We start from the raw sequence: 1,048,002 nt of genomic DNA on the forward strand, positions 1-1,048,002 counted from the left end.
TACTGCATACAGTAGTTGGCCACAGTCTAACGATATCACTTTGGAGTTCTATATTTCCTTTGTAAACTCTTTCCTTTCTCTCCTTGGCATAGTACTATGTTGTGTAATAAATACTAAAAAGTGAGGTCTATCCATGCCCTCTGCCATGAATTCTTGAATGTGCTGATGTCACGCTGTCAAGTCAAGGAGATGTAACCCCTTGCCTCATCAAGTCTTCTACCAGTATTACTGCCATGGTAAAGAAAAGAATCTAGTGAAATTTAGGATAAGGTCTCTATTAATCTCTTTAGTGTTTGACATCTACCCATTTTCTTTATTATCAAAAGAAACCTCTGAAGTAAGTACAGTTAACCTATGCTTCACAAAAAAAGATACTAAGATTCAGAAAGATGAGAGATTAATTTTGCTGAAAGTCACCCAGTTCAGACAGTGAATGGAGAGTTAGGGTATGAGCTCTGTGGTCTGGTCTTAGGTCTGTATTCTTAACCTAGGGCTAACCTAACAAATATCATAGGAGTAAGAGCGGGTGTAGTCAATGCACAGTCTATAGAGATGCATAGTGCATTACAAAAGCCAAATGGAAAAATAATTGCAATAAAGCATCACAGGTACTGCAAGAGAACCACACAATTCCAGAGGAAGAGGCACTGGGGAGATGTGGGGAGCAACTGAGACTAGACTAAATTACTGGAACTAAGACTAACACTATGCATCTGATATCCCACAATATGGCGCTGAGAGAGAGCAAACAACTTCTACGCAGCTGCCTTGCCAATTTGACTAACAAGCAGCAGGAGCTGATCCTGCTCCTGATTGGAGGAGAGCAGCGTGCTCGGTGTGTGGGTAGCAGAGTTGGGATTGGTGGAAGAGGACTATAAAGGAGGAGAGAGAGCGCATGCACCGAGCAACATCTGAGGACCATCTGAGCAGCCCCTGAGAGAGCCGGCCGGTGGTGTGCTGCTCCTCCGCGGAAGCAGGCAAAGTGGCAGGGGTGCCGCCCCTCCGCGGAGGCGGGGGGGGGGGGGGGGGTGGGGGGGTGGGTGGGGGGGGGTGGGGGGGTGGGTGGGGTGGGGGTGGGGGGCGGCGGCAGCTAACCCGGGAAGGGCCGGGCATAAAGAACAGCGCAGGGTCCGGTGTTGTTCCTCCACGAATGGGGGAGCGACAGGGAGAGGAACAGCACTCTGCCTGGGAAAGTCCACCCTGCTCACGTTACTGAAAGGTTAACCCAATCTGGCCACAGGCAATGAATGAGACCAGAAAATCATGAGGTGCAGAAACAGTGCACCCCAGAACCATGAGCTGCTGGGCAAGCATGGAGCTCAGTGGATGTGGTAAGGGGGATGATGGGCCTGGAAAGGCAGAGCAAAGTCTACAACGAGGCATCCTCTGCACCTTGGACTTCACTCTGTATGTGAAGAAGCTGTCTTTAAAGGTTTGTAGCAGACAGTGATACGACCGTATTTCTATTTTGTGAAAGTAATAATTGTGGCAATATAGAGCTAACCGGAAGAGAAGGAAAGGAGAGGCCAGAAGGCCAGTTTGAAGAGTATTTAATTTGAGCCATAAATAATGAAAGCCTGAACTAAGATCATCACAGAGGGAATGAGGACTGGGCAGAGGGTAGGGGAGTGTTAGGAAAAAGCAAAATTCACAATCAATGAGCCATAGGAGGAAGAGGGCAAGATCTTAGGGAGCGTGAGTGGAGCAGACAGAAGGTTTGAGGACCAAGCTTGAAATCTTGGAAGAAATCAGCATTTAGGGAAAGGATAGTGAAACTTTACAGAAAGGATTACTCCTGTATTTCCTAGCAGGAGATAAACGAATGAATGCTCATTTATTCTTCAGATACATTTACCAGGAGTACTCTATGTTGCTAAGATGTATGGCCAAAAAAAGTTCTTAGACTAAAAACATTCAGTGAAGTGAAGACGAATGGTTTTTCAAGGACACAGATGAGGAATGTGTATATAATAATGCAATGTGGAGACTAAGCAAGTGCCTCAGTTTACATTCAGAAAATGTTCACCCATTCATTTCATGAAAGGCTGGAATGAGTAAACAAGGGGGGGGGTTAGCTTTTTCTAGCTTGTGGGGAATGTCCCTCCAACTCTGAACTAATACATTTTGTTTGAAAAATCTTCTCTTTTCTTCTTGTAATAAAATCCTGTGGTGTTCCAAATACTAATAAGTGAAATCCACCTATACACTCCCCAAAGAGTTGTTGGGGTGTGCTGCTGTTCATCTGTCAAGTAATGAGATGTTTGCTCCATTTTGTTGAGCTTTTTACTAAGGAAGCCAGTATATTCAAAGTAAAAACATCTTTCAGACGCTGTCATGGCTAATGTCCGCTGGAGAAGGAAGGAAATAGCAATGCAGTTAAGAAGCCTGTAGCTTCCTAAGGCTTCCAGACTTAGGCCTTCAAAGACTCATATGTTGGAGACAAGCAATTTCAAGTCCACTCACAGGGAAGAGGCAGAGTTCTGTTGCCACTGCAGTTTGTCCCTTTAAGCAAAGGATATGACAAATGGCAGAAAACTTGAGAACATGTATATTCTTATAAATTTTATGCTGTTATTATTGCAGAGAAAAAAGATACTTCCTAGTGAATATATATGGAGAATAGGCATAGTATCAGGTATCTGGACCCTGAGAAATGTTTGCCTGTATTTATATCTCAGACCAGCTACTGAAAAGACACAAAACTTCAGCAGGTTACTTAACATCTGTGGGCATCTGTTTCCTCATCTATGAAATGGTGATACTAATTATGTCTATCTGAGAGGATTATTGAGAAAATCAAATGAACTAATAGCTGTATGGTGTTTTACAGGAGTGCCTGGCACAGAAAGTATTTAGAATACTAGACACTATTAAAATGAAACATACCAACATAGAAGGTCAACCCGTGCCATGTGAACTGCGCAATCCGTACTTTCTTCTTCTTCCAAGTCTTCCATCACACTGTGGCATGGGCTCAGAAAATTTCAGAGGGAATCCTTCTAACAGAATCCCTCTACACATAGCACCCAAAGCAACCACTGCAATTTGACAAAAAGGCAATCCATGTCATGATGAATGGAAATACTAGAAATAGTTCTCACTCAAGAGCGTATTCTACAAATGAATTCAGAAGACAGCATGCAAGGCCTTTGGGTGGATTTCATGTGGGAGGTGAGTGTCCTGGCAGAACTAGGGGATGCAGGCTGGGCTTGGCAGGCTCTGACATGGGAAACTCCCCTTTCAGTGGGGGCTTCCCATGTACATGTTTAAACTTTGATGTGATTTTTTTAAAGATCTATCTTTATTTATTTGAAAGATGGAGTTACAGAGAGAGGTAGAGACAAAGAGAGAGGTCTTCCATGCACTGGTTCACTACCCAGATGGCCGCAACGGCCGGAGCTGTGCCGATCCGAAGCCAGGAGCCAGGAGCTTCCTCCTGGTCTCCCACGTGGGTGCAGGGGCCCAAGGACCTGGGCCATCTTCTACTGCTATCCCAGGCCATAACAGAGAGCTGGATCAGAAGAGGAGCAGCCGGGACTAGAACCAGTGCCCATATGGGATGCCGATGCTTCAGGCCAGGGCGTTAATCCGCTGCACCACAGCACCGGCCCCTTGATGTGATCTTTGAAAACGTCTCTTTGGAATAAAACTGCTGCTACTACTCCACAGAGGTTTCATCTGCCAAATCAGCCTTTGCACCTTACATCCTCCATCCCACTTCCTTACCCAGAAGTTATTTTAAATCAGATGTGGAAAAAACAGGTGGCAGGTTTTGTACCTAGGATCTTAAGCAAGTCAAGGCAGGCCTCATGAGGATTAAGCACTACCCTCCGAGATCCTAGATTCACAGATTGCTTCTCTCTTCGTTTTAGCACTTTCTTGCTATCAGTGATGAGGCCGTGTCTGAACGATAGAGAAATGTGTGTGGTGTGGTTCTGATTTTTAAGGAGAACATAATTTTAAGAGGTGAGAATGATACATAGGCAAATAATTATAACAGAGAGGTGTGGTGTTAGACTAATTTTCAAACTGATTCAAGCACAAGGAAAAAAGGATAACTTCATATTCTCCCCAGAATCCTGGAAGTGGTTAGTGGGAGGGTTAGGTGCCAAATGTTCATAAAACTATACATATGAACTACATAAAATGTCATTTTTGTATAAATGAATGTATTTATTAAAAAAAAAAGAAAGAAAGAAGTACTCCTGCATTGCCTCCACACCCCCTAGTGACAACTCAGTGACTGGGATTTATATATTTGTCATACTGCTCTGGAAGCACGATACCCCCTGCCCAGTAACTGTCTGACTCTGTAGAAAACAACCGGGCCCCCTTTTCTGGTTGGGGCTGCTGGGTAATGAGAGTGTGCACAAAGTCATTGCATTAAGGCTCCAGCTCTCTCATCACCAGCACTAAGAAGCAATAGTAGGATAGGCAGGAAAAGTCTGCAAGGAGAAATTATAAATGTTAAGAATGGCCAATTGTTACACAATTCCTGCCACGTAATGGTTTTGCAAAGTTTTTTGCCTGCTTGCTGCAAACCATTTCCACTCAAGTATAAAGAAGACAAATGATGGAAATAAATGCTCGGGGAACAGCCTGATGGTTCATACAATAGACTGTGAGGAGAAAAAAAAAGTTTCAATGTTTCATCAAAAGTCAGTAGTAGTTCTAACAACAAGGTTCCTTCTAAACAGGATTTGTTACGAGGAGGGTAAAATTAGAACAGCTTTGGGGACTGAGCAAGACAAAGAAATGCCAGGCAGGGAGATTCAGAATATTTTAATAAAATTCAGGACAAGGAGCCATCAGCATTGCATTGGACAGAAGTCAAAAAACATTTGAACAGAAGTCGTCAAAGCCACTGTTAAAGCTTAGGAATAAGTCAATGAACTGAATTAAGTGAAAGTAATGAATGCTCTCTTAAATTTGAAGGAAGAGCTACCTTAGGCAAATGACATGTTAGCAAGCTCAAATAAGGGGATGACTTATTATTTGCTTTTCTCTGACGAAGGTGCATTCTAACTGTGAAAACTGATTTGTACACTGAAAAAAAATTCTTTCTCTTCTCTGGTACTACACAACACTGTCACAACATTAATGATTTTGACCCATAAAGATAATATGCCCAATGAAATATAATTCACCAAATGTAATTACCTCTCAAGAGAAACAAGTAGTCCCTGTATGTTGAAGTTTCAGAGAACCACAGGCTGCATATTATCAAATATTCAGCATTTTTGCTTCTTTATCTTCATCAGGAATTGGGTACCCTGTTGGGGTATACACAGAGTGTAAAGATGGTGTGTTTTCTTTAAGAACACATCTGCTCTCTAACTAGAGCTATCTTCTATTTTAAGGAGAGACCAAACTGAAGTCACATCTTGCAATAAATTCCTTGTTTCTTTGAGTTGTGATACAGAGCATTGCTACAGCAAGAAAAACATATTAAATCCAAGAATTTTAAGTTGACATATTAACTGTTTTTAGTCAAAATAATATTTGTTGCTCAAACTTTTAATTGATAAAAGCATTAGTCTTGCACATATTCTCTTGTTTCCCTATAGAGGTCAGCTTTTTGTATTCTGTGGATTCAGCATTCTTAATTTTCAGAATCAGGAAAATCGAATTCTAGTGTCAGGTTTGTTGCTAATTAACTGTGATACATTCATCAGGTCACTAAATTCAGTGCTGTTTTCTAATCTGTAAAATGAATGTTTTATGAGATGCTTCCCAAGATTTCTATATCTCATCCAATTCATTAAATTATAATAGAATATATTATCTCAGCATTTCCCTGACCACATAAGCAATAATCTAATATCGGCAAATTGGAGGCAATTGTAGGTGCTATATGACACATATAAATCAACAATAAATCATGGTTAATACAGGAGCTGAATCAAAACCACTTAGAGATCTATATTAGTTGGAGAAGAAAATAAATTCTAGATTCAAAAACCTCAAAAATGCTAAAACTTTAAGTCACGATTTAGTTTGTAGAGGAGTTATACTCCATCTGGTCCTGTAGAGGTTTTCTAGTTAAATTTCTAAAGGATAACAGTTTCTTGTCATTTAAAGAAGCAGAACCATTGAGCATATTGTAAACTTGGATTTGTACAATTTTTATGATTTTTCTCAGTTCTCTTTGTTATATCTATGGATGGATATAAGTTTTCTTATTTTTTTAACTTTTATTTAATGAATATAAATTTCCATAGTGTCCATCTCACTTTAACAGGTTTCCTTTTTTAACAGGTTTCCTTTTGCTCGGTTAGTTGTCACCAATCAGGGAGAACATATGATATTTGTCCCTTTGGGACTGGCTTATTTCACTCAGCATGATGTTTTCCAGATTCCTCCATCTTATTGCAAATGACCGGGTTTCATTGTTTTTTACTGCTGTATAATATTCTATAGAGTACATATCCCATAATTTCTTCATCCAGTCTACTGTTGATGGGCATTTAGGTTGATTCCAGGTCTTAGCTATTGTGAATTGAGCTGCAATAAACATTAAGGTGCAGACAGCTTTTTTATTTGCCAATTTAATTCCCTTTGGGTAAATTCCAAGGAGTGGGATGCCTGGGTTGTATGGTAGGGTTATCTTCAGGTTTCTGAGGAATCTCCAAACTGACTTCGATTTTGCATTTAGCAGTTTGCATTCCCACCAACAGTGGGTTAGTGTCCCTTTTCCCCCACACCCTCACCAGCATCTCTTGTTGGTAGCTTTCTGAATGTGAGCCATTCTAACCGGGCTGAGGTGAAACCTCATTGTGGTTTTGATTTGCATTTCCCTGATTGCTAGTGATCCTGAACATTGTTTCATGTGCCTGTTGGCCATTTGGATTTCCTCTTTTGAAAAATGTCTATTGAGGTCCTTGGCCCATCTCTTCAGTGGGTTGTTTGTTTTGATGTTGTGGAGTTTCCTGATCTCTTTGTATATTCTGGTTATTAATCCTTTATCTGTTGCATAGTTTGCAAATATATTTTCCCATTCTGTCAGTTGCCTCTTCACTTTCCTGACTGTTTCTTTTGCAGTACAGAAACTTCTCAATTTGATGCAATCCCAAATGTTAATTTTGGCTTTGACTGTCTGTGCTTCCGGGGTCTTTTCCAAGAAGTCTTTGCTGGTGCCAATATCTTGCAGGGTTTCTCCAATGTTCTCTAATAATTTGATGGTGTTGGGTCGTAGATTTAGGTCTTTAATCCATGTTGAGTGGATTTTTGTGTAAGGCGTAAGGTAGGGGTCTTGCTTCATGCTTCTGCACGTGGAAATCCAGTTTTCCCAGCACCATTTATTGAATAGACTGTTCTTGCTCCAGGAATTGGTTTTAGATCCTTGCTCAAATATAAGTTGGCTGTAGATGTTTGGATTGATTTCTGGTGTTTCTATTTTGTTCCATTGGTCTATCCATCTGTTTCTGTACCAGTACCATGCTGTTTTGATTACAACTGCCCTGTAGTATGTCCTGAAATCTGGTATTGTGATGCCTCCAGCTTTGTTTTTGTTGTACAGGATTGCTTTAGCTATTCGAGGCCTCTTTTGTCTCCATATGAATTTCAGCATAATTTTTTCTAGATCTGTGAAGAATGTCTTTGGTATTTTGATTGGTATTGCATTGAACCTATAAATTGCTTTTGGGAGAATGGACATTTTGATGATGTTGATTCTTCCAATCCATGAGCATGGAAGATTTTTCCATTTTTTTGGTATTCTATTTCTTTCTTTAAGATTTTGTAATTTTCATCATAGAGATCTTTAACGCCCTTGGTTAAGTTTATTCCAAGGTATTTGATTGTTTTTGTGGCTATTGTGAATGGGATTGATCTTAGAAGTTCTTCCTCAGCCGTGGCATTGCCTGTGTATACAAAGGCTGTTGATTTTTGTGCATTGATTTTATAAAGGATATAAGTTTTCAATTCATGTAGCTACCAAAGAGCATTATTTCTGGATCATATGGTAAGCATATATTAATTTTGTAAGCAATTGTCAAATCATGTTCCAAAGTGGCTGTATAATTTTTTATTGTCACTAGTGATGTGTGAATCCCTGTTGTTCCTGATCCTTACCAGTACTTATGATTGTCACTGTTTTGGATTTGGGCCATTCTGATTGGTAAGTAAAGGTATCCCAGTTTAATTTGTAATTTTCTAATGATCTGTGATGTTGACCATCTTTCATATGCTTTCCATATACACCTGTACCTCTCCTTTATTGGAGTGTCGGTTTAGACCTTTTGTACATTTTTTAAAAATTAATTTAATTAATTACTTACTAGGCAGAGAGTCAGAGAGAGAGCGCTAATGCTCCTATTCACTGGTTTACTTCCCAAAGGCCCACAGTGGCCAGGGCTGGGCTGGGCCCAAACACAGGAACAGAGAACTCAATCCAGGTCTCTCATGTGGTTGGCATGGACCCGATTACCTGAGCCATCACCTACTACCTTCTGGCTTATAAATTAGCAGGAAGCTAGCATCAGAAACAGAGCTGGGACTCAAATTCCAGGACTCCAGTAGGGGTTATGGCACCCCAAGTGTCATCTTAACTGCGAGGCCTCACAGAGGCCCTCTTTTGCCTATTTTTTAATTGGGTTGTTCATTTTCCTATTTTGATTTCTGTATATTTTTTAAAGATTTGTTTTATTTATTTGAAAGAGTTACACAGAGAGAGGAGAGGTAGAGAGAGTGAGAGAGAGAGAGAGAGAGAGAGAGAGAGAGAGGGGTCCTCCATCCAATGGTTCACTCCCCAGATGGCCGCAATGGCCAGAGCTGTGCCGATCCGAAGCCAGGGGCCAGGAGCTTGCTCCGGGTCTCCCATGTGGGTACAGGGTCCCAAGGACTTGAGCCATCTTGCACTGCTTTCCCAGCCATAGCAAAGAGCTGGATGGAAAAGGAAGCAGCCGGGACTAGAACCGGCGCCCATATAGGATGCCAGCACTTCAGGCCAGGGCTTTAACCCGCTGTGCCACAGCACCGGCCCCAATTTTCTGTATATGTTTTAAATAACACTCTTTTACACATGTGTCTTTTGCAAATATTTTCTCCCAGTCTATTCCTTCTCTTCTCATTCTCTTGATATCATCTTTCACAAAGCAGAAGTTTTTAATTTTAATGAAGTCCAACTCTTCAGTTATGTTTTTGCTAAAGCATATGTTTGGTGTTGTATCTAAAAAGTCATTGCCAAAATCATGTAGTATACCTGTCTTTCTGTGCTTGGCTTATTTCATTTAACAAAATGATTTCCAGTTCCATTCATGTTGTTGCATGACAAGATTTAATCCTTTTTATGCCTGAATAGTATTCCATTGTATATATAGACCACATTTTCTTTATCCATTCATCAGTTCATGGACACTTAGGTTGTTTCCATTCATTGGCTATTGTTAATAGTGCTGCAATAAACCTTGGATTGCAGGTATCTCTTCAACAAATTTCATTTCCCTTGAATATATGCCCAGTAGTGGAGTTTCTAGATCATATGGTAGTTTATATTTTTAGTTTTCTGAGGAACTTCCATACTGTTTTCCACAACAGCTATACCAATTTATATTTACACCAACAGTATCCAAGTGTTCCCTTCTCTCCATATCCTCACTAGCAATTTTTTTTTCACTTTTTGCCAATAGCTATCCTAACTGGCATAAGGTGATTTTTCACTGTAATTTTTTTTGACAGGCAGAGTGGACAGTGAGAGAGACAGAGAGAAAGGTCTTCCTCACTGTAATTTTGATTTGTTTCCCTGATAATTAATGATGTTGAACATTTTTTCATGTTGCCAGTTGTGTGTATGTCTTCCTTTGAGAAATGTCTGTTTAGAACTACTCCATGTAGGACCTCTGTCCTTAATGTGTTTTACTATGAGAATTCACAGTAAAAAGAATCTTCAAACAGTACTTTATACGTTGTGCGCCTATGTGTGTGCAATCTGTTGAAATCTTTACTCAGTATAGAGTTGATCTTCTGTATATAAAGATAATTAAAAATTAATCTTAATGAAGAATGGGATGGGAGAGGGAGTAGGAAGTGGGATGGTTTGTGGGAAGAACTGCTATACTCCAAAAGTTGTATTTTTGAAATTTATATTTATTAAATAAAGGTTTCTATTGAAACAAACAAACAAACAAACAAAAACTACTACCATGGGCTGGTGCTGTGGCACAGCGGGTTAAGGCCCTGGCCTGAAACGCAGTTATCCACATGGGCACTGGTTCAAGTCCTGGTTGCTTCTCTTCTGATCCAGCTCTCTGCTATGGCCTGGGAAAGCAGTGGAAGAGGACCCAAGTTCTTGAGCCCTTGCAATCATGTGGGAGACCCAGAAGAGGCTCCTGGATCCTGGCTTCGGATCAGTGCAGTTCTGGCTGTTGCAGCCATCTGGGGAGAGAACCAGAGGATGGAAGAACTCTCTCTGTCTCTACCTCTCTCTGTAACTATTTCAAATAAATAAACTAAATCTTTTTTTAAAAAAAAACTACTCCACATTTTTAAGTTATTTCAGTTTTTGCTACTGAGTTTTTTGAGTTCCGAACATCTCCTGGCTATTCTTTGTCAGCCGTATACCTTACAAATATTTTCCTATATTCTATAGCTTTTCTCTTTACTTGTTGACAGTTTCCTATGCTATGCAGAAGCTTGTTTGCTTGAAAAAATTCCATTTGCCTATTTTGCTTTTGTTTCTAGTGCTTCTGTGGTCTTATCAGACATGTATACATGTATCAAAACATCATCACGTGGTAGCCCATAAATATGTATAATTTTTATGTGTCAGTTAAATTATTTTAAATTAGAAAACAAAAAGTCATTCCCAAGACTAAGATCACTTAGGTTTTCTCCTATATTATCTTCTAGGAACTCCATAGTTTTATATTCTTAAAGTTATGTCTGTGATCCATTTTGAGTTAATTTTTGTAGAAGGTGTAAGGTCTGTGACATTCTATTTTTTTTTTTTTTTTGCATATGAACATCCAGTTGTTCCATACCATTTACTGAAAAAGCTATCTTTGCATTGCCTTTGCTCTTTATCAAAGATAAATTGAGTGTTTTTTTTTTTTTTAATTTGACAGGTAGAGTTATAGACAGTGAGAGAGAGAGAGAGAGAGAGAAAGGTCTTCCTTCCATTGGTTCACTTCCCAAATGGCTGCTATGGCTGATGCTGCGCTGATCCAAAGGCAGGAGCCAGGAGCTTCCTTCAAGTCTCCCATGCGGGTACAGGTGCCCAAGCACTGTGCCATCCTGCACTGCCCTCCCAGGCCACAGGAGAGAGCTGGACTGGAAGAAGAGCAACTTGGACCAGAACCCGGCACCCATATGGGATGCTGGTGCCGCAGGCGGAGGATTAACCAAGTGAGCCATGGCGCCGGCCCCAGGTAAGTAGAGTTTTATGTAGATCTGTTTATAAGCTTCCTGTTCTGTTCCTTATTCTATACATCTATTCTTTCACCAATGCCACATTGATTAATGTAGCTTTAAAACTACAGTCTTGAATTTTGGTGGTGTTAGTCCTCCCATTTTGTTCTTATGTTTTAATATTGACGTAGGTATTCTGAGTGTTTTGTTTTCCATATGAACATTAGAATAAGCTTGTCAATATCTACAAAGTACCTTAGGAATTTTAATTGAGTCTGTGTTAAATTTATAGATCAAGTTAAGAAGAACTATCACCTTTACAAAATGGACTCTTATTTTCCATGAACACAGAAATCTCTCCATTTAGTTAGTTCTTTGATAGCTTTTTCAAAGTGTGGTTGTTTTCCTCACCTAAACCATATATATTTGTTAGATTTATACCTGAGTGTTTCACTTTGTAGGTATGTGAAAGTAAAAGTTAATGTGTTTTTAATTTTAGATTCCAATTGATAATTGCTGGTATAAAAGAAACAATTTACTATTGTATATTAATTTGTGTTTTGCAATCTTTATTGTTAGTTCCAGGAGTATATTTGCTGTCATTTACAGACAAAATCAGTTCTATTTTTCCTTCTCAATTTATATAGCTTTAATTCTCTTGTCATATTTCATGAACTAGGATTTCCAGTGAAACATTGAAAAATGGTAGTGAGAAAGGACATTCTTGTCCTGCTGCTGATCTTAGCAGGAAAGCTTTGAGTTTCTCACCATTAACCATGGTATTCACTGTAGGACTTTTATATATATATATATATACATATATATGTGTATATATATATTTAAGATTTATTTATTTATTTGAAAGTCTGAGTTAAACAGAGAGAAGTAGAGGTAGAGAGAGAGAGCGAGCAAGCGAGGTCTTCCATCCACTGGTTCACTCCCCAGTTGGCTGCAATGGCCAGAGCTGCACCGATCCGAAGCCAGGAGCGAGGAGCTTCTTCCAGGTCTCCCATGTGGGTGGAGGGGCCTAAGGACTTGGGCCATCTTCCACTGCTTTCCCAGGCCATAGCAGAGGGCTGAATCAGAAGTGGAGCAACCAGGACTGGAACCAGCACCCACATGGGATGCCGGCACTGCAGGCAGTGGCTTTACCAGCTACACCACAGTGCTGGCCCCAGTATACATGTTCTTTTTTAGAAAACTTTTATTTAATAAATATAAATTTTGAAAGTACAACTTTTGTATTATAGTAGCTCTTCCCCCCATAACCATCCTCCCACCTGCAAACCATCCCTTCTACTCCCTCTTCCATTCCATTCTTCACCAAGATTCATTCTTAATTATCTTTATATACAGAAGATCAACTTAGTATGTACTAAGTAAAGATTTCAACAGATTGCACCCACACAGAAGCCATTTTGAAATGTGTTTATTTTCAACTTCAGGATGAGCCCTTCTATTCCTAGTTTACTGTTAGTTTTTTTCATGAATCAATGTTGAATTTTGTTGAATTTTTTTTAATCTATATTAATGAGGGATATAAATCTAAAGTTTTCTTGTAATGTCTTTGGTTTTGCCATTAGGGTTATGATAGTCTCATAGAGTGAATTAGGAAGTACTTCTGCTACTTTCTTCTAGAAAAATTTGTACAGAAGACATATAATTTATCTTGAGTTGTACAGAATTTGCCAATGAACCTATCTGAGCATGCTGCTTTCTGCTTTGGAATGGTATTAATTATTAAAAATTTTAACAGATATGTTTATTCATATGGTCCATTCTTGTGTGACTTTGTGGCAGATAAGTCTTCAATGAATTGTTTCATTTCATCTAGCTTATCAAATTTGTGGACACAGAGTTATTCAAAATATTCCCTTATTACTTTTTTTAAAAGATTTATTTATTTGTTTGAAAGGCAGTGTTACAGAGAGGCAGAGAGAGAGAGAGGGAGGGAGAGAGGCCTTCCACCCACTGGTTCATTCCTCAAATGGCTGCAACAGCCAGAGCTGGGCCAATCTGAAGCAAGGATCCAGGAGTTTCTTCTGGATCTTCTATGTGGATGCAGGGGCTCAAGGACTTGGGCCACCTCTTATTGCTTTCCCAGATCACAGCAGAGAGCTGGATCAGAAATAGAGCAGCTGTGGCTTGAACCAGTGCCCAAATGGGGTGCTGGCACAGCAGGCAGCGGCTTTACCCACTATATCACAGCACCAGCCCCTCTTTATTGCGTTTTAAAGCCCTTGGTATCTGTAGTGATGCCCCACTTTCCAGTTAGGTTTTAAATGGCTAAGTTGAATATTTATTACATCTCTGAAAATAAATCAAGTTATTTCTTTTTAGTTTTATGTAACACATAGATGATTGACATTTAGAAGTGAGTGGCCTTGTTGGAAAATTAGGTAATCTACTTACATTCTCCACAAGAAGAGTATATTTGTTTACCTTAGGCATAATTCCTCAATAAAGAATAATACAGTTAAAATGCTTCTGTAGAAGAGAACCTATTCTCTCAATGTATCCCTTTGTTAATAAATGATTTCTTTTTAAATATATGGAATTCCCCAAAGAAATCATCAGGTTTTACACTACACACCCATCATTCTAGTTAGCAGCTTTCTAACTTCTGCTTTTTATGAAGAAAGAATCCAAAAGAATTAAATGTCTGTCATCTCCTCATTTAAAAAGTCAAAAATCACCCTTTTTGGAAATTTTGGTCATCTCCAAACATTCTTTGGGAAGTTTTTTCTCAAGGAAAATTTTTCATGATAGCTACCACATATAGTTAGTGAAATTGCACTAATACTTAATATTTTATGATAAGTTTTCAATTATTTCCTATAAATTTATTGAAATAATAGGTATGCTTCCAACTACAAAAACATCATTACTTCTATTAATCTCTTAGATGCTCACATAAGTATATTCTTACTTACCAAGAGTGTTTTTGAAAGTGTTTGTGATATTTTTCAAAACATTCCTTTTAATAAAACCAGAAAGCACTAAATAAAAGTTCTATTTCTTGGTACTATAAAGCTTCCTGTCAATTTTGTGTAATAGGATATTATTTTAATCACACAAGCAACCAATGAAACAATTGTTCAAATATAGAACTAGAATCAAGCCGGCGCCGCGGCTCACTAGGCTAATCCTCCGCCTAGCGGCGCCGGCACACCGGGTTCTAGTCCCGGTCGGGGCGCCGGATTCTGTCCCGGTTGCCCCTCTTCCAGGCCAGCCCTCTGCTGTGGCCCGGGAGTGCAGTGGAGGATGCCCCAGGTGCTTGGGCCCTGCACCCGCACGGGAGACCAGGAAAAGCACCTGGCTCCTGGCTCCTGCCATCGGATCAGCACGGTGCGCCGGCCGCATCGCGCTGGCCGCGGCGGCCATTGGAGGGTGAACCAACGGCAAAGGAAGACCTTTCTCTCTCTGTCTCTCTCTCTCTCACTGTCCACTCTGCCTGTCAAAAAAAAAAAAAAAAAAAGAACTAGAATCAAAGCCCTCTTTGACACTCATTTAATATTTGATAACTTTTCTCAGCATTAATATTTAATCCATTTTAAGAACATTTAATAATCAATATTCTATATCCTATATTTATGTTTTTGCTATTTAAGTTTGGTTTATTAAACTATATCTGCAGTTCAAAAGGGTATTAAACATTTTTAACTTCCTCAATTTATTTCTTTATGTTAGCTCCAAGAATTTACAATGCTTCATCTTTACTCTGTTCATTTGTACATAATTCACAAAGACAAGAGAATGAAGCACTGACCAGGGTGACCCCACAGGAGAGAAGGGATGATGCTATCTGACCTAGAGGGCTTCCTGCTCAGAGCTGGCAGAGAGGGCATGGTTTTTCTTATTCCTTTAGGCGTGAAGGAAATCCCAAAGCAAACAGAGACACAGAGGGGCAAAGAGAAGTTGGTATTCCCCAAACAAGTCTCATCTGCCCTTTTCCTTCCTCCAGTCCTCTCCTCTTCCCTTCTATCCTCTGTGTTTCAGTTCAGGCTCCTTTGCTCACAAGGAACAGAAATTCATTCAGATCAGTACCCATAAAGCTCAGTGTTAAAAACGCAAGGATTTTGCAGGAATTCACTCAAGACACAGGGCACTGGAAGTTATAGGAACCCAGAAGACAATTGTCTTTCTCTCCTCATTGCTCTGGTTGTATGACTTTTCTCTCATGTCATCTCTGTGTTTTTGTCTGTGTGTTTGTCTTCTCTGTTTGCATCTCTCTTCTTACTGTAGTTTCTGTCTCCAACATGCCTCTGTGTCCTGCCTCTACGTCATGCCTTTAGCTCCAGTTCCCTTGCCAAACTCATTCAGTTTCTCATCTCCCAATTCCAAAGCCACAAGAAACACCTAAGAGCAGCTCAGCTCATGTCTTCAAGCAAGACCATTTTGGCTGATGGATGGGATTACACGGTGCAGAAGGGGTTCCAAGCAAGGCAGACCATGGTCAACAGCTTTGGTATAGTGTCCTTCTCCCTCCCTTCCACTATTTATTTTTCAAATAGTTATGGATATCCACTATGTGACCATTGCTGCTCTAGACTCAGCCTCTACTTTCAAGAAGTTGATTGACCAGGAGAGAAAGCAAACTAGTAACAACTACTAGGTATTGTCATAATTGCTGCAATAAAGGATGTTCAAGGGGCTCTCAAAAGGGAGAACCAGCAAATGGGGGTTTCAGGGAGGCTCCTCTGTTAAAATGACATTCATGATGGTTAATTTTGGGAGTATGTTTGACTGGAATAGGGAATACCTAGAAATTCTAGAAAACCATTATTTTAGGTGAGCCCGTGAGGGTGTTTCCAAGAGATTAGCATGTGAGTCTGAGTGAAGTAGGTGGGGAAGACCCACCTTTCATCTGGAAGGCATCATCAATCAGCTGGGGCCAGGAGGTAATACATACAGAAGGTGAATCCATCTCTCTCAGAGCCGACTCCCACCTTGGATGTCATTTGCTGGCCTTTGCACTCCAGGACTTACGCCAAGGCTTCCTTTGCCAGATGCTTGGGCTTTTTCAGCTTTGAAACCATGACCTCCCAGTTCTGAGGCCTTGGAGTTGGATTGAACTGTGCTATCAGCATTCCATGGTCTCCAGCCTGCAGGTTACCTGCTCTGGGACATCTTAGGTGCCATAATCAAGTAAGCCAATTCTAGTAAATCCCCCTTCGTGTGTGTGTGTGTGTGTGTGTGTGTATCTTACTGGTTCTGTCTCTCCATGGAGCCTTGACTAATACAAGACTTGAGCTAAGTCTAAAAGGATAAGTAGGAGTCCCTGAGATGATGTGAACAGATTGGAGGAGGAAAGTCACACAGAGGATTCTTGGCAGAGGGAGCCATCTGTGGAGGGGCACAGAGGTGATAACTACCCTGTAAATTCCTGGGGCTTCATGTGGCTCAGTAATCCTGGGGACCTGGTAGGAGATAACCAGACCTGACAGGCAGGGACAAGACTGTGAAGTATCTCTTAGATCCTGAGTCTGGAAGGTAGTGGGACCACTGAACAATTTTCAAAATGGCCATAAGACAATGAGAGTTGTGCTTTATAGAGCTCTCTCTGGCAGCCACAGTGGTATTGCATTGGACAGGTAGTCTAACAGCTGTAAAGCAAGTTACAAAGTCATTGCAGACCTCACAGGAGAATATATGAGGGTAGGAATTAAAGCATACAATTGGAGCAGAGAAGAGAGAATTTGAAAAGCCTTAAAGAAATAGGACACACACAGAGGACCTAAAACGAAGAGGGACCAGGGGTCTGGAGATTTGCCTCCTGAATACTCTCCATGCCAACCCCCTAACAGAAGTCCTGGTCAATACCTAGCTCTTTGCACGCATGCCCTGCCACTGATGTGCATAAGGGCATGAGACCAGCCAGCAGGGGTGCAGGTTTCCCTTGCACGTCTAGGGAGAGCTGTTTCAGTAACTCCTAAGCCCAGCTTTGCAGAGACTCTCAGCACTGGGCAGGTGCTCTCCCCTCCAAGATATCCATAAGAAAGCTCTCCTTGGCCTCAGGGGTGAGAAAGAAGAGCCCAGGTAGAGACGTGCAAGGGTAACAGCTAAACCTGCTCCTGCAAAAGTGAAAAGTCAGCCCTGCATACTCCCCTGCCCACCCCCCAACAAACAAAGGCAGTAGGAAGGGGAGAGTCCTTAGACAAGAAGTACCAACAAAAGGTAAAAGAGAAGCAAGTGAAAAACAGGTCCAAGTGGCGAACCCAGAAACTAAAGATTTGCCTGCAGAAAACACAGAAGCTAAAATTGAGAAGAGCCCAGCCCCTGATGAAGCAGTAGGGAGGAAGGAAGTCAGCCTGATGAATATCATATGCTGTGCCTTAGTAGTCATTGTCTCCCTTCTTCTACAATCTAGAGGGACATATTGTCAACTATTTTATAAATGTAAGTCTTTTTAGTAGTTCTGGAGAATTGTTTTTAAGAAGGAAGGAGTCCCACCTCGTTTTAAGTGTAAATGATATTTTAAACGGGTGCAATCATTTGCTTTCTTTTGGTACCACCAGGGCTATTGAATTACAGGTGGCTTTGACTATCTTGGAGGTCAGTTTAACATTCAACAGGTGAGGGTTAGTTTTTATATCCAACAATGCAAAGCACACAGACTGGTAAATTTAAAGTCACAGTCCTCCAACTTAATATGTCTTGAACATTTTCAATTACTTCTCCCAGTTGCTGGTTAGAATTGCCACCTCCCTCTCTGCCACCACCACAAAACCCAGTCCATTCCATGATAGTTGTGCTGTGCAAGTATGTCTGCTCTATAACATTGCTGGTTGTGGTGGCTCAGTTTTCCTAACGATTTGGCCAAAGTGCTGAGAAAGACCGAAAATCTGAGGATGCAGTGTATATGACGTTGCATTGTGAATTGGTGTGGCTTAAGTAACAGCTTATCAACGTTTGGAGATATTGGTATTTGAAAGTCTCTTAAGGGAGATTTGCCTCTGAATTTGAAGCTAGAGAGTCACTGAAATAACTATGAAAGAATCCAAATACATGTTCTTTTTGAACTTCCAGCAACTATGTTAGGAATTGTGTAAAACTGGAAATGTCTGTGTACAGATGCTCAACCAATGAAATCTCAGTTGTGACAGAAAAAGAACAACTCTCTGGCCTCCCTTGCAAAACTTGATCCACTTACCCCTGGAACCCATCCTGCCATCAGACCCTCTGCTTCCCGACCCATTCTTGTACTCTGGTACCCTTCCTCAGCTGTTCGGCTCTCCCACCCACCTTTGACTGATAGGGACCAGAAACCCCCAATCTTCCCTCACTCATCTGTACAGACACTGATTAATTTCCCACTGTGGTTGGAGAAGAGGGAATGACAAACAGCATTCCCTCCATGGTAACTCTGGCACTTACCAAGGCTTCCAGACAGAAGGGAAGAGCAGGAGCTTGTGAATTCCTGGATTATCAATAAAGATTCCCATCAGCAAGGCTTTCATGAACTCGGTGTCGGCCCAGACTCGTATGGAATCTCGCCCTGAGGAAACCAGAAGACGACCCACGTAAGTTCCCAGATTTCACTATCTGTGGTCAACAGCAAGGGCAGGGACACACGTAATTTGGTCCCGCTTTCTTCTGGAACCCTCTGGTCTGTCTTGTAGAATTTCCTAGACGTGTTTTCACTTGCCAGCATGTAATCGATAAAGAAAATTACATTTAGGGCCTGAGGGAAAGAAAGACTTCTTCAGAATCTTTAGCAGTTGCCCTTCGGGTCTAGAAGATGGTTGCCGTGTTCTTCAAGTGTAGCTTATCTGTCAGTCTTAACTCTCTGCAACTGATTTCTCATCTCTAACCAGAGTCAGAGAAAGGAGAGGTGGGAAGGAATTCCACTTGGAGTTTATTTTTTTAAGGATTTATTTATTTGAAAGGCAGAGTTACAGAGAGGCAGAGGTAGAAAAAGAGAGAAAGAGAGGTCTTCCATCCAATGGTTCACTCCCCAGATGGCTGCAACGACTGGAGCTTCCCTGATCTGAAACCAGGAGCTTCCTCTGGGTCTCCCACGAGGGTGTGGGGACCTAAGGACCTGGGCTGTCTCCCGCTGCTTTCCCAGTCCACAACAGAGAGATGGATTGGAAGTGGAGCAGCCGGGACTTGAACCAGCACACATATGGGATGCCGGCACTGCAGGTGGTGGCTTTACCTGCTAAGCCACAGCGCCAGCCCCTCATTTCGAGTTTCATTCTAGGATGGCCTCAGGGACCACATTTGGCATTGTTGTCTCCCTCTCTCTCACAAGGCACTTCACCTCAAGAGACTGAGCAAAGTATTTCTGGTTTATTTCTGGAAAAGAATCAAAGCTATGTATGAAGTCAGGCTGCCCAATGAGGAAGGCACAGGAGGAAGAACAATTACAGAGCACACCAGCACCTGCTTCCCGGAGCCCAGCAAGCGGGGCGGGGCGGGGCGGGGCGGGGCGTCAGCACACCTACTGATCTGAAGGAAGGAGTCAAGGTGCCACAGACGTGCAGTTGGGAAACATTTAACAGGATTGGCAGTGGCTGGGAAACACTCCTACCTGACAGAAAATCCCTGAGTGCTGATATCAGGGCCCAGGGGTTTCTGCTGGGGCTGACGCACGCAAAAGCTACAAAGAAGGCAAAGCTATAAATCCTGCCCAGAGGTCAACACACTCACATGAGGTTCCACATGGAATTCTTGCAGCCAACAAATTGGTCTCCCTCAGAAGCTGGGTAAACAAGCTCTGTCGTGGCTGCTGTGTCAGGGAAATATAAGGTGGCCAAGGACGGTGACAAAAGGCTTTCTGTGGTTTCATTTCAGTTGCCTTCTGCCTCTGACACCCAGACCAGAAGCTTTCCCTGAAGGTGCTATGCCCCTCGGATCACAAGTCCTCCGGCTTCCCATGGTCCTCTTTTCCATTTGTTCCATCAGCTGTATAGAACACACGAGCATGATACTACTCATAAATTAGGTGAGCTAAAGCTTCATGAATTTAGCCGTGATACATTCTGAATATAACTCTGAAAGTTTGTGGAAAATGAATTAAAAGATAAGTTTATTTAGGTGCAAAAAAAAAAAAATCTGAAACCCATTCCTAGTTTTTTTCATAGTGTATATTTCCTATGAGCTTTTTGAAGGCCCCTTCAGACATTCCAAAGCATTCCCTTTGGAGTAAGTTGACAAATGTGATGGCATTCTACAGCAATTTCTAAAGCCTAATTTGCGTGTTCTTACATCTCTCTTGTAAACCAGAGCTATTTCTCTCAGCTTCCTTGTCCATGAGAATGTGAAAACTCTTCTTTTTTCAGCTACAGGTCCACCTCCATTTGCAGACGAGAGCCATTTAATGACTTAAATCCACTTGAACTGTAACTTAATTTGCTTCTGCAATTATCCCCAATTACATATCCCTGGGTCAGAAACTCTTAAGTTATCCAAGCTGTAACCATTTATTCCCTTTAAAAAACCATATCTGAAAGCTTTCAATTTTCTTCCTAACTTACCAGTGATTCCTCTTTATTGCATGGGGACCCCTGGGTCCTCAGGGAGCTCCCACTCCAGGGCCTCCACCTGCCCTGTACTCTCTACACAATCGCAAATGAAGCGTCATTGTAATACCTCTTTAGACAGATACCATTTTCTGCTCATTTGTATTGTACAATCTAGTCTCAATTTGCTTATCTTTGTAGAAGGGGGCTTATTTTGCAAAAGGCATTTAAGCTGTATTGCCAGGATGGATGGGAATTAGGGAAATCAGGGAGCTGAATATTAGTACAAAAGGTCAAAGCTGAGAGAGGAGAAAGAGAAAGAATGTTTTCTGTAGAAATTGATTGATGCTCTGCAGAAAATTCCAACCTGCTGCAGTAATGTCCTTTCCATGTCACTTAACGCGTTGCTAAGTTAATGGAGGAGTTATTTTCCCCCTTTTCCCCATAGCAGATAGTGATGATGCTTGCTACAAACCTGGACGACCAACCTGTGTATCTCCTACCCCTCCCCCAAATAGACTACCATCATCTCTGTCTGGAACAAAACTGTCACAGCTCACCAAAGCCATGCCATTTTGTTTGTTTAATTACAATGTTTATTTTTACCAACACCCAATGGCTTATTAGTGAAGGCACATTTTTAGAAATCTAACAAGTTAATAGGTCCTTGGATCTCAGACACAGCTCTCCTGTTTTGTTTTGTACAAAAAGGAAAGAACATGTATCACACCTACATACATTTTATTTTCCATTTTCATCCGCTGAAATGCATTATCTGGAGAAATGACACATGATTCCTAGCATTTTAAACGACACATAGAATTTCCTTCTTGGGAGCTGGAATCTTCTGTAATAATATTTAATTCTTATTTCATGCTTTAAATGCATCTATAACTGAGAAAACAGGCAAAAAATTAGGATGGGGGCATAGGCCGGCTACAGAATGACTAGAAGGCTAAACAGTAACTCAGCAGGACTGTGATTTGGGACGCTGCCCAGATGCCTTCACTGGTGGAATTCTGCACATTTTAGGAAGGGATAATACAAATCTAATGCAAACATTTCTCAACTTGTATATAAGGCTAGGATAACACAAATACCATAGCATGTCAATATGATAAGAAAAGTAACTTCAAGCCCTATCTTCATAAACATAAGTTAAAAAAATCTTTAAAGTTTTTGAATAGTCATACAGGAAAAATTGAAACTTCACCCTAAATTCACACTAATTCCAAGAAGACTGTAGCTCTAAATGTAAAAGCTTTGGGAGAATAAATCATTGAGAAGAAAACAAGGAATATTTAATGAGCCTTTTAAATAACACAAAAATTAATCATAAAGAACAATGACACATTAAAATTTATTAAATTAATAATTCTGTTTATTATGAAGCATTGATAAAAACATTAAATAATTAAATGAAGTCATACAGAGGTAAATGAATTTTTTAATACATATAACCAACAAAGGATTTGCATCCTAAGTATATAAAGGACTATTACAGCTCAATTAGGAAAAGGCAAAAAAAATTTTTTTGAAAGGCAGATTATGGGGGGCAGGGAGGCAAAGAGAGAGAGAGAGATCTTCCATCCACTGGCTCACTCCCCAGATGGCAGCAACAGTCGGAGCTGGACTAGGCCAAAGCCGGAAGCCAGGAGTTTCTTCCAGATCTCCCAAGTAGATGCAGGGGCCCAAGGACTTGGGCAATCTTCAGCTGCTTTCCCAGGCAAATTAGCAGGGAGCTGGATCGGAAGTGGAACAGCCAGAACTTGGAACTCAAACTGGTGCCCATATGGGATGCTGACACTACAGACACAAGCTTTACCTGCTATGCCACAGTGCTGGCCCTGGAAAACTAGTTTTTAATGGACAGAAATCTTGAACAGGCAATTCAGAAACAAGAATACCCGAGTGTTCAATATGAATTGTTTAAAAAGCACTCAAAATCAATAACCAGTAGGAAATAGAAAATTAAAACCACAATGAAATATTCAACTTTTTAAAAAGATTTATTTATTTATTTGAAAGTCAGAGTTACACAGAGAGAGGAGAGACAGAGAGACAAAGAGAGGTTTACCATCCACTGCTTCACTCCCTGATTGGCCGCAACAGCCAGAGCTGCGTCAATCCGAAACCAGGAGACAAGCTTTTTCCAGATCTCCCACTTGGGTGCAGAGGCTCAAGGACTTGGGCCATCTTCTATTGCTTTCTCAGGCCATAGCAGAGAGTTGGATTGGAAGTGGAGCAGCTGGGACTCGAACCAGTGCCCATATGGGATGCCAGCACTGCAGATGGCAGCTTTACCCACTACGCCACAGCGCCAGCCCCGAAATATTCAACATTTTAAAAAAAATTTTAATTGTAATACAAAGGATCAGAGAGGATGGGAAACAACTGAAACTCTGATGCACTGCTGTTTGGCACAATCTCTTTAGAAAACTTACTTGTCATATCTATTAAATTTACAAAATCCCCATGATCCAGCAATTCAATTTCTAGGTACTTACCCCAAAGGAATGAGTACACATTTATATTGTAAGACAGAGATCAGTATCATTATAGCAATGTTTTATACAATAGCCCCCAGCTAGAAACAATCCAAATGACTACCAATAAAAGAATGGATAAATTATGACATCTTTATACCATGGTATGTTTTACATCAATTACAAAGAATGAACTACTGGCATTTACAATAACAAGGATGAATTCACAGAAATGAGGAACTTAAGCTGATTAAAAAAAAGAGTACATTTGTATTCTTTCATTTTGTAAAGTTCAAAGAAAGGCAAAACTAACCCATGATGGTAGAATTTTCTTGCTGAAAAGCTCCAAAATGATTCTAATGTGCACCTAGGTTTGACAACTACTTACATATGGAGGAAGGAATTGAGATCCTCATAGGGAGGTGATTTGGCCAATTTCTCTTAATTCTTGGCTTTGTTTGACTTGTGTGAACAATGCTGGCTTTGCCATTAGGGGAAAAAGAGTATACCAGAACTGATTATGTGTGATCCATAAGAAAGCCACATCTTAAGCTGTTTATACCATTCCAACAAAGCCACTCAATGTAGATTCTATGGGCTGCCTGAGAAATGTTCCATCTAAGAGTAAGTGAACATCTTTGTTTCTTTTCCTATGAGAACTTTTCCATGACTTTAAATGGCAAGCATGCACTAGTATCCATTAAAAGAAAAAAAAATGAAGGAAGTAATATACACTTCTCTTCGTTGTTTTAATATCCCTACCTGACACCAGTAAAACCAATGTTCTAATATTCCCAGAGATCCTTTTCCAATTTTTGGAATTTTTAACTTTCTGTTTATTTAAAAAATCTTTTAGAAAATTCTAAAAGGACATGTGAAAAACAGAGTTCCTCTCTCCATCAGGAGATTGAGAAACACAGTGTGAGGTCCATTATGAAACACTTAGTGTGTTCATTCAGTGCCTTAATTCTACATGACAAGAAAAGTGCTCACATTCTCTGCTTTTGGTGCAGGCCATGTGGAATGCATTCCAATCAATAAAACTTGAGAATGTCTCCGAAATAAACCAAAGGCATGCATTATCGTGTTACACATCTAGATATTAGCAATCGTGACAAATCACTCAATGACAAAAATGAATTGACACATTTGTGTGTGGAAAGGATTTGAATATTCATACTAAAATGCAACAGGAGTATTGATAACCCCTGGAAAACCACAATGAAAGGCAGGAATGTAAGAAGAATCAGCAAGAAGAGTGAGCAAAATTAATCAGCTTTACCACAACAGGTTTTATTGGTAGGGCAAACCTCTCACTTTGTTTTACTTCTGAACTCTATTCCTTCTAAATTCCTTCTCCTTCTCCTAGTCTTCCAGAGAATCGGCACCTGTATGAAGTGCTCTGAGATCTAGAAATGTGTTTCCCATTACATTATTTGAATCCTGACTCATTTTCCATTGGTGGAAGCACTGGTTTTACCTTCCAACTTTTCAATGGTGCTAAGCAATAATCATCTAATACTATTTCTTTTTATAAATTTCATTTATTTGAAAGGCAGAGTGACAGAGAGGAAGAAACACAGAGAAAGAGATCTTCCATTTGCTGGTTACTCTCCAAATGGCCACAATAGCTTGACTGAGCCAGGCTGAAGCCAGGAGCTCAGAACTCCATCCTGGTCTCCCAGGATGCCCTGTGGGTGGCAGGGACATTAGTAAGGAACTGGATCAGAAGTAGAGCAGCCAGAACTTGAACTGGTATTCTGATATGGGATGCCAGCATTGCAAGCAGTGGCTTAACCCACTATGCCGTAACACCAGTCCCATATTTTTTTTATAACTACTATTTCCTCATCTTTCTCAACATACCTAATAAATTGCACCTGCTAGAGAACTGCCTTCCTCGTTTGGCCAACCAAATTTGAGACCAGTGCTGGAATACTCTGTATTCCGTCTACCACCAGTATTGGAGACCTTGGGGCAAATGATTTAGCTCCAAAGCTCCGTCTTATCACCTGCATTCGTGGACTCTTCCTACTCATGCCTCAAGTTGGCTACTCTGGGTGCAGAGTAAGGGAAGAGCAGGGGCAGAATTGGGCATGTGGATGTGTCAAACTGTGATAGAGGAGAAGAGAGCCTTAACCAATCCCTGGGAGAGCTGCAACGCACGCTTCTTCATCAGAGCAGTGCTGGCTTGATCCTTTATACCCCACTGCCAACAGTCAGTGGGTGCAGGCCACTGGAGGATGCTGTGCTCTTTGGGGAGGTGCTGTGTGCATCTGAGGCTAACCCAGGAGGTGCTGACAGCTGGGCATCAAGTGCCTTCTGGAAGAGGGATGGATTCTTTCCACCAGAGAGATCCATAAGGCCACATACAGAATAGGTCAGCTCTGAAAAGGATCTGAATCCTCCAAAATGACCCCAACTTTCAAAGACTATAAGCTTCATTTGGGCCTGCTGTTAATTTGCAGCCCAGAGTGTGGGCCAAAACTCGATCATTTACTTTGGAAAATACTTCAAAATCTCACTGAGCTAAATAAATACTTGGTGCACTCTAAGGTCACTAGAGAGTTATTTTTTAATGTAGTTTTGAGAGAAATTTCTAGTTTGGTTTTCAAGAAAGATTGTATATTAAAAAGGGCTTTGGGGAGAAATGATGTAACACTACCTAAAAGTGATTTAATATCAGCAGGCAAGAAAGGATCAGGGTGGGAAATCATAGCAACTCGCAGAAGTGTGTTTAACCTTAGGCCTTGCTTTTGATATTACTTTCTGAGCCTTATGAAGTTCAGCCAGATTCCAGAGGTCTAGGAACCGTTTTCCAAAACCATTTTAACTTTTGCTTATCTCCTTGAGTCCACATCAGATTCTCATAAATCTATGTTTTAAATTCTATTGTGGGCACTTAAACACCATAACTATGACCATTAAGGTTAGCAGACTTTTAAAAATTCCTAATTTAGGGACGTTCATAGTTTCCTGTCCTAAGAATTTTCTTTCTCCAGCCTCACCATAAAACTGAACACCACATTACTATGAAGTTTTCCCTTCTTAAAACAGCTGCCATTGATCAGTAGAGCTGCCTAAAGAAGAAAAAGGTCTGTGGACCAAGCATGGATGTTTTCTAAGGACTCCAGAACTCAAGGTGAACTAAATAATTTGAAACCAGTGTCCTAAGCATTAGAGCTCAAGAGGTCACACTCTGCACTTCCAAAATGACCCCAATTAAAGTATTTTCAATAAGTGTTTCAACATCAGGAATGCTATTGTCTTTAACTGCCTTACCACCTGTCAGACCAAATTCCTTTGTGTCTCTGGTGGCTAATAATTGAATCAAATATATTTCTTGAAATAGTATATATTTAGAACTTGTGTCATTGATGAATAATCTAGATATTGGTTCTTTCAATAATGTACAAATGGAATATCGACCTTATTGGAAGAGTACACATTCCAGAGAGGTGTGGCAGGTTTCTTTAAGGTCTATGTCTTGCAATGAAAAGTAGTTTGCGTGTAGTGTTTAAAGGTATTCTTGGAATTCTTCCCTTTGTTCAATTAACTTGATTGGGATCAACTCAGATCCAGAGTTTCCTCTTTCTAAACTCACATCATCTCCAAATTTCTTCAAGCCAGCCAAAGTCAATTAATATCAGAATCAATCAATCATAATAAGTAACAATCCCGAGATTTTTGTCACTTTGCCTTATTACTGCTTCTCCCTCTTTTTTGCCTCCTTGAACAGAATGTAAGCTCCTCTACAGAAAAAAATCCATTCTCATTGTGGTCTGTTATAGCCTTTGGCTCCTGGCAGGGGTCCACTGGCTAAAATAGTCCTGAGAGCCTAGAGGAATGGCATAATTGAATATAACTTTACAGTTTGGTGGGGATGAAGCTGTGTCACATATCAGCCTGATGGACTTATTTAATTAGTTCCAGTGAGAAGGCAGAAGATGGGTGCAGTGTCAATAAAATAGAATTCAGTCAGCAAATGCAACTCATGTCAGCATGTGATTCTTCTTCCTCCTCCCTCCGCTGTCACCATCAACTGCCCCTTCCACACTGACGGTCATCATCTGGCAGGTTTTGTCTCCCACCTCTGCCCTCCAGCCAAAGGACTCAAGTCGATAACACTATTTGCAGGCAGACAGTGAAGGAGCCCTTTGCAGCCTAAGTAGCGCTGAGTCTCATCTGTCTGTAGGAATCACCTTAATAGTTAAGAGAAGGAATCGTAGACCACTGAAGCTGTTAGAAACTTGGCATTCTCTAGAACCCTACTACTGAAAATAAGTGTTAGACATGCAGACCCTCAGGTGCCACCTGCTACCCACTGTCTCAGAGTCTGTGGGTTAGCTAGATCCCAAAATCTTTTGCATACACAGTGAAATTTGTAAAGCACCCCCTTTCACCATACATAGCAGAAAGCTAAGCCAGAGAGAAGCTAGGCATCTCAACAAGCTGTGTCAGTAAAGATTTACTGATCACTGATCCCAGACAAACATTATCAGAATACATAATAAGCATTAGTAAGAACAGGGCTTTTAACTGTGAACACAATATTTGCAAATTATTGAATGAGAAATTGAGAGAGAAACCCAATCCTATGACAATACTTGAAAGTATACCCAGCTCATGGCTTTTCTAAGCACCATCATAAGAACTGTTCAATGGCCACTGCTATGGCATAATGGGTTGGGCCTCTGCCTGCGGTGCTGGCCACCCATGAGGGCTTGGGTTTGAGTCCCGGCTGCTCCAGTTCAGATCCAGCTCTCTGCTGATGGCCTGGGAAAGCAGTAGAAGATGGCCCAAATCTTTGGGCCCCTGTACTCACAGGGGAGACTCAGAAGAAGCTCCTGGACCACCCTAGCTCTGGCCATTACAGCCATCTGGGGAATGAACCAGTGGATGGAAGACCTTTCTCTGTCTCTCCATCTCTCTGTGTGTAGTTCTGACTCTCAAATAAATAAGTGAATCTTAAAAAAAAAAGAAAACTTTACTCAAATCTTTATACATATTTCCAAACTGAGTACTGACTCTACAAAGCAGACACCCTTGTCATCAGAGACTCACAGACCTTTTTTAAATTTTTTTATTTTTATTTTTTTTGACAGGCAGAGTGGACAGTGAGAGAGAGAGAGAGAGAAAGGTCTTCCTTTTCCATTGGTTCACCCCCCAATGGCCACTGCAGCCGGCGTGCTGCGCTGATCCAAAGCCAGGAGCCAGGTGCTTCTCCTGGTCTCCCATGGGGTGCAGGGCCCAAGCACTTGGGCCATCCTCCACTGCATTCCTGGGCCACAGCAGAGAGCTGGCCTGGAAGAGGGGCAACTGGGACAGAATCCAGCGTCCCAAACAGGACTAGAACCCGGTATGCCGGCGCCACAGGCAGAGGATTAGCCTATTGAGCCGCAGCACTGGCCAAAGACTCACAGACCTTTAAAGTATTTACTAATTTGGTTAGAAGAAATCAAATCTCATTATTTAAATAGCAAATTCAACATTTATATTGTATATTTTTCTTCCATGAGTAATATATCTTTTTTCCCAATTCTCACATATCTACCGAATTTGTGGTATTTATCTCATTGGTTTGTATGTGATATTTATAGTTAAGAACAGGTATTTATTGGAGTCTATGTTGCAAATGTTTTTGATTTTGTATTTTCGATTATAGGGTTTTTGTTGTTACCATTTTCAGTTTATCTTTTTCTTTCTTACTTTTAAAATAACAGATAACATCATGTAGATTAACAGATAAAATTTTAGATATCAGTTTAGAAGTATAAATATATAGTAGAATAATTAAATTCAGCTAATTGATGTATTAATTCACACAATTATCATTTTTTTCAGAGGACTTATGTCCATCCTCTTAGCATTTGCTAAGAATAGGATATACCAATATATCATCATTAGCTGTAGTCACCATGCTGTATTATAGATCTCGAATTTTATTCATTCAATTATAATTTGGTATTATTGACCCAATCCCTCCTACCCAACTTCCGCAGCCTCTGGTAACCATCATTCGATTCTTTACTTCCATGAGATCAACTTTTTAATTTTTAATTATTTTTAAAATATTTATTTATTTATTTGAAAGAGTTACAGAGAGAGAGGGAGACACACACACACACACACACACACACACACCAAAAGAGAGAGAGAGAGAGTGAGAGAGATCTTCCATTCATTGGCTCACTCCCCAGATGGCCACAACAGCCAGGGGTTGAGCCGCACCAAAGACAGGAGCTGGGAGCTTTCTCCCGGCCTCCCACCTGGGTATAGAGGCTCAAGCACTTGGACCATCTTCCACTATTTTCCCAGGCCATTAGCAGGGAACTAGAGCAGAAGTAGCTGGAAATGAATCTATGCCCATATGTGATGCCAGTATTGAAGGCAGCAGCTTTACCCACTATGCCACAATGCTGGCTCCAAGATCAACTCTTTTAGATTCCACAATATGAGGTCATGCAATATTTGTCTTCCTGTACCTTGCTTATTTCATTTAATATAATGTCCTCTATTTCCACTCATGACTAAAAAATAGGATTTCACTTTTTTATGGGTGAATAGTATTCTAGTGTGTCATATGTACACACCCCTGTTACAGTGAACAGTAAACAGGGGTGTGCAGTAGCCTCTTTGACATACTGACCTCATTTCTTTGGCTCTGTACCCAGCAGTAGGATTACTGGGTCATATGGTGATTCTAGTTTTAATATTTTGAAAACTTCAATACTATTCTCTAATCATATACATTTTCACATACAGAGTGATTTTAATTTTTTTTTTTTTTTTTTGGACAGGCAGAGTGGACAGTGAGAGAGAGAGACAGAGAGAAAGGTCTTCCTTTGCCATTGGTTCACCCTCCAATGGCCGCTGCGGCCGGCGCGCTGCGGCCGGCGCACCGCGCTGAGCCGAAGGCAGGAGCCAGGTGCTTCTCCTGGTCTCCCATGCGGATGCAGGGCCCAAGCACTTGGGCCATCCTCCCCTGCACTCCCTGGCCACAGCAGAGAGCTGGCCTTACAGAGTGATTTTAACAAAATTTTTATATAGGCAAATCTATCTTCTTCATATTGAATCTTTTTTTGTTTCTAAGCTTAAGAGTACTTGTATTCTCTTACACAGATACAATATTGATTTCTATTATTGTCTTATTATATCTTGTCCCGATTTTTAGATTCAACTGATAAGTTAATTTGGAACTGATTTTGGTATATATTTAAAGATAAGAGTGTAAAGGACTTTTTCTAATTTATTAAAAAATTTTCAATACAACTTATACAATTATTTTCTTTTCTATTTAATTTTTATGCCACACACACATATATTTAAATATATGTGTATATAAAATATACACATATGTATACTATTTTACACTTTGGGGCTATGGGAATCTTTTCTCTTTGGTACTTTTTCTATATACTCATATCTTCAACTATATATGTCTTAACTTTTTAACTGTTGACTTTTAATACTTTTTCATGGTAAATGGATGTTGAGTTGATTTTTTTGAATTCAGTGGAATTCCTTATTGCCTAATACAGAATCAATTTTTGTATATGTTCAAATATTAACTGGAAAAAAAGGATATTTTCTGATTGGAAAGTGTAGGGCCTTATTTTAATCCATAAAATCAAGTTTGTTATTTCATTGTTAAACTCTTTTACATCCTAACAAATTTTATGTCTGCTTGATCATGAATTTTTGAAATATGTGTTGTTACTGACTGTAATTGTGGACTTGTCAAATTTACTTGTTATTTTCTTAGTATTTGCTTTACATATTTCAAGACTTGTACATTTATGATTTATGTTCCTGATGAGCCTTTTTTATATATTGTCATTCCTCTTGATCTCAACTAACATTTCATCTCAAACACTATTTATGACATTGATGCTATTATTAATGTAGCAATAGTATGTGTATCTTTCTCCAGCCTGTGATTTTCAGCTTCTCCACATGTTTTTGTTTGAATTGTGTACTAAAAGTAATATATTGCTAGATTTTTAATAATCTAATTAGATGATTATTTTCTTTTAATTTATGAGTTTAATCCATTGATATTTATTTAAATTATTGATCTATTTGTACTTATTTATACATCTTATTTGGAGGCTTGCTTTATGTGAGTCTTTTGCTTATTTCTTTCTTTTTAAAATGAGTTCGTTTCACATCCACCCCTTGTCCATCTTCTACCAGTTTTGAAGCTGTGTATTATGTTTCTGCTGTTTTGGTGGTTACTTTTAAGTGTTTCTTAACGTGTATGTAAATGTTTCTGATGGTCTACTTTTTCAGTAGGTCCACCTCCCTCTTTAATAAAAAGAAAGTCGTTATTACAATTTACCTATTCAGTCACTCTACCTACAGTCTTGTAGATGTTAACTATAGTTCTAGTCTTCATTTAAAAATGAAGAATATTTATTTGAGATTACGAGAGACAGAAAGCACCCATCTGATATTCACTCCCCAGTGCCTGCAATGGCTGGGGCTGGGGCAGTCCCAAAGCTGGAAACCTGGAACTTACTCCAGGACTCCCACATGGGTGGTAGGAACCCAATGGCTTGAGTCATTGCCTGATGCCTCCCAGGTCCATATTAGCAGGAAACAAATCAGAAGCCAGAGCCAGGGGGTGGGCATTTGGCACAATGATTGAATTGCAGTTTAGGATGTTTGCATTCCATACCAGAATGCATGGTCTGAGACCTGCCTCCTCTACTTCTAATCCAACTTGCTGCTACTTCACATCTGTCCCTGCCACCCATATGGGAGATAGGTTTGGAATTCTGGGCTTCTGGCTTCAGCCTAACCCAGCCCTATCTGTTGCAGACATTTGGGGACTGAATGAATAGATGGATGATTTCTTTCTCTTTCTCTCTCTCAATCTCTCTCTCTCTCAAATAGCATGAAAATAAATAGAAAATTTTTAAAAAAGAAGTCAGGGCCAGATGGAGAGCCTGAATTGTGGGGAGCAACCCAGACTGGACTGAGTTACTGGAATTAAGACTTATTCTATGCATCTGCTCTCCCACAATATGGCGCTGGGAGAGGAGAAAACAGCTTCTACGCAGCTGCCTCTTGCCAACTTGAGTGCTGACCTCCAGGAGCTGATCCTGCTCCTGATTGGAGGAGAGCAGCGTACTCGGCGTGTGGGCAGCCGAGTTGGGATTGGCGGAGGAGGACTATAAAGGAGGAGAGAGACAACATGCACCAGGAACATCTAAGGGGAACATCTGAAGGAACACCTGTGCAGCCCCCGAGAGAGCCGGCCGGCGGTGTGCCGCTCCCCCGCGGAAGTGGGGAATGTGGCAGGGGGAACCGCCCTTCCACGGAGGTGGAAGGGTCGGTAGCCAACCCGGGAAGAACCAGCAGCAAACCCAGGGAGGGCCGAGCAGACAAAAGAACAGCGCAGGGTCCTGTGTCGCTCCTCCACGAAGACGGGGAGAGACACTGAATGCTACAATTTGGGCCTTCGGTACCCTAAGTAGCATCTTAACCACTAGGATAAATACTTGACCAATTTTTTCATTTTTAATGCAAAAATTATTAGCTATTTTTAAATAATTACAGTAATTGGCTCTTCTTAAAATTATGTTTTGAGCTTATAGTTGTTTCCTGGATTCTATACCTCACTCTCCAGTCAGTGTTCTTCATACTTTAATAATTTGGAAAGAGTGTTTAAAGGTTAAACTCTTTTCCCAAGTATGTTTGGCTTTCTTTGTTTAATTTTACTCTAATTTTTTAATGACTTAACCACTCACAATTCTAATTTGGCAGGTAGGCTTCTTCATCACTTTAAACATATTGGCCTGTTATTTTCTAACATTCATGATTGCTGAAGAGAAATTTGTTACACGTTTAAAGTTCTTCCTTGTAGTCCAATTTGCATTTTCTCCTTGGCAGTGTCAATAATTTGTTCTTTTTCCTTCATGTTCAGCAGTTTCACCATAATATATCTGGGCTTAAATTTATTCACCCTGTTTAAGATTGATGTTATTTATTTATTTGTTTGTTTGTTTGTTTGTTTTGAAGGTAGAGAGAAAGTGAGATTTTGATTCTCTGGCTCACTCCCTAGTGAGCAACAGCCAAGGCTGTGCCAAGCTGAAGCCAGCAGCCAAGAACTCCATCTGGGTTTCCACCATAGATGGTAAATACCCAAGTACTTAGACCATCATCTGCTCCCTCAACAGTGCATATTAGCAGGAAGCTAGAATCATGAGCAGAACCAGGATTTGAATTCAGGTACCCTGCTACCGGATGTGGGCCTTCCAAGTGATGTCTTAACCATAGCAACAAATGCCTAGCTCTACTTTTCCTTTATACAATGTCTCAGTGTTTATTTTTTATGTCCAATTCATGTTCCATTCCTGATTTTGTTCAATGATATAATAGAGTTTTTGCAGAGACACAGCACCAATGTGTGTGTGAATGTGTTATGTGTGTGTGTATGGGAGCGGGGAGGGAGGGAGAGAGAGAGAGAGAAAGAGAGAGAGACAGAGAGAGAAGTATGAAAGTTGGCTCATGAAATTATGAAAACCAAGTTTCACAATCAGCTATTGGCAAGTTGGAAAACCAGAAAAGCCAATGGTATGATTTGTTCTGAGTCTGAAGGCCTGAGAATGAGGAGTACTGATGTCGCAGTGGAGGAGAAAATGTACGTCCCAGCTGAAACACAGAGAATGGATTTGCCCTTCTTCTCCCTTTATGTTTCATTTGGGCCCATAAGAGATTGGTGATTCAAGTGCTAAACTCTTCTAGAAACATCCTCCCAGACACACCCAGAAATAATGTTTGACCAGCTGTTTGGGAATCCCTTACTTAAGTTGACATAAAAATAACCATTATAGATAGTTTTCTGAGATTAAATTTCTTCATGCATTGTTGAAGTTTGGTCACAAATGATAGATTCAGTTTTTGGCTGATTTTGAATGGGAGGTTTTAGTTTTTTGCTTTTGTTTGTTTCCCCTCTCTTTCTTTTAGCTCTTTGCTTTTTAATATCATCTTTTAGTTACAATTTCTGTATATTTGAGATAGGTAAAGTAGGGAAATCTATCTTCATCAGCTAATTCCTCATATGTCATTTTTTTCTTTATAGTAATATTGGTATATATTCATCAGAATGTTATTGAGATTATCTTTAAATATGTTAAAATTTTAAATTGATTTGGAAAGAATCAGTATCACTATCTAGACTTCCCAACCAGGAACAGGGTCTGTGTGAATTTCCACTTCAGGCCCTTATTCCTATGTCTCAGTAAATGTTTATCTTCTAATGCCTTCTGAAGTACTTAAACCCATAGTACTCAAAACGTGGTTCTTGATTAATATTATTAACATTAAATTCCTAGAGTGTAGGCAGGATGCAGGAACATTCAAGCTTGATGTGATGCTATTTGGTCTGTATAGGTTTATTCTATCAATTAATGCCACCCTTCATTTCTTGCATCAAAAGATACCAAGAGCAGATACTTCATGCTCTGTAAAACATAAGCGCGTGGCATTGCTGGCTATTTTGATCATTTAGACTTATATCTTCTTGGACCAGTTTCCTAGAGTCATCTGTTTCCTTTTTTAAGACCCAAGGCCAAAAACACATGGCCATCAGCCAAGAACAGAACTGGTCTATAGAATATAGCAGGAGCATTTGTTGAAGGAGAGCATTTTATGGGTGTATATTTGTGCGTGCTAAGGACACCTGCTGATAAGTCTTTAGAAAAAGAAATCTTTTCTCATGATTGTTAAGCTGTACTTACCCTACCTTGCGTTTTGTTATTTATAAAGTACATATTTTCAATGATAACCATCTGAGTGGGTAAAACTATAGCAATATAGTAAACAAATATGCCATTATGTTCATTATTAATCCACTTAATTTTTTTTCCAGATGTGAACATTAAAGTTTAATGTAATAAGGGTAGGAATCTGTAGAACTATACCTTAGTTTTATTTGGTTGTATGTATATTCAGCAGTAGGAACTTTCCAATGTCCATAAGTACCAGCATACTGAATGCTTAAACCAAATTACCTCTGTTCATTTTAAAATACTTATATCGTCTATCTTTGAAATAGATGTTACTAGGCCTACCAATCACAGAGGAAGAGTAGCTTTAAAATATAACTATTTGCTGTAAGAATTTCCAAAATAAAACATTTCCAATATGGAATATTTATACTCTCTTGAAATGATAAGTAACACATACCTACATATGATATATATACACATACCAACATACTTATCTTATTTCAAAATAGAGATCAGGAAGTTTAAGCTGAATCAGAGTTTCAAAATCAACAAAATTCCTGATGCTACAGCTAACACCAAAACAAAAAAATAGGAATTCTTATTAGACAGGAACGCATAGTCAAATTGTCTTGAAGAATGTGCTACACAAATCATTTCTTTTGGGGCCACAAAATTAATTTTCCCCAAGATAAAATAGTTTCAATCTAGCTTTTTAACTAAATTCGTTTATTCTATTATTCTATTAGCCTAATTAATGAACTAAACACAGTGTTCATGGATAATTCTTAACAACTTTAAGGGGCCAGCATTGTGGTGTTGCAGGTAAAGCTGCTGCCTGCAATGCCAGTGCTTGTCCCGGCTGCTCCATTTCTGATCCAGCTCCCTGCTAATGACCTGGAGAAAAGCAACGGAAGATGGCACAAGTGCTTGGGCCCTTGCTGCCTGTGTGGGAGACTAGAAGAAGCTCCTGGCTCCTGGCTTCAGCTTGACCCAGCCCTGGCTATTGTGGCCATCTGGGGAATGAACCAGCAGATGGAAGATCTCTCCCCCTCTCTATCTAACTCTGACTTTCAAATAAATAAATAGATGCTTAAAAAAAGAACTTTGAAAATAGATACTGACAATTCTTAAATTCCACATTAAATCAAAAACCCTAAGAGCCAATGTATTAAAGTGAGTTACTACAAGAAGGAACTCTGAAATGTTAATCATTCTTTAATTGCACTGCAGTTCTTCAAAGGTCATGAGAAACAAACCAGAAGAGATTCAGAGCATTCCTTTGGGTGAGTTATTCCTTGTAGTTTGTCACAAGTCATTCAGTTAACACAGGAGGCCTTGAATGACTACAATAATAATCTGACTCTGCTTATATTATTACTCCAAAGAAAATAAATGCTGTCTTAGGAAAATCATTGAATCTGGGAGCAATAAACATGATAGTAACTTGGAGAGACAGATTTTAATAACTAAGCACACAAAATTCATAGTTCAAAAGTTAGCTTTCCACGAATAAAAATAATCCACTTGAAAATACATCTTATGTATATCTTTCATTTGCAATGACCAGAAACTATGTAAGCTCTGCAAACTTCTTTGAACATTCCTTCTGAGGATTTAAATGGATTTAATCTTTACTGGAATTAAATTTAATAAAACTGCTCCTCATTGCAAAATGTCAGTCATTGGAATAGTTACTGTAACACAAGCTTTCTGTTCTCCATCCAACTTTTCACTACTAAAGGATTTGATAGTAGCAACTTCTTTGTAATCTCTTTCATCCTGAAATATCAACTTTCTTCATTTCAGCTGTCAGTCTAACATTTTACCCAGCCCTTTGTCATTACTGATCATAGCAGCCTAGTTAATCCTGAGCATTAAACCAAAGAGAGGTTTTGCAGGTCCTGGAAAGCATGACAAGTTGTGTATCTCCTGAGAGGACAGTTTGGGTTATTGACTTTGAGGACTGGAATAGATGTTAGCAGACATTCATTCCAAACTTTCACCTCCTTTACAATATCTTCAGAGGGCTGGATACAGCATCTGCTAACCTAGCTTACTTCCAAGAAATTCATGGCCTTGCATGGCAATTTTTTTTTTTTTTACAGACAGAGTGGATAGTGAGGGAGAGAGACAGAGAGAAAGGTCTTCCTTTTTGCCGTTGGTTCACCCTCCAATGGCCTCCACGGCTGGTGCGCTGTGGCCGGTGCATCGCGCTGATCCGAAGGCAGGAGCCAGGTGCTTCTCCTGGTCTCCCATGGGGTGCAGGGCCCAAGCACTTGGGCCATCCTCCACTGCCTTCCCGGGCCACAGCAGAGAGCTGGCCTGGAAGAGGAGCAACCAGGATAGAATCAGGCACCCCGACCAGGACTAGAACCCGGTGTGCTGGAGCCACTACGCGGAGGATTAGCCTATTGAGCCGCGGCACCGGCCGACAATTTGTTTTAAGTACTATTGAAATGTATTCTAAATGACCTTAAGTTCATAGAACTAGATTTGTCTTTATGTAATGTCTATTGATCGTGACTTCTTTATTTTACACAAAGAATATCCCTGGGGTCAGTGTTGTGGTGCAGTGGTGCTGCTTGGGACACCAGCATCCCATGTCAGAGTGCTGGTTTGAGTTCAGTTGTTCTGCTTCTGATCCAGCTTCTTGCTAATGTGCCTAGGAAGGCAGTGGGTGGTGGCCCAAGTACTTGGACCCCTGTTGCCAGTGCAGGAGACCTAGATGGCATCCCAGGCTCCTGGTTTCAGTCTGGCCCAGCCCTGGATGTTGCAGATATTTGGGGAGAATCAGCAGATGGATAATCAATCTCTCTTTTTGTCTCTCTCTCTCCCTCTCTCTCTCTTCCACCCCTCGGTGTGTGTGTGTGTGTGTGTGTGTGTGTGTGTGTGTGTGTGTCTGTGCCCCCCTCCTCTTTCAAATGAATGAATGAGTAAATAGAAAATTCCTTAGGTACTCCCAAAACAGCACTTAAATGCTTTAAGATAGCTGTGACATCTGCCTGTTCTCATAGCCTTTCCCTTCCGTGGTTAAATTTTGGCATGTTCTTTTATTTCATTCTCTCACCTTTTTCTGATTACACTTCAATTTGCCCATATCCCTCTTAAAATGTGGCTTCTAGAACAAAAGAAGTTTTAGACACAATCTGATGAGTGACAACTAAAAAGGGGCTCCCGTATTCCTACTGTAAACTTTGGTTTTGTACTTTTGTTCTTCACTGTGGAATTTACTTTTTTGGCAATAATATCAAAATATTTCACTTGCACTTATAGCTGATTAAACCTCTGGGCCTTTTTATCTGATGTATTGTCAAGCTTATCTCCTTAATCCAGTACTTGTTTTTTTGGACTTATATGAAAACATTTGCTTTCTTTTGCACTAAGTTTAATTACCAAAAAAAGACTCAGAAAAGTATTTAAATACTTATAATTCCACTTGTGTAAATATGCCAAGTCAACTGTTCAGATTTTTCCCTGAAGTCTTTCCCACATGCTTTGTGGTTATCAGAGATGGCCCTTCTAATTATTTCATTTCATATGTCCTAAGTCTGATCCCATATTTCTACATGGATTCCAATTTGTCATCTTTTTTTAAAGTCTTCTGCAAAATTTTCCAGCAAGTTGATATACCATACTCTCAGTCAGCACTTCCAGGTTTATTGTTGTGAATAACCTACTTACTTCCTTGGAAAAAACTCTCAGGATTATAGCCCCTTTCATGAATCTATAGCAAACTGCTTCCAAAAGGGAAGTAGTGGCTTGTGCTAGGTTTTCTCCAGAAAGTTCAGCCCTGAGGAGCATCTTCTAAGTATTTAAGAACATCCTTATTCTCCAAGGTTGACACATGGATGTTGTGGATACTGGGTCTAACTTTTTAATCTTAGAAAATGAAGAGAAGCTATGATCACTTTTTACTTGATTCCGAATTTCCTGGCAATGCTATATAAGCATCTGTTGTAACCTGGCCTGGAATTACCTTTCCCAGATCACTCTAGGCAGAGTTAATAACTTCCACCTGTGGGTTCTAATAGCTTTTTGTACACACATATGAGTAAAATATACAACTCATCACATTGTTTCATAATCACTGTTGACATGTTTTCCTGGAGAGAACCTTTTCCAAGGGAAAGATGAGGTCTTCATTTTTCTGTCACTGATATTCCTTCAGTCTTGTCTAGAATTGTATTGCCATTATAATGGGATTTTGTTATTATTTTAAGATGCGTTCAATTGCTTGTAATTAAGGATGAAAAATCACCTATGGTGTGATTATCTATGTTTTTTGTGCATCTATTTGTTGGGATGGGCCTCTGTATTTCTCCTACCATCCTAAATGTTCATTTCTTTTTAGTTAATAAATGCTTATAAAGCACTTATTATACGCCAGGTATTGCTCAAAGTACTTTACAAATATTAATTCTTTTAATCTTTGGAAAAATCCTTTAAGAAAGATGCTGCCCAAGGCACAGAGAACTTGAGTAGCTTTTCTGAAGCCACAGAGATAGTCAGTGGTAGTGCTAAGACATGAATCTTAGTACCTCAGAGTTCATGCTCCGTATCCCTATTTCACATGATCCCTATTTTATAATATAATATTGTATAATATTTTACAGAAAATCAACTAGTCTTCTGTGCTTCTTAGTTATAATTTTATATTTATAGTTTAATATTAATTGTATTTGAATTCTGAAAATAGTTTCAGTGCCCAGGATAATCCTGACCAAAGCTGGATTACAGTCCTTGGAGCCCCCATCCCTCAAATAGATTCAGGACTTTAAAAAATTTTTGTATTTTTAAATTTGTTAAAAATTTGTGAGAAAAGGAGAGAGAAAGAGATCCTGTGCACTGGTTCACTACCCATATGGCCAAATCAGCTGGGGCAGGGCCGGGACAAAAGCTGGAAGCTGGGAACTCAAAGTAGATGCACTACATGGGTCATGGGTGGCAGGGAGCCAACTTACTCGAACAATCTATTGCCTGCTGCCCCCCAGGGTCTGCATCAGTAGGAAATAGAATAAGTGGTTAAAGTTAGAGCTAGGAATTGAACCCAGGCACCCCAATGTGGAACACAAGCATCCTAACCATGTCTTAACTGCTAGGCCAAATGCCCACAGGTAGGCTATTTTTTTTTTTTTTTTTTTTACAGGCAGAGTGGACAGTGAGAGAGACAGAGAGAAAGGTCTTCCTTTTGCTGTTGGTTCACCCTCCAATGGCCGCCGTGGCCAGTGCTCTGTGGCCGGCGCATCGCGCTGATCCGGAGCCAGGAGCCAGGTGCTTTTCCTGGTCTCCCGTGCGGGTGCAGGGCCCAAGCACTTGGGCCATCCTCCACTGCACTCCCGGGCCATAGCAGAGAGCTGGCCTGGAAGAGGGGCAACCGGGACAGAATCCGGTGCCCCGACCGGGACTAGAACCCGGTGTGCCGGCGCCACAAGGCGGGGGATTAGCCTGTTGAGCCACGGCGCCGGCCAGGTAGGCTATTTTTTAATGTTGATAGCTGGGCCTGGCACCTGACTCCCCACGAGCCCAGGAATCTTCATATTCTTGTGACTACCCCTACCTCCTGCCATGGGCAGTCCTGGCTGTGAAAACTTTCCCTTTGTTTCTTTTTCCTGATGGGACAAGTTTCACCCACCTCCACCCCTGGAAACTGTGCTGCACCTCCATGGCATGGCCTGCTCCTCTGAGATAGGCCATCTGGACACTATGAGGCAGGCTGTACCTCTTCCCGAGAAAATCCCACTGCCTTGCCCTGACCATCAGAACCCTTGGTGATCAGAAAATATTTCCTTTGACCTTAGCCTATCTCACTTTCAGGTATCATGATTTAAAAAATAGTAATAATGATTTATTTATTTGAAAGGCAGAGTTACAAAGAGAGAGGGAGACAGAGAGAGGGAGAGACAGAGAATCTTCCATACACTGGTTTACTTCCCAGATGGTCTCAATGGCCGGGGCTCAATCAAGCCAACATCAAAAGCCAGGAGCTTCTTCCAGGTCTCCCATGTGGATGACAAGGGCCCAAGGACTTGGACCATCTTCCATTGCTTTCCCAGGTGCATTAGCTGGTAGCTGGATTAGAAGCAGGGCATCTGGGTCATGAACCAGTGCCCATATGGGATACTGGCATCGCAGGGGACAGCTTTACCTGCTATGCCACAAAACAGAAGCCCAGATGTCATAATCTTAAACAGACACTTACACCCACAGAGACCAGGGTGTCCCTTACAGTGATAACACAGTCCCCCACCATCCAAGAACAGCATGGATGCAAGCCTATGCCCATGTTTCAGCATCCTCTGATGCTTCTTGGCTTATTTTCCACTGGACAGTGCCACTCTACTGGGATCTCAGCTTGTCTTGCTGCACTGAGAGCAACTTTTGGTGTTTGTCTAGTTATTTGATCTCTTACCTCAAAGCTTAGAAAGTTGCCAAATTTTGGAAAATATTGGGACTGGAATGTGAGTGTCATGCTTTTCCTTTAAAATTTAATCTCATTGATTTTGACCCATTCGGGATCCTCTGAACATGAATTCTATAGTTTATGTTCACATCAGCAAATTTATCAATTAAAACTTTATAACAACGCCTCTGTCATTTTTATCCAACTTACTGACACAAAAGTACTTTCAAATACCAAATGGCTGACATACACTCAAGGTCTCCCTCCTCTCTTATTTAAATACTTAAAGATTCATACAGATGTACGGTAATCCAGTTCACATTTCTCTCCCTTGTCAATTGCATGGCACATATGACTTTGAAAAAATGCTTTCCAGAAATCCAGGTAGATTGTTGTTACAGATTTGCATAATATTTTTTTCATATTAAGAAAGGAAAAGATGTTTCTAGGGATTCTATGATATGGAATGTTTCACTTTAATCTGAATTGTAGTTATGTTTTGATAGTCAAAAATTGTAAAGTTGGTGTTACATATTTTGAACTGGCTACTGATCTTCATTCTGCACTAATAGGCCTCATAGGTTTCAGAAGTAAGGCTTGTCCACTATCAAGGTCCCTCATTTTATAGTTTCTCAAAGTCCCTCTTGGTTGGTAAATATTCTCAGGAGAACCATAAGTATCTTGGAAGGTAGAAAAGGTAGAATCGACTGCTATTTTAATTCATCACATGTTTCTTGATCACTATTTCTGGGTATAAATAGCTTTCCAGTATGTATTATAAGTCAGCCATTTTTTCAGGTTTTTTTTTTTTTTTACAGTCATCAAGAAATACTGGGAATTTTATTTTGACGAGAATGCAGTAGAGACTTTTTCACTTTCATAACAAATAATTTTGTTTCTTTCACAATTAAGCCACTTCAGTTGTTTGCAAAGGTAGATCTTGCTCCACGTCCCCCCAGGAGATCGCTGTCTTCATACAAAGGACTGTCGCTAGTTTAACTGTCCTGTTTAAAATGGATTGCAGGTGAAACTGGAAGCACCAAGCTCCAGGCTCATTTAACTCCCAGTTCAGTGGTCTAATCACTTACAGAATTCAACCTGTACCTCAGACATTATTGCGTACCACAAAATAATCTTCCAGTGGTTCAGATTTAAGAAAATAATTTCACAGCTATGATCTTAAAACTCTGAGTAAAAATCCTGAAATAATTGTGTATAAAAAAATTCCATCCTGTCCAATGTTAACCCTAGCAACAAGGAACATAACAGAAAAGAAAACCTTCTACCTCCCCTACAAAAGTCTTGACATTTTCCTATTGCTATGGGATTTTCTTAGCTGAACACAGACACATGACTTTAAATTAGTGCTTCCCTTAGCAAACTCTTATATTTTTTCTCTATTGTTCCAGAACTAAAACTGTTGACCCCTCACCATTCAGAAAACAGAATCTAATACAGATTTCTGTTTTTAACTGTTTGTGTTTTTAGGTCAATGTTTCTGATGTTAGACCTTTAATCTCTTGTTTCTGTGAAAAGGATTGAAGAGACTGAGCATTTTGTAATCAGGAAATTCAGAAACTACTCCACTGAACATCAGGAAGCATAAAATTAGAAGGCTAAGGGCCAGTGCTGTGGCATAGCAGGTGAAGCCACCACCTGCCAGGTCAGAAAGCAGTGGAAGATGGCCCAAGTCCTTAGGCCCCTGCACCTGCATGGGAGACTCAAAAGAAGCTCCTGGCTCCTGGCTTCAGATTGGCATAGCTCTGGCCTTTGCGGCCATTTGGGGAATGAACCAGTGGTTGAAAGACCTTTCTCTGTCTCTGTCCTCTCTCTCTGTAACTCTGCCTTTCAAATAAATAAATAAATATTAAAAAAATTAGAAAGCTAGTACCATTTTTTAAATCTTTCAAGGCAACATGTTTCATTGATTCATTGGCAACACCGATGAACAACTGGTTCCTGGAATGAAAAGCATCCTTTACTGGAACATACCATCAAAGTTGACATGTTCAACATCTACACTCTCAGTTTTAATTAGAAGATACTGTTTTGCTCAAGTGTTGTGCAGAATCTGGGCTATTTGCCTTTGAACTATAGCATGAAAATAAACCTGACACATATATGATTACCTCTGCAGTCACACACTATGGAGTTCAGTTCAGTACTGTTTATAAATGGGCAATTAACATTTGTGCATAGTCACCTAAAGAGCCAGTTTTATTCTGATGTTAGTGATCTATCTTTTGTCATAATGTAATAAGAACATGTTGTGAAAAAAATATTTGTCACTACTTCAGAAAAGATTAATGGTTTCACTTACATTTCAGAGTTGTTAGTGTAATGGAAAATGTTAAATCCCCGTATTATGCTAATGAGTAAATTTTGTCCTATGGCAATATGAATAACTGAAAAAAATAAATTTGCCCTTAGCTGTGCGTTAACAGAATCACCATGTGTTCATGTGCCATAATTAGTGACACTTCACACTCTCAGGAATCTTAGAGTGGAGAAAGCAAGTGGACAAAAGAGTATTATCTAATGCGCCAACAATTTGAATGCACATGTGATAAAATGGTTGCTTTTAGTATAGCATGCATGGAATGAGATCTTCAAAATTTCTCAGTAGCAGGTGTTGGATATATAAATACACATCCAGAATTGTACACTTGGCCTGTTTATGCTTCCTCTTCTCTGTTACTCTTTTTAAAGTCACTGACCTTATTGCTTATTCAAGAACAACTTACCTGGAGTGACTGTCATGTTCTTTAGATTAGAATATCAAATGTATATTGTTATTTTGTGCTGCTATGAGATTAATCTAGAATATTTTTTAAGATAGAAGAATGGTCTATTCTGAAATAGATAATGTTTTCTGCTCTAACAACTATCTATCTGATTATTTTGAATATAAAAATTCATTGCCCAGGATACACTCCTCTGATTATAAAGACACATTCTGCGTTGTGTTATATTGACAAATTACTCATGGATTTCAGAGGCTCATCATCTACTCTTAAACAGATAACTGCATGCTTTTATTTTCTCTAGTCCATCTACAAAAGGCATTCTTTATTTTGAATGGTGTGAGAAATGACATGTGGCAGATAATCAAATAGAAACTTCCTCACTGATTTCCTTTTGAAGAATTGGAACATTGCTTCCCAGTCTGCGCTGCTGTACTTCGTGCTTCGTGATTGATAACACTCCAGTGATTCAAGACTGCACAGAAACTGATTAATAAGCTCAGGCTAGGCTGTAAGTGCCACAAAGGCACAGTCAGACCTATTTGCTTCTATGCGCAGCTGTCAAGAAAGTCTGACACTTAACAGGAATCAAGAATCAAGCACAATCAGCTGTGGTTATTAGATCTGTCAGCTCTACCACCATCAGAGGCTCTTTCAGGATCCATGAGAAGGCTCATTGGCCTAAAAGGAATGAACCAAGGAAGGGTTCCACCTCATACTCCACGCAGATCAGGAGTAAACCATGTGTTTTGTTACACCTGGTTTCTGAGAGGTCCAGTCTCCTTATGGTGATATGGCCAATCATACTGCTTATAATCAAAGCTTCAGTTCTGGCAAAACTGTTCTGTGTTGACTTCTACAACCAAGCCTTATAAATAACCTCAGACACTGAAAAAGCCGTCATGAGTCCAACTCAACAACAGTATGATTTTGTTTTCATCAAGATTATATTTATAAATCATTTTTAATCTTACAGGGAACAACTTTTATTTTGAACAACATGGACTAATTGGGATAGCATATGATCAGAACCATTTTTGAATGAGTGGAAAATTACACTGGAAGGGAAGGCAACAAGATAAAAACACTAGCTTTGGGTAATAGGATTACTGGTGAGTACTTTTCTTATTTCCTTTTTCTTGTACTGTATGTTATTTTACAATAACAGATACTATTTATGTAATTAAACACCTTTCATGTTTAAAATGTTATAAAATCATTATTCATGGGGCTGGGGCTGTGGCGTAGTACGTTAATTCTATGCCTGTGGCACTGGCATCTGAGACGGGCGCTTGTTTAAGTCCCGGCTGCTCCACTTCTGATCCAGCTCCCTGCTGATGGCCTGGGAAGGCAGTGGAAGATGGCCCAAATGATTGGCCCCTGCACCCACGTGAAGTTCCTGGCTTCTGATCAGCCCAGCTCTGGCCATTGTGGCCATTTGGGGAGTGAACCAGCCAATGTAAGACCTCTCTCTCTGCCTCTCCATCTCTGTCTGTAACTCTGCCTCTAAAATAAATAACAAATGACTAGAATTAGAACCTAATTCTATTTAGATGAATGTGTATCAATGCTGTTGTGAAAATAGAAAAGCAGCCTGCCATATAGCCTGTCTCTGAAAACAAAAAGTACACACACCTAAAAATGCCAACCTGCTTTTCTGAGTTATTGCCTTTTAAAAGAAAGATATGTGGTTCTAACTCATCTTTTTTTTAAAGATTTATTTATTTATTTGAAAGAGTTACAGAGAGAGAGAGGTCTTCCATCCTCTGTTCATTCCCCAAATGGCTGCAATGGCCTGAGCTCGGCCAGTCCGAAGCCAGGAGCCAGGAGCTTCTTCCAGGTCTCCCACATGGGTGCAGGGGCCCAAGGATTTGGGCCATCTTCCACTGCTTTCCCAGGCCATAGCAGAGAGCTGGATCAGAAGTGGAGCAGCCGGGACTCAAACTGGCACCCATATGGGATGTCAGCACTGCAGGCAGCAGCTTTACCCGCTACACCACAGCACCGGGCCCATATTTCATCTTTACTCTATCTTTTTCCCCATGTTAACCTAAATTCATAATGGATATTAACTATAATGTAGCCTGCTTCCCTAGAAAGAGCCTTAAGAATTGCTGTTATTTTAAGAAAAAGATAAATTAATTTTTAAAAAATGTTTTTTTAAAGACAGTGGGCATTTGACTTAAGATGCCACTTAAGGTGTCTGCACCCCATTTCGGAGTGCCTAAGTCCAAGTATTGGCTCTGCTCCCAGTTTCAGGTCTCTGCTAATGTGTACCCTGGGAGGCAGCAGGTGACGGCTCAAGTGTTGGGACCTTGGCACTTACGTGGGAAAACTGGATTGAGTTCCTGGCACCCAGCTTTGCTGAGGGCACCTGGGGAGTGCAGTAGTGGATGAAGAGCTTTCTGTATCTCTGTTTTTCTCTCTTTTTGCTTCTCAAATAAAAACAAAAATAAACACATAAAAATTTAGGGAAAAGACTGCCAAATGTTTCAGTTCCTAGAGTTGGAAATATCAGTTTTTTTTAACAAATTCCCTTTGTTTTGGGAAATTCACCAATATCAAAATTTCTAGTTATATAAAAGTACCTACCACTGTTCCTTGAGAAAAATCTGCAGTCTATGCATGCACACAAAATATTAATGTACATTTATATTAAAATTGAATCACCCCAAAGTTGTGAAATAATTTATTGTGCTTTGGGGCAAGGGAGTATGTAAGTAAGTTACTTTCTCCGTTAGGGTTTTGTGGATGGGGCGGGGGCAGTCCTGGGTCTTTAAGAACCCTCTGTTCTCTTTCCATCTTGCTCCAGGGACTATGGCTTACCTCACCAAGGAGTGCCTAGTTCAGCCCCTTAGGTAAACACTCTGGGCCTTGAACTGTCAGAGCGAGGTTCTCTGGAGGTTGCAGGACTGTGCTGAGGAACACAGAGCCCTGACCTCTGACCTACTTCAGGGACCGCCCCAGGCCAAGCTAAGGGAATCGGGAGCTGTGTTGAACAGGACAGCCCCTGGAAAAGGCAGAGCAGGGGAGAAGACAGAGAGCAGGGCAGGGTGAAGGTGGGTGGCAGTGAGTGTGGCAATTCATCCTCAAGACTTGGAGCATTTCGGCATCAGCAAACCTTTAAGACTGCATGTCCTGCACCTGACACGAGTCAGCCAAACGGGTGGTGCTGGCTGAGGGCCCCCAGGCACACACTGGAGGGGGCTGGCCCTTCCCGACAGAATGCACTGTCCTGGGTCAGTGACCAGCCTGCTGGCCTTACAGTTAGGGACTGTGACCGCTTCCCACTCTGCGAAGGTTAGAATCGCACTTCCTTCAGGGGAAGGACTCTTCCTGGTGGAAAGAGGCCCCCGCGTGTGGCTATCGCCCTCTCTTGTCTCCTTGATGGTCCACTCAGTCGCTTCTTCACACTCACCTTTGTTGCCCCTTGCCTCTCAGGCCCTCTTACTTCCTGCTTTATGCCTTCCTTCCAGAATTATTCCTATCACCTTGTCGAGGTGGACCTTATTCCTCCTTATAAATGGAAGGAGACCAGTCTGAAATGTTTTTGTTTTTGTTTTGTTTTTTTTTTTTTTTTTAGATTTATGTGTTTTGAAAGGCAGAATGAGAAAGGGAGAGGCCTAGAAGAAAGAAAGAGAAGGAAAGGGAGAGAGAAAGAGAGATTGATCTCCCATCTGCTGCTTCACTCTCCAAATGCCTGTAATAGCCAGGGCTGGCTAGGCCAGGCTCAGACCAGGAACATGGGTGAGCCATGTGGGTGGCAGGAACCCATCATCTGTTATCTCCCAGGAGTATTATCAGGAAGCTGGATTGGAAGTGCAGAGTAGCCAAGACTTGAACTAGGCACTTTGATATGGCATGAGGACCTCCCAAATCACCGCACCATAATACCTACCCCTGGTCTGAATAAGCCAAGACACTAATCAGCTCTCAGTAGGAGGGTCCCTGCTACACCTGTCTCAACAACTCCATCCTTCTGCATCCCAGTCTCTGGGGCTGGGAACTAGATATCTTTTGAAGCAAAACCACTAGGTGAGTCTTGTGACCACCAGACTATGGAAACCCCTGCAGCAACTCTGACCCCTTCTAGGGCAGGGACTCAGTTCTTTTCATCTTTGTCTCCCAGTGCCTAGAATGGTGTTTGATAAAAAGCAGGTGCTCAGTAAATGAGTGATGAATTGAAACTTAAACTAATGAAGAAATGACTGACTTGGATAAATAATGAAGAATGAGTCAGTCCTTGGCAACACAACAAAAGAGCAAATGTCTCAGCTTTTTAGCTATCATGCTTACCAAATGTTGCCTGATCTCCCACTAGCCCCATCAGCTTCCATTCTACCCTGGGCCACAGCGATCCTAACAGGAGGGCCCATCAAGTCCTTACCTGACAACGAGACATTTTAATTCCATAACTTGTTTTTCCCAAAACTTAATTGCTCATTATCTCATTCATTTAGAACTGGCTCTCTCTGCCTTTCATGCTGACAACTCCTTAATACAAACAAATATGTATATTTGGTAATTGTACAAGGTGAAATACACTTCCTTCCCTTTTTTAAAAATTTATTTATTTATTTGAAAATCAGAGTACAGTGACAGAGGGAAGAGACAGAAAGATAGCTATCTTCCATCTACTAGTTCACAAAGGCTGGGACTGGGTCAGGCTGAAGCTAGGAGCCAGGAGTTCCTTCCGGGTCTCCATGTGGGTACAGGGGCCCAAGCATTTGGGCCATCTTCTGGTGCTCTCCTAGGCCATTATCAGGGAGCTGGATCAGAAATGGAGCAGTTGGGACACAATCTGGTGCCCATATGGGATGCTGGCAGTACAGGCAGCAGCTTTACCTGCTATGTCATGATGATGGCCTCAGGTAAATGCATTTCTTCAGAGCAATGCTCTTTTCCTTAGGTCTTGTGGATTCACTGGAAGAGCATTTTCAGAAGACTGCATTACCAATGTCTTTGCCCTAATCCCAAGGAGAAATTTACATAATGAAAACAGTAGGCTCCCAGAAAGTTAACCTAAGCAAAAGAGCTTTGGGAACACTTATTGGATAAAATGTTTTATTTATAGCACCTATTATAAATAAGAAAAATAGCCTTTCATCTTTCTTTAAAGATTTATTTATATATTTGAAATTCAGAGCTACAGAGAAAAAGGAAAAACAGATTTTCCATCTTCTGTCCACTTACCAGATGGCAGCAATGCCCAGTGCTGAGCCAAGCTGAAGCTAGGAGCCAGGAACTTCATCTGGGTCTTGCACATGGGTGCAGGGGCCCAAACATTTGGGTCATCTTCTGCTGCCTTTCCCAGGCCATTAGCAGAGAGCTGCAGTGGAAGTGGAACAGCTGGGACAGGAACCAGCACCAACATGGAACACAACATCACAACACCGGCACCAGCGTTTCAACTTTTCTTGTTCTCTTTTCCTAAAGAAACCTCAACTATAATTATTGATAACATTTTTCATATATTTAAAACTAAACACTCATTTACTATTATAGCTGTTTTAGTTCTTTTTATTTTTAATTACAAACATATTTTCTGATACAATATAATGTTTTGAAATGTGTTTACATTGTGGAATGCCTAAATCAAGCTAAATTAATATTTTGGGTTTTTTTTTTTGTTGCATTTGGTTTTGTTTGTTTTTAAAGATGTATTTGTTTCTTTGAAAGACAGAGTTACAGAGAGCAAAGGAGAGACAGAGAGAGATCTGCTGGTTTATTCCGCAAATGGCTGCAACAGCCTGGGCTAGGCCATGTTGAAGCTAGGAGCTTCTCTCGGTTTTCCCACATGGTGCAGGGGCCCAAGCACTTGGGCCACCTGCCACTGTTTTCTCAGGTGCATTAGCAGGAAGCTGGATCAGAAGTGGAGTAGCTGGGACTCAAACCAGAATCCTTATACAATGCTGGTATCTCAGGCAATGGCTTAACCCACTGTGCCACAACACCAGCCCCAATATTATGTTTTATAAAATAAATTTTGGGGCCAGCACTGTGGCATAGCTGGTAAAGCCAGCACCTGCAGTGCTGGCATCCCATATGGGCACTGTTTGAGACCCTGCTGCTCCACTTCTGATCCAGCTCTCTGCTATGGCCTGGGAAAGCAGTACAAGATGGCCCAAGTCCTTGTACCCCTACACCTATATGGGAGACCCGGAGGAAGCTCCTGGCTCCTGGCATCCGATAGGTGCAGCTCCAGCTGTTGTGGCCTTGGGGAGTATACTAGCAGATGGAAAACCTCTCTCTCTCTCCTTCTCTCTGTGTAACTCTGAGTTTCAAATAAATAAATAATTCTTTAAAGAAAAAAAGGGAGAGATACAGACCTCAGTTTTTAAAAAAAAATTAAATAAATTTTAAGCCAGAAAACAAAATCTTTTTCTTCTTAAAAATGACTATTATGGGATAGGCATTTAGCCTACCAGTTAAGACATCTACATCCCCCATTGGAGTGCCTGGGTTTGATCTCTGGCTCTGAGTCCTTATACCAGCTTCTCGGAGTCTGGGAAGTGGTGGTGACGAAGAAGTAACTGGGTTCCTGCTACTCAGTGGAAGTCCTGGATTGAGTTCCTGGCTCCTGGCTCTAGCCCTGGCCTAGCCCTAGCTATTGGGGCATTTAGGGGTTCAACCAGCAGATAGAAGCTCTGTCTATTTCTTTCTCTTTATTTATGCCTCTCAAATAAAAATTTTTTTCATTTTTTTAGTTTTTAATTATAAATAAATAAATGTTTAACAATTTTAAATGTGGTTTATATTTTTAAAATTATATTCACATATGATATTTTTATATATGCCTAGTGGCATCATTTTTTTTTCTGCAGATCAAAGCTAAAATACTTTAAAACATATAAACCCACCTAAATACTTGCAAGGTAAAATTGACCCTTGACAGAAGATGTGAAATAACAATAATTGAGCCATATTACTGAAATTTCCAAAATATTCCAAAGGTAGACCAAAATGCTAGATAATAAGGAAATTAGAACACAGTGAAAATGTTAAAGCTGTATGAGATCATTAAGAGTTCCCAGTGGATTGAATAATCGAGCAGCTTATAAAATTCATTTCTAAAGTTTTCATAAAAGAAGAGATTTTCCCCTGGTATAAAAAAATTAACAGGGGCTGGCACTGTGGTGTAGCAAGTAAAGCCTCCACCTGCAGTGCCAACATCCCATATGGGTGCTGGTTCCAGTTCTGGCTGCTCTACTTCTGATCCAGCTCTCTGCTATGGCCTGGGAAAGCAGCAGAAGATGGCCCAAGTCCTTGGGCTCCTGCACCCACGTGGGAAACCTGGAAGAAACTGCTGGCTCCTGGCTTTGGATCTGCCCAGCTCTAGCCCTTGCAGCCATTAGAGGAATGAACCAGCAGATGGAAGACTCTCTCTCTCTGTCTCTCTGTCTCTCTCTCTCTGCCTCTGCTTCTCTGTAACTCTGCCTTTCAAATAAATAAATAAATTTTGCAAAAAGATATAGTTGATAAATATCCAATCATATTTGACTCCATAATCCTTTATCCTTATCCAATCTTCTTACTCATGAGGTACCAGTATTTCAAACTAGATCATTAACTTATTTCTTTATTTTTCTATAGTATAAAAATATGCATTTTTATTTTAATCCTCAAGATTTGGTGATGTTCAAGTACAATTTAAGTCAATAATTTATTTGACTTGAAATAGGATCACATGGTTTGGCACCTCTGAGCATGGTTTGAGGGGCTTTGGTTTTTGACTCTTTCTGACCCTTTTTTGACAAGTTTTCTCTTTTAAAAAAATTATTATTATAAACATAATAGGATTTAAATGTGATGGATGTACTATGAGCAGAGCAGTGCATATTTATTATTTTGTTCAGGATCCCTTAGCCCTAAATCCCAAGAGTAAGGCTACACCCAGTGTAAGGTAAGACTAGGAAAAAGGACTCGTCATTCATATATATGACACATCCATATTGGAGATAATTTCAAGCTGACTATATTCAACATAAATAAAATATACAAATATTTTTTTCTTGTTCAGGAGAAAAAGAAAAATACTGGAGGGCAGAAATACATTCATCAACATTTCCATAACAAGCATTGTATATGATTTCTTTTACTCACTAGGTTAATGAAAGGGAAAAAAAAGACTTCCAGGAGGAGGCAGCTGCCCCTATGGGCACTTCAATCTTTGCTACCTAATGTTTGGCTGGCAAGGGATTGCTATGGGACATTGTGGAATGCATTTCTATTGAAGTCCAGGTGAGATGTTATGCGAGCATTGAGAATGATCATTCAATGAGCATATAAGGGACAAGGGCAGGAGCTGAGTGTGTCAAATGTCTGCTTGGATGCATCCTGCTGAGGATCCTGAAGTTAGTGAGAATTCTTTTAAGAGTTCTAACAGACGAGTGTGATCAGTGCTCCTTCAGAAAATTCATTCTAGCAGGAAAGCTGCAGATGGATTACAGAAGAGTGAAAGTGGAAACAGGGATATGAGTTAAGGGGCTATTCAGGAGAAAAATGGCATGAGCCTGAGATAAGCGAGGCAGCTGGAAAGTGAAATATAGGAAGAAGGGAAAGCGCTCGGGAGGCATTAGGGAGAAGGCAGATTGCCTGAGGGAACAAGGGAAAGGAAGGATTCCAGGGTGGAGTCAGCTGGCCTGCTTTGGACAACTGGTTTCCTTTAGGTCAGAGATCTGGTAGATACCACTTTTGGAGGAGATTATGAGTCCACTTTTGGCTGCTTGAAAATGTATTTGTACAATTGAGACTCCTACGACTATGTCAGTGAGGGAGGCTTATTATTCCAAAAAAACAGAGCACCCAATCATCGAATCTCACAACCCTTGTCTCTTGCATTGAGGAAGAGTATTTATTTTCTTCATACTATTTGTTGAGATCTTTTATTTACTATGAGGCTAGCTATATGCTCATTAAGTAAACTGAAAATAGATCTTTGTAAAAATTAAGAGTGGGAATGTGAGAGGGAGGAGGAGGAAGGGTTGGAGCATGGGCAGGGGTGGTTGGTGTTACTATGTTCCTAAATCTGTATATGTGAAATATATGAAATTTGTATAATTTAAATAAAATTAAAAAAAATAGTGGGGGAAAAACAGCCAGAGCACCTGTGTTTCAGTGGCTTACATAGAGTAATGCTAATTCCTCACTCAGGATGTACGTGTATCTGTCGGTGGTAGCTGGGGTCTCCATGCCCCCCACTCAGGGACAAGCTAATATTGTCTGCTATCTGAAGCACTGACAGATAATGTAGCAGTGGTGCTGATTAGATAGTGACATATTTTATATCCACTTACATACAGTTCATGAACCAAAATCACATGACCATGGCCAGCTTCAAGATAGCAGGGAAGTACATTCTACCACACAAATGGAAGGCAGGAGAACCAGAGAGTTTGGAGAAGAGTTCTAAGAGCTACACTTCCTAGTTTATAATCCCTGCCAGCTATATCTGGACTCATGAGAAGAACATACTCAGAAAGAGTTGCCTAAAGACCTTAGCAATCTTTCAGTCCTAGTCATTTAACTTGATAAAATCTTAAGTTGTGTCAGGAAATGGCATTCTTCATATTTATCTTCCCACATGCTAACCTTGGGTACATTATACCTCAGTCTAGCAACATGAATCTCATCTCATCTGAAACATGCTTTATCCAAGCATCTGGGCCATCCTTACTGCTTTCCCAGGCACATTAGCAGGGAGCTGGATCAGAAGTGAAGTAGCTGGGACTTGAACCGGCACCCATATGGGCTAACTGACTGAGCTAAAGCACTGGCCCCTGAACCCTACTCTTGAACAATCAATACAACCTTATTTGAAAGTGTTATAAGGACTAATATGTAGCTAGCACATTGCAGCTTTTGGCATACATTTTGGAATACATTGGAGAAAAGCCATTTGATTTGCAAAAAGTGTCAGTCTCCTTTTAATTTCTATATGTATCTGACTTCACATAATCAGAGGCTCCTGGTTTTTTCAGAAATTACATTTTCAGAAAAATTAATTTCTATTGCCAATGTTGTGACTAATTAATGATTTCTCATTTATTTATCTTAAATTCATTTATTATGCATCTACTATGTTTTAGGTGCTGTACTATATTTCAGTCCATTTATACATTCACTCATTCATGTATATAATTATTTATCTCTACAGAGGGGAAATACAGATTTTAAGATGTAAAAATGAGACAGTTATATAGTCAAAAATCAACTTATGTATAAACATATAAACAATTGGGAAGGCTTAGGTAAATCAAGGAAGACATATTTGATTTTTATACAAAGAAAACGCTGAGGCAAGTGTTTGGGGCAGTGGGTAAGATGTCACTTGGGATACACATATCCCATGTCAGAGTCCCTGGGCTTAATTTTGGGCTCTACTTCTGATCCACCTTCCTGAAATGTACACCCTGGAAGGCAGCAGGTGATTGATGAAGTATAGGGTCACTGCCACCACGGGGAAGATCTGGATTGAGTTCCCAGCTCTCATCTTCTGTCTGGACCAGTTCTGGCTGTTGTAGGTATTTGAGGAGTGAGCCAGCAGATGGAAGATCTCCCTCTGTCTCTCTGCTTTTCAAATAAACAAAATAAAAGGAATTTAAAATCAAGAACAAAAGTATAACAAAAAAAATAAAACACATCTAATTAGCACCAATTTTAAAAGTTGTTTTTGCTATAATGTTGAAAGCGAGATGAGATAATGTTAAAAATATTTATTTTATTAAACACATATATATATATTATACCAAAGATGGGTATAAACCCCCAAAAGTGATTACATTACTACATTGTTTTGATTATATGTTTATATAATATATATAAATAAGGAAATATTTTGGGTATTACTAGTAATCTACTCTCTAGATCACTTGAAGACAGTTCATACCTGCAACTAGAGTGCAAGACAGTATCATTAAAAGAGGGTCAAGTTCTTTTGACCTTGACATCTTGCCTGTGCACACTCTGTTAGAAGTGAGACTGCTTTACTCATGTTTGTAGAAGCAGTGCTATCCCTAGTCAGAGCCATCCCTGATACGAGCCAGGTGGTATTTAGGAATGACCTTTATTCCTTGTTCCAGATTTCTTCTTACAAGCATTCTTACTGAAGTTGGAGTCCTGCCACTGCCCTTCGCCTGATAACTGAGCTGTGATTTCTCATGATGGATTTGTCTGGGTGACCAAGCGCTACCTGCTTGGTTCTCTCCTCACCACAGCTAATGAACACCAAGCATTTTCTGATGTTTCTGAATGTTACCCTTGTACATGCAGTTTAGGCTTTGGCACTTGCACCTTGTTTCTAGAGGTAGGCTGAGGTTCACATTTTTCCATCTTCAATCTTTCTGCAGCTGGATGGACCCACTTAAATGAAGCATCAGAGTACATACTTCCAGAAAGAGCAATCTATTCTACATAAACATGCTCATAGTTTTAAAAATAGACACTGATTGTGTCAGAATATTCTTCCACACAAGGAAGAAAATCCACTAGCCCAAGACATCCTCCAGCATTATGAAGATAACTCATTATTTAATTCCTGAATTCTGTTAATTTCTGTTCTTCTGGGAATTTCATGTAAGAAGAAATTTGCTAGCCATGGTATGAGCCAATCTGTAATAAAGTGTTTTCAGAAAAGCCTTTAACAAGAACTCTCCCACAATCAGGACCTTTCTCCTATTTTTTAGGGCCAAGAGCCATGACATGGTTTGATGATAGGTACTTTAGTTTCCTGACTTAAGAAGGCCAAGATGAAGCTAACCAGTTTAGCAAAGTATCAGTCTTCCAATGCTTGTATCCAATGCTCTGGATGACAGAGACACTTGGAGTTATCATGAATGTAACTTCCTGCTTTTGAGATAGATGGTCTCTGTGGAAAATGACAGAGACTCTCCTGCAATGAGTCCCTTGACTGTGGCCAGTTCCCTGTCATTAAAATCATTCCTCATATACACAGCTATATGGAATGAAAGCAGATCAGGATGAAGATTTGGAAATATCTCCATGATGGCCAGCTGAAGCTCAGACAGCTGAAACTAGAGTGAGAGTTCAAGAGATATTTTAAGGACTTACTGATGCCTGGTGAATGGTGAGCTGCTTGGGGATTATAGCCCCCGCAAGATGATGCACTTAAGCAGATGCAACCATCATTAAGGGCTTATAAGCAAGAGATTGTTGTTTGAGGCAGATATCAAACAGAGACAGACCATTGACCATTGTAGTTGGAAATCAATCAACAAAATTTACATGTACAGTGCAGAGTGCACTATGTTGTGTGATAATAGGATCAATAACATCTCTAAATGTAAAGGACCACAACCAGCAATAAATCATGCAGCTGCCAAGTGTTCCTCACTGGTTCATGTCAGAGTAAGCACTGAAACCTCCAATAAAAGTTCAAAGATACAGAAACCAGTATTTGTTACCTCAGATGGATATTCATCCTCACAAATTTGTGGACTATTATTGAGAAGTAAGTTCATGTTCCCAGGAAACATTGTTGCATAAACACTAAGCTTGTTAGCTTACTTCTTTGATCCATTTTTCATTAATTTTGCCCATGAAATGGAAATTTAGGATTTTCTTGCAATGCCAATGTTCTTTTGTGGCAAAATCTCAAATGAACATGACAGGTGATGTAGAATAAAGCCTGTAACAATGGAAACAAATTGGCTGTCTCTCCATATCTACCAGATGTAAGAGAAGAACCAACAAGATTAACACGAATATAATTAACTCAAATGCACATCTCTGATAATGCCCTTCTAGAAGCATCTCATGCAGACTTAATAAGGATCCAAGTCCACGAATGATGGTGCCAGAGAATTTCCTCAGTTTCATTTTTATGAATATGTTTTAAATTACCTTCAGTGATAATAGAATTAACCTAGTTTCACATTTAATAAGATCAAGTTTTACAATGAAGACATTCATTAACCAAGTCAAAAAGAGCCACAAACCAAGGAAGGAGATGATCAGCTCCCTCTTTCATTTCCATACAGGCAATTGTTTGCACTCTAGCAATATTTTAACCTGTTTTCTTACTTTCAAGTGAAAATGTGATCCCCAGCTGAAAACTTGGTTCTGCAAACTAACATTTTAAAAGAAATAAAACTATACATTTTGTTCCATGATACTATCAGGGGGAGGAGCAATGAAATGAAGTCAATTCTGCAACATCCTTACATGAACCTAGCACAAGTATTTGAATAAACTATATATGTATAAACTGCTACTTTACTGAACTTTCCACACAATGCTCTGTCCCATGTGTGACTCCTGGATGTCTGAAGCCCAAGTACTTGGACAAAGGAAAGTACTCAAAGAAAATAGAAAAGAATTCAATGCTGTTAAATGCATTATATTCTAGAAACTGTGCGGTCTTACTCGTCCCAGTCAAAATTAATTTAAACAGGAACAGAGCAGTTCATTCTTCTCTGGTTATACTGAACATCAAATAGCCCAGAATTTCCACTTATTTTTAATATTCATTTTACCAGGAAAACAGAAATCATTGCTCAATAAAAGATCAATTATATATATATATTTTATATAAGTATACATTTATATGTATATACATATATTAAATATACTTATCTCTTAGATGGGAACTTTTTGAACTTGCCAATAACATGTATGTATTAGGTACCCAATTTGAAGAAGTCTCAGCTCATCTCACAGCCCACTGCTGTGTTCCTAGAGCTGTATACAACACCTGTGCCTTCTGGAACATCCGTGAAATAAATCATTAAGTGGAGTCAGGGTCACTCTGAGCATCTCAGAATGTAAACTGGGCTATAGACAGACACAAGCCACAAAAAAATGCAGGGGAAAATAAAAGGATGAGAGAAAAACCTGAAGAGACACATTGCTTCAACTCTCATGTGTTCTTGAGGTTGAAGTTACTCGGGGAACTTCCTTCTCCAGACAGATTTTCCTGATTAATTCTCTCCTTTTCAAAATAAAAAGTCTTCTGACTCCCACAAATTCCCTTGCAATCATCTTTTTAGGTTTGAAAAAGAAATAAAAAGCAGCATTAGTGTACTGTGATGATTTGCATATGCAAGTATGTTTTCTACTCTTCTTTCCTGAGAATAGTAGAGCTTATTGAAACAACCTAACTTCATATCTCAGGTGCTATATAAACCATTAGTTTATTTTCTCATTTTACAAATGAACTAGTAGAATAATGTAATAATCAGATAAACCTGAATTATATTTCCAAATAACAACATGATGAAAATATAAACAGATGTTGATAAAATAAAAAAAATCAATTCCAACAATTACTGAATGCAATTAATCAGATGTATTGAACGTTCATTGTGTGCCACACACTGTGCTTTCACTTTATAAACATTACCTCTTTTGATGGTCATAATAATCCTTTATGTGGATATTATGATAGTGCCCACTTTACCAAGGAGAAAACAAAGACTTAAAGGCTGTAAAACTTGCCTAAAATCAATGGCTAGTAAATGGCAATGCCAGGAACTCAAACTAGGGCTTTTCTAACATATTCACCACCACAATTCCTGCCCATGAATTTTAAAAAGAAGTTCGTTTATGACAAAAGAATTAATGATTAATTATGAAATCAGCACTTACTGTAATACTATTATACTCTGTCAAAAGCAATGAGTGTAGCAGAAAGAATGCCAGATTGGGGGTAGTTCAACAACTGGAGTTTAGGATTAGTTTTGTCATTATCTCACTATGTGGTAAATAAAAAGTCACTTCAAAACTCTAGTCTTCAGTTTCCTCATATATAAAAAGAAGGGGCCAAAATAGAGGACTTGGGCAAGATTTTCAGATCCTGTACAACTTGATCTGGAGCTCACCTGGCATGTGAAAGAGAATTATGCCAATGGGAGGAGATAATTAGCTATGTCTTTAATTATTATAATAATTACTATAATAAATAAAACTGTGTACTTAATTTGTGTTCAAGTAATTTCTTTGGTCAGCTACTAATAGTTCTCAATGAATCTTAGGCGAATCACTTAAACTTCAAACGCCTCAAGGACTTCTGTGTGTCACTGTGGTAGTTGGTTCCCCAACAGATCTCAGTAATAGTCTCCTGCCCTTGGATCTGGGTTTTCTCTGTAATTTACTTTTAATAGGCAGACAACAACTTAGCAATGCATGGTGTTTAGGCTATAAGGAACCTTACAGCTCTGCCTAGGTTTCTTGGAGAGGCCACCTTTGAATATTCCCTCTTGGGAGCCAGCCACCAAAATAAGAAATGTAACTGTCTTGGCCCACCTTGCCATGAGTATCTAATCACACAGTGAGGCCTCATGTAGGTACTCCAATCCGAACCACAGCTGAGCTTCAATGGCAAGCTTCTATGACCAGACATAGGAATGAAAGAGCCATGCTGGGCAGCCCAGTAGAGACTTCCAGTGACTACAGCCCCAGTTGTCACCTGATTACAACCACATGAAAGATTTCCAAGGAAACCACCCAATAGAGAGAGAGCCCTGTTAACTCACAGAACTGTGAGAGAGACTAAAAATCTATTGTTTTAAGCCACAACATTTGTTATACAATAGATAACCAGAACAGTCACATTAGATTTAAAACAAAGAAGCAAGATGGAAATGTATTAAATTGTTTTCATGCTGTCATGCATGTAAAATGCACATGTTCCTTTGAATACACCAGTTGCCATGGTGAATTCATTTCTAACCTGAATTTTAGGCAGAACAAAACTTAATAAACATGTTTGTGCTGACTTGGAAAATACTTCATTTACTTTCATTCTTAAATAACTTGAATGCGTTCATGGATGAAGTGTATTTCCCTAAGATGATTTAATTGTTTGACTCTCGATCTTAGTGATATTTTGTGTAACCTACAATTTTTCTTGCTACACTAGAATGCATACCCATTTTGTGGTCTCTTTCATTTATTGTCATCTAAAAGAGGAACAATCTTTTCAACTCAATACAAGTATATTCAGGATATCAAAATTTGCTTTTTGTTGCCAATTGCTTTTGAGTGTGGGTAGAGATGTCATATTTGTGTGCAGGAATAAAGATATATACTAATATGGTTATTTTTGTATCTCGGATTTTTTTCTACTTCAACAGAAAAGCATCTCTGGAATGAAATCACCCTATAATGTTGACTTAGAGTGATACAGATTTTGGAGAAAGGTAAGAATTTTCCAACTCCACCTTGATTTTTGCCTGAGACATTTGGATTGTGTTCAGCTTTATTTCTCTGCTTCTTTTATACATGGTAGATGTTCCAGATAAACTCAAACCAACAGCCTGAAGTCATTTGTCCTCATGTGTTGATAAAAATTGTAGATCTATATGTAACTACAGTTTGTTTGGTTTTTCTGTGTTAAATCTGATAACCAAAGAAAAACATTTGTATTAAACCAATGACTTAGAAAAATCTGTGCAGTGTTAAAAGTTTAATATTTTTCTTTAAATTTTTGAGTGTTTAGTATAGACAGCAGCTTTTTTGAGTACTGAGAGAAAGAGATCAAAAGATCTTTAAGCTTGTCAAAGTACTGAATGTCAATTCTTATGCTTTTTAGAAAGTTGTTTATTATGTGCCTGGGTTTTGAGAAAAATATATTGGTAAAGAATAATTTTTCTTTATCTTAATCTTATCTTTATCTTAATGTATTTCTTTCAATCAATTTTCATTCTTTCAAGTTAGTAGATACCACTCATGATTGCAATTCGAGATTTTCCTGCATATAAGAACCTAGCAGTTCTTAACCTTCGTCACCAGAAACATCCCATTTTCTAAGCTCCATAAGTTCTTCCAAAAACAACCCACATTTCAGTGTTGATTCTACCCATGACATGATTATTAATTTGTATAAGGCACAAATAGTTTACCAAATTGTATATGACACTTCAACAGCTAAAAGATTTTCACATATTTTTCATGATCCATCCTTGCACACAACCAGAGACATGAATAGCATGTCAAGGATACTTCCCGGAGCACTCTAAGTAATTTCACATGATACAGACTGACCTTGAATCCATTCCACCTTATTTTTGAAAGTAAATTACTCACAGGTTCCATTATTTTAATCATTGGGAATGTTCTTTGCTCAAAACTTCTTAATTAATAACAACATATGTGAAATGACATCACTGCTGGACTGTTGGAGAGTGATTATTCTACACTATTTCCTTGTTTTATGTAAACTGTCTAGTTTATTGACATAATGTTGCTTCCAACATTTTCTTCTCCATTGAATGTCCATAACATCTATCCCCTCTTTCATTTCTGAAATAGGAAACTTGTGTCATTTCTTCTTTTCCCCTGGTTAGTCTGGTGAAGGGTTTATAGATTGTATTGATATTTTCAAAGAAACGGCTTTCAGTTTCATTGATTTTTATCTATTTACATGAACAAACATTTAGAGATTTTTCAGGTATTCATCTGTTACTGATTTCAACTTAAATTACACAACTTATGGAATACAATTTGCATGATTGTAATCCTCTTAAATTTATTGGAGATAGCTATATGGCCTAGAACATGGGCTTTCCTGGTAAATGTGCAAAGAGAACTTGAACATTTACACCATTCCTGGGTGACATATTTTATAATTGTCAATTAGGTCAAATATGTTGATGGAGCTATTTTAAATCATCTATTTCTGTTTTCTCTCTACTTGTCCTAGCAATTACAAAAATCCTGAAGTTTGTAAACTTGTTCATATCCCCTTATAATGGTATTTGCTAATTCTGGCTTCATACTGTCTTGAAGTTCTCTTCCTAGATATATAAACATGTAGAATCTCTACACACTCTTGATGGAACTTTATTACTATGAATTGTGCCTCTTTATCCTTATTAATATTGTTCATTATGAAGTCTTTGATACTGCTATTGCCTCTCTAGCTGTTTTTAAAATAGATACATCTTGGTATAATTTACATACCATAAAGTTTGTTAACCAATTTTAAGTACATAAATTTATGATTTTTGAGAAATACATGGCCGCTGTTGAACCACCATCACAGTGATGCTATAAAACACATCCATCACTACAAAAAAGTTCCCTTCTGTCTCCTTGTAGTCAATCCCTTCCCCCCATCTTTGGCACCTGAAATACTTTCTGTCTCAATAGCTTTACCTTTTCCATGTCATATGAATGGGATCACATGAAATCAAACAGTAAGCAGTGTTTTGTGTGTTTTTTTTTCTTTTGCTTAGCTAATATAATTTGATATCCATCCACATTATTAGTTTGATTCTGGTTGTTGCTAAGTAGTATTCAGTGTGTGGACATACTGTAATTTATCCATTTACTAGTTGAATGACTTCTGAGTTTTCCTCCAGTCTGGGGCCATTATATAAAGCTGACACAAAATTTGAAAGAAACCTTTTCCATGGAAATGTGCTTATTTCCCTTGAGTGATACCTAGGTGTGGTCTTGCTGGATCATATAGTGAGGCCAGAATTTGAAATCTGACAATGGTATTCCTGGACTGTCTCTTCTTTAGTCAACAAGTTTCTAACTGCTAGAATCAGCCGCAACAGCTGCAGTCATAACCACATACTGAACACTGTACTGAGCACAGAGAAACGTACACAATAAAACCTTGGTTCCTAGAAGTAGACATGTGAATCATCGAGGCCAAACAGAGGCCACCTGTAGCCAGGCAAAAATGTCAGGAAAATTCACAAAAGAAGTTCTGAGCATGAGTCTACTGTGAAATTAAAATAACCTCTTTTTTTGGGGGGGGGGCAGGGTAAAATGAATAACATCGTTTGAAAATGTCAACACGTAAAGCAATTAAGAGTTCATATCCCTGTTTAGAAATCGATGCGTGCAATTCAAACACACACTTGATTTTCAGTTGACATAAGACATTCAGACACGTGTGTAATAGGCAGCATTCACTTTTTAAGGGGATGAGAGTTTTTCTTATACACCCAAACGATCACTGTCGAATTTAATCTAGGAATCAATGAATGGCTTTTTAATTCTTCTTCCCCGCGGCAGACCTGAGTATCCTTTTAAGACTCAAGTGGCTAGAATTACCTGTCCACCTTGGCTCCCCGTCCTCACTGAGACAGGTCCAGGAGCCCGGAGGAGCTGAAGACGCTCAGGTAATGGCAGCGACTGGCCGGCACAACCTGACATTTACAATCGCCCTGCCCATCTGGGCCCGGCAGCCTTTGACAGGCGGGCGTGTCGGAGACAGAGTGGGGGAGAAGGGGCTGGGCTCTGCCAGGCAGCACGCTGCGACGTCCTTGCCTTGGCCTTCACCGAGCAGAACGGAGAAGCCCACTCGCCCGACTCGGGCATCGCTCCCGCAGCCCACGGTGGATCCCGCAGTCAGCGGGCAGGTGTGCCAGCGCGGAGCGGGCGGGCGGAGGGGCTGCTGCCGCCCCCTACTCCCCAGAAGGTGGCCTGCTAGGTGGGTGTCGGCCTCCCTGCCTCCCCACACCTCCCGCTTCTCGGCTCGCGCTAGCCGGGGATGCTCACGCACCGCTCCCCCACCCCCCGCGCCTTTAAGCTGCGGCCCTTGGGGGCGGCGTGTGTGAGTAGTGGGAGGGGGCGGCGAGGCGCTCCGCAGCCGGCTCGCCCGGGTTTGTCCGCCGCCGTCACCTGACTCGTTGGAGGAGCCACCGCCGAGGTGGGGGCGGGGATGGGGACGCAGCGCGGAGCGCTGGAGAGACGCGGCAGCGCGGGCGGAGGAGACGGCGACGGCGGCGGCGGCGGGCGTGTAGCGGCTCCTTGGGGCCACGGGCGGCGGGCGCAGGGACCACGGAACTGAGGGCGGGGGCCCGGCCAGGGCGGAGGCATCGCGCGCTCCGGGGCGCCGGTTCCGCGAGCGGCTGCACACACCCATCCGCCGCGGCTTCGCTCCGCGGCCCAGGCTCCCCTCATCCTGCGGCGGGCGGCGCCGCTCCTGGGGCGGGGTGAGTATCGGCGGCCGGCGCTCGGCCCCCTCCCCGCGCCAGGGCCCCGCGGGGATCCGGGAGGATAATCCTAGGGCGCGGAGAAGGGCAGTGGCCGGGTGACAGCTCCGCGGCGCGCTCGGGGGCGAGCGGGGGCTGGGCTGGGAGGCAGCCCAGCTCTGCTCCAGAGCCACGTAGGGTGAGGCGCTCCGAGACCCGGCACCTCTGCAGAACCCCGGGGCGACCTCTGCGACGCGGACTAGGGTGGAAGAGGGGTGCGAGCCCGCACGGAGGACCTCCGCGGGGTGCTGGAGGCGCCGGCGGGGAAGCCAGGGGAGGCAAGGGCATAACATGGCGCAACGCTAGGATAATCTCCCCCGCTACCGAGGGAGGACAGGGCCGTTGCTGCAGCAGCCCGAGGAGGAGGAGGAGGGAAGTGGCCAAGGCTTGGGTACCCGATCCATACGCCGAAGCCTGCGGGCTGCTAACGGGCAACGCCGCGACGGCGGGGATGGGGGAGATGGGCACCGGGTGGGCGCGTCGCCCGGGGACTAAGTCGGACGTTCGCCGGGCCGGTGCGGCACGCGGGGATCAGGTTGCGGGGAAAGTCCTGATGGACAGCGGTGAGGCCGGCCGCACCGGCCGTGGGGGAGGGATGGGGAAGGTGTCGTGATGCTGGGAGCGGAGCCCGTGCTGGGGTTCCGTGACCCATCTGCTCCTGGCCAGGACCCCCTGGTTCGCGGCGCCGGAGCCGAGCCTGGCGCGTGGCTGGCCCCGAGAGGTGGTGCCAGGGCGGGGACGGCGGAGCAGAGAGCCGCTGTGCGGCTGGAGGAGGCAGGGCCTGGGTGCTCAGAGGGTAGGGTCTCGGGTTAAAACGGGACCGTCTCGCTCTCCTTTTCCTGCAGAAGAGGAGGCGGTTAGACGCGGCGGGAGAAGATGTCGGGCCAAACGCTCACGGATCGGATCGCCGCGGCTCAGTACAGCGTGACGGGCTCTGCGGTAGCCAGAGCGGTCTGCAAAGCCACCACTCATGAAGTGATGGGCCCCAAGAAAAAGCACCTGGACTGTAAGCATCTCTTTATGTAAGGGGGGATATGCGCGCGGCAGAGGCGGGCGGCGCAGGCTGGCTGGCCACGCTGCGGCCTTGGAGCTCTCAATAGTGGCGGTGTCGCCTGGGGTCAGCCCTGAACCCTTGTCTTCCGAGCAGTTTTTTTCCTCCGGTTGACCTCCGAGTTTTGGTGGAGGAAAGGAAAAAAATATGTGTCTGTATTTCATAAGATAGGAGAACTTGTGCTTTCCGGGTTAGGTGCTTTTGGCCTTTCATATTTATATATATATACATATATATTTTTTAATTTGTATTCTACTTCCTCTCCCATTCCAGTTGAGAGGAAATTGGGGATTGCATAGTTAAAAGAAAACAAACAAACAAAAAAATAGAGATTAATGGAAGGTCAACCTTGTTGGCCTACTCGTTTCCTAAATACATTTTGAGTAGTTCTGAAATAGTGCCATCTTTTTCAGTGTTGCTACTGGGGTTTTGTGTGTGAGAGTGTATTGTGGGTTGCCACACCAGACTGAGACGAATTCAGATCACTGACTGAGGAGCTGGCACTTCATAGATAATGGCAATTTTATTGGATACCCTGGCACACTTTGTGCCATTCTCAGAAAATGCTGGGAGGCATGGCTGCATGTGGTCCCAGAATAGATGGACTTGCCCAGCTTTTGAGATGGTACCAACTTACATGAAGACATGAAATTCATAGGGCTTTCCTTTTTTGTCATATTGCTTATTTGATTTTATTAATGTGTTTCTGAGATCTTTCATTTGATTAACATGGTACATCTTCTGATATGGAAGGCACAGTTAGGCTGAGAAAATGACTTTCACTTGCCTTGCGTAGTGAAGTTTCTTACAAATGTGGCTGCATCAGAATGTATTTTTTATTTGCTGTTCAGGCTTTTTCACCTGCTTGGGATCTTCTGGCCTGTTTGATGTTTATTCGTAGACATCAGTGTTGGCATGAGGGACACAGGTATAAGTATACCCATTTCCCCAGCTTGCTGCCTTTGCTGGTTTTCTGGGTTGCTTTTGCCCCAGGGCCTCCCCTATTGTCTCTTGGTACAGCCTAGAAAATGGCACTAGTGTTAGACTGACTCTAGTGCTATCCCTGTGGAGACAAGGCTTGATGAAAATGACAGTGAGACACTGGGAGAGTTGTCCAGTCGTGTGAACCTGCTGTCCATCGAGTTAAATAGTTTCATTTCCAGAAGCTTGTCTTAGGGTAAGCACCATCACTCCTTTCCTAAGAGAATGTTCAACGAAATGTATTGCTTCGAGTATCATATGTTATATATGCAGCACAGAGTAAGAGAGGCCACTAGGGCCAGGACACCTCACAGAGGTGGAAATTACAAATTCATGACCAGCTCGTTTTGCTGCAGCATGCTGAATCATTTAGCCATCTTTCCATCAGTTTCCCCAACTCTCAAAGGGTGACTCATGTCTTGAAGATGTGTGTTAAGTCTAGAAAATTCTGATAGTAGAAAGCGCATAGGTCATGAAGTTACCACCTGCTGATAATCCGTCATGAAGATGATAATCAGCGTATTCTAGGGAGCATTCATGGGTCTGAGCATTTCATTGAAACATCATTTAGATATGTCTGTCTCTTCCGGAGGGAAACATTGAGTCCCCTTTGGCTTTCAGATCTGGAAAAGGCTTCTGATATTTTTGAATAGGGCAGGTTTCCATATCTCTAGTACATACTAGTGAATGGGGTGACTTAGAAGATGTAGAACTTGCTGGGGGAGTCCATGTTAAAAGTAACAGCTGAAATAGGAGCTGATATTGAATTATTAATGTGCATAGTCATGAGTTAAAGATTTATTGAGCAGTTACTATATGCTAGGCACTGATCTTTATGTCGTTAATTTGTGTCCGCTTAAGTTTCAAGGAAGTTCATTGCCTTTCATAGCTTTTAACCGCTGAAACTGACTTCTGCTTGTAGTTTATTTAGGATATGAAGGCACTTCAGAAAGTTCATGGAAATGCCCAGTATCTTTTCATTCTGTTTTTCCAGACTCTCTGAGTACCTTCTGCAGGGGTGGAGGTGGGAGTGAAGAAGGACCCGTGTTAGCCTAAATGGTCTAATCTCCCAAATATTTCCCCTGCTTGCTTGGCTTTGTGTGATACTGAGCATCACAGCCTGCACATGGCAATTGCTATAATATGCATGAAAAAAATCATCATTCTGTGAATAAAAGATCCAAGCACTAAGGTGTATAGGTTAATGGGTCTTTTTCTTTTTAATCTTTTACTTTTCCAATAAATTGTGGAATCAATTAGCTTTCACTTAAAACCAACCTTTCAGTGGAATTTGGAAAGATAGTTATCACACTACTAATATGTCCTATTATAAGAAAAGGTGACATGGGCTGGCGTCGGGGTCACTAGGCTAATCCTCCACCTGAGGCGCCAGCGCACCGGGTTCTAGTCCTAGTTGGGGCACCAGTTCTTTCCTGGTTGCTCCTCTTCCAGTCCAGCTCTCTGCTGTGGCCCAGGAAGGCAGCAGAGGATGGCCCAAGTGCTTGGGCCCTGCACCCACACGGGAGACCAGGAGGAAGCACCTGGCTCCTGGCTTCGGATCGGCGCAGCGCCGGCTGTAGCAGCCATTTGGGGGTTGAACCAACGGAAGGAAGACCTTTCTCTCTCTCTCTCTCTCTCACTGTCTAACTCTGCCTGTCAAAAAAAAAAAAAAAAGTGACATGGAAAACCTGAATATAAAAAATGATTTTATGTCTGTATGCATTTGAAGAAGATGATTTTGTTCAGGACGCCTTTTGAAGTTCCTTTAAAAAGTGGTAGACTCCCTCAGTAATTTATTCACAGGTTTTCAGTAACACAACAGTTATAAAAGTGAATCACACTTGTTATTCAAACATGCAAACACATAATTAAACATACAGTCATTGAAGCATTTTTAAGTAGTTGGCGTTTTAGTTTTAGAAATATTAAATACTTGGAAAAGAGCACAAAATGTAGAGTCTGGCATTTGAGAATTTTAAGGATATTTATTTATTTAGAAAGGCAGAGTTATAGAGAGAGAAAAGGGGAGGGGATGGAAAGGGGGAGGGATCTTAAGTCGCTGGTTCACTCCCCAAGTGGCTTTAACTGCCAGGGCTGGGCCAAGCTAAAGCCAGGAGTCTGGAACTCCATCTGGGTCTCCCATGTGGGTAGCAGCGCCCAAGGATTTTGGGCCATCTTCTCTAGCTTTCCCAGGCACATTAGTGGGCAGCTGGCTTGGAAGTGGAGCAGCCAGGATTCCAACCTGTGCTCATATGGGATGCCAGCATTGCAAACGACAGCTTAACCTGCTGCACCACAGTGCCAGCCCTGACATTTGAAATATTTTAAGAAGTTTAATTTATCATTAGTTTGACTTGTATATAACTTTTTAGTTTGAGGTTTTGGATTAGAAGATTATAAGAATAGAGTTTTTGAGTCTATGACTTTTTAAAAGCCTACTGGGTAATTGGACTCAGAAGTCTTATGAAAGGTGTATTTATTAATTAAAGGGTTAGTTTAGGAACCAGCATGTAGCACTGTGGGTTAAGACACCTCCTGCTATGCTGATATCCTATATGGGTGCCTGTTCAAGTTCTGGATGCTCCACTTCTAGTCCAGCTCCCTGCTAACGCGTCTGAGAAAGCAGCAAAGATGGCCCACCTACTTGGGTTCCTGCTACCCATATGGGAGACCTGGATGGAATTTCAGGCTCCTAGCGTTGGCCTGGCCCTGTCCTGACCATTGCAACTATTGGGGAGTGATGCAGCGGATAGAGGATAGAGGATCTCTCCCTGCCCCCTCTTTTCCTCTCTCTCTGTAACTCTGCATTTCAAATAGATACATAACCTATACACTTGAAGAAATGGTTTGTTAACATCTGGAGAAAGAATTACACATAATAAGAAGGCGGTGATATAAAAATATGTATCTATCTGCCTTCTCATAGTTTTTCCTTTTTTCAATAACAGTATGTTTCTTGAGGGGAAAATATTCAGAAAGCCATCCCCCCAAATTGATAGTTATATATCAAACTTAAAGGGTATGGTAAACCTTAAGGATCTAAATACAGGTTATGTGTTTTGTGGTCCTTTTGGATTATAATAGTGTTCCCCTTTACAAATGATGGTTAAGCACCTAATCAATGGTAATTTGACATTAATTTTTCTGAGTACCTCTGTATACATCATCAACTCCTTTCACATGTTACTTTTTGTTGTACCTATTTGATGGCATATAAAACATCCAGGACTCAACAAGTATTCACCTTCTTGGTAACAAATGTTCTTCCCTTTAGTGAGTTTTCCCTTTCTGTTTTGTAGTTCATAGACAAAGGATAGACCCACTCAAATAAAAAGGGAAAGCATCCAGAGTAGGTACCTAGCATGCATCCAATACTGTGTCAAGATTAGACCAAAAAATAAAGTTGCACCAAAGAAATACCTGCAGAGGGAACATTGAAAGCTGTGCAGTCCTGGTGTAAGATTCATTTCAGCTGGTAGAAGTGTGATGAACAATTTCTGTATATACTACATCGTTAACTATCCCACTTAACATAATCAAAATTCAAACGACATTTCTATTAACATCAAACCTAACCTAAGAAAAACCCAATGTGATTATCAATAATCTAGTTTTTTCCAATATTAAAACTTCTTGAAGGTTTGTGATGACAAGCTTGTCCCACATAAAAAGAAAGTGTTTCAAGTGTTGAATCTGCTATTTGAGAGATACTAGAATTTTACTAATGCTTCTCTTCCTCCCAAGTTAAGCAAAATTAAGAATGTATTTCTTATAGGAGTGTCTGGTAAAGGTAGTAGGAGATATAGACTTTGTTTTGATCCAAGAAAATATTGTAAAGCATTATAAAATTTATGCTGCCATAATTTGGCTCATAAAAATCTATAAAAAAATATTTTGTGAGTAAAAACAGAATGAAAATGTAAGCCTGAATTGCAATTTACCTTACATAAACTTACTTAGCACAAATAAAATCTTTTTTACCTCTAGGCAATTTTTATACAAATTCAGTGTGTGCTATATATTTTTGCTTGTGATTAATATAAATTTCTATATATACTTAAAGTTCCAAAAAATAAACAAAGCTTATTGAATAAAATTAAGTGGAACAATGTATCCAAGATTACTGAACCTTGGGGTATCTTCTAATATGAGAATTATGCTAACTTTCTGTACATGTATTTTGTTTTGAAGCCAATTGTCCTCATTTTTCTGTTGGAAAGCACTCTCTCTTCCTTATTGATTTCACCCGAAGACCCAGCCCAGTTGTGGAGATGGTTTCAACAGTTATATTTTACTTTTATATTTTAGGCCATCAGGAAGAGATGGGGGAAGTACAGATCTGAAAAACATTGAATCTGTCATTCATTTCATCAATCTATAAAGGGTCTAATCTGTGAGGTCCTGTGGCATTCTGGGCTGATGTTCCATATCCCATGAGGGGCTAGAAGGGATCATGTGAGGTTCAGGGATTGGGGGAGCAGGGAAAATGGGAGATTTACCAAGAGTCTTGGGCAATAGGAGGGAGCAAATTTTAGAAATGACCTAAAAATATTTCAGCAGGCTTCATATCAGCTAGTGGAGTGGTAATTTTTCTGGTTCATTTTCAGATGAGTCCTTTTAATGGTATAATGTTAAAGATGTTTGGGTCACTTTAAGTCCCCATCCCCTTTTCTGTGATCAGTGTGATTGGCAGATACTTTGTTAGAACCAGTATAAAATTGGCAACTGAAATTGATTTCTTAAAAATTTAAAAACACATGTATATAAGGAACAATAGGTAAAATTATGTTGTTAGCCTGTTTGAATAAATGTAGAATCTTGATACATTGCCACATGAGTATTAATGTTAAATTAATGGCTGCTGAAGACTTCATTGTAATCTAATCTGTGCATTTGTTTGCCATAGATTTCACGCTTAGCTTTTTACAAATAAATATACTTTAAATATATTACATCTTCCCTTCTGGTTGATTGATTGACATTGAGATAGGGGGTGCTCCTCAGAGCTTCTCCTGGTTTCAGCAACTTGGTAAAGAAGGTCAGAAGTGACATAGGACCCTATACCCTGAGGGCCGAGGGGGCTTTTCTTACAGAGTTGTATGTTAGGAGACTTGGTTGCTGAGCTAGCATCTCCGCAGAGACCTTCAGATATAACCACTGTGAATTATGTATTTATTTATCTTTAAAGATTTATTTATTTATTTGAAAGGCAGAGTTAAAGAGAAGCAGAGGGGGAGAGAGAGAGACAGGGGGTGGGAGGAGAGAGGGAGAGGTTGATTTTCCATCTAATGGGTCACTTCCCAGAGGAGCCAATCTGACGTCAAGAGCCAGAAGCCTCCTCAGGGTCCCCTATGAGGATGCAGGGGCCCAAGACCTGGGCCATCTTCCACCACTCTCCCAGGTCACAGCAGAGAGCCGGATCAGAAGTTGAGCAGCTGGGACTTAACTGGTGCCCACATGGGGTGCTGGCACTGCAGGCGCCAGCCCCCACTGTGAATCTAAATAATCTGAAAAGCCACATTCTGGCCATTAAAACATTTATTCTCCAGTCTCCTTTTCTAGATTAGTATCTCTTTTTAGAGAAATATATTGTTTGTTGGTAAAGGTAAATGTTGGCTGTGTCTTTTTTCTTAGGCATTTGGTAATGGGGGAATTGCTCTATTTTTTCTTTCTTGTAAAGGGGAGAATAGTTTAATGGCATATCCCAGTGTAGGTTGTACAATGACCTATGAATCAGAAATGATGAATTCTTTCTCGGAGCAGTTGGATGGAGGCACAAACCTGAATCTAAAGAATTGTACCCTGAAGCTGTTTTCCTAAGTCCAAGTTGTCAGAGCATCCCCTTCACACATTGTGTAGGCTCAGGTTCTCTATTATGTGTCTCTAGAGAGAGTCTAGTATCTTCTGAAGGATTTTATGATGTGCCATTTCTGGCCACTCAGGAGAGACAGAAAATACATCTTTGCCCAGTTTGTGTGGTTTTGGTTTTTGGCCTGATCATTTGATTATTCTCCCAGGGATAGCACTTGTATTTCAATACTTGAGCCATCACCTGCTGCCTCCCAGGGTCTGAGTTGGCAAGAAGCTGGAATCAGGAGCTGGATCCAGGAATCAGACCCAGGCACTTTGATATGGGGTGCAGGTGTTTCACCAGACATCTTAACCACTAGGCCAAACACTTGCCCAGCGCTGTTATTTTAAATTATATATCACTCCTCTCCTCCTTTCCACATGAGCCATTCTCTCAGTCTTTTACCTTTCCTTTCATCTCTCTTATAAACATTTCTCATTCAAAACAAGCAAAACCCACCCCAACACAATTCCTGGGGACTCTATGATCTCTTTCCAGCAGCTAACCTCTTATCCTTGTTGTTTTTGTTTAATTTCCACAGCCAGTTTCTAGAAAGAGGGGAAACTCATCATTCCAAAGGAGACTGATACAACTCTCTCCCTCTTTGGATATTCTGTGTCTTTTAATGGCTTCATTTGTGCATGAAATATTAGAATTGCTATTGGGTGCCAGGAACTGCCCACTCAATTGCCCAAATCACTAACCCGAGATTTCTCTCTCGTCTTTCAAATCCAGTGGGTGATCGGTTATTTAAAAACTCTCTGAAATCTCCATCTTTAGTTTTCTGCCCTGGTTTATATCTGTAATTGTGGGGAGCAACTCGGACTAGACTAAGTTACTGGAATTAAGACTTATTCTATGCATCTGCTCTCCCACAATATGGCGCTGAGAAGGGAAACAGCTTCTACACAGCTGCCTCCAGTTCAACCAATAAACTGTAGGACCTACTCCTGATTGGAGGAGAGCAGCGTACTCGGTGTGTGGGTAGCAGAGTTGGGATTGGCGGAAGAGGACTATAAAGGAGGAGAGAGACAACATGCACCAGGAACATCTAAGGGGAACATCTGAGGGAACACCTGTGCAGCCCCCGAGAGAGCCGGCCGGCGGTGTGCCGCTCCCCCACGGAAGTGGGGAATGTGGCAGGGGGAACCGCCCTTCCACGGAGGTGCAAGGGACGGCAGCCAACCCGGGAAGAACCAGCAGCAAACCCGGGGAGGGCCGAGCAGACAAAAGAACAGCGCAGGGTCCTGTGTCGTTCCTCCACGAAGAGGGGGAGCGACAGTAATAAACCTCACCTGTAAAATGAAGATTAATAATAGTATTTTCCTGGCCGGCGCCGCGGCTCAATAGGCTAATCCTCCGCCTGCAGCGCCAGCACACTGGGTTCTAGTACCAGTCGGGGCAATGGATTCTGTCCCAGTTGCCCCTCTTCCAGGCCAGCTCTCTGCTGTGGCCCGGGAAGGCAGTGGAGGATGGCCCAAGTGTTTGGGTCCTATACCCCATGGGAGACCAGGATAAGCACCTGGCTTTGCCTTCAGATCAACGCAGTGCGGCTGGCCCCAGCGTGCCGGCCGTGGTGGCCATTGGAGGGTGAACCAACAGCAAAGGAAGACCTTTCTCTCTGTCTCTCTCTCACTGTCCACTCTGCCTGTCAAAAAAAAAAAAATAGTATTTACCGTACTTTTGGTGAGAAATAAGAGAGATAATGGATGTAAAATACCTAATCCAAAGTTTGACACACAAATTTGCAATGAGGATCAGATATTACTTACCACTACTACTGCTAACCATTGCTGGTACAATTGCTACTACTAATACCGTTACTGCCAGTACTACCACTGTAGCTATTATACACACACACATACACACACACACTTATACGTAACTTAACCCCTTGATGAGTTAGCTCTTACTTCTTCTCCATGCTTATTCTTACTTCCTACTTTCAGTTGTGTCAACTTTTAATTTCTACTTTACCTTTCTATAGTTTGGAAGCTTTATACAACTATATCTACCATTTTAGTGATTACTTCTAAACATCTAATATGCAATATGCATAAGTCTAAAGTAGATTGGGACTGGTGTTGTGGCATAGCGGGTAAAGCTACCGCCTGCAGTGCCAGCATCCCATATGGGCACTGGTTCAAGACCCAGCTGCTCCACTTCCGATCTAGCTCTCTGCTGTGGCCTGGGAAAGCAGTAGAAGATGGCTCAAGTGTGAGACCCAGAAGAATCTCCTGGCTCCTGGCTCCTGGCTTCAGATCAGCATAGCTCTGGCCATGACACCAACTGGGGAGTAAACCAAAGGATGGAAGACCTCTTTCTCTCTCTTTCTCCCTCCCTCCCTCCCTCCCTCCCTCTCTCTCTCTCTCCTTTCTGTGTAACTCTGACTTTCAAATAAAGAAGTAAACCTTTAAAAATTAAAAATAAAAGGCAAAATCAGAAAGAAAAATAAATAAAAAGATTAATATTTATTTTTTCTAATCAAAGAAATTTAAGAACATTGACTTCTAACCACCCACATCTGCCTACATGCTGTCCTTGGCCAGTGTGTTCATTATGCTCTCATGTCTTTATTGTTGTTGTGATGCACACTGAGAACATACAGAAACGCTATAGTTATAGTTATTTGTACATCTACCTTGTAAATGACTTTTCTGCTTGCCATTTTGTCATCATCTCTAAGATTTTCTCTTGAATTTTTATTTATCGAAACCACTTAGGTCACTTGCCCTTCCCCCACCAACACACTGTATCCTTCTGAAGCTTCCTGAGCATGGTTCCTTACTAGTAAACCCCGCTTTTAACTCAGAACTTTTCTATTTTGTACATGATGTTGAAGGACAGTATTTCTAGATTGACAGTTATTTTCTCTTTGAAGGTAATGTTTCATTCATTTAACTTCCATTGTCCTTAAATCCATCCAGCAGTCTACCTGCCTCTAGGTAAAGCCTTTAATAGGTAAACCCTTTAATTCTATGGGGGCCTTTTCAATCTTGTCTTGTCCTTCTATTGTGTAACTGTGTCTAGAGGGTAGCTTTCCTTTTGTTTATCCTATTTGGAACTTGTTGAATTTCTTGAATCTGAGAATTCATGTCTCTCATAAGTTCTGGAAAATTCTTTCAGTTGTGATGGTTGTTGCCTTCACCCTCCCCCCACCCACCTTCCTTCCTTCCTTCCTTCCTTCTCTCTTTATTTCATTATTTCTCTCTCTCTTTCATTCTTCCTTTTTCTTTCCTTCTAAGATTTATTTATTTATTTGAAAGGCAGAGTCACAGAAAGAGAGAGAAAGGTCTTCCATCCACTGGTTCACTCCTTTAATGGCCCCAATGGCCAAAGCTGAGCCGATCCGAAGCCAGGAGCCAGGTCTCCCACGTGGGTGCAGGGGCCCTAAGATGTGGGCCATCATCCACTGCTTTCCCAGGCACATTAGCAGGGTGCTGGAGCAGAAATGGAGCAGCTGGGAATTGAACCCATATTGGTTGCTGGCACCACAGGCGGCAGCTTAACCCACTACACCACAGGGCTAGCCCCCACCCATTTTCTTTCAAACATGTTTAGAGACATGTTAGACTTTATTACATCTCTATATCTCTACACAGACAGTTTCTAGTTTCTAGTGCCTTCTTTTCTGTTTAGATGTTTGCCAGTCTATTAATTCTCTCTTTACCTAAGTTGTCCTTGATTTTCACAAACTCTGTTTTTAATTTTGTTCATGTATATATTCTATTTTAAAATTTTTCAAATTTTTCCTCTTTTTGGGTGACATGTTTCTTGGTCACATTATTTTGGTGCTTTTATTTTTGTACCACTTTAAGCAAAATCAGTTTTGTATAGTATCGCTCATGAAGTTACGTTTCTGCTGTTGCTTGCCTGACAGTCAATCTTGATGTTTCCTCGTGTGTGCTGTAATTTTAGACTCTGAGATTTTGTTGGACAGAATTTCATCTGTGGGAATCATAGGAAGTCTAAGGTCACCTGGAGGGAACCAGATATGGCACACAGGTGCTGCCATCCTGGGAGCACTTGAGGTTGATGCTTGCTCTTAGAGCTTCCCATGTAGTACAGGCTCACCTTCAAAATCCTTGTTCACAATTTGGAAATCTAGAAATCTCTGAAACACAAATTGTTTTCATAAATCATTTGGTGGCAAAAGTTAATATACATATATAGTTATATATATAGTATATGATATATGACATATAGTTTTTATATTGCCTACCAAGAAGGTTCATATGTTAAGCTGCAGAAACATTACTTACCACTTTTTTTTTTTAAAGATTTATTTATTTGAAAGGCAGACTTACAGAGAGAAAGAGAGAGGGAGAAGGGGAGAGAGAGAGAGACAGAGACAGAGAAATCTTCCATCTGCTGGTTCACTCCCCAAACAGCTGCAATGGCCAAGGCTGGGCCAGGCTGAAGCCAGGAGCCAGGAGCCAGGAGCTTCTTCTGGGTCTCCCACATGGGTGCAGGGACCCAAGCACTCAGGCCATCTCCCACTGCTTTCCCAGGCCACTTGCAGGGAGCTGGATCAGAAATGGAGCAGCTGGGACTGGAACAGACACCCATATGGAATGCTGGCACTGCAGGCAGTGGCTTTACCTGCTATGGCACAGCACCGGCCCCTTAATTATCACTTTATGGTGAACTTCCTTATGTTGGGGCATTGCTAAATACGTGATATGTGTCCCATAGTAACTTTGTAGAATCTGCAAAATTATAAATGCTGACACATATATGGCTTTAAAAGTTTTAGTTATCAGAGTATGTATCTGTACTATAAATTGCCATCACAAAATTGGGTGAAGGGAAAACTATGGAAACAAATGCCCCAGAGATCCCTCCACTCCCATCTGTCTACAACCTAGGATGAGTGGTACATATTTTTCCGTTGTCTCTCTTTGTTGAAAGGTATTCTTTTATGTCCCCCCCTCCTTTTTTTTTTTTTTTTTTTTTTTTTTTTTGACACGCAGAGTTAGACAGTGAGAGAGAGAGACAGAGAGAAATGTCTTTCTTCCATTGATTCACCCCCCAGATGGCTGCCACGGCAAGTGTGCTGCACCGATCCAAAACCAGGAGCCAGGTGCTTCCTCCTGGTCTCCCATGCAGGTGCAGGGCCCAAGCACTTGGGCCATCCTCCACTGCACTCCCGGGCCACAGCAGAGAGCTGGACTGGAAGAGGAGCAACTGGGACAGAACCAGCACCCCAACAGGGACTAGAACCCAGGGTGCCGGTGCCACAGGCGGAGGATTAGCCTAGTGAGCCACGTTGCCAGCCATTTTTTCCCCTTATTTTACTAAGAAGTAACCTTTTGAGTATCCCAATATGAATGTCTCATTTCTCACTCATCACTTTTCTTAGTCCCAGAGTTCTGTCTTCTGTTCTACACGGGGCTGTTAACATCTTAGCCCGTAGACCACTCAGATTGACACATGCCGTCAAGACAGGCTTCTCTGCAGTATTGCTTTACCATGTGTTTTTTCTGCAACTTGGTGGAAGGATGCCTGCAGTATTTATCTAGTTTATCAGGTGTTTTCTCCTTGTAGTCCACCTGTATGCTGGAAATAGAATCAGTCTATTTTCCTGTCCTTTGTTTTTTGTGCACACAACACACACACACACACACACACACACACTAGTTCATTCTTGAGTTACTTTGTAATTCATTGGCTTTACTCTGTATTACTTTTGGGCCTTTGCCTGTGTCATTTCTATGTTGTAATATTTTTTATAGATTTATTTTACTTTATTTAAAGATTTATTTTATTTATTTGAAAGAGTTAGAGAGAGAGACAGAGAGACAGAGAGAGAGAGAGGTCTGCAATCTGCTGGTTCACTCCCGAAATGGCTGCAATGGCCAGAGCTGAGCCAATCCGAAGCCAGGAGCCAGGAGCTTCTTCCCAGTCTCCCCTGTGGGTGCAGGGGCTCTAGGACTTGAGCCATTACCCGCTGCTTTCCCAGGTGCAATAGCAGAGAGCTGGATCACAAGTGGAGCAGCATGGCTTTTCAATATCCATCTTAATGTGTATAAGTATTTATATTATGCATGGTAAGGATAGTTAGAAAAGAAAAGCACAATTTTGCAAGTGGTTACATACTTTCAATTTTTGCTGAAAATATTTTATTACTATGTTTTTAGTGTTATTCTTCAATAACTTGGTAATATGACCATTAATAACCTGGGGATTTTTAGAATAGTAGTGAGGAAAGGATACAAGCTTAACCCAAAACCTAAGATCCTTTGACTTTGTGAAAGAGCAAAAATGTCAACATATTTAACTTGTTTTCTAATGACCTATTTGGAGAAATTAGAACGTACTTTCTGTGTTGAGGCTTTTGGCAGCTTATGTAGCACAGTCCCATTATTTATTCATTTAACAAATATTTGGATGGTTATCAAAGGCTAGGAATTGTCCCAGGAGACAGGAATACCATGGAGAATTAGATATATACAACTCTATATCAGAGAGCTTGTGACTTAGGGGATGCTGAATGATGAAAGACATAATTTCAAGTGTTTCGAAAAGAACCAAGTTTTAACAGGGAAGGGGAAGATTCCTGTGGCATTGTGTTGCAGAGGAAGTGATGTTTAAGCCCAAATGTAAGAACCAGTGGATACAACTGGAAACTGGCGTTAGTGAAATAGCCAGTCCCCAAAAGACATGTTTTCCCTGATCTGGCGTAACTACTCGAGTACCTAAAATGTAATAATGTTTTGAAGTGAAATGGACATTTTGAGGTTCTGTGATTGTTTACAGCCCTTGTCTCTACTGTTGAGGAACAGTGTTTTTTTCTTTATAGTGTTTGCTGAACTCTTTACTTAGTATAGAGTTAGTCTTATGTGTTTAAAGTAAACTGAAACTAGATCTTTGTAAAAAGTAAGAATGGGAATAGGAGATGGAGGAGGGAGAAGGTTTGGAGCGTGGGTTGGGGGAGGGTAGGATGGGAAGTATCACTGTGTTCCTTATCCGTATCTATGAAGTACATGAAAGTTGTATACTTTAAATGAAATTAAAAAAAAAAAAAAAGAACTAATGGGACTTACATAGCTGAAATGTGGACAGGAAGGCAGATTACTACCTACAAAGAGGCTCACAGAGAGTGAGGCACCTTTTAGATATTTAAAGTTGTTGAATGTTGCTTGAAGATTGAGTTTAGGAGGGCAGAGAATATTAAGAGATGACTCCTGAGTTGTGGGTGATTGCAGATCTGGAGGGCTCTCTAGTCTGTAGAGAAATTTAGACATTGCCCATCCTGTTCATTTTTACAGATCAGGAAGCTGAGTTACACAGAGGCCAAAATCACATATCCTATAGGTGCTAATACTGAATAAATCATATTTACCTGTCTAGAGCGGATGTCCTAAAGTGTCACCATCTTGTTCACCTATTTCTATTTCTTTTTTACAGTTTATTTATTTGAAAGAGTTACACAGAGAAGGAGAGCGAGTGAGCGAGAGAGATCTTCCATCGCTGATTCACTTCCCAAATGGCCACAATGGCTGGAGCTGTGCCAATCTGAAGGCAGGCGCTGGGAGCTTCTTTTGGGTCTCCCATGTGGGTGCAGGGGCCCAAGCACTTGGGCCATCTTCCTCTGCTTTCCCAGGCCATGGCAGAGAGCTGGATCAGAAGAGGAGCAGTCAGGACTTGAACTGGCGCCCGTATGGGATGCGGCACTACAGGCCAGAGCTTTCACCCACTGCACAACGCCAGCCCCGTTCGCCTAGTTCTGATTGCTATCTCTATGCCAGAAAATCTATAAACATGGTTAGTGTCATTCTATAATTCAGTTAAACTATGGCTTAATGTAGTTTTTATTTTCACTCTAACTATTAAGGTTTACAATTTGTTCATGTTTCTCTTGCCTCTTAGGTAAGATTTTTTAGTTTTTTGTTTTATTAGATAAATGTTGGGCTGGCACTGTGGCGAAGTGGGTAAAGCCTCTGTCTACAGTGCCAGCATCCCATATGGGCACCGGTTGGAGTCCCAGCTGCACCACTTCCAATCCAGCTCCCTGCTAATGCACCTGGGAAAGCAGCAGAAGGTGGCCTAAGTGCTTGGGCCCCTGCATCCCTGTGAGAGACCTGGAAGATGCTCCTGGCTCCTGGCTTTGTTTCTGCCCAGCTCTAGCCATGTGTGCATTTGGGGAGTGAACCAGCAGATGGAAGATCCCTCTCTCTCTCTCTCTCTCTTTTTCTCTTATGCAAATATACTATGTAAATCTGCCTTTCAAATAAATAAATCTTTTAAAAAATTTTAACAGGGGCTGGCGCTGTGGCGCAGTAGGTTAATCCTCCACCTGTGGCGCCGGCATCCCTTATGGGCACTGGTTCTAGTCCTGGCTGCTCCTCTTCCGATCCAGCTCTCTACTATGGCATGGGGAAGTAGTAGAGGATGGCCCAAGCCCTTGTGCCCCTGCACCCACATGGGAGACCCGCAAGAAGCTCCTGGCTCCTGGCTTTGGATCAGTGCGGCTTGGGCCATTGCAGCCATCTGGGGAGTGAACCAGCGGATGGAAGACCTCTCTCTCTGTCTCTACCTCTCTCTGTAACTCTTTTTTTCAAATAAATAAAATAAATCTTTAAAAAAATGTTTTAACAGATCTATGAAAGTCATATGTAGGGTACTATGTGAGATTTTGATAAATGTATACACTGTATGATGTGCAATCAGCATAAACATATATATCTCCTCAAACATTTTACATTTATTTACAGTGAAAGCATCCAGAGTCATATCTTTCAGGGCTTTGTTTTTTGATAGGGAAATATGCAGAATATTAGAATTACCTATAGTAACTACAGTACAGTAGAACCCAAAAACTTTTTACTCCTATCTAGGTATAACTTAGTACCCATTATTTTAATGTGTAGCATTCTGGTTTTGGTAACCTTGAGTGAGTATTAGTACCCATGGAAATTTCCCTGGGAAGCTAATTTGGGACTATACTGAGTGGGCTGAACCAAGTGCTAACACATGCATGTGCTTTGTGGTTCTCTCCAGTTCTTTTGTCCCACAATAATTCTCATCATCATTCCAAAGGAGTTACTTAGTTTTTAGTTATATTTTACTCTAATTTGTTAAGAACCATGTGTTGTAGTGACTATGCCAATGGACTGTTTTCTGTCTGTCACAGTGAGATAGAGATCTGACATTGGTGTCTTCACTGTAGATTATACTATTAATTTCAGGAAGTAGTGCTGTGAATTAAGAAAGAAGTAGGGTTTTTTTCCCCAGATCATCTTGATGTTTCTCTCTCAGAGATAAAAGCAGTAGGAACTGGGTGCTGAATTGGTGGGAATATAAATTGGTATAAATATTTGGGAGAGTAGATTGATAATGTCAATTAAAACTTTTGAAAATCTTTTGACCCATGCAACAATTTGACTTCTATAAATGTATCTCATATGAATAATTGTAAAAATAAAGAAAATTCAGGAGTACTGTTTGTGTCAATGTGTATATAGGGATATAAAATTGACTACACATAAGTACTTTATTTAAAAATGAAGCCATATCCTAACAATACTGAACAACCTTAAAAAAATAAAACCTTAAAAAAATGAGAGTTTTATATATTTGATACAGGAAGAAAAATTGTGATTCCTAATCCAGTTTTCATTTTTCAAAGTGTATGTGTGCCTATAATGTGTATTTTGATAGGATATATACCAAAATGTCTGTGGGTTGGAAGCTGCTTGTTTTCTGTTTTATACCCCTGTTAGTCACGACTTGTGTTTCCAAGTTTGAATATAGCTCAATCCAGTTTGGGCAAGAACAGTGTGACCTTTGGTGCCATGATGAGGAAGAGGCAGGAATGAAGCTAGATTTTTCTGGTACTTTCTCAGGATTCTCCCCTACCTCCTGTTTCACTTTGGCACAGTCGTCGTGAAGCACCTGCTTCATTCTTGTGGACGAAGTTTCTTAATGAATCTGGAAATACTGTGAACTAAAACGTCCAGTAACAAATAATCATAGCTTCACCAAGAGAAATAAACTCTCTTCCTAAAATTAATTTTACAAATCATGGGGAAGAATTCAGATTTTATTAGCTCATACTTGATTTGATAGTCTGAGAGTCTTAACCAGAACTACATTAATAGGGCTCCCAAGAGACAGTGATTAGCTACCAATTCTGTTTCTTGCTCATGGGGCAGCCTGCTACAGATGGTGCCTTCCATTGAGGGATTCTATCTCCTAGGGCTTAAGAGTCATCTACTGGAGTCTGACTGAGGGAGGAAGACAGAAAGGAGAGTATCTTAGGAGAAGATTTAGGTCCAGGCCTAGACGTCATTTCTACCTGTAAGCCAATAACAAGAACTCAGTTAATAGTCTCACAAAGATGGGGGAAAGCTGGGAGGTGAAGTCTAGCTATGAGTCAGGAGGAAAAAGAAATGGGATGTAAACACACAGCGATGTTTCCGCCAGGCCCATGGAAATAGAAATTAGATGATGGTTTGTCACCTGCCTTTGAAAACACGTTTAAAGCCACTGAGATCTCCAGGGATTTCTGTTTTAGTCTGATTACTATATTTAGCATTAAGCTGCCTTCTGTTAATTTTTTTTCAGGAGGGCCAGATGGTTCTGGAAATGGATCACTAGTGGCTGGCCAGTGGTCTCTCTGCACATCCCTCTATCTTTGGCAGACACTGCAAATTGATCCTGGCACTCTTTTCTGCAAAGCTTTGATTTGGCCTCAAAGAACACCTATATACAAAGCTTTGGATTGCCACTGTTAATCATAGTTGATATTTACCATTTAAGAAACAGATTTGTCATCCCTGGTCAAGGATGGCAGTTTATCCATGCTGCATACTAAGAAAAGCTGCCCACTGATTTACATAAAGACACCCAAAATTGGCATTTAGCATGGATGGTGCCAGTCATCTACCAGTGACTCTGTCTTTAGCTAATAAGTTAGTGATTTGTGTGGTTGGGCCCTGAGGAGAAATTCTTCCCCTCTCTGCTTAATGGCAAAAGGTGGTTGTTTTTAATTTTCTATTTTGCATTACTGGAGACAGTTATAGCTATTGTGAGGCAGGGGAACATGTTTTGAATTTTGCATTTAAAATTTAAACTCTCTGCAGGCACCAAGTATGATATTAATCAGTTTCCTTAAAATATGAGTAATACAAAGCATATTTGTATTACTTGGTAACCAAGACATTTTCTGCGTGTTGTTCTTTAGGTATCTACGTGGATATATACATTTGAAACAATTGTTGATTCTCTTGTTTGATGTATAATACATCAATAGTCTCTTTTTTCCCCGTAAGATTTAAGTAAAGATAAAAATAAAAGGACTCTTTAAGGGTGAAAGAGAAGCTAGTGTGTAAGCACTTCTCATGTCTGGTACATGGATGTGATTGATTGCTGCTGTCTTCACACAGCCCTGGCAGATAAATACTTTTATCCTCAGCTTACAGATGAAGAAAACAAATCCCATGGTGGTTAAGGAGCTCATCCAAGGGCCCACAGCTAATGAGGAGAGGTGTCAGAATTGCTTCAGGGGTCCTAACTGCAAGACTCATGGTGTGTTTTTCGCCTGTGTATTATGTTTGTTAAAAATGTTATTTACTGGGGCTGGCTTTATGGTGTAGTGGGTTAAGCCACTGCCTATAACACTGACATCCTGTATGGGCTCCAGTTTGAGACCTGGCTGCTCCACTTCTGATCCAGCTCCTTTCATGCACCTGGGAAAACAGCAAAGGATGGCCCAAGTGGTTAGGCTCCTGCATCCACATGGGAGACTTGGAAGAGGTTCTAGGCTCCTGGCTTTGGCCTGGCACAGCCCTGGCCAGTGTGGTCATTTGGGGAGTGAACCAGTGGATAGAAGATCAATCTCTCTTCTCTCTCTCTCTCAACTCTGCCTTTCAAATAAATTTTAAAAATTTAAAAAGTTTTTAAATATTATTTTTTGAGAGGGGGAGAGTGAGAGCGAGAGCGAGAGCGAGTGAGCATTCTCATCTGCTACTTTACTCTCCAGATGCCCACAAGGATTGGGTCTGGGCTAGGCCAAGCCAGGGCTGGGAGCCTGAGATTCTACCCAGTTCTCCCAGTGGATGTCAGAAATTCAGGCACAGGAAGCAGCACTTGCTGTTTCCCAGGTGCACATTAACAGGACGTGGGGGTCAGGAGCTGCAGCTGGATATTGAACCCAGATCCTCTAGTATGGGACAGAAGCACCTTAACAGGCATTGTAATTATTAGGCAAATGCCCATCCCTGAATCTTGTTTTTTGCTTTCTGTTAGTCCCTAGTGCCACCTTAGCAATACACAAAAACAAAACCCAAACAGTCAAAACACCCTGTGATTGTTTTTTGGGGAGTAAAAAATGGGGTGAGGTCTAAAGGCAGTAAAATCCCTGTGAGGGCCTGTCTCTGTATAATGGGGAAAAAATGTGGAGAGGGTATGGATTCGAATGACTGTTGTGAGCCAATCTCACCGCTCACCAGTTACATCCTTGCTACTGAAGTAAGACATCCTACTTGCTACTGAAGTGTTTATTTTAGCGTCCTTGGGAGGTAGTCCAGCAGAAAGCCCTGATTTTCCATCAGAGGACCTCGTGTAATGCTAGGCCCTGTTGCCTCTGGCTGTGATCTTGGCCAGATTAACGTAACTTTTTTGGACCTCAGATTCTTCTTTTATAAGACATTGTGGATTATGAGAACTTTTAAATGAGTATGTTTGTTAAAAACAGCAATAGCAACAACAGCAAACTTCAGTCCTAACCTATTCTACAAATTATTGTTATTAGAGGAAAAAAACTTTTGGGCCCCTAAATTATCTTTGTAGGTATCTACAGAGGTACAGTGTACAACAATAAATATACAAAAAGAGGCCAGTCTTAGCTGCTCAGTGCTTATCTTTGGATCTGCTGGGGAGATGATAATTAATTCCTAGAAGATAGGAAATGTGAATAGGGCAAACCCTTCACTACATGGTTTCATAAATTTGCTTTAGTTTATTGACAAATTTTAGTACTAATTATCAAAAATGTCTGATTAAAGTAATTTAAAATCAAATATAGATAACTTTAGGATGCCTATTATAGTTTACCTTTATTAATATAGATTACTGAAATTTGATTATATAGACTTAGACTTGGCTTCTTTTTAAAATTTATTTATTTATTTGAAAGGCAGAGCTACAGAGAGAGGGAGGGAGAGATCTTGCATTTATTAGTTTGCTTCAAAATGCCCACGGTGTTGGGGGCTGCGCCAGGCTGAAGCCAGGAGCCTGGAACTCCATCGGGTTTCCCACGTGGGTGTCTGGGGCCCAAGGATTTGGGCAATTCTCTGCTACTTTTCGCGGTGCATTAGCAGCCAGGACTCGAATCAGTGCTCCTGTGGGCTTAACCTGTTGTGCCCACAACACAAGGCCTTCCAGAGTAGGTTTTTTTTTTTTTTTAATTTATTTGAAAATCAGAGTTACACAGCAAGAGGAGAGGCACAGAGAGAGAGAGGGAGAGAGAGAGAGAGAGAGAGGTCTTCCATCCACTGGTTCACTCTCCAATTGGCCACAATGGCCAGAGCTGTGCCGATCTGAAGCCAGGAGCCAGGAGCTTCTTCCAGGTCTCCCACATGAGTGCAAGGGCCCAAGGACTTGGGCCATCTTCTATTTCCTTCTCAGGCCATAGCTGAGAGCTGGATCAGAAGCAGAGCAACCGGGTCTTGAACCAGTGCCCATATGGGATGCCGGCACTGCAGGCAGAGGATTAACCCGCTATGCCCCTCCAGAGTAGGTTTTATAAGAGCAAATTTGGCTAACACCCTTCAGTTTTATCTCATCTGCTATGCACATATAAGAAAAATGAAGTAAGCGGTGTTTGTTTCCCATATTTATTAGCAATATAACAATAATTATTAAGTAATATGGGATAGGTATTAATATTTCTAAGAATTTTCATATTATGTAAAGAAAATTATTCATTCTATAATACCATTTAAAATTATATAACCAAGACATAATACACATGTGTGAAACTTTGACATAGAAATTTCCAACTGGGACCAACATTATGTCAGTGGGTATAGCCACTGTCTGAGACACTGGCATTTCATATGGGTACCAATTTGCGCCCTGGCTGCTCCTTTTCCAGTCTAGTTCCCTGCTCATGCATCTGGGAAAGCAGCAGAAAAATGGTCCAACTACTTTGGCCCCTGCACACTAATGGGAGACCCAGACAAGAGCTCCTGGCTCCTGGCTTCAGCCTGGTCCAGCTTTGGCCATTGTGGCCATCTAGGGAGTGAACCAACAGGTAGAAGATCTCTCCCTCTGTTTCTCCCTATCTTTCTCTGTAACTCTGCTTTTCAAATAAATAACTCTTTTTAAAAAAGAAATTGCTAATCAATTTCTTATGCATTTCGTCTCTAATACTCCACTACTGATAATTAATTTTGGGGTTCTTCAGATTAAAAGTTTAACTCAAAAATAGTATTTCCAAGTCAAAGCAGATGTTTGTCCTCTAACACCTTTAAATATAGGGTAAGTGTGGCAATTTTAAGAAATACGTAACAACACACAAAGATGTTTAAAAATAAAATAGCTCATAATTATGATCTACTTAACATTTTGGCAAGTTCTATGAATTACAGCCACCCTAAAGTTACACTGTACCTGGTCAGTTAGCTGATTTATATTTACTGATAGCAATAAGGACTACATTCTTATATGTAAAATTTTAAATAATTCAGCTTTGTGCTAATGGTTTTTCAAAATGTCTTCAATTCAAACAATGAACATGAATATTCTTAGCATTGTATATTGAATAAATTTTATTTGATTCTATTCAGTTTTGTTCACCTTTGCATTGTTTTATATTAACTTTATTTGTTATTATATTTGATATTAGTTATCAAAGTTCTTCAAATATAATTCATTTTTAGTATATACAGTATAGCCATCAAGATTCACCATGACAACTGTACATAATTTTTGAATTAACTTCACAATTTGGTCAATTCTTTCTTGGTGACTGTTAGTGCTTAATGCCAAAACAGTATATTTAGTGTCGTGTCTTTTTCATTTCCATTTTCAACTGTAACCTGAGAATAGTACAAAATGCTAGCCATGAATAACCAGACCCAAAAATATATAAAGTTATTCCATATGTTTTAGTTTTATTATTTCCTCTACATCTTAAACACTTAATTCTTTTTCTTAAAGAAACAATAGGCATCTTGTACAAAAACTTCTGTGTTTGAAAAGTTCAAAATAATATCTGAAAAATGCCAATCTTGGGGCTAGTGTTATGGCACAGCAGGTTAGGCTGCTACCTGTGATGCCAGCATCCCATATGTGTACCAGTTTTGTAGTCCTGGCCTACGTTGTAAGACTTATTTGTCTCTCTTGAGCTAAAGAGGATCTGTTATTTCTCTTTCACAACTTATCAGTATGAAAACATGTTGGATTTTACTGTTATTGGTTTTCTCGTTCCTTGGAGGTATGTCAGTATGGATATAACCACCAAACATAGCACTTATTCAATGCACTTGTTGCTTTAGCAAAGAACTGAGTATTTTATTATTAATATGTTACTGAGTTGCATTGTGTTTGCCTAGACCTACAAACCTTCTTCCAACAAGTGCTTCCTAACTAATTTTAGGATCTCAAAATATGTTCTAGTCTTTTTGGAATTTTATAGCAAAATAGAGAGAGATCACAGGTATCGTGAAAAGTTGTGTTAAAAGAGAGGCACTTCAGAAATGCATTCTATTTGTTTTGAATCACACTATTATACATTGTTCAATAGAGATTTGTTCATTATGGTAGTATTAGGAAGAAAAACTTGAAAATACACAAGTTGAAAAATTTAAGATACACAAGTTAGGTTGTTACTTTTGTGGCCATATCACTAGGAAAACCCACTGTTTGTGATGCTCCCTTTTATCTTTATGTTTAAGGAAACTTACTGGAGAGTATTTTTATATTAATCATAAATAAAGATAATTTTAACTAGCTGTTCAGAGATAGTGTAGGGTAGGAAGACATCATTAAGTTTAGTAAAATTTTTAAAATAAAAATGAGAATAAAGTAAGTGATGAAAAATGGAAAGGAAATTAAAGGAAAAGTGAAGACAGTTATAGGAATCAACTTTAAATAATTTTATACTCTGAAAAAAGATGGGGAAGTTAATTGTCCAAATAGAAAGTGAGGTATAGAAGGAAAGATGAGGCAACTAGCATGAAGAAATGCGAGGTTTGGAGACAAGTAGTTGATGTGGATTAATAGAAGATGAAAGCTGTGATAATTCTTTCCTTAATTTTAAGGAGTGATGTCAGTTATTATTTAATGAGTTTTCTAAGTTTGTGACCTCGTTCTTTCCTTTACTATCTTCTCTTTTGTTCTTTGTACTTAGGTTACAGAGTGAAGGGAGCACCATTATGCTAAAATTGAGTTTATGTTTTCTAATTTTTTTTCTCAAAATTATTTTAAGGCTTCCATTGTTAGAACTAGTTGTGTGTTTACTTTGTCTAATAAGCTACCAGTTCCTTCCATTTTTTATGTGTGTGAAAAAATATATTAAGGTACATTTATCATTGCCATATGTAATACATTTTCATTGTAAGTAATAGTATGTTCTGCTGGTTTTTTTTATGGATTTATCATTTAATATGACAGCAAAAACGGGTTTTAAGTTTTAGGAGATTAATTGGAAGATTGTTTGAAAGCTATGCTGTGTAATCTCATAGACATGTTGTAAAGATCTCAGTGTATTCAGACTATAAAGAGGAGGCTGACGGTTCAGATACTATGATGGCTGCTCTGTTACAAGCTCTTTTGGATGGTCACCAGTTTTCCTTTCTCGGGGTGGTCTTAAATGTCTTTGTTGCTAACATTCCAGATGGGAAGGGAGAAGATATTCTGAGCCAGGATAGGGAGCACTCTGTCTCTCTCTCTCTCACTGTCCACTCTGCCTGTCAAAAAAAAAAAAAAAAAGATCTTGGAGCATGTGCACCTTTGCTGCCTCTAAAAACATTACATTTCAGCAGGGGGCTCAGTGAGTAGAGGGTCTTCATGAACCTGCCACTTAGGGAGATGATGTGGGGAAACAAGACACACAGCAGCTTCTCTAGGGAGTGTCATAGTATGGATACCTCGGCAAACCAATGGTCGTATGCCTCTGTGGGTAGAGGTATGGCTGAAGTGTTGTGAGAGCACAGAGGGGGAATGGGCCAGTTCTGCCTGAAGCAGACAGGACAGGCTTTTCAGAGGTGATTATGTCTGGCTGGGTGTTGGGGGGTGAGTGGGAGCTTGCTAGTCCAGCGTGACTGTGCACGGCATATTTCATGTGCAATAAAAAAAGAGGCATATATGGTGGGCCATAGATGGGATGTAGCCCTAATTTTTGTTTCCTAAGTCAGTGAGAAGCCAATGCAGACTTTTAAAGTGGACAGCTCCATTATAAGATTTAATTTTTAGGAAAATATATCTGGTTATGGAGAGAAAGGTTACATTAGAGAGATGGAGAACAGATAAAAAGATACGAGAGTGAGTCCAGTAATAATGAGGTCCAGGTGAAGGAAATCACCAAGGGGATAAAACAGAGAGGCAAGATTTGGAAGGAAATTCTGATGCTGGAGCTATGGGGCCTTATTTGGAGGGAATGCAATTGGAGAACATTTAATGACATAAGCCGAATCCCAAAATACAAGTATTTGTTTTTTTCTGATTGTGGAAGCTAATATATAGACTGCAAAAAATGTAATGTGTATGAGTGAAATTGACATCTTGAGATTCGATTATTGTTTGTAGTCCTTGTCTATACTTCTGAGGAACAGTGGTCTTTTCTACTTTCAACTTTTTGAATTCTTTGTTTTGTGGATTAAGCTTGTGATTATAAAGTAAATTGAGGGGCCAGCTCCGTGGCACAGTAGGTTAATCCTCCACCTGCAGCATCCAATATGGGCACTGGTTTTAGTCCTGGCTGCCTTTCTTCCAATCCAGCTCTCTGCTATGGCCTGGGAAGGCAATAGAAGATGGCCCAGGTGCTTGGGCCCTTGCACCCACATGGTGCATAGGTCACATGGGAGACCTAGAAGAAGCTCCTGGCTCCTGGCTTTGGATCGGCCCAGCTCCGGCCATTGCAGCCAACTGGGGAGTGATCCAATGGATGGAAGACCTCTCTCTCTCTCTCTCTCTCTTCCTCTCTATGTAACTCTTTCAAATCAATCTTTAAAAAAAAAAAAAAGAAATTCCATTCCCAATAGCTATAGAAATTTAAATGTTTAGGAATAAATTTAACCAAAGAAGTGGAAGTTCTCTACAATTAAAATTATAATACACCAATAAAAGAAATATCAAGGACACACAATAAATGGAAAAACATTCCCTAGTTTTGGCCTGGCCCTCCCCGACCATTGCAGCCATTTGAGGAGTTAACCAGCAAATGACTTCTCTCTTTCACTTCCTCTTTCTGTGTAACTCTGACTTACAAATAAATAAATAAATATCTTTAAAAAAAAAAATGAAAGGATGTGATCTCTGCCCCCTCAGCCTCACACTGGGCTCCAGGCACACTGGCCTCTTACTGTCCTGAGCAAGTCAGACAGGCCTCCACTTTGGCAGTGACTATTTACTCTGCCTCTAATGAATGTCCTTTCTCCAAATACATGCATGGATAAGTGAAGTGATCTCTGCCCAATGTGAGCTTACAATATAGAAGAAAAATAAACGTATGTATAAAGTCTGCTTTTTACTATTAAAATTTTTAACTGATACATAAAAATTGTCAATATTGGGGCAGATGTTGCGGTGGAGCAGGTTAAAACATGGCTTATGATGCCAGCATCCCCTATTGGAGTGCCGATTTGAGTCTCTGATCCTCTACTTCTGATCCAGCTTCCTGCTAATGCACCTGGGAGCCAGCAAGTGATGGTCTTGCCACCCATGTGCAAGACCCAGGTGAAGTTCCAGGCTCCTGGCTTTGTCCTGGCTCATCTGTGTCTATCTCTCCTTCTGTTTCTGTCACCCTCCCTTTCATAAATAAATAATGTTAGATAATACCACTCCTTAAATTATATTTATGGTTTACCATGGCATGTCATCATATATGTACATGTCATTAATGTTCAAATCAGGGCAAATATATCTATTTCCTCAAACATTTGTCATCTATTCATGGTGAAATATTTAAAAATCATGTCTTCTAGCTTTTTAAAAAATACACAGTATGTTATTGTTACCTATGGTCACCCTACTCTACAATAGAACACTAGAACTTCTATCTGCTACCTAACTATAACTTAATATCCATGGAGCACTGAACCCCTCCCCCCGCTATGCTTTCCATGCTCTGGTAACTACCATTCTGCTTTGAACTTCTATGAGATCAATTTTTTTTGGAATTCCCTTATATGAGTATTTCTCTTTCTGTGCTTGGTTTATTTCACTTAACACAATGATCTGCAGTTCTGTATATGTTGTTTCAAATGACTTAATTTCATTTTTTTGTTGCTTAACAGATTTCCATTGCCTGCATGTACTACATTTTCTTTATCTCTTGTCAGTTAATGGTCACTTAGATTGTTTCCCTTTCTTGGATATTGTGAATAATGCTGCAATAAACATGGGAGTGCAGCTCTCTCTGACAGAGTGATTTGATTTCCTGTACACACACACACACACACACACACTCAGTAATGGAACTGCTGGATCTTTTGGCAGTTCTAGTTTTAATCTTTTGAGGAACTTCATACTGTTTTCCACAATGGCTGTCCTAATTTACACCCCACCAACAGTGGTCATGGTTTCTCTTTGTTCAGCATCTTCACCAGTGCTTGTTCTTTTTGATAATTGTTACTCTGACTGGAGTGAGGTGTTATTTCATTGTGGTTTGGATTTGCATTTCCCTGGGGATTAGTGATATCAAGCATACATACTTGTTGGCCACTTGTATGTCTTCCTTTGAAAATGTCTATATGACTGCACATCCATTTTTGTTTAAGAGTTATTTGAAAGAGTTACAAAGAGGGAGGGAGAGAGAGAGAAAGGGAGAGAGAGATCAATCTTCCATGTGCTGGTTCACTCCCTAGCTGCAATGGCCAGGGCTGAGCCAGGCCGAAACTACTAGCCAAGAGCTTCATGGGGTCTGCCATGTGGATGGCAGGGGCTCAGATACTTGGGCCATCTTCTTCTGCTTTTCCCAGGCCATTGGCAGGGAGCTACATCAAGATAGAGCAGTCAGGACATGGGCCAGAGCCCACATGGGATGCCAGCATCACAGGTGGCAGCGTAACCTAACCCACCACGCCACACTCTGGCCCTTGTACATGCTTTATTTGTACTGCTGTTATTTCTGTTTGAGTTCCTTATATAGTCTGGTTATTAACCCCTTGTTGGATGTATAGCTTGCACATATTATCTCCTGTAGGTTTTCTCTTCTCTGTTGCTTGTTTTCTGTGCAGAAGCTTTTGACTTTGATGAAGTCACATTTGTCATTTTTTTTTGCTTTTGTGCAGAAGTTTTTTACCTTGATAAAATCCTGTTTATCTTTGCTTTTGTTTCCAGTGTTTTTTTTGGGGGGGGGGGCTGCTTCAAAAAACCCCTTGCCCATTTCAGTGTCTGAAACATTTCCCTCATTTTCTCCTACTGGTTTCATAGTTATGGATATTGCATTTATATCTTTAATCTATTTTGAATGGGTTTTTGTACATGGTGAGAGAAAAGGGTCCAGTTTCATTCTTCCATATTTGGACCTACAGTTTTTCCAGTACTGTTATTGAAAAGATTCTTTTCTCTTATGTATGTTCTCAACACCTTTGTCAGAAACCAGTTGTTGTAGATGCATGGGTTTACTCTGGGTTCTCAACTCTGTTCCATTGGTCTGTGTGGCTGTACTTATGTCAGTGCTATACTGTTTTAATGAGTGTGGCTTAGTAGTGTATTTTGAAATTGGTGTAATGCCTTCTGCTCTGTTATTTTTGCTTGAGATTTGTTTTGGTTCTTTTAGGTTTTTGTGTAGTTCAGTACAAACTCTAGGATTATTTTTTCTAGTTTTGTGAAGACTATCATGGTATTTTTTTTTAAAGATTTATCTATTTGTTTTAAAAACAGTTACAGAGAGGCAGAGAGAGAGAAAGAGAGAGAGACAGATCTTTGTATGCTGGTTCACTCCCCAAATAGACCATGGCTGGGCCAGGCTGAAGCCAGGAGCCAGGAGCTTCTTTCAGGTCTCCCATGAGGATATAATACTTGGGCCATTTTCTGCTGCTGCTTTCACAGGTGCATTAGCAGGAAGCTAGATCGAAAGTTGAGCAGCCCGGGGTGGAGGTGCGGGGTAGGTGGCACTGTGGCATAGTGGGTAAAACCACTATCTGCAGTGCCAGCATCCCATATGGGCACCAGTTCGAGTCCCGACTGCTCCACTTCCTATCCAGCTCTCTGCTGTGGCCCGGGGAAGCAGTAGAAGATGATCCAAATCCCTGGGCCCTTGTACCCATGTGGGAGACCCAGAGGAAGCTCCTGGTTCCTGGCTCTTGGCTTCAGTTTGGCACAGCTCCAGCCATTGTGGCCATCTGTGGAATGAACCAGCGGGTTGAAGACCTTTCTCTCTCTCTCTCTCTCTCTCTCTCTCTCTCTCTCTCTCTTCTCTCTCTCTGCCTCTGTCTCTCTGGAACTCTGCCTTTCAAATAAATGAAATAAATCTTAAAAAAAAAAAAAAAAAAAAAAAAGTAAGTGGAGCAGCCGGAACTCAAACCAATGCCCATATAGGATGCTGGCATTGCAGGTGATGGCTTAACCTTCTACTCCACAGCACTGGCCCCCTGTTGGTATTTTGACAGGAATTGCATTGAATCTGTGGATCATTTTGGGTAGCAATATAAACAATATTCAGTCTTTCAGTCCCTGAGTATGTGTTCTCTTTCCATTTCCTGGGACCACTTTCATTTTTTCATCACATTTTGGTTTTCATTATAGTGATCTTTTACCTCTTTGGTTCAATTTATTCCTAGGTATTTGGTTTATATATTTACTTTTATAGCACTGGAAATGGAATTGCTGTCTTGGTTTCTTTTTCAGGTAACTTGCTATGTATACAGTGATACTACTAATTTTTCTATGATAATATTGTGTCCTAAAACTTGGCTGAATTTCTTATTCATTCTAATAGTTTTTTTCATGGATTCTTAGGCATTTTCTATGTGTAATATGCCATCTGCAAACAGTGACAGTTTTACTTCTTCCATTCCAATTTAGGTGCCCTTTGTCTCTCTTGCCTAATTGCTCTGACTAGGACTTCCAATGCTATGCGGAATAAAAGTAATGAAAGTGAACCTCCTTGTCATATTCCAGATTTTAGAGGGAAAGCCTCTACCTTTTCTCCAATCAGGAGGATGTTAGTGGTTAGCTTGTTGAAAGTCATTTTATTAATTTTAATTATCTTACTATTAATCAAATTAATCGCATTATTAATTATCTTTAACTTTTTTTTTTTAACAGATTTTTTCATTTATTTATTTGAGAGGTAGTTACAGACAGCTAACGGGAGAGACAGAGAGAAAGGTCTTCCATCCACTGGTTCACTCTCCAAATGGCCACAACAGCCGCAGCTGGGCTGATCCAAAGCCAGGAACTGGAAGCCAGAAGTTCTTCCAGGTCTCCCATGTGGATTCAGGGGCCCAAGGACTTGGGCCATCTTCTACTGCTTTCCCAGGCCATAGAAGAGAGCTGGATTGGAAGAGGAGCAGCTGGGACTAAAACCGGCACCCATGTGGGTTGCTGGTGCTGAAGGCCAAGGATTAACCTACTGTGCCACAGCACCACACCCTATCTTTAATTTCTTAGGTATACTATGATACAGGTAGAGTTTAGAAGTTTTAATGGTTACAATTTAGCTGAGATTCAATTATAAGCATAAAAAAATGGCCCATTTAGGTATTCTTATTATGTTCTAAAGGAGATGGAGTGAGTTGCTGTTAATTTTTTTTCTTGACAATATTTTCGTCATCATAGTGTTAGATAAGAGTAACTAAACTCTTAGAATAAGCGTATGTTCATTTGAAATAACTGATGTTTTACACAAATCTCCCAGAATACCTTACTCTGTCTACATTGTAAGAGTTTGTGAAACCCTCATACAGCTCAGCAAGCTCAATAACAACTAAGTTACGTGAAACAGAATTCCTGGCTAACTGAAGTCAAATTAGTCATGTTAAATTCTTTATTATATCAACTTCCTAATACTAAAACTTAGCAAACTTGACATTTATCAAGATCTTACATTTTTACATAAATTTTATTAGTGAAGAAAGCCAAAACCTAGTGAACAGAACATATTCTTAAAGCAAGACACTAGGGCCAGAATTGTGGCACAGAAGGTAAAACTACTGCTAGTGATGCCGACACCCCATATGGGCACCACTTCCTGTCCTTGCTGTGCCACTTCTGATCTGTTTCCCTGCTAATGACCAGAGAAAAGCAGCAGAAGATGGGCCCAAGTGTTTGGGCCCCTGCCACCCACATGCGAGGCCTGGATGAAGCTCCTTTGTCCGGGCTTCAGCCTGGCTCAGCCCAGGCTGTTGCAGCCATCTGGGCCATGAACCAGTGGACAGATCTTGATCTCTCTCTTTCTCTCTCTCTGTCTCTCTCCCCTCCCCTGTTTCTCTCCAATTCTGACTTGCAAATAAAGAATAAATGAATCTTGGGGGTTAAAAAAGCAAGAGATTAAAAATGCCTAAGTTGACTTTCTTGCTCATGAGCCAAAAAAGGCATTATTGTTAATTAGCACAGCCATGCATTTAACACACTGTTAAGAATGCCTCCAGTTTGTTTTGTTTTGTTGATTTCCCCCCCCCCCCCATAGGCTTTGAGGAATTGATACTCTTCTCACCCCTACTCAGTTGTGCTTACATGGAAAAACCAATAAAGAAAAGTTTAATTAAACTACTAATTAAAATTGGAACTCATAAATTGTCACTTATTGAAACATTAATTCAAATGAATGTAGAGATTGGCCTAAAAGATGTTTAAGCTGCAACATATTACGCTAGAAATTTAGTTGGCTATCAAAAGCACTAGGTGATATAAAAGTAAGCTTTGAAAGTGATTATACACCTGTATAATACCCTGAGCCCACACAAGGCCCTAGTTTTAAGTAATTTATTGACTGAATTAGTCACCAGAGAACTATCAGCCATAGTTTAAAGCACAAAGCTTTGTCAACACTCTGCACAAAATAAACTTCTTTAATATTTAAAATCTGATAAAACTCATTGTACTCTGCCCTCTGTTGGTTGTTAAATACCTCTGTGACTAGTAACACTAAACTAAATGGTGAATTTTATGAGTAACATAAATATTACCATTTGATAACATCAAAATAGTAGCCAACAACACATGAAATGCTTCATCTAACTTCACCTTTTTTTGTTGTTCTGATGCAGAAAGAGCTAAAAAGACAAAAGAAAAATAATCAATGCTGACTTTGGTCTCTGGAGACAGGCTCAAATTTAAGCTATGGAGATAAAAACAGAGTGTATTCTAGGTTCACAATCAATTCTTAATGAACATCTGTTGCGCGTCTCCTAGTCTAGATTCTTGGGCTACATAAATATCAAACAGATAAAAATGTTTTCATTGTAGAACTTACTTTGAGGTAGGGATAGTAAAGTTAATAAAGCAGTAAATGTAACTGCGTAAGTTGGGTAATAGACTTGCATTAAAGGCAAAAAGAAATATCCAAGATGATTAATAGAAATTCATTAGGTGGGGCTGTGATGTGAGATGAAGATGACTGATTTTCTTTGCAGGTGATTGGCCATTAAAATGCTTTTGAGCAAAAGAATGATCCCTCAAAGAGATGTTTTGGAAGACTTAATGTTGTTCAGTGCAGAAGGGATTGGAGGAATTGGAATCCAGTTGGTAGGACTGTCTTAGATGTCCAGAAACACACTCTAAGGAATTACTAATTATAGGGAAATTGGAAAGAATGACAGGAATACAATATCCTTAGAACTGTATCTATGAACTACATTGAATCTGTTCTCTGTATTCATATAACATTAACATAAGAATTGATGAGAAAAAAGTATTTAAAACTTACTTTCCCAAGTTATAAAAATGTTCTAACTTGAAAATGAAGTTGTGAGCCATGAAGTAAATAAATCCACTTAATTTAATAATGAGAAAATAAAAGAATGACTGGATCTGACAACATGAAGTGCTCATAACACTCAGGAGAGAGTCATTATGGGGAAAGGAAGCAGCCAATGATGACAGTGGCTGCCTGTCTAGTCTTGCCTCACAGAATGGTAAAAGAAGAAATCAAGCGTGGTGTGGTAGTCTTATAACCTGCTTTGTACATCTGTTGAGCCTTACTTAATTAAATCTTTTTAGTAACAATAAGGTGAGTGCTTCTGACAAGGGAAATCAAAATGTTTGTGATTTCTTTAGTCTGCACTACACAGTAGAGTAGGCATTGCTCAGAAATAGTACTTCCCCCAATATAGGAGTCCTGGCCCCCCTCACTGGTGGGGGTCATGGAGGGGCTTTCCGCACCCACCAGTCATGTTCTGAGGGCATTACCAGACAACTGTGTCAATGGAGGGTATGTCCTGGTGCTTCATATAACTTTCTTGAAGCCTAAGTGTTGGTTCTGCAGCATCCAGCTGTAATTCTTTCCTTGGATTGAGACTGAGTGAGATGGTTTGCTTCCTTTTCTTTCTTTTTTCTTCTCTTAAGATTTTATTATTACTATTTTTTATTTATTTGAGAGGTAGAATTACATACATAGAGAGGGAGAGACAGAGAGAAAGTCTTCCATCCACTGGTTCACTCCCCAAATGGCTGCAATGGCCAAAGCTGGGCTGATATCTGAAGCCAGGAGCCAAGAGCTTCTTCCGGGTCTCCCCTGTGGGTGCAAGGGCCCAAGGACTTGAGCCATCTTCTGCTGCTTTCCCAGGTGATAGTAGAGAGCTGGATCCGAAGAGGAGCAGCCAGGACTAGAATGGTTGCCCATATGGGATTCCAGTGCTACAGGCAGAGGCTTAGCCTGCTGCACCACAGCACCAGCCCCTGTTGCTTCCTTTTCTAACAGGAACTTAGAGAAGCAAAGGAGTGTGGTCTTTAAAGAGAATTTCAATAAAGTCTATGCTGATGGGACATGTTCTGTTTTTTTTGTTGTTGTTGCCATATATTGGTGTTATCTTCTGGAAAAGAGGCATAGATCTTGGTGTACTTCCTGTGAAGAATAATTATCGTTGTTTTCTACCTCTATCTGTTCCTTAAAAAAGAGGAGTCATTGCAGGATGGGTCTAGGATTTCTTAGAAGAGTGATTCATGTCAGATGATATGAAATAATTTTTTGTAAATAATGGATGGAGCTCCAAGAGTTGGAATAACTGTTGCAGATTTTACAAAGAAGGAGAAAAGGGGCATTCATTATAGTTCCCTTAAAAATCTTTTATTTCCTATCTACTCTATTTCAGGAGTTTTTCTAGTAAAGCAGAGCTCATGTTTTGGTAAAACACACAGATACGTGAATAAATCTTCACGTGATCATCTGATGGGATCTAAAAGTGTATGCAGAGTGCTGTGTTTTTGGCAAGGTACAAAGAAGCTTACAAAACAAGTATTGTCGGCTAGCACCGAGGCTCAGTTGGCTAATCCTCCACCTGCGGCACCGGCACCCTGGGTTCTAGTCCCGGTTGGGGCACCAGTTCTGTCCCTGTTGCTCCTCTTCCAGTCCAGCTCTCTGCTGTGGCCCGGGAATGCAGTGGAGGATGGCCCAAGTGCTTGGGCCCTGCACCCCATGGGAGACCAGGAGAAGCACCTGGCTCCTGGCTTCAGATCAGCACAGTGTGCTGGCTGTAGTGGCCATTTTGGGGGGTGAACCAATGGAAAGGAAGACCTCTGTTTCTCTCTCTCTCTCTCACTCACTCACTCTCTCACTGTCTAACCCTGCCTGTCAAAACAAACAAACAAAAAAAACCACAAAAAACAAGTATCGTCTAAGCATCCAGATTGGATGGGAGCCCTCAGACGGGTAGGGGGAAGAGGAGGATGCCAGGCCAAAGGAAAAACACATCCAAATGGGTACAGGTGTGGAAGAGCAAAGGGGGTGAGGGGTGTCCCTGTCTGGAGGCAGACTGTGTGAGAAGAAACAGCCGGGAATGAGGGACGCTGGGTGGCAGAGGCTGGGTTAGCCTTTCGCAAGCATGGTTTCTCATGTGAGCCACAGAACATGATTTGAGTGACTGTTGTCTCAGTTCTCTCAGTGTTGGTATGCAGCATCAGAAAGAGCCCCTCTACTCTGACTTCCAAACATTATGGAACTTGGAACTTGGCCTGTTTTTATACATGTTTGGTAGAAGAAAGAAGGATGGATTGGTGATGTAGGTTCTCAGCTGTACAGGTCCTGCAGAAAAATAAGAGATAGGAGTGGATCTTAGGGCCTCAGGGGTTGACCTACTGGTCTGCCTTTCTTCTGCTACCGTCACTTATTTCTCAGTGTGGGGCCAGTCTTCCTTTTTTTTCCACCTTTACTCATCAAGAGACATCTCTTCAGCATTTATAAAGAAACTGAAAGCCTTTTCCTAGTTCTTCCTTTATTTTTCCTTTGTTTTCCCTAAGAGTTACAGGATGGGTAGCTTAAATATTATTTTCATTTCACTTAAATATTTTATTTTTACTTAAATACTACAATAAGGGATAAAGATGTAGTAAGCATAAAGTATATTACTTGGTATTTCCAAAAGAGAATAGACTTGGGTCTTGTCTTTCTTTCTACCTCTCTTTTTTTCTTTCTTGTTTGTTTTTTTATTTGTTGTTGCCGTTGCTGCTTTGTATATTTCATTCTGGGAATTAAGGGGAGAACTCTGATGAAAAATAAAAATAGCAAGGCATTGGGTGAGGCCAAGGAGCTGGGATGATGCTGAGAGATGTTGCCCAGGAGTCTCACCCGGAGGAGTGCAGGAGGGGTAGGTGGTGAGATCCAGCCCTGTACTAGCCTTGGAGCGCAAAGTGGAAAAGAATCTGGGAGACATCCTAGAAAATAGATTATAAATACTACACGGGAGAAAAGTTCCAAACGCCTGCAGCAGCAGTTGCCATTTCTGAAAACTGTTTATTTTTAGGAAACATAAGTTTCACACTTGTGGGAAGGAAGCTTGCTTGGAACAGAAACCTGATGCCGTGTTTCTGCTGTTTGAGGCCTGTCTGTGGAACATGGCTTTTCCTTGGGGCCCAAGAGCACTCTAAGAGGACCCGGGAGTCACCTGAGGATGGAGTGGAGAGTTATAGGTTGTGGTTAGAGCCTGAGAGACTTAGACGAGAGATATAAAAAGGCATGCAGGGCTTCTTGGTTCTGGGAGATGGTAAATTTACCAACATGGCAAATTCCCTTCATTAGACCCCTAAAATCTGTTCAGAGGATAATTTCAATGTAAACTCTTATTTTTAGTTCCATATTCTGTGGAAAACAAAAAACCTTAAGACTGTTATATACCTGACACACTTGAAGACGGCATAGGCAGTTGATCGTTGTGTGCTAGGAGCAGGAAACCAGACACCCAAGCTGCAGGTATCTTCTGAAATCTCCCTAGCAACCGAGTCAGTAAAGGCCATCCTTCCAGCCAGGACAGCCAGCTTAGCGCGCACTGGCTGGAGGTCCTTTGTGGATTGCCAGAACACCCCTGCCTTCTGTTTCAGTAGTCTCTTACACACAGTCCTCGTCTACCTCTTCAGTGCCATCTGCATTGTTAATTATCCTTTTCAAGTCCTGTTCATATAAACTGTTGCCTCATTCTTAAAGCTCAGAGTTCTTTTAAGAATCCTGTAATTATAAGAATACACGGCCGGCGCCGTGGCTCAATAGGCTAATCCTCCACCTTGCGGCGCCGGCACACCGGGTACTAGTCCCGGTCGGGGCGCCGGATTCTGTCCCGGTTGCCCCTCTTCCAGGCCAGCTCTCTGCTATGGCCAGGGAGTGCAGTGGAGGATGGCCCAGGTGCTTGGGCCCTGCACCCCATGGGAGACCAGGAAAAGCACCTGGATCCTGGCTCCTGCCATCGGATCAGCGCGGTGCGCCGGCTGCAGCGGCGGCCATTAGAGGGTGAACCAACGGCAAAGGAAGACCTTTCTCTCTCTGTCTCTCTCTCTCACTGTCCACTCTGCCTGTCAAAAAAAAAAAAAAAAAAAAAAAAAAAAAAAAAAAAAAGAATACACTCAGAAGAAAATAGACTGTAACAGCAGTGTGGTCTTATGGCTGATGGATATATGTGATTACTCCTACCTCACAAATGATGACTTCAGAGAGTAGGGAAGTCCTCTGAGTCTTATGCCAACAGCTAGCTGTGTACAAAGCCTAAAAGATAAAAAATATAAACCTCCAATTTCTGTCCTATTCTGCTGCCCTAGGGACTGGCAGTATTAGGCACAAGGGCTGCTTCTTCCCTCCCCTCCAAGGAAATCATGGAACATGGCCCTGGTTTTGGAATTCTGTAGCTGCAGGGAGACTTGCGCTGTCAGGACCACCTTGACTCCAGTTGATAAGAAGAATCAGAGCAATGTATATAATATTCATTCAGAAAACTTGCTGATGCCTGCGCTTCAAACTTACCTGTGCTTAGATCATTTTTGGGGGGGATAATTGTCCAGGGATTCTAAAGTGGCTGATGTAACACTGAGGACATCTGTTTATGTGCTCCATAAACAGTGGACATATTTTGAATTCAGCTGAAATACTGCACAAGGCGGAGGACCCCCCCCCAACCCCCGCCCCCCCTGAGTTTGGAGTGAAGTCAGGAAGGAGAGTGACGAAATGATTGAAAGTGGGTGGAAGGAGAAGCAGTAACTCAGCGCAAGCTCGTACCGCACACACGCTGCTTCTCTTGCCTTTCCTCGGAACGTACAAGAGGCACGTCGTTCAGTTGCTCAGGAGCTACCAGCTTCTCTTTCTGGATTCCTCCCTGTATCTCAAGCCCTCCCTCTGAGATTCATCCATTATTCCTCTGGACTCTGCCTTGGAAATATCTCGAGTCCTAGCTTTTGTATTCCAGCTCCAGTTACCACACACCCATCATCTCCTCTCCCCTAAACTGTTAAAATAACCTCCTTCGCTTCTCCCCCCGCCTCCACTGCCTCCACTCAGTCTCTGCGCCATAGTACTTCTTCAAAATATCAGGTGAGTCATGTCACTCCCTCATTCAAAAACCTCTAGCAGCTTCCCATGACATTTGGAATGAAGTACCAAGTTGTCTCCTGCACCTTTAAGGTACCAAGTTGTCTGGAACCTGATCAGCTCTCTATCTGCCACTCCCTCCCTTACTTGCTATTCTCAGCTACATTGGCTTTATGGCTTTTTTTTTTGAACCTGTCAACCACACCCTAACCACAGGACCTTTGCATTTGCTGTTTCCTCTGCCTGGTACATTCCTTCCCAAGATGCCTAAATGGCCAGCTCCCACATGGCATTTGTGTCTCTTTAAATGTCATTTCCTTGGGGAGGCCTTTTCTGATTACTCTCTCTCTCTGAAACAATATGAAACAATACTCTCTATCTATAGCGATCTATCACTTGACCATCTGACTATTCTGCTATTTTTCTTTCCAGTACTTAACTCTGCCTGACATTACCTATCTGCTTGTCTGTGCCCTCCATTACAGTAGGAGCTCTAAGGAGTCCCACAATGTCTGTTTTGTTCACAGCTATATCTCCAGCTGATAGAACAATGCCTGACACATAACAGGCATTTAGTAAATATGTTAATCCACGAGTTGACTGAATTAATTAACAAAGCATGCCAGGTTCTTTCTTATGTAGGTAGTCAAAGGATGAATATGGTGATAATTGTTGTGTGATACCAGGTTCCCTTATAGTGTATCTAGCCCTGTGCCAGAGCCTTTGCTTAATTACTCAGTTTAATAAAACAGCTGTCAGGCAGATGCTATTATTATACGCTGCATTATAATGAAGGAACGGAGGGCCAGAAAGCCAAGTTTGCTCAAAGTCACACACTTATTAAATAATAGAAGATAATTGAGCCAGATCTGATCTAACTCCAAAACCATAAATCAGTAACTGTGCTGTATGCCGTATGTCCTAATTTTGAACAAGCCAAAATCTTCTTAGGGAACAAATAGTACAGTAGGAGATTTTTGTAGTGTATATTTCTAAAATGAACTGCCATTCTAGAAATACTATATATACATATATTAATATACAATAAATATAATAGTATATATGGTCCATTCTAGAAATATATACTACAAAAATCTATTATACACACACACACACACACACACACATAAAGAGAGAGAGAGAGAGGGAGAGAGAGAGGGAGAGATTGGTTCATTCCCCAAATGCCTTATAACAGCCAGGTCTGGGCCAGGCAGAAAGCAGAAGATAGAAGCTCAATTCAGACCTCCCAAGTGGGTGGCAGGGACCCAACTACTTGAGACTTCTGCTGCCTCCTGGAGTGTGCATTAATAAAAAGTTGGAATAGAGTGCAGAGCCAGCACTTGAACTGAGGTACTCTGACATTGGGAAGCAGGTGTCCCAAGTAGCACACTGTAACTGCTAGGCCAAATGCATTCCCCTAAAGTAGGTTATATTAAAGGTCCTGTATAGTAAAGTAAAAATGCAAATAAGGTTTTTGTTTGTTTGTTTGTTTGTTTTTACAGGCAGAGTGGGTAGTGAGAGAGAGAGACAGAGAAAAAGGTCTTCCTTTGCCATTGGTTCACCCTCCAATGGCCACCGCGGCCGGCGCGCTGCAGCTGGCGCACCACGCTGATCCAAAGCCAGGAGCCAGGTGTTTCTCCTGGTCTCCCATGGGGTGCAGGGCCCAAGCACTTGGGGCCATCTTTCATTCCACTCCCGGGCCATAGCAGAGAGCTGGCCTGGAAGAGGGGCAACCGGGACAGAATCCGGCGCCCCCACCGGGACTAGAACCTGGTGTGCCGGCTCCGCAGGCGGAGGATTAGCCTATTGAGCCGTGGCGCCAGCCCAAATGAAGTTTTTAATCATTTGCTTTCACTTAGTTAAATGACAAAATTTTATTTATTTGAAGAATAATACATGTTGTTAAATTCTGCAAATAAATGCATCACTTTGGGCATGTTTACAAGCTGCTCTTCCTTTGTCTTTGTAAGCTTAAAGGTATCTACCCTTTTGTTTCCTGCCTGGCTCATCCATGTTATCTGCAGTGAGCAGTTTAGGGTGATTACTTCTTATCATGATGCCCCTTCCTTTGCTCCCATTAGTGTAGATCTCAGTACCTCCCCTTCCCTTTCACTGCCACCTGAACCCTCACTAGATCCTTTCCTTTTATTTGGGAGAACCCTCAGCATTGCCTACCCTCATCACAGTTCTTCCCATGCTTTTCCCTTTCTCTTCTTTTGTGAAATGAATGAGATGTCTATCTACCTTCTTCAGACTCTTGTTCCCAATATTCCCCATTTTTTTAAGATTTACTTATTCATTTGAAAGAGAGAAAGAGAGAGAGAGAGAGAGAGAGAGAGAGAATGAATCTTCCTTCCACTGGTTCACTCTCAAATGGCCGCAACAGCCATGGCTGGGCCAAGCCAAAACCAGAAGCCAGAAGCTTCATTTAGGTTCCCCCACATGGGTGCAGGGGCCCATCTCCTGCTGCTTTTCTAGATGCACTAGCAGGGAATTGGATTGGAAGTGGAACAGCCTGGATTTAGACCAGGCTTGAACCCACGTGGGATCCTGGGGTCACAGGTGGTAGCTTAACCTGCTGTGCCACACACAGGCCCATTCTTCCCCACGTTACATTAGAAATTCCATAGGAAAAATTTATATGTTATAAAATTATTTCACATTGTTAGTTCTTTCTGCATGGGAAAAGGTGGTCACTTTCTCCTTTCCAAAGCACAGTCCTTTCAGCTGTCGCCTATAGCCTCGTTCCTGTAACCAGCTCACTTGAAAGTGAATTTCCAGGCAAAAGACTCCTACCCTACAAGAAGACACTAGTGGAGCTGTTAAACCCTCTGTGAAAGGCAAAAGCAGTGTGATTTTTAGAAGCAGGGAGGTACTCAAAGGATGTTAGAGCTGGAAGATGCTGGAGTAGTCATAGGCCTGGCTCCTTTATTTATTGTACATTTGGCTCACAAGTAACGAAACACCTAAACTGATTAATGGAATTGTTTACCAGTCTTCCCTAATAAGAGGTCCAGAGGTGGGGAAGTTAGCTTGAAAGTATCGAATCACCCTGATCCAGTGCTGTCTTCGGCCTGTTGGTGAAATCTGGCCTCTCTTTTCGAGCTGGCCATGATGTCACCTATGTACACAACCACGTTCAGCCTCACTCGAAGGAGAGGAAGCATGTTTTCACTCCTCTTATTATACCCTGCTCATTACCAAGAAAAAAGTGTCCCAGGTAACCCCAGCAGACTGCTGCTTTCCTTTAGCAACAAGGAATCCTGGACTGTACCTGTCTGTCATGTTGGCCTTTCTGATGGTCAGGGCAGGAGTAAGGGCAGGATTCTTCTAGTTACAGAAGAGGGGAGGAAATAGCTATTGATGAGGCAACATGAATGTCTGCCTCTTGAACTGAACCCCCAAAAGAAAACCTTCCGAATCATCTATATTAGTATTATTTTGTATTGTCCACATTGGAAGGATTTTTTTGTGTTTATGAATTTTGTAGGTTTGCACTTTCTGATGTTGTTAGCTGGAAGGCTGGCAGGCAGGCAGTGATAGAGAGAGGAAGAGAATTAGTTTGCTAGAGCTGCCATTGTAACATAGACTGAGTGACTTATAAATAACAGAAATTTATTTCACACAGTTCTGAGCACTGAAAGCAGTATGGTCAAGCTCTGGTGAGGGCCCTCATCTGGATTATAGACTGCTGACTTCTGGTGTCTTCATGCAGCAGAAGGAACTAGACAGCTCCCAGAAGCATCTTCTATAAGATATTGATTCCATTCCTGAGGGCTGCACCCTTGTGGAGCAGGTGACAGCTTAAGTAGTTGGGTCCCTGCCGCTTATGTGGGAGACCTGGATTGAGTCTCGGATCCTAATTTCAGCCTGGCCCAGCCTTAGCTGTTGCAGACTTCTGGGGAGTGAATAAGTAGACAGACGATCTCTCTCTCTCTCTCTCTCTCTCTGGTTGTAAAGTAAATAAAACAAGTTAATATAAATAAAAGAACTATAATTAATTAATTTACATATATATTACTAACATGACTACTATTCTGAATTATTATTATGTGTTTCAAATATTTAAAAATTGCATAGCTGGGGCCAGCATTGTGGTGCAGTGCATTAATTTGCTGCCTGCAGTGCCTGCATCCCATGTGGGTACCAGTTCAAGTCCCAGCTGCTCTGCTTCCAATCCAGCTCCCTGTTAATGTGACTAGGAAAGCAGTGGAAGATGCCCCAAATGCTTGGACCCCTGTGACCCCTGAGGGAGACCCAAGTGGAGTTCCAAACTTTGGCTTTGGCTTTGGCATGGCCTAGCCTTGGCCACTAGGACCATTTGGGGAGTGAACAAGAGGATGGAAGATCTTTCTCTTTCTTTCTTTCTCTGTCCTTCTGTGACTCTGCTTTCAAATAAATAAATCTTAAAAAATGCATAGTTATATGTCATTGGGCTTTGATCTATAGCTTTTCAAGTTTGTTTTCTGTGGAGGCTGAATTTAGGCAGTGATTATAAAACAATGACCAGTCTTTTCCTCACTTTTTGGCATTCAGTCAAAGCAAAATTGCTGTCCTTGTGGGATTTGACAGATCAAATAATCAAACTTAGGGGGAGATTTTTAAATAGACTAGAGACTGCCTATCTAAATTTAGACTGCTGATAAAAGTATACATAAGATGGAAATGTAAAGTAACTTTTTCAGTAGAATCTCTTGATTTGGTTGCATCTAGTAGGAGTTATTGGAAGAAGCTGGCCCTAATACCTATCATTAATTTTATATTTATTCCATTTTCAGAAATCATTTATTTATTTTAGTAAGAAAAAAGGACTATTTCAAGAAACTGGCAATCTTGGGGAAAGAGACCTCTGTGTCCAAAATATACTGTCACTACCAAACAAGCTAGCAATATGGACATTTAAAAAGGGAGGAGAGATAGGTTTCAAAAAAAAAGAAAGAAAGAAAGAAAAAGTCCAGTCAATCAAATTAGACACATTTTCAGGTTTTTTTCTGATGATGGTCCATCTGGGAAATCCAGGACCAGTCAGGTGGAGATTTCTTGATATGGAGCTCAGCATCAGTTGAATGGAGACTTCCTCCTTAGCGGGATCTAAAGTTTGACATCCCAAGCCATTTCCTAAGCACCCAGTTGTAGACATCTCATATTTATTAAATGTCTTTTAAATACATTGGGACTTGTGTTGGATATCAGAATCCAAGCATGTAGATATGACCTCATTCCTACCTGTTAGAACTTGAGCCACCACGAGAAAGAAACATATATAAATGAATAATTACAATTCTGTTTTATGAAGACTTTAATATAGGTGTGTAAGGTAAGGATTAGCATAAATGACAGTGTCCATCTTATAAGATAGTTAATATCAACCCCATTCCTCGGTGAAAAAATAAAATCACACTCAATCAAATTACCTTGTCTCTAAGTAGCAGAGTCAGGTTGTGAAGAAGATCTCTTTACCCACATCCAGTGGACTTTGCCTACTCTGCATGGAAGAGAAAAATCAAAGCTTCTTTCATTTTGAAGACAGTATTGGAAAAGACTCTGGGAGCTAAAGTATTCGAGATAGATTCCTAGAAATGAAGTCTCAGTAGGGGGGTGGCAGAGATATTCTAGGCGATGAGAATAGCATGAAAAGGTATCAAAATAATTCTATTGGAGCAAAAGTTGTGGCAGAGAAAAGGTGAAGAAGGCGGACTTCCAATGGAAAGTCTTATGTTCAATGTATAAGGTACATACATACTTTATACTCATTCCAAAATTTTATCAAATGTGTAGGTGTAGACTTTATTTTCAAAATAAAAGTATAAGGTGTATGATGGAGATATCTGTATTTAATTCAGTGGACAGTAGGAGGCTCCTGGGGATTTAGGGCAAGTGACTCTTAATGATCAGAAGTACATTTGGTCAGTTACTTTCCCATAAATATATCTAGTTGGGCTGGAGATGATCCAGAGAGGATATTATAGAGTAGTGCAAGGACAATGGAAAGAGGGCCCTGTCATGAGTGACCCTTCCACATGGTCAAGTGTCTGATATTTGCCCATAGTAATAGAAGCAAAGGTTGTGTGAGCACAAATTTGAGAGCAGTTTGAGCTTTTTGCTATCATATGTTACTGAAAATTTCTAACAATTAAAGTTGACTTCCCACTTAAATCTGTTTCGTTCTCTTTTGATAGTGTCTTGCCTCACAGAGGCTAAGATAAGTTTTCATTTCATTAAAATTATCAGAGACTTTACTTTGTGGCAAGAAGGAGTAACAATAAGGGTATGTATTTAGCCTCCTGCCTGAAATAACTGAAGAACTGGACAAACACATCTGAAATGCTTGTTTTCGGTGTAGTTAACATCATACAATGAGGAAAATTATTCATGAGAGGTAGAAAATACATAAATTTTTGATTGTCCCAGTTTTTGCCGTGAGAGGATTTCCAGGCCACAGTACAAAGTAAAATACCTCAGCTGGATCCTTGTAGTCTAATTGTTGAGAGTGAGCCAATTTTTTGAGAATATTGATAAAAACACTTTAACCAAATAGAACAAATAAAAGTAGGAGAAATAAATTACCAATGTCAGGAATGAGAGAAGTAACATCCCTACTGTTTCTTCTGATGTTAGAAAAGGACAAAAAGGAAATAATTGTAACACCTTGATGCAGATGAAGTAAAAATTATCAAATTCAACAATATGTAAAGGACACATTCACTGAAAGGCACAAAGTGTCAAAGCTCCCAGAAGAAGAAATGGATAACCTGAATAGCCCTGCATTTATTAAAGAACTTGAATTTATGGTTAAAACTTTCTAACAACAGCAAATTCCTCCCAGGCCCTGATGACATCTTTGGTGAAAACTATCAAACATTAAATAAAATCACACCATTTTTAAAATATTTATTTATTTGAAAAGTGAAGTCACAGAGAGAAACAAGGAAAGACATAGAGAAAGATCTTCATCTGCTTTTCCTACTCCAAATGGCCACAGTGGCCAGGACTGGGCAGAGGCAATGCCAGGAGCCTGAAACTCCATCGACATCTCCCACATGGGTGCAGGACCCAAGCACTTGGGCCATTTTCAGCTGCTTTCCCAGACACATGAGCAAGGAGCTGGATCCAAAGAAGAGCAGCTAAGAACCAATCTGGTACTCATAGGGGACGCCAGCATCACAGTTAGTGACTAGCCTACTGCACCACAGTGCTGGCCCCAAATAATAATTTGATGCAAGCTATTTCAGAAAATGTGAAGACAAGAGAATTCTTCTAATTACTCTGTGAGGCCAGCATTATTCTTATCCTAAAATCAGACAAAAGCATTGCAAGAAAATGAAACTACAGCAATATCTTTCATGATGTAAATATTTTTACAAAATTTTAGCAAATCAAGTGTAACAACAGATAGAATTATAAAGGTCATTAGCAATGAGTTTCATCTCAGGAACACAGGTTGATTTAACATTTGAAAATTAATCAATGTAATTCATCATCTTAAAAAAAGAAAAACCATAAAATCATATGAATAGATACAGAAATACAAATCCAATAAACACTCACAATAAAAACTCTCAGAAAACTAGGTATAGAAGTGAAATTCCTTACCCTGACACAAGATCTATCCATTAAAAACCTATTGTTTGGGGAGGGAGGGTGGCCCAAGATGGTGGTATAGCAACAGGATGATCTGAGTCATGTGGGGCAAAATAGATAGTTAAAAAGGAGAGAAGATAACACACTGGAGATATAGTCATAGGAAATTCCAGACAGGAAGTCCAGGAGACCAACAGAGACTGGGCAGGTCCACACTGAAAGAGCAAATAAGAAAAGGAAGTGGCAGAGGTGCACACTGGGGAGGTTGGTGCCAGCCCCTAGCAGACCAAGTGAGAGGGAAAATCTCAGGTCCATGGAGCAGCAAATAGCAGCAGGAGAGAGAGCTTGGTGAACTGCTTTTGAAGTTCCACATGGGAAAAAAGAGAAGGTATAGAGGAACAGAGAGGTTAGGCACCCCGCTGCCTGTCTCCCTCCCTCACCGCTCCCCACCCAGACCTGCAGCTAGTGGGAGAAACCATCTTGTTTGTTTACATTTTCTAATGTAAGCAGGGGACTGCCGCCTTTGCCTCCCATGCACACACTCATCAATTGTGGGGGCCACCTCACCACACCCCTCACCCAGGAATGAGGACCACAATATTTCAGAAGAATTTCTTCCCTACCACTCAAGCCATACAACAAGGAGAAGTCCTGAATATCAAAAACTCAAACCCATTTCATCCGCCATTGAAAAGCAAGTCAGGCCCCAGTAGGTAGGGCTCTGTACACTGGAGCTCTGTACACTGCCTCCACCACCGTTGAGAAAAGTGAGTTGGGCTTCAGTAAGCAGAACCATGTGCTTCCACTTGCAATGCACAGACAAATAACAGATCATAATGGAGGGAAGCCTCACCACAAGAAAATCTCTACAGATCAGAGGTGCAGTTGTTAAGCAAGATGATATAAGCCTGAACACACCAGAGACTAACACTGGGGCATCCCACACTGTGAGGAAAAGGGCAGGCTACATCAACAGAAGTGAACCTCTAACCAAAAAACCAGAGGAAAGATACAAAGCCCCATGGGGGCCTTACATTGGATACCTCTTCCACTCCAGAAAACTGAACAGAGCACCCAGACCACATCCAGCACACATCTCTTGGAACTCGCTAAAAAGTATAGACGTCTCACTAAATCACAAAGACGCAAATTAACGAGGAAAGCAACCAGACAAAAAAAGAAAAAATATATACAAATGCTGAAAAACAAAGGAAAAACCCCAAATAAGAATAAGAAAGACTTTATGAGTCCCCCAAGGAACACTACAACTCTCCAATAATAGAAGGTGACAGTGAAAAGATTGAGGATATGCCAGAAACAGAATTCAGAAAATTAATTGTCAGATTACTTAGAAGCAGTCAGAAGCAAATTCACTATCTAAATGAAAAGTTCTCCCAAGAAATTTTGATATTAAAGAGAATTAAATGCTAGAAATGAAGAATTCAATAGATCAAATAAAAAACACAGTGGAAAGCCTTAACAACAGAACAGGTGAGACAGAAGAAAGAATATCAGAACTAGAAGACAAATTTCTGGAAATACTACAGTCAGACCAAGAAAAATAAGAAGAAATTAGAAAACTAAAAAACACGATTGGAGATCTACAAGATACTATTAAATGACCCAACATATGGTTCGTAGGAATTCTGAAAGGCATGGAAAGAGAAAGGATTAGAAGACCTTCTTAATGAAATAATAGAAAATTTCCCCATCTGGAGAAAGAAGGAGATATTCAAGTATAGGAAGTACACAGAACTCCCAATAGACACGACCATAAAAGAATACATTGTAGTAAAACTCTCCACAGTAAAACATAAAGAAAAGATCTTAAAATGTGCACCAGAGTAATGCCAAATGACATTCAGAGGAAACCTAATCAGACTCACTGCAGACTTCTCAGGAGAAACCTTACAGGCAAGGAAAGAATGGCAAGATATATTCCAAGTCTTAAGAGAAAAAAAAAAAGGCAACCTAGAATACTGTACCCTGCAAAGCTGTCATTTATGAATGAAGGTGAAATAAAGATCTTCCGCAACAGACAGAAATAGAAAGAATTTGTAATTACTCGCCCAGCCCTACAAAAGATGCTCAAGTATGTGCTACACACAGAAACACAGAAACAGAAACATCACTATGAAAGAAGATGAACACTGAAAATAACCCAGTAAAAGTACAAAGGAAGCCCAAAGTACAAAATTAAGACTATTTACAGAAACATGGCAGGGCAAATTTGGTACTTATCAATAGTCACACTGAATGTAAATGGTCTCAACTTCCCAGTTAAAAGACACAGACTGGATGAATGGATTAAAAATAAAACCCATCTCTTCTGCCTAAAAAAACACATCTTACCAACAAAAAGATACATGCAGATTGAAAGGGAAAGTATGGAAAAAGATAACCCATGATAACAGAAACCAAAAAAGAGCTAGTGTGGCCATCCTAATGTCAGACAAAATAGACTTTAACACAAAAACTATTAAAAGAGACAAAGAAGGACAATATATAATTATTAAAGGTTCAATTCAGCAGAAAGATGTGACTATTATAAATGTATGTGCACCTAATTGCAGGGCACCTGGCTATTTAAAAAAAAGTTAATGGATTTAAAGGGAGATGTAGACTCAAATACAGTAGTAACAGGGGACTTCAGTGCCCCATTTTCTGCAATGGACAGATCAACCAGAGAGAAATTCAACAAGGAAACAGCAGATTTAATAATCAACAGTATTGAACAAATAGACATAGCAGGATCTACAGAGCCTTTCACCCTGCAGTCACAGAATACACATTGTTCTCACCAGTGCATGGAACTTTCTCTAGAATTGACCACATACTACACCATAAATCAAGTCTCAACAAATTCAAAAAAATTGAAATACCATGTGTCTTCTCAGACCACAATGCAATGAAGCTGGAAATAAACAACTCAGGAATCTCTGGAACATACACAAACAAAAGGAGACTCAAAAACATTCTCCTGAATGAGCAGTGGATTAGAGAAGAAATAAAAAGAGAAATCAAAAAATTTCTGGAAACAAATGAAGATGACAATACAACATATCAAAACTTATGGGACAGCAAAAGCAGTATTAAGAGGAAAGTTTATAGCAATTGGTGCCTACATCAAGAAATTGGAAAGGCACCAAGTAAATGAACTATCAATGCACCTCAAGGATCTAGACAAACGATGGCAAACCAAACTCAAAACTGTCGCTCCCCCTCTTCGTGGAGGAACGACACAGGACCCTGCGCTGTTCTTTCGTCTGCTCGGCCCTCCCCGGGTTTGCTGCTGGTTCTTCCCGGGTTGGCTGCCAACCCTTCCACCTCCGTGGAAGGGCGGTTCCCCCTGCCACATTCCCCACTTCCGCGGGGGAGCGGCACACTGCCGGCCGGCTCTCTCGGGGGCTGCACAGGTGCTCCTTCAGATAGATGTTCCTCAGGTGTTCCTGGTGCATGCCGTCTCTCTCCTCCTTTATAGTCCTCTTCCACCAATCCCAACTCTGCTACCCACACGCCGAGTACACTGCTCTCCTCCAATCAGGAGCAGGTCCCACAGTTTATTGGTTGAACTGGAGGCAGCTGTGTAGAAGCTGTTTCCCTTCTCAGCGCCATATTGTGGGAAAGCAGATGCATAGAATAAGTCTTAATTCCAGTAACTTAGTCTAGTCCGAGTTGCTCCCAGTTGCTCCCCACAAAAACTAACAGGAGAAAAGAAATAAGAGAAGAAATCAACAAAATGGAAACCAAAAAAAAAAAATAGGAAAAGTTCAACATGATACCAATCAAAATACCAAAGGATTCTTCTCAGATCCCAAAAAAAATGATGTTGAAATTCATATTTTAAACACAGGAGACCCAGATACCTAAAGTAATCTTATAAAACAAAAACAAAGCCAGAAGCATCATAATACCAGGTTTCAAGATGTGCTACAAGGCAGTTATAATCAAAACAGTCTGGTACTGGTACAAGAACAGATGGATAGACCAATGGAACATAATAGAAACACCAGAAATTAATGCAAGCATCTATAAACAACTTACATTTGACCAAGGAGCTAAAACCAATCCCTGGAGCAAGGACAATCTCTTCAAAAAATGGTGCTGGGAAAACTGGATTTCCACATGCAGAAGTATGAAGCAGGACCCCTACCTAACACTTACCACAAAAATCCGTTCAACATGGATTAAAAACCTAAATCTATGACCTGATGCCATCAAATTATTAGAGAGTATTGGGCAAACCCTGCAAGATGTTGGCACAGACAAAGAGTTCCTGGAAAAGACCTCAGAGGTACAGGAAGAAAAGCCAAAATCAACAAGTGGGATTACAGCAAATTGAGAAACTTCTGTACTGCAAAAGAAACACTCAGCAAAGTAAAGATACAACCAAATGAGTGGGAGAAACTATTTGCAAACTGTGCAACTGATAAAGGATTAGTAATCAGGATAATAAAGAGATCAACAAACTCCACAACAACAAAATAAACAACTGAGTTAAGAAATGGGCAAAGGACTTTAACACACATTTTTCAAAAGAGGAAATCCAAGTGGTCAACAGACACATGAAAAAATTATCAGGAGGCCAGTGCTATGGTGCAGCAAGTTAATGCTCTGGCCTAAAGCGCTGGCATCCCATATGGGCACTGCTTCTAGTCCCGGCTGCTCTCTGCTATGGCCTGGGATAACAGTAGAAGATGGCCCAAATGCTTGGGCCCCTGCACCCGTGTGGGAAACCCAGAAGAAGCTCCTGGCTCCTGGCTTCGGACTGGCGCAGCTCCGGCCGTTGCAGCCATCTGGGGAGTGAACCAGTGGACGAAAGACCTCTTTCTCTCTCTGCCTCTCATCTCTCTGTGTAACTCTGACTTTCAAATAAATAAATAAATCTTTAAAAAATGATCAGGATCATTAGCCATCAGGGAAGTGAAGTCTCACCTCACCCCAGTTAGAATGACTTTCATACAGAAATCAACCAGAAAAGATGTGGGGAAAAAAGGTACCCTAATCCACTGTTGGTGGGAATGTTAACTGCTAAAACCACTGTGGAAGACATTTTGGAGATATCTCAGAAATCTACATTTAGTCCTACCGTATGACCCAGCCATCCCACTCCTGGGAATTTACCCAAGGGAAATGAAACCAGCAAATAAAAGAGTTTTTTGAACCCTCATGTTTATTGCAGCTTAATTCACAATAGCTAAAGTATGGAATCAACCTAAATTCCTATCAACTGAAGACTGGAGAAAGAAATTGTGGGATATGTACTTGGAATACTACACAGTGATAAAAAATGAAATCTGGTGATTTGCAACTAAATGGATGAATCTGGAAATATCATACTTACCTAAATAAGTCTGTCCCAAAGGAGCAAATACCATATGTTCTCCCATCTGTGATAACTAATAGAACACCTAAAAGGCAATCTGTAGAAATGAAATTGACACTTTGAGAAGCAATTACTTGAACAGCCCTGTCTTGACTGTTGAGGAATAGGTTTTTTTTTTCCTGTTAATACCATTGTTTGAACTCTTTACTTAACATAGAATTAATCATATGTGTATAAAGTCAATTGAAAATAGATCCCAGTAAAAAATAAGAATGGGATAAAAGAGGGGGAAGGAAGTTTGTAACTGTAAATCTGTATAGTTCTGCATACATTCCTATGGACTTACTTCTAGGTGTACAGCTTAAAACTTGCCACAGAACTCCAAATTCCATTAAACCTGGTAGTAATAATGCTATTTTAAGTGTTAAAGTGATCGTATTAAGTGTTAAATGGATCATATAAATAAGATCAAGTGTCTGGTAATAACAATAGATAGAATTAAAAAGGAGAGAATGTTCCAACATGGGAAGCAGTCCACACAGCAAACTAATAGAATAACAATCACTCTAAATAGAACTCTGACCTCAGAATCAGTCCTTAAGGCATTCTGGTCTGGCTGAAAAGCCTGTGAAAGCATTTCAGGAAAGCAAGACACTGTGGCAAAAATAAATGTCATACATGAAGGATCTCTGTGAGTAAGTTCCCAGTGGAAAGAAGGTGCATCAAAGAAGGAGGTACTTTTCTCTGAAGGGAGGAGAGAATTTCCACTTTGCTTCTGGCCCAGTGTAAATACTAAAGGAGTTTGTGTTCTCAAAGGTTTCCATTGCCTTGGCAGCTCAAGTTGAGAGCCCCGGGTGATCACTGATGTCGTACATAAGAGTGTTAATTTTTAAATTTACCACAGGAGTCACTGTGCACTTACTCCTCATGCAAGACCTCTGTCCTCAATGAGTTAAACTATGAGAATTAACTGTAAAACTTGTTTTCAAACAGTTTTTTATATTTTGTGTGAAGGGGGTGCAAATTGTTGAAATCTTTACTTAGTATAGAGTTGGTCTTCTGTGTACAAAGTTAATTGATAATGAATCTTAATGGAGAATGGGAGAGGAAGGAGGAGGTGGGGTAGGAGTAGGAGTGGAAGGGTGAGTATGGTAGAAAGAATCACTATATTCCTAAAGTTGTACTTATCAAATCTGTACTCATTATTGTTTTTTTTTTATTTTTTATTTTTTTTGACAGGCAGAGTGGACAGTGAGAGAGAGAGACAGAGAGAAAGGTCTTCCTTTGCCGTTGGTTCACCCTCCAATGGCCGCCACGGCTGGCGTGCTGTGGCTGGCGCACCGCACTGATCCGATGGCAGGAGCCAGATGCTTCTCCTGGTCTCCCATGGGGTGCAGGGCCCAAGCACTTGGGCCATCCTCCACTGCACTCCCTGGCCACAGCAGAGAGCTGGCCTGGAAGAGGGGCAACCGGGACAGAACCGGCGCCCCGACCGGGACTAAAACCTGGTGTGCCAGTGCTGCAAGGTGGAGGATTAGCCTAGTGAGCCACGGTGCCGCCCAAATCTGTACTCATTAAATAAAAGGTTTCTTTGGGGGAAAAATGTACAACCTATTCCTGGCATCATGCTTAGTGGTAAAAGACAATGCTTTTCTCCCTAAGATCAGGTAAAAGACAAATTGCACTGAAGATTCTAGGCAGTGCAAACAGGCAAGAGAAAGAAGGATAAAGTATCAAGATTGTAAAGGAACAGTTGAAAGTGACTTTATCAAATATAATGCTATTGATTGTACCAAATACATGAGACCACCAAAAGGACTGTTAAGTGAATTTAGCAAAGTTGCAGGATGTAACATTCATATAACATCAATTGCATTTCTCAATACTAACAATGAACAACTAGAATGTGGAATGAAAATAACACTTACTATATCATTAAAGTATATGTAATGTCTGTTTTCCTGAAAATTGTAAAATATTGCCTACATCAATTAAATACTTAAGTAAATAGACTATGTAAATAGGCACTGCACCCCAGTTTCATCTCTAGGTTCAACATATCTCCAATAAAAATCCCAGTTGACTTTTTTGTTTGTTATTAAGCTCAGGATTAAACTTGCTTAGAAATACAGAGGACCTACAAGAGCCAAACAACTTTGAAAAAGAACAAAGTTGAAGGGCAACATTATGTAATTTCAAGAATTTTCAGTAATCAAAGTAGACATTGTGTTGGTATTAAAACAAATAAATCCATAAAATACAATAGAATCCTGAAATAGACTCAGAGATATATGGCCAGTTGATTTTGATAAAATGCAGAGGTAATTCAGTGCAGAAACAATAGTTTTTAAAACTCATACTAGAGCAATTTGAAATGCATAACCAAAAAAAGGCCTTGCATCTATGCCTCATATAAACACCAACAATGTTTTAAAGACCTTAGTGAAGAACCCTGATGCTGTAAAACTTACAGAAGAAATACATAAAATCTCTGTGAGCTTGAGTTAGTCAGCGATTTCTTATCTGTAGTCCCAATATATGATCTTAAACAAAACACAACAAAATTAAAATCCTTGAGGAGTAGGTGTTTGCCTCAGCAGTGAAGACGCCATGTGAGACCCTAGTATCCCATTTTGCAGTGCCTACCCTTAGTCCTGGCTCAGCTCCCAGCTCCAACTCCCTTTCTATATACACTCGGAAACAGTGCCTACCCTTAGTCCTGGCTCAGCTCTCAGCTCCAACTCCCTGTCTAAATACACTCAGAAACAGTGCCTACCCTTAGTCCTGACTCAGCTCTCAGCTCCAACTCCCTGTCTATATACACTCGGAAACAGTGCCTACCCTTAGTCCTGGCTCAGCTCTCAGCTCCAACTCCCTGTCTATATACACTCTGGGAAACAGTGCCTACCCTTAGTCCTGGCTCAGCTCCCAGTTCCAGCTCCCTCCTTATATACACTCTGGGAAGCAGCAAATGATGGTTCAAGTAGTTGTGTTGCTGGCACCTACATGGGAGACCTATATTGAGTTACTAGCTCCCAGCTTTGGCCCAGCCCAGACCCAACTGTTGTAAATATCTGGGGACTGAACCAGCAAATGCAGCAGATGGGAGATTTTTCTCACTCTCTGCCTCTCAAATAAAATAAATAAATATTTTTTTAAAATAAAAACTTGATAAATAGCACTTCATCATATTGTATATATTTAAACTAATACATAAAAAGTATAGCTATGTTTGAGGTACCCTGTGATGTCATACAATATGTATATATTGTGCAGTGCTTAACTGGGGTAAATATAACTATCTCCTTAAATATTTATCTTCCCCTCTTGGTGAAAACATTAAAAATCCTTTCTTCTAGCCCTGTTTATTCTTAGAAAAAATAGACACAGCACATTATTGTTACCTGTAGTCACCCTACTGTGCAATAAAACACCGTAACTTCTAACTTCTATCTAACCATATATTAGTACCCATTTTCCCATCCCTCTCTCCACCATATCCTTCCCCAACCAATCTCTGATAGCAAACATTCTCCTCTTAATTCTTATGAGATGATTTTTTTTAGGCTCCACATGAGTGGAGGTACTCATCTTTATGTTGGCATTGCAGGCAGTGGCTTAACCTGCTGTACCACAACATTGGCGCCTTTCCTGAAAGTTCTTTTTTTTTTTTTTTTTTGACAGGCAGAGTGGACAGTGAGAGAGAGAGACAGAGAAAAAGGTCTTCCTTTGCCGTTGGTTCACCCTCTAATGGCCGCCGCGGCCGGCGCGCTGCGGCCGGCGCACCGCGCTGATCCGATGGCAGGAGCCAGGAGCCAGGTGCTTTTCCTGGTCTCCCATGGGGTGCAGGGCCCAAGCACCTGGGCCATCCTCCACTGCACTCCCTGGCCACAGCAGAGGGCTGGCCTGGAAGAGGGGCAACCGGGACAGAATCCGGCGCCCCGACCGGGACTAGAACCCGGTGTGCCGGCGCCGCTAGGCGGAGGATTAGCCTAGTAAGCCGCGGCGCCGGCCCCTGAAAGTTCTTGATGCTTGTTGATGTGTCTTCTGCATGCTGAAGGATTAGGGATTTTTTTTTTCTTGTCTTCATAATCTGGCTTTGTTTGTGCTTGCTTTCCAAAAATTCTGCTTTTTCTGACCCTGTGAACACTTGTACTATTTTATCACTAAATGGCCCACTAGGTTGAAGTCTGCTGGAAGTGTGCTGTTGGTGTATTGTCACATTTCAACACTAAGAGTTGCACTATCCCAAATTTGGCCCAGATCTGGTACTGGGGCTCACTATGTGCCAGGCCTTCAGACTGATAGGCCTTCAGACTGATAGTGATAGGCTGCCATCTTCTACAAGATAGGTCTCTACTTGATGCTGGGGTAGGTTTAGAAGCTATGTTTGTGAATATTGGCCCAGGAGTAGAGGCCTTTGGGTTTAATCTGATTCTGTGTCTCATCACAAAAGCTTGGCATGAGCTCCGAAGCAGAGTCTTCCATTTGCGTTCCCACATTGTTCCCTAGCAGCTGGAGTCTTGCTGTGCTGTTTGCCAGAGGTTATCAGAGAGGTGGGGAAAGTAGTCTGTTGACTAGTTGGCCATGTGTCCACAGGCTCAGTCTTCCATCACTGGAGTAGGGCCATTGAGCCCTGTCCAGCACCGAGTTCTATAGTGGAGGCTCATATACTGGTTTCATGTCTAAGGTTTGACTGAATCTCTTTGCCATCACTGAAGTGAGAGGGATGGAGACTCTTTCCAAACTGTGCTTCTTGGCACTGGAAGAGTGTTGACACTGACAACTCTTTCTTAGCTGCCTGTTTCAAATGCACTAGTACTTATTACTATGATGTAGTCTCTTAAATAGCTGCCTTAACTCTGGTAAGGGTTCCTTGGTGCACAAATAGCTTTTCAAATTGCTATCTCTTTGGAAAGCTTATCATTGGCGTATCTCACTTGGCTGCCATCTTGCTCCAATTTCAGCATAACTAAGAATTCCTGTCGTTTTAAAAACAATGGTAAAAGGATGAAAATGGCAGCCACAGACTTGGAGAAAATATTTGTAAATCATATATTATAAAGGACTTGATTCAGAATAGCTTAATAATACAAGTAAGAAAAAATGATATAATAAAAATGGGCATGTAGACCAATTGCAAATAAATGAAAAGCATATGAAAAATTTTTGAACATCATTATATAAATGCAAAAAAAATACCAGAAGATATGAGAACATGTCTGTTAGAATGACAAAAAAATATTTAGAGACCATATCGAGTCTTGGCAAGTATGTAGGGCAGTGGAATGCTCATATACATCTGTTAGGAATGTAACATGAAAGAACATTTTAGAGGTTGTTTCTTAAAGTTAAATATTTATTTAAAATTAGTCAACTGTTCTACTCCTATGCAATTACTCAAGGGAAATGAAAGCACATATACAGATAATTGTGTGTTAATGTTCATAGAAGCTTTACTTACAATATTCCAAAATTGGAATCATCCCAAATGTTCATCAGCAGATGAGTGAATAAACAATTTCCGTATGTTTCTTTTTCTTTTATTTATTTATTTGACAGGTATAATTATAGCCAGTGAGAGAGAGAGGCAGAGAGAAAGGTCTTCCTTCTGTTGGTTCACTCCCCAGATGGCCACTATGGCCGGCACTGTGCTGTTCCAAAGCCAGGAGCCAGGTGCTTCCTCCTGGTCTCTCACGCGGGTGCAGGGCCCAAGCACTTAGACCATCCTTCACTGCCTTCCCAGGCCACAGCAGAGAGCTGGACCGGAAGAGGAGCAACAGGGACTAGAACCCAGCACCCATATTGGATGCTGGCACCGCAGGCAGAGGATTAACCAAGTGAGCCATGGCGCCGGCCCCTCAGTATGTTTACATAACGGAATATACCTCAACAATAAGAAAAAATGAACTATGGATACGTGTAACAATGTGGATCAATCTCAGAATAATTATGCTGATGGAAAGAATCCAGACTGCCTCCCAGAAAATAGTTTGATTTTCTTTATATAAAATTTATAAGATATAAACTAGTTCACAATGACTGGAAGCAAATTTGTGATTGCTAAGGAAAAGCAGCAGAGGAAAATAGTCAAAGTAGGAAAGAATGGGCAAAGGGTGTGAAGAAAGCATCAGGGCTGAAGGGATGTGTTCATTATCTTGAATTTGTCAATAGTTTTATGGCTACATGATTATCAAAACTTATCAAATGGCATACTTTAAATAAGTGCTATTTTTAAACAGCTACTATACATCAGTAAAGTCACTTAACTTGCCAGAAACATACCAAATACATTTTTATATGTTGAACTAAAATTTTGAGTTTTAAGGTCTTCAAATATGACAGATGTAAGTGTAGAGTAGTCAAATTCAAAAATTTCAAGAATATTTCCTATTTGTATGTTTATAGATGTCCTTTCTTCTTTAATTTGTTGAAATTCTACAAATATAAACCTTTTGTTTGGCAAGAAAGTAAAGCAGTGGTAACTAACATAAACTAGTGAGAACATAAATTAGTGCAATATCTATTTTAAAATATTCTGAATGTAAATATGTGTATTCCCTTCAACCTTGCCGTTCTCTTTCTGGGTGTATGTGGAGAGTAGAGAGTGCTCAAACTGGTCTCAGGACTCCTTTATTCTCTGATTATTAAGAATTCAAGTTTTTGTTTATGTGAAATACTTAATGAGTGTTGAAATTAACACTGTTTTAAAATATTTACTATTAAGTAACAGTAAAAAACCTATTTACATGTTAACATAAATCTGAAGGAATTTCAAAAATTTCATGGAAAATGAAATTAAAAGGAAATTTTATTTTGGTGCAACATTTTTGAAATCTAGTTTCTTCATAATATGCACTTCCATGAGTTTTTGAAGCCTCCTGGTAATACAGGGAAAATAATTATTTTTCAAAAGAAACAAAATTAGTGAAAAATATTACTGTTTTACATTTTTACCCATCACTTTAGTATCTTACTCAAAAGAGGACTGTTGCTCATATCTGTTTCTAAATTTAATCTGTCAGGTTGTAATTGAAGTACATGAGTAAAATCTGATTCATGAAGATATTCAGTTGGGAAAATGTAAAGTATTACAGTAGCCTTTTCAGAAAATTGTGGACATTCACTGATACTCTGATGCTACACTACAGATCTCTAAGTCTTGAATTTAAGTTGTAATGTTGAAATTGAAATCACATAGGTGAACTTTTTGTATTCTTTTTTTTTTTTTTTTTTTTTTTTTTTTTTGACAGGCAGAGTTAGTGAGAGAGAGAGAGAGAAAGGTCTTCCTTTTTCCCATCGGTTCATCTCCCAAATGGCCACTGCGGCCTGGCGCGCTGTGCCAATCCAAAGCCAGGAGCCAGGTACTTCCTCCTGGACTCCCATACGGTGCAGGGCCCAAGTACCTGGGCCATCCTCCACTGCCTTCCCGGGCCACAGCAGAGAGCTGGACTGGAAGAGGAGCAACCAGGACAGAACTGGCACCCCAACCGGAACTAGAACCTGGAGTGCCGGCGCCGCAAGGCGGAGGATTAGCCTAGTGAGCCGCAGCGCTGGCCAACTTCTAGTATTCTTTTACATTTAAATCTGTTGATCTATTTTGTGCTTTAGATGGGTCTTTTATCCAGGCTTATCCTGTAATACTAGGTACCACACATTTGGGAAATATTGGTTCACTGAGATCTTCAAATCTTCCAAATGTTGGCACATTCATTTAAATAATATCAACACATGATATTCATTAAACTCAATGATTCTATCAGAAAAGTCTCCAAGAATTGGAAAACTCTAAAGCTTACTATTGTTTAAAAACAATATGTCATTCATTTTCCTTGAAATGACAAGATTGTTTTCTTTAATTTTGATAAAATAGCCATTCAGTTCCAGTTGTGAATCACCCTGGTTTGAATTCTCTTTTAAGTGAAAGTTGTAATTCTTGAAAAATGGTTTGTTCATCTCACATTTCAATCATATAGCTTCTTTTCCTTGAGATAAACTCTGATTTTTATTATGCATTAGAAGTACTTTATGCATAGTGACATAAAATAGGACTAGCAAGTATTTTTTCTAAAAGATCAGGTGGTAAGTGTTTTAGGTTTTGTGGACCACTGAATTGGGTTAAGAGTTATATCTGTTCAACTATGGAATCATAATGTGAAAACAACCCCAGAAAACATGTAAACAAATGGAAATAGTTGTGTTCTAATAAAACTTTATTTACAAAATCAAGAAGCAGATCAGATTTTCCCAAGCTGTAGTTTGTCAACTCCTGACTCAGCATATTAACAAGATGACTATTTAGGGCCAAGCTTTAATGAAGTTTGTAACGTTGACTGCTTCACCAGAGTGTAATCCTTAGAAACATTATCCATCATTATTCTTCTGTCTCTTTAGGAGCGCCTGTTCTTTCCTGTCTGCATTATGTAACCTGCCTGCCTGAAGCCAACCTTAACAGCTGAGCCCTGCATTCAGTAGTGCATCCTGCCTGTAGATTTCCCCTTAAGTTACTCTCTACTGCTTTTAATCTCACCTCTTTTTAGCTTTTTGTACTTGACCTCAAAAATAATTGAATGTGTCCCATCTTTAAACAATCAAAAACGTGTCTCTGGCCATCTCTCCCTCGCATCCAGCGATCCCAAGCTTTATTTCCTTTGCTGCCAGACATGGCAGCAGTCGCCTGATTGTGCAGTCATGTATCGCTTAACAACAGGCATGGATTCTGAGAAATGCCTTGTTAGGAGATTCTGTCGCCATGGGAATGTCATAGAGTGCACTTTCACAAACCTAGGTGCTACGCGTCCATCACCCGCCATGGCCTCTTGGTGCAATCAAGAGACACAGTAAAGATGAGAGGTATGAGGCTGCTGCAGGCACAGCACAGCATTCTGCTTTATAGTTACACTGTTTTTAAATAGGTAGATTGAGTATACTCTAAATAATGATAGAAAGTACAGTGCAGTAAGTGTTTAAGCCAATACATGTCACTCATTATCAATATCAAGTGTTATGTATGGTACATAATTGTATGTGTTGTACTCCTAGCACTAGCAAAGCAGAAGGTTTGTTGACACCAGAATCACCACCAATGCATGAGCAATACCTTGTGCTATGTTATGTTGCAACAACTACAGTATCACTGGGCAATAAGGATTTTTCAGATGTGTTGTAATCTTTTGGGACATGGCTATACATCAGTCTGTTATTTACCAAAGTGTCATTATGTGGTGCATGACTGTGTATTCTGTTCTTCTAGTTCAACACAAAGATACATTGGTGGTTAAACAGACTGAATTTTCACATGAGCAAATAGATATTAGAGATGACAGGGAAGAGGAATCTTGGACAATTCTCTCCATAGTATTTGACACTAGCGACTGCTAATTGCTTCTTGCAGTGTTTGAAGCTCTTCTTAATTGGCTCCCACAAGCCCACGTTCCTGGGCTCCTCTTTACCACTTTGTTGTTTCACTCATGTTTCTTCCATTCACATCATAAGCATTGGTCTTAGCTTTGATTCTTGTTTATTTTCTTACTTATCCATGTAATTTTCATTTTTCTTTTTATGGTCTCTGGCTTACTTCTTCTACTTGAATAGTTTCAGCTCCTTTTTAATTATTTTTTAAAGATTTATTTATTTACTTGAAAGGCAGAGTTATACACAGAGAGTGAGTGAGAGAGATCTTTCATCCACTGATTTACTCCCCAGATGGTCCTGATGGCCAGGGCTGGGCCAAACTGAATGAAGCCAGGAGCCAGGAGCTTCATCCAGGTTCTCATATATGTGGCAAGAGGACAAGCAGTTGGGCCATTCTCTGCCACTTTTCCAGGCCAATAGCAGGGAGCTTCATTGAAGTGGAGCAGCCAGGACAAGCATCAATGCCCATATGAAATGCCGGCACCTCGGGTAGTAGCTTTGCCCACTGTGCCACTGCACCAACCCCTTCCTTTTGAATTCTTGATGATCCCAAAATCTGTACCTAGGACAAATGTTTCTCTTGAGCTTTAGAACATATTTCTTTATCCTCTAGCATACATCTCAACTTAGGACTCCAGTAGCTGTTTAATTTTTTATGTAGTCTAACATGGCTTCTATCTCCCTTGACACCAAGCTGCCTGTAATTGCAGTAAATAACATTTCTGAGCCCCAACCCAGAAATCTGGAACTGCCCAGGCTCCCTTTTCCCTTCATCTCTAATATCCATTTGCCTTCTGGAATCTCTGCTTGCATCCTTAGCTTTTTCAAATCTCCTTTGCCTTTTCATTAGTTCAGGTTCACCCCATCTCTCAGCAGACCTTTCTAACTCCCTGGTCTTCCCTCTTCTCATACATCTTTCCACGCAAAGGGGCTTATTCGTTATCCTGTGCTTCTGCTTTACTCAGAAGGTAGCATTTAGCAGTCACTCTACAACGTGGTTGAATTGTAAAACAAAAAGCCAAATCTTACTAGTTCTTTCTCACTAAAACACCAAAAGGGGTTCCCATGCATACATATGGTAAAATCCAAACTTTTTTTAAGGTTTATTTATTTATTTATTTGAAAGAGTGATGGGGAGGGTGAGGGAGAGAACGACAGAGTGAGAAAGAAATAGAGAGAGAGATCCTCTATCCATTGGTCCACTCCCCCATATGCCTGCAACATCTGTGGCTAGGCCAGGTGAAAGCCAGGAGCCAAGAACCAGGGATTCCATCCAGGTCTCCTGCATGGGTGGGAGGAACCCTGGTACTTAATCCATCATGGGCTGTCTCCCAGATATGTTAGCAGGAAGCTGGATGGAAGTGGAATATCTGGGAGTCAGACTGGTGCTCTGATGTGTGATATGGGTATCCGAAACAGCACTTACCCCTCTGCATCACACACCTGCCCAAAGTCCAAACTCGTTAGTGTTATCTCTGAGACTCTTCACTGGGCATTCCCTAACTCCTCAGCTTGGAAGACAAGCTTGTGGGTTTTTTGGGCACCAAAATAAACTTAACTTTCAATTCCATTTTCCATGAATTTTTTTTAAAAACTCTGCCATATACTTTCCTCCAGCCTGCCACAGTTCTCCGGTATGACCTCTTATGGCTCCATCTGGTAAGGATGTCCTCCTTACTCCTCTTGCATCTCAGCTCACTGTAACATCTCACTTAACTTCCCCTCTCCACAGAGGCCCTCCTAATGCCCCAGTAATAGTCCCCTAATGCAGTGTGTGTATAACAGTACTCACCAAGACTTATTTTGGGCACTTACTGTGTTCAGACAGCGTGTGATCCTTGTAATAGCCGGAAGGTGGTCATCATTTCCCCTATTTGAAAGATGAGATCCTGAGTCAAACAAAAATTGAAATATTTTCCCAGAATTACACATCTATCCAGGCCCTGGACTTTCTCTTGTCATATTGTCTTTATTTACTCATGCCTTGTAGGCATTTCTCTCACGTTATCTGAGCATAAACCTGTTTCCTCCAGAGCAATGCATTTCTGCATGTCCAGTTCAATGAATAAATGAATAGCAGAACTTGTAACCAACACAGTTTCAAGGGTAAAGTCATCCTATGATGTCATCTGTCTCAGGAAACAATATTATGGCCTGGTGATGTTTGTTTTACCAAGAACTGTTTATATTTTTGGATAAAGTATGTTTCTGGTAACTTTGGCTCAGTTTGTGTTCATGGTGCGCGGTGCCCTGTGAGGCACTGCATAGAGAAGACATGGGAGTGACTGTTCCCATCTTCAGGGAGCCTAGGCAAAACAGATTCACGTCTAGTCTGAACAGCCAGGCAGACCAAGAGCCTCAGGATTTAAAACACAGGGAGGTCCCCGTGGGACTACATTTAAAAGGAACCAGAAAAGACTTCCTGAAGGATGAGTAGAATCTTTGTGGTGATAGGATAGGGATGATGACTAGAATTTATAATAAAAATTAAGTAATAAGTAAGGCAACTTTGATCCATTTATAATTCAGAACAATTATTGGTGACCTTTAGCCTAGGAGGTAAGAGATGTTTCAGTGATCAAGCATTACTTTTTTAAAAACCATATTTGTTGTAATAAAGAAATGTATAAAATCAAATGGATAGCCCAAGGATTGCTGCGTGTAGTTGTTGAGTGAGGAAGAGGGTTTGTGTCTGCCTTTGTTGCGTGGGATTTCCTAGGAACTAGGGTGTCGGGTGCCTCTCTGCAGAGTGTCTGTCATGCGGTATGTGCTGTCCTGAGGTCAGGGTGTGCTGCTGCTGCTGCAAACACTTAGGTCTGCAGTGTCCCAGCGTGGCTCAGCTTCTCCGCCATAGCACATGACCTTTGGTTGCCCCAGCTAACTTTTTGACTGTCCTGACCTCTTTTTCTGAAAACTGGAAACCCTTTGCACCACCATATGACCCTTCAGTGTACCTGGAGTCATACTAATATGTAGATATGGACAGTAGTAATTTAATGCATAAATGTTGTTCTAGGAAAGCTCAGATGGATGTAGTGGATTGTTTTTTTCCCCGTTACTATTTGTACTCATCCAACAAGTGTATTTGTACCCACATGAAGTATGTTTTGAATTCTAATTACTGTCTTCAAATGAAATATAGAATAAGTATCTACAAGTTTGAAGCATTCTACTTGGAATGGTGGCATAGAAAATTAGCATGAGGTTTAGCAGTCCTGGAGTTTGTAATTTTAAAAGTAACATCTGGGGGCCAGCGCTGTGGCATAGCGGGTAAAGCCGCTGCCTATGGTGCCGGCATCCCATATGGGTGCTGGTTCAAGTCCTGGCTGCTCCACTTCTGATCTAGCTCTCTGATATGGCCTGGGAAAGCAGTAGAAGATGGCCCAAGCCCTTGGGCCCCTGCATCCACATGGGAGACCCAGAACAAGCTCCTGGCTCCTGGCTTCGGATAGGTGCAGCTCCAGCCATTGTAGCTAGGGAGTGAAAAACCAGATGGAGGACATTTCTCTCTCTCTTTCTCTCTCTCTCTCTCTCTGCCTCTCCTTCTCTCTGTGTAACTCTGACTTTCAAATAAAATAAATAAATCTTTTAAAAAAAGGTAACATCTGCCTGCGCCGCGGCTCACTAAGCTAATCCTCCGCCTTGCAGCGCCGGCACACCGGGTTCTAGTCCCGGTCGGGACACCGGATTCTGTCCTGGTTGCCCCTCTTCCAGGCCAGCTCTCTGCTATGGCCCGGGAGTGCAGTGGAGGATGGCCCAAGTGCTTGGGCCCTGCACCCCATGGGAGACCAGGAGAAGCACCTGGCTCCTGCCATCGCATCAGCGTGGTGCGCCAGCCGCAGTGCACCGGCCGCGGTGGCCATTGGAGGGTGAACCAATGGCAAAGGAAGACCTTTCTCTCTGTCTCTCTCTCTCTCTCTGTCCACTCTGCCTGTCAAAAATAAAAATAACAAATACCAAAAGGTAACATCTGTGTAGCTATGGATAAAATTCAGAAAAGAGTTAATGAACCACTGACCATAATAATCAACAAGTAAAAAGTAGTGGTGCAGTAAGTCTGTGATTATGGAGTGGATTGAAATCCTGTTTTTACAAAAATAGAAGAAGAAAAGAAAGAAATGAAGAGGATTGAGGGAGGGAGACAGGGAGTGAGAGAAGTATGGTTATCTTCTTAGAACTGTACCCACGAAATTTATGAAATATGTTCTCTCTGTATTAATCACAAATTTTAAAAATTCAGAAAAGAGTAGAGAATAGAATTCAGTAGAAATAATAAGCTCAAGAACAGATACATTGGTTAAATAATAGATTTATGTGCCCACGTGGAAGAGTATTACAGTTTAATTTTAAAAACTTGTATCACCTATTGCCAAAGTAATGTTGAAGGCATATTTGAGGAAGCAGGTGTAAATGCCTGAAATATGAAGTGAATTTTTGTATGTAAAGGGTAATGTCATTGATTGATATGTTCTGTGTCCATAGATTTGATCCAGGCTACCAATGAGACCAATGTTAATATTCCTCAGATGGCCGACACACTCTTCGAGCGGGCCACAAACAGTAGCTGGGTGGTTGTATTTAAAGCTTTAGTGACAACACATCATCTCATGGTGCATGGCAATGAGGTAAACTCACTAAACTTAACTTTTCCTTTTTTATGGAGGAAGGAGGCTTTCAGAAAGAATATGGTAGTGACAATGACCCTTTGAATTTTCAATAATTAGAAAAAGAATAAAATCTAGGGGTCAGAATCATTTGGGGTACAATTTTATTCTTCTACTTCATCTATTTTATTCTTCTATTCAGATATTTTCAAAAAATAAAGTTTGTCATATATGTTTATAGAGATACTGAAGTATTAAGTATTATTGGTACCTAAAGTGCCATATAAACCATATAAACAAAAGATTGTTAGGAGAAAGGAAAAATAGAACTACTTTTCTGATAGAAAATATATTTGTGCCTACGTGTGACAATTGCTTGCATGTTTGATTTTGGAAACTACTGATAAAATTACAGCTACCTGTTTTATGTAGAATGCTAGCTAAATCATGTTAAATTGCAGTGTTTCTACTATATGCGGAAATGAAAGATCCTACAATTTTACTTTATTCAGTAAGTTTTAGTCAACAGTTACCCCTCCTCACCCCCAGAAATACTCAGCAAATAGGAAGCTTTACAAGTGTAACTAAGTAAAAGAGATTACAATGACAGTTTGTAAAAATAAAATAAAATAAAATAAATTAAAAAAAGAGAAAAGAAAGAAAGGAAAGAAAACCAAAAAGCCAACCAAACAAAAAACCCTTTGGTATTGGAAATTGTTTAAACATGTAATTTGAGAGAATAATGAGTGTATAATTCTAACTTTTGCTTTTCAGAGATTTATCCAGTATTTGGCCTCTAGAAATACATTATTCAATCTCAGCAACTTTTTGGACAAAAGTGGATCTCATGGTGAGAATATTTAAATTTTACATATTTTGTTTTTGCTAATACTTTAAATTTTGAAAGGGGGTTGTTAATCTAAAATTATTACAACTGATGACTCTATAAGTATTTAATTAAAATGTAAAAATATTTATATAAAAGTACCTTTAAAATATCTCATTGTAGACAACTCAGCATATAAAATATTTATTCATTTTATTTTTGTCATTTTTCAGTGTTTACCTCAAAAAGTAACAGTTGAATTGCTAGACCCCAGTTTGCTTATGAAGGCATAAGAGATAATAAAATGAAAGATGCCTTCCTAATGGAAAAAAAAAAAAACAACAGTGATCCTGTCTTAAAGTAATCATTTTGGAGATTAACTGTTTGAACTGCAATAATTTGTTCATTCTTCATATTTACTGATTGCTGCTTGTGTATAAGACAAACACCTCAGACAAGTTGACTGTTTTGAGGTAGCTACATGTATTAAGCATGAAACAGGCTGTTATTTGAAACAGTGAACAAAACTGAAAGGCAAAAAATCAAAAAGCCATTCTGTACAAGGATAGCAGAACATTCAAGCTGTGTAGTCATGAAATGCATCGTGCCAAGAGTAGTTTTCCCTGGAAGTACGACATTGAGGTCTGTCTACACTTGAGGAGTTAAGAAAAACTAATACTAAACTAAGCACAATTAGAGGTATTTTATTAATCCATTGTATTTTCTCCCCTCTCCCCCAGGTTATGATATGTCTACCTTCATAAGGCGCTATAGTAGATATTTGAATGAAAAGGCTTTCTCTTACAGACAGATGGCATTTGATTTTGCTAGAGTGAAGAAAGGGTATGTTTTTTTTTTCCTCCTACTGATTTGAATAGAATACATTGCTGGGGAATATTTGATTTATTTTAAATAAGTTAAAATCCAATTAATTTTGGTCATGAAGGCCATTTAAAATCCACTGAAAAATGAAAATCCAATAATATTGTCAAAGTTAGCCTTGAATTTCAGTAAACATTATCTTTATGTAGAAAAATATGATTTGTAGCTCATAATTGATATGGCCTATGCTTTGTGTAATAAAATTATTTCAAAATCCTTAAGCATACATTGTGTGTGTATTTTGATAATTTTGAAAGGGGGAGAACTAAGATGAGTTTCATTTAATAAATAGCACAGTATATGAGGGTAGCCTGTAAATGAGGGTAGCTGTTTCAGTATATTTTTTTAATTTTTTTATTTAATAAATGTGAATTTACAAAGTGCAGCTTTTGTATTGTTGTGGCCCCCCCCCCACAACCTCCCTCCCTCCCGCGGCCCTCCCCTCTCCCACACCCTCTCCCATCCTGCCCTTCATCGAGTTGCATTTTCAATTACCTTCATATACTGAAGATCAACTTAGTATACACTAAGCAAGGATTTCAACAGGCTGCACTCACACCACCGCACAAGGTATAGGGTATTGTTCGACTAGTAGTGTTGTTTTTAAGTTTCATAGTAAAACACATTAAGGACAGAGATCCTACGTGGGGAGCATGTACCCAGTGACTCCCGTTGTTGATTTAGCAATTGGCACTCTTATTTATGATGTCAGCAATCACCCGAGGCTCTTGCCATGAGCTGTCTAGGCTATGGAAGCCCCTTGAGTTCACCAACTCTGAACTTGTTTAGTCAAGGCCATATCACAGTGGAGGTTCCTTCCTCCCTTCGGAGAAAGGCGCCTCCCTCCTTGATGGCCTGTTCCTTCTGCTGGGGTCTTGTTCACCAGGATCTTTCATTTAGATTGTTTTTGCCACCGTGTCATGGCTTTCCACGCCTGTTTCAGTATATTTTGATTGAGATGGAAATGAACTTGTGTTGTGGTAGAGTCTGTTTTTGAGAGGTAATACTGTCATAGGAAACATAGACACACATGCACAATACTGTAATGAAACTAATTACTATGATGTGCTAATTAAGAAAATGTTGTTGAAAAAGCGCTTGGATTTTAATTCATAATTAGCACTCATTTCTCTCTAAATGGGTGTAGAGTTGAAATGTTTGCTCAGAAAACTGGATAGATCTTGTATTTGTTCTTAATTTGAATTAACAGCAAGGTGTTTATGGAAGTTTTGATATTATAATCTCAAGAATCCACATGAAAAGATATAATTCTGTCTTTCCAACAGTTGACCTAACCTTACCTTGGAGTTAATTTTTTATTATGGTGGTGAAAGATAAAAACTTGCTATTCAGAGTACCTTAGTTTCTTGTGAGTCAAAATAAAATTAGGGTTTTTTTCTTCATCATCTTCTCATTAGGAATGATTCTAGTTCATACACCTCTGCTCTAACTTCTTACATGGCCTGGGGCAACCCTGGCTGATTTTCCCAATTACAGTGACCTCTCCATAATATGTCCATAGCCTTCTTAGAAACTTCTACACCTCTGTATAGCCATGTGAGGACACTTCGGGATGATTTACCACCACTGGGGTGAGAGAGACTCTGAAAGTTGCCATTAGCATCCTGTTCACATCACCTAGATATTTTCCTTAGCTGTTGCAATACCATCACTCCTTGATCATATATGAATGCAGGAGTTTCATAAGAGATCTGCAGGTAGATATGGGGTACGGTTCTGTCTCTGGTGCCCCCTGTAGCACCAACTTCCAGGCTCATCTTCATAGCTAAACTCTTTTCTCCATTTGGGAACACTTCACATTTCAGCATGCATGTTTCTTTTCACTTGATATAGGAGCATATACACTTTAATCCCAGTCTCAGAGATTTAGAGACTTCCAAAACATGTATTCTGTTTCTCAAAGTGGGGGAGGGCTTATATTTTAACACTATTACATTTGTTATAGATTTGTAAGATTCCATTCAGAAAGTCAACTGACTTCTTTTATCTGTATTTCATTGCTTTCTTCCCAAGGGCAGTGCAGATAGAAAGAAAACATTTTCTGTATGGTTGAGGAGTGAGAATGAATAAACAGAAGCAGTATATGTGGAAGAGAGAACTACAATCTCTCAGTACCTCAAAACTTATCCCAAAGAAAAATCAGAAAATGAGGGAGGAGGAACATCTTAAAACAATGTGTGTGATCTTGAATTTCTGTATACAAGAATGTTTTATCCTTTCCTTTTTTAAAAAACTGTAGGGCTGATGGTGTAATGCGGACCATGGCTCCAGAGAAACTACTAAAGAGCATGCCAATACTGCAGGGACAAATCGATGCACTGCTTGAATTTGATGTAGGTACCTTACCAGATCTTTCTCAAACAATCAGTATTGTCTTTCACTTGAAGGTGGGCTAAGATTGAATCCACAGATTTCCTCAGGAAGTGACTTTAGATATCCTTCATTTAGATAAATTAAATGACTGAGGTTCCCCAAATTTTCTAACCAGTTTCCCAAGTGTTTACTTAATTCTTAGAAAAATATGAGTGATATATTCTGGGAGCTTCACACTTTGAGTAGGATGGTGGTTCCCTGTAGTGTTCAGCAGGATGAAGTGTCTGCAAGGTGTATCCTCAGGCAGCCAATTAATTTGACCAACTGTTGGGACATATTTTATGTGAACTGCAGGAATGATACTATCCACCAAAGAAAATTATTTTTGTTTTTTCGTAGATCAAGTTGGTCCCTTCGGGCAATGTCAACATCTCTGAAAACCATACCTATATCCAGTCTATGGTGGTGGATACGCTAATCTACAACATTTTATAAAACTGTATAGGCCAAACATGCACATGCACACACACAGGACTATAAGCAAACCCAGGGAAAACCAAATAAGATCGGTGGATTTTATCCTTGTCAATATCCATGACTGTGATATTGTACTCTAGTTTAGTAGGATGTCACCACTAGGAGAAATTAGGTAAATGGCACGTGGGATTGCTTTGCACTACTTCTCACAGCTATATGTGAATTTACAGTTATCTCAAAATAGAGTTTAATTAGGCAATACTGAGTCATGAAAATAAAATATTTTGATATGTGGGAAGAGTCATAACTCACGTTGTCTGCTCTCCTGTGCTTTGGGAGTTGCCTAAAGCAAAGATGTTCTTTAAGTAAGTAAGTTAAATTTTCTGTTTAGAGTGTGTTGCTTAATATATAATTGAATCATAATTATAGCACCTAACTCCTGTGAAATTTCAGTAAAAGTGGCAAACCATCTTACTGTTTTTGACCGATTTTACAGTGAGGACTTAACTTGATGTCTATGGACTTTTCTTCTTTTAACTTTTTTCTTTTTATTTATTTGTTGTTCTTTGCTCTCCTTGCCCTTAAAAAAGGGTTCTGCTTAAAGAAGAAAAGTTATAAATGGGAAAACAGCAGAGCCTGTGAAGTTGTGGATAAAGATTGAGGAGTTGGGAAAAATTATGCTCCTTTGTGTTAATCATCAGAGTATTTGGTGAATGATTGAACATTTATGAGTTTCAAGAGTTATTTTATGGGTGGCAGGCTAGGATAGTCCCATACTCTTCTTCCACACTGAGTCATTGTAGGCTCCTAGAACCTGAACCCTTTCATAAAGTCTGTTAGATAAAGTAGAGGAAATGCAATATCATGTAGCAAAAGTAACCAAAGACAAGATGTTAAATGGGGGATTTGATTGATGTGGATCATTGGTCAAACAGCATGTATCTATGTCCTGTGTTGATAGGACTAATTTCATTGTCTAATATGAATTAAAAACATATGCAAGCCATCTTTTGATATTGGAAGAGTTACTAAGAGGGTTACTCAAGATTTGTAGAATATGAATGAATTTATTAGTAATTATTTGAGATGTGATTATTTGAGTAATCATTTGAGATAACTGACTTGAGAAAGATTCTGATTTGGTGATATGCAGTTAACATTATATTTTTATTTTTTTCTAGGTGCATCCAAATGAACTAACAAATGGTGTCATAAATGCTGCATTTATGCTACTTTTCAAAGATCTTATCAAACTTTTTGCTTGCTACAATGATGGAGTTATTAACTTACTCGGTAGGTAGAATGACTGAAACACATCTGGGATGATGGGATACGTGTAAGACAGGTGAATTCTCTGGAGTGAAACCATTGTCTCACTTCTAGTGCAGTAAAGGGAGTGTGTGGCCAAGTCAGTATTATATGGGATACTATGATACCGGTAAGTCCACAGATGGTGGTGCTGGCTGAGCATTATGGACAGAGATAATAAACAGACACCTGGGATAACTGTCCATTACAATGTAAACAGACTGATGACCCCCTTCCTGGCCTGTTAACCTGGTGAATGACTGGTCTTCTTGTTCTATTGTGTTGTGAAGAAAGCTCAGCATTGATCTTAAATGTTGGCTGACTGAGGACCCAGAAAAAATGGTAGGCCTCTCAGCACTGGTGATGAGAAGCCCATGCTGTTCAGCCATTTCATAACCTTTGTTTTAGATATCCTGGCCACTTTCTTTAGAGTTCTTTTATCTTCTTGATTATTGAGAGCCTTTTTGTTGAACATGCCCTTTGCTTTGCATTTACATGGGATGAAAAGGTTCTCATGTGGTCTATTTTGTGAGATCCATTCACTACCTCCTCCCTGGACCTCCTAATCTCCAATTCCCCAATTTTCTTTTTTCCAAGTTGCTTACCATCCAGTCCAGTAGTTTCTTGCTACCCAAAATTTGGTATAGTTCCACACATATTACCATATCTCTTTGACATAAATTAGAAAATAAAATAGATACTGGTAGAATTGTCACCTACCGTGCAGATTTCTTTCTGTTGTCAAGGTCATTCATTTTTTTTAGAGGTGAAATTCATCAGATCACTTCCTGCTTGTAACAAGCATGAGGAAACATCTCAGAACAAACAAATTTTTTCTTTCCTTCAGTTGATCATAGAAAACTCCTTAGTGGCCAAAAGTATTAGCTGTAGGAGAAAGGGCAGTACAGAAAATAGGTGCATAGGAAATACGAACTTTTATATAACCTACCTGATTACTTACAACCTGCTTGAGGCTGATGTCTGACATATCACTTCCATTTGATAATGAAGTATTCTTACACTTATCCAACACCATTTTTTGAAGAGACTGTGCTTTCTCTAGGAAATGATTTTAGTTCATTTGTTAAAGATTAGATGGTTATAGATGAGTGGGTTAATTTCTGGGGTTGCTGTTTTGTTCCACTGGTCTACATGTTCATTTTTGTGTCAGTATCAGGCTGTTTTGATTATAATAGCCCTGTGGTATGCCTTAAAATCTGACATTGTGATGCTTCTGGCTTTGTTTTTATTGTTTAAGTTTGCTTTGGCTATTCAGGGTCTTTTGTATTTTCGTGTGAATTTTAGGATTGTTCTTTCTAGATCTGTGAGGAATGACCTTTGCATTTTGATCAAGATCCCATTGAACTTGTAAATTGATTTGGATAGTATGGACGTTTTGATGATATTAATTCTTCCAGTCTATGGACATGGAAGATTTTTCTGTTTTTTGGTGTCTTCTTCTATTACTTTCACTCATGTTTTATACTTTTCATTGTAGAGATCTTTCACATCCTTGGTTAAATTTATCACAAGGTATTGAAAGTTTTTTGGTTACTATTGTGGATGTAACTGACCTTATAAGTTCTTTCTCTGCAGAACATTGTTGGTGCATAAGAATGCCATTGATTTTTGTGTTGATTTTATATCCTGCAACTTTGCTGAACTGTCTTGCGGGTTCTAATCATCTCTTAGTGGAGTCTATTGGTTCCCCTATATAAAGAATCATGTCATCTGCAGTCAGGGATAATTTGACTTCTTCCTTTCTAACTTATATCTTTTTAATTTCTTTTTCTTGCCTAATGGCTATGGCTAAAACTTCCAGAACTATATTGAATAGTAATCATGAGAGTGAACATCTTTGTCTGGTTCTGCATCTTAGTGGAAATGCTTCTAGCTTTTCCCTGTACAATATGATGCTGACTGTGGGTTTGTCATATATTACCTTGATTGTGTTGAGGTATGTTCCTTCTCTACTCAATACTCAATTTTTTAAGTTTTTTTTTTTTTATCATGAAAGGATGCTGTGTTTTATCAAATGCTTTCTCTGTATCTATTGAGGTTATGATTTGGATTTTATCCTTCACTTTGTTGATGTGGTGTGTCATGTTTATTGATTTGCATATGTTAAAACATCCCTGCATCACTGGGATAAATCCCCTTTGGGTGGATGATCATTTACTGTGTTGTTGCATTTTATTTGCTAGTATTTTGTTCAAGATTTTTGCATCTATGTTTATCAGGGATATTGGTCTATTGTTCTCTTTTGGGTTGTATCTTTTTCTGGTTTCGGAATTAAGGTAATGCTGGCTTCATGGAATGAGTTTGAAAGGATTCTGTCCTTATCTAGAGTTTTGAATATTTTGAGAAGAATTATATTAGTCATTCCTTAAAAGTCTCATAGAATTCAGCAGTGAAGCCATCTCGTCCTGTGCTTTTCTTTGTTGGGAGGCCCTTTATTACTGATTCAATCTCAGTCTTGGTTATTGGTATATTCAGGCTTTTCTATTGTCCTTATGCTTCAACTTTGATAAATTACTTGTGTCTATGTTCCTGCACTTCCTGTATTTAGATGTCCATATCTTTCTCCAAATTGGGGAAATATTCTGCTATTATTTCTCTGATTAGGGTTTTTAAGCTATTCTTTATTTCCATATCTTCAGCAACTATTGAGACTCATATATTTGTTCATTGAATGGTATCCCATAGGTCCTAAACTGTTTTCAGTTTTTCTAATTTCCTCCTCCTTCTCCTCCTTCTTCCCTACCACCTCTCCCACCTCCTCCTTCCTCCTTCCCTCTCACTTCTCCTCCTCCTCTTCTTGTTTTTCTTCTGTTTTCTGCTTTCCTCTTCTCTGTCTCCTTCTCTTTATTACTGACTGAGATATTTCAAAAGACCTGTCTTCTAGATCAGATATTCTTTCTCTGCCCTCACCAAGTCTGTTGCTGTTAAGACTCTCCACTGTATTTTTTATTTGACTTATTGAATACTTAATTTCAAATATTTCTGCTTGTTCTTTTTCAGTGTCTCTCTTTGCAGGATTTCTTATATAGCATGTTCTGATTTTCTTATTTCATTTCATTGTTATTTCTAAGTTTTTGAGTAACCTTATAATCATTTTTTCTTTATTTTCATTTTTAAAGATTTATTTATTTCTTTGAAAGGCAGAATGACACACAGAGATAAGTATCAGCTCTCCACTAGTTTACTCCACAAATAGACACAACATCCAGGGTGGGCCAGACTAAACCAGGCACCAGTATCTTCATCAAGGTCTCTCACGTGGTGGCATCAGTAAAGCTCTTGGGCCATCTTCCACTGCTTTCCTAGGCCATTAGCAGGGAGCTGGATTGAAAGTGGAGCAGTTGGAACTTGAACCAGCACCCATATGGAATGCCAGCATCACAGGGACTGGGTAATCGACTATGCCACAGTGCCCTCCCCATGACCATTCCTTTGAATTCTTTTTCAGGCATTTCCTCAGTCTCTCCTTCTTTACATCTAATATTAATTTATTGTTGTGTTCTTTTTGTGGGATCATAATTGCCTTCTTTTTTTTATGTTTCTTGTGTTTTTACATTGATTTTTATGCATCTGGTGGAATCTGTTGTTAGTGTCTCTTCTGGAGGATTTTTTTTTTTATTGAAGGCATTATTCCTGGAAATGGGCCTCTGGAGCTCAGTGGAGTGCCTAAAGCTTACACTTGAGTTCCAGTAGTATGTGTTGGGTAGGGCCAGAGAGTTCTAGCCAACATTTGTCTGTGGGACAAGAGTCCAAAGTGATACTCAGTATGGACGTGGTGCTATGGCAGTACAGCCCTGACCACAGTCAGTTGGTAGAGTATACAGTGGAGCTGGCTAGTTCATTCACAGTTGCACACCTTCTCTGTGCCAGGGTGAAGCAGCTGATTCACAGCCTGGAGTGAACTCACAGTACCAGCACACCTCACCCAGGTGTGTGCACCCCACCCCGCCCTGCAGTGTATCCCTCACCCACTCTATTAGATCTGTCTGCCGTGTGCAGGGAGTTCTGATTCTCTTCAGCCAAACTGGGTGGGCACTCAGGAACCCAGCCACTACAGGAGGCCCTCTCGGGCCCATGACCCATGCCCAGAACTCCACAGTCACAGGGTGCGGGGGCTGTTCTCTCTGTCATGCAAGCTGCCCCGGCCCTGGCAGCCTGCAGCAGCAGTGGGACTGCATGCTGTTCCCTGAAACAGAACAGAGCTTGGGTGCTACTCTAACACAGCAAATGGAGTCTGGCACTTTGGTTGGGGGAGGGATGGGAGGCAAGATGGCCTCCCTTCACACAGCAAAGCAGTCACTCATATCCCTGCCAGCTCCCCAGGCCCGGCTTATTGGCAATGGGGACTGTGGAATTCTCCCTCACTCACAGCTGCCAGGGGTGGGGGACTGTGGCAGCCTCCACAGCTTCCCCTCAGCTTCCCCTGGCAAGATGGTGCTTCCCAGCCAGGAGATGGCCGTGTAGATGCTGGAGTGGCTGGTGGCACACGGCATGTCTGTCCTTTCTCTTTGCTGCCTCACAGAGTTTCTGTTTCTGTTCTGCTCTGTGCATTCCACACTAAAAACATCTCTCCATCAGTCCCATGGGAACATGGTCCTTCCTTTGTTTTTCTGGTCTCTTTCTGTGGCTGACGTCAATGCAGCTTCTCACTATTCAGACATCTCGCATTCTCCTCGACAATGGCATTTTCAATAAATGGTGAAGGACTAACTGAACATCCACAAACCAAACAAATGAATTTAGATACAGACCTTACACCCTTCACACACACACACACAAAAAAACCTATAGTGGATCAAAGACATAAATATAAAATACAAAACCATACAAATCCTGGAAGGTAGCATAGTAGAAAACCCAGATGGCCAGTGATAAACTGTACTTCATTAAAATGAAAAATTAAGAGAATGAGAAGACATCTCATGGACTGGGAGAAAATACTTGTAAAGGACACTGACAGCTCTGTTATCTAAAACATACAAAGATTTCTTAAGTCAACATTAAGAAAACAAACAACTCTTTTAAAAAAAGGGCCAAACACTTTAACAGATACAGCACCAACAAAGGTAAACAAATGTCAAATAAGCATTGAACAAATGCTTCTTGTTATAGGTCATCTGGGAAATGCAAAGTAAGATAACACTGGTATAGCACTAAACCCTTGTTAGAATGACCAAAGTCCAGAAGACTGACAATACCCGATGTTGGCCAGAATCTGGAGTAACAGGAACTCTCAGTCATTGCTAATGGAAATGCAAAATGGTACAGCTCTGTTGGAAGATAATTTGACAGTTTCTTACAAAATGGAATATATTCATCATGTGATCCAGCATTAGTGTTCCATGTTATTTATCCAGAGGTGTTGAAAACATATGTAAAATCTGCACGTAGGATTATTGCAGTTTTATTCATAATAAAAAAAAACTTAGATGCAACCAAAACGTCCTTCTGTAGGTGAATGGATAAACTGGCACATCCAGACCATGGAATATTACTCAGTACCAAAAGGAAATGAGCTATTAAGTCATGAGACTATTTCAAACAAGCCAGTTTGAGAAGGCTACTTTACTTATTCTTACTTTATGCCTTTCTGGCAAAGGCAAATATGGAGTCAGTGAAAAGATCAGTGGTGGTTAGTAGGGAGAGAGGGATTCATGGACAGAACACAGAGGTTTTAGGGCAGCGAAAATATATACCAAATTCAGTGGATCTAGCGCGTTACCCATTTGTCCAGAGGGAACAGTAGTGTAAACTGTGGACGTTGGGTGATAATGATGTGTTGATGTAGTTTGTCAGTTCTAACTAATGTAACACTCTTGAGGGAGATGTTGGTAATGGGACAGGTTATGCATGTGTGATGGTTGGGAGAATATTGGAAGTCTATCTGCTTACCACTTAATTTTGCTCTGACCCTAAAACTCCCTCTCTTTAAAAAGTATGCATATGTTCGCCTAAAGAGGGACATGTAGTTGCTGTGGTAAAGGACCCTTTGCAGAAGACTAGGAAAACGTACTTTTGGCGGTATTCAGACTTTCTCAAAAATGTCTGGAGGGCTTCTTGGTATTCCAGTTGCTGGTTCCTAATACAGAGTTTCTAATTCATCAGATCTGAGGTGGGCCCGAGCATTTATGTTCCTAATAGGGGACTAAGTAACGCTGTTCCTGCTGGTCTGGGAACTTCACTGTGGGAACTACTGGGATAAAGCCATACCCAGATGCTCAGGCTAGCATTTGGAATCCATGAACTTTTTTGGCATTTTCGCCCAAATTTATGTTATATATGTTATATACATGTGTTATATATATATGTTATATATGTAATTATATTACATTGCAAGTCTTATGTAATCCATCTTTCCTGTCCAGAAGCTCTAGGGTCCAGTCCGGTTCTGCAGAATTTTGTCAGGATTTCTAGATTCAGGTGGAAAGATACAGGATAGTCAGTTAAATTGTTACTTGTAGTCATTATGCATAAATTTTTTTAGCATTAATAAACCCCAGACAGTTTTGGTGACATATAATAAAAGTTGTTATATACTAAAAATTGTTATTTATCTGCCATTTAACTTAATAGTTTACATTTTATCTGCAAATTCTATGGGTGATAAAAATTTAGAAAATTTTGTTCTGCCTTTGGCTTGTGACTGTGTGTGCGTATATGCATGTGTGTTTTTCCCTGGGTCAGACTTTGTCCTTGTCTCCCTAGCACGTGCTGGAATTGCTGGATTCTAACATTCATTCTAGGTATTAAGGCAGCTGCAGTGATGGGAGTGGAGAGGGGTGGGTAGAAGGGAGCTAGGTTAAAAGGAGAATTTCATTTCCACACAAAATGGGAGTTTACACAAGACCTCCAGCCTCTTGAGATGGGAGGAAAAGCTTTTTCCAGCACAGGAAGCTTATTTGTTTTGAAAATATACAAGTGCTCTTTTCTGTGGTTTTATTCCTGAGTAAATGCTCCACCACTTACAAAGGAGACCATGGTAAAGCTGTAAATACAGCCTAACCACACATGCTATAATTCAGTAGCTTGCAAGATTAGACTCTCTTTCTGACTTTCAGCTATGACAGCCCTGTGGCTGCAAGAGATAAGATTATTAAAGGGCACTCTTGGAGTGCCAGTCTGACTGTGCCTTGAGCCAGTATTTAAAATTGATGTCATTTTCCTTTTTGAGCTTCCCAGGTAAGTCGGGAGGAGCTGCCCTCCCCGCAGTTGCCTTATTCCCATCTTGATGGTTCAGCCCATTGTCTAATAAGCTTCATTCCAGGTACTTATTTCAGAAAACCATAGGCAATACTTCAAGTAATTATTTCATTCTGTGTACCACATGGCTGTGTGAATGCAATATTTCAGTAGAGATAGGTGGTCATTTCTGCATTCAAATTCAATCAGGTTACCCAGCTAACCTTAGGGTCTTAAATTTGCCATTGTTGAGAATCTGTTTTCTTATATCCACTTTAGGTATCAAACACTGTGTATAAGAAGCAGAAACCTCCATATGTATTCTAAACAGAAAAGAATTTCATATAGGGGATTAGTGCTTATATACAAAGGTGCTTCAAAAAGTTTGTGGAAATGCAAATTATGGAAAAATGTGCATGGCTTATCAAATATTTTGCACCAAAATAAACTTCTTTTGCAATTCCATTTTCCATGAGCGCTGGGGGGTTCTTCCATCACTATCAAAAGCCTACAGTAATTAGTTCTAAACTCAGCCACCTGAAATGACTCCCAGAGTAATAAGTACTCACACAGAGAAGATACTACTTCTGAAGCTGTCCATTTAATTATGCTAACTACAAGCAGCTGGTACCTCCAGTGCAGCGGCCTTGCAGTGCTAGGAAGCTGAAGATTGGACACCTGAGGCTACGATCCAGGGTCTAAGGAGTCTTAATAAGTGGCTGTGATTTGAATCCCAGAACCCAGGAATCAGGAGACAGGGTTGGGGGAACAGTAAGAATGCTGCTGAAGAGGGATCTCCCATGTCTGTCCTCTGGCTTGTCACGCAGCAAGTGAGAGGGTACAAGATGACTCCTGCCTCTCCGGCCCAGGTATCTCACAGGTCTTTCTAATTTGCAGAACTAAATTTGTATGTAGAACCCTGGCTTCACGTGAATCTGGAAGACGATAGCACAGTCTTCGGCTCTTTGGGTGAGGCAATGAGAGTTTCCTTTAGCGGGGAGGTACTTCTGCCCTTAATATGAAGCTGAAATCTAAGTATATCTTTAATTTAGGTTGGGGATTTTCTTGGTAAGCCAGAAAGGAGACTTTCCTATTCTCTGTTGCTGGCTGATGTTGCTCTCTCTCACTATTCATAAATGTAAGTTTGGGCTAAAGGTCATATGCAGCCCAAATAAAGTTCTGCTCTTTTTTTTTTTTTCCTTTTCTGTGTATTCTTCAATGGAAAACCTAACATCTCCATTATCGGGAGTCCAAAATCTGTTATTTCAGTCCTTACTTCTGAATTTCAGTTTCCATGTCTTAGTATTTGTAGATCCTCAAATTTAGATATTTTGTTTATACCTAAACTCAGACTCTCCAAAATCGAATCCTCAAATTTACCCCCTGTAATCTCTGTTCCTCTTTATATATGTCTAGTTTTGTTTTTGTTTGTTTGTTTGTTTGGACAGGCAGAGTGGACAGTGAGAGAGAGAGACAGAGAGAAAGGTCTTCCTTTGCCGTTGGTTCACCCTCCAATGGCCACCACAGCCGGTGCACTGCCGCCAGTGCACCGTGCCGATCTGATGGCAGGAGCCAGGTGCTTCTCCTGGTCTCCCATGGGGTGCAGGGCCCAAGCACTTGGACCATCCTCCACTGCACTCCCGGGCCACAGCAGAGAGCTGGCCTGGAAGAGGGGCAACCGGGACAGAATCCGGCGCCCTGACCGGGACTAGAAGCCAGTGTGCCGGCACCGCAAGGCGGAGGATTAGCCTAGTGAGCCACGGCGCCAGCCATATGTCTAGTTTTTTAAAAACTAAAACCTAGCCTCCTTTATCATTGAGGTTCTCATCTTCTTGAAATCCAGAGCCAGTCAGATATGGAATTCTGCTGATTCATTCTCATACTCTTCGACCAGTTCCATTGTTTCATTCCTACTTCTGCCTGAAGAACATGGAATGCAGTGTCTTCACAAGTCATTTAGCAAATAAACACGTTCAGCCACGTGACTCTTCTCTGTTGTTGATTGGAAAGCTACTTAAAGTCTGCACTGCTTTACTTTTTCTTTATATCGACTTCACCGATAAATTGCTTTAGGAATGCATTTTATCTTCATCTTAAAGTAATAACCCTTCAAGACATTTTTAAATTTGATTTGAAAATGATCATCTGTTGACTAAATTAGAACCAGAAAAGGAGAGTTTAACTTCTCATGCTAAGGACCTGGCATTTCAAAAGTTGTGGACGTGTACTTCCTTGCCTTACAGCATTGTGGTATCCAGCAGGATTTCAGTAGCATTTTGTCATAACTGCTCTTGTTAAAGAGACATTGTAGAAGATTGGTATGCAAGACAGTATCCTATTTGTTTTAGAAGTAAGTATTTTCCTTGTTTACTCCATAGTGCCAGGAGTTACCTTATAAATACATTGTAGGTTAGTTCTAGTCATGGGTTTCCTGACCAATGCTTTTATAATGTTGGAATCAATATTGGGGCTGCAAATCTTCACAAGTGTTTTATGGCTATATAGTTTTGACTTGCAAGTAAGGTGTTTCCCTTTCTAACTAATGGTCATTAGTAACAATCCCTACAGGAGAACTCAGTTTCCCAAGGATAAAATTCCTTTTAATTTGATTCCTTTCCTAGGACAGTTATAATTTGAAAGTTAATACTAATATGCAAATGACAACATAACACTACTTCATAAATATTCGTTGTACAAATGTCAAATTTGTTCATTTTAAATATTGAAAATCCGCATGTGTTATCTTTAGTATGAAAGGTAATGGCTCATTTTGGGACCTATACCCTTTGTAAACGTGATAATTTTTCTAGACCCTGCCCTGGCCTCTAGGGGGACAAAAGAACCTCATAGCTTTACACATAACAGTAAAATGGCACATACTGCCTTTTATGTCATTGCCATTGTTACAGACAGAACCGTGAGATTATAACCTAAAGCCACGATGATTGTCTTTGGTTGTTGAATCCTCGATCATCATGAAAGATGCAAATAATTTTTAAAACATACAGGGGAAACAGAAACTGCTTAACATTTTTGAACACTGGATCTAAAGGGAAACAGATTATTCAGTTTGATTTCTCTTTTTGTGTTCGTGCTGAAGTTCTGATGCAAAGAAACAAGGTTGCACTATACTAAAGGGAAATAAATTTAAAAATTTAGTTATTTGGAAGAAATTGTTTGTGTGAAGGTTGTTTCTAAAGAGAGAAAGAGCAGTATATTTTATCAGATTAAGTCCTTAACTCTGAAATTTTAATCAAAGAATATTTATCCTCTTATAGGTATGATGATTCCAACACAGAGTAGATAAAGAAGATATGTTTGGATCTGACTGTTTTTAAGAATGCTCACTTCTGTCATGAATCTAAACAAATAGAAAGCACTGTGTGTGTGTGTGTGTGTGTGTGTGTGTTTTCTTGGTGTTTTTAGTTCCTTTAAATAGCCGACTGGGAGGTCCATGGTCCCTGTTAAAAGTAAAATTACCAAAAGACTGTCAACAGAAGGTAATAACTGCCCTGGATAATCAGTTCTCTGCCTAATTATATATTATTAAACTTATCTTGAGAAAATTAAAAATACTTTGGAGGTAGTAAAATTACATGCTGAATAAAATAAATTACTCTCAAATATGAGAAAATATAAAAATAACATATGTTTAACCATGTGCAAATATAGAATAGTGAGCTTACACAGAACATGCTCGGCCATCAGCAGTGACCCAGAGTTGCCTGAAAGCTGCTGTAGACATTGGTCTGCCCTGTCACCATCTATGCTGTCAATTATCATTGACTGCATGAATTAATGAATGGCTGGTGAGAATACTGATACAGTGCTGGGTTAGTAGAATATATACTGGAAACACACTGAGGCTGTAATTACAATGAAACCATAGAATCTTAGTGACCGGGTTCTTAGACTTTGGGAGTGCACAAAGAACAGCAAAGCGAGCCTCTGTTTTTTGTCTGAAAAGCCAAAGGTTGAGAAACAGCATTTGATTACACACTAGGAAGTCAGAGTTAGTAAACCATGTTTGTTTCACAATCCTCTGCTCTTTTATAACTAAAATGCGCATTATAATGTTTGAAGGAAATAATTTATGATCAATAAAAGCAATTATTAATTTGTAGTATAGAAAACTTGAATTCCTGTTTTAAAATTTTTATTTAATAGTTTTAAATTTACAAATACTATGAAGTCATACAAAGAGTTCCCAGATCCCCCAAGTATTAACATACTAGTATGATACTTTTGTCAAATTAAAAAAATCACATGTAAGTTATTGCTTTATGACATATAAATTATTTGTAGCAAGTTAGTAAGAAAATAAGGATGTTGTGCAGTACAGTCTTAACTTCTGATATTTTTATCAGTAATAATTTACAGCTATTTTCAAGTCAGAATCCTGAGATTATATGGATCATGAATTCAACCTGTCTATATAGTCTACAATAATCTGCTTTCATTATTTAGATGGCTCCACATGAGACAGTTGGCTAGCTTAGAATATAGACCTTTCTTAAGCTACTTAGATCCCCTTTGTTTCTTCATGTAGGTTTTAGTGATAAGTATTTTGATTCAAATAATAATTCAGGGTTTGAGTAATAATCTTAACATAAGCTTAGAATCTATCTTTTCTAATTGCTTATCTCTTTATCTTTTCTAGAAAAGTTTTTTGAAATGAAGAAAGGACAGTGTAAAGATGCTCTGGAAATTTACAAGCGGTTTCTAACTAGAATGACACGAGTATCTGAATTTCTCAAGGTTGCAGAGGTAAGTGATAGTAAGTTGGAAATATAACTTTTAAAATAGTGGCTTATGTGTCTGGAGTATATAATAGAATGTGTAATCTAGCAAGACACTCTGCCACAAAGTCACTGTATGTGAGGGGTCAAGATAACCTTAGGGGTCATCTCAAAGCTATGTTCTGCACCTCTGTATCCCAATCAGTTGATCATTTTGCATTAATAGAGAAGTTTCACTGAAAACAAGCCCATTTGATATCCATTCCTCCATTACAACTAATGGTTATCATTTTCTTAAATGCTTCAACAATGCACTTTATTTTTTAAAATTTTAAAAAGTGTTTATTTTTGACACATAATAATTACACATATTTATGAAGTACAGTGTGATATTTTGATACAAACTTTCCATGTGTAATGATAAAATCTAAGCAATTCACAAAGCCATTGTCTATTTCTTCATAGCAGGAACATTCAAAACCCTCTCTTCTAGTAATTTTGAAACAGACAATAATTTATTGTTACTATATTAATTCTACTGGGCTATAGAACACATGAACTTCTTCTTATCTAACGGTATTTTTGTATCCAATAACCAACCTCTTTGTCTTCCTCCCTACCCTTCCCAGCCTCTGGTAATCTCTGTTCTACTCCTTATAAGGTGCTTCCTTTTCACTGAACCCTGGACTTGTCTTTAGAAAAGCCCCTCCATTGTTCTAGTGTATAAATCATAAATCCTGACCCTCCTCACTTTTGTCAGTGATTTAAACACAATGCAAAAATAAAACAGTATAATTCATCTTATAAAGTTTATACATTGTTTCTTAGAAGTCTTTATTTATACTTAATCACAGCAACTGTGTAAACATCCAGTTGGTGTTCCTAAAGTTATCTGTAAATTGATGATTTTTTCTTATCCAACTCAATCACTGATTCATATCAACACTGGAAACTATGACATTATTATCGCAGTCCTTGTGCAGGATGACAGATGGGACTTTATCTTTCGTGTCAGCTGATGGCTAGGAAATGATTAAAGTATTGTGTGAAATAAGTTCTCAAGCTCAATAGCAAAGCATACAACGCTATGGACATGGGCCATCTGTGCCATGTTTCTGCTGTTTTTGTCATTTTGAGAATACTATATAAGCGCATTTTATATACACAATTTCAAAAGTGTTCTAGTTAATGCATTGTCTTTGAAATATCATTTATTCACAGAGGTAGTAATTTTCACATTCAAATTCTGAGACCAAAATAATATCACAGAATGTTCACTCTCAGGCTTTGATCCATACAACATATATAATCTTTTTAAATATAATATGGGAAAGAAAAGATGAATATATCATTCTTTTTTTAAATGTGTATTTATTTATTTTAAATGACAGAGAGACAAAGACAAACAGAGAGACACAGATAGATCTCCCATTGAGTAATCCACTCCCCAGATGCCGGCAGTGGCCGTGGCTGGGCCAGGTCAGGGCCAGGAGCCTTGAACTCCTGGTCTCCCACGTTGGTGGCAAGGACACAAGTACTTGAGCCATCACCTGCTGCTTCCCAGGGTGCTAAGATGAAGAGCAGAGCTAGTTCTGCTCTTGAGTACATCCCAAGTCCTACAATATGGGATGCAGGCATCCCAAGCTACAGCTTAACTGCCATACATCTACCCCATTCATCGGTATTTCCTCCTGAATATACTAGTGTTGATAGTCTTTATGGATTGATAGAACTGCTTGACATTTTCTTTTGCCACTGTACAGATTTTATTTTTTACATTTGATATGATTTTCTCATTATAATCTAGTGAACTTTGCCTAATTTATTTCTGTGAAAAGATCAGCTTCAGAGTAGATCATTATTCTTTGTTCCATGAAATCCTGGTGCACATGCTTCCCAGTTTTCCCATTTGTTTTGTATATAAGTAAGGAACTTCACATCTAACAGTCTGGGGTATACATTTCTCTAGTCAGAATCCCAAGATGAGCTCAAGGATTCTGTGAAAAGGGCTGCTTATTTGTCAGTTCCTTCTGGCTTTACATGTGAAACTTCACTTTGTGTCTAGTGACACCTTATGTTAGCGCAGGCCCTATTCAGGCCATTTACAAAATATGCAGAAAGCAGATGTCATTTGAAGAGCTTGTCTTTAAGCTACTGAACAATACATATTTTTATTTGAATATTATGATTAAGATTTTCGGTAAAATACTTCTTTCTTTTTTAAAGATTTATTTATTTGAAAGGCAGAGAGAGAGAGACAGAGACAGAGAGAGAGAGGTCTTCTATCTGCTGATTCACTTCCCAAATGGCTGCAATGGCCGGAGCTGGGCTGATCTGAAGCCAGGAGCCTGGAGCTTCTTCTGGGTCTCACATGTGGGTGCAGTGGCCCAAGGACTTAGACCATCTTCCATAGCTTTTCCAGGCGATAGCAGAGAGCTAGATCAGAAGTGGAGTAGCCAGGACTGGAACTCGTGCCTATATGGGATACTGGCACTATAGGTGGTGGCTTTACTGACTATACCACAGCACCGACCCCATTTTTAAGATTTTTATAGAGTGAATACTAATTTATAATATTATTTTCATAGAAAAACAGTGACCATAGCCATTAGTGGGTTTTTTCCACATGTAAATTTAATTGTTTATAATTTGAACTACTAGTTTAAATACAAGTGTTGAGGGACTTAGTTATAATTTGTTGATACAGAAGTTTTTTGACAATTGTACAATCCTTTCGTGTCTACCCGATAGTACTCATGTGGTTTACATATGTGTATACTCATCATCTGATAGCTACCCTGTAGTTAGTAGCATTTATCTAAAGAGTTTATAGAAGACTTCCAGAATATCATGTTAAAATACAACCAGAGGCAGGCATTTGGATGTAGTAGGTAAGACACTACTTGGGGATATCTGCATCCCATATTGAAGTACCTGGGTTTGAGCCCCAGTTCACTCTCCATGCCAGCTTCCTACAAATGCAAACCCTGGTAGACAGCCAGTGATTGATTGCTCAGGTAGTTGGGTCCTTGCCACCCATGTAAGAGACCTGGATTGGGTTCAGCTTGGTCCAGCATAGAGAGTGAATCAGCTCATGAGAGATTTCTCTCTTCTCTCTGTCTCTCTCTTCCCTATCCCTTCAATAAATAAATTTGTAAAAGTTTAGAAAGAATAAAACTATAGGTGTACATATAGAGGGGGCACTGTTTGGCAAATATTAATAGTAAATTGACCATCATATTAAAATAAATGTAAGGAAGTTAAACAATTTCTGTGGAACCACGGAATTTCCCAGAATTTTTTTAAAGATTGATTGATTGATTTGAAAGTGAGAGTTACACAAAAAGAGAAGGAGAGGTGGGGTGGGGGGTGTTGGTCTTCCATCTGCTGGTTCACTCCCAATTGGCTGCAACAGCCGGAGCTATGCTGATCTGAAGCCAGGAGCCAGGAGCTTCCTCTGGGTCTGCTACATGGGTGCAGGGGCCCAAGGACTTGGGCCATCTTCTACTGCTTTCCCAGGCCATAGTAGAGAACTGGATCAGAAGTGGAGCATCCAGGACTAGAACTGGCACCCATGTGGGATGCCAGCACTGAAGGCAGCAGCTTTACCTGCTATGCCACAGCACCAGCCCCCAGAATTATTTTAAGTGAAGAAAATATACTTTATCTTGGATTCTTACACTGAAGTCTTCTAAGGCAGGTAACTGAAACTTTGTAAAATGATTGTTTTACAGGTGCATTTTTGCTGAACGTTGTTCCCTTTTTCAGAACTTATTCTTAGTTTGCAGTTTCAAGGTAAATATCAAACAAAGGAGTTATGTCTCAGAATATTTGCAGACAGAAAATGATGGGATTTCGGGAATACACTTTACCGAAATCCTCTAATAATATTCTGCTTCCAAATTTTTGAGCAATAAAAGCTAGCAATGTTGATAACAAAGTCCTAAATTGTGTCTTTTTTGACAGAATTATCCATTTAATGGAAACACATCAACTTTTCCCAAAGTGATTCCAGGGTTAGGGATCAGTAATATTTGCATTCAAGAAATACCTCCTTCATTTACAGCAAGATTTTTTAATTTTTTTCAACTATTATTTAATAAATATAAATTTCCAAAATACAACTTTTGAATTATAGTGGCTTTTCCCCCCATAACCTCCCTCCCACCCGCAACCATCCCATCTCCCACTCCCTCTCCCATCCCATTCTTCATCAAGATTCATTTTCAATTATCTTTATATACAGAAGATCAACTTAGTATATACTATGTAAAGATTTCAACAGACTGCACCCACAATGACACACAAAATATAAAGTACTGTTTGAATAGTAGTTTTACCATTAATCGCATAGTACAACACATTAAGGACAGAGGTCCTACATGGGGAGCAGGTGCAAAGTGACTCCCATTGTTGATTTAACAATTGACACTCTTATTTATGACACCAGTAATCACCCGAGGCTCTTGTCATGAGCTGCCAAGGCTATGGGAGACTCTTGAGTTCATCAACTCTGATCTTATTTAGCAAGGTCATAGTCAAAGTGGAAGTTCTCTCCTCCCTTCAGAGAAAGGTACTGCCTTCTTTGATGGCCCGTTCTTTCCGCTGGGATCTCACTCACAGAGATCTTTCATTTAGGTTTGTGTGTGTTTTTTTTGTTTTTGGTTTTTGGTTTTTTGGTTTGTTTGTTTGTTTTTTTTGTTTTTTTTTTTTTTTTTTTTTTTTTTTGCCATAGTGTCTTGGTTTTCCATGCCTACAAAACTCTCATGGGCTTTTTAGCCAGATCTGAATGCCTTAAGGGCTGATTCTGAGGCCAGAGTGTACAGCAATAATTTAAAATGAATCACGTAAAGAGGCATTCAAATGTCAACATAAATGGATTGAAGAGGCCTTCATTTACAGTTTTCTTACCTTGCAATATTGCGAGTTCAGGGAGGCATAAGTGGCTTCTCTTAGTCATTAGAAGGTTAAGTTTGAAATTCTGAATTTCAACCTGATTTGATCCAGAGAGATAGGGGCCAGTACTGTACACCTGTGGTCTCAATTGTAGGTGATTTTACTCCCTTCTCCTCTTTTTGGACAACATCTGGAGACATTTTTCGTTATTACACTGGAGGGGCTCCTGGCGGGGGGTAGGGGTGCTACTAAACATCCTGCCATACACAGGAATGCTCTTGCGAAGAATTATCCTCCAAAAATATCCATGGTGCCAAGGCTGGAAAGCCCTGCTCCAGATAGAAAAGACAAAGTAAAGAAGGTAGTTGCCGCGAGTGTCTCGGGGAGTCTGGCCAGCAGACTCAACCCAGGGCCCTCGACAACGGTTTCTCAGACGAACAACGCTTATCGGTCTTCAGTAGACTTTTTATTAGAGAAAGTAGACGTGACAGAGGTAGAAAGGAAGGAGGAAAGGAGAGGAGAGAGAAAAAGCTTCCACCTTACACCCGCGGCTTATATACAAAATGTGACCAATCAGGAGCAAGCTAGAGTCCATGCATCAGGCACACCAATCCAGTCTCTGTTCACGTGAAGGGCACGCGTCCTTCAGCCAATCAGGTGAGGTGTCACGCAGCAGGCAGGCAGGCAGACCCACTGTGGGGGTCCTGGCGCCATCTTGTTGTTTACTGCGACCTAGATCCCTCCGCCTCTGGAGAGCCCCGCCCATAGGAAAGCCCCCCCCTCCCCCGTCAAAACCGAAAGTAAAAACCTCCACCTAGCGATGCCGCTGCGGACTATCCCCGACAGGTAGTTGGCACACAAATGGATTCTTTTAATCTCTCATTTTCTGTATTGTCTTTGTGGAAGCACATTGCTTTCACTTTATACATCTGTATTTGCTTCTGCATTGCTATGCATGTAGTCAAAACACTTCATTACCCCAGGAGTCAGATCCCGGTTTAACTTAATTTGTGTTTTTGAGCTTCGATTTCATTTGTATATAAAATGACAGAATTGAAGTTATGATTTGTAATTTTACCCAAATTTTAATTTTGAATAATTTTCAAGCATATGAAAAAATTGGTGTAGGCTGGTGAACATTTGTACTCTCTTCATTGCTCACCTTTATTAATACTTTCTGTATTTTCTTCCCATCCCCCCATCTCCTCCATGCTACCAAACTTAGCGATTTTTACATACTTTTACATAGTGATTCCAATTGTGCGTGCATATCCTACAGATATGTTCACACAGATGCAAAATAGTGTGCACAGCATTGCTTGCAATGGCAAGATAACAGAAGGAGCACTGATGTCTGTTAATAGGTGCTTCATTAAATAATTTATAAGACAAGGAGGTTCTATGCAGCTGCTTAGAAAAAAATGAGGATATTCTGTGTGTTAATGCAGAAATATTTCTAAGATACATTGCTAAGTGAAAAATGTGAGACCCGGGGGAGGGTGTTGTGGTGCAGCAGGTTAAGCTGCCACTTGAAATGGCTGATTACCATTTTGGAGTGCCTGGGATGGAGTCCCACCTCTGCTTCCAATGCAGCTTGCTGCTAATGTGCCTCCTAGGAAGCAGCAGGTAATAGCTCAAATATTTGGGTTCCTGCCACTCATGTTGGGAGACCCAGATGGAGTTTCCAGCTCTTGGCTTCAGCCTTACCCAGTCCTAGCTGTTTGGGGGAGTGAACCAATGGGTGAAAGATTTCTCTCCATGTTTGTGTCTGTCTCCTGCTCTCTCTTTCTCTCTCTCATCATACCTTTCAAATTCATAAATAAGCTTTACATAAAAAGAAAAATAGAATTACATTGTATATAAAACTCATGTTATTATTTGGTAAAAATGGGGAAACAACTCTGTATTTACATATTTCATGTTTCCCTGGTTGTACATGAAGACATTCTAGAAGGAAACGTTATAAACTAAAAAAGTGGTCCTTTTTGGGGCAGATAGGGTGAAAAGTACAACTTGAACAATGTATTAAAACTGATTATTCCCTATCTAGAGAACTGACTGGGTTTAATTAACTATTAAATTTAGTCTATGCAGTTTCTTAGATTTTTAGGTGTTTTTAACTATGGAAGATACTTTTAAATTTTATGCTTCAATATACTTCCAAATTTTTTGGATTCTAGTAAAATTCTATGCATTTGTTTTATCTGCCTATTTGAATAAAATCACTGCTATATTGTATTAGTGGAAAACTAATAAAAAGAGAAAAGAGCATAAATTCAAAGTAACTCTGATATTTATAATAACTTCTTTTATTCCAAGATTGAGCTGTGATTTTAACTAATTTGTGAGATATCTTCCATTAATACAAAATTTTTTAAAATCCCTCCAAGTAACTTCTTATTTTTTCAATCCACAGCAAGTTGGTATTGATAAAGGTGACATCCCTGACCTCACACAGGTAAGTGACTCTCTCCATGCAAGATTGCATATGCTTTAAGTCATTACTCTGTATGTTGTCACAAATGAACATAGCCTTGCAAGCATTTATCAGATTTTGAGTTTCAACCAACCAACTTTCCTGGAAATTATCTTACATGCTCCATTTTCCTAGCTATGGAATATGTGTCGCTCCCCGTCTTGGTGGAGGAACGACACAGGACCCTGCGCTGTTCTTTCGTCTGCTCGGCCCTCCCCGGGTTTGCTGCTGGTCCTTCCCGGGTTGGCTGCTGGTCCTTCCCGGGTGGGCTACTGTCCCTTCCACCTCCGTGGAAGGGCAGTTCCCCCTGGCCACATTCCCCACTTCCGCAGGGGAGCGGCACACTGCCGGCCGGCTCTCTCGGGGGCTGCACAGGTGTTCCCTCAGGTGTTCCCTCAGATGTTCCCCTTAGATGTTCCTGGTGCATGCCATCTCTCTCCTCCTTTGTAGTCCTCCTCCGCCAATCCCAACTCGGCTGCCCACACGCCGAGCACGCTGCTCTCCTCCAATCAGGAGCAAGTCCTACAGTTTATTGGCTGAACTGGAGGCAGCTGTGTAGAAGCCTCTTTCTTCTCTCCCAGCGCCATATTGTGGGAGAGCAGATGCATAGAATAAGTCTTAATTCCAGTAACAGTATAGTCCGAGTTGCTCCCCACAATATGTTTTTCAAACTACTGGCAAGATTTTCCTTCTCTTATGACAGTTTCTTCTTTAAAAGCATCAGAATTTAATGAGCTCATCTTTTCATTCTTGAAGTTGAATAAAAAGGAAGCCTTGAATAATGTCAATAACTACGAAAAGTGACTATAGGTATGACCGTTAGAACATTAGATTTTCTTCCTGCTTGCCCGAGTTCTCCACATGTCCCAGGATGTGAAGGAGGACCACAAACAGGGACGATTCTGTGCTGTAGGTCTACCACACTGACTCTTGTCTCCTCGATGAGGCAGAGGATTTCCATGTAGAAAAGATTTTTGACAAAAAAGTAGTACTGGTAGGTGAGTGATTTTTCTGGGACACACCTAAGAAGTGACACAATGAAAGAGTTTACTTTTCAATCCTTTCCTCTGTCAAGATATGTTCAACTCCTAAGATGTAGACTCCAGGTCATTCATGGGTGGGGGATTATTATATGGCCTTTCTCATGATTGGCAGGAACAGTTTTCATTTAGTAACTCTTTAATTTAATGACTCTTTGGTAACTTTCTACCCCAAACATGTCCTTCAAAGAGACAAAGGTCTTGGTAGATGTAATGGGAGAAAACATAGGGCTAACAGCTTATCTTATATACCAGTAATGGATGTATGAATTTTCTATATTCATAAATTACAAAGTCATTGTGATAGAAGAAAAAATCATAATGAAAGATATACACTTTTTAATAATATCGTTATATTTTAATAGTTTGCTATCCTTATAATACCTTGAAATGTTTCCACATATAAAATAACATTAATCTTCATTTTTATTAAAAATTAGAGGAACCCAAATAAATGGTTTTCTGTTTTTGTATTATTAAAATGCACATTAATTATCAAGGATTCTTCATAAATAAAATTCACAGAACAATTCAGATCTTAATGACACTGTATTTTTTTCTTTATAAGTTGGGAGATAGCTCCTTCTTGTAGACAGACTATTAGTATAAAGCATATCTGCTACTACGAAAAATCAGTGTTCCTTGATAGGGGCTTACCTGAACAAGATCATTTTAGATATGGCTAAAAGTTGTCTATATAAAGTGCCATTAGAATACCTTAAGTAGATTTAGATTTATCATTATAACATAATTAAAAAGCAAAGAAAGTAAATGTGTTTTCACTTACATTATTCTGTTACAATAAAAATTTACAGTGCATTTAAAAAAATCAGAGAGGCAGTTTATGTTGACTTTAGAAGCAGACATTCAGTGAGTGTTTTGCTCAGGGAGCATCTCTCAGAAGTGGACAGCCATCTTTCACTCTGTAGCCAGCCCTGGCTGGAGTGAAAGCAAAACAGTGCTGTCAAGGAGAGGCTTTCCATGAAGAAGAAAACATGTTCTCAGCCATTCGCCTTCGTTTGAAGAATCTGAATGGAGGCTAGGAAAGACTGAGGGACTGCTTAAATACCTTGTTCTCTCTAACGTTAGCAAATGACAATGTGTCATTAAAAGGATTTACATACGTGGGTTCAATTTTTAATATGGTAGTATTCATTATGGTGTATACAATCGCCTTCTCTGAAGAAGTTCAGAGATGTAACATTTTATTTAGTGCTGTCAGGTGTGTGTTTTCCTCAGGTGGGCAGCAGAGACTTCACCATCAGAGAAGCAAAGTCTTTCCCTCATTCTAGTAGACAGCTCCTCCATGGTAGAGATGCGTTACACTCTCCTAGCACTCTATCCTCTGCTTTTGCTGTGACCTTAGCAGCCACATAAACTTCCATGTTAACTTTTATTTTGAAATTAACTCCTCTTCCAAAAGTTCTAGTTCAGCTCTCCAGTATATATTTAAATCCTTTTTTTCTTTTACAGAAGTATGGATGGTATACTTCTGAAATTTCTTAATAAGTTAACTGCAAAGCAGTTTCCTTTGGGGTATGAGCAACATAGAGCGAACCACCTCCCAAATCTTGTTGAGAGTCCCTTTCACATGTCTAAGGGAGGTTTCTTACTCACCTAGGGATTTAGACTTTACCCTGACACAGTGATCATGTCTGAGCCGAAACGTGAGCTGCTCTGGGGTTGCTGCTTTAGATGGTGTTAGACCTGGCTGATTTATATCTGCATCAGAAATACCAAATTATACAGATTCAGTTTAACTTCTCTACTTTTGGGTCTGGCTTCCACCAGCTCCTCTATGGCTACTAAATCTAGCCATGGTAAGAAATTGAAATTCCTGTTTGGAGAGAATTAAATAAGCAAATGAGATCATTGGCTGGTAGTAGGAATGGGATGCTCATTAGTAAAAATGGACTAGGATACCACTTGCAGCAAAACAGAACAGAAGAATTTAATGAATAGCTTCTGGAATTTAAGTTGTCTTTTGTTAGAGAATGCACAATGAACATAAATCTGGTCATCTGTAGCCTTTTTTAACTTTAATGTCATCATCACTGCATTCAGTGATCAATAATGATTAACAATGGTTCATGATTATCAATGAAAATTGTAAACACAGTCAAAATTACTGTTTTGGGTAATGTGAATATAATACCAGAACTGAGAGATTACTCCTCAACACTTCCAAATGGTTTCTTAATTCTAATGATCAAAAATTTGAGTGGTCTTTCAGTTGTCTTTTTTCACTTGGTTTTAAAGATGTTTTATAATCTGAAGCATATAAATTCTAAATTGATGCCTTCTTTTTGATTATGGACCAACCACTTGTTGCAATAAAAGAATTGTTTAAAATATTACTTCCTATTGGGATTGTGTTTGCCTTGTGAATTTAGAATATCTCTACTTATGAAAAATATCTTAGGTTTAGATGTCAGGAATTCTAATTGATCTGAAAACTACTGGTGAAAGCCCCTTTTAAAAGCTGCTGATGAATTAGTAACCAAGATATATTGTTGCTGTTTGTCAGGCTTACTTTTTGTTATTCTTTGGGTGGTATTTCTGATTGGTGTATTGACTTTGCTGCTTTTTTTTTTTTTTTTTAGTAATTAAAGGTGCTAATTGTACATTGTTGTCTTAAGTTCCTTTTACAGCAGCAAAGGCATTCTCAAAATCTTGCTCCTTAGAAATTTAAGAGACAGTTTTCAATTTGCTATCTACAGCATGCCACAATGTGTGTGGTGCCATAAAATAGTGTTGAAAAGAAGGTAGACTATAGTTTGTTCCTCTTCAAAGATATTTGAGGAATTTATTTAAATTTTGCATATCCTTATAAGAAATATAAATGATAAAGCAGTTTCTAGATAGGGGCCAGCACTGTGGTATAGTGGGTAAAGCTGCCGCCTGTGGCACCGGCATCTCATATGGGCATCTGTTCAAGTCCCGGCTGCTCCACTTCTAATCCAGATGTTTGTTATAGCCAAGGAAAGCAGTAGATGGCCCAAGTGCTTGGGTCCCTGTGCCCATGTGGGAGACCTGGAAGAAGCTCCTGGCTCCTGGTTTCGGATCAGCCCATCTCTGGCCTTTGAGACCATTTGGGGAGTGGACCAGTAGATGGAAGACCTCTCTCTCTCTCTCTCTCTCTCTCTCTCTCTCTGCCTTTCTGTAACTCTACCTTTTAAATAAATAAATTAAATCTTAAAAAAAAAAAAGTTTAGGATAAAATATTCCAACCTTAATTTTATATGCAGTATGTATTTTTAAGACTTTATTTGAAAGGCAGAGTGATGGAGGGACCAAGAATTAAAGACAGCAGAAGAGATCATCTATCCACTGGTTCACCCCCCAGGTGTCTGCAATGGCCAGGGCTTTGCCAGCTCAAAGCCAAGAGCCTGGAACTCCATCCAGGTCTCCCATGTGAGTGGCAGGGACTCAGTATTTGAGTCACCTTACACTGCCTTCCCAAGCACATTAGCAGGGAGTTGGATCAGAAGTAGAGCAACCGAGACTCAAACCACTGCTCCAGTGTGGATGCCAGTGTTGCAGGCAGTGGCTTAACCCGATGTGCCACAACCCCACCTCCTGCATGCAACAAATTCTTAAATAATTCCCTTAAGGCAAAAGTCAGTTGTATAATCTTAAATTACTTGGTCAGGATTTTTTTCAACCACTGTGATTTATTTGTGACTTCAACATAATTTTGTAAATGTCTCACTTAAATCTTAAGAAACTTTATAAAAAGAATGAAATTGTGGACAGTCTTCCTTTCTTGGTTATTTTGTTTTAGATGACTAAGGAGATTGATAGGAGAAAATATTATCTCTTCTTTTGTTGTCATCCCATGTTTTTTATACTCCATTTTCTGACTGTAACTAGCATTTATTTTTCTTAACCAGTGTTTCAAATTTAGGTTTAGCAAAGAATCACCCTTCTCTTACATTGCATTTAATATTCAAAGCACCCAAGTCTTTTCAGACTTTTATTAATTTTATTTATTTATTTATTTGGATAAGAAAGAGAGAGTGCGCGCGAGAGAAAGAGAGCTTGCATCAGTTTATTCACTCCCCAAAAACCTGTAACAGCCAGCACTGGGCTAGGCCCAAATCAGAAACCTGGAGCTTAATCCAGGTCTCCCTTATGGGAGGCAGAGACTCAAGTAGTTGAGCTGTCACTTACTGCCTCCTGGCCTGCACATTAGCAGGAAGCTGGCATCAGGGGCAGGGCTGAAATGCAAAACCAGGCCCTGTGACATTGGATGTGGGGGTGACACAAGTGGTGTCTTAGCTGTGGCACCAATTCCTGCTCCCCAGATCTATTTACTGGAATGGAGTTCTATGGCTGGATATATTTTTGCCTTACTGTGATCCCACTGAAAAAACTAGAAACGTGAAGAAGTTTATATCCCAGGTTCCCCAGCTTCCTCCATAATCATCGTCATCGATAATTAGTGTGGGAGTTTTGTATATTTTCTTTAAGGTTACAATGTATGTTCTTTACCTAAGGAACATTTCTAATCCTACATATAAAGCGAAATTTTCATTATCTCTTTTAAAGATTATTTATTTATTTGAAAGTCAGAGTTACAGAGGAGAGAGAGATCTTCCATCTATTTCTTCGTTCCCCAGATGGCCACAACATCCAGGGGTGGGCCAGGCCAAGGGCAGTGGCCAGGAGCTTCTCTTTGTCTCCCATGTGGTTGGCAGGGCACCAAGCACTTGGGCCATCTTCTGCTGCTTTTTCCAGGTGATCAGTAGGAAACTGGGTTGGAAGTGGAGCAGCCAAGACACCAACCAGTACCCATATGGGTTGTAGGAGGTGGCTTTACCTGCTTTTCCACAATGCAAGCCCCTCTTTATGTCTTTTAGAAATTCATATTTTGGGAGGCTGGCACTGTGGTGTAATAGAATAAGTCTATTTCTATGGTGCCGGCATCCCATATGGGCACTGGTTTGTGTCCCGGCTGCTCCTCTTCAGATCCAGCCCTGTGCTATAGCCTGGGAAAGCAGTAGAAGATGGCCCAAATGCTTGGGTCCCTGCACCTGCATGGGAGACCCAGAGGAAGTTCTTGGCTCTTGGCTTCGGATCGGCTCAGCTCCAGCCATTGTGCCCAATGGGGAGTGAACTAGCAGTTGGAAGACCTCTCTCTTTCTCTCCCTCTCTCTGTAATCCTACCTCTCAAATAAATAAAAAATCTTTAACAACAACAACAAAAGAATATGTCAGGAAGGGTTAAAAAAAAAGGTTAAAAATCATATTTTTAATTTAAAAGTATACCACTAGCTGTGGTTTACTGCAATTTGTTGAGTAAGTCTATTTTCACCCCAGTTACATTTCAAGACTCTAAGTTTTAAAATTTTTAAAAAGCATGTTATAACCCCTAATAATCATCTTTGTTTTACTCTATAACCTAAACCTTTTCATATATTACTGACAAAGCTGTACCTTTCTACCCTTTTTCAATTATATCAACTTAATATTTTTGTTCATCTAGTTATGGATTTATACATTGACATGTCTTATTTCCCTGAGTATCTTGCATTTATAGTAATCACATGATTACATAAAAATAAACATATTAATGTTGAAAGTATATGATCTATTAATGAGATGAAAATGAATGTTAAGTAAATGACCTAAGCTTTTGAAATTAAAACTTTTTAATAGTTTTATTTTAATTTGTCCTTGGAGATACAATATACAATATACTGTTATATGAATTTCTTTGAATCCCATGAGCTATTATAGTAGTTGCATTAACTCCTTCAAAAGTAATTTCACATTAATTTAAAGAGCAATTGTCAGAATTAAATGTATCTGTAAATGTATTTACCTCCTTCATGAAATGCTATTCTTTGAATGCCTATGCTGCTCTTAAGGTCTAGTTTTGGTTAAAATTATTTCAGAAAGATGAAATTAAATCTCTAATGCTTGAGGAATAGATCGGGTGGAATATTTCTTTAAATGTATGATTTTTTTCCATCTAATATAAAGTAAAATGCCATCACTTTATATTACCTAAAATTTTATTTATAAAAAATTGAGGAATTTCTTACTATAAGAGTTCAAATATATTATAGTAAGTCTGTCAGTATATCACACCTTATTATAATTGCTGAAGTTACAAATACTACGTATGAAATTAACTAGCTCAGTAATAAGAAAATCCTGTTATTAACTATTGAAATTTTTTCTTTTCTCCACAACTTTTACTTACCCCCTCCTTTTTTTAAATAAAGTTACAGTGTTTCCTAATGTTTAAATTGCACATGGATAAGTGAAATTTTACTGTATTTTCAAATTCCTGTAACTTTGTATTTGGGCACTTAAGTTTTTGACTTAAATACAAATACCTTTTCTTTTTTCACTGTGTTCTTATGGGAAGTTGGTGGTGAACTTGATTTGAGTTCATGGCACAGTAAAGCCTATCCAATGTAATCTGTACATTGAAAGCACACTGTGCTGTTACTTGTTATGCAGTGGAGTTAAATGTATTTAAGATGGACCTGAGATTCCTTGGAATGTGAATGTTTTCGTACCAAATGAAATTATCTCACATATCTACTAAGGTCCACCCACAGACCTCCACCCCCCAAGTTACCCTGATGTTATAGTGTGCTTGCTGTGAAAGAGAACAATGCAGACATTTATTTTTACTTTCTTATTGTAGGCTCCCAGCAGTCTTATGGAGACCCTTGAACAGCATCTAAATACGTTAGAAGGAAAGAAACCTGGAAACAAGTATGCATTAGTTGTATATTCTAAATAAGATGAAAAATAACAAAGTCATTCTTTGTTAAGAGTGAGATTTCATGGTGTAGCATGCCCCAGTGCAGCTTGAGGGAGTGCTTCATTGAACCAGTGTGATTTCGTGCACAGTCCATCTGCAGGCTGAGGCAGCAAACTCATAGACTGTCCCACTTCGACTGAACCTGTTGATTTACGTATTTTCCATTGGAAAGAATTCACAATACAATGGAAGAGAATTCCTCAAACTGAAAAATTGAGGCTGTTATCATTGGACATGAGTAAAAATAAGCACAATCGCACAAGTAGCCTTATAATTTGTTAGCAACCCCACTGTGAAAAAAGCAAAACCCTTAAGTATAGTGTTCAGGACTCCACTGCTTGTCCACTCAAAGCCTTAGGCATGGCATGCTGCTGACATTTTACTCAGAGGCCTTTGATATAGAACAGCTATCAATTAACAATTGTTTGATTTTTATGGATTTTTTTTTAAATCTTGGGTTAGGTATTTATATTTTGACCTTTTTTTCTCATTGCATGCAAAAAAAAAAAAAAAAAAAAAAAAAGCCCAGCTTCTCTTTTTTCCATCACCCCAGCGGTTGTAAAACCTGTGTAGTCACAAGCCTTAGTGCTCTCCAGTCTTGTTCAGATGAGCTCTCAGAGCCTTGGGTACCTGCCTGCCTTGTCCTGCATGTGGAAAGCTTATGCCTCCAGGAGGGCCACCTGCAGTCCCACCTTCTTACTCACCAACTGCCCTGCACTGTGGATTTTTAAAAATACTGTTCACTTATGGGATTTGAATATATTCTTCTGATTCTAAAGGTCAGGAACTATTTTATACTTCATTGTCTGAACACTTAACGTGGGTCTTTCTACAGAGCTTGAACTCTGTGCTTTTTGTTGCTACCAGCTTTCTGTGTATTTGGCTTAGGTTGATAGTAGGAGTTAGAGACAACCAATGAATTGACTATGGCAAAGCTGCAGGCTGAGCATGGGCTTTTCCTATGGCAAGGTCTTCAAAATGCAACTCCTTCCTGACTTTCTTCTCTCTGAGCATGCTCCCAGAAGCCAGGCTTGTGTCTTGATGCAACTTCTTTTTTCTTTGGTGGTTATTTATTAACTTAGTGTTATTTCTGTCTTTTCCAAGTTAGCAGAGAAATGATGGCATGTTTTAAACGTTCAATGATAAACAACAGTATAGTAGGACTCTCCAAGCAATTAAGGCAAGGCCATTTGGAAAGATGGATGCCAGGACCTCTCACGGGCTCTGTCAAGGTCCTCACCGCAGTTCAGGGTCTGCCCTTAATTTCAGTGTGGCCGGCCGCAGTCAGACTTTTGAGGAGAGAGTACATTTAAATCAGTAAGTGCCCACTTCCAGGGACTGAGGGTGTCTGGGAAGCCAAATGGGTTGGATACCTAGGATGTAAACTATGGGAGGCAAGGAAGCTGAGAGCTGTCCCCACTTCCGTGACACAAACCTCTGGCTAAGGAAATGTGCACATCCACTGATTGGTCACTCCTTCGTGCAGTGCTGGACACACATTGCATGCTGGCTTCTCTGTACTCTTCCTCCCCGGTCCCGCAAATTCTACATAGTTTCGTACTCTTCTCTTGTTTGTGGTTAAGTTGGCCAGGGCTGCTGTCTCCAGTCACCCCTTTCTCTCGCCAGAATTTGCTTAGCTCTGCACATCTACATTCGCCCCCTTGTGGCCACTGCGAGGTACATTTAGAACAATTAGCTGTGACTAGTTAACATTTCTAGAGAAGTGAAATAAAGACTCAGTAACCTATTTGAATTACCTTTTGCTTAGAACAGTTTTTTTCTCTCCTTTAAAAATCATTTTATGCTTGTCAGATTCTTTTCGGATTTGGATGAGACCACATTTGAACTTGTTTTATACTTATTCCCTATTTTTAAAACAATGAACTATAATAGTTAACTATTTTCCTCTTTGTATGTTTGTGCTTACCTGGGAACTTAAGTGAAGGGTGAGTACTATGCTGAGTGACTTTTTTTGCATTTGGTAATTGCTAAAAATGCAAAAAACACTCTTAATATTCCACATTTGGTATTCAAAACATTTAAAATTGGTTTCTGTCCATTTTACACATTTGTGTTTTTTATAATGCTTTATTTTTGTCTCTTAAGGTGACTGGCATAAATGGTTTTATTTTCAAGTTGGTCTTTTTGCAACAAGATTATGTATATATATAATCAAAAATTTTTCATTTGTTTAGTAAACGAAAGGTTTCCCCATGGCATATGGCAGAAGTGTCAAAAGACAACTTTATTTTAAAAATTGATTGACTAAAACTTTGTCAGTAGCAGTATAAACTATTCTAATCTCTAAATCAAGCATATATATGTATAATGAAGTATCTGCAGATATCTGCTATGAAAAATATGTGTGACCATTATATTTAGTGTTATGTTTTCCCTCATATTCATGTTTGACACTGTATGCAATATTGTATGATACACCTTTGCGTATCTTCTGTATATGATTCCATGGAACAAAAGCAAGAAACTTGTTTTATTCTAAATGTGGGTTTACTAAGTGTTGAAGATATAGAAAATCTAAAAATAAGTATTTTATAATTTAGGTTTTTCACATCTTTTTGGGGGAGGGGGACCAGCATTTATACTCAAAACTATGTAGTGATTTTTTTTTTTGTGCAGCAAATAAAAAATAGCATTTCTGCTTTTGACAGTTTGCTTGCTATTAACATCTTTGAAGAAGACTTTTGGCATTTGCCAAAAGACTTTGGCATTTGTGTTCATAGTAAAAATCTGTGAAACTATTTGTAGCATTTTTCATTTTCTTTTTAAAGTAGTTTGCTATATGGATCATTCATTAGCTTCTAAATCTTATTTTGCCCAACATAGTTCAAGATGTACTAGATTTTTCTAGATGAAGTTGTTAAAATAGTATTGGTCTTTAAGAAATGAAATTATCTAGATACAAAGGATTGTAGCATTGTCTTACCTAAAGAGTGGTAACCAACAGTAGGGTGGGAAACCAAGTGTGAAGATGTAAGACAAAACAGTTGTGTTGTGTAAGAGAAGAACAAATATGCCAGGCTGATCTGTGTTTTCAGCAAGGCAAAGGGTGTGTGGCACAGACTCTGGGAGACGGACACACCTGGACCGAGTCTTGACTTAGCATTAAAGAGTGGTAAGACTTGGGCAAGTTATTGGCGCCTCTGAGCCTGCAGGCCCTCAAATTTTAATCAATGAACAATGATGCTTTTTTAATGCTTTAGCCTCATGGGAGCAGCCCTGATTCTCAGTTTTTTAATTAAATCATGGCAAAAACCAGATGTCATCTGTGGGAATGGAGGGCACCCATTTGGACAGCTTAGTTTCACAGTTTAAGGTTTCCAAAGCAGGTGGAAAGTTCATTAAGTATAAAGCAAATACATGAATATAATCTCCTTGAAAAATTCAAATAATACAGAAAATATCAGATACAGTGTAAAGTGCTAGGGATGAGTTCATTTCCTGGAACTTAGCATCTAGTGAAGAAGACAGGTAATTAAACAGATACGTAAGATATGCTGTGGTGGGTGCGATAATAACAGAGACGGCAGGAGATTTTTGCTTGTGTAGTCCATGGGATAACTACAAGTATCCCTGAGTAACAGTGGCCATGCAGAAGCTTGGCAAACTGGGGTATAAGACAATTTTGGTTTTTCATACCTCACTTTGAGTTGATGTTCTTTTGTAGCAAGTAGAACAATTCTGTTATTTTTACTATATCTTTCTTCTCGTATTGGTATAGAAAATAAGTTATAAATTTTTATGCTTTAGCTTGGATATTTATTTCCAAAGTTCTTGCTTAGCCTCAATTCTCTTCTTTGTGTTAGTATTTCTCATTATGTCAGGTCCACTAAGAATTGTTTTATGAAAATTTCTCCAGAGATAAACAAATTAAATGAACTCATCTTAGAAAGTGACTATGTGAAATGGCTACTGTTTTCTTTGCAGAGTTCTGACTATAATTTTCTTAGGTTTTTATTTAGATTTAACTCCCTTCCTTTTCATAATATAAAGGAAAAAATAATGAGTGGAGAAATTATTAGCCAAAAGTCTCTGTATTAGATTAGATTTTTAGGTTCCTAAGTAACTTTCTGTAGATGGAGAAGACACTGTGAATCTATTTATTTTAGTAGATTCTGAAATGAGCAACAGAGATAAATGTATACACTTTTCTTCATAAAACACGCAGTAAAAACTAAATCTAAACAGGAAATGTAAGGCATTTATTTTCAAATGAAGTCTGACTTAAAAGATCTGAATCTGGCATGTAATACTACTAAATATTTTGCTCTATCAAAAAAACACAACAGAAATCATAATATTATATGAAATTCCAGTTACTAAATTTCTGCTACTGCTATGTGTGACATTTTCCCCTAAGGATGAGTAGAAAATCATGCCTGCCCTCTGATAAGACCCTGAAAATAGGCTACTCATTTAAATGTTTTTATCTTTATTTTGTTGACTTCTCGTTTTCCCACCAACTCAAGTTAGTCACGTGTAAGCTGTTCCGTACTTCATTATGAAGTAGTTTGCTAGAAATAATGTACATAGCCAGTGTTCCCAGTAATTAACTTAAAACACATATTATCTACTCCTTCCTAACTTTCCCTCACTAACTTAGAAGCAAGCATCCAACATGCAGCACTTTGTCAGGCTCCCTCTAGGTATTCCACGACGATGGAGATATGTTTCCAAGGCAGTTTTCATGACAACCGTTAGAAGAAAAGTAGAAGAGCTCCAGGAGTGTGATCATGGGCATTGAGACACATTTGAGGCCCAGGACTGAGAATCTTTTTTTGTCTAGAGTTCATCCTTTTATGCATCACAGTTTTGACTACATGAATCTCAGTGTGCTTTAACTTGAATGTGTTTTCTCACTTTGAAAATTAACAAGCCTGAATGTTATTTTTAAATTGGTAAATGATTATTTTTCCCAAATCTTGGCAAAATTTTATGAATTCCAATTTGTACAGGTTTTTTTTTAAGATTTATTTATTTATTTGAAAGGCAGAGTTACAGAGTGAAAGGTCTTCCATGCACTGGTTCATTCCAGATAACTGCAATGGCTGGAGCTGGGCTGATCTGAAGCCAGGAACCATGAGCTTATTCTGGGTCTCCCACGTGGGTGAAAGGGCCCAAGCACTTGGCCATCTTCTGCTGCTTTCCTAGGCGCATTTCCAGGGAGCTGGATCAGAAGTAGAGCAGCCAGAACTCGAAGTGGTGCCCATATGGGATGCCGGTGCCATAGGCAGTGGCTTTACCCACTATGTCACAGCGCTAGCCCCCCAATTTCTTTTTGATGGATGGATGTAGATAATGACCAACTCAAAGCATTGAGTTGTTTGAAATACAGAAAATAATTTTGAATTTAAGAATTTCTACTACTAGAAACTCTAATACTGGAAAATATTGTAAGAAGATGTCATACTTGAGTAAAAAACAGAAAGCATGTTTAGTTTATCCATTACTTTACAAGTCTCTATATAAAACAAGTTAATGCCTGGGCAGTTTATAGAACTTAAATCCTTCTCCATATGTGTTCATGTATATTGTTTTAATTTTTTATGTTGCCTTTTAGATCTGGTGCTCCCTCTCCATTAAGTAAGGTAAGTATGTTTTTGGTTTTTTGTTTTAATCATTTTACTATCTGTAATTATACAATTCAGTGGCACTACGCGTATCCAAATTACTATGCTAGCATCACTGCCATCTATTTCTATAATTTTTTCATCTTCCAAAAAGGAAGCTCTCATTAAATAATAACACCTCGTTCCTCCTCCCACTCTACTGTCTGTCTGTATGCATTTAATTACACCAGTCCTGCATACAAATGAACTCATAACGTGTTTGTCCTCCCGTGACTGTTTTATTTCCCTTGGCCTGTCTTCAGGATTCAGCCATGTTGTAACATGTGCCAGTTTGAGGTTGGATAATGTTCAGTTGTATGTATGTACCAGACAATCCGTTGACGAACGCTTACGTTGATCCCACCTTTTGACTATTATAATTCCTACCATGAACACGGGTGAACACGTACCTATCTGAGTCCCAGCTTTCAGCTCTTATGGGTGTATACCCAGAAGTGGGATTGCTATGTCATACAGTAATTCTAATTTAATTTTTTGGAGGAAAGTTAAGTTACATGTTTATATATTTTCCTTTATATTAGTTTCTTGTCTAGTATATTAGTATAGTGTATGTGACTTATTCCTCTGTTTATACTAAGAATATAAAGCAGGAGAGATTTTCTTTTTCTTTTAAGATGTATGTATTCGTGTGAAAGTCAGTTACGGGGGGGGGGGGGGGGAGATAGAGAGAGATCCTCCATCTTCAGCTAGGCCCAAGCCAAGAGCCTGGAACTCCATCCAGTTCTCCCACATGGGTGCAGGGGCCCAAGCATTTGGGCTATCTTCTGTTGCTTCCCCAGGTACATCAGCAGTAAGCTGGATTGGAATTAGAGCAGCCAGGACTCGAAGCGACACTCATATAGGATGTCAGCATCACAGGCGACTTAACCCACTGAGCCACAGCCCTGGCCCCAGGAGATTTTCATGAATTTATATTATGACTGAAAGCATAGGAGTCATAATATTTTACTAGTAGAAAGCATTTTCACATATTCTGAATCACAGCCCTGTGAGACAGATGAGGCACATATATTTTATGTTTAATGGTACACAAATCAGTTATAATTATGTGTCTTTACATCCACATTTCTTTAAAAAAAAAAAGGTTTATTTATCACAGCATTTGCACTGGTGATTCTCAGACACCATGGACTAGGCCAGTGCTTGCCTGCCTGGCTACCAGAGAGTCTGAACAGTCAAATGAAATAAGCAAGCAGCTCCCTAGGTATTCTGATGCATACAAAGCATTGTGTTTGTGAAAAACAAAAAATAACATTTAATTATTTATTTATTTGAAAGAGCAACAGAGAGATTGAGGGAGACACAGAGAGAGCTTCCACATCCACTGATTCACTTCCCAAATGCCTGCAAGAGCTGGGACTGGACCAAGCCAAAGCCATGAGTGTGGAACTCCATCCCAGTCTCCCCTATGGGTGACAGGGCCACAGTGCTTGGGCCATTATCTGCTGCTTTCCAACGTACATTAGCAGAAAGCTGGATTGGAGCAGAGTGGCTGACTAGAACCAGCACTCTGATATGAGATGCAGGCATTCCAAGCAGTGGTTTAACCTGCTGCACCACAAGGGCTGTCCCAAGTGAAAAGTTCTGACATGTGACTGCTGAGTACAGTGTGGTAAAATTGTGGCATCCTTTAGGATGATCTGTGGCTGCATTCTGGCCATGTCAAATTTTAACTGACTTCATTTTTAAACAACAGGGTGATTTGAGTTCTGTTTCCCAACTGTCAGCTCTCCTCAGAGCTTGCTGTTACAGAGTATTTAAAAAAAAACACTATTTTAAGGGCTGGCTTTGTGCCAGAGCAGGTCAAACTGGCCGTTACGATGCAGGCATCTCATATATCAATGGTTCAAGTCCTAGCTGCTCCACTTCCCATCTAGTTCCCCTCTAATTCCTCTAGGAAAGCAGTAGAAGATGGTCCAAGCACCTGAGCCCCTGTCACCCATGTGCAAATCCTGGATAGAGTTCCAGGCTCCTGGTTTTGACCTGGCTCACCTCCAGCCATTGTAGCCATTTGAGAAATGGATGGAAGATTATCTGTCTGTCTGTCTGTCTATCTATCTTCCTATGTACCTTTATCTCTTTGTCTCTCCCCCTCTCTCTGTAACTGCCTTTCAAATTAATTGATAATTTAAAAATACACTATTGTAGACCTTCATGTCTGCATTTGTGTCAGTAAAATTTATTGCTGTCAATAAATTCTCAGTGTTGTTTTATAAGCAGTACTTTTTCTAAGCTTATCTATGTATGTTGGATTAAGAAATGTCTTTTTTTCCCAGAGGACTTAACAGTGTCCTCAGTGGATGCTGTGTGTTAACTTCAGCCCATCCTTTCTATTCTGTTGATTTTTTTGTGTTCTATTGGGAAGATTTGAATTTTTGTTGGAGGAGTTTACATTTTCTGAGCAACAGTATCTGCATTGCTCATATGTTTGTCTTTCTTAAAGTACTGAGTGTTTGACATTTTGATTTAGTTATATTCATGGACGAGTAGATATCAAATAAATACTAGTTGAGCCTGGAGACTTTTATACATTTCTTATGTCCTCAGTTCTTTTTCTAAATTACTCATCTTAAAATTCCTTAAGGTTTGAAAGCAGATGTCCAGTTACAGTAGCACCTGATAGGCCTTTTTTGGTCTTGGGCTTTGTGCATTTTACATGCTGTTAAATCTCATTTCTGCTTTTAGAACTAAGTGTTAGTAGACTGTTGGAGGTATTCCACTAATCTTTCTTGTGTACATGCATGCAGATATAAATATGACCAGGTAAAATAGAATTAGGAGAGTTACTAGACATAGTTTTTAATTTTTAAATATATTAGTTGACAATTCTTATTTTAAAAGTAAGTAAGTCTAAGAAAATGAATGTTAGATTTCATTTCTCTTGTTTTATCTGCATTGTATTAACAGTGGAATATAGTCAGCTACCCTCAAGTTGTTAGTGACTTGAATCTTGCTTGTGAATTGTTCTCTGCCAACTGTGATCTATTTTTTAAATTGAATTTCTAGATTTTAAAAGCATCTGAAAAGATTTCACTTAAAGTCTGTTCAGGGTGAGAAAGAAAAAGAGTGATCTTGTCCCAGTAGCAATTATTACAATTGGTATGCTTAAGAAGTTTTTAACAGCTATTAAAATCTTTTCCAATAAATTTTTGTTCAGGAAATACATTTAGTTTTTATTTTAAATATATGAATAGAAGTCATTTCAATGTTAGGCTAAATATTCTATCATAATTTTAAGTAAGTTACATTTAACTTAACCTTTAAGATATGTTCTGTCCTGTACTGATTACTTATTACAATTCTTGATTTCTGATTTTCCTGAGTTTTTCCTCCCACTAAGAATTATAAAGCTTAATTGGTGGGGTGGCATTGCTGTGTCCTGTAGATTCGCCTTTGACTTCACTTTGTTGTGTGTCTTCACTTTCAGTCTTCTCCAGCCACGACTGTTACGTCTCCTAATTCTACACCAGCTAAAACCATTGACACATCGCCACCCGTGGATTTATTTGCAACTGCATCTGCGGCTGTCCCAGTCAGGTTAGTGAGTGAGTCTGTTTATTCATATTTTGACTAGACTTTTGTTTTATTCTTACATACTCTACCCAAATGATCTCACCAGATGAAATTTAATCCTAAAATATATGCAATGTTTTAGGTTATTTTTGCTACACCAAGTAATGATTAGGAAGACCTATGCTGCAGAAATTACCCTGTTGCTCACACATCTGGGTACAGATGTGGAAGAATGAGGCACACGTTTCTGGTTCTTCTGTAATTGCCTGTTATGAACTTTTTTCTACAATCAGTTTCTTCTTGTGGGAAATTTAAAAGATATCGCAACATACTGTAAAAAAAAAAAAAAAAAAAAAAGGCTTACAACTGTAGGCCAATTAGCTGGTGCAGATGAGGAGATCCAACTCTGGGACTAGAGCCAGGCCTCCGAGATGGAGATGTTCCTAATCTGCTTTTGTAGCACCTGCATTTCAGGGGCATGGTAAGGAAAGAGAGAAGACAGATGGCAGTACTGTGAAATCTGAAGGCTGCCCAGAATAAGCCCTCCATCCATAGGTGCTGCCTCAAATCATAATTTTAGGTCAGTTCCTTAGTTCTTTTTCCCTGAGCAGATTCTAGTCTCATTTTGTTTGTAGTATCTGTGATTCTGGTTATAAATGAATGTCCTGTGTTTGGGAACTTGATTTCTGAACAGAGCAATAAAGCCAAGGATTGCACGCCTGTTGCCTGTGTGTTGCACTTTCCACTTGTTTAGTTCTACTTTTTATAATATGGTAGGATGGTAAAGTCCAAGTCCTTTCTGCTGCTGCTCTTAGGTAAATTGTTTCTTATGAAAACTCTAAGGTCTTTGTAACACGTACATTCTCCTTTTCAGTTACCTAGTCCAGTTGTATTTATGAAATGGACGTGAAAACCAGATAGGACTTTCAGAGTTTTCAGACTCTTAAAAAAAAAAAAGAAACAGAATCATTTCTTCAGTAGAATTCTACTTGGAAACCTAGTAGGTTAAAAAAATAAAAAAGATGAAGATGGAAATTGCTGTTTATGAAGACAGACAGGGAACCCGAGACCTGAGGGCTTGGGACCTCTAAGCCAGTGCTCCTCCCAGCTAAATATATGTGTGAATCACTCGAGGCTAAAATGAACGTTCTTGGGTGGTGGATGCCAGAAAGCCCAATATGCTGATTTCTACCCAGGTCGCGGGATGTTGCTGGCTCAGGGCCCACTGCTGAGCAGTGTGGCTCTAGACTGCTGCTTGGACTTCCGCGGATAGAGAAGCTTTAAAAGCACAGCCACACCTGCACAAGAATAAAAGAATGCAGATGTAGGGTTAGATGAGTCCTCTCACAGGCAAACTTGATATATTATAATCTAATTTAGGAGAAAGGCAAGTTGGTGATTAATGATTGGCTCTAGTATTTGGTTTATAAATAAATTCTTGTCAGGACTTGATTTTTTTCCTTTACAAAAAAAAAATTCAAAAATGGAAAAAGCTTACCTCAAGGTTGTGATTTTTTTCTTGCCCTGTAAGACACTGTCCATGGATAAAATCCAACCTACTATTTGTTGTTTAAGTAAAGTTTTATTAGAACAGACATGTTGATTTGTTTATGTATTGTCTATGTCTATGTCTTATTGCATGCTAAAATGGCAGAGTTGAATAGAGATAGAGATCTCCTGGCCCTCAAGATCTAAAATATTAACCATCTGGCCCTTTATAAAAATAGTTTGCCAAACCTTGGTATGTGCTATACTCTCCAATGTATTATTCTTCTATTGGATTTCAGATATCCAAAATCTGTTCTGTTTCCTGCAGGAATCTTAACTTAAAACACCTTAATATTAAAATGTGTTCAAAATGTGATTTTAAAATTATTCCATTTTCCTTTCAGCACTTCTAAACCATCCAGTGATCTCTTGGACCTTCAGCCAGACTTTTCCTCAGGAGGCGCAGCCGCTGCGGCTGCCGCAGCCCCAGCCCCAGCACCCCCGGCTGGGGGAGCCACTGCCTGGGGAGGTGAGCAGTAAGCACCAGGCCTCTTCTCTGGGAAGGATGCTGTTTTCACTGGGGATATGTTTACCTTCTGATCATACCAGACGGTGCTAGAAACTTAGAGGAAAAATGATAAGAATGGCTTGTATCAACTGAAATACAAACAATCTTCAAAAAGTTCATGGAAAATATGTGTCATAAAAAAAAAAAACTATGCATGGATTTTAAAATGTTTTTGCAACAAAATTAACGTCTTCATTCCATTTCTCCAGGAACTTTTTGATATTTCCTTACATCAAGAAACAGATAGGGAAAGAACTATAATATGCTTAAAATATTAAATGGTCATATAGTTTTTAGCTCAAAAGTTAACACAAAGGAGGCACTTTTCAGTTGGTGTAAAATTCTGATTGCATTTGGTATTCTTTAGAGATTCAGAACATAAAGGATTGAATCCCCATGATTTTATGAAATTAGATTTCATCGAGTAAATGAAGATTTTGGAGACTAAAACCTGAGTTGCCAGGAATGGAAAAATAATTTCGCAACATCAGTTCTCGAGCAGTATGCTCAGTCACTATGCGTTTTCTCTGGAAGTCCCAGAAGTTTACTTTCCTCCTTCCATCATTTCACTGCAGACAGTCTCATTGCCCTCTGTGTAAACAAAACACTAGTCAAAAGCAAGGAGCTAATAGTTTAACCATTTATACTTCTTTTTATTATCTTATGAAAAGATAGAAAACCCCTTCTGTTGTACACAAATAGTCTTTTGTTTTATGACTTGGCAAACATGTGAGATAAATCGCCAGTTTTCCATCACAGGCAATAGCAGGTCTGGAAGCTATGAAATTAGAAGGTGCTTAGCTTTTCTGCTAAGTCGTGTTAGGACTTGACATAACCATCAGTGGAGGGCAGGGTTAGTGAGAGCCCTGCTGATGCCAGGGCAAGAAAGAAGTAAGTCTGTTCAGCTTCTGATGACACACTTTGCTCTCTAGTTAATATTTCTGAGAAGTGTGGCTAAGGGCACCAATTGTGTTGGCCCAGCGGCTGTTGGTTGGAGGAATTACTTAAAGGACCTTCTATTTCTTGGAATTTTGGAGCTGGCTACTGAATAACAGAAAATACCCTATCTCCAAGTCAACAGAGCCCCCATTATTTTTTTATTCCTTGCCTGTTAATACAGCATACGTTCTAAAATTTAAAATCTATTTCTAAAGTCAAGTATTCTGCATGCTAAGATAAAGTACATAAGGCTTGGTTAAAAGAAGTTTTGATTACCCCAGAGCAAAGGCGGGAAACCCCAACTGATGTTATAAATATCCCAAATGGCCCTTGGCAGAAAAAAAAAAAAAAAAAAAAAAGAATCCCACCTCTAGAGTATCTATAGAGTACCTTGAGTAATGTTTATTGAATTTAAAAGTTGTTTAGTTAAATGAATGTGATTATTTTCAAGGTCAAATTTTATGTTCCTCAGCTTTTTTTTTTTTTAATGTCTTCTAGAGCTTTTTTGGTTTACTGAATTTTCATATTGTTTTTAAAGGCCTGAAAAAATAGCCCCCTAATGAATCCTGATAAAGTCTCATCATGACTAAAACAAATTTCTGATGGCATTCATTAATTCAAATATGATCCCTGAGGTATGTTCCGTGAATAAAATAATAATTCTGTGAATAAAAAGAGTAAGAATGCCATGGGAACATTCTGAAAGCTTAACCTAAAGTCACTGACAGTGTGAGGACCCCGCTTAGACTTCTGTTGGAGGACACCAGTCCAAGTCCACTGGTGATCGCTGAGTTGATCACTGGGTTGGACCTCCCAGTGTCATGCTGACCTCAGAAGGGCTGAAAAGGTTTGATGCCTGTAATCTCTTTCACATTCATTGTAAAGTAACTCTGTTGTCTACACTGTTTTTAAATGTCAGGATTACATATGGTTTTGGAAAACATCTGAGAAAGTGAAACTTAAAAAGAAGAAAACATTTTAGCTTAGAATGTCTTTTTCCTAATGCCTAAACCTGCATTCAATTCTTTGACTGCTTTCTCTCAATTACAGCTTTCACAAAGTTGACATTTTTTCTCAGGTATGCAGACATGACACATTGCATACACAGAGTCAGTAACCACAGCCTCTTCAGAGTGGACATGTGTGTGTACTGAAACCAGTCAGAGCAGGTGAAAGGGCAATCTGGTATTGAGTTGGGTTTGTCAGTTATTTGGGCCTGACTGCAGATAAGTGTCCGACCTCCCTTCCCTAAATTTTCCCATTTATCAAATTGGACACTTGGTCCAGAGAATCCTTACAGTCCCTTCCTCCTTGGAGGTTCCAAAGTTCCAGGATAATAATAAACTTTGTAAAACTACAGATGGCCCAGAAAGATAGGTAGAGCTAACATTTCTTTAGTGAGTGCCTCGCCTTGCTTGGACACTGGTGTGGTCAAACCTTTCAGCTTTGGCTCTTATTTCCTTGTATGCTGCCATGTATGGATGTCACCAGACCTTCTGGGAGAGGGTGAGTAGAGCCTGCTTCTGCTTGTTCTGAGAGACTCTGTACCTTCACGACTGTCTTCATGTTGATCATCAGAGTCCGGTCTATCTTTTGTCCTTGCCTTTTCTTCTCTTCCCTCCACTCCCCGTCTCTGGTGAAACACAGATTCTTTGGCTGCACTTTCCTCTGTGCCCTCTGAAGCCCAGATTCCGGACCCATTTGCTCCAGAACCTACCCCTCCTGCTACAGCCGCTGAGATCACAGCTACTTCCACCTCTGCCTCCACGGCTGCAGCTGTCACTGCTGCCCCCGCTGATGTGGATCTCTTTGGAGGTTAGTCAGTCACCTCACTGTCCTTCCTGCCAAGACTGGGAGATTTCCTGGGCTCAGGTGTTCAGAATGCTTTGCAGTCTGCCAGGGCAGGCCAGAGGGTTTATTACCTTTTCAGTGTTTATTCATATACACATAGACTTAACTTTGCTGAGTTCGCCGGCTTTCTCTTGATTTCATTTTGGTATTTTTAGAGCAGAGGTCGCCGCGCTTTGAGGCTCATTTGATTTCAAAGGTAAATTTAAATTGCTACTAGGACTCCTGGCCCATATGTGCTCTCCCCCGCAGAGTCTTTCAGTGTGCCTTTTTGGTCAGATTAGAACAAGCCCAGAGAGTGTTCACAGGATGCAGGAGGGACAATCCTGACTTAAGTTATTAATATTAAGGACCAAAGAATGTCTAAGGGTTACCTTGACTTGAAGGTCTCTGAAGAGAGTTTAGGGATATGCCTGTTTTTGCAACCATAACCTTGTCTTTCAGAGAGAACAAAGATGTCTTGGGTCATCTCTGGCTTTGAACTTTCAGGGAACAACTGAAGCAGCACTTGCAATGTAGATTGAAAACAGGTTTAGTTCAGTCTTTGAAAAGATTGTCTAAGAATATGCTTTCCATGCAAATGTCCATTCTGACCCAATAAAATATTCTGGACTCTGCCAGTTTAATATGTTTGGACTTACTGAACCACCTGAAGTCTATTTACATATTCTCATCTGAGTGGTTCTAATGTCCAAACCTAGAGACATGCTCATATGAAAGACATCAAGTGGTGTTATATTCATTATAGTTTTATGTTTCTTCATTACCATATAACATCTTTCCCAGGGTATTTAGAGAATATGGTAAAGAAATTGGAGGCAGCAAATGATGGTGAGAGCCAGAGATATTTGGCAGGCTCTGGTGGAATTAATATACTCTTCTGGGAACACACACACTGTCACATACCATTCTGCTACATGCTGTGTCCCAGTGACTGCTCTGAGGTTGGCCAACATCATCAGACAAGGAGCACTCGATGAGACAAAGTGTTACCATGGTTTCATAAAAAAAACTCTCCCACTGCCTTGCTGCATCGTCTTTCCTATTAGAAGAAAACCTTTTTTTTTAAAGTAGGGTAGTGAATATTATAGATCCTTGAGTATTTTATTATAGTCATCCACTATAGAAAATTAACTTTTTAGTTATGCCCTTATATATGTTGATCAAAAATTTAAGGTTTCACTTAAATTTATAAAAGTCTGCATTTTCTTCATCCTTTCCCTTCGTCCCCATCACTGGTGTTGAATCTGAATAATTTCTCCTTCACTTGGAACACAAAAACTGCAAGGAGGATGAAAAGAATATAGACAGGGTGAACCATGACTTTGTGCTGAAACACCGCCACACCTTTCCCGCTTTCAGTGTTCATCTTCAGTCCACTTGCAGGGTGCTTGATTACCCCTAAGAAACCAGTCACTTCTGTCTTGCTTCCCTCACAGCTCTCTTGAGTAAACAACCCTAAGATAGTTCTTAGAAATACTATGAGTGTAAAAAATTTTTTAAAATTTTTAAAAAAGAAATACTATGAGTGACATTAGGCTGTTTCTGTTTATCACTCATTACTATTTTGACTCTATTCATCAAGCCAAAAACTCTGAGAACATTTTCATGATGGCATCCTTACTGCTGTAAGTACAAGCAGAGAGGACTGGCACTGCAGCAATGCCACAACTTATGCCAAGGAATGGCGACTGTCCTTGTGAGCTTGTCTGTTGCCTCCCTAGGCCTCTGGCTGGAAAATGGTAAAGATGAGTACCACTGCAGATCTCATCACACCGACTTTATTGATCTGGATAGTTCTGCAAAGTATCTCTGGGTCCTGAAAGCCAGAGCAAGCGCCTCTTCTGTGCAGGAGTCTAGGTGTCACTGCCTGCTCTGTGATTGTCGATGATTTTCCCTAATTTCTTCCATGCCCTCGATGTGCTTGCAAGAAAGCCTTTAGAGATTTGAATTGAAATAAAAAACTAAACTGAAATTTCTCTGGCTATTTTATGTTATTTTATATTAACAAGTGTGGCCACTTGTTAATAGTTTGCTTCTCTAAAATAGGCATGTGGTAGAACTCCTGGCTAATAAAGGCACCAGTTATATTTTGTGTACACAATTTTAAAACATTTACTCTTGAGGTTCTATGTAACATGCAACCACTAAGTATATTTCTCTAGAAATAAGCTTGACAGATTTCAACTTCAAAAAATGGATATTTAATTTCGTGAATGTGACATTAAACATTAAAATTTCTGTGCATTTTCATACTGGATTTAAATTATAAATTTGGAAAATAAGAAATTTGCTTTTAACCAAAGTATTCAGATTGATAGCTACATAATCTTTTAGTCATTCAATGTAGCTAGCTCATGTAAATCACTAAATTTTTTTTCATATATACTAGATTTATTAAATAGTTTAAAGTGAACTTTTAAAAAAATTAAAGACTATGTTCTTTGATCACACACAGCAGGTTTAGAAGGCAGCATTGTGTTTTAAAAACTTAGTCAAACTTACAGGTAGTGATAAGAATAATAGACAAAATCATTAAAAACATCCCATTTCTCATGATGTAAACTTTACTTGCAATAGCACATTAGTGTATAGCCATATGAGACTTCTCTGAGCTCTAGAATGCTCAGTTGATGCTGGTTCCTCCTGTACAAACCCACAAGCGTACACTTTCATCTGCTATGTCAGTTTGTGAATAAGCCTGCATGAGGTTCAGACTCTGCAAGTATGAAGCCAAATGGCTGAAAAACCAAAGAGCTTAGCACACAAGGCTGCCTTCATTCATACATGCCACTTAACGAATTCAGTTAATCAACCTTCCTCAAACCCAGTATTTAAATGGAAGCACTTACAACTGGAGTTCATGTAAGAACCTCATGATGCTGTGACCTTTGGGGAAGAAAAGGAACCAGAATGGTGACTCCTGGGAAGTGAGAACAGTTGGAGCCATTGTGCTGAGGAGTATGTGATCCAGAGATGGTTTATGTGGCTGGGGTAGACAGGAAGAACAGTTCAGGCTGAGAAAACCCACAGCTATCCCAAGTTTTGAGAAAGGTACTCATATGCTGAAGAGTTTGAGCCAAAAATTCCTCCTAGAGCAATCGAAGGCAAAGAAAACTGGTCTGCAGGAGTCAGAGGAGTCAGTGCTGGGGACGGCCTGGCCGTGGTGACTGCAGCACAGCGGGAGCATGCATGTCCAGGATGCAGCGCTGGAGAAAGCATTCGCAGAATGTGGAAATGAACTGTCAATGGGCAGCAAGGGAAAAAGAACTGGATTGGAAATGCCTTTAGTTTGAAATGCTGAGACAATAATGGAAAAAAGCTTGGTATTAAAAGAGGCTTTGCTTGTTTCTTTTTTAAACATCAGCAGAATGCTCTTCTCTCGCACAGTCCTGTGGGCTGCCACTACATTGCTGGACAGCCCCCATCCTGGCTAAAGTTAGCGGTGACGGAGGTGGCGTCATCTGGAGCGCTTGCTCTCATCTCCCTCTCCCGGGCTGGAATCAAGCAGCTGTGATTCCTACCTTTCATATCTGAAAATTCCTACCTTTTTTGATGGAAGATGATTTAAATTCAAAATATTTAGTTTTAAGGAACAGGAGAATTATTATAATGATATGTCTTGCTAACAGATGGAAATCAAGAACTTCTGTAAGAATGTACCTATACATATGAATTTCACTTCCCTATACATACGTGGTAACCTAAGGTAATAATCTGCGTTAGTGCCCGGGATCAAATCTACGCATAGTTTCTTTTATAATACATATTTCCCATGACCTTTTTTGAAGACCACTTATATGCATGGATTTCAAAAAGTTTTTGTACCAAAATAAACATTTTAATTCTATTTTTCATGACTCTTTGAATTCCCCTTGTATTTATGATGTGTATCCCAATGTTTTGAGATACATATACACTGTGGAATGGCAAATTCAAGTGAATTGACCTATGCATTACTTCAATTATTTTTTGTGGTGAGAAATCTTAAAATTTACAAACTTTGGTCTCTTATCCATAGAATGGAGATAATAGAACCTACATCACAAAATAGTTACAGGAATTAACTGTAATATTGTCCCCAAAATGTGCCTACTATTATTTTTTCTGTTCTTTCCAGTATCATTGACCTCAGTTCTAGGTTTTATAGGAACGAAAATAAAAAATAACAGACCTGACTCGAGGGAAAACATTTACAGCCTTCCAGCCTCCTCATGCACCATTCTTCTGCCTCTGCCCTAAGGGTTTCATGTTGTTTTTGGAGGTCTTCTAATGAGGTATCCTAAACTTGGCATCTGGGGAAGTAGGTCTACCTTGTCCCCCTGAGATGTTTTTCATAGCATGATTTATTTGGCCTCTCCCCAATCTCTGCTTGAACATATATCCCTTGGCATAGCTGAGAGAAGCTATCAGGCCAGATTAATCCTTAAGATATCAATAGCTGGTGTGCTGTTGTCGCTTCCAGGGATATTTGTGGTTTCGAATGGAACCTTTTAACCCAAGCGAGTCGCTCGCTTAATGCTTATTATTCCAAGACACGGTGAACCTCAGGGAGTTTGGAAAGTGTGATTCATGTTTTGATCAGCCAGGGATGTGCTGAGTTAAACTGAGAAAGGAAGTCTTGATTGCAGACTTCCTAGAGCTTGACAGGCCAAGTAAGTCTGGAAAAGGAGACAGTGTGTAGCATCTCCCAAGAGTCATTGACACGTTCTTTTTGAAGGCTGAAGGAACAGTGTTCTAGGGAGCACTGGTAAATACTGTGGAAGACAATGTTTGGGATGGGAAGTCTAGTAGGTAAGTGGCAGGTTCTAGGTGGCTGCGGCACCCACTCTCCAGAGGTTTCTTCTCTTAAATCTATTGTATTTTTCAGGGTGCACTTCCTCTGTACTTTTGAGACTCTCTGTGCAAACTTGAGAACTTTTTACCACGATAAACATGATTTGTTGGTCAAAATGTATTGGGAACCATTTGTACACATAAGCCGTTTATAAATTCATGAACTGTGGCTTGCCTGTATTTTAATATACTCATATTTTCAGTATAAAAATAATATATATGTAGTCTTAATACATGAAAATATGTTTTTAACCTGTTGAAAATCAATCATTTACCAAGTAACTAGGACAACAGAATAGTATTTGAAAATAAATGTAAGAAGAAATAAAGGCACTATAATATCATATTCCAATTATTTATATCTTTATTTCTTAAAAGCCAGCCTTTGGTTATATCTGAAAATGCTTTCCAAGGATAATGAAGACTTAATTTATTAATATTTACTAAATCTTCCATGTTATGAATGTAATTTTGTGTATACTAGACTATAAAAATTTTATGTATTATATTTAATTTTATTGGCTTATAGAAGGCATCTCTCTATTTCAGAAGGCACTAGTCAGAGACATAGTAAGAATACAGTGAATAAGTATTACCTGTACACAAAAGTTTAAAGTCTTAATTTATATAATAGAGTTATTTTTGTGTTTTAATTTTCACATCCATTAATTTCCAATGATGCATAAAACATGCTTCTCAGAGCCCTTATACAATGAGAATCTTGTTCCCTTTTTGACCCTCATAGGTCAGGGTCGACATTATATCACTTGCATGTTAACTAACATGAAGGTGTGCAAAGAATAATTGTTTAATGACCACCAACAGTGCATGGGCCATAAAAATGTATTTTAAAAAATTCATGTTGTATAAGGGAGCCTTCTTCACAATTTAACTTGGCTCTTTTACTATATTTTCTTCTCTTTTTGTTCCTTTAATTTCTGTTGTTTTAAAAACTGCACCCAAGATGCCTTTGCAGCTTCTCCCGGGGAGGCCCCTGCAGCATCCGAAGGGGCCGCCGCACCTGCTACCCCAACCCCTGTAGCAGCAGCACTTGATGCATGTTCAGGAAATGGTGGGTTTAAAGTCATGAGCCAGTCTGTTATGTTTGTGTCCTAACGTGAAACCCTTGTAGTTAGATATGGCCATATGTCTTTCTAATTTTGTTTTCTTCTGAATATAAACTGCCATTCATCATGACCAAATAAATAATGCCAGCACTTAAAACATTAAGACAATGAAATGCATACTTATTAAAATTGACAATTTCTCAAGATTGACAATTTTTATCAGTGCAAGTATGCTCTCTTAATGTTTTTCCCCCCTCTAATGCTATACTGTACTCTTCTGTAACATTGAGTTCAAATATACTGGCATGTTTTAATGAATTTTCATAGCTACCCAATTGACCAGGTTAACTAAGAATTTGAAGGATAGTAAACTCCAGTCCTAGACTGTGGGCTGCTCTTACAGCACTTTGCAGAGTGTTTCAGATGCTTAACTACTAAATGGTTTCTTTCCTTTAGAAAAACACCCTAATCACTGGTCCCTGCAAATAGGATAGTAATTAAACCCAAGCAATCTAGGTCTAGCTAGTGGGGAGATACCTGTTTAAGGTGCCTGTAGTTATGACGGCTCTCTTGTCTCTGTCCTTACTGATGCTGTATGTGTCTCCACTTTCCTCTCCCAAAGACCCCTTTGCCCCATCTGAAGGTAGTGCAGAGGCTGCACCTGAGCTGGACCTCTTTGCAATGAAGCCACCTGACAGCAGTGTTCCTGTAGTTACCCCTACAGCTAGCGCAGCCCCTCCGGTTCCCGCAACCGCCCCTTCTCCTGCTCCCGCCGCCGTAGCAGCTGCCACCGCTGCCACTACCGCTGCAACCACGGCCGCCACCACTACCACCACCTCTGCTGCCGCCGCCACCGCTGCTCCTCCTGCTCTAGATATCTTTGGTGGTAATGTTTTGTTGTTGTTGAACTCTCTGCACCTGCTGGATTGAATTCTGGTCTTGGAGATGTACCGCATACACAACTAGACTGCATGAATACTTTGTAATTAAATGGTTCTCCAGAAACCATTTGCTGCTTAGTTCAGAATTCTGCAAAGTGCTGACTAAGAACTGAGAAGCGATGCTGTTAAGGCTTGTTGTTCCAACTTGAGTAAAGGCATGTGTGTTCTTGGTCTTAGATCTATTTGAGTCTGCTCCTGAAGTCGCTGCAGCGCCCAAGCCGGATGCTGCTCCTAGCATAGACCTGTTTGGTACAGGTAAAACCAAAGCAACTGCTTCTTTCAATCTAGTTTTCTTAGATGTTTTCATGATGAAATGCTTTGTATTCACCTGTGATAATGCATTTGTTAGATTTTTGACTTTGATTTCAGCTTCCTCCTACTTACTTCTCCTTGGTTTTGGTTTGTTTCACTTTTGGAAGATGCTTTCTCCTCTCCACCACAAGGGGCCTCTCCTGTGCCTGAGAGCTCTCTCACTGCTGACCTCTTATCCGGTGAGTGCCGTGCCACCAGGGCCATGCCTGCAGACAAGTCCCGTGGGGGCCGCGTGTCAGAAGTGGATGCACTAACTTAGGGGTTTTTTCTGCAGTTCTTTTAAACTCCAAATCCACTTTACAAAAACTCTCATTCTTGGACCTATCACCAACTCCTGAGAGTTAATGTTTCAAGCTGAAGGCTGGCAAAAGGAGACATTTTCTTTACACACTAAAACCTCTGACCTCAAGGCAGTGAAAATTGATTTTGTTCTAGAAAGACTGTATTTTAAAAAGCCGTTTGCTGTTCCTTAACTGTTAAGATGGTCTACAGTCTTCCTGGCTGGGGTTGACCGTGAAATCTCGAGATGCCGCTCGCCACGGCCCGTGATTTCCTCCTTTGGGTGACGTGCACTCTTTCGTGTTCTGTGCTTCACTGCAGTGGATGCATTTGCAGCACCATCTCCTGCAACCACTGCCTCTCCCGCCAAGGTGGAGTCTTCCGGAGTGATAGACCTTTTCGGGGGTGCGTATCTCTCCTCCTTCAACGCGTGGGCATTTTTTTTTCCTTCAGAGTATTTTTTAGAGACCCTATTTCACCATTTTTCTTTTGACTATATGAAATCATTTCCATCTCTTAAGTTTTCAAGATATTTGTTAATTTCTTTGCCATCATCCTCTTCATTGTCATAAGTTCATCATAATTGTCAGTGCATTACCTAACAAAACCGGTTAGTTGTCACTTGAGGTCTCTTGTTTTTAACCTTATTGTTCATCTCAATCTAGAATCACTTCCTTTGAAATGTCCTTCTAGCATTCTTGTTGACCTTGACTTGTTGGTTAAGGCTATGTTTCTGAGTTCCAAAAGCAATGTAAACACAACCAAATCATTCAGAACTGAAAGCCAGCCAGTCAAAACTGAAAACATAAGCTTTAGATGCCATACATAATTCTGTAGGATTTGTTGACATTCTATTTACTGCTTTAAAATTCTTCCAGAGAATTGGAGAATGTTTAGCTGATTTAAATGTATTTCTCCTCTTCTTTAATATGTTATCTGAAGGTAGGTAGATGTATTGAATTAATTCTTGAACTACTAATTTGGATGATAAACCTGAAGTCTTCTGTTAGCAGTAAACTTAAAGAGAAAAGATCAGATTTCTTCATGTATATCCTTAAATATGCATGGCTTTGAGCTAAAATACCATCCTTAGCAAGTTCACCACACAGAGTACCTGCTGTATGTGGATGCATCATGGTATGTGCCATGATGGGCACATGAAAGGTACAAAGATGTTTCAGTCTCTGACACCCGGGGGCTCAAAACTGTCAATTAAGCTCTGAACCTTGATATATAGATACCTGAGAGTAGTATTGCTGCTTCCTGAATTTTTTAAAAGTTTAATAGAGTTTCAAATGGGAAGATTCTATATTAGTATCTTTTGATACAATTTTCTTTGACAGGCAGAGTTAGACAGTGAGAGAGACAGAGAGAAAGGTCTTCCTTCCGTTGGTTCACCCCCAAGCCTTGATCCTATGATGAATGACAGGATTTAATCCAAATATTTTATTCTTAAAAAATTCTCTTAATCATACAAAGAGATGCTAAGTCCTAAATACTTCAGAACTCTTTGAGAAAGTAAGCTGGTCAGAGCACATTTCAATTCATTAGATCATTTCTCATGTCCATGGGAGACAAGTGTCATGTCTATGCATGTCTCTGCATAACACTTAAATTACACACTGTACTTACGATCTACACTCTCTTACTTTTTTGCTGCATAATGGATAATGGATAGATGCATTTGGAAGTAGTGCTTCTGAACCCCAACCTGCACCTCAGGCTGCTTCTAGTTCATCAGCATCGGCAGATCTACTAGCTGGTAATTAAAATTAAATGGCATTTTGTAAATGTTACATTGGGAAATGTTTTTATAAGTAACAGATGTTGCATACGTTGCAGAGTGCATTCCTTCTTTTCCTTTTAAGACATGAAATTGAAAGGCAAGGCATGGTGTGGTTGATTATTTCCCAAGGTCTTGTGAAACTGTCTTAAAAATCACCGTGGCAGACAAACCACTGCCCTGGCTCCTTGGCTACTTGTAAGTTGCCATACCTTCAGGCAGCACGTTTCTGTCTGTTTAATAAAGGGGCAATATGCTTATGTAGCAGTTCTTCATCTTGTAATGACCCCTTGCCACCTCTTTTAGTTTTTTAAAGAAATTGTGAGGAAATGTACTGTGATGTTTGATCGTTGGCTTTATATGAGTCACACCAGGGAGAAACTGTTACAGATTTCTACCATTGGGTTGAAGTTGCTGCTGTTGAAGTTATTTTTAAACAGCCAGCTGGTCATTTTTCCATCTGAAAACTCATGGGGCGATCCCAGGTCAACATGGGCCACTGTATGGAATGGATTGTGACAATTTGCCTAGGATTGTTACTTAGTGTCAGGATAATATGGAGAGGATAAGAGGAAACAGTGCAAGGATTCAAAGGCTGTAACAGCCAAGCGTTAGCAAGGCAAAGTGTGCTTGAGGATAGCTAGAAATTATTACTTTTCTGAGCAAAACATTTACCAGTTGCAAGACTTCAGTTGCAAATATAGGTTCAGATTATCGATAAAACTCAAAAGATGCCTCTGGCCTCCCTCGCTTTTGTTTCACATAGAAGGATACATGATAAAAGGCACAGTGATAGTATCGCAGAGACCTCAGAAATTCAGAAGCATCTTCCAGTGTCACCTCTCCAGTGACCAGAAGGATTGCATTTTGATCCCAAGGTTGACGAGGGGCTGGTGAGAGCATAAGTCACATCTGGAACCTCTCAGCTTTATCTTTCTAGCCATGTAGCCACTGATAAGGCCAGTGACTCGTTCCTACTTTTTAGTGTACCTATAGTCCATAGAGTATAGGTTATGCAATGAACGATCCTGACACCAGGTACAGCGGACTAAGGAATATTCTTTCTTGGATTAGTAATGAATAATAGCAGATCCCAGAGGACCCTCATCAGCCTTCAGAGTTGCAGGAGTCTGATTTGTGGTCAAATCCTTCCTCAAGCTGGAGGAGGCTGTCGCAGCCCAGCTGTTAATTTTTCCTTGCATCAGTAATTCAGACTGGCTGTTTAACTCTCTGTCTAGGGCAGTAGCAGTTCTTTGTGTCTTTCCCAGCTTTTCCAGTCCACCTGGATCAAAGAGGAGACTCTTGTTTGTTGTTGCAAACGGTGAAGAACCAGGGTTCCACCATGGTGTTGCTGTGGACTTTAGAAGCTGAAGTCTAATAAGAGAATGTGCACCTAACACAAACCACAGTTGGTTAGTTGGGGGAGAGAAGCCTCATACTTGCCTGGCCTTTCTCCTGGCCTAGATAATCTTCATAGCATCTTCAAATGGGCCACAGATACTGTCACACTTTTGCTCAACCAATAAATTTAATTCAGGTCCTCAGGCTTTAGCCATAAGATTTTAATAGGTCACAAAAATAGCATAGTTCTAAATGGTTGTATGAAGGAAATGCCCTTCTTGATTTTAAAATGTTTCTTGGGTGGGTATTGTGGTGCAGTGTGTTAAACCACTGGCTGGGACACCCACAACCCATGGAGCACCTGGGATCCAGTCCCATCTTCATTTCTGATCTTGCTTCCTGCTAGTGTACCCAGGAGGCAGCAGGTGATATCCCTAGTGCTTGGGCCTCTGTTACCCATGTGGGAGACTAGGATGGAATTCTGGCTTTGGGGGCCAGTTTGTCATACTTGTCTCTGTTTTGCTTGTAGAAAAACATTTCATTTATATTCAAGTACCAAAGCATCAGGAAGTCCTGTTCTCACTAAAGAATATCAGGACATATTGATGTAATTCTATCTTGTAGACTTGCTTAAAAAAAAAAAAAAAAAAAAAGCCTTGCTAATATGTATGACATAAAAATATAGTCACATTTATATATGCAATCTAGCTGACAATGGTTATTTCTAAGTATTTACATTGCTAATACATTTTTAAAGGATTTATTTATTTATTTAATTTATTTGAAAGAGTTACTGAGAGAGGGAGAGACAGAGGAAGAGAGAGAAATATATTCCATCCTCTGGTTCACTCCCCAAATGGCCACAATGGCCAGAACTGGGGCAGGCTGAAGCCAGGAGCTTCATCTGGGTCTCCCACATAGGTACAGGGAGCCAGTCACCTAGACCATCCTCTGCTGCTTTCTCAGGTACATTATTAGGGAAATGGACCAGAAGTGGGGCAGCCAGGACTTGAACTGGCACCCATATGGTGTGCTGGCACTGCAGACAGCAGCTTAACCCTCTATGCCACAGCTCCAGCCCCACATTTTTCTTTCTTTCTTTTTTTTTTTTTTTTAAAGAAGCATGGCTGCCTTCAGTTATTTTTCCTCTTTTATTTTTTAATTTTCATTTTTATTTGAAAGGCAGAGAGACAAAGAAAGAGTTACAAAGAGAAAGACAGAAATCTTCCATCTGTTGGTTCACTTCCCAGATGCCCACAATAGCCAGGACTGGGCCAGGCCTAAGCCAGGAATTCCATGCAGGACTCACATGGGTGGCAGGGATGCAAGTACTTGAGCCATCATCAGCTGCCTTCCCAGGGTGCACATTAGCAGGAATTTCAAACTGGGAGCTCTGATATTGAATAATTTTTTTAGCGAATACATTTACATGTAAATGATAAGGGGAAGGCAACAAATATGTAGTATAGTTACCTGTTAAAGTGACTTTTTTTTTAACTTTTATTTAATGAATATAAATTTCCAAAGTACGGCTTATGGATTACAATGGCTTCCCCCCATAATGTCCCTCCCACCCGCAACCCTCCCCTTTCCCATTCCCTCTCCCCTTCCATTCACATGAGGATTCATTTTCGATTCTCTTTATATACAGAAGATCAGTTTAGCATACATTAAGTAAAGATTGTTAAAGTGACTTTTAGGGATTTAAAAACAAAATTGAGAAATATCTTAAAATTAGAGAGAAAGCATTATGAAAAGTTGGCACGTATCTTAAAACTAGAAAACAAAGACTAAGTGGATAGTCACTGAAAATGGACACCTCTGTCATAAAAACAGATAATTATTTTTTCATTCAAATTTAGTTCTAGAACTGTCAGATAATACCAATACCAGAATTGAAATATCATCAAAGTCTTATCCTGCCCCTGGAGTAAGAGCTGCATATTGTTTTGTTTACCCAGTATACTGAAACTAGAGAAATATTTGAAGAAGGCCATTGTTGTGGCCAGTGAGGACAAAATAAAGAATAATTGTCTCCAAGCCATTGAGATTACTGGTGATATCTCCGTCTTAGAGAAGTCTGACTGAAAACTTGTGAGTTCAGTGTACAACAGATAAAAAGAAACATTTTACACAGTGAAAAGTAAAGCTGTCCAGCTCTGCTCGAGATACACCAACTCCACACATAGATTGGAAGACAGAAACAGATTCTGGATGACAAAGTTCAGTATTGATTATTGAGAAAATGAGGTGTTGAAAGGATATGCCCAGTTCCTGAGGCTGACACCAAGCAGGAAACCATGTGTTTCCACAGCAGGCACAACTGTAGAGTGACTGTAGCATCAGTCTGTACTGGTGTAGGATGTGCCACATCTTATCTGTAATTCCTAAGGCAGGGAAGACTATGAGCTAGGCTCACAAGGCTCTTGTTAGTTTTGCATTCTTTCTGTTCGCTGTGTTACATAGATGTGATGTGCTGCAGAACTCCTGGAACTGAATTTAGCATGCAAAAATGTCCAGTGTGAAATCAAAACTTAAAAATATCCAGTAAATGGCAAGGTCCAGAGAGGACCAGTTAATTCCAGTACCCTATGTGGAAGAGGGAATAAATCTGAAAATTGTCTGACAAAAGACTTTGAGACTAATATTAGAAATATTGACTGTATCAGATCCATCTTAGTAAGTAGAATGTATTAACAACTGCTTGTACCCTTGAGAATAATCGAAACATCGTCATCTTTAGCATAATGGGGTGAATGTGAGCATCAGGGAAATTAAGTGGAAGTGAGTTTATCTACCAATAGTTTTAAGATTTTACTCTCCCATCCAATGTAGTATGTTATGTAGATTGTGGTGGTCAAATGTAATACAGCTGTATCAACAGAACTTTGTTAAGTGTGGAAATTGTTTCCCTTCAGAAAAATGATTCGTAAGACTGATCATCTGTGACAAAAAGCAGTGTGTCTGCAGCTTTGAGTCCCTGAAAAGGAGTGGCTGTTCAGATGTAGTGCTGGTCAATTCAAATACAACTGCAGGACATCCAGAAGCTACTTATATTCTTACCTTATTTCCAATTCCACTCCACAGGACACCTTTCTAATTGTAATTCAGAACCATAGAGAAAGATCAGTGGGTTGGGTGTTCCTGTTACTTGCCCTGTCTTGTCTTTGGCCAGGTTTTAAGAAGCTGAAAGTCAAGAACAGTTGAATCCATATTCACCTACAACAAAGAAAATCACATCAAAGAACAATTGCCTAAATTAACCACAGCCACATTCTGATTTGAGGTGTGTGATAGCATTTCAAAAAAAGTCAGGGTTAAGACAGCCACCAAGCCAAAACTGTCATAGCTACAAAAACAATCACCTCTAGCTCATCAGCACAGCTCAGCTATTCCTTGATGGGCTGCTCTGCCTGATACTCAACACTATAAATGGGTGGACCAGGTTCTGGATGACCTGGTTAGCATTTGACCCGCTTCCTGTCTGTAACAATTTGTGTCAAGCTTCACATGGGCAATGAAGGGCTAACACCCCCAGAGAATTTCATAACGGCCACTTTTTTTTTTCAGATTTTGTCCATTAATTTAAATTATTTTTGCATTTTGATGCTGAAATAGAGGTAAAAGAAAATGACTGAAACTTAAATCTGAAAGAATTTTTTATAATTAAATCTACAATTTTATATATTTATCTTACATGTCAGTGAAAAATCACCAGTTAATTGTGAAACAGAATAAATTATATCACAAAAGAGCCAAAAAAATAGGAAAAACACCTCAGAAAAATATTCCACCATGGAAAGCTCTGCTCTGCTGGTGTCTTGATATCCTCTCCCGTGAGCTTTGGTGCAACACGTTGTTTCCTCGGATAAACATGTCCCTGGTCCCTTTTCTTCAGTTGTCCGCTTATATATTCTGTCTGCTCCAGCGCTGTGTTCATGTAACCATCCAGGCAATCTAGGACCCCTCCATAATCCACCCCAGAATTTAATTTTCCCACAGCTGGTCATCTGATGATTTGCTTTAAGACATCACTAGGGGCTTGTGGTTTCAGACTCATTTTAACAGTTTTGAGAGGCAGGAAACCTGAGTTCTAATTCCAACTCTGCTACTTAATTAGCTGTGACTTGGAGGAATCATTTCACCTCATGGTCCCAGTTTCTCATCTCGCAGCCAAGATCCAGAGCCCTCACTCCGGGCACCCCATAAGCCCAGCCTCCTCTGAAGAGCCACAAGAACCACTTTAATCTAAGAACATCTGAACAAAATCTGCTACAGAATGAAAAGCCTACCTAAACTCCCAGCTGTTGAGTAAAGCAGGCCCTTCTGAGAATTCAGGAGCCATAACCCCCCTCCCCACACACAAGGGAACCCCTGGTAAGGGATGAAGCTAATCCCTGGGACCTCCCAAAGAATTGAGTTGTATAAATGACATGCTTAGCAGAAGCTCCCATCCTTTCTTTCTGAAGCCTTCACACAGACACACACCTACACCCATGAGCAATGCATAAACCCTCAGCTCTGGCGTCCAGAGAGCTGTTCCTTACAGGGTTCTCTTGCATGCATGGATAATACACATTTTTTTCCTATTAAAATGAAAGATCAACAGAACAGTAACTGCATGACTTGATCCTTATTGGTACCTGCTTTAGAAAATGGTAATCAGGAAATTATTTTTAAAATTATAAATAGGTTTTATAAATGGGAATGTAAGCTTGAAAATTTTTAAAAAACATTATACTTTTGCAAGCAGTTTGTGAAGAAGAGATGGTGGGACTAGAACTGGAAGGAATATATACCCAGACTAGACAAAAGAAAGACTTCTGGTAGTAACAATTTGTTTCATACTAGAATATCACCTAGTGTTAATTTCATACATAAAAAAAGCAGAGCCAGACTCCCCTTTCTGCCTGTTGATTGAGAAAAGGGATTTGCTTTTAGCCTTCAAAGAATAAATATTTGATTTGAGGTTTAGTTACTTTACAGTAGTACTTAATTGTCCTTTACTTTTTAATGTTCAAAAGTGTCTTTCATTCAATACACATTAATTCAGTGATTTAGGAATTGTGCTGGCTATTAGTGGAAAAGCCTAAATAAGAAGCAATTTCTGATTTCAAAAAGCTGTCCCTGAGGTTGTGTTTTGCATGGGGTGGGGAAAAAGGTATACTGTGGGAGTGCAATGTCTCTCTCTCTCTCTCTCTGTAACTCTGACTTTCAAATAAATAAATAAATCTTAAAAAAAAAAAAAAATGGGAGTAGGATGGAGCTGTACCACACTTGTACCTGTGGGGACATCACTGAGAGGTTGTGGGTAGCAGCAGTGGGCGACAGCATACAAGTAAGGAAGTGCTTCCAGAGCAGGTGCCTTGGCACCACAAATGGTGGATGAAAAACTAGTTTGCACGGCAGGGGAGGGGGGTGTGTGACACGATTACTATAGAAAGGAATTTGCATGAATGAATCTGAATATTGTGAATAACCAAAAGAATTTTTGAAGAAGCTTTGTCAATATTTTCCACAAAGAAATATCACTCTGACTGCACTGCACAGACTAGATTGGAAGAAGTACAGGCTACAGACAGGACACCTTGTGGGAGACTGTGGATCCAGCAGTCGGAGGTGGGGGTGAGGGGACCACGCCTGACAGTAAAAATAATGGGGCTGGAGCACACATATTTTATTATACTAAATCAAGGTGTGCAACTAAACATTTTCTAGCTGTCTGGTACTGTGATTTGAATAAATTAATGTAATGAAAATAATTACCTGATTTTTAATTCAATTATACCTTGTTTGCTTCCTGTACTGGATCCTAACAGTAGACTTAGTTGCTGCAGATTCTCTGTAAGAGTATGTCGTCTTGTGTGCTGTCTTCTATGTAATTAATTTGAACCTCATGAATACATGATAGATATAAGATACTTGAGCAACTTTTAACAAGCTACCCACCCTGGTTTCATTGGTTGCTAATCTACATGCATTCAATTCCTTTCGACCCTCCATAACTTTTTCTGACCCCGTTTTTGATGGACTTTGCCCGCTTGTAGTTGTTTTTGCTTACATTTTCCTGGTACTATTTTCTCTCAGGTTTTGGGGGTTCTTTCATGGCCCCTTCTCCATCACCAGTGACTCCAGCTCAGAATAACCTGCTACAGCCCAATTTTGAAGCAGCCTTTGGAACCACGCCTTCAGCTGCTAGCAGCAGCAGCTCCTTTGATCCATCAGGTGAGGCAGTCAGTGATTTTTCATTCTTTCCATTCACTTTGTTTTTTATATAAGACAGATCGTCTAAGGTTAGTATGTTATTGAGGAATTTACAAGCAAAGTCCGAGTGATAATCTGGTTTTAAACATTCAATAAATCTCTGTCTGTGAACTAAATGTAATTTTCTAGTGCTTTTGGTAGCTCTCAAAATAACCTGCAGTCCTGCCCGTGCTTCTGTTTTTTTATTTCTAGCAGAAATTAACTTAACCTGCACACCATCTATTCGCATGAACTTACATGCACATAGTTTAGAGGTGATTAAAAGAGAACAAATCGTTTGCCCTAAATCCTTATGCAGTACCTGAATTGTGGGCACTCCCACTGCTGTCGCTTACGTCCTGTGAAGCTTGCATAGCTCTGGTTTATGAAGTTGGGACACGAATAGTATTCTTTGCCTGCCTTTAACCTTTCATCACTGCTGTCATTTTGTTTGTATTCTCTTCCATTCTACTCTTCCCATGCTGGGTCCTTACTACAAATTTTCAATTGGTGAGTTTTTGGCAATTAAATGTGTTTCAGAAACACCCTAAATATATCTCCTGCCTGACAATTTGGTTGCTTCTATTGCCAGTGCCTAGTTGAATGCTGTCCTTTTTCATTCTAGAGTTATTGTCTAGTTGTGTTTATGATAGTTATGCATAATTTTTTCATAAAACTCAGTAGTCATAAAGTTTTTGACATAGATAATAGCAATAACTTGTACAAATTTATGAGTTTATATTTTGAATCACCTTTCTGTATTTTAGGAACTGAAAAGATTCTGATCAATCTTATGGTGATTAGGAACCATCAAAGATGGCATTTGATTCCTAATATTTAAAATAGTGTTTTATGTAAATAATGCCCAAAAGTTAGAACCAGAAGTGATTGTACAAAACTATACCTCTAAAATACAATCACTGCTTTTTTCAGATACTTGTTACTAGGTGCTTTCCATTAGTTGAGTTGTTTTGACACTGATCTTGTAGGAAACTAAGAGTTTTTCTAAAAACTAAGTATTTTCAAAACTAAGAATTGTTTTGAAAATAAATATCTTAAATCTTCAGAGGAAATCATTCAGATTTTATGATAAATCATATTTCAGTGGCTGTTTCGAATAAAAGTAACAATGGCTATCATATATTGAGTATGTATATAAACAAGCATTATAATAAATACCTGACATAAATTATCTAATTTGATCTACAAAGGAGAGCCATATGTCAGTGGTGATATCCCCACTTACAGATGAGAAAAGCTCAGGGAGCAGTTTTTTGACATCATAGATATTGTATTGGAGGAAAATTCTGACTGTAAATTCTGCACTCTTTCCTGTACATTATACAAATTTTTTTTTCCATCTATGTTCATGTTCATTAGCATTCCCATACATTATATGTAGATATATGTATCCATGTCCTTCTTGATGTTATAATCACAAAAATTGGGAATTACATGCCTTCTTTTTATAAAATTGTAAACTTACTTGTATCCATGATTTCTCAAAAGACAGTATCACTCTAATTTTGTGTATGGTCACTTATTTTCAATTATTCTGAATCTGGTCTATTTGATTTGTAGTGTTTGATGGCCTAGGTGATCTTCTGATGCCAACCATGGCACCAACTGGGCAGCCTGCTCCTATCTCAATGATACCACCCAGTCCCGCGATGGCAGCCAGCAAAGCCCTTGGAAGTGATCTTGATTCATCGCTTGCCAGCTTAGTAGGCAGTAAGTAATCTAGTTTTCTTTAAATGAAGCCTTTGTGATTTTTTTCATCTATCTTTTCATATGTTTTGTTTCTGTATTCACTTATGGGTAAGTGTATTAAGGAATAGATAGAAATACTTAGTGTAAATTGGCCCTAGGCCCTTTTCCTAATCTCAGTTACCCAAGGTATATTTCAGAAGTCTATATGAGTATAAAGCCAACTGCACTATGTATAATGAGTATGTAATTTCTATTTCATTTAGAAATAATAATATGGAGTAATTTATTTTAGATGTAGTGCTTTTACACATTGAGTTTCCAAATGCATCTCAATAATTCAATCAACAAATATTTATTGAGTACCAGGTATTCTTTCAGGCTCTAGACATAAATTAGTGAGCAAAACAGATTAAAATACCTGTTTTATGGAGCTCAGGAAACACAGAGGCCATTAAATATTGTAAACTAAGCAAATTCTAGAGTGTATTTTTTTAAAGATTTATTTATTTATTTGAAAGTCAAAGTTACACAGAGAGAGAAGAGGCAGAGAGAGGTCTTCCATCCGATGGTTCACTCCCCAGTTGGCTGCAACAGTCAGAGCTGCACCAATCCAAAGCAGGAGCCAGGAGCTTCTTCCGGGTCTCCCATGTGGGTGCAGGGGCCCAAGGACTTGGGCCATATTCTTTTGCTTTTCCAGGCCATAGCAGAGAGCTGGATTGGAAGAGGAGCAGCTGGATCTAGAACCGGCACCCATATGGGATGTCGGCTCTTCAGGCTAGGACATTAATCCCCTGTGCCACAGTGCTGGCCCCAATTCTAGATTTTATTAAGTGCCATGATTAAAAACATGGCATAGGGCCAGGTATTTGACAGAGCAGCTTAAGTTGCTGCTTGGAATGCCAGTCTCCCCCATCAGGGTGCCTGGTTTGAGTCTTGCCACTCTGCTTCTGATCCAGCTTCCTGCTAATGTGCATTTTGGGAAGCAGCAGACGGTGGCTCAAGTACTTGAGTTCCTCCAACTAATGTGGGAGATCCAGATGGAGTTTCAGGCTACTGGCTTCAGCCTGGTCCAACCCTGGCTGTTGCAGGTACTTGGGAAGCGAACCAGTAGATGAAAAAGTATCTCTTAGTCTATCTCTACATCACTCTCTACCTTTCAAATAAAATAAAATGAAAAACATTTTTAAAAGAAGCCAGACATAAAAAAATATGGTATTATTCCATTTATAGACTATACTTATAAAGGAAAAACCATAGGGACTAACTAAATATATATATATATATGAAAACATATATATACAAATAGTACATAAGGGAAATTTTAATTGCCAAGGACAGAAAGAATATTTTAGGTTATGAAACTGATATCATTTTGATTATAGTGAAGATTATATGAATCTGTTTGTCAAAATTCATAGAAACTTACCCATTCTCCAAAGAACCCACTGAATTTCACTGTATGTTAATTTTGTAATTAAAATGCAATATTCTAAAACTGAATAAAATTGCCTACATGCTCCTTTTCAGTATTCCAGCGTACTTTTGCAAAAATTAACAAGTTGTACCTAAAATTCATATGGAAGTATCAGAAAATCGAAATGCTCGAAACACCCTGAATAGAGAATAACTCTGATGGCCCCATACTTCATACTTTCCAAAGCTTACTAGAAAGCTACAGTGATGAAACAAGTGATGCTGCATAGGGATGGACATAGAGATCAATGGGATGTGAAGAGCCTAGAAATAAACCTATACATCTGTGGTCACTCAGAACAATTGAAGGGGAAAATAGTTGTCTTTTCAACAAATAGCGCTGGGAAAATTACATGTCCACATGCAAAATAACAAAGTTGAACCTTTTACATACAACCCCCCAAAATAATTCAAAATGGATTAAAAAAACTAAATGCTTGAGGGGCCAGCATTGTGGTGCAGCGTATTAAACTGCTGCCTGTGACACCAACATCCCATATGAACACAAGTTTGAGTCCCAGCTGCTCTCCTTCCCATCCAGCACCCTGCTAATGCACCTGGGAAAGCAGCAGAAGATGGCCCAAGTGCTTGGGCATCTGCCGCCAATGTGGGAAACATGAATGGAGTTCCAGGCTCCTGGTTTTGGCCTGGCTAGGGAGTGAACAAGCAGATGGAAGATCTCTCTTTCTCTGTCTTGACCTCTGTAACTCTTTCAAAGAAATAAATATATCTTTTTAAAAAAGAACTAAATATAAAAGTCGAAAGTATAAAACTCAGAGAAGAAAACACAGAAGCAAATCTTCTTGACCTTAGACTTGGTAATGTTTGGTTTCTTATATAAGACATCAAAAGCACAAGCAAAAAAAAGGTATTTGACCTGGCAGTTAAAGTGCTGGTTAGAATGCCTACACCTGGTTTCAATACCCAGATCCTCCTCCTGATTCCAGTTTCCTGCTAATTCAAACCATGAGGGGCAGCAGTGATGGCTCAAGTAATTGAGTTTCTGCTACACATATGGGAGACCTGGATTGAATTCCTGGTTCCCAGCCTGACCCAGCCCTGGTTGGTGCAGATATTTGGGGTGTGAACCAGTAGATGGGAGTTCTGTATGTCCTCTTCTTCTCAATCTCTCTCTGTCACTCTACCTCTCAAAGTAAAAGAACAAAATGTTAATAAAGCACAAGCAACAAAAGTAGGTAAACAGGCTACATAAAAATGCAAAACTTTGGTGCTACAGATGCCATCGAGAATGTGAAGGGACAACCCAGACTGGGAGAAAATATTTGCAAATCATTCATCTGATAAGACACTTTACCTGCAGTAAACAACTTTTACAACTGAATAATGAAAAGACAAATAATGTGATTACAAAATGAACAAAAAATTTGAGTAGACATTTCTCCAAAGAATATATGCATATGGCCAGTTTGTACATGAAGATATAGTCAACACTAGTCATCAGTGTAATGTAAATCAGAAGCAAAAAAAAAAAAAAAAGTTACCACTTTATACCCAATAGGCAGCTGTAATAGAAAAGACAGACAATGGCTACTGTTGGTGAGGACATGGAGATCTAGAAACCAGCCCAGACACCAGCCTCACAGGTCTTTCTTAGCAGTCTCAAATCTGCTGTTGACTCTTGTCTGTGACCCTATGTCTAACATGAAGCAAAAGGAAGTCTCAAAGAGTATGGATATGTTTCCTAATATAGATTCTTTTTTGTATAACTGAATGCAGTCATTCCTAGGTCAAATGTTTACTTTTTCAAGACCACTGACATTTGGAACTTTTAAATGTCAAATCTTATATAAACTGATTTTTTTTTCCTTGATCCATTTTTAGATCTTGGAATTTCTGGTACGACATCAAAAAAGTAAGTTTTGAAATTATTTCATTTTCTTTTGATAATTTGAGATTATCAGATTTTGTATCCTTGGAATATATTATTGATTCTTAAAGTAGATGACTTAAAAGGGTTTTTTTTTTTATTTCATTTTGGATTTAATTATTATCATCTTTCTGCTAGAACCTTTGAAAAGTAATAGTTTATTTCAGTATTTAAGATTATCATTAGGCCGGCGCCGCGGCTCACTAGGCTAATCCTCCACCTAGCGGTGCCGGCACACCGGGTTCTAGTCCCGGTCAGGGCGCCGGATTCTGTCCCAGTTGCCCCTCTTCCAGGCCAGCCCTCTGCTGTGGCCAGGGAGTGCAGTGGAGGATGGCCCAGGTGCTTGGGCCCTGCACCCCATGGGAGACCAGGAAAAGCACCTGGCTCCTGGCTCCTGCCATCGGATCAGCGCGGTGTGCCGGCCGCGGCGGCCATTGGAGGGTGAACCAACGGCAAAGGAAGACCTTTCTCTCTGTCTCTCTCTCTCTCACTGTCCACTCTGCCTGTCAAAAAAAAAAAAAAAATCATTAAGTTATATCTGGAAATACTTAGGAATTTTGATTTTCATATTTTAATAGCTTTAAAATCTCAATTCGTTGTAATATTCCTAGCTAACATTTATTCTAAAGTCTCTCATAGAGTATAAGTTTTAAAGAAGGATAGTAAGACTGATAAAATACCTGCCCTTTTTTAGATGTATTTTGTCACTGAAATTGGGATGGAACTTACCATAGATGGTGTCTTACAGCAGATTGTTGTCATGAAATAGTTGTTGTAGCCTGCTGTTGAACCTTTACAGTCCAACAAGTGCCATCTTCAATGCATCTTAAATTCAACAAGAAACAGGTGTACATTATGATACTCTTATTTGGAATTTTTTATGAGTGAAAACAAGCTACTTCTAAATCAAATAAAAATTTTTTTTTTGATTTGTGTTTTTTGTTCACTTGTTTGTTTTGCATACTTTAGGGGAGATCTTCAGTGGAATGCTGGAGAGAAAAAGTTGACTGGGGGAGCTAACTGGCAGCCAAAAGTAACTCCCGCAACATGGTCAGCAGGCGTTCCACCAAGTGCACCATTGGTACGTAGCCTCAGAGGCCAGAGCAGCATGGGTCGTTTGCAAGTTTCTGAGGTTATAGAGCAGGGTGCATTTTGCTTGCCTTTGGTACTGATGTATATTTACATCCTCACTGAAGAAATACAAGCAAGATGCAAAATTTACCAAAATGTAAATTTCGTTGACTTCATATTTAATAATGATTATGACTTATGTTTTTTTCTTTTAATGACTTTGAAATAGTATTGGTACTTCTATATTTGTAAATTATGGGAAGTGACTTTTCCAAATCATTCAGGATCATTATACATATTACCATGTTTCTGGCCCAAATTCTATATTTGCAAATTATGGAACTGATTTTTCAAAATTATTTAATATCATTTACATATATTTTTTTCATATTTCTTGCCCAAGTTTCCTGATTGTCTTAATAAGTAATGAAAAATTTGTTTTCTTACCAGAAAGATTGGGCAGTTTTCTATTGTGTAAGTGAAATTTCATTTTAAAACCCTAATACTTCTACTTATCATTTTTAAAATTGAAACTACTAACATCACCTTTTTCTATAAAATTTAAATACATGTCATTTCTATATTGTAAATTTCTATACATGCTGTGTACTTAGCAAGCAAGGCTAGTCTCTTTCCCAAATTCATTTGCAGTGTTCACCTTGGCTTACTACCTCCACCTGTCTAATTCATACTTACTCCTAAGGCTGTCTTAATAGAACATTTTCCTTGTTGCCTGAATTGATTCTTAACCATCACTTATCATCCCTAGCATGGAAGTAAATTAATGTAAATTAGATTATAAATGTTATGCTAAGAGAAAGAAGTCAGGCACAAAGGATACATATTGTATGTTTCCATTTATAACAGGGAGTAAATTATTGGTACCAGGGTATAGGAGGGAAGGGGCTATAAAAGGAACTGTGATTCTTTTGGCGATGATAGCAATGCTTTGGAATTAGACAGTGACGATTTCCACAACACTGTAAATATATTATAAATCTCTGAATCATATTCCTTGAAAATTTTTAATGGTGAATTTAAATGTAATATAAAGTTTATCTCAATAAAAATTTTTACAAAGAAAAGAAATACCGACAAAAACATATTTCAGATTCACTCTTTTTTCTTTTTTTTAAATTTTATTTAAGTTATGCAATTTTCTTGTATTTCATATGTACAGATTTAGGAACATGGTGACACTTCCCACCCCACTCTCCCTCCTACCCACGCTCCAACCCTTCTCCTCATGCCCATCATTTCAACGGGGTAGGTGGTAAGCTACTTACCAGACCTGAATAGACCTGAATTGTTTCACTAGTACTTACAGCCATGAAAGAGAGAAAGATTTTATTAGTTATCAACATAAAGTTAATTTACACAATTTCTGTTTTTAAAGATCTGTTTTTATTCATTTGAAAGGCAGAGTGTCAGTAAGTGTGAGATCTTCCATCTGCTGGTTCACTGCCCGAATGGCCACAACAGCTGGGGACAGGCCAAGCCAGGGACCTGAAATTCTGTCCAGGTCTCCCACATGGGCAGCAGGAACCCAACTACTTGGGCCATCAGAAGCTGCTCTTCAGGCAAATTAGCAGGTAGCTGGATTGGAAGCAGAACAACCGAGACATGAACCCGGCACTCTGATAAGGGATGTGGGCATTGCAGGTGGCTTAACCCACTCTACCATAATGCTGGCTCCTTACAGAAATTATTATCAATATACTTTTCAATTGCATTCAGCTCCAAATATTCTTTAAGCCCAAATCTGCTACCCTAAACATTCTTTGCTCATTTTATAATTGGATTGTTGTGGCATTTTAAGAGTTCTTTTTATATTGTGGATACCAGATGCTTATCAGATCTGTGATTTACAACAATTTTATCTCATTCTGTGAACTAAGTTTTCATTTGCTTGATAGTCTTCTTTGATGTCTAAATTTTTTTACTTTTATAAATTCCCAAGTATCTTTCTTATCTTTTATTACTTGTGCTCTTGCTGAAAATAGATCTTTAATCTATGTTTGAGCTCTTTTTGTATATAGTGTGAGATAATGGTCCAAATTCTTATTTTGCCTGTGGAAATCCAGTCATTTCAGAACTATTTGTTGAAAATACTCTTTTTTTTTCTCCATTATTAGTTTTGATACCCTTGTCAACAATTAACCATAGATGTATGAATTTATTTCCATACCCTTTATTCTATTATACTGACATATATGGCTGTCTATTTGCCAGTACCATCTTTTTTTTACAAAGGTAGCTTTGTATTAAGTTTTTTTTTTTTTTTGGTTTCTGGTTTTTTTTAACTTTTATTTAATAAATATGAATTTCCAAAGTACAGCTTTTGGATTACAGTGGCTTCCCCCCACCCCATAACTTCCCTCCCACCCCCCGCTCCCTCTCCCATTCCATTCACATCAAGATTCTTTTTCAATTATCTTTATATACAGAAGATCAATTTAGTATATACTACGTAAAGATTTCAACAGTTTGCATCCAACAGAAACACAAACTGTAAAATACTGTTTCAGTACTAGTTATAACATTATTTCACATTGGACAACATATTAAGGACAGATCCCACATGAGAAGTAAGTACACAGTGACTCCTGTTGTTGATTTAACAATTGACACTCTTGTTTATGGCGTCGGTAATCACCCAAGGCTCTTGTCATGAGTTGCCAAGCCTTTTGAGTTCATCAACTCCAATCTTATTTAGACAAGGCCATACTCAAAGTGGAAGTTCTCTCCTCCCTTCAGAGAAAGGTACCTCCTTCTTTGATGGCCCATTCTTTTCACTGGAATTTCACTCACAGAGATCTTTCATTAGGTTTTTGTTTTTTTGTTTTGTTTTGTTTGTTTTTTTGCCACAGTGTCTTGGCTTTCCATGCCTGAAATACTCTCATGGGCTTTTCAGCCGGATCCACATGCCTTAATGGCTGATTCTGAGGCAGAGTGCTGTTTAGGACATTTGCCATTCTATGAGTCTGCTGTGTGTCCCGCTTCCCATGTTGGATCGTTCTCTCCCTTTTTTATTCTGTCAGTATTTTCACACACTAGTCTTGTTTATGTGATCCCTTGGACTCTTAGACCTATCAGTATGATCAATTATGAACTGAGATTGATCCCTTTGACTAGTGAGATGGCACTGGTACATGCCACCTTGATGGGATTGTATTGGAATCCCCAGGCAGGTTTCTAACTCACCGTTTGGGATAAGTCTGATTGAGCATGTGCCAAACTCTACATCTCCTCCCTCTCTTGCTCCCACTCTTATATTTAACAGAGATCACTTTTCAGTTAAAATTTAAACACCTAAGAATAATTGTGTGTTAATTAAAGAGTTCAACCAATAGTATTAAGTAGAACAAAAAAAAAATACTAAAAAGGATAAAGTATTAAGTTTTTCCTTGACAGGACCAGGGCTGATCAAGTCATTGTTTCTCATAGTGTCCATGTCACTTCAACAGTTTTCCTTTTTGGTGCTTGGTTAGTTGTCACCAATCAGGGAGAACATATGATATTTGTCCCTCTGGGACTGGCTTATTTCACTCAGCATGATGTTTTCCAGATTCCTCCATCTTGTTGCAAATGACCGGATTTCATTGTTTTTGACTGCTGTATAGTATTCTATAGAGTGCATGTCCCATAATTTCTTTATCCAGTCTACTGTTGATGGGCATTTAGGTTGATTCCAGGTCTTAGCTGTTGTGAAATTAAGCTGCAGTAAACATTGAAGTGCAGACAGCTCTTTTATTTGCAATTTAATTTCCTTTGGGTAAATTCCAAGGAGTGGGATGGCTGGGTTGTATGGTAGGGTTATATTCAGGTTTCTGAGGAATCTGACTTCCATAGTGGATTAACCAGTTTGCATTCCCACCAACAGTGGGTTAGTGTCCCTTTTTCCCCACATCCTTGCCAGCATCTGTTGTTGGTAGATTTCTGTATGTGAGCCATTCTAACTGGGATGAGGTGAAACCTCATTGTGGTTTTGATTTGCATTTCCCTGATTGCTAGTGATCTTGAACATTTTTTCATGTGTCTGTTGGCCATTTGGATTTCCTCTTTTGAAAAATGTCTATTGAGGTCCTTGGCCCATCTCTTAAGTGGGTTGTTTGTTTTGATGTTGTGGAGTTTCTTGATTTTTTTGTAGATTCTGGTTATCAACCCTTTATCTGTTGCGTAGTTTGCAAATATTTTTTCCCATTCTGTCGGTTGCCTCTTCACTCTCCTAACTGTTTCTTTTGCAGTACAGAAACTTCTCAATTTGATGTAATCCCAATTTTTAATTTTGGCTTTGACTGCCTGTGCCTCTGGGGTCTTTTCCAAGAAGTCTTTGCCTGTGCCTATAACTTGCAGGGTTTCTCCAATGTTCTCTAATATTTTGATGCTGTCGGGTTATAGATTTATATCTTTAATTCATGTTGAGTGTATTTTTGTGTAAGGTGAAAGGTAGGGGTCTTGCTTCATGCTTCTGCACGTGGAAATCCAGTTTTCCCAGCACCATTAATAGAATAGACTGTCCTTGCTCCAGAAATTGGTTTTAGATCCTTGCTCAAATATAAGTTGGCTGTAGATGTTTGAATTGATTTCTGGTGTTTCTATTCTGTTCCATTGGTCTATCCATCTGTTTCTGTATCAGTACCATGCTGTTTTGATTATAACTGCCCTGTAATATGGTCTGAAATCTGGCAGTATTAAGAGGAAAGTTTATAGCAATAGGTGCCTACATCAAGAAATTGGAAAGGCACCAAATAAATGAGCTTTCTGTGCATCTCAAGGATCTAGAAAAACTGCAGCAAACCAGACCCAAAACTTATAGGAGAAGAGAAATAATTACAATCAGAGAAGAAGTCAACAGAATTGAATCCAAAATAACATTACTAAAAATCAGCCAAGCGAAGAGCTGGTTTTTTGAAAAAATTAAAAAAATTGACACACCATTGGCCCAACTAACTAAAAAAAGAAAAGACCCAAATCAATAAAATCAGAGATGAAAAATGGAATGTAACAATAGACAAGAGTCATCAGAAATTACTACAAAGAGTTGTATGCCAGTAAACAGGGAAATCTCTCAGAAATGGTTAGATTCCTGGACACATGCAGGCTACCTAAATTGAACCATGGAGACATAGAAAACCTAAACAGACCCATAACTGAGACAGAAATTGAATCAGTAATAAAGGCCCTCCCAACAAAGAAAAGCCCAGGACTGGATGGATTCACTGCTGAATTCTACCAGACATTTAAAGAAGAACTAACTCCAGTTCTTCTCAACCTACTCAGAACAATTGAAAAAGAAGGAAGCCTCCCAAACTCTTTCTATGAAGCCAGCATCACCTTAATCTCTAAGCCTGAAAAAGATGCAGCATTGAAAGAAAATTACAGGGGCTGGCGCTGTGACACAGTAGGTTAATTCTCTGCCTGCAGCGCCCGCATCCCATATGGGTGCTGGTTCTAGTCCTGGCTACCCCTCTTCCAATCCAGCTCTCTACTATGGCCTGGGAAAGCAGTAGAAGATGGCCCAAGTCCTTGGGCCCCTGCATCTGTGTGGGAGATCCAGAAGAAGCTCCTGGCTCCTGGCTTCGGAACAGTGCAGCTCTGGCCATTTTGGCTGTTTGGGGAGTGAACCAGCAGATGGAAGACCTTTCTTTCTGTCTCTCCCTCTCATTGTCTGTAATTCTAACTCTCAAATAAAATAAAGAGATCTTTAAAAAAAAAAAAAAAGAAAGAAAATTACAGACCAATATCCCTGATGAACATAGATGCAAAAATCCTCGATAAAATTCTGGCCAATAGAATGCAACAACACATCAGAAAGATCATCCACCCAGACCAAGTGGGATTTATCCCTGGTATGCAGGGATGGTTCAGTGTTTGCAAATCAATCAATGTGATACACCACATTAACAGACTGCAGAAGAAAAACCATATGATTACCTCAATAGATGCAGAGAAAGCATTTGATAAAATACAACACCCTTTCATGATGAAAACTCTAAGCAAATTGGGTATAGAAGGAACATTCCTCAATACAGTCACAGCAATTTATGAAAAACCCATGGCCAGCATCCTACTGAATGCAGAAAAGTTGGAAGCATTTCCACTGAGATCTGGTACCAGACAGGGATGCCCACTCTCACCACTGCTATTCAATATATTTCGGGAAGTTTTAGCCAGAGCCATTAGGCAAGAAAAAGAAATTAAAGGGATACAAATTGAGAAGGAAGAAGTCAAACTATCCCTCTTTGCATATGATATGATTCTTTATTTAGGGAATCCAAAGAACTCTACTAAGAGACTACTGGAACTCATAGAAGATTTTGGCAAAGTAGCAGGGTATAAAATCAATGCACAAAAATAAATAGCCTTTGTATACACAGGCAATGCCACGGCTGAGGAGGAACTTCTAAGATCAATCCCATTCACAATAGCTACAAAAACAAATACCTTGGAATAAACTTAACCAAGGACGTTAAAGATCTCTCCGAAGAAAATTACAAAACCTTAAAGAAAGAAATAGAAGAGGATACCAAGAAATGGAAAAATCTTCCATGCTCATGGATTGGAAGAATCAATATCATCAAAATGTCCATTCTCCCAAAAGTAATTTATAGATTCAATGCAATACCAATCAAGATACCGAAGACCTTCTTCTCAGATCTGGAAAAAATGATGCTGAAATTCATTTGGAGGCACAGGAGACCTCAAATAGCTAAAGCAATCTTGTACAACAAAAACAAAGCCAGAGGCATCACAATACCAGCTTTCAGGACATACTGTAGGAAGTTTTGACTTTCTCAAGACTATTTTGGCTTTTTTATTTCCCTTGTATCTCCATATAAAATTTGTGTTCTGGTCATCCATTTCTGATTTTCACAGGAAGTGCATCTTGCCTACTTAAAAATGTTAAGTCTTTAATCCATGAATACAGGATGTCTTTCCAGTTATTTAGCTCTTTAATTTTTCTTAGCAATCGTGTGGTTTATAGTTGTCAGTATATAAGTCTTCTCCAGTTAAATTATTGTTAAGTATTTTACTAATTTTGTTGTTATAAGTGAAATTATTTTTATAGTTGCATCTTTAGATTGTTAATTATTAGTGTCCAGTGAACACTCCACTGATTTGTGTATATTGATCTTGTATCCTGCAGCTTTGATGAATTTGCTTCATATCTTTGATTGTGTGTATGTGTGTGTGTAAGGATTTTTTGGAGTTTTCTGTAAGTGTATCTGTGACTAGAGATAGTTTTTTCCCTCCTTTCCAATCTAGGAGTTCTTTCTTTATTTTTCCTGCTAATTGCTTTGACAAGAATGTCTAATATATTGTTGTCCTGTTCTTAGGGATAAAGTTCTCAGTCATTCACCACTAAATATGATGCTAGTTGGGAAGTTCTGCATGCCCTTTATCAGGTTGTGAAATTCCCTTCTACTCTGGTTTGTTAAGTACTTTGTCTCATGAAAGTGTGTTGGATTTTCTCAAATGCCTTTTCAGTGTCTATTGAAATGATCATTGCCTTGACTTTTTACTTATTTGATCTTGAGGTCTCTCTTAAGAGAGTAGCTGTAAACCCTAGCGCTATTCTGATGGGGCTGAAGGAAGATGGCTGTGGGTATTTGCAGTTCGGCTTTCACAGGCTACTTCTCCATCCACTGGATTGTCTAATGGCCAAATATATGGCCTGCAACCACACGTCACTCTCCTGAGAAACTTGTTTATACTGGCAGACCTCCTTGTGGCTCTTATCTAGCTTGTATCCAGTTTATTTCTATTGAGATAGCCACTCTGCAGGAGGGCCCTGACCTGTAAAGACATTCAGTTTGGCTGTATCAGTCATATGAGACACAGAGGAGGCAGCACAACAAAATGAGTGAAATAACTAAAGCAACTTTTTGACTTACAGATCCCAGAGAGAAGAAGACAGCACACCTGTTAGGGTCAACAGAAAGCAGGGAGCTGTCCAGATCACAGGTGCTCAGTTCCCAAGGGTGGGGAGCCAAGGAGAAAGAGAATGAGGGACATGTGGGCCAAAGCCATCACTGGGTTCCAGGACATTACTGAAGCAGGTCTCCTAAGGGAAGTTCTAACTGGTAGCCTCACAGCAAGCTGGCGTGAGTTCTGTAGTCATGCTAAGACTGGTAGTGTCATTGCATCATATCTGCATATGCAGGGTATAGGGGTTAATAGGACAAATCAAACAGGTGATATCTGGCTGTCCCATTGGGAGGCAGTCACCCACCAGAAGGAGGAATGATAGAGCAGATTCCTGAGTCAATAATTTTGAAGAACTGGGAGAAGATAGAGAACTAGGACTAGTGCCAAGGGTAGCTAAGCCCTGCTTCTGACATAATAAAGTTAAACCCATATCCAAAATGGATGTGAAGGCAACATAAAAATAAGAATCCATTGCAATTATATATCTTTCTTTTATTCTTTAATATGGTGCATTGTATTGAATCATTTTGATCTGTGAAGCCAACCTTGCAGTCCCAGGATAAACCTCACCTGGTCATGTTATATAATCCTTTTAAATACGCAACTAGAGTTGATATACTGACATTTTGATGAGGACTTTTGCATCGGTGTTCTTTTTTTTTTTTTTTTTTTTTTTTTTTTTTTTTTTTTGACAGGCAGAGTAGACAGTGAGAAAGAGAGACACAGAGAGAAAGGTCTTCCTTTGCCGTTGGTTCACCCTCCAATGGCCACTGCGGCCGGCGCCTCACGCTGATCAGAAGGCAGGAGCCAGGTGCTTCTCCTGGTCTCCCATGGGGTGCAGGGCCTAAGTACTTGGGCCATCCTCCATTGCACTCCCGGGCCACAGCAGAGAGCTGGCCTGGAAGAGGGGCAACCGGGACAGAATCCGGCGCCCTAGAACCCGGTGTGCCAGCGCCGCAAGGCGGAGGATTAGCCTAGTGAGCCGCTGTTTCTAGTTTTCTTTGTAGTATCATTGTTTGCTTTGGTATCAGGATAATCCTGGCATCAAAGAATGATTAACAACTATTCCTCCCCCTTTCTTTTTTAAGATCTTGAGAAGAATTGATGTTGGTTATTCTTTATACATTTGGCAGAATACATCAGTGAAGGCATTAGTTCTGGGATTTTCTTTGATGGAACCTTTTAGATTATTTTGTTATGCTTGGTTTTCAATTTTTTAAGTCAGTTTTGGCAACGAGTGTCTTTCTAGGAATTTGGCTGTTTCTTCCAGGTTATAATGTTTTGGCATAATTACATGAAATTTCCTTATAATCCTTTTCTTCATACAGTTGATAGTAATGCCCCCACTTCCTTCCCTGATTTTGATTATCTTTCTTTTTCTCCTGGTTTGTACATCTAGAAGTTCTATCAGTTGACCTTTCAAAGAGCCACCTTTTTATTTCTTTGATCTTCTAATTTTTTTAGCTTTTCTTTTTTTTTTTTAAATTTTATTTAAGTTATACAAGTTTCATGTATCTCATATATACAGATTTAGGAACAAATTGATTCTCCCCCACTCTACCCTCCCTCCTACCCACACTCCAACCCTTCTACCTCCTCCCTCTCCCATTCCCACTCAATTTTTACAAAGATCTACTTTCAGTTTAATGATTGTGAAGTCCTCATTTGTTTTTTAAGTTCTTCACTTCATTTACCTTCATTCTAATCTCTATTACAGCCTTCTTCCAATTTTTTTAAATTTTTCTTTGTTTTGTTTTTAATTTACTCTTCTTTTTTCTAATTTATTAACCTGGAAATTTAGGTTATTGACTTGAGATTTATTTTTTTTCTTCTGTGCTAAGTCGTCTTTTTTTTTTTTTTTTTGGTTTTGAATTCTTGTGTGTGTGTGTGTGTGTGTGTGCTTCATATATTTTTCTTGAAATTTAGGCATCATGAATATTATAAAGTGATAACACTGGAAATCAGATTCTGCCACCTTCCTGGGGTTTATCATTGCTACCTTTTGTAATTTAAGTTGAATATCCTTAATCTGAAAATCTGAAAAATGAAGTTCTCCCAGATCTGAAAGTTTTTAAGTACTAATATAATCCCATAAGTAGAAAACTCAACACCTACCTTCATATGATATGTTACAGTCAAAATGCAGGTGCTTTAAAAATGTTGTGTTTACTGACATTCTGGCTACGTGTATAAGACATATACAAAACATAAGTGAATTTTGTGTTTACACTTGGATTCCATCCTCAAGATATCCATTATGCATGTGAAAATATTACAAAATCTGAAACACCTGTGATCCCAAGCATTTTGGATAAATACTCAACCTATAGTTTTTTGTTTAGTATTGTTCTGAAGTAATTCTCTAAAGTTTATGTTCACATTTTATGTCCCTCTGTGGTTGCCATGTGAAATCGGACATGACCCCCTAAAATTCATACAAAAACATGGCTCCTTAAAGTTCCCCAGAAGTGCTATCTGGGGTGCCACATACACTACCAGAATTTGGGGTGCCATACGATTTCACCATATGCTTCTTAAATCCCCAATATTAATAAGCCTGAGAGGGTTCTTGCCTAATATTTAGAGAAGAATTCTAAATACCGGCACAGATAAATGAGGCAGCATGGTACATTTTAAACCTTTATTTACTGAGAAAGATGAATAGGAGAGTGAGAGCTTTATTTAAGAGAGAGAGGTGAATAGGGGTTCATACTGAGCACCAGGAAACAGCCATGTGGAGGAGCATCTAGGCCAGGAAGCCTAGGGCGGGTGTCTCAAAGGCCATGTGCCCTGGAGGCGCAGGACTACAGCAACCCCCCTCCTGGCGAGAGGCCAGGGGAAAGAGAAGGGCTGGGGACACACCATGTCCCAGGCTTTTAACCCACTTCCAAAGGGGAGTGGTTAATTAACCTGATTGGCTGGTGGGCACCCAGGTGTGGCCAGGTAGGGGTATGAGGTCACACAGGGGTGTGGCAAAGGCATTGTCTTCCAGCTCACAAACCTAATCAATTTTAACCTGTATGCCTGCCTACTTCAATATGTGACCATTGAAGTCTCTTTCTTTAGCTCAGTAATCAACTAATTTTTGAACAGATATTCCTTAAACTCCTAGAACCAAAAGCATCTCTCAGTCTGCAGAAGCACTCTATAGTGTGTTGGAGCTCATCTTCAAACTCAGTCAGGCCCTCTACAACTTTGCCTTAACCCTTAGATAACTACTCACATGGAGGCTCAGATTTAGCTTGGGTCATATTCAATTCTTTCCTGAGCAAGTGCACAGCCCTGGGCTTGTTCATGGCCTTCTAACTACCCAAGGGTATGTTCTAGGCTTTTCAAATCCTAAATCCCCAAAACAGCTCATTCTCTGGCCTTTCTTCCAAAATATTTCATGTACTCTACCATTTGTACTAAATGTTACCCACTGCCCCAGATAGCAACAACTGGAACATTTTACCTAAATATATTTTCCACAAACATCTGCAGGTAATGGCTTTGTACTAGGTACATTCTCAATTGGGCAAGGAAAAGATAAGCCTTTTGAACCAGTCTTTCCAAGGAGCTACCTATACAGGACAAGACAATTAAATATAATCTGCTCCTTCTGGTACTCTGACTGGGAATGTATATTATCTACAAGACCACCTACAGCTAAAATGGAAAGCAGAGGATTGGACTAGAATGAATTAAAACACCACCAGACTGGCTGCGCTTGATTAGACTCAGCTGGCTGCTTTGAATAAGTACTTTCTATTGGTTGAGAGCTTTTAGCTCACTTCCAGAGTCACACCCCACATACACATGCAAAAAGTTAATTCTGGCAGGTTTTGTCAGTTGTTTCAGTGCTTTTCTAGTTGGGGGGACTTCTGGAATTCCTTGCACCACCATTTTAGTTGACATAACTATAGTATTTTTCTTTTTTAATTAAGACATGCTGTAATGGAGAATTTAAATTTAAGTGCCTTCCCAATTTAAAGAGAACACTTAGAATTTGTACATATGTGCAACAGTCAAAAGTTAGAAAGAAGCGAGTATAACACAGGGAGGAATCATATATAATTGGAAGGTGGGGTGGAAAGCAAGCATGGAAATTGAAATGAAAGCAGGATCCTCCTGCATCTAACCTGATATGGGAGCAGGAGTATGATAGGGCAAGACCAGCCGAGAGGAGTGTGACTTATTTACAGTGAGAGGGAGTTAAAAGAAGAGAGAGAAGAAGCCCAATACTAGCAGTAAGCTGAAGCCAACAAGTCCAAATAACACCACACAGTGAATATCAAGTCAGTAACCTTGTTTATAGCATTGTGTTGTGCTAGAATCATTTATTATTTTTAATTTTTATTTACAACTGAAATTTATTATTTCTTTACTTATGCAGACACATATACTTGGAATGTATGCATTTTAAATTTGTAATCTATCATTTTAAAACTAATTTGGTTTTCTTTGTTGTTACTTGTGTGTGTGTGTGTGTGTGTGTGTAGCAAGGAGCAGTGCCTCCAGCCAGCTCAGTTCCTCCTGTTGCCGGTGCTACATCTGTGGGACAGCCTGGAACAGGATTTGGAATGGTGAGTGATGACTTGGACTGAAAATTACAATTGACATTCCTGAGTTCTTTGCCAAACCTGGAATTACCAAGTACTTCTATAGACCATAATTCTTCCCCAAAAGCAATAAAGTAAATTTTAAAAAAAGTTCAGTCATCTGCTTTGGACTTTTAAAGAGTATACATACCTGAAATGATAAAATAAGTTGTACATTATTCTACCATCAAATCATTAGTACATTGGTATGTCGTTTGTAGACTAATATTTAACAAATGTAGTCTTAGCTTCATCATCAGAATCAACCGTTAATCACTATATTTATCACTTTTATCTCCAGCACATTTTTGGGCCATCTTCCATAAGGAAATAAGTTTTTCTCTCTTCAAGAATTGTCCTACTGGGAGGGTTGCGGGTGGGAGGGAAATTATTGGGGGGGGGGGGGAGCCATTGTAATCCATAAACTATACTTTGGAAATTTATATTTATTAAATAAAAATTTAAAAAAAGAATTATGCTTACAAAAGATCAACTGCAACAAAGCCAGATTAGGGTGAGGATGCCGTGCCCAGCCAGGCTTATAAATCACCTCAGTGACTCTCCATTGTCCTCCTACAAGTACCCAGGGTTCAAAATTGCCTTTGTACTTTGTCATGGATCTGGAGTCCTCAGAAATTGCCAGAAGCATGTAAAATGCTGTAAATGGCAGGGTGTTGCCCTAGTGGATTCCGCTCCTTCTCTCAACCACTCTTCCTTTTCAGCCTCCTGCTGGGTCAGGTATGCCCATGATGCCTCAGCAGCCCGTCATGTTCACACAGCCTATGATGAGGCCTCCCTTTGGAGCCGCAGCTGTACCAGGCACACAGGTCAGTTTCCTAAATGTCCATCAAACAGGGACATTACCTCCTGTGTATAAAACTGTCTTGTAGCAAACCATTTAGAAAGTATTTCTACCTAACATAATACTTAGTGTTGTTGCTTCAGAAGTAAAAGGAATATGGCACACAGGTTAGCAACCCTGTGAAATGTGGAGGGAAAAAAAAGACAGAAACAACCAACTGTGCTCAAGTCCTGCCCCTCTTCTACTTCATTCAGAACAACCAGACAAGTCAGCCGTCCAAGGCATGTGTTCTAGTAAAATGTGTGCTTCTGACCCAGAGTTTTAGTGGGTATTCCTGGAATTAGCCAAAATGGTTCAAGGCACAGTCCTCCAGGCTACCAAGTCAGCCCAAGTCTTAGGCCATCAATTGCAACGAGTTTGCCTTACTGCAAAGTCTGGGGGAACAGTCTCCATGGGAACCACCTCCCTCCAGGAACCAGCCACATGATAGGGAGTCCTCAGGGCCACCCTCACTTCAGATCAGCTGGTGACAAATTCAGGGTTTTCCCTGACCACCCTCAGATCAGCTCCCTAAAATGACTCATAAAATTCAGGAAATTGTTAAACTTCTGATTACAGTTTTATTATAGTGAAAGTGTGCAAATCAGATCCAGTTAAAGGAAGAAAAGCATAAGAGACAGCTGGGAGCATATCCTTAGGGTGGGATCCACTCTTGGCATCAGTGTGTAAAAGCACACACGTGGTATTGCCCACTCACAGCTTCACTGTCCTGAGTTATTGAGGCTTGGATATACAGGATTGAGTGTGTTACTATTCATGAGGATGAACTTGACCTCCAACTTCCCTCCCTCCCTGGAGAACAGGCTAGCATCATGTGACCCAAAGACCTAATCATCCGACTACATGGTCCACATGGTTGGTCTTTCTAGGATGGCCAGCCTCTATTCTGAGTCATCTTATTAACATAAACCACAGAGGGCCTTCATAAGTCTCCCCTTGTTAGCATAAACCATCAGATATGATTCCAGGAGCCCACCCTGTCAGGATTCAAAGGTTATCTACTAGGATCCAGGAGAAAGGGACAATCCCTCGTTAGGTTAAGCCAAATCCCTTAGGACATAACATACTCCCACCCTCCATGTACAAAGATGCCTAAATGTATGTAATGTATTTTATGTATAATATATATACTTTGTTAAACTATTTTGCTGCTAATATTATCAGGTATACTGGTGAGTAATGCTTCCTGATTCCTCTTTTGAATTACCTAGACAGAGTAGAGGTATATGTAGAAGCAAAAAGGTTTCTACCATGAGAAATGGGCTTGGATGGAGTCGGAGAACCAAATTATAATCTTAGGAGCAGCATGCTCAGCAAACTATAAAATAGCTTAAATACAGTCTAAGGATATCAGTAATGGATTCACTCCTGTATTTTCTACTCACCAAATGAGTGTTTATATCACCGTATCCGCAGGAGAGCTACTGTGAACTTTCTGAGTACATCTTAATCTCTTTTGCTTCCTTGGTCCATCTCCAACCCCATCCTCCACCTGTTCCCGAAATTTGCTTTCAGATTCTTCACTCTAGCCCCCTCAAAAGCCATGGTGACCAGGAGAAAGAATGAAGGGTGTTGAAGAGAGGAGTTTAGAATGAGAGAAGCCCTGGCCTTCATGGCTACAACCAACACAGGCTTCAGGAGAAATTGTCTAGTGTGTGTGAAAAACAAGGAGCCCTGCCCAGAGTTGTTTTAAGGGGAGTTAGGAAGGTTTTGGGTGTAATGGTTAGGGTTAAGTTTCTTTGAGATATATTTAAATTCTTAAAGGGATCTCATTTAGCATGACTGCTTAATATTTGAATAGATTTATGATTAAGGAAGGGTGTTTCTATTTTTATGAACTCAATATTGAAATTTTTTATTACCTTATTGTATTTGATGTGTTGAGAGATTTAGAAAAAAACTACAATTTTATTATATAAGAAAATTGTTTTTCTTGCATAATACCAGCTTAGCATCAATATACTTAAAGAATTAAAATGGCCGGCGCCACGGCTCACTTGACTAATCCTCTGCCTGTGGCGCCAACACCCCGGTTCTAGTCCCGGTTGGGGTGCCGGATTCTGTCCCGGTTGCCCCTCTTCCAGGCCAGCTCTCTGCTGTGGCCTGGGAATGCAGTGGAGGATGGCCCAAGTGCTTGGGCCCTGCACCCCATGGGAGACCAGGACGAAGCACCTGGCTCCTGGTTTCAGATGGGCGCAGTGCGCCGGCCGCAGCACGCTGGCTGTAGCAGCCATTTAAGGGGTGAACCAACGGAAAAGGAAGACCTTTCTCTCTGTCTCTCTCTCTCACTGTCTAACTCTGCCTGTCAAAAAAAAAAAAGAATTAAAATGAAAAATAGATGTTATGATGAAAACATTGCTTCCATCAATTATTGAATTTATAGAAGTCAGGAAATGCTATGTCATACTTATACAGTTTTTAGATTATGTATTCTATACCAGAGGAGAGACATAATTATACTAGAGAATACAATAAACATGAGTTAGTAGCTTCAGAAGATGAAAACATTTTTTATCACTGATGCCTGGACTATTCCACTGATCTTCAATTGGCTGGTATCGTAATACTGTCCTGTCACCTAGTTAACATTCCTGTAGCTTCTTTTCTGATAAGCAGCCCTTACATTTATTTTCCCTGAAATTTCTATGAAACATTATGCCAGTTTTTAAAATTTAATTAATAAATGATATAATCAGCAGTTTCCAGACATAGAAAAAAAATCTCAAAATCCTCATTTCTGGAGCTTGTTTACTGAGTCACTAAAAATGCATACCCTTGGCCAGCGCCTCGGCTCACTAGGCTAATCCTCTGCCTTGCGGCGCCAGCACCCCAGATTGTAGTCCCAGTCAGGGCACCGGATTCTGTCCTGGTTGCCCCTCTTCCAGGCCAGCTCTCTGCTATGGCCCGGGAATGCAGTGGAGGATGGCCCAAGTGCTTGGGCCCTGCACCCATGTGGGAGACCAGGAGAAGCACCTGGCTCCTGGCTCCTGCCATCGGATCAGCGCGGCGCGCCGGCCGCAGCGCGCCGGCAGCGGCAGCCATTGGAGGGTGAACCAACGGCAAAAGAAAGACCTTTCTCTCTGTCTCTCTCTCTCACTGTCCACTCTGCCTGTCAAAAAAAAAAAAAAAAAGTATACCCTTGCCCCACATTTCTAAATCCCAAATTTCTGAGATTTCCATCGTGTTACCAGCCTAGCAGGTGAATTACACTGAAAAAGACAGAAGGGAACTCTTACTCTAGACAGATTACATAAGGATTTTTAAGACCTTCGCCCTAACACGTCTGTAAAAGCCTGCTCCCAGAAGTTATTTCGGTCACAGAATGAAATGATTTAGGTACTGAGGTACTGGTTAACGAGAAGCAAGGTAAGTTCATTCATTGTGTTCGCTTTGCTGCAAGTTCGGTGTGCTTCCTTCTTAGCAGTTTGCCTGCAGGTCGTGGCTTTGGAACTTCACGACGCTGGTGACTGAGAAGCTCGGTGGTCTTCTGAAAGAGTTGCCCCCAAATTTGGCTGGTTTTCACTGAAAATAATTTACAGGCAATCCTAGTATATTTAGCTAGTAATGTTAAGTAATTTCTTAAGTGGCTTTCTACCAACTGTTTCCTTTTCATTTTTCATTCAAACTCGCTTTCACTGTAAGAAAAGTCATTTAAATTCCTTGAGTAGTTTAGTGGTACTAATAACGCAAAGTAGAAATGCTTTTGTGTAGAGAAGCCGATTCCTCTTAGTTTGTTTTACTGTATATTTGTAATATCTCTGTGTGACTAGTTTTCATATCTTCCCTAACTCATGTCCATATTGTTCTACCAGAGTCCCCAAGTTATACTAAGTTTGATGTCAAAGAATTTTAAGAAAGCCCAATGTTATTTGAAGAGTATTTTACCAACCCGAAATTAAACACAACACTGTGACTAAGTAGAACAAAAATAGATTTTTTTAACCTTTGGTAGTCTAATCATCTTCCTTGTGGGTGTGCTCTGTGGTATGTGTTCCGCTTTGTGCTTATCTATCTCTGTTTGCTTTCTGTTTCTGCTCTTTGGGGCTGGCTCTTTCCCCATTAGCTTTCTCCAAGCCCTACACCTGCCACTCAGAGTCCCAAGAAACCTCCAGCAAAGGACCCATTAGCGGATCTTAACATCAAGGATTTCTTGTAAACAATTTAAGGTATTGAGCTTTTCCTGTGGGCTTGTGATAATCAGCTATACAATGCTTAGCTATTTCAGATAGCATATTTGTTATTTCTATGTTTTGAATAGATGTGTATAATCATAAAGGTTTATATGTTTAAAATCAATATTATAAGTTATTACCAATATTCTAGGAATCTTACTTAGTTTCTAAAACTAGGAGGGAGAGAAATCTCGAAATTGTCCTTATTCTGGAAAGCATAATGACAATGCTGGTAAAGCAGAAAGTTGCCCAAACTTCTTGGTAAATTACAGTATTGCCACTTTATTACACTTTATTATAGAAAGGTAACCTTGTTGCATTTGGGAGTTATCCAAGAATATATTTGGCTAAGTAATATTTGTTTATCTTGTTATTTTTGCCTCATAAAGCTTAGGTTATGGTCCTTTGCATTTCTACATGCAAGCCAAATTTTGAATTTCTAACATTCTAGTTTTAAGATGCTAATATAATATATGAAATGATTGATGGTGAACTTATGGAAGGAAAGTGATGTAGGAAAAAGTTTTACTGTTAATCACAGCACTTGCTTGCTGAAGCCATGAACAGCAGTAACACTTCTTTGCATTTGCACAATGTTTTTCATATCTACTTCTCAATCACTGACTCCATTGGTCTTCTCAGCAGAAAAGCAAGCCCTTTGAGATAAACTAGCCGCATATATTTTAGCTCCATTTCACTGCTAAAATAAATGATCCTTAGGCATGTAGTAATTTGCCTAAGGTACTGAAGGGAAGAACAGTCAAGAGTGTGGAGGTTTTTAGACCGCTGTCCAGTGGTTGCTTTTATTATATACCTCTGCCTATGTCTATAACAAACAAAAACAAAGAAAAAAACTGGCTCTAATGTCTACTAAGATTTTTGTGGATTTCTGCTTTATGATTTTTTATCAAATAAGATTAATAATATATCATTTTAAGGCCTTGACATCTCGGGCAAGTAATTTCTCTTGCCCAACATTTTTATTCCACTTTGGATAGACTGTTGTAGGTATAACTAAGACAATGAGCGCTAATGATTTATATTCTTAAACTGTATATATGAAATACAAAAAATTTGTTCCCTTTACATAAATAAATTTTTTATTAAAGTTTCAAGAACAACCCAGAAAACTGTGTCAAGCAGTGTTTAACCTACTTCTTGTTTCGTAACCACTGCCCTCATCATATGCCAGGGACTTTGAAACATACTGGAGACAGATGCTTGAGGCCATCCCTGCCCTTGGTTGCACAGTCCAGAGAGGCAGACAGAGAGTCTTTTAGGAAGCAGAAAGCAGCCTTACAACCCTAGATAGCAGTTCAAGGTAGACATGAGTGATGAAGGAAAGTGGGGAATGGTGGGAGAGAAGGCACTGAGTCAGCAGGGAAGACTGCCTCCCCTTCTGTTCTGCCGTTTGTTCACTGTTAAGTGACTCGCTGGATGCCATAACTGAATAGATGCAAAAAATAAGTAAAGTCACCACCATTCCCCCTTCTCCCCACCACCTGCTTCTGAAGGTTAGCTGCTCTTAGCTGGTACTGAACTTCTAACTACTAACATTTCTTATAAGTAAATTTCAAATTTTTGGTGATATAATTTTTATTTAAAATGGAAGTACATGTTGAAAGTGGTTTTTCTTAAAAAAAAACTCTTGGCTCAAATTTTAATTTTGTTTTAAAGAATTGTGAAACATATATGCAAGTAAATTTGTCAAGACAGAAATGTTTGTGAAAAGGCTTTATGTAGTGACTGTGAAGCGTAACAACAAGGAAGGGAGAATGTTTCTGGAGTATGTGATAATCGGTTTTCTAACTGAACTACCTTTTTCTTTTCAGCTGCAATTTTTGTGACTGAATAAGACAAAAACATGAGTTCGGAGACTTCAAGTAAGATTGATGCTCAGAATTTCAAAGTGAGCCGCCAGTACCAAACCCAATGCTTACTCATAACTTCTCTTCCAAAATGTGTAGCACAGCTGTGAAAGTGAACATTAGGAATGTGTACTACCTTAGCTGTTATCCCTACTCTCAGAATTGTAGTGTATTTGGGTTCTTTGTGTGTTGTATGATGTAAACAATGAATGGATGTTTCCGATGCCTCTAGTGCTTCTCTGGACCTCGCCCATGGATGGATGGTGCAGCTGCTGTGTGGTGAGCCATTGGGAAAGATGTGTCTGTGTTTTTGAAGGATTCAATGTATATATAACTTTTGGACAAACCCTAAATTCTCCCCACAAATTCTCTTCTGTATCTCTGTTTCACGCGTAGTGTGATAATATCGGATAGTAAGAAAAACACTCTTAACTATACAAAACTTTTTTCTGCGTGGAGTACCTTTTTCCAATCACAGGAACTTCAGCTGTTGTGAGAAATGTTTATTTTTGTGGCACTGTATATGTTAAGAAATTTTATTTTAAAAAAATATAAAAGTTAATGTCCGTAATAAATACTTCTCCTTGAAGCTACCTTATCAAGAATGAAAACTCATATGGGAAGAACCCCATATTTATCACTGCTATATTAAAATATATATTTTAATTATATTTGACAAGTTTTGCATCTAAATTGGCCCATTTATTCATTCTTGATTAAATGCACTGAAAGCAAAGGGTCCGTTTCTATCACATCCGTGAAAATGCAATTAGAGATGTGCTATTCGAGCAATTCTGAAGGCACCCCAAGGTATATCTGTAATGTAAAAGATTACTGAAAATATTTTTACTTCACTGTGAGTTTTACGTACGTCTGTTAATTTGGTATCTCCGTGTGTGTTCTCTAGACTAGTGTTCTGCCATCCTCCAACTGAGCTCAAGTAGGTTTTGTTGTACCATTGTGATTAGGATTTAAACTAATTAAGAGAATTGTATCCTTTGCTGCACAGACTGTATTCCTTCGTTTTTAATTTGTTGTCACACCGTCTGTGCTGATGGCTTGGCTGAAGATTTTGATGCATAAATGAGGTCACTGTTGATCAGTGTTGCTAGTGGCTTGGCAGCTCTTCGTAAAAGCTTACTGGGTTGGAAAGGTGATTGCCTATTTTTTAAATTATTTAATAGATGTCTGGTACCATTTAAAAGTGGTTGTGTCTGAATTTACTGTGGGGATAACATACACTGTAATGGGGAAAAATTACCTAAAATCAATTTCAAAATGGCTTTTCTTTGTATTTCGGTTTAAAACCCAGTGCATGTACGCCCTCTGAGATGCAATAAACACCTTGAACAAAGAAAACTCAAATACAGCCTTTCTCTCTTTAATTACTTTTTAGGGAAAAGGTCTGTTTCCAATGGCACAATGACACGCACATACTGAGAAGTTTAAAATATTCAGGGTGAGAAATACTGTCCCAGCTCATTACAGTTTTGAGTATTTTATAATAAATTTATCTTATAATAAATTGAAAACAAGGGAAAAAAGAGACTGGCATTAACTTAAAACTGCACAGCTGATGCCAAGAGTTAAAGTTCCATTTACCAAAATATTTGTTTTTAGTGTGAACCTTTTTTTAAAATAAGAAATTAAAGCCTTGTAATAGCTTTCTGAGAATTCTCCAGGAAAATTGAAGAATACTAGGACTTTAGGTTATGATTTCTATACACACATTTACATGCATATACAGTCTCAGACAAAAATCTAGACTAGCCTCTTTTAATAACATTTGTTGACTTTATACCTACAACTAGATTATTACATCTCAAAAAGTAATCCAATCTCAAAAAGAAGTGTTTCTGAAATGAAGCATATTCTATTTCTGTTTTCAAACTGTCATTTTCCTAGTTACCTAGAATTTATGTCTTGAGAACTAAACTTTTAGAACCTGGCACCTGATTAAGTAGTATTTCTATACATTACATTTTGATTATGTTTTACTTGGTCATGTCATAATGAAAATGTGTTTTAGATTATGAAAAATTTTAAGTTCACTATTTCATTGCATTTTATAAGGATTTTTCTTTATTAAATATCCTACATGCTATAGATTCTTAATAGATGATGCTACAAGAGCATTTTTTACAGGTTTATTTATTTGAAAGGCAGAGTTACAGAGAGAGGGAGGGAGGGAGGCAGGGAGGGAGGGGGAGAGAGAGAATATTCAGTCCGCTGGTTCTCTCCCCAAATGGCCACAATGACCGGCACTGGGCCAGACTGAAGCCAGGAGCGTCTTGTGGGTCTCCCATGTGTCTGGCAGGGACCCAGGGACTTGGGCCATCTTCTGCTGGATTGGAAGTGGAGCAGCCAGGACTCAAACTGACACCCATGTGGGCTGCCAGCACTACAGGCAGCAGCTTAACCTGCTGCACTACAGCACCAGCCCCTATGAGAACATTTTTAAATCAGACATTGGAACATTGCTATGGGGAGATTCTTTGGTACCTTTGGAAGGGAGTTGTTTAGATGAGGTCCTTAGGACACCAAAAACCAAGCTTTTCCAGATAATTTTCAAGACAGGCCCAGTTTTGCCTCTGGAGCTCACGTGGGGTTTGTGTACTGGCCTCACTTCCTGGCTTCACATCTGCCTCACCTCCACTTTCTGCATACCTACCCACACCTTCTCTCTCTCACACACACACACACACACACACACACACACACACACACATTCTGGTCTACACATGGCCACTTGAACGGATCACTTCATTGGCCCACACAGGGCCTGCTACCTGAAATTACCCAACTCTTCCAGCGTAGCCCAATCTTGCTCCTCCTCCTGTCTCAGAGCACATCTTTATCAGTCTCTATGCAGCTGTGAAGGAATCGCCTACTCAGGCCCATGGTGAGTCTCAGATGCAGGAAGTGCTGTCCCCGGCCAAAACCTCCTCACCCGGCACTGCAGTTGGTTCCAGGTAAGTGTCTGGGAGATGAACATAAGTACATTAGTTCTTAGAGGGCTCTTCACTTACCTGGATACAATGAGGCTAGTACCTAATTTCTCATTCCTAAATTAGTCATATATAGTGTGTTTCATGTCAAATGTTATTAGGGTTTTAACTTTTAATTGCCAAAGTATAATTGTATCTATGTATGGGGTACAATGTGATGCTATGATACAAATATATACACAATGTAGAATAATTAAATTCAGCTGATCAACACAACATCCATCACTTCACATACTTGTTTTTTTGTCATGAGAACACTTGAAAATGTACTCTAGTATGATAGCTATATGAGGCAATAGATATGTTCATTAGCCTGATTTAAATGATGTATTCAAAACATCACATTGTACATGACAATACAATTTCTCTAGTTCTATAATTAGTTAAAACAGAAAATTCATTCATAGCAATTTTTGAAATTTACATTATTGATTAGCTATGCTTGTCATTCTGTGCAATGAGTCTCAAAAATGTACTTTTCCCATCTAACTGAAATTCTGTATGCTTTGACCAACATCTCCCCTGTTGGCCACCGTTCTGTTCTCCACGTCTGTGAGTTTGGCATTCTAGGATCCACATATGAATGAGATGGGTCATGTTTTCCTTTATGTGCCTTGCTCATTTCACCTAGCGTATTGTCCTTGAGGCTCATTCATATGACCACAAGTGTAGTATTTCATTGTGTGTATGCACCATATTTTCTTTATCCATTCTTCCATTGATGACACCTAGGTCGATTCCACATCTTGGCTATCGTGAATAATGCGGCCATGAACATGAAAGTGCAGATCTCTCTCCAATATGCTGATTTCACATCCTGTGACTGCATACCCAGAAATGAAGTTGTGGATCACGTGGTAGGTCTATTTCATTACAGTTTTAATAGCTTGCTGTCAGCTTGTTCTAATCAACCTCACACTAAAAAACCCATCTTGAATCGAAGATTTCAATCGTGGTGGCTCTCTCAGTATTAAGCCACCTCTTTTGTCCTCTGAATTTTATGTTATTTACTGAAATTCTTAAAAAGAATAAAGACTGAAGATTTGGGGGAGGAGGCTGGAGGTTCAGTACAGGAGGAAAGGAGTGAACGTGGACAGAGAAAGGTATACTCCGTCCACAGAGGCCCCTTTCTGTCCCTTAAATAAACCTTTACCAATTTTTGCTAAAGGTTTTTTTGGTGAAAAAAAGGCATGGTGTTGCAGAGCAATGACATAGTTTATTGTGTAGAAACACTTGTTGAGAATTAAAATGAGTGTCTGTCCGAGCTGAAGAGTCACATATAGAGAGATATGTGCCGTGGGAGTTTGATGTTAATCCCCATGAGCGTTATGGAAATCTCTGTCTGTCCAAGTGTGCCTGGCGGCCGGTGTCTTTTCTGTATACACTATTCAGCCTTCTGTGGGTGGAGTCCCGTGAGGGAGCAGTGTCAAGATTTAGCAACAGCGTAGTAACCCTTAGCCAGACTCGGCACTGCAGTGCTCAGTTAAGAGCTCATTCCCGCTCTCACCTGCATGTTCAGTGCCGCAGCACAAAGGACTTCTGTTGCTATTGGCAGACATTCGCAATCACTTTGGTCCCAGGACCCTTTTACATTTTTTAAAGTTATCAAGGACCCCAAAAGCTTTGGCTGGTGTGAGTTATATCCATCAATATTTACTGTGTCAGAAATTAAAACTAAAAAATGTTTTAAGGTCTAATTCATTTAAAATAGAAACATTCAACCTTATACACTAACAAAAATATTTTATGAAAAATTGCAATTTCCAAAAAACTAACTTAGGAGAATGATATTGCTTTGTTATATTGCAAATCTCTTTAATCTCAGACTTAGTAGAATATAGCTACGTTCCCAAATCTGCGTCTGCATGCAATCTGTTATGATAGCCCATGTCAAGTAGTTGTTGGAAAATTCCATAGGGAGCACACTAGTAAGGAAACAAATGCCTTTGTGTTACTGTGAAAATAAGTTTTGTCCTTACATATTATCATAAAAATGGTTTTGACCTCATACACCTCCAACAGGGTCCCGAGGATCCTCAAGAGTCCAATAACCATATTCTGAGAACCACAGCTATGCACCTAAAGAATTGTTCAATTTGTGAGTTAACTGGCTTTGGGCATGAGTTAGTAACCTGACCACAAACACCCATTTGTTGTATGATTCTGCAAGTACCCACCTCCACTACTCCCCCATGACTTCTTAAGTGGTGCCACAGCTTGTGCTGGAATGTAAGTTCTCCATCAGACTGCAAAGTGGGGAGTCCCAGCAAAACCGCCCACTGTTCCCTCAGGCATGTTATTGAACTGCTCTAAACTTGAGTTTTCCCATCAGAAGAATGGGGGGGAAATTCCACCTATGTAAATACTATTAAATGAGAATGCATAGAAAATGCTTGGCACAAAGTAGTACTTAATAAATGTTACTGTTACTACTTTTTAAAATTATTATGTTTTTTTTTTTTTGCTGTAGATTTTGTTCTTTTTTTGGCTATGATTACAAGAATGCTAATGGATAGAAAAGACAGAAGTATTCAGTGATAGGAATACTTAATAAAGCACACAGAAACCAGAAGGACTAAATTGGTTGTGAAATGTAGTAAACCTACATGCCTGATCCATGTGTGAATACAGCTCATATTTAACACAGAGTTGGGGAGTGGGCACATCAGTTGGCAGATGGTATCTGGGCAGGACACAGACAGCACCCACCACAAAGGTTAAGCTCCATGTCATGGAGGCTCCCTCTTTGATATAATTCTCAAACTTTTTTACAGGCAGAGAGAGCAAAAGAGAGCTCCTATTCAGTGGCTGCTTCCCCAAATGCCCACAATGGCCAGGGCTGTGCCAAGGCCAAAGCCAAGAGCTGGGAACACAATCCAGGTCTTCTGTATGTTAACAGGAGCCCAACCAAGCCACCATTACTGCCTTCCCACTGTTCTGCATTAGCAGGAATCTGTCATCAGGATCCAGAGGCAAATATTGAAGCGAGGTACTCCAGTATGGGACTAAGTGTCCTAACCACTGTCCTAACTGCCAGGCTAAATGCTCACTCCTAAAGACATTTTTTTTAAAAGATTTATTTATTTATTTGAAAGCCAGAGTTACACAGAGAGAGGAGAGGCCTTCCATCCAATGGTTCACCCCCCAATTGGCTGCAATGGCCAGAGCTCTGCCAATCCAAAGCAGGAGCCAGGAGCTTCTTCCAGGTCTCCCATGCGGGTGCCGGGGCCCAAGGACTTGGGCCATCCTCCGCTGCTTTCCCAGACCATAGCAGAGAGCTGGATTGAAAGAGGGGCAGCCAGGACTAGAACCGGCACCCATATGGGATGCCGGCGCTTCAGGCCAGGGCGTTAACCCACTACGCCACAGCACCAACACCCCTAAAGACATTTTTTTTAAGAACTTAAATGAATGATGCTAGTGGATGCTTTTAGCCAATGAAACAATTGAAAGTGTTTCTACTTGGAGATGAAAAGTTTAACAAGTATACTTGTTTATTAACAGTGATTTTTTTAATGAGAAGAAATATTTAGTGATGCATTAGACCAGATGCAAGATGTTTTTGAAGATAAAAATATCAGAGTGAAGGTAACAGTGTAAGACAGGGTACAGCTCTTAGGACTGGAGGAGGGAGCTCATTTTGAGGAAAAACCTAGGGCAATAGAAGACCACAGCCTGGAACAGCACCCAGGCCTGCAGGCAGCCACCCCACAGAGGGGCAGAGCCTGCAAGGATCCTCTTCCAATAAGGAGAAGGGGAGGCAGTCAGTTCTTTGTGGTAGTGTTCTCTGCTGTTAAATACATCATTTAACATTCAGTTCTTTTCCAAGTACTCAATATCCTGTGCTACTTCTCTCCCTTTCAAAGTAAGGAACATCTTTGGGGTAAATCAACTAACTTTATAATGTATAATTATATTTGTGAAACCTAAGCAGGGAGATAAGTATTACACTGTGAAAAGCTTTATAAATATGTGTGTAAGAAAGCTGGAGTTATTTTTTAAGTCAACTGCTATTTTGGTCACATAGATTTTAGTGGTCTATTAAAAAACAATGGAGGGTGTTGTGACCAGTGTGTAATATTTCAGATGTAAACTTGGACCATATTTTTAGAAAATATTTTTCTTCTTTCAAAAAACATACATACATGGCTTCAAAGATAACTTTAAAGGACTGTCTTGATTAGTACAAAAATATGATTACTGTTTGGTTGGGTTCAAGAAAAATATAGATAAATGACCAACATGTTATATGTTAATTAATGGATTCATTCATTTTAGAAGCATATAATGTTTGTAGGTAAGTTTCTTTCCATTGCTTTCTTCAAATATAGGTATTGTTAACTTCACTGATACATTTCCTATAACTTTTTTAGCATACATCTCTAAAATGAGCTCCTTATCATTGTCCTCGAGCCTAGTTTCCCTGTCTTGGTTGGAGGTCCTACTGTCTTCCCAGTTTTCCAAGCCAGAAGTTTGGGTGACCTGACACCTTCAACTCCTCTCTAGTCAACGACTAAGTCCACTCAACGCTCTGCTCTCTGAGTATCTCACCAGTTACCCTCTCCTGCCACTCTCACTGTCACTTCCCTAATACAAGCAGTCTCTCTCTCTCCCTCTTTTTTTTTTTTTTCCTTTTGTTGGCTTCTCTGACCCCATCAAATACCTCTACTCACACAAACACAAATGTCCCTTAAGTTACAGAGCCTCAGTCATTCACACACACTGGGGATGCAGAGTGTTCGAGGAACTTAAATAGACGGTCTCATACCAACCCAAGTCAACCAAGTACAAAAGAAACAGTCACAGAAAGTTGTTCACACATAGGTCCTAGATTACCAGCCTATGCACAAAAAAAAAAAAAAAAAAAAAAAAAAGGAAGAAAAATAGACTCTTTTTTTTTTTTTTCCCACAGGCAGAGTTAGAAGTGAGAGAGAGAGAGACAAAGAGAAAGGTCTTCCTTCCATTGGTTCACTCCCCTAATGGCTGCTACGGCCGGTGCCGATCAGAAGCCAGGAGCCAGGTGCTTCCTCCTGGTCTCCCATGGGGTGCAGGGCCCAAGCACTTGGGCCATCCTCCACTGCACTCCCAGGCCACAGCAGAGAGCTGGACTGGAAGAGGAGCAACTGGGACAGAATCTGGCACCCCAAGCAGGACCAGAACCTGGGGTGCCAGCACCAGAGACAGAGGATTAGCCTAGCAAGCCGTGGCGCCAGCCTGAAAAACAGACTCATTAACTAGTATTTGAAACTAACTTCGTGTCTGGGTTAGAATCTCCCTCTTGCCCAGTCAGGCAACCTCGAATGGAAGAAGCCACAAAGCGCACGCCCTGCTCAGGTACACACACCCCTGGGGCACAGAGGACTTTCTAAAGATGCTCCCTTCCTCTGCTCTCCAGGCCCCTCCTGGAAGGAAACAAGGGGAAGGGGCCTCGTGACGCCCACTTCAATCTCAGCCGCCATGGTTCATCTCTTGCTAAAGGCTATGGATGCACAGCTGACCAGTCCTGTGTCAGCCCCCAGGGCCGCCTCGGAGGGCAGGACCGGAGCTCCCTGTGTGCACCTGGAGGCGGTGCCTGGCCCAGCGTGTGAGAGTGACAGAGGAGGCACCTTTGGACCTCAGCCTCCAAAACCAAGGGGCCTTAACAGTGGCTGTTTAGAGGCTGCAGGCCCAGGGGGTGAATATAGCAGTCTCTTTGTTGTACCCTTTGCCTTTAGCCTAACCTTATCCATACACACCCCAATCCAACTCAAATAGTACTACCGGAAGGTTTCCGTCTCAAAATTCCTGTTTGTTTAGGTTTCCCTACTTTAACAACTTGCATGAATCCCTTGTCCTCTAAAGGTTAAAGTTCAAGGACTCTAGTTGCCATCCAAGGCCTTCTATGAACTGGTGCAGGTCTAGCTTGGAAGCCTCTTTTCTTGTCATTCCTCATCACTAAGAGATGCTAACCTCCTGTAACAGCAATCTCAAAATACTGTTTCCTAAACACACATGTGACATGCAGTGTCACCCATCCACACCTTTATATAAGGTACTTCTTCCCCCATGGGTGCCCTCTACTCTCCTCCTGCTCCCTATTGACAAGCTAGCAGGCAGAATTTATCCTTCAAAACCCAACCTGGTGTCACTTCTAGGAAACCTTTCTTTTCATCATGTCTGCCCCCCCACCCCAACCCAGTTGCTGCTTTCCAGGTGTGTTCTTTCAACATCCTCTACTTACTTCACTTTTTCTAACACACACATACACACACCCTTGACTTCCTTACTGGCTTATGAATTCACTGTAGGAAGGTAGAATCTAGAACTTAACTCTGTATCCTAAAACTTAAGATTGAACTCTAAAAGTTTGTTGAGCCGTATTGAATTGAATTATCCTATATCATAGGGTGGACTATGAATAATAAGCGAATATAGTATCCAATTTCCAGGAAATAAACAATATTACCTTTTTAATTGGATGTTATAGAATGAGTGTATATGTCCAGTAGTTTTGTAACTTTGACTCATTTCTTACAATAGGGAAACTGTCATGGCAGTGCTGTTGCTAAAATATATTTCCATTTTATAAAAATACTGAAAATAATGCCATCTATATGTTTAGTAGTATATAACTCCATCCTCCTTGCCAAAGTATTTAAGGGAGTTTATACAAGAAAAAAATATATATATATATAAATGCAGGGAAAAAAACTAATCTAGAAGAGAGAGACAAACAGCACTGAACTCAGAAGTAATGCTGTGGAGGAAATAATTCCTTTAGGAAAGGCTGGCCAGGACAGCTGCTCTCAAGCCTGATGATCATCTGGCAGAGCATGGAGAGCTTTATCAAATACATGTCCTTGGGTCCACTATGAGGGATTCCAGGATAGAACTTAGTGGGGCTTTAGAATCTGCTTTTCTCCAAACAAATCCCTAGGTCATTCCTTTGAGCAGCCAAATTTGGGAACAACCAGGCTGTGTAAAGGGCAAGACTGAAATATCCTAAGTACAGTGTGCAGCTCTATTTGAGTGTTATACATGATTCTAACAACAGATACAGTTTTGAAATACCTCAGAATAGAAAGGCCACAAAAAGTATTTTGTTTCATGTGGACTAAGAATTGAGGCATTTAGTTACTATTCATGAAAAGGTGGTTTGGATGGCATTATGATATTCTAGTTTCCAACAAAAATGAACTTTAATTTGGGCGTAAGTGCAGGAAGGAGATGTTGCTATGCATGCGGGCTGATGGCTGCCCAGGACATCCGTTCCTAGAGCCACATCAGTCATATGCTGGTCTCCATGAAGAGCCAACTGCCCATATGGTGGGTACAATAGTGTCACTTGTTTTTCCAGGCCACAAAGCAAATGTTCCAAGTGCAGTGGCAGAATAGAAAATGCCGTTCTTCCTCAGAATCACATGCTTTTAATTTTAGGCAATTGCTTGATAAAGTGGTACTTTTTTCTGAGGTAAAATCTTGACACTAAGCCCATCCTGATTTTTTAAAGAAATAAAAATAGCACTTTTGTAGGTATTACAGGTGTTATAAATATTACAAAAAGTTTATTAAAAATTTGTCTTTTAAGATTATTAGTTGCCTGTGTATACAAAGGCTGTTGATTTTTGTGCATTGATTTTATATCCTGCTACTTTGCCAAACTCTTCTATGAGTTCCAGTAGTCTCTTAGTAGAGTTCTTTGGATCCCCTAAATAAAGAATCATATCATCTGCAAAGAGGCAGATGATACATACACAGGCAATGCCACGGCTGAGGAAGAACTTCTAAGATCAATCCTGTTCACAATAGCTACAAAAACAATCAAATACCTTGGAATAAACTTAACCAAGGATGTTAAGGATCTCTACGATGAAAATTACAAAACCTTAAAGAAAGAAATTCTGGATACCAAAAAATGGAAAAATCTTCCATGCTCATGGATTGGAAGAATCAATATCATCAAAATGTTCATTCTCCCAAAAGCAATTTACAGATTCAATGCAATACCAATCAAAATATAAAAGACATTCTTCTCAGATCTGGAAAAAAATGATGCTGAAATTCATATGGAGACACAGGAGACCTCGAATAGCTAAAGCAATCTTGTACAACAAAAACAAAGCTGGAGGCATCACAATACCAGATTTCAGGACATACTACAGGGCAGTTGTAATCAAAACAGCATGGTACTGGTACAGAAACAGATGGATAGACCAATGGAACAGAATAGAAACACCAGAAATCAATCCAAACATCTACAGCCAACTTATATTTGATCAAGGATCTAAAACCAATCCCTGGAGTAAGGACAGTCTATTCAATAAACGGTGCTGGGAAAATTGGATTATCATGTGCAGAATCATGAAGCAAGACCCCTACCTTTCACCTTACACAAAAATTCACTCAACATGGATTAAAGAGTTAAATCTATGACCTGACACCATCATATCATTAGAGAACATTGGAGAAACCCTGCAAGATATAAGTACTGGCAGAGACTTCTTGGAAAAGACCCTAGAAGCACAGGCAGTCAAAGCCAAAATTAACATTTGGGATTGCATCAAATTGAGAAGTTTCTGTACTGCAAAAGAAACAGTCAGGAGAGTGAAGAGACAACCAACAGAATGGGAAAACATATTTGCAAACTATGCAACAGATAAAGGGTTGATAACCAGAATCTACAAAGAAATCAAGAAACTCCACAACATCAAAACAAACAACCCACTGAAGAGATGGGCCAAGGACCTCAATAGACATTTTTCAAAAGAGGAAATCCAAATGGCCAACAGGCACATGAAAAAATGTTCAAGATCACTAGCAATCAGGGAAATGCAAATAAAAACCACAATGAAGTTTCACCTCACCCCGGTTAGAATGGCTCACATTCAGAAATCTACCAATAACAGATGCTGGTGAGGATGTGGGGAAAAAGGGACACTAACCCACTGTTGGAGGGAATGCAAACTGGTTAATCCACTATGGAAGTCAGTCTGGAGATTCCTCAGAAACCTGAAGATAACCCTACCATTCAACCCAGCCATCCCACTCCTTGGAATTTACCCAAAGGAAATGAAATTGGCAAATACAAGAGCTATCTGCGCATTCATGTTTATTGCACCTCAATTCATGATAGCTAAGACCTGGAATCAACCTAAATGCCCATCAACAGTAGACTGGATAAAGAAATTATGGGCCATGTACTCTATGGAATACTATACAGCAGTCAAAAACAATGAAATCCAGTCATTTGCAACAAGATGGAGGAATCTGGAAAACATTATGCTGAGTGAATTAAGCCAATCCCAAAGGGACAAATATATGTTCTCCCTGATTGGCAACAACTAACTGAGCACCAAAGGGGAAACCTGTTGGAGTGAAACGGACACTATGAGAAACAGTGACTTGATCAGCTCTTGTCCTGATTGTTGATGTAATACTTTATCCCTTTTAGTATTTTTTTTTTTGCTTTGTTCTAGTACTATTGGTTGAACTCTGTGATTAACACACAATTATTCTTAGGTGTTTAAATTTTAACTGAAAGTGATCCCTGTTAAATATAAGAGTGGGAATAAGAGAGGGAGGAGATGTACAATTTGAGATATGCTCAATCGGACTTGCCCCAAATGGTAGAGTTAGAAACGTGCCTGGGGATTCCAATACAGTCCCATCAAGGTGGCATGTATCAATGCCATCTCACTAGTCCAAATGATCAATTTCAGTTCACAATTGATCACACTGATAGGTCTAAGAGTCAAAGGGATCACATTAACAAGACTAGTGTCTGCAAATACTAACTGATAGAATAAAAAAGGGAGAGAACGATCCATCATCGGAAGCAGGATACACAGGAGACTCATAGAATGGCAGATGTCCTAAATAGCACTCTGCCTCAGAATCAGCCCTTAAGGCATTCGGATCTGGCCGAAGAGCCCATGAGAGTATTTTAGGCATGGAAAGCCAAGACACTCTGGAAAAAAAAAAAAAAAAAAAAAAAAAGACGACCTAAATGAAAGATCTCTGCGAGTGAGATCCCAGTGGAAAGAACAGGGCCACCAAAGAAGGAGGTACGTTTCTCTGAAGGGAGGAGAGAACTTCCACTTTGACTATGACCCTATCGGAATAAGATCGAAGTCAGCGAACTCAAAAGGCTTCTATAGCCTTGGCAACTCATGACTAGAGCCTAGGGAGATTACTGACGCCATACACAAGAGTATCAAATTGTTAAGTCAACAACAGGAGTCACTGTGTACTTACTTCTCATGTGGGATCTGTCCTTAATGTGTTGTCTAATGTGAAGTAATGCTATAACTAGTACTGAAACAGTATTTTACACTTTGTGTTTCTGTGTGGGTGCAAACTGATGAAATCTTTACTTAATACATACTAAATCGATCTTCTGTATATAAAGATAATTGAAAATGAATCTTGATGTGAATGGAATGGGAGAGGTAGCGGGAGATGGGAGGGGTGTGAGTGGAGGGAAATTATTGGGGGGGGGGAGCCATTGTAATCCATAAACTGTACTTTGGAAATTTATATTTACTAAATAAAAAAATAAGAAAAAGAATAAAAAAAGATTATTAGTTGCAAAGTTTTCTAACAACTGATTCCTTTAAGATAGTTTTTTTTAAAGATTTATTTATTTATTTGAAAGTCAGAGTTACAGAGTTGGCGGGGGGTGTGTCTTCCATCCACTGGTTCATTCCCCAGTTGGCTACAACAGCCTGAGCTGTGCCAATCTGAAGCCAGGAGCCAGGAGCTTCTTCTGAGTCTCCCACGTGGGTGCAGGGGCCCAAGGTCTTGGGCCATCTTTCACTGCTTTCCCAGGCCATTGCAGAGAGCGGGATCGGAAGTGGAGTAGCCAGGACTCAAACCGGTACCCATAGGAGATGTCGGCACTGCAGGCAGCGGCCTTACCTGCCATGCCACAGTGCCAGCCCCATAAAGTAGTTTTAAGGGGGAAAAAAATCCTCTGTATATCGGGATAATCTTTTCTTCTGTACCCTGAGATATAAGCTGTTTTGTGATCTAGAATCTGGGTTAGTTTAAATTCTGAATAAAATTGCAAACCCTTGATTCCTGTCAGTTACTAGGAGGGAGGCCTGGTGAAGGAAAGCAGACCAGAACAGAACGAGGCTTCTCTTCCTTACCTTCCAGAAGCCTCAAGTGCATCTGGTGTTAGATTACAGTAGCTCGGAGGTCCCTGGATTGCTTATCCAGCTGAGAGGAGGCAAGCCCCTTAGTGGAGTATTGCGTTGTTGGCTGTACCAAAACCCCAGTAGCTGAAAGATAGGAGTAACATGGTGATGGGGGGAGATGTCTAGTTTCCGAGGTGGAGATTGCGACATCCCCCTGTCCCCTCAACAGATACCAGCGCACACTCAAGCACACTCACGGGTTCTTCAGGGATACACGATTGCTGATCTCTGCACTTAACTTGGGAAATCCCAGTCTGTCTTTCCCAAAAATGAGATATGATGGGGTGCAACTAGATTATTATGCAACTGTTATGTTAGGTAATTCCTACAATCTCATAATACTAATTATAATGCAAGGTGCTTCACTGTGGTAAGACAGTGACAGGCATGTGATTCTGCATCCTGACTTTGTTCTGTCACACCAGAGTTGCTCCAAGTGTCACAGCATTGGATGTGTGCATAAATGGGCACAGCTGTAGGACAACTTTTGACCTTTGAATAACACACATTAACCTCCAAAATACTCAGATATTTGAAATGTTAAGAATTATGAGGGTTTACCAAAATATTTGAGGAGGATTTTTGCCTTGACTTTTGAGGTTAGAATTTCATTTTACTGCAAAACCAAGTAAATTCTGTGAACCACTGATATTGCTCATCCTTTATACATGACTTTAAAAAATGCGAAGCTTTTTGAAGAGTTTTTCTATAATGCCTTACAAAACTCATACTGATTATAACTTATTTTTGTATAGATTATTCAGTCATCATTATAAACGTATTCTTGTATGCCTTCCCAGGCAAGTATGGTGCACAGCTCAGTAACTCTAAAATGCTCTGATTTCATATTTCTTGTATAATTTTTAGTTTTCAAAAATAGCTTAATAATGCAGCCTCCTGTTAGTCTGTCACTTCTTGGGGCTGTCACAGACTTGCCTCAACAGCTGTCTTCTAATTAATTTGGAAATCAGATAAACTAGTTAATAGCATTTCCAGAGTAAAACTGATATTGTTCCATATACTCTGATTATTCAGAAGACAAATATTTGGGGTTAGTATTTTTTGTTATACCTTGGATACTTGGAATGATGAAAACAGTAAGTTCTAGATGAGTGAAATGTGTGGTGTATTATAAATCACTGATGAAGATAAATGTAAAATATATAGAAAAGTAAGGGAAAAGAGTGGTAATTAGGCTGAACAAAAGCCTCAAGGAATTTTCCAAACTCATCTGTGTTCAGTTCTGTCAAAAAATTCCAAAGTATTCTCATCTATGCAGTGACTCAGCTGGAAAAATCAATTTATTGAGAATGTTCTCCTGTTAAATAGCTGAAGCTTATTTTTCTAATCATTTTCAGTGAAAGATGTTTTCATGAAAGTATTTTTATGCCTGCCAGGTATTTTTTAAAATCAGTAGACAAAATATATTTGTTATTTGAAACCACACTAAAGAATCATAATGGTATTTTAGGTTATTTATTGCTGTAGGTCATATCTTTGTAATGTTTGGTGCTTGATTCAGTTACCTTAACCCAATAGTATTAATTAGTAATCACAGTTCATTTTGATGAAATACCTGGTTTCTTAGAATAGGGTCAAAGACATGAGTAATTTAAATGCTCAACATTGGATCAAAATGAAAGATAAAAGAGTCATGTTTACAGTATGTAGCAAACTGAATAATTTAAGCTAAAACAATGTTATGTTCCTGAATTATTTTTAATAACTAAACATATGTAAATGGTGAATAACTCATTTTCTTATTACTGGACAAAGATTGAAACTTAAAATACAGACTTAAACCAGATGATCTTTTATGGTTTCTTGTAATCCTGAGATTGTTTCTATGAAATAAGAATCCCAAAGAATTCTTTGATCTACTATAAGAAGGGTAAAATGAGTCTCTAACAGTGATGTTGGTTTTTGCCATGATTTGAATGTTTGCCATCCCCACAAGGGGTCTTTAGCAGGTATGTATGTTACGAGGCCGTCATCGTCATGAGTGGGATCTGTGCCTTGTTACAACAAGGAGGCTGGGGGAGCTTGTGCACCCCTTCCAACACAAGAAGACAAAGAAGGCGCCATTAGTAGGTTCAGACCTGGCCCCAAATTGCTGGTGTGCTGAACCTGGATTTCCCAGCCTCCAGAACTATGAGCAGTAGATTTCTACTGTTTATTATGAGTTCCTGTTTTAAGGTATGTTTTAAAGCAGTGCAAACAGACCAAGATAGTCATATATACATTGAAATCTTTTTCAAAATTAAAAATTGGATTTAACTAAGAGGCATATCAAAATGGAAAAAAATGTGAAGTTGCTCTGCCTACGTATACCCATTTGATATAAAAAATAACATTTGATATAAAAAAAACAGAGTATGTAAAGAAAAAAACTGAGTTTTCCATTTCAGTTGTTTAATGAAGTTATTTGAATTCAATCACTGATGAGATTTTCAAAGCAATAAATTGGTGTAGTCTTTTGCACACGGTAGACATCATATTGAACGAGTGTGGTGTTTGTTTAGAGAAGTGAATTTAAGTTTCATATCTCAACTCTCATAAGCATAATAGAAAAAGTATGTGAGACAAAACTTTGTGGTTAATATAGTATGCTTTAGTGATCCCAAGTAGGTCATATAAGATTCAGGATATACTCAGAAAAGAGGACAGCATGAAAGAATTAAAGAAGAAAATAAAACTGCAAATCAAATTACCTAAATTTTATATTTTTGAAAACTGTATTGGACAATGATTTTTAAGTTAATTATATATATTCAGAGTTTAACCTTAAACACAAAAGTGCTATACTAAGCATGCCAAGTTATGTTGAACTTTCTTAAAATCCAGTAACAGGTTCAAAGAATCTCAGGTGGAGAATGTTTGTACTTATGTGTAAGTACGTAAAATTGACATTGAAACATTTTTAGTTGCTGCGATCACAGAAGAGTTTCCCCAGAAAATATTTGGTTAAAACTTTTGAGTCAAGGCGCTGGTGTTGTGGCATAGTTGGTAAAGCCACTGCCTACAACACCGGCATCCCATAGGAGCAGTGATTCACGTCCCAGCTGGTCCATTTCTGATCCAGCTCCCTGTTCATGGCCTGGGAAAGGCATTGAAGGATGGTGGAAGTGTTTGGGCTCCTACTATCCATATGAGAGACCTGCGTGAAGTTCCTGGCTCCTGGCTTTGGCCTAGCTCAGCCCTGGCGATTGTGGCCAACTAGAGAATGAACCTGCAGATGGAGATACCTCACTCGCTCTCTGTGACTGACTTTCAAATAAATAAATATATAAAAAAAAAAAACTTGTGAGTCAGTAGTCTTCCTCTACTAGAAACAATGACAAAATGCTACTCATTGAAATGTGCTTAGAATTAAATACTTTTGTAAAGTAAAGGACAATTAATTTAATACTTGCTGAAACCTTATACACAAAACATATATACAGATATTGTAAGAGTTTTGATTGGCTTATTTTTAAATTTTTTATTGAACAATTTTTAATAGATTCACATTATAAAAGAGTGTGCACTTGTATAAAATTTCAGCTATTCAGGACACCATTTACAGCACCACTTATGATGTAATCAAATATCCATGTGCATATCAGTCAAGAGTGTAACTCCTCATTATTAAAAAGTGATAAGGAAAGTAAGTTTGAACCCTGGTGAAAACAGTTACAGGAGTGTGACATGAAAAGGGAATGCAACCCGAGAAACTACAAGGAAGAGCGGATGAAAAACCAGGCCTGCCACGCCTGAATTTTAGGATGCACTTGACCCTGGATCACTAACATCCTTCACACGAGTGCTGTGAACGAACTCCCTCTATGCAGCCACTCAGCAAATATCTGTTTCTTCAAAAATTACATATCAGGTGCCTGCCTTGTGTTTTGCCCCAGAGAGGCCTCAGGACTCTGCTTTGGCCATGTGACAGCCATGGTGAGTGTGTAGCCTTGACCCCTAATGAAAATAATCACCACCTTCCTTTATGAATTATATTCACGTTTTGGAAAGGACATATCTAAAATTTACCCATCAGTCACCAAAATAGTCTGGCTATGGTCTTATTAAGAATGCTGAATTCTGGCTGGCACCACAGCTCACTAGGCTAATCCTCCGCATGCGGCACTAGCACCCCGGGTTCTAGTCCCGGTTGGGGCGCCGGGTTCTGTCCTGGTTGCTCCTCTTCCAGGCCAGCTCTCTGCTGTGGCCTGGGAAGGCAGTTGGGGATGGCCCAGGTGCTTGGGCCCTGCACCCGCATGGGAGACCAGGATAAGTACCTGGCTCCTGCCATCAGATCAGCGCAGTGCACCAGCCATAGCGGCCATTTGGGGGGTGAACCAACGGAAGGAAGACCTTTCTCTCTCTCTCTCTCTCACTGTCTAACTCTGCCTGTCCAAAAAAGAAAAAGAAAAAAAACCGAATGCTGAACTCTGGTAAGGGGAGAAACGCTCTTGAAAAGGCTTACAGAATTCCTCATCCTAAAAATGTAGCACCACACACAGCATAGAATGGATAGCATCAAATGATGTGGCCTCTAATCCGTGACCATTCATAAGTTGTAGACCATGTTCCCTATGCATATATGCAAAGTCTGTATTTTGAGTATTAAACAAAAAACCTGAGATTTTAACTATCTCAGCTTCACTGCTGCTAAACTAGACTTTCACAGAACAAAGCATTTCTCCCATTTCTAAATACACACGACAGTTCCTATTTTTCAAAGCAGTAAAACAGCTGATCGTTTTGTTTGTAAAGTTTACTGTTTCTTTTGATTTGTAATTCCTAAAAAAGCTGAATTTCTCAGACCCAACAGAAAATACAATAGAAACACTGAGGGCCTGTGCTGAATGGCTCCATCTAAGAACAGCACAGAGTGCGTTGTAAATCCTCGTCTCCATCCAATTCTTCCTGCGTCCACTGTCCACCTGTGTAGTTGCAGTTTCACATTTAACACCCAGCCAACATCCTATTAGATTCTTCTTAGAGCAGGACCCTGAGAATAAGTCCAATGACAAATCACTTATTACTTATAGTATCAGCATGAAGTCTTAAAGAGTGTCTAATTTTCTAAAAGGCATAAAGAAACAAAGATTTCCCACCAATGACAGCTATGACCATGGAAAGAGTATACACTTGGCAATGAAGGGCCCATCTAGTTTCAATGTCTGTAGCTAAACATTTTTTTAAAAACACAGGAAAAACTAATTTTGAAATGGTAAATTTGTAAAAAAAAAAATGCTGAATTGCTTCTCGGCATTTTGGCTAAGATCAAGTGTAAAAAAAAAGGCTGAAATGCTATTGATAGGGTTCAAGTCCAGGCATAGCCTATGAAGTAAGAACTGGTTCTCTCTGCAATTTGGATGACACACGACCTTGTGACAGGCGTCTCTTAGCCGTAAGCACAGTTGGCATCATTTCCATGAATCCAGAGGCAGATCTGGGCATACTTGAGGGGGGTGATGCGTACAGCGACATTGTAGTCTTTCTGAACACCGTGAACATCCACCCACTGGTGGCCTGAATAGACGGCGATGATCTTGCGCTTCCAATTCTTTTTGTCTGGCTCTTTCAGACGCAGATAGACCCCAGAGCCCGTGGAGCCTGACTCAGCATCGCAGTACTGATAGAGGAGATCGTTGGATTCGTCAGCCACGCTGCAGAACCGGTAGACCAGCTGATCAGCCCTGTCATTATCAAACCCGGAGAAGTGGATCATTCCCCCAGGCAGCTTCTTGATGGCTGGACTGATTCCTAGTTCCATGTATTTCTTCTTGTGAGCCCGCTTCAGCTCCAGAAGAGCATAATCAAAGTCCAGGGTCACGTCCCCACTCTGGCCTCTCGCCCAGCCTTTTGGAATGTGGGTATTCTTGACACGGGTCCACTGGAAGGAGGGTCGCCCGTCAGCCACTCTCTGACCCCGGCCAGATCCCTTCCTTCTCCTGCTTCCCTGGGCTCTCTCCTGCAGATTCTCTTTGGTGCTTTCTTGTTGCTCACCGCCATTAGCTTCTCTTCGGCTCCTCTTAGAATCCCTGCGTTTCTTGTTCCTGCGTTTATTTCTCATCTTCAGCAAACCTACTCTTAACTTTTTACTTCCTTTGATATACTCCCTCCCATCGTGGACGCAGTGGGCAGCAGTTAGGACGTGCTTAGGGGAAACAAGGATGCCACTACAGCCCGTGGAGAGCTTCACGGCCGTGCTGAAGGGGAAATTGGTTAAGAACCTTTTGTCCAAGATGCTGAACCTACTGTCTGTGCCGTACACCTGTCTCTTCTTCCGCACTGAAGCTCCTGTGGCGCTGACATTGTCCGTGGGTTCCAGGAGCTCACCTTGGACTTTCACCCTGGTTAAGGTTCGGGTGCCATTCTCAAACACGGTCTCATATGAAAGAGACTCCTCCAACTCAGACAGGCTGGGAGCTGGCAGTTCTTTCTGGCATTCGATGCCACACACTGCACTTACCATCATCTTAGCATCTGCCTCAAACGCAGGGCTGCTGAGACGGAAAGTCCTTTCCCTGACAAGCTGCGGTATTTTCCTCAAGTGCCACGTAAAATCCTGTTCCATTGCAGATCCAGCAATGAGGGTCCACCCGGGGGTGAAAAATATCAACCAAAAGAGCATATTTTCCATTTTGTTCTTTGATTTTTTTCCCTTAAAAATAGAAAAAAAGAAAGAGAAGTGTTATGTTTCCTTTTCAAATGGGCTATATATAGCATTTCACTTAGGCCATCGGCTTCTGAATGTGCCTTCATAACAAACAGCAGTTCTTCTTTAACCTGACTTAGTACTGGTATTAAACACTCCGCACGTGGCTCACAGAGAATTTCAGAACCAATCCATTGTTTTTCACCCAACTTTCCCTCCACCAGCCCTAACCCACCTATGCCCAGCCCTACCCACCATCTCCAATCATTCTCTGCCCATGCAATTCAGTGTTTAAAAAAAAACAGGGCCAGCGCCGCGGCTCACTAGGCTAATCCTCCGCCTTGCGGCGCTGGCACACCGGGTTCTAGTCCTGGTCAGGGTGCCGGATTCTGTCCCGGTTGCCCCTCTTCCAGGCCAGCTCTCTGCTGTGGCCAGGGAGTACAGTGGAGGATGGCCCAAGTCCTTGGGCCCTGCACCCCATGGGAGACCAGGAAAAGCACCTGGCTCCTGCCATCAGATCAGCGCGGGGCGCCGGCCGCAGCGGCCATTGGGGGGTGAACCAACGGCAAAAGGAAGACCTTTCTCTCTGTCTCTCTCTCTCTCACTGTCCACTCTGCCTGTCAAAAAATTAAAAACAAACAAACAAACAAAAAAAAAAAACAGGAGAAGGCCCTTTGTGGCCCAAATCACACTCTTCCTCCCTCCCTAAGCCTTCCAACAACCTAATTTCCAGATGATTTAGAAATAAAGATAGGAGGGGCCTCCATTGTGGCGTAGCAGGTAAAGTGGCTGCTTGCATAGCACGTAAAGGTGCGGCATCCCCTATGGTGCCAGGTCATGTCCCACCTGTTCCACTTCTGATCCAGCTCCCTGCTAATGGCCTAGGAAAAGCAGCAGAAGATGGCCCAAGTGTCTGGGCCCCTGCACCCAAGTAGGAAACTCAAATGAAGCTCTTGGCTCCTGGTTTCTGCCTGGCCCAGCGCTGGCCCTTGCATTCATCTGGGGAGTGAACCAGCAGATAAAAGATCTAGCTGTCTCTCTCTCTCTCTCTCGCTGTTTCTCCCCCTCTCCCTCTCCCTCTGTAACTCTGACTTAAAGTAAATAAATAAATCTTGAAAAAGAAAAGAAATAAGAACATATGTACTGTGGTCTTTTCCGTGGTTGGCTCCTTAAAAACAGCATCATAAATTCCTCATCTTTAGAATGTAAGTGTGTAGCTCAGAGTTCAAAAAGCATTCATTGGAACACAGTCAATTTCCCGAAGATGGGATGTGCAGACCTTGCCGAAATGAAGACACAATGCAAAGCACTGGATAATGTTCTGAAAGCAGTGGAGGTTTTAGAAACAAATAAATGGGTTCATCTGCCATTGACCTGTTTGATTTTTACAGAACCCCTGGTCATAAAAAGAAAATATACAGCACAGACCATTCTATGCTAAAGTAAGAGAAACATACCAAGCATTTTTTTAAAAAATTGTGTATGGAACCACCATCCGGTAAAGCAACACTCAACAGGGCTTTATCGTGGGTTTTATTGTATGTTAAATTAGCTGTAAGAATTTACAAAGCACAGATGATGGTTCTGGATTTGCCTTTTGGAAAAACATGATAACAATGAGGTAAATTCCTTTTTCATCATGGGTCTCACCGTTTAAGACCATTAGTTTGTGTTATTTAGTTTCTTGGAGTTGCCAGTATTTAAAAGAAAGTGTCACACTTCTGTTTATATTTTCTTGCCCTCTCCCTCTTCTCTGGGCCCACTGGCATGCAAATACATGTGTTTAGCAGAGCTGGCGCTTATCAGCTGTTGCTTGGGGGGTAGTGGTTACATTCTCTGGAGCAGCAAATTTGAAACTCTGGGTCGCTATTGAGAGCTATGCTCAACGTGGTTTTTTTAACAGTAGCTACGCTATAGATGCTTAGTGAATGATTTGTACATAGTGTAGTGCATAGGCAATTCAGTTAAGTTATTCCTACCATACTTTCACTCTGGACACTTTCTGATCAACTCTGCATGGAAAAGCAAGCTACTTTGCAAAGGCCCAGAGCCAGGGTACGCCCATAAGATGGGTGCCCTGGCAAGAAAGACAAAGTCATCTGATGCAGAGTTGAACACAGGCATCTCCGGAGATGAGAGGGCTCAGGGCCTATTCTGCCATACTACTGAGTCCTTGCTTAACAAGGTAGACCCCAAAATGAAGAAGTATGTCTTTACCTTTAAAAAAAAAAAGCTAAAATCAGAGATGTATTGATGGCTCCTAGTTTATCAACAGACCAACAGAGATGATACATACACACACACACACACACACACAGATGGTTCACTTCCCAGATGGCTGCAATGGCCAGAGCTGCACCCATCTGAAGCTAGGAGCTTCTTCCAGTTCTCCCATGCGGGTGAAAAGCCCCAAGGACTTGGGCCATCTTCCACTGCTTTCCTAGGCCATAGCAGAGAGCTAGATCAGAAGTGGAGCAGCCAGGGCTCAAAACGGCACCCATCTGCGATGTCAGCACTGCAGCCGGCAGCTTTACCTGCTAAGCCACAGCTCCGGCCCCATGTCCCCTGCTCTTTACCAAACAAAACATATGCCCTGTGCTGTAATCCTGCTGCTGGACTTTTTAAAGAAAGGCCCATACGTTCAATTGTATTTAAGGATCATTTCAATATGTCAGACTGACCTTAAATCTACTATCTTAGAGGCCTCAGTCAATACTTTTGAAATTTTCCTTTTTTTTTTTTTTTTGACAGGCAGAGTGGACAGTGAGAGAGAGAGACAGAGAGAAAGGTCTTCCTTTTTGCCGTTGGTTCACCCTCCAATGGCTGCCGCGGCTGGCGCACCACGCTGATCTGATGGCAGGAGCCAGGTACTTCTCCTGGTCTCCCATGGGGTGCGGGGCCCAAGCACTTGGGCCATCCTCCACTGCACTCCCTGGCCACAGCAGAGAGCTGGCCTGGAAGAGGGGCAACCGGGACAGAATCCGGCGCCCCGACCGGGACTAGAACCTGGTGTGCCGGCGCCGCAAGGCGGAGGATTAGCCTGTTGAGCCGCGGCGCCGGCCCACTTTTGAAATTTTCAACACCATCAGTCAATTTTAAATCATGCTTGGGGTGGGGAGCATTTAGCCCAGTGGCTAAGATGCCTTCATCTCATATCCGATACCTGGGTTCAATACCTGGCTCCCCTGGGAGACAAAGCAGTGAAGGTTCAAGTCACTGGGTTCCTGCCACCTATGTGGAAGACTTGGATACTACTTCCTGGCTTCAGGAAGGGCATTAGGGGTGTGGATTAGAGGTGGATGGCACCTCTGTGTATGTGTGTGTGTCTCAAATAAGTAAATAAATAAAACGTAAACCATGCTTGGTAGAAAGCGAGTTTTCTCACTGGGTATCTGCTCAACTCCACATCTTGGCAGCAGTTAAGAATGGTGGTGCAGAGCCCAAATCGCAGTTACTGACCTAGAAGATACACGAACCAGTGGTTCTCCGATCACAGTCCCAAGGCCAGTAATCTCAGCCTCGCCCCGGAACTTAACCCCAGACCCACTCTTAGCAAGTGTGCTGAAGCCTGGGGAGGAGGTGTCCCAGCCTTCCGGATGACTCTGATACTCAGCAAAGTTTGCACACCACCGCAGCAGCCAAGGCCCTGCTGCAGCTGCTTGAGTCATCCCAGCAGGCGGTCTTTCCAGGGATGATTGCTTAACCAGGTTTCAAATGACATCTGCCTCATCTTTGCACACAAAATAGATTTATTCTGACTCTGCTCTTTTACCCTCTTGGTAACTGTTAATATCGAATGGCTCATCATTTAATAAATAGCAAACATAACTTTTATACAAGTGATTTAAAATGTCTGAAAAAAAAAAATCAAATTCAGTAGGCTTATGTGAAATGTCCCCAACTCCATGTTGGGAGTTCGGCTCAGGGCACCAAAGGAGTAAAAGCTGTGCCCACATCTATCCGTGGCATGGGAAGGGCAGAGCCTTGTACCATGACCTCAGAATCACAGTAATAAGAGGGCATGGATTTAGTTGGCCTGTCTAATTTGGCCTGTAATTTAAAATTGGACAAATGCTTGAGTACACTTTCTTTGCGAAATCTAAGTATGCCTTGTGGTGAAATGTCAATGTAATGTAAATAATAGCTCTTACTGATGGAGCAATCCACAGTTCGTGGCACCAGCTCATTGATCTAACGAGACAGTCTCAGCTGGCAATGCCCATGTCTTCCCTTACCCTTCTCAGTTCTCCTGGCTTCTGTTATAAGTGCCTTTGCTGGCACTTCCCAGGTGGTTGGATTTGGGGCTTCAGAGGCTAATTTTGGTTAATGAAGTGAAGTTGCAGTTAATGCTATCCACAATGAGTCAGTGTACTTGAAGTTGATTACGGGTTGGATCATGAGACAAAGAGTAAAAGAGAATTAGGGGGAAGCAAGGCATCTTTCTATGTAAATAAACTCTTACTGGTGGAACAGATATAATGTCACGTTTGTTCCTTGCCTTGTAGTGGAAATGACCATACAACTGCAAGAGATGACTTACTATTACCCTTTCGAAATGTGAGGATGCTGTTGAAAACACGTGTGTATCTATCAGTGTAGTGGTTAAAAGTATAGACCAAGGATAGAGAAGACTTGGGTTCAACTTCCATCTTTACCACTTCCAAGACATATGAATTTGAGCAGTTCATGAACTCTCCAGCATGCACTTTCCCTGTCTGCAAAGTGGGGATACCAGTAATCTTATACCATGATAGACTTAATGAGATGATATAAGGGTACTGCAAAAAGTTTACGGAAAAGTTAAGTTTGAGGTAGGCATTTGGCCCAGAAGTTCAAGTATGTGAGTACCTAGGTTTAAGTCCCAGCTCTCGCTCCAAATTCTAGCTTCCTGCTAATGCAGACCCTGGGAGCCACAAAATAATGGCTCAAGTGCTTGGGTCCCTGTCACCCATGTGGGAGACCTGGATTGAGTTCCCAGTTCCCTAGTTCAGCATTTGAGCAAAGAATTAGTGAATGGGAGAGCTTACTCACTCTCCTTCTTCCCTGACCAAGATATGTTTATTTTCATGAAAAACTTTCTGAAATTCATGCATGATTTTTTTTCATAATATACATTGATTACCATGGACTTCTTATATATGTAGAAGAACTATCATTGAGCCCAGAACATAGTATATAGTCACTACAAATGTTACTTTGTAATAATTATTCTACTTCAATAGTTGAATTAATATCACTTTGAAACAGATGATGTATAAGCCAAAGTTAGAGAATGTGTTGCTTTCTAAAAAGTCAGTACTACAGTTAATATTTTATTTCAGGGTAGTTTCTAACTCTCAGATTCCCTTGTTCTGTTTTGTTTGCTCAAGGACAGCTTCACTTTAGAGACCTCCCAAATGAATGCTTTCCTAATTACTCACTCCCATGAATATCTGTGGCTTTGTAATATATCTTTCTCATCACTATTAAACTTAAGTGTGATTAAACATTACCCCGCCACAAAACACTTAAATTACATTCCATGTCCCTTATTTATAGCCTGGATCTACATTAGGAATTCTGGAATTGCATCAAGTCCTTAGCCTAAAAGGGGGCCAAGTCAGTATCAAAATAATTACTCTAATGGAGCAATCCACAGCAAAAGAAAAGCCTAATTTTTTTAGTGAGTTTGTGTAGAGTGTATAGAATTTTATTATAATACAACATAATTATATTCTAGGGCCAATTTCTCTCTTTCTTTTTTTCCACACCTTTACCCTAAGACATTTATAGTCTAGCATAGGTAAATCAATAAGATTAATGAAAGGTTATTCCAAATTAATTATTGTCCTATATATGAATGAAAATGAAAATGCTGATTTTATCATCAGAGAATCTACACTGAATTGCATCCCTTCCACAGGTGACAAAGTCACAGTTACCCACACCTTTTTATTGACCTGGTTGGTCCTGTGTGACGTATAGTGAGCTAGTTGTCCATATGCATGCATATCGTATGCCACCATGGATGCCATTCTGCATTACCCCATCAGACATTTTCTGGGGGCTGATGTGAGTAAGGGACTACAAAGGCCAATGACCCTCTAGGACCAACACCAAATTCTACCTTAATGCATATGTTAGGACACAAAAACTACATAGGCACTTTTTTTATTGTGTTTTAAAATTTTTCTTTTTTTGAGAGGCAAAGAGACAAACAGAGCAAGCATCCATCCTCTGGTACCTTAAATGCCTGCAACAATCAAAGGCCAACATCAAGAATCAGGAACTCAATCTAGGTCTCCCACATGAGTGGCAGGAACCCAACTACTTGAGGTATCACTGCTGCCTCCCATGGTCCACATTAGCAGGATGCTGGAATCAGGAGACGGAACCAGTGATCAAACCCAGGAACTCCAACGTGGAACATGGGACTCCTAACCAGTGTCTTAACCACCAGGCCAGAGGCCCAGCACAACCACTTTTTAAAACTTGGGGGCTGGTGCTGTGATGTAGCGGGTAAAGCCAATGTCTGCAGTGCTGGCATCCCATGTGGGTACTAGTTTGAGTCCCAGCTGCTCCACTTCTGATCCCACTCTCTGCAATGGCCTGGGAAAGCAGTGGGAGATGGCCCAAGTCCTTGGGCCCCTGCACCCATACAGGAGACCTGGAAGAAGCTCCTGGCTCCTGGCTTTGGATCGGCTCAGCTCCAGCCATTGCAGCCAATTGGGGAGTGAATCAACAAATGGAAGACCTCACTCTCTCCCTGCCTCTCCTCTCTCTGTGTAACTGACTTTCAAATTAATAAATAAATCTTTTAAAAAATGTATGGCATCAAAGGGATGAGAAAATAACAGTGTCTGTGACAAAGCAAAGATGGAGAGTAAGGTCTGGGGATTCCAGTAGCTGTGGAGGCAGTGGGCTCTGAAACCAAATCAACTTAACACGTGTGAGTTACTAGCACTGTGACCCTGTCAAGGTTACCTAGTCTCTCCACACATTACTTTCCACATTTCTCAAAGGGTATGGATATGTTGGAGTATTTTGTAAGAGAAGTTACACACACACACACACACACACACACACACACACAGATGCCCAGAGCACACTACTTCGTCAAAAATGGCAGGAATGAGTTCATATCTAACAGTGGGAGATAAAATTTAAGCAGCTGCTTAACTGCTGTGAATCCCATGGTACTTTGCCAAATCACGGCTTCCACACCCTCATCCCCAGCACCTGTGAATAGGCTGTTTCCTTGGTAACAGAGACTTTGCAGGTGTGACTGAGGCGAGGCCCTGCCTGGATTATCCAGGTGAGTTGAGTGTGATCACAGGGGTCTTACAAGAAGGAGACGCACAGGGGCCAACCCCTGAGGGGGAAGAAGGTGTGGAGATGGAAGCAGGGTCGAAACCACGCAGGGTCCCGACCCGAGGAACAGGAGCAGCCTCTAGAACCCACTCTGAGGTGAGGAACCCCGTTCTCTCCTGGAGCTCCCAGAGAAGACGGTCTTGCCACCCCGCTTTAGATTTCTGACCTGCAGCTGCGTAAGGCAGCAGGTTCCTGTTGTTGTAAACGTCTACCTTTTGGTAACTGTTACGGCAGCAATAGTAACAGGGTACAGTGACAAAGGCAAGAATGCAGTTTGTAAAACTGCCCACCCTGCATGTTCAGAGAGAAAGAGGTAGTAGGGTGGGACACAAACTACAAAAGAATGTTTGGCCCAAGGGACTTAAGACCTAAATGGGGAGTTTTCACTTTAAGGAAAACTGTAAAGCTCCCAAGTTTTAGAACTGAGAAGATCGGGCTGAAACTTGATGGTGGTGTGGAGCCTACCACTAGAGAAGACAAGGGTCAAACAGCATAGGTGAATGTGTTTACTCAACAAATGCATACTGAGTGCTAGCCGTGTTGTGCATCATTTGAAGGCCCCCTTTTACTGGAAAATCTCTCTGCTAGCCCCTCTTGTCTGTTGGGGTGCACTATGAGTTTCTGGGATCTTTTTCATCTGTACGTCCTGGAGTAAACCACAAGTGAGAAAACGCAAGCGATTTCCTCCTCTAAGCTCCTTAAGGAGCTTCAAGGCCTATTCCCCTGAGGGTAGGAACTTGCTTGCTATCCCTGTGGTCACCACTAGATGGCGAAGCTGGCCTGGTGATGTGCAAATCGAAGTCAGGTATTTAAACTGTTTACGTCGACATTGACTGAGCTGTGAAATTTTTAAAGCATGTGGAATTCAGCAGGGGGAAAAGTAGATCTGGCTAATACTATAGTAAATGGTTGTCACATATGGAATTTATCACTTTTAGAAACCCACCTACATGCCACAGAGCCCATTCTGATGAACTGAAGCTGATCATGCTGTCTACAGCCAGACAATTTTTTGGCAGTTGGTTTTCCAAAAACAGTTGCAGTGCCAGCACACTTCCAGCATGACCTGCAGCACTGGGAAATAGCCAGCCAATGTGCTGCAATTCTTTTCAACACTAAAGAAAATCTTGGACCTGCCAAATATTTCACATATGTTTATCAAATACCTTATATTTCATTACTGAAGGATAAGCTCTCTGCTGATTCTCAGCTGGGAATAAATGGCCAAAAAAGTTAATTGACAATTTGCCAATTTCTCTTCAAAATATCATTACCATAGCACTGTTTTCAAGTTCAGTCTCAGGAATGGAGACGAAGTACGGTCTGCTTTAAAAGTTTGGCAATCCTCAAGGGAAAGGAAAATGATTGAGTTACACAGTTGATTATTTTACAGTAAGCCACAACTTCTGCTTCTCATCACAATAAAAAATAAAGCCTTTTTGTTTTTTTAGCTGTTTTCCAGGATATGTGCATCTCAATTTATGCGATGATGTGCTGTGTGTAAATCAAATTTGGGGTGAATGGCACTGAGGGAGGCCCAGGAGACCCTGCTGGTGCTTCCATACGCTGATAGGTGAAGTGCGCGGCACGTGGCTCCTGACTTTGCAAAAGCAAAGAATTTCTGCAAATCTGTTAGCTTCGCTGTTTTCAGACTTGAGAGGATCTTATGGCCAGTGTTTTCCAGGCAATTATGTATCAGTTTTACCTGTATGAAGCTTTTTAAAACTTTTTATTTTAAAATTATAGAATAGTAATTTGTGTATCATCAATTTGACTTGGCTGTTTCCTAACATCTCCATCTCAGATTTCTCATCTGCAAAGTTAACCCAGTGCTGCAGGTGAGGCAGCTCCTCTGAAATCCAGAGCCTGATCCTACTGTTAAAATGGAATCTTCCTGGCAGGTATTTGAGCATTGGTCCAAGGAAGATGAATAACTTAGAAGGGAAAACTAACTTGCACCAGCAATTGTTTAATTTCACATAGAATGAAAAGAATGAGCATATACTACATGCCGAGCATTGCTCAACAATCTCAAGTTCAAAACCATGAAGATGACTTTTAAAAGCATTCAGGTTTCCCAGCTGTCTGGCAGAAAAGCAGGGAGGGTATCTACCTTCCCCCCTTCGCACACTAAAGAATTCCTCTAATACTTCCTAATGAGAAATTCCATACATTTGGCCACCACATTCAAGACTAACTGTCTTATTTGGCTAGGATTTCAGCATTCTCTCTTTTAAATGATAAAACAGATTCCAGCTATAATTCTCCAAGAAAAATGACCTTTATAATCGTCTGTAGAGACAAACGGGATAAAATGAGAATCAATTTCAGAAGTCAGAGGGTTTGGGGGGGGGAGCAGGGGTAATGATACGCACCTTCTGTTCAAATCCAAGTACAGCAGAACAATCAGGCAGGACTATTCCTCAACTTTCCAAAAACTTTTTATTATAGAAAAGTTCAAGAGTACACAAAAATAGAAGTAGCCACCTTATGTGCCCATCACCTAGCTTCGCAATCAACATTTTGCCTCTCCACCCCTTCCCACTTTTTGTTTTCCCCTGGCGTATTTCAAAGCAAGCAAGGCTTATTTTCATCTCCTTATTTTCCACAATTCTTTTGCGTACCCGTGGGGCCAAGTGGCTAAAAGCAAGAGGGAGGCCAGGGTGAGGCTGGCTTTCACAGCAAACCCTGCCAAAGAGGCCTTCAGCTAGCCCACGGTCGACTTTCCAGGAATGGGTTTGACACCTTTCGCAATGCCATCTGCTAATAATCATAAAAAGAAAGCGGGTCCCCCGTGGCACTGCTTCAGTAGAAAGAATTCCGTGTATATTCCAATGCAAACACGGTTGGTGTTCACAGGAAAGCGCGCAGAACTGCCTGTGGGAGGGGGCCTTAGTTTCCTTGAGGTCTCCAAGTGCCAAGTTTCATCCCTCTTTCTTTAGAGCCCTTCAGAGTAGCGCTCCTGGCTGGGTCCCGTGTTTCACAGGGACGCTTCCAGGGGCTCCATCCTTACCTGCGAGGCTTGTGGTTCCCGGGGCACCGCCCGACTGGCTCCCGGAGCTCCAGGTGCGGGGACGCTGCTGCCACGAGCCCCGCGGACAGCCGACACCACGGAGCTCGCAGAGCCGACTGAGCGCAGGGGCTGGGAAGAGGAGCTGCGGCCGCTGGTGATGGGAGGGGGCGGGCGGTGACGCGAGGCGGACGCTGCGGCGAGGGGGCGAAGAGGGGAGAAGGAGGAGGCAGAGGGAGGGGCGGGCGGAGGGGCGATTTGCTTGGAGGTGCAGGGCGGACCCCGCAACCTCTCACTCCAGCACCCTGCCCCCACACGCAATTAATTCAGCAGGAGCGGGTGGGTTCACCAGACTTCTCTGTCCTTGCAACCGTGTGAGCCCCTTAAACAGGATCCAAAAGTTCCGATTGTGTCTGTTGGGTGGGATACGCAGATGTTTGCTGGGTCTCCTCCACTCCCACCCCAACCCGCCTTGATGTTGAACAGAGGGCGTCTCTCCCAAGCCACTCTCCCACCAGAGACTTTGGGACTTCGCAGTGTCCTGCCGGACATTGCCAGTGCCAAGTGCGAGGGCCGCCCTGAGGCGCGGGGACCAAAGGGAGGACCGGGACTGCCGGGGGCGACAGCGCCGGGAGCCTTGTGTGCCGCCTGCAGGGGGAGCACTTCACTATCCCTCAGTTCAGACAGGATTTCCTTTGGCTTTTTCTGCTTTGGGAGAGTATCCTTTAAGGTCCGTTCTCACCTCGTTCCAGCGGAATTCTAGCACAAATAAGGGCACAAGTATACACAATACAAGTCTTACTTAGCAAGTCCCATAAGGCTTGGCTCAATAGTGAGTCATTGCATGTCTGGGGTTTCTATGTACTTTTTTTTTTTAACAGCATGAGGTCACAACATATGCCCAATTTTGTTTCCTACTTTCTCAGCATTTTCATATAGAAGGAAACTTTTAAAAGTTCTGGAACATCAGAATTAAGAGAAGCTTATTTTGGTGCAAAAAAATTGGAAGCCATGCAGATTTTTCATAACACATTTTTCTAGATCTTTTTGAATCCCCTTCCCTCATATTATGGATTTTATTATTTACTTATTATGGATTTCTGTGGCATTGTGGTACAGTAGGTTAAGCCCACATTTGAGATGCTGACAGATGACAACAGAGTGCCGGTTCAAGTCCAGGCTACTCCACTTTCCATGCAGCTTCAGGCTAATGTGCATCCTGGCAAGGCAGTGGATGAGGGTTCAAGTACTTGGGCCCCTAGCACCTATGCGGGAAACCTGGTTGGAGTTCCTGGCTCCTGGCTTAGGCCTGACCCAGACACAGCTGTTGCAACCATTTGGGGAGTGAACCGGGTGGGGGGAGACGGGGATCTTTCTCTCTCCTTCTGTCACTCTGACTTTCAAATAAAAAAATCTTTAAATAAACGATTTTTTTTGCATCAAAACAAGCTTGCAATTCCATTTTCCATGAATGTTGTGAAATGCACTGTTAGATTTTACTGGAAGTTTTCACCTGGTGGAACAGAATTAAGGTCAAAGCTCTATGTCTCGCCCACTAGACTGTCATATTCATTCATATTTATAGTTTTGGATTACCACCATCCACCACAAGACTGGGCATCTGGGAAGTGCTGATTATGTGTGGAATGAAGTTTTACTAATCAGCTGGAATGTGGGGAAATCATAGAGAAAGCCCAGAACTCAGAATGGGAAGCTTGTCTGGCACGAAACGGCTGTGAGTTCCAGGTCTCAGCAGCCTCGTCTGCAAACTGAGTAGGCTGAGCTGGACCTCTCCTAGATGGCCTGAGGCTCTCACACATTTACCGGATTCTAATGCTGTATAAATCCAGGAGGATTTAACGATTTCTTTAATTCAGTTGGTACCCCACCACCACCACCACCACCACCATCACCATCACAAAGGGACTTCAAAAGCTCTTACTTTGTCCTGGCCCTTGCTGAGTCTTGTACCCCAAGCCCTCTTGCCCTTTGTGTCTGAATCTCTTCCAGACTGTCTCAGCATCAACTTGATTTTCTTTTCTCTCGTGTGCACACTTGCTCACTCTTTCTCTCTCTCATCTCTGGGCCTGATGCTTGATATTTACAGCTTCTTCTAACCAGAATTCCTTCTCCTGGCCTAGCCCAGCCCAAGGGAGCTTCTTCCCAACCCGTGAGGTTCCCCCATTCATTCTGGTCTTGTTATGATGGTCCTACAATGTTCCAGTGCCTCCCAAACAGCTTTCCACGTGGGAATGAACACATTGTGTGTGACTCCTAACATTTGAGGAAGTAATGCATTGTAGAAAGTGTTATCAGTTAAGCAAATTTAAAAAAAAATTGTAGCCTTCTTTCCCCAACACTCTTAGACTTTGTCTTCATATACTGTGGCTATCATGACAGAAGTTTTATCAAATTCTCAATACAACCCATGGCCTCTGTTCATGCTCCAACATAATTCTTAACTGCCCAGCCTTTGTGTGGTCCTCAGCTTAGGAGAGCCATTGCATACCTCTCCAGAAAGAGGTCCAAGAAGCCCTGGAAGCATCTCTTCTCACATTTCAGTCTTTAGGGACATTGTGGCCTCAGTGGAAGAGAAGTGGTGGCCACTGTCAGGCCTGGCTGTGATTAAGGCTATACCACTCAGCTTTATTTTTTTTCCTAGACCTCAGTTCCAAAGAGACTCAGACCAAAATAGAATACTTCCTTTCCAAGGCTAATTCTTATTTGTAATGGAAACGTACTTGGAAAATTTTAGCTATGGAAAGACAGGAGGGGGAGATGCTTCATGACCCATGGTCTAGTTTGAAGTGATGACTCAGCCTCATAGAAGGAGTATGATTGCTGTGGCTGGAATCTTCCCTGTTAACTTCCCAAGGCTTTATCATGACCCTTTTTCACTAGGTAGTATGATTCTGCATATTTAAAACCACAGGCCCCTTTGTTAAGGCAGACTGGGAAAAATTAAGTAGCTTTAATAAGAAAAAGAGATGTTTGTTTCAGGTTATATTTATTTCTACTGAAGCCACCTATGATCAGATAATTTGAGGAATACTTGCTGGCCTTCCACAAACCTGCAGAGCCGTTAACTTTACCTTTATTTGTGATCCATGAGAACGATGGTGTATTTCCAAAAAAAAAAAAAATCTGAATGTTGGGGCCCTCAGTGCCACCATGGTGCAGCCCCTCCTCCATTTGGATCTGGCCCCTGAGAAGAAGCATTGATGTCTCTCCTTTGTGCCTGTGCTGGGCCTAAACACTTGTCAAAGGGTTTTGTAACTTCTTATTTCCATGTCTGCCTCCCAGACATGACTCTGAGAGCCTCAAAGGCAGCAGATCTTTCATATCTCCAACATCAAGTCCAGTGCCTGGAAATCACACGTTTCATATATTAACTGAGAAAATGAAAGGGCCAAAGGCCAGTGTTGTGACACAGTGGGTTAAACCACAGCCTGTGACACCAGCATCGCTTATCAGAGTGCTGATTCAACTCCCAGCTGCTCCACTTCTGATCCAGCTTCCTAGGTACACCTGGGAAGGCAGAAGAAAATGGTTGGGCTCATTCTACTCACATGGGAGACCAGGATGGAGCTCCTGGCTCCTGGCTTCAGCCTGGCCCAGACCTGGCTGTTGGGGCCGTTTGGGGAATGAACTAGGAGATGGGAGATCAATCTCTCTCTCTCTCTCTCTCTCTCTCTCTCTCTCTCTTTCTTTCTCTCTCTACCTTTCAAATAAGTAAATCTTAAGAAAAAAAAAAAAAAAACAGAAAGAAAATGAAAGGTTCTGTAATGACCAGAGTCAAGAGATTCTCCACTACTCTCATCTGTACTTAGGACAAGGATTATCTGAAGAAACTGGATTTCTCACAAAATCACTGGGACTTAACCTAGAACTATCATAAGTAAGTGTGAATGAAAATCTTGACAAGGACATGAACTACAGAGAACACAGCCAGGACTGAAACATTGGGCTCCAAGCATAAAGAAAGTCTGCCAGAGACAAGATTTCATGGGGCATTGCTGAAGGGTAGAGATTCCTATAAAGCTGACTTCCTAGGAGTGTAAATTAGGGTTAATGGAACAGAATCATTATACTTCAAGTTTGGGGATTCATGGTAGCCTTTTGTTCTATTTTTTATTATTATGTGATTTTGTTGTTCATGAAATGTGATAACTATAGGACATGAGCCCGTCCATAAACATCTTTATCAGGGCCAAAACAATCCTGGGCAGACCACATCTCCAACCTTATATCCAGTCAGAAGAATAAAGCCTACTCCTTCTCCTTCTTGCAAGGCCCCTGATAGGTGCTGGGCCAATCTTGGATCACAACACACTCTGTAGAAATTTATCTGGGGTTAGAAGGTCAAGATTCAAAGCTCAGCACTGCTACTTACTAGCCATGGGACTTTGGGCAAGCCATTTAACTTCATAAAACCCCTGTTCCCTCATTTGAAAACTTGGTAAAATTGGCCTGGAGATTGGCTATGGAGGGTATAGGTGAGAATATATGTAAATGACTTTAGCTTTACTCAATAAATAGAGCTAGATTTCTAACTTCACAGATATAGAAAATAGGCCCCTGGAGCAGAGTACAGTAAGGACATATGACGGAGATCGCACTCCACTCCTAAGTCTGTTAAGAACCTGATTTTTTTTTTTTTCCGCTAAATGTCTTGCCAGGGAGGGAATAGACCTGGGACCCTCTCACGTTATCCTCGTCTCTTGGTAATGCTCTCCCTTCACTAGATCTAGAGACAAAGCATCAGTTAAGACAAAGAGCTGTCATAACATTTAAGTAACCTCCTAGAGGATGAACAAACAGGAAATGACCAACAAGGAACAGAAGATAGCATCTGAAGAAGCAGTCTTGAAAGAGTTGGGTCATTTCTGGGAATTACATAGTGTTTTATGTGGTTATAATGAAGGAGATGAGGAGAGATGATGAGTGAGAGATGAGAATTACAAGCAGGGTGGGTCACCTTTGATCCTGTAAGCCAGACATTTCAGAGGGCAAATGTTTTGGTAAATTGGAAGCTTCCATAAAAATCCTGATTTCCAAGGATTTTGGAGGCATATGTGAAAGGTTAAAAGGCCAGGCAAAGCTAGTCCACCTTTCTTCGTGGCAATAATCAGTGGAAGCTACATAGAAGGTAGCAACTTCGATGTTACAAAACCTTGGTTATTGTCACCACTTCCTACTGTCAGCTGCATATTCAGTCCAAGCACTAGTTTCCATTTGTTATCCCAGTGCGTCATTGCTTCTCTTGCTCTAAGCCAATTTCACCATTTGCATGCTAGTAAGCTACCAGCAAATGTAATGCTAATTCTGCTATCAGACAGTCCTTTGGGACTGCCATCGTGACACAGGAAATTAAGCTGCTGCTTACACACCAGCATGCCATATTATAGTGCCAGTTAGAGTCCTGGATACTCTACTTCCCAGCCAGCTTCCTGCTAATGCACCTGAGAAGGCAGCAGAAGATGGCCCAAGTGCCTGGGCCCCTGCCACCCATGTGAGACAACTGGATGGAGTTCCTGGATCCTGGCTTTGGCCTGACCCGGAACCAGCTGTTGTAGGCACATGCTTTCTTTCTCTCCCTCCTTCCCCCTCCCCTGCCACTCTCTCTTTCTCCATCTCCCCCTCCCTCCCTCTTCACCTCCCCCATGTTCTGTCTTCAAATAAATATTTTTTTAAATATTTATTTATTTTATTTGGAAGCCAGAGTTACTGGAGAGAGAGGAGGAGACACACACACACATACACACACACACACAAAGAGAGAGAGAGAGAGGGCACTTCCATCTGCTGGTTCACTCTTCATATGCCACAAGGACTGGGGGCTGGGCAGGTCAAAGTCTGAAGCCAGGAGCTTCATCCGGGTCTCCCACGTGGGTGCAGGGGCCCAAGCACTTGGGCCATCCTCTGCTGCTTTCCCAGGCACACTAGCAGGGAGCTGGATTGGAAATGGAGGAACAGGATTCGAACTGGTAACCATATGGGATGCCAGCATCGCAGGCGGTGATTCAACCCGCTATGCCACAATACCGACCCCTCAAATAATTTTTAAATAAAAAAGGTAATAATAAATTGTTGTGAGAGAGGATGAAGTGAAAGAAAAGTTAAATCTGAAGTGGAAGTATAAACAGGCTACTGCAGTAGTTTAAGGTAGACGTTGTGAGCGTTCAAGCTAGACATTACCTTTGGAGTAGGAGAAGAGCAGGACACATTCCAGAGACATGTCAGGAATGAAACTGAATGAGCTGGCACCTAAACATAAGGAATGAATGAAAGGGAGGATTTGGGGGCTCGAAATAAATGCAGGCCCTGCACAAGGATATTGATTGATTGCAACCAATCAATTTGTGTAGTAGCAGAAAAGTAGAAACAAAGTGAATCGTGAATACCCAACTAAGGAAAATGGTCAAATACACTGTGATATGTCCATTTCCTGGGATATTCTGCTGCCATTATCAGGAATAAATCAGATCCAAACCAACTGTGTTGGAGAGATTTCTTTGAAGTACAGTTAAGTGTCATGTACTGAGGAACATGTAAATGGAGACCCCATTAATAGAAAAGCAGCAACCAAAAGGCTTACACACATATATGAATATGTCAGCATAAATGTATGTGTTAGATTATGATCATGTGAATAAAGGAAAATATTTTTAAATGTGAGGATAAGTGGAAGAGAAGAAATTAAGGGTAAAGCAAAAACACCATTGAAAGAAACTCTGAAGTTTTTATGAATGTATATGACTATTTTCAAATTGCATGTGTTTCTAACCATAAAAAGTATGACATTGCTATTTGGAGTTGAAAGATGCCAACATTTTAATTTTCCTATGCTGTTTTAGATTATTTATAGAATTGCTATAAAACCCCACCATATAAGAACCTAAAACTGCTTTAAAATAAGGTTTATTAATTTTAAAAATTCATAATAACTTTATTGGCAAATATAAATCAAGGTGTATGTTTTCAGTCATTTCAACATTCCTCTCACAATAGTCCTAAATCCTTCTTCAGCTATATACTAGCTCAGCATGATTTTTTTTCTATGATTTTCATTTATTTGAAATGCAGATAGAGACAAACCAAGAGAGCTCCTCCATCCACTGACTCACCCCTCAAATGCCTGCAACAGCTGGGGCTGGGCCAGACCAAAGCCAGGATCGCAGAATTCAATATGGGTCTTGCATGTTTGTGGAGGAGACCCGATTACTTGAGCCAGCTCCTGCTGCCTCCCACGGTGCACATTAGCAGGAAGCTAGAACCAGAGGCTGAGCTGGCCCATCAAGCCAGGCACTTGGATATGGAATGTGGTTACCCCAAGCACTCTCTAACCACCGCACCAAATGCCCACCCTAGCCTGACTTTTCTAATTGGATTTAATTTTCTGATTTTTCTAATTTCTCTACTTTGAAAAATTGTTAGAATCAAACGAAAGACTATCCATAATGTACCTGGTCCCAACTAGGCTCTCAAAAAATGGCAGCTACTGTTGCGGGGATCGTCAAAATCACTCTGTCCACGCTCAGCAGAAGCATCAATGATGATGTCGGCCATGGCCTTTGCAGCCTCTCCAGTGTCCACTGAGACTCTGTGGTTCCAGCGATGATGGCCCCTCCCCTCACTCTGAACTCTCATCACTGGAGGCTGGGGAAGGAGGCTGGACTGCTGCCCAGCGAGCAGGCATCAGGCCCCACAGACTTTCTTCCCCAGCCTGTTTTTAGCTCATTGGCCTTCTTCACTGAAAATTTACCATCCAATTCAAAGCAGATTTTCAGACCTCCTGACCGCATTTAGTTTAACAAATAAAAGCCCCTTGCTGTAAGTTTTCTGCAGGTTCCTTTGGTTTGTTTAGTTTGTGAGTTTTGCACCAATGGAAAGAAGAAGATTAAACAAACATGGGGTTAAGTGTGAGAGCGTTGCTAAGCACCAGGTAACCTGCTCAGGCTTTTACACAGCCACCGCTCACTCCCAGCACCGCACCTCCCCCCACCACTACCACCAAACACAGTAGAAATGATTTGAACTTTTGACACAAATACAGTCAAGTAGGTTTGAAGGAACTAAAGAGACGTTGTGTTTGCCTAGTTGGCTAATGCCTGTGCTCCTGGAGAAACCAGAGGTACTACTACATTTCTGATAAAGCTCTCCTACATGCTTACTGAACTTGCTGATGATAATTTAGTTCTATTTTTGGCCAAAGAGATTCTATGTATGATTGGATACAACTTGACAGTTTGGTGCTGAGTTCTCTAATACACTTCACAGACTGGGAAAATGTATAAATGCATTTATAAATGTGAGTCTCTGTTATCTGGAAGTTTCCCACCCAAGTTGGCACATACAGCACAATATACTAAAACTGGAGTTTTCCTTGGCTGAGAACAACAGAGTTAGACTTTGAGTAGTACTTCTTAAATTTGAAGTTTTTTTCACATCTTGTGTAAGAATTTCCAGACATGTCCTTTTTTTTTTTTTTTTTTTTGCCTTTGAATTACACTTTAATTTTCAAACAGCAGAGAATTTTCAACATTTTAGAAATAAACCTTCAGATGTGGTCACATACAGGGAAGAAATTCAGTTTAGTTTACTATGACTAATATACACACAGAAACCAACATTTACCAAATGTTTATGATCCCTCAGGCATTGACAGGTTGGACTGGATAATGCTTTGTTGTAGGAGGCTGCCCTGTGCATTATATTTTTCTGTAGACCACAGAACATGCTTATGTTGCTGTGAGGGTTAATTTTATGTGTCAACTTGACTAGGTCATGGTACTATTTGGTCAAACATTATTGTAGATGCTTATATGAAAGTATTTATTTGTTTGTTTTTTAGTAGGCAGAGAGACAGAGGGAGAGTGAGCTCCCACTCAGTTGTTTACTCCCCAAATGCCTGCAAGGCCTAGAACTGGGCTAAGGTCAAAGCCAGGAGGTAGAATCTCAATCCAAGTCTCCCAAATGAGTAACAGGAAGCAAATTACTTCAGCTATCACCAATGCCTCCCAGGGTCTACATTATCAGAAATCTGGAGTCAGGAGCTGGAGCCAGATTTCAGTATCAGACCCAAATTCTCCATTATGGAACGCAAGCGTATTAACCAGTAGACCAAACACCCACCCTTATGTGAAGTTATGTTTTTTTGATGAGATAATATTTAAATAAACAGACTTGGGGTAAAGCAAATTGCTTCCATGATGTGGGAAGTTCTCATGCAATTAGTTGAAGGCCTTAATAGAAAAAGACTGACCACTTTGGAGGAAGAAGGAATTCTGCCAGCAGACTGTTTGCTTTCCAACTGCAAGGCTGCCCTGAGTCTCCAGCCTACTGGTCTACCGCAGGTCTTAGACTTGCCAACCCCCACAATTGCATGAGCCAATTCCCTTAAATAAAACTCTATTTATATATTCTACTGGGCTTTTTCTATAAAGAATTTTATAAAAGCATTTCTTCTGAAGCTGCTTTGCAACCAAGCTCCCAAGTATCTCTTCTACAAAGTCAGCTCTGCTATTCTCTGTCTTTTCTCTGCTGGTGTTGCTCTTAACAGCTCCATAAATGAGGTCTGAAATGTTGGGAATTATGCCCTCAGAGAGCAAGGGCCTGACTTATTTCATTGTTACATTTCCCAAGGTGTCTACCACGATAACTTGAACATAGTGGATAATTGGGCTTATTCATTTCGAATGCCAAGCCGTTTCTCTAAATAATGTTGAAAATAATTGGTTCTGAAAAAAAATTACAGCAATAAACATTTCATTTTAATATTTTTGGACATAAATGTTTGATTCTGAACTTAGATTTTTTAAGAAAACAAATATTCAGGGAAATTTAATCTTCTTTTCTCTTAAAAATGTTTTTCAGAGCTGCAATTAAAGAGGAATCCAAATGCATTAACCTGTATCTTTGTTTATGGAACTTCAAGATCAGAGGATTCATTTGCCAAATCTAAATGGAGATGAACAAAAAAATGGTAAGTAGCTGACAGAGGCTTTTTTTACTTGACTGAAGTGCAATGCCTCCAAGCCTCTCCATTACAGCTAGTGCACCCATACAAATTAGAACACTAGGAGGGAAATTAAATTATGTGTCTAACTAGATGTTTTTAAGTCAAGAAACAAAAACAAGCAACAAGGTTCATAGAAGGAGTATTTTTGGCATTAGCACAAAACAGCTACATTGGATGAATCTTGAATAGGCTAAAAACCAGAAAGTAAATTTTAAAACAGAAACATATTTTCAGAGAATTATAAGGAGCTTTTTAAAACTCAGAGGGGATTTACCACAGATGCTTTTATCCCCAACATCCAAAAATCAATTAATGTATTGCATCACACCAGCAGACTGAAGAAGAAAAAATCATGGTCATGTGAGGAGATGCACAAAAAGCATTTGACAAAATCTTTTTTTCACAAAATCTTTTTGTCACGGTAAAAATAGACTTTTATCAAACCAAGAATAGAGAGGAACTCTCTTAAAAAAGAAAGCTACAAAGAAACAAGTAGCTAAGATTATACCTAATAAAAACTAGATTCTTCCTTCCTAATAGTGGTAATAAAACAGAGACTTCTCTTACCCTTCTTCCCTATTCAATTTATATGGAGGTTCTACCTATGGACTTGCAATAAGGCAAGAAAAAGGAAATGAAGATACATGGATTAGGAAGCAAGAAATTAAACAGGCTTTGTTTACAAATGGCACGGAAGGGCCGGCACTGTGGCACAGAGGGTAAAGCTGCCACCTGGAGTGCCGGCATTCCATATGGACACTGGTTCAGGTCCCGGCTGCTCCACCTCTGATCTGGCTCGCTGCTGTGGCCTGGGAAGGCAGTGGAGAATGGCCCAGATACTTGGGCCCCTGAGCCCGAACATGAGGCCCAGAGGAAGCTCCTGACTCCTGGCTTTGGATCGGCGCAGCTCTGGCTGTTGCAGCCAACTGGGAAGTGGTCTAGCAGATTGAAGACCTCTCTCTCTGGCTCTCTGGCTCTCCTTCTCTCTCTGTGTAATTCTGACTCTCAAACGAATAAATGGATCTTTAAAAAAAATGGCATGGAAAAGATGGTAGAAAAGATCAAAGAATCAATAAAATACTTTTGGAACTAATAAGTAGTAACAAGCAGTAAAATACAAGGTCAACATACAAAAGTTAGTTTCCCGTCATGCCAGCAATAAACAATTAGAATTTAATGTAAAAATTATATTAGCACTGTAAAATAAGTGAAATATTTAGCTATAAACCTAATCTGTTCAAGATATATGTGAGGACAATTACAAAATGCTTGTTAAAGAAATTGAATACTAAATACATAAATGGAGAGATACCACATGTTAATGGATAGGAAGACTTAATATAATTATGATGTCAGTTCTTCCCAACATGGTATATAGATTGAACATATTCCCAATGGAGATCCCAGGAAATTATTGTGGAGCAGTTACAAACGAATTGTTTATCTGGAAAGGCAAAAGACTCAGAATAGCTAATATAAAAATATTAAAGAAGAACAAAGAAAAATGAACTAACGCACTTTAATATTTACTATAAAGTACAATATTCAAAATAGTGTGGTAATGGTGAAAGAATAGAAAAGTTGGAAGCCAGCACTGTAGCACAGCAGTTTATTCTGTATTGGAATGCCAGTTTGAGTTCCGACCACTCTGCTTCGTAGGCAGCTCCCTGCTAATGCACCTGGGAAAGTGGCAGAACATGGCCCAAGTACTTGGATCTCTGCCACCCATGTAGGAGACCTGGATGGAGTCCCTGGCTCCTGGCTTTGACCTGGCCCAGCCCAGACCATAGTAGCCATTTGAGGGGTGAACCAACAAATGGTAGATCTCTTTCTTCTGTCTCCTCTTCTCTCTCTGTTGCTTTGTCTTTTGTGTAAAATAAGTAAAGCTTTTTAAAAAAACAGAAAAGAGGGCCAAAGGAACAGAATACAGAACCCAGTATAAGCCCACACAAATATAGTTAACCAAGAAACAAAAGCAACCTATAAGTCCACATGCAAAACAATTCTTTTTTTGAGACACAGAACTTTCACCATACATAAAGATTAACTCAAAATGGATTATAGACCTAAATATGAAATGCAAAATTATAATACTTCTAGAAAAAAATGAAATCTTAGTGATTTGGATTTGGTGATGGGTTTTGATATAACGTCAAAAGAATGTTCCATGAAAGAAAACACTTGGTAAGTTTAACTCCATTAAAATTTAGGACTCTGCTCTGTGAAGACATTGTTAAGGGAATGAAGAAAAATAACAAACTTGGGGAATATACTTGCTAAACAGATATCAGATAAAAGACTGATATCCAAAATATACAAAGAAATCTTAACCCTTAATAAGAAAGTATCTAAAACATATGCAAAATATGTGAACAGATCTCTTACCAAAGAATGTATAGAAATGGTAAATAAGTATAAAAAAGATGCACCACATCATACGTCATTAGGAAGTTTGAAATTAAAACAACATCACTACACACCCATCAGAGTGGCTAAAATTCAAAACAAGGTGGGCTAATGGCATAATGGGTAAGATACCACATAGGACACCCACATCCCATGTAGAACTGGTTGGGTTCAAGTCTCATCTCAGCCTTCAGTTCTGGTTTCCTACTAATGCACACCCTGAAAGACAATAGTGTTGGCTAACGTGCTTGGGTTCCTGAATTAATTTCAGGTCTTCTACCTTCAGCCTAGACCAGCACTGGCTATAGCAAATCTTTGGGGAGTGAGCCAGTGAATGGAAAAACTCGCTCTGTCATTCTGTCTCTTTCTCTCCTTACCTTTCAAATAAAAATTTTAAGTCTTCTTCAGACAGGTTTTAAAAGATTAAATGAAATCCAAAATAATAACACCAAATGCTGCCAGGAATTTGGAGAAACAGGTACTTCCATTCACTACTAATGGAGGTACAAATTGATGAGTTTTCAATTTCTTATAAAGAGGATCTGGCTCTGTGGTGTAGCGGGTAAAGCTGCCGCCTACAGTACCAGCATCCCATACAGGCACCAGTTCAAGACCTGGCTGCTCCACTTCTGATCCAGCTCTCTGCTATGGCCTGAGAAAGCAGTAGAAGATGGCCCAAGGCCTTGGGCCCCTGCACCCACATGGGAGATCTGGAGGAAGCTCCTGGCTCCTGGCTTCAGATCAGCGAAGCTCTGGCCATTGTGGCCAACTAGGGAGTGAACCAATGGTTGGAGGACACCTCTCTCTCTCTCTCTCTCTGTGTGTGTGTGTGTGTGTGTAACTGACTTTCAAATAAATAAATAAATCTTTAAAAAAAAAAAGAAATGAAAGAGGTTCCATGTAACAGGGCAATTTGATTCCTAAATATTTACCCAACTAAGTCTACAGTGTATGTCCACACAAAAAGCTGCACATGGATGCTATTAGTAGCTTTATTCATAATTGGGAAAAATTTGAAGCCATCAAGATGCGCTTGAATTGGTGTGTGGATAAATAAACTGCTATAGTTGCACAATGGCATATTATTCAGTGACAGAATAAATGAACTAATGAGCCACGAAAGACATGGAGAAATCTTACACCTTGATTTGGGAGAGAAATCAATTTGAAAAGGCTTCATGTAAAAAGTTGTGGGCTGAATGGTGTTCCCCCTCAAAAATCCATATATTGAAGCTGTAATCCACCACGTGACTGTGTTTTGAAGTAGACTCTTAGAGAAGTAATTGAAGTCAAATGAGATCATCAGGGCAGAGCTCTGTAGTACTGGGGTCCTTACAAGAACAGAAAGAGACATGAGCAATCAGTCTCTACCTTCGTCTCTATCTACTTCCCCACGTGTACCCCTGTACCTGCACAGAGAAGAGACCAGGTGAGGACCCAGCAAGGAAATGGTCATCAATGAGCCAGGAAGAAGGGGCTCAGCAGAAATCAACCTGATAGCACCTTGATCTTGTACTCCAGGCAACAAAATAGTGAGAAAGTAATTCTCTGTGTTTACACCGCATACTCTGTAGTCCTTCGCTTTGGTGGCCCAAGCTGGCTAACACAGGTTTTAGTGCTGAGAGGTGAGATGTCACTGTAGTCAACATCTGAAAATGGGTAGTGACTTTGTAATTGTGTGGAAGGTACAGGCTGCAAGAGTTCGGGGGGGGGGGGGGTCCATGTTAGAAAAAGCTTAGATTGCCTCAAATGCACTTTCAGTAGAAATATAAAGTTAATGGTGCTTCTGGTGAGATAAACAGAAGTAAGGAACAGGTGACTAGAACCTGTTATAAAGTGGCAAGAACCTGATTTAATTGTGTTCTAGTGTTTTGTGCAAGTTACAACTTGTGAGCCTATAACCGGGTATTTAGCAGAGGTGATATTAAAGTATTGTAGATGCAACCTGGCTTCTCCTTACTCCTTATCATAAAATGTGAGAGGGAAAAAGTTAGTGGAAAGAACTCTTAAGCAGAAAGAATTACAACTTGAAGATTTGGTAAATTCTCAACCTACCTATTTTTTTTTTAAATCCCTGTTCTGGAAAGAACAACAAAGGTGTGGCTGGAAAATCACTCCATAAGGAGTGACCCATGGAGTTAATCAGCCATTTTAACAGGAGCCAGGAAGAGGGATGGAATTACACCAACTGAGAAACTGCCTGTTCAGAACAGACACAAAACAGAGACAGGATGAAATAAAGCCAGGCCTTTGGATTTCTGGTATAGGACAAAAGAAGTATTTGGCTTTGAAAATGCTTTATTACTGTAAGAAAGGGAATAATGACCCTGAAGGCATTCAGGGACCATCATTGCTGCCACTCCCACCACCAGCCGAAGAGATGAGATGGTTTCCTTCTCGGCTGCAGAGGTGGGGTCCCCTTCTCAGGTTCAGCAAGCTAGGCTGCTCTGCCCAGGGTCTCAGTGTCAGCACCACAGAAAAGGCCACGTGGGTGAGACCTTCACCAACAGCCAGAAGAACAGGTCCTCTAGGTCAGGCTGGGGAAGATGCTGCCACCCCAGTGCACCCAGGAGAGCAAGGAGGCTTCTTCTGGACCCCCACGATCTCATGGAATTTACTTTTCTTGCAAGACTTTGTACTTGCTCAGGACACATCACCCCTTTAGCCTTTTTGATTTCTCCTTTGTAGAGGGGCTATGTCTATCCTTTACCTGTCTCATCATTGTGTTTTCAAAGCTTGATTGGTTTCACAGGTTAAGAGCTAAAGAGGAATTGTATCTTAGGATGGCTCACATTTAGGATTGTCTTTGGATCTGGAAATGATGCTGGAATATGTGAATATTTCTGAGGGCTATGGGATTGGGTGAATGTATTGTGCATGTGAGAAGGACATGAATTTTAGGGGGACAGTGGGTAAAATGTTATGGGTTGAATTATGTCCTCTCAAAATGCATATTTTGAATCCCTAACCTACAGTGTGAGTGAATTTGGGGATAGGACCTTTAGGAAGGTAATTAAGATAAATTAGGGCTTAAGGATGGGTCTTAATCCAATAGGACCACCATTCTTATAGTAATACAAAGAGACACCAGAGCACTCTCTGTTTTTTGTGTAGATGTTTATTGTACACTGCTGAAGTAGGGGCCATCTACAAACCAAAAAGAGAGGCCTCCCTGGGAACCAATCTTGATGCTACCTTGATCTAGGACTTATAGCCTCTAGAAATGTGAGAAAAAATACTTTTACTTAACCACTCAGTCTGTGGTACCTTATTACAAAAGCCCAAATGCATGGGATGATCCAACTATACGATATTTTGGGAAATGCAAAACCATAGGGACAATCAGAAGATCAATAGTCGTCAGGGGTCCAGAGGATCAGACGATGGAGAAAAGGATGAATAGATCGAGTCCAAGGTATTTTTGGGGTAATGAGACCATTCTGTTTGTTGCTATAATGGTAGATACATGGTCTTCTAACTTGTCAAAACACATTGAACTGTACAACACAAAGAGTGAACCCTAATGGAAACTGTGGATTTTAGTAAATAATAATGTATCTGTATTGGTTCATTGGTTTTAATAAATGTACCATACCAATGCAAGATGCTAATGACAGGTGAAACCGGGGGAGGTAAAATTTCTCTGCAATTTTTCAATAAACTCAAATCTTCTCAAACAAATATGTTATAAATTTTCAAACAATATTCTTATCATAGATAAGTACCAGTTTTATTCTTGTCAATCTGTGTGTACTTTTTTTTAAAAAAGATTTACTTTTATTTGTTTGAAAGACAGAGTTACAGAAAGAGGTAGAGACAGAGAGAAAGGTCTTCCCTCTGCTGGTTCAATCCTCAAATGGCTGCAACAGCCAGAGCTGCGCCGATCCAAAGTCAGGAGCCAGGAGCTTCTTCCAGGTCTCCCACACGGGTACAGGGACCCAAGGACTTGGTCCATCTTCCACTGCTTTTGCAGGCCATAGCAGAGAGTTGGATTGGAACTGGAGCAGCCGGGCCTCAAACCGGCGCCCATATGGGCTACTAGTACTTCAGGCTGGAGCTTTAATCCGGTGCGCCACAGCACCAGTCCCATAATCTGTGTACTTTTGACATAATTATTATCCATCTATCTGTCATATTTTAAGTTAATTTTGTTTCATTTTACAGAAGACTTCCCCCTAACTATCAGAAAATACAGCATATTTGAGAAATAATGCTGATGACAAATCTGGCTCATTTTTATTAGAAAAATGGCATTCTGCTGGAATTTCTCAAAATGGCATAATTAGTTGTTTCTCCATTTGCTTTTAGTCTATCAGATGAAGGGGCCGAAGGTGGGAAAGAAGTCAGTGTTGTCCAGATCCACTCCACAAGTAGGTGCGCTTCTCTGAGATGGACAAGCCCTCCTGCCAACCGGAGCTTGCTTGAGGTGATGAGGTCGTTGCCTTTAACCCCTAAATAAATAAGCAGTGAATACAAGAGTATACCTCATGATTTTTTATATAATTTGATTAATTTCCAAATGCACTGAAGTAATGATTCGATAACATATTAGCCTATCAGAATGAATGGTTCCATCCAACTCTAACTTACACATCAAAATTGAGCTAAAATGTTTGAAGAAAAAAATAGTATGTTCATAAAAATCTCACATGGAGCAGATATGGATAACGTCTGCACTTAATTCAGTATTGATTTATGTAAAATCTGACAACAGTTAAACTCAAAAAGCTCACAATAGGAAGATGTCATGTCAGCTATTGCTAACTGTATCTGTTTCAAGTCAACATTTCATTTTGCCTGCTTTTTTAAGGAAAATGCTTTTTTTTTTCTGGTAATGTGAACTTTAGAAAGCTGCAGGGGGATATATTTTTTTGGGGATTTATCTATTTATTTATTTGAAAGTTAGAATGGCAGAGGGGAGATATCTTTCATCCACTGGTTCATAGGCTGGGCCAGGCCAAAACCAGGAACCAGGAGCTTGATATGGATCTCCCACGTGGGTGCAGGGTCTCAAGCACTTGGGGCATCCCTACTGCTTTCCCAGGCACACCAGCAGGGAGCTGAATTGCAAGTGGAGCAGCTGGGACTCGAACAGGCGCCCATATGGGATGCTGGCACTGCAGACAACAGCCTTACCCACTATGTCACAGTGCCAACCCCAAGGGAACAGATGTTTTAAGAGAGGTTGGGGCAGACTGCCTGGAGGAACTGACTTCCCTTGGTGACTGTTGTGATCCTTGCTGTGGCGCACAGGTATGATGCGGGTTTATGCATGTGTGGAGATTATGCTTATGCTTGGGTTTGCTTGGTACTATGGCGAAACAAATTTGGGAAATAAATCTGTGAAATGTAATTATGATGAAGATCTTTTTAATATAACTAAGGTCTTCCTTGACTTAACCTTAGCATTGCTATTCATTTCTTTTATCTGGCTTTTTGTACTGTGATAAAGACAAAAAGATATAATCACTTGATAGGTTAATTCACAATTATTTATTTTTATTTTTGACAGGCAGAGTGGACAGTGAGAGAGAGAGACAGAGAGAAAGGTCTTCCTTTGCCGTTGGTTCACCCTCCAATGGCCACCGCAGCCGGCGCACTGCGGCCGGCACACCACGCTGATCCGATGGCAGGAGCCAGGTGCTTCTCCTGGTCTCCAGTGGGGTGCAGGGCCCAAGCACTTGGCCATCCTCCACTGCCTTCCCGGGCCACAGCAGAGAGCTGGCCTGGAAGAGGAGCAACCGGGACAGGATCCGGCGCCCCGACCAGGACTAGAACCCGGTGTGCCGGCGCCGCAAGGTGGAGGATTAGCCTAGTAAGCCGCAGCGCCGGCCAATTCACAATTATGCAGTACTTAAAGTGCTGGCATTCTACCAAGCACTAGAGGTAATCTGAATTGAAAAAGTCCAAGATACTGTTCAATTAAGATCCAGTAAAGTTGGAGGAACAATAATATGAAGACAAGTAACCAAAGTGCAAGGTAGAAAGTAACACACACCATATGTTTGAACAAAGTACTAAGGGAGCTTGGGTAAAAAAAGATCATTTCCAACTGGAGTTGGGACAGGTCAAAGAATGCTTCATGAAGGAGGGGACATTTAAGTTAATCCCTAAAGAATGGGTAAAGACTTGATAGCTACTGATGAAGTGGAAGATATTATTAGAGGAAAACACATGGACCTGTAGTGATAGATTTGGAGGAAGAGGAAGCCATTCTGTCTTGTTGTGTATAAAGTATAATTAGGAGAGTAGACATTGATAATTATGGAAAGCTGGATGATACCAAGGAGAGTCTTAGATGCCAAGCCTTCATTATTACTCATTAAACAATCAACAACTACTTATTAACCCCCTTAACATGTACTAAAAGGTAAAGTTAGCCACTGTAGAGACATGAAGAAGAATGAAACATGGTTTATATGTGCAGAGGACCCAAAATACAGTCTCTCCAAATCTAATGTCTCTATTTTCTTCTACCTTATATATATTCTGCTTTTTACAAATGCTTGTTTATATTTCTGCTTCATTATACTTAACTTTCTATTTATACTAGACTTATATTTACCTATCATTTACAATAGCATTGATTGGAAACCTATTTCTAATAGCAGTATACTTGTCTTCTAGAGGTAAGAGACCAAGGAAATAACAGAAATTCTAAACATGTCAGGGATTCAACAAAGAAGGAACTGATTGGCAGCCTCAAAGATAGAGGGGGGCATGCAACATGAAAGGTACGTGGTCTCTAGTCATTCAGAGTCACTCCTGAATGACAGCCAGCAGGGAAAAGGGAACCTCTGTCCTCTGACTGCAAGGATATGAATGTTACCAATAACCAAAATGAACTTTGAAAAATATTCTTCTCTGGAACCTCCCAATGAGAGCTCAGTCTGACCAATGCTTTGGTTTCAGCATTAAGATCCTGAGCAGAGAACCCAGTCTTACTGTGTCTGGACTTCTCACCCCCAAAACTGTGAGCCAAGCAATGGGTATTGCTTTATACTGCTAACTTTGTATCATTGATTATGTAGCAAAAGAAAACCAAAACGAGCTCCATTTTCATATATCTTTACCTTCTTCTTATTCAGCCCAAGTCTATAGTCTACAAATTATTAAGTCAGTCTTTTCAGAGAAAAGCAACTTGCTTGCAAATCTCACATTCATTCTCACCAGGCTTATTTTATTGGTACATTTTTCAAATAACGTCCTCCTACCAGGTACATTCAGGTTTGTGAATTTTTTTCCCTTTTTAATATACCACCTTGTACCCATTATCTAGGTTAAGAAATAAAGTATTCCTGACACATATGAAAACACTGTGAGTGGCTGGCATTGTGGCACCATAAGCTAACCCAGCTTGCAATGCTGGCATCCCATATTGCTGTGCCAGTTGGAGTCCTGCCTGTTCCACTGCTGATCCAACTCCATGCTAATGCACCTGGGAAAGCAATGGAGGATGGCCCAAATGCCTGGACCCTTACCACCCACCTAGGAAACCCAGCTGGAGTTCTGGGCTCCAGGCTTAAGCCTGACCTAGTCCCACCCATTGTGGACATTTGAGGAGTGAACCAATAGAAGCTTTGTCTCACTCTCCCTCACTTCCCCTCTCCCTCTTTTACTTTCTCTTTTATTCCCTTGGTCTCTCCCTCTCTCTGTAACTCTTTCAAATAAATCTTTGAAAAAGAGAAACCTCTGCATACTCTGCCCTAATATTGATACCCTTGTTTCTGTACCAGAGGTAATCACTGTCTTAAATTTGATGTCTATTCCACATGCTTTGTCTTTCTCTAAAGTGTATATGTCCATAAATAATATACAGCATTATTTTGCTTGTTTTTGAACTTCACATATGTGGCACCATGATGTCTATAACTCCCTACATGTTAACTATGTGTCTCTTATTTCACTTGTTTCTGAGAATAATATTCTTTTATTTGGGTGCCTAGAATCCTTGCCTTAATATTGGGCAGTCCCTCACCCAGGAAATTATAAAGCTGTTATGAGGAATGACACAAAGGCATCAAAAATAAAGTTCATTACTCATACTGTAATGGATTCTTCAAAGAGAAGGGGTCAAGTTCAGACAGGAATGAAGCAAGAGCAAAGCCAAGAGAATGGATTGGAGTAGACCTGGGAAGAGTTCTTCTGCAGAGGCTGGCAGTTTTGTAAGATTTGTGCTTCCATATTATTCCAAGGGTTGTGATGTGCACCTGCCTTCTTTTCAAAGTGGACAAAAACTGTCAATGGTCAAACACCAAAAATGAAGTCAGTTGCTGTTACAACTGTTTTGGGAGATTCACCACTAGTTAGTTAGCCCATTTTGTACTATACAATATTTTGTTTTGTGATTATATCACTATTTAACATCACTATTTTCCTCTACTAATGGACATTAAGTTTATTTCTAATTCTTCGCTATGTCAAACAATGTTGCAGAGAACATTCCTATGTCTGACTCCAGACACATATGGGAGAATTTCCCAGAGTATATGCTTAGGAATAAAATTTCTAAGTTACAGGGGGTATATCTTTCAAATTCACTAGATACTTTAATTAGCTGTCCAAAGTGGATCTCTTGAATAACATTCTTTCTAATTGTATATGTAATTTCCTATTTATCCATGTCCTTTCCAATATTTGGTAATGTTAAACTTTTCTTTAAAATATTTATTTATTGAAATAGTTACAGAGAGACAGGGAGAGACAGAGAAAAATAGATCTTCCATATGCTGAGTCACTTTCTAAATGGCTGCAACAGCCAGGGCTGGGCCAGGCCAAAATCAGGAGGCAGGAGCTTCATCTGGGTCTCCCACAGGGATGCAGAGGCCCAAGTACTTGGGCCATCTTCTATTGCTTTCCCAGGTGCATTGGTAGGGAGTTGGATTGCAAGTGGAGCAGCTGGGACTCAAAAGGGGCATCCATGTGGGATGCTGGCACTGCAGGCAGTGGCTTTAACTGCTACATCGCAATGTAGGCCTGTTTTTTTTATTTTTTAATTGATCTGTAGGTTTAGTTTTATATGTTCTAAATACTAATCCTTTATTAAGTAAATACATTTCTTCAGTTGGGAGTATGTCTTCATTTAAGGTGGGGTTTTTTTTTTTTTTTTTTTTTTTTTTTTTGGTTTATAGAAGAGGTTTTAAATTTGTTTAGTCTAATTTATTCTTTCTGGTTTCTAATTTTAAATCTTGCTTAAAGTCACCCTTTCCTAACCCAAAGCTATAAACATATTTTCTTCTAAAAGTTGTTAAGTCTTTTTGTTCATATTTATATGTTAGCTGAAATTTGATTGGGGAATAATATGAAATAGAGAGTGAATGTTTTATTCTCAGTATGTATACCCAGTGATTTGTGGTATCTCCTCTGTCACATAACAAGTGTCCATGTATGGATGGATCTGGCCTAAGTCTTTCCTCCGTCCACTTGTTCTACCATTTGGCTAATTTTACTCTGTCTTATCTAATTACAATAGCTTTAGGATACGTGATATCTCAAATAACGATTCTTTCATCCTTTTTCAAAATTATTATGGCAATTTCTGGCCCTTTTTCCATTCCGATGGAGTTATATGTAAACTCACTATCAAAAAGTCTGCTGGATTTGGGACTGAGGAAGGAGGATGAAGTCTTTATGTTGTTGAGACTTTATATCCATGAGCACTTGTTTTTTAATGTCTTTCAATTTTTTTTTAATAAAAGCCTTACACAGTTCGTAAAGATTCATTTCTAGATACCTGATATATTATATTGCTATTGTAAATGATATGTTCAAAGCTATATTTTTTAAATATTTGTTCCAAGTTTTGAGGAAGGCAACTGATTTGTGTAATTATTATCTATTAATTCCTTTAGATATTTTACTATAGAAAAGCACATGAATTAAAAATAATGGCAATTTTATTACTTTCTTTCCAATCCTGGATCTCTTTTTCTTATATCTAAAAGTAGTGGGTATTTTTATTTTTCTTCTGATTCATATTTCTAGTTCATTTTTCTTCTAATTCATATTTTGTTCTAATTTATATTCTAATTCATATTTCAAAGCATTATTATAAAAAAGTCATGTGAATTTTTAATAACAGATATAATGAGAAGAAAGCTATCTAACCTGTAAAGAGTTATCTGTGTTTATTTTTTACTAATAAGCCCAAAAGCTGATTTAAGTAGTTGTATTCAAGAATTCATGAGCAGAACTAGACCTGTAAGTACATTTCAATATTTGCCTGAGGTAAAATTAAAATCTGTTCTTTATCTGCACCCTTTAGCTTAGTCTCTGCACATTAATCAGTTTTCCAGAAATAGTAGGTAATGAGTTTGCATTGATGCAACTGAACTGATAGTTTAGTGTTCCTTGGGACCAAATATATAGTGTTAGATATTAAGTAAAAAGCTAGTACCTTAGTCTGTTTGGGCTGCCATAACAAAATAACATAGATTTTACGTTTTAAACAGCCAGAATTCATTTTAGCACAGTTCTGGAGGCTAGAAGTCCCAGATAAAATCTGGCAGGGTTGGTTTCTGGCAAAGGCTCTCTCCTTGGCTTACAGATGGCTCCTTCTGGCTGTGTTCTTATGTGGCAGAGACAGCAAACTCTTTCTTGCCTCTTCTTATAAAGACACTAATGCTATAGGATCAAGGACCCACCTTTACGGCCTCATGTAACTTTATTTACTTCTTTACTCTAAATGCAGCCACACTGGGAGTTGGAAGTTCAACATGAAATTTGAAAGGTATATCACTCCATACATAGCTGTTTAAGTGTCTGCAGCTAGGAGCAGACATTTGGTCCAGAAAATAAGACATCACTTGGGACCCCACATACCACATCAGACTGCCTGGTTCTCTACTTTTGCTTCCAGCTTCCTGCCGATGTACATCCTGGGGAGCAGTGATGATGGCTCAAGTACTTGGGTCCCCAGAACCTGAACTGTGTTCTGGTCTTGTGGTTTGGGTCTGGCCCAGCTCTGGCTGTTGCAGGCATTTGGGGGCATAAACCAGTGAATAAAAGATCACTCTCGCTCTCTCTCACTCTCTCTTTCTCTCTTTCAAATGGAATGAAAATAAATAAATAAACACCTGCATCTAACTGATTTTCCAGGTTAATTGATGCTCTTCACTGTCTTTATAAAAGGCATATCCCTATGCATTGGCAAAATGCTCAGGTCTAAGAAACTGTAACTAGTAGGCCCCATTCTAATGTTCCCAGATGTTGCATCATAATCTTATCAATAGCCAGTTGTGCTGATTATTAAACTTGCTCATGACAAGTTAATTTGTCATTGTGTAAATTAATTAATTTGTTGTTTTAAAGATTTATTTATGTAGAAGTCAGAGTCTCACACATACACACACACACACACACACACAGAAAGAGAGAGAGAGAGAGAGAGAGATGTCTTCCATCTGCTGGTTCACTCCCAAATTGGCCGCAATGGCCAGAGCTGTGCCATTCCAAGGCCAGGAACCAGGAGCTTCTTCCAGGTCTCTCACGTGGGTGCAGGGGCCCAAGGACTTGGGCCATCTTCTACTTCTTTTCCAGGCCATAGCAGAGAGCTGGATTGGAAGTGGAGCAGCCAGGTCTCGAACAGGCACCCGTATGGAATGACAGCACTGCAGGCGGCGGCTTTACCCACTGCACCACAGTGGCAGCCCCATGCAAATTAATTTAAAGCAAACTAATAAATAGGGACGTGAAAAGAGTTATTTCTCTTAACACTAAACTGAACCTTCTGGAAAGATTTAGTAGAGTTTGAAAGTTGTTGTCAAAATAGTTTAAAGACAACTATAGCAGATTAGAATACAGTAAGTAACAGTGTAAGATCCTGCACCAAAATTGCTGGCTAAATATTTTTAGTTATCATTCTACTTTAAAGAAACTGAAACTGGATATCACATCAAATGCATTATGAATAGCACTTGTGCAAAAATGTGGTCACAGAATCCTCAAAATCAGGAGATCAAGAAAAATAATAAAATCTGATAAATATTGTACATTTGTAATCATACATTAAAACAGATTGTTAAGGCATGTTTTTATTTTAAACAGCTGACCAGGACTATATTAGGGCCCTAATTAGTACACTGTGGATTAACTCCGAGTCTAAGCCTCAGACAGAACTTCAGTCCTCAGCAGTGTCTACCCTCCGGTCAGTAACTGGACAGTGATATGCATACACGGAGGCAGTATATGCGAACATGAACCATCAAAAGCCTGTTCTTTCCATCTACACTATTAATTTTTGAAGCAAAAAATGACATGGCTAGTTTTCTGACAGATATTACTGTACAGAATCCCAGAACAAATAATCCTGGAAAAATAACCTTTTTAGGATATTGCTGTTCCCTCTAGCTATAGTGGTTTAAAGGATCTTTCCTGTGACTTAATTTCCTAATGTGTGCACCTACAGGGTATGTCAACCATAGCACAATGGTAAATTCGAGCAGCACTCTACCGAAGGACATACTGTTCATCCAAGAAGTTTACAGTTTCACTAGATGATTTCCTTTGTCCTGACAGCACTACAAAATAGTGAATAGCCATCAACTCATGTTTTCATTTTCAAATAGGGATACCACATGTAAGATGAGCCTGACAGTTTACTCACACTCTCCAGTGGTTCCCAATCCCAGCTTACCCAATCTATCCCACGGAGTGCACACATTAGAAAGTCCTCAGTATAGTCGTGCTCACAAGGCCCTGTATATAACTCCAGATGTGTTGGCTGTCATATGCCGTCCCTTTAGAGGCAATGCTAAACAGCTGCTGGAGATTTGCCTGTTCTCTAATGTCCCTATCCCCACACTGCCCCAGCAAGATCTTCAGCTAGATCTGAACAGGAGAGAGATTGTGAGAATGGTGGGGAGGGGACAGCGCTGTGGCATAATGGTAAAGCAGCTGCCTGCAGTGCTGGCATCCCATATGGACAACTGTTCAAGTCCTGGCTGCTCCACTTCTGATCCAGCTCTCTGCTATGGTCTGGGAAAGAAGTAGAAGATGGCCCAAGTCCTTGGGCCCCTGCACTGCATGGGAGACCTGAAAGAAGCTCCTGGCTTCTGATCGCAGCTGTTGGACCAACTGGGGAGTGAACCTGCAGATGAAAGACCTCTCTCTCTTCCTCTTTCTCTTTCTCTCTTTCTCTCTCTCTCTCTCTTTGCCTCTCCTTCTCTCTCTGTGTAACTCTGACTTTCAAATAAATCTTAAAAAAAAAAAAAAGAGAGAGAGAGAATGCAGGGGAGAGCCACTTCAGCTAAGTCTGACAGAGCAAAGATTGCTAACTAGTAAAAGACTTTGCTGATTGTAAGTATATTTCTAGACAACTTTGTGTTTATTGGCATCAAAATGATAAATGTATGTAATTGACTAAAACACCTCTTTGCATTTTAACCAGAATGAGCATGTCACATTTAACAAGGGAATGAAATGAATCTATGCTCATTAGGGTTAATCTCTGTGACTGGTTCCATTGGATTGTCTGAATGAAAATGACCTGGGCTTACAGCAGCTATAATTAGAGGGAGGAGCAGACAACACTAAGAACTTTCAAATCCCTATGAAGACAATGCTACAACAAAAACATCTCAGAGCTGGGAGGAACACTGAAATTCATCTAGCCCAAATGCTTATTTTGCAAATGAAGAGACAGCCAATATGTTTCTCACCAACAACCCCATTGGCATGTGGGGGATAATTTTTTGTGTAGCTACCCTACACTTTGTAGGATGTTTAGCAATCCTGGCACCAGCGCACTAAATATCAGTAACTTCCACAGTCATTTTACAACCAAAACTCCTCCCTGTCCACTCCCCAACACACACACTCACACCCGCTCACACTCACAGACACACTTTCTCTCTCTTCCCGACAGGCCCGAGGGAGTTGTACTTCCCATTCCTTGTTGAAAACCTCTGGGCCAAATTGTTCATATACAACCAGGAAACCTAAGCTAACCCCTGCCTCACTGTAAACAGTCCCCAAACTTTAATGGGCGGGAGAATCAGGCAGAGTTCTTGTTAAAAATGCAGCCCCCAGCTCAGTGGTCTTCGAGGCCACTGAGATTCTGCATTTCTAACCAATTCATAGGTCAGATCTATATTCTTTTTTTTTTCTTTTCTTTTTTTTTTTTTTTTTTTTGACAGGCAGAGTTAGACAGTGAGAGAGAGAGAAAAAGAGAAGAGATCTATATTCTTAATTCACGGATCCCATTGTGAGCAATTCAAGACCAGAGACCCAAGTGAGACGTCAGGATGGATTTGGTTTCCTTCCCAGCTCATCTCTCCCCTAGATTTGTGGCTGTGGACATGAAATAGGAGTTCCTGCTGTATGTATAGTCTTCTTGGCAGATCTGCCCTGACTTTCCCTTGGGGACCCTGCCTCAGTTTACAAACTTTCCTGCATGACAGACTCTGTCTTTGTTTTTTCGTTCAATCTGTAGTCTATTAGATCCTAATTTTATACAAGACCCTCTCTTGCTGTCTCATGTCTTCAGGCCCCATCCAGCTGCAGCTCCCGAAAGCCCAGTTGAAAATCAAAATGCCTGCTTGTGAGGGAAGCTGGCAAGGGGCGGGTGGGGTCTGGGAGAGCTTATGAGCTATTCCTGGTCTTGGTGACAGAACTGACTGGGGCTGTGTTTCCTGACTCCCAGCTCAGGGCTCCCCCCACAACCCTGAGCCCCACATTCTTAATTCCCTCCTCTTCCTACCACTAAGCAAAGCTATGTGTCACTCAGCTCATTTGTTTAAATTACCAAGGAACTGCCACTCATCTGCTTCAGCAGGAAGGTTTGCGAGGATCAGCTTCCTGATTGAAGTAGGAAGCAGAGAACACCCAGCATGGAACAAACGGCACACCTGAGAACTGAGTCCTTGCAGACATGATTGTCAATGTTGCTTATATGCATTCCTGCCACTTGGAAGTAGCTGGTGGGAAGATGTTGAGTTGGGTCCATCTCTGTGGTGATGGAACAGTGGGATGTAAAGAAATTCATTACTAACAGAAAATCACCTCCTTGTTCTCCATTATCATTTCTGGTTTCCTCCCTTCCTTTTCTGCAAAGTTGGGAGAGTATGCATGTTGGTGAGTAGGCACTTTATCAGGTGCAGGATGTCCTGTAACTCCCATGATGCCTGTGTTAGCTTAGATTTCCCTAAAAGCAGAGCCTGGGACAAAGGTTTTGTGTGATTGTAGATTTATTTGAGAATGGGATTCCACAGATCAGGAGAGCAGAACCACAAGGAGTCAGAGAGTGAAGAGAAAGGAAATATCATCATGTTGGCTATTCTTCCTAAATCATCTGAGAAGCCTTTGTACTGCATCAGAAAAGACTACTATAGGATGAAAGGGAGAAGTGCTTCTCCACCAGCTCTCACGCCTTATTGGGTGGGGCCACAGGTGGACCTCCCTGCTGCATCAGAGCCAGTCAAAACCCGTAAGGAGGAGCCGACATTGTGGCAGAGTGCGTAAAGCCACTGCCTGTAACACTGGCATCCCACATGGCATGGGTTTGTTTCCTGGCTGCTCCACTTCTGATCCAGCTCCCTGCTAATGGCCTAGGAAAAGCAACAAAAGGACCCAACTACTTGGACCCCTGCCACCCATGTGAGAGACCTAGAACAGGCTCCTGTCTCCTAGCTCCAGCCTGATTCAGCCCTGGCCATTCTGGACATCTGGGAAGTGAACAAGCAAATGGAAGACTTCTCTGTGTCTCTCTTTCTCTGTAACTCTTTCAAATAAATAAATCTTTAAAATAAAAAAGCATGTGAGGAAGTTCTATACCAAGGGGTGGGGTTCATTGAATTTTTTAGTCACGCATAGGAAGCAATATTCCTTAACATAATGGAAAATATTTAAGACAACTCTGGGAGTCCTGGGAAATAGAGACATCAACTTGAAGTGCACTTAGCATGCCTAGGATAGGCCTCTGTATGGGAGCTTTATTTTCTGAAAGTCATACTTTAACCCTGCTTTGTCACAGTTAGAATCTAAGTAGGGAGTCTGGACACTTGATTCTTTAGGGAATTACATTCTCTGTTTAAACCATTTTCCAAGTATTGGGTTTCCCTACTCACCTTTGAATATAGAAAGACTGATCATAAAAACAACTTTGGAAAGCAGAATACCTAAATGTAAAAGAAAGACAGTGGACCTTTACCTTAAACCATATGTGAAAATTACCTCCAGATGAATCAGGGACCAAAACACGAGCTAAAATTATAAAACTCTCAGAAGAAAATAGAGAGAAAACTTCATGACATTGAATTTGGCAGTGATTTCTTGGATATAACACAAAATGCATAAGCATAAAACATAAAAATGGATCAATTGCACTGTATCAAAATCTAAACTTCTATGCATCAAAGGATACAATCCACAGAATGAAAAGACAACACACAGAACAGGACAAAATATTTTCATGTATTAGATATATTTTCCTGCTTATATATCTCATAAAGGATTGGCATCCAGAATATATAAAGAATTTCTTTAACTGTATAAGACCAATAATAGAATAATAGAAAAAAAGTTGGCCAGCGCCATGGCTCACTAGGCTAATCCTCTGCCTTGCGGCGCTGGCACACCGGGTTCTAGTCCAGGTTGGGGCGCCGGATTCTGTCCCGGTTGCCCCTCTTCCAGGCCAGCTCTCTGCTGTGGCCCAGGTAGGCAGTGGAGGATGGCCCAAGTCCTTGGGCCCTGCACCCCATGGGAGACCAGGATAAGTACCTGGCTCCTGCCATTAGATCAACGCGGTGCGCCGGCTGCAGCGCGCCGGCCATGGCGGCCATTGGAGGGTGAACCAACGGCAAAGGAAGACCTTTCTCTCTTTCTCTCTCTGTCTCTCTCTCTCACTGTCCACTCTGCCTGTCAAAAAAAAAAAAGTTAAAAACTAGGCAAAGTATTTGAACAGAAATTCCTTCAAAGAAAATACACAAATGTCTAAAAAGCACATGAAAAGATAGTTGGCATCACTAATAGGGAAATGGAAGTCAAAACCATGATAAGATCTACACTCCACTAATGAGGATGGCTACTGATACCTTTGCTAGAAATAAAATACCACAGACTGGGTGAATTAAGGAACAGAAATGTATTTCTCACAGTTTGGAGGCTGGAAATCCAAGATCAATGTGTCGGCTTAAAAATGTCTGTAGACTTAAAAATTATTAAGGTGATACATTTTATGTTCTGTACATTTTACTACAATTTAAAATAAATAAAGGAACAAAGACCACTTTGGAGGTGATAGGGGAATGTCAACAGAAACAGATAGAGCTGGATAAAGTGGATGGATAATAAGAACAACAAGTAGAAAACACTAAACCTTTATAAAACTTTTATAAGTTACTAAATTGGGAAGTTTTAAACCACAAAATTTTGCAGAAATAAGCACATATGTTATATGTTCCTTTTTTGGTTGCCCAAAAACTTGCTGTAGGAGCAGAAATGAACTCTACAATTTGATTTCTTCCCTAGCACTGTCCATTAGGCTATCAAGATTCAAGGGCTGTGACAAAGTATCCCTGGAGCTCAGAGACTTTTACATATCTGCAGGATTCTCCCTGGAACCACTGGTGCAGGACCCTAGTGAGTTTTGTGCAGTTGTATTTCTATCAGTAATGAGAGCAGGATGACCATATCAGCTTGCAAGCAACCCAAGCACAGTGGAAAATCTGAAAGGATGGTAACTCTGCTGTTAGTTGCCAGTGCTCTAAATCATGCCATTAATACCAGAATTATGTTATCTAACATGCAATCACATTTGACATCTGCCAGAAACCAAAAGCCATTGCTGGTATAAGGCAGCAGGAAAGTGGGAATTACAAAATCCTTACAACATTGCTTTCTGTTCAACAGGTTGATTTTCCTATTGGATTTTGCAGATTTTTATGCCATTGGGCATTTGTTCAGAATATTTTAAGGCCATTCTGTAACCTCTGCAAAGACATAAGATAGCATGTAATTCATTTAAATTATATACTTTTAAATTTATTTTTAAAAATATTTATTTTATTTATTTGAAATACAGAGTTATAGAGAGAGGTAGTGCCAGAGAGAGATCTTCCATTCCATTGGTTCACTCCCCAAATCACCACAACCATCAGAGCTGAGCTGATCTAAAGCCAGGAGCTTCTTCTGGGTCTCCCATGCAGGTGCAGGGGCCCAAACACTTGGGCCATCTTCCACTGCTTTCCTAGGTCATAACAGAAAGCTGGATGGGAAGAGAAGCAGCTGGGACTTGAACCAGTGCTCATATGGGTTGGGGGCACTACAGGCTGGGGCTTTAACCTGCTGCACCACAGTGCTGGCCCCTAAATTAATTTTATAAGTGGATGGTATCAGTGATGATTTTCTTCACTGACAATAGTCAGTATGTTATTCTAGTAAATAAAGATAAATGTTAGCATTTATGAATAGTCAAAAAGAGATGATAAAGCTCAGAATAAAGGGAGGAGAAATTGAGAAATTCATTTAAATGTTTTAAGTTAGAGTTCCTACTACACTGTCAGTAGTTGCTGCAGGATGTTGTTTTCTTTAGGAAGCTATTCTCATTGTTTTAAAAGTTTTTTACCATTTTACTACCAAGAGAGATTAATCTACTTTTGGCAGGGCTTAGAGAATTCTATATAAAATTTTTATGTAAAATTCAAAATTAATGTCTTTAAGAGAGACAAATCTACTGCAGTATGAACAGAGCAGAAACTGTAGTGAAAATAGGATCATTTTGTGTAATAAATGATTACGCATTTGTGTAACAAAAATACATATTAAAATTATGTAATAAAATGCATAATAAAAAATTGACAGTATTTCTATGTTAAAACACTTGAAGTGTTATGAGATAGAAAATAAGTTATATATCTTTGGCACTGGGGATTAGAAAGCTGACCATTGTAGAGAACTTACAGTAGAGAAATATTTTTGCTAATATAAAAATAACAGTTCCTGGGTTAGACGTTTGACACAGTGGTTAATACACCACTTGGGTCACCCACATCCTATATCAGACTGCCTATGTTTCAGTCCTGGCTCTGCTTCTGATTCCAGCTTCTTGGAGGCACCCTGGGAGGCAGCAGGTGATTGCTCAAGTACTTGGGTGCCTGTCACCCCTTTCAGAGACCTGCATTGAATTCTGGACTCCTGGCTTTGGCCTGACCCAGCCCTGGCTGGTACAGGCGTTTGGAGAATGAACCAGATTCTTCTCTGTCTGTCTGTCTCTCTCTCTCCCCCCTTTCCTCCTTCCCTCTCTCCCTATAAATATTAGATAAAAAATTAAAAAACATAACAGTTCCTATAGCTAATCAGGAGTTACATTATTATTTTAACTAATATATATTACATACATATTATAAATTTTTAATAATATATTATTATTTTCCAGGATCTGTGAAATACATTTTTACTTTTTGTAAATCTATAAGATTTTTATCTCAAGTCCCTAATTGTAGGAAAAATCATGTCAGGGTGAATTAGGTCAGTTGAATATTTGCCTCTTCTACTTTCTCTGATATCTGCTTCTGAAAACAACAATTGTAACATGTGTGAAGCCTCTTAAGGTGGCCCCCATGATCCCTGCCTCCTGATAGTCACGCCTTCTGTGATTGCTTCCCATTGAGAGTGGGGTTGAACTTCTGACTTGCTATTGATCAGCAGGATATGATAATATGATAAGGTGTACCTGGTTGTATATTTGACTCAATGTCTGTGATTATGTTATATGAGATTGTAGTGCTGTTCTCTTCCTGTTTTTCTGGGTTCAGGGAAGCAAGCAGCCATGTTGAGGAATCCTACATAGCGAGGAACTGTGGGTGGCCCCAATGGGCTGAGGGTGACTTCCAGTCTCCAGTAAATAAGCAAAGCCTACCAACAACATGAATGAACTCAGAAGTGGATCCTTCCCCAGTTGGTTCTCAAATGTGATCACAGTCCCAGTGAGCACTTTGATTGCCATAAACAGAGGTGTTCAACTAAGCCTTGATGAGATGCCTTACTCATAGAATTTATGAGATTAAGAAATGTGTGTTTTTAAGTGGTGAAGTTTATAATAAAATCATTACATAGCAATAGATCACTAATACACCTTGGCAACAATGGAAAGGGAGAATTTAATCTTTTTTTATTTTATTCTTTCCTTCATTCTTTCGCTCTTTCAACAAATATTTATTCAGTGCCTGCACTGAATAGTTATACATCAGAGAGCAATGTTGATGAGAATCTTTGCCACCTTAAGTGTTTTCATTTATATTATATGCTGATATACTCCTGGGGATCAAGGCTAGCCAATATGCAGAGATATCAGCCTTGTACATTGTCATTTGCTGAGGTTTCTACACCTCTCAGCACACCCTTGGGTCTCACCCTAAAGACCCCTCAAGGTTCTCACACTTGGAGGATTGTATCTGGACCATCCTTTCTCATGGAAGATATCTGATTGCACCCTGAGCCTGTTGGCTTGCTTGAAGACTTTGGAACTGCCTCAGACCTTTGTTTAATGATTTACTCCTCTGCTGTCCCCACTTCTTATTTCTCAGGGCACAGTGGCTTGGGAATACTCCCTGGAACCTGTTGACTCTGCAGACCAAAAGAATGGAGCTTGATGCAGTGTTCCAATACAAACTGGTCTGCCTACAGCCTCCACCCATTTTCCTGTGAATCAGATTAAGCCTGAGTCAATGCAGTTTCCTTCACCATGGCCTGGTGCTTTTGTGGGAGGAAAAAGGTTCCCTTTCCTCCAGCCCAACTGCAGAGCACAGGGCTTGGCTGAAGTGGCAAAAGTTGGATTCCACTTCTCATCTCCTTCTTGGATGAGCATATTTTTGCATGCATGAAATTCTTCCTTAAGAGTTTAAAAATTTAAAAACTTGTTTTGTTTAAAGCACCCTCCCCCTTTTTAAATATTTATTTTGTTTGTTTTTTGAAAGGTAGAGTTAGAGAGAGAGATATAGAGGTCTCCCCTCTACTAGTTCACTCCCCAAATGGCAACAATGGCTGGGGCTGGGCCAGGCCAAAGACAAGAGCTGAGAGCTTCCTCTGGGTCTCCCACACAGTGAGGGTCAGAGCATAGGGAGGGGGGACAGGAGCCGAAGCACTTGGGCCATCCTCTGCTGCATTCCCAGGTGTATTACCAGGGAGCTGGATCAGAAGTGAGGCAGCCAGAACTTGAATGGGCACCCATACAAGATGGTGATGCTGCAGGTGGGGCAGCTTAATCTGCTATGCCACAATGCTGGCCCCAAAGTCCCCCATCTTTTGAAGGAATGGAAGCTTTAGAATACACTTCTCAAGGAGCAGTTAGGCAAGAGTCATGGTATGAGATGTGTAAGGGAGAGCTAATTACATGTGGCGATAATGTGGACCTCACCAGCACTTATTGATGTTCAGTATTGCCAAACTTTGTTCTAAGCACTTTAGGTTTAATGCATACAAAAGCCTTATGAGATATTTTAGCCACATTTTATAGATGGTGAAAATGAAGCTTGTGAGATTACTGTCTCTAATATCACAACTTTAATGAAACAGAAAATGGGTCTGAATCTATAACTACTTGATCCAAAGCTAGTGAGTTAGTATTTTTAGTTTTATGCACCAACCACTGCTGAATATATTACTAGGAATACATCAGCTTTAAAATACTGTGCTACCTAATGATGTATCACAGTTGAGAATTCTTGATCACCAGAAGCACTTAGGCAAGACTGAAAGATCACTTGAATGAGTTAGTTTCCATTTTACAGTAATGTGTAGTGTTTGTTTCAAATAAATACAAAATTAAATCTTGAAGAAAATAATCATTTAATCCAACCACCCCAAGAGTTAGGAGCATAATTTTTTCTTGTCATTTCACAAAATGCTTCTTAAACTTTGGGTGTACAGCAATAATTATGAAAACGCAATGACACCAAGATTGTAATAGAAACTGGGGGTGTGGCTATACCATGGCTGAATACAAAGCCAGTGGGGGAAAAAAGAAACCTTGCCAAATGAACATCTGTAAGGAGAGAATTCTAGAGGTATTTGACCTGCTGCGGGATAAATACACAATCTCTAAAAGGAGAATGTATCTTAGTACTTGAGAAATGATTAGGCATAAGCAAGCCACTGGCAGACTGTGAACTGGTTGCTACAGACCCAGCCTAACTGTTTGGGAATGTGCCAATAAATATTTGCTGGAGTTATGCAGCAATCTTAAGTGATAGTATGTCATGGCCTCAGATGGGAGTGATTCAGTTTGGAGCTCTTGTGCCCCACCTTCCTTTATCCAGTAGAGAGTGACAGCTAAGAGTCACTGCATTCACAATGTTGTGTAATAAGGCAGAAATGCATCAGGAGATAATGACTGATTCTGGTGCTCTCTACACTTACACTACACAGTGACTATACTGTTTGTTAGCATGTGGAGCATGTTGACTTGAAAATCAATATGTACTTTTGAGTATTACTACACTATAAAGCATAATAGCAACCTTTATTTCTTTCTCTTCCCTCATCATATTTCTAAGTGTGCCTAAAGGCATATTTAACATATAGCATATAAAATACATATGTGTAATGCATAACAAATAACATTAAGTGTATAAATAATATAGCCAACTGTTTCTGCCTCCTCTATGCACTTGTATAAAATGTTTGCTTTGTGTTCCTCAAATCCTAGCTATGATGTATTTAAATAATGTCTATTTGTTGATGACTCTCAAATGTGTGTATTGAGCTCAAATCTTATTTATAAAGTGCCTGATTAATATATTTTAGACTTGACTTTGTCTATTTTGCCAGATTTTTCCCAAGCCATTTATGGAGGTGCCTCCTCCCTTGATTCCTCCCTTCCCTACATATACTCTATACTCCATTCACGAGTCAGTTCCAACCCCCCCTTTTTTTTGACAGGCAGAGTTGGAGAGAGAGACAGAGAGAAAGGTCTGCCTTCCATTGGTTCACCCCCAAAATGGCCACTATGGCTGGTGCACTGCACTGATCCAAAGCCAGGAGCCAGGTGCTTAATCCTGGTCTCCCATGCGGGTGGGTGCAGGGCCCAATTACTTGGGCCATCCTCCATTGCACTCCCGGGCCACAGCAGAGAGCTGGACTGGAAGAGGAGCAACCTGGACAGAACCGGTGCCCCGCGGTGCCAGCCGTCAGTTCTCCTTTCAAATGCAACCTGAATCTGTCTATATCGCTCTGTCTTTATTGCTATCACCTTCATACAAGCTATCAGTACATTTTCTCTAGAATTTTCAGTTACCTTCAAAACTACTTTCCTATTTGTACTCTTGCCCCATACTACACTTTTCTCACAAATAACCAACATGAACTTAGAAACTGTAATCTGATGTTCTAATTTCCTGGCTTAAAATCCTCCAAGTGCTTCTACTGCATGCAGAATAAAATCCAAACTCCTCACCACTGCCTACAAGTCCCCGTGTGACCTGGCTGTCCTTCTCCAGTCACATCTCAGACCACGCCTGTTCATTTACTATGCTTCACCTACTCCTTTCTGTTCTGTAAACTCACCAAAATTATTTCCACATCAAGGCATTTGCACATGTTCCTTCTGCCTGGATTGCTCTTCCCTCAGATCTTTGCATGACCACAGGACCATTCAGCCTCAACTCAAATGCCTGCTCAGAGAAATTTCCTGACCTTCACATCTAAAGCAGATCCCTTCCACTCCATCACTCTCTATCACATCACTCTGTTTGAATGATTTTACAATGATTTCCTATAAAATGGCCTATCTGAGATGGTCTTATTTTTTCACTCATTTCTTGTCTGTCTCCCATAGTTAGAAAATGAGCCCACTAAAGGCAGACATCTTGTTCTTAGTACAGTGCCTAGGAGATAGTAGATACTCAGTGAATATCTGATGATTTGGTTTTTCTTTTGAGAACAAAGCATGTCAGGGGAAGGTGCCTAGGAGGGGTAGAATCTATTGCTTACTTGTGATGAAAGATACAACTCAAATACATCATTGTCCTTTCTAATAAATTCTCTTCTCAGATTCATAGTCTGTTAATCTGAGATAAATTTCTGCCTTTTAGACATTGGTAATAGTGGATATCTCAAGTTCATCTAGTCCACCACTTCTTTCATAAATGACATTAGTATGAACTGTTAAGTGTATCAGATATAGTGAAGAGGTGAGGATTTAACCTAGCAATTAAGACACCCATGTCCCAAACTGGAGTACCTGGGTTCAATTCCTATCTCTGGCTCCTGAGTAAGTTTTCTGTTATTACTGACCCTGGGAGAAAATAGTTACTGCTCAATGAATTGAATTCTCAATCTCTTACTTTTGTGGGCATTTGGTTAGTGAACCAGCAGATGGGAGCTTTTTATCTTTCTTTTTTTCCCTTTCTGTATTTCTCTCCCCCCCCCCTCTTTCTCTCTCTCTCTCTCTTTTTTTTTTTTTTTTTTTTTGGACAGGCAGAGTGGACAGTAAGAGAGAGAGACAGAGACAGAGAGAGAGAAATGTCTTCCTTTGCCGTTGGTTCACCCTCCAATGGCCACCACCGCCGGCACGCTGCGGCTGGCGCACTGCGCTGATCTGAAGCCAGGAGCCAGGTGCTTCTCCTGGTCTCCCATGGGGTGCAGGGCCCAAGTACGTGGGCCATCCTCCACTGCACTCCCTGGCCACAGCAGAGAGCTGCCCTGGAAGAAGGGCAACTGGGACAGATTCCAGCGCCCCGACCGGGACTAGAACCCGGTGTGCCAGCGCTGCAGGCGGAGGATTAGCCTAGTGAGCCGCGGCACCAGCCTCTCTCTCTCAAATGATTTAATTTTAAAAACAAAATATAATAAAGATTTAACAACTTTCATTTTGTTCTTTGAGAATACTGCTGTGATAGAGAAATTTAATGTTGACTCATGTAGTCATTGACAAAGACTCCCTCACTGACCAAACTTTAGTGAATCTCCTGTGAGCTCTCTTCTTGACTAACCCCAACCTTGGCCTCTAAGAATCCTTGCAATTGAAAGCATAATTTCTCCTACCCACCCAACCCCTACACTAAGAGATTTGAAGACACTAGCACAGCTCCTATCAGTTCAAGGCTGTATTCCTTGGCTGACAACCCCAGACCCCTTAAAATGCTTGCTTGAGAAAGTTCAATGCTGCCAAAAGAATTTTCTGTTTGTTCCGGACAAACCTGACTATAGGCCCCTGACCTCTCTTTTCTTAGAGTGTTTACTTTAGAAAACTTGTAATTGTAAATCTTTTCTGGCTTTGAGATTTATCGTCTGCATTCCAGGAATGTAGACCTGGGAGCCATCCCTTTGAAATGTTATCATCAAGAAGTCCAGGGTCCAGTGACCTACCCTCCGTGGGAGGATAGGAGCCTATCCTTGATAAGTACCAGTTAACAGACACAGATAGTGCCCTGAACGTCTAAAAACCTACCATTTTTGTTTCTGTGAAACTGAATTTCATTCTATACTTGTTTTTTCCTCCTGCTATGCAACTCAAACAAAACTTGTCGTTTTTAACAAGTTAGCTGGTGAATAATTTCTCTTTGATATACTGAGCTAGCCAGTTACGTGTAGCACAATTAGCTGTTTTTTTAGTGTGGAAGAATTTCCATAGATTGGTTGTTACACCTAGCCAGTAGTGTGTGATCCTGAAGAGGATGATATTTCACACGAATGAATCTTCACACTGTCCACTTTGATGGGAGAAGGACTTAGTAGAGACCCTCAGGATAGAGCTCTAAAAAGAGAAGAAAATGATAGAACTATGTCCTGAAGCAATGCACAGACACCTATGTCTGAAAGCCTCTCTCAGTAATTTAAATTCAAAACCAAAATGACTATCACTTCACCCCAGTTAGAATGGCTATCATCTAAAAATCAAAAAATGTCAAATGCTGGCAAGGATGTGGAGAAACAGTATCCTAATACATGGTTGATGGGAAGGCAAACTGGTATAATAGCATGAAAGACAGCATGGAAATGATTCAGAAAACTAAAAATAGGTCTACCACATGACCTAGCTATCCTACTTCTGATAGTAGATCCAAAGGAAATGAAATAAGCATATGAAAGTTACCTGCACTTTCATGTTAATAGCAGCTCAATTCACAATAGCTAAGATATGCAATCTAACCTAAATATCTACCAATTGATGACTGGATAAAGAAATATATATATATATATGTACATACATAGTTATGCACAGATATATATGTGTATATATATATGTATATAAACAAATATAAAGAGTGTATAAAATTATGTGGGTGTCATACCATTTGTTATATAGTTATAAATAGTGTTTCACTGAATCACACCTCATAAATGAAAATGTACACTTTTTTAAGAATTATTTATTTATTTTGAAAGTCATAGTTACAGAGGGAGAGGGAAAGGAAGATCTTCTATCTGCTTGTTCACTTCCTAGATGGCTGCAATGGCCAGCACTGGGCCAGGCCAAAGCCAGAAGTTTCATTCAGGTTTCCCTCATAGGTGGCAGGGGCCCAAGCACTTGGGTCATCTTCAACTGCTTTTTCCAGGCCACCAGCAGGGAGCTTGATTGGAAGTGGCGCAACCAGGACATGAACCAGCACCTATATGGGATGCTGGCATCCCTGGTGGCAGCTTTACCCACTATGCCACAGCATGGATCCCAACAATATACTCTTATTTCACACATTAAAAAAAAAGAAATGGTTGGGGGGAATAGTGAGGATTCTTGGAGTACTAGTAATGCTTTGTTTTTTATTGGATATTGGTTATGAGTATGATCAGATGACAAACAATTGATCTATCAGGGCTGGCTCTATGTTGTAGCACAGCCTGCAGTGCCAGCATCCAATATGGGTACTGGTTCAAGTCCCGGCTGCTCTACTTCCCATCCAGATCCTTGCTAATGTACCTGGGAAAACAGTAAAGGATGGCCCAGGTCCCTGGGCCCTTCACCAATGTGGGAAAACTGGAAGAAGCTCTAGACTCCTGGATTCTGATCGACCTAGCTCTGGCCAATGCGGCCATTTGGGGAGCGAACCAGCAATGGAAGATATCTCTCTCTCTCTCTCTCTCTCTCTTTCTCTTTCTCTATCTCTATCTCTCTCTTTCTCTCTACCTCTATCTTTGCCTCTCTATTACTATGCCTTTCGAATTAAATCTTTTTTAAAAAATGTGTCTGTATACTTGTGTGCGTTTCTTGACACATGTACTGTATTTCAATAAAAATGTTTATTTAAAAATCTAAATCCAAGCCACTATGAATTCCTTTTGTTATCACAATTGGATTTTTTAGTTTTAATGGTTATGGGACCTCCAAGTCCAATAGGCAGTTAAATATAGAATTAAGGCTTCTGGGAATGGTATTGAGGTGTAGCACGTAAAACTACTGCCGGCAGTGCCAGCATCCTATATGGGTCTGGTTCCAGTTCTGGCTGTTCCACTTCTAATCAGCTCTCTGCTAATGGCCTGGGAAAAGCAGTGGAGGATGGTCCAAGTACTTAGTCCCTATGACCCAAGTAGAAGATCCAAATGAAGCTCCTGACTCCTGGCTTTTGGCCTGGTTCAGCCCTGGCCACTATGGCCATCTGGGGAGTAAACCAGCAGATGAAAGATTTCTTTGTCTATCCTTCTTTCTCTGTAGCCTTGACTTTCAAATAAAATAAATAAATATTTAAGGCAAAAAAAAAAAAAAAAGGATCTGGGCTCAGGAGAGATATCTGGGCTTGAAGATATGAGTTTGAAGTAACTCACATTCAGATGCAAAGTAAGTAGGTAAGATTTGCTCAGATAGAATGGATTGACTATGAGAAAGGAATAGGACAAAGGAGGGATCCTCCTAGGACATACCAGTGTTTCCCAGAAATGGAGAACTGGGCTTTCCAGCTTTATGCACAACACTGAACACATAGAAAATAATACTTCTATGGCATTCATGTTATATATTAATTTATATTAATTTTAAGAGATTTAGAGGTGGAGTTTGGTGAAATTTCCATTACTTTCTGTAGTAGTTTCTTAGGACTTCTGTAACAACGTACCACAAACTGGGTGGCCTCAAACAGTTGAAATGTCTTGTCTCACACTTCTGGAGCCTAAGAGGCCCAAATCAAGGTGACAGCAGAGTGATGTTCTCTCTGAAAGTTGCAGGGGTATCTTTCCTGCCTTGTTCTGGATTTGGTGGTTTGCCGACAGTCCATGGAGTTCCTCGGTGCCTGCAGTAGCACTTCCATATTTGCCTTCATAGTGTTCTTCTGTGTCTTATTGTCATCATGTGGCCATCTTTTAATAAGAGCTCACATCATTCTGAATTAGGTATCCTACTCTAATATGACTTCATCTAAACTAATTACATAAATAATAATTCTATTTCCAAATAGGTCTTATTCCGATTTACTGTTAACTAAGACTCCAGCACATCATTTTTGGGAAGGACACAATTCAATCCATAGTACTTTACTTATATGCCATAATAAGAAAAAGATAAAAAGTAGTAGGATTGTTTTGTATTTATCTAATTTATTTAATATTTAAGCTGACCTTACCTTAATGTCCGATTTTATGTTTGAAATTGATATACTTTCTAATTATACATGATCTTTACTATTGCTGAGAATATTCACACAAATTCAAATTCTTAATCATTACCATCATTACCATTGTTCACCCAAGTAGGGAATTTATTTTTTGCTTTTTTTTAACTTTTATTTAATAAATATAACTTTCCAAAGTACAACATTTGGATTATAGCAGCTTTTTCCACCCATAACCTCCCTCCCACCTGCAACCATCCAATCTCCCACTTCTTCTCCCATCCCATTCTCCATCAAGATTCAGTTTCAATTATCTTTATATACAGAAGATCTATTTAGTATTTACTAGGTAAAGATTTCAACAGTTTGCACCCACACAGACATACAAAGTATAGAGTACTGTTTTAGTAGTAGTTTTACCGTTAATTCACATAGTACAACACATTAAGGACAGAGATCCTACATGGGGAGTAAGTGCACAGTGACTCCTGTTGTTGATTTCACAATTGACACTCTTATTTATGACGTCAGTAATCACCCGAGGCTCTTGTCATGAGCTGCCAAGGCTATGGAAGCCTCTTGAGTTCACCAACTCCGATCTTATTTAGACAAGGCCATATTCAAAGTGGAAGTTCTTTCCTAAGTAGAAAATTTTTAAAAAGTGAGAATTTGCTATAACCATTCAAAAATTTAAGTGATTGAAAATTGTATTTTAAAAATCTATCGCCCCTTGTTTGTTTTTTCTTCAATAAATTAATAGGAAATTTCTTATGTAGATTATAATGGATATTGAATCCAATCAAATTCAATTGATTGATAAACAAACATGTTTTTTAGGACAATCATACTTCAGCTACCTTTGACGCTACTAAACATCAAGTTAGAACTAAGATACATGAAAACTGAATTGGTCCTCTGGTTACAGTCCCAGTGGGAAGAGACCCATGGCTGGCTCCCCCCCACCCAATCCTCCACACCGCCTATGCATTCTTCTCTTTGGATTACTAAGGTTGGTATCCCAGGCTACTAAAGTTGGGTTCTCATAGAGCTACTCAACAGAGCAGTGAGCTTCTTATAATGCCAGGAAAGACAGAGGCACACTTTCAGATCCACTCTTGGATAACCCTACAGGGTACAAGATAAAAATGCTTCTAATGCCAGCATCAGCTAAGATTCCATATGTGCAAGCACCTCCTGGATAAAGTAATCAACGTCTCCTTCTTCCTGCCTGTTAGAAAGCTCTGAAGTAGAGGAAGTCAAGTCCTTAAAAGTTAAGCAAGAGAAAAAACAAATGAGTGTAGTGTCCCAGAAACCAAGAGAAGGTGTGGCCCACACGGACAAGTGCTGACGATACTCTGTGTCAGTAAGAACTGAAAGGTTTCCACAAAGAGGTCACAGGAGATCTTTCTGGGAGTAGCTATGGTCCAGTTGTAGGAGTGCCAGCAAAACTGCCATAGGTTACAGAGAATGGCAGTGGAGTGGGGACAGTAGAGACTGCCACTCCTCTGTAATACTGATGGTCACTTAGCGTCTCAAAGCTTCCTAATTTTATGTTTTGCTTTGTTTTTGTAAAACAAAAACAAAAACAAAAACAAAAGCAAAAAAAAACAAAAAAGGTGGGGCGTTGGCACAGGCACTCATTAACACCTATACCATAGGATTGTTTGGAAAATTAAAAGAATTAACACACAAGCTTTCTGAATATTATACACTTCCAAAATTTATAAATATATCTATATAGTACCAGGTATTTTTAGTTCTAAGGAAAATCTGCGATTCTCTCCTTTCATCCCCCTTCAAAGACTCATCTCTCTTCAAATCTGTTTTTTTTTTTTTTTTTTTTTTTTTAAAGAAAACAGGAACAAGAACTGAAAGGGAGCCAACATTTTGACCCTCTTTGGTGCTCAGGTGATTATGAAAGTAAATCCCCCAGGTTCCCACAAAAACTGAAAGAAAATCACCCTGAAGAGCTGTCTCTACAGGCTGTGGAATTTACAGTACACTCTATTCACGGTGATTCAACTTTGAAAAACTTCTGAGAAACTGAAAGATATAAGGATTAATTCTCAGAGACTTGCAGAGAATATAAATTTTAGAAGACTTGGGAGTGCAGATTTGGACTGGATGTGACTTCCCTAGGTCTGAGTGCACGGTGCAAATAGATTGCTTAGAAGGACCCACCCACTAGTGAACCTAACTGGGGTCTTCTATGTTCAGCAAGAGGGAAATCATGTTCCAAAAGAAAGTGTTCCTAGACCAAAAAGCTGGTATTCCTTTTCTCTCTTGTTTTCATGGTGAAGCAGTTAAATGGGGTAATAGGCCTGGGTGGAGCTAAAATGGTGTCAGGTATAGCTAAAATGTAATTGCAATTCTATACCCTATACCCTTTAATCCTGGAATTGGATTTTCCTTTGCATCAAACCATTTCACATCCCTGATGTTACTATACAACTACCTTGACGGACTATTCCTCTTTATTTATATCTTGAGAATACATCAAAACTTTTTTCAGGATAAATGAAAATTTATACTAATTAGTATTTTCATTTTCTAAAAACTGTTATAAAAACAGAAATTTCACCAAAGTTAACTAGGAAGACCTTATTGAAGGCTAGTGAGGAAGGAGAGGGCAGCCAGAACCAACTCTGAACTCGACTCCACTGAAGGATTTGGCATGGGAGTTTGTAAGGACTGGGGAAAGCTGGTGGAAAAGTACTGGAGGAATCTGGTGGAAGTTATAGACCTTCTAAGTTTTCTATTTGGCTCTCTCAAAGGGAAAATACATTTCTCATATCAGGAGGTAGTTTTGTAACTTGAATTAAGGTGCTGCTCACTCAAGTTAGGTCATTCGCCCCCCAAGGAACTGAAGTACCTATTCATTTGATGATTACCTTTCTTTCTTTCTTTTTCTTTTTTCTTTTTTTGACAGGCAGAGTTGGACAGTGAGAGAGAGAGAGACAGAGAGAAAGGTCTTCCTTTTTCCGTTGGTTCACCCCCCAAATGGCTGCTATGACCAGCGCACCTCGCTGATCCGAAGCCAGGAGCCAGGTGCTTCCTCCTGGTCTCCCATGCTGGTGCAGGGGCCAAGGACCTGGGCCATCCTCCACTGCCCTCCCAGGCCATAGCAGAGAGCTGGACTGGAAGAGGAGCAACTGGGACAGAATCTGGCGCCCCGACAAGGACTAGAACCCAGGGTGAAGGCACCGCAGGCAGAGGATTAGCCTAGTGAACCATGGCGCCGGTCTGATGATTACCTTTCAAGGAGATGCCTCCCAGCCTGGTGAGGAAGACATTACCAGGTTGTAACACTGATGAGAGGTTTTTAAAAAACTTACATACTCATTACGGGTGTTCTGGCAGACAAAATTAAGCTGCTGCTTGCGATGCCTGCATCCCATATCAGAATGCCGGTTCTGGTCCCAACTACTCTTAGCTTCCCGTACAGTTTCCTGCTAATGGTCCTTCCTGGGAAGGCTACAGATAATGGCCCAAATGCTTGGGTTCCTGCCACCCATATGGGAGACCTGTATGGAGTTCTAGGCTTCTGGATTTGGTGTAGCCCAGGTCTGGCTGTTGTGGCCATCTGGGGAGTGAACTAGGGGACAGAAGATTTCTTCATAGCTCTCTCTGTTTCTGTCTCCTTCTCTCTCTCTCTCTGTTCTCTCTTCTCTCTGTCACTCTAACTTTCAAATAAATATATAAGTCTTAAAAAGTCATATACTAGGAGTCAGAGCTGTGGCATAGTGGGAAAAGCTGTCTCCTACAGTGCCGGCATCCCATATGGGCGCCAGTTCGAGTCCCGTCTACTCCACTTCCGATCCAGCTCCCTGCTAATGCTCCTGGAAAAGCAGCAGGAGATGGTCTAAGTCCCTGGGGCCCTGCATCCATGTGGGAAACCCAGAAGTTCCTGGCTCCTAGCTTCTGACTGGCTCAGCTCCAGCTGTTGTAGCCATTTGGGGAGTGAACCAGTGGATGGAAGACCTCCCTCCACCTCTGCCTCTCTGTAACTCTGCTTGCAAATAAATAAAATAAATCTTAAAAGACAAATACTCATGCAAGTTAATGGAGTAGAGGAAAAATTCAAGTTTTCTTAAGAAAAGTCTCTAATAAAAGAGAGATCAAGAGTTGAGTGAGGAAGAAGGCTGAAGTTTAGTCCAGCTGAGGGGAATGTTAAAGCCATTTTGGTCACTGGTCCCGTGATAACTCAATTAAGGTGGAGTTAATTTTTGCTTTATCTAGTTGTACATCAAACTACATTTTTATTTTCTGTAAGGAAAATGCCATCTATTCTAACTGTTGCAAGCTTCCAATTATCACTGCCCAATAGAACATTCTATAATATATGAAAATGTTTTGTAATACAATAGCCACCAGCTAAATATGGCTATAGAACACTTGAAATGTGGCAGTTGTGCAATAGAACTGCATTCTTATTTTTTTCTTGACTGGAATTTAAATAGCCACATGTGGCTGGTGGCTGCTATATGGATAAAGTAGCTTCCAAATCTACCTATCATTTTGTTTGCAGAAAAACTACTGATATGAAATGTGGTGTCTGTGACCTGGGTCCTTCTTCAAAGAGAAATTATCACTGGAGCCTGTGGATACTGTACCCATTTTGGAAGGTAGTGGTGAGGATCATACAAGAGAATCTAATGAGAGTGACTACCAAAATGCCTAGTATAAAATAAGCAACCTACGATACTAATTTTTTTTCAGACTTCTTTAAGAGACACCTGATGAATTGTGGCAGAGTCCTCAAAATCTAGAAGATGACAAATTATAGGTCCTTGGTATGGGTGCTAGAGGAGGAGAAATGTGGATGCTTATTATTGTCACAAGGCACGGATGTTTCGGTTGTTTTGTGATCTACAGGAAGTCACTTGGTCTTGGAAATAATCATCTTTATATTGACTCACATAAAATTGTCAGACTTTAAGATCATAAATTTTGAGCATGTGGTCACTCTCATGATTTTTTTTAAAGATTTGACTGTTTATTTATTTATTTACTTTAAAGTCAGAGTTACAGAAAGAGGGACAGATATTTGACCCACTGGTTCACTCCACAATTGGCTATAATGGCCATGGCTGAGCTAGGCCAAAGTCAGGAGTCAGGAGCTTCATCAAGGTCTCTCATGTGGGTGGTAGGGTCCCAAACACTTGGGACATCTTCTGCTGCTTTTTTCAAGCCATTTCCATGGAGCTGGATCAGAAATGGAGCAGCCGGGACACAAACCAGCACTCCTATGGGATGCCAGAAGCACGGGCAGTGGCTTAACCTGCTACACCACAACACTGCCCTCTACTCTCAAGACATTTAGTAATAATCTATTAGTGTGTTATCTTATTGATACATTCTTCACCTTTGGAAGGGTTTAAACAAACAAAATCTTTATAAAGACTAAATCAGAATATCTTCTAAAGATGCCTTTGACATAAAGGTCTGATTTTACAAATTAGCTGTTCTTTTGTAAAAAAAATTTTTAAAGATTTATTTATTTAAAAGGCAGAGTTAGAGAAAGAAAGAAAGAGAGAGAGAGAGAGAGATCTCTTCTGTCTTCTATATACTGGTTCACTCCCGAAACGGTGGCAATGCCTGGGGCTGGGCCAGGCCAAAGCCAGGAACTTAAAGCTCTATCTAGGTCTCCCAAGTGGGTGGCAGGGGCCCAAGCACTTGGGCCATCTTCCACTGCTTTATTAGATGTATCAACAGGAAGCTGGATCAGAAGTGGAGCAATCAGGACTTGAACCTGCACCCAAATGAGATGCCAGCATCACAGGTAGTGGTTTATCCCACTTTGTCACAATGAATTACCTATTTTAAAAGAAATTATCTCTTTCAGCAGTGGGTTACATATTTAAGAATGTGGGGTACACAGAGAGGGAAAGGAAAAGTTGTATATAATGGAGAAAAGAGAATACTTTTGGCAAATGTGCTCCAGCAGAATAAGGAAATCTGGGCCTACTACAGTTAGCCTTCATTTGAAATTAAGTTGCTGTTATAGTTGATGTATGTTGATGATGTTGCTGGTGTTCCAGTCATCAGGAATTCCATGTCTGTAAGCTGTGGAAAAAAAGATGGTTTCTTCCTTGTGCTCTGTTCTCTCTTGTGTGTGATTGGGCTTTTTTTTCCTACTGTTGATTGCTACCATGTACTTTCACTTATTTTCACTAGTTTCATCTCAGTTTTCTCTTGGGAACTGAATGGTGATAAGTTGCCCCAAGATAAAATTTATTAGGATATTTATACGAAAGAATGATTTTAAATAAATTTTAACTTCTCTTTTTGATTCAGGAGATTGAGGTGGTAAATTTGACTAGAAAGCAGAATAATGGAATTCCTGGTCTTGGACCTCACCAAGTTGACAATGATGAATATGCAATTTTAATAGTTTATTTCACAATTGGTCATAATAGAGAGATGTTATATTCTGACCTTTTATTCTGAATCTTAAACCAGGTAGATACAATCCATAACTCAATAGCTAAGCAAACTGGAGTTAAAATTGTTCAGGTTTGGACAATTTAAAATAAGATTATCTTTTAAAAAATATTTATTTACTTGAAAGGCAGAGTTACAGAGAGGCAGAGGCAAAGAGAGAAAGAGAGGTCTTCCATCCACTAGTTCACTCCCTAATTGGTTACAATGGACAGAGTTGTGCTGATCTGTAGCCAGGAGCTTCGTTCATATCTCCCACATGAGTGTAGGGGCCCAAGAACTTGGGCTATCTTCTATTGCTTTCCCAGGCCATAGCAAAGAGCTGGATCAGAAGTGGAGCAGCCAAGACTCGAACCAGCACCCATATGGGTTGCCGGCACTGCAGGTGGCAGCTTTACCCACTAAGCCACAGCGCTGACCCTAATAAGATTATCATTTGCTAACTGAGGTCACTGAAGCAAATTACAATAATCCATTTAAGAAATTTGATAAAATTTCAACTTATACTTTGTTCTCTAAAGAATTTTTAAATTAATTTATTTGATTTCAAAGACACATAGAGAGAGAGATACTGAATACTTCCATCTTCTGAATCAATTTCCCAATGCCTACAGCAAACAACAAAGCAAGGAGCTGAGAACTCAATCCAGGTTTCCCATGTGAGTGGCAGGAACTCAATTACATGAGCACACACTACTGCCTCCCAGACGCAAGGGCAGGAAGCTGAAATCAAGAGCCACAGTCAAGTATGGAACCCAGGTTCTCTAATATGAGATGTGAGCATATTAACCACTTGGCTAAACACATGCACTTCAGCTTATAGTATTAAGGATCATGTCCATAATGTGAAATAAGACAAATCTGTTTTCTTTTGCCAAAAACATAACATAAGAAATAAGAAAATCAACATTTACCAGGCAATTTCTAAGTATGAATGGACACACAAAGAGAACATTTAAAAAAAAAATGATTTGGAGCCGGCGCCATGACTCACTTGGCTAATCCTCCACCTGTGGTGCCGGCATCTCATATGGGCACCAGGTTCTAGTCCTGGCTGCTCCTCTTCCAGTCCAGCTCTCTGCTGTGGCCCAGGAGGGCAGTGGAGGATGGCCCAAGTGCTTGGGCCCCTGCACCTGCATGGGAGACCAGGAGGAAGCACCTGGCTCCTGGCTTCGGATTGGCGCAGCGTGCCAGCAGTGGCGGCCATTTGGGGAGTGAACCAACGGAAGGAAGACCTTCTCTCTGTTTCTCTCTCTCTCACTCACTGTCTATAACTTTGACAAATAAATAAATAAATAAATAAAAGCTTTAAAAAAGATTTTATTTATTTGAGAGGTAGAGTTACAGATAGAGAGAGGGAGGGACTTCCCTCCTTCCATCTCATGGTTTGCTCCTCAAATGGCTACAACACTGGAGCTGGGCTGATCTGAAGCATATTAATTTCACATGAATAGTTACTGAACTCAGCATAGACTTTTTTTTCTTAAATATTTATTTATTTGAGAGGTAGAGTTACAGAAAGTGAGAGGGAGAGACAGAGAGAAAGGTCTTCCGTCCATTGGTTCACTCCCCAAATGGCTGCAAATGGCCAGAGCTGGGCTGATCCGAAGCCAGGAGCCAGGAGCCAGGAGCCAGGAGCTTCTTCCGGGTCTGCCATGTGGGTGCAGGAGCCCAAGCACTTGGGCCATCTCCCACTGCTTTCCCAGGCCATAGCAGAGAGCTGGATTGGAAGAGGAGCAACTGAGACTCGAACTGGCATCCATTGTAGGTGGAGGCTTTAGCCCACTACGCCACAGCACCAGCCCTCCATAGCATAGACTTTTAAGAATATTAATAGGAGTATCCTTATTTATATGCATTTAAAAATGAAATCAAAAATTGGAGAGTTTGGACATGCTTAAAATTTCAGAAAAACTATTTCACAGTATTAGTCTCTTAATGGTGTTCTAGAAGCCGGGTTTATTGTTTCACCTCTATATCAAAAGATAGAGATACTCCTTGAATTTCAACAAAATTGCATCCCAGTCAACCCATTGTAAGTTGAAAATACACTTAAGATGCCAACCTATTGACCATCATAGCTTAGCAACCCAGTACACTGCAGCATGTCAATTGTTTACTCTCATGGTCATGTGGTTGACTCAAGAGCTACAGCTCACTACAGCTGCCCAGCATCAAAACAGCATATCACACCATGTATCTCTAGCTCAGGCAAAGATCATCACTGAAAATTTGAAGTATAATTTCTGCTGAGTCTACATCATTTTCACACCATGGTGAAGCAAAAAAAAAAAAAATCATGTTGAACCATTGTAAAATGGGAATTTTCTGTAATATCTTTGCTAAATATTTTCTATCCACAATCCCAAGTGTCATGAATTTCAAACACCTGAAGTAACATTTCTGATTAATGAATTGTTTTACATTGATCCCTTTTAAAAAAGAAACTTCAGTATTTTATCTTAAAAAATGATTCTAATTATATTTAAGATATGAAATAATAAGTAGCTCAAATACAACTTGTTTTCATTGTCAAGTGATTTATATCAGCTAATCCTTTAAACATTAATATTGTAATAGGCAGACTAATTCTTTCCAAGAATGACTCCTGGGACATTGCCAGTGTCTGCTACTTTCATTGGCTGACACTGTTTCAGAGTTCATTATGTAAGTTTTGCTTAGACACTCACCTTGAACAATTATGAGATCATTGTACAATTTACTTTCTTCATTGAAAGTTTTCCAATTTATACTTTCAAAGTTTTGGTTTTAGTTTTTATTTATGGACCTTAGGAACTATTGCATTTGAAACATAATGCATGTCTGAGTTTACTTTCTACATGATCCAACTAGGATTAAGGGATAATTTCTCAATGATTTTATAAATTTATATTCCTGGATTCCAAGTAACACTTTCAGAAAATGTTTTCTTTCTTCTTTGTTATTTCCAAAATAAAGAAATTCTGTTTCAGAATCTGTTCCTATCATGAATGGGCTGCTTCTGTCATGGGATAACAGAATCTTAGAGTTGAATGTAGTCCAACAACCCACTCAATTCAAGAATCCATTATTTTGCACAATTTAGCACCCTGATGGATAATCATCTAGTCTTGGCTTAAAATTCACTTAGGATGGGAAAATTCATCTTCATGAAACTCCTTTCCATTTATGGTATAATAGAAAGCCCACTGGCTTTGGAAATCAACAAGATGAACTACAACGCCAGTTCTAGATGTATGGGCTAGAGCAAAGATATTTATCTTCTTTGAGCCCTGTTTTCCATGGCTATCTCTGGCTTGGAAGTGCTCAAAAATAAATGATGACAAATATGAATGAAGATAAAACTAGTTAATGCAAAATATGCTCGGTGACTGATAGTCTCCTATGCACTTGTCCCCACAGAAATAAAATTCTTTTCCTGACAAGACCCAATGTGCCTTCCTATAAATTAATTAATTCAATAAATATTTTTTAATTTATTTTTTGACAGGCAAAGTTAGAGAGAGAAAGAGAGAGAGAGAGAAGGTCTTCCTTCCGTTGGTTCACTCCCCAAATGGCCGCCACTGCTGGCACGCTGCGCCAATCCGAAGCCAGGAGCCAGGAGCTTCCTCCTGGTCTCCCATGCAGGTGCAGAGCCCAAGCACTTGGACCATCCTCCACTGCCCTCCTGGGCCACAGCAGAGAGCTGGACTAGAAGAGGAGCAACCAGGACAGAATCTGGCACCCCAACCGGGACTAGAACCAAGGGTGCTGGCGCCGCATGCGGAGGATTAGCCTAGTGAGACACGACGCCAGCCTCAATAAATATTTATGAAAGGATTATTCAAGGTTCTTTATATCACAATAAACAACATTGAAGGGAAATTACTGTCAGGGTAGTTATAATCTAGTGAGAAGATGACTTATAGACAACAGATTAATGAATGCAATTTATAGGAACAAATTCAGTGACTAGATTATTCCAGTTATATAAACTTATAAAACAAGTCATGTATTAGTTACTGGATAACTAGGTGTTGCAGAGACAATGTCATACTGAAGTCTGAAGAAAAATTATTCTACCCTGTGTTAGCCTGTTTGCTGCTGCTATACCAAAATACATGAGACTGGGTAATTTATACAAAAATTAATTATTTCTTCAGTTCTGGAGAGTGGAAAGTCCAAGATGCCAGCTTTCTCTCAGCATCTGGTGAGAAACTTCTTGCTGCATGGTGAGACAGAACAAATGTGCCAAAGAGAGCTCATTTTTATAACAAAACCAATCCCACAGGGAATTCATTAATCCATGGATGGACTAATCCATTCATGAGGGTAGAGCTTCCATGACCCAGCCACCCCGCATAGTTCCCACTTCTTGACACTGCTGCCTCAGGGTCAACATTCCAACATATGAAATCTGTGGGAAATGTTCAAATCATAGCATCCCACTAATCCTAGTTATGCTGTCTAGAGCAGGCCCCTAAAATCTTTTTCAATGTTGAAGATAGCTAACATCTCCTTTAGTTTTTTTCTTCCCCAAGATGAATATCATTAGTTCCTCTAACTCTTTCTTTCCTTTTCTTTTTAGTATTATTTATTTGTTTGAAAGGCAAAGTGACAGAGGGGGGAGAAACAGGGATCTCTCGTCCATTGGTTTACTCCCCAAATGGCCATAATGACAGAGCTGGTCCAGGCCAAAGCTAGGAGCCTATAACTCCACCCAGATCTCACACACAGGTGTCAGGGGTCCAAGTTTTTGTACCATCTTCTGCTTTTCTAGAAGGGTCTGCAGAAAGCTGGATCAGAGGCAGAGCAGCTGGGACTCAACTGCATTCCCAAATGGGATGACAGCATTGCATGTGGTGGCTTAACCCTCTGTGACACAATGCCAGTTCCTCTATTTCTTATATAATGTGGTTTCAAAAACAAAAAATTTAACTGAAAAAAACTCCAATTTTTTCAACACTGTATTAAATTTATCCTTAGATTGATAACAGTACTTGAGATGTAGCTTGAACCATGTAGAATATAATGAGTCTCTCTTCCATTCAGAGTCTCTGATTCATCTAGATTTGGCACTTCACTAATGGAATGTAAACTTACATTATCTTTTCTTGATAGCCCAGTTGTAGACCTCAGTTTAATATTGAATAAGTCATCATAAGCTAAATGTACCCAGTCTTTTCCATAGGAACTCCTGTTGGGACACATTTCTTTATTCCTATGCATGCACGATTGTTTCTGTCCCAGGGCTTTGCATTTACATTTATTATAGTTTGTCTTGTTATCTTCAACCTAATTCTTCCAGTCTGTGAGAGGTTTACAAATCTTAATTCTGCACCATATTAGCTATTCCTTCAATATCCATGTCATTCATAAATTTACCTAACATGAGGAGCCTTCAGAAAGTTCATGGAAAGTGGAGTTAAATATGAACTTTATTTCTCAATAAATCATCATCAAGGTCAAGACACTTATGTAAGTGATTGTATCAGCCATTTAATCCATCCCTAAAAAACTGAGAGTCATTGTGTCAAGGATTAAGCCACTGCTTGTGATGCCAGCAGAATGTGGTTCAAGTCCCAGCTACACTGCTTCTGATCCAGCTTCCTGCTAATGTGCCTTGGAAGGCAGTGGAAGATGACTGAGTACAGAAAATAGCTGTCACCTACAAGGGAGACCCAGATGGAGGTCCTGTCTCCTGGCTTCAGCCCAGCTCAGACCTGGCTTTTGCAGTCACGTGAGGGAGAGAACCAGTGTTGAGAAGACTTCTTTCTCTTTGTCTCTTCCTCTCTTTGCTCTGCCTTTCAAATAAACAAGTGAAAGTAATAATTTTTTTAAAAAAAGCTGAGAGTCCAGGATATTTAACCACATCAGTGAAGTTTTTCTGACATTATTAACTGAAGAAAAATGATGCCCTTTAAAGATATTTTGAAGATTAAGAAACAAGAAATCAGAAGGACGTATGGTTTCCTATTCTAATGGTTTCCTATTGAAACACTCACAAAATAGCCCTTGTTTGATGAATGGAAGGAGAAGGAGCATTGTCATGGTGGGGAAGCATTCTCTGGTTCAAGTTTCCTCAGTGTTTTTCTGCTAAAACTTTGGTGAACTATCTCAAAACACTCTAATAATAAGTAGATATTATCATTCTCTGGCCCTCCAGAAACTCAACAAACAAAATCTCTGGAGCTTCCCAAAAGCTGTTGCTATGTTGTTGTTTTTAACAGTACCACTTCTACTTCTGGGTAGCCATTGTTTAATTGTACATTATTTTCAGGATTGTACTGGTAAAGCCATATTTCATCTTCTGTTACAATTCTTTACAATGTTGATTATCCTTGTTTAAAATTTCAATGGCAAGCTCTATTTTTGTCTGCAGCTGATCTGGGCATAACAGTTTTGATATCCATTGAGCAGAATGTTCACTATTCTTTCACTTTTCAACCAGAATTGTGTAAATTGAGATGTCAGTAGTGTTGGTTATTGTTTCCGCTGTGAATTGTTAGTCCTATTCAATTAGGTCAAGAAGAAGTTGAAATTTTTCCTGGCAAATTGATGTAGGTGGTCTTCTGCTGCTGGCTTCACATATAGTGTCATCTTGTTCCTTCTAAACATGAGTAATCAGCTTGAAACTGCTGATTTCTTTGGAATCATTGTGCAATAAATTTTTCTAACATATCAATGATATGATTTTTTTTTACCTAAGTTTCACCCCAAATTTGGTATTTGCTCTTGCTTCAATTTTAGTAGAAATTATGCTACTCTTTTCAAATCGATGTCATATCCTTCTTAGTGACTCAAACTAGATCCTCTTCAGACATATTATAAAACTTAGTGCAAATGGCCGGCGCCGTGGCTCGATAGGCTAATCCTCCACCTGTGGCACCGGCACCTCGGGTTCTAGTCCCGGTCGGGGCACCGGATTCTGTCCTGGTTGCCCCTCTTCCAGGCCAGCTCTCTGCTGTGGCCCAAGAGTGCAGTGGAGGATGACCCAGGTCCTTGGGCCCTGCACTTGCATGGGAGACCAGGAGAACCTCTTGGCTCCTGGCTTTGGATCAGTGCGGTGTGCCGCCGCAGCGCGCCAGCCGCAACAGCCATTGGAGGGTGAACCAATGGAAAAGGAAGACCTTTCTCCCTGTCTCTCTCACTGTCCACTCTGCCTGACAAAAAAACCAACAAAACAACTTAGTACAAGTTTATTTTATTACAAAAAAATGAAATCCATGCCTAGTTTTTTCATAATATACATTTTCTGTAAATATATTAAAGACCCCTTAAATGTTACTATGCCTAAGAAACGGGCATTCCAACAAATATAAAAATACTTCAGAACACTGTTAAATTATTAATTTTCTCATGAGAAATATAAGCCACACTACTGTGAATGAATGATCCCACCTATGTTTTTTAAACTACCTGTATTAAGCATGAACTAGTTTTATAATTGAGAAGAAAAGTTATGAGAAATACTATCACATGCCTTTTAAAAAGTATACCTTCTACATTTTCATTAAAAAGTTGCTAAGTCTTAATGAATAAAAACTATGGTAGAGCCTTGTATTTAGAGACTTTTCCAGGCCAATTCAGGGCCTGTCAATTTATTATTAGGACTGCTAATTTAAATCTACCTCTACATGGGCAATAATAACATTAATAACTGTATTAAGGTTATGACAGTAACATAATGCTGCATAATCATAAAGACCTTTCATTCTATGTTCTCATTTTACTATATTCTAAAAAATGAGATTGGTAGAATTTTTCTTTCTACTTCTTAGCCTAAAAGTAATTTTTCCAAGAATTCATAGAAATAATGAATGGCTATTTGAGACAATTAATTACAAAAAAAGTTCTATTACAGTGTCTTCATGAAAAAATGGAATTAAAACATGTAATATTGGCATAAAACTTGGTCAGAGGACTAAGAATGCATTTCTGAGTGTGGGAAAACATTTGCCTTTGAGAGAAATTTAGAACAAAAAACATTTTTCTGGGTGTAGGCAGAGAATTATTCCTTATTCAGAAAAAAAATGGTTACATGATATAATTATCTTAATACAATATACACATAGAACCCAATGACCTTGAGAAGTTCAGATCAATTTGAATTGTTATCTATCCTTTTTGTTCCCTGGAGAACTGACAGTGGAATCTGATTCTTTTTGTAAAAATTAGCTCAAAAGTTACTAAGTGTCTTTTTTTTCTAAAACTTTGCAGCAAAGCAGGCAAAAACCAGGTCACTACCTTCATAACGTTTCTCAGTCTCTTGCTGATTCAAGCCAGAGCCAAGGTGCAATGGGGTGGGTGGAGCTGTTGCATAGGCTCAGGTCAGGAAGGAGGGGGGAGAGATCTGAGATGGATGGTTGATAAGAAACTGACTAGTTTTGGAAGAATGGACAGGGACTTGGTAAAAAGACATACCTTGTAGCTGATCTCATGTCAGTGACATTCATTGATTCTGATTGAAATCTAAGAGGCAAGGATGTTAGCCAATTTGTGTCTTATTGCTTAAGGGGGAAGTTAGAAAGTATCCAGGGGTATGCACAATGCCTCCACAGTCAGTCCTCAAGTGCAGGTCAACAAACATTTATTGAACTCTCAGTATGTGCCAAGCACTAAGGATTCGAATTGATTGAAATGTAGAAATGTAAGTCTTGTTCTCAAAGAGTTCACAATCAAACAGGAAAGAGACAGATGCAATCTGGAACAAAGCACAATAAAGATATGCCCATCTTACTGTGTGATCATAGAGGGGGAAATCTTTAACCCAGTGCAGAGGGATTCCTAAAGGGATACACTATAAGCCAATAAAATTCTCAGCAAGCTCAACTTCTGCCCCTCCCCGGCATCTAGCACAGTGTCTAGCCCACACTAGGTGCTTAATAAGTATTTACTTTATTGAACTGAATGTACTTATTTAAAAGGTTTTATGCAAGATCAAAAGGGCTGATTTAAGATAAACTGATGTACACTTCAAATAATTCAGGTATAGGCTGCTTATTTTCTCCATACTTACCAAACTCGATATTGCAGACATTACCATGTCTATCATCTCACAGGCTCTCTCCCCAGGAATGTAAGCTCCTTGAGGGTAGACCTTGCATTTCCATTGCCTACAACTATGGCTGGCCCCTAGTAGTAAACTCTATAAATATTTGATAAATGAATGTGGAGTCTAACACTAGTTACATTGATGAAATGGGCAATTTAAAGGAAAATTCAATATATTTTCCTCTACCGTTTTGTTTGGCTACATGAAGCAAATTCTTGAGACTCTATATGAGAATTTAGTTCCTAAATTCTTTTTGCCCAGAGCAATGGTTCATGATCTCTTGTGAATCTCATGAAAGCTATTAACTCTAAAGAAAAAACCCACATTATATACATAAAGTTATGACATCAGTAAATTTACAAAAATATCTGGAGAATACTTGACCCAGTAGAGAAAGGGGAATAATTGGAAAGAATTCACTATACTTTTTTTCCTTAGAGTTTGATGATTTTTTGAAATAATTTCAATGTCCATCTTTAGGTGTTTTTGTCTTAATTTATTTGTAAAATGAGAGCTATTGAATTATACGTGTGCTGAAGAAGCTAATCCTATAATATTATCCAGTACAAAACTGAAATGTCTTTTGATAAAATACATTTGATTTTTCCTCATTATTATTTTCTTTAATTTTGTTTAGCCAAAAAAATTGTTTTAGGAGAGTTCACATTTATCATTAACTTGGCACTTATTTTTAAATGTATATAAGAAAGTATTTCCAAAAATTATTTTCAGAATATGAAACAGATCATGTTTTATCAAAATAAAACCCATCAACATTTGGAAATGATATCTGTGATGGTCTGCAAAAGTTCTGGAGCTATGATGTGGTCAGCATTCTCTAAATCGGCTGGCAGAGATCTCTGTTTCCTGGTATTTACATGTTTTGTACCAGCTCCTCCCCTTGAAAGAAGATTAAACATTCTTCTAAGCAACAGAATATGGCAAAAGTGAGCTCACAGTGAGCGAGCCTGAAATCTGAACCCCCACTAGTAAAGCCTTCAGATGAAGGCAGACCTGGCTGTCACCTTGACAGTGGCTTTGAGAGAGACCCAGAGCTAGGTAGGCTACCTAGTCAAGGCCTCTCTGGACTCTTGACCTACAAAAATTGTGGAAATAAAAAAAATTATTTTAAGCCACCAAGGTTTGAATTCCTTACACATTAGTAAACAACTAATACATCAAGAACTAGCAGTTAACTACTAGCAGTTAAAATACCCACATCTTACATTGGAGTATCTGGGTTCTATTCCAGGCTCCATCTCCTGGCTCCACCTTCCCGTAAATGTATACTCTAGGAAGCAGTGGTGATGGGTCAAATAACTGAGTCCCTACCATCCACACTGGAGTCTTGGATTGAGTTCCTGGGTCTCAGCTTCAGCCCAGCCCAGCCCCAGCTGTTGGGGGCATTTTAAGAGTGAACCACAGATGAAAGCTCTCTGTCTCTCACATAAATAAAAACATAATTTGAAAGTTTTTTTTTAAAAAAAGGACTACCATATTTGTTGCTAAGAAAATTGATGTTGAAACTTAAATGTCATGAAAACGGGGCCAGCATTATGGTATAGTCAGTTAAGCTACCACTTGGGATACCTGCATAGCCTATCGGAGTGCCAGTTTGAGTCTCCATTTCCTGCTTCCCCTCAAACTTCCTGCCAATGCATCCTAGCAGGCACTAGATGATGGTTTGAGTCCCTGGGCTCCCAAATAGCCATAACAGCTGGGACTGTGCCAGGCCAAAACCAGGAGCCAAGAAGTCAGTCTGGGTCTCCCACAAGGATGACAAGTCTCTAGTGCTTAATCCATCAACTACTGCCTCCTATGGTTAGCAAGAAGCTGGAATCAAAGCAAAGCCTGGGCTCAAATATAGGAAACGGGTGTCCCAAGCAGGATCCTAACCAATGGATCAAATGCCTGCCCTGTATCTGCTATAATTATTAATGGTTCTATGGTTAGGATTTGGATTATCCCCTAAAGGGTCATGTGCTAGAGGCTTGGTACTCAGTATGGTAGTGTTGGGCTGGTAGACTCTTTAAGAGCTGGGGCCTAATATAAGATCATTAGGACACTGGCAGTGCTGCCCTTAGAAGGGATTAGTGCTGGTTTACCAAAGCAAGATAGTCCACAAGAGTGGGTTGTTACAAAGTGAGGCCACCCCACATACTTGGCCACTTCTGCATGTGGCAGATTCCCTTTCCATTTCCTTTATGTGTGACACAACCACACATAGAGTCGCTGGAGGCTGAATAGATAAGGCAACCACATTTAGGGCTAGTCTCTAAAACTATAAGCTAAATAAACTTTTCTTTATATGTGCCCCACTTCAAGCATTTTGTTATATATAGAGACAAACAGGCTAATACAAATGGTTTTGAAATAATTGACATGTGGTAGGATATTTGTTTATATATTTCTAAAAGGAATTTCTTTTAGGGAGATTTCAACTTTTGATGGGGTTTGTTAAGTGTTCTTCCTTCTATAAGAATTGTGTAGACTAGAAAGACTATCATATGTAGAAGTAAGAGACAACAGGGATTTAAATTCACATAAATTGTATCACTGGGGCAATTCCCTAAGTGTTTGCTACAGAGTTAAAAGCAGCTAATTTTGGGAAAATTATGATACTTAATTTTCACTGAGGTGTGGGGAATGGGAGTAGGCTGTATGAAAAAGTGGGATCTTTAGGTAGGAGAATTAAAATACTGTTTACTCCCCCCTTTCTACTGTTCTTTAATTGTTTAGAAACTGCTATAAGTTTCTAAATTCATCTGAATTTTTTATGTGCTTTTACTTTTTCAGTTGTGCAGGTCTACTTATGAAGAAAATATATATCTTGGAGGACAATATGGTTAAAATCAAAGATATAAATAGTGTCTCTTCAAGAGATTTTATTAGAAGAATTGCCAGAAAAACTATATATAATGGTGTCCAGATGATTTAATATTTGTATTCAGCAACATAATATATTTTCTATAGTTAAATATTAGTTTCCTGTAGATAGTGCAAACAAATCAAAAGTATGAAGCAAAGTCTCTGGGATGTAACTGGTAAAACTTTCAAGCATTTATTCTCTAGCAAACTGAACTTAATTTCAAGACCTTGGAAGCATTTTGATAACTATGTTACTTTTGTTAACATGACTTTTATAGCTCTGCTGGAACTTTTTTTGTGTTGTGGAAGCTCCCACCCTTTTCTGCTCAGCATAGTGTTTTCATTTCCTGTTCCTTGTTTTTTTCCATTGCATCAACAGTGCCTTAGTATGACGAAAGGAAAGTTAAGGAATGCAGAGAGAGTGTATATGGGGTTATCCATTATCTCGGCACAGTTATGGTTTGCTGAATAAAACTTACTGCTTGTCTTGTCCTTATTCCCCAGATACTAAGGCCATGGTGGAGCCTAATGGTTTCAGCCCTCTCTCTCCACAGAACTGCATGACAGAGCAACTCTACAGTGAAGGGAGGGGAAAGTGTACTGAGGATCCTTTTGTTCTGCTCCATCAGCCTCAGATGATAAACAGCAGGGGTGGGAAGACAAGAGCAGGGGAAGCTCAGGGCAAGCAACCACCTACTTGTTCCCAGGTTTTGGCAGATGGTTTTAGTATAGAATCTGTATCTCCAAATTTAAATATGGAAAGCCTGGAAATAAGCAATTGCATATAAAGTTTCCCATGTCAATATAAATTCCACTCTACTTTGGAAATCTTGAATGCTTAAGTGGATTTGTGTGGGGAAAAAAAAAAAGCCTATTTATTGTCTAAACCCCAGAGTAAACTTAATTTCTTTTCTACCAACTCTGTATGATGTTTTTTTCTCCTCCCCAGAGTCCCTAGTTTTACTTCAGAACCTGGATCATACCTTCAGGATAATAGTTTGGCCCTGATGTTTTTGCTATGGCAAAATTTATGTTAACACTCCCCATGTCCACCCTGGCCTACGTGCTTTCTACCAGGTCTCCTCATCTATTATGAATGAATCTCTTGTATAACTCTCCTGAGTACAACCTTTCATGCACATATTCTCCCTCTCCCACAAACCAGAAGGTCTGGAGCTCTGCCATTACATTAGGAGCTTCAGCTTAGAACTGGATTTGAAATGCCAAGTTTCTGGTGACATTACAGATTGATTGCTGCTGCTTAATGCTGTCTTAGTTGTATTTCTGGCAGGTCACTGGGTGCTAACCACCAGATACAGCCCAGGGGCTCTGAGATTGCAAAGTTTATGTATTGTGAGTTCACTTCAAAAACAAAGACTATTCTCTCTTAAGACTATTCAAATTAAATAGAGCAACTTAATAAGGCTCTTTTGTGTATGTGAGTTTTTGATTAATTTTTATAGCATGCTTGAAATAAGAAGGCAAATAATTTAATCCAGTATTATAAATGAATATCAATTTTAAAGCAATAATTAGTTACTTGTTCCATGGAAAAATTAGTTCTTTGACTCATTATTTTTTATCTGAAAATAAATCATACTTAATGCACATTTCCTCTAAATGTAACATAAAACTATTCAAAATATGTAGATTGATATGAAGTAAAAAGCTGTTTTATATTTTCATTTGGAGAATTAGTATTAATCATCATGTTGTATTTAAAAAATAAGATAGTTAACAAAGCCACATGATAATCTTTTTCTGAGTGTGGGTTTAATGGTAAATTCAATCAAGTTATTTTTAAAAACACTTTGTTATCATTAGATCGTTTTTGTGTTTGTTTTTAGTCTGGCTTTTTCAGAGCAAGGAGAGCAGGGTGGATCTGCACAGGTGCTTGGCAGAGGAAGGTATTTTGAAACTTACCCTCCCCATCTCAGAGTTGCATGATGTAGTTGGCTTCAGTGCCTGCTGGCAAGTAGTCAGAGGTTTTAAGGTATCCATACTGCAGGAGGCAATGAAATAGATGCCAAATCACCATTGTAAATTACTTTCGGAACAAAAGAAAGGAATTGTGACTGCTAAAATTTTATAGTATGAGGGTACTTTACAAAGTTCATAGAAAATAGGATTAAAAAATAAGTTTTGGGGCAAGATTTTTGAGATTCCTGCATATGGGGATCTTCAAAGAGTTCATGGAAAATATTATTAAAAAAGTATGTGTGAATTTAAAAAAATTTTATACCAAAATAGACTTCTTTCTCTCTTTTTTAAAGATTTTATTTATTTCTTTGAGAGACAGAGCTATAGATAGACAGAGAGACAAGTCTTCCGGGTCCCCCATGTGGGTGCAGGGGCCCAAGCATTTGAGCCATCCTCCACTGCTTTCCCAGGCCACAAGCAGAGAGCTGGATATGAAGAGGAGCACCCAGGACATGACAGATGCCCATATGGGATGTCGGTGCCATAGATAGAGGTTTGGTCTATTACCCCACAGCGCCAGCCCCCTAGACTTATCTTTCATCATTTCATAAGCTTTTTTTTTGAAGTGCTTGTATGTATACCTTTGATTATCTCATTCTCCTTGGATAGAATCCAATTAAAATTAGTTATTTTTATTTTAGAAGCAGAGAAACAGAAAGAGACAGAGCTCCCATCAACTGGTTCATTTCCAAAATGCATTCAACAACACCCCAGCTAGAACTGAAATCAGGAGAAGAGACTTCAATCCATGTATCCCATGTAGGTTGCAAAAACCCCACTTTTGAACTATTTCCTGCTGCCTCCCACATGTACATGAGCAGGAAACTGGAAGTAGGAACAGAGCCAGGCCTTCAACCCAGGTATTCGCATATGGAATGGGGCAGCACAAGTGATAGCCTAACCGCTAAGTCAAATACCTGTACCTTCAAATTTTTATCATTAAAAAAAAAGATTTATTTATTTATTTTGAAAGTCAGCAAAAAGGAGGTAGGGACAGAGGGAGAGGGAAAAGGTCGGGGAGGGGGGAAGAGGCAGATCTTCCATCTGCTGGTTCACTCCCTAGATGGCAGCAATTGCCAGCACTGGGCCAGGCTGAAGCCAGGAGCCAGGAGATCCATCCAGGTCTCCCACAGGAGTGGTAAGGGCCCAAAGACTTGGGCCATATTCCACTGCTTTCCCCAGGCAACTAGCAGGGAGCTAGAATGGAAATGAAGCAGCTGGGACCTAAACCAGTGCCCATATGGGATGCCAGCACTGTAGGCAGTGGCTTTACCTGCTACATCACAATGCCACTCCCCCCAAATTTTTAAGTGTCTTTCTCTGTATATAAAATTAATATTTATTTATTTATGAGAAACAGTGACACAGAGAGAGCTCCTATCTGCTGGTTTATTCTCCAAATGCCAAAAAAATAGGGGCTTGCCTGAGCTGAAGCCAGGAATAGGGAACTTCCACATGGGTGGCAGGGACCCAAGCATTTGAGCTTCATCTGGGTTCTCCATTAGCAGGGTCTACATGAGCAAGGTCCCAGGATACACATTAGTAGGAAGCTGGAATGGGAAGCAGAGCTGGGACTCAAAGTGATATGGGACTCAGGGATGCCAACTGGTGGCTTTATGCTAGGCCAGATGTTCATCCCAAAAGTAATATATACACTGTATGAACTTCAAACATTAGAGAACTGCAAAATGAAACAAAGAATCAATAGCTTTGGAGTACTTTTTTTATAAATCTTAAAAATTTCTGTATCTAGTGTTCAGTGTCTAGCATTAGTTTTAAAACAGTGTTCTTACAAGAGCTTAATAACTGCATGGTTCCAACCAGTTCAAATGGCTGTTGTTCTGAATATACAAATTTTTTTATTTTACTTTGTTAACATTCTATGAAATTAGCCTAATTTAATCATCTCTTAGCCATTTCAGATAGTTAAGGTATTGTAGAATGGTGCGTTATGGTTCATTTACTATTTTGGCTGTGTGCTAGCATACATTTTTTTAGAAATTGCTATTTTTTTCTTTTTAGAGATTTATTTATTTATTTGAAAGGCAGAGTCACAGAAAAAGAGAGAGAGTGATTTTCATGTGCTGGCTCACTCCCCAAATGGCCCCTAAAGGCCATGAGAGATTTGGATTTAGTTCTGGGCTCCTGGGTTTGGCCTGGCCCGGCCTGGCCCAGCCTGTTTCAGGCATGTGAGGAGTAAATCCACAGAGGGTAGATCTCTCTCCCTCTGTCAACTAATCTCTCTCTCTCTCTCTTTCTCCCTCCCTCCCTTTCAAATAAATAATTTGAAAAGAGAAAACATGAGAAAGTGACAATATGGGACTTCCGCATCTGGGCCACCCAGAGGAAAAGCACTTTCTACCTATTTCTTGGAAAACTTGCTAAGGAAGTCTTTGGACTCAATGTAAGCAGTTTGACTGCCTTGAGAATCTCAGACTAGCCCACAGTGAGAGCCCACATACAGGGAGAGCTTAAGATCACAAGAAGAGAGACAGAGAGATGCGGCATGGGGTGGGGGTTGACTGGATAGTCCCAGCTATTGTAACTAGCTACCTCCCCCCAGTTCCAGGCACTGTTTCTACAACCACATGAGAAACTCTGGATCAGAACTAACCAGTCAACCTCTGCCCCAATTCTGAATGCACAGAAACCATGAGACACAATGGAATGATTGTGACTTTTATACTGCCATAATTTGAGATAATATGTTTCTTACCTAAAAATGTTTCCAAATTTTGGGGTGATATAATTTCCTTGCTTCTTGGAAAATCTTATTAGCTTTACCACTCTTCAACCTAGAAAAGATGTTGGGATGTCTAGTCTACAGTACAATAGGCAGTGAGAGTGGCAATGTTTAGTGCATAGTACATAGATAACTGACCCCTGATCTGTGTAGATAAATGATTTATTATAGAAGCTACACTGTGGTGGTATCTGGGAAAAATCAAAACAAAAATTAAAAAAAAACTCCCCAATTTAAAAACATTAAACAAAAACAACTAATTTCAGGAATTATTTATTTTGTTAGAGTCAAAAACAGAAGAATTATATTTTCTAATGCCAAAACCTCTGATTGCTCAAATTATAAGAAGAATTTATATTTAGAACATTTAGATTCTTCTAATATTGGATAGTGCTTTCTTCTAAAAAAGTTTAAATATATAGAACAATGTCCCTGCTTATCTTGTTTTCCTTTGGTAAATATTCATAAACTCTAATAGATAATAATGCTAAGGAACAATGATCTGAGGAGACAGACAGAGGTTAGTCATTTGACAAGGGCACACAAATTGGGGGTGGCAAACCTGGAAGAGGAGACCAGGACATCTGACTTTAGATGCCTTATTCTAAATTACTACTTTCAATGTCTCCTTGATTATGCACCAGCCATCACTTGGCTAAATGAGTGAGTTCCCCTTCAAAGTTGGTGTAGTATTTCTGATAACATCCCCAGTGGGGACAAATCTGCTATAAGCATGAACTTCTTTTTTTAAAAGATTATTTATTTGAAAGTCAGAGTTACACAAAGAGAGAAGGCAAGGTAGAGAGGGAGAGGTCTTCCATCTGCTGGTTCACTCCCCAGTTGGCTGTAACGGCTGGAGCTGAGCTGCGTCGCACTGATCCTAAGCCAGAAGCCAGGAGCCAGGAGATTCTTCCGGGTCTCTCATGTGCATGCAGGGGCCCAAGGACTTGGGCCATCTTCCACTGCTTTCCCAGGCCATAGCAGAGAGCTGGATCAGAAGTGGAGCAGCTGGGAGTTGAACCCATGCCCATATGGTATGCCAGCACTGCAGGCGGTGGCTTTACTCACTATGCCACAGCACTGGCCTATAAGCATGAACTTTTAATAGTTTGAGGAATGAAAACAAGTTTGATTATCTGACAAGCAAGGAATCAATGCTATGTAAAGAAACTCAAGATGCTGCATGGTTCTGTAGCTATAGTTATGCAAGGGTGCTTCACAAGTTTGTGGGGAAAATGGAATTAAAGGTGTTTACTTTGAAGCAAAAATTTTGGAATCCATATATACAAGGAGTCTTCCAAAAGTTCATGGAAATGTATATTATGAAAACCAATATATGGATTTCAAAATTATCTTTCACCAATATAAACTTATCTTTTAATGCCATTTTCCATAAACATTTTTGAAGCATTCATATTTAATGGAAATAGCATAACTTGAGTTACTCTGCAAGTAATTTAACAATTCCTGTGTGCATATTATAGATAATACTATGTTAGATCTTCACTCACAAAAATATTTAATTAAGGATTCATATACTTTACATTAGGTTATGCTTTCCAATTGGGCAGCCACTGGCCAAATGTAATTATTAGACACTTGAAATATGGCCATGTAAGTTGAGGCACTCAATTTTTTACTTTTATCTGGTGTAATCTAAATAAAAATTAATACTCAATTTAGTTATTAGCAAACTTTAAAGTAGATTGGCAATGTGAGTGTATGAATCTACTCCTGCAACTGTAAAGTTTATAAAATCCAGGTACATCCAAGTGATTCTAATAAAAATTTGGTGTCCAAACTGAGATGTGCAGCAATGTAAAAAACAGATTTCAAAGACATAGTAATTTGTTTTATGTGCAAGGAAATACAGGATCATCTGTTTAACATTAAAAACTGTTATATAGCTACATCTTTTGTTTCCTATTTTTTTTTTCTTATGAAACTAAAACATTTGAATTGCTGTATTGGTGATTAGATATTTTCTGAATTTTCTCTACTTACACTCTTAATGACATTAGAGCAGTGAGTTTACCAAGGTCATATTTTAATTTATGCTGTAAAACTCTATTGTGGGGGCTGGTGCTGTGGCATGGTGGGTAAAAGTCGCTGCCTGCAGTGCTGTCATCCCATATAGGCGCCAGTTCAAGTCTCGGCTGCTCCACTTCCGATCCAGCTCTCTGTTATGGCCTGGGAAAGCAGTGGAAGATGGCCCAAGTCTTTGGGGCCCTGCACCCACGTGGGAGACCTGGAAGAAGCTCCTGGCTCCAGCTGTTGGGGCCATTTGGGAAGCAAATGGAAGACTTCTCTCTCTCTGCCTCTGCCTCTCTGTAATGCTTCCTTTCAAATAAATAAACAAATCTTCAAAACAAAACAAAACAAAAAAAACAAAACCTGCCTCTTAAAAAAAAAAAAACCCTATTGTGAAATAAACTAATTTTTAACTTGGGCAGGAAAAAAAATCTTATTTTGACTGACAGTACTTTCACCTGCTTAAGATAAACCTACAGGTTTCTTAATTTTACCAATTGTGGGCAAGTGGTTCTTATAAAGCAAATTAAAGCAAGAGTCTCCCCCCCCCCCAACCCCCAGCTATGGGTCTTTACATGTTTGGGGGAATAAAACCAAACCTTACATAAGATGAGAAAGGTCTGAAAATTTTGGTATTCTAGCTAACACACAGTATAAAAACTGTTCATTCTTAGGATCCTTGGAACTATAGAAGGTACAGTGTGGCTCCTTCAGCAAGGCCTATCTTGTAATTCAAGATGAGGAACTCTTTTCATGAGAAAAGTAAACATATAGATGAAGGCTGTGAACTTTACCTTCACTGGCAGAGTACTGAAATCCCTTTGTAATGCTGGCTTGTGGGAAAGGGACTGTATGCTCTCTTTTGGTTTAATCTCCATATTTATATCAGCTTTCTTAGCTGTAGATAATAAATCCCTGAAATAGGAATAGACAGGTAGCATATGTGAATTTATATACAGTGAGTTTCATTATAAAAATGTCTGTTGTACTAAAATTTTTGTTTTTCCTTATCTTAAATTTGGCACCATGTTAAAACTGTTTTTTATCTCACATTAAAACACTCTAATTGTAATATTTCTCAATTAATTCATGAGAGTGAGTTTTTTAAAGTATACCTTCCTCTCAGATGTAGTAGAGTTAAACACTTATAGATTATAGAATTCACAATGAAAGGTGTTATTTAAATATAAGTAATGCTTTTGAAGACCTTTGTGATGCCAATAAAACATTCTCTGAAAACAACTGATTCTGATTCTAGATAATTTAAAGACTGGGCCCAGGAAGTCTCTGAAGTTAAGTTCTCTTAGAGCAACAAAGCATATGCTGTGACAAGGTATTTTGATAAAGTAACATCACTAGAAATGAAGGAAACACCAGGGCTGAATGTGTGTCAGTCAAGGATTTATTTATACAGTTGACACTCTCCAACACTGCCCTCTCTAATACCAATATAGAGAGAGGCACAGGGCCGAAACTAACCATCCTACTCAACTGAAGAGGAAATTGGGGCACAGCAAGCTCCAGTGTCTGCTGCTATTGTCTGCTCTCAGACACTCCTTCGGGTTGCCTTTGATCTCACAACTCCTCCAGTCCTGGAGCCTGCAAGTATAAATATCAATAATACAAGAGTAAGATTTCAGCACTGGAAGATCATTTGTTCTGAGCCAAAGAAGAAACTGAAGCCATGGAAGATTGGGTTACCCATCATTATTCAGGGACAGCAGCGGTTCCTGAACACCCTGGCTTCTACAACTCCCAGAAAAAGTGCAAGATGAATAGGTCTGTTCATTGGGCCTTGACACCCTAACACCTTGTGTCTTACTGCAATGGCATTCAGATTAAAAGCCCATGGATAATTACAGACACCGTCGGGGCGTCGTAGCCTCAGTTCTCCTCTCTGGCCTTTTACCCAGTTCCACAGAGGCTTTTTGGGTCAAGGTTGGTTCCCTCCTGCCTGCCTCAGCCCCCGGGCATGGCTGGCATCCAGGACAGCGCGCCGAGGTCGGTGGATGGAGACTAAGAAGCGAGAGACGGAGTGTCCTGGCAGTGGAGTGGCTCCTGCACCTCATGAGTTCTCACATCGCAGAGCCACCCTCGGAGTCAGAGCAGCAGCCCTCTCTGCCTGACCCTGTTTCGCACCCTCTCTCCATGGTCCTGGGGCGCCCGTCCAGGGTAACCTGACCTGACACCCCACATCTGGGTCTCGGGTAATGAGAGCATTCTGTGGACGGCACTAGGGATGCCACACACAGAGACAGGCTGAGGCGGGCAGGGGCCCCGGGAGCCGAGGGCAGCCGTTGGCGCCGGCTCGTGCGGTCGGGCCCCGCCGCCCGCCTCTCTCAAGGCACCGGCGTTTTGGCCAGGGCCTCGTTCTTCCTCCTCCTCCTCACACGCCGCCTCGGCTGATCTGCCATGACTCAGCGCTTCTCGCAGGCTGCCCTGCTGGGGACACCGGCTTCGCGCGGACTCCTCCCGCCGCGTCCACCCCCTCTCGCCACCCACACCCGCCCCCGAGCGCGGGGCCTTTCCCCGCGCGGCCGCCGCCACCACCGCCGCTGCCGCACTCAGCGCCGGCGCCTCAGCAGCATCCGCCGCCTGCACCGCGCGTGCCGCCCAGCGCTCCGGACCGACCCCCGCCGCCGTACCCGCACCCAGCCATGGAGCCCAAAGCCCCTCGCCGCCGCCACACCCACCAGCGCGGCTACCTGCTGACGCGGAACCCCCACCTCAACAAGGTAAATCCCGGGTGCGCCCCGGTAACCTAGCCGCCCCTCTCCTGCAGGGTCAGGCCCCTCACCCGGGGCCTCGCAACATGGCCTCGCCCCTCCGCCCGCCCACCCGAGGACGCTGCCCGGGGAGCCTGGGGGCTGCTAGATCCCTGGTGGGGACAGCACGGAGAGGGGGGACTGTGCCCTCGAGCGTGATGGTGGGGCGGTGCCCGTACCTGTGCCCCTTGGCATCCCGTTTGGGGAACAAGAAAGATGTAACTTGTCCATGATACTTTGGGGCTGCTTTCATCCAAACACAAGAGCGCAGGCAGGCAAGGCGAGGAGTATCAGGACGCGCGTGAACGGAGTGTTTTTGTGAAGGTGGCAGGCAGGCTGTCAGGCCAGCCTCAGCGTGCCACCCACTTACTGGTTCCACTCAGTGTGGCAATCGGGAGGCTGCTGTGCAGCAGAGAAGTGGCCCTGCTGGTCTGGCCTGGATCGCAGCGACCGTGCGCGGTCCAGCGCCTCTCGGTTTCTGGAGCGACACAGGTCAGAGTCTGGGAATGCGCGGTGCGTGGCTACTGCCTGCACACTTGGCACGGCCTGGTGGAGAAGCGGTGTCTTAGACACGGTCCTGGGGTAAAGCCACTTCTTTTTTTAAAAATCTTTTAAAAAAATTGGTCCTCTGAAAGTTAATTTTTTGGAGGCCTGTCCTTTAATAAAGGTGAATTCAATGGGTGTCCTGTTCAGAGACTCTTTTTTTTCCTTCAGATCGCAGTTGTATTTAATTTTTCTTCACTGGTAAAATAATGCAGACATTGGAGATCGTTCCCAAAGGGAACAATCCATCAGACTTGATCATTGTGCTTCTCTAGGTTAAGCAGTCACACTTATTTTACAGCCAGGTTGGTCTCTGGATTGTTCCTTTTGTGCCTTTTGACACACTTGTATTTATTCAGTACACTGAAAACACCATCAGTCAGCACACAGTTCTGTTTAGTTATGTTGGTTGTCTTGTTAGTAGACACCCTTTTTCATTAAGAACTGTCCTCAGGGTTTCTTTTTTTTTTCTCACTAGTCATGTTGGAGGTGATTTTTAATGGCTTAAAGACTTGTGATTTCTTTCATAACTTAACACCTAGTGTGAATTCCTGCTTTATTTATGTGGTAATAGGCAGCTTTTTCAGAACTATGATTATTTAGTACTTGTGGTCACATAGCATGAAATTTTAAAGAGTTCCTACTTATTTTTTTCTTCAAAATAAATTTAATTGCCACTTTGATTTTTTTTTCATCCTCTTTATTCTTCTGTAGGTTGAAGTCTATTTTCAGTAGAGCAAAGGTAAAATACGATATGGTAAAGTCAGTTTGTGACTTTCATGTGTTATCTGCATGCTGTAATTTATAACCAAATTATGGGGTGACAAGAAGGACCACATAGCTTGTATAACCTGTTTGATTTTCCACAAGTCAAGAGCAAGAGTGGCTGTAAAGAGGTAGTAGGTGGAACAGGTATTTTCTAAGCAAGGGTAATTATTCCTATACTGTGTTTATATCAAGGCTATATGATATTAAAATACTTTTGACTACCGTTTACCTGTGAAGATAAATATCTACTTCAGAACAATAGAGTCACAAAGATCTTCTAACACAGGTAGAAAGGTGCAGCATTAGTATGTTAAGAACACATTTTTTAATTTATAATTGAACTTTGTTATCGGCCTTATATCAAACTGGATTGAAAATCTAGTTCTGATTGGGACAGTCATCAGAGTGAACTTTCCTCCTCCTTATCAGTACTGACATTTGTGAGGCACCTCATGGAAACAACAGTTTCCTGATATGTACCACCGAAACCCTAGCTGTGGGATCTGCTAATATGCCATACACACAAGACCTCTAGGCCTTCAAGTTTGCTTAGGCTTTGATTTTATGTGTGTGATGTGTGTGCATGCGTGTGTGTGTGTGAGAGAGATAACTTGGTGCCAGAGAGACACAAATAGATCTTAATTTCCAAGGATAGCCCAGCCTGTGTGGCTGTGTTACATCTTCTTCAGTCATACTAAGAGACCTTCTGCACCATTACCTTTGGATAATTGTAACAATAATGTTTTTCTGGTTTTCTACACATTGTGATAGACTGTCCTGTCTGTAAGTATGAAAGAGATGTCGTCATTGATAAGCATTTTCTTCACATTACCTCTCTGTTATCCAAGTATTCATAGTATATTCTTTCCTATTATGTCTGCCAGGTAGGTTTACTATCTTCTGCAAATTTATCTTACACGTTACCAGATTTAGACTTCCTTTTAAAATATATTTGCTGAGTCTCTTACTTAATTCTTTCCTTTCTGTGTGCTGTTCCTGCAATTAAAACGTCGTTAGTTGATTTAATAATGATCTCTCTAGGGAAGCCTTTTCTAATGATCTTAGTCCTATTATTACTTAATCCCTCTGTTTTTATGTTTTTGTACCATATCATTTTGTATTTACTAAAATGTATATTTTCCTTTTTTTTTTCAAGGGGGAGGGTTTGTGGGTGGGGCCCTCTCCCCCAGGCTGCTGGTCTGGTTCACTCGTGAGCTAAGCAAAAGTGTGGGTGCTCACGGCATAAGCTTGTGGCTGAGTTAGGCCCAGAGGGGCGCATGGGCTGTCCTATGATCCCTGCGTGAGCAGAGCATAGGAGGTCATGCATTCGGTCCTGAGCAGCGCCCAGGCTCCTCACAAGACCCCTGCGGGCTGAGAGGAGGCGGCAGCACAGAGGAGTTCGGGCCCCCTTACGCGTGGAGGCCTGTGGGCAGCAAGCTGACATGTGCCGACAGCCGGGCCTGGCACTCCAGCCTGCCTCTGGAGAGATGTGGGGTTACTTTTCCAAGCCTAAAATGTGTATTTTCTTACTCCTTGATTTTGATTCTTATGGGGGAGGAATCACAATATGTGGTATATATTTTGTACATATGAAGTACATTATTTTGTGCACATTAAATAAATGTTTATTTAATGAGTGTATAAGCCATGCTTTTATTTCTTTTTGTCTTCAAAACATGTACAGCTCTTAAAGCAGGTAGATTTTAAAGTGGTAGTTTACATTACCCTAAGACATTTATCTTTTTTAATGTAGTTTCATGAAAGTAAATTACTGAAGTCTAAGACTCAGTTGACTCCTTATGCCATTACATTGTATAAGGAATATAGGTGAAAAAATTGCAATTTGGTGTAAGCTCGACAGTCTAATGGAATTTTAATTACAGTGCTTGCTGGATGACCTTAGAGAAGGGCTCTTTAGTCATGGTAAGATTAGCAGTAGATGTAACCTAAATTAAAAACTAAAAAACAAACCTAAGAGAAACATTGATAATAATTTGTTTGATTCTAAGCATTACTTTTTGCTTACATTCAAATGTACATCATCCCACAGCAGATTTAATCATGGCAATTGGGGAATTATGTCTACCTCACATTTAGGAGATTCAATTTTTTAAAAAAAGATTTATTTATTTATTTGAAAGGCAGAGTTACAGAGAGGCAGCAGCAGCAGAGAGAGAAAGGTCTTCCATTTGCTGGTTCACTCTCCAAATGGCTACAATGGCTGGAACTGGGAAGATCCAAAGCCAGGAGCCAGGAGCTTCTTCCAGGTCTCCCACGCTGATTCAGGGGTCTTTGGGCCATCCTTTACTGCTTTCCCAGGTCACAGCAGAGAGCTGGATTGGAAGTCAACCAGCTGGGACTAGAACTGGCGTGCATATGGCGTGCCAGCACTGCAGGCGGTAGCTTTACCTATCCATATACCACAGCACTGGCCCCAAGATTCAGTGTTTTTGTGTGAACAATCTACGCTATTTTTGAGATTTATCTTTGCCTGTCTTATATATATCTGTGTGTGTGTGTGTGTATCTAATTTGATAATCAGTGCTTATCATTTTCAAAGATACTTTCTAATTTAGATGAATTATCAGGAATTTTCATGTGACAGATAATAACTCATAATTGGCAAATAAAAGTTTTCATGTGACAATAACAATTCAAAATTAAATTCTACAAACAATAAAATCATGATTATTCTTATTTCCCAATTTATTAAATAACTGTTTCTTGATGTAATGGTAAAAAACACTAATTGACAATTCCTTCATGATTAACTTGTGCTTATATGGTTTCCATATCTTATTTATTTATTTTTAAAGATTTATGTCTTTGTTTGAAAGTCAGAGTTACACAGAAAAGGAGAGGCAGAGAGAGAGAGAAAGAGAGAGAGAGAGAGGTCTTTCATCTGTTGGTTCACTCCCCAATTGGCTGCAACGGCTGGAGCTGTGCTGATGCCAGGAGCCAGGAGCTTCCTCCAGGTCTCTCACGTGGGTGCAGGGGCCCAAGGACTTGGGCTATCTTCTACTGCTTTCCCAGGCCATAGCAGAGAGCAGCCGGGACTCAAATCGATGCCCATATAGGACGCCAACTCTGCAGGCGGTGGCTTTTCCCGCAACGCCACAGCACTGGCCCCTCCATAGCTTTAAATAATAACATGACCTATAAATAAATTCCAAAAGACATCACCTCTCAATGTTTTAGGCAATTTGATCCAGTTTAACTCAGTGATAGTATTTTGTCAAAGTTAATTTTGCTCAACATTATTAACTTTTAAATTAAAAAAATGAACTTCTGGGAAGGGCTTTTGTAACTGCTTTCTAGCAAGTTCAAGACCTGGTTGGGTGTATTGTAGGGAAAAGAGAAACAAGCCTCATGACTGTGCAGGAAAAGTACCTAATACCTCCTCTTTTTCTTCAGTGTAAGCTATCACAGAATGAATCATTCAGAAATTTCACCCACCAGTCTCTGGAGTTGCCTCAGCAATGTGAGAAACTGTTGTATTATTTAGCATGGAATCCTGCTGATTTGAAAGCCATTGTAATGGAGATGTGCTGCCTTATGCCTCCAGACCTGCTGTCTCATTGCTGCAGTTGGAACAACTGTGGTAGGATAGACCATCACAAAAACAAAATGCATGCTGTAATACAAGAAAGATGGGTTTCATTTGGATTCTTGAGACTGGTTATATGTGGAATATAGGCCATGTTGAAGAGAGGGATAGGTTTGAGATTTTTCATGTCTGTATTCTGGTTTTTCCCTAACTTTTGGTCATGTGTGGGAAAGATGATGTAATAGAATGAGCATTATAAAATTGAGCCTAGAAATGAACCCAGGTTTCAATTCCTGCAAATAGCAGATGTAGGATTTTTGATGTAGTTCTTGACTGGCTTCAGATGACTTACTGGCATTTAGTGGATTGTTAATAAATATTTGTTAAATGTAAAAGAACTGTGATAGGTGCAGATTTCTGAATTATAGCTTAATGTATGTAATATGGTATATTTTAAAACAAAGGATTATTATTATCTTAATAAATTTAGAGAATTTTTTTGTTTTTAAAAGTTTATTTGAGATACCAAGAGACAAAGAAAAGAACTCCCATCTGGTAATTCATTTCCCAAATACCTCCAATGACTAGAGCTGGGCTGGGGCCAATGTCAAGGGCCAGGTTTCCACATGGGTAGCAGGAATCAGCTTCCTGGAGCCATCACTGCTGCTTCATGGGTCTGCAATAGCAGGAAGCTAGAGTCAGGAGGCAGATCCAGGAATTGAACCCAGGGACTGTGTGTGATGTGGGACATGGGCATCTTAACTGCTATGCTTGGCGAATTGCCTGCTCCATATTTAGAGAATTTAGAACCTCAATATTTTCTCTCACACTCTGGAGATATATCTCAATCAGTCATCAACTAAACTGTTTTCAGACACTTGAGGCCTTTTAGTTTAAAGAAAAGAAGTAAAATAACATGCTTTTAAGGTTCTGTAGTTTAATTTGGTAATTTGGGAAGTTAATTATTATTATAATAATCTTCTCTAAAATATGTGCTCTAACTATTAGAGCTTCCGTACTAATATCCAGATCCTAAACCTAAAATACTGTGATTTTTTTTAGTATTCAGGTAATTGTTGATGAAGAACATTAGCACAAGTACTTGCATTTCCATACCAGTGTTTATGCTCACACTATGAATATGTCTGGAAATCTGGAGGCCAAAGGAATTCTAAAACTTTATTACAATGTTAGGGGGAGGTTACTTAAACTTTGACTATATTCAAATATGCTTAAGTCATCTATTCAGGCTCCTTGGTATTTTCGAAGTTTTTTTATTATGATACAGTATATATTTACATATATATATGTAGACGTGTATTGCTGTGGGCTAGATATGTTATTCCTATGTTAAAGTCCTAACTCCTAGTACTTCAAAATGTAACTGTTTTGGCGGTAAGTTATTTACATGATGATTAATTTAAAATGAGGTCTTTAGAATGGGCCCTGTTCCAATATGACTGTTCTTACAAGAGTGTTAGGACATGGGCACAGAGGAAAGAACTGTGAAGACCAAGGAAGAAGATGGCCATCTGCAAGTCAAGGAGAGAAGCCTCAGAATCAAACCAACCTGCTGACACCTTGATCTTGGACTTCCAGCCTTTTGTGGTACTGTGTTATAGCAGCCTTAGCAAAATACACTCATAAAACAATACGTTCACATGCTGTCTTTAGTGCACTCTGGTAGTATCTGTTCTATGTCAATCTTAAAATGTTGCTTGGGTGTCGCTCCCCGTCTTCGTGGAGGAACGACACTAAACCCTGCCTAGGCTTCATATCCGAGTCACGGCACCATTATGTCGCTCCCCGTCTTCGTGGAGGAACGACACAGGACCCTGCGTTGTTCTTTTGTCTGCTCGGCCCTCCCCGGGTTTTCTGCTGGTTCTTCCCGGGTTGGCTGCCGTCCCTTCCACCTCCGTGGAAGGGCGGTTCCCCCTGCCACATTCCCCACTTCTGCGGGGGAGCGGCACACCGCCGGCCGGCTCTCTCGGGGGCTGCACAGGTGTTCCTTCAGATAGATGTTCCCTTTAGATGTTCCTGGTGCATGTTGTCTCTCTCCTCCTTTATAGTCCTCTTATGCCAATCCCAACTCGGCTGCCCACACGCCGAGTACGCTGCTCTCCTCCAATCAGGAGCAGGATCAGCTCCTGGAGGTCATCACTCAAGTTGGCAAGAGGCAGCTGCGTAGAAGCTGTTTTCTCCTCTCCCAGCGCCATATTGTGGGAGAGCAGATGCATAGAATAAGTCTTAATTCCAGTAACTTAGTCTAGTCCGGGTTGCTCCCCACACTTGGGATTCACTAATAATCAATAGTTTAAAAAAATTCTGTCTGTTGTGCTTTCACATTCCTAGGAAGATTATTAGAGTAACTTTCTTTTCTGTGTCTTAGTGTTACATAGGGGTTTCTAGTTCACCTTGATTGTACTGGCCCAGACTCTTGTTTTTCTATCTGCATGTCAAATTGAGTTATGTTTTGAATCCATTACCATGAAACTGTGATAATGTTAATGTTCTTACTAAGAGTGGTAGCTTTGTTAGTCAGCAAATCATAAGTATTTACTTATGTGCTTAGAATCAAAATGAAATAGAAACTTGGTTCATGAGCATCCTTTTTTGTGTCTTTAAAACTTTTAGTGATTTAAGATCTTATATTCCATTGTTATATATCACAAATGCACATATAAAGTAGTAATAAGACTGAATTATTATCTAGTATATGAGGATACTTTAAAAAGTTTGTAGAAGAATGGAATTAAGCGATGCTTATTTTGGTGCAAAAATATTTTAAAATCATATCTATGAGAGGTCTTCCAAAAGCTCATGAAATGCGTACTAAGGAAACATGCATGGATTTCAAATTTGTTTTGCATCCAAATAAACTTATGCTTTAATTCCATTTCCTTGAGCTTACTGAAGTACCTTTGTGTTTGTCATATTATTACATATAGATAAAAATAACTCATCTATTAAAATTATTTCAAATTATCTCACAAAACACAAGCAAACTGCACTATTTATAAGAAACGTGGAACAACATGTTACAGAATGGTTAAAAATAAAAATGTGGGAAGATGCAAACAGCAAGAAATCAGGGTTATAAACCTAATGCATACTTCACATGAGAAAGCATTGAAGAAAACAAAGAACTCTTTGTAATGCTGAAAGATAAAATTCTGAATAAAGTTATAAAATTATGAATATGTACCAAATAACATAGACATTACAAAGGATTTTAACTGTTTTCATCACAAAAAATGGTAAGTATGTAAAGTAATGCATATGTTAATTAGCTTGATTTGGCAAGTCCATTGTGTATGCATATTTCAGAACAAAGTATTGTACATTATCAATATATACATTTTTTACTTGTCAATTAAAAATAAATTTAAAAACTTAAAAATACTATATAATGTACAAGGAGAAGTAATAGACACACTAATAGAGAACTGTAACATATGTCCCTAGTACAGGACACATTAAAGGGACAAAAAGCTATTTTCATACAGGAATTCCGTGAATTTCTCAAGAAATTTATATTTTCCAAAATCATAGTTGCTCAATCAGGAAAATGAGGAAAAAATTAGAATCAACCTTTCTGAAATAAAGCTTAATAAATAACATGGAGACATTCATTACTGATTTAGAAGAACCCAGTGATATCAAGGGAAAAAATAAGAGCTGGGAATGCTGACGTGCAGAGTCAGGGGTTATAGTTGACATTTCCTGTACCTTGACAGAAACATGTAGGTAAGAAGCAGTATAGATCTACTCAGTTTTGCTTTTCACCATTGCAAACTTCTGATAATGTCTGTCTTTCAGTATGTGTTAAGACTGTTTACACTTACTGTAATTATTATGTTTGGATTTCTGTCTACTGTTTTATTAGGCCTCTGTTCTCTCTGTTTTTCATTACTTTACTTTTCCTCTCCCACTTGGTTTTATATTATTTGAATGTTTTTATTATTCCATTTAGGCTTATTTATTGCATTTTGATGATATTTGTGTAGTCATTTTCTAGCACTTGCTTTGGTGATTATAATTTTTTTTGGTGATTATAATACCTAACTGTTCACAGTCTGCTTAAAATTAACCATCTTAACACTTTAATTGAAATGGAGAGACTCTATCATAATTTAGGTCTCTTTACTTATCTCTGTTATATGTATTTAAAATTTTTGATGTAATAATTCAATGTTTATAACTTTCAACATACACATTTTAGAAAGGGTAATCTATTATAGTTAGCAAATACTTAGCATTTCTGTCATTCTTCTTTCATTTATGATATTCCAAATTTGCCTCAGTATCATTTCCTTTCCATCTAAAGGATTTGCTTTAGCACTTCTTATGGAGCAGATTTGCTGCAGGCCAATTGTCTTAGTTTTTCTTCCTTTGAGAATGTCTTTATTTCACCTTCATTTCAGAAGGACATTTTCACTGGGTATAGAATTCTGGGTGGACTATTCTTTCCTTCAGCACTTTAAACATGCCATTCATCTTCCTCCTGGCCTCTCATGTTCCCATGAGAGGAAATGTGCCTTGAGATGGAATGAGAAATGTGCATTCATTCAAGTAATTATATATGTGTATTACATCATTGGGTATTTTAATGGCGTTTTCTTTGTTCTTAGTTTTCAGGGGTTTTTAAGTTTATCTTCTTGGGGTTTGCTGAGATTCTTGAGTTTGTAAGTTATATTTGTCATCTGTAATAAGTTTTCAGCCCTTATTCTTCCAAATATTTTTTAAAGATTTATTTATTTATTTGAGAGGTAGAGTTACAGACAGTGAGAGGGAGAGACAGAAAAGTTTTCCATCCTCTGGTTCACTCCCCAAATGGCTGCAACAGCCAGAGCTATGCTGATCTGAAGCCAGGAGCCAGGAGCTTCTTTTGGGTCTTCCACATGAGTTCAGGGGCCCAAAGACTTGGGCCATCTTCTACTGCTTTGCCAGGCCATAGCAGAGAGCTGGATTGGAAGAGGAGCAGTGGTATTAGAACTGGCGCCCATATGTAATGCTGGCACCACAGGCAGAGACTTAACCCACTGCGCCACAACATCCACCCCAAATATTTTTTTCTTTCTTTTCTGCTTCTGAGAATCTGATAATATAAATGTTGGGCTTTTAATTTTCTCTATTGTTTAAATTGGGTAATTTCTTTTAAAATTTTTCTTTTTTTATTTAATAAATATAAATTTTTAAAGTACAACTTTTGGATTATAGGATCTTTTCCCCCCCATAACCTCCCTCCCACCTGCAACCATCCCATCTCCCACGCCCTCTTCCATCCCATTCACATCAAAATTCATTTTTAATTATCTTTATATACAGATGATCAATTTAGTATATACTAAGTAAAGATTTCAACAGTTTGCACCCATACAGAAAGACAAAGTATAAAGTATTGTTTAAGTACTAGTCATACCATTAAATCACATAGTACAACACATTAAGGACAGAGAGAGATCCTACATGGGGAGAAAGTGCACAGTGACTCCTGTTGTTGATTTAACAATTGACACTCTTATTTATGGCATCAGTAATCACCTGAGGCTCTTGTCATGAGTTGCTAAGGCTATGGAAGCCTCTTGAGTTTGCCAACTCAAATCTTATTTAGACAAGGTCATAGTCAAAGTGGAAGTTGTCTCTTCTCCCTTCAGAGAAAGGTACCTCCTTCTTTGATGGCCCGTTCTTTCTGCTGAGATCTCACTCACAGAGATCTTTCATTAGTTTTTTTTTTTTTTTTCCCCCAGAATGTCTTGGCTTTCCATGCCTGAAATACTCTCATGGGCTTTTCAGCTGGACCACATGCCTTAAGGGCTGATTCTGAGGCAGAGTGCTGTTTAGGACATCTGCCATTCTATGGGTCTGCTGTGTATCCCACTTCCCATGTTGGATCGTTCTCTCCTTTTTAATTTTATCAGTTAGTATTACCAGACACTAGTCTTGTTTATGTGATCCCTTGGACTCTTAATCCTGTCATTATGATCAATTATGAACTGAAACTGATCCCTTTGACTAGTGAATGTTATTGGTACATGCCACCTTGATGGGATTGAATTGGAATCCCCTGGCACGTTTCTAACTCTACCATTTGGGGCAAGTCCGATTGAGCTTGTGCCGAACTGTACATCTCCTCCCTCTCTTATTCCCACTCTTATATTTAACAGGGATCACTTTTCAGTTAAATTTAAACACCTAAGAATAATTGTGTGTTAATTAAAGAGTTCAACCAATAGTATTAAGTAGAACAAAAAGAATACTAAAAGGGATAAAGTATTAAATTGTTCCTCAACAGTCAGGGCAAGGGCTGATCATGTCACTGTTTCTCATAGTGTCCATTTCACTTCAACAGTTTTCCTTTTAGGTGCTCGGTTAGTTGTGAAGTGCCCAGCCATTTGTTCAAACATTGTTCTGGAAGTGTCTATAAAGGTGTTCCTGCATTTGGATTGAATAAAGATGATGCGCCTTCCTAATGTGGGTGGGCCTCATCTAATCAGTTGGAGACCTGAATAGAAAAAATAGAAAAAAAAGGGTTGAATAAGAATAAGCCTGACTGCCTTTGATCTGGGACATTTTTTAACCCGTTTTTGAACTTGAACTGAAAGATGAACTCTTCTTGGGTTTTACACCCACTGGCTCTTAGATTGAACTACACCATTGACTCTCCTAGGTCTCCAACTTGCTAATAGAGGATCTTGGGACTTGTCAGCCTCCATTATCATGTGGTTTAATTATAACATTTCTCATATAATCTCTATACAAATATGTGGTTCTGTTTCTCTGGAAAATTCTGACCAATACAGTGAACTTCACAGCCTCCCATATACCACTTGTAAAAGGAGAATAAACATTTCTGAAAACCCTGATATGGGTTTCTTGCTTTAGCAAGAAAGCCATCTTGTGGCGTTTCTGGGAATATCATCCTGAGGTATATGTTCCTTGTGAAACTGAAGCAGAGTTCTTGGAGATGATATTTAACATGCTTTGTGCCAGAGGGACCTTTGGAAATTTGGTGAAGTTTCTGGACTCCTTAAATTATTTTAAATAAATAGTACATATAATGTTACAAAGGAAACCAATTACAACAGAACATAGATAATAAAATGTTAAAAATAAATGTGTATTATTAGATACATTTTTCTTTATTAAAGACATTTATAAAAAATTAAGCATGGGCATTTAAAGAAAAATTTTAATAAGAAGGCTATCAAAACTACATGCCTCTTAATATTATTTAAAAAAACCTTATGGGGTACTTAAAATTAATCAGTATAGATGTAATGATGAATTTAAATGGTATTTCAAGATATATGCCCCAAATGCAATGACATAAAATATTTTTTGTTTTTACTATTACAAAGATACAAGAACTACTTACTAACATTTCTCATGCTTCTTGCCTTAATGGGAGGAAAAACTGAGTTTCACAGAGTTGGTGAGAAAGAGCTGGCACTCTGGCATAGCAGATAAAAACCACCACCTGCAGTGCCTGCATCCCATATGGGTGCCAGTTCAAGTCCCAGTTGCTCTACTTCTTTTTTTTTTTTTTTTTTTTGACAGGCAGAGTTAGACAGAGAGAGAGAGAGAGAGAGAAAGGTCTTCCTTCTGTTGGATCATCCCCAAAATGGCCACTATGGCCGGCGCACTGTGCTGATCTGAAGCCAGGAGCCAGGTGCTTCCTCCTGGTCTCCCAAGCAGGTGTAGGGCCCAAGCACTTGGGCCATCTCCACTGCCTTTCTGGGCCACAGCAGAGAGCTGGCCTGGAAGAGGAGCAACCAGGACAGAACCAGCGCCCCAACCAGGAATAGAACCCGGGGTGCCGGTGCCGCAGGCGGAGGATTAGCCTAGTGATCCACAGCGCCGACCCCAGTTGCTCTACTTCTGATCAGCTCCCTGTTAATGTGTCTGGGAAAGCAGTGGAAGATGGTCCAAATTGTTGGGCCCTGTACCCATGTGAGAGACTTGGATGAAGCTTCTGGCTCCTGGCTTTGGCCTGGCCCAACTCTGGCTGTTGAGGCCATTTGGGAAATAAACCAGCAGATGGAAGACCTCTCTGTCTCTCTGCCTCTGCCTTCCCCTCTTTAAAATAAATTTTTTTGTAAACATTTATTTATTTATTTGAGAGGTAGAGTTACAGAGTGGGGGGGTGGGAGAGAGACAAAGCAGTCTTCCATCCACTAGTTCACTCCCCAGATGGCCAGAGCTGGGCTGATCTGATCTGAAGACAGGAGCTTCCTCTAGGTCTCCACGTGGGTGCAGGGGCCCAAGGATCTAGGCCATCCTCCACCACTTTCTCAGACCATAGTAGGAGAGCTGGATCGGAAGTGGAGCTGCTGGGACTTGAACTGGTGCCCACATGGGATGCTGGCACTGCAGGCGGCAGCCTTATCTGTTATGCCACAGTACAGGCCCCATAAATAAATCTTAAAAAAAAAAAAGTAAGCTGCTGATTTTCAGAGCACTTTTCTTTGAAAAATAAAAAAGAGAAAGAGGACCAAATTCAAGGACTGTTTTAATTGTTCATAATTTTCTTGAGGGTCTGTGATTAGGTCCTTGACCCTTAGACTGAGAGCATCTGACAGGGAGGAAAATTGGTTCTTGACAAAAAGTATTGACTTGGGTCTCTTATAACTGATTTTTAAAGACTTTCTGACAATGCCAGGATGTGAAGAATTCTTGTAGAAGTCAGTAGTTGGTTAATGCTTGCAAATCTAGTGACTTCATTTTTCCAAAAATATATTTATTTCCTTGACAGGTAAAGCTACAGAGAGAGAGAGAGAGAGAGGTCTTCCATCCACTGATTTGCTCTCCAAATAGCTGCAATGGTCAGGGCTGGACCAGGCCAAAGCCGAGTCAGGAGCTTCACGTGGGTCTGTCATGTGGGTAGCATAGGCTCAAGTACATGGGCCACCTTCTGCTGCTTTCCAGCACATTAACAGGGAGCTTGGATTGGAAGTGGAACAGCCAAAACAAGAACTGGCACCCATAAGGGATGATGACATTGAAAATGATGGCTTAGCTCATTATGTCACAATGTCGGCCCCAACTTCATTTATGTTTATTTATTTATTTTAAAGATTTATTTTACTTTATGTTTCATTAATTAGGGGATTCCTTTAACTTCCCGGTTTACAGGGTTTTCTCTGTGTGTGTGTGTGTATGTGTATATATGTGTGTGTGTATATATGTGTGTGTGTGTGTGTGTATATGTATATATATAATAGCAGGGTCAAGCATTTGGTGGCGTGGTTAAGACTCTGGGAGGCCTGTATCATATATCAGAGTGCCTGGGTCTTATGCCTGCCCTGGGTTCCTGATCCCAGCTTCCTGCTTATGTGCACCCTGGGAGGCAGGTGGTGCCTCCCGTAGCTGGGTTTCCACCACCCACACAGGAGTGCTGGATTGAGTTCCCAGGTCCCAGCATTACCCTGGGTCAAGCCTGGCTACTGTGGGCATGGGGGCAGTAACCAGTGCCCTCAGTGATCTGTCTCTCTCTTTAAAATAAAAAAAAAAAAGGAGGTAGTTAATGTTCTTTAAGAAAAACTCATAATGGGTACTAGATTTTATCAAATGATTTTTCTACAGCTATTATGGTGAGACTATGAATTACACTAAGAGAGTTTGAATTTGAATCACCCTGGCAATCCTGAAACAAACCCAATCTGGTACTGTATTCAGATACCACACTCATATTCAGATTCCTATTTGTTCACGGCATCCACTACACTGGCGGTTTCACCTTTATCTTCCTGACCTCGTCTGGGCCTGGCACTCATAAAATGAGCTAGGACTTTCTCGTTCTTTCTGCCTGCTTGCAGACGTGGTCAGACTGGAAGGAGCTGTTCGTTGTATGACAGAACTTGATTGGCTCCTGGTTTGAAGGAACTCATCTGTAAAAACCCTTCTCCTTTTTTGTTTTCCCTTTGCTCCTGTTTTTGATGGACCCAGGTCTGTTCTGTTCTACTTGGGTCCGTGCTGTCGGTCACATGTTCCTAGCAAAGTGCTCACTTCCTACAAATTCTCAAGTGACAAGGATAACCTTACCCAAATTCTCCCTTTTAAAAAATGGTTCTTGTTTCTTTCGCTATGTCCCCTTGCTCATTCCAAACATTGTAGGAGCAAAAGTACTTGGGCCATCTTCTGCTGCTTTTCCAGGCCATTAGCAGAGACTTAGATCAGAAGTGGAGCAGCTGGAACATGAACCAGCACCTATATGGGATGCCAGTGTCGCAGGCAGCAGCTTTACCCACTATGACACATTGCTGGCACTCCAGTGTGTGAATTTACCTTAGTCATTTTATCCATTCACTACTTAAAGGACATTGGGTCATTCGGTTTTTTTGTGTGTGTGATTATTTCTTTTTACTTGTTTGCTTTTTAAAGCCTTCCTTTCAGTTTTTTCCTTTTCTTCTTCAAAACATACAACTATGTATAGTTATAACAAATTATTAATTAATTCAATACATTTTTGTTGATTGCCTACGATGTATAGATATTCTAGGCACAAGGGATACAAAATACATATTTTTCTCCCTAATTTGACTGTTACTTCAGACATTTACATTAGTAAATTCTGTTACCATAATGAATTATAATCCATAACACAGATTATCTGCCTTCAAGATTTTTGTAATCTAGATGAGTTTTCTTTTTGCAGCTCAACTTGATTTACTTTAGTTTCTCTTCAGGGAAAAAAAAAGTTAAACTCCTGAAAATCATTTGGGAACATTAAAGGTGGTTAGTGCAGAATACAGAATATACTTGATCTGGTTTTTGGTAATAATTTCTGATAAATTATTCAGGGCAGATTTTCTTTTGCAGTTCTGTACAAAGTTCTAATGTAAGCCCCTTGTGCTAGGAGTTTTATTTTCATTGGTGTTTCATAGTCTCAATTTTCTCAAAATAGATAGCCATAGATTAATGAGTAGAGTCCAGAAGAATCTTTGTCCTGTTTGTGCCCTCGGCAGTGAAACATCTTACCACTCTGCTATTGAGGGATCTGGTACAAAGGCTTTTTTACAGGAGTAGTATGGAAAGTAAAAGAAAAGAAGAAAAACCTGGGTTGGCTTTCAGGGAATTAGAATTACAGGTGGTCTGGAAACCTAATATATGTATGGATAGTTAATCTTTTCAACTGCATGAAAGACTTGGTAGAAATCAAGTGAAAGTGAGAATATGCATTTATACTTTGCATTCATTATCCTTTGTTGGATAGGCCCTGCAGGATTAAGCTGAGGTAGTAAATCTTTGAAACATTCTTTGAAAAGTTCTTTGAAATGTTTCACTGTCAAGTTTCAGATATTATTGACCTATTTATAAATTTCTATAAAATGTATCACTATGAAAATGCTGTTAATATGAAAAAGAACAGCTGTGGTATAACTGAAACCATATTATATGTTTTTACATTTTCAGAGATTTTAATACTTAAGTTTATTTTATATTTATACTTTATATTTATACTTATTTTAAACTTAAGTATTTTAAACTCGTAAGATGTAATAATATGAGAATATGTCAAAAAAAGTTCATTGAAAATTGAATTAAGGGTGTTTATTTTGGTGCAGAATTTTTGAAATCCACGCATACATGGGTTCAAAAAGTTTACAGAAATGCTTATTATGAAAGTTATGCATATATTTCAGGGATTTTTACAGCAAAATAAACACGTTTTTTAGAAAAAATTTTTTTTATTCTTTTTTTTTTTATACTTTTATTTAATGCATATAAATTTCCAAAGTACGACTTATGGATTACAATGGCTTCCTCCCCATACCGTCCCTCCCACCCACAACCCTCCCCTCTCCCACTCCCTCTCCCCTTCCATTCACATCAAGATTCATTTTTGATTATCTTAATATACAGAAGATCAGCTTAGTATACATCAAGTATGGATTTCAACAGTTTGCTCCCACACAGAAACATAAAGTGAAAAATAATAGATGATTTTTTTTAAATGATGATGAAATCAGAGCAGACCTATTGTCATGTTTAATCCCAGTAAGAGTCAAGTTGGGAATTGATAATTTCTTTTTTTTTTTTTTTTTTTTTTTTACAGAGGATCAGTTTAGTATGCATTAAGTAAGGATTTCAACAGTTTGCACCCCCATAGAAACACAAAGTGAAATATATTGTTTGAGTACTCGTTATAGCATTAAATCTCAATGTACAGCACATTAAGGATAGAAATCCTACATGAGGAGTAAGTGCACAGTGACTCCTGTTGTTGACTTTACCAATTGACACTCCTGTCTATGGCATCAGTAATCTCCCTATGCTCCAGTCATGAGTTTCCAAGGCTATGGAAGCCCTCTGAGTTCTCCGACTCTTATCTTGTTTAGACAAGGTCATAGTCAAAGTGGAGGTTCTCTCCTCCCTTCAGAGAAAGGTACCTCCTTCTTTGATGACCTGTTCTTTCCACTGGGATCTCACTCGCAGAGATCTTTTGCCAGAGTGTCTTGGCTTTCCATGCCTGAAATACTCTCATGAGCTTTTCAGCCAGATCCGAATGCCTTTAGGGCTGATTCTGAGGCCAGAGTGCTATTCAGGACATCTGCCATTCTATGAGTCTGCTGAGCATCTCACTTCCCATGTTGGATCACTTTTGAGAGACAAAGAGCTTCTCTGCTGCTGCTTTGCTTCCCCAAATGCCTGCAAACCTGGAATGCACCCAATCCAGTTCTCCCACATGGGTGGCAGGGGCGCAATCACTTGAACTGTTATCTCCTGCCATCCAGGGTCCTCATTAGAAGGAATGGGAACTGGAAGCACAGCTGGTACTTGAACCAGTGCATTCTGGTAAGGGATGGTCATAGCTTAGCCGCCAGACCAATTGTCCATCTCTAAACTTATCTTCTAGTTCCATTTCTCTATGAAACTTTTCTTTTTTTTTAACTTTTATTTAGTAAATATAAATTTCCAAAGTACAGTTTATGGATTACAATGGCTTTCTCCCCCGCATAGCTTCCCTCCCACTCGCACCCCTCCCATCTCCCACTCCCTCTCCCATTCCATTCACATCAAGATTCATTTTCAATTCTCTTTATATACAGAAGATTGATTCAGTATATATTAAGTAAAGATTTCAACAGTTTGCACCCACACAGAAACACAAAGTGTAAAATACTGTTTCAGTACTAGTTATAGCATTACTTCCCATTGACAACACATTAAGGACAGATTCCACATGAGGAGTAAATATACAGTGACTCCTGTTGTTGACTTAACAATTTGACACTCTTGTTTATGGCGTCAGTAATCTCCCTAGGCTCATGAATCTTTTCTTAAAAAAAGATTTATTTATTGTTTTGAAAGTCAGAATTACAGAGAGAGAGAGAGAGAGAGAGAGAAACACACAGAGAGAAACAGAGAGATCTTCCATAGAATGAATTACTCTCCAAATGGTCGTCGCAAAAGCCAGAGCTGGGCCTGGCCGAAGCCAGGAGCCAGGGTTTCCCATGTTGGTGCAGGGGCCCAAGCACTGGAGCCACCCTCTGCTGCCTTCCCAGGCATATCCAAAGGAAGCTGAATTGAAAGTGGAGCAGCTGGCACTAGAACTGGCACCCATATGGGATGCCAGCACTGCAGATGGCAGCTTAGCCTGCTGCGCCACAGTGCTGGCCCTCATGGATCTCCGTTTAAAAATTTATTTGTTTATCTGAAAGAGTTACAAAGAGAGAGCGAGAGAGATCGTCCATATGCTGGTTCACTCCCCAGATGGCCACGATGGCCAGGGCTGGTCCAGGCTGAAGCCAGGAGCTTTGTATGGGTCTCCCACATGAGTGACAGTTGCCCAGGTGCTTAGATCATCTTCCACTGCTTTTCCCAGGTCAGTAGCAGGGAGCTGGATCAGAAGTGGAGCAGTGGGAACATGAATCAGCACCCATCTGGGATGCTGGCATCCCAGGCAGTGACTTTACTCACTGTGCCACAATCTCCAACCCCTTTCCGTGAATTTTTTGAAGTGACCTTGTAAAATGTGAAAGAATCATAGGACCATTTATTTCCCCAATCTTAGGGCTGTAGCTTCTTGTAGTTTCCCAGATTTTTAAGCCCTATGGATTGTGTGTGTGTGTGTGTGTGTGTGTGTGTGTGTGTTTAAAGGGTTGAATTAAGCGTTTTAATATGTCTTGAAAGTTTGGGCTAACGGTAGATGGGAATTGTAGCTACCAAACATCAAAGAACATTGAAAGATTTCCAGATGGCATCATAACTTACATGGCATAAGATTGGAGGACCTGTTAGATTCCATGAATTAATTTCAGACCCAGACACTGGAAAATTTATATAAAAAAGACTGGCTAATTATAGTAATACATGTTTGCTAAGTGACATTAAGTGAATGAAGAAGCATATGTTAGTATTTTTGACGTGTTTGCAAGACTTATTCTCAGAATGTTGATATTTTAATTGTTTTTGCAGGTAGATTGTCAAGGCAGGGTATTCAGAAACCTGCTTCATGAGTATTATATAGTATTATATGTATTTGAAACATTAATATTAACCTTTCTCCCTTCACTTGTCATTGTCTAGTCAGAGAAAAATCTTTTGAGTTTCTTTTTTTTTAAATGTATTATTGTGTATAATTTTGTTGAATTCCAAAGAGTTATATCATGTGATCTTATTCATTTATTTAATGTAAAGGTGCAGAGAGGGGAGGAGAAAGAGAGAGGAAGAAAAGGAGGAGGAGGAAGGGGGGGAGAGGAGAGTTAAAAGGGTTGTTTAACTTGTGCCACTGTGCCTGCCGACACATTATTTTAAATGCTATGTCTTCCCAGTTACATCTTAAACAAGTGAGTATATTTTCTGTTTTGTAGATTTTTTTGCATATATATCCCTTTCTAGCAGCTTTAAATTTTAAAAGTAATTTTATCAGAGTGAATGTGCAAGTCAATTTCCTGAGCAGTGGAGTAACAGCTTTTAAAAAATTTTAATGCATCTCTAAAACTGAATATTTAACATATTCTATTTTCTGTGTGAGATAACATTGAGTTCTAATTGTGTTGGACTCTGTTCTAAGTACTAAGAAGAAAGCCATAAAAAATACAGATAAAATTCCCTAACTTCATGGAGCTTGTATTTTTGTGGGGGGAAAGAGACTATAAATGAAAAAGTAAATGGCAGGCAAAGTCTTCAGGCAAGACTGCAAGTGTCTTCTAGTGCCAACTGCACCTCCTAAGTAAAACACTGACAGAGTGTACTGGTTTTGAGATATCTAGGAGAGGGTGACTGGGCCAGACGTAGTTGGACACACTAAATCATCCTCTTGGAAAAGGGTCATCCTGCTGCTGTCCACTCATATAGAACATACTGGAATTTCAGAGGATCTCCTAGTTGAGCATGTAACAATGGCAACTTGTGCAGCCATGAGAATAGCTGCTAATGGAGAAAACATCTTGTAACTAGAGACCAGCTGTACTGATAGCACTTGCAGTCCTTGTGAGAATTCAAGTTTGTGTACCTCCTCTTGCACTGCAAGTTCTGAGGCCCTTGGTCCCAGCTGTCTCTTGCAGTCCCCTCACAGATATGCACTAGGGTTTCAGTCAGTGACCAAAAGTATTTGTCTCTTTTCTGTCTGTTTTTCTGACATAGAAGGCTATTTAAACATAAGCCCATGCCTGGTGCTATGGCTCACTTGGCTAATCCTCTGCCTGTGGTGCCCACACTCTGGGTTCTAGTCCCTGTTGGGGCGCTGGATTCTGTCCCGGTTGCTCCTCTTCCAGTCCAGCTCTCTGCTGTGGCCCAGGAGTGCAGTGGAGGATGGCCCAAGTGCTTGGGTCCCTGCACTTGCATGGGAGACCGGGAGGAGGCACCCGACTCCTGGCTTCGGATTGCCATATCAGGAGAGTGAACCAACAGAGGGAAGACCTTTCTCTCTGTCTCTTTCTCACTGTCTGTAACTCTATCTGTCAAATAAAAAAAAAAAAAATAAGCCTTTACACCAGTGGCATGAATTAATGGGCCTGTCCCTATAAAAAATTAGATGAAAAAGTTGTTCATTGACCTCGTTAGCAAACATGTTCATACCTCCTCAGTCAGAATCAGTCAAAGTTACAGTCTGTAACTCTACTTGTCAAATAAATAAAAAAACAGAAAGAAAAAGAAAAATTCCTTCCCAAGTTTGTTACCAGACAGGGGAGTCCTGCTGGTGCTGGGGCCTGACCCTCTAATGCCATCACCTTTGGGGATTTCCGTGTACCATTTGGAGGGAGGGCACAAACATTTGGACCATAAAAACGAACCGCAGTCACAGTCTGGTCCTCTTGGGCTTCAGTATTTCCAATGGGAGTGCTTACCAGGAGGACTCTATCTCAATCTACTCGGTCCTTTTCTTCCATTGATGACAATAAGGGTTCTCTGATGTTACTTCTAGATTATATCCCAGCAGATCTCTCAGAACCCTGATGGTTTTGTTCATGAATCCATAATTTCTGTTTTCATTTTTTTTACCGTTCTTGAGCTCTATAGTAATTTATTACTGTTTAACAAAATCAGTGTCCATAAGACTAATAATAGGGCCAAAATGACACACTAGGTGAGTCTGAAAAAGCTTTGGACAGGAAGGAACATTGGAGGTAAGGCTTGAAGAACAGAAAAGGAAGACGATTCTTTCTTGACCATGGTATTGTGGAAGAATAAAAGGATCTGGTGTGTCCAGGCAATAGTAAGAAGTTTTATGTAGGTAGGAATGCATGAGGATAGTAGGAGATGACTCGGGAGGGGACTGTTGGAGCTGCTACCTCAGAATCACGTAAGGCATTTCCTGAACTGTTTTAGAGATGGAAGCACAGGAAGTCACTGGTGACCTTACTTAACATTCATGATTTTAAAGTCTCTCAAAATTCTATTTATTTTTATATTTATTGACACTAAAATAATTATATCCTCTTTCATTTGTGTTTCTTAAACTAGTTTCCTACCATCTGTTCTCTAGTTTTGTTTTGACAATACCTGAGTGACACAGCTCTGAATATATTATGATATTCTAAATTTTATAGAAAAGAAAAATGAGATATGGAGAGCTTACATGACCTACACAGCCACATGGCCATGTTTAGAGTTACTCAAGATATTCTTTTTTTTTTTTTTTTAAGATATTATTGATTTATTTGGAAGAGTTAGAGAGAGAGGGAAAGAGGGAGTGATCTTCCATCTGTTGATTACTCTTCAGATGGCCACAATAGCCAGTGCTGGGTAAAGCCAAAGCCAGGAGCAAGGAGCTTCATCTGGAGCATCTTCTATTTTAATTTGGTTTGTCTTCCACTGTTTTTCTCATACCATTAGTAGGGAGTTGGATTGGAAGTAGAGCAGCAAGGATTCAAACTGGTGCCCATATAGAATGCCGGTGTTGCAGGCTGGGGCCTGGTATGCCACAATACCAGCCCCAAGATCTTCTGGTTTTTAACTCTGTATCCTTGTTATATTTGTGTGTATGTATATTTGTATACTAATACAAATGTGTGTATATGTTTCATGTCTTTTTGTTTCCCTCAAATTATTGTGTTTTCCTTTTCTCCATAGGACTTGGCTTTTACCCTGCAAGAAAGACAGCAGTTGAATATTCATGGATTGTTGCCACCTAGCTTCATCAATCAGGAGATCCAGGTCCTTAGAGTAGTTAAGAATTTTGAGCGTCTGAACTCTGACTTTGACAGGTAACATATTCCTAAGAGTGATTTTTGTATTTTTCTTATGCAATTGTCTAGTTTGTTAATTTTTATGAAAAAGTTAAAAATATTTAATGCTTTGGAAAAGGTAATCTAATTAGAAGAAAGTTTGCCTATAAATACAATGAGTTTTTTTTTTTTTTTTAAGTTATCCCTTTTAGGAACATTTGAATGAATTAAAATTCTATTTTCTAAATTGTATCCTCAGAGACTATTTTTCTCTTACAAAATTATTTTTGTAAGGGTAAATTATCAGGAAATGACATACTAAAAGATCAAAACAGACGGAAATTATGTTTGGTCAGACTTTAAGCACATTGTAGGAGATAGCACACTTTTTCAGCCTTCAAGCTTTAGAATTCAGCTTTTGAGTTTGTACAAAAATTAAAATGACACTTTCCCCTACCTTTGGAATTAGGTAACTCTATGTTGGAGTTCTGTCTATCCCACCAGCAGTGGGTCCAGGAACAAATTGCTTTGACCACTGCCATGGGCTTTGTATCTGCTTTTGTGTCTGTCCCTTTTTATTAAGCTGCTAAACCTCTGTATATCTCAGCTTTAAAAATCTGTGGGTTTGGAAATAATAGTGATTTGAAAATATTACGGGAGTTAAAAGAGCTAGCTAACCCAGTACTTATTAAGTATTGGTATTAATCAGAGTACTCTAAAGGAAAAAACCAACAGTGATTGTGTCTGTGTGTGTTTATGTGTCTGTGCTTTACGCATCTAACATCTTCAGGTAGGCTGGCAAGTTGGAGATACAAGGAAGAGTTGCATTTTATGTTTAAGGGCAGTGTACTGGCAGGATTCCTTTTTGCTGGAAGGGAAATCAATCTTTGTTGTATTAAAGCCTTCACCTGATTGGATGAGGCCCACTCACATTATGGAGGATAACCTAATTTGCTCACTCTACCAGTTGAAATGTCCATCTCATCAAAACCACCTTTGAATAAAGGTCCAGAATGTTATCTGATCAAATATTGTAACATCCTGTTACAGATTCTCCCACAATTGAAATCTGATCTCTGATGTGATAATATTAGGGATTGGGGCCTTGGTAGGTGATTAGGTTGTGAGCATGAAGCTCTCATGAATCAGATCACTGTTCTTCTAAGAGGAGCCCACGGAACTGTCTCCATTTTCTGTCACGTCTGTCTAATGAGAAGTCAGCCTTGGGCTAGAAGAGGGCCCTCACTCATGCTGGCCTCAGCCTTCAGAACTGTGAGAAATTTCTGCTGTTAATAAGGTACCAAGTTTATGGTATTTTGTTATTATAACCAAGGTGACCAAGACATTATCCCAACAAGTTAACAGAAAAAAAATTGGCCATCACAAATTTAAATATTGTCAACATGGTACCTTCTATAGTAGGAATGTTTGTGTGTACCCACCCAGATTCATATGTTGAAAGTAAGAAATGAGGAACTTTATAGGGTGATTAGATCATGAATGAGATTATTACCCTTATAAAAGGAATCTCACAGAGCTGCCTTGGCTATGTGAGGACACTGAATGTCTATGAGAAAGGAGTCCTTATCAGACACTGAATCTGCTAGTACCTTGTTTTTAGACTAACTTCCAGAACTGTAAGAAATAAATTCTATTCACTATAAGCTACCTAGGATATGATATTTTGTTATATTAACCCTAATGGACTGTGATGTCCCCCTTAAATAACTCTTTAAAATACCTGTAATCTCAGAATAAGAACAGTAACACAGTCAAAAGTCCACTTAATGTGATATAACTGTCCTGCATATAACCCAGATGTACTAACCCTATTTACAGAAGAGGATGTAAAATCCTTGGATGATGTTGTCTCTTTTCCTGGATATCCTTTAACTTAAGCACTATCATGTAAACTCGGTAATACTAAAATACTATGATAAAAAGTTGGTACTTTTATATTATCTGATACATTGATGAGAGGGAAGACAATCATGACATTTGTGCATGTGTACATGTGCACACACACACACACACAAGAAAAAAAGGAAGAAATACACCTGATAATTAACAATTTTATTTCTGTTATTGGTTATGTGGTTAAGGCTGTTTTAATAACTCCATTTTTCCACAACCCATTCCATATTCTCTTTGTTTTCAGCAAGCACCTCAGCTGGTTGTGGTTCTTTACCTGGTGGAGGTGATCAAATTTTTTATTCTAAATAATCTGATCCATTAGTAATTCTGCCCCAGTTGGGTTAAAATTTCCATTAGCTTTATTCACAAGGCATGGTAAAAGGAATAGACACCCCGAGGGGTCTCTGGTATCCCAGAAATAGTCTTCCTCACTTCTGTTGCATGTAGCACTGCACATTGCCCTCGCTGGTCCTAGTCAATCCCTTCCAGACAGCACAATAACTCATTTATTTTTTTTTCTTTGATGATTTATTTCTTTTTTTAACTTTTATTTAGTAAATATAAATTTCCAAAGTACAGTTTATGGATTACAATGGCTTTCCCGCCCCTTTAATTTCCCTCCCACTCGCACCCCTCCCATCTCCCACTCCCTCTCCCATTCCATTCACATCAAGATTCATTTTCAATTCTCTTTATATACAGAAGATCGATTTAGTATATATTAAGTAAAGATTTCATCAGTTTGCACCCATACAGAAAGACAAAGTGTAAAATACTGTTTCAGTACTACTTATAGCATTACTTCACATTGGACAACACATGAAGGACAGATCCACATGAGAAGTAAGTACGCAGTGATTCCTGTTGTTGACTTAACAATTTGACACTCTTGTTTATGGCGTCAATAATCTCCCTAAGCTTTAGTCGTGAGTTGCCAAGGATATGGAAGCCTTTTGAGTTCACCGACTTCGATCTTATTCAACAGGGTCATAGTCAAAGTGGAAGTTCTCTCCTCCCTTCAGAGAAAGGTACCTCCTTCTTTGATGGCCCCATTTTTTCTACAGGGATCTCACAGAGATCTTTCATTTAGTTCTTCTTTTTTTTTTTTCCAGAGTGTCTTGGGTTTCCATGCCTAAAATATTCTCATGGGCTCTTCAGCCATATCAGAATGCCTTAAGGGCTGATTCTGAGGCCAGAGTGCTGTTTAGGACATCTGCCATTCCACGAGTCTGCTGTGTATCCCGCTTCCCATGTTGGATCTTTCTCTCCCTTTTTGATTCTATCAGTATTAGCAGACACTAGTCTTGTTTGTGTGATCCCTTTGACTCTTAGACCTATCAGTGTGATCAATTGTGAACAGAAATTGATCACTTGGACTAGTGAGATGGCATTGGTACCTGCCACCTTGATGGGATTGTACTGGAATCCCCTGGCACGTTTCTAACTCCACCATTTGGGGCAAGTTCGATTGAGCATGTCCTAAATTGTACATCTCCCACCCTCTCTTATCCCCACTCTTATATTTAACAGGGATCACTTTTCTGTTAAAATTTAAACACCTAAGAATAATTGTGTGTTAATTACAGAGTTGAACCATTAGTACTAGAACAAAAAAAATGGATAAAGTATTACATTGTACATCAACAGTCAGGACAAGGGCTGATCAAGTCACTGTTTCTCATAGTGTCCATTTCACTTCAACAGGTTTCCCCTTTGGTGCTCAGTTAGTTGTCGCCAATCAGGGAGAACATATGATTTGTCCCTTTGGGACTTGCTTAATTCACTCAGAATAATGTTTTCCAGATTCCTCCATTTTGTTGCAAATGACCGGATTTCATTGTTTCTGACTGCTGTATAGTATTCCATAGAGTACATGTCCCATAATTTCTTTATCCAGTCTACTCTTGATGGGCATTTGGGTTAGTTCCAGGTCTTAGCTATTGTGAATTGAGCTGCAATAAACATTAATGTACAGACAGCTTTTTTGTTTGCCAGTTTCATTTCCTTTGGGTAAATTCCAAGGAGTGGTATGGCTGGGTTGAATGGTAGGGTTATATTCAGGTTTCTGAGGAATCTCCAGACTGACTTCCATAGTGGCTTAACCAGTTTGCATTCCCTCCAACAGTGGGTTAGTGTCCCTTTTTCCCCACATCCTCTCCAGCATCTCTTGTTGGTAGATTTCTGCATGTGAGCCATTCTAACCGGGGTGAGGTGAAACCTCATTGTGGTTTTGATTTGCATTTCCCTGATTGCTAGTGATCTTGAACATTTTTTCATGTGTCTGTTGGCCATTTGGATTTCCTCTTTTGAAAAATGTCTAATTGAGTTCCTTGACCCATCTCTTAAGTGGGTTGTTGGTTTTGTTTTTGTGGAGTTTCTTGATTTCTTTGTAGATTCTGTTTATTAATCCTTTATCGGTTGCGTAGTTTGCAAATATTTTTTCCCATTCTGTCGGTTGCCTCTTCACTTTCCTGACTGTTTCTTTCGCAGTACAGAAACCTCAATTTAATGCAATCCCAAATGTTAATTTTGGCTTTGACTGCCTGTGCTTCTGGGGTCTTTTCCAAGAAGTCTTTGCCGGTGCCAATATCTTGCAGGGTTTCTCCAATGTTCTGAATGATATGATGGTGTCAGTTTGTAAATTTAAGTCTTTAATCCATGTTGAGTGAATTTTTGTGTAAGGTGAAAGGTAGGGGTCTTGCTTCATGATTCTGCACATGGAAATCCAATTTTCCCAGCACCATTTATTGAATAGACTGTCCTTACTCCAGGGATTGGGTTTGGATTCTTGATCAAATATAAGTTGGCTGTAGATGTTGATTGATTTCTGGTGTTTCAGTTCTGTTCCATTGGTCTATCCATCTGTTTCTATACCAGTACCATGCTGTTTTGATAATAACTGCCCTGTAGTATGCCCTGAAATCTGGTATTGTGATGCCTCCTGCTTTGCTTTTGTTGTACAAGATTGCTTTAGCTATTTGAGGTTTCCTGTGTGTCCATATGAATTTCAGCATCATTTTTTCCATATCTGAGAAGAATGTCTTCAGTATATTGATTGATATTACATTGAATGTATAAATTGCTTTTGGGAGAATAGACATTTTGATGATGTTGATTCTTCCAATCCATGAGCATGGAAGATTTTTCCATTTTTTGGTATCCTCTTCTATTTCTTTCGTTAAGGTTTTGTAATTTCATCATAGAGATCTTTAATGTCCTTGGTTAAGTTTATTCCAAGGTATTTGATTGTTTTTGTAGCTATTGTGAATGGGATTGATCTTAGAAGTTCTTCCTCAGCCGTGGCATTGCCTGTGTATACAAAGGCTGTTGATTTTTGTGCATTGATTTTATATCCTGCTACTTTGCCAAACTCTTCTATGAGTTCCAATAGTCTCTTAGTAGAGTTCTTTGGATCCCCTAAATAAAGAATCATATCATCTGCAAAGAGGGATAGTTTGACTTCTTCCTTCTCAATTTGTTTCCCCTTAATTTCTTGTTTTTGCCTAATGGCTCTGGCTAAAACTTCCAGAACTATATTGAATAGCAGTGGTGAGAGTGGGCATCCCTGTCTGGTACCAGATCTCAGTGGAAATGCTTCCAACTTTTCCCCATTCAATAGGATGTTGGCCGTGGTTTTCCATAAATTGCTTGGATTGTATTGAGGAATGTTCCTTCCATACCCAGTTTGCTTAGAGTTTTCATCATGAAGGGTGTTGTATTTTATCAAATGCTTTCTCGGCATCTACTGAGATAATCATATGGTTTTTCTTCTGCAGTTTGTTAATGTGGTGTATCACATTGATTGTTTTGAGTACATTGAACCATCCCTGCATACCAGGGATAAATCCCACTTGGTCTGGGTGGATAATCTTTCTGATGTGTTATTTCATTCTATTGCCCAGAATTATATTGAGGATTTTTGCATCTATGTTCATCAGGGATATTGGTCTGTAATTCTCTTTCAATGCTGCATCTTTTTCCGGCTTAGGAATTAAGGTGATGCTGGCTTCATAGAAAGAATTTGGGAGGATTCCATCTTTTTCGATAGTTCTGAATAGTTTGAGAAGAATTGGAGTTAGTTCTTCTTTAAATGTCTGGTAGAATTCAGCAGTGAATCCATCTGGTTCTGGGCCTTTCTTTGTTGGGAGGGCCTTTATTACTGTTTTAATTTCTGTCTCAGTTATGGGTCTGTTTAGGTTTTCTATGTCTTCCTGGTTCAGTTTAGGTAGGTTGCATGTGTCTAGGAATCTATCTATTTTTGATAGATTTACCTGTTTGCTGGCATACAAGTCCTTGTAGTAATTTCTGATGATTCTTTTTATTTCTGTGGTGTCTGTTGTTATGTTTCCTTTTTCATCTCTGATTTTATTGATTTGGGTCTTTTCTTTTTTTAGTTAGTTGGGCCAATGGGGTGTCAATTTTGTTTATTTTTTCAAAAAACCAGCTCCTTGTTTGGCTGATTTTTTGTAATGTTTTTTTTTTTTTTTGGATTCAATCCTGTTGATTTCTTCTCTGATTTTAATTATTTCTCTTCTTCTACTAGATTTGGGTCTGGTTTGCTGGAGATTTTCTAGATCCTTGAGATGAATTGAAATATATTTGGTGCCTTTCAATTTCTTGATGTAGGCACCTATTGCTATAAACTTTCCTCTTAACACTGCTTTTGCTGCGTCCCATAAGTTTTGGTATGTTGTGCCGTTATCCTCATTTACTTCCAGAACACTTTTGATTTCTCTTTTGATTTCTTCTATGACCCATTGTTCATTCAGGAGCAATCTCCATGTGTTTGCATATGCTCTTGGTTTTCCTGAGTTGCTAATTTCCAACTTCATTCCTTTATGGTCTGAGAAGCTGCATGGTATGATTCCAATTCTTTTGAATTTGCTGAGACTTGCTTTATGGCCTAGTATGTGGTCAATCCTAGAGAAGGTTCCATGTACTGCTGAGAAGAATGTAAATGCTTTATGTGTAGGATGAGAAGTTCTGTAGATATCTGTTAGATCCATTTGGACTATAGTGTCATTTAAATCTACTGTCTCATTGTTTGTCGCTCCCCCTCTTCGTGGAGGAATGACACAGGACCCTGCGCTGTTCTTTTGTCTGCTCGGCCCTCCCCGGGTTTGCTGCTGGTTCTTCCCGGGTTGGCTACCGTCCCTTCCACCTCCGTGGAAGGGCGGTTCCCCCTGCCACTTTCCCCACTTCTGCGGGGGAGCGGCACACCGCCGGCCGGCTCTCTCGGGAGCTGCTCAGGTGTTCCTTCAGATAGACGTTCCCCTTAGATGTTCCTGGTGCATGTTGTCTCTCTCCTCCTTTATAGTCCTCTTCCACCAATCCCAACTCTGCTACCCACACACCGAGTACGCTGCTCTCCTCCAATCAGGAGCAGGTCCTGCTGTTTATTGGTTGAACTGGAGGCAGCTGTGTAGAAGCTGTTTCCTCCTCTCCCAGCGCCATATTGTGGGAGAGCAGATGCATAGAATAAGTCTTAATTCGAGTAACAGTCTAGTCCCAGTTGCTCCCCACACTTGTTGACCTTCTGTCCTGTTGATCTATTTCTGAGAGTGGAGTATTGAAGTCCCCCAGTACTATTGTATTGGAGTCTAAGTCTCCCTTTAAGTCTCTTAACAAATCTTTTAAATAAACCAGTGCCCTGTAATTAGGTGCATATACATTGATAATCGTTATATCTTCCTGTTGAATTGATCCCTTAATCATTATATAGTGCCCCTCTTTGTGTCTCCTAACAGTTTTTGTGTTAAAGTTTATGTTGATGAGAAGTCTGCTGTGAGTCTAATTGGAGATCCTCTGAGTATATCTGACGTTTCTCTCTTGCACATTTTAGAATCTTTTCTTTATGTTTCACTGTGGTGAGTGTAATTACAATGTGTCGTGGTGAAGGTCTCTTTTGGTCATGTTTACTAGGGGTTCTATGAGCTTCCTGTACTAGGATGTCTCTGTCCTTCTCCAAACCCGGGAAGTTCTCTGCAAGTATCTCACTAAAAAGGCCTTGTAATCCTTTCTCTCTCTCCATGCCTTCAGGAACTCCTAGAACCCGAATGTTGGTTTTTTTAATAGTATCCTGTAGATTCCGAACAATATTTTTTAAATTTCTAATTTCCTCTTATTTTCTTTGGTTTGACTGTATACTTTCCTGTGCTCTGTCTTCTAAGTCCGGTATTCTGTCTTCTGCTTCACCCATTCTGTTTTTAAGGCTCTCTAATGTGTTTGTCATTTGATCTATTGAGCTCTTCATTTCATTTTGATTTCTCTTCACTATCACACTTTCCTGTTCTACTAGTTTCTGCGTTTCATTTTGATTCCTCCTTAAGATTTCATTTTCTTGAAGGAGATTTTCTATGCTGTCCAGTAAGGATTTCCGCAGCTCAAGCATTTGTTTTTGAAAACTTCTAATTGTTCTTATCATAAATTTTTTGAAATCGGTATCTTATATTTCTTTCATCTCATCATCTTCATAATCTTGGCTTGGGGTGTCTTGTTCATTTGGGGGTGTCATAATGTCTTCCTTGTTCTTGTTTCCTCCATTTCTGCATTTGTTGCTTGGCATTGTGGAAATATTCTTTGGATTCTTCTTCCCTCGCTGTGGTGTTTTTTTCTTGTTAAACTATGACTGTATTAAGTGGACTGTCTGCTTTTGATGGAGCCTTAGAGGCTTGAGATGGGTGTGGCCTGAGAGCTCTATTTGGTTCCTCAGGGTTAAGGGTGTGCCAAAGTTGACACTCCGAGGTTAGGCGTGGTAAATCTCTCTCTATCTCTTTCTTTCTTTTTTTGACTCAGAAGGGAATTCATTCCGCACAGCTGAGCAGAATTGGAGGTCGTTAGCAGGCGAATGATATACCCACAGGAGCCAGAGATCAGAAGCTTTTTCCCAAGGACCACACAGGGAATCTGTGCTGCCCTCAGTGTGGTCACAAATTCTCCTGCAGTCTCCCACTGGGTTGACAAGGTTACTGAATTGTAGCATTTCTGGAGAGTACTCATGTGAATTCCGTGAGTTCTCTCCCCCACCGTCTCTTTTTTCACAGTCTCAGTTCATTAGCACCACACATTCACTAGGTCCTAATCTCCTATTATCCCCCCCCAACCCAGAGTCAGGTTTTTCTGCTTGGCTAAGGGTGGGTGCAGCCCTGAGGTTGCCCCGCTTATGACGTATGTCCAAGATGGCTCCTGCTCTTTGTCTTGCTCGCCTTTGAGAGGTGAGCGGAGAGACAGAAACTCGTGTCGTATGGGTCACTTTTTTTTCCCCCCTCTCTTCTAGTTAGCCTGGTGAAATTTTCCCTATGGGGTTTCAGGCCTCGTTCCCTCTAGTCTCCTCTTTCCGCTTGCCTGCTGGTATCTCAAGCTATTAAGATTCAGCTCACCTCATGTTCCTGTGCGCTGGTGCATTGATTCTGCTGCTGGTGTCCCAAACGGTGGGCTCCCATGCTCTCCATGCAGGTCTGCTGTGAATCACTAGTTCCGGAAGAGTTTCCTCCGCTGTTTCTTCCCCTACTCTTCCTTGAACCTGCAGTATCTCCACTTTTATTAAACTGTCTCTTCCTGGACTATCAGTGTGCTCCCTTTCTATTCTGCCATCTTGCCGCTCTCACAATAACTCATTTCTGCCTGTGATTCAGAGGTGTATGGTTTCTAAAGTGGTGGGGTGGCAGCCTTAACTTCCTGTCTAATAGGTTCATTAGTATGACTCTTGGTATAAACATTTTTGTCTTTGCAACTAAAATCTTTAGGCTAATATAGCATTTGGTCATGGGGACAGAAAGCAGATTTCACTAGTGGGTTACTAGGGTTATTAGTTGTGCTACACCCTCCTACAACTCTTGATTTCTAAGTTGTGAATGTGAACACTGACCATGGCAGAAACAGCACCATATAATTTATATGCTGATGGAAACATATACAGCCTCTTGAAGAACTCTGTTTAGCCACCTTGCCAGTACTGTGAGTCTTTAAAGACATTTTACTATTTTGTTAAACCGGGTGCTTCAAATTCTGGTGCACAGCACTGTAGAAACAGGGAATTCCAGGGGGCTGTCACTGTGGCATAGCAATTAAAGCCACAGCCTGCAGTACCGGCAGCCCTGCACCAGCGTGGGAGACCTGGAAGAAACTGCTGGCTCCCAGCTTCTGGCTTCAGATCCCTGTGGCTCTGGCTGTTGTGGCCATCTGGGGAGTGAACCAGTGGATGAAAGACCTCTCTCTCTCTCTCTGTCTCTCTTTCTCTCTTGTGGGGAGCAACTCGGACTAGACTAAGTTACTGGAATTAAGACTTATTCTGTGCATCTGCTCTCCCACAATATGGTGCTGGGAGAGGAGTAAACAACTTCTACACAGCTGCCTCCAGTTCGACCTCCACGGAGGTGGAGGTGGAGGGATCGGCAGCCAACCCGGGAAGAATCAGCAGCAAACCCGGGAAGGGCCGAGCAGACGAAAGAACAGCGCAGGGTCTTGTGTCGTTCCTCCGCGAAGAGGGGGAGCGACACTCTCTCTCTCTGCCTCTGCCTCTCTCTGCCTCTGCCTTTCAGATAAATAAATAGAATCCAAAAAAAAAAAAAAAATAGTGAATTCCAAAAGCTTGTGTTCATTGCCACACTTCATTTTCTATGATGTGAGTTTCTTGATTAGAAGTAATGCTGTGTGGTATACTATTGCCAGGGTTTGTATGTGAATTGACCCCCAGGGTCTGTGTGTTGGAGGTTTGTCTCCTGGGTGGCAATTTTATAAAGTGATGTGGAATCTTTAAAAGGTGAGAGCCTAATGGGAGATCCTTAGATCAACTGAGGGAACTGCTCTGAAGGGATTATAGTTCCTGTGTAATCCCCTTGGTACTTCTCTCAAGAGAGTTATTATGAAAACCTGGGTCTGAATACACCCAATGTTCTGGCTTCCTTTTTAGGAATGCAATTGCTTGTTCTTGCATGTGCTTCCATTATGATATGACACAGCCAAGAGGGCTTTCTTTTACCAGAGCTAAACTGATGCATGCATGATGCTTTTTAACCCCTAGGACTATAAGCTAAATAAACCTCTTTTCTTTGTAAAGTTAACCTGCTTCACATATTTCATTATAGCAGCAAAGAATAGAATAATACAGCCATGATGGTGGATAAGGCATTTTTTATATTCATGTCTAGTATCCTTGACAGAAGCATTTCATGCAAGGAAAGCTTATCTGGATTCAAAGTGTGTCTTTTAGTAAAAACAAAATTCTGCCCCTACCATGATAGAAGCTTTTTAGTGTAATCAGCCTGCTGTGAGGTAGCTGACTGACTGCTGTGGAGAATGGTGCCACATCAGGGTGCCTGCCCTCAACAATGGTCGTGGCCAGATTGGCTTTGGTGAAAAGCACATGTTACTGGCCTTCTTATCCTTGTGTAAACTTCCCTGGTACCATGGCCACTTTGATCATGAACCTGTTGAATAGGTTTGATCCAAAGTGGTAGCTGACTCAGTTTGTCCAGTGTGAAAAGTCTGCCTCAGTTTTTCTAACGTGTATAAATTTGCATTTTAAACCCCTGTACAAACTTTTCTTTTACTCATTCCTCAAGTTTTCCCTTTGGCCTCTTAAGTCCTCACTTTATATTTTTTTATTTTCCTAGAACATTTAATCATCTTCCTCCTAGGAGCCAGGCAGCTATCATATTTTTGCTACAGGCTATTTCTAAAATACATATTGAAGATCAACTCAGTGTCAGGTCTCTTTTATGTATGGAGAGTATAGGCAATTATATCTACCCTCATGGAATTTATATTATAGAAGTTATTTAAAAATTTTAAGCAAAAAAGAGATAAGTTTATTATATAATATGCTAGTAATTGACAAGTGCTATGGAAAAAAAAAACAAGAAAAGATAGAGTATGGCAAAGAGAGACTCAAAATGCTTGCAGTAAGTATACACATATGTGTTGTTAAATGAGGTGATAAGGCTAGCATTCACTGAGAAGTTGAATTTTGAGCAAATTGTCAAAGGTTGTGAAGCAGTTAACCATGAAGAAATCTGAGGAACAGTGTCTTAAAGCATGTGTGTTCAAGATCAGCTGGGAGACTTATTTCTAGAACAGAATGAGCTAGGAGAAGAATGTAGGAAAGTAGTTATTGAAGTAGTGGGGTACAGCTTATGGTAGACTGTTAAAGGACTTCTGTTACACTGAGTGGAAAGGGGAGCCTTTTGATGTTTTGAGCAGGAGATCATCAGGATCTAAGCTGTATTTCAGAAAGACTAGCTGTGCTGTTAAAATCAGAATCTAGGCTGGGAAAACTTTTAGAAGACTATTATAATAATTCCAGGCAAGACATGATGGTGATTTGGGTCCCAGGTAGTTGCAAGGAAAGTGGTTAGGTTTCGAAGATAAAGCCAACATAATTTCCTAATGTATTGCAGGTGAGTACTAGAACCCTTTCAGAGGAAGGAAAAATGACAACGAAACAGAAAAAGAATGACTAGTGAGATAGTAGAAAAACTAAGAGACTATCACAGCATAGAAATCAAAGAAACAAAGTGTACTGAGTTCTAGGGAATATCACCTGTGTCAAATGTTCTGCTAAGTAGGGTTACCTTACCTTACCTTATCTGAGAACTGACCGTTAACTTAGTAGTGATAACTTCTATGGTGCTTAATCAATTTAGCATGTTTAAGATTAAGCTTTTTATTTATTTATTTGAAAGGTGGAGTTACAGAGAAAAGGGGAGGTAAGGGGGGTGGGGGAGAGAAATTCCATCCACTGATTGACTCTCCAAATGGCTGCAAAGGCCAGGGCTGGGCCAAGGTGAAACCAGGAGCCTGATACTTCATCTGAATCTCCCACATGGGTCAGGAGCCCAAGCACTTGGGCATCCAGCTTTCACGATTTTTCCAGGCACATTAGCAGGGAGCTGGATCAAAAGTGGAGCATCTGGAACATGAACCAGCATCCATATGGGATGCCATTGTCATAGGAGGTGGCTTAACACCCTCTGCCACAATGCCAACCCCTAAAGTTAAAATTATTAACAAATTCCGGCCGGCGCCGCAGCTCACTAGGCTAATCCTCCACCTAGCGGCGCCGGCACACTGGGTTCTAGTCCCGGTTGGGGCGCCGGATTCTTTCCCGGTTTCCCCTCTTCCAGGCCAGCTCTCTGCTGTGGCCAGGGAGTGCAGTGGAGGATGGCCCAAGTGCTTGGGCCCTGCACCCGCATGGGAGACCAGGAGAAGCACCTGGCTCCTGCCTTCGGCTCAGCGTGGTGCGCGGGTCGCAGTGCGCCGGCCAAAGCGGCCATTGGAGGGTGAACCAACGGCAAAGGAAGACCTTTCTCTCTGTCACTCTCTCTCACTGTCCACTCTGCCTGTCCAAAAAAAAAAAAAAAATTATTAACAAATTCCTTCCAAATGTTCATTTCTGAATTATGTCTGCTTAATTGTCCAAGCATTTGAATCCTGTGTCTCCTGATTACAATTTGGTGCATTTTCAACTGTTTTATAGGATGGAAATCAATCCAAAAAGTTAGTAAGATTGAGTTTAACAAGTTTTTATAAGTCATACCAAGCAGTTTTAGTTTTGTTCTGGAAACCGTTGATGGTTACAGGTGACATAAAAAGATTTATGTATAGAAGGTTAACTCTGGGTCACAAATGCCTTTAGAAAGAGAAAGACCATGTGACAGAAATAGTAATAAAGTCATTTGAACTTTCCTACCTCCCTTACTGTTAGGGTGAGTACTACTTCCCTTATTTATTCCTTGTTTGTCATATTCTTTGTTTAGTACTGCATGTTAAAAGATAAAGTCTTTTTTTAAGATAAAGTCTTTATATTTACTTAATTACATTGGTGTTTAAACTGTGTCTATGTATGTATTTTAATCTGTCATTTAAAAAATAGGGATAAGGTCTCTTTAAGTTATTATATAAAACCATGTTATTTCAGCAGTGATTTTAATATCTGAATTATATAATCAAATTTAAAGTTCTTCATTTGTTTCGAGTATTTAAGAATATTTCTAAAGTCTTTATTTGATCAGATATTTTTTAATGACCATAAAATCTATGCTTGTGAAAAATGTTTAATTAGATTTCTAAGGAGCTATTTTATGACTTTGTTGAATATAGATCTAATTATGTCCAATTTTCCCAGGTACCTTCTCTTAATGGATCTTCAAGATAGAAACGAAAAGCTTTTTTATAGAGTACTCATGTCTGACATTGAGAAATTCATGCCTATTGTTTATACTCCTACCGTGGGTCTGGCTTGCCAACAATATAGTTTAGCATTTCGGAAGCCAAGGTATGTAAATTTTTATTTTAAATACAACTTGATATGTCTTTTTTGCAGAGTTTTTGTAGTAACCTAAATTTACTTATTATTTAAATGGACAAATAAAAAAGTGTTTTGTGTTTTTGGTACACGTGATGTTTTGAAACATGTATACATTGTTAAATAACTGTGTTAAGCTAATTCACATATGCATTATCTCATATACTTATTTATTTCTGGTGAGAACACTAAAATCTATCATAGCAATTTTAAGTATATAATGCATACCGTTAACCATAGTCACCATTGTACAATAGATCTTTTAAACTCATTACTCCTGTAGAACTGAAAATTTGTATTCTTTGACCAACAACTGCATCATGCCCTCAGACCTTAGTAAACACTATTCTACACTCTGCTTCTATGAGTTGGACTATTTTTAGGTTTCACATATAGATGAGATAATGTGACTTTTTTTCCTGTACCTGGCGTATTTCATTTAACATAATATCATCTGTGTTGTTGCAAATGATGAACTTTTCTTCACTTTTGAGTCTCAATAGTAATCCATTTTATATATGGGTGTATACCTCATTTTGTTTCTACTCATCTGTTGATAGACATTTAGGTTGAGTCTATGGCCTAGTTATTACGTATAATACTTCAGTGAACATGCACGAGCCAATATATCTTTAATTTACTGATTTAATTTCCTTTGCATACACAAACAGTAGTGGGAATACTAGATCATGTGATAGTTCTATTTAAAATTGTTTTTAGGAACCTAAAAATTATCACAGCTCCATAATGGCTATAATAATTTATATTTCCACCAACAGCGTACAAGGGTTCCCCTTTGTACACATCTTCACTAATACTTATCTTTTTTCTGTTTTTTTATAATAGCCATTCTAACAAGTATAAGATGATATTTATTTTTCTATTTTAATATGCATTTACCTGATAGTTGGTGGTGTTGAGCAATGTTTAAATATACCTGTTGGTCGTTTCTGTGTTTTCTTTAAGGTGATGTCTATTCAGATCCTTTGCCTGTTTTTAAATCTGAATACTTTATCGCTGTTGGGTTGTCCGAGCTCCTTATTTATTTTAGATTAACTTCTGATCAGATGTATGATTCACAAATATTTTCTCCCATTCACTAGGCTGTCTCTTCATTCTATTATTTCCTTTGCTATGCAGAATCTGTTTAGTTTGATGTAATCCCACTTGTCAATTTTTGCTTTTGTTGCCTTTTGGGTCTTGTGTCTTTTTGGTTTTATGCCTTTTGGTCGTATCAAAAAATTGTTGCCTAGGCTGATGTCATGGAGTTCTCCTGTGTTTTCTTGCAGTAGCTTAGCAATTTCAGGTCTTTTTCAACTGAGTTTATTTTTGTACATGCTAAGAGACAGGTAGGGGAGTAGTGGCTAGTTTTGTTCTTCTCCATGTGGGTATACCGTTTCTCTAATGAAGAGTCTGTCCTTTCCCTCATTGTGTTCTTCTTGATACCTTTATCAAAAATCAACTCACTATAAATGCACGAAGTTATTTCTGGGTTCTTTATTCTGTTTTTTTTTTTTTCTTGATGTGCATTTTGGATAGTTTTTTGTTTACAGATATGTTACTGATTTTGTGTGTTGGTGAAATGTTTCTGCTGTTTTAGTGTTCTTTCTATGTGTATATATTCTGCAACTTTCCTGAATTCATTAATTCTACCAGATTTTTGGCGGAGTTTTTTAGGTTATAAGATGATGCTCTCTTCAGCGACAGTTTGAATTCCTCCTATGTTGAATAGAAGTGTTGAGAATTAACATTCTTGTCCTGCTTTTACCATTCTGTATAGTGTTAGCTGTGGACTTGTCATGTATTTCCTTTATTGTGTTGAGATACATTCCTTCTATACCTAATTTGTTGAGAGTTTTTTTTTTTTTATCATGAAAGGATGTTTAATCTTGTGTCCTGCTTTTTTTTCATCTGTTCAAATGATTGTGTGGTTTTTGTTCTTTATTCTGTTAATGTAGTATTTCACATTTACTGATTTATGTATGTTGAATCATTTTTGCATTCAGGGGATAAATCCAACTTGTGGTGAATGATCCTTTTACTATGGCCTGAATTCAGTTTGTTAGTATTTTGTAGAGGGGTTTTTTCATCTATGTTCATCAGGGATTTTAACCTTTTTTTAAAGATTTATTTATATGAAATTCAGAGGTACACAGAGAGAGAAGGAGAGAGAGAGAGAGAGAGATTGATCTTCTGTCTGCTGGTTTATTTCCCAGTTGACCGCAACTACTGGAGCTGCGCCGATCTGAAGCTAGGAGCTTCTCCCAGTTCTCTCACATGGGTGCAGGGGCCCAAGGACTTGGGCCAGCTTCTACTGCTTTCCAAGGTCATAGCAGAGAGCTGGCTCGGAAGTGGAGCAGCTGGGCCTTGAACTGGCGACCATATGGGATACCGGCACTGTAGGTGGCAGCTTTACCCGCAAAGCCATAGCACCGGCCCCAGATACTGACCTTTAATTTCCCCTTTTTTATAGCATCCTTCTCTTGTTTTGATATCAGGGAAATGTTGGTCTTATGAAATGAGTTTTGAAGTACTTGCTCCTCTTTAATTTCAAAAGAATTGCTGAATGAAATTCAACTTTGGAAAAATCAAATTCAAATTTTATTTAAAAGAATATTAGATATAGATAACATTAAAACATAGTATTTTCTTTTTCATTTGAAGATTATGGAAAAGTAATTCTAAACCAATTTAGTTTCCTATAAAGAAATTAAGGATCATGATTAAGTTAGTTTCTGAGATGTTAATTATTACTTATATAAAAAATAAAGTTTTAATATTTTTCTGAAAATAGTATATTATTTTTTAAATTTAAGTTGGCATTTAATTATTTTAATGTAGCTCTTTTGATGATTTTGCATGAGTGAAATTACAGCTCCCTTTTAAGATGCATAGAATATAGAATACAAGTTTTCTAAATCTTCTGCAGTGATTTCTTCATTATATGAGTATTAAGTTAAATATTTTTTGAAACAAGAAGCAATTAAAATATATAAATACTAATATTTTAATAGTAGCAACAACAAAGCTCAAGTTGGGTGTGTCTGTGCTGCTCACAACTCTGAATTTAAAGATAAAAATGTTCAAGTGGTAACTTTATACCACAAATATAAAACTATTGAAAGTACCATAACTGAAGAGTATTTTAGAGGTAGTATCTGAAAATTATATTGAATATAAGGTTTCACTTAGCTGCATTGACATAGTGGTATTATTTGCTCCACTTGTGCTACATTACCTAACATTTGTATAAAAAAAAGTGTTGGCCACATCATCTTTTTATATAAAAAGAATAAAATAAATATCTGTAGATGGTCTGGTAAATTACATTAATAGTATATATCTGTGTTACATTTATATAATGGCTATATTATCAGTGACTGATTTTTTTCATAGAAGAAGAACAGGTTTCTTCTCTTAAATGTATTGTTAAGATGAATTAATTTTGGGGTATAATATCCTGTGTCATCATACCAACAAATCCTGATCCTACAAATGCATACTATTTTCCTTATAGATAAAAGGATCATACTATATAAACCATTCATTACCTTACTATATTCTGTGAGTAATGTTCATAAACATCTATTTTGCCTTTAAAATGTTTCTATCTAAAGGAAGAATCTTAGTAAACGTAAGTATATATATCAGCTTTTATAATTCAAGCACATTTATTGAAATTCTAATGTTTCTGTGAGTTACTGAGAACTATGAGTAAGTATAAGTAGAAGAGCTTAGCTCAATAAAGTATTTGCATTGAAGTAGACATTGAAATCTCAGTAACTACAATTGTTTTTTGAGCACTTACTGTGTACTAGATGACTTTCTAAGGGCTTGAGATAACATTCATATGCATATATTTTAAAAGCAGCAGAGACAGACATGAGAATAAAAATTGTCTAGGGTGTTTGTGAAGACAGTAGAATAGATCAGGAAAGGTGCAGGGGAAATAGGAGTGTTAGTTGTTTTGTGGGAGATAGTTGTAGTTTTAGTGTGGTTAGTATGGACATCATTGGAAGATGATATTGGAAGAGTGAGGGAGGGAGGAGAGATAATCATGTGGATGCACATGACGCCATGTACCAGATGGGTATACAGTGGTGTGGAATGAGAAGGAGATAATAGGAGATGAGCTCACAAAGGTAAAAAAAAAAAAATGAGGGAGTGTCTTGTAGTATATATATTTTTAATTTTTAAAGGTTTATTTATTTATTTGAAAAACAGAGTGAGAGAGATGGGGAAGGGGAGAGAGAGAGAGAGAGAGAAATATCTTCGATTCGCTGGTTCTACCCTAGATGGCCACAATGGCCAGCCTTGTAGTCTATTTTAAAGGATGTTGATTTTTACTGCTGGTTAAATGAAAAGACCTAAATGGTTTTGAGTAGTGGAATAAGATTATATAATATTTCTAAGTACAACACTGATTGCTGTGTAAATAGACTAAACAAGCAAAAGAAGAATCTGAAAGCCTGAATAGGAGGTCATTGCCATAAACCCAATGAGAAATCATGATGGCTTACATAAGAAAGATAGTAAAGAACTTTAGGGGTAAATGTTCAAATTTTGGATAAAAGTAAACAAAGGCACAAAGATTTCCTGTTGACCTGAAGTCCTTCTGGAGTAGTGATTGAAAGTGGACCCTGGCATAGATTGCCTATTTTCACTGACTGTTTTTACCACTTATCTTAGTGCAGTATACAGTATTTAACCTTTCTGGGCTTCAGTTTCCTCCCAACATCCCACCACCTATTATCCATGTTTTTTTCATTTTAAAACTTTGAAAACTAGGCTGGCGCTGTGGCACAGCGGGTTAACATCCTGGCCTGAAGCACTGGCATCCCATATGGGTGCTGGTTCGAGTTCCAGCTGCTCCACTTCCTATCCAGCTCTCTGCTGTGGCCTGAGAAAGCAGTAGAAGATGGCCCAGGTCCTTGGGCCCCTGAACCCATGTGGGAGACCTGAAGGAAGCTCCTGGCTCCTGGCTTCGGATTGGCGCAGCTCCGGCCATTGCCGCCAATTGGGGGAGTGAACCAGTGGATGGAAGAACTAACTAACTCTCTCTCTCTCTCTCTCTCTCTCTCTGCCTTTCCTCTCTCTGTAACTCTGACTTTCAAATAAATAAATAAATAAATAAATCTTTTAAAAAATAAACTTTGAAAACCAAAACATATAAAAAAATCTCAATTGTGCAAAACCTGATCTTATCTGAAATCATTTGGTAGTAATTCCCAAGTTGAATTTATGAGACTATTATATAGTATTTATTTATCAAACTTAGGATCAATTTTTTTCTGTAGCAGTATTAATATTTATGACTATGGAAATTTCTCTGTAATAAAAAAATAATGAACAGAAAGATAGTTAGCTAGATAGGTTGCTAGAGAGGAGAAGAAGAAATAGCAAAGATCAGGATAGTATTTGTGGTGAATTGCTTGCTCACAAATGTTGAATTTGGTGGAAACATTAATTATATTACTTTCCTATAAACATCTTTTAATTCAATTTTTCTAAATTTATTTATTTTCATTACACTTGAAAGGCAAAGAGAGAGTGAGAGTGACAGAGACAGAGATCTTCCATCTGCTGGTCTACTCGCTAAATGACCAGCAGGGCTGGGCCAGCCTGAAAGCAGGATCTTAGAACTCCTTCTGGGTTTTCCACATGGGTGGCAGTGACCCACGTATTTGAGTAATCACCTGTGGCTTGCAGGGTATACATTAACAAGAAACAGAATCAAAAGAGAGGGGCCAGGCTCTGTGATATGGGGTGCAGACATCCCAAGCAGCAACTCAACCACTGAGCCAAATACCTGCCCCTAATTGTATTATTTCAAGTTTTCCATAATATCTGAAATTTGAATACAAGAATGAATTACTAACACAAGTTTCCAAAAATCACTTCATATGGTTTTCTGTCATATTGCTCTTTTGCTCTCTCTCTTTTTTTAAATTAGATAGAGGCAGAGAAGTACAGAGAGAGAGAGAGATGTTCCTGTCTACTGATTCACTCCGCAGATGCATGCAATGGTCATGGATGGGCCAGACTGCGACCAGGAGCTGGGTCAATCTAGGTCTCCCACGTGAGTGGCAGGAACCCAATTACTTGAAGCATCACCTGCCACCTCCCAGAATCTGCATTGGCAGGAAGCTGGAATCAGGGACTGGAGCTGGGAATTGAATCCAGTATTTTGATATGGAACATGATACGGGATGGCCTCTTAATTGGCAGGCCACATGCTTCCTCTCCCTACTCTGATAGTGCTTCTGAATGTGTATATTTTGTTGAACTTTTGATGATTTTGAAGTTTTTTAGTAGAATAACTCCCATAACTTTTCCTATAAGAAAAGAAACTTGTTTAAAATTGTGTTGTATGGCATAAATTTAGGCATCATATTTAATCAGAATGGAAATTGTGAATGTGCGTGCCCATTACTAATAGATCTTTCAGGAACCAGCATATACGGTATTTTTATTTTTGATTCAAAATTGGCAGATGTCTATTAAATCTGTCCCACCATAACACAAGTTTTCTAAAACAGAAACTGATTAAGTGATTATACCTCTTGATACATTTACTTTGTATAGTTTTGGCAGTAGCACTCGAAACATTAAAAGTTAAGGATTAATAGTACTTCATATATGGAGTTTAAGATAGTTGATTATCTTTTTAAAATGTACCTTAATGTTAAGGTATTTTTCTATGGCTTGTTGCTTATTTATTTATTTTATGAAATTGGCAGTAAAATCTGGCTAGGTATCCAAAAATAGACTCCTACATGCATAACTCTACTTCTAGTGTTCTTTTTCTAAAATGTGATGCTGGAATATCCATTTATTAGTTTTGTATGGAATTTCTATTCTTTTTGGCTTAGATACATTGTGTGGGCTTTTCAAGAAGTCATGGATAATTACTTTATAAGAATGCTATTGAGCTTGTTTAGATTCTTGTTCCCATGTGCTCATCACATTTTCATTCTTGCGGAATTTCCAGTATTTGGTAGTATAGCCTCTTTATGACAATACATGCAATTGTGGTTAATTTCTATACAGCAGTGTGATTTCTGGAAACTCAAGACAACTCTTTTTCTATTTTGTTGAAGTGTTACTTAAATTTCTTTTATTTTGTGAAAAAAAATTTTAGTTTCATACAAATTCACAGTATAGTTGCATGTAAAGGACAACTAAAGCAGATTTACATAAATTATGCTGCATTTTGGAAGAACCATCTATCTTTTGAATTCTTATTAGATATATAGTATACCATTTATTTGACAATCCTGTTTGTGCTGTTAGTATTCCTGGTGTTGAAAGTATTCATGATCTCTTTTTGGTATTGGACTATTCATTTAGCTACAATTAGGTTGTAAGCTTCTAGAAAGAGGGGAGCATATTTTGTTGTGTTTTTCATACTGTTTAGGTTTAGTGCCTGGTTAGTCTTTTATTAGTATATTTTATTTGCTACCTTATAGAAATAGCAACTTAAGGGGTGGATGTTTGGCCTAGCAGTTAAAACACTGCTTGGGATGCCCATGTCCTATATTTGAGTGCCGGGGCTGGATTCAAGTTTTGGCTTTCCTCCTAGTTCCAGCTTTCTGATATTGTGTACCCTGGGAGGCAGCTGGTGATGGCTCAAGTAGCTGAGTCCCTGCTGCCTACATGGGAGACTCACATTGAGTTCCTGACTCCCAGCTTTGATTCGGCCTAGCTATGACCATTGTGGGCATTTGAGGAATGAGCCAGTAGATGGGAATGTTCTCTCTCTGTCTCTATTTCCCTGCCTCTCAAATAGCTCTCAAATTAAATAAATGAAGTTTTCATAAAAGAAAATCATAATATTACTCTACCCATCTACTGACGTGGAAAATATTATGTATTGATATTTCTTTTTAAAAATATTTATTTGTGAATATTTATTTATTTAAAATTCAGTTACAGAGACAGGGAGAGATCTTTGAGAAATCTTCATCTGCTTGTTCATTCCCCAAATGGCCATAACAGCTGGAGCTGGGCCTGTCTAAATCTAGGCACCAGAAGTTTCTTCTCGGTCACCCTTGTGGGTGTAGTGGCCCACGGACTTGGGCCACTCTCTACTGCCTTCCCAGATGCATTGGTGGATAGCTAGATCGGAAGTGGAGCAGCCAGGACTTGAACTGGTATCTATATGAGATGCTGATGCCACAGGCAGTGGTTTTACCCACTATGCCACAGAGGTGGCCCCTATTTATTTATTTTTTAAAGATTTATTCATTTATTTGAAAGTCAGAGTTATACAGAGATAGACAGAGGCAGAGCGAGATCGAGAGTGAGAGTGAGAGTGGTAGAGAGAGAGAGATTGATGGACTGATTGATTCCATTCACTGGGTCACTCCACAGATGACTGCAACAGCTAGTACCAAGCCAGGCAAAAGCCAGAAGCCAGGAGCTTCATCTGAGTATCCCACATGGGACGTAGGGGCCCAGACACGTGGGCCATCTTCTGCTGCTTTTCCCAGGCCATTAACAGGGAGCTGGATCAGAAGTGGAGCAGCTGGGACACAAACCCCTTGCTGCTAGTGGATGCCGGTGTCTCAGTGGCTTTATCTGCTATGCCACACCAGTCCCCAAATATTTATATATTCTGTTTCTATTTTTAAGTCATGTTATTATAGCAGGAAAATACTCTTTAAGAAATGGATCTGGCTGGTGCCGTGGCTCACTTGGCTAATCCTCCACCTGCAGCGCCGGCACCCTGGGTTCTAGTCCCGGTTGCTCCTTTTCCAGTCCAGCTCTCTGCTGTGGCCTGGGAGGGCAGTGGAGGATGGCCCAAGTGCTTGGGTCTCTGCACCAGCATAGAAGACCAGGAGGAAGTACCCAGCTCCTGGCTTCGGATTGGCGCAGTGTGCCGGCCATAGCAGCCATTAGGGGAGTGAACCAACGGAAGGAAGACCTTTCTCTCTGTCTTTCTCTCACTGTCTATAACTCTCTCTCTGTCTCTCACTGTCTAACTCTGCCTGGAAAAAAAAAAAGAAAGAAAGAAAAGAAAAAAGAAATGGATCTGAAAGAAATTAGGCCCATTACAAAGAATGAATCTGGGGGCAGGTGTTATGGCATAGTGGGTTAAGCTACCACATTAAACCCAGCATCCCATATTGTTGCTGGTTTGAATCCTGGCTACTCTACTTCTGATCCAGCTCCCTTCTAGTGCTACTGGGAAACAGTGGAAAATGGCCAAAGGACTTGGGCCTCTGCACGCACATGAGAGACCCAGATGAATTTCCTGGATCCTGGCTTTGGCCTGGCCTGGGCCTGGCCAGTGCAACCACTTGGAAAGTGAACCAGCAGATGGAAGATGTCTCTCTCTCTCTCTAACTCTGCCTTTCATAGAAATAAATCTTTAAAAAAAAATGAAGGAAGAACCTAAACCTTTCACAAGAGATGATACAGATAATCAGTCACACCTGTAACCTGCATTTATCACCTAAGTGTTTTATTGTACCTTTGTAATCAATAATTAAGGACCTTATGGGAACTCTTTGTAACCTTAAAAGCCTTTTTGATATGTAAATCTTTTGTGCTCCTTCTTGTAGACAACTGGTCATGTTTAAATACTACTGGATTTGTTCAATAAACGAGCCTTGATCAGGAAAAAAAAAAAATGAAGCTCTGAGGAAATAGGAGCTTGATTAAATATAAACAGCAGCATTTTAAATCCATGCTCCTTTCTGCTACTAGCCTTTTTACAGTGCACCACAGGTTTGGTTTTTGCAACAGAGATGAACTAATAGAACAATTTGTTTGTAATAGTTTAAAACAAAAACAGGCATTTCCCAAAGTATGTCTATACTAGTACTTTGGGTACATTAAAGCTTAGGATGAAAAAAATGTTCAGTGTTCAAATTAATTGGAGAAAGACTGAATTAACTAAAATGGAATCCATACTATAAAGTTTCTCAGAATAATATCTATATTGCTGTTGAAGGGTATAGATTAGATTTAATATAGATAATATACCTCATAATTCTTGGCACAAGTTAGCTATTCCAAAGTGGTGGTTATTATTCCTGGTATTATGATAAGTCTCAGGTTTCTTGACCAAATGAAAGATGATACTGTTCACCAAATTTCAGAAATATGAAATATGCTTGTAAGAGGCATAGAGGGTTTATTTTGGAAATAGTGAGTTTTAAATATCTTTAGGACTTCCAAGTATAATACTCAAGTAGTTAATTAAATGTATGGACTCAGAACTTAGTAGATAATGTATTTACAGTAGCTAATAGTTCAACTCACACTATATATATATCGCATGGATAGTAGCTGTTTTGATTTTGAAAAGGATTATCAGCAAAGCTAATTGTTAGAGAACCAGTCAATAAGATGTTCTCTCTCTCTCTCTTTTTCACTATAAAATTCTTAGAGAAATATGTATAAGGAAATACTAAAATGAACAAAATCAAAATTTTAGAATGATTTTTTCTGGATTTAGTGCTGCACATTTATTTTCTGTAGACTTCCATAAAGAGTTTGAAGTATTCATTATTCAAATTGTGAGAACTAAACTTTAGAAATGGAGATGTAGAGTATACACATATAACAATCTAAATATTGTTTACTCATATGAAAAAGTGTAGTTTCTGCAGATGTATGCAAATACTGTATAGTCAAAGTGTCAGTTTTTCTGAGTATTCTGTTTGTAAAAACAAGCTAAAAGAGAATAAGTATAAAAAGGGATCTTTTCAAAGCAAATATTCCTTTAACCAAAGAAATATCCTCACTATATAGTACAGGTTATAGATACTGCATGAATAGTTAATAGAATGGAAACTTTCGGCCGGTGCCGCGGCTCAGTAGGCTAATCCTCCACCTAGCAGCGCCGGCACTCCGGGTTCTAGTCCTGGTCGGGGCGCCGGATTCTTTCCCGGTTGCCCCTCTTCCAGACCAGCTCTCTGCTGTGGCCCGGGAAGGCAGTGGAGGATGGCCCAAGTCCTTGGGCCCTGCACCCCATGGGAGACCAGGAGAAGCACCTGGCTCCTGCCTTCGGATCAGCGAGATGCGCCGGCTGCAGCATGCTGGCCGCAGCGGCCATCGGAGGGTGAACCAACGGCAAAGGAAGACCTTTCTCTCTGTCTCTCTCTCTCACTGTCCACTCTGCCTGTCAGAAAAAAAAAAAAAAAAAAAAAGAATGGAAACTTTCACATGGTTGTTATTTTATAAATTTTCTGTAGTTTTAAATCTATCTGGTTTTCTGCAAAATCTGTTTTAATGGTGTGCTCTACAGGTATATGATGAAAATTTTACTTCATTAAGTTATAAATACTTCAGTAACTCAGCAATTGATTATAGAGAAAGTGAGCTTAAGTTGCTTATGGAAAAGAAACATGGTTTCCCAGCCAGTTTTAATAACTGCAAGTTAAATTTTTCACCCCTGAACTAAGGTTGTGGCATTGTCTTAGTTAATTTGGATTGCCTTAAACAAAGTACCATAACCTGGGCGCCTGATCAACAAGGAAAATGCTCACAGTTCTGGAGATGGAGAAGTCTGAGATCAAGGTGTCAGCGTGGTTGGGCTCCACTCTGAATGCAGACTTCTCACTTCTTGTACCTGCACATGGCAGAAAGCAGAACTCTCCGGGGGCCCTTGTGGCCCTTACCCCCTCACAACCTAATCACTTCCCAAAAGCCCTACCTCATAATACAATTACAGTGGGAATTAGGCTTCCAATGTAAGAATTTGGACAGGGCACACAGTCTGTTGCAGGTCCTTTCAAATAGTTTAATTGTGTTTTAGTGGGCCATATTATTGTTTTTTTAAAGATTTTATTTATTTTGAAAGGCAGAGTTACAGATAGAGATGGAGAGACAGAAAGGTCTTCTATCCACAGATTCATTCCCCAAATGGCTGCAACAGCCAGAGCTGGGCTAATCTGAAGCCAGGAGCCCCACATTTGTGAAGGGGCCAAGCCCTTGGACCATCACTGCTTTCCCAGGCCATAAGCAGAGAGGTGGATCAGAAGAGGAGCAGCCAGGACAACTAGATCCCATATGGGATGTTGGCTGTACAGGTGGTGGCTTAGCCTACTGCTCCACAGCGCTGGCCCCTAGTGGGCCATTATGATGTTACCGGCTAGTGACCCAGTGTCTAGAGGTTAATCCAGGGGTTTATGGTCATATGGTCATCTGTTCTCTCCTAGATGATCTCAGAGATAGGTAGAGCTGGCCTATTTCAAATGGGCAGGATGGGAGTTTCTGCATGTGACACACCCTTTAGGTAGTCCCAGATACCAGAACTGTCCTGATGAGGCAGAACTATTCCAAATTGAATTTGGCCTTCTTTAATTAAGCCATTTTAGGATCTTCAGAAATATTTAGGATGCATTTGAGAACCAGAGAATATTTTTGATTAATAGCTCTGATTTAGTTTGTAAATTTTATTTTTTACTGTTATATTAATTTCTAAAACTCTCTATTTTTAAAGGAAAATATACTTATTTATTTGAAAGCAGGAGAGAGAGAGAGAGAGAGAGAGAGAATGAATCTTCTGTTAGTCTACTCCCCAAATGGCCGCCACAGCTAGGGCTGGGCTAGGCAGAAACCAGGAGGCAGCTCTCTGGAACTCCTGCATGAGTGGGCAGGGTAGCAAGTACATGGGCCATCCTCCATTGCCTTCCCAGGAAAATTACAGGAAACTGGGTTAGAAATGGAACAGCTAGGAGTCAACTCAGCAATCCAGTGTGGGATGCCAGTGTCACAAGAGGTAGCTTAACCTGCTGCACTACAATGCTGGACTTAGAAACTCTCTTAAATATCAGGTGCTTGAGTAACTTTTTAATGCTTCCAGAAAAGTGATAATTTTATTGTTAGATATTAATGCAATTTTCACCTTTTGCCTAAAATAATAAACCATTGGTTTTGGTTTATATTTATTCTATAATGTTTTTGGTTAATTTATTTCATTTCATTTGAAATGGGCTTTATACTTGCACCAACTCTATTTTAAGGTTTCAGAAAAAGAACTATTGTGGAATTTTTTTGAAAGTAGGAAACAGGCCGGTGCTGTGGCTCACTAGGCTAATTCTCCACCTACAGCGCCAGCACTCCGGGTTCTAGTCCTGGTTGGGGTGCCGGTTCTGTTCCGGTTGCTCCTCTTCCAGTCCGGCTCTCTGCTGTGGCCCAGGAGTGCAGTGGAGGATGGCCCGAGTGCCTGTGCCCTGCACCGCATGGAAGACCAGGAGGAGGTACCTGGCTCCTGGATTCGGATCGGCGCAGTGCACCGGCCAGGGCGGCCATTTGGGGGATGAATCCATGCAAGGAAGACTTGTCTCTTTGTCTCTCTCACTGTCGAACTTTGCCTGTCAAAACAAAACAAAGAAAAGTAGGAAATAAATTATGTGGAATATCTGGACTCAAATCTTTACTGTTATCTCAGTTGATTTTTTAGAAAGAAATTATTATTTGCAAAAGTCTGATTTTCATTTATTATGGAGATATAGATAGTGATGATTTCTTGAGTTACTAATTCAAATTAATTTTTTTCCTGATCAAATTAAATATTGTATTTATGATGATATATATATGGATTGTGCTCCTAGGAGTCAGGTGGAATATTTTATATCTTATGTAGTAGGAATTCAGCATGTGCCCAGAAATGGTTTAAAATGCCAAACTATCTTCTTTCCTAAGTATTGCTGTAATTGGGGAAAATTTGGAGAATGGAAAAAATGTAGACATTTGAACATCAGTTCTTTACCTCAAGATCCAAGAGTTTTCTAAATTTATGCATCGGTGCATAAATCTTTTTTGCAAGCCATTGAAACTTATCTTTTACTGTAAGAAGCTGTTAAAAATATAAAGTAACAGTTCATGGAGTCTTTGTGTTCATCTAAGACTTTAAATATGGAAAACTTGAATGGAAACTTAAGTTTAGGATCCAAAAATAACTTTGCTACGGGCTGTGTGGTACTCACAGGTGTTTTGATTTAGGTTTACTCATAGCATATGGAGAATTAAGAACAATTGCCAAGTTTTATCTCGTTTTATTTATGAAAATGTCCAAATTTGAGCATTATTTTCCCATCTTCAAGGAGAGTATGTATTTTTAAGGAGGTTGTAAATCTTAATGTTCATTACTAAAAATAAAAAATTTTAGAGGAGGTTGTTTGACCTAGCAATTAAAATACTGGTTAAGATGCCTGTGTCCCTAGCAGAGTGCCTGGATTCAGTTTCTGCCTCTGGCTCCCAGTTGCAGCTCTCTTCCAGTGCAGACGCTGTGAGGCAGCAGGTGGTGGCTTAAGTACTTGAGTCCCTGTCACCCATGTGGGAGACTTGGATGTATTGAATTCCTGGCTCCTGGCTTAGGCTCACCCCAGTCCTGGCCATTGCAGGTGTTTGGGGAGTGAGTCAGAGAATGAGGGAGCATGTTAGCACTCTCTCACTCTCTCTCTTTCCCTGTGGCTGTTGAATATATTTTTAAAAAATTTTAAGAGAAATTATGGTTCTTAGATCACCTTGTATCACATACCCAGATCACATCTGGAATATTGTGTTTATTTTTGAATACTGTGTTTTTGAAGGGCTTTTTACAAATTAAGATATAACCAAAGAAGATAACTATAGCAATGATAGTTATTGCAAACTTGCCATATGAAATGATTGAGGAGAAAGAGATGTTTAGCCTAAAACAAATAACCTGACAATTAAGTCTTCAATTATTTGAAAGATTTCCATGTGGAAGAAAAGTATACATTTGCATAATGTAGCCTCAGAATGTAGAACTTAAATTACTGGGGAGAAGTTATTACAGAAATATAGATTTAACATTTAAAGTATTTCTGATAATTTAACATTGGAATTGGAAGACTTCTTACTCTCCATTATTGGAAATACTCAAGTGATTTGGGTCGTCATTGGTCATGCATGTTCTAAATTAGATTCTTGTATTGGGTTAAACACTTGAATTCTAAGGTCACTTTTAACTAGAAAATTCTGTGAATATTTAGAAAAATAGTTTATAGATGAATAGTTCCAGGGACTTGGAGTATCTTTTAAAGTACAGCTAACATACACTATTTAAAATACTCTGCTTTCTAGTTCAGAAAGTCTTTCAGGGCCATTTGGGGAGTCAACCAGTGGATTTTGAACCTCTCTGTCTGTAACTCTTTCAAATAAATACATCTTTAAAAAATGAAAGTCTTTTAGTTACAACTTCTATCTCAATTTTAAGATTTATTAAAAATAGGCACCTGCATCATGGCTCAGCAGATTAAACTGCTGCCTGTGACACCATCATCCCGTATAAGCACTGATTCAAGTCCTGGCTACTCCACTTCTGATCCAGCTGTTTGCTAATGCTCCTGGGAAAGTAACAGACGATGGTCAAAGTGCTTGGGCTCCTGTCACCCATGTAGGAGACCCAGATGGAATTCTTGGCTCCTGGCTTCAGCCTGGTCCAGCCCTAGCTGCTGCAGCTGTTCAGGGAGTAAATCAGCAAATGGGAGATCTCTGTCTCTCAGTCTCTCTCAGTAAATCTGGCTTTTAAGTCAATCAATAAATCTTAACAATGATATTAATAGATTTTTCAGATAAGGATTTTAAACAAATTTAAAGTGATTTGACTCATCTCATCAAAATTCTTACTAGATTCCTTAAACAAACATACACACACATGTCAGTTACATAGCTGTGTCCTGGCTATATTTGGTGTTTTTTTTTTTTTTTGACAGGCAGAGTGGACAGTGAGAGAGAGAGACAGAGAGAAAGGTCTTCCTTTGCCGTTGGTTCACCCTCCAATGGCCGCTGCGGCCGGCGCGCTGCAGCCGGTGCACCGCGCTGATCCGATGGCAGGAGCCAGGAGCCAGGTGCTTTTCCTGGTCTCCCATGGGGTGCAGGGCCCAAGCACCTGGGCCATCCTCCACTGCACTCCCTGGCCACAGCAGAGGGCTGGCCTGGAAGAGGGGCAACCGGGACAGAATCCGGCGCCCCGACCGGGACTAGAACCCGGTGTGCCGGCGCCGCTAGGCGGAGGATTAGCCTAGTGAGCCGCGGCGCCGGCCTATATTTGGTTTTGATATTTCTCTAATTTGGAGATACGTTTTTGGTGTAGCAGGTTTTTTGTTTTTTGTTTTTTGTTTTGACAGGCAGTTAGACAGTGAGAGAGAGAGAGAGAGAGAAAGGTCTTTCTTTTTTCTGTTGGTTCACTTCCCAAGTGGCCGCTATGGCCGCCAGGTTGCGGTCAGTGCACTGCATCGATCCAAAGCCAGGAGCCAGGAGCCCACTCCCGGTCTCCTATGCGGATGCAGGGCCCAAGGACCTGGGCCATCCTCCACTGTCCTCCTGGGCTGCAGCAGAGCACTGGACTGGAAGAAGAGCAACGGGGACAGAATCCGCCGCCCCAGCCTGGACTAGAACCCTGGGTGCCAGTGTCGCAGGTGGAGGATTAGCCTAGTGAGCTGCGGCGCCAGCCGGTATAGCAGTTTTGACATCATTTGGGATGCCTACATCGCTTGCAAGAATTATCTGAGTTTGAGTCCCAGCTCCACTTCTGATTCCAGCTTCCTGGTAATGCATGCTCTGGGAGGAAGTGGTGATGGCTCATGTGGTTGAGTCCCTGCCATACAGGTGGGAGACCTGATTGAGTTCCCAGCTCCTGAATTCTTCCTGACTGGCTCAGTCGTGGCTATTGTAGGCATTTGGGAAGGGAAACAGCAGATGAGAGCTGGCTCTGTCTCTGTGCCTCTTTAAAAGTAAAATAAATAAATAAATAAATAAATGTTTCTCTAATTTGAATGATTTAAAGGTTTAATGTTATCCCTGTGATCTAATTTTTAATTTATTTTATGCTTTTCCAATTTGTTTTTTAAAAAAATATTTATTTATTTGAGAGGCAGAGTTAAAGAAAGACAGAGGCAGAGGCAGAGAGAGAGAGAGAGAGAGAGATCCTCCATCCTCTGGTTCACTCCCCAGTTGGCTGCAATGGCCATGGCTGGGCCAATCCAAAGCCAGGAGCCAGGAGCTTCTTCCAGGTCTCCCGCCTGGGTGCAGGGGCCCAAGCACTTGGTCCATCCTCTACTACTTTCCCAGGCCATAGCAGAGAGCTACATTGGAAGTAGAGCAGCCACATCTTGAACTGGTGCCCATCTGGGATGCCAGCACTGTAGGTGGCAACTTTACCCACTATGCCACAGCACCAGCACCTCCAAACTGTTTTTCCTCTATATGATTTAAAACTCTCATTTATTTTAAAATGTTTTCCCTAACTTATTTGTAGTTTAGCTAGAAGAGAAATTAAGAGGACTTTTCTCTGAAGCAGTGTATCTGCCTTTCCCTATTGACGCTGCTACCCAAATCACTAATTGTGGAGAAAGATCAAAGTTAGTGTTGCCTTTTTTTTTTTTTTAAAGATTCATTTATTTATTTGAAAGTCAGAGAGAGAGAGAAGCGGGGGGCGGTCTTCCATCCACTGGTTCACTTCCCAATTGGCTTCAATGGCCAGAGCTACACCAATCCAAAGCCAGAAGCCAGGAGTTTCCTGTGGGTCTTCCCATGCGGGTGAAGGGACCCAAGGACCTGGGCCATCTTCCACTGCTTTCCCAGGTCATAACAGAGAGCTGGGTCGGAAGTGGAGCAGCTGGGACTTGAACCAGCGCCCATATGGAATGCCGGCACTGCAGGTGGCGGCTTTATCAGCTGTGTCACAGCGCCGTTCCCAGTGTTGGCTTTTATTTTCCTTTCCAGACTTCCCATATGCTTCCCAGGTATGCTTCAGAAAATTCAAAGGTTTGTTTTCATCAGTTCGCTTGACAAAATAACCTATTTTTATTATCACTAGATAATTATTTTATGTATCCTTTAAAGTGTTGGATATTTTGTAGCCAGATAATTTTGTAGTATGAATTTCAATTGTTTAGAAGAACTGCATAATTGCAGTTGTCAATTTAAGCTTAAACTATGTTTTTACAATAATATGTTATAATCACTACAGTAAAATTTATAAAATAGTTATAAAACTTCAAATTATTTAATTATATACTGAAAATAAATCATGAAATTTACTGAATTTTATTTCTTTTTTTGTAAAGATTTATTTATTTATTTGAAAGTCAGAGTTACATAGAGAGAGGAGAGGCAGAGAGAGAGGTCTTCCATCTGATGGTTTTCTCTCCAAATGGCCACAATGGCCGGAGCTGCACCGATCCAAAGCCAGGAGCCAGGAGCTTCTTCCTGGTCTCCCATGTGGGTACAGGGGCCCAAGAACTTGGGTCATCTTCCACTGCTTTCCCAAGCCATAGCAGAGAGCTGGATTGGAAGTAGAGCAGCCGGCTTTCGAACCAGCGCCCATATGGGATACCGGTGCTTCAGGCCAGGGTGTTAACCTGCTGCACCATGGTGCCAGCCCCAGAATTTTATTTCTTTCTAAGCAAAAAAATTTCCCACATAACAATATAAACTGTGGTCATAATTTGATTATCTGGTGGCTGAATGAATGGCATTTATAATAATTTGTAGAGTATCATATTTTACATATTTTACAAAAATAATGCTGCCTGTGAAGTAAAACATTTTCACATGAAATGAGGTAATTCATTTTAAAAGCTGAGAATATATTATTTCCCTATTCTAAGAGGTTAAGTTTTATTGACAACGTGCCAAATGAATGCCATCTGTCTGATGAGGTCAGTATTACTTTAGGATTCTTTCCAGTATTTTCTACCACAAAAAAGTGCTTTGCATTTTATTAGAACAGTCTACTTATTTATACTTGATTGACTGCTTATCATAGTTTTAAAATTATTGAAGAAGAACTTATATAAAATAATTTTGTCTACATTTTGAATTCACATTTATTTGGATATAGTAGTTGAGTTATAATATGTGGAGATAAAGTCAGTAATGTTCAGTAATTTAGTTTTTTACAATAGGAAACAATCAAGGAATATGGTAAGGGCCAAATTTGAGACTTGAACTCCAAATCCTCACTGTTAGAGTTCTTCAGAGAAACAGAACTCTGCGTGTGTGTGTGTGTGTGTGTGTATTATGTGTATGCACATGTGTGTGAATATGCACACACAGCGGAAGAGAGGGTGAGAGTTATTTTAAGGACTTGGCCCGTGTGACTGGCGAGGCTGGCCAGAGTCTGCAGTGTAGGCTGCAGACTAGAATCTCAGGGAAACACTGTGCTGCAGTCTGGTCTGAAGGCCGTCTGCTGGCAGGATTCCCTCTTCTTCAGGGTAAGTCAGCGTTTTCTGGTAAGTTACTTCATGTGTTCTGGTAAGGCCTTCAACTAATATTGTGGCGGGCAACCTGCTTTATAAAGTCTACCTTTTTAAATGTTAACACCATCTAAAAAATACTGGCAAAGAATATCTAGAATAATGTTTGACCACATATCTACATCCTGTGCCTAGCTAAGGTCACATTACATTAGCCATCCCATCCTCCCACACAGTGCTAAGTTTTCTTATTTTAGGTTGATTATGTTTCCTACCTTGGGTTTGAGTTGTTTAGAGAAGCCACACTCTATAGATATTTCACTGGAATATTATTCTACTATTATTTCACTTTTAAAAATTTCTAACACTGGGGCTGGCATTGTGGCGTATCAGGTAAAGCTGCCGCCTGTGAAACTGGCATCCCATATAGGCTCTGATTCATAGTCCCCCCCCTTTTTAAGATGTATTTATTTTATTTGAAAGGCAGAGTTGCAGAGAGAGAGAGAGAGAAAGAGAGAGAGGGATGAAGGGAGGGAGAGGGAGGTCTTCCATCTGCTGTCTCACTCCCCAGATGGCTGCAATGGCCAGAGCTGTGCTGATCTGAAGCCAGGAGCCAGGAGCTTCTTCCATGTCTCCCATGTGGGTGTAGGGGCCCAAGGACTTGGGCCATCTTCTACTGCTTTCCCAGGCTATAGCAGAGAGCTGGATCAGAAATGGAGCAGCTGGGACTCAAACCGGTGCACCACCCAGATGGCATGCTGGCACTGCAGGTGGCGGCTTCTCTGGCTCATATCTCTGATGCTCTGCTTCCAAACCAGTTCCCTGCTAATGGATTGGGAAAAGCAGTAGAAGGTGGCCCGGGTATTTGGACCTCTGCCACCCATGTGGGAGACCTAGATGAATCTCCTGGCTCCTGGCTTCAGCTTGGCCCAGCACTGGCCTTTGCAGCATCTGGGGAGTGAACCAGCAGATGGAAGATCTCTCTTTCTCTCTGTCGTCTGCCTCTCCCTCTCTCTCTCTAATTCTGACTTTCAAAATCATAAGAAAAAAGTTTCCAAGACTTATTAGATTGATAGGAATTTAATGTTTATACCTAGTTTTTGAAATTGTCAAATGCTATGGTGTACTTAGTTCTTCCAGAACATTCTTTTTTTATTTTCTTCTCAACATTGCTACTTGCTTAAAATCTTTTGGTTGATTCTTGTTCATTATTTCTTCTCTCCTTGTATTCTGCACCTGCACCAGAAGTGTATTGAGTATCTACTGCAAGACAGATGCTTTCCTAAGCCATAAATATAAATAAAAGATGTACTTCCTGCCTTTGGGCATTCATACAATTTTTAAATCGACAGATAAATAAATGAAAACAGTTTGTTATGAAGAAAATACACAAACGATATTGATAAACAATAACAAAAGAATTTCCTTTTATCATCTAGTTAGTGTTATATCTGTGAGGAGTTACTATTTAAGCTGAGGCTTGAAGGATGAGGAATCAGTTTGTAAAAACCAGAAAAAGAGATAGCTTTTGAGACCAAGGGAAACCATAGCATGTTCAGAAGTCCTGTGAGTGAGGAGCATGAGAGGGGATTTGAGGTAGGCACACAGAGCCTAGTGGGTTGTGGTAGAGTTTAATCATTGTTCTTTTTTTTAAAAAAAGATTTATTTATTTGTTTGAAAGGAAGATATACAGAGAGAAAATGAGAGAGAGAGAGAGAGAGAGAGAGAGAGAGAGAGAGAGAGAGAGATCTTTCATCCACTGGTTCACTTCCCCAAATGGCCGCAATGGCCAGGGCTGGGTCAGCTGGAGCCAGGAGCCAGGAGCTGCTTCTGCACCTTCTGCTAGGGTGCAGGGTCCCAAGGACTTGGGCCATTTTCCGCTGCTTTCTCAGGCACATTAGCAGGGAGCTGGATAGGAAGTGGAGCAGCTAGGACTTGGACTGGTACCCATATGAGATGGTGGCACTGCAGGCAGAGGCTTAAACTTCCATGCCACAGCTCCAACCCCTCGTCATAATTCTTAATCCAATTGAGAAGCCATTAGACTATTTGAAGCAAGGTAATGATAACATCTAATGAAGTTTTAAAAGATTACTCTGCCACACAGAGAAAAGATTGGAAATGACAAACAAGAAGAGAGTATAGATTAGTGAGAAGACACATAATGTTGGTTCCATTTCCATCCATCCTAATCTCTTTGAGTAGAGTAGATTGTTTTAGGATATGAAACAAGGAAATCAAGGAATGCTATCAGCTAACAGTTGCCAATAGCAGTAACCAGTTCACATAGGAATAACTCTACAGTCTTGTAGCCCTTATGTGATGGCTTTAAGTAGGTGAGTGGTTATGGATTCATAACACCCAGTATATTTATGCTAACTCAGAACACATTGGCTGAAGCTAACTGTTGTCCATAAAAATGTCTTGCAGGCTTAGTACAGTTCATTTCATTTGTAACTCCTCATGATCTTTTCCTTTGTTCATTGCACAAATTCATCCTGAACTAACCCTTTTTTCTTGCCAAGGAAGAGTCAACAACCCATATTTTATCCTGCTACTAAAAGGTACTGATTTCATTTTGGTGTACCTATTTTGTGTGTGTGGCGGGGCGGGGAGGGGAGGCAGAGTGGAGCTCTATTAACTCTGCCTACACAGTTCATTCTCAACTGAGTCTTTTATTCCTCAGAGTTTAATTCCAGTTAATGTTTTTGGCTCGTCTCATTTATGGTTACAAGAATGTAAACACTCCGTAGGCTTATCCTCCTTATCTTACATATTCCTGTCAATGTCCCCTATGAATTCGCTGGCTCAATGTTTTATTTCCATGAATTAAATCTAATACATTTCTCATATAGTATCTTTCTTTTCAATCTGCACAACTAAGTACAGTGATCCATTGCACCCACTAAAATGTCAGTACTTTCTAAGGTTTTATTTTATTTTGTTTATTCTTACTCACTTGTAACCCAAGAACTTCCAAGTCGTTTTCTCTAGCCCAGTTTCTTTTTCTAAGCTATTTACTCCTATTTCTTCCTGTTGAATAGCTCCTATGGATGGCTCACAGCCACCTCCACCCACCTCCTTCTCAGCCTAACATCCATGTCCTATAGGTCTTCTAACATTGCCCGTTGCAGTGGCATCAATTCAGTCACCCAAAACCAAAAACCTCAGAGATATTCAAGTTTTTCCCCCTTTCTTTTCCCTTTTTGAGCCATGTCAGTTTTACCTCTTAATTATGTATTTAATCTCTCTCATCCATTCAACCCCCATTGTTCCTCTTTTAGATAAAGTCCTCATTTCTTTCCTGGACTTCTGACTATTCGTCCTTAAAAACTGTCAAAAGAGTGGGCTTTCAAAAAAGTCTGCCTAATGTTATTCTCCTTTCTAAAATCATTGGTGGGCTTCTTATTTTTGCCCTGATAAAATCCAAACTCCTTAGCATGACATTTAAGGATTTTGAAATCTGATCCCTTTGCCTACCTCTCTGTCCTCACTGTTACCTTTTTTCTACTCCTCCCACCTGGCTCCCCAGCCAAGTAAGTGCTCCCTTCCACCCCCCAGGGAGCACACTGACCATCTGTACCATTCTGACATCCAGTACCTGATTTTTCTATCTTATTGTTGACTCTCTTTTTTGTCCCCTTGGAGACGGCACATGTATATCCTTCACCTCTATGCCTGAGCTGGTAGAATTAACACAGTCTTTGCTGAATAAGTAATTGGGCTATACAGCATGAATGAACATTGCCAGTCTACCGTGTGTTTTAGACTTAAAGATGCTAGGTTTGAGTTCCTCTGTTGCTTCTTAATAACTGTGTGATCTAGGATCTGTAACATGAATTCCTTGATATTAAGTTTCCTCATCTAAAAGGTGAATAGTCTTATTATGTTTATATAAGATGATATCTCTTAAACTTTCCTTTCATAGGTGTATGGAAGAATTTACAACTGATTTATCTGAAGTTCAGTTGTGACTATGATTCTCAAATACCAAATTCTTAACACAATAAGCAGAAATTTATTTTTTAACTCTTTTTCACTTGATAATATTTTATTTATTATAGTTGGAACATAATTAATTTTGATGTTACGAAAGGAACTTGGAACAATAGAAGAATAGAAAAGGATAAGTGCCATATAAATCATTGACTAAAATGACATTTTGAGGATTAGAATATTTTTAAAAACTGGAAATGCAAGTTATATATTTTATATATCATTAGTGAAGATATTCCTGAGATAATAGGAAAGCAAGACTCAGAACAATTACTGAAAATATATTTTTTATAAGATTCATAGAACACAAAGGAAGCTAATATGTTATTCTATTTCATAACCAGTGTATCATATTTGATACCACCAAGGAAATAGAAGTATTTCTGAAGACAGCTGGAAAGTGTTAAGTTTACGTAATAATTTAAACTCTATAAAGTTTCTCAAGGCAGACTTCATCCAGAAAAAAAATCTATTTGATATTGGAGAGTTCCCTTTTTTTCACATGAGTAGATGAGCTAATTTTTCCAGTTAAGATAAGTGATGTGATGTTGTGGACTTCTTTTGCAAAGATTATGTTTGTACCAAATTTAGCTTATTGTCTTATAGTTATAAGACATTCTTAACATGTGACTGGTAAAGTCTTGGTCATGGACATGGGAATACAGTTTGTTTTATTTGTTACTCTTCATTATTTCTTATTTAAAATATAAAGCAGAGCTTATTAAATAATGTAAGAAGTTATACTAATAAAATTTGTTTTATTCCTTTCATAAATAAGTAGTTTGAGCAGTATACATTAAAGTAGGTAACTCATTAGCGTGAACGATGCCAGAGTATATTGAACTACTCCTTTGGTTGGAATGAATTACATGCTAAAAAAAAATACCATTAAACCTCAGGCATTCCCAGATGACAATATTCTTCAGTTCATACCCAGAAAAAAACACCGGTGACTATGGTGGGAAGAATTCCTTGTAGTTGGAAAAAATAGATGAATATGTTGCTGAAAGCCTCATTTATGTATTTAGCTAGTTTAGTCAGTTTAAGAGTTATATGAAGGATTTCTTGTTGCAGTATCTGTTAAATACCACCTTGAATTGATTAAAAACAAAGCTTTAGCCTCACTCATCCCCCCCATTTGTATTAATATCTGAGTGAAGGATATATACCTTTTAGTTTGATGCTTTCACAGGAGAGCAAACTCTTTCCAGAAAAGATTATTTTTGATTCATTCCACCTTATTTTCATGGAATTCATAACAACATTATGTTCTGTTTTTGTCAGTATGTATGAAAAAGAGCTGCCAAATTTAGAAGGCACTTTTATGTATTTTGTTAAAACTGCTATTAGAAACAATGTCTGACATTTTAATATCCTTTATAGAAAGCTCCATTTAATCAGTTCCTCTCAGAATTTTTTTAAAAGGTCTTATTTTCTCTTTTAACTGTGAAATGAACGCAGTTTTCTACTGTATTTGTGCTCAATTTACTTTTCTGTAGATCCTCCTCTTCCTGTCTCCCCCTCCCTGCACTACGTTTTCTTTAATGAGTGAGCATTGCCTCTCACATTTTAGACAGTCATTGAGTTCTTCCCAGGCTAACTAGAGGTCCCATGTCCTTAAAATGCACATTTTCCCACCTTGTCATAGTCTCATATCTTTTTGTTCCTCCAGGGTGGGATGGTTTCCTGCAGCTCAGAAAAAACAGAATCACTTGTCTGTTTTGTGGAAATCTATGGTTCCCTTCAAGTTTCTATGTTTTGAATTTCATGGTTTTACTAAATCCATGGCTCATATTGGTTATTGCCTCAAATCTTTGTTAACTTATAGAAAACCTGCATTGCTTTATTGTTTTTCTTTTGAAAGATACATAATATTTAGGTAATATTTTATGGTATGATAGGATAATTCAATCCATGTATGAAATATATAATAATCAAATCCGGGTGGTTAGAATTTCCTTTTCCTCAAGCCTTAGAATTTTTAAGTGTTCAGAAGTTTCAGAGCCTTCTGTCATTTTGAAATATATAGCAAAATGTTGTAGACTATAGTCATCCTACTGTTCTAAAGAACTCTACAACTAGTTCTTCCTATCTAACTACATCTTATGACCTATTATCTAACTTTTCACCTCCTCCTTCCTTCTCCCTTCCTAACCCATAGTGACCACAATTGTACTCTCCTCTTTATAAAAAGATTTATTGTATTTATTTGAAAGGCAGAGTTACAGAGAGAGGAGGGAGGGAGAGAGAGAGAGAGAGAGAGAGAGAGAAATTTCATCTGGTGGTTTACTCCCAAAATGGCTGCAAAGCTGGGACTCGGCCAGGCCAAAGCCAGGATTCCGGAACTCCAACTGGTTCTGACATTTGTGTGGCAGAGATCCAAGTCCTTGGGCCATCTTTTGCTGCCTGGGCCCCTGCATCCACATAGGAGACCTGGAAGAAGCTCTTGGCACTTGCTCCTGGCTTTGGATTCACCCAGCTCCAGCCATTGTGGCCATTTGGGGGGTGAACCAGAGGATGGAAGATCTTTCTCTCTCTGTCTCCCCCTCTCTCTGTAACTCTGCCTCTCTAATAGCTAAATAAATATCTAAAAAATATTGCTAAAACTAACAGGTTTTGTGGTCAATAAGTAATTTTATCTTTTGAACAAAAAAATAGAAAATGTGAGATAGTTGATAAAATAATAGAATTAATTATAGCAGTAATATTTAATAATTTGATAAAACTTTATTCATTATCTAGTTGAATTATGCAGCTTTGAGTGAAATAAGATGAAATTTTTAAAAAGATTTATTTATTTATTTGCAAGTCAGAGTTACGCAGAGAGAAGAGAGGCAGAGAGAGAGAGAGAGAGATGCCTTCCATCCGTTGGTTCATTCCCCAATTGGCCACAATGGCCAGAGCTGTGCTGATCCGAAGCCAGGATCCAGGAGCTTCTTTCGGGTCTCCCATGTGGGTGCAGGGCCATCCTCCACTGCTTTTCCAGGACACAGCAGAGATCTGGATGGGAAGTGGAGCAGCCGGGTCCTGAACCGGTGCCCATATGGGATGCAGGCACTTTAGGCCAGGGCATTAACCCGCTGCACCACAGCGCCAGCCTCCGAGGTGAAATTTTTGTCTCTGGGTTTTAGTATATCTAGAAATTTGGTGATGATAGAAAATATTTGATTTATACTTAAAAATTAGTAGCAGTAACCCTTTATTGTGTAAACATTTTTCTAACTGTGGGGACATTTTCTAACTGTGACAAAGCCAGAAATTTATGCATTTCATTAAATTATGAGGGGAAAAGCCATTTTCAATGTATGGTTCTTCCCTACTTTGATGAGTACCCTTACCTCAAGAGTGAAGTTTCCTCACACTGATCCACTCAATATTGTTTTTATTCAGAACCAAAATATCTCTCATTCTAGTGCTACAGTTCCCTTTGTATTTCACAAGTTTTGTGGAAAATTCAATGAAAAAATAGGTTTATTTTGATGCAAAAATTTTTTGAAATTTATTCCCTTAAAACAATTCATGCTTTTGTAGTTCCTGGGAAGTCTCTCCAATCTACCTGGGAGAGTCTTGGGACTCCATGAATAAGTGTTCTAGGAGACAGGAAGTGGAAACTGTTAGTTTCTTAAGAATTAACTGGAAACTGGCAGAGTGTTACTTCTACCATATCCTATTGGGCAAAGCAGTTCAGATGCCATCCAGAAACAAGAATAAGACCTGGACTCCACTTATCTGTGGGAGAAATGTCAAAGAATTACTAGTCTTCTTTAATATTCCTTAGCTACTACATGCCAAACACTGTATTAAGTCATTGCAATAAAATAATAAAAATGATTTAATAAATGAGACAAACAAGCGATGATAATAGTGATAAAACATAGTGATAGGATAATACAGGGTTCTATGGAATTTTAGGAGGGTTTCCTAATACAGATATAATTGAAATTCAGACACAAGACCCCAAAGAAGGTACCTTGAGAAGTCTTATTGGTAAGATAACAAAGATGTCTTACTAGTATGAAAATAGTACAGCTATGCTTTTTGAAAGTATATTTCTCATCCATTCACTCTGCTATATTTAAAGCAAACTTCTGATAGACTAAAGACAAATTTTAACTTTTGTAGGGATTAGCTAAATTTGAGGGGGAAACGTCATTAGTTGGTTTATGGAAGGATCATTTTCTTGATACATAGCAATAGCAACCTCCCCTGAAAAATTCTGTGGACAAATGGCTTTACATCAAAAGAATTCAGTCAAACTTTATTTGGCATTATACCAAGTCTTTCATATGGCTTATATTTTTCTATTGATGAATTTTCTTTTCTGTGAGAAGGAAAAAGAATTACTACCTAGCAGTATCTTGCCTATAACCAGCAGTTTTCCTGTTTAGTTAATATAGACTTGTTCATATAATTTTTAGACTCTGTGGGGGAGGGTCTTTTGTCAGTTTTCTAAGATGGTAGAAAAGGAAATGAGACTAATTGGTTGAATGGTTTGATTGTTTAGTTTTGGGTTTAGGTGAACTAGTATGAAAGAATACAGACTTCCAAGTACATATCAGCAGAGGAAAGATTTTTGGATAAAGTCCCGAAGTTAAGACTGGGATTTACTTTATACCACAGTTTGAAACAAACCTGAAAACAAAGCTTCAGTTAAGAAGCTGTTGCCATTCAAGAATACATTTTTATCTGAGAAATGATACATGATTGATACAATTTGTTACATTAATGATAGGAATTCCTTAAAGACTTTGGACTTGTGATCATGGTACAGTGTGAGTAAAATTTATGTAAATGTTGAGGTAAATCTTAATGGCCTGAGTAAAGTGTTGTATGTTTGGAAATAATTGGATTCTACTCTCTCTTCCATTTTTTTTAAATTGCAGTTTCTTGTCTTTAGTGACTGACTTCCTGCATAAAAGTAGTGGCATTAGTCCCATGCACTTCCATAATTGAGTGTCTCTGTAATTTCCGCTCTTGGACCCCATTGCATACTCAGTTTATATTGGCCCTAGATATGACTCTCATTCCACAGACATCAAGTAACTGAAGGATTTTTTTACTTTGCATGGCCAATAAATGTTTGGTAGGATGTATATATTTTCACTTAAAAGTGCAAAATACTTTTTATCTTTACTACATGATTATTATTTGTAATGTTTGGAAGAAAGCCTGAGATACCCGACTAAATGTGAGGCTAAGTAATTATTCTATTCTGATAGAATTTGCTAACTTAAGCCTGATGAGTAGGATGGATTCTTGGCAAGTATTTGGTACTCATGTATTTGTTTTTTTTTTAATGTAGGAGTCTACCATTCTGTGGCCATTTTCCCATGTTTTTCTCTCCTCAACTGCTTCATAACTCTGGTATTTTTTTGTTCACTAAAATGTCATATTCAACAATTTTAATCTATCCTAGCAGATACTTCTGGTGTCTTTGCTGCTACCCTCTGAAAGGGAGCTTGGAAGAAGCAAATATCATTGAAGGGATAATGTTTACTCTTTTGTTTAACTCGCCAAATTTAATTATAGAATTTGTTGTGTCTTTTCCTCTCACCGTGTAGTATCTTGGAATAATGACAATACAGATTGAGAAAGACACAGATATATCAGCTAATTTATGTCCTTAACTTCCAGTGTCACAGAAATATATGAACACCATCTTCCTAAATTTATCCATTTTAATGTTTAATAGCCTTTATAAATATAAGTCTGAATCACTTGTGTGTTGCCTCAGTTACTAGTCTTTATTGATATTTAAGTATAATCATTCTGGCTGGCGCTGCGGCTCAATAGGTTAATCCTCCACCTTGCGGCGTCAGCACACTGGGTTCTAGTCCCAGTCAGGGCCCTGGATTCTGTCCTGGTTGCCCCTCTTCCAGGCCAGCTCTCTGCTGTGGCCCAGGAGTGCAGTGGAGGATGGCCCAAGTCCTTGGGCCCTGCACCCGCATGGGAAACCAGAAGAAGCACCTGGCTCCCGGCTTCGGATCAGTGCGGTGTGCCTGCCGCAGTGCGCCGGCCGTGGTGGCCATTGGAGGGTGAACCAATGGCAAAAGGAAGACCTTTCTCTCTGTCTCTCTCTCACTGTCCACTCTGCCTGTCAAAAAAAAATTAATTAAAAAATTAAAAAAGTTGAAAAAAATGATCATTCTTACATTGTTTGTAATAGTCCTATTTAAAAGACTTATCTTTTTCCCATTGTCTTCTCTGCTATATCCTTTTAATCTTCCCTTTGAATCATCTTAACTGTTCTTTTAAGATCTTTTGCAAATTTTATGTGATTAGTTTAAGTCTTGCACTAAAGTTGATTTTATTAAAAGTATATAGGACTTTGACACAATTGACTGCCGAGTTATAACCTGAATAAAGGACACAGTTCTTTCTCGCATATTGTAAAAGACATGGTTTTCTACACCTTTCATTTGTAATTGTAATAGGCATTCTTGATGTTTCCTGATAGCTTTTGAAATGAATGAGAATATTCTTTCTCAGTATATTAAAACTTGAATTTGCTTTTCGTTGAACAGGCATTCAACATTGGAGGTGTTTGTCACGTTCCTAAAAGCTGTAGTTAATTAAATATAATGTCAAAATACATATATTGCCTAAATAATAGAGGAAATCTACCTGTTATAAAATGACTAAAATATTATCTATATAAAAAATTATTGCCATCTAGATAATGGGAAACACCAATTCAGATTAGCTGGCATGGCCTACATAAGAGAAAAAATCATTTATTAAAAAATATGCTTTTGTTCAATATTATGGTGATCATTATATGGCGAAATGCCAGTATGTACTGATTGAGCAATGCAAAATTAGTCCTTCTTAAACGTTATCACTGAATATGACTAAAATACATAACATAACATTTATATTAGTCATAATTTCAATCTTAGAAAATAGAGTGATCACTTTTCTACTAGTCATTTAAAAATGGAAAATGTTGTGTCCAAATTAGTAAACAAAATATTTTTAATTTATTTTGGCAGATTTTTCATTTTTGTAAAGGAGGAAATAAGATCATTGGGTTATTGGGAAAACCAGAGAATTGCTTAAAATAACAAAATCAGCCAACACTCTGTAAGTAAAGGCTATTTTTTAAATGATGAGACAAACATCTCAATTCACTTGAGTGTTCGGTTTAAGTGCTATAGTAAGTTTGTATCAGAAATAGAAATGAATGACACATCCTCTCTGGTCTCCCAGCAGACAGGTTAGTCTTCAGCTTCCTGCTCATCATTCATCCTGTTTCTTCTTATAATGGCCTACATGACCTGGTGCTTTACTGTAGGCCTCAAGCTACAAGGAAAAATGGGAAAAAAATCACAGGAGAAAAAAAATATCAGTTTTTGTTAAAACTCTCTAGCAGGAGTTCTCCATTTAACTCTCTTACAGTTTTTTGTTAGCTGGCATATATTACAAAGGATGATGAAAATGAAGTGAGAAAATCCTTTCTATTGCAGTCTCAGGGTTGGAAAAAACAATATCATAGACTCAGAGAAGATTGAGTCAGTTTAATGATTATTCTAGACAAACCTCTTCTTTATTTAACTATAAATTACTAAGGCTGGAGAAGTTAACTCATTGTTCAAAGATTTCATTACTGTGACTAAAACTCCTGTCCTATCTAGTGCTCTTCTGTAATGCAGCTAAAAAGTGTAAGGGTCCACTTAGTAAATAGTTACATATATAAATCAATGTCCTAAATTTCAAGATCAAGATCAACTTGTATAATTTTACTGTATTTTCATTCATTATATCATTTAGGACTCTTAATAAATAGTTAAATGTTCATTCTCAATGCAAAGCACATGGAAATTCTTGGTGAACCGGAACTGAGTATATTACTGTGTTGGTATAAGTTATTAAAATACAGTTCTTGCACTCCAGTTCTGAAAGTTTGTCCCTTGCCAGGGAGGGAGAATCAAGTCCAGAAGTATGCTACAGTAGGGCATTCTGCCACTAAGTTGCTATCCAGGCTTGACAAAAATCACTCATTTTCCTTCTGGTTACAGAGAAATGTATTTACTTTTACTTTTATCTTAGATAAAAATATGAAAAAAACTCTAATATTTATGAAATGAAATCAATTTCTGGAAAAAGTCAAAATACATGAAAGTGTAAAGATTAAGTAGAAATACCTATGTATCCATCATCTATAATTGACGTTTGTTGACATTTGATTTAATAAAATGTTGATGCGGCAGGCATTGTAGCACAGTGGTTAAAGCTGCCTCTTAGGGTGCTGGCATCCCATTATGGAGTGTCATTTGAATCCTGGCTACTTTACTTATGATTCAGCTCCCTGTTGATGCACTGGTAGATGATGTCTTAAGTACTTTAGTTCTTGCCATCTATGCTTAAGACCCAAATGGGATTGCTGGTTCCTGGCTTTGGCCTGGCCCAACCCTGGCTGTTGCGGTCATTTGGGGATGTGAACCAGTGGATGGGAGTTCTCTCTCTCTCTTTCTCTCCATTTATCCCTCTTTCTCTCTGTCATTCTGCCTTTCAAATAAATATAGCAATGTTTAAAAATAAAATGTTAGTGATAACATTGAAGTTCTCCTTTCCCTCCAGCTTCACTTCAGTTACCCTTACTTCCTCTTCAAGGAAATTATTTCTTACCAGTGGTCTGAAATAAAATAAAATATTTAAGATGTAAGATTAGATAAGATTAAATTATACTAATATTGTTATTATTAAATTAAGACGTAAAAGGGAGATTTTTAAATGTATGGTTCATTTATCTGTCTATATATTCTTGTTTTCTCACATAATATTTCTGAGATATTACCACACTATGTGGGATAGTACATCAAAAATTTGTGAAGTGAGGCTATTTGGCCTAGTGATAAGACATCTACATTTCACATCTGAGTGCCTGAGTTCAATATCTGCCTTTGGCTCCTAACTCCAGCTTCTTGCTAATGCAGACCCTTGGTGGCAATAGGTGATAGCTCATGTAGTTGTATCCCAGCCACCCACGTGGGAGACATGGATGCAATTCCTGGCTCCTGGCTTCCACCTTGATCCTCTCTAGAGCCTCTCCATTGCAGATATCTGGGACGTGAACCAGCAGTTGAGTGTTCAGTTTTTCATGCCTATAGTAAGATAAATATGAATATATGATAAATGATGGAGTATCTGAATTTCACTTTTTATATATACGCTATTTTTATTAGTTATCTGTTGCTGTGTAACAAATTAGCACAAATTGAGCAGCTTCACAAATTCATTTTTTACTCATACTACTGTGGTCCTGAAGTCCAGTGTAGTGTGATTGGAATGTCTGTCCAGGTATTTCAATGCCAAAATCAAGGTGTCAGCTGAACTGAGTTATCTGAGTCTTGCAGGAAAATTCCTTTGTAGTTCATTCTTCTTATTGACAGAATTCAATTTCTTGTGGCTGCAATAAGCAGGTCTGAGCCAAGCTGAACCTGGAGCCAGTAGCTTCATCCAGGTCCCCCATGTGGGTGACAGGGGCCCAAGCACTTGGGCCATCTTCCACTGGTTTTTCTCAGATCTTTAGCAGGGAGCTGTATCGGAGTTGGAGCAGTGCGACACAAACCAGCACTCACAGGGGATGCTGGTGCCACAAGCGATGACTTTTACCTGCTACACCATAGTGTTGGCTCCATGATATCTGCTTTAAAGCAAAGCAAATTCATAGAATTATCATGCAGAGAAAAATCCTATAGTTACAGAAGGAAAAAGATTGGTCATGCTAGTTTATATTGGGAAGTTATATGATAATAAAGGAAACTTACCTTTGTGGCAGATAACCAGAGAAATGAGAAATCTACATTTTTCTTCTGGTCTCAATTTTTTAAGAATATTTTACTTCTGTAATAAAATTTATATTCAGTGGCAGGAATGCTACCTTCTTTTGTCCCCTGCTTCTTCTACTAGGTTCCTCCCCATAGACTGGTGTCACATTTTTTTTTTCTAAATTAAACCAGACTGAAGCCTAAAGCACTTAAACTACCTCAGTTACCCTTTTTCCAAAGGTTTTGTAATCTTGTAATTTGTGGTTCTTTCTCAGATCTGGAAGATCTGGAAGCTTCTGCAGCTGTCAGTCAGTTCACTATGTCCCAGGGTTACCACTAAGACCTCAAGTTGTTGGTCTCTTGACTCCCTTATGCTCCAAGTACTGGAACCTGGCATTGGCTATGGTTCTTGGATTCTTCTGGGAACTTTCTCACTCTCCAGTTTTAATAGATTCTTTTTGGATGTTGTCATTTTCAGAAGGCCCCCAAAAGTGTACCCATTGATCATATAGCTCCTGAATGTTCTCCATCCTTGAATTTTTGCCATAGTGCTTTACCCTTTATTGGGCTGGCTAGTGTTCCAATCAAATCTGACCTATTTTTCTCTCTTTCTACCTTCTTTTCTCCTTTTCTTCCTGTAAGAAAAACAAAATTCCCTACTTTAAGAGTTTGTAATCTAGTAGGATAGGCATATAAGAAAGTGAAATAATGTATGACAGAATGATAATGTTACAGTAGAGAAAAGTGGCAAGATTCCATGTAATTACAGAGATATTCCAAACTCATTTTGAAAATGTTGCTCAGAAAATATTTCCAAGAGGAAATAACACTTGAACTGCCTCTGATAATGAATTAGGAGTTATCCTAGCAGTAAAGAGAAACTGGAGGTTTTGGAGGGATGCCGAAATGAATCCTTAGAAGATCACCCGGACTTGGAAACGGGTTCTTTGTCAGGCTGAATTAGTTGATCAGATGCCAAAAGCAAGGGTGGAACCAAAAAATGAGATATAAAAACCAAATGGGCAGATGTATCAGAAGCTGAGACAGAGTAGACTTTGAAAATGAGTTTAAGAGTGCGAACAGATCAAGGAGTCTCTAGACCTTTATTGTTTATTAAAATAAAAGAGATGTGTTAAACATTTAAGCCTGAAGAATGCCAACATTTGCAGGGGTGGGCAACATCCGGCCTGTGAAATCGTTTAATCTGGGCCTGGCAAGGCAACTGCAGGTGGGACTTGAAATTCAATAAATCTGTAGCAGGCCAATTTTTAAGTTCATGGTTTTGTGTGGCCTACAGATGATGTTATAAATATCCAAATGGCTCTTGGCAGAATAAAAGGTTCCCCACCCTTGATTTAAGTGGTAAGCAGGAGCAAGGGAGCCTGAAGAAGGCTGAGGAATAGCAGAGAGTGGCAGTATCTGGGTAGACTAAAGAATAGAGCTATTGACACTCTATTCACTAATGCTGTAAAAAGGCAAAGAATGGGCACGGATGTAAGGAATTGAATAGGTGAATAGCTAGAAGCTGAAAGTCCTGATTTTTTTCTTTGCATTAATCCTCAAGGTGTTTATCTAATGAGAGTGCAGATGAGTGGGAGTGAGGAATGGGGAAATAGAAAGTAGCTCTCATGGAGAATTTAAGAACAGCCATTAGTAGGTATTTAAGGAAATCATGTTGAGTTGTGAGGACCAAAGGAGTTAAGGATTGTTGACAGAATGGATTCTAGTTGAATAAAAAGGAAGATCAGTAGGATACATTGATAATTTTGAGGAAAAATTAAAGCAGGTATCAAAAGATAGACATTAATGAGGCCAAATTGTAGTAATAGTAGAAGTACTAGAATACTTCAGATAGTTCCTAGAGGAACCAGCACTGTGACGTAGAAGGTAAGCTTCCACCTGCAGTGTCAGCATCCCGTATCCCAGTTCAAGTACTGGCTGCTCTACTTCCAATCCATATCTCTGATAATGAGCCTGGGAAAGCAGCAGAAGATGGCCCAAGTGCTTAGACCCTGCACCAATGTGGGAGACCCAGGTGAAGCTCTGTGCTCTTGGCTTTGGCTAGGCAAGCCCCGGCTATTATGACCATTTGGGGAGTGAACCAGCCGATGGAAGATGTCTCTCTCTCTCTCTCTCTCTCTCTCTCTCTCTCTGTGTGTGTAACTTTGCCTCTCAAATAAATACATTTTTTAAAAAATTGAGAGGCAGAGAGACAGACAAAGCAAGTGAGTGAGAGAGAGAGAAAGAGAGATAGAAAACACTCCTTTCCACTGATTGTCACCCCAGATGTCCTCAAATGGTCAGGCCAAAACTGGGAGCCAACTCATAACCTGTCTCACATATGTGTTTGTCAGGAACCCAATCACTTGGGTCATCACTGCTGCCTCCAGAGTCTGCATTGACAGGAAGCTGGAGTCAGGAACTTGAGTTGGGAATATAGCCCAGGTACTCTAATATGGGATGCAGGCATCTGGGATAAAATATTTAATGTGTGCATATATGTTCTAGGTTGGCATTCTAGCAACAGCGTGGATAATGATGGCTTCATTTCATACATGCAGCACCATTGTTTCCATGTTCCTCAGAGGTAGCAGCCATAGTCAGATTGTGCCCCTCTCTGCATTGTTTTTCTTCATTCTCAGATTGAAAAGGTTGGGGATCCAGCATGAAATGTAAAGCCAGTGCAAGGTTAAAAACACCCACATAGGAGGACTTCTGGGCTCTGGATGTGAGAGAAAAATGAAGTGAGGGAAGGATCCATGTGATAGGGTGGTCCAGTGCCGGGTGTCAGAGACCTAGTGAAATGCGGAGTACTTTCGTGTAGGAGGACTGCCTACTTCATGTATTAGAGTCCAAATGAGATGAGTGGATGTCCACTTGGGGAAAGGAGAGTGGTTTCATACATGAGGAGTGACCAAATAAGTAAACATGTTAAGCATAAAGGAGACTAGATTTCTCACTATAGGAAAGTGTGGAAACTGAAGAGAACAAGAATGAAGCTTGCTAGAGGTATTGTTGTGAATTTTTGGTTTTCAATATAAGGTAGATATAGAAATAGATAGGTGTATGTGTATGCACACATGCACACAGATATGGATCAAGTGTGTATCTGACATATATTCTCTAGCTGTGTCCATTGGGTTGACCTGGAAGCAGTAAAACCATGGTAACAGTAGGCACACCAGGCACTCAGATCTAAATAACATTCTCCACCAAAAGGAATCAGATCTCCTTAGAGAACTTGTTGACTCCAGGACTACAGCAGAGTAAGGAAAAAATGAACTTGGAACTTGTACCAAGGTATAAGGAAGTTCTGAAAGAAAATGGGGATGCGACAAAAGGCCATAGGAGTTTGAAGGGGCTCTTCAGTGTCCACACCTGGGACTGTTTGGGCATCAAATAAATTGTATTTGAAACAGATTAAAGACTGACTGAAAGAAACAAAAAAACTATGAGTCCATACTGATGCAAATAAATAAATGAATAAATTGAAAGTTAGATGAAGAAACAATATATTTCTAGAATTTCAAGAATTCTATAAAATAGAGGTAAGTTACAAAAGGAAGAATGAGTGGCTTACAGGGAAGAAGTCTGGAAAACAGCAGGTTAGTCAAGTGGTCAAAATGAACATCAGTAATAATGAGAGATGGATCAGGGATAATAAACAGTGAGAAAACAACATGACTTACATGATATTCTTACAAAAGTGTATAATCTGAATCCAATCATGAGGAAACACTATACAGGTTCAAATTTAGGGACATTTATAAAAATGCTGACTTGTAATTAAAAAATAGTAAGCTCATAAAAATCAAGGAAATATTGAAGAAGTGTTCCAGATTAAGGGGGAATAAAGAGATACGACATCTGAATGCTACATAGGATTTTGAACTATTCTCTTTTATTATGGAGGACATTAATGGGACGATTCATGAAAAGTGAATGATGTCTAATGATTAGATGGTAGTATTAAGTCAATATTAACTTTCTAGTTTGGTCACATAGGAGAATGTTTTTGTTTTTAGGAAATGACTAAACTATTTGGTAGTGGTAGGGCGACATGTTGCTAGTTAAGTCAACTAGTTCAGGGAGAAATAAATCCTTGTAATATACTTTTTTTTTTTTTTGACAGGCAGAGTGGACAGTGAGAGAGAGAGACAGAGAGAAAGATCTTCCTTTGCCGTTGGTTCACCCTCCAATGGCCGCCACGGCCGGTGCGCCGCGCTGATCCGATGGCAGGAGCCAGGAGCCAGGTGCTTTTCCTGGTCTCCCATGGGGTGCAGGGCCCAAGGACCTGGGCCATCCTCCACTGCACTCCCTGGCCACAGCAGAGGGCTGGCCTGGAAGAGGGGCAACCGGGACAGAATCCAGCGCCCCGACCGGGACTAGAACCCAGTGTGCTGGTGCCGCTAGGCGGAGGATTAGCCTAGTGAGCCGCGGCGCCGGCCTTTGTAATATACTTTAAAGGATTAATGTACTTTAAAAGATTATACTGTAAGATATGATCATAATCATCCATGCCTTAACATTTTCCTCTTTTAATGTCCTTGGCTTCAGAAACATTCATTGTCTTTACCTGTTAGATGACTTCTGAGGATGCTTCTTAATCATCCCATTTTTTTAATGTGGAAGTAATTTGTAATACTTTCCCCTTGGTCTTCTCGTCTTGCTCCCTTAGCGATTTCTTCTATTCTTTTTAACTCTAGGTCTATGACTCATAAATCTGCATCTTAATTCTTGGTATTTCCTGATCTTTAGACCTATTTATACTTGAACATAGCTTTGTTTAGTACTTGTTTTCTCATCAACCCAGACCTGTTGATGTAAATCAACTTTGGATTGACTTCCAGGTCTCATTAATGCATACTCACATTCTGTAAAAAACCATCTGAGGTATAACTTGCTTATTTTAAAAATAAATTCAAGAATAAATTCAGCAAAGTCAATTTTGCAATGGAAGAGAGAATTATTAAAGAAAATTACAAAGTAGTTTCTTCCTTCACTGGGCCAAGAACAACATTTTAGACTCATTTCCAAAAGAGAATATAAGTCTAATTACAATAGAAGGTTAAGACATTCTAAAATAAATTCTATTTTTATATGAACCAAACTTTATTAATGGTTTTATCTGAGATAACAGATAATATGAAGAATGAAGAATATTATCTCATATTCCAAATCTGTTTTCAAAGTAGAATATATATAAAATGTTAGAGGTTATGAGAAAGGTTTGCATTATATATATGAAAGCAATCCACATGTCAAAATGTTCTCAGTTCTAGCATGGAATAGATACAAAAGTATGAGTGCTTTTAACTGACATGTTTAACACACTTTGAATAAAAATTAAATATTTTAAATAAATTGATCAACAAGAAGAGGGACAATGAAATTATGTTTATATAATTCTACTCATTTAAAAAGTCATTAATAAAGAACTTTATTGTGAGTATAATTAATGTTTTATACCAACTCTGTACCAGAAAGCATCATTTCTGTGCCAAAATATTTTTAGATTTTCAATTAGATTTCTAATCATAGAGACATTCTGGGAAGTATTACACACAGCTCTTTGAGAGTGCTTATTTTGGTGAAATATTTAAAGTTCTATCTTTTGTTAAGCTGTGTCTAAGTATCTTTTCCATGAATGAATCTCTACTCAGTGCAAGAGATTACAAGTGATCAAATGACTCTTCCACTGAAGCAGAGCCTCCGATCTATGTATAATAAACTTTGATATTTCATTTATATTAATATAATTATGTAATATATTAATATCATTCATTTTTCCTCATTTAATATTTATTTATTTATTTTCATTTTATTTGAAAGTCATAGAGGTAGAGACAAAAATAGTGAAAAGGAGATTGAGACAGCCAGAGCTGAGCCAGGAAGAAATCGGGAAGCCAGAACTCAAATCAGTTTTTCCACGTGGGCGACAAAGACCCAAATACTTGAACTATCATCTACTGCCTCAGAAGATGCTCATTAATAGGGAGCTAGCTTGGAAACAGAGTATCCAGGATTGAATGAGACACTCTGATATGGGTTGTGGTTGTTCACGCAGAGACTTAACTGCTGTACCAAACTGCTACTCCTGTGCTAATTCCTGAGACCAATGTTACCAATGGAAAAACCTTGCCTAACTAACAATAGTTACCAAGAAATATTATTTAATATTACATTGCCAAGATCATCTTAGATAAGCCATCAATCACTCCTTTTAAAAGTCCGAAACTACTTTAATTTTATAATTAGTTATTTAGATCCTGCTGATTGCATAGGGTCAAGTTGGCTATGATAGGGATTCAAATGAAATATATAACATAAAGAACTTATAATAATTTTGGAAAAACAAAAGAAATTTATATGAAAGGGCAAGAAAACCAATAAAGGATATAATTTGGTATCAACTCAGTAAATTAATATTCTTGAATCAGAAAATCATTATTAATCTCTCTGTAGCACTTAACTATCCCAAGTTTTATTTACTTATTATGATGTAAACCTGTATTCATTTAAGATTTTCACTGTTTTTAAAATTTTTTGTCATATAAAATCCTTAATTTTTTTTAGCACTGAAGTCAGCACATACAAGTGTGGGATATATCTCATATGCCTGTCCACTTGCAGGCATTGGAGTTTTAACTTTCAGCAAAATAAGAGTGTTTCTGTACTTAAGAAGCTTATCACTTATATGTATTTGTATGCTAGGCAATAGAGTCAGGAAAGAGACAAACATTAAATATATGAACAAATAACTAAAACAATCTCCAATACTTGTGAATATTATGAAGACAATAGAAAATGTAGTGTTTGGAGGTACTTTAACTACTGTTATCAGAGAAGGCCTGAGGAACTCAGGTTTGAGTTGAAGCCTGGATGACAAGGAGTAACCAGGTAGTTAGGTCTACAGTATAGAAATCAAGGGAGGGATCCAGGTTGAAGAACAGAGGCTTGAGAGTTGTTACTGTGAACACGTGTATTTCAAACCACGAGACTGATTTTGAGTATAGATGTCTGGAATAGTAGAACTGTACTAGGGCTAGTAGAGGAGGAAGAGGTAGCAAAATGAAGCTGAGAAGGTCAAGGTAGTGGTTAGGAGGAAACTCAAGCAACGTATAGTATAGGGCCTAGGAAATAAAGTGTTTCCAGAAGGGGCAAAGTCAACAACATCAAATAGTTGAAAAATCAAGTGGAGACTTGAGGTCTGACTTTTGCTTATATTTGGATGTGAATCATCAGTGGCTTCACAGGAGCTTTCTGTGGAGAGATGATGGAGAAAACCTTACCAATGGGTTGAAGAGAGAATGGGAAGTAAAGAATCAATGGGAATATGTAAGTCTTTTGAGGAATTTTACTGCCGAGGATAGGAGAATAGGGGGTAAAATCCAATTTTTTAAAAATATGAATAATAGTAAGGGAGGTTTTTATGCTAATCAAGGCTGATTCAGTAGGAAAAGCATGGTGGATCTTAGAGATGGACAGTTGCCGAGTGAAGCCTTGGAAAAGCTAAGATGGGATAAGATCCTGAGCACAAATGAGGAGATAACCTTGATCTCAATCAAAATGCCAACAACATAATTCTCAAATGTAGAAAAAATAATGCTTAAATTCGTATGGAAACACAGGAGACCCCAAATAGCTAAAGCAATCTTAAACAACAAAAACAAAGCTGGATGCATCACAATAGCAGCTTTCAAGACGTAGTATAGGACAATTACAATCAAAGCCTGGTGCTGGCATAAAAAAAAAAAAGATGTGTAGACCAACTGAACAGAAGAGAAACTGCAGAAATCAATCCATGCATCTACAACCAACTTATTTTTAACAAAGGAGCTAAAATCAGTCCCTGGAGCAGAGATAATCTCTTTAACAAATGGTGTTGGGAAAACTGGATTTCCATATACAAAGTATAAAGCAAGATTCCTAGCTTACACCTTACAGAAAAATCCACACAAAATGAATCAAAATGCTAAATCTATGACCTGATACCATCAAATTATTAGAGAATGTTGGGAAACCCTGAAAGACATTGACACAGGCAGAGTTCTTGGAAAAGACCCCAGAGGCACTGGCAGTCAAAGCCCAAATTGACAAATGGGATTACATCAAATTGAGAAGCTTCTGCACTGCAAAAGAAATGCTCAGCAAAGTGAAGAGGCAACTGACAGAATGGGAGAAATTATTTGCAAACTATACAACTGATAAAGGATTAATAACCAGAATATATAAAGAGATCAAGAATCTCCACAACAACAAAACAACCCAGTGGAGAAATGGGCAAAGGACTTAAAAAGACATTTTTCAAAATAAGAAATCCAACAGACACATGAAAAAGAGGAAATGGCCAGAAGACATAGGAAAAAATGCTCAGGATCACTAGCCATCAGGGAAATGCAAATCAAAACTACAATGTTTCACCTCACCCCCATTAGAGTGGCTTTTATACAGAAATCAACAAACAAATACTGGTGAGGATGTAGGGGGAAAGGTACCCTAATACACTGGTAAGAATGTAAACTGGTAAAGCCACTATGGAAGGCAATATAAAGATACCTCAGAAATCTGAATATAGACCTACCATATGGTCTAGCCATCTCATACCTGGGAATTTAACCAAGGGAAATGGAATCAGCATATGAAAGTGTTATCTGTACCCACATGTTTATTGTAGCTCAATTCACAATAGCTAAGATATGGAATTAATCCAAATGCCCATCAACTGAAGACTGGATGAAGAAATTATGGGATATGTACACCATGGAATACTACACAACAGTAAAAAAAATCTGGAAATTTGCAACAAAATGGATGAAACTGGAAAACATTATACTTCGTGAAATAAGCCAGTCCCAAAGGGATAGATGCCATATGTTCTCCCTGACCTATGATAACTAATAGAGCACCTAAAAGGCATTTGGCAGAAGTGAAATTGACACTTTGAGAAGCAATGACCTTGAACAATCCTTGTCTTGGCAGTTTTCAATCTCTTTAGTTCTTTCACTAAGAAATTTACTGTCTTCATATACTTTCATGATTCTGATTGTCTTTCTCTGTTTCTGTATATAGTAAGTCATTAAGTTTCATTTGTAAGACTGGCTGGGTGGTGACAAATTCTTTCAATTTTCGCTTGTCTTGGAAGATCTGTATTTCACTTTCATATATGAATGAGAGCTTTGCTGGATTAAGTATTCTGGGTTGATGGTTTTGTTCTTTTTAAAAAAATATTTATTTATTCATTTGAAAAGCAGAGTTATATAGAGAGAAAGAGACAGAGACATCTTCCTTCTGTGGGTTCATTCTCCAAATGGCTGCCATGGTCAGGGCTGGGCCAGACTGAAGCCAGGAGCCTAGAATTCCATCTGGGTCTCCCACATGAGTGAAGGAGCCTATGCGGTTGGACCATCTTCCACTGCTTTCCCAGGTGCATTAGCAGGGAACTGGATCAGAAGTGGAGCAGCCAAAACACAAACCAGTTTCCCATATGTGATGCCAGCGTCACATGTGGCAGCCTAACCCTCTACACTGCCATGCTGGTAGTCCTTTTAGAACTTAGACTGTATCTATCCATTCTCTCCTTAATCATAGGGTTTCTACTGGGAAATCAGTTCTCAATCTAATGGGAGTTCCTTTAATATGTAACCTGGTGTTCTCTCTTGCAAATTATAGGATATTCTCTATTTTACTTTTGAAAGTTTGGCTATAATGTGTCATGGTGAAAATCTTTTCTGATCATGTCTATTGGGGGTTCTGAGTGCTCTCTGAATTTGGATGTCCATGTCTTTCTCCAAATTGGAGAAATTTTCTGCTGTTATTTCATTGAATAGGTTTTCTAAGCCATTCTTTTTTTTTCCATTTCTTTAGGAACTCCTCACACTTACATTTGATCATTTGATGGTATACTGTGGATCCTGAACAGTGTTTCCATCCTTTCTAATTTTTTATTCTTTTTTTTTTGTCTTGAGGTATTTCAAAGGCCAATCTTCTAGATTAGATATTCTTTCTTCTGTTTCATCAAGTTTGTTGTTAATGCTTTCAACTGTGTTTTTAATTTGATTTATTAAATACTTCATTTCTGATATTTGGTTCTTTTCAGTATCTCTGTCTCTTTGCTAAATCGATCATCTATGTCATATACTGATTTCCTTATTTCAACTAACTGTATTTCTGTATTTTTTAGTAACCTTACAATAATTCTTCTGAAAATTTTTCTGCTATTTTGTCAATCTCCTTGTCTTCACAGCTCAATATTAACATATTATTGTGGGCCAGCGCTGCGGCTCACTAGGCTAATCCTCTGCCTTGCGGCGCCGGCACACCGGGTTCTAGTCCCGGTCGGGGCGCCAGATTCTGTCCCGGTTGCCCCTCTTCCAGGCCAGCTCTCTGCTGTGGCCTGGGAAGGCAGTGGAGGATGACCCAAGTCCTTGGGCCCTGCACCCCATGGGAGACCAGGATAAGTACCTGGCTCCTGCCATCGGATCAGCGCGGTGCGCCGGCCGCGGCAGCCATTGGAGGGTGAACCAACGGCAAAAGAAAGACCTTTCTCTCTGTCTCTCTCTCTCTCACTGTCCACTCTGCCTGTCAAAAAATAAAAAAAATAAAAATAAAAATAAATTATTGTGTTCCTTTTGGGGAATCATATTGCCTTCACTGTTCATGTTTTTTGTGTTTCCATGATAAATGTTGTATCTGTTGTTTCTATCACTTCTGGATGGTAGTTTTTTAAAATATTTTTTGGTTGAAGGCTGTATTTCTGGAGATATGTTTCTGGGGCTTGGTGGAGCACTGAAGGCTTACACTTGAGCTCCAGGGGTATGTGCTTGTTGGGGCCAGGGAGCTGAGGCCACCATTTGTATTTGGGGCAAAAGTTCAGAGTGACACCCAAGATTGGGCTTGGTGGAGCACTTCTGGCTACAGTCAGTGGGGAGATGTGATGTTTGAAGTCCCAGCTTTTCTCTAGCCAGGGTGAACTAGCTGTTCAAAGCTTAGAGTGAACCTATAGTGCCAGCCCACTTTACCCCACCCAGTTGTGCACGCTGACCAGAGCAGCAACTCACTCTGTAATGTGTCCCTGGACCTTACTGTGAGATCTGTCCTCAGTGTACGGGGAGCTCTGAGTCTCTGCATGGGAACCCAGCAGAAACCTGTGATTTTTGAAGTTGTTGGGGGGGGGGCAGTAGAAAAGAGGACACTTAGTTCCACCTGGGCAGGCCTCCTTATTTCCAGAGTACTGGGGGTGCCCCAGCTGCCTCGCTCCCATCATCTGTCACTGCACAGAGTGCTGAGTGGGCCTGGGTTCTGGGGCTGCTGCTGCCCTGTTGGTCCCAGGTGGATCCATGGGGCTCACACTGCCATGCTAGAATGCAGAAATGTCTCCAGGAACCCTGGAAAGATGATAGGCAAGAACTGCTTATGAGCCAGCAGCGCAGCTCACTAGGCTAATCCTCCGCCTGCGGCGCCGGCACCCCAGGTTCTAGTCCCGGTCGGGGCACTGGATTCTGTCTCGGTTGCTCCTCTTCCAGTCTAGCTCTCTGCTGTGGCCCGGGAAGGCAGTGGAGTTTGTCCCAAGTGCTTGGGCTCTTTTTTTTTTTTTTTTTTTGACAGGCAGAGTGGACAGTGAGAGAGAGAGACAGAGAGAAAGGTCTTCCTTTTGCCATTGGTTCACCCTCCAATGGCTGCCGCGGCCGGTGCGCTGCGGCCGACGCACCGCGCTGATCTGATGGCAGGAGCCAGGAGCTAGGTGCTTCTCCTGGTCTCCCATGGGGTGCAGGGCCCAAGCACTTGGGCCATCCTCCACTGCACTCCCTGGCCACAGCAGAGAGCTGGCCTGGAAGAGGGGCAACCAGGACAGAATCCGGCGCCCCGACCGGGACTAGAACCCGGTGTGCTGGTGCCGCTAGGCGGAGGATTAGCCTAGTGAGCCGCGGCGCCGGCTCTGCACCCGCATGGGAGACCAGAAGGAGGCACCTGGCTCCTGGCTTTGGATCGGCTCAGCACGCTGGCCGTTGCGGCCATTTGGGGAGTGAACAAACGGAAGGAAGACCTTTCTCTCTGTCTCTCTCTCTCACTTCTAACTCTGCCTGTCAAAAAAAAAAAAAAAAACAAAAAACAAAAACAACAACAACAAAAAACCTGCTTATGGGTGGTTCCTCCTCTCACATGGCACCTACTTGCTGCAATCCCTGAGGGGTGAGAGAGGGAACCTTGTAGGTTTCCCCTCCAACGTCCCAGAAACCCAAGTTTTTGAAGGAACACTCCTCACTAAGCTGCTGGTCTATGACAGCAGAATTCCTGTCTGGAGAGGGTGGGCCAAGTGGGAGGTCTGCACAGGTGAGCTCTGGGCAGGTGAGCTCTGCCTGCAGTCTCCTTTACACCCTCTCCCTGATGACAGGAAATCCCCTGGCCCTGGGGTCTTGTTCCTCTTTCTCCTCTAAGTTGCTCGACCTGTTTTGCTTGTCCCACTGTGTTCCTGCTTCTCTCCTACTACCTCTGGTGCTCTTCCTGTGGATGTAGCTGCTTTGTGGTATCCTGGTGGAGGAGGAGGCAAACACTGGACTTCTCTGTGTGGCCATCTGGAATCCACCCAAATATTTTAAATTAAAAAAAATTTAGGCCGGCACCACAGCTCGCTAGGCTAATCCTCCACCTTGCGGCGCTGGTGTCCTGGTCGGGGCGCCGGATTCTGTCCCGCTTGCCCCTCTTCCAGGCCAGCTCTCTGCTGTGGCCAGGGAGTGCAGTGAAGGATGGCCCAAGTGCTTGGGCCCTGCACCCCATGGGAGACCAGGATAAGTACCTGGCTCCTGCCATCGGATCAGCGCAGCGCGCCGGCCGCGGCGGCCATTGGAGGGTGAACCAACAGCAAAGGAAGACCTTTCTATCTGTCTCTCTCTCTCACTGTCCACTCTGCCTGTCAAAATTAATTAATTAATTAAATATTTATTCATTCATTTGAAAGCCAATTGATAGTGAGAGACAGAAATAGATCCTACAGTCTGCTGGTTCACCCTCCAAATGGCTGCAGTGGTTCATGCTGGCCAGGATGAAGCCTTGAGCTAGGAACCCCATCTTGGTTTCCTGCATGGTGATAGGAACCCAAGCATTTGGGTTGTCACCTGCGGCCTTCCCAGCTGCATTAGCAGAAGCTGGATCAGAAGCAGAGCAGCCAGGACTTGAACCAGCACTCAGATATGGGTTGCTGGTATCTCAAGCAATGTCTTAATTCACTGTACCATAATACTAGCCCCATAATTTTTAGTTACTTGTTAAACTAGGTAGTGGGGGAGTACGGCAGATAATGTTAAAGATTTCAGTTGAGAGTCTGACACTAAAAAAGAATTACAAGCATGAACTAAGGCTGCAAATCAAAGAATCAAGTTCTGTGTGAAGGAATTGCTCAACATAAGGCACTTAGAACATAATCTCTAATGCATATTCTTTCCTGGACTCTGTAACAGTGTCAGAAATGCCTGTTTATGTATGTTGCATGTTGTTTTCAAAGTGCTTTTATGTATATTATTTAATGAAAGATTATAAATGCATCTATGAATTGAATTGAGAATGCCATTTAAGTTCTCTGTGTATAAGATAGTAAATATTTCTTGAATTAAAATATTTAATAAAATAATAAAGCTATCTTTATAAGAAAAGTTTAAAAAATTCATGGAAAATATGTGTATGAATTTCAAAAGGTCTTTGTGCCAGAATATACTTATCTTTTTGAAGCACCCTTGTACGGTGGATGTCCATATGTTGTTTCAAGTAATTTGATTCCTACCACTTATTTATGGAAGCAATTTTCACTGGTTTGATAAAAATGGAGATATATTCAATACATTTTAAAAAACATTTTAAATGTTCATGATAGTTTGTCAGGTATGCAGGAAATTAAAAATAATCTTTTTTTTTTCCTGTCAGAGGTCTTTTTATCAGTATCCATGACCGAGGTCATATTGCTTCAATTCTTAATGCATGGCCAGAAGATGTCATCAAAGTAAGTTGTCAGATTTCTTCATTATGGTAAATTTGTTCTCTAAAGCCACTTAAAACATATGGACAGTTGTTGTGTTCAATAGCTTTTCAAGTGAATATCACTTAATTTATATCCCTTTGAATTCTGCACCATGGACTAATTTTATTCTGATGCCATCTTGATACTGTTTACCCCTTATTTTTATCTAATTTCTTAGTATTACTTTATTTGTTATAAATGATTATATATATATATATACACACATATATATGTATGTATAACATCCAGTATCACTGGAATTTTTCTAAGCAAACTCCATTATTATATCTGCTAAGTTTAATTATCCTGTAAGTGAAATCCAAGTAGACAAACGAATCTATTAAGTTACTTATTTTATCATTATGACTTTATGGAATGCATTTAATTTTCTCTGTGTGAGCTAATAAAAATAGAAGTAATTATAGTACCTGACATCTGGTAGCTTTCTGTGAGACACTTTACATGGCTTAACTCCTAGGATTACCATGCTAAATTTGTAAGGAAAGAAAGACACAGATGGATTATATAGTAGTGCATGGCTGGTGGGAATTGCATGTAGACCCCAGAGCCCTCCTCTTCTTTCTTTCTCTCTTTCTCTCTCTCTCTTTCTCTTTCTTTTTCTCTTTTTCTTCTTTTTGACAGGCAGAGTTAGACAGTGAGAGAAAGAGAGAGACAGAGAGAAAAGTCTTCCTTTTTCCGTTGGTTCACCCCCCAGGTGGCCGCTATGGCCTGCGCGTTGCATCTGGCGCACTGCACTGATCTGAAGCCAGGAGCCAGGTGCTTTCTCCTGGTCTCCCATGTAGGTGCAAGGCCCAAGCACTTGGGCCGTCCTCTACTGCTTTCCTGGGCCACAGCAGAGAGCTGCACTGGAAGAGGAGCAACGGGGATAGAATCCGGCACCCAAACTGGGATTAGAACCCAGGGTGCCGGCGCCGCAGGTGGAGGATTAGCCTAGTGACCCGTGGCGCCAGCCTAGAGCCCTGCTCTTAAGCACAGTGCTGTGCTGTCTTCTGTGTCCGAGGGAGGTGAGATGTACTTGGCTTTCTGTTTTCTTTGTTGTGTGCATAGCCACTCTAAGATGTCTTTTGAAACTAAGATAGGATAAATCATTGTCTTTTGGTAGTCCAGAAGCACTTCAGTTATTACTTCTGAAATGTGATTCTTTTAATTATCTTGTCTATTTGAACATTTATGGCTAGAATTGATTAATTTGCCTCTCTAAGGCTCATGTGAGGGAAATTTCTAAAATAAAATGTTTTTTTTTTTTTTATTTCTAGTCTTCCCAGTTTTTTCACTTTCCCTACTTATAGTTGCCCTGTACTTTTCTTCCATAACTAGAGTGTTCTAGATGCTTCGTAGGACCTAACCTAAGAAATGTGCTAGTTCAATAAAGCAGTGTGTCAGCATCTAAGGAGGGTATTTATATTTTGGCCAGAATTGTAGAGAAGATTTTAAGAATCTACCAGTTGATAAAAGAAAAAGTTCTGGAGTAAAGCGTTTTAATCAACATCCCTATAATATCAGCTAGTCAATTAGCAGTCATTTTTATTCTTGTTCCTTCAACTAGCTAATTTGTGCATATGTGACTTGATTAATTCCATGTATTTATCCTTTGGACTCTCAGTATTGGGCTGTCAATGATGTTCTTGACCCTAACCATGTCCACATTTATTTAAAAAGCTTAACAGAGCATCTGGGACATAGTAGGAACTTAATAAATGGAAGCTCTTGATTATAATAGAATACTGAAGCATACTGAGGTATAATGGAATACTGAAAATACATATACTACAAAGACAATCAATTAGTAGATAATATATAAACTATGTGGTATTGTGTCATAATCATTCAACAAAGAATATCATTCACAGAAGACTGGAAAAGTGGAGAAAACTTTTCCAGTAAAGTTGGAACTTAAATATAACCTTTGATCATTAGAGAAGAAGATACTTTCCTAAGAATGGAACATATGACTGTAGGTATCACGTTCAGGAAGAAAATGGTGTGTTCTTAGCCAATAAAGAAACTGCTTGGCCTGACCAAAGCTGAGTGCTAGTATTGTGATGTAGTCAAATTAAAGAAGAGGTGATCAGATTATTTTAAAATGCCTTACAGTTCAAAAAGAGTGATTTAAACTTGACAGAGTGTCTCTCTTTAAACCATGGGTCCATTCTCTGAGGGAGTCCTCTGTTTTTACTTAGAATTGGTTAAGAGGGAATGCATGGAACCCACAGATACAGAAGGCCAGCTAGTAGAAGAGGTGGGAGATATGCAGGCTTGATCCAAGAATCCTGCACTTCAGAGAGGAGGATAAGCTATAGTCACACTCTATCATACCAATCTCTAGCCAAGCCCTTATGGGTATGAATCCTAAAGAAAGCATCTTCAAATAAAAGAGAAAACATAAACTGAGGATGCAAATCCAAATGGCTTGACCTTTCTCTTGACCAAAAGTGCTTGACCTTTCTCTCCCCGTTCTGGCTGAAGTACGGAGTGAGGATGAGAGTCAGGAGAACAAACCAACAAGCAAAGCCAATTAGTTGCAGGATAACAGAATGGACTCAACTGAATTCCAAGTCAGAAAAGGAATGAGTTGAGAGGTCTTCCAGATTTTGGAAAGTAAAAGAGAATAAAATAAGATTTATGAAAGCTAGATCTAAGTTTGGAAAATGTAAAATAATCAGTAAAAAATTTATAAATCTAAAAACTTAAAATATTAGCCTTCATTTCCAGAAGGGCCCATTGAATACCAAGCAGAATTAGTAAAAATAAATAAATGAACCAGCCACTGACACATTGACACATCCTATTGAAAACTTGGAACTTCATGATAAAGTGAATTTCCCAAGTAGGGGTAAGATTACCTAGATTAGCAATAAATTTTCAAAGAAAATGGAGGAATTCTCTACTCAACAAAATTATAAATCAAGAATAGAAAAAATTTGCTTTCAGATATTCTTCTGTATGGAGAATTACTCAAGGTTGAAGTTACCAAAACAAAAGTAAGTTCAAGAAAGAAAGACATAAGCTATGAGGAAAATTGAGCAATGACACCAGTCCAAATAATTTTTGATAATGGGGATGAAAAGCTTAGGACAATGGTTAATGCTATTCCTAATAAAGGATTATATTAAAAATAAAAAATAGAGTTTCAAATTAAGCAAGGAAGTGATTTTATGTAAATAATATTTGAGGACGATTCATGTAGAATGGCTACTAGAGAGCAGGAAAAGCAAGAATTCAGCTTTTAGGTTGGCTACAAGAGAAGTATAGGCCCTGGGAAAGGAGAAGAAAAAGTGAAGACAGGACACATGGAGGGTGTCTGTGTGTTCAGAACAGCCCTGTTTCATATAGGAAGTTTCTGGTCAGAGGTCCAAGATGGATGAATAGGGAAGACACGCTGATTCTGACCACAGGAAGATAACAGAAGAAAAGGGGAGGGATTACATTCCCAGGGACAGAGAGAAGTTTGTAGTAGAAAATTCTACAAGAAGAGAGATACTTTGGAGCAGTGGGGACAGCACAATCAAGCAGTAGCAAGCAGGGCACTGCCACCAGCCACTCCTGCAACTGGTGACTGGAGGGGCCTCCATCTTCTTGGAGCAAGGCACCCGGCAACCAGCAAGGAGGAAACACCATCTAAGGAAGGCAAATAGAGGCTGCTGTGACCTAAGCATGACTGGGAGTTTTTATTGGAGGGATAAATTCGTGGTCCCCACTGACTTTGAGTCTGGCCTGTAGGACTAGTGGGGAGCAGGGTGCCCACTTAGACCCATGAAGTGCTCCCCTCCCCTCATTCTTTTAAGGTGCCTGGACTTGACTTCTCACAGTGGAGCACCAACCAATCTCTATTGATTAGGTAGCTGACTCTGGGAGCACAATGACTCTTTCTGTGGATGGGAGGCTTGTAGGGCTGAGAGGGGAATCTCCTGCTCCCTGTGATTGTGGGAAACCTGTGCCTTGTGACTTTGGAATTTTGTGACTGCTATATGGTATGCGATGGGGTGTGGCTGGGTCTTGGGGCAACCTCTGTGTCTGGCTTCAGAGGATCAGAGTTCAGTGCTCACACTGAGGAGCTCACAGATCCTTTGTGTGGGTTATGCACCTGCATGGGTAAGGTGCCTAGGCAATGTGGGCTCACCCCAGATGGTTTGTTCACCTTGGTAGAAGGGGGCTGATGCTGTGTTCACATCAGGCAAAATAATCATACCCTCCTCTTGGCTGACAATAAAGATCTACCATGTCCAAATTGGGTGTCACCCTGAACTCTTGCCCCACCCTCAAGCACTGTCTGCAGCTCCCTGGTCCCATCCAGAATATGCTTCTTCATATCCACGGAAGGAGTAGGCTCTCCACTAAGCCACCAAGGCACATTTCAGACATAAAAGCCTTCAGTGGGGGCCGGCGCCGTGGCTCACTTGGTTAATCCTCCACCTGCGGCGCTGGCATCCCATATAGGTGCCGGGGTTCTAGTCCCAGTTGCTCCTCTTCCAGTCCAGCTCTCTGCTGTGGCCTAGAAGAGCAGTGGAGGATGGCCCAAGTGCTTGGGCTCTGCACCTGCGTGGGAGACCTGGAGGAAGCACCTGGCTCCTAGCTTCGGATTGGCGCAGTGTGCCGGTAGTGGAGGCCATTTGGGGAGTGAACCAATGGAAGGAAGACCTTTCTCTCTGTCTCTCTTTCTCACTAACTCTGCCTGTCTAGTAAAAAAAAGCCTTCAGTGGAGAAAACCAACAAGTATTTCTACAAATGCCTAAAAATAATATAGAAATACAAGAAATTCAAATAAGTAAGACAAAAGGAACTACACACTTCAATATTAGAATGTGAAGATGAACAGACTTCTTTTTTTTTATTTGACAGGTAGAGTTATAGACAGAGAGAGACAGAGAGAAAGGTCTTCCTTCCATTGGTTCACCCCCCCCAAATGGCCACTATGCCCAGCACGCTGCGCCAGTGCGAAGCCAGGAACCAGGTGCTTCTTCCTGGTCTCCCATGCAGGTGCAGGGGCCCAAGCACTTGGGCCATCCTCCACTGCACTCCCTGGCCACAGCAGAGAGCTGGCCTGGAAGAGGGGCAACCGGAACTAGAACCCCGCACCCACATGGGATGCTGGCACCACAGGCGGAGGATTAACCAAGTGAGCCACGGCGCCGGCCCCTTTTTTTGTTATTAATTTTAATTAGTTTTAATGATATTCCTTTCCTCCATCCCACCCTTACTATCTCCCTCCTACATTTATGCTTCTCCCTTTCTTTTTTTTAAGATAAAATTTATATTTGTATTACAATAAAAGAGGCTTAAAACTTCAACTAAAAAGAAGTTTAACAAGTAGGGCCAGTTCTGTGGCATAGCAAGTAAAGCCACTGCCTATGACTCCCGCATCCCATGTGGGCACCAGTTTGAGTCCTGGCTGCTCTGCTGCTGATCCACTACCTGCAGATAAACCTGGAAAAGCAGTGGATGATAGCTCAAGCACTTGATTCCCTGCACACACGGGAGACCTGGAAGAATCTCCTGGTTCCTGGCTTCAGATCAACCTACCTCTGGCCTTTGTGGCCATTTGGGGAATGCATCAGCAGCTGGAAGATTATTTCTCTCTCTCTCTTATTTTCTTTCTCTCTCACTGTAACTCCACCTTTCAAATAAATAACTTTTTAAAAAAGGAAGTTTAACAAGTAAAAAACAAAAAAATGATATTTTATTGGTTGAGAAAACATATTTTAAATTACCATTACAATAAAAAGGCTTAATACCTCACCTAATAAAAAGTTCAACCGATAAAAAGCAAAAAGACCCTAGTTTAGTGGGAATGTGGAAAATGACTTTAAACAATAATTGAATGGAAAAATGACTATTTCACCCATATACAGTAAATAAAATAATCACAGAGCAGTAAAAATATTGTAGTGTAACATTCTTAACCATTGGTTTTACAAAGGTATAAAACAAAGTTTTTAAAAACTGTATTTGCAGCAGTATTGATACACACATATGTTTTTCTTTTCTGTTTGTTTTTTAAAATTTAGCTCACTTATGTAAGGGAGAGCATGCAGTATTTGTCTTTCTGGGTCCAGGTTATTTAACTCACAATGATGTCCTCCAGTTGTATTCATTTTGCTGCAGATGGTAGAATTTTATTCTTTTTTATAGCTGAATAATATTCTATTGTATACATACACACAGGTAGTGTGTGAATATATGTTTTTGTTATTTATTCATTCATCTGATGATGGACACCTTGGTTGATTCCAAATTTGGCTGTTGTGAACAGTGCTGCTTTAAACATTGTGTTGCAGGTATCTCTTTGATTCATTGTGTTCAGTCTTTTCAGTATATACCCCATAGTGGGATTGCTGGATTATACTGCAAGTTTATTTCTAGGTTTCTTTTTTTAAAGATTTATTTATTTATTTGAAAGTCAGAGTTACACCGAGAGAGGAGAGGCAGAGAGAGAGAGAATGAGAGAGAGAGGGAGAGAGGTCTTCCATCTGATGGTTCACTCTCCAATTGGCTGCAACAGCCAGCAGAGAGCTGGATTGGAAGTGGAGCAGCCGGTTCTTGAAGCGGCGCCCATATGGGATACTGGCACTTCAGGCCAGGGCGTTAACCCACTGTGCCACAGTGCCGGCCCCCTATTTCTAGTTTTTTAAGAAATCTGAACACTGTTTTCCACAGTGGCTGTAGTAAACTACATTTCTACTATCAGTGTGTGAGCATTCTCCTTTGCTACATTGTTGCCAGCAGTTGTTACTCCCTGCATTTTGAATTTTAGGCACTCTGACAAGTGTAAGGTGATACTGTGGTTGTGATTTGCATTTCCCTGATGGCTAGTGATGTTAAGCATTTTTTCATATATATGTTAGCCATTTGATTTCCTCTTTTGACAATTATTAAAGTCCTTTGCCCATTTCTGAACTGATTAGTTGTTTGTTTTTTGTTGTTGTTGTTGAGTTTTTCAAGTTGCTGATATATTTAGGATATGAATCCTTTGTCAGATAGGTGGTTTACAAATATTTTTCCCATTCTGTCAATGGTATCTTCACTCTACTAATTGTTTCCTTTGCTGTGCAAAAGCTTTTGAGTTTGATAGAGTCATATTTGTTTACCTTTGCTTTTGTTGCCTGTTGTTTGGGTAAAGACAAATGATTGATGAAATGCCTGAAAAAGGATTTCAAAAGAATTATTATAAGATTACTCAAAAACAAGGAGAACCAAATTCATGAGTTAAAAAAATCTATACATAACATGGATGAAAAATGTTGCTGGGAGATAGAGAAATTGAAGAGAAAGCAAACTGAAATATTAGAAATAAAAATTCAATATCTCAAATAAAAACTATAGTAGAAAGCTTTAGGGGCCAAGGTTGTGGCATAGGTAGGTTAAGCCTCCAGCTGAGATGCTAGCATCCCATATGGGTCCTGGTTCAAGACCTGGCTGCTCACTTCCAATCCAGTTCCCTTCTGAAACCCCTGGGAAAGCAGCAGAGGATGGCCCAAGTGCTTGGGCCCCTGCACCCACATGGGACACCCAGAAAAGGCTTTGGGCCCCTGGCTTCAGCATGGCTCAACCCTGGACATTGAAGTCATTGGGAGAGTGAACAAGCAGATAGATGATCTAATTCTGTCTTCCCACCTTTCTCTTAAAAAAAAACTTTAAAAACAGACTCAATAAGGCAGAAGAAATAATATTCAAGTAGAGACAAATATTTGGAAATATCTGTCAGACAAAAAAGAGAAAAAACTAGTAAAAAATGAAAACAATATTTTATATATATGGTATACTATCAAATGACCAAACATACATGTTTAGGGAGTTCCAAAGTATGGAAAGAAAGAGTGGATTAGAAGACCTGTTCAGTGAAATAATAGCAGAAAACCCTAATTTGTAGAAATATATGGACATTCAAGTATAGGAAGCACATAGAACTCGTAATAGATATGATCAGAAAAGATCTTTGCCATGACACATTATAGTCACATTTTCAAAAATAAAACATAAAGAAAAGATTTTACAGTGTGCATGAGAGAAATTCCAGATTACTTTCAAAGGATCTTCAGTAAGACTGACAGCTGATTTCTCATTGGAAACCCTACATACTAGGAGAGAATATAGAGACATAGTCCAAGTCCTAAAAGAAAAAAAAATTTCAAGCAAGAATAATGTACACAGCAAAGCTCTCATTTATAAGTGAAGGTGAAATAAAGATCTTCCAAAATAAGCAGAAATTGAATTTGTCACCATTTGTCCAGCCTTATAAATGATAATTAAGAATGTACTACACACAGAAACAAAGATAATCATCAAGTGAAAGAATGTAAAGGCAGAAAATTTCCTAGTAAAGGTACAAAGAAAATCCAAAATAAAAAATAGGAATATTTATGGAAAAATAGCAGAACCAAGTTATTACTTATCAATAATCCCCTTGAATGTAAGTGGCCTAAATTACCCAATTATATGATACTAACTGGTTGAATGAATTAAAAAATAGGACACATCTGTATGCTGCCTGCAAGAAACATGCCTCACCAACAAAGATACACACCAGATTGGAAGTGAAAGGGTGGAAAAATATATTCCATGCTAATTGAAAGCAAAAATGATCAGGAGTAGCCATCTAATAGCAGACAATATAGACATTCAGAGAAAAGCTGTTAAAAGAGGCAAGGAAGGACATTATGTAATGATTAAGTCATCATTTCAACAGGAAAATGTGACTGTAGAAATTGTGTATGCGCCCAGTGTTAGGGCACCTGCCTTTTGAAAACAAGTGTAATTAGATCTACAGGGAGACATGGGGTCCAATACAATAATAAAGGGGAACTTAAACACCCCACTTCCCTCTAAGGACAAATCAACTAGATGAAAAATCAACCAAGAAACAATAGAGATAATCGACACTGTGGACCAAATGAACCTAATTGATATCTATAGAACATTTCCTCCCACAGCTGCAGAAAACATTGTTTTCATCAGTGTATGGAATTTTCTCAAGGATAGACCATATGCTAGGACATAAAGCAAGTCTCAACAAATTCAAAGAAATTGAAGTCATACCATGTATCTATTCTGACCACAGTGGAGCAACTTAAGAAACCATAGAAAATATGCAAGCACATGGAGACTGAACAACATGCTCCTGAATGAACAGTGGTTCATAGAGGAAATAAAACATATCTGGAAATGAATGAAGATGGCAACACAATATATAAAAACTTAAGAGATACAGCAAAAGTGGTGTTAAAAGGAAAGTTTATAGCAATTGGTGCCTACATCAAGAAATTGGAAAGTCATCAAATAGATGATCTAACAATGCATTCAAGGAACTACAAAAACAAGGACAGGAGGCCGGCGCCATGGCTCACTTGGTTAATCCTCCACCTGCGGCGCCGGCATTCCCTATGGGCGCCGGGTTCTAGACCCGGTTGCTCCTCTTCCAGTCCAGCTCTCTGCTGTGGCCCGGGAGGGCAGTGAAGGATGGCCCAAGTGCTTGGGCCCCTGCACCTGCATGGGAGACCAGGAGGAATCACCTGGCTCCTGGCTTTGGATCAGCATAGCTCCAGCTGTAGCAGCCATTTGGGAAGTGAACCAATGGAAGGAAGACCTTTCTCTCTCTCTCTCTCTCTCCCTCTCTCTCTCTCTCTCCCTCTTTCACTGTCTAACTCTGTCAAATAAAAAAAAAAAAAGAAAAATAAGGACAAATAAACCCAAAATTAGTAGGAGGAAGGAAATAATTAATTTGATAAAACAAAGCCAAGTTGAAACAAACAAAAGATCAGTGAAATGAAGGGCTGGTTTTGAAAAAATAAATAAAATTGCTATACCATTCCCCCAACTTCCCAAAAAAAGGGGATTGTGGAGAGGAAACAAATCAATAAAATCAGAGGTGAAAATGGGAGATGTTGCAATAGATACCACAGAAATAGAAAGAATCATCAGGAATTGCTACAAACAGCTATATGCCAACAAATAGGAAAATCTAGAATAAATGGAGAGATTTCTGTACACACATAACCTACCAAAATTGAGTCATGAAGATACTAAAAACCTAAACAGACCAATAGGCAAGTCAGTGATTGAATCAGTAATGATTTTCTCCTAACAAAGAAAATCCCAGGACCAGAAAGCTTCACTGCTGAATTTTACCAAACTTTTAAAGAAGAACTAATCCCAAATCTTCTCAAACTATTGAAAACAATTGGAAGGGAGGGAATTCCCCCAAACTCCTATGAACCCAACATCACCTTAATTCCAAAACCAGAAAAAGATACAACAAATACAGAACTATAGACTGATGAACACTGATGCAAAAATCCTCAGCAAAATACTAGCAAATAGAATTCAACAACACATCAGAAAGATCATTCAGCCAGACCAAGTGGGCTTTATCCCAATAGGGATGCGGGTGGGAGAGACGATATGGGGGGGAAGCCATTGTAATCCATAAGCCGTACTTTGGAAATTTATATTCATTAAATAAAAGTTAAAAAAAAATCTTCTTGTGAAAGCAACAGCAAAAAAAAAATGTATTTTTATATGCCCCTAACTTTTTAAAAAAATTATTTTTATTTTGGTAAACAGATTTCATATAACTCAAATATACCAATTTAGGAACATAGAGAGATTTCCCACCCTTCCCTCCTTTTGGACCAAGCTCACACCTTTCCTCCTCCTTCACCTCTTATTCCCTTTGTTAATTTTTACAATGATCTACTTTCAGTTTACTTTATAAGATTAACCCTGCACTGAGTAAAGAGTTCAACAAACAAAAACAAAGCACACTGTTCAATAGTAGAGACAAGGGCTATAAACAATCAGAGGATTTCAAAATGTCAATTTCACTCCTATGCATTACATTTTTGCTACTTTGTTACCGCATATCAGGGGAAACATATGGTATTTGTCTTTTGGGGATTGGCTTTTTTCACTAGGTATAATGGTTTCCAGTTACATCTGTTTTGATGCAAAAGACAGGATTTCATTTTTTAAGGCTGAGTAGTATTCTATACTCTATATAATCACAATTTCTATATCCAGTCATCATTTCATGGACATCTGGGTTGATTCCATACTTTAGCTATTGTGAATTGAGCTGCAGTAAGCATGGTGGTACAGGTAACTCTTTCATATGCTGATTTCATTTTGTTTGGGTAATTTTCCAGGAGTGGAATGGCTGCGTTATGTTATATCTGTTTTCAGCTTCCTGAGGTATCACCATGTTGTCTTCCACAATGGCTATACCATTTTACTTTCCAACCAACAGTAGATTAGGGAACCTTTTTCCCCACTTCCTTACCTGCATTTACTGTGTTTTTGTCGTCTCTATGAGAGCCAATTTAACTGGGGTGAGGTGAAACCTCTTTGTGGTTTTGATTTACATTTCTTTGATGGCTAGTAATCCAAGCATTTTTTCATGTGTCTGTGGCCTTTGAATTTCCTCTTTTGAAAAATGGCTGTTCAAGTCCTTTGCCCATTTCTTAACTGTATTGTTAATTTGTAGTTGTTGAGTTTCTTGAGCTCTTTATGGATTCTGGATATTAATCCTTTATCAGTTGCACACTCTACAAATACTTTCTCCCATTCCGTTGGTTCCCTCTTCACTTTGCTAAGTGTTTCCTTTGTAGTGCAGAAGCCTCTTAGCTTGATAAAATCCTGTTTGTCGATTTTGGCTTTGATGGCCTGTGCTTCTGGGGTGTTTTCCAAGAAGTCCTTGTCTATGCCAATGTCTTGCAGAGTTTCCCCAATGTTCTCCTCTAGTAATTTGATAGTATCAGATTATAGATTTAGATGCTTGAACCATTTTGAATGGATTTTTGTGTCAGGTGTAAGGTAGAAGGGGTCTTGTTTCATACTTCTGCATGCAGAGATCCAGTTTTCCCAGCACCACTTGTTGAAGTGACTGCCTTTCTCCAGGGGTTGATTTTAGCTCCTTTGTCAAAGATTAGTTGGTTGTAGATGCATAGATTGATTTCTGGAGTTTTCTTCTGTTCAGTTGTTCTACACCTCTGTTTTTATGCCAGTACCAGGATGTTTTGATTATAACTGCCGTACAGTATGTCTTGAAAGCCAATATTGTGATGCCTCCAGCTTTGTTTTTGTTGTTTAAGATAGCTTTAGGTATTTGGGGTCTCTTATGTTTACATATGAATTTTAGCATCATTTTTTCTATATTTTAGAATTATGTTTTTTTTGATTGAGATTGCATTCGATCTATAAATTGCTTTAAGTAATATGAACATTTTGATGATATTATTTCAATCCACAAACATTGGTGATTTTTACATTTTTGTGTCTTCTGTTTCTTTCTTTAGTGTTTTGTAATTTTCATTGTAGATAAATTTCACTTACTTCGTTAAATTTATTCTAAGATATTTAAATTTTTTGTAGCTATTGTGAATGGGACTTATCTTACAAGTTCTTTTTCAGCCATCACATGAGAATAGAGTTTGCATACAATTCTATTGATTTTTAAAAAAATTTTTGACAGGCAGAGTAGACAGAGAGAGAGACAGAGAGAAAGGCCTTCCTTTGCCATTGGTTCACCCCCAAATGGCCGCTACAGCCTGCACGCTGCACCGATCTGAAGCCAGGAGCCAGGTTCTTCCTCCTGGTCTCCCATGTGGGTGCAGGGCCCAAGCACTTGGGCCATCCTCCACTGCCTTCCTGGGCCACAGCAGAGAGCTGGACTGGAAGAGGAGCAACCGGGACAGGATCTGGCACCCCAACCGGGACTAGAACCCTGGATGCCGGCGCCACAGGCGGAGGATTAGCCAAGTGAGCTGTGGCATCGGCTATATTGATTTTTGTATGTTACTTTTATATCCTACCACTTTGCCAAACTCCTTTATGAGTTCCAATAGTCTCTTAGTGGATTCTTTTGGTTCCCCTATGTATGGAATCTTGTCATCTGCAAACAGGAGTAATTTAACTTCCTCCTTTCCAATTTATATCCTTTGATTTTTTTTTTTCTTGCCTAGAGGCACTGGCTCAAGCTTCTAGGGCTACATTGAATAGCAATGGTGAAGAGTAGGCATCCTTGTCTGCTTCTGGATCTTAGTAGAAAAGCTTCCAAATTTCTCCATTCAATAAGATGCTGGCTGTGAGTTTGTCATAAATTGCCTTGATTGTGTTGATGGATATTCCTTCTATAACTAATTTGTTTAACGTTTTCATCATGAAAAGATGCTGTATTTTATCAAATGCTTTCTCTGCATCTGTTGAGATAATCATATGATTTTTATTCATCAGTTTGTTGATGTAATGTATCTCATTGATTGATTTCTGTATGTTAAACTGTCCCTGAATACTAGGGATGAATCCCACTTTGTGTGGTGAGGATCTTTCTGATGTGTTGTTGGATTCTATTCTATTCTAGTATTTTGTTGAGGATTTTTGCATCAGTGTTCATAGGACATAGTGGTCTATAGTTCTCCTTCTTTGTTGTATCTTTTTCTGGTTTTGGAATAAGGTGACACTGGTTTCATAGAAGGAGTTTTCCTCCCTTTCAATATTTTTAAATATTGTGAGAAGAAATGAAATTAATTCAGGCATGTATTTACTTAATATATATGCTTTCAAAATAAATGAAATTATGTACTATTTTAAACATCTTTTTATAGAAGCTTGAAACTTATGAAACTTACAACAATCAACTCTTTGGTTTTAATTACCTTCAGTGAAATCTGGAAAGCATCATATAAATTGTTCAGATATCATCTAACTTCATGACAATGTTATTTTTCTTATAAAATATATCATAAAAATATTTAAGTATAGCCAGGCCATTTGGACTTTCCCTGTGTAGGGAGCACATTCACAAAAGTATAGATATGAATGATGTATATAAGTAATTCTATTCATAGTAAAGCAGCAAATAAAACCATGTTTATTAAATGTACATTTGAAAACTTGACTTCAATTTAAGAAACAACATTATAGTCATCTGTGGGGAGCAACTGGGAGCAACTCGGACTAGACTAAGTTACTGGAATTAAGACTTATTCTATGCATCTGCTCTCCCACAATATGGCGCTGGGAGAGGAGGAAACAGCTTCTACCCAGCTGCCTCCAGTTCAACCAATAAGCTGCAGGACCTGCTCCTGATTGGAGGAGAGCAGCGTACTCGGCGTGTGGGTAGCAGAGTTGGGATTGGTGGAAGAGGACTATAAAGGAGGAGAGAGACAACATGCACCAGGAACATCTAAGGGGAACATCTATCTGAAGGAACACCTGTGCAGCCCCCGAGAGAGCCGGCCGGTGGTGTACCGCTCCCCCGCGGAAGTGGGGAATGTGGCAGGGGGAACCGCCCTTCCACAGAGGTGGAAGGGTCGGTAGCCAACCCGGGAAGAACCAGCAGCAAACCCGGGAAGGGCCGAGCAGACAAAAGAACAGCGCAGGGTCCTGTGTCGTTCCTCCACGAAGACGGGGAGCGACATAATGGTGCCGTGACTCAGATATGAAGCCTAGGCAGGGTTTAGTGTCGTTCCTCCATGAAGAGGGGGAGCGACAGTCATCTGTAGTATTTGTTTATTTTTCTGTCTTAAATTGGAGCTAAGTTAATACAGTAGTATAAGGTTTCCTCTTCAAATAGCATAGCATACTGAACCATTGAAATTAGACATGGAAAATATTCCAAAGATGAGCTATGTGGAATATACACAAATAATTTTCACTTACCTCTCAATTGTGGGTACTTTTAAGTGAATTTTCAAGAGCTGCATAGCATAGGTTAAAAGGAAATTAAAGGAAAAGTATAAATTTTAAATGTATGGTGTAATATTGTCATTGTACTAGGAATTAACATATCCAGGTTCTGGTTTTTTAATACTAACCAGTAATGACTTTAGGGAAATTATTTTCTGTGATATTCACTTTCCTTATCTATGAAGTAAGAATGGTGGACTGAATATACTCTAGATTCATCTTTCTTTCTAAAATGTTGGCTGTAGGGGAAGATGTTTGGTATATTGGTTAAGATACCACTTTGAGATACCTGCATCCATATCTGAGTACTTGAGTTTGAGTCCCTTTCTGCTGCTGAGCCAGCTTCCTTCTAATGCATCTTGGGAGGTAGCAAGTGATGGCTCAAGTGCTTGGACACCTGGGATCCACATGGAAAACCCAGATTGAGTTCTGGAATCCTGGCTTCAGCCTGGTTCAGCCCCAGCTGTTGTGAATATCTGGGGAATGAACCAGGAGATGGAAGATATGTCTCGTTTTCTGTCTCTTTGCCTTTCAAATAGTATGAAAATAATGAAATAAAAATTTTTTTTTAAATGTTGGTTCTGTACATTAGTTCTGATAGTAATAATAGTAGCAATAATAACTTCTTTTAAAGATTTATATATTTATTTGAAAGGCAGAGTTCCAGAGAAGCAGAGGCAGAGAGAAAGAGGTCTTCCATCCTCTGGTTTACTTCCCAAATGGCTGCAACACCCAGAGCTGTGTTGGTCTGAAGCCAGAAGCCAGGGGCTTCTTCTGGGTCTCCCGTGTGGGTACAGGGACCCAAGGACTTGGGCCATCTTCTACTGCTTTCTCAGGCCATAACAGAGAGCTGGATCGAAAGTGGAGCAGCCAGGACTCAAACTGGCACCCATACAGGATGCTGGCTCTACAGGCAGTGGCTTTACCTTCTATGCTCCAGTGCTGGGCCCTAACTATACATTTTAAAAGAATTTGTAATGTTCCAGGTACAGTGATAAGTTCTTTATATGTAATTATTTTGTTTTATGGTGTTATAGATTTATTCAATTGACTAATATTAATTGATTGTTTACTATGTGCCAAATACTGTGCTAGGTTCTGGTGTACAGTGGTGAGCAAAACAGAGCTGATTCCTAGTTTTATATAGCTATGCTTAGAAGGACATTGATTATTCTAATTTTACAAATAAAAAACAGGAGCTTAAATTCATTGCTTTATCCAGGGTCAAATAACTGAAATGGTTTAAGGTTCCAATTATGATATTACATTACATGGAATAGAATCTTCATATGATTAAAACGTATCCTTCATAAATATCCATAGCGATTAGAAATAACTAAACAAAATTCCTTAAGTCTAGTGGAAGATTATCAGGCAAGAAGTAGCATACTGTATGGGCATGTTTTAAAGATGGTAAAAAAATATGCCAATAAATAAATAAAATTTTAAAAAAAGAAAAATATGCCAAGTGATTATAGGAGTTAAAGACAATGTGTTAAAATTATTGTGGAAAATAGGAGGTTGGTGCCAGGATGCATCAACTAACAGAGAGCATTTTGAGGCAGAATTATAGCCTTAGTCCAGTCAAATTTAGTGAGGAGCACCCTTGTAATTGTACTCAAAGTGGATTTGACTAGTCTCAAAGGTCCCCTAAGTTTATCTTGGGTTCCAGGTTTGAGCTCATTTTTCTTTACTTTTTTCACTTGTACCTCTTTATGGAAGTTAAATTGTTTGGGTTGTTTGAATCTCTCTATACATTTTCATTTCTTTTGAAAAATAGCCTCATTAAGTATATATTTATTTTTACGTGTTTCAAATGTGTATAAAAATCAAATTTGTTTCTTCTCTCCATTCTTCCACAGTAATGATCATAAAATTTTTTGCATGTATATACAAGTTAAGTTTTTAACATCTTAATATTTGATATGTGTATCAACTTCAGAAATAGAGGCAAATTGTTTCTGAGAATTTGCAAAGTCTATTAATGGGTCTTTCTCTTTTCTTTTTCTTCTAGGCTATTGTGGTGACTGACGGAGAGCGTATTCTTGGCTTGGGAGACCTGGGTTGTAATGGCATGGGCATCCCTGTGGGTAAACTGGCTCTGTATACAGCTTGTGGAGGGGTGAATCCTCAAGAATGTCTGCCTGTCATTCTGGATGTGGGCACAGAAAATGAGGTAAACAATTTAAATCCTTTTGATGGCTCCATACCTTAAATCTAGCATTAATTCTTTCAATTTGAGCTTATTGCAGGAATTTTATCGAATTCACTCATTTTTGTTTGCCTTTCCTTCCCTCTCTCCTCAGATCTACCCCACAATTCTTAAAATTATTCTTTCTGTTCTCTAAGCTGCTCTTTATGATATGATTTACCTTCTATCAGCTTCCTTAGTGTCTTTTAATGCTTTGTATGTATTAATGCTTTGATAAGTATTTATACCATTATTACATGTCTTCAGTTGATGGACATTTGGGTTGATTCCATGTCTTTGCTATTGTGAATTGAGCTGCAATAAACATTTAGGTACCGAAAGCTCTTTCATATGCTGATTTCATTTCCCCTGGGTAGATTCCCTGGAGTTGGATGGCTGGGTCATACGGTAGGTATATATTCAAGTTTCTGAAGTATCTCCATACTGTTCCATAGTGGCTTTACCAGCTTACATTCCAACCAACAATGGGTAAGGGTACCTTTTTCCCCACATCCTCACCAGCATTTGTTGTTTGTTGATTTCTGTATGAGAGCCATACTATCTGGGGTGAGGTGAAACCTCATTGTGGTTTTGATTTGCATTTCCCTGACAGCTAGTTACCCTGAACATTTTTTCATGTGTCTGCTGGCCATTGGATTTCTTCTTTTTGAAAAATGTCTGTTCAAGTCCTTTGCCCATTTCGTAACTGGATTGTTTTGTTGTTGTTGAGTTTCTTGATCTCTTTATATATTCTGGTTATTACACCTTTATCAGTTGTGTAATTTGCAAGTATTTTCTCCTATTCTCTTGGTTACCTCTTCACTCTGCTGATTGTTCTTTTTCACCCACTGTTCATTCAGGAGCATGTTGTTCAGTCTCCATGTGTTTGTATATGATCTGGGGATTCCTGAGTTGTTGATTATCAGCTTCATTCCACTGTGGTCAGAGAATATGCATGGTATGATCTCGATATTTTGAATTTGCTGAAACTTGCTTTATGACCCTGCATGTGGTCGGTCAATCCTAGACAAAGGTCCATGCGCTGGTGAGAAGAATGTGTATTCTTTGGCTGTAGGGTGGAAAGCTCTGTAGATATCTGCTAGGTCCATTTGGTCTCTAGTGTTGATTAACACTTCTGTTTCCTTGCTGATTTTCTGTGTGGTTGATCTGTCCATTGCTGAAAGTGGAGTATTGAAATCCCTCATTACTATTGTATTTCTCTCCCTTTTGTATAGCCAGGTGCCCTGTAATTAGGTACATATATGTTTATAATAGTCACATCTTCCTTTTGAATTGATCTCTTAATCATTATGCAGTGCCCTTCTTTGTCTCTCTTAATAATAGTTTTTGTGCTAAAGTATATTTTGTGTGCTATTAGAATGGCTATACCATCTCTTTTTTTTGTTTCTGGTAGCATGGATTATCTTTTTCCATCCTTTTGCTTTCAGTCTGCATGTATCTTTGTTGGTAAGATGTGTTTCTTGTAGGGAGCAAATAGATGGGTTTTCTTTTTTAATCCATTCAGCCAGTCTGTGTCTTTTAACTGGTGAGTTGAGACCACTTACATTCAGGGTAACTATTGTTAAGTAACAACTAGGCCCTGCTGTATTTCTGTTAGTTCTATTTTTTACTTTGAGATTTCATTGTACTTTTACTGGGCTGTTTTCTGCCTTCACCTTCTTTTGTAGTGATGTTCCATTTTCTGTTTTTCTGTGTGTAGCACATCTCTGAGCATCTTGTAGGGCTATACAAGTAGTTAAAAATTCTTTCAATTTTTGTTTGTTATGGAAGATCTTTATTTCATCTTCATTCATAAATGAGAGCTTTGCCTAATACAGTATTCTGGGTTGACAGTTTTTTTCTCTAAGCACTTGGAATATATCTCACTGTCACTCCCCCTCTTTGTGGAGGAACGACACAGGACCTGCGCTGTTCTTTTGTCTGCTCGGCCCTCCCCGGGTTTGCTGCTGGTTCTTCCCGGGTTGGCTGCCGTCCCTCCACCTCTGTGGAGGGGCGGGCCCCCCTGCCACTTTCCCCACTTCCGCGGGGGAGTGGAACACCGCCGGCCGGCTCTCTTGGGGGCTGCTCAGATGTTATCCGGATGTTCCCCTTAGATGTTCCTCAGGTGTTCCTGGTGCATGTTGTCTCTCTCCTCCTTTATAGTCCTCTTCCACCAATCCCAGCTCTGCTACCCACACGCCGAGTATGCTGCTCTCCTCCAATCAGGAGCAAGATCAGCTCCTGCAACTCAGTCAATCAAATTGGCAAGAGGCAGCTGTGTAGAAGCTGTTTACTCCCTTCTCAGCGCCATATTGTGGGAGAGCAGATGCATAGAATAAGTCTTAATTCCAGTAACTTAGTCTAGTCCGAGTTGCTCCCCACATCTCACCATTCTCTCCCAGCCTGTAGGGTTTCTGATGAGAAGTCTGCTATGAGTCTAATTGGGGTTCCTCTGAATGTGATCAGGCATTTCTCGTGCACATTTTAGAATCTTTTCTTTATGTTTTATTGTGGAGAGTTTTACTACAATGTGTCATGGTGTAGGTCTTTTTTTGGTCATGTCTAATGGTAGTTCTGTGTGTTTCATGTACTTGGATGTCCCTGTCTTTTCCCAAATTGGGGAAGTTTTCTGTTATTATTTCATTAAAAAGGCCTTCAAATCCTTTGTCTCTTTCCACACCGTCAGGAACTCCTAGCACCCATATGTTGGGTTGATTGATAGTATCTTATAGAACTCCAACAGTGTTTTTTAGTTTTATAGTTTCTTTTTATTTTTATTTTTTTGGTCTGACTGGATAATTTCCAGACATTTGTTTTCTAGTTCTGATATTCTTTCTTCTGTTTCACATACTCTATTATTAATATTTTCCACTGTGTTTTTAATTTGATCTAGAGTTCTTCATTTCTAGCATTTCATTCTGATTTCTGATTTTTTTTAACTTTTATTTAATGAATATAAATTTCCAAAGTACAGCTTATGGATTACAATGGCTTCCCCCCCATAACGTCCCTCCCACCCGCAACCCTTCCCTTTCCCACTCCCTCTCCCCTTCCATTCACATCATGATTCATTTTCGATTCTCTTTATATACAGAAGATCAGTTTAGCATACATTAAGTAAAGATTTCAACAGTTTGCTCCCACACAGAAACATAAAGTGAAAAATACTGTTTGAGTACTAGTTATAGCATTAAATCTCAATGTACAGCACACTAAGGCCGAAGATCCTACATGAGGAGTAAGTGCACAGTGACTCCTGTTGTTGACTTAACAAATTGACACTCTTGTTTATGGCCTTAGTAATCACCCTAGGCTCTTGTCATGAGCTGCCAAGGCTATGGAAGCCCCCTGAGTTCACCGACTCTGATCATATTTAGACAAGGCCATGGTCAAAGTGGAAGTTCTCTCCTCCCTTCAGAGAAAGGTACCTCCTTCTTTGATGACCCGTTCTTTCCACTGGGATCTCACTCGCGGAGATCTTTTATTTAGGTTTTTTTTTTTTTTTCCCCCAGAGTGTCTTGGCTTTCCATGCCTGAAATACTCTCATGGGCTTTTCAGCCGGATCCGCATACCTTAAGGGCTGATTCTGAGACCAGAGTACTGTTTAGGACATCTGCCATTCTATGGGTCTGCTGTGTATCTCACTTCCCATGTTGGACCATTCTCTCCCTTTTTTATTCTATCAGCTAGTATTTGCAGACACTATTCTTGTTTATGTGATCCCTTTGGTTCTTAGTCCTATCATTAAGATCAATTGTGAACAGAAATTGATCACTGGGACTAGTGAGATGGCATTGGTACATGCCACCTTGATGGGATTGAATTGGAATCCCCTGGTATGTTTGTAACTCTGCCGTTTGAGGCAAGTCAGCTTGAGCATGTCCCGAATTGCACATCTCTTCCCTCTCTTGTTCCCACTCTTATATTTAACAGCGATCACTTTTCAGTTAAGTTTTAGCACTTAAGAATAATTGTGTATTGATTACAGTATTCAACCAAAAGTATTAAGTAGAACAAACAAACAAAAAAATACTAACAGGGATAACATATGTCAAAAGCAACGAAACCCGGTCATTTGCAACAAGATGGAGGAATTTGGAAAACATCATGCTGAGTGAATTAAGCCAGTCCCAAAGGGACAAATATCATATGTTCTCCCTGATTGGTGACAACTAACTGAGCACCAAAGGGGAAACTTGTTGAAGTGAAATGGACACTATGAGAAACAGTGACTTGATCAGCTCTTGTCCTGATGGTTGATGTACAATGTAATACTTTATCCATTTTAGTATTTTTTTTGGTTCTAGTACCATTGGTTGAACTCTGTAATTAACACACAATTATTCTTAGGTGTTTAAATTTTAACTGAAAAGTGATCCCTGTCAGGAATTTGGAAAACATTATGCTGAGTGAAATAAGCCAATCCCAAAGGGACAAATACCACTTGTTCTCCTTGATAGGTGACAACTAACTGAGCACCAAAAAGGAAACCTGCTAAAGTGAAATGAACACTATGAGAAACAGTGATTTCTGTTTTTTTTTTTTTTTTTTAAATTTTTATTTGCTAGGTAGAGTTTACAGACAGTGTGAAGGAGAGAGAAAGTCCCTCCCTCCGTTGGTTTACTCTCCAAATGGCCCCAGTGGCCAGAGCTACACTGATCTGAAACCAGGAGCCAGGAGTTTCCTCCTGGTCTCTCACGTGGGTTTAGAGGCCCAAAGACTTGGGCCATCCTTTACCACCCTCCCAGGCCACAGCAGAGAGCTGGACTGGAAGAGGAGCAACCGGGACTAGAACCTGGTGCCCATATGGGATGCTGGCGCCTCAGGCAGAGGATTAACCTAATGCGCCACAGTACAGGCCCCTCTGATTTCTCTTTAATATTTCAATTTCATGGGAAAAATTTTCATTTAGTTTGTGAATTTACTTTTGATTGCTTCTAAGTTATCTGATGATTAATTTTCTGAATTCAGTTTCTGGCATATCTTCATCTTCACCCTCTTTGAAGTGTTGTAGAGTTCCTTTGGGGAGTTCTTAGTATCTTCCTTATTCTTATTTAAGTTTCTTCCTTTGTTTTTTTGGCATTTATGTGGCTTAGTGAGATGTTTATACTTTCAGTAAGCACCAGGAGAAGTGTGGTGGGTGTGGCCTGGTTGCTGTGTTCAGTATTCCAGGTCAGAGCAAGTATCCAAGGTAAGGCCCCTGTGGGACTTTGTAGCTTTCCTCTGAATATCTGTATGTAGAAGGGTGTTCACCTCTGTTGGTGTGACCCACCCTTCTCACAGCTGCGGGATGCCCTGTTTTTAATTCCTGGTGTTTTCAACACTAGTTGGACTGCTGAATGAACTGCTCCTTTAATCTGTGACAACTTTTCTGTGAGCACGGTTCTCTCTGTTGTGAGCTGCTATAAGTCTGTGGGTCACAAGCATGGGTGTAGAGCCCCCGCCTACTGGGGCCCAGCGCGCTTCTCCATGGTGGTGGTTGGGCATGAGCTTTCAATAGGCCGGACTTCCCCTCACTGTGCTGCTTGTGTGGTGGGGGAAAGTATTCTTCTGAATTATTGTGTTCCTGGCTGTTTGGGTCAGCAACCTCTGCTATTGCTGGGCGCAGGCACAGGAGGCAGGGGCAGCTGCCACCTGCTTGTGTCCACAAATAGAGAAAAAGGGGGGAAAGAATGTCTTCTTCCAGTGATTGCTGGTCCCTGCAAGGTGCAGGGAGAGGAGAGAGGTATACCACCTCCCTATTTGTTCATTTATTTTTTCCCCCACATAGAGCTTCAGAAGCAGTTCACCAAGTACCCCGACCTCTGCTATCCACAGCGCCTCAGACCCATGGATTCTCCATTGAACCTGGTCCGCTCTAAATTTAGTTTTAAACCTAGGCATTTTATTGAGAGATTGTCAGTATTATGTGGACATAGAAAAAGTTGTGCACCAGTGAAACTATAACATGGACTCTTGCAATGGTAGATGGTTCTGAATCTTCTATGAAACAATTGATTTCATGAGAACAGATCTTAAAATTCAAGTTATCTCTGCTTAGTGTTTGTTCTTTTCCTTGTTTGGGATCCAATGCTTTTATGTTGTTCCATTTCTAGTCAATATCCTACCTACTCCCTCAGCCTGCGGAATTCATGTCCTCCTCTCTGTCATAAAATGTCTTGCTTTGCCCAGCTATGAATCAAGCTATTTTTCCCTCTTCCTATGAAAATATGCCTAATGCATACTATATTTCAAAAAACTTCAAGCTGTTAAATTAGAAAATAGTCTGAAATTCTAAATGAATATATTATTATGGTATGTTATTTATAGAGATTTTCCTTACTGCCAGTGAACTATTGGAGAAATTAGATAAATACTTAAGTGAAAGGTGAAATTTAGCTCATTGACAAGTCACTGGAGAATATATTTTTAGTTTAAGAGAGCTTTCTCAAACTCTTGAAATTTGATTATGTAGATTCAGTTGAGGCCAATATTAAAGAACTTCTCTTTGCCAATGCCTAAGCAAGGACTAGGTTATGTCAGAACAAACAAGATTTTACTAGCAAGATGCCCTAAATCTAGAAGAGTATACAAACGTGTATCTAGCTTCAATGTATAGTAAATGCTTTTGTCAAAGTATTTAAAGGACAGCTAATAAGCAATTTCCTTGCCAATTTTACTGTTTGTCTCTTAATTTTATGTTACTGTGAACTATTTATAAATTGTTTTTCTATTTTAAAAATTTAATTGTGTCTCTGTCTCCGTTTCTCTCTGTCACTCTGCCTTTCAAATAAATAAATCTTTAAAACTATTACAATTCAATAACAAAATGTCTAATAGTAATAAATAAAAATAAAAAATAAAAATAATAGTAAGTGATCAAAGTTCTGTTATAAAAGGAGAGTGAGTTACTTTAATTGTTCTTTTAAAAAATATAGGTTGGGAATACACATTGTGACTCAGTGTATTAAGTCACGACTTGCAATGACTACATCCCATATCGGGGTGCCTGGGATCAAGTATGAGGAGCAGAATATTGTCTCTTGTAGTTATTATTCTTTGTTTATTAAACCATTACTCCAGGTCTCAGCTTTCTTGTTTCTAGTTTTATGTCTGATTTGATCTCTAATTGATGTGTATATTGTATCCAGATCTAAAATCCTTATTGGAACTTAAAGTTACCAAGTTGAAGAATCACTTTTCCCATTTTGAGGGTTACCCTTTTGTGTTCAAGAGATTATTTTTCATCTTTGACTTAAACTACCTATTTAAGGTAGGGCTGGATATTTGGCATAGTGGTTAAGTTGGATTTTGGGATGGTATATCCTTTATCGGAATACTTGGTTAGAGTTTCGGCTCCTGTGCTTCTGATCCAGCTTCCTGCTAATGCACAGCCCGGGAAGCAGCAGGATAATGCCTCCAATACTTGGAAACCTGCCATCCTAGTACAAGACCTGGGTTGAGTTCTGAGCTCCTGGCTTTGGCCTGGCCCAGGCCCATCTATAGCAGGCAGCTAGGGAATGAAATAGCAGAAAGAAGATCTCTCTGTTTCTTTCTCTGGTGCCAGATTCTGTCCCTGTTGCTCCTCTTCCAGGCCAGCTCTCTGCTGTGGCCTGGGAGTACAGTGGATGATGGCCCAGGTCCTTGGGCCCTGCATCTGCATGGGAGACCAGGAGAAGCACCTGGCTCCTGGCTTCGGATCAGCGCAGTGCGCCGGCCCCAGCGGCCATTGTGGGGTGAACCAATGGAAAAGGAAGACCTTTCTCTCTGTCTCTCTCTCACTGTCCACTCTGCCTGTCAAAAAAATAAAAATAAAAAAAAGAAAATGAAAATAAATAACTTAATTAAATAAAAGCTAACTATGTTGGAGAAAATCTAAATGAACCAAAAACCTTGTCTTCCAGCACTAGTAGTCTCTAGTGTTTTCACCAGAATGTGGCTTATATTAATATTCTCTTGGTGCCATAACAAATTGTTACAAACTTAGTGATGTAAGGCAAAATAAGTTATTTCCTTATAGTTCTGTTAATCAGAGGTATGACAAAAGTGTCAAAAAACTAGAATCATGAAAGCTGTCAGTGGGCTATCTTCGTTTCCTTGCCTTTATTAGCTTCTAGGCTGCCTGTCTTCCCCCACTGATGCACCTCTTTATCCATTTTGGAAGCCAGCAATATAGCACTTCTGGCACTGTTTCTGTCTTACATCTTTTTCTCTGACTTTCTCTGACTTTATTTCTCTCTAAGGTTTTTCACTCTTAAGGACTCACTCTTAGCCACATATAAATAGTCTGTTTCAGCACATGAAGTATTTGTGATACGCAGTTGTCAGTGAATAAGTTGTAGACATCTCTCAAGTGGGGAAGGGCTGTTTTGCTGCCTACCATGTGGTCCCAACTACAATATCATCATCTCTCCTTTTACCCTCTAACTTATTTCTTTTGTTTTTATCATTTTGTATGGCTTACCACATCAAGACAGTATTTCTGCGCTGGAATGTGTACCAAGCATTAGAGTTAACCCAGGGGGAAGTGGGATTTATCTCAAATCCCAGGCTTTTAGTTTGGGATGCTGTCTTTGTGTTTAGTTGGTCTTGCTTTACCATACCTCTGCTAAATTAGAAGGTGATAATGAGTTTTATTAAGAATTTATTTATTCTCTAAGATACCACATCAACGTCTTGGGAAAGAAAATAGATTCTTTTTTTTTTTTCAGTTTGATTTTATATGCATTACGAGGAATTTGTTGAAATTTATGATATATTACACAAACATTCACTATATAGAACCAAGATTTTAAAAATATTCAAATGAAACATGAACCTGGTGGGAAATAGGATAATCATTTTATTTTAATTTACTATGAATTTGAGGTGAATTATTTTCAATATGTTCCATAGGCCAGCTACTTCTGAATTACCAAGGGCATGAAAAATTCTGCACCTCACTCAATACATGATGAATCACAATGAAATTTTTTTTTAAAGATTTATTTATTTATTTGAAAGTCAGAGTTACACAGAGAGAGGAGAGGCATATATAGAGAGAGGTCTTCCATCTGATGGTTCACTCCCCAATTGGCCACAATGGCCAGAACTACACGGATCTGAAGCCAGGAGCCAGGAAATTCTTGCACCACGTGGGTGCAGGGGCCCAAGTATTTTGGCCATCCTCTGCTGCTTTCCCAGGCCATAGCAGAGAGCTAGACCAGAAGTGGAACAGCCAGGTCTCGAACCGGTGCCCACATGGGTTGCCTGCACCTCAGGCCAGGATGTTAACCTGCTGCACCACAGTGCCGGCCCCACAATGAAATTTTACATTTAAATTTTAGGCACTTTTAAATGATCATATTGGCTCATAGGCATGCTGAAAATTCAGAAGTACTGCTTTAGATTCTTGGCTGAATTTGATGGTTAATTTACTTAATCTTGTTGATGACACAAGCAAGCAAAACAACAAAAATGATGTCTTATTTGTTAATAGAATGTTTTTATGTCTTTTATTTGAAGCTAATGAAAAATGAGAAATAGCAACAATTAAAACTTTCTGAATACTGTAAGTAAATTTTTTAACAGTCAGAAGCTTTTGTTTAATAAATATAAATTTTGTAAGTACAACTTTTGGATTATAGCAGTTCTCCCCATACCCACTCTCCTACCCCACAGACCATCACAGCTCCTCCCATCCCATTTTTCATTAAGATTCATTTTTAATTTTATCTTTATATACAGAGGATCAGCTCTATACTTGTGGGGAGCAACTCGGACTAGACTGTTACTCGAATTAAGACTTATTCTATGCATCTGCTCTCCCATGATATAGCACTGGGGAGGAGTAAGCTTCTACACAGCTGCCTCCAGTTCAACCAATAAACAGCAGGACCTGTTCCTGATTGGAGGAGAGCAGCGTACTCGGCGTGTGGGTAGCAGAGTTGGGATTGGTGGAAGAGGACTATAAAGGAGGAGAGAGACAACATGCACCAGGAACATCTAAGGGGAACACCTGAGGAACACCTGAGCAGCCCCCAAGAGAGCTGGCCGGTGGTGTGCTGCTCCCCCACGGAAGTGGGGAAAGTGGCAGGGGGAGCTGCCCCTCCACGGAGGTGGAGGGGTCGGTAGCCAACCTGGGAAGAACCAGCAGCAAACTCGGGGAGGGCCGAGCAGACAAAAGAACAACGCAGGGTCCTGTGTCGTTCCTCCACGAAGAGGGGGAGCGACATAATGGTGCCGTGACTCGGATAGGAAACCTAGGCAGGGTTTAGTGTCGTTCCTCCATGAAGAGGGGAAGCGACATATACTGAGTAAAGATTTCAACAGTTTGCCCCCACACAGAAACACAAAGTATAAAGTACTGTGTGAACTAGTTTTACCGTTAATTCTCATAGTACAATGCATTAAGGACAGAGGTCCCTCATGGGGAGCAAGTGCACAGTGACTCCCATTGTTGATTTAACAGTTGACACTCTTATTTATGACGTCAGTAATCACCCAAGGCTCTTGTCATGAACTGCCAAGGCTATGGAAGCCTCTTGAGTTCACAAACTCCAACATTATTTAGACAAGGCCATAATCAAAGTGGAAGTTCTCTCCTCCCTTCAGAGAAGGGTACCTCCTTCTTTGATGGCCCATTCTTTCCTCTGGGATCTCACTCAAAGAGATCTTTCATTTAGGTCATTTTTTGCCACAGTTCCTTGGCTTTCCACGCCTGAAATGCTCTCATGGGCTTTTTAGCCAGATCCAAATGCCTTAAGGGCTGATTCTGAGGCCAGAGTGCTGTTTAGGGTATTTGCCATTCTATGAGTCTGCTGTGTATCCTGCTTCCCTTGTTGGATCGTTCTGTCCATTTTAATTCTATCAGTTATTATTAGCAGACACTGGTCTTATTTATGTGGTCCCTTTGACACTTAATCCTATCTTTATGATCAGTTACGAAACTAAACTGATCACTTTAACTAGTAAGATGGCATTGGTACCTGCCAACTTAATGGGATTTGGAGTCCCATGGCACATTTATAGCTTACCCTTAGGGGTAAAGGACAGTTATTTAGATCTGTTTTCCCTCATGGTGCCTATAGCTTGGAATTCAATATTTCAGAGGTATACTAACAAGTCATAACCAGTGAGTGTTGATGATAAAAACAGAGTGTGATTGTGGATTCTTTACCAGTTCAAGCATTTGTGGAGCCTTACTTCCAAGCACACAGGTCACAGTATGTCAACAAATAGCCACAGTAACAACACATTAGAGTTTGTTGGCAGCAATGCAGTGTACTATACATACTGCATGTTATTATACAGTATACATTGTCCCAGTGTCCTATCTATAAGACAGCTCTTTTAGAAGATTGATAATTTGAAATATACTCCATTCCTTGAAATAAAGTGGCAACCTAATTATAGAAAAGAGTTTTGTGAATACATTGCTTAAGTTACAGATCAGTTATATATGTATTTTTTGTTCAGTTAAACATTTAGTAACTTTCAGTAAAGTTTATACCATCATCATGGTGAATTTTAAAATATTTTCAAATGCTATCTAATCATTCACCTATTACTTTTCTCAGAAAAAAGTAGAACTCTAAAAATATACTATATGTTTCAGAGTTACCATAAAGAGTTTATTTATTGCTCTATTTAAATTTTTGTGTGTCCTACATTTAGGACTATGGAGCATGATTAATATTACTACTTCTGAGGTACCTTTCTCTGAAGGGAGGAGAGAACTTCCACTTTGACTGTGGCCTTGTCTAACTAAGATTGGAGTTGGTGAACTCAAAAGGCTTCCATAGCCTTGGCAACTCATGACAAGAGCCGAGGGTGATTACTGATGCCATAAACAAGAGTGTCAATTTGTTAAATCAACCAAGAGTCACTGTGCACTTACTCCCCATGTAGGATCTCTGTCCTTAATGTGTTGTACTATGTGAATTAACAGTATAACTAATAACTCAAATAGTACTTTACACTTTGTGTTTCTGTGTGGGTGCAAACTGTTGAAATCTTTACTTAGTATATACTAAATTGATCCTCTGTATATAAGGATAATTGAAAATTAATCTTAATGTGAATGGGGTGGGAGAGGGAGTGGGAGATGGGATGGTTGCAGGTGGGAGGGAGGTTATGGGGGTGAAAAGCCACTGTAATCCAAAAGTTGTACTTTGGAAATTTATATTTATTAAATAAAGGTTAAAAAAAAGAAAATAGTTGGCATATGCCACAAGAATAAAAAATAAAACTGCTAACTGTTGAAGTGCTTAAAAAAATTACTACTTCTGTGCCAGGGTTCTTGGTCTATGAAGCAGTTGTCAAAGTTGAATGATCTTGTTAAATTGCTTTTTGTACTTGTTAATTTTATATCAGCCAAATCTCCAAGACAGCACACATTTTTTAAATTGTATCTTAATTTTATTATATAACATTACAAAAAATTTAAAAGCAGTAATTTTGACAGTGATATTATTATTATTAGAAAAAATTTAATTATAACTTTCTTTTTAAATTCAAAGCTCTACCTTCTTCATGCATCATTATAATTGACTATGTTGTATTAATTTCTTTGTGGTATTATTTTAATTATTAATATGAAAAAGGTGAGAAAAGAGAAAGGGCAAATGTAACCTTTTTTTTTTCTCCAATGTGCTCTTTTTCTAATTCACATTTTAGAAGACCAAATATATTCCAGACATGAAAAAACTTTAATGTTGGCAGCTGTTAGTAACACATTGGCACTTCGGCCTCTGCTGCTTGGAAGCCTGCCAGTAGATTGTTTAAAGTTTGTGTGCCTTAAGGAACGGCTGGACTTTACAATAGCACTTGCTTTCCGATTTTGTAGTTCATCTGAAATATATTTATGTGATTTAAAGTGTTAACTTTCAAGTAGCCAGAAAATCCTAACTCGTTATTATGACGTACATTAAAAATAAGATGTTTTGGACAAACCAAGGCAATTTCACAATATAAGAGGGTACTATTAATAATTACACTAGAACAACAGATGTGAATTTGGCTATTTTTGTCGGCTTTAATTAAACCCCAGTTATGGTAATTCAAACATAATTAGTAACCTGTAAAAACATGTCATTTAGCTATAAGAAACCACCTTCAAACTCAGTGGCTTAAGACAATTACTGTTTTATTAACATTTGTGATGACTTAATTACCGTTATTAATTTTTATCATTCTTGTGTTGACGATTTGGACTGCAGTGGCTAAGAGGGCAAAGATACCTGGACAACTGAACTTTCTCCATATAGATTCTCATTCTACATGAATTGTTTACATTCTTGCAAAATATACTGATATCCATACTGGGATTCCAAAGGTTTCATTCCAATAATAGCAGCAGTTTCAGAGTTTAAGAACTTATCATTTAAATCAAGTCTAGGTGCAAATTAGGCTTCTTGGGTTTTTGTTCCTTGGGAAGGCTCTTCATATGGGTTCCTACACACTAGACATGCAATGATGAGGCACTTGCAGAATAACCACAATCAGTATTCCCAATCAAAACTGGAGGAATAGAAATTACATGGCTCAAATTGGTCCATAGCAATTCTGAATCCTCACTGGACACATAATTCCAGGCCACCTGCTTGGAGGATAGTGAGTTCTTTGGATATGACCTAAATCTGTTTCATCAGAATAGTTCATTGTTCCCTTGGGCATTTGTTCTGCCCTCTGGGCTCTTGGCTCTGTCTTCTGAAATCTGTCTCATTCAGTAAGAAGTGGTTTGAGTTAGCAGTTGAATAACTTTTTCAGCCTGCTTACCTGCCTGTGGAAAACTGAGAACCACAGAAGTGTTCTCATTTTGAAATTTCTCTGTCTTGACTAATCCAAGTTAATATGGCACCTTAAAAACCTTTTTTTAGGTCTTCTATTTATCATATTGTATCTACTCCATTAGAGAATGGTCCCATTCCCAATTCTTTTCAGAACAGATCGTCTTCCTACATTGGTCGGTATGTGAGAGTTTTGTGGAGCGAGTTCTTTTTTTCCTGGCAGAGATCATTGGTTAGGGCTCCACTTTAAACCATTCAGCAGTTTTCAAAAAGTTATTACAACCACATACTTAATTTGATCTCTGACTGCTGTCTTTATTTTACTCTGGAAATACTCCGCCTGCAAGCCCTGTGTTGTCCATATTCCCTTATAATTTTTCATACAAACTGAACATTTCCATCTTTAACTCCTCTCTGTGTTACAACTTACAAAGCCGTAAGAAGTCAGTTCAGGGGCCCATTTTGTGGTGCAGCAGGTTAAGCTGTTGTTTGACATGCCTGCATTTGATATCTGAGTGCCCATTTGAATCCTGGCTTTTTCTATCTAGCTTCCCGCTAATGCACCTGGGAAGCCATGGATGATGGCCCACAAACGTGGGTCCCCCCACCTACTTGGGAGACCCAGATGAAGTTTTAGGCTCATGACTTCAGTTTGACCCAGTCCTGACTATTGTAGCCATTTGGGGAGTGAACCAGTGGCTGGAAGTGTTCTTTCTCTCTCTCCCTTTCCCTCTCTCTCCCTCTCCCTTTCCCACTTTCCCTCCCTACCCACCTTCTGTCTCTTCTTCTCTTGCTGTCACTTAGCCTTTCAAATAAATTATCTTTAAAAAAAGAAAGAAAGAAGAAGCCAGTTCAACGTTCTGTCTGGAAATCTCCTTAGCCAGATTCACAAATTCATTAGATAGATTTTCTCTATTCCTGGTAACTGAAGAAGAGAGTTTGGTCAAGTATTTCACTATATGAGACTTAGATTGACTTTTTTTCCCATAGTCTACAAAGCCAGCTTAAAATTTTTTTAGGATTTCTTTCAGTGGTATTTTATAGTTTCTAGTGTGCAGGTCTTACACATATTTTGTTAAGTATGTCTCTGTTAATTTTATGTTTTAGAATGTTATAAATGTGTTGTATATTTCATTTTATTTTCAACTGTCTATTGTAAATATAGTATAAAGGATACAACTGACTTGTGTACATTAACCCTATATCCTGCAACTGTGTTAAAATCACATGTTTTTTTCTAGTGGGTTTTTAGAAAATTTCTTTTTTAAAAAGAAAGATTAATTTTATTTATTTTAAAAGAAGAGTGACAGAAAGAGAAGGGGAGAGGGAGAGAGAGAGATTTTCCATCTTGTGGTTCACACCCCAAATGGTCTCAATAGCTGTACCAGGTCAAAACCAGGGGCAAGGAACTCCATCTGGTTCTCGCACAAGGGTGCAAGGGCACAAATACTTGGGCCATCTTCTGCTGCCTTCTCAGGCACATTAGCAGGGAGCTGGTTGAGAAGTGGAGCATCAAGGACTCAAATAAGTGCTCTGATAGGGATGCCATTGTTGCAGGTGGCAGCTTAACCTGCTGTGCCACAACACCAGCTTCCTTAGTATTTTCTTTGTACATCCTGATGTATATACAAATAAAAGCAGTTTTGCTTCCTTTTACCAATCTGTATTACCATCTTTTACATGCCTTATTATATTGACTAGGGTCTCTAGTTACTGTTGAATAAGAATAGTAAGGTTGATATACTGGCCTTTTTTTCTTGTGAAGTGTTTAATCATTTACTGTTAAATATGCTACTAGCTATGAGTTTTTCACAGATGTCCTTTACTGAGCTGAGGAAGTCCCTTTCTGCTCCTTGTTTACTGAGGGCTTTTGTTGGAAATGGATGCATTTTATTGTATGAAATTGTACCTCAGGATGGCCCAAGTCCTTGGGCCCTGGCTTCAGATCGGTGCAGCGCGCTGGCCGTAGCGGCCATTTGAGGGGTGAACCAACGGAAGGAAGACCTTTCTCCTCTCTGTCTCTCTCTCTCACTGTCTAACTCTGCCTGTCAAAAAACATTAATTAACTAAAAAAGAAATTATACCTCAATTTAAAAACTAATTTAATAAACATATTACATAGGGTACAGATTAAAAATTGAACAGAGCAGTGTTTTCTATTATACATACTAGTTTACAAGACAAATTGTGGAAAGTTTAGAAAGTTAAAAAATTAATCGTAGACTTGATCTATTTTTTATTTCATCAATTATCACATTAAAGGTATAATCAAAATATTGTTTGAAGACTTTGCTTTTGGAAATGGAAAATAAATCTAAGAAAGGAGTTGCTATATTTCCATTCCCTACAATCATATAATACTTCAAAACTCAGTATTATCTCTGTGTGATAAACATTGATATCTGAATTGCACTTTTCTAACTAGGCTGCACTGAGAGATTTGAATTTTTGTGCTTTTCCCTAGAATAATCCAGAATTTTTATGAGATTTAGAATTTATTTTCCTTATTTGATGTATAAATGCTATAGATACATTCTGTACAATGTTAATAATTCTTTAGGTTAATTTTAAATTAGTATGACAAGGTTTTGCTTCTATTTCTATACATAAATCACTTGCTTCTAGTGTTTCTAATTTTGTCATAACTTTTTTAATAGGAGTTACTTAAAGATCCATTATATATTGGACTGCGGCAGAGAAGAGTGAGAGGGACTGAATATGATGACTTTTTGGATGAATTCATGGAGGCAGTTTCTTCTAAGTATGTATATCTTTTTACATTTGAGTTGAATTTCAAAAATCTAAGATAACCTAATATAACTAACTATAAAAAGATCCAAGTCCAATGCAGTACGGCTTAACAATTAGAAGTTATTGAAATTAAAAAAGAACATATACTGTATATAATGTATGAATCAAAAAGAATGTGTGTAATATGTATTTATGTAGCTTTTCTATCTGTCTCATAGCTTTTAGCAATCAAATGGTAGTGTCATGCATCTGTCCCAAAAAAGTTATATCTGTATCTATCCCTGAAGATCCTTCTCTCTTAAAACAGTCTTAGAAGTTATGCTATTGAAATGCATGATTGTGTGAAATGATCCAGCGACTGCTGACTCGTGGCCCGACCAAGCCTGTTTACATTTATCTGCCGTCTGTACCTTGTTTCTTGCTGGTGATAACATCTGATGTTCTGTCACCTTTGTGGTCAGTTTCTGACCGTTTTTGAATAGGAGAATCAGAGAACAAGGTGGTAAATGAGCATGAGTTGGTACAATCCAGAAGGATACATAGTAAAAGACACAGGATATCCAATCATCGTCTATGAATCCTTGATTAAATCTACAATGATTTATCAAAATGCAGTTGATATTTTCATATATTCTATTTAGCATTGGATTGTGCCACTGTAAAATTTTCCATTTTTCTCCTCATAAAAGACATTTCCAGCAAATTTAGTAATGTGTTCTGAAAGAATTTGGGATTTTTTTTTTACACTGACAGTCATCCCTTTGTTACTATGGAGCCACAGAAACCATGTACTATTTAAAAACATATTGGTTGCCTTGGTTTTTCATAGAAACTAATCATGAGAATCAACTGTAACCAGAGATGTCCTTCTGGTTTCTTATACTGTTAAGAAGTTGTCTTCAAGAGCCAAAAGTACTTTTATCAGCCTACAAAGTATTTAGAATATATCAAATTTCTTATTACCTACAATTCTAGCACAGAGTATATATGCCAATTAGTATGGGCTACTTTATAAAAACATATGCTTGATGTATTATTTTATTTATTTGATTAAACTACAATTCTTTTTGTTATAAGGATTTACTTATTTATTTGAGATACAGTAATAGAGAGAGAGGTCTTCATCTACTGGCTCACTCCCCAAATGGGCACAATAGCCAGAGCTGGGCAGATCCAAAGCCAGGAGCCAGGGGCTTCTTCAGGGTCTCCCATGTGGGTACAGGGGCCCAAGCATGTGGGCATCTTCTAGTGCTTTCCCAGGCCATCAGCAGGGAGCTGGATTGGAAGTGGAGCAGCTGGGACTGGAACTGGTGCCCAAATTGGATGCTGGTGCTGCAGGCAGAGGTTTAACCTACTATGCCACAGCTCCATCCTCAATCATATTTATTCTTTCAAATAGTTGAGAAACTTCCATTTAAGTGCAAGATTGCTTGATAAGTTAATTTCTAGTCATTTTGACATATTTAATTTTAAATGCTTTGCCCTGTAAGACTCTTAGGTAAGTTTTTTTAAAAGATTTATTTATTTATTTGAAAGTCAGAGTTACACAGAGAGAGAGGGAGAGGCGGGGGGGGTGGGGTGGGGGTGGGTGGGAGGGGTCTTCTATCTGCTAGTTCACTTCCCAAATGGCCGCAATGGCTGGAGCTGTGCCAATCCGAAGCCAGGAGCCAGGAGCTTCTTCCAGGTCTCCCTTGCAGGTGCAGGGGCCAGAGGACTTGGTCCATCTTGTACTGCTTTCCCAGGCAAGAACAGAGAGCTGGATCGGAAGTGGAGCATCTGGGACTCAAACTGGTGCCCATATAGGATGCTGGCATTGAAGGCGGTAGCTTTACCTGCTGTGCCACAGCACTGGCCCCTAAGGTTTTGATATTATCTGTAACTTTGTAAATAGCAACATTAATCAAGAGATTTTATAGACAGTACTATGAGTCTGTATAAAGAAAGTGAAATGCATTTTCCAACATAATTTGTTTCACTAGTTGTGAAAATAAAGTCTGTCTAAACAAGACAATCTCAACATACTTCAGTGATAGTGAAATAAAGATAGAAGAAGTCTTTCCGGGAAAAAAATTAGATATGAGCTAATTTTGAATATGTGTCAGTCTTGAATCAGAAAAAAAATGTGTTTTTAAAAACATTGTATTGATGAATTACTTAAGATCTTTTTTTTCTTTGACAGGCAGAGTGGACAGAGAGAGAGAGAGAGAAAGGTCTTTCTTTTGCCATTGGTTCACCCTCCAATGGCTGCCGTGGCCGGCGTGCTGCGGCCTGCACACCGCGCTGATCCGAAGGCAGGAGCCAGGTGGTTCTCCTGGTCTCCCATAGGGTGCAGGGCCCAAGTACTTGGACCATCCTCCACTGCACTCCCGGGCCACAGCAGAGAGCTGGCCTGGAAGAGGGGCAACTGGGACAGAATCCGGCACCCCAGCCGGGACTAGAAACTGGTGTGCTGGCGCCGCAAGGTGGAGGATTAGCCTATTGAGCCGGGGCGCTGGCTAAGATCTTTAATAAGATAACTAGGATTGACAGGATTCAACAATTTTATTTTTAAAAGTTTTATTTATTGTTTTGAGAGTAGAAAGAAGTCAGAATTTCTACCTGCTGGTTCACTCCCCCAATTCCCACAGTGGCTGGAGAGCTGAAGCCAGGAGTCCAGATCTCATTCCAGGTGTCCCACATGGGGGCAGGAACCCACTACCTGCCAGGGTCTGCATTAGTAGCAAGCTGAAATTAGGAGCCAGAGTGGTGGATCCAAACCAGTACTCCAGTGTGTGATGCAGGCGTCCTAACCAATGTAGAGTACCTATAAATCAGCAGTTGTACTTCTGGCTCTTCCCAAAGAAAAATGTCAATCACATTTTAAAACCAACTCCTGTCTTAACATAATTTTGGGAAAGTTTTCTAGAAGTGAAACCTAACATTACCTGATTAAATTGGGCAGTAGTCCTGAAGATGACCTCAGGATTATTTAAAAAGAAAACATAACTTGAATTCAAGAAAAGAAATGATTGGTACAATTTGGGTTACTTGGACATCAGATTCTGAAATGAAGTTTAGTAAGAAGTGTCCTCAAGATCAACCTCACTTGGAAAGGAGGAGCAGAAACAGGACTGCAACATACAAAGGTTGAGGATGTACTGCAACACGGCTTCACACATTGCCTCGAATAAGTTGATTGGGACCACTCCTAGCTGCTCCTTAAGGGGACACTGTCGCTCCCCCTCTTCGTGGGGGAACGACACTGAACCCTGCGCTGTTCTTTCGTCTGCTCGGCCCTCCCCGGGTTTGCTGCTGGTTCTTCCCGGGTTGGCTACTATCCCTTCCACCTCCGTGGAAGGGCAGTTCCCCCTGGCCACATTCCCCACTTCCGCAGGGGAGCGGCACACCGCCGGCCGGCTCTCTTCGGGGGCTGCACAGGTGTTCCTTCAGCTAGATGTTCCCCATAGATGTTCCTGGTGCATGCCGTCTCTCTCCTCCTTTATAGTCCTCCTCCGCCAATCCCAACTCGGCTGCCCACACGCCGAGTACGCTGCTCTCCAATCAGGAGCAAGTCCTACAGTTAATTGGTTGAACTGGAGGCAGCTGTGCGGAAGCTGTTTACTTCTCTCCCAGCGCCATATTGTGGGAGAGCAGATGCATAGAATAAGTCTTAATTCGAGTAACTTAGTCTAGTCCGGATTGCTCCCCACAGGACACTAATTTCAGGCACTCCAACTTCCCCCAATAATATGTTTTATTATGTTTTAATTGATTTGAGATGTAGAGGGACAGAGAGGCACAGAGAGTTTCCATATGCTGGTTTATTCTTCAGATTCCCATGGTGGCCAGGGTGGGGTTAGGGCTTAAGCAAGGAGCCAGAAATGCAACCCATCTCTTTCATGGGCGGTATGAACACAGTTACTTGAGCCATTACCTGCTGCCTCCTAGAGTCAGCATTCATGGGAAGCTGGAGTGGGGAAGTGGGGAGCTAGAGCTAGTATCAAACCTGGGTCTTCCAATATGGGATATGAGTTTGCAACCACTAGACTAAACACTTGCTCCTATGTTGTTTTTATTTACTACCTTAGCAGGGTTGAGGTGGAGCAGCTTTAAATTCTTCCTCTGGGTTCCTTCAGCAATGATACCTCTTACAATATAGGCTAAGGACTTGGTATGTCTGTGTTGATTATACAGTTGAGACTTGAGCAGTCACCGCCTGGTGGGTCTATGCTGCAGTGGATCCATTATGAGATCAGTTTTGGCTGGGACTCCATTTGTTACTGGCCTCCATATACCTCTACTCTGACCGGGGGAATTGAGGGAGCCAGCTTGTTCATACATCCAATCTGAGTCCCATGTCATTTCTGCCTAGTAGTCCTAAAAACTTTTGGATGTTTTTTCTGCTGTGCACAGTTTCCTAAGTGAAAGGTTGCAGTCCCTTTTGAGAAAAATTGGGGGATTATTACCCTGTGTAGTAGTTGTAGTAGTGTAGTAAGAACTTCCCTTCTGGAAATTAGGCCTCTTCTTCAGTCTGTGAACTTCAGGCCTAAAAACGAACTCAGGTTTGGAAAATGAGCGAGAGTGGACTTCATTGTGATAACTGCCATTAATTTTATGGCCATTCATCTTTGATGATTCGTGTGTGTGTGTGTGTGTGTGTGGAGAGAGAGGGAGGGAGGGAGGGAGGGAGGGAGGGAGAGAGAGAGAGAGAGAGAGAGAGAGAGGCAGGCCTTGCCACTCCTAGGATATTTTTACCCACCCGGTTCTTATGGTTAAACATCCTCAACTTGGGTTGTCATCCTCCTTGCCATCAGCGAACCGAGTTATGTCAGCCTTTTCTGCTGTCATCCCTGGCCTGCAGAGGAGAGCCACAGAACACCTTTGTTGTCTTCTTGCTACTATGTTTCTTACAGCTTTGGTAAATGAAGTGTTTTCTTCTCCTTCCTGTGCAATGTAATCATCTGATAGTGTGTATATTCTAGAAAGCCCACTTCTCTGAGCCTTGTAATCTCCTCTCCTGCAATCTTCTCCAGCATTTCAGCCATATTAAGTATGAGCCATTTGTTTGTTCATGTTTCTAAGAAACACCTAGAAGTGAGACTGAACCATCTGGGATTCTTGCCAGTTATTAAATCATGTGTCTTAAGTGAATGCCTCTAAATAGATAAACTTTCTCTTATCTAATCTTAGTTTCAGACCATTTGACAAATATTCTGAAAATTAGCCCCAAATGTGCTCTTTTGGCAAAATATAAAACTGTGTAGACCTTACAGTTCATGTAGCATATAGTCCTTTTCTTCTTTTTTTTTTATTTTTATTTTTTTTATTTTTGACAGGCAGAGTGGACAGTGAGAGAAAGAGACAGAGAGAAAGGTCTTCCTTTGCCGTTGGTTCACCCTCCAATGGCCACCACGGCCAGCGCGCTGCGCTGATCAATGGCAGGAGCTAGATACTTATCCTGGTCTCCCATGGGGTGCAGGGCCCAAGTACTTGGGCCATCCTCCACTGCACTCCCGGGCCATAGCAGAGAGCTGGCCGGGAAGAGGGGCAACTGGGACAGAATCCGGCACCCCGACCGGGACTAGAACCCGGTGTGCTGGCGCCGCTAGGTGGAGGATTAGCCTAGTGAACTGCGGCACTGGCCGTCCTTTTCTTTTACCAGTTCTAGGATATCCTGTTTAGATTTTGTTGTAATGTAACATTGGTTGTAGGCCTAAGAGTGGAGGAAGGACTACATCAGGCTTAGAGGGTCACTGTGGTCCTGTAGGGGAGAAGTATCTGTGTTCTTCTACTCCCAAAGGGAAAAAGGGGAAGAGCACTTTTGTGGCATCAGAAAGTTCGTAGGAATTTGGGCATTCAGGATTTTGGGAGAGGGACAGGTGTTTTGTCCAGTGTTTAAGTTGCCCTTTGGATGTCCATATCCCTTATCAGAATACGTTGGTTCAAGTTCCAGCTCTGCTCCTGATCCAGCTTTCTGCTAATGCATACTCTGGGGCCTGCAGGTGATAGTTTAAAGTGTTGGTCCCTGTCACCCACTTGGGAGACCTGGATAGAATTATTGGTTCCTGAATTTGGCCTGACACAGTCCTGGCTGTTGTGGGAGTTTGAGAAGTAAATCAGTAGATCAAAGCGCTCTCTGTGTCTCTCTCTATATATATATCTGTGTGTGTGTGTGTGGCTGCCTGCCTGTCAAATAAACTGAATGCAAAAAAGTATATTGGAAGACATCCAATCAGACAGTCCATCTCTGAGCCAGGATCCTTCTTTCCCAATCAGGAACCTCACTTAGCAGATCTGCCCTAAACATATTGAAGCTTGACTGCTGTGATAGTAAGCCCTTTTCCTGAAGCTTTCTCTGCCCAGAAACTATAGAATCTGCTTGAAAGCATCTTTGTGGGTTTTTGTTTGTGTTTTAATTTTTTGATTTTATTTTATTTTTAAATTAATTTTAACAGATTCAATGTGCTTTGTATATACAATTCTAAGAACATAATGATATTCCCTTCTTCTCTCACCCTGTCCCTCCCCTCTCTCCATTCTGCCCTCCTTCCTTCTCCCTTTCTTTAGTTTTTGACATAACATATTTTAAATTTCCATTATAGTAAAAATGCTTAATACATCATCAAATAAGAAGTTCAATAAGTAAAAACCAAAAGGGCACTAGTTTAGTGGGAATATAGACAGTGACTATAAAACAATAAATGAATGGAAAAGTGACCATTTCACTATTTAAATAAATTTAAAAGTAATCATAGATCATTAAAGTTATATTAGTATAATATTTTTAGCCATTGGTTTCATAAAGATATAAAGCAAACGTATAAAACTGTATTTGCAGCAACACTGATCAACACAGACATTTCTTTTTTGTTTGTTTTTCAAATTTTAGCTCCCACATAAAAAGAACACGTGGTATTTGTGTTTCTGTCTGACTTATTTCACTCAATATGATATCCTCCAGTTGTATCCATTTTGCTATGAATGGTAGAATTTCATTCTTTTTATAGCTAAATTATATTCCATTGTGTTTCTCTGTGACATTTTCTTTATGCATTCATTTGATGATGGACACCTAGGTTGGTTCCAATTTTTGGCTATTGTGAACAGTGCTATGAACACGGTGGTACAGGTACCTCTTTGATACATCGTATTCAAGTATTTTGGGTATATACCCAAGAGTGGGATTTCTGATCAGATGGCAAGTATATTCCAGTTTTTTTTTTTTTTTAAGAAATCTCCACACTGTTTTCCACAGTGGCTGACTAATTTACATTCCCACCAATTATCCATATCCTCACCAGCATTTGTTACTCTCTGTGTTTTGGATTTGAACCATTCATATGGTGCTGAGGTGATACTTCTTTGTGGTTTTGGTTTGTGTTACCCTGATGGCTGGTGATGTTGAATAGCATTTCATATATTTTTTGGCCATTTGTATTTCTTCTTTTGAGAACTGTCTATTAAAGTCCTTTGCCCATTTCTCAGCTGGATTCCTTATTTATTGTTGTTGAATTTTTCAGTTTGCTGATGTATTTGGAATATTAATCCTTTGTCAGATAGATTGTTTACAAATATTTTTCCCTTTCAGTTGGCTGTTTCTTCACTGTATTAATTTTTTTTGCTGTGCAGAAGCTTCTGAGTTTGATATACTGCTATTTATTTAGTTTTGCTTTTGTTGCTTGTACTTTAGAGGTCTTGTCCAAGGAGTCATTCCCAACACCAATGTTTTAGAGTGTTTCCCCTATGTTTTTCTCCAGCAGCTTCAGTCTCCAGTCTTAAATTTAGGTCATTCATCCATCTTGAGTGGATTTTTGTATATGTTGAGAGGTGCAAATATAATTTCATTCTTCTACATATAAACAAAGAGACTATCCTTACTCCACTGTGTGGTCTAAGCACTTTGTCAAACATCAGTTGGCTGTATGTATGTGGATTAATTTCTGGGCTGTGTGTTCTATTCCATTGATCTATGTGTCAGTTTTTATGACCGTACCATGCTGTTTTAATTAACATAGCTTTTAGTATGCTTTGAAGTCAGGTATTTTGATGCCTGCTGCTTGATTTTTCCTGTTCGGATCACTTTGGGTATCCTGGGTATTTTGTGATTACATATGAATTTTATGATTGCTAGAAAAAATTTTGTAAAGAATGTCACTAGCATTTTGGTGGGGGTGGCATTGAATCTGTAGAATGTTTTTGGTAATATAGACGTTTTCATGGTACTGATTCTTCTTATCCATAAGCAAGAAATATCTTTCTAATTTTTTGTGTCCTTGATGATTTCTTAAATCAATGTTTGATTATTTTCATTGTACAGATATTTCACTTTTTGGGTTAAATTTATTCCTAAATATTTTAATTTTTTGTGTCTATTGAGAATAGGATTTCTTTCTTGATTTCCTTTCAGTGAGTTCATCATTAGTATACAAAAAGCTGCTGTTTTTTGTGTTTATTTTGTAACCTGCAACTTTACCGAATTGGGTTATCAATTCTAACAGTTTTTTGGAAGTGTATTTAGGTTTTTCCATGTATAACATCATGTCATCTGCAAGCAAGGATAACTTGACTTCTTTTCCAATTTTAATGCCCTTTATTTCTTTCTCCTCCCTAATTGCTCTCACTAAAACTCTCAGCACTATATTGTTCCAGATCTGAGGGGAAATGCTTTCAGCTTTTCCCCATTCAGTATGATATTTGCTGTTGGTTTGCTTATATAGCCTTTATTTTTTGAGGAATTTTTTTTTTATAGGAACATTCTTATAATTTTGAGAAATGTTCCTTCTATACAATTTGTGGAGGATTTTTTCATGAAGGGGTATTGGATCTTATCAAATGCCTTCTCTGCAACTATTGAGATGACCATATGGTTTTTGTTCTTCAACATATTTATGTGATTTATGATGTTTATTGATTTGCAAATGTTGGCCATGCTTGTATTTCTGGGATAAATCCCACTTGATTGTGAAATATGATCTTTTTGTTGTGGTTTTGGATTCAATTTGCTAGTATTTTGTTGAAAATCTTGCATGTATGTTCATTAAAGATATAGGTCTGTAGTTTTCTATTCATGTCATGTCTTTGTTTTTGTTATCAAAGTAACATTGGCCTCATAAAAAGAGTTTGGCAGAGTTCCATTCTGTTAATATTTTGGAATAGTTTGAAGAGTAATGGAGTTACTTCCTGTTTGAATGTTTTGTAGAATTTAGAAGTAAAGCCATCAGGTCCTGGACTTTTCCTTGGTGGAAGCCTTTTGATTACTGCTTCGATTTCATTTCTTGTTATGGATCTGTTTATGTTGTCTCTGTCTTCTTGAGTTATCTTGGTATGTTATATGAATCAAGGAATTTATCCATTCATTTGAGATTTTCCAGTTTTTTAGCATATAGTTCTACATAGTAGTTTCTTATGATCCTTTTTATTCATTTTTAAAGTCTCCTTTTTCATCTAATTTTCTTTGTTTGAGTCTTTTTTTCTTTGTTAGTCTGGCTAGAGGTTTATCTATTTTGTTTATCTTCTCAAAAAACAACTTTTTTAATTTTGCTGATAATTTGTATTTTTTAGTTTCAATTTCAATTTTTTCTGCTCTGATCCTTTTTATTTCTTGCCTCTTGCTGATTTGGGATTTGGTTTGTTCTTGTTTTTCTGTCTTCAAGATGCATCATTAGATCTTTAATTTGAGACTTTTTTTAATGAAAACACTTAATACTGTAAAATTCCATCTTAATACTACTTTTGCTTTATTCCTTGGGTTTTAATATGTTGCATTTCATTTATTTCAAAAAGCTTTTTATTTCCTTTTTAATTTCCTCAATGACCCATTAACTTGCTATAGGATGTTATTTAATTTCCAAGTGTTTATGAGTGTTCTATTGTTCTTCTTGTTGATTTCTAGTTTTATACCTTTATGATCTGAGAAGATACATGATACAATGTCAGTCTTTTTAAATTTGCTGAGACTTGATTTGTGGCCTAGCATGTGGTATATCCTAAAAAATGTTCTATGTGCTGATGGGAAGAACGTGTGTTCTATAGCGGTGTCCTGTTAGGTCAGTTTTTTGATAGTATGTTTCAATTTTGATGTATCTTTATTGAGTTTCTGCCTCATGACCTGTCCATTGATGACAGCGAGGTGTTGAAATCACCCAATATTGTATTGGAGTCTATCCCTTTAGATCTAATAGTATTTGCTGTATATATCTGTGTGGTCTTGGGTGCATACATATTTATCATTGCTGTGTTTTCTTGATGAATTGAACCTTTTTATCAAAATATAATGCCCTTCTTTATCTCTTTTTACTGCCCTTTATCTCTTTTTAATGTCCTTCCTTATCTCCATTTTATCTGATACCAGGATAGCTATGCCTGCTCTCTTTTGCTTTCTGTTTGCCTGGAATATCTTTTTACAACCCTTCACTTTCAATCTGTGTGTATATTTGTAAAGTGAGTCCCTCATATGCAGCATACAGTGGGGGCATGTTTTTTTTTTTTTTTTTTTAATCCATTCAGCCAGCCTAAGTCTTTTGGTTGGTGAATTTAATCCATTTACATTCAAGGTTGGTATTGATAGATAAGAATTAAGACCTGTCATTTTGTTGATTGGATAATGATTCTGCCTGTTCTGTTAGTGAATTTGGTGATGTCCTGTGTTTTCATGATATTTACTTCTAATGCAGGATGCCCTTCAGAATTTCTTGTAAGGCTGGTCTGGGTGTGGTGAATATTAGCAGTTTTTGCTTATATGAAAAATGCTTTATTTTACCTTTACTTTTAAAAGATAGTTTCACTGGATATATCATTCTTAGTTGGAAGTTTTTTTCTTGTAAGTCCTTGAATATATCATCCTATTCTCTACTGGCCTGTATGGTTTCCACTGAGAAGTCTGGTGTTAATCTAATTGGTTTTCCTTTGTACAAAACTTGACACTTTTCTCTTACTGTCTTTAGGATTTTCTCCTTTTGACAATTTGATGACAATATGCCTTGGAGAAGAACTTTTTTGGTTGAGTCTGCTTGGGGTTCTTTGAGCTTCTTGTATATTGATGTTTGTCTATTTTGAGACCTGGTTTTGAGAAACAATCAAAAATTATTTTTATGTAGCAGGTTCTCAATGCCATTTTCCTTTACTTCTCCTCCAGGAATGCCTATAATATGAATATTTGGTCATTTAATGGTATGTCTTATTTCATATAGACTTTCTTTATTCTTTTTAATTCTTTTCTCTTTATTTTTGTCTGTTTGGATTATTTCAAAATTCTTGTCCTTTAGGTCAGAAGTTTGTTCCTCCACTTGGTCTATTCTGCTGTTATAGCTCTCAATTATATTATTTATTTCTCTTATTGATGATTTCATCTCCAAAATTTCTATTTGGTTCTTAATAAGCTCTATCTTCTTATTAATATTTTCTTCATGTAACTCATTGATTTACTCATTTCTTTAATCTATATGTATTCTTTTGCATCTCATTGAGTTTCCTTATAATCATTATTTTGAATTCTATATCATTTTGTAGAATTCCTTCAGTTCATGATCTAATTCTGGAGGAATATTGCGTTGTTTTGAAGACATCATGCTACCTTGCTTCTTCATGTCTTCTTGTCCCTATGTTGACCTATTCCCATTTGGTATACACGTCCCTCTTCTTTATGGACTAGATTTGATTGCAAAAGAGTTTATTGTTTAGCTGGATTGCAGGGTATCACTCGGCTTTGCTGTGGCTTTGGTTCTAAGTGAGTCAGGAGTATAGTCTCTGAGTGATTTGTTTTGTCTTAATCCATGTCAGCTGAGTCTATAAGTGACACTGTGGATTAGTCTGCTGCAGTTTGTAGTGATAGAAGTGTGGCTTTGAGTTGAATAAGGGCTTTCTCAGGTGTGCAACTTTGGTCCACAGAGAGTTCAGTGCCAGTCTCCCTGGCAAATGTGATAGCCAGAGCCTTGTTCTTAGTGCTGAGGGGGACAAGGGTGGCCGCTCCCTTGTTTTACTGGCAAGCCTAAGTGATTCCAGGCTTTTTACACCAATTGCTGTAGCTCTAGAACTGTGCATTACAGATGGACCCTTCCTCAGTTCCTGCTAGGAGGGTCCAACTGGAGAGGTGGCTTGTAATATCAACAGCATAGTCCTAGATTTAGGGGATATGAACTGAACTCCGTTCAGTCCTACAGCATGACCACAAGGTATACCAGGGATTTTACTCTGAAGTCCAGAGAGGTGAAATGCAAGTAGGTTCTTCTGAATGTCTACCAGGTAAATTCCAGTATCACAGGGAAATTTAGGATGAATTGTTACAGCCCTGGTTTGGAGGTGTTGTGAGTTCATTACCCAGCTTTCCCAGCGTGGGAGCAGATTTTTTCATGGGGCTGATTCTGAGAAAGCCCCCAGAAGCTAAGGTGACTCCCCCTTGCTCATGTAGGGTGTGCATTAGTGTAGCTCTGGGGCTAATGCCCTGAAACTCCCACAGTTGCAGGATGGAGGGGATCTGTCCTCTGCCTAACACATTGCCCTGACTGAGTATGACGCTGGTAGGAGGACAGGTGTACTGCGTGACTTGGCACGGCCAAGTATGGGGCTCTGTGGGAGTGGGAAAGGGGTAGGAAGCAAGACGGCTCCCCTGCTGCAAGCCCGCCAGTTGCTCAGACCCCAGTCAGCTCTCCAGGCTGATGTGAAGGTTCGCTGATAACTGTCTAATTCCCTTTCAGCTAAAACTCAGTGGAGCATAGGGCAATTTCTTCCTCACTTGATGTGGTAAGATGGTGGCTTACAGCTAGTAGCTGGCTGTGCTGCATGGCTGGCTACAGTAGTGTCTCTGTGTTCTCTTGTCCCATGGAGTATTTATTTTGTTGTTGTTGTTGTTTTTTAGCTTCACTGAAAATTTCCATCAGTCAAACTCCTGGAAGCATAGTCCTTTCTTTGTTCTTTTCATATCCTAGAGCAGCTTAACCCAGTGTGGCTTTCCCCTGCTCAGCCATCTTGAATCTGAAAGCATCTTTGTATCTGACAAGACTTCTGGTTTTCATATTGGCAATTTCCGGCCTCAACTTTCTGTGATCTTTTCCCACCATTTTTATAGTTATTGTTTCTCCTGTAAGTCTGAAATACCATTCCAGCTAACATGTTCCCTCCCACTGATATACCATCTCAACTCATTTCTGGTGAGAATTTTGACAGTGGGACCGCCACTTTGTGCCAGGAGTTCTTTGTGATCCACCTGCCAACAGTTTGTGGTCTTCAATGACAGCCTGGCTTTGAGTAAGTGCGATGTAAAACCCCATTGTAGCCCGTGCTTTCTCAGACCACTTCTGGCACCAACTGTCACATATTAGGGTACCTGGGAGGCATATTCTAAAATGAAATGTAATGTTTAAAGTTTTGTTTGAGGTACCTTTAGGATTAACACATCTGGAAAAGAGACATCGAAGGAGGAATGGGAAGAGGGAAGAAGTTTAACTGCATTTCAAGTCCAGTGACATCTTCCATTGACTCTGTGGGGAATTCCAAGCTTCAATGGCACTTCATAATTATCATCAATTGGGCAAAGATGCCCATGCTTTTAAATTTCAATATCAATTAGTCAGTGGGTATTGATCACCCTGAGAAAGCACTCAGGTCACACTCTAGGGTGAAGCAACTCATGAGGCTAACGTAATCTCTGGGACAACAGTGGTGGATCTGAGTGGCCTACCACAATTACTGAATTCACAGGGTAGTGATTAGTTAACCATTAATTCATATCTCCAGTGGAGTAACAGAAATCTATTTCCCTAATCCTTGCCTGTTCAATAGTTTTACCAATTATTCCTAGTAATTCCACATATGAGAATATAGGTTAAGAAAATAATTAGAGAAATCTAGGTAAAGAAAAATATTTCATGCCCAAATTGTTCACTGAGCATTTTTGTGACAGAATTTTTTCATTTATTTTTAAAGATTTACTTGAAAGAGTTAAAAAGAGGAAGATACAGAGAAAGAGAGAGAGAGAGAGAGAGAGAGAGAGAGAGAGATCTTCAATCTGCTGGCTCATTCTCCAAATGGCTACAACTGCAGGGACTGGGCCAAGCTGAAGCCAGGAGCCAGGAACTTCATCCATGTCTCCCATGGGGGTGGCAGGGGCTCAAGAACTGGGGGCGTCTTACAATGATCTCCCAGGCACAGTAGCGAGGAGCTGGATTGGAAGTGGAAGAGCTGAGACTTGAACTGGCGCCCATTTGGGATGCTGACATTACAGTGGTTTAACCTGCTGTGCCACAGCGTCAGTCCTTGTGACAGAATTTTCTTTCAGAACAAAACACTCCTTGCTTTGCTCCTACCGCACTGATTGCTCCTTTGTATTTTCTTTGGCAACCCTGTTGTCTTCCTGTTTCTGAGGCTGAAAATGTAAGAATTACCACATAAAACCTGTTAGCTTTCTTTGCAGTATATCCAGGATCTAACCATTTCTTGTTACCTTAATTAATTCTTCCCTTATTTGAACTTGCATTATGGCAATAATCTCTAACTGCTTTTACTGCTTGCTCCTTTGTAACACATTAGTTTGTTCACAACATAAAATCAAAATAAGTAATTTCTCTGCTCAAAACCCATCAAAGGCTTGCCTACCCTTTCATGCAGAATGAAAACAAGTTCTTGCAACAGTGAACAAGGCCATGGGCCATCTGGCTTCTTGTCACCTTTATCACGTTATCTCTTTCTAGATTTTACCCTGTCCTACTTTATTTTGGCCTGCTAGCTATTTTTCTAACTCAAGCCAAGTTAAGACTTTTCATTTTGTCTACTTGGAGTCCTCACCATCCTTGACTCCACCCAGTTGTCAACATGGTTAGATCTCTTCTCTCCTTTACCTTTTCCTAAAATGTTTTCTTCTCAGTGAGGCCCTCGTTGTCCAATCTGTTTAAAGTTTTACCCCCAACTCATTTCCCTCCTTCGCTGCATTTATCAGTATCAGACATGTTTATATTTAATTATTTGTGTTCTGCTTATATCCATGTATAAGTTCCATGAGAGTAGACAATTTTCTCTTTCCTTCTCCATACTCCCCATTTTTAAAGCTTCACCTAGTATGCTATAGGTACTCAAGAAATAATTGTAGATGAATGACTGAATTTGACTTGTTTTGTTTATATATCTTAAAATGAAATGTATGGGGGCAGGCATTGTGTCATTGTGGTTAATTGCTCCTAGGGATGCTGATGTCCCATACTGGAGTGTGTGGGTCCAAGTTCTGCCTTGGCTTCTGATTCAGCTCCTTATTTATGTGTACCCTGGGAAGCAGCAAATGATGGCTTAGATACTTGGGTCCCTGAAACCCACATGGGAGACCTGGATGGAGTTCCTGATTCCTGATTTCAGGCTGCCTGTTGTGGGCATTTGAGAAGTAACCAGTAGATGGGTGGTCTATCTCTTTCTCTTCTATTCTCTTCTCTCTAGCCATCTTTGTCTTTCTGTCACTTTTTCAAATAAAGAAAAATAAGTAAACATTTAAAAGTAAAATGAAGGGTATATTAAGGATTTGTTAAAATTACCACATGTATGAGCTTCTTAAATATTTGATTTTGTTTTTGTAGTTGTACTTCTTAGAGTATCAACAAATTGCTCCTAAAATTCATATGAAAAGTAGTGGCAGCCTCAGCTCTGCTGCCTAAAATTCTGTATTCAAAAATTCACTTATTAACTAAATGAGGGAGAAAATGTTTTTCCCCAAATAAGCCTTAAAGAGGTGCTATTGAAATTTTTTCATGAAAGAAATAAAAATTGCTCAGCAAGGACTATATTTAATTTTTTTACTTTAAATTATTAAAATTAAAAGTTACTAGTAAGCACTAGGAATGACCACAAAGATGATTATTATGTTTAGACAACCTCTCCCAACCTGGCTATGATCACACATTTTACTGTGGTCTGCTGCATGACATTCAAGATAAATCATCTTAGTCTGAAGCCATACCACATGCAGTCTGCTGAAGGTGTCATGTTGGTGTTTTCCTAAAATTATGATTTCTTCACTGAGTCAGTATTGAACTAAAGCCTTGGCTGTGTGCCTGAAACAGGCCAGGGTTTTCAGACAAGCTGTTAAATTGGTGCATGTTCTTGAAGGTCCATTTCAGATTTCAAAGGAATAAGATACATTGTTCCTGAATTAACAGGCCAGATTTTTAAAACTTTCTCTAACAAAGCATATCAGATTTGTAAGTTTTTGTGCTCCTAACCCATGCACAGGGTTGCAATTAGTTTCTCGTCAACACTGCACTAAATTCTTGTGTGGGGGCTCATTCTACTGCTATCTTATCCTTCTTTCTGCCATTTCTGCTGCAGGTTATTTCACAGCTAACTTTTCATGCTGCCTTCTTCCACCTGCCTTTTATACCTGATCCTTTTTGTAGATGAATAGAATGATAGAATGTGTTTATGTCCAAATTTTTGTGTTTTTTATGGTGGATAACGTTCATGTGTTAACATAACAGATTCAGGAGCATCTTGATAATTCCCATCCATGCTTCCACACTCCCTCCTCTTTCCTTTATTTTTCCTTCTTTTAATTTTTAAAATGGAATATTTCAGTTTATTTCATAATCATAAGATTAACCCTCCAGTAAGTAAAGAATTCAACAAAAAGTAAGAAAAAATCCCAACACTTTTCCATAACAGTAGAGATAAGGGCTGTAAACAATAATCAGTTTTCAAAATGTCAATTTTGCTAATATACATTATATTTTCTGTAATTAGTTACCACTGATCAGAAGGAAAAAATGGTATTTGTCTTTTGGGATTAGCTTATTCCACTAAGTATAATGGTTTCCAGTTGTATCCTTTTTTCTGTGTGTGAAAAACATGATTTCATTCTTTTATTATAGCTGAATAATATTCCATAGTGTATATATACCACGTTTTCTTTATCCAGTCATCAGTTGATGGGCATCTGGACTGAATCCATAGTTAGCTATTGTGAATTGAGCTATAATAAACATAGGGGTACAGATAACCCTTTCATATGCTGATGTCATTTCCTTTGGTAAATTTCCAAGAGTGGGATGGCCGGGTCTTATGGTAGATCTATTTTCAGCTTTTTGAGGAAACTCCATACTGTCTTCCACGTGGCTATACTAGTTTACAGTCCTTCCAACAATGGATTTAAGGGAAACTTTTCTCCCCTCATGCTCACCAGCATTTACTGTTTGTTGATTTCTGTGTGACAGCCATTCTAACTGGAGTGAGGTGAAACCTCATTGATTTATATTTCCCTGATGGCTGGTGATCTTGAGCACATTTTCATGTGTCTGTTGGCCATTCAAATTTTCTCTTTTTTGCCAGGCAGTGTTAGACAGTGAGAGAGAGATAGAGAGAATATTATACAGCGAGTGAGAGAGTCAGAGAGAAAGGTCTTCCTTCCATTGGTTCACTCCCCTAATAGCTGCTAGGGCGGGCGCTGTGCCGATCTGAAGCCAGGAGCCAGGTACTTCCTCCCAGTCTCCCATGTGGGTGTAGGGACCCAAGCACTTGGGCCATCCTCCATTGCCCTCCCAGGCTACAGCAGAGAGCTGGACTGGAAGAGGAGCAACCGGGACCAGTACCCGGGGTGCCAGTGCTGCAGGCGGAGGATTAGCCAAGTGAGCCATGGCACGGGCCCAAATTTTCTCTTTAAAAAATGCTTGTTCAAGCAAGTCCTTTGCCCATTTCTTAACTGAATTGTTTGTTTTGTTGTTGTTGAGTTTCTTGAACATTTATAGATTCTGGCTATTAATCCTTTATCAGTTGTATGGTTCCCAATTAATTTCTCCCATTCTGTTGATTGCCTCTTTGCTTTGTTAAATGTTTCCTTTGCTGTGCAGAAGCATTTTAGCTTGATGTAATCCCACTTGTCTATTTTGGCTTTGATTGCATGTGCTTCTAGGGTCTTTTCCAAGAACTCTTTGTCTATGCCAATGTCTTACAGTTTCCCCAATGTTCTCCTCTGTAATTTGGTGGTATCAGATCATACATTTAGATCCTTGATGCATTTTGAGTGGATGTTTGTGTAAAGTGTAAGGTAGGAGTCTTGTTTCATACTCTTGCAGACAGAGATCCAAAATTCCCAGCATCATCTGTTGGAAAGATTGTGCTTACTTTAGGGATTGATTTTTAGCTCCTTTATAAAAAAAAAAATTAATAGGTTGTAGATGAGTGGTTTGATTTTTGGGGTTTCTATTTTGTTGCATTGGCCTACATTTTGTGTACTCAATTAATTACCACAAATCAGGCTGTGCCATTACAAGGCTGTTTTGATTATAATTGCCCTGTAGAATGTCTTGAAATTTGGTATTGTGATGCGTCTGGCTTTGTTTTTGTTGCATAGGATTACTTTAGCTATTCAGGGTCTCTTGTGTTTCCATATGAATTTTAGCATCATTTTTTCTATATCTGCAGAGAATGTCATTAGTATTTTGATTGGGATCACATTGAATCTGTAATTTGCTTTCAGTAGTATGGATTTTTGATGATATTTTTACAATTCATAAACATGGAAGATTTTACCATTTTTGTGTATTTTCTATTTATTTCCCTAATTTTTTTTTTGATAGGCAGAGTGGACAGTGAGAGAGAGAGACAGAGAGAAAGGTCTTCCTTTGCCGTTGGTTCACCCTCCAATGGCCGCTGCGGCCGGCGCACCGCGCTGATCTGATGGCAGGAGCCAGGAGCCAGGTGCTTTTCCTGGTCTCCCATGGGGTGCAGGGCCCAAGCACCTGGGCCATCCTCCACTGCACTCCCTGGCCACAGCAGAGGGCTGGCCTGGAAGAGGGGCAACCGGGACAAAATCCGGCGCCCTGACCGGGACTAGAACCCGGTGTGCTGGCGCTGCTAGGCGGAGGATTAGCCTAGTGAGCCGCGGCGCCGGCCTATTTCCCTAATGTTTTTATAATTTTCATTGTAGAGATCTTTCATGTCCTTGGTTAACTTTATTCCAGGGTATTTAAATGTTTTTGTAACTATTTTGAATTGGAATGAAGTTCTTTCTCAGTCAGACATTGTCTGTGTCTAGAAAGACTATTTATTTTTATGTATTAATTTTATATCATGCAAATTTACCAAACTCTCTTTATGAGTTCCAGTAATATGTTAGTGGAGTCTTTTGGTTCTCCTGTATATAGAATCCTGTCATCTGCAAACAGGGATAATTTGACTTCCTCCTTTCCCATTTGTACCCCTTGATTTCCTTTTCTTACCTAATGGCTCTCCTAAACCTTCCATAACTATACTGAATAGCAATGGTGAAAGTGGACATCCTTGTCTGGTTCTGAATCTTAGGGGAAATGCTTCCTCCTTTCCCCTATTCAATATGATGATGGCTGTGAGTTTATCATAAATTGCCATGATTGTGTTGAGAAATGTTTCTTCTATAAAAATGTACTTATGGTATCTATCATGAAAGAATGTTGTACTTTATCAAATTCTTTTTTTTTGCATCTGTTGAGGTAATCTTATGCTTTTTATTCTTTGTTGATATGATATATCATATTTACTGATTTGTGAATGTTGAACTATCCCTGCATACTAGGTATAAAACTCCCTTGGTCCTGGCGAATGATTTTTCTGATGTGTTGTGGAATTCTGTTAGCTAGCATTTTCTTGAGGATTTTTGCATCTATGATCATCAGGGATAGTGGTCTGTAGTTCTCTTTCTTTGTTGTAGCTTTTTCTGGTTTTGGAATTAAGGTGATGCTGGCCTCATGGAAGGACTTTGGGAAGATTCCCTCCCTTTCAATAGTTTTGAATAATTTGAGAGAATTGGAATTAGTTCTTCTTTAAAAGTTTGATAGAATTCAGCAGTTAAGTCTGGTCCTGGACTTTTTGTTGTTGATAGGGTCTTTATTACTTATTCAATCTCTGTCTTGGTTATTGGTCTGTTTAGGTTTTCTATGTCTTCATGACTCAATTTGATTGATTGTATATGTCCACAAATCTATCCTTTTTTTCTATATTTTCCAGTTTGTTGGCTTATAGTTGTTTGTAGTTAGTCCTGATGATTCTTTTTATTTCTGTGGTATCGTTGTTACATCTCCTTTTCATCTCTAATTTTATTTATTAGGGTCTTTTCCCCATATTTCTTTTAGTTGGGCCAATGGTGTATCAATTTTGCTTATTTTTTAAAAAAAAGTTCATTTCACTGATCTTTTGGGTTTTTGTTTCAATTTTGTTTATTCCCTAATTTTAATTATTTCTTTCCTCCTGCTACTTTTGGGTTTGGTTTATTGCTATTCTAGTTCCTTGAGATGCATTGCTAGCTCATTTATTTGATACCTTTCCAATTTCTTGATGTAGGCAATAATTTCAATAAACCTCCCTCTTAGTACTAGTTTTGTTGTATGCCCTAAGTTTTGATATGCTGTGTTATCATCTTCATTCGTTTCCATGAATTTTTTAATTTCCTTTTTGATTTCTTTTATGACTCACTGTTCATTTAAGACCACGTTGTACAGTCTCCATGTGTTTGCATATTTTCTAGAGACCCATAAGTTGTTAATTTCCAGCTTCATTCCATTGTGGTCAGAAAAGATACATGGTATGATTTCAGTTTTTTTGAATTTGCTGAGACTTGCTTTATGGCCTAGCATATGGCCTATCCTTGAGAAAGTTCCATGCACTGATGAAAAGAATGTGGGAATGAAATGTTCTGTAGATATTAGTTAGGTCCATTCAGTTCATGGTGTAGATTAACTCTTTTGCTTCTTTGTTGATTTTTGGTCTGGTTGATCTGTCCATTGATGAAAGTGGGGAGTTGATGTCCACCATTACTATAGTATTAGAGTCTATGTATCCCTTTAGATCCATTAACATTTGTTTTAAATAGCTGGGCACCTTGGCATTGTGTGCATATATATTTATTATAGTCACATCTTCCTGTTAGATTGATCCCTTAATGCCCTTGCCTCTTTTAATAGTTTTTGTGTTAAAGTCTATTATGTCTGATATTAGGATGGCTACACCTGCTCATTTTTGCTTTCCATTAGTATGGAATATCTTTTTCCATCCTTTCACTTTCAGTCTGCATGCATCTTTGTTGGTGAAGTATATTTCTTGTGGGTAGCAAATATATTGGTCTTGTTTTTTAATCCTTTCAGCCTGTTTGTATGTTTTAGTTGGAGAATTTAGGCCATTTACATTCAAGGTTGTTATTGATAAGTAAAGATCTTGCCCTGCCATTTTTTCATACATATTCCTATTGTTTGCTTTGGATTTCCTTTGTACTTTTACTGGGAGATTTTCCATCTTCACATTCTTTCATAATGATGACTCTCATCCTCTGTTTCTGCATGTATCACATCCTTAAGCATCATTTGTAAGGCTGGATGAGTGGTGAAAAATTCTTTCAATTTTTGTTTGTTATGGAAAGTCTTTATTTTACCTTTATTCATAAATGAGAGCTTTGCAGGGTACAGTTTTCTTGGTTGACTTTTTTTTTTTTTAAGATGTGGACTATGTCTCTCCATTCTCTCCTAGCCTATAGGGTTTCTGTGAGTCTAATAGGCTCTGAGGTAATCTGGTGTTTCTCTAATGCATATTTTAGAATCTTCTTTATGTTTTAATGTTGAAAGTTTGACTACAGTTTGTCATGGTGAGGATCTATTCTGGTATTATCTGTTAGGAGTTTTCTATGTGCTTCCTATACTTGAATGTCATTTTTTTTCTCCAAGTTAGGGAAGTTTTCTGTGATTATTTCACTGAATAAGCCTTTTAATCCATTCTGTTTTCCATACCTTCAGGAACTGTTAAGACCCTTATGTTGGGTCATTTGATAGTATTCCATAAATCTCTAACACTGTTTTTAATTTTTAAATTTCTTCCTTTTTGGGTCCTTTCCAGATATTTGTCTTCTCACTTGGGTATTCTTTCTTCTGCCTCATCAAGTATGTTGCTAAGGTTTCCACTGTATTTTTATTTGACATATTGAATTCGTTCTAATATTTCAGTTTGTTTTCTCTTCAAAAGCTCTATCTCATGAGAGAATTTTTCATCCATGTCAAGTATGGATTTCTTTAACTTGCTCATTGCTTCTGAGTAATCCTATGATCATTCTTTTGAATTCTTTTTCAGACATTTCATCAATCTCTTTGTCTTCACATTCTAATATTGAAGTGCATGTGTTCCTTTGGGAGAGTCATGTTGTTTTCATTTTTCTTGTTTCTTGTATTTCTGTATTTATTTTTAGGCATTTGTGTAAATACTTGTTGGTTTTCTCCTCTGGTGGGTTCTATCTTTGAACTGTGCCTCTGTGGCTTAGTGGATTGTCTGCTCCTTCAGGGAATACCAAGAGGCATGTGCTGGATGGAGCCACGGACCTCTAGTAATTGCTCAATTATGGGACAAAAATCCAGAATGATACTCAAGTTGTTCATGATAGATCTCCTCAGTTGTCAGCAGGAGAGAGGATATGATCACACCTAATTGCATAATCACAACCTCACCTCATGTCTTCAAGGTGGTCAACAACCAGTGTTAGCCCACAAAAGGTACAAACTTCATCCATGCTGGCACATGAACCACACAAAGGATCTGTGTGGTCCTCAGTGTGAGCAAGGAACCCTCTGCAGTTAACTACCCAAGTCTGTCGGGGAGCTCTGAGCCCCTGACACCAGAGACAATGATTGCTCAGAGACCCAGTTATACCCTCTGCCCTATTGTGCAGTCATAGAATTCACACACTCACATGCGCAAGGCTCCCACCATCATAGGATGCAGAGGGTCCATTCAGCTTCATGAGCCTGTCCTGATAAGAGAGAGAACAGGGGTATTCCCAAAGGCAGCTGCCTGTAGGTGCTCTGCTTTGGCAGTTTGAGTCTGGAACCTGTGATATGTGAGAGGATGGGGGCACCTTACAGTCTTAGTGGGTGCCCAGCCACCTGTTAACCCATCCAGCCAAATTCAAAGTCAGTGGGAAATTCAGATCTTTTCCCTCTGGTAAAATCCCCTGGTCACTGTGCATGAAAGCCTCTGTAGTCTCTACTGGTGTCAGAATGGCACCTTCCCCCAGCTGGTTTCTGGGCACCTTTGTGCAGGGATTAGGAGAAAGAAATGTGCATTCCCTTCACTGGATTTGGTGGTTACCCTACGCACTGTTAGGGCACTAGGTTGACTCAAAGTTGGTGTGTTCTGCAAGGTTCTCCCTCAGTGGCATGAGCTGCTGCATTCTGTTCTCAGCTCATTCTTAGATACTGGAGTCTCTTCTAGCCCCTGACTGTGGGATTTGTGTGTGGTGTCCCCATTCACTGCTGTGTGTCTGCAACTTACATGCTGTTCCACAGTGTCCCTCTTCTTTCTCTGGAACTTCCAATGCAAACTTCTCTCCAACTCTCCCTCGGATTGCACTTCCTCTGCACTTCTTTTACTGTCTTCCCTGATCAAAAACAGCATGTCTTTTCCTTATTCAGCCATCTTGGAATACCCAGAGAATAGGATGTATGTCTAATTAATCTGATTTTACCTGTAAATCTGTGAGGCCTATTGTACTCCACTTGTCACTTTGATCAACATAATTTACTTTGATTTTCATGAGAAACTTAATGAAAACACATGACCCTTTGAAATGCCACCTGCTAGTCTTCCCCGTGGGCCACTTGGAACAATATATAAGCCACCTGGAACAATAATCAAATGGAAAGAATAATTTTCAATATGAGAAAAATCAGCAACCATGTTAAATAAGGAACATGACTCAAATCCAGTTTATGACAAAAATTTTTTTTTCCATTTGCCACCCAAAAAGGTGTTAAACTCAAAATTTAACTGCAGCCATACTTTTTCTGAAATGACAGTTATTTCTATTTATATATTTCCATCTTTTCAAATGAATTAAAAAGATATGTCATGGAAGAATTAGAAATCCATGGTATGCATTAGATTCCAAAACGTAAGTAATGGAAATATATAGTTCAGTATTTTTAAAATTTTTATTTATTCATTTTCATTTATTTAAAATGCAGGATAGGAGAGAGAGAGAGTAAAAGCGAGGTCTTCCATCCGCTAGTTCACTCCCTAAACACCCACAACATCCAGGCTGTGCCAAGCTATAGTCAGGAGTCTGAAATTCTGTTTGATTCTCCCACGTGTGTGGCAGTGACCTAAATGCTTGAGCCATCATCTGCTGTTTACCATGGTGTGCATTAGCAGGAAGCTGGAGTGGAAGCATTTGTGGGACTCCAACCCAAGCACTTTCATATGTAATGCAGGTGTCCCAAAACAACAGCTTACTTGCTGTGCCACGGTGCCTGCCCCTACTTCAACATTTTAATGTTAAAATTTGTATCATATCATAGCCCAGCTTTTTTTTTAATCAAGAAAATTTGTATTAGAGCTTAAATTGTGGCACAGAAATATATTTCAACTGATTTAAATCCAACGTCAATGAAGGAAGAAATTATGGCACAAACTTTCCCTCTCTATCACACTAAAATTCAATTACTATTCAATTTACAGTTTTCATTTTTGTATGTTTTGTTCCACACAAATTTGTACAAGTCTTGTACATTAGAATTAATTCTTGCCCTCCTTAACTAACATCATTCATAAACAAAGGCAAGGCAGGTCTGAACATAAGAAAATAGTCTAGTTTTATTTTATTGTGAAATGTATTTATTTGAGCGGCAGAGAAACAGAAAGAACCCTGATTTATTGGTTCATTCCCCAAATGACCTCAATGGCTGGGTCTGGACCAGGCTGAAGCCAGGAGCCAGGAACTTGCTCTGGATCTCCTATGTGTGTGAAAGGGTCCGAACAGCTTGAGCTATCACTCATACTTCCCAGGGTCTGCATCAGTAGGAATGTAGAATTGGGAGTGGAGCAGGACTTGATTCCAGGTACTCCGATATGGCCTGGGCATATCAATCATTAGGCCAAATGTCTGTCCCATAACTTTTATTTTTTATTTAAAATTCTATTTATCTATTTGAGAGGTGGAGTTACAGACAGAGAGAAGGTAAGACAGAGAGAAAGGTCTTCCATCTCGCTGGTTCACTCCCCAGATAGCCTCAGTGGCTGGAAGCCAATCTGAAGCCAGGAGTCAGGAGTTTCCTCCGGGTCTCTGACATGGGTGCAAGGATGCAAGCATTTGGGCCATTCCCCACTTCTGTCCAAGGCCATTAGCAGACAGCTGGATCGGAAGAGGAGCAGCCGGGTAATGAACATGTGCCCATATGGGATGCTGGCACTGCAGGCAGAGGTTTAGCCTACTAAGCCACAGCTGTGGCCCCAAAGACTTCTGTGTGGCTGGTTTGATGGAGAAATAGTATAACAATATTTAAATGAGTCATGTGAAGTGTCATGATTGTAGGTTAAAGAAAGGGATAATTTAGGAAGCAAGTTCGTACATTGGGGATAACATAGGAAATTAAGGATCTATAGGAAATTGAAGGTCTAATTTACAACTAATGTCATATCTGGAACTTCCCTTATTATTGATAATAAATTTCAGTTAGTAAAAACTAATGTCCTTGTAACTGATGTCAAGACCTGACCTGGCCCTTTCCTAACCTCCCTGCTGTAGCCGCATTCTCCACATTGCCTTTGCTGTCACTGAACTTTCAAGGCATGTTCCCAAGGCAGAATATTTGTCTTCCTCTTCCCTTCATCTGAAATATTCTTCCTCTAGAAATGTGCTTGAGGGGCCGGCACTGTGGTGTAGCAGGTAAGGCTGCGACCTGCAGTGCCGATGTCCCATGTGGGCGTGGGTTCAAGTCCCAGCTGCCCCACTTCCAATCCAGCTCTCTGCTATGGCCTGGGAAAGAAATGCAAGATGGCCCAAGTCCTTGGGTCCCTGCACCTGCATGGGAAGACCTGGAGGAAGCTCCTGGCTCCTAGCCTTGGATTGGCACAGCTCTGGCCATTGCGGCCAATTGGGGAATGAACCAGCTGATGGAAGACCTCTCTCTCTCTCTCTCTCTCTCTCTCTCTCTCTCTCTCTGTATGTGTGTAACTCTGACTTTAAAATAAATAAATCAGTCTTTTAAAAATATTAGCTTGATCAATGCCTTAAGCTTTTCATATATTTACTCAGATATTACTTTCTTCTGAGACTCAGCCTATGTACCACATATAATACTGAAACCTGCTCTGTCGTCCCCACACCCCTGGCTCTCCTAATACCTTTGATTTGCTCTGCTTATTCTTTTCCTTTAAAAAATAATATTACGTTCAAAGAATTTTATATATGTTATCCATTTATTTCATTTACTGCTTATTGTCTGTCTCCTCCAATAGAATATATGCTCTCCCAGGACAGGCATCTACTTTATTAATCTTTATGAACATATTTCTGTATCTGTGCCTGGCACCAAGTAGATACATGACAGATTTGTTGAACTGAATTGGGCTACACAAAGGAGGGTCATACAAGAGAATATGAATGGCCTGGCAAAAATCTTTCATCATTATTTAAAAATTAAATTTTAAACATACCATATTTTTTGCCCAGTTTCTAGCATCCTTTTCATGTGGACAGGAAAATATTAGGGCATGGTGAGTGATGATTCTGAGGGTCTTGAGACACCTTATTCCTTAAAGAGAGCTGTATGTTAGTTCTAAAGTTACCATTTAACTAAAGTAATTAACCACATTTAATGCAAGTTTGCAGTAAATATTTTAGCTGGTATATTATTTAATGTGGTAACAAAATTTGTGTAAAACTTACCATAATGAAGACATGAGAGCAAAATAATAAATCATAATTGCCAAGATGATCACATTTTGGCCAACTCATTTTCCATCATTTGACTGTTATTTTTGTTTCAAAGCATCATCTAAGCCAGAATTAACACAGCATGATGTTTTTGATTTAACCATGATGTAGTGATTAATTCCTAAGTATTTTTCTTTGTGGTATTCACAGATGGTGACCCATTTTTTTCCCTTACATACTCATTAAAGGAATACCACTGCAGTATACATGGTAAAAGCTGCCACATTTGTGAATAGAAAACAAAATAAGTAACTGCTAAACCTACTGTTAACTGAAGTAGTTAGCTAGGGATATCTGAGAATAAACTGGACAGCAAGCTTATCATACTGAACACGGGTAGGAGTTGTGTCTCACCTGGGATAAATTTGCAGTACATTTCTTCAGAGGCCTTGTAGATGTCACTTCTTCCTTCAATGAATTGATGTAGAATCTTAGCAAACTGATTTTGCCAGCCTACTAAGCCCTTCTCTCAGGGAAACACGATAAGTAAAACATGGGCTTTGGAGTCACATTTGCAACCTTAGGAAAATTACTCTTCTTCCTTAAGGATTAGTAAATTACTGTAAATTGAGTGAAAATAATAATGATATCTACTTTATATGATTGTTATGATAATGACGCAAAATATGCTGTAATTGTTTGAATAGAATTTGCCCCCAGACTTATGTAGATGTTTAACTCCATTGTCTTATGTTAGTGGTTAATGGGTTAATGTTAATGATTGATATGTTTAGGTTGGAGACATGATCTGATTTTGCTGTCTGGGAGGTGGGCCTAGTGAGAAATATTTAGGTTACTGGGGCTTGCCCAGGGAAAGTAGTTCTCATGAGAGAGTTGGTTATATAAGCAAAATGTGCTTCCTCTACTCTGCTTCCTTGCTCTCCATGTGATGGTTCCTCTGCACACTAGCCACTATAGGTGGCCTCCAGTCACCAGACTAATGGAGCTGTCCAATGTTGGGTTGTGAAACTGAAGTCAGAAATAAACCTTTCCTTTTCCATAACTCCTCTCAAATATTTTAGTTAAAGTAATGAAGAGCTGCCTAATAGACATACAAAAACGAAACTACTTTTATTAAGTGCTATAAATAGTGAATAGTTTGTATTTGTCATGAATAATATATAGGATCAATAATTTGGTTAAATGTTGTGGACTGTAAATTTGGTTTCATATTAGATAGGACATTTAATAGTTGGAGTTGCCCAAAAATAAAATAATAATACTTACATAAAAGTACCACAGTGCTTGCACCTAAGAATCACCTGGAAGTTGTTACTCTTGTTTTTCTTAACATTTTGTGAGCTAATAGCACATTGGCAGATTCCTAAAGGTTGTAAAGTTTTCTGCTATAAATTATAAGAAGTATTAGAATTAAGCTTATCTTAAAAAAAAAACTAAAGAATTAAACTTCCCTAAAGAGTTCAGCTTTAGTATTCCCTGAAAGTGCTAAAGAAGTTATATTTTGTTTCAACATTTAGAGCTGGTCTGTGTCATCAAATTTAGTGTCTCAATGATGCAATAATGCTTGTGAGTCAGTTAAAAATGATCATCACATCATATAATTATATTTGACTCAGAAGAATAAGCTTCTCATTTAATATTTTAGATTACTTTGTTCTACATAACCTTTACATTTCCCTTCTGTCCAAAGCTTATTTCAGAGGAACTCAAAAAACAGTTGGGGAGATAATTGATTCAAGAGAGAAAAAAATTTCACAAGTTTTGCTTTGCTTTGCTTTCCGTTTCCTATGCTCCATGTTAATTGATAAAACATGCTGTTATGGTTTGAACAGGATGCAGGCATTGGAGCCTCAAAGTCTTATGTTAATAGTTAGTGTTTTCACCCACATATAAATCCCTTTCTGATGTGGCCCATGCAATTTGCTTTCCTGTCATGCCACTCTCCACTCGCTGTGTATCCTTTACACCATTTATAAAGACTTAGTTTTAGTTGCCTGCATGTATCAGCTTCAAAGCGAGTTCATAATAAAAATTACATACTTGATAAAACCTAATACATAGGTACAAAAAGTATTGATTTTTTCACCCAAGGTTAAAAATAAAGTCATAAGTTAATGTAAATCATTTATTGCTAGCAACTAGACTGGTTCTTGACCATCTCTCTTTTTGAAACATCTGTATCAGTATCATGATTATAGCCCAAAACAAAGATGGAAATAGTTTATTCTTCTTAACTTCCTATGACTCCCATTGTTGTTCTGTGCATTTATCTCAAGATAGGTTCATTACTAAATCCATCCAGAAAGTTCCTCTCTTATGTCCTCAAACTCTTACCATAACCATAACCCAGCTTCCAGAACCATAAGTCAACTTGGCCATTTTATGTCATTTATCACCATGTCAGTAATTTATAATTAGCTTTAGTATGATATTAATAGGTCTTGAAAAAACATATTTTTCCCCCTTTCTTAACTGTTTCCATCCACATTTAAATCCTTTTCTGGTCCGGCTGTGTGCTTTGCCCTCCTGTCTTGCCTCTCCACCCCTTGTATATGCTTTACGACATTTATAAAGGTAGAGCTTTAATTGCTAGCACATGTTGTCACACTTTTTTTTTTTTTATTTTTTTTTTATTTTTGATAGGCAGAGTGGACAGTGAGAGAGAGAGACAGAGAGAGAAAGGTCTTCCTTTGCCGTTGGTTCACCCTCCAATGGCCGCCGCTGCAGCCGGCGCACCGCACTGATCCGATGGCAGGAGCCAGGATCCAGGTGCTTTTTCCTGGTCTCCCATGGGGTGCAGGGCCCAAGCACCTGGGCCATCCTCCACTGCACTCCCTGGCCATAGCAGAGAGCTGGCCTGGAAGAGGGGCAACCGGGACAGAATCCGGCGCCCCGACCGGGACTAGAACCCGGTGTGCCGGCGCCGCAAGGTGGAGGATTAGCCTATTGAGCCACGGCGCCGGCTACTTTTTTTTTTTTTATGTACTGTTTCTTCTTGTCCCCCACTCCAGGATTCTGCTAATTTAATTCTTATTTATCTTTCATGAATTGATTTAAATACCTAGATTATCCTTTTCTGGGTTAAGAAAACTTTCCATGTGGTTCTTTGGTGGGGCTGTACCTTAATAGCGTGCACCACACTGCATTATAGTTACATTTATTTATATGACTTTGTGTTGTCTTTGAACCACTAGAGGTCATGGTGTGATTCTTTTCTCACTTTATAACACCATCATTTTTGTAATATATATTATATGAATAAGGTAAAATAAGGTAAAAAAATAAGGTAAAAATGAGGTAAAATCTTACAGTTCTCGAATGTCAAGACATTGTGTGCCTGAAGACTGTGTGAGCAGTGTTAAGGGACTATATGTTGGGTAATTAGTTGAAAGTAATCTTGAATTCTGAAAGACATAATGTTTCTGTTCCCTGTGGCTTACAGTGTAGAACTTAATAATCTTTCAAAAATAAAAAAATATAGAAAGAGTGATTATATATTTATTCAGTGTTTTGGACGAGCATTGTATGTATCTTTCAGGGGTAAAATAATTTCTCATATAGAAACAAAGTTTAGCCTATATATGCCCTATAATTAATACCAGGGTACTTCAAAAGGTTTGTGAAAAATGGAATTAAAATACAAGTTTGTTTTGATGAAAAAATTTATTTGAAATCCATGCATAATTTTTTAAGAGGTTTATTTATTTATTTGAAAGGCAGAGCTAGAGAGAGGCAGAAGCAGAGAGAGAGAGAGAGAGAGAGAGAGAGAGAGAGGTTTTCCATCCACTGGTTTACTCCCCAGATAGCCACAATGGCTGGAGTTGAGCTGATCCAAAGCCAGGAGCCAGTAGCTACCTCTGGGTCTCCCACGCTGGTGCAGGGGCCCAAGGACTTGGGCCATCTGCTGCTCTCCCAGACCATAGCAGAGAGCTGGATTGGAAGTGGAGCAGCCGGGACTTGAACCAGCACCCATGTGGGAGGCTGGCACTGCAGTCAGCAGTTTTACCAGCTACACCATGACACCAGCCCCTCCATTTTTATAACATACATTTTTCATAAACATTTTAAACTCTTCATATATAATTTAATCTGTAAGCATTTATATAGTTTTCCTGGTTACAAATAGTTAAGGATAGAAACAGTGAATAATTTTATCCTCATTTTAGTTGTATCCATTTAACTCTGGATTACCTTAAAGTCATGTCTCATCCCAGTAATTATACATTATGACTAATGTAAATTTCAAGTGTGCACACAGAGTAAATAAAAAAGATATCACAATTAAATGCAAGGAAAGAATTGAAATGAAGGTAGTTCAATTTAGTGGTGTTTGTGATGAATAACTTTGAACAATTTATATAGTGGAGGTTTTATTTGGAAATAGGAAAGAGAGATTGAGGATATATACTAGCACCAGGACAAGTTTAGTGAAACAGCTAACCCAGAAGTAGGTATATGTTATCTTCTACCTCCTGTCCCATTTTACTCCGTTGCCCTGTCTCACACATACATGTAGTTGATTTATGAGGCAAAGTTCATTTCTGTTCACTTTATGTAAAAAAAAAAAATGCCTAGATTAAAGTATGAGGTATTCACTGAATCTTCAATTTAAGTAAAACATAACTAAATAAATTTTTTTGTATAGGAAATTGTTAGTGTGTTGGTATACCTATTTCAAATATCTAAAGTAGCCAAAAATTATAGAAATTGCAAGTATAAACATAAAGAAAGATGGTTGCAAAATGCTAGGGGAGAGAGGAAGGATAATTAGTGTTTATTCTATGTACAGTTTCATTGTTGAAAGATAAAAAAGTTCTCATTTGCACACTAATGTGAATATATGTAACACTGCTGAACTTAAAATCACAGTGGTACATTTATTTTTTCAAATTTGTATTTATTTCAAAGGCAGAGAGATGGAAGGAGGCAAGGAGGGTAAGAGAGACAGTAAGAGAGAGAATGTGAGAGAGAAAATCCTGTCTCTGCTAGTTCACTTCCCCAAATGCCTGCAACAGCTAGGGCTTGCCCACAGCAAAGCCAGGAGCCAAGCAGGAACCCAAGTACTCAAAACATCCCTGCTGCCTCCCAGGGCACTTATCAGCAGGAACCAGGAATCTGAGGCAGAGCCTGGATTCAAACCTAGGCATTCCAATATGGGATGCTGGCATCCCTAATCATGTCTTCACTACTACACCAAATACCTGTTCTTTTTTTCTTTTAGTGTTGTGAATTTTTGAACACAATAAAAAAAAGACAGTAAAGTTTTTATAAGATAACATTCAATAAAAAAGATTTTGAAAGATTAGTAAAATATCATTTATCCATTCAGGTAAGCACTTCGTAAAAACTTGTGCTTACTGGGCTGGTGCCGTGGCTCACTAGGTTAATCCTCCACCTGTCGCACCGTCATCCTATATGGGTGCCAGTTCTAGTCCCAGTTGCTCCTCTTCCAGTCCAGCTCTCTGCTGTAGCCTGGGAGCAGTAGAAGATTGCCCAAGTGCTTGGGCCCATGGACCAGTGTGGGAGACCAGGAAGAAGCACCTGGCTCCTGCCTTTGGATCAGCGCAGCTCTGGCCATTGCGGCCATTTGGGAAGTAAATCAACAGAAGGAAGACCTTTGTCTCTCTCTCACTGTCTGTAATTCTACCTGTCAAATAAATAAATAAAATCTTAAAAAAAAAAAGGAACTTGTGCTTATTGAGTAACATTCAGTTTATCTTTGCTCTGAAAATGAATCTCATTAAGATCTAACGATAGGGGCTGGCACTGTGGCATAGAAGGTTAAGCCTCTGTCTGCAGCACCATCCCATATGGGCACCAGTTCAAGTCGTGGTTGCTCCACTTCCAATCCAGCTCCCTGCTAATGGCCTGGAAAAGCAATGGAAGATGGACCAAGTACTTGGGCCCCTGCACCCACAACGAAGACTCAGAAGAAGCTCCTGGCTTCTGGTTTCAGATCAACCCAGCTCTGTATGTTGTGGCCATTTGGGGACTGAACCAGTTGTTGGAAGACCTCTCTCTCTGTCTTTCCTTCTCTCTGTAACTCTGCCTCTCAAATAAATAAATAAATCTTTTAAAAAAATCTAATGGTAGAGGCCTTCACTGTGGCATAATGGATTAAGCCACCGCCTACAGTGAGGGCATGCCATATGGGCACCCATATGGTCCCAGCTGCTCCATTTCCAGTCCAGCCCCCTCTTATGGCCTGGGAAAGCAGTGGAAGATGGCCCAAGGGTTGGGTCCCTGCACCCATGTAGGAGACCCAGGTGAAGCTCCTGGCTTTTGTCTGGCCCAGCCCCAGCAGTTGCAGCCATTTGAGTAGTGAATCAGAAGAACAAAGACTTCTCTCTTGCTGCCTCTGCCTCTCTCCCTCTCTGTAACTATGCCTTTCAATAAGTAAATAAACCTTTAAAAAAAAATCTAATGACAGCCAGAATCCATTTGACTTTGAACAATAAGTTCTCAATAACTGTGAAATATGATGATTAAGTTTGTTGTGTTTGTTTTGTTATATATTATTTTCTTATTCAATGTATTTTAATCCTAATGTTAAAAAGCAAAATAAGCAATGTATGCCAAAATTATGCACACTAAATTATAAACACATGATGAATATCTTCTGAAATTATAATCTTGTTTTTGCAGGAAGATTTCATTCAGTAAAACCACGGGAAGTCTTTTGCCTTTTTTCCTAAATTTAATCTTAATTTAGTTTGGTATTTGTATGTCATCTATAATAATTTGTTATTTTTGTAAAAGGTCAAAAAGAATAGAATTCATATTTTTTCTTTAAAATCACCTCATGGGTCTAATATGCATTAGTTAGCATTAAATGTTGATGTTCAGTTACAATCATTATACAATGAGGAAGAAAATCATTGATTATCTGGAATTTTAAATGGCGAAATGCCTGCCTAGAGTAGCAAAAAACCTTAATGCTTGAGTACTCTTTGTTTGAAAGATAGCCATCTTAAGTGATGGTTTGACTTATTCTGGCAATATGAGGGTACTTCAAAAAGTTTTTGGAAAATGGAATTAAAAGCTACATTTATTTTTGTGCAAAAATTTTTGAAATCACTGCATTTAGTTTTCATAATATGTATTTCTATGAATTTTTTAAAGACATGAATAGATTTCAAAATTTTTTGCACTGGAATAAACTTATCTTTTAATTCCATTTTGCACAGACTTTCTGAAGTACCCTTATATAAATGCTGTATGGTAGCCAAACAGCAATTAAAGTGAATGTTTAATTCAGCCGTACTGATAATCTTTATACTTGTGTAAGTTAAACTTTGCCTCTGGATAAGGTACATTGATATACTGGAAAACAAATAAATGATAGTGAGCGTAAAGGGGAAGCAAACACCAAAGCATTGTTAACTAATGCATATTGAGAGAAATCAGCCCAGTCTTCTACTGCTATCCTCCATTGGGTCAATGATTCCTTTAGATTTTGTGAAAGAAAATATTCAGGGTGCCTAAAATTATTTATTCGTTCAACAAACAATTACATAGCTTTATGTGTTAGGAATTCACTTTGCTATATTTTCTTAAGGAACTCAGTCTAGTTAGGGACAAAGACAAATAAATAGACATTTTCATTCAGCCCTGTAATGGAAATGAATTTAGAGTACTGTGAGAGGTACAAGAAATGATATCTAGTGAATAATGTGAGGGATTGAATTGTCAGAGAATGCATATCTCAATTATCTCTTCTGTTTTTTATGAAAAGAATAGCTTAGAATTAATGGTTCTTTTTCTTTAAAAAAAAGTTTTATATATTTGTATGTATGTATTTAAGAGAGAGAGAGAAGAGGAGAGAGAGAGAAACAAAGAGAAAGGGAGAAACCTTGCATCCACTGATTCACTCTCCAAATGACTGCAGCAGTCAAGGCTGGGCGAGGTGGCTGTAGCTAGGAACCAGGAACTCCGACCGGGTCTTATGTATGTGTAGCCCCCGCTACTCTAGTACTTGGGACATCATCTGCTGCCTTCCCAGGCACATTAGCAGAAAGTTGGGTCAGAAGTGGAGCAGCCAGGACTGAAATCCACACTTCAATGTGGGATACTGGTGTTGCAAGTGGTGGCTTAAGCCACTGCTCCAGAACACTGGCCCCACTATTTTCTTAAGTGCCAAGCCACATAAAACTAAACTGAGGTGGAGAATTGCTTGTTTTCTTCATTTTGGTTCGCTGTCATCCTTTGATATTTTGAAAAATCTATTAAATTTCCATGAAATTGACCTTAATCATAGTATAAAGCTGCCTAAATCTACAAACATATCTGGAAAGCTTTTGAAATATTTTTCACAAGCGAGTGTTTTATATTTAAACACTTAGATACCTGGTCTCAGTACTTTCAAATGTGCCAGATGTAAAAGGTATTTTCCTGGCATGTTCTTAAATACGTCTGTAAAATTGTATTTTAAGAGATGCAATACAATCTAGGAGAGTTAATTTTATTGGTTAGATGGGTCTTAAGGTTATCAAATGCTGTTTTCAAAAATTTTAATCCTGCTCAGAGGTATTAATATTCTTCCTTTAACATTAATTCATTTATTCATCCAACAAACACTGAATGTTTGCCACTTACCAAGTGTTTTTCTACACAGTTGTGATATAATCTATTCATACCTAATTATACAAAAGTACTTCAGAAGTTTAATAAAAGCTAAGTTTAATTGGTGTAAAAAATTGAAATCCTTATGTATGATTTTCATAATGTGCTTTTTCCATGAACATTTTGAAGATTCCCTTATGGATAAATTTCTCTTTTTTTTTGCTCTGATATAAACTTATTCTTTAATACCATTTTCCATGAACTTTTTTGAGTACCTTGGTATGTTCATGGTGAGACTATACACACTTCCACCTGTGTAGCCATGGTTGTTGGATCAGTTCTTTTACTCTTGGAAAGTGGCCCTTTTATTTGTTAGTCACTATCTTGACCAAATAAAGGCACCAAAAAGGGCAGTTGGTGGAGTCCAAATGTGAAATGTAAGTAGCTCTAAATGAAAAGGCTATTAGATTACTGAAAGGAAGGGAGGCCAAGACATGTGAAGGTCAATAGTTAGTTTGGATAAGAAGAAACAAATACTAGCCCTACATTTGTTTCCTCTCTTGTCTTAGCTTTTCAGTTATAACTTTTTAAAAAGAAGTTTAGGAGCTGGCGCTGTGGTGCAGCGGGTTAACGCCCTGGCCTGAAGCGCTGGCATCCCATATGGCTGCCAGTTCAAGTCCCAGCTGCTCCACTTCCTATTCAGCTCTCTGCTATGGCCTGGGAAAGCAGTAGAAGAGGGCCCAAGTCCTTGGGCCCCTGCAATCATGCGGGCGACCTAAAAGAATCTCCTGGCTCCTGGCTTCAGATCGGCACGGCTCCAGCTGTTACAGCCAATTGGGGAGTGAACCAGCAGATGGAAGACCTCTTGTTTTCTCTATCTCTCTCTCTCTCCCCCTTTCCTTCTCTCTGTGTGACTCTGACTTTCAAATAAATAAATAAATCTTTTAAAAAAAGTTTAATGATTGTCACAGGGTTTGCAATATGTGTTTATAGTTAATATCAGGTGATAATTTACTGCTTCAAAGGTAGCATAGGTACCTTTTAAGAGTATTACGAATTCCTCCCTGCCATTTCTTGTGACGTCACTGTCATTCATTTCACTTATGCTTGGCTATAATCACTAAATACATTGTGGCTATTATTATTTTGAATGAACTATTATATATTAGATTAATTAAAGGAAAACGGTCTGATTTTACTTACTACTTCTCATATTCTTCCCTTTCTTTGTTAGCATTCTCTGTGCTTCTGGGGTTTGTGGTTTGGTTTCTTTCACTAATTTTATAAAATTGATAGCCATTATAACTTCAAATATTTGCTCTGTTCCTTCTGGTTCTAATATTCCCATTAGACCTGTTGTAATTATCCCACAGTTCTTGACTATTCTGTTCCTTTTCTTTCTTTTTGCATTTCAATTTTGGACATTTTCATTGACATTTCTTCAAGGTCACTATTTTTCTGCTCGTCTGTGTCTGACCTACTGATGAGCCCTTCAAAGGCGATCTTTGTTTCTGTTCCCATGACTTTGATTTTATGTATTTCTTTTTAGTATGAGTTTCCATCTCTCTGCTTATGCCACCTTTATGTTTCTGCATGTTGCCTAGTTTTTCCATTGGAACCCCTAACATACTGATCATGGTTATGTTAAATTCCCAATCTTTTATTCCAAAATTTTTTCCATATCTGAATTTAATTCTGTTATTTTATAATTTTTAGACTGAATTTCTTGCCTTTTAACATGCCTTCTCATTTTCTTGAGGCTGACATGATGTATGGGATAAAAGAAACTGAGATAGATAGACCTTTAGTGTGAGGAGTTTTCGTTATTTAGGAGTTATGCTATGTTTACTCTTTGCTGAAGCTGTGGTATGAGAGGCTAAAATGTTCTTAGTGTCCTTGTTTTTGTCTCAACTCTTGTCTTGGAGTTTCCTAGAGAATCATTATATAGAGTTGTTTTTTTTTTTTTAACAGGCAGAGTGGACAGTGAGAGAGAGAGACAGAGAGAAAGGTCTTCCTTTGCCGTTGGTTCACCCTCCAATGGCCGCTGCGGCCGGTGCACCGCGCTGATCCGATGGCAGGAGCCAGGAGCCAGGTGCTTTTCCTGGTCTCCCATGGGGTGCAGGGCCCAAGCACCTGGGCCATCCTCCACTGCACTCCCTGGCCACAGCAGAGAGCTGGCCTGGAAGAGGGGCAACCGGGACAGAATCCGGCGCCCCAACCGGGACTAGAACCTGGTGTGCCGGCGCCGCTAGGCAGAGGATTAGCCTAGTGAGCTGCGGCGCCGGCCCATTATATAGAGTTTTAGGCTTATAGTTCTTTTGGTTGTAATCTCCTCTATATTTACTACACCCTTGTTGAGGTGGTGATAATGAAGGAAGAGGTTGTGTACAATAGCCCTATAATTAGGTCTGTCTTTTGGTGAGCACAAGTTGGGTATTTTTCTTCCCTAAGGCAGAGGCTGGAGCGGGGATTGCAGTTGGATATCTCCCTTCCCCAAGTTGGCTAGGCTTTGGTAAAATGCCAGTAAGTTATGCTCTGGTAAAGCAGTTTCCCTTGAAGGAAAGCATTTTTAAGAACAGGATGCTCTGCTATTTTTAAAAATGGTTGCTTCTCTCCTGTCTACTCTTACTAGAGGAACAAGATCTCAGACCGTCATAGTGAGAACCTCATAAGGCTTCTGGACATAGAATTTATGCGGTATTTGAGTCCCCACTAAGACTGGGTTCCTTGGTGGTTTTTAACTTCACATTGGTCTGCACTGAGTCCTCAGCAGTTCATCTATTGCACTTTAAAGCATTGCTACCAAATTAACAAAAGCATTGCTGCCAAATTGTCAGGTTTCTACCTCCTGGTCTTCTATTCCCAATAAGCTGTGATTCTCTGTCCTTCGAATTTAGGGGAAGAACCATCATGATAGATCATTGTGAATTAAAAAGAGTTGTTAATTTAGAGTTTTTCAGCATTTTTCTTGTGAATTTGAGAGTTATGATTTCCAAGCTCTTTATATGTCAGAACCAGAAGCCTTGTGTCCAAATTCAGAAGTCGAGCATGCAGATGACAGGAGGATGAGGAAGCTAAGGAAGCTCTGTGGCACACTAAGTTGAACTCTACATTTTAATGTTTTTAAAATGCATAATGACAGAAAAAGGGGGCAGAGGAAAAGAGATCGATCTTCTATCTATTGACCTACTCCCCAAATGTGCACTACAGTGGGTGTAGGGCCAGAGAGAAGCCAGGAACATGAAACTCATTCCAGGTCTCCCACGTGGGTTGCCTGGACCCAAGTACCTGAGCCATCACCTGCTGCTTCCCAGGGTGCACAGGAACAGGGAGCTGGCTCAGAAGTAGAATCAGGACTTGAATCCAGGGGCTCTGAGATGGAATACAGGTGTCCCAAGTGACATTGTAACTGCTGCACCAAAGATTAGCTAAATCTCAATTTTTGGTCTAAGTTTTAGTTTGATAATTTTAACTTTGACCTTGCCTTAACACATTCTGAATCCTTTCTTCATGTTGTGTTACCTTAAACTCCATGGTGTTCAACTATTCTGCTGTAAGCCCAACTGATCCTCTGATCTTCCTTGGCCTGTGACCACCCATTACCCAGAGCTAACATACGTGTAGAGGACATGTGAACATTGGTTTCAGGTGTGCTTCCTGCTATGTAGAATTACTAGTTGATCCTGGGGGTGAGCATTTGGCACAGCAGTTAATATGCTTGTTTGGGACACCCACTTTCCATTATCAAAGTGCTTAGATTGAAATCTCAGTTGTGCTTCCAATTCCAGTTTCCTGGTCATGTACATCCTTGGAGGTAGCAGATCAAGTATTTTCTCTTTGTCTATTATTGTCAATAAAATTGCACCATCCATTTATTTTTCTTTTTAATTTAACCACAGACCTGAATACTTATGAGTGTGGTAAGAGAAATCATGGAAATTTTTAAAAATCAAGTAGTAAGCATAAAGCACTTTTACATTCTCCTTCTCTGTATTTCATGTTGGCACAGCGTTGAGAGATACTGGTACTTGAGCATTAGCACAGCCAAGGAGAGGAGCCAGATTCTGCAACAATGGCAGTAAGGCTGAAAGTTAAGAGTTTCAGGAAAGAGGGGATTAATGTGGTCAAAGACAGCAGTGGATTAGGCAAGATGAAGATCTAAAAAAGTTTCCATTAGAAACTCTTCCTTTTCTCTTTATGAAAGTAGTAAACTTGACATGAAGGGGTTAACAATTCACTTCACAAAGTAACTGAAAAGTCATTAGGGTACATAGAAAGACTTCGCAGATTAAAGCGTAACTAAAGTAACAGAGATAATATCATATAACTTTAATATAGTATCATATAACTAATTTCTAACACATAACATGAAATAGGTTATAATCAGTTGATATAAAATCTTTCAAAAATGGTAGTGATTGTTATTTTATTTGGTGCTATAAGATGATTAAATTGATCTATTAGTATATCTTTTTTAGATAAAAAATACCTTATCACAGAAGGAAAACTTCTTTTTAATTATGGAATATCATTTTTGTTCATGGAATAAAACAAATTTTAGAGTTTTTCTTGAAATGGTAAGTTTTGAGTTAAGATACTTGTTTTATAATGTTTTAAATCTTATTTAAAAATTGATAACAGTAGAGAACTTAGGAAGCAGTTTTTAAACCAAGATTACTGTGAATCCAAGCAAGAAAAAAAAAAAACATTCCTACACGATATATTTAGCCATTTATATTTAATTGTGGTCTTACAAAAGATTCTCTCATTTTATCCCTTCTTAAAAGGGATAATTTGAAACTCTTATTATTAAAATAGAGAATGTTAATCTTCATATATTTGAGAGGCAGAGAGAGAGAGAGACAAAGAGATAGAGAAATGAGAGCTCCCAAGTACTAACTCACTCCATAAGCGCCTGCAATGGCTGGGACTGGGCCAGGCAGAAGCCAAGAACCAAGAACTCAATCAGGTTCTCCCACATGGCTGGCAGAAACTCAATTATTTGAGCCATCACTGCAGTCTCTTGGGGCCTGCATTAGCAGGAAGCTAGAATCAGGAACTGGAGCCAGATATTGAACTTACAGACTTTAATTTGGGAATTGGGAATCTTCACCAGCATCTAACCACTAGGCTAAATAACTACTCCTGAAACTCATTTTAGAAATGAAAGTTGCAGCTTCGTATCTCATCCTTTGCCTTTATTCTGAGATGCTGTTAGTTGCCTTTATAGAATTAGTTTATATGCAAAGGTTAACTCCATAAAAGTATATATCAATCAAATTGATTTCTATAAACATAAAAATTAGCTGGCACTGTGGCTTAGTGGGTAAAGTCACCACTTGTGGTACCAGCATCCCATATGAGAGTCAGTTTCAGTCCTGGCTACTCCATTTCTGATCCAAATGCACCTGGGAAAGCAGTGGAAGATGGCCCAAGTGTTTGGGGCCCTGCACTCATGTGGTAGACTTGGAAGAAGCTCCTGGCTCTTGGCTTTGGATTGGCCCAGCTCTGGCTGTAGTGGCCATCTGGAGAGTAAACCAGCAGATGGAAGATCTCTCTCTGTCTGTCCCTCTCTCCCTTTAACTTTGTCTTTCAAATAAATACATCTTTAAAAAAATTAGCTGCTCATACACATGCTAAATCTATATAGAGGCCGGAGCTGCAGCTCACTAGGCTAATCTGCCTATGGCACTGGCACCCCGGGTTCTAGTCCCGGTTGGGGCGCTAAATTCTGTCCTGGTTTCTCCTCTTCCAGTCCAGCTCTCTGCTGTGGCCCGGGAGGGCAGTGGAGAATGGCCCATGTCTTTGGGCCCTGCACCCACACGGGAGACCAGGAGGAAGCACCTGGCTCCTGGCTTCGGATCGGTGCAGCGTGCCGGCCGCAGCACGCCAGCCGTAGCGGCCATTTGGGGGGTGAACCAACGGAAGGAAGAGCTTTCTCTCTCTCTCACTAACGCTGCCTGTCAAAAAAAAAAAAAAATATAGAGAATAATTCTGTGAACATGATATCTGTGCTCTTAATATCAGAGGGAAGCTTTATATTGACTTTAGTTGTTTGGGTATAGTCCTTAGAGGGTCAGCAGCTGAATGCATTGCCTTTTCAATAAATGCTAAAAGGTTTAAAGCACAACTTCCCTACTGCAAAAAACCGAAGACTTGGAAAGTGCGATATGTAAATCTCTCCAACTATAATCCTAATATCCTTTGTTTCATTTTCTTCTATTTCATTTTTTTTTAATTTAAGTTATACAAGTTTCATGTATTTAATATATACAGATTTAGGAACATAGTGTTATTTCCCACCCTACCCTCCCTCTTGCCCTACTCCAAACTTTCTTCCTCCTCCCCCTCCCATTCTCATTCTTAATGTTTACAAAGATCTACTTTCATTTTAGTTAATGATTATAAATTAACCCTACACTAAGTAAAAGAGTTCAAGAAATAGTATGAAGAAAAAAAAACTACTACTTTTCAAATGGTTTTTAAAAATCTATCATGTATATACTTCAGTTTTAAGGCCCATAATATTGTGCTTAGATACAGTTAGTGTTACAAATAAATAATCTTCTATAATTCTTGAAAATGATGCCTTTTAAAATTCAACACATAGCAATATTGAAGTTCCTTTGTTGGGATTTCATGCCAATGTTTAGACTTTAAATGACTGTTGTTTCAAAGTAAATTTTTATGGATTTGTTTATTCATTTATTTTGTAGTCCTATCAAGGATACTTCATAGTCATAACTCTGTGTCCACATTTTTAAATGTTGTCCTTACTGTCTAGTATTCTGAATGAAAAATTGAGAAGTTTTCTTTAAAGTTACAACCTCCTATCTATTCCATATTCGTTTACCGTGTTTGGTATGTAGAGAATTTGGAATGTACCATAGTTGATATTTTGACTTACAATCCAGATTTCTCTGAATCTTTATTCTCTTTTATTGCCAAGTTTCTTCTTAACTGGACTTTGCAAATGTAAACCTTACCCTTCTTTCTGGATACCACAGAATCCACAAAATGTTATTGTTATCAGTTTGTGGGAAAACAAAGTGACTAATACAGTTCATATGAGAAAGTGAATCAGAACTTCTTTATTTCACATATGCTTATGATTTAAACATTGCCAACTTTCAAAAAAACAATTGCAGCCTCCATGTGATTTTTTCCATTAAACTAACATGTACTTCTTTTCACTTATCTGATAGAGCTGCTCCAGAGAAAGAGAACCTCATTCATTCATTTTCATATGTCTACAAGTTGTCAATTGAGTTTGTCTTTAAATTTTTATCCATTTTAAATTTGGAGAGCTTTGTGAAGTTACTTACTATGTAGTGTCGCTCCCCCTCTTCGTGGAGGAACGACACAGGACCCTGCGCTGTTCTTTCGTCTGCTCGGCCCTCCCCGGGTTTGCTGCTGGTTCTTCCCGGGTTGGCTACTATCCCTTCCACCTCCGTGGAAGGGCAGTTCCCCCTGGCCACATTCCCCACTTCCGCAGGGGAGCGGCACACCGCCGGCCGGCTTTCTCGGGGGCTGCACGGGTTCCCTTAGATGTTCCCCATAGATGTTCCTGGTGCATGCCGTCTCTCTCCTCCTTTATAGTCCTCCTCCGCCAATCCCAACTCGGCTGCCCACACGCCGAGTATGCTGCTCTCCTCCAATCAGGAGCAGGTCCCACAGTTTATTGGTTGAACTGGAGGCAGCTGTGTACAAGCTGTTTCCCTTCTCAGCGCCATATTGTGGGAAAGCAGATGCATAGAATAAGTCTTAATTCCAGTAACTTAGTCTAGTCCAGGTTGCTCCCCACAGAGGGAGAGCAGATGCATAGAATAAGTCTTAATTCCAGTAACAGCATAGTCCGAATTGCTCCCCACAGATCCCCCTTTCTTTTTATTTTTTGGCGTTGATACGCGCCTGTCTTCGGTGTCCCGCGGCACACACTCTGCTCTACTTGCTAGAGTTGCCACAGGCTCTTACAAGTCCTATCAATCAGGCAAACCGAATCCGGGTCCTCTCTTCGCCATGTTGTGAGGAGGTTTTTAGGCGCTGATACGTGCCTGTGTTCGGTGCCCTGCAGCGCATGCTCTGCTCTGCTAGAACTGCCTGCAGGTGCTTACAAAACCTATCAGGCAAACCGAATCCAAGCCTTCTCATTGCCTTTTTGTGGGGAGGCCTTACTGATGTTAATTCGTGCCTGTCTTCGGTGACCTGCGGCGCATAAGCTGCTAGCCGCCCAGGTGCTCATCGCCTCACTAATCGGGCAGACCGAATCCAAGCCTTCTAATTGTTGTATTGTAGGAAGGCCTTTCTATTTCTCTATTTCTCTATCTCCGGGCATTCCTATTTCTCCCATTTTACTTCTATCTTCCAGCATTCCTATTTTTCTCACTTTACTTCTAAACTTCTGTTTCTCTTATCCCTGCGGCTTCCCGCTCTCATTCTTATCCCCGCGGCTTCCTGGCTGCGCCCGCCCCGAGGCTGCTTCTCGGCGGCTTCCCGGCTGAGCCGCTTCAGCCCGCGCCTCTCTCATCTGCGCAGCTTCCCGGCTTTGCGCGGCTTCCCGGCGCCTCGCCCCGCCGGCGGGTTCCCGGCTCTGCGCGCACGCTCCGCGGTCTCCACGCACTTCGCGCCCGCACCACGGCCTCGCGCCAGCCCCGCGTTCCCCATCTATTCACGCCCCGTGCTCTCTCTGCACGCGGCGGCTTCCGCGAATGTTTCCGCCACCACCGGCATTCAGTCCAAGTTCCCCGGACTAACCTGGCGAATTTCAACCTGGCGGCCCACGTCTCTGCCTCTGGTTCCAGATCTTCGCCTCTTGCTCCCCGGGGTGACTTGAAGAATTCCAAGGTGGCTTAAGTCTTCGCCTTGGCCTGCACTCGCGGCTTCATCCTCCCTAACATTTTTCTCTACCCGGTATGTTTCCTTAAGTTTTCTTCCAACAATATTCCTCTCATTTCTCCTGGCTACTCCCCACAGTCCGTATCCGAGTCTAAGTTTCTTCTAGGTTTCACTTTCACTTTCAACCTGCAGTCCGTATCTAAGTCTAAGTTTCTTCTTGCTTTCACTTTAAATCCTAACTTCTTTCCCACAGTCCGTATCCGAGTCCAAGCCTCCTCCAGGTTTCACTTTCGCTTTCAATCCTAACTTCTTTCCCACAGTCCATATCCGAGTCTATGCCTAGGCTTTCAATAGCTTCTTCCGGCACCTAGGCTCTTTGCTAGTCTCTCTCTCCGGTATTTTCCCATTTCTTTCCTCCTAAGTTTCCTATCCGTCCTAGGTTTCCTATCCGAGTCACGGCACCATTATGTCGCTCCCCCTCTTCGTGGAGGAACGACACAGGACCCTGCCCAGGCTTCATATCCGAGTCACGGCACCATTATGTCGCTCCCCCTCTTCGTGGAGGAGCAACACCGAACCCTGCGCTGTTCTTTTGTCTGCTCGGCCCTCCCCGGGTTTGCTGCTGGTTCTTCCCGGGTTGGCTACTATCCCTTCCACCTCCGTGGAAGGGCAGTTCCCCCTGGCCACATTCCCCACTTCCGCAGGGGAGCGGCACACCGCCGGCCGGCTTTCTCGGGGGCTGCACGGGTTCCCTTAGATGTTCCCCATAGATGTTCCTGGTGCATGCCGTCTCTCTCCTCCTTTATAGTCCTCCTCCGCCAATCCCAACTCGGCTGCCCACACGCCGAGTATGCTGCTCTCCTCCAATCAGGAGCAGGTCCCACAGTTTATTGGTTGAACTGGAGGCAGCTGTGTACAAGCTGTTTCCCTTCTCAGCGCCATATTGTGGGAAAGCAGATGCATAGAATAAGTCTTAATTCCAGTAACTTAGTCTAGTCCAGGTTGCTCCCCACAGAGGGAGAGCAGATGCATAGAATAAGTCTTAATTCCAGTAACAGCATAGTCCGAATTGCTCCCCACATGTAGAAGTCTAGCTTTGAAATATTTCAATATTATCCTAGGTAGGGATATTCCAAAATCATGAACCCATTTCTTATTTTGGAAAAATACTGTAAATAAAAACAAGCTTAGAAAAGCAGAAGAATGTGCTGTCAGACTGTAGAAAGAAATGGACAAATCCAGGACTACACAGAGTGTATCTTACTGGGGACTTAGGGACAGTAGGGCAGCCAAAAGGCAGAGGATCTCCATGCCCTGAGGCAGGAGAAAAGGGGTTTTCTAGAAAAAGATGGCCTGTGACTAACAAGTGCACCTGGACTTTCTCAACAAATATTAACATTCCAGGCATCAGGTAAGAGAGATCCCAGTCGTCAGATACAAATGACAGTTTATCTTAACTATAAACTTTGGGTGACTGTCAGGGTCACCTGAAGAACAAGATGACAGTTAACGACCAAGATGGCACAGTCATGTCAAGCTGCATCACTACATTCTACACCTCATCAGCAGCTCTTACAGCCTCATTCACCATTGGCAATAAAAGAGAATAAAGATTCAGAGAAATCTGGATTGTAAGTCAAAATATCAACTATGGTACATTCCAAATGCTCTCTTCTGTGATGGGCCCTGCACCTGGCAGGGGTTATGTATCACCAGGCTATTTGTCCTGCTTGTAAGTGAAGTCCAGAGTAGCAGTAGGCACATGCATGAAGAGATAAAGACGATTATGCAACTGACAGTGACAATCAACTTCTCACGCTAAGAATCCCAAGAGTCAAACCACTCTCTCTTCTGGGGAAGCACCAAGGTCAGAGAAAAGATCTGTTTAGCTTTCTATGAAGTATTTACATAATTTATTAAGGATTTGTGGATGGAAATGTAGTCTTGGGCTGCTAGACAGTGAATTCTCACACCATGAAGCAGGAAAAAGGGTTTTATAGAAAAAGATAGCTTGTGGCTAACCAGAGTGCCCCTGGGTGGAATTTCTCAACAAATATATTCCAAGGGTCAGATAAGAGACACTGCAGGTGTCAGCTTATCTTAATGACTGTGGGATCAGAGGATTTGGAATGACTGTCAAGGTCACCTAAAGGGCAAGATGGTGGTCACCACCAAGGTGTCTGCAGTTGTGTTAAGCTGGGTCTGCATTCTGACCATCTTTTTATTTTGTGTTACCAGAAAGTAAGAGATCCTTTCTTGACATTTTGCCATGGAATACTGATAGATTTCTTGCTATTTTCCCACCTAGGTACAGCTTCTCTTCATTTGAAGTTAGCTAAATGTTTTGGCTTTGATGATACATAATTCCTTATTTGGACTTTTAAAGTTTTTTTTTCCTCCAATAAATACTGTCCTTATTTTATTTACTAGCAAATAATAACAATTGACTCTTCCAGATTTCATAATCTTTATGGTAAACTTTTGGACAACTTAGTGCTTTACTTACCCTATTTTAAGAGTTGCAATCTTTTCAGATTTCTTCCTAACTCTTTGGAGCTGTGAAAAGGTATTTATAGTTAAATGAGAAATTTCAAATATTTTACATTTCCTTTTCAGAGATTATCAGTCTACGGTAGCATATTCGCGGTCTGTTCTGTTTTGCTGAATTTTTCCAAAACTACTTGGTCAGAATTGCTGTTTTCAGAAAATCCAAAATAATACACAGTAGCACATAGGCCCGAGAAACATCACTTCTTAAGGTGTTTCTAATCACTGAAAGACACGGGGCTCATTTTGGTTGGAGAAAAATTTAACAGTCAAATGGGATTCGTTCTGCATAAACATCAAAACTATCTTTATTTTCAAGAGTTTTTAGGGAGAGAAGGGATTCTGAGGTCAGTTACCAAGAAATATGGGGCCTGAAGTATGGTAATGGCATTCATTTTACTTATCAGATAGGAAAGGTCTTTTTTCTCTTCCCATCCCTTGTTCCAGCAATACTTTTTGATGCATGCTTTCTGGCTCGCTTACTCTCTTTCTTTTTTACTTTTGACTTGAGGGATTAAAGAATGGGATAAGAGATGTGTTAGGACAAATGCGTAACAGAGGTCTCCAGGCCCAGATCCCCAGGTCTGTATTTCATATGGGTGTTTGGAACAACACAGAGGTTATTTTCTTGCTATGAGAATGACAGAATTTTGGAATGGGACTGAAAATATATTTCAAAAAGCTAACAGAGACATATTTTTACAAATGTATATGTATTCTAGAAGTTCACATTTGGCCAAGCTCCTAGTTTAAAAACTAAAGATAAGGAGTAGAATCTTATTACAATAAATCTGTTTGACCAGATTATTCTTGAAGACTTAATGCTCTTCTAAATCCTGGTGTCTGAGGATATAAGTGCTCAAGTAGAATATATTAGTTACTGGGCTTAAATCCTGGTGTTTATAGATAGATTAATTTTGGACTAGAAAATTATTGATGAAAAAGGAAGATGTGTAGGTATATCTGAGAAATGATTTATTGGAGGAGGAAACCAATTTACAAAAGAAGACTTTTTATTTTGAATTAGGTATTGTCTTAAGAAATTTTTATTCTGCCTGGTGTTGTGGCATAGTGGGGTAAAGCTGACACCTCTGAGGCCAGCATCCCATATGGGTGCCTGTTCAAGTCCTGGCTGCTCCATTTCCAGTCCAGCTCCCTGCTAAGGGTCTGGAAAAAGCAGCGGAAGATGGCCCAAGTGCTTGGACCCCTACTACCCATGTGGGAGACCTGGAAGAAGCTCCTAGCTCCTGGCTTTGGCCTTGCCCAGCCCTGTCTGTTGTGGCCATCTCGGTGGTGAACCAGCAGTATGGGAGGTCTCTCCCTTTTTCTCTCCATTTCTATCTCTGTATGACTCTGCCTCTCAAATAAATAAATAAATAATTTTTTAAAAAAAGTTTTTATGCTGTTAACTAATTCTTAATACTTTCCCTAAAGTAAACTAATAGTTTCAAGATTTATAGACTGAAATCCAAGTGAACCTTCTCTTTGTAAAAGAAAAGGCATTTAAACCAAGCCTCTCAAGAATGACTCTCAAATATTAGTTAGTATCCTTTTATGATATCTGCATATACAATTTACTGTAAGAAAAAAGGTAAAACACATTGTTAAAGGAATAATATTTCGAATATGTTAATTAATAACTGGTAGTATTTATAGTGAGTGAGTATTTTATTTGGTTTCATACTGCCTTTACCCCTGTGCTCCAGTGACAACCGTCTAAATGGATGTACATATCTGAGAAAGTAGTTGAGCAGTTGTGACATCACAGGACAAATTTGTAGTCTGAAAGTGAACACTCTGAGGATAGTATTTATATTCAGTTAAACACATGAATTCTGATAAATGTATCACAATATTCCATATTTTTGTAGTATGAAGTAATAGAATATTTTCCTGCATTAAAAAAGTGTGTCATATCGTAAGTGGACTTTGTGCTTGGCTTTTCCAGTTTTTCTTTTAGAGGAAATGCTCGCTATCGTATCTGTTCCTATAACTTTGGGGGGTGTTTAACCTTCCTGGGCATTACTTGTTACTAAATTGTTTCTGAGAGCCTTTCTAACTCTAAAATTTTATGACTGATATTCTGCAGCAAAACAATACACAGTTCTCTTTGCTGCTGAGAATTTGATCCCTACTGTTTTTTGGAAGTTGCTGGGTTTTAGAAATAAATAGCTTGATCTAAACTGAATGGAGAAGAAGACAGAGAGTGATTCAAACTACAGAAGTAAATGACACGATTGAAGTTGGTTGTAAAGTATTTATGAGAACATGCGTTTGAAGAGACCTTCAATTCTCTATGGCAAGTTTGTATATCAAGCTTATAAACGCATTTTCTAAATTTCTACATCCCTTATATGAAGGCATTCTAGGCGTGAGGATTGGTACAGACTGGAAATAGAAGGTCAAAATATAATGGCATGGTGAAACAGATAAGTTCTTTAAAACCAAAACTGCTCTGAGGATTTGAGCTGACCGTGCTGCCCTCCACTTCCCAGGATGCTTCCCTCTCCCTCCTTTGCAGTCCATCGGATGGCCTTTAGACCCAATTAGAAAATCTTGCTTCACCTAATTGATATGCTTGGTTGCCTGTTAAAATGTAAGAATAATAATAATGTCTATTTTCCTGTACTCCCATATATTTGTCCATTTCCATATTGTCTTGCACATATTTCCTGTTTTGTATTTTGTGTTTCATGCTTCCCCTTCCCCTCACCAAACTGCCAACATTCTCCTCACTCTCATATGTTTTCACAATGCCTTTAGAAATTAGAAACCCATTCTTTAAAAAAAAAACTTATTTATTTATTTGAAAGGTAGGTTGGGGAGGAGATCTCCCACTAGCTGGTTCACTCTCCAAGTAGCTGCAGATGCCATGAGCCTGCAGCTCCATCTAGGTGTCCAGAATGGGTGGCAGAGACCCAAGCACTTGGGCTATCCTCTGCTGCTTTCCCAAGCGCATTAACAGAGAGCTGGGTAGGAAGTTGATCAGCTGGGACTCAAACCAGTACTCATATGGGATGCAGTGGCCTAACACAATGGACCACATTCTTTAACAATAGGCTCCCTTCAGTTCTCAGTTCCTCACTGGATGTTGCTGTTATTTCCTCACTTTACGAAAAATAGGGCTCTCGTTTAAAATCTTCCACTGTACCTACCACATTTTAAATAGTCATGTTTATTACTCTACATGGAGTCCACGGGTTGGGAGATGAAATCAGTGTCTTCCCCCCTACTCTGACTCTTTCAGACTATGAATTCTCCATGCTTAGGAACCTCCGCACACATAGTTCTGTGATGCTTGTACGTTCGGTTTTTCATGTCTCCATATTTTCCCAATTTCTTGGCTACTCTCCCCTAATTCTTGTCCCCATTTTCAAAGTCTTGCTCATCCATATGGATGATTCTTGTATAATAATCTTCCTTGTTCCTGAGTTCTTTGTAATGGCCTTTGGTATCATACCACTTCAGATACATATCCATGACTTTGATGAGTGTTATGTTTCCCCGCTGCTGCTCCAGCTCTGCAGTCACTCTATTGACAGCGCTCTTTCTTTGTGTATCTTTTAAGGTAGCAAAAGCTACATATTCAAAGCTGAATTGATGATCTTCCTCACCAAACCTGCTTCTCTTCCTGAAGGTTCTGATCTTTTTCTGTATCCTATTATATAATAACCTGCCCAAACCAAAAAGTTGTAATTTATCCTTGCTTTATTTCTTCCTCACCATTTCCTTCTCTTCACCTAATGTTGTCAATTCTGTCTTCTAAATGTTTCTCAAATCCATCTACTTCTCTCTTTCCCCATTCTAATTTCCAGTTACAGGACTGGAGTTTTGCAGCTGTCTCCTGCATAAGCTTCCTGCAAATACTTTTGCCAGCCTCTAAAGCGCTTATTTTTCACCCTGATCACCCAGAGTTAGTATAAAATGCAAATCAATTATGTCACATTCCTACTTAACTTCCTACTTCTAGAATCAGGTATAAGCCCTTAACACAGATTGAAGTTCCTGTATAAATCTGTCACTGTTTACCTCTCTAACTTAATTCTTGACTTTTTTTTTCTTTTAAGCAAAGTACTTTAATCCTATTGACCATCCTGGAATGTACTACGGATTTATTTAACTCCATGCCCTTGAACATGTTCCCTCTGCATCAGAATTCTTCCCCCTCCTCTTAACTTGAAACTATAATCTCTGAGAGAGCAGTAACATGTCAACAGTACCAAGAAAACTTTTGGACCCACATGGGAGATGCTCGGTACATTATTTGAAAATGAATAAATGTGGGGGAAAAAGAAACAAGAATAAGGTGATAATGTTAGATGAGATCTTATTACAAAGGATCTACTTTCAAAATCATGACTACATTTTTTAATGTATAAGCTGAGTAAGTGGATAAGAAAATAAAACTAGGAAGTATAATTATTCAGGAAATTATGGTACTAGTGAAGATTGTAGTCCAAAGAACCTCAACTTTAATTGAAGCCCTTAGACTAGAAAGAATAGCAATATGAAATATGTGTCAAGAAAAGGCTGCTAAGATGTAAGAATAGAAAGCGGGAAAAAAAAGATTATATTACATTGTTTTGACATTGGTCATTGTGTTGCAGCTGATTTGAACCCCAGGATGAAGTATAAGACAGAAAAACCAACCAAGAAGGCAATTTTTAGCAAAAGACTTATTGAAAAGAGCAGAGGGAAAGCAGGAAAAAACCATTGAAAGGAAGTGATTTGGGGTTTTATATCCACTGGAAAGTTTGAAGAAAAACGTTTCTTATGTGGTGAGATTGTCCTGCCTTCTCATCTCCTGTTCCTTCCATTTGGTTGTGACTTTTACAGGACAGAGAGAAAGTTCTATCTTGAGACATGTCTGAGGGGAGCCATACTCTCGAGACTGAGCACAGACAACTCCAGCCACCGATTCTACTGCATGACCTTGGCAGGAGAGCCTGCTTTTCTCCCTAGTAATCAACAGAATTTTTTGCCTCTTTTATTATTACACTTGCTTTCTAGCTCAGGCTGGTTTCCCATCTGGGTTAACAAAATGTTTAACATTAACAGAGGGACCCCTTTCTTCCCTCTACCTTTTTGCCATTCCTTTTCTGACTCCTTTGAATAGTATTGATAGAAATAGAGAAGTTTGAGGTCAGTATTGTGGCATAGCATGTTACGCTGCTGCCTGCAAAGCCAGCATCCCATATGGACAGTGGATTGAGTCCCAGATGCTCCACTTGCAATCCAGCTCCCTGCTAATGTGTGTGGGAAAGCAAGAGAAGATAGCCCAAGTGCTTGAGCCCCATAATACATATTTTAGAGCCAGATGGAGTTTCAGGCTTCTGGCTTCAGCCTGTCCCATCCCTGGCCATCGCAGCCATTTGCAGAGTGGACCAGCAATTAGAAGATCTCTCTGTGTAACTCTGCCTTTCAAATAAATAAGTGAATCTTAGAAACAAAATAGAGGCCAGTGCCACAGCTCAATAGGCTAATCCTCCACCTTGCAGTGCCGGCACAAGGGGTTCTAGTCCCAGTCAGGGTGCCGGATTCTGTCCCTGTCGCTCCTCTTCCTGTCCAGCTCTCTGCTGTGGCCCAGGAGTGCAGTGGAAGATGGCCCAAGTGCTTGGGCCCTGCACCTGCATGGGAGACCAGGAGAGGTACCTGGCTCCTGACTTAGGATAAGCATGGTGCGCCGGCCACAGCGCGCCGGCCACAGTGGCCATTGGAGGGTGAACCAATGGAAGGAAGACCTTTCTCTGTGTCTCTCTCTCTCACTGTCCACTCTGCCTGTAAAAAAAAAAAAAAAAAAAAAGAAAAAAGAAAGAAAGAAAGAAAGAAAGAAAATAGAGAAATTTACATAATAAATCTTTAATTTTTTAGAGACTAATTTTATTTATTTGAAAGGCAGAGTTAGAGATCTATCTGCTGGTTCCCTTCCCAAATGGCTGCAACTCTCAGGGCTGGGCTGGGACAAAGCCAGGAACCAAGAGCTCCTTGTGAGTCTCCTTTGTGGGTGCAGGGGCCCAGGGATATAGGTCATTATCCACTGCTTTCCCAGGAGCATTAGCAGGGGGTTGGGTTGAAAGTAGAGCAGCCAGGTCTCAAACCGGTGCCCATATGGGATGCCTGTGCAGCAAGTGGCGGCTTTACCCACTATGCCACAATATTGGCCTCCTGTATAGTATAACTTACAAAGGAATAAAGTTCAAAATTTCTAGGAGTTTTATAATTATATAGAAAATTAAAATCATAAAAAAGATTTTACCTGTTTTGGGATCAAAGAGGAATTTTTAATGCTTTTTGTAAAATATGTTAAATTGCAATTTTAGTTGTAAATATAGCTTCATAATTTGTTAAATTTTAGGGAACTCACAGCTCTTAGGTTTTGCTCATTTTTTTTGAAAAACAGGTAATATCCATACAAAATTATTCCATTTTGATTGTGATTCATTGTCCATGGTATAAAGCAGTTGTGATAGTTTTTACTATAGATGCTTTCACAAAATTAAATACTGAAATAGTTGACAATTAACAAAAATATTATCCTAAACTTTTATAACTTATTATAAAAGAAAATAATGGGCCTGGCACCATGGCTTACTTGGCTAATCCTCTGCCTGCGGCATCCCATATGGGCACCGGGTTCTAGTCCCGGTTGCTCCTCTTCCAGTCCAGCTCTCTGCTGTGGCCCGGGAGGGCAGTGGAAGATGGCCCAAGTGCTTGGGCCCTGCACCCGCATGGGAGACCAGGAGGAGGTGCCTGGCTCCTGGCTTCAGATCGGCTCAGTGCTGGCCGCAACGGCCATTCTGGGGGTGAACCAACAGAGGGAAGACCTTTCTCTCTCTCTCTCTCACTGTCTGTGGCTCTACCTGCCAAATAAATAAATAAATAAAATCTTAGAAAGAAAATAATATTCATAAACACACATTAAAGCATTTAAAATGTTTAAAAAATTATTTATTTATTTCAGAAACAGAGAGCCAAATAGGGAGAGCTCTTTTATCTTCTGGTTAACTCCCCAAATGACTGCAATAGCCAGAGGTGGGCCAGGCAAAAGCCAGGAACCTGTAACTCAACTTAGATCTCCTATGTGAGTGGCAGAGATAGCATACTTGAATTATCTTCTACTGCCTTCCATGCACATTAACAATAAGGTGGTTTGGAAACAGGTGGGACTCGATCCCAGGCACTCCAATATGGGCATCCCATGCAGCAGCTTAACCCACAGCTCCACAACACCTGCCCCTCCAGACACTTTTTGAAGAAACATTAAATAACATTTATCAAAGTCCTTGCTATTATTTTGGCAAGGACTAAAGTTGGAGTGTCTTTGAAAGATCAGTAACAGAAATATAAATTTAGAACTCATTTGTGGAAAATATCATTGTTGAGTCCTTAAATATAGATAAACCTGATGAGGGAGAGAGAGTACACTGGAAAAGAATGGAAGATTATGGTTTAATCTTTTAATGCCCACTGTCACTGAGAATAATCAAGAACCATCAACAAATATAATAGAAGGAATGGTAAAATAAATTCAAGGAATGTCTACATGATATGAAATAATACAGATGTAAAGTAGTAGAAACTGGGGCCATATTGCCATGAATTAACAAAGAGGTGACCACATCTCTGTTCTTAATTTTTTCCTAAAAGAACGAGTTGAGTTTAAATGACTCCTGGCCAGAGAGAACTGAAGTCAACTTCAAATTATTTATACGAGTATTCAAGGTTATTAATAATCAGAGATTCAGGGACCAATATTGGTCTTTTGGGATTCAGTGTCCCTTTGTACAAATTTTGAGACCAACCCCTCGTCTTATTTTAATCCAATCAAGGTTCCAACTTAAACCTCACCCATTGTGTTGTCTTCTTCCCTGACTCTTTCAGAGATTTCTTCGTGTGGCACTGATTTTGCCTTTAAGCTGAACTTCCTTTAACATTTTTGCTTACACCCTTTGTCTTTCCAATAAGAATTTCAAGGGGAAGGTCCATGCTTCTTATTTGCCAGTCAGTTCATTGAACCTCAGTACTATGTCAAAAATGAGTATTATTGAATGAATTATCTCTAAAGTACTCTTCAGAATTATCATACTCTGGATTTTGAATGCTTCGGAGTGTCATTTATATAATTTGTCCTTAAGAAACATTTCATTGTATCAGGAAAAATCAAAGCAAGCTTTGTTAGCCTGGTTATAGTGAATTTGTGACAGTTTGATTTAATCAAAGAAAGACTAATCTCTCTACTACTGTCTTTCTATATACTTTCTATAATAAAAGTGTGTGGTATATTGAATATACAAATGCTGTCTTCTCAGCTTTATAATAAAATTACAACTCCCTTACTTTATCAATGCAATCTGTTTGGTTATAAATATACTGTCCATTTCACTGACTTATCTCTGTACTGGTGCTTTGTGGGAGCCATTATACGTAGTAGGTAAAACCATTACCCTTAACTTCAGTCCAGACCTTACTACTCAATAGCTTTCTGAACTCAGCTGTGGTTCTTCATCTGTAAAATAGATAACAGTATCTTTCTCACTGGGTTAATGAGAGAATTAAATGAGGTAAACCATATAAAGAATGGGATATAGTGCCAGGAAGTTATTAAGTGCTAGATATACTGATTAGTCCAAGTAATGAGGTTTTTGTTAGATTTAGCAGTGCCACAAGTACAAAATCTCTGGAGTTTTAAATGTTAATTTTATGGGTGGTATTTCTGTTACCTCGTAAAACCATTTACACCCACTACTTTATGTGATATTTTGATCATAAAATAGTAGGTTCTTTTCATAGTCACGTAGATTTGAATTGGCTAACTTCTGAGTGTTCTACTACTTATAATTTCATAGTGACAAGGCTGGTTCAAACTGGAGCAAAATATCCCTTATATGACTCTCTTGTATTATATGATGCAACATGCTTGTATCACAGAATGAATTTAGAGTGCCTCTTTCTAAATCTCTAGGAGTAAATCAGAGTTAACTACTAGGTATACAAAAGTCCTGAAATTAAAATTGATATGCAGTATCCTCCTAGTATAACTCTTAAAGTAAACTTCTGTAAATGAGAAGGTATCCTGTAGACCATTTTACTATTTACTACCTGTCTATTCCCAGATTTCACTTAGGAAACATTATAAATTTATAGCCTGGCCATATTGTGTCCTAAACATTGAAGGCAAACCACATTGTGGGGACTTCATTTTAACCACAGAGAAATTATAACAAGCCTCAAACCACAGAACCAAGTAAGTGGTAGGTCCGGGAATAGAACTGAGAGGGCTCTGATTCTTCCTCACGTAAAGAGACCACAAAATTCTGCTCCTTCTGAACATAATGACAGATTGTCTGACACCGCTAGACCACCAGTGTATGACACATCAGGAGGAAACCTTTGGAGGGCACCCTCCAGTGACATGTCATCTGCTTTCTAAAGGCCTGCTTAGAAACCAGAGCGATGGGCAGGAGCCTTTGCAGTCACTACGTGATTACCAATTGATATTTATGTTTGGGATATTTAGTTGTTACCACCAAGTTTGCTTTTCTGCTAAAGTTATAAAATAACTAATAGTTTATAACCATAGAATTATCTTTACAAGTTATTAATAGCAGTTTTATAATGTTTGTTTAATAAAGATAGCTAATGAGTTTCTTGGGAAGATGAAAAATGGCATCATACACATATAAAGACTAGAAAAACGTTATGTTCCTTTCAGTAATTAACCCCTATTTCCATTTAGAAGCTATCTTCTTTGAGTCTTCGGTAGATTTCCAGAGAACTAAGATGGGTGTTTTAGAGATTTTTGTCCTGCAACATCCTTACTGTTCAGGAAACAAACTTGCCAGCCTCCTCACTCTGTTCTAGAAGTAACCTAGGTGTCATTACTGCCCTATGTTGATAAAAATGGTTTGTATTTATTTACATTGTAGCAATTTTTCATATCTCAGATCTTTTTTACTGGAATTAATTTCTTTTTTCCTGAAAGATATCTTCTAAAAATTCCTTTAGTAAAAATCTTTTGGTTTTTATTTATCTAAAGTTGTCATTGTTTTTAACTTTATTATTTTAAAATTGTTTAATTTTAATTAGTTTTTAACAGATTCAATGTGATTTGCAGATACAATTCTAAAAACATAATCTATCCCCCTCTCTGCTTCCAACCCTCATTTCCTTTTGTTTTATTTTTTAAGATAACATATTTTTTTAAATTTACATTTATAGTAAAAAGGCTTAACTACTTTACCACATAAGAAGTTTAACAAGTAAAAAGTAAAAAGACCCTAATTTAGTGGAAATATAGACAATATCTATAAGCAATAATTGAATGAAAATATGACCATTTCACCCATATACAGTATATTTTAAAGTAATCACACAACATTAAAACTATAGTAGTATAGCATTCTTAAACATTGGTTTTGACAACAATATAAAACAAAGTTTTACAAAACTATATTTGCAGACATACTAATAAATATTTTTCTTTCTTATTTTTGATTTTTAAAGTTTAGCTCCCACATATAAGGGAGAACATGTGGGTTTTTTTTTTTTAGTATAGCTTATTTCACTCAAGATAATGTCCTCCAGTTGCATCCATGTCTCTGATTGAAGAATTCATCTCCAAAATTTCTGTTATTCCCTAATGAATTCTGTCTGCTTATTAATGTTATCATTCATGTCATTCACTGATTTCCTTGTTTCTTTAATCTATCTGTGTCCTCTTGCATCTCATTGAGTTTCCTTACAGTCATTATTTTGAATTCTATATCTGTCATTTCATAGTTTTTCTCCAGTTCAGGATCTAATTCTGGAGGTGTATTGTATTTTTTTGGAGGTGTCATGCTTCCTTGCTTCTTCATGTCTCCTGTGTCCCTTTGTTGACTTCTCTTCCCTCTGGTGTAAGCATCCCATCTTGTTTATGGAGTAGGTTTTATTGTGAAAGAGTTTATGGTTTAGCTGTAATGCAGGGTATCACTTGGCTTGTTGCTTTGGCTTTGGTTCTAGGTGAATGTAGCCTCTGAGTGATTTCTTTTGTCTTAATCAATGTCATCTGTGTCTATAAGTGATACACTGGACTAGTCTGCTGCAGTTCATAGGGACAAACATGTGGCTTGATTTGGATAAGGGTTCCCTTGGGTGTGTGTCTTTGGTCCAAAGAGAGTTCAGTGCCAGTCTCCCTGGCAATTATGATAGCCAGGGAATTGTACTTGGTGCCAAGGGAGGCAAAGATGGCTGCTCTGCTCCCTTGTCTTACTGGCAAGCCTGAGTGATTCCAGGGCTCATGGAGCCAATTTCTGTGGCTCTAGGACCGTGTGTTATGGATGGACCCTTCCTCAGGTCCGGCTAGGAAAGTCCAACTGGTACAGTGGCTTATAATACCAACAGCTCTAGTCCTAGGATTAGGGGATATGAACTGAACCCTGTTCCAGTCCTACATGGTGACTACAAGGTATACCAGAGATTTTATTGTGGAATCCAGAGAGGTGAAATGCAGGTAAGTTCTTCTGAAAGTCTACTGGGTAGATTCCAGTGGCACAGAGAAATTTAGTACAAATTGTTACAGTTCTGGTGTTGCAGGGCATAGTGGTTTCATTATCCAGCTCTCCCAGGGTGGGAGCAGATGTTTTTATGGGCTCCTTCTAGGATAGCCCCCAGATGCTAAGGTGAATCCCCATTCCTCATGTAGGGTGTATGAGTGTGGCTCTGGGGCTAATGCCCTAAAACTCCCACAGTAACAGGAGGCAGGGGATCTGTTCTTTGCCCCACACATTGCCCTGACTCTGACTATGATGCTGGTAGGAGAACAGAGATGCACTGTGTGACTTCGTGCTGCCGAGTGCGGTCTTGTGGGAATGAGGGAGGCAAAGGAAGCAAGATGGCTTCCCTGCTCCAAGCCCAGCAGTTGCACAGATTCCAGTCAGCTCTCCAGGATGAAATGAATGTCAGTGGGTGACTGGATTTCACTCTCAGCAAAACCGGTGAGTGGTGTGTGGCGATTTCTTTCTACCTTGACATGGTAAGATGGTGGCCCACACCATAGCTGCCTGCAGTGATGTAGTTGTCTTCTCTCTTCTTGTACCATGGAGTTGTTTGTTGTTTTTTTCACTTCTTCAGTCAGACCCCTGGAAACGTAGTCCTTCCTTTGTTCTTTTCATATCTCAGAGCAGATTAAATTATTGCGGCTATACGCTGTTCAGCCATCTTGGATCCCCCTTAACCTTATTCTTGGAGGTAGCTTTGCTAGATATATTATTTATGATGACAGTTATTATCTCTTAGGCTTTTGTGGATTTTATTCATTACTGTCTATTGGCTTCTATTAGTACCATAAGATTTTAAAAATATAGTGATTATAGAGTACTTATGTGCTATTCATTGCACTTAACATCTGTTACTTCATTTAATCTTTATAACAGCCTTATGATAATATCCTTTTATTATTCTCATTTTTTCCAATGGGAAAATAGAAACAAAGGAGTTAAAGATACACGGTATGTGAGGACAAGATTTGATCTCTAGGTCTGACTATGGAGTCTGTGGTCTTAAGGCACTGTATAACAGGGTCTGGCATTGTGCTGCAGTGGGTTAAGCTGCTGCTCGTAACACCAGAATCCCATAGTGGAGTACTGCTCATTCAGGCCCTGGCTGCTGCACTTCCAGTCTGTCTCCCTACCAGTGTGTCTGGGATAACAACAGAAGACGGTCCATGCCATGCACATGAGAGACCTCTGTGGAGTTTTGGACTCCTGGTGTTAGCCTGTTCCAACTCCAGCTGTTGCAGCCATTTGGAGAGTAAACCAGTAAATGAAAGATCTGTCTCTGACTCTGTGTCTCCTTTTCTCTCTGTCACTCTACCTTTCAAATAAATAAATATTCAGAAAAACCCACTGTAACAGCTAAGCAAATACTTAAAAGAAGAATAGGGGATGACTAATAATATTAAATATTAAAGTTATGAGAAAACTATCATGAGAAAATACAGGCATATTTTCCTGCATAGGGAAATTAGTGGATGCATCCTTACTACTAGACAACGATTACTGAGCAATAGAAACATGATGTGCCTCTGTGCCCACTTTGTAGAATGGTTGTGAAGAACAAGTGAATGTGCATGTGTGTATATTTGTGTGTCTTGAATCTTATAAAGTAAAAAAGTTGTCATTAACAGTAGTAAAGTAACAGAAAAGCACAGAAACAGATCCTACTATAGAATAGAATATAGTATAGGATTAGAAGTGATGAGAGGAAATATGAACTGTTAAATGATGCTGGTGTAGCTGGGTTAATTATATGGCAAACAGAAATTTTAATCTATCTTTCTTTAAAATCTATGATGTAGCAATAAAATTATGCCAAATTTAGAAGTTAACTATTTTATAACTTTGTAATACCATAGAAGAAAATTTTAATAGTTAAATTAATATATGTGGATAAGGCTATTATAAGCATATCATCAAAATCAGAAATTATAAATAGATTGAAACATATGACTGTATAATAACTTAATATTCCTTGATCAAAACAAAGAGGAACATTGACTAAATGATTAATGGCACCATTTACTAAATTAGGAAAACTATTTGCAATACGTATAATAGAAGGCACTATTAATATATAAAGACCTCCTATGAAATAATAAAGCCAAGGACTAACACAATAGAAAAGTTAACTAACAAACATAATCTTCCAAAAAGAATTACAAATGACAAAGATATAGAAAAATATGCCAACTTTCACTAGTAATCACCAAAACATACCAATAAAATTTAGTACCAGTTTTTGCCTGTGAATTTTATGGTGATTTTAAAAGATAGCTCATCAGTGACAAGTTTATAATAATATAATGGTAAAATGGAAACAGACTTAACAGATTTTTGTTGGATCAGACTAGACAGATGGAGAGATCTTATCTGCACTGTAATAACATGGCGTGTTGGTTTTGAGACTGTCCTTGAATTATAGGCATAATGTTGACAAGAAGTCAGAAATGAAGATGAAATTTAGCACCAGCTTTTCTGCAAGATTTGGCATTGGGTGGAAGATTAATACATAACCATAGGTTTGGTTTTGTCGTAGTCAAGAGAAGTGATTTTAAAATCAGGGAGTCCTAAGAATCCTTGGAGACAGGAAGGAAATAGTGAAGAAGGAGTAATTGAAACTGCTACTGTAGAAGTGGAAAGTTGTACTGTGAGGTCCATATGTTAGAAAGAAGGATGCAAGAGTACTTTTTGCAAGTAGACAAAGGAAAGAGAAACAAATGTGCAAAAATATCTCAGTATAGATGAAAAGATTGAGTGTTCTCTGTAGCATAGATTTCAGTGTGGTAGTGACTGGTAAGGAATTGAGTGCTTGGGGACAAGGAGAATAAAAGAAATTTGTTAAAACAACTGTTATGATCAGAATATTTGTTGTGTTTACCACCCTCAAATTCATGTTGAAATTTAAACACCAATGTGATCTTATAATGTAGTGGCACTTTTGAAGAAATTATGAAGTCATGAGAGCCCTCAGGAATGGGGTTAGTATCCTTATTAATGAGCCGGAAGAGATCATGTGTGTCTCTTCTACCATGTGGGAGAGAACCCAGCAAGAAAGCCTCACTATGAGATAAGGGCCCTCACCAGACATAGAATCTACTGCCACCTTGATTGTCGTGGTCCAGCTTCCAGAACTGTGAGCAATGTCGATTGCTTATAAATTACCCAATCCGTGGTATTTTGTTATACCATCCTATTGGACTAAGACAGCTGAGAGGATCACATTGTGGACCAGTAAGTGATGAAAGCAGTTACTGCAGGATATGGCTGAGATCCTGGCTAAGATTCAATAGCGCGACTTTGGGTGCTGTCTCAGTGCTTTGAGAGAGACATGCAGACTGTGGGGAGCCAAGGAGACAGGTTAAGTATAGAGAGATGGCCACTGTTCAAATAACTGTTTTTTTTATTTTTTTAATTTTTAATTTTAGCTCCCACATTTAAGGGAGAGCATGTGGTATTTGTTTTTCATGCAGCACTATGTACTCCAGTTCTAAACATTATGTTGCAAATGATATGATTTTATTTTTTGTATAGCTGAATAATATTCATTGTGTATATATATGCCGCATTTTCTTTGTTCATTCATCTATTGATGGATTAGCTGTCGTTGACACATGGAGGTGAAACTAGAACATATAGGAATAATTAAAAATAACATAATGAAGATCTGAACTTAATTCCACAGTGCCCTTACATATATCACACCATTGTAGCCAAATAGGGCTGTTTACCATGTTTTAAGCACATTTTTCTTTTCCACTTTTCACCTCAGTTATTTTGTTTCTGCTTTCCCTAAGCTTATAAAACTCTACATATCTACTTTTGAAAATTATAACTGGGCCGGTGCCACGGCTCACTAGGCTAATCCTCCGCCTTGCGGCGCCAGTACACAGGGTTCTAGTCCCGGTCGGGGCGCCGGATTCTGTTCCAGTTGCCCCTCTTCAAGGCCAGCTCTCTGCTGTGGCCAAGGAGTGCAGTGGAGGATGGCCCAAGTGCTTGGGTCCTGCACCCCATGGGAGACCAGGAGAAGCACCTGGCTCCTGGCTTCGGATCAGCGCGGTGCACCAGCTGTAGCGCGCCGGCCGCGGCGGCCATTGGAGGGTGAACCAACGGAAAAAGGAAGACCTTTCTCTCTGTCTCTCTCTCTCACTGTCCACTCTGCCTGTCAAAAAAAAAAAAAAAAGAAAATTGTAACTGTCCACTAAAACTTAATTCATTTGTTACTGTGAACAGCTATAATTCCTGATTTATGACACTTTTATGTTATTTTTATGTATTTTATATTTATCTCAAAAGGATTTTTATTTCTACTAAATTTTGAATTCCTTAGGATAGGGACCATGCTTTGTCACTTCCATTATTCCACATGTCAAATTTGTGTGACTTTTCTATAGTAAACATGCAATAAATATTTGCTGAATGAATCACATACTTATACATCACATACTTATACTAAGCCATAAGATGGGAACTTTAAAATAAAATAGTGTTTTGTCTTTTCTGTGGGATAATTTTAAAAGTTTATCTCTAAATATTATTTCATTAACTTCTTCTATTATTATCAATGTTTTGTTCCATAGATATGGTATGAATTGCCTTATTCAGTTTGAAGATTTTGCCAATGTGAATGCATTTCGTCTCCTGAACAAGTATCGAAACCAGTATTGCACATTCAATGATGATATTCAAGGTAATAAAATACTCACTGTGTATGGATCAAGAACAATATGTCTGAAATTACTTTATTTTATTATGATCCAGATTCAGTAAATACATTCTAACTGCCTATTAAATGCCAAGAATTAAGCTTTATGATCTCACCCATTATTTCTTATTTAATTCCTATATTTAAAATAAAAACTTTCTGACTCTAGATGTGTCATATTACCTGTGAACCTTAGAATGAGCTTCCAGAAATATGACAAAACCCCTAGTGATTATGGTTAAACAAAAAATGAAATATCTAGAAAAATATTTGGTTGTTTAAAAATTTAAACACATTAAGTTAATTAAAAATAGATCTTAGTATAAAATAAAAATGGGAATTGAAGAGGGAGGAGGAAAAAGTGTGGGATGGAGGGTAGGGTAGGAAGAGTCACTATGTTCCTAAATTAGGATTTATGAAAAGTATGAAGTTTGTATACCTTAAATAAAAAATAAATAAAAATAAAAAATTGCACACACACACACATACATACATACACATATTTCAGCCTTCTTGGTTGAAATACATTGTTTCTAAGCTTTACCCAGTAAGAGCTGTCTGTAGATATAATGTGCCACATTTTACTATTTGTTTTCCATTATTGATTCCTGGATGTCTGCTTTTATCTGAGCTGCCTATTTTTTTCTCTTTAAGTCCTGAACATCCTGAGTGTGGCCCAAAATGCACTGTCTTACCCTTCCCTCTGTCTCCAGATTCCTTAAGTTTTGCCATTCTATCCTTGCTCGGGTCCTGAAATGAGCCAGGGGTTTTTTCCTATTATGAGGTCTATTCATATGTTGATCTCTCTCCCTAGAATAATCTTCCCTCCCTTCAAATTTTTTCTCAATAACAAAATTCTTCAGGAAATCCTTCTGTGTCTCGGCCTATAGCAGGACAAGACACCAAGGAACAGAAGTAGTCTTTTATAATGCCGGCATAAAGCCCAGATGGAATTTCTTATCTGAAAGACTGAGTCCTGAACAAAGAAGGTTTTTTTTTCTCATGCATGGATTTAGCCTCTTTGTCTCCCCTTCTGTGGTTACATGCATACATTTGATTGACTATTTGAGTGTTACATGGCGGCCACAGGATTGATACAGTACTGCACATGTGAAGGTAGTTACCTATGATTTTTCCACACACATACTGAGCTCTTTGCTGTCTGGCAAGGGTTACCATCATTGCTCTGTACCAACAAGCAGAACCTGAATGGTTACAAACAAGCAGATAGGGACTACAGTTGAAGCATTCGTAGGCAGGCAGATAACAACCATGTTTCATTCCCAAGACAAATGCCTCCCTTTTTCTTCTTCTGACCTTGGAAAGCCTCTACCACAACTTTAATCATGTTAGTTAGAAACAAGTTTAATTAAATGACAAAGGTCTCTGCCACCAGTCAGTTCTGCCTCATTGGTTTGGTAGCACTCTTTACATTTGCCCTGTAGTTCTGACCACAGTGGCAGTTTTATATATTAATGCAAGTTTTCTAAAAAAAAAAAAAAAAAAAAAGATTTCTCTCCCATACTAAATGTTAAGCTTTGTGAGGACAAGGAACATAGGTGTCTTTCTCCGCACTGTATCCCTTGTGATTAACATGGTGCTTAGCCCAGACAAGTTACTTAATATTAATGGGATAAATGAGTGAAATATGACAGAAGAAAACACTGGCAAACTGCCACTTGTCAGCCATATTCTAGCCCACTGTTATAAAGTCTTACCACAACACAGCCATGCCCATTTGTTCATGTAATATTTATGACCACTTCCATGGCACCACAACAGAGTTAAGTCTGAAACAGACACCACATGTCTCACAAGCCCTAAAATATTTACTTTGTGGCCCTTTACAAAAGGAGTTGGCCAAAGTTGGTCTACAGGAATAAATTTGAAGGAATGGGAGAGAGTTGGACTAAGGAGTTATATTGGCCAGTCATATTTTGGAGAGATCATTCATATTACCTTCAGCCATCCTCCACTGCCTTCCCGGGCCACAGCAGAGAGCTGGACTGGAAGAGGAGTAACCGGGACAGAATCCGGTGGCTTGACCGTGACTAGAACCCGGTGTGCCGGCGCCGCAGATGGAGGATTAGCCTATTAAGCCATGGTGCCAGCCTCCATATGAATTTTAACATCACTTTTTCTACATCTACGAAGAATGTCATTGGTATTTTGATTGGGATCACATTGATCTGTAATTACTTTTGGTATTATGGACATTTTATGATATTGATTCTTCCAATCCAAGAACGTGGAAGATTTTTCCATTTTTTTTTTTGTCTTCTTCTGTTTCTTTCTTTAATGTCTTACAGTTTTCATTATAGAGTTCTTTGACATCTTGGTTAAATTTACTCTAAGGTATTTAATTTTTTGTAGCCATTTATGAATGGGATTGACCTTAGAATTTTTTAGATATGGCATTGATTCTGTATACAAAGGCTATTCATTTTTCTGTTAATTTTGTATCCTCCCACTTTTTACCAAACTCTTTTTTGAGTTCCAGTAGTCTCTTAGTGGAGTCTCTTGGGTCCCCTATATATAGAATCATGTCATCTGCAAATAGGGATAGTTTGACTTCCTCCTTCCCAATTTGTATTCCTTTGATTTTTTTCTTGCCTAACGACTCTAGCTAAAACTTACAGAACTGTATTGGATAGCAATGGTGAGAGTAGGAATCCTTGTCTGGTTCTGGAATGCTTCCAACTTTTCCCCATTCAATAAGATGTTGGCTGTGGGTTTATCATAAATTGCCTCAATTGTGTTGAGGTATGTCCTTCCATACCCAATTTGCTTAAGGTTTTCATCATTAAACAATATTGTATTTTATCAAGTGCTATTTCTTCATCTATTGAGATAATCAAATGGTTTGTGTTCTTCAGTTTGTTAATGTAATGTATCACATTCATTGAGTTGTTAATGTTGAACCATCCCTATATGCCACAGCTAAATCCCACTTGGTCCAGATGAATGATCTTTCTGATGTGTTGCTGGATGCAATTAGCTAATATTTTGTTGAGGATTTTCGCATCTATATTCATCTTGGATATTGGTTTATAGTTACCATTTTTTGTTGTATTTATTTCTGGTCTAGGAATTAAGGTAATGCTGTCTTCATTGAAGCAGTTTAGGAGCATTCCCTCGCTTTCAGTTGTTTTGAATAGCTTGAGAAGCATTGGAATTAGTTCTTCTTTAAATGTCTGGTAGAATTCTGCAGGGAAGCCATCTGGTTCTGTGTTTTTCTTTATTGCTGATTCAGTCTGTGTCTGAGTTATTGGTCTGTTTAGGTTTTCTATGTCTTCCTGACTCATTTTTGGTAGATTTATAGGTCCAGGAATCTATCCATTTCTTCTAGGTTTCACAGTTATTGTCATATAGCTCTTTGTAGTAGCTCCTGATGATTCTTTTTAATTTTCATGGTATCTGTTATTACATTCCTTTTTCATCTCTGATTTTATTGTTCTGGGTCTTCTCCCTCTTTTTCTTGTTAATTGGGTCAACGATGTATCAGTTTGTTTTTTTTTTTCCAAAAAAAAACAGCTCTTCATTTCACTGATCTTTTGTATTTTTTTGTACTTTAATGTTTATTTCTCAATTAAACATCTCCTTTAAGCACAAGGAATGAATTCTAAATCTCCATAAAGATGAATGAAAAATGAAATCCCTAAAGTATAGTACATGTAATTACTGTGTTTTTGGTCATTTAAAAATCATGCTACCTTAAATTTTGTTTATTTCTTCTCTAATTTTAATTATTTATTACTTCCTACTGATTTGAGGATTGGTTTCTTATTGTTCTTCCAGGTCCTTGAGATGCATTGATTGCTCATTTATTTGCTATCTTTCTAATTTCTTGATGTAAGCACTGATAGCTGTAAACTATCCTCTTTTTTAAAAAGATTTATTTATTTATTTGGAAGGCAGAATTACACAGAGAGAGGAGGAGAGGCAGAGAAAGAGAGAGAGAGAGAGATCCTCCATCCGCTGGTTCACTCCCCAATTGGCCACAGCAGCCGGAGCTGCGCCAATCCAAAGCAAGGAGCCAGGAGCCAGGAGCTTCTTCTGGGTCTTCCTACACAGGTGCAGGGGCCCAAGGACTTGAGCCATCTTCCGTTGCTTTCCCAGGCCATAGCAGAGAGCTGGATTGGAAGTGTAGCAGCTAGGGCTCAAACCAGTGCCCATATGGGATGCTGGCTCTGCAGGCTGCGACTTTACCAGCTATGCCCCAGAGCCAGCCCCTATAAACTACCCTCTTAATGCTGCTATTTCTGTATCATATAAGTTTTGGTATGTTGTATTGTCATCTTCATTTATTTCCAGAAATTTTTTTATTTCTCTTTTGATTTCTGCTATGTCCCACAGTTCATCCAGGAGCACGTTGTCAGTCTCCATGTATCTGCATATGTCTAGAGGTTCTTGAGTTACTGATTTCCAGTTTCATTCCATTGTGGTCAGAGAAAATGCATGGTGTGATTTCAGTTTTTTTGAGTTTGCTGAGACTTGCTTTATGGCCTAGCATATGTTCTGTCCTAGAGAAAGTTCCATGTACTGATGAAAAGAATGTGCATTCTGCAACTGTGGGATTACACGTTCTACAGATATCAGTTAGGTCCATTTTCTCTCACAGTGTTGATTAGCTCTGTTCTTTCTTTGTTGACTTTCTATCTACTTGATTATCCACTGATGAAAGTACAATGTTGATGTCCCTTGTTTCTATTGCATTAGAGCCTATATCTTCCTTTGTATCTACTAACATTTGTTTTAAATAGCCAATAGCCCAGTAATTGGGTGCATTTACATTTATCATAGTGACATCTTCCTGTTGTATTGATCCCTTAATCATTACATAGTGTCGTTCATTGCTCTTCTAACAGTTTTTGTGTTAAAGTCTATTTTGTCTGATATTAGATGGCTATACCACCTCTTTTTTGGTTTCTGTTAGCATGGAATATCTTTTTCCATCCTTTCACTTTCAGTCTGCAAATATCTTTCTTGGTGAGATGTGTTTCTTGTAGGCTGCAAATAGATTGTTCTTATTTTTTCATCTGTTCAGCCAGTGTGTATCTTTTAACCAGAGAGTTAAGGTCCTTTACATTCAAGGTGACTGTTAATAAGTAACGACTTTGCACTGCCATCTCTCCATAAATATTCCTATTTTTTAGTTTGGATTTCCTTTGTACTTTACTGGGAGATTTGCTACCTTCACCTTCTTTTATAGTGATGACCATGTTTCTGTGTGTAGCACATCCTTGAGCAATTTCATAAGGCTGGACTAGTGGTGACAAATTGTTTTAATTTCTGTTTATTATGGAAGGTCTTTATTTCACTTTCACTCATAATGAGAGTTTTGCAGGTTATAGTATTCTGAGTTGGCAGTTTTTTTCTCTCAAGACTTGGACTATATCTGTTCTCTCCTACTCTGTAGAGTTTCTGATGAGAAGTCAGCTGTGAGTCTAATTGGAGATCCTCTGAAAGTCATCTGACATTTCTCTCATGCATGTTTTAGAATCTTTTCTTTATGCTTTCCTGTTGAAAGTTTGACTGAAATGTGTGTTGGTGAAGTTTTTTTTCTGGTTCTGTCTTTTAGGAGTTCTATGTGCTTACTGTACTTGGACATCTCTTCCTGTCTTCAAATGGGGGAAGTTTTCTGTAATTATTTCACTGAATAGGCCTTCTAGTATATTCTCTCTTTCCACACCTTGAGAAACTACTAAGACCCATATATTAGATCATATGATAGTATCCCAGAAATCTTCAGTGCTGTTTTTAATTTCTCTAATTTCTTCTTCTTCTTTTTTTTTTTTTTTGGGTCTGACGGAAAAAATCCAAAGATTTGTCTTCTGGCTCAGATATTCTTATTGTGCCTCATCAAGTCTGTTGTTAAGGCTTTCCACCACATTTTTTTTATTTGATCTATTGAATTCTTCATTTCTAATATTTTATTTTGATTTCTCTTTAAAACCTCAATGGGAAAAATTTTCATTCATGTCATGTATGGATTTCTTTAATTCATGGTTTTGCTTCTGATTGCTTTTGATTAATCCTATCATTAATCTCTTGAATTGCGTCTCTGGCATTTCATCAATCTCTTCATAAATTTACATTATTTTTTTGACAGGTAGAGTTACAGACAGTGAGAGAGAAAGACAGAAAGGTCTTCCTTCTGCTGGTTCATTCCCCAAATGGCTGCTACGGCCGGTGCTGCGCCGATCCGAAGCCAGGAGCCAGGTGCTTCTTCCTGGTCTCCCATGCAGGTGCAGGAGCCTAAGCACTTGGGCCATCCTCCATTGCCCTTCCGGGCCACAGCAGAGAGCTGGACTGGAAGAGGAGCAGCCGGGACTAGAACCCGGCACCCATATGGGATGCCAGTGCTGCAGACAGAGGATTAGCCAAGTGAGCCACGGCGCCGGCCCCATAAGTTTACATTCTAATATTGAAATCTTATTTTGCTCCTTTGTGGCAGTCATGTTACCTCCCCTATTCTTTCTGGAATTTCTACATTTACTTTTAGGCATTTATGGAGATACTTGTTGATTCTTTCCTCTGATGGATCTTTTTCTTTGAACTGTGCCTCTGAGGTTCAGTGGAATGTCAGCACTTTCAGTGAATACTGAGTGGTGTGTGCTGGGTGTAGCCACGGAACTCTGGTCAGTGCTCGGGTGGGGTGTGTATCCAGGGTGATACCTAAGTTGGTTGTGGTACATCTCTCATCAATAGAAGTGGGAGCATGGTCAACTCTGTTGGTGTGATCATACCCTCACCTCCTCTTCTCCAAGGTGGCCAGTGCCTAGGAGTTAGCCCCCCGTGGATGCATCACTCATCAGCTCTTCCTTATGAACTTCACAACTAATCTACTCAGTCCTCACTCTGAGCACGAATCTCGCTGCAATGACCTACCCTAGGCAACCATGGAGTTCGAAGCATGTGGAGCTGCACATAGTGATCTCCCAGAGACCCAGCTATAGCCTGCACCCTCTCATGCAGCCACAGAGTCCCCAAAGTCTCAGCACACAAGGCTCATACAGTCACTTGGTGTAGAGTGTCAGCTCTTTCCTGCAAGCGTTTTCATATACACAGCCAGGCAGATGTTCCCAAAGCCAGCTGTCTGTGGGTGTTCCACGTAGGCAGCTAGAGCCCCAGAGTCCCAAAGCCTGTGGTGTGTTGGGAAGCTGGGGGTACTTCACAATCCATGTGGGTACCCAGCCCCCTGTCAATCCTCCCAGCCAAACTCAGAGTCAGTGGGGAATGCGGATTTTCCCTCTGCTACAATCTGTGGATCTCACACACACAAAAGAGCCACTGACCAGACTTGCCTTCTCCCTGCTAGTTGCACCAGAGCTGCTGCCGCCAGTACTGCTGAGAAGATGAAAGTCTTGTCTCAGCCGGTTTCTGTGCATGCCCACAAGGGCTTCCGCAGCTGGCACTGGTGCCCAAAATGGAACCTAACAAATTCTTCCATGACCTGGTATTCAATCAGGAACATGTTGTCCAGTCTCCATATTTCTGTATATTTTCTAGATTATGTTGTTAATTTCTAGCTTCTTTTCATTGTGGTCTAAAAAGATGCATGGTATGATTTTAATTTTTTAAAATTTGTTCTTTCTTGTTTTATGGCCTAGCATATGGTCTGTCCTAGGGAATTTCCAACGTATTAGTGAAAAGAATGTGTATTCTGCAGCTGTGGAATGAAATGTTCTTTAGTTATCAATTAAATCCATTTGGTGAATAGTATAAATTACCTCTCTCGCTTATTTGTTGATTTTTGATCTGATTGATGAAAGTGGGGTGTTAAAGTCACTCATTATTGTATTAGAACATATGTCTCCCTTTAGATAAATTAACATTTGTTTTATAAAACTGTGTGCCCTACATTGGGTGCATATATATTTACTATAGTCACATCTCCCTTTTGAATTGATTTTTTTTAATTAATTAATTTATTTATTTATTTATTTTTATTTTTTGACAGGCAGAGTGGACAGTGAGAGAGAGAGACAGAGAGAAAGGTCTTCCTTTTTCCGTTGGTTCACCCTCCAATGGCCGCCGCGGCTGGCGCGCTGCGGCCAGCGCACCGTGCTGATCCGATGGCAGGAGCCAGGAGCCAGGTGCTTTTCCTGGTCTCCCATGGGGTGCAGGGCCCAAGCACCTGGGCCATCCTCCACTGCACTCCCTGGCCACAGCAGAGAGCTGGCCTGGAAGAGGGGCAACCGGGACAGAATCTGGCGCCCCGACCGGGACTAGAACCCAGTGTGCCGGCGCCGCTAGGCAGAGGATTAGCCTAGTGAGCCGCGGCACCGGCCTAATTTATTTATTTATTTTTGACAGGCAGAGTTAGACAGTGAGAGAGAGAGAGACAGAGAGAAAGGTCTTCCTTTTTCCATTGGTTCACCCCCCAAGTGGCCGCTATGGCCAGTGTGTTGTGGCCGGCGTGCTGCACCAATCCAAAGCCAGGAGCCAGGTGCTTCCTCCTGGTCTCCCATGCAGGTGCAGGGGCCCAAGGACCTGGGCCATCCTCCACTGCACTCCCAGGCCACAGCAGAGAGCTGTACTGGAAGAGGAGCAACCGGGACATAATCTGGCGCCCCAACTGGGACTAGAACCCGGTGTGCCGGCGCCGCAGGCAGAGGATTAGCCTAGTGAGCCGTGGCTCCGGCTTGAATTGATTCTTAATCACTACATAATGACCTTCTTTGTCTCTTTTAACAGTTTTTTTTAAGTCTATTATTTCTGGTATGAGTATTGCTACTATTGCCCCTTTTTCTTGTATGTAATAAATAGATTTTTTTAATCCATTCAGCCAGTCTGTGTATCTTTTAATTGGAAAACTTAGTCAATTTTCATTCAAGGTTATTAATAAGTAATGACTTGGTCCTGCCACTTTTCCATAAATATTCCTATTGTTTGTTTGCATCTCCTATGTTCTTTCACTAGGAGGTTTTCTGCCTTCACATTCTTCTTGATGCTCACGGTCTTTCTCTGTTTCTGTGTGTATTTCATCCTTTAAAATCATTTATAAGACTGGCCAGTTGTTCTCTCTGTCTCTCTCTCTCACTGTCCACTCTGCCTGTCAAAAAAAAAAAAAAAAAAAAGACTGGCCAGTTGATGTCAAATTCTTTCCATTTTTGCTTGTCCTGAAAGGTATTTATTTCACTTTCATTTGTGAATGAGAAATTCGCTGGGTTGATTTTTATTTTCTTTTAACGGAATTGAAGCATATCACTCCATTTCCTCTTGACTTGTAGGGTTTCTATTGACAAATCTGCTGTCAATCTAATTGGAAATCCTTTGAAGGTAATCTGGCATTTCTCTTTTGCACAGTTTTAAGGTATTTTCTTTGTGTTTTACTTTTGACAGTGGTTTCACTTCAGTGTGTCATAGTGAATATCTTTTCTGATCATGTCTATTTGGGGTTCTGTTCCCTTTTTACATTTGGATGTTCATATCTTTCTCTAATTTAGGGGAATTTTCTGCTACTATTTCACTGAATAAATTTTCTAAATCAGTCTTTTTTTCCATACCTTCTGGAACTCCTAAGACATTATGTTTGGTCTTTTGATGGCATCCCATAGATCAAAAACTGTTTTAGATTTTATAATTTTTTACTTTTTCTTTTTTTTTCATCTCACAGATATTTCAAAAGATTTGTCTTCTGGCTTGGATTTTCTTTCTTCTGCCACTAAGTCTTATGTTAAAACTTTCCAGTGTATTTTTTATTTGTCATATTGAACTCTTGACTTCTAACATTTTGTTTTGATTTTTCCTCAATATCTTTATCTCTTTGCAGAACTTCTTGTCTAGGTCATGTATAGATTTCCTGATTTCATGTAACTGCTTCTTTGTGTTTTCTCAGAAATCTTTTTTTAAAGATTTATTTATTTATTTGGAAGGCAGAATTACAGACAGAGAAAGGGAGATATGGAGAGAGAGATCTTCCATCTTCTGGTTCACTCCCCAAAAGACTGCAATGGCTGGAACTGGGCCGATCTGAAGCCAGGATCCAGGAGCTTCTTCTGGGTCTCCCATGTGGTTGCAGGGGTCCAACCACTTGGGCCATCTTACACTGTTTTCCCAGGCCATTAGCAGAGAGCTGGATCTGAAGAGGAGCAATTGGGACACAAACTACTGCCCAATTGGGATGCCAGCACTGCAGGCAGAGGCTTAACCTACTACACTACAGCAATGACCCCTTTAGTAATCTTAGAATCATTCTTTTGCATTCCTTTTCAAGCATTTAATCAATTTCCCCATCTTCACATTCCAATATTAATGTATTGTTGTCTTCCTTTTTGGGACTCATATTGCCTCCCTTGTTCATGTTTCTTACAATTCTGTGTTGGTTTTTACACATCTGAGGGATCACTTGTTGCTATATCCTCTAAAGGCTTTGCTGTTGGAAATATGCATCTGTGGCTTGGGGAATGCCTGTGGTTTATACCCATGATCCAGAAGTATGTTCTTAGTGGGGTCAAGGAGCTCTGGCCACAATTTGTGCATAAAGAGTCCAGAGTGACACCCAAGTTTGGCATGGTGGATCTCCTTTGACCATAGTGAGTATGGAGAGGGGAGGTTAACTCTAGCTGCTGTGTTCACAGCCTCAGTCCTTTTCTGTGCCAAGGTGAACCAGCCGATTCACTGCCCAGAGTGATCTCATAGTGCCTGTGCATCCAAACACTCAGGCCCACAAATTGCACAGAGCACTGATGTGCTGAATAATGAGATCATTAACCCCTCCATGAGGTTCATTACCAGCACTCTGACTGCTCTGAGCTTCTGGAGTCAGACTGGGCTAGTGCCCAGGAACCCATCCACACCCCATGTCCTTTTCAGTCTCATGGCCTTGAATCTCCATGGATTTATATTGAGAACAAAATAATTATTTGTGAAAATACCCTATGAGCTGGAATGTACTTTAGAAATATAAATTTTAAAATTCACTCTGATTAATTAAGTTCTTCGGTATGACATAGCTAAGTAAATTTAATGTGCTGAAAAGTTTTTCATCTCTGTATATCTTTTGAGGTATACTAACTGATGGGATTTTTTGTCGCTCCCCTACTCGTGGAGGAACGACACCAGACCCTGCGCCTCCCTCCCCCCCCCCCCCGCCTCTGCGGAGGGGCGGCACCCCTGCTGCTTTTCCCACTTCCATGGTGGAGCGGCACACCGCCGGCCGGCTCTCTCAGGAGTTGCTCAGATGTTCCTCAGATGTTCCTGGTGCATGCTGTCTCTCTCCTCCTTTATAGTCCTCTTCCACCAATCCCAACTCTGCTACCCACACACTGAGCATGCTGCTCTCCTCCAATCAGGAGCAGGATCAGCTCCTGCAGCTTATTAGTCAAATTGGTGAGGCAGCTGTGTAGAAGTTGTTTACTCTCTCTCAGCACCGTTTGATGGGAGGTCAGATGCATAGAATTAGTCCTAGCAGTTCCAGTAATTTAGTCTAGTCTTGGTTGCTCCCCACAATTTTCCCTTTTCACAAAGCCTTAGTGATGAAAATTATGTTGCGACCTTAGTAAATTCATGATTATTGCACATTTTCATTACAGGATTTCTTATGTTATTTAAGCTTTGCTTTCTTCTCTTTTTATATTAAAATTCTTTTGAGTATTTATTCATAAGAAATGGATATTTGAAAGTTTTCAAAAATGGTATAATATGGAAATTTCTAGGTAATTTTAATGTGTTGCAAACCTAACTTGAAGTTATTGTGTATGACAAGAGTACTTTTGATGGTACAAACACAGACTTTGCAGACCAGTGTCTTTAAATCTCTTACCAATTCATTTTGCAGTAGTCTACAAATAGTCTCCAGTAAGCTGTTGAACAACAGTATATCTTCCTTTCTCTAATACCATATATCTTTCAGTTTTGTGTGTCTTAGAGAAATGTCCATATAAAAGTGTGAAAGACCAGGGGTTGGTGGTGTTGTGTAGGAGGTAAAGCCACCATCTGTGATGAGGGCATCCCACTTGGGTGCCGGTTAGAGTCCCAACTGATGCACTTCCAATCCTGCTCCCTGCTAATGCATCTGGGAAAGAGGGAGGATAGCCCAAGTGCTTAGGCCCCTGCACCTATGTGGGAGACCCAGAAGTTCCTGGCTCACATCTTCGGCCTGACTTAGCCCCTGCCATTGTGGCCGTTTGGAGAGTGAACCAGCGGATGGAAGACCTCTCTCTGTCCCCCCCCCCCCCCCCGCCTCTCTCTCTCTAACTGTGAATTTCAAATAAATAAAATACATTTTTTTAAGTGAAAGATGCTAATGCAGACACAGAAAAGCATCAGTGATGGTTCAAGTAGTTTGGTTCCAATGCCCAATGTAGGGGGCATGCATTTGAGTTCCTGGTTCCTGTCTTGAGTGTTCCCAATCCTGGTCACTGCAGGCATTTGGGAAAATGAACCAGCAAGTGTGAGAGCTCTCTCTATCTCTCTGCCTCTCAAATAAATATATTGTTGTATAAAGGACCAGTAGTAATGCATTTGAAACATTCTGCAGAATTATTGGAAATCAGTTCAGTTTAAGAAAACGAATACTAAATACAGTCATCAAACAAAGAAAATAGCAATTAGAGTCATAATTTCCATCAACCAAGGTTAGAAACTCAGTGATCAGTGCCCAGGGTCCATCAGAATTAAAAACTAGAACACAGGAAATCTGACGAGAGCTAAACCAAGTTCAAGAGCAGTGAATGTGGGGCCGGCGCTGTGGTGTAGTGGGTAAAGCTGCGGCTTGCAGTGCTGGCATCCCATATGGGTGCCAGTTTGAGTCCCGGGTGCTCCACTTCCCATCCTGCTCTCTGCTATGGCCAGGAAAAGCAGTAGAGATGGCCCTGTACCCCCATGGGAGACCCAGAAGGAGCTCCTGGCTCCTGGCTTCGGATCAGTGTAGCTCTGGCTGTTGCGGCTAACTGGGGAGTGAACCAGCAGATGAAAGACCTCTCTTTCTCTCTTTCTCTCTCTCTCTCTCTCTCTCTCTCTCTTTCTCTGCCTCTTTGCCTCTCTGCCTCTCCCTCTCTCTGTATAACTCTGACTTTCAAATAAGTAAATAAACCTTAAAAAGAAAAAAAAAGAGCAGTGAATGTGAAAAAAGCCCTGGGAATCCACAGCAGAATATTCCTCCAAACAGGTCCCCACTATACAGGCATTAAATAGTTAGCTTATTACCCCAACTAATCTGGGCCAAGATGTGATCTGCACATAAATAGTCTGCTAATTTTTACCCAGGAATTTTAGAGTATTACTGCCTTAGAAAACAAAAAAGATATGTTTGAGAAAAATGTGTAATCTCTACCTAGAGAAAACCTTTGGCAAGTTATTAAGGTTCTGACTAGATATGACCAAGCCATATTGTGTGTTTCTCTCTACCAAAATTGTGTCCTAAAGACACATTTCCTCCATGTATTTCTTTTTTACCTTTTTAATATTATATTTTTACCATTATGTAATATTTGTGATATTTTTACCACAGATGTAATACTTTCCCCACTGTGGGCACAGAAATTGCATTCCTGTGCCAATGAAAATAATTCTCTAACCATTACAGCCATACTATGTAAATAAATGTTTTTACACTGGACCCTTGAGGGAACATTTTTCCTTCTTTTTTGGACATATGTGTTTTTTAAAAATAGTATTTTACAAAAAGTATTAGATTAACAAAAATATACTTAAAATTTATTGTACTAGTGATCTAAAATTATCTTAAATATCAAAGACTTTGGATAGAAATTTAGACCTTTAAGCCATTTTCTTAGAGAACCTCCCTGTCAGTCTCTTTGGATCTTTTTTGTTACACTTCTCAGATTCCAAGAAAAGCTTTTTCCAGTCTCTCTCCTGATACTAGCTTTCTGCCAGTATTTTTTGAGCTGAGTAGGAACAGATTGGAATCTCCATGTTAAGTATGTAAATTTTCATTTATTCTTATTTTCATTATGGCTTCCTGTCTGCTAATTGTGCCCAGTGTCTTACAGTCCAGAACCTCTCTTCATGTATGTCTCTAGCTTGATTTGTTGAAACTTCCAGTATGCTGGAGGGTCACTGTCGCTCCCCGTCTTCGTGGAGGAATGACACAGGACCCTGCGCTGTTCTTTTGTCTGCTCGGCCCTTCCCGGGTTTGCTGCTGGTTCTTCCCGGGTTGGCTACCGTCCCTTCCATCTCCGTGGAAGGGCGGTTCCCCCTGCCACTTTCCCCACTTCCGCGGGGGAGCGGCACACCGCCGGCCGGCTCTCTCGGGGGCTGCACAGGTGTTCCTTCAGATAGATGTTCCCCTTAGATGTTCCTGGTGCATAGTGTCTCTCTCCTCCTTTATAGTCCTCTTCCACCAATCCCAACTCTGCTACCCACACGCCAAGTACGCTGCTCTCCTCCAATCAGGAGCAGGTCCTGCTGTTTATTGGTTGAACTGGAGGCAGCTGTGTAGAAGCTGTTTCCTCCTCTCCCAGCGCCATATTGTGGGAGAGCAGATGCATAGAATAAGTCTTAATTCCAGTAACTTAGTCTAGTCTGAGTTGCTCCCCACAGGTCACCTAATCCATTTGCAGGAGAAAGAAGCAGATTTGAATTCTAGCTGCTTAACAGACTTTTGACCAACTTTGTGGTTTTAGATCTTTCATCCCCACTTCTAGAAGTGCATAGTACCTCTTACAGATGGACTTTTTGAGTTTTGATTTATCTGGTCACTTCTTATCAACCCCCACTGCTAGCCAGCAATTTAGATTATTCAAGTCTATTAAGTCAGTTTCCATTTGCCCGTTTATAAGCCTTCTAGCTCCTAAAATTTTGCTGCTACCCTCTTCTAGTTTCATTTTTAAAGCTGTTTTCTGTTGTTTTAACAGAATTTTGTGGAAGGAATACTAATTGTGTATTCAACCTCCAATTTTAAATAGGAAGTCATCCTTGTCTCCATGTCTCTGCATGTACTTTTCCTGCTCAGTAAATCCTCTCATCTGAGGTCCTGGATATCTCACACGAATCCCTCAGCACAGGTGCTCAGATGATAGGTACTCTATATGCCTTGGTCCCTGCCTAGGTAAATTCACCCTCCTCTTGCTACTTCTAGTTCTTACCTCTCTGATCTATTTGTTGGCATGTAAGTTTTACAATTGTTTGATTGCACATCCATCTCCCTTACTAGTAATATATAGTAATTCTAATCAGGTCTAACAAGTTATTTCACTAATAGAGGTCATTCTTTAATGAAAGATATATTGGTCTTTGGCATATATAACACTTCTTCATTGTGTCATTCATTACATCTATCCCAATGTGTGGTTTAACCAAATAAGGGTATTTAAATTTTAACTAGACTTTACCACCCAGTTGAATGATCTAGGAAACATAGGTAGAATGTGACTTTAGAGTAGTAAAATGTAGATACAGCCAGAGAGCACTGCAAGGAGCTGCACTGTTTTAGTTCAGGCATAACCCATAGAGAGCTTAGCTGTATAATTATGTTCAAAGAAAGAGGACTGCTTTGTGATCTGTGAAAGCGTACATGGTGAGGTAATATAATTAGAACTGGTAGAGTCTCTATGCCTGTGAGGTGTGATACAGAAAACGCAGTTTTTATCCTAAACATTTTGCTTTAATTTTGTCTAGTGTATTTGGGATCCACCAATGATTAACATATACAAAGACAATTAAAGAATGCCATGCAATTAGATTTTATTTGTTAACTTTGAAAAATTAAAATTTTTACTTTGAAAAGTTAAAAACATTAAATTCCAAATGTATCCACAACACTATTACCATCAATACCATTAGCTGCAAACAGTTACCATGTGCTTCCTTTGTATGAAAGGAATCAATAAGAGATTTCAAAACACTAAGAGTAATGAGGTGGAAGAATTAAATATCAGTTGTTATTCATCTATACCATATAGTGAAAATACAAATGAGAATTATCTCTCAATTCTTTTGGCAAGTAATTGAGTCAAGCTGGAATCCATATAAGAATCCAGACTTCGATGTCACCAATTGTATCACCAAAATAAGTTATGGTCTATTCTTTTGGGGAAAATTTCAAGAATAGTAATAAGCTGCTCTCTTTTTTTTTATTTGAGAGGTGGAGTTACAGACAGTGAGAGGCAGAGACAGAGAGAGAGGTCTTCCATCCACTGGTTCACTCCCCAAGTGGCCACAATGGCCAGAGCTGAGCAGATCCAAAGCCAGGAGCCAGGAGCTTCTTCCAGATCTCCCATGTGGCCTGCTTTCTGAGGCCATGGCAGAGAGCTGGATCGGAAGAGGAGCAGCTGGGACTAGAACTGGTGCCCATATCGGATGCTGGCACTTCAGGCCAGGGCTTTAACCTGCTGCACCGCAGCGCCGGCCCCAGCCGCTATCTTAAAATATTGATATCAGTGGCCTGAAAATTTCACCTCATAAGTAAGCATGGAACAGACAACCTTGGGGGTTTTTTTTGTCTGTGAACCTTTTATGTAATGGTTTCCAGAGATGAGTTAAGGCTTAGAATTTGGCAGAATCTGTTTGAGGATTGCTCAAGGATATTTATTACTTGTTTCAGGAACAGCATCTGTTGCAGTTGCAGGTCTCCTTGCAGCTCTTCGAATAACCAAGAACAAACTGTCTGATCAAACAGTGCTATTCCAAGGAGCTGGAGAGGTACTTGCTTTATATAATGCTTTTATTCCCCTAAACCAATGAATATATCATTAGTTTAATTATTTACTAAATCAAGTTTTAAGGTATCCTTTCACATATCTTGTATATTACAACTATAGGCATTATTGAAGATTCCAAAATTAGGTGTTCAGGCATTTTAACTTTTCGTGAGGAGACTTTAGCATAGAGGTACAAGATATTTTTACAGTTTTACATTTATAAGATTACCAAAGCTGGCATCATCCTTTTTAGTGTATATTTAAGATACTGTGCAGAAAAAACGTTCATAATGTATGATTATATATGGAAGTCTGTAGGTATTTAACTTGTGTATCTGACTTTTGGTATCCTCTAGTGTCACATACGAAAGCTTTCTTAATTTAGACTCAATGCGTACATATATAACTGTGTTTGAGGATACTTCAAAAAAGTAAATGGAAAACAGAATTAAAAGATAAATTTATTTTCTGTATTGACACTCATGTGTTTTTTTTTCTTAACATCCATTTCCATGAACTTTTTAAAGACCCTGTGTACATCCTTTTAGGGAAAAAAATAGTTTGAATTAGATAAATTAGATGAATTGAGTTTATGGTACATTATAATTGTTCACATGCAAAAGAACCAAAATATTTTAAACTGTGGAAGGAGACTGTAGCAAGACCAAATTATATTGTTTTCTGTTATTACTTTCTATAGTTTAGTCATTCTAAAGAAGAAAAGCAGACCACAGTAAAAATAATTCGCCCCTAAAATAGAAATTTAAATGTTAGTTGCATTTGAGCTTCTGATAGGAGCATTTCCAAAATCTCTGTAGAAGTTAACAAATAGAAAAATGATTCATGGATATATATTTTAAGAAACTTTAAAATTTATAAAATAATATGAATATTAACCAAAACAACATATTATACTATTGTATATATATTGTGTTTTCATTTTCTTTTTTTTTTTTTCAAAATAAAGCAAAAAGCATGAACTAGAACTTAAATGCCAGGATTTAAATACATGAAACTACTTAGATTGTAAATTACAGACTTACTTTCAAATTGAAATGAAAATCAAGGTTAACCAACAGCTCATTAATGTTTGAGTTCTTTATTTCATGGATTATTACATGCTATATTTAATTTTAGTAAATCTCTTTGAATTTCCAAAGGGTTTTTGATGAATGGCATGGGCCAGTTCTTGGTACTCAGCAGGGCAGAAGTGTTCATGGTTGAATGACTCAATCTGGCGCTTAGTTTATCCCTGAAAAGATAATAGAAATTTCACAGATTGTAACAAAGTTTGCCAAATACCAAGGGAGCTGATTCCTTTAATCTTGCAAGAAATTTCACAGCACTTTTCTTTATCCAAATCAAGAGAATAAGTAAATACTCGGGAATGCAGATTTTATTTTTGTCAGTTTCATTCTGTTGCCTAATTGGTCAAGTTCCCGTCCAAATGACCAGGCTTAATTCTTCAAATGCAATTAGAGGAGCTTGAACTTAACAATAAAATACAGTCTAAAGAGCAAGGTTGACTAGTTCATTATTTTAAGTTCAGTATTTTCCTTTTGGAGCAAATCTTGATTGTATTAGTAGAATTAAAGATGCTGACAATCAAGATTATCACTGATTTATCTGTGGCTAAATAGCAAATCATATATTAGTGGTTGTGTTGTAGTTAGAAGAGTAAATGATTGTCATTTGTCTTAACCCAAATGTGACAAATATTTGGCCCCAGTATAAATGAATGAAGATATTTCTTTAGCTTAACAGACAGCCGTTTTATAATTCCTTGAGAGCAAGGACAAAATGAAGAAAATACAAACCCTTGATAAGATACTGTGTGGAATTGCATACTTTTAACATTTTTGTCTTCATGACCTTTTTCTCAGGCTGCCTTAGGGATTGCACATCTGATTGTAATGGCCATGGAAAAAGAAGGCTTACCAAAAGAGAAGGCCATCAAAAAGATATGGCTTGTTGACTCAAAAGGATTAATAGTTAAGGTAAGAATCTCTCAATTTTAAACGGAAGAGAAATGAGTACGCCATTCTGATGACCATTTCAAATACTACTTCTATTTCAACCCCCCCTTTACAAATGTGTTAAGAATGGCCATTTCATAGGAATATTCATGTCATACAGTAATATTGATTCAACTGACTCAGGAATACATTGTATCTGTGTGATGGGGGTAGGCTCCATACAGTCATGAACTGCTAGTGCTCTTGAATTACTTTAGCTTTCAGCTGAGGCAGTTTGATACTGATACAGATGAAACACCCAAGTATGGCACCTTTTATTAAGAGCTATCTGTCATATTGTACACTTTCTAGAAAAGAAGGAAGAAAACAGAGATAGCTATTTTTTTTTACCTGCTAAAAACAAAGTCTTGGGAGTTTGAAAGGAAATTCCTGAAATAAGGACTTGTTTGAATGTTAACATACTTGAACCTCTGTTTGCCTAGCTTTGGTGGAGATAATAGTGCCCAGTTCTTAGGGGTTTTGTGAGAACTAAATTAGAATAGGAATGTGACCATGTCACCAAAAAGTTATATGCCACATGTGCATATCAAAAACTCTTCTTCAAACTGCTAGAAAAAAGGCATACAAATCCCCTTCCTGTGTGAAGATGAATTTTAAGGAGTAACCAGTGATAAACAATGTCTTCTAGAATTTAATGTAGAAATAAATGTGAATGTGTACAAATGCTCTGAAAAGATGTTTTATGTGTGTGTAGGGCAATTAAAAGTTTATGCTTCTGAGACAGTAGTTTTCATTCTAAGTATCTTTCCTGTAAATGATGCTACGACAGTATTATTTATAATACTGAGAGTTTATCACACAATAAATATAACAGTGATATGTTACCTAAATAAAGAATAATTATTAAATTGTGGACTAGTCATATAAGTACAGTATTTAGGCTTAAAATTGTTTTCAAAGAACAATAAATGACACACTACAGGATTAATAATATGAATAAAAATCTCTAAAGTATTATATTATAATTTTATTTAAAAACATAGTTGTATTTAAAAGGTATAGAGGACATATATCAGTACATATTACACATTACTTTAATTGCTTTTAATGCTGTTTTGTATGTTCCAAATTCTAATTCTATTTATGTTCCTATAAAGCAAGAAAAATATTAGTTTTTTAAAAATTATTATTCAGAGATTTTTTTGTCTTAAATTTATAACAAATATATATATAAAGACAGAGATTTTCATATTTTTATAGAAAATTTTTTATAATTTCTTGGCTTAAAAATTTTTACTTTGAAGAATTAGCAAACTATAAAAATTTATAAACTGTGGTGACATGAGATAGGTTGTAGACATGAAATAAGAACATTTACTAAATTAAACCTGTGAGTCAGGCAATGTTCTAAACTCTGAGGACAAAATAAAGCCTTTGATCTCAGGAAGTTCATAGCATAGTGGGAAAAACTCAAGCCATGTGTTACAGTACTATGTAAAAGTGTTATTATAGAAATATACTCAAAGTGCCAGGGTATGCAGGAGGTGAAGGTCCTAACTGTGTTAAACAGGAGAATGGGAATATTGAGGAAGATCCCAAGACAAGTTGTCTCTTAAGCAAAGTTAATAAGGAAGAGTTAAGAAGTTCATCTGAAGACTCCATAGGTATCATAAACCCCTGTATCCCAAACTGAAACAAGGTATGGTGGGTTGTTCCTTCAGAGATCTTGATTGAAACTAAGGATTGCCTTCCATCTCCTTATATTTTAAAAAAAAATCCTATACAGATAAAGAGAATTGAAAATTAATCTTGATGTGAATGAAATGGGAGAGGGAGCGGGAGATGGGAGGGGTGCGAGTGGGAGGGAAATTATGGGGGAGGGGAGCTATCATAATCCATAAACTGTACTTAGGAAATTTATATTTACTAAATAAAAAAAATTTTAAAAATCCTATACAGTGTCTAGTACATACCTGATAATAAATATTAATATAATAATTAATTATCAAATTTCCAGGCAGAGCAAGTAACATGTACAAAAGAAAATATTTTTTATAAGACAGATTTAAGGGTAAGATTTGAAAGGAAGTAGAGGACATGTGACAAAATATTCTGAATCCTGAAGATGAGCAGTTAAGCTTACACAGGGGCTTTGTCTCTTTGTCCTTCTCATGGCATTTTGGTAGATGAAATGAGGGACACTGGGAAAAGGAATTGAGTTGTAAAACTGTTACAGTCGTCCAGATAAAAATTAGCTGGAGCCGAACCCTGGAGTTGTGTAAAAGAAGCTTGATTGGCTAGATATTTGGGAAACAAGATTGGTATACTTAGTAGTTGGTTAAATATGGAAGGAAGAACAGAGAATAGTAGAGAAAGAAGTCTAGCTGGTCTCCTTGGGTGTCCAGGTAAGTGCTACAGTCATTAATTAAAAAAAAAAAAAAAAGAATAAAGAACATACTACTTGAACTTATCTTGCTATGTAACTGTGCTTTGGTACCTTCCAACTATATCGCCTCCTTCTACAGTTCCCTTCCTAATCCCTAACATAGTAGGATGATTACAGTTTGCAACATTATATGTTTTATGAAGAACTGGAAAAGAGGATTGAAAACTTCCCAGCATAAAGAAATGATACATGTTTAAGGAGGTAGAAATGGATGAAATGAGGTTCAACTATTTATTGCAGGAGTGAGGCCTTAATGTGTTAACCTCAATATTTATAAGAAGAGGAGACCAGAAGCCAAAGACTTAGTGGGTTTTCTTTTCCTCTGTCCCCTGCCCCACAAGTCTTTGTTTAGTTCTTTGTTGGTTTTGTTTTTTCCAAAGTATTTTGAAAGAGAACCAGTTTTAGGTGTTCAGATTCAGTTTGTCAGACCTTAAGGAACACACTGCCAAATTTTGGCCAAAGTGTTAATATTTTGGGAAAGCTTTCTATCATTTTGGCATTGAGATATTTATTGTTTATTTATCAGTGACAGAGTTCACTATAAATGATGTTTTTTATAGAAGATAATTATCGGAAGCAGTGCCTTCCATAATTATGACAGTTATACTGTCGTTTTTTTTTTTTTTTAATAAAAGCAGCATCTGCTAATAAAACCCAACAGATACTGGAAGTTTTGCCTTCATGATCAACACTATAGTGGGTTTTAGAAAACAGCTGCAATCCCCCCCAAAAAATTAAAAAGCTAAAGAAAAAATTAAATTTAATTAGGGATAGCTAATCAAGTTAGACTTGTATTTAGCTGACCAGATAAAAATGATAGTTCTCCTGAATATAATGAACTACATTCTAAACCATGTTCTAAATAAATGTCACCTAAAGGCTGTGGGTACTGCTCATGCAGAATTTTGTGGCTACATTTATCCAGGATATAGCTTAAATTCCAGTTTTGCAAAATTTCCAGTACCTTTGTCAGAAACCTAACTCACATTATGGGGGGCAGTGTCTTCCATAATGTATAAAGAGCAAGGTAGTTTTTGCCTACCACAGTGTCTGTATCGGAGACAGTGATCTCCATATGTTACCTGTACGTGATTTCCAGGAACAGGGTTTCTCATTGTTTTCTTCATGTAATGACATCTTCAGAGCTTGAAGGTCGTTAGTATCTAACATGTATTCCCAACTCCCTGAAACCCTCTTTTAGTTTTAGTTTCAGAAACATTTTGTGGTCATGAAGCATTTGATGGATAAATTCAGTTGCTATAAAATAAAACTACCTTCAAGATTTTTTTTTTTTTTTATTTAATGTGGGTGTTGTCATCTTTGTTTTCTCCGGGTCTTCTGTTTAGCAGGTTTGTAGCATACATCTATAATGTTTGCTGTTGACAAATGAATTTAACTTTGTCCCTGTATTTGCATGTTAACTCTTATAATCCGAGTTCAGACAAGTTTAAATCCAGAATTGACCTTTTGGCTTACATTGGGGAGCTTCCACAGGAGGAGTGGCGGAGGGGAAGTAAAGGTTATGGGAAAGTAAAGCTTATAAAACGGCCTTTGATCTTGTCTACCTACTCATTAGGATGTGGAGTATATATTAGATGTAGATCTGGACAAATCAGTATGAGGCTGTGTGAAGTCCAGTTATCATTTTAAACCTAAAAGTTCAAAACTACCACCGAAGAAAATGTCCATAAGGTTTCTTAAGATTCTTAAACTTAGTGTCACTTAGCTAAGCTACAATAGACCTAGGTAATGACAGGCTCACTGAATTGTTTCTCTACTCACACTCTCTTTAATCTTCACGTGGTTTGTTGTGGGCCCATATTCAGTGTAAATACATGAGAAGGTCATAGCTGGGATTCCTGGTTTAGGTATCATACAGATAAATGCTTTAAGCAAAGCTCCTTGACTTTAAGGGGTAATATGAATAAGGGGCATGCATTTTACAGCAGTAAATCTTTCCAGAAAACCTGTGTGCTTAGGGTTATTTCCAGTCAGACAGGCCAGTGACAGAGAGGCTCGATAGTCCTTAGGGAGATAAATGTCAACCAGAGACAACCTACTGGTTGTCAGATTCATTTTTTTCTGGTTAAAGATACCATATGCATTTTGAAGATAAAGGATAAATTGAGTGAGCTCCATCATGATTCACTGTTCTAGAACTTGCATGACTTTTTACTGTGTTTACTCTTTGAATGTTCTCAGAATTCTAGACTTGCCAACCAACTGTTCAGCTGTATCTTTGTGACAAGTGACATGCCCTTATAACTGTATATAAACTTGTATGTACAACAATGTGGAGATTCCTTGCCTGATTCAATAAAATGCTAGAATACTGGAAAAAAAAAAAAAAAGAGGTAGAAATGGCTGACTACCCTGATTTGATCACTGCATGCTATATACATGTGTCAAGTTATTATACCCTATAAATACAAGCAATTATTATATATGTCAATTTTTAGAAGAACAGACCAGTTTAAGGGAAAGATAATAAGATCCGTCAGTACATAGCAAGTTTAAAATGGCTTTGGGGCCAGCACCGCAGCTCACTAGGCTAATCCTCCGCCTTGCGGCGCCGGCACACCGGGTTCTAGTCCTGGTCGGGGCACCGGATTCTGTCCCAGTTGCCCCTCTTCCAAACCAACTCTCTGCTGTGGCCAGGGAGTGCAGTGGAGGATGGCCCAAGTGCTTGGGCCCTGCACCCCATGGGAGACCAGGAGAAGCACCTGGCTCCTGCCATCGGATCAGCGCAGTGCACCAGCCGCGGCGGCTGGAGGGTGAACCAACGGCAAAGGAGGCCCTTTCTCTCTGTCTCTCTCTCTCACTGTCCACTCTGCCTGTCAAAAAATTAATTAATTAATTAATTAAAAAAATGGCTTTGGATCCCTCAGTAGAGCTGGCCCCTCAGTAGTTGGAGATACAGGACTGACACTCAGGATAAGGGTCTTGGTTTGGGGAGATAGAGGTTTGGGGATCATCAGCATGTAAATTGTTGGAGCTAAGGAAGAAGCTATATAAATTGTGTAGACCGCAGGGTTGTAAAACATTCAGGAATCTAAAGGGGAAATTTATGACTATTGTTTTGTTTTATGGTTTGTAATGACATTTTTATGTTGAACCTATATAAAATATACAGATTTTAGCACCTCAAATAATTTTAACATAGATATACTAAGCCAAGACTCTAAATTCCGTGGATTGCAATACTTGGAATAGCTGAAATTGTTGGCTAAACCTAATCAGTCACTCTTACTTCATGAGTCTTTTACTTGCCAAAATAAAGCAGTGCATATATTCTGCTTTCCAAGGTAGAGTTAGATTTTGGAAGGTTGTTATATATATAATAGCTTTGTACTATTTAATATAAAAGAGACTCATCGACTTTCAATTAATCACTTTTTCTCGTATGTTTTTATACATTTTTAAAAATATTTATTTATTATTCAGGGCCGGTGCCGCGGCTCAACAGGCTAATCCTCCGCCTAGCAGCATCGGCACACCAGGTTCTAGTCCTGGTCGGGGCACCGGATTGTGTCCCAGTTACCCCTCTTCCAGGCCAGCTCTCTGCTGTGGCCAAGGGAGTGCAGTGGAGGATGGCCCAAGTGCTTGGGCCCTGTACCCCATGGGAGACCAGGATAAGCACCTGGCTCCTGGCTTCGGATCAGCGTGGTGTGCCAGCTGCAGTGTGTCGGCCGCGGCAGCCATTGGAGGGTGAACCAACAGCAAAGGAAGAGCTTTCTTTCTGTCTGTCTCTCTCTCTCTCACTGTCCACTCTCTCTGTCAAAAAAAAATATATTTATTTATTATTCAGAAAGAGTCAGATAGTGAGGGAAAGGCAGAGAGAGAGAGAGAGACAGAGAGAGAGAGATAGAAAGGGAGAGATCGATCTTTCATTTGCTGGTTCATTCCACACGTGTCCACAACAGCCAGGGCTGGACCAGACTGAAGCCAGGAGCCAGGAATTTCTTATGGGTCTCCCACACAAATGGCAGGGGCCCAGGAAGTTAGGCCATCTTGCACTACTCTTTTCCCAAGCCTTTAGCAGGGAGCTGAATGGGGAGTAGAGCAGCCAGGACATGAACCAGAACCCATAGGGGATGCAAGCTTCTCAGGCTGTGGCTTTACCTGCTACACCACAACACCAGCCCCTCTCATGGTTTTAAACAACCGAAATTCTTAGATTGATTTTTGTTATAGAGCTAATGAATCTTAGAATAACTAGTAAACTAGTATAACATTGCTTTCAAATGTATATGATTCTCTTATATTTTATTTCTCTCATCCTTAGTACTTTTTCAGCATCTCCTGAGAGCCAATAATAATAATTCTATTGATTTTATTAACTTGTAATATAATTATTTATAATATATAAAATTTTGAACAAAGTTGTTTTTTTGGTGAAGGGCCACTATTTTACTTTTGAAAGATTTATTTTATTTATGTGAAAGAATGACAGAGAGAAAGAGATCTTCCATCTGCTGGTTCACTCCCCACGTGGCCAAGGCTGGGCCAGGTTGAAGCCTGGAGCCTGGAGCTCCATCTGGGGCTTCATTGTGGGCGGCAGGAGCCAAAATACTTGGACTATCTGCTGCTGCTTCCCTAGGTGCGTTAGCAGAGAGTTGGATCAGAAACAGAGTAGCCAGGACTAGAACCGATATTCCAATGGGATGCCAGTGTCATAAGCAGCAGCCTAACCCACTGTGCCTCAAAGTCAGTCCCCCTTCATGTTTTAAAGACATAAAACCAAAAATTAAAAAGTCAACATTGAGGTCAACTCATCTTTGGAAGTATATCTTCATCAGACTAGATAATTATAATTCTGGCATGTTTTCTGTTTTCATATCCAACATCACAGCCATAGCATTTATTATTTATAACATAAGGTGCACTGGGGAGAGTTTGTGCTATAGAATGCCAGTATTTTAAATAATTCATCAATATCAGGTTGATTGGAATCAATTACCTCATCACTGATACTACTCAAATATCTTAATACTTTATTATTTTATAGCAATAAACAATTGATATATTACTTTGGCCAACTAGTATTAATATAAATAAGTTGATACCTTTTTAAAAAAGATTATTTTATTTATTTGAAAGAGTTACAGAGAGAGGTTGAAACATAGAAAGAGAGAGTCTCCCATCCACTGGTTCACCCCCTAAATGGCTGCAACAGCCAGAGCTGAGCCCATACGAAGCCAGGAGCAAGGAGCTTCTTCCGAGTCTCCTACGTGGATGCAGGGAGGGTGTGGGGAGCAAACCGGACTAGACTGTTACTGGAATTAAGACTTATTCTATGCATCTGCTCTCCCACAATATGGCGCTGGGAGAGAAGTAAACAGCTTCCGCACAGCTGCCTCCAGTTCAACCAATTAACTGTAGGACTTGCTCCTGATTGGAGAGCAGCGTACTCGGCGTGTGGGCAGCCGAGTTGGGATTGGCAGAGAAGGACTATAAAGGAGGAGAGAGACGGCATGCACCAGGAACATCTATGGGGAACATCTAAGGGAACCCGTGCAGCCCCCGAGAGAACCGGCCGGCGGGGTGCCGCTCCCCTGCGGAAGTGGGGAAAGCGACCAGGGGGAACCGCCCTTCCACGGAGGTGGAAGGGATAGTAGCCAACCCGGGAAGAACCAGCAGCAAACCCGGGGAGGGCCGAGCAGACGAAAGAACAGCGCAGGGTCCTGTGTCGTTCCTCCACGGAGAGGGGGAGCGACATAATGGTGCCGTGACTCGGATAGGAAACCTGACTCGGATAGAAAACCTAGGACGGATAGGAAACTTAGGACGGATAGGAAACCTAGGAGGGAAGAAACGGGAAGAACTGGGAAAATACCGGAGAGAGAGACTAGCAAACAGCCTAGGGAAAAGCCGGACGAAAAAGGAGCCGGAAGAAGCTATTGAAAGCCTAGGCATAGATTCGGATACGGACTACGGGGGGAAGCTGGGAGAAATCTCTAAGGTCGAAAGCGAAAGTGAAAGCTAGAACAAACAGATTCGGACGCGGACTGTGGGGAGAGGCCAGGAGAAATGAGGGAGGAATATCGTTGGAGGAAAGCTTGGGGAAACATACCGGGTAGAGAAAACTGTTAGGGAAATTGAAGCCGCGGGGGGCAGGCCAAGGCGGAAACGAAAGCCACTTTGGGGTTCTCAGGTTAGCCCGGGAATAGGGGGCGAAAAGTTGAAACCAGAAGCTGAGACGTAAGCCAGATTGGGATCCGTCTGATTAGCCCGGGGAGCAAAGGACGGGAAGCCAGATCGTGGGGCGGAGACGTACGCTGGGTTGAATTCGCCAGGCTAGCCCGGGGAACTTAGATTGAATCCTAGTGGCGGAGACGCAAGCTACGCTGTGTTACTCGCGGAAGCCGCCGCGTGCAGAGAGAGCACGGGGCGTGAATAGATAGGGAACGCTGGCGTAGGCCGTGGTTCAGACGCGAAAGGGTTAAGCGTGGAGACCGCGAAGCCGAGCCGCGCAAAGCCGAGCCGCGCAAAGCCGGGAAGCTGCGCAGATGAGAGAGGCGCGCGGGCTGAAGCGGCGCAGAGCCGGGAACCCGCCGGCGGGGCGAGGTGCCGGGAAGCTGCGGGGATAAGAGAAACAGAAGTTTTAGAAGTAAAGTGAGAGAAATAGGAATGCTGGAAGATAGAAGTGAAATGGGAGAGGTAGGAATGCCCGGAGATAGAGAAATAGAGAAAAATAAGGCCTCCCCTCAACATGCCAATTAGAAGGCTTGGATTCGGTCTGCCCGATTAGTGAGGCGGTGAGCACCTGGGCGGCTAGCCGCAGGTCACCGAAGACAGGCACAAATTAACATCAGTAAAGCTTCCCCACAATACCGCAATTAGGAGGCTTGGATTCGGTCTGCCTGATTTAAGGCGGTAAGCGCCAACAAGCAGCTCGACCAGAGTATGAGCTGCAGGTCACCGAAGATAGGCACAAACCAACACTAATAAGTCTCCCCCACAATACGGCAATGAGAAGGCTTGGATTCGGTTTGCCTGATAGGTTTTGTAAACACCTGCAGGCAGTTCTAGCAGAGCAGAGTATGCGCTGCAGGGCACCGAACACAGGCACGCATCAGCGCCTAAAAACCTCCTCACAACATGGCGAAGAGAGGACCCGGATTCGGTTTGCCTGATAGGACTTGTAAGAGCCTGTGGCAACTCTAGCAAGTAGAGCAGAGTGTGTTCCGCGGGACACCGAAGACAGGCGCGTATCAACGCTAAAAAAAATAAAAAGGAAGGGGGATCTGTGGGGAGCAAACCGGACTAGACTGTTACTGGAATTAAGACTTATTCTATGCATCTGCTCTCCCACAATATGGCGCTGGGAGAGAAGTAAACAGCTTCCGCACAGCTGCCTCCAGTTCAACCAATTAACTGTAGGACTTGCTCCTGATTGGAGAGCAGCGTACTCGGCGTGTGGGCAGCCGAGTTGGGATTGGCAGAGAAGGACTATAAAGGAGGAGAGAGACGGCATGCACCAGGAACATCTATGGGGAACATCTAAGGGAACCCGTGCAGCCCCCGAGAGAACCGGCCGGCGGGGTGCCACTCCCCTGCGGAAGTGGGGAAAGCGACCAGGGGGAACCGCCCTTCCACGGAGGTGGAAGGGATAGTAGCCAACCCGGGAAGAACCAGCAGCAAACCCGGGGAGGGCCGAGCAGACGAAAGAACAGCGCAGGGTCCTGTGTCGTTCCTCCACGGAGAGGGGGAGCGACAGGAGGGGTCTAAGGGCTTGGGTCATCCTCTGCTGCTTTCCCAGGCGCATTATCAGGGAGCTGGATAGGAGGTGGAGCAGCTGCGACTCGAACCAGCACCCATATGGGATGCCAGTGCTGCAGGCCAGGGCCTTAATCCGCTGTGTCACAGCGCTGGCCCTGATACTTGTTTTTTAAAAATAAGAGACTTCCAAAATAAAAGTTAAAGGGTGGGAGAATAAAAAATGTAAGAGATAACAAAAAAGGAACATTGCCAGCATGATTAATGTTTGCATTCTACAATGATGGTCTGAACATTTTTTGGAAGGACAAAAAGCCACAAAACAGAAGAAACTGGACTTATTCTATTCTTTAAATGCATACATTTTGCCTCTAATAAACCAAAATAATGCTAAGATGAAACACTAAAAATCCAAGTAGCTATTAACAGAAATCATAATGGGAAGACTTTACCTAGAATCAAACATAAGCTGATTAAATTTTGGTTTGATTTTGGTTTTATGTTTTTTTTTTTAAATTTTTTTCATTGTATATTTTTAAATTTATAGTTAAGTATTTAGGTAGAAATGGTGAATAAAGTTACAGTATATGTTATAAAGGCAATTTTGAAAAAAAGAGTTATTTCCTTCATGAGAGTATAATCTGTAAGTCTAGGGTTTGAAACCCCACACTGTATAGATAAATTTTCCATTCCTTTGTTTTATTAGAATTTCAGACAGAATTTCACCACCTTGAATGATGGTGAATACGTTTCATAAACTCTGATTTTTTGTGTGTTTTTAAAATAGTAACTCCTAAGAGATTTTGTAGTCTGTTGAAAAGCATTTGCTTGATTATTTTCTCCCTCTTTTCTATTTCATTAAAAGTATTATCAATTTGTATACAGGTACTAAAAATAATAGAAGTCAAATATCAGCTGGATCAGAAGTGGAGTAGCCAGGACTCAAACCAGTGCCCATATGGGATGCTGGCACTGCAAGCAGCAGCTTAACCTGCTATGCCACAACCCCAGTCCCAGGAGCAAAGATTTTTAACATACAAAATTAAATGTTGATAAGGTTGCCGGCGCCGCGGCTCACTAGGCTAATCCTCCGCCTTGTGGCGCCGGCACACCGGGTTCTAGTCCCGGTCGGGGCGCCGGATTCTGTCCCGGTTGCCCCTCTTCCAGGCCAGCTCTCTGCTGTGGCCCGGGAGTGAGGTGGAGGATGGCCCAAGTGCTTGGGCCCTGCACCCCATGGGAGACCAGGAGAAGTACCTGGCTCCTGCCATCGGATCAGCGCCGTGCGCCGGCTGCAGCGCGCCGGCCGTGGCAGCCATTGGAGGGTGAACCAACAGCAAAAGGAAGACCTTTCTTTCTGTCTGTCTCTCTCACTGTCCACTCTGCCTGTAAAAAAAAAAAAAAAAAAGTTGATAAGGTTTACTACTGCTATCTTGAATTACAACCATTCTGTACTCCTTGTTGCATTTTTATTACAGCCTTTTTTTCTTCTGTTAATCTATCCTGGAACTCATCAAAACAATTTTGGACTCTTCTAGCAAGCACATATATCTATATTACAAGTATTGCAATGAAATGCTACTGACAGTGAGCTGAGGAGGCCCTGTCTGCAGATCCAAAGAGGGATAGGACTCATTCTTGATAAATAACTAATGACATGACAGAAAAATCAGGCTGGTAAAATCAGGCCCACTGGCCAGGCAGGTGTGAATTCAAGGTAGGCACTTGTAGAAGAGATCTTCCAATGCCTGTGCAGAGGAAGAATACACATTTATCAGTAGCAATCTATTATTTATATATACCTGTCTGTGTTTGTGGAATGATAACACAAAATCTTGACAGTCTTTGCCACCTAGCCACCTCCTTACTTATACCGCAACATATGTGCTTTGAAAATGGTAGTATTTCTTCCATTTTGCTGCAAAAGATAGGAAGTCATTCTCTTTATGGCTGAATAATATTCCACTGCATATGTATACCATATTTACTTGACCCGTTCATCCATTTCTGGGCATGTAGAGTGATTCCATATCTTAGCCATTGTGAATAGTGAAGCAGTAAACAGAGTGCAGGTGTCTTCTTGAGATACTGATTTCATTTTCTTTGGATATTTACCGAAAGTGTGATTTTTGATGCCTCTCTGTATTTGTAGTCTTTTAAGTAATCTCTGTGCTGTTCTTCCTAATGTCTGTACTAATTCACATTCCACCAACAGTGTGTAAGAGTTCTTTTCCTTCCATATCCTTAGTACATTTGTTGGTATCCTTTTGATGATAGCAATGTTAACTTAAGTCAGCCAGAAAGATAAATACTGCATGTTCTCTCTTATCTGTGAAAGTTTTTTTAAAAAGGTTAATCTGAATATAGAATAGTGACTACTAGATACTGGCTTGGCAGGGAGAAAAGGGGGAAATGGGCACCAAAATACAGTCAGAAGAAGGAGTAAGTTCTGGTGTTCCGCAGCACAGGGGACGACTGTAGTTCACAGAGATCTACAGTATGGATTTTTGAATGTCTAGAAGAGAGGAGTTTGAAAGCTCTGGAACATGAGCTGGTAGTGGAGAGATAGAGATGTTGATGGCCCTGGTTTGAGCTCTATAAATCGCATATTGGTTCATGGGTGACACACTGTACCCCAGAGACATGCCATTATTTCTCATTAATTAAAAATTTTTTAGATGTTTAAGGAAATGGAAATGTCAGTTACCCAGTTAGAGCATTATACATTATATACACATAATGAAATACTACACTGTTCCCCACAAAAATCGATAATGATTTCAATCTGATTAAATCTTCTACCTTGTACTAAAAATCAGTATGCAATAAAGGGCAAGAGGAGGTTAAAGAAATGATATCACAAAGAAATTGCCAGCTACACATAGTCTGTTTAGAGAGTCTTTAAAAAATACTGAGGAAGGGGTGTTCACATGCCTGAACTTCGCCAAAAGAAGACAGAAAGCGTGTCAGCAAGGAATTCTGAAAAGAAAGAATGGAGGGGAAAGAAATCTTTGTCCATAACCAACTTAAGTTACTGGCTAAAAGAATGTATATTCCAAATTAGATTTTGATTTTTATTAAGAAAGAAAGAAACAGGAGAGAAGTGAGCTATTAGGCTAAACAACAGAGGCCCAAAGGTAAAGGCAGATGCCTCAACATGAAAGAGGTGGCATTCACATTCTAACTGTTTCTTTAAATCACGTCATCAAATTCCCTCACTAGACAGGTCATCTTCTGGCTTCAGTGACCACAAGCTGATGACACTGTGATTAATGAAGTAAGGTGTATGTGATAAAGCATACATCTTTCCTTTTCATATTTATCTGTTTTCTTTATAATTTGCTCCTCATTTTAGACAATTTACTTCAGTTTAACCTACTTTAAATATATTTCATTATATCTGATTGTCAGCCAAAAAACTACTGGAAGTCTTCGGTTGCCAATTTATATTATTCTGTAGCTTTCCTTCTATAGAAGTCATTATTTTATACCTTTATGAGAATATATCACATGTTTTAAAATGGCTCTGATAATGATATGACAGATCATTTAGTACAGTGATTCTCAAAATTGGGTAAGGATTTCTGGTCACTTGAGAAGCTTTTGAAAGTATACATACTGAATTAGAATTGATTTGGCCCTGAAAGTAGGGCTTGGGAAGCTATTTTTCTTCAGATAAATGTGGTGCTTGGTTAGCTTAGGAAAGCCCAAATCTGGTTCATTCTCACCAGCACTGCCATGATGGAAATTATTCTGTAGATAGAGAAACCAAGATCAATGGAATGTCAAAGGATTTGCCCACAGTCATGCAGCGAGTGGAAGAGCCTAGGGACTTCATTATTCTGAGTCTTAGTTCATATTCTATTCCCAACATTTTATAGATTGTATTTTTAGTGTTTAATTGTGGTGCCTTTCTTCATGAAAAATTTTCAGAACCAACAAATTTATTTGTTGTTAGCTATTAGAATACATTCTGCTACTAATTATTCATGTCCTTAGCCAACAAAAGTTATCATAGCTATGGATATATTGACTACTATTAACAGCGATGAAGACAACACTAGAAATACATTTACAATTTAAAAAATTTGCTTTTTGGGATATTCTGAGACATTACACTGAGGAATATTTTGAATCACTGTGTTAAGAATGGAGATTGTGTCTCTCATTTTCAGATCAGTCAACATCTTTTAAATTCATATTGCTTTACATAGGTCCTCGTTTTTTGACCTTGCTTTGTGTAGGTCCTCGTTTGATAGAAGCACTCTTCTCTTATTCACATGCCACTTTGAGCAGCATATTTGCACCAGTTTGAATTTGGTTATTTCAGCTACTAACAAAATCGTCTCTGGATTTTTTACTGTTGATGTCAGTTTTATTGTGAGTGGCTACATCTTGGTTTCTAATCTAATGAAAAGTAATCCATTTCTATTTATGGAGATCATATGTAAATTTATTTTAAATTATATACCAGAAGCAGTCTGGATATATTTTCATTGTCATGTTTTTTCAGCAGTCGAATGGTTTAAAGCCTGTGGTTTTCTCACTGGGAACACCCACTCAGCTACTTTCAGTAGGCCTTTGCAATGAGCCATGCTGCTTTACAATGCATTGTGAGGCATCTTATACTTTGGTGAGCTGAACCATTGTTTAAAATAAATCAGTGGCATATTTTCCTGTTACAGATATTTTTCCTATTTCCTATTCTGTTTATAGTTCTGAAAAATCTGACAGATTCTTTTCCCTAATGATTTTGCTAGTGGTTTTTCTGCTTTCTATTCCAAAGTAAGCAAAGTAAAGATCTATTTTAACACTTTACTATAATTACAAAATAAAAAACCATGATACTAGAATACATTAATAAAACATTGAAAGGAAGACCATTGACCATATTTAGTTTTAGCTATTTCTTTAATGGAGTCTGGTTTTTAGTTCTGTGGTATTTTATGGGTGACAATAGCACATGAGAGTTCACAGTGGAGGCACCCTGTTGATAATAAGGAAGAAAGATGGACCCATGAGAGCAGATTAAAAACATTAGATAACTCAACTGGGAAAGGGAAAGGGAAAGATGTTATCATTGAATATCTGTCTACAAACATAGAAAAGATTATTTAAGGGCAGTGGAGCAAAGTTGAACAAAAATTGTATTAAATTCCAATAAGCAATAATTTCACTGGGAATAAAAAATAATTGCTTAAATATGAAAACATGGTAGAATTTACATTACTGCACATACATAAAAATTGTATGGGTACTTTCTTGCTTTTAGTAGTTTGGCCACTAGCTTTACTGGAAGCTAAGGTCTGGACAAGGAAAAGTTTCCTCCTACATCTATCTATGTTATTACCAAATATCTAAATGAATATAGGCTAGGTATTATTTAAAATTACTGTTCAAGAAGAACCTAAAATATAGGGTCTTAAAGAAGATGAAATTGGTTTCTTTGTCTCTAACAGTGTCGAATGTGGGCGGATCAGAGATGTAGGGTTTGCCCGCCATCGATCAGTGCAGAGAGGCTTTCAGTTATCACCATCTCCCAGTGAGCAAAGGGCAGCAGGTAATGGACTGGCATCATGTACCTCATTCCTTTCTAGAGACCCAGTCCAAAAGCTGCACATGCCACTTCCATTCTATCCTGTTGGCCAGAAGGAAGTCTTAACACAACCCAAGATGCAGACAGGCTAAGAAATACAGTCTCTACCTGGGCAGCCATTGTGGGTGGCTAAAACTGGGAAATATTACTATTTTAAAGTTAATTAATTTATTTTTATTAATTTGAAAGGCAGAGCAACAGAAAGGTAGTAAGAGCAAGAATAAGGAGAGGGAGAAGGAGAAGGATTAGAATAAGAATAACAATAACAATAATTAGAGAGAGAGAGAGAAAGAATGATCTTCCATCCACGGAATTACTGAGCAACATCTGGCGCTGGGCCAGAATGAAGCCAGGAGCCAGGAACTCCACCCGAATCTCTGGAGCCTGAATATTTGAGCCATCTCTGCTGTCTTCCAGGGCGCATGTTAACAAGAAACTGGATTGTAAAGCTGAGGAGGGACTTGATCCTAGGCACTCCAATATGGAACACAGGTGCCCAAAGCAGTAGCTTAACACACTGTGCCATAATGCCTGCCCTAGGAATAATTATTGTTTAAAATGTGAGAATGAGGGGGCCAGTGCTGTGGCATAGCAGGTAAAGCCGCCGCCTACAGTGCTGGCATCCCATAAGGATGCTGGTTCATGTCCCAGCTGTTCCACTTCCATTCCAGCTCTCTGCTGTGGCCTGGGAAAGCGGTAGAAGATGGCCCAAGTCCTTGGGCCCCTGCATTCATGTGGGAGCTCCAAAAGAAGCTCTTGGCTTCAGATCAGCCCAGTTCTGACCATTGTAGCCATTTGGGGAGTGAACCAGCAGATGGAAGACCTCTTGTTTTCTCTCTCTCTCTCCCCTCCTCTCTCTCATTTTACTCGGCCTTTCAAATAAACAATTTTTTTTTGAAAAATGAGAGAATGAAAGTACATATAAATACAAATAAATTGATTTTTTAAAAAAGAAGTGAACCTTGATGGATAGAACAACTCTGTACCATATGAAAGAGTTTCAATATTTGGACATGAAAAAATGTATTGAGTGTTCGTATATAAATTTTTTAGATGAGAAACAAAAATACCAATAAGCAAACCCTGAGGTTCATTCAGTTTTTTTTTAAGATTTATTTTATTTATTTCAAAGGCAGTTGTAGAGAGAGAGGGAGAGACAGAGAAAGAGAAAGAGATCTTCCATCTACTAGTTCCCTCCCCAGATGGCTACAATGGCCAGCATTGGGCCAGGCTGAAACCAGAAGCCAAGAGCCCCATCCAGGTCTCCCACATGGGTGGCAGGGGCCCAAGCACTTCGACCATCTTCAGCTGCTTTTCCCATACCATCAGTAGGGAGCTGGATCAGAAGTGGAGCAGCTGTAACTCAAATTGGCACACACATGAGATTGTCATCGCAGGTGGTGGTTTTACCTGCTACACCACAATGCCTACTCTCACTCAGTTTTTCTAAGAGACAAGCATATTTTTCTGCAGTCATCAAGATTTTTTTTTTTTTTAGGCAGGCAGAGTGGACAGTGAGAGAGACAGACAGAAAGAAAGGTCTTCCTTTACCGTTGGTTCACCCTCCAATGGCCGCCATGGCTGGCGGGCTGCGGCCGGCGCACCGCTCTGATCCGATGGCAGGAGCCAGGTACTTCTCCTGGTCTCCCATGGGGTGCAGGGCCCAAGCACTTGGGCCATCCTCCACTGCACTCCCGGGCCACAGCAGAGAGCTGGCCTGGAAGAGGGGCAACCGGGACAGAATCCGGTGCCCCGACCGGGACTAGAACCTGGTGTGCCGGCGCCGCAAGGCGGAGGATTAGCCTAGTGAGCCGCAGCGCCGGCCAGTCATCAAGATTATTACCTGATATTTTGTTAAGATTAGTATAGCTAGTTTGGAATAAGTGAATAATTATCCTGAAATATTTGTTCTCTGTTAGAAAAGCTTGCAAACATTAGAGAAGTTACGTTATCAGTTAAAATATGAGAAACAAATCTCTGAACTTTTGAGGTAGGCTGCTTCACACTGAGCTATCAGGAACAGTTCTCACAATGAAATCTACATTAGGAAGGAAGTTGCGATTGCCATTGCTTTTGCTGCTGACTCAAAAATCAGTGTTTCAGTCACAAATAGGAAAGTACTCAGTTATGGTTGCTGCCACCACCATTACTTAGCACTTACCTGTTGATACATTAGATTCTATGACTGCCACATCTACTGGAGGAAATCCAAAAAACACTACCATCACAGACTTAGCCACTCTGCCACCACCTTTTTTTTTGAGAGCTAGTGTAGGTTTTTTCAAATGAGGAGACAGGACACAGGAGCATCCATTCTAAGAGCACAACACTGGATAGCTATGCACTCCCACTTTTATTTAGAGGGTACCAGCAAGTCTACAAGCCAGCAGGCACGTAGGCAAGGTTATATATCAACTTAAGGATTTGGGAAAAGGAATTTGGTCTGGTGGTTTAACATAGGGAATAGAGCTATGTTGTAAATCTTCAGAGACAGGCGTATTTGGATGCTTGTGCAAATTTACAAAATTCCCCAAAATATTCCAGGTACCAATTAACATCTATTAGCCCCCTGCTGTCCCGGCTGCCACATTCCTTTGGGGCAGGTGTGCCCATCCCCTGCCTCTTATGGTGTGAGCAGAAACTTTGGCCATTCCTCTAACATCAGGGAGGTGTGCCCCTCTGAGAGGCACTTTTGCAGCATCTCTACAAGGTAGAGATACAGACAAAGAGAGGGAGAGACAGACAGAATGGTCTTCCAGCTGCTGGTTGATTCCCCAAATGGCGGCAATGGCTGGAGCTTAGCCAATCCAAAGCTAGGAGCTAGGAGCTAGGAGCTTCTTCCAGGTCTCCCACTTAGTGCAGGGGCCCAAGCATTTGGGCCATCTTCTACTGCTTTCCCAGGCTATTAGCAGGGAACTGGATCAGAAGAGGAGCTGGGACACGAACCAGTGCCCATTGGGATGCCAGTGTTGCAGGTGGAGGTGGAGGCATAACTTACTACACCATAGCACCCTGCCCCGCACCACTTCTTGATACCCAGGTCTCTTTCAGCATGCAGTGTGGGTACATTAGATGAGTTTATGTGTAATGCAGAAATTCTAGCTGTAAGAAGTCTATAGTTTAGCCTGTTTCCCTAAAATTATGCTAGGAACAATTTGGAGTTCTATGATATTTGCCACACAGGGTTCTAGATAGACATTAGTCTAGCTTGCTGTTATACATGCAATTGAGTAGTTGCATTTCTGAGAAAGAGTAACAACCCCAAACTGTATCATGTCTTGTTTGAAACACTTGAAACTTGAAAGTTATTGTTTTCAGTATGTGCCTCCCCAAGCCACAACTTTATTTGCCACCTCTCCTGGAAGTTTCACTTATCAAAATAGTCATGCATTTTAGCTTGTAGTACTTTCAGAAATAGTTTGTAAGTATTTTAGGTAGTTAAAACTGTTTAGATAGTTAAAACTGTAACTGTGAAGTTATTGAAAATTGTTATCCCGTTGACCAGAATTGCTTTGTTTTTTGTTTCTAATAATGCAAGATTACTTTTGCCATGTAATGAAGGCAGGAATAAGGCATTGAAATAACAAATAGATTACAAAAGCATTCTTTTCATTAAATCATTTCAAGAGAAGGAAGCTCAAACTTCCAAAGTAACAGATAAGAACAACACTGAATTAAAAAAAAAAAAGAATTAGTGAGAAATATAATAAAATTAAAATCATTCTCTGTTTCAGTCAGTTACCATTGTATAACCAACAACAAAATCTCAGTGAGATACAGTAATAGTTATTTATTTCTCACTCATCCTTTGTCCAGATGAGACCAGTCTAAGCAGCATTTTGGGTCCCCTGTGCGTCACAGCTTTCTCATCCTCCCCACACTAGCAGTGTTGTCAAGTCCAGCCCTTCTGAAGCAATGGCAGAGGCACAAGAGAACAAACAGAAATAGGAGTTCCCTTTAAGTTGTAAACTTGAAATTGACAGTCTTGTTTCATTCCATATTTTATTGATCAAAGTTCAAGTCCAAAGACAAGGGGGAGGAAAGTACAGGCAGTCCTTGACTCATGGTGGTTTGGTTTATGATTTTTCATCTTTACTGTGTAGAAGTGATCTGATAACACTGTTTTTTACTTTCAGTACAGTATTCAATATATAATTGTTTTCATGTGTCACAATAAATTACATGAGATATTCAGCATTTTCTTATAAAATAGCCTTTGTGTTAGATGGCTCTGAGCATATTTAAGGTAGGTTAGGCTAAGCTATGATGTTTGGTAGGTTAGGTGCATTAAATGTATTTTTGACTTCTAATAGTTTCAATTTATGATGAGTTTATAGTCTATAATCCCATCATAAGTCAAGGAATATCTTCATACTTTCCCTTTGTTTGGAAGAATCTACAGAGTTACGTGGCAAAGAACTTTTGAAATTTTTATTTTCAAAATTTTATTTATTTGAGAGGCAGAGAGATACAGAGACAGAGGGACAAAGTGAGTTCCTATCTGTTGATTCACTCCCCAAATACCCACAATGGCCAGAGCCATGCCAGGCCAAAGCCAGGAACCTGGAACTAAATCCAGATGTCTCACATTGGTGGCAGGGACCCAGCTACTTGAACTGTGACCTAGTGCCTCTCCAGTTGCACTGTCAGAAGCTGGAACTGGGAGTGGAGCTGAGCCAGGACTGAAAACCTGAGAAATCAAAAATGGGGTACGGGCACCCCAACCCACAGCTTAACTGTTAGGTCATGTACCCACCTCTGCATGGCCAAAAACAAACAAACAGAAAAACAACTTGGCAACAGGAAGGGCACGACAAGGAGTTGGGGCCAATTAAATCTACCACTTCTTCCAAATTAAAGTTTGGTAATTCTCAAAATATTTGAGGGGAATTCTTTGATACCCTCTGATACCACTGTTTTCTTATTTGTGAGTAATAAATTATCATTAGGCTTAGCCACTTATTACATGCTAGAATAATGCTTAATCTCTGAGATGGGAAAAATGTCTTAGCTGTGAAGCTCAGATGTAAGAAAGGGAACACCAAGTACAAGGTACCTTCACATTCCATGAGAATTGTTAATATTTCAATATTGTTAGAGATTTATGTAAATCATTAAAAGGAAAGTTTAAAAAATCTTGTCTCATAAATACAAAAGGAATAACTTAGTTTTTTAGTGTTCACTTGCAAAATCCAGGTTTATATCAAATATTTGATAATTCTAAAAGGCTATGCTAAAACAAGCTTTTTTGAGAAATTTCTTGCTCTCTGTTTAAAGTAGAAATTGAATTATATGATTCTTTTGCATTATTTTTAAGATTTTTTATTTATTTGAAAGACAGTTACACAGAGAAAGGGAGACAGAGAGGAAGAGAAAGAGAGACCAAATGGCTACAACAGCCAGAGCTGAGACAGGCTGAAGCCAGGAGCCAGGAGCTTCATCCAGGTCTCCCATGTGGGTGCAGGGACCCAAGCACTTGGGCCATCCTCCGCTGCTTTCCCAGGCCATAAGCAGGGAGCTAGATAGGAAGTGGAGCAGCTGGGACCCAAACTGGCACCCATATGGAATGCTGGTACCACAGGCGGTGGCTTAACCCACTGTACCACGGTGCTGGCCCCGAATTTTATTTAATAAGCATGGTGAACAACAACTTGAACTTACAATATTCAGCTTAATACTGTTAGGGTCTAGAGTATCATCTACTGAATTGAATATCAAACATTAAGCTTAAAATTTGATTCTGAGTAAATTAAATAAGATTCTTTTGCACAGTGCCTCAGATGTAGTATATTTTGATTTAAAGGAAGAGAGGGTAAAAGTATAACCCTTTAGAGCCCCAAAATAATTAATGATGAGTCTGTTTCTAAGAAGCCATAAGTGCACTGTCAGGGTCATAATGGAAAACAGTAGTACAGAAATAATACTTTACAGCGGGCTAAAAGAAACAATAACTTGCATTAGGCTCTTTTTGTAAATTGGGCACAGTCCTGAGTGCATCATATGTGCTACTTTTCTTAATCCACAACCTGATAAGGTAGAAATTTCTATTAGACTTTTTTTTTTTTTTTTTTTTTTTTTTTGACAGGCAGAGTGGACAGTGAGAGAGAGAGACAGAAAGAAAGGTCTTCCTTTGCCGTTGGTTCACCCTCCAATGGCTGCCGCGGCCAGCGCACTGCGGCCGGCGCACCGCGCTGATCTGATGGCAGGAGCCAGGTGCTTCTCCTGGTCTCCCATGGGGTGCAGGGCCCAAGCACTTGGGCCATCCTCCACTGCACTCCCGGGCCACAGCAGAGAGCTGGCCTGGAAGAGGGGCAACCGGGACAGAATCCAGCGCCCTGACCGGGACTAGAACCCGGTGTGCCGGTGCCGCAAGGCGGAGGATTAGAATAGTGAGTCGCGGCACTGGCCTCTATTAGACTTTTTATAGATAAGGAAACAAGCAGAAAGAAGTTGATGTTTCAAATTTCCTATAATTCTATGTCTTGTTCTTTAAAAACAGAGATAAAAATCATAATTTTTTAACACAACAGAATTGTACCGGCTTCAGGACTAACATTGTGTAACCAGTCTGAGACACGGTTTGCAAATGTTTTTCTCTAGGTTGATTGTGCACTATCCTGCACAGACTTTATGTTCCAGTATAACCCCTTGCCTGGAGCAAGTTGCTTAATATGTCTCAAACTTGGTCTCCTCATATGTTAAATGACGCTAATTATACTTGCCTTATTTCAAAATTTGTTGAGGAAGTCAAATGAAATATATGGAAACAACTTAATAAGTCATAAAGTATCGTATAAAATTAGGTAGTGATTTATTATGTAGTCAAATCTTCAAAATTGGTAGTTAGGTTATTGTGATTAGATGTTTCGTATACGACACACGGCACATCCATCATCATACACTAAAAACAAAACCAAGTATTCAGAAAATCTAAGGAATTTAATGTATTAAATATGGCTTCAAATTCCATTCCTCATCAATGGCACATATATTAGTAGTGCAGTAGCAAATGTTAAGTCTAGCTTCTGAAACTGTGCTAACATAGATAGTGTAAACAGTATTGCTATTCAGATGATATTTCACATTACCAAGTAATTAAATGAAGGAAATATCTTGTTTTGTTTGCTGTTATGTCTCAGTTGTCTGGAACACTGTCTGACACATAAACAGTTTTTGAAAGAATGACTGAATTACTGACAACTGAAGAAGGAACTTTAGAATTGCTTTGACATGTTACACACAAATGTTAAGGGTAGTTGCTGGTAATATACATAATATTCTGAGATTTCATCCGCCCCCATGCACATATGGCAGATTTTTAAGTTCTTATTTGCTTTACTTAGGGACGTGCTTCCTTAACACCAGAAAAAGAGCAGTTTGCCCAAGAACATGAAGAAATGAAGAACTTAGAAGCCATTGTTAAAGAAATAAAACCAACTGCACTCATAGGTAAACTTTTTCTCCTCCCTCTCCTGTGTCCCTAATCCACATTTCAACCTAATTTATTTTCTTGCTATTGATTTTTGAGGCATAATTTAGCTTTTTTGAAACACTAACCCCTGGAATTCACAAGCAGAATTACACATTCAGCCACACAACAATGCTGCCATCTTGCTCTTGTTGGCAATCTTAGCCGAGGTGTATGTGGCCCCAGTGATTACTCTGTGGGCCTTTTAACACCTGGCATGTTAAGCGCATTTCCACATTTGATAACCCTGGACAGAGAGTGGTTCTCAAATGGGAGATTTTGCCCTCCAAGCAATATTTGGCAATGTCTGTCGTACTGCTGGAGAGTGGGGGATTGGAATGGAGAAAGGGGCTACTGACGTCTAGTGTGTAGAAGCCAGTCGTGGTGCTAAATATCCTGCTGTGTGCAAGGGACAGTCCCTGCACCAGCAATTACCAGGTCCCGAATGTCAGGAATACTGAGGTGTGGAACATTGAACTAGACCATCTGGAAGACAGGGATCACATCTCACCAATCTTTGTATTCCTTATAGCACTTAACCCAGTAATTTGCACATTGTATGTACACAGTAAGATGTTTAAAATGGCCACATTTTATGTGATTTTTAAAAGACTCAGAGAAAGTTATGAAATGCCATCCTTTATTTTGTGTCTATATAATGACAGTCTTTACTTTGTATCATACTCCATTTCTGGATACTTCTTTTAAACAAATGACAGTGTTGAGAATAATCCAAACCATAATAAAAATAACTACTCAGTATTGGGACCTTTACCAAACTTTTAGAATGGTTTCACAACATGTGTTCTTTCAATAATCTTACTATTTTTCCCCATTTCACTAACTGCTTTATTCTGTTAAACTTCTCTCAATAAATGATACATCAAATTCATATTTGAATGAGTTGTCTTCAGTTTATAAAACAGAATTACTTTATAGTCTGACAGATAAATATACTCATAGAATTGCTTATAGAGAGGATGTATATATGTATACATATACATGAATATATTGGACATATTTTAATTTCCTAACGCAAAAGTCTATAGTCAAAATTCCAAGTTATTGGCCACTAATTCAACCAATGATGAGCCAGATATCATGTATAATTTTTATAGATACTTGTAGATTTGTGACTGTAAAGATTGTTGCCATTACCAAACATCTCTTTTTAGCACTTTAACAGAAGTATTTTATATTTTGTTTTACGGTGTGTTGGAAAACTCCCTGACATATCTCATCGTTTGTAGGCTATAGGCTGCTTTAATGAATTAACTAATGCTAGCCCTGGTCACTGGTCTCTCATTTCTTCATAGGAGTTGCTGCAGTTGGTGGTGCATTCACAGAGCAGATTCTCCAGGATATGGCTGCCTTCAATGAACGGCCTATTATTTTTGCTTTGAGTAATCCAACCAGCAAAGCAGAGTGTTCTGCAGAGCAGTGCTATAAAATAACTAAGGTAAAGCAAAAAAAAGTGTAACATATTTTAATAATCTAATATTTATTCATTATAGAGAGACATTGGATATCCAAGGTGCTTAACACTTCACCTTTAAAAATTATACATCAAAGATTAAAAGAAAAATAAACAAGTTAGAAGCATAAGAACTATTTCCTTTTCTGGATTATTGTGGTGTCAAGCCTATTCTTTTTTTTTTTAAAAGATTTATTTATTTGTTTATTTGAAAGACTTACAGAGAGGAGAGAGACAGAGATATCTTCCATCCACTGGTTCACTCCCCAAGTGGCTGCATCTGCTGATGCCAGGCCGGGACAAAGCCAGGAGCCAGGAGCTTCCTTCTGCATCTCCCACATGGGCCAGGACCCAAGGACTTGGGCCATCCTCCACTGTTTTCCCTAGCATGCTAGCAGAGAGCTGGATCAGAGGTGGAGCAGAGGGGACAAGAATTGGCACCCATGTGGGATACTTGCACTACAGACAGCAGCTTAACCTGCTGCACTACAGTACTGGCACCTCTATCAATCCTCTTTTTAAGTAAAATAATGATATTTTCCATGATACTTTTCCTCAAGTGAGTTAGAAGTTAACATACATGTTAACTAACAAGGAAAAAGTTTGGTTCTAGGTGGTTATTTAAATAACTTTTAACTAGCTATTCTCAAATATTGAAGCATACAGTATAAAACCACACTCTAATTTTTGCTTTCCTAAATCCTGGGTTTGGATTTTGATGCCATGGGTGGAGCATTTGGGCAGCTCTTTTGACATCCAGCCCAGTTGGAATAGGAATCCTCAGTGCTTCAATATTTTACTGTTTCAAAAAAAGTATTTTATTTTACACTATTTGTACGAATATATATTTGACTAATATGTTAACATGAGTCTTTTTTTTTACCACCAAAGACTTGAAAATATCATTGCAGCAAAATAGAGGTTAAGTCATCTCTATCTAAAATTTTTACTTTAGAAATAAATCCAAAGTAACCTAGAGAGGGTAAACACAACCCAAAGTTGTATTGTTCTGCACAAATCAGAACTTGATGGCTGTACTTCTTTCTTATTCTTAAAATTTTTTAATTTTCTTTTTAGAGAGATGAAGGCAGGGTAAAGAGAGAGAGAGAGAGAGAATATAAGCAAGCTGGGATACTGGAGTCAGGAACACAACCCTGGTCTCCCACTTGGATAGCAGGAAGCCAGTTATTCTAGCCATCACTGCTATCTCCCAAGGTCTGCATTGACAGGAAATTGGAGGAAAGAGCTGGAGCCAGGTATCAAACTCAATACTCTGGTGTGGGATATGGGCATCTTAACTACTAGGCTAACTGCCTGCTCCACCTCTGGTTCTTTAAAAGTGTATCATTGGCCGGCGCCACGGCTCACTAGGCTAATCCTCCACCTGTGGCGCCGGCACCCTGGGTTCTGGTCCCAGTCGGGGCGCCAGATTCTGTCCCAGTTGCTCCTCTTCCAGTCCAGCTCTCTGCTATGGCCCGGGAAGGCAGTGGAGGATGACCCAGGTGCTTGGGCCCTGCACCCGCATGGGAGACCAGGATAAGTACCTGGCTCCTGGCTTTGGATTGGCGCAGTGTGCCAGCCGTAGCAGCCACTTGGGGGTGAACCAACGGAAGGAAGACCTTTCTCTCTGTCTCTCTCTCTCTCACTGTCTAACTCTGCTTGTCAAAAAAAAAAAAAAGTATATCATTAAATGTTCATTATGAGAATTAATAATTTTTTGGCCAGGGCTCACTCCATTGTTTCTCTCTCTTAGTTGGGATAGCATCAGTGCGATCACCGATTTTAATTTTTGTCTCATCTGGACATTGGAGAATAGTTTGCCTCATATTCTTCAGTTGTTCTTAAGCCTTAAATGGGGGCTGGCATTGCGGTATAGCAGGTAAAGCTGCTGCATATACCATTAGCATCACACAGGGGTGCCAGTTCAAGTCCCAGCTGCTTCACTTCTGATCCAGCTCCCAGCTAATGGCCTGGGAAAAGCCTAGGAAGACAGTCCAGGTGCTTGGGTCCTACCACTACACCTGCATGACAGACCTGGAAGAAGCTCCTGCCTCCTGGCTTTGGCCTGGCCCAGAGTGGTCATTGCAGACATCTGGGGAGTGAACCAGTGGATGGAAAGTGTCTGTCTGTCTCTCTCTCTCTCTTTCTCTCTCCATCTCTCATGGTAACTTTGATTTTCAAACAAATAAATATTTTTTAAAAAATCCTTAAGTGAAAAAAAATACCCTTTGAGCAATAACAAACTTTTAGCAGGGTGCCTTGCACATAGCAGGCACATAATGTTAAACTACTTTGTCTTAGTATATATCAATAAGCCTCAAGGGTTTAGAGTCTCATCTGTAATATACATAAACAAAATTGGCCAGATTTATATAGCTGTGTTTTAAAATCTGATATCTTGCCTAATGTTCTTCATAACTATACATAAAACATTGGAAGTCATTTTGATTCTGTAAATTTAGATGCTGATTTGGCCAAAGGATTAAGGAAAACAGAAAAGTCAATTTCTACTTGCTGGATTTGAGTTTCTACTACTACAGACACAGGTGAAAGATAGTTAGGAAAGGTTAAAATACAACACACAAAAAGATTACTAAACTATGGAAAATGTAATCCAAAATTTGTATGGAGAGATTTAATTCTCCATATTATCAATCTTATATATAATGTTTATCTAACTACTATTATTCACATGAAGTATAATCACCATAAATATGGTGATTATAGAGATAGGAAGAACAGGAGTGAAGAGGGGGAAGAAAGTTATGTTAGAGGCCACTTTCTCAAATGTAATTTTAAAGGTATATAAATGTATGATACAATGATTTACTTGCATTAGAAAGTTTAGAATGAAATGTTTTATATGCTAAATAGAACTCAAGTAATCAGACTTAGCCAAACCCAAATCTAATTCTGTAATTCTGAATGTAACTGACTTATAGAGACCTAGATGAGAATTCGGATTTTCTTTATCTATTTCATCTTTTTATATCATTATAAGAAGTTTATTTTAAATTATATAAATTTTAAAAGCCAAAAAATATATTATACATTTTTTAAAAATCAATAAGTTAATATTATCAATATCATTTAGGCACTAGACTCCTTATCTAAGAATGTGCAAATTATAACCCATTTTGTCATCATTTAAGCTTTGGAATTGGTGCCTTACTCTTTCTTTTACTGAATGAATTTCTTTGAATGTAATGTTTTACTTGCTGAGGTTTCTTCTTCCTACTTTGTTTTTTTTTTTTTTTTTTTAATTTTTTTTTTTTTTTTTTTTTGACAGGCAGAGTGGACAGTGAGAGAGAGAGACAGAGAGAAAGGTCTTCCTTTGCCGTTGGTTCACCCTCCAATGGCCGCCGCGGCCGGCGCGCTGCGGCCGGCGCACCGCGCTGATCCGATGGCAGGAGCCAGGAGCCAGGTGCTTTTTCCTGGTCTCCCATGGGGTGCAGGGCCCAAGCACCTGGGCCATCCTCCACTGCACTCCCTGGCCACAGCAGAGGGCTGGCCTGGAAGAGGGGCAACCGGGACAGAATCCGGCGCCCCAACCGGGACTAGAACCCGGTGTGCCGGCGCCGCTAGGCGGAGGATTAGCCTAGTGAGCCGCGGCGCCGGCCCTCTTCCTACTTTGAATCATGAATTCTCTCAACACTCATCCTCACAAAACCAACAAATGCTCTTCCTTTAATCAACAGGATGGCATACAGCACCTGGCAGGCCCTAAATTAATGCCTTCCGGAAGCATGTGATGAATACAGTTGTTCAAGACAATTGTGATAAAATAGTAATATAAGGAAAAATGAAAACAGTTGTTAATAATTATTGATAATGTAATCTTCCTCTTTACCTACTAAATCCACTTATGCTAATAAATGTTTTCTATATAACTCTTGACAATATAGAAATATATAAAGTGTGTTTCAGGCTGGCGCTGTGGATCACTAGGCTAATCCTCTGCCTTGCAACGCCGGCACACCGGGTTCTAGTCCCGGTCAGGGCTCCTCTTCCAGGCCAGCTCTCTGCTGTGGCCAGGGAGTGCAGTGGAGGATGGCCCAAGTGCTTGGGCCCTGCACCGCATGGGAGACCAGGATAAGCACCTGGCTCCTGCCATCGGATCAGCTCGGCACACCGGCCGCGGTGGCCATTGGAGGGTGAACCAACGGCAAAGGAAGACCTTTCTCTCTGTCTCTCTCTCTCACTGTCCACTCTGCCTGTCAAAAATAAATAAATAAATAAATAAATAAATAAAGTGTGTTTCAGTTATTACTTTGGAAATATGTTGGTCCCGAAATTCTAATGTAAAATGTAATTATTTCCCAATAGTGTAATGTTAATGCATCATATTTGATCCTTAAAAGTCTACAGTTCGTTGCCTTTCTAGTAGAAATGTTTGACAGGTGTATGAGTTGGACCACTATAGAAAATGGAATGATGGTCTTAGGGCATCCTGCACCTCACCTACTTCTAGGAGTAAGAGTGAGAAAGAACACCACAGAAGGAGGCCCAGATTAACTAAGGAGTTAATGAAAATGTAGGATTCTTGCTAAATGCTTGTACTCATAATTTTGGCTATGGTATAGTCCTGTTTTGATACGTTTGTTTTTAAAACATCCTGCTTGTTTTTCAAATTAATTGTGTGTGTCTGTTGCAGGGGCGTGCAATTTTTGCCAGTGGCAGTCCTTTTGATCCAGTCACTCTTCCAAATGGACAGACCCTGTATCCTGGCCAAGGCAACAATTCCTATGTTTTCCCTGGTGTTGCTCTTGGTGTAGTGGCCTGTGGATTGAGGCACATCACAGACAAAATCTTTCTCACTACTGCTGAGGTACTGTAATCTGCTTAAGTTGGCCATGGATATAAAATATGCTCTGTATAGTATTTTATTTCTCTAGCATCTCAGCTCACTCTTGAGAAGGAGATTGAAAAAGAGAAATTCATTCCCAGTGGAGAGTGAGAGGTGGGTAGCAGGTTCCTACTGACTCACTAGTGAAAGAATCTTTCTCAATAGTCTTTTAAGATTGTTTTGATTTCTTAAAATGAGCCCTTATTCATCTTTTTTTTTATCTTTTATTTAATGAATATAAATTTCCAAAGTACGACTCATGGGTTACAATGGCTTTCCCCCCCATACCGTCCCTCCCACCCACAACCCTCCCCTTTCCCACTCCCTCTCCCCTTCCATTCACATCAAGATTCATTTTCGATTATCTTAATATACAGAAGATCAGCTTAGTATACCTTAAGTAAGGATTTCAACAGTTTCCAATCAGATTCTGTGACAGTTATGAGACCATTAAGGTATTGTTTCCAAACAATGATAGATAAATATTTCTCCGTGGAGAACCTTCCTAAATAACATTATTTTGAAGTTTTAAAATGAAAGTCGTGTGTAGTGGAAGTATTATGTCATTGAGGTTTCAATGTAGAAAATGGAAACCATACTAGCATTTAAGCAGAAATGAAAATAAAATAAGGAAGTAGGTGTTTAAAAAATTATTAAAAGGACAGAAGTGAGCTCTAGTCTGGGTCTTTAGGAAAGATTCTCAGAATTTCACAGAGCAGGCCCACTAGGTAATGTCATACTGTCGACAACTACGAAAGATCTGAGAGTTTACCCTACTTATAAGCTAGCAGGTCAATCACAGTTTCCTAGATAATGGCCCAGGTTCTGGTACCCATCAGTTTTCCTTGCCCTCTCTGCCAAGCTTCAGTAGAATGATGCAGTACTGGGCATATATTTGTAAAAAAATTTTCACCTGGTTAATACATATTTTCAGATTTGAACAGGATGCAATTCACCAATGAGAAACTTGAGTGAATTTATTTTATTAATACTAAATCACTAAAACATTAAGATTGAGATCTGACACTGTGGTGTAGTAGGCTAAGCCTCTGTCTGTGGCACCAGCATCCCATATAGGTGCCTGTTCTTGTCCCAGCTGCTCCTCTTCTGATCCAGCTCTCTGCTATGACCTGGGAAAATAGTAGAGGATGGCCCAAATGCTTGGGCCCCTGCACTCATGTGGGAGACCTGAAAGAAGCTCCTGCCTCCTGGCTTCGGATTGACCCAGCTCTGGCCTTTGTGGCTGTCTGGGGAGTGAACTAGCAGATGGAAGACCTTTCTTTCTGTCTCTCCCTCTCTCTGTAACTCTACCTCTCAAATAAATAAGTAGAATCTTTCAAGACAACAGCAACATTATGGTTGAATTGAGCCACATTAAACTAAATTGATATTCAGTTATTCGTACCCTGCAAACACAGTTTTTTCCATTGTGAAGATGAAACTCCAAGAGCACAGACCTAGATTCCTATGTCACTGATGTGACTGAAGAAGCCTAGGCTCAGGGATTAGCACCTGGCACGACTCTGAAAACTAAGCTGTCATGTCCTACTCTTGTCTTTTTCTTTGCTGGATTAAAATCATGACAGCTGGTGTCTCCTGTTTTCTTTAATAGAACAAAGCTTGCTAAGCACAGGTAGATGTCTGCTTACTAACAGAGCATTTTAGAGTTGTTTTCACATGAAGCAAAGTATAATCATTGTCTTTTAGAATAGGCACATCAGGAGAGAAGAAAGTGATCTTTTATTCTCAGGAGCCAGTTATTTACTTTCCTAAATAACTCTAGCACCCTCTGGTGACAAATTTCATGAAAAGCAGTGTCCGTTTACTATCTATCCATGAAAATAAACACTACCAAAACATTGGGGAAAATGTGGTAATATCAGCAGTAATATTCATGTCATTGCTAGTGATCCCTCTGGATACATCTTTTGGTTTTTCAACTGGTTTTCTCTTAGGCTTCAACGTATTTCTGTTTTTCATATCACCTCAATTTTGTCACATGCATTGTTTTCTTTGTCTCCTTTCTTTTCCCTTTTAAGTAAGATCTTTTTTTGGTAGTATTCACTTTTTTTGTCTCCACTTTCTTATCTTATACTTTCAAATGCCTCATCCATGTATTCATTTTTATCTTCATTCTAATAATGGTCAAATCTATGTATCTCTATTCTCATCTTTTACGTATTTCCAGTTACCTGCTGGATAATTCCCCAGAAATGCCCTGCCATGTTCAAACCCACACTTACCTTCCCTTGTGCTCAACAGGCATGTTTCTATTCATTACACCCCTTTTCAACTAGGCACCAACATTTAGCAATCTGGCATTCTCTCCATTCCCCCTCCTCTGATTGCATTCAGACACCCTGTACATACATATGCCTGGGTGCCTGCTTTATCTGCTGTCCTGCCTGGAAAGCCCTGAGAATTACCCCCACATAACAGCCTGTCCTTCAGTATACTACTTAGGGCTCTTCTCACCTTGAATTTTCTGTAACAAGGATGGCTCATCCTGATCCTTCTCCTTAATCACACCTCTCTGTGTTAAACATTACAACACACACTTTTATTCCTGGTTGTATTATGCTTTTTTTTTTTTTTGACAGGCAGAGTGGACAGTGAGAGAGAGAGACAGAGAAAAAGGTCTTCCTTTGAAGTTGGTTCACCCTCCGATGGCCGCCGCAGCCGGCGCACTGCGGCTGGCGCACCGCGCTGATCCGATGGCAGGAGCCAGGAGCCAGGTGCTTTTCCTGGTCTCCCATGGGGTGCAGGGCCCAAGCACTTGGGCCATCCTCCACTGCACTCCGTGGCCACAGCAGAGAGCTGGCCTGGAAGAGGGGCAACCGGGACAGAATCCGGCGCCCCGACCGGGACTAGAACCCGGTGTGCCGGCGCCGCTAGGCGGAGGATTAGCCTAGTGAGCCGCGGCGCCGGCGTATTATGCTCTTGAGTGCTTCATACTTTAAAAGATGGTGTGTTTGTCTCTATGATTAAATTTTCGATTTTCTTCTTTAAAGACAGGGAATTTTCCATATATATCTTAAAAAAAAAAAAAAAAAAAAAAAAAAACAAAACTCCAGTAGTAGCACCTAGTCAGGCACAAAGCAGAAGCTTAGTGAATATTTGTTGAGTCGAATTAAATAGAACTAGACAATACCACAGACACTCACTCTTGGAGGGCCCCAAAAAAGGAGAAAGTTCTTCTTACTTTGATTGTATTTTACAGTTTAAAAAGATACCATGTAGGAGATCTAGGTGAGATTTTTGTTTGGCAACTCAAAATTTAATAGTAGTTAGGTTTGTATTTTTTAAAAAATAGTGCTTGGCTTTCTTATGGAAGTAAAATACTTATGGGTTGGTACCAATCCCAAAGACTACTTTTGGACATTTTTACAGGACAGAGGGTTTTGGCCTTTGGCACTATGGACAGTCTTCATGACCTATAATGTGAGTACAAAGTGCTCCCTTAGGTCATCTTTATGTATGTTCTATACTAGAGCCTGTATGTTCTATACCAGAGCCTGGGAACAGAGTCTTTGCATTCTGTTCATACCTGGAAGACATACTTTTGCCCAGAGGACATCAAAGGTCCTCACCACGGACAGCAGAATCTGGAAGAAGCTTTGATTCACTTAAGTCATTGGATAACTCAAAGTCTAGTTGCCATAACATTGTCAGAATGAAATGGGGTCGGCGCTGCGGCTCACTAGGCTAATCCTCCGCCTTGCGGCGCCGGCACACTGGGTTCTAGTCCCAGTCGGGGCGCCAGATTCTGTCCCGGTTGCCCCTCTTCCAGGCCAGCTCTCTGCTGTGGCCAGGGAGTGCAGTGGAGGATGGCCCAAGTGCTTGGGCCCTGCACCCCATGGGAGACCAGGATAAGCACCTGGCTCCTGCCATCGGATCAGCGTGGTGTGCCGGCCGCAGTGGCCATTGGAGGGTGAACCAACAGCAAAGGAAGACCTTTCTCTCTGTCCCTCTCTCTCACTGTCCACTCTGCCTGTCAGGAAAAAAAAAAAAAAAAAGAATGAAATGGGGAGAGATTATTTGAAATCAGTGGAATGTAATTAGAGATATCCATACTACATCAAAGGTAGCCAGTAGTTTTTAATGAATGAGTCTATAGGTGAGAGTGAGACTAGGATTCATATGTTCTCTCTCCTTTTCCTCCCAGAATCACCCCTTAAATTTTAACGAGGCTCCTGTTGGTTGCCTGTTTGCTACTTGACTCTTACACAATTTGTTGACTTTCTCTCTGTATGAAAGACACAAATGAAGAGCAAAAACTCAAACTATACTTTATAATTCAGACATCTTCTGATTGTGACAGTCTCTTTAAAATGACATTTTTGTAGCATTCTAGGGAAAGCACAATGATGCTAAAACCATCAAGGAACTAGTGGTAGCAGATGCAATACACATGGGTGATTGGTTATGAAACTTGCTTCCTAATCCAGTATCTAATAAGCTAATGCACTGTCAAGTTAGATTTGATCCAGAAAGCTATTTTGCTTCTATTTTGCCATGCTGCCTATTTGTTTGTTTTAAATGCAATGGCTAAGGTTCATGGAACACTCAACTTTGACAGACACTGTGGTAAATTCTTTGCTGGAACTTATTTTTTTTAGTTCTGTGAGCTAGGAACTGTTATTAGTCTTACATTTCTGATGAGAAAAGTGAGACTTAGGAAGGTTACTTATAATTTGTGCAAATTCAGGTAATAATTAGTGAAGTCAACATTCAAACACAGGTCTACCTCACACCAGTGTTTGAGCTTTCAACCACCATACTATATTTTTTACTCAGTTTTCTTTTCTATTCAATTAAATAACAGTGCTGGATACCATAAATATTTTTGCCTGAACATCTGAGAAATTCCAATGGGTTTAAATCTGCCATAAATCTTTTGCAGGACAGGAAATAACTGGTTTTTTTAAAGCAATCTCAATTCAATATCAAATTAACATAAAATAGTTTTATTTTGCTTCAATTGTTGTTTTATAAAATTTCCCTTCAGATTTCCCTTTTATTTTTCTTGATGGCATCTTAGTAAAATCCCATACTTTTCAATTCACTTTTTCTTTTAACAGTTGTTAATTAAGTACCTACTATATGTTATGTAGTATTCCAGGTGCTAGGATTATGTCAGTGAACAAGGAACCAGTTGCTCTGGTCAAGATTTTATACCCAACTCAAATATCATCTCCTCTCTGTAGTGCAAGAGACCTGACTTGGCAAGTGGGGAAGACCCATATCCTTTACTTTTTCTTCCACACTAGCACCATGAGAAGTTTGGGGAATTGTGTGTGGTTAGATTCTGAAAAATGCTGTTCCTCTTCTCATCAAGGCTTATTTCTTCAAATGTGTTGCAGATGAGAAGGAAGGATATGGAAAATGGAAAACTTCTATATTATTAATGCTCCACTATTTGAGGCCATCATGCCCTCTGTGGTCTATATCTGCCTCTCTCCTGGAACACATATGTGTTCAGAGGACCCTAACTTAGGCATCTGTCTCCAACCCTGGCACTTTACCCTTCTCCAAGTCTCCCAGGATATAATGGCTTCTTTTTCAGCAGCCACTTGACCTTGGGAAGCGTTCCACACCAGATCTACTGATGGAAATGCAGACTCTCTACGGCTACCCCCATGTATTTACTCTTCCTTCCTTTCACTTCTCCTCTAACTACTGAGAGTGAGGGGTGAAAAAAATGCAACATCTCCACGAGGACTCCTCAAGCCTTCAATGAGAGGTGGCATGCAGCAAGAAGAGGAGAAAAAAAGCCACTAAGCCATGTTGCACTGTCATCAGCAGTCCTTGAATCTCCTCATCTCAGCCTTATGGGACGGGGCGGCTATGGTTGTATGGGTGGCAGGGCTGATTCTGTCACCACTTAGGGTCTGAGGGAGATGGAGGCCACACTTATTTAGGGACATCCTTATATATTAGAATACTTACTGTATCTTTGTCCTAATGTTTGGGGCCATAGGCACCCATTCTTGGGTAAAGGAAAAATGTTATTCAACATCCTGTTACAAAGGCAAGAAACTAATAGGCAAATAATACATTTTATACAATTATGATTAATAATTCATCATTATAACCACATATTATAATATTTTATGTAAATATGTAAGCTACTATCAATTAAATAAGAGTTATTCTAATAACTTTAACTCCTTCTTCCTCCCACTATTCCATTTCTTCCTAAGTGTCCCACGTCACAAGTCCTCAGGCACCCACAAGATTTAACCCAGACTCCTTGTTTGGCATCGACAGTGCCCCAACCCTTGCTTCTCTACACAGATCCTCTGCTCCCCCACATCAAGAAACATCCACTGAGTGCTGCTCCACTGCTCTTGGTCTGACTCTGGTCTTCTGACTGGAATTCCCACCCTGTTCCTGTTTGCCTAACCTCCTCTTTCCTTTTGATTCTAGACTGAAGCCCCTCTGCACTTTGAAGCCTCTGTAACCAGTCTTCATCTAGATTTCTTTTTCTTTCTTTCTTTCTTCTTCTTTTTTTTTTTTTTTTTTTTTTTTTGACAGGCAGAGTGGACAGTGAGAGAGAGAGAGAGAAAGGTCTTCCTTCCATTGGTTCATCCCCTAATGGCCACTGCGGCTGGCGCGCTGTGGCCGGCACACCGCGCTGATCCGATGGCAGGAGCCAGGTGCTTCTCCTGGTCTCCCATGCAGGTGCAGGGCCCAAGCACCTGGGCCATCCTCCACTGCACTCCCGGGCCACAGCAGAGAGCTGGCCTGGAAGAGGGGCAACCAGGACAGAATCCAGCGACCCAACCAGGACTAGAACCCGGTGTGCTGGCACTGCAGGCAGAGGATTAGCCTATTGAGCTACGGCACTGGCTCCTCTAGATTTCTTAACACTCATATTTTACTGTTAACCTAGTCTGTCTTCTCTTTCACTATTCTCATTTTATTCCTATACCCTATTACCTCATGAAATTATAAATCTTTCAAGAACAGGAAGTGCTTTTTGGACTTTCCTGTAGTGTTATATGTTCAGAGTCTTATGTTTTTGGTGGTGGGCAACAAAACAACATTTTGAAAATAATTTCATGATTTAAAAAATGTAAAATATATTAAGGGATATTAACAAATTTTTTTTAAAAAAAAGATTTATTTACTTCCTGAGAGGCAGAGTTACAGACAGAGGGAGAGACAGAGAGAGGTCTTCCATCCGCTTGTTCACTCCACAAATGGCCACAATGGCCAGAGCTGAGCCAATCCAAAGTCAGGATCCAGGAGTTTCTTCCAGGTTTCCCATACGGGTTCAGGGACCCAAGCACTTAGGCCATCTTCTACTGCTTTCTCAGGCCATCAGCAGAGAGCTGGATAGGAAGTGGAGCAGCCAGGACTCAAACCGGTGCCCATATGGGATGCTGGCACTGCAGATGGATGCTTAACCTACTATGCCACAGCGCCAGCCCCAACAAACAAGTTTTACTGTTCAAACTGCTGCAAATGAGGAAGGCTTCTTTCTTCCTCTCCACATCCAATTTATTTCTATTAAACAAAGCCCCAGCTTTGAGCTAATTTAGATCCAGCCCCCTAGAGACTTAATCAGAGTCTTGGAGCCAGGGGGAGGGGCAGGGGGGACTTCAAGTTGCTGCCACATCTGTGTCTTTGCTTAGGAGAGTTCAATAAATAACTCTGATTTAGAACGGGGTAATGGGTTGGGGACAACAAAACTGAGGCCAGTCTCTGTAAGATTGATATCCTACTTGTGATATGGCTCTGAGATAGCTCTCTCAGCCTCCTGCTCTACCTCCTATAACTGCCCTCCTGTGCTTTCCCCATTACTTCTATCATCTATCTTCCTTCCTTCCTTCTTCCCTTCCTCCCCACCTCTTCCCTCCCTTCTTCCCTCCCTCCCTCCCTCCCTCGCTTCCTTCCTTCCTTCCTTCCTCTTCTCCCTGCTCGCCTAGTGCATCAGTTGGAAAGTTTGCAGTATCTCGTGATACAGTAGAAAAGTGACTTGACTGAGAGGAAACCTGGATTCTGTTCCCATCTTTTTCACTAACTGTGTGATCCCAACAATCACCGGCCTCTCTCAGTTTTTCCATTGATAGAGGGGAGGTCAAGTTATGGGATCATACTAATGTGATTGGTTTCCGTGCATGGCCTTTATATGAGACCATTCATTTAATATCCACATAACTACTACATGGTGTACAGTGAAGTGTAAACTTCTTTTTTCTTTTCTATTATTTTTAAGGTAATATCTCAGCAAGTATCAGATAAACACTTGGAAGAGGGCCGACTTTATCCTCCCCTGAATACCATTAGAGATGTTTCTCTGAAAATTGCAGAAAAGGTAAAACCACTCTTGATTACTTTTCCTTCCATCTGTTGGTAAATATGCATGTTTAAATATTAAAAATCTGTTTCTTTGAAATGTGTCTCTGTATCAGGTGATCATGTCAGAAGTCAGGGAAAGGAGGTCCATTGGCTCAGTAGAGCTTATAAACTATGTTTGATCCTTACAAAAGAGTTGAAGAATTGGCGTTTATGTCCCCATTGTTCTTTTTCTTCTATACTTTAAATAATTCAATAGGGTTTCTTTTCAGCCAGGCTCCTCTCACTGCACCTCTTTTTTGTTTTTTTCTTTTCCCTATCACCCTTGTGATAATTGCCAAAATATTGCAGAAATGGTAGGGCGACATTCAGGATCACGTCATGTGCCATCTCCATGTTTCTATGATGTGGCATAGTAAAAGACTAAGATCACAACAGGTAATACTGGGCAGAGGGCAAAACAATGAGGGCAGAGAGCTTGAAAGCTGTTGAGGTGGCCAGTGAGCTGTTGCAGGAGTTAGCCAAGAAGAACCTAAAGGCAGGGACATTTTCTATAACTAAACTGAGAGAGAAATGGATATTTTTTTTTGTAATTCAGTTGTATTTTCTAAGAATTTCAAAACCAAATACCACTGCTTAAACAATAGAAATTTATTTTCTCAGAGCTGGGCACTAGAAGTGCAAGATCAAGATTTCAGCAGTTCTGGTTTCTTCGGAGCCCTCTTTCTGGCAGGCGGATGGCCATCGCTGTGCTTTGTCCTCTCGTGGTCTTCTCTGTGTCCGTTTTCCCCTTCTTATAAGGATAAAGTCAAATTGGATTAGGGCCTACCCCAGTAGCCCAGTTTTAACTTGGTTACCTCTTCAAGGTCCCTAGCTCTAATCACAGTCATCTTCTTAGCACTAGTGGTTGGGGCTTCAATACATGAATTGGAGAAGGGGCACATTCAGTCTATAACAGAAGTTGTGTGTTTTAAGCTGGGGATTTCCAACCTCATTACTCTGGGTATTTGGGCTTGATGACTCTTTTTTTTTATTTTTATTTATTTATTTATTTATTTTTATTTTTTGACAGGCAGAGTGGGCAGTGAGAGAGAGAGACAGAGAGAAAGGTCTTCCTTTGCCGTTGGTTCACCCTTCAATGGCCGCCGCTGCTAGCATACTGCAGACTGCGGCCGGTGCACCGCGCTGATCCGATAGCAGGAGCCAGGTGCTTTTCCTGGTCTCCCATGGGGTGCAGGGCCCAAGCACTTGGGCCATCCTCCACTGCACTCCCTGGACACAGCAGGGAGCTGGCCTGGAAGAGGGGCAACCGGGACAGAATCCGGCGCCCCCTTGATGACTCATGAATGCTGTGCTGAGTATTTCAGAATGTCTAACAGCATTGCTGGCCTCTGTCCACTAGATGTCAGTAGAATCTGCACATTTTTAACAAGAGGAAATGTTTCCAGATAATTGTCAAGTGTTCCATGGTAGGCCAGATTGCTCATGGTTGAAAATCACTAGTTTAAGCTATTACAAACTTAACAACACCATTTAAGATTCACATATAATTATCTTGTTGGCTGAAGGCATTTTAGGCATTTAGGTAATAACCTGCTTAGTTATTTATGAGAGAGTATGCTCACATTTTCTACTAATACATATCTACTAGTTTTTAACTAGTTCTAACTATTAATATACTGAATCCACATTATAATTTTAAGCTCATTTTGATGACTTGAATGAAGAGGAGTTAGTATATGAATAGAGGAGAAACTAAGAAAATAGGGGACAGCAGTGAAATACAAAAAGATTCATATAATACACCTAGAGTAATAGAAGAATATTGAGTGCAAAGACAGGAATCAGGAAGTCATAACCATGAACCGACCTGAGAGAGGAAGCCGCTATGAGGGGTCTACAAATTTGAGGTATCAATGGCACATTCAGATGTACGATTCTAACAAATACTTGGAGACAGCTAAAGCTTAAAGAAAAGTTGGAGCAAAGATTTGGGAATCGTCTCCATGTAGTAACAAATGAAGGTCTAGAAATGGTTGGGGTTGCCCTGAGAGCAAGTATAGGAGGGAAAGAAAACCTAGGCTAGGCTGTAGTTAATTCTATCTAGAAGCAGAGGAAAGAAACCAGACAGGAAAAGAAGTGGTCAGGATTTTAAAAGGAGACTCAACACTGAGCGTCATGTGAGAAATGACAGAAGAGATGATTTCAGGGTGGACGTAGAAACAGAACCAAATCCTGAAAAGAAAAATGGATGAAGACTTTTATTGGGTACGTGGGAAGTTATCAGAAACTTTTCTAATAGCAATTGCAGTAGTACAAGAGGTGCTCATGGTGCTTAGGAAAGCAAAACAGCAGCAGCCGCAAAATGTAAGCCGCTCTTCCAGCAAGTTTGCACTGCCGAGAAGGAGAGTGGAGGCTTCACTGGGAGAGGGGATCTCACTGCAGTGCCTGGGAGTGTACTGGATGTGGTCATGGTTACACAAATCTGCCAAGTCACAAAAATAATTTGTCCATTGAAACGCTTGAATTTTGGGGCTGGTGCCGTGAGATAGTGGGTTAAGCCTCTGCCTGCAATGCCAGCATCCCATATGGGCACTGGTTTGAGTCCCAGCTGCTCCGTTTCTGATCCAGCTTCGTACTAATATGCCTAGCAAAGCAGTGGAACATGGCCCAAGTACTTGGGCCTCTGCACCCCATGTGGGAGACGCAGAAAAAACTCTTGGATCCTGGCTTCAGCCTGGCGCAGCCCCAGCCATGAGGCCATATGGGGAGTGAACCAGCAGATGGAAGATCTCTCTGTCTGCCTGTCTGTCTCTCTCTCACCTTTCAAATAAATAGTTTAAAAATGCTTGAATTTTCTGACAAATTATACCTCAGAAAAGCTGTTTTAAAAGTAATAATACCAAAGTATTAGCACTTTGAAAAGTAGAGAAAAGAAAAATAACCACTATTCTGCAATAAGTATTGCTATTATTTTTGTGTGTTTGTTTCTTGTATTTTAAAAAATGATTGCTTTCTTTTCTAACATCGTTATAATAATTGTGTTTATACATTCTGTTTCCTGCTCTTCATTGCACAGTACAGTCTTTAATTTTCCATAAGTGTATAATTTCACAATGAGAAGAAACACTCAATAATTCTAATACTCTTCAAATGAAACTTATCCAAACAAGTTTTCATACAATTAGCTCCTCAGTGATAATTTTTTAGAATGACATATGTGAATTAAACAACACATATGAAGTGATTAATTTTGAAGAAAAGGGAAATCCACTTTTCTCTAAAACAGAAAAGTAGAGAAAGGGAGCATGTATGAAGATAGAGAGGAGATAGCAATTGAGATCATTTTCTCTGAGAAGTTGGAATTCTCTCAATAGGATAAGGAGAGTCAAATGGAAATTTGAAGATGGGGAAAAGTTTGGAATTATCTTTGGGGAACTACGGGAGGAAGATTTTAAGACAAGTATACGCATACTATGTGTAGTCACGTGGACCTAAGTATGGGAAAGTATGTCATGACAGAAAACTCAAGCACGGTTCTATGAAAGATAGCCATGCAAGGAGAAAGCCAGCATCGAGGAGTCAGAGTGGAACAGAATGGTGTGAGTAACACGATTCTGTGACTCTAGCAAGGAGCACTGACCATGACTGTGATTAGGTGAGTAGGACCAGAGGACTGTGCAGAAACAAAGAGATTTTTATCTACCGTCAGAACAGAAATTCTTGAAAATTCAAGGTATCAGAGTTCAAGCTTAACAGGACTATTCAAGTATGTAGTTCAAGTTAATTACCAGTCATGCCACGTCAAGACTTCTACCAGCTTCTCTGAGAAATCTCCACTAGTCAGACTTTCCTTAGTTACTAGCAGTCCCTCCCCCCACATTGGGAGATTGGTAATAGATTTTTCATTTTATATATTCTTTAAGTGTGTTTTTATGATAATATACTGTATGTTGGTAGAAATATATGATATAAATTAATTTTTTGAAACAGAAGAAAGCTTCAGATATGTGCTCACCATCACCTCTATTCATTAAAGTAATTAATATTCTTTTCTCATTGCTAGATTGTGAAAGATGCATACCAGGAAAAGACAGCCACAGTTTATCCTGAACCACAAAACAAAGAAGCGTTTGTCCGCTCCCAGATGTATAGCACGGATTATGACCAGATTCTACCTGATTGTTATTCTTGGCCTGAACAGGCCCAGAAAATACAGACCAAAGTTGAACAGTAGCATAATAGCCGGCGTTTCTAACTCCATTAATGAGATCTTGAAGTCTTTCATAGTTTTTAAAGGTTTGAATCTTTTCTGATGATTCATAATATGTTTAGAGCAAAATAATTTTACTTTAACAGTCTCAAAACTTATGGAGGGATATTAATATAAATTAGAATAAATGTTATAGTAGGCAATTTTGCTTCATTTACCTTCCAGTTACTTATGGTTTCTATTTTAATTATTCTGGCCAAATTCTGTTTAATAGTTATTGTACCTACTACTGAGAAACTCATCATTTTTATATAGGGAATTAATGGGAAGACCAAAATTAGTAATACACTGATATGATCAACATTAAAACTCATAATACTTTTGTTGAGCATTTTGTTAAATTTTGTTTTTTTAACGAAGACAGACATGAACTTAGACATAAATGAACTTTTGCTAAACAGAAACAACACTACTTTGCTACCTGGAGAAAGATAACTTCTCAGGTATTTTTATTTCAGTCCCAGGTTATATTTGTTCTTTTTGTGCAACTGAATTCTAATATTTCTAAGAGAGATCACTGCTGTTTACAATGCCCTGTGCAGTCTTAGTTTTGAATTTTCTTTTGTCATTGAATATCTCTCAGAGTAAAGCTCTGATCACCTTCACCATGGGTCAGAAATCCCTCTAACAGCACCTTTGCTTCCTGCTGACCAAATGCCGTATCCTGCAGCTACCGCACTGCTGCTGCAGGGCCTTTGTGAGCTGTGGGCCTCGTCTAGAAGTCAGCACCTTCAGTTCAGCACAGTCTGAGCCATGAGGACTGAAAGGAGGGTAGTTAAGAAGATCCTTGAGGAAGGGCTGCCTGCGGAGCTGACCTGCAAAGGCAAGGATCTCAGGAGTCAGGAGCAAGACCATGACTCCCAGACAAACTGGATCCCTCGTGTCTCCTGGATTAGCTCAGTTAGCAGAGCTTGCTATGTTATAGTAACCTCCCTGTCCTGTAAGTTTGGAGAAAGTTTTGTAACTACATCCCTGGTATCAGAAATTATCATTATATCAGATAGTATAATATTTTAGTTACTGAGACTATTTACTTAGAACATGATTGATAAAATGGAAAGAATTTTAAAGCTGAAGCTCAGGTGCAATAACATTGGCTATTTATTTATAGAATTTTCTGTTTTTGAAGTAATGCTGTAGAAAATGTAAGAAGAAGTTCAATATAAACTGAACTATAATTTTACTGAGAGTTGAATGTCACACAAACTGTTTTAGGTGTGAGTAGAAACGGTTTGGGTATTTCTAAAAGTAACATTTAGCTAAGGGTTTCCTCAAGATAGTTATTTGGAAGACTCTGAATGCTTACCTGTTTCTTTTGTTTCCATGTTGTCTTAAAGCTCTAACTACGTGTATTCTCCTATGCAAAAGATTTATTAAAGCATAGAAACATTGAATAAGTAAAATTATAAAATAATTGTCATTTTTTCTTAAAACCTTGTTACATTTTTAAAATAAAAATTTTGCTTGGTATTGGGGGTCATATGACAAGGTATTACGAATTCTTAAAATATTCTGATAGCTGCTAATTTCAGTATGAACTCCATTTAATATATATGTAATCATAAAAACTAGGTCCTATTAGGAGTGAGCTACTTCATTGTCCTCAGGGAAAGACAATGGAACAAACACAGGATAGTTATTAGATGTTAAGCATTCTACACACATTGCCTTATTTAATGTAATCTCAATTTTTAAAAATTTTCTTTTAGCATCATAAAATAAACAGGTGGTACTGATGTTAATAATATATTTTTTTAAATAGTATATCCAAATGTTATCATTTCAGTATATAATCAATATAAACATTATTGAGCTATTTTACAGTATGGGTTCATTCTGAGACTTCAAAAATCTAGTAAATATTTTATTCTGAAATTTTAATTCAGGGGCTGTCGTGGCATAGTGGGTAAAGCCACAGCCTGCAGTGGCAGCATCCCATATAGGTGTTGTTCAAGACCTAACTGCTTTACTTCTAATCCAGCTCCCTGATAATGTGCCTGGGGAAAGCAGCAAAAGGTGGCCCAAGTGCTTGGGCCCCTGCACCCATGCGAGAGACCTGGAAGAAGCTCCTGGTTCTTGGCTTTGGCTTTGTCTGAGCCCTAGCTGTTGAAGCCATTTGGGAAGGGAACATCAGATAAAGGATCAATTTCTCTCTCTCTCTCTCTCTCTCTCTCTCTCTCTCTCTGCCTCTGTATGACTCTGCCTTTCAAATAAATAAATAAATCTTTAAAAATGTTAATTCAGTTCAGACTAGCCATGAGGGCTCACTAGCTGGCTAGTGACTACCATACTGTGCTGATCTAGAAGAGACAGTTATATACAACAGCTGAACATAGCATTTCCATACGAGAAGTGAAACTTACCTAAGTCTATGGGAAATGTTTTCTCAAAATTATTTTGGTAAACAATGCCTCAACAAAGCAGATAAAAACGGATTTGTCCCAGGCTTGTGCACTTGCTCTCTCACTCTCTGTTTTATTAAGATGTATTTACTTATTTGAAAGGCAGAGCAACAGAGAAAGGAGAGACAAAGAGATCTTTTATTTTCTGGTTTACTCTCCAAATTGCTGCAACAGCCAGATCTGGGCCAGGCAGAAGCTGGGAGCCTAGAACTCCATTGTGGTCTCCCACATGGGTGGCAGAGACTCAAGTACTTAAGCCATCTTCCCCCACCTCTCAGGTGCATAACGGAGTGACCAGGACTCAGGCTGGCACTCAGATATGGAATTCTAGTGTTTCAAGCAGCCACTTAACCCACTATGCCACAATGCTGCCCCCTCCCACAGGCTCTCTTCAGTCAGCTATGCAAATTAGGAAGGGGAACACTGACTAAGAAAATCAATGCATTTAACAATTTTTTATATGTTGCTATTAGCAGAGGAAATGTAAAAATCTGTTGGAGCACATGAATACATGAGTTAGACAGAAGGGGAGGGGTCAGGAAAAGGAAGCAGTAACCAGAAAGATAAAGAATAAGCAGGAGCTAGCCAAATGGTGCCTGAGTGCATGCATGTGTGTGTGTGTGTGTGTGTGTGTGTGTGTGTGTTGGGAGAGTCAAGCGTTACTACTTCTCGGCCTTTTGGCTAAGATCAAGTGTAGAGTCAAGTGTTTTAGGTAGAGAATAAGAATGTATTCAGGTATCCCAGGCAGGAAAGGGCATTACATATGGAGAACTGAAAGCAAGAAAATGTTAAACCTGTTTCATTTAATAAGCATACATGCAAAAATATTAAACAAATCCAATGATGTATTAAAAACACAATGTTGATTACTGTCTACAATAAAAGGAAATCAGATAAAGCTATGATAAAGAAAATAGTGTATTAGTAAGGAAGAGATAATAATATAATTTTTTCAGATAATATCTGCATACACATCCAGCAATAGTAAAAACTATTAAAGAGAGTCCAGGTTTTCCATATGCAAAATCATCTTTAAAAAGCCGTAGAATTTTGGGGCTGGCACCATGGCTTACTTGGTTAATCCTCTGCCTGTGGCGCCGGCATCCTATATGGGCACCGGGTTCTGGTCCCGGTTGCTCCTCTTCCAGTCCAGCTCTCTGCTGTGGCCTAGGAGTGCAGTGGAGGATGGCCCAGGAGCTTGGGCCCTGTACCCCATGGGAGACCAGGAGGAAGCACCTGGCTCCTGGCTTCGGATCCGCACAGTGCGCCGGCCGTAGCAGCCATTTGGGGGTTGAACCAATGGAAGGAAGACCTTTCTTTCTGTCTCTCTCTCACTGTCTAACTCTGCCTGTCAAAAAAAAAATAAAAAAATAAAAAATAAAGCAGTAGAATTTTTCTGTCTGCAATGATCAACTAGATGTTAAAGGCAAAAAGGAGTTATAATTTACAAGAATAAATGATATGATCTTCTGTGAGGAAAAAATTTGAATTCCACTAAAAAAATATAAAAGATGTGAAAAGGGGTTGGCATCGTGGAGCAGTGAATTAAGCCACCACTTGCAATGTGGGTTATCCTATATTGAAATGCTGGTTCAAATTCTGGCTGCTCTACTTCTGATGCAGCTCCTTGCTAATGCACTTGGGAAATCAGAGGAAAATGGTCCCTACCACCCATGTGGGAGACCCGGATGGAGTTGCAGACTCCTGACTTCAGCCTGGCTCCTCTCTCTGTGTCACTCTGCCTTTCAAATAAATCTTTAAGAAAGATGGATACATGGAGAGCCTATGCTCTTGATTGGAATGTGTTAATATAAAGTTGTATTTCTCTCTCCAAATAATCTATAAACTCAATGCAGTTCTGTCCAGGTCAGGCTAGGCTAACTGCTGCTAAACCCCACAATGTCAGACTCGCCCCATAGAAGCACAGTGTTTGCTTACATTGTTGCCTACTGCAGTCACCTGGGAGAGAAGGCCCTTCCATTTTATAATACGTCCCTCTGTATCGTGTGGCCTCCAGAGTCACCAAAAGGACAAGCAAGCGTGGGAGATTATTCAGAAGGTTTTTTGGGTCAGCCATTTTTACCCACTATCTCCTGCCTAAGATCATCACATAGCCCCAGTGGTATAACAAGAGAAACAGAGATATTGTCTTTCTCTGGCCTCAGGACTACAACATGAACCACACTTGATGAGCACAGCATTTTCTCTACCACAAGTCCAAGTTTTGGTTGAAATTTACAAGGAAATGAGTAAACTTACTCTAAAATATATGTGGAAAAATCAAGGTCTATTCCTGTAATACATACCAGATAGGACTTGCTCTTATAACTAAACGGACTAACTAAAGTGCAGTCTGGCCCAGATCCAGCTTAACTCCTGATTCAAGTTCTCAGCCTCTCACCCTAGTGCACTCTCAGAAAAAATATATCTACTCAGTCACTAGAGGTCTTTTAAATACAATATTCAGTCTACATTCAAAACAGAAAAAAACTAGAAGCAGAAAGCTGTCACCCTAATCAAGAGGAAAAAATAATTGATAGAAGCAAATTGACAAATCATCCAGATGCATTATCACACAAGGATTTAAAACTGTTACAGTAATGCTTATGGGATTAGAGGGGAAAAAATAAAATGGAAGGAAAGATAGGTTTTAATAGAAAATGAAATACCTAGAGAATTAAATGTATATTTTTAGATCTGAATAACAAAATATGTGAAATTAAGAATCAGTGGATAGGCTTAGCAGCAGCCAGAAAAAAAAATTGATGCCCTTAAGGGTAGCTCATTAAAAATTACTCAGATTTTGAAGCACGCAGAAAAAAATGAGCAAGAAATAAAAGCTGCCTGCTATGACATGGTCTAACATTTGTGGCAGTGGAGCGCTGGAAGGGGAGAAGAGAGTAGTGGAGTGCAATCACTATCTGAAGAGAAAATAACCAAGAGTTTTCTGAAATTACTAAAAAATTACCAGTTTGTAAACAGAGCTGGCAATCCCCAACTGATCAATACTTGTACAAATAAAACCACATCTAAGAATATCTTAAAATTCTGAAAACCAAAAATAAGCAGAAAATCTTAAAAGCAGTAAAAAAAAATACCTTCCGAGGTATAACAATAAGATTGACAACAAACTTAGCAGAAAAAATAAGAGATAATGGAAAGATACTCTTAAGGTGCTGAAAGAATAAATGATAACTAAGAATTCTATGTATCAAGAAAACACCCTTTGAAAATGAAGGCAAAATAAGGTGTTTCAGACAAACCAAAATTGAGATCATTTATTGCCTCTAGACCTAACATTGCTAGAGACATAAAGGAAATTCTTCAAAATGAGGGAGCATGATCCCAGAGGGAAGTGTGGATCTGTAGGAAGAAATAAAAAGAGCTAAAAATGGTTAATGTATGGCAAATATTGAATACTATTATGCAGTATATATGTTGATATTAATGATAAGTTATAGGAGTTGTTTCATATTGACCTTTTGATGTAAATAATAATGTGGGTAATGTTTATCAAGTATGTAGAAGTAAAAGTAGGAGTTGGACAAAGAGTAAAATGAATGATTAAGTTGTGTGGCTTACCCATTATTCTTGAAGCAGTATATAATTATGTCAGGGAATATTACAACAGGCAATGTACCACTTTCATGCACAGTCTTCATGAGCAATTACTGTAGGCCTACAGTATCCCTCAAGAAATATCCTAATAGGGGGCCAGCGCTGTGGCATAGAGGGCTAAGCCTCTGCCTCTGGCCAGCATCTGATGTGGGCACCGGATCTAGTCCCAGCTGCTCCTCTTCTGATCTAGCTCCCTGCTTATGGCCTGGGAAAGCAGTAGAAGATGGCCCAGGTGCCTGGGCCACTGCGCCCATGTGAGGGACCTGGAAGAGGCTGGCTTTGGATTGGCCCAGTCCAGCTGTTGTAGTCTTGCAGAGTGAACTAGTGAATGGAAAAACCTTTCTCATTGTCTCTCCCTCTCACCGTCTGTAACTCTACCTCTCAAAGAGATAACATCTTTAAAAAATTTTAATAAGTTAACTAAGTGTTTTATAACCTCTAGAATAGCCACTGAGAAGAGGTTATAAAATGGAATAAAAAGCTGAAAAATGTTAAAAAGCTGAGAAAGGAAATAAAATTGAATGATTTCCACTTGATTAATGCAAAATAGCAAAATACCCATCTTTACTGGTAATTTTATATATATATATAATTTTTTAAAGCAAATAGATTGTTTAAAGCACAATGATTTTTTTTTATTTTATTTATTTGAAAGAGTTACATAGAAAGAGAAGGAGAGGCAGAGAGAGAGAGAGAGAGGTCTTCCATCCACTGGTTCACTCCCCAATTGGCCGCAACAGTTGGAGCTGCGCGATCCAAAGCCAAGAGCCGGGAGCTTCTTCCAGTTCTCCCACATGGGCGCAAGAGCCCAAGGAGTTGGGCCATATCCTACTGCTTTCCCAGGCTACAGCAAAGAGCTGGATCAGAAGTGGAGCAGTCGGGACTCGAATCAGTGCCCATATGGGATGCTGGCACTGCAGGTGGTGGCTTTACCTGGTAGGCCACAGCACTGGCCCCACTGGTAATTGTATTAAATGTGAACTAAACACTCCAATTTAAAGGCAAAGTTTATCAGATTAAATTTTAAAAAAAAATCAACTATATGCCATTTTAAAGAGGTAGGAACTTTAAATTGAAGGAAACAAAAAGGATAAAAGTAAAATGATAAAAAAAAAATCCCATACAAACAGTAAGCCTACAAAAGCTGGTTGTGGTTTTATTAGTAGACAAAAAGAGTTCAAAGCAAGGATCTGAACCCACGTTACTGCAGTGTGGGACATGGGCATCTTAACGGCTAAGTATCTGCTTCTAGAACATCCTTCTTACTACCAGCATTGGTCAGCTTACCATTGTCTAGGGCATCATGCTGGTCCAGCATATTGATGATGATACACCGAGAGGACTTGGAGCACAAGTAGATCCCCGGATGCCTGGGATGTCAGAGGTTGAAAGGGAATTCCCATGAAAGCACAAGAACTTGTCACCTCAGCCAAGTTTTGTGGAGGACCAGTGTGTGTTCCGTGTTAGGGTGCCCCTCATTGTGAAGCACAGACTTGCTACTTTGTTCCTTAAAATGACTAAGGAAGACCCCGCTGATTGGTGGGCTTCTTTAAATTCTGTATGTGCTGCTCAGACCCACTTAATGGGTTGATTCAAACACTTCTGCCTTTCACTGGACTGAGAAAAAGAGAGATGTCCCCCGCTGGTCCAGGCTGCAGTGAAATTAGCTCTACCCTGAAGACACTGTAGGGGACCCATTAGGCTCAGAGTTCCTGTTGAAAATCAGGATTCTGTATAAAGAAGAAATTTTTAAATGTTTTACATTTTCAGCAAACCATGCCTTCTTCAGCAAAAAATCATTCTTTTGACATACTCCTGGGCCTTTGAGATAAAAGCAAATCAAAAGCTGTCCCACTTAAAAGTGTTCCACTGAGACCTCCAACAGTACCCTGAAAGCCCTCTGAAGTTCAGATCAGGGTTGGATGGTTTGTAAACAGCCACATAAGAAAACCCAAGTTCATAGGCAGGATATTTTCAATTAACACATGGATGTTTTAGGGGTCCCTGTGTCGTGTGGCCCACTCCTCACTTCACTATCCAACTGCCTTCAGCTCTTAGCTGTAACATAAAAAATAAGGAGAACATTCTCAAAGAGTGCTGGTTGGAGTCCTGGCTGCTGCACTTCTGATCTAGCTCCCTGCCAATGCACTTGGGAAAGAAGTGCTAAGATGGCCTAGTGCTTGGGCCCCTTCCACCCATGTGGGGAATGTGGAAGGGGTTCAGGGCTCCAGGCTTTTGCCCTTTTGCCTGGCCCAGCCCTGGCCATTTTGGCCAGTTTAGGAGTGAACCAGCAGATGAAAGATCCCTCTCTCTGTCTCTCCTCTCTCTAACTCTTCTTTCAAATAAAATTTAAAATGTTTTAAGTTACTGAGTCTTGATTCTTAACAGATGCTGATTCTGACTTCCAAGAGAAAAAGGGGACAATGTTGTATAGTTCCAAGGAGGTGCTGTGCTACTGTGCATTCAGTAGGCCGGAAGTGTGGAGCCATGAGGCACGTCAACAGCAAGAGTGCACAGCCATCTCTCCAGAAGCTGCCTGAGGGCAACTTGGTTTCATTCACCTTCTCCCAAACCATAGAGGGAAGGGGCAGTTCCCCAAAGTGGGGTGTGTGTGTGTGTGTGTGTGTGTGTGACAGAGAGAGACACTGATGTGAATGCTCCTATCAGGCTGGATAAACACAGCCAGAAGACCAGCAGTCTAGTATACATGCAAAGTTTTGAATTATTATATTTAGAGTATATTTCTTCTATAAAACTTACGCTTCTCCCATAATGTCTATTGTGAGCGCTTCTTTTTTTTTTTTTTTTTTTTTTAATTTTTTGACAGGCAGAGTGGACAGTGAGAGAGAGAGACAGAGAGAAAGGTCTTCCTTTGCCGTTGGTTCACCCTCCAATGGCCGCCGCGGCCGGCGCGCTGCGGCCGGCGCACCGCGCTGATCCGATGGCAGGAGCCAGGAGCCAGGTGCTTTTCCTGGTCTCCCATGGGGTGCAGGGCCCAAGCACCTGGGCCATCCTCCACTGCACTCCATGGCCACAGCAGAGGGCTGGCCTGGAAGAGGGGCAACCGGGACAGAATCCGGCGCCCCGACCGGGACTAGAACCCGGTGTGCTGGCGCCGCTAGGCGGAGGATTAGCCTAGTGAGCCGCGGCGCCGGCCCGTGAGCGCTTCTAATAGAAGTTTCCATTGAGTGCTCATACAGGGCATGTAAAAGTACATTGTGACAAATTACTATCACAAACAGTTCCAGAAACAGTAAAAAATTCAAAAGCTAAAATTTGTTTGCTTTGATTAGTGAGCTATATAAAGAATCAAATTGTTCCATATTTTAGCTCTTTAAGCTTGTTTATGTATCCTTCTGTAGCAACTTTTGCTAGTTAATTATTAGAACTTCCTGTGAGGTAGGTACTTACTCATTTCAAAGGAAAAAAAGGTTGTATCTCTTTGAGGCCCGCACCTTGTGAATGCTAACTATCCTATTCAGAGCAGGGGGAGGCGGTGTGGAGGGATGACTCCCACACTCAGCCCCGGTAAGCACTGAGAAAGGAGTCCTTGGCAAGGTGAGCCGTCCTTTCTCCCTCCATATGTAAGTGAAGTGCGACTTCGAGTCACAGCCAAGGCAGGGGTTAAAACACGAATGGGCAGGTGGTCTGGCAGGAAAGGCCCACACAACAAACTTGAAGGTCCAATAATGCCCTCAGAGGAAAGCCATTCTGAGCTAAGAAAGCGGGCAGAGGGGCTGGCGTTGTGTAGCAGGTAAAACTGCTGCCTGCAATGCCTGCATCCCATATGGGTGCTGGTTCGGATCCTGGTTCCTCCACTTCTGATCCAGCTCCCTGCTACTGGCCTGGGAAAAGCAGTGGAAGATGGCCCAAGTGCCTGGGCCCCTGCACCCATGTGGGAGACCCGGATGAAGGTCCTGGTTCCTGGATCCTGGCTTCTGCTTGCCTCAGCCCTGGCCATTGCAGCCATCTGGGAACTAAACCAGCGGATTTGAAGATCTCTGCCTCCCTCTCTCTGCAACTGTAAAATAAATCTTAAATAAAAAAATGAACCCAGTTCCAAGGCTTTCACAGGCGCAAGAGTCTGCTTAGTTCCAAACCCTTGCTCTGTTATATCTCCTAACAGAAGGACAGAGGTCTGCATCCTAGACACACACACAGAAAAGGGGGAGGACTGTTAGTTCTGCACACTCAGCACACACAACACACCATCCAACAGAATGTGTGGAGAAATGGGGACCAAAACTCTCCCCTCCATGTTACCAAATCCTGTCATCCAGTTCCAGCATTCAGAGGGGTCCAGGACACGAGTGAGTTGCCTGGCGCCCAGCAGGAGGGTGGAATGTTCCCCAGGAGAGGGTGGCAGTTGCTGAGGAGGGACCATGGCAACAGGGAAGGCTGCGGAGGCATCTGAGACACCCGGAAATTCTTGGGGAGGGCTGGGGACCCGGCAGTGAGAAGGCGCCACAAGAGCTACTTAATGAGTTATCATTAAACTTTTGAAGGGCCGGCGCCGCGGCTCACTAGGCTAATCCTCCGCCTAGCGGCGCCGGCACACCGGGTTCTAGTCCCGGTCGGGGCGCCGGATTCTGTCCCGGTTGCCCCTCTTCCAGGCCAGCTCTCTGCTGTGGCCAGGGAGTGCAGTGGAGGATGGCCCAAGTGCTTGGGCCCTGCACCCCATGGGAGACCAGGAGAAGCACCTGGCTCCTGCCTTTGGATCAGCGAGGTGCGCCGGCCGCAGCGCCGCCGGCCGCGGCAGCCATTGGAGGGTGAACCAACGGCAAAAGGAAGACCTTTCTCTCTGTCTCTCTCTCTCACTGTCCACTCTGCCTGTCAAAAAAAAAAAAAAAAAAAAAAACACTTTTGAAAACAGCTAGCAGAGTTCCGAATTTTCAGAATAGATAGCACTGACTTAACACCGAAATGTACTTTTTTGTTCCCCCACTAATAAGGTGACAGTGCAGTCATCCACACTGGTCTCCTCTCAACACTCTGTAGACAAGAAGCCATATTTATTTTGTGGATAAGAACTGGGCGAAGAATATTGCTAGTATCATTAATCAACTGATAGAAGCAGCCAAAAAAAGAACACGTAGCATTGTGCATCATCTTCATTCCTCTTGTGGCTTCATTGCTATGATTCCTCTGCCCTTGCTGTCTGGATCTAGTGTAACTCAAAGAAAACACTCAAATCAGAGGTTTAACGTCAAGAAATGTAGTAAACATGTGCTCTCCCTTTGTCTCATTTTATCCTTGATTTAGAACTCACCTAAAATAACGAAAGACAAGTTGGCATGTCACCCGTGTACTGGCATCATGAAAAGGAGGAATGTTATTAATATTTATGAATATACAACTGCAGTCTGCTGTTTGATGTTAACTGGGTTTTGGACTCGTCTTAAATCAACTCCACTGGTTAAATGTTTTATTAACTTACAATGAAATTGTTTCAAGTGACTTAATACAAGAAGATAACATCACAACTTTACAGTTATAAAGTTAAAAGGCCCTTTCATTTCATGACCAGTTGAAACTCATTACCAGGTAAAAATCCTGGAGCTAGGTCTTCCACCAAGGATGCTACACAGCCTTGGCCTTTGTACTTTGGTCTTGTTAACGTCAATACTGAGTGAACTTACAAATACCGGCCTCTTAATGACTTCCTAGGACTCTGAGCTTTTGCTCTCGATGCCAAATAGTATCTGAAAAACATGCTCACTTTTGTGTTTCTTGAGAAATTCTAAGAACTGACCCAGATTCATGTGATAGTCATTCCTTAATCCGTAGTCACCGTGGGCCTCAAGGAGTAATTCTTCAAAAGAATGGAAAAGACGCAGGTCCTCGCCATCTCCTTCGGTCTCGGTGCTTTCTGCATGCTTACAGGAAATGTGCTTCCAATTGGGGTACCTGATTGTGTGCCAGAACTCCTCGCAGTGCTCTTTGAGACCCTCCACGCAGATTATACCGGGCTTTCCTGTCATGCAAAATCCCGTCACATCCAACCTTTTCCCCACTTCCAAAATCTTTTTCCTTAGGTCCTGCTGGTATATATGGTGGCTGTAGATCCACATGCGGATGAACGTGTTCTTGATGGGCTTTGCCTGGGTAGATGGTTCATACACGAGCTTTCTGCTCAGGAAGTAGGACGCACTGTTGTCTTGTAGCCACTGGATTGCTGCGCACACACACAGCTCACCTGGGTCAAAAGTCCCGATGTAGGAAGTGAGATCTTTGTTGAGAAGCAGCTGCTGCTGTCTGTCAAGCTCAGGTGACCGCCCAAACAGCTGCAGTGCTATGTAGGGGTAGCTGTGAGGCATGGTTACTTGCAGATCAATTTTCACCTTAAAATGAAAATCAGATAAAGAGTGTAAAATCACACACGCTAATTTATCAATGGCAGCTGCATGATTTTTATAAATGAAAGCTACTGTGATTGTTGTGCCAATCATGTACCAAGTACTGTACATACACCATTCCTTCCACTGATACATTTTGTCAGGTATTTATTGAACAACTAACTACATGTGCTGGGTGCCCTGTACTGGGCTTAAAAAATGAAGATGCCAGACACTATTTGTGTCCCTCACCAAATCCAGAGACTAGTGAAGAAGACACACATTGAACTAGTAACTACACACAGCATATTTAAGTTCAGCTGTGAGAAGCGTTACTATGGAAAGTTCAGGGTTTCCTCGCTGTGTGTAACCAGCAGGACAGAATACAGCCTGGGGAAGCAGGAATTCTCTGAGGGAAAGGCAGCTGGGGACTGAGGAGGAGAGCTAACACTGTGTTCTCAAATGCCAAAGCCACATGTTACCTAGGCCATGCTAGTGTTGTTGCAGATAAAAGGATGAGAAGCAGGTAATTAATTTATAACATTTAGATTCTGTATCTATATTTGTTTTCTGTGTATGGTGCCATCAAAAACAAAAACAAAACAGAAAGTTCATTCACTCCTTAAATGCCAGCTTTTCTACAGCTAGTGTTTAGATTTGTGTGATACGTGTAAAAGGTACTCCATAACGTGAGGCAGACTGGTAAGCAACTGTGAGTGAACAGAATAACTGATTGTTTAAGACTGCAAGACATGTTCTATAAAAATGGGAGGCATATTTGTGCAAAAGGTGTGTGTGTTTATATAAAACCCAGGATATCTGCAGAAGGCAGTAGATGAAGCCTTTCATATTGCATACATTCTGCTTTCAGTCAAGAAAAGGGAATAAGCATCTGGAAGGTTCCATCTTATTTGCTGGACAGGAAACTCATGTTCCAGGTGTTCTGGTTAAAAAACTGGGCACCCATGAGAGTATTTCAGGCATGGAAAGCCAAGACACTCTGTCAAAAAAAAATAAATAAAAGAAAAAGAAAAAAATGACCTAAATGAAAGATCTCTGCGAGTGAGATCCCAGTGGAAAGAACAGGCCATCAAAGAAGGAGGTACCTTTCTCTGAAGGGAGGAGAGAACTTCCACTTTGACCATGGCCTTGTCTAAATATGATCAGAGTCGGTAAACTCGGGGCTTCCATAGCCTTGGCAGCTCATGACAAGAGCCTAGGGTGATTACTGATGCCATAAACAAGAGTGTCAATTTGTTAAGTCAACAACAGGAGTCACTGTGCACTTACTCTTCATGTAGGATCTCTGTCCTTAGTGTGCTGTATATTGTGATTTAATGCTATAACTAGTACTCAAACAGTATTTTTCACTTTGTGTTTCTACGTGGGTGCAAACTGTTGAAATCTACTTAATATAAAGCCGGCGCCGTGGCTCAATAGGCTAATCCTCCACCTTGCGGCGCCGGCACACCGGGTTCTAGTCCCGGTTGGGGCGCCGGATTCTGTCCCGGTTGCCCCTCTTCCAGGCCAGCTCTCTGCTATGGCCAGGGAGTGCAGTGGAGGATGGCCCAGGTGCTTGGGCCCTGCACCCCATGGGAGACCAGGAAAAGCACCTGGCTCCTGGCTCCTGCCAGGATCAGCGCGGTGCGCCGGCTGCAGCGGCGGCCATTGGAGGGTGAACCAACGGCAAAGGAAGACCTTTCTCTCTGTCTCTCTCTCTCACTGTCCACTCTGCCTGTCAAAAAAAAAAAAAAAAAAAAAAAAAAAAAAAAAAAAAAAAAAAAGAAATCTACTTAATATATACTAAACTGATCTCCTGTATATAAGAGAAATGAAAATGAATCTTGATGTGAATGGAAGGGGAGAGGGAGAGGGAAAGGGGAGGGTTGCGGGTGGGAGGGAAGTTATGGGGGGGGGGGAGCCATTGTAATCCATAAGCTGTACTTTGGAAATTTATATTCATTAAATAAAAGTTAAAAAAAAAAAAAACTGGGCACCCACCTTGGGCTCCTCAATCTGGAGCGTAATCACAAATTCGATTTTTGGTGGTAGCGCTTCCCTGGTGCCTTCCAAATATCTCTTTATAGTCGTCAAGGCATTTACATCTTCAAGCTTTACTTCTCCTTGGTTAGGAAACATGGAAAGCAGCATTTCCATTTCCAGTAGCTGAAGCTGAAGGCTTTCTTTCACCGAAGCCGACATGTTGTCTCAAAATCCACCTGCCCGGAAGCCTGGAAAGGCAGAGACACTGCGTTTGCCAATGTCAGCTGCTGTCCAGCAAAATTTCCCGCAGGTCCCTTTATGGACAAGCAGTTCCGCAGGAGCGGTTCGCTCTGCCAGCTGGGGGCCCCAACCAGGACATTTGCACCCCCCTGCTTTATCGCCTCCTCCCACATCTAGTATGCACAACATTCCCTAAAAGGCTCCAATACAATCCAGGTTCCCAGTCCCGTTTCCCTCCACCCACCTCCCGATCTAAAGCTGGGAATCTGAGCTTGCAACAGGTGTTCGGATAGTCGCGCTGGCTGCAGGTGGTTGGAGAACCACACCTGTGGACGCCCCGCAGCCTGAATTCCGGGCAGGGCAGGGGCCCCGCTTTGGAAGCGGGTCTCAGGCTTGGGCGGAGCAGCTGGGTGCGGAGTAGGGCCTCAACGCGCGGGGAGGGGCTCTGGGCCTCACAGAGGCGCGAGGGTACCGCCGCCCCCAACGCCTTTTAGGGAGGTCCTTTCTTCCTCTCCCTTGAGCCACAGTAGCCTGGGACAGCATCCTGGGAATTCCGGACGAGTGGGATTCACCCCGCCTAGGCACCCCGGGGCCCGGGCAAGGGATGGGGGCTTAGGAGTAAATAAATGAATGACATTTAGAGCGAGCTCGTTGGAAAGGGAGCACAAGCAGAGACAGTAATGGCCCCAGGAGGCTCCCCGAATTCAACAGTCTGGGAGATGACATCACCGATCGAGAAAGGGATGGCGCCCACTGCGGTGGAGGCCACCTTGTCAGACCTCCCAGATCGAGGCCGGGTTCCCCCGCCCCCGACCCCATCCAGGACCACCGGGTACCCCGGCTTCCCGACACCGAAGGACCTGCCTCTCCCCGCGCCCCGACTTGGAGATGGGAGGCTGCCTATCCGCGGCCGCCTGGCTCTGGACCCTCGGCCCCAACCCCCGGGCCACCGCGGGGCCTCACCCTTCCTGGTCATTCAATGGAAACAGCCCCAGAGCCCGCTCAGAACCGCAACCGCAGTTCTGCAGGCGCGAGCTGCGCGTGACCGCCGAGGAGGCCGGGGCGGGGCCAGCGGGCCCTCGCCCGCCGTGATTGGCCGGGGGGCGTGGCGACGGGCCGGAAGCCACGCAGGGCCACGTCTGCGGACTCGGAGCCCTGGCGTGTGGCAGCGGCGGTTCCCGGGAGGGTGCCTGTGCGCCCGGTGCAGGGGAGCGGCGTGTGCTGGCGGAAGTAAGCCGGGTCCCGGGGCTGCGCGGCGAGAGCGGGCGTTGCAGGCGGCGGGGGTTCGTGCGGGCCGGCGGGCCGGCGGGCCGTGTCCTGGGCCCAGCTGCAAGCTAGCGGCAGGCAAGGGTATGGACAGCGCGGCCCCGCCGACGCGCCTGCCCGCCGCGCCGGGGGAGCGGGCTGCTCAGCCGGCCCGAGGGTCTGGTGCTGGGGTTTTCGCCCACTACCCTGCGGGGAGACCTCGCGGTTGGGAGCGGGGAGTCGAGCCGCGGTTAGGGAGGAGAGCGGAGCTGGAGCTGTTTGAAGATTGGATGGAGAGAAGAGGGATACTCAGTTTTTTGGAGTGGACGCTGTTTTGACTGGTAATGCGAGTATCCACATACTCATTGAAAGTAGTTTTAGAGCCTAAAATGCATTAAAGGATGGAAACGTGTCACCTTGGCATTTTTAAAAAGACTGAATTTAACAGGATTCGTGTACGCGCTTATGCACAATCACGACGCATTCCTGACTGGTCAGTTTTTACAAAAACGTATCCAAGCTTGCGAAAGAGATGTGAGTACTTGGGTCTACACGGAAATAGCATTGCAGAATGTCCACTTTTTCCAACAGGACAAAAGCTGAGGTTTTTGACCATTTTTTGTCGTTTTTGTTCATTGACGCAGTAAAGACCAATAAGCAGATGAGATGGCGAGGCTAGGAGCTAGCTGTGAGACGGCTCATCGCTGGGCAGTTGGGAATGAATTGTGCGTAGTGTTGCAGGGATATGAGGTTGGGAAGTTCCAGTTCATTGGAAGACCCCAGAGAAGGAAGTATTAAAAAACCGTGTTTGGTTTTTAAAATCAAAGGTAGAAGGTGGTTTTACTTGGAAGATGTTTCTGGTTTCTGAGCTTAATTTGCAAGAGTGTCTTGATTCTTAAAAAAAAAAAAAGAATTCCGGCATACAGATTGTGTGAGGGTAATAATTAAAAAGGTTTGTGGGAAGTAGAATTAAAGGGATACTTTATTTTGGTTTGAACATGTTTTTCAAATTCATAGATGGATTTTTCAGAATATGCATTTTCCACGAAGCTTTTGAAAGCCCTTGTATTAGATCTTGTATTAGGAGGCACCTGGAGAGGAAACCCTTGTTCCCTGCTCTTCCTTTGGAGGAAGAACAGCAGAAGCTTACAGATTGCCCAGACGTGTCGGGACGCGCAGCCCCCGCCCACTTGAGGCTCTGACCTTAGGGGACAGCCCGATTCCTGCCCTAGATCTGTTCTGGAGTGGACAAGTTGGGTAGGATCTTCTAGGTAAGGCTGACTCGGGATTTAGTGCAACTTCTTTACAACACTTCTTTGGACAGATTCAGAATGAGGCAGGCCTGGCAAGTGGTCCTTCCAAGACTGATTCTGCCTGAAAAGTTTTTCTGGATTTTGTAGACATGGATTTAGCTGCTGTCACACAACACTCGGCGTTGCATGCCAAGCCCGCCGGACTCACTCTGCAGTATGGGACTGCTGGGTTTCGAACGAAGGCCGAACATCTCGATCACGTGATGTTTCGCATGGGATTATTGGCTGTGCTGAGGTCAAAGCAGACACAGTCCACCATTGGAGTCATGGTGACAGCATCGCACAATCCTGAGGTAATACTTTTAAATGTTCAGATGCACTAGGCTAATCCTCTGCCTTGCGGCGCCGGCACACCGGGTTCTAGTCCCGGTTGGGGCGCCGGATTCTGTCCCGGTTGCCCCTCTTCCAGGCCAGCTCTCTGCTGTGGCCTGGGAGTGCAGTGGAGGATGGCCCAAGTCCTTGGGCCCTGCACCCCATGGGAGACCAGGATAAGTACCTGGCTCCTGCCTTCGGATCAGCGTGGTGCGCCGGCCACAGCACGCCAGCCGCGGCGGCCATCGGAGGGTGAACCAACGGCAAAAGGAAGACCTGTCTCTCTGTCTCTCTCTCTCACTGTCCACTCTGCCTGTCAAAAAAAAAAAAAAAAAAAAATGTTCAGATGAAGCAAGCTTGTTTGCAAGACTAAACCCTAGTGTCTGGGCAGTTTGTCCCAGAGGTCAAGTTCTAATTCTAGGAATGTGTCTTTGGATTTGAAACCGCCTCTACTTAAGGGAGTGGTCGTTTAGGCTATGACTCCTTAGAGGGTGTGGAGAGATTGAGAAATGAATGTCATTTTTTGGAGGATGTCCATATTGGAAACATTGGAACATGTCTTTCCTTGTTATTTGAATTGAGACAAGGTCAACAATTTAGAGATGTTGACCTCTATTAATTTGGTAGTGATTGAAGAGACTGGGAGTGGGTGGGGGAAGAGGAGACGAAGACAGATTTTTTACCTTTTTGGACAGGTTTTCTGTAGCTCAGTAATCAGTCCCTATTCTGAATGAGCAGCCAATCAAGCAGGCCCAGGAATCCAAGAGTGCGTTTTCAGCAGAATATCGATAAGGAGTGGTGGTTCTGTTCCTCTTGATAATTAAGTTTTTAATCAAAGTATTCCTTTTTATTTTTTCAGTTTTATGGGGCTTTAAGTGATAATAAAAATTGTATATATTCATGTTGTACAGCATCATTTGTTGATACATGTTACATTGTGAAATGATGACCACACACATATCATTTGTCATAAATATCCTTGTGTGTGTGTGTGTGATAATACTTTAAGATCTGCTAACAAATTTGAAGTATGCATTATTACTAACTATAGGCAGCGGCGGGTGCCGTGGCTCACTTGGCTAATTCTCCGCCTGCGGCCCTGGCACCCTGAGTTCTAGTCCCGGTCGGGGCGCCGGATTCTGTCCCAGTTGCTCCTCTTCCAGTCCAGCTCTCTGCCGTGGCCTGGGAAGGCAGTGGAGGATGGTCCAAGTGTTTGGGCCCTGCACCCCATGGGAGACCAGGAGGAATCACCTGGCTCCTGGCTTCGGACCTGCACAGCGCGCCGGCTGTAACGGCCATTTGGGGGTTGAACCAGCGGAAGGAAGACCTTTCTCTCTGTCTCTCTCTCTCTCTGTCCACTCTGCTTGTCAAAAAAAAAAAACAAAAAAACAACAACTATAGGCAGTAGGCAGCACCAGGCTGTACATGAGGCCTGCAGAACATAAGCACTTTGCACTGTTTCCAACAGCTCCCCCCACTTCTAGGCCCTGGAAACCACTCTTCTACTTCCTGTGAGTTTCACTTTTTAGGTTCCACATAGAAATGTGATCACGCAGTATTTTCTTGTTGTGCCTGGCTTATTTCGCTTAGCTTAATTCTCTTCAGGTTCATCCAGGTTTTTGTAAATGACAGAATTGCCTTCCTTTCCAAGGCTGAACAATAATTCTGTTGTATAAAGATATACCACATTTTCTTTGGCCAATCATCTGTCCATGGACACCGATGAATACTCAGGTGGTTTTAGGTCTTGGCTAACCATTGATACAACTTATTTTATTCTGTAAGCCTGTAGCTCCTGAACTATATGGCTGAAATACTGTGCTTCTAATTGATTGGTAAGGTGCGACGTATTTACCTTTGTAGCTAAACCAGCAACAGGTGAAAGCCCTGTAGGTCAGTGAGGCGTTGGAACCTCCTCTCCCCAGCAGTGGAAGACATTGTTCATCCTCCAGATGCGTAGATGTCTGAAGGTGCCAGTTACTGCAGCTGACTGATGGCGTCTCTGAAGAACCTCAGTTACTGCTAGTTCAGAAGCTCTTGTCAAAACAGACCTGCCCTGTTTCCCACTATTGACATTCACTCTGACCTACACTTTATTTCTTTCCAGGAACTTGGGCAGAACAGAGCTGAGGATGTTTTCAGTGTCTGGGCTGCCATCCAGTTGACATGCTGGCCAGTAGGCTCCTGGAGGCCAGAGTTGTAGAGAAGAGGGTCTCTGTGTGCCCTCCATCTATGCCAGTTAATTGCTAGTGAGTACACAGGGGCAGCCTGTTCAGCAGCTAAGGGAGCCCAGTGCTGGTTGGCCTTAGAAGTCAGGCGGACTAGATGTTGGAACAGCACCACCGACGCTTACCAGCTGTGTGATCATGAATTACCTAACCTCTCAATCACAGGCGTGATATGTGTGTCATGAGAGTTTCACAAGACAGTGTTTAAGGGGACTTCCAAAAGTTTATAGAAAAGTGGAATTAGAAGATGTTTATTTTGATGCAAAAATGTTAGAAATCCATGAGTAGATATTTTTATGATGCACATTTTCCATAGACTTCTAAAGACCCTTCACATCCACAACCCCCAGCCCTGGGCCTCGTGTTAATGCTAGCGGCAGGAGTCGGAGTGGCCCGGCTTTGGCTCTCTTTGGCTGGGGGAAAAGCCGGAATGAGTTCTGCTTCCTCCGCTCTCCGTCATGTGCGTGAGCTTGCTCATTGTTTGTTTTTCTTCTAAGGAAGACAATGGTGTCAAATTGGTTGATCCTCTGGGTGAAATGTTGGCACCTGCCTGGGAGGAACACGCGACCTGTCTGGCCAACGCTGAGGAGCAGGATGTGACGGGGGTGCTTGTGGACATCAGCGAGAAAGAAGCCGTGAATCTGCAGCAAGAGGCCTTCGTAGTCATCGGCAGAGACACCAGGTAAGCGTGAGAGTCCCCGCGGAAGGCAGCTTTGGGAGTTCAGTGGAACTGATGGCAGGAGTCTGATTCCCCGGGACAGACGGAGGGAATTCAATAAAGCGGAGCTGCCCCGAGTGGCGCCCTCACCGCCGGGCCTTTCTCCCCACCTTCTTCTTCCTGTAGCTTTAGCTTTTTTCCCTGCAAGTCAGAACACATGATTTGAACTTACTATTTTTAGAGATTTACTTTATAGCTTGTGTTATTGGTTCAGGTGTATGATTTTCCCCTGCTGGAGTTCTCTGGAAAACAGCCATGGGTATCATTCTCTCCTTTGCTGTCACAGTGAGCAGTCCTTCCTTCCTTTACAAAAGGTATCTTTTTGTAAAACATTAGATTAAAGGTGTGCTTTGTTAATGGTAGCATTCTCTTTTGTGCAGGATCTGTTTTTTGTTTGTTTGTTTGATTTTTAAAATTTGTTTTTGAAAGCAGAGTTAGCGGAGAAACAGGGAGAGAGAAAGAGATCTACCATCTGCTGGTTCACTCTCTGGATGCCTGGGGTGGGAGAAGGAGATAGACAGATATTTTCCATCCTTTATTTAACTCCCCAAATGGCCACAATGGACAGGGCTGGACTAGGCTGAAGCCAGGCCTGGAACTCCATCCAGGTCACCCAAGTGGGTGGCAGGGACCCAAGTGCTTGGGCCATCTTCCACTTGCTGCTTTCCCAGGTGCATTAGCCAGGAGCTGGATCAGAAGTGGAGCAACTGGGACTCAAACCAGCACTCTGATATGGGATGCTGGCGTCAGCCTAGTAGACAGCTTAACTTAACAGCTGTGCTGCAACACTGTGCCCTAACACAGCCCCCAAGATCTGATTTTATCCAAAGATTCTTTGAAAGGGAAATTTATCCTCAGTCTCCTAATGGCTTGGAATTTTAAAAAATCCCTTATTGTGTTACCAGAGCATCTTCTAAATACTGCTGATTGCCAAATGACTGTTCCAAAGTAAATTATTATCTGACAATAAAGTTGTCTCTTATGTATTTGGCTCTTAGTATTTACTAATTGAAATGATATATCTTTTTCTACTAGGCAGTTATATAATCTGTTTTTTAATAGAATTTGATCTGACTTTATAAAATGAAAAATGGATTCTGTATACTTGGTGGTTTAATATCCGGTACTGTACTGTGTTATGTGTGTCATGTGCAGCCAGTATTTATTGTACGTGTTCTTAGACCACATTTATGTTGCTATAGTCAAACTTGAGAAAGTCTTTGAGTTGGGTGGTCAGAGTGTCCTTTATATCTACTTCTTAAGTTCATTTAAGATCCAAAATTTTTCCAAGAAGTAGGTTGTGAAAGGTCGCTGGAAAAATGTGTGAAATTGCCTGTATTACCATTTCAGGGTAGATAGCTTTCAGTTCCAGTATAATTAAGTTATTTAGAAATTGGTTTCTGCATTTACCTTCGGAACCAGCAATATTCTGCTGGATTCAGGATGGGATTTGTTATTTTCTATCTTTTCTTTCCTAGGCCCAGCAGCGAGAAACTTTCACAGTCTGTAATCGATGGTGTGACTGTCCTAGGAGGTCATTTCCATGGTATGTGGTTACTCTGAACTGTAAATTAATCTTTCCAAAAGAAAAACTACAAAAGGAATGTACATGTAAAGCGTGAAAATATAGATGAGCAAAAAAAGTTTTAAAAAAAATTCCCCTGGATATAAAAAGTGCCAATTTTAAAATCTTCCAGATTTTTTTCTGGACAGTTATATATGTTTCTTTATCCATGAGCCTATTATAGGAGATGATAAATGTTGAACTAACATGCTGCCTTCACTTTCTAAGAACCTTATATACAAACCTTTGAAGTTACCTGAAGGTGTCCGTTTGGGGCAGCTCTTGTCAATGTGAGGTATGCCCTAACAGCCGATCGCTTGTGAAATCCCTGTTACCTATCAGATAGTGATACAGAGTGTCTTCAGTCTGCAGGCAATTTACGGCTTTGAGTTTGGACAGTGGTTCTTGCTGTTTTATCAAATGAGAGTTAAGTGGAGCAAAATGGAAGCTTGTGCCTGTTTTGAAGGCAGTGACCCCTCTGTGCTTTGAGATGAATGTTTTCCTCCTGTCAGATCTTTCTCATCAAAAAAGAAATCCTCTGGTTGGGTGTTTGGCACAGTTGTCAAGATGCCACTTGGGACAGCTGCAGCCCTACCAGAGGGCCTGTGTTCAAGTGCTGGCTGCACTCCTGATTCCAACTTTCTGTAATTATGCACCCTGGGAGGCAGCAGTAACGGCACAAGAATAGTTAGGTCCCTGTCACCCACATGAGAGACCCAGACTGAGTTTCTCCTGGCTTCAGCCTGGTCTTGTCCTAGCTGTTGTGGGCATTTGGGGAGTGAACCAGTAGATGGCAAATCTCTGTGTCTCTGTCTCTCTCTGCCTTTCAAATACTTTAAGTAAAAATTAAACAACAAAAAATTCCCTATTGACCCTTGAAACCTCCTCTCTAGCTCCTGCCGTGTTCCCTCCCCTCTCAGTTAACCTGGCGCCTTCTGCTGGCTCTGCCTACCTGCTCCACTGTGTTACCGCCTACTTACTCCTTAGCCGGATGCAGGTGAATGTGTCTCTGCCTCTCCAGCGAAAAGTCTCCTCCCCCGCTCATCTGCAGTCTAGTAGCCAGATCTGATGGATAATAGAAAGGCAAGATTCTTGCCTACCCCTAGGAAGTGTTTAAGCTGCAGCAGCCCTGGGACCCCTTATTACTGTGTGCAGAGTTACAAGCATTTTTCCAGGGAGAAGAGACCACAGCTTGTTAGAGCCTTCAGGGTGGGCTGTGAAGTAAAAGTAACTCCCAAGGATTTAGGTTGTAAAGCTTTTGTTTCAGTCCCTGTGGCTTCCACACTGTTAAAACGGTCTCTCTCTGCCTCTACTTGCTTGGCTTCTGTTCCTTGCTGGTCTGCTCTGCTTGTCTTCTGTCACTCGACACGGGCCTGCCTTCCTCCTCCTCTCCTTTCATTCTCATGGATTTCTGAATGACCACCTCTCTTGCTCTGGCTACCTCCATTCATGCATTAGTTGATTAAAGATTTTTGACTGCATGCTCTGTGTCACCTTCCCGTCGTCTGTTTCTGTGTGTATCACAACCCATGGTACCATGATGCATCGGTGTGCATAACTGAAACAGTAGTTTCAGCAACGACACTCAACCTTTACTGTGTGATGTGCATTCACCTGGTTCATTTAAAAAAAGATGGAACTGCTGCCTGTGTCTCTCTGAGTTCCTAAATTGCTGTGACCTGCAGTTTGTAAAGCACTGTTCTGCGTGGGCTCTTGAATTAGGTGGCCTGCCCCATATTGGATTTGACCTGCCCCAAACTGTGTTCTTTCTACTGTCCCCAGCATGGTTGATGTTTTCAGCATCTCTTTGTATCTCTAGGACCATCACTCTTCTAGTGTTTTAGTCTAGGAAAATGAGAGTGATTTACCAAAAAAAAAAAAAAAAAAAAAAAGTTCTGCAAGTGTTTTGTTTGTGTCTTTATTCATTTATTTAGGAGACAGAGATGTCCTGTGCACTGGTTCACTCCCCAAATGCTCAGAATGGCTGGTACTGGGCCAGGTTAAAGTTGGGAGCTGGGAATGCAAACCAGCTCTCCCACATTGGCGACAGGACCCCAACTATATAAGCCATCCCTGTTGCCTCAGCTGTACATTAGCTAGAATTGAGGGTGGAGCCAGGACTGGAGCCAGATACTCTGGATACAAGTGTCTCGAGGGGCATCTTAATTGCTAAACCAAATGTCACCCTGTCCTATGAGTTTTTTTTTTTTTTTTAAAGATTTTTTTATTTGAGAGGTAATAACAGAGGGGGGAGGGGAGAAAAAGGTCTTCCATCTGCTAGTTCACTCCCCAAATGGCTGCAAGGTCTAGAGCTGGGATGATCCAAAGCCAGGGGCTTCTTCTGGGTCTCCCATGCAAGTACAAGGTCCCAAACACTTGGTCCATCTTCTGTTTTCCCAGGCCATTAGCAAAGAACTGGATTGGAAGAAGAGCAGTTGGAACACAAACCGGTGCCCACAGGGGAGGCCGGCACCACAGGCGGAGGCTTGGCCTACTGTACCACAGTGCAGGCCCCCTGAGTTTTTTTTTTCTTTTTTAAAGGTTTTCCCATCTTTCTTCAGCTTAGTGTATGTATTTCAGGGAATGAAGGCAGGGAGGATGGGGAGGTAGTAGAGAGTAAGGTTAAAGACGTAAGGAGGGGCTAAATCTACCCAGCATCATAGAGCAGGGCAAGGCTTTGGATCGTATTCAAGAGCATAATATCACATTTTCAGTGAAAGTCACTCTGCTGTTGTGTTGAGAAGGGAAAGGAGGGTGGTCAGAGGTAGGAAGACCAGCCGGCTACTCTGGGATGTGCGGTCATCTTGCCGAAGTGATGTAAGAGAGAAGTGGAGACGTTTGAAATGAGTGTTGCAAGCAGAGGATTTTGAGGTGCACGGTGAGAGCACAGCTGTGTAGAATGACTTCCAGGGTTGTTGATTAATTGGGTGAATTAATGGTGCTTTTTACTGAGTACATGTAATAGTCACCTAGCAAATATTTATTTGGTAGTGCTAATAATGGTCACAAAACCCTTTTGTTTGTTCTTTTAGCACGTGTTTTCAAGAAAGGTTCCTCACTCTCCCTCTCTTTTTTTTTTTTTTAAGATTTATTTATTTTATTTGAAAAGCAGAGTTATAGAGAGGGAAGGAAAGAAAGATATCTTCCATCTGCTGGTTCACTCCACAAATGGCTGCAAAGACTGGGGCTTGGCCAGGCTGAAGCCAGGAGCCAGGAGCTTCTTCTGGGTCTCCCATGTGGGTGCAGGGGCCCAAGGACTTACACCATACTCCAGTGCTTTCCCAGGCCATGGCAGAGAGCTGGATCGGAAGTGGAGCAGCTGGGACACAACCGGTGCCCATATGGGATGCCAGCACAGTAGGCTGAGGCCTTAACTACTGCACCATAGCACTGGCCCAGATACTTGTTTTTTAAAAATAAAAATCTTCTAAAATAAAAATTAAAGTGCTGGCCCCAGAAGGCTCCTCTCTCTGAACACCTCCATTTAACTAGTCTGATATCTTACCTTTTTTGAGCTGTGTACCTCCTCCCATCTCATCCCTGTAGCAGAGCCAAGGTTGCCTTCATAAAATACCATCTCTCGTTTAACTGCAGGGCTCAGAAGCTTACTGACTCCCTTCTGCTTCTAGTCCAGCCTCTGGTGTTTGCACTGCAAGTCCGTTGACCACTTTAGTCACTGACTACTGAAGTGTTGGATACTGGTGCATCTCTGCCATCTCTCTTCCTTCTTGCTTACGGTGCTTTTCTTGTGCCCTTAGGTACAGTTGACTGTGAGCTGTTTGCTTTTCTTGGAAAATTATTTGTGGGACATTTTTGAGGTATCTTCTGCTGGAGTCATGTTCGTCTGGTGAAGCTTAGTGCCAGGTACCTGGGGCACTACCTGGCTAGGTCCCATTTAAATTCTGTCATGACAGTGTGCTTCAGGACTCCCGTGGGGACATGCGTTGGGCTGGGAGTCCGGAGGAGGGGCTGTGCTTTTGGTGACAGCTCTCCAGGGATGGCTTTCCCTCTCTGCTGAGACCAAGGCAACTGTCTTGGCAGTGGGGAGTGACTCTGACAGCCTCGCAAGGAATGCATAGTCTGTTGAGTTTCGTTGTCAAGAGGGCCTGGTTCTCTCCTCACTTCCCCATGTTAGGTCAGCAGGGACCTTTGTGCACTGAAACCATGGCTCAATTCCTGGCATACAAGAATTGCCCTCAGAGCAAAATTGGCTTCCATTAACTCAGATCTTGGAGTTCCTGCCTTCGCGTAGATTTTGGCCTGATTATTGCTGCTGTTACTGGTCAGTGTTGCAGTTGAAATGTTTTTCTTACGTCTAGCATGTTCAGTGGTTTTCAGGATGACTCATCTGAATTACGTGGTGTGCGATGTTACTGGAAATGGAGCTCAGTTGCTCCTTTTCTGTATATTGCTTTAATTTGTGTTACTCCCTGTCTCCTCTAAATGGCTGTTTACTACTAATAGTGTCATAATTCTTTTAGACTTGAGTATGTGACATGTCATAATGATTTCAGTAGATGTTTGTGTATCTGGATAGTTTGAAAGTGAGTGTTTTCCGAGATACGTCTTTTTTTTTTTTATTTGAAGATAGACTATTTGATCATTTTTAAAAATTAATGAAAGATATTAACAGTCCATCTAATTTTACTGAACTTTAGTGAAGTAGAATAAACACATTGAGAATCACACTTAACATATAACAAAGGCTACCTACTAAAAATCAAATGTAAGGGAAGAAATATAAAATGAGTTGGGATATAAGGTGAATTCATTACATATGAATGGCTGTTTTGCCACTAAAACAAATGGCTGACTTCTCTTCATAAATAGTGAGGGCTAGAAAAATATAGAACATACTTTAAGTTCTTAATGAAAAAAGAAATTTACAAAGCATTCTACTTTGACTGTTGTATTACCAGAATACCCTTCAAAAGAATACTCACCTGTATGTTGCATACAAGTGAATGAAAGTGTTGATAATTCATCTACAGCAGGTGTGAACTTGAAGTAATAATAAAGAAGTTCTTTGGACTCAAGTAAAATGATTCCAGATACAAATGCAGATCAATGTAAGAATTATAGCATCAGAAGTGATAAAAGCTTGATAAATACAAAAACTGGGGTGGGCATTGTGCTTCAGTGGGTTAATGCTCTGCATGGGATGCCCACATCACATCTTGGAGTGTTCCCACCCCAGATACTCTGTTTCTGATCCAGTTCCCTGCTAATGCACTCAGGAAGCAGCAGGTGAAGACTCAGGTATATGAGTCCCTACCACTCATGCAGGAGATCTGGACGGAATTCTTTTTCCTGGGTAGACTGTGGCCCAGCACTGACTGGTTCTTTCTTTCTATCTCTACCTACCTATATTTCTCTCTCTCTCTCTGTCTCTTATATTTCTATCTCTATATCTCTATCCCCCCCCCTCTCATATCTCTATCTCTATATCTCTATCCCTATCTCTCTCTCTCTCTTATATCTCTATCCCTGTCTCTCTCTCTCACCAAGATACGTCTTTTTAGAATAGGATTTGTCACCTTGAAATTCCTACAGTGTGAATATTTGTTAGCTTTTTTTTAAAATTTAGAAACATGAATTGTTTTTGATATTTTCATGACAGATTATGGCTTGTTAACAACACCGCAGCTGCACTACATGGTGTACTGTCGAAATACTGATGGCCAGTATGGAAAGGCAACCATAGAAGGCTATTACCAGAAACTCTCCACGGCTTTTGTGCAGCTTACCAAACAGGTGAAAAATCTCTGGAACACAGTGTTTAAATGAATAAAATAACTTGTGTTCGACAGTTTGTCATTCCTCCTCCTTCCTCTCCCCAAGACATGGCCTATTTTTGTCTACTCTCTAGGGTTCCACAAGGCTCTGCTGTGGGTATCCTGGTAACTGTATGTTGGCATTTACTTGGCAAGGCCCATAGGACATGCAGAGGTTATTGTGGGAGAAAAGGTGGTGGCCTTGCTTAGAGTCATTCTAAATATTCGTTCAGATGAATTTGGTCTAAGTTTATGTGGCTGCTGTTTGCTTAGCACTTCAGATTCTCTCCTAGGTACACTGGGTTGTTAAACTGGAATAGATTTGAGAGATAACATTTAGTTGATAAATATGTAATGAGCATATGCTATTGTAAGACACACTTATATTTTGGGCTAAGGTTGGGTGGGAGAAGAGACTGACAGTTAAAAAGAAAACCCAAAGATGATAGATGTTACTGCTCATTCATTTATATATTTCCTCCAAATCTGAGTGGCTGTCATGTAGGCTGTAATATCACTTTGTAAACAACTTTTGTTTTAAAAAATTTGAAAGACAGAGATCTTGCATCCTGTTTTATTCTCCAAATGCCCACAAAAGGCGGGGCTGGGCCAGCTGGAAGCCAGGAGCCCAGAACTCAATCTGGATCTCCCATGTGTGTGACAGGACACAACTGTTTGAGTCGTCTTCTGCTGTCTCAAGAAGCAGGAATCCAGAAGGGGAGGCAGAGCTGGGACTCAGACCCAGGCACTGTGTCCTGACCACTTAACTGTGCCAAATGCCTGCCCCATGGTACTGTTTTTAAGGGACCTGCTTAATTGAGGATAACTGCTACCAATAAAGCTCCATTTGTATGTTACTTAGTGAAACTGTGCCCGGGTCTAAGGTGTTTTTCATTTTTATTCCATATTTTACAGTTTTCATCTGAATATGTGTACATGTACCTCCCCGCCCCTGGGTTCAAATAGCTAAGTTAACTGACACTGAAGATGTTTATCTGTCCCGCACATAGGCTTTGCCTTTCACCCCTGCTTGTGAATGTAACATTTTCCTTCCACATGTCTTTTTGCTTGGAGGCTTCCTGCAGCGGAGAGGATTACAGATCACTGAAGGTCGACTGTGCAAATGGCATTGGGGCCCTGAAGCTAAAGGAAATGCAGCACTACCTCGCGCAGGGGCTGTCGGTTCAGCTGTTCAATGACGGGACCAAAGGGAAGCTCAACCATCTGTGCGGGGCTGACTTTGTGAAAAGCCATCAGAAACCTCCACACGGTATGTCCCACCAGCACTGCCCAACGGCCTGGGACTCTGGAGCCAGTGTCCTTCACACTGTGAGGTGGTGATGGGAGTAAGAGGCTCACAGCTAGTCCTCCTGGCTCTGCCGCTCATACACATCTAGGAATCTATCCTCTTGCCAGTGCTATGCAAAGCAGGGGCTGCTCTGTCTGCCCATAAGACCCTCCACTTCTCCTGGGCTGGAGGGAAGCCAGTGGGGTAAGCAGTGGTTCTCAAATCCCAGCATGCATCCGAATCCAGAATCCTTTGTGCATGCAGGGATTCCTGGGGTCCAGATTCCTGGGCCTGGGGTAGGATGGAAAGTTGCATTTCTGTCACGTTACCAGGCTTTGTTGATGGTGCTGGTGTGATGACCACAGTTTGAGAATCACAAGGTAGAGTTATCTTTCACCTTCTCTGCATCGCATGCACCATTTCCCCAACCACTCACATTTCCAATAGTATGTTTGTCAAATAAGGCCGATTCTGCTCATGATTTAGTGAAAATATTTTCTCTAGTTGCTAATGGAAGAGGGTTAATAACCAGAATCTACAAAGAGATCAAGAAACTCCACAAAAACAAAACCAACAACCCACTTAAGAGATGGGCCAAGGACCTCAATAGACATTTTTCAAAAGAGGAAATCCAAATGGCCAACAGGCACATGAAAAAATGTTCAAGGTCATTAGCAATCAGGGAAATGCAAATCAAAACCACAATGAGGTTTCACCTCACCCCGGTTAGAATGGCTCACATGCAGAAATCTACCAACAACAGATGCTGGCGAGGATGTGGGGAAAAAGGGACACTAACACACTGTTGGTGGGAATGCAAACTGGTCAAGCCACTATGGAAGTCAGTCTGGAGATTCCTCAGAAACCTGAAGATAACCCTACCGTTCGACCCAGCCATCCCACTCCTTGGAATTTACCCAAAGGAATTTAAATTGGCAAACAAAAAAGAGGTCTGCACCCTAATGTTGATTGCAGCTCAATTCACAATAGCTAAGACCTGGAACCAACCTAAATGCCCATCAACGATAGACTGGATAAAAAAATTATGGGATATGTACTCTTTAGAATACTATACCGCAGTAAGAAACAACGAAATCCAGTCATTTGCAACAAAATGGAGGAATCTGGAACACATCATGCTGAGTGAAATAAGCCAGTCCCAAAGGGACAAATACCATATGTTCTCCCTGATCGGTGACGACTGACTGAACACCAAGAGGGAAACCTGTTGGAGTGAGGTGGACACTATGGGAAATGGTGGCTTGATCAGCATAGCCCTGACTGTTAATGAACAACTTAATACATTATCCCTCTTAGTAGTTTTTTTATCTGTTCTACTTAATATGACTGGTTTAGATCTGTAATTGATGCACAGTTATTCTTAAGTGTTGAAAATTAACTGAAATGTGATCCCTGTTGAACATGGTGGTGGGAATGGGAGAGGGAAGAGATGTATAATTTGGGACATGCTCAGGCTGACTTGCCCCAAGTGGTGGAGTTGGAAGCATACCAGGGGATTCCAATTCAATCCCATCGAGGTGGCATGTACCAATGCCATCTCACTGTTCCAGGTGATCAGTTTCAGTTCACAGTTGGTCATGGTGAAGGGACTGGGAGTCAAAGGGAGCACATAGACAAGTCTAGTACCTGCTAACGCTAACTGATGGAGTAAATAAAGGGGAGAGTGATCCAACATGGGAAGTGAGATACTCAGCAGACTCATAGAATGGCAGATGTCCTAAATAGCACTCTGGCCTCAGAATCAGCCCTAAAGGCATTCTGATCTGGCTGAAAAGCCCATGAGAGTATTTAAGGCATGGAAAGCCAAGACACTCTGGCAAAAGATCTCTGCGAGTGAGATCCCAGTGGAAAGAACAGGTCATCAAAGAAGGAGGTACCTTTCTCTGAAGGGAGGAGAGAACCTCCACTTTGACTATGACCTTGTCTAAACAAGATAAGAGTCGGAGAACTCAGAGGGCTTCCATAGCCTTGGAAACTCATGACTGGAGCATAGGGAGATTACTGATGCCATAGACAGGAGTGTCAATTTGTAAAGTCAACAACAGGAGTCACTGTGCACTTACTCCTCATGTAGGATCTCTATCCTTAATGTGCTGTACATTGAGATTTAATGCTATAACGAGTACTCAAACAATATATTTCACTTTGTGTTTCTATGGGGGTGCAAACTGTTGAAATCCTTACTTAATGCATACTAAACTGATCCTCTGTAAAAAAAAAAAAAAAAAAAAATTATCAATTCCCAACTTGACTCTCACTGGGATTAAACATGACAATAGGTCTGCTCTGATTTCATCATCATTTAAAAAAAATCATCTATTATTTTTCACTTTATGTTTCTGTGTGGGAGCAAACTGTTGAAATCCATACTTAATGTATACTAAGCTGATCTTCTGTATATTAAGATAATCGAAAATGAATCTTGATGTGAATGGAAGGGGAGAGGGAGTGGGAAAGGGGAGGGTTGTGGGTGGGAGGGACGGTATGGGGGGGAAGCCATTGTAATCCATAAGTCGTACTTTGGAAATTTATATGCATTAAATAAAAGTTTAAAAAAAAAAAAAGAAATCTAAAAATTTTGGAATTTATTCCCATTTCTTAGACTGAAATGTGTTTCTCAATTATCCTCTGTGCTAGGAATGGAAATGAAGCCCGATGAGAGATGCTGTTCCTTTGATGGAGACGCAGACAGAATTGTTTATTACTACCTGGGCGCAGAAGGTCACTTCCATCTCATAGATGGCGATAAGATAGCCACGTTAATTAGCACTTTCCTTAAAGAGCTCCTGTTGGAGGTATGATGATGGGGAATTGGCTATCCTATGTGATAAGACTTTTTAATGGTGAAATAATTCCATATCAGACAGTCATTTGAATGTCTCCAAGTCACCAAGTCACGATTTATGGGAAGTCCCTTAATTTATGGCAGAAAATACTAAAAGAGGTATAGTCACTCTAGTCATTTTAAAAAAATTATTTCAAAGAGTTAGAAAGAGGGAGAGAGACAGAGAGAGACATTTTCTATCCACTGGCCACTCCCCAGATGGCTGCAGTGGTCAGAGCTGGGCCAGGCAAAGCCAGGAGCCATGAAGCTCCATCCGAATCTCCCATGTGGGTTGCAGGGCCCCAAATACTTGGGCCCCAAACACATCTGCTGCTTTCCCAGGCCCTCAACAGGGAGCTGTATTGTTAGGAAAAGCAGCCAGGGCACAGACTGGGGCCCATATGGGATTCTGGCCTCGCAGGTGGTGGCTTTACCTGCTACGCCAAAATGCTGGCCCCTTACTCATTTTGTTTACACTGGGGCTTTGGTTTTAGAACCTGTTGATCCTCTCCTTACCCTGGCTAAGCTGTAGGGTTTGAAGCTCTATGAAGTGTTGGTTTCTTCATAACCGGCACCTTAATGAAAATTTCTCTATCACTCTCTGAAGCCCCAAATTCAAGAGAAAATATTTGAGAGACTTACTCATTGTGCATATGGTGAGCTTAGAAATGTTAAGAGAGATGTGTTTGCTCTCTTGGGAATCTCTCCCAGGCCAGCTTGAAGCACAGGGTGTCATGGGAAGTCACAATGATCTGGAAATGATTTACTGTAAGAATTCCGTACTTTTATTATGTAATTAAAGATCAGGCGATCACAGTCTTCTTTAAAGAGGATTTCTCCTAGAACGGCTTTAAACAGAGCTCTGAAAGCGTTTTTCCAGTATACATGTAAAATTCACTAAGTCAGCTTTGGCATTAAATTAAGGCACAGCTGAGCTGGCTCATGATTTTGTCCTGAAGAATTCTCATTATGCTTGCTTTTGTGGACTGCACTTTTGGTGGCAAACTAAGTGTCATTGTTTTTTGGCTAGATTGGAGAAAATTTGAATATTGGTGTTGTACAGACCGCGTATGCAAATGGAAGTTCAACACGTTATCTTGAAGAAGTTATGAAGGTACTGGACCATTTTCCTTTTATGATGGTTTAATAATTGTAAGCCAATTCTGCAAGCAAAATCTAGGTGATATCCTTATAAATGTGTACATGCTGCAGTGTGTCAACTGAACTTGGTGGTCAGAAGATGAAAAATTACTGAGGAAAAACAGCAAGGGTGAAGGGGACAGTCTTACTAAACTGACCAAGCGCGGTTCCTGAAGACCGCCAGTGTGACCAGATGTTACCTAGAAGATGGTGGAGGGTGAGGACTTTGAGAAGATTTGAAGGGTGATCATCTGTCAGGGTGAGGGACTCTGGCTATACTGATTTGAGAGGCTTCTTGCCAGCACTGGGCTCCGGAGGCCATGTCCAAGGATGGCATCTAGACAGCCCAGATGAGCATGACTAGAGTGTGGTCAAGGAGAGACTCCTTGTCACCAGTTATCTTTGAACTTGAGAACATCTGTGCAATGGTGTGTATCTGTGTGGGTATATTAAGGGGTGAGATTTGTCTTCACAGTGTTCCTAGCAGATTGCCCATGATGCACATTACAGTCGGGCTTAATCCTTACTCAGTTTTAGAACTGATTTCTTACTCTTCTTTCATGGAGAGGTTTGCTGTGTTGGTAGGAGATTTTGTTTTTAATTATCTCAACATATACTAGATGACCACCCCCTACCAATCTGCCTGCTCTGAGTTTGGGTTCGTAGACAACCTTGAAAGCCCTTGTCCTTTTTCTTACTAGCTGGTGTAATATTTCTCCAGCTTCTATGTATCCTGTTTCAAAGTCCTGCATTTTACTAGAATAGTCTTCCACTCTCTATGCAGCAGGCTTTGCAGAGTCAGATTATTGCAAGAAATGGGAGCAGAGTGAGTGAGTACCCAGGTAGCTTAGGACTGGGAAGGTTGTCTGGGCTAATCATGTCAGCTTTAGTCAGAGTCTTCCAGAGAATTGGAAATCTGAATTTTAATAAGAATTTCCTACTTTTTTTATTAAAGATTTATTTTATTAATTTGAGTTACAGAGAGAGGTAGAGACACACACATACACACATACACATATACAGACAGAGAGAGGTCTTCATCTGCTGGTTCACTTCCCCAAATGGCTACAATGGCTGGAGTGGGCTGACTGAAAGCCAGGAGCTTTTTTCTTCTGGATCTCCCATGTGGGTGCAGGGGCCTAAGGACTTGGGCCATCCTCTGCTGCTTTCCCAGGTGCATTAGCAAGGAGCTGGATTGGAAGTAGAGTGTAGGGGACTCGAACCGGCGCCCATATGGGATGCCAGCACTGCAGGTGGCAGCTTTATCTGCCACCACGCAGTCCCTGAATTTCCTGCATTTTGAAACAAATGATGGGCGGGAAAAACAAAACCTGTTTGGAGGCTGCTTGTGACTGAATGTAAATATATGATTACAGTCAACTTATTGGAGGGGTACCATGTGGGCCCGGTGGCCTGCTTTTCACAGGGATTCCCACTACCTGGGTTACTGTTTTAGTAACCTAATTCTTTGTTTCTGCCTTAAAGATCTGTTATATGAAGGATACTCTTTAAGAAACTGAATATATCAGAAGCTGTTTCTTTTCAACCCACTCTTCTTTTGGGTTAAATATTTATAACCCTCGTCATTCCTGAGGTCTCTTAAAGTCACATGCCAGTCTCTCTCTCTCTCGTTTTTCTTCTAGTCAGTCTTTCCTTCATCTTTCTTGAATCTCTCTCAGAAATCCATGACTTCCCTGCCACTGCTGCTGGTTCAGCCACTGGAATTTCTTACTGGGATTAGTCTTAGAAACCACCAGACTGATCTCCTTCCCTAACCTTGAGCCAGGAGTTGCCAAGAAAATGTCCTGAGGTTCAAATCCAGCCTGTCATTGTTTATAAATATACACTGTATCAGATTCATGCATATGTTTATCTATGGTCTGCGGGGCTCTCACTGCAGTGACTCAGTTGAGTAAAAGCGACAGAGAACATAAGACCTAAAAGGTCCAAAATATTTACTTTCTGGTGCTTTATGGAAAAGCCTGCAGACTGCAGCTCTAAGCCAGTCTCCACATGAGGCGTGAACTCAGCTTGTCAGAGCAGTTAGATCATGTCACGCGCCCACCTGTCATCTTTCGTAAGAGACCCTCCTCTTTCTTATCTGGCTTTTCCCTTGGCTGTGTGCTTCCAGGGTGCCTTCTCTCCCCTTGAGGAATACTTATCACTTTGTAATTTAATGTTTGTTTTCCTCACTAGACTTAGCTCCAGTATGTTCCCTTTGTATCACTAGGACAGTAGGCATAGAGTAAACTGTTGCAGATCGAATATTTTGTAAATTTGTGTTATAGGTACCTGTCTACTGCACTAAAACGGGTGTAAAACACTTGCATCACAAGGCTCAAGAGTTTGACATTGGAGTTTATTTTGAAGCAAATGGGCATGGCACAGTAAGTTCTTGTGAACAATTGCTACTGGCTTTGGCCAACACTTTTCTTTATGATGGGAATCCTGTAGCTGGCTAGTAAAAGATAATATTCTACTTTGTTGAAATGGTTGTATGGTGGTAAATATGAGTACTAGGTTAACTCACATTTTCATGTATTGTGAAAGTGGTTCTTTCTCAGTTATTTTCTTTGAATGTTGTGCTGCTTTTTAAATGGTAATTATTTTAATTAGGGGACAGAGAAAGTAAGTGAGCTTCCATCCACTGGCTCACTAGCCAGATGCCTGCAAGGACCTCTGGTGGGGCCAGTGCTGGGAGTTGGAAACTCAGTCTTGGTCTCCTGTGTGTGTGGCAGGGACTCAATTATTTGAGCCATCTCACATGCTGCTGCCTCACAGGGTATGCATTAACAGGAAGCTGAAGTAAGGAACAAATTCCAGTATGAAATCCAGGCATTCTGACAAGGGATGTATGTCTTAACTGCTAGGCTAAATACTTGCCCCTAATATTTAGCTTTTTTAAAAAATGCAGGTGGCTTGCACTTGACCTTGCTACTTTGGCCTGCATCCCATATTGTTCTGCCTGAGTTTGAGTCTTGGCTTTGCTCCCAATTCCTCCTTTTTCCTGTGCAGACTGGGAAGCAGCAAGTTGATAGCTCAAGTACTGTGTCTCTGCCCCTCATGAGGGAGACCTATTGCAGGCATTTGGGGAGTGAAGCAGTATATGGCAGTGGTCTGTGCCTCTGCCTTTTGCATACATTTTAAAAACTATAGTTTTTAATCCTTTAATAAGAAAATGGTCTGTATATTTTCCTTCAACTGGCCATAGATAGGAAAAGGTCAGTAGCTGTTATGAATTGAGAAGTGGTGGAAAGTTGAGAATTAAGAAACAACTGGAAATGAGTTTAAAATAATTAGTGTTAAGTATAGAAAATTTTTTATGGCTTTCTCAGACAATATTTTAAACATTGTTTGAGACAATTCACATAAAGTTTTATTTATTTGAAAGAGGGGGAGATACACACAGAGATCTTCACTCTCCTGGTTCACTCCCCACATGCCTGCAATAGCCAGGGCTGGCCAGGAAGCAGGAACTCCATCCTGGTTTCCCGGTGGGTGGCAGGGGCCCAAGCACTTGCACCATCTGCTGCTGCTGATTTCCCAGGCACATAGGCAGAGAAGTGGTGCTCCATATTGGATGCCACCATTGTTAAGAGGTGGGCTTAATCCACTGCACCAGCTTCCAAAATTCATCTTTTTAAAGTGTGTAATTTTAGTAGATTAAGGTTCAGAATGTTTAAAACAATGTTTTTATACTTCACCTCATTTAATTAATCAATTTGAGAAAGCCAACAGAAGATTAAAATCCAGGATAAATCATTTTCCTTATTAACTCAAAATTGGTTTCTGGAGGGCATAAATACAAGGGAAAAATACTAAGTGTCTATAAAATGGAATTACAGTATAACTACAGTGAATGACCTAACACAGGGATTGATAAATGAGTTTTTAAAGGGTGAGTTATATTTTAGGCATTGTAGGCCCTGAAGCTTCGGTTGCAGCTGCTCAGCTCTGCTGGTACAATGGAAGGGAGTGGGTATGGCCACGTTCCACTGGAAGTTTATTTACAGAAGTGGCAATCGGCCCGTACCTTATTTTATCAATGGACATGTACTTCATTAGATAGCTGAGCATAGTGTGCCACTCCTTCTTGGTTTAGGGCCTCTTGAAGGTAATAAAAAGATGAGGGAGGTATGGCAGGAATCTTGAGAAGCCTGTCATAAGGGGCAATAAATCTTTGATAATCTTTACCATATTGTGACAAAAATGACAAACCTTTCTGGTGTTACTTAGCTCATAAAACTGTTGGTTGCAATGAATTATATCTTTCAAAATAAGAAGGCATACAAAGGCTTATGTAACCTGCTACACAGAGCTGATTTTGCTAGCTGAAGGGAAAGGCATGAAGAACTCATGCGTAGTCACATTTTGTCCAGGTGACCTTTTCTCTGTAATGTTATAATTTCACAACCACTTTTGTAATCCATAAGAAACTTTTTCTCCCCCAGTTACATGTAACTTCAGTGATCTCATTAATTTCATAAATTGTAAGGCTGCCATTATTTGCCCTCTTGGCTTCTCAGCATCAGTTTGAGCTCGAGTGATAATACTCAAGGTGGGTTGGGATAGCTTTGTGTAACTGGTGTTATGTTTTCACTGCAGGCCCTGTTTAAAAAAGCTGTGGAAATGAAGATAAAACAACTAGCAAAGGAACTGGACAATAAGAAACAAAAAGCTGCTAAGATGCTTGAAAACATTATCGACTTGTTTAACCAGGTCAGAATGGATGGGGTGCCACACCCTTGGTTATGTTTACATTATTCACTGTACCCCACATTCATATATAAGGATAGTTCAGAAAATTCATGGAAAATAAAAATAACATAAGCTTATTTTGATACAAAAAAATTCAAAATCTAGGGATACATTTTTTGTAACAAGCATTTCCCATGAATTTTTGAAGACTCTTTGTATGTGGGTCAGATAGTTGGGATTGGAATATAGATTATGACTGTGGAAGAGCACTACTCCAGACAGGGAAAAGTGATGGAACTAATAATGTTTAAGTGTCTTGTACATAGCTATTTTGTAATCCTTGCACAAGGTAACACAGGGAGCAGAGTTAGTCTAATTTCAGTTTTAATTGACAGAATGGATCAAACTTCAGGTGCATCTTACACCAAAGCTAATATTTCCCTCAAAAGAGATCGTTATAAAGAAACATCTGAGTCATAGAATGTTACGTGGGAATTTGCTTAATCTAACCTCATTTCATATGTAAGGAGAAGGATTAAAGAGAAGTTCCTTAAGAGCTGCTTTCAATATTCTTTGTATACATCTTCACCTCACTTTTCATATCTGCTGATCCACACATTGAAGGTCTTCCAGTTTATTCTGCTTGGCACGGGACAGGGGAAGGAAGCAGCACAGGATACTGTGGTTGGTTTTCTAAGTCAGAACATTAACCTGCAAAGTTTGCTTGTGTTAAGAGTGGTTCCTTTCATTTTGCTTCCCCATCCTGCAGGCAGCAGGTGATGCTATTTCTGACATGTTGGTGATTGAAGCCATCTTGGTGCTGAAGGGCCTGACTGTACAACAGTGGGATGCACTATATACAGATCTTCCAAACAGACAACTCAAGGTTAAGGTGTGAGAGTAACTTCATTTGTGAATATTAACTTAACCTATTATCCTAAATATTACAAAGTATTTCTTGCAGAATATAATTTTTGCATTCTATATATACAAGGACACACCCATTACACAGAAAATAAGGCAACAGAGAATACTATAAAATGGTTTATTTTATTATGGAGAATTTAAAAGAACAAAACAGTGAACCCATCTGCCAGTTTCAATAGAATAGATTTCAGCCATCACTCTATACATTTTCCATACCTGCAGATTAGACAGTCTATCATTTCAATTGAAAATACTTCCCCTAAAGTATTTTTGGATTCAGAGTACTTCCTGATGCTACATGCTGAGAAGTAGAATCTGTAGGCTTAAAGAGAGAATTATTTTAAAGGCATTTCAGATAAATTGGTAATTGATTTCCATACCAATTTCTACACATTTACCTGCAGATTTTGTGAAAGACACTTAAAGCCAGGTGCAGAGAAATGGCTACTGGTTGTTGAGAGTAGTTTTTGGCACAGTTGGGAGATTCTTGTTACAGCCCTCATAATAGTTTGCCACTGGGCCTGTGCTGTGATGTCATTAAGCTGCCACCTGTGCATCCCAAATGGGTGTTAGAGTTCCAGCTGCTCCACTTCCAACCCAGTTCCCTGCTAACGGGCCTGAGAAAACAGCAGACGATGGTTCAAGTGCTCATGTGAGAGATCCAGAGGAAGCTCCCGCCTTGTCGCTTGACCTGGCCGCTGTAGCAATTTGGGGAGTGAAACCAGCAGATGGAGGATCTCTCTCTCTCCTTCTTAAAAAAATAGGTTGCCACTTGGCCTGTTTTTTTGAATACTTGGAAGTTATTTGATTCAGAATTTTTAAAAACATTCATAGTTACCACTAAAATAGTATACTGTAACTGTCATTGGAATTTTTTTTTTTTTTTTTTGGCTACAGGTAATTCTTTATAAACTGAAGAAAAACTAGTTGTTGAAATTAATAACCTTGCCCCTGGAGAAATGGAACTTAGAAACTTTTAGTTTCATTCTATCAGTGTTGTGCTTAAGCTGAAATATAGGTCTGTTATAATCCTTTGGTAGAAGTGATGCAGGGTGGGTTAACTTCTGAAAGGGAATATAATGTAGCAACAAACATGAACTGCTTGTGCTCAGGTTGCAGACCGAAGAGTTATTAGCACCACGGATGCTGAAAGACGAGCAGTCACGCCCCCAGGACTACAGGAGGCCATCGATGCCTTGGTGAAGAAGTACAAGCTCTCGCGGGCTTTTGTCCGGCCCTCTGGCACTGAAGATGTGGTCCGAGTATATGCAGAAGCAGACTCACAAGTAAGCTGGCAGAGTTCTACTGAAAAACTGTGCAAAGGCAAACAACCTCGGGGAGACAGACTGTTTCCGTAGTGTTGGGAGCCTCACTACAATTGTGGGTTTTTGTCAGATTTGTTCAGAGCCTTTTAAGGTCATATGAAGACTACAAAATAACTTACATCAGTAGTTATATACTTGAACAAAATCAGAACCACTCAGTTTATGTCCCCAGATATTTTCATTTATTCTAGGCTTCTTCAAAGTCAGATTTCTGTGAGAGGAATAGTCTTATGCACTGTGAAGTGGATTCTCTCTCTTAATCTTGTGACTTTAGTTAATTTCATAATTATTTGTCTTTGGCTTGAGTTTTCAAAACATTTCCTGTAAGTGACCACCCTTGCTCTATGCCTCTTTTTCTTGGTAGGGCCAGGATTTGTACTCTTCACATACTTCCTCTTGTTTGTCACCTGAAGCACTTGTGAGAAGTGTTTGCACAGCCAGGGCAAAGTACAGTGGCTTAGCTAGGGACTCAGAAGGGGAAATTCCCAGTGAATTCATTTAAGGCCTGGCAGGTTTTAGCAGAAGCCTAGACCACCCCAATACAATGGCTGCTTATTCTTTGTGGACAAGGAGAGGGTGGTGGAGCCATAGAAGTTTACTTACTCTTAGGCCACCTGTGGCCTTCTTGCCTTGTATAAGGGACCAGGTTTAACTGAATGTACTTAGTGTTTATAAAAAGCATTATTTCCAAAACTAATAACTATAAACTTACCTTTTTTTTTTTTGAAGAATTTCACTTGTTCTCCCCTTATTTAAGGGCCTTGGAATTGGTTACTGAAAGGTGAAAGAAAGTTCTTACTTAAATGTAATAGTGAAAAAGAATTAGGAAGTACTCTCCCCTTTCCAAGAGCCACAAGTAATGTGTGGTAGATGCTGCTTTCTCATGTAATCTCCTTTAATGTCATTTGCAGGCAAATGCAGATAGCCTTGCACAGGAAGTGAGCCTGGCAGTGTTTAAGCTGGCTGGAGGCATTGGAGAAGAACCCCAACCACGTTTTTGAAGATAATTTTTATATTCCTGAGAAACTGGATTTTTACAAGTTTTTATAAAACTGTCACAAAGACATGTATAATCATACGGTTTACAATGCACCTTACTGGCTTATTTCTAGATCTCCCTGTTTTTCTTAAACACTACAAGAATAATCCTTTAGAATAGGTAAGCCTTATTCTTAATTAAACTTAACTTCACTTTCACTAAGGTGAAATACTGGGATTTAAATATGTCATTTGGTCATTAACTTGACAATGGATGCAGGGGACAATTCATGCTGGCTGTTGGAAAATTAAATCTGTTGCCACATCCTTGTGTGTGTCTGCCATTGCCATCACTTAACCACAACGTTGTTTTGCAGCACTCCCCTCGATACAAATAAGTTTTCAGAATCATTAGAAGACTTACCTGTCTGCTTCACATCAGAATTCAGAGGTGTCAACGGAGTAGGGGGGAGGGGTCCCACTCTCCTCTGTGCCTAGTGGGGGATGCTACACTTGGGAGGGCTGCATGGTCCAGGCTTCAGTTACTTCACTGTCTTAGTGAAGGTAGTGAAAGAAAAACTAATTATAATCCTTTACTGAGCCTCTGGCAGACAAGTGATACCATTCTGATACCAGAACATGGTTAATAACTAAAAGAACAAATTCCCAACCGAGCTATAGTAATCCAAGCCTGAAACCAATAGAAAAAAAATGTGCAGTGTGTATTTTGTAGATTTAAGATAACTCAGGACAATAAAACAGTGAATCATTTATATATATATATAGATCTCTCTTAGGCACCATAATCAATATGAGCCAGTACTATTTATACTTGATTCAGGCCACATTCAGACATTTGCTCTTATTTACAAGTATTTAAATTAAATACAACCTGAAGTGTGTTTTGTTACATACAAAACAAAAAAGAAACTATACAACTCAGCAGTGTTTTAAGTAATTACATTTCCACATCAGCTACACAGAACCACTCATGATGCTCAAGTTTTCATCACTCCTTCCAGAAAATCCTTTTCTACCATCTCTTCGATTTTTTGCCTGGCTTTGCTGGAAAATGGTTTGTGGTTCTCCAGTTTCATGTCCTTATTAGGGAAGGTGTTCGAGTGGAGGACGGGACTCCCTGAGTGTCCTCCACATCGGCTTGTGACTTTGCTGTTGAAGACTTGGCTGAGCACATGGAAGAAGGGCAGGAGCTGCTCCATGCTGCGCACGGTGCAGACGGTGAGCAGCAGGTGCCCCGGCTCCCAGCCCAGCGTTCTCCCTGAGGCGTCTTCCTCTGGATTTTTCTGCAGAAAACGAAAAGGGAAATGTTAGCGACAGGTGTAGTATGTTAGAAAAATTAAAAAGCATGTGAACATCTGCAATTAGAGTTAAGAAACAAATACAAACCATAACTTTGTCTCCAGTCTAGATTTGATTAAAACCCCTTGCTTTTGAGACCTTTCAGTGCCACTTACTAATTTTATATGGAGGGCTCTGACATTGCAGTTACATTTTCCAATCAGAATGCACAGGCAAGCTCAGCAGACATGGCATTTTGGACAGAGAGTCCTATGTAAAAGTTTAATATTGTGCTTTGCTTATACTCAAAAAGCTCCCAGATTGCTGGACTCTGAAGTCTACACTGAGGATTAGTTCACAAAATGACAACAGAAGAAAATTAGGAAGGGACAAAGAGCTTTCATATTCACCATTAGTAAAGCAGTTACTTCCCTTTTAATCAAATGCCCTAAACTTGGCATAAGGATCCAAAGTGAGCAGAATGTCCATACTGCAGTACAAAGGAAGGGATCCCTCTGGAGAGACACTGCCACCTCCTGGTTTGTGCTCAACAACCAGAGAAGAAAGCTGGGCCTGGAGTCAAAATCAGAGTTTTGTCTTTCCTCTGCTGTTTGTTTACTGTGTGGTATCCTTGGGCAGCCTACAGATTCAACACTTATAAAATGGGAAAATTTAATCTCTATATTGTAGTTAAGTCAAATGAGAATGTGAAAATTGTCAACTCAGTACAAACAAATAATTTGTGTATTGAGACCAGTTTAAGAAGCCAGGTAGGGGCCGGCACCATGGCTCACTAGGTTAATCCTCCGCCTGTGGCACAGGCATCCCATATGGGCACCAGGTTCTAGTCCCAGTTGTTCCTCTTCCAGTCCAGCTCTCTGCTGTGGCCCGGGAAGGCAGTGGAGGATGGCCCAAGTGCTTGGGTCTCTGCACCCACATGGGAGATCAGGAAGAAGCACCTGGCTGGCTCCCGGCTTCGAATTGCTGCAGCGCTGGCCGTGGCGGCCATTTGGGGAGTGAACCAATGGAGGGAAGACCTTTCTCTCTGTCTCTCTCTCACTGTCTCTAGCTCTGCCTCTCAAAAAAAAAAAAAAAAAAAAAAGCAGCAGCCAGGTAAATGACACATGTATCAGTTTATCCAGGTAAAGATATGAAAGAACTGAAGATGTCTGACTGGATATAAGATGAATATAAGAACCACTAAGCAGAGATAAACTGGATAGAAAAAGGACCTGATTATGTGGGACCTAGAAGTAGAATTACCCTCTGTCATATTCATTAATAAAGGGAATTTGCCTTCTAATCAGATGTTGCTGAGAAAATTTCATTGTTTTTCTGATATATTTTTAAAAATTTTTATTTGAAAGAGAGGAAGAGATATCTTTCATATGCTGGTTCACTCCCCAAACGGCTGCAATGGCCAGGGCTCATGTAAGTCAAAGCCAGAAACCTGGAACTCAATTTAGGTTCCCCATGTGAATGGTACAGGCCCAAATACCTGAGCCATCATCTGCTGCCTCTCAAGAGTGCACATTAGCAGGCAGCTGGACTTGAAAGCAGCTGGGACTCAAATCTAAGAAACACCCATATGGGATACAGGCATCACAGTGGCTTCTTTACTGCTATGCCAAATGCTTGCCCCACCTAATGTTTTATCACTAAATTCCTAGGGGAGAAGGCAGAAACAAAGTCCAGTTTATTTTCTTGTTTGTTCTCTCAAGGTTGGTTTGCTTAAAGTCAAGTCATAAGAAAAATATAGCTGGGGGCCATAGCGCATAAAGCTGCCACCTGTGGTGCTGGCATCCCATGTGGACACTGGTTCGAGACCTAGCTGCTCCACTTCCAGTCCAGCTCTCTGCTATGGCCTGGTAAGGCATTGGAGGATGGCCCAAGGCCCCTGCACCCACGTGGGAGACCTGGAAGAGGCTCCTGGCTCCTGATTTCAGATTGGCATAGCTCCGGCCATTGAAGGCATCTCTGAGTAAACCAGTGGATGGAAGATTCTCTCTCTCTGCCTCTCTAACTGACTTTCAAGCAAAATAGATACATTTAAAAAAAAAAAAAAAAGAACAACATAACTTAAGAAGACTCCAGGAGCAAACAAGATCACCCAAGATCACCTTGCTCTTTATTGGAAACAGAAAAACAAAAAACCAAAGAGCAAAAACCAATTCTCTATTTTTTAGCAATTATTTAACTTCTGATCTAGGTTACAGGATACACAAAATCATCTTCCTTTCTCTTAATTATGACACTGACTGGCTTTTACATTATTGACTACCATTGTTCAAATACTGGCTGATCATTCCACTTGTAGTTCCCTAAATCAAACTACACTTTAGTAGTAATCAAAAGGTATGCAGAAATGAATTTATACTGACAAAAGGAATAATATGCTTATACTCTAAATACTTTATTTCCAATTCTAAGAACTATGGTGTAACCTTCTGCTTATATTCCTATCAAGGTATGCTTTTAAGAAAGGGACTTTTACTAAGCTCTTGACCAAGAAGAGGGCACCTGTTTTAGTATTTTCACTGTCCTTAATCAGAATACCTCCTCTTCAATGGTAACTTAGACATATATTCATATAAATGATCTCTCCTTTGACTTCCCTAGTCTACACTTGAAGGAAGACTTCCTTCCTGTTTACCTCTGGGACTTGTTGAAATCCAGACCTGGGTTTGTGTCTCAGTACTTGGTCCAGATGTGGCAGCTTTTTCTGCCATATCACAAGCATCAAACAGCCACCCTCACCTGATACTTGGCCATCTCCAATCCCTCCAAAATCACTGTCTTAAAGTCCTCCTCCTTGTCCTGTGGAAGGAAAGAGGAGAACTCATAGCCTTTGTTGCAGTAGAAGTATGCTTGGCCATGAAGACCTTGTTTAAAGTGATTTGGATGGGAAGAAGTTTTCAAATAAAAATCTTGTCTTTCTGATTCTGTGGGTCAAGTTTTGGGCCAAAGACTGGCATTATATATCCTTTGGATAAGCAAGGGTCTTATTAAAATTCCTGTTTCTAACAAGATGCAGGGATAAATGGTATGTGCATGGGCAATTATTTAATCATATTGCTTCTGGATTTTTTATATTATTCTAAACCCTAGAGGATCAAAGTGAAGTACTCAAGTCCTATCGTAACCTCTGAACCCAACTTTCATCCTTATCTCTGTCCTTTTATCTCACCCTTAAAACAACTGGGATTCTCAATCAAGGTCCTCAAGTCCTCAAGTAAAACCTCCATTCCACATTGTATAGTTTGTGAAATTCAGTTTAAGAGTTGCTACCTGATTAGGGAACTCCAGAAGATGGGGGAATTTTTGAGCACTCAAAGCATATACTGTAAACTAGGCCTCACAAAACAGCTCATCCCCAAACTGAACAATTTGGTTTTAAATTTTTTAAATGAAAAAAAAAAAAAAAAAAGACAAAAAGGAATACAGGCCCCAAGGTGAGCATGCCAGTTTCATTATTGTTCTGTTGTTGTGCAAAAGCCTCTAATCACTTAGCCTGATGCATACTGAAAGATACAAAGGTAGGAGACATGATATATTTTACCAATTATATCTTCCTACATTTAATTTATGGTGTATGCTTTAAATACAAAGCAAATTCCCACTTTTTCCTTGAGACACTTGTCTAAGTAAATGCTTTGTATTTTTGAGTCCCTTCTTTCTAAGAGAGACAGTTTAATTTTGAGCAGTGCTTTAAAAACCTGGTGGGGAGGGTCTTGAAATCTATTATAATGGGACATAATCAGCATCAGCAATGGGAACTACAAAATTAAGGGCTAGCTTTATGAGAAAATTAGGTTCTGTTACATAGCTGTACAGCAGGGGTAGGGAACCTTTTTTCTGCCAAGGACCATTTGGATATTTATAACATCATTCACGGGCCATATGAAATTATCATCATTTATTGAATTTTGAATCCCACCTGTGGTTGCCTTGGCAGGACCAGACTGAACAACTGCACAAGGCTTATACAGGCCTGCAGGCTAGATGTTCCCACCCCTGCTGTATAGGGTCAGGTTCTCTTAGTGTAAGCCATAACTTAAACAGGGAAAACCACTGAGTGAAAACGAACTTTAACAGATTTTACTTCACATGGGTAAGCTGAATCAATGTTAATGGCTAGCCCCTTTATTATTTTGACTGAAGTTTACCCATTTTAAAGAAATCAATTTTTAAAAATTTAAAGTATTTTCTACTTACCCACTGATTAGTTCTATTGGAATAAATCTGACAATCCCTTTGCATTTTTCTCAATTCATATCTTGTTTCATATTATATCATCAGGACAAATATTGTGGGTGTATTAAATTCTTTAGTTTTGATGTGAAAACTATTTAGGGCTAGAGTGTTAAGTACTTACATGCAATGTTCCAAAGTTTTCATTCTTTTTTTGAGAGGGAAATATTTTAAAGTAGATTTATTAATGTATAAAAGCCTTCCCTTTTCTTCTCTTTAAAACATTAGTATGGTAACCAATATTCATTTAAAATATCTACTTTTTTTAGGCCGGCACCGCGGCTCAATAGGCTAATCTTCCGCCTTGCGGCGCCAGCACACCGGGTTCTAGTCCCGGTCGGGGCGCCGGATTCTGTCCTGGTTGCCCCTCTTCCAGGCCAGCTCTCTGCTGTGGCCAGGGAGTGCAGTGGAGGATGGCCCAAGTGCTTGGGCCCTGCAACCCATGGGAGACCAGGAGAAGCACCTGGCTCCTGCCTTCGGATCAGTGCGGTGCGCCGGCTGCAGCGCGCCAGCCGTGGCGGCCATTGGAGGATGAACCAACAGCAAAGGAAGACCTTTCTCTCTGTCTCTCTCTCACTGTCCACTCTGTCAAAAAAAAATCTACTTTTTACAATGTATTTTTTAAATGTCTGGTAATATTAGGCTCATAGACATTAATTCTAGGAACTAGAGACTTGTTTTAAAACTATCTCAACATAATGACCTATTTTCCAGGAAGTAGTTAATAAATGCCTCACTAATGCAACATTTACACAAAGGAAAACAGAAATGAATAAAAAATATACAATACCTTTGCCCTTTTCCGAAGAAGTTTTGCTAGTCGTACCACATAAGGCTTAAATTCTCGTTGATGTATGCCCTGCCTTCTGACTTCCAAACCTGAATCATCTGAGGCTTCTGGAATAAAAGCCCATCGGTACCTGTACGTACAAGGAAATGGCCATGTAAAATAGTAAAATGATCATCACCTCACTATATAAAGGTTCAAATGTCAGCTGTGCCACCTGCAGCCCTGTCAGCCTGATGTGTTTCTTAACCGCTGAGCCTTTCTTCAGTAAAATTTCAGAGGGCTATAAAGGGCAGATTATATATCAACTTGTCAAGTGCGCATCACTAATTTTTTCATGAGCACAAAGTACTCAAACATTTTCTTCCATGTAGGTTAATAATCTAAAACTTAAGAGGAAAATTGCATTTATTTTGTTTTCTCTTCATACTCTAACACTCAGATGATTTCCCAATGTATCTGACCAAATGTTCCCTAAGTACATGGTAAAGGGGCCAAGAACTGAGAAAATTAAAGAAAAAAATTAAGTAGGACTTCTTTCACACTTCCCTTGTATTTGTTTTTCTTTTTTTAAAAAATATTTTTTATTTGTTTGAAAGGCAGAGAGGGAGAGATCTTCCATCTGTTGGTTCTCTTTGCAAATGCCTGAAAAAAGTGGCTCTGAGCCAGGCCAAAGTCAGGCTCCCCAAACTCCATTCAGGTCTCCCACATGAGTGGCAGGGACCCAGCTACTGGAGCCATCACCTGCCTCCTAGAGTGACTTTAGCAGAAGCTGGAATCAGAGGTAGAGCTGAGACCCACATCTAGAGACTCCCACGTGGAATGTGGGCATCCCAAGGGCATCCAAATGCTGCGCCAAATGCTTGCACCTTAGTTTAGTCTTTAACAAGTAACTGTTGTCTGACTATGGAAAACATGTAAATAGTATTAAAGGACACACCAAAGAAAGCTAGTCTCTCTCTCTCATATTAAGATCCATCAGTGTTGCTCGTTTCATACCAAAGAGAATTTATGCATACAAGAGTACAGATTCACATGACCAAACCTCCCCGCTTTAAAAGAAAACAAATGATTGCTGCTTGTTTGGCTTTCATTACATTTCTTGGCTATCATTCCTCATCATAGAAAACCCCATTCTCTAATAGCTACATAGAACTCCAATGTTAGAAGATACTGATTAACCAGTTTCCTAGACTGTCTGTTTAATATTACAAAAGTGCCACAGTGGTTACCCTTATATAACACATATTTTTGTGAACATACCAAACTAAACTGATAGGAAGAATCCTTGGAAACAGCAGAATTATGGGCTTAAAATGCACGTATATTTTACATTTTGGTAAATGCCATCTTTGAAGAACTAGACAACATCAATCAATGTACATTTCCAACAAGCATAAGAATGCTTCTGTTGTTGAGTAAAAAGGAAAGCAGCTTTCACATCTTTACCATGCTGATTATTTATCATTTTAATGGTAATTTCTCTTGTGAATACAGATCAGCATCTTTCCTTGCTTAAAAGCCTTTTGTTTTCTATAAACTATTATTTTTGTTATTTATTGTCTCATTTTTCTATTAAGCATTAAAGCATGTTAGACTTTTATCATTTACCAAGGGTCTTCAAGGAGTCATGGAAAATGGGTACTATGGAAAAAAAACCTGCATGGATTTTAAAAATAATTTTTTGTGGGACCAGCATTGAGGCATAGTAGGTAAAGCTACTGCCTGTGACACCAGCATCCCATATGGGTGCCAATTCCTGTCCTGGCTGCTCCACTCCTGATCCAGCTCCTTACTAATGGCCTGGGAAAAGCAGTAGAAGACAGCCCAAGTGCCTGGGTGCCTAACACCCACATGGAGGCTCTCCTGGCTTTGGCCTGGCCCAGCACTGGCTGTTGTGGCCATGTGGGGAGTGAACCAGTGGATGAAAGATCTCTCTCTGTAAATCTTTCAAATAAATAAATAAAGCTTAAAAAAAAAAAAAAAAGAAATGTAGATCATGCCTAGACAGATACTAGAGATTATGAAATTCTCCATCTTTTCTCCTACTCTATAATTAAAAAATTAATTTTAAAAACATTAGTTTTTAAAAACTTGTCATTTTTATTATAGCATGTTTCTCTTCCTTTTGTAGTAAGTATATCTTGATTAGTAAAATTTATGAACTAATTTTGGTCTTTGTCACGTAGAATCAGAGTTCTGTGCAATTAAACACACTACTTAATGTTCATCGCAGACCACTGAAGGGCATCATTTCTATCATTTTTGTGAAATTTAAGTATTCTGGTTAATTTTGGTCACTTCCCTACAATTCTGCTTATACCCTTTCTTAACTCCTCTAGGAGTAGCATCAATTTGACAGATACTCAACACTGAAATTTATCAAAAACAGAAGTATATGTTTTTTGGGGCTGGCACTGTGGTGTGGTGGGTAAGGCTGCCGTCTGCAGTGCTGGCATCCCATATGGGCACCAGTTCAAGTCCCAGCTGCTCTACTTCAGATCCAGCTCTCTGCTGTGGCCTGGGACAGCAGTGGAAGATGGCCCAAGTCCTTGAGTCCCTGCACCCATGTGGGAGACCTGGAAGACGCTCTTAGCTCCTAGCTTTGGATCAGCACAGTTTCAGCCATTGTGGCCATCTGGGAAGTGAACCAGCGGATGGAAGACCTCTTTCTCTCTCTCAGCATCTGCCTCTCTTTAACTCTTCCTTTGAAATAAATAAATAAATCTTAAAAAAATATGATTTTCAAATGAAAGAAAAATCGCACTGAATAATGTAGAAATAATTTCCGATTCCTACCATTAAATTGAAAGAAAGCTTGTGAAACAGCAACTTTTGGAGATTTATGCATATCCAAATTAAAAAAAAGAGAATAAATATTTTGAGATCTTACTCTTTATCATGAATATTCTATTTCTGAATAATACAACATAGTATAATAATACACAAATACACATATGATACTGTGGATAAATTCTCTTAGACACATTTTTTTAAACAAAAGATTTATTTATTTAAAAGGAAGAGTTACAGAGAGGCAAAGGCAAAGACAGAGAGAAGAGAAGTCTTCCATCAGTTGGTTCACTCTCCAGATGGCTGCAATAGCCAGAGCTGGGCCGATCCAAATTCAGGAGCCAGGAGCTTCTTCTAGGTCTCCCATGTGACCTATGCACCATATGGGTGCAAGGGCCCAAGGATTTAGGCCATCTTCCATTGCTTTCCCAGACAATAGCAGTGAGCTGGATTGGAAGTGGAGCAGCCGGGACTTGAACCAGAGCCCATATGGGATGCCGGCGTGGTAGGCGACAGCTTTACCGGCTATGCCACAGTGCCAGCCCCTACCTTAAATACATTTTAATAAGACAACTCATACACTTTGCCAATTTTTAAAATTCAGACATGAAAAATTATTTTTGAGCACTTATGAATAAGGCATTTTGAGAATTTAATCAGTTTTCCTCCATTCCTTTTCGTTCAGCTTACTGTCATCTTAAAAAAACAGACAAAAAAACCCAGCTTCCTTGATTTTAAGTATGGCCCACTTCCAGTCTTTCCACAGTACAAAAATAAGCCTCTTGGGGCTGGCATTTGCATACTGGGTAACACTGCTGCCTGCTATGCTGGCATCCTAGCTGCTCCACTTCCAATCCAGCTCCCTGCTAATGGCCTTGGAAGGCAGTGGAGGATGGCTCAAGTACTTGGGCCCCTGTATCCCAGTAGGAGACCAGGAGGAGGCTCTGCGCTGGCCCAGCCCCAGCCATTGCAGCCATCTGGAAAGAGAACCAGTGCATGGAAGATCTCTCTGTGACTGTCTCTCCCTTTCTATTTGTGGCTCTGCCTTTCAAATAAATGAAAAACTAAAAAAGAAAAAAAAAATTACACCATTTATTCCAATAACTGTGCCGCCATATTTCTTGCAAAAATTACTTTAGTAAAAATTATGACTATTTTAACTTGTACAAAGAATATTTAAATAGTCTCAGATGTTAGTGGCCAAAGAAAATGTATTTTCAAAAATATCCACTTAATATCATTGCTTTTACTTACATTTGGAACTGAGGAAGATTTTCAGAGGGCAATGCCAGAGCCAAATCCAAAAATTTGCAAGCAGAAAGATAGAGGTTTAGCCAGCGCTGGCTGTTATAGGAAGTAGAAAAGCCATTACCCCCTGTGTAGGTGGTCTCCAGGCCAGCCACAGAGGGGCCGGAAGCCCTGCAGGCAGGAGAGAGTACTGTCAGCAGCTGCACTCATTTTCCCACAAGGAATTCCTGGCGGATCTAATGGTACCAACTAATACTTTTCATAATCATCCTGATACAAGCGTACCAGTAATTGCTAAGCAAGGTCATAACTAAATTAATTTTGTTCCCAAATAAAAAAATCAGACTCAAATATTAAAATAAAAAAATGTAAATCCAAGAAACTTTACTACTAATCAACTTCTTTCCGCAAACATGGGAGGAAGCTTTCTATAATAATAAAAATCAGTTACTAGTACAGGGGACTCAATAAATCTAGTGCTCAAAAATGATAAAATATATTCATGACACGTTTTAAAGAAAAATTTCAATTTCTAAATCTGTATAAAACTTTTAAAATTATATTAATGTATAATGTATATTATACATTACTAAACTATTTCTACTAAAAAGAATAAAATTATAGCATGTTAAGTTGGAGCCATTCTGGAAGATCTAGATACTTTGGTAATAGGGGTATCTACCATAATGAGTTTCATTATGGTACAAGGTTTCAGGGACAGATCTGACCTACCAAAACCAATATGGCTCATGTAGTACAAATACTGCACTGCTTTAAAGTAAATTTATGTCTAGCACACAAAGGTCATGAATGCAGATAGTTTAATCTAGTCTTAAATGCTTAAGGAATATTGTATCCAAACATGATGAGTTAGATAATGTATTAAATATATGAAGGATTCAGATAAATAGTATCTATATGCTATTAGGTGCTAAGGAACTTTCTGAATAATTTTTGTTAAGAACTGACGAGAATGCATTGAAATAAATCACATTACCGTGAAATATCTTCATCAGCAGTGAGTTCTTGCTCCATCAGTAAAAATACTTGTACCTGAAGACCATGAAATAAATATTAAGCATTTATTTAAACTGGCCACTTAATTCTTTCATGTTATATTTAGGCTATATTTTTATCAATGTAAAAAAAATTCAGAATCCTTTAAATTATACATAGTTCCTGAAAATAAGAGTAAATTTAGCAGCATAGAGCCTTGATCATTTGGCAGAATCCAGTGAGATGAAAACAGGCTTTTGTTTTAGGTCTTTAAGGAACAGAGTCACAGTTACTAAAATAAATAAATAAAAAATAAGTTAAAGAAATTTTAGAGCAAATTTATTTTTATATATATATAATAATTTTAAATTCATGGAAAAAACTATAAAACTGGGTTTTCAGAGATAGAAATTCCTTTCTCATTCTTTACTTGTTTCCCTTTCCCAACTCCCCAAATCCTTCCTGTGAAAATGACTGGCTATGGTTTAGGGAGGGAGGGAGAACAAAATTACATAAGTGGGACTTGGGAAGGTTTTCGTTATTTACAGTAAAGTCTCTGTGAAGCAAGCATAATAAATAAATATAAATAAAATAAAATAAAAATTCTTTTTAAAATTTATTGATTTGAGAGGGGGAAAGAGAGAGAGCACAAGTGAGTGAGCTAATGACTCTCTCCAATCTGCTGGTTCACTTCGCAAAAGCCAGTGATAGGTGGAGGTAGGCTGAAGCTGAGGGCCAGCAAGCAACTCAATCCAGGTATCCCATGTGGGTGGTAGGAACTCAATTACATGAGCCATCACCTGTTGCCTCCCAGGGTCTGCAGCAGGAAGCTGGAGTCAGGAGCTGGGAACTGTACCCAGGCACTCTGATATGGGAAGCTGATGTCTTAACCATAGTATTAACCACTAGGCTAAATACCTGCCCCTGTTAAACTTCAAGAGTGAGTTGATGCCTTATGTCACTCCATTTAAATATAGCTCAACCATCTCTACCATGAGAGGTCCTGCCACAGATGGGAGCTGGCTTGTTGTCTATGATAAAGTGAAAAATGTGGCTTATAAAAGCCTGCTCATTAAACTAGATGAGATAAAATGATGATTCACAAGGAGCTGCCACTTACATTGCATATATGAAACATTAACCTGTATGGAGATAAAATTTGATGTGTTTCAATTGTTCTGAATTGTAAAAATTGTCATTAACTGGTTTAAATAATCTCTTCCAAGATTAATTTTTATCCAGTAAACACATGGAAACAAATGACATTTTGTTTATGGTTTAGATTTATAATCTGAACGAATTAAAATTAACTCACAAGTTCTGTGATCATGGTAGGCCAGAGTGAGGTAAGATGTTGTGGAGACATTCTTAAAAGTAACACTCTGAAAAACAGGAACACTTGAGAGTGAAGAGTTGGAACTTGGGGCAAACGAAGACTCTCAACCAATCTCTCTGAAAGAAAAGCAGTATCTTTTCAATAACTAAATATTTGAGTTATACATAAAATTGTACCATCTAGTCCAGTACTTTTCACATTATTTGTGGTGAAGGATCAACTTTACACTTGATCTTTGCTAAAAGGCCGAAAAGTGATTTAACTTTAAAAGGTATTCCAATCTGTTGTAGATTGATCAATGCATCTGAGGGATCTAAAACTGCATTATTTTCAAGTTTTTTGCATCAAAATAAACAGCTTTTAATTTCATAAAGTTTTTGAAGTGCCTGCATATACCTGAAATTAGGTATAAATGGTTAAGAAAGAAGGAGCCATTTCTCTTCTGGGAGAAAAGAAAAATCTCATAGAGACAACTGTAATGGTTCCATGTCAGTTCCTGAGGCTTGAGGCCATACAGCACAATGGCGAGGCCAGCACATAATTTAGCTGTGGAACTGTTTGGTGGCATGAGTGATGAGTGTACCAGTATCCGCTGGACATAGACAGCCACCAAACCCAGTTGATACCTTACACAGCCCTCCTACTATATCCCTAAATTACAGACCTCTATATGTTACTGCTAGCCACAACTTCCTGGTACGGCAAATAATTTGGTTCTTTCCTTATGGGATGCAACTTCTTTTTCACAATGTAAAACTCTAATAGGCCTGCCTGCAGCAAGTCAGTCTAATATCTCATCCTCAACTTGCCTGCAACAAGTTGATCTTACATCTCATCCTCAAACATGAATTCCTAGGAAACTTGAATCAAACAATAAAATCAAGACTACAAACACAGTGTTGATTATTCTTAGATACTGGAGATGATAACTTTTGTTGTTTTAGTAGATATATTTCTAACTATAAAATATTCCTCATCTACTGATACTAGGTGTATTTCATCCCAACTTAAAATTAGAAAAACAGGAAAAAAAAAAAACAACTGCACTTGGAAGACTGAAAGTAAAACTAGTTTTCACTATTTACCTTGTATATCTGGAAGATATTTCTGGTACTGGTCAACTTCACTGCTAAAAATAGCAAATGCTAATCTTTTGAGAAGCATGGCTCTCTGTTCTAGCTCCACATCTCGGTTTGCAAAGAGGTTAAGTGAACTGCTTTGAGCCACAGCTACACGAGCTGGAAAAAGAAAAGCAAGTGAGAGACTGTTATACAGTCATCTAGTCATTTAATAAAAGATTATTCTGCTGTTTGCCTTTAAAAATGGTTAGAGGCTGGCATTTGGTACTGCAATTAAGATGCCACTTGGAACACCTGCATCTCATATAGAGTGCTTGGATTACAGTCCTGACTCTACTTATGATTCCACTGGCTAATATGCAATCTGGGAGGCTGCAGGTTATGGATCAGATGGTTGGGTCCCTCCCACCCGCATGGGAGATTTGGACTGAATTCCCAGCTCCTTGGATTCAGCCTGGCCCAGTCTCAGCTCTTAAAGGCATTTGGGTAGTAAGGCAGTGAGTAGATGAGATCTGTCTCTGCCTCTTGCATTCAAATAAATAAATACATTTTTAAATGGCTAAATGTCCTATAATATCCAGAAGTGAGAGAAGCATGGGCTAGAGGACTTGGGATTGCTATCTGGTGCAGAAGTAATGAGAAACAGATCTAGCATGCCAGATCTACATGCCAGTAGAGCAAATGGTAAGAACTATGATGTTGAGGCAGGAAACTTTAGAACTCTGTGTTTAGAAGGCAAAAATCACTATCAATATATAAAGTCCTTTAATATTTTACGTCATCTGCTTAGATCCTTCATGTTACGTTAAAAAATAATTTCCAATGTGGCCTGGCCTACCTACTTCTCCTTCCTTATATCTTGTTCTTTATCTCCAATTCACTCTGCTGCAGTGACATTATTTTTTTCTGCTGTTAGATAAATTCATTTGCTCCAACCCCAAGACCTTTGTAATTTTTGTTTCCTATGCATTGAGTATTCTGTCCCCAGGCCTTTTCATGGCAGCTTTAGTTTCAAAGGAAATATATGCTCTTCAGTAATTATTTAAAATCTATCACACACACGCCTATTCCCTTTACTTCGAACTTCCTGAAATAATTTTTAAAGCTTGATTAAAGTTATGATAATAGCTTTAATGTTATCTTTTAAGAAATATTTGAATAAATTTGAACCTTAAAATAACCCTAAGAGGACAGAAAATATGCTGCCTTTTCTCCACATCAGAAGACTATAGCTAAAGATTTTATAGAAAATATTACAGATTCACCTAATTTTACTGTTTGTTTAATTTTAGTAACTTTCATACTGTTTTAAAAATTAAGAAAACCCTTTTTTCAGATAAAATATTGAGTGAAACTATCAAAATTGAGTAAAGGACTAATAGAGATTGATCAATAGAGACTGGCCCCTTTTCTTCCTTGATGGGAGATAATCAGAGGCCCACAGATTTAGAATGGCTTGTATAATAGTTTGGATTCAACTGAGTCTGCCTCACCACCTGTCAGTCTATCATTCATTCAGTAATTATTCATTGAGTGCTTATTACAGGCTGTGTGCTGGACAACAATTTAGAGTCAAATTAGACATGGACCCTTCCTTTCACTAGTTGTCCCCAAAGGACAAATAGTTTTAGCTATTATTTATCACTGAAGTTATACTCTGTAAATTTTAACATTATATATCCATAGGATATTAAGGATAACTCGACAAAAGCAAACTCAGTAGTTTCCAGAAAAGAGCAACGTAAATAATAAGAATGAATCATGGGAGCCAGCACTGTTGTGAATGGGTTAATCCTCCACCTGCAGTACCAGCATCCCTTATGGCTGCTGGTTCTAGTCCCAGCTGCTCCACTTCCAACCCAGCTCTCTGCAATGGCCTGGGAAAGTAGTAGAGGATTACCCAGGTGCCTGGGCCCCTGCACCCACATGAGACCTGGCCGAGGATCCTGGCTCCTGGCTTCGGATTTGGCTTGGCTCTGGCCATTGCAGCCATTTGGAGAGTGAACCAGTGGATGGAGGACCTTTCTGTCTGTCCCTCTCACTATCTGTAACTCTATATCTCAAATAAATAAAATAAATCTTAAAAAAATAAAAAGAATTAATCACAACAGGATATTGCTTGGATTATCATTCCACAATACTCACTCATCAAATCTCTAAATGTTGTCTTATCATGTGTCATCAGATTGTCCATAATTGCTCTCCAACTGAAAAAGATAAGGGATATGATATGTGATTAAGATTTTGTTGCAGTCGTTATTGTTAAGGAACAGTGGTCTACTCTGTAGGACAGAAGCTGACCTCAGCAGACTATGAGATGCATTATCATGTGAAATAAAACCAACAGGATGACTTACTGATTAACACAAGTGGCATCCATCTGAAAGAAACTGGCATCCATAAAGAGGTCAAATGCTTCTTTTTTCCAAGCTCTCCGTGTGTACTGATACCCACTGAGACTGCTGAGCAGCTGGACACAGGCTCGATAACTAGGTGCATTATGTGCACTATTAAGAAGAAAAACCACCTTAACTTATCTGTTCTAAATTTAACCATGTTAAGTTATATGTAAAAGTTCAAGACAATGACATGAAGATATGGAATACAAAATGCCATAGGAGAAACAATATATAACAATTTTGAAAAATATATTTGCTTATTTATTTATTTGAATGGTAGTGCCAGAGAAAGAGATCTTTCAACCACTGATTTATTTCCCCTCCCCATTAATGACCACAACAGCCAGGGCTGAGCTTGCCTCCTGAAGCCAGGAGCCAAGAACCCCATCCAGGTTTCCCATGTGGTGGTAGGGGCCCAGGTACTTGGGCAATCTTCTATTACCAGGCACATTAGCAAGAAGCTGTATTGAAAGTGAAGTAGTTGGAACTCGAACCAGAGCTCTGATACGAGATGCAACCATTTTAAGTGGATTCTCAACTAACTGTGCCACAACGCTGGCCCCCATGTAAGATTTTTTAAAACCATTATAATGCAAGATAAAAATATTGCTGTTTTTGGTTGATTCCAAAAACAATAAGGTAATACCATTTATCTTTAATAGGCATGTATTCACTTAAATCTATTTGACTAACAACTGTACCTGTGATTTCGGAGGTAGGGAACAACATAATGCATAATATTTACAAGCAAAGGAATAACTCGCTCCTTTTCATCACTATAGAAAACCATATCTAAAAGATGAGCCAAAACCTATAAAAGAAATGAAACGGAATAATCCTGGATCTGAAACTGACATAATCTAGAGGTACTGATTTTCAGCTTAGAAGAAAAACTAGAATATCCTAAAATCAGAAAAATCTAAATTTAGATCTCTTTAAATAATTTTTAAAATAATTTTTACATTAGTGGTTTTTGCCACAATCTGCCTTTATGTTTGTTATAAAATATAAACATGGACAAAGTATACCACTTTTAACTGAGAAGAGTATAAAAAAGAGCTCAAGAATCTTCTAATCTTCTCCTTTATAATATCAGGCATCATTATACCATCTACATTTCTTCTCACCATAGTGGGATATAAAAGCACTTTTCTTTTTTAAAAATACACTTGTAGAAAATAGTGCGAGAGGAGGAAGAGCAATATTTAAAGATATTATCATTAACGTTTAGCAAACTAAATAATCCAAAGGTCAAAACTTTATATAGTGAGTTCCAGAAGTACATAATGGTTTTATAAATTAAAAACCCCTCTGGCTGCCGCCGCGGCTCAATAGGCTAACTCTCCGCCTTGCGGCGCCGGCACACCAGGTTCTAGTCCCAGCAGGGGCGCCGGATTCTGTCCCGGTTGCCCCTCTTCCAGGCCAGCTCTCTGCTGTGGCCAGGGAGTGCAGTGGAGGATGGCCCAGGTACTTGGGCCCTGCACCCCATGGGAGACCAGGAAAAGCACCTGGATCCTGGCTCCTGCCATCGGATCAGCGCGGTGCACCGGCCGCGGTGGCCATTGGAGGGTGAACCAATGGCAAAAGGAAGACCTTTCTCTCTGTCTCTCTCTCTCACTGTCCACTCTGCCTGTCAAAAAAAAAAAAAAAAAAAAAAAAAAAAAACACCCTCTGTATGAATCACTTGACAATATCTAGTTCTAAAACTGTTTATTGAAAGTTCATGTGAAAAAACTATATTATTTACCTCTGAGAGTAATGTCAATGCATGGACACTATATACAGAGGGAGTTATATTTGAGGTTTCCATTGCAGGTGATAACATATCTAAATAAGAGAAAAGACAGGTCAAGTAAAAATACAGGTAGGCAGCTTCCCACTGAAAAAAGCTACTTGATAAACATGAGGAAAGGGGTGAGTTTTACAATACTTGTTGCAATGACTTCTTAGTGAATATATGTCTCAGATAATAAACCAAAATGTTTGAGGGCAATACCTTCAACATCAGATTCCAAATTGGTTCCATCTACTATTATTTTTGGAGAAGGCTTAACCTCAAGATTTCGTCGCAGCCATGTTGTCTGTTCCAGAGAAGAACCAGCAATTGCACCAATTGCATCTACTATTTTATGAGTTACATCCTAAAGAGACAAAGAATTGTTTACACATACACACATACATATACTAGATACGAACTTTTGCAGTTTGTATTTCTAACAATAGATATTTTACTATAGACATGGCTGATTTTCACAGAATGTTTAAAGTTGGAAAAAACAGATTATTGAATTTGACCCTTCTATTTTCTAGTCTGGGGCACTTCTGAGAAACACAGTTCTGGGAATAGCGCTCAATCTGGATTACTCTACCTGAAGGTCTCTTTGGTCTTTTTTATTCTCCAAAGTAGGGTTTTTCATAATAAACTCATTCAGAACCCTAAAAGAACCACAGGAAAAAAAGAAATTGGGTATTAGTCTAAAGAAAATGATACAATCTAAATTCTCACAGTAAGTGGCTTTGTGGCCTCAATTTCTATTTTTCATATGTAAGTACAGGTACACATTCTATGATTCAACTGAAAACCATCAACACAACAAGCATGAAATGACATGTACAAAGATGTTCATAGCAACATTATTTCTAAGAGCCAAAAACTAGAAGGAAGATAAATGTCCAGAGGCAGAAGAAAACAAATTGTGGCATGTTACTAATGTGAAATACCACATAGCAATAAAAATGAATTAATTATAGCTATGTAAATAAATTATAGAGATAAATCTCATGAACATGTTGAACAAATGAAGTCACACAAAAATACTATATGCAACATAGTTCAAAAACAAGGCAAAATCCATCAATGGTTAGAGAGGGACTGTTTTGGGAAGATAAAAGTATGGTATTGGGGAGGGTCCAGAGAGGACACTGGTATTTTATTTCTTAATTTGTGTTTGTCACTGTATACTGGGCATGTTCACGTTACATTCTTCATACTTGTGGAGCTCTGTACTGCATTTTTCTATATGTGTTTCATGTATCAACAAATAAGTTTAAAAATCAGTTTTAAAATTAAACAAATGATTTGCTGCCAGATATATAACATGGATTAAAAATATTTCATAAAGAAAAAAAGCCCATTTACATCATTTGCTAAGATTCTACTGAACATTTTTTTTAAAGATTTATTTATTTATTTGAAAGAGAGAGAGAGGGAGAGGGAGAGGGAGAGGGAGAGGGAGAGGGAGAGGGAGAGGGAGGGAGGGAGGGAGAGAGGGAGGGAGGGAGGGAAGGAGAGAGAGAGAGATGTCTTGGATCTGCTGGTTCACTCCACAATTGGCTGCAACGGCCAGAGCTGTGCCGATCTGAAGCCAGGAGCCAGAAGCCTCCTCCGGGTCTCCCACGTGGGTGCAGGGGTCCAAGGACTTGGGCCATCCTCTACTGCTTTCCCAGACCATAGCAGAGAGCTGGATCAGAAATGGAGCAGCCGGGACTAGAACTAGAACTGGTGCCCAGATGGGATGTCGGCGCCTCAGGTCAGGGTGCTAACCCACTGCGCCACAGCGCGGGCCCCTCAACATTATTTTGACTTTTTTTTTTTTTTTAAAGATAAATGATATGCATAATTATTACTGAAGAGGAACCTTTATATCAATTTTAATTTTGTAATTGGAAAATTTTAGAGGATCAATAGAATTGCTGGCAAGAAAAGTAAATAATCAGAAACTTAAAAACTGATTTTTGTTTCCAATATATCTCAAAATGTACAACTTGTTGTTTTAATATGTAATCTTAATACACACGTTAAGAAAGAGCTAGGATCCTTAATTAACTGAGAATGGAGAAAGGAAACATAACTAAGGAAGGTGATGAAACAGGACTCTTGTGGGGGAGAAGCTATAAATATATACATATAAAGACAATAAATGGTTTTAATTTTCAAGTAAAATTAGTCAGCATTCTATCTGGTGATATACAAGGAACTTCACAACTCAGAATTAGGTAGAGTAGATGTTATTCTTGCCTTGGAGAGGTTTATTGGCATGCCCAAGGTCATAGGGGCGAGGGATGGAATTTGCAAACAGAAGAATCAGAAATTTTCTCTAGAATGTTGTTTGATTCCAGTGGTTACATTTGTCTCATCACTGAAACTCATGCACATTAATGACCACAAGAGTGTCTGATCTAGGAATTACAAGCACTGAGTCTCCTATTCTTTTCATTATATCTTCAGTGTTTAAAACTCTCTCAGCTTTTTGATTTAGATCATTTCAAAACAGACAGGGTCCCGGGTTCATTATGATTTCTAAAATTGTTGGGCAGGATCTCTAGCTCCCTTTGTTTAGTGTGAGCCCTGAGTATCTCTCAGCTACTACATGCCAATCCACTCTCCTCACCCTCTCACAACTGTCTCACTACTTCTTCTCTGCTTCTTGGATCAATATTAGATTTCCACATTTACCAGCAAATTGAAGCCATCTTAGTGAGGAACCCTCACCTTCCCTCTCCTTGGCTTTAAAGTTTTCTAGACCACTGGTTGCCAAACTAAAACTGTTAGTTCCTTAAGAATACTAATCACAGAAGTTACGTATACAGAATAATAGCTACATACACAAAATCACTGTCAGACCTATAGAAGTTGACTAAAAGGTCAAAGTTATCTGCAGTTAGGCAATTTTATATATATTCAGTCAGATAACATGTTGAGTGTTGTTGAATATTAATAAGATCACTTCAATATCTGAAGTGAAACGGTTGAGAAAAGTTTACACTCTTTCTTTACATCTTCAAATAAAGTTTTAAAACTTTAGTGTATACACAAGTCACTTGGGAATCTTAATAAAAGATTCTTATTGGGTGATCTAGGGTGAAGACTGAGATTCTACATTTTTTTTTTAAGATCCTAGGTGATTCCAACACTGCTGGTTCAAAGACCAATCTTTGAGTACTAAAGTCTTAAGACAATGAATCCTTTCTAGCAGTTTCCTGTGCTCCACACCCTCCCAGTTGTCTCTGGAATTTGTTGCCATCAATAAGTCTCCTCCTTTCTAGAATCTTCTATCATTCTTCATTTAGATAATTTACTAATGGGCAAGTACTGTTATAAGAATGCAACAACAGGGCCGGCGCCGTGGCTCAATAGGCTAATCCTCCACCTTGCAGCGCCGGCACACCGGGTTCTAGTCCCGGTCAGGGCGCCGGATTCTGTCCCGGTTGCCCCTCTTCCAGGCCAGCTCTCTGCTATGGCCAGGGAGTGCAGTGGAGGATGGCCCAGGTGCTTGGGCCCTGCACCCCATGGGAGACCAGGAAAAGCACCTGGATCCTGGCTCCTGCCATCGGATCAGCGCGGTGCGCCGGCTGCAGCGGCGGCCATTGGAGGGTGAACCAACGGCAAAGGAAGACCTTTCTCTCTGTCTCTCTCTCTCACTGTCCACTCTGCCTGTCAAAAAAAAAAAAAAAAAAAAAAAAGAATGCAACAACCATTAACTTACTTAATCTTCATAGATTTATAAGGTAGACATCATTATAACTTCTCTTATTGCAGAGGCTAATCTATTCAATAAGTAAAGTGGCTGGGGTTTGAACCAGAGCAGGGTTCAACTTCAGAGTCTTTGCTGTTACTACTCAATATTCTCAAGCTGCCTTTACCATTACAATGACAACTTCCAAACCATATTTTCTCCTGTTATCTAGTCATTTTTTTCATGATCAAACATCTTCAAAGAAAAATCCATCTTTACCTTTTCACTCTAACCCTTTCCTGTTAACATCTCTGCCTATTATTTTGCCAAACTCTTCTCTCCTAAATCACCAGTGCCTCTACAAGTGTTCAACAAACATAGCCTCATATATTGTTTTTCATTTTCTTTAACTGCTACAAAGGTGTCAAACATCCATCTCTTCTAGAACACTCAATAATATATCTAGAACACCGAATAATATATCTACCATTCTTATTTTCAGCTGTGTCTTTTTCTAACTATTTTGATGGCCCCTTTTTTCTTCTTCATCCTGTTATTTCAGTAGTTTAAACTCTTCATACCTTTCCCTTAAAATAGCACTCCCAGCTCAGCTTCCGTCCCCTCTGACCTATCCTACTAATGTGCCAGAGTCATGTCCTCAAAAACTGCAATCATTCCTCAAAATAATATTTAAGTTCCTTCCCCACCTAGTTCCCTTTTCACCCACGCTTATTCCTCACCGTTGTACAGCCTGTGCCCTACTTTACCATCAAACAAGACAATGTACTTTGTCACAATACATCTTTCCCCTGCCTGTCTCCCCAAGGGCTTTCTGTTCCTACCATTTCTGCCCAAGATAGTATTTATCAGGGACTCATTATGAACCAAGAGTAATGGTGAGCAAAAGACAAATGATGTCTATGACACCACTGTGATTGGAGGTAAGTAAGGGTGACCTGCATTTATTCAATAATTATACAAATTATTAACATAGATCAGGAAACTCTAAGACATAGAAAATTACTTTTCCAAGCCTGCTTATGTTCAAGGTCTAGCTCAGATACCTGGCCTCTAAGAAGTTCACCTGTAACCATGCTACTCTACCCTTCCCCTTTTGATTCTTCAGTAACCCCCTCCCCCAAAATAACTACTTTTAGGGCCAGTGCTGTGGCAGAGTGGGCTAATTCCCTGGCCTGAAGCACTGGCATCCCATATAGGCACCAGTTTGAGACCCGGCTGCTCCACTTCTGATCCAACTCTCTGCTATGGCCTGGGAAAGCAGTGGAGAATAGCCTAAGTCCTTGGGCCCCTGCACCCATGTGGGAGACCTGGAGGAAGCTCCTGGCTCCAGGCTTTGGATAGGCACAGCGCTGGCCATTGTGGCCATCTAGGGAGTGAACCAGCAGATAGAATATTCTTTCTCTCTCTCTCTCTCTGCCTTTCCTCTCTCTGTGTAACTCTGACTTTCAAATAAATAAATCTTTAAAAAAAAAAAAGTAACTACTTTTATAAGTTTTAGGTTACCACATTTACATTTTGTTTATATATTAAAAAATACATTATTCTCTTCCCTTACTTCCCCTTCCTTTTTCACAGGCCTTACACAGCTAGTTCTGTACCTTGAGAACCCTATGAAAAGATGGAGATCACAGGGTCATTGAAAACATCTCTAATTCAGCAATTAGAACATGTAGCACTATCTTTTTATTCAAAATAATATTTTTTAAATGAAATTGCTTACCCAAGTATAAGAAACTGCCCTGGGGCTGGAAGACTCAGTTGTATAGAGTCTTTCAGAAGTATCAACAATGATGTCCAGCTATCCACTAAATTTGGCACTGGAATTCTGTAAAATAAATGTAGTCTGTATATATAAAAGCCACAGAAAACTTCAATTTTCTTTATATTCTCCCAGTCTTTAACATATTTTTCTGTTATTTTCTCTGAAACATCCTCAAAATGTTTATAGGATATGATAGAAAATCCTAAAAGATTTATATTTTCTACTAATATATTAGAAGGAAACTATACATATTTAAATACCCAATGTAATTTATTAATTTAGAAATCTTCCTATAAAAAGCCCATTTATCACACAGATTCTCAAAAGTGAAATTATTCCCAGCTGAATTACTGATTCATAGTCTGTTACTCCCTTCCCTAGTCTCTCCAATAACTTCTTATATTAGTGTTTTTTCTTTCACCTATAAGTCTCTGCCTCATGACAGAGAGGGCTTCTATCCTGAACACCAGTCTTTCTTCTGAAATGAAATTAAGATTATCTTTGTTTCAATCCTAACACTTCTGTATATCTAAACTGCGATCCTAGGCAGCTGGTGCTATAAGTCACAAGCGGTTCACATACTCATACTAAATAACAACTCTGTAAATGTGGCATAGATCACAAATGGATGCCAAATATAGTGATTAAAATTAAATTATCCCTTTATAGGAGGATTAAGGATTCATGTTCTCAAGTAAGAAGTTTATCAAAAACTCCAACAGACTAGGGGTCAGCTAGATGCAAAACAGAATACCAAAAATCATTTTATACTGTCATTCTTAAAACAAACAAAAAAACAAACTGGAGTGCTACGTTTTCACTTATATAAAAATAGTAATGGATTCAGTGGCATTAAACGTGATTTCAAGATTAGGTATTTTCATTTATATTTAAGTAAATTATTTGCTTATATCTCAGTATTTTAATACCCAGGTAGCTTCTACACTGTTGGGTCTTTAGGAATGTCTGATTTGTCAGGCTTGGTCATTAGTACACTCATCATTTGTATTAACATAGTCATAAATATTGTTTCTCTGTTTCTAGGATTTCAGTTTTATGGAGGAAAAAAGTCTATATTGACTTCTTGAAAGAATTCAGCTACTTTTCCTCCTGTATTTCTTAACTTTTATTCATTGCTAATGCAGTAAAGAGAGATCTAGAGTAGTAATCTTACCTTTGAATATAAGCATAGAAAAACTGAAGCATGCAGACTTCCAAAGAAAGATGTTTCTATAAACAAAAGACATCAATTTTATAGTGAAAAAAAAGCTTCCTTTGTTTTTTCATTGCTGCAACTACTCTGTATCTTACTGCCAATTTTTAATAAGGAAATTAAAAAATATCCAAAATGAAATAATAGTTATTAAAAAAAACCACAAAACATGTATCTCCCTCTTCTATGAACTAGAGAAAACTCACACAAGGCTATCTAAAAACTGAAAACAGATGGAAGGAATACAAAGGTTATCAATTTTTCTTCCACATATCAAAGTTGATACTGCAACAGTCTCTTTTAAATGATCCATTTATTCTGGAAATAGTTACTTTTATTTTAAGCCTCTTAAGTGCTTGGTGCTCATGTTGAGTTCTTTTTTATTAAATGTATACATAAGTCTACTTTACTAAATATAGCTGGTAAATTAGTATAGTTAGTTCAAATCTGAGATCAATTATTGGTGGTTTAAAATGTGGCTATTAAGTTAAGGAGAGAACTCAGTGTAGTGTAAAAAACAAAAAAATATATATATCCTTGCAATTTAGTAATAAAATAATATTAATGTCCACTGACACTAATTTATGTTTTGTACCTGCTAGTCTTAGGAATGGTTCTTCTTTTACTACACAAAGAAAAATCAGAACTTAACTAAGGGGTTACCAGTTGGTGCAGGGGTGCATTTGGCTTTTACTTATTTTCTGAGATCTCATGTACAGCCTAATGTGTGGCACAAATGGATACTCAAAACACCATGTTAACTGAGCTTTTATGTGCAAATTTAACATCCTGTGACAAATGTATCCAGGGGGCTTTTAGAACAGGCAGCCAAAGTATTAAAAAGGTAATAAGAGTAGTGGCTATTCACCAACATGAACACTCTTTTCACTTAGGCAATTCAAGGAAAAGAAAAAAGAATTCAATATTTTCAGGTACATTTAATAATTCTTTAAGTGATGTGATTACATCTATTGTTATAGCTGGTAAAGTCTTAAAGTTTGTAGTTGGAAAATATTTTCTAAGAAAAATTGCCTCTTGGGACTGTTGAAGCAACGTGCAGGAAACCAGAGGTACACAATTTCCTTGATTTGTAAACTTTTATGTTGGCCTAATTAAGGACAAACAATGTGAATGCAGAGACTATATTGCTCATATTCTGTAGCCCTCAAAGCACAGCATTGTATATGGTAAAAAAAAAAGAAAAAGACATTCACTATAAGCAAGGTTGTGGCAAAACCTGAGAGGTCTATAGAACTGAACGATTCAGGATAAAAAAAAGTAATATGAAAGTTTTGAAAAACAGCAACAACTAAGGTAAGCAGATCTTGGCCTGGGACTTCTTTGTTTTCCCTTTAACTGATGAGAAAAATTTCTATTTGGTCACACAGTTCCTGACTGCCTTTGATGTACCTATGGGAATAAGAGTAATGAACTGTTATTCTTCCCTAGTTACAGGAATGAGCAGCATAGCAATTCAATGTAGATATTGACAGCTCTTTTTGTTAAGGCAATGTAAGGGCTGCAGGCAGTCACTGCTACAATATGCACTATAGTTAAAAGGACACTACAATACTAAACAAAAAAGATCTTAACCTATCAGCATCATATCTGAAACGGATTTATAAACAAGGGAAAGTAAAGCTTTTTCTTACCTTGTCCTTGACTATAGCTGGAGGCTGCTTTAAAACTTCTTTCACAGTCTGGATAACAGTTTCTGCTCGCATGACACTGATGGAACGAACTAGTTCTACCAGCAAAAGCTGTTCCTCATTTGCTGCAGGAATAACCTGAGTAACACATATTATTTTATCTACGTATGTATGTGTGCATATAATTTTTTTTGAGAAGTCACAGACTTAAGATACTATTTTAAGGCCTCTTCTTAAAATAAGTTCTTTAGGCAAAGTTTACATTTTTATCAATATAATACATATGCAGCATTTCAAAAACTCAAATAGGACAATCAACTTTACAAGAAAATATATTAGTATGTTGCCCTCTCTCCTGATCAAAAACACCCATGTTCCAGCATTTTTTAGTTCTTATTATTTGCAAATATTCTCTTGTTTCATGATTCTTCAATTTTAAAAAAATATCTACTGATTTCCTATTTTACAAGAAAAAGATTTAGCCATCTTATAGTTTTTCCCCATATCCTGAAGTCATGGTTGTATTGTAATTTTATTTAAAGTAGCATCTGAAGTTCACATGATTTGTGACTGTGCTATATATTGTGCTATTATTTATTTTTTAAAAATTCATTTATTTATTTCAAAGGTAGAGTGATGTAAAGAGACAGGGAGAGACACAGAAGGAAGTATTTGCTGTTAATTCCCTAAATGGCCTCACTGGCTGGGGCTGGTCCAGGATGAAGCCAGGAATCTGGAACTCCAACCAGGTCTCCCTCATGGGTAACCAATGCCCAAGTAGTTGGGCCACCTTCTGGTGCCTTCCCAGGAGTTATTAGAAAGGAACTGGATCAGAAAAGTAGGCAGGACTCTAACTGGCACTCCAACATGGGAAGGCAGCATAGCAAGCAGCAGCTTAACCTGTTTCAACACAATGTTAGATGCTGCAGTTCTTTCCTAATACAACTTTGTGTTCCTCCTAGAGTTAATAAACTTTTTGTTGTTGTTGTTGTTGCATTTTCTCTTTATTAAAACTTCATCCCTGGGGGCCGGTGCTGTGGCTCACTTGGTTAATCCTCCACCTGCAGCACTGGCATCCCATATGGGAGCCAGATTCTAGTCCTGGTTGCTCCTCTTCCAGTCCAGCTCTCTGCTGTGGCCTGGGAGGGCAGTGGAGGATGGCCCAAGTGCTTGGGCCCCTGCATCCACGTGGGAGACCAAGAGGAAGCACCTGGCTCCTGGCTTCAGATTGGCGCAGCGCCAGCTGTAGCGGCCATTTGGGGAGTGAACCAACAGAAGGAAGACCTTTCTCTCTGTCTCTCTCTCTCTGTCTATAACTCTACCTGTCAAATAAAAAAAAAAATTTAAAAACTTCATCCCAAGGGGGCTGGTGCTGTGGCATAGTGGGTAAAGCTGCTGCCTGTAGCACTGACATCCCACATGGGCACTGGTTCAAGTTCCAGCTGCTCCTCTTCTGATCCAGCACCCTGCTGGGGTGCCTGGGAAAGCAGCATAAAACATCCCAAGTCCTTGGGCCTCTGCACGCATGTAGGAGACCTGTAAGAAGTTCCTGGCTCCTGGCTCTGCCCTGGCCCAGTCCTGGCTGTTGTGGCCACTGGGGGTGTGAGCCAGCAGTTGGAAGATCTATCTCTCTGCCTCTGTTTTGCCCTCTGTAACTCTGACTTTCAAACAGATAAATGAAAGCTAGGAAGAAAAACCCAAAAACCAAAAAACTTCATCCCTAAGTGCTCCAACAGTAATAAATTTCCTCTAATATTATAATCAAATCCTTAATATAATTTATCTTTACCCTTTCCTCTTCTCTTCTGTTTCTTTTACTTTAGGCAATGGTGTTAGATGGATTGGTCCTTACTACGCTGGCTTCTCAATGCCATATTGATGACTCCCCTTTATCACTATCATCCCAGAGATCACCTGTGTTAGAATCCCAATTTATTGGATCCCCCAACTTCTTCCTCTTTGGTATATTACTCCTTTGTGGAACTACATATTCCAAAGTTAAGTGACTTTTTTTTAAGGCATTGCACAGCTGAAAATGCTTTGAGCAAGTTAGCTGGATATAGAACTATAGGGTAGGACTTCTTTCTCATCAAAATTTCTAGTGCTCTGTTGACAAGTCTTACCATTTTGAGTAAGACAAACTTGCTCTTTTACTCCCCACCTATCCCAGCCCCACTCTAACCCAAAGAGAATTGAAAATGAGTATGTACCAATCAGAAGAAAAAACACTCAAATGGCTAAACACATACCTTGGTCCGAGTAGTGGTTTTGCTCTGTCTTCTTTCATTCCACACAAATGCAATGGCAGCCATAAAGTGTACACCATGGTTCATTGAAATGGGGCCCAATAATTCAAGGATCTGCTGTCTCAAGTTCTAAAACAATTAAAGCAAATGACAAAATTAAAAAATATGAAAACATTGATAACTAGGATGCACTTTAGATTTTTCTGGAATACTTGTTTAATATTTCTATTTCACTACTTAACAGAAAAATCTATATATAGTATTGGAGCTGCAACCATATCAACTACAATTCTAAAAGAAAAAGAAACCCTATAAAATGAAAACTTCCAAATGCAAATCTACTCTGTGTGACAAAATACATGAAATCCAATTGACTATTTGATGTACTCATTAAAAAATAGGTGTATATTATTATACATTATATTTAAATGAAATGAAACATTAAAAGTACATTTAATCCAAATCTCTAATGGAGTTCTAATGATAATTAGAACTGGTTCCCCTAATTCCACGTGTTCCCTTGAATCCCAGAGTTTACAAATGGAGACTTATTAGATATCACAGTCAGGTCTAGGAATAAGATTAGGTTATTGAAGGCTGTCAGTCTGACTGCTTGACTTAAAGTATGCTTTCAACTATTCATATAATGTTTAAAATATAAAGTAGAAAATTTGAAAAATACCAACAAGTACAAGGAAGAAAAAAGTTTAATCAACCATTAATTCTATTATCCTTGGATAGTCACTATTAATATATGAACTCTTTATTCTTTTTCTGCAGATAAAAAATTATTTTACATAATTGAAAATACAGTATTTGTGTAATCACATAACATCCCTGTTTCATTGAATTTTTAAGCACATTTTTAAACTTTCCATGTAGTAAAAATTCTTCAAAGACATGAATAATTATTGGCTATATATCACAATGCTGAAAGGATAATTTGTTTAACTACTTCATTTATTTTTTATTTGTATTTTTTTTAAAGATTTATTTATTTGGAAGGCAGAGTTACAGAGAGGCAGAGGCAGAGAGAAAGATGGAGAGAGGTCTTCCATCCACTGGTTCACTCCCAAGATGGCCACAACGGCCAGAGCTGCACCGATACGAAACCATGTGCCAGGAGCTTCTTCTAGGTCTCCAATGTGGGTTCAGGGGCCCAAGGATTTGGGCCATCTTCCACTGATTTCTCAGGCCATAGCAGCGAGCTGGATAAAAAGTGGAGCAGCCGGGATGCAAACTGGCACCCAAATGGGATGCAGGCACTGCAAGCGGCGGCTTTACCCCATAGTGCCGGCCCCCTTATTTATTGTTTAGGTTATCTCCTTTTTGCTGTAATGAACACTTTGTATATACATCTTTACGTAACTTTGATTACCTTAGAGTTTACTAGCTCAAAAACTGTGAAACTTTAAAATCTATTATTAATAATTTAATAATTATTAAATATAAATTTTTCCAGTAGGACTCTGCATGTTAAAATAGCAAATTAAAATCCTCTGAAGAAAACAAAATTGAAGTATCCATGAATAAATCTCATAAAGGTAGACACAAAAATGAAAATGGTTTTATTCCATTTATGTGACATACAGAAACAACAAATTTATAGAGAAAACAGATTAGCAATTGACTTGGGTTAGGGAAAGGAACAGGGATTGAGGGCAAATAGGCATGAAGAATCTTTTTTTTTTCTTCTATTTGAAAGGTAGAGTTTTAGACAGTGAGAGAGAGAGAGACAGACAGAAAGGTCTTCCTTCCGTTGGTTCACCCCCCAAATGGCTGCTACGGCCAACGCTGCGCCGATCCGAAGCCAGGAGCCAGGTGCTTCTCCTGGTCTCCAATGGGGTGCAGGGCCCAAGCACTTGGGCCATCCTCCACTGCCCTCCCGGGCCACAGCAGAGAGCTGCATTGGAAGAGGAGCATCCAGGACTAGAACCCAGCGCCCATATGGGATGCCAGTGCCGCAGGCGGAGGATTAACCAAGTGAGCCACGGCGCCGGCCTGAAAAATCTTTTTGAGATGAGGGACATGTTTGAAAATGGGACTATTGTGACAGTTCATAACTCTATTAATTTACTAAAAATAAACCTGGACTGTATATTTAAAAATGAGCAACTTTTATAATGATGATTGTATCTCAAAAAAACTATTTAAATCATTTGATAACAAGTCAATCTATGTAGAATGCCAAAAAGACTACTCGAGGTATTCACATACTCTGAAAATAATCTTTGGCAAAATCCTCAAACAGACTCTTGAACTCTACGGATTAAGTATGAATTGTCCAACCTTTGTGGCTCCAAGATTAATAGTGGTAACAGATGCAGATGCAGCAACAGTCATCTTTTCTGAAGCATCAGCCTGATGCAGTATGCTCCATAGCAATGTCACAGAGGACATGATCATGTGAAGGATGGAGAGGATTCCACTGCGTGCTTCAAACAAGTGTTTTTGATCTACACTGACCAAAAGCTATTGAAATAGAGGGAAAAACACAATGTTACTTTCTGAGGCTTACAAATGGAGACTTATTAGATATAATAGTCTCTATAAAGGAGTCAAGTACCTGTACATTCTTACCTGGTGATACTGGGTAGTTGGATCCAACAAACAGTAATGGATAATGGCTGTGATCCCTTCCAAAAGAGTAAGAATCAAATCTGGTGGGATAATTGATGCCATCCACAGGGGCCTGAAATAAAATGCACTCACTTGAATAGAAATTCTGTAAAAGCAAGGTTCATATTTTATCAATGGTACATATCCAGTATGTACATAGGAGTATACTCAGTAAATATTAATAAAATGACTAAAAGAATAGATTGGGGCAGGTGCTGTGGTGCAGCAGGTTAAAGCCTGAAGCATCGGCATCCCATTTGGGCATTGGTTCTAGTCCTGGCTTCTCCTTCTGACCCAGTTCTCTGCTATGGCCTGGGAAAGCAGTAGAAGGTGGCCCAAGTCCTTGGGCCCCTGCACCCATATGGGAGACCCAGAAAAAGCTCCTGGCTTCAGATCAGCGCAGCTCTGGCCATTGCGGCCATCTGGGGAGTGAACCAGCGGATGGAAGACCACTCTCTGTCTCTACATCTCTCTCTAACTCTCTTTCAAATAAATAAAATAAATCTTTAAAAAAATATATCAAGGGCTTTTATTTTTTCTAATACACAAAATAAGGGAGTTATTCTAAATATGCTAGAGCTCTTTTTGGCTAAAGATTTCTATACAAAATGGGCAGATATAGTCAATCAATCCCTAGCTTATGGAGAATGGTAGGCTTATCAATATTAAGTGATACAGGAGGTTTTCTTATTATTTTACATGTAGTAGCTGAGATTATACAAGCAAAAAAGGACACTAGTCTATTAAACATTTGGCTGATTTTTCCACAGACTAATTTTGAACATGGCCTGGAGACATAAAATTTGCCACCAAACCATGGAACACCACGACATAAAATAAAACTACATGGGAAAGAATCATAAATTTGTCTGAAATTAATTTGCACTGAGATAAACTATCAGATAAAACCCTTTGCTGACTGTTCTATTACTTTTGCCAGACCAGTCAAGGTAACCATCAAAATTAACTTCAGCCCTTGAGAGAAAAAAAAGACCTGTTTAAGCAGCCCTCCCCTTTTCTTTTCTAGATTCCTTTAATATTTTACCTCATGCTGAATTTTCTTCTTTGTGAAAAGAACTAGTATATTTGTCATCTATTGAAAACTGCTGATTTATTCAAACTGTGACTTTCTGGACATGTCAGGTGTGAAAAAATAACAAAGGTAAAGTTAACTCTTACCTACTATCAGATAATCCTGTTTCATATTTGTACTGCTGAATTAGATTATCCAAATTTCTGCACAGCTGAAGTGTTACAGAAACAACCACTCTCTGTAGAACTTTTCCCATGTAAGGCAGAGTAGATGTGATTAAACCAATCCACTGTGGGTGCATCTTACATGCACAGTGTTGATGCAAAGCTCGTATTACTGCACAAAGGAACATTCCTTGACATGTGATGGGTTGAGCATGCAAATACTGAAGAGAAGTCATGGGCTGATGGGGATTGATGTGTTCCAGGTCAGATACCACAAAATCAAAACCTGTTTCATTTTCTTCAGGAATAGTCATTACCCGGTGTTCCAGAACAATCAACTTCTGAAGCACTCTAAGAAGTTGTGACTGGAGTGTGCTGCCATTGTCAAATTCATCCTCTGAGAAATTGATAAGGCTATCCTCTGAGAAACCTTCTTCTACAGCAACTATATTCTTACCTGCCATTTTTTCACTATGCCATTTTTGTGCACTAAAGATAGATGACAGCAAACAATGAAGAATCACTTTTTGAACTTTGCACTTTGATAACATATCAGAGATAAAACTAGGGAAACCTTTTGCTGAACTTTCTATTACTTTTGCCAGCTCAGTAAAGAGAAGAGTCAAAATTTCTATGCTCATCATCTGCATGTTTCGATTGCCTATTAAATCTTGTGCAGTAACCTTCACATGAGTTGGGTAATGGCTACGCATGTAATATAAACAGAGGGAAATAAGAATTTCTATATACATTGAACTCCGGAAGCTGTGATTTGAGTCCACTGGAATGTGACTATAAAAATCTTTGCCCATAACAGAAATCCGGTGTCTGGCCAATAGATTCTGAAGCAGTGACAACTGAGGAGTATATGCGTTATTTACACTAGTGGTTGAAATGGCATTTACAAAAGCAATCGGGTTGGTTTTCAAGATGGCTTTGATGGCAGATAAAGCATATAGAGTTCTGGATGAATCATACAATTGGAGATATAGGAGCACATGTTGATAGAGAGGATGGATGTTGAAATTGGGAGACTTCCGAGACCCTGGAGAACCCATATCACTTTCAATTTCAGAAATTTCTCCCTCTCCACAGCTATACCAGTTCTCTAAATCCAGACCATCACTAAAGAATATACTGGTTTGTTTGAGTTTTTCATTTGAAGTTTTTTTCTTATCATCTTCTTTCTTTCTGGCAAGTTTTACTTTGGGTTTTGCTCCTGGTTGTTTACCTGACTCCTTAACAATCGTTTCTTTCTCTGAGACTTTTTCTGACACTTTTTCTTTGAAGCTGAATTGAATACTGCTGTGACTCCTCTGTCTAGATTTGGTCTCTGTGGAAGCAAAAGCAGCATCTTGGAGAGTCTGTGTGCTTCCTGATATACAAGGTGAGGAGCTATTCCTGGAGATTCCATTTGCCACACACTCACGGCCTCCCTCTACAGAGATGGACAGAAACTGAGGACTTCCATTACTCAGCAAGGCACTCTCACTCTGCTGAGTGGACTGATCTTCATTTTTAATAGCCTCCTCTTCCGGCTCTACATCACTGTCCTTTGAGGGCAGAGCTTCACTTTCTAACTCAGGTGTAACTGATGCAGATTCTGCTTCAAGGCCACTTACAACTTTACATATCAAGTCAAACACTACCTGCTGAACATCATCATCAGGCGAGCCAGCCTTTGGCATCTGAGAATCCTCCTGGGCATTCACATTTTCAGGATCAGCTTCATAACTCAAGTTGTCCCCAGCAGAGGACTGTGAACATCCAGAGTCAGAACTCTGAAGTATTTCTATCTGTTGGTCAGGAAGATCAAAATCAGACACAACCATTGGAATTGTCTCACTGCTAGTACTTAGGAGGGAAAGTCGGTCACTCAATGGATTAACAGTAAGACTGAAATTCTCTATTTCATCCATGGTAAGTGGCTTTTCACCATTTCCCCTTGATGTCATGAGTTGTACTTGACTTACTGGCACATGAGAAAAACAGTAAAAGAGGAAAAATACAAAATGTATTAAAATAATTGAAATTCAGCAACACAGACTAAATTTAAGACTTTTAATGATTAACCTCTATTTATATTTTTCCTATTAAAAGTACCTGATAATTTATCACTATTTTAGATCTCTTAAGTCAGAAAATAATGATGACTAAAAATCAGAATTTAGTAGTTTAATAATTCAATAGGAGGCTTTATGACTTAATTAAACAAAACAACATGTAACATAAACTAAATATGAAACTTTGCTTTCTTTTCTCAAAATATACATCCTTTTTACTTCAAGTTAAAATTATATTTTTCCTCCCTGTGTGATACTTTCTTTTGGTTATGCTAATTTCAAGATTTCAAATAGTTTAGTACAAGGGAACTTCAACGTGTTTAAAGAAATGGAATTAAAAGATAGTGCTTTGGTATAAAATTATGGAATACATACAGGATATGGAAGGGCATATTATACAAAAAATATGCATGGACTTTCAATACATTCTTGACCAAGATAAACTTGTCTTTTGATTTCATTTTCCATAAACTTTTGGAAGTACTCTTTTTAGAAAGATTTATTTATTTACATATTTGACAGGCATAGTTATAGGGAGGGGGCAGAAGGGAGGGAGGGAGGGGGAGGGAGAGGGAGAGGCAGAGAGAGGGAGAGAGAGAAGGGAGGGAGGGGGGAGAGGGGGAGAGAGAGAGATCCATCCACTGATTTATTCCCCAAATAGCCACAATGACTAAGGCTGGAACAGGCTGAACCCAGGAGTTTCACCCATGTCTCCCATATGGTTGCAGGGGCCCAAGGACTTGGGTCATCTTCTACTGCTTTCCCAGGCACGTTAGCAGAGAGCTGGACTAACACTGGAGCAGCTGAGACTCAAACAGGCATCCATCTGGGATACTGGCATCACAGGTGGCAGCTTAACTTGTTATAGCACAATGCCAGCCCCTTGAAGAACTGTTGCATGGATTCAAATGCACAAATGCATAATGTCTTTGATTTTAGTAACACTCAATAAATGCTTTGAATTATCTAATATATGTATGGCCCTCAACATGGAGACAAGAGGGAGAAGGAACAGCCATCATTGCTGCTCTATTAGTAGTTTAAAATAGGTATAAGTGCTACAACTCTGTCCTTTTTTTAGAGACATACCATGTTGACAAAGCTTTTTTTTAGAAAAGGTTGAGGGGGCCAGTGCTGTGGCATAGTGTTAAAGCCACCGCCTGCAGTGCTAGCATCCCATATGGGCACCAGATTGAGTCCTGGCTGTTCTCCCTCTGATCCAGCTCTTTGCCATGGCCTGGGAAAGCAGAAGAAGATGTCCCAAGTCCTTGGGCCCCTGAACTCGCATGGGAGAGCCTGCATCCGCATGGAAGCCACTGCAGCCATTTGGAGAGTGAACCAGCAGATGAACGATCTCTCTGATTCTGCCTCTCTGTAACTCTGCCTTTTAAATAAATAAGTGTTAACAAAAAAGTTAGAAAGCTTAGTACCATAGAAGCAGTATTAACCAAATGTTCTCAAAGTCTAGGAAAACATCATGATACCCCAGGTAAGGTCTCAGGACTATCTAAGAAGGGAGGTAAGAATTCAGTAGGCAGGAAGAGACTGCGACAGGTAAAGCACTACCACAAAGATGTTCTGGCAAGAAGCAGAGTAGAGGAAGTTCCCAGAAAATTCAAAGTAAGCAGTGTATAGGAAGCCTAAAAGATAAACTAAGGTTCTCTAGAATGGACTAGGAGGATAGCAGTGTAGTTGAAGCTTCATCATTTATCATAGAACTTGGAGAAAGCCAGTCTTCCAAGCATCAGCAGCCTGCTCCTTACTTATCACTGATCTCACAGGGTTACTTGTCAAGAGTTATAAATGAGGAATGTGAGACTCTCTGTCCCTAAAGTAACATCAATTAATCTAAGTGACCATTATAACTGTATAAAGAGCATTACATGACAGTTTGTGAAATGTGGACTTTGTGGTAAGAACTGTGAATATTAATCAAACACTTATAACATACAAGTCTGTGTACTAAGCATGTCATAAAATATGACTACATCTGATATTTATAACAAAGACTGAGAGATATATATTATCCCCTTATAGATGAAGAAAATGACTCATGAAATGTAAAATGTAGCTTACAGGCTTACTATACATTCATAGTCAATTATCTACAGAGCCTTGGCAGGACCAGGATTACAAAATAAGCTCTAAACATATTTCCATCACAATTGAAGAATGTCTATCTACCAGACCTGTGGTCGACTGATAAAAGAGATCCAAGTGCTCCAAGACTGTCATTGATCAAGTACATACTGATATAGCTGTGTGGCACTGCTAAGGCATGATATGGGGAGGAAATAAGTCAATGGAAAAAATCTCTCATGCAATTCTCTCACCAATCTCTGCTGTGTTCACTTCTCATTTTAGTTCTAAATAAAGGTATTCTATTTTCATATGATATTCACCATTATTGCAGGCAAATTTTTGCATGAAATGCTTGTCATTCTCCTCTCCTGGATAACAGGGAGTCTTATTCCAGTAACGTTCTGCTTGTACACGTTGGACTGAAACCCTCTGGGTTTTTGGATGAAGCAGGAGCAAGAGCAATGGTTCCAAAACTCTGGCAATATCGTGTCTTTGCAGGACTTGGTTTAACCAGGCTTGTCCCACAGAGCTAGTAGAACCATCGAGGCTGGTAAGGCTATCTAACATGATGAACAGTGACCTAAAATAAATATCAATAATTAAATAAAGAACACCTACTTTAACTATCACTATTTTTCCCACAACTAACATTATGTTAAGTTTTGTTTCTTATTTTGAATGATTTTAAGTAGTTAACATTTTTGGATAAATTTTGATCACAGCATTGTTACAATCAGTCTTAGGAGATAAAAGAAAAGGAACAAATTTTTTTGTCCTTTTAAAAAATACATACTTGTGTTTCTGAAAGTTCAAATATTAATTTTATAAGATAAATATTAAAGAATAGAAAGAAATTTATTTAATTAGTCTTGTTTCAACAACATATTCACCATCATCAACTTTTTACATGTGAATGCCACTTCTATGCTTCCATGCTGGTCCATGCTCCTTTTTTCCCATTCTCTTCATGAGTCAAAGTTAAGTGCTTAATTCATGGAAACATTGGCTATTAAAGGTATGGAGGAATGCTTTGGAATGAAAAAAACTCCAAGATTCGATCTTGCCTGATCCTAAGCCAAGTATCTTAACTCTTTGAGACTCTGCTGCCTCACATGAAGGACAGACAAAGGTGGTTGTCAAGTTAAAGATAACTATTTGGGAAATGCCCTGTCCAGGACCTTATTTACTGTCAGGGTTCAACAGCAGATGACTTAAAAATGGTGATGCTTTTTGAAAAAGCACCAGCTGAAATAATGGACAATGGAGCACATATATAATCTAAAGTTGAACTTTAAGAACAGTTAGACTATATGGCTACCTCTGTAAGATCTACTGGGAAACTGCTATCTTATGGCAGTATGTGAATCTAGATAGATAGATTTCCTTGGCAGTTAAAAATCTGATAAGTGAGGTATGAGCCACTTAAATACTCTAAACAAAAAGCAAAACCTCTCTTAGAAAGATACAGGTTCTTTGACTATAAGGAAGGACTTTGTCAGTATTTTCAATTATGGACTTTAATAAATTCATTTCAGACAGAAGACTGAAAATTAATCAAGAAACACTTTTATAATCTACTATTTAAATGCTGTTTCATCAAATGTGAATACAGAATTATAAAGGTTGTACCCATTGCTGTATCTCTGGTAGCAAGAATGGTGCCTGGCATAGTAGGGACTTGATGAATAGTCATCCAATGAAAGAAAGGAGCACCAGGTGGATACTCCATAACCAGAAAGGGAAAGTCTGGTAATAAGTGAGAATGTCACACATTTTAATATCGCTTACATATTTTTCAAAATAATTTCTCTTCATAATATTTGTAAATTGCTATCTCTGATTCTTGACAAGCTAAACAGATCATTAAAAGAGTTAAGATTAATATACCTGACTATAAAATCTGAACATAAAATGTAACCAACCTGTCAAATGAACGTGCAAAAGATGAAGATTTATTTATATGGAGATCTCTTGTTAGATGCCAAAGAACAGCAAACTTTGCATGTGCTTCCATCCTTATTTTCTGAGGAAAATATGGGAGGATAAGTTATTATTCTCTCTTGAAGATACTAAGTGGTTTTAGTAAAATCAAAACAACTTAGATGAGTATTATATTCAATGTCCACAATATTAAAAACACACTGCACTAAATGTTTTTTACATTTTTAATGGAAACAGAAACAGAAAATACTTAAATATATACATAATTATTAAACCTAATGGGTCAGGGTTGGCACTGTGGCATAGCGGGTAAAGGGCCTGCCTGCAGTGCCTGGCATCCATATGAGCACTGGTTCAAGACCTGGCTGCTCCACTTCCAATCCAGCTCTCTGGTATGGCCTGGGAAAGCAGTGGAGGATGGCCCAAGTCCTTGGGCCCCTGCACCCATGTGGGAGACCTGGAAGAAGCTCCTGGCTCCTGGCTTCAGATTCGCACAGCTCTAGCTGTTGCAGCCAACTGGGGAATGAACCAATAGATGGACATTTCTCCTTTCTCTATTTCTCTCTCTTTCTCTCTGCCTCTCCTTCTCTCTGTTTAATTCTTTCAAATAAATAAATATTAAAAAAAAAAACCTTAAAGGGTCATCTCACTCTGCCTCATAATTATTACTTAGACTTTAGATAATTAGGTTCATAGATTACTGTATAAAAGTGGAAGGAAAAGCTAATAAAATAATGGATATGTTGTGATACCTTGAATCGAGGAAGTATTTTCCCATCTCATTTTATTTGAAGGTCACAGCAACACAGAAAGAGACTTAGCAGAATCTTTCATCTGCTGGCTCACTCCCAAAATGCCTTTAATAGGAAGGGCTGGGCCAGGCTGAAGCCAGAGGTCCCAGAACTCAATCCAGATCTCCCATCTGAGTGGGGAGGACCCACTTACTTGAGCCATAACTGGCTGCTGTCCAGGGTGCACATTAACTGAAGCTGGAATCAGAAGTGGGTTTGGGCTTGAAACCAGGTACTCTAGTAGGAGAAGTAGATGTCCCAAGGTCTGCCATGCCAACCCCACTTCTACTTTAATATAAACATTTAGTCTCAAAATTATTTTCCCCCAGAAGTTATACATTAATCTCAAATGAATTTTTCGTCACATTCAAAGTTTGTTTATTAGACTCAAAATTTAAACATTTAAATTTCTAACAGAAAATATTAAACTACTTTTGAGATTAAAATAAAATGGCTATGACAATGCAAAAAAAAGTTACTTAGAAATTTTGGTATTATACAATAAACATTAATATATAAGTTTAGTAGATATTATGACTTATGAAAAATGTTATAGTCTTCCTTTAACACTATGGAATCCTTCAAGAAAAAGCCCTTAGAAACAACACTGCAACTGTCTAAACTGCTTGTCACAGGCTAGAATTATGTCTGATTTTTCTGTGGGCATACACATGCTTTTCTTATGAAGTCTGTGTTTGCACATCAACAAGTATTGTTCTACATGTCTGAATTTTTTTCATGGATATGTATCTTTATTGAGCATATGGAAGTATTTCTTTGAATCAAAAGTTCTACAAGTAAAAACAAGTATATAATTTGCCCTTTTATATCTCATGCAAAACAAATTATTAAAATGTAAGACTTTAAATTTTATTTGATCAATTTCTAAAAAAGTATTAATTTAACATTTTTCTTGGAATAAACTTCTCATTTCTCTCATGTACTCCTTCCCTCTCCGCTAAATTCTTCAGTTACTCAACACAACACCTTTCTGAATATGACCTATTCAAACTCACTAGCATTTTCAATTTTTAAAAAACAGGTGATAAGGGCCGGCGCCACGGCTCAACAGGCTAATCCTCCGCCTGGCGGCGCCGGCACACAGGTTCTAGTCCCGGTCGGGGCACCGGATTCTGTCCTGGTTGCCCCTCTTCCAGGCCAGCTCCCTGCTATGGCCCGGGAGTGCAGTGGAGGATGGCCCAAGTGCTTGGACCCTGCACCCGCATGGAGACCAGGAGAAGCACCTGACTCCTGCCTTCGGATCAGTGCAATGCGCCGGCCGCGGCGGCCATTGGAGGGTGAACCAACGGCAAAGGAAGACCTTTCTGTCTCTCTCTCTCACTGTCCACTCTGCCTGTAAAAAAAACAAAAAAACAAAACAAAACAAAACAAAAACACAAAAACAAAAACAAAAAAAAACAGGCGATAGTTTAAAAAAAGTGGAAAGAGTACAGTCTCAGGGAAGAGTTAGGGAGAAAAGAGCAGAGGAAACTCTATGCAAATTATAGGGACACAGTGGAAGTCTGCGGAGGGCGTGGGCGCGCACAAGTCAGGACCCCAGCATCCAAGAGCATCTGTACCAGTGTTGGAGACTGAGGTGAGATCAGGCTGCAGCAGCCCAAGCCACTGGTGAAAAAGCTGCAGGAAGAGCCTAGAGGGAATCCAACTTGGAGCCACGTGGGGGATAGTGTACCTGCCAAACTAGAGGAGAAAAAAAAAAGGAGGGCCACATTTCTCTCTCCCTGATCACCCTGCAATGGTGTCCTGTAACTAGCCAATGAGAGCGGGTGCCATTTTGGACATACTTAACAGCTGCGCCAACTTGTGTCTCTGCCTAGCAACCAGCCTAGTGTAGACTCCCCAGTCTGTTGGGGAGAACAGATGGGGCTGGGTGCTCGTGACTATGCAAAGTTTATGTGCCAGGACTGTGAAAACACTGAGGCTGTGTGGGAGGACTCAGGGTGTGGCTGGGACTTTGGGTAGTCACTGTGAGAGGCTCCATGTGCTCAGGGCTCCCTGGTTACCTGCTGGGGAATCTGAGCTTACACTGAAGACTGCACAGATCCTTTGTGTGGTCCTTGTGGCAGGGAAGACGAATAATATACCCACTGGGGCTTGCGCCCAGCCACTGGCCTCCTTTGAGGAGAGGAACTAGCTGAGTCTACCCCAACAGACAAGAACAAACATCCCTTCTGGTTTAAAAAAAAAGATTTACCACAAAAAACCTGGGTGTGTCATTTCAGATATACCCTTCATGCAGAAGCACTGAACAGAGCTCCATGGCCACACCCATCACATGCCCCTAAGTTATCACTGAAAGCAGACACTCCATTAATCTGCAGAGGTATAGTAAAAAGATAAAAGCTGCCACAGTGAAAAAACAAGGAAGAAACCAACAAGTATCTCCACAAATGCTGAATAACAAATGCACCAATTAAAAAAAAAAAAAAAAAAGGAAAACAGAATGACGGCCCCGAAAGAACAGAAAGTTCAATACTATAGATTGTGAAGATGATGAGATTGAAGAAAAGCCAGAAATGGAAATCAAAAAATTGATCATAGGACTATTTAGAAGTAATCAGAAGCAAATGCATGAAGTAATGAAATCCATACAGGACATGAAAGAAAATTTCTCCCCAAAAATTGAGATCTTAAGGATAAATCAAAAGGAAATATTGGAAATGAAGAATTCAATAGAACAAATAAAAAATGCAGTGGAAAGCAGAAGAAAGAATATCCAACTGAGAAGACAAAGCAAAGGAAATATTACAGTCAGACCAAACATAAGAAGAAATTAGAAAATTAAAAAATACTGTTGGTAGTCAACAGGATACTATCAAACAACCCAACATATGGGTTCTGGGAATTCTGGAAGACATAGAAAGAGAGAAAGGATTTGAAGGCCTTTTTAGTGAAATAATAACAGAAAATTTCTCCAATTTGGAGAAGGAAAGAGACATCCGAGTACAGGAAGAACATAGAACTCTGAATAGACAGGACCAGAAAACAACTTCCCCACACACACTGTAATCAAACTCTCCATATTAAAACATAAATAAAAGATTATAAAATGTGCACAAGATAAATGCCAGATTACTTTCAGAGGATCTCCAATTAGACTCACAACAAACTTCTCATCAGAAACCCCACAGGCTAGGAGAGAACTGTGAGATATATTCCAAGTCTTAAGAGAAAAGAACTGTCAACCCAGAATACTATACCCTGCAAAGCTCTCATTTATAAATGAAGGTGAAATAAACACCTTTCATAACAAACAGAAATTGAAAGAATTTGTCACCACTCATCCAGCCCCGAAAAAGATGCTTAAGCATGTGCTGCACACAGAAACACAGAAACATAGTCATTACTATGTAAGATCAAGAAACTCCACAGCAACAAAACAAAGAACCCAATAAAAAGACGGGCCAAGGACCTTAAGAGACATTTTTCAAAAGAAGAAATCCAAATGGCCAACAGACACATGAAAAAATGCTCAGGATCTCTAGCCATCAGGGAAATGCAAATCAAAACCACAATGAGGTTTCACCTCACCGCAATTAGAATGGCTTACATACAGAAATCTACCAACAACAGATGCTGGCGAGGATGTGGGGAAAAAGGGGCACTAATCCACTGTTGGTGGCAATGCAAACTGGTAAAACCACTATGGAAGACAGTTTGGAGAGTCCTCAGAAACCTGAAGATAGCCCTACCACATGACCCAGCCATCCCACTCCTTGGAATTTACCCAAAGGGAATTGAACTGGAAAAAAAAAAAAAAAAGAGCTGTCTGCACCTCAATGTTTACTGCAGCTTAATTTCACAACAGCTAAGACATGGAATCAACCTAAATGCCCATCAACAGATGACTGGATAAAGAAATTATGGGATATGTACTCTAGAGAATACTATACAGTAGTAAAAAACAATGAAATCCGGTCCTTTGCAACAAAATGGAGAAATCTGGAAAATATCATGCTGAGTGAAATAAGCCAGTCCAAAAGGGACAAATATCGTATGTTCTCCCTGATCAATGACAACTAACCGAGCACCTAAAAGGAAACCTGTTGAAGTGAAACGGACACTATGAGAAACAATGATTAGACCAGCCCTTGTCTTGACTATTTAGGAACAACTTACTATTTTATTCCTTTTAGTATTTTGTTTGTTGTTTGTTCTACTTAATACCACTGGTTGAACTCTGTAATTAATACACAGTTATTCTTAGGCATTTAAAATTAAGGGAAAAGTGATCTTTGTTAAATATAAGAATGGGAATAAGAGAGGGAGGAGCTATACAGGTCGGCACATGCTCACTCGGACTTACCTCCAATGGTAGAGCTAGAAATGTGCTAGGGGATTCCAATTCAATCTCATCAAGGAGGCATGTACCAATGCCATCTCACTTGTTAAAGTGATAAGTTTAAGTAAATAATTGATCAAAAAGATAGGTTAAGTGTCGAAGAGATTTCACAAATAAGACCAGTGTCTGCAAATAATGAAGGATAGAATTAAAAGGGAGAGAATTATCCTGCGGGGGAAGCAGGATACACAGCAGACTCATACAATGGCAAATGCCCTAAACAGCACTCTGGCCTCAGAATCAACCCTTGGGGCATTCGGATCTGGCTAAAAGGCCCTTGAGAGTCTTGCAGGCATCGAAAGCCAAGACACTGTGGCAAAAAGCGACCTGAATGAAAGATCTTGGTGAATGAGATCCCAGCAGAAAGAATAGGCCATCAAAGAGGGAGGCACCTTTCTCTGAAGGGAAGAAGGAACCGCCACTGTGATATGGCTTTGTCTAAATAAGATCGGGTTTGTGAACTCAAGAGGCTTCCATAGCCTTGACAGCTCATGGCAAGTGCCTTGGGTGATTACTGACGTCAATAAGAGTGTCAATTGTTAAATCAACAACGGAAGTCACTGTGCACCTGCTCCCCACATAGGATCTCTGTCCTTAATGTGTTGTACTATGAGAATTAACGGTAAAACTACTAGTCGAACAGTACTCTATATCTTCTGCGGTTGTGTGGGTGCAGTCTGTTGAAATCTTTGCTTAGTATATACTAAGTTGATCTTCTATATATAAAGATAGTTGAAAATGAATCTTGATGAAGAGTGGGATGGGAGAGGGAGTGGGAAATGGGATGGCTGCGGGTGGAAGGGAGGTTATAGGGGAAAAAGCCATAGCAATACAAAAGTTGTACCTTGTAAATTTACATTTATTAAATAAAAAAATAATAAAAAAAAGAAATGACACCACACGTCAGGCTCATGTTTAGAGAATTATAATCGAGATGCTAAGGCAGTGCGCGCTGGTTATAGGGAACGTGGGTGGTTTTCTACCAAGGGCTAATTAAAAATGGGCGAATTAAAATTGAATACATAATTACAAAAAAAAAGTAAAGGAAGAAAATCTCCCAGTAAAAGTACAAAGGAGGGGCTCGCACTGTGGCGCAGTGGGTTAATGCCCTGACTTGAAGTGCCAGCATCCCATATGGGCACTGGTTTGAGACCTGGCTGCTATGGCCTGAGAAAGCAGAAGAAGACGGCCAAAATCCTTGAGCCCCTGCACCCGCAAGGGAGACCTGGAAGCAGCTCCTGGCTTAGGATCGGCACAGCTCTGACCACTGTGGCCAATTAGAGAGTGAACCATCAGATGCAAGATCACTCTCTCTCAGCCTCTCCTCTCTCTGTGTAACTCTGACTTTCAAATAAATAAATAAATCTTTAAGAAAAACTACAAAGGAAATCTAAAGTAAACGAATAGAAATACATATGCAAAAACTGCAGGGCAAAGCTGTTACTTATCAACAGTCACCTTGAATGTAAATGGCCTCAAATCTCCAGTTAAAAGAAACAGACTGACTGAATGGATTGAAAAACAAAATCCATCTATTTGCTCCCAACAAGTAACATATTTCACCAACAAAGATGCACTGAGACTGAAAGTGAAAGGATGGAAAAAGATATTCCAGGTTAATAGAAACCAAAAAAAGAGCTGGTTTAGCCATCCTAATATCAGACAAAATAGACTTTACCACAAAAACTGTTAAAAGAGGCAAAGAAGGGCACTATGTAATGATTAGGGGATCAATTCAACAAGAAGATTTAACTATTATAAATGTATATGCACCCAATTACAGGGCACCTGGCTATTAAAAAGAAATGTTAAGGGATCTAAAAGGAAACACAGACTCCAATCCAATAGTAATGGGGGATTTCAACACCCCACTTTCAGCAATGGACAAATCAACCAGTGCATGGAACTTTCTCTAGGTTTCATCACATGCTAGGCCATAAAGCAAGTCTCAGCAAATTAAAAAAAATCTAAATCATACCATGCATCTTCTCGGAACACAATACAATGAAGCTGGAAATCACCAACTCGGGAATTTTTAGAACATATGCGAACACATGGAGACTGAACAACATGCTCCTGAATGAAAAATGGATCATAGAAGAATCAAAAAAGAAACAAAAAAATTTTGGAAACAAATGAAGACAACAATAGAACATATCAAAACTTATGGGAGGGGCCAGCACTGTGGCATAGTTGGTAAAGCCAGTGCCGGCAGTGCCAGCATCCCAAATGGGCGCTGGTTCCAGGCCTAGCTGCTCCACTTCAGATCCAGCTCTCTGCTGTTGCCTGGGAAAGTAGTGGAAGATGGCCCAAGTCCTTGGGCCCCTGCACCCACGTGGGAGACCTGGAAGAAGCTTCCGGCTCCTGGCTTTCGAATGGTGCAGCTCTGGCCGTTGCAGCCAACTGGGGAGTGAACCAGTGGATGGAAGACCTCTCTCTCTGCTTCTCCTTCTCTCTCTGTGTAACTCTGACTTTCAAGTAAATAAATAAATCTAAAAAACAAACAAACAAAAACTTATGAAATACAGCAAAAGCAGTGTTAAGAGGAAAGTTTACAGCAATTGGTGCTTACATCAAGAGATTGGAAAGGCAAAAAATAAATGGGCTATAATCTCAAGGATCTAGAAAAGTAACAGCAAACCAAACCCAAAAATAGGAGAAATAATTAAAATTAAAGAAATTAACAAAATCGAAACCAAAAATGCAAATGATAACCAAAACAAAGAGCTGTTTTTAAAAAAAAAAATAAACAAAATTGACACACCATTGGCCCAACTAACCAATAAAAGGAGAGCGAAAACCCAAATCAATAAAATTAGAGATGAAAAATGAGATAATGATGCTGAAATTTGTATGGAAACATAGGAGACCTTGAATAGCTAAAGCAATCTTATACAACAAAAAGCTTAGGCATCACAATACCAGAGTTCAAGACATACTACAAGGCAGTTACAATCAAAACAGCCTAATACTGGTACAAAAACAGATGGTTAGATCAATGGAACAGAATGGAAACGCCAGAAATCAATCAAAGCATCTATAAGTAACTTACATTTGACCAAGGAGCTAAAACCAATCCCTGGAGCAAGGTTAGTCTCTTCAACAAATGGTGCTAGGAAAACTGGATTTCCACATGCATAAGTATGAAGCTGGACCCCTACCTTACACCTTACACAAAAATCCATTCAACATGGATTTAAGACCTAAATCTATGACCTGATACTATCAAATTGTTACAGCACATTGGGGAAACCCTGCAAGACATTGGCACAGGGAAAGAGTTCTTGGAAAAGACACCAGAGGCACTGTCAATAGATGCCAAAATTAACAAGTGGGGTACAAATTGAGAAGCTTCTATACTGCAAAGAAACTTTCAAGAAAGTGAAGAGGCAACTGACAGAATGGGAGAAATTATTTGCAAACTATGCAACTGATAAAGGATTAATAACCAGAATCGACAAAGAGATCAAAAACTCAACAACAACAAAACAAAAATGCAGTTAAGAAATGAGCAAAGGACTTAAATTGGCATTTTTCAAAAGAGGAAATCTAAATGGCCAACAGACACATGAAAAAAATGTTCAGGATCACTAGCCATCAGGGAAATGCAAATCAAAACACAATGAGGTTTCACCTCACCCCAGTTAGAATGACTTTTATATAGAAATCAACAAACAACAAATGCTCCTGAGGATGTACCCTAATCCACTGTTGGTGGGACTGTAAACTGGTAAAACTAGTATGGAACACATTATGGAGATACTTCAGCAATCTGAATATATCTGAATATATTATTCAGCCATCCCACTCCTGGGAATTTACCCAAGGGAAATGAAATCAGCAAATAAGAGTTATCTGCACCCACATGTTTATCACAGCTCAATTCAGAATATCTAGGATATGGAATCAACCTAAATGTCCATCAGCCGAAGACTGGATTAAAATACAATGGATATGTACAGTATGGAATACTACACAGTGGTAAAAAATGAAATCCAGTCATTTGCAACAAAATGGATACATCTGGAAAACATCATACTTAGTGAAATAAGCCAGTCTCAAAGGGACAAATACCATATGTTCTCCCTGATCTGTGATAACTAATAGAGTACCTAAAAGAAATTCTGTAGAAGTGAAATTGACACTTTGAGAAGCTAAGACTTGAACAGCTCTATTTATTTTTTTCTTATTCATACAATTTTTGAACTCGTTACTTAACAGAGTTAATCATATTTTAATAAAGTCAATTAAAATTGATCTCATTAAAAAAAGTGTGAATAAGAAAGGGAAGAGGAAGTTTTTAACTGTAAAGCTGTATGGTTCTACATACATTCCTATGGACTCATTTCTAGGGTACAGTTTAAAAACTTGTCATAGTACCCCAAATCCATTAAGCTGGGTGGTAAAAATGCCATCTTAAGTGTTAAAATGATCATATTAAATGCTAAAGTGATCATATAAATGAGATCAAGTATCTGGCAATAATAGAATTAAAAAGGAGAGAATGTTCCAACATGGGAAGCAGTCCACACAGCTGACTCATAGAATGACAATCTCTTTAAACAGCACTCTGATCACAGAGTTAGCCGTTAAGGCCTTCTGGTCTGGCTGAGAAGCCCATGAGAGAATTTCAGGCATGGAAAGCTAAGCCACTGTGGCAAAAAAAAAAAAAAAAATGTCTTACATGAAGGATCTTTATGAGTGAGACCCCAGTGAAAAGAAATGGCCATAAAAGAAGGATATACTTTTCTCTGAAGGGAGGAGAGAACTACTTTGCTTATGGCTTTGTCCAAATACTGACAGGGTTTGTGCACTCAAAAGGCTTCCATAGCCTAGGCAGTTCATGTCAAGAGCCTCAGGAAGTCACTGATGCTATACATGAGAGTGTTAATTGTTAAATTAACAACAGGAGTCACTGTGTACTTACTTGTCAAGTAGGACCTCTGTCCTCAATGAGCTGTAATATGAGAATTAACTAAAACTTGTTCTCAAAGTTTGTGTGTGTGGGGGTGTGTGTGTGTGTAAATTGTTGAAGTCTTTACTTAGTATACAGTTAGTTTTCTGTATATAAAGGTAATTGAAAATGAATCTTAATGGAGAATGGGACTGGGAATGGGGGAGGAGAAGGAAGGGCGGGACTGTGGGAGGGCAGGTATGGTGGGAAGAATCACTATATTCCTAAAGTTGTACTTATGAAATTTGTACTCCTTAAATAAAAGGTTTCTTTGGGGAAAAAAAAAGGATCTGTAAACTTTGGTACAAATGTAAGCAATATTTAATATCAAGAAACGTATGATGTACTGTCATATAAAATTCTCTTAAAGAAAAATCTAAACATCTTGTCAAAGATACATGGGATACCACAAAATACCTCAGCCTAATTTTACCCACAAACTGGTTGGGCATATTTTAAAGGTAAATTGTAAACAATGTTAAGAATAATCTTTCTGGCCAGCGCTGCGGCTCACTAGGCTAATCCGCCTGCAGCGCAGGTACTCCGGGTTTAGTCCCGGTTGGGGCGCTGGTTCTGTCCCGGTTGTTCCTCTTCCAGTCTAGCTCTCTGCTGTGGCCTGGGAAGGCAGTGGAGGATGGCCTAGTGCTTGGGCCCTGCACCTACATGGGAGACCAGGAGGAAGCACCTGGCTCCTGGCTTCGGATTGGCGCAGCACGCCAGCTGGAGTGGCCATTTGGGGGGTGAACCAATGGAAGGAAGACCTTTCTCTCTGTCTCTCTCGCTGTCTAACTTTGCCTGTCAAAAAAAAAAAAAAAAGAATAATCTTTCTAAAATTGTATCCAATATGGAAACAAAACAAATTCAGCAAAACATTTAACTAGTATTTGTAAAAATTTGGTTGCTCTCTAAAATTATACTGAAATTTTAACTCTTAAAGGAAGAAACCAAATAAAAAAATTTAATATTTTCATAATTCATAATAAAAAATAAAAAACCAGGGCAATCTACTTCTAAAAGCGCTTTAATAAAATTAAATTTATAGGTCAATTGAAATGATTGTTTGTTTCTTTTCAAGCCCACTCAATTCATCTATTGTAAATGACTTATGTATCACTTCAAATACATTAGGATACAAAATTAAGTAGTTATAATGCATGTAATATCTCACAATTTTGCATCCTATAGCTTATAAATTTAATTTATACATTATTCCATTTCACATGTATCAGTTCTATAACTGAGGCCACTGAGTCTTTTTTAAATGACCCAAGAACCTAGACTAGTGATAACTTTAATCACTATTACCCATACTGGTATCCTGAACCAAGAAATAAAGCTGGCATTTGATACTGAATATATATTTATTCACATTACTGACAATTTTGGAAAGAAATTTGCTTTATAAGGAGAATACATCTATTTTAAAGATATTAAGATCACTTTGAACAAGGCTCTGTTATCTCTTATTCAAATGCTAGCTACAATAATTTTCCTAGAGTTTCTTTTAATTACCTTTTGTCTTAAAGGGTGTGTGTATGTGTTGCACATTTTAAGAGGAGAAGAATTTACCTTATCTTTATGGGTTAACTGCTGACTTATAACATCCTCACAGATGCTAGAAGAAGGGACCAGGTTATGTAGTTGATAAAATAGTTCCACACTCTTCTGGTGGTGCTGAGGTGTCCCGTCTCCCAGCTGGTCCCACAGTATTAAAGCTACATGCTACAGAAAAAGATATAAAAGTGATTGTCACAAACTTACAAACAAAAACACTTAACAAATATTATCTATTAGATTACACACTAATATTTGGTCTCTGTCAGAAAATCATATTCATGGTTGTATGTTACAGAATGAAATCAATTTATAGTCCAAATATACAAACTATTTAGGACTTTCATCAACTATTTCATATGCATTTTGGAGCTACATGTGTTAACATAGCACTTGATCAATGGCAGCTTTAATTAAAATGTAAGCATCTTCAGGATTCATCATCACAATGTTGTAGAACCCAACTCTAATCAACCAGAAGGAAATATTTGGGTGGGCATAATGACTTGACATCAGATTAAATTTTTTTTTTACATATAAAGAATTTACCTGCTTAAGCTATAATATGATCCAAATAAACCTGACATTCTTTCTTTGAGGAAGAAATCTATACATCTATACTGTTGTGGTAGAAATTAAAGACTATTTTTTTGATGAAAGATATATTACAGATGACTATCAGATAAGATGGAGACTCAGAAAAACTTTTCATGGGGGGTTTTAAGAGCTGAAGTTTTACTTTATGTAAGGCAAAAGTGCCGCTATAATCTGGAAAGAAGTTCTGCTGCATAAATGCATATTCCTTTTTTGCATCTAAAATTATTTTCTATGGCTTCAGTACTCTAATACTTGTCTTCATTTACCCTAATATTCTCCTTTATCCTTATCTTCCATTCCCCCCTGCAACACACAAAATCTGGGGACAAGATGGAGAAAACAGTACATACCACATGTGGCATCATTTTTATATGGTATGATATTAGAAGTGTTTAACTAAGCCCAGTTACCATCTTTAAAACAACTTTTCAGTAAGCTAGGTCAAATATCATACATGCAGTGATGATCTTAGTCATGTATGTATGTCTTAGAATTTACCTTGAAAAATCCAGTCTTCTCAGCTATGTACCTCAAATTTCCCTGGGTGAGGGGAGGTCTAATAACCACAGCTACTCTTCCCTGGTTTGGACTTAAGGGTTGCGCAGTCTCCACACTGTTGATGTTTTCCCCAGTGACCATGGCCACAGACTGAGTCAGTCCTACTAGGTCCATGACTAGTGAAACAGCAACACTCTGCACACTGAAATCACTTGCTTGGCTACAAGCATTCATCAGAGTCTGGAGCCACTGTGGAGGCTGCACGTGCTCACAGTCTGAAACAAAAGACAGCTGCAATCAGAGGTCAGCACACTAAACATTTTACATAGACTCTAAGTTTCAAAAAACAAAACTCTATTTAATACCTTTAGGCTTTGACCTGTGGATCTGTTAAAATAGTTTTCTCTACAAATTTCCTTTTTTGCTTCTACTCACTTGCAAGTGAATGACACAAAAATCACAAAATCTTTCCACATACCAATTTGCCTATAAGAGTATTTTACTTTTAAAAAGTAATGTTAAAATGATACATTAACAATAATTAACTAGCCAAAAAAAATCACAGTTTTAAGAGCTGAATATAAGTAACAGAATGCTCCAGAAAATACTGAAATGTAAATAAAGCAGAGATAACCTTACCGGTCTCTAACTTTTCAGAACACAGCTCTGATGTATGGTTCCCCTCAGCAATGTACACTGGAAAACTTGAGCACTCTAGGAAGAGCTGACAGGCAGCAAGGAAAGCGGAAAGGTATTCTTTTGCAGTTTTTTGTTTACTTATGTTTCTCTCTTTTACATCTCCTTGTGAATCCCTGTCCCATTTTGAAGTCTCTTCCTGCTCTCTACTGAGATCCCCTTGACGTTCGGTAGCTAATGACTGAGGAAAATAGTTATTCTGAATGATGTAGAGGTTGATAAGTCTGGTTAAAAACTGTTGGACATACTCCAGACAGCACTGCATAGCAGTCTTTTGGGCTGTCTTCCCACTTCGTGTTGCTGTTCCCTGAGTGACTATGGAACGGGGATGGATGACGGTTTCTTCAGATCCCACAGTGGAAGCTGTTTCTGTCTCGGAGGATGTGCTACAAATTGGGATGGGAGCTGCCCCTTGCCCGTCACTAAGTTCTCTGTCAATGTCATCAGTTCGGTCTGCTTGATATTGTATAAACTCAGTAAATCCACTCTCTGACGATCGACTACTTGGGGGATTTTCGCCATCTTCAAATACTTCTGTAGGATTTTCAAGAGAAACTGAAGATACCTGGTAGAGATTTAAAAAAAAAAGTTTGGGTGGAGAAATGTGTATTTTAGGAATTAGAAATGGTGACCTTTTGAGATAAGTTTAAATTATTCATAATTTAATCTATACTTGATCTTACCCAAATGGTCGAGAAGTGATCACAACTTATTCTATATATTCTACTGAGTCAAAAAAGTTCTTACAGTGATTTAAATGTTTATGATAATCAACAAAAAATATTGACATGATCCTAATAGATTAGTACCTATTCATTCACCAAGTATTTATTATTTATTGCATGCATAGTCTTAGGTACTTGAGGGAAAAATACATGCATGTACAAGTTTTTAGGATTCTTGCTTTCAAGAAAGTGACTATTTAAAATAATCTACTTCATGAAATCACTTTTACAACTGCAAAGATTGAGATATGTAAAATTAAAATTTTTAGAACTGCAAATAAAATCTAATAGGTAATCTGTTCAAAACCATATGAATTGAAATTTTTGTTCAAATGTGTAAAGAATATTTGGTATTAATTTTACTTTCTTTCAGTGAATAGTTATTCTACTCATGTGCCAGACATTGTATTAGATGGAAAGAATAAAAGAAGTAGTTTATAATCTAGAAAGTTAATTATAATATAAAGAAAAACTCCTATAGTATAGCTGGAATGTATTAACCTTTCTCTTCCTATAAGGACATGAAAAGTACAATCATCAAGAACATTTCCTGGATTACTTTAAATAAACAAGGCTGTACACATCATGAATTTCTGGGGGTGATTGTGCCAGGGTATAATTTGAATTTTAGTAAGATCATAAAAAGTGACCATATTAATAAATGAACAAAATACTTGGCTGCCCAAAGCTGGGCCTCAACCAGTATTCCTTGCTTTGGTACATAACACCACAATTCATCAAAGTCAGGAAGACAGATGCTTAGGGGTCATTCTTGGTACCTTCACTTCTCCTTCCCTTCCCCAATTCCCCCACATTCAGTATAATAGTTAAGGGTGTGGGCCCTTAGTCAGCTAAGTCTCTACCACTCACTAAATAGGTGATGCTATTTATTTAACTCTTTTTTTTTTTTTTGACAGGCAGAGTGGACAGTGAGAGAGAGAGACAGAGAGAAAGGTCTTCCTTTGCCGTTGGTTCACCCTCCAATGGCCGCCGCGGCCGGCGCGCTGCGGCCGGCGCACCGCGCTGATCCGATGGCAGGAGCCAGGAGCCAGGTGCTTTTCCTGGTCTCCCATGGGGTGCAGGGCCCAAGCACCTGGGCCATCCTCCACTGCACTCCCTCGCCACAGCAGAGGGCTGGCCTGGAAGAGGGGCAACCGGGACAGAATCCGGCGCCCCGACCGGGACTAGAACCCGGTGTGCCGGCGCCGCTAGGCGGAGGATTAGCCTAGTGAGCCGCGGCGCCGGCCTTATTTAACTCTTTAAATCTCATGTTCCTCACCTGTATCTGGCAGTTCCTTCTCATCCCTTATCCACAGGGGATATCCCAAGACCCCTCAGAAAAGGTCTGAAACTACAGATATCACTGAAACCCATGTATACTATGTATTTTTTTAATATACTAATGACAGTTTAATTTATAAACTGGGCACAATAGATTAGCAGTAATAATTATAGAACAATATCTACGATACATTGTAATAAAAGTTATATTATATGCCTTTCTCTCAAAATAATTTATTGTACTTAACTCATTTTGTGATGACATAAGGTAATACAACGCCTGCATGATGAAATCAAGTAAGATGAACACAGGCTCTGTAATGTACTGTTAGCATACTATGTAGGAGTTACCTGAACACAAGCACTGCAATACAGTCCATCTGTATCTGACTACTGGTGGATAACAAAAATAGTATTGGTACACTGGACAAAGGGATGATTTACATTCCAGGCAGGATGGATTTCTTTGCTAGTCAGAACGGGGCACAATTGAATATTACAAATTCTTTAATTCTGGGTTTATCCATTTAATATTTCAGACCACAGTTGACCTCAATAACTGAAATCATGGGAAGGGAAATATGGGTAAAGGGGAACTACTGTAATTGAGATAACAGTAATTCCTACATTTTATAGTTATGAGGATGAAAATACAATATATATATAAAGTACTTGGCATAATGCTTAGCATTTACTAATCTAGTACTAAGCCTTTTTGATCTGTCCTCCTTAATATACTGCTAATCCACTCATTTCTCTTTCTTCACTCCCCCCATCCTGTTAGCACAAGTAACCACCACCTCTCACCTGCACTATAGCAGGTCTCCCCACATCCATTTTTGTTTCTCTGATCCATACTCCACACTGCAGCCAGAGTAATTTTTCTAATACACAAATCTGATTATGGCACTTGCCTTTTTCCCTTCAGTGTCTTCCCATTGCTCCTAAGATAAAGAATAAAAGCCATAGAATAATGAACAAGGCTCTGTAAGAGCTGGCCCCTGCCTACCTCATAGCTGCATTTTCCATTGGGAATAGGGCTCCTTTCTGCCAAGGAACCTTTGCCAATTCGTCTTTCTCTGTGCAGTGCTCTCTTCTTACTACTTTACTTCCACCCTCCAAGTTCCTCTGGGTCTTCTTTCTTTCAAGAAAGGCTCTACTGGCCTCCAGCTGAGGTCAGGCTACCTCATTTTCCACATATTCAACACTATTTTCCTTCATATACTTATTGAAACTAAATGTACAACTACTTGCTTGTTGTGTTCTTTGAATGAGAAACAGGATTGAGAAGGGCATATAAGAAACTACTGGTAGTAGTAGATAGTTCACTACTGGTTGGCTAAAGCCCCGCATTAAGTTGGCAAATGAAGAGAGGTTGTTTTCTCTATTTCAAAGGCAAACAAACAAACGAACAAAAACCAAAAATTGAGGCTCAGGGAGGTTAAAAAAAAAAAAAAAACCTGTCCAAGATTCCAGTAGATAAGCTTAGTAGTAGAAAAGCTCACATGAAATGAGCATACATAGTATATCACTATGGAACAATGGTAGGAGAACTCTTTCTATTACAGTATCAAAGTTCAAATAAAGGTGGCTATAAGAATTGAACTTGTCAAGTTTTCTCCTTTCAAAGGTTAGCAAACCATCTAAATTCATGTATATTTTTTAAAAGAAGAGTTATTCAAATGGGAAATTGGCATTATCTTATTACTATGAAATTCTTTTTGTATTAATTTTTCTTTACATAACGATCATAAAAATGGATATTGGATTAATTCAAGCTATACACTGTTTATCTTGTATATATTTATAATATTTAGTTATATGGACTATGTAACTGTTCCAGATTATTTTATAATAAAATCTTACTGAAATAGGAAGACATGTTTTGGATATAGAGTACAGATATCTAATACACTGATTTTACAAAAACATACTAATGTACAAATTAGATTTATCTTGTAAAGAATTATTCCTTCACTAAAAAACAGAATGCAGAAAACCTTTTCAACTTTTATATGATTTTATTTATTTATTTGAAAGGCAGAGTCACAGAGAGACAGAGGCAAAGAGAGAGGTTTTCCATCGCTGGTTCACTCCCTAGACAGCTACAATGGCTGGAGCTGGGTCGATCTGAAGCTAGGGACCAGGAACCTCTTCTGGGTCTCCCACACAGCTGCAGGAGCCAAAGCCCTAGGACCAATCTCCACCACCTTCCCAGGCCATAGGAGAGAGCTGGACTAGAAGAGGCATAGCCTGTACATGAACTGGCACCCATATGTGCTGCTGGCACTGGAAGTGGAGACCTAGCCCACTATACCACAGCACTGGCCCCTTCAACTTTTAAATATGATCAAATTTCAGGAATCTAAACTGAAGATCATACATTGTACTTCAATAAAAATATAGGGAAAAATATACAACCTGGGAATACAAGAAAATCAGAGAAGGGAAAAGTCATACTCAAAGGTTAATGAAACATTACATGAAAAGTATTATATAATAATTTAATATCTATTATATATAATATATGGATATTCCCATTTATCTTACCTGTAACCATTTACCAGGGCCTCCAGGTACTATCTTTGCATGTCATTTCATTTTTTTTTAAAAGATGGATATATTTATTTAAAAGGTAGAGTGATTCAGACAGGGAGACATGCAAAGAGAGGCACATACACAGAGAACCTTCTATTCATTGGTTCACTCCCCAAATGGCTACAATGGCTGGGGCTGCTCCAAGATGAAGCCAGGAGCTTAGAACTCCATCCACGTCTCCCATGTGGGTGGCAGGGACTTAGGCCATCTGCTGCTGCTTTCTCATGCATATCAGCAAGGAGCTGGATTAGAAGCAGGGTAGCTTGACCCAAAGGGATGCTCTATTATGGGATGCCTGTTTCACAGTGTCAGCTTATCCTGCTGAGCCACAACACAGGCTCCTCTCCTCCACCCCACCCCTGTGTTTCCTAAGTAGCAATTCTTCAAATATTTGAATATCCTATTGAAAAATGCTATGGCCCTTCCTTCTCCTATTGATGTCAACCAAATAAAAAACAAAGCTTCAGTAAACATTATACCTATCCTAGCTTTACTTCTAGGAAAATCCTAGGAACATAATTTAAAGAAAAACAGTACAATACAATGAATTTTCCAGGAAAAGGAGATTCAATACTGGGGTATTTCAAAGAGCTTATGTATAAACAGAATTAAAGGATAAATTAATTCTGATGCATGTGGCAATTCTTCAGAAAGCTCATAAAAGTTATGAAAAATCTCTGCCTGGATTTCAAAATTTTTTACACCAAAATAAGTAATTAACAAATTTGAAGGATAATAAGAAATTGAAGTTTTAATTAATGTAGAATAGCCCTTGGGCATATTTAAATTGATTGAGGGTGAGTCATTTCATTTCATGTATGAAGAGCAATGATATTAAGATGGACCAAGAAAAGTCAGTATTACTATCTGATGTGACAGACTGTATGAGATCATCCTGATTAAATATCCTGCTTGTGTGGAAATAAAAAAAGATAGATGTTTTTATGAGATTAAACATAGATCAACTATTTTTGATGAAAATTTAGCATTTGAACGAAGATATATTTTAAGTGTAAAATACACACTAGATTTTGAAAACATACAAAAGTAGTGTAATATATTTTTAGGGCCTTAATTTTATATAGATTACAGGCAGAAATGAAAATATATTGGCTATACCTGGCTAAAGTATAAAATTAATGTCAACTGCTTCCTTTTTACTTTAATGTGGTTTCTAGAAAATTTAAAATCACATGTCTCTCACATTATATGTCTATTGGCAAGTGCTGACATGACAGTTAAGCTGGAGTATAGTAAAAATGTACATGATGAAGCTAGTGTTGTGGTATAGCAGGTTAAGCCACTGCCTGCAGTGCCAGCATCCCATATCAGTGCTGGTTTGAGTACTAGCTGCTCCACTTCTGATCCAGCTCTCTGCTAATGTGCCTGGGAAAGCAGAGGAAGATGGCCCAAATCCTTGGGTCCCTGCACTTATGTGGGAGATCCAGATGGAATTCCAGGTTCTTGGCTTTGGCAGGGTCCACCCCCGGCCATTGTAGCCATGCAGGGAGTGAACCTGTAGATGGAAGATGTCTATCTCTCTATCTCTCTCTCTGTCATTCTGCTTTTCAAATAATTAAAAAAAATAAACACTTAAAAATAAATTTTAAAAAGTCTACATGATGCTCTACTGCCACAGCACTTAGATCTAAGAGTGATTCACTAATATTTCCATGCCCATGTATAAGCAGTCTTACTCAGAAAATATTCTTAGTGATTTTTTAAAAAAATTTTTATTTGACAGAGTTAAGACAGTGAGAGAGACAGAGAGAAAGGTCTTCCTTCCATTGGTTCACCCCCCAAATGGCCACTCCAGCCAGAGCTATGCCGATCCGAAGCCAGGATCTAGGTGCTTCCTCCTGGTCTCCCATGCAGGTGCAGGGGCTCAAGCATTTGGGCCATCCTTCACTGCCCCCCCGGGCCACAGCAGAGAGCTGGACTGGAAGGGGAGCAACTGGGACTAGAACCCGATGCCCATATGGGATGCCGGTGCCGCAGGCAGAGGATTAAGCAAGTGAGCCACGACGCTGGCCCACTCAAATTATTCTGTATCCAACAAATATAACTGGTCAAATGCCAAAAATAATAGCTAAAATTACCTTTTTGTCTTCCCAATCTTTAATTGAGTTGTTCTGCCCACTCGGAAACTGCACCACACCTCCACTGCCAGCAGATAACAGTGGAGGTTGAACCTTGCTAAGTATCTTTGAGCACAGTCTAAGGGAATCTGTGAGCTCAGATAAGCGCAAAGTCTGGAGATGGCTTGTCAGGGCAGAAATCATCCTGAGCAGCAACTGTGGCAAGTGTTCTGTCTGGATTTCAATGTATGTCTCCTGAAAACAAAAGTAGTAAAATGAAAAGAATTTAAACAATGCATTACCCAAAAGTCATATGATTTCATTTATTTTTAATCTATATAAATAAGGCAGTAATTTACTCATCTGTAACATTTTATAGGTGCCATGCTCTTAATTAACATTGTATAGTCATTTTATGATTGATGACTTATAAAATTTCTATTCCCAAACTCTCGAATTAAGTACTTCAAAGCATACATTATAAAACAACCCCAGTTTTATCTGCCACATTACTGAAATTATAAAAAAAGTGCAAAGAATCAGTTAAAAACAAAACAGGCTGAATGTCATACCTGACACAGCACCCTCATACTTCTAGTAGGCTTCAAAATGAGAAAGCAAAAGATTGAGGAGAGAAAACATAAGGGGAAAAGATTTCCAAAAGTCTTCATTTAATAGAATGAATCATTAAATATAAATATATCATTAAACCACTATACATTATACAGTTAGGTTTTATAACATGCAATTATATAAATTATATATATTTTATATATATAAGATATATTTTAAAGGACAAAACACTTGGAAAATTTTATGAAGCTATACCAAAGGGAAAAATCAATTTAAAGATGAAATTTAGTTGAAACTAAGATTTGTCTCTGACATGAAATATCTGAACCACATTATATTTCCTTGATTTTTTTTTTAACCAAAGTGGTCTTACCAAAGAAACTATATCCAACAAAAAATCCACCAATAAGCAGAAATTGGTCAGCTGTAACTCAGAGGACTCACTACTATCTCCAGGCCCAGTCTGAAGTCTGGCATGCAGTGTCCTCCTAAAAGGACAAAATTCACTTTATCAAGTATTCTATCAAATAATATGAGTACCTGTGACAACATCATTGTCTTTCTAATGCTGGCCAAGTTAACTGGATCATACACAATGATGTTCTTATGGTAACACTTCCTTTCCCCATGATACTAGTGTAACTTTGTGGAAAATTCTGAAGGCAAGATTCCTCGACATAATCTATGCCTGTAATTGCTTTCTTGCACTTCCAAGTGTTCTAGGCTAAGTCTAGTTTTTCAGATTTATTTTCCATTGTTCCTATGATATATGTGATTTCCTATTTAAAATGGATTGTTTGCTATCTCATTCCTAAGCTTAGGCTTTTCGTTTATCCTACTGGACTACTTTCCTTCCCGCCCACCCCCCCAACCTCATTCTTTCACATTCAGAATCCATCTGTCTTTCATGGTCTGAGATTGAATGTTACCTCCTGAAGAAACCTATCCTGATCTACATAGTAGAGATCATTCCTCCAACAAATCGCTCATATTAAGTCATATTAATGGTATATAACTATGCATTATCCTACTCTGAAGACACAAAGTAAAATATGATACTTTCCCTGACAAGCAAGAAGTATAAGGATGTAGACAAATAAAATACAACAAAGTGCCAGTGCCAGAGGAGTTGATTCTATGGGACATCGGGGGGAATTAAGGAAGGCTACTGAAAACTGGGTGACCTCAGCACAGGGCCTCACCAGAAGGACGAGCGGAAAGAGTATTTTAGAAGGAACAGAAGGCTTGGCAGTAAGAAAGTTAATTTGTGTTCTGAGAATAGTTCAGGTCATGGATATGTGTGTTTGTGAATGTAGAAATGAACACAGAAAGGTTGGTTGTGGACACGCTCAGAGTCGGACTATGTGGTGAGAAAATACTTGTAATTCCTGTGCTTTCTGACATTTTAATCTAATAAGGCATTTGTAATTTTAAATTTAATAGCAGAAATATATATCTGCATGCCTTTCTTGTTTCCATTCTAAGGTCTTCAAAAACAGACTATATGTATACATAGTGTTTTCATCTGGGCGCTCAACATCTACTGCATGAGTAACAAATAACCTTCTAAATCATTAAAGGAACTGATGTATAGCAACAACATTTTTGTAAAACTTTTAAACCTGAGGTTGTACAAGCTTATTTTCTGACTACATGCTTCTGAGGTTTGAGATGTTAATGTGGTTCTGAGAGGATTTGGTCTAGAATCCAGAGAATTCCACTTGGGTTCACTAGTGCCCTTGGGTTTTCAGACCATGGTTTAGGCATTCTCACTCATCAGTGACAATCTAAGTGGATTCATGTTCTTAAAAATATAAGTGACCACAGAGTTTTTTTGCTAACCAAAGTGGCAATATTTTGGGGGATGTATGCAGAGGCAATAGCCACAAATTTGCCATCTTCTCTACAATAAAGAAAACCTGGATTATTTTGGAATGAAGAGGGAAAATTTTTCATCTATGCTGGGAATGTATAATCTCTAAACTCTTTTCCAAATCTAAGATTTTATGATTAATAATATTATATACTGAAGTGACAAGGTACAGATTATGGCTAGGAAACAATAATTGTCAGCAGAATGCATAAAATAAGATTTATTAAATAATTTTAAAAAGCAATGTTTGAATATGATTAAAGTGAATGAAACAGTTTGACATACCTACAACATTCTTCAAACCAACGTGCAACATAATCCCACATATAAAAAGGCTCAAAGGAATTAAAGAGAAGGTTTGCAGTTTTAATCAGCTCTGCTGTTTTCTTATTTTCCCTTAATTTACTAAAGAAAGAAAACAAAATAAATTATTAACACTTAGGTTTTGAAATTTAAATTTGAATGCAATTTTAGGACAGTACATATTCCTAGGTAGAAAATGTGTTAACAAGAAGACTGTAATAAATAATCTTTACTACTAGTTTCCTATTACTTTATGTGTAGCTGCTTTTTCAAATGACTTATAACTCTATATACTGACTTTCAAATGACTTATAACTCTAATATATATTCAAGTTCAGAAATTAGGCTTGGATAACTTATGAATAAAAATATAAGGGAACTGGAAGTTCTTTTTAAACTATTTTTTAACTGTGAGACTTCATTTGCATCAAATTCTTGGTTCTCTCAGCATACATAAACTGAATATTTGATTTTGACAGTCTTGATTGTAAAGCACTTCATCTGTTTCTTGGAGCTCTTTCAGATATTAAGAAATACTAAGTTTATATTGACCAATTTCAATCAAATTATTATTCCTAAGCTTAAAAAACAACAAAAGACTATAAGTAGTCATTATGATTGAAACACTTACCTAGACAGGACATGCTAATGTTATATGACTTGACCCAGGTATCCAAGTATGTTAGGTAAATGTATATAAAGTCCCTGGAACCTGTATCTTCACATTAACTGCTAAAAAGTTAAACTTTCTAAATTGCTAAATATTAAGAACATTAGAATGTGGTGGTTCTTCCATGTTTAAAATGTGTGTTTGAATGATCAGTGCAGTTAATTACAATACTTTATACATCCGAGATACAGTGATATTTTAAATCAATCTTACTCATCAGAACACAAACTTTATAAAGATCCCCAGCTATTACTAAGAGTTAAGTTATATTTAGTGAACAAGTAGTCTTGACTTTATGAAGATTAATAAATGAGGACATTGTACATCATGCTTAATTTTTGGTAATCCACCTGCTTAACTGAGCATGATCCTTGCTGAAGGGTGGTTCCATCTGAAGACCCAATTCTGCTTTGCATTGAGAATATAATGTTCTAAACACTTCAATCAGGACATCTTCCAGAATTACAGGTCCTAAAATTGATATACAAATTAAAGGCAATGATAATTATTGGCAAATAATGGTTACCAGAAAATTGGCCTAATTAAAGGATGCATTAGGTGTTTTTTAAAAAATAGTATTTTTTTCAGAAGCTAAACTAAACTTCACATTTTGAGAGGCTAAACGTAAAGTAATAAACAACTGAAAAAATATTTACTTAATATGTAAGTTAATACAATGGAACATCCAAAATCAGAGAATTTGTCTTGTCAGTTAACAGCTGTTATCTCAGACAAGTTATTTATCTTCTTTAGGCTTCAGTTTCCCCATCCAGAATGAGGATGATAATACCAAGCCTACAGGACTAATCTAGGATTAAGAAAAATATTTATAAGGTAGATAGCATAATTTCTAGAATATAATGAGTATTCAATAAATGCTATTTTTACTAGTAGTATAGATATATATTGAAACACATATGGCTATATTTTATTACAATAACAGATATAAATTTCTTTTAAAAAATTCTTGAACTTCATCTATAACCTTAATTACTTAGAAAATTCTCAAAGAAATGATACAACTTATTATTTTTATATATTAAAATTTTAATTTAAATCTTCAGAATTTTAGGTATTTGCTAAAAACCTACATATAATTTGAAGGAATTACAGTTTGTGATTCCATTTCATATTTATGTTTTTTCTTATTTTCTCTCTCATTTACCATAATTAGTTTTCCAACAAGTCTAATAAATATACAATGAAGAAAGGGAATATACATGAAAAGTAAACATGGGGAAGAAAATTGAGGGATAGATTCTAAGTATTATTTTGCTCAAGTCCTGGAATTCTGTGAACTATAAGGTAGTATAAGGTAGTATATGACAGATGTTTAATTTCAGTAACAATCAGGATTAAGAAGAGTTTAGATATCATTAAAATGACCTCCACAACCTACACATTACAAGGTAGAAAGACGAAAACAAACAGCTTGAATGCGCACTTTTAACTCTGTAAACTTTAAAAAAGATAGTTTTGAGAGTCTGTATTTAAAAGCATTCAGGTATGCAGAGATTTCAAAAATTTTTACACCAAAACAAACTTATTTTTTACTTCCATTTTCCCCAAAGTTTTGAAATATTCTTATATAGCAATTTTCCTTATTTTTATTATGAAACAATAAAAAAACCCACATGTGACCTCATGCTTTAGAACAATATATATTACCTAGCTCAGGTTTGTCCAGTAAACTGATTAAAATACGAAAAGGTTTTAGATCCTGCATGAGGGTGCTCTCTTCTCCAAATCCATTCACTTGCAAGATTCCCACCATTGCCTTTAAAATAGAAAAGTACACTAGTCATTTAAGTAAACATATTCAAAGGTTTGTTTCTTATGAAAAAATACTTTTTAAACATAACTATATATAATAAACATTTATATCCCCAATTGTTTTCTGAAGCCCTTTCACTAAGGTTGGTCTTCTTCCATAGCTAGACCAAAAAAAAAGTTTATGAATATATTTCTGTTTTGAGAGAAGAAAACAGTGTTCAAATTTTCTCTCAAAAAAAATGGAAGAAAGGCCAGCACTGTGGTATAGTAGGATAAGCAGCCGCCTGCGGTGTCTGCATCCCATATGGGCACTGAGTCCCAGCTGCTCCTCTTCTGATCCAGCTCTCTGCTATGGCCTGGGAAAGCAGTGGAGGATGGCCCAAGTGCTTGGACCCCTGCACCCATGTGGGAGACCCAGAAGAAGCTCCTGGCTCCTGGCTTCGGATCAGCCCAGCTCTGGCCCTTGCAGTCATTTGGGGAGTGAACCAGAGGATGGAAGGCCTCTCTGTCTTTCCCTCTCTGTAACTCTGTGGAAGAGTCAAATGAAATCTAGAAAAATACATTCATCAGTTGACTGTTAGTTCTAAAATGAAAATTTTTGTATTTAAGGTCATGAACCCCAAACTGCAATTATTTTTTCATTAGCGACTCACAATTATATTCCTCTAAATTCACTCACTTAAAAATATTCTAGATATACACCTTTTCTCATTTTGAAATATCTTTAATAAATATAATTGAAGTAAAAATGTGAAGTTAACCTATGGATCATTTTAACATCTCCATTACATAAGCAGTTTTATCACATTTAGATTACTGTTGCAGCAAATTTTCCTGAGGTTTCATGGAAAATAATTCAGGTCCTAACCCAATCTTGCAAAAGCTCTCACTTGCAATTGAGAACCTGCAACTATATTTTAATAAAGTTATGAAAAGAGTGAAGAAAAAAATCTATGTCTTATAAAGGAGTTTAACTTATGATTACTTATCATTTTATTACAGCTGTTTGCCTATGGGAGTCAATTTTAGGAAGTCTGGGAATTTTGTCTCCACCTTTTCAACCGTGAATTCAATTAAGGCAGGACGTTGTCTTATACTTTTAGTAATTCTAGTGGTCATTAATAACCAATAATGAAAGCATTCATTACCTGCACCAACAATTCTTTTGAAAAGGTAGTGAAATAGTAAGTGGCATGTTCTTCAGGATTACTGTGTCTTGTGCTTCTGGGTCCTATGATAGCACCATTGTTATCAAAACCTCCATGGAAACAAATTGCAAAATGAATTAAAATGCAATTCTCAAAAGCATTGTTCAATAAATACCAAAACAGCAAATATCTCAAAACAGTACTAAACACTTACCAATTAGTAGCCCAATCAATGTCAGCAAGAGAGATCATTTTAGATAGTTTAATAAAGGAAAACCATTTCAATACATAAGTATAGTATTCTTCTAGAATTATCCTGTTTTTTCCCCCACTCTTACTAACAGTGAAATAACTGGAGACTCAGAACATTATAGTTAAGTCATATTCCATCCTCTTACTCTAGGCAGTAAGGACTTGTGAAGACAGACCAAATATACTCACAAAGGTATCGAAGATCAAAGTGTACACATGCTTTACTGCCTGTGTGGAACACTAGTATCATGTTTGTAGAAGTACTAGTCCTGAGTTACCAGATGATTTCAATGTTTTGCCAAGTTCTGCCATTATTTTGATTATTAATTTATCCTTCTTTGTCTAATTTATGGTTTAACAACCTCTATTTATATGTGGAAAAAGTCTTGCCACAGTGAACATGGTCTTATGGCTTCAAATAGTTTCTGAAGCTTCTTCATAAAATACACAATTTACTCTTCATATTTTTTATTGTCTATTCACACAAAAATGTTTCAGTTTTTTCATTTAGAACATGCACACAACTTGGTGATAGTTACATATGGCAATCTTACTCCATTTTTTTCCCAATTACGACCACACACATCAAATACCTACCAAGAAGCCATGCATAAAGTCTCCGATTCAAGGACATATCCCTCCTTAATACTACATGAAGGGCTGCTGACAAGATCCTGATCATATCTGGTCGAGTGGCCTGCAAAATTAGGAGTGTGACTATGCTTAATTATACAAAACTATATTACTTTTTGTCCTCTTTAAAAAAAAATAATGCCTTATAACTATTCAGATTATTAGGGTATATATGGTACTTTCATAAATCATTATTTCATTTGTTCTTTAAATCAAAGGGATTATTACATTTACTTCATAGATGAAGAAACAAGAAGAAAGGTTATATGACTGTCTAGTTGCACAGCTGAAATGATAACTGAATTATTTTAAATATAGATAAGTATAAATGAAATAGTTTTAGGATCCTCAGCAGTTTTTAGGAATTGAATTGGGTTCTGCAACCAAAACATCTGGGAAGTGCTTATCTACCTATTCAATATCAAATATGTAGATTATAGTCACCAAATCTTAAAAAATGATGTCTCCCAGTCTTATTTGGTGAAGAAAATTCTTAAGAAATTGGAAAATGTTAGTAAAAGGTTACAAAGCTTCAGTTAGATTACAGAAATAAGTTCAAAAGATCTATTACATGATAACAATAACTATAGTTAATAACAATGTATTTTTGAAAATTGCTAAGACATTCTAGTGCAGAAAATAATTATCTGAGATAAAGAACTTGCTAATTTCCTTGACCATCTACAATGTCTACATATTTCAAACCATGTTGTACATACAAAGTTGTATATACAACTCCATCATAGAAAAATATAAACATTAAAAGGCATGGGCGGGTGCTGCGGCTCAATAGGCTAATTCTCTGCCTGCGGCGTCGGCACACAGGATTCTAGTCCCGGTCGGGGCGCCAGATTCTGTCCCAGTTGCCCCTCTTCTAGGCCAGCTCTTTGCTGTGGCCCAGGAGTGCAGTGGAGGACAGCCCAAATCCTTGGGCCCTGCACCTGCATGGGAGACCAGGAGAAGAACCTGGCTCCTGGCTTCGGATCAGCACGATATGCAACGCGCCAGCCGCGATGGCCATTGGAGGGTGAACCAATGGCAAAAGGAAGACCTTTCTCTCTGTCTCTCTCTCTCACTATCTACTTTGCCTGTCAAAAAATTAAAAAAAAAAAAAAAAAAAGGGCATGAAGTCGGGGCCGGCACTGTGGCAACGTGGGTAAAGCTGCTACCTGCAGTGCTGGCATTCCATATGGGCGCTGGTTCAAGTCCCAGCTGCTTCACTTCCGATTCAGCTCTCTACTATGGCCTGGGAAAGCAGTGGAAGATGGCCCACGCCCTTGGGTCCCTGCACCCACTTAGGAAACCTGGAAAAAGCTCCTGGCTTCGGATTGGTGCAGTTCTGGCCCTTGTGGCCATTTGGGGAGTGAACCTGAGGATGGAAGACCCCTCTCCCTCTCTCTGCCTTTCTGTAACTCTGCCTTTCAGATAAAATAAATCTTAAAAAAAAAAAAAAAAAAAAGGCATGAAGTTACTTCTTGGTTACTACTGATACCACCACATATTTTTGATATGTAAACTACTTTTGTGTATCTCAATAAAGGTATGGGGCCAGCATTGTGGTACAGTAGGTTAAGCTGTTGCCTGCAGTGTCTGCATCCCATATGGGTACCAGTTCGAGTCCTGTATCCCATACAGGTTCTATTTCGAGTTCCGGCTGCTCCTCTTCCTATCCTGCTCCCTGCTGATGTGATTGGGAAGGCAGTAGATGGCTCTAATACTTGGTGCCTGCCACCCATATGGGAGATCTGGATGGAGCTCCTGGCTCCTGGCTTTGGCCTATCGCAGTTCTGTCCACAGAAGTAATTTGGGGATGGAATATTTTTCTCTCAGTCTCCAACTCTAACTCTGTGTTTCAAGTAAATATGTAAAAATTTTAGAAAGGCTTAAGTATTAGAGATTACATATGCTTTGCATCAAATAAGAAGATATCTAATAATTGTTCACCTATGATGTAATAGTGATCATGCTTTTGGCACAAGGGCATGAAGACTTTGTTCACTTAGAACTGTTGATAGTATATTACACACATGACTTGGAAGGAGAGGAAGTAGAGAACTAAGATGCTATGTCATAATCCTTATTCTCAGGAAATCCTTACTTATCTAGTGAAGTAATGGGAAGAAGAGAATTAGAATTAGAAGGGTACTGGAACTGTTAATTAAATTCAATGTAGGTATTTTTTCATAATGCAAATTATAGAAAATAAGGCTTGAGAAAACCTTGGCTGGAAGGAATAAAGAGAAGATGGAGTAATAAAGTATTGAAGGAAATACAAGATGAAAAAATGTTGGAAAAAACTTCATCTAGTGAGGTTACAAATCAAGTTCTTCTTGATTTAAGTCTATTACATAATTCCTCAGATCTTGTTGAAGAATCTATCAGAAGAAGGCCTATTAATGTTGAATGCTGGAAATGGAGGAAAGCCATAGGAAAATTTAAGAACATAGTTCAATACATTTATTTTATTTTTTTTAACTTTTATTTAATGAATATAAATTTCCAAAGTACGATTTATGGATTACAATGGCTTCCCCCACATACCGTCCCTCCCACCCACTACCCTCCCCTTTCCCACTCCCTCTCCCCTTCCATTCACATCAAGATTCATTTTCGATTATCTTAATATACAGAAGATCAGCTTAGTATACATTAAGTAAGGATTTCAACAGTTTGCTCTCACACAGAAACATAAAGTGAAAAATAATAGATGATTTTTTTTAAATGATGATGAAATCAGATCAGACCTATTGTCATGTTTAATCCCAGTGAGAGTCAAGTTGGGAATTGATAATTTCTTTTTTTTTTTTTTTTACAGAGGATCAGTTTAGTATACATTAAGTAAAGATTTCAACAGTTTGCACCCCCATAGAAACACAAAGTGAAATATATTGTTTGAGTACTCGTTATAGCATTAAGCCTCAATGTACAGCACATTAAGGACAGAGATCCTACATGAGGAGTAAGTGCACAGTGACTCCTGTTGTTGACTTTACAAATTGACACTCCTGTCTATGGCATCAGTAGTCTCCCTATGCTCCGGTCATGAGTTTCCAAGGCTATGGAAGCCCTCTGAGTTCTCCGATTCTTATCTTGTTTAGACAAGCTCATAGTCAAAGTGGAGGTTCTCTCCTCCCTTCAGAGAAAGGTACCTCCTTCTTTGAAGACCTGGGGATTCCAATTCAATCCCATCAAGGTGGCATGTACCAATGCCATCTCACTATTCCAAGTGATCAATTTCAGTTCACAATTGATCATAATGAAAGGACTAAGAGTCAAAGGGAGCACATAAACAAGTCTAGTACCTGCTAACACTAACCGATGGAATAAATAAAGGGGAGAGTGATCCAACATGGGAAGTGAGATACTCAGCAGACTCATAGAATGGCAGATGTCCTAAATAGCACTCTGGCCTCAGAATCAGCCCTAAAGGCATTCGGATCTGGCTGAAAAGCCCATGAGAGTATTTCAGGCATGGAAAGCCAAGACATTTATTTTATTTTTTTAAAGATTTTATTTTTTTGAAAGGTAGAGTTGAGAGAGAGAGTGTGTGTGTGCGAGAGCGCTAAAGTGAGATCGAGCAAGCGAGAGATCTTCTATTCTCTGGTTCACTTCCCAGATGGCAGCAATGGCCAGGGCTGGGCCAGGTTGAAGCCAGGAGCTTCATCTGGGTATCCCATGTGGGTGCTGAGAGCCCGAGAACTTAGGCCATTTTCTTCTGTTTTCCCAGGCACATTAGCAGGGAGCTGGATTGGAAGTGGAGCAGTGGTGACCTGAATTGGCACCCATTTAGGATACCGGCATTCCAGGCGGCTATACCCACTACACAACAATGCTGGCCCTGATACACTTCTGATAAACAGAAACATACAACATATTTTAGGCTTGTGGACCACATGTATTTCTCGGCATATTGTTTTCTTTTATAAGCTTTTTAAAAAGTAAAAATCACTCTTGCCTTGTAAGCTATCTGGCCATCCTTATATTAGTGCATTCCTAAGTTCAAACATATTGATGTATTCTAGTAGTGTTTTATTTTGTGAAAAACCAGAGGGCAGAACAAAGACCCTTGCCTCAAAATAGAAAGCGGTGGTAGTTTGTCCCAATTAGTGATAGTACAGGACATCAAGTACAAAATTGTTCAAGTATTAATAATTTAATCTCAAATTGGATGAAGTACCAAATTAGAATAAAGGAAGAAAAACTGACTAAAGTAATAAGGAAACCAGTTACTATGAAAATCACAAATAACATTCTTTGCTGTTAATGACTTTTTGGAAATAAATTTACTTTTCTTTTTCTTTTTTAAAGATTTAGTTTATTCGAAAGGCAGAGTTACAGAGAGGCAGAGGCAGAGAGACAAAGAGGTTTTCCATCAGGTGGTTCACTCCCCCAATGGCTACTATGGTCAGAGCTGGGCTGTTCTGAAGCCTGGAGCCAGGAGGTTCCTCCAGGTCTCTCATGCATGTGCAGGGACCCAAGAACATGGACCATTTTCAATTGCTTTCTCAGGCCATAGCAGTGAACTGGAAAGGAAGTGGAGCAGCTGGGTCTCGAACTGGTGCTCATATGGGATGCCAGCACTGCAGGTGACAGTTTTACCTGCTACGCCACAGCACTGGCTCCAATTTATTTTCTAATGTAAAATTCTCTTATTATACAAGTAATAATACATTTTCACTAAGTCATAAAGTACAAATGTCTCTTGATTTTATTTTAGGATGCAGACTATTCTTAAGAAATAAGGGGATGATGTAGCATGCAGCTCCACCAATCTGAACACCTAATATACATACTGAGTCACTCTTCACCAAGGTTTAGATTATAAAAGATTTTGATCACTTCTTTTAAAACAATGACATTGATAAAATTAAATTCCAGGAATGAAATGCTTCATTCAAGACTTGTCAACTTAGTTGCTCTTATTCATAATAAAAGTACTCAAAAATGTTGCCGTGATTGAATATTTGGCTCTCAAACTACAACCAGTGCTGCTGAGTGCCTGGCATGCTTTCCAAAATTACTCAAGGATGATAAGGTAACATCAGGGCAGATTGATGATGGCTGTAAAGAAGGCCTGGGACACAGAGTCCTGGCTTTTTCACAATTAGTGATGAAGATTTCTTCTTAGTTTAGAGTTTGAGAGTCTGAAAATAACTTACTTTCAATTACCATACACAGTATCAAGTCGATGAAATCTTTTTTTTTTTTTTTTTTTTTTTTACAGGCAGAGTGGACAGTGAGAGAGAGACAGAAAGAAAGGTCTTCCTTTGCCGTTGGTTCACCCTCCAATGGCCACCGCGGATGGCGCGCTGCGGCCGGCGTACCGCGCTGATCCGAAGGCAGGAGCCAGGCGCTTTTCCTGGTCTCCCATGGGGTGCAGGGCCCAAGGACTTGGGCCATCCTCCACTGTACTCCCGGACCACAGCAGAGAGCTGGCCTGGAAGAGGGGCAACCAGGACAGAATCCGGTGCCCTGACCAGGACTAGAACCTGGTGTGCCGGCGCCGCAAGGTGGAGGATTAGCCTAGTGAGCTGTGGCGCCAAGTCGGTGAAATCTTTTTCAAATTTTTCACAAATTCCATTCCTTAAAAAGGAATGTTTTCTATATAACTGCTGATTTATGAAATGAAATAATCCAACACACATGTCTTTAAAATGGGGGAGGTGTGTGAGGGGGGCAGCACTGTGGCATAGCCAGTTAAGCACTGGTTTGAGTCCAGGCTGCTCTACTTTCAATCCGGCTCTCTGCTAATGTGCCTACGAAAATGGCCCAAGTGCTTGAGTCCCTGTACTCATGTGGGAGACCAGGATGAAGTTCCTGGCTCCTGGTTTCAGTCTGGCTCAGCCCTGGCCTTGGCAGCCATTTGGGGAGTAAATCAGAGGGTGGAAGACTTCTCTCCATCTCTGCCTCAATCTCTTCTTCTCAATCCAATAAATAACTCTTAAAAAAAATGATATCAATAAAAAAGTAGACACCAGGAATATATTGTATTAATACCAGCATTAATGTCTTACCTGACTCATGTGGAAAGGAAAACAGAAGAGTATGAGATCCAGTGTGCTTCTTTGTACAAGAACGCTTGAGTCCTGAACTGAGGTGCTTACTGCTTCTACCTGAAATAAGAGTTTTTAAATTAATATCTGTTGTCTATTGCGCTGAGAATTTTTTCTGAAACGAAAATATAACAATTTTTCAATTTCTCAAAGTTCTCAAATAGGCTTCTGTGGATCTTATCAATGGTTATATGTCTACATTATTTTGAATAGGTAAAAATAAGGATACTTGAAAAAGTTTGTAGAAAACTGCAATTACAAGTTTATTTTGGATGCCAGTGTTGTGGTGCAGTGGATTAAGCCCCCACTTAAGACACAGGCATCCCATATCAGAGTGTGGGTTCAAGTTCTGGCTGCTCTGCTTTGAATCTAGCTTCCTACTAATGTACCTGGGAAGGCAACAAAGGATGGTTCAAGTGCTTGGGTTCCTGCCACCCACATGAGACTCCTGAATGCAGTTATTGGCTCTAGCCTGGCCCAGCCCAGACCTTGCAGTTAGCGGTCATTTGCTGACTGAACCAGAGAATAGAAGTTCTCTCCCTCTTCCTGTTGCTCTTCTTTTCAAGTGAATGAATTATTGCACAAATGTTTTCCCTGATTTGTGGTACCTAATACACAGAGTACAAAAAAATGTAACATATATGAGCATAACTGACATTCTGAGAATTGATTACCACATAGCTATTGCGTCCACTGTTGAGAAATACTGGTTTTCCTACTTCTACCTCTTGAATTCTTTATTTAATGGAGGGGTTAAGCTTGTGATTACAAAGTAAATTTAAAATATATATTGCAGGGGCCAGCATTGTAGTATATCCCATATGGGTGCCAGTTTGAATCCCAGATTCCCTGCTTCCCACCCAGCTCTCTGGTAAAGTGCCTGGAAAAGCAGTTGAAGATGGCATGGCCCAAGTGTTTGGGCCCCTGACATGCACATGGAAGACCTGGAAGAAGCTCATGGCTTCAGTCTGGCCCAGCCCTCGCTGTTACTGCCATTTGTGGAGTGAACCAGAGAATGGAAGATATCTCTTGCTCTAACTGTGCCTTTCAAATAAATAAAAAAAATTTTTTTAAAAAGCATTGCATTGTACAAATTAAAAGAAAAATAAGAAAGGACAGAGGGTGGGTAGGATACAAGAGGGAGGGAAGAGTAGGGTGGGAACATTATACTCTTAAAACTGCATATATAAAAAACATGAAATTTGTTCCCCTTATTTACATTTTAAATTTAAAAATTAAAATAACCAAATGTTTTTAAAATGTTTATTTTGGTGTAAAGTTTTTATTTTTTATTTTTATTTTTTTTAAGATTTGTTTGCAAGAGTTAGAGAGATGGGGACAGAGAGGTCTTCCATCTACTGGTTCACTCTCCAAGTGGCTGCAATGGCCAAGACTGGGCCAGACTGAAGTTATGAGTTTCATCTGGGTCTCCTAGGTGGGTAGCAGGGGACCAAGCACTTGGGCTATCTTATGCTGCTTTTCACAGGGCATCATCAGGAAGCTGGATTCTCAATGGAGCAGCTGAACCATAAACCAGCGCCCATAAGGGATGCCAGCGTAGCAGGTAGTTGCTTTTACCCACTATGCCATGATGCTTATCCTGGTATAAAAGTTTGACAAATTTCATATTTTCCTTGAACTGTAAGATTCCTGAAATACATGGATTTCAAAAATTTTTTTACCAAAATAAACTTCTAAAAATGTATTTTATTTATTTGAGAGGTAGAGTTAGAGAGAGGGAGAGATATAAAGGTCTTCCATCTACTGATTCACTCCCCAGATAGCCACAACAGCTGGAGCTGAGCCGATCCAAAGCAAGGAGCTGCTTCTGGGTCTCCCATGCAGGTGCAAGGGCCCAAGCACTTGGGTCATCTTCTACTGCTTTCTCACGTCATAGCAGAGAGATGGATTGGAAGAGGAGCAGTCAGGACACGAACTGGTGTCCATATACGATTCCAGAACTGCAAGTAGAGGTTTAGCCTACTATGCCACAGCACCAACCCCCTCAAAATAAACTTTTTAATTCCATTTTTTATGAACGTTTTTTAATTACCTTCATATATCATGATGGTTTAAAAAATGAGTACAAGCAATATATAGTAAAACGTCTTCCAGCCACCCCATTTCCCTTTGCAGACAACCAGTATTACTACAATATATTTTCTGTGAATATATGTGAACAAACATATCCATGTATCCACTTGTATTTTTGTTTAACTTATGGAAAAAGACTCTTAAAGATAGAAGCAAAAACTAAATCTTTTGCAACCGAGAATTCATTGTTCACTAGAATTTTAATTCACATAAACAGTATTATTAGGAAAAAAATACACCCACATACACCTCAAGCTCCACCTTTCTAATTTAAGTAGAGTTGAGCATCCCTACTCTGAGAATATGAAATGTCCCAAAATCCAAAACCTTTTGGGCGCTTACATGATGTTACAAGTAGATAATTTCACATCATAAAACTTTGTTTCATCATCAAAAGTATTTAAAATATTATATAAATATTGACAGTGTGTACAAGGTGTATGTGAAGCATAAGTGATTTTTGTGTTTACACTTAGGTATTATCCCCAGGATTTTTCATTGTATATATTACAAAAATGCCAAAATCTGAAATCTGAAACAGTTTTGGTGACAAACATTTTGAATCAGGGATACATAACACCAACATATTTTGAAGATCTTTCCTTATTATGACGTTTGCTTCATTTTTAAAAAAATGTCCAAAGTACTGTTTTATTTCATGGGTGAACCCTATTTAACCATGTTCATAAAGGCCATTTATATGATTTCTGTAACTATTGTCAAGAGTGTTGCAATACACTTATGTGATGTACAAATTACACAAAAGACAAATCTCTTAAGGTAAAATTGCTAGGTCTTGGGGTATGTGCATTTGCAACTTAAATACTTTAATGCCTTCTATTAAGGTTCTATCATGTTATATTCCCACCAGCTACACATAACAATTTCTGCTTCTCTGCATGTTCAACAATACATTTTTTAACTTTTTGCCAATTTGATACATGAAAACTGGTTTGGTGTAGTTTAAATTTTTATTTGTATTATAAAGAACACTGAACATTTTTTCTAATTTGAATTATTTTTATTTCATTTGTTCAAATCAATTATCTACTTGTTAAACTTTATTTATTAAATGTTTTATTTGTTTTCATCTACTTTAAAGACATAGTGACAGAGAGAGAGAGAGAAAGAGAGAGAGGGAAGAAGGGAGAGAGAGACACACACAGATGACAAAGAGGGATCTTCCATCCACTGGTTTACTTTCTAAATGTTGGTGCCAAACCCAGGAGCCTGCAACTCCACTAGGGTCTTCCAGTAGGCAGCAGGAACTCACTTAGGAGTCAACATCCCCTGACTCCTTGGGTGCATTAGCAGGAAGCTGGATTGGAAGTAGAACAGCTGGGACTTGGACCAGCACTCTGATATAAGAAGAAGATGCAAGAACCCCAAGTGGAGGGTTAACCCACTGATTCAGCTGCTCAGCTTTCGATCCAGCTCATGCTAATGACTGTGGCAAAACAGTGAAAGGTGGCCCAATTGCTTGGGCCTCTGACACCCATGTGGGACATATGGATTGAGTTCTGGGCTCTCGGCTTCAGCCTGACCTATCCCTGACCACTGCGGCCATATGGGGTGTGAACCAGCAGATGGAAGGTCTCTTTCTCTTTCCCTTTCTCTCTGGCACTCTGCCTTTCAAATAAATAATTTTTAAAAAATCCAGAATATACAAAGAACTCCTACAATTAAAAAAAGACAAAGCAATTTTTAAAATGGGAAAGAATTGACATATATTTATCAAAAGAATTTATACAGTCAATAACCAACCAGAAGATGTTAATTAACATCATTAGTCATTAGAGAAATGCAAATCAAACCCACAAAGGGATAGTACTTCATACTCACTAGCATAGGTGTAATAAAAAAAGACAGTAACAAGAATTTAAAATGCTGTGGAGCAACTGAAACCCTCATATATTGCTGGTGGGAATTACAACTCATGCAGCCACACTTTGGACAATGGCTTGCCAGTTCTTCAAAAAGTTAAACACAGAGTTACCACAAGACCTAACAATTCTACTTCTAGGTATATATCAAAAAGAAACGAAAAGACATGTTCATACAAAAACTTATACATAAATGTTCAACATAGCATTATTTATAATGACCAAAAAATAAGCAACCCAAGTGTGCTTCAAGTAATGAATGGAAGAATAAAATGTGTGATGTGTATAACTATATTATGGAATATTATTTGCTGATAATAATAAATGTATTCTCATATGCTACATATTTGCTAATAATAATAAATGTATTCTCATATGCTATATATTATGGTAAGTGAAATAAGCTATTTGCAAAGAACCACACATTGTATGATTAGATTTATGTAAATTATTCAGAATACACAAATCCATAGAATCTTTTTTTTTTTTTTCTTTTTTTTTTTTGACAGGCAGAGTGGACAGTGAGAGAGAGAGAGAGAGAAAGGTCTTCCTTTGCCGTTGGTTCACCCTCCAATGGCCGCCGCGGCTGGCGCGCTGCGGCCGGCGCACCGCGCTGATCCGATGGCAGGAGCCAGGAGCCAGGTGCTTTTCCTGGTCTCCCATGGGGTGCAGGGCCCAAGCACCTGGGCCATCCTCCACTGCACTCCCTGGCCACAGCAGAGGGCTGGCCTGGAAGAGGGGCAACCGGGACAGAATCCGGCGCCCCGACCGGGACTAGAACCCGGTGTGCCGGCGCCGCTAGGCGGAGGATTAGCCTAGTGAGCCGCGGCGCCGGCCAAATCCATAGAATCTTAAAGATTAGTAGTTGCCAGTGACAGGAGTGAGAGTGAAATGTGGTGTGATTAATGGGTATAGGGTTAGAATGGTTAACCAAAATGTTTTCTCAAAAACTTTTAAAATGATCCTGAGGGTTTCTTTGTTTTCCCTCAAAAATCATTTTAGAGCAGTGCTCCACAAAAATAAAAATTTCCTTCTGTTTTTAATTTTGAAATTAAAAAGTATAAGTGAGCAATGTGATTTCTTTATATTCTCTTTTACTCTCTGCTTTAGTAGTATATCCTTTCACACAAATTCCATACAGAATCTGGCTATTATCACTTTGTCTAAAATCCTTCACATAAAGAAAGCTATGACCAAAAAGGCCCACTTTGGTCCATAATGGATGTGGCTATATTAAGAATGGTTCTGTCAGTCAGTAAGATGGTAATAATGAAGACATGACCAATGTAAAATAAAAACTAAAGTCTATTACATAATAGCATAGCAGAGTCCAAATTCCAATTCAAGAGAATCTGATGATTTCTACTCTTTATTAACACTATAATTTTCTGATTTCAATTTATCTATACATTAAAAGGATAACAATATAAATACCCTTTCATTAAAACAGTTAAGCTTCGAAAAACAGTAATTACTGATTATTTTGGCCTATAATTTTCCTTGATGAAAAAATGTGATCTTCAAGAAACGATGAAAATAGAAATTTGTTACAGCACAACCCTCAGTACCTGTCTGAAATAGTGGTTGATTCTCAAGAAAGATTTGTAAAGTGATACACCAAGATTCTACACTTACCATTAGTTCAATATCACTACCAATTATATAAAGTTGATCTTCCATGGAGAGCTTTCTGTTCAAATGGGCGAGAACATATGTAATTCCAGGTAGACGCACAGCAGGACTAGTGAGAAGACTACCCCAAAGGGCACTATAGAATGCTGATTGGTCCACTGCAGCAGCAACCTTTTCCAACAACGTGTTTGTTCTGAGGTATAAAATAAAGTGGCATAAGAAGGGAAAAAGGTCTCATTAAAAAGATAAATCATTCTCTTCCAAAAATGTACAAGAGCATGCATGTTGTCATATGCTTTGCCTTAGACACAAGTATGACAGAATAGAAGAATACACCTAGAGGTAGAGGATAGGATTTAAGTCCTGGCTCCACAATTTTTAGCTGTATACTTTGGAGGAAATCACATAATCTTTCCTCACTTCAATCTTCTCATCTGCAAAAGGGAAAGAACAATAGAAGCACTACCACAGACTTACCTACTTCACTGGATTGTTGAACCATTCTAAGCCATAAAACACTGTACACATTTTACTTACTAGTAATTCTAGAGTAGAACACATTTTCTGTTGATTTTCTACAAATTAGAGGGACACTGTGGATGTGTACAACTCAGGACCCCAGCAGCTGAGAGCCTCAGCACCAGCTTTGGAGTGAGGTGATACCAGACTGCAGCAGCCCAAGCCACTAGCAATAAAGTTGCAGGAAGAGTCTGATGGGAGTCTGGCTTGGAGCGCTGTGGAGGACAGCGTACCTGCCAACCTAGAGAGGAAAAAAAGGGGGGCACATTTCTCTCTCCATGACCATCTGGCAATGGCATCCTGTAACTAGCCAAGAGAGGGCAGGCACCATTTTAGACATATGCAACAGCTGCACCAGTTCATGTCCATATGCCCAGCAATGAGCCAAGAGGAGATGCCCGAGTTTGGCTGAGAGAACTGACAGGGAGTTGGGAGCTCATGAATGTGGGAGCCTTGTGGGGCAAAGACTATGAAAATAGTGGCTGCATGGGAGGTGCAAGGTGTGGCTGGGACTTCAGGCAGTCACTATGGGGGATTCCATATGCTTGGGGCTCCCTGATAACCTGGTGAGTGTCAATGCTGCAGGAGCCATGTTCATACCAAGGACTCCTGGATCCTTTCTGTGGTTCTTGTGGCAGCTTGGATGAAAACTATATCTGCTGGGACTAGTGCCCAGGCATTAGTCTTTTGAAGAAAGAAGGTGAATGTGAGACTATGCCATTGGAGCTGAATAAATGTCCCCTCTGATTTAAAAAAAAAAAGACTTACCATGCCCAAGTTGGGTGTTACCCTAGACACTCTCCTCACACTGGAGCACTGAACAGAGCTCCCTGACCACACCCAGCACATGCCTCTGGGTATTCATTGAATGAGTGGACACTCTACTAAGCCACAGAGGCATAGTTCAAAGATTAAAAACCATCACAGGGGGAGAAAAAAACCACAAAAAATTTCACCACAAATAACTAATAAACATAGCAATTCAAGAAAAAAAGGGTAAGGAAGACAACATGACACCCCAAAAATAATACAACACTTCAACACTAGAATGTGAAGATGAAGAGACTAATGAAATGCCAGAAATGGAATTCCAAAAACTGATTATAGGATTACTTAGAAGTAATACGAAGCAAATTCAAGAACTAAATCCATACATGAGATGAATTAAAATTTTTCCCACAAAATTGAAATTTAAAAGAGAAATGAAGAAATCAGTGGGTAAAATAAAAAATATGGTGGAAAACCATAACAAGAATAGCCGAGATAGAAGACGAACCTCTGGGAATTTTATAGTCAGGGCAAAAAAAGAAGAAATAGGAAAACTAAAAAACAGTGTTGGAGATTTAAGGGACACTATCAAACAACCCAACATACATCTCTTAGGAGTTTCTGAAGGTGTGAAAAGAGTATGGATTAGAGACCTTTTTAGTGTAATAACTAGAGGAAACTTTCCTAATTTGTATAAAGAAAGGGATGTCCAAGTAAAGGAAGCATATAGAACTCTTAATACACATGACTAGAAAAGATCTTCACAATACACTGTAGTCAAACTCTCCACAATAAAACACAAAGAAAAGATTCTAAAATGTACATGAGAGAAACACCAGATTACTTTCAGAGAATCTCCAATTAGACTCATAGCAGATTTCTTATTGGAAACCCTAGTGGCTAGGAGAGAATGACAAGATATATTCCAAGTCAAGAGAAAAAAATAGTCAACTCAGAATACTGAACCCTGCAAAGCTTTCATTTATGAATGAAGGTGAAATAAAGACATTCAATAACAAAGAGAAATTGAATTTGTTAGTACTCATCCAGTTTTACAAAAGATGCACAAGGATGTGCTACACACAGAAACACAAAAACAAGGTAATCACTAGAAAGTGAAGGCAGAAAATATCCTAGTAAAAGTACCAAGGAAATCCCAAGTAAACAATAAGAATATTTATGGAAAAATTGATGGACCAAGCTATTACATACAAATAGTAACCTTGAATCTAAGTGGCCTCAACTCTCCACTTACAACATACACAGACTGGATAAATGGATTAAAAAACAAAACCCATCTAGTTGCTGCCTACAAGAAACATCTCACCAATAAAGATAAACACATTCTGAAAGTCAAAGGATGGAAAAAGATATTCTATGCTAACAGAAATAAAATAGAACTGGTGTAGCCATCCTAATATCAGAGAAAATAGACTAACACAAAAACTGTTAAAAGAGACAAAGAAAGACACTATGTAATAATTAAGGGATCAATTCAAAATGAAGATGTAACTATTATAAATGTATATGCACCTAATTAGAGGGCACCTGGCTATTTAAAAGAAATGTTGGCTGGCGCTGCGGTTCACTAGGCTAATCCTCCGCCTGCGGCGCTGGCACTCCGGGTTCTAGTCCCAGTTGGGGTGCCGGATTCTGTCCCAGTTGCTCCTCTTCCAGTCCAGCTCTCTGCTGTGGCCCAGGAGTGCAGTGGAGGATGGCCCAAGTGCTTGGGCCCTGCACCTGCATGAGGAAGCTCCTGGCTTCGGATCTGCGCAGCGTGCTGGCCACAAGGTGCCATCCGTAGCAGCCACTTGGGGGGTGAACCAACAGAAAAAGGAAGACCTTTCTCTCTCTCTCTCTCTCTCTCTCTAACTCTACCTGTCAAAAAGAAAAGGAAAGAAAAGGAGAGGAGAGGAGAGGAGAGGGGAGGGGAGGGGAGGGGAGGGGAGGGGAGGGGAGGGGAGGGGAGGGGAGGGGAGGGGAGAGAAAAGGGAAAAGGGAAAAGGGAAAAGGGAAAAGAGAAAGAAAAGAAAGAGAAAAGAGAAAAGAGAAAGGAAAGGAAAGGAAGAAATGTTAAGGGATCTAAAGGGAGACATAGGCTTCAATGCAATGGACAGATAAACCAGTTCAAAAAACAAACAAACAAGCAAAAAAAAAAAAAAACAGCAAGGAAACAACAGAGTTAAATGTTACTATGGACCAAATGGACCTAATAGATTATCTACAGAACTTCTCATCATACAAATGCAGAATACACATTCTTCTCACCAGTGCATGGAACTTTCTACAGGATATACCACACACTAAGCCATAAAGTAAGTCTCAGCAAATTCAAAAAAAATCAAAATCATTCCATGCATCTTCTCAGACCACAATGCAATGAAGCTGGAAATCACCAACTCAGGAATCTCTAGAACATATGTAAACACGTGGAGACTGAACATTATGCTGCTGAATGAACAGTGGGCTATAGCAAAAGTTTATAGCAATTGGTGCCTACATGAAGAAATTGGAAAGGCACCAAATCAATGAGATGTCAATGTACCTCAAGGACCTAGAAACAACAGCAAACCAAACCCAAAAACTAGTAGGAGAAAATAGATAATTAAAATTGAAAAGAAATAAGCAAAACAAACCAAAGAAACAAAAGATCAGTGAAATGAAAAGCTGGTTTTTTTAAAAAAATAAAAATGACACACCATTGGCTCAACTAAGCAAAAAAAATAAAAAAAAATAGAGGGAGAAGACCCAAATCAAAAAAATTAGAGGTGAAAAAGGAAATGTAACAGATACTAGAGAAATAAAAAGATGCATGGGAAATTACTACAAAGCTGTACGCCAACAATTCAGGACACCTGTAAGAAATTGATAGATTCCTGAACACATACATCCTACCTAAACTAAGCCACGAAGACACAGAAAAGTTAAACAGACCAATAACCAAGATGGAAACTGAATCAGTAATAAAGACCATCCCAGCAAAGAAAAGCTCAGGGTCGGATGGCTTCACTGCTGAATTCTACCAGACATTTAAAGAACTAATTCCCATTCTTCTCAAACTATTCAAAACGAATGAAAGGGAGGGAGTCCTCCCATACTCCTGTGAAGCCAGCAAAACCTTAATTCCTAAATCTGAAAAAGATATAACAGAGTAAGAGAACTATAGACCAATTTCCCTGATGAACACAGATGCAAAAATTCTCAACAAAATACTAGCTAATCAAATCCAACAACACATCAGAAAGATCATTCACCCAGACTATGTGGGATGTATCCCTGGTGTGCAGGGATGGTTCAACATTCCCACATCAATGTGATACATCACATTAACAAACTGAAGAACACATATTTCAATTGATGCAGAGAAAGCACTTGAAAAAACAATCTTTACGCTAACCGGGTACAGAAGGAACATTTCTTAACATGATCAAGGCAACTCATGACTAACCCAGGGTCAGTATCCAATTAACTGAATGGGGAAAAGTTGGGAGCATTCCCACGGAGATCTGGAACCAGTCAAGGATGCCCACTCTCACCATTACTATTCAGTTTAGACCTCGAAGTTTTAGCCAGAGCCATCAGGCAAGAAAAAGAAATCAAATTTGGAAGGAGGAAGTCAAAGTACCCCTATTTGCAGATGACATGATTCTATATATAGGGGATCCAAAAGACTTCACTAAGAGACTACTGAAATTCATTCTAGAGTTTGGCAAAGTGGCAGGATATAAAGTCAACACACTAAAATCAGTAGCTTTGTATACACAGACAATGCCATGGATGAGAAACAACTTCTAAAATAAATCCCATTCACTGTAACTACAAAAAAAGATACTTTGTAATAAATTTAACCAAGGACATCAAATATCTTTATGAATAGAATCACAAGACATTAAAGAAAGAAACAGAAGACACACACACACACAAAACAAAAATCTTCCATGTTCATGGATTGGAAGAATCATTATCATTAAAATGTCCATACTACCAAAAGCAATTTACAGATTCAATGTGATACCAATAAAAATACCAATGACATTCACCTCAGATCTAGAAAAAACAATGCTGAAATTCATATGGAAACACAGGAGACATCGAATAGCTAAAGAAATCTTATATAACAAAAACAAAGCTGGAGGCATCACAATACCAGATTTCAAGACATATTACAGGGCAGTTACAATCAAAACAGCCTGGTACTGGTACAAAAAAATGGAACAGAATAGAAAAGCCAGAAATCAACCCACACATCTACAATGAACTTATCCAAAGATAAGGAACTAAAATCAATCCGTGGAACAAGGACAATCCCTTCAACAAATGGTGCTGGGAAAACTGGATCTTTGCATGCAGAATTATGAAATAAGACCCTTATCTTACACAAAAAGCCACTCAACATGGATTAGATCAAAATCTATGACCCAACACCATCAAATTAGAGAAAATTGGGGAAACCCTGTAAGACATTGGCATAGGCAAAGAGTTCTTACAAAAGAACCCAGAGACAGAGGCAATCAAAGCCAAAATTGACAAATGGAATGATTGTATCAAGATGAGAAGCTTCTTAGCTGCCAAAGAAACACTCAGCTAAGTGAAGAGGCAAGTGACAGAATGGGAGCAAATATTTGTGAACTATGCAATTGATAAAGGATTAATAACTAGAATATATAAAGATTAAGAAATTCAACAACAGCAAGACAAACAACACAGTTAAGAAATGAGCTAAGGACATACTATTTTTCAAAAGAGGATATTAAAATGGCCGACATGTGAAAAAATGCTCAGGATCACTAGCCATCAGGGAAATGCAAATTAAAACCACAATGAGGTTTCACTTCACCCCTGTTAGAATGGCTTTCACACAAAAATCAAACCACAAATGCTGGTGAGGATGTGGGGAAAAGGGTACCCCAATCCACTCTTCGTGAGAATGTAAACTGGTACAGCCACTGTGTAAGACAGTACAGAGATTCCTCAGAAATCTGAATATAGACCTACCATATGACCCAGCCATTTTATTCCTGGGAATTTACCCAGGGAAAATTAAATCAGCATATGAAAGAGTTATCTGTACACCCATGTTTACTGTAGCTCAATTCACAATAACTAAGATATGGAATCAAATGTCTATCAACTGAAGACTAGATAAAGAAATCATGGGATATATACCCCATGGAATACTTCACAGTAGTTAAAAAAAAAATGAAATCCTTTTGTTTGCAACAAAATGGAGGAAACTGGAGAACATCATACTTAGTGAAATAAGCCAGTCCCCAAAGGGCAAATACCATATGTTCTCCCTAATCTGTGATAACTAATTGAGTACCTAAAAGGCAATCTATAGAAGTGAAATTAACACTTCAAGATGCGATGACTTTGAACTGCCCTTGTCTCAACTGTCGAGAAACAGTTATTCCCCCCCCATACGATTTGTTGAACTCTACTTAGTGCAGAGTTAACAATATATGTATAAAGTTAACTGAAAATAGATCTTAGTAAAAACTAAGAATGGGAATTAGAGGAGGAGGAGGAGGAAGAGGGGTGGGAGGGTAGTACAGTGGGAAAAGTCACTATACTCCTAAGGTTGTGTTTATGAAAAGCATAAAGTTTGTATTCCTTAAATAAAAAGTCTTTGGCAAAAAAATAACATTATATGTGCAAGACACTCGACCACCTGATTTCATTTTTATAATATTGAAATAGTTATTGTTTATATTCAAGCAACTGAAAAAAATTGAAAAAATTAAAGTGTTCCTAATCTCAAGAGTCTACTGAGGTAGAATCTGAATCAATACATTCTCCTCCCAAATCTGTGCTCTTACCACCCATGATATACAGACCAGATACATCTAATAATATTTTATTGATAAAAAAATCTTCAGGTGATACACTGAAATGTCTAGAATCATTCATTTTCGTGATATCTGATCTGAGGATGCTTGCTAACTAATCCACAATTTCAATTATAGAAGTACACCAAATACCATTTTACCTCTCATAGTACTCTGATCCTTCTTCTAAGCCAGGAAGAATACCAGTTAGCAATCCTTGTAGACCAGGTTTCAGGGTTTTCCCCAAAGGCAGGTAATATATCTCATACAAACTGAGCAATGTTGGTTTCACAGACATGGCAGCATTTGCGAGAAGAGGAAATAATCCAGAACTATTTAAAAAAATTAAAAAGAGAAGGAAGAGAAAAATAACTATAAAATATTAATTCAAATGTAATTCTATCTGTATATAAATCTTTGCGATTTTATAAGTATACAGATTGGCTTAAAATTTTATCTATTTGATGATAATTTCTACATCAATTAACCCAACCCAGTATTCTCACCTGAGTTTCATAACCATAAACCCAGTAGCTCCCTAAGTTGTTTCACAATGTCTTCCTATTTCACAGTTCCAAAACGGAATCTCCTCTTGCCTGCAAACCTGTTGTTTAACTCATAATTATCACTTCAAAATGGCCAATCTGGCTAACCAAAAGCCATAAATCTAGGCATGATCCTCGGCTGAAAAAGTGATTTTTATTATAACCCTCAGTCATTAAGTTTTCTCTCCAAGCCACTTCTCTGGATATGTTTTGAAAATAGTAAATTCTACTTTCACCAGGCATTTACTTAGAAGAGACCATCATCCTATCTTGAACACAACCTAACTGGCATTGCTTTAGCAGTGTTCTAAGGTGGTTTTTCTCATCAAAACCTCTAATTGGTTTTCTGTTGCCAATGTGGCTTTTAACATCCCTCAAAATTTAGTTACTGTATAACACTTTGCAACTTTAACGCTGACTGCTCTAAATCTGAGATCCAGATATGTACTACCCAAAGTTTACTTTTCATACTCATTTAAATATTAAGGTACTCAAGCTGCACTAGCTTTCTTAACAACTTTGTACACTGCAGCAAATCAAAAAAAGTTTAAAGGCTGACATTGTGGTATAACCACTGCCATTGATGCCAGCATACAATATGGGTACTGGTTCATGTCCCACCTGCTCTACTTCCAATCCAGCTCCCTGATAGTGGCCTGGGAAAACCAGCAGAAGATGACCCAATGTTTGGGCCTCTGCAATCCATGTAGAAGACCTGGCTGAATCTCCTGGCTTCCAGTTTCAGCTTGGCCCAGCCCCTGCTATTGCGGACATCTGGGGAATAAACCAGCAGCAGATGGAAGATCTCTCTCTCCCTCTTTCAAATAAATAAATAAATATTGGAAAAAAAAAAAAAGCTTGAAGAGAGATATGCCATTTTATCATAAAATTACAGACCTTTAAAAATAAATGTATTGGTTATACCATAAATATTGGGATCAAATGAATCATTATTCAATAAAAATTTAAAAACATAAATACAAATAAACTCTAGGTTTTTGTGTTTTTTTTTTTGACAGGCAGAGTGGACATTGAGAGAGAAAGGTCTTCCTTTGCCGTTGGTTCACCCTCCAATGGCCACTGTGGCTGACGCACTGCAGCTGGTGCACCGTGCTGATCTGAAGGCAGGAGCCAGGTACTTATCCTGGTCTCCCATGGGGTGCAGGGCCCAAGCACTTGAGCCATCTTCCACTGCACTCCTGGGCCACAGCAGAGAGCTGGCCTGGAAGAGGGGCAACCGGGACAGAATCTGGTGCCCCAACCGGGACTAGAATCCTGTGTGCTGGCGCCACAGGTGGAGGATTAGCCTATTGAGCCATGATGCTGGCCATAAACTCTAGTTTTAATGTAAACTGAAAATGAATGTTGATGCAAATGGAATGGGGGAGGGAGCGGGAGATGGGAGGGTTGCAGGTGGGAGGGAAGTTATGGGGGGGAAGCCATTGTAATCCATAAACTGTACTTTGGAAATTTATATTTATTAAATAAAAGCTAGAAAAAAAAGATGATTTCAAAATTTTCTGCACCAAAAAAATCTTTTAAATATTTTTTTATCTACTTGAAAGGTAGAGTAACAGCGACAGAGATCAGTAGATCTTCCATCTACTGGTTCACTTCCCAAATGCTCACAACAGTTGAGGCTGGTCCAGGCTGAAGCTAGGATTCGGGAACTCCATCCAGGACTCTGACAGTGTCAGGAGCCCAAGCACTTGAGCCATCATCATGTCCCATTCTTTGAGGATCACATTAGCAGCAAGCTAGATCAGAAGCATAGGCTGGCCGGCGCCGCGGCTCACTAGGCTAATCCTCCACCTTGCGGCGCCGGCACACCGGGTTCTAGTCCCGGGTGGGGCGCCAGATTCTGTCCCGGTTGCCCCTCTTCCAGGCCAGCTCTCTGCTGTGGCCAGGGAGTGCAGTGGAGGATGGCCCAAGTGCTTGGGCCCTGCACCCCATGGGAGACCAGGAAAAGCACCTGGCTCCTGGCTCCTGCCATCGGATCAGCGCGGTGCACCGGCCGCAGCGTGCCTGCTGCGGCGGCCATTGGAGGGTGAACCAATGGCAAAAGGAAGACCTTTCTCTCTGTCTCTCTCACTGTCCACTCTGCCTGTCAAAAAATTAAAAAAAAAAAAAAAAAAAAAAAAAGCATAGGCTGGTTCAAGTCCCAGAACCTGAACCAGCACTTCAATATGGGATGAAGGATTCCAAAGGGCTACTTAACCCACTGAGACATGACATCTGCTCTCCAAAATAATTTTTCGATTCAATTTTTCTCTGAACTTTTATGAAGTATCCTCATATGTTTTCCTACCATTCTCCCCCTCCCCCACCAATGGTGGCAAGTGATGGGGGTGGGAAAAAGGTATAGCACTAGAATAGGGAGAATGAAATAGGACAGCTTCAAATAGGGCAGAGAAAGCTTATCTGAGCAAAACTAAAACGAAAATACATACATAATACAATTCATCAAAAAGCTGTAAATTGGATTTTAAAAGACTGGCAAAATTGATATACTTCTGATAACACTGATCTTGTCAAGGGTGGTTTGAATCACCAATATTAACAATGAAAAAACAAACATTACTATGAATCCTGTTACAAAGATGATAAAAATATATTATGAAAAATTTTGGGCTGATACATACGAAAATTTAGATAAAATGGGCAAATTTCCAGAAAAGCAACTTAATAAAACTGATAGAAGACAAAAACAATGATAACAGTTCTACATATACTAATGGAATAAATCTGTAATTACAAATCTGCCCGTAAGCTTTAGATGAAATCTTACAAATATTTAATTATACCAATACTATGAAAATTCTGGAACAGAAAAGAGGGACAATTCCAAACCTGTGTTATGAAGTTAGCTTAATCTAGGCACCAAAATCATATGTGAATGTAAAATCAAATCCACTGTCTAGTCAGCAAAGATGCACTAAAGAATGGACATTCAGCCTAGTTGTTAGGACATTCGTGCCTCACATCAGAGTACCTGGGTTCAATTCCTGGCTCTAGCTCCTGAATCCAATTTGCTATTAATATATACCCTGAGAGGCATCTGTGATGGCCCAAGTAATTGTGTTCTTGACATTCATACGGGAAACTTGTATTGAGCTGTTGATTCCCAGTTTCGGCCCTGGCTCAGCCCCAACGGGTATAGGCATTTGGGGAGTGAACCACCAGATGGGAGTACTGTTTCTCAAATAAATATGATGACTATAATTAAAAATATTATAATCATACATTTAGGATTTTTATTAAATGAGTGGATTTTAGCTGCCCTTGCCACCAAAAAAGGATATCTGAGGTGATGGATATGTTAATTTGCTTTAGTATAGTAACAATTTTACTGTCTTATAACATTAAGCTATACACCTGAAATGTACACAGTAAAATTATTTTTAAAAAAGATAAATCATTAGTGTAGATAAGCTTGCTCAAGGGAAAAACATAAAGACAAAAGAAAGGCACAGGATTAAGTGAGCCTTAAGAGGAAAAAATAATGGAGATTGAGAAATAGTAACTAAACAGGAAAATGTGTTATCATGGCAACCAATTCTAAAGACTAGTTCAACTAGAGAAAAGTCAACAATATTTAAATCTTTTAAGAGATCGAGGTATCTTATTTTGTTTTCTTGGAGCTAGTTTTCAAGCTTAAAAGGGTAAAATATACGAGGTTCAACAATTTTAAGTGAAACTTCTCATAAATAACAGCTAAGAATACAAAAAAGTCAAAGTTTAAAAATTTTTGTGAATTAACTATGTAAGAAATATATCTGAAACATTAAAATGATTTCAAATTTTTCATTCTTAGTATAGGAAGCATAAAATACTTTAACAATAAATTTTATTTAATTATGTATAAATAGTACAATTATTCTTACCTATATAAAAAAAGATCTTTGGCAAGTCGCTTAGGTCCAATGATTTTGAAGATAATTTCATATGTTTCAAGTGCCTTCCGATGAACTCCACCTGGTAATGCTGGATGTAGACACTGAGCCAGGCGTTTGCCTATGGTCAGCTTTTTAGGTACTACCTGGTACTTTGCATTATTTTGTAAGACCTTGAAGAAAGCATTTTAATGAAGTTGAGAAAAACAAAAATATTATCCTTTATTTCCATTTTCTAGCATATATAACATTAGCAAAAATTATTGTAGGTTTTTGCTTTTGTCATATTTGCTTATATATACTATGCTTAAAAATATACTTGAAATTAAAACAGGAAAATTTAAAAATAAATCCATTACATGTTAACAGACATTATATTTTTAATGAAAAATAATATTCTCCAAAACAAATTTATTAGGAATGGAACTTTTTAAAAATTTTTCAATCTTTAATATCTAATATAAAAAGATGACAGTTGGAAAATCATTAGCTTTGTTTGAAATCAAGGAAAATCTAACCTTATCATAGATAATTCTGTTGGAAGAGAGAAAAAAACCAATGTTCCAGGTCTAATATGTTATATTTTAGCAAGTAATTCTGATTCATATAAGAACATCTAGGGTAGGTATTTATTCAGTTGAGGGGTTAGTAGATGCTACTTGGGACACCTATATCCCAAAATATCAGTTTGAGTCCCTGATCTGGCTCTTGACTCCAGCTTCCTGATGTGTACCCTCTGAGGCAGCAAGTGATAGAAAAGACCTTGTCACCCATATGGGAGAACTGAATTGAGTTCCCAGTTCTTGGCTGTGTCTGGCCTACTGTCTACTATTGCAGGCATTTGGGGAGCAAATCACCAGATGGGAGATCTCTGTCTTTCTGCCTTTCAAATAATTTTTTTCAAAAATCAACAAAAAAAATTCAAATAAGGTAATTGCCCATTTGTTTTTACAAACTTAATTTTCCCATTGGACAAGAAAATTTGCTTATTTACTCAACTTCTTTAGAGATAACAGTCAGGCAAAGGTTTAAGGAGATCCTATCTTGAAAACCACCCAAAGTAGATTAGTTATTTAGGCAACAAAAAAATCTCAAAACATGGTCCTTCAATATGAACAAAGAAGACAATTTTAAAGGATTAATATAGTGCCACAAACACTCAGAATGAATACAGAATAATACGCTGGTACTGGAACTTGAAAGAAATACACAAAAAGTCCTTTATTTTAGAAAAGAAAAAACTGAAATGGAACTCTATAAAATAATCACAAAAAGCAGTCCACCAGAGAATTTCCCAGTTCATTACATTTATACTAACACATATAGTTAAACTATCTTCAATATATACATATATATGAAATTCTTGTATTGTTCTACCATGATTTTAAATCATTTCATTAATAACTTGAGTATTCTATTTTATGTTATCTGGATACAATGACATCTGCTTTCGTGAATATTGGATAATCTATAAAAACTAATGATGCAATTAATTAGAAAAATTTCCATAATTTAATGAATTGTCTTTGAAAGTAGCTCTCAGTTAAGTCTTCAGGAAGAAACCCTCAGAAGTTTTCAAAAACAAAGAATCTAACCTTAAGCAAACTCATACTTTCGGTTACAACTTTTTGTGGCTGTTAAGAAATCAAAATTTTCAAACCTCATATCATAAATGTTTGAAGTTAACATGTAAAATAGATGTTTGTGCATCTAATTTTAACATAAATCACTGACACATTGAAAAGTTAAGGTTTTCAAGATAAGGTTATATCTGTGGTATCACGTTAAAAACGAATGTCTTTGGTATGTATCTTAAGACAGATTTCTGTTCTAATAATTGTTGTTTAATGCTAAGCTATTTGATGATTTTGTGTGTGTGTGTGTGTGTCTCAAATAGCTTTATTGTTCCTCTGTGGATCTGTAGGCATCTGGCTATTTGTTAAAACAGGTTTTGGAAGAGCAATGCTTTCCTATATAGTCTCTAATATTGAGAAGCTTTCTAGTCGATAACAACAAAACTCTTCAAAACTATGGGTGAAGTGAGCAAAATCTCATCTACAGCCAAAAGAATAAAAATAAAAATAGGGTCAAAGTCAAAAACTATGAGTTGATTTGTGATGCTACTATAGTATCCATGGATAAATCAACCATGTCAAGAAGTCTGTGGGGCTGACACAGTGGTGCAGCAAATTAAAGCCCTGACCTGCAGTGCCCACACTCCAATATGGGTACTGGTTCAAGTCCTGTCTGCTCCACTTCCGATCCAGCTCTCTGCTAATGTGCCTGGGAAAGCAGCAGAGGTTGGCCCAAGTCCTTGGGCCTCTGCACCCACTTGGGAGACCCGGGAGAAGTTCCTGGCTCCAGCCATTGTGGCCATTTGGAGAGTGAACGAGTGGATGGAAGACCTCTCTCTGTCTCTACTTCTCCCTGTAAAGTCTGCAATTATAGGGAAATAATAAAAAACACTTTTTATTCAAGGCTTAAAAAAAACAACGATCACTCAAAGCCAAGCTCCAAGTCATTTAAATGACTGCTTATACTCATATACAGAGCTGCCTTTGTACAATGCATTGAATTAGAAAAGCTTTCCTGGAAATACGATGTTCTCTTTCTGCTACATACTCTTTGGAAAAGACACAGCAGTTAACTGCTATCCACTTGCAGTTTTTCTTTTTGATGCCAGGAACTCCATAACAGTAACTGATGCTTAATTATAGAAACTTACTAGTCTGAGAGTTAGCATATTTGGTTCCTAATATCCTGTTTTTATATTTAAGGATTACATTTTTCATATATTTTTTTCTTTACAACTTCTAAAACCACAACATGCCTTACTAGGTAGGTATACAATTCATGAGTTCAAATTGTACCACCAAAAATAATCTATGGTTTAATTATACTCTTAAACTCTTTACTCCAAGGTTTAGAGAAACACATTAAACATAAAGACAGATTTCTGATATTTCTTGTTTTATTAAATAAGACAAACATACCTTGTTAAGTTTTCCAAGTGCTGATATCAAATCTGCCCATTCACTAGAGTATTCGAAATTCTTTAGTGCTTTGTCAATTGCAGCTACATAGTTCCTGTATTTGGAGTCACTCAATAGCTCCAGCTCTTCTGTGTTCATCCTCCCACAGGGTCCCACTAGAGACCAGTTCCAAAATCCTGCAAAATCATTACCTACAAAAGAGTTTGTAGGAAGAACCAGATTACAAAGTAAAATATTGAAATGGATTCATATGATCTTGCTACAAATGTAACAGCTACCTTTAAAATGTTTCTTAAATTAGAAAGGGTCAAAATTCTGGTTAGCTAGTATATAGGTCACATATTCAAGGATAGCCTCCAAGATAACTACTTGTGAGTTTCTTCTTAAAAACTGGAAAAATAGTAGTGAGAATTTAGAAATACAAAAGAGTAGACAATTTTCTCATACTTATTTCACTTTAGAAATCATGTTATAAAAATCATGTTATTTGTCATATTTGTTGATACAACATTTTTGATTCACATAGTCCTTCCTCTACCTTTTTACTGAACCTAGTATATGGCAAGACTGGTTAGATCAGAAATACCGATGACAAGGGACTTAAAAAAAGGAAAGAGAAGAGAAATTATTTCAAAGATAATTTCCTTTTATTCAGTAGTAAGTGGGCACCCAATATGAAAATAAAATATCAGCCACTTGCAATTAGATTTTTTTTTCATTTTTTGTAATTAGAGTTTAAAATAAAACTAACAAGAATATGTGGTGGTTTAAAATATGTCTAGACATGAGTCAATGTGTAATGGCCAGCAGGTCATTAAAGTACTTCAGCTTCCTCTTCACTCTCTTATACCATGATTTCTGGGGCAAACAAACTGCTATACCTGGGGGACACTTTAAGGAGCCCTTTCTAGAGGTTCTTGTGCTGACGAAATGAAGCTTTCTGTCACAGTCATATGAGTGGGCTACCTTAGAAGCAGATCCTCCATCACTAGCCATATTGCCTGTTGCCTAAACCAATACCTTAACTAATTTCATTTTTTTTAATGGAAACAATTTATTGGGGTAAATCTGACATACTTGAGGGAAGGGGCAAAGAAGGACAAGAAGGAGAAGGAGAGGGTAAGAAAAAGATCCAGAGATCCAGAGATCCAGAGAGAGAGAGAGAGAGAGATCAGGAGATGGAGAGAAAGAGAGCCAGGTGTTCAGGAACAGGTTTTTTAACACTTTGCTGCGGGGGGTGGGGGTGGGAGTGGGGATGGGGGGTGGATGGGGAAGTAGGAGCAGAGAATCCCATTAGGTGGTGTTTGACACTGGTGGTTGGGCCAGGTGGTCACCTGGCTTCCGGCTTCCAACAATGGCGGCAGGGGCTAGAGCCTAGGATGGTGTCCGGGTGTAGACTGCGCCACAGATAAGACTACATCATTTTATTAACATTCCCCCCTTTTGTTTTTTATAAAGCATGACTTAACTAATTTCATTAAGGGTCCCAAGACAGAATATCGTAGTTCAGTCTCTCAAATTCATGCCCTAGAGTTTCTGGTTTAGGTCACTGAGTCCATGGGTAATTCGTACACAGCAATAAACAAGTAACAGGGAATAGTAAAAAGGGATTTTAATAGGCACTCAACTTAAAATACAATGTGGGGCAGAGGCATTTGGTACAGTGGCAAGTCACCACGTAAGGACACCTGCATCTCAAATCAGATGGAGTACCTGGTTCAAGTCCCAGCTCTTCTACTTTGCAGCCAGCTTCCTGCTAATGCACATCCTGGAGGCAGCACAATGGCTCAAGTACTTGAGTCTCTGCCAACAACATGGGAGGCCCAGATGGAGTTCTGGACTCCTGGTTTTGGCCTTGCTAAGCCCTGCCTGTTGCAGGCATTTAGGGAGGATAGAAGATCTTTCTTTCTGTATCTTTGTGTCTCTGCCTTTCATATAAAATTAAAATAAACAAAACTTAAAAAAAAATGTGGCTTTTCCACTTGACATCTCACTAACTACACTAGGACCGGGTTCATGAATCTGCTAAAAGGTCTAAGGAAATACCTCAGAGGATACCTACACAATTCAGTATAAGATCAGTCTTTTCAACAAATAGTTTGGGATAACTGAATATCCAAATAATAAAAAAAAAAATGAAGTAGACTCCCCTTCCTTACATCTATACAATACTTAGCTAAAAATGGATCACAACTATAAACCTCAGAGCTAGAACTATAAAACACTTAGAAGAACAAGGAATAAATCTCCCAAGACCTCTAGGCTATCTTTTTAGAAGTAACACTAAAAGACAAAAGTAGATGTCATCAAAACAAACTTCTGTGCTACCAAAGATACCATCAAGAAAGTAAAAAGATGATTAACAGAATGGGAGAAAACACATTTTACATATATCTGTTATGACAGTTTAACTAGATTAAGTCATTAAGAGGACAATTTTTTATATAGGAAAAAGGGAGGATGATGTTGTTTTTTCTCTGCCACCCAGAGGAAAAAAGGGAAACATTTCTCTTTCCCCATCTTCCCCCTACAATGGTGCCCAGCAACTAGCTGAAAGAGGGTGGGCACCATTTTGGACATAAGTAGGTAGCAACTTCGGCAGTTCTTGTGCACACACCCAGCAACTAGCAGAGATAGGCGCTAGCAGAGGCAACTACAGCACCTTGGCTGTATGCACTCTACAACAGGTAGGGAGAAAGAGCCATTCTGCTATCATTCAGCTGCAGAGACTCTCGAACGTGCCCAGCAACCAGCGGGCAGAAGGCAAGATGGTGAAACAAGTAAGGCTGCAGCTGTCAGCTATTGTGCACACCTGTGAGCCAGCAATTTTACCAGAGGGAAATAGCTGTTTTCCTCATTGATTTTGAGTTTGGCTGGGAGGACTGACAGGGAGCAGGGCACCCACATACAATTCTGAGGTGTTCCCAGCCTCTCAACATATCATAGCTTCCAGGGTTCAAACCTCCTAGGTGAAGCACCCACAGGCAGCAACCTTTCAGCATGTCTCAGCCTCTTGGTTGATGGCAAAGGCTAGAAGCAGGGTGGAGTGAATCCTCTGCACCCCATGACTGTGGGAGCCCTGTGTGCTGAGACTATGGGAACTCTGTGACCACATGAGAGGGTATAGGGTGTAGCCAGGTCTCCGGGCAATCCTGTGTGCAGCTCCACACACTCAGAGTTCCCTGAATGACTAGAGTGGATCATTATGGGAATCTGGGCATACACTGAAACTGCACAGATCCTTTGTGCAGTTCATGCAGAAGCATGGATGAGTATTAAACACACTGAGTATTATCTTCCAGGTACAGATCACCTTGGGAGACAGGAGGTGAGGGTGTGATTATGCCAATTGGTGACCATACCCTTCTTATTGCTAACAAGAGGTCTACCAAGCACAACTTGGGTGTTACCCTGGATACCACCACAACATACAGCACTGAACAGAGCTCTGTGGCAACACCCAAAATACACTTCTGGGTAATAAGTGAAAGTGCAGATATTCCACTAAATCTCAAAGGCATAGTTCAAAGATAGAAGCCATCAGAGGGGGGGGCCGGTGCTCTGACCCAGCAGGTTAATCCTCGGCCTATGGCATCAGCATCCCGTTTAGGCACTGGTTCTAGTCTCAGCTGCTCTTCTTCTGATCTAGCTCTCTGCTATGGCCTGGGAATGCAGTAGAAGACGGCCCAGACACTTGGGCCCCTGTACCTGCATGGGAGACCGGGAAGAAGCTCCTGGCTCCTGGCTTCAGATCTGTGCAGCTCTTGCAGCCAATTGGTGAGTGAACCAGCGGATGGAAGAATTTTCTCTGTCTCTCTCTCTGTCTTTAACTCTCTCAACTAAATAAAATCTTAAAAAAAAAAAAAAAAAAAGCCATCAGAGGAAAAAACTAACAAGTACCTACACAGATGCCTAAAAATAAATGTAGATTCAAGAAAAAAGATTAAGGAAGACAACCTGACCAACCCAAAAGAACACAACACACTTCAATATTAGAATGTGAAGATGAAGAGATTGATGAAACGCCTGAAATGGGATTCAAAAAATTAATAAGATTACTCAGAAGTAATGAGAGCAGATCCACAAATTAAAGAAATCCATACCCAACATGAATGAAAATTCTTCCAATGAAATATTAGAAATAAAGAATTAGGTCAAATAAAAAATACAGTGGAAAGCCTTGAGAACAGACTTGTGAAGCAGAACAAAGAACATATGAGCTACAAGACAAATCTTTGGAAATTTTTCAGGCAAACCAAAAAAAATTAGAAAAATTAAAAACAGTGGTGGAAATTTATGGGATACTGTAAACGACCCAACATATGGGTCTTAGGAGTTCCTGAAGCTCTGAAAAAGACAGACGGCCTATTTAGTGAAATAACTACAGAAAACTTCCTTAATTTGGAGAAAGAAAGGGATGTCCAAGTACAGGAAGTATACAGAACACCTAATAGACATGAACAGAAAAGCTCTTCACTATGACATATTGTAGTGAAACTTTCAACAATAAAGCAAAGAAACATTCTAAAGTATGCACAAGAAACAACACATTACTTTCAGAGGATCTCCAATTAGAACAGACTTATCAGAAACTCTACAGGCCAGGAAAGAATGGAAAGACATAGTCCGAGTCTTAAGAAAAAAAAAAGAAAAAACTGTCAATCCAGAATATTGTAACCTGCAAAGCTTTCATTTATGAAAAGCTAAATGAAGGCCTTCAATAAGAAACAAAAATTGAAAGAATTTGTCACCACTCATCCAACCTTACAAAAGATGCCCAAGGATATGCTACTCACAGGATGTTTACATGCTATGCTTTTAGTGGGTAAAACCACTGATTGCACTGTCAGCATTCCATATGGGCATTGGTTCAAGTCCCGGCTCCTCCACTTCTGATCCAGCTCTCTGCAATGGCTAGGGAAGGCAGTGGAAGTTGACCCAAGTCTTTGGGTCCTGCACCCACATTGGAGATCCAGAGGAAGCTCCTGGCTCCTGGCTTCGGATTGGTGCAGCTCCAGCCATTGCAGCCAACTGGGGAGTGAACCAGCAGATGGAAGACCTCTCTCTCTGCCTCAACCTGTAACTCTTCCTTTCAAATAAAACAATAGGAATATTTATGGAAAATAAAATATTTATAAAATATTTATGGAAAAATTGCTGGGCCAAGTAGTTACTTACCAATAGTAACCTTGAATTTAAATGGCCTCAACTCTCCAGTTAAAAGATACAGACTGGCTGAATGGATTAAAATACAAAACTGATCAATATGGTGCCTACAAGAAACACACTTCACCAACAAAGATAAATGCAGACTGAAAGTGAGAGGATGGAAAAAGATATTCCATACTAATGAAAAGCAAAAAAGGGCAGCTGTAGGCGTCCTAATACAAGACAAAATACACTTTTACACAAAACTGTTAGAGACAAGGGTACTACGGAATGATAAAGGGGTCAATTCAACAGGAAGATATATATATGCACCCAATTCCAGGATGCCTGGCTATTTAAAAGAAAAGTTAGTCTAAAGAGAGACATCAACTCCAATACAAAAGTAATGAGGGACTTTAACACCCTACTTTCATCAATGGACTGATAAACTACACAGAAAATCAACAAAGAAATAATAGAACTAATTGATGTGATGGACCAAAAGGACCTAACCGGTATCTACAGAACTTTTCATCCCACAGTTGCAGAACAGTCATTCTCATCACTGCGTGGAACTTTCTTTAGGATACACCACATGCTGGACCATAAAGCAAGTCTCAGCTAAAGCAAAAAAATGGAGATCCATGAATCTTCTCTGACCACAATGGAATGAAACAGGAAATTAACAACTCAAGAATCTTTAAAACATTTGCAAACACATGGAGACTGAACAACATGCTCCTGAATGAACAGTCATATAACAAATCAAAAAAAAAAAAAATCAAAAAAATTTCTGGAAACAAAAGAAGACAATACAATATATCAAAACTTATGGGATACAGCAAAAGCAGTGTTAAGAGAAAAGTTTATAGCAATTGGTGCTTACATCAAGAAATTTGAAAGGCACTAAATAAAACTGTTACCAATGCACCTCAAGGACCTAGAAAAACAATGGCAAACCAAATCCAAAGCTAGTAGGAGAAAAGAAATAATTAAAATTAAAGAAATAAACAAAACTGAAACCAAAAAAAATACAAAACATCAGGGAAACAAAGAGCTGGGTTTAAAAAAAAATTGACATACCATTGGCCCAACTAACAACAGCAACAACAAAAAACCAGGGAGAAGACCCAAATCAGTAAATCAGAGATGAAAAGGATATAAAGGGGGTCAGCACTATGGCACAGTGGGTTAAAGCCCTGGCCTGAAGCACCGGCATCCCATATGGTGCTGGTTCTAGTCCTGGCTGCTCCTCTTCCGATCCAGCTCTCTGCTATGGCCTGAGAAAGCAGAAGATGAACCAAATCCTTGGGCTCCCTCACCCACTCGGGAGACCCTGGCTGGAAGAAGCTCCTGGCTCCTGGCTTCAGATCGGTACAGTTCCAGCCACTGCAGCCATCTGGGGAGTAAACTAGCAGATGGAAGACCTCTCTCTGTAACTCTTTCAAATAAATAAAATAAATCTTTAAAAAAAGGTTATATAATAAGAGATACCACAGAAATAAAAATAATCACCAAGTATTACTACAAAAAGTTGTTTATCAATAAATTGGGACTCTTAGAAAAAAATGCATAGATTCCAGGATACGTACAACCTACAAAATTGAGCCATGAAGCCACAGGAAACCTAAACAGACTAATAATCAAGATGAAAACCAAAGTAATAACTCTGAAGAACACAGATGGAAAAATCTTCAACAACAACAAAAAAACCTATCTAACAATATATCAGAAAGCTCTTTCTCGTGGACCAAATGGGATTTATCCCTGGTATGTAGGGATGGTACAATATTTGCAAATCAATCAATGTGATACATCACATTAACAAATTGAAGAAAAAAAACACATGGTTATCTCAATAGAAGAGAAAATTTTATTTTATCAAATATAACATCCTTTCATGATAAAAACCTTAAGCAAACTGGGTATAGAGGGAAAATACCTCAACACAATCAAAGCAATTTATGAAAAACCCACAGCCAGCATTCTATTGAATGGGGAAAAGTTGGAAGCACTTCCACTAAAATCTGGAACCAGACAAGGATGCCCACTCTCATCATTACTATTCAATTTAGTCCTGGAAGTTTTAGCCAGAGTCATTAGGCAAGAAAAAGAAATCAAAGGGATACAAATTGGAAAGAAGGAAGTCAAACTATCCTGATTTGCAGATGACATGATTCTATACATATAGGATCCAAGGACTCCACTAAGGTACTATTGGAATTCATAGACAAGTTTGGTAAAATGGCAGGATGTAAGATCAACACATAAAAATCCATAGCCTTTGTATACACAGACAATGCCATGGCTGAGAAAGAATTTCTAACATTAATCTCATTCACAATAGGTCCAAAAAATTCAGTAACTTGGAATAAATTTAACTTAGGAAGTCAAAAATCTCTATGATTAAAATAAAAAACGTTAAACAGAGGATAGAAAAAATGAAAAAAATCTTCTTTGTTCATAGAATGGAAGAATCAATATAATCAAAATGTCCATACTATCAAAAGAAATTTACAGATTTAATACAATTCCAATCAAAATACCAAGGACATTCTTCTCAGATGTAGAAAAAATGATACTGAAATTCATATGGAAACAAAGGGACCCTGATTATTTAAAGCCATCTTATACAGCAAAAACAAAGCCACAGGCATCAAAAATCCACGTTTCAAGACACAATACAGAGCAGTTACAATCAAAACAGCCTGATACTAGCAAAAAAAAAAAAAAAAAAAACAAATGGGTAGACAAATGGAACAGAATAGAAACTCCAGAAATCAACCCACATGTCTACATCCAAGTTAACTTTGACAAAGGTGCTAAAATCAATCCCTGGAGCAAGGACAGTCTCTTCAACAAACAGTTCTGGGAAAACTAGATCTCTGCGTACAGAATCATGAAGCAAGAAATCTATCCTACACCTTACACAAAAATCCACTCAAAAATGGATCGAAGTCCCAAGTCTATGAACTGATTTAAATTATTAGAGAACATTGGGGAAACCCTGCAAGACATTGGTATAGACAAAGACTTCTTGGAAAAGACCCCAGAAGCACAATCAAAGTCAAAACTGACAAACAAGATTCCATTAAATTGAGAGACTGCAAAAAGAAAACACTCAGCAAAGTGAACAGACAATTGACAGAATGGGAGAAATTATTTGTAAACTATGCAACTGATAAAGGATTAATAACCAGAATAAACAGATTAAGAAACTCAACAACAAAACAAACAACATAGTTAAGAAATGGGCTAAAGACTTAACAGGCATTTTTCAAAAGAGGAAATCCAAATAGCCAACAGATACATGAAAAAATGCTCAGGATCACTAGCCTTCAGGGAAATGCAAATTAAAACCACAATAAAGTTTCACCTCACCCCAGTTAGAATGGCTCTCATACAGAAATCGACAAATACTGGCGAGGATGTGGGGATAAACATACCCTAATCCACTGTTGGTGGGAATGTAAACTGGTACAGTCACTGTGGAAGACAGTATGGAGATTCCTCAGAACTCTGAATATAGACGTACCATATGACCTAGCCATTCCACTCTTGGGAATTTACCAAAAAGAAATGGAATCAGCATACGAATGAGTTATCTGTACTCCCATGTTTACTGCAGCTAAATTCACAACAGTTAAAACATGGAATCAACCCAGATATCTGTAACCCAGATACCTGTCAATTGAAGACAGGATAAAGACATAATGGTATATGTACAGACTTTTTTTTTACACACCAGTGGGGGAAAAAAAATTCTGTTGTCTGCAACAAAGTAGATGCAACTGGAAAACATTATACTTAGTGAAATAAGCCAGTCCCAGAAGGACAAATACCATATGATATCCCTGACCTGTGGTAAATAATAGAGTATCTAAAAGGAAATCTACAGAAATGAAATTAACATTCTGAGATGCATTGATTTTGAACAGCCCTTGTCTTTACTGTTGAGGGACAGTTTTTGATTTGTTTTTCATACTGTTTGTTGAACTTTTTACTTAGTGTAGGATTAATTTTCTGTGTATAAAGTTAACTGAAAATAGATCTTTGTAAACAATAAGAATGGGAATAGAAGAGTGAGGAGGAAGAAGGGTGGGAGTGCGGGCGCCAGGGAGGGTAAGGTGGGAAGTATCACTATGTTCCTAAAATTATATATTTGAAATGCATGAAGTTTGTATACCTTAAATAAAAGGTTTTTAGGTTAAAAATAATCTTTCAGAAAATATCTTTCTCAAAATAAATATGCTTATTTGTAGATAGTATTATTCTTCAATTGCCAGTAACAAATTATCAAGGTTACTTCAAAATGTTCATGGAAAAATGGAAGTAGAAGATAAACACTTTATTGCAAAAAGTTTTGAATTACATGCATAATTGTTCATTACATGCATTTCCATGAATGTCATGAAGACATCCGGTATGCACACATTTAAAAACTTTTTACACCAAAATAAACTTACTTACTTTTTTTTAATTCACATTCTTTTATTGGGGTTCCGCTCCTGGGCGAGGTTCCCCGGTCCCAACAGAGCAACAGAGCGGGGGCTGGGGAAGTTGCACGTCAGAGATTGGGAGAGCTCCTTTTATAGATTCGGGGCATGGGGGTTAAAGGTTGAGGAAGGTCTGATCCTCATTGGTTGACCTTTAGGCACCAGCAGGGACCTTGACAAGGACTTTCTTCCCCAGAAGTAGGCCTCTCCATTCCTGGAAGTGTAGGCCTTCCCTCCATGCAGATTTTTTTTTTTTTTTTTTTTTTGACAGGCAGAGTGGACAGTGAAAGAGAGAGACAGAGAAAGGTCTTCCTTTGCTGTTGGTTCACCCTCCAATGGCCGCCGCGGCCGGTGCACCGCGCTGATCCGAAGCCAGGAGCCAGGTGCTTCTCCTGGTCTCCCATGGGGTGCAGGGCCCAAGTACTCGGGCCATCCTCCACTGCACTCCTTGGCCACATCAGAGAGCTGGCCTGGAAGAGGGGCAACGGGGACAGAATCCGGCGCCCGGACCAGGACTAGAACCCGGTGTGCCGGCGCCGCAAGGCGGAGGATTAGCCTAGTGAGCCGTGGCACCGGCCCTAATTTCATTTTCCATGAAATCTTGATGTTCCTTTGTAATTATTTGCTTGAAGTTTTAAAAAAATATTCTAAAATACATTACTAGAAATAAAATGAAATCCATAATAATCTTTATAGTAAAATTACATCTGTTATAGTAAGTCACATCATTTTAAAGCATAAAATTTAGCCAATATTTTAAAAAATTAGATCTTAACATTCTCAGTTTTAAAATAAGTAGGATACTATTCAATGTGTTTTTTTATCTTCTTAAAGATTTATTTATTTATTTGAAAGTCAGTTACACAGAGAGGAGAGGCAGAGAAAGAGAGAGAGTTCTTCCATCTGCTGGTACACTCCCCAATTGGCCCCAAGTGCCAGAGCTGGGCTGATCTGAATCCAGGAGCCAGGAGCCTCTTCTGGGTTTCCCACGCGGGTGCAGGGGTCCAAGGACTTGGGCCATCTTCTATTGCTTTCCCAGGCTATTGCAGAGAGCTGGGTAGGAAGTGGAGCAGCTGGGTCTTGAACTGGGTGACTAAATGGGATGCAGGTGCTTCAGGCCAGGGCGTTAACCCGCTGAGCCACAGTGCAGGCCCCTATACTATTGAATTTAAAAACGAAGACTGGTTTTTCCCATAAATGAACACTGAAATACTGTATTGTGTATACCAGCTATTTGTCTGTACTTCCGGGTGTCTTCAAATTCAGTGGAATATTTGTAAACAAACTTCAAGGAAGGTGCTAATTATTTAACCGATTAATTTTTATTATTATTTAACTGATTAATAAAGAGATTTAAAACGAAAAGATTCCCACTGGACATAAACTATGCACATTAGTTAACTCAAAGCACCTTGCACAAGGTTAACTCTGTAGATGGACAAAGAAACCAGAATGAATTTTAAGACTATCAAGGTACTTTACATTGAAAAACAGGCTATTACCTATAGCAGACCTGCCTCTGTTTCTCCAGCTCTTTAATGTTTACCTTAAATTTAAATCATGAGAGGGAATGAAAACAGAACAGTATTAACACCCATCATGACAGAGCAAACAAAGCTTGCTGAGGTGTTACTCTTCAAGAGAGAAATAGATCTTCTGATAGATTCTGAAGTACCTAATAAAGTTATAACCACAATAATGTTTTGCTTGATTGTTGAGCAATCTTTATTCAGAGTCCATTTATAAATAATGGTCACTCTCCAAAACATTGATAAGCCATGATATACCTCAACTTTCTACTTGTTTCATAGTCCCTTGGTTTTCCAAAGTTTCTTTAAAGCTCCATATAAGAAATATAATCTGTCAAGCACTATTATTGTTCTCTGAATTTGCATTTTTCACTTCATTACTGTCAAGAACATCATTACTATCAGTCTTGTGTAACTGAGAAGATTTACTTTGGGAATAATTTAGATAGCACACAAATGTATGGATCTTTCAGAATGTCTTTTCTCTACGGCTCCTGAAAGTTTTATACCTGGACTATCACAGTAGACTTGTATTTCCACTGTCATCACCTTTTCTAAACAATATGACACAATAAAATCTAAGCATATTATTTCTTGCTAGAAGCTCAGACGAGTGTATACAATACATGAAAAGCACTTTAGCACAGTGTTTACTTAGCACATAATAAGCGCTCTTATCTATGCTGTAATTGTGACATTCAATTATTTACAAATGAAATCCATTTTCTTATTTATATGATTAAACCCTTTTTTTTATGAGCTGGACCTATTCAATTTTTTCATTTACATTTCTGTCTCAGCTATGCAAAATCTAGGCAACTACCCATTATTCAGACTTCCTCCCGCCCACTTCAGTACCCTTACATATGCTATTCCTTTCCTGGAAATGGCCTCCGCTCTTTGTTTTCACATAGAAGATGTTTATTAAATTATACTAAAAAAAAGCAAAAATGAAAAGGTAAAAAAAATTAAAATATGATGCCTCTACATGATGATACCTTGTTACTCAATCAGTGACTTTATTTTTTAATAGGTACCTTCTTCAGTGTCTAGAAACATGTTATATTACAGTTAAAAATTTAAAAATGCACCTATGCTTCATGTTTCCGATAGTTTAAAGTCATTTTCTTAGTTGTAAACATAAAATTTATAATCCGATTCACTGAGTAAATGGTTCAGTAGTATTCAATCTATTCACAATGTCGTGCAACCAACCTCCAAAAGTTTTTCACTTTGTAAAACTGAAACTCTTACCCATTAAACAATTCCCCATTGTCCCTTCTCCCAATTCCTGACAACAATCATTCCTTCTATTTCTTTGAATTTGACTACTTTAGATATCTCATGTAAGTGAAATCATATGGCATTCATCTTTTTTGTTATTACTGGTAATATTAGAATAATGTCCTCAAAATTCACTATGTTGTATCATGTGTCATAGTTTCCTTCTTTTTAAGGTTGAGTAATATTTAATTCTATGTATGCTGATCCATTCTTCCATCAATACACAGATTGCTTCAATCTCTTAATTACCATGAATAGGCTATGACTATTAAGTGTGCAGTTATCTTTTTGAGATCCTGCCTTCTACTATTTTAGATACAAATATCCAAGATATCTCTAGCTCATAGGATAATTTTAATTTTTTTGAGGAACCATCATTACTTTTTTGTAAGGAGTACACCCTTTAGCATTCCTACCAACAGTGCACAGGGTTCTCATTTCTCCAGATCCTTGAAAACACTTGCTATTTTGTTGTCATTTGATAGTAGGCATCCTAATGGGCATGAAGTGGGATCTCACAATGGCCTTGATTTGCATTTCTCTAATGATTAGTGATCTTGAGCATTCTTTCAAGTTTGTTGGACATTCATATATCATCTCTGGAGAAATGGCTCATCAAGGCCTCAGACCATTTTTTCATTTGGAGTTATTCTGTTGTTGGGGTATAGTTCTTTATACATTCTTAGCAAATATACATTTTTAGCAAATATTGTATTTTCTCCCATTTCATATGGTGCCTTTTCATTATGTTGACTGCATCCTTTGATGCAAAAAAAGTTTGAGACAGTATTTTATATATATGTATATAAATATTTGCTTTCATTGCCTGTGCTTTGACTGTTATATCCAAGAAATTACTGTCAAACTCAATGTCATGAAGCTTTTTTTTCTAGGTATTTTATAGTTTTCGGTTTAACATTTTGGTTATTAATCCACTTGAGTTAATTTTTACACACAATATAAGGTAAGGCCTGATTTCATTATTTTGCATGTGGATATCCAGTTTTCCAAACCTATTGAAGAATCTGCCCTTTTCTGATTGCGTGGTCTTGGTACCCTTACTGAAGACCATTTCGGTCAGCGCCATGGCTCAGTAGGCTAATCCTCTGCCTTGCGGTGCCGGCACACCGGGTTCTAGTCCCAGTCGGGGCGCCGGATTCTGTCCCGGTAGCCCCTCTTCCAGGCCAGCTCTCTGCTGTGGCCAGGGAGTGCAGTGGAGGATGGCCCAGGTACTTGGGCTTAGATCACTCATTCTGGGGAAAGCCAGCTTCTGCATCCTAAGCACACTTAAGCAGCTAGGTGGAGAGGCCCATTTAGGGAGGAACTGAAACTTCCTTCCAACAGCCCCAAACAACTGGTGAGTCATGTGAATGACCTATGTTGGAAGTGGGTTCTATAACCACAAGTCAACCATTCAGATGACTGCTGCCTAGCAGACTTCAGACTGCAACCTCACAAGTAATTCAAGCCAGAACTATATAGCCAAACAACTCCCATATCTCTTCTCACAGAAACACGCCATTGTTTTAAATAATTACATTTCAAGATAATTTGTCATAAAGCAGTGACTGAAAGTTTATTCTCAAATAACCTTTTTCTTTAACCTCAGTCTCTATAATTTACAGAACAAAATGTAAACAATACTTATCAGGTTACATAAAACTAACATTCAGATTTGATGATTTTATGTAACTTACAGTAGAGCACTATGATTTGAAGATAGTCAATAAAATGTCAGATGCCATAAAACTAATTATGTTGTTGAAATTCCTCATTCAGGCTCAAAGGTGAATAAGTGGTGGTAACACCTGTACTTACTATGGTAGTTATTCAAAATACATCTTTCTTTCCACACACCAAAACAATTATCCTACTCTTTTCCTCAGAAAAACTTTTCTCCACTGAAAATTAAAATTCAGATACATTGTAAAATGAGACTAAGTGTGGTATGGAAAAGCCACTAGGCTAGTTGCATCAGGCTCCAGACAAGCAAAAAGGACAGTCAGTCATCTGGGACAGTATCGGCAACACCATCACCATACTGTCTCAGGTGCCATGTTGCCAAGGTAAATTTCGATTCTGAGAAACCAAAACTTAGCTTCCCCCAACCAGAGGGTGCCCACGTGGCCCAACAATTGTCTCCAACCACAAATGTCAACTCCACCCATAGGGAGCTTTCCAGCTCTGCTCCCTCCTGCATTTCCTCATTGACTAAACTATAACTAGACCTCCAGTTTCAACTTGTGGCTGCTGCTCTCGCTTGCATTTGGAGAGGCAGCCTGTGGGATCCTTTCTGACAATAATGCTTTGCTTTTAACCTAGCGTGTGGTGTGTTCCATGTCAGCCTCTCAGACAGCATTTGTGGTATATAAGGTATCCTAGCTATCTGGAAGTTTCTTTCAAAATAACATTCTAAGGATTTCAGGTACCTGATATTTTATAGTACTTTTTCATAAAATGTTAGCACAATCCAAAACAATCAAAAAATGTGGGGCTATTTACCCATTTCATTCGAAGAACTAAGATTACTGAGCTGATCTAGTTGTTCTGATTAGTGTCTGCTCTCAGTTCTAAATGATCACAGTTTCATTGCATTGTTTCTGTATTGCTCTTTATTTGCCAGTAGAGACACAAGAAACTGGCTGTATGGGTGAAGGCTGTCTTATGAAAAAGACTAGGCAATCAAAACAGATCCTTTCTTACTTCAATTCCATCCCAGAACTTTAGATGAACAAGCAATCTGAACTCTAGCTGAATAGCACATTATGTGTGTATTGATAAACTTATCATTACTCAGGTTAAATAATAAAACAGTTAACATCTAATTATGTACCTGAGCTTTTTGTTTATCAACACAATAGCAAACTTTAGACTCATTATGCAGATAAAAGTCTGTTAACAATCATAGCAACTTGAAACAAAGATGCATTTTACAAAACAAAAGCAGGAAATTTAGTTTTCCTGCTTGTGCATATAAAGTTCATTCCCAGGAGAACAGATTTTGTCATTATCTCAGAAGAAAAAGAGGCTGGAACTGTCTTTGGCAGGATGAAAATATAACTGTATTAAACTCAACTAATAAGAAAAAGAAGTAAAAGAGATATGAGATTATTTTATTATCTCATCTACTGTTACAGGAACCTTTGCCAGATAAACATTCTCTTAACATTTTTTTCGGCTATCAAATCAACATGTAGTCATTGGTTTGTCACATAAAAGGCTCTCAGTGTTTCAGGTTTTTTTCTTTGGATTCAAAGCTTTATCTTAATTTTTTTTTTTTTTTTTTTTTTTTTTTTTTTTTTTTTTTTTTTTTTTTTTTGACAGGCAGAGTGGATAGTTTGAGAGAGAGACAGAGAGAAAGGTCTTCCTTTTGCTGTTGGTTCACCCTCCAATGGCTGCCACGGCAGGCGCACCGCGCTGATCCGATGGCAGGAGCCAGGTACTTATCCTGGTCTCCCATGGGGTGCAGGGCCCAAGCACTTGGGCCATCCTCCACTGCACTCCCGGGCCACAGAGAGCTGGCCTGGAAGAGAGGCTACCGGGACAGAATCCGGCGCCCCGACTGGGACTAGAACCTGGTGTGCCGGCGCCGCAAGGCGGAGGATTAGCCTAGTGAGCCAGGGCTCTGGCCCAAATGTATTCTAATAACAATAAGAAGGTAGTGTTTCATTTATAAAAGTACCACTAAGAACATTTTTGAAAAACACTTTTGTCTCATTCAATAATGAGACAAATTAGGTTTTTGTCTTTCAGTTTCAAAAGTTTAGTATACTTTCTAATTTATAATGAAGACTTTATTTCCAAATTCTTGTACAGATAGAAGTCTAAGACATTTTAAAGTCCAGATTAATTCAGTATCTTCCAAAATTTGGGTTATCAACTAGAGATAATGATTTTATGAGATCTCTGGATAGGGCTAAGTGACAGTTTCCATTCCTCTGACTGTATGAAGAACTAAGTCGTAGTTTGCTGTTAAGGTAGTAAAACCAACAGAATTTTGGCTAATCTCCCTTTAAACAAGGAGAACCAAATCTCAGGGTTCAGGCATCAGTTTGTAGCTAAGAATTAATAACACTGTTTTGCTTTCATTATTTTTATCTACCTGTCTACCTTCAGTTTATGGCACTGCTACTTGTTTTTGATTGATGGTTATTTCAAGCTTCCTTTAAGAATGATTCTAACATTTTTGGCATAAATAGTAATAAAATAAGTATACAGGAAGCATGCAGATACAACCTAAATCTTGATGAAGATCAAAGAATGACGCAAGTTTGGAAAACCCTATATTAATCCATTAAATAAATAAAATTCAAATAAATAAGTAAATATAAATTCCTTCTATGTGCATGCCATTTGTTTAGCCATCATGAAGGACAGAGAAGGATAGTCTCAGAACTGTCAAAGGAAATTAATTCAAAATGAGGTAATAAAGGACTCACAGACAAGGTGGCATATAAGGGAGGACTTGAATGATAGATATAATTTATATATGTAGAGACAGGGAGAGAATTCTAAGAGAGTAGAAGCATATTACATGCCTGCACAGTGGACGGCCCAAATCTTCACTGTGGTGGTAGTCTGTTAAAATTCACTGAAATGTACCATAAAATGGAAACACATTATTGTATGTAAATTTTTCCTTAATAAATATGATATCGTATCTCTGACCCACCTAAAGAAAGCTCATAGAGGTTTTAGGCTTAAATAGGTTGAGGAGTTAAATACAAGAAGTAGAAAAGGGAAATCATAATTGAAAGACTAGGGGAGCAAAAGTATTTAAATTCTCAGTGAAAATTATAAGCTATTAGACAAAAATACAAGCTTAATAATTCCACTTACTAGTTTTACTTCAAGGAGAGAACTTATCTGAATTAAGTCTTATTTATTAGAATTAAATGATGTGTTTCCATCTCTCCCCAGAAATAAAATTATACATTAACAGCACTCACCCCTAACAAAGTAACAAAGATAGGATATCCACATTGGTTGTATGCTAGTGAAGCCTACAAGAATTTAGCAAAGGAATTTAAGATTGCATTCAACAATTTAATCCTATTTGTAAACAATTTAGAAATAATGTCTCAGAATTTATGTTTTAACTTTGAGCTCTCTTTGAAGATCCAAGTTCTTACAGTTCTGTAGTTCCTAAATATTCAGTACATTTCAGGGGGCTCCTGTTACATTTCATAGTTTCAAGGATTCATGACAAGAAGGGAAAATCCTCTTAGCAAAACTAATGCCATTAATCAACAAGTCTTTTACTGGCTGAAACTTTAAAATGCCATTTTGAATGAAATCAATAATCATCATAAAATCAAACCAAACCCAAAAGAAAAGCATCAAGAAACCAGAAAAAGGAAGATTCTATTCTGCCATAAATAAAAACATTAAACCATTAAGACTTACAGAGATCTATGTGCATACTTAATATTTCACTAAGGAAAATATACTTCTGTTATACCAGATCTTTGAGTTCCAGAAAGCTTAATCACGCAGCAAAAAAGAAAAAAAAAAAAAAAAAAGCTTCATGTAAAGATCTTACAGCCTAACGAGGACTCAACTAAAGTACAGCCAATTTTCAAATTGGTATTCCAAGTGATTCTATTTAAGAGATGCTAACAGGTTGGCTATGGAAAAATGGGTTCTCTGACCTGCTTCTTAAGTTTAGGAAATGCAATAATAACCTTCCCATGTAAAGAATTAGTACATAGAAGCATAGTGGTAAAAGATTTTGAAGCATTAATAGCCATTAATGCTTGATTTTTATGAAGAAATCAAAAAGTAAGCCTGATTTAACTCAGTGTGTTCTCAAATTATTTGCCAGGGGACACTTTCAGGGTGGTAAGCCTCTTAAATGACTTTAGTATAATGTTCAGGGAAAACCCTGGTATTTTCGAATTCCCTTCAACAGAGGTCAAAACTGAGGCTTAAAGTGTTGACACCTGGTCAGCAGCAGCAGGAGGCTTGAATGTAATCTCTTCATTTCCCGGCTAGAGATATTTCTGCCACTTTACTGAACTCCTCTCACTATCCAGGCACACAGGTTCAAAGCTTGATTGACAACATTTACATTTAACCTAACAGTTTGGATATGGTGCTACATTTTCTCCTTTGTATATTAAATTAGTTATCGTACATTCTTTGTCCACTTGGACCCCCTAAAAAAATCAAGTTCACCTGCAGACTTCCTAGTGTTGACCGATACGGGGAATGAGTGCGTTGAGAGTGGTGGCTCAAAGTAATTACTGAAATAAAGCATTTGGATTACCTGTGGTTTTAATTTGCTCAACCTTGTCAGCTGAACTAAATCACTGTGTTGTCAGTTGAGTCACTTAGCTAACATGTTGTTCACAGAAGGTCATATGATATCTACCAAAAAAAAAAAATGCAAGAATGTATCTCTTCCTAAATATCGAAACTGAAAGACTTTGGCTCTACTGTTCAGGGCTTATTAGGCAGTTTCTTACATGTTTTTGTAAGTGTGGAAATTTGTGATTAACTATAGTATCGCTCAGGTCTTTTCCAATCTTTAGATTTCTCAAACTCCACGGAACTCTAAGGTACTATAAGAATAATCAAAATACGATTTGCCTAGCTTTAAAAAACTACAGTTGTGTGCCATTTCTGCTCCTTCAGGGTAGGGGAGAAGGAAGAGGAGCCTGGACAAGTAACTACTGTTATGTTACAACTTCAAATGCCTGGGAATCAAAGGTGATAATTGTTAACAACTTCCTTGTGGCTACCCTGACTTCCGCCTAATTTATTTCGGCACTCCTCTCTAACCTGTCCATGGGAACACTGACCACAGCTGGCAACCGTGTCTCAATCATAAAAGAACCCACCAGATGAATGAGAGCCCGACGCCCGGATTCTTCCAACAAAGAGCTCAGTCCACGCGCCCTGGCCACACAGGTGCGAGCGCTGCCCCAGCCCTGCGCCCGGCTCGGCCCCAGCGCGGGAGGCTCGGGACCCGCCACCGCCACCGCCAGTCGCCCGGCCCCGCCTCCGACGACCCAGCCTGGGCCGCCCTCGCGCCCCCGCCAGGCCCCGGCCCTCCCGTCCCCACTCAGGTCCCAACTCCGGGGAAACCGCAGAGCCGCTGGCGGGCACAGAGGCTCCAGACGGGCCGGGGCGGCAACACCCCCGACGCCACAGCAGCCAGCCCCGCGGAGCGTCCCCGCGGCTCCGGAGCAAGCCGGCGGCGGAGGCTGTACGGGGCCGGCGGCCAGCCTCGCGACCGCGCTGGGGGCGTGGACGCTGTTACCTGCCGTGGGCTCGGCCGCTCCCCGCCGGCGCCGCTCTCCTGGCAACCGAGGCGGCGACACGGAGGCCGGGGCCGAAGGGCCTAGTGACAGCTCCCAGCGTGCACCGCGTCGCGCTCACGTCGACGTCGACGGCCTTGGGTCTCCGCCCCCGGTGCGCTCCTTTCCTCCCGGTGCTAAACTGTCGCCACAGCGCCCTCAAGTGGACTCTGCGCGGAAGCGGCCACAGAACCAATGGCTGGAATGGGCCAGAGTTTTTTTTTTAATAGCAGGTGTTTTAAATTTACCAAAGCTCCATCTTGATGGAGAATTTGAAGGTCTAATAGGAATTGAAAACAGCTTTGAAATAATTATTTAAATATTATTTAAGTAATCCTATAATATCTTGTATGAGTAACCTGAGGCTTAGAATAGTTAGACTTGCAAGGCTAAGAGACAAATAATTGATATCAAATTTCAGATAATATTGAGTCCACAGTTCTTTCAGTAATAACAAGTTACTCCAAGGAAGATTGTGCCATTATATCCAGTCCAAATGGCAAAAAATAAAATAAAGGTTTTATGAGTTCATGACTATGTATGAAATATAGCAGTTTTTAAAAAAGATTTATTTATATATTTGAAAGAGTTACACAGAGAGAGAAGGACAGGCAGAGAGAGAGAGAGAGAGAGAGAGAGGTCTTCCATGTACTGGTTCACTCCCTAATTGGCCACATTGGCTGGAGCTGCCCAGATCCGAAGCCAGAAGCCAGGAGCTTCTTCCAGGTTTCCCACGTGGGTGCAGGGGCCCAAGGAATAGAAATCTTTTAGACTAATAAAACACCAGTTATGAAGAGCATGAATGATTAAGAATGGGATACATTTAATATCTTCGCGGTGTAAGGGTGAGAGGTTATGTCAGGAGTTTAAATCTTCACCCTTCAAACAGAATTATTTGAGACTGAAAGTAGCAGTAACCTTTATTTTTTAACTGAATTGTTATTTCAATGATCATGAATTATTGTGATCATATAAGAATTTGTACTGCAACACGATAATCTTAAAAAGCCCCAAATATAGATTTCCAAAAAATTACTATTATTTTTTAATATGACAGGTAGAGTTGTAGACAGAGAGACAGAGAGAAAAGTTTTTCTTCCATTCATTCACTCCCCAAATGGCTGCTACGGCCGGCGCTACGTCCATCTGAAGCCAGGAGCTAGGTGCTTCTTCCTGGTCTCCCATGCAGGTGCAGGGGCCCAGGCACTTGGGCCATCCTCCACTGCCTTCCTGGGCCACAGCAGAGAGCTGAACTGGAAGAGGAGCAACCAGGACTAGGACCCCGCACCCATATGGGATGCCGGCATTGCAGGCGGAAGATTAATCAAATGAGCCATGGAGCTGGCCCCAGAAAAATTACTTTAAATTAGTATCTTTAGGGATACTACAGGATTTATGTATCTAGCATTGATTTAGGTATTACATATTTAGAAATGCTTCTGATTAATAGATTTCATGTGAGGTAATTATGGCTTTGAAATGATAAAGTAGAACATTAAACATAGGATTTTCTGTATACAAGTTGTCATTGTTTTCATTTTTGTAAAAGCGGTGTTTCTTTTTTAAAAAAATTCCTGTTTTAATTCTAATGTGGCCTTAAATTGTATTACTTCTCCATTGTAAGTATTCACACTAAACCAGATCCTTTTATTTGCTGTATCAAACTTTCCAAAATGATCTTGCAGTAGCAATGAAGCTACCATTTTTCCGAGTGAGTTTCTGCAAAAGAAAGTAGTGGAAATTTACATATGGGATCATTCTCATCTTTCTTATTTACAAAAGTTATATGAAGTACTCCAAAAAGTTCATGGAAATGGAATTTAAAAATATAGGGGGACTGGCGCTGTGGCGCACTAGGTTAATCCTCCACCTGCGGAGCTGGCATCCCATGTGGGCACCGGTTCTAGTCCCGGTTGCTCCTTTTCCAGTCCCGCTCTCTGCTGTGGCCCCAGGAAGGCAGTGGAGGATGGCCCAAGTACTTGGGCCCCTGCACCCACGTGGGAGACCAGGAAGAAGCACCTGGCTCCTGGCTTGAAATCGGCGCAGCGCTGGCCATGGCAGCCATTTGGGGAGTGAATCAACGGAAGGAAGAACTTTCTCTCTCTCTCTCTCTCTCTCAAACTCTGCCTGTGAAATAAATAAAAAAATCTTAAAAAAAATATAAAGTTTGTTTGTTAACACAAACACTACCACTTCAAGGCACTTTTGCAGTTGATGATATTAGTAATTTAGTTCATCCCCAAAAAACTGCAGGTCTGGGGAACTTAACCATGGCAATGTAGTCTTTGTACCTTAATAACTGAAGAAAAATGGGGGCCTTTTAAAGATTCTTTTTTCAGAATTAAGAAACAAAAAAAGGACTGTAGGGTGAATACCCAATGATTTCTCATCAAATGTCTTGTTTGATAAGAGGAAGGCACCGGAGCTTTGTTGTGGAAACAACTCTAGTGAAGCATTCCCTGACATTTTTCTGCTGAGATTTTGGCTAACTTTTTCTAGACACTCCCCCAATAAGCAGATGTTCCTGTTTTTGCTCTTCCAGAGAGTCAACAAGCAGAAAGTCTCAAGCATCCCCCATAACTGTTGCTGCCACTTTTGCTCTTGAGTGGTCCACTTTGGCTTGGACTGGACCACTTAATGCCTCTTGGTAGCCATTGCTTTGATTGTGCTTTGTCTTTAGGATTGGACTGGCAAAGCAACGTTTCGTGTCCTGTTTAGATTCTTTGAGGGGCTGGTGCAGTGGGCCAAGCCTCTGCCTGTGGTGCCAGCATCCTATATGGGCCCCAGTTTGTGTCCCAGGTACTCCTCTAGAGATCCATCTCTCTGCTTGTGGCCTGGGAAAGCAGTGGAGGATGGCCCAAGTGCTTGGGCCCCTGCACCCACATAGGAGACCTGGAAGAAGCTCCTGGCTGCTGGCTCTGGATCGGCGCAGCTCCTGCCCTCAAGGCCACCTGGGGAGTGAACCAGGGGATGGAAGACCTTTCTGTATCTCTCTCTCCCTCTCTCTGTCTTTAACTCTACCTCACAAATAAATAAATAAAATATTTTAAGGAAAAAAAAGGATTCTTGGAAGAAATGCTTCTGGATCTTGATCCTCCTTGTTTCAAATTTCTGTTGAAAGTTTAGCTCTTACCTGCAGCCGAGGTGAGTGCAACAGTTTTGGCACCTAAAAAGCAGATAGTTAGTTCCATTTTAGTTTTTTCATTCAGAATGTGTAAGTGGAACCAATTGAGATGTCTGTGGTGTTGGCTATTGTTTCTGCTATAAATTGCCAGTCCTCTTCACGCTGGGCATGAACAAGATTGGTGTTTTCCTCATAAACTGACGTGGTTGGTCTGCCACGTGGGCTACATCTTCAATATCATCCCATGCCATCTTATAAACAAGTTATCCCCGTGTAAACTGCTGCTTTCTGTGGGGCATTGTCCCCATAAGCCTTTTGTAAAGCATCCGTGATTTCACCCTTTGTCCAAGCTTTGTCCACATTGGTTGTTTGCTTTTGCTTTAATTTTAACAGCATTCATGCTGCTCTATTAGGGACTCCTTTCAAATCGATGTCATATGCTTTTTAGTGCGCCAACATAAATCCCATTCTTTATAACAAATAAGCATGAGTTTTATTTGGGTGCACATACATTTGAAATCCATGCAAGGTCTCCCCCTGAGTATGCGGTTTCTATGAACTTGCTGAGGACCCCTCATACGACTTAGTCCGCTGAGTCAAGATACGAGACTTCAACCACGCTCTTCTGCGTAGGCAGCAGGAAACCTCCTTACATTTTCACAAGTTCCGTCTCGGAGCTATATTGTCTGATTAGCGATGCCAAGTCAATCCTTGACTTTTTTTTTTCTCAGACACCAACAAGAGATTCTAGCTCACAAAAAAAGACCAAAGTAAAGTGGGTTTGGGAAAGGGAATTTCTGCTCTCGGACCTCCTGGGGACGGTCCGCACCATTATCTCCCTTCTTGGAGCCCTGTCCTACCCACACCAGCCAAGAGACCCCCGGTGTGGTCCTTTTCCAGGGAGGCTAAGGCGCCAGGTCGGCCCAGGGATTTTGAAAGTCTGCCCCCAACCTCCAGGCGGCGCTGTGGGCTGGAAGTGATCGCGTCAGGGCGGTCGCCGCCGCCGCCGCTGCTACCACTACGGCTGCCGCTACCGCCGCCGCTCGGGCCCCACGTGCACCCGCTGCTGGCCCTGGGGGCCCGGGGGTCACCAGAACCTCCGGCGCGGTCCCGCGTGTACGACCCGGCCCCCGCCATGGCGGCAACCGCGGCGGAGACGCGCGTGTTCCTGGAGGTGCGGAGACGGCTGCCGAGCGCGCTGCTCATCGTGGGGTAAGCGCGGGGTGGGCGTGTGGGCTCCCAGGGGCGGTGCCGCCTCACGTCTCCACGGCCGCCGTGTGTGTGTGTGTGTGGGGGGGGTGGGTGTGTTGGGGGGCTCTCCGCTCCTCTCTTTTCCTAGTTGCTCTGAGCCTCTCGGTACTCGAGGTGAAGTCCTCCCCACCCCCTCCCGGAAGTCCCACACCCTGACGGGGAGCTTCAGCATCTCTTCCGAGCTTCCTAGAGGTGCAGGGTCTCAGCCCCACCCCGGGAGTGCTGGGTTTACCGAGTCCCAGGATTCCAGTGCACGGTGAAGTTGAGGAGCCCTGGTGCAACACACCATTGGTAGTGCCTGGCGTTTCTAACAAAACTATGACAAAAAAAAAAAAATCCGTATTTACCATTATTTGGGTGGTAGATCAGTTCTAATGTTTCTTGTTTTGTAAAAAAACAAACAAACAAACAAAAAACCCGGTTTTTGTTACTGTTTTTTTCTTCTCCTATCATTCATCCAGTAAACCTGTGTTCAGCGAATGGCCAACAAAGGTTACAGACTTACGGAACTTATTTTTTCCCTCATATTCCCAAGTTCCCATGAGAAGTCTGCAAACGTTTAACTTGCTGTTTCCTACACAAACTAGAAACTTTTAGGAAAAATCTTTTTTGTTGTTGGCAGCAATTTTAATGGTTTGCGGTCCCCTTTCCTATTCGCTGCGACTGCTCTTTAGATAAAGTTAGATACTAAAATCCTGAGAATTTTATGACATGCCGCAGGTAGGTTGAGCTGCCAGGTACCTGGTGTGGCAGTTTTGGACTTGTCGTGAGTCCTAGCTTCCTCACAAAGGTAGAATAAGTCCTCTGACTTTCTTCATTCCTAGGATGGGGGTAATAGGACTCTCTCAGTCTCTCCCTGTTTTATAAAAATGATGAATTTGAAGGCTGTCTCCAATCCCAGTCCACCTTAAGAGTCTTTACCAAAAAGGCCAGGGGATGGGGCTTTTGGCCTAGCAGTTCTGACCCAGGTTAGAACTCCTGTGCAGGTACCAGAGTACCCGGGTCTGGCTCCTGATTCTCGCCTCCTGCTGACGCAGACCGTGGGAGGTAGCTGTTCCTGCCAATGGGGGACTCCTGGCCTGAGTTCCTGTCTTCCAGTTTTGGCCCCACCCAGCACAGCCCCAAGCCATTGCAGGCATTTAGGGAGTCAACCAGCAGGTGGAAGCTGTCTTTTTTGTCTCTCTCTCTGCTTCTCAGGTATTTTTTTAAATGCAGGTTTTCTCTTATTGGTGAATTGAAAGAGTATATAGCCTGCCAACAAAAGCCTTCTCATATACATATGCATTTGAGAATATCTGAATATTTTCTCCTAATTTATGACTTACCACTTCTTAGAGTCTTTTGATGAATAGAAATTTTTATTTGTCATAAGGTCTAATTTATTACTGTTTTTTACTGGTTAGTGTTTTTGGTCTGTGTCTTTTTTTCTTTTTTTTTTTTTTTTTTTTTTAGATTTATTTATTTGAAAGTCAGAATTACACAAAGAGAGGAGAGGCAGAGAGAGAAAGAGAGAGAGGTCTTCCATCCGATGGTCCATTCCCCAGCTGGCCACAACAGCCAGAGCTGCGTCGATCCAAAGGGTCTCCTACTTGGGTGCAGGGGCCCAAGGACTTGGGCCATCTTCTACTGTTCCCCAGGCCATAGCAGAGAGCTGAATCAGAAGTGGAGCAACTGGGTCTCGAACCAGCACCCATATGGGATGCTGGCGCTTCAGGTCAGGGCGTTAACCCACTGCATCACAGCATCGGCCCCTAGTCCATGTCTTAAGAAGTCTTTCTATACATCAAAATTGTAAAGATACTTTCCTAGGTTTATTTTCTATGAGTTGTATAGTTTTAGCCTTTACATTTTGATCTGTGATCATGTTGAGTTCATTTTTGTGTTTGCAGTGAGGTGTAGAGATCAGTTACTTTTTTCTATAGAATAGACAGTTTTTCCATCACCATTATTAAGAAGATAATCATTTCTCCCATTGACATAATTTAGCATCTTTGTCAAAAATTTGTTGACTATAATGTTGATGTTGTATGTCTTTTTCTACCTATTTTTAACATATGTTTATGTATTAAGTTTTTAGAAATAGCATATATGTGGTTTCTTATAAACATCTTTTCTTGGAGCTTGCATTGTGGCACTGTAGGTGAATTTACAGCTTAAACATTGACATCCCTTATTGCAGTGTTGGTTTGAGTCCCCACTGCTCTGCTTCCGATCCAGTTTTCTGCTAATCTGCCTGGGAAGGCAGTGGAAGGTGGTAGAAGTGCTTGGGCCCCTGCCACCCCTGAAGTAGACCAGGATGGAGTCTGGCTTTGACCTGCACAAGACCCGGCTATTGTGGCCATGTGGGGAGTGAACGGCAGGTGGAAGATGATCTCTTTCTCTTTCCCTCCCTTCCTCTCCCTGTCTTTCTCTTGCTCTGCCTTTGAAATAAATACATCTTTAAAAAAATAAAAATATATTCTGACCATCTCTGCATTTTAATTAGAATGTTAGTCTATTTGAAGTTCATGTAAATATTAATGAGTTTTGCATTTGTCCCTAATATTAAAAGAAATGCTTTTTGGCATTTCGCTGATGAAGGAGGCTTTTGGTAAAGCTGTTTGTTAGACTGCATAGTTTTTCTATTCCTAGTTGATTAAGGATTTTTTATCATGATTAGGTGTTTTATTTTTTCTAATGATTTTCTACATGTTTTTGGATTGTCATGTCTTTTCCTTTAATCTTTAGATCTGCGGATTACATTAGGAAAACCTTTTTTTAAAACATTTTATTTTGTTTATTTTATTTGAGAGGTAGAGTTACAGAGAGAGAGAGAGAGAGAGAGAGAGAGAGAGAGAGAAAGGAAGGTCTTCTTTCCATTGGTTCACTCCCCAAATGGATGCAATGGCCGAAGCTGTGCCAATCCGAAGCTAGGAGCCAGGTGCTTCCTTCTGGTCTCCCATGTGGGTGTAGGGACCCAAGAACTTGGGCCATCTTCTACTGCTTTCCCAGGCTATATCAGAGAGCTGGACTGGAAGTGGAGCAGCTGGTACTTGAGCCAGCGCCTGTATGGGATGCCGATGCCGCAGACAGAGGATTAAACTACTGTGCCATGGCGCTGGCCAAGGAAAACCTCTTAAGCCATCTTCATACTTGTGTGATGAACTTTAGCCATTTATTAATCCACAAATGTATATAGAATTCCTATTCTAGTGCCCCAAAACTGCACTGGTGATGCAGCTATGAACAATAGTAACAGCAAAGACAAAACTCTCTGCTTTCATTGAGCTTATAGGCTAGTGTTGTAGAAGATACACATAGCAAATAAAATATATATTGGATTAGGAGCAGGAGAAAAAATGACAAGCCCTTATTTCCAATGAGAGAGTAATACTTGCATAATAAAGCAAAAGTGGTGAAGCGTGCAACTATGAGATAGTGGAAGACTGCTTTCCTCTGAGAGAACAGACTCAGTAGCAAGGGGGTTCAGAGATGGGTGTGGGGTAGAGGACACGTCATGAAGGGCTTAGATGTGAGTACTGGCAAATGTTGAGCAACCTGCTCTCCAGGAGCACAAAGCAATAGTGGATATTGCTGGATATAGTGGACACAAAATGTCCTAGTTTGCATTTGTTGATTCCTATGGTGTACATACTTACACTATGGTTGACCTCAGCTTACCAAAGTGAGGTCAGCTGATTTTCAGAATGCCTGGAATGTTAACGGTGGGTTCTCCAGCAGGTGTGTGATCACTGGGTCTTACAGATCACTGAAAGGACTTATATTATATTATATTGCTTGTATTCGGAGTCAGATGTGAAGTCAGTTTAAAGAAATACCTGACAGGATACAAGTGAGCGGTGAAGGAAGCCTCACATACAAAAGGAGACAGTGGCAAAGTCTCAAAGTAGAACCCTGTCCTCAATGACCATTGTGTGGCCCTCAAAGCTGGGAAATCTGTTAGTGCATCTTCAGACTTCATGGACGCTGTGCTGGTGGTCCCCGTGAGTCCTTCAGAGCAGGAGAGTCCTGTCAGCCATGTGTCGCATTTCACGGCCACGTATCAGTGTGTCAGTTTGGAAGAGTTGCACGACCCTGACACTTGTAAAGATTATGGCATGATGATTTTGGAGACTGTCGCTCCTTTTGGGTTTGTCTTACATTCGAAGATTCGGGTTATACATCCTTGGCAGGAATTTCACAGTAATGATGCTGTATTCTGCCCGTTGCGTCCTGTTGGGTGGCATGTGATTTTTTTATGTTCTTGGTTATGTTAACTTTGAGCACCTATGGAAGGGGGTGTGCACCAATCTTCTCCACCTGATAGTTTCTCTTTCTTTGTGATTAAGGAGTATAGATTGGGAAGACAGCTATGTAAATACCCTCTTCCTCATCATAGATTCATTTTATGCATTCATTTATTTACTTCAGTAAAAACATATAGTCCTGGTTTATTTGAGTAGCTACTTTTTTGTGCCAGTTCCACTGCATCTGGCCACAGGAGACCTTTCAAGATGATTTGTATCTTTTTGGATATATCTCTGCCATTGTTTGATTTTTTTTCCTTACTTAGTTGCATAACAAGATGTGCCATGCTCCTCTCATTCTTTTCTTGTTGAATGTAGTCATTTTTTCAGGGAACCCTGGGTTTTTTTTTTTTTTGTTATTGTTGTTTTGGTTGGTTTTTAGTAGAAAATGGCCTTTACTAGCCAAGATCTGGACACTGTGCTCATTACTGTTGGGGTGTTCCTTCCCCAGGAAGTGTGTGTGCGTGTGTGTGTGTGTGAGATGTATGCATGTTTATGTATATGCATATACACATAGGAGTACATACATTTACATTCATTTCTATTATTGTATCTGTTTATATGCAGCCGCTTTGGAAACTGACTTCCAATAGACACATTCCATTCTAGTCCACCATCATGGGATTCCATCCTAGTTTTTCTCTCTTTGTGAATCCATTTTCCCTCAGGGAAAATCCTGGCCTTATTGTGCTCATGGCATTGACTTCCCTGGTCAGTGCCCCACTGGTTAACTAATCTGCTGCTGGCATCCTTTACTGCCCCCTCTCCTGCCACTTATTAGTGACATCTCCATACCCGCTTGGACTCTGTTCATAGACTGAGTATTTGTGTCTTCCTCAAATTTATATATTGAGGCCCTAACCCCTCACTGGGATGGTGTTGGGAGGTGGGGCCTTTGGGAGGTAATTTGGTAATGAGGATGGAGCCCCAATAATGAGACACCTGTGCCTCCTCTGTCTACTGTGTTTGTTGTTTAAGGCCTCTGTTCTAAATCTGTGGATTCAGTCAACCCCAAATCAAAAATACTCAGGAAAAAACTGCATCTTTACTGACCACGTGCAGACTTCTTCTTGTCATTATTCGCTAAAAAGAAAAAAACAAACAAACAAACAAAACACAAAAAACACCTATTTACATAGCATTTACCTTACGTTAGGTAGAGATAATTTTATGCCATTTTACATAAGGCACTTGAGCCCCTGCAGACCTTAGTATCCTTGAGGGAAGTGAGGGGGAGGCTGATTCCTGGAATCAAAAAGATAATACCAGGCAGAATTTGTACCAGAGTGGCGGGTGCTGTGGCATAGTGGGAAAAGCCTCCGCCTGCGGTGCTCGCATCCCATATGAGCTCCAGTTCTAGTCCCAGCTGCTCCTCTTGTGATCCAGCGCTCTGCTATGGCCTGGGAAAGCAGTGGAAGATGGCCCAAGTGCTTGGGCCTCTGCACCTATGTGGGTGACATAGAAGAAGCTCTTGGCTTCAAATCGGCCCAACTCTGGCCGTTGTGGTCATTTGGAGAGTGGACCAGTGGAAGGAAGACCTTTTTCTCTGTCTCTCCCTCTCTCTCTGTAACTCTACCTCTCAAAAAAATAGATAAAATCTTAAAAAAAAAAAAAAAAAAAAAAAAGGCTGGCACTGCGGCTCACTAGGCTAATCCTCCGCCTGTGGCACCGGCACCCCGGGTTCTAGTCCCGGTCAGGGCGCCGGATTCTGTCCCAGTTTCCTCTTCCAGTCCAGCTCTCTGCCATGGCCTGGGAGTGCAGTGGAGGATGGCCCGGTCCCTGGGCCTTGCACCTGCGTGGGAGACCAGGAGAGGCACCTGGCTCCTGGCTTCGGATCAGTGCGGTGTGCTGGATGCAGCGCACCAGCTGCAGTGGCCATTGTGGGGTAAACCAACAGCAAAGGAAGACCTTTCTCTCTGTCTCTCTCTCTCACTATCCACTCTGCCTGTCCAAAAAAAAAAAAAAAAACAAAAAAAACAAAAAAAACAAAAGAATATGTAACGGAGGCCATAAAGTTGTAAAGGGAGAATCTTCAAAAACTGATGGAAATGCATTTAATGAAAAACTATGCATGGATTTAAAATTTTTTTTTGCAATGCAGTAAATGTTTAAAATTCCATTTTCTGTGGACTTTTGAAGTCCCTTGTTTATAGCCCAGAGTGTAAAATATTTACTATCTGGCCTTTTATAGAAAGTTTGTTGACTCCTACTTGTAAAGGTTCATTATTTCATAAACATTATTTCTTTTTTTAAAGATTTTAATTTAAGAAAATTTTAAATTAGTTTTCAGCAGATTGAATATAGTTTGTGGATACAATTCTAAGAACATAATGACATTGCCTTTCTCCCACCCTCCTTTCTTTTTTTAGTTTTTGAGATAACATATTTTAAATTTACATTACAGTAAAAAGGCTTAATGCTTCACTGAATAAGAAGTTTAGAAGTAAAAAGCAAAAAGACTGTAGTTTAGTGAGAATAAAGAGGACGGCTATAAACGGTAATTGAGTGGAAAAATGACCATTTCACCCATATACAGCAAATCTTAAAAGTAATCACAGATCATTAAAACTATAGTAGTATACGTTCTTAACCATTGGTTTTACAAAGATATAAAACAAAGTTTTACAAAACTGTATTTGCAAGAATACTGATACAGGGGGCCGGCGCTGTGGCACAGTGGGTTAACGCCCTGGCCTGAAGCACTGGCATCCCATATGGCTCCGGTTCCAGACCCGGTTGCTCCACTTCCAATCCAGCTCTCAGCTATGGCCTGGGAAACAGTTGAAGATGGCCCAAGTCCTTGGGCCCCAGCGCCCGTGTGGGAGACCTGGAAGAAGCTCCTAGCTTTGTATCAGTGTTGCTCTGGCCATTGCAGCCACTTGGGGAGTGAACCATTTGATGGAAGACCTCTCTCTTTCCTTTCTCTCTGTGTAACTCTGACTTTCAAATAAATAATCTTAAGGAAAAAAAAAGAATACTGATACAGGCATTTCTTTTTTTTAATTTTCTTCCCTTTTTTTTTTTTTAACAAATTTAGCTCCCATAATTTCTTTTTACTTTTAAAAAAGATCTATTTATTTGAAAGGCATAATTATAGAGAGAGAAGGAGAGAGAAAGATCGATCATCCGTCTGCTGGTTCACTACCCAAATGGCTGCCCATTTGGCTACAATGGCTGGGTCTAGAGCAGGCTGAAGCCAGAAGCCTGAAACTCCATCCAGATCTCCCATGTGGGTGGCAGAGGCCCAAGCACTTGGGTCATCCTCCACTGCTTTCCCAGGCACATTAGCAGGGAACTGGATTGGAAGTAGAGCAGCTGAGATTCAAATGGACTCTCACGCAGGATGCTGGCATCACAGGTGGTAGCTTAACCTATCGTGCCACAACGCCAGCCCCAACATCATTTGTTGAAATTGAGCTTTTACATCAGGGGTTTGGGGCTGTCTCCCCTGCAAAAAACACAGGTTCTTGATATTCTTTCTGTTTTGCTAATTAAGTGCAGATCCTTATGCTGTGAAGGAACTAGGCAGAAAGTAGACTTAAGATTCTAAGGCAGTTAAGGCAATTAAGAGGCCTAAGCAGGATTCACATGTGCACACAGTCTCTCCTCTGCCCTTAGGTGACATTCAAGCAGATGGCCTTCTGTCTGCACTTATGTGACACCGAGAGGATGGCCTGCCTGCTGTTTGCACTTAAGAGTGAGACATGATACCTCAGTTGCTAAGCACATTTAGGTGTCATAGAGCCATTTCTATTTATTCCTAACCTCCTTCCATGTTGCTGGCAGTCACTTCTGTATGTCTTCTTTCCTTTCTATACTTTTGACACCTGATGGACAGGGAACATGTTTAACTCTTTACTGACTGTATTGAGTACAGTAGTTTGTGTTTATCATGAATTAGTAAGTCCTTTCACACCTGGTGTTCATACATCACTGTATTTTTATTTTATAAGATTAATTTATTTGAAAAGCTGAGGGGGGCAAGGATTTTTTTTCTACCTTTTGTGTCTCTTAATTCTTATTTTATCAAGCTCGTATATATGAAATAACAGTACTTTGCTGTGATTTATAGATAAGATATGATTTTAATACTTGTATCTGAAGAATAACAAATGTCTCCCAGGGCTTTCACGGGAGTGACAGTGAAGGGTACTCTGGCACTGTCTATATCTAGTCTACATCAGCTTGCTTCATAATGTTAGCTGCTGGTTTCTGGGGCAGTGACTTTAGGGCTTCTCTAGAAGAGGAACAGAAATTTCTCCTCCTTCCATCATGTGGTTTTGGCCAATGAGAAATAATTTGTTTTGGTTTTATTTTTATTACTAGGGAGCCACGAGAAGGGCTGCCCATGGACATTTCCATAACACCTTCCTCACTCCAGATGAGAACGTCTGACGGCTGCACAGACATCGAGCTGCCAGCAGAGGTCAGGCTTGTGCCTTCCTCCTGCCGCGGGCTGCGCTATGTCCCTGGAGAGGGACTGCACCTGCGGCTGCAGGCGTGGGCCGAGTTCAGCACCAGTGAGTAGGATTAGCGCTTCTGTTTCAGCAGTTACTGTTTTGTTATAAATTAAAGGTGATTGGACTTTTCCCAGGTGAAAAAACTGCTTGTTGGCGGCAATGGGAAGGCCTGGGGGGTTCAGAACACCCAGGGCCTATGTCAGCTCTGCCAGTTATCAGCTGTGTGTGACTGAATATGCTCCTTGCTGTTTCTGAGGCTTCATTTTCTCTTTCCTTTAGTGTTTTTATCTTTCCAATTTTAATTTATTAATTTATTTGAAAGATAGGTAGAGAGAGAAATCTCTCATTCGTGGATTCATTCCCCAAACACCCAGCAGAGACTTTACTAGGACACTGCTGGGAGCTGGGAACTCAGTCTGGGTCTTCCGTGTGTGTGGCAGAAATCCAGCTACATGGGCCATCACCTTGCTGCTCCCAGGGTGTGCATTATCAGGAAGCTGCGATCAGAAGTCGAGCCAGCGCTCAAACCCAGACTCTCCCATAGGAGATGCAAATATCCCTGTGATGTCTTTTTTTTTTAAGCATTTATTTATTTTTTAGAGAGAGGGGGGAAGGAGCTTTTCCATCTATTAATTCATTTACCTAAATGCATTTAACAGCCCAGGCTGAGCTGGGCCTGAGCCGGGAGCCAAAAACCCTATTCAAGACTCCAACAGGGATTATATGAAGCCAAGTACTCGGTCCATCATTCACTGCCTTCCAGGCACATTCGCAGGAAGCTAGATTGGAAGCACAGAGCAGCCAGGCGCTTGTACCAGGCGCTCTGATACTGGATGTGAACATCCCAAGATGCTTGGCCACAGTGTCCACCCCCAAGTGGTGCCTTAACCATTGCACCCAGTACCTGCCCCATTGTTTTTAATAGACTATTTTTAGAGCACTTTTAGGTTCATAGCACAATTGAGTGGAAGATACAGAGGTTTCCCATATATTCTCCGTTTTGTTTCTTTAATTGTAAAAGTTCCTTGCTCATAGATGTGATGTGAAGATTAAATTGGATGACAATTTTGTAAGACCTGGTTGATCTTAAAGCATTACATAGAGGCCGGCGCTGCGGCTCACTAGGCTAATCCTCCGCCTTGCGGCGCCGGCACACCGGGTTCTGGTCCCGGTCGGGGCGCCGGATTCTGTCCCGGTTGCCCCTCTTCCAGGCCAGCTCTCTGCTGTGGCCAGGGAGTGCAGTGCAGGATGGCCCAAGGACTTGGGCCCTGCACCCCATGGGATACCAGGATAAGTACCTGGCTCCTGCCATCGGATCAGCGTGGTGCGCTGGCCGCAGCGCACCGGCCGCGGCGGCCATTGGAGGGTGAACCAACGGCAAAGGAAGACCTTTCTCTCTGTCTCTCTCTCTCTCTCACTGTCCACTCTGCCTGTCAAAAAAAAAAAAAAAAAAGAAAGCATTACATAGAAATTCATTGACTCAACAAATATTTTAGCTCATACTGTGTGCCAGGCCTTGGTCCAGGCCTTGGGATCCAGAAGTGAACAAGCTAGGGAAAGTCTCTGTTCTCATGGAGTGAACATTCAAAAGAGTGGGGACAGAAAATGAACAAAATAACTGCATCCTGAAAAAAGTGCAGTGAGGAAACTGAAGCCGAATCCTGGAATAGGAACTGCCTCGGATTTACGGGGAGGGTGAGTGGTTGAGCATCACCTGAGGAGGTGATGCTTAGCCAGAGATGTAAGTGACAGAAATGATCCCCTCCTTGTAGAGGCAGTTCTGATTGGAATGGTACATGTAAAGATCCTGAAGTTGACTTTGATGCATAATTTGATTTTTATTTTTGCTTTACCTGTCATATTTGCAGTACTTTGTGGTTGATTGTATACAAACTCAAATTCTATGTTGACTCAGTAACAGAACAGAATTTTCTTTTTGTAATGCCTCACGATTGAACAAAATTGCTGGTTCCTTTAATCTCTTATAATGTAAGTGACGTGCTTTGGAGGATTGAAGTGTTGTAAAATGGGGAAGCAGAGGTTGTGAAAGACTTATGGGACGTTTACGATCAGAGAGATTTCAGTTCTTCAAGCTGTACCCCGAGACTTTGTTGGTCCTTGTCTGTAATCAGCCTTTCATCTAAGCTGCATAGAACCTGCAGGTGGGGTCAGAGGGTTGTTCTAAAGAGCCATTTAGGAGATGCTGAGCAATGGGAAGAGAAGGTAGAGTGCATGCCATTCGTTTTTTGCTGGAGAGTAATTTTTGCTAAGGTTCTGCATAAATGAACTAGTTTGAGTTGGAATGAGTTGGTTTTAAGAACTAGAGGTAAGCGGCCGGCGCCATGGCTCACTAGGCTAATCCTCCACCTGCGGCGCCTGCACCCCGGGTTCTAGTCCCGGTCGGGGCGCCGGATTCTGTCCCGGTTGCTCCTCTTCCAGTCCAGCTCTCTGCTGTGGCCCAGGAGGGCAGTGGAGGATGGCCCAAGTGCTTGGGCCCTGCACCCCATGGGAGACCAGGACAAGCACCTGGCTCCTGGCTTCAGATCAGTGCGATGTGCCTGCCGGGGGCGGTGGCCATTGGAGGGTGAACCAACGGCAAAAAGGAAGACCTTTCTCTCTGTCTCTCTCTCAAACTATCCACTCTGCCTGTAAAAAAAAAAAAAAAAAAAAAAAAAACAAAAACCAACAACAACAACAAAAAAGAACAACAACAACAACTAGAGGTAAGGAAAAGAGATAGAGATCTTAAAAGGCAGTGAACTTAAGGACAACAGTTGGAGTAATCGTAGAAAGGATGGGGTCACTGAGATGGAGATAGACTAGCAGACTCCTGAGTGTATGGATCATGGAGGAGGTTGTTTTGGGGCTGAGGCTGCAGGAGAGTGGATCTTGTGATGCCATTGTCTTCGCCTTTAGCAATGAGCAAGAATAACCACAGCAGGAATTTTGGGTTGAATCTAGAAACTGGGGGAAAAGCAAGCGTGAAAGCCACAGTGAGGCGTTTCTAGTTTCCCTGGGATTGTGATTTCAGGGATGGAGAAATGAAGACCTCCAGGGACGTGTATTAGGTTGTTGACTACCTACATTTTGAAACTGAATACACGAATAGCAAAGCTAGAATTTCTTTTAAAATTTGAAGTTAGCAAACAAACATTGCTTAATGTTAACTGGAGGACGAAATAGACTGCTATGTGTTAGTTTGCATATTGTTGTGTTCATTGGTTTCTTATTTCTTTATACTTTTAAAACATTTTACTCAAGTGCCTGAAAAGGAAAACTTTCAAACCCCTGTTCTGCAGTGCATGAAAAAGTATGCAAAATAGATTCCTCACCATTTAATGGCTTTAGTGCTTTCCACAGAATAGGTGTTGAATAATTATTTGCTGAATTAATAAATTATCAGATGCATACAGATGTGGACTTGAATCAAACTGTATTGTATGGGCGCTGGTTCTAGTCCTGGTTGCTCCTCTTCCAGTCCAGCTCTCTGCTGTGGCCTGGGAGGGCAGTGGAGGATGGCCCAAGTGCTTGGGCTCCTGCACCCGCAAGGGAGACCAGGAAGAGGCACCTGGCTCCTGGCTTCGGATGGGCACAGCGCCAGCAGTGGCGGCCATTTGAGGGGTAAACCAATGGAAGGAAGACCTTTCTCTATGTCTCTCTCTCACTGTCTATAACTCTATCTGTCAAATTAAAAAAAAAAAAAAACTGTATGATAGGAAGTGGCTTTTTTTTTTTTTACTTTTATTTAATGAATATAAATTTCCAAAGTACGATTTATGGATTACAATGGCTTCCCCCACATACCGTCCCTCCTACCCACTACCCTCCCCTTTCCCACTCCCTCTCCCCTTCCATTCACATCAAGATTCATTTTCGATTATCTTAATATACAGAAGATCAGCTTAGTATACATTAAGTAAGGATTTCAACAGTTTGCTCCCACACAGAAACATAAAGTGAAAAATAATAGATGATTTTTTTAAAATGATGATGAAATCAGATCAGACCTATTGTCATGTTTAATCCCAGTGAGAGTCAAGTTGGGAGTTGATAATTTCTTCTTCTTCTTTTTTTTTTTTTTTTTTTACAGAGGATCAGTTTAGTATACATTAAGTAAAGATTTCAACAGTTTGCACCCCCATAGAAACACAAAGTGAAATATATTGTTTGAGTACTCGTTATAGCATTAAATCTCAATGCACAGCACATTAAGGACAGAGATCCTACATGAGGAGTAAGTGCACAGTGACTCCTGTTGTTGACTTTACCAATTGACACTCCTGTCTATGGCATCAGTAATCTCCCTATGCTCCAGTCATGAGTTTCCAAGGCTATGGAAGCCCTCTGAGTTCTCCGATTCTTATCTTGTTTAGACAAGGTCATAGTCAAAGTGGAGGTTCTCTCCTCCCTTCAGAGAAAGGTACCTCCTTCTTTGAAGACCTGTTCTTTCCACTGGGATCTCACTCGCAGAGATCTTTTGCCAGAGTGTCTTGGCTTTCCATGCCTGAAATACTCTCATGGGCTTTTCAGCCAGATCGGAATGCCTTTAGGGCTGATTCTGAGGCCAGAGTGCTATTTAGGACATCTGCCATTCTATGAGTCTGCTGAGTATCTCACTTCCCATGTTGGATCACTCTCCCCTTTATTTATTCTATCGGTTAGTGTTAGCAGGTACTAGACTTGTTTATGTGCTCCCTTTGACTCTTAGTCCTTTCATTATGATCAATTGTGAACTGAAATTGATCACTTGGAATAGTGAGATGGCATTGGTACATGCCACCTTGATGGGATTGAATTGGAATCCCCTGGTATGTTTTTAACTCTATCATTTGGGGCAAGTCAGCTTGAGCATGTCCCAAATTATACATCTCTTCCCTCTCTTATTCCCACTCTTATGTTTAACAGGGATCACATTTCAGTTAATTTTTAACACTTAAGAATAACTATGTATTAATTACATCAAATTGAGAAGTTTCTGTACTGCAAAAGAAACAGTCAGGAGAGTGAAGAGACAACCGACAGAATGGGAAAAAATATTTGCAAACTATGCAACAGATAAAGGGTTAATAACCAGAATCTACAAAGAGATCAAGAAACTCCACAAAAACAAAACCAACAACCCAATTAAGAGATGGGCCAAGGACCTCAATAGACATTTTTCAAAAGAGGAAATCCAAATGGCCAACAGGCACATGAAAAAATGTTCAAGGTCATTAGCAATCAGGGAAATGCAAATCAAAACCACAATGAGGTTTCACCTCACACCAGTGAGAATGGCTCACATTCAGAAATCTACCAACAACAGATGCTGGCGAGGATGTGGGGAAAAAGGGACACTAACCCACTGTTGGTGGGAATGCACACTGGTCAAGCCACTATGGAAATCAGTCTGGAGATTCCTCAGAAACCTGAAGATAACCCTACCATTCGACTCAGCCATCCCACTCCTTGGAATTTACCCAAAGGAACTTTTATTTAATAAATATAAATTTCCAAAGTACAACTTTTGGATTATAGTGGCTTTTCCCCTCATAACCTCCCTCCCACCCACAACCATCCCATTTCCCACTCCTCTCCCATCCCATTCTTCATCAAGATTCATTTTCAATTATCTTTATATACAGAAGATCAACTTAGTATATACTAAGTAAAGATTTCAACAGACTGCACGCCCACTGACAACAAAGTATAGAGTTTGAGTAGTAGTTTTACTGTTAATTCGCATAGTATAACACATTAAGGACAGAGATCCTACATGGGGAGTAGGTGCACACTGACTCCCTTGTTGGCTTAACAACTGACACTCTTATTTATGACACCAGTAATCACCTGAGGCTCTTGTCATGAGCTGCCAAGGTTATGGAAGCCTCTTGAGTTCACAAACTCCGATCTTATTTAGACAAGGCCATAGTCAAAATGGAAGTTCTCTCCTCCCGTCAGAGAAAAGTACCTCAGGAAGTGGGTTTTGAAATTTTTAGCTTTCAGTGTGTTCCCAAGTTTTTAAAAAGTTGATGTTTCAACTGTAGGAATACCTCTTAGGGACAACCATGGTAGCCATCACACTGGTCACTACTTTGAGTGTGCCATAGGTAAGTCACGACCCTGAAGTGGAACTGGCTCTCATACAGCACAAGCAGTAGCTTCATCAGCAGCAGCAGTGTTCTCCCAGGCTTCTGCTGTGTCAGTTCTGATCTGGAGCATCAGTCTACGTGGCCAGCAGAGGGTGCTGTTTAACTGAAAATTTGTGTGTGAGTTCTGGAGAGACTATTTTGGATGCATTATCCAGGATCTCCTTTTTGTCTGCTCAGAGTTAAAGATTAATATCATTTATTTCACCTTAGTGCTATAGGGATTTGTGGGTTCTCCTAGAAATTAAAAACTGTAGATTTTTTTAATTGCCAAGACTTAAGGTTTCTATCAGTAATATTTTAATCCTGAAACCATGAGTACATATGAAGAAAACCAAACTAAATTCAAATTGTTCGATTCTAATGGGTATAACTAAATGCAGTTAATTAGATCGTTTATACATAAATTCACTTTTCCTCATGAAATAATGGGAATTGAGGAAACATGCCGTCTTTATGCTGCTATTCAACATAGTGTGAGAAATACTCATTTTCCCCATAGCTTTTAACATTTTCCCACAGCTTTTGTCAGAAATTGAGTTTCACTTTTGGTAGGCCGGACCCTTACTCAGAGCTATTTCACTCCCAGGACTTGCCCAATAAAGACCACGCTCAAGAGCCATTTTGTTTATATACACTGGTGATGTGCCAGAGTGAGCTTCATTCTTGTTTGAATCAAATTAAACGCTCAGGGCTCTATTTACCAGCAATCATACTATTAAAAGCCCTACTGTCAGAAACAGTGGAGGAAAGCTGAGGCTGGTGCAGATCTATCTAGGAAATAGTTCATTTTCACTCATCTTTCATATTGGTGTTTTTGGTATATTACCTGGGTTATTTAGGGCAATACCTCGCTATGAAACACCTCACAGGTTCTGTTGTTTTGGAAAATGCTTCATAGTGTTTGCTTCTGGTTGGGTCATCAGATATTACTAATTAAATGTATACTTTGGGCTAGATCATAAACTGTGCATTGATGGCAATATATGGTGGCTATTAAACTCTGTAAGTATGGTAATATATTGGTTCCAAACCTCTAACATTTTTTAATTTTGTTGATTTCCTTTAGAACAGATTTCACTGTTTAATCAACGCTCACATGTCCAAGGATGTTGCACATTTCATTGCCAATCCTGTGGTGAAGCCATAATAAAGGACAGGTAAGGACTGTATTTACCACTGATTCCTTCTGGGCCCAGCGATGGTTACCTCATCTTCTATCAGAGTTTCTGAAGTAATTGCTGAGAGAGCTGTGTATGCCCTTAAAATAAGAGCCAGCTTAATGTCACCTTGAACAAAATCAACCACAAAACTCACCACAGTCACAGAATGATTGTTCCTTCTTGAGATAAAAGGGAGCACAGGGTGCTGGCTTTGAGGGAGAAAGGCTTATCTTGCTGGAAGAGCCACGCGAATCACTCCTACACCTCTGTGCTGAAACGAGATGTGTAACCTGTCACACCTTTCATCCATCATCACGGTGAGTGGAATTTCTCACCTGGAGTGAAGTTTCTACAGAGAAGAGCTTTTCAGTAGAACTTTTTCTTGGAACCGTTTCTGTGACTGCCCTTCTAAAATCCATTGCCTGTTTCTCTAGCTTATTAAAACAGAGCATACAGAGCACAAATTAACCTTTTCTCAATGATTAGGTTAATCCTGTAACTGTTCTGGTGACCTGTTGCAATTCCCTTTGCTATTTTCTTTGCATTCCTAAGTTGATTCTTTGTGGGTTTTTTTCTTCTTTTTCTCTGTTCCTTCCATCAGCTTTCTTGTTGCTTGGGCACAAACCCTTCCACCGAATTTTTTTTTAAAGATTTATTTATTTGAAAGGCAGAGTTACAGAGAGGCAGAAGCACAGAGAGAGAGAGGTCTTCCATCCGTTGGTTCACTACCCAGATGGCCACAATGGCCGGAGCTGTGCTGATCCAAAGCCAAGAGCCAGGAGCTTCTTCCAGGTCTCCCATGTGGGTGCAGGACTTGGGTCGTCTTCTGCTGCTTTCCCAGGCCGTGGCAGAGAGCTGGACTAGAAGTGGAGCAGCTGGGACTCGAACCGTCACCCATATGGGTTGCCAGCACTGCAGGTGGCGGCCTTACCCACAGCCCTGACCCTTCCCCTGAATTTTTAGCTTCTGATCCCTCATAGGCTAGAAAGACAGATGAAAGCATTATGATTATTAACAATATTTTTGGGAAAAAAGAATTCCTTGTTGCCTGGGTTTCCTAAGTCAGGTGCCTACAATTTATGAAAGGATGGGTTCTTCTGATCGGGAACCTGCTAGGCTTCTGGTGCTCTTTATCTCAACAATGCCAACCCTCCTTCTGTGTCCACAGGGTAGAAACCTGGTGGTGTGGCTGGGTTTCTTCCTGTGCCTCCATAAATAGCCACTGTGTACTTTTGCTGCCTCCCTCAGAGCATGTTTAAAATGAGTCCACTTTCCTTCACCTCCCACTAACATAACTGAGGCCACCTAATTACGCTGGCTGCCAGCTCCTTATCTCCTTAGCCTTCCTCTGGTTTCTCTCTCATTGGATCCATCGCTATACCACAGAACGATTGTTCCAAAAATGCAGCTGGCTGCCCAGTTCAAACCCTTCCATGGTCCCCCCATTTCTTTCAGGGTGAATTCCAGGAGTCCTAAGTATGCCACATTAGGATTTTTTTATGAGTTCACCACTAATGTTTACCTCTCCACCTCCCATTTCAGCCCTCTTTTACCAACTTCTCCCTTTCTCTTAAAAACAAACCAACCAGCCCACATCATTATTTACTGATGTACAGTGCACATCTCCGGTGATCAGCATGCAGTCCCTTCCGGCTTTTCATCTTCCTGGGGCTTTGTGAAAGCTACTGTCCTGGAGTGTACCTCACTTTCTGGTCCCCTGTGTGGCTCCTACCTGGGGCATCTGCCGCTAGGAGCCTTCCCTGAACTCTGAGTTGATTGCAGGCTTACTCATCTTTTCTTTCTAGTTAAATTAAGGGCTCCAGGGGTAGGGATAGTCTTAATGATCTCAGCGTCCTTTGTTCCTGCTCTGTTGAGAGTACAGTGGTATGTAGTATCAACTCTGAGCCAAGCTGAAGATTTGCTTCAGTGTGTACTAACCGTGTGAACCTGGGCAAAGAGCTTAACCATACTATGCTCTATTGAGAAACTGTGGATAACAATAGGACCAACCCTGCTGGGTTATTGGGAGGATCGAGTGATTTTAAGTGTTTATTACAGTTCCTGACTCATGGTAAGCATTTTTTTAAAGATTTATTTATTTTACTTGAAAGTCAGAGTTATACAGAGAGAGAAGGAGAGAGGCAGAGAGAGAGGTATTCCATCTGCTGGTTCACTGCCCAATTGACTGAAGTGCTCAGAGCTGCGCCAATCCGAACCCAGGAGCCAGGAGTTTCTCCCGGGTCTCCCATGTGGTTGCAGGTGCCCAAGGGTTTGGGCCATTTCCAGTGCTTTCCCAGGCCATAGCAGAGAGCTGGATAGGAAGTGGAGCATCCAGGACTTGAATGAGTACCCATATGGGATGTGGGCATTGCAGGTGGCGGCTTTACCCTCTACGCCACTGCGCTGGCCCCCATGGTAAGCATTTAATATGTGTTAGCTACTGCTATGATTATTCTTATCATAGTCCCTAGAAGTAGGCACAGTGCCTGGTAAGTAGTATATTTTCAATACATTTTTGCTGGGTTGGGTAGAATAAATTTTGGTATGTTTATTTTGATTTTCCACCAGCCTTTCTTGTTTGATTCCAGATTTATGGCATTGTCCCATGTAGATGAGGTAGCACAAAGTTACCCTGGTATCAGTGGGAGATTTCGAACCCAAGGGCAATCCCAGAATGGTTTTCTTTTCTTTCTTTCTTCTTTTTTATTTCAATATTTATTTTTTATTTATTTGAAAGGCAGAGTTACAGAGGTGTGTGTGGGGAAGAAGCAGAGGTCTTCCATCTGTTGGTTCACTCACCAAATGGCTGCAACAGCCAGAGCTGGGTCAAGCTGAAGCCAGGAGTTTGGAGCTTCTCCCAGGTTTCCCAGATGGTTGCAGGGGCCCAAGGACTTGGGCTATCCTCTGCTTTCCCAGGCACATTAACAAGGAGCTGAAAGGGAAGTAGAGCAGCCGGATCTTGAACCAGCACCCTTACGGTATGCTGATGTCACAGATGGAGGCTTAACCTACTGCACCACAATGTTGGCCCCCAAGAATGGTTTTCTTAAGTTAGGCATGAAGTGACTTAGGAACCTACAAAGGGAACAGCTACTTTGCTCAGATTACTTAAGGGTTGAGTTGCCTCATTTTAGCAAGGATTACATGAAAGCCTTTTCATAATCATACCTGTGTGTCTGGCCTATGTATGCCACTTAGGCAACGCAGAAAAATCCTTAGCAAATGACTCCAGGCTTTATGTTTGTTTGGTCTTAGGCCACATACCCCATGGCTCTTGTTTTCATGGAAAAATATGCTTTCTACAACATTTGCATATTTATTTTATATTGACTGTTGCTGTCAGACCCAGGGGTCAGCTCATTTCTCCCTCAGCTGACTGTTATCTGAGTGGTAAGGATAACCTCTGTGCTCATTAAGTAAAAAATAAGACTGAAGGTATTTCCAAAGGGTTTGTGAGGGTACTTCCAAAAATTCATGAACAGATACAATTGAAATATACATTTATTTTGGTGTAAAACATTTTGAAATCTGGGCCAGTGCCGCGGCTCACTAGGCTAATCCTCCGCCTAGCGGCGCCGGTACACCGGGTTCTAGTCCCGGTCGGGGCGCCGGATTCTGTCCCGGTTGCCCCTCTTCCAGGCCAGCCCTCTGCTGTGGCCTGGGAGTGCAGTGGAGGATGGCCCAAGTCCTTGGGCCCTGCACCCCATGGGAGACCAGGATAAGTACCTGGCTCCTGCCATGGGATCAGCGCGGTGTGCCGGCCGCAGCGCACCGGCCGTGGCGGCCATTGGAGGGTGAACCAACGGCAAAGGAAGACCTTTCTCTCTCTCTCTCTCTCTCTCTCTCTCTCACTGTCCACTCTGCCTGTCAAAAAAAAAAAAAACAAAAAAAAAACAAAAAAAAAAAACAAAAAAACATTTTGAAATCCATGTATTTGTTTCATAATATGCATTTTCCATGAACTTTTTGAAGACCCCTCATATATATATATATGCTATAAACAACAACAACTAATTGTGAACATTATTCTCAGGACGTTATATTGGTTGATCTGTACTGAGAGCTCTTGAACAGGAACAAATGCAGTAGAGTTAGGATCTCCTTACCATCCAGCCTTCTTATCTGAGAACAAGTTTTTTTAAGTTCCTGGGCCTTAGTTTCTTCATCCATAAAATGAGAAAGTTGGATTAGATACACCTGTCAGAGTCCTAGCAGCCTGAAAACACTTTGAGCATGAACCTCATGAAGTTGTGCCTTGGATTTCTTTGGTGCACAGGTATTTTGGTACTACAAGATCAATGGTTATTCTTTTTCTTTTCTTTTTTTTTTTTTAAATGAAAAATGATTCTTGTCAAGCAAATTATAGAAAGAAGGTATAGAGGGCAGTTAACTCATGAAGACATATTAAGGGCTTTTAATACTTAACACCAGGCTACATGAAATCTGCTAATTACAGCAGTCTTTTTTTTTTTTTTTCTTTTTGTTTTCAGAGAGAGAGAGAGAGAACGAGAGCTTTTTCTTAATTTAAGGTCACATGTTCTTAGCCATTTGTTTCAGTTATCTAAAAATAGACATGCCTCAATGTCTTTACAATAAAATTTTCTAATTTACATTTTTATCAGACCAGCAGAGATTTTCTGTAAAACTGCTCTGAACACACACAATTTTTGATTATGCTGTGGTGAAACTAACAGCCTATAGTATTAAGCAACATTAGTATAATTTATTTCTTTGTGAATAGTCTCAGAAACAGCTAGATGGTAATTTTCTTTGGAATTTGTTATGTCCTCTAGAAGTTTAAGTCATGTTAGACTTGAATGACAGTTGTTGGCCAAACAGAATTTCAATCCCAAGCCTTCTGATTTCCCAACCACTTGAAAAAGAGTATTCTTGGGGCTGGCGCTATGGCGTAGTGGTGTAGTGGGCTAAGCCTCTGCCTGTGGCGCTGGCATCGCATATGAGCTCTGGTTCATGTCCTAGCTGCTCCTCTTCTGATCCAGCTCTGTGCCATGGCTTGGAAAAGCAGTGGAAAATGGCCCAAGTGCTTGGGCCCCTGGACCTATGTGAAAGATCTGGAAGACGCTCCTGTCTCTTGGCTTCGGATAGGCCCAGCTCCAGCTGTTGTGGCTATTTGGGGAATGAACTGGCGGATAGAAGACCTCTCTCTCTCTCTCACTCTGACTCACTCTCTCTCTCTCTCTCTCTCTATATATATATATATAACTCTACCTCTCAAATAAATAAAATCTTTAAAAGAAAAAAGAAAAAGAGTGTTCTCCTGAGGTCTCTGGACTGGTCCTCTCTGTTCCATGAACACTGGTCTCTGGGTGTCAGCCCAGAGATCATGAGGGCATTAAAACTCTGAAAGGAAACTGTGGGATAGACTTTATGGAAACACAGACTGTCAGAATATCCAGGCACGTGACTGTCCACTTGGCAGATCAACTGCAATTGTAGTCTGCAAATAACTACTCTCATGGATATAGTTGTTGTTTTATGAAAGAGAACAAAGAAGTTAAAAAGAGTGTAGGCACAAATTGAACTATTGAACTATACAAACATTTGGAATAAAATTTATTATACTTTTAGAGCTCTGGATTGTACTTTACATATAATAATATTTAAATGCAAAGCTAGTTTTATAGCATTTGTGGCCTACCCTTGGAGACTGTCACCTGAATTTATCTAAATTCCGGTAGTCGTATTTTAAGCTTTATTTATTTATTTATTTTTGACAGGCAGAGTGGATAGTGAGAGAGAGAGACAGAGAGATAGGTCTTCCTTTGCCGTTGGTTCACCCTCCAATGGCTGCCACGGCTGGCGTGCTGCGGCTGGCGCACCGCGCTGATCCGAAGGCAGGAGCCAGGTGCTTCTCCTGGTCTCCCATGGGGTGCAGGGCCCAAGGACTTGGGCCATCCTCCACTGCCTTCCCGGGCCACAGCAGAGAGCTGGCCTGGAAGAGGGGCAACCGGGAAAGAATCCGGCACCCCGACTGGGACTAGAACCCAGTGTGCCGGCGCCGCTAGGTGGAGGATTAGCCTATTGAGCTGCGGCGCCGGCCTTTAAACTTTAGATATCTGATGTTTTCCTTAGGATTCTTAATATTCATTGGGTGGTAATCCAATGTGGAGAAGCAGTATGTTATTGCCATTGTTGTTATCACTAATTAATGGTTTATTTTAAAGTTAAGAGGAGTTCATTTTGTGTATATACATTTAAGTACAGGTTAAGAATGCTTTATCCAAAATGCTTGGAACCAGAAGTGTTTCAGATTTCAGACTTTTCCAAACTTTAAAATGTTTACATTTATATAATGAGGTATCTTGAAGATAGGACCCAAGTCAAAACATGAAGTTTATTAGTTTCATATATACCATATATCCATAGCCCAAAGGTAATTTTATAAAGTGTGTGTAATGTGCTTGCATTTTGACTGTGATCTATCACATAAGTCACATGTGGGCTTTTCCAGTTTTCCATCCTGTCAGCACTCCAAAAGTTTTGGGTTTGGAGCATTTCAGATTTTGAATTTTCAACTAGGAATATGCAGCCTGTATCAAAACATCATCAATAAATAAGATTTTAAGTTATTTTATGTTAATTTTTAAAGTTTATTTATTTGAAAGGCAGAGAGAGAGAGAGCAAGTGAGCTTACATCTGCTAGTTCACTACCCAAATGCCTGCAACAATCAGGGCTGGACCAGGCAAAAGCCAGGAACCAGGAACTGCGTCGTGGTCTCCCAGATTGGTGGCAGGAACAGAAGTACTTGAGCCATCATCTGCTGCTTCCCAGGGTTCACATGACCAGGAAGCTGGATCAGAAGTGGTCCTGGGATTTGAACTCAGGAACTTGGATATTGATGCAGGCATTACAAAAGGCAGCTTAATTGCTTTACCACAGCACCTACCTCTATTTTAAGTTATTATTTTCCAAAAGTTTGTGCTCAGATGCATTAAAAATAATGAACAAATTTTAATATGTTATGAACATGTGTTGCTATTCGTCATAGAATCATAAACTGAGAAAGAAATAAAATATATCATTTTACTCTCCTTCTGAGCTTCAGTGTTTTTTTTTTTTTTACCTAAAAACTGCCTTGAAAAAAAAGGTATATGTTTTATTTTGAAAGTTCTCATGGGAAGTAGATCATATCAAAGTGCACATTTCAGGGTTTTAGATGGATATAGTTTCAGTAGAGCTATAATTAAAATACATCTTTTGTTCTTACAGATTTGTTTCCAGACCATCAGAAAAAATTTCTTTCTGCTGTAAAACCCCTTTTATCTTGTAATGACTTGTGAATTATGTAGTTACTTGCTCCTGATGTCTTATGTAAATGGTTATAGGATCTATTACAGCTTTTACTTACTATGATACAGGGTCAAGTTAAGTTTGGAATGTCATATTTTATGTTAATGTGCATCAAGTCCCTAGGTCTCTGAAATGAGTTTTCATTTCTTTGAGCATGTATATGACTTTGACATCATTGTTTTTTGCATTGCATTGAGGGCCCTTTTTTTTTTTTTTTTTTTTTTTTTTGGCAACACCTGCAGAATGTCAGAGATAGAATCGCAATGATGCGAAGATCCAGAAGCTTATACAGGCCCAACTCCCACTTGAGACAGGCAACTTGTTTGTTCACTTTCTCTTCTGGGTAAAAAAAATCCAAATCTGACCTGTCATTTCCCCGTGATGTTATCATGCTTCTCACCTATGCTGGAGACCAAGTCCCTACCCTTTGGCATGACACTAACAGCCTACAGTTTGCCACCCTGTCCCCTGCCCAGTCTACTGTACTGCTGTCCTGCATCCACAGGGTAGGTAATAGTAATATATTCCAACTCAAAGAGTTTAGTTTTGGAGCCGGAATGACCTAGGTTCAGGCCCTGGCCTTACTCATCAATTATGATTCCATGAACTTGTATGGCTTACTTAACATTTCTGAATTTCACTTTCCTCCTGTGCAATAGGGGAGTGTAATTCTTACCTCAGACGTTGTGTTAAACGGAACAGGGTGTGTATACTTCACCCAGAGTCGTCTTAAGTTCAGCTAAACATGCAGAATCACCAGGCACCTTTCTTGGTAGCAGAGCAGCCTTAGGAGTTCCTCCCAGCAGGGGCTTTGCGGCAGTTGATAATGAATGACAGCTCACACACCTATCTGAGGACTACTGTTCCCCACATAATGCAACTTTAGGCTCAGAGCACAAGATCCACATCAGGCAAAAGCATTGCTGCTGTGGCTCAAAAGAAGCTTCATCTCCTATGCAAACAAGGTCTCTCATGACAATTCTTTGGCATAGTTTGTAGGGTTCCCCAAAAACAACTGCATCAGGGAAGCTGAAATCATGGCGTCTTCATTAGATGTTCATATCTCATTCCTAGTGCTTCACAGTCCCGATGCAATTTATTAATCAGAAATCTTTTTTTTTTTTGTCTAAGCAATGTTGCCTAGCAATATAGTTGATGCCTATGATCTTACCTGGTTTCCATGGTAACAGAGCTAGATGGTTAAACCAAAGGTCAAATTCTCAAGCAGAAGGGGATGAGGTTTATTAACCCTTTCATCCCATTATTCAACAGACCCAACCAAGGCATCATCTGTTATAGGCGAGTTAATTTTATGTAAGCACTCACATTGTGAGTCAGGAACTGTGACACAGTAGGAATACGGTGGAAACATAAACAAATACAGTGCTGCCTTTATATTATTTCTAACATGATGCTCTTAAATCCTTGTGTTGCTTGGAGAGCTCGTATTTATCCTTCAAAGGCCAGCTCAGATGTTACTTCTTTGAAATCTATGTGCCATCTACTCTTCTTAGCACTTTGTTTATATATTACCTTGAATTCTTAAATTGTTTTGGGGTGTGCATGCAGATTTGATATGCAAATACATGCTTAAGGGACGGCTCTAACGCTTTCAACAAATTTTCAAAGGGGTCTGTGCTGCTCCAAGAGTCTATAGCCACTAACTACTATTAGGAGCATTTATTCTGTGCAGTTCTGTTGTTTGTTTATAGGAGTGAATTTCGGCCAGCACTGTGGCTCAATAGGCTAATCCTCCGCCTGCGGCGCAGGAACCCCGGGTTCTAGTCCCGGTCGGGGCGCCAGATTCTGTCCGGGTTGCTCCTTTTTCAGTCCAGCTCTCTGCTGTGGCCCAGGAGTGCAGTGGAGGATGGCCCAGGTCCCTGGGCCCTGCACCCGCATGGGAGACCAGGAGGAAGCACCTGGCTCCTGCCTTTGGATCAGCGCGGTGCGCCGGCTGCAGCGGCCATTGCGAGGTGAACCAACTGCAAAGGAAGACCTTTCTCTCTGTCTCTCTCTCTCTCTCTCTCACTGTCCACTCTGCCTGTCAGAAAAAAAAAAAAAAGATGTGAATTTCTAATTGTACTGTGAGTGAAGAGGAGGCACTGTATGTATGGTTTTTTTTTTTTTTTTTTTTTTTTTTTTTTTTTTTTTTTTTTTTTTTTTTTGCCAGCGGAATGCCTGATTGCATAGTAGACTTTAGGAATTTGATGAGTAAGGAATTGCTTCTCAGTATCCTTATTGGGTCCCGCAGTGGGAGTGATGCCAGCGGTGCAGGGTTTCCCAATTTGAAAGGAAACACCCTTATTTTAAACTAAAATCTGTTTTACTTATTCTTAACTGTGTCCTCTGGAGTTATAAGTTAAGTGTGTACCATGTTCCAAACTGTGATTTGCCCTTTTATGAAACTTGAGTTGAATCTGAGAGTCAAAGAAAAATGATTACCATGGGGAATCACTAAAAAAAGGTACAATTCACATCTTACATCCAAATGTACACTAATTTACTAGCATTTAATTCGTGGGGAAAACTACTATCGCCTTAACCAAGATCTCACTGTGGTCAGGGCTCGCTTCACTGGTGACAAGTTATGTCTCCTCTGATGTGATGTGTTGAGAAAGGAATCTCACCTCTGTGAGAGTCTTCCCTCGAAGTCCTATGCCCATTTTAATCTTGAGACGGTTTCAGAGAAACTCAAATTAAGAGGTGTGTTCTATTGAATACTTGACTAGTACTCTTTGAATATTTCAAGGTCCTGACTAATAAGGAAAAACAGAGAAACTGTCACAGACCAGGAAAGATGTGATATGATGACTGTGTTATCAGAGATTGGAGCTTAGAATAGAAAAAAAACAAAAAAAGGCGTTAGTGGAAAAAATGGTGAAATCCAGATAAAGGCTGTAGTTCTGATAAATCTATGGTGGTTTTCTAAAGTATAATAGTAGGGAAAGCTGGGTAAAGTGTATATGGGAACCTTTCTAACATTTTTCTAAAAATAAATTTAGAATTGGTAATTCTGACCTCTCAAAGTTGGTGTGTTAAATGGAATAAGGTGTGAGCAGCCCACCAGTGATCTTAAGGTCAACTGATCATGCAGATTCACTAGACTATCATAGATCGCATTTCTTGCCAGCAGGGAAACATCAGGAATTATTCTCAGGAATTTTTCCAAACTAAAATTTTATGATATAGTAATGGGAAAAAAAATCACAGAAGAAACTTCTGTTGGGCAACTTGAAATTTAAAAGATGCCAAATTAAAAGACAGTAATAGTGAAAACATATTTCTAACAAGTGATATAGGCAAATGGCAAATCTCTGAAGATGGATATCCTTTTACAAATTAATAAAGCATATGAATACCTCGCTAGAAAATAATATTGATCACATGAGAAAGAAGAAACAAAGTAGTCAATAAGTATAAAAACCAGTTTAATCTTACCAGTAATTTAAAAGTCGTCAATTAAAGCGACGTTGAGAATATTTTCATGCTTATTTGTACAAAGAGAAAAAAAGTGAAATTATTCAGTTATGCAGAGATAAATACAAGATTCATGGATTAGTACAGCCTTTCTGAAAAGAAGTTCACCATGGGAGTGTTGGTAGAAAATATGCATATTGTTTGCACTTAATGAATCACACTTAGACTTTTTTTTTCCTAAGGAAATAATCAGGCATATAAATAAATTTTCTATCCAGAGTATTCCTCACAGGGCTAATGATAATGAAAAACTCAAAAATTAAATATTTAACAGTGAGGGAATGATCTGAAAAGTTTGACGTGCCTATCGAAGAGAACATTGTGGAATCATTAAAAAATGATGACAAAACTAAATAAAACAACAAAAACAAGATACAGTTTGTATATGTCCTCTAATTCCAGGCTTTATGTGATTGTGTTCAAATGTGTCTCTAGAAAGGATGGCAAAGAAATGTACTCTCATGTAATAAGTAGTTACTTATCTTTGAATAGTAAGAAAAAGATGATTTTTGGCCGGCACCATGGCTCACTTGGTTAATCCTCTGCCTGCGGTGCTGGCACCCCGGATTCTAGTCCCGGTTGCTCCTCTTCCAGTCCAGCTCTCTGCTGTGGCCCGGGAGAGCAGCGGAGGATGGCCCAAGTGCTTGGCCCCCTGCACCCGCATGGGAGACCAAGAGGAAGCACCTGGCTCCTGGCTTCAGATCGGCGCAGTGCCGGCCGTAGCGGCCATTAGGGGAGTGAACCAACGGAAGGAAGACCTCTCTCTCTCTGTCTCTCTCACTGTCTATAACTCTCTCTCTCTCACTGTCTAACTCTGCCTGTGCCTGTCAAAAAAAAAAAAAAAAAGGATGATTTTTGCTTTCTTTATACTTCGCATTTTCAAACAATCTGTAGTGAGTGTATATTACTTTTTTTTTTTTTTTGACAGGCAGAGTGGACAGTGAGAGAGAGAGACAGAGATAAAGGTCTTCCTTTGCCGTTTGTTCACCCTCCAATGGCCGCCGTGGCCGGCACACCGCGTTGATCTAATGGCAGGAGCCAGGTACTTATCCTGGTCTCCCATGGGGTGCAGGGCCCAAGCACTTGGGCCATCCTCCACTGCACTCCCTGGCCACAGCAGAGAGCTGGCCTGGAAGAGGGGCAACCGGGACAGAATCCGGCGCCCAGACTGGGACTAGACCCCGGTGTTCCGGTGCCGCAAGGCGGAGGATTAGCCTAGTGAGCCGTGGCGCCGGCCCGAGTGTATATTACTTTTATAAGTTGGGAGAAAATTAACATAGCAAGCCATGTGGCTAATGGGTCCCTCTCATTTTTCATGCTGATTTAATTATTAAAATGTTAGTTCCATCTGTGAAAAATAGATTTTCCTCTTTCCATTAGGAAGCTCCTGAGGATACTGCCACTTCCAAGTGAGAACTGGGGAGCTCTAGTTGGAGAATGGTGCTGCCATCCTGACCCCTTTGCTAACAAGCCACTACATCCACAAGAGAATGACTGTCTCATTGGCGATTCTTTCTTCTTGGTGAAGTTAAGAAGTGATAGGTGGCAGGTAAGACCTGAACTAGTTCCAGTGGGAAGATTGTATGTTTCTTTCTTTTTTTTTTTTTTTTTAAAGATTGATTGATTTATTTGAAAGGCAATGTTACAGAGAGAGAGAAGAGACAGAGAGATCTTCCATCAGTTGGTTCACTCCTCAAATAGCTACAATGGCTGGCTGGTGCGCTGGGGCAGTGTGCAGCCAGGAGCCAGGAGCTTCCTTCGGGTCTCCCACATGGGTGCAGGAGCCCAAGGGCTTTGGCCATCTTCTTCTGCTTTCCCAGGTACACTAGCAGGGAGCTGCATTGGAAATGGAACAACTGGGACTCAAACCAGCACTCTTATGGGATGCTGGCACTGCAGGTGGCAGCTTTACCTGCTATGGGACGGTGCTGGTCCCTATATTTCTTTTGAGAACCATTTTAAGTTGGTGAAATATCTTTTCAAAATAATTGCTAATTTAGAGATGTCTCAGGTTCTAGTCCTCTAAGCTTTCTTTCTTTCTTTCTTTTTTTTTTTTTAAGTTTTTCTTAAGGTTTGTTTATTTGAAAGGCAGTTAACAGAGATAGAGGGAGAGACAGAGAGATCTTCCGTGCTCTGGTTCACTTCCCAAATGACAGCAATATCTAACCCACACCCATGTAGGATGCCAGTATTCCAAGCAGTGGCTTAATCTGCAGAGCTCCAGGCTGGTTTCCAATTTTTCTTAATTTATTATTTGTTATTTTCAGTGGCCTCTGTTCTCCAGCTTTGCCCTATGCATATAGGAGGAGCATGTAGCATTAAATTAAAATAGTCACAGGTGGCCAGGGACTAAGGAGGAAAGGACTCCATGTGCAGAATTGGGAATGCTACCATCTTACACACCAACATGCCCTACTTTCTTGTTGTTAGGTCACTATTCCATTATCCATATGCATTTTAACCTTAGTAATCTGACAAGTTAAAAGTGTGTTTGACCTAACAATTAGGGTCCCTAGAGTGTCTGGGTTCATTTCCAAGCTCTGGCTTCTGATGCCAGCTTCCTGCTAATGCAAACCCTGGGAGGCAGCAGCGATGGCTCAAGGGTTTGAGTTCCCATGTGGGAGAGCTGTGTTGAGCTGGTGGCTCCTGGCTTCAGCTTCTGCCAAGCCCTGGCTGGCTGACACAGGCATTGAGAGTGAACCATAGGATGGGAACTTTCTCTCTATTTGCCTCTCAAAAAATGATGTGGAGGGGAGGAGCCCTTGTTCCCACAGGTGCCTGGAGATCTCTGCTACACAATTAGGCCTAGGTATTTTTACTGTATCTGTTGGTAGTCTAGACTTGTGATGTTCTGAAAGCAGTGCTGTCATGGAAAAGGAGGCAAATGGAGGAGCCCAGGAGTGGAGATAAAGCTTATGCTGCAGGGTCTAGGATGACACTTGGCAGCGTAGGGTCAGACGGTGCTTGCTTTGTAGGCTGCTTTGGGGAGGAGGCAATTTCCTCTCCCTGCAGAAAACAAGTGGTTTACTTTAAGAGAAAATCAATGGCATTGGTTTGGCTGTTGTGAGGAACCATTCCCCCAGTCAATACAGATGTGATTTAAAAAGTAAAATCAATGTCAAGGAATCTTCATTTTAACATCTGATTATTAGTAGGAACAAAAACGTATTTTAAATTTCGTTTACAGCTCATTTAATTTTTGTAGTAACAGCTGAGCTACTGCAGGACCTGCAAAGCAATTGGACAGATCTTAGTTATAAATTAGTTTATAGATCTATTTTGAATATTAAGGAAATTCATCAAATATCCAGGTTTAATTGTCAGATAACATTGTTTAAATGTCTTATTTCTCACCATAAACAGAAATCCCTTTATCTAAATAAGGCACACTTTAAATTACAGTGTTTTAGCAGCCTCTGTTGTTGAAAGATATGTTAAGAAGTTAATATAATTTTTTTTATATTTAATAATCTTAAATTTATATTTTAATCTAGACTACATACCTACATTGTTATTGTTATTAACTTCTGTTTTTGTGATTAAGGTCTACATTTTAAAAATATTTGAAAGGTGTGAGTGAAAGAAGATTAAATGAGACAAGCCAGGCTTCCCTTTGTAGATGAACTCTACCCTCTATGCTGGCATAATATTCTTCACATATATGCCTTTATCAGTTACATGATGCCATTTACTGTAGTTTCTCTTCATTGTAAATAGTCATCTGTGTGTTAAAGGAAGAGCCTTCACAGTTAGACATTATAGTTTTTAGTATGGAGGGCACTGTGGGAAATTACTCTCAGGACAATCTGCTATTGGCAAGATTGTTATCAAGTTAGCCTGGATGGAAGTTTCACTTTAATTGCATATTGTAGCCATTGAAAGAGTGTGCCTGTGACCAAAATAGTAACATAAATTTGGAGGGACTGCTTAAACAGTGCTCTCCAGGCTCCTGTGGGAACAAGGCTGCTCTGTGCTATTGAAAACCTATTTCTCATATCACCCAGGCTTGCCATCTAACAGGGTTTTGAAATGTCACATGGTGATCACAACATCCTAATGGTATCTCTTGGGAACCATTTTTTTTTTTTTTGGTTGTAAGACAATATCAGGGGTCCTTAGAAATTGAAACAACACAAAGGAAAATAAATAGGAGGACAGGAGGCTAATCCACCTCTTGGAGCAACCCTGCCATCTCTCAGATATATCGATCTAATTAGTCTACAACAGTGGCTTTCTTCAAGGTTTGCTCTGTAGAGTTCCCACACTGTTAGGCTGCTTCACTGCGCAACTTGCCTTATTATTTCCTTGAAGCATACACAGGTCAAGAAAAATGCATTGCCAAGCAAAAATTCTCTTTAAGTGAAATTAATGTGTTAGGTTTTAATTAAAAAGATCTGATTTTACATAAAGCACAAACAAACATAAAGCCTACCATGGTTCCATTTCTTCCATACACTATTAAAATTTGCAATATTTTACTTGTGCCTCTATCAGTGTGGCAAGATGTATGTTTTATTTTCAAAAGCTATCTGAATATCTCCCTATTCTTGTGATATATTTTTCACCTCGTGATGTTTGTGGTGCCTCCCAACATAATAAAAATTTTGCATCTTATAATAACATGATAAAGATGGGATCTCAGTCTTGCATAAGATTTATAATATTATTCAAGACTCGAGAAGAATGGCCACACTTATAACTTTATTCTGTTTTTAAAGAGGAAACAAAATTTAACTTTGATTTACTGCTGGCAAGTATGACTACTATCAGCTCTATCTTTCTTTCATGGGTTACTTGGTAATAATTTATGATCCTGATAATTTGGTTTGTTAAACACATGAGTGTATCTTTTCTTTTTCTTAGAAAAATGTGTTTCTGAACTTTGTAAACTTTCATAAGTATAAAAAAAGGATTATGACTTTTAGTATGTAAGCATGCTATGTCTGTTCCTTTTTTCAAAATTTTCGTTGAAGTGCTTCAAAGCAAACCCAGCCATTATATAATTTCATCTTTATGTATTTTAGTAAATATGTAAAATATGTGGATTTTTTTTTACATAACCACTTTGTCATTATCACACTCGGTAAAATTGAGTAAAATTGGTAATACAATAGGGGACCATTTGCCAACTTTATCAGTTGTTTTAAAATTGTCTCTTTTTTTTTTTAAGATGTATTTATTTGAAAAGCAGAGTCACAGGCAGAGAGAAAGAGAGAGAGAGGTCTTCCATTTTCTGGTTCACTCCCCAGATGGCTGCAATGGCCAGAGCTGCACCAATGTAAAGCCAGGAGCCAGGAGCTTCTTCCAGGTCTCCCATGTGGGTACAGGGGCCCAAGGACTTGGGCCATCTTCCACTACTTTCCCAGGCCATAGCAGAGAGCTGGATTGGAAGTGGAGCAGCCAGGACTTGAACTGGCGCCTATTTGGGATGCTGGCACTGCAGACGGTGGCTTTACCCACTAAGCCGCAGTGCCAGCCTCTAAAATTGTATTTTTACTATAGGTTTGTTTGAATTAAGATCCACACATTTGATTGTTTGAGGTAATTTCCTTTTTCTTTTTCAGACTAAAAATCCTGATTATTCATGTTAGGTAAGGATAGCATCTTATTTTTTTAGAATCTTGTTTTAAAAAAAGATTTATTTATTTATTTGCTTATTTATTTAAAAGGCAGAGTTACAGAGAAAGAGAGAGAGAGAGAGAGATCTTCCACTTGCTGGTTCACTCCCCAGATGGCTGCAAGACCCAGGGCTGGGCCAGGCCAAAGCCTCGAACCAGAAGCTTCTTCCAGGTCTCCCAAGTAGGTGCAGGGGCCCAAACACTTGGGCCATCTGGTGCTGCTTTCTTAGGCCATTAGCAGAGATTTGGATCAGAAGTGGAGCAGCCAGGACTGAAACTAGTGCCCATATGGAATGTGAACACTTCAGCTTAACCTGCTGTGCCATAGCACTGGCCCCTAGAATCTTATTTTGAAAATAAACAAGTGGCAGGTGCTGTGGCATAGGTAGGTAAGCCTCAGCCTACAGTACCAGCATCCCATATGGGTGCCAGTTCGTGTCTCAGCTGCTCCTTTCCCCATTTAGCTTTCTGCTGTTGCCTAGGAAAGCAGTAGAAGATGGGCCAAGTACTTGGGGCCTTGTACCTGCGTGGGAGGCCCGAAAGAAACTCTTGGCTTCTGGCTTCAGATCGGCCCAGTTCCAGCCATTGCTGCCATATGGAGAGTGAACCAACAGATAGAAGACCTTTCTCTCTGTCTCCTTCTTTTTCTGTCTGTAACTCTACCTCTCAAATAAATAAATAAATCTTTGAAAAAAAATAAACAAAAAGGACTTTTCCTGCCTCCTTAAAAGACAATGCAAAATATTCAGTGAGAGACAAATTTTGACTTTGAATACAAAAATCCTTTGTTCTCAAGTATTACTATTCTCTTTCTTTCTCTTTCGCTCTCTCTCTACTCACACACACACACACTTTATATATATATACATATATATATATATATATATATACCCTGTACAGTGTTGTAATTTTTAGTAAACCCCTTTGTTTGGGGGCTGAACAAATTTAATTTGTACAAAATAGTATCCTGTAGAAAGTTTTTAATACCAACTTGTAGCCAAATAGGTATGATTTACCGTAAGAAACATGAAACTGCTAAAATATCAAACTTTCCAGTTGAGCATACTGGCTTTGTGAGTTTTCTTCTTCTAGGGACACGAGCATATTGGCACCTTCCTTGGTTTGTGTCTTTGTTGTCTTTGATGAGAATGACCCCACCCAGCCTGCTGCCTGTTCCAGGCTCTGAGACCGGCTCTCTGTGATATGTTGAATATAAAAATGCAGCGTAGTGGCCACGTATGGCACACTCTGTTGGCTCCCTTAGTGAGGGTGCTTGGATAAATGTTTGAGCTGGGTCTGAGCAGACTTTAGAGCTCATACCTGCTTTTGTTTCCTTTTCAGAGACTTTTAGAGAAAGACTAGAGAATCTGTCCAAATCTTGCAACTAGACTAGAGGGCAGTAGGATAAGTGTTTATATTACTCAAGCTCCTTCAGTATACAAGAGATTCATCTTGAGCATCCTTTATATGGGAAAAGCCATGGGGCACTTAGGGATTTTTCCTTGAAGCTGGGGGAAAGAATGAGTTCTAAGGAAAACCCCAATAAAATTTGATTTTTTGGACTTCAATCTGAAGTGAGAAATGGGCTTTTTTTTTTTTAAACAGATTTATTTATTTACTTGAAAGAGTTACACAGAGAGAGAAGGAGAGGCAGAGAAAGAGAGAGGTCTTCCTTCTGTGGGTTCACTCCCCAGATGGCTGCGATGGCTGGAGCTGCGCCAGTCTGAAGCCAGGAGCCAGGGATTTCTTATGGGTCTCCCATAGGGCCCAAGGACTTGGACCATCTTCTGCTGCTTTCCCAGGCCATAGCAGAGAGCTGGATCGGAAGTGGAGCAGCCGGGACTCGAACCGGTGCCCATATGGGATGCTGGCCCCACAGGTGGCGGCTTTACCTGCTATACCACAATGCCAGCCCCGAGAATTGAGTTTTCTATATCAAACTCTGACAGCACACAAACACACACAAGCATACAAACAAACACAAACACACCTCAAGTCAAGGTTCTTTGAAGCATTACTTAACTGATGTTTGAAGCAGTCATATTTTCTACACTATTTCTATTTCATTAAAAAGAATAGATCCTGGGACCATTGATGTAGCGTAGTAGGCTAAGCCCCTGCCAGCAGTGCCAGCATCCCTATGGGCCCCGGTTTGTGTCCTGGCTGCTTCTCTTCTGATCCAGCTCTCTGCCTGAGGCCTGGGCAGTGGAGGATGGCTCAAGTGCTTGGGCCTCTGCACCCGCATAGGAGACCTAGAAGAAGCTCCTGTCTCTTGGTTTTGGATTGGCTCAGCTCTGGCCCTTGCAGTCAATTGGGAGTGAACCAGCAGATGGAAGGCCTTTCTCTCTGTCTGTCCCTCACTCTGTGTGTAACTCTACCTCTCAATAAATACAAAAATCTTACAAAAAAAAAAAAAAAGAATACATCCTATAACTCCATGAATTGGTTACTGTCAATGCTATGTAACTTGTAGTTTGGAAGTATAGCTTTTAAAAGGATAAGCTTTATATCTGAGGAACCTGGATTCAAACATCAGCTCTATCAGTTAACAGGCAGCATGTCTTATGTGGCTTTTCAGGAAATAGTTATTTATGACCAAGGAAAATATTCAAACTTATACTAATTGATTAAGATTTATTCCTTAGATTAATACATTCTGTCCCACATCAGAAAGTCATCGTCCTTCATCACTTTGACCTACACTCTCTTCTGTGTTTTCCCAGAGGGGAAAATCTCAGATGTCCAGAATTGCAGAACTACTTTTGTCCTGTCCACTTTTGTACCGTCTGCTGTATTGCAGTAGGTATGGCTATGAGTTTGAAAAGAAACATACCTTGTTTAATGATTAGGTGGATGTTAAGTATTTTAATCTGTATCTCACAAAATGAACTTGGATTTTTGAAGTTTAAAAATGTTCGAAGTGTTGAAGTTTAAGAATGTTTCAGGAATTTGTCTCATAACACTATCCATCGTTCCAGTTACAGTGCATATCTTAAATGGAAAAAATATAATTATATGAATAACTTAGATATTTTTATCATCTGAATTGTGGGTGCTTATGAGTTATAGGTTACTTTTACATAAATTGCATTGGACTAGAAGTCAAAATTATGAGTTCAAGTTCTGTTTCATCTATGTTCTATACACATGAGTGAGCAAGTCATCATCCTTCTCTGCCTTTGTTCCGACCATATGCCTCCTCTAAATGCAAGGCCATTTGGAGGTGCTTTTTAGATATATAAAGCACTTCTTGCTCAAATTGTTTGGCAACATTTGGATTATCAAGAAGTTTTTAGGTTTGAAAAAGTCAGTCTGCATGTAATTCTGATGTAAGACTTGAAAAAAAATTATCCCTGCATGTAAATTATGCATACAAGCCAAATGTATTCCCAGTATTTAGTAGAGGGCAGAATAAAATGTAAAGTTCAATGTATACTCTGGGGACTATGTTAAAATTATATATTCCTTTTAAGAAAAGCTGAATGACATTTAAATGACATTTTTTCTGTTCTACAGGAACCAAAGGCAAATACCAAAGTAATTTGTAAGCGTTGCAAGGTAATATTGGGAGAGACCATGTCATCAGGTAAGAGTTTCATAACAAAAAGCCAAAATGATTGCCTTTTGGTTAAGAAGCTAGAATGACATTCTATAGTAAATATATAAGAAAGATAGATGATTAATATGTTGTTGAATTGATGATTTTCAAAATAAAAGCCAATTAACATGTCATCCAATATTCCAAGCAGTTTATAAATTTTGATCTTTACAAGTGCATAGGGTTGCAGTAAATGTTAAAATGTTGGGCTATTTTCAGTGTTTCATATCCTCTTTGTAGATATAAAGCAATAGTACTAAGACTTGGGTCAGTCTTACAGAAGACTGGAGCCTATTTCTTGATGTAATGCCTCATTCAGAAGAATTGGTGCCCAGAGATGGAGAAGTTACTTTTCTTGGCTGCAAATGACAGAGGACATGTTGAAATGAAAGAAAACATATTCTGAGTTTTGCACTTTGTCCCTTATTCTTTTTTCCCAATCGTGTTAGTTATATTTTATGTAATACTGTTACACTACTTTAAAGTATAGTAATGAAAATCTTGATAATTAAAATGCTATGTAAAGATATGGTTTAAAATGTCTAGAGAACTACAGCATGCTGTGTTAGCTTGGTAGGTGATGAGTAATATAATTAATTAAAAGATATGATTTAAACGAAGCTGTTGTATTTAAGGGAAGTTATGGTGGTATTTTATAAATTATCAGAATCTTGAAAGTAGTTACTTACTCAGGGTAAGTATGAAAGAACGAATCTATAATAATAAAGGATGCCATCCTCAGTGTGTTCAGAGCGAAAGCAAGCCCCTCAAGTTATACCATAGAAAGTTTTAAAGATTTCAGTTAAATAAGGTAAATTGATTTTAGAATTCTTTCCTGTACTCCTTGAAGCCCAGTTAAAATGTCAGTTAAGGAATAAAAATATGTATATCCATGAAGACAAAGAGAGGTGCAGAGGAAATGGCAGTGATACGGACGAGGGGTATAAGCAAACTGTTTTGGAATATACTTAGCAGTATAGAGAAAGCTGCAGCCTGGGTGTCTGCAGAAGTCATTTGGATGAGGTATGAACCAGTATGCACTGTAGAATCACAGCATAGATCAGAATTTAGAGGCAGTAGTCAACAGAGAAGGCAGTCAGAGACAAGGCTGATGCAAACAAGATGATTAGTTCAAAGCTTAGGCATGACTATTGGACTCCTAGCTCTCCTCCTCCATTTCAACTTACTTATGCAATCTCCTGGGTAGGAAATTGGAGGACCCTTTCTTGGGGTAATGGAAAAATACCAGCCTGAGGAAAAATATTGATTCTTGGGGATCATTAAAAAACATTGAGGTTATATTCAGTCATTGTACAGTCAGCTCTCCTTACACCTACACTGAAGAGCTTCCTCTTAGCATTTCATTGCCTTACACTTAAATATGAATGGACTTCTGAGAACCATCAAAATTTGATGAAATCTCAAACATAAGAGACCACGGGGTAAATACACAATCAATCAAGCAGACAGATTTGAAACTTTGAAAGAAACAAACTATGTATAGAACAGAAGAAAACTTTTTAAATAGCATAAAGTGCCCATGGAAAAATAAAGTAATATTGCCTCCACAATACAGATAACATGGAGTTAAAAATTCAGTAGCTTAAAAGAAAAGCAAATCAAATAACTGGATGACAAAATTAAGAAACCATCCCAGAAATCAGAAGCAAAAGGCAAAGATTACAAATTAAAGAAGAAATATATGTTAAAAATCAGTGTTGGGCCAGCCATTGTGGTGCTGGCTAAATTGCCTCTTTGGATTCCTGCATCCCATTTCTGAGTGCCTGTTCAAGTCCTGGTTCCTCTGCTTCTGATCCAGCTTTGTGTTAATGTGCCTGGAATGCGGCAGCATATGGGCCAATTACTTGATTCCCTGCCACCCCTGTGGGAGACCTGGATGCAGTTCCAGGCTCCTGGCTTCAATCGAGTCAAGCCTTGGCTATTGTAGACATTTTGGCTTGAACGAGTGATGAATCATCTAGAGCTCTCTGTCACTGTCTCCTTCTCTCCTTGTCCCGCCTCCTTTTCCCTCTCTGTCACTTTGCCTTTCAAAACAAACAAATAAATAAAGGTTTAAAAGCTATCATGTTACTTACCTGAGGACAGAAACATTGTCTTTTTCTCTGTAACCTCAGCACTGAGAATAATACATGGCACGTAGTGAGTACCTAATAAATATTTGTTGAATGAATAAAACCCTTGAGGATATCAAACATCTAGCTAATAAAAATTCTAGACAAGACAGTAGACATAGCAGGGTATGGAAACCTCAAAGAATTAAGCTGGCAGAATCACATTAAAAGCTATTTTCCAGATGTAGGACTTCAGTTCTCAACTGCAAGAACCCACTATGTGCCCAGTGTAATTAATGGAGGATTGGCAGTGATGCCACTCTAGGCCTTATCGCTGAGTAGTTTCACACCACCAGGTATAAAATTTCAGAATGAAAAAGATTAAAGTTAGTGTACAGCTGAGTAGGAATTAGAATAGCATTGAACTTCTTACCAGCAAAACTGAAAAATAACAGATAGTGAAGTAATTCTTTCATAATTTGAAAGGAAAAAATTTTTAGCCCAGAATCGTAAGTAACAGTGAGACCATCAGTTAAATATGAAGATAATGAGTGCAGTCTTGGAAGTAGCAAAGTTTCAAAACTTGGACCTCAAAAATGTATTTTCCTGGGGAAACTACCATAGGATATATATCACTAAAACTAAGAATTTAACCTAGAAATAGATGACATAGGATTGGATAAACAGATTATCCAATACAGGAGATTTGTTTGGCCAGATGTGCCAGATACACATGAGATAAGACATTTCATCATAAGGAAAAGTCAGCCAAAGATATTTGGAAAACTAAACAGAAAAGAAAATAATTCACATAGGAAATATAAAAGTTGAACAAGAGAAAGCTATTATGGTCATATTAATGTAAACACTGAATATTCATTTAGCTAAACATTATAGTATAACATGTAAGTATATTAGATCAATTTGTGTGTGTCTATATATGGGGGTTGTGGAATAAGAAAGTGATTTCCACATCTGTTCTAAAAGTAAATTAGGGAGGCCGGCGCCGCGGCTCACTAGGCTAATCCTCTGCCTAGCGGCGCCGGCACACCGGGTTCTAGTCCCGGTCGGGGCGCCGGATTCTGTCCCGGTTGCCCCTCTTCCAGGCCAGCCCTCTGCTGTGGCGAGGGAGTGCAGTGGAGGATGGCCCAGGTGCTTGGGCCCTGCACCCCATGGGAGACCAGGAAAAGCACCTGGCTCCTGGCTCCTGCCATCGGATCAGCGCGGTGCGCCGGCCGCAGCGCGGCGGCCATTGGAGGGTGAACCAACGGCAAAGGAAGACCTTTCTCTCTGTCTGTCTCTCTCACTGTCCACTCTGCCTGTCAAAAAAAAAAAAAAAAAAAAAAAGTAAATTAGGGAGACACTATTTCCAACATGAAGATGTTGAGAGAATGGACAATTACAAAACAAGTACAAAACTGGGCATGTGAAGAACAACCATATCAGAGCACTGGAAAATGAACAAAATGAAGCAACAATTGAATACATGTTTCATCATAAAAAAATGTTTTTGGATTGGGAAAGAATGGCAAGTTTGTGAACTTTTTATCTGGCTGGAGACTTACCACTCCCTCCCTTTTTAACTTGGGCAGGGAAACACACAGCTTTCCTGTCTACATTGGTGGGTTTGGTTCAGGATAGATGGAAGAAATCGTAGAGATTTAATAGGGTATTTTAGAATCAAAGGACCATAAAAAGTCCGAGATAGTGTCTTCACACAACTGTAGCTGACTGTTACACTATGCTCTCCATCTATACAACAGATGCCAGGAAATATCTGTTATATGTATTTTCAGTAAGAAAAGCTTGGAAGATTCCTAACTTTGCTGTGCCTTTGATTGCATTCCTTCATCCACATACAACTTGGGTAGCAGAAAGTAACTTTTGTAAGAAGACTTAATAATCGGACCAAAAGAGCAGAAACTCTCCAACTACCTATGAAAGAAAGAGCAGTGGATACACTCTAGAGCCAGACTAAACAAAATAAAACTGAGCAAAGACATTAGTTACTACACACAGTGGGGAGACATATATTCCAATTTTAGTCCAGGCCAATTAATTGACTACTACACCAATAACATTCAGAAGCAAAAAAGGAAAAAGTCTAGAATTGATGCAATGTATTACCTGTAATGATTATATGTAAAATTATTAGACATGTAAGAAAACAGAAAGAAGTTATTCATACTTAAGGGAAAAAAAGAATAAAGAGATGATGGGTAAGCACGAATGTTGGATTAGCAAAGATGTTGAAGCAGCCATTATACATGTGACAGAGAAGTTTTAAAAACAATAAATAGCAGATTTAACAAATTGAAAACTTCAAAGGAAGAATAGTGTAAAAATTCTAGAGTTGAAAAGTACAGTAACTGAAAAGAGAAATTTACTAGATCTAAACAAACCACAAATTTGAGATGGCAGAATATTATAAGAATGATTTTATAGATGAATGCAAATTAAATCCAAAGAATAGAGAGGAAAAGTATAAGGTAAAATGAACAGAACTTCAGATTTGTGGAGCAATATCAAATGTTTCAATAATGTTTACATGGAGTCTCAGCAGGTGAGGAGAAAAAAGAAAAGATCAGAAAATGTAGGAAAACCTGAGATCTTCACAAATTTGATGAAAAGTATTACCTTTTAGGTCTGAGAATTTCAGTGTACTCAAAGTAGGATAAACTCAAAAACATTTCTACCAGACATGATGTAGTCAAAAGCAAAAGATGAAGAGAAAATCTCAACAGTAGCAACAACAACAACAAAAAAACCATCATGCATAGGGATTTGTGATTAAATTAAGGCAGGCTTACAGAAATAATGACCACCAAAAGACACTGAAATAAAATATGCAGGAGTGGGTATATGTTACAGAGATTAGGACACTTACATCTTAATTGGAATTTCTATATTCAAGTTCTGGCTCTGCTCTCTTATATAAATTCCTGATTGCCTACCTGAGAGGCAGCAGATGATGGCTCAAGTGTTTAGGTTTCTGCTACCCACATGGGGGAAACAGAATGAGTTCTAGGCTCCTGGCTTCTGATTGGCTCAGCTCTGGCTGTTGCAGGCATTTGGAAAACCAGTAGATAGAAGATATCTCTCTCTCTCTCTCCCTCTCTGTTAGGAAACTTGTGCAGTTGTAGCCAGGTGGCTGCATGGCCCAGCTACCTGAGCCAGGCTCCACCCCCATCCTAATGGGATTAGCTGCTCCTGCTTCCCTGCCCGCCCTCAGGCAAAGTTTTAAAAGGGCCTCCTCTGGTCTCTTGCCTCTTGGTTCTTCTCTCTTGGCTCTGCTCTCCTCTCTCCACTTCTCTGGTCTATCTTCTCTCCTTGCTAGCTCCTCTCCTCCCTGTTTCTCTCTTATATTCTCTTTCTCTCTTTTTCCTTCGCCACCCCTTCACTCGGGTCTGTAGGGTGTTCCCCAATAAACCCTTTCCCTTACTCCAGTGTCCGGTGTGCTTTGCGATGGCTAACATTAAGATATAACACGCTCCCCTTCCCTCTGCTCCTTCCCCTCCCTTTCCCTCTCAAATAAAAGTAAAAGAAATGTTTAAAAACAAGATTTGCAAAGTGCTGGGTGAAAAAAGATCTGCCAACGAACAATGCTGTATACAACAGAACTAGCCTTCAAAAATGAAGGCAAAATAAAAATATTTCTAGATAAATACATGGAAATGATGTATTACAAGTAGAACTACTATATAAAAATTCTAAACGAAATTTTTTTTCCCTGAAGTGAAAGATAATCAGATGGTAACTGAAATCCACAGGAAGGAATTAAAGAGCAGAGTAAATGGAAAATATATGGGTAAATTACCACAAAAGCAGACAAGGGAGGTAAACACAAAATTCAAACCACATTTCGCTTCTGTCTGCCAGTTCTCTGTAATTAGAACTTCTTTCTTTTTGGCTGCTTTGAGAAGGACAGAAAACACAAGATGGGGAACCTAACAGATGGCTGTCTCCCCCAAATATGAGACCCTACATGTCTTTCCCTCACAGTGAGGTACATCAAAAGTGAAATGGCAGGGACGAAGAGATTCCCTTAGTTCTTAGTGTCACATGGAAGAATTTCCAGGTGGACAAGTCAGAAAGAAAAGCAAGACTTATTTGAAAGCAAGATTTATTTAAGTCAGAGGCCTCCTGGTGGAGTGGCGAGGATGGGGACTCCAATAGAGACAAACCTCAAAGGGGTTGGTGGTAGTAAGGTTTTTAAGCACAATTTTGGCGAAAAAAAGTGTCAGTCAGTACAAGTCAGGGACAAACCCATCAAAAGACCTGATTTGTAATCTTCCTTACCCTTTCTGGCTTGCTCATGATAAAACAAAAGAGCCAACAGAAGGGTGGGATATTTAACTTGTTTTACAGTAAACTGAGGGCTCAGAAGGCTGGAGTCACCACTCGCTTTCTACTCTCATAACATTGGAAGCTCCCAAGGAGTGGGGAAGGAGGCACTTTTGATCTTGCTAAAGATAACTTTGGGGGGAAAAAGCATTTTGCACCTTGAGTTTCCACCAGTACCAACCTCACTGCCTGTTGACCCCTCTGATTCCTCACAGAAGTGCAGCATTCCTGTGGAATTATGGCAGGGGATCAGTGCTTTAGGACTTTAAGGAATTTCAAATCTTGAACATGATTTGTTCTGCTTTGAGCTAGATTTAACACCAGATACCTGACAAAATCAAATGCAGATCACCTCTTGAGAGAAGTACCTTCACTGTAAAACTTATTATTTCTACAGATAATTTTTTTAAAATTTCATTTGTTCCCCAACCCTTTTTTTCTTTTAAGATTTATTTTATTTATTTGAAAGGCAGCGAGAGAGAGAGAGAGAGAGAGAGAGAGAGAGATCTAGATTGAGAGAGAGATCTAGATTGAGAGATATTCTGTCTGCAGGTTCACTCCTCAAATGACCTCAATGGCCTGGCTGAGCCAGTCTGAAATCAGAAGCCAGGAGCCTCTTCTGGGTCTCCCACGTGGGTGCAGGTGATCAGCTAGCTTTATTAATAATTTTAATATTAATGTTGAGGGTCGTTGCTGTCTATTCAGATAAGAATTCTGAATATCTGCTCAAATAGGCAACATGGTAAGGTTTTTAGTATTTATTCAGTAAAGAGATATACAGGAAAGTGAGGGCTTTATTTAGGGGAAAAAGAAGTCTAGAAACATAAGTTGGGTCTATACCATCAGAAAGCAGGCCAGGAGCTACGTAGAGCAAAGCATGCAGTTAGGAGCAGCCACAGGTAGCATAGCACAGGCAGGAAAGCAGAGAGCAGAGCAGGTGGCCAGAAGGCTGCACACCCAGAATCACAGGACAATGAGGGAAGGACCCGCCATGCACAAGCCTTTTATTCATGGCAGCTGGGCCTATATATGAAGTCAGGTAGGGGCATGAGATCAAAAAAAGGGGCAAGGCGAAGGCATGGTCTCTAGCTCACAAATTGAATCCTATCTGCTTGCCTATATCACAGGGGCCCAAGTACTTGAGCCTTCTGCTGCTGCTTCCCAGGTGCATTAGCAGGGAGCTAGATCTGAAGTGGAGTAGCCAGTACTTGAACCAGTGCCCATATGGGATGCCGGTGCTGTAGGCAGAGACATAACCTTCTATGCCACAGCCCTGGCCCCATAATTTTTATTTTGAGAGATAGGGAGGTAGTCAGACAGACATCCACTGTTTACTCCCCAAATGCCCGCAATCACTTTGACTGGCCAGGCCAGAGCTAGGAGCAGGGAACTCAGTTCAGGTCTCCTGTGTTGGCTGCAGGGACTCAACTTCTTGAGCCACTACCTGCTGCTTCCCAGGATGCATATTAGTAGGAAGCTGGATTGGAATCACAGCCAGGACTCAAACTCACACACTCTAATATGGGATGTGAGCGTCCCAGCTGGCTTCTCAAGTGCTATAGCAAATGCGTGACTTCTTTCAGTCCATTAAACAATTTTTCAAGTGCAGTGTTCACTATACAACCAAAGATAAATAAGCACAAAAGTCAACAAGAACTAACAAAAATAGCAAACAACTGAAACAGTCTTCTTACTGGAATTATATTCTGTCAAACAACCATGTTAGTATATTTGACAATATAAAAGGACTAAAAATATTTGAAAGGAGACAAACTATAACAGTATATTTGGAAAAGATCCATGGTAAAATTTTTAGAAGAGTATTCCAATTGAAATTATAAGCTCAGTGGGTAGTTTAGCAACAGATTTGGTGCAACTTGAAAAGACATTAATGAATAGAAGTTAGATGAGAAGAAGAATGTGTAATCCAGTACAGAAGGGTAAGATGACCAAGAAGTATAGAAGAAAGTCAGAGACTTAGAACATGCACTGAACAGATCTGATCTATGTTAAACAGGCTTCCACAAAGAACAGAGGAAAATGAGTATGGGCAAAATTTAAAGAGATAATTGCTGACTAATGAAGACCAGCAGTCTAGATTCAAGATGCCCAATTAATTCCAATTCGTTGAGGCCCATGTAAGATAAATTGAAAAAATCTCCACCTAGGCACATCAAAATAATACCATAGGACAACAACAACAACAAAAAGGAAATCTGGAAAGAAACCAAGGAATAATTTCAGATCACCTTGAAAGGAGCAGTGGTAATTGAAGTTTAAAAACAGTGGGATGATGGTGTTAATGTGTACAAAGCAAGAAATGTTAACCCTAGGACTTTATATCAAGGGAAAACATCCTTCAAAATGAAGGCAAAGATAAATATATTTTCTGGCAAACAAAAATTAGGATAACTTACCACTAGTGGTTTCATAATTAAAGAAATTCTCTTTGTACTCAGGTAGGTTAAAATAATTCTACATAGGTCTAAGTTCCAAGAATGATTGATAAAGTGATAAATATGTGGATGACACTAAATGGATAATAACTATACAAAGCAATAATACATTTGGGGCTAAAATTATAGATTACCAACAACTTGGATAAAGGGGATTCCTTCCATATGTTAAATTGTTCAATATTGCATCTAATAGCATGACTTCAAAATAGTAAAAATTGTCAGGACTTCCAGGAGAAATAGGTAAATCCATCCTCATAACTGTAGGTGATTTATTAAACTATCAATTTTACTTTTTTGCCCTCTTTTCTGTTTTATATTGAACAACTGAAAATTTTTAAAAATCTAGAGGTATAACCTTTGTTGAAAATTGTTTGACAACACATTTTGAAATAGCACTACTTTAAATTATTTCTGGTTTTAATTTGACCTATTTAAAATTGTAAATGTATATGAGATTTTGTTACCTAAATATATAATTGTTTATAGACATTTGTTTTGGATATTTTTGTTAGCATTATTTTTTTTTGACAGGCAGAGTTAAAGAGAGAGACAGAGAGAAAGGTCTTCCTTTGCCGTTGTTTCACCCTCCAAGTGGCCACTACGGCCGGTGTGTTGCAGCTAGCGCACTGCGCTGATCCGAAGCCAGGAGCCAGGTGCTTCCTCCTGGTCTCCCATGAGGGTGCAGGGCCCAAGCACTTGGGCCATCCTTCACTGCACTCCCGGGCCACAGCAGAGAGCTGGACTGGAAGAGGAGCAACCGGGACAGAACCGGCACCCCAACCAGGACAAGAACCCGGGGTGCTGGTGCCACAGGCGGAGGATTAGCCTAGTGAGCCGTGGCACCGGCCTGTTAATATTATTATGAGCATCTTTTTAAAAAGTTTTTTAAAATTTATTTGAAATGCAGAGTTACAGAGAGAGAAGGAGAGACAGAGAGAGAGAGAGAGCTCCCCAGGTGGCTGCAAAGGCCAGGGCTGGGCCAGGCTAAAGCCAGGAACCCTGCAGGAGTCATCCAGTTCTCCCATGTGGGTGGCAAGATCCCAAGCATTTGGGCCATTTTTTGCTGCTTTCCCAGGTGTATTAGCAGGGAGCTGGATTGGAAGTAGAACAACCTGAACTCAAACTGGCACTCATATGGGATCTCTACATTGCCGGTGGTGTCTTAATCTGCTGTGCCACAGTGCCAGCCCTTGTTATGAGAATCCTTATAACAATGAATATGTCTTTGAGATAAATTCTTAGGTATTTAATTGTAGTGTCATTGTGTATACACAATTTTAATGCTTTTCCCAAATGGCTTTTCAGAAATACCAATTTCATTCTAGCAGTTCTATATGAATAAACAAATCCACTTCCCATAAGGATATCTATAGCTACAACTTATCATTTAAAGATATTTTCTTTGGTGCAAAAAATCTTATTTTGATTTATATTCACTTTGTAAGTACTAGTGAAGTTGAATATTTTTTATATATTTTTAAAAATTCAAGATGGTTGTGTTTATATTCAAGTCCACTAAATATCTAATGTACTATTTAAATTTTTCTATAAATTAAGCAATTAGGTAACCAGAAATGGTGTCACTTGTACATTAATTAATTCAATGAGATTTGGGGAAATTGCTAATTTGAGGTTTAGAGCATCTGTGCATGCCATTCTTAGTGATTCCTAGGTTTGTGTCTATTCTATAAGAATGAGGAAAATCAATATGTAATTTCTACATAGTGAACGGTGAGTGAGATGTGACTTTTTTTATAACTTCCCTGCTGTGAACAGTGTTTTGTTGCAGCAGATTCACATTGTCTACATCATCAGGACTATCTCCTTGTCACCTGTTGCTTTGTCTTCTGAAATAAAGTAGTTTTGGAAAATGTTAACTGAGTATTAATTTTAGCAGTATGCTGAATATGTTGTTTGGAGTCGGTGTTATGTCTACAATGAAAATATTAATGTATTGGGGAGATTTTTAATTTAATTTTATTTTTTGTTTCTAGAAACCACTAAGTTTTATAAGACTGAGATAATTATTCAGCCGTCTGAGAGAAGTTTTCCCATCCTGCCAAGGTATAAATAGCAAATTAAGCTTATTTTGTAGTTTTGTATGTAGGAAAGAGTGGATATGATTGATTATTTGGGAACTCAATTTATTCATTACTTTGTTTGTGAAGGGGGAAAACATCTTTGAGAAAGGCAGTTAGATAGTTGAGCCAAATTATATATTAAAAAACTTGAGAATTTATTTATGTTTGATTATAGGATGGCATAGACAAATGGATACCTGTGTCTTCTAATTCTGAAAGCTTTTTTGTGCTTGTTTTTATATGTTAGATATCCAGGGTCTTTTTTTTTTTTTAATATTTATTTATTTATTTATTTGAGAGGCAGAGTTAGAGATAGAAGGAGAGACAGAGAAAGATCCTACATCCACTGGTACACTCTGCAAGTGGCCAAGATGACTGGGGGCTGGACCAAGCCAAACCCTGGAGCCAGGAGCCTCCTCCAAGTCTGTGTTGTTGCATTGGTCCATCCTCTGCTGCTTTCCCAGGCTCATTAACAGGGAGCTGGATGGAAGTGGAACAGTTGGAACCAGAGTCTGCATGGGATGCAGATGCTGCAGGCCACGGCTTTATCCTCTTGAGCCACAGCACTGGCCCCAGTATCCAGCATCTTATAACCTAATTATAGGTTTTTGAAAAAATATCTCTGATTTTACTTTTTTAAAAGATTTATTTACTTATTTGAAAGTCAGAGTTACACAGAGAGAGAAGGAGAGGCAGAGAGAGAGAGAGTGGTCTTCCATCTGCTGGTTCATTCCCCAAATGGCCGCAATGGCCAGAGCTGGGCCGATCCGAAGCCAGGAGCCAGGAGCGAGGAGCCAGGAGCTTCTTTTGGTCTCCCATCAAGGTACAGGGGCCTAGGACTTAGGCCATCCTCAATTGCTTTCCCAGGCCATAGCAGAGAGCTAGCTGAGAAGTGGAGCAGCTGGGACTCGAATTGGCGCCCATATGGGAATGCCGGCACTGCAGGTGACAGCTTTACTCACTATGCCACAGCACTGGCCCTCTCTGGTTTTTCGTGTTTTTTTTTGTTGTTGTTTTTGTTTTTTGTTTTTTGTTTTTTTTTTGGCAGGTAGAGTTATAGACAGTGAGCAGAGAGACAGAGAGAAAGGTCCTCCCTCCGTTGGTTCACTCCCCAAGTGGCTGCAAAGGCTAGTGCTGCGCCGATCTGAAGCCAGGAGCCAGGTGCCCCTCCCTGGTCTCCCATGTGGGTGCAGGGGCCCAAGCACTTGGGCCATTCCTCACTGCCCTCCCAGAGCTGGACTGGAAGAGGAGCAACTGGAATCAGAACCGACGCCCATATGGGATGCCGGCGCCGCGGGTGGAGGATTAACCAAGTGACCCACTGTGCCGGCTGGCCCCCTCTGGTTTTGATTTGACCTATTTCCAACAGTAGTCAGTTTCAGATGGTACCTATTTTTTTTTTTTTCAAATTGTCCTCAGCCACTAAATCTATTAGTGTTTCCTTTCTTTAAATTGTTTTAGTTTGCAAATGAAAATTAACTATAGTATATCTTCATTTTAGTTTGTTTTTTGATATCCCCAAATTATGGCAATCTGGATATAACTTTAAATATTATCATTCTGTCAGTGCTTTGGTTAAGTAAACTCAGCTGACACTTGAAGGAGATCTATATGGAAAACATTGTTGGTAGCACTGTTTAATATTTGAGAGAATATTTCTCACCTTCTCTGATTTAGTTACCATCAAATGCACTATTGCACATCTGGAGTACTATTCTAACATGATGTTTCGGTAAGTAAGGGAAGATAGTTAGGTTTCAGGTGGAAAATGTGTTCAGGATTGGAGAATGGGTTTTAAGAAGAATAAAGCAAGTACAAATGCATTACAATATATTATAATAAATCCACATTATGGCAGATTGCAAGCAAATATACGGCAGAAAGAGAACTGCCAGGCTGATGTTGCTGCCTCTTACCTTGTGGGTATTTCTGGCTTACCTTACCCTTTAGAGTTGTTATTTTGAGAGGCACCTTGTGAATCTGATTTCTGTTCGAACAGGTCTCAGTTTGTACAGAGCATTGTCGCCCAGTGTCTGGTGGAGCTCTCCTCTGCTAGGAGCACGTTTAGATTCACCGTTCAAGGTCAGGATGGCAAAGTGTACATCTTGGTAAGAACTTTCCTTCCATTACCGGCACCCTGGTAATCCAGGATCTCAGAACTCTTCAGTTTGTGTCCATGTCTTTTCTTAATTCTCAGGTCTAGAAAATAAATGATCAGCAGTTGATTTTTTAAATATTGGTTCAATCCATAAATCAGATTCCCTTAATGTGATCACAAATGATCAGTGATTCTGGGTACTGGGGATTCATAAGGAAGGAAGCCTGATTTTTGCTCTTTAGAAGCTTATTCCACAAAGTAAAGTTTTTCACTCTCAAGTTTTTAATGGCTTTTCTTGGTCAGTATAACACTTCTGTCCCACTTGTATTTTTTTTTTTCCTGTTTGATATTCTTATGTTTAAAACATGTGTTATCGCTTCTGTTGTTTTTAATTGCCTTTGACACTTCGAGAAATAGTGGCAAGGTTTGGATAAGAGGCTCTGTGGTTAGCAGAATCATCCCCTACACAAACCACACGGGTCTAATATTACACTGCCTCTATTAAAAATGATGTTCTAAAGAAATGAATATGGGGCACTTATCTGGAAGTCTAAGCATCATGGCTCAAGCCTCTGCCTCCACAGCTGTTTTATCTGATCAGTTAACATACATTGAGCACTACTTTTTATTATTATTACCTTTCAAATAAATTGTGTTCAACTTATGCTAATGTTCAAAGTGAGACAAAAACTGCCTTCAAGGTGGCCTGGCATGGTGGTACAGTGGGTTAAGCTGCCACTTGCAACCCTGACATCCCAAATACTCTGCTTCCAATCCAGCTTGCTGCTAATGCCCACAGGAAGGGAGTGGAGGATAGCTCAAGTACTTGGGCCCATCTCACCCATGTGGGAGACTTGGATGGAGTTCCTGACTCCTGGCTTCAGCCTGGCCCAGCTTTGGCTGTTGCAGATATTTGAAAAGTGAACCAGCTGATCTCTCTCTCTCTCTCTCTCTCTCTCTCTCCCCCCCTCTCCCCCTCTCCCCCTCTCCCTCTCTCCCCCTCTCCCCCTCCCTCTCCATCTTTCTCCCTCTCTCTTCCCATCTCCCTCTTGCTCTCACTCTCCCTCTCCCTCTATCTCTTCCTCTCCCTCCCTCCTTCTCCTGTCCTTCCCTCTCTGTCACTCTACCTTTCAAAAAATAAATTAATTTAAAAAATACCTTCAAGGAATTCACAAGCTAATAGGGAAACAGGATAGCAGAAAGGAGGGAAGGACCTGAGACTGTTATCAGATGTAAATTTGTAACTGGTCATCAGTTATGGGGACCCCATTCTTCTCTTAATTCCTGATAATTTCTATGAAAAGCTAATTTTCTAACTTAAGTTGATACTAAGTCTACCTCATAGTCATAGTCTGAAATCAGTGTGTTTCCTTGTGCAGTTTTGAAATTGAAAATCCAGAGTAGAATTAAATATATATTTATTTGAAATTATATTTGATTTGAAAGGCATAGAGAGAGTGAGAGAGGAACTTCTATGTGCTGGTTCACTACCTTAAATATCCTCAAAAGCCTGGGGTGGGCCATGGCAAAGCCAGGATCTGGGAACTCATTCTGGGCTTTCACGTGGGTGCCAGGGATCCAGTTACTTGAGCCATCACCTGCTGCCTCCCTGGTGTGCAGTAGCAGGATGCTGGAATTGGAAGCAGAGCTGGACTTAAACCTAGGCACTGCAATATGGAATGCAGCCTCCCAGGCAGTGTCTTAACCATTGCAACAAATTGTCATCACTAGGAGTAGGACTTTTAAAGTTTTCCAATATGTATTTAATTTAAAATTTTTTTCCTTTTCATGGAAGTGTGACATTCTTGAAACACACTCATACAACATAAAGGACTTAAATGATAGTTCTCCTATGTTGTTCCCTCTCCTGCCCTGTTCTGTTGCACTATATGGAAGTGATCATTAACAGTCTGATATGTGTCCTACAACATTTTTTCTATCAGTATTGAATTACATATAAGCACACTCACATGTATTTATCTATTTGTAAAAGAAATAATCACATGATTAGCATTTTCTGCAACATACTTGTTTTTCTTAATATATCATGAGAATTGGGTCTGGCACTGGTGTAACGGGTTAAGCTGCTGCTGCTGTATGGATGTCAATTTGAGTCCCTGCTGCTCCACTTCTAATCCAGCCCCCTGCTAATGTACCTGGGAAAGCAATGGAGAATGGCCCAACTACTTTGGCCCCTGCACCCACATGAGAGACTTAGATGAAGCTCTTGACTCCTGGTTTCAGCCTGGCCCAGCACTGGCCGTTGCAGCCATCTGGAGAGTGAACCAGTGGGTGGAAGGTCTCTCTCTGCCTCTGCCTCTCCCTGTCTGTAACTCTGCCTTTCAAATAAATAAATATTTAAAATATATGTATATATATCATGAGAGTTGTTTTTTGTTGTTGTAAATAGAGTTCTGGCTCTTTATTGACTAGAATTCCATTGCACGGCTGTTAAAGACAATGCTGCAGTGAAAATCATCTTTGCATATGTATTTCAATACTCCTTTAGAAATGGATCTTTTTTTTAAAAAAAGAAAATTTTATTTTTTTAGGGCCGGTGCTGTGGCATAACAGGTAAAGCCACCGCCTGCAGTGCCGGCATCCTATATGGGCACCCGTTTGAGTCCTGGCTGCTCTACTTCCTATTCAGATCTTTACTATGGCCTGGGAAAGCAGTAGAAGATGGCCCAAGTCCTTGGGCCCCTGCACCTGCATGGGAGACCTGGAAGAAGCTCCTGGCTCCTGGCTTTAGATCGGTGCAACTCCAGCCATTTCTGCTAGTTGGGGAGTGAACCAGTGGATGGAAGACCTCTCTCTCTTTCTGCCTCTCCTTCTCTCTCTGTGTAACTATGCCTTTCAAGTAAAATAAATAATTTTTTTTAAATATTTTTTTTTTCATTTGATAGAGTTACAGACAATAAGAGGGAGAGACAGAATGGTCTTCCATCCGCTGGTTCACTCTGCAAACAGCCACTACAGCTGGAGCCGGGCTGATCTGAAGCCAGGAGCCAGGAGCTTCTTTTGGGTCTCCCATGAGGGTGCAGGGGCCCAATAACTTGGGCTGTTTTCTGCTTTCCCAGGCCGTAGCTGAGAGCTGGATTAGAAGAGGAGCAGCTGGGACTAGAACCAGTGCCCATGTGAGATGCCGGTGCAGCAGGCAGAGAATTAACCTACTGTGCCATGGTGCCGGCCCTGGAAATAGATCCTTCTAATCTATCATAGTATTGGCTTTTGCATATTTTAAATTCAAATGACAGTCCTCTTCCAAAAAAGCTGTACTAGTCTCTCTCTTATAGTGGACATTTTTGGTGCCCCACCCATATCTCCTTGATTAGGTCGATGTACCTGTTCCCAGCTGCTGACAGTGTTAGCTGCTAATGGCTCACAGGTCTCCTTCTCCAGCAACCTGGCCCTGGATGACAGATGTTTCTTCTCCTAGGAAGTTCTCTGTCTTCCACTGTTTCCCACCTCTATCCTGCTCAGCCCACTGCCAGTGATTTGAACCTAAGCCACAAAACTCTGGGGCCTCATATTAGAGTGGGACAAACTGTGGATTCATTTCATGCTCTAGAGTTCCTCAAGGGGTCAGGCTGTAGCCAGACTCCAGCTGAGTCCCTGACTGTCCTCCCTGACTGGCTCTTTACCCTGCCTCATCCCATTGCCCTTGTTTTTCTCCTAAGAATATCAGCCCAGTGAATCGCACCCCCACTCTTCCACAAGCAGTATATGGGAATGCCCATTCTAAATCCTTCTTCAGGAGTCAATGTTATCAGTCTTTTTGTGTTTTCTCATCTGATAAGTGAAAAATGATGGCACAAAATTTTACATTTCCTCATTGGTCTCATTAACATTGTTGTGTGTATTTATCACTTATTTCTCCTGTTACTTCTGTTGAGATTCTTTGTTTATATTTCCATTGCACTTTTTGCCTCTGATAGATTTGTAGGAGCTGTCTTTATAGATAATAACTTTGATGTTTATGTGTTAAATATTTTCTTGTAATCAGTTGTCTTTTTTTAACCATGATGTAGATCCCCTACCAAATAAAGGCTACTCTAATTAAAAATTAAGTACATGATTCCATATTTTTGATTTATGATTATATATGATTCATACTTTTGATTTATATGACTATATACATGATTCTGTATTTTTTGAGGAGTGATATAAAGTATACACAGGTTTGCAATATCCTTGTACTTTTCTCTCCTTATCTTTAGCTGTGGCTTTTAAACTCTGACAGTTTGGTGATTGAATCTTTGAGAAGTCCTGAAGCTATCAAAAAATTTTCCTTGTTGGAAGACATATCAACAGATTCTCCTTCTGCCTGGAATGCTGTCAAGGTTCTTTACCAGCCATGTGTCAAAATTAAGAATGAAAAGTAAGTTGTGCTTTTGTTTTCTCATTCCAAATTGTGTGTGTGTGTGTGTTTTGTTTTTTTTGTTGTTGTTGTTTTTTGTTTTTTGGACAGGCAGAGTTAGAGAGAGAGAGAGAGAGAGAAAGGTCTTCCTTTTTCCGTTGGTTCACCCCCTAAATGGCTGCTACGGCTGGCGCACTGCGCCAATCCAAAGCCAGGAGCCAGGTGCTTCCTCCTGGTCTCCCATGCGGTGCAGGGCCCAAGCACTTGGGCCATCCTCCACTGCCTTCCTGGGTCACAGCAGAGAGCTGGACTGGAAGAGAAGCAACCGGGACAGAACCAGCGCCCCAACCAGGTCTAGAACCCGGAGTACTGGTGCCGCAGGCGGAGGATTAGCCTAGTGAGCTGTGGTGCTGGCCTCCAAATTATGTTTTAGCTTCTGTTGCCACCTTGGTGTTAAGAAATTAGTGAATTGAATAGTACTGTATCACTTCCCTCCTTGAAGCTTCTAAGAGTCATACTGCTAACTATGCTTTTAAAGTAGATCACATTATTATAGCTGATTCTTACTGATACACAGAAAGTTTGCTTTTGCTGAAAATAATTGGTCTTTTTCTTGTAATCTCAGATGTCCTTATATATGGCAGTAGAACTAAATCAGGCCTCAGCTATGAATATGCACTGATTGGTACTTTCCAGACATTCAGGGGGCAATAGTGAGTACAACAAGGTCCCTGCCTACTAGGGTTGTTATTTTCATAGAGGGAGGCAGTCTATAAACAAGAAAGACCCCCACCCCCAAAAAAAAAACAACAAAGACTTAACATGGTTCTTACCGTGTGTCGGACGCTCATCTAAGAACCTGTAGCTCAATTAAGCCTAACAGCAACCCCATGAGATATGAATTGTAATCACCCCCATTTTAAAGGTAAGGACACTACAACGCAGGTGGCAAATTACTCTTGAGGAAAATAAAGCAAAGCAGGGTGTCTGGGGAGTGGTAGGATGGGTGTGGGAGGCCGTCGTTTTGTACTGAGGAGGTAAAGGAAGTTCCTCTGGTGGGGTGAAGTAGAAACATGAAGGAAGGAAGTGGCATCCATGACTGGTGGAGAGCGTTCCCAGAGAAGGCACAGCCAGACTTCTAATTAAGAGTTTGGAGGTGTCCACTTGTACTCTCAGCTGAGTTTGATCAAATTTGTACTAAGAACAGAAAGATCCTGATCTTTTTCTGGGAAGTAAAGACATTAAAAAAATTACTGCTTTTCAAATCATAAAAGATTCAAACACTAAGAGATTTCTATAGAGGAAAAGTGAAAGTTCTACATCAGGTCCCTCTCCAGAAGTAAAAAATGTTTGTTATTTATTCTTCCCCTTTCCTTTGCTATGCACTGTGCTTAGCATAATTTGAATGATACATGTGTATTTTTTACCCTTAAAATAATGCTTTGTTTTGGAGAGTCTTTACATTTTAATGCTCGATATTTTCTAAAATAGGTGTACTGTACATTATTTAACTTTTTCTCTTGATGAATATTTGGATTATTACTTTTTTGGTTATAATTAGTATTATACTCTCTACTATTGTATATTTGTTTTCTGATTACATGAGGTGTTTTTATTTCTTAAAGATTTATTTATTTATTTGCTTATTTGAAAGGCAGAGTTACAGTGAGGCAGAGGTGGACAGAGAGAGGTCTTCCAATCTCTGGTTCACTCCCCACATGGGTGCAACAGCAGGGGCTGGGCCAATCTGAAGCCAGGAGCTAGGAGCTTCTTCTGAGTGTTCCATGCGGGTGCAGGACTTGGGTCATTTTCTACTGCTTTCTCAGCCATAGCAGAGAGCTGGATTGGAAGTGGAGCAGCCAGGACTCGAACCAGTGCCCATATGGGATGCTGGCACTGCAGGCAGCGGCTTAACTCGCTACGCCACAGATTTTTTTTTTTTTTTTTTTTTAATAAGAGGGATTTCTAGAGATATGATTGTTGAGTCAAACAGAATGGACATTTAAAGTTTTGATGGAATGAACATTTTAGTGTAGCAGATTAAGATGTCCACATCCCATATGGGAGTTACTCTTTTGAGTCCTCTTTACTCCACTTCAGATCTGGCTTCCTGCTGTGATGCTTGGAGTTAGCAGTTGTGGCTCATGTGTTCGAGTCTCTGGCTCCCACATGGAAGACCTAGATGGAGTTCTGGGTTCCTGGCTTAGGTCTGGCCCAGCCCTGGCAGTTGGAGTGAACTAGCTGACTAGCTGATGGAAGAGTGATCTCTCTCTGTCTCTGTCTCTCTCTATCTCTGTGTCACTCTGCTTTTCAGATAAATAAAAATAAATAAACTTGAAAATTTTTTGATAGATGTTATCAAATTGTTTTTATAAAATGGTATTGCAAATTTATACTGTCACCTGAAGTTTCTATAAATGTCCATTTCTTTGCACTCTTATTCAAACTGCCATTAAGGTTTTTTGAATGGGGCTAGTACTGTGGCACAATGGGTATGTGCACCAGTTCTAGTCTTGCCTGCTCTGTTTCCAGTCCATCTCCTTGATAATGCACCTGGGAAAGCAGCAGAAGATGGCCCACGTACATCCTGCCTTACCCCAACATGGGAGACTCAGAAGAAGCTCCTGGCTCCTGGCTCCTGGCTTTGGATCGGCTCAGCTCCAGCCACTGTGGCCATTTCAGGAGTGAACCAGCAGGTGGAAGATTTCTCTCTTTCTCTGCCTTTCAAATAAGTAAATAAATAAATCTTTAAAAAAAAGATTTTTTTGCATACTTGATTCAAGTCTAAATGAAGCAGATTTAATTGATTATGTTCTATTTAGGCATGATCAGAATATATGCGTATGTATTTTATGCTGTTGATTTTTTCATTTTTTAAAAAAGCATCAGTTGAAACTATACATTGTTTTTCAAAGATTTATTTATTTATTTGAAAGGCAGAGTTAACAGAGACCAAGACACAGAGACAGTGAGAGTGAGAGTGTGAGTGAGTGAGTGAGAGAGAGAGAGTGGGGGGGAGGGGGGCTTCCTTCTGCTGGTTCACTTCCCAATTGGCCGCAACAGCCGGAGCTGCACTAATGTGAAGCCAGGATTCAGGAGCTTCCTCCGGGTCTCCCACTTGGGTGCAGGGGCCCAAGGACTTGGGCCATCTTCCACTGCTTTTCCAGGCCATAGCAGAGAGCTGGATCAGAATAGAGCAGCCAGGTCTCGAACCAGCACCCATGTGGGATGCTGGCACCACAGGCTGTAGCTTTACCCACTAAGTCACAGTACTGGCTCTTCTTTGTACACTTTTAAGAAAGGTATTTTATTAATTTGAAAGGCAGAATTACAGAGAGAGAGATAGAGATACACACACATACACAGTGAGAGAAAGAGAGATCTTCCATCTGCTTGTTCACTCCCCATGTGGCTGTAGTGGCCAGGGTTGAGCCAGACCGAAGCAAGGAGCCAGGAGCTTCATCCGGGTCTCCCACATGGATGCAGGGGCCCAAACACTTGGACCATCTTCTGCCTTCCCAGGCACATTAGCAGAGAGCTGGTAGGAAGCGGAATAGCTGGGACTCAAACTGGTATCTATACTGTATAATGGCATTGCACACAGTGGCTTAACCCACTAAGCCACAACACCAGCATCCTATGCTGTTGATTTTTTTGGTGGCCTAGTAAGCGCTCAACTTTTAAGCCATATATTGATTATATTATGTGTTAACATGTGTGTACGTGCCTGTGTGTACTATTATATAGATTTTTATGTTCAAGTTTATTAAAACAACATTTTTATTTGAGAAAGATGTGAAACTTCACATTATGCATATAGAAGTCATTTTCTCATGACTTTGATGTCCATTTTGCATAATATTGTTTTAGACTATGTTGTTAGATGCATAAAGTTTTTGTGTTATGATAACTTGATTATTGGTACATTTTCTCAGCTTCCATTTGATGCTGTTCCTTTCTAATTTTTGTGATGTTAATATTGCCATATTTACTCTCCTTGTTTTAAGAAAGTTTTATGTATTTATTTATTTGAAAGGCAGAACAACAGAGAGAGAGAGAGGGAGAGAGGGGGTAAGACAAAGATCAATCTTCCATCTCCAAATGGCTGAAATGGCTGGGGCTTGGCCAGGTTGAAGCCAGAAGCTTCTTTTGGGTCTCCCACATGGGTGCAGGGGCCCCAGGACTTGGGCCATCTTCCACTGTCTTCCCAGGCACACCAGCAGGTAGCTCGATTGGAGGTGGAGCACCCAGGATACAAACTGGTTGCTATATGGGATGCCGGCACTGCAGACAGCGGCTTAACTTGCTGTGCCACAGTGCCAATCCTTATATTTAGTCTTTTTAAGTTTGTAAATTTGCTATTTAAGTATATTCTTTTAAGATTTTACTACCAATAGTTAGGTTAATTAGTAATCCGTATTGTTCACTGAGATGAGAACACACTCAACTATCTGTCTTCTTGTTTCCTCCCTCTCATCTACTCCCTTCAAGATCATCTGTGAGTCTGATGATGGTAATTGTGTTTATCCTTAAGGAAGCATCCAGCCAAAGTTCTGCGACATTTATTTACCTCTTACTCTAATGCACCATGACTATGAATGTTTTTATACTTTGATTGTATTCATATCTCCACAGAAATATGTAGTATTATTTGATGTTTGAAAGCTTTATAAATATTATAGTATTTAAATCTTATCTTTTTAAATTTTTAACTCAACATTCTTTGTGTAATTTTTTAATTTGAGAAAGTAGTAGTTCTTTTAAGCTTCAACTCTAGTCATTCTTTGAATATCTGAAAATGTCTTATATCTGTTCTGTCTCTCTGGAAATATTTAGCATTTTCTATTTAGTTTTCTAGGATTTTTTACAGATGTGTGTAAATGTGGGTGTTCACTCAAGATGTCCTCGTTTGTCATAATCTGTTCTTGTCTTAAGATGCAATATTCTCTAAATCTCTGTGAGATAATAATTATACTTTAAGTCTTCTTTTTTTTAAAATTCATTTTATTCCTTGGATATTAATTGTAATTTTCTTAAAAAGAGAGGTTGAGTTTTTTACTTTTCTTTCTTGATGTTGCTTCTCCCAAATGTTTGATGACTTCATTAGAATTCCTGCACACTGAGCTAGGACTTTGTCTTATTCACCTTGATGCGTACTTGTAAAATTTATGTTTTTGCAATGGTGCATGATATCCTGCTTGCTTTTGCATTTAATAATTAAGTGTTCATCTATTGATGATTGTAGGTTTTGTTAGGATAGCCTTTATGGATTAATGAATGAAAATCAAAAGGTATCCTAGTCTGGATGCACTAGTTTGTCTTTTGACAACTTTTGAGTTTTAAGAAGAGTGATTGTAGATTCAGTTATGGTGATGAGTCTTCACACTGCCTTTGTGAAGACTATTACAAACATTTGATGGACTCTCCCATTGTTTTGCTTATTCTTAACAAATCCCTGTAATACTGGAAATACTTTGACTACAATCAGTTATGTTCTGTATTTGATTAGTAGATTTTTTTTAACTCCAGATTTTTGGGAACAAGTTGATGTCTAATAAATAAATTTAATTTCTTCAGTTTGCTTTCGTATATCACTGTTTTAATTGTGATTTTCCTTCTGCTGTTGTTTGATTCTGTGTCCTAAAGGTAGGAAAGAAATTTCACAAGTTAAGTAAACATGTTCAGTGTTATTTACTTTTTTTTTTTTTTTTTAAGGACATTAGTGTCTTTGTTTTGGATAGATGGAGGAAACTGTAGAATTTCTGGCATATTTCTTGGCACATGGAGTGGTGCATTAACTATTTTCATCCTATTGGCTAGAATTTTTTTTCTAGTGAAAGTGTAGATTGCCAGATGGTAGTCTAAAAGAAGAAAATAGCAAATGTAACTAGGGTTTTATTTCCTTGAGCACACACAGAAAAGTAGCATGCAGTATTTTTAGAACGTTCTCTCTTTCTAGCAATCGACACACTTCTGTCTCAGCATTGTGAAGGATATTGATTTTTATCTGCTCCCTACTTGCTCTGATCAGTGTTTTGTTTCCTGGTGAACACCAATGGCTTTTTACTCCTCTATATCTTGTTTGGCAGAATACTTCATATTCTATTTCACATTCTTCCGTTTGCATGGCAGTGTTTAGCATTTACCCTTGAACTCTAAGTTAACTTCTGCACTTTAATTCTGCCAATTTGCCAATTCACCTGTGACCTTATGTTCTCTAGACTGGGGTTAGTTTTGCTCCACAAGGGACATTTGTCAATGTCTGGAGACACTTTTGGTTGTCACACCTGGGGGACTACTGGCATCTAGTAAATAGAGATGCTATTACACATCCTACAACAGATAGGAGTTCCACCACAACAAAGACTTTTTTGACCCCAAACGCCATTAATGTCAGTGTTCAGAAACTGCCATATTCTGACTCCTGAAATCAAGCTCTCTCTGCCTTTTCCCTTTGTGTGTTAGAGCTAACAAACTTCTTCACACTATTTTTAGGCCAGCAAATGAGAAAACTTTTACTATGTCACAAGCCACAGTCTGAACCATTCCAAGTTTTAACATTGTTAGAATAAGCAGAATAAATGGCAAAGTCAGAGATAAATGTTTGTTGTTATACTTCTCTCTTTTTCTGTAAGAAGAACATGAAGAATATGTTTTCAAACAGTGATGGAAAATTTCATAGATATCAAGCCTTTCTTGTATTTATAAGAGAAAAGAGCTAAGGGATATATAATCATTAAGTGTAAATAATTATTACATCTTTTTAAAAGCTGAATTGTTATGCAATAGAAAGTTATTCTGCCATGAGAAATATCAATGAACATTGGTAATAACATGAAAGTGCTCATAATATTAAATTAAAAAGCAGAAGACAAATATATTATAGATAAGAAGCTATTTATTCTTTAGCTGTTTTCTTGTTGTTCAAACATATACGTTCTTACTGTTTTTCTCCTACAAATAAAGCTGTCATAAATTTTAAAAAAAAGTTAAATTGTTTTTTCTCTTCACGGTTTAAGTTACACGAGTCCTAGTATTGGTTGTGTTTCTTCTCACCTTTTTATAAGGATAAAATATTCTATAGAAATCTGGAGAATTTAAACCAGGCAGAAATGTATTCTATTAATAGCAGCATTTTCCTGTAAAATATAGTGAGGGAGAAGTAACCATGAAATATTCACCCTACTTCTAGTAGAACTTAGGAAATAAAATTTATAAACTAACTTGGTTTCTTTCTGATGGCTATATATTGTTAAATATTTATTCTAAAGTAGAATTATTGTTTCAGCTTAAGAAAGTCATCAATATGGCTCTTAGTCACTGAAGTAAAACCATATAAATATACCCATATACCTCGCATAAAGTAGTATTAGCTGTTTTTTATTTGTGAAGTGCTATATCCTTACCTTCTGTTCTCCTGTATTGCAGCAATACAGTTGAAACTCACCTTCATGGTTTTTTTTTTTTTTTTTTTTTCAAGATTTATTTATTTGAAAGAGAGTTATAGAGAGGGGGGAAGAGAAAGAGAGGCAGATCTTCCATCTACTGGTTTGCTGCCCAGATGGCCACCATGGCCAGCACTTAGCCAGGCTCAAGCCAGGAGCCAGGCGTTTCATCAGGTCTCCCATGTGATTGGCAAGGGCCCAAACACTTCGGCCATCTTCCACTGCCTTTTCCAAGCCATCAAGCAGGAGCTTGATGGGAAGTGGAGCAACCTGGACATGAACGAGTTCCCGTATGGTTTGCTGACATCACATGTGGCAGCTTTACCTGCTGTACCATAACCCCAAAACTCTCTTTAGTTTTTCTTATTGTAAAAAACAAAACAAAACAAAAAAAAACACAAAATTTTCCATCTTAATCATTTTTAAGTGTTAAATTGTATTAATTATATTCTTATTGTTGGGAAGCAGATCTCTGGAAGTTTTTCATCTTGCAAATATACCCATTAAACAGAACTCTTTTTCCCTCTTCCCTCTGCTCCTGGTAATCACCATTCTTTTTGTTCTTGTGAATTTGTATTGATGTCTGCCAGGGCTGCTGTAACCAAATGCCACAGTCAGGATGCTTTAAACAACAGTTATTTACTCACAATGTGGAGGCTAAAAGTCCAAGGTCAAGGTGCTGTCAGGTTGGTTCATGGTGGAGGCCTCTCTTCTTAGCTTGTAAGTGGCTGCCTTCTCTCTGTGTGCTCACATGGCCTTTCCTCTTCTCATGGAGAGAGAGAGAGAGATATTTCATGCCTGTTTCTCTTCTGACAAGGATGGCAGTCCTGTGGAATTAGTGGAATTAGGACTGCATGCTTTGATCATGGTTACTCTTAATTACTTTCTTTAAGGTGGGGGTTAGCTCCAGCATACCTGGGGTTTTCAAAGAGTTCACAGAAAATGCATATCCTGGAACAATATGCATGGATTTTTAAAAAAATTTGCAAACAAGTAGATTTATGTCAACTAGCTGTAACTCGTCTCAACAGGTTCTAGTCTGACGTACTAAGAAGGTTAAGACAGCATTTGAAAGATCCCCTGTCAGAGCAGCGTGAATTTTTGCTAAAACTGAAGCAAGAACAAACATCCAGTTTGGTGTGGATGGAGAATAGTGAAATTATTGGTACTTTATGAAAAGTTTATGGGGATAATGCCCGAAAGAAATCAGCAGTTTACAAGTAGATAACTCATTTTTTTTTTTTGTTTTTAAAGTTTTGTTTATTTGAGAGGGACAGAGAGAGAGAGTGTGTGTGTGCGTGTGTGTGTGTGTGCAAACACATGCATGCTCTCCTTCCCTTCTGCTGGCTCTCTTCTCAAATGGTTTCAACAGCTGTGACTGGGCCAGACTGAACCCAGGACTCAAAAACTCCATCTGTGCGTCCCATATGGGTGGCACAAGGAACTCCAGTACTTGAGCCATCACTTGTTCCTTCCCAGGCACATTAGCAGGAAGCTGGATCAGCAATGGAGTATCTGGGACTCCTGCTGGCATTCTGATACAGGATGTAGGTGTCAGTTGATGACTTAACCTGCTGTGCTGTGACACCACAAGCACAGCTTTTCATAGGAATTTTAAACAACTTGGAACAAGATCTTGAAGCATTTCTTCAAAGAATTATAACAGGAAACGAGGCACAGCTTTGCCAGTATAATGCTGAAGACAAAGTACAATCAAAGCAGTGAGTTCCAAGAAGTACAGTGTGTGGGGGGGGAGCATGTGGTGAATAGAGTTAAGCCACCGTTTGCAACTCCCACATTTCATATTAGAGTGCCAGTTTGAATTCTGGTTCTTCACTCCAGATGCAGTTCCCTGCTGATGCTGCTCAGAGGCAGCAGATGGTGGGTTAAGTACTTGAGTTCCCGCCACCCATGTGGGAGATGCAGGTGGAGTTTCTGGCTCCTGGCTTTGGCCTGGCCTAGCCTGGCTCTGACTGTAGTGGGTATTTGTGAGAGTGAAGCAGTGGCTGGAAGAGCTCTCTCTCTCTCTCTCTCTCTCTCTCTCTCTCTCTGTCACTGTGCCTTTCAAATAAATGAATCTTAAAGAAGTGGAGTGGGTGGTCCTTTTCATGTCATAGCAAACTACGTAAAGATAAAGGTTGTGGCACCAGATTTTTGAGATACTCAAGGCATTTTGTGTATTGATTCCCTCAAAGGCCAAAGAGTGATAATGTCTGCTTTGTGTGAGTGTGTTTTAAGAAAGTTTGAGAAAGCTTCACCAGAGAGTCCTTCACCACTGCAATGTTTCTGCTCCTTTTTGTCATGAGATAGGGACGATTTTGCCTGAATTTCAGTGGAAAATCATTAGGCATCCACCTTACAGTCTGATACGGCTCCTTTTGAATTCTTTTTCCTTCCTGATCATAAAAACATTTTGAAGGACACTTACTTTTTGGTCAGCTATTAATGTAAAAAACACTGAGCTTACATGTTTAATTTCCAGGACCCCCAAATCTTTAGAGATGGACTAAATGGCTGGTATTATCACTTAATGAAAGTGTCTTCAGGGGTAGCTTTATGGTATATCAGGTGAAACCTCTGCCTACAATGCCGATATTCACTGAGATCCCAGTTTGTGTCCCAGCTGCTCCACTTCCAATCCAACTCCCTGATCATGGCTTGGGAAAAGCAGTGGAAGATGACCCACGTGTTTATACCTCTGCCACCCATGTGGGAAGCCTCGATGATGCCTCTGGCCATTGTGGCTATCTGGGGACTAACCCAGTAGGTGGGAAAATCTCTTTATCTCTTTCTCTTTTTCTCTTTGTCTCTCCCTCTCTCTGTAACTCTGACTTTCAAAATAAATAGTTAAAATCTTTAAAAAAATATAAAACAACAATAGCAAAACCAAAAGTGTCTTGCACTTGATGGAACTTCCATTGAGAATGAAGTTTTTAGTTAGTTGGGCCAATGGGGTATCAATTTTGTTTATTTTTTCAAAAAACCAGCTCTTCATTTGGGTGATCTTTTGTAATGTTTTTTTTTTTTCTTTTGGATTCAATTCTGTTGATTTCTTCTCTAATTTTAATTATTTCTCTTCTGCTACTAGTTTTGGGTCTGGTTTGCTGCAGTTTTTTAGATCCTTGAGATGCACTGATAGCTCATTTATTTGGTGCCTTTCCAATTTCTTGATGTAGGCACCTATTGCTATAAACTTTCCTCTTAACACTGCTTTTGCTGTATCCCATAAGATTTGATATGTTGTGTTGTTTTATTTCCATTTCCCATGAACTTCTTAAAGTTCCCTTGCATCAATTTAATTTAATTGAAAGGCAGGTAGAGACAGAGAGATATCCCTCCTGGTAGTTCATCCCCCAGAAGCCTTCTCAGCCTGAGCTAGACCAGGCTGTAGCCAGGAGCTGGAAATTCAGTCTGGATCTCCTGTATTGGTGGAAGGGACCTGACTACTTGAACCATCACCTAATGCCTTCCATGGTGCACATTAACAGGAATGGAATTAGGAGCACAATCAGTACTCAAACCCAGGCATTCTGATATGGGATGCAGGTGTCCCAAGTAGCATCTTAGCTACTTACACCGAATGCCCACCCAACCTTGATGACTTTTTAAAAATCTCATGTTAAATGTAATAATAGTGTGTGTATTTTTTTTTTTCTGGCTGGTTTATTTCATTTTGCATGATGTCCAAGGTTCCTCAGTGCTGTAGTATGTGACAGATTTTCTCTTTTTAAAGGCAGGATACCATTATGTTGCACATATAAACCATATGTTGTTTATTCATTCATCTGTTGATGGATGTTTGGTTTTTTTTCCACCTCTTGGCTACTGTGAATAATTCTGCAATGAAGTGCAAATGTCTCTTCCGAGACCTTTTCAATAATTTTGGACATACCCAGAAGTGGGATTGCTGGATAATATAGTCATTCTATTTTAAATTTTTGATGATCCCACCATGCTAATTTCCATGGCAGTTTCAGCATTTTACAAACTTACCAACAGTACATAAGCATTTCAATTTCTTTTTTTTTAATTTATTTATCTTAAAGTCAGAATTAACAGATATGCAGAGGTAGAGAGAGAGATTGAGAGAGAGCTTCCATCCGCTGGTTCACGCCCCAAATGGCTGCATCGGGTGGAGTTATGCCAATCTGGAGCCAGGAGCATCCACATGGGTCTCCCACACGGGTGCAAGGGCCCAAGTACTTGGACCATCTTCTACAGCTTTCCCAGGTTATAGCAGAGAGCTGGATCAGAAGTAGAGCAGCCAGGTGTCGAGCCAGCACCCATAGGGATGCCGGCACTGCAGGCAACGGCTTTTCCCACTAAGCCACAGACCCCAAGCATTCCAGTTTCTCCACAGCATTGCTAGCACTTGCTATATTCTCTTTCTTTCTCTTTTTTTTTTTTTAATAGTCACCACCCGAGTGGGTGTGAGATGATATTTCATTATCTCATTATTTTGATTTGCATTTCTTGATGATTAGGGATGTTGAACATTTTTTCATGTTTGTTGGTGATTTGTATAATGTATTTTAAGAAATGTTTGTTCCAGTCATTTGCCCATTTTTCAAGTTTTAAATTTTTTGTTGGATTGTAAAAGTGCTATGTTTTGCATATTAATTTCTTTTTAAGTATATGATTTGTTGACATTTTCTTCCCTTTTGTAGATTTCTTTTTAATTATGTTGATTGTGTCTTTTGGTATACAAAAATGTTTAAATTAGTTGTTGTCTCATTTGTGTACTTTTGCTTTTATTTCCTATGCTTTCCACGTCATATCACAAAGAGATCATTGCTGAACTCTGCTTAATTTTAATACTCGGTGGGAAAGACTTTCATTGCCTGAAATACTTTGGAGATAACATTGGGCAGTCTTGAGGAGGTTTCAAGAAATTGGTCCTTTTGTTTGATAAAGAAAAACAACTACTTATTAACAACAGCAGATGTCAATTCATGCTGACATTATATGCAGAAGAATATCTAAGACCTGTTATTTAATAATTGTGTAGCCTGGGAAAGCACTTTGTATTAACTTATTTGAATAGTGGGTGAATATGATGCTAGAATAAACGAATGGATAAGTGAACAAATAGACTGATGTATCACTATCCCCTATGGAACACTTTATTAAACCATCTTGAGTAAGTGTTTATTCTACTTCCCACATAGGAGCTACAAGGTGACATTGTTAGTGCTTTCCAGTTAGGTACAGTGACTTTGCAGAGTAGGACAAACTTAAATTTCAGATATGGATGTCCAAGTCTTATATTTTACAAATGAGGAAACTGTAGACCAGAAAGAGAAATAAGTTAATTCAGTCAGTTGTTAGTGACAGAGCCAGAATTAGAGTTGGGTTGTCCTGATTCCAGATTCAGTGCTTTTTAAATTATATCATGTAGTTTCTCACCATAAAGTTTTTTAAGATCTGAAAATACCACTATAAATGTATTCTTCCTCAAGAAAAATTCCCCTTTAGAATGTGTAAGCATTTTGATTCTTCTCTAAAAATCCTGCTTAAATTACTATATTTAGGAAATATTTATGTATCTTAATATGCAACTTAAGTAGCAGAAACTTCTGATGTATAGTTTGTTCCTGTGTGATCAAATGTGATATTGTTTAGAAGTCCAGCACCTAAGCTTCTTGAGAACAGAATCCACTGAATGGAACGTAGTAAGGTACTTATGGGAAAATATAAATGCTTCTTTGGAAATCACTTTTTTAAAAAAAATTTTCTTTATTTGAAAAGCAGAGTTATAGAGAACAAGAGAAATCTTCCATCTGCTGGCTCACTCCCCAAATCACCGACATGATCAGATTGGGCCAGGATGAAGCTAGGAGTCTGGGACTCCGTGCGATCTCCCACATGGGTGCAGGGGCCCAAGCACTTGGGTCATCTGCTGCTGCTTTCCCAAATGCATTAGCAGGGAGCAAAATCAGAAGCAGAGCAGCACGGACTCAAATTGGCTTTCTGATATGATACGCTGACGTTTTAAGTGGCAGCCTAACCCACTGTGCTGCAACAGCAGCCCTGGAAATCAGTTTTTATATTTTTATCTACTAGACCTGTATTACCACTAAAACTTACTCATCTAGACAAGATTCTTTTTTGTTTAGGAAGTCCAATATACACTTGATTTGTAATTTGAATAAAATCCCTCCTTTGGTCTGTGTAAGTGCAGTGACCTAAACTAAATTTTCTTTAATCTGGAATCGCTTTACTATCCGTGAATCCAGAGGTAATCATTCAAGAACAGATAGGATGTCAGACCATGGCATTTACTAAAAGTGATCTTTTCTCCTGGAGATTCCTATTCCCAATGAAAGGCAATTCATCTCTCAGGATTGCTTCCTTGGGGAGAATGTGGTTTCCTTCTTCTGATGAAAGAGTTACAGGTAAGTATAGTCATGACCCATGAGGGACAAAAGTGAGAGGGGCCTTTGATTGGGTTGGGAAGAAGAAGGTTTGTAATTCTTTCCTTACTCTTCTGTATTTACTAATCACATGTGAGATGTGTTTATGACTCAAACCTGACATGCTTGTCTTAGTCTTTCATGTCAGAAAGACTGCAATTTTTCTTTTTCTTTTTAAATGCCTCCTACTGTACTTAGTATTGTAAGTTATTCCAAAACAGGGGAACAAAGATTTCAGCATAAAGGAACATTCAGTAAAGTTAAGGTAACACGGCAAATATGCCCAAAAACATTATTTCAAAAGATCAAGAGCTATATAAATGCTGATGGTTTAGTTCATTTGTCCTAATGTTACTAAATATTTGAGACTGGGTAATTAATGAGCAATAGAAATTTATTTCTCAGTGTTCTGGAGGCTGAAATTCCAGGATCAAGATACCAACAGGTTTGGTGTCTGATGCGGGCCTGTTCTGCCTTGGTACTGTGTCCTGCAGGGGGAGGAGCACTGTGATGTCACATGACAGCATGGACAGAAGGGCAAAAGGGCCCTGCTGGTCCCCTCCAGTGCTTTCCTCTAAGGTGCTGATCCCATCCAGGAAGGCAGACCCCTCATGGCCTAATTACCTCCTAAAAGTCCCACTTTTTAGTACAACTGCAGTGAAGATTCAGCTTTCATATGAATTTTGCAGCAGACACAGTCAAACCAAAGCAGTTAAGGAACAGGTTTTTATAGAGGATAGTATTCATTAACTGAATTAAAAAAAATGGAAAACAAAAGCTAAGAAATACTCTTCCCCAATCCTTTTTACTACATCCCCCACTCCAGTAAAAGCTGAAGTGGCTGAGCAGGGGAAGCATGCATATGCTCATTTAGTGGATTCCAGGGAGCTGTAGTAGGCTGCAACTGAGAGAGGGGTATGTGGTTCCCAAAGAGGTTTGGAGTTGGTTCAGGACAGATATCTACCCATAGAGAGGTTCCTATTTCCCTGTTTAGAATATTAGACTCCCTTCAAAAGGTTTTGTTGCAGCAAAAGTTTCTATAGCTAACAAAAATTTGCATACCCTTTCTTGTCTGTGATATGCATTTCCCCAGATTGTGCTTCAATGCACTGGGTCTTAGCAAAGTTATAACCTACAAAAGCAACCATACTGAGATTCTAATTTTAAAAATGATCTTTGTTAAGAGATACATGGTGCTATGAGAGCTAAGCACAGGGAGATGAACCAGGCATTATAGGATTCCACGAAGAACTGATGCCTAATTGCTCTCTGGTTGATGAGAAGGAGTTAACTGTGTGAAGAGCATTTTGGCAGGGAGAAAGCAGTGTAAGCAATGTAGAGGGACCTGGAATAGGAAAGAGCACAGTGAGTACAGAGGGTGGGGAAAAAAGCTAGGATGACTGTAATGGAGAGAGGAGCCAGACGTACTCAGGATCCTGAAAGGCACTTGAAAGAGTTTTGTCTTTGTGTTTATCCTGAAAGAACAGTAAGAACCTATTGACTGTGTTATCCAAAGAGAAGGGTGTGGTGGTTTAATATATGTTTCTGAAAGATTATTCTGGCAGACTTCTAGAAAACAGTTGGATATGGGTAGTATGGACAGGTAGCTATTAGATTTGATAAGAGAGGTAGCTATTGCATTAACCCAAGAAAAATGAGCATAGTTTGGATAAGGTGGTAGTAGTTGAGATTTCAGAGCTGCTTAGTAAGTAAACTTAGTGTGTGGTGATTGATTGGATTTGGAAACTGGATCACTGTGTACTGGGATAGGTAATATTCAGAGAAGTCAGGTTTTGGGAGATCATGGTGTTCTGTTTTTTGCATGTTGAATCTGAGGTACATTTGAGTCATTCAAAAGGAAGCGGCAGGTACAAAGTGAATAGACCTGTGATTCAGATCAGAGGGTTGGGCTGGATTTGTAAATTCGTAACTCATCTGCATGTTGGTCATAATTGAAGCCAAGGGCATGTGTACGATTCTTTTGGAAGAAAGAATGAAAGACTGAAGACTGAGGAACTCCCACATTTATGGGCCAGATAAAGAGGAATGAGTTTGGAATAGAGAGAAAAGAATGACCAGACAGAAGGGAAGCAGCATAATATTGTTTCATAGATGCTAAAGATGGAAATATGTCAAGAAGGAGGAAGTAGTGAGATGCTGCTGAGAGGTCAGGTAAGGTGCTGGATGTAGAATGTGTATTGGATTTAGACTAGAAAGGTCATCAGGGATTTTAGCAGGGAGTGCTTTGTCTTGTTTCTGGGCTGGGAGCTGGATGAGAGTGTGTGAACACTGAGAAGTGGTGCAACAGAGCCTGCAAGTATGGACGTGGACTGCTGTCTAGGAAGTTTGGCAATGAAGGGCAAGGGAGCTAAGAAGGGGATGGGGGTAATTAGATTGCCTTGAGTCCACTTAAAAGTCTAAAGGGAGGATTCTGATGAGAAGAGATTGACTAAACGAGAAGAAGGGATGACCGATTCAGAGATTCCTGTATAGGATAGGAAGGACCATAGCATCTCCAGCTCAAGTGTCTGAGCACCTAGCTCAAGAGTAGGGATGGCTTCCCTTTTGTAGTAGGAGTGAAGGAGATCAGGATCGAAGTGGATGGAATGACTTTGTATATTAGGTTTTGGGAACATAAAAGTCTTGTCTGGCAGTGGTCTGTTTTGTCTGTAAAATAGGAATCCAAGGCAAAGAGTCACAAGAGGGAAAGGTGTGGGGGTAGTAGTTAATTGAAGGTTTAAGGAGAACAGAAATTTAAAAGGATCATTTGAAGAGATGAGTGAGATGGCCAGAGATGTGTAGGATTGGTAGACATTGTTCATTGCCCATTTGAGGTTCACGATCATGAATTTGATTTTGATCTTTCTATTGGTGAGATTTTTCTATTGTCTGCTGAGTGCAAACACATAGAGAGGTTCATCAGGGTTAAAATTTTATTGTCTTGATGCAAAAAATATTGTGTTGCCATTGTGTTATTAAAATGATGGACTACAGAATCTAAGTGGTCTATTTTAATGAATATTAAGAGTTGGAAAGGAACTTTCCTAATCACTTACTGAAACTTGGCTGTGGTAGAGGAGAAGGCTTTTAATTATATATTGAAAGCTTCTCAAAATGTTATTTTTAAAAATACCAAAGATTGTTGATGGGAAATGATCTCTTTAAAATATATTAAGGAGGGGCTGGCGCTGTGGCGCAGTGGGTTAAAGCCCTGATCTGCAGTGCTGACATCCCATATGGGCGTTAGTTTGAGTCCGGCCTGCTCCACTTCCGATCCAGCTCCCTGCTAATGCACCTGGGAAAGCAGTGGAGGATGGCCCAAGTCTTTTGGCTTTGCACCGACGTGGTGACCTAGAAGAAGCTCCTGGCTCCTGGCTCCTGGCTCCTGGCTCTTGGCTTCTGATCATCTCAGCTGTAGCCATTGTGGCCATTTTGGAAGTGAACCAGCAGATGGAAGACCTCTCTCTCTCTCTCTGTCTCTACCTCTCTCTGTAACTCTAACTCTATCTTTCAAATATATATAAAGGAAAACTCTAGTCCCTTAATAATGTTTTAGCACTTATTCAACTATATATCCTTAGTTACATTTTCTTCAAGATTGTCCATGTGGGGCCAGCATTGTGGCACATCAGGTTATATCTCCACCTGTGACCCTGGCATCCCATATGGGTGCCGGTTTGAGACCCAGCTGCTCCACTTTTGATTCAGCTTCCTACTAATGTGCTTGGAAAAGCAGTGGAAGATAGGGCCAAGTGCTTGGGCCCCTGCACCCATGTGGGAGACCCACAACAAGCTCTGGGCTACTAGCTTTGGCCTAGCCCAGTGCTGTCTGTTGCAGCCATTTGGGGAATGAACAAGTGGATAGAAGCTCCCTTTCTCTCTGTCTCTACCCTTCTCTCTGAAACTCTGCCTTTCAAATAAATACAAAATAGATCTTTTTTAAAAAAGATTGTCCATGTGATTTTTGTAGTTTCATTTTGTATGAAAATATATTGGCCTATTGTGGGATAAGAGGTGTGAAAAAAAAGGGACATTGTCTTTAGTGTCTGGCAGAATTTTAGTTTGATATTTGTTATGTAAAGCACTGTGACATTCTTGGTCAGTTTTTGCTTTTATTCTGTAAGATAAAGATAAACTTTGGATTCTGAGATCACCTGGGATAAAGGAAGAAGTCAGTTTCTTTCAGTATCACTTGGGATTTCTTTTATCTGGATGGCTGCAAGAGCCCTCCAGGTGCATGCACCTCTCTTGAAAACTGTGATGAATTGGACAATTCATTATTGGCATTCTCATTGTTAAGCCTGGCCAAACCGTAATATCTACCATGGGAGCGAGTACTTGTTTCAGGGAACTACGCAGGACTTCAGGCAAAGGCCTCCAGCAATATTGCTGACCTCCCTGGGACACCCTTTGTATCACTGCGCCATACCAATTGCCAGAACTGTATTCTTGCCATTTTCCTCTCTGTGTCAGAGAAAAATTGTCACTTTAACTTAAAAAATAATAATTCTCAGGTAAATGATGAAGGTAGTCTCTTTGTACAATAATTTCAGCACCATAGGGTAAAGCCCAAATGCCCTTGACCACCAACTCTAATTCCAGTCCCCTCTACGTAAGTTACCCCTATAACCAGGTTACTGAGGAACTTGCCAGAGCTTTATCTAAACACATAAAAGTTATCATGTATACTGCTAGAAATGTATGTAGAAATATTTTGTATTCTTTTTTGCTTTTTTAAACATAATAAATATCACATGCCATAGTACTCTTTTGTGATTTCTTTATGCAACATTATGTGTTCTTAGTATATACTGAAGTATCTCACTTTTTAAACTGCTGTATGGTGTTCCATAAGGCAAATATTTCATGATTTAGTTGTTCTACTACAATTATTTAAAATTTTTGTTCTGATCCTAGGACTTCTACAGTGAAGGTCCTTGTGTTATATACTTTCTTCTGTACCTGTGCAAGGATTTCTTTAGAGTGGATGAGAAGAATTAGAGTTGTTATTCATTTGGCATATTTATTTAAATTCTTTTTCAATAAACCTTTTATTTTGTAATAGTTTTACATTACAAAACAGGTGCAAAAATGGTACATACTGTCCCCTGGTCCCCCTCACCTGGTTACTTTTTCCCCTAATGTTACCATCTTTCTTTGTGGTACCACTGAAAAATATTAGAAAACTGGGTTGGACTTTGGTACCTCTGTTAAGCTGCCTCTTGAGACCCCTGCATCCCGGATTGGAGTGCCTGGCTTTGAGTCCTGCGTCCAGTGCCCAGTTCCAGCCTCTTGCTAATGTATGCCCTATGAGACAGCCCCTGATGGCTCCCGTACTTAGATACCTGCCACCTACACTGATGAATTAAGCTGCATTCTGGACTCCTAGCTTCTGTTTGGCCCAACTGTCGCCAGCATTTGAAGAGTGAACCAGCAGATGGGAGATATTTCTCTCTCTCTCTGTTATGGTTTCTGTCTCTCTGCCTCTCTGTCTTTCAAATAAGTAAAAACAAAACAAAACAAAACCCAGAAAGATAAACTAGAAAACTAATGTCAGCAAGTTACTATTAAGTAAACGCCAGGCTTTATTCAGATTTCATCAGATGGTCCTCTAATTTTTTCAACTTCAGGCTCCAGCCTGTGCTACCACATTGCACTAATTCACTTTGCTTTTGTCTGCTCTGGACTTTTATAGTCTTTCTTTGTTTTTCATGACTTTGACATTTTTAAGAAGTACTAATTAGGCATTTTGTAGCATGTGTCATTTAATGCTGGTGTCTTTCTCTTGAATAGATTCGAGTATGGGTTTTGGGACAGTATAACATTTGCCAGATTTCTTTATTGTAAAATTATTGTCTTTTCCCTTTCCATACTATAACTTTTGGAATCAAATCATGAAGTCCAGTCCATATTCAAGGAAGTGGGGCTGATCAGTTTCATCTCTTGTAGGGGAATATTATCCATATATTTTATTTGGAATTTTTATGTAAGGAAAATTTTCTTCTGCTTATGAGTACTTATTCAGATATTAGGAAGATTGTATTTAAAATGCCTTGTTCTCTGCAAAATTCTTAACAGATTTTCAGATGGTATTTAATATGCTCAGGGTATTAGTTTACTTTGCATGTAATTCAGCAAATATGTTCTAGAATAGGGAGATATCTCTGATTCTGTGGTTTCTCTCCTAAATGGCTGCAACAGCTAGGTCTGGGTGAGGCCCGAGCCAGGAGCCAGGAGCTCCATCTGGGTCTCCAACAGTCGTGGCAGAGGCCCAAGTGTTTGGGCCATCTTCCACTACCTTCCCAGGTGCATTACCAAGAAACTAGATCAGAAGCCGAGCAGCTGGGATTCAAACCGGCATTCTGATATACTGACATCCTAAGAGGCAACTTAACTCACTGTGCTACAGTACTGGCCAACAACTTGTAAGCATTTTAGAGTGTCATCTTGGACTGTTTTTGTTTAGTTTTCTTATAAACTGAAAGCTTATTTCTTTTGCTAGGAGTTTTTAAAATTTTTGTTTTCATTTTATTTGAAAGGCAGAGAAAGAGAAGTGTCTTCCATTGATTGGTTCACTCCCCACCTGCCCACAACAGCAAGGATTGGGCCAGCCCAAAGCCAGGACCTGGAACTCCATCCAGTTCTCCCATGTAGATGGCCAAGTACGTAAGCCATCATCTGCTGCCTCCCAGGATGCACGTTAGCAGGAGGCTGGATTGGAAGTGAAGTAGCCAGGACTTGAATCAGGCACTCTCATTTGGGATGGGGGGGTTCCAAGTGGTGGCAGTTCAACAGCTATACCAAGTGCCTACCCAGCCTAATGAGTATTTAATGAAGGCAATGCTTAGCCTCAGTTCAATAGACATTTACTTAGACCTCCTGCTTATAAAACTTTTTATGTAACATATCTGAAAGGATGCTAATAGTTTTTTGTGTTTGTGGGAAAACAAAGGGGACTCAGTGAAATTATATATAGAGATTTTCACTGCCATATTGCTCAGGGCCTTAGTATTCGAAATGAAAGTGTAAATTGCTAAGAGAAACATGTAATACATAACACAAATTTTATATGGTTGGGGAACCATTGTTCATGGGAATGGTAGGTCCGAAGAATATACTTATGAGAAATTGTACTAGAATACATTGTGATAATGTTATGTATTAGTGTAACGGGGTGAATGTACCAAGAGAAATTTCTCTGATATTAATTGACCCAAAGTTGGAAAATAAGAGTTTAATGAAGGAGGAGATTGTTTATTTGCAGATCGTAGGTGTCACTGTGTGCCAAGTGTAACCTGGTCACAGCCCTGCAAAGGGAATGAAGTGGACGACTGCAGTCACGTGGTGGTAATTTCTAAGAAAGTCCATACTTAGAAGGAAGAGAATTCATGAGAGAATTTATTTACACATTTTACATGACTACGTTTTAAATTACTGAGGTAATGAATTGTGTTTTGCTCACTCTGTCTCTCTTCTGACAAAATCCCTAGCCTGTTGCTCACACAGATGTGTTTATTTTTTACTCATGCATTTAACTATTGACATTCTTTGGTAAGTTCATATTTGTGAATAAAAGTGACAAGGTTATTGCTCTTGTAGAACATACAGTCTAATTAAAGGACTAACCTGTATCTAGTGTTATATGTTACCCAGACCATCTCCACTTACCTGGTGGCTGCCTGAAGTAGCCAAGTGGCAAAGTTGTTTTTTTAGTAAAGAATTCAGGTAGAGCTAAGCTCTGGAATGGTTTATAAAACTAAGTGTGCCAAATGCCATCCTTGTGCACACCAGCCTCTCATGCTGAACCCATCCAGTGTCTTGGTTCAAGGATTGTAGATGGAAATAAACTGACCTATATGAATTATAACTGCTGGATCTGTTATACAAATATACACATACAACTAAGTGTTCCTCAGTGTAGTACCCATGTTCTGTAGAGGAGGAAAAAAATGGTGGAGACGTAATTATCTATTCCACAGTTCTTTCATTTGCTTCCAGTTTATAGTACCAATGGAATAAACAGTTTTTCCTACATTGTCCTCCCTACCCTGAAAATGCAGATGTCTTTCCAGGTACAGACTAACTGTAAATCCTACTTCTTTACCTTCAAGATATGACCTGTAAATGTTAAGGAACTTATTTGACATCTTGGAATGCTTACAAATATTTTCTGAACATATTTGCACTAAAAGATACTGAAACCAAAGAAAGTATAGTAAAAAATGTTAACTTACAGTTGATTTTTAACATGAAGATCTTAATTTCGTATTGATGGACTAGGTACTTTGCAGGTGTCACTAATGAATGCTAATGTGACTGCTACATCTAACTCTCTGCAACCATATTGACTATGCCTGGCAGCTCTACCTCCTGAGGCTGTGTGCTTGGCAGGTTTATAGATATGCAGATACTGGGCAAAAAACCTCAAGAGAAAATTCCTAAAGTTGTGGATTCAGGAAATACTCAGGGGAAGATAATTTTTTGTTTGTTTGTTTTCATCAGCCAGTTTGGAAGTCCAGTCTTAACTGGTTAGGTTTTACAGTGGTTATTTTATTCTTTTTTTAGTTTTCAGAATGATAAATCTCTTTTAGCAACAAAATTTATCCTTTTTTACTTTCTTGTATAAGATCTTCTTTAGCCAAAATTCTGGCAAGGAGGATTTACTCTTAAGCTATGGGAGTATAGCTCAGGAATTGTTATCCATTCTTCATGTTACGGTTTAATTCATTTGTGAAAGTTAAATAACTAAAGATTCTATTTAGATAAGTCAAAAAATCGTTTGCAGGTTCACAGGATTATTATGAGAAACTGCCTGATCCCTACCTCACTCAGTGTATTAATGAGTCAGTGCCAAGTATTCATTTAATAAGCATTTGCTAGCAACAGTGAGGGATTCCAGGGGAATCAAACATAATCCTGCCTTCTTGGTATCATTGGTTATTTAGAGGTGTGTGATGGTTTTAAAATACGACCACAAATTCTTTGATATTTCTCCCTTTAAAAGGTGTACCTATTCCCATCTCTGTCTTCAGTGTGGGCAAGACTTACTGACTCACTTCTTAACAATAGCTCAAAGCAAATTCACGTGGTAGAGCAGGAATTCTGAGAGTAGGTCCTCAAAAGCATAGTGGATTCCCTTGTTCTGTGTGTTGGATCCCTCCTTCTGTGGCACTGAGGACACTGAGGCCTTTGGAGAGCCCATGTGGTGGAGAACCAAGGCCTCCTGCCAAAAGCCTTGTGGGTGTGCCATCTTGAAAGCAGATGCCCTAGCCTTTGGATGCCATTGACATCTTGACTGCAACCCCATGAGAGATTCTGAACCAGAGCCACCCAGCCAAGTTTTTCTTTCCAAATTCCTATCCCATGGAAGCCATCAGATAGTCATTAAATCATAAAACTTTGGCATAGTTGTTACACAGCAATAAATAAGTAATTCAACAGATTTGACAGAAACCTGGCATCCTTGTGCATTTTGGCCTCAACTCCAGCAAAGTTCAGGGTTATCAATGAACTCAGTAAAATTGTTTAGAAAAGTGTATATACGTACACACAGACACAGACAGACGTGCATTTTTCTTGGTAAGTATTCATAGCTTTCACCTTAATCTCTGAACAGACTCTCAGATTTCTTACTATGAATTTTAATCAGAGGAAACAGAGCAGGAAAACCCAGAGAAATTAGATAGGGAGGTTTCATTGAGGAAACCAGCTTGTGTGTAAGTAATTGATCTGTATTTGTTCACAAAGACTGGGATTGGGCTTTAAGAAAATGAAAAGAACTTACATAGGTATATGAGACACTTCTCTTTCAGCATACACTTGATTGCTTTAGAGCTGGGCATGCTAGATGAGTAGTACAAATCCAGGAGCTCCACCCCCATCCCGACCCTTGCTTTTGTCATTTTACTGAAAAATAGGCATGCCGATTTATATACATATTGTCTGGTTGCATTTGCCCTGCACCAGAAGAGCTGAGTAGTTGTGAGAGATGTCCCATAAACAGTAAAATATTTGCCGTCTGACCTTTTATGATAAAGTTTGCTGACCTTTGCTTCTCAATATTGAGATGAGGTAGACATTCTCATGGTGTGAAAGTAGCGGCTAAAATGAGTCTAACTGACGGTTAAATGCACTGTGTGCATGTAGCAGACTGTCTTACAGGTAGCTAATGCATTAACATTTACTCCCTAAACCCCATAGGAGTAATTGCTGTCTTGGTCTAAGGAAGTGGCTATCTGGACAGCCTTTTGGAGAAATGAGATCTGTAGAGCAGAGGGCAGGGGTTAAATGATGCTGGATCGGAGGTGAACTCCCTAGGGGCCTCAAACTGGTAACAGCTCTCTTCAGCCATGAGGCGTATGTAGGACAAGCCTGCTGGTACTTGTTCCTCTAAAAGAGCTCCTGCTTCCTCTGTATTTGTCTCTGCTTGACATTTTTATTTTCTGCCTGAAGAATCTTATAAGTCTGATCTATAAATGATACATATATTATTTTGAAATAAGATGTTTGAGGGCTGGATTCTAGTCTATTTCTTTTCTAAAGAGCTTGCTAGTCACTAAAAGTTACAGATTAATTTTTCCAGATAAAAGTGATAGGCACTTTGGTTTTAGTCATGTGTTCAGGGAATTCAGATCTGATTCTGTTTTGGGGTGTTTTTTTTTTTTTTTTTTTTTTTTTTTTTGTAGTTAATCTCCTGGTAACAGCTGTTTGTACTTTGTACTTTGGATTCTAATATGCTAAACATTTATCCTTTTATAACTGAAAGTTTTCTCAGACTTCAATGCCCAGTTTAGAAAAAGCCTGGTAAGGAAATGGCACATAGTGAACATGTCAGTGTTTTATAGTCTTTCACGGTATTGCTGTTGCCTGCCAGTGAGGGTCCAGGTGTTTTACTTCAAACCCGATGTCCCATCTGTATCTCATGTGAACACTGGCTGTGGTCCTCGGCGGGGGAGAGCAAAGACCAAGTTCTTACATCTGCATTCAGACCGCACAGTGTAAGAGTTCTGCCTTTATTGCTGGTTATGTCTGTGAGACAATATTTGTTTTCTCACATTTTCTACTTCACTGAGGGGAACAATCTTGTCTTAGAATAGCTAGTTTCCTAAGAATTCTAGCCCAAATTTATAATTTGATTACTTTTGTTAGGAAGGTTTTGAATTTACAGAAAAGATAGTGAAGAACACCTACTTTTTTACTTGGTTTTTCAAAAACCTTACCATATTTCCGTATTTGTTCTACACACAGTAAGATAGAAGATTTATAAAAATACAACATGGACAGAATTGAAGTTTCCTCTGAATTTATTTCTGTTTATCTTGGCCCAAAGGAAATTTGGTATCTGAAATCTGGTGTTTATCATTGCCATGCATACTTTATAAATAAGGCAGTTAGTTACCATCAATTGCCATGCATACTTTTATTACATAAGTGTACTTTCATACTTTTGCTAGATACAAATATTAAAATAGTATATCACTGACATGTTTTTAGACTGCTATTTATGAGTAAGTTGTATCACCTATATATTTGTAGTTTGTTTTTTCACTTAACATTGTGTTTGTAAGGTTTTTTCCTAGTTGATACATGTAGTTCATTCATTTTAATTGCTATAAAATATCTCTGTCAGAATATATCACCATTTGCTTATCCTTTAGTGGATATTTAAGTTGTTTCAATTTTTGCATTACAAATAATGCAGCAGAGAGCATTCTTATTCATGTCTTGAATTTGTGTGAATGTCTTTTCTTTACACTAAGACTATGATCGAGTCATAGTATACATCTCCAATTTAATCAATCAAATGGTTGTTCAAAGTAGTTATACAAATTTATAAATTCATCTCAGCAATTTAAGAATTTTTTTTTTTTTTTTTTTTTTTTTTTTTTTTTTTTTGGACAGGCAGAGTGGACAGTGAGAGAGAAAGACAGAGAGAGAAATGTCTTCCTTTGCCATTGGTTCATCCTCCAATGGCCGCCATGGCCGGTGCGCTGCAGCCGATGCACCGCACTGATCCAGAGCCAGGAGCCAGGTGCTTCCTCCTGGTTTCCCATGGGGTGCAGGGCCCAAGGACTTGGGCCATCCTCCACTGCACTCCCGGGCCGCAGCAGAGAGCTGGCCTGGAAGAAGGGCAACCGGGACTAGAACCTGGTGTGCCGGCGCCGCAGGCTGGAGGATTAGCCTATTGAGCTGTGGCACCGGCCCAATTTAAAAATTTCTATTACTTCCCATTATAGTCAGCACTTTTTAATTTTGCTAATTTGGCACTTTGCTGTTATAGATGGTATTTTCCTACTTACAACTGTGACTAAGCATTGTCTTTATTTTAAAATTTTTTAACATTTTTATTCTTTAACAGTATGTTGGCATTATCAGCCAATGCAATTAGGCAAGAGGAGGCAATAAGAGATATAAAAATTGGACAAGGAGAAGTAAAATTATCTTTATTTCAGGATAATATGATTACATATTAGGAGAACCTGAAAATACCTCTGAGAAAACTACCATAGACATGATAATTTATTAAATTAGCAAACTATTTCCAGACCATCTTATAGAAACACACACACATAGCCAAAAATTACTTAAAACATATTGTGGAAAAGAAGACGTCATTTATAATAACAAAAAATAGTGGAAATAGAGCTGATTTAATATGTAAATATATAGCAAAGATATAAATCAATGAGGAACTGTAGGGTTTATATAATTAATGTTGGGATATTGTGTTAGATACAAACAAAAAGAAAATTTAATCTTTACTCCATATACTAGGACTGGCTCCTAATGTATCAAAGATGTAAAAGACAACCAAGTAAATTCTAAAAGAAATATAGGTGAATTCTTCTGTTACCATGGAGTGGGGAAGACATTTCTTTTTCTTTTCTTTTTTTTTTTTTATTTGACAGATAGAGTTAGACAGTGAGAGAGAGAGAGAGAGACAGAGAGAAAGGTCTTCTTCCGCTGGTTCACCCCCCAAATGGCCGCCACGGCTGAAGCTACGCCCATCCCAGGCCAGGAGCCAGGTGCTTCCTCCTGGTCTCCCATGCGGGTGCAGGGGCCCAAGGACCTGGCCCATCCTCCACTACTTTCCTGGGCCACAGCAGAGAGCTGGACTAGAAGAGGAGCAACCGGGACTAGAACCCAGTGCCCCTATGGGATGTCGGCACCGCAGGCAGAGAATTAACCAAGTGAGCCATGGTGCCAGCCCCAGCATTTCTAATAATGACAAAAAAAAAAAAAATCCTGGAAATAATAAGAGGAGAAAATGATCCATTGATGACATAATATTTTGGTTTGAAAATGATTTTGCTCCTGAACTCTTACAGATACCTGATTCCCAGAGTTGTAGGTTGGTGGTAATGCTAGAAGGGCAGAAACTTAGTCCAATATGGTATTGATGAGGTACACAGTGGGAGGGGTTATGGTCATTGGGGACATGCCCCCAAAGGGTGATTGTCACAGAATGGTTGGTTGTAAGAACCTTTGTAGGATTCCAGCTTTCTCTGCTTCCTGATAGATACTTTGTCATTGCCATTCTCCATCCTCACCATTCTGCCAAGCCAACAGGGCTACCTGATCTTGGACTGTGAAGCTCAAAATAGTGAGACAAAGTAAGTTTCCTCCCTTCATAAATAGCATTTTAATGATGAAAAAGCTTACCAATATACATAGAAATGAAAAAAACCTTTGTATATGGAAATGCGTTATAAACTAAGCAAAAGATCAATAACTATGGGAAACTCTTTGTAACTTAAAACTATATACTGGGACGGAGCTGTGGTATAGTAGGTTAATCCTCCACCTGTGGTGCCGGCATCCCGTATGGGCGCCGGTTCTAGTCCCTGCTGCTCCTCTTCCAATCCAGCTCTCTGCTGTGGCCTGGGAAAGCAGAAGATGGCCCAAGTGCTTGGGCCCCTTTACTCGCATGGGAGACCTGGAAGAAGCCCCTGGTTCCTTGCGGCCTTTTGGGAAGTACACCAGCGGATAGAAGACCTCTCTCCCTGTCTCTCCCCATTACTTTCTTGAACTCTACCTGTCAAATAAAATCTTAAAAAAAAAAAAAAACTATATACCAAGGCTAATATCCTTAATATGTAGACATTTACAATTAGAGAAGAAAAATGTTAACAGCCCTATGAAAAGAAAATGAATAGAAATCTTCACAGATTCTTCACAGGAATAGAAATGCAAAGAACTTTTAAATATATAGAAGGATATTAAAAGAGAAGCAAATAAATTAAGGGTATGATGTTTAAATGAGTCTCTATTTTAAAGTACAAATTACGGTATTTATAGGCAATATGATAGCATTTGTGAGATTTGCTTCAAAAAATTCCAGAAGGAAAAGTTGTTGGGTAGGGAATATCACTGACACAAGGTTAGCTGTGAATTGATCATTACAAAGGCTGGAGGAGGGAATGTAGGTATATGCTGTATACTTTTGTATATATTTGAAATTTTTGAGAAAATATTTCTCAAAATTTAGGTTAAGTGATTTTAATGGAGAAACAGGTAGATTATTATAGGTTTTTGCCTCTGTATCAGTTTGTCTTTTATAAAACAATCATCAAATGAAAGTAGTCTTAACATGATGTTCCTGCAAAGTATTTTGTAAGATGTACTTGCATTGAAAATCAATGCGGCCGGCGCCGCAGTTCACTAGGCTAATCCTCCAACTAGCGGCGCCTGCACACCGGGTTCTAGTCCCGGTTGGGGCGCCGGATTCTGTCCTGGTTGCCCCTTTTCCAGGTCAGCTCTCTGCTATGGCCCAGGAGTGCAGTGGAGGATAGCCCAAGTGCTTGGGCCCTGCACCCGCATGGGAGACCAGGATAAGCACCTGGCTCCTGCCTTCGGATCAGCGCAGTGCACTGGCCGCAGCGTGCCAGCCATGGCGGCCATTGGAGGGTGAACCAACAGTAAAGGAAGACCTTTCTCTCTGTCTCTCTCTCTGACTGTCCACTCTGCCTGTCAAAAAAAAAAAAAAAAAAAAAAAGAAAGAAAGAAAGAAAGAAAATCATTCTTCAGCTAAATCTGGAATATATACCAATACTTCATTACATTTGAAAAATGACTATAAATAATTATTTTTAAGTATTACTTCATATCTTAACATCAGTGGGCCTTAAGAAAAGATTTTTTTCTTTTTTTGGACAGGCAGAGTGAACAGTGAGAGAGAGAGAGAAAGGTCTTCCTTTGCCGTTGGTTCACCCTGTAATGGCCGCTGCGGCCGACACACTGCGCTGATCCGAAGGCAGAAGCCAGGTGCTTCTCCTGGTCTCCCATGCGGGTGCAGGGCCCAAGGACTTGGGCCACAGCGGAGAGTTGGCCTGGAAGAGGAGCAACTGGGACAGAATCCAGCACCCCGAAGAGGACTAGAACCCGGTGTGCTGGTGCCGCAGGCAGAGCGTTAGCTTATTGAGCCACGGTGCCAGCCAAGAAAAGATTTTTTAAGCACTCTTCTCAGCTTCTAAATGGTATATTCTAAGTGTTTCTTTCTAAGACAATTCCTTAGAACTGAAAGGATGTTTTCTAATAGATACTGTGTTATAAATGTCAAATAGGTTCCCAGACTGGCCACAGAAATCTATTAATCTGTAACACAATGCAGTATATTCTCTGGAGCTGACAGAAAAATTGAACAAAGCTTCAATTCATGCTTATGTAAAATTGTTTTTCTAAGAAAATGATTTCTTAATTGAATTCAGGACCCCAAAAGATGACTAACTTTCCTATGTCTGTATGGAAATTGGTCTCATTATACCCTTAGCTCATGCACTTGCCATGTGCTTTGCATTCTGGAAGAATAGAACAGTAACACTCACGTCACCTGTGACTTGAACTGCACCCATTCATAAATTAAATATTTGTAAGAGCAGAGATCATTTGCATATGAACGATTCCAGTAATCAAACCTTCCTTTTATGCTTTGTTCATATATTATCTTACTTGATTCACAAGAAATCTTTAAAGCTTAAAGGACAAATATTACCCCCTACTTTCCAGCTGAAATCTGGAACTCAGATATGTAGTGGAAAACATTTTGGCTTCAGAGGACTAAACTTGAATCCTGGTTTTTCTGGGAGAACATGAGTGTAACATTTAATCTCTTGAACTGCAGTATAATTGTCTGCAAAATGGATAAAATGAAATCCCATTTAACAGTGTTATTTTGGATATTAAAATGCACTAGTCTATGTGAAAGATTTCAAAAATATATAAGGTGCTATGCAAATTTTCATCATGAAAATAATTTTAGGGTTATTTTAATAAATGGTCACTAAGCTGAAAAAAATACTGGGATGGTATAGATACTCATCCATAAGACATGAGTCATTATCGGAGGAAATAGGGAGTGGTTAGTGTAGACAAAAATCAGGAGAAAGGGTTAGATTTCCTCAGATATTCGCTGAGAGGCTCAGATTCGGAAGAACAGTTTTCACTCAATTCAAAGAACTTGTCCTGAATCTCTGTATTTAAGCAAAGATCAGATAGCCACATATTAGGAATATTGCAGAATGGTTAAATTCTTCTCAGGTCACTTTCTACCCTGAGGTTCTGTCATTGACATCTAACACATTTTTAGAGTTGAGAAGATTCCTGGTTATTGGTTTAAAGGTCTGAGAAGTATTAATGAGGATGATCCAGTAATGGGATAAAAATGATCTATAAACTTGTTTTTAAAATTCACTTAGCAAACATTTTCTAAGTACTTAATATACTGTAGGATGATAGGCTAGGCACTGAGGCATTTTTAAAAAAGCCATCCCTAGAGTTCCATTGTTGGAATGTAAGATTCTGCTATACAGAACCTCCTCTAACCTTTTCGGTATACTGTGTCAATCCAGAGCTTTTCAGGTCTTAGAAGCAATAAAATGTTAACATTGCCCACTACTTATGTTCATGTTATTCCAACTGATTTAGTTACCTATTTGATTGGAACTTTACTGCATAGACTTAATTCTCCGGGGAAGAGTCAAAGTATGTTGAAATGACCTCCTAAAAAAGGAAGTGAAAATAGATCACGTAGTACAAAATATGTTTTTACATCCTAGACTCGGAGGACAAAATATGTGGTTAGATGAGTAATGTATCAGAGAACCTTAATGCTGTTTAAACATACGGATGGGTGCGTTGTGTGTATTTTGTGTATTTAAAATTGAGATTTTTGTTTGAACAGTGTCTTTCATTTGGTGTACTTCATGGTGATTTATCATAATAGACTGCTTTAAATCATTTGAAATAGCGAGACATATGAATTTTAACAATAACTTCCCCAAGGCTAGAGAAGTCAGCAGGAGCTCAAACTGCTAGGTAGACATTTTTTTTTTCAAACTCATATGCAAGTGTAAAACTTTTATGAGGCTGCTTTAACGAGGCCCTTTGGGATTTAGGGTTATTTATCTAAGCTCTTATTAAAAATGAAAACTTTTCTATGTTTAGCCCTGTAAAGCAAAGCTGATCCTAACAATATTGTAAGCTGCAAGAATGAATACTGTGCTGCAGTGTGACTCAAAAATAAAGTTAGAGGACTTTGGGGCTAGTGTCTTCAGCACTGACATTATGAGAATAGGGTAGTGACAGTGGAGCCAGTATTTCAAAGTCCCCTTTAATTAAGAAAGTTTAGCTCTACTATACTTATAATTTAGGGTTTGACATGATTTATTAAAATGACTTTCAGCCCTGGAATCAAGCCCTATTTCATAGAGCACTCCAATGTCTCCGTTCGAGTCAGCTTGCCCCAGGTCTGTGTTGCCTGGTACAAGGTCTGTGAGCACCTTCTCATTTATGGTATCTACGCTGAGAAGGGGGACATGGGAGAGAGGTTGTTTCTGAGATTAATGTGCCAGAACCATTCTGTACATGAGCCAGCAGAAGAGCTAGAGCTGCTGCAGGAAAAATTTTGTAATCTTGAAACATGTTCAGCTTCTTTGTAGGTATGTTCAGGTTTGATGAGTATGGGTCCAGCAATAAATCTATTCTTAGGCCCTGCGAGCTACGACTTTAAATTCTCTGTAATGCAATACACTTGTGGGGGTGAGGACATATGAGGAGAGAAAACAGATGTTACAAAGACAAGGTCAGGATCTTCTGCAGACTCTAAGAGTTCATCAGAGTCAGTTTAGCTTGGCCGTGCCCAGTCCAGCTGGCAAAGACTTTGAGAAGGTGGGTAGATGGATGAATGTGCCAATAGAAGGGAAGGGTAGAGAGATGGATAGATGGATAAAGTTAGATCATTATTGATTATAGGAAAATCATCAAAAAAGTCATTGGAGTACGTATTATTGAAAAATACTACATGAATTTTAATTTTAATTTTTTTACATCAAAATACACTTTTTTTGAGAGAGAGAGGGAGCAAGCGAGCGAGCGAGCATGTACTTCCATCTGCTGGTTCATGTCCCAAATGCCCTCAAAGGCTAAGACTTTTCTAGGCATTGCTGTAAGCTGGAAACTCAATCTAGGTCTTCCAAGAAGTGGGTGGCAGGTACTCAGTTACTTGCGTCATCACCACTACCTCATGAGGATCCACATTAATAGGAAACGGGAGTCAGGAGCCAGACCCAGGTACTCCCACATGGGAGTCTTAACTGCTAGGCTAAATGCCTGCCCCTAAACTCAGCTTTTTACTACATTTTTTCTTATACTTTTTGAAGTACCCTCATGTGCTTGTTAGTAAAAAGGTTTATAAGCTGCAGAGCAAGTAGTATAGAATATTGAACAGACATCTGAAAGAGAAATGTAGGATTTTGAAGGATTTAAGTGACCAAAAATGCAAACTATGAGCCATGGAGCATTTGTCTTTAAGGATCTTACCACAACAGTTAACCTCACATAGTACTAATGCAAGTCATAGGAGATAATGTTTCACTTAGTGGAGTCTGGGGACATTTGAGTTACCACCTCTGTTTGAAAGGGAGTGAAAGTGCTTCTGAGACAATAGAAAGAGAGGAGTAAGAGTGCAAAATACTTAGATGATATTTATAAGAACGAATATACAAAACCACCAGCTGGCAATTATGGTTTAGAGTATGAAGAAGACAAAGGGTGAATACCAAGAGACGGTGATGGCAGAAATTTTGGCTAAAGATCAGAGATAGGGGGAGTACAAGTATAAAAATTGAAACAGGTTGGAAAATGTGAAAATGAACTTAAGTTTGAGAACTTCTGTTCTGAAAGAATCCCGACGCAGTTGCTTGTCTTTTAACTCTTCAACTTGAGCAGCTGTTTTAACAGTTGAGTGGCTAGGTACCATTAGGAAGAGAATATTTAATTTTGGAGAACCCCAACTGTTAAAGCAGCTGTTTTCTCTTGATTAGACTTAAGCTGGCTCTGATTAGGTCACAAGACTTAATGGTGTCATAGCACCAGACAGACTGGCTGTTGTTATGATTTTATTGGACATAATAAAAATACAAATGGATATCAGCTTTTTATTTTGACAAAGTGTTAAGGCAACTAATATGAGCTTTTTACCTTGTTGCTAGTTAATGGACTAATTTTGCATTATGTTCCTTGAATGTGAGTTTTTTTTCCTAGCACTTGAAAAAAAAGTATCTCTAGTTCCTTTGGTATTTCTTTATCTTTCACTAATAACAGATAATATTTCCGCTTAAGTCACCTCAAGTCATCAGTCATTTGCATTATTTATTTAGTAGTTGTTATCTAAGAGTCCTTTTAATAGTAACCCCCAGATTTGTCCATAATACATTATTTTTTGCAAATTTATTTTATTTATTTGAAATGCCGAGTTACAGAGAGAGGGGAAAGAAATCTTCCATCCACTGGTTTATTTCCCAAATGGCCACAATGGCCTGGGCTGGGCCACACTGAAGTCAAGAGCCAGGAACTCTATCCAGGTGTCTGATGTGCTAGCAGGGGCCCATGTACTTGGGCCATCCTCTGCTGCTTTCCTAGGTGCATTAGCAGGGAGCTATGTTGGAAGCAGAGCAGTAGGGACTTGAACCAGTACTCTGATATGGGATGTGGCCTTAGGAGTGGTGGCTTAAGCAGCTGGGCCACAATGCTAGCCCCTGTAACATATTTTTAATGTTCAAAACAACTTGAGTGATGCTGAAAATAATAAAAATCTGGAATTACAATTTTAGCACTTTAAGAATCTTGTTATGGAAAAAATACTTGTTAGGTTGTTTCAGGTAATTATCTCAATTTAAAAAGTTTAGTTACTTATTGAGGATTTGATTGAGATGGGTATTATGGCACAGTGGGTTAAGCCTCCCCTTGGAAAGCCTACATCCCAAATTGGAGTGCCTGGGATTGCATCCTGCCTCTACTTCCAATGGAGCACCCTTGGAGGCAGCAGAGGATGACTGAAGTATCTGGACCCCTGCTACCCAATGGGAGACCTGGATGGAGTACCTGGCTCCTGACTTCAGCCTAGCCAATCCCTGCTTTTGTGGGCATGTGGGGAGAACCAACAGAGAAGATCTCTATTTGTCTCTCTGTATCTCTGCCTTTCAAATAAATTTAAAAAAAAATGATTTGATTAACTTCTTATATAAAAAGTATTTTACTTGATATATTGCATAGTTTCAAGCAAATATTAGATTTCATTTCATATGTTTTCAGAATGGAAGTTTTGCTTTTTGCATGATCACTATAGTAGTACATATTGGAAATACTGGAAATAGTACAATAAAATAATAAGCAAGAACAAGCAGAGACTTTACAATTCCAGTTCCCACAGACAACTACTGTTATCATTTTGGCACTCACCCTTTCATCCACCTCTTTATGTACATTGCCAGAAAGATTTCTTTAGAAAATTTAAGTCTACATAAATTAATTTTGGCTGGATGTGCTGTTCTCTATTTTGCTTTTTAAAAGCTTATCAAAATTTGTTGACTGTTTCCAGATCAATTCAGATATCAACAATCATCATTTTAGGTCTTTATTTTTAGGGTTTTAGTATTCTAAAGCAATGACTTAGTTTTGCTAACTTCTGAAACTCAATGTTGTAAGTAGTTGGGAAACAGAATTGAAGGAGATACTTGGAGTCTTAATAAGAGATGAACTCAAATATCAAAATGCAATTTTTCTGGTTTCACTGGAAAACATGTTTATTTTCCCAATTGGGGCAAGTTTATATTTTGAATGTTTTTATCAAAAACTAAACCAAAAATATTTTAGTGGTCTTGGGAGGTTTTAATGATATTCTTCTTAGGTTCCAAAAGCTTCTACTTAAGATTTGATGCAACCTTGGAAGAATTTAATCAAATGTTTCCCTCTTTGATTCAAGATGCTCTTCTACAGGATGCTTTTGACTGACTCCACAAGATCTGTGAATAAAACATTGTAGCATATTTGCCAGTTTCTATAATTAGATGTCTTTAGAGGTCAGATAATGGGTAAATGATAGATAATTAATTTAGGAGATTATCAGGAAAGTAGAATCCAAGCTTGTAGAGATGTATTTTTCTCTATACCAGTTAACTTGGAAATAGATTCTCTTACCCTTGCTGAAATGATTGCAGCCAACCTTTTTTAAAAAAGTATAATTTAATTTATTTCTTTCATTTATAATCCCATAACGAGGGTTCATAAGCAAACTTTTTAGTCAAGATAATTTGTTGCAGAAACAATAGATTTCAAAGCATCTAGTATATTCTCACTTATATAGCTTTTTAAGAAATTCTGTAGCATATATTTTAAAACAAAACTGTTAAACAGATGTACTTTAAAAGATAACTGCTAATGATTTGATTTATTTAAGAACACAAATACTATGATTAAAATATTTATTTTAAAATGCCTAATTTTTGGTCATATGACTTCAGATGTCAAAAATAGAAATGTCCTACTAAAATACATCATTTTACTTATGTATAACTCTTTGAAGTTAAAGCAGTCTGCAATGTAAACAGTATAAGAAAGTATGCCAAACTGTATTTTTGTGTTCATTTAAATATGTAGGATATGTACTGTCTCAAGCGTGTGGGTTAAAACCAGGGCACTTTCAACACATAGCTCATGCTTCTGTGTGATTATTTTTAACAGCAAACTAAGACAAAAAACTCTGCCTGAGTTACATTGACATGTGAAGTCACTAAAGATGTGATGTTTTAAACATGTGGATGTCTTCTAAAGTCAAGGACTTTTGCACCGGGAGCGTGACACAGGCACTTGGGTTCTTGTCTGTCCTCATGGAACGACAATGTTCCAGGTCGTTAGGATTTGTCTTCTGATGGGTCAGAGAAAGCCACTTGTGATGTGGGGTTACACAATTCAGTCACCAAAGGCTTAGATACCAATGCTGTCCAGGCCTAATGCATCTGAATTGAATTACTCCCTTGCCAGCGGCCCTCTTGTGAAGGCAAGGTATACAGATCGCCAAGAGAAGGGAATCTGAAGATGGGCTTCAGAAGAGGTGTACAGAGCAGACAAGGATCGCGCGGATGACGACGGGATTCTGTGAGGGCAGAGGAGAGGGGGTGCGAATGTTGCACACTCCCTTCTGAAGCCATGGCTGAGAGAACTCTGATAGTTCATATCCCTCTTTTCTACTAAGACCAACACAGTTTTCACTCTCAATTTTAGGGTTGTTATTACCAGCCAATTTTAATTAGAAGAAGAAGAAAACCTATTTGTTATACCGGGTTGAAGAAATCAGAGAAAACATCTCAAACACCTCCAAACACAACAACTGTAAAAATAAAACATTTATCAATAAGTAAAGCTACTTTATCCATACGGATAATATCACTATCCGTAATGCCAACACATTTGCTGATATATTTAAAAATTTTTCATGCAAAAAATAAAAAAAATCCAGAGCTATGAAAAAAAAAGATGAAAGAAAACATCTTAAACTTTTGAATTGAGTCTTTTGCATCCTAAACACTTAATATCCACATTGGCAAAGCTCTTAAGCTGTGGGACAGAGTAGGTAATTCCAATTAATGAAAGTGTCAGCTGAGTCGGCCCTGATGGGAGAGGGAACCTAGTGATGCCAAGTGTGAAGCTGATTTATGAGACTGCTCTTAGACTGGACCTAATTTATTATGTCCCAACTCATACTTAGGCTTCCACTTACTCAAGAGAGTGATTGAAGGATTGGAAGCACATTTCCCAGCCTCCTTTCCAACTGATTTCCTTTGGTAAGGCATTGCGGTGAAAATATGAGGCAGGAGACCTCTTTGAAAACTTTTCCTAGATGGTTATAGTTATTAATATGCTAACAGATCTTATATGTATATTATATATGTGTATTGTTAGAAATAAGTTCAAAATGGGACTGTTTTTACTGGTTTATCAAAAATGATAATTTAAAAATAGAATTGTAGCCTGCAAACAATGATTTTTACTCAAGGGTACATGGATCTTAAAAACATCAACTAAATGAGAGACAAAAAAGGCCACAGAGTTCACTTTCATTCATGTGGAAGGGGGGCGGGAGGGGATTTGGAAGTGAGGTAGCTGGTGCCGCGGCTCACTAGGCTAATCCTCTGCCTGTGGCACCGGCACACCAGGTTCTAGTTCTGGTCGGGGCGTCGGATTCTGTCCTGGTTGCTCCTCTTCCAGTCCAGCTCTCTGCTGTGTCCTGGGAGTGCAGTGGAGGATGGCCCAAGTCCAAGGGCCCTGCACCCACATGGGAGACCAGGAGAAGCACTTGCTTCCTGGCTTCGGATCAGCGCGGTGCGCTGGCTGCAGTGGCCATTGGAGGGTAAAGGAAGACCTTTCTCTCTGTCTCTCTCTCTCCCTCTTTCTCTCTCTCTCACGGTCCACTCTGCCTTACCAAAAAAAAAAAAAAAAAAAAAAAAAAAAAAAAGTGAGGTGATTTGAGAAACCTCTAACGTTAGATGCAGAATTTTCTCTGTAGAGATGAACATTCTTGTGGAGAGAGTCCATAGTTTTAATCAAATTGCTATAGAGACCTATGACCTTCAAATGGTTAAGAAATCACTACCTTTCGAAAGCCTTTTGTCTTTCCCCTCTTTTTAAAAAAACGTGAATTTAAAGGATTTCTTCAACATAAGGGTTTGTGTCCTCTGCTTGTAATTTAAGAATGTTTGTTAAATATAATTTTTAAAAATTATAAAACCTGGGGCCAGAGCTATGGCGTAGTGGTAAAGCTGCCGCCTGCAGTGCTGCATCCTGTATTGGTCACCAGATCGAGTCCCGGCTGCTCCACTTCCAATCCAGCTCTGTGCTATGGCCTGGGAAAGCAGTGGAAGGTGGCCCAAGTCCTTGGGTCTCTGTACCCACGTGGGAGACCTGGAAGAAGCTCCTGGCTCCTGGCTTCTGGCTTTGGATCAGCCTAGCTCCGGCTGTTGTGGCCATCTGGGGAGTGAGCCTGCAGATGGAAGACCTCTCTCTCTTTCTCTGCCTCTCCTCTCTCTGTAACTCTGCCTTCCAAATAAATTAAGAGATTATAAAACCCTTATAGCTTATTGATCTGTAATAGTGTTTTTAGGTAAGTTTTTTTACTGATTTATTTTTACACTGATGCCTTCAGTACATCTTGATGTTATTTTTGGATATGGAATAATGTAGGCTTTTGAATTTATTTTCATCCAGTTACTTGAACTCATAGTGTTAATAAATGATCCATGCCTCCCCCTTCAAATTGGGATTTAATATATAATGAGTAAATACTGTAGTAATATGTTTTGCAAATTTAAGTGTCATTTTTGGATTTTCTATTTTGTTCCATGGGTCTGTTTATCAGTTCTGTGTCAACACATATTGGTTTGATTGTACGAGTTTTATTATATATTTTAATATATGAAAAGCCAGTCTGCCTGTGAACTTTCTATTGTTTCATCGCCATTTTCTAGCATTTATTCTTGTATATATTATTATGTATCCAATTTTGATAAAAACAAACCCCTTGGGATTGAAATTTCATTAAAACATGAATTTTGGGACACTTGATGTTTTTATTACATTGAATATATCTTTCCATTTGTTTATAGTTTGTAATGTGGGAGGCCTTCAGAAAGTTCACAGAATATGTGTATTTGGAAAAAAATCTACTTGGAGCCAGGGTTGTGGTGCAGTGGGTTAAGCTGCCATTTGCAATGCTGGTATCTTATATTAGAGTGCCAGTTTGAGTTCCTGCTACTCTATTTCTCATCTAGCTCCCTGCTAATGTGCTCAGGAAGACAGTGGAGGTCAGTCCAAGTACTTGGATCTCTGCTACCCTGTGGGAGACTTGGAAGAAACTCCTGGCTCTTGGCTTCAGCCTGGCCTAGCCCTGGCCATTGCAGCATTGCAGTCATCTAGGGAGTGAACCAGTAGATGGAAGATTCTGTTTCTTTGTTTCTCCCTCTTCCTCCTCCTCCTCTCTCTCTCAACTCTTTCAAGTAAATAAACAAATTTAAAAAAATTACTTATGAGTTGCAAACTCTTTTGTACCACAATAATCTTTTAATCCCATTTCCGTGAACTTACTTGACATAGACTCATATAGCTTATTTTCTGTTGCTCTTTTGTCGTTTTCGATAAATTTATTTCTAAGTGTTTTAGAGTCCTGGTTCCAATTGTGAAAATCCATTAGGATTTCAAGACTCCCCTTTCACCCCCATCCCGGCTGTGGCTCCTAGAGTCCATTACATGCGTGTTGAATAATTATGCTGGTTACATTCTCTTAACTTCTGTTACTCAAGGACTCTCTGGGGCAGCCTTGTGGCAAAGTGGATTAAGCCACTGCTTATGATGCTGGCATTCCAAATTGGTGTGCCAGTTCAAGTCTGGCTACTCCATTTTTGATCCAGCTTCCTGTCAGTGTTCCCTCGGAAGGCAGTAAAAGATGGCTAATGTACTGGGAACCCTACCACCCTGTGGGAGACCAGCATGGAGTTCCTCACTCCTGGCTTCAGCCTAGCTCAGACTTGGCTGTTGCTGCCATTTGGAAAATAAACCAGCAGACAGAAAATCCCTCTCTCTCTCTGTCACTCCTGCTCTGTGTCACTCCTTCACTCTGCCTTTCATGTACCTTTCAAGTAAGTAAATAAGTTCTTTAAGGAAAAAAAAAAAAAGAATCTCAAGTTTTCTAGGTGAAACAATTCTCCCAAGGGGGGTAAAGGGTTAATTTTAATTTTGCCTGTATTGGAAACTATTAATAATAATGATAGCGAATAGTCCCATCTAGTTGCTGATTTCAGTTGTAACAATTGTGTGTTCTGCCATTTATAATTCGCTTGTGAATATTACTTAAAAACTGAGCAGAAGAGACCTAATAATTTGGAAAAGCCACTGGTGTCATCCCTGGAATGGTATGAAGGGGCACCTCTATTGAAACTCAACAAAGACTTGAAAATAATATAAGAAAAGAAGCAATTTTCAGAAAACAAATCCAAGCATCCAACACCTATATGAAAAGAAACTTCAGTTCATCAGAATTAGGAAAGTTTAAATCAAATGTGTAATTTTACTTCCATCAAACTTCAGAAATTCAAACTGTTAGTTTGTTGGTGGTGAAAATATGATATGAAGAATACGCTTGTGATTGGTTGTGGGAATGTGAATTGGCACAGATTTTCTGGAAACAGCTATTAAAATTGAGAGCGCCTACATCCTTCACCTTGATAATAGCACTCCTTAAACTTTACACCATACAAATGTAAGTATCATAATGTAAAGATATATAAGCAAGGGCTTTATTGTAACCTTGTTCATGACAGGGAAAAAAACTTGGGGAGAAAAGACACCCAGGGTGTAATATTTTGGGTACACACACCATGGACTGTTGGTAGCCAGTAGAGCATAAAATATTAGTGCCAGAGCAATTGAGTTGAGGGCAGAGGCAGGCTCGTAGTTTAAGGAAGTTAGTGATAGTGTGAGAAGTAGAGAGAACTGAGGGAGGCTGACAAAGGGACAAATATGGGATTTGGCAAAGATTTCTTGAATAGCACATTAGAAGTCCTAAGCTTAAAGAAAAATGTGCTTTTCATAGGACCAGCAATTGTACTTTGGGACATTTATCCTGGAGAAATGATGGCTTACAGGTCTCTTAGGCAGAAATTGGATCCCTAAGTTCCATCTCTCAGAGTCCTTTAATTAAAAGCTAATTAAAGAACATTTTTGACATTTGTAATTTAAAGGTGTCAAATTTTTCATCTGTAATTCTTAAGAAAAATTTTTCACATGGGTACTGTTCATTACCTAATGAACATTATTTTGAAATTTTATAAGCAGTAGCTACTATGTGCATTTTGTCAAGATCTGTTTTTATGAATTACTATTATAATATTTGGGTATCATGGAATTAATATGGCTTATGAAATGTTTAGAATACATTTGGTTGTTTCAGAATTTTCTCTTCTTAAGAGTGGTTTGTAAGAATTTTAAACATTTTGGTTGCACAAATTATTTATGAAATGTATGTTTATAATGATTCTGGCACTAAGTTTATTCTAAGTTAAATAAACTAAAACTAAGTTAATAAGTTTATTATTAAATGTATGTTTATAATGATTTCTGGCACTAATGCTTATTTGTCCATTTTGATATTTTGAGAACTAAAATCAATAGGTTTATCATTGTTTTAGCTTTGAGGTTGAATTTCTAGAATCTATAGGTATTAATGACATTTTTCAACATTTTGAATAGGCTGTTTGCTTTCTTGAATTTTCCCACATCTGAAAGCTTTAAATCATCTGCTAAAATATGAGAAACATACAATTTTACTTAAATATTTCCATCATGAGTTCTCTTACACCATATCAGTTTTCCTTCTTTATGCGGTATGTTGAACTCCTTTTAAATTTTATAATCGTGGGTAGAGTTGTCATATCATCCCTTTTTCATTTTAATTTGTATTGCATTATATGACTTCCATGTTTGCTATAGAACTGTACTACCTTTCTCAAGTTCTTGTCTTAATATTGATTGGTTTGATTCATTCTCAATTTCACCATTTTTGTTAGAAGTGGATAGAAAGTGACCTTTCCCCCCTTCTCGTTGCCTCTATCAAAATAGACCAGAGCTGCTTCTCTAGGGAATTTCGTCAAAGCAAAAGTTTAGAAATAAGGATAGTGTGTCCTCCACTTGCATTTTGGCTCTTGATTAAGGTCACCAGGATGACAGTTCTAGTCTCTAAGGAAAGCTTTTCCCTTCCTGTACTTTAAAAATCACGGAAATAGGTTTCAGCTGATGTTTAGTTAGTTGTTTCCTTTGAAGTGTCTTTCTTGTTGATTTGTAGTGGAAGAGTACTGATTTAGGACATAAAGTTTATAATGCTTTGGCAAGAAATATTAGAAATAATCCTTTTTTAAACAAAACATTTATTTAGTTATTTGAAAGGCAGAGAGGGGGAAAGAGAGAGAGTTCTTTGATTCATTGGTTCAATCCCCCACAGCCTCAACAGCTGGGTGTGGTCAGGTCAAAGCCAGGAGCCAGGAGCTCCATCCTGGTCTCCTGCATGGTAGCAGTAGCCCAAGCTCTCAGGCCGTCTTCCCCTGCTTTCCAAGGTGCATTAGCAGGAGTGCTGGGTTGGAAATGTAGCAGCCCGGACTGAAACTGCCACTCCAATATGGGATGCCAGTGTCTCTAGCATCAGCTTAAGCTACTGAGCCACAATGCTGGCCTCTGCCTTGTGTTTCTTAAAATGCTTATATTATTAATGGCATTTGCATTGATATTTGAACTCTGGGCAGATGGTTGCAAGTGACACTTCTGCTTGTCAACACGCGTTCTAAATTCATAATGACCATAGTGATTATTTTAGTATCTACCAAATTTTAAGCATGCCAAATTGTTTCTCCCTCTTACCTTCTGCTTTCTCTTTTTTATGTTTTTTTTTTTTTTCTTCCTGAATTGAAAAAGAAAAGGGAAAACATTATCTGAAGTTTACTGGGAAGTGTACCTAGAGTTCTTCCTTTCCTCAACAAATATTTTCATTTTTTTGTATTATTTTCTGTTTTTGTCCACATGTAGGAATGTTCTATGTGATTAAAATATTTTATATGATTGAATTATAGAGAAACATAAATTTTACCATTAAAAACATCCTTTAAGAAAAAATACATTGTGGGAATTAAAAGTTGAGGATGAATGTTAGGAATTTGAGCCATATTTGACTCAGCTGCTTTGTATAATTTCAAAAATAAAATTGTTCACATTATTTTAGAATGAAGTATTGTGTGATATCTAAAATTACCATATTGCTTATCTTTTATATTTTCAGTCTTTCTGGATGGAGTTAGTTTAATAATATGTAGTCTATTTTGTCTTATTTATAGGATATTAGAAAGAATAGGATTTAGATGGAAAGGGTCATACTTGACTTTCTTTTCTATCATTCATTGGTTTTGTGACTGGGAAAATATTCTTTACCTATGAGTTTCAGTAGGGACAAAAATTGTTAAATGATGGATTTTTTTTTTTTTTTTTTTTTTTTTTGTAGGTCAAGGTGAGTTTATTGTCCAAATAGCATAACCTAATTGCATCCCAAACCATTTTCAAATCCACCTTCTACTCCATCTTTAAACCAAGAACAGGGTATGGATTTTTTTTTTTAAATCACTTAACACTGAACAGAGAAGGCCTCGTCAGAGGCAGCTGACTACACCGTGTCACTGTCACAGCCAACATTCTGCCACACTTCCTAAAAACCTCGTTTACATCCATCACACTACTTAGCATCCCGACCAGATAAACAGCCACACACCTCTTACAGAGTACATGGTGAGAGGCTAACATGGACTTGCTATGGTATCACACTCGTTTTAAAGCAAAAAAAAAAAAAAAAATTAAAATAAAATAAAAAGAATAAAAAGAAAAAAAAGGCCAAGATGAAAAACTATAACTGAGAGAGAGAGAGATCTGAGGTACATGGTACAAGGTAATGAACATAATGGAGAAACAACCAGTGGCCTGGAGATTTGCTGGGGACATAGGAGTTTGGCCGGCAGTAAGAAACTAAAACTGATTCAAAACAAAACAGACGCTTTTCTCTTCTCAAGGACAGGCACCTGTCAGCGTACATGGGAAACTGTAAGGCCACGGTCGGTAAGGCACTTTGCGTCCCCTGCAGGCGACGGGACGGGATGGGACGGGGACGGAGGCTCCCGGCCCAGCCACGCTGACACGCGGGGACATGCGAAGGCAGCACAAAAGTTTGTGCCGAGGGACTCCTGCAGGTGGCTCAGAGCCTGGAACCATGCAAAGCCATGTGCCATGAGAAGCCAGAAACACCCTCCTGCACCTTCCCACCCAATCTTGTACCCACGGACGGACGAATGACTGCATGAGCAATGTCCCAGGTCCGCAGCCACGGAAGCCTGCGCTCCATCCAGGGCTGCACAGGGGACTTTACCGTCTCAGCATTAATTTCCCTTTTAAAGCTATTCCCAAGGTTGGACTGTCTCAAAGATAAACAAAGAGGAATCCTGTTGGTGTGGATGCCAACTGGCGCGCTCCAACGTCCGCCTCGCTCCTACCTCCAATCCCGCACTAGCCAGGATTATCTTCTTGAACTAGAAACTCAGTATTTACACGACATAAGGTGCAAGTGTATTTCTTCTCCCAGCCCCGTCCCCCGTGGCCCATGGAGAGAAAATCCCCCTGCCCTCCTGGATGATGGATATTTTAAGGATTAAATTGAAAATGTTGATGTTGGAGTCTTATACCATGCAAGAGTTTATAATTACATAGAGACATGAGTAACATGTGTAACTAGCTGAATCTTTCCTTTGTGACTATAGTCATTATTTGTGGGATAGTGCCTATGTTGTGTAAATTTTGATGGTTTGCTTCATCGGAAAAGTTGTGTGTGCACTCCAGAGTCATATGAGAGAACCAGGATCCAGAGTGCACATCCAAGATCACTAACTGGGTAGTAAGAAGGCAGTGTTAATGTGTTCTAATTTCCATTTGAGTGTCTGTTTTCATAGATTACACCATGGCCATTTAGCAGCACGTTGAAACTTTAGGAAGAACTTCAACATTTTTTTGCACCAAAAATCACATCAACATAATAACATCGTTTCTGATTATAAAAATAGTACTAAGAAAACTTTAGAAGAATAAAACATGTTATTTTCCTGTAATGGAAATTATGATTTATATATATTATATTGCTTCCTAAAATCTTTTCTCACCATATAACCATTTTCTCTTACCATAACAAATGGATATTTTTCCATGCCTGTTTTATTGCCTTTGTTACTCAAGTTTTGGAGTATGAACATAATAAAGTAGTATCTTAGAATAAAATAAGTTCTTATAAAAAGATAAAAATACTCTTATATGTATATTTTGTAAGCTGAAGAGTTAACTTGGAGAAGAAATAGATATTAGCAGATTTGGTTACTTAGGTCCTGTTTCTGATTTGCTTAAGGAGGATATGTGTAGTACCCTCAATGATCAGGGTGGGATGGTGGGGAGAGCCAGGATTTGGATTCTGGCTGTGCTGACAGAATCCCAGTCCTGTCACCTATTGTGTAATGTTGGAAAATCATTCAATGTCTCTGACTTTTGGTTTTCTGTCTTTTAAAATGGGATAAGAACAGAGCATTTGTTCTAGAGGTTGACACTGGTTAGGACACTCCTTTCCCATATCTGAGTATTTAGGTTCAATTTCCTGTTCTGGCTCCTGATTCCTGCTAATGTGGACTGTGGAGGCGATGGTGATGGCTTAAGTAGTTGAGATTTTGGTGGCCTAGATTGTGTTCCCAGCTCCCAGCACAGCATTGGCCATTGTAAGCATTTGAGGAGTGAACCAATGGAACCCCTGCCCCCGCCAACCTCACTGCCTCACTTCCTTTCTGTATCCCTCCCTCTCAAATAAATAAAAATTTTTTCCAAAATTGGAATGAACTGTGCCTGCCATTCAGGGCTGCTATAGGATTAGAGACAAGTATACTGAAGGTGCCTGACTGACTGGGTGTGTTAGGCACAGGATAATTGATGATCAGAAGAAACAGAAGGGGACAGTCATTGTGGCAGAATACCTTAGACCAAAGCTTAGGATGCCCATATGCTGTATCTGAATGCTAAGTCTCTGCTGCTCTGCTTCCTATCCAGCTTCCTACTAATGTGTCTGCAAGGCAGTGGATGATGACCCAGGTGCTTGGGAGCTTGCCACTCTTGTGGGAGACCTGGATGAAATTCTAAACTCTTGGCTTCAATATGGCCCCGCCCTGGCTGTTGTAAGCATTTGGGGAGTGAACCAAAGGATGAGAGATCTTTGTCTCTGTTTCTTCTTCTCTCTCTTTAATTCTGCCTTTCAAATAATAAATAATTCTTTAAAAAAGGGAGAGAGAAAGATGGAGAGATTCATGGGTGAACTCCCAAGGAACTTTCCAATCCAAGTGGTGTTGAGTAGGCTGTGCTGGAAGAGATCCAGTTCATAAAAAGCAAAATCCTTTTCACCACACTTTAACAACAATTGAGACTAAAAATAACTTTTATGAGCTCTGTTGTGGGTGGTGGGGGTTAAAGGTATAATTTCTGAAAATTTAAATTGTTTCCTGAGCACACAAGTAGAAGTGACAAAAGCATATGCTTTTGTGTTTAAATCATAAATTGTATCTTTTGTTATTTTAATTGTATATATTCATGAGGTACTTTGTGATAATGTGATACATGTATTCAATATGTGAAGATCAAATCAGATGTGTTAGCATTTCCATTTCATTGAACTTTTTTTTAAAGTTTCTGAATTAACAATAACTGTATATGGGGCATAGTGTCATATTTCAGTAAACATCCGCTGCATGTGTTGATCAGATCAAGGTAATTAACATTTCTCTCTCTTTGTCATTGCATTTCATTTGCAGCTTTCGAGCTTGTGTTTTCAGTTTGTACATAGAATATATAGAAGTTAATTAGGAACTATGGTCACTCCACTGTTCCATGGAGCAATAGAACTTATTCTGTGTTTCCCAACCTGCGTTTATTCAACCTCCCTCTGTCCCCTTGCATTTCTTTTAGCCAGTGTTTGGTTAATACTTAAGTGTGCCCATGGAAAAGCATATTGAGACATCTTTCTTTGATTTTCAACAAGGCTGCAAAGTTAGAGAATCCACTTATGTGTGATCTAGGAAAAATTACAGATGTAGCCACCCCCAACTTAGAATACCAGTAGTACAGGTGTTATAAAAGATACAAGTATGGTGTTGAGCAAATAATTTGTTCTTATAAGAGAAACAGGATGCTATAAGTAAAGAAATGGTATTTAAATAGGTTTTTCAGGGTCAATAGAGGTTCACTAGGAAGGATAATAGCCGTTCAGGTTTAGAAAATGGTATATGCAAGACACAGAGTGTGTAGGGACATGCTGTTTCAAGGATGGGAACTAACTGTGCGTTGTGGAGGGCAGAAGGAAAGGGGGTGGAGAGTGAGCTTGGAGCCCCTGCACTTGTACTAAGTTTGACTTTTTGAAAGACAGCAGCATTTGCATTTGCATTCCAGAGAAATGTTAAGAATGTTATACAATGAGCAAAAGTAGAAAGAATAGCAGAGTCTGTCAATATAAAATATTAATTTTTAGAACACAGAAAAGACACTCAAATATGTCCTTGCTGAAATCAGACCACTTTTAGGAAAGCAAGACATGTCCTATTTCAGGCCAGCTAGTTGGCAAATGATTCAAAGGGGAGTTAACTCTGCCACCCACATTAGAAGTATATCAGCATAAGCAGCCTGATTGATGATCCAGCTAAACTCTTTGCTATGACTCATCACATAAAGTGTTAAAATCCATTATGCTTACAGCCACTGATTTTCTCTCTTGAAGCTTCTGGTTTTTGCCACTTTTTGTAGCTTTGCAAAGAGGTGTATAGAAATAGCAGTGTATATAAATACACATATATCCTATATACATATAATATATACACATTTATAATATCCTACATACATATAATACATACACATATAATATACATTGAATGTATGTATATATCTTTAAAAATTAAGATAGTGGTGGGAGATCAGAGTGGAAACACTCAAGTAAAGAGCAGAGTTCAGGCCGGCGCCGTGGCTTAATAGGCTAATCCTCCGCCTGCGGTGCCGGCACCCCGGGTTCTAGTCCCAGTAGGGGCGCCAGGTTCTGTCCCGGTTGCTCCTCTTCCTGTCCAGCTCTCTGCTGTGGCCCGGGAGTGCAGTGGAGGATGGCCCAAGTCCTTGGGCCCTGCACTTGCATGGGAGACTAGGAGAAGCACCTGGCTCCTGGCTTCAGATCAGCGCGGTGCACCAGCCACAGCGGCCATTGGAGGGTGAACCAACTGTAAAGGAAGACCTTTCTCTCTGTCTCTCTCATTGTCCACTCTGCCTGTCAAAAATAAAATAAAAAAAGAGCAGAGTTCAAAAAAGAAGACTTGTGCTATTCTTAATATGTTTTTTCCTCATCATCATTTTCTGGATTTTCCCTTTACTGTAAGCACAAGATGAGGAGTCAGGAAACCAGAATTCTAGACCCAACCTTATCACTTGTTACACATCTGCCTCCTCTTAGACAAGTGCCTTGACTTTTCTAGCACTCAGTTTTCCTGATCACCCAAATGAAAGAGTTTTCAGATAGGTTCCACAGGATACAGCAGAGCTGCTTCAGGGGCTACTCTGGTGGATGAAATGAGGCTCCTGCCAACCTTCTCCTTCAAATACAAATTCCATTTGTATTATAACTTGGGACGGTGACAAGATTTTTTAACGTGAGGATTCGTTCATCTTTCTAAAAATTTAAACTGCATTAAACTGGAAATTCCATAAGAACTGTCTAGCTCTGAATCAGTTTCCACATCTGTAGAATGGGGGCAACAATAGTGACATTTCATGTAGAGCAGGGATAGGATGTGGAAGGCGTTTGACAGGCAGTTAGTGCATGCCATATCCCTCCAGCAGGTCCCACACAAATAAGGCCTCATTTCCTATGACTCTTATGCTGTGAGAGTATAATGATAGCCTGAGAAATGCTCAATCCATTTGTGTTATATCAATGACTCTATAAAAACGTCTTAGACATTTACTCTATAAATTTTTAAGATAATTTATTTATACTTTTACACTGATTTTTGTCTCGCATAACTGCAGCTTTTCATCTGTATCAAATTTTAAAAATAATTCTGATGATGCGTCAATGAAACGTAACATACTAGTATCTTCCAGGCTTGCCAGCTCGTGGGAAAGTGACATCAGTGTCCACTCATTGACCCTGCCCTGTGCAACCTGCTTAGAGCTGCTGTTGATATTATCCAGGAGCAATGCCACCCTGCCGCCTTCTCTTCGCCATATGAATTCCTTTCAGGTAAGGAACAGTTCTTGACTCGAGTCTGATTTCTCAGTTTTGCTTGTAATTGTTCTTCAAGGATCCTGTCTTTCACAGGAAAGAGCCCATGGGAACCCACAGTTTCAAATGATAATAATAAGCATAATACTTGGATTGCCTTGCCTATCTCTTTTTAATAAGTAACAAATAGAAACTAAAAGTGATTCTATGATTTCCTCAGAGTAGGAGAACCCATGGTTTGTTCTCTCCAGGGTTTGTTTTCTCCAGTTTCCATTTTTCCTGCCTCAGAGAAATGGCCCGAAGATCTGGCAAAAGCACCTGTGAATGCCATTTCGCTTCTCCTAGCTGTGCTATCTAGAACAAGGACTTTGAACCATAATTGGTGCCTTTGCTACTTCTAGCTTGAAATCAGATTGCCAAGTAGATGTTGAGCATGGACAGTGTCCTCTCCACTCAGCCCCATTTCCCTGCCTTTAGTTCCTCTCCTATCACTTCCCCTTTCCCTGGGATATTTATTTTTGCCTGTGATACAACTCAGTGCTGATGTAGACTGGCCAGCAGGATGATCAGCAACAAGACTTTCCTGATCATCGGCTGATTGTCATATGAGGTGGCCACTGCAATTGAAGATGTTAACTAGTGGCTGAAGTTGTGATCCGGTAGCGACTGACTGTAATGGAAAACATATATGACTCCTGACAATGGGGAAATACTCATGAGCACTCTGATGCTTGTGGGAAAGCCACATGCACTCCTGGAAAATGAGTAAACCAGAGGTTCTACAGCTGGAGGATTGCTGATGTATCCTAACCAACTTTAGCAGTGTGTACTGCTTGGTGCACCTTTGTGATGTGGTAAAGCAAGACATGTAGATTTTCCTGTGAATTATAACTCAGGAAATTCATTAAAAATAACTTTTCCAAGCCGATTTACTTGCCTACCCTCTTGGAAATTGCATAGATTGAATCTGTGACTTTTTTCTTGTTTCATGGCCTTGGGCATTCGAGCAAAATTCAGTCTTTGGCCTTAGTATGTGTACTTGTATTTGTTGTTATTTCAGATTATGTCTACCTTGGAATGTCTGCCTCGCCTGCCCCCTCCACCGTCTCTATTTTGTGATCATTTATTATTTCTTTATTTGTTGTCTACTGCCTTAAACCAGGATTGATTTAAAATTCTGTTTATCAGTCTACATTTCTTCTAAATTCTGCTCAATGGATTGAACATAGAATGACACAAAAGTTTGTATATACTCACAAACTTTTATGGAGGGAGATACAAGAAATTTAACAGTAGTTATCTTTGGGAAGCAAAGCTGGAAGGCAGTTATTTTTTATTTCACTCCCTCCCTTGGGTACTGTTTGAAACTTTTATATGCTGGGTGAGTGAGGAGCAAGAGAGATGACTCTGACTTCGAGGATTTTATGGCCTATTAGTGCAGATAGGACAGTCATCCATGCGTGATATAAGGAGATAATAATTTTATTACGAAGTAGCCTCAACACAGATCTCAAAAAGATCGAATATAAAAGAGTAATCAAAACTGAGTGTGGAGGATTTGAGAGGACCAATCTGCATTTCATCTCCCTGGGAGGAAGGAGGCCTTGCTCTCCTGCAGGTTGTTCTTGCATTGTCACATAAACCTGGGTGCCTGAGAGCCTGGCCTGCTATTGGTGGCATTTGTGTGCTCTCAGAGGAGTGCTTCACGCCATCTGGCTATTAATGACTGTATGTCCCTCTCTATTGCTGGTTGTACTTCATCCGGTGTCAGTCCATTTGCTGAATATTATTGTCAGGAGCACGTACACTCTCCAGATTTCACAGGTCTAAAGAAACGTGGCAGAATGTTAGGAACACTGCCTGCCAAAGTTTTCTCACTGCTCTTACACTTGGAAAGGTGACTTTTTATCAGGAACATCCCAGACATCGGCTTCTCTAGGCAGGCCTTCGCCCCAAGGATACGGGGCTGATGAAAACACTGATTGTGTCTGCCAGGATTAGAAAGCGCTGCTTGGCATTTTTGCCTTTGTAACGCTACTTAATCACGTAGTACAGTGGAAAGGAAAGGGGTCGCTAATCGGGTGTGTTCAGAATTTATTCTTCTAATTGGAAACTCACTTTTAGATGCATTTTGGAGAGTGGTATTGGCAAGAGCAGTAAAATAATAGAGTGACACTTGATACCATCTTTACATTTCCAATTCTCTTACTTTCCAGGCCAAGTCAGTCACTGTGAGCAATGTTGCTTTTTCTGTAATACTGTTATTTTAGGATTCAAGTGCTACTCCTCCTTGAGCTGCTATCACTGCCAAATCCCGAAGGGAAGGATTTATCTTATTAATTAGAGCCATTAACATATATGAGACTCTAGCTTCTTAAATTATACTGTAACATTTCTCTCAAGCCAATAGGGATATCTTTTGGTGGTAGTGTTGTAATTTTAGCTTCCACTGTTACAGTACCTTATTATCCCTGATGTGATTATCAGCAAACAGGATGTAGGATTTGGTTGAGAATTGCGGACATAGCGCTAAGCATATATATGCTGTAGTTGTTGGGGTGGATTTATCATTTATTACCACTCCATGCTTAAAATTTTTGCTTGGAATCCCAACTCCTTATCCTGGCCTATTCAGCTGTGGTATCATCTGGCCCTGCATCCCTTTCTGACCTCATCTCCTCCCTTTTACTCACTCTGCTGCAGATCCACTGGTTCTGTTTTCCCCTCCTGAACAACAGCTGGTTCTGGCCATAGTGTCTGTGCACTGGCTGCTGTTCTCTCTACCACTGGGACAGTAGTCTGCACCAGGTCTCTGCACAGCTGGCTCTTTCTAGTCTTTTAGGTCTCATCTCAGTTGTCCTCTCCCCTGAGAGGCCTAACATGAGCCTTCCACCAAGTCCCTTTCTGCCCATCATCATTACACTGTAACCTCACCTCATTTTGTTTTCCTCATAGCACTTTCCACTCTTTAAAATGATCTTGTCTTTATCATCTACTGCAGTGTTTGTTGAGTGAGATCAGGGTGAATGTCTGTTTTTGTTCAACGTTGCATCAGTGGCGTTTGGACAGGGCCTGGTTATAAGAAGTAGGTAATAAATATCGGCCAAGTGAGTGAGTGGATACATAAGTAGAATGAAGAGTGGAAGGGCCATTTGACAATATGGGGATCTGAAAGACTGTGCGAAGGGAAGCATAGCAGAAGCTTGTGCTCAGGAACAGAAGCAGTGGCCCTCCTTCAGCTGGGACAGTGCTGCACTCAACATACAGAGTTTGCCAAGAAGATTGAGCACAGATCCATATCTACATTTGAGTTTTAACCTGAAGCCTCATACAAAGACGTAAAAAGAAGTCAGCCCACAGAGCAAGCTAGTAATAATCAGACCTGTAGAGTAACCAGCATACTAGACTGGGCTCCTAGTGGGCACTGAAAACCACAGTAGGGGAAATAAGAACAATGGCCCAGCTTTGGCAGATGGTAAGGAGGTGCACAGAGGGGGTCCTGTGGAACAGGCAGATTGTAGCTTGCTGCTGCCATTACTACTCCTCATTTATTCTACTCTGCCTGCTTAGGGCTGTGGGATGAGGTGGCACAGGAACATTTCCATATCCATCTTGCTGGGCAGCAGCCAGCAAGCTGCTAACATGAAGCCCTGCCATGATTAGGTATCTGCGAGGTGGCACCATAAGAGCAGTCAGTCAGTTGGAGCCAGGACTGGGCAAGAGCTGCTGGTTTTAATGGAACTGTGCCTTTTTGCTAGAATTTTAGCCTGTCATAGCTAGAGGGACTAACTAGTCTAATGATCTTATTTTTGTAGAGAAGGAAACACACCTGGGAAGAATAAGTTGCTACTGGGGATTGAAACTGATTTCTTGCTGTGTTCTTTTTGTGCTATAGAAGAGACAGATTTCTCTTCAAGTAGAGAGAGGATTTTTCTATACTAGCATTTCTCTATTCCATGGGACACAGGTTCTTTAGAATGTGAATAGGTGTTATAAAATGTTTACTAATCATCAGATAATAATATAAATCATAATAGCTAGTATTTATTAGAGGCTGTCTGTATTCCAGGTATTCTTCATTTCATTTTCAGGACAGCTATTCCCATTTCAGATAAAGAAACTGAGCCAGAGAGAAGAACTTTCCCAAGCTCACTCAACTAGCAAGGGAAGGAATGTGAGATACAAAGCATGGCTCTAGAATCCCCCATTCATAGCCAGTAAACCATATTGCCTCTTAATAAGTTTGATTAAATGAAGTTATATGTTTTAAACGATTACTTTTTATTTTTTTAATTTCTAAAACAAGTATTTATTTTTTTGAAAATCAGAGTTACAGAGAAAGAGAGATAGCGAGAAAGGGAGAGACAGAGAGAGACATCTTCCATCCATTGGTTCAGTCCCAGAAAGCCTCAATGGCTGGGGCTAGGCTAGGCCGAAGCCAGGAGCCAGGAGCTTCTTTCAGGTCTCCCATGTGGGTGGCAGGGGCCTAAACACTTGGGCATCTTCTGCGCCTTTCCCAGGTCATTAGCAGCAAGCCAGATCAGAAGCAGAGCAGCGAGGACACAAACTCACAAGCATATGGGATGCCAGCACTGCAGGTGGTGGCTTTACCTGCTGCACTGCAGGCCTTTTTCGAGCTTTTTCATGTACTTAAAGGGCAATGTGACCTTCTTAGTTGAAAAATATAGTAAATACTATTTCCTAAATGCACATGATATCAGGTAGACTTTTTCTTGGTGCATTCTATGGGATTAGTGTTTTGTAGAATACAAGTGGGGATAGACTGTTTTGTGTTATATCTTCAGATTTGGATGACCAAGGCAGAGTGTGCTAATGTGTGTTCTTAGTGGCAGTTTTTTTTTTTTTTAATTAAAGATTTATTTATTTATGTGAAAGGCAGACACACACATGAAGAGGTTTACTCCCAAATGGGCACAATGGCCAAGGCTGGGCCATGCTAAAGCCAGGAGCCCAGAACTCCATCTGGGTCTCCCATGTGGGTATAGAGGCCCCGATGCTTGGGCCATCTTCTGCTTTCCCAGGCCTATTAGCATGGCGCTGGATCAGAAGTGGAGCACCCGGGACTTGGACCAGTGCTCAGGTGGCACGTCAGTGTCACAGCCAGCAGCTCTACCCACTGTGCCACAGTGCCGACCCTAGAGGTGTCTTATTTATCTCTGTAAAAGTGGTGGTGCAGTTTGACAGGTGGATTGTAAATAAGATTGTTTGTTCCTTTAGTGACTAAATGGTTCTCCTTCTGGTGAGGGCCACCATAGACAGAAAGGTGCAATAGGAATGAGATCTTCCTTTGAAGTTCCTTGGAATTTGGTGAGAAGGCACCTGACTGAGCTTTGCTCCCCACCTGGCACCTGCTTCCACTTTTATTTCAGTTAAATCTCATCCACCCTAAAAACTGTGCATCTGGGTAGTAACATGGCTCTGTTGGTATATTGAGCCTTCTGGTTAGATTCTGCCTCTCTCCTAATTTATGGCTTGACTCCTACGGAGAATGTCCAAGAGAAGTCTCCCTTGGAAATGATACTTAACTGAGAGACACAGATGGAGTGTTCCACAGCCTCGATCCCTGACCTGAGGAAACCTTTTTTGTTCAGTTCCACACTTTACCTCATTAACTCCAAGTCCAGCTCCTCCCAGCTGCTCCTGGCCATCCCACTCTGGATGGAATTTTCTAGGGCCTTAAATTTGAAGCTTCCCCCTGACCCTCCCCCAGTCATATATATTGCTGTCTTTTAAAGCAATTTTGAATTGAATATTTTCACAAACATTAGCCTTTTCTGAATCCTCATATCCACTCTCATTTTAGAGGTAAAGAAAGAATGTGTACAAATTTATGTAACTACTGAAATACAAGACTGTTTGCAATCCCAAGTCTTCTGATTCTGAGTCTATTATTCTATCACATGACAGTTATACCAAAGAAAGCCAAAAGCCCTTCTTTGACAGTCTTGGGTTTTGTATATTTAATTTTTAGTATCTGGCAGCAGTGGTATCCCTTTATTATCATCCTTTAGGGAAGCACAGCTTTTACCCCTGGCAGAGGTAGGAGTAACATTCCAAAGCACTGTGGATCCTGGCAAATAAGTTGAGTTTCAACAAATTGCAGGTTTATGTTTATACTGTGTGTTTTAACAATATGGTGAAATATGTAGAAAAGAAAAGACAAAAAACTTTGTAGACTTGATGTATTGCTGCCTGAAAATCTAAGTTGGCCAGGGATATTTCCCTAGTTCTAGATCGATTTGAAGTGACACACTCTTTAGTGTGGAAGGGTGAAGCAATTGAAGCACTTGGAATAAGAGGCCCATAAACTACTCTAGGCAAGGAAATCGTGATTGATTATGATATTGGTATATAGTTTGATATATTTTTTAAAGATTTTATTTATTTATTTGACAGGTAGAATTACAGACATTGAGAGAGAGAGACAGAGAGAAAGGTTCACTCCCCAAATGGCTGCAGTGGCCGGAGCTGTGCCGATCCGAAGCCAGGAACCAGGTGCTTCTTCCTGGTATCCCATGTGGGTGCAGGGGCCCAAGCACTTAGGCCATCTTCTTCTACTGCTTTCCCAGGCCACAGCAGAGAGTGGAATTGGAAGAGGAGCAACCAGGACTAGAACCGGCACCCATGTGGAATGCTGGTGCCACAGGTGGAGGATTAACCTAGTGCGCCACAGCACTGGCCCCTATAGTTTGATATTAACTTTGAGAAATCCATGGATACTTCAGTTTATCATTTGCATGATGTACAAACCATATATCCTTGGCTGGCGCCACGGCTCAATAGGCTAATCTTCCACCTGTGGCGCCGGCACACCGGGTTCTGGTCCCAGTCAGGGCGCCGGATTCTGTCCCAGTTGCTCCTTTTCCAGTCTAGCTCTCTGCTGTGACCTGGGAGTGCAGTGGAGGATGGCCCAAGTGCTTGGGAGACCAGGAGAAGCACTTGGCTCCTGGCTTCGGATCGGCATGGTTCACCGGCTGCAGTGGCCATTAGAGGGTGAACTAATGGAAAAAGGAAGACCTTTCTCTCTGTCTCTCTCTCTCACTGTCCATTCTGCCTGTAAAACAAACAAACAAAACCATATATCCAATTTCTCAATTATTACAAAGTGATAATTTCACAAATAGTTCTTCAGCTACATTTTCACTATTTGTTAATATTTGAATTAAACAGGCCGGCGCCGCGGCTCACTAGGCTAATCCTCCGCCTTGCGGCGCCGGCACACCGGGTTCTGGTCCCGGTCGGGGCACCGGATTCTGTCCCGGTTGCCCCTCTTCCAGGCCAGCTCTCTGCTGTGGCCAGGGAGTGCAGTGGAGGATGGCCCAGGTGCTTGGGCCCTGCACCCCATGGGAGACCAGGAAAAGCACCTGGCTCCTGGCTCCTGCCATCGGATCAGCGCGGTGCGCCGGCCGCAGCGCGCTGGCCGCGGCGGCCATTGGAGGGTGAACCAACGGCAAAGGAAGACCTTTCTCTCTGTCTCTCTCTCTCTCACTATCCACTCAGCCTGTAAAAAAAAAAAAAAAAAAAAAAAAAAAAAAAAAAAAATTTGAATTAAACAGAATAACACATGAAGTTTGGTTTTGTCTGCCATTTGCTGCCATTCCAGGTGGGACACATTGGTGGTATAGAAGTTTGACACTGTGGTTTAAACTTAAGAGCCTTTTTTTTTTTTTTTAATGATTTATGGGTGTCCCTAGAGCTAGGTAGGCAAAGGCCTGGGAATTTTACATGTGAGTAGCAGCAACGAATTATAGAGAAGTGGAGTTTTTATCTCTACATCCTTTCTTTCTACTGACTTTTTGTGATTGTGCCAGAGAAATGATCGCATCTCTCTTCTACATGCCATGCTCATCTGGTAAATTGTAGCCATTATTATTTCTGTTTTTTTTTTAAAGATTTATTTATTTATTTGTAAGAGATATACAGAAAGAAGGAGAGGCAGTGAGAAAGTGAGAGAGTGGGAGGTAAGAGAGAGGGAGAGGGAGAGAGAGAGAGAGAGAGAGGTCTTCCATTCACTGGTTCACCCCCCAATTGGCCACAATGGCTGGAGCTGTGCTGATCTGAAGCCAGGAGCCAGGAGCTTCTTCTGGGTCTCCCACGCAGGTGCAGGGGCCCAAGGGCTTGGGCCATTTTCTACTGCTTTCCCAGGCCATAGCAGAGATCTGGATCGGAAATGGAGCAGCCAGGACTCGAACTGGCGCCCCTATGGGATGCTGGCACTGTAGGCTGCGCCTTTACCCACTACGCCACAGTGCTGGCCTCGCCATTGTTACTTCTTAAAGGAACTTCCCCATGGTTATAAAAACATATTACATTCATATTTAAAATTGGAAAAAGTATAAAGAAAATTAAAATCACTAGGAATAACCAATATGGACATTTTGTGTATTTTTTTAGAGATTTATTTATGTATTTGAAAGGGTTACAGAGAGAGAGAAAGGGAAAGAGTCTTCCATCTGCTGGTTCACTCCCCAGATGGCCACAATGCCTGGGGCTGGGCTAGTCCAAAACCAGGAGCCAGAAGCTTCATCCAAGTTTCCCACATGGGTGGCAGGCGGCCTAGATTCTTGGGCCATCTTTTGCTGCTTTTCCCAGGCCATTAGCTGGGAGCTGGATTGGAAGTGGAGCAGCAGGGACTTGAAGATTCAAACTTGCACCCATATGGGATGCTGGCATCACTGGTGATGACTTAACCCACTACTCCACAGGGCTGGCCCCCACTGTTGACATTTGAAAGTCCATCTGTGTTTTTAATGTGTGGGTGCACACACTCAACCCCCACACAGATTGCACATCAGTGAAAATTGCCCAACTAGCTAGTCACCATGTTTGGGAAACTGCTCATCATCCTGACCATCAGCTCTGACTTCTACCTCCACAGCTTCATGTGTTTCTTCCTCTGCAATTTGTCCTTTGTTGACATCTGTTTAACCTCTACTACAGCCCCCAAAATGCTGGTGAACATCCAGACACAGCAAAGATATGTACTACAGAGGATATCTCACTCAGGTGTATTTTTTAAAGAATTTTGTTGGAACAGAACATTTATTCCTGACCGCAAAGACCTCTTACTGCTTTGTGGCCATCTGCCAACCATTGAACTACACAGTTACCATAAACCCCTGCTTCCACGTCCTGTTTCATGTGAGTTGGTTCACCACTTTGTGGTTTAGCCTGGTCCACATTTTACTCATGACACAATTGATCTTCTCTATTGGCACTGAAATGCCCCACTTTTTCTGTGAAATGGCTCAGCTTCTCAAGGTCCCCAGTTCAGATGCCCTAATCAACAACAGCTTCTTGTATGTGCTGTTTTTGACGGGTTTGTTTCCACCACTGGGTTCTGTTCTTTTTATTTAGGCTTTCTACTCCATAATGAAGATGTCCTCCACTGCATGCAAGTATAAAACATTTTCCACCTGTGGTTCTCAAAAAAAAAAAAAAAAAAAAAAAAAAAGAAAGAAAGAAAGAAAAGAAAAGGAAAAAAGATGATGATGGCAGCATTGTGCTTTTTCCTCTGTTTCTTCTTCTGGTGTGAAGACAGCCTTCCCAGAAACTGTCCAGAGGCCTGGGGGACTCTACATGGGAGGGTCGTGTTGCTTGGTGAGAATGGGAGAGGAGGGAGGCTGAAAACAATTCCATATGTCCCAGGGCTGCTACAGACGTCATCAGGAGGCAGCTAGAGCTGCACGGAATCGGGATGGCACTCCCCGGACTTTTTACTGAGCCCTTCTGCTCAATACGGGTACAACCCAGGGAATTGAGAAGGGAGTAGTTTTGCCACCCACTAGTCCCCTGGTGTGTCTGCCTTCATTCTGTCCACCTAAGCCTTTGCCTTCAATGGATAGAGACAGTCGGGAATTGAGTGCTAGTCATTATATTTACAGAATCCAGTCTCCAGGTAGTGATTACTGCTCCAAACAGAGCGGTAGTGATTACTGCTCCAAACAGATTTCTGAGAAGTGCCATTTGAGTGTGAAATGATGTTGCTGCCTTCGTTCCTTTTTGCCCTGCGGTGCATTCTGTGTTTTGGGGAATCAGTTGAATACAGTTCTCTAGTCTGAATTGTCCCTTGCTCTGTCTTCTTTCATATCGAACTCTACTGTTCTGCCGTCCTCTGGGGAGAACATGAAGAATGAGACAAGGCAGAGAGCCTGGGGAATGGGACATTTACCAGCCCACATTGCTGCCCAGTCACTCCTTTCAGGAGGCTGCTTTTCCTGCTCAGAGTCCCACGGGAGCCCTGATGCTCAGACATCACTACCCCTGCCAAGGAGTCAAAGTTGTGGACAAAGCTGGGCAGTATCCGTACCTTCTGGAGCACATGGTAGGGGAAGTCTGATGTGAATGGGGGTGCTCTGGCATTGGTGTTATTGAGAGAAGCAGGAATGAGGTGTAGCCTACTAAATCCACAATTTTGTCTCTTGTTTTATTTGCTGCTTATTAATAACATTTTCCTTATTCTCAAGGAAACACTTGCCATTGATAGAAAAATGTGATATGTGTTTTTTATTAGCAAAGCAATATTTATTTTCCCGTTTAGTCTAAAAATACAGAATCCTAAAGTTGAACCCACTGCTGTCTGTCCAGTTCAGTCCATCTGCCCTTCATGGCATGGTAGGGAGAGAAGACCTGGTGTCAGAGGCACACAGGCTCTGGGTCACCTTGCGATTTGAGTGCACTCATCATCTCTGCACAGTATCAGTTACCCAGAAATGGAGGTGGGCAGCAGTGGAGTACAGATAGGTTTCGTCTAATTCTGTGATGATGTGATTATCAATGAGACTGCTTCTTAAATGTCAGTGCACATGGGAAGCTCATTTAAAATTCAGATTGCCCAGTGACAGCTGAGAGATTCTGATTCAATAACTCCCAAGTAAAACCTCAGAATCCACATTACAACAGGCACCCAAAGTTTCTGATAAAGGTTTTCAAGAACCAAACTGTAACAGACACTCACATGACAGTGGACTATGCCCCACTAAAATGAGAAATGAAAAGTTTTAATTTATGACAAATTCTTAATCACTAGCTCAAATAGCTTAATGACTCATATTTTCCTCTTTTCTTCACTGTTCCTTATTAAACTGAACTTGACACCACCATCTGTTGCACTAAAGTGGATTGTCCTGAAGTTTGCACTTTTTCTTTTATGTTTTTTTTTCTCTTTTCTGCCATATCCACTCTTTACACTCAGATGATTTGTAGAATTCAGATGTTGGTGACCTCTGCAACTCATCTTTTTGCCATTTGGTGTGAACACCCAGCATCCTCTGTCCCTCAGTGTCTGGACTTCTTCTTTCCCTCAGGGGTGTCCAGCCTCTGAGGTCTTCTCTCCTCCTGGCAAGTCTGATGTAGTTGAGTAGTTACTCATGCTAGTTGAGAACAGAAAGGGTCCAGTCTCAAATCTGCTACCAACTGCACTTGGGACCCCAGTCTAGTCAGGTAACCTTTCTAGGTCCCAATTTCTTTACCTATGCCAAGTGATGATTGGATTAAACTGTGTATAAGGATATTTCAAAAAGTTCTTGGAAAATAGAATTAAAAGAAAAATGTATTTACATGCAAAAATACTGAAATTCAAGCATAGTTTTTCCATAATATGCATTTTCCATGAACTCTTTGAAGACCCCTTGTATGCATGTCTTTCAAATTTATTTTGCACCAAAATAAACAGATCTTTTAATTTCATTTTCTGTGAACTTTTGGAAGTACTCTTGTGTGTGTTTTTAAAGTTCCTTTCAATGTAGAGGAACACAGAGTCATTTTGTCTACTTCCAGATGTTCTCAATTTATTCACCCAGGCTGAATAATATAACTGTTTTTTTTTTTAAATGGACTAGGTCTTTATTTCTTTTGAACATCTTGAAAGTGTTTAATGGAAGAAAAGCATACATAAAGCCAGATTGTGTCCTTTGTGTTGCTTTTGTTTGTTTGTTTTGATGCTCTCCAAGAGAATGGAGTCTGTGCCACAAGATCTTCCCAACCAACCACAGAAAGGGTCAGGAATGAGGGAGTGAGGGAGTCGCCTGACCCTTGGCACCTCCCTCTTTCATGTGTAGGAAGTAAAGATGGACTGTGTGGATGAAGCTTACAATGTTCTCTGGCATCGCTTTGTTTTTGCCCTTGCTCCTTCTTTCCCTGTCCTCCCTCCAGCCTCTTCCACTTCCGTTTCACCCTTTGGTTTTGACTCTGGTTGGTGGTCTACATGGAAACATGTGTGGCTTAGGAATTTTCCAGTGGTTTTGTGTTTGTACTTTGTTTACAAGTATTGTTACTCCAAGAAAACTTTGTAACATGTGAGCCTCTTCCCTTGCCTGGAGCTGTTAACCAGAGGACTTTGTCGCTTCCCACATTCTGAACTTGGCTGTGTTCAGTCAAGCAACTTCCTGACAGTAGTCTCACTTTCTTAGAAAGGAGGCTAAAGTCTGCTTTTATAAGCAAAATGGTATCCAGATACCTGAACTCAATTGCTCATGGAAGGAGCTGCTGTTTTGTTTTCAGGAGCTTTGCTGGCTAGATTGGGAAACAACACCTAGGAAGGATGCCAGCCTCTAGACAGTGATGGATTAGAAGGTGAAACTCTCCTAAGCTTCATTGAGAACCTCTGGTGAGCCCTCCTGGTAGGGACTCATCTCTTCAGTGCAAGGGGACAGATTTGGAATAGAAAAGGTGCCGGAGCCAAAGGAATCGTGAGGAACAAGGATGAAGTTATTGGAGCTCCTCGCAAGTGGCACAATGGGGAGAAGTCCTTGTGTGGGGGTGGAAGATAGGTTTGGGCTTTGGACTTGGCTCCGATGAGATCTGTGTAAGCCCCTGTGTTTTCATTCCTCCAGCTCTAAAACCCACTGACTCCAAGTCCCAGTAGTTAAAGGATTCATAGCAGTGTGCGAGTCTAAAACCCACTGACTCCAAGTTCCAGTAGTTAAAGGATTCATAGCAGTGTGCGAGCTTGTAGATTAAGTTAGCCCAAAGAGAAAAACTGTCATCCAATTTGCCTTCTCTTAGAAATCAGCAGGTTACTTCTTTGTGGCTTAGAAGCTCAGAATGATGGTCACCAAGGAGCGATTATGTTGGGGCAGCAGGGAAGAATTTCTGTAGCTTCATCCAGGGGCTTCATGCAGTCAGCATCAGCAGTTGGTTTTCAATAATTCAAGGTAGTGTGATGAATCTGTAACATGCAAGGGGGTGTCTGGTGTATTGTCTCAAGCTGTGATAAGAGAACACAGACTACACTGGAAAAAAAGAATTAGCAGAGTTATGTTCAGGTGCTGGTGTCTTTTCTTGTCTCTTTAGAGCTGAATGCAACTCTTCATAAAAAAAATGCATTTATACATAGTCCCAGTGTTTTTGACTCCTTTCCTGCTGGTTTCAAATTATTGAGTTTTCTTCTTATTTAGCTTCAGATTGAAAATCATTGTTAAGGCCGTAAACATTTGAAACATTGTCCATTTGAACACTCAGCTACATTTCATCAGGTCCCCCAAATATGCTAATAGTCTTAGCAGAAATCAGAGCACAGAAAACAAGCTGTGGTTATTGGTATCTTCATTTTCAGTAGGTGAGTGGGATCTGTTTACGTATATTGTGATTACTGATATTTTTAGATTTATGTCTGACATGAGAGGAGGACATGATATATTTGTTTCTTGATTACCATACTTTATCTTTTCTTTTTTGTTCTTATTTCTTGTCTTCTCTTGACTTGATAGTTTTTTCACTTTAAAAAAAATTCTCTGCTACCTTGGAAGTGATAGCTTGCAGTTTTCTTGTATATAAAATGTAAAGTCTTCCAGTAAAGAGCATTGTTCAGGATCTTTTATCTTTTTGAAAAAGGCAGAGACCTTATCATTTTTAAACTTAGTAGGCACATTCTGTCTTCTCACCCTACATTACCTCATTCCTATCATCTCTTGTATTTTACTTCAGTGAATCATTTTAGATATTTTCTTATTCATTACCTCATAGGTTATCAATTGTTAGCCTTTATGTTTTGTTTGATTTTGGTTTCAAATCCACTGATGAGCTATGAATGGTAAACTCTCTTACCCTGTGTCTAGAAATGTCTTCATTTTCTTCGCAGTTTGAATGATGACTAAGGTAGGTATAGATCCTATTTCCCTTTCCACTTTGAAGCTCTATCAGTCATTGCCTTCTGCCATCTATTTTTGTTAAAATAGCTGTTAGAAGACTGTTTCTTGTTGCTCTGAAAGTAACTATTTTTTTTTTCTACTGGTGTGAAGTTGAAAGTTTACTCTGTTGGGTACACCATGTTACACAGCAGTTTAAGCTGCCACTTGCAACACTGGCATCCCGCATCAGAGTATTGGTTCAAGTCCCAGCTGCTCTGCTTTCGATCCAGCATCCTGCTTATATGCCTAGGAAGGCAGCAGGTGATGGCTCCAGTGCTTGGGTCCTGCCACCCATGTTGGAGACCAGGATGGAGTTACTGGCTCCTGGCTTCTGCCTGACCCAGGCATGGTTATTGCAGCCATGTGGGGAATGAACCAACAGATGCAAGATCTCTCCCTCTCCATTTCCTTCTTTCTTGCACTCTCCCTCTTCTTCCCTCCATCTCTGTTTCTCTGCCTTTTTTTTTTTTTTTTTTTTTTTTAAGATTTTATTTATTTATTTGAGAGGCAGAGTTACAGACAGTGAGAGGGAGAGACAGAAAGGTCTTCCATCCAGTGGTTCAAATGGCCGCAATGGCCGGAGCTGCGCCAATCTGAAGCCAGGAGTCAGGAGCTTCCTCTGGTCTCCCACATGGGTGCAGGGGTCCAAAGACTTAAGCCATCTTCCACTGCTTTCCCAGGCCATAGCAGAGAGCTGGATTGGAAGATGAGCAGCCAGGACTAGAACCGGCACCCATCTGGGATGACGGCACTACAGGTGGATGACTAACCCACTGCACCGCAGTGCCAGGGTCTGCTCTGCCTTTAAAATAAATAAATAAAATAAATCTTTATAACAATTTATTCTACTTAGTTCTCTGAGAGTACTCCCTGTGTGGATTCCTGTCTTTAATTCATTCTGGATAATTGCCAGCTCTTATATATTAAATTTCATTATCCATCTTCCCCTCATTTCCTTCTGACTCCTACTAGACATATATTAGAATTTTTAAATCTATTCTCCTGGTCTCCTAACTCTGTGTGTGTATGTGTGTGTGTGTCTGTGTGTGTGTGTATAATCTATTAATTATAGACACACACACACACACTTGTATCTCAGAGCTACATTCAAGATCAGTTCCTCAGAACTAGATATAACAATTCTTTCATCCTGGTGTCTTCCCCATTATTTAAGTTTATTTCAGTGAAGATATGTTTTCATTTCCAAGGTATTAAATTTTTAAAATCTTTTTGAGAACATTGAACATATCTGCTTTTAAGTCTTTTGGTTTGTTCTGTTATTTTAATTGTGTCTAGAGGTGCATAAACATCTAGTTGTTAGTTTTCTGTCTAACTTAGGGTAAGATTCCTTCATTTCTGTTGAAATTTTGGTTTCAAAGCTCACCCTTATTTAAGTTCTCTTTTCTTCTCCTTGTCTGTCCCCAACACTTATCTCACCTCTCTGTTGATCTTACAGCAACTTTAACCCTGCCTGCCAAGGCCTGCAGTCCAGCACAGTATCCACAATGGTGGTACGTCTGTGTGTTGGTACTGGGGCTTCCCTCACTGAACCAGCCCGTGGCTTGGCTCTGTTCTGGTGGTAAGGTTGGGTCAGTATCCTTTCACTCCTGTAGATGTGGAGACCCAATAAGTCATAAGCCCCAGTGATTGTCAGCAACAACTTTCTTTGGTCCACTGTCATGAATATCTGGCAGTCTGAGTCCAGTCCCTAATCTCCTCTACCCAAAAGCCCACCTTTGACTTCAACCCCTTCAGGCAGGCCAGTGGCTTTCAGCTTCCTCGCTCAGTGCTGCTTGCCTGCTCTGCTTGTTTTATCTGGCATTACCCTAAATTTGAAGAATTCAGGGCAAGGACTTTTAGTGCCATCTTGGGCTCTCTGTAATTTAACCTTGGTTTTTGTGTATATAGAAGGAGAACAACACTGACTTTCCAGTTGGTGAAAGCACTTTGGAAACAATAAAGTCAAGGTGTGCCCGTTTTTGCAATCAGTGTAATTAGTGTAATATTTTTGTCATTCCTCCCTTGTTTTTAGAATCAGGGAGGTTCAGGCTGGATGGGGGCATGGGACAGAAATAAAATATCTTATGTCATGATAGAATTAAATGTCCCCTACCTTTTAGCTATCTGCTAAATGTTGTCACTGGTTCAGCTCACAAATTACAGTGTGGTTTCTAGAGGTACATGGATTGTGGCTTTATTTTTAATTTTAGAGTTGTGTGAAATGAAAAGGAAGGTGCATTTATGACAATAGAACTGGCTCACCATTCATTCAGATTTTTCCGTTTTTCCTAATTATGTCATTTCTTTTTTAACACAGTGATAGTATCCAGAACATAACTTGCCTTTTATTATTTAAGTACTTTATAAAATCCATCCAAACTTAACTTGTTCGTGGTATGAAAGAGTTTGTTAAGCTTTGTCTCTCAGGTGCCCATCACTATAATTTCATAATGTTTTAAGGCTTAGAGACTTGTTCTGTAAAGGCAGTACTTTTGTTTATGTACTCCCCTCCACTTCAGGTTAAACAACCAACCAGGACTATATTTCTTCAAGGTGGCAAAAGTCAAAAAAGAAAAGCCGCAGCCTGGTTTTAACTCAGTATATCAACTTAAAGGTGTTTCCCTCCCGTATGGCTGCATTATATTATTTTGTTTGTTTTGTTTTGTTTTGTTTTTAAATATTTATTTTATTTATTTAAAAGATGGAGTTAGAGAGCTGGAGACAGAGAGAGAGGTCTTCCATCACTGGTTCATCCCCAGATGGCTGCAATGGCTGGAGCTGCGCTGATCTGAAGCCAGGAGCTTCTTCCTGGTCTCCCACGTGGGTGCAGGGACTCAAGGACTTGGGCCATCCTCCACTGCTTTCCCAGACCATAGCAGAGAGCTGGATCGGAAGAGGAGCAGCCAGGGCTACAACCGGCACGTTGTTGATAACAGGCAGCTAGAGCCCTGCTTTCTTCCTTTACCTGGTCATTTTCTTTTAAGTTGAAAATTCGTCTTCCTCTCATTCTCCATCTGCTGCTACATCCCCTGGAGTGTAAAAATATATCATCCGCATTTCCAGGCGGCAGTGATATAGTCATCAGTCTCTAAAATTGAAAACAGGAAACAACTTTCCAATTCTACACAAAGCCACATCCGTAGCATTACTTGTAGACAGAGAATGCCAGAACTGCACACAGCTGTGGGTAAAATGGAAGCAAACAAACAAACAAAACCAACAGACTCCATGCTGAATTCCTCACACTTCTGACCCACCTTTGCTCTGTCAGGTGCAGCAAGGGCAGACCAAGAAAAGTTGCAGGGAAGCCAGAGGAGAGGGAGGTGAGAGGCTAATGAAGGAGCCTCGGGGTGATTTGGAACAGTCACCAGAAAGATTAAATCCAGTGTAAATTTTAAAATGCTGAAAAAACGTCCAAGCAGATTTGAACATGGAACATAGGAAAGGGATTTTAAATTCCCTGATATAAAGAGCCAGAGGCCATATAGGCCCAGGTGCACCACCTAAAGAGGCAGACTATTTAAAAAGACAAGTATGACTTAAAGGAATAGGTGTTATTAAGGGCAGTCTTACAAAATATATCTTCTGGAAAAGCTGTTTTTTAATATTCTAATGGTGGGTACATATTATCATTATAGATTGTCCAAACCTGTAGAATGTGCAGCACCAAGAGTGAGCCCTAATGTCAGCTGTGGACTTTGAGTGATAGTGATGTGGTGCAGGATGTTGATAAAAAGAGAAGTTATGCATGTTTAGGGCCAGAAAGATATGAGAAAGTTATATACTTTTAAATTATTTACTTATTAGATATTTTAAAACTTCATATTTAAAAGATATAGATTTGTGATTATATATATATATCAGTTAGCAATAAATGTGAATGGACTTAATTTACGCACTAAAAGAAAAAGATTTACAGTTCGTATTTCAATGTATAAAATTCAAGTATTTGTATCTTCTATACTAGAAACCTAGCTAAAACCATGATTTGGATATATTTAAAATCAAGGATGTATTAAAATTAAGGATGGACAAAGCATACCATGTCAATGGAAACAAAAACAGCTAGTAGTAATTCTGATATGGACAGGTAGAATTTAAACCCTAAAGCATTAAACATGACAAAGAAAGACATTATGCCAAAAAAACCAGTTTACTAATAAAAACAACATAAAAAGAGAAAGGTCCTTGCACCTGGATGTTTATAAATTCCCTTATTGTGTATGCCGGCGCCACGGCTCACTAGGCTAATCCTCCACCTTGCGGCGCCGGCACACCGGGTTCTGTCCCGGTCGGGGTGCCAGATTCTGTCCCAGTTGCCCCTCTTCCAGGCCAGCTCTCTGCTGTGGCCAGGGAGTGCAGTGGAGGATGGCCCAAGTCCTTGGGCCCTGCACCCCATGGGAGACCAGGATAAGCACCTGGCTCCTGCCATCAGATCAGCACAGTGCACTGGCCGCAGCGTGCCGGCCGCAGCGGCCATTGGAGGGTGAACCAACGGCAAAAGAAGACCTTTCTCTCTGTCTCTCTCTCTCACTGTCCACTCTGCCTGTCAAAAAAAAAAAAATTCCCTTATTGTAAAAGGATGATAATGTAGTCTTTTGTGACTGCCTTCTTTTACTTAGCCTGATGTTTTCAAGATTCATCAGTGTTGGAGCACGTATCTGTGTTCCACTTCTGTTTACTCTTTTTTTTTTTTTTTTAAAGATTTACTTTATTTATTTGAAAGACAGAGGTAGAGAGGTAGAGACAGAGAGGTCGTCCATCTCCTGGTTCACTCCCCAGATGGCCGCAATGGCTAGAGCTTCACTGATCTGAAGCCAGCAGCCAGGAGCTTCTTCCTGGTCTCCCACGTGGGTGCAGGGACCCAAGGACTTGGGCCATCTTCCACTGCTATCCCAGGCCACAGCAGAGAGCTGGATCAGAAGAGGAGCAGCCAGGACTAGAACCGGCACTCATATGGGATGCCGGTGCTTCAGGCCAGGGCTGTGCCACAGTGCCAGCCCCTCCTGTTTATTCTTGAATAATCCATTTGTATGGATATACCACATTTTATTTATTTATTCATGACTTAATGAGCATTTGCTTGCTTTTACTTCTCAGCTACTGTGAACAATGCTGTTATTAGCAATTGGAAAGCCATTTAGAAAAAGATAGAATGAGATCCATATATGACACCATACAACAAAATAAAATAAAAATATCCCACATAAGGTGGAATACCAGACCAAGGCTAATTCTCAGAGCCTATAGAAAGGACATACTAGGATCCACTAGGGGAGAAAGATGGCAGTGGGTAGTCAAGCTCCATTTGAGAGTTAGGTTCAGGAGGTAGCAGAGATACAAATCCACAAGTCATTATACATTTACAGCTCACTTTATCACTGTAACGTGTAAAAGAATATGAAAGACTTGTCAAAAGTTTTTTAAAATTTTTAATTTTAAAGATTTACTTATTTATTTGAAAAGCAGAGTTACAAAGAGGCAGAGGCAAAAAGAGAGAAAGAGAAAGAGAGTGAGAGCTCTCCCATCCACTGGTTCATGTCCAGATGGCCACAGTGACCAGAGCTGGGCCAATCTGAAGCCAGGAGTCAGGAGCTTCTTCGAGGTCTCCCATGTGGATGCAGGGGCCCAAGGACTTGGGCCATCTTCTGTTGCTTTCCCAGGCCATAACAGAGAGCTGGATCAGAAGTGGGGCAGCCAGAACTCGAACCGGCACCCATATGGGATGTTGGCCCTACAGGCAGCAGCTTTACCTGCTACTCCACAGCACTGTTCCTGGAAAGTTTTCATTTATCTGCAATAATTGATTGATTTTTTTGTTTAAACACCATTTATTTCAAAACTTATAATCCTGTTGGTGATGTAAATTCACATGCTGAGGTAGGAAAGGATAGATGGAAAATAGCGGAGTAGTAAATTTTGCTTATCTTCATCCTAATGATACCTATGCGTTAATATTAAGGTTCAAAGTATTGCTAATGGTGTTAAGGAGCCAGAAACTGGAAGTCTTCAGGTTTTTAGTTACTGAAAGTCCATATCTAGTGTATTAATTAACAAAACTCAGCAATACCAATTTTTCAAAAAAGCAGGTAAGTGATTCCTTTGCCCAGAAGTCTTAGTTCCATGTTGAAACAGAGACTTGTATGAGATTGTGGTTAAGGCCGGCACCGTGGCTCAATAGGCTAATCCTCCACCTGGGGCGCCAGCACCCCGGGTTCTAGTCCCGGTCGGGGCGCTGGATTCTGTCCCGGTTGCCCCTCTTCCAGGCCAGCTCTCTGCTGTGGCCCGGGAGTGCAGTGGAGGATGGCCCAGGTCATTGGGCCCTGTACCTGCATGGGAGACCAGGAGAAGCACCTGGCTCCTGGCTTCGGATCAGCGCAGTGTGCCAGCCACAGCGCAGCAGCCGTTGGAGGGTGAACCAACGGTAAAGGAAGACCTTTCTCTCTGTCTCTCTCTCTCACTGTCCACTTTGCCTGTCAAAAAAAAAAAAAAAAAAAGATTATGGTTTATCTTCATCAGTCATGTAAGACAGACGTGGCTATTGAAAAGCCAGTCCCATGAAGTAGTAAAGTCCTTAAGAAAGGGTTCATTTGGCCGGCGCCGCGGCTCACTAGGCTAATCCTCCGCCTAGCGGCGCCGGCACACCGGGTTCTAGTCCCAGTCGGGGCGCCGGATTCTGTCCTGGTTGCCCCTCTTCCAGGCCAGCTCTCTGCTGTGGCCAGGGAGTGCAGTGGAGGATGGCCCAAGTGCTTGGGCCCTGCACCCCATGGGAGACCAGGAAAAGCACCTGGCTCCTGGCTCCTGCCATCGGATCAGCGCGGTGCGCTGGCTGCAGCGCGCCTGCCGCGGCGGCCATTGGAGAGTGAACCAACGGCAAAAGGAAGACCTTTCTCTCTGTCTCTCTCTCTCACTGTCCACTCTGTCAAAAAAAAAGAAAGAAAAAAGAAAGGGTTCATTTGCTTGTGGGCTGGATGGAAATCTTATACCCAACATTTGTTATTTGTGTGATTCTTGGGGTGTCTTTATTCTTATTCATGGATTTCTTGTCATAAAATAAATAGGAATCATAGTAGGCATAGTTTTATTATTTTGGTTACTATATTGTTTTGTAATAATATTTAAACTAATGCAAAATATTTGATTAAATAATGTTTTTGTAGTTACTGCCATATAAATTTGGGACTAGTTTAATTATGTAGTCTTTGTTATAATAGTATTTCCATAAGACAGTCTAATTCATTTTGCATTACCTAACTTACAGCTTTTTTCCCTAGAAGAAAATAATTTACCATATGTACAAGGACTGCTGTTTATTTGGATTCCCATGGATATCTTTATCCAGCATTTTGTCAGAGGGGAAATTGCCTTATGCATAATGTGAAATAATTGAAATAATTGAAAGTATAATGAGAGCCAACATTTAGAGGCTCCCTTGTGCTTCTTTTTACTTTGCAAAATAAAATGATCCCTGAATATATTCATGTTTTAAAATTTAAGCAGACTTGGTAAATGAATCTTGTTTTCTAAATGTGCAGAGGGGCTAAAATAAGGTGGTTGGTATCCCTAAAACAGGTGTTAAAAGATCTTTTTAAGCTTCCCAATACATTTGCAAATTTACTGTGATGAAGTGCTAATTTGCAATATTGAGCTGATTACAGAAATCAGGATATAGCTGAAATGTATTTTTAAAAATCCATCATTTTATTGCCTGTTCTTCCGGTTTTTAATGATACGTGTAATATCATTAATAATGTTCTCAGATGTTCCTAAGAAATTTGTTTTTAGTGGTTGATAGGAATTGACTTAAAGAAGAAAGCCATTTATGTGTGTGCTCCCAGGATCCATTTTAGCATGTGACCAAGTTTCACATTCTTATTCACCTATTTTGTAACAGACTTTATTTTTAGAGGAGCTTTAGGTTCACAGCAAAATTGAGCAGCAAGTGTATAGAGTTCCCATATACCAAGTGTACACATACAACACTCTTCTCACTGTTGGCATCCCATACTGCAGTGGTACACTTATTATAATTGATGAAACTGCATTGATATATCATTATGACCTAATATCCATAGCTTACATTACAGCTCTTGGTTTTGTATATTCTATGAGTTTGAACAAGTGCATAGTGACATACATTCATCATTATCCTACCATAGAGGATCATTTTCAGTGCCCTTAAAATACTCTCTGCTCTACCTATTCATCCTTTCCTACCCTCAACCCCTGACAACCATTTTTCTTTTACTAACTCCCATCATTTTACCTTTCCCAAAATATCTTCTGACTTTATTCACCGATGCGGTGAATGTCCATGTAGAAAATTCTAAAGCATCAGAAAAAAAAAAAAAAAACTTTCTGGAACTGGTAAGTGATTGTAGCAAGGTTGCAACATACAAGGTTCATACGGCGAAAATCAGTTGTTTCATTATAATACCAGAAATGAACTAATGAATTTGAAATTAAAAACACAACACCATTTATATTAACACTTCGCAAAGTGAAATAATTAGATATAAACCTAACAAAATATGTACAAGATTTATGTGAGGAAAACTATAAAGCTCTGATGAAAGAAATCAAAGGACTAAATAAATGGAGATATTCCATATTTATGGGTGGAAAAAGTCATAAGAATATCAAGATGTCAATTTTCCCAACTTGATCTATAGATGCAGTGCAATCCATTCGAAAATCTGAGCATATAATTTTTTGGATATTTACCAACAGATTCTAAAGTTTATTTGAAGAAGCACAAGACCAAGCATAGCCAACACAATATTGAAGAACAATGAAATCAGAGGACTTACTGTACCTTACTTCAATGACTTACTACAGGGGCAGGCATTTCGCCTAGCCCTTAAACCACCCATCAGAGTACCTGGATTTGATTCCTAGCTCTAGCTCCTGATTACAGCTTCTTGCTAATGCAATCCCTGGGATGCAGTAGGTGATGGCTGAAGTAATAGGATCCCTGTGACACATGTGGAAGACCTGGATTGAATTCCCGGCTCCTGACTTCAACACAGCAAAGCAGGCATTTGGAGAGTAAGCCAGTGGATATGATCTCACTCTCTCTTTCTCAAACTGTGTTAAGTTCAGACAATGGAACATTATTCAGCACTATAAAGAAATAGCTTCCAAATTAGGAAAAGACACAGAGGAAATTTGAATGCATGTTACTGAGTGAAAAAGGCTATATGTAGTATGCTTCCATATGGCATTCTTTTACCTGGTTTCCACTCCATTTTATGTTAAACTTTAGAAATTACAGTGAGGTGAACTGGAAAGACTGAGAAGGGACTTGAGTAAAGCAAGATGGCTGGGATTTCTTTCTTTCTTTTTCTTTTTTTTTTTTAACTTTTATTTAATGCATATAAATTTCCAAAGTACGACTTATGGATCACAATGGCTTTCCCCCCATACCGTCCCTCCCACCCACAACCCTCCCCTTTCCCACTCCCTCTCCCCTTCCATTCACATCAAGATTCATTTTTGATTATCTTAATATACAGAAGATCAGCTTAGTATACATCAAGTATGGATTTCAACAGTTTGCTCCCACACAGAAACATAAAGTGAAAAATAATAGATGATTTTTTTTTAAATGATGATGAAATCAGATCAGACCTATTGTCATGTTTAATCCCAGTGAGAGTCAAGTTGGGAATTGATAATTTCTTTCTTTTTTTTTTTTTTTTTACAGAGGATCAGTTTAGTATGCATTAAGTAAAGATTTCAACAGTTTGCACCCCCATAGAAACACAAAGTGAAATATATTGTTTGAGTACTCGTTATAGCATTAAATCTCAATGCACAGCACATTAAGGATAGAGATCCTACATGAGGAGTAAGTGCACAGTGACTCCTGTTGTTGACTTTACCAATTGACACTCCTGTCTATGGCATCAGTAATCTCCCTATGCTCCAGTCATGAGTTTCCAAGGCTATGGAAGCCCTCTGAGTTCTCCGACTCTTATCTTGTTTAGACAAGGTCATAGTCAAAGTGGAGGTTCTCTCCTCCCTTCAGAGAAAGGTACCTCCTTCTTTGATGACCTGTTCTTTCCACTGGGATCTCACTCGCAGAGATCTTTTGCCAGAGTGTCTTGGCTTTCCATGCCTGAAATACTCTCATGAGCTTTTCAGCCAGATCCGAATGCCTTTAGGGCTGATTCTGAGGCCAGAGTGCTATTTAGGACATCTGCCATTCTATGAGTCTGCTGAGTATCTCACTTCCCATGTTGGATCACTCTCCCCTTTATTTACTCCATCGGTTAGCGTTAGCAGGTACTAGACTTGTCTATGTGCTCCCTTTGACTCCCAGTCCCTCCACCATGACCAATTGTGAACTGAAACTGATCACCTGGAACAGTGAGATGGCATTGGTACATGCCACCTCGATGGGATTGAATTGGAATCCCCTGGTATGCTTCCAACTCCACCACTTGGGGCAAGTCAGCCTGAGCATATCCCAAATTATACATCTCTTCCCTCTCCCATTCCCACCACCATGTTCAACAGGGATCACATTTCAGTTAATTTTCAACACTTAAGAATAACTGTGCATCAATTACAGATCTAAACCAGTCATATTAAGTAGAACAGATAAAAAAACTACTAAGAGGGATAATGTATTAAGTTGTTCATTAACAGTCAGGGCTATGCTGATCAAGCCACCGTTTCCCATAGTGTCCACCTCACTCCAACAGGTTTCCCTCTTGGTGTTCAGTCAGTTGTCACCGATCAGGGAGAACATATGGTATTTGTCCCTTTGGGACTGGCTTATTTCACTCAGCATGATGTGTTCCAGATTCCTCCATTTTGTTGCAAATGACTGGATTTTGTTGTTTCTTACTGCGGTATAGTATTCTAAAGAGTACATATCCCATAATTTCTTTATCCAGTCTATCGTTGATGGGCATTTAGGTTGGTTCCAGGTCTTAGCTATTGTGAATTGAGCTGCAATAAACATTAGGGTGCAGACCTCTTTTTTGTTTGCCAATTTAAATTCCTTTGGGTAAATTCCAAGGAGTGGGATGGCTGGGTCGAACGGTAGGGTTATCTTCAGGTTTCTGAGGAATCTCCAGACTGACTTCCATAGTGGCTTGACCAGTTTGCATTCCCACCAACAGTGGGTTAGTGTCCCTTTTTCCCCACATCCTCGCCAGCATCTGTTGTTGGTAGATTTCTGCATGTGAGCCATTCTAACCGGGGTGAGGTGAAACCTCATTGTGGTTTTGATTTGCATTTCCCTGATTGCTAATGACCTTGAACATTTTTTCATGTGCCTGTTGGCCATTTGGATTTCCTCTTTTGAAAAATGTCTATTGAGGTCCTTGGCCCATCTCTTAAGTGGGTTGTTGGTTTTGTTTTTGTGGAGTTTCTTGATCTCTTTGTAGATTCTGGTTATTAACCCTTTATCTGTTGCATAGTTTGCAAATATTTTTTCCCATTCTGTCGGTTGTCTCTTCACTCTCCTGACTGTTTCTTTTGCAGTACAGAAACTTCTCAATTTGATGCAATCCCAATAGTTGATTTTGGCTTTGACTGCCTGTGCCTCCCGGGTTTTTTCCAGAAATTCTTTGCCTGTGCCAATATCTTGAAGGGTTTCTCCAATGTTCTCTAGTAACTTGATGGTGTCAGGTCGTAGATTTAGGTCTTTAATCCATGTTGAGTGGGTTTTTGTGTAAGGTGTAAGGTAGGGGTCTTGCTTCATGATTCTGCACGTGGAAATCCAATTTTCCCAACACCATTTATTGAATAGACTGTCCTTGCTCCAGGAATTAGTTTTAGATCCTTGATCAAATATAAGTTGGCTGTAGATGTTTGGGTTGATTTCTGGTGTTTCAATTCTGTTCCATTGGTCTATCCATCTGTTTCTGTACCAGTACCATGCTGTTTTAATTACAACTGCCCTGTAGTATGTCCTGAAATCTGGTATTGTGATGCCTCCGGCTTTGTTTTTGTTGTACAAGATTGCTTTAGCTATTCGAGGTCTCTTGTGCCTCCATATAAATTTCAGCACCATTTTTTCCAGATCTGAGAAGAAGGTCTTCGGTATCTTGATTGGTATTGCATTGAATCTGTAAATTGCTTTTGGGAGAATGGACATTTTGATGATATTGATTCTTCCAATCCATGAGCATGGAAGATTTTTCCATTTCTTGGTATCCTCTTCTATTTCTTTCTTTAAGGTTTTGTAATTTTCATCGTAGAGATCTTTAACGTCTTTGGTTAAGTTTATTCCAAGGTATTTGATTGTTTTTGTAACTATTGTGAATGGGATTGATCTTAGCAGTTCTTCCTCAGCCATGGCATTGTCTGTGTATACAAAGGCTGTTGATTTTTGTGCATTGATTTTATACCCTGCTACTTTGCCAAACTCTTCTATGAGTTCCAATAGTCTCTTAGTAGAGTTCTTTGGGTCCCCTAAATAAAGAATCATGTCATCTGCAAAGAGGGATAGTTTGAGTTCTTCCTTCCCAATTTGTATCCCTTTAATTTCTTTTTCTTGCCTAATAGCTCTGGCTAGAACCTCCAGAACTATATTGAATAACAGTGGTGAGAGTGGGCATCCCTGTCTGGTTCCAGGTCTCAGTGGAAATGCTTCCAACTTTTCCCCATTCAATAGGATGTTGGCTGTGGGTTTTTCATAGATTGCTTTGATTGTATTGAGGAATGTTCCTTCCAAACCCAGTTTGCTTAGAGTTTTCATCATGAACGGGTATTGTATTTTATCAAATGCTTTCTCGGCATCTATTGAGATAATCATATGGTTTTTCTTCTGCAGTCTATTAATGTGGTGTATCACATTGATTGTCTTGCGCACATTAAACCATCCCTGCATACCAGGGATAAATCCCACTTGGTCTGGGTGGATGATCTTTCTGATGTGTTGTTGCATTCTATTGGCCAGAATTTTATTGAGGATTTTTGCATCTATGTTCATCAGGGATATTGGTCTGTAATTCTCTTTCAGTGCTGCATCTTTCTCTGGCTTAGGAATTAAGGTGATGCTGGCTTCATAGAAAGAATTTGGGAGGACTCCCTCTTCTTCGATTGTTCTGAATAGTTTGAGAAGAATTGGAGTTAGTTCTTCTTTAAACGTCTGGTAGAATTCAGCAGTGAATCCATCTGGTCCTGGGCTTTTCTTTGTTGGGAGGGCCTTTATTACTGTTTCAATTTCTGTCTCAGTTATGGGTCTGTTTAGGTTTTCAATGTCTTCCTGGTTCAATTTAGGCAGGTTGCATGTGTCCAGGAATCTATCCATTTCTGATAGGTTTCCCTGTTTGCTGGCATACAAGTCCTTGTAGTAATTTCTGATGATTCTTTTTATTTCTGTGGTGTCTGTTGTTACGTTTCCTTTTTCATCTCTGATTTTATTGATTTGGGTCTTTTCTCTTCTTTTTTTAGTTAGTTGGGCCAATGGGGTGTCAATTTTGTTTATTTTTTCAAAAAACCAGCTCTTCGTTTGGCTGATTTTTTGTAATGTTTTTCTTGATTCAATCCTGTTGATTTCTTCTCTGATTTTAATTATTTCTCTTCTCCTACTAGATTTGGGTCTGGTTTGCTGTAGGTTTTCTAGATCCTTGAGGTGAATTGAAAGCTCATCTATTTGGTGTCTTTCCAATTTCTTGATGTAGGCACCTATTGATATAAACTTTCCTCTTAACACTGCTTTTGCTGCGTCCCATAAGTTTTGGTATGTTGTGCTGTTATCCTCATTTACTTCCAGAAAGTTTTTGATTTCTCTTTTGATTTCTTCTATGACCCATTGTTCATTCAGGAGCATGTCGTTCAATCTCCATGTGTTTGCGTATGCTCTAGGGATTCCTGAGTTGCTAATTTCCAACTTCATTCCTTTATGGTCTGAGAAGCTGCATGGTATGATTCTAATTCTTTTGAATTTGCTGAGACTTGCTTTATGGCCTAGTATGTGGTCAATCCTAGAGAAGCTTCCATGTACTGCTGAGAAGAATGTAAAATCTTTAGCTGTAGGATTGAAAGTTCTGTATATATCTGTTAGATCCATTTGGGCTATAGTGTCGTTTAAATCTACTGTATCCTTGTTGATCTTCTGACCGGATGATCTGTCTATTTCTGAGAGTGGAGTATTGAAGTCCCCCAGTACTACTGTATTGGGGTCTAAGTCTCCCTTTAAGTCCGTTAACAAATCTTTTAGATAAACTGGTGCCCTGTAGTTAGGTGCATATACATTGATAATTGTTATATCTTCCTGTTGAATTGATCCCTTAATCATGATATAGTGTCCCTCTTTGTCTCTCTTAACAGTTTTTGTGGTAAAGTTTATGTTGTCCGATATTAAGATGGCTACGCCCGCGCTTTTTTCATTTCTGTTGGCATGGTATATCTTTTTCCAGCCTTTCACTTTCAGTCTGTATGGATCTTTGTTGGAAAGATGTGTTTCTTGTAAGCAGCAAATAGATGGGTTTTGTTCCTTAACCCAATCAGCCAATCGGTGTCTTTTAACTGGACAGTTCAGGCCATTCACGTTCAATGTGACTAATGATAAGTGGTAACTTTGCCCTGCCATTTGCCAAAGATAAGTTCTAATATATGCTTTGAATTCCCTGGGATCTTTTGCTGTGAGCTTTCCTTCCTTGGTTTCCTTCCTTTACCTTCTTTCATATTGATGACCGTGTTTCTGTGTTTCTGTGTGTAACACATTTTTAAGCATCTTTTGCAGGGCTGGACGAGTGGCGACAAATTCTTTCAATTTCTGTTTGCTATGAAAAGTCTTTATTTCACCTTCATTCACAAATGATAGCTTTGCAGGATATAATATTCTGGGCTGGCAGTTGTTCTCTCTTAGTACCTGGGCTATATCTCGCCATTCCCTCCTAGCTTGTAGAGTTTCTGATGAGAAGTCAGCTGTGAGTCTGATTGGAGATCCTCTGAGAGTAATCTGACGTTTCTCTCTTGCACATTTGAGGATCTTTTCTTTATGTTTCACTGTGGAGAGTTTAATTACAACGTGTCGTGGTGAGGATCTCTTTTGGTTGTGTTTATTAGGGGTTCTGTTAGCTTCCTGTACTAGGATTTCTCTGTCCTTCTCCAAACCTGGGAAATTTTCTGCTAATATCTCACTAAAAAGGCCTTCTAATCCTTTCTCCCTCTCCATGCCTTCAGGAACTCCTAGAACCCGAATGTTGGGTTTTTTAATAGTATCCTGAAGATTCCCGACAATATGTTTTAGATTTCTAATTTCCTCGTCTTTTCTTTGGTCTGACTGTATCCTTTCCTGTTCTCTGTCTTCTAAGTCCGATATTCTCTCTTCTGCTTCACCCATTCTGTTTGTAAGGCTCTCTATTGTGTTTTTCATTTGATCTGTTGAATTCTTCACTTCAGTCACTATCACAGTTTCCTGTTGTACTTGTTGTTTCGTTTCATTTTGATTCCTCCTTAATATTTCATTTTCACGAGAGAGATTTTCTATCTTGTCCATTAAGGATTTCTGTAGTTCAAGAATTTGTTTTTGAGAATTTCTTAATGTTCTTATCAATTTTTTGAGATCTGCTTCTTGCATTTCTTCTATGTCATCATCTTCATAATCTTGAATTGGGGTGTCTTTTTCATTTGAGGGCGTCATGGTGACTTCCTTGTTTCTGTTATCTCGGTTTTTGCGTTTGTTATTTGGCATATTGGAGATACTTGGTTTCTTCACTGTGGTGCTTTTTCTTGTTATACTATGACTCTAGATTAAGTGGACTATCTGTTTTTGATGGAGCCTTAGGGCTTGAGATGGGTGTGGCCTGAGAGCTCTGTTTGGTGTGCCAAAGGTGACACTCCCAGGTTAGGCGTGGTAAATCTCTCTCTCTCTCTCTCTCTCTCTCTTTTTTTTTTTTTTTTTTTTTGATTCAAAAGGGAAGTAATTCCGCACAGCTGAACGAAGTTGGAGGTAGTTAGCAGGCAAATGATATACCCACAGGAGCCAGAGATCGGAAGCTCTTTCCCAAGATCCCCACAGGGAATCTGTTCGGCCCTCAGAGTGGGCTCAAATTCTCCTTCAGCCTCCCACTGGGTTGCCAAAGTTACGGAATTGTAGCGTCTCTGGAGAGTGCTCACGTGAATTCCGTGAGTTCTCTCCCCCACCGTCTCTTTTTTCACAGTCTCAGTTCAGTAGCACCAGAAATTTACTAGGTCCTAATCTCCTGTTAATTCGCCCCGCCCAGAGTCAGGTTTTTCTGCTAGGCTCAGGGCCGGTGCAGACCTGAGGTCACTCTGCTTATGACGTATGTCCAAGATGGCGCCTGCTCTTTGTCTTGCTTGCCCTTGAGAGGTGAGCGGAGAGAGAGAAACCCGTGTCCGTACCAGTCACCCTTTTTTTTTTTCTCTCTCTCTCTCTCTCCCAGTTAGCCTTGTGAACTTCCCCCCCCCCCCCCCGGGGGTCGTTCCCTCTAGTCTCCTCTCTCCGCTTGCCTGCCGGTGTCTCGGGCTATTGAGGTTCGGCTCACCTCGCGTTCCAGCGCTGGTGTGTTGAGTCTGCCGCTGATGTCCAGAACCGATTTCTTTCTTTCTTTCTTCCATTCTTTCCCTCCCTCCCTCCCTCCCTCCTTCCCTCCTTCCTTCCTTCCTTCCTCCCTCCCTTCCTTCCTTCCAGGTTTATTTATTTATTTGAAAGAGTTAGAGAGAAGGAGAGGAATAGGCAGACAGAGAGGGAGAGAGAGAGAGAATTTCCATCAGTTGATTCATTCCCCACATAGCTGCAACAGTCAGGACTGGGCCCAGCTGGAGCCAGGAGCCAGGAGCTTCATATGGGTCTCCCATATGGTTGCAGGGGCCCTAGGACTTGGGCCATCTTCCACTGCTTTTCCGGGTGCACTAGCAGGGAGCTGGATTAGAAGTGGAGCAACCAGGACTTGAACTGGTGCCCATATAGGATGCAAGCTCTGCAGGCAGCAGCTTTATCCACAGTGCCACAGTGCCAGCCCTGGGGTTTCCTTCTTTTAGGAGGTATTTTTGAACAGTAATCATCAGACTGTTGTTTTATATGCTCTATTGGTAAAGGAGGGGAGATTTGCATCAATAGAATATTTTAGACCCCGGAGCCAGAAATAGGTGGGTTTGAATACCAGTTAAACCCATCATGTACTTACCAGCTATATGAACTTGGGAGTATTTCCCCACCTGAAAATATTAATTTAATCTCTCCTTAGTGGGAACAAAGTAGAGAACCAACCAATAAAATAATAGTTATTAAATGCCTTGTAAAATTTTACGGTGCATTTGTTGTCATTCCTCAGATTTTAGAGTCTAAGTCTATCATCATTTCTCATAAAGGTCAAGGTTCTTGAAAACAACAGAATCCAACCTGGCTTGTATGAACAGGAGCAGAATTTAATGAAGGCTATTGGGTAGTTAAGCATGAAGCCAAGAACAGGGCTCAATATGCCAGCCAGGTTGTTTTTGGAAAAATATCTGTACATCATTAACACAGGTAACTCTACCTTGCTATTCTCAGAAAGATAGATACTTGCCCTCGATGCTCACCATAGAATAGGATAGATTTCCATGTTTCTACTTCAAGTGACCTACTTTTGAAGCTAAGCCTTGAGTTGGGTGTCTGATTGGTGGAGTCATGGCTTCATGGGAGCTTTGGGAAGCAAGTTTTCTGGCTTCTGACTTAGGGATGTGAGATCAATAAGGAAGGGAATTCCTTAGACATTTCAAGGATATGGGAAAGGTGCTGGGCAGGCAGAAAATATGACAGCTCTCCAGAGACGGTTTTGTTCCAATAAATAAAAATATATCTAAATTAAGAGGAAGGTGACTGGTTTATTGTTCCTTTTTTGAATCATGTATTTTATTTTTTAAGACTTTTTACAGATGTATCTGTGTCACTTGCCTGTATCATTCAAATATAAAATTAATTATAATCTATTAACCATATATTTTACCATAGACACAAAAATTAAATTAAGCCTAAGGGGAAAAAAACCTCATTTTTCTTGTCTGCACACCTGTGCTAGCTTTTATCATGTGTCAGCACTAGCTGACCTGTTTCTCTACATGGAAGTACTGAAATTACTTTTCTCCTCCCTGACATGGGAACTTACCAAATTTTTCTTTCTGATATTTTCCCCTTTAGACTACTAATATTTCTGATATTTTTTTCCTTTGGTCATCATTCTCTTATCTTACCTGCTAACCTGAAAATGGATGTCTTCAAATTGGATCTCTGTGAAGAGAATTAGCATGCCAGCACTATCAAGTACTATGATTGAAGTAGAAAAAACAAGCCCTACCGCCTAAAAATGAGCATTTTTCTCCAATTTTAAAAGCATTATGCAGTGATTATTGGAAATTTAAAAACTAAGTCTAAAAATGGAAAATACATTTGGCCTAGTCTTACCTTTCAGTTAGCATTTTAATGTATTTCCTTTCAGTGTTTTCTGTGAATGTAAGCTTAGGAGAGAGTTGATTAGAAAGAAATAAAACAGGGCCCTGTGTTATGGTGTAATGGGTTAAGCCACTACCTGTGACGCTAGCATGCCATATGTGCTGCTCCACTTCTGATCCAGCTCCCTACTAATATGCCTAGGAAAGCAGTGGAGGATGGCCCAAGTCCTTGGGCCCCTGCATCCATGTGGGAGAACTGGAAGAAGCACCAGGCTCCTGGCTTCAGTCTGGTCCAGTTCTGGCTAATGCAACCTTCTGGGGAGTGAATTGCAGATAGAAGATTTCTTTCTCTCAGTCTCTTCCTCTCTGTATTTCTGCCTTTCAAATAAATAAAACAAAAATTTAATTTTAAACTTAATTAATATTTATTTATTTTCCCCCAAGAAACCTTTTATTTAAGGAATATAAACTTCATGCATTTCATAAGCGCAACTTTAGGAATATAGTGATTCTTCCCACCATACCTGCCCTCCCACCCACACTCTCACCCCTTCTACTCCTCCCTCTCCCATTCCCAGTCCCTTTCTTCACTAAGATCCATTTTTGATTAACTTTATACACAGAAGATCAACTATACTAGGTAAAGAGTTCAACAATTTGCAAGAAAAAAAAAAAAACTCCACTATTCTTCTACAGTTGAAACAAAGGTTGTTTGAAGGCATTGCATCTTGAAGTTAGTTTCACTTTTTTTTTTTCCAGAAAATAAACTTTAAGGAAGCATCCAATAATGAAATATCTTTTATGAGCACTTAAGATGTAATTATAATGCAACTCATCAAGGACACAGATCCTACATGGAAAGATAGTACACAGTGACTCCTGTTGTTAATTTAACAGTTAACACTCTTATGTATGACGTCAGTGATCACCCAGGGCTCCTGAGATGAGCTGCCTAGGCTATGGAAGCCTTTTGAATCTACAAACTCCATCAGTATTTAGACAAGGCCACAAGCAAAGTAGAAGTTGTCTCCTCCCTTCAGAGAAAAGTACATACTTCTTTGATGACCACTTCTTGCCAGGGGTTCTCACACACAGTTGAGGAACTTTTTTTTTATATGCTTTTTGTTGTACTATTTAATTAACATAGAATTAAACATATGTGTATAAAGTCAATTTAAAATAGATCTCAGTAAAAAATAAGAGTGGGAATAAGAGAGGGATGAGGAAGAGAGGTTAGGAGTATGGGTAGGATGGCGGGCACAGTGAGAAGAATCACCATGTTCCTAAAATTGTAATTATGAAGTGTATGAAGTTTCTAACTGTAAAGCTGTATAGTTCTACATACATTCCTATAGACTTACCTCTAAGGGTACAGTTTAAAAACTTGCTGTGGGACCCCTAATCCCCTCATGCTGGATAGTAAAATTAACTTTAAATGTCTGGTAGAATTTAGCAGTGAAGCCATCTGGTCCTGGGCTTTTATTTGTTGAGAGTGTCTTTATTATTCATTCAATTTCTGTCTTGGTTATGGGTACGTTTAGGTTTTTTATGTCTTCATGGCTCAATTTAGGTGGGTTGTATGTGTATAGGAATCTACCCATTTCTTCTAGGTTTCCCAGTTTGTTGGCATACAGCTCTTTGTAGTAGTTTTTGATTATTCTTTTTATGTCTGTTGTTGGTTATTATGTTTCCTTTTTCACCTCTAATTTTATTAATTTGGTTCTTCTCTTTCCATTTTTTGGTTAGATGGGCCAATGGTGTGTCAATTTTATTTTTCAAAAAACCAGCTCTTTGTTTTGCTGATGTTTTGTATTGTTTTTTTGTTTGTTTGTTTGTTTCATTTTGTTTATTTCTTCTCTAATTTTAATTATTTCTTTTGTCCTACATGTTTTGGTTTTGGTTTGCTGGTTTTTTTTTTTTTTTTAGATCCTTGAGATGCATTGATAGCTCATTTATTTGATGCCTTTCCAATTTGTTGATGTAGGCACCAATTGCTATAAACTTTCCTCTTTACACTGCTTTTGCTGTACCCCGTAAGTTTTGATATGTTGTATTGTCATCTTCATTTGTTTCCAGAAATTTTTTGATTTCTCTTTTGATTTCTTCAATGACCCACTGTTTATTCAGGAGCATATTGTTCGGTCTCCATGTGCCTGCATATTTTCTACAGATTCCTGAGTTGCTGATTTCCAGCTTCACTCCATTGTGGTCTGAGAAGATGCATGGTATGATTTCGATTTTTTTGAATTTGATGAACTTGCTGTATGACCCAGCATGTGGTCAATCCTAGAGAAAGTTCCATGTACTGGTGAGAAGAATGTGTATTCTGCAACTGAAGGATGGAAAGTTCTATAGATATCTGTTAGGTCCATTTGGTCTATAATGTTGATTAACTTTGTTGTTTCCTTGCTCATTTTCTCTCTGGTTGATCTGTCCATTGCTAAAAGTGGGTATTGAAATCCTCCATTACTATTGTATTTGAGTCTATGTCTCCCTTTAGATTCCTTAGCATTTCTTTTAAATAGCTGGATGCCCTGTAATTAGGTGCATATACATTTATAATAGTTACATCTTCCTATTGAATTGATCCCTTAATCGTTACATAGTTCTCTTCTTTATCTCTTTTAACAGTTTTTGTGTTAAAGTCTATTTTGATAATAGGAGGGCTATACCAGCTCTTTTTTGGTTTCTGTTAGTATGGAATATCTTTTTCCATCCTTTTACTTTCAGTCTGCGTGCATCCCTGTTGGTGAAATGTGCTTGTAGGCAACAACTAGATGGGTTTTGTTTTTAATCCATTCAGCCAGGCTGTGTCTTTTAACTGGAGAGTTGAGGCCATTTACATTCAAAATGACTATTGATAAGTAATGACTTTGCACTGCCCTTTTTCCATTTTTTACTTTGGATTTCTTTTGCATTTTTACTTGGAGATTTTCTGCCTTCACCTTCTTTCATAGTGATGACCATGTTTCTGTGTGCAGCACATCCTCAGGCATCTTTTTCAGGGCTGGACAGCTGGTGACAAATTCTTTCAATTTCTATTTATTATGGAAGGTCTTTATTTCATCTTCATTCATAAATGAAAGCTGTGTGGGGTACAGTATTCTGGGCTCACAGTTTTCTTCTCTTAAGACTTGGGATATATCTCACCATTCTCTTCTAGGCTGTAGGGTTTCTGATGAGAAGTCTGCTCATAGTGCAATTGGAGATCCTCTGAAAGCAGTCTGGCATTTCTCTTGTGCACAATTTAGAATCTTTTCTGTATGTTTTACTCTGGAGAATTTGATTGCAATGTGTTGTGCTGAAGATCCTCTCTGGTCACATCCACTAGGAGTTCTATGTGCTTCCAGTACTTGGATATCTTTTTCTTTCCCAAATTAGGGAAGTTTTCTGTTACTATTTCACTAAAAAGGTCTTCCAATCCTTTCTCTCTTTCCATGCCTTCAGGAACTCCTAGAACCCATATGTTAGGTCGTTAGACATGTACTATAGATTCCCAATAGTGCTTTTAAGTTTTCTAATTTCCTCTTTTTATTTATTGTCTGACTATATAATTTCCTGTGATTTGTCTTCTAAGTTGGATATTCTTTCTTCTGCTTCACCAGTTCTGTTGTTAAGGCTTTCCACTTCATTTTTTATTTGTTCTATCGCATTCTTCATTTCCAAGATTTCGTTTTGCTTGCTCTTTAAGATCTCAATTTTGTGGGAGAGATTTTCTTTAATGTCATGTACGGATCTCATTAGTACATGCATTCACTTCTGATTACTTCTAAGTAATCCTGTGATCAGTTTTTCGAATTCCGTTTGTGGCCCCTCTTCAAACTCTTCATCTTCACAATCTAGTATTGAAGTGTTATGTTCTTTTAAGGCGCTGTGTTGTGTCGTTTCTTGAATTGGTGCATTTATTATTCAGCATTTGTGGAGATACTCATTGGTTTTCTTCTTCTTCTCCTTCCTCCTCCTCCTCCTTTTTTTTTTTTTTTTTTTTTTTTTTTTTTTTTTTTTTTGCTGTGGTGGCTTTTATCTTTGGACTATGTGTGGATTAGTGGAGTGTCTGCTTTCAGGGAATACCTAGAGGCATGTGGTAGGTGTGGCCAGAGATCTCTGTTGAGTGTTCCAGGGTGAAGGGAGTATTAAGGTGACACCCAGGTTGGGCATGGTAAATCTTTTTTTCTTTTAATCAGACAGGAGGTTTTTCTTCTGTTGGCATGGACTGCTCATTTCTACTACTCAAAGGAAACCAGTGCCTGGGCCCTAGTGGATATAATATTCATCTGCACTTCCAAAAGGACCACACAAAGGATCTGTACAGCCCTCGGTGTAAGCAAATTCCCAAGAAGTGTTCCTCACTAGGGATCTAGAGAGCCCTGAGTGTGTGTGGAGCCTCCCACAGTGACTGCCCAAAGTCCCAGCCACACCCTGAGCCTTCCCACTCAGCCTCAGTGTTTTCAGAGCCCCACAGTGTCAGTGTTTTAACAGTCCTAGCACACAAGCCTCACACAGTCACAAGCACTCAGCCCCCCATCAGTTTTTCCCACTAGACTCAGGAGTCTCCGCTTGGCTCATTGCTGGATGCAGACGTGATCTGGCATAGCTGTTATGTATGTCCAAAATGGCGTCCACTCTGTATTGGTTTGTTACAGGACACCATTGCAGGGTAATCAGGGAGAGAGAAACGTGCCTCTTGTTTATTTTTTCTCCTCTAGTTTGGTGGGTACACTATCCCCCACCAGGCTGCAAGCCAGATTCCTTCCAGGCTTTTCCTGCAACTTTATTACCAGTTGTTTGGGCTGCTGCAGTCTAGTCTCACCTCTCTCCAAATGAGGCAGAGGCTCTCGGCTGCTGGGGTCCTGATTTGCACACGCCCACACGCTCCACGTAAGTCCACTGTGAACCTCTAACTTGTATGGAGTTTCCTCAGTCATTTTCTCCCTAACTCTTCCTTGAGACTGCACTCTCTCCACTTTTTTTAAACTGTCTTCTCCTAGACTAGAGTGGTAAGCTCCCTTCTACTTCTCCATCTTAACACACCTGTGGATGGAAATCATTTAAAGGAGATAAATGATGATATTTTAAAAGGTGGAACAAAATGAGATATCTTTGCTTTAATTATTTTCCTCAGTTTATGCAAAGATTCAGTAAGTTTAAAGAATTTTAAAGATATTCTACAATTGGTAATTATTTGCAAATTACCTAATAACTTTTTAGCATTTGTGATTGTATTCAGAGGCAAAATGCATTGCTTTGAGTTTATGATTCTAGAAACAAGGATACTATGCAGTTATCATAAATAATAAATTTGATATTTTGTTCCAAAAAAAAAAAACACACAGTAATGATTCTTGTCTATAAACTTTGGCTAAATCCGACCATATGCTAGGTCAAAGGTATGATTATTTTGAGGCATCTGATACAGTTTGTCAAATTAATCCCCCCAAAAATTCATATTAATTTATTTTTAGCCCAGAGAAATCTGTTCTATCAGCTCATAATTGTAAGCTCAGCAAGAGAAAGGCCATATCTGTTTTTTGATTTTGTTTATTTACAACAATGTACTTTTGCAAGTACATTGCCTCACCATGATTATTATAGTAGCTTGGTAAATATTTTTTAATAAATGAGCTAAATGTGTTTAATGACTGTCATTTGTGGATTTTCAAGTATTTTTTTTTCTAGCTTTTGTTTATATGTTACTTTTTTTTTTAAGATTTTATTTTTTTTTATTTGAGAGGTAGAGTTACAGACAGTGAGAGGGAGAGACGGAGAGAAAGTTCTTCCTTTGTTGGTTCACTCCCCAAATGGCTGCAATGGCCAGAGCTATGCCAATCCGAAGCCAGGAGCCAGGTGCTTCTTCCTGGTCTCCCATGTGGGTGCAGGGACCCAAGGACTTGGGCCATCTTCCACTGCTTTCCCAGGCCATAGCAGAGAGCTGGATTGGAAGAGGAGCAGCCAGAACTAGAACTGGCACCCATATGGGATGCCAGCACCACAGGCGGAAGATTAACCTACTGCGCTACAGCACAGGCCCCTGTATGTTGCTTTGATATATGCAGGTTTGTTCTTAAGAAAAAAGATTCATATCTTTTCATTGCTTTGCCTATTTTGAAGTACCAGTATTCAGGGAAGGTATGATTACCCTACAGAGAGTATAAAGGTACTCCAAAAAGTTTGCAGAAAATGAACTAAAAAAATAAACTTATTTCAGTGCAAAAAAATGAAATTTGTTTGTAGTTTTCATAGTATGCATTTTTCATGTACTTTTTGAAATGTTTTCCTACATTAACTCTAGGCTTTTCCTATATACAACTTTCTGAAGTTAATTTCTATTAAACAGATTAATCACATGAAATAATTTTCAACTGTTAAACTAACATTTTGAGTTAAACTGATATTCTCAAGTTAAATTCAACTTAGTCTTGATATAGACTTCCCTCATATTTTGTTTAATATGTTCAAAGGAGAGAAAAAGTTACAGACTTTCCTCTTTTATACTGCCCAGTGGAGTTTTAATATCAAAGTATTGAAAGCCTCATAAAATGAATTGGAAAGAGATCCTTCTTCTATTTTTGGTAGACTATATAAAATTGAAATTACATATTTGGTAAAATTCATTTGTAAAGCGCTCTGGGTTTGGTATCTTCTAAGTTGGAGCAATTTTTTAACTTCTGATTCTACTCTATAAAGGTTTGAGAAGATTTCAGAATTTATATCTCTAGTTTAATAGGTTTTATCAATTTATATTTTCTAGGGACTTGTCCATGTCACTTTTATTTTCAGAGTTTTTTGAAAAAATTGTTCAGAATATACTCTTTGTCTGCCTACAGTTATTATTGGATCTTAATTGCTTGTCTTCCTTCAACTATGGCCAGTCTCCTATTTGCATAATCCATTACATTCTGATACCAATTTTTACATTTTTTTCTTTAAAAAATGCTCTTTGGCTCTTTTTTAAATCTGCCTGTAAGTTTCAAAACTCTCTTCTTTCCTGGCATACTTTTGCTACTTCTTTTATTTTTTTCAACATACTTATTATATAATCTTCCCTAATAAAAATATTGACAGATTTGCAGTTCTGGCTCTGTAAATTATTCTGTTGACTTGCTTATATATTGGGTGGTTTTATGTTGGTGACGTTCTCCTTGGGATTTTGTGAGGGTCCTTTGGGCCTGTATTGAAAGCATACTTTTATAGAGAAGATGGTTTGTGAGACCATATAAATATTTTGAATTAATCCTAACCCCTAAACATGCCTTAGAGTGGACTTGTGCTTATGAATTCTCACAGGTTCTGCTCTTCCCACCCTTCATGCCAGAATTTGAGTCCAGGCTAAGACAGGCAAGTAGCTTAACTTGCCATCTCCTAGAAGGCAGCCTTTTCCCCCAATCCATTTACCGTAAGGGAAAGGCAAGGAGGAAGAGAATTACTCTCCAGGGTATCCTGACTCCAGCATTTCACAGTATGAACTACAAGCTGTTGTCTATACCTTCAGGGATAGGCAGAAGCTCCAGGAGAAACTTCTTTAAAATTTTTTATTAATATACCTATGAGGAAAACAGATTTCATGTATTTCATGGGTACAATTCTAAGAAGATAGCCATATTTCCTTCTATCTCTGACTTCCTCCCTGGCTTTACAAGAGTTTTCAGAAGTCTCTTCTACCTCATAGGATTCAGTTATTTTCTTGACAGCTCAGCTGTGTGTTTAAAAGGTGATAATAATATTTTTATTTGACATTTTTAGTCTTTTGTACTGAGCAGACTTCATCTGACATTGGATCTACCATATTGGAAGAAATGGGAATTAAATTTTTTTTTTTTTTTTGTCTCAGCGAGAAACATGGCTTTTAAATGCTTTGTGGTAACTTCTTGAGAAGTTGCATTCATACGTCAACTTCTCAGTTTTTCAGATCACAGTCAAGCAGGGAAAAAGTAGCAGTAGCTACCAGCTTGGGTTAACCTTCTATAATGTATATAGGGCTCCATGCTAAGAGCTTTACAGGCACGATCTTATTGAATCCACTATCTCTAGTCTATGAGATTGAGTCTATCATTTCCATGGTAAAGACAATACTGAAGCATGGGAGAGGTTCATGTGACTTGCCAAGTTCATATAATGAGCAGGTTATTCATAATGTTGGCCTTGGGTCATTAAGAAAAAGATAATGTTTGATGAAATCTGTTTATGTTTTTAATTAATTAATTTTTAAGGAATATAAATTTCATAAGTACAACTTTAGGAATATAGTTATTCTTCCCACCACATCTGCCCTCCCACCCACATTCCAACCTATCTTCCTCCTCCCTCTCCCCTTTCCAGTACCATTCTCCATTAAGATTCATTTTCAGTTAACTTTGTACATAGAAGACCAACTAAGTAAAGATTTCAACAATTTTCACACACACACACACACACACACACACACACACAAAACTGTTTGAGAACTAGTTTTACAGTTAACTCTCATAACTCATTTAGGACAGAGATCCTGCATAGGGAGTTAGTACACAGTGACTCCTGTTGTTAATTTAACAATTAACACTCTACGTATGATGTCAGTGACCATCAGAGGCTATTTATTTATTTATTTTTATTTCATAGATAAATTTAGACAGTGAGAGAGAGAGACACAAAGAAAGGTCTTCCTTCCGTAGGTTCACCCCCGCAAATGGCCGCCACGGCCAGCGCTGCGCTGATCCGAAGCCAGGAGCCAGGTGCCTCTTCCTGGTCTCCCATGCGGGTGCAGGGGCCCAAGCACCTGGGCCATCCTCCACTGCCTTCCCAGGCCACAGCAGAGAGCTGGACTGGAAGAGGAGCAACCGGAACTAGAACTCAGCACCCATATGAGATGCTGGCACTGCAGGTGGAGGATTAACCAAGTGAGCCACGTCGCCGACCCCAACACCAGAGGCTCTTGACATGAGCTGTCTATGCTATGGAAGCCATTTGAATCCACAAACTCTGTCAGTATTTAGACAAGGCCATTAGCAAAGTGGAGGTTCTCTCCTCCCTTCAGAGAAAAGTACATCCTTCTTTGATGGCCACTTCTTTCCACTGGGATCTCACTCAGTGATCCTTCATATAGAACATTTTTTGCCACAGTCTCTTGGCTTTCCATGCCTGAAATGCTCTCATGGGCTTTTCAGCCAGACCAGGAAGCTTTAAGGGCTGATTCTGAGATCAGAGTGTTACTTAAAGCAATTTTCATTTTATGAGTCTGCTGTGTGGACTGCTTCCCATGTTGGAAGATTCTCTCCTTTTTAATTCTATTATTAGTACCATACACTTCGTCCTATGTATATGATCACTTTAACACTTAAGATGGCATTTTTTCCACCCAGCTTAATGTTATTTGGGTCCCATGATAAGTTTTTAAACTGTACCTTAGAAGTAAGTCTAGGAATGTATGCAGAACTATACAGCTTTACAGTTAAGAACTTTTTCCTCCCTCTCTTATTCCCACTCTTATTTTTTACTGAGATCCATCCTCAATTGACTTTATACACATATGATTAATTCTATATTAAGAGTTCAACGTATATTATGAAGAAAAAAAAAAAAAAACAAAAAAAAACCCTGTTTAACAGTCAAGACAAGGGCAGCTCAAGTCATCCTTTCTTGAAGTGTCAGTTTCACTTCTACAGAATTAATAGAGCATCTAAAATGAAATCTGTTTATGCTTTTTACATTGTATTTTAAAAGGCAATGTATAACACTGCTTACATTTTCATTTAAATGGTGTTAGAGTATTAGAAACATAAGTATACTGAAAGAATATGGAAGGTAATTTGCCTTGACTATTTACTTTGGCTCCTCTAAGAAAAATTACTTATAGAATACCTCTCAAGGATTTTTCAGGATACCAAAATCCCAAAGTATGTTTGTCATCCTGGTTGAGAAGGGAAACTTAGGCCAACTACTTTGCTAAACATGTATCCCCTTTGTTTCATAATTTATCACAAAGCACTTCTCTCCCGTAATCTCACTCAACCGTGTGGTCTTTAGTTATAGTATTGAGACACTTCTTCCTGGGAAACTTGTTCCTTGAAGATGTAACTACACATTTTCTGGTTGAGCCTTAATGTTAAAAATATTAGACATGGAAAATGTGACTCTTAGTACAATTGTTTCATGTAGTGATGCTGGAAGTACTTCATTCTCAGGTAGTGTTTTCAATGAAACTTTTCTCATGTGACGTTGTTTTCTGATTGCCAGTATTGGATACCTATTTAAATTACAATGTCTGTGTGTTTTTCTTAAGTAATATCTCATTCTTTTAAAGTAACCAGGTCCATCAGTCCAGGAAAATCAAGAGCAAGAGTTCTGGGAAGATGTTCCCTGCCTAAATTCAAAAATAGGCAGTTTGCCTGGTGATTTCACTGTTTGCCAGGCTAGTCACTGAGGCCTGTGCTGCTGCCTCCAGGGTCTCCACTGGCATCCTTATAGATAGCTGCCCCCTCAGGTCCTGATACTTCAAAGGCTAGACACTAAAAAAAAGGGTGTGAGTCGCTACTTTTTTGGAACTTTACCCACCTGTACCAGACTTGCATCTCAAGAAGTCTGCTTTCTCTTTTTGAGCAGCACACTTTCCTTGCCTTTGGAAACTAGCCTCAAGCTTACTGGATCTTTTTGCCCTTTTTATATGAGGGGGAGAGGGAAGTGAGAACTATCTTATAATTCTCCTGTGAATGAATCCATAGCAATAAAAATGATAATACTCTTGTATCTCAGTAATTCATCCTGGTACACCAAACTTTATTTTTCCATAGTACTATAATTGTCCAAGCTGCCAACAACCTATTTTGGAAAATGCTTTAGTCTCTTTTTCATTGAGTAATGTTTTTTATTGAATAAACTCATGTGTTTCTTAGTAACGTATACCATCAGTTTCTCACTTGTAAAATAACTTTAGAATAACCTTATGAAATTCATACATATAAATAGCAAAGAAAATTAGGATTGGAGAAGGATTTCTGTGACTGAGAAACTAAGAAAATAATTTTTTCTTACTTTTTGCTTCATTTCCATGATAGAAGAATAAATGAGCAAATTCTATTCATAAATTAAAAGAAAGCTGAAAGGGAAACATGAAGCTGTTTCCCAAACTGGAAAGTTAATTTCATTTTCTTTCAGCATCCATTACAATTCTCTTAGCACTATTCTTGCTTTCCTCCCTCTATTCTTCCCTTCACTGTCTTCACAGTTGAGCTTTAGAAATCTCCCAAGAGAAAGTATAAATTCATTTCCTTTTAGGAATTTACTTCATTTCTATTCTATCAATAAGAATTGGGGGGAAAAATTTCATTGTTGAAGTGATACTTTGCTCCGTATCTTCTGAAAGCGAGAATAGAGTTATATTTTTGAGGCAAACCCTTAACCTTTGTATTGTCCTCTAAGTGTCCTATGTATCCTCCTATCTACAAGCATCAGTATTAGTTCTCAGATTCAGTTGGTAGGAACCAGCTTTTAATAACTACAGTGTCTTCTTATGGAATGCCACAAGTGCCAGAAGCTGCATTGTTGTTTCATTTGGGCTCTTCTGTGGTGACTGGTGTAAGAAGGCACAGAATCACTGCACAGTCTTTGAGAGTGTGGTGAAAGCGGGCTAGTGGCGAACAGCTTGCTGACTCATTTATTTCAGGAAATACACGGGTATTTATAGTTTAGGCAACCAATCCGCTCTTCAGTGATGTTTCTTTGGCGAATCACCATTCGTTGCCGGACAGACTCTCATAGTCAGCATGCCCTTTCTGTTCTTCTTGGTATAAACGCAAACAGGATGTCAGCGCCATCTCCTTGGTGCCCCACACTGCATAACTAAAAGAGTTCCTTCTATAGCACAGTGGTCCCTTGGTATCCAGGGAGAATTGGCTCCAGGACACCTCCACACCCTGCTTTGTGGAATCCAATATCCATTAATGCTCAAATGCCTTATGTACAAATGTATAGTATTAGCATATAACATGCACACATCTCCTGTATACTTTCAGTCATCTCCAGACTATTTATAATACCTAATACAGTATAAATGCTATGTAAATAGTGGATTGTTTAGGGGATAATGATGGGGGAAATCTGATTTTTTTTAATTTCTTTTTTTTTTTTACTTTATATCTGTTAAGTTTCTTTGAATAATGAGTTTTTTCTTCGTGTTTTTCTGAATATTGCTAAGTTTCCTTAAAATAGCCATTTTGAATTCTACATCTGAAAATATGCATATATCAGTTTATATCTAATCAGTTTCTGACACTTTAATTTGTTCATTAGGTAAGGTCAGAGTTCCCTGAGAGTTGTTGACATATAATGTCATCTACACATTGAAGAATTAAGAATTTTTTTCCCCCAGTCTTCATAGTCTGGCTTTGTACCTGCCTGTCTAAAAGAAATTCTAAGCAGTCTTATTTACTCTGATCCTGGAATGCGTCTTACTATTTCAGCACTAGATGGCTTCCTAACTTGAAATCACCTGCAAGTCCGCTGTTGGTATATTGTCATAGTTTCAGCAGTAGGTGGCACCGCTACCCTAGATTTGTTCCTCTTGCATAGTTTTTGTGGTGTTCAGGATGAACTGTTAGAGGTTCTGTTTGCGAACATTGGCCAGAAGATAGAGGTGTTTCAGCTTCGTTTGGTGCAGGGTCTACTACTGCAGGCATGGCATTGCGCTCCAAAGGCAAAGTCGTTTACTGACTTTTCCACTCTCTTCCCCAGTGGTTGGCATGAGTATAGGGGTTGTAGAGTCCTGTCCGGCCCTGGGTTTTAGAGGCAGGTCTGATACAGGGTTTTAAGGCTGTGATCTCTACTTAGTCCCACTATCCTCAAGTAGGAAATCATGGAGAATCACTTATTGGAGCTAGGGGATGGGTGTCATAGTAATTCTTTGCTTCCTGCCTTCTTCAATTTGTCTTCTCTTGTTTTACTAAAACCAGGCACTGTAGGCTCTTACATGACTTCCTTAGTTCTTGTGAATGTAGTTTGGTGTGTAATTAGATGTTCAAATCAATGGGAGGTGATTGTTGGTACATCTTTCTTGGCTGTCATCTCACTCCACGTCTCCTATTGCTTCTATTTGTAATTCTGATCATCTATTTTTATTAGTATTAGAGAGCAGGCCCTTATCTCCTAGTCCAATGCCCTGTTGAACTCAGGTTCAACAAGCCTTTACATACTTTATGTGTTGTGAATCATACCAAAGAAGACAGTCAGATCGGCTCTTGTTTTTATACCTGTTCTGCCTGCCATCATGTAGTAGGACTGGAAACTGCTTAAGTGCCCATCTGCCTGAGGATCTGGTGAAATCATAAGGTCCTTTAAAGGTGGATCATCATGTTAGACTTTCATTTTTTCAGATTTTTTTAAAAATTAACACGTAATATTTGTACACATTTATGGAACACAATGAGATAATATGATACATGTGTACAATGTGTAATGAACAACTCAAGGTAATTAACATTTTCATCTCCTGAAACATTTATCATTTTTCTGTGTTGGGAATCTTTGGACTCTTTTCTTCTAGTTATTTTGAAATAACTGAAAAACCATTGCAATCTATACTTACTTACCATGCCATGTGAGATTGAATTAATTTCCTCTATATAACTGCAATCCAAACTCTTTCTATCCCTCCTTCCCCATACTCTTCCTAACTTATAGTGTCCACTATTCTACTCTACTTCCGAGATCACCTGTTTTACTTTTCAGGAATGGGTGAAAATGTACAGTATTTGTCCTTTGGTGTGTGCCTCATTCACTTAACATGATACCCTCCACTTCTATCTATGTTATTACAAATGTTGTTTTATGGCAGAATCATATCCTACTGTGATTATAAACATCACATTTTCTTTTATATTTTCACAAGTTAATTAGGGTTACCCTTTCTTTATACCCTCATCAGCATTTGTCTTTACTAAGTGGGATGAGAAGATACCTCATTGTGGTTTTGACTTGCATTTCTCAGATAATGAGTAATATTGAACATTTTTTCTGGTGCTTATTGTCAATTTGTCTTCTTTTGTTTGCTCCCTTTTCAAATTTTAATTTTAGCTGTTGAGTTATTTGACTTCCTTATATATTATTGATATTAATCTCCTGTCACTTTGCTATTTTGCAAATAATTTTCTTCTGTTTTGTCATTTGTTCACTCTGTTTCCTTTGATGTATAGAAGATTCTTAAGTTTGATATAATCCTATTTGTCTATTTTTACTTTTATTTCTTGTGCTATTGAGGTTTTATCCAAAGCCTATTTTCCTTGAATAGTTTACCCTATGTTTTCTTCTCATAGTTTCATAGTTTTAGGTCTTATATTTAGGCTTTTAATGCATTTTGAATGGGTTTTTGTATTTGGTGAGAAGTAGGGATCATTTCACTTTTCTGCATTTGTATATCCAGTTTTCACAGCATCGTTTGTTGAAGAGACTGTCTTTTCTCCAATATGTGTTCTTGATACTTTATCACAAGTCAGTTTACTATAAGTTTATGAATTATTTTGTGGGTGTCTATTGATCAATGTGTCTGTTTTTATGCCGGTACTATGCTGTTTTGGTTACTATATTTTTGTACTATATTTTGAAGTCCAGTTTTGTGATACCTGCAGTTTTTTGTGCCCTCTCATACCCTGATTTCTTTGGCCATTCTGTGTTTTTCGTGGTTCCATATGAATTTTATAAGTATTGCTGTACTTCTGTAAGGTTGTCCTTGGTATTTTGATGGAGATTACATTAACTCTATAGATCACTTTAGGTAGTACAGACATTTAAACAGTATTAACTTTTCCTATCTGTGAACATGGGATGGTCATTTCTTGATTATATTTATTTATAGGTTTTCTTTCTTTCTTTCTTTATTTATTTATTTTATTTTATGACAGGCAGAGTGGACAGTGAGAGAGAGACAGAGAGAAAGGTCTTCCTTTGCCGTTGGTTCACCCTCCAGTGGCCGCCACAGCCAGCGCACTGCGGCCGGCGCACCGCGCTGATCCAAAGGCAGGAGCCAGGTACTTCTCCTGGTCTCCCATGGGGTGCAGGGCCCAAGCACTTGGGCCATCCTCCACTGCACTCCCTGGCCACAGCAGAGAGCTGGCCTGGAAGAGGGGCAACCAGGACAGAATCCGGCGCCCTGACCGGGACTAGAACCCGGTGTGCTGGTGCCGCAAGGCGGAGGATTAGCCTAGTGAGCCGTGGCGCCGGCCGTTTTCTTTTATTTTTCAGTAGCAATTTTGAGTGGGATTATTTTCTTGATTTTTTTTGTCAGCACGTTCAGTATTGGTATAAAAACAGTACTCTTTTGTTTGTTGATTTTGTATCATGAAACTTAATTTATTCTAACACTTGTGTGGAGTCTTTTGATTTTTGTGTCTATGTAGTTGTCATCTGGAAACAGGGAAAATTTGACTTCCTTATTTTTGACTTGGATGCCCTTTATTTATGTCAATTGCCTCATTTTTCTGGCCAAGACGTTTGTTGCTATGTTGAATACGAATGGTGAAAGTAGACGTCTTTGTCTTGTTGCAGATATTTAGCAAAAATAGTTTTAACTTTTTACTGTTCAGTATGAAGTTGACTGTGAGTTCGTCATATATAATTTTATTGTGTTGAGGTATAATCCCTCTACACCTAATTTGTTGAGATGTTTAATCATGAGGCAATGTCAAATTTTATTGAATGCATTTTTCCTGTCTATTGGGGTGATCATATGAGCTTTGTCCTGTATTCTATCGCTATGATGTATTATGTATATTGATCTGCATATATTGAGCCATCTTCTCATCCCTGGAGCTTTTGATGTGCTGTTGAATACAACAGTATTAGTGTTAGTATTTTGTAGAATATTTTTGCATCTATGTTCATCAGAGAAATTGGTTTATCATTTATAGGCTAGAAAATTGGAAAACCTAAAAGAAATGGATAAAATCCTAGACACATACAACCTACCAAGATTGAATAAAAGAAAATTAGAAAATATAAAGAAACCAATAAGGAATAACTAGGTTGAAGCAGCAATTAATAGTCTCCCATCAAAGAGAATTCCAGGACCTGATAGCTTCACTGCTGAATCATGTAAAATATTTAAAGAATACCAATTCTTCTCAAACTATTCCAAGCAATTTAAATGGAAGAGACTCTGCCAAACTCATTGTAAGAGGCTGACATCACCCTGATACCTTTAAATTTTATAAAATAACTCAGAGCAGTTGGAACATTGCTTGGTGTAGGCCTACCTATTCAATGATAGTATAACTTTAAAAATTATAATTCAAAGGGAGCCTATTAACTAGGAGAAATGATTGTACTGGTAGAGAGTGTCTGAAGTAGAGCTGAACCAGATGATTTCCTACAACTCCTGCCAGGACAGAGTTCTTCCATCTTTCAGAAACAAGTTCAGTGAGGGTTAAAAGCAAAAGAAGAGAAATATTGAACCTCAAATATTAAAGTATTTGTAGGGGCTGGCATAGTAGGTTAAGCCACCACCTGCGATGCTGACATCCTATATGGTCACCAGTTAGAGTCTCTGCTGCTCCATTTCCAATCTGGTCCTCTGTTGATGCACCTGGGAAAGCAGCAGTAGATGGCCCAATTACCTGTGCCCCTGCACCCGTGTGTGATACCTGGATGAAACTTCTGGCTTGCTCCTGGACATTGTGATCATTTGGGGAGTGAACCAGCAGATGGAAGATGGTTTCTTTCTCTCCCTCCCTGTTTCTCCTTTCTGTGTGAGTCTGCTTTTCAGATAAATAAATAAATATTTTTTAAATTTAATTTTTATTTGAGAGGTAGAGTTACAGACAGTCAGAGGGAGAGACAGGCAGAAAAGTCTTCCATCTGCTGGTTCACTCCCCAAATGGCCACAACAGCCGGAGCTGGGCCAATCTAAAGCCAGGAGCCAGGAGCTTTTTCTGGGTCTCCCATATGGGTACAGGGGCCCAAGTGCTTGGGCTATGTTCTACTGCTTTCTCAGGCCATATCAGAGAGCTGGATTGGAGGAGGAGCAGCCAGGACTAGAACTGGAGCCCATATGGGATGCCAGCACCACAGGCAGAGGATTAACCTATTGCGCCACAGCACCAACCCCAATAAATAAATTTTTTAAAAAATGTTTTAGGGTGGACATTTTTCATTATGGAACTTATCTGTGAAGTCATGTATTTATTCTTGAATTGTGTACTCACACTGGCCCAGACTGTGATCTTGATGTCTGTAACTGCATCTGTAACAGTGATTGCTAGCCAAAATATTCCTGCTAGCTGCTGCTAATGTTATAACTATTTTTTATGATGTACTGTAATCTACTTTTGCTATATTATAGCTCAGGGTTAATGTAACACAAACAACATTATTTAGGCTTGTCTTAGGGGCATAAAGTTCTAATTTGGGGTGAAAATGACCAAATATATTGCTTTCTAAGCTTTTTTTTTTTTTTTGCTTCTTCTATTTCTCATTTTTCCCTATCCCAAGTTATTGAACATTCTATGAAACTAAAACTTCTTGTTGCTAAAAATAAGCCCTTTATTCGTTATCATCTTAAAAAAATGAAGAGGAGACAATTTCACAGATTATAAAGAGAAAAGGGTAGGCAGTCCACCCAGGGTTTTTGGTACAACTATAGCAATACCTAGGCCTGTGAGACAAAGATCATCATCCCATGAGAATCCAGGGAAAATGAAAAAGTAATTTCCATTGAGAGAGCATGGATGTAGGTTCTTTTTCTAACCACTGTCTATTCCTGAACCTCATTTTCTTGCTATCAGCAGTCATTCAACAAAATGTTGGGAAGCAAGGGGTGTCATCTTGGTTGTTAAATAAGAAAGTAATAGAACAGAAAGCAATGGATAACAGACAAGAAAAGGAGCTCTTGGTAGAATTGCATAAAGTACTTACTTGAAAAAAGTCTTAGCTTTGTTCGGGTTTCACAGGATTTGTTCTAACTATGGTTTTCAGTTCCCCTGTTCCCAATAGCAGGAACCTTTCCTTCAGGTAATTTAGAAGAATGCTAATTTAGAAAGCAGGAAGAAAGTAAACCCACCTGTTCAAAACTGAAGTGTCACCATGGAGTCCATTCCACCAGTGAACTTCTCCCTACCCCACCTGGGTTACTTCCTCACCTGCTGTGTTATTGTTGTTCCTCACTGAGACTTCTGAGAATCCAGTAAAACCTTTGGACCCTACTCCCAGAAAAATGAGCATCCACTTAAAATTTTATGTACTATTTCAGGGTATTCTACCCCTTGCCACTACTTACCACCAGGTCCATAAACTCAACCTCCTAATCCAAGCTCCCTTTGAAAGTCAGACTGCATCATTTTCACACTAAACAACGCAACAAGAAAAACACATGAAAACTAGATACACTGACTTTCTTATCATCCTACACTCTTATTGTTTTTGGAATGAAACTGTCATAAAACCTAGATTCCAGTTCTAGTTGTACTGCTATTAGCTGGGTTGCCTTCCACAAGTCATTTAAGATTTCTTTGGGTCTCAGTTTTGCCAACTCTATACTCTGTTCTGTAATCTGTGATCCAAATCCAGGTGAACATGTGACACCTGCAGTCCTCTCTGTGACTTAGCATGTCCTGCTTGCATGCATACATTCATTGTCAGCTTATGAGTGAATGCCCCTTCTGTTTGCTCAGCTTAGGCATAAATGTTGTAGTTGACAAACAGGGCAGTATTGATGTGTTTCGGTAAAGACTGAGTCTTTAAGTCCTTTTTCTTTTTTATGGAAGCAGAGAGTCCACTTAGCCCATCTTCCTCTTCACATTTTCTCTTATTTCTATCATCCCCACCCCCAAGTAAAAAGAAAATTAGTTTATCACCTTCTCTTCTTTGATTCATTCAACATGGTTTATTAGCCCCCCCTCTTCCCTGCTTAAGCTCTATGTAAGAATGGGTCAGGTGGCAGAAAGATAGTGGTGACAGGTCAGAGTCAGTGAGTGGAGTGCTAATGGAGAGGGGCATTTATGGAGATAATAAATAAGTGGGTACTTAAGTGAATGCAGCAGCCACAGCACACCTGGATAGACAAAAAGGGCAAGGCTAGGACATGTGAGGCACTCATTTTACAGCCTTGTTCTCAACCTCCTTGAGATTGATGCTGTTGTTCCCCTTCTGAGAAGAAAGGATTTTCTTGGTTTGGGCCAGCTGCTTCTTCCAGGCTTTCAAACTTGGCCATGGTCATGATGCTGAAATGACAGTTTGTTGAACATTGACTTTGCAACAGGCTCAGTTATAGAAGCATTGTGAGTTTGACCTCATTTAACATTATAACCATCCTTTGGGACTTACACGGCTGCTTCTGTTTTTCACATGAGGACACTGAGGCTCAGAGAGGATAAATCAAAGACATACACACAGCAAACCACTGAACAAGAATCCAAGCACAAATGGGTTGATTCCAAAGCCCCTTTTTTCCTTGCCTGTAGTACATGCCACTGGGCTGCCAGTTCATAGCTAATGAAAGTTGTGGGTTTTCCAGTGTCCTGTAAAACAGCATAAGCCTCAGTGACCCAGCCTGCAGGCAGGTTTATTATTACTGCTGCTCCTAGTCTGCAGGTAGATACAGTTTATGAGATAATTATTGAAGTGATTGGCACGCCTAGAATAGAGAATAACCTGAAATGTTTCTCAGGACTTAAAAAAAAAAAAAGCATTGTGTGTGTGTTGTTTAATTTTTACTTGCTTTTTATTCACCACTCTCTGGCATGTTGGTGAAACCAAGTAAATGTCAAGTGAATGATTACATGTTTGCATGCATGAATAGAAGGCAGTTCATTCCATATGTTTAAATGAACTAATCTTGCAATAATGAATATGGAAAACAAAACTATAGCATTCCACACTAGTATGATTCTATCTACATTCCAGAAGCAAAATATCACATAATTTTGCATATAACTCTTGAAGCTCCTGATAGGTTTTTTATATTTCATTTCCTAAATCCCTTTGCGTACTTACAAGTGGAATATTACACCACTTTCATTGGAAAAGGGACTAATTTTACATTGTAATGATTGTACCTGCTCTGTCACAAAGCCTTGGTTTTTCTTTTTAAAAAAAAATGCATTTTCCAATTTAATAGCTCAAGGAAGAAGATTGTCCTTAGGGGAACTATGACACAGTTTTACAGTTTACTCATTGTGCAATTGTCCTTCTGTGCTAAAATGGAAAAAAAAAAAAAGAAAGAAAAAAAATGAACGTGGAAGGGAAAAGCATAGAATAACTGACTAAGCTCGAAGGTCATTAATGACACTAAGAAGAGTAAAAATGATAAAGTGAACACAGAAAATCGTATCCTGTGAAAAATGAAATAGAATTGCTCCTAGCAAAAAAAAAAAAAGTAAGGAAAAAAAGCACAGAAGAAATCTTTTTAGTATATGTGGGGGAAGGGAAGAAGGACTGAACCAAGTGAGTAACCCTGAGCTGGAGCCAAGGAATGGACTCTAGCCCTTCCCACACCTTCAGAGCAAATCTCTTAAAAAATGTAGGTCAATATGAACTCAGGAGAGAAGCCTGTTTTCCTGGAGACAGTTTTTTCTGTTCCCCAGGAAGAAAGTCTAATGTCACTCTCTGATGCCAAGTGCCCGATTCTAAAGAGGCACAAGCATTAATTGAAGTTGCTGGTATAAGAAGAGGGATGAGCCTTTCTGACGAATGACGGGGAAAGCTAGAGGGAGAGTAGATGTCAGTTTCTCAGATGCCCTTTCCTAAGATTATGAAGTTATCAAGGTGAATGCCATGGGTCTCCTGACTGATACTCTACCCTCTCATCCTTGTTGGGCAAAACCATTCATTATTCAGAAGGCAGCAGCACTAGTGGATTGCACACAACTCAGGTCGTTTTTGCAAGGTCTGACGGTTAGGTTTAAGTACAAGTGTTGACCAAAATAAAATGCTGTCCCATGTGTGGGCTATATGCTGGGTTTAAAAGTTGCTGTGGTAAACATTTAGCTAACCTTTGGTCTCTGTGACTACACATTGCCTAGCTCAGCCTTCTAAATGCGATCTAATTTATAATAGGTTTTATTTCTATGTCATGAGAAATAGAACAACAATAACTAGTCACTGGCTCAAATGTCTGAATCCCTGTTATTTCATTTAGGAGCAGTATTTTGGCAGTGGAACTTTTTGCTTGTGTCCGCAAATACTGCATTTCAAAGCCTCAATTCTGGTCCTTTACCATGTAGGAAAATGATTAGAGACTACCGAATGAACTGATGATCTAGTCCTGCACTGAGCTAATAAATGGAAAGACTGTGTCACAAAATCCATTCGTGTCCACTCTAGTTTTTTTTGCCGAGTGTTCTTGCTGTGACCTACTTCTGGAGATAAGAAAAACGATTTTTCTATCCCTCTGTGACATTATGGCTATCGCGAAGTGTTCCCATGTGTCTTGGTATAGGTGGCCTTGTGAGGATAAGCATTAATTATTTCCAGACTGCTGATGCATCACCTCTGTGGTGTCTATATTTGTCTTCTAAGAATGCATCATCACTCTCTAATTATAGGTGATCTTGTGGGATTAGATCTTCTGAGGTGAGCAGACTAGGATGACACAAAATGTGCATGGAAAGTAAACACTTGAAAAACTGGTGAACTCCGGTTGATTGTTGCAATCCAAACTATGCTGCAGCATTTAGAATAACACTCGGAAAGATCTTTACACCTTCAAGGACACCGCCAGCTTAATTCTGTCATCGTAAATCGCTTGCTGATTGAGATCTTCTTTAAGTTGAAACCTTATCACATAAATACCATTCTTGAAATCTTAACGTGGTTATGCCCCCCTCCCCATAATAACGTTTGCAAGAGCAGGAAATCACCACGGAATCCCCAGGACCCTGCTCTGCAGTAGTTAACCCCTTTGCAGAACTGGGAAGAGCAGTGAGAGCTGCTGTTCCTGGGTCTCTGCTCTGAAGCTCTGGAAGCAGTGGAGAGCAGAGCTCCAAGCAGAGTTCTAAAGATTAGATCATCTTCTGGTCAGGACGCTGTGCCTACAAAATGGAAGTATTAGAGTACTGGGCTTGAAAATATTGAAGTCCACTATCTTTTCATTTCTGTCCTATAAAAGATTGTTTTTTTTGACATTCCTATAGAAGAGTAGTGACCTCAGATTCTGGTTATAGAATTCACTTAATTATTTATTCCTTCCAGACAACAAATAATCTATGTACAAGACTGCATGGAGGGATTTACAGTGATTTAGATATTACTGTTCCACATGCAAGTTTCATTCTTGTTCTCTGCAGTGGCGCAGTGATGTCGGATAAGAATGAGTTTTACTGGGGAAACGAAAACAAAGTGTCAGCAGGAAGAGGCATGGTGGCCCCCCTCTCAATCAATGTCTGGCTTGGGCCAGGAGTGTGGGATATGTCCTGGGGCTGTGTCTCATGCAGTGTTTGGAAGTGAAAAATCATCAGGACTTTGTTTTCTTGTCTCACACTCTAAGAGGTACCTCTCTGGAATCAGTAGTTCAAGTTCTTACGCGGTGATGATGATGAAGCTGGAGTATTTGAACATGTTGAGGATGTTGACCAAACTATTAAGGGTACCTTTCTTGTCCACCGCCACCACTTCTGAAACTCAGTGCCATTTTAAACAGTGAAGTTGAGAAGCAGGGCAAGGATCACATCCAATTTCATTCCCCTACTGTGCAGCAGATGTGCCCACAGGAACAACTGCACAGTGTGAAATTGTCAGGTTTCCAAAAGAATTTAGCTAATGGGCTTCATTGCTCACAGACCTTGCATCCTGGAGAATCAATGTGAAGGTTAGAGACGAGTATAGAACTTGAGGCTTCTGAGTGTGAGTGAGTGATGAAGTTTGTGTGGGCACATTTTCTAACTTGGGCATTCTAATATTCCCTACCCCGAATCTGAAACAGCTACCCCTGCATAAAGGGAAAGAAAGCAGCTGTGAATGGTTGTGTTAAAAGTCAGTTAATTTAAATCAGAAAAAAGTTCTTGGCTGGGGAGAAGACCAGAATATTGAAGGAGCTCTCTATAGCATCTTCTCCAGAGGCATTTCTGAATAATATCTCTCTTGAATAGCTTAGGTGTACAGGTAATGGGAAAAGCTGACTCAAGGCTGCCTCCAGGCTTAGCAGAGAATATATTTTGGGTACCAATGTAAGCATTAGGGGCAGCCTGAAAATTGCTGGCAGAAAGGCTCATGCTATATGGTTCAGTTTCCCCCAAGGGAAAAATGTTTATGAAATTCAACTTTAGTAACCTGAGTCATGAGCTACTTGTTTTCTGCAAACATCAGAGTTTATAGGACCTGTACCCTAAACTAGTTCCTGCGTTACATTTTCTGATCAGTTTTTCTCTCCTCTTAAGAACAACTTTCCACATTGTACCAGAAATTTTGTCTTAGATTTAACGGGAACCATATGAATTTCATAAAAAACTGACTTCAGTTGTCAGCTTGTTACTGGGACCTGTGAGACAAGAGGGAGCCTCTCTGGGTATCCCCACTCAGCTCTACACCTGCTGCTCCCTCTGGCTGCCTCAGATTGTACAGTAGTTGGGCAGAGAACCTTGGACCTAAAAGAGCAGAGCACTCCTGGGCTGGCCGAGCAAATGCTGTCTTACTGGGAAACCTGGCTGACTCACCTGCAGCCTGCACCAGCCCCTCTCTGCTCCCATGCTGATTTATCACCCCAGGTCTGTCTTTGTGCTCTGTTTAAACATTCCCCTGTGGCCAAAATTGAATTCCTTCAGGAAGTTTTACACAGAATAGTACAGGCATGAGTTATACAAATGGAAGAAAGGAAGAGAGTGTTTGCAAGGAGAGCTGTTGAAATGACTTCCTATATGCTATCCATCTTCCCCCAAATGTTTTTTATTTTAATAAACATTCATTGAGCCCAGTTCAGGTATGTAATGTGTTTATTGAGTAGTTGAGCTCATAGGATTTAACTGAGAAATGTGTTGATTTTTTTTTTCTGTCTTCTTTAACCACATTTTGAGCAAAAAAACAGATTCTTTGCTTTGCTTTCTTCTTTCTGTTTCCTTTTTGTAGTAATTAACACTGACTAAAATGTACACATCTTCATTGTTCAGTGTGATGGGTTTTGACAATTGTATACCTGCTAGGGTCTCTCGGCCTGGGCATCATATTTTTGAATGGGTAATTCTTCCTTGGTAGAGAATGCTCCTGTCATCCTCAGCATCTGCTAGACACCTGCAGCATCCCCTCATCATGACGATCAAAAATGCCTACAGACTTTGCTGGTTGAGAACCATTGATAGATACCCATAACACCACCCTCCAAAAGTCAGGTAGAGGTCATATTTGTTTCTGAGTAAGTTCTCTTCCCCTCCTCCCCAAAGCCATTGTCTCTGTTGCCTTTCATCTTAGATTCATGCTGCCTATGTGTGGATTTTATATAAATTCAGTCATACAGTGTATATACTTTTTTTTTATCTGAACTCTTTCCTTTAACATGATGTTTTTTTCAACTTATTACTATGTTAGTCACTAGGTCATTTTTTTTTTTTTTTGGTGCAGAGTATTTCCTTGTATAAATATGCCCCAATTTGTTAATCTGTTCTTTTAATGGACACTTGAGTTATTTTCTATTTTATCTATTTTGAATAATTCTGATACAAATATTCTGGCTAAATCTTCTTAAAAAAAAACTTACATATGTGGAAATCAGGGAGAAATATCAGTGTTCCATCCTCTGGTTCACTCCCCAAATGCCTGCAATAGGGAGGTCAAATTCAGGAGCTGAAACTCATTCTGGATCCCCCATGTGGGTGGCAGGGTCCCAAGGACTTCAGCCATCATCTGCTGTCTTCCAGCATGCCCATTAGCAGGAAGCTGGATCTAAAGGGGAGGAGCCAGGACTGGAAATAGGCACTATCATGTGGAATGTGGGCATTCCATGTGGTAGCCTAACCATTGCACCAAATGCCCACCTTGAGAAAATCTTTTTTGTCATCGTATTTTCATTTCTCTTGGGTAAATATCTAGGAATGGAGCTGTAGATGTATATTTAGGGTTTTAATAAATTGCCAAGGAATTCTGTAAGTGGTTACCCATTTTACACTCCCAGCAACTGCATACCAGAGTTGCAGTTGTTGCATATCATCATTAGTGGGCAACATTTGGAGCTGTCAATCTTTTTTATTTTTGCTACTCTGTATATCTCATTATGATATTCATTTTCATTTCCTGAAACAAACAATCAAAGTGTTTTTAGCCATTGATTTTGCTTCTTTTATGAAGTCTTTCTTTAATTCTTTTATGGTTGATGTGTAGGACGGCTGCCCTCCACTTCCTCCCCTGAAATAGGTACAAGTTTTACAGGAAACTCAGAGACCGAGGAACCTTTTACTATCTGGATGAATATGATCAGAATTATAAAAATGAGTAGGAAGCATGCCCTTCTGTTATTGTTTTATTGTTTTGTTTCCTTCTCTGTTTTGAAACATACTTTGAAGTTTAGAGGGCATTTTCTTTTAGAGAATGTAGAACTACTCCTCCGAATTAGCCAAACAAAACTAGCTTTCTCTGGGATAGCCTTCCAGTGCCCACTGCCTCTATACAGGGATCAGCCCCACCTCATCCTTCCACAGCTTTGACAAGCAAATTAACAACAGGAACCTGTCTCCACACAGGCAGTGAGTCACCTTTGTAATTTCATGCCCAAGGGAGTTTCTTGGTGAGCCTTTTTCTGGAAGCAGTTATTTCTTCCTCCTGCCTCCATTTTTCTTCTGCCCATACAGGAATGTCTGCACTTAGTTAAAAACAAATTCTCTGTGTAGAAAGATTCTTTTTTCCATTTCCATTTTAACTTAGCTGTTTCCTCTTAATTCCAGTGGAAAAAGAAAGGACCCATGAGCTTTCTTTGTTTTTAGTTTCTTTCCAGTGTAATTCCCGTTGTTAAGATGATATTTTCTAACCTGTCCTACTTACCTAACTAGACAAAAAGATTCACTGCTGAATAGTTTGGGATCTGGTTTCTGAACAGTATACAAAGATACTTGAAATAGAGGGTTTTCTTGCTGCACTTTGAAAGGGAAACATGGTGGTCCCCAGAAGGAGAGTGGGGTGTGTGTGTGTGTGTGTGTGTGTTTGTTTGTGTGTACATCCAAAGTGCTTTCAAAGCAGGCAGTCTCTATCTGTAGTCACTGAATACCATTGTCCACTAAAAGGAACCTGGTTCCTTGGGAAAATGGCTGATTCCTTGTCTGGGATAAGAAATGTACAAGATGAGGCTAAGTCTTGCCCTGCCAGAAAGCAAAATAATCCAAACACCAACTATCATAAACTACTAGGATCAGGTTAACAGGACTGAGTCTTTGAATTAAAGAGATTCTCCTTGGCAAAGAGGAGATGATTTGGCCATCAGTGAGAATGACTGTATTGGATAAAAGTATATCAAATATATTTTAAGTCCATGAATTTATAATAATACTAAAAACACAAGCGAAAACAGTCACCACATTCCAGCTTATGAACAACTCTGCAGAATAAAAGGCCTAATTTCTTCAAAATACAGATTTCAGTGGTTGGGATTTTGGAATAGCAAAAAAAGCTACCTTCAGCAATGCCAGCATCCCAAATGGGTGCCAGATTATGTCCTACCTGCCCTACTTTCTGTCCAGCTCCCTGCTAATGGCCTGGGAAAAGTAGGAAGAGAAAGTCCAAGTTCTTGGGCCCCTGCCACCCATGTGGGAGACCTGTATGAAGCTCCTTACTCCTGGCTTTGGCCTAGCTCAGCTCTGGGCTTTGGGGCTTTGGGAGTAAACCAGTGGATGTAACATCTCTGTCTTTTTGTCTCTCTGCTCTCTTTTTGTCTCTCTGACTTTCAAACAAAATAAATAAATCTTAGAATAAAGAATAGGGGCTGGCGCAGTGGCACAGTAGGTTAATTGGCAGTAGGTTAATCCTCCATCTGCGGCATCGGCATCCCATATGGGTGCTGGTTCTACTCCCAGCTGCTCCTCTTCCAATCTAGCTCTCTGCTATGGCCTGGGAAAGCAGTTGGAGGATGGCCTGAGTCCTTGGGCCCCTGCACCTGTGTGGGAGACTGGAGGACGCTCCTGGCTCATGGCTTCAGATCGGCGCAGCTCTGGCCATTGTGGCCATTTGGGGAGTGAACCAACGGATGGAAGACATTTCTCTCTGTCTCTCCCTCTCACTGACTGTAACTCTATCTCGCAAATAAATAAATAAATAAATAAATAAAATATTAAACACTAAAGATTTTTTAAAAAATAAAATAAAGAATAGATTACAAAGGGAGGGGGGAAAGGAAGGAAGAGGATACCATCAATCAAAGGCAACTTAAAAGACACATGAATTAATTTTAAGAGTTGGATCATATTTGGATTCTGATTTGAAGAAACACTAACAGTTAAAAAGAATGTATGAGCTACTTGGGAACTTTCATCACTGACTTCGTATTTTATTATATTAAGGAATTGTTAATATTTTAGATGGAAATGTGGTTTTATTTTTATAGTGGTTCTTCTCTTTTAGAGATACATACTGAATTATATAGGAAATAACAGAACCAGGATTTGTTTCAGTAGAGTTCCTTGGCAGGGATTTGGATACATCAAGATGGCCATGAGTTGGTAATTATTCTCTTTGGTTAATAAATACATGCGGATGTATTATACTGGTCTTTTTACTAGAGAACATGTAAATGTTTGAAATTTTTTATAAGTTAAAAACAAACCAAAAACCACTTCAGCACTTTGCAGTTTCCTGGAGAGGGAAGGCACTGCTGGAGTGACCCACCTGAGTGAGGAGCTGCGTCCTGCTAGGCTTGTCTACAGATTAGCATCCCCCTGATCTAACCTGCTCCCAACATTTTCCTCTCTGCCTTTGTTTATCAACATCACACTAATGTTGGGAACCTAAGATTCCCAAGGGAAGAGTGAAATTGTTATGGTGGTTTCATCTTGTGTCCTGTTGTCCAGAGACCACGTCTGGCCCACCCATACCATAAAAAGGTGAAAACCTCAAAGACAATTCAAAGGACATTTCTAAAAATTTTTTTTCAAAGGAATGTTTTACCATTAAATTCATGAAAAATAAAGACTATGTTACAAAAGTGTTTATAGCCCTTTGAATATGCCAAATGGAATCATTCTGAGAGCACAGCGAGCTCAGTGGGGTACTTGTTTTATGTTCACAGCCTCTTAGCAATTCGGGAGCATTAAAGCTATCTAAAGCAATACCCAAGTTTTCAAACTTTTCTCTACTCCCCATGGAAACTCAGTGTATTCTTACTCATAGTTTTGTAACTTGAAAAAATTACCGTCTTTATTTTCAGTAAATCAAAAGCTATGCTCCTGTAACTCTTCTCAAAACTTCTCTAATCCTGCAATAAATGATTTTCCATTTTGCCACAAAAGACACCTAGATGTTTACTGTTACATTTGCACTCTTCAGTCAAGAATTTCAGATCCCATTGAGACAGGTGGAGGAACAGAAAGTACCTATTTGGGGACAATCACAGAAATTGCAGTATCTCATACAAGCCTTGATAAACCAGAGGAGGGAATTCCCATCTTACAGATGAAGAAACCAAGGCATGAAGCCTGGGTCATCTTACCATGTCTCTGGCAGGTGTATTTGAGGGGACTTCAAAATTTTCATGTAAAAAGGGAATTAAAAGCTACATTTCTTTTTGTGTAGAAAGTTTTTGAGGGGCTGGTGCTGTGCCGCAGCGGGTTAAAGCCCAGGCTGCAGCACTGGCATCCTAAATGGGCACTGATTTGAGTCCCGGCCACTAAACTTCTGATCCAGCTCCCCACTAATGTACCTAGGAAAGCAGCAGAGGATGGCCCAAGTACTTGGGCCCCTGCACCCACTTGGGAGACCCAGAAGAAGCTCCTGGCTTCAGATCAGTTCAGCCCCAGCCTTTGCGGCCATTTGGGGAGTAAGGCTTCTCTCTCACTCTCTGTCTCTACCTCTCTGTGTAACTCTGTCTTTCAAATAAATCAATCTTTAAAAAAATTAAAAAGTTTTTGCTACCCACACACTCTTGTATTATGCATTTCCCATGAAGTTTTGGAAGATCTCTCATTTGTTCTAAGCCATGCTGCCCCTTTCAGCTGTATGCTGAGCCGGCTCTGACTTATGTTGAGTGCAAGTGCCTCAAGTTAGACAGTGAGGACTACTCATAGAACTTGCATTTCTTTGAAGAGATGGCACGATACAGGTCTCATGGTGAACTAGCTAGCATTGCTAGGTAATTGGCTGCTTTTAAAGGCTACTGGTGATTCCCGACAAAACATGGTTGAGTTTTGGTCATTTCCAAGTCTTCAATGCCCCCTGACAGCCAGAAAAATGCAGTTCACATTATAATACATGAATGATTGAGTGACTGTAGCTCATATTTGCATCCATCTGTTCCCACAGTGTTTTGATGAACAATTATCCAGCCTCTTCTGTCCAGTTGATTTTGTCATACAACTTGGATATATTTATGAAGGATCTAATTATTACAGATTCACCCAAATAGTTAAATGCATTTAAAGATCTGTGTCTTATTTAGTAATCCCAAATTCACAGGCAATAATCAAGGATGTGCTGATCTGAAGCCCCAGGATTACTGCCTATTCTGCACCTTCAAAGACACCCTATACATTCCTACCGGTGCCCTCTGGGCTCAAAGTTATTTTTCTTTTCTTTCTTTCTTTTTTTTTTTTTTTAAGATTTATTCATTTATTTATTTGAAAGGCAGATTTACAGAAAGGCAGATGCAGAGAGAGAGGTCTTCCATCTGCTGGTTTACTCCCCAGATGGCCGCAACGGCCCGGGCCAATCCAGAGCCAGGAGCCAGGAGCTTCTGCTGGGTCACCCACGTGGATACAGGGGCACAAAGACTTGTGCTATCTTCTGCTTCTTTCCCTGGCTGTAGCAGGGAGCTGGAGTGGAAGTAGAGCAGCTGGGAGTTGAACTGGCGCCTGTATGAGATGCTGGCACTGCAGGCAACGGCTTTACCCACTACACCACAGCACTGGCCCCTCAAAGTTCTATTTCAAGTGGCAGGTGATATTTCACATCCAGCCACCACAGACACTATAGGTTTGAAGTTTTTTTTTCTTGAGATACAGTATCTACAATTTCAGTATCTGTCACTGGTAGATGTATTGTTACTTAGGTTTTGTATAAGAAAAACAAAGCCATATTTTAATTTAGATATCTTATATACACAATCAGACTTCTACTTCTTCCCTTAAAAGTAATCAAAAAATCATGAATTCGTTCTTGAACAGCAGACACTGAAAGATTCATCTATAGCAATATTTTAAGTAAATATTTGAGCAAAGCAGTACTAACAATAACCTCTTCCGTCTTTTGAGGGCCGTGTTCGTACCAGGGCTTGCCAGGCTATTTATGTCCTTTTCTGATAAGCCCCACAACCACTGAGGGCAGCACTGGAGGGAACTGGGGCTCCGAGTGGTCATTCAGTTGGTGGGTGTTGGGGAGGGAGTCTGTCTCAGCTTTCCTGGAGTCCAGAGCCTGTGTCTTCTCTTCTTGCCTGTGGTCCCTGGCTGTGTGCTTCCTTCTTAGACTAATCCGTTTTTATGTCTCTCTGGTTAATGTACTTTATCTCTAATTGTCCGGTCTTTTTCATAACTGTTAGGGTTCACCTTTCTCCAACTTCCTAGTATCTATCTGCTACTTCTGGCTTCTCCTGGAGCTTAGATGGAAGGTGTGAAACCTACCACTGAGAGTACTGCATACCCCTTTCTAGTCCCAAACCCTAAGCTTCTCTTGACCCAGAGGAGCTCAGTGAGCTTCTATATGGCTTAAAGTGAAAAAGTGTCACTATGTTCCTAACTCGGTATATATGAAATACATGAAGCCTGTATAACTTAAATTTTTTAAACAATGAAAAAAAGAGAATAGAATTAAATAGGCATGCCAGGCATGCATGCCAAGTAATTAGCTTTCTATTAAAGAATAATAAACGTACAGAAAGGTGGGAAAAAAGCTCAGGGGAGAGCATCGCACAGCATTCAGTGCAGTGTGCTTGCCTCTGTCAGGGTGAGCATTTGCTTTACTTTCCATAAGAAATTATAAAATCCTTATAAGCCATTTGTTATCCCTATTTTACACTAAACAGGTTAATTACAGTTTTTATGATCCCTATTTATTTCCAGCAGTTCTAAATAATAGGCTTAAGAAATAAATGGTGTTTATGTTTAAATGGATATTTTCTTTTTAAAAGACTTGCATGTCTCAAATATGATACTTTTCAAGGAATATGTAAGTAGAAAATCACCAAAGAAAAGATGCACTTGGTTATAATTTGATCCCTTTCCTGCTAGTCCTTAGCTGTTATTGGATTATCCCAGGTCATAATCTCTGTTTCTTTACTGAACTGGTTAGACTGTGGCATAACTTAACTTGCAGACAGACAGTCCTTTCTGAGGTTTCAGGCCAGTTTTTCATCTGTCCTAGTGGCTCTTCTCGTCTGCCAGAAGCTTTTTCCTCTAATCAAAGAATTGTTTTCTGTTTACAGGTATAGCTTTAATTTGCCATCCTAACTTTTCTTCCTTCTTCTTAAACTAATCTGAAAGAAGGAATTTACTTTCTTCTTAGCAAAGTAGAGTGCCTGCATCATTTCAACTCCTAAATCTGGCTTAAAATTATAATATTATGAATTTCTACTAAAATACGGTTACCATAGTAATTATCTGTTGCCATAATTAGATGGACAGGAGCTTTTATGAAGGAATAAAATACTAGGCTCAGAGCAGAGACTTGGTTTGCAAACCTTGCCCTGTTATTACCTTGTAGTCATGAATAAAATTTATTTAACTCCTCTGAACTTCAATTCTTCATTTATAAGTTGGAGACAATTAGATACTTAATTCAAGTGGATTTGGCAAGGATTTAGTGAGATGAGACCATGCCTGGCACCTAATTTCTTTGCTGCATAAGAAAATTTATTTACATTTACTAAAGAGTTTATGCAATTAAAAATGAAACGCTATTTAAAAAAAAGCTAAACACGCCATGATAGATAAAGGAAAAGGACACGAAGTCGCAATAAACCAAAAAGAGAAACAGCTATTAAATAAATACTTGGGAGAACGTTTAAATGCATAACAATAAAATTTAGACAAAAGTGCCAAGGTATCTTTTTTTTTAAATTGAATTAGCAGTAATAAGAAAAATTAGTCCCAGTGCTGGCATTATCATTTCATATAGCTTATTGAAAAAAACTGTGTACCAAATTATAATATTCATATTTTTCAATCTATCAATCACTTTTGTGTGACTTGATCCTGAGGGAATATTAAAAAATGTGAAAAAAATCTATAAACATGACATAATGATTTTTGTAATACGTATGATCTAATAACCTGGGAATAATTTAAGCCTGTAATGGATTAAATTATAATGGACTATTTTTTCAGCTATTAAAATAAAAATGAGCAACAGTAAAAATGTAAAAATACTTACAAAATGTGCACAAAGGTATTCAGAACAAAAAATATGGATGTTAAAACATGAGTAGACCTAAATGATAATTATGTTAGGGTATTATAGCATTTTTTTCCTCTCTTTCCTATTTCCCTAATCTTTTGTAAGGTGATATTGCTGTTGAGATTAAAACTAGAATTTTAGCTGAAATGTATTCAGTTTGATAAAAATACTGATTTCTTGCTCTATGCGTGGAAAATCCACTGTGGCATTTTCAGTTCTAAAAAATGCCAAATCTTTCATCAGTGTTTACTCCAGGGCAAGAAGAAAACGGACAGGTGTTGTTAGGGGACTAGAGTAAGTACTTCATACACAGCCTAAGATTTAAGGGGCTGTTATGTGAAACCTAAGCGTTTAAAGCCTGACTATCAGCCCAACCTGGGTGAGTATAATGATATTCTGTCTCATTGTAACCATCTGCTTCAAGACGTTTTCCAAAAGTTAACTGACAGGCTTACTCAGGCCCTTCCACTGAGGAAAATGGGATCTCGCTGATATATTGAGCAGAACGTCAGTGTAAGACTTAAGCGTGCATTTCAAGGCCACATCTAGAGGGAGCGGGACTGAAGTAAGCTAGACAGGATCATCTGTCAAGTATTATGGCCTTGTGTTCAGTTGAAATTTTTATTGAGATAATTCTGTAGATTCACATGTAGTTATGAGGAAGAATATAGAAAGATCCCTGTATACTTTGCCCAGTTTCTCCTCATGATAACATTTTATGAAGCTAGAGAAGAATTCACTACAAGGATAATGACCTGGATAGATTTGTACTCATTTGTGTGTGTGTGTATTTCCATACAGTTTCAGTATGTTCTCTATTGCCCTACCCTCCACAGTCAAGATCCTGAACAGTTCCATAAACACAAGGATAGCTTCTGTTACCCTATTTATAATTACACCCTCTTTCACTCTTTCCCCTTCCCTACACCCTTAAACCCTGGCACTCACTGCCCTGCCCTCTATTTGTAAAATTCTTTCATTTCAAAAATGTTATATAAATTGAATTATATAGTTTATAACCTTTTGAGATTGGTTCCTTTAACTCAGCCTGATTCCCTGGAGATTCTTCCAATTTCTGTATGTCAGTTATTTGCTACTTTTTACTGCTTAGTGGTAACTCGTGATTTGGAAGTAACACCGTGTGTGTTTAACCTTTCACCTGAGCTGATTCCAGTGTTTTGCTATTAAAATAATGCTGCTATGAATGTTCATGTATAAGTTGTGTGAATAAAAGTTTCTGTTTCTCTAGGACAAATTCCAAGACTGGGATTGCTGGGTCATATGATAATTGCATACTTAGTTGTAAAAGAAACAGCCAAACTGTGTTTCCAGGATGGCTGTAGCATTTTACATTCACTCCAGCCATAGGTAGAAGATTCAGTTTCTTTGGCAGCTTTTGGCATTGTTATCACAGTTATTTTGAAGTAAAATCTTTGACAGTTTTCTTTCCCTGAACTAACAAAATCCCTTTTCTAAAGAGTTCTATGGAATGATTTAGAGAGCGAAATCACATGAAGGCATCATCAGAAGCTGTCTCCTCTGCAACCCAGCCCCCCCAAAATATTCATTCACTTAACACTTAAGAGATTGACTTTATATAGTAAGTCATTTTGCCCCTTTACACTCTAAATAACTCAGAAAAGGGACTTGGCTCTCCTTTTGGTGATATTAGCTCCAGCCTCCTTAAGTATTTATCAAGAAATGGAACTGGATAGAATGTTTCTTTTGTTTGACAGTTTTATATAGGAAAAATATTTTTAAGTACTTTTTAAATTTTTTATTGGAAGGGCAGAATGACAGAGACACAGAGATCTTCCATCTACTGGTTTTCTCCCCACATGCCTGCAATAACTGGGGCTGGGCCAGGCTGAAACCAGGAGCCTGGAATTCCGTTTGGGTCTTCCATGTGGGTGGCAGGGACTCATCCATTTGAGTCATCAGCTGCTGCCTCCTAGGGTGACATTAACAGGAAGCTGGATCCAGAACCAGAGTGGAGACTTGGACCCAGGCACTCCTGGATCAAAAGCAGCAATTTAACCACTGCACCAAATGCTCACCCCCAGAAACATATTTCCCAAAGGCTTTTTGGACACCTTAATCAGTGTCTTTAGTTTGCTGAAGTAGGAAGACCTGTGTTTGAGCCCTTTTCTAATTTGTTGTGTCAGTTTAAATAAGTCGGTTACTTTCTTCCAGACGATTTGCTCAGCTATGAAATGATTAGAAGAGATCAGTAACTGTTAAACTTAGCAAGCATCAGAATCAACTGAAAAGCCTACTAAAACACATCTTGATGGCTCCACCCGTAGAGTTTTTGATTCAGTAGGCTCATCTGTAAGGTGACACAAGAATTTGCCTTTCTAATAATTTCCTAGGTGATGTCAATGATGCTGGTCCAGAGACATCCCTTTAAGAACTACTGAAGAGCTCCCTGGGCCAGTTAATGTCACTCCATACCCAACCCTCATGTTTTTCCCACTGGTAAAATAAGTGGGGAAAAAGTAGGAAAAATATGTAGCTTAAATGACTTTGATCTATAATGAAATATAACACAGCCATTAAAAATATCATAAAAGAATATTACCATCATGTGAAAATTACCACAATATATTATTGGGTTAAAAAAGGAAGTATATACAACAAAACAGCACATATAGAAAGGACCAGGTATACATAAAAAATGTAGAAAGATATACCCAAAATGTTGCTAATTGTTATCCCTGAGTAATGGTGGTATAAAAATTGTATTTTCCTATTTTGCCCTTTTTTATATTCTCTTAAGTGTTCATATAATCACACATCGTTATTAAAGCTGAAATTTTGGTAGGTGATATAAGTCTTGCTTTCTCTAACTTTAACAGTTGAGGTAAAGAACTTGTGAAACAGTAAACAACCAACAGAAGTAAGGCTGCTTGAGTGTGACATAAGATTGTCCAAGACAATTTTCAAAGACAGATGTGACCTTTAGCCCCTTCCTTAGAAAGTGCGGGAGATCATCCTATGTGCCAATCATCCTATGTGGCAGAATTTTGCTCTCATGCATTCCTGGCTTTGGGGGTCACTCATTACATCGCATTACTGCCCACATGGTGTTCTCAAGGCATTGACCCACTCTTCACTTGATAGGCTCACAGCTGCAACCTCACAAGCCATTCCCTCCTCCATCCTTGTAATGAGTCAGACAATATTTTTTCTGTATGAAGCAAGTTTTTCTCTTGGTTGAATTTCTATTAGAAGAACTAATATTCTGATCAAAATAGGAATTTAAATGTTATCACTGAAAAAAATATGTTGAAATGGCAGAAACCAGTCATCTTCCATTGAAAGCTGTTTTGCCTGGCAAAGTTTTAAAAGGACCTGTTTCTGAATTCGTGGCCCTCTTTGCTTTGTCTCCTGATCTGTCTGTCTGTCTCTCTCTCTGTTTCTTTCTCTTTCACTCTCTCTCTTACACTCTCCTCCCTCTTCTCCTTCTTGCCCCTATCTTCTGGTCTGTCAGGTTTCCCCCAATAAACTCTTTCCCTTTAAAAAAAAAAAAGCTATTTTGTTCCCCAGTATGTGGGTTGGTGTCCTCTCCAGGGATTTCTAATTGTACTGATGCCCTAAGTATATCATCATCTTCAACACCTGTGCTCTCAACCAGAATAAAGAGAAAAATGGGGCTCCCTGTAAGTAAGGTGTATTAAACAGTTCTGCTGAAGACACCTCTCCACCAAACAACAGAAAATATTATAATTGGTACTGTAGAAAAACACTCCCTCATTTTTGGGCTGTGGTAGCTCAATTTCAGAATAAAATTGCCCAATACAGCAGCACAGTGATGACTGTCAAAACAGTCTTGAGTCCTGAGCTGCAGTGGTACTGTTGTTCTCTCCTGCAGATATTCCATTGAAATGAAAAATTGGATTTATAAGCCATAGTGGATTTATTGAGATAAATGTCTTAACTGTTTGTCAGTAGTTCATGTATATAGACATCCACCCACATTCATATCATTGAATTATTTCCTTATAAATATGTTTTGTGCTTGAGGCAATATATTTTCTTGTTAATACCAAAGAACTGTTAGCATGTAAATGTTTGTCCCATGGGCTTGCTATCATGAGCAAAGTTACTGGATCAGCATTATCCTTGTGTAACCAGGAGCAACGGAACTCCTTGTTCATTACATTGTTACAGTAGCACCATCCCATGCCAAAACACTTTTCACAATCTGCACATTCTCTAAGAAGTGATGAAAAGCTTATGTCTAAAACTTGCTTTGGTTAAGACTAGGACCAAGACTCACTAATCGCTGCACTGATCCATTATTTTTAGTCCCATCCAGAAGTGGAGAGCACCAGTGGTCTCAGACCTCTACCTCCTGCTCCCACCTCTCTCTTATAGTATTTTGGTTTTTTGTTTTGTTTTACTTTTCTTTAAGAAGATAGACCTACCGTATGACACAGCCATCCCACTCTGGGAGTTTACCCAAATGTAAAGAAATCAGAAAATGAAAGGGTGACCTGTACACCCATGTTTACTGCAGTTCAATTAACAATAGCTGAGATATGGAATCAACCCATATATCCATCAACTGAAGACTGAATAAAGAAATTATGGAATCTATACACTATGGAATAGTATACAACAGTAAAAAAAAAAAGAAAGAAAGAAAGAAATCCTGTTGTTTGCAACAAAATGGAAGCAACTGGAAACCAAATACTTGGTGAAATAAACCAGGCCCAAAAAGACAAATGCCATATGTTCTCCCTGATCTGTGGTAACTAATAGAGTACCTAGAAGGTAATCTATAGAAATGAAATTGACACTTTGAGATGTAATGATTTTGAGCAGCTCTTGTGTTGACTGTTGAGGAACAATTTTTTTTTCATACTATTTGTTGAACTATTTATTTAGTGTAGTGTTAATGTTGTGATTACAAAGTTAACTGAAAATAGATCTTCGTAAAAATAGGAATGGGAATAGGAGAAGGAGGAGGAAGAAGTAAGAGAGTATGGGCAGGTAGGAGGGTAGGGTGGGAAGAATCATATGCTCCTAAATTTCTGTATAGAAAATACATGAAGCTTGTATTCCTTAAATAAAATAAAGAAAGAGAATATATTCTATCCATCTTCCTTTTTTCTTGCCAATTAGATGGATTATTTTTGAAGGGGGGAAGTTAAAGGGCATTTAATTTAGTGACATTAAAAACCATAACTCCAGGCAGTACAAAGTATACTGCTGAACCCAGTTTACAGAGAACTGATGTTACTATACAATATTGAAGCAATGGACACTTGTTTTTTGGCAAAGTAACCGACCATCTATGAACCAATCTGTATTAAAAATTTCTGTAAAAACAGAAAAAAATTTAGATGATGGATCAAGAAAACAAACTGCCATAGATTGATGCACTATATGTAACATAATCAAATGTCTCTTTTGAGTTTTCAAGTTGTTTTAAAAAAAATGGTCTTTGTCCAGAAACACAAAAATTAAATTAAATGTGTTTGAAAGAAATAGAGAGCTTCTGTCTGCTAGTCTGCTTCTCAAAAGTCCCTGATGCCCAGAGCTGGGCCAGGCTGAAGTTGTAAATGAAGAACTCAATCCATTTCTTCCATGTGGGTCCCAGGGAACTCAGTCACTTGAGCCGTCACTGCTGTCTACCAAGGACTCCAGTGCTTGAGCCATCGCTGCTACCTCCCAGCATGTGCATTGGCAGGAAGGTGAAACTGGGAGTAGAGCCAATGCTAGTACCCAGGCACTCTAACATGAGATATGGGCATCCCAACAAGTGGTTGGGCTGCTAGGCCAAACACTTGCTTCTCTTACAGTACTTCTCATACTGGAAGTGTCACTCCTGGCTTTTGACCCTGATGTCTGTTAAAAACGTAGCTGTGCTTAGCTTAACTATTTCCTAGAAAAATCAATATTACCTGTAAATTATCATAAAACTACCCATAACTTAAAGAAAAATGCAAGGTGAGGGTTTACATTAATTTATAGACATCCAGCTTACTTTCTTTCTTATGCCTTTTTAAAGTTCTTATAGAATTTGTGCAGAAAATCTGGGGTTGGAAGGTTGCACTAATGTTCCCTTAGTCTAGTGCTTTTCTGTCCCTAACTAAGTATACACTTAATTTTTGCCAATTTAGACAGATTCTTCTTCCTCATTGCATTGCTTCTTCCATGTCTGGTCTTTCATTGTGTCCTTCCTGTTTACCAGTGATTCGTTTTAACAAGCCAGCATCCTTTACTGGGAGCAGATGTGTGCCAAACTCTGTCATACCAGGTTTTGTTGCCTCTCTGCCTGCATAGTGTCTGTAATTAATTGTTATCTGTTCCATGATACAACTCCAGAAGTAACTCTTGTGTTCATAATCCAAAAATAATCCTTTTCCTCCCAGAAAGTGGTAGGTATCCATCTTTAACATATTCCACCTTTTAAGAATCAGATAAGTTAGCTGCCTCCCCATACCCATGTTGCCACCACAAAGAAGTCCTATCTTCTCAGTGAGAACCAGTGGCACCTAAGAGGTGCTTAATGATTGAATGCAATGGAGGAATGAAGCCGGCCTGGCAGCCCAGTGTCCAACACAAAACGTTGATCTAGGAGTCCTCACGTGGGCCTGAGCAGTGTTGAATTACTCAACAGGCAGAAAGTACTCCATCCCACTGTTATTTTAAGACATCAAGTGTATATGATAAGTGCTAGAAAAGGTGAGGGCTTTTTATTATCTTTTTTAAAGATTTATTTATTTTACTTGAAAGTCACAGTTATACAGAAAGAGGAGAGGCAGAGAGACGCAGAGAGACAGAGAGAGACGTCTTCCATCAGCTGGTTTACTCCCCAGGTGGCCGCAATGGCCGGAGCTGTGCTGATCCCGAAGCCAGGAGAGCTTCTTCTGGATCTCCCACGTGGGTGCAGGGGACCAAGGACTTGGGCCATCCTCTACTGCTTTCCCAGGCCATAGCAGAGAGCTGGATTGGAAGTGGAGCAGCCGGGTATTGAATCGATGCCTATATGGGATGCTGGCGCCACAGGCGGCGGTTTTACCTGCTACGCCACAGTGCCGGTCCCACTATTTATTTCTTTATGGACTTTTATATTGTATGCATTATTTTAAATTTAAATTTAAATGTTTGAATGAAGTTTGGATCCTAGAAATCAGATTTTATGAAATATTTTATTATATCAGGTATAAAGTGTACTCGCGCCTTTTCCAAGTTATAAAGGCAGTCAACAGAACAACTTTGAACATGAGGTGCATCTAGACAAAAAAAAATCTTTAAAGTATAATTTCAGTTTTTGTTTTTTTTTTAAGTTAGCAGTGCCCTTTAAAAGGAACATTCATGTGTGGCTGTGCTATTTATTGTAAAGAATCCTTTCTAAGGTCTACAATTTATGAAACTCACATTTTCCAGTATTTTACTGTTTTATCTGTCTTACACATCCCAAAGCACTTATGTAGCTTTTTTGAAAAAAAAAAAAATGCTAATTTTATCTTGTGCAGCCTGCCTTGACAGCATATCTTCATTGATTGAAATTCCAAGTCTCTGTTGAGGATTAAGAAGTTAAAAATATAACTTTGTTAACTAAGAGAAAATCACATTAGAAAGTGTTTAGCGTGGGAGTTGGTGCTGTGGTTTAGCGGGTTAAGCTGCCACCTGTGGTGTTGGCATCCCATATGGGCGCTGGTTCGAGTCCCAGCTGCTCCACTTCCGATCCAGCTCTCTGCTATGGCCTGGGAGGGCAGTGGAATATGGCCGGAGTCCTTGGGCCCCTGCACCTATGTGGGAGACCTGGAGGAGGCTCCTGACTCCTGGCTTTGGATTGGCACAGCTCCGGGCATTGTGGCCAATTGGGAAGAGAACCAGCAGATGAACGACCTCTCCCTCCCTCCCTCCCTCTCTCTCTCTCCCTCTCTCTCTCTCTCTGCCTCTCCTTCTCTTTCTGTGTAACTCTGACTTGCAAATAAATAAATAAATAAATCTTTAAAAGCAAAAGAAAATGTTTAGCATGTTACATGAATGTCCTAAAGCATTATCAACTTCACGTTTGGTCAGTAATTACATGTCTGCCCCTGTACGCAGTGCTTTAAGAAGATTGTTTTTAGATGCTGGCTTAACGTGTAGCCATTATTTTCAGCCATCTTAACACCTTCTCTCCCTTTCCATTCCCAAGTGTCCATATTTAGATGCACAGAACTTGAAGAGTCAAATCTTACAGTAAAATTTACTGTATCTAAGATACAGAGAAAGAGGAAGAGGAGGAAGAAGTGGATGAAGAAAGAGAAAGAGAGAGCGAGAGCATTCCCATCCACTAGTTCACTCCCCAAAATCCACCTCTGGCTGTTGTTAGACTAGACCCCAATCTGGGAGCCATGAGCTCAATCCAAGTCTCTCGTGTGGGTGGCAAGAACCCAATTACTTGAGCCATCACTGCTGCTTTCCAGCGCCTGCATTAGCAGGAAACTAGAGTTCAGGAGCTACAGCTGAGTATTGAAGGCAGGTACTCCCCTACAAGATGTGGGCATTTACCCACTAGACTAAATGCCCACCCCTTCATCGTTTTTAAATAATTTTTTATACTTAGTAACTATGTATTCCAGAATGTAACAACCAACAGAGCCTGAAGCTGCTGTTGTACTCATATACTCTGAAAAGCTTTAAAACTTTTACTTTAGGGAATAAAATAAGATGAAATACAGAGATTTTTCACAGTACAGTGGAACAAAATAAAATTATCTTCTCTTAAAATAAATGGCAGTTAGGGGAAATAATTTTTCCAGTCATGGATAAAAGCCAGGAAAAACAAAATCAGCCTTTGAAATATGTTAACTCACAGAGCTTTAAATTAAAAAAAAAAAAAAAAAAAAAAGGCAAACTAACATGCAGTATGTAGTACCTGTTTCCAAGGATGGTTGCTGCTGCTTACTACTAATTTCTGAAAAATGCAAAATCTGTTGTTAGGCTTATCTATAAAAACTAGAGGTGAGGAAAAGACATTAGGTCAAACCTTTGTTTTTCTTCCTTGGTAGGGGTCTCTGTGGTACATTAATTAGCTCGTCTTATGCTCTCCCTCGTGTGAGATTGTTCTTCCTTGTGGGTTCACACTCACCGGCTTGCTAAAGTAAGTGAATCTCGAGATATTGACAGTTCCAAAGATGGAAAGTCTCCAGGCTTCTGTAGTTTTCTCTTACTCATCTGTAAAGTTTGAGTGGAAAAAGCATGAGTCAGACATGCAAATGTCTCCTTAAACCCAGCAATGCCACTTACCAGCTTTGTAACCCGAGCAAGTCACTGAATTTCTGAGTTTGTATCTCTTTGATTGTAAAACAAAACTTTGATTGCTTGCTCCCCCTAAATCATGCAGCTGTGCCGAAGTAGGAAGGAGCCCAAATCAGCTGAAGGTATGATGAAGAGTTTACAAGTTTCAAGGAAGTCCTGGTATTCCCATTTCGCAGATGTGGAAGGCTTAGAAGACACTAACAAGCTTGTTCAAGGCCCCACAGCTAGTAAATGAGAGATTGGCCCCCAAAATTATGTCCATAATTACACTGTTTCTCACTGTTGGCATTATTGACTTTGGGGGTTGATAATGCTTTTGTATGGAAGCTGTCCTGTACATTTTTTTTTTTTTAACTTTTATTTAATGCATATAAATTTCCAAAGTACGACTTATGGATTACAATGGCTTTCCCCCCATACCGTCCCTCCCACCCACAACCCTCCCCTTTCCCACTCCCTCTCCCCTTCCATTCACATCAAGATTCATTTTCGATTATCTTAATATACAGAAGATCAGCTTAGTGTACATTAAGTATGGATTTCAACAGTTTGCTCCCACACAGAAACATAAAGTGAAAAATAATAGATGATTTTTTTAAATGATGATGAAATCAGAGCAGACCTATTGTCATGTTTAATCCCAGTGAGAGTCAAGTTGGGAATTGATAATTTCTTTCTTTCTTTTTTTTTTTTTTTTTTTTTTTTTTACAGAGGATCAGTTTAGTATGCATTAAGTAAGGATTTCAACAGTTTGCACCCCCATAGAAACACAAAGTGAAATATATTGTTTGAGTACTCATTATAGCATTAAATCTCAATGTACAGCACATCAAGGACAGAGATCCTACATGAGGAGTAAGTGCACAGTGACTCCTGTTGTTGACTTTACCAATTGACACTCCTGTCTATGGCATCAGTAATCTCCCTATGCTCCAGTCATGAGTGTCCTGTACATTTTAGCGTATTGAGAAGCATCTCTGCTTCTGCCTACTTGATGCCAGGAGCCAGCCCTGCCTCCCGGTTGTTGACAATCAAGAATGTCTCCAGATGGGGCTGGCATTGTAGTGCAGTGGGTTAAGATGCCACGTGTGATATTGGTGTCCCATGTCAGAGTGCCACTGGTTCAGGTCCTAGCTGCTCTGCTTCTGATCCAACTCCCTGCTATTGCTCCTTGGGCCCCTGCCACCTATGTAAAGAGGTCAGGATGGAGTTCTGGCTCCTGGCTCTTGGCTCTTGGCTCCAGCCTGGCTTAGTCCAAGCCACTGTAGCCATTTGGGGAGTGAACCAATGGATAGAAAATCTGTCTGTCTCTCTCTGTTGCTCTGCCTTTTGAATAAATACATACATATGTCTTTTTAAAAAAATCTCTTCAGGGACTGCCAAATTTCCCCTGTTGGCAAAATCACCTCCAGTTGAAACACTGTTCTCTTTTGCCTCCAGAACTAAAGTACTTACCCATTTTCATGACACTTAAGCAGTACTTTTGATGCCCTGAGCAGTTTCAGGTTGGAATACTCCATGGCATAACAATCTTCAGCATTAAAAAAAAAAGAGAGAGAGATAACTGATTTTTATCCATCACCTTCCTATTTCTGGATATGAGCATTCACATTGTCTTCATTATAAGGCAATGCACTTGCTGTCCCTGTAACTTCTTCATATAGAAGCACAACATCATCTCCCACAGTGATCCCTGAAGGCAGAATCCATGTCCTCTGCTCTCCCTTCCGCTGTGGTTTTATAATTATTCCCTGGCGGCCACGGTGGGCTTTCTTCAACAAGCCCTTGAGTCCCTAAAATCTATCAGAGATTCTGTCTGAGAGGGAGCAGGGAAGAAACACCTAACATTTGGCTTTTCATAACCAGTTTCTCTTTTGATATTCACAATAAGCCATTGGGTCCATGTTCACATGTTATTTAGGAATCTAAGCTTTTTTCTTTACCTGCTCCTTCAACTTCGGTGTTCTCCTTTCAAAACTTGAGAAGGAAATTCGGCTGGAAGTTGATGCGGAAACTCAGCAGTTGCCTTTCTTACCAGCACTGTCTGAAGAGTAGCAGCCTTCTGGATTAACATAAAGCAGATGCTTTTTGCCCTGCATGAGTCTTTCTCCTTTGTCTTTAACAAGGATCATTAAATACATGCCTCCTTTGACTGCATTTGGGGCCTCAACCAACTTCGCTGATGCTCCTGACAGGTGTCCCGTATTTCTGCAAGACTGGGATGTTTCTAGTATTGTTGCTCACCCTTCCCCTCCCAGAAAAGTGCAGTACGAGTTTTCCGAGCTCCCCGCTCCCCCCCACTTCCCTTATTTGTCTCTATTCTTCATCTGGCAGTCTTCCTGATATTGGCACAATTACAAACTTACTGTCACATCTGAACCCCTTCTTTTTTAAAAAATTATTTTATCTATTTGAAAGTCAGACGTATGAGAGAAAGGGAGAGACACACAGAGAGATATCTTCCATCTGCTGATTCATTCCACATATGACCACAGTGACTAGGCCTAGACCAGGCTGAAGCCAGGAGTCAGGAGCCGAGAGCTTCTTCCTCTTCTCCTTTGTGGGTACAGGATCCCAAGCACTTGAGCCATCTTCCACTGCTTTCCCAGGCACATTAGGAGGGAACTGGATTGGAAATGGAGCAGCTGGGAGTCGAACGAGCACCCGTATGGGATGCTGGCATCACAGGCAGCAGCTTTACTTGCTGTGCCACCACGCTGGCCCCTGAACCCTGACTTTCTAAACATTTATGATTAACTTATTCTGTTTTTCTATTATCAGAACTGTTGGGAAATTAGATGCATTTAACCTGGGCTCCCATTAGTCTGAAAATATTTTGCACATAAACCTGTGTGGATTAAATTTTTTAAACACTAGGTTTTGGGATGAATTGTTCTTGACAAACACAATAAATATGATTAAATGCACTTTTAAAAGTATCTGCATAGGACAGGGCAGTTAGCCTGGTGGTTAAGCTGCCAGTTAGAATGCCCTCATTACACTTCAGATTTCCTGGGTGCAGTTCCAGGCTCCAGGTTCTGCTTCTCCTTTTCTGCTAATGCAGATCCTGGGAGGCAGCAGTGATGGCTCTGGTAATTCAGTTCCTACCACTTGTACGGGAGACCTGGATTGAGTCCCCAGCTCTTTCCTCTGGTTACCTGCCCTGGCTGTTGCAGGTATTTAGGGAGTTAACCAACAGATGGGAACACACACATTTCTCTCTCTCTCTCTCTCTCTCTCTCTCTCTCTCTTTCTCAAATCAATAAATAAAAAGTTAAAAAATAAAAAAGTGTCAGCCTGACCTGAGGAGAGTCTGATGTAATTACCCATAGTGTTGAGGACCTGGATTTGCCTAGGGATCTTCTAGACTCAGAATTCTGCTGATGGAATGTCAAAACAGTAGCTTGAACCAATGGGAAAGAAGACCGCATTATTTCTAGCAATATAACTTTAGTGTCAATTAAAATTGTATTTTTTTCTTCAAAGTGCATTTGAGTCATTTTAATTACTATATGGTTCCTTTTAAAAAGACTAATTGGCTCCAGCTATAAAATGCAATGTCTGGCTCCATTAAGAGTCGTTTTTCTTTTGAGATGAGTGTGCATCCCTATGGAACAGACTTAACTGATTCTGACTTGATGCGCATGCAACCGTTTCATCGTGTTATGTAAAAAAAGCATTGAGAGTTTTTCTTCCTTTTCTAGGTGGCCTTTTTGAAGATGTAGCTGTTGGAGCGGAGGCGTTCTTCTCTCAGCAGACAGCCGTCCAGCAACAGCATCCCGAAGGCCAGCAACCGGCACAGCAGGCATTGAAACCAGTGCTATAGAATGAGAGCATCGCCTTCAAGTTTTGAGTTTACTTGTTCGTGCATTTCTAAGAGAAGGGTTAACTGCACATCTTTGAAAGCCCAGAACTGTGAAGAAAGTCATAGTAGCAGGTTGTCAGCAGGTTGAGATAAGTATAGAAGTTACATCGCTACTTCCCACCGAGAGGAATATTCAAATATGTGCTGTGTCAGCACCACCTGGAATGATATTAGCTAATGGAGACCCATCTGTCCTGGGTAGAAGGCAGTGAAGAGCTTGCTGGCGGAAGTAAATGTTAACTGTTGTAAATCCTGGGAAATGAACTTTGAAAGATCTCCTCAGGTTTGTTTAAAACACAAATTATAAATTTTTTTTATGCCTTATTCACAGAAGACACTCAGTGGATGCTTGTGGAATGAGTGATTATCCAATTAAAGATTTTCCCATACACACAAACCTGCTCGTGTCTCTTTTGTTCTTTATTCCTTTCACCACATACTATTGCAAATGAATAGACATCTATCGCTTGTGTTAATCCTCCGTGTCAGGGCAGGTGGTGAGGGAATCACTGAATGAGAATAATGGAGCTAGAAGGAGTCTTGCAGAGCACAGCCTGGCTCCTCATTTTACAAAGAAGTGTTAAGACATGCCTAGAATCACACAGCTAGGATCAAAGCTGGAGCTGGAGCCAGGCAGATCCACCTCCTCTACCTGAGATCTGATCACGTCTCTCACATCTTCCTTTCCTGCCTTGCTCCACATTCAGGAGGACAGAATGGATTTGCAGCTATCCCTGCCGCTCCCCAAGTCTGTTGGCAACAATCCCAGCCTGTCAACCACTTAAAACCTCTTTCCTCAAAACAACCTGTGCTTCCTACCCCCTGGTTTCCCAACATCATTAAACAGGTATCAGTTGGCATTATGATTTGGTCAACCTGCCATGACTTCTTCTTCTTTGGAGTTCAACCAAAACTTTTGTCCCACCCAAAGGGTAGTGGCTAACATTCTAATTCTATAGCTGGTGGACAGATATAGGAATAGATCCCATCTGTTTGATCCTGTGGAGTCATTTTATTAAGCACAGTTTGAAACATTGAAGTTCTTAGTGATACGTCCAGAACTCACAGCCACTGAGAATTAGTTTGGCTTCACTTAAGTTACTAGGCTTCCAAACACCATGCTGACTCTTCATGCTTTAGAGCCGTTATCAGGCAGGGTTTCTCAACCTTGGCACTATTTGCATTGTGGCCAGAATAATTCGTTGCTGTGGGAGGCTGCATGTGCATTGATGAGCATTAGCAGCATCCCTGGCCTTTATAAACACCAGATACCAGTGGCGTACCCCCCCCCCCCATTCACATTTGTGATGAACGAAAATTTCTGCAGATACTGTTGTGATTGACAAAATTGATAATCACTGTTGTCAAAGGGGTGGCCTGAGAAACAAGATTTGGGCACTGCCTCTAAACACATACTGCAGCTGGCATGGTTTATTCCAAAATTTGAGTCTCTTTCTGACATGTGGCTTGACCTTAGTTGTTTTCATAAATGAATACATTCATGATGAGTGCCTTTGTGTGTGACTGTTTCTTAGAGTTCAGTTCGTATTGATCTCATGTTGGAGACTGGAATAAATTAGATGAAGCAGAGTTTAGTCTGTGCATAAAAAAAAAAAAGAACTTTCTTCTGAGATGGTTTTTCTCCCTCTGGAAAAACAAAAAAGAGAGAGAGAAGCCATGGCTATACAAATAGATGTTTTTGGTTTTGATGGTGAAAATTCTCAATATTTGAATAACTCTACATTGCTCAAAACACCCAACTAGGAGAATGTTCTAATTTGCCAACCTTGCCTCTCTAGCAGTTCAGTCAAATGGGGTTAGATCCTCTCGCCTCTCTCCAGAGAAAAAGGGAGGAAGCAAGCCCACCTCTTTTCTGATGGCACTGTGTGGGGAGTAGGAGTGGAATGACTGTAACAAACTCTGAAGAGTAAGGGGAGAACATACACACACACAGAGGGCAGCTTGCTGGCGACAAACTGTAGCTACTGTGTTTGAAGTTCATCTTGCCACACTGAAGTCCTGAGCTTGACGGATCTCCTCTGGCTTCCATATTGGGAAAGTATGGCCAGTACAGCTGAGCCAGTGTTCAAGGTGAGCTGTTAACATCTAGTCTGGGTAGGGCTGAGGGGTAACCGTCTACTTCCTTGTGGCCATACAGAGTGGGAGGGTAAATAAAATGCCAGTTTCCTATCTTGTTTTCTTTGCCTAAATAATGAAAAATTGTGTGTATGTGTGTGTGTGTGTGAGAGAGAGAGAGACAGAGAGAGAGACAGAGAGAGAGAGGTGTTGGGGGAGTATTAAAGAGATTTAAATTTTGGCAAATCACACTAGGAGGGCTAGGAAGAATTGAAGAGGCTGTACAATCTTAACATTGACCCTTGCAAGTCCTTCCATGTTAGCCTCCTTTGTCTATGATTATAATTCCAGAATCTATTCAGTAGCATTTCTTAATAATAGTATCACAGATTTTGACAAACAGTTAAGGGATTACCAAGGTTTAGAAGCATAGTGAAATATCTAATTTCCAGTCAGTTTGTTTGTATATATCTGTATACGTGTGTGTATGTGTGTATGTGTGAAAACTCCTGTAAGTCTGTGACTCTGAACTCATTCTCACCTAGTATAAACTTACGGAAATATTATAGTAGGCACACCTTGCTACAGAGTTATTGGCCACACCTCTTGGCAAACCAATTGCTAAGTTTGTTAATTCGATGAATATTTATGGAACAATTGCTACATGTCAGGCAGAGTTATGGGAACTGTAGATACGGAAAATAAAGCAAAGTTCTTGCCCTCAAAGAATTTACATTCTCATGGGGGGAGAAACAAAAAAAATACTTTATTTTATTATAACATAATATAATTTCTTAAAATAATAAAAAAGGAAACGTTGGATGAAAGAAGGTGTATTTTAGATAAAGTCATCTAACTTTAACCCATGGTGTATGTATATTATGGTACCATAGATGGTCAAAATAAATCAAGTCCATCAGGAGTTACTGTGGAGATAGATCAACCAGTGCCAACAATAGATTGTGTACAAACCACAGCCTTACCCCATTGTGCCAAAAGTAGCTTCACTAAACAAAAAATCAGAAATATTAGCAAAGCTTGTTTGATTCCATTAATTCTAGAAAAAGAATCCAACTAGAACCGGATACTCTGGTGTTACTTTGCACTAGCATTTTGATAATTAGGGCCATTAAGTAGCTCCTATAGGAAAAAGTGCTGACAATGTTAGTTTTGCATGATAGATAAAGCCAGTATGGTTGTTATCCCCATACATTTGTTTTTGTTCTTAATGTATGGTGAAGATTAATTGGGACCTACGTTTCACTGTAATTTGTGAATATAGGGATGACTAGTACATCTTAGTCTAAAATTAGGAAAGAATCATCATTTATCTTAAGTATGGGAATGATGCTTCCCACTAATTGCTCATCCACGAGTTCTACACATTTTTAATTAATCTTAAATACTCAAGGCCACTCAATGTGACTTGATGTAACAACCCCTCTTTGTATTTTAAGATGTTTCAAGATTTTGGCTGCTGACTCAGAGCTCATTGTCACTTTTTAATCTGAGGGGCCAGTAATAATGTAACAGAAATAACTCATTTTAACAGGTGAATTCTCTAGTTTTAAGAAGGATGACAGAAACACAATTGCTCAAAACAACATTTTAAAATGCATCCACAGGCAGATGTTATGGGGCTGTGGGTTAAGTCACTGCTTGGAACACCAGTAGCCCATATCTAGTCTCTGGTTCCCAGTCCCACCTCTGCATCCCATCCAGCTTGCTGCCAGTGCACATCCTGGGAGGCAACAGATGATGGCTCAAGAACTTGGGCCCCTGCCACCAATGTGGGAGACCCAAATGGAGTTCCTGTCTCTCTCTTGCTATCACTCTGCCTTACAAATAAATAAAAACAAATAAACATAAATAAGCAAACATAAAAAGCACCCAACTTGTACTACTATGTGAGAGTATTTCCCAAAGTTCATCCAAAATGGAATTAAATAATGAGTTTATTTGGGGCGGGGGTGCATGTTGAAATCCATGTGTATGAGGATCTTTAAAAAGTTTATAAAAATGCACATTATGAAAATAATCATGCATGGATTTCAAGCTTTTTGCCCACAAATAAACATCTTTTAATTCCACTTACCACGAAGTTTTTGAAGTGTGCTTTTATATGCTGTTAGTGACTACGTGTGTTTGTCTCACTTTGTCTGACTCTTGGTTCCCGCCCAGAGTGACCCGGACACTCTACTTACACAGGATCATTAAGTAGAGATCTTTGAACTTGTTTGCTACTGTGATGATGCTTTGAATTTCTGCCTTCCATTTGAAGAATCTAGGGCTACCCCAGGCTGGGCTTTTTCTGTGACATAGGGGAAAACACAAGGTTGGGCTTCCAGCCCCAGAGCAGTAGTCAGGTAGCATAAACTGCAGACAGGTCGGACCAGAACCACAAGAGCATAAACAAGTTTACCGTGTGAGGGACCTCCTTGTTGCAAGTCTGACCACCAGGCTCTGGGCTGTCCCCTAGGTAAAAGATGTGTCCCAGAAAGGCATGCTGAAAATATCCACGTCCAGCTCCCATTCATTTCCTGTTAGGTCAGGTTGTTAATCAGTACGGTACTGGAACCCCAGTTTGGCTGAAGGGCTCTGAAAACAATTACCCTTTGTTCAGAACCCTTCTAGACCAAAGTGAACCATGGCAGGCTTTCTGCAGGTGTCACTTGGAAAAGAATGTAGAAACTATAGCATTTTATAAGCTTAAATGCTCACAAAGTAATGAAATCTTCTCTGTTTTTTTCCCCCAGACTGGAAGCCAGTGAAAGGAATCAGTACTTAGCAAAAAGGATCTCTCTGACCTATATTTCCTGTTGCATTTCCCGCCCATCACTGTTCCTCCCTAAGCAATACCATTTTCTAGGAAAATGAGCCAGAAGTGCTAGCCTGGGTCACTCTTGCACTTCCTTTCCTGAATCAACATTTAACGTGTGGCTGGCCCTTTCACTTGAAACTTTATTCTCACAGGATAGTGCCACAAGTATCAAAATTAGCCATCATTATTTTTCTGTAATAGTACATGTGGAACTTGGAAAGTGTGCCATCCTCTGTTGTTCTGGAAAACAATTACTCATTTACTTTTCCTCCCGTCCCTCCCAAAATCTGTGATTAATAAACTCAATAAAGGACACTATAAATTTCCTAAATTGTTAATGTGATGAAGTTAAACTTTAATGACAATGTTAAGAAAGAACTTTTGAAATAAGATACATAATGTAGCAAAGGAATGGAAATGAAATTCTACATTCTAATCCAATATAATCTGAGAAATGATGATGTTAAGAAAGTCACACTGTTTATCTTAGGCAGTAGATGTTTAATATTGGTATTAAAAGAAAAAAGGTGAAATATATACTTTGAAAATTTTTTGTTGATTTGAGAGACACTGATAGAGAATTCCTATCTGCTGAATTCATTCCCCAAATGTCCATGATAACCAGAATTGAGCTCCTGGATGGAGCCAGGAGCCAGTAACTCAATTCAGGCATCCCATGTGGGAGGCAGGAACCTAATTTGCTTGAGCCAACACCACTGCCTCCCAGAATCTACACCAGCAAAAAACTAGAATCAGAATCTTCAGCTAAAAATCAAACCCACGTACTGCAATGGAGGATGTGGGCTTCTTAACCAGAATCTAAACTGCTAGGCTAAACACTCACCTCTATTTGTTTCAAATTTCTAAAGAAATCACTAGCAAACTGGAAATAGATGAATTAGAAATCATTAGGCGGCCGGCACTGTGGCTCAATAGGCTAATCCTCCACCTTGCGGCACCGGCACACCGGGTTCTAGTCCCAGTCAGGGCGCCGGATTCTGTCCCGGTTGCCCCTCTTCCAGGCCAGCTCTCTGCTGTGGCCTGGGAGTGCAGTGGAGGATGGCCCAGGTGCTTGGGCCCTGCACCCCATGGGAGACCAGGAGAAGCACCTGGCTCCTTGCTTTGGATCAGCGCAGTGCGCCGGCCGCTGTGGCCATTGGAGGGTGAACCAACGGAAAAAGGAAGACCTTTCTCTCTGTCTCACTGTCCACTCTGCCTGTCAAAAAAAAAAAAAAATCATTAGGCACAAAAGAGAGAAGTGTATCAACAAAGCATATTTCCCATGTGTCTTTTAAACCTTGTGACAATTGTTTACAGCAATTTTGGAAGAGCCGGTTTCAATGCTTGTGTTAATTCATCCACCTGCTTTACTATGGCATGACAAGAATATCCTCTAGATAAACAAAGGCTGCCTCCTGTGAAACATCTAGTGGTGGTATTCCTTACCCAGCAGTAACGTATTTCTGAAATGTGCACTATCATTAAACCTTGCTTTGGATGGGATTAAAATTTAGGATGCAGCTAAGAAAAAATACATAAGAAGAGAACTCTGCAAAACAAGGAGTGCTTAATGCCAAACCACAAGAGTTATAGGAAAAAAAGCTTTCCCATCCAGTGAAAGTGATGAAAGAAGACATTCCAGTGTAGATTTAATCCAGTGTGGATTCCAGGCAGGATTCAACATGGGCTATACTTGGTAGCTGAGATTTGGGAAGACAGGAAGATGGAGACAATCAGGAAGAATGGCATTTTGAGAGAGAACATGTGACGACTTTGCAAAAACTATAGGATAGCTGGGTCAGTGTTTGAGATAGCAGTTAAGATACCACTTGCAGGGCCGGCGCTGTGGCTCACTAGGCTAATCCTCTGCCTGTGGTGCTGGCATCCCGGGTTCTAGTCCCAGTCGAGGTACTGGATTCTGTCCCGGTTGCTCCTCTTCTAGTCCGGCTCTCTGCTGTGGCCCAGGAAGGCAGTGGAGGATGGCTCAGGTCCTTGGGCCCTGCACCCGCATGGGAGACCAGGAGGAAGCGCCTAGCTCCTGGCTTCAGATCGGCGCAGTGCGCCAGCCGCAGTGCACTGGCCATAGCAGCCATTGGGGGGTGAACCAACGGAAAAAGGAAGACCTTTCTCTCTAACTCTGCTTGTCAAAAAAAAAATGTATATGTATCACTTGGGAAGTTCACCTCACGTATCAGAGTGCCTGGCTTTGAGTGCTGGCTCCACTTCTGATTCTAGCTTCCTACTAATGCCTACCCTGGGAGGCAGCTGGGAGTGAGGGGGAGTAAGAGCATTTCAAGTACTTGGGTCCTAGCAACCCATGTTGGAGTCACATGATGTCCAGGCTCCTGTTGCAGGCATCGGAAGTAAACTGTTGGATGGTAGATTCATATTTCTCTCTTTCTCTCTCTTCCTCCCCCCACCCCACCTTGCAAAACAATGAAAGTAATTAATTAAGAATTTTAAAAACACGGAAGAGTTCTTGTTAGATTGTAGAAAGCATTGAATGCCATTTTGAAGATCAAGGACCTTCTTCCTTCTGACCTCTGAGGTCAAGCAGGATAGGAACAGGAATTACATTTTTCTTCTGTAGCTCTGAGGGCCTTTTGAGCTCTAGGGTTTAGACACAGTAGTTGAGACTGCTCTGGAGTTGAATTACTGGGGATGAAAAGTCACCTTTGTAATCTTAAACAAAGTCCTTGTGCTCATCTGTCTCTTGGAGTTGAGTATTCAATGAGTTCATGCATACCCTTGGCACACAGTATGCAATATGTTTTAGGTATAGTGATTATTCTATAAATTTGCTGCCCTTGGCCACCCCCATTGCCCATTGAATTTATTTTCTGAGGTTTCAAATAAGAGAATTAACACAAAACTGCTACAATAGAAAATTAATCTGGTAGCTGAGCACATGCTAGTTTGAGAAAAGCAATGGAAGACCTAGTGTTATAAAATGAAAAGAGGCTTCCTAATTCTACCCCCCTTCCCCACTGGGAAAAAAAAATCCTGTCAAAGAATGTCTTGACCAAATAACTTCATCAGTGTTTTTTTCTTCTATTCTACTTTTAATTATTTTTGAAGGTCATAGAAAGTAGAATAGAATGCATACTTTTCCAACTTCAGTCAGCTTTGCTCTACAATGAGACAGGACAGCCCATTCTAAGCATTTTAATACAAACCTTTTAAAACAAGTTCCTTTTCAGAGTTCTCTTGTGAGCAGAAAAGCTTTTGCAAAAATCTTTAAATGAGGAAATAAATCCAGCCCAGAAATTTCTGACTAGGCATCCTACAGGGATGCCCTCTGGACTAGAGTTCAATTTACCTTTTATATAATTTCCAAAAGTACCAAAAACCTTTTGTCCTTCAGTGTGACTAGTTCTCAGGAGAACAAGGCATAGTCTTCCCTGGTGAGCAACCTCAACTCCCTTCTATTCATAATTGTTCCATGCCTGTCCCCACTCACTTACATTCAGCATTAGGCTGTGGGACCACAGCAGCATAAAATACGAGTACTCTGCCAGAGATACCACAGATGGGAAAAAAAAAATTCTTCACTTCAGATAAGTGAATAATTCTCTTCCTAGAGAAAAAATTCAGCATATTCTTGAAACGAATTAGAACTTGGTATTTTTGTAACCTATATTTATATAGTCCTTTCCAACAGAGACGAGTAGACAAATGAGCTCAGATGAGCAGGAACAGACCACACCTCTCTGGTTCTTATCCTCGCCTTCTATTGAAAGTCCTGCAAATTTCATCCAAAAAAATCTCTAATTATATATGGAGCTCCCTGTGCGGTACCTGTATGTATTATCTACCATCTATTAGCTATTGGCATCTGCCATCTTCTACCTTTTTTCTTCTCCGGAATCATTTGATGCTGATGATCTTCGTTGCTAAGGTGTCCAAAGCAGGACAGTCCTCCTTCCTAACTTCCCCCTACCCCTGCTGCCTTGAGGCGTGGTGCCTCTCTCATCTGGCAGTCTCCAATGGAGCAAGACAGTGCGATCATCTCAGAAACTCTTAACAAGCCAAATTTATGCTGCGTAGGATGCACAACGGAGGAGACTGAGCGTCTCCACTCTCTGTGGCCCACCCTGACAAGTAATGTGTTTCCTGCTCCCCAGTGTCTATGATTGTAGATGTTTATTTTTAGCAAAAGTTGCTCTTTTCTGGATTATTTTTTTTAATTGGAAGTCCTCATCCATGCATAGTGACTGGAATTGAGTACAAATATTGGATAGCACACATTCAAACAATAAATATCATTTTGAACCAAACTCCTATGCAGAATTCTCTCTTCTTTTAAAATGAATTTTTCCCAGGGTGTCTTTTGGTCCAGTATGTAAACAACTCAGGCCAGAAATCCTAGATGTTAGCACTCTTTGTGTTCAAGTTGGAACTCTAAATATCGTTATGCTTTTGTAACATAACCATTAATCTTTTTTAAGTTTTAAAGTACTTACATAGAATTATGTATGTTTATGGCTCAGGTTATGGTGAAAGTTCATTGGATTTAGTTGACTCTTGCATAAACATTCTATCCTGGAAAAATGTCTTCTCTTATCTTGGATAATTTGATTTTATTTTACTGAGAAAATAGCCATGATACAAAACTTCCATGTAGTACATTCAAATGAACGTTGGAGTCAATTTATAATGATTCTGTGTTTTCTTTTGTGTAATAAAATTAAACAACAGTTGAACCTTTTGAATGGTTAGGGCCCCCTGAGGGCAGCCCTAATATTTTATTCATCTTCTTAACCCTGTACCTAGCATGATGTCTGATGCAGAGAATTAATTCAGTAATGTTAGCTTCATTAATTACTCTGTTGGGGACATAAATATTGGAAAACTAGAAAAGTTGGGTCAATAGGGTATGATTGATTTGAGTTAATCCATTTGTACAAAATGTTTATGCATCTATGTTAAAAGGGTTTATATCTTTCAAGGTTTATTTCCCATGTTATTTTCTTTAAAAAAACATTTTCCTTATCACTCTCAGCTTTAAAATGGTCACTTCTTTTTTGAAAATATAGTTTTTAAAATTTAAATGATTATATCATGGGTCCCATGAGAAATGTGCTTAAGACATTGATTACTGGGTATAAAATGCAGATAAACTTGAAATCTTTGTTAGATTATTTGTTCTCAGAGGACCAGGTTGACAAACCCATTCTGTGTCCCAACTCTTTCCCAGCCTGGTTTGAAAACTTTATGTAAAGAGGCCCTTCATCTCTTATTCATTCAAAAGATGATAGAAACAGAATTTCATTGTCTGCTTCGTGGACACTGTGTTCTCTGATTAGCTGCCTCACCCTGTTAGAAACTTTGATTTATTGAAGCGGAGCAAGCAAGGTTTTTGTAGGGGCTAAAAGGAAACTAGGGTGAGGAATAATTTATAGTTCTCTTTGTAGTTGAAAAAAATAATAAAGGTTATATTTTTATTATTATCACTATAGGAACTGTTCTAAAACAGAAGATACTGTAATAAGTACACATTCAAAGAAAAACATAAAGCTACTATTTCAGTGAACTTTAAAAAATCATTAACATCATATTTTGAAGCAGATTGGCCCTTCAGAACTCTTATCTTAATTTTACAGAGAGCAGTGTCTCTTCCAATCTGGCATCAGAGCTATGCACAATAGCATTTCTGCAGCTCTCAGGCAAGTCACATTTGCCAAATCAAAGTGTGGGCGGAAGGTAGCAGGGAGAAACTGCTTGGTAGCACTTTCCACCTGGGAAAATGCCGCCAATGAAGGATCCAAAATAGAGATGCCAATGAAAACATATTCAACTGTCCACAAAAAAAAAAAAAAAAAAAAAAGTAGCAAACATTAGATGTTACCAAATTTGTTTGGGCTTCCCAAGCTTCCATTTTCTGCTTCTTATATTCTCATAAAGCCTTATTTTGGTGAGTTGCTTTGTTACATAATCCCTCTATTAAAACCTATTATGAAAGTCCTACAGAATAAGAGTGTTTTCTGTAATATGATAAATCTGGGTTTCCACTCTGAGCCGGCAAAGATTTTGTTTCATCATCACAGTCAGTGCAAAAATTCTTTCAATATCATAGATAAGTCTAAATTCAAACCACAGCTCCTGAAGTTGAGTAGGACTTCAGGAGCTTGTATAGGGAGTAAGGTGAACAGTAGGTGTGCTAGGATTTGAATATGTGGGAGTGCATTCCACAAGGGTTCATGTGCTTAGAGCTTGATGCTCAGTGTTGGGTTGTATGTCGTGTGGAACCTTTAAGAGGTAGGGCCTACACCTGGAGAAATCAAAGGATATATGTCTCTCATCTTGTAGAGACACCAACTAATCAGGCTATTTGGATTATATTAGAAGTACTGTCAAGATGTGAAGTGGTGCTAAATTTTAAGTTCTGGTAATATAAAATGCTTCTGATACAAATGTCTGAAAGTTAAAAAAAAATCTAATGATATTGTGTTACTAGACATGATGGTTATCTAATGAGAAAGGCCCAGAGGCCTAAAAGGGTTAAATGCTTTGTAAAATCCTACAGGTGCTTTTGAAAATACTGTGTGAAGTAAGCAAGTGCCTCTTGTTGGTTAATGAGTTTATAATTTTATTTTTTTAATTTATTTTTTATTTAGTAAATATAAATTTTCAAAATACAGTTAATGGATTACAATGGCTTCCCCCCCCCACATAATTTCCCTCCCACTCACACCCCTCCCATCTCCCGCTCCCTCTCCCATTCCATTCACATCAAGATTCATTTTCAATTATCTTTATATACAGAAGATCAATTCAGTATATATTAAGTAAAGATTTCTTCAGTTTTCACCCACACAGAAACACAAAGTGTAAAATACTGTTTCAGTACTAGTTATAGCATTACTTCACATTGGACAACACACTAAGGACAGATCCCACATGAGAAGTAAGTACACAATGACTCCTGTTGTTGACTTAACAATTTGATACTCTTATTTATGGCGTCAGTAATCTCCCTAGGCTCTAGTCATGAGTTGCCAAGGCTATGGAAGCCTTTTGAGTTCGCTGTCTTCGATCTTATTCCGACAGGGTCATAGTCAAAGTGGAAGTTCTCTCCTCCCTTCAGAGAAAGGTACCTCCTTCTTTGATGGCCTGTTCTTTCCACTGGGATCTCACTCGCAGAGATCTTCCATTTAGGTCTTTTTTTTTTTTTTCTTCCAGGGTGTCTTGGCTTTCCATGCCTAAAATACTCTCATGGGCTCTTCAGCCATATCCAAATGCCTTAAGGGCTGATTCTGAGGCCAGAGTGCTATTTAGTACATCTGCCATTCTATGAGTCTACTGTGTATCCCGCTTCCCATGAGGGACCGTTCTCTCCCTTTTTGATTCTATCAGCTAGTATTAGCAGACACTAGAACTTGTTTGTGTGATCCCTTTGACTCTTAGACCTATCAGTGTGATCAATTGTGAACTGAAATTGATCACTTGGACTAGTGAGATGGCATTGGTACATGCCACCTTGATGGGATTGTATTGGGATCCCCTGGCATGAATCTAACTCCACCATTTAGGGCAAGTCCGATTGAGCATGTGAGTTTATAATTTTAAACATGGCTATTTGAAGTCTTTTGTCGTCCACAGTTTTGTATATCATATTTGCTGCTCATAAAACTAAAACATTGTTCTGTGTTTAGCTGTCCTATAGGTTCTGATGGACTTTTTCCTGCCACTTCTATTGTATTCAGTACTTTAGGATGGTTCTGTAAGCATGAAACCAATAATGTACTACAGGTTCCAACTGGAAGAAAGTATGGTTAATTCAGGTTACTAAGAGCAGAAAGTAATTTAAATCCATTGCTAATTAAAAAACCAGTTAAAGAGTTTAAGAAGCTATTACTAAAACTGCTTTATTGTTCTATCTTGTATGTTATATGTGTACACATATTTTGTGACTTCATGGGAAAATTTATTAAGAACTTTGTTTTAATTGGCTTATAGATAAAAGATTGCCCATAAATTTAAACAGCTAAAATTAACCAAAGATACATTTTGATTCATGTGAGCTGAATCTATGTATCAGATGTTTTAAATTTGTTGGTAGAAAGAAACTAAAAACATTTTATATGCTTGTGCTTGAATTTGTCAGTTAAACAAGCTACACCATGTTAAATATTTAAGAGATGTTTCAAAGTACATGTATTCTTAAACTTCATAGAAGCATTGGGCCTTCTGGTAAATGTTTTCCTAAGTTGTTATTTAATGGTTGAAATTGCTTGCTAAGTTTTCACTTGATATTGCTATTGTCAGTAAGCGATCTGGGACTTGCTCCCTCATTTCTCTATTCTAAGCCTTACTTTTTCCCTCATTCTCTATTCTCTTTGAGGTAGGAAACTGACTATTCTGAAGGACTCTCCAAGATGCCCAGTTTGATCTTTAGACCTTATAAAAGGGATGGCTAACATTTTCTGTAATAGCATAGCCAAAAGGGGAGCTTAAATCATAATTTTACAGCTAGATTTACTTTGCCATGGGCACAGTAAACAGGCAAAACCTCCCTTTCAGATCAAAGAAAGGGAGAGAAAGTTTTAAAGTGAGGACATAGCTTTCCTCATGGGCATTGTCCACCTCACAAAAAACCATTACCAAAACATGCCTGTGATTATAGACTTCTAGTTTAGGCCACCAAAGATTAGAGATGGGACTTGAGCATCCATTTGACTTGCATCCTCTGGTCTGCTATAACAAAAACCAGGAGGAAAAGAAAGCTAGGCATCAGAAGCAATGTAAAGATAGGTGGCAGGCCTATTAAAGGCTGCTCTGTACAGTGATCTGCCCTCAGAGACCCAACAGGCCAGTCCACTGCAGTGGCTTTCAATGTGGAAAGCCTGGGCTTCAGCAGAAGTCAGCTTATGAAAAGCCCTGGTAGCTCTGCCAGCCAAGAGTTGGATCACTGGAAATGGAACTGCCCTGGAGTCAAAAGATGTCCAGGTCAGAGCCCCAGACCTTGTTGACTCCAAGCTGAAAAATCCTTCACTAGGTCCAGGTTCCAATGTAACCGCTGCTGCTGAAGGGATGGCCAAGTAGGGTCAGCAGCATTGTAGGCAGAACTGTAAATTTCCTGTTAGAGATGCCACCTGCCTTTACCTGGCCAGCTCTCCTCCCAGGCCAGCTAGGTAATGGAAGTCAGCAGGGTGCCTTCCCCAAGGAAGTTCTCAACTTTCTTAGGATGTACCCCATGTGAAGAGATAGATAGGTCTGGGCCTCAAAACTGACAAGACCTTAAAGCCCACTAGATTATTATCAAGCCCCTTCTGTCAGTTTCTATTTGCCTCTCAATCGGAGAACTTATTTGTGGCTTAGACAGCATCATTCTCAGGTCCTCTACTAGTGACTCTGTCCTTTGTTCTAGACCTTGTCTAGACCACTTGGAGCCTCATTCCTTTGTTTTATTTATTTTGTATTTATTTTTTTTACAGGCGGAGTGGACAATGAGAGAGAGACAGAGAGAAAGGTCTTCCTTTGCCATTGGTTCACCCTCCAATGGCCGCTGCGGCCGGTGTGCTGCAGCTGGCGCACCGTGCTGATCCGATGGCAGGAGCCAGGTGCTTCTCCTGGTCTCCCATGGGGTGCAGGGCCCAAGCACTTGGGCCATCCTCCACTGCACTCCCGGGCCACAGCAGAGAGCTGGCCTGGAAGAGGGGCAACCGGGACAGAATCCGGCGCCCCGACCGGGACTAGAACCCAGTCTGCTGGCACCGCAGGCAGAGGATTAGCCTATTGAGCCGTGGCACTGGCCGGGCCTCATTCCTTTGTAATCATAGCCTCTACTCTTACATCAATGGCTCTATTCTTGACCTGTGTGTATTGATAGTCCTCTCCCCCACTTAATGTTGTATGATTGTTCAGAATTTCTCTACAGAAAAACTCCTCTACCTGCAAAAAGATGAGTGGCTTTTTTCCCGATCTTGGTTGGGATCAGCTTTAAACCATGTCTATCAAACAGTCTTCACAAGGGTCCAGAGACCCTCCTCATTTTCTCTCCTCTATGAAATCCTCTCATTATGTGGTTAATGCCACTTTTAGGGTAATTGGTTGCTATTGTCACCCTGTCTTTTATACTACTGTGTCTGCTTAAGTGTTTACAGGAGTTGATAATGGAACAAGCCAAAGTCTTCACCAACCAGGCAGTCAATCAAATGCTTTTACAGGGATATACCTGGCTCCCCACCCAGGAGACAAGGACTTGAGACATTGGCCCATGCCAGCAGAGAGTACCTTGTCACCCCAAGTCGTCAGGAAGTAACTCTAAAGACAGATCATCATCCCTCTACCCCTCTTGGACTTTTGGGGTTAATGTAATCCCATACAATCCTGCTTTATAAAAAACAAAAGGGGGAAATGTTAGGAAAATGGCGCAGTTTTATCTATGGTGCAGTCTACACCCTGACACCATCCTAGGCTCTAGCCCCTGCCAGCATTGCTGGAATTCAGGTGGCTATATGACCCAACCACTGGTGTCAGCTCCACCCCCATTCTAATGGGATTTGCAGCTCCTACTTCCCTGCCCATCCCCCCACCCCCTACAAAGTTTTGAAAGGTCCTGTTCCTGAACACATGACTCTCTTGCTCTCCATCTCCTGATATCTCCCTCTCTCTATCTCTCCTTCTCTCTATCCCTCTCTCTCTCCCTCTTTCTCTCTCTCTCCCTCTTTCAATCTCTCTGTCTCTTGAACTCTCTCTCATTCTCTTTTTCCATCTTCACCCCTTCCCTCTGATCTGTCAAGTTTCCTCCAACAAACCCTTTCCCTTATATATATAAAAAAAAAAAAAAGAAAGAAAAAAAAAAAAAAGAGGTGGGCCTAGTAGAAAGTAATTAGGTCATTGAGGGCCCTGCCTTCCAAAGGAATTGATACACGGGACCCTGGTTAGGACTTAGGAGAGGGTTGTTTTAAAAAAGCAGGCCTGGCTCCTGTGCGGTCAATCCCTCTCTCTCTCTCTCTCTCTCTCTCTCTGGCTTCCTATTTTACTATGTGATCTCCCCATTCTCACATGCTCTGGCCCTGATGTCATCTGCCACGAGAAAACAAGGCCAGATCGCCCTTGCCAGAGCCTATGCTAGGCTCTTTGAACATTTAGCTCCCAAAACTGGGAGCTAAATTAACCTCTTCTCTTTAAAGTTACCCAGCCTGAGGTATTTTATTATAGCAATGAAAAGCACACTAATACAGTGGAATCAATCCTTTTTTTTTTTTTTTTTGTAGTATTTCTTTATTATAATGTCTGAAGGGACAGCAACCATTAAAATAATGGAACAGAGGGTTATAGCCAGTAACCTAAAAAATAAGACAAAATACAATAATAAAAGATGTTCAAAGAATCCCAAGAAGGAATAAAAAGAGGGAAGAGGGAACAAAAATCAGATGGAACAAATAGAAACCAAATATCAAGGTGACAAATTTAAATCTAAGCGTATCTAAAATTACATTAAATGAAAATGACCTCAACACTCCAGTGAAAAGACAGATTGTCAGATTGTTTTGCAAAACAAGACCCAACATACTTTCCAACTACAAGAAACACTAAATGTAAAGATATAAATAGCTTAAACACAAAAGATGGGATAAAATATAATTTTGGAACTATTTTTAAAATAATTTTTATTTATATGAGGTGAACAAATTCCATGTATTTCAAATATACAGTAGGAGCATAGTGATAAGGCCCATTCTACCCTCCCTCCCACCCACACTCCCACCTTTCTTCCTCCTTTCTTTTAATTTTTACAATGATATACTTTTAGTTTATTTTATAATCATAAACTTAACTCTCCACTAAATAAAGAATTCAACAAATAGAAGAGAAAAAAATACCCTGATTTATTTATTTTATTTGAAAGAGTTACAGAGAGAGAAGGTGAGACAAAGATAGAGAGATCTTCCAACTGCTGGTTCACTTCCCAAGTGGCCAGGACTGGGCCAGAATGAAGCCAAGAACCAGGAGCTGAATCTGGGTCTCCCACATGGGGTTAGGGGCTCAAGCACTTAGGCCATCCTCTGCTGCTTTCCTAGGCCATAGCAGGGAGCTGGGTTACAAGTGGAGCAACCAGAACATGAACCAGAGTCCATATGGGATTCCAGCGTCACAGGTGGTGGCTTTACCCACTACGCCACAACACCAGCCCCCAGTAGAATCAATTCAGTTAGTGGAGGGACAGAATGAGGGGAAGAGAACATTGGAAGAAGAGAAGAGTAGCAGAGGCAAATGATTGGAGCTAGGGAAGCTATGGGTGTGTTTGTGGAATGGTAAATAATCTCTTTTAATAACAACATTTGGGGACATTTTCAATATAACCAACTCATTTATTTGTCAAAACAACATTATACAGATGATACTCTTGTTATCACCATTCTACAGATGAAGAAACAGAGGGGTAGACAAATCCAATAATTCCCCCAAGTTCTCAGAGCTAAAGAGTGGCTGGCTGTGTGATTCTAGTGTGTCTGGGTTCAGCCTGAGCTCTTAGCCTTGGTACTGTCTGTAGCCTCTCAGTTGTGACAAGAAGGCCTTCTTTATAGGATGAGTGAATGGAAGAGAAGTAGCAGAGACTGCAGAAACTATAGGTCACTCTGGTTTTTCTAATAGTTTCCTGCACATCTCCATGTGAATTCAGGGTTGCTCTTCAAGTTCAGCTGGTCTAAAACCCAAACACATTATTGCCTCTATCTTCCCGAGAAATGTTTCCCTTGAAGCTCTCATGTGGGTTACAGTATCATCTCTGTGCTCATGTCTTGATTTCAGCCCTCCTCCTCCCTCCAGAACTGACAGAGAAATTTCTGTACAAAGAGATGCTACTTTATTGTAGCAGCCTGAACTAAGACGGGTACCAGTCTACCTTTTTAGCCATACTTAGACCACGTCTCCTAATTTACATTGTTGTTCTGAGCATCCTAACCAGACTCTACCAAGACTGCTTACACTTTTTGCCTCCTCTGCATGTGCTGTTGATAAAGTGCCCTGCCTGAAATACCCCCGCACGACCCTACCCAACCTCTGAAAACCTTTCCTCATTCTCCAGGCCCAATCAGGTACTTCCCTGAGCTCTTCCATAGCATTTTGCTTGTATCTCATTGTTCAGTTCTCCCATTTCCTACATTATGTCATAACCTTTGAGATTTAAGGTTTCCACATATATAAATATAAATAATGATAATAAATATATGGAAATATATTTATATATAAATGTATATATATGGAAACCTTAAATCTCAAAGGTTATAGGTATACACACACATACATACATAAAATTTAATTTAAGGTATTTAAACTTCATGTATTTCCTATATGCATTCAGGAGCACAGTTATACTTTCACTCATGTGCATGCTCCCACCTTCATCCTTCTCCGTCTCCTATTCCCATTCTTATTTTTTTTTCAGTTAACTTTAAACTCATAAGATTAACCCTACACTAAGTAAAGAGTTCAACAGTAATATGCAAAAGAAATTATTCCTCAACAGTCAAGGCAAGGGCTATTAAAGATCATCACATCTCAGAGTGTTAATTTCACTCCTATAAATGATCTTTTCAGGTACTCTGTTACCACAGATCAGAGAGAACATATAATATTTGTCTTTGAGGGACTGGCTTATTTCACCAAGCATAGTGGTTTCCAGTTGCAAAATAACAGGATTTCTTTTTTTTTTTTTTTACTGCTGTGTAGCATTCCATAGTGTATCTATACCATAATTTCTTTAGCCAGTTTTCAGCTGATGGACATCTGGCTTGATTCCCTATCTTATCCCAAACAAAGCTAATTGAGACAAAGGCAGGAAGAATATGTTTACAGAATTCTTTATTTCAGCATATTCTTAAAAATGTGAGATATCTAACCATGAAAAAAGGAGATTCCTAGCTATCCTCTATTTTGTGTGTTTGTACAAATGGGATAGGGCAAATTTGACATTATATGTCAAATTGTATATATTTATGAGATACAACATGATGTTACAATTCTTGAATACAATGTGGATTGATTAAATCAAGATAACTAACATTTAATAACTAATATTTAATATTTGCTTGTGATGATTACATTTATTCTCTCAGTGATATAAAATTATATGGAACTCAGTTATTAGTTATATTCACCATGCTGTGTAATTGATCTAAAAAAGTTCCAACTGATGAGAGTCAGAGGTTATAAAACCTCAGTTAGATAGTAGGAATACTTTTGGAATTTTTTAAGATCAATTCAATGTATGTTATACCAAATATAGACATAATTCTTAAAAAAATCAGTGTACTAATGGCAATACAGAGAACAAATGAGAGAAAATGATTTATAATTAATACTCTCTAGACTTCAGCTATGTAATTCTCAGTTTAGGGCAACCCTGGAAAACTCGAGGTGTAGTTTATGCCTACACTGTGAATGTGACAGCTACAAATGGAGATTCATGCAGGTGGGTGGTCTCAGAGACTCAAACCTTTGAGGAACATTGCTGGGAAAGTGCCAAACTAAACAAAGCACAATCTCCATCAATTTACTTGCCAGTTGCAAATCTGGAAAATTCTGTGTATATTAAAATCATGTAAAATCATACTTTGTTTTTAAGTATAAAATAGCATCTAGGTTCAGATAATTATAAACAGATGTTTCACCTACACAAATGTCTTCTAAAACATCAAAATATCATGTGGAATGTGGAACAATTCTTTGTTGGTCAGTGATGCACTATTCCATAAAAAATATTTAGAAACCCTGGCTCCCCCTAAATTCTAATAACATCCCACAAATATCATGACAAACAGAAGTAGCCCCATAAAATTCCGCAAATGAATCCTGATAGACAAAATCAACCCCACCAAGAACCCCTTACCTTTGTCAGTGGTTTTATTGAATCATCAAAGTTGATTTTATTAAAAAGCAGAAGAATCAGAACTCTAATCCAGTGCTATTTGATTGTATATATCCATATACACACAATCATGTACATGTTTCATTTGTATATTTTTATACAGGTATGATGATATTTCTATTTGTTTTTAATTGAAAAGTCATCTAGTTGGTATTTGTGTATGAGTTTCATAAAATCCTGTTCTGACATGTTGATGAAAATGAGTTGTCATACTGCTTAAAAATTCAGGCAAAAAACAGTTGTGCGCGTAACACAGTCTAATGGTGGGAAAATGTTGCATTTCCTAATTTCTGTAGACTCTTCCATTTCTGATGATATGGCTGTTTAGGTAGTGAGACTTTCTTTTTACTGAAAACAGATGCAAAGTTAAGGAAGTTTCTAAGACCAACCTCACTCCTGACACCAATTCTATTTTTGGGAGTTTCCAAGATACCCACAGGTTTAATAACTTGCTAGAAGGACTCATAGAACTCTCTAACAGCTGTTGTACTCATAATTATGTTTTATTACAACAAAAGGATATTGATGAAAATCCTCCAATGGTACAGAAACACAGGGCAGAGTCCATGAAGCTCTGTTTGTGGAATGTCCATACTCTTCTCTTAGCTGAATCAAGAACAGTACTAACTTCTCCCAGCAATGGCATGAGACAATGTGCATATAGATTGCCAGCCATGAAACTTACCCGAGCCTTATCTAGAGTTTTAACAGGGGCTTAGTTACAGATGATTGTCTGTGTGGCTGACTTTCAGTTTCTAACCCCTTCAAGAGACAAGCTGATCCTAAGAACAAGAACCCAATCCTGAATCATGTGATTGAAACTACTGGTATGGTCCAGGCCCCTCGTTAAACAAAGATGCTTTTACCAGGCAGTATATCCCATGGGCTTAGATCACCTCCTACAAGCCAAGAGCAATGACCAGGCTAATTTTTGAATAAGGTTGATTCTTTACCATACCACAACCTAAAATACTACATAATATTTAAAAAACCTTCTTTTTAAAGAACATCAAAGAGATGGCTGAATAACTGAATTATTAAGCCAAAGTTAGGATTCCAGAGAGCCAAGGACAGTACTGAAGCTTGGCAATACTTTGCATCTCCAGTGGGCTTATACACTTGGTCGCAAAGTGGTGATGGATAAATCAAAGCCCAGGGACTGCCCAAGATGGGAAATATAATAAGAGACCCTTCTGCTCTTAGTGTCAGGGCCTCAGTGTGTAAGGTAACGCAGAAAAAGAAAAGAAAAATCACCTGACACCTTCTTCCAAGAGAATACAAGGCTGTTTACATTGGCAGGGAGCAGTGAGGGAAGGAGAGAAAGATACCCTTGAGCTGTAACAGCAAGCTGATCTAAGATAAAGATTTATGGCTGATAAAGCTCCAGGTCTGAGAATTTTATTTAAAATGGCCTTGAAGTGGTAGTACCTTCTACCACCTGGCAGGAGCAAATTTCAGTTCTCTCTGGAGGAAGGCACCCTCATCTTAGGCCTCAATGGTTTCTCACAATTAATTTTCTGGAGAAAATGAGCAGCTTATAGTAGAGAATATCTAAGCACCTAAAATAAATTTGACACAAGGGTAGGAACCAACATAATATGAGACAGCACAAAACTGACCTAAAAATATTGAAAATATCAGAGAGAAAAGAAAATAACTTGTGGCTGGTGCTGTGGTGTAGTGGGTAAAGCTGCCATCTGCAGTGCCAGCATCCCATATGGGTGCCAGTTCAAGTCCCGGCTGCTCCACTTCTGATCCAGCTTTCTGGTAGGGTCTGGAAAAGCAATAGAAGATGGCCCAAGTCCTTGGGCCCCTGCATCTGTGTAAGAAACCAGAAAGAAGCTCATGGCTTCTGGCTTCAGATTGGCTCAGTGCCAGCCATTGCAGTCATTTGGGGAGTGAACCATCAGCTGGAAGACCTCTCTCTCTCTCTCTCTCCCCGCTCCCCTCCGTATGTCTACCTTTCAAATAAATAAATAAATATTAAGAAAAAAATTACTGGCTGGCGCCGCGGCTCACTAGGCTAATCCTCCGCCTAGCGGCGCCGGCACACTGGGTTCTAGTCCCGGTCGGGGCGCCGGATTCTGTCCCGGTTGCCCCTCTTCCAGGCCAGCCCTCTGCTGTGGCCAGGGAGTGCAGTGGAGGATGGCCCAGGTGCTTGGGCCCTGCACCCCATGGGAGACCAGGAAAAAGCACCTGGCTCCTGGCTCCTGCCACCGGATCAGCGCGGTGCGCCGGCCGCAGCGCGCCGGCTGCGGCAGCCATTGGAGGGTGAACCAACGGCAAAAGGAAGACCTTTCTCTCTGTCTCTCTCTCTCACTGTCCACTCTGCCTGTCAAAAAAAAAAAAAAAAAAAAGAAAAAAAAAAAAGAAAAAAATTACTGTGATCCTTATGTTTAAAGAAAGTTAAGACTCTGATTGCTTCAAAAGATATTAGGAGAGGGGCAGGCATTGATTTTGTGCAGGGGGTTTAGCTTGTTATACTGAGTGTTCCGCTTCTGACCCAACTCCCTGCTAATGTGTCTGGAAAGTAACAGATGATGGCTAAAGTACTTGAATTCCTGTCACACATATGGGAGACCAAGGTGAAGTTCCTGGTTCCTGGATTTGGCCTGGCCCAGACCAGGCTGTTGAAACCATTTGAAGAATGAGCCAGTAGATTTATGAGTCACTGTCTCTCTCCCTCTGTCTCCCCCTCTCTCTGTCACTCTGCCATTCAAATAAATAAATAAATATTTTAAAATATTTTATGAAAAAGATATTAAGAGCTGCCTCGTGTAATACACTCACATAGACAATAAATAGAAATCATTGATCTTCCGAAACTGTTTACAGAGTTATGGATGGACTAAGCTGGCTGTAGTAACAAGTGCATTCTGTCCAACCTTTGATCTTTTAAATAAAAAAAAAACTGGAGATCTTATAATTTATATTACCCAGTTGTGTTTGAAAAAGAAGTGTAAATATAGCTGTTCCTCAAGCATTGTACCACACTTTAGAGAATAAAATTAATTTATTACTTATCTGTTCATGTGTAATATACCCAATATCTTTAATTTTGCTGTTCAGTGAGGATAATAATAGCATTGACTCAGTTTTTTAATAAAATAAGAATAACATTGGTATTGACTCCCTAGGAATATTTTGAAGACTAAATCAGATAATACATGTAAAATTCTGTGCATACCTGGTTGATAGTAACTGATTGACACAGAGTGGCTTCTTTTAAAAAAGGAAAACATGGTGTTTAAAAGAGGATTAATTATGGGCAACTGTTCTCTTGACACAAGTTGTACAAAATGGCATTCCTTTAAACAGTGCTGTATGTAACACACATTGATTAAAACATCCGTTTCTTCTTGGATAAGACATGCAGACCTTAGAGGTAGCGGGCATTGTCAGTGTTTACCCCATCTGGCCATTATGTCCCTCCTGTTCCAGTTCCTTCTCACCACTAACTTTTCTCTTCCCTTTGATTCCCATGTCTTCCTGTTACGGGAGAATGGCAGGGTCCTTGTCTTCACACAAGAAAGAATTCAGGCGTGAGACAGAGAGTAGTAGAAAGCAAATAGCAAGGTTTATTAGGGTAGGGACATCTATAAGAACGGATGGGCTAGCCAGCACCGCGGCTCACTAGGCTAATCCTCCGCCTTGCGGCGCCGGCACACTGGGTTCTAGTCCCGGTCGGGGCGCCGGATTCTGTCCCGGTTGCCCCTCTTCCAGGCCAGCTCTCTGCTGTGGCCCAGGAGTACAGTGGAGGATGGCCCAAGTGCTTGGGCCCTGCACCCCATGGGAGACCAGGAGAAGCACCTGGCTCTTGCCATTGGATCAGCGCAGTGCGCCGGCTGCAGTGCGCCGGCCGCTGTGGCCATTGGAGGGTGAACCAATGGCAAAGGAAGACCTTTCTCTCTGTCTCTGTCTCTCTCTCTCACTGTCCACTCTGCCTGTCAAAAAAAAAAAAAAAAAAAAAAAAAAAAAAAAAAAAAGAACTGATGGGCACCTCTCCAGACAGAACCTGAGAGAGAGTGCCCAGTCGTGCAGAGTGGGGGAGAGCAAGGTTACATGGTTGAGTGGAGAGAATACACCTGACCAGGCCAGGCGGGCGGCTCAACATAGAGGCAAAGGGCTGAGCACGCAGTCTGGTTGAGGCCAGGGGTTTTTAAGGAGATGGGTCTTGCCTCCCCACCTCTGCTTCTCCTGGACCAAAGGACTTCTTGGATGTAAATAGAAAAATTCTTATCTGAGTTTTCCCCCTGAAGTTATCAGACAGGGGGAAGCCTGGCTAGCACCACCCCTGTTAGAGGAAGGATGGGCAGGACCCCCTGGAGGATCAGGATCCAGAGCAGGATATTTGAAATGCAGATACTGGGTTGCACCTGGAAGATGATCAGGCAGAAGGGGCGGGGACCCCCACCTGGCAGGTTATTGGGTAGAAGGGGCAGGGCAGGATGCAAATGTTGGGCTGCCCCTGGAAGGTTATTGGGATGACTTTGAGATGCATATGCTGGACCTAACTATCAACTCTTCAGGCCTTTGTCACACACATATAAGCTCATATCTGACTTCCTACCTAATATTCCTACCCTGTGAACATGTAAACAGTTGGACAGCTCTTCAGCAATGTTAACACTTCAAACATGTGAAAACTATTTTAATGTGTCTGTGATTCAAGTTGAGTAAATCAACTTGTTTAAACTTTATAGTTGCTCAGTTTTCTAAAGCCATAATCATTATTACTTTAGAGCCCATGTCTGTTTTATCATATCCACTTAATTAGGGAGTGCAAGGAAGACATTTTATTCAGCCATGTCTGACTAATGCTGATTCATTTGGATGATGAGTTTCCTCTCCGACTTACATTTCCTAGCACAGTACCATTCCTGATTTTGTTCTTTCAAAATCAGGAATGGAGGAATGTGGCCTGCAGGTCAAGTTTATCCACTGCCTGTTTTTGTAAATAAAGTGTTACTGGAACACTGCCACACGCATTTATTTAAGCATTGCCTGAATCTGTAGCTGCTTTTGTGCTGTAACCACAGACTGAGTAGTTGTGACAGACACCTTCGGACTCACAAAAGCCTGAACTATTTACTTTGCAGAAGATGTTTCCGACCCTGGCTTTCACACGTAATTATGCTGCTGAGGTGTGTTGCCCTCGAGGCCTTCTCTGTCCCTCTCCCTCCCCTCTTGTTCACTCTGCCCCTCAAACCATGCTGGTCTTTCAGTTCCTAGAATACAGGATGTTCGCTCTGCCTGGAAATCTTCTGCCCACAGCCAGCTGCTTCTGATCTTTTATAGTTCTAGCTCCTCTCACCTCCCCAGAGAGGCATTCTAACCACTCTACCTACGTAGTTCTCTTGCACACACTTGTTCTTTTGCACATAACTGCTCTTTTCTGCCAAAGAACTTACCATGATTGGAAATCAAGTTTTTGTTTGTTTACCCACACTTGGTTACAACCTCTTTCCCTGCTTGCCCGGGAATTCCATGAGTGAGGATTATCTGTTTTGTTTACCAAGGAATCCTCAGAGCCTGGCATGTGATAGTTAATAGCTAAATAACTGAACAAGTAAGTTGCAAATTGTGTCGTGTGTAAGGACCTTCATTTTATTTTGCAATTTGTGCTTTATCCTTAAGTATAGTACTTTGCTTTGATAATGTTTGTTGGATTTTCTCTCCTTTGCTCCAAATTATCAATGTCATGCTGTATTTAAATTTTTCTGTCCTTTGTGTTAACTTCTTTTCCAGCTTGATGCTATTTGCAAATGTAATGAACACTATTTGGATATTTATGTGGTTAGGAGCAGAAGAGGGAAGACAGGTTGTACTAACTACTCTGTTATATTTGGGACATTTCAGTAATAGGAACACTGAATCTTCACATAGAGAGTGTCAGCTTGTTCCTGAATGAAACGCTGGAAATAGTATATTAGAATATTAATGAATATCTTATAAATGTCATAATTTTTGTTTCTGGAATATTTGTATGTTGATGCTAGTATATACATTTTGATTTCTAGAAAAGCACTCCCATAAGCCAAAATTGATTACATTTACAAAGTATTCTCTAATTACAAAAATTTTCCCTTAAAAACTGTCTGCAGTAAATGCCTCTTTAGAGTAAAATGAGATGCAGCAGAGAAAATGAGAAGCCGTATGCAATGTACCAATTACAGGTCTGATTAAACTGTGGCTCTGCTTTGCAGGGATTGCTGTACCAAGATGAAAGCTTTGTTATTGCCAGTCCCACTGTTCACATCTCCCTGCTATCAGACCAGCCTCTGGGTAAAAATCCAACAGCTCCTTAACAAATCAAGAACACTAGCCAGAGGGGAAGAGAGCTCAGAGAACAGGTAAGACCAGTAGTTCTTAGAGGGCAGCATCAGCGTCACTGGGAAGAGGGAAAAAATGCAAATTCAAGGGCCCCATCCAAGCCCTACTACATCAAGAACTTGGTGTGGTATGTGCAAGAAAACTTCTATTCATGATATTTGTTAAAGGTGTGAGACTTTATTCAAAGGAGGGTATGACGTTGGGATTTTATAGGAGGCAGAAGAGATGGGGGCCTACCTCCAGATACAAGGAGAAGCGGGAATTTATAGCAGGGTGCGGGTCAGGGGATAGTAAACCACAGAGAGGAAATATCAGGGTAAGGTAGGGGGGACTTCTGTCTACAGAGACTTAACAGGATTCATGGTGAGTGTAGGCCAGGGTGATCAGACATCACCTGGGTTGGGGATTCTGGCTAAAACAATAGTAGGATTTTTGCTAGAATGCACAATGCAGAGATAACACAGGAACCTAAATTCAGTAGCCTGACTATAATTTGGTGAAGGAGAGAATCTTTTATTAGGTATGTGTGGTGTCAGAGGAAGCCAGCAATCTGTGTTTATATTTTAATTGTTTTGCTTACCTGAGAGGGGGAGACTGGTTCATTCCCCCAGATGCCCATAATGGCTGGGCTTGGGCAGAAGAAGTGGAATGAACTCCTGTCTTCCTGGGTGGGTAGCAGGAACCCAATTATTTGACCCTCAAACTGTGTCCCAAAGTCTGCATTGGTGGGAAGCTGCAGTCAGGGGCTAGAGCCAGGACTGAGACCCAGGCACTTTGATGAGGCACATGGGTGTCTTAGCTACTCAGCTAAAGGCCCACAGCAGCAATCTGTGTTTTACAAAGGAAATTTTGATTCAGATGAAATATTCCAGTAGACTGAAAAAATTATCCAAGGTGGTGTTAGGTAGGATGTAGGAGGCCTGTGATAAAAGTCAGAGGTCCCCTAACTATATGTTGAAGAGTGAGGCCCATTCTCTCTTGATACCTGCTACAGTGTTGCTTCTAGGATGAGTATCAAAAGTCCATGAATTTCTTCTTGGTTTTGGAGAGGTCTCCCTCAGGTAGGCTGTATACACCTCTCTCTCCTGTCTCACATGAGAGTAATAACTGGCCCAGGACCTTCTCTGCCGTGCACACTTACTTGCCACAACTTTGATCTCTGCTACTTTTATTTTTGCCATAGAAATTTACCTTGCATTTCCCTTGTTAACCTTTCTCTCCTGTCTTCTTTACTTTGTGGATTGATGAGGGAGAAAGAGTTTGGCATTTGAACAGCAGTTCCCAAATTTTAGCATGCATCAGAACCAACACATTCTTATTAAAGCAGTGATTGCTGATCTCCCTTCGTCATCACCAAACATCTGACCCAGGGCTCAGGGATTTGCATTTGTAGTTTATTCCTTGAAGAGGTTGTCAGTCTGGGGACCACACTTTGAGGAACTACTATTCAGGGAGATTAAAAAAATCAGTTTATGATCTTCTGTATATAAAGAGAATTGAAAATGAATCCTCATGTGAATGGAAGGGGAGAGGGAGTGGGAAAGGGGAGGGATGCGGGTGGGAGAGACGATATGGGGGGAAGCCATTGTAATCCATAAGCCGTACTTTGGAAATTTATATTCATTAAATAAAAGTTAAGAAAAATAATAAAAAAATAAAACAAATAAAAAAATCAGTTTAATTCATCAAATAGTGCGTGAGTGCCTAAAACAGGTATGTTTACAAGGTACTCATCCAAATCTAATCCTATCAGGGAGAATTTTTAATTTTTTAAATGCTTTTTTCAGTTTCCCGCTGGTCAATACGAGGAGGTGCCTATGGCATACTCGAGTTCACTGGTATTGGGCACCAAAAGTTGATTGTGCACATCTCTTTCCGATTCTGTTCAGCAGCATCACATTGGTATCTTGAAATTACTCATGGTGGCAGTATCTACACCGAAGAGATCAGAAGGACACTGGAAATCAAGGTTCCCCTCCCAACATATCCCATTCAACCCTGCTGTTTTTAAATATTCACCAGCACACTGGGAAGGACTATAAACAGTGGTCTTACATGATAAAAATCTGATGTTTTCTTGGAGGAGCATGGACATAAATTGGATGGGGGTGAGGAATAATATTGTAAATATATTTGAGGGAGATCTTCTGAAAAATCATGGAAAATGAATAATATGAAAAATGATGCATAAATGAGAAAAAATTTAGATTTATTTATTAAAAAGGAGGAGTAACAGAAAGAAAGGGAGAGACAGGATGAGAAGAGAGAGATCTTCCATCTGCTGGTTGACCCCTCAAATGTCTACCACATCCAGGACTGGGCCAGACCAAAGCCAGGATCCAAGAATTCCATCTGGGTTACCCACGTGAGTGGAAAGGACCCAGGTACTCGCGCCGGCTTCTGGTGCCTTCCCAGGCACATTAACAGGAAGCTGAATTTGAAGCAGAGTATCCAGGACTAAAATCGGTGCTCTGATATGGCATGTCAGTGTGGCAAGCAGCAGCTTAACTCACTGCATCACAATGCCAGCCCCTCAAAAATTTTTCTTGCACTTAAGTAAATGTATCTTTTAATTCCATTTTCCAATGAACTTTTTGAAGTCCTTTGGCATATCTTCTAAGGTAATGTGAAAGGGAATGGTGAGGTTAAAGGGTATATTCAGCAGCTTCTTAGGAGAAGTCGAGAGGATGGAATATACATGATGTGGGTTGTGGACTTTGGAGTCAGATACACCAGGGGTCAAGACACACTCTGCCACTTATTGGATATGTGATCTTGAGAAGGGCACCTGATCTCTCCAAATTTTAATTTCTTCATGTATAAATAGAAAAAATGCATTGTTATGAAACTCTGATAAGTAATTTAAAATCTAGAATGATGTCAAGCATACTTGCTACTTTCGCTTGGGAAAGGTTAATTATTTTTTTAAAGATTTATTTATTTATTTGAAAGTCAGAGTTACACATAGAAGGAGAGGCAGAGAGAGAAAAATCTTCCATCCACTGCTTCACTCCCCAGTTGGCTGCAATGGCCAGAGCTGCGCTGATCTGAAACCAGGAGCCAAGAAGTTTTTCTGGATCTTCCACGTGTGTGCAGGGGCCCAAGGACTTGGACAATCTTCTACTGCTTTCCCAGGCCATAGCAGAGAGCTGGATTGGAAGTGGAGCAGCCAGGACTTGAACCAGCGCCCATATGGGATGCTGGCCCTGCAAGTGGCGGCTTTACCTGCTACACCACAGCGCCGGCCCCAAGGTTAATTATTATTATCATTATATTTATTAGTGGTAGTAGTAGTAGTATTAAGTATGGAGGTAACCAAAATTTGGTCAAAAAATACTTAATAAGCACTTTTTATGCACCCAGAATTCTGCCAGACACCTTAGTAAGTTGTGGTTATTACCTTCAAGGAGTTTACAATGTAGCCCCATCACATTTTCTAATCACAATGAAAGAAGATAACTGAAAGGTATTTATTTAGGTGTGTATGCTAACACTTTGAAGGATAAATATTTACAGAAGAGGAAATAGACCAAAGGAATTAATAGGATTATGAACTAAAAAGAACTGAGGCTAGGAAATATAATGTGACATGGTTGCTCTTGTATTTGGTGCTTTGGCAATAACTGAAATGATTTTCTAGGCACTAGAATACTTTGTTTTCAAAGAATAAATGGAGGTTGGACCAGCGCTGTGGCGTAGAGGTTACACCTACTGCCTGCAGTGCTGGCATCCCATATGGGTGCTGGTTTGAGTCTTGGCTGCTCCACTACTGATCCAGCTCTCTGCTATGGCATGGGAAAGCAGTATAAGATGGCCCAAGTGCTTGGGCCCCTGCACCCGTGTGGGAGATCTGGAGGAAGCTCCTGGCTCCTGGCTTCGGACAAGTACAGCTCCAGCCATTGCAGCCATTTGGGGAGTGAACCAGTGGATGAAAGACCTCTCTCTCTCTTTCTCTGCCTCTTCTTCTGTCTCTGTGTAACTCTTTCAAATAAATAAATACATCTTTTTCGGAAAAAAATAAAAGAATACATGGAGGTTTAAAAAAATCTCTTGTTTGTACAGGAGAAAATGTCAACATTTGTCTGTTTTGAAGATAATATAGAATGGTATCACTTTACACAATGCTGAATGAAGAAAACTGGCATATTCAATTAAAACACTATTTAAGATATGATCCTGAAACAAGGAGATGATCCATCTGGCTTTTCATCTTTCTCCCAGCGCATTGACTGATGCATTTATGTGTCTAGTGTTAATAATAGTGTGAAGGGTTCTTTAGCATATAATTTTATAAATTGTAAAGCTAACTCATTAGTTCACATTCTGTATAGAGAGTGATAAACATTTTATTGCACATTTAAAAGCATGTATATATATATACACATATATACATACACACACAGGTGTCGTATATACACACACATACACACACACTCAATGAGTGAGGTTCTGATGTCAATATCATATTCTTATTCAATAATGGGTGGTCATCTAAATACAGGTGTCCAAGAGAAGGGTCTCCTTTTTGGATTCTTCCTCTCCTTGTGTGGTCCAGATTCAGCTTATCCTCCCTCCCACTTGATTGCAGGCCCAGCCTGTGGGCTTGTGCTACAAGCACATCATTCTGTCAAATACGTACGTGTGATTTGCAGCAGCTTAACCTCTCTGATCCTCAGTTTCCTTTTCTGTGGGATGTTAAAATAATAGGTTCTGAAAAATAGGAAAATGTGTGTAAAATGCTTTGCTCTCTTCCCACCCTTTAGAAACACTCAATGAATAGTGGGGTTTATTTCCCCTTTCCTTTCAGGGGTCTCCCTATGAATTATAATTGTCTCCAGTCAGTGAATATGCACATAGGAACTCTAAGTATAGTCTTTGTAGAGGCTTTTCCTTCACCACGCTGTGTAAAATGTTGGCTGCCTGCTTTATTGGAAAACTATAACCTGAAAACTTGCTTCTTGCTGCTGTTAGAAATTATTGAAGCTCTCTCGTTCTAACCCGAATATTCTTCAACTAGGTATTGGCTAGTAATTGTTGTTAACTTTTTTAAGCTTTTTATTTATTTGAGACACAAACACGCATACAGAAAAGAGAGAGAGAGAGAGAGAGAGAGAGAGAGAAAGAGGGAGGGAGCTCTCCCATTCACTGGCTCACCCTTGAAAACTCCTGGAAAAAAAAAAAAAACAACATTCTTACATTCTTCCACATGGCTGGCAGGAATCCAATTTCCTCCTGATTTATCACCATGGCCTCCCAGGGTCCACAATAACAGGAAGTTGGAATCAGGTATTGAACCCAGGTACTACCCTTGTGGGACAAGGTCATTGAGCTGGAGTTTGAACCAGTAGGCTAAACATTTGCCCTTGGTTATCCATTTTGATGGTTGGAGTTTCTTATTGCTAAGAGATTTTTACCCCACTTTGAGCCTTAGATTAAAAAACAGTTGTCCCACATAACTGGTTCTGAGAATCCCTGAATAACAGCTTAAATATCCTCTATGTTCCAGATGCTCTTGGGGAAAGAAATGAAGCCTATGGCTTAAAAAATTGAAATGTACAAGGAGTCTTCAAAAGTTCATGGAAATGCGTAGTATGATAAACATTAAGCATTTTTTTTTTTGCACCAAAATAAAGTCATGCTAACTTGTTTTAATTTGTATGAACATGATCTAGTTTGAGGCACTAATGAGGGTAAGACGTTTGTGTGAAGATAGCATCTATCAGAGCAACATGAATCCTGTTAAATAGAAGCAATAGCAAATATCCAATTTATAGTGAAGCTTGGGTGCAAGAATGGTGAAATCATTGATGCTTTACAAAAAGTTTATGGGTACAATAAAGTCATGAAGTTTACAAATGGATAACTCATTTTCAGAAGGGATGGGGTGATGTTGAAGATGAAGCCTGCTGGAGCAAAGCATTCATTTCAATCCGTGAAAAAAAAAAAGTTGCTTATGCCCTAATTGAAAGGGACCAGGAATTAACAACAGAAACAATAGCCAAGACTATGAACCAATTGATTGAGTTTACATGATTCTGACTGAAAAATTAAAGCTGAGCAAGCTTTTCACTCATTGTCCTCAGATTGCCTACAAATGAGAGCACAGCTTTCAACAGAAAGTTTAAACAAGATCCTTGCCTCAAAGAATTTTAGCAGGAAGTGAAATGGCTTAATCAGGACAATCCTGAAACAGACTACAATCAAAGCAGTGGTTACCAGGAGATGGAACAGGAGATGGAAGTGGTCCAGTCAAAGCAAAAATGCACCCATCAAGCCATCAAGAGCAAAGGTGACAGCAACAGTGGTTTTTTTTTTTTTTTTTTTTTTTTTTTTGAATGCTCAAGGCATTTCACCTGTGGACTTTCCAGAGCCAGAGATAACATCTGTTTATTATGAGACTATATTGAGAAAGTCAGATCTTCAGCAGAAAATGACTGAATAATTGTCATCAGAGAGCCCTTCTCCACCACACACTTGCTCCTGTTTATTTCTCCAATGAAACAAAGAGAATTTTGCAACAGTTTCTATGGGAAATCATTTGGGATCTACCTTACCATTCAGATTTGGCTCCTCTGAATTTTTTGTTTTCTAATTTAAAAATAAAACTTTAACAGGCACCAATTTTTATTCAATTAATATTGTAAAAAAAAAAAGGCTTCATTGATATGCTTAAATTCCCAGGATGTTCAATTCTTTAGAAAAGGACTAAATGATACCATCATTTACAAAGTATCTTGAATGTGATGGAACTTCCACTGAGGAAAAAATATGTATTTCTCTTTTAATTCCATTTTACTGTGAAGTCCCCTCTGACAATCCTAGCAGCTGACGTATTTAATAGAGATAGGGGTTGAGGTGGATGGAAGTGATGAAATTTTAGTCAAAGTAATAAAAATTAAAGCAGAAGTAAAAAGTTTGATAGGGTCAAAGAGATGAGAAGAAGGGCTTAGGCCACAATAGCAGCCCTACTTCAAAGTGCACAAGGGACAGAGAAAAGAATGCAGTGACTTAAAGAGAGAAAGGGGAGAAGTGAAGACTGTAAAGAATAAATGCAGGGGGTGTGGCTCAGGCCTTTAAGAAGGTCTTAGGGAAACAAGGAATGAGCTGTACGGCAGCTTAACTGAGTGGCAGGTAGGGTGCTACTGCTTGTGCTTGTGAGGGGTCCATTTGTTAAAACAGTATACAGAGGTCTTGAAAGGGAAAATGCATATTGTGAAAAGAACATGCATGGATTTAAAAGTGTTTTTGAACCACAACAAACTTATCTTTTAAAAAATGTTTATTTGCTTATTTTTCATCTGCTTGACAGGCAGTGTGTATGTGTGTATGTGTGTGTGTGAGAGAGAGAAAGAGACAGAGGGAGAGAGAAAATCTCCATCTATCTGTTCACAGGCAGGCTTGGGCCAGGCTGAAATAGAAGTTTTAACACCAACCAGGTTTCCCATATGGATTACAGGGTTACCCTGGTGTTGCCCAGGATGCATTAGCAGGAAGCTGGATCAGTAGTGAAGCAGGTGGGACTCCAACTGGCACTCTAATATGGAATGGAAGCAGCCTGAGCAGCAGGCTTAACCCACTGCCCCACAATGCCCACCCCACAACTTATCTTCTAATTCCATTTCCCAGGAAATTTTTGAAGTACCCTTGTGTATACTTTCTGTTTTGCATTTCCTGCCAGTATTCTGCAAAACTGTCTTCTCTATGGGGAGGCTGAAGTTTGTCATAGCAGATTACAAAGAGGTAGTGGAGGGTGGGTTGGGAGGGTGGGGGACTTTTGAACTAGCAGTGAGGTAGAGAAGAACATGAAACCGAAGAAAGCTTTAGATTAGTTCAAAAATCCAAAATATAATTTTTCCATGAAGACAAAACTATTTTAACCAGATTTGTTATGACCAAGGAAATTTTGGCTTCTATTATTTACCACTGATGTATCAAGGCCTGGTGGACTTGAGATGGCATTTAGCAGCCCCAGCAGATAAGAAGAATGGTCTTAACAGAGATACTTTGTAAAATCCTGAGTCCCTTTGTCACCTGGAGGGGACAGAACAATTTCTGCATGAACCTGAGGAGGGATTCAGAGGATACTGTGGTCAGGTGGTGTCACTGGTTGGGCGCTAGATCTGATCGTGTAACTGAAGGCTGTGGTGGACTTCCTGGAGCAGGGATTGAACGCATGATATAAACAGATCTTGGAGGTTCTGCTCAGCTGCAGGATCCATCCTGAGAGGCTGAAAGAGAACAGTGCACAGGTGTTCAGATTCCCAGACAGTCACCAAACAAATGAGGATGGCAGTGAAAACACCTGGTGGCTTCCTAAGTGCCACGTGGAAGGGTGCGGGAAGGGCCAAGGTGACAGAGAAAATTTCTTCTCATGATCTTTGTTTGGAGCACCAGAGGTGATATTTGAACGGATGTGTACTAATTCTATTGAAATCAAACTTCTAGATTTTATAGGAATTTTTTTCAAAGATAAATATCTGAAAATTCAGAGAGCATCATATGTAAGATCTAGTCAGTGCGGCAGGGAAAAAGGAGTTAAAGAAATCCAGGGTATTTCATAAAGTTTATTTGTAACATGCAGACCAAGAGAAGGCATTGGCTATTTAAAACAGGACATATATTTGTCTCTTTAAAACCAGGAGAAGCTGCAGTATGTGGATTACTCCCTGGCCCTTGTCTACCCCATACACATACCTAAGCATTGTCCTCATGGAAGGTGGATGTGATCAAATATAAGTGAGGAAAGAGCTATTAAACAAGGCCACTCAGAATGTTTCCTGTGCCAATGAATATTCTAGAACTCTGATTCTTCTGAAAAAAAGAAATACCTGCACAAAAGCTGCAAGAGGAAGAAGTAAAGGGGAGAACCATACAGCTTGAAGATGGAATGAGTTGCAGCTCAAATAGACATCCTGACTGCTAAAAATTTCAGACAACAATAAAACCTAGCAGAAACAGAGAAGGACTGATTTAAATGTCCTGCTCAACTCACTTTTATTAAATGAAAAGAATAAGTATCATCAGAGAAGGAGAGTACATTCATTCTAACATTGGGTCTAATAGGGTTCTCCTTTGAGAGCTCAAGGGCTCTGGGGCTTTGACTGAACCATCTACTAGAACTGCCAGGAAATAAAAAGAGGAAAGATAAGGCACAACTACAGCAACTGTGTAAGTGAAACACTTGACCCAGCCCCAGGTAGAAGTGGGCACCTTGCTGCTCGTGGTCTCTAGGGCTGCTGGAATTCAACAGTCATCAGCCTTTTCCTATTCACTGGACTGGATGTAGAACAGATGCGGTAGGTTAGCTGACCACCCAGTCTGACTCTCATGGAAGTTAATGCTCACCTAGGCAGGAACTTTCCATGAGGGCAACTGGAGTGCTGCATGTTATTTCCTCTAAGTAAATGATGTGGCCCATGTTTTTATAGAGGAGGGTATTAGCTGGATACCTAGTGTGGCAGGTGTTTATTTTGTGTCAAACTAGGATACTTTGTTATGTGAAGTGGCCCTGCAATATAATACAAATGGCCTCTGTTCAACTTTTAAACCAAATATTTGCAATTTAAAATGATTAGTAGTTAGGAGAGTAGCACCTGGTACTCTTGCAGATGCATCACAAGAAAATTTATAGTCAAGGCTTCATTGACATTAATTGAACTTTGTTAGCTTAGTTGCAAATGGTAGCCTGCCCTCACTCTACAGAGTGAGGCCAACAGAGGATAGATTACCTGCTCTGGACTGGTGACTTAGTGTCATAAGGAGAATTAAACAAGGAGACACTGATCTGACCATGGGATCTGACCTTTAAGGGATTGCAGAAGCTACCTTGCAAAATGCCAACTTGATTGATAGCAGGAGAAATCTGACTTTTAAGGACATGATGTTACTCTCATAAATAATATTTATCAGGTTGTTTATTCATGGATTGCAGGTTTTTTATAGGGTCACAATTGTGAATGAAGCCATTGGAGCTGATCATGTTGTGGCAATTAGTATTATATTACTGCATAGGATGATAGACTATATATAAGCAATTTTGTCAACTGAAAAGGATACCAAAGCTGAAATGGGAGCAAGTAGCTTCTACAAATTAGATTTGGTAAACCTCTACTATCGGCATTCTGTTATACAAGCATTCTTCAGAAACGTGATGGAAATGAAATTAAAATATGTTTATCTTGGTGAAAAAATACCAAATCCATAGCTTTCTCATAACGTACATTTTGAAGACCCTTTGAATTGGGGAAGCCTGAGGACGCAGGGAAGGTCATAAACCAGAGCTTCCTATAAAGAAAATGCATTTCTCATTTGTAATAGGAATAACTGAATATATTATGAGCTGAGAAATTGAGAGGGAAGCTTGCATGTGGATATTCTATATTTTGAATATTTAAACCATTCATTCGAGTATTCCATGAAAGCCTTCATATTACATCCAAGGCCTTTACTTTCTTCTCTCATCCACCTATGGAGAAAACCTGCATGTATTATCAACTCAATGATAATTTCATTTTACTGTAACTCATAAAGAAATTTATTGGCAAAACATCTCGCAGGAGTGTTTTGTTAGAAAAATGAAGGCCATCTGTGCTGGAGTCTCTAGGTAGTGCTTCTATCTTCTCTTTTGTTCTGTAGAATTGCACTGCTTTGTACTCTCTAAGTTTCAGAAAAAGCAATTTTGTAAACGGTGCACTGAAATGCTCTGATGAAGTTATAACTGATAAAGGCACGGAGACGAAGATGCTGCAGTGAAAAATGGGGCACATCAAAGAAAACTGATTCGTAATCATAAAATGCGAACAAGGTAGAATAAAGTGGTGTGTGTGTTGCAGGCTGTCAGTTGCCCACATCCAGGTTTATCCACAGCCTGAGGGAATGATATCTTGTCAGAAGTGCTTGTGGATGCTAATCTATCAACACTTGTTCAATGTCAAATTGTATCAGAGTGTTCAGTCTCCTTTTGGACTTTAACAGTCGCTTCTTAGCTCTATTATACTTCCTTTGGTCAAATGAACTTTCAGTTGGGCTTTTTTCTCATGTTTCTTTCCCCCTTGGAACTGGGCATCTGAACTGGATCTTAATGCCACATACTCTGTTTGCTTTTAACAGCAACCTGATAGAGATCTTTAATATAAATTTCCTATTACCTCCCGAACCATATGTTCCAGCACACTTATTCACTCACTTCTGTATCCATTTATTTAATCATCCTTCTGAGTGGATCAATGATTTTCTTTTCAATCATGGAAAACAATTCCTTTACCCTTTCTTAATGTGGATTCTTTTTTTTTTTTTTTCAAAGAGAGAAAGAGAAAGAGAAGAGAGAGAGAGAGAGCAAGCGAGCTGCTGGATCACCTCCCAAATGTATACAACATCCAGGGCTGGGTCAATTCAAACCCAGAAGCCAGAACTCAATCCAAGTTTCCTACATGGATGGTAGGAACCCAATTTCTCAGCCTGTCACTGCTGCTTCCAGAGTGCATTAGCAGGAAGCTGGAGTCAGGAGTGATTCCGGTGTGGAATCAGGGTACTGAAGTGTGGGATGTGGGCATCCTAGCACCTACACTAAAAGGCTGCTCCCCTATAGTAGACTCTTTCATGTGCTGCTCTTCTGACAGAAGTGCCTGTCTTTTCCCCCTCCCCTCCATCCATTTTCTTTTTCCTTTCTCTAAAATTCATGATCTCGCCAGCCTTTGTAATGGATTACCACAAGGCTTTCTTATTAGACAATATTTTTATATGAAATAGCTTGTAAATTCTCCCATAATAAAACATTTAGGAGTTCTGCATGGACAGATTTTTAAAATTTCTCCTTAAAATGCTTAGATGAATTCACAAAACATAATCTCCAGGGAGAAAGTGGATAAAAAGCCATATCTGATACTGGAGCAGCTACTGCTAATACTGTATGTGTATGTGTAAGCAGGTGGCTGCCAATAGTCCTTACCAGCTGTGGAGTTAGATTGTAACACTGTGGAGGGACAGGCAAGGTGGAGGGCCTGTAAGAGTCAGGATTTGAAACTGAGAGACATGAATGAAGTTCGGACTGTAGAAGAGTAACACTTTGAGGCAGAGAAACTGGAAAATAAATCTGCTTGCCTACACAAGGAGACCATGTGGAAGCTTTGCTATCCAAGGTTCTCCTGGACAATTTTATAATCATATGCTTGTCATCTTACAGTTTGTTGTTCAAATATACTACCCTGTATGTTTCATGAACCCACTAGCAGAGAATCATCATGTGAAGTGGCCACAGATAAGTGAGATCCATGAACACCTGGGAAAGGCAAACATACATCTCAGGCCAAAGAATTTTCAGACATTCTGAAGACAAACTCACAATCTAAAATGACAAAATAGTCAAGAAAATAATTCATCCTGAACATGACTCAGCAAAAAAAATGAACAACTATCAAGATCACAATCCTAACAAATTTAGATGTCACATTTATCTGTCAGATTTTAAGAGTGTACATTAAAATTATTATAATAAGAAATATAGTGCCAAATAGACCAAGTAAAATTCTAGAAATTAAAATATAAACACAAAAATGTGAATTAGTGAACTGGAATGTAAATCTGTAGAAAACTAATTGTAATGTGACTTAGATAAAAATTATGGATGATTTGAACTAGAGATAAAAAGAAATAAAGACTATTCTAACATTATCTAACATATTGTGTTTAATATGAGTTCCAAAAGGAAGAAATAGAGTGCAGAATTTCCCTTCAAAGAAGATATCATATACATACTTTCTTTGCTCTACTGCACATCAGTCTACCTATCCCTTCCATGTATTCAGTCAATAAAAATTAATTCAACTATACACTTTATCTTTTTCATGTGTTATTTTCTATATACACAGGGATAAAAATCTGGTTTCATATTTACACTTCCAAAAAGTTGATTAATGTTGTGCAACCACTGTTTGCATGATCAGAAACTCTTAAAGGGAGGAAATTAAAATTTGTTTAGGGTCTCCATCAGTTCTCATCCTCAATTCTGCAATGTAAGTACTAAATAGTAAGGTAGCTATGCTAAAGAAAAAGGGGGGATTCAAAAGAAAAAGGGCATGACTCTGTATATAAGATGAGAAGGAAGAAAATATGGGTAGATGTTATAATTCTTCCATCTACAATGACATGATCCAGTGTGGGGAGCAACCCGGACTGGACTGAGTTACTGGAATTAAGACTTATTCTATGCATCTGCTCTCCCACAATATGGCGCTGGGAGAGGAGAAAACAGCTTCTACCCAGCTGCCTCTCACCAACTTGACAAGCTGCAGGAGCCGCTCCTGATTGGAGGAGAGCGGCGTGCTCGGCGTGTGGGTAGCAGAGCACGGATTGGTGAAGAGGACTATAAAGGAGGAGAGAGACAACATGCACCAGGAACATCTAAGGGGAACATCTGAAGGAACACCTGTGCAGCCCCCGAGAGAGCCGGCCGGCGGTGTGCCGCTCCCCCGCGGAAGTGGGGAATGTGGCAGGGGGAACCGCCCTTCCACGGAGGTGGAAGGGTCGGTAGCCAACCCGGGAAGAACCAGCAGCAAACCCGGGAAGGGCCGAGCAGACGAAAGAACAGCGCAGGGTCCTGTGTCGTTCCTCCACGAAGACGGGGAGCGACAATCCAGCACTTTAGGCTTGTGGAATTCTTACTGAAATCTTCATTTCTGAGGAGTCTGAACTCTCAGTGCCAGTATATTTTGGATTTCAGACTCTTCCATTAATCTTACCTCTTGACTAAAAATGACTCTTTAGGGTCAGCTGGATTCTTGCCAACAGTCCTTCTTGCTCACATTTTGTAGCATTTATCCTGCTTTTCATTGAGAGCTAGGATCACACACTATTTCTTTGTTGTTTTATCCAGTGTCCTAACTGCACAGAAGACAACTGCCACTTCTAATTCAGTGGGATTATTGTTAAATCTTTTGATGGCAACATTTCTGTGTTGGATATGGAAAACTCTACATCATCAGAGTAAAAAGTTTCTGAATGAGTCATTGGGTGGAACTGTAAGAAGAGCCAAGCTCATTCATCCCTTAGCGCTGGAATTCATGTCTTCATGCTGTAAACTGATTCCTCTTCAGAGAATTTACAAAATCCTCTAGACTGGCATTTCAAGCTTGTAAAAATGTTGTGTACTGGCTGACATAATAATGAATCTTTAATAGGTAATTCCAGCAACATCTGGGTGATGAGAAAACAGATATGACTACTGAATTTTTATGCCACTGCCTTACTCCTTTTTATGGCTAAAAGGACTTGGCCGGAATCTAGAATATGTGACAATCCATGAGGATAAAAAAAAAAAAAAAAAAAAAAGCCATCTCATAGGTCTATGTTTAGTGTTACTTGAGAAGACTGTCAGAAATGGAAGGCACACCCAAATGCAAAATAAATAAATATAAATAAATAAATAAATAAAAGTATTCTGCAAGGATATAACAGAATTCAGTGGATTCCTAGCATAATTATTTTACCATATTTCCAGGGAGGTGAGAGGCTCAAGATCAGTTACTTCACTGGTAAACTTGGCACCTGACTCTGACAGTAGCCAAGTCAAACAGAGGGAAAGTATATCTTTGTTAATGAGCGCATGCATAACCTCTGGCTTTGACAATATGGATCATTTCAGAAATCCACTAAACAGGGATAGGCTGGCTGGAGAAAGGGCTAACTGATACCACAGGTTAGTTAAGCCTCACCCGCCTACTAAGAACCTTCTGTATAGTGGATCATCAAGTAAGACACATATATTCTCCTTGTTATCAATGTTTTGACTCTGTATTTTCTAAGGGCTTGACAATCTACTAGATCTTATCAGTCAGAATATTTTCCTGCATAATGTAGACAAAGACATGTACTTGAAGTTCTGCCTGTTTGGAAGAGTTCTCTCCTCCACTTCTCTTCAGAACCACACCTGAGTAGGCTCTATGATCATGGTGGTCTACCTGTGCCTCTTGTCAGTCACAGATTCCTCTTTCATATCACCTAGTCATCCAGGAATTACCACCTGGCAGTGTGCACCCATGAAGTGAGCTGAGGGGGAAATGGCAGCATGGGAGATGCAGCCCTGTTGGAAGAGAACAAAAGTTTTATTCATGCTTTTTTTTGAGGATCTTCCTAATGCAAATCTGTAATGTAGAGACTTCTCCTTGATTGTGAGGTCCATCACTTGGAGCCAGTTTAGGGCTAGATGGATTGGATAACTCCAAGTTAATGATGGTCAGCTGAGATTACTGATCACCAGACATACCTGGTTAGCAGGACCCAGCTGCAAGCAAACTACTGTTTTTCATATGAATGATAGTTATATTCCCAACAGGTTGTAATCTTCCACATTCCTATGAGACTCTGGCCTGATTCTTTTATTGGGATTTGATACAGGCTTCACACGTTATCTTAATATGCCCTAGGAGTTTAATCTGCTGGACCATTAAATTGGCTGATTCATAGGGACAATAGAGCAGGACTGTCTCTGGTGCAGCTTAGGCAAAATGAAAACCCTTGTTCTGGGCTTTATTCAAATTTGGTGTTGTTTCAAGTCATCAGGTAAACAATTTATCTTGTAAAGATAGTGTATCTGAATATAACTTCCAGAATGCAATGATTCCTCTCATAGTTGTATATATAGGATATTGCAACTTCTATTTAGTTTGGGAGGAAAGATGCTGACTTGAGCCGGGATACTACTGGTCTGCCAAAAACTTCACTGACCTATCAGAGCGTTCTAATTTTGTGAAGCATATCTTCCATTTTTTTAATGAGCGTTTTTCTAACTTGGGCCTCTGGTTAACAGCTGTTCTTTCCTCTTCAGGCTATATTACTACCATCAATATGATGAACCAGTGAGATATCTGTGGAATGAGAAATAGTCAAGATCTCTGAGAACTAAATTGTGAAACAGAGCTGAGGAGTTGGTGTATCTTGCAATAGGATAACAAAGATGTAGTACTCTCTTCTATGGGAAGATAGTGGTTTCTTGTCCTTTCTGTTTGTTGAGATTGAAAAAAAGAAAACATTGGATCAATGATTGTTGCCAGGTGCAGTGGCTGCACCATTAAAAAGATTACATCTGAAATAGTAGCTTTTACTGGAATCATCCACTAACTAGTTCAAGTTATGAAAATTGACTATTATTTTCTGAGACTCATTAATCTTTTGTATTAACTAGAGAATTATACTGGGCATGTTAGAATTACACATTGCATTTTCTTGCCTTCAATGGTAGAAAGAAGCTCTGTGCTTCTCCTAGAGGTATAGAATTATTCCTGGCTTACTGCGATGCACAGAAAGATACATAAGCTCAACTTGAACTTATTTTTCTAGTTCTTACTCTATGAATTGGGAATATAATGTTATTTTTCCAGATACTGAAATGTATTCAAACATTATGGTCAGGACCTGGAGGAAATAACCATGCACTGAGTTGAGGGTCATACCTAGTCAATTGTGAGGGAGGTTCAGGTGAGAATTCTTTTCATAACTTATAGCTTTGGGAATCTATTGGTTTGAATGTGTGTGTGTGTGTGTGTGTGTGTGTGTGTACGGGGGTGGGAATCTGCTATGAGGAAAAATGCTACTTCATAAGACTTAGTCGCTACGTTTGGGGCTTTGAAGGAAATTTAAGGGAAACTTCCAAAACGCCAAGGGTGAGGGTGAGAAGAAAGGAAAAATTTGTGAGGACTCAGCAAACAATGAACACATAATAAAGGAGGATTCCAACAACGGTGGGGGCCAAATTGTCATTGCCACCAAGAACTGCCATGGCTGATGACAAGAAGTGCATGGGAATTTGCCAAACCTGAGTTTCCTAGAGGGTCTTGAAGCCTAGAAAACTTGATGGTGCTGCAAGTGGCAGTTTATCCCATCTCATAGCTGAGAGAAACCAAAGCCTCTTTGGTGAAAGTATCTTCATTTATGTTCTCAGGTTTTCCATTATTCAAGGTCAACCAAATATGACCCACAAAAATTACCAAGTCTGGAAAGGAACAAAAATACATGAGGAACAATTTGTGTCAGTAACCTACCATACATTTAGATCCACAAAGACTTCAGATGAGACAATCATAAAATATCGTTCCATAGAGGTAGAACATAAAATAGCATTTTAATATTATTTCAAGAAATGAAAGAGGGAATAAGAAAAACTGTACAAGTAACAAGACACTTTGTTAAATGCCCAGGCATATACTTTAAACCATGGAATATAATTTTAGGAGAAAAAATACAGTTGTTGGAAATGGATGTAAGAAAAGAAAAATCAATTAACACGGATATAGAAATTGTACTCAAAGAAATTAACTATAATACTACATAAATAAACATGAAGTGTAAAACATGAAAAAAACATGGAACATAGAAAAAGAAAGTCTAACACCATGTGACTTGAAGTATGGTGAAAGAACCAGTAGTGGCAAGAGCTTCACCTGGATGATTGTTAGATTTGCAGATTCAACCACACTGCTGACTTCTTGAATCACAGGTATTAGTTAATAATGACCATATGCACCAGATGACCACATGCACCAAAGAGTTTGAAAATATCCATAGTCAGAATCCCAGGCAGAAAATAAAGAGAATGGAGCATAGTAATATTTGAGAAGGTAATGATTATACATATTTTCCAATTAATTGAAGAATTCATTTACACCAAGTAGTATAAATCAAAAGAAACTTAAGACTAATTATAATAAAACTGTACAACTCCAAAAAAAAGGAAATCCCCAAATTACCTAGAGAATAAAGACAGATTGCAGACAATTGGTCAGCACTGTAACGGTGACTTCAATGGCAACAGTAGAAGCAGAAGACAGGAATAAGATCTGAAAAAAAAAAAAAAAAAAAAAAAAACAACAAAAAGAACTGCTTTGTGCACACCAAAGTTGTCTTTAAAGAATAATATCCAACAAGACAAAGGCAATTTCAGATAACCAAAAGTGAGAGAATTTATCAACATATCTTCTTGCAACATAGCAACTTCTAGAGGATGTGTATAAGAAAGAAGAATTATTCTAGATGAAGGTCTGAGAAGCAAGAATGGATGGTGAGCAAAGAAACTAATAAATAGGCTTAAAAATACACATTATGGAATATAATGATAGTGAAGTTTATGAGAGTTTAAAACAAAGTGTGGGATTAAAGTACTTGATAACTAATAATATGTAAATTGGGAAGGATATTTAATGTCATCAGGCAGAAGGCCAATTATATTGACTATGTTGTACTAGGTATTCATGGTAAATTTTCTTTTTTATTTTTCTTTTTAAAGATTTATTTATTTATTTGAAAGAGTTACACAGAGAGAGAAGGAGAAGCAGAGAGAGAGGTCTTCCATCCACTGATCCACTCCCCAATTGGCCGCAATGGCCAGAGCTGCGCTGATCCAAAGCCAGGAGCCAGGAGCTTCTTCCAGGTCTCTCTCATGGGTGCAGAGGCCCAAGGACTTAGGCCATCTTCTACTGCTTTCCCAGGCCATAGCAGAGAGCTGGATAGGAAGTGAAGCAGCTGGGACTTGAACTAGCATCCATATGGGATGCTGGCACTGCAGGTGGTGGCTTGACCCACTACTCCACAGCACCAGCCCCATGGTAAATTTTCAAGAATAAAATAATAGAAATAAACATTATAACATGTCAAAAGAAGTGTAACTACTTGAAAGAATACAAAACTTCTGATTTGACTTTAAAATACAAATGTTTACATTGTTTCAAATATATCTAACAAGGACTCAAAATCTTATAGCATATGAGATATACCATCATCTGTTTCAAAAGTACAAAAAGGAGATTGTCTTTAATAGCCAGACATTTTCCATTATTCTAATTTCCAACTTAAGCTAGATTTACAGTTCTTTCTTCCTTCAAAATTTGTAATGCAGCATTCTTAGAGTTGGAAAGTCTTCAACTAATCACTTACAGTTATTCCCCTAAAATTACATTTCTGAAACTTTAGTAATTTTTATTTCCTTTGAATGTGCTGTTTACTAAGTCATCAATATGCTTACTATTAGTACATAATTGATCAAAACAACAAAAATATATTACAGATTTAATCAATATAATGAAACATAAACGTAAAATTTTATTGCGAATGCATCTTTATTGAGATAGTGCTGTGTTGTTTTAATTAATTCATGTCTCTAAGTGATGCTAAAACGTATAATTCAGCAGAAATTATGTTCCTAAGTTTTAATTTAAAAGCTGTAAATTCTGAGGAAATTTTTTGCACAAATATGTAGATAGGAATGAAAGTTTTGTTATAGAAAGCTACTCACAATGAAATTCCTTTGATGCAAATCAATGATTTCCAAAGAAAGGGAGCTGATCTAATGCCACCCCCCCTTTTATTGTGCTGAAATATTTATTTGCCATTTTAACTATCTTTTTTTTTTTTTTTTTTTTTTTGACAGGCAGAGTGGACAGTGAGAGAGAGAGAGACAGAGAGAAAGGTCTTCCTTTGCTGTTGGTTCACCCTCCAATGGCCGCCCGTGGCCGGTGTGCTGCGGCCAGCGCACCACGCTGATCCAAAGGCAGGAGCCAGGTGCTTCTCCTGGTCTCCCATGGGGTGCAGGGCCCAAGCACTTGGGCCATCCTCCACTGCACTCCCTGGCCACAGCAGAGAGCTGGCCTGGAAGAGGGGCAACCAGGCCAGAATCCGGCGCCCCAACCAGGACTAGAACCTGGTGTGCCAGTGCCGCTAGGCCGAGGATTAGCCTATTGAGCCACGGCGCCAGCCTTTTTTGTTTTATTTTGTTTTGTTTTGTTTTTTGTTTTAACTATCTTTAAGTGTACTGTTTAGTGGCATCAATTACATCTGTACTACTGGGAAGCCATCACACCACCACTGATCTCCAGAACTTGTTCATTTTCTGAAACTACAACTCTGCATCAAGCACTGAACCATCTCCCACCCCCCTTCTTCCCTCTCTCTGGTCCCAGGAGACCACAAGATTCCTTTCAGGCCCACCTGGATCATGTTCCTATCTTAAGGTCAGCTATGCCATATAACAAGATCACAGGAATGGTAGTTTGTCATGTTTATAGCTTCTGAGCATTTGCACAGAAAAATTCCATCTTCCATAGTCTATCCTCTTCCCCTTCAAAATTCACATTCCTCCAAAATTAGGGCTTCACCCATTGTAGCATCAAGTCAAAGTTGTTAAATCTATTAATTTGGTGTGCAAGGTATAATCATATTTCTATGCTCTAGCAATGAAAAAACATTAACATGAAATAAAATAATTCCATTTATAGCATAAAGAAGAATAAAATAATCAGGAATAAACTTAAGACAAGAAGTTGAATTAGGGTTCTCCAGAGGACCAGAACCAGTAGAATCTTTATCTGTATGTATATATCTATAGAAAAGAGATGGAAGAATTTATTTGAGAATTGGCCTAGAAAATCGCAGTGGTTGAAAAGTTCTACAGTGGCCATCTGCATGTTGGAGAGTTAATAATGCTGGCTTAATCCAAGAAACCAGAAGTCACAGCACGATGACGAACAAGGGTCCTGCCTGCGGTCTGAGGCCCCCAGTCCTGTGAAGCCGCAGAGGGCCACCTGGTCAAGTCCCAGACTCCAAACTCTGAAGAAACTGGAGTCTGATGTTCAAGGGCAGCAGCAGCATTAAACCTGCCTGCTCCAGCAGGAAGAGCAGAACTTGAGGTCCGTAGCTGGTTAGGGTCTTCCCACTCAGTTCACCTGAAATTAACCATCACAGAAGCATAAAACTTGTACTCTGGAAACTGTAAAACAGTAATTGGAAGAAATTAAAGAAAATCCAAGTCAATGGAAAAGTATTCTATCTTCCTGGATTGGGAGAGTTAATATTGCTGAGATGGCAGTACTCACAAAATTGATCTACAGGTTCAATAAAATCCCTATTAAAATCCTAGCTGCTTTTTTTTCTTTATGGAAATTGACAAGATAGATAATCATAAAATTCATATAGAAGTGCAAAGTACCCAGAATGGCCAAAATAATTTTGAAAGATAAGAATAAAATTTTTGAGGACTCATACTTTCCAATTTCAAAATTCACTACACAATTGCAGTAATCAAGACTATGGTATTGGCATAACAAAAAACATAGATAAATGGAAAAAAATGGAGAGTCTGGAAATAAACCCTCACCTTTATGGTGAGTTGATATTCAACAAGTGTGCAAAGACAAATCAACAGGGAAGAGACTACTATTTTGACAAATAGTGCTGGGAAATCTGGATGTTCCCATGAAAAAAAATGCAACTAGACCATTACCTCCCACCATACACAAAAATTAACTAAAAATGAATCATAGACCAAAATATTAGAGCTAATCAAATTCTTAGAATAGAGTACAGGAGTAAGTCTTACGACCTTGGATGCACAACAGTTTTCTATATATGATACCACGAGCATAAGCAACAAAAGTAAAATTAGATAAAATGCAATGTTTCAATATTAAAAATCTTTGTGTTTCAAAGGACAACATAAAGAAAGTGAAAAGTCAGTACCCTAATTTATATTCCACAGTGGTTTTACTAATTTACATTCCCGCCAACATTGCAAGTGTTCCCCTTTCTCCACATTCTCACCAGCATTTGTTACTCTCTGTGTTTTGGATTTTAGTGACAGGGGTGAGGTGATCTCTTATTTTGGTTTTAATTTGTATTTCCCTGATGGCTTGTGATGTTGAGCACTTTAAAATATATTTGTTGGCTATTTGTTTTTAAAATTAGTGCAGCCACTGTGGAAAACATTGTGGAGATCTCTTAAAAAACTAGAATAGACTTGCCATATGATCCAGCAGTCCCACTACTGAGTATATACACAAAAGACTTAAAGACAATATAGTAAAAAGGTATTTGTACCACCATGTTTATAGTAGCACAATAGCCAAAATTTGGAACCAATCATGGTGTTCATCATCAGATAAATGGATAAAGAATATGTAATGTATATATACAATGGAATATTATTCAGCTACAAAAAATGGAATTGTACCATTTGCAGCAAAATGGATGCAACTGGAAGACATCATGTTGAGTGAAGTAAGCTGGACCCAGAAAGACAAATATTGCATGTCCTCCCTTATATGTGGGAACTAAAATTTAAAAACAAGCAAAAAGAGAAAGGAGAAAGAAAGAAAAGAAAGAATGTCTGTATGTATCAGTAGCCTGCAAATATAGTTTTGTAAAACTTTGTTTTATACCTTTGTCAAACCAATAGTTAAGAATGTTATACTACTGTTTTAATGATCTGTGATTACTTTAAAATTTACTGTATATGGGGGAAATGATCATTTTCCCATTCAGCTATTTATAGCTGCTATCTATATGCCCACTAGATTAGATTCATTTTGCTTCTTACTTGTTAAATTTCTTATTTGGTGAAATATTAAGCCTTTTTACTGTAATGTAATTTTAAAATATGTTATCCCAAAACTTAAAAGAGACAAACACAAAGAAAGAGGATGGTAGAGAAAAAAGGGAAGGAGGGAGGGAGGAAGGGAATTTCATTAACTTCTTAGAATTATATTTATAAATCACATTGAATCTGTTAAAAACTAATTAAAATTAAAAATTAGGGGCCGGCACTGTGGCATATTGGGTGAAGCAGCTGCTTGCAGTGCAGACATCCCATATGGGCACTGGTTCAAGTCCCGACTGCTTCATTTCCAATCCAGCTTTCTGCTATGGCCTGGGAAAGCAGTAGAAGATGGCTCCAGTGCTTGGTCCCCTGCACCTGTGTGGGAGACCTGGAAGAAGCTCCTGGCTCCTGGCTTTGGATCTTCACAGCTCCGGTTATTGTGGCCATTTGGGGAGTGAACCAGCAGATGGAAGTTCTCTCTCTGTCTCTCTCTCTCTCTGCCTCTGCCTCTCTGTAACACTACCTTTCAAATATTAAATAATCTTTAAAACATTAAAAATTAAACATATAGGTGTTTTCTAGTTGCTTTTCATATTGATTTCTAGCATAAATGAATTACAGACATGAAACATTCAATATGATCTCAATCTTTTGAAAGTTGGTGAGATCTTTATACTTTATGATCCAACATATAGTTAAATTTTATAAATGTTATGTCATGCTTGAAAATAATGACTGCTACAACATTGTTTATTTTGATAGACAAATTGATCTAGTAAACATATACAATTTGTTCAATCTTCCAAAAAAAAGCCAATACCCACAGAATGGGCAAAAATATTTGCAACACATTTACCTAATACCTTGTCAAAATACAGAATATATAACAAATTATTATAACTCAACAATGTGAAGATAAAAATATAAAAATTGAGTAAATAATTTTGAATAGATATAAATAAAATTAGTTTATATTCTTAAAAATCTAATTTACAATGCTTCACATTCACTAAGCTAACTATAATAAAAGATAGATAATAACAAGTGTTGAGGATGTAGAAATTGGAAACCTGATATATTTCTTGATGGGAAGTTAAATGGTGCAGCTTCATTAGAAAACAGTGGCGGAGCCTTACAAAGCTAGACACAGATTTACAATACGACCAAGCAATTCCACTCCTAAAATATACCCAAGAGAACAGAAAACATAGCTTCACAAAAGTATCTGTACAGAAGTGTGCATCACAGTTCTATTGATAGTAGGCAAACAACCCAAATGTCTATCAATTGATGAATGATTTTAAAAATGTTATATTCATATAACAGAATAATATTTGGCCATAAAAAGGGATGAAATACAAATCTATGCTATGATGTGGATGAACCTGGAAATCTCCATGCAAAGTGAAAACTACAAATTATATGATCAATTTATCTGAAAAATCCAGATTAGGCAAGTCTTTGGAGACAGAAAGTAGAGTAAGGGTTGTGTGTGGCTAGGGATTGGAAATAAAGAGGAGTAACTGTGAATGGGTATGGGGTTCCTTTTCAGGATGAAGGAAATGTTGTATAATTACATGATGGTAATGGTTGCACAAGTCTATGAATAACTAAAAACCATTTTAAAAATATGAGTGTTATGGAAAGTAAATTGTATCTCAACAAAGCTGATATTAAAATGAGAAAAAGTTTAACCTGGCAGGAGGATATGAGTGGATTGAATTGCATGAAGGAAGTGATATAATGTTAACAGACTATACATTGCTTATGCTCAGTGATGGGAATGGAGAAAAACTCAAGATATAAACCAAAAGTAGAGTTATAGGATGTAGCAACTTCCATGGTAAGAGGATTGAGGAAGGAAGGATTTGAGAGGCTTTGCTCCTGGGTTCAGAGAATGGCTGTGCTATGGAGAAGTGAACAAGAACCTGGCAAGGGTGCAGGGGGTCAACATGATGCTGGGGTTGAAGATCTAAGTGGAATATGAAGGGGATTAAGAAGGAGATGTCTAAAAGCCATTGAGTGTCCTTACAGAACATAACAGCTAACTTTCTTAGTGAACTTGCTATATGCCAGATACCATTTTATGTATTTGACATGTATTAACTCATTTAACCCTCACAACCACCCTATGAGTTAGGGACTATAAATATTTATATGAGTATTTTACAAATGAAGAAACCCAGGCTCTGGAAGTTTAAATAATTGCCCAAAAGTTCAATATGAACTTAGACTCTGAACTTCTCTACCAGTGCTACCTTTCTAGATAACAATTGGATACTGGTCATTTTCTGAGCAGTATTCATCTCCATAGTTCACAACTGCTTTTCATTTGTGTCCAAAAGAAAAAGCAAATCATCCAGAAGTATTTTAGTCTTGATTTGTATAACTTGATTTTGAAATATACCTGAAAATGGAAACAATCATCTTACTGGCAAATAAACTGTTACTGAAATTTGACACTTTGGGCCATTATGAAGAGCAGGTATCAGAAAGATTTATGTATCAGCCAAGGTTTAGAACTGCTGTCACTGCCATGCTCCATAAAAGACAGTCAGCTCTGATCATCTCTCTCTGAATTCTGTAATACAGGTGGAGTTACTGTTTTTGGAGAGCTTGAGATTTTATTTCTACTAAACATTATTAGCTTTGCAGTTACCTTTCTGGAATGATTCCTAAAGATTAATTTGCAAAAGTAATTGTACCTATAGTAAAGATTGCCTGCCATATTCAATCCCTTGATATTTAAAATGACTCACCTCTGTCTCCCACTAAGAGATAATGATATGGCTTTTATTCCTTTTTTTCAAAAGGAGTTTATACTGTCTGATATGTGTTCCTGTGAACGAGGGTTGTAGGGGAAAGCAGTCACACACAGCCTGTTGACCCTTGCGTGGCTGCACAAATGTTGCACAAATGTGTGCTGTGGGCCTAAAGCATTTCCTTAGAATGGAGACAAGGTGCTGGCACAGCCTACATTGGGCGTGTCATCTTGCTTGAGATCATTTTTCTTTGTTCAGTGTTTGATGTGTACATTTTCATTCTGCTTAAAATGTATGCATCCTACAGCACATGGCCAACCCACTGCTGTCTGTGTTGCTGCCAGAGGAAGAAACAGGGTCTGAAGCATAAATTGGTATTTGCAGACCATCTCCCTGTGTCGGCTGTGTGACAAGACCGGCTGACTATGGGATGTCTATTGATGCCCATCTTGCTCTGCTGCTTCTCTTTGTGGGAGAAATTGTTGGTCCATGCAGTGCCTGTTGGAGCAGTGTCTTTCTTGGTGACCCTGACACCTGCAAACCATGCAGTGGGGTGATATCTTAGGACTGCTGCTCCTGGTGGTGAACATTCTTATGCTGTGCTTCACACAGTGGGACTCTTCCTCTGGGTGTGGTAGCAGCTTTCACTTGCTTGATAAAGCTGAGAAACCAAATGCTGGAACTCTTAGGCTTATGTCAAGCCTTCACAAGCTAAAAATAACCAAAATGATTCCAATGGTATTCATTTTTAAATAAAGATAAGAAAAAAGAAAAATTGCCTTGAGAAAAATACAATCATTGTTTAGATGTGGGGGCATATTTTTCCTAGTTTTTGAGTTTTTCTTTTAAAATATACTTTATTTTAAAAGGAACATAGTTTTTGAAAGATTTGCTTATTTATGTATTTGAAAGGCAGAACTACAGAGAGAGAGAATCTTCCATCTACTGATTCATTCCCCAAATGGCTGAAATAGTATAGCTATTGGCCAGGCCAAAGACAGAAGCTAGGAACTCTATTCAAGTCTTCCACCTGGGTACAGGAGCTCAAGTATTTGGGCCATCTTCTGCTAACCTTTTAAGTGCAATAGAAGGAAGCTGGATAGGAAGTGGAACAGCCAGGACTTGAGCTGGTACTCCAATATGGAATCTTGGCGTCGCAAACTGCAGATCAGCCCACTGCACCACAATGGCCAGCCCTGCAAAGAACAGTTTTAGATTTATTTTAAAAAGTTGCAAAGACAGTATACAGATTCCCTTATACCCTGTGTCCAGTTTCTCCTATTATTAACATCATATATTAATATGGTTATTTGTTACAATTAATGAATCAATATGAATACATTATTGCTAACTATATAATGTAACACTAAGATTGCCTTAGTTTTTATCTTTTTCCCTTTTCCTGTTCCAGATATCCATCGAGGACAATAAGCCCTTCATGTTGGTGACAATTTCTAATACTCCTCTTGTGTTTGGTGACTTTGCCAGATCTGAGGAATCAGGAATTTTATATAATGTCTTTGATGGGGGTTTGTCTGATGTTTTCCTGATGATTAGACTAGGATAATGGAGGTAAGGAGGAACATAGAGCTGAAGTGCCATTCTGATCACACTGCATCCTGGGCACCTACTGTGTATATGACTTGTTGCTACTGAAAATTTCAAATGCCTGGATGCTGCAATGTTTCTCAGGTTTCTCCACTGAAAAACTCCTCCCAGCCCAGTCCTCCCCTTCATGTTCACTGTGGAAGGAAGTCCCCCTGCTCAGCCCACACTTACCGGGGAGAGGGGGTTATGCTCTGCTTCCTTGAGGGCAGAGGAGCTACATAAATATTTTGGGATTCTTCTGTGTGAGATATTTGTCTTCTTCCCATCATTGTATTTGTTTATTCAATTATTTATTTATAAGGGTTTGGATTTATAGATTTGTATTTTTATGCTTTGTGCTATGATCTACTACTAATTTATGTATATTCTTGCTTAAATTGTTCCAGTTTTGGCCATTTGGAGCTCTTTCTGTTGTCACCTGTATTCGTACTCTTTATACACCTTTATAATTATGTTTTTGTTGTTTAATATTTTCTTACTTTCTGGTACTGAAAGATGGTAAGTCTATTTTTCATGGACCCAGTCCTAGAATCAGTCATTTCTTCAAGGATCCGAGGTCCTTTTATTAGAGAAAGGGTGTTAGGAAGCAAAGTCTGGGTGCTAGGTGTGCTTATTAATATTGGGATACCAATGCATATACTCCCTTTCAGCAGAACAGAGCAAGGAAGTATATATGTACACTCATATACAAGTGCATATAGATATATATGAGTACATATGTATATATGTTTAAATGTAATCATCTATACCTATTTTAAGCTAAACATGAATACATACTGATGTCTTCAAATCTAAGTAATTACTATGTTCATTATTTCAGCTTTCTCCCCTTGCTTGTCTACAACTTCTCACTCCAACAGTGAGAAACCTGGCTCCCACCATCTGCCACCTATTTGCATAATGATTCAATTCCAGCACACTATGTATAGGAGAATCAGAATGGTTAGCCCATGTTCCCATGGGAAACAATTTTATTAACTAGAGTGCAGTAGTTACATGCATTCTATTTTGCCTTTGTTCCTACTATTTGAACTCATTTCCAGACTTATCTGGTACCATTTCTCCCATTTCAATAAGCTTGTACTATATATTTATAATATAATTGGATTCTATTACAGTCATATAGCCAAATGGCAGAGTTCTAACTCCAGCAGGAACTTCTTTACAATAAGAAAAATTATGGTCTAGAAGTGGCATGAATGATCTAAAAATAGGCTGACCTCTCTTCCCATCCTCTTGGCATGGGGTGAATGAGAAAATGAACTAGAACTGTCTCCTGCAATCTGTCTCCCTCAAGAACCAGGGCAAAGAACTGAGAGCTTTATAAGAATAGCAAAAGGTGTAGGGACACATGTTTGCCATGTTTCAGTGGGAAATTTTGGGAAGGAGGGACACAATGAATCTTGGGAACAAGGAGAGGAAGCACGGGGCAGTACTGAGACATGGATGTAGAACACAAGTGATAAGTGTTGCTGCTGTTTGGAGCCATACCAAGCCTCGAGGTTTTAACAAAATTCCTGGATAAAATGCCTTGTACCAGTGCAATTTGAGGCTCAAGGTGAAGCTCATGGTCAGCCTCCTGCTGTGGCAGAGCCCATTTCAGGTCAAATGAAGGCCATTACTGGGACAGCTATAAAGCAAGCTCTACTATAATAATAAGCATGACAAACAAAATTGAAGGCAGATGCTTATATTGGGAAGAGAATTAAATAGTACCCTCAAGCACTTCCAAAATACCCATTTATCCTCAAATCATGGGTTCGATAATTACAAGTCACTCAGACTTTCTTTAAAGCAATTCTGTATAAACTGTATAAAACATACTTATTTGCCCTGTTTTCTGGTAGTGGGTACTTGAAAATAGTGCACTTGTGTTTCTTTAAATATGCTTAATAATTGAAAAATCACTCTGACTACTTTCTCTTTAAAAGAACATGTACCCTCACCCCTCCTCATCATGGTCATTTTTCTTAACCTTGGGCCAAAACAGAGGCAGCTTCCATCTTGTGGTTCTCTGCTCAGATCCCAGTGTTTTCTGTGTTTCCACTCCCCTGTCCTAATGGCTCCAGCTGGAGGAAGACTCTGGGGCTTGTAGAATGGAAGAGATGCTAACTTCACTTCCACAGGGAGAGGCAGCAATAGGGAGGATCACTGTACTAATGAGGGATGGGTCATTCTTTCCCCATATCTGAGGCTGGCATTTTACATTTTAAATAAATTTTTTATTTATTATTATTTATTTTCATTTTACTTGAAAGAGAGGCAGACAAAGAGAACACAGACAAATAGAGAAAGATCTTCCATCAGCTGATTTACTCCTAAATACCTATAATATCTGAAGCTGGACCAGGCCAAAGCCAGGAACCAGGAACTCCATCCAGGTCTCCTACATGGGGAACAAGGATCCAAGTACTTGAGCCATCACCTGCTGCTTCCCAGGATGTGTACCATCAAGAAATTGGATTGAAAGTGAAGCAGGCACTTAAACCAGGCACTCAGAAATGGAACACAGCATTCTAAGTGGCGTCATCTATGCCAAATACCACCTTTTTTTTATGCACCTCTTCATTTTAAAAATGAAGTTATTTAATTTTTAAATTTTAAACTGTCATATTTTAATTCTCAAAATTGTCATAGGTCCCCAGGATCATCAGATTCTGATGAGAGAGAGAGAGAGAGAGACTTGATCTGCTAGTTCACTCCCAAATGCCTGCAATAGCTGACCTTGGGCCAGACAGAAGCCAGTAGTAGTTGTACTTCAGAAGGAAGCAGATTTTAAAAGACAGTTTAGAGAATTAAAAATAACAGTTATTAAGCTAATTCCCAGTGCCTTGAGCATCATCCTTTGGGCTCACTAAATGCTGCCCTGTTGTCAATAAGGGTACCATATAATGCAAAATTGTATCAGAGATTTATCTTCTGTGAAGCCATTTATCTACAAATAAGAAAATAGCATGAAAATATTTAAAATATGTACAAATAAAACATAGGCAAAATAATTATGAGTAGGTACATTGTATAAATAAATATAAATATATTTAAACAATGAATAATAATTATAAACATTTTTAACCCAAAATATGTTTTTTGAGGTGGTATCCCACTCATCTTGATTCAGGGTACTTCTAGAGCTGCTTCCTTCTGAAATACTTGGGCCCCTGCTACTCATGTGGGAGACCAGGGTGGAATTCTTGGCTCCTGGCTTCTGCCTGGCCCAAGGTAAGCTATTGCAGGTATTTGGGGAGTGAACCAGCAGATCAAATCTCTCTCTTTCTCATCAGAGTCTGATGACCCTGGGGACCTGAGATAGTTTTGAAAATTCAGTTCTAATCAGCTGACCATCCTGTGGTATTGATATTGATTTGATTGCTTATTGTATCCAGAGAATGATTAGTTCCAAAGAATTTTATAAAATAGTCTTTGAAAGTTTGTGAATCATTTGGTTAATGTAAAATAGGTTCTTTTACTAAAAGCAAGAACTTTAGGATCTCTAAGATGCTAATACCTATTGGAAAAAGAGAAGATGATATAGTATTAAGTGTTTCAGAGATTACGACAAACGTGTTTTTTAAAAAAGCCTGGTTTTTCTCAATACACCTTTAAAGGTTTTTAAATTGTTTCATATCTGGTCAAGATGAGATTTTTAAGAACTTCATTTTTAATTTGTAATAAAAGTTTTCAACTTGATTTTTTCAAAAAAGTCAACAAACTGCAAGCACCTGCTAATAAAGGTCTTAAATAATAATAAAAAAGAGATTACCAGAATACTATTAAAATCATTTTCTTTTTTGTCATTTTCAATAAATTGAACTTTAATTCCAGATTTTGATTGTAATTTATCCAGCATTTTATGTTTTTTTATTTTTTATGTTTTTAGGAAATAGATATATTTACTTGATTGGACATTGCATAATATACACAAATATTGAAACATCACATGACACTCCATAAATAAACTTCTTACATATATCTGTTAAAATAAAATAAAGAGCTGGAGATGCGGCACAGCAGGATAAGCCCCCTGCTTACAAAGGCCAGCATCCCATATCTGAATACCAGTCGAATACTCAGCTACTTGGATGCATGGTCTTTCTCTCATTGTCTCTCCCTCCCTCTCTATCACTTTGCATTTCAAAGAAATAAATCTTTTTAAAAATTAAAATACCTTACACCTTACACAAAATTTCACTCAACATGGATTAAAGACTTAAATCTACAACCGACACCATCAAATTATTAGAGAGCATTGGAAAAACCCTGCAAGATATAGGTACCGGCAATGACTACTTGGAAAACACCCCAGAAGCACAGGAAGTCAAAGCCAAAATCAACATTTGGGATTGCATCAAATTGAGAAGTTTCTGTACTGCAAAAGAAACAGTCAGGAAAGTGAAGAGACAACCGACAGAATGGGAAAATATATTTGCAAACTATGCAACAGATAAAGGGTTGATAACCAGAATCTACAAAGAAATCAAGAAACTCATAATTTCTTTATCCAGTCTACCATTGATGGGCATTTAGGTTGGTTCCAGGTCTTGGCTATTGTGAATTGTGCTGCAATAAACATTAGGGTGCAGACCGCTTTTTTCTTTATCAATTTAAACTCCTTTGGGTAAATTCCGAGGAGTGGGATGGCCCATCAATGGTAGACTGGATAAAGAAATTATGGGATATGTATTCTTTAGAATACTATACCGCAGTAAGAAACAACGAAATCCAGTCATTTGCAACAAAATGGAGGAATCTGGAACACATCATGCTGAGTGAAGTAAGCCAGTCCCAAAGGGACAAATACCACATGTTCTCCCTGATCGGTGACAACTGACTGAACACCAAAAAGGAAACCTCCTGAAGTGAAATGGACACTATGAGAAATGGTGACTTGATCAGCATAGCCCTGACTGCTAATGGACAACTTAATACAATATCCCTCATAGTATTTTTTTTGTCTGTTCTACTTAATATGACCGGTTTAATTCTGTAATTATCACAGTTATTCTTAAGTGTTGAAAATTAACTGAAATGTGATCCCTGTTAAACATAAAAGTGGGAATAAGAGAGGGAAGAGATGTATAATTTGGGGCATGCTCGGGCTGACTTGCCCCAATTGGTAGAGTTGGAAACATACCAGGGGATTCCAATTCAATCCCATCAAGGTGGCATGTACCAATGCCATCTCACTATTCCAAGTGATCAATTTCAGTTCACAATTGATCATAATGAAATCATAATGAAAGGACTAAGAGTCAAAGGGAGCACATAAACAAGTCTAGTATCTGCTAACACTAACCGATAGAATAAATAAAGGGGAGAGTGATCCAACATGAGAAGCGAGATACTCAGCAGACTCATAGAATGGCAGATGTCCTAAATAGCACTCTGGCCTCAGAATCAGCCCTAAAGGCATTCGGATCTGGCTGAAAAGCCCATGAGAGTATTTCAGGCATGGAAAGCCAAGACACTCTGGCAAAAAGATCTCTGTGAGTGAGATCCCAGTGGAAAGAACAGGTCTTCAAAGAGGGAGGTGCCTTTCTCTGAAGGGAGGAGAGAACCTCCACTTTGACTATGACCGTGTCTGAACAAGATAAGAGTCGGAGAACTCAGAGGGCTTCCATAGCCTTGGAAACTCATGACTGGTGCATAGGGAGATTACTGATGCCATAAACAGGAGTGTCAATTTGTAAAGTCAACAACAGGAGTCACTGTGCACTTACTCCTCATGTAGGATCTCTGTCCTTAATGTGCTGTACACTGAGGCTTAATGCTATAACGAGTACTCAAACAGTATATTTCACTTTGTGTTTCTATGGGGGTGCAAACGATTGAAATCTTTACTTAATGTACACTAAACTGATCTTCTGTAAAAAAAAAAAAAAAAGAAATTATCAATTCCCAACTTGACTCTCACTGGGATTAAACATGACAATAGGTCTGACCTGATTTCATCATCATTTAAAAAAAATCATCTATTATTTTTCACTTTATGTTTCTGTGTGGGAGCAAACTGTTGAAATCCTTACTTAAGGTATACTAAGCTGATCTTCTGTATATTAAGATAATCGAAAATGAATCTTGATGTGAATGGAAGGGGAGAGGGAGTGGGAAAGGGGAGGGTTGTGGGTGGGAGGGACGGTATGGGGGGGGAAGCCATTGTAACCCATGAGTCGTACTTTGGAAATTTATATTCATTAAATAAAAGATAAAAAAAAAATCAAGAAACTCCACAACATCAAAACAAACAACCCACTTAAGAGATGGGCCAAGGACCTCAATAGACATTTTTCAAAAGAGGAAATCCAAATGGCCAACAGACACATGAAAAAATGTTCAAGATCACTAGCAATCAGGGAAATGCAAATCAAAACCACAATGAGGTTTCACCTCACCCCGGTTAGAATGGCTCATATTCAGAAATCTACAAACAACAGATGCTGGAGAGGATGTGGGGGACAAAGGGACACTAACCCACTGTTGGTGGGAATGCAAACTGGTTAAGCCACTATGGAAGTCAGTCTGGAGATTCCTCAGAAACCTGAAGATAACCCTACCATTCAACCCAGCCATCCCACTCCTTGGAATTTACCCAAAAGGAAATTAAATTGGCAAACAAACAAGCTGTCTGCACATTAATGTTTATTGCAGCTCAATTCACAATAGCTAAGACCTGGAACCAACCCAAATGCCCATCAACAGTAGACTGGATAAAGAAATTATGGGACATGTACTCTATAGAATACTATACAGCAGTCAAAAACAATGAAACCTGGTCATTTGCAACAAGATGGAGGACTGTGGAAAACATTATGCTGAGTGAATTAAGCCAGTCCCAAAGGGACAAATATCATATGTTCTCCCTGATCAGCGACAATTAACTGAGCGCAAAGGGGAAACTTGTTGAAATGAAATGGACACTATGAGAAACAGTGACTTGATCAGCTCTTGTCCTGACTGTTGATGTACAATGTAATACTTTATCCATTTTAGTTTTTTTTTTGTTCTAGTACCATTGGTTGAACTCTGTAATTAACACACAATTATTCTTAGGTGTTTAAATTTTAACTGAAAAGTGATTCCTGTTAGGAATTTGGAAAACATTATGCTGAGTGAAATAAGCCAAACCCAAAGGGACAAATACCACTTGTTCTCCTTGATAGGTGACAACTAACTGAGCACCAAAAAGGAAACCTGTTAAAGTGAAATGAACACTATGAGAAACAGTGACTTGATCAGCCTTCACCCTGACTGTTGATGAGCAACTTGATATGTTATCCCTCTTAGTATTTTTTTTGTTTGTTCTACTTAATACTTTTGGTTGAATACTGTAATCAATACACAATTCTTCTTAAGTGCTGAAACTTAACTGAAAAGTGATCGCTGTTAAATGTAAGAGTGGGAATAAGAGAGGGAAGAGATGTGCAATTCGGGACATGCTCAAGCTGACTTACCTCAAACGGTAGAGTTAGAAACATACCAGGGGATTCCACTTCAATCCCATCAAGGTGGCATGTACCAATGCCATCTCACTAGTCCCAGTGATCAATTTCTGTTCACAATTGATCATAACGATAGGACTAAGAACCAAAGGGATCACATAAACAAGACTAGTGTCTGCAAATACTAGCTGATAGAAGAAAAAAGGGAGAGAATGATCCAACATGGGAAGCAAGATACACAGCAGACCCATAGAATGGCAGATGTCCTAAACAGCACTCTGGCCTCATAATCAGCCCTTAAGGCATGCGGATCTGGCTGAAAAGCCCATGAGAGTATTTCAGGCATGGAAAGCCAAGACACTCTGGGGGGAAAAAAAAACCTAAATGAAAGATCTCCATGAGTGAGATCCCAGTGGAAAGAATGGGTCATCAAAGAAGGAGGTACCTTTCTCTGAAGGGAGGAGAGACTTCCACTTTACCATGACCTTGTCTAAATATGATCAGAGTCAGTGAAATCAGGGGGCTTCCATAGCCTTGGCAGCTCATGACAAGTGCCTAGGGTAATTACTGATGCCATAAACAAGAGTGTCAATTTGTTAAGTCAACAACAGGAGTCACTGTGCACTTACTCCTCATGTAGGATCTTTGTCCTTAGTGTGCTGTACATTGAGATTTAATGCTATAACTAGTACTCAAACAGTATTTTTCACTTTATGTTTCTGTGTGGGAGCAAACTGTTGAAATCTTTACTTAATGTATGCTAAACTGATCTTCTGTATAAAAAGAGAATTGAAAATGAATCTTGATGTGAATGGAAGGGGAGAGGGAGTGGGAAAGGGGAGGGTTGCGGGTGGGAGGGACATTATGGGGGGAAGCCATTGTAATCCATATTCTGTACTTTGGAAATTTATATTCATTAAATAAAAGTTAAAAAAAATAGAAAATATTTTTTAAAAATCAAAAAGATTATGTGCATCCATGTCTCTCTTCTGTTCTGTGCCATTTACCAAAGTATATTTATTTATTTATTTATTTTTATTTCTTTTAGCTTTTATTTAATGAATACAAAAATCATAGGCACAGCATTATAATATAGCGATTCTTTCCTCCATACCCAACCTGCCACCTCCATTCCCATGCCACCTCCTATTCCCTCTCCTGTCCCATTCTTCATTAAGATTCATTTTTAATTATCTTTATATACAGAAGATCAACTCTATAGTAAGTAAAGATTTCAACAGTTTGCACCTACACAGACACACAAAGTATAAAGTACTGTTTGAAGACAAGTTTTATAGTTAATTCTCATAATATAACTCATTAAGGACAGATGTCCTATATGGAGAGTAAGTGCACAGTGACTCCTATTGTTGATTTAACATTGACACTCTCTTTTCATGAGCTGCCAAGGCTGTGAAAGCCTTTTGAGTCCACAAACTCCATCAGTATTTAGACAGGGCCATAGCAAAGTAGAAGTTCTCTCCTCCCTTCAGAGAAATGTACATCCTTCTTTGATAGTCCCTTCTTTCCACTGGGATCTCACTCACAGAGATTCTTCATGTAGAACATTTTTTGCCATGGTGTCTTGGCTTTCCATGCCTGAAATATTCTCATGGGATTTTCAGTCAAACTGGAATGCCTTAAAGGCTGATTCTGAGGTCAGAGTGCTGTTGAGGGCATTTGTCTTTCTTTGACTCTGCTTTGTGGCCTGCTTCCCATGTTGGATCATTCTCACCTTTTTAATTCTATCTATTGTTATCACCAGACACTTGATCTTATTTATGTGATCCCTTTGAGAATTAATCCTATCTATATGATCAGTTACACACTTAATATGATCACTTTAACATATAAAATGGCATTAGTACCACCTAGCTTAATGGGATTTGGAGTCCCATGGCAAGTTTTTTTTTTTAAATGGCCAACAGGCACATGAAAAAATGTTCAAGGTCATTAGCAATCAGGGAAATGCAAATCAAAACCACAATGAGGTTTCACCTCACCCCGGTTAGAATGGCTCACATGCAGAAATCTACCAACAACAGATGCTGGCGAGGATGTGGGGAAAAAGGGACACTAACCCACTGTTGGTGGGAATGCAAGCTGGTCAAGCCACTATGGAAGTCAGTCTGGAGATTCCTCAGAAACCTGAAGATAACCCTACCGTTCGACCCAGCCATCCCACTCCTTGGAATTTACCCAAAGGAATTTAAATTGGCAAACAAAAAAGCGGTCTGCACCCTAATGTTTATTGCAGCTCAATTCACAATAGCTAAGACCTGGAACCAACCTAAATGCCCATCAACGATAGACTGGATAAAGAAATTATGGGATATGTACTCTTTAGAATACTATACCGCAGTAAGAAACAACGAAATCCAGTCATTTGCAACAAAATGGAGGAATCTGGAACACATCATGCTGAGTGAAATAAGCCAGTCCCAAAGGGACAAATACCATATGTTCTCCCTGATCGGTGACGACTGACTGAACACCAAGAGGGAAACCTGTTGAGTGAGGTGGACACTATGGGAAATGGTGGCTTGATCAGCATAGCCCTGACTGTTAATGAACAACTTAATACATTATCCCTCTTAGTAGTTTTTTTTATCTGTTCTACTTAATATGACTGGTTTAGATCTGTAATTGATGCACAGTTATTCTTAAGTGTTGAAAATTAACTGAAATGTGATCCCTGTTGAACATGGTGGTGGGAATGGGAGAGGGAAGAGATGTATAATTTGGGACATGCTCAGGCTGACTTGCCCCAAGTGGTGGAGTTGGAAGCATACCAGGGGATTCCAATTCAATCCCATCGAGGTGGCATGTACCAATGCCATCTCACTGTTCCAGGTGATCAGTTTCAGTTCACAGTTGGTCATGGTGAAGGGACTGGGAGTCAAAGGGAACACATAGACAAGTCTAGTACCTGCTAACGCTAACCGATGGAGTAAATAAAGGGGAGAGTGATCCAACATGGGAAGTGAGATACTCAGCAGACTCATAGAATGGCAGATGTCCTAAATAGCACTCTGGCCTCAGAATCAGCCCTAAAGGCATTCGGAGCTGGCTGAAAAGCTCATGAGAGTATTTCAGGCATGGAAAGCCAAGACACTCTGGCAAAAGATCTCTGCGAGTGAGATCCCAGTGGAAAGAACAGGTCATCAAAGAAGGAGGTACCTTTCTCTGAAGGGAGGAGAGAACCTCCACTTTGACTATGACCTTGTCTAAACAAGATAAGAGTCGGAGAACTCAAGGGGCTTCCATAGCCTTGGAAACTCATGACTGGAGCATAGGGAGATTACTGATGCCATAGACAGGAGTGTCAATTGGTAAAGTCAACAACAGGAGTCACTGTGCACTTACTCCTCATGTAGGATCTCTATCCTTAATGTGCTGTACATTGAGATTTAATGCTATAACGAGTACTCAAACAATATATTTCACTTTGTGTTTCTATGGGGGTGCAAACTGTTGAAATCCTTACTTAATGCATACTAAACTGATCCTCTGTAAAAAAAAAAAAAAAAAGAAATTATCAATTCCCAACTTGACTCTCACTGGGATTAAACATGACAATAGGTCTGCTCTGATTTCATAATCATTTAAAAAAATCATCTATTATTTTTCACTTTATGTTTCTGTGTGGGAGCAAACTGTTGAAATCCATACTTAATGTATACTAAGCTGATCTTCTGTATATTAAGATAATCGAAAATGAATCATGATGTGAATGGAAGGGGAGAGGGAGTGGGAAAGGGGAGGGTTGTGGGTGGGAGGGACGGTATGGGGGGGAAGCCATTGTAATCCATAAGTCGTACTTTGGAAAATTATATGCATTAAATAAAAGTTTAAAAAAAAAAAAAAACTTAAAAAAAAAATTTTTTTTTATTTATTTTTTTGACAGGCAGAGTGGACAGTGAGAGAGACAGAGAGAAAGGTCTTCCTTTTGCCATTGATTCACCCTCCAATGGCCGCCACGGCAGGCGCGCTGCGGCCGGCACACTGCGCTCATCCAATGGCAGGAGCCAGGTACTTCTGGTCTCCTATGGGGTGCAGGGCCCAAGCACTTGGGCCATCCTCCACTGCACTCCTGGGCCACAGCAGAGAGCTGGCCTGGAAGAGGGGCAACCGGGACAGAATCCGGCGCCCCAACCGGGACTAGAACCCAGTGTGCCGGCGCCGCAAGGCGGAGGATTAGCCTAGTGAGCCACAGCGCTGGCCGGGGCAAGTTTTTAGTTTTACCCTTAGGGATAAGACCTTGGGAATGTGTGCCAAATTTTACATCTCCTCCCTCTCTTAATCCCAATCTTATTTTTTACTGGGGTCTATTTTTTTTTTGCCTTTTCATTATTTATTTGACAGATAGAGTTTTAGACACTGAGAGAGAGAGAGAGAGAGACAGAGAGAAAGGTCTTCCTTCCGTTGGTTCACTCCCCAAATAGCCGCTACGGCCAGCACTGCGCCAATCCAAAGCCAGGAGCCAGGTACTTCTTCCTCATCTCCCATGTGGGTGAAGTGGCCCAAGCATTTGGGCCATCCTCCACTGCCTTCCTAGGCCACAGAAGAGAGCTGGACTGGAAGGAGAGCAACCAGGATTAGAACCCGGTGCCCATATGGGATGCCAGTGCCATAGGCGGAGGATTAACCAAGTGAGCCATGGTGCTGGCCCCAACTGGGGTCTATTTTTAATTGTATATAAACACCTATGAATAATTCAGTGTTAAGTAAAGAGTTTAACAAATGGTATTAAGTAAAAAAAGAAAATAGTAAAAAAATAAAATAATAAACTGTTCCTCGATAGTCAACACAGGGGATGTTCATGTCTTTGCTTCTCATAGGGTTAATTTTACTTCTACAGGTTTCCTTTTAGGTGCTCTGTTATTTGTCACATATCAGGTGGAACATATGATATTTCTTCCTTTGGGACTGGCTTATTTCACTAAGTATGATCATTTCCAGATTCATTCATTTTGTTGCAAATGACCAGATTTCATTTTTTTTGTTGCTGTGTAGTATTCCATAAAGTACATATCTCATAATTTCTTTAACTTTTATTTAGTAAATATGAATTTCCAAAGTACAGTTTATGGATTACAATGCCCCTCTCCATAACTTCCCTCCCACTCACACCCCTCCAATCTCCTGCTCCCTCTCCCATTCCATTCACATCAAGATTCATTTTCAATTATCTTTATATACAGAAGATCAATTCAGTATATATTAAGTAAAGATTTCTTCAGTTTGCACCCACACAGAAATACAAAATGTAAAAATACTGTTTCAGTACTAGTTATAGCATTACTTCACATTGGACAACATATTAAAGACAGATCCCACATGAGGAGTAAGTACACAGTGACTCCTGTTGTTGACACTCTTGTTTATGGCGTCAGTAATCTCCCTAGGTTTTAGTCATGAGTTGCCAAGGCTATGGAAGCCTTTTGAGTTCACCGACTTCGATCTTATTCGGACAGGGTCATAGTCAAAGTGGAAGTTCTCTCCTCCCTTCAGAGAAAGGTACCTCCTTCTTTGATGGCCCCGTTCTTTCCACAGGGATCTCACTCGCAGAGATCTTTCATTTAGGTTTGTTGTTGTTGGTGGTGGTTTTTTTTTTTTTTTTTTGCCAGAGTATCTTGGCTTTCCATGCCTAAAATACACTCATGGGCTCTTCAGCCAGATCTTAATGCCTTAAGGGCTGATTCTGAGGCCAGAGTGCTATTTAGGACATCTGCCATTCTATGAGTCTGCTGTGTATCCCGCTTCCCATGTTGGTTCGTTCTCTCCCTTTTTGATTCTATCAGTTAGTATTAGCAGACACTAGTCTTGTTTGTGTGATCCCTTTGACTCTTAGACCTATCAGTGTGATCAATTGTGAACTGAAACTGATCACATGGACTAGTGAGATGGCATTGGTACATGCCACCTTGATGGGATTGAATTGGAATCCCCTGGCACGTTTCTAACTCCACCATTTTGGGCGAGTCTGATTGAGCATGTCCCAAATTATACGTCTCCTCTCTCTCTTATTCCCACTCTTATATTTAACAGGGATCACTTTTCAGTTAATTTTTTTTTATTTTTTTTAACTTTTATTTAATGAATATAAATTTCCAAAGTACAGCTTATGGATTACAATGGCTTCCCCCCCATAACGTCCCTCCCACCCGCAACTCTCCCCTTTCCCACTTCCTCTCCCCTTCCATTCACATCAAGATTCATTTTCGATTTTCTTTATATACAGAAGATCAGTTTAGCATACATTAAGTAAAGATTTCAACAGTTTGCTCCCACACAGAAACATAAAGTGAAAAATACTGTTTGAGTACTAGTTGTAGCATTAAATCTCAAATTGTGTGTTAATTACAGGGTTCAACCAATAGTACTAGAACAAAAACAATACTAAAATGGATAAAGTATTACATTGTACATCAAGTCAGGAAAAGAGCTGACCAAGTCACTGTTTCTCATAGTTTCAATTTCACTTCAACAGGTTTCCTTTTAGGTGCTCAGTTAGTTGTCGCCCATCAGGGAGAACAGAGTCCTCCATCTTGTTGCAAATGACCGGGTTTCATTGTTTTTGACTGCTGTATAGTATTCTATAGAGTACATGTCCCATAATTTCTTTATCCAGTCTACTGTTGTTGGGCATTTGGGTTGGTTCCAGGTCTTAGCTATTGTGAATTGAGCTGCAATAAACATTAATGTGCAGACAGCTTGTTTGTTTGCCAATTTAATTTCCTTTTGGGTAAATTCCAAGGAGTGGGATGGCTGGGTTGAATGGTAGGGTTATCTTCAGGTTTCTGAGGAATCTCCAGACTGACTTCCATAGTGGCTTAACCAGTTTGCATTCCCACCAACAGTGGGTTAGTGTCCCTTTGTCCCCCACATCCTCTCCAGCATCTGTTGTTTGTAGATTTCTGAATGTGAGCCATTCTAACTGGATTGACCACATACTAGGACATAAAGCAAGTCTCAGCAAATTCAAAAGAATGAGAATCATACAATGTAGCTTCTCAGACCATAGAGAAATGAAGTTGGAAATTAGCAACTCAGGAATCCCTAGAGCATATGCAAACACATGGAGATGGAACAACATGCTCCTGAATGAGCAATGGGTCATAGAAGAAATCAAAGAGAAATCAAAAACTTTCTGGAAGTAAATGAGGATAACAGCACAAGATACCAAAACTTATGGGTACGGAAAAAAAGCAGTGTTGAGAGGAAAGTTTATATCAAAAAGTGCCTACCTCAAGAAATTGGAAAGACACCAAATAAATGAGCTTTCAATTCATCTCAAGGATCTAGAAAATCTGCAGCAAACCAGACCCAAATCTAGTAGGAGAAGAGAAATAATTAAAATCAGAGAAGAAATCAACAGGATTGAATCCAAAAAAAGAAAATTACAAAAAATAAGCCAAACGAGGAGCTGGTTTTTTGAAAAAATGAACAAAATTGACACCCCATTGGCCCAACTAACTAAAAAAAGAAAAGACCCAAATCAATAAAATCAGAGATGGCAGAGGAAACATAATAACAGACACCACATAAATAAAAAGAATCATCAGAAATTACTATAAGGACTTGTATGCCAGCAAACAGGGAAATCTATCATAAATGGATAGATTCCTGGACACACACAACCTACCTAAATTGAACCAGGAAGACATAGAAAACCTAAACAGACTCATAACTGAGACAGAAATTGAAACAGTAATAAAGGCCCTCCCAACAAAGAAAAGCCCAGGACCAGATGGATTCACTGCTGAATTCTACCAGACATTTAAAGAAGAACTGACTCCAATTCTTCTCAAACTATTCAGAACAATTGAAGAAGAGGGAGTCCTTCCAAATTCTTTCTATGAAGCCAGCATCACCTTAATTCCTAAGCCGGGAAAAGATGCAGCATTGAAAGAGAATTACAGACCAATATCCCTGATGAACATAGATGCAAAAATCCTCAACAAAATTCTCGCCAATAGAATGCAACAACACATCAGAAAGATCATCCACCCAGACCAAGTGGGATTTATCCCTGGTATGCAGGGATGGTTTAATGTGCGCAAAACAATCAATGAGATACACCACATTAACAGACTGCAGAAGAAAAACCATATGATTATCTCAATAGACACAGAGAAAGCATTTGAGAAAATACAACATCCTTTCATGATGAAAACTCTAAGCAAACTGGGTTTGGAAGGAACATTCCTCAATACAATCAAAGCAGTTAATGAAACACCCACAGCCAACATCCTATTGAATGGGGGAAAAGTTGGAAGCATTTTCACTGAGATCTGGTACCAGACAGGGATGCCTACCCTCACCACTGCTATTCAATATAGTTCTGAAAGTTTTAGCCAGAGCTATTAGGGAAGAAAAAGAAATTAAAGGGATACAAATTGGGAAGGAAGAACTCAAACTATCCCTCTTTGCAGATGACATGATTCTTTATTTAGGGGATCTTTTTTTTTAACTTTTATTTAATGAATATAAATTTCCAAAGTACAGAATATGGATTACAATGGCTTCCCCCCATAACGTCCCTCCAACCCGCAACCCTCCCCTTAGGGGATCTTAAGAACTCTACTAAGAGACTATTGGAACTCATAGAAGAGTTTGGCAAAGTAGCAGGGTATAAAATCAATGCACAAAAATCAACAGCCTTTGTATACACAGGCAATGCCATGGCTGAGGAAGAACTTCTAAGATCAATCCCATTCACAATAGCTACAAAAACAATCAAATACCTTGGTATAAACTTAACCAAGGACGTTAAGGATCTCTATGATAAAAATTACAAAACCTTAAAGAAAGAAATAGAAGAGGATACCAAGAAATGGAAAAATCTTCCATGCTCATGGATTGGAAGAATCAATATCATCAAAATGTCCATTCTTCCAAAAGCAATTTACAGATTCAATACAATACCAATCAAGATACCGAAGACCTTCTTCTCAGATCTGGAAAAAATGATGCTGAAATTCATATGGAGGCACAAGAGACCTCGAATAGCTAAAGCAATCTTGTACAACAAAAACAAAGCTGGAGGCATCACAATACCTGATTTCAGGACATACTACAGGGCAGTTGTAATCAAAACAGCATGGTACTGGTACAGAAACAGATGGATAGACCAATGGAACAGAATAGAAACACCAGAAATCAATCCAAATATCTACAGCCAACTTATATTTGATCAAGGATCCAAAACCAATCCCTGGAGTAAGGACAGTCTATTCAATAAATGGTGCTGGGAAAATTGGATTTCCACGTGCAGAATCATGAAGCAAGACCCCTACCTTTCACCTTACACAAAAATCCACTCAACATGGATTAAAGACTTAAATCTACGACCTGACACCATCAAATTATTAGAGAGCATTGGAGAAACCCTGCAAGATATAGGTACCAGCCAAGACTTCTTGGAAAATACCCTGGAAGCATAGGCAATCAAAGCCAAAATTAACATTTGGGATTGCATCAAATTGAGAAGTTTCTGTACTTCAAAAGAAACAGTCAGGAGAGTGAAGAAGCAACCGACAAAATGGGAAAATATATTTGCAAACTATGCAACAGATAAAGGGTTGATAACCAGAATCTACAAAGAAATCAAGAAACTCCACAACATCAAAACAAACAACCCACTTAAGAGATGGGCCAAGGACCTCAATAGACATTTTTCAAAAGAGGAAATCCAAATGGCCAACAGACACATGAAAAAATGTTCAAGATCACTAGCAATCAGGGAAATGCAAATCAAAACCACAATGAGGTTTCACCTCACCCCGGTTAGAATGGCTCACATATCTCATAATTTCTTTATCCAGTCTTCTGTTGATGGGCATTTAGATTGCTTGCATGTTATAGCTATTGTGAATTGAACTGCAATAAACCTGGAGGTATAGATAGCTCTTTTATTTGCTGATTTAATTTCCCTTGAATAAATTCTGAGGATTGGGAAGGCTGGATTGTATGGTAGGACTATATACAGATTTCTGAGGTATCTCCATACTGTCTTCCATAGTGGCTTTATGAGTTTGCATTCCCACCTACAGTTGATTAGGGTAGGGGTCTTGTTTCAAACTTCTGCATGTCCAAATCCAGTTTTCCCAGCAACATTTGTTGAAAAGAGTGTCATTGCTCCAGTGATTGGTTTTAGCTCCTTGATCATATATAAGTTGGTTGAAGATGTTTGGATTGATTTCTGGTGTTTCTATTGTGTTCCATTAGTCTATCCATCTATTTTTGTATCAGTACCAGGCTGTTTTGATTATAACTGCCTTGTGGTATGTCTTGAAATCTGGTATTATGATGCCTCCAGCTTTGTGTTTGTTGTATAAGATTGCTTTAGTCATTCGAATTCTCCTGTGCCTGCATATGAATTTCAGCATCATTTTTTAGATGTGAAAAAAGTCTTTGGTATTTTTGTTGGTATCACATTGAGTTTGTAAATTGCTTTTTGGAAGAACAGACATTCTGATGATTTTGATTCTTCCAATTAATGACCATGGAAGATTTTTCCATTTTTTTTGTATCTTCTTCTATTTCATTCTTTAATGTTTTATAACTCTCATCATAGAAATCTTTGAGATCCTTGTTTGAATTTATTTCAAAGTATTTGATTTTTTTTGGCATTTTTTTTGATTGAGGTTGATGTTAGAATTTGTTTCTCAGGCATGTCATTGTCTGTGTATTCAAAGGCTGTTGATTTTTGTGTATTGACTTTATATCGTGCTACTTTACCAAACTCTTCTATGAGTTCCAAAAGTTTCTCAGTGGAGTCTTTTGGATCCTCTCTATATAGAATCATTTCATCTGCAAATTGGGGTAGTTTGACTTCTTCCTTTCCAAGTTATTCCCCCCCCTTTTTTTATTGCCTAATGACTCTGGCTAAAACTTCCATGACTATATTAAATAGCAATGGTGAGAGTGGGCATCCCTGTCTGGTACTGGATCTCAGAATTCTTCCAACTATTCCCCATTCAGTATGATGTTGGCCATGGGTTTGTCATAAATGCCCTTGATTATGTTAAGGGATGTTCCTTCTAAACCCAATTTGCTTAGAGTTTTTGTCTTGGAAGGGTGTTGTATTTTGTCAAATGCTTTCTCTGCATCTATTGAGATGACCATATGTTTTTTGTTCAGCAGTTTGTTAATGTGATGTATCACATTGATTGATTTGCAAATGTTGAACCATCCTTGCATACCAGGGATAAATTCCACTTGGTCTGGGTGGATGATCTTTCTGATGTGTTGTTGGATTTGATGGGCTAGAATTTTGTTGAGGATTTTTGCGTCTATGTTCATCAGGGAAATTGATCTTTAATTCTCTTTCTCTGCTGCATCTTTTTCCGGCTTAGGAATTAAGGTGATGCTGGATTCGTAGAAAGACTTTGGCAGGATTCCCTCTGTTTCAATTGTTTTGAATAACGTTAGAAGAATTGGAGTTAGTTATTTAAATGTCTGGTAGAATTCAGCAGTGAAGCCATTGGTTCCTTGGCTTTTATTTGTTGGGAGGGCCTTTATTACTGTTTCAATTTCCATCTTTGTTATGGGTCTGTTTAGGTTTCTGTGTCTTCATGGCTCAATTTAGGTAGTTTGTATGAGTTCAGGAATCTATCCATTTCTTCTAGGTTTGCGATTTTGTTGGCATACAGCTCTTTCTAGTAATTTTTGATGATTCTTTTTTATGTGTGTGGCGTCTGTTGTTACATTCCCTTTTTCATCTCTTATTTTATTGATTTGGGTCTTCTCTCTTTTTTTTGTTAGTTGGGCCAATGTTGTGTTAAATTTTTTTTTCTTTCAAAAAACCAGTTTCTCGTTTTGCTGATCTTTTGTGTTTTTTTGGATGGGGGATTCAATTTTGTTGATTTCTTCTCAAATTTTCATTATTTCTTTTCTCTTACTAGTTTTGAGTTTGGTTTGCTGCTGTTTTTCTAGATCCTTGAGATACATTGATAGCTCATTTTTTGGGTGGTTTCCAATTTTTTGATATAGGCACCTATTGCTATAAACTTCCCTCTTAACACTGCTTTTGCTGTATCCCATAAATTCTTTTTTTTTGACAGGCAGTTAGACAGTAAGAAAGAGAGAAACAGTGAGAGAGGTCTTCCTTTTTTTTTCCCATTGGTTCAGCCCCCCAAATGGCTGCCATGGCCGGCACACTGTGGCGAGTGTGCTGCGCTGATCCAAAGCCAGGAGCCAGGTCCTTCCTCCTGGTCTCCCATGGAGGTGCAGGGCCCAAGCACTTGGGGAATCCTCCACTGCCTTCCCAGGTTACAGCAGAGAGCTGGACTGGAAGAGGAGCAACCGGGACAGAACTGGCGCCCCAACCAGAACTAGAACCTGGGGTGCCAGCACTGCAAGCAGAGGATTAGCCAAGTGAGCCATGGCGCCAGCCAAATTTTGATATATTTTATTGCCATCTTCATTTGTTTCCAGAAATTTTTGATTTCTCCTTGATTTCTTCCATGACCCACTGTTCATTTAGGAGCATGATGTTCAATTTCCATGCATTTGCATATGCTCCAGAGATTCCTGATTTGCTGATATCCAGCTTCATTACATTATGTTCTGAGAAGATGTATGGTATGATTTCAATTTTTTTGAGTTTATTGAGACTTGCTTTATAGCCTATAGAAAGTTCTATTCTAGAGAAAGTTTCATACATTGATGAGAAGAATATGTATTCTGCAACTGTAGCATGAAAAGTTCTAGATATATGTAAGTCCATTTGGTCTATAGTGTTGATTAAATCTGCTGTTTCCTTTTTGATATTTTGTCTGGTTGACCTACCTGTGCATTGCTGAACGTGAAGTATTGATGTCCCCAATACTATTATATTGGAGTCTAAGTCTCCCTTCAAATCGCTTAACATTTCTTTTAAATATCCAGGTGCCCTGTAATTGGGTACATACACATTTATAATTGTTACATCTTCCTGTTGAATTGATCCCTTACTCATTATATAGTGTCCTTGTTTTTCTCTTTTAACAGTTTTTCTCTTAAAGTCTATTTTGTCAGATGTTAAGATGGCTATACCAGCTCTTTTTTGGTTTCTGTTGGCATGGAATATCTTTTTCCATTTTTCACATTCAGTCTGTGTGCATCTATGTTGGTAAGATGTGTTTCTTGTAGGCAGCAAATAGATGGGTTTTGTTTTTTAATCTTTCAGCGGTTTTTGTGTTAATCTATTTTGTCTGATATTAATATGGCTACACCAGCTCTTTTTTGGTTCCTGTTGGCATGGACTATCTTTTTCCATCATTTCACTTTCAGTCTGTGTGCATCTATGTTAGTGAGATGTGTTTCTTGTAGGCAGCAAATAGATGGGTTTTGTTTTTTAACCCATTCAGCCAGTCTGTGTCTTTTAATTGGGGAGTTGAGTCCATTTACATTCAAGGTGACTTTTGATAAATAATGACTTTGCCTTGCCATTTTTACATAAATATTCTTATTTTTTACTTTGAATTTACTTTGAACTTTAACTGAGAGATTTTCTTTCTTTACCTTCTTTTGTATTGATGACCAGTTTGTGCGTTTATGTGTGCAACACATCCTTAATCATCTTTTGCAGTGCTTAATGGGTAGTTAAACAATCTTTCAGTTTCTCTTTGTTATGGAAGGTCTTTATTTCACCTTCATTTATAAATGAGAGCTTTGCAGGGTATAATATTCTGAGATTTCAGTTTTTTTTCTCTTAATACTTGGATTATATCTCACCATTCCTCCTAGCCTGTAGTGTTTCTGATGAGAAGTCTGATGTGTGTCTAATTGGAGATCCTCTGAAAAAGTAAGTGTTTTTTTTTTTTTTTTTGCACATTTAAGAATCTTTGCTTTATGTTTTACTGTGGTGAATTTGGTTACAATGTGTTGTGGCAAGGATTTTTTTCTGGTCATGTCTATTAGGAGTTCTGTGTTCTTGCTATACTTGGATGTCTCTTTATTTTTCCAATCTAGGAAAGTTTTCTGTTATTATTTCACTAAAAAGGCCTTCTATTTCTTTCTCTCTTTCCATGCCTTCAGGAACTCCTGGAACCCGTGTATTGGGTCTTTTTATAGTATCCTGTAAATTCCCAACTGTGTTTTTTAGTTTTCTAATTTCCTCTTCTTGTCTTTGGTTTGACTGTAGGCTTTCCTGTGTTTTCTAAGTCTGATATTCTTTCTTCTGCTTCACTGATATTGTTTTTAAGGCTCCCCACTACATTTTTTTATTCTATTGAATTCTTCATTTCATTTTGATTTTTCTTTAAGATCTCAATCCCATGGAGAAATCTTCTTTCATGTCCTGTATGGATTTCAGTAGTTCGTGCATTTGCTTCTCATTACTTCTATGTAATCTTATGACCAATTTTTTGAATTCCATTTCTTGCATTTCTTCCATCTCATCATCTTCACAATCTAGTATTGAAGTGTTGTGTTCTTTTGGGGCATCATGTTGTCTTCCTTATTCTTGTTTCTTGAGTTAGTGCATTTGTTGTTTGGCATTTGTGGAGATACTCTTTTTTTATTATCCTGTGGCGGCTTTTATCTTTGTGCTCTATGTAGGTAAGTGGAATGTCTGCTTTCAGTGAATATTAGAGGCTGTGTGCTTTAGAGAGTTTGCAGAGTCCATAACAACTGTGCAGCCTGGAAGGAGACTGAAAGACTAGCATTGAAGTGCTGGCAGCATCCACTTGTCAGTACCATCTTCTTCTTCTTCAGTTTTTTTTTTTTTTTTGAGATTTATTTATTTATTTGAAAGTCAGAATTACATAGAAAGAGGAGAGGCAGAGAGAGAGAGAGAGAGAGAGAGAGAGAGATTGAGAGATCTTCCATCCACTGGTTCACTCCCCAATTGGCTCAACAGCCAGAGATGCACTAAAGCCAGAAGCCTGGAGCTTCTTCCTGGTCTCCCATGTGGGCGTAGGGGTCCAAGCACTTGGGCCATCTTCTGCTTTCCCAGGCCATAACAGAGAGCTGGATAGGAAGTGGAGCAGCTGGAACCCGAACCAGTGCCCATATGGGATGCTGGCACTGCAGGTGGTGGCTTTACCCACTATGCCACAGCGCCAGCCCCCAGTACCATCTTCTTAGCACCAACTTTTTCCATGGATCTTTCCCCAACCCATGTCCAAGATAATGAAATCCAAGGTTTATGCACCATTTTGGGGAGGGGGAAAAGGAACTGAACTCTGTACAGCTCTTTCCAAAGAGCCAGAAGGGCCCTTACCCAGGACCTTCAGCCTGGATCAGCCCTGGCTGTTGTGGCCATTTGGGGAGTAAACCAGCAGGTGGAAAATCTCTCTCTCTCTTTCTGTATGTGTCTCCCTCTCTGTATCTCTGCCTTTCAAATGAATAACTAAATCTTTTAAAAAATAAAGACTTACCTGGTACCTTTTATACTTAATATATTTTATATTTAATCAGTCTCTAAAAAATGTCACCACATTCACAGGTGACACATCCTCCGTGAACAGATGCCTCTGTCACTCAGCTCAAGCTCTGGGACCCCACACTGGGTCCTTTCCTTGACATGAATATTCTCCTCATCCACCTTGGGCTCTGACAAATCCTGCAAACCACTGTGTCTCTTTTCTCTTCCTTGTCTGAATGACTACTACTTTTTTTTTAGTTTCTTTACTTCGTTTATTTAATTCCAAAATTCTTTCTTGAGTAAAACAGAAAGAGGTAGGTCTCCAGCCAACATTTTTCACCCTGTGATGCTCATGGGATTCCCATCTTTTGTGGTAAGGGTAGAGTACAGATTAGAGAAAAAAATCATACCCATTCCCAGGTTATGACTCAAGACCAAGTAAATTTCAAATAGAAGAGCTGTGGATGACTACTTCTGTTAGGCCTCATGGATTTGGGACTGAACTGCTGTGGAAGGGAAAGAAAGGGGAGGGGAAAGGAAGAGGAAGACAGTGGGTCTTAGTCACTAGGATCCCATGCAAATCATAAAATAAAAAACCCCAACATTGATAAGAATGTGAAAGACCTATCAGTCAGGTTTACATTGCTATAGAAAAATACCTAAGCCATACTAACTTTAAAAATAAAAGGTATTTAACTCAGTTTCTGGAGATTTAAGAACACAGAGCCAGTAGCAATAGCTTGGTTCTGACAAGGATCTCATGGCAGATGGTGTCACAATGGTGGAAACATGTAACAGAGGAAGAGATCACATCACAAAAACAGGCCAGGGAGCAACTGAAAGCCGTGTCAGGCCTTGAAAATTTTTTTTAGTTTGAAATTTTTCTAACTTTTATTTAGTAGATATTAATTTCCAAAGTACAGCTTATGGATTACAATGGCTTTTTCACCCCCATAACTTCCCTCCCATCCGCAACCCTCCCAACTCCTGATCCCTCTCTCATTCCATTCACATCAAGATTCATTTTCAATTATCTTTATATACAGAAGATCGATTCAGTATCTATTAATTAAAGATTTCAACAGTTTGCACCCACACAGAACATAAAGTGTAAAATACTGTTTCAGTACTAATTATAGTATTAATTCACATTGAACAACACATTAAGGACAGAGATCGTACGTGAGGAGTAAGTGCCCAGTGACTCCTGTTGTTGACTTAACAAATTGACACTCTTGTTTATGGCAGCAGTAATCTCCCTAGGCTCTAGTCATGAGTTGCCAAGGCTATGGAAGCCTTTTGAGTTCACAGACATCGATCTTATTTAGACAAGGTCATAGTCAAAGTGGAAGTTCACTCCCCTTCAGAGGAGTGAACTTCTTTGATGGCCCGTTCTTTCTACTGGGATCTCACTCACACAGATCTTTCATTTAGGTCCTCTTTTTTTTTTTGCCAGAGTGTCTTGGCTTTCAATGCCTAAAATACTCTCATGGGCTCTTTAGCCAGATCTGAATGCCTTAAGGGCTGATTCTGAGGCCAGAGTGCTTTTTAGGACATCTGCCATTCTATGAGTTTGAATATTTTTAAAAGATTTGTTTATTTATTTGAAAGAGATACAGAGAGAAAGAGAAGGGAGAGAGAGAGAAAGGGAAAGAGAGAGAAATTTTTTTCCATCTGCTGGTTCACTCCGTGCATGACTGCAATGGCTGGGGCTGGGCCAGGGCAAAGCCAGGAGCCAGCAGCTTCTTTTGGCGCTCCCATGTAGGTGTAGGGGCACAAATACTTGGACTATCTTCTGCTTCTTTCCCAGGTGCATTAGCAGGGAGCTAGATCACAAGTGGGGCATCTGGGACTTGAACTGTAGCCCATACATGATGCCAATACTGCAGGTGGAGGCTTAACCTTCTATGCCACAAGGCCAGCCCCAGGCCCAGGCTTTTATGGTAACACTTTCTCATGAGCTCAAGATTCCCATCAAAACCTAAAGATCTCTTACTAGGTCTTACCCCTTAAATGTACTTTTCAACATTACCACACTGAGGACAAAGCTTCCAACATATGAAACTTTGGGGGACACACTGAAACCATATCCAGATCATAGCAGTATCTCACAATCCAGAAAGAGTACATTTTTTTCTGTAGGCCTCACTGCAGATTTCCAGTTACTGTGTTTTTGGTAAAATATTCATAGTCAGTTATGACTTTGGAGTCTGATTCTCAAATTAGAGGAAAGCTATACACATCTGCTGGGCAATGTCAGTTACTTGGGAAGTACCCAACAGGGGAAGGGCATCAGGAATTGCCCCAAGTAAAGGTTCTGTTCTGACTGTGTGGGTACATTCTCTGCTTCTCTTACAGGAACAGAATTCAGTCCCTGTAGATACAAAGGACAAGTGTGTAGTATGGCTAGGACCTGTAACCACTGTCTTCTTGGATTTGTAGAATTATTTCTTTTATAAACAATATATTCTGAGAACAGTTCATATCATGTAATCGTGCTCATTGTACACAGTAGAGACAAAATTTTATTTCAGGAAGATCAGAAACTGCTACTGTTAGTTGTTTGTAATTCTTCAGACACATGGCATTTTGCCTATATATTTATTAATGTGCATGTGTGAATAAATGCATATATCATGGAATCTGCTAAAAGGTAATGTTACTTAACGGTCACATTAGTCCTTATTAAATCAGATTTTTAATGTATTGAAGTAGATTTTAGGGAGTATGCTTTGACAACAGTATATGTAAATCCATTTGTTTTAATGGTTTTCCTACTGGAACAATATAAATAGCCTTGTCTATTAGTTCTTAACTTCTCTAGAAATGTGAACTCTGAACAGATTGAAAGTAATTTACTGTGTGATTGTTCATTTTAGTATTTTATAGGAGAATATACAGATATAGTAACGTGCATAAAAAGGACACAATCAGACATCTATATAAAATTAGCATAGATGAATCCTAATTGTAGAATTTAGATCCTTGAAAGAAATGAACCTCATTTATTTCCAAAAGGGCAAATTAGATAAGAAATCCAATTAGTTTCTCAAATCCTGCTTTCATCTCTTAAATCAGTTAATCAAAGATGCTGCCTTGGTACTACTTGCTCGAATTTGACAGAAGAGCAAAATGTCTAACGGGCTTATAAAACAAAAATATGAAATGTAATCTGTATTTATAATTCAAGTTGGAACCATTTGCCATTTTAACCATTTTAATATTACTTTCCCACAAGGACAACTGCATTTGATGTTTTATAAAAAAAATCTTGATTCTGAAAGGGTGCCTCTTTTTGTTTATTTCTCCCATGTTACCAAGAAAATACTTCTGATTTTTAAAATTCTTTTTATATTCAAGAGAGTTATATGGATAACTATTGATTATGTTGCTTCCAGCTTTGGAAGGTGTTCCTTTTCTATTTTCTTCCCTTCTTTGTGCCTCTTCCTTCGTTTTGTCCTTCTCCTTCCTTGCCTGTGTCAGTGTTGTTAGTTCACATCTGCTCTGGACAGGGTCAGAGTCATCAGGAGTGAAAAACATGACTGCCAGGAAGTCAACCTTCAGTTTTTAAACTAAATAACTTGACAGCCTTTTAATTTACACTCCTGTCAGAGATGACATGGAATATGTAGACTTTGTTACTGCTTTCTGACATTTTACCCTATTGAAAGTGTGGAAGTTGAAATCTAGGAACTTCATATTGCTAAAAGGACATACTAATTTCTTTATCATACATGCCTTTTAAAGTTTTATTTTAAAGAACTGTGAAAATGACATCCTAGAAATGAATTGTTTTGGGAACTATAAAAATGTGCTTCTAGCTGATGTGAAACGCAATCTACTTTTGGACAATTGGCCAGGTACAAAAAGCCAAGCAGCTATGTTATCTAAAAATGTTCTTATGAACAGGTCTCTCATAGTTTACCCTGATAAATGATGTTCTGGTAACTAGTTAAAAATGAGCAACTTTTAAAATAACTTTCCACTTCTGCAATTTTTTTAGATTCCTATGACCCAGGAATCATCTTTCTCTCATAGAGTGTTTGATAAACTTCAACACATGTGCTGTGGTTGGTTTCCAACATTAACCTGATTCTTTTAAATTGTCTAAGGATGTGTCTAAAGAATGTCAAAAAATACACATTATGACACATAAAATGTACTTTATAGGTCAATGGAAACTTAAAAATCCAAATACATAATAGGAAGTATAATCAGTAGTAAGTCAGAATTAATTTCCTTTTTTTATCCATGTTTTTTTTTTTAAGGATTTATTTATTTATTTGAAAGGCTGAGTTACAGAGAGGCAGAGGCAGAGAGTGAGAGAGAGAGAGAGAGAGAGGTCTTCCATCCACTGGTTCACTCCCCACATGGCTACAATGGCCAGAGCTGTGCAGATCTGAAGCCAGGAGCCAGGAGCTTCTTCAAGGACTCCCATGTGGGTACAGAGACCCAAGCACTTGGGCCATCTTCTATTGCTTTCCTAGGCCACAGCAGAGAGCTGGTTTGGAAGTGAGCAGCCAGGACCCAAAGAGGCACCCATATGGGATGCTGGCACTGCAGGTGGCGGCCCCACCCACTATGCCACAGCGCTGGCCCCATCCACACTTATTTTGAAATCTGTTGCTCCAGCTCCTCAAATTAATAGGAATTTATGGACTGATGTATGTGTGATGGTGGCAGTTACAGAAAATACAGTCATGCATTTAGATACTTCAAAAATTTTTACAGATGATTTTTTATTTAGTAGTCACATCCTTTTTTGATAAAAGCATTTAATAGCATGATAACAATTATGGCTCATTAGTGGCTATCATTTATTGAAGATTTAGTACATACTGGACTCTCATTATCTAATTTAAAAAAATATTTATTTATTTATTTGAAAGTCAGAGCTACAGAGAAAGAGAGGGAGAGACATTCACTGGTTCACTGCCCATATGGTTGCAACAGCCAGGGACAGGCCAGACCAAAGCCAGGAGCTTCATCTGGGTTTCCCATGTGGGTGGCAGGGACTTAAAACACTTGGGCCATCTTCCGCTGATTTTTCCCAGGCTATTAACAGGGAGCTGGATCAGCAGTGGAGCAGCCGTGTCACCAACTGGTATCCATATGGGATGTTAGCGTGGCAGGTGGCAGATTTACCTGCTGTACCACAATGCTGGCCCCCGTGCATCTCATTTAATTCTCATGCCCACTCTACAAGGTAAATAAAATTATGTCTCTCTTACAGGTGAGGAAATCAAGACTCAATGAGCTTAAATAAGTTTCCCATGATCTCACAGGTAGAAAACGATGGAATAATGGAGGACCCCAAGTCTCTCTGATGAAAAAAATCCATAGAAATCCTTTCCATTATACCATATAATCCTTGAATGTTACAATGCAATTTGACACATATTTATCTTTCAAAGTTGCTCTTGGGACAGGTGCTTGGACTAGTAGTTAAGATGCCGCTTTGGCTGCCTGCTTCTCATATCTGAGTACCTGAGCTTAAGTCCTGGCTGTGTTCCTGATTTCCGCTTCCTGCTAATGTAGAGACCTTGCAGGCAGTGGTGAAGGCTCAAGTATTTGAGTCCTTGTCATTCATACAGAGACCAGGATTGAGTTGCCACCGACTGGAATCATCTTGGCCCAGGCCATGTTACTGGCATTTGGAGAGTGAGCCAGCAGATGGGAGATTTCCATCAGTCTGCATCGCTCTCCCATTATCTCGCTCTCTCTCTCTTTCTCTCTCTCTGACTTGCAAGTACATTTTTTTATAAAATATGTTTCTCTCATTCACTACTGAAACCTAAATCCCAAATCCTAGATTCTTGGTTTAATTTTTCTATATACTTAGTATGTATTGTATAGCATTATGTACAAGTATTTTCATTGTACATAATAGGCTCTGATATATATTTACAGATTGGGTGGAAAAACTGAATCCAGACCACTCCATTTTTACCCTTTTAATAGACAACAGCATCTTAAGAAACACTGATCTTCAGAGCACTGTAGGTTGGTGGAGACTTTGGGCAGCTCTGGGTACCTGGTCCCTGAAGAAGCATATCTGAAAATAAGATATTCATTCCTGAAATAACTTCTGTTCCTGGGGAATAGCTCTTGAGTACACTGGCATTTTTCAAATACAATATCATTCAGCCAATCGTTTCCCAGGATGTGCAGGGTTCTGAATGTAGAGTATGTTTGTGTAAGCATCGGCATATTTTTGTACCTAAAAGTCAATTCAGTGACAGTGGTTACAAAGGTCGCATCCTCCTTTGAAAGTCATCTCACAAATGCAAGAACTAAGAAATTAACTTTTTATTCCTTTGGTCACTGTCATGGGATCTTGAAGTTAAATAGATTTGCGCTATGTGGATTCAAATCAGCAGCTGTGTGCTTTACATTACAGTGTTATTTTTTTTTTACATATCTCAAAGGCAAAGAGAGAGAGAAGAGGAGAGGAGAGGAGAGGAGAGGAGAGGAGAGGAGAGGAGAGGAGAGGAGAGGAGACAGACAAACTATGGAGAGGTCTCCTACCCACCACTTCACTCTTCAAATGCCTGCAGCAGATAGGGCTGGGTTAGGCTGAAGTGCGATCTAGGTGACAGGGACCTAACTACTTAAGCTTCCTGCTGCTTCCCAAGTTATGAATTAGCAATAAGCTGGAATCTGAAGCAGAGCCAGGACTTGAATACAGGGAGGCAAGCAACCCAAGCGGTGTCCTAAACACTATACCAAATGCTAGCTCTCTAGTGTATTTTCTATTTATGAAATGCTGTGAAAAGAAGGAGCTGGGGGCCGGCGCTGTGGCTCAGCAGGTTAAAGCTCTGGTCTGCAGCGCCAGCATCCCATATGGGCGCCGGTTCTAGTCCCGACTGCTCCACTTCCAATCCAGCTCTCTACTATGGCCTGGGAAAGCCGTAAAAGATGGCTCAAGCACTTGGGCCCCTGCACCTGCATGGGAGACCAGTAAGAAGCTCCTGGCTTCGGATCAGCTCAGCTCCGGCCTTTGCAGCTGTTTGGGGAGTGAGCCAGTGGATGGCAGACCTTTCTCTCTGTCTCTCCCTCTCATTGTAACTCTACCTCTCAAATAAATAAATAAATAATTAAAAAAAATACTCTAAGAAAACATCAGTCTAAGTACTTTTTAACTGGAATGAGCTCCATTTCACCAATTATATTGAGACACTGAAGAATAAATATAATCTTTATTCCTCGTTGGAATTTCTTTGATTTTTTTCCCCTTAGTTTTGTCATCTTCTCTAAAAGAAATGTGCTTTTCACAGAAAGTAATTCTTTAGTTTTATGAGATTTGTGGTTCCGTCGGAGATAAAATAAAACGCAAATTATTAAAGCGTGATGTGTTTGATCTCCACAGATTGGAGCCAAAAGGTCTGTTCATCCCAAGTACCCAATATGGCATCTTTTCATTACAGTAAGACCATGAATGGGTAAGCGGGTGTCACTCTCCTGGCACCATGGAGCCCAGAAAGTTGCTCTTTCCATCTCAGTTTGTATTTCTGTATTCTGCACTGGGTGCTACCAATGCTGGCAGGAAGCATGTTTGAAACAGGACTAGTGCCTTATCTATCAAGTGAGTGACCTAAGATCCTAAAGTGAAAGAAATCCTGGAATGCCCACTTCGTCATGTAACAATACTCCGCAGCTCATTCTACTAGAATCTGGGTTGCCTTCAGAAACTCAGCCTGTGACCTGGAGGTGTGAGAAGTCTTGATTGACCTATCCTCCTTCTGCAGCTAATAGAACTGTCAGCTCTCCTGTCACTCAGCCATCACTGGTCCTCAAATACAATAAAAACTTCGAAAGTAATATGGCAAGTGGAACATCCCAAGGGTATAACCTTCTCAGAAATGAGGCTGCTTGTTTTACTGAATATTCTACTTCAACTGTATGAATTCACAGCAAAGGAGAGTGAACATGATACAGACTTGAATTAAAAAAAAAAAACTCAGAGTAATTTTCTTTTTCATTTCAGCATGTTTGTATCACTTTAATCTATAAATGTCTCAAGGGTAGCAATGGAAAGTTGGGCCTTGCAAGGTCAGAAAACACAACTCAAAGGAAGCCATGATTTTGTGTGTGTGTATGTGTGTGTGTGTGTTTGTGTGAATATTGGGAGATGTGTATGGATATCAATGATTAGCTGTAAGGGGTGCTTTGTCTGTCTAAAGGAAAACTAAAACCTAGGTTTCAGTAAATAACCATTATATTATACCAGATTCATTTGACCACACAACATATTTGAGCTCTTGATCTTGACTGGCTTTATTCTGTCTGCTGAGATTAGAGGGAGAAGATGCCCAAGCATAGATCACCAGTGCTTTACAAAATACCCATGTTCTTCTTTGCACTCCCCAGAGTCACTTGCAGTTATGTTTAGGCTATGTGACTCAGTTCTGACCAAGTGGATCTGAGCAGAGAAAATATAAACCGTTAACAATCCTGGCCTATGAAATATCTCATAGAACTATCTTCCTTTGTCATTTGATCTTGGAGACCATTTGTGCCAGGTGACATCACATCCAGGTAGGGGAGACCTGGGTTACTGGATTTCTGCTTTTAAGAGAAGTGCCCTGGAGTGCTACATAACCCAATAGGGCTTTGAATGAGAGAAAGATAAACTTCTATTTATTAAGTTTATGAGGTTTTATCCCAACAGATCTAAAATGTGGTTCCTGGGTAGCAGCATCTCCTGGAAGCTTATTAGAATGCAAATAATTAAACTTATTTGACTTCTACTAAATCAGAAACTCTGAGGATGGGGCCCAGCTATCTGTGTTTAGCAAACCCTCCAAGTGAGTCTTAACCATACTAAAGTCTTTAAAAACCATAGGTCTAAAAAATCTTTTCAATAAAGGCATAACCCTAGATCTCAAGGATCTTACAGTATGAAAGGAAGATGACATTTAAAGAAGTTTCTATTAAGTCATTGACTGTGAAGATAATGCAGCAGAAAAGTCAGTGACCACACAGAAACGAAGAATAGAGACTTTGCAAAAATAGTTTGAAAAAGTCACTATGCAGATGGCCACTACAGCCCTCAACAAACAAGCAAAACAACAACCCATTAGAAGGAGAAGTATCTGATTTCCAGAATTACCATACTGTAATACAAAAAGTGGTCAGTTCTCAACAACAAAAATATTACAGAGCATACAAAGGACAAAACAACATCGTTTATCCACCGTGGGAAAAAAGAATTTGGCAGAAACTGTATGTGATGAAGCTCAAACTTTAGAATTGTTAGTCAAAGGTGTTAAAAGTCGTGAATATGCTCAATGAAAATTTAAAAAAATATACTCAATGAGCTAAAGGAAAAAATTGGACAAAGATTTAAAGGAATTTATAACAATATATGAACAAATAGGGAATATCAATAAAGAGATAAAAATTTTAAAAAGAGAACCAAATAGAGTTTATGTAACTGAATTTAGTACTATGGCTGAAATTCAAAAATCACTTTGGATTTTAACAGATCTGAGCAAGCAGATGAAAGATTCAGTGGATTTGAAGATATTATTGAAATTATTCAGACTAAGAAATTTTTAAAAATTAGCAAAAATGAGCAAAACCTGAGAGACCTATGGGACATGATCCAATATACATACCTATATGTCATTGAATTCAGATGGAGAAGAGAGAGAGAAAAGGAGCAAATGGACTAGTTCAAGACATATTAGTTGAAAACTTCCCAAATTTGATGGAAAACATGAATCTACACATTTAAGTAGCTAAACAAGTCCCAAGTAGAATCAACTCAAAGATGTACACGCTGAGATTCATTATAAAGAAACTGTAGAAAACCAAAGACAGAGAGAATCTTGCAAGCTAAAAGAAATAAAGCAACAAATCATATATAAGTAATCTTCAATGAAGTTAACAGCTGATTCCAAATCAGAAACCATGGAGGTCAGAAGGCACTGGATGACCTATGTAAGTATTGAAATGAAAAAAAAACCCTCTCAATGAAATCCTTCACTGGCAAAACTATACTTTAAAAATGAAGGAGACAGTTATGAGTTTCCATAGCCTTAAACAGGAGTGTCAATTGGTAAAGTCAACAACAGGAGTCACTGTGCACTTACTCCTCATGTAGGATCTCTGTCCTTAACGTGCTGTACACTGAGGCTTAATGCTATAACGAGTACTCAAACAGTATATTTCACTTTGTGTTTCTATGGGGGTGCAAACGACTGAAATCTTTACTTAATGTACACTAAACTGATCTTCTGTAAAAAAAAAAAAAAAAAAAAAAAAAAAAGAAAGAAATTATCAATTCCCAACTTGACTCTCACTGGGATTAAACATGACAATAGGTCTGATCTGATTTCATCATCATTTAAAAAAATCATCTATTATTTTTCACTTTATGTTTCTGTGTGGGAGCAAACTGTTGAAATCCTTACTTAAGGTATACTAAGCTGATCTTCTGTATATTAAGATAATCGAAAATGAATCTTGATGTGAATGGAAGGGGAGAGGGAGTGGGAAAGGGGAGGGTTGTGGGTGGGAGGGACGGTATGGGGGGGGAAGCCATTGTAACCCATGAGTCGTACTTTGGAAATTTATATTCATTAAATAAAAGATAAAAAAAAACATTTAACACAAAGATGATTAATTTTGCCATGTCTAACAAATTTATTTTTCACCTGAAAAAGCATTAATTTATGACACTAAAATACTTGTATAAAGTTTTTCAGCAGGCTTTTACATACCAATTTTAGAAAAGCATTAAACAAAACTTTTGGGTTTTATGAAAAAAAAAATGAAGGAGACATAAAGACATTCTCAGATAAATATAAGCTAATGGCATTTATTACAAGTAGGCATACTTTACAAGATTGTAAATGGAGTCCACCTATTTTTTCTTGTATAGCCTATGCTTTTTTTGTATCCTATTTAAGAAAACTTTAATGAAGGATAATAAAATGTTTCTGCTGTATTTTCTTTCAGAAGTTTTATAGTTCTAGCTTTAATGCTTAAATCTATAATCCATTTCAAGTTAATTTTTGTATATGATGTGATGTAAAGTTTGAGATTCATTTTCCCCTGTATTTATATTGAATTTTCTCAGCACCATTTGTTGAGACAACTGTACTTGCTTTGTTGAATTACATGTAAACCTATGTAGAAAAAAGTCAATGACCATAGGTCTATTTCTGCATTTAATATTCAGTTCATTTAGCTCTATGCCTTCTGTTACATCAATACCACACTAACTTAATTACTCTTGCTTTAGAGTAAGTCTTGAAATCAGGTAGTGTAAATTTTCCAATATTGTTCTTCTTTTTCAAAATTATTTGGCTATTCAAGCTACTTTGTATTTCCATATAAACTTAAGAATTGGCTTGTCAATTTCTACAAAAAAAAAAAAAAACCCTAAGGTGAAATTTTTATTAGAATGGAATTGAACCTAGAGATCAATTTGGAAAGAATTGACATCTTAATAACATTGACTCACAAAAGCAGTCTCTCTTTTTTATTTAGGCCTTTTATAATTTCTCTCAGAAATGCTTTATACTTTTCAGTGTATTGGTTTTGATCATATTTCATTAAATGTATCTTCAAGTATTCAATAATATTTGCTGCTATTGTAACTGTATTTTTAAAGTACCAGTTTTTAATTATTCATCTGCAAGTTGTAGAAATACAGTTTTTGTGATGGCTTTATGTCCAGTGACTTTGCTTAATTTTTTTGTTAACTAGTAGTGTTTTAGCAAATTCCTTAGTGTTTCTTACATATATAAACATGTCATCTGTGAACAAATAGAATTTTATTTATTTATTTCCAACTTGTATGTCTTTTTCTTTTTCCCTTTTTCAATTTGTAGCTGTGGCTTTTAGTATAGTCACTGTGACTGGGTTCCTGTCCTTACATTATACTGTGGGAACTGCCTTCAGTCAGTAAGCTAGAATAATTGTAGGGTTATTCTCATTTCTTTTCCTTCTCTCTGGGGTCATAGTTCTATATTATCTAATGCCTAATTGCTGAAAATAGTTGTTTCCTATATGTTTCTGGCTTTCTAGTTGTTTATGGTGGGAGGGCAATTTCAAAGCCAGAGAGAAAATGCCATCCAGAGACATTTTAAAGCAATCTAAGCTTTATACCAATATTATGCCAGATCACTAAAAAAATCATGTACCCACAGGAATTATTTCATAGAATTGTGAATTAACATTAAAACAGCAGTAGTTTTTGAGGGTTAGTCTTTGCAATTGTCATCCATGGAATATTTGTCTTTTATTTTTTATTATTTTTAAAGACTTATTTTATTTATTTGAAAGAGTTACAGGGAGAGGTAGAGACAGAGAGAGAGGTCTTCCATCTGCTGGTTCACTCCCCAGATGGCTCCAAATGGCTGGAATTGCACCGATCTGAAGCAGGAGCCAGGGGCTTCTTCCAGGTCTCCCACATGGGTGCAGGGCCCCAAGGATTTGGGCCATCTTCTACTGCTTTCCCAGGCCGTAGCAGAGAGCTGGATTGGAAGTGGAGCAGCCAGGACTAGAACTGTCACTCATATGTCATGCTGGCGCTTCAGGCCAGGGCTTTAACGCACTGCACCACAGCGCTGGCCCCAGAACATTTGTCTTTTTAAAGCTGTATATGGGGATAGTTTTTTTTTTTTTTTATTTGAGAGGTAGAGTTATGGACAGTGAGAGAAAGAGAGAGAGACAGAGAGAAAGGTCTTTCTTCCATTGGTTCACTCCCCAAATGGCCACCATGGCCAGCGCTGTGCTGATCCGAAGCCAGGAGCTTCTTGCAGGTCTCCCACATGGGTGCAGGGACCCAAGCACTTGGGCCATCCTCTACTGCCCTCTTGGGCCACAGCAGAGAGCTGGACTGGAAGAGGAGCAGCCAGGACTAGAATCACCGCCCATATGCGGGCACCGCAGGCGGAGGATTGACCAAGTGAGCCAAGGCTCTGGCCCCCTGGAGATAATTTTGTTCAATGCATCATCTCTAATCATGGACACAACTACATTTCCTTAGAGCTTATTAATGTTCAGGAAATTGGCTGCTCTCAAATTCTGTTCTGTTTTGTTTTTTAGATTGACAGAAACTATATTTTATGATTAATACATTTTTACATGATGCCCTTTGGTATAATGTTCTTCTGTCCTCCACTAATTTTCTTTTCTCTTGCTTTAATAATTGGACTAGATTTATTTCTTTTAGTGAGAACCACCTCAAATCCCCTTCAAAATGTGTCAGAATGTGAATGATAGTAATACTACTACCACTACTATTACTACCAGTAAATAAGGATAAGGTTTCATAGCAGAGTATTTATGAGCATGGAACTTGAAATTAGGTACACTTGTATTTGTATTTCATGTTTTCTACTTTGGCTGTTGTGACTAGCAACTAGTTGTTTAACTTTATTGATTTTCGGTTTCTTGACCAAACTTCATTGGGTTTGTGGAGATACTCTCATTGTCTTGAACACAAATAGCAGTAGGGGTTTTAGTAATTATTGCAGTGATTGTAGGAGTCCTTATTCTGTCTGAATTTAAATCGATGATCAAATGGATCGTTCAATAGAAATCACAAAATACCATATCATCTGTCTACAATGTTCTTCAGATTTATTTGTGATTGGAAATGCAATTGCTGAGGCATTCTGGGTGAATCTTTGAGATGTGTGATTTCTTCCAGCCCTCAAAATACTACACCAGATGAGGCAGAGACATCCTTAAGGGTTCTTTGCGGTAGATCTTCTTTAATCTATTAACTGACAGAGTTGGGAGTTTCTTAGTTCAGCAGTTTTTCTGGGCTTCACTTTGGTCTTATGTCCAATGACACATGAAGAAAACATTAAGATTTAGGCTTGATCCCAAAAGGCAATGTGAGTGCTTCATATGGAGGATGTAATTAGACCAATTACCTGAGCTCTCAAGGTAATTATAAAGATGAGATTAACTTCATGTTGTTCAAATTATTTCCAGCTTGAGAAAATGTCTGGATCTTCACGTCTGTTGTTTATCTAATGCCTAACCCTAGTTAAGCTTCTGTGTGATGCTTATTTGGAAAAGCTAACTGAAGCATACTGTACTAAAAGGCCATTGAATTTGGGATATCAAATGCAGTCCATGCCTTTGCCCTTTAAAAATATTTTTCTTCCCTTTCATCCTCTAAAAATATAAAGTTAAGAAAGAATTAGAATACTTATTAGATATCACATGCCGAGTTAAGATGAATTAATAGGCTGGCACAGTTGAAGCATGAAAATTCTAGTTACTCTGATGATGTGCACTTCACAGATTTTCCACGACCAAAGTTGATCTACCTGGACATCCGGTTGTGTGAACAAGATGCCATGCTGATTTCCATGACATGAACTCTCTCTTTCATTGATTTAGCAAAAACTAGCTGACTGGCACAAAATACATTATTATTCATTTTGTTCTGAAAAAAGCAACTCAAAAATTATATTAAAATTTATGAAAACATTATTTGCCAAACCATATGGGAACATCTTCATTTATTTATCACTGACATCTTATATATATTAAACTGTCTCAATTCACATCTGTATAGGGGTGGGGATCACTTCTTATGGTGCTAAATTCTCTTCTTCTCAACTCCTATTAAAACCTGTAACTCAATTCAGGTTTCCACGTGGGTGGCAATGCTGCAAGCATTTAAGCTAACACCTGCCGCCTTCCAGTCTGTGCATTAGCAGGAAGTTGGAATCAGGAACAGAACTGGAAGGCAAACCCAGGCAGTATTATGTGGAACACAGGTGTCACAACCAGGGCTTAATTGCTGCATCAAATGACTGTCCTGAGCACACATCTTTTTAATATCTAATGTGACTAAATGGAAAGGACATACTAAACACTTCTGCGATGAAGTATGAGGATTATCTTGAGGAAAACTACTTGGAAGTTGTTTGAATTGCTGCTGAACTAACCAGTTTTTCCAGAAGCACTATTTTCATTTGAAAAATGACTAACAGACTATTGATATTAAGACATGGCTACTTGGCTGATATTTTTAAAAGTTAAAGAATTGGTTCTGTCACTTCAAGGAAAACAACTAACAGCATTTATTGCCAATGATAAAGTTTGAGTTTTCAAGGGAAAATTTGATTTGGTGAAACTTTGTGTTTGTCACTGTGAGTTTGATAGCTTTTCAATATATACTTTTCTGATAGTGGGGATATTAAGTAACATGTTTTTTTATTTTTTAAATATTTTATGGTAAAAAGCACCAGTATTTGGAAGAACTTCATAACTCAGTGAATCAATGTTCTCCAAATGTCATAAAATTATGCATGGGTAAAAATTAATTTAATGAGAATGAAAGCCCAGTGGATTTTAATGTCACAGAAAATGAAAGTTCATTGACACAGTTTCTGATTCCATATTGCAGCTAAGTTTTTGGAAAGGACCACTTGTTAAGATCTAGTCTGGTATCAAAGAAAGATAGCCATAGTTATCCAAATAGATTTTTGAAGCTCTCTTCCTCTTCTAGATCATAGATGTTGGGATGCTAGATTTTCTTTATATGCTTTCATTCAACATATCATATTGTATTGAAGGCTGAGTCACATATGAGAATCTAGCTGCCTTCCATTATGATAGACTCAACTGAGATTTTTCAGGAAATATTTTTAAATGCCACTCTTCTCATACTTGTTATGTTTGGAAAATATTCTTATTTTCCCTAAAATACATTTTTATGGCAAAATATAATAAGTTTGTCACTATTTTTAAATCAATAATACTTGAAATATTTGTCAATTTTAATTTCTAGCAGAGTGCATATCAATATTAGGGTATTTCAAACATTTGTGAAAATTGAATTAAAAAATTATAAAGTATTTTTGAAATCCATGCATAGAGGGGTCTTCAAAAAATTCACAGAAAATATGTATGATGAAAAAGCTGGGGACTGGTACTGTGGAATTGTGGGTAGAACCACCACCTGTGACTATAGTATCCTATATTTGTGTCAGTTTGAGTCCTGGTTGCTCCACTTCTGATCTAGCTCCCTGTTAATGCCTGGGAACACAGCTGAAGATGGTCCAGGCATTGCGCCCTGAACCTATGTGAGAGACTCAGAGGAAGCTCCTGGCTCCTGGCTTCAGATTGGCCCAGCTCTGACCATTGTGGCCATTTGGGGAGTGAACCACCATATGGAAGATCTCTCTCCCTCTCTCTCTCTGTAACTCTGCCTTTAAATAAATAAAAGAAAAAGCTATACATTAATTGAAAAATGTTTCTGCACCAAAATGAACTTATTTTTAAATTTTAGAGTCACACACACATATGTGCATATACACATACATACAAAGGGGGAGAATAAGAGGGGTAGGGGAAAGAGAGGGGAGGGGCAAGCATAGGAAAAGAGCTCTCATCTGCTGGTTTGCTCTCTAAATGCTTGCAATGACTTGAAGAGCTAGAGCTGGACTTCTAGGACTCAATCCAGGTCTCCCACTTTGGTGAAAAGAACACAGTCACTTCCTAGACCATCAGTACTGCCTCTCAAGGTCTTCAGTGGCAGGAAGTTGGAATCAGGAGCTGGAGCCAAGGATTAAACCCAAGTATTCCAGTGTGGAATACAGGCATCTTAATGGTAGGCTAAATACCTGCTCCTAAACTTTTAACTCTGTTTTCCCCACAAATGTTTTAAAGAACTCTCATAGAAGTAACCCATATTAACAAAAGCAAATTGGATCCTCAAACATTTTTAAGGATGGGGCTGGTGTTGTGGTACAGTGGGTTATGTTGTTGCCTGCAACACCAGCATTCCATATTGGAGTGCCAGACTGGTTGTTCTGCTTAAGATCCTGCTCCCATCCTAATGCGTCTGGGAAGGCAGCAGATGATGGCCCAAGTATTTGGGCCGGTCCCACTCATGTAGGGGTTCTGAATGGGGTTCCATATTCCTGGTGGCCACCGGGTGGTGGCCTGGCGCAGCCCTGGCTGTTGTAGCCATCTGCAAAGTGAACCAGGGGATGGAATCCCTCTCTCTCTCTTCCTGTTTCCCCTCTCTGTCTCTTACTATCACTCTAACTTTGAATGCCATCTCACTAGTCCAAGTGATCAATTTCAGTTCACAATTGATCATAATGAAAGGACTAAGAGTCAAAGGGAGCACATAAACAAGTCTAGTACCTGCTAATACTAACCGATAGAATAAATAAAGGGGAGAGTGATCCAACATGGGAAGCGAGATACTCAGCAGACTCATAGAATGGCAGATGTCCTAAATAGCACTCTGGCCTCAGAATCAGCCCTAAAGGCATTCGGATCTGGCTGAAAAGCCCATGAGAGTATTTCAGGCATGTAAAGCCAAGACACTCTGGCAAAAACAAAAACAAAAACAAAAACAAAAAACAAAAAACAAAAAAACAAAACCCTAAATGAAAGATCTCTGTGAGTGAGATCCCAGTGGAAAAAACAGGTCTTCAAAAAGGAGGTACCTTTCTCTGAAGGGAGGAGAGAACCTCCACTTTGACTATGACCTTGTCTAAACAAGATAAGAGTCGGAGAACTCAAGGGGCTTCCATAGCCTTGGAAACTCATGACTGGTGCATAGGGAGATTACTGATGCCATAGACAGGAGTGTCAATTTGTAAAGTCAACAACAGGAGTCACTGTGCACTTACTCCTCATGTAGGATCTCTGTCCTTAATGTGCTGTACATTGAGACTTAATGCTATAATGAGTACTCAAACAGTATATATATTTTTTATTTTTATTTTTTGACAGGCAGAGTGGACAGTGAGAGAGAGAGACAGAGAGAAAGGTCTTCCTTTTGCCGTTGGTTCACCCTCCAATGGCCGCCACGGCTGGCGCGCTGCGGCCGGCGCACCACGCTGATCCAATGGCAGGAGCCAGGTACTTCTCCTGGTCTCCCATGGGGTGCAGGGCCCAAGTACTTGGGCCATCCTCCACTGCACTCCCTGGCCACAGCAGAGAGGTGGCCTGGAAGAGGAGCAACTGGGACAGAATCCGGTGCCCCGACCGAGACTAGAACCCGGTGTGCCGGCGCCGCAAGGCGGAGGATTAGCTTAGTGTGCCGCGGCGCCGGCCAAACAGTATATTTCACTTTGTGTTTCTATGGGGGTGCAAACTGTTGAAATCTTTACTTAATGTATACTAAACTGATCTTCTGTGAAAAAAAAAAAAGAAGAAATTATCAATTCCCAACTTGACTCTCACTGGGATTAAACATGACAATAGGTCTGATCTGATTTCATCATCATTTAAAAAATCATCTATTATTTTTCACTTTATGTTTCTGTGTGGGAGCAAACTGTTGAAATCTTTACTTAATGTATGCTAAACTGATCTTCTGTATATAAAAGAGAATCGAAAATGAATCCTCATGTGAATGGAAGGGGAGAGGGAGTGGGAAAGGGAAGGGTTGCAGGTGGGAGGGACGTTATGGGGGGGAAGCCATTGTAATCCATAAGCTGTACTTTGGAAATTTATATTCATTAAATAAAAGTTAAAAAAAAGTCAAAAAAAGAGAAATCAATAAATATTTTAAACAATTGTTCAAGGGATGAAAAGGGTCTTGGGATAGAAAGTTGGGAGCTTATGTACTGGGGCCTCCCAAGATCACAATCAAGTCCCTTCATTTATTCATCTTTATATGCTAATATGAAAATTAAAAATCAGCATCCATGTCTAAAAAAAACAGCCATGAAAAGTGTTAGTAGTGTTGGAGAAAAGCAGAACTAGAAAAGCAATATTACTCCTAAGTGCCAACATTTACGCAGAATGGACATCCTGAAATTTTATTTTGTGTAATTTTACCAAAAGTACTTTGTGAATCAAATAAGAATTCTCCAAAAGCTCAATTATTATTATATTATAATTTTATTATACAGATTAAACACTCAAGAGATAGTGAGGGAGGGTGGCGTTTTATTTAGCAGTCAAGACACCCATGTCCCATATTTGAATAACTGGATTTGATCCTCAGCTCTGGTTCCTTACTCCAGCTTCCACCAATGCAGAAATGAAGGAAGCAGCAGTAATGGATCAAGTAATTGTGGCAATAGGAGAGACTTCGATTGGATTCCTGGTTCCTGGCTCTGGCCCTGGCCTGGTCCCAGCCATTAGAGATATTTGGAAAGTCAATCAGCAGATGGGGGATCTCTCTCCCTCTCCTTTACTCTTTGTCTTTCCCTCTCTTTCTCTCAAAAAACAATAAAGAGAGATATTGGAGTAAATAGAAATTCAGTAGTGAGGAAGGCACTCATTATGCTTTCCCAAGGGCCTTTTATTCAGGGAATTATGACATCTGACAAATGACTGCAGGGAAATGGTGCCAAATGAGTTCCCCTGTTGTTTGCAGCTTGTTGCAAACTAGTGTAATACAAAAGGATAAATACAACTTTTCTATTTAAGATTCTGTCTAAATGTAAAGGAAAACTTACTCTCTCCCCATCCCTCCAATGATTGCCTTATATCCCAATAACAGATCATTGATTTTGTAGTTGGTTGATGAGTTATGGGGGTAAAGCCGCTGCCTGCAGTGCTGGTGTCCCATGTGGGTGCTAGTTCGAGTCTTGGCTGCTCCACTTCCAATCCCACTCTCTGCTATGGCCTGGGAAAGCAGTGGAAGATGGTCCAAGTCCTTCGGCCCCTGCACCTGTGTGGAAGACCTGGAAGAAGCTCCTGGCTCCTGGCTTTGGATTGACCCAGCTCTGGGGCATTGTGGCCATTTGGGGAGTGAACCAGCAGACTGAATACTTCTCTCTCTCTCCCTCTCTCTCTCTCTATCTTTGCCTCTGTAACTCCACCTTTCAAATAAATAAATCTTTTTTTTTTTTTTTTTTTTTTACTTATTTGACAGGTAGAGTTAGACAGTGAGAGAGAGAGACAGAAAGAAAGGTTTTCCTTTTTGCATTGATTCACCCCCCAAAATGGCCACCATGGCTGGCGCACTGCGCCGATCCAAAGCCAGGAGCCAGGCGCTTCCTCCTTGTCTCCCATGTGGGTGCAGGGCCTAAGCACTTGGGCCATCCTCCGCTGCCTCCCTGGGCCACAGCAGAGAGCTGGGCTGGAAAAGGAGCAATCTGTACAGAATCCCGTGCCCTGATGGGGACACTAGAACCTGGGGTGCCGGCAACGCAGGTGGAGGATTAGCCAAGTGAGCGGCAAATCTGTATTTTTAAAATTTATTTATTAATTTTTATTTATGAGGGGGGGATCTCATCCATGGATTCATTTCCCACTTGGCCACAACTGCTGGAGCTGGGCCAGGCTGAAGCTGGAATCCTGTAACTCAATTGTTTTATTTTTTTGTGAGCAGTAGTGACTCATATACTTGAGCCATCAACTGCTGCTTTCTGGAGTGCACATTAGCTTAAAGCTGAAATCAGGAAGAGCAGGTACTCAAACACACCACTGTGCTATAGGATATGAGTGCCACAACTGGCATTTTAATCCATTCATTCATTCATTCATTTTTAAAATATTTTATTTGAGAGGTATAGTTATAGATGAGAGAGGGAGAGACAGAGAGAAAGGTCTTCCATCTGCTGGTTCACTCCCTAAATGGGCACAATGGCCACAGCTGGGTCAGGCTGAAGCCAGGAGCCCGGAGCTTCTTCCAGGTCTTGGACCATCTTTTGCTGCTTTTCCCAGGCCATCAACAGTCAGCTGGATTGGAAGAAGAGCAACCAGGACATGAACTGGTGCCTACATTGGATGCTGGTGTCGGAGGCAGTGGCTTCACCCGCTAAGCCACGACACAGGCCCACCAACTGACATTTTAACAATGAATCCAAATGTCTGCCCCTGGTGCATTTTCACAAGATCACCGGGTTATCTTTTAAATCACTTGAGTTTAACAAAATCCCGACATTTGGGCAGGCCAGTTGGATCAGAATCTCGGAGGGAAGGCCCTCTGCTGAAGAGAGCATTCTTCAAGCTCTACCCTTTTATTTATAATGGAAGCTAGCTGGAAAGTACACTTTGCCTCATAGGCAATTTTTCAATGGCATCTGGTGTGCTGGATTATTGCAAGTGGCATAAATGACACCTGGCTGTCACCATTTAATTGTCTTTTATATAGTCTTAGGTGAAGTGCTCAAATCTCCAACTTCAAAGCTCTCTGTGCATCTCGGTGAAAGAAGCTGTGTGGAGAAAGCTGACTTACTACTGAGCATTGAGTTGAACAGGAAGGCTCCTTGATTTGTTTAGTGAACCTGAGCTCACCACATAAGGTTGTATCTCACTCCTCATGCTGTAAACCTTTGCTTAGACATGAAGTTAAATACTTTGCTTGGTATCATACTAATCTGTATGAGTGTCCTAGCAATGTGCCACAGACTAGGTGGCTTAAACAGCAGAAATTTGTTTGCTCACAGTTTTAGAAACTAAGAGCCCAAGATGAAGGTTTGGCAGCATTGATTTCTTCCAAGGCCTCTTTTCCTGACTTGTAGATGGTGGCCTTCATTTCGCATCTTCACCTGGTCTCTGGGTGTCTATATCCTAACCGCTGCCTACATTGACACTGGTCTTATCAGATCAGGACCTGCCCTAATGTTCTGATTTAATCATACTTTTTCTTCAACTACAATCATATTCTGAGATATTGAGATTAAAAATTTTTATGTGAGGAAAGGACACAATTTAGCCTATAACACTAATTAAAGGAGAGGGGATGACAGGGAGAAAAAGTATTGATACTTTCAGCATGAAATTAATCAGTGTGAACCCTGGAACATTTTTTAGCTGGCAGTACTAAGTACAATATATTCATTATTTTTACTTTGAGAACTTTCACTACAAAGTAGAAGACTATACACAGTTTTTTGTCTGGTGTTGTTCCCCCTTTTTTACCTTGTATGTTTGCTTTACTTGAAAACAAAATAAAATTATTTCACATATACCAAAGCAGTAATCTTTGCTTAATTTCATATCTAAATGAGTATCACCCACTGACTTTTAAAATATAACCTCTTGATTTTGAAATCATTGAAGACAAAGGATGTTGTAGAAATACTGTCTGTGTTCCCTCAGTCATCTTTCTCCAAATGTGTATCTGTTGACCTTTAGGATAATTTTCTCCAATCATTACTGCTTTCTTATGTTTTGATGTTATTAAACAAATTATAGGGAAGAAAAAAATGAAGATTTACATTGCTGGCTCTTTTTATAAATAAAAAACTCATGAACTAACATTTAGAATACAAAACTTAGTCAAAGATTTCAAGGTAGTTAAGAGATGTGCTTTAACATGAGAAAGATTTAGTATGGGTCAGATCTCTTTGGGTGCAAGTAACAAAGCCAACCCAAGCTGCTGGATTCAGAGTCATCTGCAATCTCCCAACTTTTCTTCCCTCTAGTTTGGCTTCATTTTCAGTCATACTTTCTCCACTTCAAAGTTCTAGGCATATGTTGTACATACAGTTAGTAAACCCAGAAAAGAAAAATAAAAAAGCTTATCTATATAGAGAGGATACTGACTAGTTTAGCTTGGCTTATATACTTGCTGTAAGCAGAAATCTAATATAGTTCTGAAAATTCCTGGCTCCTGTTATTCTATGAAGTGGTAATCTACATGTTGCTATAAGGGGATTTTGTAGATATAAATAAGTTGATCTTATGACAGAGATTGTCTCGGTGAGTCTGACCTAATAACACTAACAGTTTAAGTTTGGGTCAATAGGGCAGAGATGGGAATTTCAGAGATTTGCAGTATGAAAACAATTCAACCCACCACTGCTGTTTTAACAATAAGGGAGCCTTGTGAGCCTTGCGGCAGGGAGGGTACATAGTTTCTAGACCCTGAGATGACTCCTGGTTGATAAAAGAGAGATGCTCTAACTAGTCACCCAGATTAAAATGTCTAACCCTATGTTGCAAGAGACCGCATCATTAGGTGACAAGGAAGGTAGTGAAACAAAAAGTAATTCTGGGTAAATTGCTTAACTTGGTTGTACTTCCTTTATTTATATAAGGAAGACATTCAGAGTGCCTACCTTCTGGAGTTATTGAGTTCACTTGATGAGGAATCACCTAATAAGTCCTCAGTGTAGTCCCTGGCACCACAGTTGGGGCTGAACAAATGTTAGTTAGTATTATCTCACTGTAATCAGTGCAAAGTTGGTAACACTAGCTAACACTTTTGAAAGCTGGAGGGAAGGGTGAATCCCATCTCCTTTAAAGGTCAAACCTTGAGCCTGAGCTTAAGCCACCAGCGTGTCCTGCCATTATGTTAGGGCTCATTTCTTTGTATCTAGTTTTGGCTGCAGTCTAAGAGTGGAGTTTGAAGAATAAGCTGCAGAGTCTTGCAATAAAAGAAAGATTAAAAAGAAATTCACCAAATAATAGAATTCAAAGTTATGGTTTCTTATAAAGAAATACTTTCTTTGGGAATCAGTATTTCTGAGTCCCATAATCACTCCTGGAGAACAAAATGCGATAAGAATACATGGGCCAAAGAAAGAGAATGCCATGTGGACATTCTCTACAGGAGAGTACGTTTTTAATTTAAAACACCAGCATATGCTTGTTCTCTGTGAAAGCCCGTTGGAAAGAGTCCTGGTTCCTACTAATTGGTTTAAGCCTCAGATCTCAGTAGGAATCCATGGATGTTAACTGCTCACTGATGCACTAAAGCTTCCTAAGTTTCTCACAGAGGTCCATAGTAATTATAAAATATCTTCTGGAAGTCCATGGATTAGTGAAGTTTTTAGCTGGGGATGTGCTGTGAGGCTTGGGCTAATGTTGGACTAAAGAGTCTCCTTGGGAAGAGGAAATGTTTTGATGGGTTTGGGAGTTGTAGGAGTGAACATTCAGTTGGGAAATACACATAATGTTTTTACGGAGACCTGGCAAAAGAACAAATTCAGATGTAGGATCTGAAGTCGTATGAGAGGACCACCCAGGGCTCTGGAAAGGGTGCACACATATAGGGGGCCCAGAAGTTTAAGATCCATTGGATTTAGGGCAAACTCATCTCTTCCCAGCTGTGCCATTAAAATGCAAATTTTTATCAAGACAATGTGACCCAGAATTAGGGACCTGCAGCCTTTTTTCATCATTATCCTTAGCTTACTGAGTGGCCTCAGTCAAAGCATTTGCCTTCTTGGGATCTCTGTGTCTTGTTCTACCAAATACAGATACTTTTATTTTCCCTCACAGCATTGCTGCAGCAAGTAATGACTGCTTTTGAGAAGCTGTACCAATATACCATGCTACATTATTTTTCATCCCAAAATTAATATTTGAGTGACCTCAGAATCAGTGGACCAGAGGGTCAAATTTAAGGTCCTCTTTTCATGTCTTTATATAATCTATCAACATAACAAGGGAAGAGAGAAGTCTTTATTTTGAAAACCAGTGATACATAAGAAAAAGCTACTTAATAAAAATGGTAGGGGTCAATGTTGTGGTGGAGGGGATTAAGCCTCTGTTGGAACCCCCTATGAGTGCCAGTATGAGTCCCAGCTGCTCCGCTTCCAATCTACATCCCTGCTAGTATGCCTGGGATGTAGCAGGTGATGACCCAAGTACTTGGACTCCTGCCACTGATGTGGGAGACCACGATAGAGTTCCTGGCTCTTGACTTTGGCCTGGCCTATCCCTGACCTTGGCAGCCATTTGGAGAGTGAACCAGAGGATGAAAAATCTCTCTGTCTCTCTTTCTCTCTGTCACACTACTTTTCAATAAAATAAATCTTTAAAATAAACCAATTGATAAATCTTTAAAATAAATTAATAATTGATAAATCTTTTAAAAATAAATAAAATAAAAATTATATGTTGTTACAGAGACTAAAGTAATATCCAATACCATTTTAGTTAAAAAAATATAAAAGCAAAGCTTTAAAGCAAGTATTTCTGTGGTTAATTCAATATAAATTTAATAAAATGGAGGCAGAAAAGTGTCTTGGTTGGTAGAAAACTGAAACATAGTGAACCCCATAAATGTGGCTTATTCAGATCACACATGAATTCTGAAGCTATTGTAATGCAGTGCTGTCACAGAACAAGTATGCCAAATGAGACTTTTGGCTTTTGAAAAAATACAGTTGCTTCTTTCAGTTTTACCTCGAAATTGCTTGTTAAATAAATTTAAAGCCTAATCTATTGATACTCAATATTGAATAATGAATTGGGACAAAGGTTCTGACAACTTGGCCCTTGTTAAGAACTTGATGAACACCTCACACTGTTGGACATGGAACTGTTTACTTCTTGGTTCCCATGACAAGACCCAATATCTATCTTCAAAAAGTGCAAAAACCATGCTCATGGATTGGAAGAATCAATATCATCAAAATGTCCATTCTCCCAAAAGCAATTTATACATTCAATGCAATACCAATCAAGATACTGAAGACCTTCTTCTCAGATCTGGAAAAAATGATGCTGAAATTCATATGGAGACACAGGAGACCTCGAATAGCTAAAGCAATCTTGTACAACAAAAACAAAGCTGGAGGCATCACAATACCAGATTTCAGGACATACTACAGGGCAGTTGTTATCAAAACAGCATGGTACTCGTACAGAAACAGATGGATAGACCAATGGAACAGAATTGAAACACCAGAAATCAATCCAAACATCTACAGCCAACTTATATTTGATCAAGGATCCAAAACGAATCCCTGGAGTAAGGACAGTCTATTCAATAAATGGTGCTGGGAAAATTGGATTTCCACGTGCAGAATCATGAAGCAAGACCCCTACCTTGCACCTTACACAAAAATTCACTCAACATGGATTAAAGACTTAAATCTATGACCTGACACCATCAAATTATTAGAGAGCATTGGAAAAACCCTGCAAGATATAGGTACTGGCAAAGACTTCTTGGAAAAGACCCCAGAAGCACAGGCAGTCAAAGCCAAAATTAATATTTGGGATTGCATCAAATTGAGAAGTTTCTGTACTGCAAAAGAAACAGTCAGGAGAGTGAAGAGGCAACCAACAGAATGGGAAAAAATATTTGCAAACTATGCAACAGATAAAGGGTTGATAACCAGAATCTACAAAGAAATCAAGAAACTCCACAACATCAAAACCAACAACCCACTTAAGAGATGGGCCAAGGACCTCAATAGACATTTTTCAAAAGAGGAAATCCAAATGGCCAACAGACACATGAAAAAATGTTCAAGATCACTAGCAATCAGGGAAATGCAAATCAAAACCACTCTTATGTTAATAAAGGCACTCGGATCTGGCTGAAAAGCCCATGAGAGTATTTCAGGCATGGAAAGCCAAGACACTCTGGCAAAAAGATCTCTGTGAGTGAGATCCCAGTGGAAAGAACAGGTCTTCAAAGAGGGAGGTGCCTTTCTCTGAAGGGAGGAGAGAACCTCCACTTTGACTATGACCGTGTCTAAACAAGGTAAGAGTCAGAGAACTCAAGGGGCTTCCATAGCCTTGGAAACTCATAACTGGTGCATAGGGAGATTACTGATGCCATAAACAGGAGTGTCAATTTGTAAAGTCAACAACAGGAGTCACTGTGTACTTACTCCTCATGTAGGATCTGTCCTTAATGTGTTGTCCAATGTGAAGTAATGCTATAACTAGTACTCAAACAGTATATTTCACTTTGTGTTTCTATGGGGGTGCAAACGATTGAAATCTTTACTTAATGTACACTAAACTGATCTTCTGTAAAAAAAAAAAAAAGAAATTATCAATTCCCAACTTGACTCTCACTGGGATTAAACATGACAATAGGTCTGATCTGATTTCATCATCATTTAAAAAAAATCATCTATTATTTTTCACTTTATGTTTCTGTGTGGGAGCAAACTGTTGAAATACTTACTTGAGGTATACTAAGCTGATGTTCTGTATATTAAGATAATCGAAAATGAATCTTGATGTGAATGGAAGGGGAGAGGGAGTGGGAAAGGGGAGGGTTGTGGGTGGGAGGGACGGTATGGGGGGGAAGCCATTGTAACACATGAGTCGTACTTTGGAAATTTATATTCATTAAATAAAAGATAAAAAAAAAAGAAAAAAAAAAGAAAAAAAAAATCAAAACCACAATGAGGTTTCACCTCACCCCTGTTAGAATGGCTCACAATCAGAAATCTACCAACAATAGATGCTGGAGAGGATGTGGGGAAAAAGGGACACTAACCCACTGTTGGTGGGAATACAAACTGGTTAAGCCACTATGGAAGTCAGTCTGGAGATTCCTCAGAAACCTGAAGACAACCCTACCATTCAACCCAGCCATCCCACTCCTTGGAATTTACCCAAAGGAAATGAAATTGGCAAACAAACAAGCTGTCTGCACATTAATGTTTATTGCAGCTCAATTCACAATAGCTAAGACCTGGAACCAACCCAAATGCCCATCAACAGTAGAGTGGATAAAGAAATTATGGGACATGTACTCTATAGAATACTATACAGCAGTCAAAAACAATGAAACCTGGTCACTTGCAACAAGATGGAGGACTCTGGAAAACATATGCTGAGTGAATTAAGCCAGTCCCAAAGGGACAAATATCATGTGTTCTCCCTGATCGGTGACAACTAACTGAGCACCAAAGGGGAAACCTGTTGAAGTGAAATGGACACTATGAGAAACAGTGACTTGATCAGCTCTTGTCCTGACTGTTGATGTACAATGTAATACTTTATCCCTTTTAGTATTTTTTTTGTTCCAGCACTATTGGTTGAACTCTGTAATTAACACACAATTATTCTTAGGTGCTTAAATTTTAACTGAAAATTGATCCTTGTTAAATATAAGAGTGGGAATAAGAGAGGGAGGAGTTGTACAATTTGGGACATGCTCAATCGGACTTGCCCCAAATGGTGGAGTTAGAAACGTGCCAGGAGATTCCAATTCAATCCCATCAAGGTGGCATGTACCAATGCCATCTCACTAGTCCAAGTGATCAACTTCAGTTCACAATTGATCACATTGATAGGTCTAAGAGTCAAAGGGATCACACAAACAAGACTAGTGTCTGCTAATACTAGCTGATAGAATCAAAAAGGGAGAGAATGATCCAACATGGGAAGCGGGGTACACAGCAGACTCATAGAATGGCAGATGTCCTAAATAGCACTCTGGCCTGAATCAGCCCTTAAGGCATTCGGATCTGGCTGAAGAGCCCATGAGAGTATTTTAAGGCATGGAAAGCCAAGATACTCTGGGGAAAAAAAAAGTCCTAAATGAAAGATCTCTGTGAGTGAGATACCAGTGGAAAGAACAGGTCATCAAAGAAGGAGGTACCTTTCTCTGAAGGGAGGAGAGAACTTCCACTTTGACTATGACCCTGTCCGAATAAGATCGAAGTCGGTGAACTCAAAAGGCTTCCATAGCCTTGGCAACTCATGACTAGAGCCGAGGGAGATTACTGACGCCATAAACAAGAGTGTCAAATTGTTAAGTCAACAACAGGAGTCACTGTGTACTTACTCCTCATGTAGGATCTGTCCTTAATGTGTTGTCCAATGTGAAGTAATGCTATAACTAGTACTCAAACAGTATTTTACACTTTGTGTTTCTGTGTGGGTGCAAACTGATGAAATCTTTACTTAGTATATACTGAATCGATCTTCTGTATATAAAGATAATTGAAGATGAATCTTGATGTGAATGGAATGGGAGAGGGAGTGGGAGATGGGAGGGGTGCGAGTGGGAGGAAAATTATGGGATGGGGAAGCCAATGTAATCCATAAACTGTACTTTGGAAATTTATATTTACTAAATAAAAAAAAAAAAGAAGAGAAAAACAAAGAAAATGCAATTGAGCTCTCAAACACAGTGTCAAAAAAAGTAATGACTGTTTATTCTCTTAAATGTTACAAAATAAAATTAAACATCATTTACTTTGCTAAAACAAAACAAAACAAAAAAAAAGTGCAAAAACCAAACTGGCTTGTTCTTCCCTATGTGCCATAGCAGAGGGACCGTACGTGTCAGAGTGCACTCCCTGGAAGAATGCTCTAAGACTTGGATTTGAATCCAGGGAGAGAAATATTCAGGAGGCATTGATGGGAGAATGGCAAAGTGAGGCAGGCAGGCCAACGCAGGCTGTGACCACAGCAGATAACCACTGTTAAGCGTGAGAAGCTGGTTAATCGTCTCACATCCTTCTGTCACTGGGTGAGAACTGGCCTGGAGATGCTAACTCCTCAGCCCATGCACACATCCAGGATGTTCCTGTGGCCTGAGAAAGGTCTTGGGCAGGTGGGGAGGTTCAGGTGCCCTGTGTATTAAGCTATGGGCATTCTAAAGTCCTGATTGCTGAAGGGCTAAGGCAGAGCACCAACAGCTTCTGTCATATTAGGCAAATCACAATTTCAGGGCTGGGAGGAATCATCTTACATAATCTATTTTCTTTAAACACAAAATAAGGATCATAGAATAGATAAATTCTAGTCATTTTTATTTCTAACTTTCTATTTCAAATGCTCTAGATATTTTGTGCACGTATGCTCTTATTCAAAGCAAGATCTCTGTACAAAGGCATGTTCTGCATACTTGGTAGAAGAGTATTAGTATTTGTATTACACTTGGTAGAAGTGTAAAACAGTACCAAGAGGTTTACAAATACTTTGGAAATTCACCATTTCAAATATTTTTATTCTACACCAGCATTAGCATGGGGGCTTTTCTTGATGAGTGTTAAAATGTATGATGGAAACTGAGTGCATTAGAATCATAATGATGGCTCTTTTGAGATGTTGGAAAAGGAAATCTATATTGAGTAAAATCAAGTGGGAAACTTAGTATTCAAACCGAGCCTGATTTTAAAAGCAGTCTCAACTTGGGCAATTATTGAAGTCAAACAAAGTTAAAGGTTAGATATGTGAAAATAGTAAGAGAATGATTTTCTGTATTTATCTCTGAGCTTTTCTATCGTCAGAAGGAACTGGGGAGTCAGTGGATGGCCCTGCCATTCCTCAGAAGCCGTGTTTGAACTTTAAACTTGGCCTAGCTAGATTTTGTTGTATCTGCCATTGATTGATGGAGGTTGGAGAAATTATGTATGCTCAGCTTGGCATAGGAGAACTAGCTAGTGATGCTGCAAAAAAAAAAAAAAAAAAAAAAAATCCTTTTGTGACTCACCTGGGAGGTGCTCTCCCAGCATCAGCAGTATCAGTCAGATGGCCAAGCAGGTGACCAGAGGTCTTGGGCATGAGCTACAGAGGCTTCTTCTGTCAGCTGAAGGGCAGGACCTAGCTGGGAGGGCCCCTAGGAGGTCTGCAAACAGTTCTAGAATCACTGCATGGCTGACATGCATGGCTCCTATACACCTTATACCGTCAGGGAACTGGACTTTTCTGGGTCCATTAGGCCGAGGGTGTGGGCCTCAGGCCAACCTTCAGAAAATTTCCAGCAATCCCGACCTTGATGCTTACCTCAAATTAAGTTACCTCAGTGCTGCTGCCTAGACATGATTACTGTGATCAATTTGTTTTATTTATTCCTTTTGTTTTCATTTTGTTCAAAGGGCAGAGAGAGAGATGGGGAGAGATCTTCCATCTGCTGGTTTACTCCTCAAATGCCTGCAACCACCGGGGTAGATAACGAGCCTGGGACTCCATATGGGTCTCCCATGTAGGTGGCAGGGACCCAACTACCTTGGCCATTACCTGCTACCTCCCAGCGTATTCATTAGCAGGAAGTTGATGAGAAGTGGAGCCAGGACTGGAACCTAGGTACTGTGATGTGGAATATAGGCATTCTAAGCAGGGACTTAGCCACTCAGCCAAATGTGTACCCCTGACTGATATATTTTAAATGCCTATAGGGACTATATGGCAAAGCCCTTTCCCAGGGGAAAAAAATCTCCTAAAAAATACTGCTCTTCACATTTCAGTTCCTTTAGGAATCATCTGGTAAATTTGTAAAAATGCACATTTATGGGCTCTTAATTGTCTAGGTGATGTGCAGGAACCTTAAAGTTTCCTAGGTAAATGTTGAATTGGGTGGTCTGTAGATCATACCTGAGAACTAGCTTGACAATTAGTATATTTTTATGTTATATGGATCTGCTTCACTTTAATAATTCAGGACGTACCTGTCTCACCTTCAAGTAGATAGCTGCAGACCGGCTCTTGGATAACTTTGGCTAGCTTGAGGACTGTACCATCTTCCAGTTTCATACTGGGATGCATTTAGTTACAAATTATGTATTTAATATATGGCAGAGAACTAGTTAAAAACTTAAAACCTGGGAGGCTTTTTTGCTGATCTACAAATTTAAGCCAACAAGTAAAAAAACAAAATAAAAATGTTGCTGATGTAATAGATGTTAGAGGCAAATGAAATTTTGAGACCTAAAATACAGCAGCCGCAACCTAATTCTCAGCAAGGTCCTGGGTTTGAAGGCACTGGTGTTTGCCAGAGTGGACAAGACCCTGTTGGCAAATGGTGAGTCAGCTCAGAGGGCTGAATGATACATATTCCATTCTGAGCTGTTGTCTTTGTTCTTCCACTGCCCCTGTTCTCAAGTTGCCTCCTTTTGCAGGGAAACAGCTCTTTTTAGCACAGGCAGTAAGTTGTTCCTCTCATCATGGATTTGTCAGTGTCACAGTTTCTATGTTTGTCATAACTCATCCTGAACCCATCATTATGGAAAGTCAGTTCCTGTGTGGCATATTCTCACACCTGTGCAGAATTATACTGCTTTAGTCTATTACTTCCTCCATGCTTGTCCTGATTTCAGCTATTGTCACTGATATCATAGGCTACACAAATGTAACCCACAGAGTCGCAAACTCTATGTATTGGCAACACTCTTAATTAATTATTTGAAATTCCATCATGGACTCAAACTCCCTTTCAAATGGAATACAAAACTTTGGAGAGACCCCTGGGAATATTTGTAACTAATTTAGGCTTTTGGAAATCCAAGGGTAAAATATTCTGGTTTAATTGAAAGAATGTTTCTACTTAGAATTTAAGTTCCTCTCTTAAATGGCAAGAATATGGATGATACTGCCTACTGGTTGGTTTTGCTGAAGAGATGGTATATTGTGTCTATCAGAAGGAAGACTCTATTTGTTGCCTGAGGTTAATGGTTGTATTTAGTTACATTTATATGTACAATGCATTGTATAATGCTAGGTTCATACTCAATTCCAATTAATGAAACTCAGACTCAAGTTTAATTAATTATTAAATGACCTGATTAAACTTTGCAGGCCGTGATGATTACATGGAGGATATTAGAAAAGTAAATTTACTAGATGAGAGAGTAAGGAAAATGGGACAAATACCTAACATATATGTTACCTTTCCGTATTACTGATTGCTTAGCAATACATTGCTAATGTGTAATAGCATTCTATCTTGTTGGGCCCAGATGCTAGCTCTGGATGACTTTACACAGTGCTATAGAAGAATCACTGCTAGTTAGAGTGGGGAAGGGAGTAAGAAAAAGAAGGGGGGGGGTTAGTTAGTTTAATACTAAGATTTAAATTAACACTTTCTACTGCCAAGAGGATAAACATTTCCTAAAGATTGTCAGCAGATTTCATTTTTCATGTCTGCTTTTATTCCTTTATGGTGGCTGTCTCTAGCCCTGTTGTAGGATTTTGATGTTGCAGGTAAAAGTCTGAGAAAACCAACTGGTGATTTTTGTCCTGAGCAAGGGAGAGAAGACTGGTGGCAATTGCTGAGTGTTTTCTGTCCCTACCCAGGAAAGTTTTGAGCTCATGATCTATCCTGAGCACAAGCCAGGAAAAAAAGACAGTGGAGCAGAGGAATAACAGAGCAGCAGAATAGAACTAGGGGAGAGGAGAGGGGGAAGGTGATGCCAGACAGAAATAGAAGAGGGCAATGCAGTGGACAGTGAGCAAGTGTGTCACTACCAGGGACCTCGGGGCCACCTAGTGTGTTCAGTGTCATAAGTTGCCTGTTCCCGCATTGCTATTCTATACAGCAACTGCTACATTCAAAAGAGTTCTACTGTGAATCTAGGAGTCACAATAGCAATAGAATAGAAAGGAGAAATGAAAACTAGGACTATGTAAGTGAGCGGAGTGCAGGAGAAATTGTCTTAAGTGCTTCAACACTCTGCTCCTCTGCCTCCACTCTCCTCCTCACCCCAGTGTCGCTATGTGTTTAGGCAGAAGAGAGGCCAGAAACTTCAGACTACAGTTGTTATTATTTCTTCATCTGAGAGGTAGGAGACCTTATGAAAGTCTTTGGGACTTCTTTAGACATGCATAAAACCTATTCCCCTCCCCCTACTTGGTAGGGGCATCCCAATCTCATGGGAATAAAAGATTCATCAACAATAGCACCTATTAAAAATGTGAGCAGCAGTGTGGACTATGTGTGAACAAAAAGCTATTAATTATGTCTAAAGAGAATGAGGAATTTCATCTTTGAAAAAATATTTAGTAATATTGTACCATAGGAGATATTTATTTTGTTAGATTGTTAGTAAGATAAATAACTTGCTGTTGAAAGAAAACTTCTAATCTAGTATAGAACTGCAAAGTAGATACAATATACCTCACTGTATGGACAGATTTATTGAGAAGAGCTTGTAACACATGACTATGTTTTATGCATGATAGGTGAGCATTAAATTTAATGAAGCAAAACAAAAGACATGGATAAATGTGCTGGTCTGTAAAAAACAAAATGCTTTTCCCATTAAAACCGATCTAAATGTTTGCTGATTTGAGTTGAGTTTCTTACAGAAAAAGTCTTATTTTTCAACATGACCCTAGAATACTTGTGTTTAATATCAGAACTCTAGTGATTCCCAAAGGCAAGAACTCAATGATAATTTAATCTTTATTTATGTGATGCCACCTAATCAGTTTGGAGCTTGTGGGGTGTTAGTTTTTGCAGGTCTAATTGCTCACTGGATCATCTCCTGGAGTTAGAAGTGCAGATGAAGGGAATCCATGCTTCTGTAAGAAAAGTACTTATAATGAAAAATTATTGCCCATTGTGGATTTTCATTAACTAGACTTTCCAATGGGCAGTTCTACTTTATATGCCCAGTAGTCACTTTATTGAACTTAGTAGGGGGTTGGCAATCATGTCATGGCTTGGGGTTGCCTAAAATACATGGAGGGAATGTTTAATTTTAGCCCTGTTTTCTAGGTCCTTATCTGCAATGAACTCACACCGTCTCCAGGAACCTCACAGTAATTAAAGGGCAAGGTTCAGGAGATCATGCTTTGTTTCATCAACAACCTTTTATATGAAATAACAGCCCATAGCATATAGAGAAACAATTCAATAAAGACTACGGGTTAATTCAGTTTATGTGGTGAGAAGTCAAAATAGCCTTTTGGGAAGAAAAACCTTAAATTGAGATCTTGGTGTAGATAGTCTTTGCATTAGATTTTTTCACATATGGCACTAAATATTACTTGAAATAGGAGATATCCGTTTGGTCAAAACTCCTTACAGATTTAATCGGGAGTGAGAAGTATACAAGAAATTGTGTGCTGAGGTAATATAAACAATACAGAAGGGTCAAAAAGCCTTCAAAATTGAGAAATTGAACTATTGTGGAACTGACTAAAAGAAGTTGGGATATATAAGCAATTTAGGAGTCAACATAGGGTGAATTTTTTCTAACTTTTCTTAGAAAAAAAGAAAAAATTCTGTTCTGGGATTAGGCTGACAGATGTGATTAGCTTTCCCCCTCCTTTTATATGATTACTTAGCACTTATCAACATTTATGCTTTTAAACTCTTTCCCAAATATGAGCAAATGCAGCTTATGTTTCGCTTGAGAAATGAATAGAGCAAAATAAACCTTTACTCTCTGCCCTATTGTCTCTTCCCTGAATTTCTGACAGATTAAAAAAAAATTTTTTCCGTTTATATAAATCTGTCTACACCATGGGGTTATTATATCAGAAGTAGAAAGCTTGTTAAGTAAAATCCTGTATAATTTAGTTTGCAACAGAATAATGCCATATTTCACATAGCAGAATACCTTATTTTTATAATGAACTCAGAATTTAGGTCGTTAGGAGTTATAGTGCTTAAATCATAACAATTTTCATATTGAGATAAAGTTGACTTTGTAATACAAATATATGAGTTATAAATAAATTTAGTCAGAAAGTCATTTTATGGTGAAAATGATAACTTTTTGCTTAATGATCATTGGAAAAATTTCAAACTAGCAAAGCAACTTATAGACCAAAAAAACTAGGTTTTTTTTAAGTCAATAGACAACTTTTGGTTATACAGCTACAGTGAAAGGCAAATCTTTCTTCTACCATTTTTCCCCTTTAGAGAACCTGTAGCCATTTTCTTATGATTCCTTCCATAGATAGTTTGTGCATGTGTGTATATAAATGAATAAGTGTACCCATGCCTCAGCTCTGACTTCATACATACTTTTCCATGGTGCCTTTTTCTTCCCTTCATCCCGACATGCCTCCCTCCCTTCCATTTGTCCCTGCATTGCTTACCATTATATTTTGGAGTTCATTCTATTTCAGTAGATTCATTTTGGTACTTTCTTATTCTTTCTAATTCCTTTATATGGAGGTACCAAAATTTATTTAACCATTTCCCATTGAATGGACATTTTTTTTTGTTTGCACACATTTGCTGATTTGCTGATTTATGTGACTATGAGAACTGTGATAACACCACACAAGGTACATGGTTTATATAACTCTCTGTAGGATATAATTCTGGAAGAGGCATTGCTAGGTCAGGGTGAGGACATTTGTGGTTCTGATAGATATTGTTAAACAGTGGTTGTGTGACTTTAGCCTCCTAGCAGCACTGCATGAGGGTCCAGGTTTCCTCACCCTTGCCAGCCCAGTGTGTTACCCAATTCTTTGATCTTTGCCAATAGAAGTGAAAAATGTAATCTCAGTTGTGATTTAATTTGCATTTTTCTTATTAAGAATGAAGTTTAGAATATATTCATATATTCAAGTGACATTTTAATATTTTCTTTGTGCACTCCTTCTAGCCTTATAAAACAGTTATTGCTGTTTTACATATTTACTTGTAGGCTCCTTTAAATTTAGAATATTAGCCATTTGGGGTATGTGTTTCAATTTCTTTGTCCATTTTTTTCTTTGTGTTTTTCCCTGCTATGTGGTTCCTTTAGTCTTGTGGAAATTTTGTTTAAACTATTAGTTCGCTATGACTTCTGGATTTTGTGTCATACTTAGAAAATCGTGAGTTATATATATATAAAAAACTTCATGGCATTTCATGAGGTAGTTACATGTTTAATTCATTAGTTTTAACATTGTAGTCTATATGGAAGTGAGTCTGGTTGGTGAAGTGAATATTGTTCTCACATAGCTATTCATTTTCCCCAGTACCACTTCTTTTTCTCCTTGTTGACCAGAATGCCCCCTTTGTAACATCCTAAATCATCTAATGAATTTGGGCCTATTTCTGACTCCCTGCTCACTGATCAGAGTAGTTTTTAATTGTTAACATCTTACAATTTTTTAAATCTAGCAATACTACTTCCTCCTTACTACTAATCCATTTTTACAGTTTTCATACATTCTTTTGTCCCATATGGATGTAGAATTCATCTACTGAGTTAAGAAATGAATTGGTGTTCTTTACTGCAATATTATTAAATTTTTAAGATAACTTGGGGAGAATTGATTCCTTATAATATTGAGTCATCCCAAGTGTCTGCTAATAATTATAGAATTAAAAAGGAGAGAATGACTCATCATGGGAAGCAGGCCACAAAGCAAACTCATAGAATGACAAATACCCTAAACAGCACTCTGGCCTCAGAATCAGCCCTTAAGGCATTCAGATCTTACTAAAAAGCTCACGAAAGCATTTCAGGCATGGAAAGCCAAGACACTGTGGCAAAACATGACCTACATGAAAGATCTCTGTGAGTGAGATCCCAGTGGAAAGAAGGGGCCATCAAAGAAGGAGGTACCCTTCTCTAAAGGGAGGAGAGAACTTCCACTTTGATTATGGCCTTGTCTAAATAATGTCGGAGTTTGTGGACTTAAGAGGCTTCCATAGCCTTGGCAGCTCCTGACAAGAGCCTTGGGTGATCACTGACATCATAAATGAGTGTTAATTGTTAAATCAACAACAGGAGTCACTGTGCACTTGCTTCTCATGTAGGACCTCTGTCCTTAATGTGTTGTACTATGAGGATTAATGGTAAGACTAGTCTTCAAACAGTAGTTTATACTCTGTGTGTCTGTGTGGGTGCAAAATATTGAAATCTTTACTTAGTATAGAGTAGATCTTCTGTATCTATAGATAATTAAAAATGAATCTTAATGAAGAATGGGATGGGAGAGAGAGTAGGAGGTAGGATAGTTTGGGTGTGGGAGGGCAGGTATGGAGGGAAGAACTACTATAAACCAAAAGTTGACTTATGATATTTATATTTATTAAATAAAAGCTTTCTATAAAAATAATATTGAGTCATATTACCTAAGGAAATGGTGTGTCTTTCCATTTGCCCATGTCTTCTTGACTGTATTCAACACCATGTAAAAATTTGCTTCAAAATGTTCTGTGCTTGTCAATTTTGTTCCTGTCTGCTACTGTATATGGGGTCATTTCTTATGCTATATCTACTATCTGTTACTTTTGAATATTTTTACCCTGGTGTTGCAGTATACAAACATTTTATCTGGAAAAATACACATGTTTGTATTCAGTGTTTTATTCCTCTCTTTATTCTTGCCAAATTCTTTTGGGTAATAATATCAGCAAATTGTTAATAATAGAAATGAGAGAATGTTGTGGTGCAGTGGGTTTAGCTACTGCTTTGGAAGTTTACATCTCATATCAGAGTGCCTAGTTCAAGTTCCTACTGTTCTACTTCCAATCCAGTTTCCTGATAATAGGCCTAGGAAGCCAGTCTACTTGGGTTCCTGCCACCTATGTGGGAGACCAAGATAAAGTTACTGGGTTCTGGTTTTGGCCTGGCCCAGCCCCTGTTGTTAAATGAATCTGAGGGAGTGAACCAACAGATGGAAGATCTCTCCCTCCCTCTCCTCTCCCTCTACCACTCTCTTTCAAACAAAAAACAATAAATAATCTTTAAAAAATAGAAATGATAGAAGGCATCAATTTTCATTCCAGACTTTGATAAAAATGTCTCTAGTGCTTCGTCATTAAGCATGTGGTTGCCTTTGGGTGGTACCCATTTTTTTTCCCTATTTTATTAAAGTTTATTTTTTCAAGACTAGTTGTTGAATATTTTCATTTAAATTTTCATAAAAAGCCTTACTTGATTATGTTTTTTATTCTTTAATCTCCTGTTAGATGGTAAATTTGTATTTTCTTTTTGATTGACAGTTTTACATACTTATGGGGTACAATGTGATGTTCTGACATGTATATGTTAAATAATGATAAAATTAGAGTAATTAGCATATCTGTCACCTCAAACACATATTATTTTGTATTAGAATACTGTTACTATAAAAAAAAAAAAACTATGGGGCTGGCATTGTGGCATAGTGGGTTAAGCTGTTGCCTGTGACACCAGTGCTGGTTCAATTCCTGAATGTACCACTTCCAATAGAGCTCTCTGCTAATGTGCCTGGAGAAACAGGAGAAGATGGCCCAAGTCCTTGGGCCCTTGAACCCATGTGGGAGACTTAGAAGAAGTTCCTGGCTCCTGTCTTTGGCATGGCCCAGCCCTGAGTGTTGTCCCATTTGGGGAGTGAACGAGCTAATGGAAGACCTCTCTCTCTTTTTCTCCTCTCCCTCTCTCTCTGTAACTCTGCCTTTCAAATAAATAAATAAATCTTTAAACAACAATAACAAACCTAAGACAAGCTACTTATGAAGAAAGGAGTCTTACTTTGTATCACAGTTTTGGAGATTCAAAATCTAAGATCAGGTGGCTGCAGTTGTTCAACATATTGTGATGATGTTCTTTCTGACAGAATGCTGAGGTGGCACAGAGCATCATATATATTGTTGTTAGAAATAAGAACATATATATTGTTGTTAGAGATAAGAAATAGAAATTGGCCCTTCCCCTTTCCTTGATAAAAAGAGTTTTGGGATTTATGTGTTAAGTTATATATTTATTTCTAACTTGTTAATTTCTATCTTTTTTTGTGAATTTCCTTCATATGTTTTTCTCTGTTAGTTTTTCTGATTTGCATATGAACTTTAGTTATATGCCTTATCTTTTTTCATTCAAATGGGCATTTAAAGCTATGAACTCTTCTCTGAGCACTGTGTTAGCTATACTTCATTTATCTTTATATGTTGCACTGTCATAACCACTGCTTCATAGATGTTTGAAAATTTTACTTTATAATTCCTGTTTATAAAGAGCTGTTTAAGTGAAAGTTTCTACCATTTCTTGATGAAAATTCTACTTGATGGCATTATTTCTTTTTGTTCAAATTTAGAAAGGTTTTGTGTTGAGTCTGATATGTTGTTAGTTTTGTGAATGCTTATGTTCATATAAAAATGATGTGGGCTAGGGAAGAACTCAGTCAGGGACAAGGGGCTAAAGACTGCCAGTACCCAAGCCATGTGCCCTCAGGTCCCACTAACTTCCATGCTGATTCAACATGACTCAAGATTCACTTCTCATTATGCAGCTAAGCCTCACTTTCCCTCATGCACCAGATGCCATGACACCTTCCTTGAGATCATGATGTGAGCTGCAACCCTTCCCCCAAACCTGCCTCCTTTGAGGCCCTCCCGGAGCACCACTCCTTTATCCTATAAACAAGATGACCCACCTTCTGGAGGGGGCAATTCTCTCTTATGAATTTGCCTGCAGTCATGCTTGAATGTGTACTATCCACTTGCCTTTCAATATATCCTGCTCTTCTGTTCATCTCTATCTACATCTCCAGTTGTATTCTGACACTCTGAAAGACAAGAACCTGGACTGAGTCTAGCTGGAGGTCTCTCTAAGCCCAGGCAGGGCTCTTGATTCCCCCACAATTTAATTTGGGGTTCCCTATCCCTACAACAAAGTGAAGGTACAATCTCATTTTCTATTAGAGGCTACATAGTATTATATTTATCAGCAAGATTTATGCTAATTTTAATTTTATTTATTTTTTGAAAAATTTTATTTATTTATTTATATTTATTTTTTTGACAGGCAGAGTTAGACAGAGAGAGAGAGAGACAGAGAGAAAGGTCTTCCCTCCATTGGTTCGCCTCCAAATGGCCACTATGGCCAGAGCTACGCCAGTCCGCAGCCAGGAGCCAGGTGCTTCCTTCTGGTCTTCCATGTGGGTGCAGGGCCCAAGGACCTGGGCCATCCTCCACTGCCTTCCCGGGCCACAGCAGAGAGCTAGACTGGAAGAGGAGCAACAGGGACAGAACCGGCACCCCAACCAGGACTAGAACCCAGGGTGCTTGTGCTGCAGGTGGAGGATTAGCCTAGTGAGCCGCAGCACCAGCCTATTTATTTATTTGCCAGGTAGAGTTACAGACAGTGAGAGAGAAACAGAGAAATGTCTTCTATCCACTAGTTCACTCCCCAAATGGCCACAACAGCTGGAGCTGGGCCAATCTAAGCCAGGAGCCAGGAGCTTCTTCTGGGTCTCCCACGCAGGTGCAGGGGCCCAAGTGCTTGGGGCATCTTCTACTGCTTTCCTAAGCTATGGCAAAGAGCTGGATCGGAGGAGGAGCAGTCAGGACTAGTACTAGCACCAATATGGGATCCTGGTGCTGCAGGCAAAGAATTAACCTACTACGCCACAGTGCCAGCCCCAATTTTTATTTTTTAATAATCTTATTTTTTCTGAACTCAATTTGTCATAGACTGAGAGAGGTGATTTTAATTCTTTTACTACAAACATGTTTCTAGGTATTTCTCCTTTAATCTTCGATAATTTCAGTTCTATTTATGATATTGCTATTATGCATAAATATTTGTCACATGTATACTTTCACTGTGAATTTTACCTTTTGCCATTATAAAAGTAGGCTTCTTTGTCTTATTTAAGGCTTTTTGTTTTGAATTCCACTCTGTCAGGTGTTAGAATTTTGAGTACCTTTCTTTTTATCTTTTTATTTGCTTTTCTTCTAAAGCTCCTATCTTTTTATTTCCACTTCCTAAATCACATTGTTTTAGAACTGGGTTTTGATTTGTGTTTGAGTTTTGTCTTTCAACTGGTATAGGGCATTTGGATTTACTCATATGACAGAAATGTTTGGTCTTGATTCTGTCAAGTTAACTCATGCTTTGTATTCTATTTTTAAGTCTTTCACTTATGTTTGGTCTGTTTTCATTTAGTTGGCCTCTTTGCAACTTTTCTGATAATAATTTTCACATTTTTATTCTGGTTACTGTTAATTGTATTTTAAATATGTTCATTTATTTATTTTCATCTACCTGAAAGGCAGAGTGAATGTGGTGGGGGGTGGGTGGTTGAGGGGGCTGGAGGGAGACGAGGAGGAGAGATTTTTCCATCTGCTAGTTCACTCCCCAGTTAACCACAACAGCCAGGGCTGGGCCAGGCCAGTGACATGAGCCAGGAACTCCATCTGGGTCCACAGGAGTGGCAGGGGCCCAGTCATTTGAACCATCATGTGCTGCCTCCTAGGATGCATTAGCAGGAAGCTGGATAGGAAGAGGAGTAGGCAGGACTCTAGCACTGTGATATGGGAGACAGGTGTCCCAAGGGGCAGCTTAACCTGCTGTGCCACAATGCCCTCTCCTAATTATACTTTCATTTATTATCTTTAGTTCCTCCGTTTTTGAGACTGTATTTATTTTTTCCTACTACAAGTCTGTGCAACAGTGAAATCAGCACATCTCCTCTTCCTCTCTTCCATTTTAGGAACTCATTCTGATTAATACCATCACCTTTTTTAGAGTTACTCCTGGTACTGGTAAGTATGAGGGTCTGCAAAAAAATTTATGGAAAATGTAATTAAAAGATAAGTTTACTTTAGTGCACAAAAGGTTTGAAATCCATGCTTAGTTTTTCCATCATATGCATTTTCATAAACTTTTTGAAGTACTCTTGTATGTTTAAATTTATATTACTTGATTTGTTATTTTTGAGATCTTTTCATTTCCAGGTATGAAAGGGGAGGCAATCAGAGAAATTACTTATCATCTTTTCCAGTCCTTTCCCAATTTCCATTAGTTGAACTATGTTGAATATTCAACATAATGAAGAATATTTATTCTTCATTTTATGATGAAATACACTCAATGTTCACCATCATTTCTTTTGCAATATTTCCCCAGCCATATTTTGGTTGGTTAAAACTTGTCATCCCATATTTTTCTTAAGGAGGGATATGAAAACAGTTTTCCTTGAATTTCTGCATATTGCAAATGGTTTCAGTGAAGTCTTTATAAAACTTGGAGAATATGTTGCTGGATACAAATTCTTTTTTTTTTTTTTAATTTTTTGACAGGCAGAGTTAGACAGTGAGAGGGGGAGACAGAGAGAGAGTTATAGACAGTGAGAGAGAGAGAGAGAAAGGTCTTCCTTCCATTGGTTCACTCCCCTAATGGCCGCTACAGCAAGTGCACTGCGCAAATCCAAAGCCAGGAGCCGGGTACTTCCTCCCAGTCTCCCATGCGGGTTCAGGGACCCAAGCACTTGGGCCATCCTCTACTGCCCTCCTGGGCCACAGCAGAGAGCTGGACTGGAAGAGGAGCAACCGGGACTACTACCTGGCGCCCCAACCAGGACTAGAACCTGTGGTGCTGGTGCCGCAGGCGGAGGATTAGCCTAGTGAGCCAAGGCGCTGGCCTGGATACAAATTCTTTAGCTCACAATTCTTTCTTTGAAAATCTTGTAATTATTGATTTACTTTCTTTTGGTATTGGATTCTGTGAAGAAATCCAAAATCAGTCTTACTTTTTCCTCCATATATTACTTTGGGGCCTGGATGCCCCAAAATTTTGGACTTGTTTTTGAACTTCAATAGCTTTTCTATGACATGTCTAATTTTGATCACTCTAGATTAATTATCTGTGGGTCAGTGTGCATCCTTTTAGTTTAAAGGAAAAATTTACAAGATTAGAAATGCCATATTTGATACAAAGCATACTATTGAAAATGTCAGTAACATTCTATCCATTCATAATAAATGCTTAGAATTTCTATTAGCACTAAAAAAATCATTCAAAGCTTTTTATACTTGTTAATTTCTAATGGAACATTTACCATAGGTCTGGTCTATCCAATTCCATAAATATCTGAAGGCAATAAATAGTAATGATAGTTGATATGAATTATCCCTGGCCCTTCTATGTTTTATTTTGTCTCATATTCAAAATAACCATATGTGTAATTATGTACTGTTGTTCTCCCTGTTTTATAGAGGAGGAGACCGAGGCTTAGAGAAGACAAATGACTTGCCCAAAGTTAGGAAAAGGAAGAGCCAGGGTATAAAGTGAACCCATCTTGGCAATACAAAGTCCGGGACTACCAGATCACTCAGATATCTAGCTGGAGTGCTATCTAGACATTTCCCTGGGTGCTGAGCTATTTTTAGATCTATCAGTGTTATGTCGCTCATGAAAACTACCTGCTGGAGGGCATTTTCAGACCTTTGGGTCCTTCAATTAGTCAGTTGTTCTCAGCTGGAGGTGGTTTTGCTTCTCTGGGGACATTTGGTATTATCTGAAACATTTTTGATTGTTACAGCTGGGCAAGGAGTGCTGCAACTGACTGAATAGAGCCAGGAAAGCTATTAAACATTCTATGATGCACAAGATAGTGTAACAACAAATAGTTATTCAACCCCACATGTCAACAGAGCTGACAAAAATCTGAAATAGGTAATAATTTTATTGAGGGAAAAGTATTTTCTTTGGTTTGTACCATTCCATATATAGCTATAATAGAGAAGATGTGTAGGAGCTATTCACTAATTTTTTATTAACAAAAATAAGATTTAAATTTATTTTCCAAAGTTCTAAGGCCCTTTAGAGTTTTATTGCATCAGTGGCAAATAGGACAAGCAACCAGATATACTTTATTCACAGCCTTACCTGGCTTAAAAAAGAGTGCTTCTTTGTTCCTTCCCTGTTATAATTTTGTGTCAATAAATATTTCAGTAATGGCAGCCTCATCATTGAATTAGAGGGAAGCAGTTCACTAAGGAATTTTATCCCTATTGCTGATGAAGAACTCTAAATTAATTATTTCCTGATTACTTAATGCAGTATTTATGAAAATTAGTAAAACTTGTTCATTTTTTTTGGGAAAGTGGAGCAAAAAGTTGTTAGAATAATGAGATTGAACAAAATTTTCTGAATTTCTATTTAAAAGATCATTCTTATTAATTAGTGTTTTTGTCCCCACAGGGAATGAGATAAACACTGATTGAAATTCACTCAAGATGTTTCCTCATTAGAAGTCTACCTTTCAGTTCCATCCTATACTTTCTAGGATAGTATTGATACATAAATATGAACAATTAACCCATAGTTACAGTAACGTCTTGCCACTTCAAAGATGAGACCTGCTACCCAAATGGTAATTTAAGAATGACTGCCCGTAGCATCCCCTGTCCCTTGTCCCCATAGGTCACAGGTATCCAAAACCAGAACTTGCTCTAATTGCCTTTGGATAGGGATGTGGAGATGTCACAGTGTTCTCAGCACATTATCTTTCTGAAAGTGATTTAGTGATATTTCCAAAGGGAAGTTCCTAATATCTGGCTCCAGTATTCAAAAGTATTTCTTTGCAAGTTGCTTATAATGCAATGCCAGCCACTACCACTTAAATATTTGGGACGTTTTAAAAACATTTCAGGGAAATGACTCCTATTAGAGGCTTTCATGAGCTCACAAAATGACTTTTTTAAAACTGGTGATAAATCTTTATCTGACTGAGTTCTGTTTGTAATGAAGGAAACTGATTTAGGAAGGATGAATTGTGCACTTTAGAACAAAAGTAAGGTGTGCAACTAAGGTGTTTATCAGTATGAATTCCGCTGAGAGCTGGTAAATGCTCTTCACAACAAGTTCTCCTGCTAAAGGTTCCCATTAGCAGCTGTTCAGCTGTTAATTGTCTTTCTTCAACAAGTAGTTTCATGGCACCGGAATTCTTTGTTTGCACCTCCTCCATCCAAGTTCAAAAGCATCATGAGAACATCTGGAGGACAGTATGACAGATAGCACAGCCCTTCTGGTGCTTGCACTTATATGTGTCTCTCGATGTCTTCTTAATTAGGATGCAAAGTAAAAGTGACAGAGTCATTGCTGGTGAACAGGCAGCAGCTGGCACCTCCATGAGAGGGGGCTGATTTAGCAATCGTGGATGTAGTATAATAATTCATATGCCCTGACAGACAGGAACACGTTAAAATGGAACGTTGCAAGGTTCTTTGCTAGGCAGATGTCACTTCCTTGCTATACTTTGCAGTTTTGTGTGATGAGAGTAAGTAGGGCTACTCAGATTCCACCAGATCTCTAACTTCTGAAGAACGCAGAGCTGAGTTTCCTTAGGAGATAGTGGAAAGAATTGAGATGCTTGTTTGGGAGAGATAACCTGAATGTGGTCAAAGTAAACATGTCTTCAAGTCCGCCTATTCTCAGTGATAGAGTTCATTGCATGTATTAACTTGATTTTTTATACTTTTTGAAGCCCTTGCATACATACTACCTGAGTGTGAAAAATCAGGATGGTCAGAAAAATAGACAAGATGCCTGTGTTATGGGGCCAGAGGCTGCCTATAAATTTTAGAATAAGATTATTCAAATCTGTGGATGGAAATTTACATCTTGTCTCTCACTTGTTAGAAGGCTATAATGGACAAAGAAAATGTGATTTTGTGCTATATCTATGAGATTCTACTATGAGAGTACTTCAAATTTTGTAGAAAATGGAGTCATGAGATGGTTTTTGGGAGCAAATCATTTTGAAATCCATGCATAGTTTATTCATATTACATATTTTCCATTAACTTTCTGAAGACCCCTTGGATGCATGGATTTCATTTTTTTGCACCAAAGTAAGCTTATCTTTTGATTCTGTCTCCATGAACTTTTAAAAAAATATTTATTTATTTTATTTGAAAGGTACAATCATAGAAAAAGAGGGAGAGAGACAGAGAGAGAGAGAGAGAGAGAGAGAGATCTTCCATTAGCTGGTTCACCCCACAATGGCCAGAGCTGGGCTAGACTGAAGCCAGGATCCAGGAGCTTCTTCCATGGGTATGGGGACTTTCCCAGGTGAATTAGCAAGGAGCTGGATCTGAAGTGGAGCATCCAAGAATTGAACTAGCATCTTTAAGGGATGCGGGTGTTGCAGGCACCAGCCCCACTCCATGAACTTTTTGAAGTCCCTCCATACATACAGCCTGAGTGTGAAAAACCAGAATTGTCAACTTGTGAGGATTCAATACATTGTCTACTTTTCTATATAATGAAACTTTCAAAAGTCAGTCAGCTGGGCCAGCATTGTGATAAAACAGATAAAGCTGCTACCTGCAATGCCAGCATCCTATGAGGGTGCTGGTTTGTGTCTCAACTGTTCTGCTTCTGATCCAGCTCCCTGCTAATTGTGTGGGAAAAGCAGAGGAAGATGGTCAGCGCAAGTCCTTGGGCCCCTACACCCACGTGGGAGACCTGGATGAAACTACTGGCTCCTGGCTTTGGCCTGTTTCAGCCCTGCCCATTGCGGACATCTGTGGAGTCCATCAGTTGTTGGAAGATCTCTCTTTCTCTCTGTGTGTGTCTCTCCCTCTCTCTATGTTACTCTGACTTTCAAATTAAAATAAATAAATCTTTAAAAAAAAGTCATTCAACTCTCCATTCTCAAAGTATGAACGATCTGGCTTTTGCTTCCTTTCAATTGACCATTTTTTAATTAACATGATTTATTTATCATTAAAGTGAATTATTATGAGGCCAGATATAATATAGGCCTTGATATCCCACTATTCTTAGAGTATAAGCTATATGTGATTTGGGGAAAAATCTGGAATCCCTCTGAGTTGCCTTTCTTCATCTGTAAAGTGGAGCTAATGATGTTTTCCTTGTGGGAGTATTCTAGGTATTAAAGCTCCCAGCTCCCAGCATTATATCAAGCACATGGCAAACCCAGCACAATCAATAGCTTGTGTGATGATGATGATGATGATGATGATGACATGGTAATGTAGCCTGCAGTCCTGTAGGAAATGGAAATGAAATAGGTTTAGAGTAGCATAACACATATTCATTTAGTTATCTAGAAAATATATGTCAAATACTTACCTCCTATAAATCATTATAGCTGAATTTTGGGCAGTATTACACATATGTGTAACTAGATCATGTTGGCTGGGTGGTGTCGCACGTTAATCTTACTGTTCCTGACCTGGTGCCTGACGTTCTTGGACTGTATTCTAGGCATCAGAAGGCTGTTTGCCAGGCCTCTCCTGGGTCCTGTTGGAATGGTCAAGACCATACTCCATAGATCTCAGTTTCTTCAAGCCCTGTAACACGGAAGGAGACTGCTCCCTGTCTTGAGACTGTGCTGGACCTCTGTCAAAATATCTCACAGCCTTGGGCTCTCATTGCCAGAGAGAAAACCCTGGGTCACTTTGTGAATTCAGAAGCTCCCTACTGTCTGGGCTCCTGCTGTTTATCTACCCAGTTGATGGTGCTGTTTTCAGTATCAGGACTGGTGAGGCCCAACACCCTTTAGGCTCCTTTGCCACTGTCCATTAGATTGTGAACTACTTTCCTCTGGGCCTGTCCCAGTCTGGTTGGATACTCCAGCCTCCATTTTGGCTCAAGTTAAAACACTTCATCCTTTCTGTGTGTCCTGGATCCCTTTAGGAATTTTTTTTTTTTTCCTTTCAAGGCCCGGAACAAACATCATCTCCTGATGAGATTCTGTCTGGCAATTCAAGGCCAAGATTTTCATTTCCTGTTTTATACCCCAGAGTACTTCTCTGGCAGACTTCATTATGAGGTATAATTTCTGGTAGCCTATGTAAAAATAACGAGCTCCTTGAAGGCAGGAAATATGTATGTCATCCTGTACCTTAGTGTCTACCAGAGATTAGCACATATTAGCTGAGTTAGTTGACCAGCAAATGCTTGTAAATGGAAGTGATTTAGCGGCAGGCATTGTGGTGCAGCAGGTTTACTGTGAGCTTACCCTATACTTCTGATCAATTTTCCTGCTAACATGCCTAGGAAGGCAGTAAATGTTGGCCCAAGTACTTGAATCGCTGGCACCCATGTAGGAGACATGGATAGAGTTCCTGGCTCTTGGCTTCACCCTGTCCCTGGTTGCTGCAGCCATTTAGATAGGGAACCAGTGGATGGAAGATTCTTTCTCTTGCTCTCCCTCATTTTTCTCTGTCACTCTGCTTTCAAATAAATAAATCTTCAGAACATTAGAACTGATGTAAAATCTTACCATTTTACTCCAAAACTAACATATAATTATTGTAGTCAACACTAGGAAAATAGAAACTGTTTGCATTTGGCTTTGGAATGTATGGGACCAAAGGGAAGAGATAAGGACATGGGAGGCCTATAACCGAAGGTGGATATGTGCAGTGTCCTGGGAATTTATTAAGGAAGCTGTAAAGCATCTCAGCTCTCTCTTCTCAGCCCCATCTGGAACCTTTGCTTCTCTCTGATGCTGTTGTTTGGATTTCTTTTTCCCCTGTGCATCAGTGGGGGAGGTAATTAAGTATTTCCGAACCCAATTCTGTTTCAAGTTCGTTTCTTTTGCTATGTCAGGTTTAGGATAAGGGAAAACAATGCATCCTTTCCTGAATCTTCATGATCCTAGGAGATCATAACAAATTTCTTGGCCTCTTTCTATACCAGGCCTGTGATGCTGGGCCTTGCCCATTTTTACATTGTGATGTCCCCATTCTCTTGTACTTAATGCTATTCTGAGTATATTTCCACGACATACATATTTTCATATTTCTACCTAAAATAGAAAATGTTCTGTGACAAGAAGACTGTGCCACCACACATGTAAGGAAATAGGCTGCAGAAGGCACGCTGGATTGGAACGTGAAAGATTGGAAATCTAGTTGTAGTTCCTCAATATATGATATGAGGCAGGTCTGTGAACCTCACTGTCTGATCTGTAATGAAAACAATCAAAAGAAAAGCAAGAGATAAAATAGGTAAAACTTCTGGTATATTGGATAGAACACAGAAAGTATTTGACAAGTTGTGGAAGTTGTAATCATTGTAATTGTTATAATTGTGCCATGGTTTTTCTCTATTACTTTGCACATAGTTTCAACCTGTATGTTTTCTAAATAGCATTTGACTTCATCCTGTCTCCATGACTATGTCTAGTTGCCTACAAATTATGATGGACCACTTACCCTAGAATCTAACACTGAAATGAAACATTCTCTGGCCCCATTTCTTCACCGATTTGCTGAGCTTAAGGGGCCTTTTCATGCCCCTCTAGAAGACATGGAGTTATCTCTCCTCTATCAACCATCTACATGCGGTTCCGGATAATTCATTTTTCTCAGATTTGTCCATATCTACTATTATCAAGTACCAGCAATTATTTACATTCTAAATAACTCCAAGTGTGTGAAATACCAGGCTTTCTGTCTTCAGTTTTCTCTGCAATTCATCCTACAAGCTGCTGCTGCAATCTTTCTTCTTGAAGACTGGTTTTATCATTTTACTGGAGAAATCAAGTGTCTTCAAAAACTCTGCTATGTAACAAAGATCTTAACTTTTTGGACTTCAAGTAGCACTAAGAGTCTTTTACCCCCAATTCATCAGAGACAAGTTAGTATTTTCAAAGAGAACTATTATTCAACTCTAAAAGAAAAACAAAACAAAATTGCAATGGTCCCTTAGCATTCATGAAACCCTCTGATGATACCAAAATCCACATATGTTCAAAAGCCTTTATAAAAGAGGATAGTATTTGCATATAACCTATTTGCATATAATCCTCATGTATATGTTATATTATCTTTATATTACTTTTTTTAAGGACTTTACTTTTTTTTTTTTTTTTTGACAGGCAGAGTGGACAGTGAGAGAGAGAGACAGAGAGAAAGGTCTTCCTTTTGCCGTTGGTTCACCCTCCAATGGCCGCCGCGGTCCGAGCACTGCGCTGATCCGAAGGCAGGAGCCAGGTACTTCTCCTGGTCTCCCATGGGGTGCAGGGCCCAAGCACTTGGGCCATCCTCCACTGCACTCCTGGGCCACAGCAGAGAGCTGGCCTGGAAGAGGGGCAACCGGGACAGAATCCGGCACCCCGACCGGGACTAGAACCCGGTGTGCCGGCGCCGCAAGGTGGAGGATTAGCCTATTGAACCATGGCGCCGGCCCTTTATATTACTTTTAATACTTAATACAATGTGAATGCTATGTAGTTACTAAGTTGCATTGAATAGGGAATATTGAGAAGAAAAAGTCACTATATGCTCAGTGTAGATGCGGGGTTTACCCCTCAGTGTTCTCTACCCCATCAGTTGACTCTGTAAAGGAAGAATCCAGTAACATGCAGGGTCACCTGTATATACCTATAAGGCTAACAGAATTATCATCTAATTCATTGACATAACTTTTAGGATCTGAGTCTTGAATTTCTTTCCTCTCCCTTCGCACTGAAACTTGTATGGCCTCTGGGCTGGTAAAATTTTCTATCCCTCCAAAAAGTACTTTTGCCTCTGGGTATAAACCGAAGGCTGTCATCTCCTCAGCTCCAAAGTTGGGTTATGCTTCAGCATTAGCCAGTGGGTTTTCTTCAGGTGAAGAAGAGTCTGATCAAGATGCCCTCATCTCACTGGTGTGTGATGGACTGGGACAGTGAGCACCATCTTCAAAGGAGTCCATTGCCAGAACTAATCTGTTCCACTTTCCTATTTGAATTCTTTCCTACCCCAGTCTGCCTGATAGCTCTAGGCAGATAATTTCTCAGCGGAGGTGAGAGACCCTGATCCCAGCACTCACATTCTTCTCAGCGCTATTCAAATGCCAGCCACCTCTGCACAGGCTCCCTAATGAGCCCTCTCTAGGATCTTGATCTTAAACAATTCTACTTCTTGCAAGTTATACTCAGAGGTCTTTTCCTCCTCTGTTCCAAAAATCAGTGACAACGCCTTTCCATTTCTGCTTGATCCTAATGTCTGTGGGCACCACAGCTCTCTTAGCAACAGGTTTAGGATGAGCTGTTCCTAGCCCAGCCTGAGTCCTCTTTATCTGCTTTCTCAGCTTCAGCCAGAGCCCTTATTTCTGAAACCTGCTGAGCCTTGTCCTGTTCTGGCTCCTGTAGTGCTGCTGGGTCTCAGCTGCAGGTCTTCAGCAACAATTACTGAGAAAGACAAATATGTTTCTCCAAAAAGAAAACAGTTTGCAAAGTTCTGTTGGGCCAGAATTACCGGGGTGGTAGAATACTATAGTGATGCTAAGTGCCTCCATTCAGAAGGACTCAAGTAGCCATGGGGTGGGTCCAAGTTCCCAAACTGAACTGTTTTGAATTCTTTTACAGAAATAATTGCTATGGAAGCCTGGCTCCCCACCCCACTCCCACCACTTCAGAGAACAAGTGTGAATTGCAGGGAAATCTCCATTAGGCTCCATCCCTTGGAGTTTTCAAATGATCATTTAATTTGCTTTCAATGTCATTTGCTCTTTTAATTTACTGCTTCTAGCTGGAATCAGGATCCATGGTTTCTCAGCTTCTGGCAAGGTTCAGGCTGATCCATGCTCAGTTACAGGGTTGCCTCCTCCCCTACACCCCCATTTGCCCATTTTGCTCTTTCAATGTGACCCACTTCAGTTGTCTTTGTTTCTATAGGAGTTAAATAGATCTGTTTGCTCACTTCCCAAACTCCCCTGTTTTCTTACATCTCCCCAGCTATGGTAGATTTTGTTTCTCCTCTAACCCATCTGCCAAATCTATAGACCTTTCTTCCTGAATATGGCTTTCAGCTGATGTTTGTAGGGAGCTAATAACCACAGCTGAGTCTGGCGTGGTGGTGAGCAGTTCACAGAGGTATCCAGTGAGCTTCACTTGGCTCTTCCTTAGTGGTTCATCAGAACGTCAACAGCGCTGTTTTAGTTTGGGCAAAGAGATCCTGTTTTGTGGGTTCTTCACTATTCCTGTAAACTCAGTTTTTTTTCACAGAAAAGGTAAGGCCTCTTGGAAACTAATTATTTTATTTCTTTTAGAAATACTAATAGATTTCACTGAATTAGAATCACATTTAGTGGGTGTAGTGAAGGCTGGTTGTGTAGGCAATGAGGGTGGGGTGATGCACAGGGTGGGCGGGTGTGGTCAGTCAGGAGGACTGGAGCTGGCATGAGGAATCCCAGCCAGGAACCTTTTGCCAAACACTGCAGCAGAATCATAATATAGCCTGTGCTGAAAGCGACCATCAGTAACACTGTTCTCAGCTACTAAAATCTTTACTTATTTTGTGCCTTGTGTATTTTTAAAAATTGCTTTAACAGCTAATTCATCTTCACTTTCTCAAAATGTTAAATTATTTTTCTTCTACTTGAAAGGCAGAGTGACATACACACACACACACACACACACACACCCGGGGGGAGGAGATTGATTTTATTTGCTGGTTCACTCCACAAATACCTGTAATAGCCAGGGCTGGACCAGGTCAAATCCAGGAGTCCAGAACTCCATCAGAGTCTCCTACATGGGTCTCAGGGTCTCAAACAGTTGTCATCATGTGCTCCCTCTCAGTGCATTAGCAGGAGGCTGAATCAGAAGCCAGGACTGAAATTGGCACTCTGATCTGGGATGTAGGCATCACAAGTGGCAGCTTAGCCTCCCTGCACAACACCTACCCTGTTGGTCTTGATTAGCACATGTTGGGCACCTCATTCACCTCATCCTCATCCCAGTCTTCTGTTGAAGCTCCATCGTGGACCATCAGAGTCTCACTTGTGTACTTCATTCCTGCTAAAAACTGTAGCGAGATCCATTGACTTAGAGCAGCAGTTTCATAATTTGTTAAGATAGATTGTTGGGCTTCACCACTGAAGAAGGTCTGGGCAGAGCCTGGGGATTTTTATTTGTAACGAGTCTCAGGTGCTATTGAGACTGCTATGATGTGAATCACTGACTTGGAGATTCCTGTGTGTTTGAATCTGCTCTGGGTGGAAGAGGTGGGCACCCAAAGTCCTATCCCTTTAGTCATTCTCTAAATAGCTATTTCTGTCTTTTCTTTCATGTATTGGTGAGGGGAAAGAAACAATTATAGCATGGTATTGAACCCCAAAGCATCAAATTTTCAGTAAGACAATTCCCCAATTTTTAATTTTTACAGTTAACTTTTTAAGGAAAATTAATATTTTAATTAACTCTGAATAACTCTCTAGGGTGTTTTTTAAGATATACAATTTGATACATTTAAAAGATTAATGAAACTTATTTGTAGAGCAGTTTTAGGTTTACAGAAAAAATGAGTAGGAAGCACAGAGTGAAGAGTTAAAATTATATATGTGCAGGTGTAAAAAGTTAAGCTTAAGCTTACAGGTTTAAACCTTGCTGGTACAGCTGTAAAAAAAATAAGACAGAGTAGCACCTTGGCAGTAGGGACTCCATTTTGGAGCACTTGAGACTGCATTCTGGGAAAGCACCCCCCCACCGTGAGACTCTGGTCCGAAACTATGATCTCAAATAGTCGGACAATAGCAGTGCACTACATCACCCTTGGCAACACACAAAAACCCCCTAGCATGATTGCTCAAGCTTAAAAGTAGAAAGGTTACACCTGGGTTACCTGGGCTAATAATGAAGATGTGATTTGTCTATGTCTTAAGATCATAATTGCTGATTGTAAGACTTTAGCAACCGCTTAACAACCGTGTATTCTCTTCCCCTTCCCGGTTTTGCGGTTTTTGCCTTTATAAACCCTAACCTTTGGTTATTCGGGGCTGCTCTGTTCATGTATGATCAGACAGCCCCAGCATGCTGGATAATCAATAAAGCTTCCCCTTGCTGTTTGCATAAGAGATGTCTCTTGGTGACGTTTTTCGGGCAGTCGACTCTAACAATTGGAGGCCCCAGCGAGATCTGACTGCTGCCTGCGGACGTCTCCAACAGATATCTCTCGGGGTAAGTGCAGGCGCCTATTCGTGTTGTCGGCCGGCCTATTTGTGGTTTGTGTCTCTTCATTCTGGATTTTGGTAGTTTGTGAGCGCTCTAGGGTTTTGGGAACTGTGCTGGTGTAGTAGCTGCTGGGACAGGGCGTGAGCCCTTCCTGGCTGTGGCCGGCAGACGTGCCCGGGGGCCACAGGCTACGGCCCTGAGGGACGCCTCAGGAGGACAAAGGAAGGCTGGGGACGCCCAGATACTTCCGACGGGGCAGGCGTGGAGTCTGCATTCCCAGCACAGACGGGGTGGCCAGTAAGGCCTTCTTATTATTAGTCTTTTGTAGTTGTAAGGTGCTTTGTTGGTTGTCTTGTTGTTTGTTGATTGTATTCTCTTGTCATTTAGCATTGTATGGGGCGCTGTGATGGCTCCCATTTGGTAGATTTGGAATCTGTGTTTGTATTGCCAGCATTGTCGCGTGACTCTGAAGTGGTTCTGGAGTCTGCATTTGTAGGTTCTGAAGTGGTTCCGGAGCTTGCATTTGTATTACCGGCATCCTCACAGGGCTCTGAGGCGGTTCCAGAGTCTGTGTTTGTATTGCTAGCATCGTCGCGACCAGTAGTTTATCTCAGTTCCTCTACGGACACTTTGTGTGGTTGTTGTGTGCTGATTCTCTACACTGTTTGTCTGTTCGTGTACATTGTGTTGTCTGCTAACATGGGCCAGACTGTGTCTACACCTTTGTCTCTAACTTTAAATCATTGGTAGGAGGTAAGCGACCGGGCACATAACCTTTCTTTGTCAGTCAAGAAGGTAAAGTGGCAGTCTTTCTGTGCCTCTGAATGGCCCCCCGGAGGGCTCTCCATTTACCACTCATTCGCCAAGTGAAAGAGGCCGTTCTCCTCCCTGGCCGTCATGGGCACCCAGACCGGGATTTTGAGAAAACATCGGAGGTCAGTATTCCTTCCCTCAAGCGGGACCGGATCTGTGGAAGTGACCGTTGAGTGTCCGGCACCCCACAGCTCTCCGAGAACGCGGAGTCCCCCCGGCCACGGCTTAGCTACGGCCGAAACTCCAGAGGGATTGTAAGAAATGGGAGGGAAATTAGGAAGGGCAGTTGGCTGAGAGCCTGGAGATCCCCTGAGTTTGCTTTGGCTTCCCGGCAGCCGGACTGTGACCCGAGCACCAGGTCTCTCTCTCAGAGGGACGCCTGATCACGCTGCCTACTGCTACGCGAGCAGGGCTTAGCTTCGGTCGAGGCTAATATTGACCCTCAGGTAAACTCAGACAACTAGGTAGTGGGTAACCTTAAGGGATAGGAGATTTCATGAGGAGCTTCATTGCTTTCTGCCTTCCTCCTCCTCCCGGGGGGGGGGGGGGGGGGCTCCCTCCCCCACTCTTTTGCTCTCCTCATCTCCATTCCTATACCACTGGCGAGGAGAAAGGGAGAGGGAAATTCCACAGGTCTCTCCACCTGGGGAAAAGCTGTTACTTGTTACCTGTTAACCCTTCCCAACCGGGTAAAAAGTTTTCCGTCTTTGCAGCTTATGGTAGCTCTGGTGCGTCTTAAAAGTTTTTTGTGAACTATTACTGTTGCTAAGCTTTGATTGCCTGAGGACTAAATCTGGAAAAGAGCTAAAGTTAACTATCTGTTGTAATTGACTGAGTGTCTGCAGTAGTCCTAATTGATCTGGCTTTGGTTAAATTATAGGAGGTTCCCAACACTCTTGGTAAAACGGCGCACCTACCCAACCCCACGATTAGTCCTGCCAGGCCCCGGTGTGTGCAGTCTTCCCTGTAAATGGGGGAACACAGCCTTTCTCTGCACTCCAAATATCTCTAGGCAGAGCCCCCACCCCAGGGCTGCTACTTTTTCCTCTCCTGGAGGAATTTCCAATTCAATACCACTGCTGACCTTACCTAAGGGAGCCAAAACCTTAAGCCATTAACCCTTTCCAAACTGATGGGTTTTTCTCTTTGCAGCTAATAAAAACCTAAACAATGGGTTCATATGCTGATAATCAGCTCTTTTCTGTGCTGCTGTCCCTGACTCATCTGAGAGCGTTCACCTGTCTTGAAGGTTTCGCGTTTTTCTATTGCCATTATGAGTCTTGATTGGAAAAACTACAGCGTGAAGTTTGTTTACATTGTTTATCTGTTTTTAATGTCTAAGTAATTACCCAACTGATCAGAAATGTACTAATTTTGGCTAAATGGTTTGACTCTCTGACAGCTTAAATTCTAAACTGAGTCTTCCAACTTTGGGCTTCCAGTCGGATCCCTGGAACTCTCAAAGAATGAGACTCTAAATTTGTTAAAGTAACAGCTGCTTGGGTCAATTCAAATTATATAAAATATATTAAAATATTATAAATGGTGTCAGACCTATGCTGTATTTATGTTATTGCTTTCCAGCTAAAGCGGTCTTATAAAAATAAGAGTAAAATTCTGTGTATACAAGCCTTTATGTTATTAACTAAAGTAAGCCAATGCAGATTGGTTCAGAAAATCGAGGTAATGCAAACACCCTTCGGTTTGCTCAGTGGCTTGCTTGCTCAGTTTTACATGTCTTTGATATGCTTTAAACTTGTTTCTCTTAATGAGGAAGATCTTTTCAAAGTTGTAAACATGCACTAATGTTTGCTGTCCAGGAGGTGTTATCCTTGTGTTACTTAAAAGCATAAAAATGTAATTTTAACTTTTATTTCAGATAATGGTGTGGTATTCATTAATAACTCAGTGTCTTAAGTCATCTAGGCATCAGTGCTAAGTAAAACTTGAAAAAATATATTATATATACTTTTAACATCTCAAATTCAATAAAAAAAAACAACTAAGTTTGTTAACATGTATTCTCATAGGTTGTCCATACATGACAATTCAAGGCTATATAAAAAAAAAAAAAAAACTACGGGTATAAAGTTTCAAAAGGTGTAAACAAGTCATAAAAAGTTTTAAAATATTTATAATTTTAAAATATTATTTACAGAGTTAAATGCTAATACCAAAATTACACTGACCTAAAGTTAAAGTCTAATCTTCTGTTATAACAATGGAGTTTAAAAAAATATATATATACTAATGTTAGTAAATATCTAAAAATGGTCTAAATCATAAATCTTGGAATCTGTTTCTGCAAAAACTGTAACGTCTATTTTAACAGTGTCTGCTTAATCGATTACTCTGCCATTTCTAGAGTTAGGTCCTGTAAGCTCTTTTTGACTCTGTTAAATAAAATTCTTATATACAAGGTTTTTTTTATTTCTGGTTTATTCGACAACAAGAGACATAAAATTCATGTTAATCCATTGTGTACTCTACTGTCTCTGTTAAGTTATGGTTATGTGGCAGATGCTAAAAAAATGGGTTCCAGAAACCCAAGAAAGCGCTAGTGTCCACAGGCTACACGGTAAATACCTGGAAGCCAAAGGATGGCAGAGACCTCTGCCACAATTTCTCCTCTAAGTCAGGCTACACAGTAAACACTGGTTAAACTGCCAGTTAAATCTAAAAGCCCAGAAAGTCAGGCTAGAGACCCAACTTGCTGCCTCACTTCTCCTCTTTTCTCTTCCAGAAGGGAAGTTACTACTATTCTGCAGGACTCTCCACTGTGACGTACGGTTTGATCCCCAGACCTTATGTAAGGGATGACTGACCTTTTCTGTAATAATGCCTGGCCACAGTATAGGGCCCCAAACAACATAACAAAAGAAAAAAAGGGGGGGGGGGTTAAACTACTAGATCAATTTTTCAGTGTACGCATTAAATGGGCAGAACTCCTCTTTTAAACCAAACTAAAAAAATAGATAAAAAGTTACACTGACGACCTCAAAGTATACAAACAGGTCACCACAGTTGATCTTACCTAAAGGGTCATAGTTCTCCTCATGGGCACGGTCTTAACTCGCAGAAAAATACTAAGTGTCAGAATTTGCCCATGACCATAATTTTTCTAGCTCACCCTGATATTAAAAAAATCTCCAAAAATCAGGGTTGGGTTGGGCACCCCCCTTGACTGACATCATAGAGGCTGCCTCCTTGTCTACTTTATTAGAGACCAGAAAAATGAGGAGCAAGCTAGCAGCAGAGGATAGGCAACAGACCAATCAATGGCTGCTTTACACGGTGATTGCCATCAAGGAGACCCAGCAAGGCCAGTGCACCCCAAATGGCACCTGTTGCTAATATGAGGAGCCAGGGCGTTGGGCAAGCAGCTGTCGTAACAGCAAATGCCTTCTGTCGGCCCTGCCAAGAGCACAGCCACTGGACACGGAACTGCCCTGGGTGTCGAAGGACTCCTGGTTCAGAACTACAGACCCTGTGGCCCCGAGCTAAAAAGCCTTTGGCTCTGCCCAGCCTCTGCCCAGCTTCCAGCTCCAGCCACTGCTATTGAGGGGATGGCCTAGGGTCAGTAAAACGTAAGTTGCCTATTTCTATCAGCCTCCTATTTAACTCTCCTAGTCCAGCCATGTAATGCGAGTCAACAGGGTGCCTCCCTTAAAGGAGATTTGCATCTCTTACAATTTTCTTAACAGCACCCCATGGATAGGTCTGGGCCTCACACACCCTGCCAGGCCTTAAAAGTCTATCCAATAGTCCAGGGGGAAGTGGTCCCCTCCACTCCTGTACTGAAACTATAGATGCTTCTCCTTACACCGTGTGTTTTTAATGCCCTTATTTGTTTTGTCTCTAACAGACTAAAAGCTGTTAACTCCAAATGGTCGTCAGACAAGGCTTCCAGCCCATTCCACTGGACTACCTGAACAGCCCTCTGGACCAAGCAGTACAGTCTCTCCAAGGCCACTGTTGCACACCATAAGACAGGTAGCAAGAGGAAATACCCAAATCCCCCTCGACGCCCACCTGCCAGCTTCGAAGAAGTTACAGAAGACGGAACTCCATCCATAATCCCAAAAAAGAATTTTGGGTATTACCTCTTGAGGAAAAAATATTAGGCAGAAAGTTAGTTATGAGCTTATGTGTGTGTGACATAAAGGCCTAATGTGTCCACCATATGCATCTGCATCTCAGTCATCCTGACAATGTTTCATGGACAGCCCGGCCTTTGCATCCTGCCCTGCCCCCTTCTACCTGATAACCTGCCAGGTGGAGATCCCCGCCCCTTCTGCCTGACAAATCTTCCACAATCTCCCAGATGTAGCCCAGTATCTGCATTTCAGTATTACAGAACAGGCGGGGGTTGGATCTCATTTTCATGAGGGGGGGTGTGTGTTATGCGCGGCCCTAAAGGAAAAATGTTGTTTTTATGCTGACTAAACCCAGGTGGAAACTTCATGGCCAAACTCAGAAAACGACTGGAAAAATGGCAACAGGAGAGGGAAACTCAACAGGGATGGTTTGAGTCATGGTTCGGCCAGTCCCCATGGCTTACTACTCTACTGTCAGCCCTAACAGGACCCTTAATTGTTCTACTCCTAATTGTAACCATAGGACCTTGTGTGTTAAATAGACTCATCACCTTCGTGCGGAAACAAGTTAAAAATGTTAAACTCATAAGACAACAATATGTCACATTAAAAGATACAAAAACAAATCTCTAAGATTAGAGATCCTCACAACAAGGAGTGGGGAATGAAGAGTTAAAATTATATATGTGCAGGTGTAAAAAGTTAAGCTTAAGCTTACAGGTTTAAACCTTGCTGGTACAGCTGTAAAAAAAATAAGACAGAGTAGCACCTTGGCAGTAGGGACTCCATTTTGGAGCACTTGAGACTGCATTCTGGGAAAGCACCCCCCCACCGTGAGACTCTGGTCCGAAACTATGATCTCAAATAGTCGGACAATAGCAGTGCACTACATCACCCTTGGCAACACACAAAAACCCCCTAGCATGATTGCTCAAGCTTAAAAGTAGAAAGGTTACACCTGGGTTACCTGGGCTAATAATGAAGATGTGATTTGTCTATGTCTTAAGATCATAATTGCTGATTGTAAGACTTTAGCAACCGCTTAACAACCGTGTATTCTCTTCCCCTTCCCGGTTTTGCGGTTTTTGCCTTTATAAACCCTAACCTTTGGTTATTCGGGGCTGCTCTGTTCATGTATGATCAGACAGCCCCAGCATGCTGGATAATCAATAAAGCTTCCCCTTGCTGTTTGCATAAGAGATGTCTCTTGGTGACGTTTTTCGGGCAGTCGACTCTAACAAGAGCTCCCATGTATTACTCCCCATCTCTCAAACATGGTCCCCCCAGTGTTAACATTCTGCGATGGTGTGATGCATTGTTACACTTGAGGAGCCTGTGTAGTTGATACTGAGCCATTTTTATTATTAGCTGAAGTCTGTGGTTTGCATTAGGGATCACTCTTTGAGTTGAATGTTCTATAGGTTTGGACAAGTGTTTAATGAAGTGGTTACACCAGTACAGTATTATACAAAGTTTCAGTGCCTTAAACATCCTTTGTGCTCTATCTGTTCCCTTTTCTCCACGGAAACCTCTGGCAACCACTGATTTTTTTTTACTGTTTTCATAATTTTGCCTTTTCTAGAACGTCATATAGTTGGACTCATACAGTTATGTAGCTTTTTCAAACTGGCTTCTTTTACTTAGCAATAAACATTTCAGGTTCCTTTATGTGGTTGATAGCTCATTTCTTTTTTTTTTATCACTAGATGATATTCCACATTATGGCTGGATCACAGTTTGTTTATCCGTTCACCTGTTGAAGAATATCTTGGTTGCTTCCAAGTTTTGGCAATTAAGAATAAGGCTGCTATAAACATTCCTGTGCAGGTTTTTTGTGCCAAGATAAGTTTCAACTCATTTGCATAAATAGCAAGAAGCTACAATGATTTTTTTTAAACCTTCTAGCACTAAAAAGCCTCAACAACAACAAAACCTAAATGACCCAGTTAAGAAATAGTCAAAGGATCCAAATAGACATTTCTCAGAAGAAGAAATACACATGGCCAACAAATACATTTAAAAATGCCCAGTATCACTGTCAGGGAAAGGCAAATCAAAACCACAACAAAGTATCATCTCCAATTAGAGTGACTCTTTTCAAAAAGACAAGAATTGGCTAATATTGGCAAGCATGTCCAGAAAAGAGAACTCTTACACATTGTTGGTAAGGTTGCAAATCAGTACAGCCACTGTGGAGAAAGGTGTGGAGATTCCTTCCAAAAGCTAAAAATAGATCTACCATAGGCCCAGCTATCCCACTTCTGGGTATATATCTGAAGGAGATAAAATCAGGCTATTAAAAAGATACCTGCTGTCCAATGTTCATTGAGGAACTATTTACAATAGCCAAAATATGTAATCAATCTAGGTGTCCATCAATAGATGAACGGGTAAAGAAAAATAATGAAGTATTATTCAGTGATTAAAAAAAAGAATTAAATACTGACACTTGCAGTAAAATGGATGGAACTGTAGATCATTAAGTGAAATAAGTCAGACACAGAAACACAAATATTATATGTTGTCTCTCATGTGGAAGTTAAACAAAATGAATCTAAATTTAGAATAGTGACTATTAGAGGACGAAAAGAATGGGGGAAAGGGGACTGTATAACAGGTACCAAAGCAGAGTTAGATAGAAAGAGTAAGTTCTAGTGTTCTACAGCACATTGAGTTGACTGTAGTTCACAATAATGTATTACATATTGCTTAAAAACCTGGAAGAGAAGAGCTGATAGGCTCCAAACATAAAACGAAGAAAATGAAATGGAAATAGTATTTGCCTGATTTGATCAACATAGGCTATATACATATGTTGAAATATTGCACAGTTCTCCATAAAAATGTGCAAGTATTCTGAGAGGCAATGTTTTTACATTAAAAAAAATTTAAAGATACAATACACACACACTGGAACATTATTTAGATTTTAAGAAATATTAGATTGAAATAAAAAAAGACTTCCCTCTGTAATTTTGATAGGGGAAAATTGGAACACGCTTACAGGCCTGACAAAACACTACCATCAGAGTGCACAGTGCATGTTACTGTTTATTAAAATAGTGGGTTGATTCATGTGAAGTCTTCAGGAAAGAGTGGGTAAGTGGTAAGCACTTGGTAAAGGTTGTTGGTGTTGTCATTGCCATCACTGTCACTGGGCTCCAGACCCCGTGTTGGGGGCTTTATGTCCATTCTATCTTCTCAAAGCACTTGGCAAGGCAGGACTTCTTATTCCTGCTTTACCCGTGGCTGTGTGAAGCTTGGGGAACTTAAGGAACATGTCCAGTGCCACACGACTTGAGACTGGCAACACCAAGCAGTCAACCAAGGCCTTCCTGCCTCCAGCACTTTAAAATACTTACATGGTGCCGTGGCATAGAAGTCAGGCCTCAGCCTGAAGTGCCGGCATCTCATAAGGGCTCTGGTCCAAGTCCTAGTGGCTCTACTTTGATCCAGCTCCCTGCTAATGTGCCTGGGAAAGCAGTGGAAGATGACCCAAGTACTTGGGCCCCTGCATTCAAGTGGAGACCTGGAAAAAACTCTTGGCTCCTGGCTTTGGCCTGGCCCAGCCCTGGCCATTGCAGACATTTAGGGAGTGAACCAGCAGATTGAAGATTCTGCCCCGCCACCCCCATCTCTCTCTCTCTCCCTCCTTCTCTCTCTGTATTTCTGCCTCTGAAATAAATACATCTAAAAAAAAACTTACACTGGAAGAGTAAAGAGCGTTACTAAAAATGTTTGACAGAAAGAGAAAAATATGAATAATGAGCTAAATACTGGGATTTTTAAAAAAGGAATCCTAAAAAAAAACCAAAAGTTTAATTTTATCAACCTTGTTAAAAATTATGCTATAATTTTATGTAGTAATGATGAGTCTAAATATTGTCAGTAGTTCATTATGCATATTTGTACAAATTACAAAATAAATTCTAATTATTTCCATGATATAAATAAATAAGTGACTAAATGCTGCCTAGGAAACAAAACAAAATGACTTTTTAAGCGCACCCTTCTTATTAAAGAAAAGGAATTCCATGTTACTGGGTTTAACCTCACCTAACCCAAAGATTTACATTCCAGTCCTAAGCAACTTCTAAGCTATGCTGGCCTGTCTCTAGCACTTCATGAGAGGAATATGTTTTGTCACTCTTTTCTCCCAAAGTCCAGGGACCTCCACTGCTAGTATAGTATAGCAGGTAATTGGGGTTCAAATTCTGTGTTTACCTTTGTCTTGCTTTGATTGGCATGGGACACAGGACTTTGTGGCCTTGATTCTTTCATGTGTGCAGTAGTGATAATGGCATCTGACTAGTGATAAAATAATGCAATTTGTAAACACACAAACTTGCCATGTGGTCTGGGGCATAGAAAGGAATCAATATGCATTGCTGCTATCAAAGATTGGATATCTTGAGAAACAGAGGTGTGTAAGCACAGAAAACAAGAACTATTCCTTTCCTACTTCCAAGGTAGATGAACCACTAGGTAATCTTATTTGTTTTTGTTTCATTCATTAAGCACTTTTTTTTTTTTTGACAGGCAGAGTTAGACAGTGAGAGAGAGAGAGAGAGACAGAGAGAAAGGTCCTCCTTCCGTTGGTTCACCCCCCAAATGGCTGCCACAGCTGGCGCACTGCGCAGATCTGAAGCCAGGAGCCAGGTGGTTCCTCCTGGTTTTCCATGTGGGTGCAGGGCCCAAGCACTTGGGCCATCCTCCACTGCCTCCCCTGGCCACAGCAGAGAGCTGGACTGGAAGAGGAGCAACTGGGACAGAACCGGCGCCCCAACTGGGACTAGAACCCAGAGTGCTGGCGCCACAGGTGAAGGATTAGCCTAGTGAGCCATGGCGCTGGCCCATTAAGCACTTTTAATCAAAAATTTATTTCCAGACATTTTGTTAGTACTGGAATGCATGAAAAGAGTAAGGCTGGTTTGTGCTCTTAATGAGCTCATCTTCTAGGCTGGGGCAATGGAGACATGTAAACCCAAAGTAAAAACTAATAGATTATACCATGAATGCCATAAAAAAGGTACAGAACACTAGGGTGCTGCATATTTTTGGTCTCCAATGATAATGAATGATGCATGAATAGGTAAACTTGCTTATAGTTGCTTCAAAGAGATCTGCAGCTGAATTCAAATCAATGCAAATGAAGCTTTAGGAGGTAGAGCTAGTATTATACCTACGCAACATCGCAGCGTCGCAGCATCTATCTGCAAATCCAGTGAAAGCTGTAGCAGTGGTATACACAAAATGGGGTTACATCCAGACACTGGGCAACCCTAAAGTTGGTTGGTAACATTACCCACCAGAAAAGAGCACAATATCAGAACTATGTTTTATGCCTATAGGGCTACATTTTAAATATCCACTCACCAAAAGAGCCACATGACTACTGGCTAACTTGTAAAATAACATAATAACTTGTTATAGAAGCAGAAAGATAATTATGCAAGATTCTCATGGCTCTCCAGATTGATGAGATCTTTGTATTGACTCTGCAACTCCCTTGTGACTCTCCTGGAACCCATCGTCATTTCTTATTCATCTTTTTGTCTCAGCAAAATCTTGCCAACATAGACTCGCATCAAAACTTTATTCGATCAGGATGAACTGAATTATTAGAGTTTAAAGACTTACAAAATATGGGGTTGTCCCATAAAGAAATCATAATTAAAGCACAAAGGACCTATGATACAGAAATTAGAACCAAATGCTCAGGTAATTCAGTATTTTTAAAGCACTATAATTTAACACTCTGCAAAGCCCCTTTGCTTAGGTGCTTGCTAGTATATTTCTTAATAAAATTAATTAATTATAATAAAAATAGCATTAATTCCTTTTTATAGGGATGCAATGCTAACAACTCTCTGTGGGAAAAAGTTCCATTTTTAAAAGATTTATTTGTTTATTTATTTGAAAGGAAGAGTTACAGAGAGGCAGAGGCAGAGAAAGACAGAGCGGTCTTCCATCTGCTGGTTTATTCCCCAAAATGGACCAATGTGGAGCTGGCTGATCTGAAGCCAGGAGCCAGGAGCTTCCTCTGGGTCCCCCACTTGGGTGCAGGGGCCCAATGACTTGGGCCATCTTCTAATGATTTTCCAGGCCATAACAGGGAGCTGGATCAAAAGTGGACCATCTGGGACTCGAACTGGTGCCCATATGGGATGCCAGCACTGCAGTGGCGGCTTTACCTGCTACGCCACAGCGCCGGCTCCAGTGTTTTCACTTTTTCTTCCAGAAGTGATGAATAAGTATATAGTGTAATTTTCTACTTTCTTGATCAATTCTGCTTATTGTTTTACCATGGACTTTGTGTTACTTTAAAATTTTTAAATTAAGAAAACTGCAAAAATTAGTATGTACTCAAAACAAATGTAGAAAGGAAAAAGTGAACCATTTTCTCTTCCTCCATCTGTTACTGCAGATTCCAACCTTTTGGTGTTCATCTTTCCAGCCCTCTTGTTTTTGTGTGTGTGTATAAATCTACACCCAAAATGCGTATTTTATATTTACATAATATTTTGACACAAAACTGATACTATTACATGTTTTTTGTCAGCAACTCAGAGACCATTTTTAAAGACTCAGCCTCTGTGCAAAATTCCCAATATAATAATGTGCTTATTTGTATACGTATTATTTATTTTCCTCAACAGATTATAAGCTCCATAAGAAGTTATCCTCCAAGGCATACCCTGTACTTCACACAGTGCTAGGTACCAAATAGGTCCTTGGTTAATATTAATTGATTGAATGAATGACTGAATGAGAAACATTTTCCCAGACATTGCATTATGGGCATCCTTCCATGAGGATCTTGAGGTCCCTTTCCAATTTTCTAAAATTCTCACAGAACCTCAATGTGTGGACACATTACGACTTATTGGAGGATGTACTACCAAATTCCTGTTGAGGAGGGCTCACCTTCATGTTTTTTTCTTGTTGTATGTTAGTCTTATGTAAAAATTAAATCTTGGGGCTGGTGCTATGACATAGCAGGTAAATCTGCCACCTGTGATATCGGCATCCCATATGGGTGCTGGTTCATGTCCCAGCTGCTCTACTCTGATCCAACTCCCTGCTGATGGTCTGGGAAAAGCAGCAGGAAGATGGCACACGTGTTTGGGCCCCTGCCACCCACATGGGAGACCCAGAAGAAGCTCCTGGCTCCTGGCTTCAGCATGGCCCAGTGCTGGCCATTGTGCCCATCTGGGAAGTGATTTGGAGATGGAATATCACTCTTTCTGTCTATCCCTGAATAAATCTTTAAATGAAAAAAATTAAATCTTTATTCAGGCATAGTAGAAGTATAATACTGTAAGAAAAATATGTAAAATGAAAAATATGTTGTTATTCCTCCATACCTTTCTTTTTAAAAAAAAATTATTTATTTGAAAGGCAGAGATACAGAGATGGAGAGACAGAGAGAGATCTTCCATTCTCTTGTTCACTCCCCAAATGGCTGCCGCAGCCAGGACTGGGCCAGGCTGTAGCCAGGAGCCTGGAACTCCATCTGGGTCTCCCATGTGGAGGCAGAGCTGGGACTCGAACTAGTGCTTAAATGGGATGCCTGCACCGCAGGTTGCTTAATCTGCTCCACCATAATTCTGCACCCCTCCCCCCGCATACCCTTAACTCCACTTCCTAAAGGTGGCACTTGTTCTAATTTTAACTGTTTCTGGCACTTTCCTATAATAATTTAAATAAAATATTTATGATTCACAATTTGGATGATACCTTTTTGTTCTTACATGTGAAAGGCAAGGATTCTAGTAGTTATTACGTATGGTACCTCAACTCCAACCCCTTCAATTTCCTGTTTTTGAAAAACATTTTATGCTTCTCTTTCACAAAGCTTGTAACACTTAAAATTTGAACTTTATAATTCAGCATTCATTCTCTGATTTATCTGCAGATGGAGTCCAAAAATTTAAACCAAGTAAAAATAACATTTACAGTATTACAATATTCTTCATTGTCAAAATCAGATTTTCTTTTTGCTATAACAAACAAGCATGCACAATACTATTTATGAATACTTGGAACTGAATATCCACACTGCATATTCAGTTTTCTTTTCTCTAAGGTAATACTCAGTTGCTATGGTTTCATGTATGTCATATTTTTTTCTTGTATTCCTTTTTTGTTTTGCTGAAGTTTTTCTTTAGGGAAATAACTTTCATATGAGATGTATGAACATAAATTTCTGAATCCAGACATAGCTGAAAGTATATTTTATTCTTATAATATTTGATAGTTTGGAAAGGTACACAATTCTAGGTTAAAAATTATTTTTCCTTGAAAATTTGGAAGTGTTTCAAGTTGGTATTCCTGTATCTAGTGTGTTGATGGCTGGTTACCAATTTGCTTCTCATCTCTCTGTAGATAGGTGTGAATCTTTAACAAGTTATTTTTAGCAAATTATATGTGCATCCCTCCAAGTTGCTGTTTGCTGATGCAGAAGTTAAATAGCTAGAAAAGGCTATTAAATAACATGCTTTACTGCTACTTTTTGCTTTTTTTGGGGGGGGAGGGAAGAAGGGGCATTATCTACTGATATTCCACAGTGGAGAAAATTTGGTGTTCTTTTTATCACTTCCCCAAGTAATCTTCCACTCTTATAATGCTAATAAACTTATGCATAATTTTGGCTAGACCAATTTTATATTTTCATGATTATGACCATGCATGTGTTAGTCAAATCTCTTTTGCACATCTCTGCTCTCTCTATAGTTGTTCTTTTTTTTCTTGTAGTTTGTAGAATACATTCATCAGTTTACACCCATGCTTTCTGTCAGTTGTTAGAAAACATCATGCTGAGTGAATTAAGCCAGTCCCAAAGGGACAAATATCACATGTTCTCCCTGATCGGCGACAACTAACTGAGCGCAAAGGGGAAACTTGTTGAAGTGAAATGGACACTATGAGAAACAGTGACTTGATCAGCTCTTGTCCTGACTGTTGATGTACAATGTAATACTTTATCCATTTTAGTATTTTTTTTGTTCTAGTACCATTGGTTGAACTCTGTAATTAACACACAATTATTCTTAGGTGTTTAAATTTTAACTGAAAAGTGATCCCTGTTAGGAATTTGGAAAACATTATGCTGAGTGAAATAAGCCAATCCCAAAGGGACAAATATCACATGTTCTCCCTGACAGGTGACAACTAACTGAGCACCAAAAAGGAAACCTGTTAAAGTGAAATGAACACTATGAGAAACGGTGACTTGATCAGCCCTAGCCCTGACTGTTGATGAACAACTTAATATGTTATCCCTCTTAGTATTTTTTTTCTTTGTTCTACTTAATACTTTTGGTTGAATACTGTAATCAATACACAATTCTTCTTAAGTGCTGAAACTTAACTGAAGAGTGATCACTGTTAAATATAAGAGTGGGAATAAGAGAGGGAAGAGATGTGCAATTCGGGACATGCTCAAGCTGACTTACCTCAAACAGTAGAGTTAGAAACATACCAGGGGATTCCAATTCAATCCCATCAAGGTGGCATGTACCAATGCCATCTCACTAGTCCCAGTGATCAATTTCTGTTCACAATTGATCATAATGATAGGACTAAGAACCAAAGGGATCACATAAACAAGAATAGTGTCTGCAAACACTAGCTGATAGAATCAAAAAGGGAGAGAATGATCCAACATGGGAAGTGAGATACACAGCAGACCCATAGAAGGGCAGATGTCCTAAACAGCACTCTGGCCTCAGAATCAGCCCTTAAGGCATGCGGATCCGGCTGAAATGCCCACGAGAGTATTTTAGGCATGGAAAGCCAAGACACTCTGGGGGAAAAAGAAAAAACCTAAATGAAAGATCTCCACGAGTGAGATCCCAGTGGAAAGAACGGGTCATCAAAGAAGGAGGTACCTTTCTCTGAAGGGAGGAGAGAACTTCCACTTTGACCATGGCCTTGTCTAAATATGATCAGAGTCAGTGAACTCAGGGGGCTTCCATAGCCTTGGCAGCTCATGACAAGAGCCTAGGGTGATTACTGAGGCCATAAACAAGAGTGTCAATTTGTTAAGTCAACAACAGGAGTCACTGTGCACTTACTCCTCATGTAGGATCTCTATCCTTAGTGTGCTGTACATTGAGATTTAATGCTATAACTAGTACTCAAACAGTATTTTTCACTTTACGTTTCTGTGTGGGAGCAAACTGTTGAAATCTTTACTTAATGTATGCTAAACTGATCTTCTGTATATAAAGAGAATCGAAAATGAATCATGATGTGAATGGAAGGGGAGAGGGAGTGGGAAAGGGGAGGGTTGCGGGTGGGAGGGACGTTATGGGGGGGAAGCCATTGTAATCCATAAGCTGTACTTTGGAAATTTATATTCATTAAATAAAAGTTAAAAAAAGAGTAAATAAAGAGCCATCCTGTTCAGGGCATTGCAACCATAAAAAAATATCCTTTTATTAAGTTTGAACATATCTCATATACCATCACTTTTGCCTTTTTGGGGAAGTTTTTCTTAGACATTTCTGAATTTCTTCAACTTGGACCTGTTTCTTCCTAGGATTGCTGCTTACTTGTCATTACCGAGACTCTGTTCATCAGTAGTTGGGGAATTTCCCTCACCAATTGGGCTTGAATTCTGTGTTTCTGAACCCTTTAGATTACCTCTTATTTCAGTTTCTCATTTTGGAGGAATAGCTCCCCGGTAGCTTTCTAAGAGTTAGTGTATAGATTACAAGTTTTTGAAACATTACATGTCTGAAACATCTGTTCTGCCATCATAACTGATAAGTAACTGGATATGGAATTAATTCTATGCTGGAATTCATTGCCTCCTCCTATTTTTTAAAGACTTATTTATTTGAAAGGCAGAATGACAGAGAGAGAGGGGGCAAGAGACAGAAATCTTCCATCTGCAAGTTCACTCCCCAAATGGTTGCAACAGCCAGGATTGGGCCAGGCTGAAGTCAGGGACTAGAATTTAATCTGTGTCTCCATGTGGGTGGCAGGGAACCAAACACTTGGACCAGCCTCTGCTGACTTTCCAAGTGCATTAGCAGGGAGCTGGATTGAAAAGGCGCGGAGAGGACTTGGAACTTGCTCTGACGGGGGATGGTGGCATAGCAAGCTGTGGCCTCTTCTCAGAATTTTTGAAGGCTTTGCACCTTTCAAAAAGACTCATGCAACTTTTCTTTGTTTTTTGGACACAACCTGATTTTATACTCTAAAAGCACTTAAAACTATCTTTTTGTTCTCAGATACATTTTTGAATGTATCCATCTTTTGGCTCTGAATGCTGCTTTTTAAAAGCATCTTGTTCGTATTTTATGGATGTAATATTTTCTCATTTCCCTGAGAATATTACTGGTGTCTTCCAACCTGCTTTTTTTTGCATGTGGTTTTGATATAACTTATTAGTCTAGATATTTATTGAGTCTTGGTTCTATGCTCATTTGAGATTGGAGCACTAAAATGCTTTTGGGAAATTTTGGAATCATGGTTAGCACTTGTTGACTGTTGATCATCCAGCAGGGAGGTTGACTATGAGATTTAAATGGAGAATCCCTGATGTCAGTATCCTTAGGTCTTTTTTGTTTGTTTGTTTGTTTGTTTCAGGTTTATTTTTCTTATTTTCCAGAGGAGAAATCCCCTCAGATTCTATGTGGAGGACACAAGTATAACAGAAAACATCCTGGTATCCATCTGGGAACAGGATCCTCAGTCCCAAAAATCTGAATGTGCCCAGACTTTCACCTGTTCCTTTGTCAATACAGAAACCCATCCCACAGCTGGGTCCCATTTCCCCGGTTCATGGACTCTGTCTTAGTCTCAGGTCGGCTAAATCAGTAATCATTTATCTTTTTGTTTTCAGCTTTCATTTTGAAGCCTCATTGGATTAATATCTTTTATACCCACTTGTAGTTGCTGTAATTGGTGATGCTTGGACTTATTCTATTTGCCATCTTACTTTGTTTTCTTGTTTCCATTCTTTGAAGAATTTTGTCCCTTCAGCTTGCTCTTTCTTGGTTAGATCATTTTCCTATTTTGTTTCCAATTCTCCATCCTAAGATTTCTAAATTTTATGATCTTTATATTATTTTCCTAACCTTCTGGTGGTTGATCTTAAAAGTTTAATATTTAAACATTTTTTATTAATATCAATTAACCAATATTTATATAATCTCTCCAAAAAAAGAAAATAACCTCAAAATGCTGATATTTCCTCTTCTACTTCTTTCTGGCCATTTTCTATGTTAAGGTTATTTGGAATTTTAATTCCATATTGTTAGAAATATTTTATACTTGATGAAATATTCATGTAATATAATATTTATAAGTCATGTTTGAAAGTACTTCAGAAAGTTCTGGGAAATGGAATTAAAAGATAAGTTTATTTTGGTGCAAAAAATCTTGAACTTGTATATACAAGGAGTCTTCATAAAGTTCATGGGAAGTGTATATTATATAAAAAACTGAATGATTTTAAAAACTTATTTTTAAACCCACTTTCCATGAACTCTTTGAAGTAATTTTATATAGCATGTTATATATATATATATATATAGATAGATAGATAGATAGTTTCCAACTTAGGATGGTTCACCTTATAGATCTTTCAATTTTGTGACTGTGTGAAAGCAATATACCTTCAGTAGAAACTGTCATTGAAATTTTGAATGGGCAGGTAGCATGGGATAGGATACTCCCCAGCAATGTGGGACAACATTAGCAAGCCACAGCTCTCAGTCAGTCATCTGATCCCAAAGCTAATCAATAAATATTTTGCATTGTACTATATTTCTGGTGTCTTTTTGGATATCGTGGTTTATGTTTTTGTATCCCATTGTGTCTATGAAATGCTCATCCTGTGTTTACAAGAGATATTTACTATTTTATTATAAAATAGTCTTCCTTGCCAAATTGTTGGCTAACATAAATGATCTGAGTGTGTTTAAGATGGGCTAGGCTAGTTGTATTAAGTGAATTTTTGATTTACAATATTTTCAATTTATAAATCATAAATTGAGGAGTGCCTTATAATTATATATAATATGTATTGTACTACTATATTATAATATAGTATTAACATTTTGCTTATTGTTGCTTTTTTGGATCAAATTGCTGTCTCATTCATTTTTTTTCTGATATGTGACTTCATGATTTTTTAGCAAAAGAGTTCACAGGTTTAAAAATGTTCTGATTCCCTATGATGTGTACAAAAGTATTTTGATTTATTCTTATGAAAGTTTGTTGGGTTTCGTATTCTAGGTTCAAATAATTTTCCCACATGAATTTTTAAGAAAGAGCCCAAGAAGGACAGTCTTGCATGCCAGTGTGAGTTTTATTCCTTTATGTGGAATAATGATATTGTTTCTCTATGAAGCAACTGCAATTTTTGTCTCTATCTTTGGAGTCTTGAATTTATAGTGTAATGTGCTTTTTTCATTCACTTGAAACTTACTGAGTCTTCCATTTTGAAGACACTTGTCTTCAATTCTGGAAAATTTTCTTCCATTTATGACTTGAATATTTCTTCCCTTCAACACTGCAAAATCTCCTTAACTGGGATAATAATTAGACAAATATTGGGAGCACTGGGGCTATCCCCTGAGCCTCTTAACTTTTTTTGTTGTTGGCTATTAAATCTCCTTTTTGTACTGAGTCATGTTATGGAAGGATTCCTTGTCTAATCTGGTTCATTCATATTTATTCTTCATTGCCCAGTTTGTTATTAGTTTGGCTCTTGATTTTTTTTTTTACTTAAATGATCAAACTTTTAGTTTTCAAGATCTACACTTGATTCACTTGATGGATCTCATGTTCACTTTCATGTCTTTGAGATATTATTTATACCTATCCTAAACTGTTCTTCTGTATTCTTGATTTCCTTGGGATGTAAGTGCCTACATGAGTGCTTTGACATCAAATGTCAGTGATCCGTGGTTTTTCATTCTTTTCTCGATTGGAGATCCCTGTCTGTCTATGAAGCCTGCTTCTGGGAATGGATCTGTGTATGCTTTCTGATGAACTATACTCTCAAGTGAATGGAGGAGGGAGAGAGGGCTTATGTCTAGAGCATGCGGGCAGTTTTCTAGGTATAATTGAATACCTGTTTCCCCTCATTTTTCCCAGGACTCTACTCTGTGTCCATGACCCAGGACCCTGCATTCATTGTTCTCACTGAGGGAATGCATTGCTGTTGCTTACCTACACAGCCCAGGGTGAGAAGCCCCTTAGCTGCTGCAAGGAACTCTTCTTCCCAATTGCCCCATACAGATTTCACTCAAGCGTGGGCTTCCTCCCTCTTTTTGTTGATAGTCTTTCTTGGCATGTGTTTGGTTTGTGTCTTTGATCCCATTTGATTTCTGTCTTTCAGAAGTCATGCAAGTTTCTGGTCTTATTCAGGGTAGAAATCAATGCTAATTTTTGTTACTGCCACTATTTCTAGGAATGGTGTCTTGTTTTTTACTGTAGAGGTGAACACTAAGGATTTTTGGTTGCTGTTATTCTAGAGGTGGTACAGAGATGTGAGGCTGGAGCTTGTGTTCAGTTTTCCAAGCTGAATCAATCTGAATACCTCCTTCTCCCCAGCTCATAAAGGCCATGTTCAGAGGGCTTTTTATGACGCTATAATATATACAGCAAGGTTAATTAGGAACATGTTTGCTGGAGCCAAAACATTCTTCAGTTTGAATTCCTGTTCTATCCAGCCAGGTGAGTATAAGTTGCTTATTGTCTCTGTGCCTCAATTTCTTTATTTAACAAATATACTTAAATAATAATAGAACCTACATCAGATAGTTGTTACGAAGAGTCAGTGAATCCCTGGCTTTTGAATCTTCCATACATTTAGCCATCATAACTGTAGAAACTGCAAGGAACAAAATTGGCTCAGCTGCTCAACATTCAGTTCTCTATTAATTACTGTGAGGGATGCTCCAAGTCCCATTTCTGTGTTCTGTATTAGTTGACCTAGATCTTGGAGTTTCACTAGCAACTTAGTTTTGAAGTGCTGCTGCTTTCTCCACTTCTGTTTTTCTGATCATACTTGCTTTCTCTCTTCCTGGTTCCTTTGAACTTTCTGTTCTTCTGCTTGATTGCTTTCTTGCCAGCATTGTTATAGGATAATTAATGAAAAACCTAGTAATTTTTATATCATCTCAATAGGACATAAGAGGAATGAGAGTAGATGCACATATTTGGCCGTTTATCTTAATTCTGAGTCCTGTCTTGAGAATTCCTAAATTTTATGGCTAGCTTTGGACTGTAAGCTGTGGCCATTGGCAATGAAATAGCGTTTTATTCCTGTGGTCTGTGCTAAATTACACTGTTGTTTTTTCTGGGTTTTCATTTGTTTGTTTTAATTTGCTTGCATTTCAATGCTTCACAGTTTCTCCTTTTTGTGACTAATCACACAACAGCATGGATATTTGTGAAACGCAGCCACCCATTCAGACCAGAATATTGGCACTTTCAGATCCTCAGCCAGAAGGCTGAGCAGCAGGCTCTGTTTCTAAGTTAGCCTTCTCAGTGTCTCACAGCCCCACACATTCTGTTTCTCTATAGTTCACAACTGGGAAAACATGGTTCTTTCAAGAAAATTTTCTTACATCTCTCCAAGAGCAAACATGAAGCACAGGACTAAATAAATCCCTTTAGTTTAAGCTTTCAGATGGAAAAAGGCAAAAATGAACAGAGTGTAACAGATTCAGGCTGATCTGAATTTATTAGATTAGAGGCCACTCACTGATTTGTAAAGGCCTATTTTCCAAGAGATTGAAGCAAGCTATGTTAATGGATAATACCCTATGTAGGAAATGGTGCAACTTGTATAGTATTAAAACTTTCTTTTAAAAATAAGGTTTGTATGGAAATGAACTGATGAGTGAAAATATGTATTATTTAAAGTAGAAGCTTAAATTACAAAGTGCTATGTAGTTACTTCACTGCATAAATAGTTTAACTGTAAGCACGATGCTGTGGGAAATGTCTGGAGTTGCAGGGGCTTAGTACAGATATCCTCTGCCTGCTTCTAGCCAAATAAAGAGGGTCTTTCTCTTCTCTGAAATGTAATCGTCTTAGACTGAACTGTATGGAGCACATTTCTGTAAATAAAGATACTGCTGATAGTCAAGCCAAAGAGAAATACAAATAGCTACTGGAAAGCTATTATTCAGATCCTTAAAACTATGGTGTTAGCCAGAACTTTCTTACAAAAGACATTTCTTTCACATCTGTAATTACTAAGGTGTATAAATAGCTCCCAAATTAAAGCATAGTACTTACTTTATTTCTTCCGCTTGGGAGATGGAAGTAAACTTGACACCAGGGCAAGACCTTGTCTGTAATACTCCCATGTCACTATGCGTACTTTGCTCAATTTAGAGCCAGATGGATTTTATCTGTCTTTATAGCCTTTTGGAGGATGAATGCAACTAGGTGTTAACCATTCGTTGCATTTAAACCTGCAGAATACTGAACCTTGCAATTTTGTTTTCTACTGCCCCAATCAGAAATCCCTTATGGAATTTCCACTGATACCTTATATATACCATACTTTAAATGAGGTTAAAATAAATTCTACCTGGAACCTTGATTAATGAACTAAACCAAGATAGTCTTGAAGGTAACGAGAATCTGAAATGAAATAAGGCTGTAGGTCTGTTTGGATGTGACTTCTCCATAAATGATGACCCCACTGGTATCTAACATCCTGATTTTTCCAGAATTGTATGTATTTTCATTCAGCTGATGAATAGGCAGCACCACAGTCACGAGTGCTGGAGCAGACTATTTCTTACAGATTTCCTGTCCCAGAATGGGAAGGCTTATTTGTCTCTTTGGAACATAAGTTTTCAAAGCATCCTAGGGAATTCTGGCACTTATCTTGGGGGCTTTTAAGGGATGTGGAGGAAGTTCATGTTGGAGAGAAGGCATGCTGGCTGGAGGCCAGATCCTACGCCATTCCAAACTCACACC

The 1,048,002-nt window shown here is 39.7% G+C and overlaps 7 protein-coding genes, 1 long non-coding RNA gene, 1 other non-coding gene and 1 pseudogene across 47 annotated transcripts; 6 read left to right on the forward strand and 4 right to left on the reverse strand.

Moving 5' to 3' along the window:
• Nucleotides 1-63,380: 63,380 nt before the first annotated feature.
• Nucleotides 63,381-219,748, forward strand: SNAP91 (synaptosome associated protein 91). Of its 19 annotated transcripts, none has more exons than XM_051855481.2 (30): nt 63,381-63,586; nt 64,976-65,136; nt 128,938-129,080; nt 129,834-129,909; nt 130,626-130,728; nt 133,028-133,121; nt 134,760-134,871; nt 146,747-146,853; nt 154,138-154,179; nt 161,902-161,972; nt 167,600-167,627; nt 171,097-171,206; nt 173,075-173,199; nt 175,669-175,683; nt 175,825-175,992; nt 181,826-181,933; nt 182,551-182,814; nt 183,047-183,124; nt 183,289-183,360; nt 183,782-183,865; nt 185,139-185,222; nt 192,672-192,809; nt 194,409-194,558; nt 197,853-197,883; nt 198,868-198,979; nt 199,420-199,443; nt 211,383-211,466; nt 212,204-212,308; nt 216,407-216,509; nt 218,348-219,748. In XM_051855481.2, the coding sequence occupies exons 2-29, from the start codon at nt 65,007-65,009 to the stop codon at nt 216,497-216,499; spliced, it is 2,751 nt and encodes a 916-aa protein (XP_051711441.1). In that variant the 5' UTR covers nt 63,381-63,586; nt 64,976-65,006; the 3' UTR covers nt 216,500-216,509; nt 218,348-219,748. The 19 variants fall into 19 exon arrangements, with proteins under 19 accessions (XP_051711441.1, XP_051711447.1, XP_051711448.1 ...); XM_017345255.3 differs by lacking the exon at nt 63,381-63,586 and adding an exon at nt 63,804-64,091; XM_051855483.2 differs by lacking the exon at nt 63,381-63,586 and adding an exon at nt 63,804-64,091 and having other exon boundaries at nt 194,424-194,558.
• LOC127493146 (U6 snRNA-associated Sm-like protein LSm6 pseudogene) lies at nt 190,362-190,644 on the reverse strand (annotated as a pseudogene).
• Nucleotides 219,749-236,029: 16,281 nt separating the features above from the next.
• Nucleotides 236,030-239,199, reverse strand: PRSS35 (serine protease 35). Its single transcript, XM_002714553.5, has one exon. The coding sequence runs from the start codon at nt 239,197-239,199 to the stop codon at nt 237,958-237,960; it is 1,242 nt and encodes a 413-aa protein (XP_002714599.2). The 3' UTR covers nt 236,030-237,957.
• Nucleotides 239,200-318,082: 78,883 nt separating this feature from the next.
• ME1 (malic enzyme 1) lies at nt 318,083-560,315 on the forward strand. The gene is made up of 14 exons (XM_002714552.5): nt 318,083-318,308; nt 340,717-340,850; nt 354,850-354,999; nt 401,897-401,972; nt 418,705-418,866; nt 435,287-435,390; nt 498,071-498,180; nt 514,709-514,806; nt 516,689-516,802; nt 539,883-539,988; nt 541,324-541,466; nt 546,136-546,309; nt 554,552-554,650; nt 558,698-560,315. Exons 1-14 carry the CDS (start codon nt 318,231-318,233, stop codon nt 558,866-558,868), a joined length of 1,719 nt encoding a protein of 572 aa, XP_002714598.2. The 5' UTR covers nt 318,083-318,230; the 3' UTR covers nt 558,869-560,315.
• Nucleotides 560,316-570,332: 10,017 nt separating this feature from the next.
• Nucleotides 570,333-574,573, reverse strand: RWDD2A (RWD domain containing 2A). 4 transcript variants are annotated; one of them, XM_008263156.4, is made up of 3 exons: nt 574,446-574,573; nt 573,261-573,490; nt 570,333-571,265 (listed from the first exon to the last, which is right to left on the reverse strand). In XM_008263156.4, exons 2-3 carry the CDS (start codon nt 573,459-573,461, stop codon nt 570,588-570,590), a joined length of 879 nt encoding a protein of 292 aa, XP_008261378.2. In that variant the 5' UTR covers nt 573,462-573,490; nt 574,446-574,573; the 3' UTR covers nt 570,333-570,587. The 4 variants fall into 4 exon arrangements, with proteins under 4 accessions (XP_008261378.2, XP_017200742.2, XP_051711462.2 ...); XM_017345253.3 differs by having other exon boundaries at nt 573,727-574,529; XM_051855502.2 differs by lacking the exon at nt 574,446-574,573 and adding an exon at nt 574,347-574,438.
• On the forward strand, nt 574,569-600,164 carry PGM3 (phosphoglucomutase 3). Of its 3 annotated transcripts, XM_017345252.3 has the most exons (14): nt 574,604-574,712; nt 575,745-575,998; nt 576,128-576,333; nt 579,078-579,262; nt 580,777-580,844; nt 586,483-586,616; nt 587,711-587,906; nt 590,583-590,740; nt 591,800-591,883; nt 594,198-594,296; nt 596,515-596,628; nt 597,377-597,499; nt 598,647-598,820; nt 599,771-600,164. In XM_017345252.3, exons 3-14 carry the CDS (start codon nt 576,130-576,132, stop codon nt 599,858-599,860), a joined length of 1,629 nt encoding a protein of 542 aa, XP_017200741.2. In that variant the 5' UTR covers nt 574,604-574,712; nt 575,745-575,998; nt 576,128-576,129; the 3' UTR covers nt 599,861-600,164. The 3 variants fall into 3 exon arrangements, with proteins under 3 accessions (XP_002714499.2, XP_069929938.1, XP_017200741.2); XM_002714453.5 differs by lacking the exon at nt 575,745-575,998 and having other exon boundaries at nt 574,569-574,712; XM_070073837.1 differs by lacking the exon at nt 575,745-575,998 and having other exon boundaries at nt 574,596-574,712; nt 576,052-576,333.
• DOP1A (DOP1 leucine zipper like protein A) lies at nt 597,639-711,699 on the reverse strand. 8 transcript variants are annotated; one of them, XM_070073829.1, is made up of 40 exons: nt 711,564-711,699; nt 691,843-692,033; nt 688,841-689,022; nt 684,573-684,743; nt 677,300-677,489; nt 671,649-671,747; nt 665,599-665,698; nt 664,750-664,832; nt 663,497-663,605; nt 662,179-662,299; nt 661,141-661,260; nt 659,356-659,470; nt 658,982-659,011; nt 658,431-658,664; nt 651,671-652,292; nt 651,032-651,306; nt 649,952-650,104; nt 638,256-638,356; nt 636,654-636,913; nt 632,171-634,160; nt 630,953-631,064; nt 630,662-630,844; nt 628,376-628,501; nt 626,130-626,264; nt 624,439-624,494; nt 623,223-623,327; nt 618,395-618,461; nt 618,022-618,166; nt 617,773-617,852; nt 616,727-616,836; nt 615,984-616,133; nt 615,772-615,833; nt 613,633-613,785; nt 612,527-612,663; nt 611,213-611,268; nt 610,222-610,386; nt 606,178-606,307; nt 603,894-603,953; nt 597,833-601,141; nt 597,639-597,750 (listed from the first exon to the last, which is right to left on the reverse strand). In XM_070073829.1, the coding sequence occupies exons 2-39, from the start codon at nt 691,978-691,980 to the stop codon at nt 600,836-600,838; spliced, it is 7,431 nt and encodes a 2,476-aa protein (XP_069929930.1). In that variant the 5' UTR covers nt 691,981-692,033; nt 711,564-711,699; the 3' UTR covers nt 597,639-597,750; nt 597,833-600,835. The 8 variants fall into 8 exon arrangements, with proteins under 8 accessions (XP_069929930.1, XP_069929932.1, XP_069929931.1 ...); XM_070073831.1 differs by lacking the exon at nt 603,894-603,953 and having other exon boundaries at nt 597,639-601,141; XM_070073830.1 differs by lacking the exon at nt 603,894-603,953 and having other exon boundaries at nt 597,639-601,141; nt 664,750-664,859.
• Nucleotides 673,880-674,005, forward strand: LOC127493365 (small nucleolar RNA SNORA40). The gene has a single exon (XR_007923419.1). It is a non-coding gene; the product is annotated as a small nucleolar RNA SNORA40 (small nucleolar RNA).
• Nucleotides 711,700-715,683: 3,984 nt separating the features above from the next.
• On the forward strand, nt 715,684-896,982 carry UBE3D (ubiquitin protein ligase E3D). 7 transcript variants are annotated; one of them, XR_011388635.1, is made up of 11 exons: nt 715,690-715,936; nt 724,588-724,781; nt 731,919-732,009; nt 744,182-744,350; nt 751,936-752,005; nt 762,887-762,956; nt 764,973-765,081; nt 769,292-769,452; nt 818,360-818,498; nt 841,361-841,678; nt 896,425-896,982. XR_011388635.1 is itself a non-coding variant. In XM_070073839.1 (10 exons), the coding sequence occupies exons 2-10, from the start codon at nt 724,725-724,727 to the stop codon at nt 896,443-896,445; spliced, it is 882 nt and encodes a 293-aa protein (XP_069929940.1). In that variant the 5' UTR covers nt 715,684-715,936; nt 724,588-724,724; the 3' UTR covers nt 896,446-896,982. The 7 variants fall into 7 exon arrangements, 4 of the variants coding, with proteins under 4 accessions (XP_069929940.1, XP_069929941.1, XP_069929939.1 ...); XM_070073839.1 differs by lacking the exon at nt 841,361-841,678 and having other exon boundaries at nt 715,684-715,936; nt 731,924-732,009; XM_070073840.1 differs by lacking the exon at nt 841,361-841,678 and having other exon boundaries at nt 715,684-715,898; nt 731,924-732,009.
• A 128,517-nt stretch (nt 896,983-1,025,499) lies between these two features.
• On the forward strand, nt 1,025,500-1,032,234 carry LOC138849793 (uncharacterized). Of its 3 annotated transcripts, XR_011388971.1 has the most exons (3): nt 1,025,500-1,026,133; nt 1,026,915-1,027,386; nt 1,029,684-1,032,234. It is a non-coding gene; the product is annotated as an uncharacterized lncRNA (long non-coding RNA). The 3 variants fall into 3 exon arrangements; XR_011388970.1 differs by lacking the exon at nt 1,025,500-1,026,133 and having other exon boundaries at nt 1,026,140-1,027,386; XR_011388972.1 differs by lacking the exon at nt 1,025,500-1,026,133 and having other exon boundaries at nt 1,026,140-1,027,062.
• Nucleotides 1,032,235-1,048,002: the final 15,768 nt, after the last annotated feature.

Source organism: Oryctolagus cuniculus, chromosome 5, assembly GCF_964237555.1.
Source record: "Oryctolagus cuniculus chromosome 5, mOryCun1.1, whole genome shotgun sequence".
Classification (NCBI taxonomy): Eukaryota; Metazoa; Chordata; class Mammalia; order Lagomorpha; family Leporidae; genus Oryctolagus; species Oryctolagus cuniculus.

What these genes read in the sequence shown, in the direction of transcription:
- SNAP91 (XM_051855481.2), top strand. Translation starts at nt 65,007, where the DNA reads ATGTCGGGCCAAACGCTCACGGATCGGATCGCCGCGGCTCAGTACAGC. An exon ending in CACTGCTGACCTCTTATCCG is followed by an intron (nt 183,361 to 183,781) that starts GTGAGTGCCGTG and finishes GCTTCACTGCAG; the next exon opens with TGGATGCATTTGCAGCACCA. An exon ending in GCTTGCCAGCTTAGTAGGCA is followed by an intron (nt 194,559 to 197,852) that starts GTAAGTAATCTA and finishes ATCCATTTTTAG; the next exon opens with ATCTTGGAATTTCTGGTACG.
- PRSS35 (XM_002714553.5), bottom strand. Translation starts at nt 239,199, where the DNA reads ATGGAAAATATGCTCTTTTGGTTGATATTTTTCACCCCCGGGTGGACC.
- ME1 (XM_002714552.5), top strand. Translation starts at nt 318,231, where the DNA reads ATGGAGCCCAAAGCCCCTCGCCGCCGCCACACCCACCAGCGCGGCTAC. An exon ending in TTAGCATTTCGGAAGCCAAG is followed by an intron (nt 355,000 to 401,896) that starts GTATGTAAATTT and finishes TTTTCCTGTCAG; the next exon opens with AGGTCTTTTTATCAGTATCC. An exon ending in AGTGCTATAAAATAACTAAG is followed by an intron (nt 541,467 to 546,135) that starts GTAAAGCAAAAA and finishes TGTCTGTTGCAG; the next exon opens with GGGCGTGCAATTTTTGCCAG.
- RWDD2A (XM_008263156.4), bottom strand. Translation starts at nt 573,461, where the DNA reads ATGTCGGCTTCGGTGAAAGAAAGCCTTCAGCTTCAGCTACTGGAAATG. An exon ending in TCCAGATTGAGGAGCCCAAG is followed by an intron (nt 571,266 to 573,260) that starts GTGGGTGCCCAG and finishes TTTCATTTTAAG; the next exon opens with GTGAAAATTGATCTGCAAGT.
- PGM3 (XM_002714453.5), top strand. Translation starts at nt 576,130, where the DNA reads ATGGATTTAGCTGCTGTCACACAACACTCGGCGTTGCATGCCAAGCCC. An exon ending in CCATCAGAAACCTCCACACG is followed by an intron (nt 587,907 to 590,582) that starts GTATGTCCCACC and finishes CCTCTGTGCTAG; the next exon opens with GAATGGAAATGAAGCCCGAT. An exon ending in TTAAAGAGCTCCTGTTGGAG is followed by an intron (nt 590,741 to 591,799) that starts GTATGATGATGG and finishes TTTTTTGGCTAG; the next exon opens with ATTGGAGAAAATTTGAATAT.
- DOP1A (XM_070073829.1), bottom strand. Translation starts at nt 691,980, where the DNA reads ATGAACACAGAAGAGCTGGAGCTATTGAGTGACTCCAAATACAGGAAC. An exon ending in CAAAAGAATTGTTGGTGCAG is followed by an intron (nt 663,606 to 664,749) that starts GTAATGAATGCT and finishes TCTATTTTAAAG; the next exon opens with GCAATGGTGGGAATCTTGCA. An exon ending in AGTTAACCCATAAAGATAAG is followed by an intron (nt 638,357 to 649,951) that starts GTAAATTCTTCT and finishes TATTTTCCTCAG; the next exon opens with AAAATAAGGATGGAAGCACA.
- UBE3D (XM_008263152.4), top strand. Translation starts at nt 715,860, where the DNA reads ATGGCGGCAACCGCGGCGGAGACGCGCGTGTTCCTGGAGGTGCGGAGA. An exon ending in GGGAGAGACCATGTCATCAG is followed by an intron (nt 752,006 to 762,886) that starts GTAAGAGTTTCA and finishes TTTTGTTTCTAG; the next exon opens with AAACCACTAAGTTTTATAAG. An exon ending in ATGGCAAAGTGTACATCTTG is followed by an intron (nt 765,082 to 769,291) that starts GTAAGAACTTTC and finishes CCTTATCTTTAG; the next exon opens with CTGTGGCTTTTAAACTCTGA.